The sequence below is a fragment of the Delphinapterus leucas genome, chromosome 2 (genome assembly GCF_059928025.1).
Source record: "Delphinapterus leucas isolate spDelLeu-1000000601 "Yukka" chromosome 2, BTC_Dleu_Yukka2, whole genome shotgun sequence".
Lineage (NCBI taxonomy): Eukaryota > Metazoa > Chordata > Mammalia > Artiodactyla > Monodontidae > Delphinapterus > Delphinapterus leucas.
In genome coordinates, this window is record NC_143130.1 from 151,331,896 (window position 1) to 152,390,403 (window position 1,058,508).

Consider the following 1,058,508-nt stretch of genomic DNA (forward strand, 5'->3'; position numbering starts at 1 on the left):
AAGTTGACTATAGAAAAAAATAAGAAATACAGATAGCAAAAATAATTTTAAAATGTAAACCCCACCCAGAATCCAACTGCTCAAGAGTGAATTTGTACTTACCCTTTCCTTTATAGACTTTACCAGGAAAAATCTTCATTGGTGATACTTTCTCCTCCCTGGAATGATAGCAGGGTTTTATGTTTCAGTGAGTATTTTTGTAAACAGAATCCCTTTTACAAATTTCCCCCACTTTCCCACTCTAAGAAAACACTCTCAAGAACCTGTCATTGGGACTTCCCTGGTGGCGCAGTGGTTAAGAATCCTCCTGCCAATGCAGGGGACATGGGTTCGAGCCCTGGGCCGGGAAGATCCCACATGCTGCGGAGCAACTAAGTCCCTGTGCCACAACTACTGAGCCTGCACTCTAGAGCCCACGTGCCACAACTGCTGAAGCCAGTGCGCCTACAGCCTGTGCTCCGCAGGAGGAGAGGCCACTGCAACGAGAAGCCCGCGCACCACAAGGAAGAGCCGCAACTAGAGGAAGCCCGCGCGCAGCAACCAAGACCCAACGCAGCCAAAAATAAAAATAAATTAAAAAAAAAAAAAGAAACCGTCATTGCTTCCCCAGCATTGATTTTACCTCCTTCATGATACGTAAAAACTATATTGTTTGGGTGGGATTGACCCAACCCCTCAGTTTTAGGGATGGGCGCTATGTGGCATAAACGAATCCAGGTAATCCCATTTCCTCTTGCTCAAGTGATTGGTTCAAGCAATGTAGGCTTAGAATGATCTGTGCTATTCCCTTAGCCACAAAGATTGACTCATAGGTGATCCAATCAACTTGTAGCTTGAGCCTTTTGCTGGGAATTCTGCAATATAAAATTTTCTCTCCTGGTTGGGGAATGTGAGTGTGTAATACAATTCTAGCCAATGCAATGTGAGGAAAGCCTTTTTGGTTTTTTTTGTTTTTGTTTTTGTTTTTTTTGCAGGGCTTCTGGAAAAGAAAACTGTTCTTCTCTTAAAAGGCAAATAGGCAAATAAGGATGGGACATTTTGTCCTCCAGCCTTGGGGTGTTGATATATGAACATGTGATGCTTGAGGTGGCTATAGTCATCATTTTATCATAATGTGTCAAGCCCGAGATGAGAGTCAGCATTCTGAGGAGAAAAGAACCTGGTTCTTTTTTTTTTTTTTTTGCGTGCGCGGGCCCCTCACTGCCGTGGCCTCTCCCGTTGCGGAGAACAGGCTCCAGACGCGCAGGCTCAGCGGCCATGGCTCACGGGCCCAAGCCGCTCCGCGGCATGTGGGATCTTCCCGGACCGGGGCATGAACCGGTGTTCCTTGCATCAGCAGGCGGACTCTCAACCACTGCGCCACCAGTGAAGCCCAAGAACCTCGTTCTTGATGACATTGTTGAACAACTGGAAACCAACCTGCTTCAGGACGGCTTGCTGTATAGTAGATTAAATCCCTTTATCGTTCAAGCCATTTAGGTGTTCTGTTGCTTACATCAGTGATTCAACTATGAGATATGAATAACCTATTTTCTCCTCTTAGATGTTTTTCTTTTTGTTCAGAGAGAAGCAGGCTGTGGAAAAACACGAATAGCTCCACTCATTTTGTAGAAAAAATAATTACCAAGAGGTTCTTTTGGCAACTATTTCCATATATTTCATATTTTTGAGTGATAACCAAATCTTGTTAGGCTTAAAGAAAAAGTAAAACCTTTGTTTCCTGTTAGATGTGGAGGCTTGGGTACCTCAGAGAGAACTTTGGGGATCTCTTGGGACATTTTACTTCATCAATACAGTTTCAAAAAGTCTGAATGCTCACAAACAGTAGTTTTCTTCTGAGGTATGTTCCTCAGAGAGGAGAGAAATTGTTTGGAAATACAAGATTCAGAGAGAGAAAAACCCTCTTCCTAGGGGCAGAAAGAACTATTCTTGAAACTACAACTTCCGGCAAAGTCAATATAGTTAAAGAAATAGAAAGAATAGATGCTGCTTCTGAACCATATTATGACAAAGGAAATACATCAAACATATAAACTTATTTGCCTTTTGAAAGGAAAAGGTTGTGTGGCATTTACCTAAAGGCAGATCAATCCCTCTCCCAGACTAAATGAGGAAGAGATTAATTGAAATCTTAATGAAACAGAAAATTAGGCATTGGTGATATTGCCTGCAGCCATTGTAGATTGATAAATAATGCAGCCAGTCTGTTTACCTCGTTGGAATGAGCCCTGGGGAAGCCATGTATCTGATTCCTAATCTGAGAATTAAATCTTTACTCCTTAGTTTCTGTCCACAGGCTAATTTCCTTTCTCACTGGATAAATCAGGTACATTTCCAGCTTCCTTTGTTTCGACCTAGGGAAGATTTAATGACATTTGTCTAGGCATGGCAGGGTGGAGTCCAACACTATGTTGAAAAGAGCTGGGATGCAGTAAGACGTGGCCATATTAACAGCAGTGTTCCCTTTAAAACAGCAGAAGGGAATGATGCCTTTTGAAGAAAGACCGTATTATCACCATCCTCCTCTCTCTACATGTCAGCAATCTCTATAGTTACATGGTTGAGCTCCTTGAGGGCAAGGCCCTTCCCTCATGAATCTCCTTATCTCCCTCTTCCTGTCATGGTGCTCTGGACATAGTAGATGTTCGATAAATCCTAGTTGGTTGACAATTGAGGTCAACCTGATCTCCAATCCACATTTTGAAAGGTTGGGTTCATTACTACTGAGGCTCTAGATAAAGACTGATAGGGATTAACAGGCTGTACTGCTAGTGTCTGACATCCTGGGGTGGGAAAGAAGGTGGGGCTCCCTCTTGGATGAGGGCAGCTCCTGAGTGAGAGGTCTTGCATCAGGTAGTGAATCTAAAAGGTGCTGAGTGAGAGGAAGAGATGGAGTGGAGAGTGGGAGGCCAGGAGCCAGAGGAGCAAATTAGCAAGTGGAGTTCACACTGTTGTCTTGGAGCCCCTTATTACCATTACCATGGAGATCTGACTTCTGAACATAGTGAGGGTGTCCTTGCCAATCCATATATCAATATACAAAAAGTTAATAAAGCTTCCTTTTATCCTAAAAAAGTTAGTAGGAAAAATAAGTAGAAATTCTACTATTATCTTCGTGCACCATACTTTTTTACACATCTCACTTTGGAGACTGCTTGTCCACATGGATAAACAAGATAAGCACAGTTTCTCTGCCCTCATAGGTGTTATAATCCACTGGGGAATATTAATAACAAAACAAGCCTTTATAATAATGTAACACCCATATTCAAATATATACCTCCATACTTAATATTAAAATAAGTGAATATTAACTGATAGTAACATTTTTGTGTAGCTAAACAGATGACAATATTTCTCAGCTGCTGTAGCAGACAATTGTGGCTTCTACCCAAACTCTATTTCCACTTTTTCTGGGAAGAACATCCTGAGTTTTTTCTCAGGATAACATCTCCTCTTCCCCCTGGACTTTTCGCCCACCTCCCCCCTCCCCAGATCTAGGCGTGGGGAAATTATCCAGGTGTAAACAGTATATTTTAATCCCTGACCAGAGAGATTGTTTCAGAAGTAGTCATGTGACCCAAGCTAGTCCAAGCAGAAAAAATCCTGGGATTGTTTTTTTTTTTCCTGGAATAACTTGGAAAGAGGAGTTCTCTTTTTTACAGACTTGGAATCAAGTATGAAAGTTTGGAAATTCAGGCAGATATCCTCTCCACAAGAGGAGGGCTTATGAAAAGAGAACCAAGACAGAAGAAATGTAACATTCAAGAGGCAAAGGCAGAGAGACTGGGTTTTGGTGATGTTTGAGCCCTGAATCCCTGGAGACCAGATATACCTCTATACCTTCCATTTACATGGACCAATAGATTCTTGATTTTTTGCTTAAGCCGTTTTGAGTTGGGATTTCTCTTAACAACCAAACTTTTGTAACAAATTCACTAATTTGCAGCTACTTTCAATGACTGCTAAGCTAACCTTAGTCTTGTTTGAAGTTTGAATGGAGCTTACCTCTTTAACATCCTAAATTTTTCTTGGATTTATACTTTACCTAATATTTGCCTTTTTTTTTTTTTTCTTTGTGGTACACGGGCCTCTCATTGTCGTGGTCTTTCCCGTTGCGGAGCACAGGCTCCAGACGTGCAGGCTCAGTGGCCATGGCTCACGGGCCCAGCCGCTCTGTGGCATGTGGGATCTTGCCGGACCGGGGCACGAACCCGTGTCCCCTGCATCGGCAGGCGGACTCTCAACCACTGCGCCACCAGGGAAGCCCATAATATTTGTCTTTTATCTCTGAGCTTTTAACAATGATAGTGGCTTCTGGATATCATTGTCCTTCCCTGCACCCTCCATTGTGATTTTTGGTATCCTAGCACAGTTTTTCCTCAGACTGTTTTGAAATCATGAGATGCCCATTGAAACTGCAGATACTGTGAAGGTTGGACAATCTGCATTTTTAAAATGCTCCCAAGTGGTTCTGTCATGCACTAGCGTTTGCAAACCAGAGTCCTAGCCCTAGACCATCATCTGTAATTGCTTTCTGCTCTTCCCCCAAAACCCTTAGGTCACTCTCTGCCTTTGATCAGTTTCTTTTCCCATCCATGGGAATGAGAAGCAGAAGAGCTACCTGGACTTCCCATTGGCCAGTGTGACCCTCATCTTTCTCTCTCATTCACGTAGCTGGGAAAGTTTTCCCACATGAACTATCTCAAAACTCAGCTCTTTGCCCTTTGGAAATCTGAATTTATGTTTCCTAACAAAGTGCACCGATGTCTAGTCTTCTGTACTTTTTGCAGCTGTACTTTTTGCAAGGGGCACAGAATTCCTAAAACTCAGCCTGCAACAGAAATTGGAAAACATGTACGTAAATAGAACATAACAAGATATTTAAATGTTTTCCTTTTTCTTCCGCCTTCTATGAAGAGGCAAGGGAGGTCTGAGGCTGCCTGCCCCTTCTTCTGTAAAATGAGCCCACTTATATTAGGGGCTTGTACGGCAGCACCATATCAGGGTCTTTAAACAAAAATATCCAATGATTATCTCAAACTTGATGGGACGGTTGATTGTGATACATGAGGCCGCAGGAAAAGTTATGGGACAGTCACAGAAGCCAACTTTGAACTGTAAGCCTTTCCCATGACCTGTGCCCCCAGAATAGTAGCTCCCTGCCGGCGACCATCTGTAGCCCTGATCTGACCCTGCCCCAAACATTTGTCATGTGGAAGCTGGCCCAGCTGTCACAGAGCAAGCAGATAAATTTCCCAGTGTTTACAGACTTCTCCTGGACTTGTGCATATCCTCGCAGTAATCGCTGTTTAAAAACACCCAATAAAATTCAAGAATGTGCCAATAATAACTCTCTCATCACAGGCTGGACTGGATTTGCAGAGCTCCAGATGCTGAATGCTGCTTCTCCAGGAAAGACATTGAGCAGGGTACCAGGAGATGCCCTGTTGAAGGCACTGACCTCGCCCTGGCCCCCAGGTCCATCTCACTCCAAATCACAGACCTGGTCCACTTCAGGTCAGGGAGATGTAGGTGTGGGCAGAGTGGGCGAGGAAGGAAATCTCACCTTTTACATCAGTTTTTCTTAACCTTTCTTTGCTTTCCAGGTCCTGCTGCTTATCTCACCATCCCTGTCTTCCCACCCCTCACCTTCCCCCCCACCCCCGCCCTGCCCTCAATGGAGACAGATTCCTTAAAGCTTCATGTAGAAAACTCTGAGTCACCTCTGCTTACACCATTAATTCTCCCTCTCTGCCCTTCCTTCCCTAAATCTCCTCCACAGTACCAGTGAGTGCCTAAGACTTTGCAATGAGATGTTAAAAAATGTATTTTTAACCTAAGGAGGAAAATGATATATGAGCTCTTCCATTTGAATCGAGAAACTGAGAATTGAGAAAGGCAATGTGGTTTATTTAGGGACCCTTCTTCCAGAAGATCCAGGCAGAAGTCAGCACTTTTGGGGAAATTCAGGGACCTCCCCACAAATCTATCTTATACAGAATATTTCCCATCAAAAGGACTAAGGTGAGGACAGTAAGCGATAGGAAACCAGGGAGTTTGTGGGGTGGACTGAGGTAGAGGAAGCACTGTAGTTAGATGGGGTGACCCTTTCCTTTCTCTCGGGAAGGACCTCTGCAAGAGAGGGAGGCTTGGACCCTCCAGGGGTTGAATGTTTATATCCTTCAACAAATATTGAGTGTGCCAGGCACAGTATTGGATGTGGAGGATACAAGGATGAATAAAGAGACGTGGTTCCTGCCTCCACGGAGCTAGAGTGTGTGTTGGGAGGGGTAATGCTAGTAATCAATTGATCATTAAATAAATGTGCACGAGAAGCAGTGGTAAGAGCTGCTAAGGAGAGCTTTGTCGGGCTAGGAGAGGCAATTTGAGAGAGGATTTGACCTATTCTGAGGGGTCAGGAAAAGCTTTCCTAAGAAAGTGATGACTGGGTTGAGAGCTGAATGATGACTAAGAACTAGGCAGCTAAAGGAGGAAGGACGGGGCTGGAGCTGGGAGCCCGTGGGCGCCTGCTGAGCAGAAGGCCCCAGAGCAAGGACAGTGGATTGGAGTTGGGAGAGCAAACTGGGGAGGGGCTGGGGCTGGAGAGGTTCTATGGCACCGATCAGGGAGCACCTTGCTTGTAGACCGTGTTGAGGATTCTCGTCTTTATCATACAAGCAATGAAAAGCCATTGAACCGTTTTAATTGGTGGTGGTGGGCACGGTCGTGGTGGGGGATGTGTTCAGATTCGTGTTGGAAAAGGTTGTTTTGGCTACAATGTGATAGGTTGCGGGGGGTGGTAGATTTAAGGTAGAAAGAAGAGGCCGGGGGTGTCTTATAGTAGCCCAGGCAAGAAATGATGGTAGCTTGGGCTAAGTTAGTGGCAGTGACGGGAAGAGAGATTTTAGAGGCAAAATCAACAGGGCTTGGTGTGTGTGTTCCCCTTATCACCTTCAAGCTTCCTCAAGTGTAAATCTGGCAGGAGCCTGAAGGTAGCATGCCCATTGGTGCATGAGAGAGCAGGTCACAGCTAAATTACATTTATCTGAACAAACAGCTCCGGTGCTGATCTCAAAGAGGATTTTCCAGCCCTCGTGCATCTTTGGCATGAGCAGGCACTGAAAATGAAGTGCTAGGGAAGGAAGCAGGCTCCCAGGTTATTTTTAGTAAGCTCTAGGAAATAGCCGACATTCTAATTTGAATCCTCATTAAAATCCAGAGCCTCACCTCACAGTTCTTGTTGCTAATGTCTGCAAACTTCTCTTTTCCCCAGATAATTGACAGTAGGGCCCCATGGAAGTCTTCTCAGCATTTCTGCAAAAATTCAGGAAACATTAGGTTTGACACCATCACCATGTTTGCCAAGGCAGCAAAAATCCCAGCCGGCAAAACTTCAAGTGTGATGAAGCGGAAGGGTGGGGACAGCACAGAATGACTGATCATCTCGGGATGTCTTCTAGCGAGAGTTTCCAATGTTGGCGTTTTCCCTTGTCTTTGAAGCAGGAACAGGAGGCAATGGTGGCTTTGGGGTCAGGCCATGGTGATGTAGGTAGGGTTTACCCCTCGTCCTTTTCTACCTTTCCTCTCTGCCCTCAAGCAGTTCCTGGATTTAAAGTTATTTTTAATATTTTTATTTAACAACAGTAAAAGCGTTTTAAAATTAGATATGTTGAAGTTATATAGAACAGTCAGTGCCTGAACTATTGCTGTGGCATTGCAGGCCCTCCATGGGCTTAACCTGGGACGTGTTATTTAGCCTCTCTGGGTCTTGATTCTGTTGCCCAAGACATGAAGAGGTGTTGTACCAGCTTGGCATTTCTCCACCTTCAGTCATTCAGGCATCACTCTTATCATATTTGCCATGATGACTTTTCACTTACATTATGAGTTTCTTAACATTTTTTTCCTTTAAATTGACACATTCGTTTATATCAGTCCCTTTTTTTAAAAAAAAAAATCTTGGCTATAACGTATATGAAATTGTGGGACTGATGTGATAATGACTTTTTTCCTTAACACACATAAATAAGCACAGAATTAAAAATATTTATCTATCTGTCTATCTATCTATCTCAAATTACATTCCACTATGATGATATGTAGACCCCACTCTGGGAGACTCTGGACAAGCTGATTTCTAAGCTCTCTTGCAGTGCTAACATATTATTGTTCACATCTGGCCTTACCTACCCAGCCTTATTTCCCATGGCTTCCTAAAAGAAAACCTCAAGTTTGGCCACATCAGAGTTCTTGTTGCTCCTTGTAGACAGTGTATGCATGCTATTCCCTTCATCTAGAATCAATAAGTTACTAAGGAGAGAGGAACTCTGACCTAAGAAGAAAGAATAAGTTGAGAAAGCACCGATTGGGTGAACAAGCTACCCTTGACAAGTTGGCCAAGAAAAGCCTTTGGGTTGGCAATTGTTTGTTTGATGAAGGTCAAGTGTAAAGAGTTGAGGGACTGGTCATTCGTGGGTTATTTTTTTCCCCTTTAAAAAGAGGGTTACCCATTTACTGGGCAAATCTACTAGACAAATTTCTGAGTGCCCCCCCCGGGGGGGTGGTCTTCAGCTTCATCTAATAGAGAAGAGAAAATCTGGTTTGACTATTATTGTGAGTAATCATTATTTGCTATAGAAATTAACTAGTTCACTTATTTGCAATGCATGATGCTTTATTCCATGCTAGTCATTGGATATGTGAACATAATCAAGACACTTCTCTACCCTCTAGGAGCTCAAGTTTAGGAGGAGACAGAAAGTAAATAGGTGAACATGATAAGGCATGTTCAGGCCTCAAAGCAGAAGTGTCTCTAGTGTACAATGTGGCCACAGGAGAGCGAGTGTCAGCTCTATGGAGGCAAAACTTCCTAGGGGAAGTAAAATGATTTATAAGTTGGGTCTTGACTATAAGCCAGTGCTGGCTAGCTGAATGGGCAGTGCAGGACAAAATGCCCTGCCAGGGAGAATAAACACAGTTAGAAGATTATCTGGCATATTCAATAAAGCTGAAAAGTGAATGCAATTTAATAGGGATGGAACATACAGTTACCTCTGTGTGTGTGTGTGTGTGTGTGTGTGTGAGAGAGAGAGAGAGAGAGAGAGAAAGACAGAGAGAGAGAAATATTAGACTATAGTCTCTATTCAAGAAGGAGCTATTGAAGTCTTTTAAGCAAGGGGGTGATCGTTCAGAGTTACATACTGAGAATTCACTCAGGCAGCTGGGTAGTGGATAATTGGGTTGGAAGGCGTTTCCAAGGTACAGGCAAAGATCCCAGTTAAAACTCAATTACAAGGGTCCAGGTGAGAGAGGATGAGGGCAGCAGCAGTGGGTAAAGAGGGAAGGGACAGATCTGAGACGTATTAAGAAGGATGCGATGATGGGAGAGTGGGTGATGTAGAGGAAGATGTCAAAATTTCCAGCTTGGATGACTGGGTCGTGGCGCCACTCAAACCCAAGAGGAAAGATGCAATTTGGGGAAACATGAATTTCTTTTGGAACTGTATTCCCTGGGGCCTGCATGACCAAGTGACAGGGCTTGAGGCAGTTATGCCTGAGTTTTTTCCCCAGCTCTGTTGGTATGACCTCGTTTGATCTCCCAAGGTCTCTTTGTCCATAAGATGTACTGCCTGTCCTGGCTTGATCTGAGGTCTCAAAGAAAAGATATATGTGAAAATACATTGTAAATGTCTTCACAAATGTAAATATTTATGTCTCCAGGGAACTGTAAAGTGTAAAAAGCAGAGTCACCATTACATTTAGCTTATAAGTGGGCAGCGTGCGCAGCTGCTTTCCATTGTGATCCAGCATCCAGCAGATTTCTCTGTGAAATTGCCAGTATCACTGCCTGTCCTCCTGACCAAGATGGATTAATTCCTATGAGACTAAAATGTATTACTTTGCCCTGCAACAGTCCAATCCAAGAAACATCACACACCTTTATTTTTCTAAACCTTATTAAATCGCTCCTCCGTTCTCATTTGCCAGGGTGGCCTAAACATCCATTTTCAGTCAGAATTGAGAGTCCCATTGGATCACATAAAAATCCTGTTTTTCATTGGTGAAATGAGTGGGGTTCGTAGGTAGGCTAAGAAATATTACATAGGGAGCTCTACCTCCTTGCATGAACAGGGTATACTAATTGTCATAGGTTTAGGCAAATCCATAACACCTGTTAATGCAGACCCAGGTCTTCGAGATCTGTCGCTCATAGGGATGAGAAGAAGATGAGCCTAAGGTACCCATACCCAAGACATACCCAAGAGAGCACAGCAGCCTTATCATCCAGACCCCAATATCGAGGATTTACTTTTGGTTGCTGCTGGGTTCACAGTTTGCTGTGGAATAATCATGTTCCTTATAAACGAGGAGAGCTGTAATGTCAACAGTGTGGGGAGGGTCAAGATGGAAGGAAAACCCCAAAACTGAACCACTGAGGGTGAGGGCTGCTGAGGAGAAGCTGAGGGTTGAGTGTACATGATGGAGCTGAAGTCTACCAAAGAGAAAGAGGTAGGAAATAAAGACTTTATCTGAAAAAGAGGCCAGAATGGAGATAAATAGGAATAAGAAAGCATTCTGAGTGCATTGAAAATCTTTCTTTTAATTCTTGCAAATTGTGAAACTATCAACTTAGCGCAATTGCCCTTAGAATAAACATTTTTGATCAGAGCATTTTAAATGCTAACTCAACTCCTGGGAGGAGAGAAAAGCCCCCCTCCTAGAGCAATGTTTCTAGAGTGAGATACATGGACCACTGGTGGCCTGTGAGATGATTCTTGTAGTTAAACATAAGAATATTCTTCTATTTTAATAGTTCTATGTTTATTTTGATTATCATTGGCAACTCATGATAGTTTTCTATTTAAGGCAGTGACACTTTTTAAAAAAAATTTTATTTTATATTGGAGTATAGTTGATTTACAATGTTGTGTTAGTTTCAGGTGTACAGCAAAGAGATTTAGTTATATATATACATATATCCATTCTTTTTCAGATTCTTTCCCCATATAGGTTATTGTGGAATATTGAGTAGAGTTCTCTGTACTATCCAGTAGGTCCTTGTTGATTATCTGTCTTTTTTTTTTTTTTTTTTTTTTGCGTTACGCGGGCCTCTCACTGTTGTCGGACTGGGGGGATTTGGCTAAGGGGATAGGGTCTCCTACCCACCAGTCATTCCCCTCCCACATCCCCCTGCCTGGCAGAGCCAGCTGCATGAGATGCTGGAAAGGCTAGGTACTTGCTTGAAGGGAGGATGGCCATGTAACCTACCCAGTTATGGCCAAGGGAAAACATGCTAAGGGGCTTCTAGGAACAATCTTCTTTGCTGAAAAAAGCAGGGACATGCAAGAACAAAAGGATAGCCTGGAAGTTTCTACCTCCCTATTTCTCGTTAAGTGAGATAGAGAAATATCCTTATTGTTTATAGCCTGTTTGTCATGTATTCCCTACTTTGCAGCCCAAAGCATCCTATACCAATAGTTAAAATTATCAGGATTATCAAGTTTACCTGCTAGAATTTAAGTGTTAGAACCCATAGTTACCAAAAAACTTTGCATAAGAAAACTTTCTGCTGCAAGTAATTCAAAGTCCTTACTCCAACTGGCTTAATATAGGGAAGTTTATCACCTCATGTGGCAGGAAGCACAGAGTCAGGACAGGCTTTAGGTGGCAGGCATGCCCTGGCTCTGCTTCTCTGAGACTCTCCTATTCTGCTCTCCCTGGTGACTTTGGTCCTCAGGCCAGCTGACTGCCAAGTTCTAGGCACCACGTCCCAACAAGACCACATCCCCAGTGGAAGAAGAGGACTTGCCCATCCCTGTGTCTCTTCAGAGAAGTGAGGAAAGCTTCTTTGCTAGTGATAATTCATTTTCCATCCTTTCCTAAGTCATCCTCTGCCAATGGGAACATAAGATCTTCATGGGCTACATTTGGGTGGAATAGATTTGGGGAACCCATACCAAGCACCAAGTGTCACTTTTCTTATTTTCCCTCTTCTTGGAGATCTTTCATGGACCCTGGTGAGCTCGTTTTCTACCTAGAATCTCTGAGAGCCCTAACTGATCTTTTTTTCCCCCTTCTAACTTGGTTTTGAGCCTTAACTCACTCAGATCCCTCCTAGCTGACAAGTGATTCTTTAGTGTTATCAGTTGGTTTCTCTTAAAAGAATTGGATCTTTTTTGTTTCTGGGTCCTTAATCCACCCCTACAAATTATAAAACAGGTGTAGTTTAAAAACAAACAAACAAAAAAACAATGGGATACCAATTTCTTCAAAGGAAAAAAATCTAGATGTACAGACTACTGTTTTCATGGTTAAAAACGTTTTACCTCACTTTGTTCCCCTGCTTGAGCATATTTTTAAGCTTACAAAGAAAATAGGCACCATGCCTTTAGGAGGAGATATGCCAGATTTTTTTAAGTGATACAAAGTTACTTAAGGAATAAGAGCCATGAAATGTGAAGCGACTTCTATCTGGGGAAAACTTCAAGATTCAACCTGGAGGAAAGGGTTAGTAAAGGAGAGAAACTTGTGTGTCAGGTCAACCCTTTCCTCATTTGATGGGAACCCTACCCTTTCCACTACCCCTCACGGCTCCCTCTCCTGTATTCACATGTAGCAGATTAACCACTAAAGGCTTACTTTGTGCCTGGTTCCTGCTGCTTTTAGTCCGAGAATCCCCTAGGTGAACTCTGGGCCAGCAGTAGCTGATTCGGCTGTTGTCATGACTACCTCGCATCCTGTCCCTCCCTTCCCCCACCCTCAAGGGCCCAGTGTCCACCCCGGCCGTCCAGCCTATGTTATTGGGCACGTGGGAGTAAGTCAACCAGCAGTCCGTGGTCACTGGCTCAGGGCAAGCACGGGACAGACATGCCTAGTCGGGAGGAATCGCAGGATTACAGCCTGGACTGTTGTGGCAGACACGGTCTCTCTCCCTCTGTGGTACGTGGCTATGGAGTTGGGTGCTGCTTACACTCTGGAAGGCAAAAGAGAGATTGAAAACGGAACAAAAAAAGCAGATGGAAAGAAACTGAGGGCTTCCCTGGTGGCGCAGTGGTTAAGAATCCGCCTGCCAATTCAGGGAACACAGGTTCGATCCCTGGTCCGGGAAGATCCCACATGCCGTGGAACAACTAAGCCCGTGCACCACAACTACTGAGCCTGCGCTCTAGAGCCCGCAAGCCACAACTACTGAGCCTGCATGCTGCAACTACTGAAGCCCATGTGCCTAGAGCCTGTGCTCTGCAACGAAGAGTAGCCCCCACTCACCACAGCTAGAGAAAGCCTGTACCCAGCAACAAAGACCCAATGCAGCCAAAGATAAATAATAAATCAAAAAAAAAAAAAAAAAAGAAACTGAATCAAGACAGGCTTGAGGCCTGACCTGGCTCTGGACCTTCCAGTGACATAGGCCAAGAAATCTCTTTATTGTTGATTGAATTTTCCATTAGCAGCCACTCAAAGGGCCGCACAGACGGAACGGCTGATGCCATAGGCTGAGGGAGAAGCTGCTCTCAAGAAATTTTAGTAAGTAGTCCTATGTGTTTCATAAGTCTAGGTTCCTCAAGGCAAATAAGTTTATTGCCCAAGAAAGGGAGGAAAATGGATCCTTTGTGTTTTGAGGGTTGAAAAGAAAATTAGCCTGATTTCAAGCTTAGAGCCGCAGGCCTGGGAGATAAAAATGGTTTAGGAATTCTTCAGAGGCTGAGGCCACACCCAGTCAGATGCAGCCAAGGCATGCGGTCTCTGAGGGGACCAGCCTAGCAGGCGCCTGAAAGGACCAGGCAACTAGGGCATCAAAGGCTGGGGTGAGCCTGGCAGAGTGGCCATGGAGGATCCCGCTGGCCCAATCAGGAGGCTTGTCTGTGTCCTGGTCAGCAGTGCTGGGCCAAGGGTGGAGAACCAGTGATCCACAGTCACACTGTTTGTTAAAATGCAGATTCCCAGGACAGATACCAAAGTCACTGAATCAGAACCCCTGGGTGCACAGCCTGGAAACAGGCATTTCAAAAAGCATCCCAGCCAAAGTTTAGGTGAGTACCATTTGAGAACCCACACCTTAGAGCGTGCAGAGGGTTAAGCTGAGGAATCTTAGTCCGGTTGTCGTAGGAGAATGGCTGAAAACAGGTGGCAGAAAGTCCAGGGTCAGGGTTCTAGCAGATGCAGAAATAGGATGCCACAGGTTACCACTCTGGGTCAGGCTGGCTTAAGATCTTAAAATCCTTTTGAGTTAATTACCAATGCTTCTGCTATGAGGACCGCCTTTAGTGTCACTAATGACCTTCGACACTTGCCCCTCATTGGATCGCCCTGCCAGCTTTGAGGTGTGGAGAGGCAGGGTGACGGGCATACTGGCTCCGATACCGCCAGAGCTCCCTGGCCTGTGTCAGGGTCACATGGTCCTCGTGACAGACCTCATCACAGACTGGCTCCAGGGTTGAGGTCATGCAACCTCTTTTCCTGCTGCTGCTTTAAAAAGCATACATATAGCAGTTTGGCAGGGAAAAGATTTTTACCCCCACTATTTACAAAGCAAGGCAGAAGCATGGAATTATTAGATTTCCGGACGGTCAAGCAACAGGGAGTCTGGGGAGGTGGGAACCAGAGTGGTTTCTACCCGTGACCCTGTGAGCCGTCAAGGTTAGTAGAGGTCATGGCCTAGGCAACAGACCCCCATGTGGGCCAGCTGCTCCCCCTATCATTATTTGAGTTCTGAGTGTTCTTCAGCTAAAACAACAACGCAGATACGAACAGGGAAAACGTTAACAAGCACCGTTAGGAAGAACGCAGGGCTGGAACCGGAGGATGGAGCTCTGTTCCAACTGTAATCCTTTGGTGTCCCATGGTTCTTTCTGGGCCCCTTTGTTCATCGGCAAAATAAGTAGCAGGAATTCATGGCAAAATTAACATCTAGCACTTCCAGTGTTAGGTGTTTCCTTGTCAATTTAAGCCTCTCTAATACAAGGCCGACCTGGAAGAATGCTCTAAGTGTCCATTTTATATTGGTGGTTCTTAGATTATTCAGCTTGACTTTATCTCATTTGGACAATACTTCTCATATTTATCCACACAGTGAAATTAAAGGAGGAGGCTGCACTTACCATTCACAGGCTTGTTTCCACTTGCTACATTAAATCAGTTGCTAAACCCTTGATCCCACGAAAGGATTAGCTAATAGATTCCTTCTCTTAAGGTTGCCTAATTTTAGAGACCTCCCAAGGGAATGAAAATGCATAGTTTATTGGGATTGGGATTTTATGGCTGAAATTCTTCATTAATTCAGAGGAAAGAGATACAACCAAAGATCTAGTTTTCCCCCAAATAATTTTGTGTTCCCATGTGAGTTGCTTCAGTAGTTAAAAAACAGTCTCCAACTTAAAAATATTCCCTCGGTGTAAATATTTATGTGTGCATAGTTTCCTAAACCTCGATCTTTTTCCATTACGTGAAGTCGTTTTCATTCTTGGTCTGCAATTCTGTTAAACAACCTATCTATAGTCCTCAAAACCAAGCACTCTAATAATTTCCTTGGGGATTAAGTCTGTAAAATATTTATCGATTCCGAGTCACACCAAATTTACTTTCTTGACAACAACTGTATTATTTTTGGTATCAATCAGTGCCTAAAGAAACTGCCTCTGCAGTAAGCTGATTTGTGAAGTTAGTGTCAAATTCGTGTGGGAATGAATTCCATTTGGTCATGTTAAACCTACAGTATCATTACTACTGGTATACAATCGTACTCGAAAAAAATTTTTATTGAGGTATAGTTGATGTAAGTTTCAGGTGTACAACATAGTGATTCACAATTTTTAAAGGTTATACTCCATTTATAGTTATTATAAAATATTGGCTATACTCCGTATGCTGTACAATATATCCATGTAGCTTATTTATTTTATACATAGTAGTTTGTACCTCTCAATCTCTTACCCCTATCTTGCCCTTCTCTCTACCCTCTCCCCATTGGTAATCACTAGTTTGTTCTCTATATCTGTGAGTCTGTTTCTTCTTTGTTATATTCACTAGTTTGTTTTATTTTTTAGGTTCCACATATAAGTGATATCATGCAGTATTTGTCTTTCCCTGTCTGACTCATACCTTCCAAGCCTATCCATGTTGTTGCAAATGGCAAAATTTCATTCTTTTTTATGGCTGAGCAGTATTTTATTGTATATATACATATGCATATATATACCCACATACATATGTATATATATATATATATACCACATCTTCTTTATCCATTCATCTGTTGTTGGATACTCCTTGGGGATTAGTTTTTAATCTTCATCTTAGTCAGTTGTTCTATTTTTTAGGAATAGTATAATTTTACTATAAGACATACATTTAAATGAAAATCAAATATAATACATGGCAAACAGCCAGGGAGTTACTAATTACTACAATAAAGATTTGGTTGAAACCCACCTGAGGTAAAGAACAGCTGTGGTTTCTAGGTAGTTGCATTTAAAGTATTTAATTCTTCTCCTCTTCTTGGTTAAAGAATACGTTTTCTTTTTCTCAGAAAGAGATATTCCTTATCAAATTATATATGATCCACCCTCGTGCTGGGGTACATAGAAAAGAGACAAGGGGCCATTTCCTTTATGGTCATGTGCCTGGAGAATCTTGGGAAATTCCGGATAAAGAGTGGGTTCTGTCATCTGCAGCTCATAAATCCTCCAGAGTTGCTCCCAACTTCTCCACGGCTTCTTGCACAGTCTCAGCCTCTGAAGGGAAGAAGAATGAGGTTGGTTCCTCCCTTGGCTTGCTCAGAGTTTTCCAGAGTAAATGCATGTTGGGGCCAGGGCAGGGAGCCTCTTCTCTTTCTCTCTACAGCAGGAATCCTCAAACTCTAGGGTGTCAGAACTACCTGAATTAACCACAGAGCTTGGTACATTGCTGATTTTCAGCTCCCATTGCTGGAGTTTCTGATTCAGCAGAACTTTGGGGATGAGGAACCTGCATTTTAACCGGCACGTCAACAAGATGTATATGTTAGTTAGATGTATAGGTGGACAGATAAGCAGGCCGTTAGTTAATATCTGAAATATCCTAGAGGAATGCCTATTCCAGGAGGAGTTAGGGAGTTCATAGTGACTCTCATCTAAAGCCCGTGTGTGTTGGGGGAGGGGGTTGGTTGCTTACTAAACGCAGCTTCAATTATCTTTATCTCCTATCACAGAGGATTTGTTAATTAGCACAATGCACATTAGAAGTATTTTTTCATTGTGAAATGAGAGGGGTTCAAGATATGTAGGTAGGCTTAGAAATACTACACAGACAGCCTTCCCTTGCATGAACAGGGTATACGAATTGTCATAGGTTCAGGCAAATCCATAACACCTGTTAATGCAGACCCAGGTCTTCGAGATCTGTTGCCCATAGGGCTGAGAAGAAGATGAGCCTAAGGTACCCATACCTAAGACAGCTCGGCAGCCTTATCATACAGACCCCAATATCGAGGATTTACTTTTGGTTGCTGCTGGGTTCACAGTTTGCTGTGGAATAATCATGTTCCTTATAAACGAGGAGAGCTGTAATGTCAACAGTGTGGGGAGGGTCAAGATGGAAGGAAAACCCCAAAACTGAACCACTGAGGGTGAGGGCTGCTGAGGAGAAGCTGAGGGTTGAGTGTACATGATGGAGCTGAAGTCTACCGAAGAGAAAGAGGTAGGAAATAAAGACTTTATCTGAAAAAGAGGCCAGAATGGGAAAAAAAATAGGAATAAGAAAGTGTTTTGAGTTCATTAAAATGAACTCAAAACCTTTTTTTATAATTCTTTCTTGCAAATTGTGAAAAGATCAACATGGGGCAATCACCCTTAGAACAGCATTTCTGATTAGGGTATTTTAAATGCTAATTGCCTGCTCATGTGTATATTAATCCTAATAGACGTACTTATATCTTGCTGAAATGCAGGTTAAAATGCATTAGAGTCTGATGTCCCAGTTGGATGCCTCATAAGAGAGACTAGAACAGTGATTTTCAGTGGGAGAGGAAGGCCCATGGGCATGTATCAGGATATCTGTGTGTGTGAGAGTATGTGTAATTAACACAAATTATTTGCTTCGAGGATTCTTTCAAGCTTTTTGACCCTGTTTTACTTTCTGCAGACACTGTCATTGCTATAGGATATCATCTAAGTTCCATGACTTTAAATCCCACCTGTTTTATATCTGCAGCCCTCATTTCTCCCTCAAAGGACTGAGATGAACATACAGCTTCCCAACAGACATGTCAAAACAACACAGCCCCGGACTGAGTGCTGGTCTCCAGCACACCTGTTGCATCTCATTGTTTTTTCACCTTGGTAAATGGTACTATCCTTTTTCCTCGTTTTCAAGGTTAGAATCATTCTTGACCCCTCTCTTTTTCTCACAATCTTTATCCAACCTATCAGCAAGTCTTATCAGCTAAATCATATCCTGAACTCAACCACTGCTTATTACTCTCACCTCTATCGCTCTAATCCAAGACAAAACACCATCCTCCCTTGCCATGCTGGCTTACTACAATAGCCACAGTCCCTGTGCTTCCTCCTTCATAGTCTATTCTAAACACAGCAGCTAGAATTTAAATAATAAACATGATTGTGTTATTTTCCTACTCAAAGCCCCCCAACAGCTTTCCATTGCACTTAAAATAACATCCAAAGTACCAGGGCCTCAAGGTCTGCTGTGATCTGAACCCCAGGCATTTCTCTGAACATATCTCCTCCTCTTTTTTAAAAAAAAATTTATTGCAGTATAGTTGATTTACAATGTTGTGTTAGTTTCAGGTCTACAGTAAAGTGAATCTGTTTTACATATCCATACATCCACTCTTTTTAAAATTCTTTTCCCATATAGGCCGTTACAGAGTATTGAGTAGCATTCCCTGTGCTACTTATTAGTTATCTATTTTATATATAGTAGTGTGTCCTTCTACTCTTTCTTCCTTGTATATTCTGCTGTTCTTTAAAATGCCAAGCTCATTCTCACCTCAGAGCCTTTGCAGAAGCTGTTGCTTCTGTCTCAGAAGGATTTAACCTAGATATCTGCATGGCTCGCCTCCCCCACCTTCAGTCTATGCTCAAATATCGCTTATCATAAAAGCCTTCTGTGACCTCCTGCTCTAAAATAACGTTATCCAGCTTTATTTTCCTTATGACATTATTATTATCCGACAATACATTTATTCTATTCTTTCTTTCTCTTTTAACCTTCCATACTACAATGTAAGCTCTACGAGGACAGGCTTTTCATCTGTTTTGTATATGGTATATTCCTAGCACCTAAACTGTGCCTGACATTTAGTAAGAACTCAGTAAATATTTGTTAAATGAAGTAAGAAACTCTCAAAACCATCCTAAGCAGTTGAGGTGATACACTTTAAGCAATAAATCACAAAAGCCTTATACCTTTCAAAATATTCTACAGCCTTAAAACTTAAAAATTTTTTTTGGAATAATTTTTAGACTTACAGAGAAGTTACAATGATAGTACAGAGTGTTTACATATCCTTCACCCAGCTTTCCCTAATGTTAACATCTTACATAACCATGGTACATTTATCAAAGCTGAGGAATTAGCACAGCTGCAATACGGTTAACTGAACTATAGACTTCATTTAGGTATCACCAGTTTTTCCACTAATGTCTCTGCTGTATTGCAGATCCAGTGCAGGATACTACATTGCATTTAGTCACCAAGTGTCTTTAGTCTCCTCCGATCTATGCCATTTTCTCTTTAGTCTCCTCCAATCTTTCTCATTTTCTCTTTGTTGACCTTGACAGTTTTGAGCAGCACTGGTCAGGCATTTTGGAGAATGCACTACCATGCTCTTTTTATTTGTTTGCCACAAAAACCAATGTGATAGGAAAACAACAAAAGGGAACCCCAGCACCCATTGAAAATTTTGCTAGCTTACCTTCCGCGGACTCCTATGAGAGCAGGAACTTATTCACATTAAGTAGGAGATTGTGGAGGCTAAGGGGATCAGGAGAGCAGGGATTAAGAACCAAGAAGCTTTTTACCAGAAGCTCCCAGCAGATTTTCCATCAAGTTCCATTGGTTATATAACATGGCCATAGAAATGGAATCACTATGATTAGCTTAATCCAATGAAGATTCACTCTGGTGAAAGTGGGACTGGGTCCTCTTCCCTGACTCATGCTACTAGAAGGGGGAGAAGCCAACAAAGATGAAGGAGGAAACTGAGGGGCATCAGAGAAGGGGACCGGGCAGGGAATGGGTTTGGTAGCCAACAAACAATGTCTGTTACAGAGTCTATTTTTATATTCTGTGTACCAGTAATGTTTGAATGGGTCATGGCCTCCTAGGAGAATAACATATCAGAAGTGCGATACTTATCAAAAGATGGCTGGTGTGGATAAACAAACTGGTATATCTATACAATGAAACACTACGGGCACTCAAAATGAATGGACTGCTGGTACATGCAACATCACAGATGAATCTCAAAGGCATTATGCCAACCAAAAGAAGCCTGACAAACAACTGTGTACTGTATGTTTTCAATTATATGACATTCTAGAAAAGGCACAATCATAGGGACAGAAGACAGGTAAGTGGCTGCGCAGTGAGGGTGGAGGGAGGTGATTGGATGCAAGGGGTATGAGGGAACTTTTGGGGCTGATGAAAATGTTCTACAGATTAAAGAGAAAACAATTATTGGGTCTTGGGTGATGGCATGAAAAGGGACAAAAGGACATGACATTGCGGGAAAGTTCTTTTCGAGCATAGGGTACAGTTCTGTTGTCTTGAGGAGGAGTCATCGACCTAGGCTTTGGTTTGGGCAAATGGTGCAAATTTAATTTCTGTGTTCTTTGGAACATCAGTTAGGAGTTGGCAAACACAAGACTGTGCAGAGGGCTGAGAATACCCTATGAGCTGAGCTCTGGTTCTTAACTATTTGCAAAAGCTCATAAATTAATTAAAATACAGTTCTATTAGGATGAAAGCTTTGCCACGTTTTACAGAGAGTGTTATGTGTTCAGTTTCACAGAGGGTTTTACAGAGGGTGTTATGTGTTCAATATGGGGGGGCTACCTGTTTGTAACTGACAGATTTTGCCTCAATAAAGGAATTTTCTAGTAGAGGTACATCCCTGACTATTTACCATGGTCCTAATCAAACATGCCTGTAACTGGTTATCAAAAACCGAGGGAATCCCAGAACCTAGGAATTCAGGGGGACAGGGTAGAGGTGAGGAACAGGTATCTTTGGCTGAGGTGACGTGTCCAATATTTCAAGGCACATCACACAAACAGCTGCCTATTCTGTGATGATTCTAACCACAAGATCCTGGATGGCAGTGCCTGAAATAATGCCTAGGACGTGATCTGATGAAGAAGCTTGGTCTGAAAAATTGGTGTGAAGAGAATCCCACGGTTCGTTTGGGGCTGGTGTAGGTTTTTAAAAACTTGTTATTGTTGATGTAAATTTTCTCCCATGTGCACTGGTTGTACACATACATATTCCTGCATCTTGATTTTTAAGCACTGGGATTTTATAAATATGCATTCCAATCTGAGTAACATTACTCCTGAGTTTCAAAACATTACCATTAGAGCCCCAAGATATAAACACATCCATTCCCAGACATGTGATTTTCAAAGCTGCAAATCAAGTACTAAACTGTATTAACTGTGCTGGAAAGAGAAAAAAATCCCCTTTATATTGTACTTAGCTTGCCTGTCATAGACCCCTCCTGAGAAGGAGGTTATGCAATTAGTAGTAACAGAAATGCTGGGCAGGCTACGGGTTGGTCACAAGTTGTTGGAGGATGTCATGGAGAAGATGTGACCTCCGGTTGACTTCTGAGCTGAACCTGGGCAATCAGAGGCCCCTCACTGCCTCCCCGTCCTTGGAATGTACATTCTGACCGCATTCTCACAGTGTTCCAAGACCGTCGCCTTGACTGAGGCAAGGTGTTGTTGAGACCATCTGGAGGGTATACATGACTAAACCCAGGTAAGGCCTCTGTGTAATCTTTTAAGATTCTGGCCGGGGCGTGGAAATCTACTTGCCTTACAGCTGCCCAAGGCAAGCCTCTTATGTAAGTTTCCTTGCTTGTTAAAACTGCCACCTGCCAATCTGGAGGGGTCTGTCTCTTTCTTCAGTCTCTCCCTGTCTTCCGTGTATGGTGCCAGTTTTCAAACCAACGCAAATATTTGTTCAAAGGCAGATTCCCAGGTCCCATCACTAGAAATTTCAACTCAGCAGATCTGAGGAGGTACTTGAGAATCTTTACTGCTAAGTTTTAATAAGTACCGCAGGTGATACAGATGCTGTGGCCTTCAAGAAAGACCCTTTTGAGAAAGACCTCTTTCTAAAATACCTAAACAGGAAATTAATTTTCTTTCGGGCTTTAACAGGGGGAGAAACCTAACTCAGAATCTTTTTTTCCTTTTATTGCCAAAGTGCAAAGAAAACAGCTCTTAATTCTCAGAAAAAAAGACAACATTAAAGAGTGAGAAAAAGGAAAGGTGGGGGCTTGAGGAAAAGCAGCATCGGCTGTCAAGTGTCACAATTTCACAGTCCTGGAAAATAGGCCACATGATACCAGACTCCTTATCCTCCCCAAATCCACTGCCATAAACTCATGCACCAAATGCATTGATACTAACCATATTTTCCTATCTTCTCCTGCCAATACAATTATTGAAGCTAAATTGTCAACTCATTTTCATTCTTCTGTACAATTTGTCACGCAGTTTGAGAGCTATACCACAATCAATTCTATTACATACTTTTCTGCAACTCCTGATTATGAATCAGGAGTTGATAATGAAGTAATAAAAGGAGTCAAAATTTTAACTATAAACTTATTTTATTTTATACTTTAGATGAGTTTTGGGAAAGACCCTTATATGCAGCACGCCCTTAAGAAATAACTGCTGAGTGAATGAATGAAATGTTGGGCTGAATCACATTGTATATACTCCCGAAGTAGTAGACCAAATCATATTTTCAATACAGCTCACAGGGAGTTGATTCTTAAAGAAAACCCATGGTGAACATTTTTTGAAAAGAGAAGATGGTTTTTTGGGTAATGTATCTTTTTAAAAAATCTTCTATTTTGAAATCATTTTAAATTACAAAAAAGTTGCAAAAATAGTTCAAAGAGCTCCCGTATACCCTTCGAGTTGTTAACATTTCTGAACCATCTGAGATTAAGTTGCAGATGTGATGCCCCGTTTGCCCCCTCATACTTCAGTGTGTACTTTCTAAAAATGAGGAAACTCTCCTAAATAAAGTACAATCTCAACATCAGGAAAATAACATTGATCCAATTTAATTCAACAGAATGCATTGAAGTTTCGCTGATTATGCCATTAATGTCATTTATAGATCTTGGATTCCATTCAAGATCATCTCCTGCATTTAGCTGTCCCTTTAGCATCCTCCAATCTGGAACAATCTTTACTTTAAAGATTATATATTGTATCAGGGCACAACACAAGGGTGATTTTTCCCATTACTGTTCTTTATTTATGTAAACTTTTGCCGATTGATTAAGATGGTATCTCCCAAGTATTATAGCTGTGATTGTTAATTAATAAGTATGTTGTGTTTATTAATAAATAATAATATATTAATGAGAATTAATGAATTTTTTAGGCACATGCTTTGAGACTATAAATATCCTGTCCCTCATCAAACTTTTACCCACTAATTTTAGTATCCATTGATGATTCTGACCTGAATCAATTATTATGATAATGGTTGCAAAATGGTGGTTTTCTAATTCTACCTTTCTTTCTTCATCTATTTTTTGCATTCTACCAGTAGAACTTCCTTTCTCTCTTTTTTTTTTCTCTTTTTCTATCAGCATGGACTTGTTGATTCCTATTTTATGCAAAGGTTGCAACCTGCTGCTGTCATTATTTATTTTGATGCTTATTTGGTCCTAGATTTGGCCTGTGGGAACCCCTTCAAACTGGCTCCTACATTCTTTTGACATAATTCCATAATTCTTTAAGTACCTTCTTATTTTTTTGCTCAACAAAGTCCAGTTTCACCCACTACACATGGAGCCATAGTTCCTCTTGGTGGAGAATGGTATTTAGAAACAAATCTGAGTTCTAAGTGTGTTCACTGTACTGGGTGCTATTGCTTTCAGGATTTCTTGGTGGACAGAGCTAGGAAATATATCAATGTATATATACACATACATAAGTATATATGTCTTTCTATCTACCTAAATTAAAAATCATTTCATACTATCACCTCTATTTTCAAGCCACTTCATTGAGTTTATTCTAATCTTTCCCCTTTTTATATCTGTAATTCCCTCCTCCAACAGTGAGAAACCTGCCTCTCAATATCCTTGATATATTTACTTGTTTGCTCAGTTTCCCAGTATGTAAACCAATCTCTTGGCCACGCCAGGAAAAAGTGTGGTCTGTCCCTATTAAGTTAGTTATTTTTATCATTATATATAAATTATACTTATAATATAAATATATAAATAAAAATTATATATCATTATTAAAATATGTGTAGTATGTATATATGTGTATTGTGTGATACATATGTACATATGTGTAATCAAACATTTTATGAAAAATCAGATATTTTCCATACATATATAAGAAATTATATTCAAGTCCTTTGTCTATTTTTTAATCAGATTTTTTTTGCTATTGAGTTGTATGAGTTCTTATATATTTTGAATATTAACTTTTTATCAGATAGCTGGTTTGAAAATATTTTCTGTCATTCTGTAGGTTGCTTTTTCATTTTGCTGATGGTTTCTCTTGCTGTGTAGAAGCTTTTTAGTTTGATGTAGTCTTACCTATTTTTGCTTTGTTGCCTTGTGCTTTTGGCATCAGATTAAAAAATTGTTGCCAAGATGAATGTCAAAGAGATTTTCTTTATGTTTTCTTCTAGTAGTTTTACAGTTTGGGGTCTTACATTTAAGTCTTCAATCCATCTGGAGTTAATTTTTGTGAGTAATGTAAGATAGGGGTCCAATTTCATTCTTTTGCTTATGAATATCCAGTTTTCAATAAACACCGTTTATTGAAGGGACTATCCTTCCCTTACTGAGTGTTCTTGGCTCCCTTGTTAAATATTAGTTGACTGTATATGCAAGGGTTTATTTCTGGGCTCTCTATTCTGTTCCATTGGTCTCTTTTTCAGTTTTTACACTGGTATTATACTGTCTTGATTACTATAGCTTTTTAATATAATTTGAAATCAGGTATTGTGACATCTCCAGCTTTGTGTTTCTTGCTCCAGACTGCTTTGGCTATTCAGGGTCTTTTGTGAGTCAATATAAATTTTAGGGTTTTGTTTCTATTTCTGTGAAAAATGCCATTGGAATTTTGAAAGGGATTGCATGAAATCTATAAATGACTTTGGGTAGTACAAATATTTTAACAATATCAGTTTATCCAATCCATGAACTCGGGATATCTTTCCATTTATTTATGTCATCTTCAATTTCTTTCTTCAATATCTTGTAATTGTCAGTATACAGATCTTTCACCTCCTTGGTTAAATTTATTCCTAATTATTTTTATTATTTTTGATGTTACTGTATTAAGGGAAGTCCACAGAAAGGCCTTTCTTCAGACACACCTGGATCCCTTTGCTCATACTTCCACGTGGTTGTTCCCTCATGCCTGACCCTCAAGAAGCTGCTGGTCTCAGATATTCAGAGCTCCCCACAGAGGAAGAGCCCCCTGTCACCCCCTATTTCTCAGTAAGCAGCCTATGCTCTAAGGGTGGAGCCACAGCCAGCTTCTCATCCACGCTTAAGCCAGATGCTAAACCTGGGGAAGGAAAGACTTTACATTTCAACTTAATAAGTGAAATAACTGGGGAATTTATTGAAATTATATTTTACTCACTAGGTTGGGTGTGGTTTCTTTTGGTTGCATGTTTTTCTCTAGTTCTCAAGGACTTAGCCCACGGTAATACACATATCTTGTGCACTGTTAGGCCGGGGGCCTGGATGGCAGAGACCGTCTGCCATCCATTTCTAGTGCTTAGCAGAGGGTCTAACACAAGGTATATGCTAATTATTGTTTATTGGATGAAAGAATGAATACATCCATTAATCAATGTAGAATGGCGGGAAAGGAGATGTATGTTGGGAAGGAGACCTTAGATTTCCACCTCTGGACCCATATGGATGAAGGGAGTCCAGGTTATCCATCCTTAATGGAACCTAGATATTTATTTGCAAGGTTTTTTTTTTTTTTCCTGGTGACACAATACAATATAAGAATAAATCTTGAATTTATCCTTGATGTTGATAACATCGGTATTGCACATCAGTCCCATGGTTACCGTCCAGCACCAGCAATCTTGTTCTATTTCCACCTGCAGCTTCCTGAATCCTTAACTAAGCATCAAATTTCAAAGCTCCCACATTAAAGAAGGCCGTCAATTCAAGTTACCCTTTCTCATTTTCTGTCTCCTACTTTTTTTCTTCTTCTCCAAGATTATTTGCAGAGTTAAATTTTCTTGAAAGTTCTTTTGTGGTGTACTCGATAAGAAGGCTCATAAAACACTCCAAATACAGCATGTGGTGTAAATGTTGAAACAATAAAAATGACGAGGTGAGTAACACTATCCCTGAGGATCGCGGTGGTCCGTTTTAATTTAGAGGGCGCCAGCTACACGTCAGCGAGGGATTCAAGAACTACCGGGCAATCCACTCCGGACCAGGAATCCCCAAGACAACCCTGACGCCACCAAAGTTTCCAGTCGCAGCCAGCTCTCGGAATTGACGGAAGGAGCCTCCGCCCCGCTGAGCCGCTCTGCCAGTTTTCTCGCCGGAGCTCAAGTGTCAGGAATTTTTAGTTTTTTTCCCCCCTTTCTCGGGCAAATCTCCATCTGCACCTTCCGCGACGCTGGGAACAGGTGAGCCAGGCAGCGGTGCCCTTAGGCCGCGCTCAGGTGCCTCGGCCCCGCCCGGGCCGCCGCCCCGCCCCGCCCCGCGCCTGTTGGGGCCCAGGTGCGGGAGTCCAGGTGCGCGCGGCGCCGGCTGCAGCTTCGCTCGACACCCGACAGCGGGCGCCGCTGCGGCAGCTCCCGAGCGGCGGAGCTGAGCGCCTTCGCGACTTGGGGCAGCTCCTGCGCTCGGCCCTGCTCGGCGGCGAGAGCTCCTCTCGGGCGCCGGGTTCCCGAAGCTGCGGGAGCAGGCGGGCGGGCGCCGAGGGGGCGGACCGAGCTCTACGGACCCCGCCGGCCTGGGGCGACAGAGGCGGGCGAGCGGGGAGCGCCCAGGAGCGCGGAGAGCGGGGCCATCCCCCAGCGCGCTGGAGACACCCGACCGACCTGCGCCCTTGACACCATGCGACCCACCGCGCCTCCGCGCCGGCCTCGGGCTTCGCGGTCCGCTCGCTGAGACCCCGCGCTCTCCACCGCGGAAACTCGGGAAGACCAGGCGAGACGTTGGAGAGCCGCGCGGAGACTAACCCAGGCGTCCCCTCCGCCCCCAAGAAGCTGCCGGCCCCTTGATCCCTGGGCTCCTCCAGCTTTACCATGAACCTGGCGCAAGCTTGGCTTTAGGAGAAATTCAGAAACCGGAGGGGGAGTCAACGCAATTCTTTGGTTGCTAAGGTAATTGTAGTTGTTACAGAAATGAGCAAGAAACAAATGGGGGAAAAGATGTTTTAAAACGGTATGCCCTTCACCCTTCCAGTTCATGTGTGTTGATTTCATTTAATTTCCTGGGTGTAGATGCTTGTCCATTGCAGATACGTGACAGGTGTCGGTGTGTGTGTGTGTGTGTGTGTGTGCAGTTTGGGACTGTAGAGGCACGAGCTTACATAAGTGGTTAGGCAAGCTGGCGTGTGGAGTTGTGTGGGACGGGTGCAGGTCTGCATATAAATCATGTTCCTGGGTTTCTGGGTGTGAGGCGCTCACCGGCCGGCCGGGGCGAGCTGGCAGAGGGTACGTGCTTTTAGGTACTTCCGATCTTCTGATTCCGTGATCACAGGTAGGGCAGCTTTACCTCAAAAGCAGATGTTCATTAACTTTTTCTCTGAATAAGCTCACCCATTTGTGGTTTGGAAGAAAAGCAAGCGACAGGCGAGGTGTGGAGGGCAGGGGTGGGTGGTGAGGTCTGTTGTTGGGGACTGCGGCAGGAAAGGGACGGGTGGGTATTTGCTCCGTGAGGATGACAACTGAAAGGGTTGTGTGAAGGACCGTGTTTACCGTCACTGTCAGGCTGCGTAAGAAGTGGCCCAGTGAGACAGGAAAGGAAAGTGACCCAGAAAATTTAATTTTGTTCAGAATGGAAGACGATGAATCTTCTACTTATTATTTTTTATTTTGATGGAGTAGGAACGTTGTTTCCTTCTCTCTTGTTGAGACGAGTGGCATTTCCACGCTACAAACTTAAGATATTTTGGGTATTTTTCTTGGCTTGGAATTGTTCCCTCAGTATTTATCAGTGCTTAGCAGCTGGATCTGCAGATACTTTCTGATCAATACCTTTTAGCAGTCCAAAAGTAAAACTGCAAAAATAAGCAGTAGTAGGTAAACTGGGACCTACTTTCCTAGGGTCCCAAAAGGGTTGGACCCTTTTTCTTAGCAGAGGGGGCTCATGGGAGATGGAAGAATAAGAAATGGGCTTATAAGTGTCCGGATGGAGTTAGAGTCTGAGCCACAGGTTTGTGTGTGTTGTCAAAAAGTGTTAAACTGAAAGGAAACTGTCAGATTTGGCTTAATAGGTAAGGCTTTTATGGATCAATTTTCACAGGTAGATAGGTAATTATATGGAGTGGGCACTGGGGGGTTGGTGAGAAACTTTCTGTGAGTGGTATAGTCATTATATTCTTTCTTCTTCTTTTTTATTAATTTGTTATTTTTGTAATGGGTGGGACTGCCCTGTGAGAGAAAGCAAGTAGAGGACTGAGGGAAATTGGAGACTCTTCAGAGATTTACCTTTGTAAGGAAACGCTCACATGCTGAACAGCGAAAACAAAGATGGTAAATTTGTAAATTCTTTCTGCGTTCTCTGATATTACTAAGCTGAACTGTTGTGTAGATCTGGTGAGCTTATGTACTATAAATGTTGATGTATTACTATATATATATTTTTTACCCCAAATAATTTGTCCTTTTCTGAAAGTGTCTGGAAATTCTAGAAATGTCAGCTTCTGTGAGGTATTTTTCTGAAGTAGGTAGCCACTGGCATTTTCTTTTCCATAGTAATTACATTTGTTCTTAACTTTACTTCCCTGTCTCCTTTAAGAAACTTTAACACACACTGAATTTATATTGCTGAGAGTTTCAGTAAAACAATGCTAGGTTTTCTTCCAGCGACAAATTTATCTTATCAAGTGAAGCATTGCAACAATGCTTTTGTGGCAGAAAGATCTCTTTAAATGAGACAGTCCTTATTTATTTATTTATTTATTTATGATCTGTGGAATGAGATGGCCAATATAGATATTTTTTTAAATGAGCAAACATTTCTTGAGAAAGAAAAAATTTTTAAAGGATATTTCGGACAATGAAATTTGTCAGTAATTTTGGATGTCTTACTGTCCACAGGAACAGACTTTTTATATAAAAATAGGATCATTCTCTTTCTCATTTCTCTGATATTCTCCCATGCATTTTATCCCCTGAACTCCTAAGAGCTTGCCAGGAATTGCCAAACCTTCTGTATTGTGCCAGGGGTTCAACATCAGGGAGATATGAGTAAGGAGCTATGTGTCACATCAATGTTTTTCAAAAGAGATGCTCTCAGAGATCTCAATACTGGGATTAATTTTTCCTTTAGCTTCACAGTTAGCTCGTCTTAATTCATAGTGCTTTGAACCTAGGAAAGCATTTAACCTCTTCATTTTCAGTGCCAGCTGGATGGAATATATTTACCGAATTTCATCTTCATTGTAACATATGGCATGAGATAAATAATTACTACACACACACTATCCTGCTGTATGGAAAGAAATAGAATTACAAAATAAACCTTTATGTTGCGTGATTATGGATGTAACATTTCACATAAGTGGTTTTACTTTTTTCTTGATACCAAAGTAATAAATAGCCATTGGGAAAAATTCAGGAAAATACAAAGGAAAAAATGGAAGATCGTTTGTAATTCTCCCATAGAAGGTGAACCACTGTTGACATTTCCGCATACTATATATTTTTCTAGACTATATTCTGATCACATTATTCCTTGTATTTTTACCTTTCTCCCTATCCCGCCCACCCCCCGCCCCCCCGCAATTTTCAAATTGTAAATGAAACTTGGATGTGTGTTAAAGGTTTGGGAAATTACTGCTAGTTTGCTGGATGGCTTTGATAGATCAGGTTTTAATTTTTGTTAGTGGTCTTTATTTTCAAAGTGACCAGTTTCTCTGTTACCTTTGAAAACCAGTGTTTGCACTTTGGATTGGCAAAACTTGGCTCCCCATAAGATTTAGGATTTAAAGCACCAGAAAAGAAACAGAAAGAACCTTGGCCATGCAGGGCTGGGGCTGGTGGTGGGAGACCTGAGTTCTGGTTTCAGTTTCTCCACCAACTCCTCATGTGGCTTTTGGGCTCTGGGCCTGTTTCCTCAAAGGACAAATGACACTTTTAGATTTAGCTCAATAAGCTAACCACATACTTTTAGATTTAGCTCAATAAGCTAACCACATACTTGTCGTTTTGACCTTTGATGAGGATGATCTTTGTTTGAAGCAGGTTTTTTCAAATACAGATGGCTGGGGGTTACCCCCAGAGTTTTGGACTCAGTTGGTCTGGAATGGGGCCTGAGCATTTATATTTCTAGCATGATGGTCCCGCTGATTCTGCTGGTCTGGGGACCACCCTGAGAACTAGATGGTAAGTTCCTTGGGGGCAGAAACACTGTTGCACTTTTCTTTGCATCCCTCTGCCCCATGCCTAGGAATGTAACTGCCAGTAAGTGCCCAGTAAACATTGTTCAAACTGCTATCAGTTTTCTCCATGGGGAAAAAAACTTTCCGAAGTGGTCAGGATAAAAGAGATCATCATCCATAATTTGGAACCATTAAATCTGTAATAAGAATAATAATCAGTCATGAAACCCAGTTCTTCCAACTGTAGAGACGGCAAAACTGATCATAAGTAGGCAGATAAAGTGCACATTAAACCAAGTGAGTTACATTAAGTAACAACTCAGAGTAGGTGCTTGAGATGTTACAAACCAGGAAGCTTCTCCAATGCTTCACAGCTGCCTCCCTGAGACCTGTAAGAGGCAATTCTTTTTCTACCACATGCACATTCCAGTAAGGGGGAGGAAATTCACTATTAATTATCCCAACTACCAAGGCAGCCCACAAAGCAAGCAGTGGCCCAGACTCCACCCCCATCCCCCCAAAAGGCAGAACAGTGCTCCTTAGAGCATCCTGACCAGTCTCCGAGGGAGGACTGCATCTTATGACCCAGGAAACAAGGGAAGAGGGTGCGGAGTGAGTGCATTTGCTAGCTAGGAGGTTCCAGCTGGCTGAAACACCACAGTCAGAACTTGTTGGTCTTCCTTGTGTGGCTACTTTGTGGCTAGAAAATGAATCCCTTCCTTCCACTTTGGTGTTAGAAACACAGGGTGCAGAGGACACCCATTTTTACAGATGGAAACTGAAAAATGTGTAAATATTTGAATATGAACAGAGTAGATGCTCCTGTGAGTGAGGCTATTCAAATGAGTTGTGGTGGAGACAGCTGTCTGGGCTTTTCGAAATACTTTGGTAAAACCATCAAAGGAAGAAGCCACCTTCAAGTTTTGGCATGGTAGAGCTCCCTTGTCCACTGCTGTCTGCCCTACCCTTAGAGGCTATTTTCTTGCACAGGGGAAACCACACGTTCATCAGAGGCTCCTGAGATGAAAGTGTCCTGTATGAACGTGGATGGGTGGTGGCAGCCCTCAGAGGTCCCCAGGCGCCTGTATTGCGTTCAATCCAGGCCAGCCCCGAGCTCCCACAGAACTACCATCCATAGCTCTTTAAGTAGCACGACAGGCATTTTAAACCCTGTTCATTGTGTTTCTGAACCTCAACGTCCTCCTCTGTAAAATAAAAAGTATACCCCTTGAGTATGTGTGGCTGTGAGGAGAAGGGCAGAGGAGGCCCAGTAGCTGGAGAAGATGGGCCCTGTTACACCATACTTCCTGTTTTCTAAGAATTTTGATAATGAGTTACAACCCTGGTTGTTCCCTGAATGAAATCTGAAACCGGTCCCCACACATGGAAGGCAAGGAGGAGGAAGAAAGAGGGAGACCTCCAGGTTGGTAGGTGAAAGATGTAATAAGCAAGGAAACTTACATAAGAGGCTTGTCTTCCACAGGGCCAGAGGGGCAGATCTCTGTACCCACCGGCCAGAACCTTAAAAATTTATGTTTTTCAGGCCTGTGTTTCTACTCTGAGGCTTTAACTGGGCTCAGTCAAGTCCTCAGTCCAGATGGTCTCAACAACACCTTACTCTCTCTCTCTCAAGGCTGCATCCTTGCACATGCTCCCCAGGGGGATGGTGGGCAGAATGTACATTCCAAGCACGGGGGAGGAGTGAGGAGCCTCCTGAGTGCCGGGATTCAACTTGCAGGTCAACTGGAAGCCACATCCTCTCTGTGACCTCCTCCAGCCTGAGTCTGTTGGGAAATACTAAGTATTTCAGGGCAATCGTTTCCAACTTTTTTCTATTCCTGAGGACTTGCTCTATCAGCCTAGCAGCTGAGGAACTCCTAAGTTCCTTGGAGAATCTTACTCCATAGTTCTGACACGATGTAAGAAAGCAAGTGGCCCAAATACTGGAAGTGGAAAGGGTGGAGTGAGGATGATCTTCTTTTGTGGCAGCCAGAGATCTATTTCCATGAGCCTAAAGGCCATTAGTCACCAGCAGGAAGAGAAGTGAAAAATAGGGGCTGTGGCTACATTGATATCTCTTGTGCCAGACCGTGACCCACACCCGGACAAGGCCCTGTGCTATTTTCCTCTCTTTCCTTGGTATCTCTTATAGTGCTTGGCACATGGTAGGGGTTTGGTAATTATTTGCTGAGTTACTGACTTGCAGACTGGGTGGGTGAAAATGGAAGGAAGGATGGACAAATACTGGTGCAGATGTGCAGACTGGACCAGATGTGGGTGCATGGACTGGTCTGGGTGCGGCCGCATGGGCAGTTACAGGTGAATATGCAAGGTGCAAATGGTTATAACCCCCATTCTTATTGTTTGCTTGATTCTGCTTGGCTAGATCCACCTGAGATCCATGATATAGTGAGGTCCTCGTCCTAGTTTGTAATTATACGTCAATGTTTGTCTCTCCCACTAGGCTGTGGTCTTTTTTTTTTAAACTATAATTTTATCCTGCCCCCACCATGAGGCAACACTCATAGCAAATGCTTGAGAGAAATTGGTTTCCTAAGCCAAAAGTTGCCCAGCCTACAGAGCTATGGATCTGTCATACAGCAGTGGACTGATCTTATAAGGATTAGCACATGTAAAGCCTTTTGTAGATCAAAGGCTTTAACAAGAATTAGGTGGTATCACTCCTATTTTACAGATGAAGAAACTGAAGCTGAAGAAGAGGTTCAGCCACTTGCCCTAGGTCAGGTAGTTTTTGAGTTATTAAAACCAAGATTTAAATCCAGATCTTATCCGACCCTAAGATCCCAAGTCTCTCTGATATATCACAAGGTCAGGGATGAACAGAAACCCTTCCCTTGAGTTCATTTCAGTTGTTTTGGAGAGAAATAGAAATAAACAGAAAATGAACAAAGGATGTTAAGTGACAGTTTAGGAAAATAATGCACGGAATTTTATAAGTCAGATTGGGTAGCAAATAGATGATGAAGACAGCAAGTACAGTCCAGTTCAGAGAGAGAACACTGTATAATCAGACCTGGAAGAGAGGCTTTGGGAAATAGGCAGAAATTTCATAGGTGAAGAGAGGGGATAACAGCAATCTTTTCAGATAAGAGGTGTTAATAATAATAATAATTAAACCAATTATTGTTTGCTTTCAGAGTAAAAACTAATGTAAAAACGTCATCATCAGAGTCATCTCAGACCAGCGTAGCTAAAATAATTAACTCCTGCCTCAACAGTGCTCTGTATTGTCTTATCTGCTCCAGTTTTCTTCAGAGCTTTACCACCATGACATTGCACTATATGTTTTTATTTGTATTTTGTCTGTCTCTGTCCGCTAACATGTACACTCCCTGAGAGCAGGGACTCTGTTTTATTCCCTCTTGTAGCTTCAACATCTGTCTGTTTCTGATTCATTGTAATTGCTTGAGAGCTGTTTGTGGAATGAATGAAGGAAGGGAAAAGCCTTAGAAAATGGGTTGCAAACTCAAACACAGAGCCAGTTAGGTAAAGCAGATGAGTGAAACAAGTGAGGTTTCTTTTCTTTTTTTTTTAACATCTTTATTGGAGTGAGGTTTCTTTCACAGTGGTAACTTAAGTTGTATTTTATCATCAAAACCATGCTCTGTTTGTGTGTAAAACATGTGGAAAGTTTTTACTCTCAGAAAGAAACGTATTTATCCCCAGTTTCTTGAAACATGGGGCCCTCTGCCCCATTTTTAAAGAGACATGGGTACCAAATAACACTTTCTTTTTTTCTAAGAGCCAAACAGCCACCCATGTGTGACGATGAATGGCATCTGGTGCTGGACCTCAGGGTTGGGAAGCATTAGGGGCAGGTAAGGACTGTGTTAAAGCAAAGGGTATGTGCTGCTCAGAAAGCTGTTGTCATCCATTTTTAATCCATTTTAGTCATTAGCAACTAATTCCAATTAGAAAAATATTACAGGGATCTACAATGCCCAATCCAAACAAAACGCTTGTTTGAGCTGGCTGTGTTTTTTCTTCTTGTGACCTCTGTAGAAGAAAGACAACAACTTTAAAAACAGTATACTGTGTATTTTCCCCTGGAGCCACTATGTAAGTGCTACAGCATTTAGATTCCAAACCAAGCAGGAAGCTACCGTTATAGTATTTTGCTGACCATACATCCTAAAACAAAGACTGATTCAGCAGCTGGTCAGAATAGAAAGGATGCATTCACAAAAGATACATTTATTGATTATATTGGAGTTTTTTTTTTAAGGGGAAGGCACTTTTAGCTTTCAGAATGGCAGGTGGTTTAGGGACTTGGCTGCTGGTTCCTGCCTGTAGCCAGGGGTTTGTGACGTTAGACAAAGCAGCTTAATGCTATTGATCTGTGCTCTCCCCAGGTGCAGAATAGGGCTGAGAAACTGTGATTGCTTCGCAGGCATTCCTGTAAGAGAGAGTATTCCTGGAAATCTGAGGTTTAGTCACTCTTTTTTTTTTTTTTTTTTTTTTTTTTGCTGTATGCGGGCCTCTCCCTGTTGTGGCCTCTCCCGTTGCGGAGCACAGGCTCCGGACGCGCAGGCTCAGCGGCCATGGCTCACGGGCCCAGCTGCTCTGTGGCATGTGGGATCTTCCCGGACGGGGGCACGAACCCGTGTCCCCTGCATCGGCAGGCGGACTCTCAACCACTGCGCCACCAGGGAAGCCCTTAGTCACTCTTAGTTTGGGGGTGGGGGAGGATGGGGGAAGGGGAGGGGGTGTTCCTACCCCAGGCGACAGTTAGTCTAAGGTCTCTGCTCCTTGTCCGTGATGACAGTGGTCCCACTACTGAAGGCCCTTTTCTAGATGATGATTAATCAGATATGGCTTCTGTTTTCAAGAAGTTTAAAATTCTGTTGAGGGGAAAAAGATGGAGAAACAGAATGTGGTAAGACAGGCATGTATACATGGAATGGGGGAGGGATTACTTCCCACTGGGAGATTTCGCTGAAGAGGTTGAATGGATGAATTGGATGTTGGAGGACCTGCAGAGTTGGGGATCTGCAGAGGTGGGGCAGGGGACAGAGGTGGTCAAAGTGTGCTTGAGGCATTTCAGTGTAAGTAAAAGGATAGAAGTGACAAAGTGTGCAAAGGATTTTTAATACCTCTCTACTGAGAGTCAGGTCCTCAAAGACCTTTCAGGCAGGGAAGTTCATTTTGAAGAACTTAGAATTTAAGGGGAAACAGGGACGGGGCAATCTAAATTTATGTTTACTGAAAGTAAAATGAGAAAACAAAGTAGATTGAGTGCATTTTCGTCACCTATGTTGATAATAGAGGGTATGTCACAATGAATTTCTAGTTACTTCTTACTATTATTCAGGAGATTGCTCCCTTGCAGTGAAATGCTTGTAACTGGTTTTGCTTTATTATAGTCAATGAACAATTCCCATGCGAATGGGCATTTTTCCCCACGATGTCAGGATCTCTGTCCAAATGTTCAATGCCTTTTAGACTTTCATACTGAGAGGTTGACCACTGACTCCCAGATCTTCCTATGGCTTAAGGTTAAAGTGGATACATCTTGGGATAAACTTTATTTAACTTGCTTGGCATGGCCAATTAGGAAGTTCTCAGATGTCTCACCCCAACGCATAGGGTATTTCACTTCATGCCAAAGCATATGCTGTTAATTCTAGGTTTTCGTTTCTTTGGCTTCCTTTAGCTTTCAAAAGCTTCTCTGCAAAAACCACTTCTTCAGCCTGCCATCTGCCATACTCCCCCACTTAAAAAAAATCCATTTCGAATCCCTAGTTTCTTATATTTTCTAATTATCCTTAACAGGAATGACCAGTTGGCTATCAAAAGTGTATTTGGAAGTAGGTTGTTTTAAGTTGAACTTTACTTATTGGTAATTCTCAGTTGTGGAATGTTTCCTGTGGTTGAGATTGGTCATGTTGTTGGTTATATGAAGATGAATAGTGATTGATAAGACTAGAAATGCAAATTGGGGCCAGTCTGTTGAAGGGATTAAATGCCACATATATATGATAAAGGTGATGATGTTAATGGTGATTCAGAGCTCTCTTGGATGTAGACAAAAAACAAAACAGCTGCACTAAAACAAAATTCAAACTAACTCAAGCAAAAAAGGAATTTATCTGACTAATATATCTGGGAATTCAGGCATGGCTGGATCCAGGGACTTAAATGATATCATCAGCACTTCTTACACCTCATCGTCTTGATATCCTTCTTCTGTGACACTAGAAAAAAAGAAGATGGTCATTAATCTCCCTCCCCTCATATCCTTTCAGCCTAATCCCTCACAGGGAATGGGCCTTCTTTCTTCCAGTATTCTTATCTCATTCTCAAGGAAGGACCCTGATTGGTCCTGGTTAGAATCACATGTCTATCTTGGTCCAATCAGTGTGCCCAGTGATTTGGCATACTCTGCTGAGGACAGTTTACAAGCCCATCTTTCTGTATCAGAAGAAGTAAATTTAACAGCAAATATATATACATATATATACACACATATATATGTGTATATCTATACACATATATATGTGTGTATATATATGTATATACACACATATATATGTGTGTATATTTATATACACACATATATATGTATACACACACACACACACACACACACATACACTGGGCAAGAAGATACAGTAACTGCCTCAATCTTCTAAACTGGCTGGAAGACTTTGGATTTTATTTGCTGGGGAGTAGAAAGTTATTAAGAGCAAGTGCAGAGTATTTCAACTACTCTTTGGAAGTTCTGAGATATTTTATGAGTTGGAAGACTTTCAATACCCAAAATAAAGCTTTTGGATAATGTGAAGCATTCCTTCAGTTGTGTGTTTCTAATCTTGTTTCACTTCTATACCAGCTCTCTCGTTCAGTGATTATTGCTCCTGGTCTACGCCTACACACAAACATTGGGGTAAGTGTATATGTATATAGTGGTGACAGATACAACCTCTGGCTCCTCCACCATCCCTGCAACTGTATCTCTGCAATTACATCACTTTTTCTTTTTTCTTTTTTTTTTACATCTTTATTGGAGTATAATTGCTTTACAATGGTGTGTTAGTTTCTGCTTTATAAAAAAGTGAATCAGTTATACATATACATATATTCCCATATCTCTTCCCTCTTGCGTCTCCCTCCCTCCCACCCTCCCTATCCCATCCCTCCAGGCGGTCAAAAAGCACCGAGCTGATCTCCCTGCGCAGGCCTCTCACTGTTGTGGCCTCTCCCGTTGCGGAGCACAGGCTCCAGACGTGCAGGCTCAGCGACCATGGCTTACGGGCCCAGCCGCTCCATGGCATGTGGGATCTCCCCGGACCGGGGCACAAACCCATGTCCCCTGCATCAGCAGGTGGACCCTCAACCACTGCGCCACCAGGGAAGCCCTACATCACTTTTTCATGGCTGTACCTGAGATGGCTCAAGTGCCACCATGAAAATCAGAGATACTCTGTCCTATATCCTTTTCCCAGAATATTTGCACTCTTTCCAGAAAAGTACACAAATCATTGCTCACTGAATTTTCAAAGAGTAAATACATCCATATTGTCACTCCTAGGTTAAGTAAGAGAATATTTATTACCATTCCCCCAGAAACTACCGCATGTACCCTCCCAGTGGGACTACATACCCCCCTTTCCCCAGCGGTGACCACTAACCAGATTTCTAACACCATAGCACTCTCATTTTTGAAATATGTGAAATATATATGGAATTACACATAATGTATATACTCTCTTTTTTGTGGCTTCTTATGCACAGTACTGTTTGAGAGATTTATTCATGATGTGGTATGTAGCCATAGTTTATTTTTACTGCTGTATAGCAGCCCACTCTGTAACATTTCACAAACGGTTTATTCATCTACTGTTGATGGGCATTTGGGACATTTCCAGTTTAGGGCTACTGTGAATAATACGACTGTAATTTTTTTTAGTGTGTTTTTTTGTGCACGTATGAATGTGTTTCTGTTTAGTATGCACCTAAGACTGGATTTCTGGGACATGGGGACATAATGTTCAACTTTAGGAGGGCCTTACAGAGAGATTTCCTAAGTGGTTGTACCAGTTTATACTCCTATCATCAGTTTATGAGTGTTTCAGTTTCTCCACATACTTGTCAACACTTGGGATTGTCAAACGTTTGAATTTTAGCCATTATGGTGGGTGGGTGGTGGTGCCTCATTGTGGTTTCAGTTTGCTCTGGTGACTAATGATTATTGTGCCTTGTTAGTAATTTTTTGTTGCTTTTACTTAATCTTTTGTGTTCCCTCTTCAAGTTTATTGCCTATTTTTCTGTTGGATTATCTATCTTATTGATTTGGAGTTTTTTTTTAAAAACAAATTCTGAATACAAATATTTTTACCAGTTATTTGTATTTGAAGTGTCTTTTCCTATTTTGTGGCTTTCCACTTGACTCTCTTTTGATGAATAGGAGATCTTACTTTTAATAATCCAATTTATCAGTTTCTTCCTTTATGGTTATTGTTTTCTGTGCCTGCCTAAGAAAGTTTTGCCTACCCTAAGGGTCATGAAGCTATTTTCCCACTTTAATTTATAGAAGCCCTGTTGTTTTGCCTTTTATCTTTAGGCAAAAAATCTATGGCATAAGAAAAAGATCTACTTTGCTTTCCATAAGTATATCCAGTTAACCCAGCACTACATATTGAAAAGTCTCTTCTTTTCCACTGCTCTGAAATGCCATCTTTGTTATAAATCAGGTGATCATTTATACATGGATCGTGGATCTGTCTCTGCTTTCTAGCCCCTTCCATTGTTCTATTTGTCTATTCTTATATGATATCACACTCTTAACTAATATGGCTTAATAATAAACCTTGATATCCATTAGTATGTCTCCTCCAGCTTTGTTGTTATTTTAAGAATAGTTTGGTTATTCTTAGCCATTTGCATTACTATATAAATTTTAAAATCATCTTTTGATGGGATTTTTTTTTTTTTTTTTTTTTTTTTTGGCGGTACGTGGGCCTCTCACTGTTGTGGCCTCTCCCGTTGCGGAGCACAGGCTCCGGACGCGCAGGCTCAGTGGCCATGGCTCACGGGCCCAGCCGCTCTGCGGCATGTGGGATCTTCCCGGACCGGGGCACGAACCCATGTCCTGTGCATGGGCAGGGGGACTCTCAACCACTGCGCCACCACAGAAGCCCTTTTGATGGGATTTTGATTGCATTAAATCCCTAACCCAAATTGGGAGAAAATTAATGTCTTTAGAATGTTTACTCTTTCAATGTATTAATATGGTAATCCCTTCATTTATTTAGAGCTTTCATTTCTGTTAGTATTTTGTATCTCTCTATGTTGTAAATGTATCACACATTTTTCTTTAGATGTATTCCCAGTTTTTGAAGGTATTTGATGCTATTATAAATGGTATCTTTTAAAAACATCATTTTCTGATTGTTTGTTGTGGGTATATAGAAATGCAATTGGTTTATATATATTGACCTTGTATCCAGTGACATTGCTAAATTCACCTGTTAATCTTAACAGGTCTGATAGGTAGATTATTATGGCTTTTCCATGTACGCAATCCAATTACCTGCAAAAAAAAGTTTTTACTTTTTCCTTTGCAGTCATTGTGCCTTTTATTTCTTTTTCTTGCCTGTTGCATTGGCTGAGACCTCTAATATAATGGTGAATAGAAGTGGTCATAGTGGGCATCATTGTCTCATTCCTAATGTCAGTGGGAAAGCTTCCAGAGTCACTGTATGTGTTTTTAAAATACCCCTTATCAAATTAAGCAAGTTCCCTTACATTCAAAGTTTGCTCAGAGTATTTTCATGAGTGGATGTTGGATTTCAGAAGATACCTTAAAGCAATGTTTCATGGAACGTCTGTTCTTCTCTGCACTTCCCTTTTCTCCATGTGTCCTCATTGCCTTGGGAGCACTTCTTTTAAAATTTTATCCAACTTTTCTAGTTGTTCTCAGGGGTTGGATATGGTACATTCTAAGTTGAACTATTTTTGTCTTCTATCTACAAAATATGAGTAAAATCATACCCTCAGGAACCTATTCAGTTATTATTTCTTTACCTATATTGCTCCTGCCTGGTGAGCTTTATGAATAGATCTTTCTTTTGTCAAGTGTTGCTATCTCCAGAAGGGGAAAAACCTACTACTGCAACTTCACACGTATGCACTGTAGAGTCGTAAAAGAGCTGGACCCCGTATTTAAGTGCCCAGTTTTAAAGATACTGATTTTTACCTGTTCTTACAATTAAAAGAAGAAGAAAGAAAAAAACAAAATCCCAAGGAATAAAACTGACATTCTTAAAAAAAAGCCGATCCAAGTACTTTTCATCTTGGTCCCCTGGGAACATGCCGTCCTCTTCATCTCTTAGTCATCCCATATTCTTGTGCATAGAAACTGGCAAAGCTTCCCTATCACTCCTATTTCTCCTGTAGCAGTCATGCCACCTTTCATGTGAAATAAGAGAATAATAAAATGTTAATTCTGCAGTCCCCAGAGTCAGTAATATTAGTCACTATTAGTCAGTAGTATTAGACACTGTGATCTTAGAATCCATACTTATATAAGTCCTCTAATGTGAGAGGACAGGCACTTGGGATCCGAAGACCTGCATTTTCATGCTGCTTTGTTACTGACCAGGAAGATGACATGCTAGTGTAACTCTATCTCCCAGGCCTTGGTTTCAGCCTCTGAAAAATTGAGTGATTGGGCGTGTTCAGGGAACAGAAAAAATTTTGTGTAAAGGATCAAAGAGTAAGTGCTTTGAGCTTTGTGGGCTGCATCGTCTCTGCTGCAGCTACTCAGCTCTGCCCTTGTAGTACAAAAGCAGCCAAGGCAATAAGGAAACAGATGGGCGTTTATAGAACTTTGTTTATGGGCACAGAACTTCGATTTCTATACAGCTTTCATGTGTCATAAAATATTATTCTTCTTTTAACGTTTTTTTTTTTTTTTTTTTTTTTTTTTTTTTTTGCGGTACGCGGGCCTCTCACTGTTGTGGCCTCTCCCGTTGCGGAGCACAGGCTCCGGACGCGCAGGCTCAGCGGCCATGGCTCACGGGCCCAGCCGCTCCGCGGCATGTGGGATCTTCCCGGACCGGGGCACGAACCCGTGTCCCCTGCATCGGCAGGCGGACTCTCAACCACTGCGCCACAAGGGAAACCCTCTTTTAACTTTTTTCAACCATCTGAAAAGGTAAAAATCATTCTTAGCTAACAGACCACACAAAAACAGGCACGGGGGTCGGGGTGGAGAGGGGGAATGGGGAGTTAGTGTTTAATGAGGACAGAGTTTCACTTTAGGAAGGTGAAAAACTCGGGAGATGGATGATGGTGAGAGTTGCACAACATGTGAGTGTACTTAGTGCCACTGAACTGTACAGTTAAATATGGTTAGAATAGTATGTTTTATATTATGTGACTTTTACCACAATAAAAACACATTTAAAAGAAAAACAGGCAGCAGGCTAGGTTTGTCCCAAGGGCCCTACTTTGCCAACCCTTGAACTAGCTGATTGTCAAGGGCTATTTTAGAGCTCTGTGTTAGGCATTGATATGCTAATCTTTTTAAAAATATTTTTTTTCTGTCCCACGAACACTGTTCAAAAGAGTCTTATTCCTTTCTCTTAGATCAATTTAGAATAAGAAAATAAAAGGTTTTATTTCCTTTTATTTCTTCCCTGACATTTGCTGTTTCATTTGGTACATCTAAGTTTCTGACCTATATGATTTTCCTCTGCCTGAAGAACTCCCAGCATTTCTTGCAGGCAAGTCAGTTAGTGATGAACTCACTCAGTATGGATTTGAGAAAATTTAGTTTTCCTTCACTTTCGAAGGATCATTTCACTAGATGTAGAATTCCAGGTTGGTGTTTTTTTTCTTTCAACATTTTAAGTATTTAGAAACTAACACACCATTGTAAAGCAATTATACTCCAAAGAGGTGTTTTAAAAAAACCCAACATTTTAAGTATTTGACTGTACTCTCATTTGTATGATTTCTGGTGAGAAGCCCCCTGTAATTCTTATCCTTGTTTTTACATAGTTAAGGTTTTTCTTCTGGTTTCTTTCAAGATTTTCTCTTTGATTTTCTGCACTTTGAATACAGTATGTCTAGGTGTAGTGATCTGTTTTGTTCTGTTTTAATGTATACTGATTGGTGGTCTCTGATCTTTCTGGATCTGTGTTTTGGTCTATGTCATTAACTTTGGAAAATTCTCAGTCATTATTCCTACAAATATTTCTTCTCTTTTCTCTTTCTTTTCCTTCTGGTACTCCAATTACACTTAATGCCTTTTGATATGTACCATAGTCTTTGGATGTTCTGTTTCATTAAAATTTTTTTTCTCCCTTTTTTCAGTTTGGGTAGTTTCTGTTGACCTCAAGCTCACTGAATTTTTCCGTGGCCATTTAGAGTCCACCGATGAGTTCATTAAAGGCATTCTACATTTGTTACAGTGTTTTTGACTTTTAGCATTTCCTTTTTAAGGAGTTGTTTTTTTTAAAAAGAGTTTCTATCTCTGCTTTCATTACCATCTATTTTTTCCATTAGAACCTTTAACATATTTAATCATAGTTATTTTAAATTTCCTATCTGATCATTTCAACATCTGTGTCATATCTGGTTTTCATGACTGCTTGTCTCTTCAGATTGTGTTTTTTCCTTGCCTGTTAGCATGGCTCATGATTTTTTGCTGAAAGCCAAACACAATGTATCAGGTAATAGGAACTGAAGTAACCAGGCCTTTCACATGAGGTTTTATTTAATTTGGCCAGGAGTTGGGCTGTGCTCAATGTTTGTTGTAGTTGTAAGTGCGAGAAGCTTCAAATTCCCAAGGTGTTCTTGTTTATGCCTTGTCTCTTAAATTAAGGTTTCCCTATGTGCTCTTCAGAGACAGTGTCTTGGAGGTCTTTGAGCTGTAATCCACTGTTATTATACCAGAGCCTGTCGATGTGGTGGGAGGGTATAGATGAGGAACAATGTTCTGTCACCTCCCAATTAAGGGCAAAAGTGGAGCGACTTCCCTTCTGTAAATGCAGCAGCACTTCCCCTACTGCAGTGGAAGGAAGACCAAGAACATGGTGGATTAGGTGAGGGTGTCTCAAGATGAGAGACTTGCCTTCTGCTGCCTTCCATTTCTTCAGCAGATTTTGAAGTGAGCCCATCAACTGAGAACGTGTGTGAAGCTCAAACAAGAAGTTATGAGATAGCCAACTCAGAAGGGGAGAGAGCAAGCTTGACAGGAAAACCTTTTAGGTTTGGTGGGCAGTGTTGACGCACTAACTAATTTACTTAATTATTTATTCATTTATTTATGGCTAACTCATTTAAAGTTTGCACTCATGAATTAAAAATGCAGCTTGTCAGCCTGGTGTGAGTGATTTCCTCCCCACCCCAAAGCATTCACCTGCTCAGATGTGAGCTTGGATATCATATGGCAGAGAGTCGGGTTCCCTCGGTGTTGGAGATTTGTCAGGAAATATGACATAGAAAGGGGGAGGTGAGGAAGTTGAGGATATTTGCAAAGGACTGAGGAGTGATTATAACGATGGAGCCAGGGGGAGAGGAAAGTGAAGGCAGAGTGAGGCGCAGTAATGAATAGTACCAAAGGTGTGGTTGAAATGGATTGAATATTTGTAGAGAACGTTCAGTAAGTGATCTGGAAAGAGGGGCAGTGGACAGAGTGTACCTTCTCAACTTGTGCTGGGATTTGAGGTGGTACAGTCCCCAGCGACGGCAAGGTTCAGCATGTGGCTATGCAAGGTGGTAGCTGAGGAGGAGGGATGGAGGAAAAGGGTTCAGATGAGGAAAGAAAAGGGTGGAGAAACCAGCTTTGGCTCTAATGTTAAAGTCACGGAGGTTGACCAAGGAATGGAGAAAACCTCTGAGACCTCGATGCTGGAATATTTAGGAAATGAAAAGGCTTAACAGGAGAGAGGTAGGACATAGCAGTGAGAATGGGTAGACAGTGGCATGGCCAGATGGTCTGAATGTCATGAGGGCAGGGGTTTGTGTAGGAAGATGGGAGGGAAATCATTTGAAGCAGCAGTGGAGAACCAGGGGGATGCTTGCTTTACTTCTTGGTCTTGAGATAGGTGGGGTGAAGACAGCTAGGTTTCAGGGAGGGGATGTCTTTGGGGGAAGCCAGGGTTCCAAGAAGGTCACAGAAGGTCAGAGTTCAGAGAGGAGGTGGAAGGACATAGTGGGCGTGCGTTTACAGAAGAAGAATTCAGAAGGCAGAAGGAGTCAGTGAGGAGCTGGCGGGCTCTGCGTGTCCAGAGCCATGTGGAGTTCAAAGCCCCTGGTAAGAGAGGATTCCTGGTGGACCTGAACTTCAAACAGCGACTGCAGTAATAGAACAGTGAGGCACATCACACAGCCAAGCGCATCCTGGTATGTGAAGAACTTTCCAGTTCTCCCTCCCAGCTGAATTATTTTTAGGACTTTTGTTTAATAGAAGGATTGCAAAAATAATTTTCCTTACAAGTAGCTTTGGTAGATTAGTTTGTTTAGGCTGTCAGGCAGCCAAGCAACTTAGGGAAGATTGTATTTATTCATATGTCTTCAGGTAGTATTGGTATGGGGATGTCAGCTTCACTGATACACTAGCAGGAAGAAGTAAAGACCCATTAATTAGTTGAGAACCTACTATGTACCAGTTGTACTATGTACCAGAAGTACCTGCTACTGAGTATGCTATAATTAGTCTATAGGTGCTAAATACTGTATATTTAAGTATATACTGAAATTTGTATATTTACAAAATTTTGTTTTAAATACTGTGTATCAGTGATTCCACTGGAGACCAAGCTGCCCTATTGGAAAATCTGTGGGTATTGCAGTCAGTCCTGGATTTGAATTCTAGATTCTTGGCTGACAAGCTGTTTTATTGATACTTTGGGCAAGTGACCTATGTTCTCAAGCTTCAGTTTTCTCATCTGTAGCGTGGGAGTGATAACATCCACCTGTTAGAGTTTCTGTCATCGTCTGGGTGATTCTAATAAGCAGGCAAGGCGGAGAACCACTGGTACAGGTGATCAGTATTTGTTCCATTTTATGGATGAGGAAACCAAGGCTCGGAGAGGCTAAATAAGCATAGCAATGCGCTGTTCATGGTCACACAGCTCTTAAGTGGCATGGCCGGGACTGACAGCCAGTTCTCTGACCTCAGAACCCTGGCTTTATCCATCGCAGTGAGTTTCTGGCCAAATTCAAGGGAAGTTAAAGGAGCCCCCCCTCAGTGTGGCTGCCCAGACTGTTGGCAGCATGGGGCGGGATGAAGGGATCAGGTGAAGAGAAGGCAGGCTCCATGGAATCTAGGTCACTAGTTCCCAAACCTGACCGTTCTTCCAAATCACCTGGGGAACGTTTCATTTATAAATCTCCACGGACCATCCTAGGCCTACTGGCTCAGAATTTCTGGAGCATGGGAACCAAGAACATGTATCTTTATAATCTGCCCCCCTCTTCAGTGATTCTGAGGCTCCTAGTCTGGTTCAGGTCCTTGGACCAGCTTTTGGGAACCCCTGAGTTCTAACTGAAGTCCAAAAATGATCAAGAGATTACAGTCTAGTAAAATACTGGGTGCCTGGCATTGCCAGCAGCATTGGTCCCTAGGGGCTGAGCTCTAGTGCCTTGTTTTCAGATCTTTGGTGCATTACTTGAAACACACTTGAGCTGTCATGGAGCATCTGAACATGGAGTATATAGGAGACGTCAAGTTGGCAGACTCTGCAGTAATAGAAAGAGTTATTTGTTCTTTAGAGCTATTGCTCTTCTTTCCTCCCTCTTGAGGTTCCTGCCCACTCAGTCAGATTAGAGCTGTATAAACAAGCTTGTACTACTGAGCTAGCACACATCTTGTAAATTTTCTCTTTTTTCTGAAGTACTTAACATTGCTGATGTCAGAAAAAAAATCCACTGGGTTTTAATGGGCTGAGGCAAACTATGTGAATTGGATATAACACAGAGGGGAGGAAATAGCGCCAACAGAAATTCTTATGTGGCAGCATAAATATTCAGACTATATTACAAGCAGAGTTTGGTTGCCTGTCCTGAAAGGTATTTCCCTGAATCGGGTTTCAAGGGCTGGACGCTAGAAGTGGCGAGCGTGATGTGTAGGGCTTCTTGCTGTGCATGATGCTGGTTTTAGTGGCGTTGTAGTGTAACTGTAGTGGTCTGCTGCTTAGTTGTGTATCAGGGTCACCCGAGAAGCTTGTGAAGCTGCTAATGGCTCCATCTCAGATGCACTGAGTCAGAATACCTGAGGAGGAGGAAGTCTTTCTCCAGTGATTCTGACGTCAGTGGCCCGGCAATTTCACTTGGCCAAACACTGGCCAAAAATAAGACTGCTGGTCAGTTGCAACAATTCATTCAGTGCCAAGGAAATTCGTGTGACTTGTTTTATTCCCTCTTCAAAAGCAACCCTGCAAAGTAGAGGGTTCTCTGCTTCCAGGTGAAGAGCTGGAAGTTTAGGGTGGAGGAATCAATTACCAAAGGCCACACAGCAGCCTTGGTGCGGCCAGAGCTGAGATGTGATTCCTGGTCTGACTTCAAAGCCCCTCCCTTTTCCACATCATCGAGGTCCTTCCCACCTGCCCTGCTCAGCATCATTACCTGCTGGACCCTAGGCTTTGCTTGCTGAGGGGCTGGCATTACAGAGGAAAACAGCTGGCATTTGTTGTAACCGAAGCTACAAATGCAGTGTAAGTTTGGAGTGAATTGCAGTCGTGACTTTGAAAAGGTTTACTAATCAGAGTCATAGATGCTCAATTGTTCTGTTATTCACAGGGTCCCTCCTCACTATACTTTCCACCCTCCCACATATTCCTTCTGATCTAAATTGCTCGTGGATTCCAAAAGTGGATTCCTGAGTTCAGGGCTGGTCCGTGTCAATAAACCCTGGGGGAAATCTTCATGTGTGATTCCATCCCTAGGTCTTTGTTGATAAAGAGCCTTCTTTGCTGAGCAGTTTTAATGGCTTGTTAACCAGATGAGTGTTCTAGACGGAGTACACTGTATCTTAGTGAAATCTTATCAGTTCTGTCATTCATTAAAAATATTAAGAATCTGCCTGCCAATGCAGGAGACACTGGTTCGAGCCCTGGTCTGGAAAGATCCCACATGCTGTGGTGCAGCTAAGCCCGCGAGCCACAGCTACTGAGCCTGTGCGCCACAACTATTGAAGCCTATGCGCCTACAGCCCATGCTGTGCAACAAGAGAAGCCACCGCAATGAGAAGCCCGTGCACCACAGCGAAGAGTAGCCCCCGCTCACCGCAACTAGAGAAAGCCTGCGCGCAGCAACAAAGACCCAACGCAGCCAAAAATAAATAAATAGATAAATTAAAAAAAAAGTTTGAGTACCTTCTAGGTGCCAGGAGTAGAGGGGTAAACCCAACCGACAAAGACTCTGCCCAGGCAGAACTGGCTCTCTAGCAGTGGAGGTCCCTGATAAACAAGTGAGCAAAGTCATATGAATTCAGCTAGGTGCAAATCCCTGTTATTTCACTCTCCTCATTTGACTGTCTTCCACTTAATCTTCTTGAGATCAGATCATCGTCATGTGTTTTTCCTCCCGGGTGTCTACCACTTCTGCGGCTTCAGATGTTCATACCTGTGTTGGGACGCAGGCTGGAAGGGCCTCTTCTGCCTTCCGCTCCTGTTCATCCTTCTGCTTTGATGGTAGTTGCCGCCTCTTCCTGCTCTGTGCTGTCATAACTGAGCACCCACATATTACAGTGTCCTGCATTTTTGGACATGTGTCACCCCTCCTGGACTCTGAACATTTTAAGGAGAGACGATCTGTGTCTGATTTATCTTTATGTCTCCAGCACAAAGCATGGAGCTTTGTGCAATGGGATTCTCAGTGTTTGCTCCAAGATTAAACGTTGAGTCCCGCGGCACCTAGTGGTGGGTGGTAGTATTACAGGAATTGCTCCATGGAGAGGGATGCTGAGTCTGGGAGGGGATGCTCTAGCTTAGCAGTTTGGTGATTCTTTGAGAAGTTCAGCATGAACATCGTCATGATTAGAGGAGGAGAGCTAGCATATAAGCAGTGATGATGGAAGAGAGGTGGCATGGAACATTCTGGTGAGTCTCTGAAGAAAAGTTAGAAATTTGAAATTCTGAGGTTCTAGGACAGAGCTGGAATACTAAGGATGTATAGCTAACGTCCCCTGGGGCTGTGGCTTGACCTGGTTCCAAGAGCTAGTTAGTTGCAGGATCAGGGGATCCAGGCTTCTCAGTTCAGAGGGTTTTCAACTATGCTAGGACTGTGGTTTGTGACAGATAAGGAAACAAAGGCACAGAGACGTGAAGTAACTTGCTCCAGACCACACAGCTAGTGAGTGGAGCCTGGATTGAGACATAAGAGACATAGATCTGTCTGATGAGAGAGGCCAGCTTGTCGCCACTAGCTGTCATGTCTCGGAGATCGTGAAATGCGTGGTTGTAACACATTTGCAGTTTTCCTCTTCTGTTAGTTGAAAGCGACTAGAGAAAAAGATTATTACTAACGTGTTTTCTTTCTATTGAAATGTAGTTGTGTGTTTTCAGAAAAACATTCACAAATATTAAAAGTCCCTATATTATTTACTGTATGTATATACATGTATATCTAAGTAATCTAAAGAAGGTTTTGTTTTTCTCCACCACTAAATTAAAAATACTCCTTCATTTTTATTGTACTTCATTTAAAAATAAATATTTATACTATGTTGTAGTGAATGAAAATCTAGTTCTTTAATTTTAGGAACCCAACTCTATAGTCAGTGATTTAATTAGAAAATGCTTACCTGTGTAGGTTTCACATCTAGTACTCTCTAACATCTGTTGACATGTAGACTAGAAAGTGGTTGCATCACTATTTTAGAAATGCTTCTTTCTAGACACAGAAAAGTTAAATGACTTGTCTGAATTTCAAAACGAGTTGATAGAGGAACCAAAAATAGAAGCTTTTCTACTACATATTAGACTCACTAAAGTTCCAAACATAGAGGCTATGTACATTCACTGAGCAGTCTAAAGTCCAGAGCCTGGGACACCAGCCTGTTTTAACACACAGGAATGTTGCTCTTGGGGGTGGAGGGGTGGCCAGGGAAAGGCGAAAGGAGGGCTGACACGATTGTTTCACGATTGTTTCATTTCCAAACTTGCTATCATTGCACAGTTTTCTGGGTGGAAGATAATATGCTCATTAAAGTGAAAGTGTTTGTTTTAAAATAAAGCAATAGAAACACAAGATGACTCTGTTACACAGATAAATGAGATACATAAATGGACTCAGTTTTTTTTTCATGCTGTGTCATATTCTGTGTTCAGGCAAAAGAGTAGGTAAATAAGTAGTTGTTTAAAAATGAAACAGTGTGTTGTTCATTTAACTTGAAAAGCTACTGACTAGAATAATAGTGTTTTCATGTAGTACAATATTCATAGAAATACTGATATTACAGTGGGTAGAGATAATAGAATGACGCTCTTTATTTCTACTTGTAATCTAACTTTTAAAATGCACCCTGATTCATAAATGATGAAGAAAACAAGCAACATTATTCAAATGGGATACTTGGGGCAATTAAATTCTTAGCTTAAATTATAAATTCCTGTTTCTTCCCCATCTTCCGCTGAAATCTGTTTTTACAGGATGACCTTTGGTACCAACTTATTTTATAATAAAATGTTTCCTGAGTTTTTATTTTAAATTGAAATGGCCTTTTCTGTCAAGTATGGTATTTATAGAGGTTTCTTTGATGAAAAGCCTCTGAATTTTGTGCAAATAACCCAGGCAGGCTCTTAGATTAGTGATAACATTTGTATAGGACTTTAATGGCTTTATATAATACTTTACACTCGATTTATTTGACCCTTACCTGTGAGTACTCAGTGGAATTCACATTTTACTGATGAGAGCAATGTAGGGGAAGGTGACTTGGCATGGTTCTGGGCACATAGCAGGCATTCAACATGTTCACTTTAAAAGGATGGTAACAAAGGGAACCCAACAGGTTATTTAACTTGTTCGAGGTCACCCAGCAAATAGTGCACCATACCAAGAATTGAACTTGCTTCTTTAACTCAAAAATTTCATATGCTGTCATTGTCTCACTGCTGTCTTTTCAGGCTGTTAAAAAAAAGGTCAAATTAGAAAAATTCATTCTTATTAATTGGGATGAAATTCACATAACTTAAAATTAATTTTAAAGCATACATTTCAGTGGCATTTAGTACATTCACAGTGTTCTGCAGACATCACCTCTATCTAGTTCAAAAATGTTTTCATAATCCCTAAAGGAGACCCCATATCCATTAAGCAGCCATTCCATTCCCTCCTCCCCGCCCCCAGCTGCTGTTAACTACGAATCTGCTCTCTGTCTCTATAGATTTCCCTATTCTAGATATTTCATGTAAATGGAATTGTACAATATAGGACTGTCTTAGTCCACTCAGGCTGCTATAATAGAATACCATAGACTGAGAGGCTTATAAACAACAGAAATTTATTTGTCACCATTCTAGAGACTGGGAAGTCCAAGATCAAGGCTTAAGCAGATTTGGTGTGTGGTGAGAACCCACCTTCTCGTTCATAGATGGCTTTCTTCTCACTGTGTCCTCACATGGTAGAAGGGAGCTCTCTGGGATCTCTTTTATAAGGACACAAATCCCAGTCATGAGGGCTCTGCCCTCATGATCTAATCAAATCCCGAAGGCTCTACCTCCTAATACCATCAGATTTGGGGTTAGGACTCCAACATATAAATTTTAAGGGGACATAAATATTCAGTCCTTAGCAGTGACCTTTTGTGTCTGGTTTCTTTTACTTAGTATAATGTTTTCAAGGTTGATCTATGTTGTAGTGTGTATCAGTACTTTGTTTTTTAAAAATCTTTATTGGAGTATATTTGCTTTACAATGGTGTGTTAGTTTCTGCTTTATAACAAAGTGAATCAGTTACACATATATATATGTCCCCGAATCTCTTCCCTCTTGCGTCTCCCTCCCTCCCACCCTCCCTATCCCACCCCTCTAGGTGGTCACAAAGCACCGAGCCAATATCCCTGTGCTCTGTGGCTGTTCTCCACTAGCTATCTATTTTACGTTTGGTACTGTATATATGTCCATGCCACTCTCTCACTTTGTCCCAGCTTACCCTTCCCCCTCCCCGTATGCTCAAGTCCGTTCTCCAGTAGGTCTGTGTCTTTATTCCTGCCTTACCCCTAGGTTCTTCATGACATTTTCTTTCTTCTTAGATTCCATATATATGTGTTAGCATACGGTATTTGTTTTTCTCTCTCTGACTTAACTTCACTCTGTATGACAGACTCTTGGTCCAGCCACCTCACTACAAATAACTCAATTTCATTTCTTTTTATGGCTGAGTAATATTCCATTGTATATATGTGCCACATCTTCTTTATCCATTCATCTGTTGATGGACACTTAGGTTGCTCCCATGTCCTGGCTATTGTAAATAGAGCTGCAATGAACATTTTGGTATGTGACTCTTTTTGAATTATGGTTTTCTCAGGGTATATGTCCAGTAGTGGGATTGCTGGGTCGTATGGTAGTTCTATTTGTAGTTTTTTAAGGAACCTCCATACTATTCTCCATAGTGGCTGTATCAATTTACATTCCCACCAACAGTGCAAGAGGGTTCCCTTTTCTCCACACCCTCTCCAGCAATTATTGTTTGTAGAGTTTTTAATCATGGCCATTCTGACCGGTGTGAGATGATATCTCATTGTAGTTTTGATTTGCATTTCTCTAATGATTAATGATGCTGAGCATTCTTTCATGTGTTTGTTGGCAATCTGTATATCTTCTTTGGAGAAATGTCTATTTAGGTCCTCTGCCCATTTTTGGATTGGGTTGTTTGTTTTTCTTATATTGAGCTTCATGAGCTGCTTGTAAATTTTGGAGATTAATCCTTTGTCAGTTGCTTCATTTGCAAATATTTTCTCCAATTCTGTGGGTTGTTTCTTCATCTTGTTTATGGTTTCCTTTGCTGTGCAGAAGTTTTAAGTTTCATTAGGTCCCATTTGTTTATTTTTGTTTTTATTTCCCGTTCCCTAGAAGGTGGATCAAAAAGGATCTTGCTGTGATTTATTTCATAGAGTGTTCTGCCTATGTTTTCCTCTAAGAGTTTGATAGTGTCTGGCCTTACATTTAGGTCTCTAATCCATTTGGAGTTTATTTTTGTGTATGGTGTTAGGGAGTGTTCTAATTTCATTCTTTCACATCTAGCTCTCCAGTTTTCCCAGCACCACTTATTGAAGAGGATAACTTTTTTCCACTGTATATTCTTGCCTCCTTTATCAAAGATAAGGTGACCATATGTCTGTGTGTGTTTATCTCCAGGCTTTCTATCTGTTCCATTGATCTATATTTCTTTTTTTGTGCCAGTCCCATACTGTCTTTATTACTGTCGCTTTGTAATATAGTCTGAAGTCAGGGAGCCTGATTCCTCCAGCTCCGTTTTTCGTTCTCAAGATTGCTTTGGCTATTCGGGGTCTTTTGTGTTTCCATACAAATTGTGAAATTTTTTGTTCTAGTTCTGTGAAAAATGCCAGTGGTAGTTTGATAGGATTGCATTGAATCTATAGATTGCTTTGGGTAATAGAGTCATTTTCACAATGTTGATTCTTCCAATCCAAGAGCATGGTATGTCTCTCCTTCTATTTGTATCATTTTTAATTTTTTTCACCAGTGTCTTATAATTTTCTGCATACAGTTCTTTTGTCTACTTAAGTAGGTTTATTCCTAGATATTTTATTCTTTTTGTTGCAATGGTTAAGTGGAAGTGTTTTCTTAATTTCACTTTCAGATTTTTCATCATTAGTGTATAGGAATGCAAGAGATTTCTGTGCATTAATTTTGTATCCTGCTACTTTACCAAATTCATTGATTAGCTCTAGTAGTTTTCTGGTAGCATCTTTAGGATTCTCTATGTATAGTATCATGTCATTTGCAAATGGTGACAGCTTTACTTCTTCTTTTCCGATTTGGATTCCTTTTATTTGTTTTTCTTCTCTGATTGCTGTGGCTAAAACTTCCAAAACTATGTTGAATAATAGTGGTGAGAGTGGACAACCTTGTCTTGTTCCTGATCTTAGTGGAAATGCTTTCAGTTTTTCACCATTGAGGACAATGTTGGCTGTGGGGTTGTCATATATGGCCTTTATTGAGGAAAGTTCCCTCTGTGCCTACTTTCTGGAGGGTTTTTATCATAAATGGGTGTTGAATTTTGTCAAAAGTTTTTTCTGTATCTATTGAGATGATCATATGGTTTTTATTCTTCAATTTGTTAATATGGTGTATCACATCGATTGATTTGCATATATTGAAGAATCCTTGCATCCCTGGGATAAATCCCACTTGATCATGGTGTATGATCCTTTTAATGTGTTGTTGGATTCCATTTGCTAGTATTTTGTTGTGGATTTTTGCATCTATGTTCATCAGTGATATTGGTCTGTAATTTTCTTTTTTTGTAGTATTTTTGTCTGGTTTTGGTATCAGGGCGATGGTGACCTCATAGAATGAGTTTGGGAGTGTTCCTTCCTCTGCAATTTTTTGGAAGAGCTTGAGAAGGATGGGTGTTAGCTGTTCTGTAAATGTTTGATAGAATTTGCCTGTGAAGCCATCTGGTCCTGGGCTTTTGTTTGTTGGAATATTTTTAATCACTGTTTCAATTTCATTGCTTGTGATTGGTCTGTTCATATTTTCTATTTCTTCCTTGTTCAGTCTCTGAAGGTTGTGCATTTCTAAGAATTTGTCCATTTCTTCCAGGTTGTCCATTTTATTGGCATATAGTTGCTTATAGTAGTCTCTCATGATCCTTTGTATTTCTGCAATGTCAGTTGTTACTTCTCCTTTTTCATTTCTAATTCTATTGATTTGAGTCTTCTCCCAGTTTTTCGTGATGAGTCTGGCTTATGGTTTATCAATTTTGTTTATCTTCTCAAAGAACCAGCTTTTAGTTTTATTGATCTTTGCTATAGTTTCCTTAATTTCTTTTTCATTTATTTCTGATCTGATCTTTATGATTTCTTTCCTTCTGCTAACTTTGGGGTTTTGTTGTTCTTCTTTCTCTAATTGCTTTAGGTGTAAGGTTAGGTTATTTATTTGAGATGTTTCTTGTTTCTTAAGGTGGGATTGTATTGCTATAAACTTCCCTCTTAGAACTGCTTTTTCTGCATCCCATAGATTTTGGGTCGTCATGTTTTCATTATCATTTGTTTCTAGGTATTTTTTGATTTCTTCTTTGATTTCTTCAGTGATCTCTTGGTTATTAAGTAGTGTATTGTTTAGCCTCCATGTGTTTGTATTTTTTACAGATTTTTTCCTGTAATTGATACCTAGTCTCATATGTTGTGGTCAGAAAAGATACTTTATATGATTTCAATTTTCTTAAATTTACCAAGGCTTGATTTGTGACCCAAGATATGATCTATCCTGGAGAATGTTCCATGAGCACTTGAGAAGAATGTGTATTCTGTTGTTTTTGGATGGAATGTCCTGTAAATATCAATTAAGTCCATCTTGTTTAATGTATCATTTAAAGTTTGTGTTTCCTTATTTATTTTCGTTTTGGATGATCTGTCCATTGGTGAAAGTGTGGTGTTAAAGTCCCCTACTATGATTGTGTTACTGTCAATTTCCCCTTTTATGGCTGTTAGTACTTGCCTTATGTATTGAGGTGCTCCTGTGTTGGGTGCATAAATATTTACAATTGTTATATCTTCTTCTTGGATTGATCCCTTGATCATTATGCAGTGCCCTTGTCTCTTGTAATTGTCTTTGTTTTAAAGTCTATTTTGTCTGATATGAGAATTGCTACTCCAGCTTTCTTTTGATTTCCATTTGCATGGAATATCTTTTTCCATCCCCTCACTTTCAGTCTGTATGTGTCCCTAGGTCTAAGGTGGGTCTCTTGTAGACAGCATATATATGGGTCTTGTTTTTGTATCCATTCAGCCAGTCTGTGTCTTTTGGTTGTGGCATTTAATCCATTTACATTTAAGGTAATTATCGATATGTATGTTCCTATTACCATTTTCTTAATTGTTTTGGGTTTGTTATTGTAGGTCTTTTCCTTCTCTTGTGTTTCCTGCCTAGAGAAGTTCCTTTACCGTTTGTTGTAAAGCTGGTTTGGTGGTGCTGAATTCTCTTAGGTTTTGTTTGTCTGTAAAGGTTTTAATTTCTCTGTCAAATCTGAATGAGATCCTTGCTGGGTAGAGTAATCTGTGTAGTAGGTTTTTCTCCTTCAATACTTTAAATATGTCCTGCCACTCCCTTCTGGCTTGCAGAATTTCTGCTGAAAGATCAGCTGTTAACCTTATGGGGATTCCCTTGTGTGTTATTTGTTGTTTTTCCCTTGCTGCTTTTAATATTTGTTCTTTGTATTTAATTTTTGATAGTTTGATTAATATGTGTCTTGGCGTGTTTCTCCTTGGATTTATCCTGTATTGGACTCTCTGTGCTTCCTGGACTTGAATAACTATTTCCTTTCCCATATCAGGGCAGTTTTTAACTATAATCTCTTCAAATCATTTGTCAGTCCCTTTTTTTTTCTCTTCTTCTTCTGGGACCCCTATAATTCGAATGTTGGTGCGTTTAATGTTGTCCCAGAGGTCTCTGAGACTGTCCTCAATTGTTTTCATTCTTTTTTCTTTATTCTGCTCTGCAGTAATTATTTCCACTATTTTATCTTCCAGGTCACTTATCTGTTCTTATGCCTCAGTTATTCTGCTGTTGATCCCTTCTAGAGAATTTTTAATTTCATTTATTGTGTTGTGCATCATTGTTTGCTCCTTAGTTCTCCTAGGTCATTGTTAAACGGTTTTTGTATCCATTCTATTTCAAAGAGTTTGGACATCTTTACTATCATTATTCTGAATTCTTTTTCAGGTAGACTGCCTATTTCCTCTTCATTTGTTAGGTCTGGTGGGTTTTTGCCTTGCTCCTTCATCTGCTGTGTGTTTCTCTGTCTTCTTATTTTGCTTAACTTACTGTGTTTGGGGTCTCCTTTTCACAGGCTGCATGTTCGTAGTTCCCATTGTTTTTGGGAACTGTACCCAGTGGCTGTCTGTACCCAGTGGCTAAGGTTGGTTCAGTGGGTTGTGTCGGCTTCCTGGTGGAGGAGTGCCTGTGTTCTGGTGGATAAGCCTGGATCTTGTCTTTCTGGTGGGCAGGTGCACGTCTGGTGGTGTGTTTTGGGGTGTCTGTAGGCTTATTATGGGTTTAGGCAGCCTCTGTGCTAATGGATGGTGTTGTGTTCCTCTCTTGCTAGTTGTTTGTCATAGGGTGTCCAGCACTGTAGGTTGCTGGTCGTTGAGTTGAGCTGGGTCTTGGTGGTGAGATGGAGATCTCTGGGAGATTTTCACTGTTTGATATTACGTGGAGCTGGGAGGTCTCTTGTGGACCAGTGTCCTGAACTCGGCTCTCCCACCTCAGAGGCACAGTCCTGACACCCGGCTGGAGCACCAAGATCCTGTCAGCCACACAGCTCAGAATAAAAGGGAGAAAAAAAGGAAAGAAAGAAAGAAGGTAAAATAAAATAAAATAAAGTTACTAAGATAAAAAATAATTATTAAAAAAATTTTTTAAAAAGTAATAAAAATAAAGAAAACAGAGCAAGCAAACCAAAAAACAAATCCACCAATGATAACAAGTGCTAAAAACTATACTTAAAAAAAATAAATAAAATGGACAGACAGAACCCTAGGACAAATGGTGAAAGCAAAGGTATACAGACAAAATCACATACAAAAGCATACACATACACACTCACAAAAAGAGAAAAAGGGAGAAATATATATATATATATATCGTTGCTCCCAATAGTCCATTGCCTCAGTTTGGGATGATTCGTTGTCTATTCAGGTATCCCACAGGTTCAGGGTATATCAAGTTGATTGTGGAGATTTGATCCCCTGCTCCTGAGGCTGCTGGGAGAGGTTTCCCTTTGTCTTCTTTGTTCTCACAGCTCCCGGCTCAGTTTTGGATTTGGCCCCGCCTCTGCGTGTAGGTCGCTGGAGGGCGTCTGTTTTTCCGCTCAGACAGGACGGGGTTAAAGGAGCCGCTGACTCGGGGGCTCTGGCTCCCTCAGGCCGCGGGGGAGGGAGGGGCATGGAGTGCGGGGGCGGGCCTGTGGCGGCAGAGGCCGGCTTGGCGTGTCGTTGCAGCAGCCTGTGGCGTGCCGTGCGTTTTTCCGGGAAAGTTGTCCCCGGATCCCGGGACCCTGGCAGTGGCGGGCTGCACAGGCTCCCCGGAAGGGGGGTGTGGATAGTGACCTGCGCTCCCACACAGGTTTCTTGGTGGCGGCAGCAGCGGCCTTATCGTCTCATGCGCGTCTCTGGGGTCTGCGCTTTTAGCCTTGGCTCGCGCCCGTCTCTGGAGCTCCTTTAAGCGGCGCTCTTAATTCCCTCTCCTCGCGCACCAGGAAACAGAGAGAAGAAAAAGTCTCTTGCCTCTTCGGCGGCTCCAGACTTTTTCCCCGACTCCCTCCTGTCTAGCTGTGGCGCGCTAGACCTTTCAGGCTGTGTTCACGCTGCCAACCCCAGTCCTCTCCCTGGGATCCGACAGAAGCCGGAGCCTCAGCTCCCAGCCCCGCCCGCCCCGGCGTGTGAGCAGACAAGCCTCTCGGGCTGGTGAGTGCTGGTCGGCACCGATCCTCTGTGCGGGAATCTCCCCGCTTTGCCCTCCGCACCCCTGTTGCTGTGCTCTCCTCCGCGGCTCCGAAGCTTTCCCCCTCCGCCACCCGCAGTCTCCGCCCGCGAGGGGGCTTCCTAGTGTGTGGAAATCTTTCCTCCACAGCTCCCGCCCACTGGAGCAGGTCCCGTCCGTATTCTTGTCTCTGTTTTTCCTTTTTTCTTTTGCCCTACCCAGGTACGTGGGGAGTTTCTTGCCTTTTGGGAGGTCTGAGGTCTTCTGCCAGCGTTCAGTAGGTGTTCTGTAGGAGTTGTTCCACATGTAGATGTGTTTCTGGTGTATTTGTGGGGAGGAAGGTGATCTCCACGTCTTACTCTTCCGCCATCTTGAAGCTCCCCCCCAGTACTTTATTACTTTGGATGGCTGAATTACACTCCATGGTAGAGAGAGACCATATTTTTTTTAGCCATTCATCAGTTGATGGACATTGAGTTATTTCCATTTTTCGGTGAATAGTGCTGCTCTGACAGACATTAGTGTTCAAATATTGGTTTGAATACCTGTTTTTAGTTATTAAGAGTAGAATTGCAAGGTTATATGGTAAATTCTATTCTGTGGTAAATTCTAACTTTTTGAGGAGCCAGCAAACTGTCTTCCATGGTGACCGAACCATTTTATATTCCTACCAACAATGTACAAGGGTTCTGATTTCCCTACATCCTTGTCAATGCTTATTTGAGTTAAAAAAATTATTATAACCATTCTAGTGGGTATAAAGTGGTATCTCCTTGTGGTTTTGATTTTCAATTCCTTGATAAAATATTCATATTTTAATGCATAGAATTAATCATAAAATGAGCTTTGATAAGACAAAATCAACATGAAAATGAGTGGCTTCGTCTGTCTCCAGGAGATTATTTAAGATTGGTGTATGATCTCCCCTAGAGTGAATGATTCTGGGCTGAAAATAAAACACATGTTGCTTTGGAATTAGAAGAATGTATGTGGATAATAAGACTACAGTTATCCCCAACTTAAAAAAATACTGCTCAAAGTAATGAGGAAAAAAAGAAATTACATCACGTTTTGTTTCCATGCCACCTGACAAAAGATACTTAGTTCTTTGCATGGCATTTCTTTATGTAATTCTTTCCTGTCTTAATGGTCTATTTATTTATTTTCACAGTGTGAGTGAAGCCACCCAGGATGGCTCAGGGATCCGGGGATCAAAGACCAGTGGGGATTGCAGACCCAGAGGAGAGTTCTCCAAATATGATAGTCTACCGCAAAGTAAGGCATCTGGTTAGACGCTGGGGGTGCTGCCGTGTACGTGTCTGTGTTCTGTGTACGGGTGACTGACGGTTGATGGCTCCACAAATGTTTTCTGCCTAAACGGCCTTGAATGTTAAATGAATAATTTTCTTCTCATATCCTCTGATTCCCGAATTTTAAAATTCAAGGAAGTTAGGTCTTGTCATCCTTGGTATTGAACACTTGAAAAACACTCTATGGCTTAGTTTTCTTTAAACCAAAGATTGCCTGAACAATGCAGATAGACGCGTGTTGTCCTTTTGCGTAAAGGCCTTAGTGTAACATTAATTAATTGAATGTGTTCAAACCCGTAGTACAGATAAGATCTGGTCTAGATACTGTGGGAGGGACACAGAGGTGTGTATGTATTAGACAGTTTACAGCTGGTAGGAGACATAAGATGTACACAGATAACTGTTATAGCGTCCAAGCGTTAATTTCCAAAAGAGAAGTGCAAGTAGAGTGTTACATAATCTCAGAGGAGGGGGCGATTACTTCCAGCCTCTGAGATCTGGGATGGGCTGTGGAGGAGAGGCCTTTGAACTGAGTTTTAAAGGATCTGTAGGATTCCCTTCTGTGGAAAATAGAAGTGAAGAGCAACGTTCAAGGCAGTGAGATGCATTCAGCAAAGGCAAAGAGCTAGAGGAAGTGAAGGGCAACCAGAACCAGTTAGCTTGGGCAGAGGATGAATTACAAGTAAATGGAGTAAATGGAGGAGAGATTTGGGGAGGAGAGTCTGGGATGGAGCCAGATTTTAGAATGTGGAATCATAGGCAATTTAATCATCAAAAACTTTAGTGCCAGGAGTTGTAAGATCAACATTTCTTTGGGATTATGAGCCTTGCGCCAGTGTGCCAAGTGGACTGTTATCGAAGGTGGGTTGGAGGCTTTGGTGGGGTGCTTCCGTATCTGTGAGAAAGGTAAGGAGGACCCTAATCTAGCAGGGAAAATGCCTCTCAGAAAGGAGCAGGACTGAGCAGAGGGATTAAAGAGTCTGAATTAGCAATGACTTGGAAACGGAATGAATATGAAATTAGAAGGTGAATAAAGAGTCAGAGATAACTGGGTTTTTGACCTTGGGTGATAGAAAGACATTGGTGCTATTAATTCAAGTAGGAATATTGGGAAGTTTATGTTTTAAAGGAAGGAAATATGGTACATAAGTTTTATTTGTGCATTGCTGAATTTGAGGAAACAGTTGCTGCTTCTCATACACCTTTTTGATGTCTGCACGTTTGTAAAAATGTAGCCTAACTGTATCATATATTAATAAGGAAAATGAGTTCATCTCATCCATTTCGCTAAATATTTGAGTTGTCTGCTGAGTTCTGTGTATTCTGCACGATTCTGTGTTCTGTCTATGTTAATCATATGTGCAATGTTGAACTAGATATTCCTGGATGATCAATATGGTGAATTTTTCTTCTTGTAAAAACAGAGCTCTCAAACTAATCTTGCTTTTAGTACCAAATTCCTTAATCCTTTGCTTTGAAAAAGAATGCTTAGATAACCCATCCCTAAGAGAGATGTTTATTAAGTTGTAGTAAAGAAAAAAAAGATTAGTGGGGCTAACCAAGTTGTGACGCATATAGAATAATATAGAGACGTTTATTCGTTACCTTCTTAACCCACCTCAAACTAGGAGACCCTCTGCCAAGCACATAGGAACATGGGGTTTGGGGTCAGATCTGGGTTAAAATTGCAACTCAGCCACTTACTAGTGGTGTGACCTGGAGTCGGTTATTTAACTTCTGTGAGTCTGTGTTTCTTCATCCAGAAAAGGGGGAAAAGGTGGGAGAAAGGATAGTACCTCCAGGAGTTATTGTGAAGATTCATTTGGATAAAGTAATTAAAGCATCTTACATCCTGCTTGGCATAGAAGTGGTCCATGATGAATGCTTCTTTTTTTTTATCTTTCGGTCTTGTAGCGATAGTAACACTTGGAGAGGAAATAAATTATAAAATATATAAATGTTGGTGCTGTTAGTAAGGTGATTAAAGTGCATTTATACAGTGAGTTGCTTTTTATGACACAGGAGAACAATGCAGATATATTATTCAGGAGATTGCAAATTAATGGATTATAAAAGGTTAATAAGAAGTGTAAAGGTCATGTAATACAAACACCTTCCCACAAGAATGTTTGGTATTATGTTGAAAGGGAAAACTTCCTACAGGTTTGTGGGAACTTGATTTTTACTTTTTAGGTTGTATCAGGGGGCTCTTCATTTTTAAATTTTAATTTAGCTACAAAGTTGTAAAATGCTGTAATTGTTTAGAGAAATGACTATTAGTTATTTGGTTTCTATATTGGAAATCTGTCTTGCTTCCTCATGATAAATCTGTGGGGGGCATGTATGTGTTCATGTTATTTGCTATGTTAGTTAATTGGTATAAAAGGGACATTGGATCCGTGCCATCTATTAGAAAGAAAGCAGGCACACTTATTGCCCCGTATGGGTCCAGGACCTGGAATCATTTAAACCTAGTTAGTTTGACTAACTTAGGCCCTGGTTGTGTTTGAAACATGGGATATTCACCTAGTTTTCTGCTGTAGACTGACCACTGCCTATGACCAAGACTTACCTACTGCAGGACACTATCCTCAAGGTATAGGTAAAGATTGAATCTTGAAACCAAGGTTGATTCAAAATATTTTCTATGGAAGTCCTCTTATATAATGATTTATTCAAGGTCATAGCTATAAAATCAAACCTTTTCTCAGAGTTCTACAGCAAAAATTTACATTAAAAATGTGGAAATAGTGCTTTCATTTTAATTTTCTTTCTCTTGCTTGTTATTTCTTTCTCTTGTCAGATGTTTTCAGTGTGAAATTTTTGCTTGGACTATGTTGTGTTGATTCAGATGCTGACATTTAAAAAGCTAAATCTAGAGAAATGAAACTTTTGAGTAAACCTCCGACTAATAAGTGTCCATAATGTTGTTGTGACTTTTAAATGCCATTTAGGATGGTAACCTTCTGACATATGAGTAATGATGGGTGGGTTTCTTAAGCCTATACTTTTCAGAATACTCTTTATTTTCTTTTCATGTGTTCTATGTCATTAACTATGAGAAGTTATCCTTTCCCAAGGCATGATTTATTTATTGACTCGAGCAGACTTTCTAATTTAGTTTTTTTTATCCTTCATATTCACATTTTGGATTGGAGGTGTGCATGAAAAATGTATTGGTCACATTAAAAGTCTACTTAAAAGAAAGCCTTAATTATTCATTGTTGTCTAGACCTGTTAACCTTTTTTTCTTTTTTTTTTTTTTTTTTTTTTAATCCTGATCCAAAAGATCCTGGGGTCATTGAATTGCCCAATGTAATGATGATATTTGAACCTGGCTATACATCAGATCATTTAGGGGTACTTTATAAAAATGCTGGTCCTCAAAGAACCCCCAAGTTGTTTGTGTTTAATATGTCTGAGCTGGGTCCTAGGAATCTGAGTTTTAAAGTGTTCTCAAGAGAATCTGATGCCCAGCTAAGTTTGAAACACATTTATTTAGTGTCTTTTAAAATATCCAGGTGGAGTATGCAGTGTAAAGTCATGGGGAAGTTGGTGTCTTGAATTGGGTTTTTGATTTTGTAATTATTTGCAGATCTTTCAAGATGTAGAAAAACCAGGCTCTTATAGAGTTAGAATTGAGGAATTTTAGTAGCTTCATCTTAGAGATTTTCCAGTTAATACCCTCACCTTATAGATGGGAAAATTAAAGTATGGGGAAGATGCATAACTTGCTGAAGGTTACTTGGCAATTTCCCAGTGAACCGGTGATTGTGTCCAGGTAACTCGACAGCCCAGTTGGTGTCCTCTCTCCTGTTATGTTATCAATCACAAACTAACATTACTACATTGTTGGGGCTGAAAGCCATTGGTTAAATTAAATAAATGAAAATACCACGTGGCAGATGTTTGGTTTTCGAGATTATTCTCAGAGGTGTGACTTGGGTTACCTTTGAACATTTGTAATGCTCAAGTTTCATTCTTCTTGCTAGTGCTCTTGTTTCCTGGGTGAAGATGTTCTGAAATGTTTACTTTCTTTTATAGCTAGGAATTCTTTTGAGTAAGAGTAGGTTGCTTTCTGATTTTATCTGGTTCTCTGAGAGGTGTTGGTAATGTCTCCTGACAAATTTCCACCTGGACTGGCAATGTTATTTGGTAGAACTCTGGGAAATTAAATGGTAGGTGGACAGAGAAAATTGTAGCTTACCGTGACCCGGGCTAGGGTCAGGAGGTGGTACAATGTGATGGAAGATGCCAAACAGGGAGCCAAGAGCCCTGGATCACTTACTGCTTTGGTTCTCTCGATGGGGAACTTCATCTTCCTGGCTCTGTTTCTTATTTTGCCTTCCTCCTTCCCAACTAAGGAACACTTCTTACAAAAAATATGTATGTATTTAGTGTCTACATAAAATAGAAAGAAGCATGATACAATTAACCCTGTTTACTCACAGGGTAAACTTAATAAATAAACTCAATAAATAAAATACTGTTTTGGCTTCGTTTCCTCTTATGTAAAGTGATGGGGATTGGACTAAATAATGTGCACAGAACTTCTCTGCAGTGATTTTGAGAAAGCTGGCAACAGGACATTGTTTTGGAATGCATTGATGGCAGTTGTAGAGGCCAGTGCAGCTGCGAGTCAGGGAACCTGCAGACCCTCGTGACCAAGGCGCGATGAGGATTAGAAACTCTTTAATATATATTGAGTGTCATTTGTGTGCCAGACACTGTTAGATGCTATGAAGGCAAGATGAATACTATTCCCTGAAAGAACCCATTGCCCAGTGGGGCAGAGATGGGATAACTAGGCAATTGCAATGCACATAGAGGTACACTGAGGGGTCTGGGAGGAGATAGAAGGGTTGGGAGGTCCATATCAGGAGAGAGGATGATGATGTCATAGAAGACATCCAGAGGGTTTGGCCTGCCTTAATTCTTGTAAGACAAATAAGAATTAACCTTGCAGAGAATGGGAGAAAAACTGTGGAGGCAGAAGGACTAGCACATGCAAAGGGACAGAGTTGTAATGTATACTGAGTTCTGGAAACTTCCAGTGGCTGTTTTCCTGGAGCTAGGTTTCTGTGATGAAGGTTGAGAAATAAAGCTGGTTAGGTAGATTAGGGCCAGATCATAAAAGATCTTATACATCAGGCAAGGAGTTTGGATGCTGTGCAGGTATCTTCTCTTTCTGTCTCTGCACCCACAGTCCCCTGCTCTATATGCTGCGCACTGTACCATGTGGACTGCATCTGCAGGGCTCCCGTGACCTCTGGCTTTCAATTGAATTTGGTCCATGGGAGCCTGAGGAGAGGTGGCGGGGGAGGAAGAAGAGCAAGTTCAGGGTATTTCTTCCCCTGGCCCCCTCTTGGCAAGGTCTCGCACTGGCTGTGTCCCTTGACAGAAGGTCATTGCTCCTCTCTAGGCAGACTGCTCTCCTCCTCTGGGTCCAGATACCCTTTTCTTCTTCTACTCATCCTTTTGGGCCTTGGGGTGGGGGTTCCAGTTTGTATTAGTAATCTATTGCTGTATAACACATCACCCCCCGACTCAGTGGCTTAAACACGACATTTATTGCCACAGTTTCTGTGGGTCCATAATCCAAGTGCAGATTAGTTGGGTCCTCTGGCTCAGGATCTCTCACAAGCTACAGTCAAGATGTTGGCTGGAATTGCAGGTTCATCTGAAAGTTCAACTGGGGAAAGGCCCACATCCAGGCTCACTCATGTGGTTCTTGGTGGGATTCAATTCCTTGAGGGTTATTGAATGATCGCCTCGGTTCCTCACTGTCTGTTGTCTGGAGGTTACTCTCAGTTCCTTTCCATATGTGTCTCTCTATAGGGTAGGTCACAACATAGAAGCCTGTTTCATCAGAGTAAGCAAGGAAGAGGTGGAGGGTGGGGGGGTTGGCAGTGGGAGTCACACTATTTTATAACCTAATCTTGGCTGGAACACTCCATCCCTTTCATTAGCGGCAAGTCTCCAGGTCTAGCCCTCAGTCAAGGTGAGGGGTTTATACAAGGGCACAAATACCCAGAGGTAGAGATCGTTATGGGCCACTTTAGAAGCCATTTACCATAGGGTTCTACTTCCACAAGTCAGAGGTTCCTGAATGTTCCCTCATGGTTCCCCTATGCCCTGCTACTTCTTTATACTTGATCCTTTCTGAAATAAACCTTCCTTGAATTGTCCTATATTTTATTTGCCATCTGTTTGCCGATAAGCCTCTGACTCATATAGGTCTAATCCCCGAAGCAAAGAGAATCCACTGAGATCCCGTTTCTCTTCGCAATGAAATTCTCCACAAAAGGATTTAAATCAGGGAAGTCGTATGTTCAGTGTTCAGGATGGGATTGCGGAGGGAGGCTGTAAGAGAAATGGTAGGATTAGTAAGCAGAAGAACAGTTTGGTGACCTTACAGGAGTTCACGGGAGGGAAAAATGATGTCCAACTCAGGGGCGGTGATAATGTAGATGAAGAGAAGTGCTTGAGAGCTGTTTAGGAGGTAGAATCTACAGGATTTGGTGACTGATAAGATGCAGGGCAGATCTGACGGTAACGAGAGGGAATGAGAGGGTTCCTCTCAGTAGGTTATATCTGGGAGTTGTCTGAAGGTCTCTGGGGCAACAGAATTTTGAACCAAATAACCATGGACCTGGATTGCCTTCCCCTCTTCTTGTATGTAGATAAATCAAGAGGGTCATGGAAAGAGGCTGTAACTGGACCAGGATATCTGGCTACTTATTGTCACTGCCCCGCTAGTTCACTTTTGGCCCTGCACAAGTTGTTTCTATGTTTTATTAAGTCCAGTTTTGTCATCTGTGAAGTGAAGTGTTAACTAGGCTGAGTGATCTCAAAAGCACTTTCAGTTCTAACATTCCAGGGCTTTAATAATCCGTAATAAAGAAATCCACATTTTATTATGCTTATTCTTTCATAGCCTCCTTTTGCTTTCTTTTTAATTTTCTTTAAAAAGTTAACCCAAGTAAAATTTTAAAACACAGGGATGTCAGTATGTTTAAAACAAATACTTTCTGATCTTGGCTGTCTTTCATTTTCTTGTCTTTTTTTTAAACATTAAATAAGATTCCCAAGGACAAACTACAGAGAGTGTTCTGGGTAACTAATTTAATCGTTCAATCTGCTTTTTAAGATTCCTTTCATTAAATATTTTGAAGGTTCTTAATTGCCTTAGGAAAAAACTGTTCTGTTTTCCATTTCCCCTAGGATTAAACTTGTGAGGGGAAGTGCTTCCCATCCCATTATCTTGGTTGGCAGGAGACAGGAGTGCAGGCAAGTTCCAGACCAGTGCTATCAGTGTCCACAGATGAAAGGGATGGTATTTTTAGTGTGGAGAATAGCTCAGTGTGGTTTAATATGATGTGTTTGCCTGAATATAACTTTCTAGTTTGAAAGCCTTTGGTGTATTTAAGGCTTCATTTCATTTTTTCAATTTTTTCCCCTCATTTCATTTCAAAAAGTCTAAGATTTTACACTTTGGCAGACAGTTTATTACTCTAGCTATTGATACTCCTGTATCCTTGTACTATGGAGAACCTGAGTGGCCACTGAGGGGATTCCCCATTCTCAGGATTTTGAACAAGAAAAACTAAAAGTTAATAAATGTCTGTGAAAGGAAAATAAATGTGTTAAATCATTGGGGGGGTAGGAGGGTTATTTTTAAAAAGTCTGTTAGTTTGCAAATACAAATCAAAATTGAAAAAAGGCAATGAGGGAATGGAAAAAATATACAAAGATATAAATACAGATATAGACATACACCCATTCCAAAAGAATATCCATACTCTTTGGTGAATAATATCCAAAGATGGAAATAAATCAAATGTCTCTTGAAAGGGAATTAATTAATTATTCATATTTGGGATGATCCCACAGTTAGGTTACTGAACTTCTGTTCTGGTAGACCTAATAATTGCTTTGAAAGGGAGATGGTTACTGACATCCTGGGATATGGTCAGATTGACTGTTCTTTATTTTTAGAACCCTATAAGACTTTATCATTTTTCTTTTACTTGCTAAATATAATGGTTATGTAGATGTATTAAAAATTATTGTTTCCATTATTCTTAATTATTTTCTGCGCCTCTGTGCTTACATCTGGAGTCATTTTTCTTTTGTCTGAAGAACTACCTTTAGTATCTTCTGTAGTGCAGGTCTACTGGACATAAATTCTCTGTTTCTCTTTTTCTAAAAATGTCTTTGTTTCATCTTCATTTTTTGGAGGGTGCTTTTCCTACGTATGGAATTCTAGATTGTCAGTTATTTTCTTTCCACACTTTAATGATAACTTTCTTTGTCTCTTGGCTTCTATGGTTTTTGTTGTGAAGTTACCTGTCAGTTTTGTTACTTTGTTGAATGTCATCTCTTTTTTTAATCTTTGACTGCTTTTAGGATTTCTTTCACTTTGGTTTTAGCAATTTTACTATGAGCTGTTATTTTCTTTTTACTTATTGTTCTTAAAGTTAATAGCAGTTCTTTTTATTTGATTGGTGTTTGGAAAATTCTCAGCCATCATCTTCTCAAGTATTGTTTATAGTTTTCTCTTTTTACTCTTCTTGGGATCTAGTTCATATAGTATGACTTTTTCTCTGTGTTTCATGTTCTTTATGCTCTTTTCTGTATTTTTTATTCCTCAGTGTTTCAATATGGATGTTTTCTACTGACCTAAACTCCAGTTTACAAATTTTTTCCTTAACAGTGTCTAATCTGTGGTTAAATCCATCCAATTGAATTTATAACATTAGTTATTACTATTTAAGTTCTAAAATTTCCATTGAATTCCTTTTGATAGTTTCCAGTTTCCTGCTAAAATTCTCTATTTTGTCATTTAATTCCTTAAACATATTAATCATAGTTATTAAGTTAGTACCTGATACTTCAAAATCTATATCACTTGCTTGATTGTTTATATCGCCTTCAAATTTTTTTCTAGTTATTTTTTTCTTAAGTTCTGCACATTGTTTATACAACTACCATTGAGAGATAATTTTTAAGGCTCTGAGGGAATGTTATCTTACTCCAGAGGGTACTTATTTCTAACTGTTTCTTTTTTCTATCAGTTAGGCAAGGGGCAGACTACCTTAATCTAATAAGATACAGAGAGCATATGTAGCAGGATTTTAGTTCTTGTTAGGGCTAGTATATTTCTAGATCACCTTTACTCTTGGGTGCAAGCTCTTCTGGTCCCAACAAAACCCCTGGATGTTCGCTCAGTTTCCTCATCCTTGGTGACTCTGACCTTCAGTTGTTGTCCCTTGAGCTCCATGAGACTTCTGAAAGCACAGATCATCTTCTCTGTCATGCCTTTTGCTTAAGAAATTGGCAGTGTCCTGAGAGGAAAAAGAAACTCCAGTTGCCAGGCTCATCTTCTTAGCTCTCTTCTTTTTCAGATCTTGGTCTAAAGTTCTTACTGCCTTTGTAGCACTCCAATGCCTTCAGACAAATTTAACAAAACATTTTTCAGCCTCTCTCAGCAGGAGGGTTTTCCTGAAACATTTACTTAGCCAGTGCCAGAAGTAGAACCTTAGAACATTGGCTTTGAAGGAAGATAGATCTGTCCCTGATAGCCTCAGTTTGCTCTTAAAATGTTTTAGAAAAGACATTTCCTGAGTGGTTTATTGGTTTAGGGTGGCAGTGGTAGAGATGAAGAACATGAGAGACTTTCAGTATATTTAGAAAGTAGAATTGACTTGGAGGGTGAGAGAGAAGGATTCGGGGCTGATGACTAGGATTTGGGCCTGGGTAGTTGGGTGACTGGTGGCACCAGTCACTGGGGTAAGTAGGAGGAGGAAGATGACTCTAAAGTGTAATATCACCACAGTACCCAAATGACATTTATTCACCCCAACCTAGTTCTACAGAACTCTAGAAAGAGGGACTATGTCAGGCAAATGACTCTAATGGGAAATGGGCCTGAAAAGAAGCTTTATCTAAAGGAAATCTTACCTGGCTCTAAAGAGCTTTTTGGTCTAGAAAACAGGACGTAGTTTATACCTGTCAGTATCACACTTCTGAACATTTCTGTATTTGTTTCCTAGGGCTGCGATAACAAATTGCCACAAACTGTGTGGCTTAAAATAATAGAAATTTATTCTATCACAGTTCAGGAGGCTGGACGTATGAAATCAAGGTGTCAGCAGGGCTGTGCTCCCTCTGAATGCTCTAAGGAAGAATCCTTCCTTGCCTCTTCCTAGCTTCTTGTGGCTGCCAGTAATCCTTAGTGTTCCTTGGATTATGGCTGCATAAATCCAATTTTACTTCCATCTTCACATGGCCTTCTGCTTCTGTGTCTTCACATGGCCTTCTTATAAGGTCATTGGATTTAGGACCCACCCTAATCCAGTCCAATTCAGATCTGATATTCACTTAACTAATTACATCTGCAAAGGTCCCATTTCCAAATAAGGTCACATACACAGGTATCAGGGGTTAGGATCTCAACATGTCTTTTGGGGGGCACAATTCAACCTGTAATAGTTTCTAATTTTTCTCTGCCTGAAGCTTAGCGCTCCTTGCAAAAAACAAATCAACAAGTAGTATATATTTTAATAAATTTATTTCTTTTATTATTTTATTTATTTATTGTTTCTGGCTGCGTTGGGTCTTCGTTGCTGTGTGCCGGCTTTTCTCTGGTTGCAGCGAGTGGAGGCTACTCTTCGTTGTGGTGGGCGGGCCTCTCATTGCGGTGACTTCTCTTGTTGTGGAACACCGGCTCTAGATGCACAGGCTTCAGTAGTTGTGGCTCACGGGCTCTAGAGCACAGGCTCAGTAGTTGTGGCACACGGGCTTTGTTGCTCCGTGGCATGTAGGATCTTCCCGGACCAGGGCTTGAACCCGTGTCCCCTGCGCTGGCAGACGGATTCTTAACCACCGCACCACCAGAAAAGCCCCAACAAGTGGTATATTTATTGAACATCTGCTTCTGGTAAGGCACTGTAATTTATTCCCCCCCCCCACTTTTGTGTGGGGGAATAAAAAGTAGGGTACCACATGGTCCCTGTCCTAGACAATTTTAGATTGTCCTAGACAATCTCCCCAGTTGAGGAGACCAGGGGTGGTGCAAGACTAAGGAAGAAAATAAGCATTTATTAGCTACCCAGTGTATACCAGACGCTGTCCTGGGTGCTGAACATACACTGAATCATTTAATCATTAGAATAGCTTGTTAGGTAGGTGGTGGTTACCCTATAATTCAGATAAGGAAACTGAGTTTCAGAAGGGTTAAACAACTGGTATGGGTATTTGAATCTGGGCTTGCTTTATTTTAAAGCATGTGGTTTTTAAAAATAAGTTGAATTACATAAAAAAAGAAAAAAAAGGAAATTTCAAGGCTGTTTATAATTAATTACAGGAGAGTTGGTGTGCACAGGATAGGCATTCAGAGGAAAAGAAATTTGAAGAGAAATGACGTGAATTGCATCTTTAAGAAAGGGTAGGATTCAGTCTGGTAGAAAGAGAGCCAAGAAATGATTCTAGGTGATGGGTGCTATCTGAGAAAAATATGAGATGTTAAGAAAACATAAGATGATAGGACTTCCCTGGAGGCACAGTGGTTAAGAATCCACCTGCCAATGCAGGGGACATGGGTTCAAGCCCTGGTCCTGGAAGATCCCACATGCCACAGAGCAACTAAGCCTGTGCGCCACAACTAATGAGCCTGCACTCTAGAGCTGGCAAGCCACAACTGCTGAGCCTGCCTGCCACAGCTACTGAAGCCTGTGCGTTTAGAGCCCATGCTCCGCAACTAGAGAAGCCACCGCAATGAGAAGCCCGCGCACCGCAATGAAGAGTAGCCCCCTCTCGCCGTAACTAGAGAAAGTCCGTGCGCAGCAACGAAGACCCAACACAGCCATACATACATATATACATACATACATAAATAAATCAAACATAAGGTGTATTTAGGAGATAGTATATTTTATAATACTAAATCTAGGAGCTGTGCCTGATGTAATAATAGCCTCATTCTTTGTATGGAGACCCTGAAGCATGAAATCATAAAATATTTTTAGTTCTGAAACTCACATGGCAAGATATTGGTACAGCTGAGCTTTCCACCAACTGATTTTCTTTCTCCCTTTCCTCTTAAAAAACAATTTGTTTTCCATTTTAAAAGTTAGAATTGCATTTTGAAAGAATCGAAGCATGAACTATAGAAAAAAAAATCTCACATGTTCCTACCATGCAGCTATGACTACAGTAACATTTTGGTCTGTTTCCTCCCAGTTTTTTAATTTGTATCAGCAGTGTATATATAATACATTAACCTAATGGGTAATCATAGTGTATGTACAATTTGATGTTTCCCTACCATATCCTGAGCATTAATCTGTGCCACAATACATTATCATTATCATAGTTTTGAAGGTTGCTTGATATCCTCAGTGGATTATGTCCCATAATTTAATTTTGTAGTCTCTCCTAATTAATAGCAGAATTTAGAATTCCTAGGTCAAAAGGCATAAACTGTATTGTAACTCCCGATACCCACACCCACACACACACACACTTTTTTTTTCTAGAGGGTCAATCTTGGTTTTTGCATGGATAGACTATGTTTCCCTGGGTAAAGTTCTGTGTCAGCAGACTGCAGAGAAAGAGAGTGAGGGGATTTCTAATAATCAGGGCCAGTGTCTGCTTCCCTCTCAACCTCTACACCAGCTGCTTCGTGTGCTGCTGCCTGACTAGCTTTGCAGCACCAGCCTTGTCTCGGGAGCCGCAATGCTGGGGGATGCAGACACTTTCAACCTGGAACCTTTCCAAGCCATTTGCTATTGTATCCTCTATTTGTTTATCTTAAGCAACTAACTAATTAAGCATAACAGCTCAGCCTCTTTTCACTCCCCACAGCATTTTTCCTGCCTCACCACCCCTGCCTATAGTTTAACCGTGGGGTTGCTTCTTATATTTTAAAGCTCAATACAAAAGCACAGTCCTGAGAAGCAGCCAAGTCCTGCAGCCAAGTTTGAAGAATAAAACTTTAAAACAGCCCTTCTGTCACCCACTGGGGAGGGGAGGCAGGCTTTGCTATAAATAAGTCACATTCCATTTCTATCTCATCCTTTGCAGTCCTCTTGGATAACGCTTTTCATACATGACTACAGTGTTCTTGAACTGCCCACTCGCCCCTTTCAACCTGCCATCTTATATCTCATTTTATTTAAATGTTTAGTGGTTCTGGAGTTTAGGGACCCTGCCTGAGAGAGGACTAGAACTTTCCTTTCATCCTCCAGGGTTAGGTGTCATGAGACAAAGCGGCCGACTTGTTAGAAACGATACTTTATCTGGCACATTTTTAGCAGATGCCTGTATTAGTTTTCTACTGCTGCTGTAACAGATTACCACAATTTGAAACGAAACAGATTTATTCTCTTAGAGTTCTGGAGGTCAGAAGTTGAAAATGATTTGGCCGGGCTGCATTCCTTCTGGAGGCTCTGGGGGAGAATCCATTTCCTTCCTTTCTCTGGAGGCTGCCCACATTCCTCAACTCAGGACCCCTTATCACTCTGACCTCTGCTTCAGTCACTGTGTCACTTTCTCTGACTGACCCTCCTGCCTCTCTCTCACAGGAAACTGTGATTACATGAAGCCCACCCAGATACCCCAGAATAACCTTCTCATCTCAGAACCCTTAACTTAATCACACTTGCAAAGTCCCTTGTGCCATGGAAGGTAGCATATTCACAGGTTTTGGGGACTAGGTTGTGGACATCTTTGGAAGGGGCATTTATTCTGCCGGTCACACTGTCTATCTTTGGAAAGGGAAGGAAAAATAATTTTGGAATTTTATCTTTTTTTCATAGCTGGGGAGGGTGTGTGCTGAAGGATTGGTATTCCTTTCAGTGTTTGGTAGATACAACCTAAATTAAGTCTGGGATATCCATTTGTATTGGGCCAAGTCCATCCAAGGGCAGAAAAGAGAAGCCTTTCAGCAACCGGCAGTGAGGATGGGAGGGTGTTTCAGTTAAAGATCTTCCTTCCTCTTCACTGGGTGCCCTTATTAGGCCCTGCTCAGGACACAAGCAAGCCCTTGCCGTTGAAGGGAAATGACCGAGCAGGTGCATTCAAAATAAATGAAGGAAAACCTCCTTTACTGTAGCCCCATATCGTGTGGCTTCCTTTTAGGACTGTTGGTCTCCAGTTATTTTATATTTTAGAATCTATACAAATTATGGTACTGAGCAATATAATTAATAAACACTTTCCCCATGGCTGGCCAGCCAGTACAGTAGAAGACCATGACCTTACATTTTTTTTTAAGCGATAAGAGAGAGTGCTGTCAAAAGGCACTACCAAATGTAAAACAGATAGCTAGTGGGAGGCAGCCGCATAGCACAGGGAGATCAGCTCGGTGCTTTGTGACCACCTAGAGGGGTGGGACAGGGAGGGTCGGAGGGAGGGAGACACAAGAGGGAAGAGATATGGGAACATATGTATATGTATAGCTGATTCACTTTGTTATAAAGCAGAAACTAACACACCATTGTAAAGCAATTATACTCCAATGAAGACGTTAAAAAAAAAAAAGGCACTCGCCTTAGCCTGAGAGGAATGTCAGTCTGCTTGTTGCCTTTCCTGAGCCCTCTCTTTCCACCCTTTTTCATGTGCTGGCGGGGAGCTGTGACATGTAATTGGCCAACAAAAGGCACACAAGTGCTAGTGTTGGCAGTAAAACTGCCCAGGAAGAGCATGACCCTGGATGCTAGAAGGATTCAAGGTAGATGAGCCCCTCCAGGGAGCTAGTCAAAGAAGCAGATGGCAGAGCCTAACTGTCAGCAAGGGATTGGAGTGAGCTTTTGCTCCAAGAAATTATTAATATCATTAAGTTCACTGCCTTCCTGGGAAGGAGAGGTCAGTAGGTGAAAGCAAACAAGCTACCACAGCTGATGACACATTACAACTTCAGGACAGTGGTCGGCCAACTACTGGTCCTGGGACCAGATCCATCCCTGGGCCAGTTTTTGTGTGGCGCTCCAGCTAAGGATGGTTTTTCCATTTTGAAATGGTTGGGAGGAATCAAAAGAGGAGCAACATTCCATGATGTGTGAAAATTATGTGAAATTCAAATGTCAGTGTTTGTAAATCACGTTTTATGGAAACAAAGCCACGCCATTGCTTTACCAGTTGTCTGTGGCCTTTGCTGTGCCACTGTGGAGGAGTTGAGTGCTTATGACAAGAGACTGACCATATGACTGGCAGAACCTAAAATATTTACAAACTGGCCCTTTACAGAGCCGTTTGCAGTCTCTGTTTAGGGGATTTGGAAGAGACTGAAGAAGCATCTGCCAACGTCCTTGTTGGGACAATATTTCCATAGGAACCAAGACCCAGTGATTCTGCATAGTGTTGGCTCATTTCCAGGAACCCACGGAGAGTCTAACTGCAGGATGGGCAAAGGAGAGAACTTAACTGCAGGATGGGCATACGAGAGAACTCGGGGACCAGGGTGCATTCATGTGCTATAAATAACACACAGGTCCTGTCATTCCACGCTGGAAGGGTATGTTCCCCTTTACTGAGGGGTCACAGAGTTTGTACCAGTGCTTTACAGAAGAGATTTTGTTTGTCTGCTTGTTTGTTTTTTTTTAATGAAAAAGAGCATATTGAGCCGTTGGAAGTGTTGGGCTGTGTGTTCTGAAATGTCCTGGTAGGAAAAGCACCAGCTACCTACGTTTCAGATGCAGCATCCAAATGGCTCTCCTCCCTCCAGGACCCACTTTGTCTGGGTATCTGGCCAGGGCTTGGCACGTGATTGCTCACACTGATAGCACCTCTGCAAGTTCACTGCTGTTATTCCCACTCTGCCTGCGAGGAGAGGGGCTTCTGGTGGGTAAGCTCATGCCTGGGGTTCCACTCAAGGTGTGAAGCCATTTCTTCACAGACCAGGCTCTTTTCATAAGACCTGGAAGGAACAGTCCAACCACCTGGGAAGCTGCTTAATTCTGGTCTTTAATCTAGGATAGCAGGGCTATCACAAGCTCATAAGCAAAATGTCCTAATCACTGAGATATAGTATTCAGGAATAATATTAAGTACCATCAACAGACACTTAGGTTGTTTCTGTGTCTTGGCTGTTGTGAAGAATGCTGCAACAAACATGCGAGTGTAGGTGTCTCTCTGAGATCCTAATTTTGTTTTCTTTGTATATATACCCCAAAGTGGGCTCGCTGGATCGTATGGTAGTTCTACTTTTAATTTTTTGAGGAACCTCCATACTGTTTTTTCATATTAGCTGTACCCACTTACATTCACCAGCAATGAGCAAGTGTTCCCTTTTCTTCACATCCTCGTCAATACTTGCTGTCTCTTGTCTTTTTGATGATGGCCATCCTAACAGGTGTGAGGTGATATCTCATTGTGGTTTTACAAAAATTTCTATTTTATATTGGAGTACCGTTGATTAATAATGATGTGTTAGTTACAGGTGTACAGCAGTGTAATTCAGTTATACCCATACAAGTGTCCATTCTTTTTCAAATTCTTTTCCCGTTTAGGTTATTACTCTCATTGTGGTTTTGATTTGTATTCACGATAGCCAAATACGGAAACAACCTACGTGTTTGTCAGTGGATGAATGGATAAACAAATATGGTATGTGTGTACAATGGAATATTATTCAGCCACGAACCACAAGGGAAATCCTGCCATTTGCGACACAATATGCATGCACCTGGAGGATGTTATGCTAAGATAAATAAGCCAGGAAGAGAAAGACAGATTCTGTATGATCTCACTTATATGTGGAATCTAAAAAAAAAGTTGAACTCATAGAACCAAAGAGTAGAATGGTGGGAGTAGAATCAGAACTGCCAGGGGCTGGGTGGTAGGATGGCCGGCAGGAAATGGGGAGATGTTGGTCAAAGGGAACAAACGTTCAGCTATAAGATGAGTAAGTTCTGAGGATCTAATATACAGCATGATGACTATAGTTAATAAGACTGTATTGTGTGTGAAATTTGCTAAGAGAGTAGATCTTAATCATTCTCACCACACACACACACACACACACACGTAACTATGTGAGGTGATGGGTGTGTTCATTAACTTTATTGTGGCAAATATTTCACAACTTATATGTTATGTCAAATTATCATGTTGTACACTTTAATACAAATTTGTCAATTATACCTCAGTAAATCAGGAAGAAAATTAACTTCCCCTTTATAGTTGCTTCCATATCCTTTACATTATGTTCATGACAGTCCTGAGGTATTATTTATTTCTACTTTGTAGATCAGGAAACTGAGGCTCAGAGAGGTTAAGAGACTTGTCTAGGGTCAACTAGCTTTTAGTGGCAGAGCCAGACCTTCTGACCTGGGGTCTGGTGTCCTGTACATTACTTCCCATTGTTTCTCTATGAGGCAGGGCTGGCCTGACCGTGTCACTCAAACTGATCTTAGCCGAGGACCATGCTACTGTCTAGGCTCACCGTCAGTGGCGGCTCATCTTCATCCTCATTGGTGGTCACCAACCAGCCTCCAAAGACAAATTTCACATCCTAGGTGTCTTTGGACATTACTTTAAAATTGTGGCTCTGTTGAATACAGTGTATGTCTGAATCCCTTTCTCTTCCTCACTTACCACATCTGTTGCTTGTGGTTTAGCCCAAACAAAACAGAACAAAACCAAAAATGGATTCCCATTTACGTGATCCTTACCACATGGCATAATGCATGTATTCTGCTCAGAAAAAGGCTGAAAAATCATAGGGAAATGCAGCTTCAAAGAAGGTTTGCATTCTTGAAGACACAGGAATATATCATTAATCAGAACTGCCGCTTACTGCTGAACAAATTTCATCTTAGGCAAATTTTAAATACTGGAGAAGATCCAACTTAAGCATGTATAACGAACACTCTGTCCTGGTTTCGGCCCAATCTCGCACATTCCCTCTCAGTGTTTGTCACTGGAGTAACTTCCTCCGCCCGCCCCAGGAATCCTTGGCCTCCTTCTCTTATGCATGTGGTCTGGGGGCAAACTCCTGTACTCATATACTGATCTGTCGATCCTGAAATTGCTGTCCCCCCTCCAAATTCCAAACACCTGCATCCAGCTACCAAAAGGGCATCTCTGTTTGAGTTCTCCTCACTTACTGCAGACTCAACTGGTAGAACATAAATATTTGTTTGCCCTCCTGAAACTTCTCCCTCTGCAGTTCAGTGGGAGCATCATTCCCCAGCTAGCGTCTGAGTAAAAAACCTGAATCTGATTCTCCTTGACAAGAACCTCACTCACCCCTCTGTGCCAAGTAAATATTTTAATTTTTGTATGTGTCACATTCTGTGTCTGTCTCCCTATGATACTGTAAACGCTTGGCACCAAGTAGGCACTAAATAAATGTTTGCTGAACAGACCTGTTGATTAAGCATTCCTGAAACATATCCCATTATCTTTCCCAGATGAGATTTGAGGCCACATGACTTCTTTTACAGGATGGATCGTGTAACTCAATCTTTGGTTCAAAGATTGGTAGCAACTCTCCAAGCTTTGCAAACTTATTTATCTTAGGAATGACAGGGCTTGGCTGCTCTCCACTTCATGTAACAATTCTGCTATCACATTTCCTTCCTTGCCTCCTTTCTTCCCTCTCCCCCATCTTTAACATTCCTGTCTGTGAGAGAGAATAAGAAGAAATGAAGACGAGAATACAAATCCGTATTTCTCTCACCAGGTAAAAATATCCGTTTTACCATTATGTGTGTTGCCTTCTCTCTGTGTCATAATTAAAACAGCTTAGTTTCTTTCTTTTAGTTTTTTTTTTATTATTGCAGAAATAGTTCCCATTTATTGTAAAAAGAAAACCCAGAAATTATAGATAAAAACACAAAGAAGAAAATAAAATGTGTAAAGCCCCACCTCTTACTCAGAGATAACTTTTACCGGTACGCGGGCCTCTCACTGTTGTGGCCTCTCCTGTTGCGGAGCACAGGCTCCGGACGCGCAGGCTCAGCGGTCATGGCTCACGGGCCCAGCCGCTCTGCAGCACGTGGGATCTTCCCGGACGGGGGCACGAACCCGTGTCTCTTGTATCGGCAGGCGGACTCTCAACCACTGCGCCACCAGGGAAGCCCCAGAGATAACTTTTGAAGTACCTACTTCCATACCTTTTTTCCTATTTGCATATTTTAATAAAAATGGAGACTTTCTATTCTTGCTGTTAGGAAACTTCTTTTCGCTAAATAGATTGAGAACATTCTCCCATGATTTAAACATTCATCTAGATCAGGGGTTGGCAAACTTTTTCTGTAAAGAGCCAGATAGTGAACATTTTAGGCTTTGTGGGACATACTACTGTTATAGTGCAAAAGTGTAGATAATATGTAAATGAATGATCATGACTATGTTCCAATAAAACTATTTACAGGAACAGACAGTGGGCCAAGTTTGGCTCATAGGTTCGACTATAGTTTGCCTATGTTTGCTCTGGAATATCATTTTTAATGGCTAAACAGTATTCTACTTTATCCATATATCATGATTTACTTAACCAATCAGAATAATAGCTACTGTTGTTTGAGGCCTTATGCTGACCTTGGCACATTTCTGGGTTTGCTCTATGTACTTTCTTTTCCTGCCTATAACCCTGTGAAGTGTAGGTATCATTCTTTTTATTTAACAGATGAGGAAACTCAGATAAAGAACAGGTAGGTAATTGGCCTCACTTTAGATGGCAAGTTGAAAAGACAGAATTTAAATTTGTTTGATTTTGAGAGGCCAAGCTCTTAACCACTCATTATGTTTTTATGCATATTGGTGGTTATTTCCTTAGGATAAATTCCTAGAATTAAAATAACAAGTGCATTTTAAGACTTTTGATCTATGTTGCCAGGTTGATTTGATGTCCCTTTCTCAGGTTGTATATAACAGGGCTTTTTGTTCTTCACACCCTTGCCTATAGTGGGGACTCTTAAACCTTTGCGGTAATAGGTATATCAAACCTCATTGTTTTAAATCACATTAAAAATTATAAATATAGATAAACACTAATCTTATGTATATTTCTCATCTATATTTTTAAAAATTGAAGTATAGTTGATTTACAATGTGTGAGTTTTAGGTGTACAGCAAAGTGATTCAGTTATACATACATATATATCTTTTTATCAGAATCTTTTCCTTTATAAGTTATTAAAAAATATTGAGTATAGTTCCCTGTGCTATACACTAGGTCCTTGTTGGTTATCTATTTTATATATAGTAATTTGTATATGTTAATCTCAACTCCTAATTTATCCCTCTCCTGTATGTCTTCTTAAGTGAATTTTTCATTCATGTCTTTTCCTCATTATTCTTTAAGATCATTTGTCTCTTCTATTGATTTGTTGGAGCCTTTCAAATAAGGGACTCCTTTGGTGTTAATGTTACCTTGCTTGTTATGAAAATAGCCTGTTTACTTTAAAGCGATGTTGTCTTTACAATTGAAAAGAATTAAAGAGAAAAGTATCGTGTTTTTAACATAATAGCACCCATCAGACTTCTGGAATTTAAAAAACAGAAAAAAAACAAAAAAATCTGTAAGTTAAGAGAGAATTTATTTCTTCTGGGGAACTTGTTCCTTTAGTTTCCATCTCTTAAGTCACTAGGGTTTGTGTTCTTTAATTGGAACTACTACTTTGCTGTGGCCATGGCAGCACATCTTAGCTTCCATGAACAGCACACACCTTGACAATATATTTTTTTAGAGAGTGGTTTTCATTAACCAGTGTATTATGGAGAGTCTAGATGAATCAATGGGTGTAGACCCATAATTGTGTAATAATAACAGTAATAAAAATAGTGAAATTAACAGTTACTATCTACAGATCACTTACTGTATTCCAGCCACAATGCTAAATGCTTTGTATTATTTAATCTGATCTACACAGTAATCCTAGGTTGTGGCTATTGTTATTACCCCTAGTTTATACATGAAGAAATTGAGACACCAAAAAGTTAAGTGGCTTGCTTTGGCTATACAGATGGTAAATAGTGGAGTTTGACTTCAACCCCAATGCTGTACTGTTCTGAGTCTTACAGGCTTATTCTAAAAGGATGCTGGGGGGTATATGTTTACTTAAACTTTGTGAGCATGCATGGCAAATATCTTGATTGTAAAAGCTGGGGTTAAGCACTGCGAGACTCTAAGACAGCACTAGGATCAATGGCCACAGTAACTGCCAGGATTTCAGAACCTACGCTCTTACAAAGATCAGAGTTTTGATGCTTCATTAGATTTAAAGAGCCCAAAGGGTAGCTGCTTCAATATATTCTATCTTGGGCTTCTCTTGAGGACCATCAAATTAGAAGAGGGTCTCTGACGGGGAAAAGGTGGAATAGTAAGGCATCCTAGGCACTAGGACAGAAGAACCACTTCTTTTCTTCTAGTTTTATTGAAGTATAATTGACAAGATTGTGTATAAAAAACACAACATGATCATTTGATATAGGTTTACATTATGAAATATTTGCCACAGTAAATTTAATTAAGACATCTGTCACCTCATATAGTTACTTTTTTTGTGTGATGAGAATGCTTGAGATGTGCTCTGTGAGCAAATTTCAGGTGTACAATACAGTATGATTAACTATAGTCACTATGCTGTACATTAGATCTCCAGAACTTAGTCATTTTATAACAAAGTTTGTACCCTTTGACCAGTATCTCTTCACTTTCCCCATTCCCCAGCCCCTGGCAACCACCATTCTATTTTCTAGTTCCATGAGTTAAACTTTGTTTTTTTTTCAGATTCCATATATAAGTGATATCGTACAATATTTGTCTTTCTGTGCCTAGCTTATTTCACTAAGTGTAATGTCCTCCAGTTCATTTATGTTGTCACAAATGGCAGGATTTCCTTCTTTTTTTATGGCTGAATAATTCTGTTTTGTATATATATCAGCTTCTTTATCCATTAATCCATCTGTGGACACTTGGGTTGTTTCCATGTCTTGGCTATTGTGAATAATGTTGTAATGAACAGGGGTACAGATATCTCTTCAAGATACTGATTTTATTTCTTTTGGATATGTATCCAGAAGTGAGCTCGCTGGACCATATGGTAGTTCTGTTTTTAATTTTTTGAAGAACCTTCATACCTTTTTCCATAATGGCTGTACCAATTTGCATTCCCACTAACAATGTACAAGGGTTTCATTTTCTCCACATCCTCTTCAACACTTTTTGATGATAGCCATTCTGACAGGTGTTAGGTGATACCTCATTGTGGTTTCGATTTGCATTTCCCTGATGATTAGTGATGTTGAGTGTCTTTTCATGTACCCATTGGCCATTTGATTGTTTTCTTTGGCAAATGTCTATTTAGGTTCTTTGTCCATTTTTAAATTGGATTATTATTATTATTGCTATTGAGTTATATGGGTTCTTTATATATTTTAGATATTAACCCCTTATGAGATATAGTTTGTAAATAATTTCTTCTCTTCTGTAGGTTACCTTTTCACTTTGTTGACTGTTTCCCTTGTTGTACAGAAGGTTTTTAGTTGGTTGTAGTCCCACTCATTTATTTTTGCTGTTGTTGACTGTGCTTTTGGTGTCATATCCAAAAATATTGTTGCCTAGACCAATGTCAAAGAGCTTTTTCTCTACGTTTTCTTCTGGGAGTTTTACAGTTTCAGGTCTTATATTTAAATCTTTAATCCATTTCCAGTTAATTTTTGTGAGTGGTGTAAGAGAGGGGTCCAGTTTCATTCTTTGGATATAGATTCCAGTTTCCCCAACACTATTTATTGAAGAGATTATTATTTACCCATTGTATGTTCTTGGTGCTCTTGTCAATGATTAGGTGACCATATATTTGTGGGTTTATTTCTGGGCTCTCTGTTTTGTTGCGTTAGTCTGTGTGTCTGTTTTTAATGACAGTACCATACTGTTCTGATTACTATAGCTTTGTAATATAGTTTGAAATCAGGAATTGTGGTGCCTCCAGTTTTTTCTTCCTTCTCAAGATTGCTTTGACAATTCTGGGTCTTTTGTGCTTCCATATGAATTTTAGGACTGTTTTTCCCGATTCTGTGGAAAATACCACGGGAATTTTGATAGAGATTGCATTGAATCTGTAAATCGTTTTGGGTAGTATGTATATTTTAACAGTGTTAATTTTTCCAATCTATGAACATAGGATATCTTTCCATTTATTCGTGTCTTCTTCATTTTCTTTTATCAATGTCTTATAGTCTTCAGGGTACAGATCTTTTACTTCCTTGGTTAAATTTATTACTAAGTATTTTATTGTTTTTGATGCTATCATAAATGTGTTTGTTTTCTTAATTTCTCTTTCAAATAGTTCATTTTTAGTGTATAGAAATGCAACTGATTTTTGTATGTTGATTTTATATTCTGCAACTTCTCTGAATGTTTTTATTCTAACAGTTTTTTTGGTGGAGTCTTTAGAGTTCTCTATGTACAAGATTGTGTCATCTGAAAACAAAGATATTTACTTTTTCCTTTCTAATGTGGCTGCCTTTTATTTCTTTTTCTTGCCTAATTGTTCTGGTTAGGACCTCCAGTACCATGTTGAATAGATTCTTGTCTTTTTCCTGACCTTAGAAGGAGTGCTTTCAGCTTTTCATTGGTGAGTATGATGTTAGCTATGGGCTTGTCACATAGAGCCTTTATTATGTTGAAACATGTTTCTTTTACACCTAGTTTGTTGAGAGGTTTTTTTTTTTACTCAGAAATGAATGTTGAATTTTGTCAAATGCTTCTTCTGCATCTATTAAAATGATCCTATGATTTTTAAAAAAAATTTTTATTAGAGTTTAGTTGATTTACAATGTTGTGTTAGTTTCAGGTGTACAGCAGAGTGAATCAGTTATACATATATATATATATATATATATATATATATACATTCATTTTTAGATTATTTTCCTATTTAGGTCATTACAGAGTAACGAGTAGAGTTTCCTGTGCTATACAGTAGGTCCTTATTAATTATCTATTTTATATATAGTAGTGTGTATATGTCAATCCCAGTCTCCTAATTTATCCCACCCCCCTCCTTACCCCCTGGTAACCATAAGTTTGTTTTCTACATCTCTAACTCTATTTCTGTTTTATAGGTAATTTCATTCTTACCTTTTTTTTAAAGGTTCCACATATAAGTGGTATCATATGATATTTGTTTTTCTCTTTCTGACTTACTTCACTCAGTATGACAATCTCTAGGTCCATCTATGTTGCTGCAAATGGCATTATTTCTTTCTTTTTAATGGCTGAGTAATATTCCATTGCACATATGTACCACATCTTCTTTATCCATTCCTCTGTTGATGGACATTTAGGTTGCTTCCGTGTCCTGGCTATTGTAAATAGTGCTGCAATAAACACTGGGGTGCATGTATCTTCTCAAATTATGGTTTTCTCCGGATATATGCCCAAGAGTGGGATTGCTGGATCATATGGCAGCTCTATCTTTAGTTTTTTAAGGAACCTCCATACTGTTCTCCATAGTTGCTGTACCAATTTACATTCCCACCCATGTGTAGGAGGGTTCCCTTTTCTCCACACCCTCTCAGCATTTATCGTTTGTAGACTTTTTGATGATGGCCATTCTACCTGGTGTGAGGTGATACCTCATTGTAGTTTTTATTTGCATTTCTGTAATAATTAGTGATGTTGAAAATGATCCTATGATTTTTATCCTTCATTCTGTTAATGTGTTGTATCACATTTATTTATTTGCATATGTTAAACCATCCTTGCATCCCAAGGATAAATCACATTTGATTATGGCATATGATTCTTTTAATGTGCTTTTGAATTCAGTTTGCTAGTATTTTGTTGAGGACTTTTGCATCTATGTTCTTCAGGCATTTTGGCTTGCAATTTTCTTTTCTTGCAGTGTCCTTGTCTGTCTGCCTTTGATATCAGGGTAATGCAGCCCTTGTAAATTAAGTTTGGGAGTGTCCCCTCCTCTTCAGTTTTTTGGAAGAGTTTAAGAAGGATTGATATTAATTCTTTAAATGTTTGGTAGAATTCACCAGTGAAATCATCTGATCATGGGCTTTTCTTTGTTGGGAGGTTTTTGATTACTGATTCAATATCCTGACTCATTATTGGTCTCCTCAGATTTTCTGTTTTTTCATGACTCAGTCTTGGAATGTTGTGTGTTTGTATGAATTTATCAAATATTTCTTGGTTATTCACCTTTTTGGTATATAACTGTTCATAGTAGTCTCTTATGATCCTTTTGTTTCTGTAGTATCAGTTATAATGTTTCCGCTTTCATTTCTGATTTTACTTCTTTGTCTCCTCTCCTTTTTTTTTTTAGTCTTGTTAAAGCTGTGTCTGCTTTGTTTATCTTTTCAAAGAACCAGCTTTTAATTTTGTTTATCTTTTCTATTATTTATATAGTCTCTATTTCATTTATATCCATTCTGATCTTTGTTATTCCCTTTCTTCTAACTTTGGGCTTAGTTATTCTTTTTCTATTTCCTTGAGGTGTAAAGTTAAGTTGTTTGTTTTAAATCTTTCTAGTTTTTTTAAAAAAAATTTTTTGGCTGCATTGGGCCTTTTTGCTGTGTGCGGGCATTCTCTAGTTGTGGTGAGTGGGGGTTACTCTTCATTGTGGTGCGTGGGCTTCTCACTGCAGTGGCTTCTCTTGTTGCGGAACATGGGCTCTAGGCACGCAGGCTTCAGTAGTTGGGGCACATGGGCTCCGTAGTTGTGGCTCGCGGGCTCTGGAGCGCAGGCTCAGCAGTTGTGGTGCACGGGCTTTGTTGCTCCACGGCATGTAGGATCTTCCTGGACCAAGGCTCGAACCCGTGTCCCCTGCATTGGCAGGTAGATTCTTAACCACTGTGCCACCCAGGGAAGTCCCTCTAGTTTCTTTTCTTTTTTTTTTTTAACATCTTTATTGGAGTATAATTGCTTTACAATGGTGTGTTAGTTTCTGCTTTATAACAGAGTGAATCAGTTATACATATACATATATCCCCATATTTCTTCCCTCTTGCATCTCCCTCCCTCCCACCCTCCCTATCTCACCCCTCTAGGTGGTCACAAAGCACCGAGCTGATCTCCCTGTGCTATGCGGCTGCTTCCCACTAGCTATCTATTTTACATTTGGTAGGGTATATATGGCCATGCCACTGTCTCACTCTGTCCCAGCTTACCCTTCCCCCTCTCCGTATCCTCAAGTCCATTCTCTAGTAGGTCTGTGTCTTTATCTCTGTCTTGCCCCTAGGTTCTTCATGACCATTTTTTTTTGTTTTTAAGATTCCATATATATGTGTTAGCATATGGTGTTTGTTTTTCTCTTTCTGACTTACTTCGGTCTGTATGACAGACTCTAGGTCCATCCACCTCACTACAAATAACTCAATTTCATTTCTTTTTATGGCTGAGCCCTCTAGTTTCTTAATATAGGTGTTTGTTGCTATAAACTTCCCTCTTAGAACTCCTTTTGCTACATCCCATAGGTTTTGATATGTTGTATTTCCATTTTTGTTTATTTCAAAAAAAAATTTTTTTTAAATCCCTTTTGATTTCTTCTGTGGCCCATTGACCATTCAGAAGTGTGTTAATTTCCACATATTTGTGAATTTTCCACCTTTCCACCTGTTATTGATTTCTAGTTTCATACCTTTATTGTTGGAATAGATACTTGATATATTAATCTTCTTAAATTTCTTAAGACCTGTTTGTAGCCTAAGATATGATTTACCTTTGAGAATATTCTCTATGCACTTGAGAAGGATGTGTATTCTGCTGCTGCTGGCTAGAATGTGTATGTACTTTAGGTCTGTTTTATCCAATGTGTAGTTTAAGTTCAGTGTTTCGTGATTGGTTTTCTGTCTGTTTGATCTATCCATTGTTGAAAGTGGAGTACTGAAGTCCCCTACTATTACTGTATTGTTGTCTATTACTCACTTCAGATCTCTTAGTGTTTGCTAAATATATTCATGTGCTTGATGTTGGGTGCACATGCATTTACAATTATTATATACTCTTGATGAATTGATCCCTTTGTTATTATATAATGACCTTCTTTGTCTCTCATTACGATCTTTGACTTAAAGTCTATTTTGTCTAAGTGCAGCTACACCTGCTTCCTTCTGGTTTCCATTTTCATGGAATTTCTTTTTCCATCCCTTCACTTTCAGCCTGTGTGCATTCTTAAAGCTGACATGAGTCTCTGGTAGGCAGTATTTCGTTGGGTCTTTTTTTTTTTTTTTTTAATCCATTTAGCTACTCTGTGTCTTTTGATTGGAGAATTTAATCCGTTTACATTTAAAGCAATTATTGATAGGTAAGGACTTACTATTACCATCTTGTAATTGTTTTCTGGCTGTTTAGTAGTTCCTTTGTTCCTCTCTTGCTTTCTTCCCTTGTGATTTAATGATTTTTCTTTAGTGTTAGATTTCTTTCTCTTTCTCTTTTGTGTGTCTGTAATAGTTTTTTGCCTTGAGGTTACCATAAGACTTACATAAAACATCTACAGTTATAGCAGTCTGTTTTATGGTGATAACTTCAATCACATACCCTTTTACTCTCTACCTTTTACTACCCACCCCACACATTTTATGTTTTTGATGTCACAATTTACATCTTTTTACATTGTGTATCCATATCCAAATTATTGTACCTGTAGTTATTTTAACTCCCTTTTTTCTTTTAATTTTTATACTGGAATTAAGTGATTTACACATCACCTTTGTAGTATTAGAGTATTTTTGACTATAATATAATATAATATAATTTGACTATATAACTTCTTTTACCAGGGAGTTATATACTTTCATATGTTTTTATGCTATTAATTAACATCTTTTCATTTCTGCTTGAGAACTTTCTTTAGCATTTCTCTTAAGGTATTCCTAGTGGTGATAAACTCCTTCAGCTTGTGTTTGTATGAGAAATCTTTATCCTTCATTCAAAAGGACAGCTTTGCTGGATAAAGTATTCTTGTTTGGTAGTTTTTTTCTTTCCGCACCTTGACTATCTTATCCCACTCTCTCCTGGTCTGCAGGGTTTCTACTGAGAAATCCACTGATAGCCTTATGAGAGTTCCCTTTTATGTGATGAATCCTTTTCACTTGCTGCTTTCAAAATTCTCTCTTTGTCTCTGGTTTTTGATGGTTATAGTGTGTTTCCATGAAGTCATTTTTGAGTTGAATCTAATTGGGGACCTAGGAGCATCATATACATGGATGTCCATATATCTCCCCAGATGGAGAAGTGTTCAGCCAGTATTAGAGGAACTACTTTTCTTGGACACCTAAATTACTTCCAGATGCCTACTAATTTAGATACAAAACTCCTTTTCCTGCCAATTAAGGTTTCCCAAACTATAATTTTAGTCTTCTATCACATGACTCCACAATACGTACCCAATTCTCTGGGCAAACAGACCTGACCCAAACAGCTTGTACTTTCTCTTTTCTTTGCTCAACCTGTTCTATCTACTTGGAATGTCTTCAGTTTCTCTGTCCCAACCACAAGTCTCCATCTGTCAGAATTATGGGCCTCCTTCAATCCTGTAATCAAACTCTATCTAAGGATCAATTCCTGATTTTTACAGACAAAAGTGACTTCTTTCCCCATATTTGATTCTTACAGTATTTATATTTTTTTTCAAGTCAATTATAACCTACTTATTTGTAGTATAGTTTTTGTGTATGTCCTCTCCCTCCAGCTCCATTGGAAGGTCCTTGAGAAATGGGATCAAATTCATTTTTATATTCCCTGTAGGACTTACATGGTTTCTTAAACATAGTAATTTTCTATAAATAAATGATGGCATGCCTTAATTCTGTTCTTAGAGATCCCAACTCTGGAAGAAAGGAAACTGGGATTTAGAGCTTTGTTACAGGTTGAATTGTGTCTCCCCCCATAACCATACCTTGAAGTCCCAATCCTCTTTGCCTCACATTGTGACCTTATTGGGAAATAGAGTCATTGTAGATATAATTAGTTAAGATGAGGTCATAGTGGAGTAAAGTGGGGCCCCTAATCCAGTACAACTGGTGTCCTTACAAAAAGGAACATTTGGACACAGACACACATAGAGAGAACACCATGTAAAGACTGGAGTTATGCTGCCACAGACCAAGGAGCTACGAGAAGTTAGGAGAATAGCCTCGAGCTGCTGCCTCCCTAGAGCATTCAGAGGAAACAGGAGCCTGCTCACACCTTGATCTCAGACTTCTAGCCTCCAGAACTGTGAGACAGTACATTTCTGTCAGTCAGTTTGTGGTACTGTTACGGCAGCCTGAGGAAACTGACACCAGCCTGGTGTTTTCACCATCCTCAGAACAAACAAGATGGGGTGTTTAACAGTGTTTTTTCTCCTGTTCTTGGTGGAACTGAGGGCTGAGGTGGGGTGGCCAGATAACAAAGTAGCCAGAGTCTTCTCGGTCATCTGCACCTCTCGCCCAGAGCTCCAGCCTCAGAGCTCTGACATCCCTCTTAGCAGCTTTAGCACTGGCAACTCAGCAGGTCAAAACTGGATACACAGGGTTTCCCTTCCAAACCTCTTCCTCCCTCTTAATCTCATCTCAGTTACTGCTATTGTATTCCTTTCAGTCCCTCTGGTGAAAGCGTTGTTCTGTGATCCTTCCCTTTCCTCATCCCCAATTTTTAAAACTCTGGATATCTGCCTTTTTTTGAAAAACAGATCTGGGAACATCAGACCCTCATTACTGCGTGGCGATAATTGGCCACTGAGGGGCTGCCCCTTAATGCAGAGAGTGTATTCTTGGTCCTGCCTATTCCCATCACTCCCATCACCCCTCTTCCCCCCGCCCCGGGGAAGTCAGAGTCAGAAGTCAGGGCAAAGTCAGCTTGTTTTTGTAGGAAAGGTGGTGGGTTCCATGTTGGATATAAAGTGCTGAGGGGATAAATGGAAACATGGAGCAGTGATTGGAAATATGGCCTTGATCTTGACAAGAGAGGTGGTTGGGAATTGTCACGTACAGCTGGATAGAGCTCAGATCTCTGAGGGAGTGTGGATAGTGGACGATGCCCAAAGCAGAATCCAGAGGACTTAGGTCCTCAAGAACCAGGAGAGGGACAGGGATAAGCAAATGGAGTGGGAGGAGTAGGTGGAATGCCAGGATGGGTGTTGCATCAGAGGAGTCGAGAGGAAGAGCTGTTCGCAGTGGAAGGACTGGCCAGCGGTGTAGCATGCCACAGGAGGTGGAGAAGAATTCACCAGGGGCCACTGGACGTGGTGATCCCACCATCGCATTGCGTGGCCCCCGAGAGGGCTGTGTAGGGTGGGGTGAGTCAGTGGAGACAGAAGGCTGGGGACCATTCTCATGAAGAGTTTGATTCAGAAAGGAAAGAGGACAGAAGACAGTAGCTTGAAATTTTTGTTTTGAAGTTGACTAATTCTTCAGTGCCTAAATACCACATGTGACTTTGCGTGTCAGGATGTCTCCTGTTTTCTCCCCTCCCCACCACAGTGGGTGGAAAGAGGAACATCATCTAGATCTGGATTTCAGGATTCATTCTTTGGTCCGTTGCTTGTGTCTGACTTGACGATGCCTTTGGCTCTGCCGGTGGCCTCTCCTGGCAACCTGTGAGGTGGGACACAAATGTGAGCAGTTGGGCGACTGCTCAAAGCCGTGTGGCTCCCCTACGTTTGGAACACGTACTAGTTTCCATCTCAGTCTCCACTTGGCGGGAAGAAATCAGTCCCTGACTTTGAAATTTCAGAGGTTATACATTTGCAGAATATGAAATCAGCATATCGATGATTTTTGTCTCACCTCACAGGATTCCTTTAAACTCTGCTAGAGAATGGGTACACCAGGTTGTGAAAATTTAGTCTCTCCAGGGTTTTTTCTAGAAAAACATAAGTATGCCCAAACCCCAAAGGAACGGAATATTTTACATCAGTACTTTCTGTGATAATAAACAAAAACAACACATACAACAACAAGCCAGACAACTCTAGAGTTTCAGATGGAAATGATCTCATCAGTCTAAATCAAGGGCATATTCTAACTCTTATTTCCTTTCACACCTCCATCTGTGGCTTCTACAACATAATCAACTTGGTCTCAAATGAGTTATGAAATGGATGTAAGCAGAGGTAACTTGGATTAATATTTTTCCCTCAGTGGAATTCACTTCCTCACTCTCTTATTTAAACAGCTGTGTTATACTTAAATGGCCCTGAGCTATGTTTCTCCAGAGCTCTTTAGAGATTTAGAAGTGTTATAGTACTCCTTCATGTTTTTATAGAACGTTAGTTGTTGAAATGTTTAGATAGCCATTAATCTCATTTGACCTCACAGCAGTCTGTGTGATAGGCAGTGCAAGTATGATCATTAAGCCCATTATTGAAGATAAAGGAACTGAGATTCCCAGTGGTTAATTAACTAGCCCATGGTCACACAGGTTGTGAGCAGCAGATTCAAGACTGAAGGTCATTTCCCAGCTCCAAATTCATTACTTTTTCTTTTTTTTAATTAATTAATTAATTTTTGGCTGTGTTGGGTCTTCATTGATGCGTGCAGGCTTTCTCTAGTTGCGGCTAGCCAGGGCTACTCTTTGTTGTGGTGCGTGGGCTTCTCACTGCGGTGGCTTCTCTTTGTTGCGGAGCACGAGCTCTAGGTGCGCGGGCTCAATAGTTGTGGCTCGCAGGCTCTAGAGTGCAGGTTCAGTAGTTGTGACGCGTGGGCTTAGTTGCTCCATGGCATGTGGGATCTTCCCGGATCAGGGCTAGAATCTGTGTCCCCTGCATTGGCAGGCGGATTCTTAACCACTGCACTGCCAGGAAAGTCCCTCATTATTTTTTCCATTATGCTTTGGGTGGCATTTTTGACATTAGCATTTTCTTTCATTCTTAAGCACTTCAGCGTATAAGCTTTGTAAAACATCATGGTTTCTGGTAGTACATTGATTGTGGAGGGCCAGGAGCAAGAAACCACAGACTTTAAATGACAGTTACTCTTATTGGAGGTTTGGCCTTTATTGAATGGAGGTCTTTTGTTAAGGGAAGGTATACATTGATACAAGAGGTTTGCCAGTCTTTTAAAAAATGGAAACTTCTGGGCTCCTTGGGGATGGCTAATGATAATGATTATGGAGGAGTTGGCAAATGTGAAGTACTTTATAAATCCTGGAGTAGTGGCAGTGGACCGTGTACTGGGGAGAGATTTTTGCATCTGATGTTCTTTGGGCACTGCTGCTTTTGGCGCACTCTGGTTTTATAAATAAGCCTGTTTTGCTTCTCTTTTAGAAATGGTCTGTTGTCTAGCTTCATGGTGGTTTTCTGTACGTGCGAACTTGTGCTTTAGTTAAATTAAACACTTGTGCTACCGCAAAACTGAATTTAGTAATATTGCCAATATCTTAGCTCTCAATTGTCTTTAAATATTCTTAACCCTGGGAGCTGGTCCAAGCAATAGCTTATTCTTTTTCCTGTACCACTCAGCATATAAATCCTGCATTACTGCTGACCAAAGATACGTAAAGTACAAATCAATGAGCGTTTTGTTTCTGTATGTTAGGGAATGAGATAGTGAGTGAAAGAAAACCCCTGGATGAGGGCTTAAAAATATTGTCAGTGTTCTATGGATTAATGGAGCTGAGGCTGCTATTTTATTCATTTGTTGACCACCATGTCTTTACACTGCACGGAAAGGTCTTTTTTTTAACAGCTTTATTGAGGTATAATTCACATATCAATGATTCACCCATTTATTTTTTAATTCTATTTTTTTGTGGAGAACAAGTGGTTTACCTTATTTTTTTAATTGAAGTAAAATTGGCTTGCAATATTAGTTTCAAGTGTACAACATAGTGATTCTATATTTTTGTACATTATGAAATGCTCACCATTGTATGCCTAGTTACTATCTTAAACCATATAAGATTATTTCAATATTATTATTATTATTATTTTTTGTGGTACGCGGGCCTCTCACTGTTGTGGCCTCTCCCGTTGCGGAGCACAGGCTCCAGACGCGCAGGCTCAGCGGCCATGGCTCACGGGCCCAGCCGCTCCGCGGCATGTGGGATCTTCCGGGACCCAGGCATGAACCCGTGTCCCCTGCATCGGCAGGCGGACTCTCAACCACTGTGCCACCAGGGAAGCCCTATTTCAATATTACTGACTGTATTCCTTATGCCATACATTATATCCCCATGACTTAATTATTTTATAACTGCAAGGTTTTTTTTTTGTTGTTTTGTTTTTTTTTGCGGTATGCAGGCCTGTCACTGTTGTGGCCTCTCCCGTTGCGGAGCAGAGGCTCCGGACGCACAGGCTCAGCGGCCATGGCTCACGGGCCCAGCTGCTCCGCAGCATGTGGGATATTCCCGGACCCGGGCACGAACCTGTGTCCCCTGCATCGGCAGGTGGACTCTCAACCACTGCGCCACCAGGGAAGCCCTAACTGGAAGTTTTATACTTCTTAATCCCCTTCACTTATTTCACCTAGTCCTCCCCACGCCGCTCCCCTCTGGCGAACACCAGTTTTTTCTCTTTATCTATGAGTCTGTTGCTGTCTTGTTTTGTTTGTTCATTTGTTTTGTTTGTTTAGATTCCACATATAAGTGAAATCATATGATTTTTTTTTGACTTATTTCACTTAGCATAATGCCCTCTAGGTCCAGCCAGGTTGTTACAAATGGCAAGATTTCTTTCTTTTTTTATGGCTGAGTAATATTCCATTATATTTTGTGTGTATGTGTGTGTGTATATATATATATACATATGTATATATACATATATATATGTATATATATACACACACACACACACACACACACACATATATATATATATATATATAGATAGATAGATGGATAGATGGGCACTTAGGTTGCTCCCATAGTTTGGCTGTTGTAAATAATGCTATAATGAATGTTGGGGTGCACGTATCTTTCTGAATTAGTGTTTTCATTTTCTTTGGATAAATACCCAGAAGTAGAATTGCTGGATCATACGGTAGTTTTATTTTTAGGAACCTTCATGCTGTTTTCCACAGTGGCTGTGCCAGTTTACATTCCCAGAAACAGTGTACAAGGGTTCCCTTTTCTCCACATCCTTGCTAACATTTGTTATTTGTTGTCTTTTTGATAGTAGCCATCTGACAGGTGTGAGTTGTATCTCATTGGGGGTTTGATTTGCATTTCCTTGATGATTAGTGAGGTCGAGCATCTTTTCATATGCCTCTTGGCCATCTGTATGTCTTCTTTGGAAAAATTTCTGTTCAGTTCCTCTATTTCTTAATCGGATTTTTTTTTTTGATATTGAGTTGTATGAGTTCTTTATGTAGTTTGCATATTAACCCCTTGTTTTGTAATAGGCATGGGGAGGGCGTGCAGCCATTAGCACGAGACCCATAGCACCAATGGTCAGCCTTGCAGTGGTCCTCACGGCAGAAAGTTCAGTGAGAGGCAGATCAGGGCCTTCTCCCCGGGGGCCTCCAGTCCCTCCAGCCTCGGGGCAGGCGGGTGAGCTGCGGGGCCCCGGGGACAGGCTGGGGGCTGTGTCCTGCAGGGCTCCAGAGCTCTTACCAAGGCCTCCCATTGGCCAGGCCCAGGCCTTGAAGAAGCAGCGAACCTCTCCCACATCCCTTCCTTTGTGACCTAATGCCTGCAGCAGTCTGCGTGGGTCGCAGTCCGTGGAGGTCTCAGCAACTGGAGTATACGGACACTGCCATTAAGGTAACATCTTCAACCAGCTTCAGTCTCTCCTTTCAAGTTTCAAAAATTAGTCCAGCTTAGATTAGTTGTGTCCCCCTAGGAGGTGGCCAGAGGTCGGGGTTAAGGTGTAAGGACACTGCACATCATTACTTCAGGTCCACCTCTGTGGCTGGGGCTATTCTCAAAGAAGGGAAGCTGTTGTGAGCTGGGAATTGACCCGTTGGGTATTTGCTACAACGTTTATTCCTATTGATCCTATACAAATGGTTCTTTCCAGTTTAAGTGAAAAGCCTGAGGGTCGGCTGGGTCCTGGGTGCCTGGCTCCCTCAGTAATGATGGCTGGGGAGCGTCTGGGGACCTGGCCCTGAGGGCGCTGCCAGCTGAGATCTGCCTCCTCAGCCAGGCCTGGGCACTGGTGGGAGGGCCCAGACTGGGTACTGGATGAACACTCCCAGGCCAGGGTATCCAGCTGCTCAGGGATCCCTTCCTCTTAGCCAGGGCCTAAACCTCAGAGGGTGAAAGTTGAGCCTTGGGACCTTGCCCTTTTTTTGTCAGAACAAAGAATAACATGTGTTTTGGTGGAGGGTTACAGAAACATTGTGATCAACACGTGACCTGACCTCAAGAACAAAGGATCTGACACCAAGAAGTTTGCAACAACTAACCACATCCCTCCCTCACCTTCCCTATAAAAGGGCTTTGCTGAAAGCTTTTGGGGAGTTCGGGGGTTTTTAAGGCATGAGCCACCCATATCCTTGCATAACCCTGCAATAAACCTTTCTCTGCTTCAAACTCTGACGTTTTGGTATTGTTTGACCTCACTGTGTGTCAGGCAAATGGACTTGCATTAGGTAACAGTTGGACATATCATTTGCATATATCTTCTCCCATTCAGTAGGTTGTCTTTTCATTTTGTTGATGGTTTCCTTCACTGTGCAAAAGCTTTTTTAGTTTTATGTAGTCCCATTTGTTTATTTTTGCTTTTGTTTCCCTTGTCTGAGGATTCAGATCCAAAAAATATTGCCAAGACCAATGTCAAAGAGCATACTGCCTATGTTTTCTTCTAGGAGTTTTATGGTTTCAGATCTTACATATAAGTCTTTAATCCATTTTGAGTTTATTTTTGTATATAGGGTAGGAAAGTGATCTAATTTCATTCTTTTGCATGTAGCTGTCCAGTTTTCCCACCACCATTTATTTAAGGGGCTGTCTGTTCCATTGTGTAGTCTTGCCTCCTTTGTCATAGATTAATTGACCATGTAAGTGTGGGTTTATTTCTGGGATTTCTGTTCTGTTCCACTGATGTGTGTGTGTGTTTTTGTGCCAGTACCATACTGTTTTGATTACTGTAGCTTTGTAGTATAGTTAGAAGCCAGGGCGCATGATACCTCCATCTTTGCTCTTCTTTCTCAAGTTTGCTTTTGCTATTCAGGGTCTGTTGCGGTTCCATACAAATTTTAGGATTATTTTTTCTAGCTCTATGAAAAATGCCATGGATATTTTGATAAGAATTGCATTGAATCTGTAGATTGCTTTGGGTAGTATGGACATTTTAACAATATTAATTCTTCCAATTCATGAGCATGGTGTAGCTTTTCATTTATATGTGGCATCTTTAATTTCTTTCCTCTATGTCTTACAGTTTTCAGAGTACAGGTGTTTCACCTTCCTGGTTAACTTTATTCCTAGGCATTTTATTCCTAGGCATTTCCTTTTGATGCAACTGTAACATGGGTTTTGTGAATTACACATCCTTGTTTTTTACCAATTTTTCACGGAAGTGTTCACTCTTTTCGTATTCATTTGTTAAGTGCCCTCCCACCCAAATGCACCCATTCACATGTTTAACACCCTGGCAGCAAAGTGTTATCAGCAGAACACAAATAAGAACTCACAGGGTTAGGAAAATGTTGAGCCACGTTCAGATTTTCCTGACTCCAAAACTCAGCCATTAAATTTATTCCTAGGCATTTCCTTTTGATGCAATTGTAAATGGGGTGGTTTTTAAAATTTCTCTTTCTGATAGTTCATTATGAATGTGTAGAAATGCTACAGATTTCTGTATATTAATTTTGTATCCTGCAACTTTACTGAACAATTTACCCATTTAAAGTATACAATTTAATGACTTGGGGTATATTACGTTATTACTTTTTGAAAATTGTGGTAAAATGTATATAACATAAAATTTGCCTTTTTAACTTTTTAATGTACAATTCAGTGGCATTAATCCATTACCTTCATAATTTCGTGCAACCTTCACCACTATTTTCAAAAGTTTTTCATCACCCCAAACAGAAACTCTCATTAAACAATAACTCCACCTGAAAGGATTTCTGACTATGCTTTGGTAACTACCTTCAGCTGTATGTAAGGCTTTTGAGGAAGATTTTGTTTAGTTTCTTCTTTTAGAGGAAGTTTATTCTTTTAGGGGAAGCTCCATGTAGTCATGACACAGGCTGGTTCCCCTCAGGAAGCAGTCTCTGTGATGAGTGTGTAGGACATTGTTAGGGAATCTCTCAGGGTCAGCACTTGGGGGGAGGGGGAGGAGGCAGAATTGGGCAGAAGGAGAAGATGGGCTTCACTGCAGTCATGAGGGCTCCTACCCAGTGGGAATTCTGGAACTGGGATTTTCTGAGGTAGGGCAACAAGGATGGGTCTTTTTTTTTTTTTTTTTGGCTGTGCTGCACAGCATGTGGGATCTTAGTTCCCCGACCAGGGATAGAACCCGTGCCCCCTGCAGTGGAAGCACAGAGCCTTAAGCACTGGACCGCCAGGGAAGTCCCAAGGATGGGTTTTTGTATCTTCATATCCTCCAGTCGTAGGAGGCAGCAGGCCCAAGAAGGGACGTGAGCTTAAATTAGTTAACTGTTATCAACCAAGGGCAATTTGAGAGAGGGCTGACAGCCGAGGGTTGTGAGCCAGCCGCATTCCCAGCAGCTGGGGGATGGAATCTTTGGTCAGTGGTTCCAAACGTTACTGCCCACTGAATCACCTGGGCATCCTCAAAAATGCTATGCCTGCTTAAACTGGTGTGGGGTGAGAAGCGGGTGTCAGGAGTTTGAAATGAACAGCGGTTTGGGAATGCCGGCTCTTAGTCCTGAAGAGGCGTAGGCATAGTCTGCACCGCTGTGGGAAATGGCTGAGTTTTGGAGTCAGGAAAATCTGAACGTGGCTCAACATTTTCCTAACCCTGTGAGTTCTTATTTGTCTTCTGCTGGTAACACTTTGTTGCCAGGGTGTTAAACATGTGAATGGGTGTGCATTTGGGTGGGAGTGAACACTTCCGTGAAAAGCTGGTAAAAAACAAGGATGTGTAATTCACAGAGAAGAAGTTTAAATGATCTTTAAACATTTTAAAGTGTATTGTCTTAATATATTATCGTTCATGTCTGAAGAAATGAAAATTAAGACTATATGTGCTTATGGTACTCAGTAATGGTGAAGGTGGAGGCCAGAGACATTTCTATACTCTTGGTGTGGGTATACATTGGTATAACATTTATGGTGGGACATGCAGCAATATGCATAGAAGTTCTTTAAAACTGAATGTCTTGGGCTTCCCTGGTGGCGCAGTGGTTAAGAATTTGCCTGTCAGTGCAGAGGACGTGGGTTTGAGCCCTGGTCTGGGAAGATCCCACATGCTGTGGAGCAACTAAGCCCGTGCCACAACTACTGAGCCTGCGCTCTAGAGCCCGCGAGCCACAACTACTGAGCCCACGTGCCACAACTACTGAAGCCTGCGCACCTAGAGCCCGTGCTTTGCAACAAGAGAAGCCACCGCAATGAGAAGCCCGCACACCGCAATGAAGAGTAGCCCCCGCTCGCCGCAACTAGAGAAAGCCCTCGCTCAGCAACGAAGACCCAACACAGCCGAAAATAAATAAATAAATAAAATTTAAAAAAAAAAGTGAATGTCTTTTGACATAACCAACCTAACTCTGGAAGTTTATCCTGACGAAGTAACCGGTAAGTGTGCAAAGACGTGTGCACAAAGGTATCAATGCTGAGGCTTGTTGACAATGATGGAAAATTGGGAGCAGCATAAATGCTCATCAGTAGGGACTGGTTAAATAAGTTATGGTACATACCTATTCTGGAACTATATAGTCATTAAAAATACTGTAGGTGTACACGTGTTCACGGAGGAAGGTAGCTACCATATACTTTTAAGTGAGAGAAGCACTTAACAAAACAGCATGAGCCTATTTTTGCATTAAAATCATATTTGCATTGAATATGCCTGTAAGAAGAATACTAGATGTTAACAGTAAAGTGTTTTTCCCCCTGAGTAAAAGAAGTGCAGGTGAATTTTACTCTCCCTCATACCTCTCCAAAATATTTAGACTTTAGAATGCATTACCCATAAGTGAATTTAATATTTGTGTGTTAATTTTATATTCATGAAAAACATGGAGCCGTTTCCAAAAATGACATATTTCCAAAATTACACACACATATACATACATACATGCATATATATACATACATATATGTGTGTGTGGTATATGTGTATCTCTCTACCTATCCAGCAGTCTACAAGGGTATAGTCTATAATCCAGTTAGTGGTCATCCCTAGAATTTAAGGTTATGGGTGAATTTTACTTTCTTTCTTATGCTTATTTACAGATTTTTATAAAAAGATTTTATCACTTATAATAAGAAATGAAAAATTAGCTTTCCTACTCCAGTGTGCTTGCCTAACCTAGTTTTCCACCTACTCTTTAAACTGTGCTTTGCATCTATTTTACGTGGAGGTCCTTTGGTTAGCATTTCTTTCTCCATCTCCATCTTTCTTCTTGCCTTCTTATTTAAATAATCACTATTATGTGTTGAAGAGTTGTGTGCTTTACCAAATTAGGGGCATTTATTCTGACTTTGACATTTGTTATCAAACAGTGTATTTTTGCTTTATTCATCTGTCATTTTTCCCCCTTAAGGTTGACCTTTACCTGAGACATTTCCAAGCATAGCGTTTGTCATCTACCATTATGCTTTTGATTCAGCTATTAAATGGTAATGTGTTCTCCAGAAACACTGATATTAAATTAAGTCGTTCCATAGTTGCTCTTAGGAGGAGCTTTGGGGTTATTGAATTTACCAGGCAGGTAGGATATGCAAAAAGAGAAATGCGTGGGAAGCTTCCGGCAGGCCGAGGCTCTTCCATGTTTCTGACAAATCTCATTCATCCCTTTAGGGCCCTAAATTACATACACATCACCTCCTCTGTCACACCAACTTGACTCCTCAGGGTAAGCTGGTGATAACTTCTCCCATGTGTTTTTTATGGCCCTTATTAAATTTTATTGTAAGTAGTTGTTGACGGCTATCATTCCATTAGACTTCCAGGTAGGAAACGTGGTAGCCATCCACCAAGATGGGCCCCAGTGATCCTCATCTCCTGGTATTCACGCCTTTGAAAATAGGTTACTACAGAAGTGATGGTTTTTCATGTCCACGATTAGGTTATAAGTGACTGAGGTTTCCATGTTGGGCTCTTTCTCTTGGACCACTCATTCTCTGGAAAGCCAGCTGCTGGGCTGGGAAAATAGGCAACGCATGGAGGGAGACTCAGTCACGTGGCAGCAGCTAATAAAAAACGGGTGGCTGGCAACAACCATGTGAGTGAGTTTAGAAGCAGATCTTCCCCTTGTTGAGCCTTCAGCTGTTACAGGCTCTGCCCATCAGCTTGATTGCAACTCACGGGAGACCCCGAGCTGAAACCAATCCGTCTAAATTTAGGCTCCCAATTTCTGACCCTCAGAAAGCATGTGAGACATTAGACGCTTATTGTTTTCATCAGGATGGCTTATTACACAGCAATAGGTAACTAATAAGATTTTGGTAGTAGAAGTGGGGTGCTGATGTAACGAAACACTAAAATGTGGTAGTGGCCTTGAATCTTGGCAGTGTGCAGTGGAAAAAGCTGTAAGGACTTTGAGGAACAGGTTAATAAAAGCTTAACGCACCTTGAATACACTGTCTATAGAAGTTTGGACTTCGAGGAGGCTGCCAGTGAAGGCTTACGGGAAAATAATACTGGGAACTGGGAAAGGGAGAGTCTGTTATGTGGTGGCAAAATATTTAGCCATACTGGTGCCTGCAGTAATGTGGAAAATAAAAAATGTACCTAATGAACTAGGTGATACAGTTAAGGAGATTTCTAACCGAGGTGTTGAAAGTGCCTTCTGTTTTTTTCCTGTTGCTTATAGTAAAATTGCAGGAGGAGAGAAGCTGAAGGCAGGAGCAGTCAGCAAAAAAGAGCCAGGACTAGCTGTCTTTGAAGATTTGCAGCAAGAAATGGCTTCTAAGCAAAGATCAAATTTGGGCCACTTTTAGGAAAACAAGCTCCAAACGTGAAGCCAAGGGTGTGACTGTAAAATCTTAAGATCTCACAAAATCAAAGATGGTGTCTCAGAGTACCAAGCAGCCAGCCAAAAAGCGCTCTAAGGAGATTAAGGGTTTGTCTTCACAGATCCACTTGATCAAACAAGAGCGCTTCTTGGAGGCTCAAGGACATGGTACCCCAGCAAAAGCCCAGGGTGACGAAGGACCAAATGCACAGGGATTGGTGGGTGGGGCTTTGGTCTAATGGAATGAATCCTAAAAGGAGTCACAGAAGACCTTCAGAGCTCTTAAGAGTCGTACTTGGAGTGGCGCCATCAGCTTGAAATGAAAGGAACATAGAACAAAATGAAGAGAGGTCTTTGGACCCTCAGGCATCAACAAGTAGGAGGCAAGCTGTGGAAACTACTCCTCTGCAAATGTGTTTTACCCTTCATGAAAATGGAAAGATGATGGAGAGGCCAAAACCAGGAGCCCGGAGGGTGGCATTAGGGTCACAGAGAACTATTCTCAGACCTCACCTCTAGACCAAATCAAGGAACATCTGCTCGGCAGGATTTTGGAATTGCTACCCCTACGTGCTCCTCATCACCCCCTTTGCGAGCAGGAGTGTTTATAGCAGTTATCCTCTGCTTGTCCCACCATTGCGTGTTGAGTGTTTGTCACTTGAGTGACAGGTGTCTACAGATTGAGAGGAGCCATACATCAGAGACTATACCGAAGAAGTTTCATCTGTACTTAGACATGATCTAGATGACAAGTGCCTAGACGTGGAACGGATGCTGTGATGGGATGAGACTTTTAGGGGCCGTGGGAGGGGTTAGTGTATGTTGCATGTAGGAGGGATTTGAATCATTGGGAGCCAGAGGGTAGGCTGTGGTAGGCACCCTCCAAGACAGCCCACCATGACCCCTGACTCTTGGCATCCCCTCCTCTTCCCACGTTGTACTAGAGTTGGTCTTTGTGACCAGCAGTGGAAGTGATGGTATGTCACTTGGAGATTAGTGTATTAGAGACTGTGGCTTCCATTTGGGGCATGTTCTTGATCTCTTACTCTCTTGGATGACTTGCTGTGGGGGAATGCCAGCTGCCATATGTTGAGGATGTGCAGGCAGCCACGTGGAGAGCCCTGCACAGGGAAGAACTTCCAGCCTGTAGCTGCGTGTGAGAGCTTTCTTATGAGCGTACCTCTAGTTCTAGTCAAGGCTTCAGATGAAGGAGCCCCTGCTGACACCTTGACTACAACCTCATGGGACATTGCATAGAAAAGAATTCACATAGCAGGCCTGAAACTGCCATCCGTAGAAAGTCCTGCTTGCAAGATTGGCTCTTGGCTGGCATCTGGGAGCTTGGATTTAGGGAGGGTTCTCACCATTCTCTAACTGATGGTGAGAGTGGTTGACTGTCCCTAAACTGTGCAAGCAGTATTTTTATCATGAACACCTGCTTCTATCTGGAAGTCTGGAATTTTGGTATGTGCTAGACAGAGGGTGGGTATGTGAACAGCCACCAATAAAAACCTCGGGCACTGAGTCTCTGATGAGCTTCCCTGGTAGAGAACATTTCACAAATTGTAGTCACAATACGATGCTGGGGAATTAAGCCTGTCCTGTGTGACTTGGTAGGGAGAGGACTCTTGGCAGCTCGTGCCTGGTTTCCTACGGACTTCACTCCAGACACCCTTTGCTGATTTTGCTGTAATAAATCAGAGCTATAAATAATACCATATGTGAGTCCTGTGCATCATTCCAGTGGTCACTGACCCTGGGGGACCCCCAGCACAGAGACCCTAAGCCAGAGCCACCTCCTCTGAAACTGTGAGATAACAATTGTTTTGTTATTTTAAGCCACTGAGTTTTAGAGTGGTTTTAATCCTCACAGCCGTAGATAAACTAATACTGGAAGCCAGTCATTTCTCTCTCCCCAGCATTTAGCTTAGTGCCTGGAACATAGGTGTTAGAGAAATATTTGTTGAGTGAATTGATATTTCTACCTTTGAAGAATTTTATAGCCCATCTGGCTGCTTTGCGGGAAACCGCGATCCTGGGTCGGTATAAGGAAGCAGGCTTCCCTTCCTGTTCCTTTGTCTGGAAGAACCAGTCCCAGAGGCAGCCGCCTGCCTTACAGTTGTCACTTCTGTCATCTTCCTTTCTGGATGACGTCCACATGTATGAGAAGTAGTGTGTGGCTGTCAGACCATGCTTCGTCTCTGTTCCTCATTTCTTAGGTCCCCTGATTTTTTTTTCTCTCTCCTATGCCTTGGTGATGATAAGTATTCTTACCATTGAAATAAAACCTTCCTTCTGAAAAATTAATTAACAAATGTTTCAGGGCCTTATAAGATACTAACATTTCTCTACTGAGCCTTGCCTCTTTATCATATTATTGCCTCCATAGAAGTTGAGACAAATGAACTTTTCTTGTTTCATATTGTCCCCTCCTCTGCACAGTATCTCAAAATAGACTTATATACGAAGATAGAAACCATAGCTTTGATGTGGGAGAAAAACCTAAAATATATACTAGAAGTAGACTTCCTTGAGGAGTTATTTACAGTTTCTTAGAGAAGTATTTTAATCAAAGGGTGTGTCTGTTCTCGTGTGTGGGTATGTGTGCGTGCACATACACACACACACAACCGTATTGGTCATTATCAGAACGTTTCCCTCTCTTCAAATCTCCTTCAGTCTTAGCAGATGACCTTGACTCCTGTTTTCCTGATAATTTCAAGGTGATCTAATAGGCCCTCTCTCATGTGATCTCCTTTCCACCTAATTAGAAAACTTGCCTCCTCTTTTATCAAAAACTCGTCTATCCTTCTTTCAAAAGGTCTCCTCTCTAGCCCGTCCTCCCTCTTCTTGAACATGTCATCTGTTTTTCTGCTTTTCATGCCTGCATTTCTTCCTTTCTACCAGTTTCTATAAGGATGCTCAGGTTTCTCCAACACTAAATAGAACAGCCATCCTTTTCCTTAGACTTGCTTTCACTCGGAGCTGGACTTCTGTGCGTTTCCTTTACTCTCCTGCCACGCTTACGATCAGTCCCTTGTGCTGGCAGCCTTCAACTTCCTCATCACCCATCCCCTGCTTCCCACTTAAAACACTTTCCACTCTGAGATGCCCTTTCCACTCTGAAATGCCCTCCAAGGTATTTTAGTGACCAAGTCTGTTAACCCTCCACCGCCCCACCCCACGCAGATTGTTGACCTTTCTAAAGTATTTTTTTTATTGCTTTACAGTTGTCAGCTTCTGCCGTCTTCCTTTTTGGATGAGGTCCATGTGTATAAGAATTAGTGTGTGGCCATCAGGTTTTACCTCCACCTTTTTTGTCTCGGAGGCAGTTTTGTGAGTGGTAAAGAGCTTGGACCACAATTTGAATTGTGACTCAACCATTTACCAGCTGTGTGACTTTGGGCAGGTTTGTGAACCTGGGAATGTCTCATTTACCCTCATCTGTAAATTGAGGATAAAAGTAATACCCACATGGCTGTATCGTTGTGAAGACTAAATGAGTTAGTACGTGGGAAATACTTAACAGTGCCTGGCATAGGGTAAGCAAACAAGAAACTTTAGCCTTTATTGCCAGTCGAGTCCCTTGTCGAGTAAGCGAGGTTAATCATCAAATAGCTCCTGTAAAATGAAGCGTGGATACGTTCTTCAGTAGATGAATTATGTATTAAAGACTCTGTTTTACCAGTTTAAATGGCCAGGAGCCATGAACACGGCAATCTCAACATGTGGGAGTTTATAGGGATAGTGTGTAATCTTGCACATTTAAAAGGTGAGTCGGAGCCCTTTTGTAGGCAGATTCCTACAGCGACAAATGAGGGGAGAATTAAAGCCTTCTTAGAAGAAATTTGTCATTGGTTTTGTGAACAGCATACTTAATTTACCCACACTTGATGAGGGCAGGGACGCGGCTGTTTCAGGTCACCGTTTGTATACCAGTTCTGCACTCGGCCATGGTAGGCACTCAATAAATACTCATGAACTAAATACACATTTGTGAACAAACATGTCTATGCTTTGTTGATTGTAAGTTGTACACATAATGCAGGCTTTGTGTGATGAACTGATGATGGACAAGGGAACTCTTGTCCACAGAGTGGGATGGGGGCTTGCAGGCTTTTCTTCTGATTTTTATTGGACTTGAGGGTGAGCAGCTTCAGAAACCATGCAGGCAATGTTTGCTACTTGGACATGCCTCCCTCTAAGCCGATCAGGTTCTCTGATTCCTCTGCCATTCCCTCGTGGTGCCCTGCCCTTATCGCAGCTGCTGGATCTGATCTCACTGTGAAAATAGTGTTTCCTTTCTACTGACCCATGGGGTTCAGCGTTTGATTAACAAGTTTCCAAGTTCTGAGCCAAACACCTAGGTAAATCCACCCGGATGCTGCGAGGATCTGCGGTAATTTACAACCACTGCATGAGCCCTGTGTTGAATGGCACGCTCTTTGTAAGGGTGTGGTGTCATTTTTAATGCTGGTTCCAACGTCACTCCTAGCTGTGCGGTGTGTTGACTCCCATACTAGATGACATTGACAGTCAGGAGAGGAGTGACTTTAGTTGCCGCTGCTGAATTAAAGAAAATCAGATTTACAGTATAAATGGATTTTGCTGTCTTCAAACTAGTGACCTTGGGACAGATGTAATCCTTCGATGCTTCCATCGATGTTGCTATGGCCCCAAACATTTCTGGAATCCTTCTTTTTAAGTTGTCTTCTGAGCCTATGGCATATTCTTGGGAATATTTTCAAGTCTGACAAATATTCATTCTTTGTAGGAGGCTTTGATTTTTGGAAAAGGGAAAGAATCACTGGCATTGAGTCCAGCAGCTGAGGTGGGTGATGGGACCAGGGAGCACTGGTCCTGTCCAAGGCAACGTAGGATTTTAGATGTCTTTTCATTATGTCATAAGACTGGTATGTTTTTTGTTCTGAACAGTGTTTCTTTTAAAAATAATGTTTCAAATTATAAACATATCAAGCCTATAGAATACTATGGGACTCTGTATGACAGACAGGTGTATTTCCAGCACTGATGTTTAAATGGATGCTAACTTTTTTTTTTTCCCAAGCGAATTAGTTTGTGTAATGAAGACTATGGTGTGAGCTTAGTCTTAAACGATGCAGGTTAAACATTAACCAGCTCAGACCACAAACCAGATGTGAAGATGATCCCAGCTGTGCCTGGGTCAGTGTTGCACTGGAAGAAAGGAATCCAGGTGACTGAGTTTGCATTCTCTGGCTCAGCAGGGAGTTGGGTTTTTTTGTTGTTGTTGTTAAGACTTGTATGCCTCCCCAACAAGCTGGGCATAAATTTAATTCTTCATTAAAATACGGGCAAAAAACTCAATTTTTACCTAATTTCCAAATTATATAGAAAATTTTAGATATTCATATTTGTGATCGGATGCTATTTGCTCTATTTGTTGGCATGTGTTCTTTCTTCTTTCTCCAAAAAAATACATTTTAGGTATTCCTAAAACCCTATCCCGCCCCATGCCCATCTGCACCCACCCTCCCTCTGTAGTCACACCTCTGCCAATCCCAGGTGTGTCTAGGCCTTTTGGAGGGAGTGTTTTAAAATGGACATGAGTTGTATTATACTGTATGTTTCCCTCTGACAATATTTTGGAGATTTATCCATGTCGATTTGTTTAACTGCTCTATAGTATTTCACCTTCAGAATTGTTTTGGCCATACCAGGCTCTTGACACTTTAAAATATATTTCAGGAATGTGGAGCCCTGTTTTGCTTTGTTGGAATTACTCAGATGTTTTACAGATACATTATGAAAATTTGTCTTCTTATGATAATGGGTCTTCTTACCCACAAACATGTTATACTGTGTTTATTTAGTTCTTTTTTAATGTCCTTCAATAGAATTTCCCAATTTTTGGTATACTTTTCTTACCTATCTTTATTGAGGGAGTTCGTAAGTATCCCATACCCTGTATTTCTGTTGCTTTTTTTTTTTTAACTGCACCAAAGGCGTATCCTAGCTTTATTAAAGAGTCCGTGCCACAGTCAATATAAAAACACAAAAACTCCCATCAGTTTAATAATAATAAAAAACCCCCAAAATGGAAAACTGAGGGGGCAGGGAAGAGGCCCCTGGGCCAGGGGCATGGAGAGCCGTGCTCGTGGCAGCAGGCCTGGCTGCAGGGCCCCCCGGTATTGCTGTTGCTACGAGGTTGGGGGTCAGCGATTGTCCTGTGGGAGCCATCGTTCACCTGGGTCGAGGACCCTTACTTCTTCTGGGGTGTGCTCAGCTTCTGCATGCCCCGAATCTTGTCCAGCAGGCCAGAGATGAAGACCTCAGTGGGTTTGTAACAGTCCACCAGCGGCTCCTTGACCCTGGCAACTCGGGTGTCATCGCCCTCCACGTCCAGGAGTTATCCACATCAGTCTCCAGCTCCGGGATCTCCTCTTGCTGGCAGGCGAATGAGCTGCTCCAGGATCCGCTGCTCCAGGATCCACTCCCCCAGGTTGAGGCGCTTCCGTAGCTCCTTGCGTTCCTACTTGACCGTGACCTTCCCTTGGCGCCTCATTGGGCCCTCATCGAACGTGGTGCCCGGGCCCTCGCCTGCGGCCCCAAGGGGTTTCCGAAAGTAGACGCTGGGCCCTGGGCCGCCACTGCCCGGTCCAGGGGCCGGAGCAGCCAACGCCGCGCCCCCCCGCAGGGCCACTGTCAGCCCTGGCTGCCGCTGGGGCCACGTGCGTGCGTCGGTCCCCTTCCTGCGCCGCCACCTCCAGGAGGGCCGCCGGCTGGCTACGGGCTGCTGGCTCGGCTTAGCCCGTGAGCTCGGCTCAGCCTGGCTCCGCGGAGAGGGTGGCGGAGGGGCCACCCGGGGCCAGCTGCAGCGTGCGGAGCCCCCGGGCTGGCCCTGGCCTGGTCACGCCCCCTGTGTTTGTACTGTTAATGGCATCTTTTTATTATGTTTTCATGTTGTTGCTAGTGCCTAGGAACATTACTTGGTTTTGTATATCTTGCTGAACTCTCATTTAATTTCATGGTTTTTCTGTAGATAGTCTTGCATTTCCTATGCGTGTGGATATATAACTTGTTGATAATGACAGATTTTTTTTTTTAAGTTTGTGTGACTAAAGGAAAACCGCTCTTCTACTGACAACACATGCGTGGATTTTCCACACATTTCAATTTTCTGTGGACCAACTGGATGGCCTACAATTTAATTCAATTCTGGCATTATCGACCTGGAGTTAGCATAGACCCCTCAAGACTGTCCCCTCTTCAGATGCCAATCACAAGTCTGGGCTTCCCATGCTTTTGACTAGTAGGTTCCCATGACCCCCTCCTGAGTTCAATAATTTGCTAGAATGGTGCGCAGATCTCAGGAAAGCGCTGTACTTACTATCACTGGTTTACTATAGGGATACAACTTAGGAACAGCCAAATGGAAGAGATGTATAGGGCAAGATATGGGGGGAGGGGTACACGGGGCTTCCATGCCCTCTCCAGGCACGCCGCCCTCGCAGCACCTCCATGTGGTCACCTACCCAGAAGGTCTCCAAACCCTGTCCTTTATGGTTTTTATGGAGGTTTCATTACATAGGCATGGTTGATTAAATTCTTGGCCATTGGTGATTGAACTCAATCTCCAGCCCCTCTCCCCTCTCCTCTGGTAACCAGCTTCATCTGCCAGGAGTCACCTCATTAGCATAAATTCACCTGTGGTTAAAAGGGACTTATTATGAATAGCAAAAGACACTTGTATCCCCTATCACTCAGGAAATTCCAGGGGTTTTAGGAGCTCTGTGCTAGGAACCCGGGATGAAGACCAGATACATGTATTTTATATCACAGTAACTTTCACTTATTTTTCTTGAATTAATGTATTGGCTTGGACTTCCACTCTAATACCTGTTTTTGTAAATAAAGTTTTATTGAAACACAGCCACACTCTTATTGTCTCTGGTTCCTTTTGCATTACAACAGCAGAGTTGACTACTTGGAACAGAGACTTTCTAGTTTGCAAAGCCTAAAGTACTTGCTATCAGGCCCTTTACAGAAAGTTTGTGAACCCCCTCAACAGTGTTGAACACAGGAAGTGATAGTAACCTTTCTTGTCTCATTACTGACTTTAAAAGGAGAGCTTATAGTGCTGTGCCATTAAGAATGATGCTATCCATGGGCTGGTTAGTGTGTGCCCTTTATTGGGTTAAGAAAATGTCTTTCTAGTCTTAGATTTGTAAGAAAGGTTTTCTTGTTTGCCGAATTTTGTTGTTTTTAAGAAATCATAAATTAATGTTGAGCTTTATCAAATGTGTTTTTGGCATCTGTGATTGGTTTTTCTCTCCTTTTAAACATACCTAATTATATTCTTTTTCAGAGTTTTCTATTATTTCCAGTTCTTAGAGGCTGGAATCCTCTGGTTCACTGTGCTTTTATCACTTGTGAGCTTCCTGGGTCTGACTTTTCTAATTGTCTGTAGCATGGGTTGTGGGAGTTTTGCTCTCATTTTTCCCATGCCCATCGTTGGCCCAGGACCAATTTTTATGCTAATTTCTTAGGTTGGGCATTTCCAGACTGTAGCCTAAATTTGTACCCCAAATTCTCCAGAGGTAGAGGTATGAGGTTCAAATTTTGCAGGAAGCTTTTAGTTCTCTTCTCCTGAAGCCAGAGATAGACAAGCTAGCTGAGCTGGTAGGGAAATACTTTTCAGCCCATTTTTCCTGGGGTCGCAGCTCTTTGCAGGGCCTCGCTTTGGGCAGCACCCTCCTCTCTCGGGCAGGACTCAAGGGCTTAGCCTCCTGTTCCCATGTGCTAGTTGACATCTACACCCTTACTTCCCCTGGATCAATGCTTATTCTATTCCTTCCTCTGCGCTGTGGTCTCCCTCAGCCCCAGGAGTGGCTGCCCAGTTGATTCCTCTGCTTACTCCTGGTTTTCAGTTGAGGCTTTGTTTCTGGCACCTGGTAATTTCCTATTCTTTATCACAGGTTCAAGTATGCATTTAAAAAATTATTGTATCTGGATTTTTTGTTAATGGCCATTCTGACTGGTGTGAGATGTTATCTCATTGTAGTTTTGATTTGCATTTCTTTAATGATTAATGATGTTGAGCATTCCTTCATGTGTTTGCTGGCAGTCTGTATATCTTCTTTGGAGAAATGTGTATTTAGGTCTTCTGCCCATTTTTGGATTGGGTTGTTTGTTTTTTTGTTATTGAGCTGCATGAGCTGCTTGTAAATCTTGGAGATTAATCCTTTGTCAGTTGCTTCATTTGCAAATATTTTCTCCCATTCTGAGGGTTGTCTTTTGGTCTTGTTTATGGTTTCCTTTGCTGTGCAAAAGCTTTGAAGTTTCATTAGGTCCCATTTTTTTATTTTTGTTTTTATTTCCATTTCTCTAGGAGGTGGGTCAAAAAGGATCTTACTGTGATTTATGTCATAGAGTGTTCTGCCTATGTTTTCCTCTAAGAGTTGGATAGTGTCTGGCCTTACATTTAGGTCTTTAATCCATTCTGAATTTATTTTTGTGTATGGTGTTAGGTAGTGTTCTAATTTCATTCTTTTACATGTAGCTGTCCAGTTTTCCCAGCACCACTTATTGAAGAGGCTGTCTTTTCTCCACTGTATATTCTTGCCTCCTTTATCAAAGATAAGGTGACCATATGTGAGTGGGTTTATCTCTGGGCTTTCTGTCCTGTTCCATTGATATATATTTCTGTTTTTGTGCCAGTACCATACTGTCTTGATTACTGTAGCTTTGTAGTATAGTCTGAAGTCAGGGAGCCTGATTCCTCCAGCTCCATTTTTCGTTCTCAAGATTGCTTTGGCTATTCGGGGTCTTTTGTGTTTCCATACAAATTGTGAAATTTTTTGTTCTAGTTCTGTGGAAAATGCCAGTGGTAGTTCGATAGGGATTGCATTGAATCTGTAGATTGCTTTGGGTAGTAGAGTCATTTTCACAATGTTGATTCTTCCAATCCAAGAACATGGTATATCTCTCCATCTATTTGTATCATCTTTAAATTTCTTTCATCACTACTGGGCATATACCCTGAGAAAACCATAATTCAAAAAGAGTCATGTACCAAAATGTTCACTGCAGCTCTATTTACAATAGCTAGGACATGGAAGCAACCTAAGTGTCCATCATCGGATGAATGGATAAAGAAGATGTGGCACATATATACAATGGAATATTACTCAGCCATAAAAAGAAACGAAATTGAGATATTTGTAGTGAGGTGGATGGACCTAGAGTCTGTCATACAGAGTGAAGTAGGTCAGAAAGAGAAAAACAAATACTGTATGCTAACATATATATATGGAATTAAAAAAAAAATGTCATGAAGAACCTAGGGGTAAGACAGGAATAAAGACACAGACCTACTAGAGGATGGACTTGAGGATATGGGGAGGGGGAAGGGTAAGCTGTGACAAAGTGAGAGAGTGGCATGGACATATATACACTACCAAATGTAAATAGCTAATGGGAAGCAGCTGCATAGCACAGGGAGATCAGCTAGGTGGTTTGTGACCACCTAGAAGGGTGGGATGGGGGGGTGGGAGGGAGGGAGACGCAAGAGGGAAGAGATATGGAAACATATGAATATGTATAACTAATTAACTTTGTTATAAAGCAGAAACTAACACACCATTGTAAAGCAATTATACTCCAATAAAGATGTTAAAAAAATAAACGGCATTAATGATGATAATAATAGTTACTCAAAAAAAATTATTGTATCTGATATATCTAGGTGCTTATAGCAGGAATGTTTGGATGTGTATGTCATCTTAGCTCAACATCTTGCTGAAATGAGAGATCGCCATTTAAATGCAATTTCAGGATTCAACACCCAAAAGCAAAACAAAACCCAGTAAAACAAAAAGCAAAACCCCAAATCGGATCCCTAAACGAACTAATCATGAACTAGGCAGCATGCAGAGTCCTCTGATATTAGCTCATGTAATTCTCCCGAAGACCCCATAACTCTTTGCCAATGGAGAACTTGAGTAACTGGCCTAGCAGTTTGTCAGGGGCAGAGCCAGGCAAGGAACTTAGCTTTATCTGACATTCCCTCCTCTTAAGTGGTCTGAACATCAGTAACACTAAGTATGAAGTGTGCCCGTTCTCAAGGTGACTAATGTGAAGGTCAATGCTATTTTCCATCTCATATAATATATTCCTAATATATTTACACAGTTGTCTCACCTGGTAATCCAGAATAGAATCGTGATTGTGTTTGTCTATGAGAATTTGCAGTTTGGGGTGAGTTTAAATTAAAGAAAAATCTGAAAAGCAGTTGCCTAGGGGCTATTAATAGTTGCAAAAAGGAGCATGAGTACACTTCCTTCTGAGCACAGTAGAGCTCCAGGGAATTAATAGGGACCCATTGTTTTCCATGTTGACTTTCGAGAAATGTACCTTACTCCCAGTCTGCTGAAACATGTTTTAAGGATGTATTGTCATGCATGTAGTTTCTGGAAGGCCACAGACAAGTGAATTTTTACATCCCCTCTTGGTTCATTTGCTCATCCTCTGAAATCAAGGCCTCTGCAAAGAAGGAGTCAGTGGTCATTACAGTTTGTGATTAGGAGTTGCAGGTGGCTGACGTTTTAGTCTCAGTTAATGGCTGAGGATGGACCCCAGGGCACTTCACCTTGTTCACAATCTAATTTAGCAGCACAATCTTAATTTGAGTCGACAAGTAGCCTTAGGGATTTTTGCTTGGTGCTTGCATGAGCGTTCTGGAACGCTGTATGTTACCTGATGCTACCTGAGAGGAGGTGCTTGGGCAGTCATGGCTTCTCTGAGCCCTCATCTACATGGGGGAGGTTGAGAAGTGGCAGAAGTTCTATTCTACCAGCAACATAGACCTGTCTCACTATGAAGTTGTGTTAATGGCTTTGCCAAGAATTTTCCCAGTGCACAGTAGGCATATTTGCTGGAGGAGCTGATCTTGCAGTCCCTGTATATCTGGAGCAGTCAGTTATGAATCTGCTAATTAGCTTGATGTTTGGTCTCCCAGCTAAGTGAGCTCTTGTGCACTCTGCCAGAATCTGGATTTCCAAATGATCTGACGAGAGGAAAGGGAAAGATTGGGCCAAAGAGGCCATTACAAGTTAATTTCGTATTTCAGAAATTTACTCAGCCCTAGCGCCTGCCTTTTCTGTTGCCACAAAATACCCATTCTTCCCCTTTCATAGCTGCTGACGCATCCGTGGGTGAAGTGGTTTTGCCTCCCTTTTTTTGTTTTCAGTATTAACGTTTGAAAAAGCCTCTGGCCACATGGTGCAAGGTGTGGCCCTCGCCAGGGGCACATCTCACCTCTCTTCCCTGCCTTAAAAGGAGGCCCAAATTTCTAATCTTGGAGAGTCTGTTAATTCTTCCTTTTCCTGGTGAGTACGTGGGAGTGTTCCAAGGTTCAGCACTTCCCATCTGCCTTTCTCTTTACAATTTTTTGAGATACTCACCAATAAATGCTAATATTTACTGAACATGTTTTATATGCGAGACACTTTTAAAAGCACTTTAATAACAACACTAATATTACTGAGCATCTACTGTATGCTAGGCGCTGCCCTAGGCACCGAGGATGTGGAACAAGCCAAACAAAGGTCGTCGCTCCTGGAGCACATGTTTTACTAGGCAGACAGCCAGACAGTACAAGCCATCAGTAAACAAACATGTGCTACGTCAGATTGTTACACACGTGCTCTGAAGGAGAAGCGTGTAGGAGCTGGCCAGGGAAAGCCTCTCCGACGGGGGAGAACAGAGTCTCCAAGGAAATGAAGGCATAAGCCCACTGGGCCTCAGATCTTCTCCTCCCCAGGTCTTGCTGACTCAGACAGAGCCAGTGGCATGGGGAGCCCCTCCCTCCCTTCTCTGCTCTCTGCTCATGGCACCACTTTCTCCCAGACCGCAGCCTCTAGGCCTGAGTCCCCACCCTTCCCTCCTCTTTCCTCAACCAATCACCAGGCCTCATTGACTTTCTTTGGAAATCTCTGGGGCATCCCTTCCACTGCCTTTGTGAAAAGGAAACCCCTGCCAGCTGAGCGCTTTGCCTGTCCGTTTTAGAATGACTGTAAAGGCCTCCTAAGTGTTCTCTCTGGGCTGCTAGCCTCTCTTCTCACCAATCTGTCACCGCCCAAGTGCTGGCACATACACGCCATCGTTTGAGTGCTTATTCCAGGCGGGGCACTAGATCCCCATAGGAGCTTTATTATTATTATTATCATCCCCATTTTACAGATGAGGAAACAGATTCCCTCAAGGTCACTCACTGATCCAATAAGTGGTTAAGTCAGAATTTGAACTCAGGTCCCACTGAATCCACAGGCCTCTTCTAGCCAGGAGCCCAAGCTGCCTCTACCCTGCCCTTGTATGTATCAAGACCCTGCTTTGATTGCTCCTTTGCTTAGAAATCTTTCATGCTTCCCATCATCTGTAGGGGAAAGTCCAACCATTTTGAAATAGTTTTCAAAGCCTTTCATAACTGGACCACGCTTCACCTGTCTCCCCGTTTTATATCTGAGTTCTCTCCTGTGACAACCTCTTCCGGGCACACACAGATGTGTCCTGTTGGCAAACACGGCTACACCTGTGCTCACAGGTGGGTGCTTTTTCACTCCCTCTGTGTTAACTACTCTCCACGCCCCAGCTCAGACTGCATCCTCTCTTACCTTCATTTGTGTCCATCTTTACCTCCAGCCTCCACCTAGTTAGGAGTGTCCTGCCTGTCTTAAGCCGATCCTGATGTCATAGGATGCACTGGGCCATCCTTTGAGCACCTGTAGCTCTCTTAGTTCTGATCCCCAACTGGCCATTCCCGTTGATTTCCTTAGTACTTTCCCACATGTGATCCTAAAATATTGAGAAAACTTATATGTCCAAAATGAGTATAACTTTCTAAGTAAGAGTCTTGGAAGATACATACTTATTTCACTAAACCTTCTCAGAGCTCAAAACACATTTGGAGGAGCCCCCTTTGCTAAACTGCCTTACAGCTACCCAAGAAAGCCAATTTCCTTCTTTAATAACTGTGACTCATTTTTGGACCCACGATGACACGAGTCCAGTTCATTCACCCATCTGAATCATCAGTAGGGACTCCATTTAAAATTAGACAATTTTCCTAAATCAAATCCATCCTCAAGAGATTAAAAGTAGGTATTCACTAGAATGTGCCCTGGGAAATTCTGAAATAAGAGTTCTGAAAATGTTGGTTTAAAATGTCAGGGGCTGAAACTAGGAGAAAAGCAGGACTGGAATGTTCCTCTTATTTCTTAATTCATTGTCTCTCACTTACCTGCTTCTTAGTGGAAGAAAAGGCAGAAAAGGAAGCATGGGAAGGAAAAGGGGAACTAATCAGAGGCAGTTGGGATCACAGGAAACAGTTAAAACTCACAAAAAAGGAACAAAATTTTCTCCTGAATCCAAGCCTTCCTTAGGGGAGGATGGAGCAGGAAATTTCATTCTGAAAATGGAATGAGAGCTGGTCCGGTGCAATTGGAAAGATGGGTATAGAGGCAGGAGGAATGAGGTAGAAAGACATAGGGACCCTGGAGCAAAGGAATGCCATTTATTTGCAAATAATTCTCCAGAGGTAAGGGAGGGGATGGCATAGAGGGGGAGGCTGGGGAGTAGAGGGCTTGGTCCAAGCTGGATCAAGACCTTGTTCTTCTTCACTCTTCTGGTTACGTGCAACTCCTCTACTCAGCAGTTGTGTCGACAATGAGCTCGCTGAGAGCTGCCACTGAATTTTATTCTATACACGATGTACATCCAGCACTTAGCACTTGTCTGGCCCCTAGTAAGGACTCAGCACATATTTGCTGAGTGAATAAATACAAGATACTTTGTTGCTGGAAGAGGTTAAGGCTAATTCTGCGCTGTCATTTCTGGTAGCGGCCACCAGGTGGTGCCTTCCTAAGAGCAGGAGCAAATGAGATCTTGAATCTTGGGTGGAAGGCTTCAGAGAAGCCTTAGGTCTCACCTGGAACCCTCACCCGAGCGCGTGCCCTCCAGCAATTCATCACACTTTCTTATTCCTCTGTTGAATGTGCCTGCAGAGTTCAGACAAGTGGCTAGAACCAAGTTTCTTTACTTGGAGTCAGTTTCACAGGAGGCCCACAAAAACCTTTCAGAAGGTTTCATTTACGGCTAAACTTTGGGATGTGAGACCAGTTCTGCCCCAGGCCTGTGCTCTGTCACGTGGGTTCCCGTTGTTCCCAATTACCCCCTATTCTTCAGGAGAACGTCTACTCCCATGGATCCTGTATTTTCTCTGAAATTCTCCCCCAGAGTCATTTATGGCTTCACACGCAGCCCTGGCAGCCTGTGGGTTGAAGTGCGCGGCACCTCTGCCCACTTTAAGCTGCTGCCTGATGAGTCCCTACGCTGTGCCTGTGGTTTATATGTTCACATTCTCAGAACAGTTCCACAAGATGGGCAGAAAGCAGAATAGCAGCTCAGCAGGCTTAGGCAGCCTTCCCAGAGTGACACAGCCAGTCCGTGGGAGAGAGGACTCAAGCCCAGGGCCAGCTGCCCACAGGCCTCACTGCGATTCTTCTTTTTCCTTTATTCCACACACACACACACACACTGTATTTTATCTTTACAAGAGATAAATAAACTGACACCAAGCATTGTAAGTGGATGGCCACAACAAAAGCAACAGTGATAGCAATTACCACACACGAAACACACTCACTATGTCATAATATTGACATTCAGTCCAGGAATCCTCCAGTGTAACAGCTCCTTTACTTTGCAGTGAAAATTGATTTGTATATTTTTTGCCTCTGAGTCCTTGTGGGATTTTTTTTTTTAATTCAAACAAAGTCACAAAAATTAAAATCATCCTCGTCGTCTCACTGAGTCCTTGCTGGGGTTCTTATTGCATTTCACATAGAGTGAGTGCCGTTTCATGTATCTGTATGTCTGAGGTCCAGGGACAATAACAGTAATAATAACGATTATTGTTTTAATAACGATCAAGCAAAATCCACATCCTGTGAAGCCAAGTCTTATAGGAGCATAGCTCACCATCAGTATGAGCAGACACACGCAGCTCTGGTCAGGTTTTAGACAGTGCCAAAGGAAAAAATACTCAGCCTCCTTTGTGCCCATAAACCTAATTAAAGGTACTAGAGATTTTGATTGGCAAGAGCTCGGGATGGAGGTGCTGAGTGAGATTGTATGTGTCCTCGTGTGTGTGTGTGTGTGTGTGTGTGTGAGAGAGAGAGAGAGAGAGAGAGAGAGAGAGAGAGAGCGAGAGAGAGAGAGAGAGAGAGAGAGAGCGAACATGTTAAATCCTATGAAGACCTAGAAAACGATCATTTTTGCCAGGACTGGACTTGGGCAAAGCAACAGAATACATGGACTTTATGTCTGAGTGCCCCCTCCAAAACTTACCTGTCCTGTGTCTCACTGTCTGGTTTCTGCTATATAAGTTGCAATGAATTGTACAAAGTTAATCAAATAAATAGATCAATATAATGCACTTGCTAAATAGTGTTTCTTTTGGGAGAAGGTGATTTAACTTAGTTAACCATCACCAGGCATGGGGGATGGTAATGTTGGGAGTATCAGGAGTGATTGGCTTGTGGGGTCGGGGTGGGGGGTTGGGAAGAAGGGAGTGGAAATCCAGATCACAGTGGGGGCCGAGGTGAAGGGCGGGCTGGAGGAAAGGGGGAATGGGAGGATTTGGAGTCAGGAGCGCCTCTTGAAGTCTCTTATCTCAGACCTTACTCTACACCTTTTTTTTTTTGCGGTACGCTGGCCTCTCACTGTTGCGGCCTCTCCCGTTGCGGAGCACAGGCTCCGGATGCGCAGGCTCAGCGGCCATGGCTCACGGGCCCAGCCGCTCTGCGGCATGTGGGATCCTCCCGAACCGGGGCACGAACCCGTGTCCCCTGCACCGGCAGGCAGACTCTCAACCACTGTGCCCCCGGGGAAGTCCACTCTATGCCTTTTCATAGGGCTGCGCCTGATCACCCTGGGCTTTATGGTCTTGAATGTCTTCTTTGAGCCTTTCAGAAATTTTCCACGTAGTAATATACATGATTTATGCTTTTAAACACTTAACATGCTAGAAACTGGGCATTGTTTCCATAATCCTCAGAGGAGACTTGGGAGATACTGTTATTCTTTCCTCCCACCCTTCTTTCAACTAATGAAATGGAGATTCAGGAAGGCCATAAGCTAGGTAATGTTAGAGCCAAAATTCAAAGCCAGGACCGTGTGATTATAAAGCCATGCACTTAACAGCTATCTTGTGCTGTGAGAATAAAGTGGCAAATCTTAAAATAAAAGCACCCATTATCAGTAATTAGCAACCCCCCGCCCGAAACCATTAATTGATTTATTCAACATGAATATGCCAGGTGTAGTAGATTCGGGGGATACAGGATGAATGAAACAGGCAAACCAAATTGAATGGAGTTTACCTTTAGAGAATAAAAGAATAAAAGTTCTCTCAAACTTAGGAAAAGCTTGATTGTTCCGTAGCTATGGTAACAAGTAGCCAGCAGAACCAATTTTAAATCTGTTCACTTGGTCCGCACCAACTTGTCTTAGTGAAAGCTGGTTTTGAAACCAACCAGTGTTGGCCCCCCAGTTCTGAAAGTCAGCCAATCAGGGATGGATGCTCTCCAGAAAACCTGCCAATCAACATCGGCCTTACCTGAGCACCCACCTGTTGTCAGCCCAGGAATGACTCTGAACATCCGTGAATCACAGAGCTCCATGCTTTCCAAAGCCCTCTATGAGATCCGTCACCTGTTCTGCTTGTAGAGACCTTTTGTCCAGCACAGCTCTTCCATATTATCTGAGCAATAAATTCAGCCTTGTAGTTTGATTTCAGATCCTGAGTAGTGTTCTCATTGTCCTTTGACAAAACAGGCAAATACACATGTCAGGGAGTGTCTGGCTACAGAGAAAATAGCACAGGTAAGAGGAGCATGACAGGATGGAAAGCTCAGGAGAACCTGTTTGTTGCGGGAAGGTTTGTGGAGAGACTGGAATGATTTGAGAGGGGTCCAGGCATGCGCAGATCTAGACCTAGAGCTTTTAAGGGGCCCTGAGGAAGAGAGGTCGCCCTGTGTTTTGGGAAGGAGGAGAAGAGGAGGCTGATTCTCCAGGGCTTTGGGAGTTTGGATTTTGCTCCCAATGTAATAGAAAAGCAGGAAACTACCCAGGAATGGACCACGTCCTCTGCTTTAAAAAGGATGTGCACATGTTTGCACATGTGTGTACACACTCATGTTCTGAAATTAGGTTCGAAGGTCCTTTAGGTCTATCACAGTGTTTATGACCTTGAGCATGTGAATCAGGATGCCCTCCACTGTGTGCTGCTGCCCCTGCCCACACTTTCCCATTGTGAGTCCCAGAAGTGGGGTGATTTCTCTACCACTGATGGGGTCCAGTGACAGGCAATCAGTGATATAAAAAGTACAGGTCTAAGAGATGATTCACTTCATTGTAAAGCTGCTCTGTTGTGTCAGGTACAGAGTCTGGGGAGGCTGGGGCCAGAGTAAGGCCCCAAACTACTGTGAAACCTGCCCAAGTCCAAGTTGGGGTTGGTCTACTCCTAAATACATTAGCCAATTGTTTTTCTTAGTCCTTACATGTGAAGCTCGATGTCTGTTTCTCAAATAGGATTTATCCTGATCACCATTCTTACAGAGGGGATAGATGCCCATAAAAGACTGACATATGCTCTGTTTTTATTCCTCTTAACACAGTTGTTGCTTCAGTGGGATCACCTGACCATCTTCTGCTGGGAGTGTTTTTGTTAATTCCTGAAGCCTGATTTCAATTGCCGTAGGGGGATGAATGTGACACCTGCTCATTGTTTTTGTTTGAGAACTGCCCCTGCCCTGGGGGACTGCGTGCCGGTGCTGCTGGCTTTTGCTGACAAAGCCATTGGATTTACACTGCTGTGTGATGACAAGGCCAGCCTGGCAGTTTTGTGGGGCTGGGTAGGCTGCTCTTTCATTCCCGGCTGCTTTGCTCTTCCAAAAGCATTAACTCCAGTTCAGATGGAAATCATTCTCCTTTTCATCAGCCCCAACTTCTGAACCCCTTCCTTCAGCCATACCTCCAGACTGCTTGGACACGTGGGGATGTGTTTTGCTTATTCACGTTTGAATTGCAGTCTGGTTTGTGGATACTCCCTCACTAGATTGGCAGTTGTTTGCAGAATTCCTGAGTACCAGTTACACTGAGTAGCAGGAAATGAAAAGACAGGCAAGGAACTAGTAGAGCCCAGAGCATAGATAGCCCTTTATCATTCTTCCTTCTTAGCTAATACATCTTATAGTTATCTCTGGAAGGAGAATTTATTTAAACATACTAAATACTGTGGATAGTGACTCACGTTTGTTATCATAATAGCACTGCTAATGCTACACTTCAAGGTGCAGTGAATAAACCTTTGGAGAAATATCCTCATAATATGGTTTCAAAGGACATGCATCCTTCTGGACTACATTGCTAAAGTAGTGTTGTTTAAATTAGCACAGAGAGATCCTATTCTAAGGCTGTGTTTGTGCTCCATTGTAATATGTCTGTAATGGATATGGAAGTCTTATGTGTGATTCAGTGTGGGTAGCTGAACTAGCGAAAGAAGACTTATTTGTTTGGCTTTGTGGCTCTGGTGAAATTCTCAGACGGACGGTATAGTTGAAAAATAAACATGGGTTGACTCGCTCTCTTCTCATTGTTGCTTTTGGTCTTCTAGTGAATCAAAAAACAGGTACTCTTCTTGAAGTCTTTCTGCCAGTTCCTCATTTATAGGTCCTGTCGTAATTGAAATACGGCCTAAATGGTTGGAGTCATAAAAAGTAGAATCCCCGGACTTCCCTGGTGGTGCAGGGATTATGAATCTGCCTCCCAATGCAGGGGACATGGGTTCGTGCCCTCGTCCGGGAGGATGCCACATGTCGTGGAGCAACTAAGCCCGTGCGCCACAGCTACCGAGCCTGCATTCTAGAACCCACGAGCCACAACTACTGAGCCCACATGCCACAACTACTGAAGCCCATGCGCCTAGAGCCCGTGCTCCTCAACAAGAGGAGCCCACCCACCGCAATGAAGAGTAGCCCCACGCACCGCAACTAGAGAAAGCCCGCGTGCAGCAACGGAGACCCAATGCAGCCAAAAGATAAAAATAAATAAGTTAATAAATTAAAAAAAAAAACAGGCTGAATTTAGTCCACAAGCCATGTTTAAAAAAAAAAAAGTGGAACCCCTATGACATATGAGCCAGTTTCTAGCATCGTACTGGCTCTTGATGTTGGGGTTCCATTGCTACGTTAGCCAGGATTATAATTTGTTAAGAATCTCCTGTCATTGGGGATAATCAACAGTGGCTGGATAACGTGTTGGATATGGACACTGCTTGCAAGTCACAGTGCGCTTGTAAACATTATTCAGTGTCATCTGTAGCAGGAGCCAGTTTTTCATGACCCCTCTTGCAGGTATTCCTAGCTGGGCCTCTATCATGGAGACCTACAGTATCGTTTCAGTGAAGCAGCAGCTGCATAACCTTGTCACCCAAAGACTGTAGGTCTTGCCAGAAATTGTATCATAGTGACCTTGCTGATTACTCATAGACATTCACCTTGTCACTTGGCCATGTGAGAAAACTGAAGCCATCATTGTATTTTGATGTATATCAGACTCTGTGTCTTCTGAATATAATTCAGCTCCTGGGTTTCTTGGTTACGGAGGTATCAAGATCACCTGATGCTCACTAATGTGAACTACTGTGAAAGTTCCTGAGGTTTATTCTGCTGGGTTTCTAAAGTTTCATCCTTACAGAGAGGCCCTTCCTCTTGCACAGCCTGCATCCAGCACCCATAAGTGCTCTCTTTTGCTGCAGGCTCAGGAACTGAACCAAACCGCGGATGTGGTGGGAAACGTGTTTCCTGGTTCCTGCTAACTAGTGGTATGATGTGATAAGTAAGCTCCAGTGCAGTGCCTCATGGAAGGGTCCTCCAACTTCATGTGATGAAAAGCATTTCTCTCTCTTTCTTTGGATAGAGAGAGGGGCTTTGGATACGAAAAGAATGATGTTCTTGGGCTTCAAGATGGGGAGAAGGTGATCAAGTGTTTTATTCTTTCTGCGATGAGAACTAGCTCATTACAGAACTGAAAGTGAATGCTGTGTATCAAATTTAAACTAGGCGCTTGTGTTGAAGTCTAAGTAGTGATGGAATTTTTTTTTTTCCTCCTTGAGGAGGCCAGCAGTCTGCTCGCAAATGATAGAGCTACAAAAAAAAAAAAAAAAAAGATACAGCTACAGGCAAAAATATCTAGCCTTTTCTCTTCCTTTAATTCTTCATCTTGTTTATTGCTCCCTCAGTCATTCTAGAGGGTTAAAAGATAAGGGGTTCTAAGGTCTTTGCATTGTCTGGGAAGAAGTATAAATATAAGTCAGTATTAGTCTTTGATAAGTTAATGACATATATTGTAATTGTTAGAATAACCCCTAAAGAATAGTAAGAGTGTATAATTTCCATGCTAACGGGTCGAAAACAAAATAATTAAAAATAAGCCAATGGGAATGAAGGAGAAAGAGAATTTGAACATTGGGACAAAAGCACTGCACACAATGGTAGATACAAACCCAAATATTTCAGTAATTATATTACATATAAGTAGACTGAATGTTGCAATTAAAAGACAAAGACTGTCAGAGTTTAAAAACTTTCAGGAGATATATTTAAAAGATAAAGAATTAAAATTTTGAAAAATAAAAAGATGGAAAAATATAATATGCAAATACTAACCCAAGGAAAGTAGATGTAGCTTGGTATCAGTGTTGATCATATCATGGACATGGTTGATTATGGTATGGATTTGTGCATTATGTTGTATGTTTTCATAATCAGAGTTTCTTGTAGGTAGAAAAAATGATCAAATTTTATGATTCGTAGAACATATTTTATAATTGTAGCGAATTTCTTTTTCTTTTTGATAAAGATGTAGGTTTTTTACTGCATCAGGAGTCTTTCAACCATTATGTAAACTATGTACCATTATGTAAGATAAGTGGAACATAATATTTGTTTAAGCCATTGTAATTTAATTGGAAACATCTTGTGTTAACAATATCACCATCTTAATGCTGAAGGGGCAGGGAGAATGCAGTAGAAATCAGATTCCCTGGGGAATAGGCTCTACAGCCCAAAGTAGAGTTGTTTCTTTCCTGACCAGTGACTTATCTTATTTTTTAGGTCAGTGGTGGTCTCTAAATAAAGCAAGATTTAATTGGGCTCATTTGTAGCTGATATGAATTCTGGGGCCTGAATAGGATTTGGGTATTGAGCTGGGAATCTAGAAAGGATAAGAAATAAGACCTTTGGCAACAAAAAACTTCTAGGGTTTGAGATTAGTTAACACAGGATACAGGACACACAGTGTTAGGTTGTAAATTTGTGGATAAGCATAAATATATACTCCATAGATTAAAGCATTGGCCAGATAGCTCCCATTTTTAAAGGCAGCACGTTCATATGAAGGGATAATCTCTTCTTTCTGGAAAACTTTCAGTTTGGAAATTTTACATGATAAAGTTTCCTTCTGAACATTTTTTGTGACTTCCATGCTCTTTAAGGAATGTTATTTTACCCATTAGAGATCGTATATGAATGCATGCTATTAAAAAACTAACAACAATAAAAATGGTTTGATGAACCTAGGGGCAGGACAGGAATAAAGATGCAGACGTAGAGAATGGACCTCAAGACACGGGGAGGGGGAAGGGTAAGCTGGGACGAAGTGAGAGCGTAGCATTGACATACATACACTACCAAATGTAAAATAGATAGCTGTGGGAAGCAGCTGCATAGCACAGGGAGATCAGCTCGGTGCTTTGTGAGCACCTACAGGGGTGGCATAGGGAGGGTGGGAGGGAGATGCAAGAGGGAGGGGATATGGGGATATGTATACGTATAGCTGATTCACTTTGTTATAAACCAGAAACTAACACAACATTGTAAAGCAATTATACTCCAATAAAGATGTTAAAAAAAAAAAGAGGTAGGAAGAATTTCCTACTTATCCATCAAAAGATAATCATTATAAATATTTGGGTGTGTGTACTTTTAGTCTTTTTTTCTAGGAATAAGATGTTTATAAAGTAGAGGTATACTCATAGCATATATGGTTTTTATTGTGTTCTTTTATACTAACAATTTAATGTAATTAGCATTTTTCTTATGGAGTAGGGTTACTACATCAGTCTAGATACTGTTGTGACACAGCTCCTCAAATCTTAGTGACTTAACACAACAAAGATTTAGTTTTTGCCCTTGTTACATATCTAGTGTGGTTCAACAGGGAAACTTTGTTCATTCAAATTCAGGGATCCATGATGAATTCAGGGATCCATGATGACTCTGATGGGGGCTCCATTTGGACACAAGCATTAGCAGTCATCAAAGCAAAATAAGAGAGTGTGGTCACTCTTCACTAGCTTTAAAATCTTCTTCCTAGAAGGGAAACACCACTTGCTTACATTTCATTGGTCAAAGCAAGTCACATGGCCATGCTAACTTCAAAGAAGGTGAACAAGTGCAATCCTACTATGTGTCCAGAAGGAAGAGAACTAAAATATTTGGGAAAAGCTCTAATGACTACCCCAAATGGCCATTGAAAGCACTTTTTAAAAATGATTGGGATAATATTCCTATGAACACCTAGTTTACAGAGTTAGCCCTTCTATTTATGTTTCCAATTCCAATATTTTATTAATAATGCTGAAATGAACATTTTGGTATGTTATCATACCTCCATCCTACCCCCTTTTGGGGTACTTAAATTCTTATAGCTTACAGACTAGATTAATTTCCCTGTTATATAGTTTAATGGCCTGTTGTACACCTACTTTGTAGCACTTAATTTCTGCCTCCACACTGTAAGTTTCATAATTGGAACATAATAAATGCTAAATATTCATTGTTGAAGGAATGAATAAATTGGGAGAGAGGGAAGAGTTTTATCAGAGGATAAAATGAAAAGGCTATTATTAAAGCTTTTTCTGTGTATTGTTAAATTGCTTTCCAAAAAGATTAAAGCAATGAACGTGTCAGTCTGCCAGGGTTAGTCAACTCACTGCCTATTGCTATCATTGGTAATTTTTCTTTGCTAAATGGAAAGGCAAAATAAATAATATTTCAGCATTTTTTCAGCATTTTAATTGGCATATCTTTGATTACCAATACGACTATTTTTCATACATTTTTTTTCTTGTGGTAAAAAACACATAACATAAAATTTACCATCTTAATTATTTTAAAGTATACACTACAAAAGCGTTAACTGTATGTACACTGTTGTGCAACAGATTCCTAGAACTTGTTCATCTTGCAAAATGAAAACTCTGTATCTATTGAACCCTTTCCCCCCACCCCGCCAAGCCCTGCACAACCACCATTCTGCTTTCTGTTTCTAAGCGTTTGACTACTTTAGATACCCCGTATAAGTATAATCATTCAGTAATTGTCTTTTTGTGGCTGACTTATTTCACTTAGCATAATATCCTCAAGTTTCATCCATATTGTAGTATATGATAGTATTTTCTTCTTTCTTAAGGCTGAATAATATTCCATTGCATATATATATATATATTTTTTTTTTTTCCTTATCAATTCATCCATTGATAGACATTTATTTTGCTTTAACCTCTAGGCTATTGTGAATAATCCTGTAATGAATACAAGTGTGCAGATATCTCTTTAAGATTCTGTTTTCAAATCATTTGGATATATGTGCAAAATATATAGAGGTGTGATCGCTGAATCATATGGTAATTCTATTTTTAATTTTTTGAGGAACCTCCATAGCAGCTGTACCGTTTTATGTTCCCACTAACAGCGAATAAGAGTTCCAATTTCTCTACCTCCTTGCCAACACTGGTAATTTTTTTTTTTTTTTGATAGTGGTCATCCTAATGGGTTGAAGGGTGTGACTTCTCATTGTGGTTTTTTTTTTTTTTTTTTTGGCGGTACGCAGGCCTCTCACTGTTGTGGCCTCTACCATTGAGGAGCACAGGCTCCGGACGCGCAGGCTCAGCAGCCATGGCTCACGGGCCCAGCCGCTCCGCGGCATGCGGGATCCTCCCGGACCGGGGCACGAACCCGTGTCCCCTGCATCGGCAGGCGGACTCTCAACCACTGCGCCACCAGGGAAGCCCTTTTGCCCATTTTTAAATCAGGTTATTTGTTTGTTGTTGAGTTTTAGGAGTTATTTATATATTCTGGATATTCTGGATAACCTCTTATCAGATACATGGTTTGCAAATATTTTCTTCCATTTTGGTAGTTTGCCTTTTGACTCTGTTGATCACTTCCTTTCCTGCACAGAGTTTTAAAGTTTGATGTAGTCCTATTTGTCGATTTTAGCTTTGGTGGTCTGTGATTTTGGTGTCATATCCAAGAAATCATTGTCAAATCCAATGTCATAAAGCTTTACTTTGTGTCTTCTTCTAGAAATTTTATAGTTTCAGTTCTTACATTTAGGTCTTTAATCCACTTTGAGTTAATTGTTGTACATGGTATAAGGTAATGGTTCAACTTTATTCTTTTTCATGTGGATATCCAGTTTTCCCAGCACCATTTGTTGAAGAGACTATTCTTTACCCTTTATGTAGTCATGGAACCCATGTTGAAAATCACCTGAGCATGTACCATAGGGTTTATTTCTGGCCTGTCTATTCTGTTACATTAGTCTATATTTATGCAAGTACCATATTGCTTTGATTACTGTAGCTATGTAAAATGATTTTGAAATAGGGTTGTATGAAGCCTCCAGCCTTGTTTTTCTTTCTCAGGAGTATCTTGGCTATTTCAGTTCCTTTGAGAGTCCATATGAATTTTTAGGATTGTTTTTTCTACATCTGCAAAAATAGGCATTGGGATTTTGATAGAGATTGCTTTGAATCTATAGATCACTTTAGGTCATACAGACATTTTAACAATATTAAGTCTTCCAATTCATGAACATGGAGTGTATTCACATTATTTGTATTGTCTTTACTTTCTTTCAGCAGTCTTTTATAGCTTTCAGTATATACATTTTTTGCCTCCTTGGTTAAGTTTATTCCTAAGTATTTTCTTGCTTTTGATGCTCTTGTAATTGGGATTGCTTTCTTAGTTTCCTTTTTTAGATTGTTCATTGTTAGTATATAGACACTCAACTGATTTTTGCATGCTGATTTTTGTATGTTACTTTTTGTATCCTGCAACTTTGCTTAATTTATTTCTTCTAATATATTACAGTATTACAGTATTCTATATTTGTTAATATATTTAGAGAACTTTATATTTTTATATGCTTTTATGTTGCTGTCTAGCATCCTTTCATTTCAACTTGAAGGACTCCCTTTAGCATTTTTTGTAAGGCAGGTCTAGTGGTGATGAATTTCTCCTCAGCTTTGTTTACCTGGGAAAATATTCATTTCTTCTTTATTTTCAAACAACTGTTTGGCCAGATACAGTATTCTTGGTTGGCAATTTATGTCTTTCAGCACTTTGAATGTATCATCCCACTCTCTTCTGGCCTATTATGTTTCTGCTTAAAAATTCACTGATAATCTTTTAGGAGCTTCCTGGTACATGGTGAGTCACTTCTGACTTGCTGTCTTCAAGATTCTCTCTTTGTCTTTTATTTTTGATAGCTGATTATAATGTGTCTCAGTGGGCTCTTGAGGTTTATCCGAGTCCATTAAGCTTCTTGAATTTGGATGTCTATTTCCTTCCTAATTTGGGAAGTTTTTGGCCATTATTTCTTCAAATAATCTCTCTGCCCCTTTCCATCTGCTCCTTCTGGGACTCCCATAATATGTTTATTGGTACATCTGATGTTGTCCTATAAGCCCCTCAAGTTCTCTTCACTTTTCTTCTTCTTTTTAAAAAAATTTTATTATTCTGCTCCTCTGATTGGATATTCACAAATGACCTATTTTCAAGTTCGCTGTTTCTTTCTTGTACTTGATTGAATCTGCTGTTGAACTCTTCTAGTGAATTTTTCAATTCAGTTACTGTATTTTTCAGCTTCAGAATTTCTGTTTGGTTCTTTATTATAGTTTCTTCCTCTTTGTTGGTATTCTCATTTTGTTCATTCATCATTTTTCTATCTCATTTGGTTGTCTATCTGTGTTCTCTTTTAGCTTATTGAACTTTTTTGCTATGGTAACTTTGAATTCTTTTTTAGGTAGTCAGTATATCTCTATTTCTTTAAGATCAGCTCTGGAGATTTATTTTGTTCCGTTGATTGGGCTGTGTTTCCCTGCTTCTTCCTCTGCCTTTTTATTTTTGCTGGGACTTGCCATTAAAAAAAAAAGCCACCTCACCTAGTCTTTGCAGACTGGCTTCATATAGGAGAAGATCTTCCCCAGTCAGTCTGGCTAGAGAATCTGGAGACCTCTCCAACTTTTCTGGGATGCATCTTCTCTGGGCTTGTGTGTATACTTTCCCAATTAGAGAGGTTTGTGATTTCTTTTCCTAGAGCTCATTATCTCTTGCTCCCTTTGGTGTTTCTCTGCAATCATGCAAGTTCTTTGGTGCAGCAAGAAGCCACCAAGCTCTCCTTTGTTCTTGGTAGCCCCCATGCATCCTAATTATGCTAGTTCCCCATTAGTGCTCAGTAGTAGCCCCCTGGAAAGTCAGAATGTTGGATCTACATTTTACTCTTCTCTTTCCCTCCTGAACCACAACTTGGGTATTTTCTCCTGACCACACTAATCTGTGCCAGGGAAAGCCTATTGAGGGTGAAATGCAATGGCTTTTTCTTACCCATTTTGGTGAGACTATTCTTGGCTTTGTGTTTGCCTGGAGTACTGTGACTTCTTAACTGTTTCTGGAGAGCTCATAAAGGCTTTTGGACCATTGATAAGTCAGTATCTCTATGGGGAAATAATATCTTGGGCTTCCTTTTCTGCCATCTTGCTGACATCACCTCCCAGGAAGATCAAATTTTAAACCTATCAGTGTAGGGCTGTGGAAAGGTTGTTTGTATTGAAAGCCAGGATATATGGTTCCATGTTTGTTTCTGTAACTAATGGTAGAACTACTGCTATCTTATAAAAATTTTAAATGGTGCTAGAATAGAATATCATATTGTTGAAACTATAAAATCTGAAGGACTTTATTGCTTATTTTTTGCGTATTCTCAGAGTTTTAATAGTAAAAAAAATTCCTTTAATAATTTTAGTATTTTGCTAATTATGAATCTAATGAATGCTAATAGCTTTATATACATTTATTATAAAAATGTGTATTACGTATAATATATTACTATAAGCATTCATTAAGTTCATAATTAGAAAATTACTCTCTAAAAATCATCTGTAACCCATTCAACCTGAGTAATAACTATTAACATTTTGGAGTATTTCTTTTACCTTTTGTATGTATCTGTATGATGGGTTCAAAATTATATAACTTTAAATGTTTTTGTACACAGTTTTGTTTACTCTCTGATCACCAGACTTTATATAATGAACTTTTTTTTCTTGATAAGCATTTAGTGATTTTTTTTCAGTAGCTACATATTGTTCTAATACCTTATTTGACCATATAACCATATCTCATATTTCTGTTTTGGGAGCTTATTATAAATATGGGGCTATGAACATCTTTGCAGAAATGTAGTGAGATAGTGGTTTCTCCACTGTAACGTTACACTTGTATCCCCCCCTTCATACTGTCCTCTTTGGAAGGAAATCATTATGTGCTGCCCACATTTAAGGAATGGAGATTTATGTTCCCTCTCCTTAAGGGAAGAGTAGCTACATAAATTAATTGGAAATCTTCTGCATGGGAGCTTTGCCTCTCCTCCCCCATTTATCAACCATTTATTTATTTAACAGTTTATTTATATCAGTATGGACAAATGAATATTTATTTTTTACTTTGGGCTGTAATTCCAATGCCACTTTCTTTTGTTGCTCCAGTTGTTCTAGCTGGGAGTTCTTTCAGTTGGCTTCTATGTCCCTTTGACAAACCACTGTCATTGTGTGTGTGTGTGTGTGTGTGTGTGTGTGTGTGTGTTGAGCACTTCCTTACTTTCCTGCATTAGAAGATGCTCATGCTCGTCTTGTATGTTATCTGCCCAGCTCTGCAATCTAACATTTCTTTAAGGAATTTTGGCTCCTTTTATTGGAGAATGGTCTTAGAAACTAAGATCTGGGTGCTGGGTGTTCTATTACCAAGTTTTAAAATATAAATTTAAGAGAAACTTGAAGTTTTCTTTGCCAAATGAGTTTATTGCAAATTCAGCATATTTATCCAACTTCTCAGGAGGCATAAAAGTCCAGTAGTTGTTGAGTATTTACACTGTGCCAGACATTATGCCAACTGCTGGGGAGAGAGGGGGAAGTGAGACCTTTTAGTGGTTTCTGGAACCACATATTCCGGTTTGTGTCTGGTGAGGGGGGCTTGGACGGGGATGGGGGCATGAGTGGGTGGGAGAAATAAACAAATAGATGATTTTGGTGAAAGATAAGCAGAAGATAAAGAAAAAAGGAATGAAGTAGAGAATGATTTAGAACTGGTGCTCCTGAAGCAGTAGTCACTGGGGGAAGGTCACCTAGAGGGGCCACCCTGAGCCACTTGAATAATGCAAAGGAGGCATCTCAAGATTACGAAAGATCATTCCCAACAAAAGGAACAATGAAGGCAAAGGAAAGAATTTGATGTATTGGAGGAACAGAAAAACACCCATGAAGGACCAGTGGAGGATAGTAATTGAACAGGAGGATGGAGGGAGAGGAAGGCAAAGACTAGATAGGGCTAGGGTGGTGGTGGTGGAAAGTAAGCAGAGCGATAAATCATGGGATACCATACCTGGGGTTCTGACCACCTTAACTTTCCCTCCAGGCTTTGCCCCTTTCCCCCAAATCCTAATTGTCCCTACTTTCAGGTTACTTGGGGGCATTTTGACCCTTGTCTTCTACCTCAGTCCTGGACCAGAAACTTGCTTTGGGAAGTGACTCGGTGTTGAAGAAAGAACATGGCTTTGGATTCAGAAAGTTCTAAGTTTGAATTTTGTAGGATCTTGGGGTATTTACTTAACTTCTCAGAACCCCATTTTTCTTAGAATCTTGCAGGAATCTTTTGTGGATTAGAGGTGATATATGTAAAGTGCTTTAGAGGTACACAATGGGTGTGGCTTATTATTTGTAGTCAAAGTTTAATTGTACACCATGAGAAGAAGTTTCTGGTACAAACTGAACAGTTAAATCATAACTAATTAAGAGTAACTCAGGGTTATATAATAGTCTCTCATGACTCCAGCTTATGCGACCCTGTTAAAATATAAAAGTGGATGATGCCAAGAAACTGGACATATGATAGCCCTCAACCGTTTGATAGTACAAAGTTATCAAAAGACAACCAGAGACAGTAGAGGGGGAGCAAAAGGAACCATAAAATAGTAGAAGAGGAAGGCAAAGGCACCAAGAATAAACACAACATAAATATAAAATGAGAGAAAAAGAGGATCCAAGACAAGAGGTCTGTATTTGGGATAAGAAGTGAAGAAGAGAAGTGAATCAGAGCCACCACACGAATTGTGCCCCTTGGAGACATGCAACATGGCAGTCTTGATTGGAATCCATACGAGTGAAAGAAGAACAGAATCTCAATATATTTAAGAGAAAGTCTGAGGGCTAAGATACAGAAGTCCAGGCAGATAAGACGTGGTGAGACCAAATTTTTAGTCAGAGCCTGGGATATACCGGCTTGGCCATGTGCACCAAGTTCCATCCTGAAAAGTTTTCTCTTTGGCCATCCTGCCTGCACACACCCTGTGCCCACCACTTGAAGCTTCCCATTGTGCAGGTGGTGCCATGTTTCTATATCTTTGTGCAGGCAGCATTCTCTACCTAGAATTCGTTTCCTCCACTGAGATCCTGGGCCTCTTTCAATTCAGTCCATAAGTCTTCTCCTGGGAATTCCCTGGTGGTCCAGTGGTTAGGACTTTATGCTCTCGCTGCCAAGGGCACGGGTTCAGTCCCTGGTCAGGGAACTAAGATTCCACAAGCCGTGCAGCCAAAAAAAAAAAAAGTCTTCTCCTATAGGAAGACCATTCTTATTTATTTCCTTCACCCATACCAAACTAATATGCCATTCTTTGGGTTCTGTGGCACACATTCCCACCATCTACTGCACATGTGTGTCTGTCTCTTTTTCTATACTAAATCATGAACTGTCTGTTGGTCTAGTTCATCTCTGTGTTACCTGGATTATTTGATAGTACAATGGGCTATCAAAGAATTGGCATTTGACAATTTACTTATTGAGACCTACAGTGTTCTGGCGCTGTTTTAGCCTCTGGGGAGAATGTGAATCAGACAATGTTCTTGTCTCATGGGGCAATAAGCACACACATAAAATAACATCACAGAGTAATAAACGCCATGAATACCTGGTTAGGAGATTGAAAGTGATAGGGGCAGGGGAGGGAGTAGTTAATGGGGAGGAAGGAAGCTTTGGGATAGGGTGGTCAGAAAAAGCCTCTCTTAGGAGATGATGTTTGAGCAGTCACTCAAGAAACATGGAAGAAAATTCAGAAAAAAGTATGGAGAGAAATGTTAATTACAGGATTTCTTCTTAGGGAGATTTAATCTATTTGTTTGGAAGAAATGTGCTGGTAAGTCAGTTTGAAGTAGCAGATGGGACCTCCAAAGGGCTGACTCAGAAAGATGAAGAGGAGCTGATTGGCTTCTGAAGCAGTGGGGAGAGGAGAGACAAGGGGACCGAGGGGGGGCCCAGTAGCAGGGAATATGACCCTCTGTGTGGGCCCCACCACCAGCCTTCAGTGAAGTTTCTGAACCCATGAACTGCTTGGTGGGTACACGGAGAATCACAAACAGCACATGTGGTTGTAGGAGCCCAGAGTCAGGCAGACCCTGGGTGAGACTCAGGCAGGCAGGTGGATAGCAGGTAACAGAAGGCAGGCAGGTGAGACACAGACAACCCAGAAGCAGGTCTAGAGACGAAACGGGAGACCAGAAAGTAGCAGTGGAAGCTGGAAAGTCAGCCCTGCCCAGCAGCTCCTGTAAGGATAATACCTAAATTTAAACCAGACCACTCTATCTGCTTAAGTCTGTGAGATTAGTGCTCAGCTCTGGTGTGAGCTGCCAGCTTGCTTCTGTCTTGGCTTCTGCTCATCCACGTAGTATCTTGATATGTTCTCAGAGGTCTTGCTGCTCTAAAGAATGAAAGCAAGTGCTGCTGTTTTAATCTATGGTCATCATGGTTCTAGGGCATATCCTGGAGTGTGTGGTGTGTGTACCTTTGAGGGTGTGTGTCTGTGTGTGTTGGTGGGTGGGTATTGGGAAATTCAAACTGTTCTCCAAAGAGCCTGGTGGCAGTGAAGTTCTTGGAGGTCTTAGGTCTCTCCTTTTGTGTCCCAGAATCTCAATGACATCATCTGTTCTTGGTTACGCAGGTGAAAATGTTAGCAGGTGTTTCTCCAGGGGAGTATCTTTTTTTTTTCTTCTTTTCAAATTGCCAGGCTAGTGTTAGGCACAGATTCACTCCATAAATTTTGTTTTTCTTACCTGATTATGACTGTAATGTTGAACTTTTAGGTGTTGTGCATACACACACCTCTCGTTTTATTTTAATTGCTTTTAAGTTCCCGTGTCCAGTATCTATTTTTAATCTTATATTTGGTAACCTGAAGCATTTAATTTCTAAATTTAATTCTCTAATTGTATAGCATTTGCATGGCTTGTGATGAAGACATCAATTAGGAAGAGTCTAGGATCCAACTCCTAGTGTTATGTTTTAAGAGTAAGTAACCTATTTTGGCTGATGTGGGAAGAGGAGATTGACAAGCTCCAATGTGCTGTGTAGCGTGTGCATGTGTGTGTGTGTGAACAGTTGCTCCCCTCTCCCTTCATCCTTCTCCTCCTCTTCCTACTCCTTCTTTTCCTTATCCCCCACTCCAAGGAGTTATGCTGGCATTAGAAATATCCCTTAATGACTGTACTTTTCAGGTATTATTATTATTTCAGAATTTGGTAGCTGATTACGGGGGATTCTAGGAGAAATGTCACATAGAATCAGACTCTGAGTTCAGACGTAGAAGAAATATATTTCCCTTTATTGAAATCATACTCATTTTCAGCCACAGTGAACAATTCATGGCCTCCTGATATTAACAAATAATAAAAATTGATTCTACATAATAACACCTTTATTCACCTAGTCTCATGGTCCTCTGATTTTGTTAGATGATCCAGTCGCTGAAAAATGCCTGAGGATTGATGTTCAGACAAATAGTAAATCCCTGTTTTCTTTACAGTAGATGCTTTCTACCCCAAATACCAGCTCTAATAGTAATTTGGGTAGGCAGCTGTTCCCATGACCTTATAATATAACAAGAGCTGTGGCTGCCCCAGATAGTGTTCTACTTTGGCAAACTCTGGTGTCTGGAATTTCTGCCTCGCTGCCTTGGATTGTTAAGCCATAGAAGTCCATGACTGCACTGTGTTGTTTCTGGAAAGAGTGATGGAATCAACAGAAATGGCTGTTACTCAGTGAGTACTTACCATGTGCCAGGTCCTGCACTAAGGGCTTCATGTGCCTTATTTTGTTTCATCCTCACAACAAACTTGGGAGGTATTATTCCCCCTTTGAACTTGAAGACCCAAAAGTCAAACAGCTAATAAGCAGAGCTGGTAGTAAGTCCTGTTCTAGCCACTAACATTTATTAACTCCATCCTATAGACATACTTTTTTAGGTTGTTTAGCCAGTCCCATGACTGCCGTGGGACTGGGGCAAAGGAGAGGTAAGTGATGACTGAGGACACAGAGCAGAGAAAGATGCATTCGTATAGGAGTGCGAGTCTGGAGTTACTGGAGATGATGCCTAACAGATGTGGCAGCAACAGTGCTTAATAGGCTTATTCCAAATGTGATATCTGGCCTTTGCCTTTCCATCATGGTCTGAATTTGCAAACTTCAGACTGGGGGGTATCGTCTCATGTGTATGAAGCCACTATTGAGTTAAGCTGACACATGACATGGTACCTGGACGAGGATCTCAAGTGAACCAGGAGTTCTCTGGGCAAAGTGGGAACCTAGGAAAATGTTGATTCAGATTTTTCCATGTAGTCATATTTCAGAACAGGTCATCACAGTGTATCCTAGGGTAAATAATAACTAAATTATCACCCAGCTTTAAATGTTTCCACTTTAATGGAGTTACCCAGTGGCACTTTAACTCTGATTTTCTGTCAAGCTTCAGAACGATACCTTTTTTTCCTAGTCTGTTCTAGGATTAGTGAGGCCCTCAACCAATTTCTTCAGGTATCACAACCCCTGTAGTCCTGTCTTTGCCATGGGTGCATCCATGCTACCTTCTTCTCACACCCTTTTTAGTGCAAAGCACCTATTTTCCTGGATACCCTGCTGCCTTCTCTCTCCCCTGCAGTGCCACAGAAAGGGAAGGGAATCATGCAGCAGTACGAGATGGGGGACTCTTCTGGGCTGATTTTCCTTTAAATCAGAATGGAGATTTGTGGTCATTAAATATTCACAGGTTTTCAGGCAACCAGTGCTCTTATCAGTGGTTCTCACAAGTAATGAGGTTAGCCTGCTCTCCATATAGATTGTCCCTTGCTTTTTTTAAAAAACAAATTTATTTATTTACTTTGAGACTGTCCCTTGTTAAAGGGATACTTTTTAAATTTTTTTCTTAAGCAGAGGAAATAGAGATATAAAATAGTTTCCTCAGTCTCTAAAATAACAGACCAAACCATCATCATTCCTATTTTATTTGTTAAACTTTTTAATTTCACCAACAATACATGGCAGTTGTAGACATTTGTTTTTAATAGAGAAGAGCTAAAAAATAAATGAAAACCTCTATAATTCCAATACCCAGGGATAAGGTCTGACCTCATTCATCTCACAAGTCCTATGCAACTATTGTATTCTGTGTTGCCTACTCATTAAATATTGAGAGACTAATATTATTTTTATTATGATGATGATTTGTAAATAATCGCCCAGAGCTAATTCACAGAGATTTGAAATTACGGCCACAATAGAAAGTCAGGATTTTATTTTCTCAGTTGGAAAGTTGATCAAAAAAAATGTAACCATGAAAAATTTTTTTCTATATTTGTATTGGGTGGTTCCAATTTCAAGACAGAGAAAGGTTTTTAACTCCTGCTTTCCTGATTCATTCTTACAAATAAGTAGAATTGTTTCCCAGCAAAACCTTGGAAAACCCCTAAGGAGAGAGCCACTGTGATAGCAGGAGAAATATGTAAGTGGAAAATGGCAAATTTGACGGATGTTAATTTGGAAATTGCTATTGTTTGGAACACAGAGAGCTGGCCATGGCATTGGACTCAGGTTTTACTTGTTTTCCTTAAGGGCATTAGGTTCAAAATGAAGGAGGGGCTTCAAACCACAGGTCAGGATATTGGGAAAGTTCAGCAAAATGGTGTTAAGTCCCTTATGATATCTACCTTTATACTTACAACTTTCCTATGGTACAAACAGATCTAGTCTTTTGCAAACCCCCTAAGTTCCCACCAGTAGAAAGTGAAGGAGTGGGTGAGTCAGGAGCAGTCAGCCAGAAGCAAACAAATGGGTTTGAACATGGCACTGAGACAGGTAACACAGCGTAGCTGGCTACAACATTTACCCTTAAAATGCCCTTGGTGATCGCAGTTAAATATAGTTGGAGCTTTGTCTCTGAGCTTTGTCCTCTGGCAGTCATCTGCCTCAGTTGCTGATGGGTTTCTCTTCTTGAAACTCTGAAAGGGAAATCTTCCGTTGACCCATCCCTACTTTTCAGACAGGAAAGGACTTGCAATTTTACGTACTATGCATTGTCTCTGAAAATTTCTTTGATGACTTTCTGTATCAAAAAAGCAGTTTAACAAAGTGGAAAATATAGCAAATAAACAAAAAAATGACACTAAAAAAGCCAAAACTATAGCTGAACAGTAGTCCTGTCTAAAACTGACCAGCTAAGGTGATCTTGGTGATGGAGTAAAGACATGTTTATTCTGTCAACAAGAGAAAAGAAAGGCAAGTAGAAATTCTTGGAAAAACAAAAATTTGCAAAGGAAATCCCAATTCAACTATGAAGTAAACTAAAATGTGACAGAATTCTGAGTAATTGATGATGTATAAAGAGGAAAGAATACATTTGAACTTGATTCTTGGAACTAGTATTGTGACAAAGGATTATATCTTCTTCAGCTGATCTAGTCTCAATATCTGGATCTGTACTGAATAAAAATACTTACCTAATTGTAATATTAGAAACATTTTATTTTCAGTTTTCAGAATTAACCTATTTGTAGAACATGAAAGATAAATTATATTTACTGAATAAAATGGAAATGTAAAGCTTGACATTGTGAAATAATGATATAGGTGTTAAAATGTAAGAAATAGCAGGGGCTACAAGGTAGAGTGAAGCATAAAGGCATACATTTTCTCCTACCTCATGATGTATAGTTGAATGGTACTCTAATCTTGCTAAGGAGAGAAATAGAGATTTAGGTGTATGATTATGTGATTAAGGTAGCCAATAAAAGATTATATGTACATGAAGGAGACAAAAAGGAAAGACAGTGTATCCTAAAGCCTTTTTTCTCTCATAGTACGGCATCAGCATAAATTGCTTAAAGTTTATAGAGGCATATGGGACAAGGCAAGCTCATACTTTTCACTCTATGCCCTTGTTCAAATTAAAAAGAAATACCCGTATACATCATTCAAAATTAGAAAAACAAGGTAAACACATGATCTGTAAGAAACTGATAGGAAATAACACTAGCAAAACTTCACTAAATTTCCCTATTAGAAGACACAGTGTCTCAGATACAATTAAAAAAAAGCACAGTCTGCCTCCGTGTTGTTTACAGAAGTACCCGAACAAAAGGGCACCAAGTTTGACAATAAATTGACAGGCACAGAATCTAGGCAAGTGAAGGCAAAAACAAAGCAGGGACAATTTCAAGGCAAAAAGCATTAATGGACAAGAGGGGATTATTTTTTTTAATGGTAAAAGTTATTACACCAAGAAATTGGTACAGTCATGGATCTTTACATATGGAAAAACAGCACTGAAGCAAATACTGTTTGCAGTTAAAAGAATTTGTAAGGTAAGAGAAAGCACATAGAAAATCAGAATAACAGTTAAGTGGCTTAATTTCATATACAAAACCAGAATATACTTAAAAAAAGAAGTCTGCATCTACAAAGGAATCTTGAAAGGCAAGCCTCTTGGGAGTGGGAGGTGTAGAAGTGTACAGGCAGTTTATCCTACTCAGAGGTTTCAGGCACTTTCTAGAAGAAGGAATGAAAAGTTTTATTTCCGTGACATTTTCTCATGGTAAAATTCCATGAAGTTGAAAACTTTGAGATAAAGGTATCAGAAGAGACTGTCATGATATTTAGTATGCAAGCTATAAATTCTCTTCTTATAACCAGGTCACTGAGAAGCAAGACTGACCCAACCAAGAAATGATTCTGTTGACCTTCATTCTTCTCCATGCAACCCTAATGCCCTTCCTGCTTCTATAGATTCTAGCCAATATAGCAATTTTAGTGGCATGGCTCGTTTCCTCTAATGCAAGTGAAGATCGAGAGCAAAAGAAGGTTGGCTTGGTATCTGTGCAAATGTCAGCAGGAAGAGGAAGGGGAGCAGGCAGGAGACTGAGAAAGATGTGCTTTGAGCATCAGGGAAAGCTCTTCTAGCACTAAAGACTTGGAAGAGAAATCTCCATCCAAGCCAGAAGAGCACTTTTTTAAAAAAAAATTTTTAAAGCCTCTTGGTTTATACCTTTTAATCAAATAGCATTGTGACCTTATTACAATCTTTGGACAAAAAATATTTTTAGTACATTTGGCACTAAACATAGAACGTGTTAATGTATCGTTTTATCAAAAACCTTTAAAAGACTTTATTAATGGACAACTAGAATGATCATGCGTGGTAGAAGTTCCTTACCCTCACCCCACACACACTATTCATAATTTACTGATTTGAAACATTTGTAAAATCAATACAGAGGAAATAACTTAGTTGAGTGCCTGCTCCGTGGTGTCTGGCTGCAATGATAAGAAGGCTCACTGTGGTTGGACTTGATACCAGCTGGTATACAAGGCGTATTTCAACACATGGACTGAAAATAGGGCAGATCAGTGAGCAGAACTGTACCTGTTTTGGTGTCTTAGTCTGTAAGGATCTCAAGGAACTAGATTCCCCAGCAGGAGGAATTTTTCTTACTGGATTTTTAAATACCCTCATTTGGCAATTATTTATTTGAATTCAAACATCAGGAGAGCTAAGAAAAGTAGCCTTTTCAAGTGATTAAAACTGGCCCAACACTGTATTTTTGCTCTTGTTTAGTTCCTTAAGCATTGCTATCAGGTTGTATAGGTAAGAAAGCTGAGACATTTTTGCAAGGGCATTAACTCTAAAAGGCTGCAAAAGTATCTTTTTAAATGTATTTATAAAATTGAGTGGATACGTGTCAGACCCTCAAGGGTTCTTTCAGTGTGTCTGATGTCCAGGACAAACCGTGTGTTCAGATTTGCATTGTAAGTTGTGACACAGTGTTTCCTACAAGGTGTGGTCTGCGGTCTAGCCTCTTGGTCCTATGCCGCAGTTTCTGATTTAGTAGGTTAGGTGATACTTAGGAATTTGCATTTTAGCATGGTCTCGGGAAGTTTGTAGGCATCCCAAATTTGAGAATAACTGCTAAGGGCCATTATGTTTCCACAGGCAAAACTATTTTTCTGTTTTCACTTTATGTCATGCGTAAGTAGGAGTTTTAAAATTTATTTTTGGTAAAACTGGAACACTGTCTTTAAATTAATAAGAGCCTTGTTGTGTAGGAGAAATCATCTCTTCAAAATTCCTCTATGAAATTGATCTTAAAAAGACCTGCTGACTCAAATGCTAGACAAATCTGTCCTCTCTCCGACTGCTGCCTGTCAGAATTGCTGACCTTAGGCTTATGTATTCAAATGCTTCCTGAAAGTCAAAATATATTTTCCAAAGTTTCTAATGGGAAAGAACTGAGCCTGTCACTTGGTTTTAAAAGGAAGAAACTGAGATAAGACAAAATGGTTCAGATAAATTTTACATCTCAAGAGCAGAGGGAAGAAAATAATAAAAATTCCTATAACTGCTATCAATTACCTTTTGAGTGAGGGTATCGTGAAATAAGTAGCTCCTGTCTCCCCAAGCCACAATAAATATTAGATATAGCCGTCCTACCTAATGATTCCTGCTGTGTCACAGATAAATTACATTAATTCCTTATAGAATTATGAAAAATATAACCCTTAAAAAACTGGGAATTGTTACATTAATAATTGTTTTTTTTTTTATTTTTTATTGGTATGGTCTGTGAGACTTTTTTCCTTCCTAGGTATTCTCAGTTAGCTACACCAGAAGCACCTTTGGCTGGCAAGGTGAAGGTGCCCCTGTGCTCCAAGATGACAGTTCGGTACCATGGTCTGACAACTTTGAGATTCTTGCTTCTAAAGTGAGATGGAGCCTGCAAGATGGAGTGATTCTAGTTTATGAGTATTTGACTTAGAATCATTGAAAGTCCTTTGAATTTCCTTCTTATTAGATTGGGTTCTATTGTCTTTACTGATAGAATTTTCTTTTCCTTCCATTCTTTAGAACTCTAGTGCACAGAATTAGAACCACCTTAATTCTTAGTTCATGACATACCACCAACTGTCCATGCCTTCTTTCATTATTTTACTTATTTTAAAAATGAACACATTGCCTCATCTAAGAATCAGAACACTGTTAATTTGTTACATCCATCTCTGCAATTCTCCTTTTCTTTTCTTTTTTTTTTGTGGTACGCAGGCCTCTCACTGCTGTGGCCTCTCCCGTTGAGGAGCACAGGCTCCGGACGCGCAAGCTCAGTGGCCATGGCTCACGGGCCCAGCCGCTCCGCGGCATGTGGGATCTTCCCAGACCGGGACACGAACCCGTGTCCTCTGCATCGGCAGGCAGACTCTCAACCACTGCGCCACCAGGGAAGCCTGACAGTTCTTCTTTTCTTATTCCTTTGCCTCTCCATCCTTCTGCCACCAGAGGTAACCCCTATTCTGAACATTGTTGCTGTCTTGCTTTACCCCCTCTTTATCTACATGTATGCTTAAGTGATACATTGTTTCATTTTGCCTGGCTTTGAACTTTGTGAAGAGGTGTCATCCCTGGCTTATACAGTCTAGTGAGACTTGCTTTTTCACTCTACATCATGTTCCTGAGATTCATCCATGCAGCCCCTGCTGTGTAATATTTTGTCATTATACTTCAGTTCATCCATAAATTATAGTGTAATTTATACTATGACTTATCCATACTCCTGTCATTGGGCATTTAGGGTGTTTCCAGTTTTTTCTTCTATGACCAGGGCTGCTCTCTGGTATGCTTGTGCTGAGGTTTCTCTTCTAAAGGTAGAACAGCAGCCACTGCTGTGTGGCAGGATGTGAGATTGTTCAACTTTACGAGATAACATGAAAGTGCTTTCCAACGTTATTGAATCAATTTATGCTCCCAGCAGCAGTGCAGAAATGATTCTATTAATCCAGATCTTCACCAACCCTTTGCATCTTCAGACTTATTTAATTTAGCTAATTTTTTGGGTATGAATCTACTGATATACTTTTAAAGTAATTTGTCCATCACTTAGAAAAAAGTCAGGGAATACGATTTGGTTCCCTTCATGTATATTGGCTAGAGAGCAATTACCTGATAGTGCTGGCTTAGTTTAATGGCACCACATTTTTCTCCCAGTTATATCGATATGTAGTTGACATTTTTCCCCCATACTTGCTAAAAATATTAAAACCTTGCCTGCATATGTAATCATTTGGGAAATTTTAAAAAGTACTAATGCCTAGACCCCACCTCCAGAGGCTGATTTATTATTTGGGGTGCAGCCTTGAACATAGGAGTTTTAAAAGCGTCCCAGCAGGTTTGAATGTGCCATCAAGGTTGAGAATCACTGCTTTCAATTAAAGAAATCTTGAAAAATAAGTATAAGCTCAGGGCAGTCTGATACCATTACTTTTTCAGTTTTCTAAAGTATAAATTTTGTGTTGCTTTGGAGCATTCTCTTGCTTCTAATTTTAAGTTTAGCCAACTTTGAGAGGGGTGTGTGTGTGTGTGTGCGCGCGCATGTGTGTGTGTCTGTTGCCAGTAGAAGTAAATAGTAGACACATTCAGTGAAAGTTATTATGGGCTATCAATTGTGCTTATCGCTTATTTTATGCTTCCAACTGTGGATCTCAAAGTTTAGTGCACATAAGATTCTCCTGGGACGTTGTTTTTTTTTTTTTTTGGTCGTTTTTTACAATGCAGACTTTGATTCCAAAGGTCTGGGTTTGAGCCCAGGAATCTACATTCTGGCAAGGATGTCAGGTGAAGGTGACACAGGTTGGTCCAGGAGCAGTCTTCCCTGCAACTTTAAGAATTCTTTCTAAACTCATGCACAAGTGGATGGAAATATTTCTGTGCACGTTTTCAAACCTTGTATTCCGTGCATGCTCTCCTCCCCAAATTAGGGCTTTACCATGAAATCTGGGCCTTTGACCTATTTTTTTTTTTTTTTTTTTTCAGTACGCGGGCTTCTCACTACTGTGGGCTCTCCCATTGCGGAGCACAAGCTCCGGACGCGCAGGCTCAGCGGCCATGGCTCACGGGCCCAGCTGCTCCGTGGCATGTGGGATCTTCCCGGACTGGGGCATGACCTATGTATTTTAATTTACGTTCATATTGTACTACACATGTGACTGGCTGTACTACAGCTGTGTATATCTACATGAAACACAGTGTGCATTTAAGTTTCCATTCCATTTGTGAGCACATGGTAGCTTGTCAAGGAAACATCATTAGGATGTCTGTGTCCATATTTTGCCGTGCAAACCTCATAATCACTCTCAATAATTACATCTCCTTCTCGTGTTAACCTGTAATAAATGCAGTGCCATCATATATGTTGGCATTGTGATATATATCCTTTGTATGCAAAGAACGTTTGCTGCTGTGGGCATATTTGTGTCTGGACTGTGTGATATATTGAGGGAGTATTCTAGTTTGTATCTGGTGCTTCTTCAAGAACGGTGTCGTAGGGTCTGTGGTTATGCTCCTGCATGAGCCCCCGCCTCTGGCAAGCACCAAACTGTTCTCTGTATCTATGAGCCTGTTTTTTCTTTTGTTTTGTTTTTGTTCTTTAGATTCTATATATAAGTGAGATACAGTATTTATCTTTCTCTGTCCAACTTATTTCACTTAGCATAATGCCCTTAAGGTACATCCATGTTGTCGCAAATGGCACCATTTCCTTCATTTTTATGGCTGAATTATATCCTTCTGTATACATACCCCATATCTTCTTTATCTGTTCTTCTGTTGACGGACACTTAGGTTGTTTCCATATCTTGGCTCTTGTGACTACTGCTGCAATGAACATGGGGGCGTGCATGTATCTTCTCGAGTTACTGTTTTTGTTTTCTTTAGATAAATTCTCACAGGTGGAATTGCTGGATCATATGGGAGTTTTCGTTTTTAATTTATTGAGGAACCTCCATACTGGTTTCCATAGTGGCTGTACAGGTTTATGTTCCCACCAACAGTGCACAAGGGTTCCCTTTTCTCCACATCCTCACCAATACGTGTTATTTGTTGTCTTTTTGGTAATAGCCATGCTAGCAGGTGTGAGGTGATATCTCATTGTGGTTTTGATTTGCATTTCCTTGATGAGTAGTGATGTTGAGCCTCTTTTCAGGTACCTGTTGGCCATCTGTACATCTTCTTAGGAAAAATGTCTATTCAGATCTTTTGCCCATTTTTAAATTGCATTGTTTTTGCTATTGAGTTGCATGGGCAGTGAATTCTTTTCTTTTCTTTTTTTCAAATAGAGTTTATTTTTTGGAAGTCCTAGGTTTATGGCGAAATCAAACAGAATGTTTACAGAGTACCTGCATACTCCTTGACACCTGCCCCCCCCCGCCACAGACACAGTCTTCCTCACCATCAACATCCTGTACCACAGTAGTACATTCAATACACCTACACTGACATGTCATTATCATCCAAAGTCCACAGTTTACATTTGTGTTCAGCCTTGGTGTTGTACATGCTATGGGTTTTGACCAACATATGTCCACCATTATAGTTTCATACAAAATAGTTTCACTATACTAAAAATCCTCTGTGCTCCACTTATTCATCCCGTCCTCCCCCAAATCCCTGGCAATCACTCATATTTTTATTGTCTCCATACTTTTATCTTTTTCAGAATGTCACAGTTGGACTCATACAACATATAGCCTTTTCAGATTGGCTTCTTTCACTTAGTAATATGCATTTAAGGTTCCTCCATGTCTTTTCATGCTTGATAGGTCATTTATTTTTAGTGCTGAATAATATTCTGTTGTCTGGATGTACCACAGTTTATTTATCCATTTATTTATCCAGGACATCTTTTCAAATGACTTCCTAAAGGCTTCATTCCAAGGCCCTTCTGAGGGTCATTTTGTACTTCTACTTAGTGCTCATGGGTAGTACAGAGTCAGCTGGTCAAGAAACACTCCTGTCACCCATGATCTCTCCAAGTTCTCAGTATGTTCAGAAAGTTAGAATTTCATGCTTTGTAGAATTTACACCTGGCTTGGAAATTAATGCTGGATTAATTCTGCACACTCTCTCCAAGTCTCTTGAAGGATGTGCTAACATTTTCATTGGGTTCTACTCCAGGATCACAATGGTATCTGTGAGTAGCTGCCACTAAATCTGCTGTGATGAAAATGTTTTCTTATCCTGGTAGATGATGCTAGTTATCATATCATATTGTCAGTTCATGACTTTTTTTTGCTTGTCATCTTTCATGTGAGTATTTCCAGAGCACAGGCATTGACACGCAGAAGGCATGGCTATAGTCAATCCAGTTTTCTGAGACATGCTGAAGCATCAGCAAGGGTCTTAAAAAGTTGTGTTAGGGCTTCCCTAGTGGCGCAGTGGTTGAGAGTCCGCCTGCCGATGCAGAGGACACGGGTTCGTGCCCTGGTCCGGGAAGATCCCACATGCCGCGGAGCGGCTAGGCCCGTGAGCCATGGCAGCTGAGCCTGCGCGTCCAGAGCCTGTGCTCCATAATGGGAGAGGTCACAACAGTGAGAGGCCCGCGTAACGCAAAAAAAAAAAAAAAAAAGTTGTGTTAGAATACCCATCTTCAGAAAAGTTTTCCTGAAATTGATTCAGTGAAACAGCTGCCAATTTGAGCGTATGTTTCAAGGTGATTTTCCTTTAGCGGGAGTGTATGCTCATCCTCACTTTGTTTCCAGTGTTCCTGGCGTTAAGTATTTTGAGAGCTGGTTAGAGTTGGCAGAGAGATCCTTCTTTGGTCATGAAATGATGATGACAAATTCTAAAATCACATGGCTGTTCATCATTCAAAGCATTTTTTTTGCATCCATTAACTCATTTATCTTTTATAACAGGCTCTGTGAGGTAGGTATAAAAAATCTTTTTTGTTTTTGTTGCCAAGCGTTATTTACAAATAATCGTAAAACTTGAGAAAGGAAAACCTAATTAGCAATCACCCAGTCTAATTCTCTCACTTTACAAATGAAGAAACTGAATTCCAAAGGCATGAAGTCACTTGCTTGTGGCTCTATAGCTAGTTAGTGACCCAACGAATTGTTTCCCAGCCCAAAGATGGTTTTGTGGATAAAAGCACATTGATTGAAACCTGATTCTCATATTTTTGACTGGGTGATGGTTTTACAAGTTATCTAACATTTCTGGGTCTCTGTTTTTTTCATCTGTAAAATGGAATATTGTGAATATTACATTAAGCTGCATCTAAAATAGCAATCAACCCAGTGCCTAGCATCAAGTAAGTAGTTAATTTATGTTAGCAGTTCACAACTGGATTTATATTTTCAATATTCTTCTCTCAGGGACTTTGGGAGCCAGAGCAGGACGGCAATTTTTCAGCTTTTACATTGTCTTTGGAAGCATTGTATCTATGCGTCTGTTCCATCATTTAAAATTCTCCTAATGCAGTTTGGAAGGATTCAGTCTGAAAGAAGAGCAGGGACATTGTTTGGGAGAGTTTGATGAGAACTTGTTATGTGTTGGTTCACTGAAAAGCTGAATGAGTTTCTTTCTTCTTACTTGTGTACTCTCATTTAACTGTGAAGTACCCTGGCCCTTAAAACAAGGTACCATACTGTTTTAAACCTGGCAGTGTGTTTAGAAACCTTCAGAGACTGCTTCAGAGAAGAGTCCATGTTTCATTATCACTCAGTCACGGCTTGTGTTATCTCTTCTTATGAACTAAATGTATCATCCCCACCCCAAACTCCCTCTGCCCCCACTCCAGTCACCAATTGGTATGTTGAAGCTTTAACCCCCACTGTGATGGTTTTGGAGATGGGGGCTTTGGGGGGGTGATATGGATTGGATTAGGTCAATAGGGTGGGGCCTTCATGATGGGATTAGTGGCTATATGAGGGGGTGACTGGGGTGGGGGCGAGAGACAAGAGAGAGGGAGAGGAAGATTGAGATCTCCATTTGAGCACAGAGGAAAGACCATGTGAAGACTCAGTGAGTAGAAGGCCATCTGCAAGCCAGGAAGAGGACTCTCACCAGAAACTGAACCCTGCTAGAACTTGATCTGGACTTTCCAGCCTCCAGAACTGTGAAAAAAGAAATTTCCATTGTTTAAAGCATCCAATCTGTAGGATTTCATTAGGGCAGCCAGAGCAGATTAAGACACTTCTGCAGGAGTGTGTGTTGTTCAGCCATCTACTTCCCTGTTTGCCTACACATTTTGAATAGGTCTCCATGATGGAAAAAGCATGACTGTTCAGATGCATTGAGAATTTTCTCTTTATCCTCCAACATCCTATGCTGTGAGAGGACACTGGGACAGGCACTCAAAGGAGCATCAGTCATCACATACCTTTCCATTAGGTCTTTGGTGATTTAAAATCTCCTCTTAGATGAATCAAGAGGTTGGGCAAGTGTTAATGTTCACAGTTGATGTATAAAACATGAAAGCTTTGTAATAAAATTATTTTATATATAAATAGTTTCCAGCAAGTATTTACTCTTCATTTCCATAATTGCTTATAATCTTTTCTTTATATTTAGTATTCTTGTACACATCCCCCCGCCCACACACACTTTTTTTAAAAACCATGATCCATATGCTTCTATGTAACCTGAGCTATAAAGACTGGAATACTGCAGATATTCCTTTTTCGTTTCACCTGTAATATCTGTCGTTTTCTTATGAAGAGTCCTTAGTCTGTCATATATAAATCTCTGCATAGATGCCAACACTTTTTGCCTATTCATTAGTCTTATCTTGTTCCTTTGGCTTCTGGTTCATCTTTAGCTGAATTCGAAATCATCTGAGGTCAGTGCTTGTTCTTCTCCAAATAGATAGGGTGCAGCTAAACCTGGATCATAGCGAAGAAAGATCTTAAGTCAAGTGTCTACAAAATTAGAAGCATTACCAAGGAATCTTCAGCAGAGTTTCATCCACTTGTGTCTTATTCTCAAATAAATTTTATGCATTTGTGATAGAAGCTTTGGGTTGCTATTGTGAAACTGCTAGGAAGTGTAGCATTGTTTAATTTTGCTTTTAATTTTTGAAATATGAATTCTTCCTTCCTTCTTTCCAGGAATTTTGCCACCAGGGGTTGGGGCTATCCATTGGAGGTCATTTGTGTGTCCACATATGTGAATGGGTAGAATGTATGAGATAAACAGGAAGGTCTTTACCTGCTATTTTGTAAAAGTTATTATTCAAGGCTCTGTGAGGGGAATGTGGCAGTCATAAAGGCTGCAAATATTCTGGCAGGACTGTAGAATTTCATCTTCCCTCCTCCTTTGAAGATAGGAAGGAGCCATGTGAATTTCTTTGGCCAATGAAATGTGAACAGAATGTTGGAGGCTTTAAGAACTGGTGCATGGCAAGTAGATCATACTTGAAAAACCACAAATGATAAACATGCAATAGATTCACAAAAACCAAAAAGAAGAAAACATAAGCATAATGCGAAGGGAAACCATCAAACCACAAAAGGAGAAACAAATAAAGGAACAAAGAAGAAATACAAAATCAACTGGAAAACAAGGTTTAAAATGGCAACAAATACATATCTATCAATAATTACCTTAAAAATCAGTGGACTAAATGCTCCAATCAAAAGACATAGAGTGGGAGATTGTATTAAAAAACCAAGACCCTACAGTATGCTGCCTACAAGAGAGCCATTTTAGGGCAAGGGACACACATAGACTGAAAGTGAGGGGATGGAAAAAGATATTTCATGCAAACAGAAATGACAAGAAAGCAGGGGTAGCAATACTCATATGAGACAAAATAGACTTTAAAATGAAGGCCGTAAAGAAAGATAAAGAGGGACACTATATAACGATAAAAGGATCAATAGAATAAGAGGATATTACACCCATTAACATATATGCACCCCATATAGGAGCACCCAAATACGTAAAACAAATACTAACAGACAAGAAGGGAAAATTTGATGAGAATACAATAATAGTAGGAGAGACATTAACACCCCACTCACATCAATGGATAGGTTTTCCAGGCAGAAAATCAATAAGGCCACAGAAATCCTAAATGATACATTAGAACATTTAGACTTAATTGATATTTTCAGGACATTACATCCAAAAATAAGAATATACATTCTTTTCAAGTGCACATGGGACATTTTCTAGGATTGACCACATACTAGTATACAAAACAAGCCTCAAAAAATTTAAGAAGACCAACATAGGAGCACCTCAATACATAAGGCAAATACTAACAGCCATAAAAGGGGAAATCGACAGTAACACATTCATAGTAGGGGACTTTAACACCCCACTTTCACCCATGGACAGATCATCCAAAATGAAAATAAATAAGGAAACACAAGCTTTAAATGATACATTAAACAAGATGGACTTAATTGATATTTATAGGACACTCCATCCAAAAACAACAGAACACACATTTTTCTCAAGTGCTCATGGAACATTCTCCAGGATAGATCATATCTTGGGTCACAAACCAAGCCTTGGTAAATTTAAGAAAATTGAAATTGTGTCAAGTATGTTTTCCGACCACAATGCCATGAGACTAGATATCAATTACAGGAAAAGATCTGTAAAAAATACAAACACATGGAGGCTAAACAATACACTACTTAATAATGAAGTGATCACTGAAGAAATCAAAGAGGAAATAAAAAAATACCTAGAAACAAATGACAATGGAGACACAACGACCCAAAATCTATGGGATGCAGCAAAAACAGTTCTAAAAGGGAAGTTTCTAGCAATACAAGCCCACCTTAAGAAGGAGGAAACATCTCGAATAAACAACCTAACCTTGTACCTCAAGCAATTAGAGAAAGAAGAACAAAAACCCCAAAGCTAGCAGAAGGAAAGAAATCATAAAAATCAGATCAGAAATAAATGAAAAAGAAATGAAGGAAACAATAGCAAAGATCAATAAAACTAAAAGCTGGTTCTTTGAGAAGATAAACAAAATAGATAAACCACTAGCCAGACTCATCAAGAAAAAAAGGGAGAAGACTCAAATCAATAGAATTAGAAATGAGAAAGGAGAAGTAACAACTGACACTGCAGAAATAAAAACGATCATGAGAGATTACTACAAGCAACTCTATGTCAATAAAATGGGCAATCTGGAAGAAATGGACAAATTCTTAGAAATGCACAACCTGCCAAGACTGAATCAGGAAGAAATAGAAAATATGAACAGACCAATCACAAGCACTGAAATTGAAACTGTGAAGAAAAATCTTCTAACAAACCAAAGCCCAGGACCAGATGGCTTCACGGGCGAATTCTATCAAACATTTAGAGAAGAGCTAACACCTATCCTTCTCAAACTCTTCCAAAATACAGCAGAGGGAGGAACACTCCCAAATTCCTTCTACGAGGCCACCATCACCTTGATACCAAAACCAGACAAGGATGTCACAAAGAAAGAAAACTACAGGCCAATATCACTGATGAACATAGATGCAAAAATCCTCAACAAAATACTAGCAAACAGAATCCAACAGCACATTACAAAGATCATACACCATGATCAAGTGGGGTTTATTCCAGGAATGCAAGGATTCTTCAATATACGCAAATCTATCAATGTGATAAACCATATTAACAAATTGAAGGAGAAAAACCATATGATCATCTCAATAGATGTAGAGAAAGCTTTTGACAAAATTCAACACCCATTTATGATAAAAACCCTGCAGAAAGTAGGCATAGAGGGAACTTTCCTCAACATAATAAAGGCCATATATGACAAGCCCACAACCAACGTCATCCTCAATGGTGAAAAACTGAAAGCATTTCCACTAAGATCAGGAACAATACAAGGTTGCCCACTCTCACCACTGTTATTCAACATAGTTTTGGAAGTTTTAGCCACAGCAATCAGAGAAGAAAAGGAAATAAAAGGACTCCAAATCGGAAAAGAAGAAGTAAAGCTGTCACTGTTTGCAGATGACATGATACTATACATAGAGAATCCTAAAGATGCTACCAGAAAACTACTAGAGCTAATCAATGAATTTGGTAAAGTAGCAGGATACAAAATTAATGCACAGAAGTCTCTGGCATTCCTATATACTAATGATCAAAATTCTGAAATTGAAATCAAGAAAAAACTCCCATTTACCATTGCAACAAAAAGAATAAAATATCTAGGAATAAACCTACCTAAGGAGACAAAAGACCTGTATGCAGAAAATTATAAGACACTGATGAAAGAAATTAAAGATGATATGAATAGATGGAGAGATATACCATGTTCTTGGATTGGAAGAATCAACATTGTGAAAATGACTCTATTACCCAAAGCAATCTATAGATTCAATGCAATCCCTATCAAACTACCACTGGCATTTTTCACAGAACTAGAACAAAAAATTTCACAATTTGTATGGAAACACAAAAGACCCCGAATAGCCAAAGCAATCTTGAAAACGAAAAAAGGAACTGGAGGAATCAGGCTCCCTGACTTCAGACTATACTACAAAGCTACAGTAATCAAGACAGTATGGTACTGGCACAAAAACAGAAAGATAGATCAATGGAGCAGGATAGAAAGCCCAGAGATAAACCCACGCACATATGGTCACCTTATCTTTGATAAAGGTGGCAGGAATGTACAGTGGAGAAAGGACAGCCTCTTCAGTAAGTGGTGCTGGGAAAACTGGACAGGTACATGTAAAAGTATGAGATTAGATCACTCCCTAACACCATACACAAAAATAAGCTCAAAATGGATGAAAGACCTAAATGTAAGGCCAGAAACTATCAAACTCTTAGAGGAAAACATAGGCAGAACACTCTGTGACATAAATCACAGCAAGATCCTTTCTGACCCACCTCCTAGAGTAATGGAAATAAAGACAAAAATAAACAAATGGGACCTAATGAAACTTCAAAGCTTTTGCACAGTAAAGGACCAAAAGACAACCCTCAGAATGGGAGAGTATATTTGCAAATGAAGCAACTGACAAAGGATTAATCTCCAAAATTTACAAGCAGCTCATGCAGCTCAGTATAAGAAAAACAAACAACCCAATCCAAAAATGGGCAGAAGACCTAAATAGACATTTCTCCAAAGAAGATATACAGACTGCCAGCAAACACATGAAAGAATGCTCAGCATCATTAATCATTAGAGAAATGCAAATCAAAACTACAATGAGATATCATCTCACACCAGTCAGAATGACCATCATCAAAAAATCTAGAAACAATAAATGCTGGAGAGGGTGTGGAGAAAAGGGAACACTCTTGCACTGCTGGTGGGAATGTGAATTGGTTTGGCCACTATGGAGAACAGTATGGAGGTTCCTTAAAAAACTACAAATAGAACTACCATATGACCCAGCAATCTCACTACTGGGCATACACCCTGAGAAAACCATAATTCAAAAGAGTTATGTAGCAAAATGTTCATTGCAGCTCTATTTACAATAGCCCGGAGATGGAAACAACCTAAGTGCCTATGATTGGATGAGTGGATAAAGAAGATGTGGCACATATGTACAATGGAATATTACTCAGCCATAAAAAGAAACGAAATTGAGCTATTTGTAATGAGGTGGATAGACCTAGAGTCTGTCATACAGAGTGAAGTAAATCAGAAAGAAAAAGACAAATACCATATGCTAACACATATATATGGAATTTAAGAAGAAAAAAAAATGTCATGAAGAACCTAGGGGTAAGACAGGAATGAAGACACAGACCTACTGGAGAACGGACTTGAGGATATGGGGAGGGGGAAGGGTGAGCTGTGACGGGGGAGAGAAAGGCATGGACATATACACACTCCCAAACGTAAGGTAGATAGCTAGTGGGAAGCAGCCGCATGGCACAGGGATATTGGCTCGGTGCTTTGTGACCGCCTGGAGGGGTGGGATAGGGAGGGTGAGAGGGAGGGAGACGCAAGAGGGAAGAGATATGGGAACATATGTATATGTATAACTGATTCACTTTGTTATAAAGCAGAAACTAACACATCATTGTAAAGCAATTATACCCCAATAAAGATGTTAAAAAAAAATTTTAAGAAGATAGAAATTATTTTAAGTATCTTTTCTGGCCACAGTGGCGTGAAACAAGAAATCAACCACAGAAAGAGATATGAGAAAAAACGATTACATGGAAACCAAACAGCATGATACTAAAAAAACAATGGGCAAATGATGAAATCAAGGAGGGAATTAAAAAATACCTTGAGGCAACTGACAATGAAAACACAACCATACAAAAATCTATGGGATGCAGCAAAAGCAGTTCTTAGAGGGAAGTTCATAGCGATACAGGCCTTCCTCAAAAAATGTGAAAAATCTCAAATAAACAACCTAACCTATCCCTGAAAGAATTAGAAAAAGAAGAACAAACAAAACCTAATGTTAGCAGAAGGAAGGAAATAATAAAGATCAGAGAGAAAATAAATAAAATAGAGATTAAAAAAAGTAACCGAAAAATCAATAAAACCAAGAGCTGGTTCTTCAGAAGGGTAAACAAAATCAACAAACTCTGGCCAGGCTCACCAAGAAGAAAAAAAGAGAGGATGCAAATAAACAAAATGAGAAATGAAAGAGAAGATATAACAACCGATACCACAGAAATTCAAAAAAAACATAAGAGAATACTATGAACAATTATATGCCAACAAATTGGACAACCTAGAAGAAATGGAGAAGTTGCTAGAAATATACAGTCCACCAAAACTGAATCAAGAAAAAATAAATAATTTGAACAGACATCACTAGAAGTGAAATAGAATCTGTAATATAAAAACTCCCTGCAAACAAAAGTCCAGGACTAGATGGCTTCACTGGAGAATTCTACCAAACATACAAAGAAGAACTTATACTGATCCATCTCAAACTCTTCCAAAAGTTTGAAGAGGAGGGAACACTCCCAAAGACATTCTTTGAAGCCACCATCACCCTGATACCAAAACCAGATAATGACAATATCAAAAAAGAAAATTACCAACCAATATCTTTGATGAATATAGATACAAAAATTCTCAACAAAATATTAGCAAACCAAGCCCAACAATACATATAAAATATCATACACCACAATCAAGTTGGATTCTTCCCAGGGTCACAAGGATAGCTCAGTATACGCAAATCAATCAATGTGATATACCACATGAACAAAAGAAAAGACAAGAACTACATGATCATTTCAATAGATGCAGAAAAAGCATTTGATAAAATTCAACATCGATTTATGATAAAAATTCTTACCAAAGTGGGTATGGAGGGAACACGTTTCAGCTTAATAAAGCAGTCAACATAATGCTCAACAGTGAAAAGCTGAAAGCCTTCCCACTAAAATCTGGAACAAGACAAGGATTCCCACTCTCACCACTTCTCTTTAACATAGTATTAGAAGTCCTAGTCACAGAAATCAGTCAAGAAAAAGAAATAAAAGGTATCCAACTTGGAGAAGAAGAGGTCAAATTGTCATTATATGCAGATGACATGATACTATATATAGAAAACCCTAAACACTCCACACAAAAACTACTAGAACTGATAAACAAATTCAGCAAGGTAGCAGGATTGACCTACAGAAATTGGTTGCATTTCTTTACATAACAATGAAATATAAGAAAGGGAAAGTGAAAAAAAATCCCTTTTAAAATCACATTAAAAATAAACCTGACCAAGGAGGTGAAAGACTTATGTGCTGAGAACTATAAAACACTGATAAAGGAAATTGAAGATGAGTAAAAGAAATGGAAATAAATGCTCTTGGATTGGAAGAATTATTATTGTTAAAATGGCCATACTATCCAAAGCAATCTATAGATTTAATGCAATCCCTATCAAATTACCCATGACATTTTTCACAGAACTAGAGGAAATAATCCTATAATTTATAGGGAACCATAAAAGACGCAGAATTGCCAAAGCAATCCTGAGGAAAAAGAACAAAGCTGAAGGCATAATCCTTCCAGACTCCAGACAATACTACAAAGCTACAGTAATCAAAATAGCATGGTATTGGCACAAAAACGGACATACGGATCAATGGAATAGAATAGAGAGCCCAGAAATAAACCCACACACCTATGGTCAATTAATCTTCAACAAAAAAGGCAAGAATATACAATGGAGAAAAGACAGTCTCTTCAGCAAGTGGTGTTGGGAAAGCTGGACAGCCACATGTAAGTCAGTGAAGTTAGAACACTCCCTCACATCATACACAAAAATAAACTCAAAATGTCTTAAAAACTTAAATATGTCATGACACCATAAAACTCCTAGAAGAGAACATAGGCAAAACATTCTCTGACATAAATCATAGCAATGTTTTGTTAGGTCAATCTCCCAAGGCAATAGAAATAAAAGCAAAAATAAACAAATGGGACCTAATCAAACTCATAAGCTTTTGCACAGCCAAGGAAACCATAAACAATATGAAAATACAACCTATGGACTGAGAGAAAATATTTGCAAACAATGCAACCAACGAGGGCTTAGTCTCCAAAATATACAAACAGCTCATACTAGTCAATAACAAAAACCAAACAACCCAATCAAAAAATGGACAGAAGACCTAAATAGACATTTCTCCAAAGAAGACTTACAGATGGCCAACAGGCACACGAAAAGATGCTCGATATCACTAATGATTAGAGAAATGCGAACCAAAACTGCAATGAGGTATCACCTCACACCTGTCAGAATGGCCATCATTAAAAAGTCAACAAACAACAAATGCTGGAGCAGGTGTGGAGAAAAGGGAAACCTTCTGCACTGTTGGTGGGAATGTAAGTTGGTGCAGCCACTATGGAAAACAGCATGGAGGTTCCTCAAAAAACTAAAAATAGAGTTGCCATATGACCAAGAAATCCTACTCCTGGGCGTATGTCCAGAGAGAACTCTAATTTGAAAAGATACATACACCCCAATGTTCATAGCAGCACTATTTACAATAGCCACAACATGGAAACAACCTAAATGTCCATCAACAGATGAATGGATAAAGAAGATGTGGTACATATGTACAATGGAATATTACTTGGCCATAAAGAAGAATGAAGTAATGCCATTTGCAACAACATGGATGGACCTAGAGATCACCATACTAAGTGAAGTAAGTCAGAGACAGACAGATACCATATAATATCATTTATATGTGGAATCTAAAATATGATACAAATGAACTTATTTATGAAACAGACTCACAGACATAGGAAACAAATTTATGGTTGCCAAAGGGGAAAGGGGGTGGGGGAGGGATAAATTAGGAGTTTGGCATTGACAGATACAAACTATTTTATATAAAATAGATAAGCAATAAGGTCCTACTTTATAGCACATATACAGTACACGTATATAAAACCGAATCACTTTGTTGTATACCAGAAACTAACACAACATTGTAAATCAACTGTACTTCAAAACAGAGAGAAGAAAAAAAAAGAACTGGTACATGATCTACCACATTCATTGCCAAGTGATTTTGAAAGCAAGTGTTAGGAGGGAAATTGTATCTTTCTGGGTACTTCATTGACCATGATAAATTGAATTGTAGCTGGCCAGTATTAAACATGTGTTTTAAGCAATGTTATTTTGTTGGCATTTTGTTGGGATAAGGGACTGAGATTTGGCATACCCAGTGTAGCCTAACCTATTCTGACTATTACAGGGGGTTAAAGAAGTAACCTTATATTCAGGGAGCTTGTGATCTAATTGGGCAGAGAAGATGCATTTGCATAATCAAGAAAGAACTAGGTACTTCACTATACCTTTTATTTAACCACATTTATTACTGAGCAAGAGGGAAGTTGATTGTAGCATAGGACTGAGTTTTCAGCATATTCCTGAGACCCTAATTTTAACTAGGAAAAGTAACTTTTTTTTAATGATGCTTTCAGATCATAATTGATCAAAACACCTATGCAGGGGATTAAGATTTGCTGTTAATTAGCTAGTGGATGCATGATATCTTTAATCTGAAACTGGGGGTAAGAAAACCAATTATGAGTTATATCTCTGTTGTTCTTTCTGTCTTGATATTATCTACCTAGGAAATAGAAATAAAATCTTTAAAACAATACACATTTGCTTTGATCGCATCTATTAATCAAAATTGTACTTTATCTTTTTGTTATGTGGGGACAGCCTGCCTGACTACACATACTCATAGCTAATATTGGTTAAATTGGTAATTCATTCATTGGTTAAATTGGTAATTCATTCAGTAAACATTTATTGGGCATCTGGTATAAACCAAGCCCAGCTCTAGATGCTGTGGGTACAGTGGGGAACAAAACAGAGCCTCTAGCTTCATGAATCTTACATTTTAGTGAAGAAGTTGGGGAATAAAGAAGTAAACAAATAACAAACAATATGATATCAGTGAATGAATGCTGTGGAGGAAACTAAAGCAGGGAGATCAGGAATGGTAAGGTGCATGATTTCAGATAGCTTGTGAATCCCCTGGGGAAAAGTATTCCAGGTGTCAGAAATAGCAATTGTGAAGGCTCCAAGACAGGGACATAGTATTTAGAGAATAGCAAGGAAGCTAGTGTGAGGTGTGAGGGAGAGATGAGCAAGGGAGAAGCTGGGGGGAGGTAAAGCCGAAGAGGTGATCAGGAGACAGATATCCAGGGCTTTCTGGACCTTTTCTACACCTGATGGGAAGCCATCCAGGTTTTGAATGTGGGAGAGCTATGATCTGCTTTATATTTTAAACAGATGACCTCAGAGTAGTCCATAGAGAGCAAGAGAACAAACAGGAAGATGGATTAGGAGGCTTAGGCATGAGTCCAGGTGCGAGATGATGGGACTTGGATGCAGCTAGCAAGTGTTGGTTGTAAGACATGGTTGGACTCAGTATATATTTTGAAAGTTTCTGCTGTTAGGATTTGCTGACTGGATGTGGACTTTGGCCTGAGCATCTGGCTGAATGATGATGCCATTTTCTTAGATGAGGAAAATGTTTGAGATGCCGTTACCTATTCAAGAGAAGGTGACCACTGCATCTATGAACCTGGAGTTCAGGGGAGAGGTTAGGGCTGGGGGAATAAGGTTGGGTGTTCAGTTGGTAGGTGGATTTAAGTCCACAAGATTGGATGAGATCCCTAAAGGAGTAAGTGTAGTGGGCCAAGAGAAGATGCCAGAAGACTGAGTCCTGGGGTCCAGCATTTAGAGGTTGAAGAGCTGAAGAGGAACCAGTAAAGAGGACTGAGAAGGAACAGCCCCTGAGGACAGGAGGACAGTCAGGCAAGTGAAGTGTCACAAAGCTACAAGAAGAGAGTGTAAAAAATGAGAGAGGAGTGAAGAACCATGGGAATGCTACTGAGTGGTTGAAGACCTTGACCATGACTTGAGCATTGGAGGCAGCAGCATGAGATCATGGTGATATTAACAGTATCATTGTCAGCAGTTAATTGGGGGAAAAAGCCTGATTGGAATTGGTTCAGGTGAGAAATGAGAGATGAGGAAATAGGGACAGGATACATAGTTCTTGAGAGGTTTTTTTTCTATGGGGGGAGTGGGGGAAAATAGCTATATAGGATATGAGGTCAGAAATATTTAGCTTATATTTTTAAAAGATGGGAATTACTGTAATATATTTGAAAACTGATGGGAGTTTTAGAGGAAAGAATTGACAGAAGGTCTCCTTTAATAGGCAAGAGGGGATGAAGCTAAGGCATTGCATATTCTAGATTTGTACAGATTCGCATAGATGAGTATACATAGTTGTGGGAAGATGCAGTGTTATCTTTTGCATGCTCCTGTTTTCTAAGAAAAATAAGAATCAGGTCATCAGATGAGTGTGAGGAAGAGGTAGAAAATATAAAATAGTTTTCTAGCAGTAATAGTGTAAGATGGTCAGGGAAGTGTGGTAAGGTCATTAGGTAAGGCTGAAAGCCTTTTGAGAGTAGTGTACGATCTTTTTTCTTTCTTTTTTTTTTTTTTTTTGCGGTACGTGGGCCTCTCACTGTTGTGGCCTCTCGCGTTGTGGAGCACAGGCTCTGGACGCGCAGGCTCAGTGGCCACGGCTCACAGGCGCAGCCGCTTCGCGGCATGTGGGATCTTCCCAGACCGGGGCACGAACCTGTGTCCCCTGCATTGGCAGGCGGACTCTCAACCACTGCACCACCAGGGAAGACCTAGTGTCCCATCTTTAAAGCAAAACCAGCCAGTATAGTTGTTTATTTTCTCTGGATTGTGTCAGTGTCTCTGGGATAGGGAGAGAATCCAAGGATAATTGTATTTAATCAGGGTTGTAGTTTTGCCAACTGAAGAACGTGGAAGCAGAAAGAGGCCGAGATGGACTGGGGACAAACTCAGGGGCATGATTATTGTGTAGCGTGATGGGTCAGGTGAGATGACAAGGAAGGTGAAGCGATGAGGCTGTGACTGACCGTGAAGAGGTGGTCAAGTCAGTGGGTTTCGGGGCCACTGACATCGAAGTGTTGAAGTTGGGGCATTAGAGGGAATGAGCTGGAAATGCACTGAAGTAAAAAGTTGGCAGCTTTCCTCAAGCTGAATCTCCAAAAGAAGACATTTAAGAAATTACTTACTTTTGCTGCATGGCTGGGGAAAAATGTATTTTTCAAATATGACTTCAACTCATTTTGTATCAGGATATTCACCCTGATATTCTTGGGCAAGTTATGAAAATTAGGCAACTATTTCTGTGTCTTCACTCATAAAAGAAGATGAGTGAGAAAGCAGAACTGAATACTTAGTGATTGTTGGATTCTACTGAATTTCACTGCTTTGTTGCAGTTTAACTGACAGGCTAGAATTGCAGGGATGTCATTTCAGTTAAGCCATTGAGCCTCACATAGAAGATAAAATTGGAATATAAGGTCTTGGTTGACACAACAATAGAAGCTTCGGTGTGTCACATATGAGAGATCATTGGATAGATGTCATCTATTTGATTGCTAAATAATAGCACATAAAGAAATATCCCTCCTGAAGACTTGTCATGTGTATTTATCTTGTGAAGCATCAGCGAATAAAAAAACTTTCTTTGGAATTATAAAGATGTTCTCATCAAAGATAGGGCAGTTGTAAAGTTCGTTATATATATGTAAATATATTTAATGTCACAGATGAATTTTGCCATTATTTTTTACCGTATCTTGGGCATAGAACTATTACAATAGTCAGATTCATTTCCAGTTTATTGAAAAGCTACTGTAAGCATTCTCACATACATTGTGTTTTTAGGAGAAATTCTACTGATGATGAACATATGTTGTCTAGAAGTGGAGCCTTCTGAATTGACAGCAAAATATGATAATTCACTTTTATTAAATATCCAGCTGGCACACTTGGGAAATGTTATCTCAAAAAAAAAAAAAAAGAAAAGAAAATGTTATCTCAGCATCTAGCATTGGTTTTATTTTAGCTTTCAACTTCCCTGTTTATTTTATCCTTTTGGAGTAGGGGAGTTAGGGTTACAAATTTTGTGTTTTCCCTGCATTACTGGTTGTTATCAAATGGTTTACAGGTCAAGATTCCTAGATGTGTCAGGGACTTTATCCCAGAAATACTGACAACTATTGATATAGTTTTAGATTGATTGCTGCATTAATACATGTCTTGGGGTAAATGAATGGTGCACAATACCTTTAGTCTTAATATGACCATTGGTTTAATTTGGTAGAGTTAGGACGAGGCTATGCATTGCTTCATTAACCCATCTTTGACTTCCCAGTAGAATTTCTCCCTTTTAGAGTTATCTTATATTGCCATACTCTTATTGTCCTTAGAACAACAATAACAAACCCTCAAAAGTCACTGGGCTCATCCAGGTGTTCCTTTATTTTCAAACCTTTGACCCAGCCTCTCCTGACAGTGAATGTTTTCAAACACTCACCATTTGAAAAGGAGCAGGGAGTGGAAGGTACTTGTGTATCGTGTGGCTTTTGAAAGTAGCCCTCATTATTAACTCATGCCTCTGCCTGTTGATTGGTTGTTAACTGTTTACGTTATGGACTGAGGTCAGAGTGTCTGCTGTGAACATTTGGGAGTAAGTCTTCTCTCCTCGCAGGTGAAGTTTATAAGTCCTCCATAAAATGCACAGGGATCTCAAAAGGAACAAATGTAGCTAAGCCTGATGCAACCGCTTTATTGCTGCCTTGGAAGTATGTACTTTGCATCTGTGAAGGTGTGTGGTTTAACTGTGGGCGGAACATGTCACTGGAGATTTTACTTTTGCTGTCTTGTCTCTCCGGGTTCAGTGCCTTGAGAATCAAAGGTAGATAACAGTTTGGCAAAGCGCTATAAGGGGCCAATCTTTTTCTACAGATTTTTAGGCCTGTATTTAGCTCTGTATGTTACTACTTCAAGCTCAGCAACTGGAAATTTTGTTTGCACTGAGATTGTGTTTTCTTTAAATATGCAAGATAATAGCACTTTCATACAAACTACATTATATGTATATATTTTATTTAATCTCATCAAGAGGGTTTGTTTTTTTTTTTAAACTGGTCTTAAGCTAATTTGGCATCCATCTCTTTTCAAAGAGAAGCATATCCAAGGAGATCGCTCTGTCTGGAGGATGGCTATCCCCTTAAAAACTGAAATAGGTCAGTGTTATTTTAAACCCCCAGTGAGTAGTGACTTGGGATTTTATTTAAGTACTTAATTTCCTGAAAAAAACAGTTTTTGAGACGGAATAATTATTATGCTACTGAATAATTACATTTTCTTCTCTGTTCCCAGTGTTCTTAGACTTTAGAGACAAATGTTTTTTAAAAAGACCACAAAAACTTCCGGGGCAGATGTATTTTGGAATTCAGGACTTTTTTGGATTTTAGCAGGGTCTGATGTGGCACTTTTTAATCAAACGCACTAGGATTTCTGCAGTGAAACACGAATACTCACATGAAGTGGGATAAAAATGACAATAACCTCATAACAGTTCAGGTAAGGTTTTGCCTCCTATAGAGTCTTGGTATCAAACTTAAAAATCAACCAACCAAGTAACCAAAACTGTGTTTTCAAGCGCTATGTGCCTGACGTATTACCAAGTATGACCCTGAACATTAAACATTCTACTTCAGAGTTTTCTGGGACCCTGATTGTTGTATGAATTTGTGCTGTAAACTTGCATGGGTTTTGGTTTGTCGTAATGAAATTTTAGGGTTGATTTTATTTTCTTCTTCTTGCATCCATGGCCAAGATGTGAGACAGGCAGGGCTCCTGGCACTCGTCTATGTGTTGTTTGTGGTGGTGGTGGTGTTGGTGCTGGTGCTGGGAGGATCTCCTCTACGTGTAGGCACGCAGCTGGAAAAGGGAGCACAGGCTGGATTTCAGCACTTCCCTGTTTGCTGTGGCCCTGCTGTTGGGCCTTAAACCAAAGCTCAGGGATCCTGGAATTAGACAAGTGACCTCAAGCAAAAGCCAGCTTCAGTGCTTAGCTTATTTCACAGGAATCATGCATGTGGATGCATGTAGATATATATATGAGACTCTGTGTATATAGGTATGAGATGCTATGTGTATATAGGCATATATATATGTATATATGAAACTCTATGTAGAGATAGGTACATGTATGAGACTCTGTGGAGATATAGGTATATATGTAAATATATGTACATATATATAAATATATGTAGCTAGTAGATACCTGAAGTATTTTAAAGAGAGAATGGTGTCAGGGTGATGGGCAGTATAATTAGTTCTTCTAGTGCCACTGTAACCTATCAGCCTGGATTCACGCATCTGCTCCTTTAATCTTATGCCCACCCCCACCGCTTTTGGGGGAAGAGAGTAAATGTAGGTCTGGAAAGCTTGATGTGTTGTAAATTAGGGGGTAGAAGCTCTGTTCTGAGAAAGCAGTGGTTCACAGTCCTTTCAGGTAATCACCCGTCATCCACTCAATTAGCAACTTAATATGTGATTTGCAGATTAAGTTAGTTTCAAATGGATGTTAATTTTCATGTCAAAATTTATTAAGCAGCATCCCACTAGAGTGAAGGTGAGTCCTGTAATCATTAGAGCAATATGGCATTGCACTGTGGTTCTCAAATTTGGCTGTACGTTGGACCTCCATGGGGAGCTTTAAAAATACTGCACCTTGGGAGTCACTCCCAGAAACTCTGATGTATGTGGTCTGGATGTGGCCTGGGGCATCAGCAGTTTTAAAAGCTCCCCCAGTGCTTCTAATGTGTTTTTAAATTTGAGGATTACTTGACAGTAGTTAATTATATGGGTGCCGCATTCAGATTAACTAGGTTCAAATAAATCCTGGCTCTGCCACTCACTAGATGTGTGACCTTGGCAGGTTTCACAATGTCGATGTGGAAAACGGGGGTGATAATGATGACAGTATCTCCATCTTAAAGTGTTGTCATGAGGATGAAATGAGTAAATGTATGTAAAATGCTTAGAGTAGTGGCTGGCACAAAGGAAACATTTGTTGTTATTTTAAATATACTACTGATTAAAAAATTATTACTGTTGTTGGATATTTTCTGTCAAAAGTATTTAGAGGGCGGTAAGAAATTAAATCAAGTTTTGCATAGTACCAACCTAACAGTCTGATATCTCCAATTAGTTATCATTATCATTAAGAAAATTATCTATTTTCCCCATAGTATTTAAAAGTAAACCAGGACTTGTGACATCATGCTGATCAGAGCATTTATAAAATATTATTTAATTTCTTTGTTCTCATTGTAAAGAGTCAGTTTTGTTAATTTGTAAATTCATTTATTTATTCATTATTTGTATACCCAACAAGGTAATGTGATACAGCCTTGCACTTAAGGATTTTATAGTCTAGGAAAAAAGAATACACACACCCACACATACACACACACACACACACACACACACACACACACTACACACACCATGTCTGAATATATGAACAGACACAAGATGAAGATAAAATCCTAATCAGGCTTTTATATTTTGTCTTTCCCATAAACTAGCCTATCTTTTGTTTCTCACGAAATAGAATGGATTACTTTTTATTATAAACATAATGCATGTTCACTGTAAAAGAGAGATAATTAAGAAAGGTATATAAAAGAAAGAGAAAATTACCTATGATCCCACCACCTAGAAGTAAGAACTATTGTTAATGTTTTTATTATTTACTCTTATCAATTTTTCTGTGTATTCACAGGCTGACACCTTCTTTTACAGACTTTTTCTCAGTGTATTCATAGGCTGCCATAGTTGTTCCAATCCCACATAGCCTATGCAGGTATCAGCATGTCCAGTCCTGGGTACCTTGGGTGTCCTCCAGACATCAGTGCAAGTGTTGGAACTGGCAGGCTGATGGGAATATGTGAAAACCTAATTGATTGTCTTTATACACATCTGACCAAAATCAGTGGGAAGATCAAGAAGTCGGTGATACCCAGGAGTTCTTCCCAAAAGAGGGCTCAAGGTAACTTTGATGCAGTCCTCAAATTCCTTCTTAACATTTGAAGACCTTTGGTTTCTTTGGAGGACAACATGCTCCCAAACTCCTATAGACCTTGTCTCCAAGAGGTCCTGGCTAGGGCACGTGTGAATTTACCTCTGTCTTTACAGCATTTGCATTTTGCTGCTTCTTTTTATAAAGCCCTTACTAGAAGGAGAGCAGAGCACTGCCAGAGCAGCTGGGAGGTGATGCTTCACTGTGCAACCTCCATAGACACCTTGACACCGCATGGTTAAATTCTGGTTTCTGCTTCACTCCACGGGGGTAAAAAGAGGATAAAGTATGCTGGAGCCATACCCTCTTCTGTTCTTGTTTTGTCTTCCTCACTCTAACTTTATTGATAATCTTACTAGTTTTTTTTTATATATAATTAATTTTTATTTTTTATTAAAAAATGTTTTTATTGAAGTACAGTTGATTTACAGTGTTCTGATAGTTTTAGGTGTATGGCAGAGTGATTCAGTTATACATACATATATATGTATTTTTTTCAGATAATTTCCCTTATAGGTTATTACAAAATATTGAATACAGTTCCCTGTGCTATACAGTAGGTCCTTGTTGATTATCTGTTTTATATATTGTAGTGTGTATATGTTAATCTCAAACTCCTAATTTATCCCTCTCTCCCTTTTCCCGTTTGGTAACCACAAGTTTGTTTTCTATGTCTGTGGGTCTATTTCTGTCTCGTATATAAGTTCATTTGTTTGTTTGTTTTCTTAGATTCCACATATAAGCGCTATCATATGATATTTGATTTTCTCTTTCTGGCTTACTTCAAACTGACAAAAATTAAAGATAAAGAGAAAATATTAAAAGCAACAAGGGAAAAGCAACAAATAACATACAAGGGAATCGCCATAGGAGTATCAGCTGATTTCTCAGCAGAAACTCTGCAGGCCAGAGGGAGTGGCACAATATATTTAAAGTAATGAAAGGGGAAAACTAGTTTTTAATAGTTATATAATATTCTCTTGTACGGACGTCCCCTTATATAATCAACTGCTTGTATAACATTTTAATTATTTTTAGTTTTTCAATATTCTGATTAACTCTACGATCAGTATTCTTTTACTTGGGACTTGTTTCTAGATGGAGGATTGCTGGATTAAAAAATGTGTACATGTAACATATATGCTTGTATATATGTATATATATCCAAATTATCCCACAAGACTTGTGACCATTTATATTCCTGCAAGAGGGCATTACAATTTCCTTTTCCCAGAGCCTTGCCAACACTGGTTATTTACTGTCCTTTCAAGCTTTGTAATTAAGATAAATAAAACTGTATTGACTTATAATTTTTTAATGGTAGAGTTGAGGATCCTCCCATAGCTTTCTTAGACTTTTGTATATTAATTTCCTCATCATATTTTTGCTCACTTTTTCACTGAATTGTTCTCCTTATTGGTTTGTAATGGCTCTGTATATAATAAAAACATTAAAAAAATTAGTCTTTGCCTATTTTACATAGTACAAATATTCGCCCCAGTTTTCCTAAGTTTAGTTTTAGTCTTCCTTCTAGAATGCTAACTTTTATGTAATCCTGTCTTCCAGTCTTTTTCTTCATTGTCTCTAGCTTTGATGGCATGCATAGAAAGCCCCTTCCTACCGCAAGGTTATAAAGCTATTGGAAAATGCTGTTAAATGCCACTTTTCATATTTATTAAATGCTCTTGAAAAATTTGCTCTATGCTGAAGTCCTCTAATTCTTCCTTTAACCTGTCTTTTCCTATGCCTGTTCCTTACCATTGTGACTACAGCAGGATACCCATTTGTATCTACATATAAAGCCATATGGGTTCAGCAAATACACCTGTTACTCTTCTTAAAAATTTTTTTTCAGCCTACTCTTGAATGTTTATTCTTTTAAATGACTGTTAAACATTTAGTAAAGTTTCAAGAACTTTGCTAGTTGTATTTAGATTACATTAAATTGTTAGCTAGTTCATGGGAGAATCAGCATCTTTGTAGTTTTAAGTCTTTCAATCTAAGCTAGCCTGTAGGCATTGCCTGTCTTTATCCCCTTAAGTTTTTTTTTTTTTCAAATTCTCAGTGAGGGTGTCAAAATTCTCAAATCTCCCTGCACCAGGATTCCTCTCCCCTAGAACCCTGTGACGACCCCCCATTCCCACAGTGTCAGCCTGGCGCTACAGTTAGTTTACCCTTCCTTACGCTTCTGCATCCGTATCTCCAACTTCATTCATCCATCATGGTTGTAGCTTATGTCTTTAATTATTTCCTCCATCTTCTATTATGTTTATTATTTAAATATTCTACTTTCTCCTTTTCTACTTTTACTGGATTTATCAGAATTTGTAAATCTCCTTTAACTCTGATTTGTTCATTCAATTAAATACATCTATTTTGCCAATTCTCATCTTCCTGTTTCTAACAGTCATATATAAGACCATATTTGGATATTTGGTGTATCCACAGATACACCAAAATTAAAGAACATCTTAGATGTCCTCTGCCAACTGGAGTGTTTATTACCATGTTCTAAACCCACATACTCTCCCTGAATTGAGGTAGGGCATGTAAAAGGCTTTTGTGTCATTATTTTTTCGTCTATTTCTTGAAAATTCTGGGGCTAGTTGAATTAATTTAGAATTTTAGTTTTAAGATACTATTAACTTTTCTAACACATATATATGGAATCTAAGAAAAAAAAAGCTTCTGAAGAACCTAGGGGCAGGACAGGAATAAAGACGCAAACATAGAGAATGGACTTGAGGACATGGGGAGGGGGAAGGGTAAGCTGGGACGAAGTGAGAGAGTGGAATGGACATATATTCACTACCAAATGTGAAATAGATAGCTAGTGGGAAGCAGCTGCAGAGCACAGGGAGATCAGCTCAGTGTCTTGTGACCACCTAGAGAGGTGGGATAGGGAGGGTGGAGGGAGATGCAAGAGGGAGGAGATATGGGGATATATGTATGTGTACAGCTGATTCACTTTGTTATAAAGCAGAAACTAACACACCATTGTAAAGCAATTATACTCCAATAAAGATGTTAAAAAAAAAAAGATAACTATTAACTTTTTATTGCGTTGCAAAAAGTTTTCTCGGGTTTGTCTGTCAGATCTTATGGGGAAAACCCAAACAAACTCTTTGGCCAACCCAGTAATTTTTTTGCAGTGTGCTTCTATTGTTTAAAGGATCACAGCTTTTAAAACATATCACTAGACACGTTTATATTATCTACTTTTACTTCACTACATTATCATATATTCAACCTATTTCCCTAAAAAAGTACTACTCAACACTAATTCTTATACTCTTCATCTTCCCCTTGAGATCTTTGCTTTTGCTTAATTTTTATTTGATCAGGATGCTGTCTTAGAGCCCAGTGTTTGTATACTTTTTTGAGTTTGTTTCCAAAAATATTTTTTTCCCTCAAATATGTACTTTAGCTTGTGGTCTTGGATTGTAGTTCTTTTCCTTCACATGGTGTGTAAACCCTGTTTCATTGTTGTCGGTCATCCAGGGTTGCAGATGAGAAGTCCGATGTTACAGGAATTATTTTTCCTTTGTAAGTTACTTGCTCTGTCTCTGTGGGAGAGTGCAGAATTTCCCCTTTTGTCCTTGAAGAAATTTCTCCAGAGTATGTCCAGGTGACTTTTTTATTAAGCCTGAGTAGGATTTCTGAGACTTCTTATTCTAAAAATGAAGTCTGTCTTCAACTCAGTAAAGCTTTTCAATCTGAAAACTGAAGTTGTAAAGTCAGTGAAGTTTGTCTCCTTTAAAAAAATTATTACCACACCTACTTTTTCTTCTTATATTTGTTGACCTTAAAAAAAAAAAAAAGAAAAGAATGCAGTAAGTTCTCATTTAGTCCAAGCGAGAGTTAAGTATAAACCTCTTGTCATATTTTTTTCAAACCTTTTTTAAAAATATAATATATTTAAAAATATTGTCTAGAAGACAGGAGTTATAGCCATTCAGTTTTTTTCTCATGGTACTTAGATAGCTGTTTGTGATTTAGAGGATGATGGCAAGGAATGCTGGAAGCAGCAGAAAGAAGTCTTAGGGAGAAAATAAGCATGTTTTACAGTGTCATGGAACTTGAATCTTGAATGTCAGTATTGTTTTATAAGTATTTGTAATGAACATTACAGTAGGATATTGTATTAGGATGCTTTTGGCTAAAAGTTACAAAAATCCCCAGCTCAAATTGGCTTAAAGAATAAAGAAATGGTTCCATTCCAATAACAAGGGCTACTCGGCTTCACCTCAGGCCAGGCCCTCATGTGTCCGCCTAGAAAATTCACCTGCAGGGTCTCAGTACTCAGAATTCACTCACATGTTTAAACCAATGGTAAGAAAAATAGAATTTCCATGACTGACATAGACCAGTTGTTCCCAAGCAGAGCTGATTTTACCCCCAGGGGGCACTTGGCCATGTCTGGAGATCCCTCTGCTTGTCACAGCCGAGGGGTGCTATTGGCATCTAGTGGGTGGAGGCCAGGGATGCTGCTAAACATCCTACAGGGTACAGGACAGGCCCACAACAAAGAATTATCCAACCAAAACTGTTAATGGTGTTGAGGTTGAGAAACCCTGACAGACTAATCAGAATTTTACCCCTCGAAGCTGAGGAGAGGGCTATTTTCCACTGAAGCACGGGAGCTAAAGAGGGGATGGGTGGGTGTCGTAGAGACCACCGGGAGAGCTCACTGAAACCCCTGATGTTCCCTATGATGAGGCTGGTCTCCTGAGCTGTTCAGAAAGGATGGCTCAAAGCTGTGGGTTTCAGACTATTAATAAAAATTAACAGGCTGCATTGAATTTCATGCTATTCTCTAATTCATTCCCAGTCTTGTTGTTTGCCAAGCTTTCTGCTAAAGATTTTTCTAATGAATGTAAGTAGGTCCTTATTTAAAAAAAAAAAAAATCTAAGAGCCTGTGATTTACTTGACCAGGAGCCAGAAGAAGTGACACGTGGGGGAAATGGCCTGAATTAGACAAGCTTGCGTATCTGTCTTGTACTTGGGGACTGTCTGGAAAACAGGCAGAGAGGTTATTCAGGCTTTACAGAGAAGTTCACTAGCGTCTGCACCTCAAAGCATCAGGGTTGAGAATTGTCAGCAATGGCAATGGTCATGTGTCGAAATTCCATGATGCATAGGTCTTTGCTTTTTTTTCCTGCTAAAACCATGGTGGTTTTGGGATGAGTAATAGACTAGAACCTTCTGGATTAAGCAGTTAAGGGACCTCTGCAAGTCCCAGGTCGACTTGACTGTTTTCAGCTTTGGGTACCTCATCTATAAAATAAAGAAATTAAATTATAAGATTGAACAGGTCCTGTAATTCCCCTCATCTCAGGTGAAAAATAAATCCCTTTCTCAGTTCAAGAGAAGGCATGATTGTGATAGCAGCTACTGCGAGTATTTGCTTGTTGCTTTTATTGTTTTTAGCAATCAGTGGGAAATTCCTCAGATGAAATCTGTCAGGCCTGCGTATATCTGGTCAAAACTCATTTATTGATTTTTCTGCTGAAGCTTGCGTATACATAAAAAACGAAAAGACCAAAGTTAATTTTCAGCAGCTCAGTGTCTAGGATTGTGGCTACTTGTCTCCCCAAAGCTGGAGTTGCTCTCAGATAATAAACTAAGCTGTAAAACCTTTAAGATATCTGATCAGGTGGAAAGCATTTCTGATTAATCCTTTGTCTGTTGATTCATTTGCAAGTATTTTCTCTCATTCTGAGGGCTGTCTTTTTGTCTTGTTGGTAGTTTCCTTTGCTTTGCAAAAGCTTTCAAGTTTCAGGGTCCCATTTGTTTATTTTTGTTCTTATTTCCATTACTCTAGGAGGTAGATCAAAAAAGATTTTTTTGTGATTTATGGCAAAGAGTGTTCTTCCTATGTTTTCTTCTAAGAGTTTTATAGTGTCCGGTCTTACATTTAGGTCTTTAACCTATTTTGAGTTTATTTTTGTGTATGGTGTTAGGGAGTGTTCTAATTTCATTCTTTTACATGTAGCTGTCCAGTTTTCCCAGCACCACTTATTGAAGAGACTGTCTTTTCTCCATTGTATATCCTTGCTTCCTTTGTCATAGATTACTTGACCATAGGTGCGTGGGCTTATCTCTGGGCTTTCTATCCTGTTCCACTGATCTATATTTCTGTTTTTGTGCCAGTACCATGTTGTCTTGATTACTGTAGCTTTGTAGTACAGTCTGAAGTCAGGAAGTCTGATTCCTCCAGCTCTGCTTTTTTCCTTCAAGACTGCTTTGGCTATTCGGGGTCTTTTGTGTCTCCATACAAATTTTAACATTTTTTGTTCTAGTTCTGTAAAAAATGGCACTGGTAATTTGATAGGGATTGCATTGAATCTGTAGATTGCTTTGGGTAGTATAGTCATTTTCACAATATTGATTCTTCCAATCTAAGAACATGGTATATCTCTCCATCTGTTTGTGTCATCTTTGATTTCTTTCATCAGTGTGTTACAGTTTTCTGAGTACGGGTCTTTTACCTCCTTAGGTAGGTTTATTCCTAGGTATTTTATTCTTTTTGTTGCAATGGTGAATGGGATTGTTTCCTTAATTTCTCTTTCTGATTTTTTGTTGTTAGTGTATAGGAATACAACAGATTTATGTGCATTAATTTTGTATCCTGCAACTTTACCACATTCATTGATTAGCTCTAGTAGTTTTCTGGTAGCATCTTTAGGATTCTCTATGTATAGTATCATGTCATCTGCAAACAGTGACAGTTTTTCTTCTTCCTTTCCAATTTGTATTCCTTTTATTTCTTTTTCTTCTCTGATTGCTGTGGCTAGGACCTCCAAAACTATGTTGAATAATAGTGGTGAGAGTGGATATCCTTGTCTTGTTCCTGATCTTAGAGGAAATGCTTTCAGTTTTTCACCATTGAGATGATGTTTGCTGTGGGTTTGTTGTATATGGCCTTCATTATGTTGAGGTAGGTCCCCACTATGCCCACTTTCTGGAGAGTTTTTATCATAAATTCTTGTTGAATTTTGTCAATAGCTTTTTCTGCCTCTATTGAGATGATATCATATGGTTTTTATTCTTCAATTTGTTAATATGGTGTATCACATTGCTTGATTTGCATATATTGAAGAATCCTTGCATCCCTGGGATAAATCCCACTTGATCATGGTGTATGATCCTTTTAATGTGGTGTTGGATTCTGTTTGCTAGTATTTTGTTGAGGATTTTTGCATCTGTATTCATCAGTGATACTGGTCTGTAATTTTCTTTCTTTGTAGTATCTTTGTCTGGTTTCGGTATCAGGGTGATGGTAGCCTCATAGAATGAGTTTGGGAGTGTTCCTTCCTCTGCAATTTTTGGAAGGATGGGTGTTAGCTCTTCTCTAAACATTTGGTAGAATTCACCTGTGAAGCCATCTGGTCCTGGGCTTTTGTTTGTTGGAAGATTCTTAATCACAGTTTCAATTTCATTACTTGTGATTGGTCTGTTCATATTTTCTGTTTCTTCCTGGTTCAATCTTGGAAGGTTATACCTTTCTAAAAATTTGTCCATTTCTTCCAGGTTGTTCATTTTATTGGCATAGAGTTGCTTGTAGTAGTCTCTTATGATGCTTTGCATTTCTGCGGTGTCCTTTGTAACTTCTCCTTTTTCATTTCTAATTTTATTGATTTGAGTCCTCTCCCTCTTTTTCTTGATGAGTCTGGCTAATGGTTTATCAATTTTGTTTATCTTCTTGAAGAACCAGCTTTTAGTTTTATTGATCTTTGCTATTTTATTTCATTTATTTCTGCTCTGATCTTTATGATTTCTTTCCTTCTGCTAACTTTGGGTTTTGTTTGTTCTTCTTTCTCTAGTTCCTTTAGGTGTAAGGTTAGATTGTTTATTTGAGATTTTTCTTGTTTCTTGAGGTAGGCTTGTATTGCTATAAATTTCCCTCTTAGAACTGCTTTTGCTGCATCCCATAGGTTTCGGATCATCGTGTTTTTGTTGTAATTTGTCTCTAGGTATTTTTTGATTTCCTCTTTGATTTCTTCAGTGATCTCTTGGTTATTTAGTAACGTATTGTTTAGCCTCCATGTGTTTGTGTTTTTTACGTTTTTTTTAAAGACCCACATATGGATCAGTGATGATAGTTTCTCCTGATTATGAGCAATCAGTTCTGATCATCCAAGATCTTTTGAAATAGGTCCCATGGATGAGCTCATCCATTCCAAATTTTAGATTTTTAAAGTTTCTTCTGTTCTCTATATTTTTGTATTTATAATTTTTATCCTCAGAGAATGTTTAAAGGAAAAAATTATTCAGACACTTGTTAAAGATAGTAAGCAGGACTTTATTTGGGGGTGGGGCTGGGGCTACTACAATGGAATTTTATAGTTGGGTAGAGAGATCAGGCTCACCTCTGCTGCATACAGCAAGGGCAAGTGGGGATTTATAGCCAAGGAGCAGAGTGAGGGGGTCAGTGGATGGGAAATTATTAAGGGGATACATCAGGGGTTAGGAGGATTCTTCCTAGACCAACTCTCGACAGGATTCTTGCTGAAGGCAGGCCAGGGTGATAAGATACTGTGGGTGGGAGATGAGGAATTTCATCAGATATTGAGGGTGATCAGATACCAAGGGCAGGGGATTTTCACTAAACTGACTTAGCAGGATTCTTGCTAGAACTGGAATAAGCAGGCCAAGGACAGAGCCCAAGGGCAAGGCCCAGTCAGAAAGACTCCAAAGGAGTCCGAGGAGCCTGATTCAAGTTTGGTTAAGGAGAGAGTTTGTTTTTTTGCTTGTTTGTTTGTTTTAATTTTTATTTTATATTGGGATATATTTGATTTACAATGCTGTGTTAGTTTCAGGTGTACAGCAAAGTGATTCAGTTATACATGTACATATATCCATTCTTTTTCAGATTCTTTTCCCATGTAGGCTATTACAGAATACTGGGAAAACTGACAGCTACATGTAAAAGAATGAAAATTAGAACATTCCCTAACACCATACACAAAAATAAACTCAAAATGGATTAAAGACCTAAATGTAAGACTGGAGACTCTAAAACTCCTAGAGGAACATAGGCAGAACACTCTATGACATAAATCACAGCAAGATCTTTTTGGACCCACCATCTAGAGTAATGGAAATGAAAGGAGGGAGTCTTTGTTAGAGCAAACAGGCCTGTAGCTATTAAAGGCAGAAATACAGGTCAGAGAAATCTTGGGACCACGGGGCCAGGTGAGAATGGGCAAGCCAATAGATAGGGACCTGTGAGGAGGAGTTGGTGCTTTGGGCTGAGCGGAGAAAAGACCTCGTCTTTTTGAATCATCTCTTTCTCTGCATTTAAGGTGAAACTTCGTTCTTAAAAATAAAGGCACCAGCCCTCTGTGTTGCCAGCAGCTGAGCTGCCTTTGGTGGCAAAGTTTTGATTAAATGGCATGGTTTTGCTCATCACTGACCTGTGGGGCACATTTCGTTCCTAAGAAATAAATGTGGGTGCTGTTCATTTGAATCAAGGGAGAAGCTACCAGCTGTGATGAGCTCCTATTTCCCATGATCACAACAGTGTGTTTCTGAGTGGCCAGCTCCTTGATTCTGCAGGTGCTTTCCCTTTACAGGTGCTGGCTGAGAGAGAGGGTATCTCACCTCCACACTCACCACATATCACTACCTTTCTATTAAGGCTTCTGCTCTCTTTGGCAAAACAGAAGTGAGACTTCATTTGAAATGATTCATTGGAATGCTACACAGAGGGGAAGGGAACCATCCCATTTAACAGTTACTGACATCAAGTCACCATCATCTTTTGTCTGAACAGCTGTGAGGCTTCCCTGCTCCCTTTATGCCCCCACTACTCTGCTTCCCAGCCCGTTTCTGTCCTCAGCCGCCATGATCTTTAGAAGGCTTAAATTAGACCAGATAATTCTCTCGCTTAAAAACTCTCCGGTGGTTTCCCATTGCCCTTAGAATAACATCCGTGATTTTATTACGTGCTAGTGGGGCTCGCCACCACCTGGCCCCTGCCTGTGTTCCCTGCCTTGTCTTGTGCCATTTTGTGCATGGTTCACCTATGTTCTTGTTACCCTGGTCTTTCTTCTCTTTCTCAGTCACCCTGAGCTCATTCCCTCCTCAAGGCCTTTGCACATGCTGTCTCCTCCCTAGAATGTTCCTGCTCCAGACCTTTGCAAAACTGTCATAGTCTCATCATTCTCAGGAGGGAGCCACTGTGTCTAAAGTAGCCCACCCCTCGCCCTCACCCCATTCAGGGACACTGTCTCATTGCACCTTTATATTATCTTCATCGCCCTTACTGATCTCTGAAATTATTCTGGTGTGTTAATGGTTGCCCAGTTAGAATTAATTTACACGAGGGGAAGAGGAATCTTGAGTGATTTCCCATTGAATTCTTGGTGCCCAGAACACTGTCTGGCAGATAGAAAGTGTTCAGGGCATGAAAGCAGAACCTAAGACGTCACAGTTATGTGTGTCTATGACATAGATCACTTCCAACAAGCATGGGGAAACCTTTCGATTTTTCCAGAGTAATATTACGAAGAATAGAAAATAAGTGCACACAGCTGAACAACACTTAATAATGCTGTGACCTGCTAGTGTACATTTAAATAAATATTGCCAGAAGAATTAGGCCGATGTCAGATGATCTGAGTTTACATTCCCACACATTGTGTATTTGTTTCCTGGTGATCAAAACTGAGTTATTTAGTCTACGCTCTGTCTTTTCTGTTAGGGATATGAAGATATCTGCTCTATCCAATTTGTGTTTTCTCAGCTGAGAAATCATCGTTGAATTTAAAAAGCGACTTGCCTGGCCCTGTTTCCTGATCTTTTGATGCAAATGGTTTAGTGGGAAAAAAATATTTACTAGAACCAGATAATTAAATCATTTAATGCATTTTTCATGTGCTAATGCTTCTACATTCCTCTGAGGGATAACTCCCTTTTTCTGATCCTTTCTCCCAGCCTTCTCCCCAGGCCAGGTCTGGAACTTGCTCTCTGTCACCAGCTCATGGTTCAGCTCCTCAGGCTTCCATATGGGACAGTTCTTCCCCCCACCCCCGTCCACCGCCCTTTACCAACTGCCATTTACACACCAGGGCCCCAGTCAAGTGGACTCAGGGGAAGGGAGTTTGGAAACAGCTTTATAGTTAACTGGTACTTTTATGAGGCACATTGCAAGATGTGTTGAACAATAATCGGTATCGAGGAAGGAAAGAACAAAGAGCTTTATTTGCGGGGGTCTTAAGAATTGCAATTTGGGAGACACAGATTCTGGTAAAACCAAAAGAGTGTTCTGGGGAAGAGGAAGAGTCAGGGCGAAAACCCCCAAAGGCAAACGCCACAAGGTTGTCCAAGAATCATGATAGACCCTGACATAAGAAAGGAAAGACTTGTCCTTAAGGGATAGGCTGTTACGAATTGTTTTAGGGTGAAAGGGTCCAATAAGTCTTGAGTTTCTGGAACATTGGGCAGATGTTCTGGAAGCCTGCATTAAGACAATAACTGGTCAGAAGATCAGATTCGCCCTGGGCCAAGATGTGCGTAAGTCACACGTCCTCAGTGGCCTCCCGGCTCCATTTTATTTCTTATTTATTTATTTGGCTGTGCCATATGAGAATCTTAGGTGCCCAGCCAGAGATCAAACACTTAACCCCTGCAGTGGAAGCGTGGAGCCCTAACCACTGGACCACTAGGGTATTACCCTTGGCTCGATTTTAGAGAGCTCTCTGAGCAATAGCAACTCCATTTTGATTTTCCTTTCACAGATGTTAGGTAAATACAGCACACCAAATTTTATTAACAATAAAAATTCTTTAAGGAACTTTGTTTCTAGAGAGTAACTCTCTTAGATTCTCTTTAAACCAAAACTTACGTAAATCTGAAAATGAATGAATGAGTACATGAACATAGTAGCCATCTAGTTGATAACTATCAACCTGGAGTCAGAACCAGAATATGAGTTCTAGGTAGAAAAGTAAGGAAAAGAAAGTCATATGTGTTGACTGTCTGTGCTTGGCTCCGTCTTGGCTGTGTGTACATCTCGTCCCAGTTCCTCCTCATGTCTTCATAATGCAGATATTACATGTTCCATTTAACAGTCAGGCAAACAGAGGCCCAGTGGTTTGATGCAACTCACTCCTAAGTGACGGTGCTAGCAGAAGCACATGAATTTGCAGGCAAGGTCCATCCTCGCTCCATTCCGAGAGATTTCATTCTCTGGCTCTATCACTTAATTGAACTTTTTGCATGTTAGTTTCCTCACTTGCAGAAGGGGATAACAGTGCTGCATTGTCTACCTCCCAAGCTGTTCTGAGAATCACATGGAATGTGAAATAGCTTTGAAACCCACATGCAGCTCTGCAAACACAGGGATGAACAGAATGAGCACTAGGTTTCATTAGCAATAGAAGTCAGGTCCCTATTCTCCCACAGTTCCTTCTCCCTCTCCTCTTCCGTTTGTTCTTCTAACCCCTCTCCCTGATTCATCTCTTCCCTCTACAATAAAAATCCTCTGTGTCAGTTTGAAGTTGCCCAGTAGGAGGGCTGAGCTTAGACCCTAGAATGCTCCCTCTTTCTCTCCTCTTGGTTAGTCTTCAACTCACTGCAGTAGGATTTTGCCTCCTGCACTCTACTGAAACCACCAATTTTTTCACAAGCACATTTGGTACCTTTGCCCCAGTTAGGGAAAATGTATCCCTTCCTTGCAGGGAATGAGTTCATGAGCACAGTGCAGGCTGGTGTCCTTTTTCAGTCAACAACTTGTACAACTATCTTTGGCCAACAAACACTGCTTTGGCAAGGTCATCAATGATCTCCTACCGACAAAATCCAATAGACACTCTTCAAACTTCATCTTACTGCAGTTCTTTTTACATTTGATGTTGTTGGGAATTCCCTCGGAGCACCAACCTCCCTTCCTCAGTGAAGCTGATACCGATGTTGCTTGATTCTCCTCCTGAAGATCTACTGTTTTCTCTTAGTCTTCATCACAGATTCTTCTTCCTGGAGCTGCTTCTGGGTTCTGTCTGTCTTGAGCCCTCTTTTCTCTCACTCCACCACCTCCCCCCAAAATTTTTTTGAAAGGCTTTAATGGTGGCTAGACATTAAACCTGAATCCCTTTAGATTTCTTACAGTGCCTTCAGAGTTCTCTTATATCATGGGTACTTGTTGGCTCTGGGTCCTTGTTAATTGTTTTTTACAGGCAGCTCTCCTTTAAGCGATCATACTCATGCATGGACCAGTGAAAAGTAGGTCCTTCTTAGAGAAGGTTAAAGGGAAGGTAGGGCAGTCCTCACAAAGTTCTCTTTTTGGAGACCTTCAGGCCAGTGTACTTGGTGGAACAGAGTGTTAGCCGGACTCAACTTGGCCTTGCTGCTGTCTTTTATTGGTGCCCTTGAAGTCTGTGTAGGGTGGGGCTCATGTCTCCATTGCCACAGTCCGTGAAAGTCTCCTTCCTCCCCAGTCTCTCATGCCCAGGGGCATTGTCTTGGTCACCTGGGCACGGAATTCTGCCCCAGTGACTTCCACTAAATAGACCCCTCCTCTGAGCAGCTGTGAGTGTGGTGGACTTCACTAAAAACAGAGGAGATGGGGGTGGCGCAAGTGTTTATAATGCATTAGGGCAGGAATGTCAATACCAGGTTTAATAGGACCCCCGGCCACCCTGCAACAAGGAGGGGACTTTCTACTGGTCACTTCCCACTCAGCCCTTACCATCTCTTGGGCTCTCCTGGCCTTCTCTCACCTGCCTGCTCTCATGTGGAGCCCTTGGGCCTTTCCCCCTGTTGTATTGAGTGTCCCCCTAGCTCACTTAGGTGATTGCCTCCCTCAGAGGATGCCCGGTCACTACTGAGGTCATGTTTCCCTTGCTCACATGAGGAGGGCGTTATGTGCTCTTAGTTTTTGATGGGGCATTGCGGAGGAGGGGACCTTTACCAGATTACCTCACTTCCTCAAAGCCTGCTTAATTCATCCTTAAAGAAGGAGGACACAGGAGCAGGGTGCCATGCTTCTTTCTGGCTCTACATTTCTGTGACTTTTTGTCTCTTCTGAGGTTGGCTTCAAGAATGCAACCCCTTTTAAATATATTGAAATCCATGTGGTACGTCAGTATCTGCCAGGGAATCTTTTTTTTTTTTAAACTCTATTTTACTTTAAAAAGGATGTAGTTTGGCTGCACTTGACAATGACAGTGGCCTAAGGAAGCAGGGTAGAGAACCTACAAGGACAGGAGAAGCTGGGGAGAGGAGAGAAGCCAGGCCAGTTAATGATCAGCTTGCTCTGAGCCCGTGTTCTCAGAGGTACTCATGCCATGGGAAGGACATCATGTTTGACTACTGTCCAACTCTTACAAAAGGCGAACTGGAGCCGTCTGATATTTGAGGGAAATACAGCAGTCTAGGGGATATATTAACTTTACTGCTCTCTAAATTCTTTTCTCTAAGTTGGCTTATCAAAACCCAATACACTTGGACCATATTTTCTTAGCTTCCTGTAGGAAGATTCTTACTAAACTTAGTAAGTTCGCTACATCTTATACCTTTTTTGAAGGATTGCTGTAAGAAAGGTCCACTTGCAGAATGTTTTTGTGCTGTTTACTTCTTTTAAAAGACATTATTTTAGAATGGTTTTCGACTTACAGAAAAATTGTGAAGATAGTTCAGAGAGTTCCCATAAACCCTATATCCAATTTGGCCTATTGTTAACATCTTATATTAGAATAGAATGTTTGTTACAGTTAACACACCAATATTGGTATATCATTATCAACTACAGTCCTTCCTTTTTCCATAGTTCCTTAGTTTTTACCTGATGTCTTTTTTCTATTCTAGGATCTCATCCAGATGACCATAGTACACTTAGCTGTCATGTCTCCATGTCTCCTTAGACTTTTCTATGACAGTGTCTCAGGCTTTCCTTATATTTTATCAAGAAATATCCCAGGCATTCAAAAAATGTGTGTGTATTTATATATACATTTATATCACCAATATAACGACTGTTCAGCCTCAGGAGGAGAACACTGCAGATATGACTGAAGCTCTGGGCGTTCCCCACTCCACCCCATTCCCCTTTCCTCTCTAAAGACATCCAATATCTTAGGGCTTCCCTGGTGGTGCAGTGGTTAAGAATCCGCCTGCCAACGCAGGGGACACAGGTTTGAGCCCTGGTCCAGGAAGATGCCACATGCCACAGAGCAACTAATCCCGTGCGCCACAACTACTGAAGCGCGTGCACCTAGAGCCTGTGCTCCACAACAAGAGAAGCCACCCAGTGAGAAGCCCGCGCACTGCAACAAAGAGTAGCCCCTGCACACCACAACTAGAGGAAGCCTGCATACAGCAACAAAGACCCAACGCAGCCAAAAGTAAATAAATAAATTTATATAAAAAAAAGACATCCAATATCTTAAATGTGGTGTTTCTGTCCCATACATGCTTTGAAACAACTATATATAGTGTTGTTTTGCATATTTTAAAGTGATAGAAATGTTATCCTGCAAGGCTTGTCCTATAATTTGATTTTTTTTTACATAAAATAGTTTGATCTATGTTGCTCCAGTGTATTTAATTTCTCAATCATGCTGTTGTACGAATCCATTCTCTTGTTGGTGGACGTTTCGGTTTTTTCCTTTTTGTTGTTGCCATGGTCATTGCAGATGGTGCTGAGCAGACGTGCATAATGACCCACCTTCCGCACATGCATATACATTCTACCTTGGGGTTTGGGGCAGGAGGATTTCTGGGTGTCAGATTTTATCTTTGACAAAACAGTTCATTCATTCATTCAATAAATATGGATTGAGTACCTAAATGGGTCAGAAACTGGACTAGGCTCTGGAGGTAAACAGAACAGAAATAATCCCTCCATCCTCACGGGGTTTACAGTTATTATTTGACAAGAGAAACAAATTAAAGATTTAATTAAAGGTAAATACGAATTATATAGGTGTATTATAAAAATATAGAACAATAATTAGTGTTGTGTGCCAGAAAAAAAGATTAGAGCTATTGAGAGATGGTGAACCGTAATATTTATCTTGATATTGTAATTTCCATAAAAATTCCCTACAAGGAAAAAGCTACTCTCTTATTGAATTTATGTACTTCCTTTTATCTAACAATGGAAGCAATATATATGTGTGTGTGTGTGTGTGTGTGTGTGTGTGTGTGTGTGTGTGTGTGTGTGTGTGTAGGCTGTGTTGGGTTCCCGTTGTGCGAGTGGGGGCTACTCTTCATTGCGGTGCAGTGGCTTCTCCTCCTGCCGTGGAGCACAGGCTCTAGGTGAGCTGGCTCAGTAGCTGTGGCTCGCGGGCTCTAGAGAGCAGGCTCAGCAGCTGCGGCGCACGGACTTAGTTGCTCTGCGGCATGTGGGATCTTCCCGGACCAGGGCTCGAACCCATGTCCCCTCCATTGGCAGGTGGATTATTAACCACTGTGCCACTAGGGAAGCCCTGGAAGCAATATAAAGTAAAGGGCCTCTCCTTTTGCCTTAACTACCAGGAATCTCACATCTAAATATAGTACCCAGCTGCAGTGCCTGGCACATCCCAATTACCTTCAGTACATTTACATTTTGGCTTTTTAACTAAAGCGTTTTCTTTTATTTTTATTTGCCTTGTTTTACATACCACATCATTTTGGAAGTAACTAAGGTATAGATCTTAGAGGGAAGATAAGATTTTGGTCCTCCCCATTTTTAGCTTTTCGTAGATGGAATAGCCTTCCTTTTCTGGGGGTCTGGGGTGTTTGTGTAGGGGTCTTACAGTACTGGCATGCTTGCTTGATTTCAATGTGAATTTTCCAAATTAATTTATTATCCATCAAGAGGCAATTTGTTCCCTAAATACTTCACTTAGATGATGATTCTTCTTTTTAATCACCACCAACACACACACAAACAGAACTTAGCAATTCCACTTGGCTCTACTGCTATCTTTAGGAATATTTGTCTTGTCTTAACTACTCTCCTTGTAAAGACATCTAGTTTTCTGTGACACTGTTTACTTTCATTATGCCTTAATTATGGGATTCTGATAACCATGGAGGAGTAGAGAGACAATAAATGTGGTTTTGTGGGTGATAAAATGCTAAAGCAAAGCTGAGATGTTTGATAACCACAACAGTTGTTTCTGCAAGTATATTCCAAAACAGGAATATTATGGCTATTACACAGTAAGCAAGAAAAAAAAAGCCTCCCACAAATCACTCTGCTACTTTTCTAAACCGCTGTGCTTTTGAAAGTCTATTGCTCTTTTATCTGATGTTTTTTTGATTGTCAGTCTGAGTAGTTGGCTCTTGATGGCAGAATGCTATTTAAAGAACAAGTTCTCAGTGTGAATATGTCACTTATGTAAATGAGTGGTTGAAGTGGGCAAAAATGTACCTCATCATCAACCACGTGGAGCATAGTATAGTCTGAAGAAAAATTATATTTGAGGAGCTATAATTGAACTCAGTCTTACAAGGGCTTACTAGGTTTTAATGAATGACTTAGCACTATCAAGAAGAAATGCATGTGACTGCAGGTAATGGAAAACTGGAATAACAAGTAGGGTTTATTTTTCTCACATGACAAATCTAGAAATGATAGGCAATTTCTAGGCTTCGTTCAGCTGCTTGGTAATTCCATAAGAGATCTGGGTTTTTTTGTGCTTTCTGTTCTGCTCTTCCTAATGTGTTAGCATTCGTCCTTATGTTTATTGCCTCATGATTGCAAAATGGCTGCTGCAGGTGTCACGTCCATATTCTAGGAGGGAGATGTGAAGTGGTGATGCTGTCCATGGCTCTCCCCTTTTATCAGGATAGCAGAGTTTCATCATAACTCCCCAGCAGACTTGCTCTTAATTCTAAATGGCCATAACCGAGTCACGTGGGTGCTCTGCTTTCAAGGAAAGCTCAGAAAGTTGAATATTTAGCTGAGACATTAAGGCTTCAAACAAAGTGGAAGACATTGACAAGGAACGCACAGGGAATGGATACTGACAAGGCAACTAACTGCCAGTCATCAACCTATCATACATTGCACGTGAGAGTTTTGCAGTTAAGCATTTAATATAAAAATGAATGCCATCATCATGAAAATGGAAAACCACTACATATTTATGTCATGTCTGTTCCATAGTTAAAATCGAAAGATAGCAAATCTGGTGCACTGCCCACATCAGTGTATCTGCTTGTTGACTCTACTGCCTAAAGGATGCTTGTGGAGACAAGCTGATCTTGCTTTGTTTCAGAAGATTTTGCTTTTATTTTTCCTTTTTGTTGCTGACCTTGAAGATAATTAAGAAAGATACATAGACATGAAATGGAGCTGGTTACTTCTTCATATATTCTTGGAAAATGCATAGTTTTATGCCTTGATTATCTTCAGGTGGTCACTAGGGAAAGGGAGCAAGAGATAATTAATAACTACATTCAGTTAAAAAATAAATTGGGCCACAAATTTCAATCTCATTCACCATGTTGCCACAGGGTAAAAAAAGTTTTCAAATTTCAGGCTTTCCTTTCCTTCCCTGACATTTGTCTTCTGGTCATGTCATGCTGTGTAATAAGCCACAGTTTCATGGGTTGATGGGCTCAGCTGGAGCTGCTCATGCTCCGGCTCTCCAGTGGCAGCTGGGGCTGGAGTTATTGGAAAACTTGGGCTGAGCTAGATGTCCAAGATGGCTCATCATGTGGCCTCTTCATGTGGCATGGGCTTCTCACAGGCTGGTGGCTGGATTCTGAACTTAAAGTTTCTAAGAATTCAAGGCAGATGCTGCAAGACTTCCAACCTTGAAAGTCATGCAGCATCCACCTTCCATTAGTTATGAAGGACAGCCCAGACAAAGGCGGGGCATGAGGCATGGTCAATTGGAGACCATCTTTGGAGACAAGCTACCATAGTCTCCTTCTTTTCCTCCTCTTGTGGATGGAAAGGACCATTAGAAGCCAGAAAGAGAAGGAAAGGGTGAGGATACAGCTGCATGTAGCAGACAATGGAGCCAGGATGCTAAGATTTGCCATCCTGGTACCCGAGGGTATCCTTTTCATGCCATTTTGGAACATGACAATGGTAATTATGAGTAGAGTTGAAATCTTCAGCTTTATATTGATACGTTAAAATGTTTTCCCTTTCAGAGGAAAAAGAAGCAAACATTAACCTTTAAATTTTTTTCTTTTAATACTAACAGTTGCAAATGAAACATAAAACTTATGACAACCCCAAGCTCAAATCAAAACCAACCCTGAACTGTGTTTTGATGTACAATTTCTATTTTTTATGTGTGAATATTTCCTCTTGTATTGGAGGCCTAGCAGAGAACATTCTAGTCCAAAATAAGTGAGATCAAAATTGATTTTATGAAGAGTATCATCTTTCTTTGTGCCAAGACTATAGGGACACAGTTAAATGCATCTGCATGTAACATAGGCACTTTAAATCATTCTCTTTATGTTGACCTTTAGTGATTTTTTTTCATCTTTGCTGCCTTTTCATGTGAATGAATGGCAAAAGCAGAGCAAGTTTTAAGAATCTGTAGGGAATCCTCAGAGATTTCTGTCTTGCTGAGACACAGGAAGTCCATAATTAACAGACAGACCAAGAATGAAGAGGTGGAAAAGAGGGCGGGTACCTTCGCTGCTATAAACCACTAGCTTTCACCATTCTGTGCCTTGCCTGTGTTGCTGCTGCCACCTGGAGCACCCTTGCTCCCCATTCTTTGCCTGGCAGCCTCCCGCTCGCCCTCAGATGCAGCCCAGCTGGTGCCTTCTGCATGAAGCCACCTCAGCTCCCTGGACAGGCTGCTCCACAGCTGCAACCCTATGTCTGTTGCCTTATCTCTGTATAGGCATGTCCCTCCCTGGATTGTGGCTTCTCATGGGCAGGGACCCCCTCTTAGCCTAATGCCATCAGTCAAGAAAGCATAGTGTTCAGGGGCTCGGGAAAAGTTTGAAAGCAGAATACAGAGTCAGCTTCGCCGATATATAGGTCATTTTTATGATGATCGGCAGCCATTGTGTTAGGTGGCTTATACCCTGCCCTGACCAAAGCAAAACAAACAAACGCGAAAAACAACAAACTGGACCATAGACACTTTTTCAATGTCAAAGATGGAAGAGATGTTATAATAACCCGAGACAGTTATGCTGGTGCTCATTTAGTCTCTTTACTAGAGCATATACCCCTCTCTCTTCTCCAAAGGCTCCCCTTCCTTGTGGTCTGGTTCAGGAGGCCAGCCTCCTTGTGGTCCCCTTGGAGCCCCCAGAACCTTGGAGTCTCCCTTCCCCTAAATCCTGATGGAGTCTTGAATGGGGACCACACAATTGAGCAGTTACAGGTAACCTAGCTTTTGCTGTCATTTCCCTTGCATGTGTCTGGCCTCTTGGCTAAGAGGTGAGTGCCCATCCTCACTTCTTTTTCTGTTCCCCGAAGGCTAGGTAGGGTGTATATGTGTCAGTCACTCACTGGAGCTGTGCCTGACTGCCTGGGAGCCCAGCAGTGCGTGGATATCAGCTGAGCACTAACACTTCACGCCTTCACACCTCCCCTTAGCGGGAATTAGTTCTTTGGAAGGTGTGGCCTGGGGGACGTTGGTTTGGGGACCTAGTTTTTCTTCAAGCTTGAAGAGTACAAACTATCAGCAGGTTCAGCCAGATTTGCCTCACAGAGATATTTTGATTGACCTGCACAGGGTATTTAGAAACAATTGAAAGAGTCGCCAACATTTAACCATCAGGAGGCTGCGCATAAGAATCTGGAGTTCTAGTTTTCTCTTGAAAATTTGGGAGACTTGGCAAAACTGGACCTTGATTCCCAGTCGGCAATAATTGCTTCTAACCAAGTGGCCATTGTCTTCTTCAGACAGAAGATGAGCCTCCCTCCTCCTCCTACAAAAGTATACCCCACACTCTCTTTTCCCATTTGTGTTACCTGCCTGGTTCTTGGATAGATTATTCTAGAAAATGCCAATTATATGTGCTGTTGTGAGGCTAAGTGCGAAAAGCCCTAACGTACACAAGGCTGACAAAAGATATATGAACAGCTTACGCACGGACTTCTTTCTTATATATTGTACACATTTTAAGACATATCGAGACTTCTGTGCATCCCTCAGAATTGGAGTGTTTTCATCAATTGGCTTATCCTTTTTATTGAGTGCTTACTGTGTACTAGTTACTGTTCTAAGCACATATTGACTCATTAATCTCCCAACACCCCTCTGAGCTAGGAGCTTTGATTACCCCCATTTTCGAGATGAGAAACTGATAGCTTAAACACCAGGTCGCACAGCCAGGAAGTAGCCTAGCCTGGCTTTGGACTCAGGCACAGGTGGCGAGAGTTACACGTCTTTAAGGTTTATTTCCAGGACAGTATAAATTTCTTTAAATGGCTGTTTTGTGGGCATTTAAATGTGCTCATGAAATGGAGCAGGACCCTCTGGTCCTTCCCTACTGCCCTCCCCCCACCACCCATGTCCTCCTCCTGCCTTTTGTCTGTAGAAAAACTTTAGCCAAAGAATAAGTTTAATCAGGGAAGTGAAAAAATGCAGAAACAAAGGAAAATAGTCAAACGAGACCAAATAATAATAGTTTAGTCATTAAGCGTAGTCAAGGACCTTTAGTTCTTCCCCAAGGGCTGTAGATAATATTCTGAGCCATATCCTGTGAGCTGTCCTGTAGATACTGAAACCCCCATCAGGTGGAAGAACTTAACCACATGATGACCAGACTGTAGCCGTGACATAAGCCGCCACAGTTCTGAGAACTGGCCTCAAAGAAATGGGAGCAAACCGACCCTAGAACTAACTATTAATAGTACCCCAAAACGATCAAGGTGACGCTGATCAGACCACCGCGTGACCAATTTCAAGATGACTGCCAGAGCTGACTGTGCTGTTTCTAAGTGTAGCCCCCTCCCTCTACCTATACACCCCTGAAACGCCCCTTTAAAAGCTTTTTGCCCACTGATTGTTGGGGGTGGGAAGGGGGGAGTCGGCATTTGGACACGAGTCTGTCCTCTCCCCACTGCTTGCCGGCCTCAGAAATAAAGCAAACTTTCCTTTCCACCAACCTTGCCTCTCTAGTATTGGTTTAAGAGTGGGGAGCAGCCGGACCCCACTTTCAGCAACAAAGTCAGATCTGTTGTTTGTTGTTGTTAAGTAGTCTGCTCTGAAGAAAGTTCCACTTGGGCAGGGGGAGGGTTTCCTAATGTTTAAACTATTCAATAGAATTGACCCTCAGAAGCCATGACCTTTTTTTGGCATGAATATAAAAGAGAAATTAGTAGTGAGATACTAGTAGAATGAGGGGTTTAGTTTTCTCTTTAATCCTAATCACGTCTTTGAATATTTTCTCTGAAGCTACCTACTTGTAGTGCAAACTCCCTACATGCTTAGGACTCTGGTTCTTGTTTTCCCTTCCCTCTCATGTAGCATCTCCTGCTTCATTTGCTGCTTTTCCTATTCCCTTTTGCCTCTCTTTTTCATCTCTGCCAAAATCTTTATTGAGTGCTAATGTGTCAGGGAAAAATATGATGGTTTTTGCTCTCAGAAGACTTAGTTTTGTGGAGGCAGGCAGACACAAACAAAAAATACAAACAGAAATCAATGATTCCTAACGTTGGCAAAACTAAAATAAAATGGGTCCTCTTGTACATTACCAGTATTAGGACATATTTGAGAATTTGAAAAGCATGTAAATTTTATATTATCCAGAGTATTATCAATCAGACTTTCAGGAGCTTCAAATATGCTTTCTAAAACACATTTTAAAATACATTAGTCCCCTGAGTTATAGGCATATTTTAATAGCCCATCCATGAGAAAGCTCCCTGAAGAGAAGAGGGGACCCCAAGGTACACCTAAGTCACAACTTTTGCAGGGCATTCTGGACCAAGGTAAGATATTCTGGGTGTCTGGGGACAATTTGTGTCTCGGGACAATTTATGTCTCTATACAGTAGATTTTCTGCAGGCGGTATGTAGACAGCAAGGAAGCCACAGTGGCCGAACAGAGTGAATGCTGGGAGTAGATAGAATGACTTGCTTGGAAAATGACTGAGATGAAAAGGGATATTCATGCACAAGAAACATCTATATTCTCATTAAAATAATCTGACAATATATCCAGTGCCATCAGCGCTCATTCCTCACTGAGCCCTCATTCCTCACAACTTCTGGGAATCTAATTTTAGGAACTATTTCAAAATATGGAAAAATCCATATGCATGGAAATTATTCATTTTGGTTCTATTTATATAATAACCAAAAATGCTCTATGTGTCCCTCAGTAGAGATATGCTTATGTAAGTTAAAAACATTTTCTTCATGGAATGTTATGCAGCAATTAAATGATGATCTTAAAGACTGTGAAGTAATTTGAAAAATGTTCAAATAATTTAAAAGTAGGATAACAATTGTACACTGTGACCAAAACTGTGTAAATGTTCTGGGGTGGGGGGGGAACAATAGGCAGGAAATACAGCTAAATGTTTGTAATTATTGTGTTAATGCGGGATTATGGATGTAAAATGATTGTTACATTACGCCTAATAGTATGATGAATTTGTGATTACTTTAACTATGAAAATGACATACGTTTAAACATTGAAAAATAGCACTGTGGTAAGTGTATGATAGAAGTAGATGTAGGTGCCTTGCTATGATTTGTGAGCAGTGTCAGTGGATGCTTTCCCTGGGACATAGCTATAGTTGAGTCAGGTGAAAAGTATGGCTTAAACCAAGGGTCTAGGAGATAGACACAGTAGGGCTGCAGAGGCGGGCAGAGGTCAGACGATGGTGGCAATACTGATTTGAGAGCGTCAGCTTTAATATGGTATTTGTGTCCCAAACATCAGAACCCCATCCTGCCACAGCTGGTTTGCCCAGGGAAATACTGATTTTTCTCTGCCTTCTTTGGAAACCCTTTTTCCACTTGATTGGTTCAGTAGTTCTGAGGTTGCTCTCTTTAGGAGCTATTGATGCCCTAGAAAAAGGTTGAGCCAGACCTATTGATGACTCTGCCATTGGTCTTGTGAGGAACTTGCCTTCTCTCTTCCCTATAGCTTTGGCTAGCATTATTTGTCTTTGGACTTGTTCCTTTTTATGAAAGTGATAATAGCGGTAATCACGACAGCAGTCATGGCTAACTTTGTGAGCACATACAGTGTCAGATGTTGTAGCAAACACTCTCAAACTCCCCATTTTTTTTTTTTTTTTTTTTTGCGGTACGCGGGCCTCTCGCTGTTGTGGCGTCTCCCGTTGCGGAGCACAGGCTCCGGACGCGCAGGCTCAGCGGCCATGGCTCACGGGCCCAGCCGCTCCGCTGCATGTGGGATCTTCCTGCACCGGGGCACGAACCTGTGTCCTCTGCATCGTCAGGCGGACTCTCAACCACTGCGCCACTAGGGAAGCCCCCAAACTCCCCATTTTATAGAGGAATGCATGGAGGCTCAGAGAGCTTAAGTAATTTACTAGGATTATACAATGAGTCAGTGGTAGAAATGCAATTAACTTTTAGAAATGTGTTCATTATTTTTTAAATACTTTTATTGGCTAAAAGTCGGCAACCTAATGTCAGCCCCTCGATCATTATTTTTTTTCCCCTAAAAGTCCACTTGTTCCTAAAACCACAAGGCCTGGGAAATCCTGTATTATTTTCTGAACCCAGAACTCAGGGCCCATGATTTGACAGTGGAAGAGAATATTTAAAATAGGAACTGTTCCAGAAAATCCAGGTGACAAGCTTGTCGTAAGGTTCAGAAGAAGAACCAAAGGTTTGGCTCGCTGTTCAGAGCTGAACACTGTGTACAAAATATCTCAGGAGGAATTTGAGAGCTCTAGTATTTAAGACATAGGAAATAGACATTTCTCAGCCCTTGTGCAGTCTTTACCTGTCTCTCCGTAAGCAAGGGCCCTTCACAAATGCATTACAGCCAGCCCAGTGCCGTCCTTTCCCATCAGGAATCGTCTTTAAAAAGTCTCCAAATTGCAAATACGTGGCTGAGTGTCAAGTGTGGCATGTACTGTATTTAAGTACCACTTAGGAAGAAAAGCAAAAAACTCAGCACTTTGAAATGATTTTTAATTTAATATTCTGGTGGAAAATTCCTGTCTTACCTGTGGCAACTAAACACCTTTTATGTAATTTTATTCAAGTTCTTGAAAATACAGGAGGAAAACCACTTCTCATTGTGTTTCCTTTTTCCCCAATAGCATCAATCAGCAAGCTAACGTCTACCCTCTTCCTGTTCCCCGGAACTTATGTTTTCCCTTAGTTGTTTCCCAACAACTTAGGGAAAAACAAGAATAGAAGAAAACTTTGCCCCTAAAAAATTTACAGAAAATCATTTTTATATTGTGCCCAGTGAGGAAAGAAAATCAAATTGTGAAAAGGTTTTTACTAGGTTGAACTGAATATGCCTGGGCTCGCTCCCATGGTAGAGATAGGATTCCTGAGAGTCTGCTAGAAGCAGGCAAGGCCACTGGAAGCCTAGACTCAGAAATGGCACATTCTACTTCCACTGAGTTCCACTGGTCAAAGCAACTCATTAAGACCAGCCAGATTCAAAGGGTGGAGAAACAAGAGTCCACCTATGAGTGAAGGAGTGTGGCCATTTTTTTTTAATAGGTACTTATTGGAGTACAGTTGCTTCACAGTACTGTGTTAGTTTCTGTTGTACACCAAAGTGAATCAGCCATATGCATACATATGTCCCCATATGCCCTCCCTCCTAAAGAATGGCTTTGTCAGAGGTTATTAATAGAGTTAAGTGAATTAATGTAAGTAAAGGGTTTAGAAGAATGCCTGGCACCCAGTAATTGCTATTTTGCTACTTATTATTAATATTACTACTGTTATTATCTCTAGACATTTCACCCAGAGCTTATTGAGTATCCTTTAATTTTACTTTTTTTTTTTTTTTTTTTAATGGTGTGGGAGGAACAGCAGTGACTCTTCACCCGGAAAATGTTATTTAAGGGCTGATATCCTCTGTCACCGGAAGCAAAGGTGTGGGGTGGGAGAGATGTTTCTAGGTGGTGCTGTTCTCCAACGTCCAGGTATCCTGTTTCTTCCTGCTTTTTCCTTTCTTTTCTGTCAAAATTAATTCCAATCCTTTGTTCTCACCATTGTAGTGTTTACCAAATGTGAGTGATATTTCCAGCAGTCTTGTGAAGTTAGGTGTGGATTTATATTTTTATTATAATGTTACTTAACTATGTACAAACGTAAAGCTGTATATAAGCTAATTATGCTTGTGTGTAGCTTTCATGCATCCATAAAATAAAAAATAACTTTGAAAATGAAAAGATTTAAAAATTAAAAGCAAGGCGGGGGAGGGATAAATCAGGAGTTTGAGATTAAAATATACACACTACTATATATAAAATAGATAAAGAAGGACCTACTGTATAGCACAAGGAACTATACTCAATATCTTGTAATGACCTATAATGGAAGAGAATGTAAAAAAAGAATATATATATGTATTTATATATATCTGTATAACTGAATCACTACTGTACATCTGAAACTAACACAACGTTGTAAATAGAATATATTTACTATATTTCAATAGAAATTTTTTTAAAAGTTAAAGGCAAGAAAAACTTCAGAATTTCAAAGTAACGGCATTAACATAACATGACGGACAATGTTGTTTTTACTAAAACGATTCCTGACTCAAAACCGCCATGGCCTTTGATGCCTTGGTTCTCCCTTAGTTTTCTCTGTTCAGACGACTGCAAACCCCTCCATTACACAGTGTACTGTGACATTATTAGACCTTTGTTTGGCACGAGAGCATCATTTAGATATCAAGTCCATCTCTGTCCCTTCTCTTTAGCCTGCAATGATTAAAATAGCACTACTTGATATCGACTTGACTGTATGTAAACACAAACACGAACAGTGAAGTCACAGTGAAGTGCTTGGTTATCAGATGGCTATCTGATTTAGTGCCTTTCCAATTTTAATGGGCAGATAAATCACAAGAGGATCTTGGTAAATGCAGACTGGTTCGGAAGGACTGGGATAGGGCCCAGAATTCTGCATTTCCAGTAAACTCTCAGGTGATGCTCATGCTTTGGTCCAGGGACAGCACTTTGAGTACAAGGCTCTGATTATGCCTCTATCAATATTTTTTAGATTATTATTTCAACAAAACATACAAACATTTAAGAGTCAGGAGGAAGTTCACATGTCTGTGGATTTGTCCATGGTCCCCAACCTAAGAATAACTGTGCTGAAACACGAATGCAGTGAGGTTATTAGACTATTATTACAGTCCCTGTAGGAATCAAATCCTAACATTAAGTATGAAGCTGCGTGTATTGAATATCAGGCATCAGCCAGTAATGTAGGAGGAAATGAGGCTTGAATGAAGCCTTCTCTGGATATTCCGTACATAACTCATAGATGACTCCTCTACCAGAGGAACAGGCCAACTGTGTTTTTGCCTCTAATAAATCAAATCTCTCTTTTTTTGTTGTTGTACCTCTCTTATATGACCACTCACATTTTGACTGGTCTTAGAGGTTAAAATGTAGTGGAGCTTTTTCAATTTTAATGTCCTGAGGGCAAGGATTATGTTCTATTCATTTTTGTACTTTCACACAGCAGGCATATAAACAGTTGTAGAATTGAATTTATGAGCTAGATAAATCTTGTGAATGCCCTTTGATATTGCATAACCAAGGCTTGATTTTCTTAAAATTCTAGGAATTTTGCTCTCTCTTTTATATTTCAGGACATTTGTTATTTTATTTACTACTCTGCTTTTTTTTTTTCTTTTCTTGCTAGGAAATATTCCTAAAACTTAAATGACTAAAGCTTAGTTTCTGATATTTGAACTTACACCGCATTTTTATTCTCGGCTCTCAGGTACACTTTGCCTTTTATTTTCGTCTGATGAATGTTGAGAGGATAAGAAATGCTTATAGAGGTATACTTGATAATTTATGAGACCAGAATTTATCTTTTCTAAATAGTGCCATAACAGTCTTCTGAAGAGAAGTCCTGTCAGAAGATGCAATGGAATGAATTCTTCTTTAATAATAAAGTAAAAGATTATAGAGAAATATCCAGATGTAGGCTTTGTACATATAATATATTTCCTATGAGGAAAAAGAAAACAGTGTCCGACTTTATCAATAAACCATTATAAGATGTCTTCAACATGGGCACCAAGTACATTCCAACTCTTCTTTTGGATTGAGAAACTTTCAGATAATGATTGGGAGAAAACAGTCCAGAGGTCACAGTGGGATACCTAGTGGGTACCCCAACTTATCCTAGTGAGATAAGTTGTGTAACACATCACTGAACAGAGAGAGACCAGGTGTATAATATATGAATGGTAAGGCAATCTTCTCAAGATATTAGTATGATTTTTCCCTAGTTCTGTTGATCTGTCTGTCTGTCTGCCTGTCTTTCCACCCACCAAATCCATCCACACACCCAACCCACCCAACCAACTCAATCCACTCATCCCATGCATTCATCCCGTCCATCCCATCCATCCATCCGTTTATCCACCCATCCATCCATCCGTCTGTCCATCCATCCTATCCTTCCATTCAATCATTCACTTAACCTTTTCACTGAAAAATAAAATACAGACTGAAAAGAACCACATAAAACAAATATAGCTTAATGCAAAGATTCTTGAGTGTGGACTCCATATCAGCAGCATCAGCATTATAATAGAACTTGCTAGAAATACACATGTTTGAGCTTCTGTGGAGACATTAAATCACAAACTATGGAGGTGGGGTCTCTTGAAACAGAGGTTTCCCACTCATGCTTGAGTTTGAGAACCATTGGCTTGGTGAACTATTATAAGGTAGACTTTTTTGGAAACTACCACCTAGGTCAAGAACTAGAACTTTTCCAGTCACTTCAGAAGCCCTTTCATGCGCCCCTTCCTAACCATAGCTCCTTCCTCCTTCCGAGAAAACCACTCTCTTGAGTTTTACAGTAATTTTTTACTTGTCTCTTTATAGTTTTATCACTGAATTGCGTATCCCCAGATGCTATAGTTTAGTTTTTTCCATTGATGTTAACTTTTTTTCTTTTAATCTACAGGTTCCCTCCATTGTCACTTTCTTTATCATTCAGTGTTTCTGTTGAAGAACCTAGATTGTTTGACCTGTTGGACCTTCCCAGAGTGTGGATTTTGCTGATAGCATACTCATGGTTCAGTTCAGTGTGTTCTTCTGCATTTCGTGCATATTGGCAGCTGGATATAGAGGCTTTATCTAACCCAAGCTTGATCCTTTTGCCCAGACTCTAGGTGGTATTGAGTTCTTTCAATAGGAGGTACATGATGTCTAGTTTTATTGTTGTTTGATATTGACAACCATAGATGCTCAATACCTAGATCTTTTGGGAGGTGTATATTGGCATATTCTTCCATTTCATTTTCACTTACTAGCTAGAATAATTTCTATGGAGTAAATTTATATCACTAGATGGCTTCTCAGTGATAGGGTTCGTACATGAAAGCAGATCAAATGTTCATCTTTCCTTTTATCGACCTAGTTTCAAGATGGTGAATTGTTTTCCCTGTCATGTCCAGAAGATGATCAATTATTTTTTTTAAATATCATTATGAACTAGTAGGTTTAAACATATTGGAAGAGTATCAAACAATAGCAAACCTTATCTTTATTAAATCTCAAATTGTTCCATTCGTTGGCCAGTGGGAGCCCCTTCAACCTGCTTCCTGATTCCTTTGGATAGGACTCTAGTACTCTGATTCCTTCCGCGTTCCGGGCTCATGTTGTACATTTCTTGTCTCAGACCATTTCTTCAAGAAACCTCTGTCTCTTAATAAGAAAATGGTATGTCAAAACCACAAACTAGGCACTCCTGGCTATTGCCTTGGTCCTTTTTCCTGCATTTTTTCCATGATGGAGCTAGGAAATATTTATAACTATATGCATATCTTTTTCTATACCTATATATAGGTATGGTATATCTATATATTTTTATAATTAAATATATATTTAAATGTATATAAAGTTAAAATACCTCCTAAGTTTTTTCTGAGATTTACACTTCAGAACTATGGGTTTTTACCTAACCTCTTTTGTATCTCCCTTCTTCCACCTCAAGAATCTTGGTTCTCCAGGACATAGAGAATGCTAGATTAAAATATGTCATAATTGCGCATTTGCTCTATTCCACATTATACACACAATATTATTACTACCAGCACCAGTTATCATTACTAAAAAGAGTTTAACATTTTTTGTGCATATGATAGTTCCATTTCCCCCTAATATTTTATTGTGATACCTAATCTGTATTATCAGATAATAGTTATTATATGCTATACTCTCTCCCATTCAACCCTCATTTAATGTTAATTCTTAATTTTATATATTTAATACCACTATCTTTATATCAATAATTCTCTAGTCATTTGGTTTCCTGAATCTTATCCTCTGGTAGATTCCTTAGGAAGAGGTTATCGTTCAGTTTTACTAGATATAAAATCCTTGGCTTACATTTTCTTTTCTTGAGTACCCTAAATATGTTACTCAGTTTTCTTCTGGCATAAAACATTGCTGTAAAATTATGATGATAATCCAGTTTTCCTTCTCTTATAAGACATGTTCTCCTTTTTGCCTAGAATCCCAAAGAATTTTTAAATTTTTCTTTAAAGTCTTATAATTTTTAGTAGCATGTGTCTTGGTGTTGGTAGTTCTGGGTCTACATTCTCATGTATGTAGTCTACATTCTGGGTCTACATTCTCATGTATGTAGTTTATTTTTTAACTATACATTAACATGTAGTTTCTAAAGTTTTTATATTTCAGGAAGATTTTCTCCAAGTTTTAAAAAATTTGTTATGTCCTCTTGTTTTAGTTTTTTTCTTCAGAGACTTGTTATCCTTATGTTGCATCTTATTTGCCTGTCTTCAAAATTTGTCACTTTTCCTTGAAACATTTTCATCTTTCTTCATTTCTTTTGATTTAAAAATTTTTCTATTTACCCTTCTGTTTATCTTAAGGTATTATTTTTTTAAATTCACCCTTAAGTTTTTTCTAGTTAAGGCTTTATTTCTAAAATTTATAATTCTCTCGAGTTTTTCACCTCATTTTTTTTTTTTACATCTTTATTGGAGTATAATTGCTTTACAATGGTGTGTTAGTTTCTGCTTTATAACAAAGTGAATCAGTTATACATATACATATGTTCCCATAGCTCTTCCCTCTTGCGTCTCCCTCCCTCCCACCCTCCCTATCCTACCCCTCTAGGTGGTCACAAAGCACCGAGCTGATCTCCCTGTGCTATGCGGCTGCTTCCCACTAGCTATCTATTTTACGTTTGGTAGTGTATATATGTTCATGCCACTCTCTTGCTTTGCCACAGCTTACCCTTCCCCCTCCCCATATCAAGTCCATTCTCTAGTAGGTCTGTGTCTTTATTCCTGTCTTACCCCTAGGTTCTTCATGACATTTTTTTTCTTAAATTCCATGTATATGTGTTAGCATACGGTATTTGTTTTTCTCTCTCTGACTTAACTTCACTCTGTATGACAGACTCTAGGTCCATCCACCACATTACAAATAGCTCAATTTCATTTCTTTTTATGGCTGAGTAATATTCCATTGTATATATGTGCCACATCTTCTTTATCCATTCATCTGTTGATGGACACTTAGGTTGCTCCCATGTCCTGGCTATTGTAAATAGAGCTGCAATGAACATTTTGGTACATGACTCTTTTTGAATTATGGTTTTCTCAGGGTATATGCCCAATAGTGGGATTGCTGGGTCATATGGTAGTTCTATTTGTAGTTTTTTAAGGAACCTCCATACTGTTCTCCATAGTGGCTGTACCAGTTCACATTCCCACCAGCAGTGCAAGAGTGTTCCCTTTTCTCCACACCCTCCCCAGCATTTAATGTTTGCAAATTTTTTGATGATGGCCATTCTGACTGGTGTGAGGTGATACCTCATTGTAGTTTTGATTTGCATTTCTCTAATGATTAGTGATGTTGAGCATCCTTTCATGTGTTTGTTGGCAATCTGTATATCTTCTTTGGAGAAATGTCTATTTAGGTCTTCTGCCCATTTTTGGATTGAGTTGTTTGTTTTTTTGTTATTGTCACCTCATTTTTGAATTTTTTCTAGTTCTAATTCCTAAGAAGAAATGGTTGTTCCTTTGTGTCTAGTATATTCTTTTGGTATCTGTTGGCAAGTTTAGAAATTGCATGTTATAGCTGTGATCTGATATGTGAGGCTGTTTTCCTTGGGGTGCTTTCATTGTAGAGTTGTTATTCCTTTTTCCCTCTTCATTTCTTACAGTAATATTGTGTGGAATTTGATCTCAGTGCTTTTCTGTTGCTGATTTTCTTGAAGTTTAAGAAAGAGGCTTGATTCTGTATAGCTTTTTCTAACTTCACAGAGCTCCCTCTTCAATTAACGTAGTATTGTTTTTGGTTTTTTTACCTTGCTGTCTGAAGTTTCCTGTCTTTTCTTCCCCTTCCCCACTGTTAACTGGCTCTTCTGGTTTTTCACCTTTGTTATTTCTGTTTTGCTTAATTTTGATTTTTCTCCCAGTATTTTTCCTCCAATCTGAGGCCCTGTTCTGGGGGCAGGAGTTGGCCAGTCATGTAGCTGTTGGAGGTGTATCCATACCTGCTTGTATTTTGGTGTTTGTAGGGATACCTTGTCACCTAGTTTTGTTGTAAATGGTGTCCATCCATTTTATATGAATTAAATGAATTTTTCTATTTAATTGCTCTGAATGTTTATATGTGGGGATTCCAAGAGATCCAAAGAACTATGTTACTACTACCACTGCCATCTTAGAACTCCTCAGTTTTTAAAATGATGATTATGGAACTTTGGACTTGAGAGAGATACCAGTTTTGGGGCTGGGACAAAAAATTTCTAAATGTAATTATGAGAAGTAATGAAAAGAATTGGCGTGTAAAATGTAATGGATTATTATGCAGAGATGGGTGAACCCAGTATCTTTGCCTTGCGCAATTACGGAGCAAATAGGGATGATGATGACAATACAAAAAGAAGTATGTGCGATCTGGGGCAGAGGTAGGTTAATCAACACAGTTTAGTCTCCTTCTCAGGACATATGCTTTATTTATTTCTTCATAACCTTAAGAAATTTCTGTAGTTTCTTACAATGAACAGCTACTATGTTAAGTGCTTTAACAATATGTGGACCCTTGCCTACCTGGCCCATCATATACCAAAATCACACACTGAGATGTTGTGGGGAAGTAAAATGAGTGGGAAATGACTTGGCCAGTGTCACACAGCTGCTTTGAGATTTAGACCTCAAGCCTGCCTTTCCTTAACCCCCCAATCCAGGATCCCTTCCACCTCCACCTTCTAGCTCATCACTAAGTATCAAGAAGATGGGTTTATTAGCCAAAACTAAAACTTCCTGATGTGCAATGTATGCTGTTTTTTGAAGAATGTTGTGAATTCTCCTTTCTTAACCATCAGCATGGCAGCTCTCACTGTAGAGTTATTTTGTTCAGGCCGACACGGCGATCACGGTTCACTGAGTGACTCGGCTGCTTTGCATACATGTTTTTATCTAATCCGCACCGCCTGGCAAAGTATTATCCTCATGCCTGGTTTACACACGAGGAGTATGTCGCCCAGAAGTACCCTGCTAATAAACTGTGAGTCTATGGACATAAACCCTTTCTTATTTTATTTTTAAGTGTTCTGGGCAGCAGATAATAGCCTCCTAGCCTCTCTTATCATCACTGTGGACACCACGGTCTGTGTGCCTCATTCCCCCCGCCTCTCCCCCTCCCTACACATGTGCACATGTGTGCGTGCACGTGCAGGAGAGGAGAGAAGTACTACCCTGAATGATTATCCTGGGAGGGAGTCTGTCCTGTTGAATGGGTCTTGTAGGAGGGAGGCGGCCGCTTTTGTTTTCTTGTCCTTTTCCTTTCTGTTTCCCTCCCTACTCAGCCAGTTAGTTCACTGAGCATCAGAGTGTAGATCCAGTGCGTGCTCCTTACTCGTGCCAACATATCAACTTTTGGGCCATTTTCTATGTAAGATTTCTACTTGAACTCTTTACAACCTGTTGCTTTGGTGCCTAGGGCTGTAGAATAAGCAATAACTAAAAACGGAAATGTTTAAAGAAAAAACTTCATGTCCGATCCTTTATATCTATTGGCCCAGGCCTCACAAGGACCACGAGAGGCTGGGGAGCGGGACGCATGGCCCACACGTTGCCAGGCCTCCATCTTTTCCAGGACTCGTCACATCCAGTAGCTTCCTCACTTGTCTTCTTGTCTTGACCTTTATCCTTCTCAAATCCATCAAACACTGTAACCAACCGAGGCCCCGGAACTCTTCTTTCCCTAGGCCACTTTCCTACCCAGCACCCACTGATGCTTTCTCATTGTTCCCGAAATCAAATTAAAACTCCTGCTTGACTTTCAAATTTCTCTCAGTGTGCTTCGCTGAGCTCTTTGCTGGGAGGGCTAGAGTTATAATGGTGTGTAATCCTTCTCTTCCTTCCAGCCTGCCTCTCTCTGCCCCCTTTTGCTTTTACTGAGTAACATTTTCTTTTCCACAGTTACTGTAAAAAGAAAGCGATTCTTTTTAGCTAAAGTAAATTACATCCAACTCTCCTTACATGGAAAAAAATGTACTAAAGTGCTGACAGGTACCATCTCAAGAGTGGGTAGATGTTCTTGCTGTTTTCCTTCCAGGATAATCAGAAACAAATTTAACTGGTGAATGGCCATTTCGTATGGAAGGCAAGCAGTAACTCAGGCTAAATTAGTATACCTCCCAGTAGAATGCACAGCATTTCTATATGATTTGCCACTTACAAAGATAATGAAATCTCAAATGGGAAGACAGGATGGGTCATACATGCTGTCTACGTTTATCTCTTTAAAATGCACTTTGAATAACAGAGCCACAAAAATATGTTAAAAGGAGTGTTAAAATTTCTAGAACATAGTAGGACTTCAAAAATTCCAGGGACTTCCCTGGTGGCACAGTGGTTAAGAATCTGCCTGCCAATGCAGGGGACATGGGTTCGAGCCCTGGTCCGGGAAGACCCCACATGCCGCGAAGCAACTAAGCCCGTGTGCCACAACTACTGAGCCTGCGCTCTAGCCCGCAAGCCACACCTGCTTGAGCCCATGTGCCACAACTACTGAAGCCCGCGAGCCTAGAGCCTGTGCTCTGCAACAAGAGAAGCCACCGCAATGAGAAGCCCACGCACCACAACGAAGAGTAGCCCCTGCTTGCCGCAACTAGAGAAAGCCCACATGTAGCAACGAAGACCCAACACAGCCAAAAAATAAATAAATCTATTTAAGAAAACCCCTCCAGTTACCATTATGTATTATTCACGGCACCCCCAACAGGGTTTTGATAAAATACCTTTCCCTGACAGAGTGTACTGCTAACACATATCAAGAGACCTGGGGAGGACCACATCTGCATGTGTGTGGCCAGCAGCATCCATGGAGTAGAGTGAGGGGGGGTATGTGGCTTGAGGGAGCTTCAAATAGCCATTCAACGTGGACTCAAAAAGGGAGCCTTGGAGGAGCATTCAGACCCATTGCTTACATCGCTGTATGCCCAGAAAAAGTGGCAGATGGCAGCTTCAACTAGCGACCTGATAGTTAATCCACGTCTAGGATGTTTCTTAACTGAAAACGTTAAAGGAGCTAGATGGGCCGGCTTCTACTGCCAATTCTCAGTTTTGCTCTCCTCCTTAGCTACCGTGCTGCTTGTGTCTTTGGTATAATCCCTCTGAGAGGTCAGACTCCAGTGGCGAGGCTCTGGGTCTCAGAGAAATATGGCTGTAAAATGCATGAGGTTTATTCTGATGGTACTTGTGACACTGGGCAGATGGTGGCATTTACCATGTTGATTGGTGAGGAGTGTTTGCACTCCCAGCCACAGATGGGCCGGGAGGGCCTCCTGGTAGCATCACATCCACCCCCTCCAACACACCGCGGCAGGTAGTTAGCTGCTCCCTCTTTTTGTTTCATTAGCACTTGTGCTTGTGTTTCTTTCATGTTACCCGTTGTTGGTGGTGATGATAATCTGTCCTGATGCATACTCCTACGAGGCTGTCAAGTCTTTAAGGGCAGGGACCTGGCTTCTGCTTCAGGGGTTAAGAGGTTCTGCACTATGCTCAAGGTCACCAAGCAGCTGAGTAGCAGTGAGGCAGGGTCTAAGCCTCATTCATCAATCTCCAAAGCCCAGGCTCTTAATTAGAAAGCCTGTCGTGTCATCGAAATAAGAATGGTCCTCTGAGGGCAGAATAATGGACGTGAAATAGTCCATTGTCCAATAATAATTATAATAGTAATTGTTTATTGGACTCTTAGAAACTGCGCTAATCATTTCATGGATATTATTTCAGGTAATCCTTCCAACAGTCCTATGCCTAGAAAATACAAACACCATTTTCAGATGAGGAAACAGGTTCACAGAAGTCAAAAGACTTGCCAACCAGGTCACACAACTCGTAAGTAGCTCCGACTTTAACCCCAGTTGATCTGATTCCAAAAAGCCTTTGGTTGTCTGCTATGCTTTACTGCCTGTTGGCACAAACGGGCCTTGAATATCTGAGAAAAACTACAGTCTGGGAGCTCCTCACCTGCGTGTGTCTCTCTTGTTTCACCAAAGCCCAGACTCTATAGATCATTTGTTGTTACCTTGAGCATAAGAAAACACATGAAGTGGTAATAAGCACATGTTTATAGATAGGTGGATAGCTAGATAGCTAGATAGCTAGATATAACTTGTCATATACCTGAATCAAATTGTAGAAAATAACGTGTTAGTTCCAGGTGTACAGCATAGTGATTCAGTTATACGTATACATGTATCTATTCTTTTTCAAATTCTTTTCCCATTTAGGTTGTTACATAATACTGAGCAGAGTTCTCTAAACTATACTCCAATATAAAATTTTAAAAAGCCCATCTGTGTCCAATTAAAATAATTGTAGAAAATAATTTTCTTACGTGTTGTCCCATTTCTCATTTGAAGTCAGTGGGGAGCTTGAGAAGGACCATTGAAAACTCCCAGCTACCATCCTCTTGAGCCCCCAAACACGCCTCAGTTCTCACTTAGATTATGGTGAAGGGAGTACCTCTGTCAGGTCCACCCCATCATGTGGGTGATTATGGAGGGGTGGTGGAGGTGGCAGCAATGATGCCTTTCATCAGTGTGCCCTGTATTTTTACACGTATTCTGATTTTGGTCTACCTCAGAGGTTGGTTGACCAAGCATTATGCATTATTCTCTTTTTCCTCACCTAGGAAGGAACCGGATCTCAAGGGTGGTTAAGTGATCTCGAGTTGGATTTGAACTCAGGACTTCTATTTTCTGATCGAGTGCACTTTCTGTTGGAGTCATTGCTTTCAAACTGTGGCATGTGGAGGGGCCTCAGAAGCTATGGTGATGAGTGGGGACAGGGGGGCGCAAGGACCTACATCCTGCCTACAGATCCACCTTCGTCTGGTTGATTTACAGGACTCTGTATGAGGTTTCGATTTATAAAAGGGTTCTTGCATTTTCAGTTTGATGTAACAAAGCACTACCAAAATGTAGTTATTATTATCATGAATGCACGTGTGGGTTGGCGGGGGTTTGGCTGGGCTGTGCAAGGCTGCCGTGCTGCAGGCTGCAGCAGTGGGGCAGCTCTGCTTCTCGTTGCAGGCGTGTGGGTCAGCCAGCACGATGGCTCTGTTCCACAGGCCTCTCATCTCTCCTGGACCAGTGGGTCAGCCAGGGCATGTTTTACACATCTTCTTCCAGACTTAGGCTTGGGGCCAGCCTACTGTCTCTTCTGAAGCAAGTCACATGGCCAAGCCCAAAGTCAAGGGGTGGGGCAGTTCATGGCTCACTGTGAGGCCGTGGCCAGGGCATGGATGCAGAGAGGCTTGAAGAGTTGGGGCCAGTAATGCAGTCGACCACAGGTACATTCACAAATTGTAGTATCACTGCACTGCCAACATTGGAAAGTAATGAAAGTTCTTCAAGCCATCTGTACCTATAGGATCCGCTGGAGGTGGCTTTGTAGTAAAGGACAGGAGATTTGTACCCAGAGATCATCAGGCTTGAGGAATGTTCCTTGTGAGTGGCTGCCAGTTTTGGTTGTGGTCCTCATTTTTCATAACTTGCTCAGGTTGGGTGATGTTTAAATGTGTATATGTGTTAGTGTAAGGACAGAGAGAGAGATGCACGGTACAAACGTGCCTCGCTTACCAACCTTGTCCGTTTCCATCCTTGTTTGACCTGAAAGCTTTATTCTATGCTTCGCCTTCCCTCCCACCCCTGCTCTCCCCCAACATTCACAGTAAGTTGGTCTGTAGATCCAGTTCCTCCTCTGCCACTGTGTCCTTGGGTGGTGCCAGCTGCACATCTGTACTGTAAGCTTTACCTGCTGAAAGCCATTCCTGGGTGGTTTGTACCTTCTGACCCTAGACTGGCTAATTTGCCTTCATAAGCTGTCAGATTCTGCAGAGGTCATTCAATTCTGTCTTCTTTGTAATGTGGTTCGAGAAAAATGGCTAAGAGGCCAAACAGAGAGAAATCTGCCCTGAGCACAACATGCCAGTGGCATTCTAATTCATCATTGTAAACATGGTGCAGGAGTTACCAAGTAGGATATTTATGAAGATGGACTCAACGAGGAGTGTATAAGGACAGATGCAAAATATTACAGTCACAAAATAAAAATTACTTCCTGAGGTTTGGGACAGACAAAATCTCCCCATCTTCCTTACTGCTGTTTTTCCCAGTATGTTTAATTACTTGGGTGACAGTCATTAAACATTGCATGTCATGTGTGCCAAGTGGTCCACAGGCTCTTCACCAGACATCTGAGTGGGAGGGTGATTACCTTGTGGGACAAGTGATTATGATGAAGGAGAACAAGTAAATCATCAGGTGGTGCAAAAAGATAGGCATCCGTTCTGTTTAGTCAGAACCAATTTCAGTGACTTAAAAAGATGGGAAGAATCATAACCATAGGCACTGTGCAAGTATGAACACTGTATCTGATTTAGCAAGTCATTTTCTAATTATCTGGAGCCCACACTAAGTGTATCTACATGCTAAAATTCATTTCCTTCTAATAAGATCCCATCTACCTGGATCTCAATAATGTGGCAATCTTATCAATGTGGAACGTCTCGGAATACAGAAGGACGTGGGAAGGCCACCAAATTGCCAACCCCAGTGTCTCAGCCAGGGTGTGATCAGAGAAGCGGAGCCACTAGCTTTTATGATCTGGATTTCACTTAGGCAGTTGGGGGATCTGGTTAAACAGTCAATAGAAGGTTGTTACTTCTGTATTTGACCCTGGGGCCTGAGGTTGGCAGGGCAGGCAGTGGGAAGGAAAGAGGGACATGAAGTGGAGGAAGCAAAGATGAACTGGGACCCTTGGGGATAAGCCGGACTCCAGGAGGATGGGCTGGAAAGCACATTGGTCTCTTGCTGCCTTCAAGCAACTTCCAGGATGGGGCTGACCTGCAGCAGAAGCTGACTGACCTTCATCATGGGACAAGCAAGCACCTGGCCAGGAGTCAGGGAAGGTAAAGGAGGAGTTCCCAAATGGCTGGACAGGCTCATTGGCTGCCTCTTGACAGCTAGGTGGCCCACAGACAAATGATAACCGTAACAGCTGCAGTGGCCCCTGGCACCCTGCACCAACCTTTCAAATGCAAAAGTGCCACAGCTGCCGCCGTACTTCCTTCTTTCAGCTACACACAGAATGAATGCCTCTGTGGTCCATGCCAACCCAGAACTCCATAGGACAGGGAGGTTTGGGAAACACAGTTCCAGCTTAGCTAGGTTAACACGATACAAATCTACTACACTTAGTCTCACAAGCCCATTGATCACACATGGCCCGCCCAAATTGGAATAATCCCTGTTGGTTCACCATTTTGTTAGGGCCACTGTTTACCTAGTTTGCCTAATTAGGGCGCTAGAGTGTTAGATGCAACCATCAGTTCTGTATTGCGTGTTAAGGATCTGCTTACCTGATGGGAATCTTTTTTTAAAATTTTTTAAATTGAAGTATAGTTGATTTACAATGTGTTAGTTTCAGGTGTACAGAACAGTGATTCAGTTTTATATACATATATACATTTATTTCCTGATTCTTTTCCATTATAGGTTATTACAAGATGTTGAATATAGTTCCCTGTGCTATACAGTAGGTCCTTGTTGTTTATCTATTTTATATATAGTAGCGTGTATCTGTTAATCCCAAACTCCTAATTTATCCCTCTCCCCATGAAGGGAATCTTTTAACTCTTGAATTTGCAATGACATCATAAGGATTATTTGAGAAAAACCAGTAATGCAGTGTAGCACACTGCACTGATAGTCATATCTGATGCGGAGGTACATAAACATAAATGGACATGAATATTATAACACATATATGCTGTAAATAATATACCGCCGTTGATATAACATGGTGTAGCAATGACGCCTCTTCAGTGAAATCCAGGAACAAGAGTAGCTTAGTCGTTAACAAATGTTGATTGAGCACCTGCTCTGTGTTAGGTAGTGCTAAAGGCACAGGGGATATAGCAGTTAATAGAACAGCGTCGGCCCTAGGGTGCTTAGGTTCTATTCCAGGTCATCACAGCCAAGGCGCTACTGACATTGTTGGCTGGGTAATTCTTCATTGTGGGCATTGTTCTGTTCGTTGCAGAATGTCGGACAGTGTCGCTGACCTCTACCTACCAGGGGCCAGTAGTGCCCTCACTCCTCTCCAACTGGAGGCAACCAAAAATGTCTTTAGACACTGTCAAATGTCCCTGGGGGGAAATCACCCCTAGTTGAGAACTGCTGTTTCAGGAGAAAGGACAGATAATAGTTACCACTGAGATACTTTCGGACACTACAAGGTTACCTTGAGAGTATAAACTAGGACTGCGTGGTTCCATGACCACGTTCGGGGGGGTTGAGAAAGGCCTTGTGGAGGATTGGCATTTGATTTGAGATGCAGGTGGTCCTTCAGAGATCTGGGGGCAAAGTACTTCAAGCAGAAGGAAGAGCCAGTGCTCAGACCCTGGGCGGGGAACGAGCTTGGGGTGTTGGAGGGCAGAAATGTCAGGGGACTTGGAGCACATGTGAAGGGGAGAGAGGAGTGCATGGGGTGGTGTTGGGGGCTTGACATGGGGGCTTTGTTGCAGGGGTCATGGTACGGAGTCTGCATTTAACCCTGGCTACTCAGGGAAGTCATGGGAGAGATTTGATCAGGGGAATGAGGTAATCTAATTTATTTAAAAGAACCATGCGGCCACTGTGTGTGGGGTAGACAAATGCCTCATTGTCCTGCAGCATCATGTACTCTACTTCCTACATCCAGTGACCTACAGGGATCCATGATAACTCCCTGCAGCTGACTGTTTCCACCTAATAAGCAAATGGTAGTTTTGAGTCTCAGTGTCTGCCAGTGATCAAAATTGGACCTGGAAATCTGGCACTTCCGTCACTGACATTTCTTAAATGCTGGCTACTTGAGTGTCTGGCCCTTGCGTGTACACATCAGCATCCTTGCTCAAGTGCTGAGCCCCACCCCTACCCCACTTTTAAAAACAGGCCTTCGGCAGCCTTTGGTAAACATCAGCTTTTCCCTAAGGCGATAGTGGGAAGGACCCACATAGATTTTGCACTTGGGTAAAATCTGAAAATCTCCTACCTGACTACTGCCTGTAATATTCTTTTCTTTCTGACCCAAATACCTTTACTCTAGGTTATTTCTCTCCATCTACCTCCCTTCCCCCCTCCTCCCCAACCCCCATACCTACACAGGATTTTACTGGTTTTATGCCCATTTATATTTGAATTACATAGCATGAGCATTCATGCTCTTTACTCATAGAAGAGTCACTCTGTCTTTCCTGGAAAAATGATTTACTTTCATTTTGGACCCTGTTTGAAAACACCCGGTTGTCTGAGTAGAAGCAGAAAAGTAAATGGCAAGAAGAGCCCTGCTCCAGGCAGTGGTGACATGTGGCATCTGACAGCCTGTGAGCAGGACGGCAGACCCAGGATTCAGAAACGTCTTCCTGAGGTCAGTACACCATAACTAAGTCATCCTGAGGGCTTCTTTGTGTGACAGGCCAGCGTGGCAATGGATTTCCTAATGAAGATCATGAGACATCAAGATAAAATTGATGTCTTCTCAGCATAGTCTATCTAGCAGTGCAGGAAAACGTTACACTTTTTAGTTACACTTTAATTTAAAGCAATAAGAAATGGAGTGGTTTGGGTGCTTAAAGAGTTACTTGAGGAAAAAATAGATCATCGGAGTGCTTCTCTAAAGGTTACTCCTCCAAATTTTATTATTTGGCCTAGCTTTCAGTGGAATCTTCCAAAAAGCATTAATCCATTCTCTTGCTTCAATGTATGTTTTCTTGATGGATACTATCTATTTTCTGTTATGTTGTAAGATTTCCAGGACACGTAAAAGTTGGAGGATATATGGTTGATGCAAAATAATTCTGTAGAGTAATGAGATTGATTTGGGGAGGTAGTTTAAGGAATACAGATGCCTTTCTTTCACTTTTCCTGAGTAGATGTAAAAAGAAAGGGAAGGAACAGCATCTGAAGCTAAGGAAGGAATTATATGAGCTGAAGACTAAATAGGAGCAGAATGAGCTTTTTAACACAGTTCCAAATAGCAGTTGACTTAGACCAATGGCAAAAGCTAGCACTGCAGGCACTTAGGAAGCATCTTTTGTTAGATATTATTGGGCTTGGACAGGAAATCAGACCCTGGTTGTGCTAAAAGAAAATCAGCACTGGTTTTCCATGGGCCATTTGTGCCAGTGGTAGTTTTGTGGGAGGCAGGATTTGCAAAATGACCATGTGTTTGACAGGTCATTGAGGGAGATAGCCTTATGAGTGAATGTTCCATGGGTGTCCTTTAAGTTTTTTGCTCCTTCTGTGAACAGCCTGAAGTTTTACTTGGTTTAAAGATTTAGGAAAATAATAGCTATACAAACTCACAAATCAAATTCAGCCAGTATTGATTTTAGCCTTGTACGAGCAAGGACTATTTTTGGTGCTATACATGAATCAAAGGAGAGCGAGCAAGGGAGAAGGGGAGACTGTCTCTGGCTCTTGGGGTTTGGAAGTGAAGATGCAGGTATGTGTACAAGTTGCTACAATACTACACACATGGAGAGCATATGTGTTCTTTTTTTTTAATTAAAAAAATGTTTTTAACATCTTTATTGAAGTATAATTGCTTTACAATGTAGTGTTAGCTTCTGCTTTATAACAAAGTGAATCAGTTATACATTTACATATGTTCCCATATCTCTTCCCTCTTGCGTCTCCCTCCCACCTTCCCTATCCCACTCCTCTAGGTGGTCACAAAGCATCGAGCTGATCTCCCCGTGCTATGCGGCTGCTCCAACTAGCTAGCTATTTTATGTTTGGTAGTGTATATATGTCCATGCCACTCTCTCACTTTGTCACAGCCTCCCTTCCCCCTCCCCGTGTCCTCAAGTCCATTCTCTACATCTGCATGTGTTACCATACAGCATTTTTTTTTCTCTTTCTGACTTAACTTCACTCTGTATGACAGACTCTAGGTCCATCCACCTCACAACAAATAACTCAGTTTCATTTCTTTTTATGACTGAATAATATTCCATTGTATATATGTGCCACATCTTCTTTATCCATTCATCTGTCGATGGACACTTAGGTTGCTTCCATGTCCTGGCTATTGTAAATAGTGCTGCAGTGAACATTGGGGTGCATGACTCTTTTTGAATAATGGTTTTTTCAGGGTATATGCCCAGTAGTGGGGTTGCTGGGTTATATGGTAGTTCCATTTTTAGTTTTTTAAGGAACCTCAATACTGTTCTCCATAGCGGCTGTACCAATTCACATTCCCACCAGCAGTGCAAGAGTGTTCCCTTTTCTCCACACCCTCTCCAGCATTTATTGTTTCTAGATTTTTTGATGCTGGCCATCCTGACTGGTGTGAGGTGATACCTCATAGTAGTTTTTTTGTTTTTTTTTTTTGTTTTTTTTTTTTGCGGTACGCGGGCCTCTCCTGTTGCGGAGCACAGGCTCCGGACACGCAGGCTCAGCGGCCACGTCTCAGGGGCCCAGCCGCTCCGCGGCACGTGGGATCTTCCCGGACCGGGGCACGAACCTGCGTCCCCCGCATCGGAGGGCAGACTCTCAACCACTGCGCCACCAGGGAAGCCCCATAGTAGTTTTGATTTGCATTTCTCTAATGATTAGTGATGTTGAGCGTTCTTTCATATGTTTGTTGGCAGTCTGTATATCTTCTTTGGAGAAATGTCTGTTTAGGTCTTCTGCCCATTTTTCGATTGGGTTGTTTGTTTTTTTGATATTGAGCTACATGAGCTGCTTATAAATTTTGGAGATTAATCCTTTCTCAGTTGCTTCATTTGCAAATATTTTCTCCCATTCTGAGGGTTGCCTTTTCGTCTTGTCTATGGTTTCTTTTGCTATGCAAAAGCTTTTAAGTTTCATTAGGTCCCATTTGTTTATTTTTGTTTTTATTCCCATTTCTTTAGGAGATGGGTCCAAAAGGTTCTTGCTGTGATTTATGTAATAGAGTGTTCTGCCTATGTTTTCCTCTAAGAGTTTTACAGTTTCTGGCCTTACATTTAGGTCTTTAATGCATTTTGAGTTTATTTTTGTGTATGATGTTAGGAAGTGTTCTAATTTCATTCTTTTACATGTAGCTGTCCAGTTTGCCCAGCACCACTTATTGAAGAGGCTGTCTTTTCTCCATTGTATATTCTTGCCTCCTTTATCAAAGATAAGGTGAGCATATGTGCGTGGGTTTATCTCTGGGCTTTCTATCCTGTTCCATTGACCTATATTTCTGTTTTTGTGCCAGTACCACACTGTCTTGATTACTGTAGCTTTGTAGTATAGCCTGAAGCCAGGAAGCCTGATTCCTCCAGCTCCATTTTTCTGTCTCAAGATTGCTTTGACTATTCGGGGTCTTCTGTGTTTCCATACAAATTGTAAGATTTTTTGATCTAGTTCTGTGAAAAATGCCATTGGTAGTTTGGCAGGGATTGCACTGACTCTGTAGATTGCTTTGGGTAGTATAGTCATTTTCACAATGTTGATTCTTCCAATCCAAGAACATGGTATATCTCTCCATCTGTTTGGATCATCTTTAATTTCTTTCATCAGTGTCTTATAGTTTTCTCCATACAGGTCTTTCTTCTCCTTAGGTAGGTTTATTCCTAGGTATTTTATTATTTTTGTTGCAATGGTAAATGGGAGTGTTTCCTTAATTTCTCTTTCAAATTTTTCGTTGTTAATGTATAGGAATGCAAGAGATTTCTGTGCATTAATTTTGTATCCTGCTACTTTACCAGATTCACTGATTAGCTCTAGTAGTTTTCTGGTAGCATCTTTAGGATTCTCTATGTATTGTATCATGTCATCTGCAAACAGTGACAGTTCTACTTTTTCCTTTTCCGATTTGGATTCCTTTTATTTGTTTTTCTTCTATGATTGCCATGGCTAAAACTTCCAAAACTATGTTGAATAATAGTGGTGTGAATGAGCAACCTTGTCTTGTTTCTGATCTTAGAGGAAATGGTTTCAGTTTTTCACCACTGAGAACGATGTTGGCTGTGGGCTTGTAATATATGGCCTTTATTATGCTGAGGTAGGTTCCCTCTATGCCCACTTTCTGGAAACTTTTTATCATAACTCGATGTTGAATTTTGTCAAAAGCTTTTTCTGCATCTATGGAGATTATCATATGGTTTTTATCCTTCAGTTTGTTAATATGGTGTATCAAATTGATTTATTTGCATATATTGAAGAATCCTTGCATTCCTGGGATAAACCCCACTTGATCATGGTGTATGATCCTTTTAATGTGCTGTTGGATTCTGTTTGCTAGTATTTTATTGAGGATTTTTGCATCTATGTTCATCACTGATATTGGCCTGTAGGTTTCTTTTTTGGTGACCTCTTTGTCTGGTTTTGGTATTTGGATGATGTTGGCCTCATAGAATGAGTTTGAGAGTGTTCCTCACTCTGCTGTATTTTGCAAGAGTTTGAGAAAGATAGGTATTAGCTCTTCTCTAAATGTTTGATAGAATTCGCCTGTGAAGCCATCTGGTCCTGGTTTGTTGGAAGATTTTTAATCACAGTTTCAATTTCAGTGCTTGTGATTAGTCTGTGTATATTTTCTATTTCTTCTTGGTTCAGTCTCAGAAGGTTGTGCTTTTCTAAGAATTTCTCCATTTCTTCATGGTTGTCCATTTTATTGGCATAACTTGCTTGTAGGTATCTCTCATGATCCTTTGTATTTCTGCAGTGTCAGTTGTTACTTCTCCTTTTTCATTTCTAATTCTATTGATTTGAGTCTTCTTCTTTTCTTGATGAGTCTAGCTAATGCTTTATCAATTTTATCTTCTCAAAGAACCAGCTTTTAGTTTCATTGATCTTTGCTATCATTTCCTTCATTTCTTTTTATTTATTTCTGATCTGATCTTTATGATTTCTTTCCTTCTACTAATATTGGGTTTTTTTTGTTCTTCTTTCACTAATTGCTTTAGGTGTAAGGTTAGGTTGTTTATTTGAGGTGTGTCTTGTTCCTTGAGGTAGGATTGTATTGCTATAAACTTCGCTCTTAGAAGTGCTTTTGTTGCAGCCCATAGGTTTTGGGTCATCGTGTTTTCATTGTCATTTGTTTCTAGATATTTTTTGATTTCCTCTTTGATTTCTTCAATGATCTCTTGGTTATTTAGTAGCATATTGTTTAGTCTCCATGTGTTTGTATTTTTTACACTTTTTTTTTTATTTTACTGTAATTGATATCTAGTCTCATAGCATTGTGGTCAGAAAAGATTCTTGATTCGATTTCAATTTTCTTAAATTTACCAAGGCTTGATTTGTGACCCAAGATATGATCTATCCTGGAGAATGTTCCATGAGCACTTGAGAAGAATGTGTATTCTGTTGTTTTTGGATGGGATGTCCTATAAATATCAGTTAAGTCCATCTTGTTTAATGTGTCATGTAAGGCTTGTGTTTCCTTATTTATTTTCATTTTGGATGATCTATCCATTGGTGAAAGTGGGGTGTTAAAGTCCCCTACTATGATTGTGTTACTGTCAACTTCCCCTTTTATGGCTGTTAGCATTTGCCTTATGTTTTAAGGTGCTCCTATGTTGGATGCATAAATATTTACTATTGTCATGTCTTCTTCTTGGATTGATCCCTTGATCATTATGTAGTGTCCTTGTCTCTTGTAAGGGTCTTTATTTTAAAGTCTATTTTGTCTGATATGAGTGTTGCTACTCCAGTTTTCTGGTGATTTCCATTTGCATGGAATATCTTTTTCCATCCCCCCACTTTCAGTCTGTATGTGTCCCTAGGTCTGAAGTGGGTCTCTTGTAGACAGCATATATATATGGGTCTTGTATTTGTATCCATTCAGCCAGTCTGTGTCTTTTGGCTGCGGCATTTAATCCATCTGCATTTAAGGTAATTATCAATATGCATGTTCCAATTACCTTTTTCTTAATTGTTTTGGGTTTGTTTTTGTAGGTCTTTTTCTTCTCTTGTGTTTCCTGCCTAGAGAAGTTCCTTTAGCATTTGTTGTAAAGCTGGTTTGGTGGTGCTGAATTCTCTTAACTTTTGCTTGTCTGTAAAAGTTTTAATTTCTTTGTTGAATCTGAATGAGATCCTTGCTGGGTAGAGTAATCTTGGTTGTAGGTTTTTCTCTTTCATCACTTTCAATATGTCCTGCCACTCTCTTCTGGCTTGTAGAGTTTCTGCTGAAAGATCAGCTGTTAACCTTATGGGGATTCCCTTGTATGTTATTTGTTGCTTTTCCCTTGCTGCTTTTAATATTTTTTCTTTGTATTTAATTTTTGATAGTTTGATTAATATGTGTTGGCATGTTTCTCCTTTGAATTATCCTGTATGAGACTGTCTATGCTTCCTGGAGTTGATTGACTATTTCCTTTCCCATGTTAGGGAAGTTTTCAACTACAGTCTCTTCAAATACTTTCTCAGACCCTTTGTTTTTCTCTTCTTCTGGGGTCCCTGTAATTCGAATGTTCGTGCATTTAATGCTGTCCCAGAGGTCTCTGAGACTGTCCTCAATTCTTCTCATTCTTTTTTCTTTATTCTCCTCCTTGACAGTTACTTCCACCATTTTGTCTTCCAGCTCACTTATTTGTTCTTCTGCCTCTGCTATTCTGCTATTGATTCCTCTATAGGGTATTCTTAATTTCATTTATTGTGTCGTTCATCATTGTTTGTTTTTTCTTTAGTTCTTCGAGGTCCCTGCTAAATGTTTCTCATATTTTCTCCATCCTATTTCTGAGATTCATCTTTACTATCATTACTCTGCGTTCTTTTTCAGGTAGACTGCCTATTTTCTCTTCATTTGTTTGGTCTGGTGGGTTTTTACCTTGCTCCTTCATCTGGTGCATATTTCTTTGCCTTCTCATTTTGTTTAACTTACTGTATTTGGGGTCTCCTTTTCTCAGCCTGCAGGTTCATAGGTCCTGTTATTTTTGGTGTCTGTCCCCAGTGGGTGAGGTTGGTTCAGTGGCTTGTGTAGGCTTCCTGGTTGGTGGGACTGGTGCCTGTGTTCTGGTGGGTGGGGCTGGATCTCATTCTTCTGGTGGGCAGCACCGTGTCCGGTGGTGTGTTTTGGGGTGTCTGTAAACTTAGGGTGACTTTAGGCAACCTCTCTGCTAATAGGTGGGGTTGTGTTCCTGTCTTGCTAGTTGTTTGGCCTGTGGCATCCAGCACTGGAGCTTGCTGGCCTTTGGGTGGAGCTGGGTCTTAGTGTTGAGATGGAGATCTCTGGGAGAGCTCTCACCAACTAATATTACATGAGGCTGGGAGGTCTGTGGTGGTCCAGTGTCCTGGACTTGGCTCTCCCACCTTGGAGGCTCAGGTCCAACACCTGGCCAGAGCACCAAGACCCTGCCCGCTGCATGGCTTGGAAGAAAAGGAAGAAAAAAAAAAAGAAAATAATGAACAGAGAGAACCCCAAAACAAATGGTCAAAGCAAAACTAAACAGACAAAATCACACAAAGAAACATACACACTCACAAAAAGAGAAAAAAGGAAAAAAACAAAAAAAAGGGAAGAGAGCAACCAAACGAATAAACAAATCCACCAATGATAACAAGCGCTAAAAACTCAACTAAGATAAACATAAAATCAAAACAAATCAGACGCAGAAGGCAAACCCCAAGTCTACAGCTGCTCCCAAAGTCCACCGCCTCAGTTTTGGGAACATTCGTTGTCTATTCAGTTATGCCACAGATGCAGGGCTTATCGAGTTGATTGCGGGGGTTTAATCTGCTGCTCCTGAGGCTACGTGGAGAAAATTCCCCTTCTCTTCTTTGTCTGCACAGTTCCTGGGGTTCAGCTTTGGTTTTGGCTCCACCCCTGCGTGTGGGCCACCCTCAGGCGTCTGTTCCCGCCCGGACAGGAGGGGTTAAAGCAGCTGATTCGGGCTCTCTGGCTCACTCAGGCCTGGGAGCGGGAGGGGTACGGTAGTCATAACTGGAATGCAGGGCAAGCCTGTGCTGACAGAGGCCAGCATGACGTTGCAACAGCCTGAGGCGTGCTGTGTGTTCTTCCGGGGAAGTTGTCACTGGATCATGGGACCCTGGCAGTGGCGGGTGGAACAGGCTCCGCGGGTGGGGATATGGGTAGTGCCCTACGCTTGCACACAGGCTTCTTGGTGGCAGAGGCAGCAGCGTTAGCATTTCATGCCTGTCTCTGGGGTCCAAGATGATAGCCGTGGCTCATGCCTATCTCTGGAGCTCACTTAGGTGGTGCTCTGCCATCTGTGGGCACATGGAGCAGGAAGCCCCTCTCCTTGTGCACCCCGAAACAATGGTCTCTTGCCTCTCCGGCAGGTCCAGACTTTTTCCCGGACTCCCTCCCGGCTAGCTGTGGTGCACTAGCCCCCTTTAGGCTGTCTTCACACAGCCAACCCCAGTCGTCTCCCTGGGGTCTGATCTCTGAAGCCCGAGCCTCAGCTCCCAGCCCGCACCGGCCCTGGTGGGTGAGCAGACAAGCATCTTAGGCTGGTGAGTGCTGGTCGGCACCGATCCTCTGTGCGGGAATCTCTCCGCTTTGCCCTCTGCACCCCTGTTGCTGTGCTCTCCTCCATGGCTCCAAAGCTTCCCCCTGCCACCCCCATCTCCACCCGTGAAGGGGCTTCCTAGTGTATGGAAACTTTTCCTCCTTCACAGCTCCCTCCCAGAGGTGCAAGTCCCATCCCTATTCTTTTGTCTCTGTTTTGTCTTTTTTCTTTTGCCCTACCCAGGTATGTGGGGATTTTCTTGCCTTTTGGGAAGTCTGAGGTCTTCTGTCAGCATTCAGCAGGTGATCTGTAGGAGTTGTTCCACATGTAGATGTAGTTTTGATGTATTTGTGGGGAGGAAGGTGATCTCCACATCTTACTCCTCTGCCGTCTTGAAGGTCTCCCCTTCCGTATGTGTTCTAATGGACATGCAAACTATCACAGTGAGTTTAGGAAGAGCTCAAGGAGGGTGTAAATTTCAGTCTGGTTGAACAGCAAAGGATGGGACCTTGGCAGAAGAGATTGACAAGAATATTCTTGTAGCAGAAAGAGCTTGGGAAAATATGCAGAGCTAGGTGTTGCCTATTTTGTTTTGTGAAGACAGTAGATTCCTATGATTAGAGCAGTGGTAGAAGTGGAAGTATTGCAGGTGGTCCTTGATAAATATCCAAACCGACTTGAAGAGTAGTTGTAAAGGTCTTGCCAATGGAGTCATTCTGTATTTTCTATGCAATGCAGCATCCATTAGAGGAGTGTGAAGAGGAGATTGTTGTGGAAAATCTACAGGGCATCATTTAGATATAAGCTATGAAATATTTTCCTTGAAACTATTAAAGAATTCTAGATTCTTAGCACTGAAAGGGACATTAGCGATTATCTGTTGAGGTGGTTTTCAAATATTGTGTGGAGCCCTTCCTACAAATGACGTCTTACACAAATGCCTCGTCTATAAAACAGCTAGAAGGGCAGTCCTGGTGGAAACATGATGGGAAGAGTTTTGCATGTGCTGTTTTCTCCTCCCTTCACCCATATAGCAATCCCCAAGTTACCTGTAGAGGAAGCTCAAAATCATGGCACAACCTGACGTTTTAAAGATGAAGTAACTCAAAGGAAATGGAAACAAATGTTTACAAAAAGACATGTTCAATAGTGTTACCTTATTTATAACAGCTGAAGACTGGTCCCAACCCAAATGTCTATCAACAGAAGAGTAGATAGACAAATTGTGGTGTCTATCTCATACAACGGAGTAGTACTCAGGAGTCAAAGGAGTGCCCTCCTGATACACATAACAGCGTGGATGAATCTCAGAAACATTAAGTGAAAGACGCATGACACAAAAGAGTATGCACTCTCTGAATTCCATATATATGACATCCAAGAACTTGTAAAAGTAACCAGTGGGGTAAGGAATTAGAAAGTGGTTGCCTGGGTCTTCCCTGGTGGTGCAGTGGTTAAGAATTCCCTGGCCAGTGCAGGAGACGTGGGTTCAAGCCCTGATCCGGGAATATCCCACATGCCGTGGAACAGCTAAGCCCGTGTGCCACAACTACTGAAGCCCATGCACCTAGAGCCCATGCTCCCACAAGAGAAGCTACCACAATGAGAAGCCTGGACACCACAACGAAGAGTAGCCCCCGCTCGCTGCAACCAGAGAAAAGCCCGCACACAGCAACGAAGACCCAATGCAGCCAAAAATAAAATAAAATAAAATTAAATTAAAAAAATAGAATACACATTATTTTAAAAAAAGAAAGAAAGAAAGAAAGTGGTTGCCCGTGTGACAGGGAGGAGGATGGACTCAAAAGGGGCATAAAGGGACTTTCTGGAGTTTTGGAAGTGTTCTGTATCTTGCTTTGCATGATGGTTACATTTGTGTATTCAGTCGTCAAAGCTCATCAAACAAAATGCCAAAGATGTGTGCATTTTACTGTATGTTCGTCGTACCTTAATTAGTAAAAGTTGAGTTATCAAAGGTCCTTAGAGGGAAAGTTGCCCAGTTCCCATAGAAAGACTAGTGGCTGGAGCTTAGGTTTCCTGGATTCCTGGTCCAGTTCTTCTCACCGTATCCCCCTCCCTCAGACTCCTGCATCCTCTTCACCAACACAGTATCAACACTGACTCAGTGCCACCCCCAACCACCCTTCCCCCAGCTCACAAACTTCACCGCTGCTGAGCAGGATTAACTTGACCATACTATAGAATTTCTGACTCAGCTTTTAAAATTTTCCTACAGTGAGACCAGAACTGGCAAACACAGCCACACTTTTCTTAAACCATGCTTCACCTGTATTGCCAACCCACTGACAAACAGTGCTCTATTCCACAGCTGTGGGGGGGCTTGTATGACGTAGCCATTTTTTGCTAGATGGCAATGGGGCGGGGGAGAAGACACTGATGGCTTCCATTGAAGACCTGTCTACATTGGTGGACGGCCACCTCTCAAGTCACACCTTGTTTGTGCATATCCAGAGGCTCACCTGCACAGATGTGCAGTTCAGCTCCATGAGTGATCACTAACCAAGCGGCACACACTGCTGTGCTAATTGGTGTGTACGTGAAGAGCATCGTTCGAGGAGAAGGCGGGAGGAGGTGAGAATTCTTTACTGCCTTCTCGCTCATGGAAACATTGGAGATCCCCAGTGGGTTGCTCACTGCTCTTGAGGAGGATGTAGCTTTTTTGCCCTCCTGAGCCTTTGTTCATGGTCTCTGCCTGGAGTGTGCCGGGCTGCGTTTCCCATCCGCAGTATCACACACATTCATGTCAGACTCTCTCACTCTACTGAGAACTTTTATTTATCTTTATCATCTTTGTGTTCCAGAAACCAACAACAGCACTTTAGTCTGGAAAGGTGGATCTTAAGTAAGAGCTATTTTGTCCCCATCACCCCAGGGGATATTTTGCAATGTCTGGAGATGTTTTTGGTTGTCAAAAACTGGGGGCAGGGTGTTATTGACATATACTGGGTAGAGGCCAGGAATGCTGCTAATAATCTTACAGTATACAGGATAGCTCTCCACAACAAAAAAATTACCCAGCTCAAAATGTCAATAGTGCCAAGGTTGAGAAACCCTGATTGAGAATATACTTTATTGTACAGAAGATAACAAATCAACAATATCATGGAATCATCATTTACTCAGAGCTGGGTCAGTGCTTTCCATTATGATGAATCTCTCAGCTTCTGTTACCATTCTTGATTCTCTAGGCATCATGGTCAAACTCTTTGAGATGGGGGTGTGTATGACTGAGTCCGGTAGCTACTTGCTAAACTGGAATAACTCTCAATATCTCTCAATATTGCCTTGACTCAGTTTTGGGTTTCTCATCCATTAATCTGTAGCCAGGTAACAGAGGCTTTTATACACATCATGGAGATCTGCCTGCTCTGCTTAGAAGGGGTCTGTGGGTGAAAGAATGAACTCAGATTAAATTTACTTGCCCAGGGCCACACAGCTAGTGTGTTTTGGCTTCCAAAGTCATCATTTGTCAGTATGCATGTTTCCTTTTTACTTTCTTGGATTTCGTTAAAATTCCCACCTCTCCCTAGTAAAATTGGTTTCCCCTTGGCACAGATGCTCTAGGAATCTTGGTCTAGGGCTTAGTCTGTTAAATAAGTACAGAGATACCACCATGTTTGTTAGAAGCTATAGTTTCACCTGTTCAGTTCCCAATCAGGTCAGCACTCAGGGTTCTAGTTTATCTTTTTGTTCAGTCTGTACACGTCATAAGAATCTTTCTTTTATTTAAGGTAAAAATTAAAATGTGGGGAAAAAATGGAAAGAAATAGAAAACCAAACATTTTTAGTTAGGTTACTCATTGTATGTGGCTAAGGGCAAGACATTTACAAATCTCTCATTTCTAAAATGGTAAATAAGTTTTCCTTCTAGATCTTAAAATTTATGATGATAGGGCTAATTTTTTTATTATAACATATCCATTTTTCTTTGTTTAACTCTCCAGTATTCAACAGATTAAGGTGTAGGAATTAAGAAAAACTGTGCTAAAGCAGAAAAGGTAAGATTTCATGCAAATGGTAGAAATCATGAAATACAGTTTTAAACTTTGAGTGTGGTTTGGGAAGATATTTCTTATTTCTCTAAGAATACTTCCCTTCTCAGATAGTCTGCCTCAGTTTCTGCATGTTTTAAATGAGAGGACCAAACATAGAGTACAGTCAAGTGTAATGTGTGCTCATAATGAACACATGACTGGCACTTTGGAAACCTGGTGTGACAAAAATCACCTAGAATCAGATAAATTAGGAGTCACCTTTTGTTCTTGTGATGAAAAAGTGTTTGTCATGCTGAAGAATTAGTAAGAGGCTTCTTTAAAATGACAGACCCAAGTTAATTTTTAAGCAATGCGATTTTCAAAAATTTGACCTGCACCAAACCTTTCACGAGAACCTTATATAAAGCAAGGGTGCTGTGTCTTTACTGGGAAATAAATATTCTTCAAGGAAATAAATAACCTTGAAAAACATTCAGATGAAAAACATGGAAGTGGAAATGCCCTCTTCTTGACTCCATAATAGATGTCCCCTGTCCTTGATCTGCTCAAGGACCAACTTGATCCCAAGCTGGCCAGGGTTTGATACCTCTGAGTAATGACAGCAATGACCCCACAGTATCAATAAGTAACAGAATATACAGAATCACCGTAGATAGCAGCCACTTAAAACTTCCCCTTAAACTGCTAGCCAAAGCACTAATTAAGACCTGCAATGGGAGCTGGGTGACATGTGCTATATGGTCTCCTGCAGCCAGAGCCTGGGACTGAGTTTTTTCACTCACTGTCTAATAACAATAACAGGCATTTAATCTCTTTGCTGATCCAGTCTCTTTTGCTTTCCTATGTTGTTTATTCCATGAGAGCCTTCAATATGAGTTATAAAAATGTCACTGTGTCTGCAGCTGCAGTTTTCATCCTATAAACTCCCAGGGAACTCATCAATTTAACCTGCTTTGTACAGTTTGCAGCAAACCACTGCCGGCAAGATAGGCTTAATGAAACTTTTTTCTTCATAATGAACACATTTCTCCAGAAAGCATAGCAACAAATGAGCCTGGGATTCTAGGTAAAGACCTACTCTACGAAAATCTATATTTAAATTAAGGGCTTTGCAATAGGATTCTTAAATCCTGTATGAGAAAAATCACCATAGGATTTCACCAAAATCACCTCCAAATAGCAAGTGTGTCCTAGGCATTTGAAATAGAATTTAATCTATAAACAGTTTACCCTAGGCTTTAAGCAATTCATTGCTGGTGAAAAAAAAATCTGGATTCTTTAAAATAGAAATAGAAAAGCATTTGCAGTAACTGGCCATTGTTATAGATACAGATATACAAAGGTAATTTTCTTTTGTATAATTTTTGAATTATAAATTGTTTATCTTTCTATAATAACTTTCACTGTAGAAAGGGCTCTTTTTCTTGCTCAGTTTACATAAAAGCGTCTGGAACAGTTCAGTGACACAGATGCTAGGTATTAAGGACTAACTTCAGACTGAAGCTTTTTTTCCCCTCCCCACCTCCCAGGCCCTTATCCAATACTAAGTAGTGTAAAGGCCGAAAGCCAGATGAAATGATGTGAAAAGAGAAGGTGACTGCACCAGGAGCAAGAATGAGGCTCTCGGATCTAATGGAGAGAAACCAGTTGACATTTTCCAAAGTTTTTTTTTTTTTTTAAAGAAGATGTTGGGGGTAGGAGTTTATTAATTAATTAATTAATTTTTGCTGTGTTGGGTCTTTGTTTCTGTGCGAGGGCTTTCTCTAGTTGTGGCAAGCGGGGCCCACTCTTCATCACAGTGCGCGGGCCTCTTACTATTGTGGCCTCTCTTGTTGTGGAGCACAGGCTCAGTAGTTGTGGCTCACGGGGCCTAGTTGCTCCGCGGCATGTGGGATCCTCCCAGACCAGGGCTCGAACCCATGTCCCCTGCATTGGCAGGCAGATTCTCAACCACTGTGCCACCAGGGAAGCCCTCCAAAGATTTTTAATGGAATCATCTTCAAAGGTTCTCTTTCACTAGTCAACAAGTATAAACTTTGTCAACCCCCTCCAGACTCCAGATGTTTGTAATAGAATTAGTGCTCCAACCTTTGTTTCCTGCGAGGGAGGTCCTTGTGGGCACTGCAGGCTGAGCCATAGTAACTCCTGGGAGAGCGAGCGTTGCCTGGTTTCAAGGGAGGCGTCCAAGGGGACTTACCCATATCAGGTGCTGGACAGAGCTTTCCCAGCTGCGCTAACCTGGCTGGATGACTGAGGGTGCACTGTGTGCTTCCTCAGCTGTGCTGTAGAAATGCTAAATCAGCAATGTTATGTATTAGGTTTGGGTTTGCAGAATTGCAAGGTGTGTGCTGAGCACGTTCCGGGGGGCTGTCTCCTTACCTTTCCTAGTGCTCCCCAGGCCCTCCCCACCACCTCCATCCCACTTTCACATTTCAGAGGTGATCTGCCTGACACGTAGAGTGAACAAGTAGGATCCAGCTACTTTTTACATCCTTTTCTGAGACGTTTGGGGTGAGACTCTTTCTTCCTCTTTGTTTCTGTCTCAGAGACGGAAGTCCTCGTTTCTCTTACATGTTCATTTGTCTGCAGTCAGTAGAGACTCGCGGCAGGTGTGCCAGGGAAGCGCTGCCTGCCAGGGTTGGCTGACCTCCTAGCAGGGACCAATGTGCAGTGACGTGGCCATACCCCCTAGCAGCTCTCAGGTGAGGGACAAAGCTCCTGTGTAGTGTGGACTGCAGCCCACAGGAACCTCCTGTCTCTGGCCACCGGCTCCAGAGCACAGGAAGGCATCCCCTTAGATGTGCTGTGTGCAGTCATGGTTGTCTCAAGCCTTTTCCAGGGCTCCCCTGCTCACACAGGGCCTTTGGCAAAGGGGTGGTGCTCATTTTCCACAAAGGAGACCCATGATGGTTAGTCTTTGGGCATTGTGAGATTTTTTTGTTTCATCGTATATTTGGTCAGCTGATACCTTTTAATTACTTTGGCCTTTTTGGGTGGGTGCTAGTTAGGCAGTTCTTAGTAAGAAAATAGAAAGACTTGAGCTCTCTGTTTTGTGTGTGGCAATCTTTAAATCAGGGCGTTGGATTTGGCTGACTGTATGTAGCCAATTCCATGAGGCTGTGTTTTGTTTTTTTTTTTAATTGAAGTACCGTGGTTTTACAGTGTTGTATCAGTGCCTGGTATATAGCAAAGTGATTCAAATATATATATATATATATTTGGATTCTTTTCCATTATAGGTTATTACAAGACACTGAATATAGTACCCTGTGCTATATAGTAAATCCTGTTGTTTATCTATTTTATGTACAGTAGTGTGTATCTGTTAATCCCAAACTCCTAATCTATCCCTCCTGCCACCCCTTCCCCTTTGATAATCATAATTTTGTTTTCTATGTCTGTGAGTCTGTTTCTGTTTTGTAGATAAGTTCATTTGTATCATTTTTTTAGATTCCACATAAAAGTGATATCATGTGATATTTGTCTTTCTCTGTCCAGCTTACTTCACTCTGTATGATAATCTCTAGCTCCATCCATGTTGCTGCAAATGGCATTTCTTTTCTATGGCTGAATAATATTCCATTATATATATATATATATATATATGTTTATATATGTGTTTATTTTTGCTTTTGTTTCCCTTGCCTGAGGAGACAGATCCAAGAAAATATTGCTAAGACTGATGACAAAGAGCTTACTGCCTATGTTTTCTTCTAGGAGTTTTTTGGTTTCTTCTAGGAGTTTTATGGTTTCAGGTCTTACATTTAAGTCTTTAATCCACTTTGAGTTTATTTTTGTATATGGGATAAAAAAGTGATCTAGTTTCATTCTTTTGCATGTAGCTGTCCAGTTTCCCCAACCCCATTTATTAAAGAAGCTGTCTTTTCCCCATCATATAGTCTTGCCTCTTTTGTCATAGATTAATTGGCTATATAAGTGTGGGTTCATTTCTGGCTGTCTATTCTGTTATGATCTATGTGTCTGTTTTTTGTACCAGTACCATACTGTTTTGATTACTGTAGTTTTATAGTATAGTTTGAAATCAGAGTGTGATACCTCCAGCTTTGTTCTTTTTTCTCAAGATTGTTTTGGCTATTTGGCTATTTGGGGTTTCATACAAATTTTAGGATTATTTTTTCTAGTTCTGTGAAAAATGCCAATGGTATTCTGATGGGGATTACATTGATTCTGTATATTGCCTTGGATGGTATGGTCATTTTCACAACATTAATTCTTCTAATCTGTGAGCACGGTGTATCTTTCCATTCATTTGTGTTGTCTTCAATTTCTTTCATCAGTGTCTTATAGCTTTCTGAGTCTAGGTCTTTTACCTCCTTAGATTTATTCCCAGGTATTTTATTCTTTTTGATGAAATTGTAAATGGGATTGTTTTCTTAATTTCTCTTTCTGATAGTTTGTTGGTGGTGTATAGAAATGCAACAGGTTTCTTTAAAGTGAAAATTTCTGTTAAGTAAAAATAGGGTATGTAAAGGAGCATTTGGTTTACTATACCATTTTTCATCTTTAATTTTTAAATTGTGAGGTTTATATGATCTGAGTACAGCCTGAATATATTTCAATATTTAATTGTTTAATTTTTTTCTTAAACTGTGATTTAAAAACAAGTGATAATTCTTAAGATGGGTTTCATTACTTTGGGAACACTGTTTTCTCATAGAACACATTAATGGTTTTAAAATGTAAGATAATGAAAAAAATGTATTCACTTAAAGATGCAGCAGAATTCTAGCACAGGACCCAATTAACTAGGACTTTTTAAAAAATTAAACTTTTAATTTTGAGGTAATTGTAGATTCACATACAGTTGTAAGAAATAATACAAAGAGATCCCATATTTCCCTTTACCCTGCCTCCCCTGCCCCCCCCCACCACCATGGTAACATCTTACAAGACTGTAGTACAATATCACAACCAGGTGTGATAATCAGATGATTGACACTGATACAATGAAGTACAGAATGGTTAGCAGACATTTGGTCCTGTCCCAAATATTCATAAAACATTTGGTCCACACCAAAAGGTCCTTGAAATTTGGTCCTATCCAAAATGTCCATGCCAAATGGCTTTGGACAGGACCAAATATCAAGAACCTTTTGGCATGGACAAATGTTTCCATGGACCAAATGGAACCAAATATCAAGGACCTTTTTTGGTGGACCACATGTCTTGGACATTTTCAACAGGACCAGATGTCCTGCAAGGGCACAGAACAGCTCCATTAACACAAGACTCCTTTAAGTTTTCTTTTTTCTTTTTTTTTTTTGTGGTACGCAGGCCTCTCACTGCTGTGGCCTCTCCCGTTGCAGAGCACAGGCTCTGGATGCGCAGGCTTAGTGGCCATGGCTCACGGGCCCAGCCGCTCTGCGGCATGTGGGACCTTCCCGGATCAGGGCACGAACCCGTGTCCCCTGCATCAGCAGGCAGACTCTCAACCACTGCGCCACCAGAGAAGCCCTAAGTTTTCTTTTTATAATCATACCCCCTCCCTCCGATATCTGACCTCTGGAAATCTGTTCTTTGTTTCTATAATTTGTCATTCCAAGAATGGAATCATACAGTATGAAACATTTCAGGGTAGTTTTATTTTCCTCAACACAATTACCTCATGATTTATCCAAGTTATTACATGTGTAAGTAGTTCATTCCTTTTTCTTGCTGAGTATTATTCCATGGTGTGGATATACCACAGTTTAACTATTCAACCATTGAAGGACACCTGGGCTGTTTGCAGTTTTTGCCTTCTATAGAAAAATAATCAGGACTTTTGAAAAACACAGTTATAGAGATGCTTATGACTATGTCTTATTACAGAGTATTTATTGGGCTGAGGAGAGTAAGATTAAAGGCTTACAGTCATTTAGGACTAAAACATATGTTATAAACTATGACAGTCTAGCTCAAAATAGCTTGATTCTATAAATGTAGTTTATGGTGTTTAATCAAACTTAAGTTTATTATTGGCCAATGTCAGTCAATACAATTTGTGCCTATGTTTTCCTTTCTGCTCTCAACCTAAATGATTGCTCAACATACACTGGAAATATTTGCTTTTATTAAACGTTACTCACACATTGCATTGTTTTTGCTCAACCTGGCAATGTGAAAGCACATGATTGTGTTGATTTTTGCTGCCAAGCCCAGTTGATGGATGTTTTAAAAACATTATATACCCTTATGCACTTGGAGTCTCTCATGATGAGGCTTAATTAAATAAACATTCCATTATGAACGGAAGTGCCAGCCTAGGCTCAATCCATGAAGTGTACAATTTATTGATGGATGCTAGGTAATCCGTTGAGGTATGCTCAGAAACGTGGTTACATTGGTAGGAAGTAGAAGGAGCCTGTCTGCTCCCCCTTGGACTCCACAAAGTATCTGTGTGCATCTGCGTATGCTCCATGTTAGCTCTGGCAGGGACAGAGAAGCAGATGACTGACGTCTTGTCTGCCCAGCAGATGCTCCTCCTAATGGTCATTTGTTGATGTTGCTTTTAATGTAATTTACAGGATTTCTAGGCAAACACATCTTTGAACTGCCAGTAAAATGTTTTCTGCTTAGGAAAGTTTTCCTACAAGGTATAAAGTTTTTAAAAAATATTTTTGCTTTAACCTCATAACAATCTTTTGGAAATATTGTTAGCTCCCTTTGCACCTTACTTAAAGTTGGAGAAATTGAAAGACAGAGACCAGGTGGGTCTGGGAGAACTTCACGAACAAAAGGTAACGAGTTGAGTCTCGCTTGCCCTAGAAAGTGGGGAATCTAAAGAAGAAAATAGCTCCGGAGGATAAAAATTGACAGCTTTATTGAAGAAGGAAAAAAGTGAATGAGATGATTGGGTTGGAAACTCCCTGAAGGCAAGAATTGTCTTTCATCTGTGCCCTCAGTACCTACTTAGACCCTAGCCCCAAGGAAGGGTTCAGTAAATGTGTAATGCACAAATAAACAAAGGGATGAACAAACAGACTGAAATGATATTTGATGTTATTAAAAATGCCTTTCTCAGACTGTTCGGTACACCTTGCCCTGACTGTGTTGTTTGTGTGGAGTACCTATGGCTGCATAACAAACTACTGCAAAACAGAGTGGTTATGATAACAGCAGTTCTGGAGGTTCGCTGGTTTCAGCTCCCAGTTTTCCTGGGTGTCCCTCTTGCAATGGTACCGGAGTTTCTGGAGGCTCCACTTGGCTACAGGATGTCAGGCCTCTCTCTCTCTCCAGGTGGGTCTCAGGGCCTCTCCTCCTTATATGGACTTTCCAGCAGAGGAGCTGAACTTCTAAAGGGGTGGATCAGGTCTCCTGAGTACAAAAGTGGAAGCTGCCAGGCCTTTCAAAGGCTTAGGCCTGGAGCTATCAGTGTGCACCTTCTTCCACCTTCTTTTAGTTAAGCAGTCATGGGGGCCAGCCCAGATTTACAGGGAGGGAAGTAAACTCCACCTCTTCATGCGGCTCCACTGTGATTCCCCAAAAATCTCTAACACTATCTGGGTGTCCTACAGTTCAATTCATTTCTGATTCTACCTGGAGTTAGCACAGATCCCACAGGTTAAGGGCTCAGTCCCCGCCTTCTTCAGACACCAGCCCAAAACGAGGTATTTCCAAGGTATCCACTGTTCTGCCCATGCCACTGCGAATTTGGGGGTTCCCACAACCCCACCTCAGGTTTCATAATTCACTAGAACAATTCATAGAACTCAGGAAAGTGCTAGATTTAGGATTATGGTTGATTATAAAGGATAGAGATGAACAAGCAGACGAAGAGAGACGGGGGGTGAGGGCCAGAGGATGCTGAGTGCAGGAGCCTGTGTACCCTTGGAGTAGGGGTGCATTGCTCTCCTGGGACATCATGTTCACCAACAGGAAGCTCCCCAAAACTTACTATTCAAGAGTGTTTGTCAAGGATTCATTGCCAAGACATGATTGATTATATAGTATCAGCCATTGGTGGTTGATCTCAGTCTCCAGCCCCTCCCTGCTCCCCATAAGTAGGGGGTAGAGCTGAAAGTTCTCACTGTGTAATCACAGGTGTGGCCAGCCTCTGCCTTGAAACTGTCAAAGGTCCCAACTTGAGTCACCTTGGTAGCATAAACTCAGGTATAATCCAAAGGGGTTCATGATCAAAGACATTCCTATCACTTAGGAAATTCTTGACGCTCTGTGCCAAGAACCAGAACTGGGACAAAAACAAAATATGTATTTTATTATACCACAGGGGTGATGACAGAGAATTCGTGGCCACTCTTAATCCACCACATGGCCCTCCACAAACTCGAATTGGCCTGTTACCTGATGCAAAATGGATAGAATTTTGAAAGTGACTGTTTTCCTATCATTCACTTGGAAAACGGCCCTACTGTATATCTTCATTGTCACTAGAGCAGGCTCCCAGAGAGCTGATGCTGTACCTCACGTGCACACACGCCAGACACATACAGGGATTTTTCAGAAGCAGCTTGTTGAATTGATATGCCTGTGGGGAGAGGATGGCGATGGGAAATCCCTGTGACAGATCTCGGTGTTGGACTCTGATTCCCAGTCGTGGTTCCTTGGCAACGACTTCCCTGAGCTCCCCAGCTCTCGAGTCTGCTAGGCTCTGCCTGGAGGAGAGAACAAATGATTCTCGTTTCCCTGAACTTGACTGTCTCCATCATTTCCTTCCTCACCCTTGTCTTCTGTTCACCCAAGCCTGAGTCAGACCTCCTAGTTTTGGCCTGTTTTCTTTTGCTCACAGATTATTCTCTTGGGCCGGATTCCTAGGCCTTCAACTCAGTCATCTAATTCCGGCTTCTCAAATGTTTCCTCTTTTTTTTTTTAAGTTCGATCTTGCTAAAAAGCTATTTTGGGGTTTGACTGCAGCTTTGGGGCATCATTGTCTTACTGGGTCTAGCTTGGAGGTTCCTCTGGGGTCTCTTGCTGGAGTCTTTTGTCTTTTGAGGATTTCCCTGTCCACATTAGCAAAGCTATATATATATGTATGTATATTTTATTTATTTATTTATGTGTGTGTGTGTGTGTATATATATATATATAATTTATATGTTTATATATCATCACTTTGTCTTGGGAAGAACCTTATTGTCTCCATTCAGATATTTAAAAATCCTTAATGCTCTGCATCTAGAGTTTTATTTTTTTAAGGGACATTTTCTGATAATCTGCCAGTGGTAACCTATAACATGAATTCCATCTACCCTTTGAGTTTAACGGTAATCTTTATGAGAAAATTTTATCCCCTTCTCTCTCACCTTGTAACTGAAATTCTCAAGAGACATTTGTATCTCTCCCACATCCCAGAGCTAGCTTGGAGTTTGGCCTCAGGCAACAACCAACAGTGCCTTGAAAATAATTCTCTGGGGAGTTAATTAGGATAGACTGAATAAGGGGCAATTTTGGTGAATCAAATGGAGAAGAGAATTTCAATGTCAAGGGTTAAAGCATCCCCCTCCTCCATCATTTCAGCTCTTACCTCTACATTCTTAATAAACATTAAAGAAAAGTAACTCTGTTTTATGGATTTGATACTACTAATTAATTTGGGTGCTAACTGTGGGCTCACTATTGGTCTGGGCTCCATGGAAGTTTGAGTTATGGTTATAAAGTAAGTTTTAAAAAAGTGTATGGTAAAATCCTAGGCAGTCTTTAAGACCCATCCTAGAAGCCACCACCTCCTAAAAATCTGACTGGTATTCTTCTCCAGAATTGGTCATTCTCTCATCCTTACCCCTTATGACATTTTTTAAAATAGATCTTTATTGGAGTATAATTTCTTCACAATACTGTGTTAGTTTCTGTTGTACAACAAAGTGAATCAGCCATATGTATACATTTGTACCCATATCCGCTCCCTCTTGAGCCTCGCTCCCACCCTCCCTATCCCACCCCTCTAGGTCATCACAAAGCACCGAACTGATCTCCCTGGGCTATGCGGCTGTTTCCCTCTAGCTAACTATTTCCATTCAGTAGTGTATATATGTCGATGCTACTATCACTTTGCCCCAGCTTCCCCATCCCACCCCGTGTCCTCAAGTCCATTCTCTATGTCTACCTCTTTATTCCTGCCCTGCAACTAGGTTCATCAGTACCATTTTTTTTTTTAGATTCCACATATATGTGTTAGAATATGATATTTGTTTTTTTCTTTCTGACTTACTTCACTCTGTATGACAGACTCTAGGTCCATCCACCTCACTACAAATAACTCAATTTTGTTTCTTTTTATGGTCGAGTAATATTCCATTGTATATATGTGCCACATCTTCTTTATCCATTCATCTGTCAGTGGGCACTTAGGTTCTTCCATGTCCTGGCTATTGTAAATAGTGCTGCAATGAACATTGTGGTACATGACTCTATTTTTTTTTTTTTTACCCACCAGTGCTCATGAGATTTATTAGTTTGTGATAATTAAAAAAAAAAAAGGAACAGTGGAGAGAGCAGTAAAACAAACAGAAACCACCATAAGCAGTCACCTAGTAAGAACATGGTGATTCTAAAATAAGCAAATCAAAGTGGGGATCTCCAGTCTCTGTGCCCAGGACTCCTCAGGGCACAAGAAGCCTGCAAATCTGTTTGAACATCAAGTGTGAGGCATAGATGGAATGAGTACTGTCTTCTGTATGTGTGCAGCCTTTGTATTTCTAGATAGGAGTGCTTAGGGTGGATACCTACATTATAAATCCATTTAAAAGCTCACGTGGCTATTGACCACTATGCATTTTCCTAATTAGCAAACAAGCAGTGCACAAAAAGGACTGATGTTAAAAGGAATCATACTCAGAAAGGCTGGGAACACTGATCTGAAAAACATATTCTTTGATATTTATCCAAAATGCCGTCATGGGGCAAATGAGAAGGTAACAAGATTTAATCTGTGGGCAGAATGTTCCTCAGAAGCAATCTGAGTGAAGGACGGGATGAGGGCCAGTGCCTGGAACAAAAAGAGGCATGACTCTTTTTGAATTATGGTTTTCTCAGGGTATATGCCCAGTAGTGGGATCGCTGGGTCATATGGTAGTTCTATTTTTAGTTTTTTAAGGAACCTCCATACTGTTCTCCATGGTGGCTGTATCAATTTACCTTCCCACCAACACTGCAGGAGGGTTCCCTTTTCACCACACCGTATCCAGCATTTATTGTTTCTAGATATTTTGATAATAGCCATTCTGAGCCATTTGCATTTTTCTCTAATAATTAGTGATGTTGAGCATCTTTTCATATGCCTCTTTGGTCATCTGTATGTCTTCCTTTGTGAAATGTCTATTTAGGTCTTCCACCCATTTTTTAAAAATTGGATTGTTTGTTTTTTTGATATTGAGCTCCATGAGCTGTTTGTATATTTTGGAGATAGATCCTTTGTCTGTTGTTTTATTTGCAAATATTTTCTCCCATTCTGAGGGTTGTTTTTTTGTCTTGTTATGGTTTCCTTCGCTGTGCAAAAGCTTTTAAGTTTAATTAGGTCCCATTTGTTTATTTTTGTTTTTATTTCTGTTACTCTAGGAGGTGGGTCAAAAAAGATCTTGCTGAGGTTTATGTCAAAGAGTGTTTTTCCTGTGTTTTCCTCTAAGAGTTTTATACTGTCTCGTCTTACATGTAGGTCTTTAATCCATTTGGAGTTTATTTTTGTGTATGGTGTTAGGAAGTGTTCTAATTTCATTCTTTTACATGTAGCTGTCCATTTTTCCCAGCACCACTTATTGAAGAGTCTGTCCTTTTTCCATTGTACGTTCTTCCCTCCCTTGTCATAAATTAGGTAACCATATGTATATGGGTTTATCTCTGGGCATTCTATCCTGTACCATTGATCTATATTTCTGTTTTTGTGCTAGTACCATACTGTCTTGATTACTGTAGCTTTGTGGTATAGTTTGAAGTTGGGGAGACTGATTCCTCCAACTCCGTTTTTCTTTCTCAAGATTACTTTGGCTATTCGGGGTCTTTTATGTTTCCATACGAATTGTAAAATTTGTTGTTCTAATTCTGTGAAGAATGCCATTGGTAGTTTGATAGGGCTTGCATCAAATCTGTAGATTGCTTTGGGTAGTATAGTCATTTTCACAATAGTGATTCTTCCAATCCAAGACCATAGTATATTTCTCCATCTGTTTATGTCATCTTTGATTTCTTTCATCAGTGTTTTATAGTTTTCTGAGTATAAGTCTTTTGCTTCCTTAAGCAGGTTTATTCCTAGGTATTTTATTCTTTTTGTTGCAATGGTAAATGGGAGTGTTTCTTTAATTTCTCTTTCTGATTTTTCGTTGGTGGTGGATAGGAATGCCAGAGATTTCTGTGCATTAATTTTGTATTCTGCAACCTTACCAAATTCACTGATTAGTTGTAGTAGTTTTCTGGTGGCATATTTAGGATTTTCAATATATAGTATCATGTTATCCGCAAACAGTGACAGTTTTACTTCTTTTCCAATTTGTATTCCTTTTATTTCTTTTTCTTCTCTGATTGCCATGGCTAGGACTTCCAAAACTATGTTGAATAAGAGGGGTGAGAGTGGACATCCATGTTATTCCTGATCTTAGTGGAAATGCTTTCAGTTTTTCACCATTGAGTATGATGCTTGCTGTGGGTTTGTCGTATATGGCCTTTATTATGTTGAGGTAGGTTCCCTCTATTCCCATTTTCTGGAGAGTGTTTATGATAAATGGGTGTTGAATTTTGTCAAAAGCTTTTTTGCATCTATTGAGAGGATAATATAGTTTTTATTCCTTAATTTGTTAATGTGGTGTATCACATTGATTGATTTACATATATTGAAGAATCCTTGCATTCCTGGGATAAACCCCACTTGATCATGGTGTATGATCCTTTTACTGTGTTGTTGGATTCTGTTTGCTAGTATTTTGTTGAGGATTTTTGCATCAGTGTTCATCAGTGATATTGGTCTATAGTTTTCTTTTTTTGTGTGATATCTTTTTCTGGTTTTGGTATCAGAGTGATGGTGGCTTCATAGAATGAGTTTGAGAGTGTTCCTCCCTCTGCTATATTTTGGAAGAGTTTGAGAAGGATAGGTGTTAGCTCTTCTCTAAATGTTTGATAGAATTCACCTGTGAAGCCATGTAGTCCTGGACTTCTGTTGGAAGATTTTTAATCACGGTTTCAATTTCATTACTTGTGATAGGTCTGTTTATATTTTTGAATTCTTCCTGATTCAGTCTTGGAAAATTGTACCTTTCTAATTGTTCATTTCTTCGTGGTTGTCCATTTTATTGGCATATAGTTGTTTCTAGTGGTCTCTTATAATCCTTAATATTTCTGTGGTGTCAGTTGTGATTTCTCCTTTTTCATTTCTAATTTTATTGATTTGTGTCCTCTCCCTTTCTTTCTTGATGAATCTGGCTAAGAGTTTATCAATTTTGTTTATCTTCTAAAAGAACCAGCTTTTAGTTTTATTGATCTTTGCTATTGTTTTCTTCATTTCTATTTCATTTATTTCTTCTCTGATTTTTATGATTTCTTCCCTTCCACTGACTTTGGGTTTTCTTTGTTCTTCTTTCTCTAGTTGTTTTAAGTGTAGGGTTAGATTGTTTATTTGAGATTTTTCTTGTTTCTTGAGGTGAGATTGAATTGCTATAAACTTCCCTTTTAGATCTGCTTTTGCTGCATCCCATAGGTTTTGGGTCATCGTGTTTCCATTGTCATTTGTTTCTATGTTTTTGTTTTGTTTTTTTTTTCGCAGTACATACGTGGGCCTCTCACTGTTGTGGCCTCTCCCACTGCGGAGCACAGGCACCGGACACGCAGGCTCAGCGTCCATGGCTCACGGGCCCAGCTGCTCAGCGGCATGTGGGATCTTCCCGGACCGGGGCACGAACCCATGTCCCCTGCATCGGCATGTGGACTCTCAACCACTGTGCCACCAGGGAAACCCTCTATGTATTTTTTTATTTCTTCTTTGATTTCTTTAGTGATCTCTTGGTTATTTAGTAGTGCACTGTTTAGCCTCCATGTATTTGTGTGTTTTACAGTTTTTTTCCGGTAATTGATTTCCAGTCTCATAGCACTGTGGTCAGAAAAGATGCTTGATATGATTTCAATTTTCTTAAATTTTCTGAGGCTTGATTTTTGACCCAAGATGTGATCTATCCTGGAGAATGTTCCATGTGCACTTGGGAAGAAAGTGTATTCTGTTTTTTTTTGGGTGGAATGTTCTATAAATATCAATTAAATCTATCTGGTCTATTGTGCCATTTAAAGCTTGTGTTTCCTTATTTATTTTCTGTTTGGATGATCTGTCCATTGGTTTAAGTGGCGTGTTAAAGTCCCCTGCTATTATTGTGTTACTGTCAGTTTGTCCTTTCATGGTTGTTAGCATTTGCCTTATGTACTGAGGTTCTCCTATGTTGGATGCATAAACATTTATAATTGTTATATCTTCTTCTTGTATTGATTCTTCATCATTATGTAGTGTCCTTCTTTGTCTCTTGTAATGGTCTTTATTTTAAAGTCTATTTTATTGGATACAAGTATTGCTACTCCAACTTTCTTTTGATTTCCATTTGCATGGAATATCTTTTTCCATCCCTTCACCTTTAGTCTGTATGTGTCCCTGGGTCTGAAGTGGGTCTCTTGTAGACAGCATATATATGGGTCTTGTTTTTGTATCCATTCAGCCAGTCTGTGTCTTTTGGTTGAGGCATTTAATCCATTTACATTCAAGGTTGTTATTGATATGTATGTTCCTGTTATCATTTTCTTAATTATTTTGGGTTTATTTTTGTGGGTCTTTTTCTTCTCTTGTGTTTCCCACCTAGAGAAGTCTCTTTAGCATTTGTTGTAAAGCTGGTTTGGTGGTGCTGAATTTTCTTATCTTTTGCTTGTCTGAAAAGCTTTTGTTTTCTCCATCTAATCTGAATAAGATCTTTACTGGGTAGAGTCATCTTGGTTGTAGGTTTTTCTCTTTTATCGCTTTCAGTATATCCTGCCACTCCCTTCAGGCCTGCAGAGTTTCTGCTGAAAAATCAGCTGATAACCTTATGGGGATTTCTTGGTATGTTATTTTTGTTTTTCCCTTACTGCTTTTAATATTTTTTCTTTGAATTTAATTTTTGTTAGTTTGATTAATATGTGTCTTGGGGCTTCTCTGGTGGCATAGTGGTTGAGAACCTGCCTGCCAATGCAGGGAACACAGGTTCGAGCCTTGGTCTGGGAAGATCCCACATGCCGCAGAGCAACTGGGCTCGTTAGCCACAAGTACTGAGCCTGTGCATCTGGATCTTGTGCTCCACAACAAGAGAGGCCACGACAGTGAGAGGCCCGTGCACGGCGATGAAGAGTGGCCCCCACTCGCCGCAACTAGAGAAAGCCCTTGCACAGACACGAAGACCAAACACAGCCCAAAATAAATTAATTAATTACAAAATATATATACGTGTCTTGGTGTGTTTTTCCTAGGGTTTATCCTATATGGGACTCTGTGCTTCTTGGACTTGGGTGACTATTTCCTTTCCCATGTTAGGGATGTTTTCGACTATAATCTCTTCAAATATTTTCTCAGACCCTTTCTTTTTCTCTTCTTCTTCTGGGACCCCTATAATTCAAATGTTGGTGTGTTTAGTGTTATCCCAGGGGTCTCTGAGACTGTTCTCAATTCTTTTCATTCTTTTTTCTTTATTCTCCTCCTTGACAGTTACTTCCACCATTTTGTCTTCCAGCTCACTTATTTGTTCTTCTGCCTCAATTATTCTGTTATTGATTCCTTCTAGTGTATTTTTCATTTCAGTTATTGTGTTGTTCATCTCTGTTTGTTTGTTCTTTAGTTCTTCTAGATCTTTGTTAAACATTTCTTATATTTTCTCAATCCATGCCTCCATTCTGTTTCTGAGATTCTGGATCATCTCTACTATCATTACTCTGAATTCTGTTTCAGGTAGATTGCCTATTTCCTCTTCATTTATTTGGTCTTGTAGATTTTTACCTTACTCCTTCATCTGTGACATATTTTTTTGCTGTGTCATTTTTTTTTTTTTTTTATGAGTGGGATTCTGTTCCTGTCTTACTGGTTTTTGGCCTGAGGCTTCAAATACTGGAGTTTGTAGGCTGTTGGGTAGAGCTGGGTCCTGGTGCTGAGATGAGGACCTCCGTGAGACCTCACTCCTATGAATATTCCCTGGGGTCTGAGGTTCTCTGTTAGTCCAGTGGTTTTGACACAGAGCTCCCACCACAGGAGCTTGGGCCTGACCCCTGGCTCGTGAACCAAGATCCTGCAAGCCGCGTGTTGTTGCCAAAAAAACCCAAAAGAGAACAATAGTAAAGTAAAAAATAAAATTAGACTAGGAAACTAACAGATATGTTAGAAAGAATATAAAAATTAAAATATAGATGAATCAACAACTGGAAGGTACAACAGTACCACAACAGTAAAAAAGAGGAGGAGGGGAAAGAGGAAGAGAAAAAAGGGGAAAAGACCTTGGCTGTGGAGGGTGGGGCCTAAGTAAGGGCGACGTTTGGGTGGTGGATGGGGCCTATACTTAGGACCCACAGGGCTGGTAAAGGCCCTGGGAGCTGTGGGGCTGGGGCTTAGGCTCAAGGAACAGAAGGGGCCCAGGTGTGTCCCCCACCCCTGGTCTCAGAGAGAGGGGGACCTCACCTGGGAACCCAGCAGGCTTCCTGGGCTCGAGTGGATGGGGCAAATGCGTTCTTCTCCTCTCCTGCTCCTCCTGTCCCAGAGGGCCCCTCCCAATGGCCTCTCCTGTTCTCCTCTCAGCTTTCTTCTCATGCCCCCAGGACCAGGGGTAAGGGGATGATCTTGGAGGGAAGGGAACCTTCCTGGGAGCTCATCAGGCTCTCTGGGCTGAGTGGGCCGGGGGATCGCCCTCTGCTCCTTTCCTGCTCCTCCCGGAGGGCCCCTCCCATCTACCTCTCCTGATTTCCCCGGCCTCAGGGGCACCTATTCTGTCTGGCCTCCACTTCTCTTCCCCCCTCTGTCCCCCAACGTCCTACTGGTTCACTTGGGGGTTCCTCCCGTCTCCTTGGGTGTCAGGGTCCCCCACCAACAGCCAGCAGGTGCCCTAGTTGTGGGGAGACACTAGCTCGGTTTCTTTGCACACTGCCATCTTGACTCCGCCCTCTCAATAAAGACTTTAAAAAAAATGATCCATATCAAAAAAATCTTAAAAAAAAATAAATGGAGCCATACAGTATTACACTCTTGTCTCTGGCATTTGTCCCTTATTGTGCAGATGTGCACTGAGGCCCAGAGAGGCGAAGGGACTCATCTGGGGTCTCCCAGCATCCAGCTGCTGGAACCCAGGGCTCCTGGCATCTGGTCTGCACCGCACAATGTCGCTAAGCCCGCCCCAACCTCTTCCCACTGGGCGAGAGGCTGAGCCATGCTGTGGGCTGTGCTTTTGTGGCCTGCCTGGAGCGGAAACAGCAGCAGGAGAAGGAATGTGGGGTCACGGCTGCCTTTGATGCCAGCCACACCAGCTTTGCCCATGAGGGCTCCTTCCTCCTGTCCGGGGGTGGGCTGCCGGCTGAGAGAGAGGCCGCCGACCCCCTTATAACTTTTTACACAGCTAGACTACAACTCTTCAGACATTGTCTTGTATAATAATTATTGGCAATTATTTGTTTATCAACCTGTCATACCTATCAGGCCTGATTAACTCGGCGGTGGAGACCGTTGACATCATTCTTTTATCCAGTCGCCTTAATTAAGCATCTGATACGTATCAGGACTGAATATGGTCCATGTTTCAAAAAATGAAGGAAGTCCCCATTTTGATTATCTGTGTTTGTTGCATGTGTCAAGCAGTTGGTAGCTGAAGTATCCACCTGACGCACTCTTTGTCTTATTGACAAGAAATCCAGGTGTTTCGAAGAATTACTTCACTACAAATGTGGGTAAATATTCTTGAAGCTTTGTTAACACATCTCCAATCAAAGGTTTGGAAGTTAGACCTGCTTTGTTTGTAGACTTGTCTCTGTCAGAAACAACCTGCACCAACAGCTTCTGATGAGGCCAGAGACTTGGCCTCATTGATCTCAGTATCTTTGGCAATGTTTTGCTCATGGAGCACGTTCTGTCAAAAGGTGTTTGGCATTGGACTAAAGGAAACGTGCTCCATTGGCATTTATATCCCAGTGGTTTATTTTCAAAGATGTATTTTTGTGGTGTTTATTTAAAATGTGACTGACTTTAAATGCACTGGGATGGCTTCCTCTTAAAAGAAGGAACCCAGGGACTTCCCTGGTGACGCAGTGTTTGAGAGTCCGCCTGCCGATGCAGGGGACACTGGTTCGTGCCCGGGTCCGGGAAGATCCCACATGCCGTGGAGCAGCTGGGCCCGTGAGCCATGGCCGCTGAGCCTGTGTGTCAGGAGCCTGTGCTCCACAACGGGAGAGGCCACAACAGTGAGAGGCCTGCGTACCGCAAAAAAAAAAAAAAAAGAAGGAACCCAGAAGACCAGAGATGTGGCAGAAGCAGAAACAACATGTTTATCTTATTGAGTAGTGATAGCATCCGTTTATCTGTTCCTGTATCACCTTGAAGTTTCCTTTTCAGCTCTTGCACTGGCTGTGTTTCTGTCATCTTTCATCAGAGTTTCAAGATCTCTGGTGGCATTTCTCCTTCATACCCTTTACCTACCTTACTTTGCCCTTCAGTTTTTCCAACACTTTCAGTTTTTTATCCTCTCTAATCTGCTGTTTGTTTAATGTTTTATAGATTTCAAGATGTACTCTATCTAGTTACCCGGCTCCAATCTTAGAACTGAGAGACTGAGGAGCCCAGAGTTTCCCACTAGGTATCCTTTGCTATATATGAGAAACCCCTAAAATAAGTATATTGAGGCTTCTGCAGGAAAATCAATAAATGCTGACCATGCTGAACAATGGTGTCTGTTAATAGTTCCAACTTCTGTCCTTCAGGGCATTTACTAGACTTCCCCTCTCCCAGGTTTGCAATAACCCCCTTCTCCTTAAAAGCCCGTGCCTTCCACATATGCCTTTTCCAAGTGCTTCCTCCATTCAGAGGACGGGAAGATACTATATTGTAGGGGTACCACAGGGTCTGATTGGATGGGCATAACTGATGTTGTCCATTCCTCCACCATTAGGTAAGTTCCTAATTGTGTGGCTCCTCCACTTTCTAAGGCTACCTTCTGCCATGAGCCAAGCTTGCACGTAGTAAGCAGTCCACTTATCTCTTGAATCATGGGATGCACACTTATGTGATTGGTGGTGACATCATAGTGCTGCTTCTAGAGAATGTCATTCAATCTGTGTTTCTATACTTACAGTAATCTTATCGACTACTCTTCACAGAAGTGGGTTTCTCCATGGCAGATCATAATGCTCTTTCCCAACATAGACTTTCTCAACACAAATCTCTAGGCAACCGTTTTCAATTGATTGGAGTTGTCATTAAAAAATGAAGCCCATTTGACATCCCTAGCAGCTAGTCTTCTTTGCCTAGATTATTCTGTGTGCTGGCTTCCTAATCACTTGTATCAGCCCCCTCGAGTTTAACATTTATACTGCTTATACTGCTGCCATGGTTTTTCTTCCATTGTCAGCTTTGACTTGAGTACCTATTTATTGAAGCTCTCTGGTGATTTCCTGCTGCACCCAGTTACGTTTGAGTGTGTTGGCCATCTCTAGAAGGATAGGTGTCACATAGGTCTATGCACACACCCCACATTCACTAAGGCTTTTGTCTTTAATTGGTCACTACTGTCTTCTCATATGTGGTGACCAATGCCCCATCTGTTAGAAATGGTATTAACATCTCCTTTCCCTGAAGACCACACCTAGTTGTTTTAGAGTTGCCTGGCATGATATCTAATACTTCAAAAATGTTGAGGCTTCAGAGTTAATCCTACAGAGACATTTCCATTTTCCATGGTTCTATGGACACAACATAATCCTTAATTAGATCTCTGGGCACAGAAATTAAAGTGGGAATGTGCCATTTAATATGCTTCCCACATGTTTTTAAAATAGTTTAATTTTGTATGCGTGCAGTGGTTGAGTTGCTATCTTATCCCTTGAGTTTGCCAACCACTAGGGTAGGATCAGTGTCTTGCTCTGTGTGACATTTAACACGATGTCACCTTGGCCTTAAGCATTTTTATATTACAAACTTCACAGTATTTTGGTGTCTTGAGTTTCCTTACCTGTGGAGCAAGAGATTCACTTGGTTCTAGACCTGGCACGGTGCTGAGTGGCTGCTGCTGTGGGGTTCACCCAAAGACACAGGCCTCAGTTTTCTCAGCTGGGAAATGTGAGGGTGGAATCATCACCAAGCTCCCTTCCAGCTCTAAACCTCCCTGAGTCCTCCTTTCCCCTGCTCCGTATCTTCCACTTTCTGGCACGTATTTCATATCTAATATTATGAATTTGTCCCCACTTTAAAAGCTGTTTATACGATGAGAAAGAGGTGAGGAATAGTAAACAAAAATGTATTCTGAGCAGCCTAATTCCTTTTTTTCCTGCCAAACTTCTCTTTCCTTCTCTTCCCCCGACATTTTTTTTGGGGGGTGTGGTTGGACGGGTGGGTGGCTGTAGCGATACTGATAATTTGGAGATGAGTGGAGAACGCAGGATTGCAAGGGTTCATAACAGATGGTTACATGGTGTCATTTTAGGAGGGTTATTAAAATAACATCTATTTTCCTGAATAGTAGGATGTCTTAAGTATTTAGGGTTAAACCTACTGTGGAAATAGAAAAAGGAGGAGGAAACACCTAGCTAGAACATTTTCGCATGATCTCAGTTTTTTTATTGTTTCTGAGCATCTAATTTGGACAGTGATGTGTATCTGATTTTGAATGCAAGGAAATTCATTGCACCATTTTTCTGGCAATGATCACATTTCCCTCTTCTAAATCCTGCTTTGCTGGAGCTGCCTCCCCCACATGCCAGAGTGACTTTGTCTGCCCATGTCACAGATGCAGTGGATTGATGCAGCCTTTCTCCTGAGGAATTATGTCATATCTGGGTGGATCCAATTCATGCTCCCACTGTCCCCGCAAGGAGACACCCTCTGTATTGATAGCTACAGAGAAGGAACTGACCTTGTATCTCCAATGCAGAGCGAGTATATGGTTTATGTTAGGTGTTCAATATTTTGTAACTGTGAGAGAACTGAGGTATGAGGAAGTGAAACTTATCAAGCTTACTTTAGGAAAGCTGTCTTTGAACTTTTTTTTTGCTTTGTTCATTGGAATATGCTGCCCATCAAATTGTCACTTCAGTGGGTTATCATATAAACATTCAGTTACGTTGACCTATTTTCTTTCCTTCCTTCCCTCCTCCCCTCCCTCCTCCCTCCCTCCCACCTTCCTTTCTTCCCTTCCTTCCTTTTTTGTAACGTTTTCTTACATGCTAACTTAAGAACCTATTCCCCTGAAAAATGTTAAGATGTTATCTCATGTAGTTTCTACGTGAAATGGAAAGAGGTTGCCTTAGACTATGTCTTCTCTCACTTTTATGTTCTAGCTCCTTTGTCTTTCTAACCCCACCCTGCATACTTTTCAACGAAGGAAAGCCATGGTGAGGAGCATGCTGAAACTTTAGAGGATCCCCAGATTCTCAAACACTACAAACTGAGGTGCAACCACTAGGTGTCAGGCAGGATTTCCTCACCAGTTTCATTCACATTTGTGCTGGGGGCCTTGCATAGGTTATTTTGTATGTATATGGTAGGTATGAATACTATTGTAAAGCATTTCTACATGTAAAGTTTACACACTAAGAATAGGAGACACAGATATGGAATCCTCAGGTGCCAAGGGCCTGCTAGATACTCTGAATGAGAAGGTAAGTTATGTCACCTGTTACTAAAAACCAGAATGCAAGTGTAAAACTGACCAAGACCTCTGCCGAGATGGAGAAGTTTGATACCTTTCCAGCAACGTCACACAAATGGACATATGAGTACCCTAAAAGGAAGGGATGGTGTCTTCATCGCTCTCCCTGTGGTCAAATTACACTTGCATCCTCCCTGATGGAAACACACTTCACTGCAGTGGGTCTTTACCTGGATTTTCTTTCTTGGAGGGAGATCCCTTCTATCTCAGAAGCTGAGATGGCTGCATACTCCATCTCCCTGCCTCCTGGTGGCTAGAGCAGGGGTACGTTACTTAGGCTTGGCTAATCAGTGTTCTTATTCTGGACTTTGGATCTGAGGAAGGTATTGTAGAGGCCAGGAGACACCTGAGAGAGGTTTTAAGGCAGCAGTGTTGCTGGGCAGTGAGAAGCAGCCTGCAGGCCAGTGTGCTGGTGCTGGCTGCCATGCCATAGGCAGCTAGATCCTGGGGCAGCCACCCGTAGTTGCTGCCTGGTTTTCTAACACTTCTGTCAATTCTCTATTCTTCAGTGTTCTTCCCATACATCCCTTTTCTGTTGAAGGTAGCGGGACAGAATTTCTATTGCTCACAACCAGTGACCCTGTGTAATTCAGTCACTTGATATTATGTGGCTTTGCGTAGTCACCTGGCAGTTCTGCTCAGGCAGTTTAGCGATATCTGTGGTCCATATGCATCACTATTAATTTAACTTTTTTGTTGAAAACTTGTTCCTTGTGGGGAAGGAGGATTATTTTGGTTTGCGTTTAATAAGCAGAAAACAAAGACAAAGAAATCTGTTGGCACTGAGCATTAAAATACAAAGCAATAAATCTGTTGATAGGTAGAGTCTCAGCTAAGCTCCAGAGGTTTATTTGCTTATGGTTTCAGCCTATCCATTCAACAGTAGGAACTAGGGAAATCCAGGAAGAAGAGAAAATAAAGCAACCAAGAGGATAAAAATATTGAACCAAGTATTGGAACCCAAAAGGCTTAAATCTTTCACATTCATTATGAGAGCACTTCACATTTCTCAGGCGGATTTTTTTCCACCACTGGGTATTCTGTGCCTACACTTGCATATTTAAATAATAATTCAAAAATCACAACAAAAATTGGTCAGACTTTTCCTCCCATTTGACTCTGTTATTTCAAACCATTTAGATTTGTAAATGCCACTAATTCATTCCAAAGGAAAGATGAGAAATTCTCTCACCAATTCCAAGTTAAAAAGGTCCTGACATTTCTTGATGGAATTGGCCTTATGTAATCGTTTACCAGTAACCATATCACTCCGTGCTAGGCTGCTCCCCCTGCAATGGGCATGGTCTTTATAACAAGGTGGAGAGAAGCTTTGTGGGCACCAGTGGCCATAACCAGCTTCTTGAAAAGTAAATCAAATTCACATTTAGCTTGAGTGCTGGGTAAGATCTTTTGTAGGCGAAAAAGGAACTAGAGCCCTGTTACTGTTTCAGCTGTTAGACATCACATCTTTAGAGCTGAAAAAGGCTTTATAATCATTTTCATTAGTGGTTTCTCTCCAAAGCCCTGGATGTGACATGACGGGCACCTTTGTCTAAGAAAACTGTGTTTAGTGGGATGGAATTGACACAGGATGCTAGCTGGTGGTGACACAGGGTGCTAATTGGTGGAGAGCTGGTGATAGCATCAGTTTGATGGCAGAGGACTTATTCCACAGCCTGGTGAACCATGCTGTTTTCTCCATTTTTAGAGGCCTGGGTGGGATAGAAGGAAGGAGCTGGTGACTATTATTATTACAATTTAGAAGGGGAGAAATGATTTACAAAAACATCATTACAAATGTTGACAGAAGTCCATTACAAAATTAAAGTAGGGTTTCTCAAAACAGGCACCTGCGGAAAAGCACCTGTGATAACAGCCAGCATCTGGCCAGTGCCCGAGAAGGTCACATTTAGATCTACCCCTTTCCAGAATGGCTGTCTGTACTGGCTTCTTGTCTTGGCCTGAGAGTTGCAGCAGGGCTTTTCAGCGGGCTGGACCTTGGTCCCGGGGATGGGCATGAGACTTTTTGCGGTGGGCGTCTGGCAAGCCTGTCTCCATCCTTCATTCATAAGTATGGACTTGACCCCTGCTGCCTTTACTTTGACTTGAGAGAGGTTATTGGACCGTTTTAACTCCTTCCGTGTAACGTGCAGTGGACCTTGTCAAGACATAACAAACTTCATGTATCAGGACGTGCTTTACCGTTTACTGTTGCGTGCATCTGGGAAGTTTTATGAGAGCAAAGACTCTGTCCTTCTCTATTTACATTGTAAGGCAGCATCCAGAGATGTGGGCATATTCTGAGTCTGTACAATTGATCAAAGCCTTCACCTGGAGTTTCTGGGGCCATTTTCTCACTCAGTAGTTGGGGACATTGACACAGGGAAGGGACAACACTTAGCTCAAGAGCATTAACACAGGTCTTTAGTGCCCCATTCCTCATTTTGCTGACTGAGCTGTGACACAGGAGCTCTGGTCATCACGCAAATTCCATCGCCCTAAGGATTGATTTGGGGAATACTGCTCGTCAGCTCTGCCAGGGCTCCCTCTCTTCTGTGCCCACAGCCCTGGAACCGCTGCATCTATCCGCCTCTCCCAGTGCTGATGTTTCTCAGACCTCTCTCTGGTCAGTGGCCAGTCATAGTGCCCCAGTGGGCCCAGTAGGGACAGCCCTGACTCTCTACCCCTCTTTGTAGGAGGTGATTTTCTAGGAAATGTCTTAAGCTCTCTAGAGGTGCAAAGGGACGGAAATCTCTTGTAAGTCTCGTAGTTGTCATCATGGTGGTTCTCCTGGAGGTTGTTCTCCACTGGACAGCAAGGAAGGGCACAGGCCAAAGTCCTTGTCTCCAGGCGACTTCTCATACTCTCCAAAGAGGTCCCTCCCTGATGTACCTTCAAGAGCCCATCACTTCTCATTGTCTGTGTCCCCACTTGGATTTCTCCAACATGTCAATACTGAACACATCTTTGGATATTCCTGCGTAGGACCTGGGACTCACTATAAACTTTAGTGCCAGAAATAAATAACTTCAGGTACCCATGTTCCATAGGTTTCCCTATGGACTCAAATTATATTCCTAGATGACGGATTTTACATTAAACAAAAAATTCCCCAACGTATCTAGGAGCACATTGGATCCTTAATAAATGCTTGTTAACAGTGGGAAATCCATTAAATATATATCCAAGTAATTTTTTATCCTCTGGTGTCTCTCTCTTGATGCCTACTATTAACTTCCCTACTTTGGGGAACTACTCAGATAAGACTTTCTAAGAGAGAAGAATGGGTATATTTAGCAGCCATCAGATAGTTACTGCTGAGTTTTTAAAAACCTGTTAATTGCACTCACTTACGGCTAAATTACATGTTCCTGTCTTCAAACAGCGATGATGATGATTTTATAAATGCCGGTTGGATAGCACTCTAATTAGTGGGCACCAGCTTCTATGTTGGTAACAATTGATTCTTATACATTGACACTGAAGAGGTTTCTCTTTCCTGTGGTCACAAAGAGGTAAAAAAAAAAAAAATGACTTCCTTTTTAATAAGGCATCCCAAGCAGTCTAAGTACCTATGAATTATAAATGAAAACTTTTCAGTGATTAAAATAAATATACTGATGCAGTCCCCTTCTCTGCATCATGGCTTCACGAGGCCTGCATGAGAATCACTCAGGGAAGTCCCGTGGGTCTCTGAGATCACTTCCTTCTGTTTCATGAGTTTTTCTGATGTAAAGCGGAGAGAATCAAGGGCAGTGGCATTTCAATTGGTTTGAAGAGAGGGACTCTTTCTTCCCCGAAGAGTCATCACCCAATTGCTGATGGTCAGATAGGGCCCCAGGGTCCAGCTCTTCATGAGACTAGTTTTAGTGGTTGTGGTCCCCTAATATAACCTGTGTTTTGTTCCTTCAAGAATCAATTTACAGCATTTAACGTTCAAGGATGGTTCCATTTCTCTTTTTTCATCCACAGGTGAGGCAGTTAAGAGCAGGTGCTGGGGCAGTTGGTTCAGGAGTCCTTTACACTGCTGGAGGGGCTCATACACTGAGGAACTTGAAGACTATCACTCTGAAATAAGAGCCGAACACAGTATCAGATGGATACAAGTCAATATTAATAATGTCATTTATAGGAAGTCTTATTTCCCATCTCTCAGACTTATAGCAAAGCTCTTACACAATCAGTGGTCATTGTGTAAGAAGTTGGTAGCAGAGAAATAGCCCTCAAAGACCACAGGAAGTACCTGAGAGAAAGGAGGGGGGGAAGCCTGGGTGGAGAGGGAAAATTTTCTGGCTCTGTTTATTCCTCCCTTCCCTCCATTTGCCTTTTATTTGATCAGTTGTTGATTAAATAACATTTATTTCTGTTGTGGAATTGTAAGTAAGAAACTACTGGCCTTTTATACTGTTCAAGTTGGAAATGAAAGTGATGAGGATTGCAGGTCATTGGTTCTAATATGGCCCATTTTGCCAACGTTATTAATAGCTTTTGGGGAGTAATTAATGTCAAGGTGAAAACAGTGAACCCATTAGCAGCCGGGAATGAGCAAAGGGAATATTCACTTAGCCTTCCATAGACCTTTCTCTTGCCAGAACATGTCTTTAAGGTCCAATGTCTAATATTTTTGACTTTTTAATCCAAATTTTTAACTTACTTAGAGTCCTTTTGGTGGTTTGTTTAGATTATTAAATCATTCTTTTTTAAACAATGTATGTAACAAAAAGTAATGCAGGGAAGGTAGTGCTTAATAAAATCTTTGTTTAATGTCAATAATATTTATTGCCACCAGATTAGGACCAAGGTAACATCAGATTAGTAAATAGCATTTCAGTCACAGACCTTTTAGGGATGTGAAGTGAAGAAGACCAAAGAAGTTGAAGAAACAACTGGATTTATTTTTGGGGAGTTTCAAAACCATCGATGAGACATTGGCAAAATTGGGAAAATTATTGCTGAATCTTGAGCCAATGATGTCCCATGATCAGACCATGTGGCTATTATGTGTTTAGAGAGCCATCATGTTTCTTGGCATATTTTAATCTAAAAAACCTTTATCCTAAAAAATTAGAGAAAAATTACAGCCATAATAAATTGGTCTCATTTTCATGGATTCATGACACCAGTCTCTTTCCATTTTTTTCCATGTAGTGTTGTTTACAACTACTGCCCACTTAACAAACAAAATTTGGGAGTCTGTAAGGGACAAAATACTAAAGCTATTAGGCCCTTAAGGAAAAGTGTGCAAGATACATCTTCTGTTTTTAACCTGCTTCCCCCTCGCCACGCCCCTAGGAGAACCTTTTCTTTCGAGAACTCACGGATCAACAGCTGGAAGATGGTTGTATTTTTGAGCTTTGACGTCCAACTTTTTCTCTTCTAAGCTTTTTATGCTGCAAGAACCCTTTGGAGTGATTTGAAATAACCTCTCCACTCATTCGTAATGTATTGAAAATCTATTTGGAGCAAGGTATTGTGGTAGATTTAAAGAGAGGAGAAATGGTTCATTCACTTAGTGTATATTTGTTGTGCACACACTATGTGGTTAAGAACTAGGAATAGAGTGGAGAGCAAAAGAAGACACCATTCCTGCCCTCTTGGAGTTGAGTCTAGTAGAGGAGACACCCTTGAATCAAAAAACCACACGCACAAATACTAGTGTGGTGTGTGACATGAGATGTAAAATAGAGGAATCTCATGTCTGGGGCAAAGGGCTTCCCTGAAGAAGGGATATTTAAGGGAAGACTGAGGAGAGATTCACTCAGGAAGGAGTGGGGTGCAGAATTGTACTGCAGGTAGAGGCAGCAGCTGGTGCCCATGTTCTGTGGTGAGGGATAGCACAGCATAATTGAGAGAGGGTACCGGCTATGGTGCTGGAGCTCAGAGAACTAGGGGGATCTCAGGGTGAGATGAATCTGGAGTGGGAGGTGGGGGCCAGACCATGTAAGACCTTATAACCACGTTAAGGATTTGGGGTTTGATCGTAAGCGCAGTGGGAAATCAGTGAAGGGTTTTAAGCAGGGAAGGTGAAGGGAACCCATCTGTGGTTTGCAGAGGCCACTCTAGTGCCGTTGGAGTGGAGTGGTAGCAAGAGCAGTTAGGGCACTAGTGCATCCAAGTGAAAGATGACAGTATCTCAAATGCACATTATGGAGAAAGGAGCCGTGAATGGATTCTGGAGATGTGGAAGAGGCAGAAGCAATAGAACTTGGTATTGATTGACTGTGGTTTGGAGGAGGGGTGTTAGCATGACCCTTAGGTTTCTAGCTTGCTCATAGGGTGAATGGTGGTTCCAGTCACTGAGATAGAAAACTGGGATAAAATAAGATTTGGGGGGGAAAGCTGAATTTTACTTTGGACATGTTGAGTTTGACCTGTTATACGGTGTCATAAAGTAGGCTCTTGTTATGTAATCTAAAAAAAAAAAGGATTTTAGAAAGGTCGAGATGGCCAGAGGTAGAGTGCTCCAATTACTTAATGTTGCGTAACAAACACCCAATAGTTATGGTTTACAACAACATTGATTTTGCTCACGAGTCTGGAATTTTGGTAGGAATTTTAGAATTGCAGATAGCTCGTCTCTGCTTGGTGTCGGCTGGGGTAGCCTGAAGGCTGGGGGCTGGAATCACCAGAAAGCTTGCTCACTCTATGGCAGTTGATACTGGCTGTTGGCTGGCACCTTAGCTGGGGCTGTGGCCAGAACACCTACCCCTGGCCTTTTCCTGTGGCTGCTGGGCTTCTCAGAGCTTGGTTGGCTGGGCTCCACTGAGTGTCACAAGAGTAGAGTGAGAGCCAGGCAGGGGTCCTGCCTCCTTCCGTGCCCTCACCTTGGAAGTCATCAGCATCACTTCTGCTTTCCACTAAATTCTATTCGTTAGAAGCGAGTCACTAGGCCAGGCTGTAGGGACACAGGTCAAAGGGAGAGGAATTAGAGTCCACCTTTTGATGGGAAGAGCCTTGAAGAATTTGCCAACATGTTCTAAAAGCACCACTTGGGGTGAGAGGTGAAGAGAAGAAAGCAAAGAGCATTCCAGCTGGAGGGAACAGTTGGAAGCTGGAAAGTAGAAACTGTATTCGATAGAAGTGCTGTTGACCCAATTAGAGAATGCATGAGGGGTCATGAGTAGGGGGGAAATATAGGTTAAAAGAAAGTTTGGGACCAAATTATGGTGGAGCCCAAATTCCCCGAAATCCGTTGTTTTGAACCCTGAAACAAGATGTCAGAGAAGACTACAGGTTCAGATTTATTAAATAAAGATCAAAAGTAGAGATAACAGTTCAGTGACTGGCACGGGTTAGGAAGAACTCTATTTGATGATGAAATGATTCGTGCCAATTTTTTTTCTGGTTCTAGTCTACAAATTTTGGATCATATGTTTCCAAATTTAAACTGAAGACATGCTCAAATCTCTCTTCATTTGGGTTTGTTCTTTGCCTTATGCCAGTTGGAAAGATGAGTCAAAAAAACCCCACAAAACATGCATGAGTGGTTCCAACAGGGGGTGGATCTCCTTTATCCCTTAGTGGGTTAACTGCAGGAATCTTGGTATTTCTGTTCCTGGTTATGGCTTCAAATTCCTCCCATCTCACTCTTGGACTACCTCAATAGGACTGCCTCGGGGCAAGTGTAGTGGGTTGAATAATGTCCCCACAAGTTCATGTCCACGTGGAACCTGAGAATGTCACCTTACTTGGAAATAGGATCTTTGTAGATGGAACTAGTTAAGGATCTCAAGATGAAATCATCCTGAGTTTAGGGTGAGCCTAAGTCCAGTGACTGACGTCCCTCTATGAAAAGGAGAAAGGACACGGGGACAGAGGGAAGAAGACCATGTGAAAATACAGAGGCAGGGATTGGAGTTACACATCTATAAACCAAAGATTGCCAGGAGCCACCAGAAGCTGGAAGAGACAAGGAAGGTTACTCCGCTAGAGCCTTTAGAGGTAACGTGACCCTGTCAACACCTTGATTTCAGACTTCTGGCCACCAGAACTGAGAGAATAAACTTCTGGGTTTTTTAAAGTCACCCAGCGTGTGATGATTTGTAACAGCAACTCTAGGAAACTAGCATCAGGAGTTAGAGCCGGGCATTGAGAGTATTGGTGTTAGTTTGCCAAATGCCAAACAAACAATTTTGAATCTGTTCATAATTGGGTATCATTTTTATCACTTCTACTTCCAGGAAATCAGGAAGTCTAGCATATTTCTAAGTGCAACAGCTAGGTATGTTGGCCTGGGAGAGGGGATATGAAACGTAAGTGATGGGCTCCACCAAAGTGCCCTCATGTAACTCTGGCTGGCCCTTTTATCTGCCCTGGTAGATGGTCACCATGAAGGGAAATGGGCCAAGGAAGACTCACAGGTGGAACCTGATGCCTAACAGTTCATTCAGTGCAGGAGTTGCAGCTGTCTACAAAGGAAGGAGCCCGGTTCTTTGTCTCTATTACGGTAAATAGAGAAGAAAGCGGGCCTTCCTATGGCAAGCGGGCCTTCCTATGGCAACGGGGGATTGCTAATGAAGTAAAGGAGACAGAAGAATGTCCCAGTGGAGAAGAAGTATGTCAAAAACAGATTGCGCACGTAATTACTTTCTCAGACCTTCCTGACATCGTCAGCAGGACGGGTGTTTTGATGAGAAAACTTAATTAAAACTTAATTTTTTTTAAGTGGAAAATATTCAGCATGGTTACAGGAGGATTGAAATCAGGGAACTGTGTAATTTTAATTGTCTTCAAGAGATGTGCTTCACGGAGATGAGCATGGAGAGAAGGCAGCCACAGGGACAGACTCAGAGGTGAGTGGCCCTATTGCATCTCCAGCATCGGCAGGTAGTGGTGGCCGTGCCTTTGGGTGGAGTTTTCCCTACTCTTCCAGGTGATGGAATACAAACTCAGATTTCATTGTTGGCACATCAGCTCAGAGTAAGGGAAGTCGTGGGTCTATTCCGGAGCGTACTGGTCAGGCCCCATTTGGATTACACATTGTAGGCAGAATGTTGATTTTTAAAATATAAAGTTTGTTCCCCCCAAAATGGAAACTGGAAGCTGAGGAGGTTAACTCTCACATGAGGCAGCAGTTTTTTTTTTTTTGCGGTACGCGGGCCTCTCACTGTTGTGGCCTCTCCCGTTGCGGAGCACAGGCTCCGGACGCGCAGGCTCAGCGGCCATGGCTCACGGGCCCAGCCACTCCGCGGCATGTGGGATCCTCCTGGACCTGGGCACGAACCCGTGTCCCCTGCCTCAGCAGGCGGACTCTCAACCACTGCGCCACCAGGGAAGCCCGAGGCAGCAGTTTTTAAATGCCGATCTCTGAATCAGTTCTATCAGAATCATCTGGTTCCGGTTCACTAAATCTGCTTGAGAACCTGTGTGTTTCTATTTTTAAAATAGACCTTGCCACGGGATTGTGGGAGTCAGGTGTGGGAACCACAGGTTTGTAATGAAAGGAGTGTGGACTCGGAAACAATATAGGCTGTGCCCTTTACTTCTCGTGGAGATTCAAGCTAATTGCTCTGCCTCCGTGGAATGGGGATAGTAAACTTACCTGATGGCGTTTTGTGATAATCAAAGATCACACCAGTGACGTGACTGAGACATAGTAAGTGATCTCAAAATGATAAAACTGTGTAAGAAGAATTGAGTCAGTCTCCTTGCTAAATTCGGAGAGTTAAGGAGGCTTTCTTCAGATATTTAGAGGGCAGCTGGGTGGAAGAGGTAATAAAATTATTTCTTGTGGCCTGTAGAGGTCAGACGCAGGCCCAGCAGGTGGAAGTCTTGGAGAGAGAGAAATTTCAGTGCAATACACAGTGGAACTTTCTAGCGAATGGTCCAGGGATGACCTGGGTTTACTTCAGAGGGGCAGTACCTTCCTAATCACTGGAGCAGTTATAGCAGCTGCCATATCGGAGCCGCTGCTAGGTGACCACCTGGGTCAGCTTTGCAGTGGGGTTTCTGGCTTCCTGGGGAGCAGTGGCCAGCATTCCATTGCTTTGTAAACTATAAACACTGGTTTGAAGGAAGTTTTAGCAGAAAACATGCCCAAATAAGACATACACAAGTAGGGATGGCCTATGAAGCATTTCCTACCAGGGGCATTATTGTCACCCTTAGCCCAGGCCTTTCAGAAAGGAATGGGGGCGTATTTAGGTTTCTCTGATGACTGGGAGCTCTACTGGCATTTTGGGGGTGGGGACTAGAGCTGTAAAATGTGCTGAAAAGAGTAGGAGAGTTCCAGACAGTAAGAAATTATCCCACCCCAAGTGCCAACAGGGCGGACGGGCTCTATGAAAAACTGGCCCTTGTTGAAACCCAGTTGGTAACCCTGAACCAGGCCCTGAGGGTTCTTTTTGGTGCATAATTTGGAAGCCTCTGGTGTAGGATGGGCTGGGTTACAGGGCCTTGCATCCTGGCACTCCCTGGGACCACAAGTTTAAAGCCTAGTGTCATAAAGAAGGTGGGCTGGGCCTGGCCTAAAGCGGAGCGTAAAGACAGTGGTGGGACATGAAGGCAGTTTACCTCCTTTTCACTGGGGACCATGTTTGCCTGAATGCTGACACACTTTTCAGAAGGAGACTTAGCCGTTTTCCCAGTCTATCCCTCTTGTTATCAACGAGATGTTGGGGGACCATTTGATGGAGACGAGGGAAGTAGTTTGTGTTCACGGTGTTTGCTGTCCCTGCAAGGCACTAAGCAGGCTGTGTGGGAAGTCCGATGTCTGACTTTGACCTCGGCATCAGGCTCCAGCCAACTGACATGAAAGCAATTTGTAATTAATTTCATCCTGGCTGACTCAAGTTTCCAAATCTTTCCTTTCTACATAGATGTTCCTTCTGCCTACCTTAATTAATTAATTACTTATGCAAATGCATTTCTCCAGCTGTTTCATTGTTTGCTCTGATGGCTGTTTTCCCAGTCAGTGGGAAGACCCTGCATCCCTTCTCTGTTGGCGCTCCCTGGTGAGGCTGGTGGTCACGAGGGAACCTTGATGAGTTACAGGGACATGACCAGGTTACCAAGCTGCACACTAAGAGAAACACTTCTCAGAGGTGCTCCGCAAGCCTAGGAGAGGTGACACAGCCCTTGGTAGTGGGCAGGAACAAAAGCCCTGAGGGAATTTGGCCCTCTACCTGAAGGTGATCAGAGTGAAGCAAGCATCTCCACTGTGGCACAGTTTGCTCGCCAGCCTTCGTTATTGGCTTTCTGGGAAGCCAGTAAACAAGGTGGAGAGATGAATTATTCCCTTTGGAGTGCAGGGCCCCCGCCCCCCACAGTCCTCCTGGCTGTCACTTTGAGTCACACCCCCGGCTTTCTGGAACCGGAATGATTGTCTCTAGTCAGCTCAGGTCTTGCAGCGGTGCCAGATCCAACCTGTGACATTGTCTGAGCAGCAGGGCGTTCTGTTCCTCCTGGCTTAGCTCTGGAGCAGAGCAGTGTCCCCAGGCAGGCCACAGGTCATTCCTTTCCTTCCTAGCATTCTTTAGAACCCTCGGGGCTTGTCACCTGGAATCAAAGACTTGCCAGCACTAAAGAGAATCTTAAAGGTCAGCTTATTCAACCTCCCACCCAGGATATGATCTTCCGGAACTAACCACCCTCGTGGCACATTAGTAATAGTGTATGTGGTTGCTCAATGCAATTGTGTCATTTCAGGAGAAATGGCTTGCCCCCAGGGTGTCGTAAAACCCAGTGTAATGAGCTGGGCTGTGATGGAGGTTTACTCTGGTTTCCGACCTTAATTATTAGTGGTTTGGATTCTTTAAGTTTATGATGGGTTTTGTGATTACCAATTATGATGTACTACATGCCATTTTTTGAATATAACATGAAGCTCTGAACCACTTTCAATAGCACAGCGGCCAAACGCCCAACAATTGGCAATTTCCCCTTCTAATGTCAGCTGTTTGGATCATTGCATCTACTGCGATGGCTGGGGAACCACTTTATCTTCATTCTCTGGCTTTGGTGTTATTTTCTGATGTTGTCATTACCCACCTGGGTACAGCCCTGCGCCACGCTGGGACCTCAGCTCTGTGCCGGTGAGGAAATGCGGTTCCACTGGGGAAATGGCCTAGAGCCATTGTTCTCAGACTTGACTGTGCAGTAGAATCACGTGGGGACCTTTACAGAAATGCTGATGCATGGGTCCCGCTCCTGGAAATTCTGATGTAATTATCTGGGGTGCAGCCTGGGTCTCAGGAGTTCTGTCATTTCCATGGATAATTCCAGTGGGCAGGCAGGCTTGTGAACCTGTGACTGAAGGGACTGGCCATCTAGGAGAGCAGTACAAGTGGTGGTGGCCAAGGGGGGTTAAAATGGACTTGTGATATGTAAGAGCGTTTTCACCCCCGAGGTCTAATTAGGCGGTAGCAGGGTTTGCAGGGGGAACGTTACTCGTTAGGCTGATGACTATGCAGTGCACAGGAACAGGATGCGGGTGCTAAGGGTTAGGGTGATGCAAGGATGGGGCGGATTGACAGTTCTCTAGCAAATAAGATGGGATCTGCAGTTCCAGCAGGAAGAGCTCAGATAAGGACCTTGGACACAAGGAGGTGGTGTGGGCTGTGTCCACGAGCCGCGGTCAGAGGACAAGGCTGAAGCCTGTTTGTCGTGCTCACATCGGGCTTGCCGCTGTCATAGACAGTGAGGCTGACTCCAGAGCCTGCCTTCTGACTGGATGACGGGGCTCTTCATTTATCTCCAGGCTCAAGGCTGAGCCTGCAGGAAAACAAAAACTAGAGTTCTCCTGTCATCCAAGACTGAGACAGTCAGAGAAAAATGGGCTTGGAACCAGAGGAGTTCGGGATAAAAAGATTGCTCTCAGTCTGTTGTAATGATCAGGGCAGTCATTAGGACTGCCTGGAAAGGTGATGTTCTTGGTTGTGTCTTCTTGTGAAAGTAATTTCCTCTCCCAAACCAGGCCGATATGACACCCTTCCCCTCTCATATCGGAAGTGTTGAATTAGGTAATGTCTTTAAAGCTCTCTCTGGAGTCCTTAGAAGAAAGATCATTTGAACACTATGCCTAGACAGGAAAGAAAATGCAATTTACCTAAGCACTGCACCATAGCATTCAGTCTTCACCTCCACATGGACTCCTAGCAACTAGAAGCCCAGGATTTGACGTGAGAAGGCTGGATATTTGGCCGAATGGAAACAGGGATGTAGCTCAGGATTTGAAGCACTAGAAGTTGGAGAATCTTTTGATTCCCAGGTGTGTATATTTGTAACCCACTTGAAACTAGGGAAGGTCTCTCGTATAGAAAATCTTCCTTCTTGTCCCTTGGCAGCGCAGGTGGTCAGTGGGGGTGTAGAACTTCCTCCTTGTTCTGGGAGATGAGCACCCAGGTTTCCTTGACTACCATGTTGTGGATGTGTGCCACTGTGGGAGGATGTTGCCTGTTCTATGGCTTATAAATGACAAGGGATTTTTCAGAACGCCTCGGGAAGAATTTGAACTTTTTCCTCGAGACAGTGGGGAGCTACTGGAGGTGCTTGGCCAGGTGAGCAACATGTTGAAATAAATATTTTAGGAATATGCACTTGGCAGCCTTGCGTAGGTGGGGGGTAATAATACTTAAATGCTGGCTTGTTGTGAAGAGTAAATGAAATGATATAAGTGAATGTGAAGATGCAGGACTACTATTCCTTTATCCATTCTTGTTGCTTTCTCTGAGGTCTGGTGCCCCCCAAGGACACAATATTCTCTCTTTTTTTTTTAAACACCTTTATTAGAGTATGTTTGCTTTACAATGGTGTGTTGGTTTCTGCTTTATAACAAAGTGAATCAGCTATACATATACATATATCCCTGTATCTCCTCCCTCTTGTGTCTCCCTCCCACCCTCACTATCCCACCCCTCTAGGTGGTCACAAAGCACCGAGCTGATCTCCCTGTGCTATGTGGCTGCTCCCCACTAGCTATCTATTTTACTTTGGTAGTGTGTATATGTCCATGCCACTCTCTCACTTCGTCCCAGCTTACCCTTCCCCCTCCCCATATCCTCAGGTCCATTCTCTAGTAGGTCCGTGTCTTTATTCCTGTCCTACTCCTAGGTTCTTCAGAAGCATTTTTTTTTCTTTAGATTCCATATATATGTGTTAGCATACAGTATTTGTTTTTCTCCTTCTGACTTACTTCACTCTGTATGACAGTCTTTAGGTCCATCCACCTCACTACAAATAACTCAATTTCGTTTCTTTTTATGGCTGAGTAATATTCCATTGTATATATGTGCCACATTTTCTTTATCCATTCATCTGTCGATGGACACTCAGGTTGCTTCCATGTCTTGGCTACTGTAGATAGAGCTGCAATGAACATTGTGGTACATGACTCTTTTTTGAATTATGGTTTTCTCAGGATATATGCCCAGTAGTGGGATTGCTGGGTCATATGGTAGTTCTATTTTTAGTTTCTTAAGGAACCTCCATACTGTTCTCCATAGTGGCTGTATCCATTTACATTCCCACCAACAGTGCAAGAGGGTTCCCTTTTCTCCATACCCTCTCCAGCATTTATTGTTTGTAGATTTTTTGATGATGGCTATTCTGACTGCTGTGAGGTGATACCTCATCGTAGTTTTGATTTGCATTTCTCTAATGATTAGTGATGTTGAGCATCCTTTCATGTGTTTGTTGGCAATCTGTATATCTTCTTAGGGGAAATGTCTATTTAGGTATTCTGCCCATTTTTGGATTGGGTTGTTTGTTTTTTCGATGTTGAGCTGTATGAGCTGCTTGTAAATCTTGGAGATTAATCCTTTGTCAGTTGCTTCATTTGCAAATATTTTCTCCCATTCTGAGGGTTGTCTTTTGGTCTTGTTTATGTTTTCTTTTGCTGTGCAAAAGCTTTGAAGTTTCATTAGGTCCCATTTGTTTATTTTTGTTTTTATTTCCATTTCTCTAGGAGGTGGGTCAAAAAGGATCTTGCTGTGATTTATGTCATAGAGTGTTCTGCCTATGTTTTCCTCTAAGAGTTTTATAGTGTCGGGCCTTACATTTAGGTCTTTAATCCATTTTGAGTTTATTTTTGTGTGTGGTGTTAGGGAGTGTTCTAATTTCATTCCTTTTCATGTAGCAGGACACAATATTCTCTTGACCAGTATATTAGTTTGCTAGGGCTGCCATAGCAAAGTACCACAGACTGGGTGGCTTAAACAACAGAAATTGATTTTCTCACACTTTTGGAGGCTGGTAGTCTGAGATCAAGGTGTTGGCATAGTTGGTTCCTTCTAAGGGCCGTGAGGGAGGATCTGTTCCGGGCCTCTCCACTTGGCTTGTTGATGGCCATCTTCTCATTGCCTTCCCTCTGTGTGTGTGTCTCCGTCCAAATTTCTCCTTCTTGTAAGGATACCAGTCTTATTGGAATAGGGCCTATCCTAATGACCTTATTTTAATTTAATTACCTCTATAAGGACCTTATCTCTCAATATGGTCACATTCTGAGGCACTGGGGGTTTAGAACTTCAACATATGAATTTGGGGGAGGGACATAATTCAGCCCATAACACCCAGTCTTTTTGGAGACCTTCTCTTTTAGGGCTGTCCACTTAGTAATTACAGGCTATCTTAAGAGGTATTTCAAGACCCAACAACCCCCTTCTCCACCCACCGTATGCCCAAAATTATGTTCATTATTTCTTGGTTCCTGTTATCCCATCACTAGAATTACTTGGTTGAATAAAGTAGTTTTTTAAGATAATTTCTGTAAATATGCACTCCTTTTACGTAAGAGGAATGAAAATAGCAGCCAGTGAACTACTGGACGAATTTGTTTACCAAATGTCAAACGATTACTAATGTGTGATAGCTAGTTCAGGAACCTAAGACATGTGACACAGTACAGAACATTTAGAATATCCCATGTAACATCGGCAAGGGCTCTGGAGCCAGTCTGCCTGGGGTTGAATTCCAGCTCTGCCGTTTTGTCTCTCTGTGACCGTAGGCAAATTATTTACTCTCTCTGATTTTTTTCTTCATCTGAATAATGGGCATAATAGTAGCACGTGTCTGATGTGGTTGATTAGAAGATAAGAGAGCTAATACACATAAAGTGCCTTGTCTATAGTCAGCTTTCAAAAAATGCAGCAGCTGTTACTGTTGTTGTTGTTATTATGTTTTATGAATTGCAAAGCACATCCCTGTTTTCTTCTTTGCCATTAAAACAACCCTGTGGAGTAAGAGTAATTAGTCCTACTTTACAGATGAAGTGACTGAGGCTCTAAGACATTAAGTGAACCATCCCGGGGCGTATGGCAGTGTTCCTAAATTTTATTTCACTATTGAGGATGGCTATTAGAAGAGAAATAGAACACCAAAATGACAGGGCTTTCCCCAGGAAGGTGAGGCCAAAGTGTGAGCTACTATAGGATGGCCTTGGGACAGAACAGGGATGTAAGCTCCTGAGAAGTGATCAAAGAGGCAATCTTTGGGGGAGAAGGATTTCAAAGAACTGTGCCTCTTGGTCAGTGCATCATGGGTTGTAATGCTATCCAGGTAGCTGCACTTTGAACCCTTCTTGGCTGTTTGATGGTAAAGACAATCTTTGAATGTGATGGTTTCTGGTATTAGATTAGTGGAATCCAGTTGCCTCAGATTTCCCCATCGTATGCTGGCTTTGCCAGGTGACCTCCATGTGTGGGTTTTATGATGTTTCCAGTGCTCAACATACAGCCTGTGATATTTTTTCTAGGACTCCCGATGGTACACTCCATGCACTGGAGCAGGAAAGTTTTCTCCCTGTTCTCCTAAGTGTGGTCCTCTTATTGCATCCTCAAGCGTGGACAATGAAAATAAACGGGGAGAAATCAGCATTCTCCTAGTGATGAGGCAAGGCTGAAGGATGCCATCATTAATGTGACCATGTATGGCCAACTTGGAACTTTGCACATGTCGGTAAAGTTGTCCAATCTTGCTAATTTCAAAATTTTAAATTCAGTTTAAAATGCTTTATAAAATTATTTTTATCTTATGAAGTATGTATAGTTCTCTATGCATGTGTCTTTTACCCATTAGATTATGAGCCAGCTCATGGGTAAGCACTAAGACCTACTTAACTTTGTGCCAGAACTCAATAATGCCTAGTAAATAGTAGGTGTTAGTACATGACAAATGTTCAGTCAAATCAAAAGCTTAGATATAATCTGTACCACCTCCCTGGGCCACTGGGAATGCCTATATTACGCCTGAAAGCACTTTGAATTCAGGTACAAGAGTAGAAGTAATTTTAACAAAACCAGTGTGCTTTAATAAAGGCAGAATTATAGCTATTTCTTTTTCCCTTGAACATCAAAGCAATCTATAAATGAATAAATATATGAAAGAGTCATCAAATGCTATAGGAGAGGACTACTGTTTGGTTTACAAATGATTCCTGTTGTTTCATTGCATGTGGCAAGGATGGATGGAGGTGGTGTCAGGTCAAGACAGACTCAGTTCTGTTGATAAATTACCTTGGTCACTGTTACGGGCTGAATTGTCCTCTCCAAATTCATGTGTTGAAAGCCCTAACCCCCAGTACCTCAGCATGTATTTGGAGATAGGGCCATTAAAGAGGTGTAAATTAGGATGAGCCCTAATCCAATCTGACTGGTGTCCTTATAAGAAGAGGAAATTTGGCTACACAGAGTGATACCAGGGATGTGTGTATAAAGGCAAGGTCACGTTAGGACTCAGTGAGAAGGCAGCCATCTGCAAGCCAAGGAGAGAGGAGATGCCTCCAAAGAAACCAAACCTACCGACACCTTGATCTCAGACTTGCAGCCTTCAGAAGTATGAAAAATCCATTTCCGTTGTTGAAGCCACTCTGTCTGTAGTATTTTATTATGGCGTCCCTAGCGAACTAATGCAAACCACCTACTCTGCAGCCTTTGTAGGATCCAAGGAGGAGAGCATGTAAAAAATAAAAGGGGAGGTGATGTAGACCCTTTCTTGTTTAATGGAAGTTTTGTAAGTATCACACTGGACTATGAAAGAGTCTGTGAATTTTGCTTGTTTGTTTCCATTCTCACACCAAAGCCAGTCTTGAAAGGGGCCAAGTGGGATCTTCCACACAGATGCCATGGACTGGGGGCTCAAGAAAGACACTGTGAAGTCATTGTTGAAATATTCTGTTTCCATGAGGTTTCTGCATGTCATTATGGGCCCTCCCCCCCAACCTTTGCAATTAGCAAAACTACAGGAGTGCTGAGCAGTGATGTCTTCCACATAGAATTGTGTTTGTGGCCAGCCTTACTTGAATTAAACTATTTGGCCATATCTACCAACTGGAGTGCTGGATAACGAACGAGGAAAACGAAATGTGAGTTCTTTCTTCCACTGTACAATGGGGCTTCTGTTTTCTTTGTTTTCCTCTCGTTCTTAAGTTCTGTGGGAAACCTATGGGAAGTAAGAGATTCTATCCATGGTATTTGACTTCAAATCATTTCATCTCTTTTGTTCTTTCTCTCATCTATTCCACTGTGTTTTTATAATATACTCAAGGGCAGGATTAATAGCAGAGAGAATTCCACTATGAAATTTGAGCAACGTGAATTCTTTATCAAGATTTCAAGAATCAAAACTTTGATTACAATCTAGCCCATAATTGGGACTTGTATGCTCTTGACATTGTTCATTTACATTAACTAGCATAAAATGCCTAATGAGTGCAGCAAAAAGGGGAAAAAAATGGGGAAGAAGAAATGATTGCTCTTCTGTTACTCATTGGAGGGAACGGTTGGATTTATTTCAAGTTGTTATTTAGGTATATACTGTTGATGGACTCTCTGGAGTGTGAAAGTGGTGGACCCTAGCCTGCCTCCATTCCCTGCCGTGTTGTCTGGAAGGATGCTGCAGAATAGACATAAGGCCGAATTACTCCACAAAATGAAGTTGAAGAATTTTATGAGTTCTGGGAAGTGGAGAGAAGAGGGGTGGATACGTTGAGAATGTGGGACTGGGCAACATGACCTCTGGAGCAGGGGACAGAGGAGCTCAGCCAGGAGATGGTCCCTAAGATGGGGGACGGAACAGCAGGCAACAGTAATGCCTAATATTACTGAGCTTTGCTATTCTGTAACCTCTGTTCACTGCACCCCCCAGAACCTTCACAGAGGCCTACTGTACATACCAAGGACTTGTTTCTTGGAAAGTAAAACTCAAACGGTTTCTACGTTGAGTTAGTTTGAAGTGGTAAAAGAGACTGACAGGAGATGAAATGCAAATGAGATTCAGTGGGGCCCACAAATGCAAGTCAACAGATGACAGAGACTGTAAATCCACCAGGAATCCACAGAACTTTCGAAGAGGGCACTGGACTCCCACAAGAAAGTGAGATTGGTGAGGGTTTTGTTTGAGCCATTAAAAATAAATGTGTAATAAATGAATGAATGAATAGTAATGCCCAGAAAGCTGGAGATCTTGGGAGAAACCCAGGCGAGAAACACTTGGGTTTAAGCAAAACTGCAGTCATAGAAGCTTTGACATCCCTACTGTGAAGCTAGGGGAAGGGAATGTTTCTGCTCAAGTACATGGGCTATTCCTCTTTTCCGGGGGTAGTGGCAGGAGGAAGGGATGCAAAGCAGGAGGTAAATAAGATGAAAACATTCCATGTGTTGGTAGTTGGTCACCTAAGAAGGTTTTAGGAAAGAAAAAAAGTGACTTGTTCTAGCCAGCAAGCTGATTGATCAAACCTGCCCTCCCCTACCCCACTTTGCCTATAGCCTGCCTTTTCATTTGTAGCATTTTGTTTTTTGGCTGCGTTGGGTCTTCCTCGTGTCTTCGTTGCTGCACGCGGGCTTTCTCTAGTTGTGGCGAGCGGGGGCTACTCTTTGTTGCAGAGCTTGGGCTCCTCATTGCGGTGGCTTCTCTTGTTGCGGAGCATGGGCCCTAGGCTAGCAGGCTCAGTAGTTGTGGCACACGGGCTCAGTAGTTGTGGCTCATGGGCTCTGGAGCACAGGCTCAGTAGTTGTGGCACATGGGCTTAGTTGCTCCTTGGCATGTGGGATCTTCCCAGACCAGGGCTTGAACCCGTGTCCCCTGCACCGGCAGGCAGATTCTTAACCACTGAGCCACCAGGGCATTTTGTATTTTTTTATGCAAAGAGATTTCTCATGAGAGTAGAAGACAGCCCAGGAGAGGGAAGGCATTACCTGTCTCCAGGCACAGGGTTTCAGAACCGTACTGCTCTGGAGTCATAAAAAGAAAACTAAGTCTTTGATTTGCAGGTGGTTTGTTTTGCTTGCTGTATCAAGTAAAACTCAGATGGAATATTTCATCCGGCTGCTCTCTGGATGTTCCCTGCAGCTCCATGCCTGAGCAGCCCTGGGGGAGGGCACAGAAAGGAAGGGGGAGGAGAGAGGAAGGAGAAAACGGGACCAGGATTTCAGTGTTGGAGATCTTCCCTGTGTCAGACACCTGGAGTGATCAGCCCTTCAAATCCTCAACACGACCCTTGGATAGAGGGATGATGTTCCATTTTATAGGTGAGGAGACTGAACCTCAGTTCAATCTTACTGAGCTAGTAGCTCATAGTTATGAAGTGGCATGGTGCAGTTGTGGGACTCAAAACCAGGGCTCTTCGGTCAGAAGTGGGGCATTTCATGACTTAACCCTCCCTCCCTTCATTCCTTCCTCATTCCTTTTCTTTCCTTCCTCCCTCCCTTCTTTCCTTTTTGTTGTCTCTCTTGAGGTGAATGGTGATAACTCTTAAGCACTAGAGGTACATTTTGAATAAATAATGACTTCAATTTGTAACCATCTTTTGTTCTAGAATTTTAACAAACGTAATATGTTTGAAAGTTATTTTCCAACAGGCCTGATGAGGTGGTGTATGACCGTGACTGCTGTCATTTATTTTCTGTTGGTAAAGTCAGGGTTAATTTGCAAGTGTCTAAAGAGGACAGGGCGTGAGCAGCCAGATAGAGCTGGGGTGGGACCAGGAGAGTGAGATCTCCTTATAGGTCCACCTGGTCTGTCTTAGGGGCACCTACTTCAGTGGTAGCTCAACTCATACTTTGTGAGTTCTGACACGGAGCCAGGAACCGTGCTTGGGATAGAAAAGCAAAGAAGTCAGGGCACTCGCCTTGCATTGCCCACCAAGCCAAGAAGGTGAGTCAGACTCAGGCAAGGAAGAATCACATCACACGTATGTGCTCCAGCCTGGAGATGCAAGGACAGCTTTCGAAGGACATAGACCTGATAGGTAGAGTCACTTGTGGGGAACAGAGTGTGAGGAGGAATAAAGCAGTTCAGGGGTTGTATCACCACGAGGAAACAGGATGTGAAGGAGTTTTTTAGCAATCTGGCCTCACCCATAATGAGCAGGTCTCCCAGGACCTCCGCTGCCAGTAGTTCTGCTTTACAACCAATAGCCGTCCCTGAGCTCATGATTTAAAAGAGTGTTGCTGGGTTTCCCTTGGGGCCCTGCTTTCATTTGTCGTGGTCTCGTAGTTTGTTCTGGCACAATGTCCCGCATGGGTTTTTACAGCTTGCTTAGTGCATGGGCATCTTTCCACCAAGCAGCATGTTTACGAATACCAGCCCTTCGTTTTCTGAAAATACCGCTGAAAAGAGCAACTGTGCTGGGCTGAGCCGTGTGTTTGAGGCCAGGCAACCAGCCACCGGCATCGGCTCTTCCTGGTGACGGGCCTGCTCATGTCGTCTGCTTCTTCGGCACTATAAACTCCAAGAAAGGGCCTGTCCTCTGTTGACATGCCGTCATTTGGGAAGCTAAAACCCTTTCTGGCAATTCCTGCGATGCTTAGTGTAACAATGCTCTGATCTAAATTTGTCACACATTCTAGAAAACCCCTTTGTATAAACTCCCTGTATTAGTGAATTTATCCCAACTCCTTAGAGTACATATTCGCACAAATTTTAGAGTTAATCAACAGTGACTAATCTGAATGTTTCAAAATGTGTGTTTCCTGTGCAAGTCCCTTCAAACCACTCCTCCTTCTGGCCCCATTTTTGAGAGAAAGACAGACAGACAGACAGATAGACAGACCCCACCATACCTTACTGGTTTTTAACCGATGGTCAGATAACTCCCTCCTCTCTGTTACTCCTGACTTCAAAATCTCCACTTCCATTGTAGTTTTCTCTTTCTCTTACTATATTTCTTACTTTCAAAAACATGTAGGTGAGTGGAATTCAAGGGCTTCCGTTCATTTGTTGTATTTGTAAGCTCCTTTCTCTGTGTCTATATTTTCTCAATGTTAGTCCTGAATGCAGACTAGTTAAACGTATATGGAAGAGAGAGTAGGGAATTACGTTGTTTCACCCACTCAGGAGCTTCCCAATTCAGGAATTGTCTGGATGGGGAAGACTTTACTGTATGGCGACACTAGCCAGCTAAGTGCATTAAGGAAGCCCGTCTGTGACAGACTTCAGAAGTAGACCAAAGATAGAGGGAGTTTTGAGAAATCTAAGGAAGCATAGAAGCCATCCTTAAGGTTTGAGGTCAAAAATGATTGGTAGCAGTGGGTTCATCTCACAATTTGAAAATGCTGTAAGGAAAAAAAATGCACCTTTCTCTAGACCTATTGATTTCAGCAGATATCACATAGATGGTGGGGCACAGTGATCATCCCCCAGACACCCACCATTCAATATTTTCTTCCTTGTCACGTGTTCTCAATTTATTGTGAACGTTTTTCCTGCCTAATTTTTGGTGGCAATTTTTGAGGACTGGTAGCTGGACTCATTTATTCTTCATTCGTTTATCAGATCATATTGTGTGGGTTTTTGCCAGGTGCTATTTCAAATGTTGGGCACAGCTTTAGATTTAATAATTTAACTTCTTTCAATTCCTTACCAGCCCACTTGCACATTTCAAATGAATGAGTAATTTTTGAAGGGAGAATTGTTTTTAAAGGGAGAGTGTTTGTTTGTAGTTTCTGCTTCTTGTTCTTGGAGGGGACGTTCAGAGGGGTCAAGTCGGAGTTAAAAGCATCATCTGAAAAAGCAAGAGGTGAACCCTAGCACCTCCTCCCCAGCTCAGTTTGAGTTCCTTAATTAGGCACAACCAGCCCCCACCCGCCAGAGTTCCCACCTGTGAGATAACAAGGCTGGTGCCTTCAGGGTCCCTTTCTTGCAAAGCTAGTGGATCAGAACTAGTGGACTCATGTTTTATTGGCTTAACAATCTGATCCTGGTTAGAAATACAGGATTAAAGTTCTAAAAATTATAGTATTTTCTTGGATACACTGTAATTCTTGGAACAAAATGGTCTCAAATCTATTGTACATTTAAGCTAGTACTGTTTTTTATTTATAAAAATAAAACATGAACACAGCAGCAAAACTAAAGTAATACAAAAGATTATTCAAGCACAGTAAAATCTTCCTTTTCTCCTCCTGAATCTGAGTCTCTTTCCCTCACGGTAATACCTGTTAAGAGTTTCTTATTCTAAAAATTTTCTATACATACACACATTTATATGTGTATACATTCATTTTTATACATTTCCACCGTATTTGCTAACTGCATTAGCTATATATTGCTGTATAACAGAGTACCACAAACACAGATGCTTAAAACTACATACACTTATCAAATGACAGTATCTGTGGGTCAGGAATCTGAGCACGGCTTAACTGAATCCTCTGCTTCAGGGGGTTCTCATGAGGCTACCATCAAGGTATTGTCCAGGACTGGGGTCCTATCTAAAAGCTTGCCTGGGGATGAGCCACGTTCAACTCATTTATATAGTTGTTAGCAGGATTTAGTTCCTTTGGGGCTGTTGGACTGAAGTCCCTCAGGTCCTAGCTGGCTGTGGGCCAGAGACCACCCTTAGTTCTTCACCAAATGGTCCTCCCTGTCATGACAACTTGGCTCTTCAAAGCCAGCAAGGAAGGGAGTCTGCTAGCAAGACAGGAGTTACAATTCTATGTAATGTAGTCAAAGAAGTGACAGCCCATCACCTTTGTCATATTCGGTTGGTTAGAAGCAAGTCACAGGTCCTGTCTACACTCAAGGGAGTGTACATGAGCATTACATGAGCGTATGAATACCAAGAGGTGGGGACTATTGAGGGCCATCCTAGTCTCTATGCTGTATGAACACTGAACAGTTCCTATTAATTATATCTGTACTCCTATATGACAGTACTCTGCAGAGAATTCACTGTATGCCAGATGACACCTCTGATCTCCTTCATTTATCTTTCCTTATCCCATCCATAATTACAACTAACAAAACTTCAGGGCCTGTCCGTGGTAAAACAGAATCCTTATTCCAGAAATTTAATTAATAGTCAATAGAAATAATTGTGGGTAAACTAAAACATCATCAGAAGGAGGAGTGGGTCAGAATATGCAAAATACAGTAGCTAATATTGAATAGCTAGGGATGATGGTTAGGATAATGAATAGCCTATCCAGTGGGGATTTTGATCCCCACTGGCCCTATCGAAGCACTTGCCTGGAAGATCCTGCTGTGCCTGGCGTTAGCCCATCAGCTGCTGAATAGAGGGGAGATTTTGGTGGGGATTCTGGGGAAGGCAGTGGTAGAGGACTGTGGGAGAGCTCAGGGCGATTTCTGTTTACTCACCATTAAAGACATATTTTAATAACTTAATAACCAGTGTAGCTGTACCAGTACATGTAGCTTGAATATCACTTCTCTTATTAATAGCTAACCCTTATTGAGCCCTTTCTCAATATATAATATTGGTAATGTACAGAAAGGGAATGCAGCCAGTATTGCCTGTGCCAGTGTCTAAGCCCTATTAGAGGGGCTAGTGGTGATGTGATTTATAGTTCTTTTTAAATAAAGAGCCAACAGTAAATAGGACAGTTTCTTCCTTCAGCACATGGCGGAGCTGGGAGAGAGCCTGCTCCAGCTTGAGTCTTGCTCCCCTTCTTTTGGCACCCCTGCCCCAGCCCTCATTGTGTGGTACCTGGCACACATGCATGGGAGCCAGGCTACATGTCGAAGCTCCACCCACACCCCCTTCAAACAGCTGCTCTGTGGTCCCCCTCAGACCTCAGAGCATGAGCTCAGGACAGGCTCCCCCAGGCCCTGCGAGTGGACACAGGATCCTGTCAAGAATCCGGGGCCCGTGACCCAGAGCCTGGTCTAGGACTGTGCTGCCGGACACAGTCCCTACAGGCGGCCACGGAGCTCCGGCTGGCACGTGCTGTACGCGTAAAGCACACACTGGACTTAACATGAAAAGTGAAGAATCTAAAATATCTCATTAATATTATTACATTGATTACATGTCGAAATGATAATAGTTTGCATATATTCGGTTAAATAAACTATATTAATAAAATTAATAATTATAAATTTATAATTGTATCAAATAGTATTAAATTTAATAATTTTGCCTGTTTCTTTTTTACTTTCTAATGTGGCTACTAACAACTTTAAACTTAGGTATGTAACTCACATTTGTGGCTCCCCTAACATTTCTCTTGGGCAGTGCTGGTCTAGAAGGAGGAAACGGGCCTACGAGGGCACGTGCCCTTGGTGCCTTGGGCTCCTTGTGCTGAGAAGAGGAAGAACCAGAGCAGAGCCCTCTAAAGCCTGGGGTCCCAGGCAGGGAGGGGCCCCTTTTCCCCAAAGGTGGTTTATCTTTAAGGTGATGTTCATAGTTAATTTGGTCCTCTACCCTCTCAGGGCTACATGTCCTCCAAATCTCGCTTCCCTTTGCTCACAGGTGGTTTTACCCGAGGCAACAAGATAGGCTTCCCATCCCCGACTGCCACATCACAGTTACTTTTGAATCAATATATACACCAGCACAGGAAGTAAAATTGTTATGTATTAACCATTATCTTTTGAGAAGCTGTTATTGTTTGGATAAGACAGAATCCAATCACTAAGCAATTTTTTGCAGGCTCTGTGCCTCTTCCCTCCCTCTCCCTTTACTTTGAAGAACACATTAATCTTTCCAAATTGATTCTTCTAGTAGAGTGATGACATAAGGATCAGAATAGCTTTTTTGGATTCAAGGGGTGAATATTCTGCTGTATGTTTTAACATCAATTCTGTTGGATTACAATACACATATTTTCTAAGAAGAAAATCTACTTATCCAATCTCTAGAGAAGGAAACTGTAGACAGTCCCTTATGACTTGCTTAAGGAATTCACGTGTCTGGTATATTGCTGTGTGACAGCTCTAAGAATTTACAATAAATGATTTAGACTTAAGGTTTCAGAGTTTCAAGAGAAACAATGGCTTATTTAGGGGGATTGTGTCTCTTGCTTCTGAATAAATTTGATTTGAGCTTGCAAGTAGGAAGGATTAATGATTTAGATGTTTATTGCTTCTTTTCTTATTGTGGCAGAGAGTGGCTAACTGTTAATAACACTGTTTTTCCTCCCGAACACATAGCTGGTTCATATTACCCAGCCTCCCTTGCAGTTAGGTGTGACCATGTGACTGAGACTGGCCAGTGGGGTGTTGGTGAAAGGGATGGATTCCTGCCCATACTGTTATTTACTCTTTCTCCTTATCTTCCTCTGTCTGCGGATGCAGGGTATCCAGGGGAGAGATTCAGAATATGCATTTTAGCAAGGTCCCCAGGTGATACCTATGCATATTAACATTTGAGAAATACTGTCCTAGGAGGTGACAGAGCCACTTGCTGGAAGAAGCTTGGGTCCTTGCCTTGTGCTTAGAGGTGAGCCACCCGGGAGAGTGGCCCCTAGGAACAGCATCTTAGATTGGTACATGTACTAGAGATCACCTTTTATTAGTATTAAGCCACTGAGATTTAGGGGTTGTTTGTTAGAGCAGTTAGCCTTCCCTGGCTAATATACTCACAGAGTATTTGCAGAACTTTGTGCACCTGTAATGTATCCCCTTCTTACTAATAGGCTCTGCCCCCCAAAATGATCTCATTATACCTCCATTATCCAAATTATTTAATATAAAAGACCAAGGTAGACCTTAAGAAGTGACATGAGTGAAACCCTTGTGGATAATTTTTAGAAATCACCAAAGTTACAAGACACCAGCAAATTTGCATTTGCCCTGTATATATTTTGTAAATTTTCCGCTCTTCCCCATCTTTCGACCCTTTTTTATCAACTGCCTCCTTCACTTCCCAGTAGCACCAAAGTTAAAGGGTGAAAATTGCCCTTGCTTCCATGAATGGGTGAGGAGGCCACTCTTTCGTAAAATCCCCGTGGAAGCCAAATGATAAGAAGATGCAGGTTCAAGAATATAAATTTTCATTTCTCTTAGTTCAATTATCTTATTTTCATTTGACTGTCTTTAATTTCTTTAGGCCAACATTGCTTTCTATAGCTTAATTATACAAGTTAAAATGATAAAAGGTATCTTTCTGTTACCATGAAGGTACAATTATTTATATGTTCATCTATTCATTCATTTCTAGTACAGAGAATAGTCCAATCAAGAATAATCTCTTGCGGGCCTCCCTGGTGGCGCAGTGGTTGGGAGTCTGCCTGCGAATGCAAGGGATGCGGGTTCGTGCCCTTGTCCGGGAAGATCCCACATGCCGCAGAGCGGCTGGGTCCGTGAGCCATGGCCGCTGAGCCTGCGCGTCTGGAGCCTGTGCTCCACAACGGGAGAGGCCACAGCAGTGAGAGGCCCGCGTACCGCAAAAAAAAAAAGAATAATCTCTTGTACCTATGACAGGTAGAAAAAAGCCCCAAAGATCAGTCTCTAAAGTGTTAATAAGAGTTTTACTGATTTTTTTGCTATAGAGCTGGAGATGCAAGATATTCACAAGATGGATGAGTTCATTGGATGTGCATATGAATAGCTGTCTGTGTTGGACTGGGCAGAGTCAATATTTTAAAGCTTCATCAGAACTCCCTATATTTATACATTTTAAATTAAGAAATCTAGGTAATTTTTGCTTGTTGGCTTACATTATACCTAGAACTAAATTATTAAAACACCAGCATGTTTAAGCCTCATTATTTCCTTAAACACATATATGTACACACACACAGGCATGCATGTACATATATCTACATGCAGGCATGTATACACATTCTCAGGCCTACACGTACACACATGCTAACAAAAAAAAGCTGAAAGAATTTGTGCACACGTGCATGCACACACATGCATAGGCATGCATGTGCACACATGCATGAACACACAAATTCCTTCAGCTTCTTTCTTTTCAGCCAACTGTTGTAGAGAGGAGTGACATCTGTTGTCAAAATTCAAGCAGAAAAATGTAATATACAAGAACCGCAAGCCTAGCAGTGGAGAAAAGAAGATTCTTTGAGGCTTTCTGTAGTTGGTCTACACCAGCAATAGATCAGTGTTTCCCAGCGCAGGGGGCCATCAAGGTGTTGGAGAGCTTAGGTACCACTGTGATAGAGGTTTTACCAAATTTTAGCTTTCCTTCACTTCTCAACTAAAATATCTTGGGGGTGATATGTGCTGAGATTTTGTTTTTAAGGGTGAAATGTCTCTTTCGGAAACAAGAGGAAAAGGAAACACGTGTCCTGTGGTTTTTATGGTAAGGCTTTATAGCCTGATAGCGCATCTCGGCTTCATCATTATTATGTTTAGTGACAGAGGAGGGGAAACAGTAACAGTACCCACAAAATGTGAGTTCAAGTAGCCTGACCTTTATGTTGAACTCTGAATTATTAACAAGTTCTGTATGTGCATTTCTCATTTAATTCTTACAACAAGCCTAAGAATGGAGACCATCATTATATCATTTTACAGAGGAGGAAACTGAAGCACAGAGAAGTTAAGTAAGCCACCCAATGACTCTTAGGATTCTAACTCAGGTCATCTGTCTCCCGGATACAGGGTCTTTTTCATTTTTTTTTTTTTTGAAGTATAGTTCATTTACATGTTGTGTTAATTTCTGCTGTACAGCAAAATGATTCGGTTATAAACATATTTACATTCTCTTTTATATTCTTTTCCATTATGATTTATCCCAGGATATTGGATATAGTTCCCTGTGCTGTACAGTAGGACCTTGTTGTTCATCCATTCTATATGTAATAGTTTGCATCTACTAACCCCAAACTCTCAATCCATCCCTCCCCAAACCCTCCCACCCACTTGGCAACCACAAGTCTATTCTCTCTGTAGTCTGTTTCTATTTCGTAGATAGGTTCATTTGTGCCATATTTCAGATTCCACATATTAGTGATATCATATAGTATTTGTCTTTCTCTGTCCGACTTACTTCACTTAGTATGATAATCTCTAGGTCCATCTATGTTGCTGCAAGTAGGAGCTGGGGTCTTAATCAACTTCCTCTACTGTGGAGATGGGAGCTTGCCCGTGCCTCATGGTCACTCTCTGAGGCTTTGCGCTTTGTGATTCTGGGTCTGCCTAACTCACTTAAATGTGGAAGTTTTGCAAAGATTCAGACTGTTCAGGGATATGAAAATGACTCATTGGCAGGGTGGGGCTTCCAAGAAAATCAATTTCATTCCCTTCCTAACGGGCTGTGCGAGTTTGCAAAAATCAAGAACTGTGATGATTTAAGATGCATTTGAACTATTTTAGATTTCCATAGAACCTCACTCAGCAGTCCTTTTGAGATAACGTCATAGTCTTCTGTGTAAGCTAGTAATGCTTCCAGGGGAGGAAGCCAACATATTTTACAAATGTTGTCTTATCCTTACAACACCCTTGAGGCTTAGTGAGTGGTATTTAGTTACCATCTGGGGGACTATAAAAATTAGTTCGTGGTTTTTAAAGTTTATTTTTGTACCGTGGAGAACTCACATACTTATATGCATATACTGTCTATATAATATTCTATATTATTATTCTAGATCATGTGTTACATATGTATACACACATACATATATGCAAACATTTCATGAAACACTCTTAGTATATGTGATATACCTTGGTGTATTGCATTCTGTTCCATTCTATTCCACTGAGAAGAATGCTGCTTATGACCCACAAAGCTGACTTCATGACCTACAAATGGGATACAACCTACAGTTTGAAAACCATGGCATTGAGGGGACTCCGCAGCATTTATGGACATAACTCAGGTGGTGCCCTGCTGGCATCCTTCTGATACTTTGCAGCTACCACCCGTCGTGACTTTAAAACATCAGCTTTTTAGGTACATGGAAAGTTAGCAGCGTGGCATTAACTCTCGCAGTGTGTCCTAGAATCCCTTTCACGTGCTTGGTGGATATTTACTGAGTGCCACCTGTGTGCCAGACACTGACATTACATCAGTGACTCACAGAGTCACTGCACTGGAGAAATTAACTGTCTAGTGGTCAGAGCCAAAGAGAAAACAAATACATCACATGTCAGGTGACTGTGCGTGCTTCTGAAGAAAAACAAAGTAGGCTGGGCTACAGTGACATTTCGGCATAGGGCTGCTTCCCAGCTCTTCCCCGCTCTCACCTTATCTGAGGCTTTTCTTGCTCTCAAGCAGCAGTTTTCAACCAGGGGTGATCCTGGCATCCTAGGGGACATTTGGCAGTATTTATTGTCACAGCTGGGGGAGGGGATGCTGCTGGTGTCTGGTGGGTAGGGACCGGGCATACGGCTAACATTCTACAGTGTACAGGACAGCCCCCTACAACAAAGAAGTTTTGAGCTCAGGATATCAGTAGTGTCCAGGTATTCTAGAGCCACGCTCAGGGGTGCAGGAGACCTCCCAAAGTGAGCATGGAAAGACAAAACTCCTTTCCGCCTGGGATCCCTTTTTCTGGCCCAGGAAAACCTATGCCATAGCCTGTCTCAGTGACGGCATTGTTTTCTGTCGAGCCTCAGTGTTTTGGCACCAGGATGCCACCTTCATGCTTAGACTTGCCAAGGAGCCTCTAGAATAAAATGCGTGTTCAGGGAGAGAGCCATCATGACACGGCACGTCTTCCCATTCTTCTCCATCAACCTCGCTCCTTGAACGGGTGACGGACATTTCAACAGGAGCTGGTCATCTGGGCTTTGGATCTGGCATGGATTTTATTTAAAAATACTCCATGAGCCTGAGATTCTTGAAATCAAAACCTATGGGCAACCTCCTGCCCCCTCTCCTTAATATAATAGTTAAATAGAAGTATCTTTGTTACGGTTATTGCTCTGAAAGTAAGGGGAAAAGTCACCTCTTTCTCAACAGCACTTTATACTTCTCCCTTTTGGATCCTCAGCTGCTAGAATTTCCCATCCACAAAGTGATTTGAAAAGATGCTCAGGCCACTTGTAAGAAAAAATACCCTTTTAGATTGCTAGGGCCCCAGCCTCTTATGCTGTGCATAGCATACAAGGGCAGGCCCCTTACCTGCCCCGAGTGTGCGGGGGATGGGGGTGGGGGATGGCCAGCATGGTGGCTCCTCCCTGGAGATGTGCCGCCATCCCAAGTGCTCCCGACGGACAGATGACCCTGCAGGGCTGTTAAGCAGCCTGGGGCGGAACCAGATGCCCTGGCCTCCCGCCGTTCTTGGGAACAGTCTGAGCCTCCCAGCCGTAAGGCAAGGAAGCTCAAGCATGTTTTCAGGAATAAACTTGAAAAGAGGGTCTCAGAAAAAACTCCCCAGAATGTTCCATAGAATCCAATTCTTGGGGAAATCCTCCTTTCTGTCTCAGTATTTCGCATGAAGTGGACCTGGTAGGGTGCAGGGACCGTTGGTTTGCTAAGGCTTCTGTCCTGGTCCTCAGCCCTCCTGCAGCCCAGGACCTCCTCACTACCCGAAAATCTGGAGTGACTTGTCACCTGGAGACAGCTTCAGGTGACCCATTAGAGAGGGTTGACCAGATGGTGGCATGGCTGTGAGTCAGAGGGTCACAGTGACATCAGGAGATGGCAGTTTCGTTGGCAGCGCTCACAGAGGCCCTTGTGCAAGATGGACCCTATCGCCTTTACTCACTGGATAGGAAGTGGAAAGGGATACAGGACCTTCCATTGCTGCAGAGGAAGGAAAGGAGGCAGGAGGGCTCCCAGGCAGGTCTTGTCTCTGGGTAATACAGTAAGGGATTGATTTACCCTGCCTGGAGCTGTTCCAGATATGGTGGAGGGACTTAACTGTGTGTCATGGAATGGCCATCCATGAAGCAGAGTTGTTTTTTTTTGTGGTACTGACATTACTAAATGTTTTCCTGGCAATTTCTCTGCTTTGACCAAGAGTCTTCCTCCGCCACGCCCCCCGCCCCCAGCAAATCATCCTCTCTGTCCTCTCAAAACCCTGGATAATTCTCTCATTCTGTTTGCCATTTTCATACCATGCATCTGGAACTCCTGGCCTCTGGTTAAATATCCCAACACAAGAAAAAGGAAGCAAAAGAAGGCAAGAGAGTGTATGTCTGAACACGCTGTGATTTTTAGAATTTTCAGTTAGTCATAGTTATATTTCACAGTCTCTGTGCCAATAATCAACAACTTTTTAAAAACATTAGAAGCAAAGTAGGATGGTTGTAACCTATCATATCTATATGACTTGCTACATTTGTTTATGCACGCATGCATTCACTTATTCAACAAAATTGTACTGAGTGTATATTATGGTCTAGGCATGGGGCTGTGCTGGCCCTGTGGGAAATACGAAGATGAAATACGACCCACTCGTCTCAAGTCTGCGTGGAATGGAAAAGACTAGATATTGGCTTAGCAAACTGTAAACTCTTCTGGGAGACAGTAGTTTAGGATAAAATAAGGCATCACACAAATGTCAAATGGGTGCTCCAGTCAGCGAGACTGGGTCAGAGGCTCCTCAGGGGTGGGGACTGCACCGAGGTGTTGCTGGGTGGCCTGGTGGTTAGCACTACTAAATGAACTGCTATAGTAGTGCCGAGGGTGATGAAGTGCGGGAGATCACCGTGAGGGAGATCACGTCGGCAGTCTCTGCAAGAAGGGGAGAATGGCGTTCTGCTCCCTAACTTAGGTTTGCTGAAAATGGGCCTGCAGACCTGCTCTTGTACCTTTGGGGCAAGGAGAAAAGACCACAGAAACAGATGCCACCAAAGGGGTAAGGATTCCAGTCAGCACACAGAGCCAGTTGAGGACATGGCCGTGAAGCAACTGTTCTGTGTCCTGTTTCCACTAACATGCCTTTACCCACATACCAGACTTTTCTCTGTCTTTGCAGCCAAGAAAGTGCCAAGAGTAAGCCTGAAATCTGCTGGGAATTCAGACTCTAGGAAGTGGGGGGAGGAGGCTGGGAAAGAGCCAGTTTAGGGCTGTGAACAGTGATAAGTTAATGAAATAGTTTGAATCTGCCTGAAAATTTACCAAGAGCATTTTAAGATAGAAGAGGCTGAAAATATAAAGTGCACTAATCTTATCTGTCACAGTGAAATTTTACACACGTACATACACGCCCACACACACGCACTCACACACCCCTATATAACCTTCACTCGGGTCAAGATATAGAATTTCCCACCTCCCTAGATGGAGTGCCTTGTGCTCTTTTTCAGTCAGTATCTCCCTAATGTAACCATTATTCTGACTTCTATCACCATTGATTAATTTGGCCTGTTCTTATTCTTGAACTTCACTAAATGAACACATGTAATATGGACTCTTTTGTGTCTGGCTTCTTACCCTCAACAGAATATTTATGAGATTTTTCAATGTTGCTGTATGTATCAGTATTTTCTTCTCTTTTTAAATTCTGTGTATAACCCATCATATGAATAAACCACAATGTGCTTATTTATTCACCTGTTGATGGAAATTTGAATTGTTTCCAATTTTTGGTGCTTTTGAATGGAACTGCTGTGAATATCCCTGTGCATGTCTTTCAGTGGACAAAGGCACTCATTTCTCTTGGAAATATCTATAAGACTGGGATTATGCATTGTAAGGTAGGCCTAGGTATAGCTTTCTACCTGGTCTGTTCTATTCTTCTGCTGAGGTCAAAGATAGTAAACAGGGTGTCTGAAAGCAGGGAGATTGAAAAGGCTGTTGTGAGCAGGGTAAGTGAATGACTTGTGCAGTGCAGGGCCAGAAGAGAAGGTGCTGGAAAGAGCCCCCAGAGGAGGCCTGATGCCAATCTAACCAGAGACTGAGGACGACTCATTGGGAATCAGCTTTTAATATGTCTAGGCTCAGGGAAAGCTGAGTCAAATGACAGAGGATAGATTTTAAAAATTGGAAGATTTTTAGTCCGCGTTCTAGCTTTGTCCGTCAGCACAGCGCAAAATAATTGACCTTGGGCATATCACAGGATCTCTCAGATCCTATTTTCTCTTTTATAAATAAAAAGGCTGTTCAGGGTGATCCCTAAATGACCTGTGAGCTCTCATCAGCTCATATGTGTATGAATAGTAGCTTAGTTTTCAGTGATCAATTCTAGTGTAAGAGAAAATCACATGGAGATTACTAAGAGAAGCCCAGTTATTTTCTTCTGTTGTCTTAACATCCATCCCTGGATATTAAAAGAATATGAAAATATATCCTTAGGACTTTCCTTGTTTGTCCAGGCCAGCTATATGCCATTGGTCCTTCATGGGAAGTAGCTAAACCTCTCTCCTCTTCCCCCACTTTTTGTATCCTGTCAGGGAACACTGGACCCCGACAGCCGTCCATCACAGATGCTAGTCCATTTCCTCCCCATCTCTCACTGATTCAGCCACTGTTCCTGGCTGGTTCACTGGCTGTTCTGTGACACTCACTGAAAACCACATCTCAGGATGGATGTAAGGAAGTGGACCATTTTCTTTCACTCATTCAGCCATTCACAAAGTAACTCCAGTTATGGCCACTGCAGCCAGCACCTTACACACTGAACTATCTCTGATACCCAGTCCCTGCCCGCTCCTAGACATGACACAGACCTCGCTCTCCTGCCTTGACTTGGGTCAAATCACCAAAAAAATCAGCATCCCCCAGAGGACACGCCTGTATCTTAAAGCTTCTCCCTCCACATTTCAGTGCAGGGACTGGAGAAAACAGGTCAACCTCAGCTTTTCCGATGCCCATCGGGGGCTGTGAAATGACCCTCCTGCCAAGATGGGAGGGGACTCTGGAGAAATAATATGGGGCTCTTAGTTGCTAATTCACAGCCTACTGGGTAGAGCCCATGCTTGTGATACCTCAGGATGCTTCCTCTACTCCAACAGACCAACCTCCTGAAGCAGGGAAACTCCCTTTCTCCTCAGTCTACCCTGGTCCTGGGAATAGGTGTATCCCCAGAGGCCATTTGTTCCTGACCCCTCCTACCTGAGAAGTTCTAGACCTCACTGAGTTCTAGTTTGTTCTTTCTTTCAAGAGCTGCATTAAAATATCTTTACAACTTGTGTTTATTGTTTGTTGAAGTTTAGCTATTTATAATAAATAATTATATTTGTGATAATGTAAGGGCTGTATCGGTCCATCTTTCTAGTCTTGGTTTCTAGTTTGGTATCTAGTATATACAACCCTTCATACTGAATAAAGAGAAAGTGGAAAGTAGTTTTGCCAAGAGCCCTACTCAAGGCTGAGGTGCTGATGTATTATTGCCACCTGGTGACAAGTTACCTAAATTGCAGGAATATGCAACAAGCAGAATATTCATAGTGAACATCTCAGGTAATAACAGAATTTTTAAAAGGGAAAAGGTCTTTATAATTTCTATAAATAATTCAACATTTCAGATTTAATAAAAGAGCACTTGTGGCAGTGCTCTCATAGATCAAGAAAAAATTGATATACTCTGATCTTGGGGAAAGTCCCTCCCTTAAGTTCGTTACTATCAGTAAATATAGTCTCGAAACATTTTTATACCACATTTTGTCATGTGGAATCCAGCACATAGGCCTGATCTGGTGAAAGGTAAGAGAAGCTCAGTCATAAAAATAATCAGAAAATTATAAAATAGAAACCTGGCCCAAGACTGTTTCTTGGAAAAATAAGATGCTGCTTTGAGAAATGAAAAATGAGCCCTAGCACTGGAACAGATTATTCCAAAAACTGCAAGCAAAGATCTTTTTCCCCGTTATGCAAGTTTATCTCCTTAGTTCCTTTTCTAGGGCAAAAATGTATGCTTAATCTATGTGTGAATGCCAGTCCCAAGTTGGTGGGCCTGCTGGGATCCCTCAGTCCAGCTGGCATGGTTCAGGAAGGCTATCAGGCTGGGTTTCATGTTTTCATTGTTTCAGTAATCTCTGCCTAGCCACCTTGGGCTGGCAGGCACTGCTCGGCTAACGGTGCCTGGCACATGGTGGGTCTGGTGTTGAATGAACTAGCAGATATTTCCAAGTGGTACAGGCAGCAGCACTGGCAATTAGCAGTAACATAGCCCCACAGCAAGGACAGGAAAGGCAAGCCTTCTCTGAGCCCCTGCTACACACAGAGCATGTCTCTGGTCACCAAGGAAGCAAGGCATACTCAGCCAAATATCTTCCCTGATACCTGGCAGCACCAATTTTGCAGGACCTGGATCTGTACAACCCCCGCCCCCCACCCCTGCTAGTGTGCTGTTTACACCATATTTGAAGGGGCTGTACTTTTAGATTATTCCAGAATTGAGTCCTCTCATATAACAGTGATTCCCAATGTTTGGTCCCTGAACCAGTAGGATCGAGATCACCTGGGAAATTGTTAGAAATGCAGGTACTCAAGCCCCACCTACTGAATCAAACATTCTGGGGGTGGAGCCAGCAATCAGTGTTTTAACAAGCCCACCAGATGATTCTAATGCACATTCAAGTTCCTGAACCATGGCCATATAAGCATTGCTACCAGTAACCCCGCATCACTGTCAGAAGAACATGACTTTGAACCCGTTTGTTCCAATGGATCAAGGGCTCTCTGTCCTGGTTCTCGGGCAGATCATCTCTACTGAGAATTACTTGGGTTTTCAGAATTAGAGATGGGAAGTGGATGGGTGGTTAAGAAGGAAGTTTGGCCTTTTACTGGGGGGAGAATCATAAGCCAAGTTCTTTTCTTCTCCATTACTTATGTGGTGATGAAAACTGTCAAGGACTGAGGCGATCTGTTGACCCTTGGGTGTGTTACACTTCTGCTTACCTGTTAGTCACCGTGTTGAGTGTTAGCACTTAAGCAACAGACTCCCCCAGGAAATGAAATCTTAGTACCAGAAATCTTGAGTTGGACTAGACAAAAGCACTTCTCCACGTAGCCGCCGTTTTTGGAGGTGTTCAATCGATATTCGTTTAATTGAATAGAATGCATGAGTGCTTGAGTGGCTCACTCCAAACTTCATGAAAGACAGATGATGGCAGTTTTGATCTTAGCCTTCATGATCCATAACCTTTCTTAATTCTCTTGAGAAAATCTTGATCTCAGGTCATTATGGACTCAGGCTGTCATGGGAGATTCAGTCTCAGAAATGCTCCAGAGTCTCTTGTCCTGAGGCATATTTTGGTTCATGATCAGTTTTAAAACAATGGAAAATTCACCCCCTGTATCTTGAGTGGCAGGGTAACCAGAAAGTAAGAAACCTCTTGTCTCATAATTCTCTACCTCTGTTTGTGTTCAGGTGCTCTCAATTCTGGAAGGCCTGGTCAGAGGATGGAAATTTGGCATTGTAATGCAGCCCTTTGGTGTCGCTACAGTGTTGATTTAATTAAAAACACTCTGCTTTATTTGTCCCCATTTAATGACTCACATCTTAGGAAGCCATTGTTGGGACTTTTTGGTTAGTTCAGTGTGGGAAATGGGATTTCCCATCCTTGGCCTTCATGACTAGCTGAGTAGCAGGTGCAGAAGCTGGGTGGTCATCATGCCAACGAGATAAGTAAGGCTCAGTTACCTGATGTTTTGATCCGGGCCCTTGTAATTGCTGTGCAGACAGTGTTCAAAGCCAGATCCATCCTGACCATGAGGTGCTGACAGGACACTCATTTTTTGCCATCATTCAGAGCTCTGCAAGAGAGTAAATTGCTTGTTACTGAAATGTGTTTGCCTTTGAAGAATAAAAAGCTGAATTGACACTGCTGGGATTTGAGCCTCCAGGTGCAGCGATTTGGGAAATCTGTATGTGCCATAGGATGTGGCTTAGCAGGACTAAGCTGATTCCTTCAGCATAATGTACTGTATTATTAAACCCATCTGCATTGTGTGGAGTGAAGACCTTTCTTCAACCAGATTTGAAATTTTCTTAAAAATATCTTGATGGGGGGCTTCCCTGGTGGCGCAGTGGTTGAGAGGCCGCCTGCCGATGCAGGGGACACAGGTTCGTGCCCCGGTCCGGGAAGATCCCACATGCCGCGGAGCGGCTGGGCCCGTGAGCCATGGCCGCTGAGCCTGTGCGTCTGGAGCCTGTGCTCCGCAGCGGAAGAGGCCACGGCAGTGGGAGGCCCGCGTACCGCAAAGGAGAAAAAAAAAAAAATCTTGATGATATGATAAAATAATCACGTTCTCTCTAACCCTGAAACCTAGCTAACTGTTTCTTTGATAGTCCTACTAACAATACGAAGTTCTTTTTTTTTTTTCTGACCAACATTGGAGTGCCTTTTATGTGCCTAATACGGGTTATAAGAGCAGCTCACATTACACTTAATTTGAGTTACAAACAGTTTGTCTTTATTATCCACATATACAGTGGCAACAATAAGAGTGTTGTCAGTGCTGAATGTGTGTATACTCACAGATTACTAAGTGACCAATTTACTACCAAAAAAAAGAAGGAAAATTACTGAGATTTGTTGCTTTCTGCTCCTTGTTTTGCATTATGGTTCAGTTGGGATTTTCACAACAATTCAGAAATGAAAATTGTTTTTACATAATGATATCAGTTTGAGTTTTTTCCAAATTTTCATTTTCCTTTAGAAAATGTACAGCCTCTATTTTCTATTAACTCCAAAAACCCCACGAATTTTAAAATGCTAGGTCAATGCTGGGGGTACAGCCCAGCAGACTGTGGCTTTTTAATTCCCTGAGACAGAGATGGTGGATGGGCTATTCTGGGAAACTGCCAAAAGGAACATCCATCCTCATCGAAAGTCAAGTGGAAACATGGTCCAGATGAGAGCAAGTTAAAATATGGATGATGTTTTCAAAGAAGCGAGTAATAAATCAGGGGAGCACACCCAATATTTTAGATAAGATCCACAGCAATTTTCTAGTGTGTAAGAGGGAAAAATCTATTCTGGGGAACTCTCCCAATGACTGTTTTTGGTCAAAGTTTGGAAGGAGCAAGATTTAGCAGAACTTTACCAAAAGAAATGTATTTTGAAACAATTTAGAAAAACATCTGGTGTTGTGGTCATTGATGATTTTTTTTTTTCATACTGTGTCTTGTTCAGGAGATATGTGAGTGAAAGAAAGAATAATGTTGTGTCAGTTCATGTTGCGTGGTCCACCCTAAGCTAGTACCTTTTTCACCTTCATGGTAAATTCCCCGTAACATTTGATGGAGACCATGCAGGTCAAAGGTAGATGCTTCTGGGGCTGTGATTTTGGAAATATATTTTTCCTGGCCTTCAGATATGCTATTAATTACAGTTCAGAAATCCTCTTCAATTTAATCTGATAGGATAACCTTACTTTATGTCACCTTAACATGAGGTCAAGCTAAGTGCTATAAGATATCAAGTATTCAGTGGCAGTCCTCCATTTCTGCAGGGGACAAAAAAGCCTGGCTTAGGTAATTGCACTGTAATGCTCAAACCTGGCTGAATTGCTTCTGTACCTGCAAACCACTCTTCTATCTTTTACATTCACAGACTTACATTTCTCCTGAATGTAGATCTAAGACCCAGTGTAGGCTCTTGTATAATCTGTGTGATTAATAGACTCTGGGTCTGGCCTATTCCTTGCATTGTAGGTCTATAAATTATCATAATAATATAGGCATAATTGCAGGTACATTTTTGTATCTGTCTGGTCCTGCAGTGGTTTTATCATTCATTCACTGAGAACAGTTATTAATCTTCAACCCCAAGGCAGGACACCCAGTTCCAATTTGGCCCATAAATAGTACATCAATTTACAGTAGGATAGGGGTGGGGGAACAGTGTAGTTTAAAGGGAATAAGTGATATATAAACCTGGGGATAGGGAGAGGGCATGCAGCAAGTGTGGAAAGAGATTGCAGAGAAGTTTAAAAACAAAGAGGAGAAGAAATATCACAGCAAATGTGCTCGCATCTCAAAGTAGATGTGAAGAATTCTTTTTCCTTCTTCTGTGAATCTGAGCTGCCTCTCCATGACTGTGTGTGCCCCAGGGATTGAGGGGTTTGGTAAGTGATGAGAAAGAAGATTTTTCGTTCCTGGAAGGTGTATTTGCTTGTGTTGGCTCAACTATGGGTAAGTATTCTAGATGATGAGTGGACCAAAACCTGATAATATGCCATTTTTTAGAGACTGTTTATTAGCAGTCTACACATTTTAAGTATTTCCTGCCAGTTTGCAGCCTCTGTAGTTTCTGTACCATTAGTGTCAGAACTTTGCTTTTGATAGTTTTCTAATTAAAAAGAAATTTATTGTCCCTATGCCTTGTCTCTACATAGCCCGGTCTTACACACCCTTTGAGGCACTGGTCAAATGTTGTTTCTCTTTCAAGGAGCTTCTTATAGGCAGGAACTGGACCTCATTCATCTTTTTGTCTTACACAAGGCTCGCCACAACTATTTATTGAATAAATGAATGATACAATTTACAAAGAGTCTCTGAGGCTTACAAACACTTCTTGAAGAGAGTTAATAAAGCAATAAAAATAGTAGCATTTAGCGATTACCTGTTCATGTTACAAAAGTATTTTACACTCACACAAAACCACCCAATCTAACAAACTACCTAAGGGAAACCAAAAAAATGATATTATTGTTGCTAGTTATTGAGTTTATAGTTGATTTATACTTTCCTCTGAATATGTATTGTACTCATTATGTAAGAGCTACAAATAAAGGGTGACCATTTCTATGCGTATCACAGGTACTCCAGCCTAGAAATGCTTTGTTTGAACCAATAGGCTGGAGAAGAGGACTTGGTTATATTGCTTTATATAGTTAGCCTTGGGTTTCTTATGGGGTAGATGGAAAAATGCCAAGTTTGCTTTTCTGTCATTTGGCAAGGTTTATTATTTTCCTAAGCCCAAGAAGATACATACTTTTCTCCTATTGACGCAAAATATTGTTTATACAAGTGTAGAATTCTGTTGAGCATATTATATGTATATTCCTATCTGAGTGTTTCTGTAAAGGACATGCTTCGTTTTGAGACAGGTCCAATCCTATTAAAATGCCCTCACAGGAAACTCCTGATAACCATAATAATTATATCCAAGTCCTCTCAATAACAAATGTGTTTTCGTCAGTATTTACTACCTCAAAATGGCAGTACTATAAATGAAGGATAGGATGTGGTTATAGCGTGGAGTGTGAATTACTTGGACTGGATTGTGAAGTAGATGTAAACACTCTACAGGAAAGAAATTGCAGTCATTATAAATCATAAAAATTAGCATTTGTACATGATTTTCTGATGTATCAACCACTTTCCAAGCATTATGTCATTGATCCTCAAAACAGCCCTTGTGAGTATGGTTGTTATCTCCTCTATAAATGGAAGAAATGAGTCTCGAAGGGGTGATTAGCCTTTAGACAGCTGGTAAGGAGGGTGTTGGCAATTTTAGTTCAATGCTTTTGACTCCAAAGCCTATGTCTGGAGATGTCTGTCAAGCCCACCACCCTGCTTTTTCAGGTACCAAAGCAGATGTCACCACCTGATCCCATTTCTTTCTCTCTGAACCAGGTGGAGCACAAGAATCCTTCTCAGTGTAGATAAAATCTGTCTGCCCTCCTGCCCTGGGTTCTTTCTAAGCGTATTTTGCTGGGCGCTAGCGGAGATCATATGCAGCCAGAGTTTGCATAAGAACCACATAGCACATCACCCAGGGCCCAGCGTGAGCCTGCAAGCTGCCCTTGGTTGGAGGAGGTAAATTTCCTGTAAAAAGGCTTTGATATGTTTTCCCCCCCAGGAATTTTGGCCCACCTCCTATGGGAGGTGAGAGGTCTTCTGCCTTGACATCTACTCCCTTTATTTCTTCCTTCATAAGAACTTTAACTGGCCAACTTGGAGGATGCTGAGGCAACCTATTTCTGTCTGGGATAACAAAAACGTTCCAGATGACTGACGCCTTTTACTGGGGACAGTTTGACCTGATTCTAACCCTCCTGCTCTGCTTGCCAGGGAGGATGATCACTGACAGGCCTTAGCACCGACCTCTTTATTTTTCATCTGCATTGTTTTTTCTGTTTTCTTGCAAAAATAGCCAACTTGTCCAAGTGCCTAGCTACTATGGCAATGATTGCTATTTAAATAGTTGCTGAATACATGTGTCCCACCTTCAGTGAGGCAGTGGAAGCAGTCGTGGGATCTGATTGCATAAACGCATGGGAATAGTGTTTGTCTCTGGGGCAACAGAAACTCCTTTTGAGCCCTTGAGATGACTGTGTGCAGACGCAGAAAGGCTGGTGTAATGATCTTACACGTTCAGGTGGAAGGGTCAGTTCCTTCCGAAATGGAAAATGTCAGGAAATGGTCGTTTGGATATTCTGCTTTGTAATCATAGCAAATGCCTCAAGAAAAAGAGAATGAGCGAGGAAAGGCCTCAAATGCTCTAATGGACCTGGAAAATGTAAAGCCATTATTGTTGATTTATGGTCTTTATTTGGCTAAGCAAATGTCCTGGCTTATTCAGACACATGGATTGATTTTTTAAAAAATACACAATTGACATTAAGAAACTTGAACCTAAATAAATGACCATTTCCTTACAGAATGCTGCCAAACATGTCTTGAGTACCTTGGGAAACCACACTGCTGTGAACAATTACAAAGGCAGAACTTGGTTGACGCAAAGATGACATTTTTTTGAAGATGCCTCTATCATGTGGCTACCAGTGTATCGTGCAAACTCTACAACCCTAAAATGCTCAGGGCACACGGGTGGTCAGTTAGTGCTAGTCGGTTACTAGTCCTGCCATAAAGGTATGGCTTGGTTCCTTAGGTTGGATTCTTTCCAAGTCGGCAGTGGACTTGAGTGCACAGAGATTAGCAGTCTTTTTTGGTCTTGGCAGTAGGCAAAGAATCAAGGAAAGGGCTCGAAATTTTAGTCAAACAAGTTCAACATTAGGAAGTCTTCCTGATTTTAAAAATCCCTTAAAAATCTTCCTGATTTTAAAAATCCCTTAAAAAAAGGTCTTACAAGCCTTTCCACCCTTCCTGCCCCTCCTCTCCTGTTACCTTTTCCTTTTCTTTCTTCAGAGACTCCCCATCTGTAAAATGGGGAAAATAATAATACATTCGATCCTCCTTATTCACAGATTCCATACTCATGAATCCACTACTCACTAAAACTTATGTGTAACCCCAAAGTCAATACTTGTAGCGCGGTACTTCCCTGGCAGTCCAGTGGTTAAGACTCTGCGGCTCCAAGGCAGGGGGTCCCACATGCTGCGTGCTGTGGCCAAAAAACAAATAAGTAAATAATACTTGCAGCCCTTTTGTGCTCATTTGCAGACACACGCAGAGTGGAGAAAAATTTGAGTCACAAGGTGACCCTTAGTCACCTTGTTTTATCTCATATTGTGAACAAGTGTCCTTTCCACACTCTCTTTGGTGCCACATTTTTCACATTTTTGTGCTTTTGGTTGATTTCACTGTTCAAAATGGCCCCCGAGCTCAGTGCTGAAGTGCTATCTAGTGTTCCTAAGCACAAGACGGCTGGGATATGCCTTACGGAGAAAACGTGTGTTAGATAAGCTTTGTCCAGGCACAAGTTACAAGTGCTGTTGGCTGTGAGTTCAGTGTTAGTGAATGAACAATATACATTAAATAGGGTGTCTCTAAACAGAAACACACATAAAACAAGGTTTATGCGTTGATTGGTTAATGAAAATGTTGTGACCAGAGGCTGGCAGGAACCTAACCCTGTATTTCTCATAGGAGCAGTGGTGTGGTATTCACTGACTGTCCACGTCCACTGTTGTTCACAGCAGCTTTATAGCCCATAGTCACCACAAGTATGAGAACTGACCATACCTCCCTCTTAGGACCGGTGTGAGGATCACGTGAGATGACGCCTAGGAAATGCATGTTCGACTGGTACAGTGCTCAGTAACCACATGTACAGCTGTCACTTGTTATCACCATAGTTATAAGTTAAAACCTGGGAAAAGAAAGAATAATTCCACTGTTTTGTCTGAACACCTGGCTTCGTTTTGCATCTTTCTTTCAGCCTTTGTTCTTCCTTGTTCACATTTTGACAAAAGTGCGTTAAGAGGAATACAATCTCAAATAATTGTTTTTCACCTGCCGTTCTGTCATGCGCTCCATTCTGTGTTATGACACAGCCTTAATTTCCCTGGTCTTGTTGACTGAAAGTGTTGAACATTTTCTTCCTGGGATGACTTAAGAGTAGTCCCTTTCCAGTATGAGGCTGATTAATCTCTCACAACCCTGAGAAGCTTTAAAATTCTGTGATTAATGGTTAAAAAAAAAAAAAAAGAACTTAGCAATAGAGAGAAGACTCTTACTGAGCAGGAAAATTTATTATGCAATCTTTTTTACCTCCAGTGGAAAACTACCTGTTTTAAGCCAGAGGGTCTGGAACATTATTCAGTGGAACAAGGTGCTGAGGATGTACAAAGGAAGAGTAATTCTAATCTTAGTAAAAGTGCTGGCCTAATTCAGGGATGGTAAAGGTTTTCTGTAAACGGCCAGATAGTAACTATGTTAGATGCTGTGGGCCATATGGTCTCTGTCACAACTGCTCAGGTCTACACTGTGGCTAGAAAGTAGGCACAGATAATACTTAAACACATGGGTGTGACCGTGTTCCAATAAAACCTTATTTACAGTTGAGGTTCAATTCCAAACAGAATGTCTGAACACCAAAGTGGGCTGTTGCTTCATTTACTCTATCCCCGCCACAAAACTTGTAGTATATGTCAGGTCTTACACTGGTTGGGAGTAACAACAGGAAGGGTAGCAAAACAAGATTTTCCGTGTCTTATGAAGTTTACAGTCTGGAGGAGAAGAGAGAGCTCTTAACTGTGTAAATTAATGTGCAATGAATTGTGTTGATAAACGCCATGAAGGAAGAAATGAATGGGCAATAAAACTGTATACAGAGATTCAGGAACTAAGTTTAGGGAAGGAGCTGCACCTTGAGGCTGCCATCAGAAGCTCACTGAAATTGTAGGGCCTTGTTCTTTGTGAAGTAGGTGATTTTTATTAACAAGAACTTAATGATGTACATGCCTAGCAGTAAGTAGATGCTAGCTCTTAATAGATTTTCAACAGTCAGTTGGTCCTTGAACCAGGGCCAAGAAAAAAGGACCTGTCTTCCTTGAACTAGTAATCCCACAAATGACCCCTTAACTCTCATGCATAGATATAACCACCATGCCATCTGGATTCAGATTTTTGGTCCTTTTTATGTAACACCCTTTTTTCTCATGGTTTAACTTGCCAGCTCCTCGTTTGCTGACTTGGGGCTGGATTCATTTGCATCAACTGCTCCCTTAGTATTTTATTTTTTTGCATTATTGGTCTTTCTAGGGAGAAATGCGTGTGGTTGAAACATGTGCAAGATTCAGGGCAACAGCAACTGCTCAGCAGCTCTGATACTTCAAGGGCAATGGAGAGTCAGTGGCGTAATGGCCCACCCTAACTTTCCACAGGCTGCACTGGGGCAGGGCCTGGGCACCCGCATGGGCTTCCTGGGATGAGATGTGTTTATGCAGATACGTGGGAGAAGCCCAGAGACTTCGAGAAGTATGTGGAGGAGAATCTAGGGGGTGCAGTGTAGGGACTGAGAATTTGAGATGTATAGTTTATTTCCGTTAATGTGATCTCAACTTTCCAACAGCCTGTGCAGCCCATCAAAACATGGATTACACTATTAACATACAGAAATTCCTGATTGTGCCTCTTTTCGAGCTGCTCAATCCTTACATTAGTGCTTTTGAAATCTCCGTAAATCCTTGAGATTAGAAATGTAAATTTTCCCAAATAGTGAAAGCACTGCTGCGCATCCGGTAGAAATAGATCTCTCTCCTCAACAGCAATATGTTTATTTTCTTTTCTTGGTGGGTTTTTTGCCCTTTGCTCGTTTTCCATGAAAAGGCTTCCTCACTACCATATTTTAAAAGTTATCTCATCAATATTATTCCAAGTGAATTTTGCAGTATCTTTTCTTTTTTTTTTTTTTTTTTTTCTGTACGCGGGCCTCTCACCGCCGTGGCCTCTCCCGCCGCGGAGCACAGGCTCCGGACGTGCAGGCCCAGTGACCATGGCCCATGGGCCCAGCCACCCTGTGGCATGTGGGATCCTCCCGGACCGGGGCACGAACCAGCGTCCCCTGCATCGGCAGGCGGACTCCCAACCACTGCGCCACCAGGGAAGCCCTGCAGTATCTTTTAAAGGGGGGCAACAATCATGTGATTCCCTTGCTTTAAACCCCTTGTGATTTCCCCAGTGGTGGAGCCAGGGCCAGGGTGCAATGTAAGGGAGTGTCCCAAGAGTCAGCAATTGAGATAAAAAATATTTAATGCATTGTTTTCTAAAAATGTAATAGGCAACTATGGCTCACATCTGTGTTTGTAAATGAGGTCTTGAGCCACACTCTTTTTTTTGTTTGTTTGTTTTGTTTTTTTGGCATTTACAATTTTTTTTTAACATCTTTATTGGAGTATAATTGCTTTACAATGGTGTTTTAGTTTCTGCTTTACAACAAAATGAATCAGTTATATATATACATATGTTCCCATATCTCTTCCCTCTTGCGTCTCCCTCCCTCCCACCCTCCCTATCCCACCCCTCCAGGCGGTCACAAAGCACTGAGCTGATCTCCCTGTGCTATGCGGCTGCTTCCCACTAGCTATCTACCTTACGTTTGGTAGTGTATATATGTCCATGCCTCTCTCTCGCTTTGTCACAGCTCACCCTTCCCCCTCCCCGTATCCTCAAGTCCATTCTCTAGTAGGTCTGTGTCTTTATTCCTGTCTTACCCCTAGGTTCTTCATGACATTTTTTTTTCTTAAATTCCATATATATGTGTTAGCATACGGTATTTGTCTCTCTCTTTCTGACTTACTTTACTCTGTATGACAGACTCTAGGTCTATCCACCTCATTACAAATAGCTCAATTTCGTTTCTTTTTATGGCTGAGTAATATTCCATTGTATATATGTGCCACATCTTCTTTATCCATTCATCCGATGATGGACACATAGGTTGTTTCCATCTCCGGGCTATTGTAAATAGAGCTGCAATGAACATTTTGGTACATGACTCTTTTTGAATTATGGTTTTCTCAGGGTATATGCCCAGTAGTGGGATTGCTGGGTCATATGGTAGTTCTAGTTTTAGTTTTTTAAGGAACCTCCATACTGTTCTCCACAGTGGCTGTATCAGTTTACATTCCCACCAGCAGTGCAAGAGTGTTACCTTTTCTCCACACCCTCTCCAGCATTTATTGTTTCTAGATTTTTTGATGGTGGCCATTCTGACTGGTGTGAGATGATATCTCATTGTAGTTTTGATTTGCATTTCCCTAATGATTAATGATGTTGAGCATTCTTTCATGTGTTTGTTGGCAGTCTGTATATCTTCTTTGGAGAAATGTCTATTTAGGTTTTCTGCCCATTTTTGGATTGGGTTGTTTGTTTTTTTGTTATTAAGCTGCATGAGCTGCTTATAAATTTTGGAGATTAATCCTTTGTCAGTTGCTTCATTTGCAAATATTTTCTCCCATTCTGAGGGTTGTCTTTTGGTCTTGTTTATGGTTTCCTTTGCTGTGCAAAAGCTTTGAAGTTTCATTAGGTCCCATTTGTTTATTTTTGTCTTTATTTCCATTTCTCTAGGAGGTGGGTCAAAAAGGATCTTGCTGTGATTTATGTCATAGTGTCCTGCCTATATTTTCCTCTAAGAGTTTGATAGTTTCTGTTGAGCCACACTCTTGATGTCTCTGAGAGGCCACCATCGCAGACTTCACCGCACAGCTCTACCTCTCTCCATTCACACTTACCTTTCTGGAACTCACCATGCTCCCTCCTCCTCCCCCGCTCCCCAGGCCCTTGCACAGGTTGTTCCCTTTCAGATACCTCCCAGGGCTGGCCTTCCTGCTCATCCTTCAGAGCTCACTCAAGTATCCCTTCTCAGGGTCAGGCTCCTCTGCTGTGTGCGTTCATGGAAGTGAGTCCCCTTCCTTGAGAGCATTTGCCCAGTCGACTTTATTTATTGACATCTAACTTCTCCAGTTGGTTGTAAGTTCCATGAGAGCAGGACTGAGTTCGTTTGTAATTCTCATAGCACAGTGGCTCACACATTGATGATTAATGAACAATTAATGGGTGTTTATCTCGTGTGCTTCGGGTGTAATCCCATGATATTGGATCAGAAACTTCAAATAGTTGTTTTCCTGGTGGTAGATGTGACACCTTCACCTTGTTCACCATTGCAGAGCTCTTTTGCCTCTTCACAGTAACTCTGCCAGGTAGATTAGGTTGTGTCATGACCTCTGTTGATAGCTGTGCCAAACAAATGCTTTTGAGGAGGGCGTAAGGTAGTTAAAAAAGAAAAAAAAGATGAAGCCATCCCTCTACAGATGAGGAAAATGATTCTCAGAGCGGTGAACTGACTTGTCCAGGAGTCTGTAGCACAGCAAGAACTCCTACCTGGATTTACGACTCTGAGTTTTGTCCTCATTCTACTTCCCTAGGCTCCATCTGTCAGGGGAAAGTACTGGAGAAGATTCCCCTTTCACTTTCCAGCAAAAGGACAAAGGAGATTAGGAACCTTTTCTTAGCATTAATGCCTTGCCAATTTCTAGACCTCCTTTTCCCACTAATCCCTTAAAACATCCAATTTGTATATCTCTGCTCTTAGAGGCTGAGTGTTTGGTATAAGTTCCACGGTGAATAAAAGGCAATAAAATAAATAAATAAAAGGCAATAAAAAGTATCCCCTGGTAGAATATAATTTTCTTTCTCTTGCTCCTCTCTCAGGCTTACTTTATCCTCTTTACCATGAAAGGCTTAATTGGAACTGGCTCTCTTATTAGCCTTCCAGTTAAATCGGCTTCCACAGAGGGACTGTCTCTTATTAGACTTGTTTGCTTGGCAGACCTTTGCAGAAGTTAAGCATAGACTGAAGTATTCATCAGAGTAAGGACCCAACACAGGGTCCAAATGTCTCCATGAGGCCTTGGTGGAAGATCTCAGCTGCTGTTTGTACTCCTGCCTGAACCCTGCTGTGGTTCAAGGTCAGGCCTTAGAAATCTTCCATTAGTAGCTATCACTCCCTCTAATGCAAGGCTACATCCTTTCCCCCACAGAGAGTGCAGGCCTTGGAGAGGATTGGGTGCGACCTCAATGGGTTTCTATTCCTTCATTCATTTATTCATGCATTAAACAAATATACACTGAGCATCCACTGTGTGCTTGGCATTTTTTGGACCCTGGGGATGCGCAGTGAACAGCTCAAAGATCCCTGTCCTCCTGGAGTTTATACTCTCACGAGGGAAACAGTCAATGAACAAGTAATCAAGTAAGTTTTATTTTCAGTAATAAGTGCTATGGAGAAGAATGAATTAGGGCAAATAGGGATGATGTTTGATGCTGGCAGTAAGTGGCAAATGGGGTGGTCAAGGAAGGCCTCCCAAAGAGGTGACATTTGAACAGAGGCATGAGTGATGGGAGGAGGGAGCCATACAAAGGTCTGGGGAAAAGTTTACCAGACAAGGTATAGAGCTCATGTAAAGCTCTGAGTCCAGAGTAAGGGTGATTATCCAACAATCAGGAAGAGGCCACTGTGGCTGGGATGCATGGGAAGAGTAGAAGGAAGAGAGACCAGAGATGTGAGCAGGGGACAAAGCAGGAGGGCTGTTGTGCAGACCATGGTCCGTTATGGAAGGTCTCTCAAATCACTGGAGAGATTTGAGCAGGGGAGGGTCATGGTCTTATTTATGCTTTAAAGAGGCCATTCTGGCTACTGTGTGCAATGAAAAGTGGATGAGTGGAGCAAGACAGGAGTGGGGTAGGGAGATCAGGTGAGGGGCTACTAGGATAATCCAAGTAAAAGATGAAAGTGACTTGGAACAGGGTGTTAGCAGTGGAGGTGATGAGAAGAGGTCAGATCCTTGTGTGTGTTGAGGGTAGTGCTCATTCACAGTTGCTGCTGGGCCAGATGTGGGCTATGAAGGAAGGAGACAAGCCAAGCCTGGCTTATTAGTTCATTTACAAATATTTATTGATCACCCATCAGGGACCAACCATTGTTCTATGTGGTTGGATATACCAGTGAACAAAATAGTCAGAGATTCCTGCCCTTGCAGAGCTTACCTTCTAGCATGGGAAAGAAAGAAACAGAAAATAAATGTAAAAAACAGTAACTTATACCTCATGTTCAGAAGATGATGTATGTTATGGAAAAAGGGAAAATAGAGGAGGGACACTTGGGGAGGGGAACTGTTGCAATTTTAACTAGGGCAGTTAGAGCAGGTCTGCTTAAGAAGTCACTGAGGTTTTTGGCCTGAGTAGCTAGATGGATGATGATGCTATTCAATGAGATGTCTAAAAAGAATAAATAAATAAAACTAGAGGAGGGAGGAGGTTGGAGGTTAGAGTGATGTCAACAAGTACAGTTGACCCTTGAATAACACAGGTTTGAATTGCATGGGTCCACTTACACACAGATTTTTTTCAGTAACTACTACATACTCTAGTACTACATGATCCATGGTTGGTTGCATCCATGGATATGGAACCATGGATACTGAGGGTGGACTGTAAAGCCATATGGGGATTTTTGGCTGCATGGAGGGTAGGTGCCCCTAACCCCTGCATTGTTCAAGGGTCAACTGTATTTGTTGTCTTTACATATTGAGATTGAGTTGACTCTTAGTGAAGATATCAAGTAGGTGGATATTCATATCTGGGCCTGAGGGAGAGGTCAGAGCTACAGATGTAAATTTCAGAGTCATCAGAGTCTGGAAGGTTTTTAAAGCCATGGGACCAGAGGACATCTCCAAGGGCATGGGTGTAGGGATTAAAAAGAGAGCCAAGGGCCAGTGGGTCCTCCAAGGGGAGGAAAGAAAGGAGGAGTTAGCAAAGGAGGACCTGAAGTAGCAGTTGGGAAGGCAGGAGAAAAATGAGGAGTGTGAAAAAATAAGTGAAAGAAGAGTGTAAGAGGGAGAGAGTAATCAACGATTTGCAAAGCGTCAAGTAAGGTGGCGAACGGGTCAGGGAAGTGAACGTGGAGAGCTTTTTTACAGGTTACTTCTTGAGCTGCAAGTAATTAAGTTACCATGTTATTGCCATTTAACTGCAGTGCCTAGAGTCATGGAAAGTATTGTCTCACTGTGTGTCCACAGAAACACCAGGGCTGAGAGCCCTCCGTGCTGGCCAGTGTTGATGTGGTTGACTTAAGAATAAATGCTTATTCTGCAAGGCAGTGCAGCTGGTTACAGATCATGGAGGCTCTGATTGCCACACAGAAGTCTATGGACTTAATTGTATAGGTGGGGGGATTAAGGTAAGATTTTTAAGCTGAGGAGTGACATATGGAAGCCTATTTCATGTAGATATTTTGTGGAGCAGAAGGAAAGATGGGTTGAAGTGGGAAGAGTGATAGAAAGACCTGGTAGGGAGATCTGGTAGGAAGAGTGTTTCAGTAGTTGAGGCATGAGATGGGGGTGGGTGGGTTGGGGGGACTGAACCAAAGGAGAAACAGAGAGAAGGCAAAGGGGAGGACACGTCAGAGAGACACCGAGTAGGTAGATCTGGTGGTGTTTGGTAAGCGATCGGAAGAGGATATGGAGAGAGGAAAGATGGAAGACAACTCTAGGGTTTTTCTCTTGTGTGACTTGGGACGGGGGCTGGGAGTAGAGCTCACCGTGGATTTTTGCTGGGAGATCAAGGGAAGGGGCTGACAGATTACCCAGTTTATGGATTAATTATGAAGACACCTGCAGGGCCCTGGGAGCAATCCCCTCACTAATTAGTTAGCTGGTAATTAGGCAGTGGTTGATTAATGCTATCGCCTGCCCCCTGCGGGGTGGGAGGAGAGGAGCTGAGCCGCTGACCCCCGAGCACTGTGGTGCGTGAAAGAAGGGGGACCTAGAGTCCCTGTCATTATAGGATGTCACCACCACCCTCCCAGAAACCCAGCTGTGAAGGGCTTTCCTTGACACCAGATTTTCTCTTCCCACAACTCTTCGGATGTTTTCTGCCTAATGGAGAGAAAGCAGGGAAAGGAAAAAAAGATGTGTACCACAGAATTCTCATTCTCAGTAGTGGTGTTTTGCAAAAACGCCATGGCAACCTTCCTCTTCAACTACTTGGTATTTGATTTCCATGCATCTGTCAAGTGCACATCAGAGTTTAATTTTCTACTTTGGAACTACGACTTGGGTTCTGCTTCTCCCATCCTGGGCTTCTGTCCTCCTGACAAGTGCCTGTTCTGATACAAAATGGAAGTTTCCCAAGGCTGAGGTAGCAGCTTAACGCTGAGTGTTGGGGAGTAACCCAAAACAGAATTTGGTGAATGCTTTTAAATATCTATAAATTCCCTAGAAACCCAAGTCACTTTAATTCATGAAGCACATTCTGACCTCCTGTCGGAGCATTGTGAGAACTAAATTCCAAACATTCTCTTATTATTTAGTTCAAATACCTACGTCAGAGTGCTGTCTCAGACTTAAATTAAAAATATCTGTCTCAGGCAGGAGTCCTGTGTCTACCATCTTCCCATCCTGTGATGGACGCTCTGGCAGAACACTTTGCAGATGCAAGAAGAAAAGGCCCAGGGGACCAGGTGGGTAAAGAGCAGAGAGTACCAAGGGGGCAACAGATGGGCTGGATGAAGCCTTTATTTAATAGTACTTTGAAACATTAAAATGAAGTGCCAAAATTTAAAAATCAGTGGTTTTTATTTTATAAATCCCCCAAATCCCAATCAATTGGGAGTATGGGATTAACAGATGCGCACTACCATATATAAAATAGATAAACAATAAGGTTTTACTGTATAGCACAGGGAACTGAATTCAATATCTTATAATAAACTGTAATGGAAAAGAATCGCAAAAAAAAGAATTTAAATATATATATATATATATATATGTATAACCGAATCACTTTGCTGACACTTGAAACGAACACAATATTGTAAATCAACTATACTTCAATTAAAAAAATCTTTTTAATCCAAATAATCAGAAGACACGGCACATTGGGGCCCCAATTTCCACTTGGCAGATGTCAGCTAGAGATGAGTTGGTGTCCTTCAAAACCCAGGGCATGTGTGTTTCCCAAGGGTCACACTCGCCACCACACCTTGCTGTCTCCATAGCGCCAAGGAGACGCGGGATTCGCTGATGAGTGATGTTCTTCCAGAATCCTTCCTTGATCCTCCAGGTCAGGGTCAGGTGCCCACCAATGCTCCTAAAGTAGCCAGAGCGATGTCTATTTGTATATGTAATATTATATACATATATTATCTATAGTAAAACTACACTATGTGTAGTAAAAATTACATATATAAAATTTATATTTTAAAAATTTACGGTTTTTACATATATATAACATTTTTACTATTTTTTAGTATATATATAACTTTTTACTATTATAATTGCTTGCTGATTTATCTCAGTCCCCCTCACTGTAATTTCGGCTCCATAAGAGCAAGTACTTTGTCCCGTTTGCTATTACACTTCCAACATAAGGCCCAGCCCAGAGCAGGCATTCAAATAAATTAATTTATAAAATAGGCACTGTAGGCTAAATGATCTCTAGGGCCATTTAGTTGTAATGTCCTATTGCTCTGATGTTTCTCTTCAAATGAACAGGTATCCATGGTGTTCCTACTATGTGACATATTTTGCTTGCATCTATGAACCCCTGATTACCAGTACTGTGCTTTGGTCTCGTTCCCTCTTTTATAGCTCATAGCAATAGAGACTATAAGAGATGGAAGGGCCCTTGGAGTTCAACCCCCTAATTTGCAGGTGGAGAAATGGAGGCTCAGAGAAGAGAAGTGACTTTCCTGAAGGCATACAGTTATAACTCAACTTAGAACCAGAGCGTCTAGAGAATAGTCCACCTGCCTTGTTCTCTAGTCTGGAGGAGCCACTGATCAATGTAGAAGGAAAGAATAAAGTGAATGCCTGGTGTCACCTGAATGGTGAAAATAATACATGCTAGAAAGATTTCAGAAACATGACTAGGTTTATGGAATCCAGTCTCCATGGCAATAGTTCTCAAACTGGGGTGCTCAGGCCCATTCTCAGGGGACCCTGAGCCCTCTCTGTAAACAGTGACTATGCATACATTCTGCTCATCTGCTGCCGAATTTCAGAGTTTTCACTGGTTCCTATGAGCAGGTATGGGACTATCCCGGCCAACAAGGCGGCGAAGGAGGGGCATTGACTTGTAAATGATGTGTACCACTAAGCGAAGGCCCAGGGAGGGCGCCATGATGTTTTGCCATAGTCCGGGGCTGTGGTGGTTAGTGACATTTTTAAATTGCAGGGCATGATTTCACTGCAGCAGGACACCATGATCCATTGCATTATTTTAATGCAGTGGACCATTACTGGCTTTGTATTTAATTTTTACGTTTATTTTAGTTTCAGGATTGCATAAGAGCTGTAAGCAAAAGCACTTGGTATTGAATTTTGTTAGTTTTATGCATATTTAAGCAACACTGCAATAAAAGTAATCTAAAATGATGCTGAAGGTCCAGGAGATTTTATCTTTCCTTTAAAAGGCACCTATGCATTATCCAAAGGTGTTGTACACTGACTTCCTTCCATATTTATTTATATATATATATATATATATATATATATATATATTTTTTTTTTTTTTTTTTTCTGTACGCGGACCTCTCACTGTTGTGGCCTCTCCCGTTGCGGAGCACAGGCTCCAGACGCGCAGGCTCAGCGGCCATGGCTCACGGGCCCAGCCGCTCCGCAGCATGTGGGATCTTCCCGGACCGGGGCACGAACCCGTGTCCCCTGCATCGGCAGGCGGACTCTCAACCACTGCGCCACCAGGGAAGCCCCCATATTTATATTTAAGTTGAGAATCTATTGGCATGAGAGAGAATTTCTGTGGCATGAGCTCTTTGGCTGTCAGAGTGAATTACTTATAAGGAACTTGGTGTGGGACATGTGATATGCTCTTCCCTCAGTAAGTGGCTGTTCCTACAGGCGATTCTAGAATCTAAGAGGTAATTCTGACTATTGATTTGCTAACTTTAGAACCTAATCCTTTGTAAGATGTTATGATGTACAAGGTCTGAGAGGGGGAAAGGTGTATCTTCTCTTTAACATGATGTAAGCTAGAGGTCTGCAAGCTATAGCCCGAGGACCAAATTTGGCCCGCAGACTGTTTTTGTAAATAAGATCTTATTGAAATTTAGCCACATCCATTTGTTTACAAATTGCTTGTGGCTGCCTTCGCACTATAATGGCAGAGTTGTGAAATAGAGACCCTATGGCCTGCAAAGCCTAAAATCTTTACTATCTGACAGACCCCTGGGGTGCGCCTTCTAAATACCATCATTTCTGCACTGTGCTTTCAGCTTATGTACATTTCACTTGTTTGATTCTCTAAAGTGACTTAATTAATCTGTCCTGTTTGGGCAATTAGGAAATTCTAGATGGTTGTTGCTTTGTGTAAGATTCCTTGATTTCTCTAATGAGGGAATCTACTCTATTCTCAACATCAGTTGCTATTGGGTTGGCCAAAAATTTGTTCAGGTTTTTCCATAAGATGTTACAGAAAAACCCTAACAAACTTTTTGGCCAACCCAACACTTTCTTTAAATAGAACATTGGAAGCTGGTGAGATGCTGCTTTAATCATGGACACCTACCTGGTGGAGCTGGCCTGAGGCTGAGCTGTGAATTAAATGCTTGTGTTTCCATCTGTCAGCCCTCCCTTGCTGCGTCTCCCACCTTCACCCTGTCTTTCTCTCACCATCTTTGAGACGCAGTGCCCTTTGATTCTTTCTTGCCTCTCAGCCATATTAAGGAAGGCCCAGGCACCTCACTTTTATCTCCATTTAAATTCATTTAGTTTGTTCGTTTCTTAGTTCCTCTAAGCGTATTCACACTTAAAGCTTTTTTATTCCAACTGTGGAATAAGAAGCTTTGGCCTCTCTTAAAGATTTGACCACAGTAGAGGTGCTGAGGAAGATTGGGACGATGGGGGTAGCACCAAGGAAAGAGGATGGGGACAGAGATTTTCCTGAAAATGGCCAAGCCCCCTCAGTGACTATGGTTCACTGCATCGAATCCTGAGTTTGCTGTGAAGATCAGAGCCTATGCCTCCCTGACCTCAAAGCCCTAAATCTTCAGGAGGATCCCAGACTTTAAAAATAAATTCTCTCAATGTGTTTGACTTATTTATGGAACCACCTGAGACTGACACAAAAAGCAGAAGATTCAAATGCTGTTTGGGACACTTGACTGAAGATGACTTCCTACGTAGTCATGCCTAGGGAAATCATCAAAGGTCTAATGGAGTATTGTAGGATTTAAGGACACTTCCTAAAAGAAGCTATCTACTGCTGAAAATACTTTGCTAGAGAAATTAGAAGAAAGAAATTGTTTTTGTGAGTAACCAAAATAATGGAAGACACTGGAGCTTTCTTAGCCAACTCAGGTCATTCCTGATGGTGCAAGCATTGCCCACCCTCTGAGGATTAGGTCAGCCACAGTGAGCTTTTGCAGAGAAATGGTGCTTCAGTGGCATTCACTTTATTCTTTCCTTCTTTCAGCCAACAGCTGAAAAGCAAAGGCAGGTGGCCACTGAGGTGCACATTTGGTCCTGGTTTTTTAATATGTAATGATAAGAATCCTGTCATCTCTTTACATCTGCTTTGTGTTCTTACCATGGCAATACCTCCAAATATGTCAGGATTGCTGCCAATTAATTGCTTATTCTGGCAACTAGTAATTTGGCACATATGTCCCTAAGAGTTTCTTCAACTAACATTTATTGAGCACCTACTGTATACCGAAAGACTCGGCACAGTGGTAAAGTTTTCCTGTCTTTGAGGAGCTCATGATCCAATGAGGATCTGTGAATAATTGCAGTCTAGGCTGGAGAAATTAGGAAAATTCCCCTTAATACTGTGTTGCTCTCATTCCCTTTACACTGAATTTGACACTTTTTTTTTTTTGCCTTCCATTCATTGTAGGTTTATTTTTTATTTTTTGGAGTATAGTTGATTTACAATGTTGTGTTAGTTTCAGCTGTACAGCAAAGTGATTCAGTTATACATATACATATATATTGTTTATATTGTATATATATATTGTATATAGTATATATATTGTATGTATATATACTATATATAGTAAATATATATACTATATACAAATATATATAGTATATATAGTATATTATATATATAGTTTATATTATATAAATATAGTATATATATATTGTTTATAAAGAGTCTGAGAAACAACATATATACATTGTTTCTCAGATTCGTTTCCCTTATAGGTTATTACAAAATCTTAAGTATAGTTCCCTGTGCTATACAGTAGGTCCTTGCTGGTTATCTATTTTATACATAGCAGTGTGTATATGTTAATCCCAAACTCCCAATTTATCCTTCCCTCTCCCTTTCCCCCTTGGTGACCACAAGTTTGTTTTCTATGTCTGTGGCTCTATTTCTGTTTTCTATATAAATTCATTTATATCATTCTTTTTTTTTTAGATTCCACATATAAGCGATATTATATATTTGTCTTTGTCTGTCTGACTTATTCCACTTAGTATGATAATCTCTAGGTCTATTCGTGTTGCTGCAAATGGCATTATTTCATTCTTTTCCATGGCTGAGCAATATTCCATTGTATATATATACCACATCTTTATCCAATCACCTGTTGATGGCCATTTCGGTTGCTTCCATGTCTTGACTATTGTAAATAGTGCTGCAGTGAACATTGGGGTGCATGTATCTTTTTGAATTTGACTTTTTAAATTCAGCAGTGATCTTCTGAAGCCTGAGCTGTTGAACTTGCTAGATAACACTACTCCAAGTGAACCTACAAGAATTTTAATTAAAGAAGTGAATTTGGATATGTTCAAATTGTGGCTCATTAAATAACAACTTCTCTGCTATGTATCCTCACCATTCCCACATGCCAAATAAACTTGGTGAGCTAGAATAAAAGAGTCGAGATCACAGGTTGGCAAACTACAGGAGGCCAAGTTCCTCCTGCTGCCTATTTTGATAAATAAAATTCTACTGAAACACAGACAGGTCCATTCATTTACATAGTGTCTGTTGTCTATAGCTGCTTTCGAGCTACAATGGCTGAGTTGAATAGTTTGAACAGAGACAGTCTGTGGCAAGTAACACCTAAAATAATTGCTATCTTACCCTTCACGGAAAAAAATTTGGCAACCCTTGGTCTAGACTATTCTAGACACCCATATAATGTAAAGAGTAAAATTATTCAGCACCTCTGACTGGTGAAACAAGAACTGGTACATTGGTACATTTTAACATTGATTGGAAATCTAGACAGATTTGGGTTTAAACTCACATCAAATATCCACCTCTTCTATGACAAGTATTAACATAGGAAATGTTTAGCACTCATGTACTTTAAATCTCTCTTGTTTTGATGTGTCTATTTATTCAAATTAGGGACTGCTAAATACATTTATAAAGCAAGTCATCTTTACCAATGAGAAAGTAATAGTACCCAAATCACTGATGCTGAGGTGAGAAGGAAAGAGACTGGGTGTCACCCCCATTGCACAGTTAAAAGGAGGGCTAAAATAGTCAGCTGAAGGCACAAAATATCTTTGGAAGAGAGGTGTTAAGAGTAAGAGCACATGTAGTGTATTTCATGAAGTCTCCCCTGTCTTCCAGATTCCCCAGTGGGCCTGCAAAGAGTTTGTCCTGTAAGAGGGCCTCTCTCTGGAAATGAGAAGCTCAGTTCTCACCCATTCCACAGGCCTTTCTTTTGGGGACTTAGGGGAGAACTTACACAATAGTCTGGGCCCTGTGTTTCACAGAACATTTTTAAACAACTGATTCTCCTAGTTTTGTAGCCAAACTCAGAATCAGTAAGGCCACTTCCTCTCTGAGGAGAAGAAATAAGGTGAGTGCCCACATGTCCCTGCATGATGTCTTTGCCTCTAGCTTTGCTGCAAGCTGGAAATGCATTTCTCCACACGGACTAGAGATGCAGCCCCTGGAAGGAAGGAAAGGGGGACAGCAGGAATGTGTTAACAGGGGTAGTAGATGGAAGCGTGTACAGCTGTGACTGCCCACTTCTGCTTAAATAGCAAGTCAGTACCCTGATATGAAGTCAGAGATTATGCAGAAGGGATCCTGTTTGTTTAGAAAAAGTAGACTGTTAATACATTATGTATTGTATATACCACGTACACAGCACAAATACATACTTGAGTAAATGAATAAATTAATGAATGAATGAAGAACTCAGACTCTGAGGACAGGCAAAATTGGATCTAAATCCCAGCTTTGCCAGTTAGTAGCTGTCATTTATCTATTGCTACATAACAAATTACACCCAAATTTAGCAACTTAAGTTTTTCTCTCACAGTTTCTGTTCATAAGTAATCTGGGCATGACTCCTCTGGGTATCTCTGGTTCAAGGTCTTTCCCAAGGCCACAGTCATCTCAAGGCTTGACTGGAGGAGGACCCGTTCCCAACCTTACCCATGTGGCTGTTGGCAGGCCTCAGATCCTCAATGGCTGCTGGCCAGCAACATCAGTTCCTTGCCGCCTGGGCCTCTCCAAAGGGCTGCTAACAACATGGCAGCTGACTTTCTCTAGAGAGAGGAATCTCAGAGAGAGTCCCAAGATGAAGCCACAGTGTTTCTGTTTTGTTTTTTGAACTTTTAAAAATTGTGGATATATACATATACATATATATGGGTATATGTATCATTTTAAGTGTACAGTTCAGTGGCATTAAGTACATTCACAACCACCACCACTATCCATTTCCAAAAATTTTCATCACCCCAAACAAAAACTCAAAGCTCTAATGTTTTTACAACCTAATCTCAAAAGTGACATACCATCACTTCTAATCTACTCCTTGGAAACAAGTCACTAAATCCAGCCCACACTCGTGGGAAGAGGATTACATAGGGTGAAAACAGCAGGAGGGTGAGTGTCCTTGGGCATCCTAGAGGCTGATGACTATAGAAACTATGTGACCTTAGGCTTAACCTTACTAAGCCTCAGTCCATCCTCTGTAAATCAAGCATGATATCTACATGGTAGAACTGTGCTTGTATCCAAGGGGAAAACCACCAGACTTTCTGCATATCAACGTGAGGTAAAATGCATGTCCTTGAGCCGTGAACTTTGACCACCTTGGACTGTGTCTTCCTGCACAGCCTCTTGGGTTCTCTATGATGATTCAGTAACTGTCACATCTTTAGACCCCTGACAGCATGAGAGGAGCCATGGAGATCCAGACTACGATCCCTAAATATTCATAGTATAATCTTTATGCGAAGCAGAGCTTCCTCTAAAGAAGCCTGCGCTGGACAATGTTAGCTCATATGTTCCCATTGTATCACCTCTGGGAATTGGTCCACCCTCTCCCTCGGTCACTCGTGTTCACCACCAAGATGCTCTCCTTGTTTCCATTTATGGTTTACTCTCTTCCTTCCATGCAAATTCCCAAAATGCATCTCCTCTCTTTCCCGGTGAGCTGTCCTGTGCAGTGAATAAGAAGCAGTCAGTTCCTCTGCAGCTCTGTACATGGGATTATGCAATGAGCGAGCAGGCTGCTTTTAAAACTATACTTTAAAAATTTCCAAAATGGCAATATATATTTCCGTTCTTGTCCCCTCTCACAGGTCAATCCTAAACAGGTCAGGGGGTCATTCCAAACACGAGTTTACAGGTGAGTTCTGGGTTCACTGTACATTCAGCGTGTCTTTGTACTTCTCCTTCTGTAGTCCTATAGGAGACTCTCAGTTTAGATCCATAACTAGTCAGCTGCAAATCCATTCAGATAATTGTACTTTTAAGCCAAAGAAGTAAATTAATATCCTGTACCAAGTTTTCCAGTGATAAGTATTTTGCAAAGACTAATAAAAACATTTGAAATTAAAATAGTTTACTGGCTAATGCTCAAAAACCAAAAATAAGTATTGAGCAGTGTTTTCCGAAGTGTGGACTGTGGAATGAAATGCTATTTGTTTGCCCACTGACCAAAATTAAATTGATAATCTCTAGGGTTGATGAGAATATGGTGACACAGTCATAGACGGTTTGCTGCTGGGAGTATAAATTGGGCTCGTCTCTATGGAGGTAAATTGGCAGCTTCTATCAGAACTTAGAATGTATGTGCCCTTTGACCCAGAAGTTATATTTTTGGAAATTAATCTTAAATCATCCTTGCACATATACAAAAGGGCACATATACAAGGAGTTTCATTGCAGTACTGTTTGCAATAGGAAAAAATTAGAAACAACTCAAATGTTCATCAATAATAGACCAGGTAAATCAATTACACTGTACCTCTGTTTTGGAGTACCATGCAGCAGTTAAAATAATGAAGCAGATTTATATGCCTCTACATGGAAAGATGGACATAATGTTTTGTTATCTGGATGAAGTTAAGTAGTAGAGCAGTGTCTCAGTATGATCCCTTTTGTAGGAGATTTTATGTATATACGAATGTGATATATGAAATCATACGTATGATATATCATTCACACACACACACACACACACACACACACACACATGAATACCCACATAGATTTGTTTGGAAGGATACACAGCAAACTGTTGATAGTAGTTACTCTTCCTCTTGGGAAAGGAATAGAATTTTCTAGAGGATGGGAAGATTGCTTCCCACTTTACTGTATATACTTGCATATTGTTTGAATTTTTTACAATTAGCATAAATTGCTTTTATAACTTTCATAAAACAATTTAAAAATTACCTTTCAAACTTATTACAGAGTAACATAAAAAAGTCTATAATCCCTCCACCCAAATACAATTACCATGAATCTTCTATACCTTTTTCTACACGTGTACTGTTTTTTAAAAATGTAATTTTTCCACATAGACATTTTTGTAATCTTATTTGAATTCAAAATATGCAATAAACATGATTATTCCCCAGAGTGTTACATAATCAACACATTTATGTGTCAGTAGATATTAAATTATAATATGTCTAATGGTTATAATATTATGGTTTTTAGGTACATGAGTTTGCTGGTAAGTAGGAATTAAAAATGGGGCAAGGTAAACTTTTAATGCAAGAGCCTGTTACCTGGTTCCCTGCATTCAGGCTTGTCCATCCCTATGTCCATACTGCCCATAGTCTATACCTAAGCTCTGTCAGTGTCTGGAATAAAATCTTCCATGGCCTCCCATTGCCTTCAAGATACAAGTCTACCGTCCCTGTATGGACTACAAGGTCTCTCATTTTCTGGCTTATGTTTATTCTCCAGCATTTGGTCAACACTTTTACCTCCAACTCCTGTCAGCCTCCCACCTCGCTGGCTTACTTACTCCTCCATTTCTTTTTTCTTTTTTTTTATAAATTAATTTTATTTATTTTTGGCTGTGTTGGGTCTTCATTGCTGGGCATGGGCTTTCTCTAGTTGCAGCAAGCAGGGGCTACTCTTCATTGAGGTGTGGGGGCTTCTCATTGCAGTGGCTTCTCTTGTTGCGGAGCACAGGCTCTAGGCGCTTCAGTAGTCATGGCTCACGGGCTTGGTAGTTGTGGCTCGCGGGCTCTAGAGCGCAGGCTCAGTAGTTGTGGTGCATGGGCTTAGTTGCTCTGTGGCATGTGAGATCTTCCCGGACCAGGGCTCGAACCCGTGTCCCCTGCATTGACAGGCGGATTCCTAACCACTGTGCCACCAGGGAAGCCCACTCCTCCATTTCTGATTCAACCACTTCTGTGATTCCCACAGCATCCTTGGGCTTACCCTTGGTCCTGGGCATCTCTTGCTTTTGCTACCCAACAGCAAAAGAGAGCTTTTGCTCCCTTTTCCTGACAGAACAGCTCATCATGTGTGGAGACCTGGAGCAAGGTTATAAATCAGTTTGTGCTTCAAGCTCATCATCTATTGATAGGATAAAAATAGTCTCTACTTCCTAAGGTCATTAATTAGAGGAAGCGGGTGAATATATCTCAGGGCTTGGAAGTGCCAGAAACATGGTGAGGGCTCTGTACGTGGCTGCAGTTGCTGGTCACCACTTCTGTACTCAGTTGGTCTGGTTTGGTGGAGATTGGTTCGGCCTTCTGCTCTAGAGGTAGATTCCTGATTAGCTAAGGTGATCAGTTAATCTCCTCCTCCTAGATTGTGTAATTGGTTCAGAAGAGGACACACAACCCTGTTTGAGCCATTAGGAGTCATCATGAAAATTTTAGATTTTGAAGGAGAGAACCTCTCTTTTCTTCTCTGGGCTTGAGCATAGTGTATGCCAGGCTTATTGCTGCCGCACGGAGCCAGCACGGAAGCAAGCAGAGCAGCGTAAAGAGAAAGCACTAGTGTCCTGGTGACACCGTGTGGAGGTCCTTTCATGAAACCACCCCTGAGCAGCCCTTTCCTCAACTTTTCAGTCATTTGAGCCTAAATATTCCCTTTTTGCTTAAACCACTTAGGGCTGGATTTTCTGTCCCTTGTGACCCAGAGTTCCAAGACTTGTATCCCATGTCTAACCAACGTCATATCTCAGTGTAATATTCTGTCTACCGGTCTTTCCTCCTTGTTAGATTTTAAGCCCTGTGAGGAAAGGGCCTGAGTCCTATTCAGCTTTGCATCTCCAGCCCCCAATGCAGTGCTTGAGAATATTAGAGGCCAAGCATTTGTTGAATGAATAAAAGAACCCCAGAGGCTACCTTGAGTGTTTCAACAGAACCTGTTCAATGCTGCTGGTTTATCCAGGCTTAAAATTCTGCTGATTGACATATAGTATAGGGGAAGAGAATTAACACTACTGAGTGCCTATTAGGAGCTGGGTAATATATACAATACTTTACATTACATTGTGTCATTTAATCAAAAAGGCTTATTGCTCTTTCTCCCTATCTGCTCTCCCATGATAGGGGAGTGATTTTATCTATCAATGAAATAATATGAAATAATGAAGTAATCACTTTGCAAGTGAGTGATTTTTTTCTATTAATGAAACAAGAACAAAGTATGAGCTATCTTCAGGCATCTAATAAAAACAAAAAGCAGATAAAAAGCACACAAGTTCTATTCTTTAAAAGGAAGCAATCATTTGAGTCTTTGGAGTTCAAGACACTAGGTTTTATAAGCTATTACTACTGTTTTTGAAATAAATGATTTCATTAACGTGTGCCATTTCAATTGTGAAGGATTTCGATTCAAAATCCCCTAAGAAACAGAAAGTGAAGTGCTTGTATCTAGTCCTTTAACTAGCTAAGGGAAGTGATGTGGTTGGCTATGTATAGGCCAATTGGACAGTCACAGGAAACCCTCTGCCCTCGCCAGGCTTCCAGTTTATTGTCCCCTACTTGGTGACGTTCAGTTTGGGGACAATTGTCCAGGACAGAAACACTGAACAACCTTCAACCCAGAAGATTTTCTGTACTGACTTTGTCCCTGACTTCTCTTGCTCAGAGAGCATACAGCAGTAAGAACACCTAAATTATAATGCTTGTCCTCTGTATATGAGCAGTTTATATTTTTTCAGGTTAGTTCTTTAGAGAATAAGAATGAAGATTATAGTACAACCCAGCTCTTTCTTGTGTAATTACTCTTTATAAAGCAGTCTATAGAAATATATTGACCAAGTAAATACAGTTATTAATCATTGAGTTATCTGCCTAAGGGTACTTAAGAATTATTGAAACTGACTATTGCTATATTTGTTCAGGAAATATTTAAAGAGCATCCCTCTATGGACCAAACTTTGTGGAATTCAAAGGTACCTAGGATACAGTAGATCTCTTGTCTGCAAGGAGTGATAATCAAGTTGAATTGTTCTTGAATTACCTTTTTCCTTTATAGTGGGAATTTTGATGGATGGAGGAATTTATCTGGAAAAGTGTTGAAGAATGTGGTTTATCTGCATTTAGGTTAAGGATTAATATTTAGTGAGAGCCATAGACAGCCTGAGCACACAGTTCTTAACACCAAAGAAGCAAGTTATTCAGAGAAAGATGGGAAATGGCAACTCCCTCTAGTGCCTGGTTTTGTTTTGTTTTGTTTTGTTTTTTTCTCTCTGTCAGAAAGGTGAGTTTCTAGAGTCTTCTAGATCAGATTGCTTGTACCTTTCTCACATAGTTTTGGGCTCCACAAACCTTCATTTTATCCTCAAATTTGCCGTAAGTTTAACACCTATTTGTATCTAATCAGGGAAGGACATGATACCATATTATGAGTATTTTAGGTGGAAAATCTTTGAGGGAAATAATTTTTATGTCATTTGAAAGAAAGAAGAGTTTTGTTTTGAGTCACTTCAGTTCTGGCAAATTGAAGTGACTTTGTCATTTCAGGTCTTTGTCGTGATAACAGGTTCAATCTTATTTAAACTATGTCTCAGTGAGAATATTCTTAGGTGGGGTGGGAAGCACTTTCAAGTCATTGTACCCTATAATCTGGAAAACGAGATGACCCTTAGCAGTAGAATGCCCTTTTAGGATTGATCTACTTGGTCTTCTGCTTTTTCCTTTCTCCATCTTGTTTTGTCTTAAATCCCCAGGTACTCCCTCTCAGAACTCTTCTTACACTATTGACTATACTTCTCTTCTGTCCTTTCCTAGTTTATTTTTTAATTTTTCACCATCTTATAAAGTGATAGCTCCCAAACGAGTGTTCTTTAAGTGAGCAATAAAGGATAATAAACCTTTATTTGTATGTATGCATGTTTTCAATCAACATACTTAATAACAAAATATCAATAGAAAATGAACACTGTCACATTTTTCATCCTTTGTTAAAATCAAAACCATCCCTTTTACCCTTTGCTTTCAAATATGGGAGAGCCTAATTTCCTAAGAAAATGCTAAACATATCAAAGAAATGGAGACAAATATATGTGAACAGAGGAGGACACTGATACTGACCTTGGCCCCAGCCTGGACTTATTCAGAAAGGACATCAAGAGACAGATTTTGGGGATTTCCAAAGGTGAGAAAGATAAGGAAAACTTGGATATTGAGGTGTCACAGAAGCCAAGGGTAGGGTTTCAAGGAGGAGGAAGTGGTCAAAGTGTCAAAATATCAAGTATAAAGAGAACTGAAAAATATAGTTTGGATTTAGAGACTTGGAGTAATTAGTGATTTTTGCAGCATTATTTTTGGGAAGTTGTGGGGCTTGAAGTCAAATTGGTAGGTGAAGGGGTGAGCGGAAGATAAGGAAACTGATGTGTAGATATGGATGCTTCCTTCAAATTAGCTGTGAAGAGAGTAATAGGATGGTAGCTGGAGGAATACAGGGACTTGAGCACTAGGAAATACTTTATTTTAGATGGGAAATACTTGAACAGGTTTAAAAGCTGATGGGAGGGATTCAGCTGGAAGGGAGAGGTTGAATTAAAAGGCCAAGAGAGACGATATAATACAATAGATAATAAGTTCCTGAGATCCACAATGACCCCAAACCCAAGAATTGTCTTAGAATAGACCTGAGGTCCAAGGTTCATCTGGGAAAGACTATTTCCAGATGGCCTCTGAACTTAGGACTGATGTTCACCAGCCTGCCCTGAAGTTTGAGAGGAAGAAGAGGACTGAGGTACCATTTGCTCCTACTCTGACTCTAAGGAACAAAGTTAATGTTCAATATTAATCAAGCTTTGGAAACTAAGGAGAGGAACAGGTAGTGAGGATGCGTAAGGTTAAAATAAAAAACTAGACATGGATGATAAATTCATTACAGGTCAATCTAGCTTTACCATAACCTGGGAGAGGTGGATGGTCAAGTAGCTAGGTTATATTTATTCTTTTATTTATATATATATTTTTTAACATCTTTATTGGAATATAATTGCTTTACAATGGTATGTTAGTTCCTGCTTTATAACAAAGTGAATCATATACATATGTGCCCATATCTCTTCCCTCTTGCGTCTGCCTCCCACCCACCCTCCCTATCCCACCTCTAGGTGGTCACAAAGCACTGAGCTGATCTCCCTATGCTATCCACTAGCTGCTTCCCACTAGCTATCTATTTTATGTTTGGTAGTGTATATATGTCCATGCCACTCTCTCATGTTGTCCCAGCTTACCCTTCCTCCTCCCCGTATCCTCAAGTCCATTTTCTAGTAGGTCTGTGTCTTTATTCCCACCTTGCCCCTAGGTTCTTCATGACCCTTTTTTTCCTTCTTAGATTCCATATATATGTGTTAGCATATGGTATTTGTTTTTCTCCTTCTGACTTACTTCACTCTGTATGACAGACTCTAGGTCCATCCACCGCACTACAAATAACTCAATTTCATTTCTTTTTATGGCTGAGTAATATTCCATTGTATATATGTGCCACATCTTCTTTATCCATTCATCTGTCGATGGACACTTAGGTTGATTCCATGTCCTGACCATTGTAAATAGAGCTGCAATGAACATTGTGGTACATGAATCTTTTTGAATTATGGTTTCTCAGGGTATATGCCCAATAGTGGGATTGCTGGGTTGTATGGTAGTTCTATTTGTAGTTTTTTAAGGAACCTCCATACTCTTCTCCGTAGTGGCTGTATCAATTTACATTCCCACCAACAATGCAATAGGGTTCCCTTTTCTCCACACCCTCTCCAGCATATATTGTTTGTAGATTTTTTGATGATGGCCATTCTGACCGGTGTGAGTTGATATCTCATTGTAGTTTTGATTTGCATTTCTCTAATGATTAATGATGTTGAGCATTCTTTCATGTGTTTGTTGGCAATCTGTATATCTTGTTTGGAGAAATGTCTATTTAGGTCTTCTGCCCATTTTTGGATTGGGTTGTTTGTTTCCTTCATGTTGAGCTGCCTGAGCTGCTTGTATATTTTGGAGATTAATCCTTTGTCAGCTGCTTCATTTGCAAATATTTTTTCCCATTCTGAGGGTTGTCTTTTCATCTTGTTTATGGTTTCTTTTGCTGTGCAAAAGCTTTTAAGTTTCATTAGGTCCCATTTGTTTATTTTTGTTTTTATTTCCATTTCTCTAGGAGGTGGGTCAAAAAGGGTCTTGCTGTGATTTATGTCATACAGTGTTTTGCCTATGTTTTCCTCTAAGAGTTTGATAGTGTCTGGCCTTACATTTAGGTCTTTAATCCATTCTGAATTTATTTTTGTGTATGGTGTTAGGGAGTGTTCTAATTTCATTCTCTTACATGTAGCTGTCCAGTTTTCCCAGCACCATTTATTGAAGAGGCTGTGTTTTCTCCACTGTATATTCTTGCCTTCTTTATCAAAGATAAGGTGACCATAAGGTGCGTGGGTATATCCCTGGGCTTTCTATCCTGTTCCATTGATCTATATTTCTGTTTTTGTGCCAGTACCATACTGTCTTGATTATTGTAGCTTCGTAGTATAGTCTGAAGTTGGGGAGCCTGATTCCTCCAGCTCTGTTTTTGTTTCTCGATTGCTTTGGCTATTCGGGGTCTTTTGTGTTTCCATACAAATTGTGAAATTTTTTGTCCTAGTTCTGTGAAAAATGCCAGTGGTAGTTTGACAGGGATTGCATTGAACATGTAGATTGCTTTGGGTAGTAGAGTCATTTTCACAATGTTGATTCTTCCAATCCAAGAATATGGTATATTTCTCCATCTATTCATATCATCTTTAATTTCTTTCATCAGTGTCTTATGATTTTCTGCATACAGGTCTTTTGTCTCCATAGGTAGGTTTATTCCTAGATATTTTATTCTTTTTGTTGCAATGGTAAATGGGAGTGTTTTCTTAATTTCACTTTCAGATTTTTCATCATTAGTGTATAGGTATGCAAGAGATTTCTGTGCATTAATTTTGTATCCTGCTACTTCACCAAATTCATGGATTAGCTCTAGTAGTTTTCTGGTAGCATCTTTTGGATTCTCTATGTACAGTATCATGTCATCGGCAAACAGTGACAGCTTTACTTCTTCTTTTCTGATTTGGATTCCTTTTATTTCTTTTTCTTCTCTGATTGCTGTGGCTAAAACTTCCAACACTATGTTGAATAATAGTGGTGAGAGTGGGCAACCTTGTCTTGTTCCTGTTCTTAGTGGAAATAGTCTCAGTTGATCACCATTGAGGATGGTGTTGGCTGTGGGTTTGTCATATATGGCCTTTATTATGTTGAGGAAAGTTCCCTTTATGCCTACTTTCTGGAGGGTTTTTATCATAAATGGGTGTTGAATTTTGTCAAAAGCTTTCTCTGCATCTATTGAGATGATCATATGGTTTTTCTCCTTCAATTTGTTAATATGGTGCATCACATTGATTGATTTGTGTATATTGAAGAAGCCTTGCATTCCTGGGATAAAACCCACTTGATCATGGTGTATGATCCTTTTAATGTGCTGTTGGATTCTGTTTGCTAGTATTTTATTGAGGATTTTTGCATCTGTGTTCATCAGTGATATTGGCCTGTAGTTTTCTTTCTTTGTGACATCTTTGTCTGGTTTTGGTATCAGGGTGATGGTGGCCTCGTAGAATGAGTTTGGGAGTGTTCCTCCCTCTGCTATATTTTGGAAGAGTTTGAGAAGGGTAGGTGTTAGCTCTTCTCTAAATGTTTGATAGAATTCGCCTGTGAAGCCATCTGGTCCTGGGTTTTTGTTTGTTGGAAGATTTTTAATCACAGTTTCAATTTCAGTGCTTGTGATAGGCCTGTTCATATTTTCTATTTCTTCCTTTTTCAGTCTCTGAAGGTTGTGCATTTCTAAGAATTTGTCCATTTCTTCCAGGTTGTCCATTTTATTGGCATATAGTTGCTTATAGTAATCTCTCATGATCCTTTGTATTTCTGCAGTGTCAGTTGTTACTTCTCCTTTTTCATTTCTAATTCTATTGATTTGAGTCTTCTCTCTCTTTTTCTTGATGAGTCTGGCTAGTGGTTTATCAATTTTGTTTATCTTCTCAAAGAACCAGTTTTTAGTTTTATTGATCTTTGCTATAGTTTGCTTCGTTTCTTTCTCGTTTATTTCTGATCTGATCTTTATGATTTCGTTCTGTCTGCTAAGTTTGGGGTTTTTTGTTCTTCTTTCTCTACTTGCTTTCGGTGTAAGGTTAGGTTGTTTATTTGAGATGTTTCTTGTTTCTTAAGGTGGGATTGTATTGCTGTAAACTTCCCTTTTAGAACTGCTTTTGCTGCATCCCATAGATTTTGGGTCATCGTGTTTTCATTGTCATTTGTTTCTAGGTATTTTTTGATTTCCTCTTTGATTTCTTCAGTGATCTCTTGGTTATTAAGTAGTGTATTGTTTAGCCTCCATGTGTTTGTATTTTTTCCAGATTTTTTCCTGTAATTGATGTCTAGTCTCATAGCATGTGGTTGGAAAAGATACCTGATATGATTTCAGTTTTCTTAAGTTTACCAAGGCTTGATTTGTGACCCAAGATATGATTTATCCTGGAGAATGTTCCTTCAGCACTTGAGAAGAAAGTGCATTCTGTTGTTTTTGGATGGAATGTCCTATAAATATCAATTAAGTCCATCTTGTTTAATGTATCATTTAAAGCTTGTGTTTCCTTATTTATTTTCATTTTGGATGATCTGTCCATTGGTGAAAGTGGGGTGTTAAAGTCCCCTACTATGATTGTGTTACTGTTGATTTCCCCTTTTAATACTGTTAGTATTTGCCTTATGTATTGAGGTGCTTCTATGTTGGGTGCATAAGTATTTACAATTGTTATGTCTTCTTCTCAGATTGATCCCTTGATCATTATGTAATGTCCTTCTTTGTCTCTTGTAATTTTCTTTATTTTAAAGTCTATTTCATCTGATATGAGAATTGCTACTCCAGCTTTCTTTTGATTTCCATTTGCATGGAATATCTTTTTCCATCCCCTCACTTTCAGTCTGTATGTGTCCCTAGGTCTGAAGTAGGTCTCTTGTAGACAGCGTATATACGGGTCTTGTGTTTGTATCCATTCAGCCAGTCTATGTCTTTTGGTTGGAGCATTTAATCCATTTATATTCAAGGTAATTATCGATATGTATGTTCCTATTACCATTTTCTTAAGTGTTTTGGGTTTGTTATTGTAGGTCTTTTCCTTCTTTTGTGTTTCCTGCCTAGAGAAGTTCCTTTACCGTTTGTTGTAAAGCTGGTTTGGTGGTGCTGAATTCTCTTAGCTTTTGCTTGTCTGTAAAAGTTTTAATTTCTCTGCCAAATCTGAATGAGATTCTTGCTGGGTAGAGTAATGTTCGTTGTAGGTTTTTCTCCTTCCTCACTTTAAATATGTCCTGCCACTCCCTTCTGGCTTGCAGAGTTTCTGCTGAAAGATCAGCTATTAACCTTATGGGGATTCCCTTGTGTGTTATTTGTCCCTTGCTGCTTTTAATATTTTTTCTTTGTATTTAATTTTTGATATGTTGATTAATATGTGTCTTGGCATGTTTCTTCTTGGATTTATCCTGTATGGGACTCTCTGTGCTTCTTGGACTTGATTAACTATTTCCTTTCCCATATTAGGGAAGTTTTAAACTATAATCTCTTCAAATATTTTCTCAGACCCTTTCTTTTTCTCTTCTTCTTCCTGGACCCCTATTATTTGAATGTTCGTGCATTTAATGTTGTCCCAGAGGTCTCTGAGACTGTCCTCAATTCTTTTCATTTGTTTTCTTTATTCTGCTCTGCAGTAGTTATTTCCACTGTTTTATCTTCCAGGCAATTATCCATTCTTCTGCCTCAGTTATTCTGCTATTGATCCCTTCTAGAACATTTTTAATTTCATTTATTGTGTTGTTCATCACTGTTTGTTTGCACTTTAGTTCTTGTAGGTCCTTGTTAAACATTTCTTGTATTTTCTCCATTCTATTTCCAAGATTTTGGATCATCTTTACTATCATTATTCTGAATTCTTTTTCAGGTAGACTGCCTATTTCCTCTTCATTTGTTTGGTCTGGTGGGTTTTTGCCTTGCTCTTTCATCTGCTGTGTGTTTCTCTGTCTTCTCATTTTGCTTAACTTACTGTGTTTGGGGTCTCCTTTTCACAGGCTGCTGGTTCGTAGTTCTTGCTGTTTTTGGTGTCTGTCCCCAGTGGCTAATGTTGGTTCAGTGGGTTGTGTAGGCTTCCTGGTGGAGGGGACTAGTGCCTGTGTTCTGGTGGATGAGGATCTTGTCTTTCTGGTGGGCAGGTCCACGTCTGGTGGTGTGTTTTGGCGTGTCTGTTGCCTTATTATGATTTTAGGCAGCCTCTCTGCTAATGGGTGGGGTTGTGTTCCTGTCTTGCTAGTTGTTTGGCATAGGGTGTCCAGCACTGTAGCTTGCTGGTCGTTGAGTGGAGGGGGGTCTTGGTATTGAGATGGAGATCTCTGGGAGATTTTCGCCGTTTCATATTACATGGAGCTGGGAGGTCTTTTGTGGACCAGTGTCCTGAAGTTGGCTCTCCCACCTCAGAGGCTCAGCCCTGATGCCTGGCTGGAGCACCAAGAGCCTGTCATCCACACCGCTCAGAATAAAAGGGAGAAAAAAAAGAAAGAAAAGATAAAATAAAGTCATTAAAATAAAAAATAATTATTAAAAAATATTTTTTAAGTAATTAAGAAAAAGAAAATAAAAGGAAAGGAAGAAAGAAGAGAGCAACCAAACCAAAAAACAAATCCACCAATGATAACAAGTGGTAAAAACTATACCAAAAAACAAACAAACAAAAAAAAACGGACCAACAGAACCCTGGGACAAATGGTAAAAGCAAAGCTATACAGACAAAATCACATACACACTCACAAAAAGACAAAAAGGGAAAAAAAAAATATATATATCATTGCTCCCAAAGTCCACCTCCTCAATTTGGGATGATTCGCTGTCTATTTAGGTGTTCCACAGATGCAGGGTACATCAAGTTGATTGTGGAGATTTAATCCGCTGCTCCTGAGGCTGCTGGGAGAGATTTCCCTTTCTCTTCTTTGTTCGCACAGCTCCCAGGGTTCAGCTTTGGATTGGGCCCCGCCTCTGCCTGTAGGTCGCCGGAGGGCGTCTATTCTTTGCTCAGACAGGACGGGGTTAAAGGAGCCGCTGATTCGGAGTCTCTGGCTCACTCAGGCCGGAGGGAGGGAGGGGCACGGAGTGCAGGGCGAGCCTGTGGTGGCAGAGGCCGGCGTGACGTTGCACCAGCCTGAGGCGCGCCATGCGTTCTCCCGGGTAAGTTGTCCCTGGATAACGGGACCCTGGCAGTAGTGGGCCGCACAGGCTCCCGGGAGGGGAGGTGTGGAGAGTGACCTGTGCTTGCACACAGGCTTCTTGGTGGCGGCGGCAGCAGCCTTAGCATCTCACGCCCGTCTCTGGGGTCTGCGCTTTTAGCCGCAGCTCACGCCGGTCTCTGGAGCTCCTTTAAGCAGCGCTCTTAATCCCCTCTCCTCGCGCACCAGGAAACAAAGAGGCAAGAAAAAGCCTCTTGCCTCAGAGAGCTCCAGACTTTTTCCCGGACTCCCTCCCGGCCAGCCGTGGCGCACTAACCCCTTCAGTCTGTGTTCACGCTGCCAACCCTAGTCCTCTCCCTGCGCTCCGACCGCAGCCCGAGCCTCAGCTCCCAGCCCTGCCCGCCCCGGCGGGTGAGCAGACAAGCCTCTCGGGGGCTGGTGAGTGCTGGTCGGCACCGATCCTCTGTGCGGGAATCTCTCCGCTTTGCGCTCGGAACCCCTGTTGCTGTGCTCTCCTCCGCGGCTCCAAAGCTCCCCCACTCCGCCACCCGCCGTCTCCGCCCGCGAAGGGGCTTCTAGTGTGTGGAAACCTTTCCTCCTTCACAGCTCCCTCCCACTGGTGCAGGTCCTGTCCCTATCCTTTTGTCTGTGTTTTTTCTTTTTTCTTTTGCCCTACCCAGGTACATGAGTAGTTCCTTGCCTTTTGGGAAATCTGAGGTCTTCTGCCAGCGTTCAGTAGGTGTTCTGTAGGAGTTGTTCCACATGTAGATGTATTTCTGATGTATTTGTGGGGAGGAAGGTGATCTCCGCATCTTACTCTTTTGCCATCTTGAAACTCCAAGCAGCTAGGTTTTATCTCAAGTTGGACTTGCACATAGTGAAAACCGTCATCAAAGAAACCAGTGTAGAATCAACATATTAGCTGGGGAAGAATGCCTAGAGCCATAGATCTATTGCCTGGGAAAGACCGGGAATAAAAAATAAATAAAATTAGCTGTGACCAAAGAGTAGCATCCTCCTGACACCTCCATGGTACCTCACTCACTTTCTGCCCATTTTGAGGGCTTGCCATCAAGACTTCTAAGCTTGAATCACCGGGCAGTGCTTTGGGGATGCGGCAATGCTAATTATGCTAAATACCCATGGTTAGCTGTCTGATCTTATAGTTATATTGATAGCTTAACCTAATCAAAGACTCACTTCAGCCAAGCTGACCTTGCTGATTGCCTGTATTGGCCACCAACAATTTATCAGAGAGAAGGGTAATAGGGAAACCGGAGGTAGATTGTGTTATGACTTATGTGGCACCATGAAAGTAGTGTTTGTGTCAGCAAGAGCTGTGAATAGATGCTGTGGGTAGCTGGATACGGCTGAGATTTTTCAAAAATTGGCAGGCATGTTACTTTTGGAAATTTTCCAGTGAAACAGAGATTTAATAATTTTTTACAGTTCTCTATTCTTGCATTCTGTGACATTTCTCTCCTTTATGCTTAATCAATGTTTGTTTCCCAGTATATGTTTTCCACTGTTCTTAATTTGAGAAGATAAAAGAAAACCCCAAATCACTCATCTAGGAGTGATTCTTTAGTTTTTTCTGTTGGACACCAACCCACAAAATAACCCCTTTTGTAGGCTCATGCAAGAGTAAAAGAATTCAACTTCCCTGATGGGGGATAGGTCAAGTTCCAGTGGATGTCAGTTGGTACCTTGTATATCAAGAGAGGGTCAAGAGCATCTTCCCTGCCAATTTACGTTATTTTCTGAACAGAGAGAGAATGTCCAAAGGCAGGACCATACACAGGCCCTTGACCATCTATCCCTTTTGAAAGCCCCTCCTGTCAGGCCTGTAAACTGATTGTATTCCATTGCCTAGGTGAAGGATAAAGTGGGAAGGGGTAGAGAGAGACCAAAGCTGCTGAGGCCAGCATTCCCCTGGGTTACTTTATAGTTGATTTGTTAACCCTAGGAACTTAACCCGTAGGAGTGAGGCCTGTGGTTAACTAGGTTTCTTCTTGGGGGAAAGTAGTCTCACCAGCATCTTTGTGTTGCTTTCCCAGTTCCTACCACGACTCCTTTATATTCCCGCTCAGAAGCTATGAAATGGGCAGGATGACTGCTCCAGGCTTTCTGTGAGTGCCTCTTTGATGTTCTGAAATGGGTCAGGAGAGAGGCCCTAAATCCAGACTGGATGGGAGGGTGAGTCACATACTGTCCTCCTGCCCATCTCAGGCTGCACTCTGTCGTGTCATCCACCCGTGCTGGCCAGAGGGTCCTACGAAGCACCTCGGGTACCAGCACCGTCTAATGGGAAAGTAGGCCCTTCTTCCCAAAGACCTTTGCATCATCATCACATCCTCATGAACAACGGCCCGAGAGACAGTGGGTAAGGGCGGATCTTTAGATGAGCACCCAAACCATGATACATTGGCAGCTGCCGTTGCCTGAAGTCTAGATGGCAAACAGTTCCAGGTAGGTGACGGTTTATTCACAAACAAGAGTGGTTTTTGGTTTAAATGAACATGTTTCTGAACTACTGATGGTGTTGAACTTCGCCTGTGATTCTGGAAAACAGTTCTGGGACACAGTTTGCTGCAGTCACCTCCCGCATATGACTCACATAAGATTCATGGTGACGCCCTCTTTTACCTATGACAGGGCCAGACACAGACCCTGCAGAAGCCTATTCTCGATCTCATACATGATTAAGCGAATGTGCCCCACTGACCTCTGGACAAAATGCCTGCTAATTTGACATGACTAAACTTCATTTAAGGCCAGAGGCCTCCACTCACCCTTGAGGTTGAGCAGGCTTTGGAACACAGAGCAATCCCTCCTTAATGGCCCTTCCTGAGAATCTTCTGGCTGCAGATGACGCCCCCTGCTCACCCCCCAACCCCACCCCGCTCCTCCCAGCCTTGTTTATTCCTCTCTGTTGCAAGGGCCCTTTCTGCCTCTCCTGTGATCAGAAAGAGTCTTCTAGATCTTAGGGTCTGAGCCTTGTCCCCATTGCACTAATTCCCCTCCCCTTTTGAAACAGTCTTTTAAAATAAACTCTCTCCTTATCTAAGTCTGGAATTGTTTTTCTTTGACACTGTTATATTTTTTAACACTGAGTCTATTGAACATGACCTTTTCTTAGTGACCTGGCTTGCTCCTTGAGACTGTGAATCACGGTGATGTGCCCAAGAGGTAGTTGTTGGTGATAAAGCTGATGCTGGGATGTTGGCTTATCTGGCAGTAACAGTAGAGCTGATGTGTTTCTGGGATAGAGTAGCTACTTTTCTTTCATGTGTTTTTGAGTTACATTGAGCTCATTTGGGTCAGGTATAATGGGGACCTCTTACTTGGCCAGGAAAAAAAAAAACCCAAAACTAAAACACTGTCTACCAGAGTTCACACTTTCTATCTAACACATATATATATGTACACATACACACACACATATATATGTACACATACACACACACACATATATATGTACATACATATACCTATATAGACATATACATATATAAAACTCTTGTGGCTAATTTCTAAATATGAGTTTGTATTTTATGTATGTACATATATGTGTATGTGTATGTATATGTGTATATATATTACCAACTCTTATGTTTAGAAATTAGGTACGAGAATCAGATGCTGTGAGCTAACTTTCTGAAAGGCTATTGTGATATAATACAGGCATCTGGCTGCCATCTTACTTTTACCCCTGACTCATGAAATGTTAGCAAAAAAAAAAATTTTAAGTAGCAATTAATAGTATAATTTTAAAATTATACCTATAATATCTGGAAGAACATGTAGGTATAGTCCTTTATCAGAAAGGGGGTAAGGAAAGAAGCAGGTAAAAGCAGAAGAAAACCATCTTGCCATGAGGCTTTAAGAGCAATGAAATTATTCCCATTTTACGTATGAGAAAAAATGAAATTTGAGAATTGTGATTTGCATGAAATCACCTGATTTGTAAGAGGCGGAGCCAGGATTGAACTAGGTTATTCTGTTTTCTAGTCTAGGGCTCTCACCAGCATGCCATGAAGCCCTCCCTCTTGTGAGTTTCTGGTATTGAAGACCAGAGAAGAGTCCATATTTGCACTTTGTTATTCATTTCACTGTCAGACTCTCTGCAACTTGTTGCCTCAATTGTGCCTTCAACACCAGAGGCTGCTGTCCACTCCTCCTTTCCCAGTCAACATTCTTATTGAAGCATGTAGGAGCTCATTGATTGACTTTCAGCCAATCAGAGGCAGGAGATCTATTCTGTCCATTATCTCTTTGGGGCTGTATCTATCTCTGAGTACTTGGTGGGGGGCTGCTCTTTGCTGACAGAAGTGGGGCTAGAAAGAGAGGGAATGCTGTGTTCCTCTCTCAACTTCCCAGAACTTCTGAAGGTCCTAGAAGACAGAGAGTATCCTAGATACTGAAATAGTACTGTATTCCACTCAATATCCATTCTATCGTCATAAGATCTCATGACAAACAGTACACATGAGCATACATTCTACCTTAGGTGGTGGAGCCATTTGGAGAATTACATGGACTACAAATCTAGTTTGTTCCGTGGAAATAGCATTTTCATTTCAAAGAGATTGAGTGATATCCTCAGAGCCTCACTTGGTAAGGTGCAATGCCTCACCAGAGCAAGGTACCGCCTTTAGTCTAGCCAGCTTCACTGGATGCTGCCCAATATTTTAGCTGTTGGATCGCGCTGTCTCTAAATGCAAAGATGTCATGTATATTCTGAAGGGACCGCAGATGGATGTAGAGCAGGCAGGCTTTGCCATTTATTTTACCTTCTCCTAATAGCTGCTGTGGGGGCAGCAAAACAATTGTAAGACACAGCCCTGACACAAGGAGTTATCAGTCTTGTTATTGAGGGGAGAGCTGACTCCTTTCAGATAGACTAAATTTCTTTCCGGGCCCTTTAAAAATGAAATGTAATAAGATATTTAAACATCATTTCACTAACATGTAAAGGAAAATACGAACACATGCACATTAAATTGCAGGTCTCACCATTTTGGTACTAAGGAAACAGTAATTAAAGTAAGTTCAAAATAACACTTGCTGACTGGGAACAGATCAGTTGAAGTAAGGAAACTACAAATAATATGGAATAGTTAATCAGGCTTAATCCCCCTCCCCCTTTCTCTCTGTTGCTTTTCTCTTGCTTTTGCTCTCTACTTCCCTCTTTCTATATCTTTTATGAGATACATAGTTTTTACATTGGGCAACAAGGTCACAATTCTCTTTAATAATTACATAGACCGGGAACATATTTGCTTTTGGAGGGAAGAAACATTTGCTTTGTAAATGTAGAAAAGAAAGAATGAACTTTGACTTTGTGGTGAAGATAGGTAAGTCCTTCCTTCAGCAATGGAGAAAGGCTGTACCTTGTCTGTATAGGGAACAGGGAGGGGGTGTTTCTCGTTTTACAGTGATGGCGTCTCCCAATACAGATCTCATAAGGAAAATGACAAATTTATTGGTTCGTGGAGCTGGCAGCAGACCCCTTCCCCTAACAGCTTGAAGAGAAGGAAAATCAAGGTGCCTCCTGAGGGTTAAATGCGGTAAACCCACACACAGTGGATGCCGTTAGCCATCTGTGGTGGGAAAGTAACAGAGTTTCAGTCAATGCATGGTTGAAGAGTTTGAAAACACCCAGAACTCCAGTCAAGGTGATACAGGAGCGATCTCTTGGAAGTAGAACTGGATGGTGGTTGCATTTAGCTGTGACAACCTCATCGGTTGTATTCCCATAGGAAGACTGTGTGCATAAAAGGGTGATGTTAGCCCAGAGCTGGGTTCTCACAGCATAGCGAGAAGACTACCAGCCTAAGAATCTCCTGAGGTGCCTGTGAAAATGAAGATTCTGGAGCTTCATTGCACAAGCATTGAAAATTTGGAGTGGGATAAAATAATTGGCATTTTGTTTATCTAATATATTCAATTGAATTTTCTTTTTGATATTTCTCTTTAATTAAAAAAATATGTTTATTGTAACTAAGGTTGAAAACATGATAAAAGAAAAGTAAATCTTACCTGACCCCTCTGTTTTTTCTACCCTGGGGTAACAATATTAGTAGCTGGTAAGCATCCTTCTACCCCATTCTCCACGATACCCATTCAAACATATATACAGTTTTAGAAGTGGTGGCGGTAGTTGTTGTTGTTTTGCTTTTGTTGTTTATTTTTATAAACTGGGTCATGTTACACATATTATTTTGAAATTTGTATTTCTCAAGTCTTAATAGAAAACGCTTCAGGTTGAAAAACATGTATGTAGGTATATAGGTATGTACACACGCACACGTCAGTTTGATTGGAAATGCAGATCAACTCCATCTAACTTGGTAAACTCCATCTAAGGTTAAATACTGGCACAACAGTTACCAAGTACCATAAGAAAAAGTTGAAAAAAACTTTGGAAGAACTGTATACATAAATTCTTAAAAATCATTGTGTTTTTTTCCATGGTATGGCTGTATTAAAATATTCAAGCATTTCCCCATCAGTGAACATTCAGGTAACTTTCTAATGTTGTTATATTTCATTTTGTTGCCATTACAACTAATGCTCCTATTTTGGGAGGATAGATTTGCAGAAATGGTATTTCTGGGTCAAAAGCTACATTCATTCTTTTTTTAATTTTTATTGGAGTATAATTGATTTACAATGTTTTGTTAGTTTCAGATGTACAGCAAAGTGAATCAATTATACATATACATATAATCACTTGTTTTTTTTAAGATTCTTTTCCCATATAGGCCATTACAGTGTATTGAGTAGAATTCCCTGTGCTATACAGCAGGTTCTTATTAGTTATGCATTTTATATACAGTAGTGTGTATATGTCAATCCCAATCTCCCAGTTTATCCCCCCCATCCCCTGAACCATAAATTTGTTTTCTATAACCATGACTCTACTTCTGTTTTGTAAATAAGTTTATTTGTACCATTTTTTTTTAGATTCCACATATAAGTGATACCCTGTGATATTTGTCCTTCTGTGTCTGACTTACTTCACTCAGTATGACAATCTCTAGGTCCATCCACATTGCTGCAAATGGCGTTATTTTGTTCTTTTTTATGGCTGAGTAATATTCCACTGTATATATGTGGCACATCTTCTTTATCCATTCCTCTGTTGATGGACATTTAGGTTGCTCCCATGTCCTGGCTACTGTAAATAGTGCTGCTATTACAGAGTTTTTCTCATAAATGGGTGTTGAATTTTGTCAAAAGCTTTGTCTGCATCTATTGAGATGATCATATGGTTTTTATTCTTCAGTTTGTTAATGTGGTGTATCACATTGATTGATTTGCATATACTGAAGAATCCTTGCATCCCTGGGATAAATCCCACTTGATCATGGTGTATGATCCTTTTAATTCATTCTTAATTTTATTAGTATTGGGATATTACTTTCCTAAAAGATTGAGGCAAATTGCAGTTGATTATCATTCCACTTAATGATGTCCTATGAAAAACATTGTGAACCCTAAAGTAGTGAATACTAAATCATTAGAGGAAATACAAGGCTAGGTTCCTGCAAGCTTTGGTCCCAACATTTTTTGTCAAACAATCAATATGTAACCTTGTTTTATGTGTTTCTATTTAAAGATGGCTTATTTATTTTATATCATTGATTCATTAACATTGAACTCACAGCCAACAGCACTATAACTTATGCCTGCACCAAGTTTATCTAACACACATATTTTCTCTGAAAGCACATCACAGCCTTCTTGTCTTTAGAAATGTTAGACGGCACTTCAGCATTATGCTTGGAGGCTATTTAAACAGCAAAGTCACTTTACAGAAAGCAAAAAAAATGCAGGAAGCATTCACTAAATAGATGGTAAAAAGGACACTTGTTGATAGTATGTGAGCTGAAGAAGAAAACAGAAAATCGCCTTGCTTGACCTCAGTTGGAAATGTACCTATTGAATGACTCTATAATTTTACTATTCTGCACATGTCCACAAATGACTGCATGTAACTGCAAAAGCACTTCAAATATTGATTTTGGAGTTACAAATAAATTTTAGCAAGTAAGTGAATTTGTAAATATGGAATCCACAAATGATAATATCGCTGGTGGCTATATTCCCACCAGCAGTGTGTTTGTCATGCTCACTATCCTTCATCTTCACTGAATGTTATTGTTTTTAAAATACTTGCGAGGGAATTCCCTAGTGGCGCGGTGGTTAAGACTCTGCGCTCCCAATGCATGGGAACCGGGTTTGATCACTTGTCAGGGAAATAGATCCCACATGCATGCCACAACTAAGAATTTGCATGCCATAACTAAGGAGCTGGTGAGCTGCAACTAAGGAGCCCACCTGCCACAACTAAGAACTAAGACCTGGAGCAACCTAATTAATTAATTATATTTTAAAAATACTTGTGAAATTTTTGTGAAAAATATTTCCTTGTTGCTAACTACTAGTGAGGTTGAGTGTATTTTCTTGTGTTTCTTATACATTTTCATGCAGTCTTTGACCACTTACATGTTTATATACTTTGCTACTTTTCCTATTAAGTGGCTTATTTTTTCTCAATTTATAGAAACTTTGTCTATTAGAGATGTCAACCCTTTGTTCTATGTTATGCAGATATTTTTCCACTCAATTACTTGTCTTATTTTTGGTTTGAGTATCTTTGCCATGTTTTTTAATAATCAAGTATGTCTGTTTCCCTTTTGTGATTTAAGGTCCCCTATCTTGTTATACCTCCAAGATTACCTAGACTTCAAATTTTTGTTCTAATATTTTTATGATATAATTTACATTTAAATTTTGAATTAGCATTACCTCTCATTAAGATCAACCAGCCCATGGGACAGAAAATAGAAACCTGATAAGCCACAAGTTGGAAGTACTGATTCAAGCACTGTGCAGGAAAAATAACACCCTAGCTCAAAGACATTATCTGAATGTCTGCATGCTAGGTGTATCTCTTAAATCTACCCCATGCTGTAAACATTAGAAAGCCAAATTCAAATGGCATAACTAATAACAAATTCAATCACTCACCTCACTGAATAATTCAAGGTAGAACAGGCTTTTGATCTTTGATCTAGTAGCCCAATGATATTTCAAAGACCCAGTTTCTTTCCATTTGTGCTCAGCCTTCCTCAATGTCACCTTAACCTAGGGTTGGCTTTTCTCGTGTTCATACAGTGTTTACCAACAGCAAGAATGAGGGCTAGGGCTTCCCTGGTGGCGCAGTGGTTGAGAGTCCGCCTGCTGATGCAGGGGACACAGATTCGTGCCCCGGTCTGGGAAGATCCCACATGCCGCGGAGCGGCTGGGCCCATGAGCCATAGCCGCTGAGCCTGCGCGTCCGAAGCCTATGCTCCGCAATGGGAGCAGTGAGAGGCCTGCGTACCGCAAAAAAAAAAAAAAAAAAAAAGAATGAGGGCTACATTCTTTCTCGTTCAGGCACAGTGACTGTGGTGGACATATTTCTCCATTGATATGGTTCTTCTGGGGTGGTTGAGACAAAGTTCCTAGCATCTAGAACCAAGCAGCACTGGTGTCCCATAATGAGGATCAATGTGAGTGTGTGATGTGGTGGAGTGTTTTTTCTCTCTGGGTTGTTTCTGGATCTGCAGCAGCCAAGTCTGGTTCCTTGGCCCTCCTAGAGATTCTGTGAGCTACCTTTATTCATCTCTTTCTCCTTAGCCTGGTTAAAGTAGATTCTGGTTTTTGCCACTAAGTTTTGCAGCAAAGAATAGCAAGTGGTGCTGAAAGTGTTTTCACATAACAACAGACTATTAAGGAAATGGGAATCTAGGATTAGTTATTTAATTTAGTTGGGTTTGAAGGCGTGTAGAGTGAAACATTTTCTTAAACACTGGCTGTGGTTAATTGGAGTAAAGTGCCTCTAGGAGACTAGGCTGCTGTGGGCTCAAGCGGCTGCCGTCATATACTATGCTAAAGAAATGTGGTTGTACTAGTTACATATGTGTGCTAGAGAGCTTAAAGAAAGAAAAAGGAAACAGGTTTTCAATTCTTACCTCAATGTAGGCTCAGAAAACAAGGGAATGTCTATGTCTGACCTAAAAGAATATCATCTCTTAGAGCCACCAGGTTGATGAAGCTGAGTATCAAATGTATGCTCTGATCCTGTGGTTTGTTGTATGACAATATAGGCTGAATTCACAGACTTGCTGTTTCCTTACGTGAAAGTTAGGGCATTGGGATGAGAAGAATGGGACCCTGAGAATTGAAATGGAGACATCTGGATTCAGATGACTCATAGCTCACTCACACCTGAAAACCCTGTAAGAGGATCTTTTCTTTTTTTGGCCGTGCCATGTGGCTTGTGGGATCTTAGTTCCCTGACCAGGGATCATACCCAAGCCCACGGCAGTGAAGGTGCCAAGTCTTAACCACTGGAATTCTTAAAGGGAATTCCCTATAAGAGAATATTGATTCCTCATTACCCACTCCTATGATCCCCCTCATTTGCTTCCACTCATCTATCTGAAATGAGATACAAATATGTCACAGAGAGCTTATCATAAACTTATAACTTGGAAGAAAAACATTTCTTCTGTTATTGCTACTCTTGTAATTTTTACATGCCAAAATATTACAAGATTTTTCAGTTCATATCTGCAAAAATCTTTATAGTGTTATCCATTACACACCTTAATTTTCTTTGTAACTATAGGAACATCTGTTTTTTAAATGACTCAGCTGAAATACTGTATTTCCCAAACGTCTCAGCATCTAGGAATGGCCAAGTGACATAGCCAATGAGACACAAGTGTAAGTCTGCTGATCATTTCTTTAAAAGTTTTACTTTACAAAGTGCTGCTCTTCCTCCTTGTACCTTTCTCCTTTTTATTGTCTGGACGTGGTTGTAATGTCTGAAGCTGTAGAAGTCATGTTATGCTCATGAGGGAAAGGCCTGGAGAATTGCTAAGACTTTAGAACTGACCTTTTTAAGCCCCTGAACAAATGACAGTGGTTACTTTCAACTTTTCTTCTTGATTACTTAATGAGATGGAAAATGAAACCTGATTCATTGAATTTACTTTTACATTGAGCCAAACACAATCATGAGTAGCTAGTGTGCCAGGTGGAAACCATCTATTTCCCCCTTAAAAAAGTAAAAAAAAAAAAAATCCCTGAGCTTCACTGATTGGGTCAACTTCGATCCCTTACCAACCCTGTATCCAATTACTTTGGCAAGAGAAATGTTGTGTGCTAATTGGTTTAGTCCAGTTAAGGGCCCCCCCTTTGAAGGGGGGGGTCAATCCCTTTAAACCTACTTGTTTGCAGCTCCATGGGGGGATGAGTGCTGATAGGAAAAAGAAAGGGAAGTTTGGATGTGAAGTAGGCAGGGAACATGTCCACTCTATCCCTATTGTGAATATGCCATTAAAATTTATTACTTATTATCCTTAATCTACTTTCATGACTGCCAAGCAATCTGCTGGTTAGATTTGACCCTTGTGTAATTTATAACAGAGTGATAGGCACTACTGATGTGAGCCTTGTGGTCTGATTCCTGGTTAATACATTTAAATACAAGATTTCATGAATCAGCATCTCTGAGCTTAGTTAATCTGAGTCCTCCATCCCAGCCTCTAAGATATGGATCTGGTCTGCCTGTAATAAACCAGGTCTTGAGTCTTGGGAGGATGAGGGCCAGATCCCAGACCAGGGAATTCTCCAGGTAAATGGCACTTTCTGAGCCATCCTAACATCCAGCTTTCTTGCCTTCTGGGGATCTCCCTCTGCTATACTCCTTAGCATCTACTTGAACCCTGAAAACTGTCATGAGTGCCATGAGCGTTACATTTTCCTTATGAAAGATTTCAGCAGTAACATTTGTTGCATCTCCAAGAGAACCCAATATACAGTGCAGGGTGGGACAGATCCAATTTCTATCTTCATAGAGTCAAGATGGATCCAGAACCTTCACCACTATAAAATGATATCACTTTGATCAGCTATAATTCAGTTTAAGGATTCTTGGCAGATATAACCAGGATTATACCAATCGCAGAAATGTAGAGTGAGTTTGAAAAAAAAAAAAAAGATCGGTTCTGTAACCAGACCCTGGCAAAAGAAATCTGGGCTCTAGGTAACTGGCTAATATTTACTGAGTATACAGAGATATACATCTGACTAATAGAGATCCTATCAATAATAATCAGTAGGATGAAGAGAGTTCTGGACTGGAAGAGAGGAGCCCTAAGTGCTAATTTGTTTAGTATGGGTGCAACTGTGAATAAATCACCTCAATAAAATGATCTTCAAGTTTCCTTTCAGTTCCAAAACTGAGTACTCATTAAGGTTAAATATTTCCTGAGCTGTTTTATTTATCTCATTAATTTTCTTAAAACGGCTTTCCACAAAGATTCAATTTCACTGTGTTTTTTTTTAAACAAACTATAACAAATTTTGTATGTGTGGAATCCAAATTAGTGAGGTCTGGCTGCATGCTAATTAAAACTCCTTAGAATGCTATACAGACTTTCCCTTCAAGAGTTCAAATTTGTTGATGAAATTTTCTCATTTGTCTTCATGATGAGCTTGGGAAACAAATGATCAGTCTATCAATCCTAAAAAGAAAAACTCTGGGATATTCTTCCCAGTTTTTACTATGGAAGGCAGTAACAGACCAGCATAGAAACCTAGCCTTCTGGTTTTAACGTCTTGCAGATAACTCACTCTCTTAAAGAGATTCTTATAATGATTTAAAACCTAACTGTAATGTAGCTGTGAAGCTCAATTAGCAGATTCATTGATTGGGTGTTGATCATACTCCTGCTTGTCACCCCTAATAGATTGAATTAAAGTGTTCATTCATTACGGTCATTAGTCCCTGTCAGTGATAAGAAGAAATCTGTTTGTGTTCAACTTCTAATGAGTGTGTTAAGTGGTGTCTCTCCTTAGAACACATATTGGTTGTGGTTCAGGGTGGTGTGACCCATTTAAAAGCCGTTCATGCAGGTATAGTCTGGGAGGCTTAACTGGAACAGCTGAGAAAAGGCGACACTATCCGATCTAGTAGTAATAGAAGAGGACAGTTTGGAAGGCCGTATCTTCTGGAGTCAGGAAGGAAGGTGTTCTCACCAGAGGGAGAGGGTAATTGCTTCGTCCCATCCAGAGGGGGTTTTGCAGTGGAACAAAGGTTTACGTTAGGCCAGCTTTACTCTAGATATGGTGGGAAGACCACTTGCATCAGAATCATTTGGGATGTTTATTAAAAAGATCAGCCCTTGGGCCACACTCCAGACCTCTGGGGTAGGACCCAGGAACCTGTGTGGTTAATAAGCACCTCAGATTATTTGGGGGCTCGCTAAAGATTGAGAACCACCACAGAAGATGCCTGCAAGAAGAGACAGAGAAGCAATTCACATGCAACAAAGACATCAGAACATTTTGTAAGAAAGTATTGAGGAATCATTCAACTTGTATTTATTATTGGGGTTTTTGCCCTAAATAACTGAGATAAGCTATGAAGGGGAGCAGGGGTCAAATTTGCAGCAGGTAATGAGAATAGTTTTTTGTTTTGGGGGGATTTTTTTGTCCTTTAGAGCTTTTGGTTTTCCTTTTCCTGCTTTATGTGGTCTTGTTTAGTTGTGTGTATTTGAGTTACCTGCATAAAATAGTGGGGTTTTTGTTATTTTTTATTATACATGCAAGAAACATGGATGTGCTGAAATTTTTTCTCCTGCTTCTGAGAAGTTGTGTGTCAGTAATTCATTTCTTTTCCTAGGGTACTTGACATTTTGAGAATCTGATAAAAGACATGGCTTCTGATTTCCACAAATGCATGTACATAAATGTATAAAGTTTTACATTTAATTTCTGGGGTGGGGGTGGATTTTTAGACCTCCCCCTACTGATCCATGGAGCCCACATAAGGAACCTCAGACCTGAGCCTAAATCACCCGTCAGTTGCTCTATCCACTCAAGTGGCTCCCCGCATCACAGCCATGGCAAGAAGGAAAAGGGCCTGGTTTATGTGGAGGAAATAGATAACAACCACCTGAGGAATTCAGTGTCCCTCAAGGCCTTGACCCAGACCTTCAGATCTGTCAGAATTGCCACAAAAAATATTTGCTCCTCCACAGGAATATTTGAGGCTTAACCTATCTTGGGTGGCAAGTCCCACATTTCCCCATGTTTGCTCATCGGGGCCTGGTGGGAACCATAATTAAAGGCAGGTTTAATGCCTTTTTTCCTCCCCACTGAGGACTGTGGGCTCCTTGTCAGTTTTGGCCTCTGTATTTATATTTTGCTACCATAAATGGAGATGGTGTTTTCTAGCGTTTGGGTTTCGCAATCTCAGGGTTTAGTCTAGGGCTATGTGGAAATGGCCCATAGCTTAGTCTGGGCCCATTATAAATTAGATTTTTAAAAAACTATACACTTTGGAAAAAAGAAAAATCAAATCTCCTATAATACCACTGCCAAAATCACCTAATATTATTTTGGAGTGTGTTACTCTAGCATACATTGTATATCTTTTTTTTCAAAAATAGGATCATACTATATTTAGTGTATTCAAATCTGATTTCTTCCCTTAATATATCTTAAATATCCATATCAATAGATACATCTCTTTTATTATGTTTACTGGCTGCTGGTATTCTGTAATATTTATGCATATACTTTATTTAACCAAGTGCTCATTAATGAATGCTTAGGCTCATTCTGTAAACTGGATTTTCTAACATCTTTCTGTGCTTTACACCCATTAACGTTTAGGAGTCTTGCTGCTGTTGTGGCTCATCTCGAAGTCTCTGAAGAAACAAGTGCTTTGTAGAATCCAATTTTCTTGCTTAAAAAAAGAATTCCTCAGAGTCAAGTGTTGTCTAGATGTAATTTTCACTTTATTCTGGAAAACTAAGAATAAATAAAAATCCAAATCTATAACTAATGCCCACCCCTCTCGTGAAAGTAATCAGCCTCTGTTTCTGAAATTTCAAAGGAAAAAAAAAAAAACCTGAAAATGCCACTGAAATCAGTTTTAATTAGGCATTTAGCAGTTTCTAAAGCCAGTTATGAACTGGCCTTCAAGAGTGGTATTTTTTAAGAAAGGAGCATTTTAATTGGTGTGTTCGCGTTTAACATTTCGTGTCAGATGGTAAAGTTTTAGACTTTAGATGTCTTATCTAAGTGTACCAGACAAAGAATATGATTTTTTCTGTCTTCTAACTAGCTAAACCATGGCACATAAGTGGATGTGTCAATATGGATCTATGGGAGGAAAGGGAAACCTTTCTATTAGCTTTGGCCTGATGTCATGTTTGGGGGCTCCAGAGCCACCACCTTTATCATGTAAGCACTGTAGAGCCTCTTAAAATGTGGTCCATGGACCATGCATCAACACCACCTAGGAGCTTCTTAGATGAATAGAACCGTGGGTCCCACCCTACCCCTCCTGAATCAGAATCTTCCTTTTAGCAAGAGCCTCAGGTGACTCCCATATGCTTTAAAGTTTGAGAAGCACTGCCGAAGAGGATACCCAATAAATCAGAACAAGCAAATACATACACAACCTCCATGCACTGCTGTCCACTAGATATGTAGCATTTCTTTCAAAGGGATTGATTCTTGCAGTCGTTTGTAAAGCGACTTAAACTATGAAGGTGTTGTTTGTGCCTTAATGTTGGAATGCATGTGTTCAAGCGAATTGATATAGAGAAAAACTTCCATTGAGTGAACCTTATTTCTCACTTTATTTTCATAGTAAAATTAGGTGTTTCCAGATTGAAAAAATACCCTAGTATATAATATTAGAATGAAGAAAAGAGCGAATTAAGGTGCTCACCAAACCCCTGGCATTTTGTGTGACAGTGATCTTAAAAGCTTTGAGCCCCTTCCCGACACCAGCCATTCATCAGACTCTTCATAAGCACCTAGAGCATGCCAGGTGCTTCACTGGGGAGGAGGGAAAACCAATACATGCTCCAATAATCACAGAGACAGAGGTGTCCTGGGGTTAGCGAGGGCACCTAATTTTGTATGAGGGTACCAGGAAAGCCAAACGGTGGAAGGGATGTTTGAACTGAATCTTGTTAGATAAGGAGGAGTCCCCAGGGGAGCCAGGAGGACAGAACACATACAGTAACTGAGAGCATGAATATAAATATACAAAGATAGGTTGCTATGTTAATAAATCTGTTCTTCCTCCTGCTGTTAGTAGGGAGCCACTGGAGGATTTTAATCAGAGAAGTGACATGATGAGATTTGTATTTGAGAAAGATAATTCTGGTATTCGCAGAAATAGAGCAAGGTAAGGTCAGAGGGACGGAAATCCACAAGAAAGTTGTGTAATGAGACAGTGAACGTGGGAATAACAGTGGTAGGACTGAGTTTAGAGGGATGCTAGAAGCAGAAGCAAAAGGATTAGGGACAGAGCAAAGAGATAGGATAAGGAGAGTAAAAAGACAAAGACTTCCAAGATTCCAGCTGGGCTACCTTGATTGCTGTTGGTGCCGTTAAAATGAGATGGAAGACTATACCACAAAGCTACAGTAATCAAGACAGTATGGGACTGGCACAAAAACAGAAATATAGATCAATGGGACAGGATAGAAAGCCCAGAGATAAACCCATGCACATATGGTCACCTTATCTTTGATAAAGGAGGCAAGAATATACAGTGGAGAAAAGACAGCCTCTTCAATAAGAGTGGTGCTGGGAAAACTGGACAGCTACATGTGAAAGAATGAAATTAGAACACTCCCTAACACCATACACAAAAATAAACTCAAAATGGATTAAAGACCAAAATGTAAGGCCAGACACTATAAAACTCTTAGAGGAGAACATAGGCAGAACACTCTATGACATAAATCACAGCATTTTTGACCCACCTCCTAAAGAAATGGAAATAAAAACAAAAATAAATAAATGGGACCTAATGAAACTTAAAAGCTTTTGCACAGCAAAAGAAAACATAAACAAGACCAAAAGACAGCCCTCAGCATGGGAGAAAATATTTGCAAACGAAGCAACTGACAAAAGATTAATCTCCAAAATTTATAAGCAGCTCATACAGCTCAATATCAAAAAAACAAACAACCCAATCGAAAAATGGGCAGAAGACCTAAACAGACATTTCTCCAGAGACGATATACAGATTGCCAACAAACACATGAAATAATGCTCAACATCATTAATCATTAGAGAAATGCAAATCAAAACTACAATGAGGTATCGCCTCACACCGGTCAGACTGACCATCATCAAAAAATCTACAAACAATAAATGCTGGAGAGGGCGTGGAGAAAAGGGAACCCTCTTGCACTGTTGGTGGGAATGTAAATTGATACAGCCACTATGGAGAACAGTATGGAGGTTCCTGAAAAAACTAAAAATAGAAATACCGTATGACCCAGCAATCCCACTACTGGGCATATACCTTGAGAAACCATAATTCCAAAAGAGTCATGTACCACAATGTTCATTGCAGCTCTGTTTACAATAGCCAGGTCATGGAAGCAACCTGAGTGTCCATCGACAGATGAATGGATAAAGAAGATGTGGTACATATATACAATGGGATATTACTCAGCCATAAAAAGAAATGAAATTGAGTTATTTGTAGTGAGGTGGCTGGACCTAGAGTCTGTCATACAGAGTGAAGTAAGTCAGAAGGAGAAAAACAAATACCATATGCTAACACATATATATGCAATCTAAAAAAAGAAACCACGTTCTGATGAACTTAGGGACAGGACAGGAATAAAGAAATAAACGTAGAGAATGGACTTGAGGACACGGGAAGGGGGAAGGTTAAGCCAGGACAAAATGAGAGTAGCTTTGACATATATACACTACCAAATGTAAAATAGATAGCTGGTGGGAAGCAGCCGCATAGCACAGGGAGATCAGCTCGGTGCTTTGTGACCATGTAGAGGGGTGGGATAGGGAGGGTGGGAGGTAGACACAAGAGGGAGGGGATGTGGGGATATATGTATACATATAGCTGATTCACTTTATTATACAGCAGAAACTAACAACATTGTAAAGCAATTATACTCCAATAAAGATGTTAAAAAAATTTTTTAAGTAAAGAAAATGAATGGCGATCAGTGGCTTCCACAATGTCTGCATATGAAATGTCACTTAAATTTAAATTCACATCAAAGGATCTGGGCTGATTCTTTGTGTCCTTGAAATTAGTACAGTTCTTATAATACCATTTTCAGTAACTATTTCTTAGTGCATCTTTGGCAGGGCTGGTTCTGTATGAACCTCCAGAGTGAGTGGAAGGACAGTGTGGTGCCTACTCTTGTTGCACAGTTAGCTGGAAGGGAAAGGGTTGCAGGCTGATGTGAGACAAACCGAAGGCTACAGGCAGGGGCAGTACGGTGAGCTTTGCTGCCTGTGACAAGAGCATCAGCTAGACTGGGCTCTGTGGAAGACTAGTCCGTCTCCAGGGCCGTGGGTTTTTGTGGTGATGGTGTGAGGCACTCAGCAGCTAGTTGTTTTTCCTGAGTGCCTGTGGTGTAGGGGAATTTCAACCACAGCATTCAGGGGTGGTGGCTGTGATTAGGGTTGGTTAAGGGGATGGAGAGGCACAGTTGTGGTTTGCTTAGCAAAGTTCACTGTCCAGAAGGGGTGTGAGCTGAATCCTGATAGTGTTGCGTGGCTTGTATATGTTATTGAACACCTGTTGTGCTCCATGTTTTGATAAGCACTTAGCGTACACTTGCCTTAATTTTCCCAATCATTCCATTTTCACTTTGAGGAAGGCAAGCAGTTAAGACAGGCTGGCCCCCTGACAGAACCCCACACAATAACTGTACCTCTAAGGGGTTAACCATTTTCTGAGGTCTGGATCTCCGCTGGGTAGGTTCAAAATTCTGGTTTGTAACCGGAGGTGAATGGGTGTTTAGGAGACTGACACACACTATCCTGACTCATAAGGGACTGATGTATAAAAACAGGACTGCCAGCCACTTATCTTGCAGTGAGAAAGAAAATAATCCAGAGAACGAGAGACACGTATTCTCTGAGTGGTGCATTCTCTCCGAAGGCAGGTTTATATGGTAACATGGTTTAAGATCTTAAGGTTACTCCAGAGTGTGAAGCAGCACAGGCTGGATGAGGTAGGGGGTCTTACTGGCTGGGTAACAGACCTGTGAGGGTCTGAGCCTGGATGTCGCAGCTACTTTCACAGTGAGGGGACGCCAGGCCCAGCCTCTGTCAATCTCTGCTTTCAGGGTCTCCAATACTGGCTGACATCCAGTTGGGCTGATACAGGCTTTCTTTAGATATTTTAATACTGGCCCTTCAGTCAAGTTGTCGTCTTTGAGAGTATGTTTTCTCTTTGTGATGTCTTTACATATCACTGTTTTGGTCCATTATTTTTGTTTTATGGCTGTAAGATGTTTTGTTTCCAGATTTATGGGGAAGGGTAAGAAAAGCAGGGAGGCACCGTACCATCAACCTCACCTCTCACCCGAAAGAAGGTATTATTTTCCCCATCTTAGAGCTGAGTAAACTAGGTCATGCTGAGCTCCCATTGCCATCCTATGTAGAGTCATTTAGTTGCTTGTTTATTGTCAATTTCTCCCATTAGAATGTAAGCTTCACAAGAGTGGGATTGTTTTATTCACTACCGTGTTCCCAGCACCTGAAACAGTGTGGGATACAACATAGGTGCAGGCAGAATAAATGTACGTTGGATGGATGAATGATCAGACTGTAAATTCCAGTTCTGTTGGGCTCTAAAGATGTGGTGTCACACCCTAATCTCAGTTTGGTGAGGCAATGGAAGGGAGGGAAACCTAAGAGTATCTGAGCCAAATGAAAATCAAATGAAGACAGGGCGTGTTCTGGGGTGACTTGTGTTCCTACCTCTTCTTAAAGAGCCAGGCTGGCCTGGTGGGACTGGAGCTGGTGACGCACAGTAACACAAGAATGTTGAAGGCCTTTCTTGGACGTGATTGAAATAAACTTTGATGCTAAAGAAGAAAACAATTTGTCCTGCTTTTAGTATCTTTTAGACGATATCTGGAACAATGTATCATTTACAATTTCTACTTCCTTTATCACTTTTATTTCAAGTATTTCCATCTATAGTGTCACATCCAAAGGTGACACCCTTTACCTGGTAGCAGTCCCCTGCATTTCAGACATTAATATCTAAGAGAAAATAAATTGGCTCAGCGTTGCCTTTTTGTAACCCCAAATCCAGGATGTGATTATATGGCTTATTAATATTATATGTGATTATATAGTCTGCTAATTTCCTAGTTGTTAATAGCTGATTGATGGACATATGTATGTACTCTGCATATTTTATTCTATGAAAAACCCACAGAATTTTACCTCACGTCCAGTATTGCAAACCCCATGCACCTTTGATACAGATACATAAATTAGCCTGTATTTATTATATTAGAAAGTGGGGTTATTTTCTCTAAATATTTTTAAAAGATATTAAAGTATCTTGTTCCAAATCAAATGGAGCTAACTTACTACCAGCGTTTTGTACCTTCTTCAATAATTAAAGAAAGCAAGCAAGATTTATAGACAATGCAATTTTCATGACGCATAGAAAAATGTGTTCTTATAGAAACCGTGTATCACACACTTTCATTTTCTTAATGTCTTAAAATTGCTTGGCAAAATGAAAAGGGGGGAGGGTGGGTGGTCAGGGACCCTCCCAACATTTTATTAGGATACTTTTCAAACAAACAGAAAATCTGAAGGAATTGTACAGTGGGTACTCATGTACCCACCACCTATATTTTGCAGTTAACATTTTGCTATATTTGTCACTGTCCATCCATCTGTCCATTTCTCTCTTCATCTTATTTTTGATACATTTTAAAGTAAGTTGCAGAAATCAGTATACTTCAGCCCTAAAGACTTCAGCATTTCTATGATCATCTGGAGTTTAATATGTGTTTATGGTTTTTATTGAGGTAAAAGTTTACATGCAGTGACACAAGTTTAAAATTTTCTATTCAGTGAGTTTTGACAAATGCATACACCTATGTAATGCCAATCACACAGGGGTACCCAATGATCTGATTTTTCTCAATAGGCATTAGTTTAGCCTCTTCTAGAACTTCATACACTTCTAGAATTAGAGTATATACTATTTGGGATAAGTAGTGTAAATACACTATTTTCCATAAGTCTTTCAGTGCATGTTTTTGAGATTCATCATCTTTTTTTGCATATATCAGTAATCAGTGCCCTTTTTAGTACTGAGTAGTATGGCTTTGTGTGGAGAGACCACAATTTGCTTATCCATTCACCTGTTGATGGTTGCCTGGGCTATTTCTAGTTTTGGATTATTATGAATAAAGCTGCTATGAACATTCTTATATAAGTCTTTTTGTAGGCATATGTTTTTTGCTTACTTTGGAAACCCCTGGAATATGTAGCCTAACAGGGTCTATAGCCCCCCTCCCCAAAGTGTCCCTGTAAAACTGGCATTTCCACAGGAATCTTTAGTTTTCAGATTGAGGGAATCTTTTACATTAGTATGATCTTCTACCTGTACACTTAATGCTGTTAGAGCTCCAGCCCTGATGCTAATTTCCCTTATCGCCTCCTACCCTCATTGACAGCAAACCAGTGAGCAGGCAAATCAACTGTGAGTTAACCAGTGGAAGGATTTACCGAAATTCGTTCCTGGGGGAATTTTTAATGCAAGTCTAATGTTTAAATGCAGCTCTGATTATGGTTCTTAGCTATCAGAAGTGACTTCATTTGGACAGAAAGCTTTTTTACTCAGGGAAAACACAGAATCTGAGCAGCAGCGTAACGCTTTCCAGTGACTCTGCAGGCTATTAAAGTGCCACTTGCTTTGTAACTGCTGCTGTTAATTAAGTTTACAGCCTCATTAATAGTTCTTGGCTCTGCTATTGCTCTTAATTATGTTGATAAAAATTTATGGTGGTAGGCAATTCCTCCGGGAATTTTTTTAAGTTGCATACTAAAATTAGAAATAATAAATATTTAAGTTTCCTTATCAATATACTAAGAGTCTGGTGATTTTATTTCCAGCACTTTCTACATTGGAAAGATGGTGCAATGGTTTGAGAATTGAGTTTTTAATTGCATTTCCCTTCCTTACTAAAATGTTATTTTGGGGGTTTGCAGCAGAAATTTCTATAATACTTACCTGTGTGGTTTAGCATTTTAATGTTTAACCCATTCTGTGATAACCTGTAGCTCATTTCAAGAATTAGAATTATGCCTTTACAAGAGAAGGAAAGGAAAAAGACTGGCGTGGGATTTTGCGCACAGTGGGAACTCAGACTGTGTTGAACAAATATGAATGTAAGCAAGTCTGTTTGTATATTGATACTATTGGGGAGCACGAATTTTCCTCTACCCTTCAAAGATTCTTTCAGCTGGTCTAATAATCGAATCGACATGAGACAGATTAACAGGAGAAAAACAAAGTTAATTGCATACATATGGGGAACCCAAATAATGAGAGGTTCAAAGACAGAAGGGTAAAAAGAAGTGCATATTACCATCCTGAGCTCAGGAGTGGGAAAGGGGCGAAGGGCAGTTCATAGGACAGTAAGGGCAGATGTTTTGTGATTAGATGTTTGCCTTGCCACGCAGATAGGTCACTCAGATAAAATTTACCCCTGGTAGTAACTCTCATTCCGGGAAATATTGCCAATTTAAACTCTTCTACATAGTCAAGGGAGAGGCAGAAGTTTCTGTTGAGCCTGCAGGGTCCCAATTATCTTTAGCTCAGAATAACCCACATGCCAAAGTGTTACATTTGGGGTAAGCTCATTCTGAACCCCCTTCAACAGAAACAGCCCCTTTAGTTAACAGTACTGTGTCCTTTATTTTGTTTTTATTTTTGAGAAAGGTTTAAATCCCTCCCTGTTCCTTGATTCAACTCTCCAGACAATGTTTGCTAATTGGGTCCATAAGTAATTATGGTACCTTTTGGTTGGTTCTTTTACCAAAGCTTAGTGTTTTATTTATTTTTTTATCTTCCATTAAGAAGAAGCAGCAAATCACCCATAATTCTCCAGATTAGAGAAAGCAACTATTGGAATTTTTATGTATTTCCTTCTAAACGCCTTCCCAAGCATATATACCAAACTTAATTTAGATCACACCCATTTTTTTTTTTTACTTTATTTTACCCCTTAATATTTTATTTAGCTATTCTTTATTATTGGACATTTAAGTTGTTTGTAATTTTTGTCCTTGAAAAATAAATATATATTGTGCTGAGTAGCTCTTTAAATAAATATTTGAGAGCATCTCTCGTTATCTCCTAGATGTCTAGAAATTTTCATGTCTAGGGATATTAACATTGTTAAGGCTCTTGATACAAGTTGAAAAATTGTATCAAGAGCAATTGATACAGGAAATTGTATCCAGGAAATTGTCTGAATTTCCTGTCCACTAGAAGCATTTCAGTGTGCCTGGTTCACTGCAGCCACACCACTTAATATATCTAACAAGCTAATAACCATATTGTTACCCAACTAAACTTGAGTTTGCTTGCCCGAGCATAGCAAAGCCAATCTACTGACATGGGCTTGTGGTGAAGGAAAGTACAGCATTTAGTACAGGGTGTCAAGCAAAGAGAATGGGCAGCTAATGCTCAAAAGACATGAGCTCCCCAGTTGCTTTCAGGGAAGAGTTTTTAAGGCAATGTTAGGGGTGAGGGTTGTAGGATGTGTAATCAGCTCATGGATTTTCTTCTCATTGGTCAGTGGTGAGATAACAGAGTGATGTTTTAGTAATATATATCATTAGCCTTCTGGTTCCAGCCAGTCTGTGGTCCATGTCCTTTTGGTCAGCATGTAGTCACCACCCTCCACCTGGGTGGGGGTCTTAGTTTCTTCAGAGCAACTCAAAGATATGCATCAGATTGTTATGTATATCCCTAGAGGAGGAGCTAGGACTGTTTTATCATTGAACTACTGTTTAAACTGTCATTACTTTTCTTGCTTGACTGCTTTTGTTTGTTTGTTTCTGCATTCCCTCACTTCCCTAATTAGTAACTGCTTGAGTCTGCTCTTTGGAATTCAGGGGAGGCCTAAGAGACAAAGCCTTTTTCTACAAACAATAAATGGAGGACACAGATGGGTCTGTCACCAGGAAGGCCCTGTGGGTCTCTCGTGGTTTCAGTTTTCACTTATTAACTTAATAGTTTTTGAATTCAGAAACTTGATGAATTCAATAAAATGGGATATCAAATACTGATCTATTTCTTTTCAAAGCTTTACTTTGCTCTTGTTGGTGGAAAAATTTTCCTCTTCCAACTTGGGTTCAGTGGTTGGGGTCCTGCAAATTAACTGACAATAGACAGTTTAACAGGAGAAAAGATGAACGTTACTTACATATGCACTAGAGAGCCGCTTGGTAATGAGTAACTTACTTAATAGATTAGAGATAAGTGTTTATATACCAGCTTAACAAAGGGCATGGAAGTTGGGGTGGAGGAGTGTTAGGGCTTCAGTGGGAAAATATGGAATGTTCTTTTGGGCTTTTTTGATGCTATTGGTTGGCAGGGGGCAGTCTGTCTCCATGGCAGCTGAATTTGCTGAAACTTCCTCAGAGGGAGGTTAATAGCAGCTGTATTTTTGGGAAGCTCTGTTTTAGTCAGATAAAGGAAGTTTAGATAAGATTTCTTTCTGTATCTTCTGTAGCTCAAATGTTTTCATTTTAAAATCATGTTTATACTAACGCTGGGGTCTGAGCGGGTCCCCACACTTTTTATTTTTTAATATCACAAATAAATGTGCTAAATGATACATTTTTGAGCACGAGTTATGCTGAGATTTAGTATTAATGGTGTTTTATGGCATTTTAAACAGATAAAAATTACCTGTGAGGGATGATATTGGAGGATAAAAGGGGAAAAGAAAGAAGGGTTGCAAGGATACTTTTTATCACAAATATGAATATATTTGCTTGGAACTGACAATTACTTTCAGAAGAAAATTAGACAAAAATTGACTCTAGTGTATGGGAGTGGGGAGGGATAGTAGTTGTGGGTTTCAAAGAATTTAACCTACCCCTTGATACAGTATTACCTGGAGTTCATTTATTTCAGTTTTCAATCATGGGATGTGTTTAAAACTTCTGAGTGACACTGTTTGGAATAAATAGTCATAAATATCAGAGATGGACAGTTAAATTAGTTTCTCCTCGTTTTGATGTTCATCTAGGAAACAGTTTGTTCTATAGATGTTATTCAAGCAAATCTCAGTTCCTTGAATCTTGACTTTTGCAGTAAGCCTTGATTTGAACATCCATCCCGTGGTAGCTTTGTGGATAATGCAGTGTGAGAGACATAATCGGAAGGCTTGACAAGTAAGAAAATGGGTTCATACCTCAAAACAAAGGCTCGTTATTCATGACATTGAAGGGGTGTAAAAATTTTCCCTTCCTCCCTTCAAGGTTCTTTGGCTGGTCTAATAATTAAACTGATATCAGACAGATTAACCAGAGAAAAACAAATGTTGTATGTATGAGAGCCCCATAAAAATATGAGACCTGCAGGGCAGCCACGTAAGTGAGGCTTATATAGCATCCTGAGCTAAGGAAATGGGTAGGGGTCTGGGACTACAAAGTGGAGGAGGGTCATTCACAGGAAGGCAGAGGAGATGTTTGGAAAACAAAGGTTGCCCCGTTATGCAGAAGTTTCTTAGGTAAAAGGGTATCTTTGATTATAGCTCTCTCTAGGTATAGGCCCCCCTTCCAATGTAAATTTAGGCAGTTGAGGGGAGTTAGAGAGCTTCCCTGAGCCTGCTAGGGTTTGATTGCCTTTAGCTCAAAATAATCCTCATGCCAAAGTGGCATAGTTTGGGGTGACAAATTCCGCTCCCCTTCAACATTATACATTATACATGTGATTCATTTTGGGCTCTTCACTGCATACTTGCCACATAGATTCATCGCCTTCCCATTTCAACGGGTATTTAAACGTTTCCTCTAGGAAAAACACCTTTTTTTCTCTTACCTTCATAACCCTGGTATCTGGTGTCACTAATTCAGCTATCCAGTCTGGGACAAAGTGACTTTTAAGTTTCTAGAGCAATAAGGAAGCTGTAAAGGGAATGCCATTCGCTCCGTTAGAGAAATAACAGCCTGGGAGCTCAGGGACCAGAAATGTTGCTCTCCAAAGGTTTGTTAGAGCTTTACTTTAAATGTTATTCCTCCATATTTTCGTTGGTCTGAACCAGTGACTCTAATTATATATAGAAGATAGAAACAGCATATTTAGCAAGTTGGAAAAATCCCCACAGTCTACCCTAGGAACAGCTAAACATAGGGAGCAAACCTGAGACTCTGAAGACCCTATTAATTCCCCGAGAGATATTGATGACTTAATAGCCCCGGGAACACAATAGAGCTGGAACTCCAGGCAAAAAAGCTCATCAAGGGGTGACACTAAGAGATCATGTATAGCTGTTACCAAACCAAACTTGGGTCGGTTTGTGTGCAGCAGAGCAAAGCCAATCTAATCTACAGACACCGTAATGTGGTGAATGAAAGTATGGTGTTTATTTGCAGGACACCAAGCTAAGAGAGTGGGCAGCACATGTTCAAAAGACCTGAACTCCCTGATGGCTTTCAGGGAAGGGTTTTTAAAGGCAACATTTGGGGTGAGGGTCATAGCTCGTGGACTTTCTTCTGATTGGATGATGGTGAAGTAACATGGTGATGTTTCTGGTATCTTAATCATCAGCCTTCTGGTTCCAACTGATCTCAGGTGGTGGCCTTGGCCTGCAGTGGCTTGAAGCTGGATTTCAGTTCCATGGCCAGAGATTGTAGTCAGGCCATGGCAGTGAGAGCGCCAAATCCTAGCCACTAGACCACCAGGAACAGTGGCCAGTGACAAGGCCCTGCCCTGTCGGCTTTGTAGAAATGAATTTTCACATAGAGACGGAAAGTAGTGAAACAAAGTGTTTCTTTGGAGAAAAAAGAGTACTGTGAATAGACACACACAGGCAGACTCAGAGAGAGGTTGCACCCTCATGGTAGCTTGAATCACTTGTATGGACCATTTCTTCCGGGTTTCCTCTGGCCAATCATCTTGCTTTGCCTGGTTCTGAGTTTGTGTTTGGTTTATCTCAGGATCCTTCCCTGTGTGCACGCACATCTCTTAGCCAAGATGGATTCTAATGAAAAGGCCTATGGGGAGGTTGACATCACTTACTGTGGGGTGGCGCCCCCTCCCTTTTTGACCCCCAAGGAGCCTTTCTGTGCATGTGTAGTTGGGAAGGTCTTCTTGACCTCAAGAATGAGAAATATGCAGTCTCTTTATCATTTATCTGGGAAGGGCTCAGCTCCTCTCTACCCCTGCCGTTACTGATATCTTAAAGTGTCCACCGAAGGCAAAGTCCAGCTATTAACCCTGTCCCTGTTGTTGTTTCTATCTGGAAGAGTAAACAGGAGGCTGTCTGTAAATGTCTAACCTGGAGCCCATCTATCTCCTGCCTCACAACTAGCCTGGGGTCTATATGCTTGTGGTTGGCCTATAGTCACCATCATCCATCCGAATGAGGGGTCTTAAGTTTTTGCAGAACAACTCAAAGATATGCATCAGATTGTTATGTATATCCCTTGAGAAGGAACTAGGACTGTGTTTTATCACTGAACTATAGTTTAAGCTATGATTGCTTTTCTTGCTTGACTGTTGTTTGTTTGTTTGTTTCTGTATTCCCTCACTTCCCTAACTAGTATCTGCTTGAGGCTGCTCTTTCGAACTCAGGGAAGACCTGGGAGACTAAAGCCTTTTTCTGCCAACGATAAATGGGGGACGTGGAGGGGCTTTTGTATCCGGGAGGGCCCCACAGGCTCCTGCTCAGTTTCACAGCCAATCCCCTTCTCCTTGAGGGAAAAGTGGGGAGCACAGGATAAGGAATAGATAGGATCATAAAGCAGTGGGAGCTATTATCCCCCTGGTAGCAGTTTGCTCAGGAAGTGTGGGTAGGTAGTGTTGACACTGAGGAAAGTCATGAAAGTCTGATACAGAAAATCTCCAAAATTATAAAAGAGGTGGGTGGGTTGAGCACAGGGCGCTAGCCCCCGACCCTGCCCCCATCTCCACCCCCCCCCAAGAAAAGCTAGATAGATAATAAACAAAAGCATAGGGTAGAAGCTGGGAATTCTCCTGGAGGGCTTATTGATGACCTTTGTCCCATACTGAATAGCTGTCATCTGTTGAGCCTCCACTGGGAAGCTGCTCCAAGAACAGTCGGTCCCCACATGGCAGCCACTGGCTCCTTCCCTCCCACCAGGAAGCCAATTAAGAGTCATGAAGTAACTGAAGGGAAAAAAGATGGAGGGAGAGCTAGTGCAGGACCTAGAGCAAGCTTCCCCCATCCCAGCACCCCACATTCCTACTCCTCCCTCCCATGTTCAAGCTTTTGGTGGTGAACCAGGGTGAGGCCATGGGTGCCACTGGCCTCAGGTGCAGGCAATACGGAGTGCATTGTCCATGGAAATTTTAAAAACATTAATGAAGCTGACTAAAAGTTGATTTGCTTTTTATTCCAACAATTCTAAATGATCAATAATACTCCTCCCTAGAAAATTATTTTTTAATGAAAATTTTTTATTGAAGTATGGTTGATTTACAATATTTTATTAGTTTCAAGAGTACAACATAGTGATTTGATATTTTTATTGATTATACTTTATAATAGCTTTAAATAGAATATAATCGGTAGAAAATTCTTCTGTTAGCTAAGTTCTGAACAATTGCTGCAATGATTGTTGAGTCTTAATAATAATAATGTAGCACATTTATGACTTATTCTTTCAGAAATATTATATTCTACTTGGAAGTTAATTTGGGGAACTCGCAGTTTTGTTCTTTGACTCCCTACACATGTGGACTCAGCTACATACAATCAAGTGTGTGTTGGTTAATTGTATGTGTCAACTTGACTGGCCATGAGGTGCCCAGATTAAACATTATTTCTGGGTATGTCTGTGTGAGGGTGTTTCTGGATCAGATTAGTATTTGAATCAGTGGGCTCAGTAAAGTAGATCACCCTCCTCAATGTAGGCAGGCATCATTGCCTGAGCTGGGACATCTCATCTCATCTACTTCTGCCCTTGGACTAGGATTTATGTCATCAGCTCCCCTGGTTCTCAGGCCTTTGGACTTAGTCTGAATCATACCACTAGCTTTCACTAGCTTTCCTGAGTTTCCAGCTTGCAGGTGACAAATCATGGTACTTCCCAGCCTCCATAATTACAATCAATCTATAATCTCCTATGGGTTCTGTTTCTCTGGAGAATCCTGACTAGTACAAAGTGTTAAGTTCATAAGATTTGGAATAATTTGAGTTTGCTTCCAGCACAGTTTGTGTCTCTAAACCTGTAACACCACATATTTCTGTATTTCGAGAGTAGATTCAAAATGAACAAGGATAACACAAGAACTGTAAGGGCACAGAAACAAGGCTGGCCTTACTGCAGTTCTATGTGCAAATCTGTCTCTGAACCTTGTAGAGTTTACCCCATTCGAAGTGCTTCTCTGGCCCATGGATTTTAGTGCCAATCCCTTTATAGCTATCTGTGGTATAAATTTATGTAATGGCATAAATGTCTGTAATTCTAGAAAAACTGCCTTTAAAGCCAACATGTCTGCTCCCATCTCCCTGTTAGCCTGTATAAATCTGCTCAAGTGTTAATTAGCAATCACAGGGGAGAAGTACTGTCATTCATAATTATCTCAAGATAACCTTTAGATATAGGAAACAGTGGCTTGCAATTGATGAATGTTGTGGTTTTAGCCAAATGCATTTTCTCAGTCTGTAGTTACTCAAAGTGGAGCAATAGTCATGGTGGGGGGAGGGGTTGATGCTCAAAATGTGTTGACATGAAAAGGTTGAAAACAGTGATGCAGTTCGATTACCTCATTTTATAAGAGGACGACTCTGAGGTTCAGAGAGAGACTTATCCTAGATCCATGTTTGTTTGTTTTTTTGCGGTACGCAGGCCTCTCACTGTTGTGGCCTCTCCCGTTGTGGAGCACAGGCTCCGGACGCGCAGGCTCAGCGGCCATGGCTCACGGGCCCAGCCGCTCCGCGGCACGTGGGATCTTCCTGGACCGGGGCGCGAACCCGTGTCCCCTGCATCGGCAGGCGGACTCTCAACTACTGCGCCACCAGGGAAGCCCCTGATCCATGGTCTTTTAAAGGGTTTTTTCATAGTGCTGAGCTGACTTTTGCACACCAGGATTTCTTTTTTTTTTTTAATAATTAAAAATTTTTATTTTATTTATTTTTATTTTCGGCTGCATTGGGTCTTCATTGTTGCGTGCAGGCTTTTCTCTAGTTGTGGTGAGGAGGGGCTACTCTTTGTTGCAGTGCACGGGCTTCTCATTGCAGTGGCTTTTCTTGCTGCGGAGCATGGGCTGTAGGCATGTGGGCTTCAGTAGTTGTGGCACGTGGGCTCAGTAGTTGTGGCGCACGGGCTTAGCTGCTCCGCGGCATGTGGGATCTTCCCGGACCAGGGCTTGAACCTGTGTTCCCTGCATTGGCAGGCGGATTCTTAACCACTGCACCACCAGGGAAGCCTGCACACCAGGATTTCTTAAGGTCCTGGCCAGCCATTGGTGCTGTCCCCACCAAACTGCTCACCTGGTAGGGACGGTCAATTGTGTTATTGTTCCCAATTATTGTTCCTTCTCTGTAAGAGTACTACACATCCCTGCACATAATCAGGTAACTCACAGTGCCTCCTTGTGGTAGGGCATTCACTTCTCTATCCAATGATGTAAGGCTGGGCCACGTGACTTTCACTGGCCAATAAAATGTGAGCAAAAGTAATGTAACTATGCACATCCATGCTTAAGCTTTAAGAGTCATTGTGAGATTCAGCCATGCTCTTTTCTCTCTGCCACAAGAATGGTATATTATAATAAGGAATACTTCATCGGCCTGTGCAGAAGACCCAAATCACAGCCACAGCCTGCCCACAACTGACATGTAATGAGAATGAGAAATAAACCTTTGTTTTTGTAAGCCCCTGTGATTGGGAGGCTGTTTGTTATTGTGGCATAACCTAGTGAAAGCTAACTAATACAGTAGGTCACAGATCTGCAAACTTTTTCTTAAAGGACCAGATGGTAAATACTTTAGACTTGTGGACCACATGTAGTCTGTGTCACAGCTACTCAGTGCTATGGCGAGCACAGCTGTAGAATGTAAACAAATGGGTATGGCTATGTTCTAACAAAACTTTATTTATAAATACAGTTGGCTGGGCTGTGAGCTGTAGTTTGTAAACCCTGCTGTAGGATTGTATTTTCTTATCTCCTTAAAGTTGGATGTGACCATTGAAGTTGGGTGTACACTTGCTTTGGCTAGTGGAATGCAAGTCACTTTAAGATCTGGTGCATGTGGTGGCTACTCTGTCAGCCTGAGTCCTGGGAGAGAATATTAGAAAACTGAGCATGGCCAGCCCCTGATGGATATGTAGCATAACTAAGAAATAAACCTCACTGTTTTAAATCACTAAGATTTGTGGGGTATTTGTTACCATAGCATAACTGTTTATCTTTCCTGCTGTAGGTCTATCTGGCATGAGATTTTAGAGAACCCCTTCTCTTCTCATTACCATCCCAGTTGGACCCCATGTGGCATTCTAAGTTACTTGCTTCTTTACGATGTTTGGGTTGTTGATCATAACGATAGAATTTACTTAGATGATGTTTTGATTGTGGTAGCAGTGTGTGGCAAGGATTGTTCTATTGAACCAATACAACCTCAAATCTTTTATAAATAGATCAATTAACTTAATGAGCTCTTGAATATTTTTAAAAGTATGAACTCACCTGAAATAATTTTTAAGTTAAATTTGTGGTGGATGAAATCTGTTAGCAGTTTGGTTCACAAGGCTGGCCTTCGAAAAAACACAAATCAGAGACTGCCACAATACCTGTATTTCCCTGGTGTGTAATGGTTAATTATCAAACTCATGCTTGGCGATTAAAAACGTGAGTTCATTGAAGTCATCACCTTACATGACCGGAAGCAGCCTTTCTTCCTCACTCTCGGGTCCAGGCCTACTGTGTGACCGTCTGCTTGGACCTGTGGCCTCCTTTGTCTTATCCCCTTTCCATGTTGAGCCCTATCTGCTTCTCGGCAGTGCGTGTGTGAGAGCTGCCCTTTCCACAGTTCCTGTTCCTCTCCGAGGTCTGGTTAATTGCTTCTCTGTGTAACGTGTTGTCCAGTTTAAACTTGCCAGAAACCCTCTGCACCTGCTCTGTGATCTCCATTGTTATTTCTGGAAAATTCCCAATTCACAAGGGGCCTTTGCTTCCCTTCTTTATGCCCAAGGGGGAACAAATCAGAGAGAAGCATCAACCCCTTTGTGTCTCAAACTATACCTCCCAGATGGAGCCTCAAAACAAAAGGCAGAATCCCTTTGTTGCTCAGAGAACATTCAGTCCTGGTGGGTTGGGCTCATTGGTGCCATGACAGTGGCTTACGCTTTCTGGACATTCCCTATAGCATCTCCTACAAACTCTCCTAGTCTTAGAGTTTTTGTTTAGAGTGAAAGGTAATAGACTAGCATTTTGATCCTATTACCTTGGATGAGGTATGGTGAGGCCAGATGTACTCAAGAAAGAGAAACCAGAAAGAGCTTTACAGTTTTGTCACTTACAGTTCCCTGTGAGAACACAGCACATCACATAGGGCCACTCTGGGGAAGCACTGGGGTCGGTCACCAGGCAGGAGGGGTGGGAGAGGCAGTGGTCAAGTCCATTTATTGTGGTTTCCACAGGAAAGAAGGGGTGAGGCGGAGCTGCAGGTTTAGGAGTGGCTGATTTGGAAAATTTCAGCAGACTCTGGGGCAAAGGGGCTGACCCTGGTTGTCTGGGACCTGGCCCCAGGGCGGTTAGGGCGGGTGCGCAGTGGCCTGGAATGTGAGTGACAGTCAGGGAGGTGGTTGGGATTGTGGACTTAATTGACTGCTAATGAAGGGGAACTGACCAGCCTTTGGCCAAAGCCTCAGAACTGGGCGAGGACAGCGCCAAAAAACTATAGTACACCTCGGACGGATACCAAAATGCTGGGGGCCTTGTGCCTGCCACAGTTATTCCATCAGCTGAAGTCTTATTATGCCTAGTAAGAGTGAGGCTAGTGGGGTATTAGACTGAAATCTGTGTTTGTTCAGACGGAGATTCTGAATTTATTTCCTCATTGGTTCCCAGAGATGGACAAAGCCATGTAGCTGCCAGGCAAGCTGTGAATGGGGCGCTAACATTCTTTATTCAGTTGATGCTTTTTAGTGAAGGCTTCAAAGAAACCGATTTTCTATTACTAAATATTTCATACTTCTTTATGTTCATAATAAGCATTTAACATGTACACTAGACAGCATTTACTTAGTTGGAAAACTTTTATTTCCATTCCACATTTTGCTACCACTCCTTACAAACTAGAATGAGTTGTTCACATTCAGTAGGGATAGAACTAAGTAATAACTTACAAGGAAAGTCTTATTCAAATATGTATATTTTTACCCGGCTCATATGTCAGTAAAATGGTTCCCCTTTTTTGTAGCTTTCCTTTGCAATTTCTTTTGTGATTTCAGAAATATACAACATCTTTTGACACATGTTAAGTGTTTTAAAATTTAAACAGTGAAATAAACCACTTGTTGCCCCCCCCAGCGTTATACTATGCTTTATTCAGTTTTAGAATTTCATCTGAATGTAACTAATAACTACAAATATCTGTCAACTTACTGATCTTGGGGTTGGGGGCAAGGCCTGCAGTAATACTACTCTGTAACATACATGTGCACCCCCAAAACACGCTATACAGGTGGGTTGACACCAGCAAGAGGAGTGCTTTTGTAAAAAATTCATATGAAGATGCTTTCTACTTCAGTGGGAGTTTTGCCAGTGATGGTAGAAGTTGCTGTGGAAACCAGAATTAGCTGGTCCTATATTTTTGGTTTGTTTTAGTGATGTTGTAATGTCCCTCATAGATTATCACCCAGCAGGAACCATGTTTTATGGAACCCTAAGATTCTTTTAAACTACTTTAGACATTCCTCTGAACATTTACACCACATTAAAGCAGGCTCAATAATAAGATAATAGCTGAGGAGCCCTGAGGGTTGGCTACCCTAGAGGAGAGAGGGAAGGGTCAGGCTGTGTTTAAAACAGCTCTGGTCCAAGACGGGCAGCCCACCCAGGCCCAGCCCCCAAGCCCCCCTCCCAATAATCACCCAGCCACAGAGCACTGGAATCGCATGAAGTGCTTGGAGGAAACAGTTCTACTGCTTAAAAGGTTTAAAAACACTGTTCTAGCGTTCGTTATGAGAAAAGAAACTAAGAATAAGAACAATACTGAATTGAACAACTAATTCCTTAAGACCTAGGGACATCCTGTGCTCTTATAGTTGTAATTTAATACAAATACATTGGAACCATGCTGTAATTCAATTCTAGGCAAAGAACAGAGTTTTGTACACGGCAGATTCATTTTGGAGTACTCTCCAGGGATTTGGTTACAGAAAAATCCAAAGGCCTTCTTTGTGTTCTCTCACCCGTAAATCTGCCCCATGGCCTGGATTTGAGAGAGAACATTGCAGCGAGGTCCTCTCTAGGACATACTGTGGGATACACCACTTTATCTTCACAAGACATATTTGAATTGCATTCTTTATCTATTGTGTGCCCTTGTTATATTTGGTCAGATTCTGCAACCCAGTTCTCAAACTGGGGTTCCATTTCAGCCCATGAATTTGTTGTTATTAGCACAGGAAGTTTTAATGCCTTCAGAAAGTGTGTGCAGTATACACTGCACAACTCCAGGGGGCACCATTTGTATTGTGATCACATTGTGTTCTAGGGAACTGTGCCCCTATAGTGGCTTTGAGCGAGGCCCTCTCCAGCAGTATCCAAGTCTGGGTTGCATCTGAGTTTGCGATCCTTGCTATGTGACTGCCTTGTTTCTCCTAGTCAGTAGAGCACTTGACTTGGAGCCAGAAGACATAGGCTGGGTCTTCTCATTTCCCGATTCAGGCGTTGATTAATGATCAAGTCAGTTAACGTTGTGGAGCCTCAGTTTATTCACTTATCAATGGGACCAATAGTGTCTATTTCACAGGGGTTGTTGTGAAAATCATTTATACCCTGCTTTCCAAAGAGGATTTAGAGTGGACCTATATGTTTGTATAAAATACAGCAAGATGACATAAACTAGAAGTAGCTGAGAAAGAAAAAGGTGAAGCGGGGGAGTATAAAACAGGTCCAAGGGTTGTTCCTTCTGTCTAGATCTGCGTGCTTGCTAGGAGTAGGCCACAAATTTGCTTCTGGGCTTCCTGGCAGCCAAGGAGAAAATGGAAGTTTGATCATTCTCTTTCATCATCGTGTCCACAAGATCAACAACATGCTAGAAATTTAGGAAAAATATCCCTCTTCCAGATACCTTAACTGAAGGACACTGCTCTCAAGGGTCTGCATAGAGGGGACACTGCATGAGGCAACCAACAATATCTGCTACAGAGAGAGGTTGCAAATGGGCAGCCCGCAGATGCCAGCATTTGTAGGGGTTTTGATTTGTTTTGATTTGGCTTGATGTCCAAAAAACTTGATCCCATATTTTAAAAAATCAGTTGATTTCACAATATATGAATTTTTAGATTTTCTTTTTTAAAAAATCAGATGATCAGATAACATCAGAGCTGCCTGTCAGAGGCCGATGGCACTGAATAGCTTTTTTTTTTTTTTTTTATGTGGTTTGTGATTTCAGGGTCACCACCGTCCTTACCACTCCCTACTGCCTCAGTTCCCGTATAACCTGCTTGGTAACTTAAGCATCTGATTTACTGACTCTTATTCTATAAAATACTTTTTGTAGGCTCAGTAATATGTTTTATTCTGAGAGGACTGACTGAGAAAATGTATGGGAAAATGCTGGCACACTGTACAAACTGTACTGCAATGGAAGTATAGAACATTATTATTGACATCACATCACTGAGGGTTAAAGTGCTTAAATGAACAAGAGTGAGAAATAGCTAATTAATGGAACTTCAACAGAGTCATGTGTCTCCCAAAATACACCGCTGCTAGAAAGTAGCTTACCCAGAGTATCTGTTCCATTTGCTTTTTAATCAAATAAAATTTTTTAAAGAATTTTTACATGACCTATATGGGAAAAGAATCTAAAAAAGAGTGGATATATGTATATGTATAACTGATTCACTTTGCTGTACAGCAGAAACTAACACAACATGGTCAATCAACTATAATTTTAAAACTTTTTAAATTAAAAATAAAATCAAAAAATTTTTACGTAAACATAGCTGTATATTTTAATCAGAAAACAGTATTACAGCAAAGCCATGTTTTAATATGCCTTTACATGTATAAAGGATGACTGTTAGGCTCCATTATATGATTATAATAGTCATTACTACTAGAGTGGAATCCCGGTACGGTTGGTATTTTACGTCAAGGTTCACTTGTGGCTTCTAGACGTTAAATTTAGTGGCGCTCTCAGCACTGAGTTGCTAATTTTCCAGAAACATAATTTGAAGTGAGGATGTTGAGGGGACTTTTCCAATTCTCAGAAAGAATTAATACTCCAAAGTTGAAAATGAGTTTTAATTATCTAATATCCTGAAACATAGTGTTAGACAGGGCTATGGAGTGTTTAATAAAAGATGTCCAAATTGGTCTCGTGACTACCGGCTCCCAAGTTCTAGCTGATATTAGAGACGACTAGCAATTCAGAAAGAGAAGGAAGACAGTCATCTCAGTAAAGAGTCCTGGGCCTCATTCCCCCTCCCACTGCCATGGAGAAAGGAGAGGAGGGCTCTCCCCTCACCCCAAGCCAAGGGAAAAGATCTCCAAACTAGAGGTTGGGGTCATGGCAGCAATAAGAGGGTGACATTTCCCTCCCCAGGCAGATGCGTGCTGAGCTGCCACTGGCCCATCAGAGTGGAGCACGGCGAAGACTTTGCGGGTGTGTGAATACAGAGACAGAGGCCTGCTTCCCATATAGAGAGTTTGGTAGCTGGGAAGTTGCTAAAGCAGCCCATGAAAGTGAGGTCAGGAGAGGGTGTCAGCAGTGGCAAACTCACCTTCCACCGTTCGGCAGAGAAAGACGTGTATGTTCTCCTTGAGTCAAGCAACACTGGGAAAGGCAGAGAGTCTGAGCAGTTATTGCTAGGTCCTGGCCTTTTGGGGTGAGGTGACCCAGGCAGTGGACACAGACTGTGAAGTATATGCTGAGGTCAGAGGTCAAGTGGTTCTTCAACCACCTTGGGAACTGGGCAGGGGGAGTTCCATGCGGGTCCTCTGAAGAACCTTGAATGTATCAATATGTGACTGTCGCCTCACACAGGCAACTTTGATAGCCAAGAGAGAATTGCCAACAGCACAAGCTAATGTAAGAAGATGTGCAGCCCCCCTCTGCCCCGATGTCACTTCCCCTTGTGTTGACCCTAGAGGAGCTACAAGCAGCAGGGTGGTGGGGGGCAGTGAAAGAGGTGTGGGAGAGTAAAAGGGAAGGCCATGAGCCCCCTCCCCACTCTAGGTCTTGGAGACGGGGAAGGAGGAGAGAAGCTTCGAATTGGTTGAGTGTGAAGTTTGGATATGAGATCACTAGACCTTCAATAAATGAGTGAGTCTTGGTTTCCACAGATAAGACTGTTCTTATGAGTGAAAGTGATTGAAAAACAATGGGATCTTCCTGAGATGCTGTCCAGCCTCAGGGAAGGCAGCTCCAACAGAACATGCAACAGGAGATGTGAAGATAGTGGTGAGAGAAAAGGGAAACCATATCTTTAAATTCCCACCATTCCATAAACCAGTAACCAACACCATGGAACTCATGTTATTTGACAAGACTCTAATATGAATCTTTCCACATAAGGAGGCCTGTTCTCTTACCAGCTTTATAACCGGTTTTCGTGGCAGTGTTTCTTGCTCAAAGTTGAATTCTTGTGACCAAAAAGTCAGAATCATAGTCTTCTAGGCTTTTCTTGAAAATATTTTCTCTTACAGTTGAATTGGTTGTCTTGCTTAATTAGTGTCAAAGGTGAATCTATTCTAGAGATAAGTTTTGAGTCATGATATGTAATAGTTAAAAACGGTATTTTGATTTTGATCTTCAGTCGTGGTAATTTCCAATGAGATTATTAAATCACTGTAACTTCATGTTTTGTAGAAACTGTGAAGAAATTAACCTAAAACATCTTGGACTGCTTCCATTATTGTGTTATTCACCAGTGCCTTCCAGCATTTCCAGGCAGGCTCTGGTTTCCCATTTATCCTCCATGTGGCTTTTCCTTTTGGAGGTGTTGGTGGGAGAGAGTGCAGGGCTGAGGGTGACCCTTGCAAAGTGACAAACTGTTGAGTTGACCCCCTCAGAAACTTCATAGGGAGTGTATTAGCTGGCTCAGGTTGCCATAACAAAATACCACAGGCCAAGTGGCTTAAATTACAAAAATTTATTTTCTCATAATTCCGGAGATTAGAAGTCCAAGATCAAGGTGTCATCGGGGTTGGTTTCTGATGAGACATCACTTCCTGGCTTGTACATGGCCACTTTATTGCTGTGTCCTCACATGGCCTCTTCTCTGTGCAAGCAGAGAGGGAGAGGGAGAGGGACAGAGAGAGAGGGCGCAAGCCACAAGCTCTGGTCTCTCTTCCTCTTCTTATCAAAACACCAGTCCTGTTGGATTAGGGTTCCACCCTATGACCTCATTTAACCTTAATTACCTCCCTAAAGACCCTAACTCTAAATACAGTCACACTGGGGCTTAGGGCTTCAATATATGAATTTGGGGAGGATGTACTTCAGTCTGTAACAGAGAGGGAGGAAGAGATTCTTTTAAAGTTTTTTCTTCTTAAAGTTAACACTTCTTAAAACAACATTTTTTTAAATTTCAAATTTAGGAGACTTCTAGAGCCAACTGCCTGTGGAATTTTCTTTTACACATGAGTGAAACCCGGCTCAAACTAGCCAAAGAAAAACTGGACATTTTTTGGCTCACATAGCATATGGCTGAGGGTCAAATATGTCAGCTGCATCCAGGGTTCACGTGGTCATGTGTCTGTCCTCTGCCCCAGCCCTATTTTCCACTGCGTTGGCTTCCTCCTCAGGTAGGTCCTCTCCCTGTGGTGGCATCGGTGACCTGGGGCAGCTTCAGGCTGACCCAGTTCTTAACGTTTGCGACTTTGAAAGGAGGGATGCTCTCTCCCAAGGATCAGCTCTGATTGCCCCGACGTGGGGTAGGGATACTTGCTGATGGCCTGGACCCCTGCAGGTGGGAGAGGCCCAGCTCTCAAACAGAGAAGATTCTGGGCAGTTTAAACTGTAAGACATGCCACGGTCTTGCCCTTCTAAGTTTCTGAGATGAGACAATTTATTTGTCCTTTTTTAACTTTTATAATTTTGTAATTGATAGTTCAGGGAAGGTTCAGATTAGTTCGTCTTAATCATATTTGAAGAGATTCTATTTTAAGCTTGTTAGAATCTTTTGGAAAGCCAGTTGGCATCATGTTGACCTTTGCAGGTGTCTCTCTGCAGATCCTTCAGATTACACAGCCTTGTCACCATCAGCAGAGGGTGGCTCCCACTTCTTTGCCACCTGCAGGCTGTCTACAGGGATGGCCTGCATCTCTGTCCTCCTCCCCCATCCCCACTCTTCTCTGCTCTTTCCTGCACACCTTGTGTGGCCCCTCTCATGTGGATGCAGGTGCCTGATCCCCCATCTGAACTGCTTGGAGTCAGATATAGCTCTTTATATAGACACTCTTAGCAGGATCTGGGGCAGCACCCAGATTCTAGCTCATTAACATTTCTGCAGGGAAACATGTCAATGTTGACACTAAGTGGGAATAGAGAAAGTCTACAGTAGCCGTGAGACAGGCTGGGACCTGGGACCTGGGACCCTTTGCTGCAGTGCTTGCACCTGGTCAAACTTCTCCTCCAGCAACAAAATACAAAGAAACTATGAGGGACTAAATATAACTGCGTGCATGGGCAGTTGGGGCAAATTATGGACAACAAGATACAAAAAGACCAAAAGCCCAACTGCCACTTCTGAAGAGCTGGGAGCAAAAACAGGGTGTCGGGAGCAAAAGCAGGGTACTACACATGCCCCCTGAACTCAACACCACTAAAGGGGTGGGCAGACCACCTAAGCCACCCCTTGGCCTGACCCCTGGACACACCCCTACCCTCACCCCATATAAGGAACCGGCTCGCACCCCTGTCTCAGGGAGTGAGCAAGGGAAGCTGTTACCTGTTTTCGCTCCCCTCTACTGCAGCAGGGACCCCAATAAAGCCTTGCCTGAATTTCTTGTCTGGCCTCTTATCCTTTGTAAACAAGGATTCTGGACCTATATTTGCTTGTACATAGTAGGTACTTGTGAATACCTCTATTGGAATCTCAGTAGCTCTGACTGGTCTCCATGAAATTTAAAACTTATGAAACATTTTAACTTAAAGAACTTAAAGCAGTACCTTCCAGTGTTTCAAGTATATGAGTGTATCTGTGGGGGGTAGACAACTATAAAGAAAAACCAATTTTGTGCTGATATCTTCACTTTGAGAGGTTCCTGGTGGGCAAAGAGTTAGAAAGCCACAATACCTGAAATTAAAAGGTTTTTTTACTCTTTTTTTTTAAAAGTACTACTTACCATCCAGGGAGAGGAAAGCATTCTCACCAAAAATGGTTATTACCACGTGAAATGAGGTCAACGTGAAACTCATTCGTAACTTTCTATTTCAAACCCCTTGTGGAGCTTTCACCAAAGGATTTTCCACATCTTTTTTGTCTTTGAGCACAGAAATTAGAGAACACCCTTACCAGGAGTGAAAGCAATTCAAGCATCCAAAAATAAATTAGTTTACCACTTGGAACCGTAAAGTTCAAGAGAATGTTTAAGTTTGCAATGCTTGGTCTCTCCCAGGGAGAGGCAGAGGGCAAAATTGATTCGAGTTTTGCTAATGTTCCTGCAGCTTGTGTCAACCATTTACCATCACGATGTCTCTGTTATCCCATCTGTCAGAGCGAAGAGTCTTTGCTGTATTTCAGCATGTCACGTTTTCAAGAACTTCTCAATGCTACACACTGGTGCCTGGCAACTGTCATGGGTGAATTTGCTGCACCTCTTTCTGCTGCCTGCTGGGAGGGAGCTGGAGGAAGGATTTAGAGCATCTTCTGGTAAATCCAGATGATCACATATGTGCTGCCATGGAGATGGGAGAATGGAATTAGGGGCAGCTGTCTTATTAGAATTGTGGGAATTGACTTTTCATATACTCTGTATGAGGAGTTTAGGGTTGGCTATGTGCATAGGCAATGCCCTGATCTGGGAAACACTTTGGGATTGATAAATCTAGTGCTGTTTTTGAAAATGTGGTTGGTTAAGATGGTGACACAGGACTCAGCATCTTTGCGAAAATGAGGCATCAGAAAATTGGAACGCCAAGGATCTTTGGCAGCAAGACGGCATTTCAGGTCCAAGCCGCTTGACCCCATGTTTCTCTCCACTTCATGGGGAATCTGCCACCTGGTTCAGCCACAGGTCTGGTGGCTCAAATGGAGAATTTCCTGCCAGGTGCTGATCCATGTACTGGAGGTCAGAGAAGACCTCTTGGGAGCCACCTGCCCATACAGAGCCTCCCTTTCAGATTCAACCCAGTCTCCAGTTTCTTTCCTTCCTATAGCTTTCCCTACCTACTCCATCCCATATTGATCTTTTCCTTCTCTGAATTTCAGTCATGCCACTTTTGGGGGCAGTAAGGGAGAGGGAGCGCATCTCTTCATATTTGCTGTTCTCCTTATCTATGCTATGTAACTATACCAAAGTTTAGTGGCTTAAAACAGTAAACATTTTGGGGCTTCCCTGGTGGCGCAGTGGTTGAGAGTCCGCCTGCCGATGCAGGGGACACGGGTTCGTGTCCCGGTCCGGGAGGATCCCACATGCCGTGGAGTGGCTGGGCCCATGAGCCATGGCCGCTGAGCCTGCACGTCCGGAGCCTGTGCTCCGCAACAGGAGAGGCCACAACAGTGAGAGGCCCGTGTACCGCAAAAAAAAAAAACCAGTAAACATTTTATCACGTCTCCTGGGCTTGTGGATCAGGAATTCTGGCAGAGCTCAGCAAATTCCTTTGCTCCTTGTGGACCTCAATTGAGGTCACTTGGTGTTTTCAGTTGGCAGATGGGTGATCTGGAGGATGCTAAACGGCTTCACTCACGTGCCTGGCACCTTGGTGGGGCGGCTGGAAGGTGTGCTCAGCTGGATGTTCCGTGGACCACCTACACCTACACTTGGTTGTCTCAGACTGATTGCATGGCAGCTGGCTTCCCCCAGAGGGAGCATTTCAAGAGAAAGGAAGTGGAAGCTCCAGGTGTCCTAAGCCTGGGCCCAGAGACACTTCTGACATATTCTGATGGCCACACAGTTAGAAAGTCCTCCCAGCTTTAAGGGAAGAGAACCTGGACCCCACCTCCTAACGTGTGGTATAGCAGAGTTGGCCACCATCTTTAATCTTCACACTTGCCTTCTTTGTTATCCGACCTTCTTCTATATTGTGCTGCTTTCGCCAAATTAGATTGTCTCATAAATCTTTGGTACTTAGGACAGGATTCAAGAAATACTAGTTGAAATGAAAAGAGTTGAAGGAAAGAGAGTTTCCCTCTCTAACCACTTTCTCGAAGAGGTGTCAGAGCTCTTGGGAACGATTTAGGGATACTTCTTCTAATCTCACAGCTTGGGGGCTCAGAACTGAGCTGATAGGCATTTCTAGATTTCTTCCCAGGTATGACAGGCTGGAGGATATGAGGCCCTTTTCTTTCTCCCCAGGGTTCAACCGTATCAAGCCTGAGCCAGGTTCAGTGAAGTCTCTTTTACCCACCACGTCATAGTATCTTAGACCAGGGGCCAGCAACTTTGGCCTGCAGGCCAAATCCATTCTACCTCCTGTTTTTATATAGCCCATGAGTTGGTTGGGTTCTGATGTGACAAGGGAGAAAGATGCAAACCATCATGAGCATCGGCAACAAGTATATTTTGGGTCATTCCAACTCCATGGAGCCAATGACTTATTAAAAGTCGGAGAAGACACTCATTACTTGAACTGGGAGAAGAATGAAAGACTTCTGTTGCTAGAATATCCCTAACACTTGAATCTCTTCTTTCAGCCCACTGTATATTACTGATTCTTAAGACAAGCAAAAAGAAAAAAAAAAAAAAATTATTTCGTCCCCATAGCCAATTAATTTCTACCCTGAAGTGTAGAATATGGTTATTTCTGTCATTGTCTTAGTTTCTGGAGCCACTGATGGTTCAGTGACATACATATTCACACACTCACGCACGCTACATCTGAACATTTATCGGAGGACTCTGACTTAGCTTTCAGGAGTGCTCATTTCCCCCTGATTACTCTACACATGGTTTTGAGATAAAGTATTTATGTTTTATATATTGAAATTTGCTGACATTTAGGATTGTCGGGTAGTTTGTCTAGCGACGCTAGTCTAGCGTCCAGGACGTTGCAACAGACACTCATTCAGAATAGCCGCTCCAGCTCCTGGCGAGCTCACCTTTTGGAATACGGCCCCGCCTTGGGTGGCCCTCTCTTGTTAACATAAGAATGACAAGCTGGTACCGAAAGGTGAGTTTTTCCCTAAGATACCATATTGGGAACTTCCTGTTCTCCTCTTTGCCTCTTCTGTGCTATTTTTTTTTTTCTTTTAAATTCCATAGCAGTTTTTTAAAAAGTCTCCCCTCACTGTTTGATAGGCAATGAACTTTCTCTCCTGGGCGGTTTCCACCTGAGGGAAATGGCATAGCACACCCATGATATTTCTCTGACTGCCTCCTACTCTGCATCACAAATCAGCGAGAAAGAGGCTGCATCCAGGCGCTGAACACCGGCTCTGTGGCATGTGACTTCTCAGTCACTCTTCTCCAAAATAGGATTTCATCCGCCGGTTACTGTAAGTTACTCGTGATTTCTAATAGACTTTGCAGCGGTGATTCATTTACCCTTGGCTCAGAGAGAGAAAGATTTCAGGTGCGGAAGGATGGTTGGGAGAGGGGAGATGGGTAGGCAGGACAGGTGTAGGAGAATCCTTCCCCGCAAGGTGATAACATCCTTCAGTGTTACACTTTATACCAGGAAAGATGCCACCTTACATATTATCCTGGCTGAATCTTACAACAATTCTGTAGAGTAAACAGGCATTACCGAATACAGAGGGAGACATGGAGGTTCAGGGAGGTTAAGCGACTCGCCCAGTGATATACAGCTGGTAATTAGACCGATCTTCCTGCCGAAACATACTCCTTCAGGCTTCTCCACTTCAGCAGATGGTCCTGCAATGCTCATATTAAACACCTTGGTGTGATTCTACGTCTCCTGTATTTCTCATGCATCCTTCTTTTAGTCTAGCAGTGAATTCCTGCTGGCTTCACTTTTCTTTTTGTTTTCTTTTTACTGGTTTATAACATCATATAAGTTTGATGTGTACCATACTATATTTTGACTTCTGTATACACTACATCATACTCACCACCAAAAGTCTACTTTCCGTCCACTGCCATATTGTTGACCTCCTTCCCCATTTTGCCCTTCCCCCACCCCTTTCCCCTCTGGTAACCACTACTCTGTTAAAATACACCCAGAATCTATCACCTCTTTCACTCCCACCCTGTTCCCAGCCAGCATCATCTCTCTGCTGGACCATTGTGATAGCCTTGTCCCTGGTCTCACTGCTTCTGCCCTTGTTCTCCTAAAGTCAATTTCCAGCACACAGGCAGATAAGTCAGATCAGACTCTTGACTGGAAATCCCATTTCATTCCAAATAAAAGCAGAAGTCTATACAGGGGCTACAACCTGCCTCCTACCCACATTACCCCTCTGCCTATCATTGCCCATGCTTGCTCACTCTACTTCAGTCACACTGGTTTCCGTGCTGTCTCTTGAATAATCAGGGCCTTTGCACTTGCTCTTCCCTCTGCCTGGTACACTCTTGTTCCAGGGAACTGCATGATTTACTGTCTAACCTTCTTTGTGTCTTTGCTGGAATGATGCCTTTTTAATGATGATCCTGTGTAAAAACCTTTCCCACTCCCTCCCCCCACACCCAGAATTCCTCATTCCTCCACAGCACTTTATTTTTCCCCATGGTATTATTCGTAATGTGGCACACTGCATATTTTACTCATGTATTTGTTTATTGTCTGTCTCCTGCTAGAATGTAAGCTCCATGAGGACATGACTTCTATCTGTCTTCTTCAGTGCTGGGTTCCTAGTACCTCTCACAATGCCTGGCACATAGTACATGCTCAATAAACTTGAATGGTAAATGAATGGATTATTCAATCTTAGGACTCTAAGTCCAAGCATCTCTGCTCTTTCCAGATGCTCACTATTCTGCTGGTTAATTTTTATATGATCATTTTGATAGAAAACAGCTCATTTCAGGAAATAGCTGAAGAATGCATTTACAGGGGAGGAAATTGGCCCCTGATTTCTGACATCCATTTGGACTTTGATATTCTGTGACTACAAAGGCTGATCTCATGATGCAAAATTGTTTCTGTGTCCCAGAGACACAGATATAGGTTTTGCAGATATGGGGTGTCCTTGGGCTGTGGATGTCATCTCTCTGGTCATCAACTTTCCTGTCTATAAATTATGCAAGTTAGTAGACAATCATTACCCTTCTTTCCACATCAAAAATGTTACATCATTCATCCCACTGAGGTTAAATACCTCTTCTTAAATACAAGAACCTACTGCTTAGTTTGTGTTCCCTTCTTCTGAATGTGTATCAAAGACTCAAGCTCTCTGAAAACCAGAACTAACTTTTCCTTTACTTGGTTTATTTCCTCACAGTCCAAGATGTGATTTTCTATACTCGGCTGCACGTCAGTATGCTTTGTTGACACAACTAAAGACAAAATCACACTGAGTGCTGAGCTCTCCTTTAGTTTGAAGTTCGTGGTTAGATAAGTTAGTTCTAAGAGAACAGCTGCTGTTGCCAACATCAGAGGCCACTACACTTCTGTGCGCATACAGCTGCATCCACAGTCACCCGAACCAATGGGCACTTCTGTTTGGTAAAGTTAACTTCACACAGAGATCAATTAAGACAGGCTACCAAGAAATATTAGAACTACGTTGGAGACCTTCATGCTGGAAATCTTAGGATTCTGTGGATTCGTGTGAGCTTCCAAGTTCAAACTGTATCTTGAATGAAGGGATAAATGTTAAGATACCAACTTGGCTTGATCAACATTAACAAGCTATTGCTTATTGCATAAGATCGGAGCTAAGTGTGTATGGGAAAGGAAATACCCTTCCGTGTCCTAAATCCACAGCCTCGAAGCCGTGAAGGTATTCGAGATATTGAAAAACGTTTTAAATCTAGATGGACTTCTAATGAGTGTGATCCTGTCCTTAAGATTTTTTTTTTATAAATTTATTTATTTATTTTTGGCTGTGTTGAGTCTTCATTGCTGCACGCGGGCTTTCTCTGGTTGCTGCAAGCGGGGGCTATGCATGTGCTTCTCATTGCAGTGGCTTCTCTTGTTGTGGAGCAGGGGCTCTAGGTGTGCGGGCTTCAGTAGTTGTGGCACATGGGCTCAGCAGTTGTGGCTCACAGGCTGTAGAGCGCAGGCTCAGTAGCTGTGGCCCATGGGCTTAGTTGCTTCGCAGCATGTGGGATCTGCCCGGACCAGGGCTTGAGTCAGTGTCCCCTGCATTGGCAGGTGGATTCTTAACCACTGTGCCACCAGGGAAGTCCCAAGATTTTTAATAAGAAACTCAGTACAGATGTGTTTAAATGTCACAATCACCACATTTTAGTAAGAACTGGTGACTTCCCTTTTAGTATGAGATTTTGAATAATGTATGTTTTAATATATGATTTTATGGGTGATATAAAATAGGACAGAATATTTTCTCGCTCCAGAGGAGCACTTCCTTAACTTTAAAAAGAAAATACATATTAAAAAGAGCTCATGCTTGAGCACTCTTTCTCTCTCTCGCTCCCTCTTTTCTTCCCTCCCCGACTCCACACATACACATTTTATCTCGATGAAGTGCCGTACACCTTTAATTTAATGCACTAAATATGGACTGAGTCCCTACTGTGTAAACTATGCTGTAGTGTTATTAGAGGATAGAAAAGGTAAAAGGGTGTATATGTCTTGCCCTCAGGAAGTTTACACTTTGGAGGGAGAAGAAAACAAAAAGCCAGAATTCGCTGCACGTGCCAAAAAAAGTTGCAAGTGAAATGCTATGCAGGGGAAACCACTCGGCAGAAATCTGGAGAGACTTCCTGGAGGAGGGGCTGGAAGAGGAGACCGAGGTGACTGGGGACAATTGAGATCAGGTTTCCCTCTGCCACATTCTCCTCTTTGCCTTCAAAATGCTCTAGTTTGCAAGATGTCAGCTCCTGTGCAACTTTTCTGGGACTCGGCCGTCATCTAAAACGAGGTTCATGCTCACAGTGTTGGTCCGTGCCAAAGAATGACTGGGTGACGGACAGAACAAATGGACTTCTCCAAGGCAGGGAGACATGTAAAGAGAAAGGAAATGAAATGGCCTGATCCCAGGAACTGCCACGGGGAAAGGGTGGGAGAGAGGAGAGCGGGCAAAGACTATGATGTGTTGTTCACTGTCAACTGCCCAGCCTTTCAGATGTCACCCGAGGACACGGCCACAACTAGCATGCAACCAGACAGCGCACAATAAGTACACATTTTGGCTTGGTTGGTGGTAATAGTTGAGACTCAGACAAAAGCAGTTTCAGTTGCAGAGCTGGTGCCAGGCTTTCAGAGAAGGAGAATAAATTAGGCTGCTGTGACAAGCTGTCCCATTGCAGCAACAATAGTTTGGACTTGCAATGCTGCCTGTCAACCAGGCCTCAAAATACATCTTCATTTGTTTTTGGGCAGTTGGGGAGGATGAGTCATTAAAGAACTCTATAATACATCAAAGGCCATGAATTCTCCCTTTCATGCAGTCACACCTTACCCCAGCCCTCATTCTGCCAAAATAAACTCTTTAGTACACCAAAAGTTAGGTAGAATTGCTTTCCTCTATTTATGTGCTGTGTGCCTACTTCTTTGAGAACTGCGAAAAAAATTCAGCCATTCTCTTTAGGACTGCATTTCAGTTCTACAAGCATTCACAGGCCACCTAGTGTTTCCAAGCGTTCTGCTGGTTGATGGATGAAAAAGTTGTTGTTGGAAAGCCCAGGCCTATCAATCAGGTTGTTAACGGCGCAAGAGAAGTAGCGCCAACAACGTGTTGGGAGGTCAGGGGAAGGAGAGGTTGTGTCTCTGAGAGAGTGAGAAACTGTTGAATCCATCCCGCTTGTTTCCATTGTCGATCTGACCAGGTTCACACCTGGTCAAGAGTCAAAAGGAGCTGGTTGGAGAATGGAACATTTTAATGTGTAACAATCTGTGTGGAGTCGTTCCAACTTTGTATTGGTTTCCTATGGCTACTATAACAAACTGTCACAAAAGTAGTGGCTTAAAACAACACAGATTATTACCTTACAGTTCTGGAGGTCAGAAGTCTGACATGGGTCTCACTGAGTTAAGATCAAGGTGTTCACAGGGCATGTTCCTTCTGGAGGCTCTAGGGGGAATTTTGCCTTTTCCGCTTCGAGAGGCTGCCCACATTTCTTGGCTTATGGTCCTCTTCCCTCTTCAAACCCAGCAACAGTGAGTCGAGTCCTTCTCAAACAGCGTCACTCATCTTTTTTTGCCTCCTTCTACTTTTAAGGATTCTTGTGATTACCTTGGGCTCACCTGGATAGTGCAGGATAATCTTCCTACCTCAAGGACAGCTGACAGGCAACCTTAATTCCATCTACAGCCTTAATTCCCTTTTGCCGTATGACCTAACATATTCACAGGTTCTAGGGCTTAGGATATGGACATATTTGATGGGTGGGGGGTGAGCATTATTCTGCCTATCACAGACTCTCATCCATCCTCCAAAACCACAGATTGCGAACAGTAGGGTAAGGGCTAAGGATGTGCACCTTGGGCCCAGGTGAGAGGAGGGTTTTGCCAAGAGTGACCTCATCTCACCTTTCCCAGTGCAACTGGGGCTACGGATCCAAAGGGAAAGGAAGGGGCACCATGTTATATGGGAATAGCACTTCCTGGTAATCAAAAGACTTAGATTTTGGTTTCTCTTCTGTAGACAAACTGCCAACTGACTGTGGGCAAGTCATCAGACCTCTCTGGATTTCCACTTCGTCCTCTATAAAACGAAGGTGGTGAATTAGATGTTCTCAAATCCCCTTTCAGTTTCTAGCTCTCCATGGCTCTTTACTAACAAATGTACAAAAACGGAGAAGGGCTGGCCTGTTGAAAATGTCCTGCCATCGCTACAGCATCAAAATACTAGAATAGTGTACAAAATGTTGTCTACCTACAACTCAGACTCTGTACCCCTTTTACCCCATCCTGGGCCAGCCCCATCATCTTGCCCCTGACGACTGTAATGCACAGTGTCCGCCCCCAGTCTTTTTTTCCTAAACTGGAAATTACGCCAAAAGAGTCATGCCAGTGAATGAGGTGAATTAAGAGATAAAACTGGCTCTACAGTTGAAACACGGCTTTAAGGAAATCGACTTGGAGATGCATGAGGTCACACGTAATTGAAAGTGAGGATTCTAGAGTGACTTGAGAAGGTTGGTTCTGCTTTTTGAAACTTGCATTATGGGCAAGAAACCCAAGCCTAAGAAGAAACACTACGTACGTATGTGGGTCATTAGACAACTTCCTCCTTCATTACCTTTTTTCCTTTAATCAAAGAACTATACATATGCAAGTAACTGAATCACCCCTTCTCTCCTTTTTTCCCTTTAATCACAACTGAAAGGAAAGTTTCCAGCTAGGCATTAAATTGGGTCAACAGCTAACGCAGCAGGAGTATAGGTGGCAAGGAAGCAAGTGGTATATACACAGGAAATAAGTGGCACTGTGCAGCCAGTGTGGATAAGCTGTGGAATAGTGCAGGGGCCCCATTAAGATCTAAAGTAATAAAAGATGAGAGGAAATATGGTTACCAGCTGCTGATAAGCATCCCTGCCTTACGAAGGTGTTAGTTTCACTTACTGGCTTCTGATGCCTCAAGTATAATCTCTTGTGGTGACCTTTATCCCCCAGAGCGGGCCTAAAGGACACCTAGGAAATGTCACCTTTGTAGTTGCTCGAAGAATAGCTTTGGGTGGCTGCGGGGAGACCTGAATACATTAAGTATGGCAGGTACATGGAGTTGCATCCCTTTACCAGAATCATCAATTCAGCATAAGAAGAAGTGTAAAAAAAGACGTCTTTGACCCTGGTATGTGCAGATAGAAGTGGAATTTCATCAGGAGTGTATATGGAAACGTGCCTAGTTGCAAAAGGGCAAGTACTTTCCACTCAAGTATGTAACAACTTGGAACCATTTATTGCTACTGAACAGCAGTGTTTCCTCCCCATGAAACTGTGCTAATATTGGACTAGGACAGTTCACACAATTGGGGGCAATGTCCAAATTATTCCTAGAGATCTGAGGAAGGAGGTCATTCCTTCCCATGTTACACACAGTTAGGAGTGTCCCAGAGAGGCATTTACCCCCAGGCAAGCCTTTAGTGGCAAAGACAGTGGATTAGGAGCATTTCTAGCATCAATCCACATTGGGTGCAGAAACGTCTTTCCCCTCTGACCTAAGAAGTAGAATCATGCTCTACTTGATTGAGTCTGTCAACTTAGTCTTGATCTCTCATCTCCCACCAGTGTGATTGTAACTCAGGTGCATGTTCATGATCTCTCAAACCAAGGCCCCATCGGTGTTGCATCTGGGGCTTGAGGGTTCTGCTTCCTGCCATCAAATGACCGCGCGATTAAGGCAGCTCAATCCTCACCACTGGCACCACCCTAGACCTTCCATTGCCTCCAGGAGTGAAACCAAAGGCCACAGGAATTTGTTCTCATTAGGCCCAGGGCTCACACAGCAGACAGAATAATGGCCCTCATTGATGTCCACGACCGAATGCCCAGAGCCTCTGTATATATTACCTTATATGGCAAAAGGGACTTTGCACATGTAAGTAAGTTCAGGATCTTTAGGTAGGGAGATTACCTCAGATTATCCACATAGGCCAGATGTAGTCAATAAGAGGATGACAGGAGGTTGAGTCAGAGAAGGTGTTATAGTGATGAAAGCAGAGATCAGAGTGATGCTGCTGCTGGCTTTGAAGAAGGAAGGGGCCACAAGTCAAAGAATGCAGGCAGCCTCTAAGAGCTAAAAAAAAGCAAGGAAATGAATTTTAGTCTAGAACCTCCAGGACGGACACAGCCCTGCCACCCATTTTAGACCTCTGACATCCAGAACTGTAAGAGAATTAATTTGTGTTACTTTAAGCCCCTAAGTTTGTAATGATTCGTTAAAGCAACAGTAGGAAACAAATGCAGCTTACCTGGTTCCCTGCCATCATGATTAACCACTTTCTGGGTTAATTAACAAGAACACAACTGCTTCCTTTAACAGAAAATTTATTCTCACCCACCAGAGTGAAAGTTTGCCACCCTGGTTCCAGCAAATGCCAAAAGCACTGTAGCCTCAACTGTGGGCAGGTCAGCAATTAACAAAACGTTTGTTTGTCTTGTGTGGTGATTATAGTTAGATATAGTGGGATTACTACTTCTGCTGTTCTCATTTTCTAAACATGTCTTTAATGAGCATGTATTAATTTTCCAATTAAATGATATAATAAATAAAAATTTTAAGGGAAAGGAGAAATTTGTCATTTCTGTAGTGCCCTAATCTGTGTTACCTAATCATTAATGAGAACATGAGTGTTGTTTGCCCAAAGAGAATGTAGAAGAAGAAGAGCAGCCCTATGAGTGAAAGCAATTCCTCTATCTACCAAGAACAATGCATAAGAGTGAGTCTTGCCTGCAGATTTCTACATCGTCATGAGTTTAATAAGGGCACTGTAGTAAGCAGAGTTCTGAGAGAGCCTCCGAGGCTGTACCAGCTTTGCATAATCTCTGGATCTATGAGTATAATAAATTTCACTTCTGTGGTCAGATATGTTATGTGCCACAGGCTTTATGGCAGGGGGATTATTTGGCTGGGCTTGACCTAATCACGTGAACCCTTTAAAAGAAGAGAGTTTTCTCTGGCTAGTAGCAAAAAAGAAAATCAGCCTTGAGGTGACTTCTCTGGTGGTCCAGTGGCTGACTCAGTGCTCCCTACGCAGGGGGCCCAGGTTCGATCACTGATCAGGGGACTAGATCCCATATGCCACGGCAAAGAGTTCGCATGCCACAACAAAAGATCCCGCATGCTGCAACTAAGACCCGATGCAGCCAAATAAATAAATGAATGAATATTTTTTAAAAAATCAGCCTTGAGGCATGAGGAGGATTTTTCCTGGCATCAATGGATATATAGGGTATATTAGTAAAGCTGCTCTTTCACTTTTGCCCTCTAAATTTCACACGTGAAGCCCTCTTACGGCCCATTCTAGTCAGAAGCATATAAAGTAGGAAATTCTGCTAACTGTAGTTGAGCCTACCCAAGTTGACACATTACAAGGCCACCAGAGTCTCTAAAGAGAAATTGTGTCTTGGGTCAGGGGAGATGGGAGCCATTAGCAGTCTGAGATGAACAATCGATGGCCCAGAAACAGACCTATAAAGGGCCAAAGATATTCATTAGAAGGAAGTGACTCATGCAGTTGTGGAGGCTGACAGGTTCCAGGATCTGCAGGGTGAGTCAGCCAGCAGGAGGCCCAGGAGAGCCAATGTGTAGTTCCAGTCCGGTGACTGGCAGGCTCAAGACCCAGGATAAGCCAGTGTTTCCATTCAAGTCTGAAGGCAGGAAAAAAAAATGTCCTATCTCAAAGGGCAGTCAGGCAGGAGGAATTCCCTCTTAATCAAGGGATGGCTGGCCTTTGGCTCTATTCAGTCCTTTAACTGATTGGATGAGGTCCACCCACATTAGAGAAGGCAATCTGCTTTATTCAATCTATCAATTTAAATGCTAAACTCATCTAAGAGCACCCTCACAGAAACACCCAGAATAGTGTTTGACAAGCCCTCTGAGTACCTTGTAGCCCAGTCAAGTTGACCCATAAAATTAACCATCACATCACGGTACAAAGAATGTGCGTGGTGGAGTAGTCTCAGGTTTGCCATCCTGACCAGCCTTTTGTAACCTCAGGCTCTTCACACGTGAAGTGGGGGTGATGTATTTGTCTCCCAGAACAATTGCAATGACCAACTGCTAATGTAGTTACTCAACAAACGTAGTGAGCGGCAACTCTATACCAGGAGCTGTTCCCCACACTGCAGACACAGTTACGAAGACAGAGACCATGTCCTTGCTCTCACGGAGCTTACGGTGTAGTGAGAAGAGACAGATCAAAGCAAATCAATCAGTAATTTATTACCTAATCGCTCAACGCCCAACGTAATAGAAGCTGTGCATTCACTTGCATCCTGGGAAGTGTTTATGATTTCCCTTTTCTAAATGTTGAAACGGAGGTTACTTGCCCGAGATCTCTGCTACCAAATGTCAGCCGAGGTCTTCAGGCTTCACGTGCAGTACTCTTTATACAAAGGCTCTTCCAACAGAAGATGTAAGCCAGCTGTTCTCACGACCTTACAAAACTTAAGTGGAGCACCTTATCTCATGTGGACAGATGGTTGTAACTTTATACACTAAGAGAACCTACTTAGGCAGACGTTTAGACGGTAACAAGAAGTGCAGACATGACACTGATCCTAATTTACTGGATTTGCTGAAAGTTATTGGTTGCTGTTAATACAGACATAGTTATTGGTGTATTAATGCAGAGGGTAAGGCATATGTAGCAAGCTAAAAAGTGAGAAGTAAAACCAGATTCTTGGGGCAGGAGTGACCACTGGGAACTAGATGCTTTTATTTCATGAATTTAAATGATACTGAGTTTCTACTACTAGAGTGATAAAGGCAATAAAAAAAACAAAAGGAGGTGATGGGATCATGTGACTAGGGGAGGGGCCCTCTTTATACAGGTTGGTCAGGCAAGACCTCTGTGAGCAGGTGACTTTTTGAGACAGGCCTGAGGAGGCAAATATGTGAAAATCTGGAGGAAGCCCATTGTAGGAGAGGGATTGCAAGTGCAAAGACTCTGAGGCAGAATGAGTGTGATGTGCTTGAGGTACAGAGTGAAGAGTGGCTGGAGGTTGCTGAGCAACCTGGTAACCCATGCATCTGGAAAGGTATAGAAGAGCCAGATCCTGCAGGGTGGTGTAGCCCGCACTGAGGGATTTGAATGTTATACACAGTACAAGGGAAACTATTGAAAGATTTTTTGCAGAACTGAAATGATCCCATTTGTGTTTTAAAAAAATCACTGGAGCTGATATAAAGGTATCATCAGTTATAGGGCACTTCTAGACATTTAGCTCTTTTTAAAGATTATTGTGTTCTGGATCACTCATGTATTCTAGACTTGAAATGGAAAAGATGAGGACAAAAATGAGAAACTTGTAGGACGTCAGTAAGGACCGCTAGGACCCTGGCTGTGGTGCAGACCTTTGAGTCGTGGCATCCACGAGACATGGACGTGATGGCAGTAAGGTCCCGTTTGTCACTTCTTTCCATCAAATATAACTGACCTTCGTATGACCCTGTCCACTGATTGGTGACTGGGTACCAGAAGATTAGCATCGATTGGTTTTCAGTTCACAGTGACAGATAGTCGATGTGTTACCCTCTTCAGGTAACAGGGTTCATTAAACCATTTGAAATGCCCAAATTGCCAGAAAGCCTTAATGTGTGACTGTAACAGAGTTGGGATTTCCAAGTCTACAACTTGCCACTAGGAGAGGGGTTGGAGGACAGGGTAGAACACAGAGGCAGCGATGGCCACCTGCTCTGCCCGTGGCTGTGCTTCCCCTGGTTTAAGACATGAGCCAAAATTTCTCTTTAGCTGGTAGGATAACATAAATATTATATATGTACAATTTTATAAGTCAAGAATTGTTCTTCAAAAGGTACTAGAGAACTCAATTGTTACTTTTAGGACTCTTCCATTATTCTGGTGTCTTGGCTTCTCAGGTAACACCGTAATACTGAAATTCATTCCATGATACTATTGAGTGAAAGGGATCCCCTGCTGGAAATCGACTTGATAGTTGACCGGGTAGGTTAAATACTAGGATAGGTTAGCTGGGGGGCTGCCCCCAGGGGTAATAAGCAGAAAAGAAGGTCATATTGGTCTGGTTGGGGTGGGAAAGGAACAACCCCAGTGGTCTTCCAGAGTCGCAAAGTCCAAGTGGAAAGATGAAACCGCAGGCTGGAGGGAGGTCAGAGTCATGATCTGGGGAGAGAGGATGCGTGTTGAGCAGAGGGGATAAGTCTTGTATGCAGTGGTGGCTGTAGTGAGGGTTGCTGGCCGAGAAGATACAGAGAATGAAGTTAGGAGGGAGGCTTGGGGGAAAGAAGGTCAGGTACTTTAGAAGGCTGAGAGTTCTAGAAGCATGAGCAAGAGTGCCTGGCAGAAGGACAGCACCTTGAAGGTGACATCAGCTTGCTTTTGTCATGGATGGCTCACCCTGCCAGAAATGTCTTGCTAAGACAGTTTTTAAAGGGAGTTAGTTCCCCTGGCTTTGCTCTCTCTGGGTACCTGAACCTTGATTCTGAGACTTAGATGAGGTCCACTTGGCCTACATATTTATTAAATGCCAGCATCTAGAGGAGTCCTTGAAACATGGTAATGCTGTGAAGATGGTGAAGGGCTCTGTGGAGCCACTAAACCCACATTTTGAAATGAGGATTATAACCAATGTATATACAGTAAACTAGAAGGGATTATATAGCATTTTCTGATATGTCTTTAAATTCTCCGTACCAGGGAATTTGTGTTGGTCCTTAATCAGTTGCTCTGGGAATCTGTCTAGTCCAGTGTCGATCTTCATTTCTGTATCTCGTCTACCGTCTGGTGATTGCTTTCTACCCACTTGATCTGGAAAGTGATGGCTGATTCCAGGATCCTTAACGTGCTCTCCCTCCCTATTTCCTTTGGCTCCCATGTTCTCCCTGTGGGATTTTCTCTTTTTCTGCTGTAGTGTTGAAAGCTTGTTGTCAGGATGAGCCCTCTATTACTTAGAATCCAATCTTTTGATGAATTGCCCATTTCACGGAAGCACGGATGCCATGCTACTTCCTGGCAATACAGCTAAAGTTTCAGTCTCCACCCCTACTCTTAGCAAAAGTTCCTTAGGACATTATTGTTTAATCACTCAGTGCCCAATATCATAGAAGTTAGACATTCATCCCAGGATCTTTGCATCCTGGGAAATAGTTACCACAAATGCTAGATCAAAAGGTCACTTGCCCAGGACCTCTCCGCTACCAAGTGTCAAAGGAGAGACTCAGCCCAGGTTATCTGATTCCACGTCCAACACTCTTTATGCAGCCAAAGCCCTCTTCCGACAGAAAATGTAAGCCTGCAGTTCTCACATCCTTATAAAACCTAAGCAGCATATTATCTCACGTGGACAGATGGTTATGACTTTATACACTAAGAAAACCTATTTAGGCAGATGTTTCGTTGACTCCAGGAAGTGTAAACATGACCCTAATTGATGGATTTGCTGAAAGTTATTGGTTGCTCCTTGTCAGAACTCTGGTTTTTCCTGTCATTCCTCAGACTGGATACAAAGAGAAAAATTAAGCATGAAGAAAATTGGCATTTCAAATGTGTTTATTCTTCACCATCAAGCCAAATAGAACTTTTCATTCAAAAAGGAACGAAGAGTTCATTGTACTATGGAAAAGTGTACTATGGAATGGAAAACCCATTATGTATTATGGAAAATCATAGTACAATGAGAAAGAGGGGATAGAGAAATCCGAGGGGGCTCAATCTCTCTTAAAACAAAACGAGGAAATAGTAGAAGTCTTCTCGCAAAGAATTCTGCAGGTGCATAAAGGCTAAGATTGGACTGATCTCCAAGTTTGAGAGTGACACCCAATCTGTGCACCGTTTGGGTTCATTCTCAAGAAGGTGACGTCATCCCCACGTCCCCCCCCCCCCATCCCCAGCAATGCAGGCCACCAACAGGCCATCAGCAATGCAGGCCATTCTTGTTTTGCCCTCCCCATTCCTAAGTGACTCCCTAATGCCTTCATTAGCTTCGCTCCTAGCAAGCGGCAGGTTTTACTTCAGACCGCCGGCAGGCCCTCTGGCGCTCAGCTCCGTCCCTTTCTCCAACTCCAGCAGAAGGTATTTGCAGGTCCCTTTGAACTGATCCTTGCTGAGTAAAACCCCTTTGTGAGTCTCAGACTTTTACAAGTTCTTGGAACTCACAAGACCCCCTCTTTGAGGGTTGACTTGCTGATACATCAGTGTTGCTTCTGTCACCAGAGAAGCAGGTGGAAGGCTAGGCTTGCAGTGAGAGAATCTGTGTTAATTAGAAATTGGTCCTCATCGAGGGTCGTAAGGAAGACGTTCAGTTTGCACCTATCTAAGCGGATCCTCACATGAGTTAATTAAAAGCCACTGCTCCCACCAGTGAAACCTTCAAGGCTGGGCTGAACTCTCTGCAGCTGCCAAACAGGTACAAAGGGGAGAATGGTTTGAATCTGGGTTCTTTCCAAGGCGGAAGGTTCTTTCAATCTGCGGGTTCCAGGGAGCCGGCATCTCAGGGTAGAAGATAGGGAGAAGCAGTGGGGGTGAATTTTCCTCTGTGTCTGCTCTCCCCATATGACCGTGCCTCTCTGCTCTCCCTGTCACCTCCTCTGCCTGTGCTGTGCTCTCCCCTTCCCCGTCTGACCTGGCCAGGCTGTGGCCAGCTCTTTCTCTGTTATCTCCCAGGCACCAATTTTTCAACTCCTTCCCTACATTGTTATATTCAAGCCCTTAGCATGGCATTCCTCCGAGACCTCCCGTGTCCATCTCCTCCCCCACGCCGTTCCACGAGCTTAGGAGGCCAGCCACAGTCGGCAGTGCTTGTCTCTTCCGTACCCTCTTCCCAGGCCATTGTTCCAACCAAACTGCCCTTTCTCTCTTCCTCCCCTTAGGAAATTCTGTTAATTCTCCATATCTGTGTTCACATCCACTTCCTTCTGTCCCTGCTAAGAGCTCATTGTTCTTTTTGTCATGCTCCTAAAGTACTCCTCTTATACCAGCACTGTAGCACGCATTTGTCCTGTCTATATTACAGGCATTTGTGTGACTTTTCTTCCCACTGAATTGAAAGTTTTCAAGGGTTTGGGTCCTCATCTTATTCATCTCTGTAACCTCATAGTACCTAATAGAGCTCTTTGTACAAACCAAGTGTGGAAAAGTGTTTGTTGGATTGAGACCAGCAGGCCAACCTTTCTGATGAGCCAGAAAGAGCAGATTAGCTTTTCTAAAGTTGTGAAGGGCAAGGCTGATGGAAAGCTTGTTCTCAGAAAGATTTCCTTTTAGGACCCTCATCACTTCACCATAGCATGTTTGAAAAGAAAGTCAGGGCTGAGTACATCCGTACTGCCTGTTGAGTGCATGTGTATACAGGGCCAAACGTTGACTACAACAGGAAGTCGCAGAAAGAAGGAGAAGGTGCTTTTTGTACCTTAGGAGCTAATCATTTTCCAATGATTTTCATCGCAGGCCCCAAAGTACATTCTGTTGTTAACCCTGAAATAGTTGTACATGAATGTCCAGTCGAACACACACACACACACACAGGTTTGTGTATATGCATGCATATATATGTGTGTATATACATGTGTATGTATATATGTGTATGTGTATATGTATGTATGTGTATATTTGTGTGTATGTATATACATGTGTTATATGTACACATGTGTATTGTGTGTATATGTATGGGTACATGTGTGTATGTACACATATATGGTGTATATGTGTCTGTGTACATGTGTGTGTATTTGTGTGTGCGCGCATATATGTGTATATTTGCGTATATGCATGTATATTATATTATGTGTATACAGATTTGTGTGTGCATGCATGTATGTATGTTATGTGTGTATGTATGTGTATATATGTGTGTATGCATATATGTGTGTATCTATATGTAGCTGTGTATATTTGTATATATGTGTGTATGTGTGTACGTTGTGCATATGTGTGTTATGTGTATACATATGTATGTGTGTATACGTGTGTATATATGTATGTGGAGATGTGCATGTGTGTCTGTATGCATGTGTGTGTGTGTATATTTTCCAGTTGTTTGTAGAAAGCCAGTGTCAGGTAGCCCATTCCAGAGGAACCCAAGGCTGAGAGACTCAAGCACAGAAACTCAAGTGGACCCATTTCTGCAGAGCAGAATGATTCAGACCATCCTGAGCAAAAGAGGCTGTGGGTGGAGATCCTCACCCCAGGAAATGTGGAAACTGCTTTCTCCAGTTTATTGGTTTTCCCTAACAGCATGGAATCAAGTGAATCCCTGCCAGGGCTTCAAGCCTTATATTTAGTAAATTTGTATTCGAGTCACCAGCACAGATTTGACACCTCAGCGTGGTCAGCTCTGACTGCCATCTGCCCTGCTCTTGTCTCTTCCGGCACAGTGGCTGGAACCTGTGTCTCGATGTCACCACACTTAACTTTCCCTGACCACAGGCACAGAGGAGGAGTGGCAGCCACATCTCCCACTGCCAGGGAAAGCAGGGAAGTTGAGACTCAGGCCAACAGGATGAAGGCTGAGCCATGACGAGGAGGACAGTGGAATTAAAATGGCCGAGGGGGGCCCCTACTCTTAGAATTATATCCCTATCAGCACACTGGAGGGGAAGGAATTGGTCCTGGTAATAAAATAAACCTTTCATTCCCGGTCCTATGTTCCGTTTACTGACATTTCCCCATCACACTGTTTCAACAGTGCCCTCTACAGGCTGTTTCCAAAACTACAGTGCTCTGCAGGCTTTTCTTGCCTCCCTCCACTTGTTTAGAAATTCCTTCTGCGGGATGGGCTGAACCCAAAGCTTTCTTGATATAAGAAATATATTATTAACTTCAGCTTCTTAAGAGCATGAAAATGAGCCATCCCATCTGGCTGGAAGGAAGGAGGGACTCTCATCCTTGTAACAGATTTCTTTGTAAAGGTCCACCAGGATTTCAAAATCTCACCTCCTCCTGAATAGGGGAGAGAGGCCCAGAGCAGTTCTGAAGATGTGACACAGGAACCCTGACACAGGTTGATGGATTGAGAGCATGGTCGCATTTTCTGAACACGTCACTTTGCTGACAGCTCTTAGTCTCCTGTGAAATGCTCTTTCTCATCTTTGAAGCATACTGGTTTTTCTCTGGGTTTTTTTGTGTGTGTGTGTGTGGTTATTTTGCATCTGTCAGAATTTCATCCCTTTTTAACTCATCCTTTGCAAAAAAAAAAAATCACTCTGGGCTTGTTAGTTTCTTTTACTCCCTCTTAAAGAAACTCTAAACAAAACCCTACATACAGTTACAGCAAAGAGGTGTTTTCTTACTAGATATTCCCATCAGAACACCCCCCCATCCATCTATTTTCGTTCATTTTAAGCCACTATCATGTAAAAAGTTCAAGAAAATTGTGTTTTCATCCCAAATTATTATTCACAATCCCTCTCCCTGTTGAAGATCACTGAGGCAGCGCAGAAAAGTAGTAAAGCAACAGATGAGGCCCATTTTCAAAAAACTGTGGAACTGGTACACAGCATTCCTCAAATTGTGATTGGGGTGAGACTTTGAAAGTTTCTTCTGATAGATTAGAGTTTTGCTTCTCTTCTCTCTCTCTCCCCAAACCTTAAATAGAAACAGAATCATATGTATTCTTATAATCAGTAGGCCTGATTTATCCTGCCAGAGAATACACTGCTCAGCCTTTCATGGGGGAAAATGAACTCCTGTCGGATCCCAGCATTACGTTGTGTTTTTAAGCAAATGTTGACCAAGTGACCCAAGTACTCATTCAATTCCAGCACTTGAGTTGTATATTCTGTTCCCGGTAGTAGATTCATTTCATTATTTAGGAGTGTGGATCTAAAGGAAATGATTATCAGACATGGGCTAAGCCAAGGGTTGGTGAACTTTTTCTGGAAAGGGCCAGATAATAAATATTTTCAGCTTGTAGGCCGTATGATCTCTTTGTTGCAGCTACTCAACTTTGCTATTGTAGTGCAGAAGCAGCCACAAATGGACATGATTGTGTTCCAATAAACTTATGGAATTAGGTGGCAGCCTGGATTTGGCCCGTGAGCTCTTGTTTGCCGACCCCTGGGCTCAAGCTATGGGAGGGCCGCTACTGACAGACCCAGAGGCTGAGCTTTGTCTAATGGAGCCCAACCAAGGGGGCAAGTGGGACCCAACATCCAACCCATGCTCTGCTTCTCCCCACCTCTGACAGCAAGGGGCTCTTGTTCTAATTTGCACAAAGGTGCCATCTGCTCACAGGCTGCGTCCAACCAGAAGGAACATCCTTCCTAATGTATTAGTCAGGGTTCTCCAGAAAAACAGAACCAATATGATGTATATAAACAGAAAGGATTTATCATAAGGAATTGGCTCACACAATGATAGAAGCTGGCTAGTCCCAAGAGCTGCAGGGTGAGTCAGCAAGCAGGAGACCCAGAAGAGTTGATGGATCGCTCCCACCCAAGTCCAGAGGCCTGAGAACCAGGAGAGCTTATGTTTCATTTCTAGTCTGAAGACCACCAGGCTCAAGACCTAGGAGGAGCCAATGTTTTGCTTTGAGTCTGGAGGCAGGAAAAATTCCCCCTATTCATAGAAGAGTCAGCCCTTTTGTTCTACTCAGGCCTTCAACTTATTGCATGAGGCCCATCCACATTAAGGAGGGCAATCTGCTTTACTCAGTGTACGGACTCAAACGTTAACTTCATCCAGAAATACCCTCAAAGACACTCCCAGAATAATGTTTGACCAAATATGTGGGCACTTCATGGCTCACTTCAATTGACACATCAAATTAACCACCACACCTAATTTGCAGAAAGGTGCCAAATGTGGAACAGTAGAGCTGAGTACTTTGCTTTGTTTGCTGGGCTTTATTTTCAAAAGTGGGATCTCACTACCTCTGTTTTAGTATCCACATCACTCTTTATAGACACAATTATTGTCCAAACAGTAGACAAGAGGGTGCCATCATTAGGACCATTGGACTGAAAGGATTGGAAACCCATTCAATCCCCCAAGTCAATGGAGGGTCTAAAAAGAATGGAGGGGACAGACAGTATAGCACAGCAGGTTATGTGGCATAGGAGGTGGGAACTGTTTCCTCTCACAGAACTACAAGTGGTCCTCCCATCCTTGCCTCTCTTTATTTTTTCATTCTCTCACCCACTTCTACTTACACAGGGTCTGCCCCAGCCCTGGCTCAATGGGTCCTTTCATTTCAGGCGTTTGCACTCTTACCTCCAGCCAGCCAACTGACCTATTGCTTGTTGTCCCAATGCTAGATTGAAGGGAGAGGGACCTGATTTTCCTGGATTAAGTTTAGGTCACCCTTGGATTAAATTAACTGTTACTGAAATTTCAGGATAAGGTCGCATGATTCAAACATGTCTTCCTTGACCCACACCTAGGGACTGGGAGTAGGTGGTGGGAGCAATTTCAGAGGAGATGTAGACTGGGCAGGTACCCCAGGTAAGGAGAACGCTGAAGAAACTGAGTTCATTTGGTTAGGGATTCCTGTGGTCTGAATATTCGTGTCCTTCCAAAATTCATATGTTGAAACCTACCCCTCAGGGTCATGGTATCAGGAGGTGGTATTAGAGGCCTTTGGGAGATGATGCTGTCATGAGGGTGGAACCCTTGTGAATGAGATTTAAAAAGCTTGAGAAAGCTCCCTTGTCCCTTCTGCCATGTGAGGCCACAGCAAAAAGATAGCCATCAGTGAACAAGGAAGTGGGCTCTCACCAGATAGAAAATCTGCCAGCACCATGATCTTGGACTTCCCAGGCTCCAGGACAGTGAGAAGTAAATTTCTGTTGTTTATTAGCTACCCAGTTTATGGTATTCTGTTATAGCAGCCCAAACAGGCTAAGACAGGGATCTTGTTACTGGTTATTGCCAAAACCAGAATCCCTTCCAAAAGTTTCTCCTTGTCCAAAAATTGTGATTTAGGCCACCAAGTTCTATCTTAGAATGGTAGAATATTAAAAGGAGGAGGAAACAAAGCATGCTTTTTCAAATTTTAACATCAGAATCCTTTTCTCAAATAAGATCTTATATGAAACTCCAGTGTATGTAACTGAGAAAGGGGAAGGTGTCTGGGACAACTGGAAGGGAAGATGAAGAGTGGTCCTCATTGTTCATTACCCTCCTTGGCCTCCTGCCTGGCCCAGAGGTGGCCACTGAAACTCCTCCAGGGAGCCAACTTGAAAGCCACTGCTATCACTCTGAAATGAAATAATTTGGGGTAATAATATCTTCTACCAGCTTTTGTGGATAGAAAACACCGTTTCCTTCCAAATTCCCCACTCTAAACATTTTTTGTTGTATATATATATATTTAGAATATTTTATAGAGATTAATGTAGAATTGGAAGGCTGAATATAATGTTGGTATTGGACATTCTGTTGGATCTAAGCAGCCGGGGGAAGAGAGTAGATAAAAATAAGTGCATGGGGCTTCTCGGGTGGCGCAGTGGTTGAGAGTCCGCCTGCCGATGCAGGGGACACAGGTTCGTGCCCCGGTCCGGGAAGATCTCACATGCCGCCAAGCGGCTGCGCCCGTGAGCCATGGCTGCTGAGCCTGCGCGTCTGGAGCCTGTGCTCCTCAACGGGAGAGGCCACAACAGTGAGAGGCCCGCGTACCGCAAAATAAATAAATAAGTGCACGAAGGAAACTGCTATTATTGTCTGTTTACATGTGAATGAAATAGCACATCAGCTGGGCATATAAACATCTCGATAGAAGTTTTTTCAGTTATTTGTTTAATGGAGGTATATTTACATAAAATGAAATGCATAGCTTTTAAGAGCACAGTTTGATCTTCTGTTAACAAATGCATAAACTTGTGTAATCCACCACATTATCTAAATATACACTTTTGTTGGCCAGGATGTGGAGAGAAGGGAACTCTTGTACACTCTTGGTGGGAATATAAATTGGTGCAGCCACTGTGGAAAAGAATGGTGGTTTCTCAAAACAACTAAAGACAGAACTACCATATGATCCAGCAATTCCACTCCTGGGCACACATCCAAAACAACCAAACAAAGACACTAATTCGAATAGATAACATGCACCCCAATGTTCATAGCAGCATTATTTACAATAGCCAAGATATGGAAGCAACCTAAGTGTCCATCAATAAATGGCTGGATAAAGAAGATGTGGTACATATACACAAAGGAATACCACTTAGCCATAAAAAAGAAAGAGATTTTGCCATTTGCAGCAACAAATATTCTGTTGTGTCTGGCTTCTTTCACTTAACAATATTTTTGAAATTCATACATGTTCAGCATACATCAATACCTAGTTCCTTTTTATGTCTAAGGAGTGTTCCACTGTGTGAATGAATAAAGTGTGGTTTATTCATTCTCTTGTTGGTGAATCCTGGAATGTTTCTAGTGTCTGGCTTTGAAAAAGCTGCTCTGAAAATTCTTGTTCAAGGCTTTTTGTGGACATATGTCTTCACTTCTCTTGGATAAATACCTAGGAGTAGAAGTGTTGCATCATAGGGGAGATGTATGTTTATCTTTTTCAAAAATTGTCAAAGAGTTTTCTGAAATGATTCCCCATTTTCCACACTCACTAGCAACATTTTTGCCAGTGCTTGATGCTATCAGCCTTTTAATTTCTAGTGGGCATATTATAGTATCTCATTGAAGTTTTAATTTGCATTTCTCTGTAACTAATGATGTTGATTGCCTTTTCAAATACTTATTGGCCATGCATCTATCATTTGTGAAATGTCTTCACTCTACTGGTTCATTCTACTCTGGAGTGCATCCCCTATGGGGCCCTGCATGATGTGCTGTGTCCCCCTCCCCCAGGCTTTGAGTACATATGTCTAATACACTGCCATCTAGCCCATGTGTCTGGTGAAGGGCATTGTGTGTTCTGCCACATCCTACTATTGAGGGCAGGGGATCCCTCTCTCACCAGCTGAGTGAATAGGAGACGATTAGAACAATTCCATATTATACATAGAGCAATATCTTATTCTTTTTAACAGCTGCAAAAAGCTCTGCAGTACAAGTACACACTTATTGATCTTGTTCACTATTGGCAGACATTTAGTTTCATTCTTTGGGCAACGCTTTAGCGAATTTTCTTTTTTTCTTTCTTCCTTTTTTAACATCTTTATTGGAGTAAAATCGCCTTACATTGTTGTGTTAGTTTCTGCTGTATAACAAAGTGGATCAGCTATATGTATACATATGTCCCCATATCCCCTCCCTCTTGCATCTCCCTCCCACCCTCCCTATCCCACCCCACTAGGTGGTCACAAAGCACCGAGCTGACCTCCCTGTGCTCTGCGGCTGCTTCCCACTAGCTATCTATTTTACATTTGGTAGTGTGTATATGTCCATGCCGCTCTCTCACTTGTCACAGCTTACCCTTCCCCCTCCCCATATCCTCAAGTCCATTCTCTAGTAGGTCTGCGTCTTTATTCCCGTCTTGCCCCTAGGTTCATCAGAACCTTTTTTTTTTCTTAGATTCCATATATGTGTGTTAGCATACGGTATTTGTTTTTCTTTTCCTGATTCACTTCACTCTGTGTGACAGACTCTAGGTCCATCCACCTCACTACAAATAACCCAATTTCATTTCTTTTTATGGCTGAGTAATATTCCATTGTATATATGTGCCACATCTCCTTTATCCATTTATCTGTCGATGGACACTTAGGTTGCTTCCATATCCTGGCTATTGTAAATAGAGCTGCAATGAACACTGTGGTACACGACTCTTTTTTTGTGTGTGTGGTACGCGGACCTCTCACTGTTGTGGCCTCTCCCGTTGCGGAGCAGACTCCAGACGCACAGGCTCAGCGGCCATGGCTCACGGGCCTAGCCACTCTGTGGCATGTGGGATCTTCCCGGACCGGGGCACGAACCCATGTCCCCTGCATCGGCAGGCGGACTCTCAACCACTGCGCCACCAGGGAAGCCCTTTTTTTTAAAAATAAATTTATTTATTTATTTATTTTTGGCTGTGTTGGGTCTTCGTTTCTGTGCGAGGGCTTTCTCCAGTTGTGGTGAGCGGGGGCCACTCTTCTTCACCGCGGTGCGTGGGCCTCTCACTATCGCGGTCTCTCTTGTTGTGGAGCACAGGCTCCAGACATGCAGGCTCAGTAGTTGTGGCTCATGGGCCCAGTTGCTCCACGGCATGTGGGATCTTCCCAGACCAGGGCTCAAACCCGTGTCCCCTGCATTGGCAGGCAGACTCTCAACGACTGCGCCACCAGGGAAGCCCCATGTGACTCTCTTTGAATTATGGTTTTCTCAGGGTATATGCCCAGTAGTGGGTTTGCTGGGTCATATGGTAGTTCTATTTTTAGTTTTTTAAGGAACCTCCATACTGTTTCTCCATAGTGGCTGTATCAATTTACATTCCCACCAACAGTGCAAGAGGGTTCCCTTTTCTCCACACCCGCTCCGGCATTTATTGTTTGTAGATTTTTTGATGATGGGCATTCTGACTGGTGTGAGGTGATACATCATTGTGGTTTTGATTTGCATTTCTCTAATGATTAGTGATGTTGAGCATTCTTTCATGTGTTTGTTGGCGGTCTGTATATCTTCTTTGGAGAAATGTCTATTTAGAGCTTCTGTCCATTTTTGGATTGGGTTGTTTGTTTTTTTTTGATATTGAGCTGCATGAGCTACTTGTATATTTTGGGCATTAATCCTTTGTCAGTTGTTTCGTTTGCAAATATATTCTCGCATTCTGAGGGTTGTCTTTTTGTCTTGTTTATGTTTTCTTTTGCTGTGCAAAAGCTTTAAGTTTCATTAGGTCCCATTTGTTTATTTTTGTTTTTATTTCCATTTCTCTAGGAGGTGAGTCCAAAAGGATCTTGCTGTGATTTATGTCATAGAGTGTTCTGCCTGTGTTTTACCAGAAAACTACTAGAGCTAAAAAATGAATTTGGTAAAGTAGCAGGATACAAAATTAATGCACAGAAATCTCTTGCATTCCTATACACTAACAATGAAAAATCTGAAAGAGAAATTAAGGAAACAGTCCCATTTACCATTGCAGCCAAAAGAACAAAATACCTAGGCGTAAACCTACCTAAGGAGACAAAAGACCTGTATGCAGGGAACTATAAGACACTGATGAAAGAAATTAAAGATGATACAAACAGATGGAGAGATATACCATGTTCTTGGGTTGAAAGAATCAACATTATGAAAATGACTATACTACCCAAAGCGATCTACAAATTCAATGCAATCCCTTTCAAACTACCAATGGCATTTTTCACAGAACTAGAGCAAAAAATTTCACAGTTTGTATGGGAACAAAAAAGACCCCGAATAGCCAAAGCAATCTTGAGAAAGGAAAACAGAGCTAGAGGAATCAGGTTCCCTGACTTCAGACTATACTACAAAGGTAAAGTAATCAAGACAATATGTTACTGGCACAAAAGCAGAAATATAGATCACTGGAACAGGATAGAAAGCCCAGATATAAACGCATGCACATATGGTCACCTTATCTTTGATGAAGGAGGCAAGCATATGCAATGGGGAAAAGATAGCCTCTTCAGTAAGTGGTGCTGGGAAAACTGGACAGCTACAGGTAAAAGAATGAAATTAGAACACTTCCTAATACCATACACAAAAATAAACTCAAAATGGATTAAAGACCTAAATGTAAGGCCAGACACTTTAGTAAATTTTCTTAAGCAAATGTCATCTCACATCTGAAGGAGTGAATTCTTAGAAGCTGAAGTATGGGTCAAAGACTATGCACATTTAAAATTTGGAGACACATAGCCAGCTTGCTCTTCATAAAACATATATACCAATTTAGACTGTCATAGGCCACTTTTGAGAACCTGTTCCCCACATCCTTGTCAACCAGGATGTCATCAAACTGTCTTATCTTGGCCAAGATGATAAGTGAAAAATGTCAAGTTGCTGTGCTTTTAGTTTATATTCTTCTTATTAGAAGTGAGTGTAAGGATCTTTTCATATACTTAAGGCTCTTTTATATTTCTGGTCTTTTTCTTACTGAGTAAGCTTTTTCTATATAAAGTAAATTAGCCCTTTTTTCTATAATACGGAGTTGAAAACTTGTCATTTATCATTTAACTTTGTAGATTTTGTTGTCCAGACCTTTATTTTACTTTATGTTGTTAAATTTATTTTCTTGTATGGATTCTGTTTTTTGGATCACACGCAGTGAGGTCTTCTCCACTCTATTGTTGTATAAAGAAATTCTCCTGATGTTTTTGTGTGGATTGTAATGGTTTAGTGATTACATTTCAATCTTTGATTCATCTGTACAGATGTGAGGTATAAGGTAAAGATCCACAACTTTTCTTCTTTCAGTTGAATACCTATTTGGGTGTAATTCATCTTTTCTGGACTAACATGCAATGTCCCCTTTATCAAATTCTAAGAGACTGGTTTGTGCTCTGTTCCGTGGATCTATCTGTCTCTTCGTCTAATGAGTATATGTGTGTTAATACAGTTAATGTCTGTTACTGTCTGCATTTGTCTTCTTTTTCTTATTCGTACTTACTTGTTTCCCATATGAACTCTAAAACCATCTTGTCTACAAACTCCGTGGAAAAATTCTATTGCTACTTTTGTTGAGATTATTTGAAACATACATTAAATTAAGAACAATTAAATCTTCAAGATGTGGAGTTTCCCCCTCAAAAGATGTGATAGACATTTTATTTCTTTAAAGGTCTTTATGCCCCTGAACAGTGTTTTAAAGTTCAGTTTATGCAGATTTTACACATTTCTCATTACATTTATTCCTAGATATCTATAGTCTTTTCTTCCTTTGGGGTTTTTTAACTAGTTATAATTTACAAATATTAAGTCTGCTGATTTCCAGATATGAACTTCCCCTAGATATCTAATTAAATTTTTTAGTACTTATAATAGTTTCCCAGGTATACAGTCATATCCTCTCCAAATAATGATGATTTTACTTCCTCACTCTTCGTTTTCATAGTCGTTATTTATTTCCCTTGTCTATTTTGGGTTGGCCTTCAGAAAAACACTGAGTAAAGGGAAAGGATACCTTTATCTTATTCTTGACTTCAGCTTCTATGGTTTCCCTACACCAAATGTCAAAAGAGTAGCCACTATGTTCCAGGCACCAGGATAGAGCAAATCCAGCTGTCATTGAAGACTTAACCCAAACCCACCTTCTTCCAAAGCCCCATGTTGATCATCTCAAGAAAAAGCTGTCTTTGTCCCCTCCAAACTTCCTATTTGTGTCCCTTCCTACTGTTTATCCTGTTTTAGAGTTATCCGTGCCCTTGTCTTTTATAGTCCCCTAAAATTCTGTAAGCTAGAGAAGGCAGGGTCTTTGACTGACCACCCAGCTGTGCTCAGAATTGGGCCTTGCACATAGCAAATGCTCAACCCTGTGCTGCTTAATTAATTAATTAATATGAAGATCTGCTCAAATAAAAAGGCAGATTCTCATACAGAGCACTTAGCCGTGAGTAATAAATGTAAATCCAGCTGACAAAATACACAATACACATATTCATATTTAGCACATCCACAAAGGGTGCAGGGTTCGCCTTTCAGTTGTTATGGAGGGAATAAAATAGAAAGGAAAAAGCCACTTGCACCCAGAGAGCTGGGAAGTTTTGAACTTTGATCAGTTCTCTAAATCTAGGCGAATAATATAAATCATCCAGTCATTTCATGCCTTTTTGGTTTAACCTCAGAATCTTTTTCTCTAAAAAGCCTCTCTCACTGGGGATAATAGAGTGAATGACCTCAGTATCAGTGTTTGCTGTCTTTGTAAAGTGCAATTGGTTTTATCTGGTGTGGAATGTCTTTTTGATTTTAAATTCCTATTTTTAGCTTCTCCATATTTTGTGTTACGTGGTCACTCTTACTCTCCACCCCCTCGCACCAGAGATCTAGCCACACACCCTTTGTAAGTCTCTATAAAAAGGTTTCATGCAGAGCTAGAGTTCTTTTGCGGGACCTGTCATCAGCCTGCTGACACCCACACATCCTCAGGGCCTGAGTGAGGATGGGCGCAGGGGCGTGGATGTAGGAGCTTGGATTTCCTGACTCCTCAGGTTATAAGTCGTAATAGGAAGAAAGTGTCTCGAGGCCAGGAACCATGATTTGGTGGCTAGAACCTAGCACACTGGCTGGCACACATTTGACTCTTAATAAATGTGTGCTCAATGAATGAACAACTAAATGGATAGTGAATGAGTGAACACACTTGCGTCTCAACAGGAGATGGATCACAACCCGACATTCACTATAGGCTCTTCTAATTTTTCAATATGATTGAAGTTGGCAGCTTGTATGTTTACACTTGGTTTAGAAAAGTTCTATTAACCTGGTCCTCGTGCAATATGGTTCTATTATTAATTCATGCATTTGAAAGAACACACACACTGAACGCAACAGCAAATCCTTTTAAGCTCTACGCTCTGGTGAAGAGCTTCTTTCTTTCATGCTCAGGAAAAAAAATCACTGGTGGTGATGGCAGCAGACTGGTGCCTCGAATCTCTGCTCACAGCCTGTGGAGGAGAGAGCCCACGATGACAGGTCACCTGCATCGTCATATCTGTGATTGACCAAAATTGTATGATCAGTATTTAACTCAAAGATTGGAGATGTATTCTGGGTATTGCAACCATTAGTTTGTCCCAGCCTTTATTTTCTGGCAGATCATTCCTTCCTCTCTTCCTTCCCCCCAGCACTGGTGTAAATTGAGTTTTGTGAGAGGACAGCTCCTCCTCTCCTTGCCTCCCCCTCCCTCCCCCTCCACCGGCTCGTCACGCACGCCCTGTCGGTCATCTATTAGTGATGACCCTTCGGCATCTTGTCCACCCCAGGGTTCCCGAAGCCCTTGTGCACTGCTGAGCAGCGACAGGTGCAGGGTCTGGTGGGGGCCAGGACTGCTGCTCCGAGCATGCCAGGACGCCTTTCTCTTCCTGCTGCCGGAGAGGACGCCTGACACCAGAGATATAACAGCGGTGGCGGTGGTGGCCCGTGCCCAGGAGGGTTTGTTTCTCTTGTCTGTTCTCTAGGAAGCAGAAGGTTAAATTGTTCATTTTCAGAGACCTCCTGGGTATAAAGTTCTGAGCTTTGTCTTTCTGGAGTGGACCAATTCCTAGGCTCTTGACCTCGACTTCAACACATCATTTGCCTATCCTTTAGAGTGGGTTTCTTTCCTCTCTATTTGGTCAGGACAATGGAGGCTAATGTGTGCTGTTAGCTTAGTTACTGGGGGCAAACACTGGCAGAAAAGCACCGGCAGAAAAGAAACTGATTCTGTTTCCCCCCTTCTTATTCAAACAAATGTTAACAAGATGATTGGGTGAATAATGTCCATGGAGTGGCCTTTCTGCAGCAGATTCTCTGCTTGAGGATTCCTCAGAGAAGGCTGGAGCCCCACTGGACCTGTTCACCTTCACATCTGTATGCATGATCTACACACACCGAGCTCCATCCGCATGTCCACAGCCAGCCTCCCCTGAAGCTTCGCAAGACACAGGCTGCTGCTTTGGAGAATGTTAGAACCGGACCCTCCCAGGGACTCATCTCACTGGCTTATCCTGTCATGATCAGATTTCATATCTGAGAATTCAGAATTCATAGGGCCCAGGGTAATTTTAGGAAAAGACAGCCAGACGTCTACTTCCCAGTGCCCAGAAGGTAAAACAGGTGTTATTCATGATAGAATAACGAAAACAGGACCCTGCTGTGTCCCAGGCATCCAGCAAACTTGACTTAGAATTATTCTAGAAAATAGGGGAGTGATTTGTGTGCTCACTTTAGCCAAGGAGTGCGGAGAGAAGGGAAGACCATCCTTTTAGTCCTAATCTCCTACAAGGGACCGTGTACTTAAAGCTTTTCCAGCCTTGCTCAGGATTGTATCACAAAATGAACAGTTCTTTGCTCCACAAAATATTTTAATGAAAGTAAAACAAGAGATAAGAGCCTCATGTAATACTGGTCTTGCTTATTTCACATCTTCAAAGGCCTTTAATAATCTGTATTATGTGGCTATGTGATTTTTATCACACAACCTCAGACTCTTACATTTTTAAAATAATTCACCAGCAAGAACCAATGTCAGAACTAAATGCTAATAAGATTTGGTCTGAGAGACTACCATGGGAAGATCGTTAATGTTTAATGCACTCACATCAAAGTGGGATAATCCTGCTGCCGAAGGTCAAGAGAGCTTTAAACAAAAAATAGAAGAGAAAACATAATTGCAGCCATTCTGTTTTTCTCACTCAAATAAATCTGGTATAAATGTATTACAGCCAAGCCCAGGAGAGACCTTTCCTGGCAGTCTGGCAATTTCCCACGTATCGTTCACGTGGTTTGTCTCTTCTTCCTCTTTGTTTCTAATGATGATGATGAAAAGCATCCCTGGCATATGCCATGCCTTCCAAGTACTTCTCTCATTGTCACTCCAAAGGACCACTGTTGGGTTTTATTACCATCATTGATATATACAGTTCATTTGCATACAAAGTTGTGGCTTGGTTTTAGAACTCTAGTGATGGAAGTTATCACTCAGCAGTGAGAAGAGGAAGAATGACCTTCAGCCACGCAGGAGGAAACTGCAAAGGGTTCTGCTCCTGGTTCTCCTGCCGAATCAAAAGGTTACAAGGGTCAAGATCGATTTCTTCATTTTCTTTTTTTTTTCTTGCGGTACGCGGGCCTCTCACCGCTGCGGCCTCTCCCGTTGCGGAGCACAGGCTCCAGACGCGCTGGCTCAGCGGCCATGGCTCACGGGACCAGCCGCTCCGCGGCACGTGGGATCTTCCCGGGCCGGGGCACGAACCCACGTCCCCTGCATCGGCAGGCGGACTCTCAACCACTGTGCCACCAGAGACGCCCGATTTCTTCATTTTCTTTAGGCAGCATTCTGAAGAGGCCCCATCAGAAAACTCCAGCCCTAGAATCTCTAGTAATTGAAAAAAGAAGCAAGTGTTGTTGGGGACCTTATGTGATGTTCATGAAAGGGCACCGGCTTCTGGGGGCAGCCTGGAGTCGCTGGGTTCAGTTTGCGCGTGCACAGAATGACCCCTGCAGAGTTTCTGTGGCGGGGTGGAGCATTCCGGTGCTCCTTATGAAGCTTCCAACAAGCTTATAGAGTTGCTTTATTTGGCTGGTAAATATTTTCTTGGTCCTCAGCCCTAATTTTCTCTGGCAGATATTGTTCCATAGCTTTGAGATAAATGCACCCATTGAAAACTCTGGGATAAATCCTCATGTGGTTCTATTGTCACTCATCATTTTGCCAAGAAACGTTAGTGAAGAAAGCTGTAAAGTGGCCGATTAAGTTTTTTGTGTTTTCGTGTTTGTTTTGCCTTTTCATCTTTTTGTGTTTTAGTGGGGGAAGAATCTGTCTCAGAAGAAAAAGCCAGGTTCTGGTTTTAGCTCTGCCCTCTAACTTAATGTGTTCCTTTATGCAAAGGTCTGAATCTTCCCGGGAATTAATTTCTCTATTTGTCAGATGACCCAATGATACCTGCCCCAGTTGACCTATAGCATGGTAGTATGGATAAAGTAAAATCACAAATGTGAAAGTGTTTGCAAAATTCTAAAATGTTTAGATAGCATTTCCTCATGTGTCAGGAGGGTAATGAGTTACAATGCTACTGGCAACAAGGCGATTATGAGGATTGAATGTCAAAGGGCTTAGAAGAGACCCTGACACATGAATCGCACCCTATAGACGGCAGCTGGAAGACCAAGTGGTGGAGGTGTTACCCCACGATCCCTTCTATATCTTCCACCCATGCGAAGCCAAGGAACCTAACTGGCCTCACTTCAATGCTAGTATTCGTCACTATAATGCTAATATTCTTTGACTTCAGAGATTTTGCTTTTTTGGATCCTCACATTTCTGCCTTCCAGGCATTTGCCAGAGTTTAGCTCTCCTATCAAAGGGAATCAGCTGTCAGCAAAGAGCAACCTTGGAGCTGGAATGACCTCAGTGCTAAGTTTGAAATCTAGCTTTTTACTTACTGGGTATGACCTCAGGCAACCTTCCTCAATACCTTGGGCCTCAGTTTCCTCAACTGGGGATGGTATTATACCACCTCCCTCGTAGGAGATGACACAAATGCCACAGTCACAGAGGCTACCTAATTGGCAGGGCCCAGTGAAAAATGAAAAGGCACGGTCCCTTGTTCAAACACTATTAAGAATTTCAAGATGGCGACAACAGAGCATTAAACCAAGCATGGGGTCCTTCTGAGCCCAGGGTTCCGTGCAACTGTGCAGGGCACATCTGTGAACCTGGCTCTGGCCACAGTTCCTGGTACAGTGGCAGCCTGCCACGTAATAGGCATTCAGTAAAGACGACTGCTTTCTTTCTTTTCCTCTCTCCTTTTCTCTCTTCTTTCCTTTATAGCTATGTATCCCTAGGAAGAGTTGGTTTCACTCCTAAACCTCCTACTGCAACTTCTCTGACAAGCCCACTTAGAATGGTTCCCTCTGATGATTAAACTGCTTCTTCCTTTCTGCCCCTGAAATTAGGGAGCCAGGTGGTAGGATTAAGAAAGGATAGCTTATCTATACAACCTTCCCATCTTGTGTCTGTATTTCCCAAGCACTTTCAAAGGCAGCCCAAGAAAATAAAGAAATAACAGCATCATAATACATAAGAAGAGGCTAGAATATATATATTCTACATACATATATATATGTGTATATGTATATATATATGTATGTGTGTGTGTGTGTGTGTGTGTGTGTATATGGGTGGAGGGGGAGGAAATGATGGAGAAGGTAAACTGAGGTGAAGAAAACGAACAAAGGAAAATGATGGTATTAGAAAAAAATAAAAGCCTGCACTTCACAAAGGATATCATTTTGCTACCCTCTGTCTAAGCACAATTGACACAGATTAGTTGTAAAATCACTTCTTATACTTGTTTCCCCAACTTTCAGCCATTTCCGTGAAATAAAGCAACCTCACATTTTCTGAGGGTTTGATTTCCTTGTCTGTGAACTTCATAATTAAAAAAGTATTTTGTTATGCATTGTTTTATTCAGAATTCACAATATCTGTGTGTTTGGGTATGTTACTTACCTCTTCATTTTGTAGAGGAGGAGATAAAGTAACCTTCCATAGTTACTGGGTCAGTTGGGAATATTTTGACTCCACATAGCAGAAAATCTGAATTACTGTGTCTGTATTTGGTGGGGAGATGGTCCTCTTAATAAGAGTCTTGGAAGCAGACCACTGCCTGAGGGACTGGGCAGCTCACAGACATCATGGTTCCTTTCTGTAGTTCTCATGGTCTTTGCTTCAAGGTCACAAGATGGCTGCTTTCACTCCAGGCATCACAACCATGGTCAAGAGAAGAAGAAATGTGGGAAGGAGCAGTATCAGCCACCTTGTTTCCTTTTCTCATGAAAGTTAAACTTTCTCAGGCATCCTCTGCTTATGTCTCAATGGCTTAGAACTATGTCTCTTGGAAGTTCTTAGCTACATAAAAGGCTGAGAAAGAGGGTTTTTACTTTTCCAGTCTTTACACTGGAGGTGAGAGAGAAGGGTGCTAAGACACCTCTTGGGTGAAGCACACAACAGCGTAGGCTCTGTGACACAAAGTGGCAAGGCCAGAGACTGAACCCAAGACCTCCGAGCCTGAGTTTAGTGATTTTACCACTGTGCCATATTGGACTTCTTTTAAAAATGTGTTCAGCACCACCCACTTGGCCACTTCCTGCTGAAATGAGCAGACAGAAGTCACTCCACATTATGGAAATTTAAAAACAGGGAATATATTTACTATGCCTTGCCTTAAGTCTCCTCAGAGTGAAACTCCTCCAAGTTATGTAAAACTGAGAGATAGGTGGCATACAGAGAATTTATTCCTCCCATGAGAAATCCTGTGCGTTTGAAGTTTCATAGAACTAGCTGATGTATATTCGGAAACACATAACAGAAATTGTGTGAGATATGGCTTCAGGCTCTGTGCCCTTCCAGCCTTAAGCTGCCCCTCTTCCCACCCTGCTTCAAATCACAACCATCTTGTTTTTTGGTAGGAACTATTTACATATGAAGATCATATTTGGATGCCCTTAGTGATTTATTAAACTCACTTTCCTAAAGCAAGACCAGAGTAAAAAACATACATAAATATCAGTTTGGAAGATTAGAAACAAAGGCCACGATGGAATTTCTCCACTGTAATCACCACGTGCAGTTACCACAACAGGGAAGCTTAACTGAGTAATTCAGTCCAAGGTAGAGAAAGAACAGAATCTGGAAATGTAAATATGTTTCTGTTGGAGATGCTTGAAATTACATTATTGCCAGCTTCTTTTTTTTTTTTTAAGCTGGGGAATGTTGTATGAGGAATTTTTGTTGTGTTTTCTTAAATGCTCCTGGCAGTAAATTGGAAGTATAGCACCTGCTAAATATTTAGTTAGTAGTTGAAACATTGAATAACTCATGAAATCTGTAGGTGAACTGAATAACAGCTGCCCTGGAGAGAATCATAATTCAGTGTTGACAAAATAACCCCCTTGCATTTTCCTGGGGAATCTTTTATTTTTAGCAAGGGTGTTTGATACTCCTAAGTTAATTAAGAATTTTGACAGATCGGAATGTTATTGAACCTAGCGGCAATGTTTAAGAACTGCCATATATGTGCTAGGTACTGGGTTAGGCAACTGTGTAAGCATTGGATCATCAAATTATCTCCCAACACTATACAGTTGTCAGCTCTGTCTCTCTCGATGAGTAACCAGGACCCTGAGAGGCTGTATAAGTAGTCCAAGACCACAGCTGGGAAGGAATAAAGTTTTTTCCGCCACTTCTTCATAAAAGTACTTCCCAGGCAGTGTGGGGGACCCAACGGATTGGCTCACTTGACCCTTGTTAGAGCCCCTTCTATCTTGTCTAATCCGTCCACAGAGACCAGAAACCTCCAATTCTCAGCCTTCCTTGTGGCTTGGCTTGGTAGCCAGTAGAAACAGTCTGTCCTACGATGTGTAGGTGGAATTCCATGGGAAAGCTTCCCTCCCTGGCAACAGGTTAATCCTCTTTGCCTTTTGCCCTTTGTTCAGGAAAAGAAGATTCACTCTCTAGGCATTCAGTGGCTACTCTTTACCATGAGAAGGAAAGTTGCGCAGTTAAGGTTGGTATAACAGGAAGTCCAGGTCCTTGATGGCATTCTTGACCACTTGTACTAACCCTAGACTGCTTGATGTTAGAATCCTTCTTACACAAGGAAAATAATAATCTCTTATTGTATCCAGGAGGCCACGGATTGGTGTCCTGTCTGCGTGCCCACCTCTCCAGCCCCCTACAGCCAAATTAATACACCTGCATTTCTCAAAGTGTAGCTCCTAGTGTATAAGTTGTTCCTGAGGCAGAGGTAACTGAGAAAGGTGATTGCATATATGTATAGTCAATGTTGCTCTTAGAATTAGAATGCAATTCCATTAAAATGATAATATAAATTAGATAACTGATGACTAATAGTGATTAAAGTAAAGGATGTAGTAGTCAGGTAAACCTGGGTTCTAGTGCCGGCTATAGCGCTTATTGGTTATGTGACCTTGAGCTAGTCAGCTAAACTTGCTAAGTCTCAGTTTCTCATGTATGATTGGGAATAATAATAGCCCCACCTCGCAGGGAATTGCAGGGCACTTAGCACTGGCCCAGGCACATAACATGCACACAGTTGGTAGTATTATTGTTGCTGATAATAATAGTAGAATTATTCAAGACTTACAGTTTGAGGGAACAGTTACGAAATATATAACAACCAAGGTAAAAGTGTTCTAATTTTCTCTCTCTGGATTCATCTGTTATGGTACTTTTTAAACTTAATCTAACTTTAGTATCCTTCCAGAATTAAATCAATCTTTCTTAAAGGTCGGTATTTTCTCATCCTAGAGAAGCTTCTTTGGGCCTCTGAATGGTGAAAATATCTGTTTGTCCCTTCTCTTTATTTTCATTGTCAAAGGTCTTAGCTACTTTACCTAATTATTCTAGCCAGCTGCTTCCTGACACACTTATGGCCTCAAAGTTTAATACTTGATTTGGTTTCTTTTGACTCTAGTCCCCTATGTTGTGTTGATTTGTAGAACAGTGATTCTAAATGCTAAACCAGAAAGAAGAGCCACGGGATTCTTCTTGACCACATGGCATTCTTTTTTTTTTTTTTTTTTTTTTTTTGCAGTACGCGGGCCTCTCACTGTTGTGGCCTCTCCCGTTGCGGAGCACAGGCTCCGGACGCGCAGGCCCAGCGGCCATGGCTCACGGGCCCAGCCACTCCGTGGCCTGTGGGATCCTCCCGGACCGGGACACGAACCCGTGTCCCCTGCATCGGCAGGCGGACTCTCAACCACTGCGCCACCAGGGAAGCCCACACATGGCATTCTTGACCAATTGCACTAGCCCTAGCCTGCCTGATGTTAGAATCCTTGTTACACAAGAAAAATAATAATCCCTTTTTGTATTCAGGAGGCCATTGATCGGTGTTCTGTCTCCCTGCCCACTCCACTTTGGAATAGCAAAAACAGTATGGTGTCCTTTAAATTTTAAGATTTTATCAGAAAGAAAGCTCTTCCCATTTTACTCTTGAAAATCATAAAACAGAAAAAACAAGAGTAAAAAGTATAAATTCCATTTTCAGTAAAACTAGGAGATTCTGTATCCATGAACCACAGTCTGTGACATAGGGCTGGTCAAATGCAATGGAGCAGGATTTCAGGAAGAGCTAAGACAAAGTGACTGTGACCAGGCTATAGATTTTGACGAAGCGAATGGAAAATATAGCTTCAAAGTTGGCACTACAGAGTAAGCATACCCTAAAGGATGAAACCAATAACCCTTTGAAAAGTGGCAAGATTTTTACAAAGCTGGAAGCAAAAGCTTCCTTAGACCCTACCTGAGACCACATAGTAGCAGATGAAGCCAAAAAGGAAATGAACAGGTAGATTGGTAAGGCATTGCTGTAGCCTGTTGGCTGAGAGGAAGCACAGCTAAAATAACTCATAAATACACAAACCTTTATAATGAGATTTAATGGTGAATCACGGCAAATTTATACCAACACAGCAACAGCCTGCCTCCTACCCATACAAACTTCTTTCAAGTATCTGGATTGAGAAGAATTCTCCGCATTTGATGAACAGTCACAGTAAAAAAGGAACCAGCCCAGGATGCTATAACGTACTACCTGCTATCACAAAACTCTTGCAATAGAAAACGAGAAAAAGAACTGAAAAACAAATGGTGAATGGAGAACACTGACTATTAGTGATTCTAACAGACAACTGAAAAATATAATGTGATCAAGAACTCAAACAAATTAAAGAAACCGCTGACAAGTTCAAAACAGATGAAGAGGTCAGGGATGATATGGTGAAATGAGAGGAGAAAATAAACAAATGATACAGCTGACCAAAGAAGTGAAGTGGGAAAAGCAGCATAGATATGAAGATGACTTTGAAGAAACAAAGCAAAATACACACTGCTGAAAATAGAAAAGGGAATCTGAAGGGCAGGATTATCAAAGCAAATAAAGTAAAAAGGAACTAACATTTTTAAAGGATTAGAGATAAAGTGGTAGATTTGGCTGACAAAGAAGACACCACAGATACCTAATAAAATATCGCTGAAGAAAAGAACTAAAAAAATGAAACACAAAGAAATAGTCAAAGATATAATTCCACACAACTTTGAAAAAATAAAAGATGATGAGAATTTATAGATTGAAAGGATCAGCCATGTTCCAGGAAAATTTGTTAAAGAACTGTCAACACTATGCTATATTTTAGGGGTATTAATAAGCTTTAGAGATAAATAATCATTTGGTCAACCCGGCAGGAATACCAAGTAACCTCTATAAGATCAAAAGTTTTTTAAGAGTCAGGCTAACCTAAGGTTTCCTTACAGAAGCATTCAAAGATAGCAGAGATAATGCCTATGAAGCCCTCAATGAAAGAAAAAAAAGTGTGTGGCCTAAGAATTTTATGCACAGCCAAACTGTCAATCAAAATAAAGACAGTATATAAAACTTGTCCAACATTTGAGAACCCATAGAAGTCAGCTCTCATGAGTCATTCTTTTAAAAAACTATTAAAAGAAAGACTGTAGCTAAGAGATGAATGGAGAAAATCTGGCGAAAGAACTTTCAAGTAAACACTGAATCCATTTAGCTTTTGGATTAAATCTAAAATAAATATGGGGAACTTCCCTGGTGGTGCAGTGGTTAAGAATCTGCCTGTCAATGCAGGGGACACGGGTTCGATCCCTGGTCTGGGAAGATCCCACATGTCGCGGAGCAACTAAGCCCATGTACCACAACTAATGAGCTTGTGCTCTAGAGCCCACAAGCCACAACTACTGAGCCCACGCCCCACAGCTACTGAAGCCCATGAGCCTAGAGCCCGTGCTCTGCAACAAGAGAAGCCACCACAATGAGAAGCCCGCGCACCGCAACAAAGAGTAGCCCCCACTCGCCACAACTAGAGAGAAGCCCACGCACAGCAACAAAGACCCAATGCAGACATAAATAACATAAACAATTAATTTTTTTAAAAACTTAAAAAAAATAAATAAAGTAAAATAAATATGGAAATTTTGGTTGCAGAAAAAAAAGTATAAGCCCTGAATATATATAGATATTATAATTAATAAAATATTAAGAATAGAGAAGTCAGAAGGATGTATATGTTGTTTTTTTCATCATTTATAGATGAAAATCAAAGGATCTCATTTAAACATGATAAATCAAGTAATTGCTCTTTAAGAATATTAAATATACAAAGGTAAAAAGTGTAAGACTATATATGTATGTGCTTAGTTATATATATACATACATATATAGACATATGTAATTACATATGCATTATATATCTATCTATATCTGCATATATTTTAAATGAAATTCATGTGATGGAAGAGAAAATGGAGAACAGTTTTTTTTTTAATTGAGGTATAGTTAATATACAATATTATATAAGTTACAGGTATACAACAGTTTTTATTGTTCAGAGTGGGAAGTTAAAAGTTAGTGTTTTAAGAAATAGAGAATTTAAATAATTAAATAGTTTACTTATAATAGGGCTCACTGGAAAAATTAATCATAACACAAACCTGCCCAGATAGTACAAGGAACACTCACAAAAACAAAACAAAGAAAATATAGACTGAGAAGTATAAGATTTTTAAAAAATAAAGCAATAGAAACATAAAACATGACACAAAATGTTGTGAATTAAGAGTAAACACACCTGTCACACCAATAAATATGTAGACTAAGCTCACAATTGAGTAATTAAATAAAACTTAACCATATGCTGTATATACCAGACATATATCTAAAGCAAAGTGACTCAGAAACTTGAAAGTAGAAGGATGAACAAAGGAATATCATCAAATGCCAACAAAAAGGAAACAAAAGGCCATGATCTTAGTATAAAACAAGGTTGAATTTAGATCAAAAAGCATTAAGCAAGAAAAATAAAGATACTTTGTATGATAATGTATATATTCCACAAGGAAGACCTAGCAGTCATAAGTATTTCTGTACCAACTAAAGTAGCATGGAAAGTTATTGAGCAAAGCTATACAAAATACAAGGAAAAATATTGAAATACTTTAGTTATAGGAGGTTTAACAAATAAAATGGACCAAAAGAAAGTAATGCTATAAATGGCCTAAATAACATAACAAAGTTATATATATCAAACAATCCCTAAAAACTGAGAATACTCCATCCTTTTTTCCATGTCCACAGAAGATTCCCCCAGACTGACTGTTCTGTAACCCACACAGAAAACCCAAATAAATTTCCCAAATATTATCCTCTAATCACTCTGAGTCTAAAAAAAAAATTGATCTGAAATTACACAATATTTAAAATTGATAGTGATTATAACCACATTACATATGTGGTTATAAGGGATCAGCTAAAGCCATTGCTCAAAGGAAAAATCATGGACATAAGTACTTAAATTAATAAACAAAGATAGGAAATCAAACCATTGTCTTCTACTCATGAAGCTAAAAACAAGAAAAATAAAATTAACCTAAGAAAAATATAAGGAAGAGATGAATGATTAAAGCAGGAAACAATAAATTAGGGAAAAAAAGAACAAATAAACTTTAGGAAAAAAGCAATAAATCATTAGTAAACTAACCAAGATGGATGGATAAATCATTTTCCCGGAAAATATAAATTCCCAAGCATGACCCCTGATAGAAAGGAAAAGAATCTAAATTAGCAACAAGAAATATAGAACATGGACAAAAAGCAAACCTATCCAAAGAAAGCACCAGGCCCAGAATATCTCACAGATAACTTCTGCCAAACCTCTAAGGAAAAGACAGGTCCAATATTATTTACACTCTTGCAGAATAGAAGCTAGCATACATCAATTGTATCCTGAAAAAGAGAGAACAAAAAAAGAAAGTTAAGACCAATATTGCTTATGAATATTGGTGCAAAAAAATCCTAATTAAAATATTAGCAAACAAATCCAAGAGCTTACAAAGACAAGAATTGACTATGACCAAGTGGGTTTCTTTTTTAATTGAAGGATAGTTGTTACAATATTATATTAGTTTCAGGTATATAACATAGTGATCAAAATTTTTATAGATTATACTCCATTTAAACTTATCATAAAATAATGGTTATATTCCCTGTGCTGCACATTACATTCTTTTATCTTATTTGTTTTATACCTAATAGTTTGTACCTCTTAATCCCCTCCCCCATCTTGCCCCGATCCTGACCCCTCTCCCCACTAGTAACCACTAGTTTGTTCTCTGTATCTGTGAGTCTGTTTCTGTTTGTTATACTTGTTTGTTTTATTTTTTAGATTCCACATATAATGAAAACATCCAGTATTTGTCTTTATCTGTCTGACTACTTCACTAAGCATAATATCCTCCAGGTCCATCCATGTTGTTGCAAATGGCAAAATTGCATTCTTTTTCATGGCTGGGTAATATTCCATTATAAATAAATACATATATATATAATATTCCATTATATGTGTGTGTGTATATATATACACACGCACACACACACACATATACCACATCTTTATCCATTCTTCTGTTGATAGATACTTAGGTTGCTTCCATATCCTGGCTATTATAAATAATGCTGCTATGAACATTGGGAAGTATGCATCTTTTTGAATTAGTGTTCTTGGTTTTTTGGATATATACCCAGGAGTAGAATTGCTGGATCGTATGGGTAGTTCTATTTTTAGTTTTTTGAGGAAACTCCATACTATTTTCAACAATATAATATACCAATTTATATTCCCAAGTGGGATTTTTTTCTTTTAAAAATGTAAGAGTGTTTCAAAATCTAGAACCATCTTAATTTAATTTGCATAATATTGTCAAAATTAAGAATCACTTTTATTATCTCAATAGATAGCTGAAGAGGCATTTGATAAAATTTGTCTCCATTCTTGATGAAAAACCCATAATAAAATACTTCATTACACACACAGACACACATATACACCCTTGCACATACTTAGCAACATATGTCCCCAAAGCTACTAACATACCTACTGGAGAAAAAGTAGAAACAGTGCCATTAATGTCAGCTACAAGAAAAGATACCTTAATCAACAGCATTAGTTAACATTACTCCAGCCCAAGTAGAAGAGAGAAAGAAATAATCATAGAAATTGGAATCAGGAGTTAAGGTTATGATTATATGCAGATGATACATTATATACTGTTAAACACAGAGAATCATGGAAAAAATGTTATAAACAATAAGGAAACTCATTAAGGTGATGGAGTATAAAAATACTACTACTAAAAACCTTCCAATACAAACAGAAATTGGTTAGAAAATATAACTGAAAAGATCCCATTTACAATTGAGAAAAATTTAACAAGAAATGTGCCAAATAAAACATTTTAATGCTTCTGAGGAGAATAAAAGATGATTTAAGCAAATGCAAAGAGATACCCTATTTAACCTAAAGATGTCTTAGCTAAACTAAACTAGTGCAATCAAACACTAATAGGTGTTCTGAGAAGACAGGATGATTCTAAATCTCAAGTACAAATAAGCATAGCCTGAGAAATTGACAAAGAAAACTAAGAGTGGGGATTAGCTTTTCACATATTTTACAAAATACATTGTAAAGCTACAGAAGTTAAAAAAAATTGATTGTCAGATAGATAGATATATAGACACAGTACCATACCTGCATAACCAGGAAGCCCAATGGAAGATTGTTTAGAAATAAACCAGACTACATGTGACAGATGACGTGTTACCTATCAATGGAAAAAAAAGATAATCTATTAAAAAATGCTACTGAAACAATTGGATACCTTTTTGGAAAAAAATAAAGCTGGATTCCATCCTCAAAACCTACACCAAAAGCAATGTCAGATGACTCAGATATTTAAATATAAAAAAGAAAATCATGAAGGCACTATAAAAAAAAATGGAAAAATTTTATTAGCCTGTTTTGGGGCAGACCTTTCTATTTTAGACACAAAATGCAAAAACCATAAGTTAAAATATTAATAAATTCTATCTACTATAAAAAATTGCTGCGTTGAAGAAAACACCATAAACAAAATAAAAAAGTGACTTACTGAGAAAAATAGTTTGCAAAGGACTTCTCTTCTTAACATATTAAAAATGCTAGTTTACAATTCTGTATTGTACACTTAAAGATTTGTCAAGAGGGTAGATCTCATGTTAGGTGTTCTTAACACACACACACATACACATGCATACACACATGAAAAGAATAGAAGAATAAAAGGAAGCAGAAGGAAACTTTTGGAGGTGATGGATATGTTTATTAACTTGATGGTGATGATAGTTTCACAGTTCAGAGGCATATCTCCAAACTCATCAAATTGTATACATTAAATATGTCTAGTTTTTTGTATATCAATTATACCTCAAAAAAGCTGGTTTTTAAAAAAAATAGAATTAAAAGGACAATGAATGAAGTTGGTACTTCCCAAAAAGAAATACTCATGATGGAAACAGCTGAAAAATGCCCAATCCCATTCAAAAGAAGAGAATTGCACATTAAGACTACAGAAACTGCCAGTTTCCCAAAAACCTATCAGATTTCAGATTGACATGGATCAAAAAGCTTAGTTACATATTGCTGGTGACACTAGGGAAGTAAGGTGCCCTCATAGATTTTTGGTGGGACCATGAATTGTTACAATGTTTATTCAGAACAAATTGCCAAATATTTACCAAAATACAATTTGCATGTATCTTCTGACTAAGAAATTCCACCTCTAGGGGTTTACCTTACATTGCACCTGTGTGCAATTGTGTGTACATGCACTTGTATGAAATGAGGTATGTATAAGAATAGTCATCGCCACGTTGTTAGGAGCAAAAGATTATAAATTGAATGGTGATCAGTATAGGCTCATTACCACAAAGATCCGGTCAACCTATACAAAGGAATCCTATATTCTTTATGAGTATGCTTTCTAAGAAAAACAAAGTGCTGACAGTACTACAGGGTAAGACACCACTGCTGTAAAATGATGATAATAGTAATAATGATTATTATATATAAAGTGTATGCTTACATATGAATAAAAAACATCACTGAAAGCATACCCATGAACCTGATAACAGTGAATGCCTTGGAGAGGGGACTTGAGTGACCTGGGGTCTGTGTTGAGAAGCAGACTTACTTTCTAATGTACCCCTTTTCTATCTGTTAAATTTCATATCCTGTATATGTGTTACCTATTCAAAAGGTTAATCAACTTAATTTAAATCCCAGTGCAAATCCTACGGTCTCCTATCTTCACCTTGAGCAAATCATACCCTACTTTCCCTCTCTGTGGAGCAGGGATGATCACAGTACTCCCTCCCAGGTTGCGATCAGAGCTACATGAGATAATCATGGGAACGCAGACTGCACAGAGCCTGCCAACTACATGTAATTGTTTAGTAAATGCCCTCCATCTCTTTTCCCTGAGAATTAAAGTAAGTTGCAGTAATTTCACTATTATTGGGCTTTGCTGTGTTTTAAATTTTCTCTGTAATACACGAATGGCTTAAACATATGGCTTCCTTAGGCACAATTAATTAAGAGGGAGAGCAGTATACATCACCAGTCAGGCATTCTTTCCCATTGTAAAAGTAACACTTTTTATTTAAGAGCCAGGTCTAGGTGTTAACCAGTCCTTGGCACCACTAGAATAAGGTTGAAGGACTAAAGCTGCCAAAGCACAATTACATACTGGCCTTGGATTTCAGATACCTGGGTGCAAACCCTACCTCCATCACTCCTGACTGCCACTTGGTGGCCGTTTATCGCTGGAGATGTTTTGTTACTTCTCTGCCCTTCCATAGCATCACTTTAAAATGGGAACAACCACCGCGCAGACGTGCTGTCTGGATTAAAGTCAGTCTGTCTAGAAAAGCACCCGATACATACCAGGCACTCAACAAATATTTTTGGAAGAGTATTAAACAGCTACCATGTGCACGGACCAAGAAATGGTTCCTACCTTCAAAATCCTTACACATGAATATGGGGGAGGAAACCATGACTCGAATGACTGCAGGCCCAAGCCATTTAGTGGTAGAAAATGAATTGAAGAGGGTAAACATGACTGATAAAGAGTTATCACCAGTGCACCGGTGGCCACGTTGACTAACTGTAGCCAGAATACCAAGGAAGAGTAAAACCAGCATCAGAGGCCAAGACATCAAACTTCTAAGTGGAGGAAAGACTCCTTCCTGCATGGTGAAGTATAAACTTCTTGATGGTATCACACAATTTGTGTCCTCCACAGCAGCAGACATAGCAGGTGTGCTGTAAACATGAGTGCAGGACCAATACTGTAGGTGCAAATGTTTCTCCAGCATCAGGAGCCTTGCCAGGATCTGCCGTCAGGCTCCCGATCCCAGATGATGGTTTTAAACCTTCCAGCCCACTTCTCCCCAGTTACCAGTCTTTGTTCAGGACTGGTATTAATGCATTACCAGCCCTGGACAATGCATTAAATGCATGTATTAAATGCCTACCATGTGCGTGTAACACACAGCCAGTGGGTGTTCGGGTGGCCCCGCAGAAGGAACTGCACTTCTGTCCTTGCTTGGCACGTCTGAAATTTCAGTGCACCTTGCCGTGTTCTCGTCTGTAAGGGGTCGACGTAAATAAGGAGGAACGTTTGGGAGCCTTTGGGAATCCCTCAGGCCAGCAGCACTCGCGGCATCATGAACTGGGGAGATGGGGCACCCAAGGAGGGTGAATACCCTCTTAGCATATTTTCCCCTCTCATGCCAGGGAGTTTGTTGGCAGGTTGAAAAATCAAGGCTTCTGCCATATTTTTCTCTGAGTTTGATTCATCTGCAAGGGCATTAACTTTTCATATGCCTCAGCTGAGTGGGATTTTAAAACCCGTGTTAGTGACAGGATATCTAATTTCTCATCCACAGGGCCCACATCTAAACTTAATATGCTTGCTTGTCAGAAGGAATTCCAGACCCTCTCGCAGCAGCCTTGCATGGGACCTAGAGACCCCTGACCAGATGTGGGTGACGGGTTCCATCTCAGCTTTCAACTGAACACCTGCAAGAATTTTTTCTTCTGAGATGACATGTAAAAGTTTTTGGTGTGTCCCGTCTTCCCAGATGACATTCGAGTTTCCATCAGTCCGCATGCTTTCCAAGGCCCATGGTCTGTCATGGAGCGGGGCTTCCCCTGCCCTCGATTAATCAATTTCTCACAGATGATGCAGACAGACTGCTGGCCCAGGCCAGCAAGGGCTTTCAGCTGAGACCATCTGGAGGGTGACTCTGGAGAAGGCAGCCAGCAGGCCCAGGAATCTGCTAGACACAGAGAGGAGGCTGCCTGGCCAAAAGCAAAGATCAGGAAGACTCAAGGAGGGTGTGTGTGGGGGGGGGGTATAGGTCCACCTGTTACGTGCACCTGCGCTGGCTTGCTGTGGGAAACCACCAGAGGCTGAAAGCCACCCTGTTGTTCAAGAAAATTGAGCTGTTTGCCCATGGACTTTGAAGACTTTCCTAGCTGAGTGTAGCAGTGTGTCAGAGAAGTGACCAGGCATTCCGATTTTATTTGCAATCGAGGAATATACATGAGGCCAACAGGCTGTATTGAGGGGTCTGTTAATGTCCTCTGCTTGGTGAGATAGGCCTGCCTAGCAAAGTCGTTACTGGAGAGGGCTGGATAGGATGAAGTAATCCCTGGAGACAATTGTGTGGGAGGACAGACTACAGAGCTGCATTTCCACTTGGTGTCCTCCAGGGGCTGCCTGACCTGGGGCTTCAAGCGTCCTTTCAGACCAAGGCTCCAAGGTCAAGGGTGGTCTGCCCTTTTCTTTCGTTCTCATTCTTTCTCTGTCTCCTTTCTACTCACTCTTTCTCCTTCCTTTTCTTCGATGGCTTCTGTCACTCTCTTTGGAGCAGAGCACAAGCTGTATACCCACTGGCCTTGAGAACCTCTCTTTAGGGCTACTCACCCATCCCTAACCCTGGCAGAGGAGAGAAAAGGGCAGTGTGTCCAATTTATCACTGTAACAAATACCCAATTTTGTTTTTCTCCATGGGCTCTCCAGATGAATGCTTCTTTTACAATTTGTGTTTGCAACATTTTCTTCCTTAGAGAAAAAAGCCATTTGCAGATGTGAAATTATTCTGATTGTCTAATCGCTGTTGCATTCCTGGGCAATGCAGAGTTAAATGATGCATGAAATCACCTGTCAGCCCCCATTAGATGGGGCTGTGTTTACATACCCAGAGGCGGCCTGTGAATTATTTAAGGAAAGGGGCTCTTTGCTCTGCATCCGGCTAGACACGGTTCAGCCCGAGTTACTTTGGAGGTGCCGTTTGTGGCCCCAGCTTCCACTTGGCTGAGGAAACCGTCTGACAGACACTGCGGGCTGCTGCCAGCACCAGCTCTCCTTGAGAACAACTTGAACTTAGCTCCTACAAGGTCCAGATGGCTTGCAAACTACAGAGGAGCTTTGCAGAGTCCCGAAAGCTTCTCCAAAAAAGGAAGTTGGCAATGTTTCAGTCCGGGTGGTAGGTTCACCCTGACACTGTGGACTCAAGGATTATTGTTGGGGTTTCAGAGAGTCCATTTAATAACACCACCAGTCCCCATCTGGATTTGGAACCAATGCGAGAGGGAAAGAGAGAGGAGTAGAGGCAGGTGAAGTTCAAAATAGCACCTGTATTACTGAATGACCTGTCAGAGAACATGGGGGACAATGGCACCGGACATCCTATGAACCCCAGGATGGATGCACACTTCCTCACCCGGTGCAGGAAGCCATAAGCCTCACCCCGTGGGGCAGGATCCTGGTGCCTTTTACCCTGGGGCAGGGAGCATAGATGAGCCATATTTTCTGTAAGTACCAGGCTCCCAAGAAGCAGCAGCCAGGGACCAATTTTGTGGCCCATACAGTCGGCCCTCCGTATCAGTGGACTTCTATTCTAGGTTGGTTGAACCCACGGATATGGAGAGCTGACCGTATACAGCTTTTTTACATAAAGGACTTCAGCCTCCTCAGATTTTGCTATCCGTGGGGGTCCTGGAGCCAGTCCCGTGTAAATACTGAGGGATTATTGTACCCATCTTTCAGGTAAGTTTCTCCCTCTCCCAGGAGAAGAGAGAGGGTAGAGGCTGTGGCAAAAGACAGAGGCATCTGGAGGGGAGCCTTCCCGTGGGAACGCAGCATTCCTTGCATGTCCTAAGGGGACGGGTCAAGCTGAAGATTTGGAGGAAGGAGATTATATAGAGCTGGAGAGGATTTTGGAAGCCATGAAATGCTTTTATTTGCAGAAGGAAACTGAGGCACAGGCTCACCCATGGTTATACAGCTCGCTAGGAGCAAGGCTGAGTTCTGCATGGCCCCCTCCTGTGGGGGGGCCATCAGTGCAGAACAGCTGATGGATGGCACCGCAGAGGGCTCTTCACCCCAGAACCTCACCATGGAGGCCCATACTGCCTCTTGGTCCATGGGGGCTCCACCCATTGTGGGTCTCAGACCCCAGTCCCACCCCCATCACATCTACTCCCCCCAGAATGGGATAGGCGTAGAGGATGCACAGTAATCTTCTATTCGTAGCAAATTATAATTTACTTTATTATCATGAAATTGAATCAAATAAAGGTCTTTGCGGATGCTTTGTCCTTGAGCTTTTTCAACTCTGAACAGACAGTTGGGAATATAACCAGCTCTTGCCTGAGCCATAGGGCAGCTCCGGGGGAGGCAAAGGAAGGGAGGGGACCTAATTGGTATGTCATTGGGAGGATGCTGTTGCCTCCCAGTTGGATGGGGATCATTGTCACGCCTGCTTCTGCAGATGCTCAGACTTCTAGGCAGCTCTGTGGCTTCTTTCTGTCCTCTGGACACAGTCCCCGCTGCTTTATTTACCTCATTGATAATTCCCACTGTCAAAATCATATTTCTCCCAGCCACTCACTGTGTTGCTTGATTTGTGCACTGTCTTTTGCTGGTGGCAGGGGCTCAAACCGCAGACTGCTTTGGCTTGGGCTCCCATACAGCAGCCACGCCCTGTGCTAGAGACCCAGGAAAGGGCCCTTCCCAACGTGCCTTGTGACCATGGGGAGGCGACACCTTTGCCATCATACTCCCTGAGGGCTCTCGTGCTCTCCCCGCCAGAGAAGGCACTGAAAGCTAAACACCTACTGGCTGAGTTTTATTTCTAGCCCTGCAAGGTAATAAGTTCACACACACACACACACACACACACACGCGCACACACACACACACACCAGATTTCTACTCCCATCAAATCTTGGCACCCCAGAATGACCTACATGTGGGCAAAGGCTTTTTATCTGTCAGAACTCATTGTCAGATGGAAGTTTTCTCTCTCTCTCTCTGCTGCACACACATTATCACAACTGCAGGTACCATTTTCTCTCCTTGCCAGTCCCCTCCCCTAAACCCTCCCCCCCTCCCCCACACCCCAGGCTCTTGAATGCCCCAGGAGAATGTCTGAGACCAGCATGTAATTGGTGTCCAAAAGGAGGCCCCTGGGGGACAAAAAGGACATTTTTTAGGGCACTCACCCATATATTTTTTTAATATTTAATTGAAGTACAGTTGATTTACCATGTTGTATTAGCAGGTATACAGCAAAGTGATTCAGATTCTTTTTCAGATTCTTTTCCCATATTACAGAACACTGAGTAGAGTTCCCTGTACTACACAGTAGGTCCTTATTGATTATCTGTTTCATATATAGTAGTGTGTATATGTTAATCCCAAACTCCTAATTTATCCCTCCCCACCCATGTTTCCCCTTTGGTAACCATAAGTTTCTTTTCTGTGTCTGAGTCTGTTTCTCTTTTGTAAATAAGTTCATTTGTATCCATTTTTTAGATTCCACATATAAGTGATATCATATGATATTTGTCTTTCTCTGGCTTACTTCACTTAGTACGATAATCTCTAGGTCCATCCATGTTGTTGCACAAGACATGATTTCATTTTTTTTATGGCCACTCACCCATATTTTTAATGGTGCTGTCCTTCCCCATAAGGCCCAGTGTGGGAAAGCCCTCCAGCCATGCCAGAGCCCACCTGCCCTGAGGCTCAGGCTGAACCCCTCTTCTCTCCAGGGCAATGGGGCCTAGGAGCTGGGCCAAGAACGCCTCCTCCCAGCTCTTGAAAGAGCGTCCACGTACGGCTCATTTGAACCCTGCACTAACCTGGAGCCGCAGGCAGGGCACAGAGGTGAAGGCCTCACAGTAGGCAAGTCGGGGAGTGTTTCTTCTTCCCTACTCCTCCACCCCTCGCCTTGGAATCATCATTCACCTTGAAGGCAGAAGGGAAGACGCCTGGTCTGGATTGGCCTGGAAACACCCAGAAATCCAAATAGAACCCACGGAGGCACTTGGATTTCAGGAAAATGAGGGATGTCTGTCTTAAACATTCTCTGCGAAAGTGTGTTCCATGATGGAGCTCACCTAGCTCATTTACAAGGAGACTGAGAGCCTCAGAGGGGGCGTGGTTTCCTTGTGACAAAGCAAGGGTAAGAACCACATGCAAAAAAGCCACTCTGAAGGCTTTTTGAGATAAGAACTTCACCTCCCTGCCCGCCCCACCCACCCAATTAAGCAACTCCCCACCCTCCCAGACACTCTCCCCCTGCGGCCTGGCAATCTCAGGCTTCCCCTGGCTCTAGAGGGGCCCTTGCATCCCACCCCCACCCAACCCCTTCCACCCGCAGCCACTCACCGGGGCCTACCCACCTTAGAATTCAAGCCTCAGACTCCACCCCTCCTCCCACACCTCCAGCTCCCCCTGTCCCCAGCCCTTTAGGGTGACCCTGCTCTATGGGTTTTTTTCTGGTGAGAGTTAGCTCATCTGATGGACTAACACTTCCTGGGAGGCCACAGGTAATAGGTTAATAGGTTTCCATTCCAAGCTGACTTAGTTGCATTTTAAGAACTGAAAGTGAATCCAAGGGACCAGGGCCTTGGCTCAAGAAGTGCTTCTAGAGCTTGGCAGTGGCAGATCAGAATAGTTTTTTAAGAAACCTCCATACTGTTCTCCATAGTGGCTGTATCAATTTACATTCCCACCAACAGTGCAAGAGGGTTCCCTTTTCTCCATACCCGCTCCAGCATTTATGGTTTGTAGATTTTTTGAGGATGGCCATTCTGACTAGCGTGAGGTGATACCTCACTGTAGTTTTGATTTGCATTTCTCTAATGATTGATGATGTTGAGCATCCTTCCATGTGTTTGTTGGCAATCTGTATATCTTGTTTGGAGAAATGTCTATTTAGGTCTTCTGCCCATTTTTGGATTGGGTTGTTTGTTTTTTTGATATTGAGCTGCATGAGCTGCTTGTATATTTTGGAGATTAAACCTTTGTCAGTTGCTTCATTTGCAAATATTTTCTCCCATTCTGAGGGTTGTCTTTTCGTCTTGTTTATGTTTTCTTTTGCTGTGCAAAAGATTTTAAGTTTCATTAGGTGCCATTTCTTTATTTTTGTTTTTATTTCCCTGTCTCTGGGAGATGGGTCCAAAAGGATCTTGCTGTGATTTATGTCATAGAGTGTTCTGCCTATGTTTTCCTCTAAGAGTTTTATAGTTTCTGTCCTTACGTTTAGGTCTCTAATCCATTTTGAGTTTATTTTTGTGTATGGTGTTACGGAGTGTTCTAATGTCATTCTTTTACATGTAACTGTCCAGCTTTTCCCAGCACCACTTATTGAAGAGGCTCTCTTTTTTCCATTGTATATTCTTGCCTCCTTTATCAAAGATAAGGTGACCATATGTGCATGGGTTTATCTCTGGGCTTTCTATCCTGTTCCATGGATCGATATTTCTGTTTCTGTGCCAGTACCATACTGTCTTGATTACTGTAGATGTGTAGTATAGTCTGAAGTCAGGAAGCCTGATTCCTCCAGATTTGTTTTTCTTTCTCAAGATTGCTTTGGCTATTTGGGGTCTTTTGTGTTTCCATAAAACTTGTGAAAATTTTTGTTCTAGTTCTGTGAAAAATGCCATTGGTAGTTTGATAGGGATTGCACTGAATCTGTAGACTGCTTTGGGTAGTATAGTCATTTTCACAATGTTGATTCTTCCAATCCAAGAACATGGTATATCTCTCCATCTGTTTGTATCATCTTTAATTTCTTTCATCAATGTCTTATGATTTTCTGCATACAGGTCTTTTGTCTCCTTACTAGGTTTATTCCTAGGTATTTTATTCTTTTTGTTGCAGTGGTAAATGGGAGTGTTTCCTGAATTTCTCTTTCAGATTTTTCATCATTAGTGTATAGGAATGCAAGAGATTTCTGTGCATTAATTTTGTATCCTGCTACTTTACCAAATTCATTGATTAGCTCTAGTAGTTTTCTGGTGGCATCTTTAGGGTTCTCTATGTATAGCATCATGTCATCTGCAAACAGTGACAGCTTTACTTCTTCTTTTCCGATTTGGATTCCTTTAATTTCTTTTTCTTCCCTGATTGCCGTGGCTGAAACTTCCAAAACTATGTTGAATAATAGTGGTGAGAGTGGACAACCTTGTCTTGTTCCTGATCTTAGTGGAAATGGTCTCAGTTTTTCACCGTTGAGAATGATGTTGGCTGTGGGTTTGTCATATATGGCCTTTATTATGTTGAGGTAGGTTCCCTCTATGCCTACTTTCTGGAGGGTTTTTATCATAAATGGGTGTTGAATTTTGTCAAAAGCTTTCTCTGCATCTATTGAGATGATCATATGGTTTTTCTCCTTCAATTTGTTAATATGGTGCATCACATTGATTTGTGTATATTGAAGTATCCTTGCATTCCTGGGGTAAACCCCACTTGATCATGGTATATGATCCTTTTAATGTGCTGTTGGATTGTGTTTTCTAGTATTTTGTTGAGGATATTTGCATCTATGTTCATCAGTGATATTGGCCTGTAGTTTTCTCTTTTTTGTGACATCTTTGCCTGCTTTGGTATCAGGGTGATGTGGCCTTGTAGAATGAGTCTGGGAGTGTTCCTGCCTCTGCTATATTTTGGAAGAATTTGAGAAGGATAGGTGTTAGCTCTTCTCTAAAGGTTTGATAGAGTTCGCCTGTGAAGACATCTGGTCCTGGGCTTTTGTTTGTTGGAAGATTTTTAATCACAGTTTCAATTTCAGTGCTTGTGATTGGTCTGTTTATATTTTCTATTTCTTCCTGGTTCAGTCTTGGAAGGTTGAGCTTTTCTAAGAATTTGTCCATTTCTTCCAGGTTGTCCATTTTATTGGCATATAGTTGCTTGTACTAATCTCTCATGATCCTTTGTATTTCTTCAGTGGCAGTTGGTACTTCTCCTGTTTCATTTTTAAGTCTATTGATTTGAGTCTTCTCCCTGTTTTTCTTGATGAGTCTGGCTAGTGGTTTATCAATTTTGTTTATCTTCTCAAAGAACCAGCTTTTAGTTTTATTGATCTTTGTTATCGTTTCCTTCATTTCTTTTTCATTTATTTCTGATCTGATCTTTATGATTTCTTTCCTTTTGCTAACTTTCGGGTTTTTTTGTTCTTCTTTCTCTAATTGCTTTAGGTGTAAGGTTAGGTTGTTTAGTTGAGATGTTTATTGTTTCTTGAGGTAGGATTGTATTGCTATAAACTTCCCTCTTAGAACTGCTTTTGCTGCATCCCATAGGTTTTGGGTCATCGTGTTTTCATTGTCATTTGTTTCTAGGTATTTTTTGATTTCCTCTTTGATTTCTTCAGTGATCTCTTGTTTATTTAGTAACGTTTTGTTTAGCCCCCATGTGTTTGTGTTTTTTACGTTTTTTTCCCAGTAATTGATTTCTGATCTCATGGCATTGTGGTCAGAAAAGATGCTTGATAGGATTTCAGTTTTCTTAAATTTACTGAGGCTTGATTTGTGACCCAAGATGTTATCTATCCTGGAGAATGTTCCATGTACACTTGAGAAGAAAGTGTAATCTGCTATTTTTGGATGGAATGTCCTCTAAATATCAATTAAATCTATCTGATCTATTGTGTCATTTAAAACTTGTGTTTCTTTATTAATTTTCTGTTTGGTTGATCCGTCCACTGGTGTAAGTGAGGTGTTAAAGTCCCCCACTATTATTCTGTTACTGTTGATTTCCTCTTTTATAGCTGTTAGCAGTTGCCTTATGTATTGAGGTTCTCCTATGTTGGATCCATATATATTTATAATTGTCATATCTTCTTCTTGGATTGGTTCCTTGATCATTATGTAATGTCCTGCCTTGTCTCTTGTAACATTCTTTATTTTAAAGTCTATCTTCTCTGATACGAGTATTGCTACTCCAGCATGCTTTTGATTTCCATTTGAATGGAATATCTTTTTCCATCCCCTCACTTTCAGTCTGTATGTGTCCCTAGGTCTGAAGTGGGTCTCTTGTAGACAGCATATATATGGGTCTTGTTTTTGTATCCATTCAGCAACCCTGTCTTTTGGTTGGAGCATTTAATACATTCACCTTTAAGGTAATTATTGATATGTATGTTCCTGTTACCATTTTCTTAATTGTTATGGGTTTGTTTTTGTAGGTCCTTTTCTTCTCTTGTGTTTCCCACTGAGAGAAGTTCCTTTAGCATTTGTTGTAGAGCTGGTTTGGTGGTGCTGAAATCTCTTAGCTTTTGCTTGTCTGTAAAGCTTTTGATTTCTCTGTTGAATCTGAATGAGATCCTTGCCAGGTAGAGTAATCTTGGTTGTAGGTTCTTCCCTTTCATCACTTTAAATATATCATGCCACTCCCTTCTGGCTTGTAGAGTTTCTGCTGAGAAATCAGCTGTTAACCTTATGGGAGTTCCCTTGTATGTTATTTGTCATTTTTCCCTTGTTGCTTTCAATAATTTTTCTTTGTCTTTAATTTTTGTCAGTTTGATTACTATGTGTCTCAGCGTGTTTCTCCTTGGGTTTATCCTTTATGGGACTCTCTGCACTTCCTGGACTTGAGTGGCTATTTCCTTTCCCATGTTAGGGAAGTTTTTGACTATAATCTCTTCAAATATTTTCTCAGGCCCTTTCTCTCTCTCTTCTCCTTCTGGGACCCCTATAATGCGAATGTTGTTGCGTTTAATGTTGTCCCAGAGGTCTCTTAGGCTGTCTTCATTTCTTTACATTATTTTTTCTTTATTCTGTTCCATGGCAGTGAATTCCACCATTCTGTCTTCCAGGTCACTTATCCGTTCTTCTGCCTCAGTTATTCTGCTATTGATTCCTTCTAGTGCAGTTTTCATTTCAGTCATTGTATTGGTCACCTCTGTTTGTTTGTTCTTTAATTCTTCTAGGTCTTTGTTAAATATTTCTTGCATCTTCTTGATCTTTGCTGCCATTCTTTTTCTGAGGTCCTGGATCATCTTCACTATCATTATTCTGAATTATTTTTCTGGAAGGTTGCCTATCTCCGCTTCATTTAGTTGTATTTCTGGGGTTTTATCTTGTTCCTTCATCTGGTACATAGCCCTCTGCCTTTGCATCTTGTCTATCTCTTTGTGAATGTGGATTTTGTTCCACAGGCTGTAGGATTGTAGTTCTTCTTGCTTCTGCTGTCTCCCCTCTGGTGGATGAGGCTATCTCATATGACAATATTTTTATATTACTTTATAAGTTTACCTGCAAACTCCGGAACTCCACACTCCAGAGGCCCTCCTTTTCACGTTCTGCCTCTCCCCTTCCGCACCATGTATCTTTTTAAATTATAGTTTTATCCAGATATATGCCCAGGGGTAGGATTGCAAGATCATATGGTAGCTCTATTTTTAGTTTTTTAAGGAACCTCCATACTGCTCTGAGTTTGGATTTTTTTTAACTTTCCGTCAAAAGCATTCTAGGCTGATACAGTGATTCAAAAGTAAGTTTAACTGAATACAAATTAGCAGGCATTGCAATCATTGTCATAGCACAAGGAATCTCAAAAGTCTGCTCCTGACATTGAAATCAGTCTTTTGAATGGGATGGAGGAAAAGGGTGGAAGTCTTGATGGTTCCCCCTCTGAAGGTCTCTGAAAGTGGTATTCCTTAGTGTTTCTAGCTTCTTTGGAACTCATACTTGGCTCTGCTGTCTCCAACTCAGCCTACATCCCTGAGTCTTTCTGAAATTTATTAGTCCATGATGGAGAGGAACAGATTCTCTCTTATACCTACTTTTTGTAACCATAGAAACTAAATCGGTGCCTGGCACTTTGTAGATGCTCATTAAATGCCCACTAAACCAGTAGGTGAAGCTGAGGACATTTAAATGTTGAGAATAGCAGTGTGCGGTGTTTTTAAAAATAAAAGTGAGAAATGGCCTGATCTTATGAAACACATATGGGACAGACCATACTCAGTGAAGCATGCCCATTTTGGATTAAGAAATATGATTATCATTTACCAGCTCTGATTCCTGCCTCTGGGCTGATAAGATGTGTCCAAAGATTCATTTTCACTCATTCGCAGACACCAAAACAGACGGGGTTTTTAAAGAATGCAGGAGCTGAAGTAACCGTCGTTAGTAGCTAGAAATAGGCAACTGATTGCTAAGTCAGGATGAAATGCTTCAATAAAAAAGACCTTCATGCCTGAGGCGTACTCTGCCTTCTTTGCTGAAGTCGTGGTGGACTTTTTTTTAATAATGGCAACATAGTTTGCCTATTCTTGTTGTTTTCTAATCTTCCACTGAGGAAAGATTGGAGGAGCTAAATAAATTAGTTATCAGATAATTAATTTACACAAACAAAACTAATATTGGCCCTTAGTCATTTGTGTTAGGCATGCCATCTATCCAAACAGAGATGGAGCTGGGCAAGAAAGGCCAGTGTCAAGGCCTCTTTGGATCATGTCTCTGTCTGACCTCTGATGCCATCTGTCTGAAATGATTTCTAAAAACATCAAAAATCCCTGGTCCTGCCCAGCACCTTTCCCCCACCTTGCACTGCTCAGCACTGGGAAGCGTTCTGCATGGATCCACCTGACAGATGGGCAGAATGGTAACCCAGGGGCCTGATTGCTGGTCCTATTCCTTCCTTGCAGACACAGCTTTGCATTTGTCAAGTCAGAGAAGTCTCTCATGTTTTAGAAATAGAAATCTTAGTTTAGCAACCAGAGCTATCGCTGTAGAGATGAGGGAAGTGAAGTCCAGAGAGGTTAAGTAGCTTGTCCAAGGTCAACACAGCAAAACAGTGAAGCTGAGGCTGGCATTTCTCTTGGGCCTCAGACCAGTGTTCTTCCTACTGTCCTTCTGTGGCTTCAGTTTGTAAAGGGAGGATTGCTTCTCCCCACTCCTCTCTTATACCCCATGGCTCTTGCAGTGAATTATGTCTACTGTCCTCATAATAGTCCTCATTTCAAAGAAAACCCACTCTATGGTATAGTGCTTTCCATTTTTCCTGCTGTTTGGAAGAATGTTTTACCTGCCTGTCAGTGCTGAGCTCTGAGCTCCTTAGAGAAGGGCATTTGGTTGTTGTGAGCCATCCAGGCAGAACTGGCCGAGCTGGCCATGTGGTTTCTCCGCATCACTTGGCTGTCAGATAAGGGCCACCTGCTTATTGATTGGCACAGTGTAACTTAGGTCCAACATGCTCCCTGATGACACAGAACTTCAGGGACTTGACGTTGCTCTTCTTCAGGGACAAAAGGTACCAGAAGTTAGATGGAACTGAACAGTCAAGAAAACAAAAGTATATACCTCCCATCTCCCCATTCCCAACCCAGGAGCTGTGATCTGCCAATAGAGGATAAGTCCAACCAAGCCCCTGGGACAAAGAGAGAAAATGCTGAGCAACCAGACATCAACAGTCATTGGGCCAAAATAAACCTTGAGACGGTTGAGAACCTGATTATCTGGATCAATTTCTCTTTTTTCTCCTTTATCCTCTTAGGACTGAACTAAACGTTCCCTTTAATGCAAACAGTATTAAGTGCCTTGTATCTAAAAAGCATGTTGGCAGGCACTGGTTGAGGATAAGAGATGAACCTTAGATTTGATAGACAGAGCTTGGGCATTGGAGACAGGAAGACTTGGGTAAGAATCCTGGCTTTGCCACTTAATAGCTGTGTGTCCTTGGATAAATGACTTAACCTTTCTGAGCCTTAATTTCAATATCTTTGTTAAATAAATTTTAAGACTGAGAAAAGTATCAGATAATTGATTTAAAATACCTAGGACAGTATTGATCATAACATAGATGTTCTGAAAATGTTTGTCATTATAATTCATATAAGCTCCTGGAAGCCCACTTTTGATCTTTTGGTAGGTCTGTACTCTTAGCATTTCTCCGGAAACCATGAAAAAAATTTCAGAGACAGTATTATTAGCTGATGTCACAGTGGACCATGCTATGGAATCAAACTCAGCTATCACAAATTTGCCTGACATAATATTGGTAGAATACACCCTAAGAATTTTTAAGCACATGGTGAATGGTGTAGATGGAATTTCTGCATTCTTTAAAAAGGTTGGATTCTAGGGTGCCCTACCTCTAAGGTTTATTGATTCTTATTATTTGTTGTGGCTTCATCAATTTTGTTGTGGCTTCATCAATTTTGACAAATGCATTTTTTTTCAGAGTGTATCAGTGTATCAGTGTATCAGTCAGCTAGAGCCACAAGTTTTCTGCATAGCAAATCACTCCAAACTCAGTGGCATACAACAATAAACATGCGTTGCTCGCTCAGGAGTCTGCAGGTCAGCTGAGTTTTGACTGTCTAGCTATGGGTTGGGTCCCTTCTGCTCTAGATGTCTCTCACCTTCCTTGGAACAACAACTGTCTGATGCAGGAGGGCCAGCGAAGGGGGTAAGCATCACCATCCAGGTGCATTGAAAGCCTCTGCTCACATCACATTCAATAACATCCCATTAGCCAGGCAAGTCACATGGCTAAGCCCCAAAGTCAAGAAGCAGACTTTCCGCCCACCATGAGGCCAGAACAAGGATCTGGGTGTCTATTAATTCTGGGGAGGAGTCAAGAATTGGGGATCAATGAAACATTTTTCTACACCTCTGATGCTGTAAACTATTGCTAGAACGTTATCCCCTTTCTGGTCATTTAAGGAGATTGTCCTTTGGATCTAGCTGTAACCTCTGACGAGTGATCTACCTCTTGGTACGTTGTGGGCCAACATAAGAGGATAGGTCTTCTTCTTTAGTAGACAGGTCCTTTTAAGATTCAATGGTGTGATAAAGCAACTAAACAGAGCAGAGGAAAAAACAATCATGGAGATGTCCTCTGTCAGTTTTTAAATCCAGTCCACATCAGAACAGACTGGAACCTTTACCAACTAATGTCAAGTCAGGGGTCTAACTGAATTGAAATATTGGCTTTCCTCCAATTCCCAGTGATTTTTCAGGCCATTTCATAAAAAGCAGCAATGTAACTGATACTTCTGGTTTCACATAGCACACTAGATCAGAAGCATAGATTACTTTGAAAATCTGATCATTTTTCTAGGAATAACTCTCCTTAACTATCAATAAGTAATAAATACTCAAACTACTGTGAATCGTTGAGTTGAGTTTAGAGGACAAAAGGTGGGGCTCTAGCTGAGACTATTAACAAGAACGTGGATGAAAATCCTCCTTGTCCTGTCATCTAACAGAATACAGGTCTTCAGAGAATGACCCTTTTTCCTGGTGTGATATATTCAACCACTGCCTAAGGGCAGGGAGCTTAAGATTGCTTCTCACTCTCAGTTCTTCTCTGGGAAACCAAGAAATATCCAGGGGAGAATGGTCTTCCTGCTTGGCTGCTCCTCTGAGACTCTTACTGGGTGACAGAGCACCCCAGGGTTTAGAAGCCTGATCTCTGGGATATGTGGCTGGATTCAAGCTCAGATCCACCACTGGGTAGCTGTGTGACCTTGGGAAGGTGGTTTAATCTCTGTGCTGTCACTGATGCTGCTCACAGATGGTCCTCTCCCCTCTCTTCCTGGCACCCAGAAGACTGGACCCCCTGGTTCCTTTGTGGTTGGGTGGTGACTCGTCCTGTCCAAAGAAATGTGATATTATTATAGTAACGTCTGGGCTGTAACATGCAACAACTCATGCAAGAGTCTCCAGAATTCTCTCTTGTCTCTCTAACACAATGAGCAACAACATTCAAGATGGTGGCTACTCCGTCAGCCTCGGCCCCAGGGTAACTACAATGAACAGAGTCCTCCTGGTGATCTCCGATAGACTTGTAGCATGAGAGAAAAATAAACTTGGTTACATTAAACCATTGTGATTTTGAGGGTTATTTGTTACCACAGCTTAACTTAGTCTACGCTGATTGATACACCTCACTAAATCTCAGCTTCTTTATCTGGAAATGGGGATAATAGTGGAATCTAGGCTATGAAGTAATCATGGGAATTAAATAGGATAATATATCTACAGTACTTAGAATCGTACCTGCATAATACATTCTTAATATATTTTGGCTATTATATATTATCATTATTATTATGTTATATCTTACGCTAACTTTGTCTCTAACAAGTTACCTATTTCTTTCAAATAAGTTGTTAGTCATGTGATTTGAGAAACTTACTCACAAATTGCTATACTAGTACATTAGACTAGGTGAACTCCAGCTTTAAATGTCTAGACTTAAAATTATGTGACTCTACTCTGGAAGCACTCAGAGACTCCATCCTGGTGTTTCAAATACATTCTGTTGCTTAGGGGAACAAAATATGTGATAAAACTAAGCACTATCTCCCCTTTTCCAGTTGCCCTTCCCTACCACTCAACAAACAAAAAGACCTATGTCCTTTTTACAGTTTGCTCTGTATCCTATTCTGAAGATTTCTGCCCAGGAAATTGCATCTGGCTTGTAAATTCTCAGCTACAGATTGGTTTCCCAGTTGAGGCACCTACCTCCTTGGTAGTCCATCTCCTCTCTCTGTTCTGTTTTCAGTCTATGTACACAGTATCTTGTCTCATCAATACAATTTCACCTGGCTCCAAGCCGTAGCCCACCATGGTCTTTCTCATGATAGTGTGGTCTTCTCTAGTCCAAAAGGAGAGGATCCTGTTTTGTTTTTTTTTTTTTTTGCGGTACGTGGGCCTCTCACTGTTGTGGCCTCTCCCGTTGTGGAGCGCAGGCATGTGGGATCCTCCCGGACCGGGGCACGAACCCGTGTCCCCTGCATCGGCAGGCGGACTCTCAACCACTGCGCCACCAGGGGAGCCCGAGGATCCTGTTCTTGTTCCATCTTAGTCCTGGCTAAAGATGACCCCCCTCATGCCACCACTCACAACCATGACACTTGTCCTCCAACTTCTCCAGATCAGCACTTTCCATATCTTGGTTTGTACTCTTATTTTTTCCCCTGTGTGACTCTGGCTGAATCCTTCTCTGGTCCCAGAGGCAGCCCCGCCTGTACTTCTAACAGCAGTATGTTAATATGTTAGGTTAAACTATAGGAAATTGCCATTTTTAGGTCGAATGTGGCTATTTCATATGGTTCAACCTATATATAAACCCAGTTTAGGAAAGAGGAGGAATTTCATCACATACATATTGAATTGCATGTTGGATCCAATCCTATCAAGAATTTCTTTCTCCTTACTTGCTGAACTGGGGGCAAGTGGTTGTTCTTACAGACCATGCTTTATGCTATTTATATATAACCCCCTGGCCTCCCTATCCCCAGCACTCGGCCCATAGCAGATCCTACTACTAAGTTTATTGGCTGAGACAGAGGCTTTTCCTGATATCTCTTATTGGCATCCATGTTCCCACATTTTGGCTATTTATAAAGGTACTGTTTACTATTACTTTGTGAGATACAATAACACTTCTTTACTTTCCTCTCTTTCAGATTGAAGACATCATTACAAAGATGCAAGATGACAAGACAGGTGGTGTGCCTATCAGAACAGTCAAGAGCTTTCTCTCCAAGATCCCCAGTGTTGTCACAGGTAAATGTTCTCCTTACAAGACGTTGATGGCAACAAGGAAGTGTTGCTGAAGTGTTGTGTAGCCTTGACTGTGACCTGGGAGGTGTCTAATAGTTTGTGAATAGCAAAGATATGTTCACTGTGCTTCTTATATAAAGTCAAGCTCTGATCCTGGTTTCTAGGAAGAAGCTACTGTTTGCCAGTCATTAAGAATGGTCTAACCATGACCAGCCTATGGTTGAGGCTTCTGGAAAGAAACAAACTCATTAATAAACTGGCTAGCCCATCAGCCATTTGGCCTATGGGGTGTACACAAGCGCAGAAATATTAAAGAAATTATTTTAGTTTTAAACAAGCTTTAAAAAAAGTCTTATGGGGCTTCCCTGGTGGCGCAGTGGTTGAGAGTCCGCCTGCTGATGCAGGGGACACGGGTTCGTGCACCAGTAAGGGAAGATCCCACATGCCACGGAGTGGCTGGGCCCATGAGCCATGGCCACTGAGCCTGCGCGTCTGGAGCCTGTGCTCCGCAATGCGAGAGGCCACAACAGTGAGACGCCCCCGTACAGCAAAAAAAAAAAAAAAAAAGTCTTATATTCAAATTCTACAAAATGCTTTAAAGTATTTTAACTCATTGTACTTGAACTCTTGAAAGAAGTGGTTTTAAAATGTTTTTCTGCATTACTTTGGGGTTTTTGTGTGTTTTCTGTGCTCAAATATCTCTTTAAAAATTGTTAATTGTGAAATCTATCAAACACATTGGTATAGTTTCAAGAAGAATAGAACAGGTCACATGTACCACAGTGCCGCTTCATAAAGAACACATCCTCGGTACCTTAGAGCCTCTAGGGAATATAGTGGATGGCATCTACCTCCTTTTCCACCAGAGGAACCACTATCTACTTTTATATTAAGCAAATTGTTGCTTTTCCTCACAATCTTTCCACATAGGTGTGTATCCTTTACTATCCAAACCAATAACCAAATAAAGATAAAATTTTAGATGATTCCCTAACTATCAAAATCTAGCTATTTGCTTTCCCATTTGGGGGAAACAAAAGGACTAAGTTTCTACTGCACACCAATAGAATGGCTAAAATAAAAATGCTGACAATACCAAGTGTCAGTGAGGTTATGGAGCAACTGGAACTCTCATTTGCTGTTGGTGGGAAGGTAAAATGATGCAGCTACTCTGGAAGTTTCTTACAAAGTTAAACATATCCTTACCATGTGACCCAGCAATCCCACTCCTAGGTACTTATCCAAGAGAAATGAAAACTTACCTTCAGACAAAAACTTGTCAGTATTCGTAGAAACTTTATTCATCATCTCTAAAGACTGGAAACAACCCAAATGTCCTTCAGTGGGTGAATGAATAAACAGACTGTGGTACATCCATATTCAGCAATAAAAAGGAGAGAACTATTGATGTATGTACCAACTTGGATTAATCTCGAAGTCATTTGTCTGAATGAAAAAAATCCATCTCAGAAGGTTAGATACTATATGAATCCATTTGTAGGACATTCTAAAAAATAAATAAACCAAAAAAAAAATAACTATAGTGATAGAGAATGGATCAATATTTGCCAGGGATTGGGAGTTGGGGGAGTTTTGGAGTGACCTAACAGTTCTGTATTCTGATTGGGTTAGTGGTGGTGACATGAATCTATACATAGGTCAAGATTCATAGAACAGCACACCAAAAAAAAAAAAAAGAGTCAATATACTATATGTTACTTTAAAAAATAAATGTACTCAGTTGAGATACCCGTAAGTATCCCAACTTATTATTCAGACTGTCACTGTCTGAACTCAAGTACCAAGTAGATTTGGATAATGAAAGATGCTTGCATTCTTAGTATTCTCTCATTCTGAAATTTATATAAATGGAATTATACCCTAATATTGGCTAGTATATATTATATTTTTTCACTCATTTCTGGATTTTGCTTGATAAAATGTTGTTCAGGATTTTGTATCTATTTTCATGGGCAAGATTGGTCTGTTGGTTTTCTTATTTACCCTGCTTGCTGGTTTTGGTACCAAGTTTATGCTAGTTTCATAAGATGAACAATGGCATATATCTCTTTCATTGACATTGTGGTGTTCTCTGAAAAATAATTTTACCTTTAGTCCAGCTTTCAGGTGTTTATTTCAATTAACCTCTTTTTATTTATTAAAGTTCCATCTGGTTCTTCTTTCAGTATACCTGGTCATTCATTCAACAAATATTTACTGGGTATTTACCATTTTCTAAGCATTGTTGGGCAGTGGGGACTCAGAAGTAAATGAAACAGGTCAGAATTTCTGCTCTCATGGAATTTAGATTCTAGTAGAGGAGATAACAAAATAAATAAGGAAAATTTGCAGAATTTCCATAGTGATAAAGACCAATGAAGAAAATAAGTATGAAAGGGGGATAGGAGTGTTAAAATTTTGGAACTAGTGGCCAAGCAAGAACTTCCTGAGAAGGTAACATTTGAGTAAAGATGGACGGAGATGAGGGGTTGCATTACGTGGATATTGAGGGAACAAACATTCCCGAAAGCCAGTGCTAAAACTCCAAGGCAGGCATGTTCCTGGTGTTTTGAGGAACTAAGAAGAGGGAACTAGAATAGAGTGAAGAAAAGAAAGGATACTAGAGATGAAGTCAGAGTGATAATGGTGAGCTAGATCGTGTAGCTTCTTGGTCATTATAAGGCCCCCGGAGGACTTTGAGCATGGGGTGAAATGCTCTAACTTAATATTTCAACAGGATCACTCTGTTGCTTTCTACGTACTCTGGGGAGTTGGGAGGTTAAGCACCAGATAGGAGGCTATTGTAAAGACGGTGACTCAGACTAGGCTGTCAGCATTGGAGATATGTGAAGTGGTCAGATTCCAATTCAAGCTTAAAGGCAGAATAGTATTTGCGGATAGATCTGATGTAGAATATGAGAGAAAGAAAGGAATTGATGATGACTCTACACTTTCGGGCTTGAGTGACTAGAAGAACAGAGTTGCCATTAAGTTCAATGACAAAGACTGTGAATGGGGCAGGGGGGTTGTTTGTTGGTTTAGCTGAAGTGTAAGAAATCAAAAAATTTATTTTTATTTTTTAATTGAAGTACAGTTGATTTACAATGTTGTGTTAGCTTCAGGTGTACAGCAACGTGATTCAGTTATACATATATATGTATATTATTTTATTATTATTACAAAATATTGAGTTATTGCAAAATATTGAGTTCCCTGTGCTATACAGTAGGCCCTTGTTGGTTATCTATTTTATATATAATAGTGTATATATGTTAATCTTAAACTCCTAATTTATCTCTTCCCGCCCTTTCTCCTTTAGTAACCATAAGTTTGTTTTCTATGTCTGTGGGTCTATTTCTGTTTTGTAAATAAGTTCATTTGTATCATTTTTTTTTAGATTCCACGTAAGCAATATTATATGATATTTGTCTCTCTCTGTCTGGCTTACTTCACTTTGTATGATAATCACTGGGTCCATCCATGATGCTGCAAATGATTATTTCATTCTTCTTTATGGCTGAGTAATATTCCATTGTGTATGTATGTGTATGTGTGCATATATATATATATACCATATCTTCTTTATCCATTCATCTGTCAGTGGACACTTAGGTTGCTTCCATGTCTTGACAATTGTAAATAGTGCTGCAATGAATATTGGGGTGCATGTATCTTTTTGAGTTATAGTTTTATCCAGATATATGCCCAGGAGTAGGATTGCAGGATCATATGGTAACTCTATTTTTAGTTTTTTAGGGAACCTCCATACTGTTCTCCATAGTGGCTGCACCAATTTACATTCCCACCAGCAGTATAGGAGGGTTCCTTTTACTCCACACCCTATCTAGCATTTATTATTTGTAGACTTTTTGATGATGGCCATTCTGCCCAGTGTGAGGTGATACCTCATTGTAGTTTTGATTTTCATTTTTCTGATAATTAGTGATGTTGAGCATCTTTTCACGTGCCTCGTGGCCATATGTATGTCTTCTTTGGAGAAAGGCCTATTCAGATTTTCTGCACATTTTTTGATTGGGTTGTTTCTTTTTTTGATATTGAGTGGTATGAGCTGTTTGTGTATTTTGGAAATTAATCCCTTGTCAGTTGCATCATTTGCAGATATTTTCTCCATTCAGTAGGTTGTCTTTTCGTTTTGTTTTATGGTTTCCTTTGCTGTGCAAAAGCTTTTAAGTTTAATTAGGTACGATTTGTTTATTTTTGTTTTTATTTCCATTATTCTAGGAGATGGATCCAAAAAGATATTTCTGCAATTTACATCAGAGAGTGTTCTGCCTTTGTTTTCTTCTAGGAGTTTTACAATATCTGGTCTTACATTTAGGTCTTTAATCCATTTTGAGTTCATTTTTGTATATGGTGTTAGAGAACGTCCTAATTTTATTCTTTTACATGTAGCTGTTCAGTTTTCCCAGCACCACTTATTGAAGAAACTGTCTTTTCTCCATTGTATATCCTTGCCTGCTTTGTTGTAGATTAATTGACCATAAGTGCATGGGTTTATTTCTGGGCTTTCTAACCTGCTCCATCTATATGTCAGTTTTTGCAAAAACTTAATTTTTAGACATGTCAAATTTTAGGGACCTATTATACATTCAACTGGAAATAACAAGTAGGCACTTGGGTTTGTGGATCTAGATTTTTCAGGGAGAGTCTGAGCTGGGACATAAGTCATCAGCGTATGGATGGTATTTAAAGCCATGGAATTAATGAGCTCACCAAGGGAGTGAGTGTAGGTAGAAAACATAGTCCAAGTCCTAAAACTTGGGATACTCTAGTATATAGAGGACATGGAGAAAAGAAGAAATCAGCAAAACAAATTGAGAAAGAGTAGCTGGAGACAAGGAATATCAGGAGGATATATGGTTTCTTGGAAGCCACATTTTCTAGAAAGTATTCCAAGGAAGAGTAGAGTTGATCTACTATATCAAATGTAACTGATAGTCAAGTAAGATAAGGACTGAGAATCGACCACTGAATTTAGCAACATTGACTTCACTGCTGACCTTGATAAGTTTGTGTTCCGTGAAGCATTGAGAGCAAAAAGCCTTACTGGAGTGGGTTCAAGTCAGAATGGGAGGAGAGTGAGTTGAGGTAGTGAATATTATTAGCCTTTGTAGGAGTTTTCCTTGAAAGGAAGAAGTGCAGTAGTATCTAAATGGGCAAATGAGATTAGAATATTAGGTTTTTTAACTAATGTGAAAGTCACAGTATGTTTGTATGATGATGAGACTGATTCAGTAAAGAGGAAAAAATGGTGCAGGAGAAAGAGGGAAAATTCAAGGACTGATTTCGACAAGGAGGTGAGGGATTGAATCTGATGCACAGGTACATGGGTAGCTTTAGCTAGAAACATGTACAGTGTATTCATAGGAAGAGGAGGGAAGCATAGTAAATGCACAGAGGTACAAATAAGCATAAAGGGGTGGTGGGAGCTTGTAGAAGTTTTCTTCTAATTGTTTAAATGTTCTTAGTAATATGGGGAGCAAAGACAGTAGAGATGTTAAAGGACTGGGAAGAGATTAGAAGCTATGAATTAGTCATTTAGGAGAGTAAAGAGATTGGACTAGGGAAACAGAGTTTTGACTTCTAGGTAGCTTAAAGACCCTCTTGGTTATTATTAATATTTATGAATTTAAAGAGAGGCAAATCTTTCTCCAGCCGCATTTAGCTCCCTTGATTTCAGGCATGTATCAGGTAGAAAATTAGACTTCATTAAAAGTCCTTAAAAGGCTAAAGCAAGTATGAGAGTGTTATAAATCAAAAGAGAGGAAAGAGAATAACTAAAATGATTGACCATTAATTTTTTTATTAAACATTAACTCACTGTATTTTTTTAAATTAATTAATTAATTAGTTTGGGGCTGCATTGGGTCTTCGTTGCTGCATGCGGGCTTTCTCTAGTTGCGGCGAGTGGGGGCTACTCTTCGTTGTGGTGCGTGAGCTTCTCATTGAGGTGGCTTCTCTTGTTGCTAAGCATGGGCTCTAGGTGTGCAGGCTTCAGTAGCTGTGGCTCACAGGCTCAGTAGCTGTGGCGCACGGGCTTAGTTGCTCCGAGGTATGTGGGATCTTCCCGGACCCGGGCTCGAACCCATGTCCCCTGCATTGGCAGGCAGATTCTTAACCACTGCACCACCAGGGAAGTCCTGACCATTAAAATTTTTTTTTAACATCTTTATTAGGGTATAATTGCTTTACAATCGTGTGTTAGTTTCTGCTTTATAACGAAGTGAATCAGTTATACATATACATATGTTCCCATATCTCTTCCCTCTTGCGTCTCCCTCCCTCCTGACCATTAAATTTTAACTGACTAAGGAGGGAAGTGAGAACATGAGATGGTAAAGAACAGTGAAGAGTAACGATTACAATAAATTTGTAGGTTCCAGTGACAAAGGAATTTCGGAACTGGAGGTGAGAGAAAGAGGGCTGGAAATATATGAGGTGGTGATTAGATAGTGGATGTTTGAAATTGAGATTGTAGAGGGGTTGCAATATATTGGTGGTGTCAAGATGGAAGGTATGACTATGGGAATAAGTGACTGAGATAGAACGGAGGTCAAGGAACTCTAAGAGGTCATGATTTTGGAAGATTGAGCTCTCTGGATATTGAAATCACTACTGGGGAGTGTTAGAGAGGGTGCTTGTGAGTCCTTATGGAGTGAGAGGCTGGGACCCAGGTATCACTACGTGACTTTCACAGCAAGGGGTACAGGTGGTTTAACCCGATGTCATGGGAGTCGAAGCTGAGTGTTCTTTAGAGAAGAGAGAGGGATTGGAGACAGTCTGAATGAAGCCATGAGAAATAAAGAGGTTGCTTACCTGCCTTCAAACCCTGGGGGGTATAAGGCATGGGGCAGGGAGGATAGGCACCACCTAAGAGGGCTACAGGGAAGCAGTCCTGTTTGGTAAGAACAAGAAGATAAAGGGAGGGCTTCCCTGGTGGCGCAGTGGTTGAGAGTCCGCCTACTGATGCAGGGGACACAGGTTCGTGCCCTGGTCTGGGAAGATCCCACATGCTGTGGAGCGGCTGGGCCCGTGAGCCATGGCCGCTGAGCCTGTGCGTCCGGAGCCTGTGCTCCACAACGGGAGGGGCCACAACAGTGAGAGGACCGTGTACCGCAAAAAAAAAAAAAAAAAATGAAGATAAAGGGAATATTAACTGAAAACGTTGAGGATATTAAAAAAAAAATCTTACTTATGATTGACCATGTGTGCCAGAGAGCAGGTAAAAGCATTTCAGGAAATGGTGAGTATATTACCTGGGTAATAAATCCACATGATTTCTCTGTACCACGCACTAGGGTAGGCACAGGAGACATGATGATGAGTAAAAACCTGATCTCTGCTTTTCAAAAGCTATTAATGTAGTGAGAGAAACAGATACAGGTAGACCAATAGTTATGTGAGCTATGCACTATACTAGAAGAATAAACAAAGCCCAGAGGAGAGAATCATGAGTTTTTCTTGAGTATATCTAGAATATTTCTCTGAGGATGTGTATCAGTTATCTATTGCTATATAACCAACTACCACAAACCATAATGATTTTTTCATTTTTCACGATCATGACTCCATGAATTAGCAATTGGGGCAGTTGTTCTGCTGGCCTCACCCATATGGCCCTAGTCATCCAATGGTTCATCTGAGACTAGAGGGTCTATGATGGCCTCACTCACTTGCTTGGCTGTGGTGCCTACTCTTTGCTGAGGCTTCAGTTCTCCTCCACTTCTCCTCATATCCCCCAGTAGGCTAGACTGGACTGCATCACAGCCTGCTGGTTTCAGAGTTCCAAGAGACAGAGGATGAAAACAGAAAGGCTTCCTAAGGCCCAGCCTCCAGAACTCATACAATGTCAAGTCCACCACAATCTATTCTTCAAAGAAAGTCACAAGACCAGCCTAGATTGAAGAGGATGGAGAAACCAACTCCATCTCCTGGTGTAGGAGTAGCAGTGTCACATTGACAATAGGGAGACATGATTCATTTGAGGCCAATATTCTAATGATCTACCACAGGAAATAATTTTAGAACTAGGCCTTACTCATGAGGAGGAAACGGAGGAAGGTCATTTCAAGTGGAGAAAATAGAATTTTCAGAGGCTCAAATACAGGAAACCTATGCCAGGTTTCAGCAGGGACGAGCTTGTTTATGTGGCTGGAGTTTAAGATACGGTAATATATGTGTTTGAGGAGAGGAATACACTGGCAGAGCAGCCACAGGAATTAAAAGGATATGAAGTTTAGGGGCTTCCCTGGTGGCGCAGTGGTTGAGAGTCCGCCTGCCGATGCAGGGGACACGGGTTCGTGCCCTGGTTTGGGAGGATCCCACATGCCGCGGAGCGGCTGGGCCCGTGAGCCATGGCCGCTGAGCCTGCGCGTCCGGAGCCTGTGCTCCGCAACGGGAGAGGCCACAACAGTGAGAGGCCCGCGTACCGCAAAAAAAAAAAAACAAAAAAACTTAGTATGAAAAGGATATGAAGTTTAGACATCCCAGAACTACTGCTGCCAGTGTCTGTCCCTGAAGTGAGCCACAGCCACCCCCCACCTCCACAGAGGATCCTACAATACTAGCAGATCTTCAAAAACACGTTTATTTCTCATGTGAAAAGCAGTATGCCACTTTAAGAATCCCTGGAGCCCTATGCAGAGGCCAGTGACGAGGAGCTGAGGTGGCACTCCTTTCCGTGCGGCAGCTGTGCTTTCAGGGGACTACGGCTTCCGTGAGACCGCCGGATGTGGACCCACAAGTGTTTTTGGCAACAAGGAATGAAATCCAAAGCTGACGGCTAACAGCCTATGGGACAGCAAGATACAAGCGGGGCACCTGCTGTATACCCTTCAAGTTCTCTGTCCCTCTCATCCTTACAGCTGTGGATTCCACACAAAAAGTGATTAACAGAGTTTCACCCATTGTTGGAGCCCGTCGGGCTGTCCAGCATCCCACCTCTCCACCAGTGTGTGACGCATTCCTTCCACAACTACCTATGTGAAAGCATCCCTCTGTGATGAGGACAGGGTGGTGGTCCACACAGAGTCCAGCAGCAAGAGGGAAGACTGTGTGGCTGACAGGGTCTTGGTGCTCCGGCTGGGTGTCAGGCCTGAGCCTCTGATGTGGGAGCTGAGTTCAGGACATTGGACCACCAGAGACCTCCCAGCCCCACGTAATATCATTTGGTGAGGGCTCTCCCAGAGATCTACGTTTCAACGCTAAGACCCAGCTCCACTCAATCACCAGCAAGATCCACTGCTGGACACCCCATGCCAAACAACTAGCAAGACAGAAACACAACCCCACCCATTAGCAGAGAGGCTGCCTAAAATCATACTAAGTTCACAGACACCTCAAAACACACCACCAGAGGTGGTCCTGCCTGCCAGAAAGACAAGATCCAGCCTCATCCACCAGAACACAGGCACCAGTCCCCTCCACCAGGAAGCCTACACAACCCACTGAACCAACCTTACCCACTGGGGGCAGACACCAAAAACAACAGGAACTACAAACCTGCAGCCTGCGAAAAGGAGATCCCAAACACAGTAAGTTAAGCTAAATGAGAAGACAGAGAAACACACAGCAGATGAAGTAGCAAGGTAACTGAACCAGGAAAAATACAAATAGACCAATCACAAGCACTGAAATTCAGACTGTGATTAAAAATCTTCCAACAAACAAAAGCCCAGGACCAGATGGCTCCACAGGTGAATTCTATCAAACATTTAGAGAAGAGCTAACACCTATCCTTCTCAAATTCTTCCAAAATATAGCAGAGGCAGGAACACTCCCAAACTCATTCTACGAGGCCACCATCACCCTGATACCAAAAGCAGACAAATATGTCACAAAAAAAGAAAACTACAGGCTAATATCACTGATGAACATAGATGCAAAAATCCTCAACAAAATACTAGCAAACAGAATCCAAGAGCACATTAAAAGGATCATACACCATGATCAAATGGGGTTTATCCCTGGAATGCAAGGATACTTCAATATACACAAATCAATGTAATAAACCACATTAACAAATTGAAGGAGAAAAACCATATGATCATCTCAATAGAGGCAGAAAAAGCTATTGACAAAATTCAACAAGAATTTATGATAAAAACGCTCCAGAAAGTAGGCATGGGGGAACTTACCTCCACAAAATAAAGGCTATATATGACAAACCCACAGCCAACAGCATTCTCAGTGGTGAAAAACTGAGACCATTTCCACTAAGATCAGGAACAAGACAAGGTTGCCCACTCTCACCACTGTTATTCAACATAGTTTTGGAAGTTTTAGCCACAGCAATCAGAGAAGAAAAAGCAGTTAAAGGAATCCAAATTGGAAAATAAGAAGTAAAACAGTCACTGTTTGCAGATGACATGATACTATACATAGAGAATCCTAAAGATGCTACCAGAAAACTACTAGAGCTAATCCATGAATTTGGTAAAGTAGCAGGATACAAAATTAATGCACAGAAATCTCTTGCATGCCTATACACTAATGATGAAAAATCTGAAAGCGAAATTAAAGAAACACTCCCATTTACCATTGCAACAAAAAGCATAAAATACGTAGGAATCAATGTACCTAAGGAGACAAAAGACCCATGTGCAGAAAACTATACGACACTGATGAAACTAATTAAAGATGATACAAACAGATGGAGAGATATGCCATGTTCTTGGATTGGAAGTATTAACATTGTGAAAATGACTGTACTACCCAAAGCAGTCTACAGATTCAGTGCAATCCCTATCAAACTACCAATGGCATTTTTCACAGAAATAGAACAAAAAATTTCACAATTTGTATGGAATCACAAAAGACCCCGAATAGCCAAAGCAATCTTGAGAAAGAAAAATGGAGCTGAAGGAATCAGGCTCCCGGACTTCAGACTATACTACAAAGCTGCAGTATTCAAGACAGTATGGTACTGGCACAAAAGCAGAAATGTAGATCACTGGAACAGGATAGAAAACACAGAGATAAACCCACGCACATATAGTTACCTTATCTTTGATAAAGGAGGCAAGAATATACAATGGAGAAAAGACAGCCTCTTCAATAAGTGGTGCTAGGAAAACTGGACAGCTACATGTAAAAGAATGACATTAGAACACTCCGTAACACCATACACAAAAATAAACTCAAAATGGATTAAAGACCAAAACGTAAGGACAGAAACTATGAAACTCTTAGAGGAAAACATAGGCAGAACACTCTATGACATAAATCACAGCAAGATCCTTTTTGACCCACCTCCTAGAGAAATGGAAATAAAGACAAAAATAAACAAATGGGACCTAATGAAACTTCAAAGCTTTTGCACAGCAAAGGAAACCATAAACAAGATGAAAAGACAACCCTCAGAATGGGAGAAAATATTTGCAAACAAAGCAACTGACAAAGATTTTATCTCCAAAATATACAAGTAGCTCATGCAGCTCAATATCAAAAAAACAAACAACCCAATCCAAAAATGGGCAGAAGACCTAAATAGACATTTCTCCAAAGAAGATATACAGATTGCCAACAAACACATGAAAGGATGCTCAACATCACTAATCATTAGAGAAATGCAAATCAAAACTACAATGAGGTATCCCCTCACACCAGTCAGAATGGCCATCATCAAAAAATCTACAAGTAATAAATCCTGGAGAGGGTGTGGGGAAAAGGGAACCCTCTTGCACTGTTGGTGGGAATGTAAATTGATACAGCCACTATGGAGAACATTATGGAGGTTCCTTAAAAAACTAAAAATAGAACTACCATATGACCCAGCAATCCCACTACTGGGCATGTACCCTGAGAAAACCATAATTCAAAAAGAGACATGTAACACAGTGTTCATTGCAGCTCTATTTACAATAGCCAGGATATGGAAGTAACATAAGTATCCATTGACAGATGAATAGATAAAGAAGACGTAGCACATATATACAATGGAATATTACTCAGCCATAAAAAGAAATAAAATTGAGTTATTTGTAGTGAGTTGGATGGACCTAGAGTCTCTCATACAGAGTGAAGTAAGTCAGAAAGAGAAAAACAAATGCTGTATGCTAACACATATATATGGAATCTTAAAAAAAAAAAAAAAGGTTCTAACGAACCTCGGGACAGGACAGGAATAAAGACGTAGACGTAGAGAATGGAGGTGAGGACACGGGGAGGGAGAAGGGTAATCTGGGACAAAGACAGTGGCATGGACATGTATACACTACCAAATGTAAAATAGATAGCTAGTGGGAAGTAGCCACATAGCACAGGGAGATCAGCTCAGTGCTTTGTGACCACCTAGAGGGGTGGGATAGGGAAGGTGGGAGGGAGGTGCAAGAGGGAGGGGATGTGGGGATATATGTAAATGTATAGCTGACTCACTTTATTATACAGCAGAAACTAACATAACATTGCAAAGCAATTATACTCCAATAAAGATTTTTTTTATAAAAAGGATATGAGTTTTCACCATAATTACAGATTAAAAATGAACTTTGACTTGTGGATTGTATCCCAAAGGTAATGGGCTGCCATTAGAGGTTTTTAAATAGGAGAATAAATCACATCTATGTGTTAGAAGTGGATGAAAGATCGAGCAGGAAGAGATAGGGAATCTGAGACTACTTGGGGAAGTTTTAGATGAGGGAGTCTAAGTAGAAAATAAGGAGTAACCACCACAGCATCAGCTGAAACCACAGCTTTAGAGCCACACCAAATTTAATCTTCACAGAAATCCTTTAAGAGAAGAACTGGTATCTTTTCCATCTTATAATCAGGGAAACTGCAAATTCAAGAGCAGTCATTACTTTTCCTTGGTCGCACACCTTGTCAGTGGCAGGACCTGTGCCTCGGGCCCACTGTGAAAGAATAGTAAGATACCAGACATCAGAGGAAAAGGTAGAATATAAGATTGATAGGACTTGGTGACTAATGTGAAGCATAAGGTAACTCATTCAAAATTGGATCCAAGTTAACATGATGGATTGAATACATACATCTTTTCTCTTCTGAAATGCCACAAAATCATAATAAAGGATTTTTTAAAAGATGTAATCCCAAAGTTGGAGGCCGTTATTATAATCATCGAACATGGAAAGTAAACATCATCCTTGGACTAAATGTCCTTGAAAACATAGTCCAATATAAAGGGCAAGCAATGCCTCACTCTCAAGATGTACCACTGTGTGAGAGATCCATGGAGAATTGTTTCCAAACACAAGAGACAATAACCACAGAATTCAGGGATCTGAAAAGCATATGGATGAATGGTAACTAACAACAGCCCTGAGACATGCTTAACCATCACCAGTCATTGGGGAAAGCTAAGAAACCACTCTGTTTAAATGATGGAGTTCTCAAAAGACTCAGATGCTAGTAGCGTCAGCAGACCATTCTATTGAGTTAGAATGCATTTTGCCAACATACTCACCTTCTGATTAACCACCACCGCTTAACGAGACACTAACTCAGTGTCTACTGTCCAGCAATATCCGGTCCCATACAACCAGCACAGCACAGGCTGGGGGCTGAGGTAGCTAGTCAAGCCCATGACAGAAGATAAATCTCATGCTCAACCTGTTCAAAGTATCAAACATGTCATTCAGCCAGCACCTGCTGTGGCACAGGAAAAAATAACAATTAGAACACAGGAAAGTCATTCGCAACTCCAACCAATACCCAAGAACTTCAGTCTACACCAATGAAGAATTCCATTGTAATGCTGTTGGATGGAGTCACAGTTGCAGCCAATCCCATGAGCATTATGTTCAGACCCAGAGCCAGAGTGCTAGCACCAACACAGCAGCCCTTAGCTCTTAACCCCCACCAACCTCCCCTAGAGAAAAACCCCGGGATGGTATTTCAGGAAATCATTGTTCCTCTTCATCCTCCTAAAGTTGCTGGCACTAGAGTAGAGAGCCACATACAGAGAAAATCTAGATCGCTGACATCATACCAAACCCAAGTAGAAATCCATGAATATGCGGCCGCTCTGTTACTGTGCCAGTGGAAGCTGTGTCTACAGAACAGTCATTGGCCTACATCGCAGCCTTTGCTCCTCCTCAGCAGCCTCCACCAATCTTTCTGACCATTTGTGAAGCAGCCAGTCTCCCATCACAAACCAGCAAACACCCTTTCAAACATTTCAGCAGTTTTATCACCAACATCAGAGTTTCCCCTCTGTGACCAACAGTTGGGAGTAGCTTTATCTCTTCTGTATTGGGACTCCATTTCCTTAGTAAAGATTGAGGCGTAAAGGTTAAGAATGATGGACATAATGAGGCTAGTTTAACCAACACAGTGTTTCTCTCTTCCACTGCTGGACAACAAACTGTCCATACCTACATGTGACCAACCACCTGAGTAAACCGAAAGTGATTTCAGTGAGGAAGAAGAGACAAATAACACAACAGTGAGGGGCCTCTGGTGAAAGCTGAGAAGTGCAAGATTCCTCCCAAAGACTATATTGATGAGGAGCATGTGTCCCAGTGCATTCAAGATGCCCTCACTAACACAAGCTCTACAAAGCTACTGATCACCACTTTCTCAGCAGCCTGGTAAAAATCAAAGATCAGAATCATGCTCACCTGCAGGAAGTAGCCCTGCTGGGAGGCCCACCTCTGTGCTGTCCAGCTACTATGCTGAGTTGAAAATCTCACCAACTTATCCACATCATCTCAAAGGTTAAAAAAGTGAAGAAGCACCTGTTAATGATCTACACCAAATAAACATAATACACAGAAATATGCAGATGCATACATTTGTAATGGATGAAACGAGTGAGTCTGGGTGAGAAACTCCAAACTGAAGGCTTTAGAGTAAAGAAGAAGGTCCCAGAACAAGAAAAAAAAAAAAAAACCTGGGCGGTAATGGACTTTGAGAAGAAGAGTTATTGAGAAATGAGCATAGAGGTGGGGGAAAGGTGTAGCTGTAAGAAGAGCAGAACACTGAAAGTTTTCTAGAACTCACAGGTGGCCATCAAAGGGATCCATGGAACCCACTGACACAAAAAGATCAGAGTTGAGTGCATGTTGTTTTTTTCAGATGAGTCCCTTTTGAAGCAGGCTTTGTGGTACATTTGTTTATAACCTTCCTAATGTGTTGGTATATATCAGTTGGAATCAGTGACATAAGAGTTGGTAGGCATTTCTTGACCTTCTACCTTACAAATTAGATTTATCTGGTGAATTCCTGCAGGACCTATACAGAGCCTGGATAGAAAACACCTATTTGGATTGTTGATGCTTAAAAATAAAACCTTTTCCCATCATGTTATTTTCTTTTCTGTCTGCTGGACTTTAAATATCTGATCTAACTTTAGTGGGCAGATCTTTTTTCTTTAATTTTTAACGTCTTTATTGGAGTATAATTGCTTTACATTGTTGTGTTAGTTTCTGCTGTATAACAAAGTGAATCAGCTATATGCATACATATATCCCCATATCCCCTCCCTCTTGCACCTCCCTCCCACCCTCCCTATTCCACCCCTCTAGGTGGTCACAAAGCACCGAGCTGATCTCCCTGTGCTATGTGGCTGCTTCCCACTAGCTATCTGTTTTACATTTGGTAGTGTGTATATATCAATGCTACTCTCTCACTTCATCCCAGTTTACCCTTCTCCCTCCCCATGTCCTCAAGTCCATTATCTACATCTGCGTCTTTATTCCTGTCCTGCCCCTAGGTTCTTCAGAACCATTTTTTTTTTTTTTTTAGATTCCATATCTATGTGTTAGCATACGGTATTTGTTTTTCTCTTTCTGACTTCACTCTGTATGACAGACTCTAGGTCCATCCACCTCACTACAAATAACTCAATTTCGTTTCTTTTTATGGCTGAGTAATATTCCATTGTATATATGTGCCACATCTTTATCCATTCATCTGTCGATGGGCACTTAGGTTGCTTCCATGTCCTGGCAGATCTTTATTAATAATAAATATTTTATAAAAATAAACATAATACATTTAAATAAATAAATTTAGCAAAAGTAATGATAACCTTTATTGATCTAACCTAATATAAAAATTTGAGGAAGCTCTAGGTGTGGGAGAGAAGACACAGGAACAGACTTGGTCATGCTGAGTAGGAGGTTTTAAATGGGCCTTTAGGTGGTGCTGTCCAGGAGACAGCTGGAAGTGAGGGACTTCAAAGTTCTAGAGAACATTTTCTGTAAGAGTTATGGATTTGGGAGTCATCAGAGCCTTAGTGGCAGGGGTTTCCAGGAACATGACTCGGTACTAAAATTTGTACATCTTCATCTGCAAGCTATGTACCAGTCTGTCCCTTCCTTAGCCTGAGATGATCTGTTAACCCACTCCCATCTTCTATGCTTTTGATTTGAAATTTCCCTGCCAACATCAGGAAGTCATCTTCATCTCTCAGATAGGAACTCATAGGTTAATTCACAGACCTTGGTAGAATGAAGAGAGTAGAGGAATGCCCATTGGTTCATCTGTGGGTCAGATGTCTCGGGGTTAGGAAGGCCATCCCAGGGAGTAAATGCACTGAGATAAGGAATGGGTATATTTAGGGGAAGATCAAACACAAGAGATAGCCATTAGAACACAATTCCTCCCTCAATAGTGAAAAAGTAAGAGGTATAAGGGGTGAGGCTTAGCAAATAAATGACCTTCAGGGAACACAGATGGAGAATTAGAGAAAGAAAAGTAGGGATGAAAGAGAACCTAGTATTAGATCAAAAGCCAAGGCTCATTGCCTTTTGGGAGGGAAGGTTCATTCATAAGAAAAAAAGTTGCCAACCCCTCTCACCTTCCAGAGGCTTAGTATTTCTGGGCAAGGTGCCCACAGAAAGGGCACTTCCTGATCACCTTATCACTCCCTTTCAGGACAGCAGATCAGCCTCCTTGGACCCTCCTTTTTGAACAGTAAATAGATTACAAAGATGGTGGTTGGAGCCAAAATGGGGAGGTTTCTGAGTTTCCAACTTCCAGCCTGCCAGCCTTCTCCACTCCCCACCTGCCCTGCATGTGACAGACATATCCTGGGCCTAATGCCTGCCAACTCCAGGAAAACAGCCAGCTCGCATGGCCTTGCCCAGCTGTCTTAGGCAGTCATTCCAGGACAGCTCTCTGTCATCTGAATGTCATGAGGAATTTTCCAGGGAGTTTGAAGATTAATTTCTTCCAGGCCACCCTCAGAAACACAATTTCCTACCATCTAAGAGCCATAAGATATATCTAGTCTCACTTATTTTTGCAGACAGGAAAATCGAGTCCCACAGACATGATGTCATATGCTCAAAAATCACACAGCTTCTTAGAGACCAAACCAAGAAAGAATCTGGATTCCTTGCTACAATTACAGTGTTGTTTCCGTTACCTTATAAGGAAAATTATAGACTCTTGAATTGGAACAGTTCCTTTTAGGTGTCTGATGCATTCCCCCCAAACACAAGAATCCCTTGGATAGCTTATTAAGAGTACACATCCAAGGACATCCCTATGTGCCTGGTCTCAGGAACCTCTGGTTTTAGCATCTTCCCAGATTATCTAATACAGCCTGTTTGAATTTGGGAATCAGTACAACTTCCACATTCCTGCCAAGTCTCTGCAGCCTCAGCTTTAATAACCTCCAGGGACGAATGTCATCATCTCTCATTCCTGCTTTGGACAACTTTGACCTTTAGAAACTTCTTCCTTATAGGGAACTGAAACTTATCCACAGCCAGACCTGTTGCTTCAACCCATTAGTCCCAATTCTACTTCTCTGTCACAATCAAGAAACAGAGGAATGAATGTGATTAAAAGTATACCCACATAGGGACTTCCTGGCGGTCCAGTGCTTAGGACTTCATGCTTCCACTGCTGGGGGCGCGGGTTCGATCCCTGGTTGGGGAACTAAGATCCCACATGCTGCAAGGTGTGGCCAAAAACAATTTTAAAAAAGAATTATAAAAAAAGTATCCCCACATAGCTCTCCTTGTAAATGTTTATGATACAGTAATTTTCAGATTGTAATGCTAGGTGTATACATGGATTTTTATTCTGCTTATCTCAGCACATTTTTTCATGTGTATATTTCTATCTCTTCATAGTCCACAAATTTCTTTTTAATGGATTTATGGTGACATAAGCATTTAAGAGTATTTTCCTTATGGATTCTTGGCAGTACAGTTTGGGTGAAAGAGTCTAGGGCTATAAACTGCTTGTGTGACCATTGACCTGGTCATCAGCCTTTTGGGCCGCAGTTTCCTCATCTGTTAATTAATAGGTTTGGATTAAACAGTATCTGTGGTCCATTCTGGCTCTGACCTTTTGCGATTCTTCAGTGTATGAAGAATGTGTAGGAAGGCCTGTCTGAAGTTAGTTCTTTTCACTCACTCCTCTAGATGGTCTAATTGAATATATCCCTGGGTTAATCCAAGTCATCAGTTTTCTCTTAAACTGTGATTCTGTCAGATCAGAAAACAAGAGAACTGGGTTAGGAAACTGGAGCATTACCCCAAATTGGTCAACATTCTTGACCTTTGTTTTTCTCGTTTTGCTTCTGTATCATTGAAAGTGAAAGGAACTGACAAAAATGACTCAATTTAGAGATAATTTGTTGGTTGCCTGTAGCAGACCGAAGAGTGGCCCCCAAAGATATCAGGTCCCAGTTCTTGTAACCTATAAATATTATCTTATATTGATAAAGGGTCTTTGCAACTGTGATTAAGTTATGGATCTTGAGATAGGGAGATTATCCTAGATTACTCAGGTGGGCCCTAAATGCAACCAGATGTATCCTTTTCTTTTTTTTAATTTACTTATTTTTGGCTGTGTTGGGTCTTCGTTGCTGCACAAGGGCTTTCTCTACTTGCAGCGAGCGGGGGCTACTCTTTGTTTCAGTGTGCGGGCTTCTCATTGCGGTGGCTTGTCTTGTTGCGGAGCACGGACTCTAAGTGCGTGGGCTCAGTAGTTGTGGCTCGTGGGCTCTAGAGCGCAGCCTCAGTAGCTGTGGCGCACAGGCTTAGTTGCTCTGTGGCATGTGGGATCTTCCCAGACCAGGGCTTGAACCCGCGTACCCTGCATTGGCAGGTGGATTCTTAACCACTGCGCCACCAGGGAAGCCCTCAGATGTATCCTTATAAAAGAGGGTCAGAGAAAGATTTGACACAGAAGAGGAGAAGGCCATGTGACCACAGAAGCAAGAGATTGGAGCAATGTGGCCATAAGCCAATGAGTGCCAGAAGCCACCAGAAGTTCCCCTAGAGCCTCCAGAGGGAGTGTGGCCCTGCCAACACCTTGGTTTTGGCTCAGAACTGTGGTAGAATAAATTTCTGTTGTTTTAAGCCACAAAGTTTGTAGTGATTTGTACATCAGCCACAGAGAGCTAGTATAATGCCAAAATCGCACTACACATATTGTAGCATGAAGAAAATGACATCGTAGAAAATTAAGGTGTTATTAATTGAAAAAGAAACAAGCACAAGTTTACAAATGGTTTCTTTCAAAGTTTTAGTGGAAAAATATGTTATAATAGTAATCTTGAAAACAAATTGTATTGACGTACCTATGTGGTATAATTACTCCACAAGTAGTAAGCCTAAATTGTTTAATGATGCTGTAACACAAATTTTATTTATCGACATCCTAATGTAGTGCAATATACCTTTCAGATATCCTCAGTAATCCTATTATTCCTATATTCGTGGTGAATTAAATTCAACCAGTTAATAATATATAAATATAATATTTTTAATTAGCATGCCAGAATATATACATATGTAGGTGTTATTCCCTTCAAATAGTCACCTTGAAAAGTTGCATATTTATTTCGAGTACTGTAGTTGATTTGATTATTTCCAGAATTTCTCTTTGATAAGAACTTTTAAAGCTTCTAGAGTTTGTTAAAATGTCCTCAGCGGAAGCACAGCCATAAACCCATATATGTATATATACACACACCTACATATACATATATAGTCATAATTGATTTTGAGACTTCTGCTTTGGGAACTAGGGGACTAGCCTACTCAAACCAACCATCTGGCTGAGAGCAACTATAAATGCTGGCGGGAATTTTGACTTGATATCACTGGAGACCTAATAAGAGAGTGAAGAATTATTGGGCCAAGATTCACAATAGTATGAAAATCCATAGATATAATCCTCGATTTAGGGACAGTTTTTACCCTGGGGACATTTGACAGTCCAAACAGGCAATTGCAGAGCTGAGCAGTGCTTTTGATAACATCATGGGATGAGGGTAACTAAAACTGAAGTCTGAAGACCACTGAAGATGAGGACCTTGAGAAATTCACCATACTTTAGATCAAGACTGTGGAAGACTGAAAAGTGAAATGATAATATTCAATCTTCATACAGACTGAAGACCAACTTTCAGTAATCAGGATAGGTCAGAAAATTCTAAATTCTTGACATTGGTGAAAAGTGGTTCCAGATCGTTAGTACCCCTGGGCACTTTGGAGAAGCAGATAAAAACATTTTCTAGAGGAAGATAACTTTATTCTAGTTCTCAAATCATTTCCACCAATGACTTTCTAAATATAAAGACAGTAAACAATCAAAGATACCAGGCACATAAGGAGAAAAGTAACAGGAATGAGAACTAGTAGAAACAATAGATGATTGAAACAAACTCAAAGGAACTCCAGATAGTGAACTTATTAAGACACTAACTTTAAAATAGCTGTCATGACTATGTTCATGACATAGATAGAAAGCAAAAAGGAAAATTTCAGCAGAGAACTACAGACCATAAAAAAATACTCATATAACATTTTTAATAGAAATTCTAGAATCAGAAAAATTTAATAACCAAGGTTAAGAACTCGGTGCATGGGTTTAATGGCATATTAAATGTGGCTGAAAAGAGAACTGTTATAATGGAAAATAACTCAGAAAAAAAATTCAGAATAAAGACAGAAAATGAATAGGATGAGCAGTTGAGAAGAGAGGGTAAAAGACATAGAAATATGAGAAAGTTAAACAAATGTTTAATGGAGTCATATGTAGAAGAGAGAGGGAGTAAGGCAGAACCAATATTTGAGGAGAAATTGAGAATCTTTTCAAAACTAATGGAAGACACCAGCCCACAAAATCAGGAAGCCGAACAATCCTCAAGCAGAAAAAATTAATCTACACTTAGACACGTCATAGAAGAATTACAGAAAACCAAAGGCAAAGATAACATTTGTAAAGACAGCAAGAGAAGAAAGGACAGATCTAACTTCAAAGAGGCAATAATTAGACTGACAGCTACTTTTCTTGAGAAACAGTAGAAGCTGAAAGATAATAAGCTGAAAGCAAGTAATTGTCGATCTAAAATTCTTTACAAAGCAAAAATATCCTTATACCAACAAATTTAACAGCATAGATGAAATGTAAAACTTCCTTGAAACACAAATTACCAAAACTGACTCATGAAGAATTTTAAAACTTAGTAGAAGTATACCTGTTTAAAGGAATTGAATTTATAGGTACAATTTTCCCCACAAACAAAACTATAGTGCCAGTTGGTTTCCTACATAAAGATTCAAAGGAAGAAGTATACCCATTCTACATTGAGGTGAGAGTACTTCCCAGCTCATTTGATGAAGCTGAGATTATCCTGACACCAAAAATAGACCAAGACATGACAAAAAAGAAAAGTACAGTACAACGTCTCTCACAAAAATAAATGCAAAATTTTGAAACAAACTATTAGCAAATTGAATCAAGTATTATATCTAAATCGGCAAACTTTTTCTGTAAAGGCCATGTGGCAAATATTATAGACTTTGTGAGCCACAGTCTCTGTTGCAATTATTCACCTCTGCAATTGTAATGCAAAAGCAGCCACAGATAACATGTCAACGAGTGGGCATGGCTGTATTCCTATGAAACTGTTTACAAAAATAGATCACAGGCCATAGTTTGCCTACTCTTGCTTTAGATGCATCTAATAAACAAGATATTGAGCAAAAGAAGGCAGATGCAGAAGGATATATACTGTATGATTTCATTTATATAACATTCAGAAACCAAACTATGGAATGATAGCATTGAGGAACAGATAATAAGTAATAAAAGTGATAGGAAAAGGATGGAAGTGACTACTCTTTACTTACAGGCAGGTATTGATTGGAACAAGACATTCAAGGAACTCCTGGAATGTTAGGGAAATTTCTTTAATCTCTGTTATGGTAACATGAATGTTTAAAGAATTTAAACAGTACATATTGTATGTAATATTTCATGATTTAAAAAAGGTTTTCTTTTTTTATTAAAAAGTAGTTTGAAGTCAGTTTGGTGAATAAGGTCTGGGTAAGGCCAGTTGCCAGGGCAGAGTGCCTATTTTGGTTTAAATAAGTTATGACTGAATGAACGAAGTGGGTTTTCTTGCTGTCCTTAGAAACTGGTGCATAAGTTTATTTCCAAAGAAGATTTCCAAAAATATTTGTAGCATAGCCAATACTGCTTGAAATGAGGGTATAAGCTCTGAGGGGCCAGCTCTGAAAAAGACAATGCTTAATTAAATATTGACTATGCTGTGTTTGTCTTAACAAATATAACTCTTCTATTACACATTTTCCTTCGATGTATGCATTTTCACTTTCTTCTTCTGAAGTTCACTTCAGCAACAACATCCTGAAATTCTGTCAAGTTGTAATTGTGAAAGCAAAAGGCATAATATTCTTGGCCTTAGTGCCATTAAAATCTTACTCTAAATGCCATATTAATTCATCTTTTCACATTTTTCCTTGTTTGATTTTTTTTTCCTTCGAGAAGAAATGGTATGAAAAAGGAAAAGACAGCTCATTTATTAAAAGTGAAAATACACCACGCAGTCCTCTAATCTGGACTCTAACATTTCTTTTTAAACACTTCTATTAAAAAGTCTGTTTCAGAGTGAGATAAAATTTGAGAGAATGAAGTCCAAATTTATTGTAAATGACCCGAGGTCACTGAGTCTTTTTAAAAGAAAGAATCAGAAACTATCATGGGCACAGTGCCTGTAACAAGGGGTGGTAGGTTAGCAACAATGACTATTGAATTCATGGAATCACCTGTTGTAGCACAGAATTCTATACTCTAAATTGGCTGGATGTGTTGCTGGTAGGAAGACTCTAGCAAATCATATTGCTGGCAGGAAGTCTAGGTAAAGATTGTGAACATGTAGACCATTAACTTTCAGCTTAGCTGCTTTCGCAGTTGATTTTGTCATTCTGTTCTACTGAGGACAATTGTACCAGATAAAACTTTAATTTATGGAAACACAAAACATTTGTACTGGCATATTAAAATAATTATGGCATGCATTATGTATTAAAAAAAATTTAAGCCGAATTTAGAAGTTGTCATTGTATCATCCATAAAGGATTCTTTTTCCTTAACACATTGACATTAATAAGGCATTCTCTACACAGATAAAGCCTACTTCTACCCTCAGTTGCGGCCAGAGGAAATTTGGAGTTATTTTTATATAAAACTTGGATTATAGGGCTTCCCTGGTGGCGCAGGGGTTGAGAGTCCGCCTGCCGATGCAGGGGACACGGGTTTGTGCCCCGGTCCGGGAAGATCCCACATGCCGCGGAGTGGCTGTGCCCGTGGGCCATGGCCGCTGAGCCTGCGCATCCGGAGCCTGTGCTCCGCAACGGGAGAGGCCACAACAGTGAGAGGCCCAACTTGGATTATGACACTTAACCTAATAGTTTTGGGCTCTAAGACATCATTTTCTAGATCCAAGAACCATATCATTGGCTCAGGATCTTCTACAGGGTTCTACCCTATAGATTCTTCAGATATTATGCTCATAGAATATTATTTTCCTGAACACTAGTGATGACACCCAATATTTGTTGAGCTCATCATAGCTAGCACTTGTGGACTATCTATATTGGCTGAAACACTCCCACCTTTATCCTGAGGTATGTAGGCAAACTGCTGAGATGGAGAGTGGGTTGGGGAGTCCAAAGAGGCCCCTCTTCAGAGTCACTGTTTTAGGTTTTTCTAAACAACACTTCCTAAATCGAGCATTTCTCCCTCTAAACCAAGTGAGGAGGGCTCCAAGAAAATCACTAGTGACGATTAGGAGTGCCACAGAAGGGGCACAATGGATCCTCTCCCTAACTAGATTCTTACTGAGCTTTTTAAGCCATAGTTCTTTCTTATTTCTGCCAGCAGGAAGGAAAACGTTGAAAAATTCATGGGAAGCTTGGCAGGTATCTCTTTGAGTTTGTGGATGTATGTGAACCAAGAGTGATGTCTGCTTCTTGAAGCTAAGAGGCTGGATGGGGCAGCCCACACCAACAGGCAAATAGGGACCATAGTGTGGTATGATATGCAAGGAGAAAGATAAGGAACCTGGCCCCCAGGATACCTGTGACCCTTGGAGGCTCAAGGAAGTATCTCCGTGAAGACTGAAAAAGAGGTAGAAAGAGGAGAAATAAAGGATCAGAGCTCACCCTATTCCACACGTCCCTCTGAAAAGTGATAAGAGATAATAAAAGTAATAAGAAGGAAAAGAAATGAGTTAAATTGGGATTAAATTGTAAATGCAAGTAACCGGAAAGCTAAAGGGTCTACCCAAGATGCCATTAAACAGTGGCAAAGGAGATCTGACTTTTCATGTTTGAGGGCAGTGATTAGAGAAAAGTAAAATCATTTCATGTTTGTACCTCATTAAGTTCAGATTGTGCCATAAACTGGATATAATACTTAGTGACAAAAAGAATCAGGGCTTCTATTTCTGGTCACATAGCCAACTAGATTTCAGAAGAACACCCTTTGGTCAGAACACTGAACTGATAAGAAAGTAAAAGAAATCTTTTGAGGCTATAAGGTAGAAAGTGAGAATCCAGAAAAGTCAACTATTATAGGATTAGCCTTTTCTCAGAGGACATCTATCAATCCCACGTAGTCCAGGACCTGGATTTTAAGAGCCTATGCATGTGGGTGTCAAGAAACAAAACTGAGTAGGGAGACAGTCACTTCAGAGACCCCTGAGGGGCAATGCCATTATTGGGTGAACTAGGGATAAAGAGCCTCTGAAAGGGAGATGATAGGAATAATCATTTCAGCCTTGGTTATTATTAGAGTGAAAGAAAGGAGAAAAAATATCTCCCTAGATAATTTCTAATTCCAAATCCTAAATCTCCTCTAGCTGATGTGTCTCACCAAACTCCATGTGGCCCAAAAAAGCCAAGCAAAAAAATATAAAGTTTCTGCCTTTCAGTACTGCCCCTAGGTACCTGGCAGAAGCAAACACACTGACTCTCTGGAGGAGCACATTTTAAATACGGACCTCAAAAATTCCCAGAAAAAAAACCCCCAAATCACTAGAAATATAAGAGAACAAACCAGCATGAGTGAAAGTCAGCAGAAAGCACAACTGGAAGAATCCAACCCATAAAGATTGCAGATGTTGGAATTATCATATACAGATATAGATGAATTGTTAGGTCAGAATATATGAAATCGTCATTTTTGCAAGTCAAAACTGGTCAGTATCTGCAATTTCATATATTTTACCTAATATTTTTAAAGAAATGAGCGGGTATTGGAAGTATCTTGAAGCAGTAAGCATTGTATACTCTCAAAAAGGACTAAGAGCTTTGATAAGGAGTCAAACAAAAATTCCAGAAATGAAAAATATAATAACTGAAATTAAAAACTTAACAGAAATGTTCAACAGAAGATTTGGCTTAGCTAAAAAGAGAAATAATAAACTAGAAGATAGAGCAGATGAAAGTTCACAGAATATAGTATGGAAGGGCAAAAACAGAAATAATATGAAAGAAAGGTTGTAGAAAAAAGTGAGAAATTGTAACACCTAATCAAATGTTGAGAAGGAAATAATAGAAAAATGGGAAGGGCAGTTCATCCCCATTTGCTCTATTACTTCCTTCTTGATTTAAAGATATAATAGTTGACACTTCCAGAGTTGATTAAAAATATCAGTCCTCAGCTTCCAAAACTCAAACAGCTTCCAAACAGGATAAATGAAAACAAATTTATATGTAGCTACGTTGACATCAAATTGGAGAAGCACCAAAAGAAGAGTTTCAAAACAACGAGAGAAAAGACAGATTGCTTATCCAAAAAATGACTGACAGGTGACCTCTCATATATAAAAATGGAAGCTACAGGGCAATGTAAGAAAATCTTCCAAGTGTTTAGAGAAAGTAACAATCACTTAAAGTTCTACATGTAATGAAACTATCAACAAAAGCAGAATTACACAAAGAACGAAGGGAATGTATTATTCACATACATTTACCAAAGGAATTTCTATGAATATATTTCAGGAAGAAGGAAAATTATCCCAGGGAAAGTCTAAGGTGCAAAAGGGAACTGTAAGGAACACGGTGATTAATCTAAACAAACATGGGCTATATAAAGCAAAACCAGTAATCTCTCCAAAACCAGTAATCTCTCGTGTGAAGGAATTGATAGAAAGGCAAAGTCACTTTTAAATACCAGAAAATAAAAGCATGCAAATTGAGAGGGGGTTGATGAGTTAACATGTATAAAGTTTCTGTAATTGTTTAGAAACAGGATAAAGACATTTAGTATTTCTAGACTGATACTGTCCAATATGGTAGCTACTAGCCGCATATAGCTTTTTAAATCAGAATTAAAGTTAAATAAAATATAGCAATTCAGTTCTCTAGTTGTACTAGTTTCATTCTAAGGACTCAATAGCCATTTGTGGTCAGGACAGAAATATAACATTCCCATAACTGCAGAAATGTTTCTTGGATAGCACTGCTCTGGACTTTGAGCTTTATATATGTATTAGTTTCCTATTGCTGCTGTAACAAATTACTGCAGAGTTGCCAAATCAACACATACTATCTTACAGTTCTAGGGTCAGAAGTTCAAAATGGGTCTTATGAGGCTAAAATTAAGGTATTGGCAGGGCTGTGTTCCTTCTGGAGGCTCTATGGAAGAATGTATTTCTCGCCTTTTCCACCTCCTAGAGGGTGCCCATGTTCCTTGACTTATGACCCCCCCCTCCATCTTCCAATCCAGCAACACCTAGCTGAGCCCTTCTTAGGCTGCATGACTCAGCCACTGAGTCTTCTGCCTCCCTCTTCCACATTAAAGAACTCTTATAATTACATTGGGCCCCCCAGATAATTCAGGAAAATCTCCCTCCATCTCAAGATCCCCAATTACATATGCCAAGTCTCTTTTGTCATATAAGGTAATATATTCACAGATTCCGAGAAAAGTATGTTGATATCTTTTTTTTGGAGGGGAGGGAACCATTATTCTACTAGCTACCACATTGTGTCTTAAATTTTCTAGGGAGCTTCTAGAAGAACAGGAATAAAATGTAAACATTTTTTCCTCAGAGAGAGAAGAAAAACCTCAATCCAACAAGCATGAAAAAGGAAAGTACACATATATAAACAAACAGAAAAAGCAACTCAAAGAAAAATATATGCTAGTGAGAATTGGTCTAAATACATGGATAATTACAATACATATAAATAGTAAACTCTGCATTTAAAAGAGCAAAATTGTGAGACTGCATTTTTTATAAATCGAACTATATGCTATTTATAAGAGATTTTCCTAAAATACAGAAAAATGAGAAAAATAGACCAAACACTAATAAAAGAAAGCTGGCATGGGTATATTAATATCAGAAAAAAAAGGATTTAGGACAAAAAAAAATGACTAGCGAAAACAAACGTGAGTAAATATAAATAAAGTTTTACTTACCAAAAAGATATAAAAATTCTAAATTTGTGTATACCTAATAACATAGCCTCAATGTATAAAACACCAAAAATGATAGACCTACAAAGAGAAATTAACATATCCCTAATTATGATGGAAAATTTTAATATACATGTTTCCATAATTGACAGATAAGCAAAGAGTAAATGAAAAAGTACTATACAGAAGATTTGAACAGCAAAATTAGCAGGCTCAATTAAATGGATATATATTAAAAACATAGCCAATAACTCAGAATTCACACAGAACACTTATTAAAAACTAAGCAAATAACAGACCATAAAACAAGTCTCAATTAATTTCAAAAATTTGATATTATACGGTCCATATTCTGTTACAGGAATGTAATGAATCTGGTAATACTAATAATAGAAAGATAAGTAACAAATAAGATTGGAAATTTAAAGCATACTTCTAAATACCTCAGACCAGAGAAAATTATAATAGAAATTAGTAAATACTTAAAACTAAACAATAATGAGAACATTAGGTATTGAAACTTATTGGATCTGGATAAAATGGTACTTGGAAACTAATAGCTGAAAACAAATGGGCTATGATTCTAATTTGAGAAATATAAAAAACAATAACAATAAACCCATAGAAAGGAGACAGAAATTAAAGATAGGATAAATTAATAAGACAGAAAAAATAGATCAAAAGGGCCCAAATCACCTTTGCAAAGACTGACCAAATTGACAAACCTCAGGCAAGATCAGTCAAGAGAGATAGAGAAAAGAGATTGTCTATCAGACCACATAAATATCAGAATGAAAAAGAGATACAACCAGAGATGTAAACGAGATTCAAACAACTTAATGCCAAAAACTGAGAATTTATGTGAAATGGCCAAATTTCTAGAAAAATATCCTAAATTACCAAAAAGGACTGAAGAAAAAAATTTTATGACTATTCCTTTAACTTTTAATGACTGTTTAAAGATATCCCCACAAATAAAATACCAGTCCCAGGTTTTTGCATATAGGCTGGCAAACATTCAAGAAACAAGTAACTTCAATCTTATATAAACTCTTAGAAACAATAGAAAAAAGACAGATCACTCCTCACCTCATTATGTGAGATTAATTCAACGTATTCCTTCTGTTTCATTGCTTCCCAAGGAAGGTCATGTATCCTCCAGTGGAGAACCAAGGGCAGGGCTGTGGGAGCCATCCACTCCAAAGGCAGGCCTTGAGGATGGGGGTGTGGGGAAGGGGGGGACACTGTCTGTAGAGAATTTTAAAATAATAATAAAACTGAATAAAAATCATTCTTCTTTGTGTTATCACCCGCAATTCTAAATAATGTTGGTCTTATATGCCTCCCCCCAAAATTATTCTTTTGGTCTGAGTTCTTAATTGCTACAGTTACTAATGAATAAGCTTATATATATATATATATATATATATATATACACATATTAATATATATTTAAGCTTCAAATTAGCACCTTTTCATTACCTATCCTCAAAAACCTCATACTCAAGTTCCCTGGCAGTCCAGTAGTTAGAACTCGACGCTTTCACTGCTGTGGCCTGGGTTCCATCCCTGGTCGGGGAACTAAGATCCCACAAGCCGTGTGGCATAGCCAAAAAAACAAACAAAAACAAAACAAAAAAATAAAAAACAAACAAAAAACACCTCATATTCTACACGGACATCAACTCAGAGGACCAAGAGTTTCAGGGGCCTCCCAGCATACTTAGTGGCAAGCATTCACTGGGAGAGTAAATGCATGACCATTTGGTATTAGGTGCAGTCTGTGTCTCAAACCTCTATGGCACTATTTAAACAACAGGTGAAAATAAACACTGATAGCAAAGTAATTGTAAAGATGAAGAAACAGAACTTAAGTTATGTCAGTTCTGCCATTCCGTGTGGCCACTTGGAGTTTAAATTTTGTATCTGGAATTGAAAACAGTGAGAACCGTGAAAACTGCAAAGTGTAATATTTTTCTTTGGTAAATGTAAGTTTCAGTTCATGCATGAAGCAGTCACTGAACTTCAGAAATAGCTTTCATAATTAAATTTATTCTCTTTTGGGTCATTTTTTGGTTTTAAAAGTAAAACACACACACAAATCAAGAAGTGACACATTATGTGACTGAGTGGGGCGATTTGGCCGCAATTGTGCCTTTTGTGAATGTTTCCATTTTATTAACGTTCACTTATTGGTCATTGTCAGTAAGGAGAGGGTGTTAAAAATGATCTGTCCTGGGTATCAGATACATAGGTATACTCTGGAATCCTCTTTTCCTTTCAGCTCCCCAGGAGGTCAGTGGGAAATCTAGTGTTTCGGGCAGGAGGAAGAGGGGTGCTTTAACTGCAGGGGACTTGGTTGGTGTTTTTAAGAGAGTATTCAACTTGCACATCTTTTCCTAAACGTGGCCCACCTGAGAACACACCCTGCTCACCGTTTTGCTTATATGGTAGTCCTTTTCTGTAAACTAATTCAGATCTCCAAGGCCTTGTGAAAAATGTATGTCAAGCTTGGGTGGCATATGCATTACACCTGCAATTACATCCTTACAGCCATTTCAGTATCCTTCTAAATGTTTAGATGCTAAAAATATGTAAGGGGGTGCTCGCTTTGCAAAATGATGACTTGAGGAAGAAAAGTTTCTGAAGACTGCTGCTGTAAGATAATGTTAGCAGACAGTGTGCATATTTGGAGGGATTTCAACAGCCAGTAGCCAAGTCTCCTCAGTGTTTCTTACCAAAGAATTGTTGAGAAAGAAATTTCAGGCAATTGGGATGTATTCCTTAAATCGCATAGTAGAGAGTCTTGCTGTTGGGACTTTGCTCCTGGTGAACCAGCACTTGATATATGTCTTCTTATTTAATACTTCAAACAATGAAGTGATGCATCGCTGCGTGGAACCCTTTTTGATGAAGGTGAGGCTGGGGGTCGGGGCTGACTCGCTTTGCTGGGGGACCCCAGGCTGGCTGGCAGTGGGCTGAGATTTTCACGCAGTCGGCCACGGGCATCCCCGCCACCTCCTCTGTCCTGCATTTAGAGCTGGCTTTGACCTTCAACATGATGCTGGACAAAGGATTCCAACGGGACAAGTAGGGAAGGCAGCACATTTCCTGAGCTGCCTTTTAATTTGTAAACACGGCCAAAATCTCTTCTCAACCTGTACTCTTTCAGTCACGAATGAGGGTGGAGAAAGCTTCTGTCACAAGCTGACCTTTCATTTTGCCACAGAGAAGCTCCTCGTGGATGTGCTGAAAGAGAACTCGTTTGTGCCAGGGGCTTGGCAAAGCTGCGGAACTTGGTGCTGTCAGATAAGCGTTTCCCCTCCTACGAGAGTAGCCATGGGGTTTTCTTACTAGGTCACACACGAGCAGGAAGCAATCGAAGGAAGCTGACTGGCATCTTGGGCAGCAGGGGTTGCCTGCCTTCTATTTCCAGTCCCAGCACTGATGGCATCCCTCATCTTTTTGTCTCACTTCCTCCCATCTGAAAGTCTTTGCAGAGGCATATCTGATGGCAGCCAACTTTTGTAGTGAGTAATATTGGGAGGATTTTGCCAGAGCATCGGGAAGCTCTTGTACATGAGCTAAGGCAATGAACAAAGGGCCAACATAATATCAATGAGGGCAGGAGCCTGGATTCAGTGATACTGATGGGGCTCTGATCCTCACCACTGCCTCTCATTGGGTATCTGACTGTGGCCCTGTTTCCACTTCTGGAAAGGGAGGCCGATGGAACCTATGCATAGAGATGTCATGAAGAGTAACTGAGAAAGTGTCCTTCAAGCCCGGTACAGAGTGTTTACCAAGAGCTGCCTCCAGGGTCATTATCACCATCTCCACCGACATTATGAAAGGAGCCGAGCCATGGATCTCTCTTTACAGGAAATGAAATGACTGCCACTGGGGCCCACCTCTAAGGCAGAATCATTGGAAGCCTCTCTTACCACTCCGGAATGCAACATCTGGGTCACTCCTGACCCAAGTAAAACATTTCGCCCACCCCTGTGGTCTGTCCTCCTCCCCCCACACATGTATAATGAGAAAAGAAAGGAACTTGATTGTTGTCTCAAAATTGGCCTAAAACTATAAATATACATATAATCCTAAACTACATAGCCTATACTATAGGGTGAGTCTTTTTTTTTTTTTTTTTTTTTTTTGCGGTACGCGGGCCTCTCACTGTTGTGGCCTCTCCCGTTGCGGAGCACAGGCTCCGGACGCGCAGGCTCAGTGGCCATGGCTCACGGGCCCAGCCGCTCCGGGGCACGTGGGATCCTCCCGGACCGGGGCACGAACCCGCATCCCTGCATCGGCAGGCGGACTCCCAACCACTGCGCCACCAGGGAAGCCCGAGTCTTCATTTTTGACTCGGGTTTTGAATTCCAAAGAGTCCTGGTGGGTGGTCCTCTTGAGGCAATGTCTTTGTGAACAGCAAATACCAGGGAACTTGCCCTATTTCTGATCACCGATAAACTCAGAGGAAGGGAACTGGTTTTAAGTCCTCGGCACACCATGATTATAAAGAGAACAGACCGACCGTTTATGGAGCAGACTGTGGATATACATCAAGACCGTCCTCTCACAATCCTCCCGAAGAAGAGGCCGTGGCAGCAGCATCTTATGGACGAGAGGTCTTTGCCCAGCAGGTCACAAGGGCAACACCGGGATTCGAGCACAGGTTTGTCGGATCCCTAACTCATGCTTCCTTTTACATTTTATCTTTAGCTCCCTATAAATAAGAAGTATAATTGAATAATCTAAGGTGTGGCATTGCCTTTTTACTTAAGAGTAATCTCAAAGATACAGCAAACATTCCATTTTTCTGAAATTCTATAAAAAGCAAAACTATCATGACAGAAAGCGGATCAATGGTTGCCTGGAGCTGCAGGTGGGGTTGGGAAGAGAATCCACGATGAAGGGGCACCGGGAAACTCTTTTAGTTTTGAGAACTGTTTTATCTTGATTGTGATGGTGGTTATACAGTTGTATACAGTTACCAATGTTCATCAAATGGTACGCTTACAGGAGTGAATTTACAATACAACTGCACATATAATTTTTATGCATAAAAAATTTTATAAATTTTAAAATAATTTTTTAAATAGAAATATATATAATATACACAACATCTCTTTCTACCCTCCCCCCAAATACAGAAATGAAGAAAGAAGTCTGGTCCATGGAAACCTATAGGGAGTAAGAACAGTTAGAGATGGCATATTTGTTTGCTCAGGCTGCCGTAACTGAGTACCACACACTGGGTGTTTAAACAACAGAAATGTATTTTCTCATAGTTTGGAGGCTAGAAGTCCCAGCTCAGGAGGCTTCTCTCCTTGCCTTGTAGATGGTCATCTTCTCCCTGTGTCTTCACACCATCTCCTTCTGTATATGTCTGTGACCCAATCTCTTCTTATAAGGACATCAGTCATATTGGATTACAGCCCACCCTAATGACCTCATTTTAAGTTAATTACCTTTTTAAAGATCCTATCTCCAAATACAGTCACATTCTGAGGTTCTGGGGGTAGGACGGCAACATATGAATTTGGCAGGAAGAGGACACGGTTCAGCCCACGATAGATGAGGAATGGTGTCTGAGTCCTTTATTTACTAATTTACTCACCTTGGTGACATTTGAATTTCTTTACCAGGAGCATGTATTTATAACTTAAAGAATATATGTTGGGGCTTCCTTGGTGGCGCAGTGGTTGAGAGTCCTCCTGCCGAGGCAGGGGACACGGGTTCGTGCCCCGGTCTGGGAGGATCCCACATGCCGCGGAGCGGCTGGGTCCGTGAGCCATGGCCGCTGGGCCTGTGCGTCTGGAGCCTGTGCTCCGCAACAGGAGAGGCCACAACAGTGAGAGGCCCGCGTGCCGCAAAAAAAAAAAAAAAAGAATATATGTTGGAGAAACATACATATTTTTTTTTTCAAATACAGCAGAGGTAATCTATAGACCCAAATATGTGCCGACGAGATCAGTAGACTGTGCTCCTTATTGGTCTCCCTGATTTGTAACTTGTAAACTGTATCCGTTATGCTCCACGTGGATGCCATAACTCGTACAGTCCTTGCACACGGCTGTGCAAAAATTATAACTTTATTCTTCTGTGACTGAACTTGATTTCTCTGGGACACTCCTTTTCTCAGTTGCATGTGAGTTTGTGGGAGCAGGTGTGGGGTGTGGTCTCCGGCAGGGAAGGTGGGCAACTCTTCTGGACCTTTGCCAGTCTGTGGTCATTCCTCCAGGACGGTATCCCGTAGATAGCCTCCTGCCTACTTGTCCTCCTGTCCACACGTGTCACTGCTGCATCCTCTTTGTCCTAACTCTAATACCTCTTTGGTTTTGACTCCAGAGCTAGACTCCCTGGATTTGAATCCCAGCTCTACTTATTACTGGCTGTGTGTCCTGGCCACTTAACTATACCTCTCTGTGCCTCAGTTTCTCATGTATAAATTAGACGTATTTATAATAAAAGTACCCACTTTGTAAGATTGTGGGGAGAATTAAATGAGTTAATGGGTAGCAGTGTTTAAAATAGTGTCTGCCCCATGGTAAGAGCTATATTCTGTAAAATGTTTCCAATTATTAGTATCAGCAGTAGTATTGTTCTTGTTATTTCGTGTGCTTCATTGGTCCTTTATTTGGAAGCACACAAAATACTGGATTTACCCGTTAGCTGTCAAAACTCTACTGGGAGTCTCGGGCCCATCTGCCAGACACATTATTTCTGCCCCTACATCATGCTGGGAACACAGCTTGTGCAGACTAGGGTGCAGAGGAATGTGGGACTTCCCAGACTCTCTGTATTTCCCTTGGGAGGTGGAGGGATGCAAATTATTTATGTCCCAGATGCCCAAATCTTTGTTGTAGCAACTGTGCGGCTAGGTACCCCGGCCCCTCTGCTTCCTTCCCTTCTCTCCTTTGCCAGCAGTCCACACACAGACTGCTTTTCCTGGGAGGTCCTCAAAGAATGAATGGGTTGTTGAGACTCAGACTCAGAGATATGACTCTTGGTCGACTGGTTTTGCTGAGTCACTCCCTCCCAAGGCAATAAGTGAGATTTCTCTGACTGCTCCCTGGGGCAAAGGGCAGGACACACGCTGGGTGACGGAAGTGTGGTGGGGCAAAGATCCCTTAAATTGATGCACCAAAATATTCCCAGACAACACCAGGGAAACTTTATAAAGGTCCCTGCAACATCCGAACGTGAGACTCTGTTACCTGTGTCCCACCACCAGATCCCCAGAGCCTGACACACGGTCCAGGGAATATTTGAAAGCTGATTGTGAGAGCTGTAACCTCCTCGGTGGTATAATTGTTTACTTCCCAAGGTCCACCAATAATTATGGCTGGTTAATTTGGTTTTTTTAGTCATTTAGACACAAACTGTTTTTTGAGACTCAGGGGGCAAAAAAATCCCACAACAGAACTGTTTGGATAGCTTACAGTCAAGTTTGAATGCTCTGTGTAAATTAATGAAGTTGAAGCCTATCTCATGTGAATTAAAATCTTGGAGTCACATTAATGAAATGAGCCTAATGAATTAATTTTCATAAATTCTTCTGAGTCACTCGCGCATCCTCAAATTAACAATAAAAGTCAAACTAGAATTTAAAGTTTGGGTCCAAGGAGAGCACACGCTGAATAAACATACTTGTTTAGTTAAAGACTCAATAACAGATGGTAGGAACAGCAAAGTGCAGGAAAACTGCAAAAGGTTTTTCTTAAAAAATAAATGGGTCCTCAAAAGAGATGAATGCCAAACCTCTATTGCCAAATAAAGCAGAAGATTTTAAGGAGCCGTGGTTCTCAGTGGAGGGTGAAGCCTTTCACATCAGCTATATCAGTGCCTGGAAAAGTCCCAAGTATGGATGTGAGGAAAAGGTTTAATGGGGAAAAGAAAGAGAACGTTGGCACGGTTGTGAAAAGTTTCAATTATAAGCCCCATTGTCACGGGAAAGGTAGAGATAAGTACTAATTTCATAAATTTAGCTATTACACCAGTCTTCCCAAAAGTCATCGTATTTGTCTAATAAAAGCCATTTACCATGATAGCTGCCAGAAAGTGTAAATGTAGAATCATAATATACTAGAGTTTAAAGGTGCTTTGTGATCTTCTGGCCCAATTGATTCATTTTACAGGCAAGGAACTCGGGACTCAGAGAAGTTGGCTAACTGGACTCTCCAAGGTCTCATGACGAGTTTGGTGTAATCAAGGCCTAAAACCAGGCGTCTGGCTCTCAGTCCAGGGCTGAGATGTAGCCCCGACCCTCACAGATTGGTAGCGACTTCTTTCTGGGGCCACAGATAAGCACTGATCTCCTAGAACCTTCCCATCAGGCTTCATATGCCAGGGTTGTATCCAGAGCTGAGGAGGGTGCTGTCCTGGCTGAAGGGAGAGACTGTGAAATTCAAACATTTTGGCAAATGCAAGCACATGGAAAAATCAGCTGAAATCAGGGCAGAAAGCTTTTCTTATTTAAATTGCCATTGGAAAGAAAGGTGAACACTTAACCATAATTCATGAATGTGATCATTGTTTTTTTCTTCCACGGAGACTCACTAATTTATTCTGAAGGGAATGATACGTTTCATTTCCATATTCTGCTTTTACTTTAAAGAAGTTCAGACTTAAAGAGAAAAGAAGTTCAGTACTGTATTGGTATTGTGATTGCTTCAATAGTTAAGGATATCAGTGCTCATGACTTTGAAAAATCATTAGCAAAAACTGGCCGTGAAAAAGGGAAATCCATTTAGTTCACAACAACCATCCATCTTACACGAGTTAATAATTCCTTACCTCGCGTTGGAGAAAAGCACAGCACCTAGCCGTGTGCCATCAGGATTGGCTTCGCCACAGTGGCTGACCCTGAAGAACCCCCAGGGCTGGCCGGGCTCCAAGCCTTGCCTTCCTTTACCTCTTGTTCCCTTAGTCATTTCCTCCTGCTCCTCTGACACTTTTTTTTTTTTTTTTTGCGGTACGCGGGCCTCTCACTGCTGTGGCCTCTCCCGTTGCAGAGCACAGGCTCCGGACGTGCAGGCTCAGTGGCCATGGCTCACGGGCCCAGCCGCTCCGTGGCATGTGGGATCTTCCCGGACAGGGGCACAAACCCGTGCCCCCTGCATCGGCAGGCGGACTCTCAACCACTGCGCCACCAGGGAAGCCCCCTCTGCCACCTTCTTCATCTGTCTAGCATCTTTTATTTATTCATTTATTCCACTGATACTTCTTGTGCCAGGAAGAAAAGTTAATTGCATGCCAAGCAAGGTATTAGGTGTAAGGAACACACAATGGAAAGCAAAATAGTCCACCCTGCCCTCCCAGAGCTTATAATCCAGTGGCAGGAACATTAGGCAAGAAATCCCACAAATAAATGGACTATTGGGCGTGTGATGACGCTCAGAGGAGGGGGACACAGTGATGTAAGAGATGACCACAGGAGAATTCCACTAGGCTGACATTCGAGCTGAGATATGAAAGATAAGTTGGCGTTAGCCAGGTAAAGATGGCTATAGAGAGCCAGGCAGAGGGGACCGCATGTGCAAAATGCCTATTGTGGGCGAGAGCACAGCGAGCTCATGGGACTAAAGGATGATCGTGGTGGGAGCAGAAGAAGGCAGAGGAGCATGGCCTGGTGGGAGGCTGGAGGGGCGCATAGGGACTTTGGTCTTGAGAGCAGTGGGAAAGCACTGAAGGCTTTATATAGGGATGACGTGATCAGATATGAATTTTGAAAAGGTTGCTCAGGGTTCAGTCAGAGAAGCAGAAGCACTAGGATATAGCACTGTGTGTACGTTTATGAATATCATTGTAAGTATAAATATGAATATATGTGTTTGTTACAGGGGGTTGACATTACCCAACTGTGATTGCTAGTTAAGCGGTCTCTGTAAGAGTATTGCCTTCACATCTGGTCTGATGTTGGAGCTCGTAGTCCACAGGATGGGCAGTCAGCAAGGGAAGATGGATGTAAAGTAGGGAGAGTGAGGAATAACTGGGACCCACATGCACACACTGGAACCCATAAGACTGAAACCATGTCAGTTCTTGTTGCCTCCCTGATGATCCAGTGGTCCTGCTGGACTATGCTCCCGTCATCATAGAGATAAACACACACCTCGTCCAGGAGTCAGAGGATCCAAAGGAAAATCCAGGGGAATGTGGGACAGTTGCAAGCCTGGATGCTGCCCACCCCCCAATGAGATGAGCCCCCAGATAAGGGACAACATGTGTGTCCTTATCTGCTGCTTCACGGCTGCTCTCGGCACAGGAATGTCCCTTGTGGCCCCACCCTAACTGGAAACTGGGGAAAGGCAGCCTGGGGAAGGTGGTTCAGCCTTGCCAAGATGATGCTTTACAAAGCTACTCAGGCAGCCTGGCTACAGTGTGGAGAGAGTGTGCAAAGCCCTCCACATTCCTCTCTGGCAGCTCCTACCCTAGTCTCCTGGGTCAGGTATGCACTTTCAGGGGACGTAACCTCTCCACTCTGCATGCCAGTTGTAGGGGGGAAAATTTGGAATTCCCAGGTGAGCTGCCAACAGGCAGAGATAGGGAAGCAGCAACTAATAACATTACAAGTCCATTTGGCAGCAATGCAAACTCCCACCATCACAACTAGAGCAAGTGGAGCGGGGGGACTCTCTTAATGGCCAAATCAAATAAAGCGTGGCTGGCTTCTGAAGATAATACCGAATCCTACGTGACGTGTCCTGGGAACAAAGAGTCTGACGTCATTCCACCTTTGGTTTGTCTGCTCAGATAGCTAGGGTGTTTTTGTACCTTCTCCTGCCTGAGGCTCTCCAAGCTACACACCACGAGAGGATCTGACACAATTTGGCCACCTCTTTTCTCAGAGTGTTAGGGAGCCAGGACGGACCCTGCAGCAGGATATTCTGTGATGTAAGATGGGTATTTTTGGTTATCAGTAGCTCAGTGGTCCTTGAATCTGACTGTATCTTAGAATAACCTGTATAGCTTTACAGCCTTTCCAATGTCCAAGCCCCAGAGCTTGGGGTGGGGCAAGGCATCACAAATTGGTAAATCTCCTCAGGTGATTCTAACATGCAATCAGGGTCAAGAACCAGGGTTCCAGTCCTCTTGTTTCCAGATAATGAAGCTGAGTCGTAGAGAAGTTAGGTGTGTTGACCAACAGGGCCACAAGGAATAGAACCCAAGTCTCCTAACTCTGAAACTCATCACTTTCCGTTGGGTATCCTTCCATATTCTAGAGGTCAAACATAAAGTAAAACTGCATTCTCTCCTGTGACCTAAGAATGTGATGATTTTGAAAATATGTTATTTATGAAGACAGGTGGTGAGATTAGTGCTCAGTCATTCATTCAAACTCCTAAAGCACATAGACAAACACATACGGCCCCGTGATCCTAATGCTGGCAGACCCAGCCGATTCATTTACCATGTCCATAGCACGAGAAGAGGAAAGAAAAAGAGACAAGTCTAGGAATATATTGTTCAATGGAATGCATTCTGCAATGATTCTATAAATTACAGGAGAGCCTTAATAGCCAATAATTAGGTCTCCTAAAAATGGAGCCATCTTAACTAGCTTATGGCCACATGCTCAGTCTAAAATAGAGCCCAGAGCCTCTGTGACAGCCTGCTTCAAAAAGAAGGACTGGAGGAATGGTGAATCAGATTTAGAAAACTTTTGTAAATTAACAAAGCAACATTCAACCTACACTCTGTCCTCATAAGTATCATTATTTCTTTTAAAACAAACAAAATCAAATTATTGGACATTTTCAATCTATGGCAATAACATGTTATACCAGTATCTACTTTTACTATCTTATTTTTTTAGCTTAAAATTGCAGTCTTGTTTCTATAAAAACCATACGTGCTCCTTCTAAAGAATTCAACAGTTGCAGAAAAGTACAAAGAAAAGAAATAATCTTCCAAATCTCACCATCCAAAAATAGCAACATTGAACATTAGGTAGACATCAGTTTACACTCTTTCAAAGAGTTTGTGTGTGTGTGTACACATACACAGATACACAGAGAAAGAGAGAGAGAAGCTGGCTGGCTGGTTACATAGACGAAGTATAAAATTGGGATCATACTCTCAGGCCCTTTTTAAATTTAAATATATATATATATTCAGATTGATTTTACTTATATACAGAAGTAAAGGAAACTGAACTAACTCTGGAAGAATTCTGAAACTCATATGTTTCTTTACTACCCAACATATGGTTTCCCTAAAGATGCCTTAACAAAAATGATTATAAAAGTCATTGTAGTCATAAAATTTTTATTAACTACATGGTTCAGTTTTATATAGTATCAATCGACCCCCTGCTATGGAAGGATATTAACTTCTTCCCATTTCTCTAGCTCCCTCCTCCCAATTTTTGTAGTTTATTCTCATTTTTTCATTTAATATATGTTCACTGAGGGTCTCCTTTGTGCAAGGCCCTCTCAAGGTGCTGGGCCAATAGCTATAAGCTGTAGACAAAACAGACAAAATTCTCGCCCATCATCATCCTTGCATTTTAATAGAGAGGAAAAAGTAAATTACAATTTTTTTTTTTTTTTGCGGTACACGGGCCTCTTACTGTTGTGGCCTCTCCCGTTGCGGAGCACAGACTCCAGACGCGCAGGCTCAGTGGCCATGGCTCACGGGCCCAGCCGCTCCGCGGCATATGGGATCTTCCCGGACCGGGGCACGAACCCGTGTCCCCTGCATCGGCAGGCGGACTCTCAACCACTGTACCACCAGGGAAGCCCTAAATTACAGTTTTGATATTGTGCGGACTCTGTTCACTAGCCGTAAGTCTCATAATTGCTCAGTATCGTTTCTGTATTCAAACTCATTTGATGCTTATATATAGGTAGAAGTCTGGCATACTAGACAGATAGCCAAAAACACGTTTATGAAAATGAGGTGATACTATAAATTCACTTCTGTCATGGAAAGTCAGCTCCATCCTTTACATACCTTCTTACATTCATCTCTCACCACACACCTCTCCAATTCTGCCTCGTTAGAAGGGAAAGTTCTCTCCTTTCCAGATTCATAGGGAAAGTTTCCCCATCATGCTAACTCCCAGGTTTGATTTTAAGGAGCAAGGCGGGGCTGGGGCGGCAGCTGTAGGCTGAGGCTTCCTCTACTGCTTCTCTGCAGAACTGCCTTGGCTGCCAGTTTGGAAGCATGTGACATTGCATTATGTCCCTTTCCCTTTTTGGTTGCTGGTGATAAAAATTTTGATTGGTTTTCACTATTTTGATGTTATTATTGTTCAGCTTATTAAGTATCATTAAATTAGAGAAACGTTATGATCAGTCTTTGCTATCTTATTTTTACCAACAGTCTGTTTAAAATACCATTATGAACACAAACCCCTGATATAAAATCAAACCATAATGTGTTTCCTGGAGTAGGGATAGAAAGATATGTTAACTAAATTTTCCTTGTCCACTTCATGTTGGATCAACTCCTGAAGAATAATTTCTACTCTGTCTCTTATAAGCTTTTCCAGCCCTGGTTTGTTCTTCTGAAGAGCTCCAAAGCAGATGGGAGGATCTTTGATAATTGGCAAGGTTCACAAGACTCATTATTGCAACCCACTCCATCATTTGTGAGGGTATCACAACTATGTTGTTACTAGATATAAAGAGCAGAATTCACAAATGATTTTATATATGTGAGATGTTGCCACATGAGAGGATGATGAGAAGAGATTGACTAGGTCACCTCCCAGGACACTTCCAACCTGGAGATTCCGTGGCAGTTTGGGATTTCCAAATGATTCGAATGAGAAAGAAAAGGAAAAATATCTAAATAAATCAGAAAGCTACATAGTAAACCTTCTGAAGAGCCCAAATATTAGAAGGATGAATGCAACAAAGCAAGGAAGGTAAGGAGAAATAAACATAGAGTATTCAAAGCCGAAAGAATGATATTCAGTTAGGTTAATGCTGAGAAGGGTTAGAGTCTTGTGACCTATACTGAGGTCAAAAACAAGAACAAAAAGAAACATATTTGGAGTGACAAGAAGGGTGAATGAGAGTCTCAGAGGAAGCTGATGGCTTACGGATGATATTTGAGGCTATTTTCTTTTCTTTTTTTATTTTATTTATTTATTTATTCATTTACATCTTTATTGGAGTATAATTGCTTTACAATGTTGTGTTAGTTTCTGCTGTATACAAAGTGAATCAGCTATATGTATACATAAATCCCGTATCCCCTCCCTCTTAGGCCTCCCTCCCACCCTCTCTATCCCACCCCTCTAGGTCATCACAAAGCACCAAGCTGATCTCCCTGTGCTATGCGGCTGCTTCCCACTAGCTATCTGTTTTACATTTGGTAGTGTATATATGTCGATGCTACTCTCTCTTCACCCCAGCTTCCCCATCTGCCCCCCATGTCTTCAAGTCCATTCCCTATGTCTACCTCTTTATTCCTGCCCTGCCACTAGGTTCATTAGTACAATTTTTTTTTAAGATTCCATATATATGTGGTAGCATACGGTATTTGTTTTTCTCTTTCTGACTTACTTCACTCTGTATGACAAACTCTAGGTCCATCCACCTCACTACAAATAACTCAATTTCGTTTCTTTTTATGGCTGAGTAATATTCCATTGTATATATGTGCCACATCTTCTTTATCCATTCATCTGTCAATGGACACCTAGGTTGCTTCCATATCCTGGCTATTGTAAATAGAGCTGCAATGAACATTGTGGCACATGACTCTTTTTGAATTACGGTTTTCTCAGGGTATATGCCCAGTAGTGAGACTGCTGGGTCATATGGTAGTTCTATTTTTAGTTTTTTAAGGAATCTCCATACTGCTCTCCATAGTGGCTGGCTATTTTAATGAAAGAGTTTTTTTAAAGGTATGGGAAGAGTATAGAGAAAGTAACAAGGGATGGAACAAGTTGGAACCTGTTGAGAGTAATTGTTTGGGAAAGGACTCAAGACAGAAGCAGTGGCTCTCAGTGGTAGACCCCAGCCAACCTATGGAATCAGGCAGGGAGTGAGCTAATCCCACTGCCTTTCCATTTCCCCACCTCCCTCTGGTGCTACCTCCCTTTGGCTGAACCAAACCAGAAGCCAGAGGGCAAGAGGACCCATGAATCCTCTCCATCCAGGAACGTCTCCAGGCTCAGAGCAGGGTGGAGAAAGGTGGTGATTCTGAGGGACAAGTTGAAGACATCCAGCAAAAAGGACAAAGAGGGGACCGAATTACTTACTACGTAAAGAGGTTAAGTTGTTACAGTACTTGACAGTAAGAAAGCAGATGAATTCAGTGTCTACTTCATGTTTATCTTTTCTATCAGAAACAATGACCTCACTGGTAAGAACAGGATTGAAGGCAAAATGAAGCCAAAATGATCAAGACGGTCAACCAACACCTACCTGTTTCAAACCTGCTCAGTCTGTGGCCCTATATGAATTTTTATCTAAGAGTGCTGAAAAAACTTATGTTCCATTTCCAGAGAGGGTCAAAATAGTGTATTGTTGCATTTATAATAAAATTACTGAAATTAAAAGGAATGTTTAAGATCTCAAGTATCTAACTTCAGGAAAATATTTGATGGCACCTCGCACAGTCTGGTTGGGAATATTGCTGGGGAAATGGTGGTGTACAGTAAAGTTGGGCCTACCCCTGGGTGAAGAGTAATACACAGTGAATGTTAATTAGTAGTGATGTGTACATAGCATAAAGGAGAGAGGGCACAGGATCCTCTCTCTGGCCCACACGTTTTTGTAGATGACGTATACTCATATCAGAATTATGACTCATTCAAAGCAAGAAATGAAAAGCAACTCTGAGCGACTCAGTTAAGATGCCTCAGGGTATGGGAGGGGTGGGAGTTCTGGATAGATGGAAAAATACTGCCTGAAGCTTGAGGGAAGGTGTTTGATGAAGTTTGTCTGATATGCATTGGATGGAATCACAGCCAGAATGTTCCTTCTCTGTTGGACGAGCACTGCTTCTGAGCTCCAGATTCTGGCTCCTAAGAATGGCTCTTCATCCCTCAGGGAAACCCCTGTTGCCCATCGCTCTGCTGCCAACCAGGGTGCTGTGAGAGCTGTCCCCATGAATGCAGAGATGCTGCTAGCAGCCTTGCATGCCTCAGGACTCTGTCTTTGTGGTCCCGTAGGGCAAGCATGACAAATAGGCCAAATGAAAAAATTTTTAGAGATCTCAGCTGATGGACCAAATTAAATGAAATGTTATGTAATGGAATTTTATGGTTTATAGAGCTAGTTTGTCTATCATATGCTGAAGATGAGCCAGAATGAAGGCTGAAAGAGTGACAGGGCTGCCCCTGCTATTGCTGCCACAGGTGGAAATACAGTGTCTAAATTAAGAGAAGTGACAGTCTTCTCGTATTCTGACAGATCAAAAGCACATCAGAAGTGCTGTCTATATGGCAAGGCATCCATTTTCAGAGAACAATGACACATCTCGGCGTCTCACTGGGAGAGTGACCAGCAGAGTGATGAGGCTAGAAAATCTGTCAACATGAAGACCAGTGAAAGGAAATGGGGACCCCAGAGAAGAGAAAAACTGAAAGGGATTCACAAGAAGTTGAACTTCAGTGAGATGAGGTTGCAGGGAAACCGATTTTAAGATCAGTGTAAGGAAAAAAATCCTTGACAATGTGACATGTTTCAAAATGGAATCAGCAGCTCTTTGGGATGGGGTCACTACAGTGAGAATATGGGAAGAGAGCTGGATGACACCTGTCAGAGAGGCTGGAATTTATCCCTGCAAGGTCTCGACTGCCTTCAATCCACTCGTTCATGAGCCTCTGCATAGTGAGGGGCGGTGGAAGGTAACATGGAAAAGAGAGGGAAGAGGACCTTCTCATGTTATTTTCACCTTTCCTTTTCCCTGAAAAAGTGACTAGTCAGTCTGCTCTTAGAAGGATGGATGGCAAACTGACCCAAAATGACTACCAAATAATCATTGTCATCATTTACATTTGTTTAGCTATTTAAACTCCTGAAAGGACTTTAACAAAGCAAAGACAAAAGAACTCGCTTTCAGGAGAACTGGGTTCAGTGTCTGGCTCCACCAAAGACTAACTGTGTCACCTTGGGCAGTCACCCAAGTCTTAACTTCCCTCTTGGTAAAGTTATGCCATCCACTTAGGTTGGTTGTTGAGAGCTTACACACGATGACATAGACAATATTTGTATATGGATATATTCAGATGTGAATATGTAGAAATGGTGGCCACCTCTAACCCCTGCAGCCTCATGTCACCACATGTAAACTCACTGAAGCTCCCAGTGACCAGAGTTTTGGGGAAGCACGACCTCACCATTGACACTGGGTCTCCTTGCGTCCCCTCAACCCCAGCTGAAGGAATTCACTGCCAGGGATGTCCTTTGGTGATGGGGTTTAATTTTCTACTTACTGACATGTCATCAGCTTTGACTTCCAGTTGTGGCCTCTGCCTTGTAGCTTCTTTCCAAAATCAGAATGTTGTTCGGTTTCTCAGGGCTACTGTCTTCTTGGTACAGCAGGGCCCTCTCTTTTCCAGGTGTCCTTGGATTGCTGAGGATGTATGCCAGGTCTTAATGTTACTATAGTCAGTAAATGGGAGGGGGGAACGGGTTAGGGTTAGGGTTTAAAGGTATGCAGAGGCCTGGGGAAAAGACTTTTGACTGCAAAAGAAAATGCTACTCAGCAAAACATCAGCCAGGCACTTTATTGTGGCCATCTGGGTTTTTCTTGCTGTGAAAACTGACACAGAGGAAGTTGTATGTGGGTGTAGGTGACCGGGGACTGGAACGGCACAGAGGCTGGTGATTGTTTATGAGTGGAGTATAGGCTGGGGCTCTTTTCTATCACCAGCTGTCAGATTTATCCCAGAGATGTAAAGAGCCCCATCTATAGTGACAAGTTCCAATTTTGTGTTTTCTTAGTGTTTGACATGTCTGTTCTTTCCTTGTAGTTGAGGTGCAGCTATAGAGGTATTTTTACCTGAGTATTTCAGGGCCAAGACTCACAAACCAACGACACAAGAAGGTGTCTGTTGGTTACCGGTAATAGCCTCAGGAAAATCAGCCTCGGTGAGGAGGGTGGCGGGCTGGCAGCCGCTACCACCTGGGATTTGCCCAACACAGGCACCCAGTCTTGATTTCATAGGTGGGCTGGTCCATGCTGTTCAGATATCTACAGGTAACATGAACTCAGACTTATGAAAATAACTCATGAAGATGACTAAGGTCACATTTGGTAATGAAAACTATATGCAATTTTCTTTTGTTACATTGACGTTGTTATATACTATTCATAATAAATTATATTGATTTGTATTGTATCGTGTCATATTGTGTTGTAGATTCTAATACCAAGTCCCAAGGTCTTGCTCTCTTAAAGACTGGTGACCACCTTTAACTTATATGGCGTAGCACTGATAGTTCTGGAATGATCTGGGTCCTCTCCTATATGTCCCATGCAGCATTGCCCCATGCCACCTGTGCTAGGGTGCCTGTGTGTGTGTGTGTGTGTGTGTGTGACCCTCTTAGTCTTTGCTTACGCAGTTGTGCAGGGTACCATCTTGCAGCAGTGAGTCCGTACTGGTTACTGTCTATGGAAAGCCTCCAGGACATCCGGTACTGCTATTTCCTGTCCCTCCACTGACTGCTGTATTCCTTAGCTGCCACTTTCACCCCAGCACAGTCAGTGCTCTTCCAGGCAGTGATCTAGAATAGCCTCCTTTTAAAGCCCCCTGTGTCAAGAAACACTACTTCCTTTTAGAAGCTGACTTTGTATGTAAACACAGATGCTGTGACCTTTCTAATGCGATGACATTAAAATTCCCCCAGCAGTTGAGGCTCAAGAGAAGGGACCATTCTCACAGCCTCTCAAGAGATCAAAAACACCATTACCATTGGCATTTTCTTAACTTATGCTCCACTGTTACCATAATATTTGTTGCAGTCTGTGTTCACCAGGAGGTGACCAGTGTAGGAACAGGGACCCTAGACTTGAAATGGTACAGCCAACTAATTAAACCACAGGGTTTGCTCTGCTTACTGATAGCAGCCAGTCTTCCCCTCTACACCATTGGAAAGAAGAAGCTTTATGCAAAAGATATGCTTCCAAAAGTGTTGTATTTAAATCAAGTTTTAATAAACCAATTCATGCTGGTTAATCCACTAATAACCTTTTTAAAGGAAATGTTGAGAGTCCTTTTTTGTCATTCCATCATGAAGACAGACTTGCACTAAGCATTTTTAGATTGAATCCAGGCTATTTACATACTAAGATCTACAGACCCGCCCCCCACCCCGGTGGCTCTCAGATGACTTGAGGATTTGCAGATTCTATTAAGTTTTTTAAAATTTTGTGGTTTTATTTTTTATGATAATTGTTTTCAGTTTTTCTGATGATCTTTTCAATTTTATAAGTATATATGTGTATATATATGTATACTTATATATATGTTTGCATATATATAACCTAAATGATTCCCTAACCTAATGTAATATATATATATATATATATATATATACATAACCTAGTACCACCTAAACAACTATGTACTACCGAGAGATTTCCATGTCTGTGTTCTCAGTCCTGCAGGTAACCTAGACTTCATCTAAAATAACATCATTTAACTTTAAATATTTGCAAGGCATATCTGGCTGTCATTTGGTTAACAGCATCTGTCTTGTACTCCTTTTGTACTGTGTTGGAATCTATCACCGGGTGACACTTCCCTTTTGCCATGATAGGTACAGTTAAATGACATTTTTATAGACCGGGAGTTTAGTTTCTTAGGGCAGTTAATAGATCGATTTGGCATCATGGAAATGACATAGTCCCTCACAGTCACATGTGACTTGAAGTGTCACAGTCTAATGATAAGGGACAGAAAAGGGCATATTAGGTAATTGGTACATTTCTGCTAAATGAAGTCATGGCAGGCTGAACAAACAGAAGTTTCACAGTAATTTGGAAGGATAAAATGATGGGGGAATTGAGTCATCACAGGGAGTCGGCCCTGTGGCATCGTCCCTGGTTTACCTTGCTAGCAGGTATCTTTTCTGGGTTCCATCTGGATACATAGCCATTTTAGCAGCAAATACAGAAAGACTCTTAACTTTGATGAAACAAAGTTGGTTTTTTTTCAATTGAAGTATAGTTAAGTTACAATGTATTGTTAGTTACAGGTGTATAGCAAAGTGACTCAGATATATACATATATATAACATATATAAATATGCTTTTTCAGATTCTTTTCCATTAGATATCAAATATAGTATAGTTCCCTGTGCTCTACAGTAGGTCCTCGATGTTCATTTTTTTATATATAGTAGTGTGTATCTGTTAATCCCCCTTGGTAACCACGAGATTGTGAAACAAAGTTTTTAAACATGTATTTCACGGTACACTTGGATTGGTTCTGTAAAAACTAGTACATTATTTTAAAATAATAGAAGGAATAATAATACAGACTCCAGTGAGGTGGGTCTGTGTTGTTCAGAGTCCAAGGACTGAAGTCAGCAAAAATAAGACACATGAATTCTTTTGCCGCTGTTATTTATGCCCTACAGAAATGGCAGCTGTGTGTGGTTGGGCCTCAGAAGCACAACAGCCTCCATCACAAGAATAAATTCTTAATTTGAATTTTACCCATCTGTATCTCTGTACTTAGTTGTGCATTCACTTGTTGTATACTTGTATAAGAACTAAAAGCATAAAAAGTTTAAGCCTAGTTCAGTGTTTGTAACATTGAAATAAAAATCATGTAAATCAGTGCTGGAGCACCAGGAGAGCTCTAGATACATGACTCAATTTTGAGAAACCTTGAGCTGAATATTTCTATCCTCTGCGGACCCCAAGCAACAGGCTTTAAGGCTGGTGTCCTTTTCTTCTTGTCACCTGTTCTCAGCTCTGAATGGGGGTTTTGCAAATATGCCAGCACTGCGTATTAAGCCTCAAACTCATAAGGCATCAGATTTGTAAGTGAATTTGATTCTCTTAATTTTAATTCCTCAAAGTGTTTTCAGTTCATAAAGTTAACCCCAAAGTATAAAGGGACCCCCCCCCCCCGCCAGATTAAACCTAGGTCATTCTGTTTAGAGTCTTAGACCTGTTAGTGGACTCCATGATGCTGTAAGGAAATAGCAGTAGACCCTGACCTCAGGCTCTGGTGCTAATACAACATGAGTCAGGAGCTGCCCACTGCAAATAGGGAACTCATCCCCAGATCCAGGCTCGGGAAGATGTAAGCACCTCTTTCTTTGAACACTCCAAGGCAACTAGAGGGTGTGGGTAAGAGTAAGGGCTTTGACAACAGGCTTCCTGGGTTCTAATCCTGCCCCTGACATTAGCTATGTGACCTTCTTAATTCCTCAGTGCCTCAGCCACAAAGTGGGTCCGATGATAATGTGAATATCCCCATAACAGTGTAAGGATTAGACGGGTTAATTGGTACATGTAAAATGCTTAGGACAGTGCCTGGCACATAAGCATTCAGTAAATGTTAGCTGCTAGCGTGGTAATTTCTTTCACTATTACTACTGCTGCCGCTGCTGCCTGCACGGACAGAGGAACTTAACCCTTCAGGCACGGATCAGCACTGCATCCTGATTTTGACATCTGCGTAAAGGGAAGAAATGATTGCATCAGCCAGTGTTCTGGTTTCATGAATGCTCCCTGCCAGCTGAACTGTATGACAAGCACCAGACTCTGGAAAGATTTATTGAGATATTGATTATGACATTGTCAAGCATTTTTCCTGGTCCACGGAAAGACCTGCAGGCCGGTAAGCCTGGAAAGGTTCAGCCCTTCAACTCCTCCATTTATTCATTCATATACAGTCCCTCACTCAGCCAACAGCTGACCAGGGTTCAGTGCATTTGGGTGAAGGCAGCAGCTGAGCCTGGAAAGGCGATTTGGCATTAGGCTGGGAAGGGGCAGAAAGCCAGGCTGAAGATTTTGGGTTTATTTATATTTTCCAGACTGTAGGGAGCCTGGATTTGGAGATTTCTAGACCCTCTGGCACTCTATTAACACTGCTCCTACAAAGAAATCACCCCTGGGGTGGCAGGATAACTCCGTGGGAAGTATGGACTATGGAGCTGGTTCTGGGTTCAAATTCTAGTTCCGCCACTCATTTGCTGGATGATCTTGGACAAATGACTTAGCAAATCTGTACTGCAGTTTCCTCACTACCGAAATATACATGAAATACACATACGATAGTACCTAACAGCTGTTATGAGGCTTAAGGGAGTTACCTGTGTAAAGCACACATGGTGCCTGGCACATCACAGAGCTGTGTTGGTGCTGTTATCCTTCACCTCTTTGGGCCTCAGTCTCCACATCTGTAATGAGAAGCAAATGGACCGCATACTTTCACATCCTTTTGTACTCAGGTTTTTGATCAGCAGATCTAAGGCTGTGCTTTCAGTTTAACGTGGTGGTGGTTATAGGGTAGCAAGGAGGAGGTACAGGAGCTTGGAGGCTGCCCAGGCTTCACTGTTATCCCTCCTTCCCTCTGTCCCCCACCCCCAGCCTGGACATCCCTGCAGAAGCCCTTTTATAGATCCAGGCAGTGTGGGAGTCGTCCATGGGGCACATATAACCTCCTCTTTTAATGCCAGTGTCTAAACTGAAACTTCTTTGCCAGGAAATAGAATTGGGAAGGGGGGTAGAAGGAAACTAGAGCAGGGTCAGAAAGATAGGAAAATTGTTTGTTTGTTTTTCTGTAATAATAGTGCAGCCAGGATGCAGACTGAGCGGGCCCAAGGATAGGAGGCACACCCACAGCTGAGAGAGAATGTCCCAGACCTCCCTTCTCAGAAGGCAACTGGAAGCTTATTTATTCTGCCAGGTTGCCATTCTTTCTCACCTCTCTTCATCCCTTTCACTGTCTTCTTCTGTCCATGAATCCCAGCAGATAAAAGCACAAATCTGCTGAGAAGATGCATGTCACAAGTGGTCAGATGAATGACAGCCACAACTCCATATAGATAAGACCCAGGCTGGCGCCTAGGCTGGCCTGGGAGGGGGTGGGGGGAACACTTGCCATTATCAAATTGTGCGATTTAGCAGATGGCCGGTGGCAGGCTGGAATGATAGTGAGTTAATCTGTTTTCCATGCACTCAAGGCTTTTGCCAAACAGAGGTTCTCTCTGAAGACGCAAAGCTGGAGCCAACCCAGGGAGCAGGCTGCTCAGATTGCATTTCCCAGCCCGCTGCAGTGGTCACCAGTGAAGCTAGCTGGACAGATGAGCAGGCATAGGAATAAACACAAGGGTGCTTTTTCTTACCATGAAAGAAAGACACTGCTAATTGGCAAGAAGTCCTAGGGTGTTTGTATTGTAATTAGTGATAATAAAAATACTATTCAAAGCTAGCATTTATTAACAGCTTGCTTTCCATGGCATACTTTTTCAAGTACATTACAAGTACTAGCTGGTTTTATCCACACAGCATCCATAGAAAGTCTCTGCTATCATTATCTTCAATACATGGGTGAGGCAATGGAGATGCACAGAGAAGTCCTGTAACTTGCCCAAGTTTACACAGCTTGTTAGTAGCAGAGCCAGGCTATGAACTTGGACAGTCTGGCTCCAGAGTCTGGGCACTAACCATGCTGTAAGCCCACTTGTGCTGTAGGCGAGAGACAGCGTGAGGACACCAGGGACCAAGTCCTGTCAGCTGGACATCAGAGTGTTTAAGTCAAGTCCAGATCCTTTACACAAAATACAGTACATATGGGCACATGTGACTGTTAATTCAATCACCTGTCTCCTGGGTTCCTGCTGTGTGCTGGCCACTGGGCTGGACTCTGTGAGGTGGAAGAATCAGATGCAAAGCATGGCCCTAAAGACCCAGTTGGTACAAACAGGCTCCACAAATCATTATAACACAAGAGAGAAAATGGTAGATACTTAAAGAGAAGTATAGATAAAGTGCTGCAAATTCATTAAGGACGGGGAGACTCTTTGCACCCGTGGTATCAGGGAAGGCTTCTCGGAGGAGATGGCCTTTGTGGTAGGACTTGAAATAGGAGTAAAACTTGGAAATGGAGCGGAGGGAAGGAAGGAGCCTCCAGGCAGAGCAAGTTGAGCCAAAGAGGTTGGTTCAGGGTGCAGTAAATGATCCAATTTGGCTGCCTGTGGCTGTGAGACAGAGAGATGGACCGGATGACCAGGAAGGCTGTCAGCAGTGGGCCAGGTGGAAGGAGGAGGGGCATTGGTCAGAATCAGAATGGACTCAGAAGTCAGCTTAGCCAAACCCCTCAATTTACAGATGATGGACCCAAGACTTGGCCAAGTGCCTGGAACAATGCAGAAATTAGTTAGTGGCAGAATTAAGTCTCAAATCTAGGGCTTGCCCCAGATTTTCTTTGTACTCTCCACGCAGTGCAAACATGTGGGTAACAAGGATCTCACAAGGCCAGAAAAGCTTCACTTTTTAATTACACGTTCTCTGTGAGGGTCTCCAAATATATGGCCTGTGTTTGGAGTTAGTCTTAGCCAAATACTACCCAGTATTGCAGACAAGGATCAGCACCCACATATATTGGGAGAAGCTGAGGATTTGAGGACTCAGGGTTTGCTGCAGACACTTTGAAGGAGCTGGGCCTCCGATCCACTGAAACCGCTGGCTCAATTACACTTCTTTAATAACCGGTCATCATTGCTGCATAATTTACGAGGCCTGGTGCAATACGCTTCCTGTGAGCTTCAGCTCACCCTGCTGCCCCCTCCCACTGTCCTTTAGTAAATCTACAACTTTTCTTTCCTGCCTCCTCATTTTTTCCCTTTTATCTTTTGGACCGCCACAATTAGCATGTTAATTTAATCCGTATAACCAGAAGATCCAGGAACACTTTTAAACTCGTGAAAAGCCTTTACAAGTGTCTTTTCGCTATAACCATAGGTTTCCATTGGCCTTCATTATTTGCCTCTGGAAGGTGCTATAAATGACATCAAACATATTTCAGATCTTTAACTCTGGAAGCAAGAAATTAAGCAGTTATTCAGGACACCAATGGTTATTACTTTAAAAGAAATAAAAAATCAATTTCATAATCCCGGATCCTGGCGTTTTTTTTCTAATCGGAGATGCAGCCTGGGAAGCATTGTGGCTTTCAAGAGCAACAGCGCTCCGGTGTGGCCAATCTGTGTATTGCATCCCAGAGCAATTGAAAACTCAAGGCGGGAAGAAATGCTGGCCTCAAGCAAGGACCCCAATTCACCAGCAAATAACTTCTGCTTTAAATCAACAGGGTGTTTGTACCAAAAAAAGATGAGTTCAGTTAGATTTTATTGAGCTGATATTCTGTCTTAAAATTTGAAGAGGATTTCTTTTTTTATTTCTGTGAAACCAGGAATAAAAACAGAGCCCCATGGATGGGTTGGAATCATTTCCGTGATTTGAAAGTGTGGGGTGAGTGGAAGGGATGCGATTGGAAAGAGGGGTGAGCTGGTAGGTTGGAGGGAAGATCAGTGCAGAGATGAGGAGTGGCAGGATGGGCTGGGAGACCGGGAGTACAGGGAGGATGGAGTGAGGTTTACCTGGTAGTAAGAATTATGGAACATGCAATCGTTTGTATTTTAAACTAAATCAAAGGCTGCACAGAAATATCTTGCAACCCAGAATGGAGAAGTGCTGTCGCCAGAATTCAGAATTCCCTGTTATAGTTTGATGCCTTTGGTGGCTGCCTCCCCACCCCAAGCTGACTCTCCACACCCACTTGAGAAAGGATTTAGTTTCTCCTGACTGTGAGCTCAATGTGTGGATGCCGCCCCTCTTGCTGCATCTGAAATCATCTTGCCCTGACCTCTGAGGGGCTGTGGTGGAAAAGGAGAAGCACTGGACCTGAAACCCCAGGGCTGGGTTCTATTCCCAGCATCAGAGGGGAGACGATATTCATCACTGATAGTCTTTATTGTTCTTAAATTCCCTGTGGACAATGCACCCCAATTGCCTGCCCACGCCTACAGCTCCCACTGTTTCCTCCCTTGGAGGACACAGTACTACTCGTCACGTGCCACGGGGCTCCAGTTTTCTCATCTGAAAAGTGAGAATAACGCTCCCTGTTGAACTTACAGAATCGTTTCAAGAGTTAAATGGGCTGTGAGAATGAAATTCTTATAACATTGTTATTGTAATATGCAACTTCGTATCTGATATACTATATAAATAAATATAAAAGATAAAAGATACATATCTTTATTATCTATTATAATAAAGGAGTGAAATAACTTAGTAATTTCTTGTTAGTGTCTACCTTCTTGGAAAAACCAAATCTAGAGAAATGAGGAGTCACCGTTTGCTGTGGAAAGATGACCCTCGGGTTAGAGTTGGGTAAGAGAAAGAAATCTCATTTTTCTCAGGAGAACTCAGTTCCAGGTCAGTAAGCCAGTCCAGGAGGATGGGAATGCCCTGTGTACTCAGGAGTGGGTACCCATATAAGGGTGTGGGGTTGTCACACTGAGGAGTATCAAAGGGACAGGTGAACTGGGGTCATACATGGAGGAATTTGCCATTCAATCGGTGTGGGAGGTCAAATACAAGTGGAGTCACTTATTAAGAATATGAAGAAGCTTGAGAGAAAGGCCACGTGAGGATAAGTGTTGGAGAGATGCATCTACAAGCCAAGGAATGCCGAGGATTGCCAGAAACCACCAGAAGCTAGGAGAGACGCATGGAACGGACTTTCCCTCCCAGCCTCCAGAAAGAACCAACTCTGCCAAAACTTTGATTTCAAGCTTCTGGCTTCCAGAAGGCAATCCTTCAGCAATGTTTAGAGTGAGAAAGACAACTTTGGAAGGATTCTTTCAGGAACCATTGTCAGGGCTGGCTATAGACCAGATTGTGAAATAGGCAGAAATCTGTCCCATTTATAGGGCCTTTTCTCTTCCACCCATGTTTCCTCCATGTAATATTTGCCTGTCTCTCATGCATATGCTGAATGGCCTCAGGCTGGCTTTCTCCTCTCGAAAGTGAATGGCTGGCCCCTAATTCTAAGATGTAATATGAGATAGAAATAACAGCAATTTAGTCATTGCAAGATCCGTTATCACATACAAGTCAGGAGTGAAGGTCCCTGCCTCCCTCCCCCCAGGAATTCAGACTAGCTGAAAGCTTCATTCCCGTCCATTCATTCACTCCACCCTGGACTGGGGTTATGGTGAACAAAAGTGGAGCCTGTCCCTCTCTGCAGGTGGTTTCCAGTCTCCTGGCGACATTTACTCAGGCAGTGAAGCCACACAGGCGGCATTTCAGGCATGAGTTGGTTTCAGTAAACAAAGGTGTGAGGTCTCCTTGGGTGGCCGGCTGCTTGGGGCTTTTCCTGGTAGGGCCAGGGCTTCGTCTGTGCCTAGACAAGCCTGTGTCTCCCTGTCCTGGACTGTCTTTGCTAGAATGTCCCAAGTACTGTGGGCTCAAGTCCTTCACACTTCTTGCAGGGCACTAATTTTGGGGTGAGTTTTCTACGGATTTATGATGTTTCACTTCAAAAGAAGAATATGGAATAGAAAGAAGTGAAGTGTAACAAATAAATAATCCAAGGCTTGTTCAGTTTAGGGGTGGCAAATAAGGGCACTGTGACTTTTCTCGAGTTGATGAGGTCCAGCCAAGGGCAGTAAACCTGAAATGCTATTTATAAGCCTCTTGCAGTGAAAACCCTTGAAAGAAGGGTAGTTCTTCCCCCGCTAAGATTCTGTGATTCAGAGAGATTCGGAAAAGGGTCTTAGGGCAGAGATAATATCTGCCTTTAACCTACTAAGGAAATGAAAAATTATATCATGGGTGATTATTCCTTGATGTGGAACAAATGCTATTAATCCTTTCTTTAGTGTCATTTCAAGCCTTCTCGTTCACAGATGTTCTTATAGCTGTCTCCTTAGCAATTATCATGCTTATATAGAAACTACTCACTGTACAACGCTCTGAGAGCCAGGAATTGGAGTTCCGGGTGGCATCGCTATAATCTCTGCTCAGGGCCAAAGCCTTCTGTGCAGTTGGTCTTTGAATAGAGTGGGATGTGTTTGGGGTTTTGCTTATTTCAGTTTATAAACCCTTCCGTGATAAATGCTTTCATTTTGAGTTCAGATCTATGCTGGCATGTAGGAAGCATCCAGTAAGTATATGTTGAAGGAATGAGTGAACGAATTCAATAAAAACTTATAAAAACTCATCTCTTTAAAATCTAGACAATATTGCAAGCATGACAGCAAAGGCAGAAACCATAAAGGAAAGAGTTGATAGATGTGAACATAAAGTATTTTAAAACACTACCTCTAGGGGCACCTTAAATGTAAATGACAGATTGGAGGAGGGAAAATTGTGTAGCACAAATTTCAGATAAAATGTTATATCCTTAATACTTAATGAGTTCTTATTAATCAATATAAAAAGTTGGGTACCCCAACAGAAGAAATATGTATGGTGAATAAATGTATTAGAAACATTTAAACTTAAAAAAAGTGATTTTCTTAAATGGGCTATCATTTCTCCCAATCAGATTGGCAATGATAAACAAAATTGCTGGTTAGGTTATAGGGAAAGAGGAATAAGTGTGCACTTCCAGAGGGAGGAGAATTTGGTTCAACATATTCTGAAGGCCAGTTATGCCATAGATTCTGAAGCCTTGAAAGTGATCCAGAAATTTCTTTTTCTTTTTTTTAACATCTTTATTGGTGTATAATTGCTTTACAATGGTGTGTTAGTTTCTGCTGTATAACAAAGTAAATCAGTTATACATATACATATATCCCCATATCTCCTCCCTCTTGCGTCTCCCTCCCACCCTCCCTATCCCACCCCTCTAGGTGGTCACAAAGCACCAAGCTGATCTCCCTGTGCTATGCGGCTGCTTCCCACTAGCCATCTATTTTACATTTGGTAGTGTATATATGTCCATGTCACTATCTCATTTCGTCCCAGCAGAAATTTCAATTGTAGAGATTTGTCTTAAGGCAGTCAGAGGAGGTATGAAAAGTCGCAACTGTTTATTGCTTTATTGCTTATCATTGCCCCCCCCCAAAAGTGGGAAACTACTTCTTTGAAGGGAACTAGATATAATATAAAACTATAAAATTTTATTTTTAAAAAGAGGAGAAAGAGATGATAGAATCTAAGAGGGAGATTCTGTGTGATTTTTATTTTCTTCTTTATGCTTAGTTGTTTTTTCTAAAGTTTTTATTGAATTAAAATCTTTTACTTTTGTATTCACAAAAATGTATTTTTTTCTAAAATAAAAAATTATGGCTGCTTAGATAATAATATGATTACTACCAAGTGATATAACCCATGTTACTGAGACCTTACCATAAGCCTCTGAGTTAACCTCTATCAAGTCCTTACCATAATTCTCAGGGTTAAGCAGGGCAGGTGGCCTTATCCCTCCACATGACAAAACTGAGACTCAGAAAAGGTAAATGGCTGTTTAATATCGCACAGTTGATGAGTGAAGTCCAGGGTGCCACACCCACAGCTCAGTAAGTGCTCCCTCCTCTGTGGTCTGTTGCTTCAGAACAAAAATCCAAATGACCATTAGACCATTGTTGGTCTACATGAAGGTATAGAGCAAACTGTTTTGTAGTTTTGGGAACACTTACCCAAGCATGAGCCTATTCAATTATTAGTGTCAAGCAGGCAAGATAAATTTAATATTCCCATTTTACAGATGGGGAAGCTGAGGCTCAGAGATGTTCCATGATTTTCCCAAGGTTGTACACAGTAATGGGGAAGTTGGGATTTAAACATGCTTCTAGTCCAAGTCCCTTGCTCTGTCCACTTGAGTTTGGCATAATAAGCTCTAATTTCCTTAACATCTCTCAGTCTGTCCTATTGTGTTCCTGAAGGCTTGTGATTGGCTTAAGTCCCTCTTAAGTGCCCTTTCAATATAGTTGTCACAAATTAACAAGGCTTTGGGACTAACCCTGTGTGCCAGATTGTATTTCCAAAGATGTCTGGAATAATACGTCCTATCCCACATGCTCTTCTAGAACTTTGTCACCTCTCCATCCCAAAAGGTGGAGCCAATAGAGTATGACTGAGGTAATGTTTCATAACATGGTACTTCATGTTAGCCAAGGCTAAGTCATAAAAATTGCATGCACTTCTGCCCTGTTGTCATGGGATGTTTGCTCTTGGAATGCAGCCACCATGCTATAAGGAAGCCCAAGGAGCCCATGGAGAGGCCCACCTGGAAAGGAACTGAATTCCCCCAACTCACACCCTTGGCTGAACTCCCAGCCATCAGCAAGAGCTAACTTGCAGCCATAGTTCACTTTCAGCTTGAAACCTGCCCCTAGTCAAGCCACCTCAGCTGATGCTGCAATGTGCAAAGTGAGTTGAACCCACCAAGCTCTGCCCAAATTGCAGATCCCTGAGCAAAATAAATGATTATTTTAAACCATTCATTTTGGGGGCATTTTGTTAGACAGCGATAAAAGACTGATACATCAAAGAACTGAATCACACTTTTAAAATTAATTTTGTGTGAAAAATATATTCATATTTATTAAGCACCTATGATGTGCCAGATATTTTTTTCCAGGTGCTTGGGAGTATTAGCAAACAAAATCCATGAAGCTCCTTGCCCCTGTGAAGTTTGTATTTCACGGTGGGAGCAGACTAGATAATAAGCATAATGAATAAGTAGCATCTAGTATGCAAAAGGGGATAAATGCTTCTGAAAGTTTAAAAGGTAAAACAGGGAAAGGGAATCAGGAGAGCAGGTTAGCAGTTTGCTGTATTACCAGCGTGGTCAGAGAAGCCTCAAGGAGAAGGTGCCATCTGAGCAAAGATGTAAGTTCGCCCTGTTGGTACCTGGGGGAAGACGCTGAGTAGGGGTGTCAGATCATGTTGTCTTGTCGGCCATTGTGATGACTTTGGCCATTTTAGGGTTTTGAGCAGATCTGTCCTGACTGACTTTTTTTTTTTTTTTTTTGCGGCACGCGGGCCTCTCACTGTTGCGGCCTCTCCCGTTGCGGAGCACAGGCTCCAGACACACAGGCCCAGCGGCCATGGCTCACGGGCCCAGCCGCTCTGCGGCATGTGGGATCTTCCCGGACCAGGGCACGAACCCGTGTCCCCTGCATCGGCAGGCGGACTCTCAACCACTGCGCCACCAGGGAAGCCCCCGACTGACATTTTTAAAGCTTCACTTTTTCGCCATGTGGAGAGCCACCATGGGAAATCAAGGATGGAAGCGGGAAGACGAGTTAGGAATCAGGCAGGAAACAGAGGCTCATTCCCAGGTGGCAACAGTGGAGGTGGTGAGAAACGCTAGATTTCAGGCCATATTCTATGTTTGGAAGGTCGGCCTGAATGGATTTCCTGACTGATCGGATGTGGAATGTGAGAGGAAGAGAGAATTCAAGGATCACTCTGAAATTTGGGGCCTGAGCAGCTCTAAGGATGGAGCAGCCCTCAGCTGAGACATGCGAGGACTGTAGGAGTGAGAGATGGGGAAGGTCGGGAGTCCATTCTACTGTGTTAGTACCCAGGGGAAGACGCTGAGGAGGGGCGTCAGATCTGTGTTCGCCAGCATTTGGACTTTATGGGTTTTAAAGGCTCATTTGTTCCACAAATGTTTATCGAGTGGCTACTGTGTGGTGGGCACTGAGCTTGGCACTGGTGATTTAGAAATGGATAAAACAGTGCATTTCTGAAGATGGCTTATGTATAGTGAGAGGAACAGATAGCTGGACAGGCAACAGCAATGCTGTGTGACAAGCAGTTTGATAGAGATGCACGTGTATGGGCTGTGGGACCACATGGAGTCGGGGGTGGGCAGTAACATCTGAGCTGGGCCCAGAAGGCAGTGTTGGAGATACAGAGGCCAAGTGCCATAAGCAACGGACCAGCATGGGCAAAGGCCCAGGGGTGGGCAGGGAGAGGCTGGGGGTATAGGCTTGGCCTTCTGTAGGTCCTGCTAAGAGTCCTGAACATTACCTGTTAAAAATAGGACTTCTCCCACTTGGCTGGAGGTTGGAATGTGTTTGAGGAAGATGCTATTTCCTAAGAGAAAAAAGATGTTTAAGTATTTGCACAACCTTTAAAAATCATTATAAAGTAACTTTCTAAATTCTAGGGCTCTGGAACAGAATCCTGGTCACCATACTCAGTTGTGGCTCCACATGGAATCTCTGTGCAACTTACAAATGGGAAGAGTAAGATGATTTGAATTTGAAGATCACTGGAGTAGAGGAGGGGGAACTGAGAAACTGACATAGTCAATGGGTCCCACACATAGATAATGATGTCACCAAGGAGAGTGGCAGGATTTAGGGTGGAAAACAAGATTGTGATCCAGGTGCCAAAGTCTTCCACGAATGAGGAGAAGTTAACAAAAATAAAGAGATGATAGGCTGGAGGAGAAGAGAGGAAACTGGTAGAATATATAAACCTCAAGTAATCAGGAATTTTTACATGGAAAAAGGAGAAATATCATGAAGGGCAAGATGATGCCTACTTTCCCTCCTAGGCCCAAATTAGGTGGTGGTGCGGGGCAGGGTGTGGCACAAGAACAAAGGGCACTGGAAACAACAGCAGGGGGAGGGTCAGTGTAGACCAGGAGGTAGACGGATCCTTCTGCGCATTGGTGAAGGCTACACAGGAACTTTTTTCACCAGTGGAGCCAGAGAACAGAGGTTCCAGATGTGGGCATAGGGAATGGGTCAGGGACAAATTAAGGGAAGAGGTAGCTCAAAGCAACATGGAGATGAACTGAGAAATAATGGGGCTCCCGTGGCGCTTGGGTTTTACCCACTGACTAAGGATGAGGGGGAATTAGCTGGTATCAACATTTCTGACAGCACAAGCTAGAGGTAATCTAGTACATATTTGTGGGTTTGTTGTATGGAAGGATGGATGGATGGATGGATGGATGGATGGATGGATGGACAGCTGGGGAAACTTATCTCTGGAAGGCTCCACCTCACTCTGGAACGATGGTGTTTCTATGAGAACTCTGGCAGGGTTTGGTCTCTCCCAGGCCCTCATAGCATGTTGTAAGCAGTGGATGATCAAGGGGGGCCCCCCGCTGAACATTCTCAGCTCTCCCTGGGGCCTGGTTTGTTCTTGAAATTGGCCTTAGCAATCCTGGGTCTGTCTTCTGACTTTGCATCCTAGGTGAATGTCCTGTTCTGTGTTGAGCCATGACCAAACCTTTCAGATGTAATCATTACAAGAGAGACTCACATGTGACAGTGTTCGTATGTGCTTGCGGGACAACCCCAAATCTGGAGAAGGTTCTGTGGGGTAGGGTCTTTCGTGGAAATGATGGTCATTGTAGAAATCTCCCTTGATGTCCTCTCTCGGAGGTGGGCACTGGGCATTCCAAGTGGAGAGAGCCACGGGAACAAAGGCCTGGAGGCGGGAAACCCCAGATGTGTTGAGCAGCATGTCTAGTCATGGGCTGAAGTAGACAAAGCTACAGAGGTAGCTGAGGTCATGTTGTGGAGGGCTGGCTCAGCTATTGGCGCCCGTAGCCTTTGTAATTCATTTGGCTCTTAAGAGGGTCAAGCTACTTGGATTAAAATATTTGACCCTGGGCTTCCCTGGTGGCACAGTGGTTGAGAGTCTGCCTGCCGATGCGGGTTCGTGCCCCGGTCCGGGAAGATCCCACATGCCGTGGAGCGGCTGGGCCCATGAGCCATGGCCGCTGAGCCTGCGCGTCCAGAGCCTGTGCTCCGCAACAGGAGAGGCCACAACAGTGAGAGGCCCGCGTACCGCAAAAGAAAAAAAATATATTTGACCCTACTTATTAAGAATCTCTTCCCCCAAATTATTTTGGGGTCCGAAAGTTTACTTCTCTTTGATCCAGATTAATCTCTCTGCAGTCTAGTGCTCCTACTATGACATTTCTCATGGTATTTTAAAGATCTTTGTATTTATCTTTCTCCCTACCAGATGTTAGCTCTTTGAATCCCATCCAACTGCTTTCCAAGCTTCCTGCCACCACTTCTAGGTCCCTGAGTGATTTGCACGGTGAGGCAGTGGGCAGGGAGGGGCTCTCTAGTCAAATGCCTGCCTTGTTCTCCAGTGGCGATCCCAGTTGGGCCACCTTTTCTCCTTTTATGCTGGTGGTGGTCCAGGAAATCTCTGCTTTCCTCCCCTTAAGACCTCGCCCTGGTCTTGGCCTTGGGATTTTCCCATTCTGAGTTTAAGAGGAGGAAGAATAAAGGATGTTTGTCATTCGTTTTCTCTATCCAACATCTTAATATCTTGCTTTGATTAGGAAATTCCCAAATAATGAGTGTCACTGGGGGCAAAGACCACTCCCAACTACAGAAATGGGAAATATTAGACATTCTCTTGCCCAGCTCTCGGTACAGCCAGGACATATGATGTGTTCCAGGCTCTGCCAACCAGATGTGCCCCTGGCAGACTTTGACTCAGGAGCCAGGGATATAAGGGACAGAGTAATTTCCTCCCCAGAGCCTCTTCTGGGCCATGTTGATGGACCTTTTCCAGTTGCCTTTTCTCAAGTCTTGTTTTCCAGTCTTCATCCGTGGCAGGTTCTGTAGAACTCTACATGGTCCAAGGGCATGAGAGTTGTCATTTAATGAGAGGGAGACAGCCTCGTCCCTGACCTCTCACCTTTCTGAGGGAAGACGTATCTCAAGAAATGGGCAGCTATGATCTGAGGTCATGGCCATGGTACATAAGAGAAAACATAGTGGAGAAAATAAGACATCCAAGAGTAAGGAAGGCCTAGCATCATTTGCCTTAACCAGATCTATGTATAATTTTTAGTCCACGTCAGAAAACACTACTCTTTCCTTTGTATAGTAACTCATAATACATCCCTAAGGATCCCACATTGTCTTTGCTCCTGTCCATCCCAGCTTCTCCAGGTGGGCAAAACAGGAGAAAGGTATGCATCTCACTCCGGTTAAAGCATCTCTGCTTCCAGAGAGGGTGGGTGAGTGAGAGCTGTAATCCTGGTAAATAAGCTATGTGCTCCCTTTGCTGGGTTTTGGGTTGTTTATTTTAACAAAATTTCTGTGACCTCAGAACCATGCTTCCAGGAGTAACCACTTGAAAAGGAAGAAATATTTTGCCATATTCTACAATTGCAACTAATGGCAGCCAGTGGGTTACTCTGGAAAGGGAGTGTCATTCACCATCCCAGTCAGAATGATCATCATTCCACTCCAGCTTATCTGCATCTGGGGAATGGAAGTCTTAGAAATATAAGTGATTGTCTTCAGAATCCCCTGGCGGTCCAGTGGTTAGGGCAGTGCTTTCACTGCCGGGGGCCACGTTCGATCTCCAGTCGGTGAACTAAGATCCCGTAAGCTATGCGGTGCAGCCAATAATAATAATAAGTGATTGTCTCGTTCTTTTCTTTAACTTTGTACCTGCCAATTCACCACACATAGCTAGACTGGCAAGAGGTGTTTATAAGGTTGAGATTAAGTCAGATATGATAAAGAGGTTTCCTGTAATGCCAATAATTTGCCACATTCTGCCTGTTTTCTGTGTGACCTGTCCTAATTGCCTTGCCTGTGAACAGATCATAGGTTGAAACTAGAAATTACTTCCCCCTCCTAGGCAGCTTGGGGACTAGCCACTATATTTCTTATAGTTTGGTAAGGGTAGTGCAGGGAACCAAGAAAAGCCTAACTATAAATGTCTTTTAGGCAAGAGAGAATCTTAAGTAGGATTTAGAGGAAGCTCATCCTTAAATGGTCTCCTATAACTTTTAAGTTCTGGCTTGAAAAGCCAGAACCACGCCAAATGATTGACTCTAAGCGATGTCTCTGGAGCCAGAGTGCCTGGGTTCAAATCCTAACTTTACAGACCACGTGACCTCAGGCAAGTACCTACCCTCTCTCTGCCTCACTTTCTTCATCTGTAAAATGGGATAATGACAGTACCTGCTTCATCAGGCTGCTGTGCATATAAATGAGTTAACATATATAAAGTTCTTGGAACCATGCCTGGCATAGAGTAAACACTATATAAATGTTTGCTGATATTGTTCACCATGATTCTGTGGCTTTGATTATGTTGTTCTCTCATCCTGGAATGCAGTCCCCCCCACCCCTTACTAGCTAATTCCAACTTGTCCTCCAAGATTCAGCTCAAGCAACATCTCCTCCAGCAAAATGCTCCTGGCAGCCAGGTCTGATGTAGGTTCCCTCATCCATGTTCCCAGTTCCTGCAAATGTATCTGTCGTAGCACTCAGTGCACTGAAGTACGGTTGTTGGTTTACTGGTCCATCTTCCGCCGATGCTGTGAGCTCCTTGATCATAGGAAGATCTTACTGGGCTTTGCACCCAGCAGTTAACTTAATCCTAGGACATAGAATGAGTGGATGAAACCGTACTGAAATCCATCAAATTCCTAGGTTTATTCACTTGCTCATTTACTCCTTCAGTCATTAAAAAAATCTGCTGAACATCTGTGACGTACCAGGTATTTTTTTATAAGTACTTTTTTGTTGATCTATCTATAAGTTCTGTGTCAGCCCTTGCATTTAGCTAGGACAAAGAGAGAAGGTAGATTTCAAGCTATAATTGCTTACAGTCTGACTTTATCAAGAGAAATTTTGGAGACCAAGAGTCTTACTGATAACTGACTGAGTTGCTTCTCTCAAATTCAAAACCCTGTTTTAGACTACAGACTTCACAGCGGGACTCAGACATATCTGATTAGGAACTTGCAGCTGAAATAGGCGTTAGAGAGAATGTTCTACCTAAAGAACTACTTGAATCCTCTTTTAAATCAGTTGCCACAATATTTTTAAAGCTGTTTATGCTACCGTCTTAGGTATGTTTCCTCACTATGGATTCAGTTCTGTTTTGAGGAGAATACTTTTTTGCTATGCTAACTGTGGAGAGCCTTGCGTTTGCATAACAGCCCCGCCTGGCAGTCTGCCGTTGCCGACCCCAGCATCTACTTTTCCCTTCCGCATCAGTAACACTGCCCCACTTTTGGCTGAGCACCCTGTAACTCACAATAAGATTATTTCCCAGAGTTCCTTGTAGCCAGGTGTGGTCAAGTGACTAAATTCTGGTGTCTGAGTCATGTGAGTATACGTGTCCTGTTGCAGCTACAACAAATTTAGCAGCTTAAAACAATACGATACAAATGTATTATCTTGCAGAGCTGGAGGTCCAAAGTCTGAAACGGGCCTTAGAGGAGTAAAGGTCCTGGAAGAACTATGTTCCTTCTGAGCCTCTAGGGAAGAATCCGTTTCCTTGCCCTTTCTGGCTTCTAGAGGTTGCCTGCATTCCTTGACATGTGGTCCTTTCCTCTGTTTTCAAAGCCAGCAGCTAACTAGCGCTCTCCCCACCCCATCCCCTCTCTCTTCCTCCACCCCTCCCCATGAGCTCCTTCGAATACACACACGTGTGGGAGCCCACACACACCTCTGCTTCTGTCCTCACAACTCCTTCTCTCCCTGACACTCCTATCTCTCTCTCATAAAGAGCCTTGTGATTACATTGGTCCCACCTGGATAATCCAGGATAATCTCTCCATCTTGAGGACCTTAATTTAATCTTACCTGCAAAGTCCTTTGTGCCATGTAACGTAGATACTCACAGTTCTGGATATGAGGACATGGACATCTTTGGGGAGCCGTTACTGTGTGTATCACAGTATGTGAATAGAATATGGAACTTCCGGAAAATATGCTTCATATGCTTCTCACCTGGGAAAGGCATTCTTTAGCTCTTCTGCTTCTCCTTCTTCCTCCTGCCTGAAGCTGGGACATGATGGCTGGTGCTTCAGCAGGCATTTTGAACCATAAGGTGACCTTCGGGGTGAAAGTCAAGCACTTGGAAGATGGAAGAGAAACATTAAAGTATGGATTCCTGAGGACCCCATGGAGCCACCTCCAGACTTCTTTTACCAAATATACTTCTATCTTGTTTAAGCCACTGTTTTTTGGGGTTTTTTTTGTTTTGTTTTTTTTGCAGTACGCGGGCCTCTCACTGTTGTGGCCTCTCCTGTTGCAGAGCACAGGCTCTGGACGTGCAGGCTCAGCGGCCGTGGCTCACGGGCCCAGCCACTCCGCAGCATGTGGGATCTTCCCGGACTGGGGCACGAACCCATGTCCCCTGCATCGGCAGGCGGACTCTCAACCACTGCGCCACCAGGAAAGCCCCTGCTATTATTTTTTTTACTGAAATGTGCATCTGAACCTAATCCCAATCCCTCAAAACTATCCCCAACTCTCTCCTTAATAAACTCCAAGTCAAAAAATAAATAAATAAACTCCAAGTCTGAGTCTCTCAATCTACTACCCTCCCAATGGCATGAATATGACCTTTGCTGAGAAAATATTTTAGTAAAACAGACAGTGTTTTTATCGTGTTATCTGATCAGACGCCAGCCTTTAGTTCTGCCTGCATGCTGAGCCATACAAACCTCAACATTGATCTGGGCTTTTAACATTCTTTCAAAGGTTTGACTGTATTTGACTGTAATACCACCTGGAGAATCAGGGTGGGCAGGAATGGGCTACTGACATACCAAGTTCTAGTCCTGAATAACTTAAAATGGGGCGTGTGTTGACCCCCTCTTCTTTAACATACATGTAAATAATCTGCAACAGCAAGTAGCAAGCTAACTTTCCATCCCAAAGATCTGGCCTGTTTTACTATCAAGATTCAGAAGCCACCCTGAGGAGTAACCAGCTCCAGCAAAACCAGCGTCTAGAAGAAAAAGCAGCACAGTGATGACACCAAAATGAAAATCACTGATTTTGGCCCCCATTCTTAACTACAGCCATCAGGTCTTCCTTGAAAATCTGCAGAGAGTCAGGGAGGCACAGCTGAGGGGACGGGGTCTCTCTCTTTAAGGACCCTGTATGTGCTAATGGAGAGACAGGCCAAGAAATGAGAGCAATATCCTTTACTGTTTTATTATTTCCAGGAACCATAAACTAAATTCTCTGATCACTTAGAGCAGCCATCCTTCTCTGGCATTCTTCATATGGCTCTCTCCCATTCATTGTGTGAATCTTGTATTCTCTTTATTAATTCTAGCAATATCATTAAGTATTCACTGCCTCAAGTCTAATCCATTTTGGAAGAAGCCAGCACTTGGGGCGGGGGCGATGATGAAGAAATGGGTCTAGAAAGCATAAACTCAGGATGGGTTTTATATTTAGTCTGTCCTTTTCCTAGTTACAGGGTTTCTCCATTTGAAACATTCTCAACACATTCTCTGAACAAAAGCCAGATTCTCTTGGTCTGGAGTTGATGCGAATGAAATGAGACTTGCACATTAGAAAGACGACATTCCACCCCAAAGCCTCTAACCCGGGTGGGATCTGGAGCTTGAAGTCACTCCCAGGCTGTGTTCACCCAGCAGTGCTCGGCCACGGGCCAGCTCCACAGTCCCACAAGGTGCTTTCAGGGAACTTAGCGACAGAAAAGCCAGAAAACGAGTTTAAACTTGTTATAAATCAGAAGAGAACACAGAAACCCTTAGCTGTCTCTTTGGCTTGGGCACTGGGCAGAGCTGTCAGGTGCTGTACATGGTGGTAAGTGTCAATTTTTCCCTGACGTGAGCAAGAAAGGGAGGTTGCTCGAAGGGCACGTTCCGAGAGGGCCTGGCGGAAGGTCCAGAGTTTGAGCTCATTTTTCTTGCTGTATCCCAAGGAAGGGGAATGGATCGCAGGATAAGTCACAGAAGAGAGAAGCCCGGGCGTTCAGGGTAACGGAAGGCATTCCAGAGTGAGGGAGGGCAGGCTTGGGTCCCCTGCCAGCTGTGCCATTGCCAGGCCCAGGGCTTGGTTCCAATGCTGCTCTCTTTTCTCAGTCAACATGTTCTCCTTGGGTGACCTCACCCAGCCTCGCTGCTTAAGGGACGTTCCTACACACCAGTGACACCCAAATACTCACACCAGTGACACCCAAATACTATCTCCAGCCTACTCTCTCCCTGAAAACCCAGCCTCCTTTGTCCACTGGCAGACTTGACATCTCCACTTGGATGGCTACAGTATACGTCTGTCTCAGACAGAACATGGCCAATAATGAACCCAGGTTTCCTCCCCAACCTGCTTCCCCATCTCAGGTAGGCTAAGCTCCCCCTGCATCCAATTAGTCAAGCTAGAAGCCGGAAGTCAAGCCAGACTCCTCTTGTTCTCACACTCCGTGTCCCGTGCATTAGAGGGGACCAGGAGCCCTGCCTCTGAGACAGACCCGGGACCCATTTGCTCCTCTCCATCTTGCTGCCACCACAGAGCCCAGCCAGCATTAGATTTCTTACCCACTGAAAACAGCTGCTGGCTGGTCTCCTGCTTCTCTTGGCCCTCTACAATCCCTTTTCCACCCAGCAGCCAAAGAGATCATTTAAAAACACACAAAACCCTCCCCTACTCCAGCCCTCCAGAGGCTTCCAGAGGGTGCAACCCCTCCCTCTCCCATCTCCCCTCCAGGTGCCCGTGCCTTCCTTCTGCAGGTTCCCACGTCACTGCTGTTCCTCCAGATGCACCGCTGCATCCTTCCTGCTGCTCAGGCCTCCGTGTAAATGTCACCTCACTCACCTCCCTGTCTTCACAGCCCCCAGTCCCCTCTCCCCGTCACCCCATTTTGTCTTCACTATTGCACTGTTTTTTCTTACCTAAATGCCGGAGACAGAAAAGGAGTTAGGGATTTCAGGAGGAAAGAGTGCGGCAGGGAAGGCGGGCGGTGTGGCTTGGCTGCCACCTGCTCCCCCGTGGGCTGTGCCCCCGTTTCCTACTGATGACTTGTTATCTGGGTCCGCCCCCGCCCTCAGCAAGGTCAGGACACACAGGCCTCTGACCGGCTCCTGTCACTCCTGCCATTGCTTCTGTTTTGTGGTCCTCAACGCCCACCCCTTCAGACAGCCAAGTCCCAAGGACTCAAGGCCGTTGCTGGGAGTGGGGTCAAGGGGGAGGTGTCCTTGGAGGCAAGATGGCAGCAGGCCTCAGAGAAGCCCAAGGCCGCGCCCTCCCCTGAAGGATGGCAGGGAGGGGAAACAGTGGTGGTGTCCTGCACATGAGCCCCTCTGGGTTTGGGGCACCTCGCTGAAGGCAGCTGAGCAGGGATCCGGGACGGTAGCCAGCAGCAGAGGTGTAGGGGATGCAGGCTGACCAAGCAGTTGCATCACCTCCCAAGGCCAGCTGCAGGAAGGGACCACAGCACTGCTGGCAGTGGCCCTGAGGCCCGGGTTGAGGGAGGGATGGGGGGAAAGGCCAGCATCCTGACGCCAGGAAGGCATGAGCTCATTCCCCGGCAGCTCTGACGTCATCTCCCTGTAGCTTTTAAGCCTGATTCTTTTTCTGATTCATGCTTGACTCTCAGCCCCTGGTGACTGGCTCAGCGCTTTGCACCTAAGTGATGGCAGAGCGTGCTGTGACTTTTGCCCTTCTAGGACTCTTTTCCCTTTCACAGCGACTTGCTGTTCCAGTCTGCATATAAATGTTAGCTGTCACGTGATGCCATTGGTGTGCTTGCTTTGGATGGCTTTGCTCTTGGCCCTACATCCAGTGCTTTCCTCCTCAATCTTCTGTTTCTCACTGATCCTAAGCACCTCCTTCTCTGTGAACCTTCTCCCGACACTGGGTGGGCTGGAATTACATGCTCTTTCTGTGGCCCAAAGCATCTCACAAACACTCCAGTCTAGCCCTTGCAGCCTGCCAGTGCCCTTTTTTGTTTAAGGACAGAGCCGTCTTAATCATCACTGCAGATAAATGAATGAAAGTGGTCCAATCAGTAGTAATGGCAATAATAATAATGATGATGATAAAGCCAGTACATGCTGATCATTTGCTCTGCACTGAAGGACACGGGGCTGAACTTTTTACAGGAATTATCCCATGCCCACACTCTCAGACTGTGCTTTTATCGTATCTTAGAGAAACTGAAGCTTAGCAAGAGTAAGGCACATCCCCAAGGTCACAGAGCTGGCGGGAGGGGAAACCTGGATTCAGACACAGGCTTCTTGCCTCGTGGCCACTCCTGTGGGAGATGCCAGGCTAAGGGCTTGGCTGTAGCTGGGATGGAGAAGGAGAGATGTTGGGGTTCCTTGGGGTTCTTCTGACGTTTTGCCTCAGGAACTGGAAATTGAACTGGGAGTAGATCCCCTACTGCTAGAGAAGGTCCCAGACCAATTTTTAAAAGGATGGGTTCATTCATCTCAATGAAACAGAGAAGCTTGAGAGATCGAAGCTAGAGCCAGCTCTGAACTGTCTAGTCTAGGCCTGCAGCACAGGCCCAGGGAAGAGCTGGGAGAAAGGCTTGATTCCTACTTGAGGCTCTCTCTGCTCAGGAGATCAGTCCCAGGCCAGATTCCACTCTGGGCTGATAGAGGTGTGCATCACCTATAAGTGGAAAGGAACCAAAATAACCATTGAGCAGTGTGCCCAGTCGGTACCCAGGACTACGCTAAGTGCCCACCTCCATTTCCTTATTTAAATACTCATAACACAGTCTGAGGTAGATTCTGTGATCGACCCATTTTGCAAGTGGGTAAACTGGGGCTCAGGGTGGTTGAGTAACTCATCCAAGGTGATGAACTAGCAAGTTGCAGAGCCGGGCGGGATTTGAACCCAGGTCTGTTTACAAAAGCCGAGTGTGTTCCATGAAGCCAGAGCTCCAGGGTACTGGAGCTGGCATTAGTGCAACACCAATCAAGTCTTTGCCCAAGCACCTGTGTGTCCCAGACTCCGCTTGAAACCTGGCCTGCTCACACTGCCTGCTATGCACACCTTGCCCGTCCCAAGGTGGTGGCAGGTGTCCAGCATACTCTGCAGACTTAAGCCTTAAAGCTGTGGACGTGTGTCAGCATTATTCCCTAACAGTGCGGTTAGACGGATCAGATTCCAGGTAAAGTGACTGCAGCCTGCAGACCTGGGCATCACAAAGGCTACCTCTCCTACTCCCCTCAAGAAAGCCTTAACCCCTCAGATTAATTTAAATACAAATGTTCACAAACCACATTTCAGGTTCAAATGTGCACAAATGAGATGGCCATTAGACAACACTGGAAGGCAGTAAAGCCCCTGACACCTTCCAGCCCTCCTGGAAAGGCTCAGGACACCTGGCATTCGCTCACTTCTCCCCAGAAGCTGCAAATCTGCTTATTTGTTTTTCATTTCTGCCTTTGGATTGAGCGCGAGGCGGCCATGGGAGCAGCCACCCGCCGGGAGCAGAGGCTACACCCGCAGTGGCCGAGACTCGCCATCTCCCTGCGTGAGGCCCATCCGCGTAGCCGTATCCGACCTCCCCTTTAATAAGCTAAATCCCGGGTGTGCTCCTCCCGGCGCTGGACGCTTTTGATTGACAAAACTAATCTCTCCTCCACCCTCACGTCTGCCGCTGCCTGCATCCTCTTGCAAATCATGTACTTGGCTGCTGACAATTAGATAGAAGACTTGGGATTCGGACGCGGGAGGGTTATGAGGTTATGAATCAATCGTGGGAGCCCGAGTGAGATAACAAACCGGGGGAGCCCGTCCCAGACACCTCGCCACAACACTCAGAGCCTCCCAGTTGATTTATGAGTTGGTAATAACCTCGCCCAGTCTCCTGCCCCCTATTATTTTTTATAATGTGCGGGGAAGCGGGGAAGTGCCGTCTGAGCGGGGGAGGGGGGGCTGGCGGGGGAAAGTCCACCAGGGGGTTCCCGTCGGCCGGGCTGGCTGTCTTTCCTGCTGTGTGCGCTGTGAGTCGCTGAGGGGCGCAGTTGCCACGTGCCCGCGGAGGCCGGCAAGCCGATGTGCCTGGCCTGGAAGAAGACCCCAGGGAGGTGGGCCCGGCCTGCCCTGCCTTAGGACGGGATAAGGCAGTGATGCTTGGGTATCACCGGGTTCAAAATGATAGTCTTGTGTGTCTGGATTTAATTGTTCCAAACTGTTCGAGTCAGACTGACACAAAAGCCTCCGGTTTAGAAGGGAGAATCACAGGCTGGATCAAAGCCAGTCGCAGGCAGTTTGAACTCTGCAGCCTGGGAGCCAGTGAGGCCAACAGCAAGGACAGGTGAGAGGAGGAAGGGGCACCAGGTCTTTCTGCCGCGAGAAGAGAGTTGAAGACTTCACCTCTCCTTCTACTCGTTGTCCTCTTTAGGTGCCAGCCAGGGTTGAACGAGGAGGAGGCAGTTCAGATTGCTGCCTAATGGGTTTTGTTTTTTTTTTTTTGGAAGTATAGTTGATTTACAATATTGTGTTAATTTCAGGTATACAGCAAAATGATTCAGAGATATATATATATATTCTTTTAAAATTCTTTTCCATTAAAGTTTATTACAAGATATTGAATATAATTCCCTGTACTATGCAGTGAATCCTTGTTGTTTGTATATTCGTCATATATATATATATATATATATTTTTTTTTTTTTTTTTTTTTTTTTGCGGTACATGGGCCTCTCACTGTTGTGGCCTCTCCTGTTGCGGAGCACAGGCTCCGGACGCGCAGGCTCAGCGGCCATGGCTCACGGGCCCAGCCGCTCCGCGGCACGTGGGATCTTCCCGGACCGGGGCACGAACCCGTGTCCCCTGCATCAGCAGGAGGACTCTCAACCACTGTGCCACCAGGGAAGCGCTGCCTTATATTTTTTAAGGCATTCATTTGTTGAGACTTCTTTTCGCAAGGAGAGGTGTGGTTTTTGAAAGAAAGTGTCAATGGGTGGAAAACCCTGAACCTTTCCTCTAAAGCAGTAGTTGCAAAAGGCCCAACCAAGGTTGGTGCTGGTCTGTGATGAACTTTCCATGGGCCATAAAAAATTGAGAAAAAAAATTTAAATGTAATGAATATGTGCATATGAATGGATATGTATTATATGATGCCCATTTGAATATAACTATTGATCAATGAGCGTTTATGAAACCCCAGCTTCATGCCAGGTCTTTGCTTGGTGCCAGAGATAAAACAGTATAACAGAGTCCTGCTCTCTCAGAACTATAGTTATGGGTTGAATTGTGTCATCCCCAAAATTTATATGTTGTGGTCCTAACCTCTGATACCTCAGAATGTGACCTTATTTGGATACAAGGATGTTGCATGTGTAATTAGTTACGATAAACTAGTTTAGGGTGGGCCATGATCCACTATGCCCTTATAAAAAGGAGAAATTAGACACAGAGGCATACATACAGGGATAACGCCACGTGAAGGTGAAGGCAGAGATGGGGGTAATGCTTCCACAAGACAAGGCACACCAAAGACTGTCAGCAAAGCATCAGAAGTGAGGGGAGAGGCTGAGACAACTTCTCCCTCACAGCCCTCAGGTGAACCAGCTCTGCCCACACCTGGATCTTGGTCTTCCTGTCTCCAGAACTGTGAGACAATAAATTTCTGTGGCTTAAGCTGCTCAGTTTGTGGTACTTTGTTAGGCAGCCCCAGGAAACTAATACAGAGAGGGAAGCAGACACTGACCAAATCATCACGCTGTAGATGCCTAGTTCCAAACCCAGATAAGTGCTCCAAGAGAAGGTGCTCACTTCCTGGAAAATGTCCTCCAGAGGAGCAAAGCCACAAAAGCTGCCAGGCGGGGGTCCCACCCCCTCCACGAGGCCCTGTCAGCCTCCTAAAGTTTGCCTGCTGCAACTCCCTCCTTTGTTTCTCCTTCTGTCCAACAAGCTGTCCATCAGCAGATCGCTTCCTAAAAGCATCAGAAGACATTTGAGATTCTCTAAGGCCTAAAATGAAGAAGCAGGCAAATGACAAGAAGTTCAAGTTGCTGCTGCTTCTCTGAGCCACGCCGATGACTTGGTGAGACACCTGGCTCCAATACGAATGTAAAACACACTCTCTCCGTAGCTCATGTGTGTTTTGCTTATTACGTTCCAGGAGCTGTGCTGGCATTGCACATACAGCATCTCCTTTAACCCCAGAGCCTAAGCAGCAGGTCCTTTTATTACTGTCCTCATTTTCATATGAGGAAATGAGGGCACAGAGCAGGTAGGTTACCTAATAATAAACAGGCCATTTCAGCAAAACCATGGTCCAGGCTTTTGGAGAGAGTTTTGTATACATGACCTTGTTTTATCCTGGAAGTAGGTGGGATTTCCCCCAGGTGACCCATGAAAATGGAGATTGGGGTGGGTGGTAATTAAAGGACCTGCCCAGGATCACACAACTTGGAAGTGGCATACCATGAGTTGAGCTCCTATCTGCCTGACTTTATAAACAATGTGCTTTATTGCTTCATAGGCTTGGGAAGCAAGTGTATATCTGTTAAATTTGTCACCATTTTCCTTGGAAAAACTCAAGCCCATTGCCAAACAATACCTCTCAAAAAATGCCACTAGACTTTTTATCACGCTAGTTCTGCCACCTGTATTTCCTTCTATCTACTGCCAGCTATTCGTTGTGTCCGTCCCCCCCCGACAAAACCCAGTTGAACATTTGCTCACAAGCTTTCTCTGCTAGCTAATTGTGCATTTTTTATTGTTTTTTAACAAAGTCATAAAAGAATGGTCTAAAGTTGTTAAAAACTTCCCTACTTAGGGTGTCCTTCAATTCATCTGCAAAATGGAGATAATAATCTATTTACACCATATAATTAATATAGTAGAATCATTCCAAGGCTGGAATATAGAAAGTGCTCAATAAATTATTAGCTCAATAGCTGACAGTAATAATTATTATTATCACTAAATTAGTGTCTGTACTTCAAGGAAGAAATAGAGTACAGAAGATAACTTTTCCAATTATTCTTCTATGTACTAGGAAAGTTATTCAGAGATAAGGGGGTCAGAATGGTGTAGTGTAAATAATATTTCACATGAGATTGCCTGTATTCCAAGCTTGGCTCTATTAGGTACTAGCATGTGACCTGGGGCCTCTCTGGGCCTAATCTTTAAAACAGGTATAAGAGTTATTATATTTTACAGAGTTATTGTCAAGATGCTGTGTGACAACAGGGTTAAGTGTCCAGCTGTGGCCTGGTGCACAGTGGGCACTGGGGAATGTCATCCTTCTTGGCAGGCTTTGGCCTGCACATGGCACCTGCATGCGTGGTGAGGTGGCACAAAGCTACCCACTTTACTCACAGGTGCAGCAGAGACCTTGGCAGGTACGTGAAAATCCAATGGAGGACAGAGTCATAACCTTGCCTAAGGAGTACTGTGAGCTCGCTCACGGCAGGAACTGTCTTTTTTTTTTTTTTTTTTTTTTTTGCGGTACGCAGGCCTCTCACCGCCGTGGCCTCCCCTGCCGCGGAGCACAGGCTCCGGACGCACAGGCCCAGCGGCCACGGCTCACGGGCCCAGCCGCTCTGCGGCACACAGGACCCTCCCAGACCGGGGCACGAACCCGTGTCCCCCGCATCGGCAGGCGGACACCCAACCACTGCGCCACCAGGGAAGCCCAGGAACTGTCTTATCCTTGGTTGAGCTCCAGAAAAATAGTTTACTCAAGTGGAAGTGTCTTTCTCCAGTGGGGAGGACTGATAAGTTATCAATTGCTTCAGTTACCAGAACCATGATATATAAGCCATGAAGTTGCAGGTAACTTGAAATTTGCAGGTGACTGGAAGCCGTCTTTTGTCAAGTTTGCATAATCTAATTTGGGCTCAGATTGATACAAAACTTTGGGGAAAATGAAGGAAGGGTTTCATAGTAGGATCTGCTTGGGTTTTGACTTATTTCGAAAGAAGATCCAGGTATCCCTCATTCTTTAGGGGAGCTTAAAACGCCAGAAGCCAAGCCCAGAATAGAACGCTTTTATAGTAAGGGTCTCCCCCAAGCCAGAAAGAACTTTCTAAAATCTCGGAAGATCTTACCAGCTTACTCAAATCCAGTTTATATTGATCTAGAGTTAATACAACTTGGGAAGAGGTCACTGAGTCTCACTCTACCCAAGTAAACAAGTAAGCAAACCCCAGGGAGCGGTGCTGGGGGTCACCCTTTGTCCAGGACTGTGGTGAACAGCCCTATTAGAGTCTACAGAAGGCCACTCCGAGGCTCAGAGCCAGCCAGATGGCCAGACGGTGACCAGTTTGAGGCCCATGACCAAGCCGCCTGCTCTGTACTCCTCAGGAGGGAAGACAGCTTTGCGAGTCCTGCCTTCATCCCTCTGCCCTTTCCCCAGAGCGGAGCGAGAGCACAGGGCCTGGGGCAGCAGAAGGCTGTGCTCCATATACCCTCTCTACTTGGGTCTGTAGCCCTGACTCTCCACGTTCACACCACTTCAGGCTCAGAGGCCAATTCTTCCCTCTCTGCTCCTTAACAAAAAAGGATTTTTCTCAGTGCAAAAGTAATATATGAATGTTCTATGAACTCCAAATAATAAGGAAATGTAAAGAACAGAAATTTCCCATAATTTGACCCTCGCCTCTCCCCAAGATAACCTAAATTTAGCAGTTTAAATATACTTCCAGGGCTTCCCTGGTGGCACAGTGGTTAAGAATCCGCCTGCCAATGCAAGGGACATGGGTTCGAGCCCTGGTCCGGGAAGATCCCACATGCCGCGGAGCAACTAAGCCCGTGCGCCACAATTACTGATCCTGCGCTCTAGGACCCATGAGCCACAATTACTGAAGCCCGCGCACCTAGAGCCCGTGCTCCGCAACAAGAGAAGCTACCGTAATGAGAAGCCCGCAGACTGCAACGAAGAGTAGCCCCCGTTCACCACAACTAGAGAAAGCCCACACACAGCAGCAAAGACCCAACGCAGCCAGAAATAAATAAATAAAACAAATAAATAAATAAATGTACTTCCAGAACTTTTCTCCTCCACATTGGTATATATCTATACATATGTAAGTAATAGAATACAAATATAAATATATATTTTCTATTGTAAAAATGTCATTTTACGATATACAGTGTTCTCAATATGCTTTTTCATTTAATACGGTAGGTGTTCAATAAATATTTGTTGTATGGATGAGCCATAATTTATGTACTGAATCCCCAAGTTGTGTCCAAATGCCCTGCCAATAAACATAATTATATACATATATAAGACATAATTGAAATACGGGCTTACAACACATACAGAAACATAAAGCATACCTGCATATAATAAATATATACTGAAATATATTAACAATCCATGCAGGTTGTGAAGAAGTGTTTCAGGTGCCCTCTGGTGTATTTCATGGATATTCCTAGTATAAATGTTGATAAATTAGCCTCAAAAAGAAAACGTTCAGCCAAATGTTTTGGGATCTTTGGGAATAAAGAGCAGCTATCGTGCACTTGTTCTTAATGTGTTTATACTGGCTTTAAGTCCTTGGCAGGCAGGGCAGCTTGGCAAAGATAAGAACCAGAATCCAATAGTAGTAACAAAAGGCAACAATCAATTTTAGATAGAACAGAAAAAAAAAGTCTGCTGCAAATTCTTATTAGAATAAGAAGGAAAGAATGATTGGGAGAAGGAGGAAAGAAGAAAGAAAGGAAAGAGAAAAGAGAAGAATAAAAATGTTTTCTCCTGGGCTTCCCTGGTGGCGCAGTGGTTGAGAGTCCGCCTGCCGATGCAGGGGACACGGGTTCATGCCCGGGTCCGGGAAGATCCCAGATGCCGTGGAGTGGCTGGGCCCATGAGCCATGGCCGCTGAGCCTGCGCGTCCAGAGCCTGTGCTCCACAGCGGGAGAGGCCACAACAGTGAGAGGCCCGCGTGACACACACACACACACAAAAAAGTTTTCTCCTGATGGTTATTTGGACTATTCTTGCCTGGTTCTACAGTGTAATAATTGTAGGTCTTATAAAGGACATAATATTATGACAGATTTCCCTTCCTTACTTGCTCCTGAGGCTGAACCTGCAACGGTTTACTGCCTGCTCACAAGGCTGAGGCTGGCCCTTCCTGGATTAGTCCAATGAAGCCTAAAATACCCCACGCCCACGAGAATGAGACTGTCCACAGCCCCAGACATCGTTGTGTGTGCTCAGGTCCCCCAAGCAGTGCCCATGCGTGTCAGGGATGGCGGTGGCGTGGGTGCTGCTACAGACTGAAGACAGTGGCCTGGACAGCCAAGGGCAGCAGCCCAGCCCCACCAGGGCCTGAGGACGGTTACACACGTCCCCAGATGAGACAGTGACTGTCATGGTGGCTACACCAGCGACAGGAAACCCAGGTCTGTGGTTCTCACAGTGCTAGGGGAGAAGGCCAGGAGCTTTTGTGACTTTCACTTCTTTACCAAAAAAATGCTTACATGTGATCCTTCGGCTCTGTGAATGCAAACTGGAGCCTGGGGGACTGGGAAGAACAATTAGGCCGGACATGAGTGCAGAAAGCCAAAGGGGGTAGAAACCCAGACAATGGTACCGAAGGCTGGGGTGAGGTGGAGGGGGGAGCGGATATGATAGCAAGGAAGGAGTTTCAATGTGAATGAATACTAATTAGTGACATGGATATTAATGATGACAGTAATTAACAGGGGAAAGGAAGGGCTGTCATTGTCCCAGGGTGACTAATCAATCTTGACAGGTGATAAATAATGGTGCAGCAAGCTCAGCAGAAAGATAATCCTCTTGCCCGGGGGAGAGCTGTTGCTGATGCTGGAAACCTCTCCGTTTCTAGGCAACCCACAAAAAAAAGAACTGTTTTTCTTTTGAGGGAAAAACAGGTTAGAGTCTCTCCCCCCAACCCCCAACTTGGGATTACAGTTTGTATTTGATTTCTGCTTTGTTCTTCATTTCCTAGGACAAATGTTGAACTTGTATAATTTGGAGGAAGTGGACACACACACACACACACACACACACACACACACGGAAACATACTCTCCTTTTCTCTCTAAGAATGTGAATGAAAAGGAGTGTTTTTGATCCAAAGTTTAGTTCATAGATGCCATCTGGGAGAAGGAGTGGGGAAATGCTTAGAAGTCTTGCTTTTGAGGTTGAAATGCAGGGAACTTGCAGGGCCATGTCAGTGGAGGCTAGTCCTGGGATGGGGGGACAGCACAGAAAGGGCAGGACAGTCTACTGTGCAGGGTTCATTCACCTTCCAGAGAGCCAGAGAGAAACAAAATGTCTAGGTACTCAGGCCTGTACTGGTCTCACTTCTGAACCCCAGTCAAATTTCTGAGCAATTTTAATCCTGGAAAAAGGGCAATACTCGTTCAACCCCTCTGCTGGGGTTTCCAGTGTTGTCGCTGGGAGTCCATCCCAGGAGAGCTTCTGGCACTCCCTGTCCCTCACGCCATGCCTCAGACCCATGACAAGACTCGGATATCTAGAAATGCTGCCCTTTGCAGGCTGTTTTCCATCAAACGTTTCATCCTGAGGTGACAAAGCCACCTTCGAAGATCTGAACTGGTTTAAAGTGAGATTTTGGGGTGACAAAGGTAGATTGCACAGAAGTTCAGAACCTCCCAGAAAATTGGACTCCTCTACCCACACATGAACTGCACTGGCCTAAGAACACTGGTTCTAGGTGCCACATTTAAAGGGAGGCAAACAAAAGCAAATATATTCTGAGAATTGTGACCAAAATGAGGAGGGACCCCAGATCATGTCATCAGAAGAAACAGCTGAGGAATCCAGGCATGTTTCACCTGGAGGGGAGGAAACTCAAGGGAACATTGATAATACGTTGGACGGACTGTCCAAATAGTTGAAGGATTGTCTCACAGAGTGAGAGGTCTGAGTTCGTTTTTCTGTCATCAGAGGGCAAAACTAAGACCAAAGAGAGGAATTCAGAGAAGGGCAAATTTCTGTTGAGAGAAATCGAAGATGATTTAACTGGGACAGGTTGGCCAACAGGAAATTTGTGAGTTTCCAGGCACTAGGGTTTTTCCAAATGGAAATTACAGCACCTCTTGTCCAGGGTGTTGTGGATGGGGCTTGTGTATTGGCTAGGATTGGAGTAGATAAGCTTTAAAAGTCCCTTCTGAGTCTCAAGATTTTATGTTAGTTAAGGCATTACTAGATGCCAAAACAGATAACCCTCAAATATCCGGGGCTCAACACGACCAAGTTTATTTTTCAATCAGGTCACCCAAATGGGCCTCAATCTTCATGTCTGTTCGGGATCCCAGGCTCCTTCCACACATGGCTCTGCCCTCCCCATGGCCCCTGGAGTTCTCTCCATTCAGCCAGCAGATGGGAATGAACGGTGTGGAGTGTGGAGGGTCACACAGGAGTTTTATGGTCTGAGTCTGGAAATTGCTTATGGCATTTCCACCCACATTCCATTGTCAGAACTCAGTGCATACCCAACTGCAGGAGAGTCTAGAAATGTAATCTAGCTGTGGCCCAGGGGATAGCGGAGAGAGGTTTTGGTGAACACATAGAAGTTTCTCCCACAGACACAGGGGCTTATTCATTCCGGATGAGCCCAGGCCAGAGGAAATTAGAGATTTTTTTCAGGAACCTGTGAGGTCATCTGTGTTGGGCAGGCCTCATCAGTTGAGGATAGTGAGATAAAAGGAGTCTCCTCCCTCAGGAAATGGTCTGGGGCCAGGCGTGATAAGACTTCCTCTAGCCTGTCATCAAAATATGTATTCTCAGGAAGGCCCCTCCAGAAGCGCCCTAGGGAAATGTGGATACAAGACCATCCTGAGTCATCAGAAGTGGACTTTGGGGGGAAAATAATGGGACTGTGACTACAGAAGCATACTAATGGATGGAATGGGTTGGTTAGGATGGAAAAGTGTCAATATTACCTAGCTCTCCAGGTGTGTGCTAATTGGAATTAGGAGTCTCTTGGGTAACCATGTTTCTTCTGGCACAGAATTAAACATCCATGAGGTCTTCAGTTGACATTGCTTTATCCTTGCAGGTACTGACATTGTGCAGTGGCTTATGAAGAACCTCTCCATTGAGGACCCAGGTACCTGACCCTTGACCCTGACTTTACCCCCATCACCAAATTCCAAGCCAGATTCTCCTATCCTCCTGAGAACTGGGCTTATACACGTGAATTCCAAGATGTAGAATCACTCTATTTACAAATAGAATTAATTTATTTTCTCCACTGAATTCCTATCTTTAAATTTAAATCACCCTTGGAGGAAATGAGCAACTATTTAGAATGCCAGAGAGCCCAATACAATAACATGGGAAATGAGATGGACTCTGGTTAGCCACAGCAATTAAAGATAAGTTGTAGCACGGTCGTCACCGAACAGCCTCCTAGAGCCAGCTCTTAAAATTAGATTGCCTGATCCACAATTAAGAGGTTTAATTATTTGCTAAGACTCCTTCTGTTCTCCGCTTCTGCAAGAAGTGAAGGAATGATTTTTTTTTCAACTTTAATTGTGCAATGCAATTACCTCACCAGGAAAGCTACAGCAAACCCTGGCCAGTAAAACGGTTTCCAAATCTGTCCTCCCACCAGCAAATAAGCAGTAAAATTTATTTTCATAGCAGAATTAGAAAATGCAGGGTTCCAGAGTAAAATGAAAATTCTAGATGAGAAAACTTTTCTGAATTTATTATATACTCCCCATCTTAACTAAGTATTCTTGCTGCCTGAAGGTCATATTTACAAACATCCACTAATGTATTCTGATGTTCTTGGGGATTAGACCTATTTGCCTCAGATTGAATGCCCTTCAATCGCTATGCCTTTTAAAGATTTTTTTCAAGTGCCCATTCTAGGTGTCTGACCTTCAGCTGTGATTCCTTGCCGGGATCAGTATGCCAGCTCGGTCATTCCTATATTTTAATCTGATGCTCCTAATAGACTATTGACTATGAAACAGTACAACTTACATAGAGTTCAATTAAACATAGGCGCCAGAAATCTGAGTGCCAGAAAAGCAGGTCATGAACGGAACACTAGCCTTTTTCCCCATCATGATTAATGGCCACTTTCATGAGTAGTGGAAATTCTTAATTCTAGTCAAGTTCTTAATCCTCAGGGGGAAACTATGAATGCTAATCCTTTTAAGGAAAAAAAAACAAATCAACTACCCTACGTGTTTGCCTTACACAGCCTGGACTTCTGATGGTCCACTTGTGAAAACTGGACTGAATAAGTCTCTACCAGTTCATTTCCATGTATGTAGAGTCACCCTTCTTCGTGGTGGTCTCTTCTCTTCCAAGAGCACTGTTTTCTTTGCCCTTCTAAAACAGTCATCCTATTTCTGACAAGTATTTTATCATTATCATCAGTGGTGATAGTAGCAGCAGTAATGGTATATTCAGAGAACCCTGAACCCCCTAGTGGTAGAACAGGCTTCAGGAATCCACTGGTGCTGGTACGAGAAGCTTCTGTGAAAGGCCCCGAATGATAAGAGTCTTATCTATGACGGTCTGTTATACTTTGATGCCCTTGGGAGGACATGAAGGTGTTGGGACCTGTCTGGGCTTCTGAGAAGTAGATGAGCAGGAGAAGTTAAGAACAATTCATCAGCAGAAATGAGGCAAACAAAAGCCCTGGGAAGGTGGGTATCCAACATCTCTTCTTCCTTCCCATCTGCCACATCTCCAAGCGAAAGCCTTTTGAAGAATGAAGTGAGACTTCTAGCTCCTAGATTGGTGACATGAAAGTCCCCTTCTTACTGGATTGTACTCTCCCTTCCCTGGAGAAGGAGCAGTTGCAGGTGATGAAACTTCCCTTTTCTGCTGGACCCATGGTTCTTGAAGCATATAGACTTCAAAAGCCAACTGGTCACCACTAAGCAAGTAAAATACAATTCCATTCATTCTGATTCTCCCAGTTACAAGTGTGCCCTCCTTCCAGAGGAGAAGAGCAGGTTCTAAATATGCAAAATGGCTGGATTATATACAACCTCTTGAAAGTTGTAGCATTGTCATGGAACAGCCTTCTAGAGCCAGCTCTTAAAATTACATTGCCTGATCCACAACTGAGGTTTAATTATTTGCTAAGACTCTTGAAGAGTTTGCAAATAAAACCAATACAAGTCACTTTGAAAAATTCAGAGCTTATGAAATTAATAATTCCTAGAGACTCCCTGAATGTGTCAAATAATTTCTACAGCCAAAAATTAGTTTTTATCAGTTAGAGTACTTTTACATTTGTGAAAGATTATCATGTATGATAGAACCATTTAGATTTCTTTTTTCTTAGCTCTGCTCAGAGTAAATAGAAATTTGTAACCATTTATGTGAATCTATTTATGGCTGGTGCTAAAGTAACAAAACAACAGGTTGATTGTGGCAAAAATATAAGTATTTCTATTAGGTTGGCCTCCGTGGGCTACTGCCCACTGCACTGCCTGCCCATCCTCCAATTCTCTAAGATACTGAGCTTTCCCTCTATGTCCGTAAAAGAAGGGTAACACACTCCTTATCGCTGGCGGGACTGTCATGTCCGGAAATGCAATGTGAGTCCGAAGACTCTATGGGCTGCGTGCTCATTGCTGGTGGTGACTTAAAAAAAAAGAAAGGATGAAACTAAAAATATGAATCAGGGCTGCCAGCACTTACTGAGCACTTACCCTGCACCAGACTGCTAAGCACTTTATGTGAAGCATCTCACTTAATTAAATACAGGCTTATCCACACCAAAGCCCATGGTCTTAACTGGGAAGGTGGACTTTCTTCTGGAAGCTTTAGGGGCATTAACAATGTCAGACTCTCAGAGCTAGGATCCAGGGGATCCAGACACATGTGGCCCTCCCCAACCACTGACATCTCCCCCCCAGCCCAGTGCAGCCCTATCGGAAGCTATCCATCAGCCAGTCATGCAGTGATCTGGGGGTGATGATAGTTGACTTCCGGTTGCCTTTCCGCTCCCCCCACCCCGCCCCACTTACATTTCAGCTAAGTAGCCCTGCATTCTGACAGCTTCCTAATTACTTCTCTCTCTTCTGCCCTGTCCCTGAAGTTGAAGCAATACACTTGGGAAGCCTCGTAGCTGCCCAGGGCTACGTCTTTCCAATCTCGGACCATGTTCTCACCATGAAGGATGATGGCACCTTTTATCGTTTCCAGGTAGGGATGCAGCTTGTCCTCCTGAAGAAACTTTTCTTCTCATCATCGTCTGATCTCAGATTAGAACTACCTAAAAAACTGACAGTATTTAAGGGAGCAACCCTTACCTCCCACCAGCACTGGGACAACCAAGCGAACTTTTGTCTGGGCCATTTGTTGCCCTACCCGCATAGTAGTAAAAATCCCTCATGGAGAGCCTACTATTCACTGTGTGCTTTACACATTATCTCCTCATTTATTCTGAAGAACAAACTTTGGGGAGATTAGTGTCTCCCATTTTACAGTTGGTAAAACTGAGGTACTTGGAGAATTAACAGGGCATTGAGTAAATCCAGGGGACAGCCTTGATTTGAACCTAGGTCAGCCTGATAGCAGAGTCCTTGATGTTTCTACTATATCATGCTGCCTTCCTGGTGTGAAGTTTCTATTCACTACCTATTAACACTGCCCAACCATTCCCACTCCTCAGATCCTGTCCCACAGTGAATTGGAGCAGAGGATAAGGGGTTGTGTCAAGATCTGACCTAAGGGTTTAGGAGTGGAGTTCTTCAGATAGGGTCAAAGGATGTCTAAGTCTGCTCAGCTGCCATAACAAAATACCACAGACTGGGTGGCTTAAACAGCAGAAATGTATTTCTCACGGTTCTGGCAGCTGGAAGTCTAAGATTTTCAAGTAGGGTTCAGTTTGTGAGGAGAGCTTTCATCCTGGCTTTCAGATGGTTGATTCTTACTGTGTCCTCACAGGGTGGAGAGAGAGAGAGAGAGGTTGTTAGCTCTCTGGTGTTTCCTCTTATAGGGACACTAATCCTATCTGATCAGGGCCCCACCCTTATGATCTCATTTAACCTTAATTACTTCCTTACTTCACATACAGTCACACTGGGGGTTAAGGCTTCATCATAGAAATTTAGGAGGATACCATTCAGTCCTTGGCAAAGGGACAAAGGAACTTGGGGCTTGTGCCCCAGCAAACAGTGCTTGTCTGACTTCTGTATTAGACTTCTATTACCTCAGGATAAGAAGTTTTTGCCCTGTAAACTGTTTCTCATTTTTGCATTTATTTGGCTTACCTCAGGTTTCATTTCTCAACACCTAGATTAAAATGTTGACTGGCCTCCGCTACATTAAGAACAGGAGAGAGTTAGGGTGTGGTGTCAGCACGTGGACAGAACCTGTCATAGGGAGGGGTCCTCACTGGGTGCAGGGGAGGGCTGCCCCTGGGCCCCAGGCAGGGGAGGGCAAGTGCTAGCGTTCTGAGTCCTGACACCTGTGCTCTTTTGCAGGCCCCATACTTCTGGCCTTCGAACTGCTGGGAGCCTGAAAACACTGACTACGGTAAGCACTGAAGCCACAGCCCACACTTAGTGTTACTCCTGGGACTGCAGAAGGCAAATCCTTGCTGTCTGGGCAACCATGGTGCATGAGGAGGAGGGTCTTTGCCCTGCTTAACCCTTTCTCATATTGTTGACATGTGCTAAGCTTCCTGTTCCACATAATGATGAAAGATAGTGCACGCTGAAAGGTGCAGCCATTGGAAGGGAATAGGGGAAGGGAAGAAAAGTTCTATCAAGTGTGGCTAATGCTCATTCTGTGGGGCCATGGAGAACTGGGCTGGTGGCTATTGACCACTCCTTCCTGGGACAGAGTTTCAGGGAGGGCTGGATCAAGGTGCCATCTCTCCCTGTCCATTTCCTTTCTCACAGACTTGTTAAGACTTTTTAATAATTCATTGGTGTTTTTGATAGTCAGTCACTAGAGGAAAAGTGTAACAGACCATGGAAGGGGTATACAAAAGTTACCCTACCCAAGAAAACAAAGAGTGGGTGAAGCTGGGAGCTGGATAAGCAGGGAATTACCTCTGTCCAGGCAGGGATCTATTAGTCTCTTGCCATATTCTCTCCGTGAAGACTGTTTAACACATCTACGTGTCAGTCTTCTAAAGTTGCATTATCCCGATACTTCAGATAAAGCTGAGATCCAGAGAGGCCCCGTCCTCATACCTCTCACACTGTATGCTACTTGTCTGGATGCCTGGTCAATTGTAAGCTCCATGAGGGCAGGCTGGTCCACCTCATTCATTCTCTTATCATCCAGTGCCCAGTGCATGCCTGAGGCATAGTTGGCACTCGGTAAATATTTGCTGAGGGTTCTGGTTCTTTATTAAAGGTGATTAACAGACACTCAGTAGACACAGCAGAATTTGAACTCAGATGCTCGTTTCATTCTGTCCCTCTGCACAGTGCCCTCATCACCGACTCAGCTGCTGGGGGCAGCCCACAGCAGCTCTCCTTGGGACTGGTGCGCGTGATGAGACCTGCACCTTCTCCGTGGGTTCTTTGCAGGATGCTTTTCACAGGAAGGCAGAGCCAGCTGCAGCTGGGTGGTATTCTGGAGGGCCTGTCCCTGAGACCCTGTGATAAGCTATACCCTCCGGATTATACTTCTGAGGGATGGGAAACCGGCAATTGGGAACAGTCCTGAGGATAGAATCCTGGCAAGTCATTGCCCTACAAGGCTACAGTTGTTCTGTTTTCAAGTCTGGAGCACAGCCCCGATGCAGAGGACAGGTCCCTGTGACTGTCTCATCAGCTGTGTGCAGGCACCACTGCGGGTCCCTCTGGAACTGTGCTGTGCCCTAAATGATGTGATAAGTGGGTCCAGCCAGGTTTCTGGCTCAGAACGGGAGCAGCACTTGGCTGCTCATCAAATACGTGCTTCTGGGGCTGAAATACTGCTCACAAAAGCCCAACTTGGAATTTGAATAATTGTAGCTCAGTTCCATGCAGCAGCCGTGTGCCCTTGTGAATGTGAAAACCAGTATTTTTCCAGGCAATGGAGCGCGTGGGAGGATAGTAGGACCAGAAAACTGAGGCCAAGTAAGATTCAAATATTTACTTGAATATAAACCCACAACCATCAGCCGTCTTACCCTGCATACAGCAGGGCACAATTTCCCTTTCTCTACAGATTTTTGTAATTTTAGTTGTGCAGCGGGAACAGGGATGAAAATAACAATTAATGTCAGGCTCTCCCTAAAGCAAAATTATTTTGAATTCCTGTACCTCCATTTTGGCAAATCAGATGGAGAACTTAGAGTGCAGGATGCAAATTACTCATCGCCATTTCCAGTTTAGCCAGAAAATCAGAATTTACCAAGAGAGATGTCAGCACAATGGGCCCATTGTTGACTGGTTCCACTAGCTGTGTGATCTTGGCAAGTTACTTAACCTCTCTGTGCCTTGGAAATCTCATATTAAAACCAGAATAATAATGGTACTTGTCTCTCAGTGTTGTTTTGTTAATTAGAAATGGGTATAAGTTTAGGTGTATGGCATGTAGTAAGGAGTCAATAAAAACCATGGTGGTGGTTGGTATTATTACCTCCAGGGTGATGTTCTATCTTACTTGTTCTGTGGTGGCCTTCTTGCCAGAAAGGATGTGACACCAGAGCTAAGAATTCAGAATAGGTATGGCTTGGATTGATGAAGAACCAGGAAACTTTCACTCATTCAGCAAACATGTACTGGTCACCCACTCTGTGTCAGTTGCTCTGTCACAGATTTGAGTGAGTTATAGGCTTACCCTCCAAACATCCCGGGCTGGGAGAGGCAGCGTGATGGGGGCAAGAAGAGCATGGTGAGGAGTCTGATCTGAGTACTCAGAGATTTTATGTTGATGAAGAGTGATTACGAAGGTTGAATCGTTTGGAATGGGCAAGTTTATTAAAAGGTCTTCGTAGTCAAGGAGAGACGTTTAGAGTAGATTCAGCAGCTTTAGAGAGCCAGTGTGGGTCCCCAGCAATGGGGAATAACCTGCAAAATTCCCTTATCTATGAAATGAGGCTAATAACAGAACTCACCTCATAGGTTACTACGAGGATAAATAAGTGGACGTTTGGAAAGTCCCTAGAACACTGCCTGATGTTCAGTAAGCTCCATACATGTGGTAGCCGCTCTGCTATTATGGTGACTTCCCCAGACCTAAAATACCACTTGGCACGTAAGAGGCACTCAGATTTTTAAATGGGTGAATGAATGAATCAATGCATGAGTAAATGGGGCAGTGAATGTCATAGTGGAGACATTCCTCTGAACTAGACCTCAATTCTAGTTCCACCTCTACCACTAACTAGTCCATGGGTAAATCACTTCACTTCTCTGAGCCTTTAATTTTTCCATCTGTTAATGAGGTGTCTGTACTTGATGGTCGCCGAGGTTACTTCCAATGCTAAGATTCCATTGTTCTAAGGAGTAGTTAGAGGGCATGAGGACAACGGAGAAATAAGTGATTTATATGTTCCCTAGTTTAGGAGATTGAGGTTAATTATGATGTCACTAGTAAAGACAGAAAGCTTGGAAAGGGAGTGAGTTTTTTAAGGTCATTGAAATAGGATAGGTTCAATACTTTGTAAATGTTTAATTGCACATGTAGCACATGAATCTGTTGACTTTATAGAGTTTTTAATTGTGTTCCGTTTTTGCTGTGGTAGGATGCTGGTGAGATTGAGATGGCAATGAGATGCCAGCATGAGGGCAAGAAGACAAAGATTTTTCAGTGAGAAATTACACATCCAAGAAAAACCAACATCTGAGCTTAAAGCAAGTCCCCTGGACGCCCTGTTCGAGGACTTGGCTTTGTTGCCAGTGGTCACTTGATTAGTTAGGTGTCAGAGGGAGCGCTGTTGAGGCACCAAGGAAGTGCAGACAGACAAGCCCCAGGGAAGGTCTGTGCCAGGAGAAAGGTCCCCTCAATAGCTACTTGCTGCCTTCCCAGTTATGGTGAACCAACTGCCCAACGTGTGACATTAGCTGTACAAGAAGGGGGCCACCAGCATTTGGTCATGTAGCTCGTGGTCATCAGTAGAGGTACCGGCTTTGCCTTCCACGCATGGTACTTTACTTCTTGACTTAGCTGGCCCATTTTGACCCAGATGGGTTGGAAATTTCTTGGGATGATTCTCCTTAAATAAAAACCAAATCTGGGTTACACTTTCCTGAGTTTCACATTTGGCCAATACAAAATACTGTCTGAGGCAACGTCGTCAAAGCAGCTGTCACCCGCGCTCACCTACACCTCTCCTGGGTCACTGGGACCAGGTCTGCTGGGGCTGGTGACATGCCAGGCTTTCGGCTGCAGGTTGCCCCAATTCCACAGGCTGCCTAGTTGGTGACAAAGGAGGTACCTTGTAATAGAGAAGATACCCCTTTATCTGACACAGTGCAGAGCTGTAGCTGTTCGGTTCATTGCGGAAGTTGGTGAGTTGGTATGAAAAAGTGATACATACATACCTTAATGACCTCAAATTAATGTAAAATGTACAAAGAAACATTCATTCAACAGCCTTTTGAGGTAGAATGAAAGATTCTCTTTGATTATCGTTGCCCATAATTTGAGTTTCTTTCTTAAATAAGTCACACTTAAACCATCCAGTTTTGACATCTTTAAAGTGCATCAAGAATTTTGAAAATACTTTTAAAGCAACTGTATGTTGTCCCCGCTCAGATTTCTACTATTTTTTCACGTTTTTTTCAGTTCTCTCACTTATACCAAATTCATCAGCAATTGTCTTAGCTGACTCTCCTTTCTCAGGTTATTCAAAAGCCATTCAACTGGATCGTCATAGAAACAACAACGCTCTCTCTTTTCACATTAATTTCACCAGTGCGTGTAATATTAAGTGAACGTACATTATTAAAATAACAAGTATGCCTAACATAAGCAGGTTTGAGAACAAACACAATTGACTCTCACCCACAGACTCGACTGTGTGAGCAGAGGTGTGGGCATACAGAGTAGGCTGCTACCAGAAGGCTCCAGCATATCGTAGGCTGCATCAGGAAATTTTTCAGACCACATGGAGGAGGTCGGTTAACCCAGCAAGGAGTTGACTAGAGTTCCTGGTATAATTAAGTTGTCAAACAGCAGGTCAGCCCTGGTCCTCTCCGACCTTGCCTCCTGGTCATTCTATTGTTCATTCATACCATTCACCTGTTATCTCCCCTGGGCCGTTCTACTTGGCACTAGAGAAGGAAGGAGATACCGAAGAAGCAGAGGTAGGAGAGGAAGTGATGAAGGCCATGTTTGAGGAAGAATATCCTGGCAACTGAGGGCTAAGAGCCCTTCCTGAGCCTGGGAAGAGACACCTAAGTTGTCCTCCCCTTCCACTGTCCACTCATTCCACCTGGCAGGCCAGGCCCTGGTGCTAGGTGCAGGGCTTCGTACTGAGCAGGACACAGCCTCTGCCCTGCTTGGGGTGAAACAGAGTGAGGAGGATGAAGGGGGTTGTCAGGATTGGAAGATGGGGGCCCTCATCTGACAGATTCCCAGAGGTCAGGTGTCATGGCTTCCACATAGAAACGTATTCTTTTTTTTTTTTTTTTTTTTTTTGCGGTACACGGGCCTCTCACTGTTGTGGCCTCTCCCGTCACGGAGCACAGGCTCCGGACGTGCAGGCTCAGCGGCCATGGCTCATGGGCCCAGCTGCTCCGCGGCATGTGGGATCTTCCCGGACCGGGGCACGAACCCGCGTCCCCTGCATCGGCAGGCGGACTCTCAACCACTGCGCCACCAGGGAAGCCCAGAAATGTATTCTTGACTGCACAGGGTTGGGCACATAGAGGGGAATGGCTGGCTGGCTGGCTGGATGGATGGATGGATGAGTGGATGGATGGATGGATGAGTGGATGAACAACTGGGTGGATGAATTTACGATTCCACCACCCTGCTGGTTTTGTATATGTTGTGATTTCTCTTCTTCCTTCAGCCATCTACCTCTGTAAGAGGACGATGCAGAATAAAGCAAGGCTGGAACTGGCAGATTATGAAGCAGTAAGTACGATTATTTTCCAGGAAAGGGATGGGAGGAGAGTGTAAGATACATTCAGTTCTTTCTCAGCTTGTATTTTTCCCTTTTTCTCTCCCCAACCCTTCAGACGGTGGAAAGACAGTCTCTTCTATTTTCCCTCTTTTGTTCTCAGCTCCTCTTACCATCACAATAAATTACTTCTTTAAATAAAGGAATCTCAAAACTCAGCAATAAAAAAAACAACTCAATTAAAAGTTGGCAAAGGACTAGAACAGGCACTTCACCAAAGAGGACATAAGGATGACAAAGGTGTTCAACATCATTAGCCATTAGAGAAATACAGATTAAATCCATGGTGAGATACTCTTACACACCTATTAAAATGGCTGAAATTAAAAGTACTGGTAATGCCAAGTGCTGGTGAGGATGTGGTGAACAACGGGAGCTCTCCTATATTGCTGGTGGGAGTGCAAAATGGTGCAGCCACTCGGGAAAATGGTTTGGCAGTTCCTCATAAAGTTCGACACACACATACTGTACAGCCAAGTAATCCCACTTTTACATACCTACATACACACCCTAGAGAAATCAGAACTTAACGTTCACACAAAAACCTGTACACTAATGTCCATAGCAGATTTATGTGTGATAACCCAAAGCTGAAAACAACTCAAATGCACTGTAACAGGTGAATGATTAAATGGACGATGCTACAGCCATGTAATGGAATACTGCTCTTCAGTGAAAAGGAATAAACCATTAATCTAACCACTTGGATGAGTATCAAAGACATTATGTTTAGGGAAAGAAGCCAATCTCAAAAGATTTCAAACTGTGTGATTCCATTTATGTGACACTTTTGTAAATACAAAACTATCACGAGGGAAAACAGATCAGTGGCTTCCAGGATGCAGCTATAAAGAGATTCCAGGAGGGAGTTTTGGGGGGTGATGGAACCATTCTGTATTCCGATTGTGGTGGTGGTTACATAAATATATACATGTGTTAAAATTTATAGTACTATACACGAAAAGAAAAAAACACATTTATTGTATGATAATTTTTTAGTTTAATATATGATCGTTTTTTTAATTGCATCTTCATACCCGATTCACCTGTGCTTGGCAGTAAATGCAAAATCTAAGGACCAAATCCAATCCAGAAGATAAGATGTATGTCGGATGGCAATATACTCTCCCAGCTTTCCTCCACCTCCACCTTCTTTACAAGGTGTGATTTCTTACAGAAACTGGAGACCCAGCCACACTCATATCCATTCCCATTTAACAGAGCCAAGGCACAGAGAACTTGAAGATTCACAGATAATGTTTTAAATATTTAAAAATTGGGGTTGCAGACTCTTCCCCCGAAACCACACTTTGTATGGGTCACAGAAAACCTAGGATACTGACCAACTTTTCTTATACCCTCCAGAGGAGGTGTTGCTGAGCCATGGAATGACTGAAGAGCTGGCAGCTAGGAGGAAGGGCAACGTTAGGGGCAGTGAAGAATCCTCCCCTGGATAATCCAGCATGAACAGCACCTCAGATCCACCCACCTCCCCAATGTCCCTCCCACTTTTGCTGTCTCAGTCTTCCAAACCAAGCGTGAGGCCCCACTCTACCAAACCTTGTCACCCTTGGTTACCTACACCCAAGCCCACCAATGCACTGAGCCACCACTCCCCTCTCTGCAGCCCAAGGGGAATGTGCATGCCATCAGAGCGCAGGCCCGGTGCATGGCGCTCCACCCTCTTTGACCCCACTGGCATCACAGGACCTGTGAATGGGCAGTGCAGGTTGCAGTGCAAGAGTTTACTGGGAGTGTTAGGACCTGGCTAAAGTTTGCTTATCCAAGGGAGCCATGAAACATAAATCTGTTGGAACGTTATAATTTTCCCCAGCATCCCTAACATGGCGGTTCTGTGGCTCTGAGCATCTTAGGCACCCAGTCCCTGCCCTATCTGCCCTCGTGCACCAGCAATCACCCCTCTTCTAGAAGACTGCTGTCGGACTCTTTGTTCGCACAGTGCAAAGTGCTTTAACTTTGGCATGACTACATCACTTCCTGAATATGACCTACAGAAATAACCCAGACGGCAGAAGCATGTGGCCCCTCCATCCCGTGTCTCCCTTCCCTGTAGTTCCCTTGTTTAAAAAAGCTCCTAAACGGAAACAAGACAGCACCAACTCCTGACATATTTTATTCTGTTTTCTTTTCTCTTACCCTACAATATTCTGCTTTGGTATTTGTAAAGAATATGGTGTTAAGATGTTCTTTCAGGTTGAAGTTCTGTCTAAAAGTGGTTAGAAACTAAAGAGACATTTTGTTTTCAAAATTCAGTAATTTTATTAATTTTTTCTGATTACATCGTCCCTGTGTAAAAACAATTCAAACAACAAAGAAAGGAGAGAAAATAGCCTGCAATCCTTCTCTCCTAAGCTTTTTTCTGTACAAACATTTTTTTTTCTAACAAGAAAACTTGAATCACACCACAAGCATTACAGTGTAAGCGGCTTCTTTTTCCAGTCGTATACTGTAAGGATGTTGAGAATCTTTCCATATCAGTAATAATCATCTACATTCTCATTTTTAATGGCTGCCTAGTATTCCGTGGTGTGACTGTGTCATTATTTATGTCACTGCTCCCCAGTTGACTGACATTCAGGCTTTACCAGCTTTGCTTCCTGTGAACAGTGGGAAAATCTAAGGGACAGTTTTTTTGAAGTACTCGTACAGCAAGCCTTGGTAATAACTGAGTTCACGTGTGTTGGTCTTCAACCGAAGCTCCTTTTATGTTAATAATCCACTAATGAAGGTAATCAGTTAGTGTTGGCATGAGCTCTATGAAAATACACAGCATGATGTGGGCTCTCGCCTTGCATTCCATCAGGATTAGGCGGGTCATTAGGGGACCTGTCCAACACCCCTCCCCACTGTCCTGTTGTGCTGCTAGGCTACTCTCCAGGCTTCGAGAAAAGACTTCTTCCCTCTTCCTCTAAAGGTGACCCTGGATGCCTTTTCTTTCTTTTTGTTTTGGGGTTTTCCTTTCATGACCATCACAAACCTAGACACTCCCTTCTTTCCCACTTTTGAGTCTGGACTTTCAAAGTTGTTAATGCCAGGTCCTCTGGGTTCTCCTTTCCTGCCACCTTCCTAGCCCTCTGCTTGCTGGAAGACAAGTCTTGAGACATCCATTCTCGGTTTTGCAATCAGTTGCAAAAACACCCCTCATGCCTTCCCTAAATCCTGCATGAACAACCACAACCAATTCTCCCCTGTCTTCAGTGGCCTTTATAAGTGCTGTGTGAGTCGTGTTCTTGTAAAACACACAAGAAAAGAGGAATCGGGAACCACAGAGACGTCAGACTTAATGGGTGTGTAAATGAATATTAATAGTTCTGCTCCGTACAGCAGGGTCTGGTGCAAAGTCAGATGGGGTTCACATCCAGTGGATTTAAAGTGGGGCCCTACTGTTTTGTTGGGAGTAACCAGAATAGATGGCTGCCTTGTAATAAGCATAGCTGTCGATGTGCAAACTTACGATGATTAATGCCTTCTTGTTGATTTTCATTTCTCATTAGGAAAACTTAGCAAGACTCCAGAGGGCCTTTGCAAGGAAGTGGGAATTCATCTTTATGCAAGCAGAAGCACAAGTAAAGTAGGTGAACTTAATAGCGACCCTTTGCAAAGAGAGAAACACTCTCTGGAAATCAGAGGTGGTGTGAGAGTGGGGCTTCCTTCCATGGCCAGCCAGCTATGGTTAGTCACTGTCTCTCTCATGACAGCAACTGAGTAGAAATCAAGTTCAGGATGGATAAGTTGCATCTCTGTCACCCATGGCACTCTAAAACAATTCCCAAAGCGTGTGTTTCAGCAGGCAATGGGGTTCTTCCCAAACGTAGAACTCTGGTCCTAAGAAGATGTACCTAATTCCCAAGATTTCCAAACCTTCTTCTGTGCTCAGAGACTAAAAACCATCAGACCCACTTTACTTGTTGGTCTGGAGATTTCGTCTTCATAGGAAAACATACTGGAGTTTTAGGCAGGCCAACAAGTGGCCCCTCCACCGTATCTCCCGGGTGGAGGGGTTCAGAACTAATCAAAAATAAGGCAGAGAAGTCAGACATTTGGAGTCTGAAATGTCAGATTGTTACTGATGAACTAGTTATAGGACATGATTTTGGATCTGTGACCACAGATCTTTACCCTGGAATTAAACATCCTGGGCAGAGCTGGGACTCTTCCACCTCAGGGAAGAGTCCAGCCCTGTATGTTTACTGCACACAGAGAACAGGTGTCCTGAGAATAGGCTGACCCACACAGGGCCCAGAAGGACCAACCTTAGCTTTCTAAATTTCTTTTTTTTTTTAATTTATTTATTTTATTTATTTAATTTTGGCTGCGTCGGGTCTTCGCTGCTGCACTCAGGCTTTCTCTAGTTGCAGCGAGCGGGGGCTACTCTCCATTGCGGTGCGCGGGCTTCTCATTGCGGCGCGCGGGCTTCTCATTGCGGCGGCTTCTCTTGTTGCGGAGCACGGGCTGTAGAGCTCAGGCTCAGTAGTTGTGGCGCATGGGCTTCCTTGCTTCGCGGCATGTGGGATCTTCCTGGTCCAGGGCTCGAACCCTTGTCCTCTGCGTTGGCAGGTGGATTCTTAACCACTGCGCTACGAGGGAAGCCCCAGCTTTCTAAATTTCTTCTTTCAAATCTGCCAATAAGTTAAGTCTACAAGAGATGAAAGGAGGAGAAAGTTGGAGTGTTTTTCCCATATTCTTCCTTCCCAGCGAGTGTAGTGGAAATTCCTTCCTCTCTAAGGAAACAGGAGAAGTGGGTCGTAAATGTCCCCCACCACACAAACATGGTCATCAACCAGATCCTTTTGATTCTGGGAAATGGACTTGCTCAGGTGCAGTTCTCTCTTGTCCTTTCTAGCAATGGGCTCTTATTTAGCTTCAAGTGATAATGGAAGAAATGGGACAGAGGAGGGGTGGGAAAGGGATGCTGAGCTGGGAGGAGGTGAGTACCTTTTCTCTGGCACCCCTTGCACCTGAGCAGCCCCCGTGGGTCTTCAGGGGACCCCTTGTGCACTCTCTGGGCAGTGTGGGTGACATTGATCACAGGTACGGTCACTGGGTCCAGTGGGCCTCATGGTGTCATCGCTCTCCCCCTCCCTCTGCAGTCTCTACCCCCCACTCATGAATCCACAGGCCTGCCCACCACCCCGGTTCTCCCAGAAACCCCCGAGGGAGGTGGACACCAGACACTGGATGCTGAGCTGCGTCAGGAGGAGCCTTGGCCCCTGAGGAAGGAGAAAGCAGGAGGGTGGGTGAATAGGTGAGGAGGCAGGATTGAGCCAGTGCACTCAGACGCCTCCGGGAAGTGAAGAGGAGGGCTGATTTACACTTTCGGGATCACACGGCATCGAATGTTATAAAAGGAGGGAAAAGTGCCACTTTGTACATATACGGGATTTCTCGATTCACTTTTTTGATGAACTCTGTGATTACATTATAATTGTGGGCCATTTAAGTACACAGTAACTCTCACAAAAATCACAGTATGACTTTATTTCAGTCAGTCCAATGTACTCCCAAGAGAGCCAAGAACCAGCAGTTACAAAGCAATTAATCCGAGTTACTTTTTACTTAGATAATATGAAGTAATACCGGCTTTTTTTTTTAAACACTCCTATCTATGCGATCACAACATAAAGAATCTGTCTGTCTGTCTGTCTTGCAATTTGTACCTCCCCCAGCTGAGGTCAGAGATATTTGCCTTCTGGATCTTGTCACACACTAGGGTTATTACTTTGCTTTTAGGAAGCCAGATGGTTTAAGTGACTTTTAAAACACATAATTGCAGCATTTTGAAGACATTCCTACTGATTCTGAATCTAAAGCAAACTTTCAAATTTGAGGATGAAACACTACAAGCCTATGGTTATATTCCTTCCCATAATCTGAATATGCAATAGTAGCCACTTTGATGCGGGGCATGTCGACAACGTATGCAGCTCTTAGTAGTCCAAACCTTAATAATTCAAATGGACAGCTGCATTCCTGAACCCTCATTAGGCTCACCCTGTTCATTACACATAATTGGTCATTTGCAACCTAGCTGAAAACAAGCTCTCTTACCATGTGTGGGCTTCTTGAGGTTTCCTTGAGGGAACCATACACCCATATTGTACAGCTCTGCAGAAAGCAGGGACCACACAGGTGCCAAGAGCTCTGTGCACACTAAGCTCCTAAAAAAGGGAGAACAGAGCTGACACATGGGTCATGGAGGAAAAACAGAATTAAAAGCCTCTGATTTCCCCTTTTTCACTCTTTCAGGATTGATCGGAAAAAGGACAAGACAGAGAGGAAAATTTTGGATAGTCAAGAACGAGCCTTTTGGGATGTCCACAGGCCAGTGGTGAGGAAGCTCTGCTTAGTTCTCTAAGTTTTACATTTTCTCTCTTCCTTCGCTTAAAAGAAAAGACTGTCTTTAGCCACCAGGCGTCTCACTTTTAAGAAAATTGCTAAGCTTTGTGAAATTGGTTTTTGCCATTAATTCATATCATCTCAGTAGATTTTCTGGAATATATGTCAGTTCCACCTTTTAAAAATTATACATCCATGAAAATATGGAATTGGAAATGGGGAGCTGTGGGAATTCCACCTGGGGAACTTTGGGCCCTGAAGTTTCCAGTCCTAAGTTAAGCAATTTCCATTTCTACTGTCATTCAATTCCAACTTCTAGAATATTCTCTTTCAAATGCAACCGTTGTTGTTACGGTGGTTATGTTCTATGAAGTCGCCGAGAACACTGAATTAGTGGATGCTGAACCATTACATTATCCTGGGAGAGATACAGGGTTAGGTTCTTGCAAGCCTCCAGTCCCATTTTCACCAACTGATCAATACATAACCTTGTTTGAAGTGTGTTTCGGTTTAAAGACACCTTATTTAATGTATATTGTTGATCACTGGCATTGAACTCGCAGCCAAGAGCACTATAGCTCACGCCTAGATGGAGCTTATCTAACATACCTATTTTCTCCATAAAGCACGTCCCAGCCTTCCTGCACTTAGGAATGCTCGACAGCACATCAGCACTGGGCTTGGGCAAAATCACCAACAAAAACACAAAAATGTGTAAAACTGGTGCTGAATAGACTGTGCCAAGGACACTTGTTTGCAGCATGAGATGAAATAAGAAGGCACCTCACCGGGAACACGCAGGTCTGGCAACTCAACATGTTTCCTGCTCTGCGCACGTCCCAAATGACCATGAAGGCACCACAAGCCCTGACTTGGGGGGTATAAATAAATTTTAGCACGTAGGCAAAATCACAAATACAAAATCCACGAATAATGAGGTTTCACGCATTTCTAATTTCGTATTACTAAAATAAGTCTTACATTTTCCTCATGAAATGGAACTAAAACGAATAAGCTATGTCAACCTTCCTCAAGTCTGATTAAAAGCAAAACCAAAAAAAAAAACAAAAAATTCCCTATCCTGATAGTGGAGTGGTTTTAGATGGTTAGGTATATGAAAGAACAAAGGCTCTGACTGAAGCCATCCACCAATTTAAATAATAAGTTTACGCTTATAAACTGTACACTGTACTCTCTACTTATCATCCTTAGGTAATATGAGGTAAGCTGTTTTAATTCATATGAGAACTCTGTGGAGGAACACATACTGAAGGTGAAACACCTTTGTAAAAAAAAAAGACTGTAAATGGCAAAATGGGGGTAGTCATGTATTATTTGTAATGGAAAAGACAAAGATTGGTTCTGATAGTGTCATTTGAGCCAACTTGGAAAGTATGATGTTCACTTAGTAATTTATATGATGATTTTTTTCTCTCAGCCAGGCTGTGTGAACACAACAGAAATGGATATCAGAAAATGTCGACGTTTGAAGAACCCGCAAAAGGTTAAAAAGGTTCGCTAGTTTAGCTGAATTAAAAATTCTTGGGATCACCCTTGCATTTCCGGTACTGTTCAGATAATAATTTACTATTTGTAGTTCTTCCCCGTTTCATCCTTTGAAACCATATCATTCATTCTACAAATATTTACGGAGTGGCTGGCGTGTGCTTGGCACCGTTCTGGCTGTGGAAATATAGTGGCGAGTCTTAACAAAGCCCACAGCCTGGTAGGCATGAAGCAAGCCAGCAGGCAATGGTGGGAAGTACAGGACAGTTCAGGAAGACCAGGAGGGTGCCCCAGACCGGGGGCTTCCCAAGGGTTTCCATAGCAGGCTCGAGGGTGCAGAGGTCTAAAGGGTAAGTAGCAGTTGGCTCTGGGGAGACAGCAGAGAGGAAGGGAAACATAAGGAACAAAAAGTAGGGCAACACCACAGGCAAAGGCCAGCTTGGTACTTTGACACAAGTGCAAGTCTTTTAGTATAGCTAGGTCTCCCAAAGTCAAATCACCATCTCACCCAACTGTGAATGAGCCAGTGATCATTTGTGTTTCACTATACTGGAAGGGGCAGTGGCTCTCTCTCCTCTATCAATATATATGTGACATGGCATACATATCAACTTCTTGAATTTACTTATATATTTTGTTCTTCATTGAGATATTGATGCCCACTGTATTATACTTTAATGTTAGTCTTAAAATGTCCCCATTTAGTCTTTAAAGGCCCCCTAATTCTAATATTCCAGAATTTCATGGAGCCCACATGCACCCTGAGCCTTTCTTGATTTTATAGATTTCAGCTATAAATTGCACACCCTTCAGTGTTTTATTTCTTTCCCAGAACAAAGATTGTCTTTAATCTGTCTCTAACAAAAGGAACAGATTAAAAAGTAGCTATAGCTGTGGGCAAGTGGAAAATCTGTGTCCAGAAAACTGGTCAGTTTAAAAGGAAAAAATCGGAAACCCTGCCATCTCAAGTTTGTACCAGACAGGCATGTCATCTGCTGACAAACAGAAAATCTAGAGGGGCTCTTTATCTTCCTGCATAATCTTCAGGAATTGTTCCTGAACTTTCCTGTGTCTCAGAATCACCTGGGGCATTTGATGAACGTGCAGGTTCCCGAACCCCACCCATGAAGATTCCGATTCAGGAGGTCGTGGGTAGAACTCGGCAATGTACCTGTTTACCGAGCACCCAAGATAACTCTTTGCAGATGGTCTATGGACTGTATTTGGAGAAACACTGATACACAAGGAGACCATTTAAGCTCAATGAAAGGAAGGATTTTCTAATAGTGGTAACTCAAAGATGGACCAGCTGCCTCAAGAGGCAGGGTTCCCATTATTGGAGAATTTCAAGCAGAGGCCACTCGCTTATTGTCAGGATGTCATGGAGGGGATTGGAAGCATCAGATGAGCGCTTGAGCTAGCTGACCCTTCGGACCCCCTTCAACTCGGAGGGTGCATGATTCAATATTCTTGTTTCTTCTCTAGTCAGTGTACGGCGTGACTGAAGAATCCCAGTCGCAAAGCCCAGTGCACGTCCCCAGTCAGCCAATCAGGAAAACTACAAAAGAGGACATCCGGAAACAGGTGAATGAATGCGCTACTGCACTCTAAGGAGGAGATGTGGCCAGCTTGAAAACCTTTTGAATGTCCACCTCTGGAGGCTGAGTGAGCTTTGAGTTCCTGGAAAGCACAGTGGAACCCAGCTGTGGGTGACTTGAACCTTTGGGCACTGTGTGTGAATAATTCACGGAGGCTCGAGAAGACAAATTCTCCACCAAGTTACTCCAGCAGTTACTAGAAAAGGACATAAATGAGTTACCCGAACACCGTGGGCTGACTGCCGTAGTCGGGTTTCCCCCAAGACGCTGTGGGAGCTGGAGGCAGGAGGGACTCGTGTCACAGCGTCCTTAAAATTGTATTGCACTTCCAGAGTAAGCCAGCTCAGGACCACCAACTTTATTGCTCTGATTCAAAACGAAGGTTGACAGATAAAGCAAACCCTACCCACAATGCCATTTCAGCATTTTTTGGTTCCATGTTATCTTCCTTCATGATGAGGAGTTAACTGGTCAACCCAGGTCACCGACAATGCCTAATTACATTACTGCTTTCCAGGGGTTCACTGGTAATGAAGTGACTTGACTTTACATTATGCTTTACTGGCTTCTAGGGGGCACCCAAAGGCATAAACTGTGAGGTGCCTTCCCTTGATAACTTTATTATTGAGTGGGGAAAAGGAAACAGATGTATGGAAAATAGGTACTCAGTGCCAGTTAAGTACACCAAGCACACGGACATGATGTAGGTGTGAAAGCTGGGTAGGAGATCACTGGAGATTAGCCAAACCAGATCCTTATGGTGTGTGTGTTACCTCCATGCTGTTGCTAAGCTTTGTAGAATATATACTATATTTAAGTTTTCATTCACTTCTGGGTAAAGAAGATGTGGCACATATATGCAATGGAATATTACTCAGCCATAAAAAGAAACAAAATTGAGTTATTTGTAATGAGGTGGATGGACCTAGAGTCTGTCATACAGAGTGAAGTAAGTCAGAAAGAGAAAAACAAATGCTGTATGCTAACACATATATGTGGAATCTAAAAACAAAAAAAGGTACTGATGAACCTAGTGGCAGGGCAGGAATAAAGTCGTAGACATAGAGAATGGACTTGAGGACACTGGGGTGGGGGGAGGGGGAAGCTGGGGCAAAGTGAGAGAATGGCATGGACATACATACACTACCAAATGTAAAATCGATAGCTAGTGGGAAGCAGCCGCATAGCACAGGGAGGTCAGCTCAGTGCTTTGTGACCACTTAGAGGGGTGGGATGGGGAGCGTGGGAGGGAGACGCAAGAGGGAAGAGATGCGGGGATCTATGTATGCATATGGCTGATTCACTTTATTGTAGAACAGAAACACAGTATTGTGAAGTAATTATACTCCAATAAAGATCTATTTAAGAAAAAAAAAAAAAACCTAAGCTGTAACACAACACAGGAGAATATGTGATGTAGGCTAAATTGTAGAGTGTGTTTCTTAGTGTGGTAGGAATTTCCAAAAGGGCAAAATGGTTGCTGGAGTGTCAAGTTGGAGGGCTGGAGAAGTCTGTCCAGAGGAGGTGTTTGGATCTTGGTAGAAATACAGGTTTGGGGTTACTGGGGTGAAGGGGGGAAAAATTCCAGTTTGGTCTTAACACTTCTGTTCTGCCTTTCCCCAGATAACATTTTTGAATGCACAGATTGACAGGCATCGTTTAAAAATGTCCAAAGTGGCTGAAAGGTATGTTTCCCCTTAATAATATTACTACTTTCTTCTAATTTAACAAAGGAGAAATGTTACAGTGTTATGACTAACAAGTGTGTACCAAGAGGCAGACCACATTCATTTCTTAAACTGATGGGTGAAAAAACCACAGACCCTGTGTGAGTACAGCTAAGATAGCAGACCTCCCCTGAGTGATGTCAAGAAATGTTCTGTTGCTAAAGCTTTTGAGGGGGGTGGCCAAGGGACCTTGTCAATCAAGGAAGAACGTCCTTAAAAGCTACCTAATGCACTTTTACCTTCAGCCTCTTGATTAATTCAAATGGAATTGTTCCCTTTTCGGCTATAAAATGCCCAGATTCACTTTATAAGGGGAAAGAAATTACGTATGCCCTTTGAGGTGCTGGCGGCGCAAACAGGAGGGCACTGGTCCATCAGGAGGCATTCCACCTCCACACACCATCAACCAGCCAACTGCATGGAATCAACTGTAAAGAAAATATTTGGGACCTCCAGCCTGGCTTCCGCCAGGGCATTTGTGCTACAATCTGCACCAGGAGCTGGTTCCACCTTTTTAACTCATGGGAAACTCAATTTTGTCAACGAAACGGTCTGTGTTTGGACTCTCCGTGAAGAGGGGGGACCACCTGGGGAGTCTGTATGGAATAAATCTGAGCAGGCGGCCCCAAGCTGAAGGTTTATTCATCCATATGCTACTGGTAAAGCAATGACCAATATCTGAAAGCTCAAGGGCTTAAGCCGGGTCTTAGTATTTATTGGCTATAACAGTAAAGTGGGTCCTTTAAGCCCACCTCACACAGAGGGCTGGCTGTGTGTTCAACCTGTAAGCCTTTCTCTGCTGGCCCCTGGGTTCATCACATCTTCTTTCTAGATAAATAACAGCAGATTGAGGCAAAGAAAACTCCACACCCAACGCCAAACCGGAATTCACACTTTGCCCTCAGGTGGCCAAGGACATCCCTGGATATGGGCTCATCTCTTTAATGGCATCTTGTATCTCTTCCAGGACTTCTCAGTAGTGTCACGATTGACATTCTGGGCCGAATACTTGTTTGTTGCAGAAGGCTGCCCTGTACATGATAAGATGTTTTGCAGCATCCCTGACTTCTACCCACTAGGTGCCAGAACCCCACCTCACAGTTTATGACAACCAAAAATATCTCCAGACGTTGCCAAATGTCCCCAGGAGGGGACACAATCGACCCCGTTGAGAATCACTGATATTCCCATTTTCCCCAATGCACGTGCTTGAGAACGTTGCCATGGCTGCAGCTCACAACTAGGCGAGTGTTCTGGGGTCACAAGTTTTAGCCTGGGGGCTGGGGAGCCACCGCACCCCATTATCATAATGTGGGGCTTCCTGAGTACAGGCTCTCAGGTTGCTTTTTAGATCTCACTGTGGTTGCCTTTGTCCCAGAAGAGTGCTTGTTAGTAAGGTAGCTGGGAGGACCTTGATTCCATTGGTGTCATAGCCTGTGAGGAAGTACAAGCTTCTTTCTCTGTGAAAAAGGGACAGAAATGGCTGTCCTGGGATACTGTGAGGGTCAGAGCTAGCCTTGCAAGGGCACTTTAAAGTTTGCAGTCCTAGGAGAGCATGCATGCGGGAGCATCTTTCCCTGGGTCTGGTTGCTGGGGCCAGTGGTTTTGAGCGTGATCATCCAGGTGAACGAGGGGGTTAAGAATGGAGATTCCCAAGCCGTAGTGCTAGGGAATTGGATTCAGTGATTCCGAGTACGTCGAGGAACCTGCAGTTTGAATTCTCTGCGGTGGACTGACCAGGTCTCCGAGGATTTGGGGAAGCCACTGCCCACCACTCACAGTGACCTGAGAGCTCACCTCAAAGGGGACACCCAGGTTGGTCTTATCTTTGGGGTGTAAGGAAAGATCCCAAACCAGTCAGCACGAGGGAGGCCAGCTGTGCAGGTGTGCAAGGCGGGAAAGGAGACAGCCACGGTGGGGGAGGGGAGCTGGACGCACCTATTGTTGGTTTGTTTACCACGGGGTACCATCTAATTATGCTTGAGAGGCTGCTCACACTGAAGAGATTATTCATGCCAGCCCTGCACTCCTCTCTCCGCAGCTTGAAGCTTTCATGAGTCCCCACCCAGCAGAGACTGCACTTTATTCCCACTGCACTGGCAACTTTTCAATGTGACACAAGGGTTTTTCATTAGAGCCACAAGGAAACCCCCAGATAGAGGAGGAGGGAGAGGAGACGGGTGTTAGCAGGAGATAAAGCAGCCTGGAGCCTTGGTCTCTGTCAGCAGCTCTGCAGGGGTGGAGACAGGGAGGTGGTACTGGCAGCTGGCCTTGGGTGCGACTGCTCTGCTCGCCAGAGGTGACAACTGAGCTATCTCAGGTGGGCGCCACTTCCCCTTGACGGATCTGGGTTCCCTGGGCCTGCTCCAGGTGATGGTGGTAATTAGCCAGAGGCCATCAGGCAAAGGACCGCAGCCCCCTGAGAACAGGTGCACATCGTTTTTCACTTAGTTCCCTGAGAACTGAAATTGGGGAGAGGGCAGGAGGGCTGGTGATCATAAAGATCCAGTTCCAAAAAAGGCAAGAGTCAAGGCTGGGTCAAAGGGTGCAGCCGGACCCAGCTGGGAAGAGAAAAAGGAAACTTTGCAAACTGAAGGAGCAGAACAGAACAATTTAGGGGGTGGTTGCAGAGCCAGTCATCTGGGTTTGGATTCTGCCTCTGCCATTTTCTAACTGTGTGACCTTGGGCAATTTGCTTCACCTCTCTCTGCCTCTGTTCCACCTCTTGAAAGGGGAGAGAGCAGTAGTACTTAACTAATAGGGTTCACGGGTGAATCCACGGCAAGAGCTTGATCCAGTCCTTGACGCAGCGCATTCAATGAATGTGAACGATTGTTATTATTTTCCAGTGTGGTGCTTTGGAAAGGAGCAGAATTGCATGAACTAGGTTTGTGGTGTCCAGAGGGCAGGCCAAGGAATGAGGCTGGCCCTGCAGATGGCAGTTCTGTGTTAGTGCAATTCTTCCCACCCTCTCTCTTTTCAGTCTCCAGCACAGAGAGCCCCGCAGGCTGCCGAAGGCTGGCCCTGCAGCCTGCAATCTGTGTGTCTCCCCTGGGTGCCTCCTATGGCACCACTAACCCGGCACCTTTGAGGAAGGAGGGGCCGTACGTGAAGAGGTTGGCTCTTCTGCACAGACTTGCTTGGGTCATCCTGATTTCACCTATTTTGTCTCATTGTCCCCATGAGTGGTCAAATGTCCCCAAAATAGCAACATCATGGCAACCAAACTACACTTCCTGGAAGCAGCACAAAAGTCTGCCTGAAATGTCACACAATTTTTGCTTCAGAAAGTATGGTCCCTGCACACACAGATGAATTTTCCAGATGAATAATGCTTAACACCTTAAGCTTTTCATTTTAACTATGTTGAATGAAAATATTTCTTAAACATGCCCTTGCCTTCTTAAAGAAAGGACACTGCATTTCAGTTAAGTTTTCTGGATAACTCAGGGTCAGTGTTCTTATTTTGTGCTTTAAAACTCAGTCAGTGATCAGAATCAAGTGCCATAAAATGCTTCCCTGTCCCTAAATGGCCCCAGACCATTATGTTCTTTGAGTCTCTGTTTATGCTTTTTAGTTGCTGGTTTGTCTTCTTGTTCCCATCAACATGGCTTATCTCCAGTAGCCCTTCTTCCTCACTAAACAACTCCCATTTCCAACCTGTACCAGGCCAGGTGTATCAGTTAGCTATTGCTGAGTAACAAACCGCCTTAAAAAAAAAAAAAAAGCCTGAAAACTGAGTGTCTTCAAACAATATGCATTTACTACTGGTCACATGTTTTTGTGCCAGTCTGTGTGCTCACGTGTCTATGTACACATGTCTGTGTCTGCTGGGCCACCCTCTTGTCTGTGTGCCTCCATGGATTGGGTTGGCTGCTCTACTGATCTTGTCTGGGATCTCTCACATGCTGGGTTCAGCTGGTTTAGGATGACCTCAGCTGGGACCATTGGGCAGTCCTTCTCATGGTCTCCCATCCTCCAGCAGGCTAGTTTGACCTTGTTCACCTGGGAATAGTAAGATTCCAAGAAAGAGAGCAGAAGCATGCAAAGCTTCTTGAGGCTTGGAAGTGGCACTCTGACACTTGTGCTGCATTTTATTGACTAAAGCAAGTCACAATCTCAGATCAGATACAAGGGCTGGGGAAATAGACTCCATTTTTAAAACTGATCTACCACACCAGGAAATCAAATAATCAAGTTCTTTAATCTCCATCCTAAAGCAAGAGGAAAGAGTCTTCGTGAGGTGTGCTCTTCCAAATAACAGACAGTGAGCCTTGGGGCATAGAGTTTATTTCATTGTAGACTCTGATCAGAGCCCCTTTTGGTCACTTATCTTACCTATGTTTCCTCAGTAGTTGAAGTTGCCAAATAGATGAGGTCTTAGTCTTCTTTGCAAGAGTCCTCAAGGGGTCCACTTTTTATTCACCCCAGCCTTACAGCACTGGACAAACCAACTTTGAGAATGCAAAAATCTATATGTTTTAGTTCAAAATTGTCCGAAAAGTCTCTATATTTTGCTATGTTTCTCCACCCTTAGTGGCACTGAGCTCCAGCCGGTCACTGCCTGGACCACACCGTGCTGCACCACATGGAAATATGGCTTTGTGTCATTTTATAGCTGCTCCTGTACTCGGCTCATCCTTACCCCATCCCTGGGAGCCATTTGTGCATCACAGCTGACTGCTGAATTGAATTTTTACCATCACCTTGCTTGAGCATGTCTGAGATCACTGCTGCACCCTGAAATTGGAGCTGGTTCCTCCTCTGCTTCCTGACCCTCTGTGATCATGAAATGTAATTAATGAAATGAGATAAGACAGCAAGGGACTGCATACCCTAAGGGTCTATTAAAAACATGCTAAGGTGATAGAGGTCCGTGAACTTAATGTCTAATGATAGTTTCAGGGAGGAATAAAAGGGGCCCAAGAGGTCATTATGACATTGCTTTTATGTGATTCCAGACACCGCAGGGTCCTTGCTTCTCACGTTAGGTGATAGAAGAGAAACCATCAGAGGTAACACTGTAGCCAGGGTGACTGTATCCAGACCAAGATCTAGAAGGGTCGCAATACCTGGCCTGGTATATGCTCTTCTTTCTGAGGGGCTAAATTCACCTCCATGTCCCTTCCCTCATCCCGAGTTTCTCTATTGTATATCTTTTCTCTGGGTGACCCATAATTAAGGAATTATTTCTTCATATTGTCTCTCCTCCCCATCTTCTCCCACGTGAAAAAAAATAGATGAACGAATTAATGAGAACCAAATGTTCTTCTTCCGTGTCTGCGGTGCTGCTCTGCTTTTCATTCCTTCCTAATCAGATGCCCTTCCTACCTGGTTCCCTTTTGTGCATCATCATTTGGAAAGTGCATATATCAAAGGGTGTGCAAACACACTCTCCTTTTCACCCCTTCTCACATTCAGTCTCCAGGTTTCCTTCCCACTGAGAGGCCCCCAGTTTCCTAAGGAATCCAGTAGCACATTTGTGTTGTATTTCTAAAGTAAGAATGATGGTCACTATCCCATAAGGCTTTGTATTCCATGCCTTTGTTTCCCTTGACTAATCATTTCCCACAGCTGCAAGCCATCCCCCACTGCCCATTTTCCCTGGAGCCTAACTGTATCTTTCCATCTTCCCCTCACCTGCCTTGTAAACCAGATCCCATATACATACTTCACTCTTGGGATGCTGTGTAGGGAAAAATCCAGTCTTCCTTTTCCTGTGTTTTTCCTTTACTCTGAAACTGCCACACTCACAGTACTTTTTGAAAAATTTTTATTGGAGTCTAGTTGATTTACAATGTTGTGTTAGTTTCAGGTGTACAGCAAAGTAGATCAGTTAAGCATGTGTATATATCCACTCTTTTTTAGATTCTTTTCCCATATAGGCCATTACGGAGTATTGAGTAGAGTTCCCTGTGCTATACAGTAGGTCCTTATTAGTTATCTATCTTATATATAGCAGTGTGTCACAGTACTTCTGACACCAGATGTGTGGGGATTTTTCTCCTCACGCCAGGCAATTCTCTGACACCAGCTGGGTGTCCTACAATTTAACTCAATTCTGACACTCTACCTGGAAATAGTATAAGATCCCACAAGTTAAGGTCTCAATCCCGTAAGACAGCTCCCAACTCACTTCAGATGCCAGTCATAGTAGGTTCCCGGGTTACCCACAACTTCTGTCCAACTTGGCTACAAATCAGAGGTTCCCACAACCCATTCCTTGGGTTTGATTAATCTGTAGAGTGTCTCACAGAACTCAGGGAAACACTTACTTACACTTACCAGTTTATTAAAGGATATGATAAAGGATACAGACGAACAGCCAGACAAAGAGATACATAGGGTGAGGTCTGGGAGGGTCCCAAGCACAGGAGATTCTGTCCCTGTGGAGTTGGGGTGCGTCACCCTCCCCATGTAGATATGTTCACCAACTGGAAGCTCCCTGGATCCCATACTATTGGGATTTTTTGGAGGCTTCCTCATGTAGGCATGATCAATTATTAATTCCATGTCCAGACTTTCTCCCTTCTCAAGAGAATGGGGGGTGGGCCTAAAAGCTCCAAGCTTCTAATCATGGCTTGGTCTTTCTGGTGACCAGCCCCATCCAGGAGCCATCCATAAGCCCACCCAGAGTCACCTCATTGGAACAAAAGACTCCTATCACTCAGGAGATTACAAGGGTTTCAGGAGCTCTGTGTCAGGGACCGGGGTCAAAACCCAAACATTGAATGGGGTTTGCAGGGTTTAGAGATGGGAGGGGGCCATGAGCCAAGGAATGCAGCCTGCTTCTAAAAGGTAGAAAAGGCAAAGGAATGGATTCTCCCCTAAAGCCTCCAGAAGGAACACAGTCCTGCTGACACCTTCATTTCAGCCCAGCAAAACCCACTTCAGACTTCTGACCCTTAGAACTGGAAGGTAATACATTTGTGTCATTTTAAGCCACTAAGTATGTGCCAATTTGTTACATCAGCCATTAGAAACTAATACAGTACCCAATCTCTCCCTTTGTCTTAGAACCTCAAGAAGATCGAACTGCACATCCTCCTTTCTAAAGTGTGTGCATTTCCGAGTCCCTTGCTGATCAAAAATTCCTGTTATACCCCTGAGAGGTATATATGTAATTCTGATGATTCAATACATCCTACTTCTACCAATAAGAGAGAACATTGAAAATACATATGCCCATATAATTTTACTGTTTCCTTTACCAAGCCTCTAACCAACTTTATTTATGTAACTGTACCTTAACAAAATAGCTTTTCCTCTTCCTACAGTAAATTTCCCTGCTGACCAATACTGGCTACCACTGGCACTGGCTGACTGATTGGTGATCCTACTGACCTGAGCTGCTGCCTTGGTGCAGACTGTCGGGCGTTTCTGCAGGAAGTTCTTAGCTCTTTCTTCATGTGGTCCTCCACTTATATCCTGGATACCTGCCTGGACCCTGCTCTGAGAAGGCAGGACGTAGGGCTAGGTCATAGGAACATCTTCATTCACGCTTAATGCCTATTACATAGTCATATCTTGTGCCCCTGTGTGGTTACAAAATCCCACCTCGGGCTCTCGACCACTTCTCTTGAACTAACATCTCCATTAAATCTCACCACCTCTCCTCCAACCGCTCCTCTGAATAGCCCCAAGTTTCTCTAAAAGAGACCTGGCTTGTGATGCTCACAGCTGCTCTCTGGCCATTTCAGCCTCTGCTGCTGTGGGCTGGGCAGTGGACCGCTGCCTTCATTGCCTTTCCTGCAGCAGAAGGCAGCCGCGTGCAGTCTCCTCGAGTGCCCGAGTACAGCTGACTCCTGAGTAACTCGGGAGTTAGGGATATGACCATCATGCGCTTGAAAATCCACGTGTAAAGTATAATTGGCCCTCCATATCCATTGTTCTTGGCATCCATTTCTGCATCTGTGAATTCAACCAATCGTATAGTACTGTGGTATCTACTATTGAAAAAATCCGCCTACAAGTGGACCAGTGTGGTGCAAACCCATGTCGTTCAGGGGTCAACTGTACTCACCCAGCCCCTCCTGAGCCTCCCCGCTGTCCCCTTGCCCCAGGCGCTCATTCCTGGCTCCGGGACCTGACCTGGCTGGTTGGACCTGGCTTCCCAGGTAGGAGGCGTGGCCACGTGCAAGATCTAATAAAACATAAGCTGGGGGGTGTGGGGAGGGTCTACTGGGAAAACCTCCAGCCTGTCTCACAGAAATCTGAGGCAGGGCAGGGGAAGATGGGGAGGAAAATTTTTTCCCATCCCTACGTTTTACTTCTGGGAAATCCACTTCTGGTTAAGAAATGTTTTTTCCTCATAACTTGTAACTAACTAGTTAGATGAAGGCCCAGCCTTTGCCTTGGGTTGCTCAAGTAGAAGTCCTTTATTAGAGACACAGGGTCACCCGAGGCTGAGGTCACTGAAACAGCCAGAGGCAGATATCCGGGAGGACAAAGGGGTCACAGCTGAGCAGAGCCCCATGGACTACACACTCCATCTCAGATTTTGAGAACACTGTGGGTGCCCGAATGCTTCATAATCAGGAAAGCCCCCAACACCCCATCATACCTCAGACACTCTGGAGCATCTCAGTGTGGCCTGTCATCCCTTGAATAGGATTTAGGTTACCTGCTGCTGGTTTGTACTGTGTCCATCTGAACAGAGGGGTCAGGTGTCGACTGTGCCTTCCCCATCTTCACATCCAGGTGCTTCCATGTTCCTTGCAGTGGGTTGAATAGAGGTCCCCCCAAAAGATATGTGCAACCCTAACCCACGGAACCTGGGAACGAATGTGACCTTATTTAGGAAAAGAGTCTTTGCAGAAGATCTTGAGATTAGATCATTCTGGATTATCCAGGTAGATCCTAAATCTAATGACAAGTGTGCTTATAAGAGAGAGAAGGGGAGAAGACACAGACATGTCTTCACAGAAGGCCATGTGGAGACAGAGGCAGAGATTGGAGTGATCCAGCCACAAGCAAGTGATCAATCACCTAAAGCCACCAGAAGCTGGAAGAGGCAAGGAAGATACTCCCCTAGAGACTTCAGAGGGAAACATGGCCTCAATTTCAGAATTCTAGCCTCCAGAAGTGAGAGAATACACTTCTGTTGTTTTAAACCACCAATTTTGTGGTAATTTCTTTCCTAGTAACGCTAGGAAACTGATATATTCCTTAATATGCAAACCCATTTCTTTCAGGAAGAATGAAATTAGCCCAAGTGGCAAAGGGGTAACTCCCCTTGGAGCTGTCACAGCACCAAATTATTGCCTGATCCCTCCTGCCACAGTGCTCACTTAGAGCTCCCTTCCCTGTTCATTCTCACCTGAGATGCTGTATGGCTCATACGGATGAAGCCTCGCTCACACCAGATGCACATCCAGCAGGAGATTTACAGGCTGGTGGGCCTGCGCTGCATGTGGTGGTTGCAGTCATCTATCTCACAGTTCTTGGGTACTTGGAAGACTCTTGAAACGCTTTCCTATTATTTTTTGTCAAATGGTCCTGAGTACTCATCAAGGCCATTATGTAACATATGGTGAACTTGACAAAGGTCAGTTCAGTGGCTCACCCCACAGCTAGAAGCAAGGTTTTTCAACTTAGACCAATGCTCCTCCCACCCCGCAGGGGGACGGTCCACGCCTGGGACAATGAAAAGGTTGTGAGGTGTCAGGAAGCCTGCAACCGAATTTAAAACCAAAAGTATCACAGGCTCCTTCATCTTCATTTGATGAATAAAATATCCTGTGTCCTGAGGCTCTCAGAAAATTGAAGAACGGGATGTAGTGCTTTGCAGACATTAATGTGCATATGAATTACCTGGCCAATTTTACTACCAATGCAGATTCTGACTCAGTAGGTCTGGGTGGGGCCTGAGCTTCTGCATTTCTTACAAGCTCCCAGGTGATGCCCCTGCTCCTGGTTTGTGGACCACATTTTGAGTAGCAATGAGATGGAGCTGCCATTGAATTTCTTCACATTCTCAGAAGTAAGCTACTTGGCCATGCTTGCCCTTTGCAATTCAGTAGCAGGAACTGTGGCTCTGAATCTGCCATTGCAAAGGAAGCTGGTGACACTCAAGCTGGTGATGCTTAGGGAAAAGTTTTATTGTAGATCGATAACCATAAAGATATTCATATCTTTGGGCCCAATAATTCCACTTATGGATGTTAATTCTAAATAAATAACCCAAAAGATGGAAAAACCTTTCTGAACAATGGTGTTCTGCTATAGCCAGCACTACATATACTAAAAAAAAGAAATTAGAAGTCTATGTCCAATATAAAGCAAATTATTATATAAATTATAATAAATTCATTCAAGGTAATATTGTGGATGTACGTTAGTCTTCTCTCCCTTCCCCAAAGTAACATGTCAATAAAGGAATGAAAATGGTGTGAACTCACAAGGTCAACAAATGAATGGATTAACAGTTTCCACACATTTTTCCAAGGTCAAAAGTATAAAGAATTGGGGAGCATGACTGCAGACCTCTGTCTCTGTTTGTAATGTTGTGTTTCTTTTTATTGGGTGGTGAGTACAAGGGTGATACTCTTACAGTTTTTATGTCTTTCTGAATGCAAGAAATATTTCAAATTTTAATAAAAAAGAAAGTGAATGGGGACAGAGTGAAAAACATTATGACCTCCATGTTAGGGGTGGGAGAATTATAACAAAACCAATTTTCCCAACGAAATCTGGCTTTGGCTCTTGAAGGCACCAGGGACAATGGAAGGCAAGAAGGAGGCATGGGGATAACCCCAGGGGAATGGGTAGTCTGTCTCCGGAGCTTTTCGATCCTTCGATCCGTGCCGCATGAGGAGACCCTCTCTCCCCTCTTACCACCACCATGGGAGATGGGCACTTTATTCTCTGGAGAAACTGAGTCACATCAGCTCAGAACTCAGGCACATCATATCATGAAGGGCCAGCTGAAAGCAAGAGAATTCCTGAGCGAGCTGTGTACTGAGCTGTGGGACCCTCTACCACTCCCCTGTCCTGCTCTCAGCCCTCCAGGAGCCAGATGTAGATGCCCATGGGTAAGAGACTGGCAAACACAACCAATGGGCCACATCCACTCCCTATGTTTGCAAATAAAGTTTTACTGAAACACAGTCACATGCATTTATTCATGGATTGTCTATGGCTGTTCTTGTTCTACAACAGAAGAGCAGAACAGTTGCAACAGACACCATCTGGTCTGCCAAGCCTAAAATATTTACTCTCTGGGTCTTGCAGAAAAATATTTGCCTACCACTGCTCTAGAGCAAAGTAGATATCCCCTGAGGAAGGACTCCAGATCTCTCACGTGGAGCTTTAGTGAAATGACAGGCAAGCTGCCCTGACCCAACAACGAAGCCCATCAGCTGGCAGATCCTTTCCACACACACTAAGCATCCAAGCAGGTTTTAGTCCCTCACTTTTAAGCACAAATGGATGTCCAGTGATGTTCCAGACTCTCGGAGGGAGCCCCAACACAAAGGAGTGTGATCAGAACAAACAAACAGAAAAAGGGACTTGGAGGAACCAAAAACTATTCAAGAAACAAAAGAAACTGACAATAAAAATACAGACTTAAGATCCTCAGAGATATGAGAAGGTATTTCATCCATAAAACAAGAACTAGATACTATAATAAACAAGAGTGAACTCTGGGGCTTCCCTGGTGGCGCAGTGGTTGAGAATCTGCCTGCTAATGCAGGGGACACAGGTTCGAGCCCTGGTCTGGGAAGATCCCACGTGCTGCGGAGCAGCGGGACCTGTGAGCCACAACTACTGAGCCTGCGCGTCTGGAGCCTGTGCTCCGCAACAAGAGAGGCTGCGACAGTGAGAGGCCCGTGCACCGCGATGAAGAGTGACCCCCGCTTGCCACAACTAGAGAAAGCCCTTGCACAGAAACGAAGACCCAACACAGCCAAAAATAAATAAATAAATAAATAAATAAATAAAAGCCAAGCATTTGAAGCCCTTTAAAAAAAAAAAAAAGAGTGAACTCTGGAAACGTAAGAAAGTGATAGTCCAAATTGAAAAAAATAAAGACAAAGTTCAGAAGAACCATGAGACAAAAAGACAAGAGGATCAAAATTTAGGAGGGAAAATTTAGGAATATTGGATTATCAATTCCAATATTTAATTTAAAAGAATTATGAAAAGAGAAAACAGAGGAAATGAACGTTACGAAATTAGCAAAGAAATACCATAAGATTTCTGGGAATTTTGTCTTTTTACCTATGGATTGTCCGTTGTGCCTGGCACAGTGAATAAAAACTACCGGCAAGGGTCATGGTGAAATTTGAGAGCATTACAGCAATAAAGAGAAGACTTTAAGCTTCCAGAGGGAAGAGAAACTAAACAAAAGAACAGAAATTAAAATGGATTCAGACTTCTCAACAGTAGCATAGCACTGGATATCAAAAAAAGTAAAGCAATGCCTTCAAAATTCTGAAAGAAAATGATTTTTAACCTAGGGTTCTATGTCCAGCACTGTTAGTCAAGTGTAAAGATAAAAAGAAAACATTTTTAGACCTGCAAGGACTCAAAATATTTAGCTCTTATGCATCCTTTCTTAGGAACTACTAAAGGATGTGCTTCAACACAACCAGGAGGTAAAACCAATAGACAGACGTGGAATCCAGGAAACTGGGGCTCTAACATAGACGTGAAGGAAGGCCCAGGATGATGGTTTTGCATCAAGCCTATAGAGCAAACAGTCCAGATTCGAGCAAGAGGACTCCAGACTTTGGGGAGAGGGCCTCCAGGAGACAGGGAGACAACCCTGCTTGATTATCTGATGTGTTTAAGATGTGAAACATTATTGCTAGATGTTTTACAGATTTGTTAGAACACTTGGAAAAGGTAATATGCTACTTAGCTCAGCAGCAGACAATCTTTACCCAGTTTAATAATGTGGACACTGACTGCTGATTTAACAATAAGTGTTATATTTGGAGGATCATGGGAGGAAATGGTGGAGTGAGTGGGGGGGACTGGTGAGTAGAAAGTTAATCCTTGTCTAAAATTGATAATCAAGAGCAGCTATAAAAACATATAATTTAGAAATATACAGGTAAATGCTAGAAGAAATAAGGACTGAAAGTAAGTGCCTCTGTGAGAAGGGATAGGAGAAAACATTGTTATTGCTTTTTTGTAAAAGAAATCATTTAGTGCTATTTTATTTTAACTATCGACATGCATTTTGATAAAACTGAAATTTTGTTTAAAAAGATTATGTGGCTATTTAAATTCTGTGGCTGTTTAACTAGAAAAACTAAGTTGCTTTTTGGAAAAATGTTTATAATATGTTAACTCTTTTGGTCTGCCAGTATTTTAAAGTCTTTACAATAAAGAAGTCCTCCAGTTGAGAATGATGCACTGGCAGCCTAGAAAAACTGTAGCATCCTTTGTGTGCCCCAGATGCCTTGAGATCTGTAGTCCATGTGGGAGGACGAGACATAGGCAGGCTTGGACTAGTGTATCAGTAAAGCTAGCATAACCAGGGGAGGATGCACCAAGGTTCAGCTAAAGAGTTAAGTGGGAAAAAGATATAAAATGCACATGTATACTATGACTGCAATAATGCAAAAACATGTTCATCATGAGAAGGGAGCAAGGACAAATGAAAACAGTTGGATTTGTTGGAAGTGGCAGTGAAGGTAAATTTTTTCCCCTTTAACTTGGAATTACATGAAGACTGATATAATGTTTGTGTAAAGCAGAATACACGTTTTTATAGGAAATCAGTGGCATTCTTGGCTCTGCTTCCCTCCTGCAGCTTAATTGCTTACACAGAACAGTATGTGGAATATGACCCTTTGGTCACGCCAGCTGAGCCGTCCAATCCCTGGATCAGTGACGATATTGCTTTATGGGACATAGAGATGAGGTAAAAAAAAAAATGTTTTAATGTTTGGGAGTGCGGGGGGCAATGCATGAGATCGTGAAATTATGTTACACCCTATCTTAATTTGACTCTTTTTATCAATAGAACAGAAACCCCTCAAGTAACCACCCAACTGGATTCCTTACCCATGGTTTCTACCTCCTAATAGCTTTGTACGTGGATCCTTTGTGGCTTCCCTCTGACCTCTCTATGACCCTGTAGATGTTATGATAACTGGGACAGTCCTTCACATTTCCTAGTTCCGATTGCTGGAGGGCAAGAATCTGTGGGTCAGTTTAGCTTTTATACATTAGCAGCCGCAACAATAATAGCTAGCCCTTACTCTGTGCTGGCCACACAGTAAGTGTCTTCCACTGAATCCCCACAAGAGGTAAACATTATAATCTCACAATTGAACAGATGGGGAACTGAAGCACAGAGGAGTTAGTGAACTTGCTCAAGGTCACACAGCAAGTAGGTGGCAGAGTTAGGATTAGAACCCAGGCAGAGGGCTCCAGAGCTGTCGTTTTCATCACCCTGCTCTTCTGGAATAGCGGGCAGCAATGGTTCCATCCCATAGCTCCTTATCGATGAGAGAAACTAGTGTGTTTACTTAGTAGCTGAGGAACCGAAGCCCAGGGAGACTTAGACCACGTTCACGATTACAAAAGGAAACCCAGTGTGGTGTGCCTTTGTACCCTCTGCCCCTCGGTGAGACAACTCTTTATTTGTTCTTCATTTCTTTATCTCTCTCTCATTCACTTTCATTCTTGCTCTTTTTCTGGCTTCTTTTCTTAAAATGGAAAACCTTATAAGAAGTAATAGAAGTCATAGACGCTTCTTATAAAAAGTTCAAACTGTCCAGATGGGCATAACAAAGCAAACTCTTTCTCCCTCCAGCCCAATCTCATTTTCCAGAAGGAGCCTTTGTTAATAGTCTAATGCCATGATTCCCAAACTGCACCAGGGCACTCTAGACTGCTGCAGGGAACTCACAGGGTTCCCACGGGACATTCTAAATCTTTGAGGGAAACATAGTGATGTTCAACCCATGTCAGATACAGTGTAGACGATTAGCTTATGGTCGTTCACCATTCTTAACATTAGATCACATTACATTCCTTCCAGTGATGTCATATCTTTGCACATCTGGGTTTTCAGGGCAGTTGTTGTGGCAAAAAGCAAGTACTGGACAAAAATCAACATGGACTAGGAAATGAGGGGGCAGGTCCAGTCTGATTCCAAAGTTTGAGAAGATGTGCAGTACTCCACAGCACACACGCGGTCATTAGGAATGAAGTAAACATATTATTTTTTCTTTCAATTTATATGTATTTCAAATAGCTATTAAGTTGTTAGGACATAGATACATATTACGCTCTTTGACTTTTTAAGGAAAAAAAAACTATTAAGGTTTTTGTTGTTGTTTTGGCCCAGGGGCCAAATGAAAACTTAGTGAGACATTAAGAGCACCATGAACTAAGGAAGAGTGAAAACCTTTGACTTACTGTCTATCCCTTTAGATCTGTTTGTATATACAATATCATATTCTTTTGGATAAAAAGGTCCTTTACATATACATTGTCCCGTAATTTTTTAATTAACAATATATCATGGCAATCTTTCCAGGTAAACACGTATAGATCCGCCTATGCTTTTTAATAGTTACATCATGTCCACTTACATAATTGTAGTGTAATTTATTTAACTAATGCCCAGGTCATAACACTTCGCTCGCAGCCATCTTGCTCCAAACTTGGGAGCGCCCTCGTCCCTCCCAGAGCATCTCTCCCTCACCCTCATGCTCAGGGTGGATGTGGGCATGCAGGTGGCAAGGTCCCTGCCTCCACCCCTGCAGCCCACCCAGCAATTGCCCCCTTCTCGCCCTGGGGCCCAGGATGTAGGTATTGTACAAAGGTTTCTAAATCCCTTCTTTTCTATGCACCTTTTTATTTAAGAGGGTGGGATCCCATGTGGGAACCCCCCACGATAAAGTTTGTCACTGTTTGGGAAAAAAAATATTTACGTTATAACCTTTTGTTGTTGTTGTTAACATAAACAGTGATACAAGGAACATCCTTATGCACAAGTCCAATTATTTCTTCAGGATAAATGTCCAGTGTTGGAATTGCTAAGAATGGTATGCATATTTTAATTTTAGTTCATATGGCTAGATTCCCCTGGAGCAAAACAATAACAACTTTTTTTCATGCCCTCAGCTTAAAAGTGCCCATTTCCCCACATCCTTACCAACCCAAGCATTATCAAGTTTTTTCATCTCTGCAAATCTGCCAGATGAAAATAAAAATATTTTACTTTTATTTCTTTGTTAACATACTTGAGAATCTTTTCTCGTGATTACTAGATACTCATTTTTCTTTTGTGGCTTGCCTGTTTTTGTGTTTTTTGCCCATTTTTCTAGTGGTATGTTTTGCCTTAGACTTTGGGATAGAAAGCAGTCACATTTACTTGGATCATATAGTTAATCTTTTTCCTGATAGTTTATGTTTTCTGAATCTAATTTTTCTTCTTGTTTCTGTTTCTCTTCCTTGACTTTTGCTTTATTAATCAAGTTTTGTATTAGTTTTTGTTACTCTAGTTTCTAGTCTAGTCATACTTTTAAGGGGTTTATTTTAAAATGTCATTGCTTCAAGCAAATAATAATGAAGTATAAAAAATGAAAACTAGAAGTTTTTCTTTACCTCCTCCAAATCCCGTTCTTCCCCAGAGCTTTGTTAACCTGATATATATATATATATATATATATACTTCTTTTTTTAATTTATTATTTTTGGCTGCGTTGGGCGTTCGTTGCTGCGTGTGGGTTTTCTCTAGTTGTGGCGAGCGGGGGCTACTCTTTACTGCGGTGCATGGGCTTCTCATTGCGGTGGCTTCTCTTGTGGCAGAGCACAGGCTCTAGGTACACAGGCGTCATTAGTTGTGGCATGCGGACTCTAGAGCACAGGCTTAGTAGTTGTGACACATGGGCTTAGTTGCTCCGCAGCATGTGGGATCTTCCCGGACCAGGAATCGAACCCATGTCCCCTGCATTGGCAGGCAGATTCTTAACCACTACACCACCAGGGAAGTCCCAACCTGATATATTTGAAACTAACACTTTGAGACGTATTTCTCAATCAACATTAAAAGAAAATAGTATGTAGATGGGTATCTTCTTTCTAATATTTCTGACATGCCCTCGGTAGTCCCTTTGATCGGATCCAAGAACTTAAATCTTTCTTTAACTTGGGTCCCCTTCCTTCCTTCCTTCCTTCCTTCCTTCCTTCCTTCCTTCCTTCCTTCCTTCCTTCCTTCTTCCTTCCTTCCTTTCTTTCTTTCAATTATTGCTACACTTTTCTCCATTCTACCCTCTCTTTTCAGGAAATCCTTTTGTAGGAATTCTGGTCATGTGGGGTGTAGCAGCCCTATCTCTTTTCTCTACTCTTTTTCCATCTCTTCGTCTTTTTATTCTATATTCAAGGATAGAATTCCTTGAATTACTCTTCAGAGTCACCAGTTTCAATGGTGTCCATTCTGTGATTTCATACTTTAATGAGTTTTTCTTTTCCTACGAAGTGTTGAGAAGAGTGGTTGACAACCGTGCTCTTTATTTCCAAGAATCTGTAATATTTCTTGGACTACTTGTTCTTAGTAGCCTGCTCTGTTCTAGTGATGTTTATCCTCTTGAATCGCCCTGAGGATGGGATACAGAATTTTTTTTCATATCTTCCCTCTATTTCTACCACTTAGTCTATTTCACAGGGTATCATCGATCAGAGAATCATTGTTTCTGTTCATTGTCTCATTACTCCAATCACTGTTCAGAGCAGATCAATCCTTTCAGAGACCCAGAAATTTGGGGTACTGCTGGTTTTCATAAATGAAGGTCTTGGCTTTCAACTTTTGCCATACATTAGAACCACCTGGAGAGCTTATTTTAAAAAATACCAATGTCCAGCCTGGTCCCCAGGTCAATTAAGTCAGAATTTCTGGCAGCGGGGCATTTGTTTCTTCCTTTTATGCTCATGTGCAGCCCTGGTCCAGATGGGCTATACCAGTAGCTGATGAGGTGCCCTCAGTAATTGGGAGGCTGGTTCTCAAACCACAGGGTACACCAGAACCACCTGCAGGTGCTCATTCAAATACAGATGCCCCAGGGTGGTTCTGGGCGCCTATATGTTTAGCAAGCCTTCTGAGTGATTCTGAGGCACAGCACAGGTTGAGAAATCCTGGTGTGGCTTCTGAGTTCCCCTGACCTGGGGCAGGCTCTCCTCTGGTCACGTGGCTGTACGGCCTCACCTGAGTGTATTAATGGGAGGAGGGCACAGGTAAATCGGCGGGGTTCTCCTCTGGGCTCTGGACATACGGTCCAAGAACAGACTGAAAGACTGGGTCCTCTCTGGAAGTGGGATGGGTGGCTGTGGGGGTCCGTGGGTGGTCGAGCCCCAACTTTCCTTAGCCCAACGTCCCTGCAGCCAAGCGTGCTGCTGTGTTTCAGGCCCTGATTGGTTTTCTGAAGTTCTTCAGTTTCCTCTCCATGGTGCTTCCCAAGAAGGCCACCCTTTCTCCCTTCTGCTGAGGGATCTTAGGGACACCCAGATAGATCTGCAGAAACCTATGAGAAGTAGGGGAAAACCGCAGCATCTTTAGAAGTCTCCCTGCCTTGCTGAGATGTTTTTCCCATCCATATTTGCTGTACCACCCCTAGGTTACAGAGGTACCACCCCTAGGTTACAGAGGCACCACCCTCTGGCTTTACTGCCCACATGAGAAGCTGGCCAGAAAACATCCCCCCTTTACTTAGGAGACCCTCTCTGCCCCAGGGAGCCTGTGTCCCATATTTCTGAGTTTATTCCCTGTGTCCCCTGTTCAATGCCCACCAACTGCCTCTACTTCCAGTCCTGCTGCCCAGGGCTTGGGGTTTTCCCAGACTTATGCTGGGGACACTAAGTTACTTTATTCCCAGATGGCCCCACTAGAAGTATAGGCAGCTCTCAATCAGCTTTGTCACCAGTTCCGTGAGTCCAACTGCTTCATACCTTCACGAAATTCCTCAACGTTTGTCATCTGCTGGTAGGAAATTTCTTTGCCTCTACACACTATGTTTTGTCTTCTTTTTTAGTATTTCATGGAACTCCAGGCTCTTGCCTGTTCCCTCTTCCTGGACCACTTCCGCAGACCCTCACACAGCTGACTTCCCTTCTCATTCAAGTCTCACTCAGCATTGGTGTCCCTTCCTCAGAAAGGTCTTCTCCTAAATGGAAAAAGAATTTGAAGAAGAATAGATGCATGTATATGTAAAAAAAGAAGAAAGGTCTTCTATGACCACTCAATCTGTAGTGGTCACCCCATCCATCCAGTCACTCTATATCCCATCCTCCCCCTAGTTCTCTTTCTAGATAAGACTTAAAATTATTTTAGTGCCTTGACCCCTGTCTGGCACATAGTAGGTACTCAAAAGGTATAGGTTGGATGGAGGATAGGTGGAGAAATGACCATTCTGTTAGCCATTTCGTTGGTTTTTGGGAAAGGAGGAGAGGTAAGTGCATGAATTGAATTCACCATGATGACACCAGGATTTCCTCCTTCTTTCTTGAAAGTCAGCAATAAAACATGTGATAGCTTGGGAAAATGGCAGTCATCTGGCCTGTTGGTTTATCCCAGCCTATCAGCTTGGTCCCCAAGGGATGAGCTGCCCCCACAACTAGGCTCTGGCTCTGTTCTTACTGCTCAGGCTTCTACTCTAATCATAACACCTGACCTAACACCTGCAGTGTTCTGTCTACCTTCAAGCAGAGTCAAGTTATTTAGATACAAGTGAAAATGAAGAGAAGCTGTGAGGCCCGATTTCTTCTCCCAGTAGGACATTCCCACCCAGTCAGATGCTGGCGGTGGTTGGGTACCTGCCTTTGGTGACACGGAGTCGGGGATCAGTGCCAACATCCTGGTTCAGTCTAAAGATGAAACAGCCTTTGTCCGTGAAAGAAAGGCTGAACATGACCGGTAAAATAATCAAAGGTTATTTTTTCTCAGTTTCAGTTTAATTCAACAAATAGTACTGTGAACCTCCTATGTGCTGCCTTCTGAGCAAGAAGGTCTCTCAAGATACTAATGTAGCGAGGTGAATAAACGTGCTATCTTACCTCCCGGCCTCAGGATTCCTCCTCATTTGGCAAAGGACATTAATGTCGCTTGGGGCATAGACTCAGTGATTTTTTTAAATTGCCTTCGGCTGGATGGGGCAATGTGTACCCCCTTCTCAAGACCCTCCAATTTCAGTAAAGGCTCTACCCTCCCAAACACTGTGTGAAGGAGGTTTTTGGTGAAGATGGGTGAAGGTGTGTGGAAGAGTCAAGGCAGCATGGGAGAGAGCAGGAGTCCCTTGGGACTTCGTGTTCATCTGAGGTGGGCTGTGATTTCTGCTGGGCATGAGCAAATGGGTACAGACTCTTTACGATGTCCAGGGCAGAGGGCATCGCAGAGAACGTCTGGATTCCACAGAGATGAACATGCTGTCTCTGCCTCGAGGTTTCAGACAACCCAGTGGAAGACGGTGACAGGGTTTAACAGAATAATTGGCAGAATGATGCACCTCGTAGCATAAATAATAGAAAATTGTGCTTTAATCCTGTCTCCTTCTCAGACAAACTTTTAGATCTAGAAATCCAAGAATGAGAAAGGGCATGTTCAGAGGGTAATACAAGGCTGCCCTTTTAAAGGATGCGCCTCAAGTCTATCTAATGGAAATTCTGAGAAATCAAGGTTTGATAAAGAAAGTAGTGATTGCCAGGGCTCGTCATTGAGGGAAAGTAAGCCCCAAATTGCCATATCTCAGTTGGAGAGAGCTCTGTAGTCTAAACACCACCAGGAGAGGGTCTCTGGGAAGTATTCCTGAATATGCCATCAGCCAGATAGTGGATCTAACAAGAACCTGGCATTGCCTGCAGGATTGTGGTTCATGATTTGCTCTCACCACATGATATACATTTGGCTTTCTCTCTATGCTGGGCAAAGGTGCATGAGCAAAGAGCTACAAGGAAGCCGGCTCATCCTGCTTGGCCAAAGGCATCTACTCCCAACTAGCCTGACCTGCTGAGAGGCAGAGACCGTCCCTGAGCTGCCCGTGCCCAGCAAGTTTAATAGAACTGTTCATCCAGGATATCAGTCAAGTTCCTTCGCTGTGGCAGTCAGTCTCCGAAGATGGCCCCATCGGTGCCTTCTCTCTTTGTATGCCTGGGCTGCTGCTTACCTCAGGATGGGACACCTCCTGCTCTTTTTATCTGGGCTGGCCTTGGTGCCTTATTTAACCAACAGAGTATGGCAGAAGTAACATTCTGAGAAAATGGTCATAAAGCAGCCCTTGGTCATTTGAGACATTTGCTTTTTAAGACACTCCTTCTTAGAACCTGTTGGCCAAGCCGTGAGAAACCCAAACCATTAGGGAGACCGTGAGGTTGACAGCCTCAGCTGAGCTCCTGGCCAAAACCCAGAATCATCTGCCGTGTGATGAGCCATTGTGGGTGTGTCCAGCCCAGTCCAGCCTTCAGATGACACCGCCCCAGCTGCTATCCAACTACAACCTCTTGAGAGACCCCAAGTGAGAACCCCCCAGCTGAGCCCAGTCAACCCATGGGATGCTGAGAGAGAAGAATAAATTGTTGTTTTAAGCCACTGAGTTTGAAGACGGTTTGTTACACAGCAACAAATAATAGGACCACTCCCCATTGAAGTATTTAGGACCCTCAGGTTTTCTTGGGGCATTAAATAAAATTGCGATTGTTCCTTCAACAGCCCTGGTCCTGAGATGGGGTCAATGGGTATTTACTCTTTAAGGAACAATCCCTTGTATCATAGTTTTTCTGATAACTCAAATATCTTTTGAAGATAGCTGAGTGTTTTTATAGATAGCTGCTTCTTGTGAATCTGGCTTTCTTGTTCTCAGTTTGGGAGATTTCCTCCATGCTCTTTAGTTGGGAGATCAACTGGAATGACAGACTCCCTTGGAGAGCCACCTGTCTTTGCTATATATTGGTTTGGGCCGCTCACTGGGAGGCAGAATTTGGTGAGGAGCAACGGACACAGAAGAGAAATTAGAGTTAGAAAAACGCATCCAGCTAGTGATTAGAAAATACTGTCAGTATAAGGGCACATCATTCACATCACTATACACATCCTATTGATTTCCTCTTAGCGTTAAATACTTGCTGTGTGAAAAGCACTATGATGAATACAAAGACACATGATATGTGATCTCTTCCCTCAGAGAGCTCACAAGATAGCCTGGAGAGACAATGACATAAACCCTTAAGAAGCTAAATGATGGTATAAAACCATAATTAGAAATATGTCATAAGGAAGCCTTCCTACACAATGGATGGAGATAAAGGAGCTGTGAGTTCCATGGATTATTTGTTTGAGTTGGACCAAGGGAAAATTATTGACCTGGTCACCTGGGGATGGATGTTCAGAGATATTTTACTTTTCAGAATTATTTTATAACCGCAGAGACCATTCCGTGGTAGCAATATGTTCAAATCTGATCTTAAACCTTAAAAGGGATGATGCTTGGAAATAACCAAGTGATACAAGAAAGACAAATATAGAAAAGTTGTATCCAAGAAGCTTTTAATAGAATAGATCCCAATGACCAGATGTTCTAGAAGAAAAGGAGCAGATGTGAAGTGTCCAGATACAGAAATAGGATTGTGAATAATGGATAATTGAAGGAACCCAGATGTACTAGTTTGAATAATGTCACCTAAAAATTCAGAATCCCAGAATGTGACTTTATTTGAAACAGGACCATTAAAGATGCAATTAGTTAAGATGACAAGGTCATCCTCGGGTAGAGTAAGCTCTTAATCCATATGACTGGTGTCTTTATAAAAAGAGAAAACAGAGACACAGGCACACACAGAGTAAGTGTCTAATGAAAAACCAGATACAGAGGGAGAACACCATGTGATAACAGAGGCAGAGATTGGAGTAATGTATGAGCAAGCCAAGGAATGCCAAGGATTGCTGGCAACATCAGAAGCTAAGAGGAAGGCATGGAACATATTCTCCCCTAGAGCCTTCAGAGAGAGAGAGCGGCCCAGTTAACACCTTGATTTCAGATTTCTAGCCTCCAGAACTGTGAGAGAATAAATTTCTATTTTACGCCACCCAGTTTGTTGGTACTTCGTTGTGGCCACCCTAGGAAACTACCACACCAGGGTATCCTATTTCTCCAGACCTCCTTGTTTCTGCTGAAGGCTGAGCTTGCAGCTTTCTGGATGTCCCGACCTCTGTCCTAGGCCTCCGATTCTGCCTCTACTGTGACACCCCAAACTTTCTGGCTTACCCTCAAAATGGCCCTTATCCCACTCCTGCCACCACCAAGGAACCTGGCAGGATGAATGCGGTCTCGCTGCTTGGGTACCAGAAAGTGGTGACACTAGTGGTAGGTGTGTGTCCATAAGGCAGTCACTACAGTGACCAAGCAACTTTCCACACCTGGCTCTCTGGGCACAGCCTTTGATTGGGGTGCAGCTGCCACCAGCACCATCCCTGCAGAGCCCTGCAACTTTGGTGGCAAAGAGCAGATAGCTGAGCTCATTCCAGGTCACAGCATGACACTGGCAGAAAGAGATGCTTTCCTGCATCTCTCTGGGTCCTATATTTGCTGCTAGCCTCAACCCCAGGGGGGATTTCTCTATTAACAGCATTTTTTTGTGCCCTGGAAAGCTATTGAATTTGATTGGTTCTGTGCCTTGAGTTTGAGAGGATTCAGGATCTGTCTTCTTGGCTCGTTGCAGAAGGCCCAGCCTGGCACTTTGGAAGAGATCTTTCATGGAATTCCCCATTGTTTGACCTGGTAGGCTTAGTCTTCCACTGTCACCCTATTGAGCTATCCCTAGAGATTCACAAGAGCCTCCCCAAGCCCCAAGGACAAGCCCCAGAATTAGAAGATCCTGCAGGTAATGATTACACATAGCGGTGCAGAAATAGAAGAGATGGGTTTGAATCACTTCATTCCAGGACTGTGATTTCCAATACAGTAGCCACTAGCCACATGTAGCCCCTTAAATTTAAGCTGTAATTATTTAAAATTAAGTAAAATTTAAAATTCAGTTCCTCAGTCACACTAGCCACATTTCAAGGACTCAGTAGCCACATGTGGGTGGTGGCTACCATGTTGGAGCACAGATATGGAATCCTTCCATCATCGCAGAAAGTTCTATCAGGTAGCACTGGTCTAGAGCTATTTGTTTTCCAAACCTTTCCACACATGTGCTCTCTTCCCCTTTTTTACTAAGTGTAGTTTCCTGAGATAAATATTGAGAATATGTCAACTCCATAACACAAAGAAACATCATTTTATTCACTTAATGTCTGTTAGAGATAATAAAAAGTATGTGTCCATTTTTAAAAAGAGGGGGAATACTTGGATGTGATCACTGTACCCTACACTACAGAGCAGCGCTCACAGCACTAGTGTTTTGCAGATGAAATGTACCTTCCTTGCATCATTTGTTGACGCTACTGTGCAGTGATTCTGAGCCCTGTGGGCAGGAGCCTTTGCGGACCAATGTGGCTAGCTTTCATTCCACACCTACACACTTTCTATCTCCACCTTCTGCCCTTGGCAACAGAGCTGCATTGGGAGAATAACCCAAATTTGGATGTGGGGAGCGGAGAGACGGCTACTGTTGAGCTCCTGCAAAAAGCCTGAGTGAGACCATTGAAAATGAATGGAATATTATGCTATTTTCTCCTCTAGTTTCTATAATTTTCTTGTATCAAGCCGGATGACAATGAAACTATGTACTTCATTATTTGGCTCTCCATAAAAATAACTTCACCACACCCTAGAATTTAAAATTATGCTTCTGGCTTTTGTTGAAAGTAGCTGTATGTAAAAGTTTCCTGCACTTTTTGTTGTAAGAAAAGTATCAAAAACATCATTTATTGTGTTTCAGTGCCTCTTATGTAAAGACTTGTGAGATAATTCCTCTTGTAATTCAATACCAGAGCAAAAGTTGTCTTTACTGGCGAACATAAGCTAGCTCTTTCAAATGTTGAGAGTTATGTAATCCATTCAAATCTCTTTTTGTCTTGGCTCCAAGGAAGCTCTAAAAAATTTTTTGTTCACTTGCAGCAGTTTCCCTAGCCTAGATTTTCTGGTATAATAATCATCCCCTACCATGACTTGTCATCACTTGTTCTTATTATTATATTTAAGAGTTTTGGGTTTTTGTTATTGTTTTGTTTTAGTAATTGTATTCTTGTAAACCTCCTCTTCTTTTTGGACATAAATTAAACACGTTTATCAATGAATATCAAAAAACGAGGGGAAATAAATATTGCTAGGCCAGTGCTTCTCAGAGTTTAATGTGCACTTAAATCACCCAGGGATCTTGTTAAGCTGTGGATTCCAATTCCACGTGTCTGAGGTGGGGCCTGAGATTCCACTGCTGGTCCACAGACCACCGTGTGAGTGGGAGATGGCGGTGTGTAGCTTGTGAACTAGCACCCTATTGCTGCTAGAAGGAGTCAGAGGAATAAATACAGCAAGTGAACTGTAAATGGAAAGGACAGAAGCTGAAGGAAATATTCTCATCTTCCAACACAAAATGAATAAGACCAGTTCCCCACCCCCCTCTCCCCCATGCTTTGGTTTGGAGAGGGTCCCATGGATGTGAGGCAGCACAGCAGAGCTAAGAGCTGCACTCTGGAGCCACACTGTCTGACCTAGAGTCTCCACTCCATCCCTTCCTAGTGTGTCTTTGGGCAAATTGTCACTAGGCCTCAGTTTCCCTATCTGCAAAATGGGAACAATACTAGTACATTTTTCAGAGTAGTTTCAAGGACTCAGTGAATTAACAGATGTGAAGTGCTGGGAACAACGCCTAGGCCATCATAAACACTGTGCGGGTGGTGGTTAAATCAGTGAGTGAATTCAGCATTCTGCTTCTAAACAACTGAATAAGGTTTATCCTGGATGAGTGGATGCATTTCTGACCGACTGTATATCACTTGGATCTAAACTGGACTCTGTTTTTCCCCTGTGGATTGAGGAAGGGGCAGGAGGGGGGGCTACATCTTTGATGAAAAGTCAGATTCACGAGGCATCCTCTTTATTCTTTTTTAAGTGAAAAAAATGATGGCCTTAAGAGTTGGACTTATAACTGACAGGAGTGGCCCAGGGAAGCCGAGTCAGTGGGGTTGTTGTAGTTCCTGTAGAGCAGCCACTTGGCGGGCATCCTGGTGACCCTCAATTAAATGTGGCCCCCTTCAAATACCTTCTTTAAAGAGACTTTTTACTGTTGGCTAGTGCTGGTGTACAAAAGTCTGCATTTGGGATTTGTGCAGGTTTTATGGAATCTGTCACTTAAATATGAGACATTTCCCTTTGGCCCGTGGCAGCAAAATAAATTTGAGTTGCTGAAGAGAATATGACACAGGTTTTTGCCTGGTATTGATCACCTTTTAAACCTTTGTTCCCCCTCCCAAAGCAAAGAGCCCAGCCAGCACCGAGTAAAGAGATGGGGCTTCTCTTTCGACGAGATATTGAAGGACCAGGCGGGGCGGGACCAGTTTCTACGATTTCTGGAGTCGGAATTCAGTTCCGAAAACCTCAGGTAAATCTCTCCAAGGTTTGAGTTGTGTGCAGAGTGTATATGAAGAAATTTGCATCCCTCTTTCCACCTCCCTTTGTCAATCAGATGTTATGGCTCAGATTCCAATTCCAGTGAATCTGGCTGGGTTGACACAGAGAACAAACTTTATGTGCAGCTTTGTTATCACCAGATTAGCACTGACCAATACCAGCATTTGTTGTTCTTTAAGTCCAGATGACATGTTTTCAAGTTACTGGAAACATGTCTCCAATAATAAGTCAATGGTCAAATGGATTTAATGATGCTGTCCATTAACTAAAACCATAAAACCATGGAAATCCACAGTGGAAAGGCAGTTCAGAGACCATCCCCTTCAAAACTTCCCAGTCCAGGGTCCTGAATACTGGACAGGCTAACCAGAAGAAAGAATGGTCAGTGGGCTCATTTCAGAATTTCAGAAAGCCAAAGTAAATATCATTCAGGACCTGGAGACATAACTGTAAAAGCTAATTAAAACATGCTTTTCCTTTTGGGCGGAATTCTAGCAACTTCGTGTAGTGGTTACTCTGGTCACTTGATGCCCATGAGAACATCTGATTGTTTCTATTGGGCTACGACTAATCAAGGTGAGGGGAAACGTCTAATGTGCTTACGGTTACCGTTTAGTAGAAAAATTGAAAACTTTCAAAACATGGGGCCCATTGTAAGTGGAAGGAAAGGGAGCACATTAAAAGGGGCAGATATCTTGGTCATGAAAAATCTGGTAATGTGGTTTACAGGCTTTCACTGTATTAGATGTCGAAACAGAGACACATAGAAAATGTGACTTATCTAAGACCCTTACTTATCTTAGCCAAGTGGTGGCTTCTCAGTGGATTAGATGGAAATCTCAGTGTTTTCTTGGCCCCAAGCTCTCTTTTATATACAAGTTTAATTCCCATCTTCCAATGGCATTTTTCCAAAGAGTGGCTTTATAAATTTTTTATTTTTTTACTTTAAAAAGAGCATATGCTGTGGGCAAAGGACTGTCTGCTCCAGTGTCAATGTGCAAAATCCATGTTATTTATTTAGAGTTAGAGACCATATCGGTCCCGTACGTCCATCAAATGATGTTTATTACACACCTATCCTGTACCCAGCCCCCAAGAGTCTGCTAAGGGATGCGAGGAAGTCAAGATGCATGATCTTTGCCTGCAACGACTTTGTAAGTCCTTGAGGAAAAGACACAAGAAACTCTTAAGTCATTAAATGAATATAAATGAGTGTAAACTCTAAGAACCTTTTTTTTTTTTAAATGTTGAGCCTTCTTTTAATGTATTCATTTTTTTTTATTTTTGGCTGTGTTGGGTCTTCGTTTCTGTGCGAGGGTTTTCTCTAGTTGAAGCAAGAGGGGGCCACTCTTCATCGCGGTGCGCGGGCCTCTCACTGTCGCGGCCTCTCGTTGCAGAGCACAGGCTCCAGACGCGCAGGCTCAGTAGTTGTGGCACACGGGCCTAGTTGCTCCGCGGCATGTGGGATCTTCCCAGACCAGGGCTCGAACCCGTGTCCCCTGCATTGGCAGGCAGATTCTCAACAACTGCGCCACCAGGGAAGCCCAGCCCTCTAAGAACCATTCTGGAAGTGTTTTAAAAAGGGACAGATGAGTGTAAACCAGAGTAGGCAAATCATAAGCTGGACTTTGAAGAGTGTACAAGATATTGACATAGACAAGAAAGAGGGAGGGGGCGTGTTCTATGCTGGAAGACCCTGAGACCAAAGATGTGGCAGGGGGACCCTCCCACACCACGAAGTCCTGGGAGGACGCGCAGATACCGATTAACTGTAATAGCGATGACTTTCCAGGCAGCCGTGTGCCTGCTGTAACCAGATGAGGTTGAATATCTGATTTCAGGTTATGACACAAAAGAGTTCTCTCCTTGTGCTGAGGCATTGTACTAAACACATCTCAGATTTGCGCTTCAGTTCGTTATTGTGTATTCATGACAGTAGACTTGACTCTAAAACTCTTTATTGGGACGGTGCTCAGACCAGCCTCCCAGGCTGTGCCTGCGGGTGGGTCCTGCGTGGGAAGCCACGCCCCCTGTGGCCACCATCATGCACCCAGGCAGACTCTGTGCGGCCAGTTCAGCCCCAGGTCCTACCCCCAGCTTGGTCCCCATGAGCAGCCCCTGGGAGCCCTTTCCACGTCCCCTTCTCATCCCTGTCCCGCAGGTCCCCAAGATGGAGCGGTATAGAGGTCCCCTTTACCTGACTATTTCTCAGCCACCTGCACCACTGCAGAGACTTTGAGGGATGGCCACAGGGTGCTGGTCCTCGTGAGGGGCCCCAGGGTGGGAGCACCTGCTGACTCAGCACTGCCTTGCCCAGTCCGAGCATATCCAGGGCCACGAAATCCACTGTGCATTTCAGGCCGGGAGTGCACGGAGGAGTGTGTCCCTGGCAGGTGTGCAGCACCTCATCCTGCTTTACCTCCTGCACCAGCGCCTTTTGCTCCTGCGCCAGGAGGGCTCTGTTCAGTCCTGGCTGAGAGAATGCGTGTGAGCGCACGTGAGCGTGCCAGGGACTAATCTCCACCCCCAGCGTGGATGCATAAATCCAGACTTAAAGAGGGTCCCCTCTGATCCGTGACAGGAGAGAGGATAAAGGAAATAGAACAGCTGGAGATAAAAAGTATAGCCCAAGAGCTTCTAAAATCCTCTCTGCAAGCCCAGACTCTACTTTTATGATATTCAGAGTAATTGGATATATGGGGGGAAGCTTGGTTTGAAATCACACAACGTTAGGACTCTTCGGTCATCAGAACCAGGACCTCCCTCCTTTCCCTTTGCAGTCGTTCCTGTGGCCACAGATATTGGCCTGGTGCCCACCGTGACTCAGGTCCTGAGGGCACAGAGCTGAATGCGTTTCACCCCTTGTCCAGGGCGGCCACGAGCAGCCCTGCAGGTGCATCTCTGCTGTTGGTCCCTGTGAAGGGCGGTCCCTAGAGCCGTGCCACGCGGCACAACATGAGGACCCTGCTCATCTGTGGTGTTGGCCACCCTGGGGTTGTCCTTTCTCCCCAGGACTGGCCAAGCCCAGGCATCTGGCACTGGAGCAGGGGAGGAAAAGAGAGAGACTGACCAGAACTCAACTGGATACACTGCAAAGGCCTCTCCACATCTGTCCTCCTGCACTCCCTTGCATCTCTCCAGTGAAAGGGGTATTTAGAGCAAGACATTTCTGCAGGACACCTAGAAAAATTTTGTCAGTTAAGTAACCAAGTGGTTCAACCTATACCAGAGCTTCAGAATACAGAGCAGAGGAGCTCCAAAGAGACATAGGTATTGCTCTCACCACAGTGAAAGGTCACCCTGGATCCTTTAAGGAAAGATGCCTTACATATGTGATCAGACAGTGTAAGTTGACGTCCCTTTTCATCATTTTTCTTTGGGGTGAGCCTGTGAGATGAGGGCGGGGCGGCGTCTCCAGGCACTTGAGGGGGCACGACCAGCGCATTTTGCTGCAGACAGCACAGCATGTGATTGTATGCTCTCTGCAGCACCCTGGGCCGAGCCGGGGGCTCCATTCGGTGGGCCCCCCTGGAGACAGCTGTTTGCTCAGGGCCTCTAGAATGCCTCCAAGGTGGGGCCTCCCAGTGCTGAAGCAGGGAGTCCCAGAGAGTGACCTGGTCCCTCTCTTTTCTCCGTGTGTTTTCCTAGAATGGTGACAGGAGCCCCTTGCCACCTTTGCCCCCCTCCATCTCCCCTGCACAAATCTCTGGCTTGACACCCCCTGCCGCTCAGCGGGGCACGAGTTAAAAATCAAAACCTGCAGCAAAGAGCATCCATCCCCCGTACATTTTTTACGAGCTGTAACTCTCCTGAGAGAATGTGGTTGTTCTTCTAACCTGCAGATTGATTATCCCTGTTCCACACAGTGTCAGCTGAAGGGAGAAGCAATTAAAGAGAGCGCAGGAGAATCGCCAGGTTGGCCTGGAGCGCTGCCATCTCCCACAGTTGCCCCGAGTCATAGGAAGACCTCGGAAGGTTGGCCAGGCCTGGCAGTGTTCCCCACGAAGCAAACACATGGTTAATGGGAACAGAGGTGCTCACACAACACTGGGACAATCTGTGGCATTTCAGCCACTGCCTGGCGAATATCACCCGGCTTCCATGGTGCTGCTGGTGGTGGGGTTCCAGCCCAACCAGAGACTAAGTCAAGTGGCGTCCGTTGTGCCCGAGTCTCTGTTGACCAGCAGAGGGCACAGAAACCCTTCCTTCTGCATGGAGTTGGCTTTTCCCTGGGAACGAACTAAAAGCTGAATTTTTCTAATCCATGAAAATCTTAGTTGATGAGAAGATAGCTAAACGAGGAACTAAGGGCTGCCCAGACCTCCTGATAGGATGGAGAGTGTCCAGCTGCTGCGTGGTTCCCCTTGTTGCAGCCACCCTTGGCGAGGAAACCCCATTCCCTGTCAGCACCCCAGCCGCCCTGCAGGAGATAGGAGGCCCCCTGAGGCAGCCCCTGACCGCCCTCAAGTCCCATCCCCTGTTGCTTGGCGCCGGGGGTGTCTGAGCCCAGGCTGCCTCCCCGCGAAGGCCAGTTGCCACCTGCATTCCTAAGCCAATGGCACGGATCACATGCTGGCATAGGGCTGGCTTCCCCACCTTGCCGACTCCCGCAAAGCAGGACAGGTGGTCTCCCTGATACCCACGTGTCCTCGTGGCCTACCAGTCATGACAGCCCTTCTGCCGCAAGAAGCCACGGAGGCTTAGTGCAGGGTGGCCACTAATCCGCCGCCACTGGCACCCTCCTCCCTGCTGGTGTCCTGGAGGAGCAGCGGTACCTGCAGGCTTTTGATAAGAGTAGACGCCGCGCAGGCCTCAGTGGGCCTCCCATCCTCAGTAGATGGGGGAGGGGAGCTTCAGGGCCTCTTTCAAGGGGTGGGGGACCGGGCATCCGGAGATCAGAGCCCCCAGCTCAGGCCCGTGGGCTCAGAGATGACAAATACAAACCAAGCCTGTTCTGAATTTCTGATTGACACAAAGGTTCCTCGAAGCCAGTGATGGTAAACACATATGGGACGTCAGGATGCTGTTGTGATAGCATTTTTTTTTTTTTTTTTTTTTTTGCTGTATGCGGGCCTCTCACTGTCGTGGCCTCTCCCGTTGCGGAGCACAGGCTCCGGACGCGCAGGCTCAGCAGCCATGGCTCACGAGCCCAGCCGCTCCACAGCACGTGGGATCCTCCCGGACCGGGGCACAAACCCGTGTCCCCTGCATCGGCAGGCGGACTCCCAACCACTGCGCCACCAGGGAAGCCCCTGTGATAGCATTTTTGCTGTCACCCGAGAGGGATGAGACAGGTCATCTCCAAGGCAGACAGAGGGCTGAGCGGGTCCCCGTGCGCGCAAGGAGAGGAAGCTGCTATCTGGGGAATGTCATCCCCGCCCCTCCCCTTCCTGTTCTTTCCTGTCCTCCAGCATGCCTGTTGTTTCTTTTTATGCTTTTTTTATTCTTGGTTTTATCTGGTAAAGGGAACCTTTTAATTTTTTATGTAAAAGTTTATTAAATTTGATTCCGAAATTTCCATTTCCATCCGCCCCAGACCTTCTGTATACCCAGCTGAGTGATGTGCATTAATGTGGCTCCCAACTCATTCTGCCAAAGGGACGCTGAGGCCTCAGGGGCCACGGGGAGCCTGCAGCGCTCAGAAGCTGCCGGGGCCTCAGGGCCTCCCCAGAGCTGCTCCTCAGAGCAGACTGGAACAAGGGACAGAAGGGGACACCCACATGACAGTGACTGAGGGGGGCAGGAAATCGCCCAGGTGTCATCATTTGTGTGAGAAATTGCCAGGTCTGGTGGTCTTGGGAAGGACACTGGCCCGGAGAAGTTGCTCCCAGCCCGGACCTCAGCCCGAGGTGGCTCCCTGCGGCTGCAGAGGACTCACCGAGCTGCCCGTTAGCCCTCCTTCCAGTCCTCTGAAAAACCAACACCAGTTCCTTTCTTTAGGACTGGTTTCCTAAATTTTACCTGCCCATCAAACACGGTCCTCCAGGAGAAGAAAACCTTACAGGTACTGTCATCGCCAGATGACCATTTTCACCTTTAAATACTTGGCCACCTCCTTCATTTCATGGCAGACCTAGTGGGGGGACAGAGAGACCCGAGGAACCTAGGGAACGTCCAGGGGGATGGAGGAGACCCACTCCCAGCTGAGTTTCAAAGACCCATCTGAACAATTGGACAGTTAACAGCCCCCTTCAAACTCTACCCCCTGCCCACCAGACTCCGGTTAAAGAGCCACTAGTTTCCCTCTCCCTGCATAGCCAGAGGACGTGAGCACCAAAGACCTGGGGCAGAAAGACAGAGGGCTGTTGTTGAAGGGCAGGTGATGACAGATGCCAGTGGCAGGAACCCCAGGCACCTTCCACCCAGGCCACCCGAGGAAGAGGTGAGCTCTGAGGGATCAGAGTGGCCCAGGATTGAACCTGTGGCCACCCTGCGGCTCCCTCCACGACTCCCACCCACAGGGCCTGAAAGCATTTCAGAGTTACACCAGATAGGAAGTGCTCAGACCAGACCTGTCTCACGTACCCCTCCACCTGCTTTGTACCCACTGTGCCATGAGGAGAGAGATGCCTAGAAAGATACAGCAATTCCAAGACAGCAGCACAGCGGGGATGAGAACTTCCTTATCTTCTGGTTGAGTGAAGTGATTGTGTCCTTCCCCGCCTCTCGCTCTTCAGGACCAGCGAGGGAACCATGAGGGTTTTCTTCAGGGAGATCGTTAGAATCACTAATGGCAAATCAGGGGGAGAGTTGGAGCTCACAGAGCTCGTGTCACACACGGATACACACACACTCTCTCCAGTCTTCTGTCCTTGTGTAAATGGAGCTGCATTACCTGAGTTGGCCACCGGGTGGCACCTCTAGGCCATGCACTTGACTACACAGACATTTCTCTGAAGAGCAACAGAAAAATATGCTTACCCTTTAAAAAAAAAAAGTACATCTTACTGTGGGTGAAATTCGATGACAGATTCCATGTCGTGGTTCAGCTTCTCTTGTCCCTGCCCTTTTGTTGGCTTGAGTAGGTGTGATACCCGTGGCTGTGGGAACCACATAGCCAGGAGCCTGTCCTCATGGCTCATTGATGGGGAAACTGGACTCTGTTGTTCACAGGGCATGAAATGTGCCACCCAGACCTGAGTCCTGCTGAAAGCCCTCTCCAGGGATGCCTTGGGAACCATCCTCATGACCTAGGGAGCTGTCGTCCAAGCTTTGGCCCTGGCTCCTGTTGCTCTCAGAAGAAAAGAGCTCGCAGCTCGCGCCCACCTCTCTAACGCCATGCTGCTGCTGAGGGATTTGTGAGAGGCAAATATGGATGTGAGCACGAGGTTTTTCTCTCCAGCAATCCCTGGAGAATCTTTTAGTAGAGAGGTTCCCCACGTATGTCCCTTCAGCTTTGTTCCAGATGAGCCCATCTGCATTCCAACAGACATTTATTGAGCACCTACTATATGCCAAGCACCATGCCTGATACTGATGTTGCAAACAGGCTCGGTTTCTCCATCTGTAATGTGAATGACTGGGTCCTTCCAGCTCGAATATTCTTAATGACGCCCAGATTCTATCTGCTTCTTTGATCTCTCCTTCATTTGGATGCCGCCACATCCCAACCAGATATGGCAAAGGGACTCACATTGTCTGTGGCGTGGCATCTATGTCAAGTGGCAGTTCTCAGCCAGGGGTGACTTTATCTCCCAGAAGACATTTGGTAATGTCCAGAAATTTTCTGGTTGTCACAACTGGGGAGGAGATGCCACTGGCATCTTATGGGTCGAAGCCAAGATTGCTGCTAAATCTCTTTCAATGAACAAGGCAGCGCTCACAACAAAGAATTATCCAGCCCGAAATGGCAATAGTGCCGAGGCTGAGAAACCTTGATGTAGAGGGAGAGAAATCTCTTTTTGGTAATCAGGAGCACAGTGATCTTCTAACATGCATTTAGTGCAATAATGGAACGCCTTTGTATTCTCAGCAGGCCCTGCGGCCTTCGTGATGTGTGAAGTGGCCACTGGGAAGGCTTGGGGATGCAGCAGAATGAATGCCATGGGAGGTCAGTTCTGGGACCATGTCCAGCAGAGCAGCTATTGACTAAGCCCATGGAACAGACTGTCTTTGTGCTTCCATTTCAGGTTCTGGTTGGCTGTCCAAGATCTCAAGAAACAACCCCTACAAGATGTGGCCAAGAGGGTGGAAGAAATCTGGCAAGAGTTTCTGGCCCCCGGAGCCCCAAGTGCAATCAATCTGGATTCTCACAGCTACGAGATAACCAGTCAAAACGTCAAAGATGGAGGGAGATACACATTCGAAGATGCCCAGGTTTGCTTATCTAGTCGAATAGTTCTGTCCCAAGATGTTCACTTTTCCACTCCACCACCCCACCCTTTAACACACATCCAAGGCGTTGTATGTAGTTACAATTTCAGGTTTTGTTATTTATAAGGCCATCAGTGGAGACCATTCCAGGTAGGTGCACAAAAAAATTCCAGGAAGATTGTTTTCCTAGATGAGTTACGTTGTTCAATAGAAATAGAAATTTACCATTATACGTGGTATCTTTTCCAGGAAAACCTCAGAGTGTTTTACAAAACCTGAAGTCCTGTAATAAGTCATAGTAGAATCTGGACACCATAGCACAACATTGGCAAACTGGGAACAGTAGCTGGCAGGGCCGGGGGTCAAGCCCACTCTCATAACTACCACCCTGCACTGCTTCCACAGTGACTCCCAACCCTGTGGTGACTGGGGAGCTTTGTGCCATGTGATGAGATACCACGAGGAACAGGCCAAAGCCCCTGCCCTCAAGGGAGTTAAAGCCTAGTGGGAGAGACAGACAAGGAAATGGGCAGTGTCACCAGTAAATGAAGTGCCTCAACAGGATGAGCCCTAGGGTTTAAGGGACCCATGGTTGGTGGTTGGGAGAGGGAAACTCACACCCCTGCTAGGCACCGTTACCACACAGCTGCTGGCGAGGCTGACGACAGAAACAGAAGCCTGCTAAGCAGCAAGCTTAACTTGAGGGCTGGGAGGGGCCGTTTCTAGAGATGAGCATCACACCCATTTCTCACTTCCTGGGTCCTAACGTTTACGTCCTTCCGCCATCCTACACTCCATGACAGGGCTTAAGGTTTTGCTCGTGTCCCCTCGACCCTCTTCATTTCTCTCACTTGTAAGGTCCCCAGGTGAGAATTTAGCCCTCCCACAGACATTACCTAATTTAGGAAACAGTCACCGATGCAGGTAATGGCATGAGAACACAGCCAGTGTCTCATCATCCAGATTTGCTCAGAACTTCAGAATGGAAATACCTACCAACCTCAACACCACGACTATCATTTCTCTCCCCCTGGTCGTGAGCTCCACTGAACACCTGTGCCAGGTAGATTTGGTTCTGTAGAGTTCAGTGACTTTGCTTTATGAAGTCCCTCGCACCCTTTGCACCTTCAAAGCAAAATATTTAAGTCATGAGAAATCTTTTTTTTTTTTTCCAATAGATTTTTGTACGTGTGTGTATGTGTCCCAAGCACATAGCGACATATCGTGGTGAGGAGAGTGATGGCGAAACTCCCTGGGTAATGGAGAGGCTCCATGGGTAGTAGAGAATCTCCACAGGTGATAGAGAATCTCGGTGGGTGGTGGAGAGATCTCCATGGGTGATAGAGAAGCTCCATGGGTGATGGAGAATCCCCATGGGTGTAGAGAAGCTCCATGGGTAGTGCAGAAGCTCCATGGGTGATGGAGAAGCTCCGTGGGTAGTAGATAATCTCCATGGGTGATAGAGAAGCTCCATGGGTGATGGAGAATCCCCATGGGTGTAGAGAAGCTCCATGGGTAGTGGAGAAGCTCCATGGGTGATGGAGAAGCTCCGTGGGTAGTAGATAATCTCCATGGGTGATAGAGAAGCTCCATGGATGATGGAGAAGCTCCATGGGTCATAGATAATCTCCATGGGTGATAGAGAAGCTCCATGGATGATGGAGAAGCTCCATGGGTGACAGAGAAGCTCCATGGGTGATGGAGAACCCCCATGGGTGATGGAGAAGCTCCCCAGATGAACAATCTGAAACACAAAGCTCAACTCTCCATTATTCATGAAACGGGAGACTGGTCAGAACCATGATGCTCCCCGCCCAGTATTATTGCTCTGATCATGATATCAGGAAGGATTTATTTTCATGTTTTATTATGGAAACTTGTAAACATGTGGAAAAGTAGAAGGAATGGAGCAACAAACCTTTGTGGACCCTCATCCAGACTCAGCAATCATCTATACAAGACTGATCTCATTTTTATCTGTGTCCCCACCTATTTTTTCACCGTTTGTTTTAAAGCAAATCCAAGACTGTATCATTTCACTGTAAATAGTTAGGTGTGTATCTCTCTAAGAGAAACTGACCCTTTGGCCTTAACATTACCACAGTGCCTTAACAAATTAGCAGTTATCTCTTAATATCACCAAATGTCGTGCGAGTGTTCAAATTTGTGGTTGTTCCATAAATGCCTTTTTAAAATCGTTATTGAAAATCAGAATCCAAACAAGGCCCACACATCGCAGTAGATGACCTTGTCTTTTAAGCGCCTCGTAATCTACGGGTTCCTTTTACGTCCTCCCCACCCACCCCCCCCAACCCCTTGCCATTTACTTAATGAAGAAATTGGATCCTTTGTGCTGGAGAGATTCCATTGTCTGGATTTTTCTGACTGCAACGCTGTGGTACTATTTAACGTGTCCTTCTACCATCTGCATTCCCTATAAACTGGTAATTTGACTTAGGTGTTTAATCAGATTCAAGTTTGATTTTTGCGGGCAACATTACTTCTTAGACTGCGCTGTGCTGTCTGGTCAGAAGACACACGATGTCTAGTTGTCTCTCTTTGTGGTTTTAGCAGTTATTGATGCTTATTGCTTAAATCCCTTCGTTAATTGGGGGGTTACAAAATGCTGTTCTAATTCTATCATTCTTCCTTCATTTATTAACTGCAATACAAATTATCAAATGCATCTGCCATTTGATTATCTAGTAATACAGTTCACATAGGAAAGATGGAATATGTGTCGGATGCATTCCCTTTATTTGCCAATTTAAAAAATAATGAATGGTTTACTGTCATCATCCAGTGGTGACCAATGAGGGGTTTTTTGTGTGTCTGTCTTTTAGTATCCTTGTAAACCTGTGGGTTTAAACGTATTTGATGTGTTTTATCCGTTTTGTTTATTATTTTTATCAATGCTTGGATTGTGCCATCTCTGCCCTGTTGGCTCCTTCTGACATGACCCTACTAGTCTTTTATGTCATTCAAACACCAAGGAAACTAAGATGATCCAGGCCAGTCCCCAGACCTGGAATCAGCTAGTTCTCTAAGAATCGCTGGTTCCTCTTAGGGGGAAATGGTTTTTAGAGACCATAATTTGGGCACTTGGAGGCACTCATTGTTCCTGGGTTGGTCATCATTTTTAGGCCTTTCCAGTGGCCAGAGCTAGGAAATAGGTAGTTGTTATTTCTGATAAAAATACATCACGAGTACATACTGATACTTTCCATTCAAACTCAAAACTACAGGGGATTCTATTTAACTTCTTTCTTATGTCTGTGTCACCTTGCTCTATGCTGAGAATCCTGGTTCTCAAGGACGCCGTAGATGATAGCATTAGTACTTCACGTTATTTGCTTTATCCTGCATCACCACAGAGCAGTCTCAAAATCGCAGTGCCACCTAACAGCAGTGATGTGGTTATTGCCTGGTTCTTTAATAGCTGCATAGTATCCCATTGTGTGGAAGTACCATGGTTTAGTCAACCAGTCCTCTCTTCCCGACATTTATGTTATTACTAAGTCAAGAAATATTTGATGGGAAAACTTGGGAAGTCAGCACATTGCACTGTGACATGTTTCTGGATACACAGCCTTCATTAGCACAGTTCTCTGCCATTTTTCAGGTACATACTTCCAAATATATTGTATCAAATTACTGAGGATACCCAAAGCATCTCTAACCTCCTCAGTGTCTGTTAGGACTGGGATTCTCTGAATTCTAATAAAGTACTCTTCCTAAACCAGTTTCTTTTCAGCTTGTTCCCTTTTGTTTCTTAAGTGTGTTTTCATCGTCAGTATACAGAGTGCTTCTCACTAGTCCTCTGACCTTGGGCAAGTTACTTAAACCCTCTGAGTCTTCTTTTCCTCATCTGTAGAACACAGATACAATGGTACCTATACTGTGGAAAGGGAATTAAGTGAAATGAAGCATGTCAACAACTAACCGTGTCTGGCTCACAGTAAGATAAGATATTTATGATATTATTTCCTTGACGTCATCAATACTCTTTTCTTATACTTTTATGTTTAGGAAGTTTGGTGAAAGAATTCAAATAATTGCATATAACCTTAGTACCCAGAGATAAGTCCTATTCTAGTGTTTTGTTTCTCTCAACTTATGTGTAAAGAGTGTTTATGCAAATAGGGTGATTCTGTAGCCTGCCTTTTACACTAAACTAAGAGTTAATTTAAAAGGCTAAATTTCTTCTGTAAAGGGCCAGATAGTTTAAATTTTGAGGTTTGTGGGTCATATGATCTACATCACTACTACTCAATTCTGCCATATAAAAACAGCTACACCGTAACAGTGTAACAATGTAAAATACATAAATAAGTGGGCATGGTTGTGTTGAAAAACTTTGTTTATGGACCCTGAAAGCTCAATTTCTTATCATTGTTCATGAAATATTATTCTTCTTTTGATTTTTTTTCAGCCACTTAAAAATAGAAAAACCATTCTTAGTTCACATAACATAAAGAAATAGAGTTTGAGACCACTGTGCTGAACAATATATCATGAAAATCATTGAAACACTTCAACAAATCAGAAAGATGGAAGATAGAGAGACTTGGGAGTGGTTAATCTTTCATTTATATGGGAGAGTAGGTTAGAGTAGACCATCTTGGTGCAGTAACAGCAGCCCACCAATCTCTGCGAATGTTTCTGCATCAAGGTTGAGTGTTACGGAGCCAACCGACCAAGGGGAAGTCAGCCAGTACCATGATCTTCACACTGCCTTACCCTTCCTGGCCAGCACTGCTGCCTGCACCCGCTGCACGGGTGTGACTTAGAAGTTTCCAGGTAAGGAGAGGAGGCTAAGACCCAGCCAGGACTTGCTCTCCGATCTCCCAACTTGCTGGTCAAGTCTGCAGCTCAGATCACACTGCCCCTGGGTTATTAGAGCTGAGGGCTTGGTTGTCGTGCAGAGACCTGGAGAAGCTCCAGGTCCCTAGAGAAGGTCCCCAAGCTGGGGAGCAGGCTCTGATCCTGTTTCAGCCATATGCTTTGTCTAGGATTGTAAGATTGTAAGTCCTTTAAGCTTGCTCTCCTCAGTCTGCCCATCTGAGAAGTGGGAATGGTAACACCCAAGCCCTTTGGAATGCCCCCCTCCATCACCCTACTGGGATCAGGAGCTCTGGGGTGGCTTCCTCAGCCGGTCACATGGTTCTCAGAAGCCAACCAACAGTGGTCAAAATGCCAATAGACATGTCGAGTATATGTCCTGCTACTAGGGGTCAGTAGCCAAAGTGAAGACTCAGCCAGCTTTATGCATTCATTTGAAATGGGGACTGGGGGTGGGGTGCAGGCTCCCTCTGACGGTTTTGTCTTTTATCTGACCACATGCATTGTTACAGCAAAGTTAATTGCCTGTGTTTGCTTCCTGTGGAAATATCTCACAAGATGCCCCGTCAGCATGGGCCCAGCATTTGCACTTGTGTTTTGCCGATCCATTTGGCTTTTTTAAAAATTTGGGCCAGGACCAAATCTTCCATAAAGATCTGTGGGCTGTGACCATAGCCCTCAGCTGTTTGCTGTGTTGTTCCAGTTTCACAGATTTAGCCTCGTGAGGGGAGAAAAAAAAGAAAAATGAGCCATGATTTTTTTTTTTAAGGACTCAGTTCTTTATGCTAGGGATTGAATTCTCTGTTCTCAATCTTGGGGCATCCGCAGGAGCTGCATTGCCACCTACTTGCTATGTGGTCTCAGGCAAGGATCTTGACCTTTTGTGCCCTAGTTTTCTCCTCTGTAAAATGGGGATGATGTCTTCTCTACAGCCGTCTAAGGGTTTTTAGAAATCAGATGAGCTAATATTACTGAAAATTCTTTGAATAAGTAAAGTGCTATATACTTACATGTGTGAACTCACAAAAATTAATGGCTTTAGTATTCCCTGAGATCTCAAAATTCCAAGCTAGATCTAAAATGAGTTCTCCCAAGAAGGGTCTGCTCTTAGAAGGGGTTCTTAGTGGGGGGGAAATTCAAAAATAAAAAGTATGTAGGAGCCAAATCTGGGGGGCCTTGAGTGTCTTCCTAAGGAATTTGAACTTTCTCGGTCTGAAGACAGTAGGAAAACATCGAAGGCTTAGAGCTGAAAGCGGAGGAATGAAATGGTGATGAGCAGAGCAAGCTGAAGCTGAGAGAGATCTGAACCCCCGGGGCGTGGAGTCCGAAGCTCTGCTCGTGGTTTTTGGAGGAGAGAATGAAACCACAGGAAGTATCGCGAGCCTAAGGCCTCCCCTCAGGGCATTCATCTCTTTCCAGAGCCTCCACAGGCTGCAGGAGGGAGACCGGGGTCAGCAGGCTGGTGCAGTGGCTGCCTGGCTTCAATTTTAAAAGTCTCAGAGTATCCTAGGATGTTCCGAGGACTGTGTCACTGGATCCATTCAGTCATTCGTCCATCTCCCCATCCATCCATTTCATGAACATTCATTCTCCCGTTCGAGTTGGGAGACCTTGACCTGTGGGCTGTGAAGTTCTACACTGAGGGAAATTGCAAAGGATATTAGGGGCCCAGATGGCTTTTTGCCATTGGGCACAGCTTATCCAAGAGCACATCATTCTTTTTTTTTTTTTTTTTTTTTTTTTTGCGGTACACAGCCCTCTCACTGCTGTGGCCTCTCCCGTTGCGGAGCAGACTCTGGACGCGCAGGCTCAGCGGCCATGGCTCACGGGCCCAGCCGCTCCGCGGCATGTGGGATCTTCCCGGACCGGGGCATGAACCCGTGTCCCCTGCATCGGCAGGCGGACTCTCAACCACTGCGCCACCAGGGAAGCCCAAGCACATCATTCTTTACAAATAAAACAAAACAGGCCTAGGAAACCACTTCACTGAGATTGGATTGGATTGGAAATCTGTCCATCAAAGGGATTGACAGTTGAATCTGATGGACCAATCCAGCCTGTTGACTTTGGTCCCTGCAGGTTCCCATGTAGGTTTCCTACATGTCCAAGCCACCCTGCTTTCCTGACCTGCAGTAGCTGCTGAGATGCCCCATCCAGACCTGTACCTGCAGTGTCTGGCCTCCAGTGCCTCTGGATTTTAAGTTCTTTGCTGGGAGCAGACATCTGGCCTTCCTTACCTTCTGTAAATCCCTACAACATTAAAATAATGCTCTGCACACAGTTTTGTTTTAAATAAAAAAATTTCCTTGACAACTCAGTCCAGAATGATAATACTCTCAGCTGTACCTATCATTTAAAATAAATAAATAAAAGGCCATTTGTCCCTTGGTTTTCCACTTTGAAAAATCTTGCCACACAACCTTGAGGAGCACACATAGTAGGTGCTCAATAAATACTGGTTAAATCCAATTTCTATAACATGCCAATTCAGCAAAACTTGGAATATCCACTAAGGGCCAGATGTTCTAGGCTCTGGGAAGATACAGATACATAAGCTCTCCTCTTAAGCAGACCCCAATCTAAGTTACCAAACCTCCGCTTGGCCATCATCTATGCATGGAGTGATCAAAGAGCAACCTCGAGGTCAAAATGAGGTCAGGGTGATACAAGAGCTGAGAAATACACCATCGAGTTACACCCACAGTGAGCAGACAAGAAGCCTCTAGTCAAAAGTCTCTATTCTTACCTAAACTTAGATGTTTAAAAGCATTAAGGAATGCAAGGCCTCTAACATTTGCTTTGTTCAAAAGCCAGAGTCCAGTGGAGCCCACGTTTACATTTGCCCCAGATTACTCAGAAGCAGATGTCTCCCTAGCTTGGTGAAGGCTGCTAATCTTTGCCCCAGTGGTGGAGGTGGTGGCGTTGTGTGCCAGTATCACAAGACTACACCAAGTTTCCTGATATTAATCCTCATTTGGAGGGCATTTCCTAGTAGACTTCCCATGCCAGACATACTTTAATAAAAAATGCTATGGCACTGCTTACTCCAGGAATTACTCATTTTATCCTGTGGGTGGTTTTATTTTAGGGAAATGAACAGCAGAGGGAGGGATGCATTTTGAAAAGAACAAATCAGTTGTTTGTGAGCGGTTTCTGTTTATTACCACAGAGACGAGTAGTTCTTGAAGAGAAGGCGTCAGAGAACTAAATTCCAAAATTTCTCTGTTGATGCTTCAGAGCAGAGATTTCTTGCACCAAGCCCCATGACCTTGACGAGGAGAAGGAAACATTTGTCTAAGTTGATACCCATGGTATTTGGGTAGGTGAAAGGAAATATGCAAAGCTGTCTTTGAAGCTACTCTTATCTAAGAATAGGGATTGAACAGCATCAAAATACTGTGCCCTTTGGCCAGTTAAATTGAACATGTTTATACAGATGCTTTGCAATGTAAAGGCAAAAGATAATTCACTCTTACACTCTCTTATGACTTGAATGTTGCATTCCATGGAAACAGTGTCTGCCACGCCCCACTTAGAAAGACAAAGAAATCCAGATGGGGGCTTCTCATTTAAGATCCACAGGATCCTAGAATATTTTAAAAATATATATATATATATATATATATATATATATAAAACTAAATCACTTTGCTATACAGCATAAATTAACACAACATTGTAAATCAACTATATTTCAATTTTAAAAAAGAAGGAAAAAACCTGGAAAAAAAGATCCACAGGATCCTAGGATGGTCATCCAAAGCCGCATCCATGAGGACAAGCTACTGTCTTTCACTCAAGTGAGCGTCTGTACTCACTCAGGTGAGTCTTTTCTATGTTTATTAAGCAGATACCGACTTAGGATCCCCATCAGTTCCCTACCACTGGGCAGTCCCACCCTCTGTCCTCCTGAAGGACCCATGATGAGAAAAGTGTTCATTTTCTTTAGGCTTCAGCTAACCATGCCTAAGGTCTGAAGACCTTTGGTTTAAGATATTCAAGAGTCTCTTGAAAGGTGAGACTGATACATCTTCTGGGTGACTTTCTGTGACACAGACTTGTTGCCTGTGACTTCCCAGGGGCCCGGTCAGCCCTCAGAGCTTTGCCAGTTCGGCCCTTCCTTCTGGTGCGGAAGGCAAGTGGTACATGACCTGTGAGGTGAGAGCCTGTGTCACCCTGGGAGACTTGGCCGTTGCTGTCACTGACAACGTGGTGGTGAACAGTTCCCGAAACGGAATGGCGAATGGCAGTTGCATCTACCCCTGGGATGACTCAGATTAAAGATTGAAAGGAGGCCCCTGACGCTTCTGCTAACCACACGCTGAGGACCTTGTCTCAGCCACAGAACCTGACTCTCTCAAAACCCCAACTCAAGGACCATGAACAGCACCGTGTACCAAGGGAAGAGTGTGAGCTTTGGGGTCACAGGACACTGGGCTCAAATCCTTGCTCTGTGCTTGGGCAAGTCACTCAACTTTTGTAGAGCTTTAGTGTCCTCATCTGTAAAATGGGGTTGTTTAAACCTAAGCACTGATTCAGAGCAAACAACAACAGCAATGGAAATAATACAGCTGGACTCCGCTCACCTTTCCTCCTCCCCAGGAACCTTCTGGTCTTTGGTCTCCTTCCCACGTCATCCCTGGCAAGGACAGTCCCAACATGAAGGCCAGTTATCATCATTACTTTACATGTGTATAGTTTTCGTAATGTGTTCCCTTGTATTTCCTCGGTTAATTGTGTGCTCGGCGGGGCTGGAAAAGGCAGACTCAGGACCTGAATCCAAACCTTTGGCCCCCAGCCCAGCCCCCCTTCCAGCGTCTTAACACGGCAATGTCACATCCTGCCCCACAGCGTCATCTTCCTTCAAGGGACCACAAGGGACCCAACAGTTCCCAAAGGCTGGATGTTGTTCCAGGAAGCTTGGGTGTTCCCAAGAGGACAGAGGACAGAGACACATACATCTGCAAAAGAAAAACAGGACACTTGAAAATCCCAAGAAAAGCTCTTGGCAGCTGTGCAATGCTCCAGCTGAGCGGCCTCCCACTCCAGGAGGATGCTCTAAAGCTGGGGGATGAGATCGTAGCTGTTTCAGGAACCCACAGCAAAGAGGAGGACGTAAGGGTGTTCTGAAGTAGTCTAACTGCTCCAGCATGCTTGGGGCCCAAGGCCCAGGCATTTGTCTGATTACCTTCCCCAGCGCTGTGAGGCCCACCATGTCTTGTCTAAAAACAAAGGAGATTTCCAAATGAGGACCCTCACTGCAAAACATTGATTTGTAGCAGGTGTGGTTTTGAGACAGCTTGCACTGCTCGCTCCCTCCTCCTCCCGCATGTCTCGGACTCCACTGATTCCAGTCATTTTGGGTTTAGGGGTTTTTTTCTTTCACTCCATTGCTTTTTTTTTTTTTTTTCTGAATCTTTTTTATTGAAGTATGGCTGATTTACAATATTATATGAGTTTCAGGTGTACAACATATCATTCAATATTTTTATAGATTACATTCCATTTAAAGTTATTATAAAATCTTGCCCGTGGTTCCAATTGGTTTTGCTTCTGCCTTAGCATCCCAGGTAAGCAAAGCTCCCACCTCGGGCTTGGCCCTGGATGAGGGTGGAGTGTCTCATCAGGGTGACATCCATGTACTGTAACTGTCAACCGCCATGGGGTGTGATTCCCTCCCCCCACTGAGAATTGTAGCTAAGATGTCCAGTATGGCTTAGGGCCTTAGGGCATCAGTTTCTCTACCTATGGAGAACCATCCTCACCCTCCCCGGAGCAGGTGCCTCCCTACGTGTCAGGAAGGCAGATGTGGACTCTGGTAGTTCTCCTTGTTCACGGTCAACTCAATCATCCGTTTTTTAGAAAGAGAGAGAGGGAGCAGGGGAGGGAGGGGTCTGGGGAAGGAAGGAAGGGAGGGAGGAAGGAAGGAAGGAAGGAAGGGAGGGAGGGAAGGAGGGAGGAAGGAAGGAAGGAAGGAAGGGAGAGAGGAAGGAAGGGAGGGAGGGAACAAGGGAGGGAATGAGGGAGGGAGGGAGGGAGGGAGGGAAGGAAATAAAACAAGAAAAGACAAGAAAAAGCAAAGAAGAGAAATGCAAACTTCTTTCTCTCTGGCCCTTTCTCTCATTCTGTCAGTGAGCGCTCGCTGGTTTTGCCAGTGGCTCTCCTGCTTCTTGCAGATTCTGGATATACATTTTCCTTAAGACTGATTGTCTGCAAAGCAGTGGAAACAAACCAGAACCCCTCATAAATCAGTAGGGGTCACTGCCAAGAGCTTTGTACACTTGCTGTCCCTGGCAGTGATAAACTCATTGCATTTGGGAACTGGCCAAAGACCCTGAGTCCTATCTTAATTCTCATTCCCAGAAAAACCTCAGCACTCCATTCCCCCACCCACTGTTTACTGTCTTTGTGTTTCTTAGACAAAGCTGGCAAGGAAGAAGGCACAGAGTTCCATAACTGGGTACATCAGAGGCTGCACTTCTTTGCTTGGGGGAGGAGAGGAGGGTAGAGGAGAGTCCTGGATCCATAGGCTGTGGGAGAGGAGGCCCCAGAGGGGCCTGAAGCCTCGGGCCCTGTGGGGGACATGAGCGATCTGCAGAGGTTCTTGGATTCTGTTTTGCTCAGACCATGCCTTGCACATGCGAGTGTTGTTTTGGTGGTTGTTTCCTTACAGGGTAATCTGAGACGGGCATAATGATGGCCAAGGGCTAGCAACGAGGTTGGCAGAGTGAGACTGCCTTATGCAGCCCACATCCAACAGGCCATACTCTCTCCCCACAAGGTCCTCACCTTGGCTCTGGCCTTGGCAACAAATTGCCAAGTTGGCATGTGACATAGAGAGGACAAGAGCAGTGCCCAAACTGCCCCTCTGACCCACATCAACTGCCCCCCACACCCCCGAGAGGGGACCACCACTGCCTGCTACTCCTCGGCCCTGGTTGTCCTTCTTGCTCTGGTTGACCAGACTAGGAACTGGGAGACACATTCCTGTCTACTCAGCTCTTCCTACCTTGATGAGGCTCTTTCTGGTTGAGGGACAGCCATTCCCCACCTCGGACAGGATAGGTCATCCTCAGTTATACCCGTTCACAGCACCCTGAACCTGCTCTTCTTCCTTGTATCCCTCAGCTCAGCTGGTCACGCACGCCCTTATACAGTGAACTCTAAGCTTTATGACAGCGGGGACCTCTTCTGTCTTGGCGATGCTGGAATCTCAGTGCCTGACACAGTGCCTGGCACCTAGGAGATGCTCAACAAATATTCTGGGGATCAAATGTTGAGGCATCTGCTTTATCCTATATTCTTTCTCAATTGACAAGTTCTTTCTTTCAGTGGCTTTTCCTGCCCACGATGAGCTGGAGGAATTAGCTAGATCAGGGATGAAATTTGTTGCCAAGGCCAGAAGGGCTGGGCTGGGAAAGGTTTCCTTCCTCTTCTTGGGGGAGCAGGGGGTATTTTGTGAGATATACTTGGGGATTTAGATTCCTCTGAGAAGTCAGAACAAGAAGCATGGGCCTGTTGCCTTGGAGAGGGGTTTGGAGAGGGGCCAGGCCTGAGGGCCAGGCCTTTCCAGATGACTCAGGAGCAACCTGGCTCTGTGGGCCAGACAGAAGCCATGCCTGAGACAAGAAGAAGGAGACAGCGAGATAGTTTCTCTCTGGGTTAACATTTGTACCTAAGATGTAAATGTTAGACCACTTTAAAGGGACAGCAAATGCAAAGACCATGATGTCCCTCGGTCTAGGCCCTGAGGCCATTAGGGCTGAGCCACGAGGCCCACATCAGGACTTCCTTTGAGTTGAGTGTGATCCCCACTCTCCTTCCATACAGAGAGCAGGATCTGATCATAAACTAAAACAAGTATGGAGCCTGCAAGCTTGCTCAGTACTTGCAAACTCAGACCAGCATTTCAGTGAACCAAAAAGCAACATAAATTCCGCTAACATTTAACCCTGTGCTGGACGCTATGCACATATAAGAGATTAAAAACACATTGTTCCCTCAAGGAGCTTAAACTAGAGTGGGCTGGGTTTTTGTCTGAAATTTGCAGAAAAACACTCAGCGACATGTGTCCCCACTAAGTTTATTAACTCAGAACACATCTGGATCATCAAAGTAGATTCAGATTGAAGCCAGTGTTTCGTTTCACTGGGATCCTTTCAGTGGCCCCATTCCCACAAGTAGGGCTGCACCCGCTTTTATAAATATGGGGGCATCTGGGCAAGAATGAAGCTGGTGCCCAAATAGGTCTGCATATGGTCCATCTGAAGATGGCCTGAGAGGGATCCACATGTCACCAAGGTGATTCTTGCTTTCTGTCTTCACTTTCTTTTGAGGTGGGTAGGAAGAGGGTCTTAGCAAGCCATCGTCATCACCCAGCTTCCTCTGGGATGCACCAGCAGTCTGGCCAGGTATTTCTTAAATGTGCCCCCAGCTGAGGAGAAGTCTCTACCTCCCCTTCCTCCTCCCCTGGGAAGAGTACCCGAGGAAGAGGTCCTTAATGACCAGTCCAGCCTCTTTGCTGAGCATTCTCTTCACTGACCAGCTCTCCATTCCCCTGAGCACTGGGGCCCTTGTCCAGCGTCGTGGGATGAACAATGAGTGTACATCAGGCAAGATGCTTCCCTGCCTGATGATTCCACCCTCCCTAGGGAAAGCCCACCCTCCTCCTAACAGGTCCTCTCTTGGGACAGCCAGGCTTTCCTGTGCAAGCTGAGCTACCATCCATTTCAACTAATAAATAACCCTTTTTCAATGGACAAGCTCCGTCTTTTAATGAAACAGGCTTTCCCTGCCCTTAATGAGGACAGATCTATTAGGAAGGGATCACAAGGCAATAGGAATTAGCAGGAAGTGAAGGGCAAAATCCGTTGCCATGGCCAGAATGTAATGCCTCTAGGAGCCCAGGAAGGCACTCTGCCCCAGCATCTGCCCCTCCTGGATGGAAGACTCAGGCCTGGCATATTTGCCCAGATGTCCCCATGATCTGGTTCTAAGGGTCCCCTTCCAGGATGGGATGGTGGCCCTGACATGCACAAACTGACCCAATTGCATCGTTGCCTGTGGACTTTTTTTTTAATTAAACTTTTTATTTTGAGATACTTTTAGCTTCACAGGCAGTTATAAGAAATAATATAGAGACATCCCATGTACCCAGTTTCTCCTAACAGTAACATCTGCAAAAGCTATACTACAATATCACGGCCATGACGTTGACATTGCTACATCCCCCGAGTTTATCAGATTTCCCAATTTTACTTGTACTCGTATGTGTGTGTATGTGTTTAGTTCTATACAACTCTATCACATGTGTAAGATGTGTCAAGATACAGAGCTAGTCCAGCCCCACAAGAACCCTTCCTATTGTCTTTTACAACCACACCTCCCTCCCCTCCCTGCCCCTCTCCTGTCCCTAACCTCTGGCAACCACTAATCTGTTGTCTGTTCCTATAATTTGTCATTTCAAGAATGTCATACCAGTGGAATCATACAGTATGTAACCTTCTGGGGCTTTTTTTCATTCATCATAATTCCTTTGAGATTCATCCAAGTGGTTGGGTGCATCAGTGATTTCTTCCTTCTTATTGCTGTGCCTGTGGTTTTAATCATTAAGCAGTACTGCATCCCGACATGGCATCAAGGCCCAATTACATAGCCTCTGCGACATGATCCTCAAGGATCTTTTACTCTGTGAGAGAAAATAGGTTTTGGTTGGTGTTTTCTGAGTGGGAAAAAAACGAAACAAAGCCAACATGTTACATGTTTTTCCGGGTACAGACAAGCATATTTCGGTTTGTTTGTTTCTTTCCTAACACAGTGGCCAGTTGGGTCGCAGTTCCCTTTAGCACTGGTTGACAGTTCTTTCTTGTGTCTTCCCACCTCCCGCCTTTCCAGGAGCACATCTACAAGCTGATGAAGAGCGACAGCTATGCCCGCTTCCTCCGGTCAAACGCTTACCAGGACTTGCTGCTCGCCAGGAAGAAGGTATCTGCGAAGGGCAGCCTTGCCTTTCTTAGCACTGTTGACCTTTGCCTGCTGCTTGCTGCTGGTGTGAAATGAGAATGTCATCCCTTGGGTTTTATTTCTTTTCTCTTTTCTTCTTTCCCTTCTGTACCTGGTCCCACTCCAATAGAACATAATTAGGATTGTCACCACATCAGCCCCCCCACAAGGTCCAGGGTGTGGCATCCTGTCTCCCTGGACCCATCGTCTCCATCTGCGTGTCCTGCCCACAGTGGAGAGTGTGACCAAATTCTGAGGCTGCAGTGGCTCAGCCCAGGAGCACAGGGCTGGCAGTGACATCAGCCAATCCCTTAGGAAACACTGAAGAGTCCAGCCCCTCCCCACAGATTTTCTGTCCCCGACCGGCTCAGGGATGAGTATGAGGCAAGGATTGGGGCGCCCCCCTCTGGATAGAAACGCTTATAGGTTTCCAGGGGGCGATCTGGCACCTGAAGTCCTTCCTGGGGTGGTTGCCCCTCCCTCTCCCTCACCTGCCCCACAGCATTTGCTTTTTCTTTTAACCAAGAAGTAACGGCATCCTAGCTCCTTCCTCCTCCTCCACTCTGAATGAAGTCCTCGTTCCCTGTGGCCCTCAGTGTCTGGACTTGGGGGTGCAGGGACCCTCAGCATGCAGGGTGGTGGGGAGTGACTGAGGCAGGGATGAACTCAGCTGGATTTATGGGAGGAGGGAAGGAAGAGCCAGGAGGGACATGGGGTCTGGAAAAGGGGAGGCAGGAGGGACAGCTCAAGGTTCCAGTATGCCTGCAAACGCTCTGCACGTCTAGGTTCTCATCTGAGGCCCACGTGTGGTTAATGGGGCTCTCCTTGCACCAAGTCCCGGGACTCCCGTGCCATGCCGCTTAGGACCATGCGCATCCCTTTCTTCTCCCTCTCAGCCTCCCGGCAGCAGTCCCTGAGCCTGTGGTTGTCCAGCAACACGCTGTCTGTCGGGCTTCCTCTCTCAGCCACACAGCCCCTCTTTCTGTGTACTGTGACCTCACGTGCCAGCATCTAGTCTGCATATCTGGCTGGTCCCACAGCACTCCTGAGTCTAGAAGAGCATTTATATCCTGCTTGCCTGCCCTTAGGTAGCCCTGAGGACATCCCCAAGAGCCTGAGAAAGAGAAGCAGACTTTGGGGACTCCCAGAGTGTGAGGAACCCAGCTTTCTTGTTGGCCTGCATCCCTTCCATCAGGTGTCACTACTACGATGGAAAATGTGAAGCCTGACCTCCAGCCCGCTCCCTTGCCAGAGGGTGGAGGTGGAGAGGCCCTGATGCAGCTGGCTGACATCCCCACCAGTAATGGCTCTGATACCCACTTTTTCAAGAAAAGTTGTGGAGACCTTTGTTGCCTCCAGCCCAGATCTCAGGGGAGAAGGCAAAGTAATTGTTCCTTATTTCTTGTGGCTCAAGACCCTGAACTGATCCCGGTGTGGGGAAATTGTGAGCCTCTAGCAGTCTGACCCATCTGGGCCTGTCCACACACCCAGAAGAAGCCAGAGGCCATTCAGTCTCCCTGTGGGTCTGAGCACAAAGGGAAAACACACCCCAGCACAGGGAGTGGGGCTGAGATTCCACAGATCCTCCCGTACGAGGAAAGCTTCTCGGAGGAGGTCACTTGAATGAGGAAGGAACGGACGGCCTGCCCGTAAAATGTCACAGATGAAGTTCATTAGAATTATCCTTCCAGCCCTTACACCAAGGAGTGTCCTTGGGGCAGAAAGCTCTTGCAGATGCCAAAGCCCTTTCAATATCCAGGGGTTAATTGTTTCCAAAGTCAGCGACAAGCCTACCTCTTCTTCCATTTCTCCCCGAGTCTCCAGGCATGGACTGGATTTGTAACTCGGCACTTCCAGGTAGGCCTAGAGTGTCTTCTGATGTCAGGGATGGGCTTACCATGCGATCTACATGTCCAGGTCATGAAGGGAGGTGAGCCACAAGGTCCAGCTAAGAGGAGGGATGTAAATCGGCCTCACTTTACTGCTAAGGAAGGCTCCTGATGGAGTCTGGAGGCATAGCCTTCCAGTCCTTCCTCCCTAATTCCTCGTCTATCCTAGTATTTTCAGAGATCAGGTTAGTTGCTCTGATGAGCCAGGTCTCAAGGACAGGTGCGCTGGGTTTTGAGGGGCCCCTCCAGAACGCTTAAGTACCAGTACTTAAGTACAGTTTTCCAGGGCAGCTCGGAGGACCTGTGCAAGGCAGACGAACCTGAATAAGTCAGGCCAGTGGCCACTCTCTGTGAGCAGCAGCTCAGGAGCCAAGGGACAAGAATGCCAGGCGCAGAATGCCAGCTGCGGGGCCTAGGACTGGCCTGACTTGAGCTGCACAGACAGCCCCCGGGCTGCCCACTGGGTTGAAGCTGAGTCCTGCCATCCCCAGCGGGGAGACTCAGTATGGTGCCAGGCCAAGCACGGATCCATCAGTTCCCTGTGCCTGAAGGAGAAAGACCAGCCTGGCTCTGCGGCGGTGTGTCCTTTGTGCTGTGTCTTCCTTCTGCAGCATCCTCTCTGTCTCCCGGCAGCCAGCTGAGGGGATGGGGCATGACAGCCAAGGAAGCCCTCTGACCTTGTCCACACCCACAGTGGCTACCTTTGGCCCCCTCTGCTTCCAGCACATCCTGCAGACCCACAGACACCTGGCTGCTTCTTCAGCTCTCTAATTTCCATTATTTGCTGTGTGTGTGTCCACATGAGTGTGTGTGCTCTCCAGATTTCCCAGGCATGGATTCAGGACCTTGGAACTGGGCTCTGGGATAAACTAGCAGGTATTCGGGATGTAATTCTCCCCCCTTGGAAAAGCAGGAAAGTTGAGGAGAGGGTCAGGTCCACACCACACCCCCTCCTCCTCCACTAGAGGAGAACGGCCAGGCCTGGGGGGAGCGTCCAGGGGCTTTGCCTCCTCTTCCCCCTGTGTGGGGAGACCCTCAGCCTGGAGTCCCTGGGAGGTTCCTGAGCCTGCTGTCACCTGCCGTGAGTAAACCTTGGAAGGGGTCACCTGCCCGAGTACCGAGAGAGCATTTTCTGTCCAGAATGCTCCTTCTGAGGCCCAAGATCTTTGTGGTTGCAAAAGACCTGGGTAGAGCCTCCTTGGTCTAAGGACACAGAACGAGAGTCACTAGGGGCCACGAGGATGTTGAGGAAGTTAACAAACTTCCTGGCTGCATCTGAGCAGAAAAATCTCAGAGAAAGTCCTAACCCAGACTCATGGAGGACTTGATGACTTCACCTCGCCCACGGCCACTTCGGCTGTCTCAGCAGGATTCCCCCACAGGCCCCGCTGGCCCTGGAAGCTCGTCTGGTTTGTGTCCCTCGTTGGGGCCCCCAGTTGGCTGCTGCGCGTGGGCTCGGCCACTCAAAAGCAGTGAGCAGGCAGTTCCAAACTGCAGACCGAGAGCCCGGCTCCCAGCCCGGTGGCTCCTACTTCAGCCCCGAAGCACGATTAATGGCTCTTCTAGAAGCAAACACCCCTCTCTCCTCACAGCTCCAGGGAGGCTCTGTTTTCCGTCTCTCCCACTGACTGTTGCACACAGCTCTGGCTGCTTCTCTTGTCCCGTTTTTTTTCTTTTTCCCCCCACGCCCTGTCTTGCTTTTGTTTTGGTTCGTTAGCTGCCGCTGCTGCTCTTGGGGAACGATGTGTAAGCTGAAGATTTTTTTTTTTTTTCTGTATTTTTCTCCCTATCTTTTTTTTTTTTTTTTTTTTTCCCCTAAAGCCAGAAAGTGAGCAAGGTCGTAGAACTTCCTTAGAAAAGTTCACTCGCAGTGTGGTAAGTTCAGCTGGTTTTCTTTGGTTGTTGTTTTTCTCTGTTTTGTTTTCTGTGTGTACGGTGGTGGTTATTGTCGTTTCCTCTGGGATGGGAGGGAGCCCAGTGCTTTCCCCTCAACACACCCACCCGTTTTCTTTTGCAAGGGTCGAGGGTTGGCGGCTTCTCTCCTAGGGATGGATCTGCAAAAGACAAAGGGCCCGGCGGCTCCCTCTGCAGACGGTGCACGGGGCAACCGCCCAGCCTCGGGCCTGGCATTTGATCTTCTGTCTGTGGCCTTGAGGAGGAAGGAGCTCCCCGCTGCCCTCGGGGCTGCTCAGTTGGCCTCTGCAGCAGCCCAGGGAGAAGGCCGTCCAACCGGACCATAAAATAAATTGGCTCAGAACCATAGCTCATCTAAAAAAACATCCAAATTTCCCTCTGTGGACTCTGACAACCATGCGGGTGCCAGAGGCCAGCTGCCGCTGCTGCTGTGTCGGCGGCTTTTGCGTGTGCCTAAGGCGGCCGTGCTGCATGGGTTGTGGCGATGCGGTCTACAGCTGGCGTGTGTGTGTGTGTTAGTGGCCTCTGCATGAGTTCCCACATCCCTGACCGCCCCTTGTCAGCCTTCTTTGCACAGCGTGACAGGGAGAGGAGGGCAGTAGCCATGGGGTGGAGCGGCCGTGGGAGGGTCTTCCCCATGGTGCCTGGTGGAGATTCTGGGCTATGATCTGTAGAACAGCACAGACCCATCTCCCCTTTCCATGATGTTCTCTGTAAGGCAGGGGCATAGGGCTTGATGCACAGGAAGCACTCAGTCCCGCTCATTCACTCACTTGTCAAAAACAAGCTGCTGAGTTCATGGGGCCCAGCCTGCACTCTTCACGTCAAACCAGAGAGAACCAACGTGGCAGCCAGGGAGCAGGGATCCCATGTGTGGAACTGGCCAAATTTCCCTTCCCAAAGGGTGGAAACCCACTGATGCTAACTTGCCTTTTTCCTCCCTCTATTGAAGAGGAGAGTCCTTGTAAACCTGACTACTGTGTGATTAGTATCGTTATTTTATCCCTTTAATGAAAAGTCTAAGAATTCTGGGTTGAAAACAACCTGGTCATTTACCTGTCATAGCTAGGTGCATCTTAACTGAATTTAAACATCATTTTGAATTTGCTAGATGTAAACATCACAGGAACTCTAGGAGGTGGCAATTAAAATATGGGTGCTCATCCCATCTCTTCTTTGGTCTTTTCTCCCCATGGCCTTTCCTCATGAGAAATCAGAACTTGCACAGTGTAAGACCTGTGGTTCCCCTGTCTGTCTTCATGGCTGGTTTGCCACGGACACGTAACTTCATACACCAAGAAGCTGCCACGGGCTGTTAGAGGCAAGGCCAACAGGAATTCCTTCACCCCCGATGGCTGATAGAGAGTGGTGGGAACCCACCCCTCCCTCTCTTTTGAGGCCTGGAGGCTGTAGGCGGAAGATGTTTAGGGGTTTTGTTGACAAGCTCAGAGTATACTGTGGAGAAAGCAGAACTCCTGCAGCCCCATGGAGGCCCTTCAGGTTGACTGCGTGGGCTGAGGGTGTGAGAGGAAGCCCGGTACTTGGATGAGGCATCCAAACATCTCCAGGCTGCTCTTCATGAGAAGTGGGTATTGGGAAAGCAAGCATGATCTCAGTGAAGCTCTGTGAAGAGCATTTATTGATGTTCCTTCATCCCAGAAGTGGTGTTGGTTCAGTGGTTCTCCAAGGTCTGTTAACAAAGCGTTTGGAACGAGAAAGCACCAGACATCACCTTCCACGCGTCTGAAGTGTGCACATGGAAGAACTTACAGAGGTGTTTCAGGGCCGGCTGAAAGAGAAATCTGCCAAGTTCCTGAGATTTTTTAGAATCTATATGAGAGAAGGCCCAAACTTCAAAACCAAAAAATTCCTAAATTCCATGCTATGTTTTCTATGAAGACTCTAAGGGGTGGGGCGTTCTGAGTTTTTGTTTCCAGTGGTGGAGGTGGAGATGGATTTGTATTGATCCATCCTTGTTCCTTGTGCTCTTGGGGTAACACCACTTAGGGTAACAAGATGAGGCTGAGTTTGAGGAAACTGCCCGTGGCCGTAGAATAGTAGCAACTCTCAGAGTACTTGAGGCTGGAACCCGAGAACGTGGTCTCCACAGCCCAGTGTTCTAACCAAACGGAATTAACCAGCCAACGAAAATGCCTTGCACTTTGATGGCCATTTTCTGGATATAATATACATAAAGTGCTTGATTTCTTTAAAAGAAGGTCTACGTGAATATTTCATCTGCTACATACTGCAAACTATAAAACTCAATGAAAGACTTGTTCAGTAGCATTCTCATGGTGCTGGGAAATATGTATAAAAAGACCATCCATGTCGTGGAACCAATAATGGGGAAATGACGGGGTGAAGCTGGGCAGTCCATGCACCAAGGATGTGAGGCCAGCTGCCATTTAGGACTAACTAGTGGCAAGAAATGTTGACCCAGATGGTTAGTTATCTCAGTCAGCTCACTTCTTATCAAAACTGAATCTGGGTCCAGAATTTCTCCCACGCCAGTGTCCTTTCTTTTCTTGGTAAAGGAGGAACATGTGGAGAAAGCAGGTCGTTCTTTCCAAGACTCAGATGTATCATGATATGGAGGGATTATCTGTTGAAGGCCCCAGATGCCCCCTTTGACGTGAGATCCTAGTTCATTGTGGTTCACGGAAGCTGCTGGGGCCACCCTGGTTTGGGTGCAGAAGGAGCCTTGCGATCCCCATCAGAGGCATTGCTGGGTGAGCTGCTCCTTCCAATGGAAGCGTCATTCTGAGTCACGCAGAGCTTGAACATCAGAGCCAATGGGGGGTACGCTGTGCCAAGGCATTGTGTAGCTGGGCCACCTAGAGCCACGGAGCTTGCATAATGGCCTGCTTTTTGACAGGGCAGGCCCGGGTTCAGAAGCAAACGTCACTCAAAGTCCATGGCGTGGCACAGCCAGCCCACATCGCATTTTTATTCAGAGCAGAAAATAGGACTCCCTCTGATGAGCCCAGCCCCACGGATGCCCAGCTGGCCAAGCGATGCGCAGCTGGGGTTCAGCCCCTCCTTGACCCTCAGCTGCCCTTGTGCAGTGGATGACTCACATCACTGAACATGGTGGCCCCGGTCCCAAGAGCTCCAGGCCCAGCTTCTCAAAGGGGGCCTAAGACATGGCCTCAGGTCAAATGAATGGAGCCTCTCTCTCCCTAGTCCTGTCCACTGGGAAGCTTCCTTTCACAGTGGCTGTAGAATATGAAAGCCACAGTAGGAAACTTCTGTGGATTGCCTTTGCATCACCCTCCATCTCCTCTGCAGACTCTCTGGTGGGAGGTCCCAGGCACTGCTGACGGGGGGAGGAGGTTCTTCTCTAACTAGAGACCACTTGCTACTGCTCAGTGGCCACCAGTCTGCCATTCTCCACCATCTTCCTGGTTTTGCGGCTGACAGATGACAATGAGGGTATGAGGGTGGCCAGAGCAGAAAGGCTGTCCATCCCCCTGCTCTCTCTTAGGCGTGCTCATTCCTTCAGGGTCTACCGCAAAGCAGGGAGGGCCCCACAAGGGGCGACTCTGACATAGAGGACAGCAAGGATGCATGGGAGGAGGGCCGTTAGCCAAGGCTCAACAGCAGCAATTTGATTGCCCTTTTCACATGGTGGCCAAAGCCATCTGGTGAGAACTCCACAGGAGGAACTCTGGGAGGAAAAGCTAGAAAAAGTCCTCTGCATGGTATCTGCAAGGGATAGCACTTAAGTTAGAAGAAGTGGCAGCCGTGGGTGACGGTGGCATCAGCCTCCCTGGACACCTTTGCCTGGGCACTCAGCCAAAGCCCCAGGTGTCCTCTTGAGAGCCTCATCAACTGTAGCCTCGGGCTCCCGAGATGGGCAATGGGGTTGCTGGTGCCTGAGCTACGCTGGAGGCCTCAGAGGAGAGCAGAGATGAGAGCCAGGTGTTCATCCCCCTCCTAAGAGAGCATCACAGTTGGGCTTTGTCGAGGTGCTCCTTGGAATTGAAACAGCAAGGACCGGGAGCTGAGGGAGCCTTGGCACGCGCCAAGCAGCATCTCCAAGCGTTTCTGTCCTGCCTGCCAAGGAATGCAGCGGGAAAGTCAGATGGAGACCAGGAAGTTCTGGGAGCCAGCTGTCACCCTCCCTCCCTCTCCCTTTCCTCCCGCCCCAACCAAAAGCCAAGGAAAAGCTAATGAGGGCTAAAAAGTCTGCAGCTCACCTCCCACCACCTTCCAGGCAGCTCCGGCCCCAGGCCCAGGTGCTGAACCAGAAGTGGAAGGCTGAGACCCTTGGCAGGCGAGGCAGAGGGCCGGCAGCCAGGGTGCTCGGCCCCCCTCCCCCCCCACAGCAGCTCCTTCCCCGGGGAGGCTCTCCCCCACCCCCTCAGCGTGTCAGGGGCAGAGCCGTGCACTTGGCTGCAATGAGTTCTCAAACACCTAGACTCAGCAGAGCCCCCAGAGGGCTTTGACCTCAGTTGAAAAAATCCTTTCGGGCCTCCAGCAAGGAACGATTGGCTAAAAATTCTTTAGAGTTGATTCTGATTGCAAACAGTCCTTGGGCCCCATGAGGACGTCTGGGTCGCAGACTGTAGTGCCAGCCTCTCCCATCTCAGAGCCCTGAGATCCAGCAGCAGTGAGACCCGGGCCTGCCTCGAGATGGGGACGGATTCCATAGCAGTGCTTGGGAGGGAAAACATGAAAACCTGCCTGTCTTGAGCAGCAGGGACTTCCCCTGGGGCTCTGGGGAACTCCTCAGGAGCCTCCATGCAGGGTGGCTCCTGCTTCCAGGCTCAGCTTGCTAACAGTGTGGCCTCAGGCCCATCACTAGCCCTCTCTGAGCCCTGGTTTTCTCCTGTGAACAATGGTGTGGACTGGATCGTCTCTGTGGACCTTTTCAGCTGTAATGTTCTATAGGTCTGTGCTTCTCTCTATCCCGAGATTTGCGAGTTGTGCTAATCACCCCTCAGAGTGAGAGAGGAGCTGCCTTCCTGCCTGGGAAGTGGCTGCCCACCCTTGACACTGGGAAGTAAACCATATTTGGAATTGAGTTGGGTGTGTATTTAAAATCCTTTGACGGGGATTTGACAATAAGGCACCGTCAGAACTGGGTGCGACTGGCACCTGACGCACAGGCCCCATCCCTCCATCGCTCAGGGCTCACTGTACACTGTGACCCCTGGAGGGCAGGGAGGGAGAGGTCACAAAGAGCAGGGTAGGCACCACGCACCCTGTCAGTCTTGCCGGTGCCGCAGTCCCCGCCATTCTGGGATGGATGCCCAGCTGGGTGTGTGTCGGGAGGTGGGGGTGAGGTCAGTCGGGCAGAGGGATGGGCTCTGCGTGGCTGCTGCCACATCACCCCGTGCATTGTGGGAGGGTGGGCAAAATAGACTCTGAGTATCTGGTGACCTCAGCATCACTCTGCTGTTCTCCTACTACCACACTTTCTAGTTCCCTGGACAACTCCGGGCCGGCTTTCCACTGTCCTCTCTTAAGGCCCAAAAAGAGGGCCCAGAGGGCGTGTTAACCTGGTTATAGTCAGTGGTGGGTTAGGCCTCCTCTGGTCTCGATCCTTCTCTCTCCACCTAGGGTCCAAGTGAAGTCTGAAAAAGCATGTTTAATATTATAGTTTTGTAGCTGGAAAATGAAAATGCAAAAGTTTATTTTTTTTATAAACCAACTATCAAATGTAAGACAGCTGAATCAGCTTAGCTGGCAGGATACAGAGAAGACAAAGAGATAAAGCGGCTCTCCATGGGGGTGTTGGGAGGGGTTCTTTCTGAAACTCTGGGGAAGGGTGAGATTTTTATTTATCAAAAAGGGTCAGAGGTTGTCATTTTTGACACTGCCACTCCTCTTGGAAGGAGGAACCCCCAGCTGATGGTTCAACCTGTCAACCAAAAGCAGCCAAAAACACCCTCCCCGCGGAGTGCCCACTCGAGAAGAAATGCGGCAGTGACTCAGCCTCCTGACCCGGGGGACAGCTAGGCTCTGCAAAACTACTCCCTCCTCCTCTGGCCGGCCCTCCCTCTCCCCCACCCCGGGCTTCTCCTGCCTTCCCCAGACCCTAGTGTGCCGAGCAGTCAAGTGAAAAACTCCCATGAGGCAGAAAGGCACAGCTGTGTGTTTACAGCCAGTGATTCCGATCCAAATCGCATCCCTGCCAGTCTCCCGCGAGGCAGGCTGGGGGCACACTGTGGATGGATGTGCCAGGTGGGAAGCTATTTCGGGAGCTGACCTGCAGCCCTTTGCCATAACAGAGCCTTCCTCCTACCCCCCACTCAGGAAAGACGTCCTTCTAGAAGGATCTCTCTCTTTAGAAGTGGCTGATGGGGCTGTGGGATTTCAGCCCGTTCCCTGTTGCTTGTACCGTCAGATTTCTGGCTCATGTTCCCAGGCAGCCACGTGAGAACGGCCATGGGCTCCCATCTGTCCAGGGAGAAGGCAGAGGGTGAAGGTGACCGACCACAGGGCCCTCAGCGGGATGAACGGCGGGGAGTGCAGGCCACGCAGGGGACAGGACGCCCGCTTCTCCAGAGGACAGAATCCGCCTCGGACCTGCCAGGGGAGCAGCAGTACCACGCAAGGGGCAGGAGACAAACCTCCAGGCATTAGGCAGGCTTTGGAATAGCAGGAGCCTAGGAAGGAGACAAAGCTGCCAATGTCAAGGTCAGGGAGAAGAGACCCAACTCTGCCTGTGTCCAGACTGGACGGTTAGAAGTCAGAGAGCTCAAGGTCAAAGGACTTCGAAGGTTGAGAAGTAAGCCAGCCGCGGCATTTCCCCAGAATGAGCTCCTGGTGAAAGCAACGCGGGAGTCTCCCCTGTTTCTGAGCAGCAAATGAGCATCTTTGGTTCAAATCGAGTTTGGGAACCATGGTATTCTGGAAGGAGGGCAGGATACAAATCCATAGGAAGGAACAATCTCTAAAATGTTGCTATGAAGCAGAATGCTAACTGGGACACTGCAGGGGAGCTGAAAAGAGCTTGGAGCAGTGGGATCTTCAGTTTAGTGATGTTACCTGAAGGCCAATGAGAGAAAGACCCTTGAGTGTTTGTTTGCTGGCTCCCTGACAGATGGGAAGGTGGGACGGGGTTGGGAGTGTATAGCTACCCGGGCAGTGGCAGCGTCCAAATGGCAAGAGTTCTGCCACACCCGCTGGTCACGGTCAATTCATTTTGGCCTGAGCGATGGCACCACAGCCCCAGACAAGAATGGGCCTCACTGGTGTAATATTTGCAGGAACTTTCCACACCCTCCTTGCAAGCCTGGCTTACTGTAGATGGATGACCGTCATAACTACATCCCTTGCTCCAGAAAATATTTATTTGTGACCAGATACCAGTGCAATAAGGTTGAAAATACTATCAGTTCCTGTCCCCTGTACCCCCTCCACCTCCGCTGCCTCTATGTTTGCCCATAATTAGGGAAAGCAAGTATATTCATCGCATCTTAATGGCTGATAAGATGGTGAATTAACAGATCTATGTCCGTGGGAAATGCAGTTTCTAGTTGTGGCCACAAGGGTCCAGCCATAGCCCTGTCCTATCCACATCCTTTTTGATGACTCAGATGGAGAGATAAACATGTCAGTCACACTCAAAGTTGCAAACCCGGAAGGTACTGCTCATAGGATAGGTAATGGAATTACCATAAAACCATCTCCTTCAGGTAGAATGATGGGTCCAAACAACCAGGTATAATTTAACCAGATAAAATTTATGTTAAAAAAAATTCAGTCTCACAACTACAGGGTGGCATTCCTAGCCTTCACTGTAATTCAAGTTTAAAAAATTCTGGGGTTGCAATTGATTACAAGCCTGATAGAAGCAAAAGCAGGATGCGATCACTTTTTTTTTTTAAGCAACTTTAGGTTGTAATAACAAAAGTGGAACAGTCAGAAAAGAAGTGCTCCACTGCTCTCTGTGTTGCTCTAGACTGTGTTGAATCTTGGTTCTAAGCCCCCTGCACTTTATCGGGAACTTCAACAAACTAGAGAAAATTCAGAAGAGAATAGCTGGGGACTCTGGAAGCCATGTCAGATGAGACTGAAGGAGATAAAGGTGTCCTGCCCCTAAAGAGATTCAGTAACCATCTAGAGCTATATGTGTGTTCGTCTCCCAGAGTGAGTGGACATTTCTGGATTGTTCCAGACAAAGCTAGAACACATGCGTAGAAGACATGGGGACGGTCACTCATTCTAAGAATATTCTAACGGTAGCAGCTTCCCAATGATGGAATATGTCACCCCAAGGAAAAAAGGAGCTCCCTGGAAACGTTCAGAAGCTGAGTGGCCAGGGATATGGTAGAGCAGGTTTCTGCTCTGAATTCCATCACCTCTGGAATCCTCGGATGCATTAAATATTTGTGAACTACTGCATTTTATCATATGGTTTATAAATAAGCTATGGAAAAGGAGGACAGATCACATGGAGGGAGTTTGCTGAGACTGGAGGAGAGGGATCCGGAGAAGATTAGATGTTACCTTGAGGGAGAAAAGCCAGATGACGACGATGAAGGCAAGGCCACTGTCAAGAACTGGAATTGCTGCCCTTCGCTCGTCATCCTGGCCTTTTGTTTTCGGTTTTTTAAGCCAGTCGCTGCTGCTGCTGCAGCTGAGCCCTGGGCAACAGGGCTCTCTCGCCTGAATGCCCAGGAGGAAATCAGTGCGTGGAGGACACCGGTGCCCGTTGGCTTAGGGAGGCTGAGCACAGCCAGGGTTGGCGTGTGTGGGGTGCCCTGGCCTTATCCTGGAGAAGGCTTGGCCTGACATCATTTCCATCCAGCAAGGGTGTTTTGTTGAAAGCAGAAAAGATGATCAAGCCGGTTTGCCTTTTACCTAATGCCAGTGCAGGTTCCAGGAGGACAAGCTGGCCCCCAAACTGTCTCAGCCTGGCCAGGAACAGAACACGCCCCCTGATACCTTAGACCACGGGGAAACTGCGCTCGTGGGCCCCCTCCTCCTGGGCCCTTCCGTGAGGACTCAGGGGAAGGGAAGGGCTCTCGTGTCACATTCTTGCCAGCTGTCCCGAGAACCAACCTGATTGCAAATGACACTCCCTCCTCTCTCGGGCATTGCCAGGGCTGCCTTCAACTCATCATGGGATTGTATAATTATGGTGATTACAGCTTATGGCTTTTTTCCTCTCCTCATCTTTTGCTTTCAGATTCTTTGAGGCCTCTCATTAAACATGGTGATCCCGATAAAGTCAGCAAAGTTTTAATAAGACATTTTTTGAAGCTAAAGAAAGCCCAGTCAGAGTTGATTGTTACTGTGTTCCCTCATACAGGCCTTTAAAACTCTGGTGGGCGTGATTGATGCCTGGATATAAGAGGTAGGGGAGAGAGAGGTATGGGGATCCAGGGGGTGCCCATGCTCTTTCACAGGGTTGGAGAACTGATTTACACCATGCCCCTGGCCTTTCTCATTTGTACCAAGAGCACGGTGCATCCAAATCCCCACAGCTGATGGGAGAAGACAGACCATCAAGTAAGGGTAGAGGGCCTGCCCTTTCCATCATAGCATACTAAGTTGGGAAATGGAGATGGAGCAGCCAGTACAAAACTCAAGCCAACCTTGTGAGCTGCGGCAAAAGTAGAGGGGAAGTTCTGATGGATTCTCTGTCCTGAATGATCCTGGAAGGTTCCAGGGCATCCATAATTCTATATATGTAAAGGATTCAACCATTAGTATTTGTGAGTGGTCACCACCCTGTGTTCCTATCCTCAAGGGCGGTTTCCTTGGTAATGATACAGCTTCAGAGCCCCTCATTTGCTAGCCCCTCAGTCAGAGCGTTGCTGAATTGTTTCTAGATGTGTAGGACGTTATGAGGATCACCAGGCAGGCGTGCGGCTGGGGTGGTGGCCACTAGAGCCCCCAGCTTGCCCTTCAGCAGCTTTGTGTAGGTTTGATGTCAGGGTCCCCTTTCTTTCCATCCTCCCCAGGACTGCACGGAGGACTGCACAGCGACGTGCATCTTGCCCTGGCAGGAGTTTGTTTTGAGAGGCTCCAACTGGCCCCTCGTCCTGCCCTGAGCTGTCCTCACTGCTCCTCAGCCAGCTCTCTGGGTGTGACTGAACAGCACTACCTATGAGAGGTTAAATGTCAAAAACCTGGCAGTGATATTTCCCCCAACTGCATCCTCATCCCCTACTGAAGATGACCTGCTGGCTCCGCCCCCTGAGAACAACATCCCTTTAGGGGCCACCAGAATGTAGAGAATGGGCTCAGGGTTAGGGAAGGGCAGCCCCCGTTGAATCCTATTTCTCCACCTGAAGTTGGTATAAGACCCTGGGCAAGCCGCTCACTTGCCCGATGATGCCTGCTGCCCTGGGTGGATGTTGGCACTAAATGAGGGCATAACAAGAACAGCTGCCGTGTCTTGGGCGCTCACGTTGTCGCACTGTGGGCATCCGTGTCATGCAGAACTTGGCCTGAGAGGGACTTCGGTTCTCCCTCAGCTCCACCACTTAACTGTGCATTTCAGACTCCAAGCCTCAGTTTCCTCATCTGTAAAAAAGATAAGAGTAAATGATTAAGAGGGAAAGAATACATAAAGTGCTTCGCATAGTGTTTGTGGTATATATGCTTAAGTATAACTCTTTGTATTATTATTTTCATTATTATGATGTTACCTGCAGCCCATTAGCTCTTATTACCTTATCTGATTTCCAACCACGTCCTGCAAGGTAGGTATTATTGTATTTATTTTGCAGTTGAGAATGGTGACACGCGTATCTCAAATACGACAATGTGCGCAAAGCACATCGTTTATTACAGCAACCGGCTCATGACTCTCCTCGATAAATGGTAGCTATTATTATTGTCTTATTTTGAAAGTCAACTCAGAGAGCCAGTTTCTCTGCTTTCCCTAGGAATGGAGGGACTGTGGTACCCAGCACACCAGCTTCTGCCCTGTGGTCTATTTCTCAGGGCCCCTGTGCACTTCCCAGGAAGCTGTAGGAGCTAGGGGCTTGTAGCAGTGCGGTGCCAGGACGTGGGGAGGGCCACCAAGGAAACACTGCCTACGTTGTCAGGATCTGGCATTTGCCCCAACTCCTGAGGTGCAGGACCCTAAGATGCCTCCTGCTTCCCGACACAGATCGGAGATGGTTCTCCCCTATAAGAGCATGAAATCCAGTCCTGCAGATGTAGCGCTCTGCACCGCAGAAGCCTCATTCCCAGAAACCCTCACCTGGCAGCTGTCTGCCTGCCTGGAGCCACCCTGAGCAGTACAACCTCACCAAGTCTGGTTGTTCCATCTGCCAGATAAACAGAGGCTCCTATTTTTTAACTGCGTGCTACAAAGTTGGGTGGTTGGAGAAGTCAGAACCAAGTGGCAGGGGATGCTTTGAAATCCCTCGGAAGCCAGCCCCCTGGGCGGCACGCTCCCACTGCTTGCAGTATTGACAAACAGAAGCAGAGAGGCCATTTCCACTGACACGAATGGCTTTTTCCTGGGGAAAGTCAGGTTTATATATGTATCTTAAGGTAAATGCTTGAAGTTTGCAGTGTCTGTCAAAGATTGGCATCTTAGGAGCCTGATGTAAAGCTCTACAGCCGATCATGTGGTTGCTCATGAACCTTGCATGAGATGCTTTTGCAAGTGCCTGTGGTGTGAACACTCACGTGAGCATGTGCACAGCGGCACACACAGGTGCGTGTGCCACCTGCCTGATAACACGCCTCCGTGTTCAGTGTATGGTACGTGTGTAACATGCGCTGCAGACCTGCTTGTGCCTCTGCGCATGGACCGCCTGCCCGCTGCTGCTGTGTGCGTGTCTGGGCAGGGGCTCCCCTAAAGCCACAGGTCTTCACGGTTTCAGCTGGATAAGTTATTCTTCACTTCCCTTCCTAAAAACACAATTGCCTAGTGCTGTTGGCGCAGAGTCAGAATGGCCGCTGCATTTCACCCCCGAGGTGGCTTCCTTCCAGCAGTGGGTGAGTGATCCCGGCGTCCGAACTCTCTAACCTTCTTTGGGATCCTTCCGCCCAGAAGGTGCTCCAAATCCGGAAGAGATGATCTGTTTGTCCGTGGCCTCATCTCTGCCCGCCCCTCCTGTTCTCACACCCTAGTTCCATGGACAGTCAGTGGCACCCAGTTTTTAGTGTGCCCATTTTTCCTGCCTCTTTTTTTACACCCATAGTTTTTTCTTCCTAAGAAACAAGAAGCTGAGGGGTCTAGAAATGACACGGAGATGAGTGCCTTGTCCCAGAGGCAATGTACAAATAATGTCTTCAGGTATTGATCCTGTAACTCGCTCCTCCTGGACCCCTAGCAGAAATGCCCTCTATCTTTGAAGATGCTTTTAGACCCAACAGCAGCATCCTGAGGCTTAGTCTCCCACTCACAGCTTCCATCGCTCTTCCTCTGTGGTCCAGGGCCAAGTCCTGTGGGAAACTTGGAAATCTCACCCTTCTACCTGCTAGACCACCAGGGGAGAAGAGGGCTAGGGAACCGCCCATCCCCTGTGTCACAGGGATGGAGAGCATTGCAGCGACATGTGAAAAGGGTTTGTAGGGAAGTAAGAAGGTTCTCTGTGGCTAAGAATTCCATCAGCCCACGTTTCTGTCCAGAGGTGTCTTGAAAAATGCTGCTTGACCTGTCCCCTGCTGCACTTTTTCAGGTTAGAAATACATGTCTGATAAATGCCCCCAAACTGCATTCCTGAGAGTAGGGAGAAAAGAGAAATGAGCCAGCCCTCTTTGAATGTGTATCCAAATGGACTTGGACATTCACGGAAAGATTATGCTTTGGGGCGGTGGGGACAGTCAGCATGTTGGCAGCCTGTGCCCTTGAAACTCTGCCTTGGCAGCCGGCTTAACCAAGGACCCCAAGCCGTGGATGTGTTCTGGGTGAACGTGTTCGCAGGAGATGAGAAGTGCCCTTGGGAGGGTGGGGTTAGAGTCCTCCTGGGTCCTGAGAAGGATCACACACGGCCGAGCAAGTGATCCCTCCTGCTGTCTCATCCACTAAACTTCAGCAGCGCTCTTCCCTGTCACCATAGTCAAGGGTCACTTGAACTTCCTAGTTGGAAAAAAAGTAGCATCAAGTTGTTGCCGATAGCAACTCAGCCACGTCCCTGTTTCCTTGAGTCTTTGGTCCCTTGCCTAGTTTGCGGTGAACCAGTGCAGAGATGCCAGAGTACATTTAAGGAAGAGGAGGCAAGCACAGCATGGGCTAAGGAAGGCGTGCCATCGGGGGGCCTTGTGAACAGAATGCCCACCTCCGCTCCACCCCTGTGTCCACCAAGAACTTGCTGCAGGCTGAGTGTAGAAAGAGCACCAGGGTTTTTCAGTCAGAACGAGAGGAAGGAGATAAGAGATCCGGTAATAAAAGGGGGGCATTTCTCCTGCGTGAGGTGAAAAAAGCAGCAGGGAAAATGGAAATGCACAACTTGGACGGGAGGCTGGGGAGTTGGGGACTGGGCATTGTGCCACCAGTGTCGGGCACAGCTGCTGAGCCCTTGTCACTCGTGGCATCCGGCATGCCTGCCTGGTTCCAGATTTGTCCCTGCACAGCTGGGGACCATGGAGGAAGGTCTCCCATCACCCACAAAAACTAACAGGTAGAGGTCGTACTTTGCAAAGAGCCCCATAAGTGACGAGCACGATGAGGGGGCGAGAGTCAGAAGTGCGAGGAAGGGCAGCTGGGGAGGGCTTCCCCAGCCAGCTCGATTTGGGCACGTGGTTCTAATTGGGGTTGGTTCTAATTGGAGTAAAGCATCCGCCCGCCCCTCCTCAGGAAGGTAAACATGACACCTGATTCTCTCCTCCCTGGGACTGTTGCTATGGAGATCCCAGAGGCATCGGCACCAATAACACAGGGCCACAAACAGAAGTGGCAGCTTCACTGGCCGGTCCAGTAGCCACTGTTTTAAACCCATGAGTGCCAAGCAGCGGTGACGTGCACCTCAGCTCAGCACAACAGCCAAAGTCCCACTTTGCCAGGCTTGCCAGCCAGAAGGTAGCAGCTTTTCCTTCTCAGGAGTCCCCAGTGTGAGGAAGGGAAGCAGCTTAGGCAGAACAGAAATGCCTGGGATGGTCTCAAGTGTGCCCAAGAGCTGAAGCGTCTTTCTCAGTGAGGTTGAGAAAATCACCCTGCACTGCCCAGAGAGATAGTCTGGTGTGGGTAGATGTGGAGGAATCCTTAGTCCTGAGCTTTTCCACCTGCATCCTTCCTTGAGAGTGACAGTCATGTACAGGGAGAAGGTGGATGGGCCGTGAAGGCCACTGACCAGCTGTGTGCGCTCAGGCTAGCGGTTCAACCTCATGTGTCCAGTGAGGGTTAAAGGAATACCTAACTGGCAAGGATGCTGTGGACATTTGCACAGGTGTCTCTCAAATGTCAAGTGCGCTTGACACACAACAGCTGCTCTATGTTCAATCAATGGGTGGCCGTTAGTAACTTTCCTCAGCAGCTAACCTGTGTCCCTAGTAAGGGGACCGTCCCCACACTGCCACCATCAAGGTCTGGTTGAGTCGAAGAGGAGGGCACTTGAGAAGGGAGGGTGCATGAGATAACAATGCCACCCCGTTGGGCAGGAACAAGAAATTCAAAGAGAAAAATCCCTGGAGATAGGGGATATAGGTTGGTCCTCTCACATTTAGTTCAGATAAACTCAACGTTTCTAAATTTAAAAAAAAAAAAATTAAGTAAAAATTAAAAAAAAAAAAAAAAAAAGCACTGCTAGTTGCCAGGCTAGAGTAAGGTGTCTGGACCTGCTAATGATCCCAGTAACATTTTGTGGGAATTGCTCTCAGCAGACACGACTGCAGGCAGATTCCATAGACCCACCATTGACGTGGAAAAACCTGATTGTTTATATTACTGTACATAAAATGGTGGGCTGTTGCAAAATAATCCACTGTTTATATTTTGACCATATTCCTTACTTTTTACATAGGTTTAATGTATGTTAAGTCTTCGTCCAGAGAGCTTTTTTAAAAATAATTCAATTTTCACCTATCTCTTGATTTGGAGGGGGGGGGAAGCTTTGTTTTATATTTGTGGTACCCTATTTTTTTTTTAACATCTTTATTGGAGTATAATTGCTTTAGAATGGTGTGTTAGTTTCTGCTGTATAACGAAGTGAATCAGTTATACATATACATATATCCCCATATGCCCTCCCTCTTGCGCCTCCCTCCCACCCTCCCTATCCCACCCCTCTAGGTGGTCACAAAGCACGGAGCTGACCTCCCTGTGCTATGCGGCTGCTTCCCACTAGCTATCGATTTTACATTTGGTAGTGTATATATGTCCATGCCACTTTCTCGCTTCGTCCCAGCTTACCTTTCCCCCTACTGTGTCCTCAAGTCCATTCTCTACATCTGTGTCTTTATTCCTGTACTGCCCCTAGGTTCTTCGTGACCTTTTTTTTTTTTAGATTCCATATATATGTGTTAGCACACGGTATTTGTTTTTCTCTTTCTGACTTACTTCACTCTGTATGACAGTCTTTAGGTCCATCCACCTCACTACAGATAACTCAATTTCATTTCTTTTTATGGCTGAGTAATATTCCACTGTATATATGCACCACATTTTCTTTATCCATTCATCTGTTGATGGACACTTAGGTTGCTTCCATGTCTTGGCTATTGTAAATAGTGCTACAATGAACATTGTGGTACATGACTCTTTTTGAACTATGGTTTTCTCAGGGTATTTGCCCAGTATTGGGATTACTGGGTCATATGGTAGTTCTATTTTTAGTTTTTTAAGGAACCTCCATACTGTTCTCCATAGAGGCTGTATAAATTTATATTCCCACCAAAAGTGCAAGAGGGTTCCCTTTACTCCACACCCTCTCCAGCATTTTTTGTTTCTAGATTTTTTGATGCTGGCCATCCTGACCAGTGTGAGGTGATACCTCATTGTAGTTTTGATTTGCATTTCTCTAATGATTAGTGATGTTGAGCATCCTTTCATGTCTTTGTTGGCAATCTGTATATCTTCTTTGGAGAAATGTCTATTTAGGTCTTCTGCCCATTTTTGGATTGGGTTGTTTGGTTTTTTGATATTGAGCTGCATGAGCTGCTTGTATATTTTGGAGATTCATCCTTTGTCAGTTGCTTCACTTGCAAATATTTTCTCCCATTCTGAGGGTTGTCTTTTCATCTTGTTTATGGTTTCCTTTGCTGTGCAAAAGCTTTTAAGTTTCATTAGGTCCCATTGTTTATTAGGGTTCATTGTTGATTTTTGTTTTTATTTCCATTTCTCTAGGAGGTGGGTCAGAAAGGATCTTGCTGTGATTTATGTCATAGAGTGTTCTGCCTATGTTTTCCTCTAAGAGTTTGATAGTGTCTGGCTTTACACTTAGATCTTTAATCCATTTTGAGTTTATTTTTGTGTATGGTGTTAGGGAGTGTTCTAATTTCATTCTTTTACATGTAGCTGTCCAGTTTTCCCAGCACCACTTATTGAAGAGGCTGTCTTTACTCCATTGTGTATTCTTGCCTCCTTTATCAAAGGTAAGGTGACCATATGTGCATGGGTTTATCTCTGGGCTTTCTATCCTGTTCCACTGATCTATATTTCTGTCTTTGCGCCAGTGCCATACTGTCTTTTTTTTTTTAACATCTTTATTGGAGTATAATTGCTTTACAATGGTGTGTTACTTTCTGCTTTATAACAAAGTGAATCAGCTATATACCATATTGTCTTGATTACTGTAGCTTTGTAGTATAGTCTGAAGTCAGGGAGCGTGACTCCTCCAGCTCCGTTTTTCTTTCTCAAATTTGCTTTTGCTATTTGGGGTCTTTTGTGTTTCCATACAAATTGTGAAATTTTTGGTCTAGTTCTGTGAAAAATGCCATTGGTACTTTGATAGGGATTGCATTGAATCTGTAGATTGCTTTGGGTAGTTTATTCATTTTCACCATGTTGATTCTTCCAATCCAAGAACATAGTATATCTCTTCATCTCTTTGTATCATCTTTAATTTCTTTCATCAGTGTCTTATAGTTTTCTGCATACAGGTTTTTGTCTCCTTAGGTAGGTTTATTCCTAGGTAATTTATTCTTTTTGTTGCAGTGGTAAATGGGAGTGTTTCCTTAATTTCTCTTTCAGATTTTTCATTAGTGTATAGGAATGCAAGAGATTTCTGTGCATTAATTTTGTATCCTGCTACTTTACCAAATTCATTGATTAGCTGTAGTAGTTTTCTGGTAGCATCTTTAGGATTCTCTATGTATAGTATCATGTCATCTGCAAACAGTGACAGCTTAACTTCCTCTTTTCCGTTTTGGATTCCTTTTATTTCATTTTCTTCTCTGATTGCTGTGGCTAAAACGTCCAAAACTATGTTGAATATTAATGGTGGGAGTAGGCAACCTTGTCTTGTTCCTGATCTTAGTGGAAATGGTTTCAGTTTCTCACCATTGAGAATGATGGCCTTTACTATGTTGAGGTAAGTTCCCTCTATGCCTACTTTCTGGAGGGTTTTTATCATAAATGGGTGTTGAATTTTGTCAAAAGTTTCTTCTGCATCTATTGAGATTATCATATGGCTTTTATCCTTCAATTTGTTAATATGGTGTATCACATTGATTTGCATATATTGAAGAATCCTTGCATTCCTGGGATAAAACCCACTTGATCATGGTGTATGATCCTTTTAATGTGCTGTTGGATTCTGTTTGCTAGCATTTTCTTGAGGATTTTTGCATCTATGTTCATCAGTGGTATTGGCCTGTAGTTTTCTTTCTTTGTGACATCCTTGTCTGGTTTTGGTATCAGGGTGATGGTGGCCTCATAGAATGAGTTTGGGAGTGTCCCTCCCTCAGCTATATTTTGGAAGAATTTGAGAAGGATAGGTGTTAGCTCTTCTCTAAATGTTTGATAGAATTCGCCTGTGAAGCCATCTGGTCCTGGGCTTTTGTTCGTTGGAAGATTTTAAATCACAGTTTCAATTTCAGTGCTTGTGATTGGTCTGTTTATATTTTCTATTTCTTCCTGGTTCAGTCTCAGAAGGTTGTGCTTTTCTAAGAATTAGTCCATTTCTTCCAGGTTTCCATTTTATTGGCATATAGTTCCTTGTAGTAATCTCTCATGATGTTTGTATTTCTTCAGTGTCGGTTGTGACTTCTCCTTTTTCGTTTCTAATTCTATTGATCTGAGTCTTCTCCCTTTCTTTCTTGATGAGTCTAGCTAATGGTTGATCAGTTTTGTTTATCTTCTCAAAGAACCAGCTTTTAGTTTTATTGATCTTTGCTATCGTTTCCTTCATTTCTTTTTCAATTATTTCTGACCTGATCTTTATGATTTTTTTCCTTCTGCTAACTTTGGGGTTTTTTTGTTCTTCTTTCTCTAATTGCTTTAGGTGTAAGGTTAGGTTGTTTAGTTGAGATGTTTCTTGTTTCTTGAGGTAGGATTGTATTGCTGTAAACTTCCCTTTTAGAACTGCTTTTGCTGCATCCCATAGGTGTTGGGTCATCGTGTTTTCATTGTCATTTGTTTCTAGGTATTTTTTGATTTCCTCTTTGATTTCTTCAGTGATCTCTTGGTTATTTAGTAGTGTATTGTTTAGCCTCCATGTGTTTGTATTTTTTACAGGTTTTTTTCCTGTAATTGATATCTAGTCTTATAGTGTTGTGGTTGGAAAAGATACTTGACATGATTTCAATTTTCTTAAATTTACCAAGCCTTGATTTGTGGCCCAAGGTATGATTTATCCTGGAGAATGTTCCTTCAGCACTTGAGAAGAAAGTGTATTCTGTTGTTTTTGGATGGAATGTCCTATAAATATCAATTAAGTCCATCTTGTTTAATGTGTCATTTAAAGCTTGTGTTTCCTTATTTATTTTCATTTTGCATGATCCATTCATTGGTGAAAGTGAGGTGTTAAAGTCCCCTACTATGATTGTGTTACTGTGGATTTCCCCTTTTATGGCTGTTAGCATTTGCCTTATGTATTGAGATGCTCCTATGTTGGGTGCATAAATATTTACAATTGTTACATCTTCTTCTTGGATTGATCCCTTCATCATTATGCAGTGTCCTTCTTTGTCTCCTGTAATAGTCTTTATTTTAAAGTCCATTTTGTCTGATACGAGAATTGCTACTCCAGCTTTCTTTTGATTTCCATTTGCATGGAATATCTTTTTCCATTCCCTCACTTTCAGTCTGTATGTGCCCCTAGGTCTGAGGTAGGTGTCTTGTAGACAGCATATATATGGGTCTTGTGTTTTTATCCATTCAGCCAGTCTATGTCTTTGGTTGGAGGATTTGCTCCATTTACATTTAAGGCAGTTATTGATATGTATGTTCCTATTACCATTTTCCTAATTGTATTGGGTTTGTTATTGTAGGTCTTTTCCTTCTCTTGTGTTTCTGGCCTAGAGAAGTTCCTTTAGCATTTGTTGTAAAGCTGGTTGGTTGTGCTGAATTCTCTTAGCGTTTGCTTATCTGTAACGGTTTTAATTTCTCTATCGAATCTGAATAAGATCCCTGCTGCGTAGAGTAATCTTTTTTTAAAAATATTTATTTATTTATTTATTTATTTTTGGCTGCGTTGTGTCTTCGTTGCTGTGAACGGGTTTTCTTTAGTTGTGGCAAGCGGGGGCTACTCTTCATTGCGGTGCGTGGGCTTCTCGTTGCAGTGGCTTCTCTTGTTGTGGAGCATGGGCTCTAGGCGTGCGGGTTTCAGTAGTTGTGGCTCACAGGCTCAGTAGTTGTGGCACACGGACGTAGCTGCTCTGTGTCATGTGGGACCTTCCTGGACCAGGGCTCGGGCCCAAAACCCCTGCACTGGCAGGTGGATTCTTAACCACTGCATCACCAGGGAAGCCCTGGGTAGAGTAATCTTGGTGTAGTTTTTTCCCTTTCATCACTTGAAATATGTCCTGCCACTCCTTTCTGGCTTGCAGAGTTTCTGCTGAAAGATCAGCTGTTAACCTTATGGGGATTCCTTTGTGTGTTATTTGTTGCTTTCCCCTTGCTGCTTTTAATATTTTTTCTTTGTATTTAATTTTGATAGTTTGATTAATATGTGTCTTGGCATGTTTCTGCTTGGATTTATCCTGTATGGGACTCTCTGCGCTTCCTGGGCTTGATTATTTCCTTTCCCATATTAAGGAAGTTTTCAACTATAATCTCTTCGAATGTTTTCTCAGTCCCTTTCTTTTTCTCTTCTTCTTCTGGGACCCCTATAATTTGAATGTTGGTGAGTTTAATGTTGTCCCAGAGGTCTCTGAGACTGTCCTAAATTCTTTTCATTCTTTTATCTTTATTCTGCTCTGCGGTAGTTATTTCCACTATTTTGTCTTCCAGGTCACTTACCTGTTCTTCTGGCTCAGTTATTCTGCTCTTGATTCCTTCTAGAGAATTTTTAATTTCATTTATTGTGTTGCTCATCGTTATTTGTTTGCTCTTTAGTTCTTCTAGGTCCTTGTTAAACGTTTCTTGTATTTTCTCCATTCTACTTCCAAGATTTTGGATCATCTTTACTATCATTACTCTGAATTCTTTTTCAGGTAGACTGCCTATTTCCTCTTCATTTGTTTGGTCTGGTGGGTTTTTACCTTGCTCCTTCATCTGCTGTGTATTTCTCTGTCTTCTCATTTTCCTTGACTTACTGTGTTTGGGGTCTCCTTTTTGTAGGCTGCAGGTTCATACTTCCTGTTGTTTTTGGTGCCTGCCCCCAGTGGATAAGGTTGGTTCAGTGAGTTGTGTAGGCTTCCTGGTGGAGGGGACTGGTACCCGTGTTCTGATGGATGAGGCTGGATCTTGTCTTTCTGGTGGGCAGGACTGTGTCCGGTGGTGTGTTTTTGGGGTGTCTGTGAACTTAGTATGATTTTAGGCAGCCTCTCTGCTATGGGTGGGGTTGTGTTCCTGTCTTGCTAGTTGTTTGGCATGGGGTGTCCAGCACTGTAGCTTGCCAGTCATTGAGTGGAGCTGGGTCTTAGCATTGAGACGGAGATCTCTGGGAGAGCTCTTGCCGATTGATATTACGTGGAGCTGGGAGGTCTCTGGTGGACCAATGTCCTGAACTCGGCTCTCCCACCTCAGAGGCTCAGGCCTGACACCCGGCTGGAGCACCAAGACCATGTCAGCCTCTCAGCTCTACCCGGGGGTGACCTCGGAGAGCGTCCTGCATCCCTTGCTGCCTACCCGGACTCCGGGGCGCCACCCACAGCCGAGTCACCGGCCCGGCTGCGTCTCAGATGTCTGTGGTATCCTATTTTTAAAAAGTCAAATAAAGAGAATATTTCAATACCAAATAAAATGCCCTTCAGCTCCTGAGAGAGATCAGAAAGCTTGGCAAGGACCCAGGAGTAATACAGACCTCAGGAATGGATCTTGTCACAGGGCACCCCCCCCACCCCCTTCCCCTTCCCTGAAGCGTGACAAAGCCGGAAGCAGCCTCTGCTTCCTGGATGCTGCTCCAGCCTAGGTCTGCCCTGGATCAGCCATGTGTAACCATTGCCTAGTTCCCGTCTCATCTGCCCATCTTGCTGATGATGAAAGAGGAGAGTTGCAGTGTTTTCAAATTATTCTCTATCAAGTATGGGTTTTCCTACCATCCCCTGCCAGAGCTTCTAACCCTCTAAACTACCCCAAGCAAATGGCACTCTCTCTCCAATTTTAAACATTGTTGAGAAAGGAGATGCCACAGAATACCTTACACTTCCTTTTGAAATCATCCCTTTTGCTTTGCTCAGTGGAGAAGGCGGCACCAGGGGGACCAACCTCCAGGGAAGTCACGCGATGATGTCAGGCAGTCCTGACTTGGCTGGAATCCCTGGCTCCTCCCCCTCCCAACAAACCCAAGCTGGGACCTTTCCTTTCTCCCTGGCTCTTAGGGCTGACGGCTCTCCCGTCAAGTCCCCTACAGGCCTGTGAGTTCACACACACTCATCATTTATGAACCTGAGCATCGTCTACTCATAGGTAACTTTCAGCCTCCTTGAAAGGACAGCTTCTCTCTGGGACCTCCCACTTCTTGCCTGCTGGGGTCACCTGGTGAGCCCTATTCAGCAAAACACCGATTTTCATTAGCAGGGATGAAAAATGCCTGTGTGTCACCAGAAGGCGATACGTTTGGATCTATGGAGACTAGAAATCATGTTCCAAATTAGTTCTGTTGCAAGTTCTAGTTCCCCTAGCAGAGGAATCTGGGTTTCTCCTATACTGGAGGGGGAAGCTTTGAATTTAGCCAAAAGGCAAAGTTGCTGGGATAGCAACTGAAAAAGAGTAAGGGGTGGGACATTTCAAAGCAGAGATGTGATAGCTGGATTTTTTTCTAATCTTTTTTTATCTTCTGAAACATAATTACACATGGCAAAATGAATAGATCTGAAATGTATGGTTCAACGAATCTGACGAATGTATGCACCAGAGTAACCTACACCCATCACCCTATAAAGTTCCCTTATGCCCCTTCCCAGTCAATTCCATCTCTCTCCCCTAGAGACAACCACGGTTGATTTCCATCCCCCTCATAGCATGTGTTTAGACTTAGTGGACTTGAGATCTGTAACTTTGGTCTTAGGTCATCTGAGCAAATTAGCAAGAAAATCCCATCAGCAGCTCAGATGTCTCTACCTTCTTAGAGTTGAAAAAGGTCCTGCCTGAGCCACTAGTGCTTGGCTCCGCTGCCCCCAGTATGCCATGTGACCCCCAGGGCTACTCTCTGAGCCACAGCCCTTTTCTCAGCCAAAGAGGTTAGCGTCAGTCTCTCAGGTAAGTGAGTGGCGAAAGCTCTTGGTAACCCGGATGGTGCATGCTTTGTTGATTAATATCTGGAAGTGCGATGCACAGAGCCACAGCATGTCAAGCAGCATGTCGATTTTTCCTGAAGCACCTCACAAAAGGGAGCCATTCCTTTTGTGCACTTCCTTTTAGAAACAAAGGATTCCGTGACCACCTTCTTCCAGGCTTCTAGCCATCAGGATGGCTGCAGAGCTGAAATGATTAGTCAGGGTGGAGGGTGGGAATTGAACGTGTGGGTGTTTGTGAACCCAGCACTGAGCCTGCGGTCCATGAAATTGAAGGATCACAAATTCTATTGGATTAAACTTGGCCAAATGTCTCGAAGGTGAAAAGTACTTTGTCTGAATGCAAAGCTTTGCTGTCTCTGGAATGTACCTTCTGCAGCTCAGTTCTTAATCACTGTATATTTTTTCACTTGGACAAAGGCTGCCTGCTAATAGCATTTTCAACCACCTTCAGCTGCTTCGCTCAGCTACGCCAAGGCCTCAGGCTGAGCTGGCTACAGTTTCCTGGCACCATGATCTGTTCCCAACTGACCAGCATTGAGGAACAGCACACATTCACACCCTGAAAACATTCCTTTCCCTGTAACTAAGCAAGATGCCAGGCAAAGGCAGAATTACCACTCCCCTTCCTAAGTGTCTCCTGCAGAACCGTCCAAACTGGAGGCGAGGATGGGGGTGAAGAGGAGGAAGGAAAGACCCCTAGAAGGTGCAGGGTGGGAGCTCCCCTCTCTGTGCGCAGAGCAGTAGCTAGGAGCTCGCAGCAAGCCCCTAGCGGCATACACCCTGGGGCAGCTCATCTCTGAACACCGGTAGCCTCTGCTGTCAGGTTTCACTTTGATCCCTGAAAACTGTAAGAGCCTCAGCTCTTCAGAAGTGAGGCAGCTGCAGAGCCAGTGTGTTTGCAGGATGTCTTCCCCAAAGCCCGGGGCCAGCATCTAGCCTTGCCTGCACCCTGCATGAGTAACCACCTTCCAGCCTCACCCACGAGGTCACTGCCTAGTGAACAGATTGCGGCTGGGCTGAGCTGCCCCCTGAGCCGACCTGAGCCATCATGACCTCCTTTAGCAGCAGAACTGGCATTTGGTAAATGTGTGAGGGCAGGAGCGGGAGAGGGAGACAGAAATGCCAAGGAGTACCACCTGGACGGCTTCGAGGTTGGGAACAGTCTCAGGGTGCGTTCTCCCCCAGGGCTGTCAGCTGCAGCCCCGCCCCCAACTGTGAAGCGCTGCAGGCAGCTGGGGGAGGGGAGGGGAAGGATTGATGGGCTGGCCACAGGTCTTTGCAGTCAGAGCTGTGAGGCTGAGCTCTGGGACTTAGGCAGGAAGAGATTAATTAACGCCTCCCAGCCCAGCCCGCTCTACAGAACTGGGAGGTGTGGAGGGTAGGGATCCTCAGGGCCAAATCCACCTAAAACAGACACACAATCATCCAGAAACAGAACCTCTAACCTCCCTCAACCACAGCCCCTTCTCCAGCCAAAATGACCTCACTAATGAGAATGAAGCTGTGATGAGGGTTTGGATGCCTGGTAAACGTCACCCTCTTTGTCTCTGGGCTTTTAACATCTGCGCTGGCAACGGACTGTTATTTAGAAGCTTTAGTGATTCCTTTTTTTCACACCCGCCAGCTAAATCAGAGCCCCAAATGCCATTGTAGGGCAAACCTGGAAATATATTTGGATACACCATGTGTAATTTGTGGCCCTGGTAGAGGAGGGATGGAAGGAGGGGGGAGGAGCTGGTATTTGGTGTGTGGTTTCCACAGCAGTAAGCAGTACCCAGGAGGAAAGCAGCATTCCTTGGTGCCTTTCACGTGAGCAGGGATGGAAAAGGGTGAAAGGAGCTGGGGGAGGTTTGGTAGAGCCCGCGTACCAGGAGGCCCCTAGACTCATCAGGTCCACATTTCCCCGTGCTTCCTGCCTTCAGGACTGCATGGAGAAGGCCCGTTCCCAGGTCCACCACCTGGATGACAAATGCCTACGGCTCCGTGTAAGAAAGGGCAGTCAAGGAAAAGTCCCGGCTCCATGTGTGCTTTAGAACCAGGCCCGGAGGGAGTCCTCGGCCGTCAGCCTCTGCTATCTGTGAGCTACTGTTGTACCTAACTCACTCCACACAGAGGAGTAGCCATCCTGCTTTTAGTGACTTGCAAAGACTGGCACTTGAAACCCTCTAGGATTAAAAAAAAAAATCTGATTAAAAAATTCGTAGCCCAGTATAAGTGTATCCAGCCGCAGGCTAAGTTTAGTGTATCTGAAGATTCAGATAAGGTTGCTGCTGGGGAGATTGTGTGTGTGTGTGTGTGTGTGTGTGTGTGTGTCTGTAGGGAAGAAAGAAATGAAAAGTTTTGTCTCACTAGCAAACATGAGGCATGAAAGGGGAAAAACAGAGCAAAGGGGAGGTAGAGGCAGACTTCCCAACTGCCCCTGAGAGCATTTGCATTTCTGGACAAGCTCCCATCCCTGCCATCGGAATTCTCAAAGTCAAGCTGGCACGTCCCTCCGTGGAGAGCTAAGCCAGATGACATATTGTCCTGCATCCAGCAAACTCACAGCCCATGTTGTTCGTTTGTTGGAAATGCCCATTATCCATCAATTCATCAATCAGCAGGTTTATTGAGTACCCTACCAGGCTTCACAAACCTGATCAATTTTTTTTAATTACATCCAGCGTACATGCAGCCAAGCCCAGTAAACAAGATGAGCCCTCACACCCCACTTGGAAATGAACATGAGGAATTGCTGGCCCTTGAAACCTCACGCTGCCAAACGCTGCAGCCCGTGTTGATGAGCGACCACGTGCTACCCTAGGCAGATGGCGCTGACCCACTGTCAATATTAAGATGGGTTCTGAGTGTTTTCTCAGACACAGTGATCAATCTGCTTGGGTCCAGCCATACTCTCCTCTAGACGCCTGTCCAATGCTATGGATTTCTGAAGAGGGTGAGCAGGGAATGGGTGCAGACTATGGCTATAGGGAAATAAGCAAAGGACTGAGCCTTCCCCATCCTCCTGTTGGTGCCCAGTCCCACATCAGAGGCTCCTCCTGGGCATGTGAGCAACTGGACCTCTATAGCCCATGTACCAGGCCTCACGATAGAGTTCATCCTTTTTGTTTTTGAAAGGACAAGAACGGCTTCATAGTTTGTAAGTGAAGGGCTTGTAAGACTTCCTGATGTGGAATCATCAGAGTCAGCCTCCGGGTACCAGAGATGGGGACCAAGAACATAGGAGTGCATTGCCCTGTGTCCTGCAGCCCAGGCTCCAAGCCTCGGCAGCGCCCCCAGACCTTCCCAGTCCCAGAACAGTTTGTCAGGAAGACCTAAGGAGAGCTCAATCCTGCATTTTAAACAGGATTCCTAGGTCTTCTGCCTTCTTCAGACTAGTTAATATATTAGTTCCCAGTCACCCAGATTCTTAGCCATCATCTATTTGGGTCAACCCACCCCCCGTGATCTTACTAGTCCCCAGGCCACCTTTCCTTCCTCACTTGGATAAAATCAAGTTCAGGGGCAGCCCACAGGCATTAAGAGACACTCTACCTAAAGGTTAAAATGCCTGGTTTGGAGTAAGTAAAATCCCCATGCCCCCAAAAGTGTACCAGCGACACACCCTCACCCCCTAACCTGCTCCCAAAGACCTGGTTGTTCAGTTGTCTGTGGTTAAGGCTCCCAAACCGAGAGATGAAAGGGGTTGGTGAGCTAAGTCGTTTGGCCTCGTGGCTCGTGCCAACAATTAATCCACCTGTCTGGCTCTCTGTGTCTGTCCTCTGTGTGTGTGCGCCTGTGGTGCCCCTGTGTCGCTGTCTCTGCAGGGAAAGTCGCTGGCGGGCAAGCGCCTCACCGGCCTGATGCAGTCCTCCTGACAGTGCCCCCCGCAGGGCCCGGGCCCGAGGACCACGCGGGCAGCCGGCCGCGCTTCACATCTGCAGACAGAGCTTCCCTGCGGGGAGATTTGGTCACTGTGAAAGAGAAAGAGTGAGGGCCGTGATGGGCAACGGTGGGGAGACGCGGTGGGGGATCCAGAGGGAGGCCAGAAGGAGAGTCCACGGAGCCTGGGGTCGGCCAGGTAGAGGCCCCTGTTTACAACCCTCTCTTCCTTGTATAGTCGTGTGCCGACACCCCACTCTCTAGGGGTTCCTGGCCCCTAACACGTTCAGGGCAGAGCACCCGGTGGGACTCCTGTTGTGACTGTCAGCTGAGGTTAGATTCTGGCTGTCATCACTCCTCCCGCCGTCCGGGGGATCACGCCTTCCAGCAAACTCAAGAGGACCCCTGGCCCTGAGCACATCCAGTATTACACCCCACCGCCTCTCTGGTGCACCCACGGCACCCCCCTAGTTACACCACTGTGTCCCGACCACCTCCCGCCTCCCGCCTCCTGCATCTCTGCGGCCGCTGCGTGCAAGGACCCGGGGCCAGGCTGCCCTCACGCCATGCGCCCCAATCACATCGTCAGCACTGAGCCATCTCCTGCACTGCAGCACCTCAAGTTCTTCCAACCCCCTCGGAGGCCACCTTTCAAGGAGGTCTCCACAGGCGTTGGCGGCTGCCCTCTAATCCTGCCACACGTCTCGAGGGTCCAACACCAGAGGAAGCACTGGTGTTGATGAAAGAGCTTGTGGTTTAACAGCCGTGAAGGTTCTGACCATCTTTTACATTTTTTATTATTTCGTAATTTATTCTGTTGTGGCCCCTTGCTCCTTGGTGTGTCCCCGCGTGTCTTACTCAAAATAAACGTAGCGATGAACTCGGGGGCCATTGGGATCCTCCCCTCCGGCAGCTCCAGGTGGGAGCTGGGAGGGTCCCAGATGGAGGGGCTGGGCCCCAGGCTGGCAGTCCCAGGCGTGGCTGGGCCCCGGTGGCCAGGTCTCGGTTGTGTCTGAAGCTGGGGGGAATCTGTGCCCAGAGGCGAGGCCAGGGCCCAGTGGTCCTCTGACGGCCCAGCAAAGGCTTTGCCCTCCACAATGCCAATCATCACAGGCCAACGCCAGCACAGAGCTCAACCTGCAAATGACCATCCGCCCACCTGGCTGTGAGGGAGTGATACAAGGCACCGAGTCGGGTGCCTGGCGCGTAGTAGGTGTTTTGCAAATGGTAGCTATTAGGCTCATTGTTGTCGCTGTCATCGTTGTGACTCCCATGAGCCCTCCGACAGAGCGGTATAAGCAACGTGCTTTTGAATTCAGACACTCACCCCCGCCTCTACACCTGCTATGACCATCCTCCTTTGATCTATTCTGGCCGGAGGTGAAAAATCTCCCCTGGGAGTGTATAAACAGCAAACACAGAAGCAAAGCAGCAATCACTGGTATTTCTTTACTTGTGTGGGCAACTTCACCAGCTGGTGAGGCTCATAAGCTTGTTTGCAGACGCTGATTCCTGGGTGCTCCCCCAGGACCATCTTTCCAAGCCCACCTTCGTGCCCTGTCCCCGGGGCACCAGCTTCCATCCCTCCCAGCGGGGCCACCGAGGGCATGAGGAGTCGTGATTACAGTTGTACCGTGGTGGGTTCTTGACCCCTGTGCCTCAGTTTCCCCCATGGCAGTGTTTGCTCTCCCTTCTCGGTACAGTGGAAATTAGAGACATTATGTTGAGTCCTCGGAGTGCCTCCAAAGGGGGGGCTGTAGACCCAGATTCTGGGCAGACAGTCCCTCCCCCTCATGCCACACAACCTGGGCTCAGAACCTGGCACCTGGCAGACAGCTGGCCACTGCTTGATGAGTAAATGAGTTTGGTGAAGCCTGCTCCCATAGTGTGGGGTCTTCTGACCCCTCCTCTTCTCGTCCCATCCTTTTTTTGTCCCCTTGCTTTTCACACAGACCTCCTGTTTCCGAGCAAAATTCCCGATCATGTCCCTCTGCACCCAGCATTGCCCAGAGGAAGCTCTTCCTGCCGAGGTGCCCAGGCTGTGCTGACGCTGACACACAGGGTAGGTGGGCAAAGGCAGTTCTAGAACAGCAGGTGCCTCTGTGCCCTCAGTTATCGAGAGCAAGTGGCTGGCTGCCTCCTGTCCTTCCTCGTGGCTGCAGCCAGGGCAGGGGTAGTCTCCCTGGCCAGGACTTCTATGTCCCCCTGGCTGCAGCTCCTGAGGCTTGACCCACCTTGGAGGTCCCCAGAAGGCCCACCCAGAGCCAGATGGACTGCAGCCCTGAGATGGAGCAGGCTGAAGGCTTCCAGACACCTTTGGGGACATCCAGCCGGCTCGACAGACATAAGGGCGCTTCAAATGGATTCAAACCCAGAGCAATAACCCCCCTCATCCCGCCTCCCAACCAAGGCATGTTCGGTCTTGTGACTGCCGCCACGTACCCCCCAGCAGATCACACCCAGAAATGAGGGGTAGAACAGGATTGCTCCACCCAAGCGGGCTAGTCCAAGGTCAGTCTACCATGCAGACAGACCTTAGAATGCAAGTACATTTGGAAAACTGGTCTTGGCCAGTTCCCCATTGGCCCGGTGGACACAGCCAAAAATTCAGACCAGATTAGACTTTCGAAGGCAATTCTGTAGCAAAATAAACTTTGCTTTTTTGCCCTGTCCTGTCTTAGCTCCCCTGACCGGGCATGGTCTCTGGGTCTGGGATTCTTCCCAATAAGGATGCACAGGGCAAATACCATGTTGGCAGCCCCACAGCCAAAGCATCAGGGCAGTCTCAGAAGTGACCACCCACCCATCAGGGCAGACACACAGGCACCAGGCATTGGGCGTCTGACCGCCATAGACTTTGCCTACATGGGAAGAGTAAAGCTTGTAGGTTGACACATGCGAGTGCCCAGCAGCAGCCAGAGGACCTGACCAGAGCAGCAGGGGCTCTCTGGGCTGGAGAGAGGGCTCCTGCCCTTCCAGGAAGGGATACTCTGGGTTGCTGTGCCCCAGGAATGCAGCAGGGTCTAGCCCACCAGAGCAGTCAGCTGCGTCGTGCTCCAGACCAACCCCTGCCACGGGGTCAGGTACAGGCCAGCACCCAGGAGGGACCTCTTATCACTCTGAGTCACTTCTTAGACCAGTGAACACATGGAGACGTGCTCCGGGGCTTTCCCTGTAGTAAGGTCTCTGTTGCGTTCAAACTACCTCACCAGCAGGGCATGAAGCAGCAGCCTGCCACCCTTCCAGCTCCTTGGCTAGTTGTAGAAGTTGTTTTTCTAAAAATGCACCCCTCGCATTATGCTCCAAGTGCATGGGCTTCAAAAACCACCACTAGCAAGCCTTCCCAGAAGCTGGAAAGAATTGAGGGCTGTTGGTCTTTGGGCCTTGCAGAACATATTGAAGGGAGGTGTTCCAGCAAAGTCCAGGAGCTGGAAAGTCCTGAGGGGCAAGGTAACATGCCACCAGCCTCCAAAAGGGCTGTCTGAGCTGAGTATGTAGCAAGGACCATGTGTGGCACGGTCAAAAAGGGGCCAAATGAATCCCCGAGAACTCACCTCAGGACCCTCTGAAGAGAGGTCTGTGTTCATGTAACCATGGCAATGGCAGACGCCAGCAGCCTACTTGTTAGTACCACCCACTGATAAGGCATTCCCTGGGCGCAACCCAGGGGCCATAAAGTAGCAAAGTAGCAAATGTAGCAATAAGGGGCCCAGGGCCGTAAAGGGACAGGGTCCTAATGGCCGGGCCTCAGCCCTCTCCCCCGTCCCAAATGAGGGCTCAGAGCCAGAGGCTGTCAGCTGTCCGAGGAAGGAGGCCCTGCGCCGCGCCAAGGGCTCCTGGTCTGTATTCTATGCCCACTCGACGCATGATCACAGACACGTCGGAATGGCCTTCACATACTGCATGTGGTTCTCATTAGTTTATTTTTCTGGAATTTGGGGATTGGACTCCAGAACCAAACATGCTGGTACCATCTAAAAATAAATGACTTGAACCCACTATAATCCAGCTCACTCGGTGTGGCTCCTTGGTTTGGGGGTTTGTTGGGTAGGATTTACCACTAGAAAAAAAAATCTATCACCCATCTCCACTCCCCACTCCCTACACTGCCCCATTACATATACACACACGCACACACACAAATACACACACCATTACACACACACACCATTACATACACACAAACACACAGCATTACATACACACACACACCATTACATACACACACACACACAAACACACACCATTACATACACACCATTACACACACACACCATTACATACACACACACACACCATTACATACACACACACACACACACACACACACACACACACACACACACACAGCCTGTTTCCCCCTCGCTCCTAAGCAGGATGCTGAGCAGCTTGGGAAAGCTCTGGGGTGGGGTATACATCCTGGTTGGTTGGGACAACAGTGTCACCAGAAGGCTGATGCCCCTGACTCTACCAGGGTGTCCTTGGCTGGGTGATGTCTGTGCCCCATTTTCTGTGCTCCACCACAAAGCACAGTGGCCTGGTGTCAGCAGTGGCCAGACACCACTCTGACACTCTTAAATCAAGTCCCAAGATGGAAGTCTGCTACACACAGACGGGGATCTTTATGGGGAGTCTTGGTTTCCTGAGCGACAGACAATCTCATCTTCCAATCACGCCAAAGCAGCGGGACTCTGAGAGCCTGGAAGTCAGGCTGACAAGAGGAGAAAGAGAACAAGGTAAAAAGGCACCACGGTACCGCAATCCTATTAACGATGAGGCCGGCCCCTAGCAGTTTGCTTCAGTGGCAGAAATTCTGCTGCTGGAAGCAAGAGTGAGCTCAGAAGTGTGGGAATGGGTCTTCGGCCACATTTCCATGGGACCCAACTTGCCTCCGAACCCCTGGGCCATCTCCCAGAGCGAGAACTCCTGCCTCACAAGGTCAAGACCAAGATCACACCTGCAGTAGCCGCTGAAGTGTCCGGTCTGTAGCATAGCCCACTGTCAGGTCATGGCCCCACCACAAAAGAGCTGCACTTCCTTGTCCTCCTTGATCATGGCCACCTCCTCCAGGGAGTCTGGATGTCCTTCTCAGCTGAGCCATCTGGCTTATTTCCAGATCTGTGTTCAGCAAGCTGTCACTGTGCGCAAGGTCCCACTGACCACCAAGGACAGACATCTGCTTCAGGTCCGAGGTGGAGGTGGAGATTTGGGGCTGCCCATTAAAGCAGTAAGAGCTCTGCCCACCCACGATTGTCTGACAACCCCCCGAGTGCTTCCTCTCTCCCCACTTCCTCTTGGGGACTTGTGGCCGAAAGGGCATGAGGCTGTCCCTTACCTTGGTGGCAGCTCCCAATCGCTCAGGGCCTCAGATGGATGTCTCCAATCCTCGGACTCTTCCTAGGATGTGACAGCTTCCAGACTCTGTGGCTTGGAGAAACATCCTGGAGGCCCTCTGAAGGGCGTGTCCCCTCCTGGGCCACAGAGCGTGCCTTCCCCCAACCTGCTTTCCCAAGGGTGCTTCTGCCCATGAACTCCTGGCTCTCCTTACTGGGACTTCTGACGCCTGGGCCTGGGCCCCCCTCCCCGCCCCCAGCCCTTCAGCACCCACAGTGGTGGTTACAGGATCTGTCCCAGACCCTGCACATCGAGGGGCCCGCCTCCCTGGCCATTGAGAGGCTGCAGGCTCTGGTTTGTTTTAAAGAGGCTTTGGGGTAGGGCATGTACACCGGCACGAGCTCCGTCTGGCGCGGAGCTCTCTGTGATGCTACTGCCCTTAAGGCACGGGCTCATTCCTCTCAGAGCCTGGGAACTGGCCCAGCCGGATCTGGCTTTTTTCAGCAGACAAATCGAGTAACAGCCCCTGACGGCAGTGGCTCGGCCGCACACCTCAGTCTGAGCGCTAGTTTCCTTCGTTGTAAAATAAGGGTGGGAATTTCAGAATCGTATGGTTGTTGTGAATTAATATAGAGCGCTTAGCCTGTGCCTGGTACCTAGTAAGTGCTCACGAAACAAGTGCCGATGTTAGCAATTGCTGCATCTGAGAGGGGCCCTCATATGGTGACGGTGCAGCAAGTTTGCAAATCGCTGCTGGGCAGCTTTCCCAGCCCCTCCTGCCAGCTGGGTTAGGCCTCAGTAAACAGCTGGGCAGAGGGGGGGCGGTGCGTGTGGCGTTCCTCCTGTGGACCCTGGACGGAAACTGGAAGAAGTGTGAGCTCTCCGTCCACATTCCCATTTGTCTGACAAGCCTCCATGGCTGCTTCCATAGGATCTGGATTCAGAGCTCTTGTTCAGAAATATTCCACTTGGGGCCAGTTGCTCAGACCTTGGACCCAGGATGAGCAGCTGGGCAAGGCCACCGTCCTCAGAGAACATCTGTCAGCCACATGGACACAGCTACCTCTTGGAGGGAGGGCCTCATTCCTAAAATGACCAAGCAAGCCAAGGAAGCCTGTTTTCCCTCTTTCTCCCATTACATCACCAAAAGACTGTTGAGTTGGAGAGGAGGAGGGATCAGGGAAGGAAAGATTAGGAACTAGAGGAGGCCCTGGGTATCTCTTGCTGCCGCCCTGCCCATGCCCACACCCGCAGTACAGAATCAGTGAGTATCAGTCCTGGAGGACCTTAGAGATTTTCCAGTCCAATTATGAGTGTGTGTGTGTGTGTGTGTGTGTGTGTGTGTGTGTGTATGTGTGTTTTACATTTTGTTTGTTTATTGAGGTATAATTTACGTACAGTAAAATTCACCCTTTTTCGATATAGATATGAATTTTGACCAACTTATACAATGATGTATCCACCAACCAAAACTCAAGAGAGTAATTTTATCACCCTCCAAATTTCCCTCGTGCCCTTTCATGGTTAATCCCCTCCCCCATCCACATTCCTGGCACCTATAGGTCTGTTGTCTGATCCTGTAGTTCTGCCTTTTTCCGAAAGGCACATAAAGGGGATCATACAGTATTGGTCTCCTAGAGTCTGGCTTCTCAGCCCAGTGCACATTGTTGCCTAGATCAGTGGTACATTCCTCAGTGTTTTGTTTTCATACATAAAGAAACTAAGGCCCAGAGGGGGAAGGCCGAGAGGAGGTGGAATATCAAGGCCTGGAGGCCAGGTCCTCACTGCCACCCACCCCTCAGGCCCCTTGGCCACAACCTCTTCAGTAAAAAGTTATCATTTGAATTCCCCCAAAGTCCATGAGCCCCTATTTGAGGAAGCACATGATCTCAGAACCTGCACACTGAAGACCGTGCGTGATTCCTTATCTAACAGAAGCAACTTACTTGGAAACAAAGGGAAGCAATAGTACATATTGGAGCAAGACATCATTTATTCAGTTATCAAGTAGTGCTTTATAGACCCCCCACCGACAGGCAAAGGATCTATATAGACGTTGCTCCGAAGACGATAGGCAAACGGTCGACAAATACATGAAAAGAAAAACTCAACCTCATTAGCCATCAGAGAAATGCAAATCAAAAACAATGAGAAGCCACTTTGCACACACTAAGATGGTTATAATTAAAGAAACAGATAATAACAAGTGTTGGTGAGGATGTGCAGAAATTGAAGCTCTCATACACCGCTGGTGGGATGTAAAAGGCTGCCGCCACTTTAGAAAAGTCTGGCATTGGCAATTCCTCAAAGAGGTAAACGTAGAGTTACCATATGACCCAGCAATTCTACTCCTAGGTATGTACCCATGTGAAAACATATGGCTGTACAAAAATTTGGAGACTAATGTTCATAGCAGCATTATTTATAATGACCAAAAAATGGAAATAATACAAATGTCTGTCAGCTGATAAATGCATAAACAAAATATGATATATCCATACAATGGAATATTATTTGGCTATAAAAGGGAATGAAGTACTGATACCTAATATAACGTGAATGAGCCTTGAAAACATGCTAAGTGAAAGAAGCCAGTCACCAAAGACCGTATATTGTATAGTTTCATTTAGATGGAATGCACAGAACAAGCCAATCTATAGAGACAGGAAGTAGATTTGTGATTGCTTAGGGTTAGACGGTCGGTCACTGCTAATGGGTATGGGGTTCTATTAGGGGTAATGAAATGTTCTAAAATTGATTGTGGTGATGTTTGCACAGCTCTGTGAATATACTAAAAATGATTGACCTGTATACTTTAAATGAGTGAATTGTTTGGTATGTGAGTCATATTCCAGTAAAGCTACGTGGGGGGATGGGGGGTTGGTGGGGAGGAGAGGAAGGGAAGGAGGAAGGGAGGGAGGTGCAATAGCTGTAGACCAGGAAGAAATCGAAGCCTGTTTTTCTAAGTAGCCAAGAGGACAGAGCTGGTCCCTAGAGAGAGCAGGTGAAGGTAGCCACAGAGGACTTTGAAATCCTGCCTAGTATCAAAGACAAGGTCAGCAGATGCCTGGTCATCCCAGAGCGAGTGGTCCATTTCAGCCATCTCTGCCTGCTCTGAGAATTCAAGCCCCCTTGTAGGGAACTAATTAAATTAGGTAGATTAGCAGTCTGCAGGATAAGCGATCCACTCAACACACTCTTCTGCATCCCATATGAGCCTTGTTTCCCAAAGCTTTAAGCCCCTGACACATTCGGGCTGTAAGAGGCAAAGTCCTAGATGGAGTCAGAAGACTTGGGTTCTAGCCTTGGATTTGCCACCATTAGCTGTGTGGCCCTAGGCAGCTCATGGCAGCCCAGCACCCCTTAGGGCAAATGTTAAAAACTGCCACGCCACACCTCCAGAGGTTCCAAATGGCGAGTTTTGAGAACCCCAGGAATCTCCATTTTTCATAGGTAATCCTATCTGCACAGCAAAGGAAACTATCAACAAAATGAAAAGGCAAACTATGGAATGGAAGGACCCATTTGCACATCATATATCTGATAAAGGATTAATATCCAAAATATGTAAAGAGCTCATACAGCTCAATAACAGAAAACAAATAATCCAATTAAAAAGTAGTCAGAGGAGTGGTCATTTTTCCAAAGAAGACACACAAATGACTAACAGGTACATGAAAAGATGCTCAACATCACTAATCATCAGGGAAATGCAAATCAAAACCACAGTGAGATGTCACCTCACACCTGTTAGAATGGCTAATATCAAAAAGATAAGGGACAACAAGTGCTAGTGAGGGTGTGGAGAAAAGGGAACACTTGTGCACTGTTGGTGGGAATGTAAATTGCTGCAGCCACTACAGAAAACATTATGACATTTCCTTGAAAAATTAATAGAACTACCATATGGTCCAGCAATTCCACTTCAGGGTATATAACCAAAGGAAATGAAATCACTATCTCAAAGAGGTATATGCACCCCCGTGTTCATCGCAAAATTACCTACAATAGCCAAGACATGGAAACAACCTAAGTGTCCATCAATGAATGAATGAATAAAGAAAATGTGGTATATATACATAAAGGAATATTATTCAGCCATAAAAAAAAGAAATTCTACTATTTTAGACAACATGGATGGACCTTGAGAACATTATGCTAAGTGAAATAAGTCAGGCAACGACAGATACTGTATAATCTCACTTATATGTGGAATCTAAAAAAAAAAAAAAAAAAAACCCAAGCTCATAGATACAGAGAACAGATTGGTGGTTGCCAGAGGTGGGGGTAGGGAGTGGGGGGAATGGGGTGAAGGGGGTCAAAAGGTGCACACTTCCCCTTATAAGATAAATAAGTTCTGAGGATCTAATGTACAGCATGGAGACTATCGTTAACAGCACTGTGTTACATATTTGAAAGTTCTAGGAGAGTAGATCTTACAAGTTGTCATAAGAAAAAATTTGTAACTATTTGAGGTGATGGATGTTAACTAAACTTACTGTGGTGATTGTTTCACAATATATACATATATAAAATCATTCTGCTGTACACCTTAAACTAATACAATGGTATATGTCAATTAAATCTCAATAAAAATGGGGAAAAAAGTAATCCCAGGTGATTCTGATACATATTCAGACGAGAACCACTGGACTAGATGCTTCCTATGTTTTCTTTCAGCCTGAGAACTGTAAGGGAAGAAGGTCTGACTGAAGTCCAGAAAAGACATCTAACTCCTCTCCACCTCTTCTCTAACCAAAGATCCTTACCTCCATCTTCCCCAGGGTGAAGGTCTATACACTGCAGTCTGGCTGCGCCTAGAATTTTCCTAAACTGACTCCAACCCCCCTCTGCTGGCTCTCTGCTTGCCAACCTCACAGAAGCAACCAATCCTGGGTTCCCCTCCTGGAAGGAAAGTCCCTCATTTAGGGGTTAAGGATGCTCCATGTATGTACACACACACACAGACATGCACACACACACATATCCATGCACGTGACCACGAGCTAATCTACTAAGTAGTTAAATGCTTCTATTCATGCAAGACTTTGCCAGAGTGAACTCACTGAGCTTGAAGATGAATGCATCAAGTCAGAAACAAAGGGAAAACACTGGGATCAAACCAAAAGATAAATTACAAATTGGATCAGTGGCTTTTGTTCTCGCTGTGCTGTGGAGGCATGTTATTAGCTGTCTGGACATGCCCAGTGGCTGGCAACACCCACACACACACCAACACACACACAGCATCCACAAGCCCCCTCCCCGGTCAGGCACAAAGCAGAGGTGACCTTGACACTTCTCACTCCTAAGCCTTTAGCACTAAGACTCGTGACTGCGCTCAGGATTCTGAGCTTTGGGCAGGAAAAAACGAACTTTCCTTTTGGCTCTCCCCCATGGTACCAGCTGGCGAGCCTACAGAACTTCTGCCAGTTCACTCACACAGTGTTCTGTACCATCCCCAGTCCCTGCTGCCCCCTCCACAGCCCAGCCTCTTGTTTGGCAGAGTCAGAATGACCACAGAGGCAGGGAGGAACTGGCAGAAGGAAGGCAGGAGTGCGTCTCCCCCAAAGAAGTTAGGTGGCCATAAGACAGGATTTGGTGGCTGACCTGATAAAGGACCCAGGGAGCCAGTTCTGATGGAAGGCATGTCCTGGGAAATTTACATCTATAAATATTTACTGAGATTGGCCATGTGACAGGTGTGGTGCTGGCTGCCACGCTTACAGAGTTGAGTAAAAGGGGTTCTGGGGCTTCCCTGGTGGCGCAGTGGTTGAGAGTCAGCCTGCCGGTGCAGGGGACACGGATTCGTGCCCCGGTCTGGGAAGATCCCACATGCCGCGGAGCGGCTGGGCCCGTGAGCCATGGCTGCTGAGCCTGCGCGTCTGGAGCCTGTGCTCTGCAACGGGAGAGGCTGCAACAGTGAGAGGCCCGTGTACTGCAAAAAAAAGGGGGGGTTCTGTCCTCCAAGACCACACCTTCTAGTAGAAGAGACAGACATGTAACTAACCAAGTGGGACACAAGGCAGAGGGGCACAGGTACAAATAAAATGCACATTGTAAGGAGCAACTAATTCTACCTGAGCAGAAATGAGGAAGGGGGTAGCTTGAAAATTGCTGACCTGTTCAGGGAGCAGTGAGTGGACCCCATGACTGGAGCATACAGAGTATGGAGGACTGGAGCGGGTGTGAAGGAAAAGGAAAGGTCAGAGCTAGACACCAAAGAAAGACATCATGATGCCTCAAACCAGGGTAGGGCCTGGCAGTGAGGATGGAGGGAGGGGACAGATTCACACGATGCTGTGGTAGAATATAGAGCCCCTTGGTGACTCAATGAATATGGGGGTCGGAAAGCAAGAGGTGAGTATTGAATATTTTGGAGGGCTCGAGTCAGCATGGAGGAATGGTGTGGGGTCAGTAGACCTAAGAATGATCAAAAGGGCATGAGGTCAGAGCGGCCAGGCTAGGAGCAGGTTTCCTGGGAATAAAAGCCGTGAGGGAGGTGAAATGATAATAGGTGGTGTTTAGTGAGGGCCTTTCCGAGTTTATTCTATCAGAGGTGGAGCAATTTTGAGGCAGTCAGGGTGTGGCCGTGGGGGTAGCTGAACTGGAGAGAAGCAGGAAGGACAGCGGGGTGGAGGTAAGGGTCATCCCAGGGGATGTTGAGGTCACTTGCAATGACCTCAGGAGGTGCAGTAGAGGACGAGCCTGGGCGTCGAGAACTGGAGTCCTCATCCTCAGGGAATCCGGAAACGTGACCTGCAGGTCCACAGATGAGGGCATCAAGGAGGGGCGATGGGAATAACCACCTGCTGTCCCTTCAGCAGGAGAAGGGTCCGGGACAGGGTTCACAGGTGGGTGGCTGGAAGGCAGCGGTGAGGGGGGCAAGGGCATGCCAGCCTCCAGCTTCATCCGGATTGCCCTCAGAAGTGCATCTGGGCTGAGCCTTCCTCCCCCACCTCAATCACTTCTGGAAATAAAAGCCGGTCCCCTTGGGAAGCCAGTGCCGTGTGTGATGCTCTGCACACAGCAGTCCTTGGGCTGGCTGACTTCTGCTCTGGACTTCGTTCCCATCTGCCCGACTCCTCCCTGAGAAGGCATCCTCGGACAGCTCAAGGCTCTCCATCCGGGTCTTTAAGGGCCATCTGGTGGGACGGCCTCTCAGGGGAACAGTCTGGTGACGATATCCGTTTGACTTTTCAGTCATTAGACCCCTCCATAGGGTTCAAGGTGAACTGCCTCATACCCAGTTTCAGTCTTGTGAACACAGTTGAGGAAAGAGTCCCCTTGGTTTGAGGTTCTCCTGTCACCTTTTGCTTTCTCTTCCACACAGGCAGCACACATTTTATTCTTCCAGTTTTTCTGTTCCGGGCATTTCCTCCAGGTCTCTGGCCACGTAAAGGTGGGTATCTATGCACATGGCCCACCACATGTGGGGTTCCCGGCAACAACAACAGCTAAAAGATCGTAATGTTCTCCTCCCCAAAGAGTGCATACAGAGTTTTCACTGAATAATATCAACCTGTAATCTGTAACAGAAAGAAAAGAAGTGATGATGGGGGGGCGGGGGGATAAATTGGGAGATTGGGATTGGCATCTACACCCTTCTATATATAAAATAGGTAAGTAATAAGGACCTGCTGTATAGCACAGGGAGCTTCACTCAGTACTCTGTAATGACCTATATGGGAAAAGAATCCAAAAAAGAGTGGATATATGTATATGTATAACTGAATCACTTTGCTGTACACCTGAAACTAACACAACATTGTAAATCAACTAGACTCCAATAAACATTTTTTTTAAAGTGATGATAATTCATAGCAAAAGGACCCAGGTCTCCAGCACAATAATGACATTCCCTTAATGCGCCCAAAAGCAGCAGATCAGGACACACCTTTAATTTCATAGGATGCTTTCGGCACCTTGAAGCATAAACCCTTTTGTCTGTTTGTTTCAACCATTTGGACCAGAAATTTCATTTCATTTGCAGAAATGTCATCAGAATGAGTATCCGTAACCATACAGCTTTGTGCTGCAGGGCTGTCCTTAGAGCATCCTGCAGTCCCATGATGCAGGCAGGCTGGGAGACTGGGAACCTGCCTCTCCTCTTCCTGTCAATCGGGGCTTCTCAGCAGTGTGGATCCAACAGCCCCCAACCTGCTGTCCTCTATGCCTTGGGAAGAATGAATGATTTTCAGAGGAGATCTGAAATCAAGAAAATGTCTTAGTGATCTTAATCTGAGAGCCTAAGGCTCTGAAATGCCTTATACCTTTCAGGTGAGATAAATACATGGGCTTTGTGACAGCGCTGACCTCGGTTTAGAGAGCACCTCCCTTTATTTCTGGAACCATTGGTGTGATCTGAAGAGTGAGGCTGCTGGTAGAGGGCCTCCAGGGTCACGAGGCTGACCCCTGTTTTGTCTGTGAAGGTCACCTTCATGCATATCTGCACTGAAGTTCCCAACACGGGGCTGTAACAGGCAGAGGTATTATTTGACACTCACAGCAGAGCCCTAAACTGCCTCTAACTCAAGAGCGATACCAATGCTAACAGTAATTTTGTCTTGCCCAGAATCCTATATTCATATGCATATGAAATTAATATCTATATGAAAATTTCCTGAGCAAATACATTGCAAGTTTGAAAGGGTGGTCTACAGTGACTAAATTCCAGACATCTGAACAAAATCTCCTAAAGAGAAAACCAAGTTTTCTGCATGTAAACACGGCCAGGGTTATACATTCCTGTAGCATTCGCCAGCTCTTAGCACCTACCTCTTACCTCTGTCCCTCCCTCCCAGCCTCCCTCGACAGCTGGCCCCTTTTAGCCCCACCTCCGAGGAGCACACACATTTATTGCGGCTCCAGTTCCTACGGTGAGAGGGCAGTAGCTGAAATGTCACCAGGAAACATCTAGGCCAGCATAATTTGAAGAAAGCTGGGTTAGGTTGCCCATGTCTATAATAAAAACACACCATGGGAGAAGTGATTTCGCACCACACACCTGTCTAGACTGTGACCCTGGAGCTGCAGGCACACTTGCCATCTGAAACACCACCTACCACCCAAGGCTGAAAGGTGACTTACGTGTCCCCGTGTCCTTGGAAGGAGTCCAGGGCAGCCCCCAGAGGAGAAAGCCACTTCTTCATGTCACTGAGCTGCTATTGCCAGGTCTGAGGGACACAGAAACAGCTCAGATTCGTGGCGATCTAAGGCAGGCCATCAGCCCTGGTGACAGAGAAACATTACTTTCAAACCCCCAATCATATCTTGCTTGAAATCGAAGAAGTTGAAGTGTGTCATCGTCAAATGAAGCACAGAGGCGGGATGAGTGGCCTGGGAATTGGCACCGGGTAAAACCCTCTCCTCTCCCTCTAGGGGTCAGAACTCTTGACTTTCAACCACCGGACCCTTACAGCAAGCGGCTGAAATTAGCTACCCTCCCCTCACACCTGGGTTCTGACTCAGAGCTTGTCCACACCTCTCTCCAGCCCAGAATACAAACGGCCAACCTACCATTCTGACCATTAGAACTTAACTTCCCTCATTTGAAAGACATTTTGCTAATTTGGAAAGCGAAGAGCTCTTCGAATGTTTCTTTGGCTTGGGAGGACCTCCGCTATCTTCTGCGACACACCCGCATCCTCTTCCTCCCCTGTGAAATGCCTCTCTTGATGACACCCAAGGACCCCACCTCCTAACGTCTGGCCGCCAGCCTCTGATGCCCCCCTCCCTCCTCCAGCCTCCACACCCCACCTGACATCGAATCCTGTAACTTCTGCTTCGCTGTGCTCTCCCTGCCTCTGCCTTGGCTGAGGTCCAGTGCGTGGCTGTTTGCAGTCACATCCTTGTCTGCGACCGAAGGCCTCCAGCGCCATCCCAATATATTCACTTCCTGCCTCAAACACCTCGATGGCTCCCTATGGGCGTCAGAATTCACTCAGTTCAATTCTGCAAATGTGTACCTTGCACTCACGATGTGTCAGCCTAGTGCTGAGGATGTAAAGGTGAACTAGGTGGAGTCTGTGCCTGGAAGGATTTGCAGGGTCTGCCAGTGGGATGGGCACTGAAATGAATGTAGCTTCATGGGAAAAGCACTCAAGTGAAAGGAATTATAAAACATTTTGGAATTCTGGGAGCCAGGGATTAGAAGAAACTACAGAAGACTGGTGATATTTGAGCTGAGGCGTAGAGGGTAAATAGGCATTTGTCAAGTGGACACTGCTGAAAGGGACACTGAGGGATCGTTCAGGAAAAAGAAATGATGGGCAAAGTCATCAAATTATGGAAGCCAGGGCTTCCCTGGTGGCGCAGGGGTTTAGAGTCCGCCTGCCGATACAGGGGACACGGGTTCGTGCCCCGGTCCGGGAAGATCCCATGTGCCGCGGAGCGGCTGGGCCCGTGAGCCATGGCCGCTGAGCCTGCGCGTCCGGAGCCTGTGCTCCACAACGGGAGAGGCCACAACAGTGAGCTGCCCGCGTACCGCAAAAAAAAAAAAAAAAAAAAAAAATTATGGAAGCCCCTGAATGATTCAAGGCCTCCAAACGGGCAATCATTGTCCCTGGCCATCACTGTCACGTGCCACATGTACCATCTTTAGCAGAAGACCATCAAGATTAGGGCAGAGTGCGGCACTTCCCACCAGGTGGGAAGCCCGCCATCCAAATAACAAACCCAGTTCAGAACGCATCCCGCTTCCTACAGAGCTTCCTGCTATGGAAGGGCAGGAAGAGGAGGAAATGTCCAGCCCTGATGCCCAGAGACACTAAAAGGAAGCCCATGGACCAGTCTTCAGTAGCATCTCTCTTGGGATGAGGCATTCCCACAACCCTAGGATAATGTTATCCAGTGATAATGACCACTGATGCTCTGGAGACTCATCCCTTAGAATGCTGTCTGCTCAGCACTAACCAAGTGCCACAGGAGACCAGAGACAGACGTTACAGGGCATTGTCCCTGAGCACAAAGTACTCACAATCTCAATGCATAGATGAGACCCACGCAGAGAACCAAGTGAGATGGCAGCGTATAACTAAGTGAGTATATGACAACTGCGGGGCATAGTGGAATGAGCTCTTCAGACGGTCAAGTCACTGGTGTGGGCTGGAGTCATCGGGGTGGGTTCAAGGAGTAGATGAGCGGGATATGGGCTGAACCACGGAGGTTGGGTGGGAGTGGGACAGTAAGAAAGAAAGACAAAGAGCAAACCTGGGGGAACGCCATCGGCTAATGCATGAGCCTGGACACGTAGCCCCTCAGAACGGGAAGACATCCTGATGTTCGCCCATCCAAATTCTCAGCCATCACAAAACCCTCCTGCAGTACCACGACCACCTAGGCTCCTAACCGGATGCTGTCAGGGCACGACAGAAAGGCACCGAATGGAGAGACTCTGCAGCAGACCCAGATCTCTCTCTGTGCTGCCTCTCCTGATAGCGACATCTTTCTCCAAGGAGCCAGAATCCTAAGCCTTAACATGTCTTGCTTTGGGGCTTAGGGGACAACCCTCCCCCCTGACCCTGTATCTCAGCAAAAATACCATCCCCACCCAGGGCGAAAGCTTTGCCCTGCAGGACGGAAGCGATCGGCCTCCATCCTCGGCATCCATATTCATGGGAATTGTTCATGCTCTGACCTGTAGCCCTGTGTGGGCTGTCAGCTGGGGAGCCGGGGCTAATGATCCCCAGAAGTGCACTTCAGGAATGAGCCCACAGCCATCTGCCTCTCCTCCAAGTAACTCGGGCCCTGGGAGAAATAAACAGCTGTTGTCCCTGCAGTCCCAGAGAAGCATGAAGTAGGGAGGAAGCAAGGAGGGGGCAGGGGGGCAGCACCTTTCAGAGCGAAAGGCCCTCCCGAGAGTGTTTGAAGGTTATTAGTGTGACTATAATCAGGCTGTTAGCCAAATGCAGGTGGAGAATGAAGCCGTTTTGATATTGCTTTCTAGAGAAAGCAGAGCCTGTGTTGGTATAATCTATGCATACGATCTCTTTCAAGTAGCTCTTCAGCTTCTTACACGTCCAAGAAGCTAGGACTCGGGTCCCCTGCTAACCACGGTCAGAACGGCACACTTCTCTCAGGGCCTGCCAGCCAGAGCCCTGCCCTCTACCTCTTCCACCGCTCTGCGAGAGTAAGTCCAAGCCACGCGGCCCTTCTCATGTGCCCAGTCCGGGCCCAGAGACCCTGTGGGCTCACAAGTACTTCTTTTCAGTTCACAGGCAGGTGGTGTCATTCTGTAGGCAATGTCCTGTGCCCAGGATGGCCAGCCCAGCCCCTTCAGGCTTCCCGACGGGACTCAACAGCAGCCTCATTTCTAGGGACGGTCTCCTGATGAGAGAGGGGTCCTCAGCGTCCCCTGTAGATGAAGCCTCCTGCCCAGGCCTTCTTCTTCTCAGGCTGCAGAAAGAGGACAGCATGTCCCCACCTGTTCCTCCGTGAGGGTCCTTCTCTTCGTTCACAGCGCCCTCAGCCATCCATTTCTCCAAGCCTAAAGTTTGAGGCTCATTCTCTCCATCGTCCTCCTCCACAGACAATCAGTTACAAACTCTATCCTTACATCTCTCAGCCCAACCACTCTCCTCCTCCCCACTTCCACTCCAGTTGCTTCTGGTTCCCACCACAGCAGCCTACCCGGGTCCTCTGTGTGCAGTTTTGTCTCTCTCCAAGCCATTGTCCACACTGCAGCCAGAATCGTCTCCCAGAAATTTCAGGTCTGATCCTCCAGCACCTCTGATCAATGTTCCATAGCTCTCGTCCTTAGGATGTTGTCCAAACGCCTTATCTGACTCTTTCTACCTCCGCGGCCTATGCTGCAGCCGTATTGAAAGTGCTCACGTTGTCCTAATAGGTCTTCTTTCTCTCACTAGCAGCCTTGCCCATGCTGCCGCCTCTGCCTCGAGTGCTTTCTCTTCTCCTCCCTACTCGGCTAAATCCTATTCTTCCTTCAGAGCTTAGCTCAGGTTTCCCCCCTCTCCAGGAGTCTTCTCTGATCCCTTTTTCCCCCAAGTTTGGGATAGAGGTCCCTTTTATATGGACGTGTTACAGTATATGATATGCACCTCTCCCTCCCCTGCCTGTCTACGGGCTCCTTCTGGGCAAGGATGCTGTTGTAGTCAATTTTGTACCCCTTATGCCTATTACAGCATGTAACACTTAAAAAGCATTTCAAAAGCATCAAATGGTGACATTCATAAAATAAAATAATGGAAGAGGTTGAAAATCATTCAGTGATCCCAAGGGCCAATAGCTAGGGGTGAGTGTAGTTGGAGATTAAGATGGGAGGATCACACATGCAAATCACACGTGCAGAACTAAGAAATGTTTTCACAGGAGGTTCCTTCAGCTTCAGCTCAAAGTCTCCCCTCACTTTTGATGGGTGCATTCCCCCTAGACCCATCCAATCAAATGTGTTGACTCTTGGTTCTGTGAGCCTTATCACTGACCAAGGAATAACAATTGGTAATTAGCACGTAGTGTAGGCTGACTAGTGTGGCATGAATGACTCAGCCGTGATGCCAAGACTAGGAGCATAACCATAGACTCCACCCAACATAGTCCCCTTTCCATGGGAACTCTGATGTGCCGCCATGTGCTTTTCAACCCTGGGTTGGGTAAATCAACCTTTGACACAGCTGTCCACTCTAATCCAATTGGGCTGATGGGAGGGATGCAAGAACACAGTCTTCTGAGCTGGTATTCGCTGGTTTCACGAACAAGTGAAGGCAAATGAGTTAAACCCTGACTCACAAAGTAGAAACTACTCTGTCTAGCTCAGGCTTTTTCTTGAGCCAGGTTTTCTGTCAATCCTCCTTGGTGCCCCCAGGCCTCCCCAGGTCTCTTTCACAAGCTGGCAGATGTTTTCAACACAATGCTGGCAAAATGACATACAGATGGTCACCCATATGGTGCCAGTTTGGATCTGACTCCTGGAGAAAATTCTGGAAGCCCACTCAGCTATGAAGGACACCCACCAGCTTCCTGCACTGGGTCCAAAGCTGACTGCTCATGGGGACACAGGTGGGAAACAGGTGCTTCACATAAATGGACTACCCTCTGCTAATCACCACCAATCAAGCCAGTGGTGCAGGAGAAAACAAAATGAGACAGAATCATCATCCAAGAGGTGAAATGAACTGGTGGCCAAGGAGGCAGGGGATGAGTCTGGATTCCCATAACATAAATGGTCATATGTCAGGCAGGCTTTGCTTCAGAGCAGGCCAGAAACTTGGAGACAGAGTGTGGGGATCTTTAGATTTAATTCCAGCTGATGCAGTATCTAGGGGTGTTCAATGTATGACGTTCAAGCTAATCAGCGTCCACAACTGCCAAAAACAGACTCAATCAGCCAATCAGTCAATGTTTATTGACTATCCAATATGTGCCAAGCATTTACTGAACGCCTACCACGGGCCAGGCACTATTCTGAGTCTGGGGACAGTACGGTAAACAATTACCATAAGGGCCATGCTTTTTATTTTTTTATTTTTATTTATTTTACATCTTTATTGAAGTATAATTGCTTTACAATGGTGTGTTAGTTTCTGCTTCATAACAAAGTGAATCAGTTATACATATACATATGTTCCCATATCTCCTCCCCCCTGTGTCTCCCTCCCTCCCACCCCTCCAGGCAGTCACAAAGCACTGAGCTGATCTCCCTGTGCTATGCAGCTGCTTCCCACTAGCTATCTACCTTACGTTTGGTAGTGTATATATGTCCATGCCTCTCTCTCGCTTTGTCACAGCTTACCCTTCCCCCTCCCCATATCCTCAAGTCCGTTCTCTAGTAGGTCTGTGTCTTTATTCCTGTCTTACCCCTAGGTTCTTCATGACACTTTTTTTTTCTTAGATTCCATATATATGTGTTAGCATACGGTATTTGTCTTTCTCTTTCTGACTTACTTCACTCTGTACGACAGACTCTATGTCCATCCACCTCACTACAAATAGCTCAATTTCGTTTCTTTTTATGGCTGAGTAATATTCCATTGTATATATGTGCCACATCTTCTTTATCCATTCATCTGATTATGGACACTTAGGTTGTTTCCATCTCCGGGCTATTGTAAATAGAGCTTCAAAGAACATTTTGGCACATGACGCTTTTTGAATTATGGTTTTCTCAGGGTATATGCCCAGTAGTGGGATTGCTGGGTCATATGGTAGTTCTATTTGTAGTTTTTTAAGGAACCTCCATACTGTTCTCCATAGCGGCTGTACCAATTCACATTCCCACCAGCAGTGCAAGAGGGTTCCCTTTTCTCCACACCCTCTCCAGCATTTATTGTTTCTAGAAGGGCTATGCTTTTTAGAGACTTACATTCCAGTCAGGGGAAGACAGAAAGACAAACAAATGAGAAAATGTTAAATAAGTAATAAAGGCGATGTGATAGAGGATAAGTGGTGGCTACTTTAGATTGGATGACTAAGGGAGTCCTCTCTGAAAAGCTGACATTTGAAACTATAGTCTGAATGAGAAGGAGGAACAAACTAACCGCACGGGCATCAAGGAAATAGCTAGTGCGAAGGCTCAAGGTGAGACAAGTTGATGCCCAAAGACAGCTGGAATAGCAGTATCCTGACAATGGGTGATCCTACAGAAAGTAAAACTCTGGCTGACAGTGGAAGGGTCCAGAAACCGATATAGGCCTGTGTCGAAAACATCACCATGTGCGGTCAAGAGAGTCTGGAGAAGGCAGGGGTTGACAGTGACTAGCTCAACAATATTTACCATTGAGATACTCTGAATTCTAAGAGGGATTCACATCGGGAGTAGGCTTGGCATTGGATCATGGAGACAGGGAGAAAAGCCAGGTCTTGGGGCATTGGGTCGAGGCTACAAAGGAAGTAGGCAAGTACAGGAGAGGCTAGAGCTGAGATATGTCTGAAGGACGGGGTTGAACCAAGCCCAGGGTCAGAATCTAGGGAAGCAGGGCTGAAAGGCAGAATAATTCAATGGATCAGGAATTCAGGATGCAGTCATGAGCCAGATGTGAAGCCAAATAGGCAGAAATCCAAAGATCATGGCACTTCCACTTCCAGGAAATTTGGTATATGCCTCCTGTTGGGAGGCATCAATCCAAGATTTTAACTAACCCCAGAACACTACTGATTCTCAAATCTATACTTGGCAATGTACACATTTCTTTTGAAATGTAGTCCCAACTGCCTGAAAGTCTCAGGAAGTTCAAGCTCAACTTTTCCAAAGATAAACTCATGAAGTCCCTCCTATCCCCTTCAAATCACCTCCTCTTTTTGAAGCCCACGTCCCAGTGAATGACGTCCGCATCTACACTGCTCACAACCAGGGAGCCTGGACATCAACCACTGCAGGTTTTGCATTTTCCATGAAGCAGACTCTTAGATGAAGATTAGCATAAGGAGATGTACTAGAAAGAGCTCTTGTGATCTCCACTTGTGTAAGGGAAAGGAGAAAAGCAGGATTAGAAAAAAGAAGATGTTGAGCTTCAGTGAAGTCTCTACCAAGGTTTCAGCCAACCCCTCAGGGAGCTCTGACGCTGGGAAGGCCCTTAGAGTTGTCTCAAGGTGGGTCTGAGTTGTCACTTCTGTACCCTAACATTGACCTGTCATTGGATGCAGGCTATCTAGGAAAGCAAAGTGAACTTGGACAAGGCAAACTGTCTTCAGCCGAGGGCAGTTCTCCCAACAGCTGGAGGAATAAGTCCTTCAGTCCTGAAGGGGTCAGGGTGATACATCAAAGCATCTACTTCTTCTCTCTTTTACCTCATCCCCACCATCCCATTAAAGATGAGACGTGTCCTGGGGGTCTACATTCTCTACATCTCTCCCACCCATCCTCTTCTCTCCTTCCACCTTGCCACTAATCCAAGTCTCAAAATTTCTCACCTGGACTAGATCTTCAATCTGCTCTCCCTGGCCCTCTCCACATGGCTGCCACATGACTGTCCTATGTTTCTGAGACAAATCTGAGCCTGTTACTCTACAGTTTAAAACTCTTCAGCAGCTATCTTCAGAATACAATCTGAGTTCTCTACAGGATGAAATCTGAATTTCAGATCACAGTACCCAAGAGCCTTCAGGACCTGGCTCCTGTTGACGCCTCTGTCCTCCTCTTTCCCCACCCCCGACACCTGGACATTATCTTCAGCCTTTCTTCATGACTTAGTGCTCCTAAGTGTCCCTTTGGACACCTGACTCTTTGGTCAGGAAAGCCTTTCCAATCTCTACCTCTTTGACCTTTAGAACTCATTGCAGGGCTCACTCTGTCCTGAAATTATAGGCCCATCGCCATCCATCCACAGTCCCCCACCCCACCCCCAGGTCATCTTGGTCTTCCCTTTACCCCAGCGTTCACAGCTCTCTCATAATGACCTGATGCCTTGCTCCCCTTCCCTGTGACAAACTGAGACCCTTAAGAATAAAGACTGTATCGTATTCTTTATACTATCCCCCACTACTGCCACAGTATGTGGCACATAATAGGCACTCAGTAAATATCTGATGAATGAATCAAGTGGTCAACCAATGAGACTAAGAGAATAAGTTAGTAGTGTTGTCTATTTTACACCAAAACAAGATGCTTTTAAACAAGGGGTTTATCCACCCAACAGGGATATGATAGCCACAAGGAATGGACAGATTGAATCCTCGTTCCAGGGCAACAGCTCCCAGAGAGTGTTGGGACTGTGTGCAACCATTGATGGCCCGTTATCCCTGAGCATGGGTTTAACATAAACTGAGGATCAGCAGTGTCTGTGTTTCTGGTAAGCTGGTGGGCTGTGTTCATGAGAGACCCACTGTGGCTCACCTAACACTCATGCCAAACCCCTTCTCCTATGCCCTCCTGCACTGCAGAGACTGAGAACTGAAAACCACATCCATTTCTAGATCTCATGTGACCTACTTTCCACCAGACATTTGGAAAATGGAAGTGAGCAATGTGAGGTGGCAGCCATGTGCTGGGAGGTCAGAACTAGGTGACAGAGGTGCTGGGATTTTTGGAAAAGCCGTGATGGAAGTCCTACTCCCGGGTCCCTGCCTCGGTGATTAAAAAAAAAAAAAAAAAAAAGTGTGTCCAAGTGGGCCCAGCGGTGAGTTTCTGCTCCAACGGTCATTGGGTGTTTCTCCTGGGTGGTTTCCTGACTCTTTGGTAAAACTGACGCCACACCTTGTAATACATCCCTTTATCCTTAAACTAGCAACTGAACAATGCACTCAGTTACAAGGAAGCCTGCGGATTTTCCTTGGCAAGCGTTCATCCTGGGGGGAGAAGCAGCGATGTGATAAACTTAACCCAGCAAGAAAACCTCTGTCATCAAAACCAAGACTCCTATCTGAATCCCATTAAGAATGAAACTGTCAGTAAAAATAGAAAGAACTGTCGACTAAAACCATATAAACCACTGAGGCATAGTCAGCCCAGCTTGGCTACCCTCCAGCAGAGAACAAAGATGGATGCTACCCCACTTGGCTTCAAATTATTCTGCAGCTCTGCCATCCCAAAGGCTCCAAAGGCTTCCACTAGAGGGGGGCGTCATCCCCCACCAAGAGATGGCAGTGCCCCATCCGATGGTCAGTGGGACGCTCTAGAACTCATGGGGCACAGAGCTGGAGCAGTGGCCGCACTGGCAGTGGGAGGCTCATTTGTGAGCTCAGATACAATGCTCCCTGGGGACTCCCAGGGGTATTTGGGCAGGGGAACACGCTGGGGTGCAGAGGTGAGACACTACCTGGGGACCCCCATAATATTGGGGGAACTCTTATCTGTGAGACCCTGTGAGATCCCCCCTGGAAGTTCCGAGAGATACTTGGGGAAGACTTGTTTGTGAACTGATGTATGGGGGTTTCCCAGGGGCTCTCATAAATGTCATCAAGGGGTCTCTCAACTGTAAGCACGTGTGGGACGTGCCCTAGGGATTCCCAGAAAGACCTGGGAGGGCCTTTCATTCATGAGCTCATGGGACACATCCCTGGGGACTCCCACCTCTACGTGGGGGAACTATTGTAAGAATATGTGAGGCACTCCTGGGCTCCAAAAATTCAGGGGGCCCTTCCCAGGGGTTAGACACACTGCATGGTCAGTTTGAGGCAGGGCCCAGGGAAATTTGAGAATTTTGACCCATGTGACCTTTTTACCCACAGGCCTGGGAGCATTTTGACATTCATTTTGATTACTGAGAACAGAACCCCTTCCCTCTCTTCCTGGGGGACAAACTTATTATTTAGGTCTGGCAATTCTTTTGTTGAGGTTACTATCAAAACTTGCTGGCCTGGGAGCCATTTTGACCCTGTCTGGTGACCTTGCATATCACTGTTGTGCTCCATTAGGCAAAAAGTTACAATTTAACTCTCAGAAGGCAAGCTTTTGTGCTGCATTTTTTGGGGACTATGTTGCCCTCTTACTATTTACAGAAATAAATGCAAGCTTTCACAAACTAGTTGCCCTGTGTGAAGGAAGGAGTGTGCAGGGTCCCTGGGCGTCCCGGGTGCCCCATGGAGCCAGCGCCCTGCTCTCTGGTCAGCTGCCAGGGCAATTCTCTCCTCCCCTGACCCCAATGCCGAGCGCTCATCCCCTGCAAGTTCTTTGCAGAGCTGGGAAACGTGACTCAGAAACACATCTGAGAACAAAAGAGATGAATAAACAATTCACACTGGAGGAAAACCAAATGACTACTAAACACTTGGAAAGATATCCAACTACGCTAAAAATTTAAGAAATGCAGCTTAAAACTAGCCACCATTACCACTCATTAAATTAGCAAAAAAAAAAAAAAAAAATCAAATAAGGATATCGAGAGCTGGCAGCAGCGGTGTAAAGCGTGGTTTTCACCTGCCACTGGTGGTGTTTTAAATTGGTGCAAACTTTTGGGAAGCAGTTTGGCAGTTGCTATCAAAAGCCGTTAATGTGCTCTAACTTTTGACCTTGTTACTCTGCTTCTAGGAATCTATCCTAAGGAGAAACCAGACTTCTGTAGAAGGATACGTATTAGAGTAATCACAAAAGAAAAGCTGAAACAGAAATGTCCAATAAAAAGAGAACTATTTAATAAATAATGATACATTTGTATGGCAGAATATTAACAAATAATAAGTATGTTTTCCAACAAAGTAGCTGCATGAAAAATTGCTTACAATATTAAGTTGGGAAAACACAGGGTTCAAAACCACGTGGGACTATCTCACAAAAGACTTGACTCCAAAAATAAAATCTTAGAACTAAATAAGACGATAATCCAATTAAAAAGTGGGCAAAAGGTTTGAAGATACTTCACAAAGGAAGTTATGCAAATGGCCAATAAGCATATGAAAAGATGCTCAACATCAGTAATCATCAGAGAAATGCAAATTAAACCAGTGAGATACTACTACACACCCACTAGGATGTCTAACATTAAAAATATGCATAATACTAAGTACACTGTAAAGACGTGGAGCAACTGGAAATCTCATTTAGTACTGGTAGGAGTTAAAAATAGTCCAGCTTTGGAAAGCAGTTTGTCAGATTCTCATAAAGTTAAACATACTCTTACCACATAACCTAGCAATCCCACTACTAGGTATTTAACCAAGAGAAATAAAGTATATGTCCACAAAAAACACTTGGACAGCAACACTCATCATCACTTCATCAGAACCGACAACAACCCAAATGTTCACCAACAGGTGAATGGATAACCAAGTTGTGGCACTTACATATAAAGGAATATTACTCAGCAATAAAAAGAAAACAGGGCTTCCCTGGTGGCGCAGTGGTTGAGAGTCCGCCTGCCGATGCAGGGGACACGGGTTCATGCCCCGGTCCGGGAAGATCCCACATGCCATGGAGCGGCTGGGCCCGTGAGCCATGGCCACTGAGCCTGCACGTCCGGAGCCTGTGCTCTGCAACGGGAGAGGCCACAACAGTGAGAGGCCTGCGTAACGAAAAAATAAAATAAAATAAAAAGAATACAGTATTGATATGTACAACAACCTGCGAAAATCTCACAAACATTTTACACCAAGAAAAAGAAGCCAGACACAAAATTGTACTACTGTACATTCCCTTTATATAAAACCGTAGGACAAGCAAAAATCATAATTACTTGGGGCTGGGTAAGGAAGAGGATGTAAGGATTGACTGAGAAGGGACACAAAGGAATTCTTTGGAGATGGAAATGTTCTATATCTTGACTGTGAAGCATTTGTTAAAACTCAATGAACTGTATGCTTAAAAGACGAGCATTTTATTTCATTTAACTGTATCTCAATGAAGTTTTTTTGTTTAAAAAAATGTAAGTAGAGACTTCCAGTAAAAAAAAAAAAAAAAAAAAGGCACATTAACTACATGCACTCTTTCCAAGTCCCCACTAAATGACAGTAAAGAAAAAGCAGCAAGTAGGGGGCCCAATTTCAAAAAGATGTGGTCAAGTTGGAAATCTGATGGAGGAGTGGTAACTGACCCAGCAGGGTGATGTGTCCCTCAACCTACAGCACATTCACTGGTTGATTTGGCCAAAGGAAGAAGGATGGGGACTCAGAAATGCCAGGTGTGAATAAGGGCAGGAATGAAGCAAGGGGGTGACTGCAGAAGAAGTAACTGAATATCTGTAGGTGGAACAGTCTGTTCTCATACCCCACCATGCTGTGGCACAGAAAGCAATCAAATGCCCCCTATGCCACCCCCAATAAAACATCAGTATGTTTGACTCTTAAACACACACACACACACACACACACACACACACACACACACACAGAGAAAGAGAGAGAGAGAGAGATCGATATAAAAAACCCAAAGAAAATTATAGGAACCCTCTAAGAAAGTAAATCAAAATTTTAAAAAACAGAAAAGATAAGGAAATCAAGGTTCAGTTGAGAAACTCCATATCCAAATATTAGGAGTTCCAGGGAGAACGGAAAAATAAAGAGAAGAAATGATCAAAGAAATAATACAAGAAAAATTTCCAGAACTGAAGGACATGAACCTTTAGAATAAAAGGACCCAAAATGCCTAGCACAATGACTGAAAAATGACCTTTACTTGGAACATTATTGTAAATTTTCAGAATACTATGCTTGAAGAGAAAATGCTAAAAGCTTCCAGGGAGTAAAAAAAAAAAAGTCATCTGCAAAGGAATCAGAATCAGGCTGGCCTCTGACTTCTCACCAGCACTGTAGGTAATGATTTCAATGTCCTGAGAGTAAACTACCTGAACCTAGAATTCTATACCTGACACAATAATCAATCTGGCATTATGGTAGAATAGTCAAGGACTCAAAAAATGTACCACCTTCACACCAAGTTTTTGGAAGTTACTTGATGTATTGTACCCAAGCAGAAGCCTAAATAAAGGAAAGCATGCAATCCATGAAAAAGAGGAACCACACCAGGAAAAGTGTCAGGAAGCCTCAGCTGGGGCCGTGCAGCAGGCTCAGGGGCAGTCAGTCTAGGCTGGAGCAGGATAGAGGCCCCTGGATGAGAGAGAGCTTCCAAAACAGCAAACTTTAGATTACCTGATTGGATGGAAAAGTGGGGGTGAGATAGAGAACTTGGTAAAGAAATTGACAACAAAAACGTAGGCAAAACAGAGAGCTGTCCAAGCAGCAAATGTACCCTTGGAGCACTGCTTGTCTCTGCAGAGAACCGCAGTGACATAGCCCCAATGCCTTACACACTGTTTACCGATTCTTACTTTTCCAGATGAATTTATAGGAAAGATGGAAAACTTAATGGTTGTGGACCACCATGTACATGTTGACATGGGAAAAGCCAAAGTACTGTAGACAGAAGTTGATCTATGGAATATGTGGAGGAGAGCTGAAAAAGGGGTGTGTGTGTGTGTGTGTGTGTGTGTGTGTGTGTGTGTGTATTGTGTGTTTGGCAGGGGGCGGGGCGTGGGGTTAATATCCTCCCTGTAGAAAGTGAAGGGTCAAAATAACTGTATACAGTTGATAGAACAAGAATAAAAAGATATGTTTGTTGCTTACAGTAAAAAGTAACCCACAGAGGAATTCCCACCATGCAGGAGACGAGGCCAGAGAGGCCACACCATGAGAGCAAGAAGTCTAGCAGATAATTTCTAACATTGATAAGCAGGAAATAGCGGTAGACCCATGTCAACTGGAGATACAGGCTGACATAACCAACAGAAGAAAATACCAGAAGGGCTAAAAGCAGCTGCCTCTGTGGATCAGGACTGGGGACAGATTTTCCTCCTGAGCTCTTCTACACTTGCCATTTTTATTTAACTATGTTCACATATTACTTCACCAAAATTAAAAAAAGAAACATTTAACTAAACTATACACAGCATATGATTGCCAATATTGTAAAATATATACAAATAAATTCATAGAAAAAAAGACTTGAAGGAAATATAGTAGCTAAATCTGGGTGGAAGTTTTATGATGTTATTTAGCCTAGTCTTTATACTTTTCCATTTCCAATTTTTCTATAATAGGCATCCATTATTTTTATAAATAGAAAAAAATGTTATATAAAGAATCAAAATGACATTTAGGGACAACTTTTCAATGATATTGGAAATGAAGTGAAAGAAACAAATTTGCACATAAAAATGAATTTGATTATTTAAAACAATATGCATGAAAGTGGAAAGATTAAGGAAAATATTAAAGTAATTATCTTAGTGGTAGAATACGGGTGATTTTTTTTCGTCTTATCTTTCCTTTTTTTCCCAGCATATTTTTTTCATAATAAGCATATTAAACCAGGTTTGGCTGGAGAAGTAAATTTGATCTCTTCCATTGGCTTCAGGCCAAAATAACTATGTAATGCCTCTGGGGTGGTGCTGACACTTTGAAGGCCCTCATACTTGTGGCATTAACAGAACTAAATGCAAATGAGGTTCTCTGGTGACTGCTTCTAATTGAGCCGACTGGCTTCAGTCACCCACCCAGCATTCATCCAGTGCTTACTGTGTCTTGTGACCTGCAGGAGGGGCTGAGTGGGTATTGCAAATGGAGGGGGTGCCTGATCTTGTGTGGCAGACCAGTTTGCAGAAAAGAATAAACACCCACAGGTGAAAACAGATGGAAAATGTGCCTAGAGCTACAACAAACAACAATCTAGCCTGAGGGATGGGTATCCTGTCCAGACCAGCACCACCTTGGAATCCTTGGTGGAATCCTAGATGGCAGGTTTCCTCTCCCCTCCTCCAACAGAGACTCTGCAGAAGCCAGTTCCCCCCTCCTCCCCAGCCCCAGGAGGTGAGCGTCCTGCAAATATCCAAGATAAGGATGAATAGCAACAAACACCTGGAATTCTTCACCATCCAACCACACTTGACTCCAGGAGAGCTAGGCTTACTCAGTCTTCCCATGGAGAAACCAAGAAGCCAAAAAGAAGGAAAATCAAGAGTACCCAGAGCTCTCTCTGAAAATGCTCTCCAAGGGAAGGCTGAGAGGTTAACAGTGTTCTCTGGCCAAGTGTGTCCACAAGACTTTCTGATGATGTAAGTCACATTTATTGGCTCCCAAGTGACTGTCAACAGAAAGAAATGCATGGCCTGGACAGGGATACCTAGTATCTGTATTTCAAGACTCAGAAGTTCCTTGACTGTCTCGGTCTCCACCTGCAATTGCATTAAGACCAAAGTAAATATAAAAAGATGTTAAATGGAAAGTTTTGCTTAAGGCACCATGACACAATGGACACGACATTCCAATTTGGTGCCAAAAGAAGACACACATTTTTAAGGGAAGATCCAAAAATTTGTTATGGAACTCAAATTTCTCATCTACACTCACATTGAGGGCATAAAATGCTCTGACTTTTCGAGATCAAGGGAGAGGATTTGTAGAGAAGACTAATTTAGAAAAAAAATTATTGATGTGCTGTGAACCTCACCCCTTCCAAGAGGGAGGGTGAGAGGGGCCTGTTCCTCATCTCAAATCTAGTGAAAGGGGCTTCAGGGAGACCACTGAGAAAGCTTGGTAAGTGTGCCCTGTGATTGGGGTGGACAGAGTGGACCCATGTTGGATTCCTGCCCAGAAATCTAAAAGGCAGAGAGACATGGGCTGGCTGGCTGCTCCCACCGTGGATGGAAGGAGATACTTCTGCAGCTTTGGGACTCACCTACGAACTCCCAGAGTGTGTCTGGGCAGGGGCACCTGAATGCTTCCCTTGGACCAGATGTGAGCCAGTGGTGCAAGAAAGAGTAGGTGTGGTCACCTTGGACCCTGTCCAAGAGGGGCTTCCTCAGGGGTAAACAGTCCTCAGCAGGGAGAAGCTGAAATGATCTCCAGGTCCTATGACCTGTGAGAAGAGTTTTGTGATGAGCTGGAGGAGAGTGACCACCCTGGACAAGAGAGCTGCAGGGAACAGTCCCAGTGATGGAGAGCTTCCTATGGACAAACCACACCCAAGAAAGAATATCAACCTTCCCTACTGCTAGTCAAGCAAGAGCGCCCAAGCCCCCCTCCTCTCTTTTCCCCTGCCTGCTCTAATTCAGGACCTTAATTCCAACTGGGGAGTTAGAAGAGGAGGAACTGAGAAAGAAAGAAGAGACCCTCTGTCCCCACCCCTTCACCACCCACAGGCTTCCCGCCTGTAGTAGCCCTAGCTATTGGGTTGTGTGGAGTTTGGGTTACTACATGGGCCTGGGCATTCTAATTTCTGAGTTGAGACAGTGTCTGGTGACTTAGCATGACTGCAGGACTTTTTATTATCTAAGAGGGAGAGGAAAGTCATGGAACTGGCATGAGTTCTCCTCCGGGGTAAGGGAAGAACTTTCCTCCATGAGTACATTTGAAAAGGACAATGAAAATGAAAATAACGTTGTTTTATACTTACATCTCAGGGATCTCGATTGTTCAAAGCCTATCACTCTCTCTGCCATGGAATCCATGGCTTCTCCAAAACCAAAGATCGCCCCTCCTTATAGCTGAACGCAGTTCCAGTCCTTTATATAGAGCAAGGGCTGACTAATAGAAATATTCAAAGGGGCAGAAGAGGAGATCCCAGAGAAAGTAAGGAGGATTGTGAATGTGGGAAACCCTGCAAAGGAAGGTGTAAGGCCGTTGGAGCAGCCATTACTGGTCTGAGGACCTGGGTATTCTGTAGTACTAAGACAGGAGGTCCAGAAAGTTCTACCAGCTCTACCAGCAGCACCAAAAGGAAATAACCATGGATAGAATTACAATTTGGGGGTAAGGGGGAAGAAGATAAGAATGAAACTAGTATTTTGGTGAGCACTTTACACACACCAGTAGCTTTTACACACATCATCTCATTTAATTTTTGCCACTGTCATGCAAAGTAATACCATCATCTCCATTTTGCAGAGGAGACACTGGGAATCCAGAAGTTAAGTGACTTGCTCTTGGTCATTGTCTGTCTGTGGAGCCCATCTACCTTCCACCATAACAGGCTGCCTCTCATATTGTTAAATGCTTAGACAGTGACTCTAATGGGCAATGTAATGCAAGGGGCTATGGGATGCTTGGCTGATGGCTCTATGAGTGATGCCAGAAAACCAATTTTCTACCAGGACAAGGTAGGCCAAGCCCCAGAATCCGGGCCCCTGCTAAAGCACTCCTTCCCACAGCCCTTTGCTGAGAGAAGCAGATCCTGGACTCCCTGACCCTCATCCCCAACCACTATGTTGATTGACCCAAGGGCCAGAGGCCTATGAAGGGATCTTGTATTAGTTAGGGTTCTCCAGAGAGACAGAACAAATATGAGATTAGACATAGATATAGACATATTTAGAGAGATTTATTATAAGAAATTGACTCATGCAATTATGGAGGCTGAGAAGGCCCAAGATCTGCCGTCAGCAAGCTGGACACCCAGGAGTGTTGGTGGTATAGTTCCAGTCTGAGCCCAAAGGCTTGAGACCCAGGAGAGCCAATGGTATAAGTTCCAGTCCAAGAGCAGGAAAAGACCAATGTCCCAGCTTAAGGAGTCCGGCAGGCAAAGTTTCTTACTGAGTCAGCCTTTTTGTTCTATTCAGGTCTTCAACTGATTAGATGAGGCCCACCCACATTAGGGAGGGCAATCTGCTTTACTCTGTCTACCCATTCAAATGTTAATCTCATCCAAAGACACCAACACAGGCCCACTCAGAACGTTCTACCAAAGTCTGGACACCCTTGGCTCAGTCAAGTTGACACAGAAAATCAACCATCATATGTCTGAAACAAAATTTCTATCCGAACAGGGACAATGGGGATTAACCAGCTCAACTGGATTCTCTCCAATACAGGGCAAGAGTCAAGACCCAGGTGTGGGAGTAGAAGCCAAAAGGTACACCCAGAAAAGCTTCCATGCAGGTGCAAAGTAAGCAGAAACCAGAGAAAGGAGAAGTTATAACAGGAGAAAAGGGCTGTGAACAGGGGGTGAGTTGGTTGATTAGCAGTGGCAGGGGCAGCTTCAGGAAGTGGAAACAGGAGTTGGATCTCCAAAATGGCAAAAGGACAAGAATTCTTGCTGCTGAGGGGAGCCTACGCTATCCAGTCCTAAAGGCCCAGCAGAGCCTGCCTGTCCCTGAGCTATATTCCAATACCCAGGAAGCCTAGCGACTTAGCTGTTCTTGCCTTCCTATGAGATACCTGTCTTCCTTCAGAGCAAGCATCAGCAAATTATGGTCTGTGGGTCAAATCCAGCCTGCCACCTGTAGCAGTAAATAAAGTTTTATTGCAACACAGCCACACCCATTCGATTACAATACCTTCTATGGCTGCTTTCACACCACAACGACAAATCTGAGTGGTTGTGACAGAGACCATATAACCCATAAAGCCTGAAATATTTACCCCCTGGTGCTTTCCATAAAAAGTTTGCCTTCAGGTGACACATCATTGAGCTCTTCCTATATGCCAGATGCTGTTCTCAGTGCTTTACTTGAAAATCTCACTTAGCTCCCACAAAGCCCCTGTGAGATTAATCCAGTCCGCCCACTAACGGAATTTTACAGATGAGGAAACAAAGGCTTCCAAAGGTTAAGTAACAGTTTGCTCCAGGTCAGACGTAGTAATGGAGAATTCGAACCCGACAACCTGATTCTGGAGTCTGTTCTTTTAACCATTGAAGCTACACTGCCATCCTGCCACTGTTTATTCCATGTATCTTCACAGTGAGTTCCTTCTTAGAAGACAAGCATGTTTATGCCAGAAACATTTAAAAAAAAAAAAAAAAAGATGGTTCTGAAAGGATTTCCTTTTTTACGTTTTTACCCAGTGCCGTGGCGCCCAGTGTAGGCTGATGGGCAGAGCTGCCAGGCTCAGCTGTGACTGCGGTGGGTGACTTGCTGACACTCTGGTCCCCGTGATCTGGACAGACCTGGGCAGAGTGTAGTGGATAGTCATGGGGACACCTCAGAGGCTGTGGTCACCAGTAGGAATGATCTTCTACTGTGTCGAGATAAGCCAAGGGGCCACTACTCACAATCAAGAGTCTAACACAGACATCTGGGAAGGTGTGAGATGCCCCGCCAGCACCACCACCAGCAGAGAAAGAGCTATCCACCAAGGCCTGATCGAAGCAGGAAAAATTTAAGCAAGTCATGAGCTGTTCTTGGTTTCTGCTTCTCCTCACAAAATTTAACAGTCTAGGACTTATTATTGCTTTAAGGAGGGTAAGCAGGCATGTAAAAATATTTTACAGCAGTTACGCACCCATCAGTCAGAAGAGATGCTGGGCCATGGCAATGAGACAGGCTCCTGGAGACCACCTGTGTGTCGGGTGTTACCCTTTAGTGACTGGGTTGTGCAGAGGTGGGCAAGGGCCCTGAGATTGGAAGAAAGGACACTGGGTTGGGACACTAGGCAGGGGCAGGGGCAGCAGCCATTACCACCCGGTTGGAAGCGTTTCCAGTTTTGACCCACAATATGGTCTGACCTGTACACCTTAGCTGAACGTCAGCTTGGAGTGGAAATAGTCCTAGACTTTGACCCTAGAGATCAATTTAATTAGTGTTTGCCAAACATTTCTGATCATATGAATCACCTCATGTGCTGGTTAAAAATGCAACTTTCGGGCTTCCCTGGTGGCGCAGTGGTTGAGAGCCTGCCTGCCGATGCAGGGGACACTGGTTCGTGCCCCGGTCTGGGAAGATCCCACATGCCGCGGAGCGGCTGGGCCCGTGAGCCATGGCCGCTGAGCCTGCGCCTCCGGAGCCTGTGCTCCACAACGGGAGAGGCCACAACAGTGAGAGGCCCGCGTACCGCAAAAGAAAAAAAAAAAAAAAGCAACTTTCTAGGCTTCATTGCTAGAGGTGCTAGAAGTCTGTATTTTTACATCCACCCTATAACCGTTATGATCTGATACATTCAGGAGACAGTCAGTTAATCCAGTGTTTCCCAAATACGTCTGGTGATAAGAAACAAATTCCCCAGCCCACCCTACCTCTTCTGAAGGAGAACTTCCAGGAGAGGGCCCTGGGAAGCTGAGTCACCCAGGGACTTGATCTATAATCAAGGAACATGTTAATACTGGAGGTGGGACCAAGATCTAACTTTCCCAAGATAGTAGTTTGTCTCCCTACAAGCCCCCCAAATAGTGTGTGTTTATTAACCATCTATCAATTCTCAAAGCAGGGTAGGATTTTTGTGAGGACAGCATCTGCGCCTTAATTTACAGAGGCGCCCAGAGCAAGCAAAGTGAACGACTCCAGTACAGTGGAGCAAAGATTCAAAGCAGGGTCCTCCTGCCCCCAGGTGTAGCCGTCCTCTTCTTCTCCCTCCACACCCCCTCCCCAGCAGGAGGCCCGCTGCGATTCAGACACACCTGCAAGAAGCAAATGCAATTCCCCTTAGTTATGGACTGTTAAGGAAACAAAAAACCTAGGTCCAACTGTGCCCCTGGGCACACTCCCAACAGTTCTTCAGTTAGCTGATTGCTTCCCCCAGCCTTCTAGAAAGATCTTAACAAGTTCTATTTATAGTTGACCCAGAGAGCTGATTCTCTCCTTCTTTGGGCTCCTGAGGCCCATATTGTTAGGGTATCATGGCTCTGATATTCTGAGTGTGGGCAGAGTGGGGACTGAAAAACTTTTTGCTGGTTACTCAAAAGCCTTGATAACATCACATCATCTTTCGCCGGCTGCGTTAAGGAGAAACCACTTTCTTCCGTCTGCTGAGCTGCTTGCATATGTACGAGTTAATTGTCCAAACCTCAGTTTTGTTGACTTAATTGCCTCTTCAGCTGGCCTCTCCTCCTCTGGCCTAGAGTGGGAATATAAAGGACTGTAAGGCGAGGGACACTTCTCATGTGAGGGACACTCACAGTGTGGGTACCACCACAGGGTGACTCCTGAAGGCCGGCCCCTTGGGCTCATTCTCCACCCACACATTTTCCCTTCCACCCTAAATCCTTCCAGTGCATCCAGGCACATTTCTGTGGTCAGTAGTCATGCTTGAAAGCCATCCAGAGATAGTGACTGAGTTGCCCTTACTAGCCATATTTTCGTAGTCTTTGCTAAGCATGGTGTCTTCCATAAATGATTCATGGGGCAACTCTAAGTGCATTTTATTTTCTAATAACCATCTCTCTCTGCCAGTCCATTATAGGTGAACTCTACGGAAGAGTAGTGAACCCTTATGAAAGATTACCCCCTGCGTGCCCAAAATGACCACACTGACCTTAGCAATATTAATCCCTGGCCCAATTTTGCTGAATATGTCATACATATCCTCAGGTCACTGGAACTATGGTTCAGTGTGTTTTTCCATCTGTACCAAACAACCTGTGTATATGGTTTAATCATGAGTGTAAATGTGCAGGCTGAAATCACAACCTTTGATCCTAGAATTAAAAGATGACATACACTGTCCAAAGGTCATCTAATGCACCCCCCTGCATCTCCAAAGGCATTGCATAAGTCATTCCAGACAAAGTCATATGCAACCACATGTTTAAAAAAATGTTTAACCCCAGGAAGATGTCCAAACTTTTCCTGTAATCTGTTTTGTTGCTTAGCAGGTCTCATGAAGATCCTCACACCATCGTGATGGATTTCTTCCTTTGTCTTTAGTGCAGACGGAGAGCAGCCCACTGAAGAATAGGCTGATTTACCATCAGTAAATTATGAGATGGTGCCTGTGTTTACACTTTCATTCTCCATCAAGGCATCTGTTTATTTAATTGATGGCCTCTTGCCTTCTTTAAAGGTTACCCTGGTATTTAGCAGGGTGTTGGGAGTGGCTGAGAAGTGATCAATTATACCTGCACTTACTCTCCTCCATCATCACTGCCATCGTACAGTCACAAACCCTTGCAGGCGAGACTCCATCCATCCGTCATGTGCTGCTTAGCTTGCCTCTGTGGAAAGTCACCACTGAAGCAATAATTGCTAAACTTAATGATCTCTCCTTGATTTTGATATGGCTTGAACTCTAAAACATTCATGTGGGGAGAACTTGAAGGAACCAGGATTATACAGCCTAGAGGAGAAGACACTCAAGTGAACAGAATGCTGGCTTCAAGGATCTGAGTTCCTTGGAATGCCCCTGTATTCGTTTTTCTGTTCAATATTTCTATTTTCTATTCTATTTCCATTAGTTTTTCTATAGCTATGACACACATAGTACCTTAAAACCACACAGGTTTATTATCTTTGGGTTCAGAGGGTCAGAAGTCCTAACATCAAGGTGTCAGCAGGGCTGCATTCCTTTCTGGAGGCTCTATGATAGAATCCACTCCCTTGCCTTTTCCAGTTTCTAGAGACGCCCACCTTCCATGACTCTTGGCCCCTTCCTCTAGCCTCAAAGCCAAGAATGGCTGGTTGAGTCCTTCTCATATCACATCACTTTGAAACTAACTCTTCTGCCTCCTTTTTCTATCTTTTAAGGACCTTTGCAATTATATTAAGCCCATCTCTATTTTAAGGTCAGCTGATTTGCAACCTTAATTCCCTCTGCAATTTCTCTTTGTCATGTAACATAACAGATTCTGAGAACTAGGACATGGACATCTTTGAGTTGCCATGATTCTGCCTACTGCAGCCCATAACTGGTGGGTTAGGGCCAGCAGATAGAAGTTACTGAGAGTGGAATTTCAGGCCAGTCCAAAAGTTCAGGAAATAAAGACCTTTTTAATAGTCAGGACTGCCTAAAGGCAGAATTGCCTGTTATTGAAGATACTGAATCCCCAGTCCCTACAGGGCTTCAAGCATTGGTCAATGAGCCACTTGATCCTAAATAAGTGGTTACTACGTGCCAAGCACCTGCGCTAAGCCCTTGTCATACCTTACATCACCAGTCTTCACAATAGTCCTACTGTGTAGAAGTTACTGTTTTAGAGAAGATAAATCTGATGCTCAGAGAGACTCAGATGAGACTCCCAGCTCTGCCTGGTATTAACTACATGACCTTAGGCAAGTTACTTAACCTCACCAATCGTCAGACTCCCCGTCTGTAAAATGGGTAGAATAATGGAACCCACTTGGAGGGATAGTCATGAGGATTAAATGTGATAATAATAGCATCTAATTCATTGGTTTGTTAAATCTTGTAGCAAATATGTTTAGCCCAGTGCCTGTCTCATTGTAAAGGCTCAGTAGCTCTCACTATAATTCAGCACCTTACACTTAGTAGGATGTGCTGGACTCCTTGGGTGTCTGCCCAGCACCTGGAAACCTTCCCCCAGAGTCAGACTATGGGCCTCAGGCAGCCATATTTCTCCTCCGTGTCCCGGGCCTCCTGGTCATGGCTGATCGGACCAGCAGGGATCACCTGACTCAAGCCAGACCAAAAGATGCTCTCTCCCAGCAATCTGGAATCTGATGCCTGACAGATATTTGACTCAGTCTCTGTGAGTTACTCTCCCTGGACTTGGTGTTGTGGGACATTCATTCTCACTGAGGAACAGAGAATAATCGGTCTCAAGAAACAGGATTAAAGCCGTTGCCCGGAAAGGAGCTAAGAGATGGAGGGACCAGACAGCTTCCCACACCTCTCTTCCCCTCCCCTTCTGAACCTGCCCCCTTGCCACTACTGTGTTCTTGAGATACCCATGTGTCCTCCTAATATGTTGCTCTATTTCAATGTAGTAACCTTGAGTTGGTATGTGTGTTATTTACAACCAAAGAGCCTTAACACACAGATGTTCACAAACATTTGCAGACTGTTGGAGCTGAAAGGGACCTTCAGCCCCTTTCTTTGTTTACGCATCCAGGCATCGCGGTGCAGAGAGTTTAGGAGGCTGACCCCAGGCAGAGCCAGGATCAGCACCTAGAACCTCATGGCTGCCCCGGGTTGAACTCTGCCTTCCACATCTGGCTGCCTCCAAATCCTTTTTTTTTCTTCAGCTCTAGTGCCTAGGGTTTGAGAAGCTAACATGACTGGAAGCAGGGTAAACCTGGAGACTGGGAAGGGTCCCAGGATTTTAGAAGGAGTTCAAAGGAAATTTCACATTGGGAGACCAAAAAACCTATTCAAGAAGCTAATTTTGATGCAGGATCTGAGCCTCTTCCAACAGCACCTGGGTCTGCCTGGATGATGCTGGAAAAGAGAGGAGCCAGGCATCGTTTGCATATATGCAAATGAGGCCTTCCACAGCTGCCCAGAAGCCACCTCTGCTTGGAGCACCCAGCTCAGCGGCTGGGGCTGCTTTCATCTGTCTACTCAGCCTTGGAAGGTAGAGAGACGAGCTTGTCAGAGCTTCCCACCAAGCTGACGAGGACACAGAATCATCCCAACACCCCTGGGCTGGAGGAGCATAGCGTCTAAACCTCCACAGTGTGAAACTGGGGCCTCCCTTCAGGCCCTGGCCCTCATCCCCCCACCCCCATTTCTCTGTTGGGCAGGAGCCACAGAGCCCAGGCTTTGCTGGTGGGAGAGCCGCACTCCTCCTGGGGCTCAGACATCGCCCTTTCTCTGGCCTCTAAAACCACCAAGGCCCATCGCTTCTCCTCTGCAAGGCCTTCCCTTCCCTTGGGAATGCAGGGAGAAGGAAGAGACCAGACAATTGGCCTGAGGTTGGGAGGCCTGACCTGAGCCCCAGCTTGGCCATTGGACTCCCTGTCACCTGGAGCAAGGTTCAGCCTCGGTTTCCCCTTCTATAAGGTGGGGGAGGGGGGCAAGGAGCTTAGAATCTGTGTTGCTAGCCAAGGAGCTCCTTCCCCAACAAAAATGTAGATGGACTGCCAATCAGTCACAGCTGTGCTGCTCCGGCTGCCACAGCATTGGGGGAGATGGGGGTCCATCAGCCTCTCCCCCACCTTTTCATCTCACAGAGCCCCCAGGTCTGTCAGAGCACATTTTGAAAACCACGGGGGGCTTCCCTGGTGGCTCAGTGGTTGAGAATCCACCTGCCAGTGCAGGGGACGCAGGTTCAAGCCCTGGTCCGGGAAGATCCCACATGCTACAGAGCAACTAAGCCCGTGCGCCACAACTACTGAGCCTGCGCTCTAGAACCCGCAAGCCACAACTACTGAGACCACGTGCAGCAACTACTGAAGGCCGCACGCCTAGAGCCTGTGCTCCGCAACAAGAGAAGCCCGCGCACTGCAATGAAGAGTAGCTCCCGCTCGCCGCAACTAGAGAAAGCCCGCGTGCAGCAACAAAGACCCAACGCAGCTAAAAAAAAAAAGAAAACCACTGGGCTGGCTGGTCCCTAAGGTCCCTCCCTGCTGCCCGAGTCTGTGATTTCAAAGCCAGTAAAGGCTGCCCGGCGAGTGTGGGGAAGAAGAGACAGTGGGACTGAGGGGGCGAAGAGGATTTGAACTAATGGCAACACCCAAGACCAGCCAGCCAGCCCTCAAGTTCGTGTTTGTGGAACTACCCTCAGGAAAGTCCTGGTGGAGGCCCTCAGCCTCCATCCACGTCAGCCAGGCCCCAAGGCCCTGGGAGGACTTCTGAGCCCGAGATGGCGGCAGAGGAGGGCCTGTCCGCCTCCTGTGCTCTCGGGGTCCTCTTCTCTTTCCCTGGCTGCCGCCCACACACACACACAGACACTCTGACTCACTGCTGCCTTCAATCTCTCTCCCTTCCCTCCCCACTCGCCCAGCCCAGCCCAGTCCCTCCCTGGGAAAAAGCTTGAACAATACCTGGAGAAGGGGATCAGGTATCCTGGGGGGACTGGCCCCTACAAAACACACAGATGGTTAATCCCTGGGCAATTCTGGGCTTTCCTTTCTTTCCCTCCCCCTCCCTCTCTCCTCTCTATTTCCACTTCTGGGCCAGCTCCCAGCATCACTGTTCTCCTGACAGACATCCTTTTCAGAAGAAAAGGCAATTTGCCCTGGATGGCAGCTGTGGGACCCAGTGAGTCACTGTCGCTCGCCAGGCCTCAGTTTCCTCATCTGGGAAATGAAGGCGCTGTATGGACAAGAGGTGTTTAAGCTCTGGGGATGCTACCCATCCCTTTGAGAACCTGAGGCAGACAGACGCACACACGCAATTTTATAGCCAAGTCGGAAGCCCATCCATGGACTAGAGAAAGGTTATCCAAGGGTCCTGACCACACTCAAGTTCTGAGTCTCGGAGGCTGGGCCCAGCTCCCTGACACCACGCTAGCTACACCTCTCCTGCCCTGGGCTGCAGACCCCAAAGGATTCACAGGAGGACGGGGCCAGGCCAACTGGCCACCCACGCTGGCTGTTCCAGCTCCCTAGCCTCTCCTATCCCCACCCGTGGCAGGAGGTCTGCTCCTGTGCTCCTGGCACAGTTTCCCCAGCACTCATCTGTAGCCCTCCCGCAGCCTGCAAAAGCTCCACGAAAGAGGAAGGGAGGAAAGGAAGGGAGGGGGAGGGGGCCCCTCAGTAGACAGGGCGGGGGGCAAAGGGCTGCAGCCTCCAGCTCCTCCTTTTCAACCCCAACCCCCTGGCTTGGGCACACCCGCTCACACACCCTTGGCATCTGGCCTTGGCCCAGGAGGTCTGTCCTCTTGAAGTCAACGGCAGGCTCTAACTGACAGGGCCCTGGTTGGAGAGCCAGGGACCTCCCTCACCCCTCCTCAAATCCAGCCTGCTCAGCGCAGTTCACAGCACCCCCTGCTCGTGACCCTTTAGAAGCTCTCCATCGAAGCTCCCAGCTCCGTTCTCTCACTGAAGGCTTTCTAGGTCAGACGGCAGCCCCAGGCTTTCCTGCCTCAGCTCCTAAAACTCCTGTCCACACTGGCCAGCATGGACGGCCAGCCACATTTTCTTGTCTCCACACATACCTGGAATAATCTCTCTCCCATCACCTAATGTCCCAATTAGTTGAAATGCCACCTCCTCTCTGAAGCCTTCCTAGCTTTCTCTCCAGTTGGAAGTCCTCTCCCCCTGAACTCTCGTGGCACATTATCTGACGCCTCTGTGGCCTCTGCCACATTCCCCTCATTTCTGTGAGTAACCTTGACCATATGCGACCATACAACTATTTAGTGGGCATCTATTGAGTGCCAGGTACAGGCCAAGTGCTTTACCTGAGTCATTTCATTTCATCTTCCTACAAATGCAAGATAAAACGTAGAGGTAATTATCTCCATTAAGAGACAAAGAGGCAAAGCCACATCTCTCTGACTCCCCAGCCATGTACTTTCCTTGGCCCTATTGTGCCGACTAAGTTTCTTAAGGGACAAGATCTTATTCACCTTTTCTCCTAGATGGAAGCTTTTGTCACAGCTGTCATTAAATGGTGGGAGAGAGGGTGGTAGGAGGAGAAAGGAGAAGGACCCTATGTGCCAGGCACTACACACATGCCACTGTCTTCAATCTTCACAGCAACTCTACAAAGTGGGTGTCGTTATACCCATTTTACAGATGAGAGAACTGAGGCTCCCAGAGGTAATGTAACATGCTTGCCAACAGTCACTGTGAGTGACAGTGCTAGTCTTCCCTCCAAGCATTCTCAGGCTCTAAAACCCCACCACCAAATATTTCAAGTTTCACAGTGTTCACTGAGGCAGCAATGAGCTTTCCTGGTGCCTTCCTCCAGTCCACAAATGGGCCCCCAAGTGTTAGCGTCCAATGACTTTTTTTTCTTTTGGCTGTGTTGGGTCTTCATTGCTGCGTGCAGGCTTTCCCTAGTTGTGGCAAGTGAGGGGCTACTCTTTGTTGCAATGCATGGGCTTCTCACTGTGGTGGCTTCTCCTGTTGTGGAGCATGGGCTCTAGGCACATGGGCTCAGTAGTTGCAGCACACAGGCTCAGTAGTTGCAGCACGTGGGCCCTAGAGCACGTAGGCTTCAGTAGTTGTGGCACGTGGGCCCTAGAGCGCAGGCTCAGTAGTTGTGGTGCACGGGCATAGTTGCTCTGCAGCATGTGGGATCTTCCCGGACCAGGACTTGAACCTGTGTCCCCTGCATTGGCAGGCAGATTCTTAACCACTGTGCCACCCCTCGGAAGTCCCGAGTCCAGTGACTTTTGTAATTGAAATGTATTTTCTTCCTGACTTCCATTAGGTAATTGGAACTGTATTCCCAGGGATAATAATTTTGGCCTCAAGACATAATTGAAAGCATACAGGACTACAGTGTATATTTTTAAATGGCATAACTAGAGGAAAGCTGATGATTTTATGGCACAACAAAGGCACACAAAGAAGAGAAAGGGAAATCTCTCCCAGCAGCCTCAGAAGCAGCGGATTAAAGCTCCACAATCAACTTGATGTACCTGCATCTGTGGAATAACTGAATGAATAGACAACGAGTCATCCCAAATTGAGGAGGTGGACTTTGAGGGCAAGATTTATGATTTTTTCCCCTTTTCCTCTTTTTCTGTGTGGATGAAAGGCTCTTGGTGCTGCAGCCAGGAGTCAGTGCTGTGCCTCTGAGGTGGGAGAGCCAACCTCAGGACACTGGTCAACAAGAGAACTCCCAGCTCCACATAATATCAAACGGCGAAAATCTCCCAGAGATCTCCATCTCAACACCAGCACCCAGCTTCACTCAACGACCAGCAAGCTACAGTGCTGGACACCCTGTGCCAAACAACTAGCAAGACAGGAACACAACCCCACCCATTAGCAGAGAGGCTGCCTAATATCATAATAAGGCCACAGACACCCCAAAACACACCACCAGACGTGGACCTGCCCACCAGAAAGACAAGATCCAGCCTCATCCACCAGAACACAGGCACTAGTCCCCTCCACCAGGAAGCCTACACAACCCACTGAACAACAAAGGCACAACTAGAAGATCTCCCCAGAAGCTGCATCCACTCCTCTCCAAAGTCAGTTCTAGTTGGAGGAAGATGGTCCTTGATTCTTATCTAGTCCTTTAAAATCAAAGAGTAATTATAAATCACCAGTTTTAAACCTTGTACTTTTCGGTGCTCTTTATCAATGGCTTTAGCTTGTGGTTGTCTGTTTAGGGACTAATGTAATAACGTATTTTTTCACGGTCCTTCATGAGCTCTTTAAGGAAAAACCTGGTCTTTTTACCCCGGAGAAGCATAGAGATCATTTTCATAATTTATTATTTCTTTAAGTGCAGAGTGGATTTCCCTTAAGAGGAGCACAGCGTGGCCCACTTAATACAGATCCTGTGAATAATGCAGTGGGACTTGAAGGATTCAGGTTTTAAGTGGGCTGTAGTCACCCAGCCGAGAGAGATGAGTTAAGGCCCAGCCACCCAATCCTTCCCATCCAACAGAGCCGCCTTCTCCCGACAGGTCCCAAGGCCCAGGGCAGATCTGCTGCTAATTTTGCCAGGGCCTTTCCCCAGAAGGAAAAAGACCTATGTCTGAGAGGCAGACTGTGCTCCATACCCCACCCTATTTTATTTCCTCTGATTTGCTCATTCATTCACTCACTCACATATCCAACCATCTATCCATTCATTCATTGAATATAGACCAGGGATTCCACCATGAATAAGACACAGTCTGTGCCAGCGAGAAAGCTCAAAAATGAGGCAAGGGGTGCCAGGCGCTACAGAGAGGTGTGTACCTAACATGGTGGAGCCTCTGAGGATGGCTGCTCCCCGGGCAAGTCAGAAAAGCTTCCACAAGGAGAGGGCTGAGTTGAGCCTTAAAAGTGTTTGTAGGTGGAGAGAGTATGAGTGCACGAGGGTGGGGAGTGGAGGACAGTGGCATTCTAGATAGAACACAATTCAGATACGCTGACCAAAGACAGAATGGAAGGGTGGAGGAGCTCTGAGTAGCTGTGGGAAAGGAGGATTGTAAGAAACCACCTAGAGAGGATAGAGACTAAGACGTAAAGAGCTGAGAATAGGATAAGGAGCTGTCCTTCAGGAGGGTGCATGGAGGGTGGGGAGAAGGCGTAAAGGTTGCAAGGATCCAAGCCCACATTTCAAACAAAATGACAGGAAATGCTGGAAGACCTCAGACTCATCTCTCGCGGGTTAAGGACTCAGAGCCTCCAACACCAGCTCTCATCTGCAGAAGAAGGCCCTCTGTGCAGTCTTGACGGCAACTAGGGCTCCATGGAAGAGTTTGCCCTAGGTCTGGGAGGCAGCCTGGGTCCCAGCGCCTAAGACACAGGTCCTGGACCAGCCCAGTGTCCCTAGAATAAAGTGGCAGGGGGTCTTTGCTCCCATCGTCCTCTCCATTTGGAAGGCCCACTCCCAAATTCCAGATCACTGCTGTCGAAGTCCTGCACATCCGTCTCCGTTCTCCTCCAATGCACCCAGGCTTTCTGAATCTGTTCTCCCCCACTGCGTACACTCAGGACTATACATCCTTCATTCCATCCTGAATTATAGCCACCTGTGCACATGCCAGCCCCCTCTGCTGGCATGCTGTTCCCATGGGAAGGTTCTATTGTTGATACAGAGCTCTACGTGACCCCCCAAGGCTGCAGCCCACAGTAGATGTTCAAGTTGCATTAATCAAATTGGCTTAGATGACCCCTCTGAGCGTCTCCATGGACACAGAGCACGCAGAGGTGTGAGGGGATCAGAAAGGGGAGGTGACTGAGAGACTGGCCCTGTGTCAGGCCCTCCTCAGCCCCCCCAGCCCCCAGGGAGGCTCTGTGGAATTGTGTTTTCCCTCTGTTTGGGGTTGAGCCTGTGTTTAGTCCCTGGAGGGGCCGGCGTTATTCTCCTCAAGGTTTCAAGGGGGTTGAGAAGAGTTTCATGTTTCTCTGTTTGGCAAATAGTTCATCCCCTGCCTCCCGTCCCAGGAATCAGGAATCTCAGAAATTAAAGCCAGAGGGACTCGGGTTTCTTTCTGAGGAGGGGCTGCCACAGCAGATGCCAGTCGAGCCAGGAGGTGGTGGTGCAGGTGGGGGGCACAGCGCCTTGGGTTTTCTCTGTGGGGGGGGGGGGAAGTGAAGGAAGGAACAGCTCTGGATAAAAAGCCCCGGGGCGCGGAGGGCAGGCTCCGGTTGCCTGCTCCTGCCAGACCCCTTTCTTTCAGAACAGGTTTGGGACCACAGGGACCAATAGCAGCCGTTCTGCTCCCTCCTGGGGGCACGTTTCTCTTCTGGTGGAAGGGAGAGAGAGCAGGCACAGCACTTGCTGCGCTGGAGAGGGGGCTGGAGGCTCGAGTCCCAGCTGAGAGCGGCAGGCCCGGCCCAGATGCCAGCAGACAGGGATGGGGCGCTGCGGGAGGGACGGGGCTGAACCGGGCTTCTGAGCAGAGGCTCGGAGATGGGCGGGCGATGGCGTGAGCGGCAGAGCTGACACCTGGATCTCCGCTCGCCTCCCCCTGGAGAACACTTTAATGAGGCTCAAAGCTGTAATATCACAGAACGAGCATTAACAATGCTAATTACCTAAAGTTTAGCCCGGGAACGTTCTCAACCCACCCGTCTTGGGAACACACTGTTGTTCTGGCCCTGCTGGAGCATGGATGGGCTGAGGCTTGTGACGGAGGAGCTGACAACAGAGTGCCAGTGCGGGCCAGGGTGGGAGGTAGGCGCGGGGCGCGGGGGGAAGGGAGGGTAGTGTGAGCTGCAGGCTGCAGGGACCCCCAGCGGAGGAGGAAGTGAAACCTCCTGGTCGTGAAGGATGTTCCTCCGCGCTGCTGAAGAGAAACCCAAGGGAGAAGCGCCCCTGCCTGTCAGGCCCACTTTGGGGAAAGCTGGGAGCAGAGACTGTGTCCATTTGTGTCCAGGCAGAGGGTGGCGGGCCCACGACGGCCTCCCGCAGCCTCAGGGGACACCCCTCGTGCCCCTCCTGCCATGAAGCCCAAAGGTGTTTTCCCACTGTTGTATGTGTGTGTGTTCAAAGCAGCTGAACAGAAGTATATGAAATGGATGAAATCAGAGCTGGTCAACGTCTGAGTTCAGGTTTGGGGCTTAGGACCCTTTTATCCACCCCTGCCCCCTGAGGCCCCTGGACATCTCTAAGGCCCCTTCCAGAAGCCTAGGCCTCTGCACTTGGAAAAAGAGTGTTGTACAATGACCTAGACATCCAGCTTCATTGTATCTGGCATGAAATCGTGTCCTTCCCAGGGGTTGCTTGGAGTCAGGCATTGTTGGACGTCCCGAGGCCTCTGACCCAGGCCAGGAGAACGCACGGATGCTTGCACGGGTACCTACCTGATCTGTTGGCTCCTTACCCAAGCCTGCCTGAGTCTGGGAATGGCTTTATAGACACTCATGCCTGTATCTACAAAAGGTCACCCAGGGAGATAACACAAGACTGAGACCTTCCGACTCCTTTCTGCTCCCCCAAGGAGGGGAACTCACAGTATCTCTGTCACAATGCCACCCCCTTAGACTCTCTAACATGAGGGGTTATCCCACTGGGCACTCCTTAGTCCCCCCACCCCATGCTTTTTCCTCTCCCCAAGGAAAGAACAAAGGAAATCCATTCTGCTCTGAGTTTGCTTGAACACAATTTGGGTCCCTCCGGTTTCCCCCTCACTCCTCCATCCCTGCGACCCCCTAGAGCCACATCAGTGTCTGGTCTGTGTTAGATCACTTTCCCAGGCCCCAAGACCCATTGCCTCCCCTGAAGCCCTCTCTCAGCAACTGTGGATTGAGACTGGGATGCAAAGCTGGTTCCCTGGGGTCAAAGCAGAAACATCACAGCTCCCCATGCGGATGAAAGGCCTGTGCATGGGTGTTTGTACCATCTTTTCCTGCCTGAGCTTGGTCACAAGCCTCAGTCCCCCCGCTGCTGGAATGAGCAACTCAGCATTGCCAGCCCAGCTCCCACCTGACACCACACCGGATGAAGGCCTGGCCTTTCTGCTCTGGCCCCTGGGTTGGCACATCACTCCCTCCGCAGAGACGGCCCACCCACCTGCTCGACAGCCCGGGTCTGCAGCCACAATCAACAGCTCCTCTGCTAGAAAGAACCGCCCTACACTCTGCTTCGAAGGGAAAGCCTGGAGGCACACGATGACTTATTCAAGGACAATGGAGCATTTAATCAGCAAAGGGACTGAAAGAGACCTCGTCTTCCCCTGCTGCCATGTCCACCTGTGTCTTCAAAAAAGCACAAGCAGACTCTGACTAACAGCGCACTGACTGAGACCAGAAGTCCCTGATTGTGGTCTGGCTCCCCAGATGTCCCCCTGGGCTGTGTCCATCAGATGTCGTATTATTATTACCTGTGTGGTTCGTAAGCCCCATGGGAGTGGGGTCTTGCTTCTCTGCTGTATCCTGAGTGCCTAGCACATGGTAGAGGCTTTATTTACTTATTTACCTTAAATGTGTGTGGGGGAAACTGACTCCCAGCTTGCAGCCTCCGGAAACCACTTCCACATGGTTCAGAAGTCCTGCCCCCAGAGGCTGTTCCTTTGTGGAGGTCGCTAAGCAGGCTTGGGGACTCTCAGGGCAGATGTGCCCCCTGCAAAGCCTCTTGCTCCTTACCCTGGGCAGCCACCTCACTGCCTTTGATGGAAGGAGGGGTAATGACTCAGCTGGCTTCTAGATGGGTCCTGAGGTCCCTCCTTCCCCCACCTCGTCCCCACCTCAGCTGTGAGTCATCTCTGAATCATCGGCCTCCCCTCCCCCAGAAGCTCCGGGGGCTTCTCCTCAGGATGCCCTGCCCTCGTCTCAGAGGGCTCCTCAGATGAAGCTCATGGCGGTGCTGCCTGCTGTGCCCACGAAAGCCGCCGTGACCGTGGCTTCCCTGGAGCCTGTGTCTGACGGGGTCAGAATTGCATCCGCAGGAGCCACTGGGACCTGGAATGTGTTGCTTTCCGGGTCTCCTTGCAAACATGTAAGCTCCAGTGTTTCTCTGGAGCCTGACACACAGGCGCACGTGTGCTCACACACACGCACGTGCACACATGTTCTCACATGTGTAGTCCCACTGGACACCACAGAATGAAAGGGCTCTACTCACACAGGCTCTGTACATTTGCAATTGATTTTTAAAGATGCGGGTGGCAGGGGGGTGTGGGGGGGAGAGAATAACCAAAAGTTGCCAGGAGTTTTGAAGCCTTTTATTTGTTTACACATTCTCTAAATTGCAGACAAAAAGATTCGCTATGTAGATCATCAACACTGCTAACCAACCACAGAACGAGGATACAACCACAGCAAGTAAGGGACAGGGCCTGTGACTCAGTCTTTGTGGACGTGCAAGGGCTCCACGGAGGGGCTGGGATGTCCAGGGGTCCCCAAGATAGAGGCTGCTCGATGCCCACTTCAACTTGGCTACAGGACTTGATGTCTCCCAGGCGCCCCTCCCAGGAGCCGGTCAGGACAGGAGGAAGGCGGGGGCAGAGGGAGGGGTCCTGGTTCACGGGCAGTCCTCCCAGCCAGCCCTCTTCTGAAGGAAGCAGTGGACTCCACTTCTGGGCAAGTCCTCATCAATGGATCCAAATCCAGATGTGGGCTGTTTCCAACCTGGAGATCCTCCCGGAGACTCACAGTACACCTGCTCTCTGGGAAGTCACAGGACCCACGCGTCCTCTCAGGACACTGGGAGACGTGGCACAGCCTCATCTCCGATACTAAAACACTGAGAGACCTCAAAACATCCCTCAGACAGGGCAGAAATGTCACAGCACCTTTCACACCAGGAGCCACAAAAGAGTGGGAACTTAACGCACAGGAGAAAGGAGCAGCCCCGGAAGGCAGAGGAGAAGAATGGAGCACACGCACCTACGGGGGTGACAATCACCTGAAATCGTCAGGGGATGGGGGCTTTTGTTTGTCTGTTGTGGTGGTGGCTTTTTACAGGAGCCAACGGAGATCTCTCCTTCAGACCATTACACACAACTCCCTAAGTTTGGAGCCCGTCTCTCTAACCTCGTGAAAGCTGTGTCTGCCTCAGCCCTGGACACTGTCAGAGCACCCGAGCCGCTCAGGGCTGGACGACTCTAAGCTGTCCCATCAGTGGGAGGAAATGGGGTATTGGATCCCAAGGTCCGGTGGGGAGGGAGTTCGAGGGAGCAAACAAGGAAGACCCTTGTTAGCAGGCATTTCTATTGCTGGAGGTCAACTCTCTTGGCCATTCTTTTATGACTAAGAGTTTTAGAAAGGGTTGAGGCAGCGGGGGGGGCGGGGATGGGCACGGTGAAAGAGACAAGAAAGCATTTCAGAATGATGGCGATACACCGTGAAAATGGCCTCCTCTCTTGTGCCCACACCTGCAAAAAATGACCCCGAATTTGCATCTTATCTGCAGGTCTAGAGATATAAATGGATCCTCGGCAACTGGAGATCATTGGAACATCTCCTCCAGGGGTCCCCTTTCCAACCACAGCCCAAAGCAATCTGGGGACAGTAAATTCCTGAGGCTGCGAGGCACCCTCGGTCTATTCACTGGCTGGGACAGGCAGTGTGGAAGCTAAACGGACCCGTTCCCAGGTTCCTCACGCTCTGACTCAACCGGAGCCTGCAGAGGCTCCAGCTTCCTGCCATCCCCTTCTGAGGGACCCCTTCAGCCTTCCTACCCCAGGGCCACAGCCCACCCAGAGGAACCCCAGGAAGCCCACCAAAGCCACCAGAATCAGCCTCTCTCTGAGGAGAAACACAGTGGGGCTTTAGGCAACTACGAGAAGAAAATCAATTTCTCTGGGCTTCCTGGCAGAGATGTTCCACTTTTTGGCTCTCAGAGGGGAATGTTATCGAAACCGGGTTTTAAAATTGCCCTCAGTCTAAACACATTTGGGAAGGGAGGCACAGACCTGTCTGAGGACTTGTTCTGGCTCTCGCGCTGGTGGGCTGTGTGATGTGGACGGGACAGTCTCTCCCCCAGGCCTCCATTTCCTGATTGGTCCAGTGGGTCAGCATCAGGCTGGGAAGGGGTCTGAGCAGACTGGATTCACAGCCTGAGAGTAAACTTGAGTGGAGGTGGAGGGGAGACCGTCTTAGGGCTCAGCCCACTGGGCCAGCGGTGTCCACCCTTCATGGAGCCTTGGCCGGTGGGGGGGGCGGGGCTGTGAGGTCAGGGTCCAAGGCCAGCTGCCTGGGGGCCGTGCTGCCAGTCTGGCCTGGTTGGGATCCAAGTCAGATGGGCCTCCCCTCCCTCCTCCTGCCAGCAAAAGAGACTGGTGAAGCCGGGTCAGTCAGAAGAGCCTCGCCCACAGGCTCTCAAATGGATGGATGGATCAAGCTCCAGAATGCATTGCGGGTTCTCAAGCACTTTAAAACCTGACTCCCGGCCAAGCATCATGAAAGCCTCGTGTCCCTGGACTCTCCACAGAGATCTCCAGAACCACCTGCTGGGAGCCACGTGCTGTCCAGGGAAGAGCCTGCCCCCAAGAGAAAGCGAAGGCTGCTTTAGGCCATCTCTGAGCTGACACCTACCCAGGGGCAGATACGCCCCTTCCCCCAGCCCAGGCGCTCAGCCTGAGAGCCAACTTGGTGCGGCTTCTTCAGCTGGAATCTTGCTGTGACATGTGCAGAGGAAGCGGGAGCTGGAGCAAATGGCCAATTTCTGGTGCTGTCAATACAGACAACGGGAGTCTAACGGAGTGTGAAACTCGGATCTGACGGACACCTGGCCAAAGGAGGCCATAGGAGATTTACTGAAAATGCCTTCGTGTTGCCCACCCGCACCAAGCCAGAAACGCTGCACAGCTGAGACAGCCTGGCTGGGGTCTCCATGGGAGTCCGCCCAACCCATGCATGAGGCCCCCGTCCCACCACAATTCATCTCTGCTTCCTCCAGTGGGGACTGGACTAGACCATCGCGTGGGTCACTTTCCACCTCTGATCAGGCCCTGCCAGTCACACCTGCCTGCCCGCCGTCCCAGGAGTGGAAAGGCAGCATCTGGAGGCACAGGCTCAGAGTCCCTCTGGCTGGTGACATACTCCAGCCCAGGTGGCTTCATCATCTCACTCCCGTTCATGTTAAGGATGCTCGTCTTCCAAGGGCAGCCAGTGCTTGGGAAACTTAAAAGCAACCAGGCTGAGGTCAGCTGCTCTCTCCTCCCCAACCCCCAGAGGGTGAGAATAACTGGACGCCTAAGCCTCACCCTCTGCTGATGAACACGGGTCCCAAACAGAGAGACCCAGACACACATACACCTCCCCTGACGGCACGCCAGGGTGACCAGGGCCCCTTGGGGGAGTGTAATTTTGGGGGCTGAAAAGCAGCAACTTTGGGCCGAGGTGTGCTTTATTTCCCCAGCACATCTGGGGAAATACCCGGCCAAGTGTTTTAGCCAGCACCAGCCTGCCCAGCAACCAATCATGGCAGGCAAGAAGTGTGTTCATTTTCCTCTGGAGGAAAGACGCCCAGAGTGGGCCAACATGGCACATGAGGGGTGGGCAACGAGGATGGACACACTCCCTTTCCCGGTCCAAGGCACAAAGGCTCCCTAAGCATCTGAGCATTTCTTGCCAGAGCATGACTCTCTGCTTTCCCAAATGCCACATGGACCAGATGCATCAGTGAGCCAGGACTCTGCCTCCCTACCCCACCTCTCTCCAGCCACCTGCCCCTACCACCTCTGCCCTGGGATTGCTCTGTTTTCATGCTCTCACTGACATATTTGTGTTTCTTTCCTTTTTTACTAGTACCTAATTTAGGCCTCTTCAACTACGTGGTGAAAATGTGCAGGGGGGTTATTTTCTTTTTCTTTTGTGCTACTGTTTCTTTCCACCACCACCCAGTCCTGCAAAATCTGGCATGGCAGGAGGGATGGGGGTAGTGGTGGGGGGGGGGGATGGTGCGGGAAGGGAGAAGCCTGGATAAGAAAGAGGAGAACCAAGGTCTCGGTGGGGAATGATCATGAAAGGGCAACGTCAGTAAAACCCACAGCCCCGATTCTACCTATAAAATCTTTGCAATCCCTTAGACAAAGCAGAATCGAGACTTTTTTTTCCAGGTTCCCAACTACTGCCAAACATCTTCCCCAAAGAAGCAGGGGAGAGTGAAGGGGAGAGATGAGAGAGTCCTTGCAGCCAGTGGTTTTCCAAGCATGAGGCTCCCTTTTCAACTCCCTGTGGTTGTGCAGGGGCTAGAAGCTGGGGGAGCCAGCCTGGGAGGACCCGGGGGAAGGAAAGCATCTTGTCGGGCAGCTCCTGGTTACTGGCAGTTCTCCCTCTTGTCCTGGAGCAACACATAAGGTTCGCTTTAGTTCGTTATGCGAGGGGTGTGTGTGTGTGTGTGTGTGTGTGTGTGTGTGTGTGCACGTCTTTGTTCTCATCATCCATATTAATAACACTGATAGGAACGATAGGGATGCAGAGAGGCAAGCAAATGGGGTTCAGTGAGTGTGAATATAACCTGGAGACTTGAGGGGTCATGTTGCTGAGGGAGAAGAGAGGTCTTGGGGGCTCACTCCCCCCCCCATTTCCTACAGCGACCACTTACCCCTTCATTTCCCCACCACAGCAGTCTTTTTTGCCAGACTGGGTTGGTGCCACCCTGAATGGCCACTCTGCTCTCTGCCTGGGCTAGAGGTCAGGATTAGTCATTATATCTCCTGTCAAAGAGGGTTCTGGCTGCCCGCCAGTCCCGGTCCCTGCCTTCCTCTGGCCTGCCTGGGAAATGTCACCATCAGCACAAATACTTCCTTCTCTTGGCGGGGCCAAAGAGGGGGAAAGCCTGCAATGACCCTCTTTCAAAACACTGGAGCGAAGACAGGGAGGGGGCTGGGAACACAGGCCGTGAGCAGGGGCGTCCCTGCGCCCTCTGACCCCCGTCCTGCCCCCTCAGCCATCTGAGGGGACACGACCGGGGCTCACTCAGAGCCCAGAGCGCCTCCTCCGGGAGCCCGGCCCCTTCCGAAGCTTTCCGCTCACACAGGGAGCCCCTGTTCCTTCTGGGCAGGCCCAGACCCTTCCAGTCCCAGTTCCCTGCAGGCGCTTCCTTGGGCCTCTCTTCCCAGCAGCCGGGGGAAGGTGCCATGCAGCCAAGGCTTCCCGGGAGCAGCTGCGGAGGGGCTCAAAGGGCGTCCCTGCTCTCACAGCCAGGGCACCCGGGCAGGCAGCACCCAAGGACATCTTCCTCTCCCTCTGGCCTCCCTCTCAGAACAATTACCTCAGCTGTCCCACCTCCTTAGAAAGGGACCCAGCTCCCCAGGGTCAAAGCCCCGCTCTAGCTGCCTCAAAGGCCCTGAACTAACCCATCTGTTCTGCTGTTTCTCCCCCCCAACCCCCACCCAGGGCTGGTGGCTGCAGAGAATCATAACCAGACCTCCAAGCCCTGGAATGTTCAGGAACTCAACCCACTGACAGCTGCAGAGCCCACCTCTGACCACTGACCAGTTAGACCCAAGGAAACCAGCAGGGCCGTGGGCCCAGGTGGGGAGGCTTGTAGGCCTGAGGCAAATGAAAGTGTCTGTGCTTCCCACGCACTTCCCCATTCCTCACGTGACATCCAGAGGAATCCAATCGCATCCTTTGGGGGGGGTAAGATCGCAAAAAGGGGAGCACACAACAGGGGTAGGAGGAACCCCATCCACTTTGCCGGGCGGTGGGGAGGACCGGCCAGGTGCCCCCTCTCTTGGTGTCCCAGATGCTGGCATCCTGGACTCGGGGACTGGATGGGGAGGGCCTCCCAGGCCTGACCCCTCTGGAAGCAGCGCCTAGAAATCCTCTGTTCCCAAGGTTGCAGGCGGTGATCTAGCCCGTCCTTTGCTGCCACCTCTTTCCCCACCAAGCCCCATCCTTCCATCCAGACCAGGAGGATCTCAACAGCTTATCTCACTAAGTTCGAAGGACACTTTTTCTGTGGGGTTGGGAAAATCCACATCGACCAGAAGACCCTCTGTACCTCCCACCTCCAGCTGGGTGAGGGGCACCACTCCTGCCTGCTTTGCCCTCTGAAGCCCCCCAACCAACGGGGAGCCAGAGGCCAGGGGGCCTTGAAAAAGGAAGAGCTGTCCTGGTGTCCAGAACTGACAAAGGCTGGGCCTTTGGGGGAAAAAAAGAAAAGCATGTTGCCAGGATCTCAGGCCTGAGGAAAGAAAAGGGTGAGGAGGGGGGTGGGGTTATAATAACTCTTCCTTTCCATGCCCTCTAGTTATTTAGGTGCAGGACTTCTTCGTGAGTGGAAACCAGGTCTCTGGCCTCCTCCTCAGGTCCCCCTCCTTTTACTTCTCTTCATTTCGCTTTGCCTTACTTGAAAGATTTTTGACCCTCCCCACTCCTCCCTCAGGGCCGCCCCTTCCTCCCCCCCCCCCACCCCAGCTCCAGGGATGGGAACGTACCACAGGTGACAGCGGTGCCCAGCTCTGAAAAGGAGGCAGGCGTGGTGGTCAGGGCATCCTCACTGGGAGTGTGAGCGCGGCTCTGGCCCCCCCCCCCCCCCCGGGAGCCATGTCTCCCTTGGGTTGGGCACGGGCACGCCCTAAGGAGGGGCCCACGGTGAGCAGCAGGGGAGAGGCTGGGGGGTTGAGGAGCGAGAGAGGAAGGGAGGCTGCCGTCCCAGCACCTGCATTCAGTCTGAGAACCACCTGAGGGGCAGGGAAGGTGGGTGGTCCTCAGCGCTCCCCACCAACCCCCTACACACGACTCAAAGAGAATACTAGGGGGCCCTCTTCTCTGAGTCTGGAAGCCTAAGTGTGCCCATAATCTTTCTTCAAGAGCGTAGATCTCTCTCCTAAACTTGCCCCCATAGGAAAAGTAATAATAATCCTCTAATTTTTCTTCCTTAAAATATCTGAACTTTTAAAGGAAAGGGCCAAAAGGAATCATGCTGTGTTCAAAGCACAAAGACTAAATAAGATGCACCATGAGTGTAACTCTCCAGGGTATCATGCAACCATCACTGTGAAACCCAAACCCTCCCCCAACCTTAAAACCTGTTATCTTCCCCAGCTCTGAAGGAATCTGGCCTCCCTCCCTCCCCCACCCCCGCGGGCTGGCTACGTGGTCCCAGACGGCCTGCGCTGAGTCTGGGGAAGCAGCTGCTCTCCTAGGCCTGCCTGGCTCCCTACCTGACCCTGGGGCAATGACAGGAGCAGGGGCTCATTGGGACCTGCTGGCTCCTGCCTTAGGGGCTCTGAGCCCGTGGGGGGTTTGGAAGGAAAGCCGCAGGAAGGTAAATCTCCTGGCAGGGGCCTTGTCTCTAATTCCTCACGCCAGTGCCTCCAACTGGATTTGCTACAGGCCCGAAAAGCAGTTTCAAAAATACCCACAGGAAACAGAGGGTTTCAACTTCCGGTTGGGATCCCGCAGCCTCACCTCCTCTCTGGTCGGCGGGAGCCACAACATCGGGGTGAAGCAGAAGAAAGGCACCCTGGCTGTTCCCAGGGTTTGAGCTGTGAGGCAACAGCACCATTATCTCCACGTGGTGGCCTCTGGACCCAGTGACCAGAGCTACCAAGGTGTGGGTCCCTCCCCACGCCAGGGCCCATGCCCGGACCTTCAGCAGCATTACCTCTTGTCCCCGCAAAATCCCTGCCGGAGAAGCCATATCTCCCTGCCTCACAGATGTGGGAAATGAGGCTCAGAGAGGTTAAGTCATTTGCCTGAGGTCAACCAGCTAGAAACTAACAGAGCTGGGCTTTAAACCAAAGTTTTTAAGTGACTGTTACACTGAGCTGAATTACAGCCCTCTCCAGAAGTTAGCACCCCATTCTAGGCTGTGTTGACCTTACAGAAGGGAGCATCTTCATTCTGAAATCCCCAGCCCCAGGATAGATCTCTCACCTTCCACCACAGATCCATGCTCAGTCACAGTTTTCTTGTCACAGCTTGACCTAGTGGCCCTGACCACAGGCAGCCTCTTCCTTAAAATATAAACCCCCTTTGGTCAAAATGGAGATTCCAAGAAGGCGTCTAACCTTGGCTAACTCACACAAGAAAGGGGGTGTAGAAATCATTTGGGGTCCCTACTTGACAAGCCCAGCTCTCCAGTGATGATTTATATGACATTATGCTTTTTAAGACTCCTGATGTCACTGTGGGACAGGCAGGACAAGTATTTTCTCCATTTCACAGCTGGGCAAACTGAGGTTCAGAGATGTTAAGTGATTTGCCCAAGGTCACACAGCTACTCAATGGCAGGGGCAAAACGAAAACCCTGACCATCCATGTGCACCCTGTGATTCTAGTTCATTCTCTGGGGCTCAAAGAAAGAGCAATTGTTGACCAACACTTTCCTTTTCTCAATACAGAAGGTGATAAATGTGACCATGACTTCTGTTTGCTTGCAGTATCCTGCAAGTGCCATCTCACAAGCTGGATTTGCTGTCCCCATTTTCCAGACGGGGAAACTGAGGTCTCCAAAGAAGAAGGGGTTGGGCCCATCCTTCAGGGAGTGAAACTGGGAAGGGAACTATGGGCCTTCCTGATGTCTGGTCCAGACTCCTGGCCACCCTCATCTCTGTGGAAGGTTACAGCACCGTCCTTGGTCTGCGAGACCCAATCCTACCCTCTCAGCTTCTGTGGCGGCAAGTGTGGCTGGAGAGAGAACAGAGCCACCCCATCATTTGCGTTGAGGTGGGGAACAGATTTGCACACACTCCAAACAGGGTCTGTCACTTGTAGGGTCACTATTTTGGTTTCAGATTTGCTTTTTTTTAACTTTTAAGCCATTTGTGGCTTTTGAGAACATTTTGATGACTTTTTTCCTAAAATTAAATCAAGGTGATTTTTCAGAACCAATAACCAGCCTTTGAGGATGCTCACTTTGGGTTTTGTGGGAGGACAGAGAGCCGGAGTGGTCAGGAGAGGAAATCTGGCCCTCTGATATGACCCGCCCGGGGTAAATGGACGATGCGACCACGTAGCAACTTCCCAGACCCTCCCTGGGCCTCCGGAATCCAAAACGGGTTCACCAACCAGCAGGGGGAAGGAAATATCTCATGAGGAAGATGAAAATCTCATCTGGTCAGGCCCTTTAAACGAGGTCATTATGTATGCATGGAACCCCCTCCAAGGCCACAGGCTCCTGCAGGAGACTGACTCCCGTCGCTGGCCACAGGTCACCCCGTAGAGGACCTGGGGGAGACCAGCACAGCTCGGCTGTGCGCCAGGCTGCCCCGGGTCTGCCGGCCAAGAGCAATTAGCCAGGAAGAAGGGCTCTTGCCAAGTCTCGGCGAGAAGGCCGCAGCCCGGCAGAGGTAGCCCAAGCGGCCAGAGCCTCTGGGGCTCCAGGGGCTTCTTCAGGAGCTGAAGGACTAAAAATAACTTGGGCCTTTGTTGTAAGCAGCCAGACCACAGAGATGGAGCTGATGTCAAGGAAGCTGAGCGTGCGCCAGGGTCCTGCTCACTGAGACCTGTCCTTTAGGCAAATGATTTTTCCAGAAATGTGTCAGTTTTTATGTGTTGCTGCTGTTGCCACTGCTGCGGCAAGTCAAAGGCAGCCCGGTCCGCTCCAGCCCACAGGGCTGACTTCCAACACAGACTTCTGGGAACTGAGCCTCCCCACCTCTGGCTTCTCAAAAGGAGAGTCCAGCATGTACTGGGGAGCTTAGGAGATAAGAGCAGCCCTCGAGCTGAAGCTTCTGCGTGATTGTCGCCCTGGTCGTAAATAATCACATCACCCCAATTATTTGTTTAGGGAACAATCATTTCTCCCCCATCCTGAAATTTCCAGAGTCAGGTCTCAGTAGACAATGGCAAACATACACTATGTGGAAGGAAGGAATTACTTGGGAAAAGGAATTCGTGGTGTCACATCAATACTGAAGGGTTTCTCAGAGCTGCAGTCCTTGGGACCAACATTCAGATTCTTGACCTGGCAGCCTTCACTCACCTTCCTGGTTCTTGAGTCCCACAGGGAAAGCTCCAGACCCAGGCTGAGTGGAAGGCAGGGTCTTGGTCTCTTCCTCTGCCACAGGCTGTGGCCTGTCTCTCCTCAAGGATGCCCCAGCTCTGAAGGTCCGGTGCCTTGCCAGGCCGTTCCTGATGGACAGCAAATACTGACTGGCTATGGCGGGGCCTCAGAATTATCTTCACAACATTTCCGTCCACCCCTCAGGGCCTCCCCCTCCCTCCCCAGCCCCATCAAGAGATCGCCCTGGCTGTGGATGCCACTGGATATCTGCTGGGGAAGCAGCTCTTCCTCTTCACAGGGACCAAGGAACAAGGAGGGATTTCAGGGCTCCATCGTCTAGACAGCCTCTAGGTTCCGAGTCTAGGAGTTTCCAGCGGGACTTGTAATAAATAAAACCTTCTCCACAGCTCTTTGCTCCTCTGCTGGGTTCAGGATGAAGAGGCGAAGCTGGGGGCAGGGAGGCTGTGCGAAGATTTCTTGGAACACAATAGATAGGAAACACCAAACCACGCATGAGTGACTGATGGGTGGTCACAAAATGGGACCAGTGGCTCCTTAAATGGGAACCAGTGAGAGGGCCGCAGTGCTAAGGTAAATGTGAGGGGGGTCCACAGGGCTGTGGCTGGGGTCCTTCTTCAAAAGTTTACGATCTTTCTGGCAGAAACAGGAGGGGCTGGCTGAAGAACGGAAACCTGTGTGTAGGAGTTCAGCAGATGTCTCGCCCCCTCGGTTCCACGTGTCCACGCCCTGTGTGGTTACTGATGTTCCTTGCAGTTGGTCTGTCTGGAAATACGGGAGTAGGGGCTCGATCTGATTTGAACTGGGCTCTGCTTCAGCCTCTCCGGCGGCAAGCCCCATTCTGTGACCTGGGGCCCTAGGCCTGGCAGCCGAAGGCTGAGGCTTTTTCTTTGAGCAGTTCCCAGCATAAGTGGCAGCTCCAGCTCCCTACAAGAAATGAGATGGCATTACTAGCAGCCCCTCCCCCGACCCTCAAGCCCCACCCCTCGACCCTAACCTTTTTGTAAGCCCTGTTTTAGTTTGACTTTCACGATTCAGAGACCGAGTCCCAGTTCTGAAAATGTGCTGGAGTCTGTCGCTCAGCTGCTGGGTGGGTTGGGGGGGGGGGACATAAAGTGCTCAGAGATGATTGGTTGAACTGCAGTGAAGACCCTCCCTCCTTGGCTGTGCCTCTTAACCAGGAATCACCGGGTCTGGACCACTTCCTCTAGAAGCTCACACCTCCCCCACCCTCTCAGCCATATGTCTGGGAAACATCTCCTTGGCCCTCAAGTTGAAATTTCAGCTGGTTGAGCTGTGCCTCAGTTTCATCATCTGTAAAATGGGAGTGGTCACACCTGCTCCGTAGGGTTGTGACGATTAAATGAGACAAGACACGTAAAGCCCTTAGCACAAGGCCTGCACATTAGTGAGGGCTCAGTAAGTGGTAGAAGTAGCTGTTGTTGTTATTGTTGACTTCATCACCATTACCTTCTGGGGGCTCAGCCACTGGGGGATTTAAACAGTACATGTGGTAGCCGCGGTCACAGTCATCGCAGAAGAGGAGCTGGTCCTGGTGGAATGCAGAGTAGGAGGAGAGGAGGAAAGTTTGAATTATTTAGAACCAACATCTGGCCCCCACCTACTCCGCCTGCCTTATTTCCATTGATCAACTTCCCTGGATGCCCCTTTCCAGACCCCATTTAGTGTCCTCACTGTCCCTTGAACATGCCTTGTGCTTTGCCCACACCTGGAATTTCCCCCTCCGTCTCCCAAACTATGCGCATCCTACTCCCACTTAAGAGTTCCGCTCAGATCATAGCTCCTCCAAGAAGCCTTCCTAGACCACCACCTCACACCCAAGCTTAAAGGGATTCTTTATCCTTCTGAACTCACATAGCCAATAATTCTGCCTCCATAAGGGTGGAAAACTAATTTCATGCATTTCTGTGTTCTCCAGGATGATTGCCTAGTGCCTAGAAAGTGCTTTCAATGTTTGCAAATTTTAATTGAATTCCTCTCAACCTCACTCTTTCCATTTGTGCAATGGGCAGCAACCATACTTGCTGGTAACATCCATAACACCTCAGAACTTTTTCAGGGTTTCGTTATGCAAGTTTAGAGAAATGCAATGCCACATTTCAGCTCTCAAAAGCCTCTTGGGGGGCTGGAGGCTGGAGCCAGATGAGAACAGTCACCTCCAGTGCTGTGGTTAACTTCCAAGGACACGGTAGGCACCTTTGCTCCTGCAGTTCCCTCTGCCTGGAGACTCTCCCAGTGCCTGACCCCTTCTGTTTTGGACCATTCCCTACCCACCCTTCAAGTCTTCAAACACTTCTCTTCCACAAAGACTTCACTAATCTTCATCAAATGGAATTTCTCTGACCCCTCTTGCATCCTCATAGTACTTTCTCTTCCTTAGGACATTTGATTGCACTTTTCTTTATGCTACAAAGCCTGGCATGTGGTAGACGTGTACACCCAGTCCATTTGGAACATGCCTCTTTTGTCCACTCCTTTATAGATTGCAAGGCCCTTGGGGAAGAACCTTGTCTTACTCATCTCCGCATCTCCTTCAGAACTTCCTTGCACATAGTAGCTACTCAGTAAGTGTTTGTGATCTGGTCCCCATTCTCCAGGTTCAGCCCTGTTCTATTCAGTGAACTTTGGGCCTGCTTTGATGGCTTATAAGACGTCTGCAAAGTTAAGTCCTGTATCAAATCTCACCTTGGCTCTCACCACTGTAGAGATCCTAGAAGAAGTAGATATAGAAGTTGAAAACCCCTGTGAGCAAGCCAATGGGGCAGGAGAGATCATGAATTATCTTTTTTTTTATATCACGCTAAGACCTTTCAATAGGACAATGGCAAGCTTTCGAAGAGTTAGCAATAGAGGAATAACATGGCCAGACTTGCAGTATAGAAAGATCTCACTATAGCTGCTATCCAGGTGAGAGAGATTAGTTCTTGAGGCTGGAAGGCCACTTAGGAGGCTACTATAGTTGTCCAGGTAAGAGATAACTTATGATGGTATCCTGAACTAGGGTTGTGGCTTGGGGGAGAGAAAAGGGGCTTGCTTCCATCTGAGAGTCATTGATTAGATGTAGAGAGTGATAAGGAAGAAATCAAGGATGTCTTCTAGGTGGTGGCTTGGTCGGCAAGCCAAACGATGTAGCCATCCACTAAGGCGTGGGCAGAGGAGCAGACCTGTGGGAGGCAGAAGGCAACCTCAGCTATGAACATGATCTGTAGGTCTACAGATCACCTGGTGAGGGTGCCTGGAGGCAGCTAGAGGTCAGGAGAGAGGCCTGGGCATAAGATATGGACTGGGGAGTCACTGGTGATGAGATGGCACTGGAGGTCCTGGGAAGGGAAGCCCAGAGTACGTGAGAGCAGATGTCTTTGAACTTGTGCTCATGGAGGGGTGTTCATGAACTCCTAGAAGTTATATGCACAACTCTGTGTATGGGTACAGAGGTACATTTTCCTGAGCAAAGGGTAAATCCACAGCTTTCGTTGAATTTTCTGAAAAATCAAGGACTCAAAAAAGTTACTGAGGAGAAGGCCAAGAATAGATCCTTGGGGAACACCAAAGCTAAGGCCCAGGCAGAGAAGAAAGAGACTAAGAAACAGCAGTCAGAAAGGTAGGATGAAATCCAGAACAGTGTGGTTTATTCCAAAAGAGTTACACCATTATTGTTGGAGCTGAAATAAGCTAAATGACAATATGATTTAGGGATAATACAAGGAGAAACCAGTTAGGATAGGGACAGAAAACAGGGAGAGACTTGTGAGAAACAGTATTATTAATATCTGAAATACATTGATAACTCCTACTCTAGTGCTGACACGAGAAATACAAGGAGGTAGAATATCCTGGATTGGACTTTCCCAAAGGGAAACCAAGGCATCTGTGGGTTTAAATGTCTCTTTCATGGGTTGATCATTGTCTAGCACCATATTCTCTTCTTTTCCATTTGCTTCTCAGATAATTGCCAGCCAAAACCACCAAAAAAACCCCAGCCCATGTGGACCCCCGTGAGAAACACAATTTAAAGACATCTTATTCCCAAGTAGTCAAGAACCAGAATTCACCTATGGCTACAGTTCCAGTAGAATGGGAATCCATTTCTGGGATGTGCAGGGTAAATCCCTGGCTATGTGAGAGGAACCCCCTATTGCCCGAGCCGCCTCCCCCCTTGATTCCTCCCCTAAGGTTCTGCCAAGTCAACAAAAAACCTCTACATTAACACTATTTGTAAAGCCAAAGACCAGAATCAACCCAAATGTCCATCAATAAAGGACTGGTTGAATAAACTAATGAAGAGCTATGCAACTGTAGGAAGGAGTTAAGATTATGTCTATACATTGCTGTGGAGTAACCTCCGGGATATTCAGTCAAAACACAAAGTAAAGAAAACAGGTATATCTTTCTACCATTTTCTAGGAAAATGCATCCACTTTCTTATGGATTCATGTGCACATACACATGTTTCCATTTAACAAAATAGAAAGATAAACCATAATTTTTTTAAATGGTCCTATAAGCAGAGTGTAAAAGAGGTAGGGATAGAAGTTAGATTTCTTTGAACATACTGTTTATTTTAAAAATTTGACTCTGGAGCCAGTAAATATTTTACATGGTCATAAAGCAAAATTCACAGGGTAACTGTCACTAAAAAAAAAAAAAAAAAAATGAAAAATGAAACAAATGAATCTAATCATGTACTAGTTGGTGGCATAACCACACAGAAAGAAACTATTCCAAGTGACTTGGAAACAAGCAGTTGGACTGTACCTCCTCAGTCAAATATATCTTAAGGACAAAAACAAGTGCAAATATGCATATACATATACATACATATATATATTTCTTTCCAGCAATCATATTAGTGTTGTTAATAGTGGAATTGATATTCTATGTGTGTATCAAATGAGTGGTTATGTGGGTAATGAGAAGCAAAAATTTTGACATGGTTAAAAGAAAATACAGATGTAAGAGTGATAAGGTTAAGTAAAAACCCTATAATTAGTTCTGGCAATGAATTGGAAGTATCAGTGTAAATTCAGTGTATTTTATCTTTAAAACAAGCAAAACCTATTTTCTAGCTCTGTCCATTGAAAATGCTCCCAAACAATGACTAATGCAGTAAAAATTAGCACCCCATCACCCATATTATATCTTCTAAAAACCATTGCCCACTAAAAGGAACCAGGAGTCATTGGAGAAATGGCTGATTCCAGGTCTGGAGCATGAAATGTATAAGTATCGTTACATATTGGAAAGCAAGGAAACAAATACTACTGAGGTAGGGACTTCCCTGGTGGTCCAGCGGTTAAGAATCCGTCTTGCAATGCTGAGAAGGCCTGTTCGATCCCTGGTCGGGGAACTAAGATTCCACATGCCGTGGGGCAACTGAGCCTGCATGCCACAATTACTGAGCCCGCTCTCTCTGGAGCCTCTGTACCTCAACAAAGAGCCTGCGCGCTGCAACAAAAGATCCCGTGTGCAGACCTGACGCAGCCAAAAAATAAATAAATATTAAAAAAACAAATACTACTGAGGTCATGTCAGAAGGACTCAGGATCCAAACTGTGTTCCCACTGGAACAAAAGTGGGAACACTGTCCCAAAGATGGGACAATTTTAACTGTAATGGATTGAAATAAATCAAGTATGTATAAATCCTCGAGTCCATAAAGATACTATTTTCTAAAAACTTTGTCACTTTCGTTAGATGCTAGGGAAACATCCCGTCATTTTTTAATTTATTATATTGAAATAATTTTAGTCTTAGAGAAAAGTTGCAAAAATGACACAGAGTTTCTGCGCACACTTTACCGAGCTTCCCCTAAAGTTAACATCTAACGTTACCACAGCACAATCATGAAAAGCAGGGAATCACCATTGCCATTAGCATGACACTATTGACTATCTGCGGGCCTCCCCTCATTTGAATTTCACCAGTTTTTTTTCCCACTTAAGTCCTTTTCCCCAGGATTCAATTCAGGATCCTACATTCCATTTAGTTGTTAGGTATTCTTAGTGCCCTGAATCTGTGACAGTTCCTTGATTTCTTTGTCTTTCATGACTTTGACACTTTCGAAGAGTCCAGGCCAGTGATTTTGTAGAATGTCACTCAGTCTGAGTTTGTCTGATCTTTCTTCCATAAGAGGAGATCTTCTCAGTGCATCTTATCGGGGGCACGGACACCAATGTATCTTATTACTAGTGATGTTACTCTGATCCTATAGTTAAGGTAGTATAGTATCTGTAGTGTAGTTTTTCCACGGTAAAGTTATGGTTTTTCCCTTTGTAACATATTAATAAGTAATCGGGTAGGGGAGATACTTTGAGATCAAGCAAATATTCTGCTTCTCATAATACTTTTGCCCGCTAATTTTAGCATCAATTGATGATCCTTGCTTACAACAACCATACCATGATGTTTGTCTACCGGTGATTTCCCTCTGCCCTCTACATTTATTAATTGTAATCCTGCTCTAAGGAAGAGTTTACCTCTTCCCCATTCATTCATTAATTCATTCACTTATTCAATTTTTAAAATGTTAATATGAATATTTATTTTGTCTTTGGGTTATAATCCAATACTATCATTATTTACTTTGTGGCTCAAATTGTTCCAGATTGGGCCATTAGGAATTCCTTCAAGTTGGCTCCTGTGTCTTTTACCAATTTTTTAGCACCTCCTTACTTTCTAAGTACCACAGGAGGCTCCGGCCTCCTCTTACATTTTCCCAGCTCCAGCTATTTCTCCAAGAATCCCTGGCTCCTTTTACTGGAGAATGGTATTTAGAAACCAATATCTGGGTGCTATGGGTCCTCATTGCTTCTGGGTTGTCATTGCTTCTAGGCCCTTACGACAGAGTTAGGAAATAAATGCACGTGTAGGTGCACATCTATATTTATTTCTGTATTTATCCACATGTGTGTGTACATATAAATAGTTATAGATATATAATATATAAACAAAATATATTATATTTAAAAGCATAAATTCATACTGATACCCCCTATTCCAACCCAGGACCACAGGGTTCAGTCTAGCCTTCCCCCTTTATTTGATTTTTCTTTCTCGGACATTGGGAAACCTGGCTCTCATTATTCACAATATATATCTATTAGTTCAGACCTGCAGACACATCAAGTAGTTTCAGAATGACTAACTCACATGCCTGTGAGAAACAAATTTACTAACTAGCATATAATATGTGTATAGTCATTTCTGTCTCTAGCCTTAAAATATACAGTCAAATACTACTTTCCAAAGTTATCTAGGTTAATTTTTTCCTTCCCTACCCTTCAGTATGGCCATGTTACTATTTATATTATAGTTAAGTTCATTTGTTACTGTTCATATTCCATTTTCGCTTCCCCCACCTCCTGGCTGAATTTCAGTATTTATCTTGAGGGTATGTGAAACAATACCTTGGTTCAAAGAGTCAGAGCTATACAAAAAGGTATTTTCAGAGAAGTGTTACCCCCCATCCCTACTATCCCACCCCCATTTCCCCATTCTTTCTACCCCATTCCCACCTACCCTGTAGATAACCAATCTCTTTAGTTTTCTGCTTATCCTTCCTGTATTTCTTTCACACAAGTAAATAGATATATGTATATTTTCTTATGCCTTTCTTGCAAGAATGGCAGCTTACTGTAGATATCATTTTTACTGTGCTTTTTTATTTAACAATATGTTCTGGAAATCACTGCATATTAATTCATAAATATCTACATTGTGTTGTTGTTGTTTTACAACTGCCTAGTACTTCATCGTGCCATCCTTTATTCAACCATTTTGTGTATAAGCATTTAGGTCATTTCCAATATTTTCCAATTATAAACAGTGTGACTATGAATAACCTTACACATAAGTATTTTCATAGAGTCGTGGGTATATCTTTAGGGTAGATTCCTATAGGTGAGATAGCTGAGTCAAAAGTTAAGTGCACAGTAGCTGTGTTAGGTATTGCTAAATTTCCCTCCAGAAGGGTTGTACCACTTTGTATTCCCACTGACAATATATAATGGTGCCACCTTTCCCACAGCTTCATTAACAGAATGCACTGCCATACTTTTTTGCACTGCCATACTTTTCTTTCCCATTCTTATGGGTAAGAAATGATATCTCAGTTTTGTTTACATTTTAATTTCTTTAATTATGAGTGCATTCAAACTTTTTTTTGCAAATATTTAAAGGTCATTTTTATATCTTTTGTGAACTGTTTTTCATATCTTTTTCACATTTTCTATCAGGTTTATGGTCCCTTGTTCCTCAAATTTTAAGAGTTCTTTATATATTGCCACATTTATCTGTGGTATATGATGCAAATATTTTCTCCCATTTTGTCAGTTGTCTTTTTACTTTATTGTGTTTTTTACTATGCAAATGTTTATGTGGTCAGATTTGTCAACATTTTCTTTTATTCCTTCCGAATTTTGAGTCACAGAAAATCTTTCCTTATATTTAAAGAGAAATTCATCCATGTTTTCTTCTATTACTAGTATGGTTTTATTTTTTATATTTATATTCCCAGTCCACTTGAAGGCTGTTCTTACATATTACATGAGATATGGACCTAATTTTATCTTTTCCCAAATGGTTACCCTGTTGTCCCAGCACTGTTCATGAAAATGTCCACCTTTGATCCAGTAATTTTAGATACAAACTTTATTTTATACTAAATGTCCATATGTAGTTGGGTCAATTTGTGGGTTTTCTATTCCATTCCACTGGTCTTTTTGTCCATACTGTTTTAATTTCAGAGGCATTACAGTATGTTTTAATATCTAGCAGGGCTAGACTCCCTCCATAATTTGTTGTCTTTCAGTGTTTCCTTGGCTATTCTTGCATGTTTGTTTTTCCATATGAACTTTAGTATCAACTTGTCTAGTTCCATTAAAAAGCATGTTGGTGCTTTTATTGGGTTTGAATCAAATTTGTAAATTAACTTAGGAAGAACTGAGATCTTTACAATGTTGAGTCATTCTATCCAAGGTCACACAATGTCTTTTCATTTGTTCAAATCTATTTCTATGTCTTTTCAAAAGCATTTAAAATTTTTCTTTATTTAGGTTTTACATACTTACTGTTAAGTTTATTTCTAAATATTTCTTATTTGTTGCTACTGTAAGTGGAGTTTCTCTACCATAATGTCTTCTAACTGGTTATTATTTGTGCATATGAAAGCTATTAATTTTTGTATGGTAATTTTATATCCTGCTACCTTTACTGTTTGAGTTAGCTTTACTATTCATTCTCTAGACTTGCCCAGATATACTATTAAAGTTATGAAATAGAGAAAAACTTTCTACTTTGTTGCCATTCTTATACTTATTGTTTTCTCTTGTCTAATTGCATTAGCTAATATCTCTAGAAAAATTATGAATAATAATAGAGATAGTGGGCATCCTTACCTGGTTCCTGATCTTAGCAGAAATGCCTCTACTATTTCTCCATTAAATAAGACAATGGCTTTAGTTCTAAGGTATAAAAAGTTTATCATGTTAAGAAAATATCCCACAATTTCTATTTTCTTGAGGGTTTGATCATGAATACGTGTTGAATCCACCCCTTATTTTGAAAACTGAAAAATAAAGGGAAAGAATCTAGTACTTATCCTGCCTTTTCTATATAATCTATACATGAAGGCAACCAAATATGAGGTTGGAAAAGTTTCTCTTTATAGAATTATTCCAGCTAATAAACAAAGAAGAAATTATGGAATAAGAACATCACTATTTGCGACCCCTAATGAAATAGTCAGTGTAGCCAAAGATGCTGCCGTCATGAAAAGAGAGACACCAGGTATTACATACCTCCTGATGAAAGTATACCTCACTATTTATGAAGTAGTCTTGCTATTTATATATTTTAGAGACAGAGAAAGAAAGAGACAGAGAAAAAGAAAGAGAACCTGGATGTGATCAAGCCTCTAGCTCTAAGCACCAATGTACAAGAAATACAAGAGACAGAGGAAGATGTCAAACACCACCACAGGGATGCAGTTAGTAAAATACAGTCATGGGAAACTCTATTGAACAAATAAATTGATTTCTTCAACCAAAAACATCAAGGGAGGGCTTCCCTAGTGGCGCAGTGGTTGAGAGTCCGCCTGCCGATGCAGGGGACACGGGTTCGTGCCCTGGTCCAGGAAGATCCCACATGCCGCGGAGCGGCTGGGCCCGTGAGCCATGGCCGCTAAGCCTGCGCGTCCAGAGCCTGCGCTCCACAATGGGAGAGACCACAACAGTGAGAGGCCCGCGTAACGCAAAAAAAAGTCAAGGGAAAAAAAGATCAAAATAGAAGGAAACGCTATATATTAAGAAACTTTAAAGACATATCAACTAATTGCAATGTATGAGTCTTATTTGAATCCCAATTCAAATAAATTGTAAATAAAAACGTTTTAAAACAATTTATGATTATTAACACAATGTTTAAGACAATTGAGGCAATAGGAATGTTGACTGGATGTTTCATTATATTAAGGAATCATTGATTTTTAAAAATATTATTGTTAATATTTTGGTTATTTTTGTTAATAAGTAAGTCCTTATCTCTTTTTTTAACTTGAAAATAAATATATTCACAATCTGTAAAACATAAATCCTTATTTTTTTAGACACATATGGTATTTACAGGTGAAATGATATTATGACTAGGACTATAATATCGTGGAGAAAGAGGTGGCGATATTTACAGAACAGGATTGGACATGTATTGATCATTGTTGAAGCTAGTGATGGGGGTACATCAGTTTCACTATTTTCTCTATCTTTGTATATATTTGAAATTGTCCATAACAAAATGTGGGTTTTTAAAATTCTGCATCTATTATACTTAACATTTAGACCAAGTGAGATGACACACTCCAGAATGTGGTGTAAAGAGCCAAGCACATCCCAACCGTAAGCAGTGGGCACCATTGTCTATCAATGAACCCTTGAGGGCTAACGGCCAGCAAGGCAGCCTCTGGCCATCACTTCCTGCACCTCTCTCCACAGGCACGAAGAGTACCCAAGGTCCCTGTAGCACAAGGGTCCCAAGGGTCCTCGGGGCAAAAGTCAAGAAGGAGGTCCTGATGGATATTTTCCCCAGGAGTCCAGTGATGAGAATCCTGCCTTCCTCTCCAATCCTCGAAGGACTCCCAGCTCCTTGTATTTCTCCCTCCCATGCGGGAAGCCCCACACTCACATCATTCTCCGAGGTCCCACAGAGGATGCAGGATTTGCACTCTATGCACTGCCACTTGTAGGTCTTGACAGCCTCGGTCATGTTCAGGGTGAACTGCAGGCAGGTGGGGTGACCTGGAGGAAGCAGAAATGGCAGCATTAGGGCCAGAGGGTCTGACCTGTCACCCCTCAATGCCACAACATCATGGCCAACTTGGAGGGAGGGTGGGGTAGCACGGGTTGTGGAGTAAAGTGGGAGCCTGGCTGGAGCCCTACCCACCATCCTCACCACCACCCACAGTTACATCAGATCAACGCCCAAAGAGAGAAATAGGTATTAAGCCTTTTGCTGAGGAGAGATGTCATCCAAGTCCTCTTGCCCTAAGAGCCATGTTCCCCCAGAGATGTAACCAGTTGATGAGGACAGAAAGTGGTGATCAGAGAGAAAGAGAAAGGAAATCGCACAGCACAAGGCGACACCGTGAGAGTCAGCAGCATTATCTCCCCGGCAGCAACTGTGGTGGGAGGTAACACATATGGGCTATTTGCAGCTGAGCCTTCTGACCTGCAAAGCTGTGCACACTGCCTTAGGGCACCGGGGAGGAGATCAGGGGGAACATGTGAGGCTCCCGGGAACAGAGCTCGGGGGGCACTGGGAGGCACTACACTGCTACCTAAGGTGTCCATGCCCATGCCCAGGGGACAAGCAGAAGTCCACGCCCTGCACAGTAACAGGCCCTATGGAGGGAAGCAGCCTGGCAGGGAGGGCGAAGAAGTGGAGCACCACTGCAAGGGAGCACAACAGCCAGGTCTATCCTGAAAGGACTCGTCACTGGCTCTAACTCTTCTCTCCATCCTATGTATCACGTTAGCCAAGCCAATAATAAGAGCAAGGAGGGACATTAATGTGATCTTAGAGGACCCAGCCCCAGCAGACCTACACTGGAGCTGGGCTCTGCTCTTAGCCACCGCCCACCCAAAAGAGAGACACCAGCAGCAGGAGGACAACTGTGAGCCACAGAATGTGAAGACCTTGACCTCCTATTTGGCAGGGAAGGGAAACCTGGATGATGACCCCCGGTTTCCCAGGGCTGTAAATCAGACAGGGATCTGCCCAGACACCCCGGGCAAAGCCCTTTACTGACTCTGTCACAAAAGAATTGATAGTTTTGCCTATTGCTAGGGGTTCACCCTTCTCCCAATTCTGCCAAATCCACCATATAGTGCATGTGTCGCCTCTTTCACGTGAGGGATTATGAGCTTCTAAAGAAGGATAGTATAGATGGGGCACCAATTAGGGGCAACCAACACAGTGTCCAACCCAGTGTCCCTCACAGACAGTCAAGATCCCATGAGGTACCACCACTCCTTGGCAAAGCCACATCCCAGCATGAGGCCCCCATTTCTTCTTTTCCAAACCCTCACAGAGTTCTATCACGGTCCTTTGGGGGAAATACTGTCTATCCAGTCACTATAAGGACCCTTCAGATCTGGGCCGCCACCAACGCAAACCACACTGAGTTATCTCTGAGAGTGGGGACAGAATGACTCATGGTGAGGGGAGTTGGGGACACCTAGCAAATAGCAGGTGGGAGCATTGAGGAGAGGACTGATCTAAAAGCATTTCTAGGACTTCTCAGGAGCCATGCAACTTAGACCCTCACAGCTCTGAATAACCCTCTCAAAGTGACACCATGCCAGTGACCCTGGGGAGAGCAAAGCCTTACGTTAAAAGCCTGGATGAACATCCAGCTGATATTCCTGACAGCATCTCAAAGATCTGTCTAAGAAGAACACTAGCCAGGGTTGTTCCCTATTCTGATCTCTCACACAGAACACTGGGATGGGAATAGGAGAGAAAATACCAGTTTGAGATTCCGGGTGGTCTGGGCCATAGATGCCCAGGTTCTCAGATAGGACATCTGGTAAGGTTGAAGATGAATTCAGGGAGTATATACCTAGAACAGCAGGTTGATGTTGCCCTGTTCCGCGGCCTTAGAGCACACCCAGCCACAACCAGCCAGCTTACAGTAATTGTTCATGAACTAGGGTTTATTGAACATCTGCTAGGCCAGCCATGGCGCTAGACAGAAAAGATACAGTGGTGGGCAAGACCCTCACCCCCAAATCCTTCTAGTCTGGTCAGAGAGAACTCAAATTAATAAACTACATGCATACCTATTTACCTATAATTGTGTAAGTACTGTAAAGAAAAAACATAATTGGCAATGAAAAAATCACAGGAGAATCAAATCTAGTCTGAGATGTCAAGGAAACCTTCCCTGAGAAAGATCTTTAAGCTGATACCTGGCAGATGAGGGGGAGTTAGCTGAGTGGGCGAGGGAGAGGATTCCACGTGAGGAGAACAGCACGTGGAGAGGCTCTGAGCAGTGGAGGAGCTTGGCAAATTCAACAGAAGGGAAAGGCCAGTAGGCAGAGGCTTGCCGAACAAAAGGAGGAGGGCAAGAAGTGCCCAGAGAGGTAGCTACAGCCAAGTTACATGGGCACTTGTGGCCCTCATTTAAGGATCTGGGGCTTTAAAATCATTAAAACATTTTAAGCAAGGCAGTGACTGAATTGCCTTGTGTTTTTAAAGGAGCATTCCTTCAGCACGAGGGATCTTTGGGTGGTGAAGCAGTTCTGAACCTTGATTGCAGTGAGTTACGTACTGATAAGATTGCATAGAAGTATACACATACATGCATAAACACACATGTGTGTGAATGTAAAACCAATAACATATGGATAAGATCTGTGATTGCATCGTGTCAGTTGCCTGGTTCCGATAGTGTACTATGGTTACGGAAGATGTTACATTGGGGGAAACTGGGTGAAGAGTGCATGGCACCTCTCAGTAATATATTTTGTAACTTTCTATGAAGCTATAATTATTTCAATATAAAAAGTTGAAAAGGTCTTTTTAAATAAGGAAAACACAAAGAAAAATTTAAGTCATCAAAAAGGAGGGAAGGAAAGGGAGGAAGGGAGGGAGGGAAGAAGGGAAAGGAAAGGAAAGGAAAGGAAAGGAAAGGAAAGGAAAGGAAAGGAAAGGAAAGGAAGGAAGGAAGGAAGGAAGGAGCTGCTGTCTAAGGAAAGAACTGGGGGGAGGGGGGCAGAGGGAATGTAGAGATGTAAGAATTGTTGCCAGGAAACTAGTTTGGAGGTGGGTGCTGCTGTTAGGAGAGAGACAAGGATGGTGGAGGTGGAGCTTGGAGAAATATTAAAGAAATCATTGACAGGACTTGACCATTATTTGAGCATTGGGAGTGTGGGAAAGAGATGATGAGAAATAGTCTCAAGATTCCGACCTAAGAAACAAGGTGGGTTGCAGTGAAACTTACTCAAATGAGGAACTACAGAAAGCATATAGGGACCAAATGGGGGAGGGGGAGGAGAACTCTGTTTTGAGCATATTGAATTTGGGAAGTCTGTGAGACTTTGGGTGGAAATGTCAAGTGGATGGTCGAATATAGGGGTTTAGAGCTCAAAAGAAATATGAACTAGACATAAATTTAGGAGCTTTTGCTAAATAGGTGGTCATAGAAACCATGAGAGTTAATGAAATTATCTAGGAAAAGGGAAAAAAGAGAAAGGAAGAGGAAAGAAGAGAGAAAAAAGTCTAGGACTGAGCTTTGAGTAACTCAACTATTTGAAGATCAAAAGAAAGGACCAACAGAGGAAACTGGAAGGATGGCTGGAGAGAGGTAAGACGCAAACCGTGCAAGTATGGGTCACAGTGGCCCAGAGAAGAGCTTTCAAGAAGGAGAGGGTGGTCAGCGGTGTTGACTGCCAAAGGTTCTTGAGTTTGTCATTGCTCGATAAGGACCCTGAATGAGGGCCTGCTGAAAGAGTTGAGCAGAAGTTGCCCTACTAATAATAATACCCTCAGCAGTGTCACCTTCCCCGGGAAGGAAGGTCAGCACATTCCAGAGCATGACATGTAACCCCACAGCTGGCCTCTGGATGCCTCCGGGGGTGAGGGTGGGGGGGTGCGTGCTTCATGAAGCCAACAACACTCCCCAAATATTTACTGAGAGCCAACTCTCTTTTCAAGACCTCTCAACCACTGTGCTGAGCGCTGAAGACATTTTCTGGGATAGCTTTGGACCAGTGAACAGTAGCAAGTGGGCTTGAGAAAATCCTGTTGGAAGTGTCTCAAAAAATCCCATGGGCTTTCTCTGTGTTCCAGTTTTGAGAAAGTCACCAGTCTCCCCCCAAAGACCTTCACACCCAAAGGAAGGGAACGAAGCTCACACAGCCTCCACCCCAGGTAAAATGTAGGACTAAGATTAGCCTCAGCTCTGGCTACAGAGCTCCTTCAGTTCAGAATTCAGACTCAAGTGGGAGAGGAAAGGAGGGGATGCAACTTCTCAGCTGCGGAGGGTGAGACACAAAGAGTTAAGTCACCCAAGCTGCCATTAGCAGGTGCAAAAACTATGCCCAGAACTAAGTCCTCCTTTCTGTGCCACCAGAACAGGTTGCCTGTCTGCTGCCTTTCTCTACAAACTGGAAAAGTCATTTCCCAGATAAAACTATAGGGATAAGACTTCTTATCTACCATGGAAATGACTGGAATAAAGCATACTGTTGGACAAAAGGAAAAGTTGCTAAGGAAAGTGCTAGAAGCCCATATCTAAGTTTTACTGCTAGAAGTCCTTATTTTTGCCCAGAACTAATTTCTAAAATCCTTGGAAGTAAGTGGATAATAGTCTTTCCAATTCAAGGGTGGTAGAAAATAAAGAGGCACATTGGCAGTAAAGCAATTTACTTATGGCCACCCAATACTTAAAGATTCCTGTCTTAATCTGTTTTGTAAAATTAACCATCATTCTCTAGCATGCTTGCTTGGAAATCTAGATTTTCCATATATCCAGTTTTCTTAAAGCGAGGAATACCTGCATTGCTATTTAAATAGCCCAATGGAGTGAAGGGGAAACAACACTTCCCAGGTCCCCTGGGTGAGATGATTCAACAGGACATTTATAAGATTTCAATTACCAAAATGGATTTAGAAAGTGGCATGGTGTGCATGATTCATCCCAGCCAGATCATTAAAAACCAAGTCCTTCCTGAGTGTTCCTCCAAATTTGTTCTATTAGGAGGGTTCAATAAATCTTCTGCCCGTTTGTTCAGTTGGTCCAGTGGTGAACTTGGTGTAAAGAGACATTCTTAATCCAGCCCTAACTCCTTCCAAAACGGACCTCAATCTTCCCTACAAGTTGAAACAGGAAATATAACCCATGGCCACCATGTGCGAAGACCTAACTTCTGGACAGGGCTTTCAGACAATGGAGATTTGGCTTTGGGGTGCTATTTCAGCAGCTGGGTAGAAAAGGGAAACTAGCAGGATGTGAGACGCTTCTCAGAAAGAAGATTGTTCATGAGGTTGGTATGTATGAAATTGCAGTCTACTGAACTCAGTGAAAAAGAGAAGGCAGGCATCTGAAAGCAGGGACTGCCCCCTTGCCACCTGAAGGATACACGTCATGGCTTTCCAGAACCCATGTGCATAGACACTGACAGTGTTCAGGGACAGCGAACAGGAGTTCACGGTATTTGAGTGAGAAGGCACACAGATGAATATCCAGGCAAAACCAGCGTTAGTTTTATATTTACAGCTGCCTACTTCCACACATGCTCATACACAACTGCCCACACACATGGATATTTCCAACCTTTTAGGGACAAAAATATCGAAATATACCTTGTTGATTGAGTTCACATTACAACTGTGACTTAGAAGCTAACAGAGCCATTAACCAGTCAGTGTCACGCTGTAGATACTCAGCACAGTGAGAGAAACACAGTTCATTTTCAACAAACCCTGGGCAAAAAGAAATCTACAAATGGCTATGACATGTGTCTCTTACATTATGATCCTTATTAAAAGAGTTTTTCATTACATTATTGCCAATATTTAATTTGGACTAGGCTAAGCCACATCGCTGATTAAATTAGAGCTCCAGAAAAAAAATTATCTTGCTAGGTATGTGCTGAAAACATAAATAAAATAGATACAAATAACTGTGGAACTAGCATGGTCTATTATTTATTCATTGTGAAATGATAAACACCCAATTATATTTTATTACCTTATTCATCAATGTTGATCTCTTAAAAACTAATTTCTCAGGAAAGGCAAACCTAAGTAGCCACAGTTCTCAGGCAAGTAACTGCAAAACTCAAATTGCACTCCTTGGTCTGATGCCTGGTTTATAGAAATCATATCATATAAAATATGTAGGATCGATTCCAATCTGAAAAAGCACCAAAAACGAGTCTCTATAGGCATTCATTAGAAACTAATTTGGCTCAAATTTCTAGCAGTTCTCTATATTCATACACACATACAATTTCTAATATTTACATATTGCAAAAATATATAAGAAGCTTTAGCTAAAGAATTTATGCACAGTGCAGTCAAATCTGAATCACTCATGTTAAAGAGTAATTTGCGGAGAAAGAAATATTACTAGCTCACTTTGGGAAGCCATCTCACTCCATCAGATCCATTCATTTTCACTCATCCTCTCTCTCCCTCTCTCCTTCTCTGTCTCTCTCTGTCTCTGTCTCTCCCTCCCTCCCTTTCTCTCTCTCCTTATCTTCCTGTTTTTAACCTCCTCCACTTTGAGACCCAGTTTGTCAGGTGGAAGGAATGAGGCTCTGAGTTATTATACTTAATCTGTGAAGGGAGGAACCAATTCTGAGCCATCAAGAATTTGAACTCTGTGCACATACATTGTGACAAGCATGTTATCCGGGCACTGCTTCCCCACATAGATTGCTTCTCCAGCCCTGCTTTGCAAACCTTCTACAATGGTCTACAGGCTTACCTCCCATCTGCCCCAGATGTTCTTCTAATACTAAGACATCTACAAATCAAGCACCACAATGGCACTCCAGAGGCACCTGCATGGCTCCCTTTTTTCTCACCATTTTAATGTACTTCAAAGAGGGCAAAGAAGAGAAAGAGTAGAAAGGATAAAGACCATACAAACAAAAACGCATTCAAAATAAATGATGGTGGATGCCATGGCTGCCTTTTGCTTGGCTAAAACACTTTACCATCAGCAAGTCTGACCCATCTTAGGGGTCTGTTTATCCTCCCTCAAAGCTGTCAAACTCCAGGGCACCCAGATGTCACACAGAAGACAAGCCACAGGGATTGTTGCTTCAATCATTATCATTAATAATCATAGAAAGCCATTCAAGCAAGGACATTAGGAGCACTTTTAATGGGCTCAATCACTAAGGGCTCATGGCTCCATTCTCAAATGGCCCTAGAAATTCCCCAAGTTTTCATGGTCAAGTGTGGTCTGAGTAGTCTCATATATAAACCTGAGGGCACTTCAGTTGGTCCTCTTAAAGTGAAATAAGGGCATGGGACAGCCTTGACCTGCTTTTATATAACTTACCTGACTGTCCCAGGTTGGGGCCAAGGTACCAGAAAGATGTCAAGAACCACGATAATGATCCCAGTGCCCCTAATTAGTCACTGCAGCTGAGTACCAAGGATAATTTATTCATTTACTCATTCTCTCAACAGTATTTTTTGAATAAATAAATGTGGCCGGCAGTGTTCTAGGCACTGGGGATACAGTAGTGGGGAAAACCAAAACCTGCCCTCATGGAGCAAGTACCACAATTTGATATATGATGCAGCATCTGAGTCCCTGAGAAAAGTCACTTTGCCTCACAGGCCTTAGTTTTCCAATATATTAAATGAAATGATAGGAATCTGTTATCCATAAAGCTGTGGCTCAGTCTATGCCACCTACAAACACTATTTTTAGAGGTATTGGTGATCCCAAATTGCCCATCTGGTTGGTGAAATAAACAAGCCTTCTAAAGTTTGCCAGCTGACACTCAATGTGAAAGAAACTAAGAAGGAAATTAAAGTAAGCAGTTAGTTCTGCTAGAATTTCAGGCAAATATTCCACTGAACTAGCCCATTCCTAGTCCAATACCATGACAGAAAGCACAAGAAATCTAGAAACTAAAAGCACTTTTCATCAACCATACCACCCACCCCCATGTAAAACGTTGGGTCTGTACAGATGGGTGGTCAATGAGTGTGCAGGCAGCAGAGGCCTTGGGTAAGGTTTCATTATGAGCGATATTGAGCTGTTTGTGTGACAGTGGGCAGATATTACCAGGCAGGAATGCAAGAAGAGGGTCCCCAACATGAGCAACTCAGGTTAAGCCTCCTTCTAAATCTTCACTTGGAACTGTAGATTGGAGGCAACCATCTGCCAAAGTGATGCTTGTCCCACAGCAGTGCATGGAGCCCAGACTGAATCGTTGTCCAGAGCCCAACATCAATATTGTATGTGAATCCCTGACGTTGGCTGTGCATATTAGGCCTCTCTGGACATCATGAGCATCTAGCCATGGGCGCTGGCTAAAGGCTTTGGGTTTTCTTTGGAAAAGTGAGCCCGAAGAAGAAATTGTTGCTCAGATTGGAGACCCTGCAATCTTCTGTCTGGGAGGATTTTATGGTATAATTGATGGATAGCTGGTAGAAAAGAGCAGTGATTAGTCAACACTTGATTGTCTGTGATCCTCCAACTGCTGATCTTCCATGAATTGGAAGATGGACTCACGGGTGGTGTAAGTTCTCGAGTTGTCTGAGGAGCTTTGCAGTGGCATTCCAATTTGTTCTTTCAAAAATATTTCAGAGCTGTACCAAGTCAAAAGGAAAATGATGCTTTCTTGCTCTTCTGGCCTTTTCTATGTGCTGCTGGGAAGCAATCATAGAAGTGCCTAGAAATAGAGGACTGACAGTGTGTCCATGACACTTAAACACTTTGTCTTTCATTTTATCTTTTAAATCATTTTTAATTCTGATTTTGAGGGTTCTTCTGACTTTGCAATTTACTTTATCGTGATCAGGTTCTTACAGAAAAAATAATTCTATTGAATTTGACCAAATTCAATGAGCACCTACAACTGCCAGGAACTATACTAGGTGCTGAAGTTTCAAAGATGAATGAGGCGTGGATCCTGCCTTGAGGAGTTCAGGTTTAGGAGGTGCGATCGGCAGCTTCTGAGATGACCACCAATGATCCCTATCTCTTGGTATTCATAAGCTTGTGTAATTCTCTCCCCTTGAGGGTGGGCTGGACTTAACTGACTCACCTCTAGCAAGTAGAATATGACAGAAGTGATAGGATGTCACTCCTAATATTAAGTTTTAAAAAGACTTTGGCTTTCATCTTTGGCACTCTGTCCTGTGCTTTCTCACTCATTTGCTCTAAGGGAAGTCAGTTGCTGTGTTGTGAGATGTCCTTGGAAAGGTCTCAGCCCAACTTCCTGGGAGGAAATGAATCCTGCTAAAAACCATGCGAGTGAGCTTGGAACAGGATCCTCTCTCAGTCGAGCCTTCAGATGAGACCATAGCCCTGGATGACAATCTGACTGCAACTTCATGGAAACCTTGATCCAAAGACACTCAGCAAAACCACACCTAGATTCCTGACCAATACAAACGATGAGATAATATTTATATTCTAAGCTGTCACATTTTGGAGTAATCTGTTATACAGCAACAGATAACTATTATAGGTTATATTTTTTGAAATGACTATAATACAGTGTAATAAGTGCTATAATAGGGGAATGAATAGAGTGCTTACAGATGGAGAAGCAATCAATGATGGGAAGCTTGGGGAAGGCCACTGAGAGGAGGTAGCATTTGAGCTGGGCCTTGAAGGACGAATTTCCTAAGGGAAAACAAGGGTAAAGAGAATTACAGGAGAGGAAATTGCAAGAAATTTAAGGTGCATGGTTTATTCAGGCAAAGTATAGTAGCTCAAGAAGAGCAGGAGAAAAGGGAAGTGGCAAACGATGACGCTGAAGAGGTAAGAGGAAAGATTGGGAAGGGCCCCTTATACAGGCATACAGATTGGAATTTGACTCTGTAAACAGCGAGGAATCCTCAGAGTTTTTTAAGCAGGGAGCTGATTTTCTTGTACCCATACTTCAGAGAGATGACTCTGGTGGTTAGGACAGAGGGTATGGTGGAGAAGGCTAGGGCAGGATGACCAGTTACAATATCCATTTATTCAAAAAATTTTTATTGAGCACTTACAATGTGCCAGGCACTGTGTGAGGTGCCAAGCAGTGAATAAAACAGATCAAAGTTCCTACTCCTATGCAGCTTATGTTCTAGTGGGGGCACTAGCATAGAACCAGCCTAGAAGCATTGGTGATTAGTGTAGGAAACATTTGAGAGGTAGAATTAGTCAATGGGACACGATTCTTGCCTGGACATTGGTGTGAGCAACAGGAAAAAATTAAAAATAACACCAAGATTCTTAGGTTGGGCCACAGAGTAGATGATAACACTGTTAGCTGAGATGGAGACAGCAGGCTTGCAGAGAGTAACAATAGATTCATGTTGGTACACTGCACTTAGTGTGGTGAGACTTTCACTGGAGTTGTCCTTGGGTCGCTGAGAAAATACAGGTCTGTACTCAGGAGAGAGGACCAGGCTGGAGATACAGACTTAGAAATCATCAGGTGTGGGTGGCAGATGAAACCTTGGCACTTGGTGAGATACTCAGTGAGAGACCACCGATTGAAAAATAAAAAGGACCTCGTTGGGAGGAGGGGGGAGGGTAACCACCAGAACTAAAGGCATGAAAGGGCATCAAGAAGAGAATTCAGTGAGAAAGACAGAGACAATGGTCACAAAAGGAGGAGAACCTGGAGAGAGCCCTTCATGGCTTCCATGGCCACCACCATCAAGGGAGAGATGAAGTAAGATAAGAACTGAAGAGAACGTATTACGCTGTGAACCACTGCTGATTAGAACTGGGTAAAGTGGTCCCCAAGAGTAGCGGACCCTCATCACTCTCTGAATGACTGGGTGGTTCCAGCGTTGTAGAGGGAAGATTCACCAGTAGATTATCTCACAACATGCTTCTCCTGCCACAGGCTTTGTCCATCAGGCTCAGGTTTGGAAATACCGTATAAAATAGTCTTAAGAATATTGCCTTTATCTGATTCCATTCGTTGATAGCAGGGGTCATTTTTTTTGATGTAGGTTCCACGGCCAAAGCTAGGCCCTGCCAGCATCACTTTCCATCCTTGCCCTAGGAGATGCATCAAGTCTCTGGAAGCCAGTTCGTTCCTTCTGACCTTGGATTGAAGCTCTTCAGTCCCAGGTGTCAGAGCCCTGCCTGCAAGGCTGGGGCAGGTCCTAGTGGAGGCTTTTCCCACAGTTCCAGAGTTTGGTCAAGTGGCCCTGCATATTCTCCAAGAATGGCCAGATCCAGGAGAGATGCTAGTGCCCAGGCAGGAGAGCAGCAGTGCAAGACAGACTGAACAGTGGAGAGGATGGAAATAATCACCAGCTAGTAATGTTGGTGGCTGTGGTGTTTTTTTAAAATGCCATCGAATTCTTTGATCCTCCTCTTTTCAAGAGGTGGAGAGGCTATTCCTCAACTGTTGAGCATGGGCTGAACTTAATGACTTGTTTAACAGATACAGTAAAAAAGGAAGTGACAATATGAAACTCTGGAGGCTAAATTATAAAAAGGCACTTGGGTTTCCATTTTGACCTCTCTCTCTCTTTCTCTTTCTCTCTCTCTCTCTCTCTCTCTCTCTCTTTCTCTTTCTCTCTCTCTCTCTCTCTCTCTCTCTCTCTCTCTCTCTCTCTCTCTCTCTCCCCCTCTTTCTCCCTCCTCCTAAAAAGGTCAGCTGCTATGTTATGAGCTGCTCTATGGAAAGGCCCACATAGCAAGGAACTGAGAGGGGCCTCTGGTCATCAGCCAGTAAGTAACTGAGGCCCTCAGTCCAACAGCCCAAGATGAGCTCAGCCCTACCAACACCACATGAGCAAGCTTGGAAGTGACTCCTTCAACCCCAGTCAAGCCTGGAGATGACCGCAGCCCCATCCAACATCTTGACTACCACCTCCTGAGAGAACACGCACCAAAACCACCCAGCTGAGCCATTCCCAGATTCCTGATCCTCAGAAACTATGACATAATAAATGTTTGCTGCATCTGGGGTAATTTATTACGTAGCCACAGATAACTGAAACAGTAGCAAAGGAGAAAAAGTAAGGGGTCTGGTGTGAAGGCTCTAGAAAAACCAGGCACTTGACAGGACTCCTGCTTAGGCGAGTCCCAGACACAGAAGGACCAGCACTGGGCTGAACAATGAAGGGCAGAAGTGGGGTTTGGGATTTTATCTCATTTCCTCTGCTCCACGCAGGGCTGTTAATTTTTTAAAAGAACAAATAGTGGAGGGCTTCCCTGGTTGCGCAGCGGTTGAGAGTCCGCCTGCCGATGCAGGGGACACTGGTTCGTGCCCCGGTCCGGGAAGATCCCACATGCCGCGGAGCGGCTGGGCCCGTGAGCCATGGCCGCGGAGCCTGTGGTCCTCAATGGGAGAGGCCACAGCAGTGAGAGGCCCACGTACCGCAAAAAAAAAAAAACAAATAGTGGGTACTAAGACAATTTATGCAACAATATGGGGATGACTAATAAAAGAAGTGAATAGGTGTGAAACCTCACCGTGCAACAACAGCACGTCTGTGGCTTCCTGGTCCCAACCTGTCTGCACGGTGTGGGCCAGAGGGGACCTCTTCACCATAGAAGATGCCATCTTTGGCCTCTGGTCTTGACCTCTATTCCCATCTCACCCTCACCCTGCTCCACCCTCCTTCCACCTTCCTGAGCCCCTCTCTCACCTCCAGCAAGCTTTCTATGTAGGTTTTCTGGAACAAGCCCCCCCATATTAGAAAGTCAGGGACTTCCTGGAAGTTCCACAGACTGATATGAGCAGAGCAGCAACCTACAGCCAGTATGTTAGCTAAAGAAAGCAATGCTTGGCCATCTTAATGATAATTCTCATAACATTTTTAAGTAAACACCTGTCTATTCCCTGCTTCCCTTTGATTCCCCACAAAAATCCTGTGAGGTAGGCAGGACAGATATAAGTATTCCTGATTTACAGGTGAGGAAACTGAGGCTCAGAATGGCTCAGGTGGACAGCAAGTTGTGGAACCAGGGCCAGAAGCCATGTCTTCACACCCTCATCCTTTGGACCCTTTCTGCATCATGGTCTCTCACTACATCATGACCCAAGGTGGCCAACCCAAACGTGGCGGCCCAGCTTGCGTTCAACTCCTTACTTGAAGCTGTTAAATGTAATAGCATTTTCCCCTTTTATTCACAAGAAGTTCGCTAAGGCACAGTAATGTAGGTCACTGAGTTCCTCTGTGCCTCAGTTTCCTCAGTTTGTACCACACACAGGTGACTAGTTGTCCCCTAAGGCCTTTTTGGGCCTCAGTGTTCCATGCCTCTAGCGAAATCCTTCAGGAAGCCGGGCTTGCTCACACGAGGCAGGACCTCAAGCCCTCACCATCTGGCAGTGGCTAGTCCTGGAAAACCCTGGGGAAGACTCACCCCGCAGTGAGACAGTCCAGCCCACGCAAAGGGGCCCTGGAGGCTGCAGGAAGTAGGGTAGCGGCCTGTGGTGACATTATTGGGCTTCAGCTCCTGAGAATCTCAGCAGAGGTCCCCTGACCCCATTGGCCACAGCTTCTCTGCCAGAGGCTGGGGTGGGGAGGTGTCCTTCCCCTCTCCCTACCTCACTATCCCATGCAGATTTGCTGGGCCAGTTATCCCACATGGAGCTACCAGGATGGACGTCCCATCACCAGCTCCCCCAGTAGAGCCTCTGAGAGGAGCACACAAAGACATCTAGCATCCAAAGCCAAGTTCGCATCAGCCCCAGACACCTCGGGTACACTGTCAGTTAAGAAAGGATAGGAATGTTTCTTACGTTATTTAGAGGAAGCAGAAAAGAGCAGACAGGGGCCCCCCTTTTGCATTCACCAGATTGCACCACAATCAAGACACCTACAACCCTACCACCCACCCTGAAGCCCCAAAAATGGTTCACCAACTCCTTTTAATCCTTTCCCTCTTCACCCCCCAATTCCCCCACATCACTAATCCACTTTCCAAGTTGTGATGGCAGGAGAATGGAAAATGAGGATGACGGTGATGACAACCAGCTTCCCCTGAAGCCTCTCTCCCAGGCTCCTTGAGCGCCTGAGGTCCTTGATATCCTTCAACACCCTCCACGAGAAGGACACTAAAATCAAGCTGAACCAACCCTACTTAAAGGAGAAACATCCTTGGGCTCCAAACCCAGCACCATCTGTCTGGCCTTGTATTAACTCAGAATTTACTTCCAACCCCCAACACGAAGGCAGCACCAGCTTTGCACTCATCCTGCATCTTCGGGCACTCAGTCCAACTCATAGATCATTTTCCAGCAGTCAAATTCTAATCTAAGATTAATCTGACTTTTCCTTACCATCAAATATTTATCCAACAAATTCATGAATGAGAATTGATCTCGCTGTTTATTTAGAAAGCTGGAGGAGTTGATTTTACATGGGCTTTATTTTTTTCCTCTGGATAAATTAGGGAGTTGAGATAGAACAAGAGAAAGCAAATCAATGGCTATTTCCAGTTACCAGCATTGTCTTCAGATTTAATAGAAATGATGCCCTAAGACACATAGTTTATTCAGTACGAAAATACCCATCGATATTAGAGTAATGCAAAAGGAAAGCCTTTCCTGGTACTTTGTAACTGTAGACAAGAGTCTCACAGCTGTATGAAGATTCACAAAGCCCTTCTGATAGGTGGTCATCAACACCGTTCCATAGCCAGGGAAGTTAAGGCACTGAGTGTCTCTGAAATGGCTCTGGTTCACCTGAGGAATAGGTATGAGAGGATATTCATCACCAGAAATCTGACCTCCCTTCAGAGAGAGCTAAATACGTGGCATATGTGCCACTGTTCCATCCCATACTCACGGCAGACATCATTAATCAATTCAACGTTCTCTTCGCTCCTCATGCTGAGACCTTGGATCCTTGTCCACGCAGCACTCCAATCCACCATGACCATTCTGTGAGTTTGCATACAAGAAGAAACCTAGTTGCTACCTCTGAGCTGGAAACTGTTAAGCTTAATAGGTTAAAAGTCTCATGTGAGCACTAAGGATTCGAACCTTAAGGAGGTCACCAAACAGACATTTAACTCCTGTTTGCCTTTCTGTGAGTCAGAGACCCTATCGAAACAACTAGGACCACAGACCAGATGGTGGCCTTGTTTTGTGGCTGGACTAACAGACAGTATTCCTGCAGTCACGTACTTCTGTGTACACAGAAAATCATCTGAAAGACCCTTTCTAAAAAGAAAAAAAATTAATAGTGGTTAGTGTTTTTTTCTACTTCATTAGTTATGAGGTACTAACCCACCCCTCCTTAAGTGATTCCTACGTCTCTCACTGCCCACGGTGGGAAGTAAGCTCCTCCGTGTTGCAAGCCTCTTTGCTGCCTGGCCACAGCTGCCTGTCTTAGATTCATCTTCTTTCTGACCACTGACCCAGCCACTTCTACACCCTATGCAACAGCCTCAAGGAAAAGTACTTGCCGTGATATCCTCCCTCTCCCCACCCCCACCCCCAAAAACCTCCTGTTCTTTGTGCACTTCACACTTCTGCACACAAAGGTCTCTCTGAGCCGTCTCTCAACTCCCATTCACAGCCAAACTTGTCAAAAAGATAGTCTACGCTCTGGTTACATGAAGTGTGGTCCATGAACCAGTGGCATGAGTGTAACCTAGGGGCTTGTTAGGAACACCCACACCAGACCTATGAACCTAAATCTGCATTTTAGCAAGATGCACTGCCCTAAATTCGCTCCCTCTCTTTCTGGGAAACCCCACCCAGTCTTCCTTCTCTCCAATCTGACTTCCTTCCCCACCTCTCCACCAAAAAGACTCTCATTGAGTGAGTGAATCCGTCAATTCATATATGAATAAAAGGATCCATGAAATATCACTTCCACTTGTGCCCACCCTAAGAACTTCTATTCAGCCTTCAAGTCCAGTCCAAATAGCCCACTTTTGTGAAGACATTTCTGCTCTCCAATGCAGACAAGGAAACCAAAGTGCTGAGAGGCTGGACAAGCTGCCCGAGCACACCCAGTGCACCCACGATGTGCCACCTTTAAGAATGACATCAGGAAGGATTCCCTTGACCTCCCCAGAAGCCCCTCGTGGTCGCTGTCAAGGGCAAAACTCCGTGGCTGAAACGGGTATGGCTAGTCACAAGTTGCTTTGTGGACGAGGCCCCCGTGTGGGCTGATCAAAACCAGGTTTCCTTGTTCAGGGTCTTAACCACTGGGGTGCCCTCTACCCAGTCTCTCAATCCCCTTGAAGACTGTTGTATGCTCTCTTCCTTCAACACACATCCCAAGAACGCACCTCTTTCACTCTCCTGGCCTCAAGGGGGAATTTTTCCTTTTTCTTTGGAGAACAAAGACCTCAGGGAGGAAATATCAGTGGCTGGTCTTTCCACTTCCCCAGCCCACAGCAACGCCATTCTGGTGACCCAGTGGCTTTCCAGCTTTAGGGTACAGGGGAGAGCTTTTAAACATGCAGGTCCTGATGCAGGGTCCTTGGGCTGTGCTTGGTGACACTCTGCTTCCTAGACTCTCCTCGAGGCTCCTGCATATCGACAAACTGTGCCATGACGCAGGTGTGTAGGACCACGGGCAAGTCCACCAGCTACCTTGAGTCCACCTTGGTGAAAAGAGGGCTCCAAAATCTCTCCTGCCCACCTCATCCTTTTATTGTGAGGATCACAGCAATAGGGTATGTGCTATGGCTTTGTTAAAATGGAAAATGTTCTTTTTGAAGGCAAGGTTTTACCACTCTTCTGCTTGGTTTTGGCACTAACAAGTAACCCTCTATTCCCATTCCCAGAAATTCTGTATTTCTCTCAACCTCAGAGCCCACTGTCAACATACTCTTAAGTGTTTCAGACAGTCCTGTGATTGTTGGATGCAAAGGACATCAATTCATACTGGCCAGTGTCCAGACACACATAAGCTATCTTCCCGATAGCAGTTCTGTTTGCCAGAGACCTGGGGGGTCTTGTGCATAAGCAGGGGGCCTTAGCTTCCTCTCAGCAGCTTGAGACCGGCAACACACACTCTCTCCCCAAGATAAGGCCTTTCAGACAACAAAGCACTTAGAATATTTCCTTTGTGCTACTGAGAACAAACACAGGAGCCCACCCCAGTGTTTGTGGGGCTGATCTGACAGGGGTAGGAGAGATGTAAGATATCATTTCCATTGTGTCGTCATGAACCATTGAAAATCTTTGCAACCTAATTAAACTGCACTCACTGAATGATGAGTGAATTCAACAGCCCCAGAACAAGCATTGCTTCTCACCATTTTCTATTTTAGCGTCTATTCAACTATTTTAAGAAGGACATACCTGAGCCAAAATCAAAAGAGCACAGCTAGTAACCGCCAGCATGGTCCTAACTTACTGACGATGCCATCAGTCCGTGGGGTCAGGGGCTCCAACACACCGAGCTCACCGCTTCTTACCACTTACCACCCCCTCAGTCATCACCTCTCATACACCCATAGCCATAGCCTCCTTATCCACCCCTAAAATCACACCCTTGCCTCTATCTACTCATCCCTCTTTCCTACTCACCTCAACTCCACTTAAGCCCAGCCCTCCACCTGTTCCATGCTGAACCCAAGCAGAGCAAATCGCACCCCTGTGCTAACCAGTCTCCACTGAATGGTGACCACAAATCTTGGCAAACCATTCTCCCTCATCTCTCCATCTTCTCAAATCTCCCATACCTCGTATGCCTTTCTCGCACTCTTCTCATTCAGCTGAAAAAATACATAAGCAATAAGCATAAAACGTTCTCATCTTCTCCACGGGCTTCCACCCATCTCCCCGCACCTGTGCCCCTACGCCTGTCTCCCTCCTGTTACCAGGAACAACTCTTCCAGCTGCTGCTTGTGCCTGGATCCCGACCTCTCACACCTCCCTGAGAACTTTGTTCCTGCTATAATTCCCTCTTGCATCATCAGTTTCTCTCTCTCTAGTCGACCAGCGTACAAATACGCTCTTGACAGAAGAGCACCCATCTCTCAAGGAGACCCTGACCGAGCAACCCCCCTCCATCGAGAGACACATTCCTGCTCCTCTTTTTAGCACAGCTCCTTGAAAGGGCCAGTACTCTCCATCCCCCTTTCTGCACACTCTCTCCGCAGCATACTCACCTGCCATCCTCCCACCTCCACGCTGCCTTTTTTCAGCCTCCTTTACTGGATACTCTTCCTTACTCCAGTCTCTTAATTTTATCTAGTTAGACTCATTTCCCCTAAATATCACCTACACACTTGTCACTCCCAAAGCACAGACCTCTCTGCTGAGTTTCAGACTCATATATTCACTGCCACGGTGGTTGGGAACACGAAGAATAGAAAGTAAGAAAGATCCAAGATGGCAAAGGATCCTTGTGGGAAAATTCCCATCTCAAGAGGTGGTGCTGACCCTGCAGCCAGGAAGGGAGGCTGCAGTCGGGGGGGACTGCAGGGTCTTCCTGGGGTTGGGAGGTGGAACTCACAGTGAGCAGAAAAGCTGATGGCACCAGCTTTTGGAACGGCCAGGATGCATTTTGGACCATGAATAAGTAAAGAAAAGAGGTCATCACGGTTCCAGAATCATGAGAACAGAGAGGAGAGAGAAAGTGAGAAGCGGAAGAATTAGTAAATCTTGGGGGAAGGACTGCTGAAGGAAGAAAGGAGACAAAGAAAAAGGTGGGAGACAAAGAAGAAGGAAGCGAGAAGGAATGGGTAAGAGAATGAAAATAAGAACCCAGAAAAGAGATTTTGGTCCTTGCTTACTCAGGAGATACAACCAGGATACTGGCTGAATTCTCAACAAGAGGCAGAAATTCAATTCTCTGAGTCTTCCCCAGAGGGGTAGTAGTATTATTACTATTAATGGCTACCATTTGTCAATGTGTTTCCTAGGTGCTAGGCACTTTGAACACACTTCCTCATTTAATTCTTCAAACAGCCTGTGACTCGGGTGTCACTGTCCCCATCTGATGGAAGCTAAAACTCAGAGCAGTGAAGTAATTTACTCAAGGTCACCTAGTAAGGGGGTGGCAGAGGCAAGATGCAAACCTACATCTTATCCCAACCTCCCCACAGGTAACCACCACACCCCTGGGCCACAGGAAACAGGCAGTGGAGAGAGACCTTCTCCTGACACACGGAGGCTGAGGCGGGGGGACGGGGTGTGAATGAGCAGCCCTGCGGAGAGCACTGACCACCCGGCAGCTTCCCAAGTCAGAGGGCTGCCCACCTGCGCCGAGGTGCTGCTTTCTTCTCCACAACCCGCTGTCCCCTGTCCACACTGCCCACTGCCTGGAGGGGAACCTGAGGACTCGGCAGGGTGGCGTGAGGATTTGGGCGAACTGCTTGTCCCAGCCCTGGCAGCTAATCTAGGATGCGGGATGAAAAGCACTCCCAAATTATCCTAGGGCAAAACCAGGTCAAGCTCACCTCCAAACCCAGCCCTCACAGTTAAAGGTGAGGAACTGGACGGGCTTAAAAGGCAAAGAAGTTAATTAGCTTCCTGAAACCAAAAGGGGAGGAACAGAGCCTGGATAAAGGGGTAGCTGGAGGCGAGGGAGAGAGCGCTCAGCTGGGAGTCCAAAGCCTCACACCCTCAGGGCCTCCAGGGAGCTCTGAGGTCTGGGCCATGACTCTCCTGTGTCTCTGTCTCCTCCTCTATCGGACCAGGTCTGAGGGCCCTTCTCTGCACCCGACAGCCTAGGACAGGACAGCATATGGGGCCAACGCAGCCTCGTCTGAAACGGGCCCAGCGGGCGGGACAGTGGGGCCTGACTCTGGAAGTCAGAGTCGGGAGACAGCAGTGATTCTCGGCAGGTGTGCCCTCCGCAGGCACCCCGGACCCACAGGGAAGATGCCCTGTCCAACCCTAACCCAGCCGGGTCTCCATCTGCCTCTTCAATCAGGAGAAGAAGTGGATGGAGCTGGGGGGGCCAGGGGGGTCACACGTGTGGGTGGACAGAGAGAGCAGGCAGAGGGGGCAGCTACCTCCCAGACATGATCAGTGGTCATGCTGCAGGGGGTTGCAGGGAGAATATAAACATATAAACCACCATCTCCCCTCCACGACCCCCGCAACAGTGCCTAAACCTTCCACCACCAGAGCGACCCCAGGGGCTTGAAAAATGCAAACCAGCTTCTCTGACAGGATAGCGCAGTGTCACATTCCTGATGTGATCCACCCGAGCCTCTGACTGTCAGCACCAGGGTGAACCTTGGACAACCTGGTCCAAACCCTTCTTTAAAAAATACAAGGAGGGGCTTCCCTGGTGGCGCAGTGGTTGAGAGTCTACCTGCCGATGCAGGGGACACGGGTTCGTGCCCCGGTCCGGGAAGATCCCACATGCCGCGGAGCGGCTGGGCCCGTGAGCCATGGTCGCTGAGCCTGCGCGTCCGGAGCCTGTGCTCCGCAACGGGAGAGGCCACAACACTGAGAGGCCCGCGTACCGCAAAAAAAAACAACAAAAAAAAAACAAGGAAACAGAGCCCCCAAATGGAAAAGCGACATGCCCAGGGTCACAGGGCACGGTGGCAGCAGGGCTGGGACTCTCACCCAGGCCTCCTAAATCTTTCCACAGCGCGGACTGTCCCCTGGGAGCGTCCCCTGGGGGGGTCTGGCATCTTGGCATCCTGCTCCCAGGGCTGCCTCTGCTCCTGTTCAGCCACGACAGCAAACGAGCCCCTGGGGCCTTGCCAGCTGACCCCTCCTGACCCTGCCTTCCGGAAGGGCGAATGCACATCAAACCCTGAGGCTAAAGTATTCCTGGGTACCGTCCGCTTGGCGTCCAGCTCCCTTTTCCACAGCCTACTGGGAGGGAGAAATTTCCAGAAGGGATAGATCTAAAGGCTTTCACAGAAGCGGGACTCTCCTTAGAAACATTCCTTCGCTTGGACAATGGGGGTAAGGCAGGAAGATGGGGGGGATGGAAGAAAAAGGTTAATTTTTTATAACGTCACATTCTCGCTAAAGTGGCGCCCTGGAACTTTCAAGAGCGTCTGACCAATACCAGGTTGGACTCCTTAGTTACAAAGATGGAGACTGAGTTTCTTTTGAAGCAGGTCAACCAAATGATGCCCAGGGGACTTAAAAAGAAGTACTGAAAGGGAAAGAAGTCCCAGGAAAGGGAAAGTGCCCTACCTGGGAGTCAGAGAGAGCCCTTTGCTCCCCACCTGACAGGCGCGCAGCTACCTAAAATGGTCCTACGGAGCTGCCCGGCACAGACAGGCCTGGCCAGGGCAGCTGGCTCTTTGCAACTGCCCAGTCTGTCCTTTGCTGGGAAACCTGGATTCATTAGCATATGGCTAAACCCACAATGCTGGCCAGCCAATGGGTAACAGGACTCCCAGCGAAGATGGATTTGCCCAGTAGCCAGTGGGATTCTTGTTACTATAGGAAAAAGCCAGGTTCCCAGAGGAGGCTGGAGGAGAGGAAACAAGAATGAACAGAAGCCCAGAGCCCATGGTTTAAGGAAGGAGGGGGAGGATGCGGGAGGGTCCACCTCCTTGGGCAATGGTTAAAAGGAAGAGAAAGAAAAAAGAAAAGGAAAGAAAGAACCCAGCCTTTGAAGTCAAATAGACATATGCATTTACCAGGTTTCGGGCAACTTACTATTTAACCTTTCTCCACCTCAGTTCCCTCAGCTGTAATATAGGCCCAACATCACAGGTCGTTAAAGGAGGTGAGGAGATTAGAGAACCTATGATGACGTGTAGTTGGCGCTCAGAGAGCCTGGTCCCCCTTCTCTCCTTAGCATCCAAAGCCAGCCCCACCTGGTCCTGGGAAAAACCCACGGGGAAACTCTCACCCAGTGAGCCCCGGACAAAGCACAGGGGCCTTCCAGGGAGGAGGATGGCGGTCCCAGTGACGATGGACTGACCCATTTGGCCAACCATCCTTAATTTCCCTCTTCACATTTTGGGAGCCCTGGAGCGCTCTTCTCCCAAATGAGGCATGCAGCAGAAATGAGCTGTGATTAGCGCAGGGGAGAGACCAGGAGGACAGGAGAGCAGGGACAGCAGCTGCAGAGTCTCCTGGAATTAATGGAGAGGGAGCAGGGAGGGCAAGCTGCTGTCTCTGAAGCTCTGTCTCCCTGCGCCAATCACCAGGCAGAGACTTCGTTTAAAGCCAACTTTCTCAGCCTCAGCAGGGCAAAACCCACTCTGAGGGTTGCCTATGATAGACTTCATGCACCATTTGAGGCAGGCCTGAGGTGTTCTCTATGGGACACGCAGGGAAATTTCAAGCCAGTATGTAGATGCATGAAACACACAGAACACTGCGCTAGAGGCAGTTAAAACTCAGCCTCGGAACGTTGGCTGTTCCAGATCTATGGCAATGTTACAGTCTAAAGGCAGATGAAGGAGAGAGCGATTTTGAGAGAGTTTGGTGAGATAGTGCTGTACGAGGCCCAGGTGCTGCATAAATGTTGGGCGGGTGGGTGGAAGGGGAAGGGGTGGATCCAATCATTTTTCCAGGGAAGGTGGTTCTTATTCTACTGTTTCAATTCACAGGGTTTCAATTCTGTGCTGTCAGATGACCTTTTCCATCCAAGGCTCTGCCACTTTTAGCCAGGCCTAAGCCAAGGCAATTGTCACTGAACATTACAGGCGAGTAACAAGCAATGCAAATGCACTCGTGTTAATATCAGAAAGAAGATCTGGAGTCTAGTCTGGGCCCTACCACTTCTGTGTATCTTTGGCCAAGTCACTTAACCCTTCTGAGTTTTGGTCTCTCATCTGCTAAGTGGGACAGTAACCCCTGTCAAGGCTGCCAGGAAGATTCCATGGAGAGTGTGGTGGCTATGATTTAGCACGTCAGGAAGAGCCAACCATACTTGGCTACCATGGAGAAGATGGCCCATGAACTTTGGACTCACTGTCCATAGTTTGCACACACGGCTACACCTCTTCCAGCCTCAGGGGCCAGTGAGGAATCCATCAACAAGATGAAGTGGGGAGTATGAGATAGAAATGGAAATGAGGACAGGGGATTGCAATCTCACAGCTTCTTCATCCTCCAACATGTAAATCAGCTACAGATGTCCAGACAGTGGTACCAAAAGGAGCTTCTACACCCAAACAAAGGCCATGGCCAGAATCTAAGCCTGGTTGCCTTGATTTTCCTCAGTGACATTCACTGACCTTTCAGTCTAAAGGGTGCTTTTCCAAATCAACCCTTTCTCCAACTTGACTAGAAGGACAATCATAGATTTTGACCCCAAATTTCAACTGGTCTGTCAGATATAAAGCTCTCTGGGGCCAACCAGCCTCTTGGGATATCCCATACTCCTCCCCAAATGCACTGCAAACCAATCGGTAGTATAATAGAAGATTCTCTGGTTTCAGAGTATACTTCACGGACGATGCCCACGGAATCGTTTGATACCGAGAAAGATGAACCTTTCATCAGCTGGACAAGTGTCACAGAGAAGACAGGATACAGTGGGGTTCTGTTAAAAGGCATTTAGAAGGAATTCTGATCACTTCTTTTCCCCACAAGGGCTAGGATCCTATAACCACAACAGGGTCAGAGGCAGCCTGGTGGGAAGCATGTACGAAACCCAAACTTCTTGACATGTGTGTTGGGCTGTCCTCGCGTAACCATCCTAAACATCACATTCTCCTGCTCGAGAACTCATGACGCCCCTGACTTCCTACCATTCCTGTTTCCTTTGCTATGGATCAGGCCCCACCACAATGAAGATGCTACTTACATTCCTATGACTCCTCACTACAGCCCAGGATCTCCCCCAACTCCCTTCAGGCTCATCTCTGTGATGGCTTCAAACCTACAGTGTTACTTGCACCTCTGAGCTTTTGTTCAGACATTCCCCACTGCTGCTGTCAGTGGCCTGCCTTCTCTTTACCCACCCGGCTCTACTCATCTTTTTCTTTTTTTTTTTTTTTTTTTTGCGGTACGCGGGCCTCTCACTGTTCTGGCCTCTCCCGTTGCGGAGCACAGGCTCCGGACGCGCAGGCTCAGCAGCCATGGCTCACGGGCCCTGCCGCTCCGCGGCACGTGGGATCTTCCCGGACCGGGGCACGAACCCGTGTTCCCTGCCTCGGCAGGCGGGCTCTCAACCACTGCGCCACCAGGGAAGCCCTACTCATCTTTCCATGAAGACGTACTTCAGCCTGCACTCCTAATCCTAGCTCCCTTTGCTGAGCCCATCTGATACTTTGCTGAGCTCCCTTTGCTGGGCCCATTTTGCACCAACTTGACACTTAATTAGATGGTCTTGTCTTAAATAATATACTAATTGCCTGTCTCTCCTCCTCATGAACAGAAAAGCTGTCTTATACAGTGGAGAGAGTCTTAGGGCCAGAAAACCCTTGATTAGAAATATCAGACTTTAGCAGGGGTGACTACTATCTTTGTCAATTCCATCTCCCTGAGCTTCAGTTTCCATTTCTGTGAAACAGGAATAATATTCTTAACCTGAAAGGACTAAATATGGCTTTCACAAGCTAACACCTATAAGAAGCCTATCGGTGACCAGCACATAGAAAGTACCCCCAAAAGTTTGTTTCGGTTCTCCTTTGCTCCTCTGTTATGTCCTGCAAAACCTAGCACAGTATTGCAACATAGAAGGCCTTCAATAAATGTTTGATTAATTGATCAGTATCATAAAGCAAACCAATAACTAGGGGGTCATTATGCAAGGTAACAGTATATGGTCAAAATGTATTGATCTATTCTTCAGTTGTGGACGAAAGGTTGATGTCTACAGAGGGAAAACAATCTATTTTAACTAAAGAAGTTTTCAAAATTACCAACTGCCAATCTCTCTGAACCCATAACTCAGCCAAGTAGCAGTTTCAGCGTAAGTGTTCATGCTAACAATTCATCACGCCCCTCCTCCACCCCCTCTTACACAAGTTACCTCCATTCCCAACCTCTTTTACATATTTCTGGCCCCCAGAAAGTTGACTTCACACCCCAAATACAGCACAATCCTTGCTACTTCTTTAAATCAAATACCAAGCAAAACCATTCTATAGGAGTTCTTTTCTAAGTTATTTAGAAAGCATCCTGATCACTGCCTTTCCCAAACAGAATTTTTGTCTAATATACACAAATATAAAATTAACTTTGTCTTCTAATAAGACCTTTCTTCCCCCACCAAGTAGAGGAGAAGAGAGTAGACAACCATGTATATTAGTGAGGTCTTCAACCAAAATCCAGCTGAGAATAATATCCAGGCCATATGAGCAACCATGAGGTCCATGCACCAAGGATGACACTGGACATGGTGGGGTCCGATGACCTGAGAACTGGAGGGGAATTCAGGTGGAGTTTCAACAGAACAATTTTCACTTCGTGGCCTCTTGGCCTTAGTGGTTTTTTCTGCTGCTTCTCACTGTTCCTTTTTCACATGTTTGGTGTTTCTCTGGAGGAAAATGTCTCTTGCCACCTCATTCACTCTCCAGCTGGTGTCTCACACTATCAAAACAAGAAGAGTCCCCATACGGGCTTGGGACATTGCTCCAGGGTGAATAGGAGCAAGCCTAGAAATGTAATTTTAGTTAATGATCGTAATAAGCATTCATGAGGGTAATTTTCCCCATGCCTCCCACACCCTGGTGGTGAGTCAGGCACTCACTCTTTCAGGTTGCCCAGCTGCAATTCAAAGCATTGAAGAGGTAGACAGGTCCCCAAAAGGTCATCTAGCCCACGTCCCTAGATCCACGCAGGAGAAATCCTTGACTATCAGCAAGTTCCATTTGAACCTCAATAGTCAAAAATCTTTGATATCAAAAGAAGTTTGTCAACTTGTTCTAAGCCCCAAGGTGTTCCTCCTGTCCTCTCTAGAGACCAAAGGCAACTGGTCAGTCTATTTTTCTCAATGATACAAATAATGATGGTTACTAAGTGACCCCTAATTCTCTTCCCCAAGTTAAGGGGCTTACTGTCCATCCCTTTAAACATGTTGTTAATCTTTTTTGTACCTTTTGGTTTTTCCAGTTATTTTCAGCTAATTCGAACATGGCGGTGTCAAATATTAAATAGGGTGGTGAAGTACTTTCCAACCAACCCTTGCACGTTATTCCAATATAACACGGCCTGGTAACATGCTCACTTAAAAATAAACAACACAACACTCCTTCAGCTAGTGCTCCACTAGGACTTCCAGATCCATCTCAGCTATGATTTTGCCCTGCCGGGCGATCACTAACAGCACAGTCAATGTAATTGTATCAGTCAGGTTGGTGCTAAACCATTGATGGCCACTGTTACCACCTCTCAACAAAGTATTTCCTATTCTGGTGTAAGGAAAGATCAGGTAACCAAGGGATTGTGCCGCTTATACCATGTTTATGTAAAATACATAACAGGAGTTTCTAACTTTTGGTCTGAAGAATCTTTCTCCTTTTTTTAGTCTATGCCTAAAAGCTGACATCTGGGTGACCTCAGATGTGATCACAGGGTAGAGCTTGCAGCAAATGGAGCTGACATATGACATGCCCATCCCAACCCCTGCCTCTTTTAGGGAAACTTGGAAATAACCAGGGGAACCTAGCAATAAGCACCACTAAAAGGTATCCTGAGATCTGAAAAGTTACAGATCCTTTCCAAACAACTGAGCATCCTCTAATAAGGGCTAAAGAGGGATCTTGGGTACATTTGGCATAGCTGCTACCACCTGGCATGACTAGCTCAGAGGCCACCCTTCAGGATCACCTCCTATCCAATTTGTAAGAAGGTTTTTTTTTTTAATTTATTTATTTTAATTAATTATTTATTTATTTTTGGCTGTGTTGGGTCTCTGTTGCTGCGTGCAGACTTTCTCTAGTTGTGGCGAGTGGGGGCTACTCTTCGTTGTGGTGCGCGGGCTTCTCATTGCGGTGGCTTCTCTTGTTGCAGAGCACAAGATCTAGGCGCATGGGCTTCAGTAGTTGTGGCACACGGGCTCAGTAGCTGTGGCTTGTGGGCTCTAGAGTGCAGGCTCAGTAGTTGTGGCACACAGGCTTAGCTGCTCCGCAGCATGTGGGATCTTTCTGGACCAGGGATTGAGCCCATGTCCCCTGCATTGGCAGGTGGATTCTTAACCACTGCGCCACCAGGGAAGTCCCTGTAAGAAGGTTTTAATTCAATAGGATGTCTGGTATCAGGAATCTTCCCCACCATCCAGGGAGGAAAATTATTTCTTAACAGTTCTTTGGGGATGTGAGGTTGAGGAGGTGGGGGAAGTCTCCTAATTCTGAACATGACCACAGAATCTGAGTTCTTAGAAAGAAAGGCATCACAGCAACATCCTCAAAGGCATCACAGCAATTGTTAAACACCCCGTGATTAACAATTTCAGAGAGCTACAGTCATTGAAGAATCGGTAGTCACCAGAAAGAGACCATTTCTCTAACTACAGCAATTCCATGCCTCCTGTGTCAGGTTCCGCTAAATTTCCATTATCATTTATCTCATAGGATGACATGCATTTGCACAAATCCGTCCATTTTAAAGTTGGCCTTTTTTCATACTTAAGTTGCCAGAGATAAACGTTAGTCATCACATCCCCAGAGTCACTATCCTGTATGGCCAGCACATAGACTAGCTAGATTATTGACAGACTCTTTAGATAAGCATTGCACTATTGTAGTTTGGACTCGGCACTCAAACTGGAAAATCTAGTAGACAGCTTTCTAAAATCTTTTGATGGAATATTTTGGCTCTGAAACATTTTTGCAAATAGGCCTCAATACAGTTGACATTGCTGACCCTGAAATGCACCCCTAACCTTTCACCTCATGATGTGAGGTGAAAGCATCACCTCATGATGTGAGGTGAAAGGTCTATCCTCTTTCCTTAGTCCTGAGACCTAGAAAATGCCCTAAATATTATCACCATCCAATTTAACAGTATAATAGTTGCTTTCTAAATCAAGGATCAGCAAACTGTGGCCCCTGGGCTAATCTGGCCAGCTGCCTATTTTTGTAAATAAAGTTTTATAGGAACACAGCCATGTCCATTCATTTACATACTGTCTTGGGCTGTTTTCATGCTACAACTCCAGAGCTGAGTAGTTGCAACAGACTTCTGGCCTGCAAAGCCTGAAATATTTATTATCTGGGTCATTATAGGAAAAGTTTGCAAACCCCTCATTATAAACCACAAGGAAAACAAATTGCTTATTCAGAATAACCTTCTCTCCACCCTGACGAAAGAAAACAAAACAAAAAAAACCCCTGAGCCAAGTGAGTAGTTTTTGCATACTACTTTGCATAAAATCTGGCCTGGCTCTCTTACAAAGTGTCCTCTGAAATAAGATGCATATAAGATGTAAATCACAAGACAAATCTAAATAAAAATTCTAGAGTAATAATAATAATATATAAACATATGTTATATATATTATGGTATATATAAATATATATTATAAATAATATAAATATATATATATCCCTCCAGAATTTTTATTTAAATTTATAAGTATTTTACATCTTATATGTATCTTATTTCAGAAGACACTTCGTGAGATATCATATATGTTTTTCTTTAAATCAAAAGCAGTTGTGAATTTGCTGGTTTGGGGATACAATAAAACTTGAATTCCGTTCTAGTCCCATGGAATAATTTGAAGGTCTTAGAAAAGAAGGGTAAAAGAAATGTGATATAAGAGATAACTTATCATCAATAATAAAGTGAAATAAAAAACATATCTCTAAACTATACAGCTGTGCCCAGAGTTTTAAAGGGGGGCCCTTTCAGAGGGAAAAGGACTGGATGGGGGGAATGTTTTTTTACTGGAACCCCATCCTGAATCCCTAGCACATGGTGAATAATGATCTAGCTCCATCCAGAGAGCAACCCAGAGACCCATTCCCAGCACATAACAGTTCTAAGGCAGGATACACTAGACACATCCATAGGTTAAGTCAAGGTTCTGCTGTCATGAAAGAGTTTGGTCAAGGCATCCTAACCTCGACTTCAACTTTAACCAGACTTGCAGCCTTGGGGAGCTGCCCCACAGCCTTCAGAGGGTGTCTGCCACATGCTCACCTTTGGTTTCACCCACACAAAGTTGATCTTCAGTGTTTTTAATTTACAACCAACATTTTAATATAGGGAGATCTCACCAAAATTTTTGAATTTTTGGCCCCTCTTAAAAACCCAGAAGACCTGGGAAGCCTGGGCCCGTGTTCTTTCAGGCAGCATCCCTTGAGCTGGTGGCAGCTGCCCCATTCAGAGCACAGGTGCTCTCTGGCTCTACACACCCCCTAACACTCTCTGTTGCTCCCCTGTGCCCTGAAGCTCAGCATAACGGCTACTCCCTGTCTCCCTGGCACTGTTCATTTTCTCATCCCTGGCCTGCTTTACTCACTAAAGATACCTGCTCTGTAGGCATCTGAATGTCAAACCCAGAGCTAACCCTTTATACAAACTAATATATTTCCAAATGGATGAGGAAAAATGACTTCTTTTCATCTTTCTCATTCTCTGGCTCACATGTATACTTTCCCCCTCCCACTTGGTCAGTGATCACCTACAGACAGAAAGCACACACAGGCTTTGCCAACAACTCACCATCAGTTATTTGGAAAAGGCAGTCCCTGCCCTCAGGACCTGCCATTAGAGACATGAGATTCTCCTGGGTCTCCTCTATCCTTATTTACGCTGATACTATAGCTCCATGCTAGACATCTCGTCCCTACAAGCAGCCCAAAGACAGTCTCTACAAAGAAAGACTTAATCGTGAGGTAAAACACACTTTGGGTAGAAAGTGTTCGCCCATCAAAGTACCCTTTTCCAAGGTATAAAGCAGAAGGAAGATTTCAGGTGTTATCACTTCCCTCCTCAGAAGATCCTGAATCCTCTAGGTAACCTCTGAATTGGACCTAATGTCTCAAATGAGTCGCTGTAGGAAGTGGGTGTGTAATGAATGTGCAAAACTTCCTTTCTACACCAAGTACCTATAAGCAGATGAATGGGAAAAGAAAAGGTGATATATACATGCAATGGAGTATTATTCAACCTTAAAAAGGAATGGAATCCTGACATGTTACAACATGAATGAACCTTGAAGATACTATGCTAAGAGAAACAAGTCTGTCACAAAAGGACAAATATTGCATGATTCTACTTATATGATGTACCTAGAATAGTCAAATTCACAGAGTCAGAAAGTAGAATGGTGATTGCCAGGGGCTGGGGTGAGGGAGAAATGGAGAGTTAGTGTTTAATGGGTACAGAGTTTCAATTGAAGAAGATGAAAAAGTTCTGGAGTTGGATGGTGGTGATGGCTACACAACAATGTGAATGTAAATAATGCCGCTGACCATACACTTAAAAACAGTTACAATTTTAAATTGTATGTCATGTATATTTTGCCACAGTAAAAAAAAAAGAAAAAAGCCTAAGGAGGGTAGATTGGGGGAAAAGAATCCTTTTTACTGCTAGAGAAATGTATAAAGTCCATAATGAATGTCACAAGGTGACGTTCATTTCAAAGTAAGATAGAACATGCTAGCAGGAGCAACATGATGTCATGTTCCCTCTCCACCTGGCCTCAGCGTGAGCTGGCAATGCTCAGAGGGCAAGACCTGGCCCGAGAGGCTGGTCCTGTTCTCTCTGACCTGGAGGACCCAACAGAGAAGATGGGAGAAACCTATCTCAGGCAGGGGGGTGGTAGGTTTACACCTGCACCAACTGGCAGCTGGGGAGGCTACGTCACTACCTTTCAGGCAGTGGGAACAGTAACCTCTCAGCTTCTTCCAAGCACATGCTAAATCTTGCATTCTCGCGCAAGACTATCTTAGCACAGGTGCGACGGCAACATTGGACGGGTATATTAAGTCAGTATCCATAACTAGGCTCTCCATAAATCCATTTAGGCCATGGAGAGGTTGACAGTGGCCGTGGTGATGGTGGGTAGGTGACAGCAACTCTGGACTCAAAGCTCAGACGCTGGTACCAACCCTGGACATTGTTCACTTTCCAAGCCACCTCCTGTCAGCTAAGCCAGTGGCAACCTCTGTTCTAGACTGTGCTTCTAAATAAAACAATAGGGTTCAACAAATCCCGGGCATGCAGATGGGCAGCATCCTTTCAGGAGTCCCTTCTACAGGACGGTATGAAAGTAGAACTCATGCAGGATGAGGTTGGAAAAGCAAAATTTACAGAGATGCTATAGGAGCATTGGAAACAGACTTTTATTTAACAGAAACGTACACAAACTTGATACAAACCCTACATTATGCAAAGCTTTATCATGATTCTACACATGTTATAACTTGTGGGAGTTGGTTGGAGAGTGGATTATTATTATAATTATTAGCATCTCGAAAAAGGACATTTTCTCTCAGAAAATGTCAAAGGAAGGACTACAAAATGATACAGAGACCCTCCTGGTGATCTCCGCCAGGGACTGGCCTTGAAAGGGCTGGCAAGAAGTCCGTGCCCATCTAATCTGCCCTTGCAAAGGCGAAAGAGAGACTCTCGGGCTCAGAACCCCTTCACTAACACTGCCGCTCAAGACCTTTGCGGAGAGGAATATCCAGCGTTAGACTGCATTGATCATTATGACTCTGCTCGCCAGTGAGGGAAACTCAAGAGCATGAACGTGTAAGACTGGGAGTAGAACCCGGTGGCCCGGCCGGTCACCCCAGCTCCTTCACTAGGCCTCAGACACAATGCTGAATGCATTTCATAATCCACCTTCACTTCCACCAACATGGCCACAGAAGGACAGGTCAGACCACTCGCCTTTCTCCTTTTTACCCCCACCAGCAACTGAATTTGAGGCTTCCGTCTTTCAGGCTGGCCTTCCTTGCCTTGGGGACACCCAGCATCTCAGGCCCCCAAAGCCGGCTCCCTTTGCAAGTCTCCTCTAGGAGCTGTTAGGGAACAGAATTAATATCATCCCAGCTGATGTTTATTTTTTGTTCTTTTTCCCCTCTCTCTTTCTGCCTTCACTGTACTATTTTAAACAAAGCTGTCTTTGTTCAAATCTATTGAACTCGTAGAGATACATTTAATCGCTAGATGGAATTCCTTTCAGAGCTAGGCCTTGTCAGACATGATAACCAGGAGGCAGGCTGCTTCTTGACCTCAGATAAATGGGGCTTGCCTTGGGTGAGGGGAGAGTTTGTTTGTTTGTCTGTTTGTTTTGGGGGGAGCAGAGAGACTGCTGATAGCCCTTGTGGCTAATTTATTTCAGTCAAGTCTTAACACATAATCAAACACTTTTCAATAGACTTTTGAAGAAGAAGGAAAAAAAAAAACTGATCACTCCTCACTTACCACATCCAACTTGCAGAAATAAAAATACCTAAAGAACATACATGAATGGCTTTTTAAAAGCCTGAGAGAGCAGAGTTGATCTTTATTCTCTTATTAAAAACGTGGGCTACTTTTCCTTAGAGTTAATATGCAGTCTTTATTTTACATTAAGTCCTCTTTTGATTTTCACGTCTTCACAAAATTGCTTTTAACTTTTGAAGTTGAAGGTACTTTAAACAAAAATACTTGTGCCACAACAGCACCTTTTCTTTTAAATATTGAAATAAATAAAATAGTTAACTCTTTTTTCTTTTGTCAGTCTGTTTGTGTTCAGTTATTTCTATTGTAGAGCAATTCCAGTCTGACCTGGATACTTTCTCACAGACACTTACAGAAAATGTAATGGAGGATTTTAAAAAGAAAAAAAAAAAAAATCTTCTTATTGCACAAAGTGAGGCCATTCCAGAGACTTCTCTGAGCTGAGCTGAGTTGTGCTGGAGGCTTTTCCACAATCCAGGCTCCTGTGTTGGCGGAAACACATGCGCAGGAGGGGGCCAGGCAAGGGAAGAGGAAGAGAAGGAGGAGGAAGAGGAGGAGGAAGAGGTGCAAATCCTCGTGGCTTCTTTCCACCTTCTTCGGAAATGGCTTGCTTGAAGGACGCCAGAGTCCCCGGGCCATAGTGTGGACTGCAGAGGGAAAGGCAATGAAAGATAAAACAAAAAACAACAGCACAGGACAACTGCCTAAAAAAGAAAGATTTAAATTAAGGAAGTGGTGGAAATGAAATGAATTGAAAAAAAAAAAGAAAGAAAGAACGGAAACAACTAACTAATTGCCACATGAATGAGGCCACTGCTATGTACAACAAGAACCAGACTAGTGTTTCTTGTGCCTTTAACAACAGCAGCTCGAAATCAATCAGGAATGGGGCAGGTCAATTGCTCCTGGGCAACAGAATGACACAAGAAACAGGATGCAGCTGGATTTTTCAATTCCTAGGTGGCGTAGTAGGCAAAACTGGGTGTTGGCAAAATCTTTTTTTTTCTCCTCTACTTGGAAATGAAACAAACAATCTTCTCCCTGTTAAAATACTCCAGAAAGACCATTACGATATAATCTGTCGCCTATCACCTAAGTGGAAATGAGTAGTTTCTATGGTACAGGACCAGTTGCAGTCATAGAAAACCCCAACGGACGCCCCATTTGGTCTAAAGGCCAAAAGGACACTGCTTTGATGCATACACTCTCACCCCTAATCCTGCCCCAAGTGATTCCAAGGGTGTCAGAATTACTCAGACAGAGAATCAAGCCAAGATATCTGTTCCAGTCCTCAACTAGCCCCGTGATCCCAAGTGTCAGCCTTGGAACGTGGTGGCAGTTCAAACCCGGTGGGTCCTTTAGCCTGGATGGTTACCAACCAGGCATGGATTTTGCTTCTAGCCGAAACGAAATCTGCCAAGTTATCTTGGTCTTTGGAATGGAGTAGTCGGCACAAAGGAGTAAGCAAGAAAACCAAGTACTATCACATTTCACACCAGAAGCAGTTCTTGAGGGCAGAGGTGGGTGCCCCCAAGAGTGTCCAGCTCACTCTGAGTGGCGAGGGAAGGAGGAAAGCGGGGGCTGGGGGTGGGGTGGGGTCCAACTGGAAAGCGGCCAAGCCAGCAGGGAACAAAGTTCAAAATCAAATGAGCCAATCAGCCTCTTCCAAGTTGAAACTCCCCTTCCCATCCCCTATCTCTCCTAGTACCCAAGGCATGACTCACTGGTCAGGTGTATAGGACTGGATTAGATGGACTTCCAAAGCTAAGACTCTACCCATCCACCTGTGCTTTCAAAGGGAGGCTGAGAAAGGCCTCATTTCCACCCACCACCGAGCCCTCCCTCCACACCTGTTCCTGTTTCTTTCCTCTCCATCCCATCCCATCCCTCTGTCTCCTTCTCAGATATGCTTCTCTGCTGCCCCTTCCCAGGTTCCCCTCCTCTTCCCTCATGCTCATCTCTTCACTGTTCCACCTCATCTCTTCACTGTTCCACTCCTCCAGCCCCTTCACTCCAGTGACAGAACAGCTGGCCTTTCTCCAGACCTCCCAGAGAGCACCTGCCAAGTTGGGCTTTCAGTCAGACTTTCACCCCCTGCGAGGAGTCTTCCTGTCCCTATTCCAATGCCCCAGACCCCCTGGCCCCTCTGCCGCTCATTTGGTGAGTCTGTTTCATAACCATACCCCATGCCCTTTCCATTTCCTCAAATTTCTACCTTTGACCCCCCCAACACACACACACACACACACACACACACACACACACACACACACACACACATGGGTCTTCTTCTGCCCTACTTAAGCCATCTCGAAAACAGCTGGTTGGTTCCCAACTTTCTGCTCCTAAATCCACTTTCTCTTTCTGGGCCAACTGCAGGCCACTGGGAATGTCCTGCTATGTCTTGGTCTCCTCCTCTCGGTCCCCTTCAGGAGGCTTACTTTCCATCCCTCCACACATCTTCAACTTCCCCCTCACCCCATCCTCACGTCCTCATTCACTTCCCCCAACCCCACATCACTGCCTCCTGGCTCTCATCTACCTCCTCACTTGACCAATGGATGCTGTGTCCAGCTACAACTTCAACCTTTCTGCCAACAAAATTTCTTGAACATCCACTATGCATAGAATGAGACACTAAATCCTTCCACTAATTAGCTCAGAAACATTGCTCAGTTCTGTTTGTTTCAACAAATAATTATGGCACAATGGTGTCGGGTACTGTCCAAGGGACACGAATGACATCATCTTTGCCCTCGAGGAACACATATCTGTTTGATGAGAAAGACTACAAAAAGATCCTAGTATGTTGTAATAAGCACTAATCCCAGTGACATGAACAAAATGCTACAGAACAATACTTAAGCACTTTAAAAAAAATAATGTGATTTTTGCCATTTTACATGTTTCAGGTTGTGATTCCCAGCTTTGCTTTTTGTTGAGCTCTATCTCCATTCTCTCTGACAATAGACACTTTTGCCTACAGATTAAGTCGTCAAGCTAGAGCTCTTTGTTGATCTGGATGGCTTCCCCTAAGAAAATCTCCCTGACTACTGTGATTCCCAGCAAAAATAATCACATACCACCCCATGACACTCTTACACATTTTTAACTACTTATGAATATCTAGTCTGCCCAACTAGATTGCAAATAAATCCACTGGCCCCATGTTTAATTTCATCCTATCCTTCACAGGGCTGAGCTGCTATTACTCAGTCCCTAGCCACAAAATGAGTGAAAATATTTTCCTCCAAGGTCTACAAACATACTAGCCTGAACCTCAGCTTAAGGGCCAAATTTCTAAGTCACTCGTAATGCAGTAAATCAATCATGAACCCCCTGATACTATGCACTAAGAAGGATACAACCTCATTTCTGTGGTCTTCTTACCGAAAATGCATAACCTGCTTTCAGTCATTAGGAAACAGCACACAATCCTAAAGTGAAGGACTTCCTATGAAATGATAGCCAGTATTCTTCAAAGGTGTCAAGGTTATGAAGGTCAGAGAAAGACTGTGGAACTAACTACCCCAGATTAAAGAACTTTAAGAAAACATGACAACTAAACATAACATGTGATCCTGGATTGGACCCTGAACTAGAAAAAGGACATGAGTGAGACAATTGGCAAAACTTGAATAGAGTCTGTAGATTGTAGTACTGCCTCAACGTGAATTTCTTGGTTGTGGTCATTGTACTGTGGTTATTTGAAGACTCTGGGTAAAGAGTATGTGGGAATTCTTTGTATTGTTTGTGCAAGTTTTTTGTAAGTATGAACTTATTTCAAAACTTAAAAAAAAATTTAAGTCTTAGTCATTGGTTAAGGACCAGTGTTGAAATACTCTGGAAACCTAATTGCCAATGCTTTTTAGCCAATAAAAAGTTGGTAAAGTTTAGTTCTGACAGGGATCTTCCATCACTCTCAGGTGTTTTGTAACTCAATCAAGCTGAACGTTTTTTCCTGAACTGTTATTTTGAGTAAATGGTCAGAAATCACTTTTATTAAGTGCAACAGTATCATATAATTCAATGTTTCAGCGTTAGAAGTACTTGGGTATGTGAACAAAACACAGCCTGGAGTGTTCACTCCCTGCCGCCTCACCCCTCCCACCCTCACCCCCACCCTGATGTCACCATCAGCACATTGACTATTTAGAAAGCTCAACCTCAGTTCTTTGGGAAAGTTCATGAAGACTTAGACCTAACCTCTCAACAGGATTCTAAGATGATAACAGCTTGGGGGTTTTTTGGTTTGGTTTGGTTTTACAGCGTCGGATGCCTCTTCTCAATCCAGTAAGGTCTTGAATGAAAGGCCTCAAAGCCCTTGACTAATTTTACTCAAGAAATCTTCAAAGTGAGATCTGTGGAGACATCACTACAGCCTGAGGAAAGAGTATTAGAAGACCCAGATAACACCTACTGACCCTGGAACCTCAGACCAGTCATTTAACCTGAACGGACCTCAGTTTCCTCATAAGCAAAACGGAAATAAATAACATCTACTCTACCTAACGGGGTTGTTTTAAGAATCATGGTGAGGTAATGTTGGTTATATATTATGATAGGGTAAGGAACATCCATATCCTAGGGATAGAGAAACCATGGCAGAGATACACAGAAACAAACTCACATAGGAACTGAGTCCAGAACCCAGAACTTTTCTACTCTAGTCTTCTACTCACTGGATCAAAAATGCCTCACTCAGAAAATACACAACACGAGTAACGTCACTTCCAATGGCTGAACAAAATCCCCCACAGAAAAATTCCTAATACATGAGTCTGCTCAAACCTTAAGTTCAAGATCATATTCATCAGATGTAACAGGAGGCATATTGGGATAATATTAATTAACTTTATTCCACCATGAAGTGAGAACCTCCAAACGGTCTTTAGTTCTCTCCCCAAGTAATGATCTTGTGTTCCCTCAAGGGCTATATAAAGGCAGTGGGGCAATACCCATTAGGCGCAAAGAGAGATGCAAAGTAAGCAGGAAGACTTAAAGGGACACTATTGATGTGAACATCATATTTTTATTAAATCCTTCTCTCTAAAATACCAGCAGCAAATTGCACTGGTGACTTTAAAGTACCTATAAAAAATTAAATTAGCACTCACTCCCAGTGTTAATGGTGATTAGAGGGTCTAATCTCTACATAGTCTCAGTAACAGATGTAAAGGATTAGATTGTCCTAGGTAGGAAAAAACAACAGGTAGACAACAACGATAATCACCTTTACATCAGCAGTTCCCCCCAGGGGATTTGAATGTTGCAACAAATTTAGAAAGTTCTATTATCTTTGAATTCTCCTATCTTTGGGCGAGGTCTCAGAAAATTAGGTGACATTTCTGAAGGATTTGGGGTGGTGCTTTACTGACATGATGATAAAGGAAACTAGTCAGACCATTTTCATCCTGATGATTCTAATTTATTTTATATTAATATTTGAGTATCAGTACTTTTTTTAACAAAAGCAACAACAAAACGATAGATGCGCTGACTGCTCGCACAACTCTTGCAATTTCTGAGGTCGCAAAAAAGTAGATCTTTGTCCCTAACAGGCACCAGGAGGAACGTATGGGAATGATGATTTAGAAGATGAGCTCTCTATAAAATTCTGCACAGAATTTTAATTGGAGTTATCTTTTTGGGATCTAATTGCTTACTCTTCAGTTTTGAAATTGCTTTTAATAAAGCCACCTTTTAAAGGCCTGAGAAAAGGGAAGGGAGATATATGTGTATATATATATTTCCCATGTATATGCACGGGGCAGCACAGAGCAATAACAAAAGTAAATAGTATGAGTCCTGGGGTCAGGTTGCCAAGGACCAAAATCTGGCTCCTTATTAGCTGCAGGGCTTCAGGTGCATTCAATTACTAAGCCTCAGTTTCCTCATCTGTAAATTGTGGATAATACAAGCACCTACCTCACGGGTAGTCAAGAGGATTAAATGAACTATTCCAAGGGAAACAGAACAAGACCTGGCATATAAATGTTTGGCCATTGTTATATAAAGAAAGGAGGATAAAGATATAACAATGACCATCAAGGCATTTGGAAATCCAGGAAAGCCAGCTTCCTCCTCCTATGCCTCCTTTTAGAGTTTTCTTCCTTCCCCTTAAGACATTTTCCTCCAAAGCAATGTCCATTTTACCCTCTCAAATGTAACTCAGTCTCTCCGGGTTGACCTTTCTCAATGAAAAGTGAAAGATTTGAACTTGATTATCTTCAAAGTCCCTTCCAGTTCTTTTCCTGTTTTTTTAAAGGATGTAAGTTTTGAGTCTGTTGAAAGATACTGTTAGCAAGGTGAGACAAGGTACTCAGGCAATGCTAAGATGCATGACTATGCTCACCTTGGCTACACCAACTGAGAAAGATGAGGATACCTGCCACCTCTAGCAAGAGACACTGAAGATCAAGCTATACTAGTAAAACTAAAATAGATAAGCAATAGCCATCCTCAGATAAATCTTTCCATGGGAGTTTGTTTAGACAGTTCATTATTGGTTCTCCCTCAGAACCCCAAGCTAGACTCTGAAATTAGGTGACTTTTTATAATTTGTTTTGATTATGTGGGTTTTTTAAAATTTCAAGTTCAAAGTCAAGCTGTCATTGAGAATTTCAGGACTACAAACAACTGTTGGGTTGGCCAAAAAGTTCGTTCAGGTTTTTCCATACGCTCTTACAGAAAAACCCGAACGAACTTTTTGGCGAACCCAATACAAGATTACAAATGACAGTATAGATTGGTTGGACATATTTTTATTAATGTAGAAGCTCACATTTTACCAGTGAGAGCAAGTTGTAATGCTGTGAATCCAATGTCTGAGTCAAAGTAACAGAACAGATGAAGTAAAGAGGTGGAGGATGACAGCAAGAGCAGGTTGTATCCCCTAAGCAGAAACCAACTGGAACCAACTACGTTGGCTTTTTCACACACGTGAGCACGTAGGAATATTACAATGTTGGAGGTTTATGCCATATTTCCTAGGAACAGGGCCACCTACAGATTAGGTAGAACATCCCCAAAGTGGGTGATGTGGTTCCTTTCATTCTCTCACAACTGAGCACAAACGCCCAGGAGAGCACTTACACATTTCAAGCAGGAGGAAAGTGGAAGCCCTGTCTGTCTCAGGCTACCAGGGAAGCACAAGGAGTCCTTTTGTTGGTTTCTTTGCTTGGTCCTTTCTTCTGTTGGGTTGGTTTGTTATTTCAATGAGAGGTCTAATTCGTGAGGTTCTGCAAAGGCTGGATTGTCAAAGCAGGTCTTCCCAGACACTTACAGCCTGTTGCCTGGGCAGCCTCTTGGATCTCCCAACCCAAGCCAAAGGGCAGTGCCTACATCTCTGGACCTACGCTCTCATGAAGGCCGGAGACCCTGACCACACTTGGTGGGAGCTTAGAATCTTCAAATCAACTAGGTTGAATGTTGTGCCTAATCCGAGATCTTTCATTTGGATGCATCCCCCTGGCTGTTGAATTGGTAACTGGAGCAAGGAACTCCACCCTAGACATGCAGCCCCCTCAATTTCTACCCAAGGACAGCAGCCAACTCGAACCTCAGTTCCCTGGACTTTGCTTCCAGGTATGGCCAAGGAAGGCAGAGTTAGCCAAGCACTCCCCAGCCGTTTTCTCTTGCAGTTGAAGCCAGAAGTCCACCATTCTCCACACACAGCCTCCCAGAGCCCAAGCAAGCCTCAGATCCCACACCTAGGCCCGGGCCCACATAGGTATGCATGCACACACAGACAGCAGATGGCTGGGTAGAAGATGTTCCAGTGGCCACTCCCACACGAATAAAGGGGTCCGAACCCAGAAAAACAAAAGACAAGTTAGGAGCGGGGGAAAGGAAAAAAAGAAAGAAGGAATAAACTTAAAACAACTATGATGGTTTTCCCTTATTGTAAGACACGTCAGCCAGGACATACCTTTTGACTAGGACCGCACAGCTGTTCATCCTTGGGACTGGCTGGCCAACAAGGTAGATGGTCTTCATCACCCCAGGGGCCTTGAGCAAGTGTTGCTTTGGTTTATTTCAGGAGGTGCTACTGGAAACATAAAACAAAGTGCCTGGAGGGCACTATAAAAAATAGAAGAAATATGGGAGACTTGATCATCCAATGGGTATTTATACGTTTTTAAACAGGGGCAAGGGGAGAGGGAAATCTACTGTGAAGTAACGTCCTTTCTTCCATGAGCGCGGCCTCGGGTGGTTTGGTCACTGTTGAGTCCAGGACTTTCTGCTTATACTCCATTCCTGTGTTTGGAAATTGCTCTCCACCAGGAGGAAAGTGAGGAAAAAACCAGCAACAAGAAAACAGCAGCTCTGCTGATGGAGAAGGAGGATCCCACAGGCGCTGCAGGTCAGGGCCCAGGAGCTGGACGGGGGCCACACACAGGCTGCCCGTCTTCTCAGGAACTGCTGGCATGTTCTCGCAAGCAGAGAGGAAGATGGAAAGGTCGGGGGAGGAGAAATGGGGAGGGGGTCTGCCGTGGGGAGCCACCAGCTCCGTGGGGTACCAAGTGCCATCCTCTCCCATCAAGGAAATCCTCCCCCATACAGGCTTTCTTCTAAACAGGATATTACTTCAGTTTCTTTGATTTCCCTTCTCTCTCTCTCTGTCTCAAAAAAAAAAAAAAAAAAAAAAAAAGGCCTGCTTCTAATCATAGCTAGAAGATATAAAATATCATTTTTTAACATTATTGGTTCTTTGTTTCCAAACCCAATGTTCCTCCTCTCTTCGTTTTGCCAATAAATAGGAAAACTGAGGAAATCAACTCTGCTCATGTCAAAAAGATCCCCTCCCCCCAAAAAACGAGATAATCCGCCTAACTTCCCATTTCTATGGAAAATAAATAGTACATCACGATGCCATCTCTCTGAAGGACTGTTATTCTTTCTTTTGTTCTGTTTTGTTTCAGTAGTCTGTGTTTCTGCTGTATGTACCCTAAGTAAAGGGAAGGAGGGGGGACAAGTGGAAAGTGAGAGGAAAAAGCAAGGATGAAGGGAAAACCTAAATTGTCTTTCATTAAAAAAATATATATATCAGAACCAGAGCAATGACCAAAGTCACAGGGTGATGGCTAATTGCCCAGAAAGTCCATTCCGTGCGTTTAGCAACTGCCCTTTTTATCTGCTGTGGGCGAACCCCGGCCACTGCGGCGTCCTCGGCAGGAGCGAGGCTCTTCCAAATCGTCCTCATCAAAGCCGTGGAAAGTTGAGGTGTCACTTTCTGACGTGGAACCGAATAAGTCCTCCGTGGTGCGTGCTGCGGCCGCTGCCTCCTTCTCCTTCCTGCCTTCTCCTCCCAAATGAGCTGACATGTATGATGAATATATCAGCACATGGGTTAAGCAACAGACAGCATTATTAATATTCTTATTACATTATTACAGTGTTATTCTTAATAGCAAAATCATAAACCATTTCACACCAAAAGGGATCAACTGGGTGTGTCACCTGGTGACGGGGGTTTGGGGTAACGGGACAAAGCCAACATTTCCAGGGAAAAGGATTCTCCCCTCCCTGAAAAGGCATCATCTCTACCATAATATATTTGTCCACAGCTCTGACAGCGCAAGATTCAACCACGATCTTTCTTTCTTCTCTTCCGAAGGCACACATTCGCATGCACGCTCGCTCAACCCACCCCAGACAATGCGTTTCCTTGGTGGTTTTTAAGCCTGGTTGGTATTTCTTTGGTGTTTTCAGTTGGCGTTTCTTTGCACAGTGTTTGTCCTTCACTTTGACAGTCAGCTTTACAAAGGTATTACTGTCAGATAACCCAGTCAAGGTGGTTAAGCCTCCATCCGTTTTATTTTTATTTTTACCCGTTTCTAATCCCATTCTTTCCATACCCTTTCAATTCTGCCCTTACATCATGTAGTTCATTTGCACTGAAAGCAAAAAGAAGTTGGAAAGTCTGATAAGTGGTAGGTAATAAAAGAGTCTCCCATTTTCTTTAACCACTGGAGGACATTTCTGTGATCTGCACCCCACACACGTGCACATACACATACACGTGTGTGTGCACACAGGCATGCACGCACACACACCAGGCCCTAAACACACCCAGGTCTGAGTTACTCCAGATCCAGAAAGTCCAGGGTTGTCAAATCTAACTCAGAGCACTGAGAAAGTGGGAAGTAGGGGTGGAAAAGCCAAATAAAAGACTGTATCCTGAAGTCTATAAAACTCCGGTAGAAACTTTTTCACGTTCCAAATGGGCCTCAGGACTGCCCCCGGTGAGGTCATAAGGCACCACTTAGGGTGCCAATTTCCGGAATCTCACTTTTTCTCCCAGGAAAAGTAGGTAGTGGGGTAGATGGGAAGGAAAAGACAGCTCTTCCGAGCTCCACACTCTTCCTTGGAAGGACTCCAGGGAGGCCCTAGAGAAGAAGTATTGGCCCACCTGCCTTAACAAGCATATCCCATGGGCTAATGCCACCTGCTTATTCCCAAGGTGTTGACTATTTCAGGAACATCGGAGTCAGACCTTGACTAAATTATCCACCAAAATTAATCCCTGGCAAATGCAATGAGAACACCTAGGCTGGTATAAAATGGCCCCCTCAGTCACATAGCAGACAGATCCTTGGAAGAAGAAGCTGAGTAAAGGCTGTGAAGAGAGAAGCTTTGTATAGAAAAAACCAACTGCCCACTTCTGGTCCCCCACGGATCAGATCCAAGTACCCGTCTTTTGTAGGAAAGGGAGAGGAGAAATTTCAGAAGTTTTCACTGAGAATTCTGAAGCTGCCTTCTCTAACTCATCCCAAACCCATAGCAGTCCATAAAATTCTGCCTAGAGTATCTTGCCACCAAGTAACTTTGTTGCTGGTGGTAGAGATTTTGTCTGATCGCTTGCTTTTTAAAAATGCTGAAGTGAATTTCATTTGTTTCATTTTCTTTTTGAGTACCTAAATCCCTCCACTATCACATGGGTCCTCTCTTCTAAGCTGGCACCAGTAGGATAAAGAGTTCAACGTTAGGTATCATGTTTGGCAAGTGAAGGAATTGACAGAATTGCACAGATGGGCCACCCTGTCAGGGTCCTTAAGGGCTAAATGCGGAGGGTTGTATGCAGTAAAAACCACAGTGCTTTTCCAATTACTGATTTGCTGTTCAAGACAGTCTTAAAGCTTAAACAACCCAAAACCAAATACAAAAGGACTAAAGCTAATGTCTGCGGACGGAGCGAGGGAAGAGCTGAGCTGCTATAGTAAAGCCGGGTGTGGTCATCTCAGGCCTTCTCTCAGGACTAGGAGTAGAACAGATGCTGGGTAGAGAGGTGGGAAGGAGCCATGACTCCTGGCTGGTGGAACGAACCACCCAACCAAACTGTATTTCACCTACTAGTCAGCAGTTGATGAGACTAAAGATGAGTCTGAAACCTTCTCTCCTCCCTGCCTTGCACTTTGGCTTCGTTATAACATAAAACAATATGAAAAGCCAACCACGATCCAGCGTAAAATAATGGAATTGGAAAGCAAAACAGCTTGCACAAAACTTGAAGACCTGTGCTCATTCTAAGAGTGGAAGAACAAGGCCAATTTTAGTCACTGAATAGATTGAAGATGAAAATTCAAAACATGCCAAGTCAACTGCAGAGGAGTCCTAAGAACACCTGCCCTTTGCCTCCTTGATCGACCGGGCTCTCTTTTGCTTTCCACATGAGAAAATGGGATAAGTGGCCAATGGGGTGGCATCTATGCAGCTACCCAGGAGCGCAGGGGTCTGTGCCCCCCACAGCTCCAGATGTGGCTGCTCTCCCAGTATTCACGTTTCCACATTCTTCCGGTTTGCCCCGGGCACTTCTGCAGAACCAACGCACCTCTTTGTTACGGGCACGTCACCCGATACAAGGAAGCACGTTGCCTGTGTCTCCGGGTGTTTCCACACTGTCTCACTGTCGTCCACAACAACACACACAAAGAAATATCCACCTCACAGAAAGGCTGGACAGACAAAAGCCCAAACCTTCTTCTTTCCCTTTTCCCCAGGTCCCAGGGCATAACTTCTAGTTCTTAAGCCTCAAGAAGAAACAAATCAAAATAACCTGAAAACCCATCTCCACTCGAAGTATCATCACCGTCACTTCTGCACCCACCCTTCAGCCCCTGACCCCCACAAGATGGCAGAGAGGTGCGAGTGGAAGAGTTCCTGGTCTGTGGGCACATGATGCGAGAAGGGGCCGCACTCACCAGAGCGTCCACAGTCTGCACAGGATACCAGCTCTTCCGGCCTCCCACTCTTCTTGTTCATGTTAGAACCCCCCAAGCAGAAGTCACAGTAGTTATTGGGAATGACTGTCCCATCCGGTCCTTTCTGGGCTGTGGAAACATTTTTTTAAAAATCCAGTGTTAGGCTCTGGTGAGTCTCCACCGGCCCCTCTTCTCCCATGGTATGGCAGAATCTGCTCCAGAAAGAATATGAAGTTTAGAATCTGAGGTTTTGTTACAACCAAGTTGTTAACTTGGGCAAAGTTTTCTTTATGATTCTCCTCGGTTCAACCGTACCAATGTCTTGCAAGCCATCCAGAGCTGAGTTTGATTGTAATATTTGTCAGCTCTGTGTTTTTATAGAAACTACTCTGCTCTTCTGATTGGATCCCTGGATCAGCGAAGCATCCAGAAGGCCTTACCAACCAAGTGAACTTCTCTCATCCCTGAACAATGAGCCCTTGGGACCCAAACATCAGATGGTAACCATCGACAGTGGTGTGACTAGAGGAAGACAGAAAGGTCACTACCTAGGCCTTGCCCTTGGGAAAGATGCTCTCATTTAGGAGATATTCCTTCTGTCTCTGAAAAGGAAAACAAAGAAGCACTGATGGGGGATCATTTGCAGGAAGGACCCTGAAGATGCTCTGGGGGACTCTGATGCACCTGTGGGCAGGTACACAGGTGTCCACTCTTGTTCAGCCCCATCTCCCTGAAGTCCAGACTTGTTGGTCATGGAAAGCACCCAGGACTAGTTAATCAGCAGACCCCAAGTGCCTAGAATCAGAACTGAACACTTAGCTCAGCCTCATACCGGAGATGGGTTGAACGGTGAGTTAGTGAGCATATCGGAGGCTTAAGACTTCCATAAGCCACCCTTACGGAAAGGCCCTACACAAAGACAAAGGAATATCTTGGGACATGATTTTAAAAACAAAGCCTCGTGAAAACAGCACATGTCCTCAAGCACTGAAATCTCAGTGTCTAGGGGCTGGTTAAAAAGCCGTGGACAGGTTCTTTGCATGAGAAGAAATCCTTCCATTTTACTTGTTTTTTGATCCCTATTGTGGACATTTCTTGGTCATGTTAAAGCTCCCTGTTTGTGACTAAGAAGAAAAGTCTCTCTGTTTATGGGATCAGCCTAAACCACCGGGGTATCTTCCTCTCGCCTATCCCCAATGTCTGCCCCTATCGTTCATTATTCACTGCCTAACATTACTCAGGGTACAAATCTGTAAAAGGAAGCAGATATGTGAGCAGAAATACCATCCAGACAGTAAGTGATAAACGGATTCACCGACTTTAATATGATTCCCCCTGGCCTCCGCTTCCTCCATGCTTCTGCTTTGCCTCTAGGAATAGAAAAACTTACCTGGGGAAGGCGGAAGACAAAAGCTCACAGAATTGCATTATAGAGGGTTAATCCATTTATCAGTTGCTATTTGGATTGTTTAATCAGTTTCTAAGTCATTGATTTTCATCTTCAGGGAGGCAGACAATTCTCTGCAAGAAAAATGTGGGCTGTTTGTGGCAGACAGAGGAGGGGGCCACACCCTGTGGCCTGCGGAGTGTGGGTTTTTCTTCATCAGTCACTGCATCTCAAAGACAGATGTGTGTCATACAGAATGGTTTTGCAAATAACCTCCAAAAAGCAGGACGTCCGCAAAAATTTTATTCTGCCTATAAAATTTTCATTGCCCAAATCCAGAAAGAAGTCCCTTTCTTCTTTCTTTCTCAGTTGCCATCTTAACCACTTTTAGAACTCTCTCGGGACTTCCCTGGTGGTCCAGTGGTTGGGACTTTGCCTTTCAATGCAGGGAGTGCAGGTTCAATCCCTGGTCCGGGAGCTAAGATCCCACATGCCTCTCAGCCAAAAAACCAAAGCATAAAACAGAAGTAATATTGTAACAAATTCAATAAAGACTTTTTAAATGGTCTGCATCAAAAAAAAAAAAAAAAGAACTCTCTTAAGAAAATCCAAGTATGTCTATGAAGCAAATAAACTCGGGGTTTCCTGATTAAGCGACTATCATGGAAATCAATCAAAAGATGAACAGTAAGAAGAAGTGGGTTATATTAAATGTACGGGCTGAGTGTAAAACAGAGCTAAGTTTCATGATTGCTATGAACTAGATATAAAATGTGGAGATGCCGATCACAACTTACGTAGCTTCCTGCATGAAGAGTGGTCAAAGAATCCCATGTATATCATCACACTAAACCTCTCAGGAAGCCCAGTCTCATCACCTACCTCCTGTTCTCTTCGGGACCCCCTTTTAGGCCAGATTTTCTCCCCTTTCACAAAATCTTTAAGCAACAAAGAATCTGGTTTTTCTCCAACACACTATTCCTTGTGATTTATGAGGACGAAGAAGTAGAATATAGAGTATAAGAATGCCCAGATAATTCTACAGTTTTCACCACCAACAGACCATTGGTAGAACACCCTACCGAATCAGGGACTCTAATATGGCAAGAAATAAAAAATTCAGAAACAATCTAGTAAAGCAAAGCAGACAGTGATGGAGAAATCAATCCTATGGAGAAAGACCAATGGAAGAGGATTTAATTCACCTGATGAAGAGAAGCTTCCGAGGAGACTGAAGCAGAGCAGGGTCCCCGCATATATTTGTTGGTTATACAAAGCTCCTGGCCAAAGGGATGAAAATGGTGATGAACTTCCAGCTGCAGGCCCTGGTGTGTACAGTTGTGACATGCCAGGTGAGCGGGTACCATTTTAGTCCAGCGAGGGCCCAGTGTAGAAAGTGATAGTGAGCAGTTAGACTTCATTTTCCAGTGAAATCCTTTCCACTTCAGTTCCTACTCTCCCCTCACAACAGTGAGCTCAAGCTTCCTTCCATCTTGGTAAAATGGCATGGGATGGACTAATCAATAGGTTTCACCTCTGGTTCTCGTACATTTTGGGGTATTTAGGATTAGTGAGGGTTCTCCCATGGAGCTCTCCCAAGTCCCCAGCCAGAAATGACCAGTCAGGCCTTAGGGAGAGCACGCTGTTGACATTGCTTCTATGGCCCTTCGCTTGTCTATACATGTATACACCTGCCTCATCACCCCATATTCAGTGGTTTACTCCTTCAGATCAGGGACCACATCCAACCCATTGTTGGAAAACCTATGTGTCCTGCACACAGGAAATGGTTAACAATGATGTGTGAGATGAATGGCTTAGAAAAGGATGGCAGAGAGGTAGGTAGGCAGCCCAGTGATGCCTTGGGAGCTCCTCCTAGGGGGACTGAGGCAGAGTTATCTGTCACTCTGAATATCACTCACTGCCCGGTTTATTTCCCCAGTCTCCAAAATGAAGAGCTGGTCCACGTCCAAATGGACGGTCGGTCATCTGGCCTGGGTCATGTCTAGCTCCCCGAGTACACAGAGTGGGTGGCCGAGAGCCCTGGGTTGCTGGAAGAATAACACTGTACTATTCCCTACTCTGGTAGGTGAGACATCGTCCTGCACACAGACATACAGGAAAAGTATAAGACTAGGACTCGCTGTCTCTTGAGAAGGGGACACCAGTTTGTGCCTACCCACCCAGCGCCCCCCATTCAACTGTTTGTTGAGAAGATGAAGCAGACACATATGACACCACAAAATGGTGACAGATCTTACGCTGATGCTTTACACACACTATTTCATTGATTCTCACAAGCATTTTGTGAAGTAGGGAGCAGTTGACAGATGAGGTAACTGAAGCCCAAAGAGATTAAGGGGCTGGCTTCAAGCCCCAGATAAGAAGTGGAGGAAGCGGGATTCACCCCCGGGGTTGCCTGTGTCCTCAGAGACTCTTGTCTCTAATCACATTTCTCTGCCTCCGGGAAGTCCAGAGCCAACGTTGCATATATAATATTTCATAAACGTGATTCACCCAGTACTTTCTTTGGGAAGCCCAAAGTGATAAAAAGTATTGAGATTGGCCTGATGAAGCGGAAATTCCCTTTGAACTTAAGTTTAATGTCTCTACCACTGTAATCCATCCCGGTGGCCCCAGTTATTGTCATATACTCCGTGAAAACACTTCTCCAAAGAATTCCAGAGGCTCATGAAGGAATTTTTTTAAGTAAAGCTCACACCGTGGCTTTATTGGCCTTTGGCCTGACCCATCCGTGAGCAATTTCCTGGCACCGTCTATGAGGTCATTATAAAAAGGATTTTGCTATAAATAGGAAGCTCGCCCAGACCTTGCAAGTGCATTTAAATAGAGATTCTGCTTCCGCTTATGGGAAATTGAGTCCCACTTTATAGAGCAAGATGACGGGGAGGCCAAAGACCCGAGTGGTATCTCGATGGCAGCGTCCGCGATGATGCCTTTGGTTTTCTGTTGATGAATGTTCATGGGCTGAGATCATATAAGCGATGCAAGGAAGCTGCTGAGAAAAGAAAGTGAGCCTTGAGAGTTTAGGGGTTTACCTGGGGGGCGGGAGGGGAATAAGTTTAAAAAGCTCAAAGGAAAACAAATGGAAATCAGAACAAAGTTCATGAGGAAATCCCCCAAAATAATAATAATAATAACAGAAGGTGGGAGGGAACATTCAAATAAATCAACCCAAGAGAAAGGAAAAGCCAAGCCCCAAAGAGTCCCACCAGCGCACTCGGGAAAGGGTGAGCAGTCATTCTGGAACGGCAGTGTGGCACATGACCATACTACAGGGTTCTTTACTTCAGTCAGGCCACGTGTCGAGGGCAAACAAGGCCCCTAGACAGGGCTGTCTTTTCCCCTTTCAGCCTGATTTCTGCCGCAATACGCCTGCCTGCCGCTCAAGAGGAACATGAGCGATGGGCACAGGCTGGCCACAAGCAGCAGCCCTTCACCTGCTTCTGCCGAGACCAGAGCTGCAGCCCTAGTGTCCTAGGGAAAGAGGAAGCAAGCCAGAAGTTTAGGCTCCTCCATGGCACATCCACGAAAGCGTGACTTCACATCCTGGGCAGACGCTCCGACCGCCTGCCAGGGCCTGGTGTGCACAGACGCGGGGCCATGTCCCGTGCCCGCCACCCAGCCTGACCCCAGCCCCAGGCCAGCAGCTGTCTCCCCAGAGCCCGCTAGCAGGGGTGTGCAGCGCTCCGGGACCCCAGGGGCACAGAGAAGAGCCCTCCAGGAGGCGCTGTGCCTCTCCTCGCTCCCCTCACTCATTCCCCCACCACCCTCCACGGCTGACAGTTCCGTCCCTCCACGGGTCTGACATGTTGCCATGGCAACCAGAATCCTGGGCTCCAGCAGCCTCTGGTCTTGCCACCTGTTATTACTTCATCTCTCAAGTGTAAAGCATCCTAGCCTGGTGCCATTTGGCGGTGCAGAGCGCATCTTCGGAGGACGAAGTAAAAAGAAGGGGAAAGGAAAAGACGGAAAGCGGAAGGCAGCCTCAGGCTGACCACACAGGGCACACTGGACAGGCCAGGCTGGAGGAGGAAGCTGCGGAGACGGGGCGGGAGGGGAGGGAGGGGGTGAGCCGACGTGCCTTCCCTTCAGAATCAGCGAGCAGGCCTCAGCTGGAGGCCACTGCCACAGCCTGCTCCCTTCCACCCAGCCTTTAATGAGGGACCCGGGAGGGGCGGGGGAGGCAGCGGAAGGCTGAGGCTGTGAAGAGATCCGTGCTGGGCCCAAGTGGAGTAAAGCCAGGAGAGGGTTAAAGTGGCAAGATAAAGACTGTGGGGAAGGCTGGACCAGAGGGCACACAGAGCCTCCAAGCCTGGATAAATGGCCTTAATTCTCATGCTCTCGCTCACCCCACCCCTTACGTGTTTACTCATATAAATTATCCCCAAGGCCTGACACCTTTTTTCATTGCTTCCCTAGAACTGATGAAAAAATAAATCCCACGGATCCAAGGAATAAAAATGTTGGGCTTCCATTCAGGCTGGTTCTTCTTGGCCACCTAATAGCAACTCTGGTCCCACCCTGGGGCTCCAGAAGGAAGACAAATTATGCCTTCCTCCCTGAATGTGGAAGGCGGGGCAGCTGGGGAGCCCGGTGGGGGAAACGAACACCGGGGTCCACTCAGCACATGACCGTCAGACCTCATGCACCATTCTGCCACCTGGCATTGCGCACAGGGTGGGTGTATGATAGGGATTTAGGAGGGGGTACTGCTAATGCAGAATGATTCCAGGCCCCGAGATTAGTCCCCCTGGAGACGAGAAGGCCGAGGGCTGATTTAATAAGCCTTTGGGTTTATGGATGGGCCTAAGTCACCGTATTGTCAAAGACAACAGGAGACAGAAGGAGCTGAAATGGCAGTGCACGCTACCAGAAAGCTGGACACGAGCGCGATTCAGCAGTTAAAGGCACGGTCGCAGAAGCAGGCTTCTCTGGAGAGGCGTCTGCACCTGGGAAGGTGTCCCTGGCCCAGGTTTCTTCAAGTGCAGGCCCATCTAGAGGCAAGAGAATATGCTAGATGTCTTAAGTCCCCTTTTAGGCCTATTATTTGAGGATTATAATAGGGCAAAAGAAGAGCGAAGTTTTTCAAACCCAGAGGAACTCAGCCTTTCATCCTTGCTTCATATTTGTGTACACATCTCTCTCCCTATTAGCCGTGAGCTCCCTGAGGGCAGGAGCGGTGTCTTTAATCTCTGAATCCCCAACACCTGGCACAGTGATTGACACAGAACTGACAATAAATACTTAATGAAAGGATGGCAAATCTTCACAGAGGCTTTTGGGAGGGGAAAAAAAACACAACTGCCAGGCAAAGGGAAGTGAAAGACCAGGAATTCAGTGGATGTAAAGTGTCCCGAGTACTCAGTGACCATCCTAAGGCACTGCCAGCATCAGTCCTGCCCATAACAGGGGACATAAAGAGCGAGGGGCAAGGCTTCCCTGGTGGCGCAGTGGTTAAGAAACCGCCTGTCAATGCCGGGGACATGGGTTCGAGCCCTGGTCCGGGAAGATCCCACATGCCACAGAGCAACTAAGCCCGTGTGCCACAACTACTGAGCCTGCGCTCTAGAGCCCACGAGGCACAACTGCTGAGCCCGCGCGCCTAGAGCCCGTGCTCCGCAACAAGAGAAGCCACTGCAATGAGAAGCCCACGCACCACGACAAAGAGTAGCCCCCACTCGCCACAACTAGAGAAAGCCCTCGTGCAGCAACAAAGACCCAATGCAGCCAAAAATAAATAAATAATTTATTTAAAAAAAAAAAAAAAGAGTGAGGGGCAGAAGCAACATAAAGAGTGGGGGAGCCCACTGGAGAGAATAAAGTGGTGGTGGAGAAAGCCAGTGGGTGTGCCCTCCCACGGGAATCCTCTCCTTTAGGCATTTCTTGGAAAACCAGGATGGAAGGAGTTAAGAACTCCCAGGCTCATTTGGCCCCCAGGGCCCCTTGAACCTCATGTTTGGTCTCTTGCCAGGAGCCCCAAACCCTCCAGTGAGAATATAGGCCCTGTCTTACTATGTGCTTTGGTAGCTGTAGAATCTTTCTAAAAATGTTAAATGTGTGTCAGTCATCCCACCCTTCCTTGTACCTATCTCCTTTTCCTCTATCTTTATGGAACACAAAACTCATACTGTTAGACACACACCTTGTAAATATTTACTCCAAGACACTGTGCTGTAAAATCAGAAATCACGTGTCTGCTCACACTGATGTCTCCATCTTAATGGATGTATCTGGTTAGAGTTGCCACTTGCCAGGAGTTTGGACACCATGTCACTACTTCTGGGACTAGATGGTCACATGACCCTTCGGTAATGTCCTTTGTGCTCCAGCCTTAGGCCAGCAACCCCAGGTCTGTTACTGACGCTTCGGAAGAGTGAGAAGAAGACTAAGCAAAGTTGATTACTTTTCTCAGTGCTGATTAAGGAAAGCACAAGATGTTTCCATTTTCCAGTGGCAGGTCATGTGGGTCAGATCATGCCCTGGTGTAGCAACTTGTTATTGCCACCAAATGAGTCAGTTGAGGGGGAAAACGTTTCACTTGAGAGGAACTATGTCAAAAGGGCTGTGAATGAAGTGGTGTCATTCCCCTGAGAGAGATGCAGGACATCCCAGTGCTGTAGAGCAGGATAAGCCTCGTCTGCTTCAGTTGTCAGGATATTATTATTGTGATGGCAGAATTCAGCAAGCTCCCTTCCTCTCTTGCTCAGCCTTGCCCCTCTCCACCCCTCGTCACCACCACCTCCACAGGACTCGGGTATGTCAACCCCAACAGTCCACAAGGGACCAGCATTTTCTGTGTCCTTCAGACTAAAAAGCAGTACTCAGGGAAAAGAAAAGGATGAGTCTCAAGCATCAGACCTGAGGGTGAGGAGAGAGTCAAGGGACCACAGAGCTGACAGGCAGCCCAGCCCAGAGATGAGGGCCCAGACCAGGAACACACCCAGAAAGCAAACTGGGAAGAGGGTGCTGGGAGCCACAGAGACATTTGCCCGTGGTAGGACAGGGCCTTAGGAAAAGAATGAAAACCAAGTTTCTCCCCCCAGATTGAACAATGCAACCTGTTTCCTGGTTACCTGACTCGGTGCATCCAAAAGTAAAAAGAATTAAAGGGAAACACAGCTTGGCCATCGGTCTTTGAAAGCTGGATTTCTCTAAGGCAGTGGTCCACATAGTTCACATGACTTCTTAAAAATGCAAATTCTAGGCCTCCACCACTGACCTACTGAATCCAAAATTCTGGGGTGGGAGATCCGGAAGTCTGCGTTTTAAGGAACAGGTGATTCTGATGTGCTCAAGCTGGAGGACCACGGCTCTGAGACACATGACGGTCATATCACATTGTGTCATACACATCTGTTAGTGCTGTGCTGTATATGAATTAATTTATTTCAGCATTGCATAACCCTATGATACAGAGGCATTAGTGTTCTGATTTTACACAGATGATACTTAAGGAGTGACTTGTCTAAAGTCACGCTACATTGGTCCTGAACCCGGGCAGTGTGGCTCTTAGCTGGCCCACCTGATACTATCCTGCCACGGGTACATACAACAACACACCCGAGGGAACTCAAGTCAGAGTGGTCAGCAGGCCCTAGAGGCAAGGGCTTCTCAAATTTGAGTGTTGTGCAAATAAATCACTTAGGGATCTCATTAAAATTCAGATTAGGATTCAGAGGTCCAGGTAGGGCCTGAGAGCCCACATTTCTTACACGCTTCCCCGTGGGGTAGCCAAACATCCAGGTTTGCCTAGCACTGAGGTGTTTCCAGGGCACAGAACTTTCAGTCTAAAACTGGGAATATCCTGGGCCAACCTGGACAGGTTGATCACCTGAGCCCTGGGTGATGTGGATACTGCTGACCTCGCTTTGAGAAGCAAAAATGCAGGCCCTGAAGGTGAGGAGTTTGGATTGTATTCAAGTGTGATGAAAGTTTTGAGAGCATGGCATGGCATAATCTATTTTATACTTTTGAAAGACCACTTTGGCTACTCCTTGGAGAAAAGACTATAAGAGGTAAAAACGAAGGCAGAGAGACTAATAAAGAAGTTGCAATGATCCAGACAAGAGCCAGTGGTGATAGGGATGGAGAAACGGAAACTGATTCGGGGTATATTTTGGAGGGGTAGCCAAAAGGGTGGTGAAGGAAAACAGAGCCAAGGATTAATCCTAGGATTTTCACTTCAGGTACCGCATTTTTTTTTTTTTTTTTTAAGAACAAGGTCAGAAAGAGATATAAGAGTTTGGAAAGACTGAGACATAGAATGAGAGAGAAAGATGCGGGAAAATTATTGAACTGAGTGATGTGTGATTTTTTTCTAGAGCAAAACTCATTTACGAATTAAAGTCTCAAGCAGAATTTGTAAAGGGGGGTTCCATGTAACATCATAAACAGCTAAAGTTCATTCTGAAGATTAAATTTGCCTGCTATGGACTGAATTGTTTCTCCCCTAAAATGCATATGTTAAAGCCCTAACCCTCAATGTGACGGTATTGAGAGATGAGACACTTATGGTGGGATTAGTGCCCTTATAAGAAAAGACACCAGAGAGCTTGCTTCTCTCTACCGACATGTACCAAGCAAAGACCATGTGAGGATACAGCAAAAAGATGGTCATCTCCAACCCAAGGAGAGAGTCCCTACCAGACACCGACCCTGCCATCACTTTTACCTTGGACTTTCAGCCTCTAGAACTGTGAGAAATAAATTCCTATTGTTTAAGCCACCCAGCCTATGGTATTTTGTTACACAGCCCAGGCTGACCTCGATACTGCCCATTAATACATTCACTTCTTTTGAAAAGCCACTATGCAATATGATGCACTTGACAATTGGCCTACAGGGGGAAATTAAGGGACATCAGTAGGACTATGATAAACATCCCAGGTTGAGATTGGGATCCATCACTTGGGGTTCCAATGTCCTGACATAACTGAATGGTGTCCAGCTCAAGCACATTCACATCTCAGCTTCTCATCTTGCTAACTGTGTGACCTGGGGAGACTTCCTCAACCTTTCTGAGCCTCTGTTTCCTCATCTGTAAAATGAGAGTAATGGCACGTGCCTCACAGACTTGCAAACATTACACGAGATGACATGTGCAAAGTGCCTGGCACAAGTAGGTATTCCACCATGTCTTTCCCTCTTTCTTTTCCTCTGTAAAATAATTTTATTTCTGAAAAGGCAGGAAAAAGGATCAAAGGTGTAAATAAGTAGGCTTTCCCAAGAAGTGACACATGACTGGAGAATTCACATTCATGCTCTGTGTCCAAGGGCACATCCCTCAGTCTCTGTGTGCCTTGGTGTTCTCTAGGGGACATGGCACCTACCTTATAAGGTTACTGTGAGGAATGAATGAGATAAATGTGGCATGCCTAGCACAGTGTCTGACACATTCAAGGAATGTCAGCAAGTATTATTGCCCTTATCATTGATCAGGACATGAAACTCTTCAATCCCGAACATTCTAGGTAATAGGCCAAAAAGGTGAGAGAAATAAAAGAGGCTCACAGGGCTTCCCTGGTGGCGCAGTGGTTGAGAGTCCGCCTGCCGATGCGGGGGACACGGGTTCGTGCCCCGGTCCGGGAGGATCCCACATACCGCGGAGCAGCTGGGCCCATGAGCCATGGCCGCTGAGCTTGCGCGTTCGGAGCCTGTGCTACGCAACGGGAGAGGCCACAACAGTGAGAGGCCCGCGTATCGCAAAAAAAAAAAAAAAAAAAGGAAGCTCACAGAAAGGCAAGTGGCAGGTAGATGCCGGATCCTGGGGAAACGGGATGGTAAATACAGGGATGCACACCCGGCTAGATTCTGCTCCACAGTTTCCTCCCACCAGGTTTCACATATCCATCTTATTTCCCCAATTAGACCAGAAGTTGTCCTGGGACCGAGACCACATGTTATATCTTTTTGGAGCCCCAGTTACACTTGGCCCCGCGAGTGGGTGCATGCACAGTAAGTGCTCAGTAAATACTCATGTTTAGCTTATGTGGAAGGACTGGGGTCCCTTATCTAAGATTTAGCAAAGGATGTGCCAGGCTCTGATAGTTCCTCCTGATGCCAGTGAGACCCCCATAGGCAGTTAGCTTCTCAGCATCAACATGGCCACAGACGGGCCCCGATGCAGGTTAGCCATTTGTGGTCCTGGACATGCTCTGCTGGCCTGAATGGCACGGAGATGGGATGTCAGCACCCTCAGAGTGTGGGCCTGGTGCCAGACACCCATGTCACCTCAGGAAGGCTCACGGCAACCCCGTGAGGGCAGAACGATGGTTCTCTCTGTTTTACGGAGGAGGTAACAAAGGAGCAGAGAAATGTAAGTACTGACCCACATCTACACAGACAGAAGATGGCAGGGTGGCCGAGTTGTGATTCACACACTGGCCCAGCCAATTCCAGTGACATTTTCTCAGTCTCTGGGTCAAGAGTGTGGATGACCCACAGGTCTGGAGAGTTAACTCCAAGTATACCTTCAAGGCCAGAGCAACCTCAGATTCTTCTTTGCTTTGTAATCTGTAAACTGTTTAGTGAAATCATAATTCACCTAAGGAACACCAGTTGTTAGTTTCCAGATTTGCTCTTTGGGGAGCGAGAAGCAGCTCACTTTTCCAGACAGAGCCCTGGATCTGAATTGCCCTCTCTCTCCCCAGTAACGAAGCCTGAACTTCCTGCGTCAAGGTTGGGTAAGTGGTGAGTTGTGTGGGTTTTATAGGTTTTCAGGCACCTTTCAGACTGATCCAAAATTCTTAAGCTTGTGTCAAACGTGATTTTCACTCTCTCTCTTAAAGCTGTATCCATTGCCCCTGGGCTGTATGTTAGAGGACAGAGATGTCAGAAGACTAACATCTGTTCGATCTTTCCCATCAGTGTGGCAATGACATCATGTGCTTCTTTTAGATAATTTGCACATTATCAGACTAATTTTCAGATTATCTAATCAGCCAACATTACCCTTAATCAACTCGGCTCTCCTCTTTCAGTTCTGTAGAGTACAACATGCCCTCCAAAGGCACACTGGTGTGGGGACTTTTCTTCTCTTGACGGATATTGAAAGCCTAGCTATATGCCAGGCCACCACTATTAGACAGAAGACTGAGACCTCCCGGGACTGAGGACAACCCAACTTCCATTCCAGGGACTGGAGAAATAGGCTTGGAATAAATTTTATAGATCTATACTTTAAAACACATTTCCCTCATAGGAGCTCCAAGTATGCTGTAGAGAGCATTTTACATTCATTTATGCTATTAAATAAGAGATACACCATACGATAATTTTTTTGTTTTGTTTTGTTTTGGTTTTCGTTTTTTTTTTTGCGGTACGCGGGCCTTGCACTGTTGTGGCCTCTCCCGTTGCGGAGCACAGGCTCCGGACACACAGGCTCAGCAGCCATGGCTCAGGGGCCCAGCCGCTCCGCGGCATGTGGGATCCTCCCGGACCGGGACACGGACCTGCGTCCCCTGCATTGGCAGGCGGACTCTCAACCACTGCACCACCAGGGAAGCCCCATATGATAATTTATAATATGCCACACATATTTCTTTATAAATCATTTGTTCTTACTTATAGTAATTGCTATCATGGTTCTCCCTTTTCCTACAAGATGACAACTACACAGCCTGGCAGAGAAGACGCTTCCAGCTGTGGCCCCTGCCCACATTCCATCATTTCCCCAGTACCACTGTCAGACACAACTACTACCAATTGTCTGAACACACCATGCTATTTCACACCTCCCTGCCTTTGTACACGCAGTTCCCTCTATCTGGGAAGCCCTCTCCCACCCAGTAAATTTCTCCTCATTCTTCAAGGGCTAACTTGAAGGTCACCTCCTCAGGGAAGCCTTTACAAACTCCCTAATGCTTTTTAAACGTTCTAATGTTTCTAACGTTCTGAAGCTTTCAATGCCCTGCAGGGCTTCTTAAAACATAGATTGCTGGCCCGCACCCTCAGAGCACCTGTTACCACATGGAGCCAAGAATCTGCAATTCCAGGAAGTTCCCAGGTGATGCTGATGTCACACTTAGAACACTACTGCCCTAAGGAGTAGAAAGTGTGCTGTGGCTTTGAGCCCTTGGCTTCCTACACCATATTCTATGCACACCCTATTACACATTCCTGCTCACAACTGAGAGCTCCTCAAGGAAAGGGACCAAGGCAGTATTCGATACAAGGTTACTAAACCAATAGACGGTGGTGGATAGATGGATACATCGACGGATGGACAGATGAATGTATCAGACTGAATTTATTCACACAGCTTTTTCATACAGGTCCATGACCTCAGACATCCCCATACCCACCCCCCAAAAAAGGTACCTTAAAAACGTCGTCTATAATAGATTCCCACTGTGCAGAGAAGGTAAAAAGAAATTCAAGAAGAGCTTTGACATTGTGAGCCCGTGTCAAAGGAGTTTTGAATTCTAACCCAGTGCTCTTTCTGCTACCCTGTTTCCCAAGGTGACATTTAAGGGGTCACAAGAGGATGCCTCTGAGTGGCACCTCTCAGAGTCCTAACCTGCCCAAACCCTCCCTCCTTTTATTCATATATATGTAGCCTATGTGTGTGTGTATCTATATGTATGCACATATACACGCATGTGCACACACACAGTGATTTCATTTGTAGAAAGCAGATGGAGGTGGTCAGAGAAACAGAAGAAGGAAGAAGAATCCAGCCTCCCACAGGGAGGAGAAGGGCAGCAGCTCAGGCAGGGAAGACCCCATCAGAAAATCCTATCTCCCAAGCGGGAGTGTCTGAGCTCCAAGCATCCCCGGGCTGCCTGGAGTTGAGACAGAGAGGTCAGGACACAAAGGAAAGGGGACAAACCTACCAAGGAGACAAACAGTGTATATTCAGGAGAAAATGAGAGACTAGGAGAGGAACAAAGGCGGGAGAACATCAGCTGGGAGGGGGCGGAGGGTGGGAGGAATGGCAGTCGAGTGCTGAGCTGGCAGCACTGGGCAGCATAGCGGGGGGTGGAGGGGCGGGGGGGCAGTCAGTGCTGGCTCCAGCACTCCGCTTTGCCCTTTCAGCAGCAGCGGCAGCAAGGATGAGCAATGGGCTTTGCTGGAGACACAGCCGGGGGGATGCAGCAAGGGACAGCAGGAGGACCAAAGTCAAAAGGTCTCTACTGCTGCAGGTGGTGCAAACGCAGATGCCCATGACATTGACAATTCCTGAGTCTGTAGGGCTATTTTTCCCATAGGCCTGTGCTCACCAGCAGCGGGGTTCCCGCTGCAGCTCTGCTCAAGAGGGAAAAGTCAGCATTCCCACCTCACTGGCATCCAGAACTTTCCCTGGGGGACCTGCAGATTAGCCTCTTGGATCAAGCTCTCTTGCCTCCCTCCCCCACTCCAAAAACCTTGCCAAGGGAGGATCACAAAGCGGAGACCTTAGGGTGCTGCAGAGCTGTCACATTCAATTCACCACAGAGTGCCAGTGGCATTTAGGGGCAGGATGGATGGGGGCCCACCCCCACCCCAAACAGTGGGAGCAGCTAATGGCCGCTAGTAATGATGCTGGCAATTAGCACTCACGAGAAAATGGCTGGGGGGCCGCTCACCAGGGGAATGTGGGAGGGAACAGAGCACACATTCAGAGAAGCAAACAGATTGGTGGTGTTTGTGGTGCAGGGAACCTGGGAAAAGCCGCTGTCTCTTGGATTTATCCAGAGAAATTGGGGAAGAGGAAAGGGAGGGCTTCTGTGGACATTGAGGGCCTTTCTGCCGTACCCTCCCCGCTAGTAAAATTAGAGCTAATCACAGACTTCTCAGAGGCCTCGTGAGGAGATGTCATTAAAATGGTGTTTGTAGGGCTTCCCTGGTGGCACAGTGGTTGAGAGTCCGCCTGCCGATGCAGGGGACACGGGTTCGTGCCCCGGTCTGGGAAGATCCCACATGCCACGGAGCAGCTGGGCCCGTGAGCCATGGCCGCTGAGCCTGTGCGTCTGGAGCCTGTGCTCCGCAATGGGAGAGGCCACAACAGTGAGAGGCCCGCGTACCGCAAAAAAAAAAAAAAAAAGGTGTTTGTGAGGGTTCTGGAACCCTCCTCATGTGAGAAGACCCCAGATGAGACCAGGTACAGCTATTCTTTTCTATGCATTTTTTTGTACGTGTGTGTGTCTGTGTGTGTCTGTTTGTGTGTCTGTGTGTGTGGCCTCACCGCGCAGCATGCGGGATCTTAATTCCCCAACCAGGGATCGAACCCGTGTCCCCTGCAGTACAAGTGGGGAGTCTTAACCACTGAACCACCAGGGAAGTCCTCTATGCAGTTTAAATCCCTTGAGTAGTTGGATGATCCTTTATGAAGAACCCAATTTCTCATCAGCAGGGAGAGGGGAAGGGGAGTTGAGGGGGGCTGGAGTGGGAGTGCTCACTGGCAAACCCACAGAGAGAGGAGAACACACGGCCGGATACTTAGGGATGCGTCTCCAACCAGGAGAAAAGATGCAGCTTCCTCCCTAAGCAAGGCTGTCTGGCCTCACGGTGAAGACATGAAGAGACAGAAGACACGGACCCACAAGCTGCGTGAGGAGATCCTGGTGGAGAAAGAAAAATAGGGGCCAGTGCCCATCTTGGAAGTCAACAGACAGGCAGGAGGGGCCCACAGGAATGGCTAAGGAGGAGACCCCCTGGACCCACTGGGGGTCCGCAGTGTACTTGGGGGTCACAAGGAACCTTCCTCTGTGGCTGCTATCACCGTGCACACACATGAAAGAGACCCAGACCAAAGAGAAGCACTCCAAACCCCGCAGCTCAAGGAGCACCTATACACAAGGACAAAACGGACTGACATTTGAGAAGAGATGTAAAGGAGATAAGCCAGCACTGGGGGAAGTGAGAAATAATACCAAGCTAATAAATACTTTAGAGAGAGCAACCATCACTAGTAAACACTTTCCAGACAGCAACCCAAATCAAAGGAGATCATTCTCGGACTCCTCGCAGCATGAGACAATAGCTATGCCTTCGCCACTTAAATCAGAGAAGGGATGAGAGGAGAGACAGGGAAATGCAAAAACCAGCTGACCAGTACAGGTCAATACATTTTCCTTTCTGGAAGACAAGGGTGACTGGACCAAGGGAACCTCTCCCCAGGGGGCAGGTAGAGACCTCAGCATCATAGCTATTCAGAAGCTGGCACAGGGAGGTGGGCACCTCCTGCCTGCTTTTCAGGTTCTGTCCAGATGACAGTAGTTGGTAAGAAAACAAAGGGTCTGTCACATGAGAGGCTTGAACCCTGAAAGAGAGCAAGAATTAAAGAAGGTGTTATGGCCTGAACTGTGCCCCCCCCCGCAAACTCATATGTTGAAGCCCTAACGCCCAGTACCTCAGGATATGGCTATATGTGGATCTACGGCCTTTAAAGAGGTGATGAAAGAGCAAAAGTTAAAATGAGACTGTTAGAATGGGCCTTAATCCAATCTGACTGGTGTCCTTATAAAAAGAGGACATTTGGGGACTTCCCTGGTGGTGCAGTGGTTAAGACTCCACCTGCTAATGCAGGGGACATGGGTTCAAGCCCTGGTCCGGGAAGATCCCACATGCCGCAGAGCAACTAAGCCCGTGTGCCACAACTACTGAGACTGCGCTCTAGAGCCCACGAGCCACAACTACTGAGCCCGCATGCCACACTACTGAAGCCCACGTGCCTAGAGTCTGTGCTCTGCAACAAGAGAAGCCACCGCATTGAGAAGCCAGTGCACTGCAATGAAGAGTAGCCCCCGCTCGCCGCAACTAGAGAAAGCCCGCATGCAGCAATGAAGACCCAATGCAGCCAAAAATAAAATAAATAAATTTATTTTTTTAAAAAAAGGAAGAGGAAATTTGGACACAAAGAGACTTTGGAAGTACACGTGCACAGAGGGATGACCATGTGAAGAGGTAGCAAGAGGGCAGCCGCCTGCAAGCCAAGGAGAGAGGCCCCTGAGGAAACTAACCCTGATGGCACATTGATCTGGGACTTCCAGCCTCCAGAACTGTGAGAAAACAATTTCTATTCTTTTTTTTTTTTGCCGTACACGGGCCTCTCACTATTGTGGCCTCTCCCATTGCGGAGCACAGGCTCCAGACGCGCAGGCTCAGCGGCCATGGTTCACAGGCCCAGCCGCTCCGCGGCATGTGAGATCTTCCCGTATCAGGGCACGAACCCATGTCCCCTGCATCGGCAGGCAGACTCTCAACCACTGCGCCACCAGGGAAGCCCCCAAATTTCTATTCTTTAAGCCAGCCAGTCTTTGGTATTTTGTTATAGCAGCCAAGGAAACTAAGACAGGAGGCAATGCTACAGGGGGAAAGTTGGGGTGGGGATTAGGGGAAAACCCAGACTAATCCAAAGAAAGGTTTTGGCCAAGGTGTGTTCATTGTTTCAAATATTTGGTGAAGGCAGCCAACTGACATCAGCTAATTGAGCTGATTGACTGAAATGCACAGGAATCACCCTCAAACCCTAGAGTCTAAACATTATTAAAGGTCTGATCCCTTTAATTACACTGAATTGTTCAATTTAAGAGCATCTACCACAAAATCCTTTGAGCAAAATTAAAAACACATGGCATGAATCCACGCTCACATGTGCCTCGGCTGTGAAAGCATATGCTCGGCTTCCGAGGCACCCCTTTCCCCTTCACGAGTAGAGCCTGGGTAAAGAATGTCACCACCCTGGGCCTGATTTCATCAAACAAGCCTTCTGACAGGTCTCCCATCCTCTAGCTTTCTCCTGGCTTCAGTCCATCTTCTCCAGGATGACCCAGCATGTGGCTGACAGGGTCTTGGTACTCCGGCCAGGTGTCAGGCCTGAGCCTCTGAGGTGGCAGAGCCGAGTTCAGGACATTGGTCCACCAGAGACCTCCTAGCCCCTCGTAATATCAGTCAGCGAGAGCACTCTCGGAGAACTCCAGCTCAATGCTAAGACCCACCTCCACTCAACGACCAGCAAGATCCACTGCTGGACACCCCATGCCAAACAACTAGCAAGACAGGAACACAACCCCACCCATTAGCAGAGAGGCTGCCTAAAATCATAATAGGTTCACAGACACCCCAAAACACACTACTGGATGCGGTCCTACCACCAGAAAGGCAAGATCCAGCCTCATCCATCAGAACACAGGCACCAGTCCCCTCCACCAGGAAGCCTACACAACCCACTGAACCAACATTACCCACTGGGGGCAGACACCAAAAACAATGGGAACTACGAACCTGCAGCCTGTGAAAAGGAGACCTCAAACACAGTAAGTTAAGGAAAATGAGAGGACAGAGAAATACACGGCAGATGAAGGAGCAAGGTAAAAACCCACCAGACCAAACAAATGAAGAGGAAATAGGCAGTCTACCTGAAAAAGAATTCAAAGTAATGATAGTAAAGATGATCCAAAATCTTGGAAGTACAATGGAGAAAACACAAGAAACGTTTAACAAGGACCTAAAAGAACTAAAGAGCAAACAAACAATAATGAACAACACAAAAAATGAAATTAAAAATTCTCTAGAAGGAATCAATAGCAGAATAACTGAGCCAGAAGAATGGATAAGTGACCTGGAAGATGAAATAGTGGAAATAACTACCGCAGAGCAGAATAAAAATAAAAGGATGAAAATAATTGAGGACAGTCTCAGAGACCTCTGGGACAACATTAAATGCACCAACATTCGAATTATAGGGGTCCCAGAAGAAGAAGAAGAGAAAAAAAAAGGACACTGAGAAAATATTTGAAGAGATTATCGTTGAAAACTTCCCTAATATGGGAAAGGAAATAGTCAATCAAGTCCAGGGAGCACAGAGAGTCCCATACAGGATAAATCCAAGGAGAAACACGCCAAGACACATATTAATCAAACTATCAAAAATTAAATACAAAGAAAAAATATTAAAAGCAGCAAGGGAAAAACAACAAATAATATACAAGGGAATCCCATGAGCTTAACAGCTGATCTTTCAGCAGAAACTCTGCAAGCCAGAAGGGTGTGGCAGGACATACTTAAAGTGGTGAAAGGGGAAAAACTACAAACAAGATTACTCTACCCAGCAAGGATCTCATTCAGATTTGATGGAGAAATTAAAAACTTTACAGACAAGCAAAAGCTAAGAGAATTCAGCACCACCAAACCAGCTTTACCACAAATGCTAAAGGAACTTCTCTAGGCAGGAAATACAAGAGAAGGAAAAAACCTACAATAACAAACCCAAAACAATTAAGAAAATGGTAATAGGAACATACATATCGATAATTACCTTAAATGTAAATGGATTAAATGCTCCAACCAAAAGACATAGACTGGCTGAATGGATACAAAAACAAGACTCATATATATGCTGCCTACAAGAGATCCACTTCAGACATGGGGACACATACAAACTGAAAGTGAGGGGATGGAAAAAGATATTCCATGCAAATGAAAATCAAAAGAAACCTGGAGTAGCAATTTTCATATCAGAGAGAATAGATTTTAAAATAAAGACTATTACAAGAGACAAAGAAGGACACTACATAATGATCAAGGGCTCAATCCAAGAAGAAGATATAACAATTGTAAATATTTATGCACCCAACACAGGAGCAACTCAATACATAAGGCAAATACTAACAGCCATAAAAGGGGAAATCAACAGTAACACAATCATAGTAGGGGACTTTAACACTCCACTTTCACCAATGGACAGATCATCCAAAATGAAAATAAATAAGGAAATACAAGCTTTAAATGACACATTAAACAAGATGGACTTAATTGATATTTATAGGACATTCCATCCAAAAACAATAGAATACACTTTCTTCTCAAGTGCTGAAGGAACATTCTCCAGGATAAATCATACCTTGGGCCACAAATCAAGGTTTGGTAAATTTAAGAAAATTGAAATCATGTCAAGTATCTTTTCCAACCACAACACTATAAGACTAGATATCAATTACAGGAAAAAACCTGTAAAAAATACAAACACATGGAGGCTAAACAATACACTACTAAATAACCAAGAGATCACTGAAGAAATCAAAGAGGAAATCAAAAAAATACCTAGAAACAAATGACAATGAAAACATGATGACCCAACACCTATGGGATGCAGCAAAAGCAGTTCTAAAAGGGGAGTTTATAGCAATACAATCCTACCTCAAGAAACAAGAAACATCTCAACTAAACAACCTAACCTTACACCTAAAGCAATTAGAGAAAGAAGAACAAAAAAACCCCAAAGTTAGCAGAAGGAAAAAAATCATAAAGATCAGATCAGAAATAATTGAAAAAGAAATGAAGGAAACGATAGCAAAGATCAATAAAACTAAAAGCTGGTTCTCTGGGAACATAAACAAAATTGATAAACCATTAGCCAGTCTCATCAGAAAAAAAGGGAGAAGACTCAAATCAAAATAATTAGAAATGAAAAAGGAGAAGTAACAACTGACACTGCAGAAATACAAAGGATCATGAGAGATTATTACAAGCAACTATATGCCAATAAAATGGACAACCTGGAAGAAATGGACAAATTCTTAGAAAAGCACAACCTTCCAAGGCTGAACAAGGAAGAAATAGCAAATATGAACAGACCAATCACAAGAACTGAAATTGAGACTGTGATTAAAAATCTTCCAACAAACAAAAGCCCAGGACCAGATGGCTTCACAGGCGAATTCTATCAAACATTTAGAGAAGAGCTAACACCTATCCTTCTCAAACTCTTCCAAAATATAGCAGAGAGAGGAACACTCCCAAACTCATTCTATGAGGCCACCATCACCCTGATACCAAAACCAGACAAAGATGTCACAAAGAAAGAAAACTACAGGCCAATATCTCTGATGAACATAGATGCAAAAATCCTCAACAAAATACTAGCAAACAGAATCCAACAGCACATTAAAAGGATCATACACCATGATCAAGTGGGGTTTATCCCAGGAATGCAAGGATTCTTCAATATACGCAAATCAATCAATGTGATAAACCATATTAACAAATTGAAGAATAAAAACCATGTGATCATCTCAACAGATGCAGAAAAAGCTTTTGACAAAATTCAACACCGATTTATGATAAAAACCCTTCAGAAGGTAGGCATAGAGGGAATTTACCTCAACATAATAAAGGTTATATATGACAAACCCACAGCCAACATTGTTCTCAATGGTGAAAATCTGAAACCATTTCCTCTAAGATCAGGAACAAGACAAGGCTGCCCACTCTCACCACTATTATTCAACATAGTTTTGGAAGTTTTAGCCACAGCAACCAGAGAAGGAAAAGAAATAAAAGGAATCCAAATTGCGAAAGAAGAAGTAAAGCTGTCGCTGTTTGCAGATGACATGATACTATACATAGAGAATCCTAAAGAGGCTACCAGAAAACTACTAGAGCTAATCAATTAATTTGGTAAAGTAGCAGGATACAAAATTAATGCACAGAAATCTCTTGCATTCCTATACACTAATGATGAAAAATGTGAAAGAGAAATTAAGGAAACACTCCCACTTACCATTGCAAAAAAAAGAATAAAATACCTAGGAATAAACCTAGTAAGGAGACAAAAGACCTGTATGCAGAAAACTATAAGACACTGATGAAAGAAATTAAAGATGATACAAACAGATGGAGAGATATACCATGTTCTTGGATGGGAAGAACCAACATTGTGAAAATGACCCAAAGCAATCTACAGATTCAATGCAATCCCTATCAAACTACCAATGGCATTTTTCACAGAAACAGAACAAAAAATTTCACAATTTGTATGGAAGCACAAAAGACCCCGAATAGCCAAAGCAATCTTGAGAAAGAAAAACGGAGCTGGAGGAAGCAGGCTCCCTGACTTCAGACTATATTACAAAGCGACAGTAATCAAGACAGTATGGTACTGGCACAAAAACAGAATTATAAATCAATGGAACAGGATAGAAAGCCCAGAGATAAACCCACATATGGTCACCTTATCTTTGATAAAGGAGGCAAGAATATACAATGGAGAAAAGACAGCCTCTTCAATAAGCGGTCCTGGGAAAACTGGACAGCTACATGTACAAGAATGAAATTAGAACACTCCCTAACACCACACACAAAAACAAATGGATTAAAGACCTAAATGTAAGGCCAGACAGTATCAAACTCTTAGAGGAAAACATAGGCAGAACACTCTATGACATAAACCACAGCAAGATCATTTTGGACCCACCTCCTAGAGAAATGGAAATAAAAATGAAAATAAACAAATGGGACCTAATGAAACTTAAAAGCTCTTGCACAGCAAATGAAACCATAAACAAGACCAAAAGACAACCCTCAGAATGGGAGAAAATATTTGCAAACGAAGCAACTGACAAAGGATTAATGTCCAAAATATACAAGCAGCTCATGCAGCTCAATATCCAAAAAACAAATAACCCAATCCAAAAATGGGCAGAAGACCTAAACAGACATTTCTGCAAAGAAGATATACAGATTGCCAACAAACACATGAAAGAATGCTCAACATCATTCATCATTAGAGAAATGCAAATCAAAACTACAATGAGGTATCACCTCACACCTGTCAGAATGGCCAGCATCAAAAAATCTAGAAACAATAAATGCTGGAGAGGGTGTGGAGAAAAGGGAACCCTCTTACACTGTTGGTGGGAATGTAAATTGATACAGCCACTATGGAGAACAGTATGGAGGTTCCTTAAAAAACTAAAACTAGAACTACCATATGACCCAGCAATCCCACTACTGGGCATATACCCTGAGCAAACCATAATTCAAAAAGAGTCATGTACCAATATGTTCATTGCAGCACAATTTACAATAGCCAGGACATGGAAGCAACCTAAGTGTCCATCAACAGATGAATGGATAAAGAAGATGTGGCACATATATACAGTGGAATATTACTCAGCCATAAAAAGCAACTAAATTGAGTTATTTGTAGTGAGGTGGATAGAACTAGAGTCAGTCATACAGAGTGAAGTAAGTCAGAAAGGGAAAAACAAATACCATATGCTAACACATATATATGGAATCTAAAAAAAAAAAAAAAGGTTCTGAAGAACCTAGGGGCAGGACAGAAATAAAGACACAGACATAGAGTATGGACTTGAGGACATGGGGAGGGGGCAGGATAAGCTGGGATGAAGTGAGAGAGTGGCATGGACATATATACACTACCAAACGTAAAACAGATAGCTATTGGGAAGCAGCCACATAGCGCAGGGAGATCAGCTTAGTGCTTTGTGACCACCTAGAGGCGTGGGATAGGGAGGGTGGGAGGCAGATGCAAGAGGGAGGGTATATGGGAATATATGTGTACGTGTAGCTGATTCACTTTGTTACACAGCAGAAACTAACACACCATTGTAAAGCAATTATACTCCAATAAAGATATTAAAAAAAAAAACAACAAACACGTGCCATGTCCACAGTTATTCTTCACCCCATGATCCTAGAATGACCCACATCTTGAAGCAAGCCCTAAAGATCCCATTATTCCTTCCCATTCTGATTTGGGGGTGGCCCAGAAACCATAAGGAATGTTGTAGAGGGAAGTCACATGGTGAATGCTAAACCCTTTGTGACTCGCTAATTCATAACTGGAAGTTGAGGAAGGAAGGAAAGAATAGAAATGGAAACACAAATCTTCAGGATTATTTTGCGTCTTCAGAGCCCAACATCCCAAGTGACAAGTATACCCAGGTCATGTTTGCTGACTGAGTGCTCAAGTGAAGAGCATGGAGGCTCCAGGGCCATATTTCTAAGGCAGGAGAGCCCTTACCAAAAGTGTGGCCCTATAAGAGCTGAGACAGTGAAGCAAGAATATTCTATGTCCCTTGGTGGCCAAGGAGACATTTGGAATGTCTGCCTGAACTGACACACCCCACAGCTTTGCCCACCTCAGGTTAGCAGCTGTGAATGGATCTTCTGGAACTGAGGGAAAAGAGTAGCAGGTCTGGCATTTGACAATGGCCAGGTAAGGATGTTTCTCTTCCGCCTTAACACTTACCTCCCATCCTCTGGGAACAGAGCTGGGTGTGCCACCCCTGCCCAGCTCACTCTAAGCTTCAGGCTCAGCTGACCCACGGGGCATCTGTGGCTGTGCTGAAATAGCCAACTCACCACAGGTCCTTGAGACCAATCTACAGGTGCCACCAGAAGATGCCCGAGGTGAACAAAAAGGAATGCTCCATAGCCCTGCCCACCCACCTCATCACTCCCCCAACCCAACAACTGGGAACTCACGTCTGTGGTTCTCGTTTCTGTGGTTGGGTGGGGACCGGGTCTCCTGGTCTTGGGCCTCATCCCCCTCCTCGCTGGCCAGGTGGGTGTGAGCGTAGTGGTAACTGAGTCCCGGCCGGTTTTTATAGCGCTTGCCGCAGACTAGAGAGGAAAAGAGGAAAGGAAGGGAAAACGCAAATGTTAGCAATCTCTGCAGCCACGGCCATCATTCTCCCAGGCAGTGACTCCCATCCATCCACCCCAGAGCTGGGTTTGCCCAAAAAAGTGTCTCCCACTCCCAACACCCCCCGACCCTCACCCCAGCACCAGCACCGCTGCAACAAGTAAAGAAAAGAACCCAGGTAAAGAAAAACCATAGAAGACGGAAGTTGAACTGTGTAAGAGCACCATCATTTCCTAGCTGTGAGACCCTGGGAAAGTCACTTGCACTCTATGTGCCTCAGTTTCTTCAGAGGGAAAATAAGCATAATAGTAGTACTTAGCTCTTTGGTTGTTATGATGAGTTAATCTCTATGCAAAGCACTTAGAACAGTGGTACGGGTGATAAGTATTATAACTTTGGTAAGGGTGACACTCATTATAACTTTGAAGTTAAAAGGCACTGGGAGTCTATTTAGTCCAAAACCCCATGGCACAGATGAAGCAAGCGAGGCCCAGCAAGCTTAAGTGATTTGCCTGGGAACACACAGCTGGCTGTGGCAGAGCCACTGGAACCCCGGTCTCCTGGATTCCTGTGCGGTACTCCTTCTACCACCCTGTGGTTGACTCTGTATGAAGTACAAAAGCTTTATACGGATCATATTTTTGATCTATCACCCAGTGATTCTGTGCCAGAAAAACACATTCCACTTCCACCATTAAAACTATGAATCTGAGGCATCCTTGGTAGATGTCGCAACCAAGAGCTTGTGCCCTTGATGGCCCGGGAAGCCTCTGATACCCCGAATCTCTAAAAACGTGTCCTAGCAGGCACTACCTCTCAGGTGGACAGTAGGAGACAAGGGCAACAAGCAACACAAATATGATTTCTTGGACCCAAGAAGAAGAAAGGGGCAGCTCCCTTGGTCGGCTGCTCAGTACCCAAATGGCTAAGACTAGGCCACTGCCACCACCCTCCCTGTCACAGAGCCCAATATCTCAGCCCGTGGAGGGATGGCACTGCTGGTAGCAGAAGCCACAAGGGTCTTCCAGGAAAAATCTCACGCCAACCCTCTCATCTCGTCCCCACCTCTCCCCAGCAGAGCAAACCCCACCGGATCTGCTGGAGTAGCTGAGGTTGCCATCTTTAAGAGACTCTCGCTCCACATGACTGGGTTATAGCAGGGAGTGTAAACACTTCCCAAGGTGGAAAGAGTACAGAGTTCCTCATCAGACATGGGTTCAAATCCCACTTCCAGGTGCCAAAGTTGACCAGCTGCATGACCTCCACAGTATAGAGAAGAGCTGTTACCCACTCCTCTTACCCCTTACCCTTATTATTTCTGGGGGGGTTTCCTTTCTTACAAGATTCTCTTAGGTTTTTCAGGTATTATAACCATTGGCAAAAATGGATAATGTCATCTCTTCTTTCTCATGTATATGTAAACTATTGTATCTTCTTAGCTTAATTCATTTGTAAGAATCACCAAGACAATATTTTAAAATAGCAAAAGCAAGCTTTTCCAATTGTAGTGAAATGGGATTTAGTGGTTCACTGTTTAGAATGATATATGTAGCTAGTTTTTAGTCTTTATCAAGTTTAAGTAGTTCTTCTTATTCCTGAGTTAGAGTTTTATTACAGGAGAATTTTACCAGCTGTCCTTTCAGCATCTACTAGTACATGACTCTCTTTTAGTTTGCTGATATGGTGAATTATGTTGATTTCCTAATGCTTCCTACTATTGAGCCATTCTCGCATTCCTAGAATGTACTCCATTTGGTCAGGGTGTATTATCTATTTGATATACTGCTGCATTCTACTTTCTAATTTTGCATTTTGCATCTAATACTCAGACTTGAGATAGATAAATAATTTTGGGCCTTTTACCATGATTTTCAATTGCATAGTTGTGCTGACTTCCAAAAATAAATTAAGGAGTTCTGTGTGAAATTGGACAAGATACATAATCTCTTTGCGCCTTTTTTTTTTTTTTTTAATATATTTATTTATTTATTTTTGGCTGTGTTGAGTCTTCGTTTCTGTGCAAGGGCTTTCTCTAGTTGCGGCAAGCGGGGGCCACTCTTCATCGCGGTGCGCGGGCCTCTCACTGTCGCGGCCTCTCTTGCTGCGGAGCACAGTCTCCAGACATGCAGGCTCAGTAGTTGTGGCTCACAGGTCTAGTTGCTCCGCGGCATGTGGGATCTTCCCAGATCAGGGCTCGAACCCGTGTCCCCTGCATTGGCAGGCAGATTCTCAACCACTGTGCCACCAGGGAAGCCCTGTGCCTTTTTTTAAATCTGAAAATGATGATGGTATTACTTACCTTGAGGGATTATAAATAATATTTGTAAAGTATCTCACTCAGTACCCAACACCTAATAGATGCTCAATAAACAGTAGTGAGGGGCAAGGGGCTTCAGTGTGGTCTACCACATCTTAAGTGCTGTACCCTCCTTGAAAGAGGGACTTTGACCCTTACCTCTCCTATGGAATCTGGGAATTGGCTGGACTTTCTTAAGAAGGTGAGAGTCTGAAATTCAAGTTGGTGATCAAGTTGGTGACCAAGCTGGTGACCTAGTGACTATAAATTCAAGTCCTACAATTGGCTCCTCTCTCCCTCTCTCTCCCCCTCTCTCTCTCTCTCGTAAATATTGCAAAAAATAATAATAATAACATGTCACTACACAACTCAATTCCATTTGGCTTAGGAAGTGGGACCTAAGGAGACCCCTGAGGCACACCGTGGGCCTGCTTGTGACTTTTTCTATTTAACTTTTAAATGATCTAAGGTCAATAAACAGCAAATTATTGGGTCACTGGATATAAATTCATTTCATTACAAGGAATATTGCTGGTGAGGAATAAATGTTTATTAAAAATAAGGCCAATAATGTCAGTATTTATATGGGGAAGCCTCAGCTGCCTCTGCAGATCTCCCTACTGCACACTCCACAGTATTTTATTTGTTTCATTTTGTTGTGTCAATTACCACCGTCCTCCTTAATCACAGAATTCCAGGATTTTAAGATTCTGGTCTAACTGACTATCAAATTGTTTTATTCCCACGAACACTCTAGGTGCCTTCCTGGAACAACTCCACCGATGGGGAACTCACTACCCACCCGAGTAGGCATTTCTTCTTTGACCTCCTTGAATTATAGTTATGACTGCAATGGAGGACCTCTCTTAAGGACAGTGTCATGTCGATTTCATCTTGATGTCAACAACTCCACCTGCCGTGCTGCCATGCACATTTTACACCTTCAAAACATACCCATTGAATAGTTGATGAGTGAACACAGAAACGTTTTGTAGGAAAGCGAGGAGATGGGGGAGGAGGTAAGTGTGTAGAATCGGCTCCATCTATCCACATTAATCTCACACTAATAGTTCTTAAAACCTACAAAACCAAACCCAAGCAAAAAGCTTCCCATATCTCCTTCCCCAATACCATAGAAAGTTTTAGAGCAGATCCTTTTGCTAGAAGAGAGATTCTCAAAGAGTAGTCACCAGACCAGCCCCATCTGCATCACCTGGGAAGTTGTTAGAGATGCAGTTTCTTGGGCTCCACCCCGGACCTACCGAAGCGGAAAGTCTCGGGGTAGGGCCAGGCAATCTGTGTTTTAACAGGGCCTGCGGGTGATTCCGATACACACTACAGTTTGAGAACCACTCTGCTAGAAGATTGAATATATTGAGGCTTAACTCTGCCCGCCCTGCATGCGCCTGCCCTTCTGGATGGATGGAGGTGGCAGGAGGGGGCAGCAGGAGGCAGCCCTGAGACCTGTGTTCAGTTATTAGAGGAAACAGAAGCGGACAGCCCACGGTGGCCCTGGAAGCCAGAGCCCTTAACCACAATCCCTGTATGCAGAGCTTTCCAGGTGGAGCTTCATTTTTCACCACCTGCTTATATCATGTCATTCCTTCATCACCAGGTCTTCAAGGAAACATTTATTAAACACCTAATGTGTACCCAGCCTTGAAGCACCGGAGGACAAAGACAAATGAGTCCCAGTCCCCTCCCTCCAGGAGTCCGAAGTCTAGCAGAGGAGATATACACGTCAACTAGCAAGGAGGGAGGTGGGATAAATGCACCAATGCGAGCCTGTGCCCCGCAAAGAGGAGGGGCCAGCTCACGGGCTTAAGTGGGGTGCGAGGATGGCTTCCCAGAGCAGGTGGATGAGCTGCAGCTTGTGAGAGAGCAGGACATCACCAGGCAGACAAAGGAGGAGGGCATGCGGGCACCAAAGCACGTCCCGCCAGCACCTTTGGGGAACTGCAGGATATTCGGTAAAGCCACTGGGAAGGGGGCATCGGGGTGGGTGTGAGGGGGACTAAGGAGAGGAAGGTGGGCAGGACTTTATCCTGACAGTGGGAAGTGGGGGGAGGACTGTATGCATCCTGAGGACCAACTTCATCAGATTTACATTTTAGAAATACTGGTTAAGGTTATAGTGCAGAAGATGGATTTGGAGGTGGCAATAGGCTCCTTTAATTTTCCGTGTGTGAACAATGAGGACTTTGGGGTAGGAGAGAGGTTAGAGAGAATCTGGTAGAAGGGGGAGCGGGTGGGAGTCAGCAGAAAGGAGGAGCGCAAAATGACTTCCACGAACTCGGCCTTCCTGGCCACGTGCCATCCAGCCCCCATCCAGCCCCCCAGCCTCACCCGAAGCCACCTCTGCCTCCTTCCCAGCCCTCCTGCCCACTGGCCCTTTCGTTTCTTAAACATTTTTCCGTCCACCACAGAGCCTTTGCACAAGCTCTTCCCTCTGCCCAGAATGTCCCGCAGCCCCACTTTGCCTGATCAACGCTTCACAATCCTTCAGTTCTCGAGTCTTTCCAATCACAATTAGGACACTGGTGTGTTACCTTCCCAGGACTAGTCGTGTATCAATATGTGTCTCTCCCACCAGCAGCAAGCATGGCAGGGCCTGTGTGTTTGCACACTGTTGCAGCCCCAGTGATGAGCTTGGGGCCTGCACTCGATGTCAGCTAAGGGAATCAATAATAATCCCTACGTTTCGACTTGGGCAACTGGGTGGAAGCACGTAGGAGGAAAATCAGATTTAAAGAAGGAAGGGAATGAGCTCAGTCTGGGGTTGGCTTATACACCTGGTGCTTGGGAAAGAGATGTGGATGTTGGAGTTGCCAGGTGGCAGTGGAAGTGATGGATATGGAGAGAAAAGTGCCAGGAGAGAAGGAGGAGAGAAAGAAGAAAGGTGGGCACAGGACAGAACTCAGAAAACACCGGTATCTTAAAGAGTCTGGTGAAGAAAGAGAAACCGATTTAAAATTTTTAAGAAACACTCACAAAGGACTGAGCAACATAGGCCAGAGGAGCAGGGCTTCCAGGTGACAGAAACGATGACACCACCGGTCACGGCCCCTGCTAACAGCTACTGAGTATGTACCATGTGCCAGGCCTGTTCTGGCGCTTCAAGTAAATCAGCTCACAGCCACGCGCATCCCCATTTTACAGAGGCAGAGCCAGGATAACGTCAGATGCCCCAGAAGGGCCGAGAAGGCTGGGGACTCAGAAGACAGCACTGGGCTTGGCAATTAGCAGGTCACCTGAGTGAGCAGAGAATCCACAGCCTCGAGTAGGATGACGCAAGGCTACAGGAAGCCAGGATGCTTTGGGGAATGAGGAAGTGGTGATGGGGCCGAAGGACCATTCCTTCCAGCATGGCTGTGGAAGGGGAAGGAGTCAGCTGGTGGACAGATGGGACTGCAGAGTCCAGGGAGTCTGAGTGGGGATTGTCCTTTAACAGAACAGGTCTTGATCAGGCTCGTAGGCTAAAGGGAAGGAGGCAGGAGGGAGGGGAGTTTGAGAGGCAGGTTTAGGAGAGATTGGAGTTCATGGAGCAAGATGCCTGGCCCCAAAACAAAGCTGCTGACCCAAGTCCCAGTCCCTCAAATGACTTCATCCTAGGGACGAGAGATTTCTAAGATTTATTTTGGTTGAAGAGCATCTGGGTCAGACTGCTACATTGTGATGAAGAGAAACGCCTTGGAAATCCTGCTTTGACTGGTTTGGAAGAGAAGGAAAATCTAGCACTGTCTCACCTTCTATATGTATTTCATCACATCTCCCTGCCACTCTGAACACTTGTGAGCCAGCTTCGTAGACGTGTGACCTGTACATTCAGACAGGGTCCTGGGTTCGGAAGGGTCCCACACTTAGTTTAAAGCCTTGCTCTTGCCATCTTGACACTTTTAATACTACTAAACAAAGGGGCCCTCATTTGCATTTTGCACTGGGCCCTGTACATTATGCATCTGGCCTTGGAAACCATTTGGGGCAGCGGGTGGAGATCTGGGACTAAGTTATTCCAAACAGCCACCTTAATCGTGTAAGAGCTGCCACAGTGAATACAGGACCCAGCCAGCTCTAGTCGAGGGCAAAATTTCCCTCTGAAGTAACTAGGAAGCCTGGCCAGAGGGGTTAGCCACTCAGCAGTGGTCATTTTAGTGCCACCAACAGCTCTGGCCCTTCTTCTGGGTCGACCCTCCCTTCAGAGAGGCAGGCTCTGTATTGATGCGTGGGTAGGCTAGATCCGAACTGCCTGGGTTCAAATCCCAGCTCTGTTGCTGACTGACTGTGACCTTGGGTGAGTAGCTAAATCTCTCTGTGCCTCAGCATCCTCTCTGGAAAACGGGGATGATCATGACAGCACACCTACTGCACAGTTGTAAGGCTATGTGAGAGAATACATATAAGTGGTGCTGGGAAAACTGGACAGGTACATGTAAAAGTATGAGATTAGAACACTCCCTAACACCATACACAAAAATAAGCTCAAAATGGATTAAAGACCTAAATGTAAGGCCAGACACTATCAAACTCTTAGAGGAAAACATAGGCAGAACACTCTATGACATAAATCACAGCAAGATCCTTTCTGACCCACCTCCTAGAGAAATGGAAATAAAAACAAAAATTAACAAATGGGACCTAATGAAACTTCAAAGCTTTTGCACAGCAAAAGAAACCATAAACAAGACCAAAAGACAACCCTCAGAATGGGAGAAAATATTTGCAAATGAAGCAACTGACAAAGGATTAATCTCCAAAATTTACAAGCAGCTCATGCAGCTCAATAACAAAAAAACAAACAACCCAATCCAAAAATGGGCAGAATACCTAAATAGACATTTCTCCAAAGAAGATATACAGATTGCCAACAAACACATGAAAGAATGCTCAACATCATTAATCATTACAGAAATGCAAATCAAAACTACAATAAGATATCATCTCATACCGGTCAGAATGGCCATCATCAAAAAATCTAGAAACAATAAATGCTGGAGAGGGTGTGGAGAAAAGGGAACCCTCTTGCACTGTTGGTGGGAATGTAAATTGATACAGCCACTATGGAGAACAGTATGGAGGTTCCTTAAAAAACTAAAAATAGAATTACCATATGACCCAGCAATCCCATTGCTGGGCATATACCCTGAGAAAACCATAATTCAAAAAGAGTCATGTACCACGATGTTCACTGCAGCACTGTTTACAATAGCCAGGACATGGAAGCAACCTAAGTGTCCATCAACAGATGAGTGGATAAAGAAGATGTGGCACATACATACAATGGAATATTACTCAGGCATAAAAAGAAACAAAATTGAGTTATCTGTAGTGAGGTGGATGGACCTAGAGTCTGTCATACAGAGTGAAGTAAGTCAGAAAGAGAAAAACAAATACTGTATGCTAACACATATATATGGAATCTAAAAAAAAAAAAGGTTCTGAAGAACCTAGAGGCAGGACAGGAATAAAGACGCAGATGTAGAGAATGGACATGAGGACACGGGGAGGGGGAAGGGTAAGCTGTGACAAAGTGAGAGAGAGGCATGGACATATACACACTACCAAGCGTAAGGTAGATAGCTAGTGGGAAGCAGCCGCATAGCACAGGGAGATCAGCTTGGTGCTTTGTGACCACCTAGAGGGGTGGGATAGGGAGGGCGGGAGGGAGGGAGACGCAACAGGAAAGAGATATGGGAACATATGTATATGTACAGCTGATTCACTTTGTTATACAGCAGAAACTAACACCATTGTAAAGCAATTATACCCCAATAAGGATGTTAAAGAAAAAAGAGAGAGAATACATTGAAAATAGTACAGGGCTCACAGTAAGCCTCAGCCATCGTCAGCTGCTATTGTCAACACTGTGGATCCGCAAAGGGAATAAACCCTAAAGGGAAGGGGGTGGGGAGGACTAGTAGTTTGTCCTCTGAAGTCTGGGGTGATGGAGTTGCAAGGAAAAGAATGTTGGGAAAGATACATTCTGAAAATAAAGTATTAGAACCATCTGCTATCCCTTTATCATGTCAGCAATCTCACTCCCCACTCTTGTGCAGAATCAGACTGAGCCCCAAGACAGCTGAAGCGTTCAGATAGGGCTGCGCCCCCATCCTCCCACTCCAGGCTCCCTCCCCAGGGCAAGCTCCTTGGCATCATGCGCCCCTGAAGCCATCACCCCTGGGACCAGGCACAAGCCTGTGCACAACCTCAGGTCCTTCTTTTCACCTTGGCAGCACGCACCTGGATTGTGTGTTCCAGGCGCCACGCACGTGGAGAGGAACGGCTGTGACAATGAGGAAGGTCCAGCTTGCCTTCCCCTCTCTCCTTCCCCCTGGGGCAGATCCATCTGTCAAGCTGCAGAATTAGTGCTTGCCCACTTCCCAATCCAGAGCTGCATTCGCCAGGCAGGACCTCCTGTCTGGAGTTATGAATACCTTCAGTGCCACCCCAGAATATTTACAACACACCTCTGCCACCCCACTGCAACCCTACACCACTCACCCCTTATGAGGATGGGGGAGGAAGCGGAGAAGGGGGAGGAGGGAGGAACAATCAGGGGTAGTTTGTGGGAACAAAGCCGGCTGCAGCAGACAGCAGAATCCTTCCTGCCAGGGAGAAGCGGCTGCCTTCCCCACTGATAACTTAATGACTCTGGCACATTTTCATCAGCCCAACTTGGAGCACGCAGTGGGTATCTGAGCCAGTGGTTTCCGAGAGCCTGAAAGCAGTGACTGAAAGCAATTACAGGATGAGCGTCCAAGAGACAAAGCCTGGACCTTGGGAGTCACCGGGCCACATCTCTTTCCCAGCTCTGCCCTGTGGCACTTACACACAGCCCTGAGGACACCACTTCCCTTTCTCTGCAGCTTGACTTCCTCTTCTGTAAAATCGACCCAGCAGTGCCTGTCACCTGCTGATGCCTCCAAGGCATCATACTTACAGACTATCAGGCAGGCACACATTCTTACACTGAATCTCACAACAGCTCAGGAGGTAGGGATTATCATCCCATTTTACAGAGAAGGAAACTGAGTCTGGGGGGCATTGAAACAATTCACTAAATGGCAAAGTCGGAATTTGAACTCAGGTCTGTCTGACTTTGAAACACACAGAATCAAAGACGTGCTAGTCATTCTCCATTCACAACCCCTCCCAGTGCCTGGAGCTGACCTCGATGGCCTCTTGCCCTCTGCTTCCGGTGGAGTTTGGCCATCGGGAGGCACTGGCAGGAGAACGGAGGGTGAGAAGAGAGGAGGTGGGGATCTGTGCCCTGCCCACCCCACTCGGGCTACCCTCCCTCCCAGATCCAGCTACCCCTGGGAGCCAATGTCCTCCCTGCTCCTTGGAACTCAGGATGGGGAGGGCTCCCCCTCTCCCTTGTTGCTATCTTTATCCTGCCCACACCTCCACAATCACTCTGACATCAAATTCTCTGCCATTCAGCCCATCTAAGGTTGAAACTTATGTCCTCCTGGAGCCAAGACAAATATAAACAAGGGTCATTTTGACAAGAGAATCATAGCCTACCAGACCGGTTCAGATGTTTGGGGACCTCCACACCTTCCTGAAAACCCTCGGTCTTCTCTCTGCAGAACCATCAAGGCGGGTGAAGGACCGTCTACACCAATCCCCCGGGTGGGAGGAAGCCCCAAGTGAGAAAAGCCCTGCTGTGAATGAGCTTGGGACAAAACCCAGGAAACACTGCAAAAGGCCACTAGCTCAGACCTGTGTACTCAGGGTAGGGTGTTAATCCCTACGACTATGTTAAGTGCCTAGGCTTTTTCAAGAGCCAATGATGGCCCCACAAAGCTCAAGTGATAAAAGTGGTGGCTTCACAGATAGCCCAGGTCCTGCAACATTTAGGCACCAAGAAGCTCCTCTTGGACAAGCACAGGTGGGCTTCCCTCCCCACCCCTTCTCGAGCCAGAGGCCAGCAGCGCGGGTGGCCTTCTGCAGACCTGGCATCTGGCCCTGGCTCTGATACTAACCCACCGTACATCCTTGGACAAATCCCACAGCTTTCTGGACTTGGTTTCCCCATTTGTAACATACGGCAGTTGCATCAGACCATCTCTAAGTCTTTCCATTCTAACACTGCACAACGCTTTGTTTCTCTGGGTCCTCTGAGGACTGTGTGCCTCCTGAAGCAATTATTCCCTCAACTGTGACAGAAAAATGATGTAGATTCCCAGCCACAGAATCCACCCAGGGGCTGCCTACACCCTTCTCCCCACCCCACCAAGCCAGGTAGGCAGATGCCCTTCTGTGGCTTCATGTCTTCTTCCAGGCCACCCTTGATGCTTATTTTAAGCTGAATTCTTCTGGACAGAAACACAGGGGCTGGAGTAGGGGTGGGGTGTAATATCCTGATTTTTCAAAGCCACATTCCTCAGGGTCTGGCACTGACCCATATATTAGGAGTGAGCCCAGAGCCAGGATCTATCAAATGCCCGTGATCCACAAGTCCTGTGTCTTCATCAAGGGAGGGCATTCTGCGTATTGTAGGAATTTACTGTATGTGAACGTGGCTACATGTTCTTTTAAAAAAAAAACAGGAAGAACGGAGATAGGCAACAAGGTTTCATTTCAAAATACTCTATAACCTGATTCTGGATCCCCCGCAGAGAAATGCAGAAACTTCCAAAACCAAAGCATTAAATGTGTTAGCAGAACTCTTTCCTGCTCTGTTGAGAAGCAGGGTAACATGATTCTGGTGAACTCTGGGGTCAGTTGTCCTACGTCAGCTAATTGGTTGTGTGACCTTGGGCAAGTTACTCCAAACCTCAGTTTCCTTGTCTGTAAAATGGGGATAATAATAGTTTTATACCTCATGTGGGTATTGTGAGAACTGAATGAGTCCATCCTTGTACTTAGCACATTGCCTGGCACGCAACAAATGTTCAACAAACAGTAGCTCTTTCTGATCATTCAGTTCACTCTCAGAATGCTTCCCTGATCTCTGACAATGCCAGCAGCCAGAGCACAAAACACCACTGGGGACTCACGTGTGAAATAAATACGCTTTCTTGAATTAGTAGAAAAAAAAAATATTTATTGAGCATATTTATGAACCAGGCAGTGAACTAATTATTTTTACACACGGTCTCATTTCACCCTCTTGAAAACCCTCTAAGGTCAATCTTATTGCCCTCACTTGACAGAAAAAGAAACTGAGGCTCAGAGAGGTTTTTGTGATTTGTCCTAGGTCGTGGCTAGGGAGTGTTGTAGCAAAGACTCAAATCCTGGGCTTCTGATTCAAGAGCCATCTTCTTCAGGCCACCATCCCTTATAGAGATGGTGTCTTTGATTCCTTATTCTAGTGAAATCATACATTAGCATGTCCTTAATTCACTTAAAGAGTCAAATATCATTCTTTTTTTAATCTTCATGGAAAATAATTTAAATAATAAATATTACTGTCAACATTTCTGGAGAAGGTAAACAGAGAAAGGCAAAAAAATCAGATGCAATATCATAAAGTATAGTAGCCTCCAAACATTTGGGAATCTGGCCAGTGGGCTCTCTTTGGGCATCTCGGGGTGAATATCTGACATAAACGCTCCTTCAGATCCTTGATTTGTGAGTCCTGACCTACCAAGTGCGTCTCAATGACCCTTACCTGAAGCAGGCCCCCATCCACCTGCGACACCGGTATAAGATCCTCACGAACTTTGGGGAAACAAATGTATACTAGCATATTTTAGACATTTCTGCCTGGATGTCCTGCCATGTCCACAAACCCATATGTCAAAGTTTCATCACTTCCCCAAATTACCTCCTCCTCCTCTAGAATATTCCAGTTAAGCCTCCCTCATGTCTCCATTACTCAAGCTCAAGACTTGAAGAGTCACTGTTGCCACCTCCCTCTCTCTTGTACCCCACATCCTGTCTGTCCTCTGCCAGGTTCTGTGGATTTTTCTTTCATAAAGTCTTGCTTGTTTGCCCCATCCATTTTGTTCCTGCTCTCGCCACTGTCCAGACTTCATGTCTTCTCCTTCCTGACTGGAAAAGGCTCCTCTTAGCCACAGGCTTCAGGCTCTCTCCCCTGAACACCTAATCCCCAAGATTAACCATTCCAGAGACGTCTCCAGGATCATCCATGATTCACCATTGACTATACGGGCCAAACTCTAAGCAGCTCAGTCTAATGTTCCCAGCATCCTTATCCAGCTCTGTGCCCCTCAATCTCCCTACCCAAACACTCTGCTTCAGCCACGCTGGTCTATCTTCTGTCCTGGTATGTGCATCCCACATTCAACATTTTGGGAGCAGCCACTGTGCTGGGTCTGGGATGCAAGTTGAATATGACACAGTCTCTGCCCTCAGAAGGCTCACAGTCTAGCTTGAAGAATGGACAAGTAGACAAACTGTTATCATACTATGTGAGAGGTAGCCTATGCAGAGTTATGTACAAGGTAAGGTAGATTCCAGGAAGAGATGAGTGACGGGTGGGGGGATAGGGAGATTGCAGGGGAGAGAGAGAGAGATTGCTAACTGGGATCAAGTCCTGGATCTGCCACTTACTCACTGGGTGACCTCAGGAAAGTTAATTAACCCCTTTTCTCCACAGAATCCTTATCTGTAGGATGGAGATGATCATGCCATCTATCTCCTGGTATTTTTCAAGGATTAAAGAATTAATATAGATGAAACCTAACATTCCAGGCCCATATTATAAATCAACAAACTTGCCATTACTATTATTACCTCCGGCTGATTCCCACATACCTCTCCTTCCCTGGAGACGTCCGTCAATTCAATACACCCTCACTGAGGGTGGCATCCTGCTTGGCATCCTAGGGAAGCACCCTCTGGCATACCGGTCCCCAGCCCCAGACCACTCCCTCCCCTGGATTCCTGCAGTGCTCACTGCCTACTCAATGAAAACTGCTTGTGTTATCTCTTCCTGGGATATCAGCCTTATCTTGCCAACTACATTGGTGACAGAGGAAATAAGGAAAAGGCAAAGGTGGAAGAAACAGTCATTAAGCACATACCATGTGCAAACATTTTAATATATATTATCACATGTAGCTTTCCTAACCGTGTACATCCCCACTCCACACCTCAGGACAATGGACACTCCCAGCAGCAAGACAATTTTCTCGAAAAATTCTGGATAACAAGCTAACAAGTGGCAGGGCCACAATCTGACCTCAGGCTTCTCACTCCAAAGTCAGCGCACCTTCTTTGTGCAGCTCTTGCTAACCCACTTCCCTGACCCCCCACCAGGACTTGAAATAAGAGAAATCAAAGGCTGTGCACCAGGCACTTTGACCTCACAGTTCTGCTTCTAGGAAATAATAAAAGCATTATGCAAAGATATAGCTGCAATATTGTTTTTAATAGTGAACAAATTTTAAACTGTCTAAACATCCAACAAGTGGAACAATGATTGAGCAAACTGGGGCATGGCCATATCATGGAACACCATATAGCCTTAAAATGTTGTCATAAAAATGTCCTTATTGACATGGAAGGATGGTCCTCATGTGTTGTTGAGTGGGGGGGATGGGTTAAAGTGGTATGTATCATTTATTGGGGGGAGGGTATAGTAGACAGAGACAGCGAGAACCCTAAAATAGGATACAACAAAACAAAGTGGAAATCACCTCTGAAGAGTAAGATTATGGGTGATTTTTATTTTTCCCTTTATGCTTATCTGTAATTTCTGATTTTTCTGCAATGAACGTATACTGTTTCTGACTGGATAAGAAAGTAAGTCAAGAGGGTGTACACATAGGTATAAAACAAACTTACGATTACCAGAGGGGAAGGGTGGAGGGATAAATTAGGAGTATGGGATTAACAGATACATACTAGCATATATAAAATAGATAAACAACAAGGATTTACTGTATGGCACGGGGAACTATATTCAGTATCTTGTAATAATGTATAATGGAAAACAGTTGAAAAAAAGAACAATATATATATAACTGAGTCACTTTGCGGTACCTCTGAAACTAACACAATACTGTAAATTAACTATACTTCAATTAAATAAATAAATAAAAGAGGGTGTGAGTTACAGCCCAGAAAAGGCAAACCTAGGTTTGGTGGTCAACGGGCAAGGTTCTTGAGAGACCTAGAGGGTATGAGGGCATGAATGAGAAATTTCAGCCTCTCCCCAGCCCTGTCTCCTACCAGCCCTGCTGCGGCAACCTGCAACCTGTGTCCATGAAGCGAGGACATTTAAATATTTAAACAGACCCAGCTTTGCAGGAACAAATGCACTCAGTCTCTAGGGATCAATCCCATGCCACAGGCCCTGCTCCACAAATCAAGTTTCTGGGGCACGGAGCCTTTTCCACCCCTCCCCCGCTGCACCCCACGCAAGAACCTGCAAGATAATAGCGGCAACAACTGAGGGATGAGGCCGGCTTCCCTTCAGCGGCAAGGGCGGCCAGCCTGAAGGCCGCGTTATTGGCTTTTACCACTGCAGCTTGAAGAGAAAAGCACGTGAGCCTTAGAGAATGGGGGACCTTAATGCCCTCAAAAATTTTTTTTAATAAGACTGCAGTAGTCATCTGATTCTTCCTGGGCCTCAGGTATGGGGGAAACCGGAGTGATTTTAAGGAGGTTGAGGTCAAGCAGAGTTTCTAGAACGCCTTGGGAGCAACTATGCCTGCCCCATGCCGCCAATCCAGGCTGCTCTCGGCCCCGCGGGGTGGTCTCCTGATATCCCACGGCCCAGCATCCTATCTCTCAGGAAAAGAGCCTCATTGTTAAGCTGAGAAGAACGGAGCCCATGGCGCGGGGGAGACGGCTGACTGAGGAGCTCTAGAGACTCAAGGAAGGAGCTCCCCATCATTGACAAATGAGGAAAGTGGTACCATAGCCACTGAGGGGTGGAACCAAGACGACACCCCCAGACCCTGCTTCTTGCCCCATACATTCTCCCTGGGGTATACACCACCCAGAAGGGCAGGGAGGAACCCAGACCCTATTCTGACACTGCCCCAACTGGACAGAGTTACACCCCACCAGATTTCTAGAAGGGAGGAAACACTGTGAAGTCACAGGCCACACAATCGAAAATACACGTCTGTGGGATGAGGGTGGTAGAGGACAAAATTCTTGCTGATGTGGAGGCTGAGTTGAAAGGGATCACTCCTGCTGTGTGAATACCTGACATGACTCAGAGGTGAGTCAAGTTCCCAGGAGGGCTTCAATCACGTCTGTTTGCCTTTTGTCACTAAGCTACCCTAATGACCCAGTTAGGGGTGGGAGGCAGAGTGATTTTAATAGATTTAAATTTAAAAGGCTCAAAATTATGTAAACTATTCCATTCCACTTCAGCTATAATTACTGCCTGACTCCAGCTTACCAACCTGACACCTGGAAGCCGTCTGTCAACAGTAGCCAGGGCTTCACCTCATAAATAAAAAATAAAAATAATGAGCAAGCGCTCATTCATTCACAGTTAAAGCATGTTTTTCCTCAGCTCTTAGGACAGCCAAACTCCATACTGGTTTGGAGGAGGGCACATTTAGCCAGATGTTTGTGCAGAGATGTGCCGGGGTGTGTCAGCTCTGGAGTTGGAGAAATGAGGATTCATATCCCTGCTTTAGCATTAACCGGCTGTGTGATCTTGGACAAGTGCCCTCACCCCTCTGAGCCTGTTTCTTCTCCCTAAAGTGAGGTCAGTTGTCCCTGCCTCTCAAGTTTAGTGTGGGGATTTACAGAAATGCTTAGCACAGTGCTCTGCACACACAAGTACCCATCAGCAGGGGTTATCACCGTAATCAGAAAAGGCTGGGAGCAAAAGACAAGTGTTGGCAAGGATGTGGGGAAGTTGGAGCCCTCGTGCGCTGCTGGTGGGAATGCTAAATGATGCAGCCGCTATGGAGAGCAGTATGGAGGCTCCTCAAAGAATTAAGAATAGAACTACCATCTGATCCAGCAATCCCACATCTGGGTATTTATCCAAAAGAGTTGAAATCAAGATCTCAAAGAGATATTAACACTCCTATGTTCATTGCAGCGTTATTCCCACTAGCCAAGACGTGGAAACAATCTAAATGCCCATCAGTGAATGAATGGATAAAGAAAATGTGGTATACACATACAACGGAATATTAGTCATCCTTTAAAAGGAATATTGCATTATTCAATACGCAATCACACGGATGAACCTCAAGAATATTATGCTAAGTGAAATAAGCCAGTCCTAGAAAGACAAATACTGCGTGAGTCCACCTATATGAGTTCTCTAAAGTAGACAAATTCAAAGCATCGAAGACTGGAATGGTGGTTGCCAGGGGCTGGTGGGGAGGGGGTGATAGGAAATTGCTAACCAACAAGCATAAAGTTTCCATCAAGCAAGATGAGAAACCTCTAGATATCTTCTGTACAACAATGTACCCCTACTGAACAACATATATTGTGCACTTAAAAATTTAAGGGGTAGGTCTCAGGTTAAGTGTTCTTTCTACAATGTAATTAAATTTAATTTTTTTTAAAGAAAAAATTGGGAAAGGAAAAAAAAAAAAAACTTCACAAATCACTTCCATTGTGCCCTGCAGAAGGGCAAATGGGTGCTTTGTTCCTCCCTTAATGGCTGAAGCTTAGAGACAAAATGTTCTCCTTCTCCCTGAACATCACCCCATCACCACCATCTTCTTTCCTATGATGCTCCTTGAACAAAGAAAATAGAAAAGTGAGTCTCTCATCAAGAGTCTTCCCCAGTGATGCTAACAGAAAATCCAAAGCTGGGAACAGTTAGGAAGAGAAATGGCAAACCCTTGAAATTATTTTCAAAATATCTCAGTAGCCCAAACCCAAGGATTTCTTTCATATGTCTATCCCCAGTTATCATCTCACCTATAAAAGGGAGTTAATTACATTATTGGGATTTAAAGCCATTAAGTAAACTAAAGTCAAGTACTGGGTTGCTGAATTTTATTTCGGACTACTGAGTTTTATATCAATGTTGAAAGAACAGGACAGGAAAGATTCTAAAGAGACCGACTAAAACAGCAATGCAAGCTGGTGGCACTCTGCCTGGAGAATTCCTGGAGATTCCAGAACTTCCAGATGCAAAAAACAGGGAATAATAAAAGGGTTGATCAGTCAGAGGCCAGAAGCCTTCGAATTTGAATGCGGTAGACCAGTCATTCTCAAAAATCAGTATTCATAATTATCGCCTGAGAAGCTCTCAAAAATGCAGATTCCTAGGCCTACTCCCAGTGATTCTGACGTAGGAGCTCTGGTGTGAGGCCCAAGAATCCACATTTTAATAAACATCTCGGTTATCTCTGCCCAGGTGGTCCAGGTCCACACTTTGACCAGCACCAACAGCCTTTCCTACAAAGTCACATGTAGGTGCTTTGCTGTAGGGAATGAACACTTTCCCTTTGGCAAGAGGTTGAAAGGGAAGAAACAGAACTTTAATCCTGAAGCTGGGTAAACTTTCAGGATAATTAATAGAGATTGGTTACTTGCTGCAAAATGAAGTATTCATCTACACACACACCATGGATTGGGTAAAAAATAAATTATGTTCAGATGATTTCAATATTTCTCTGAGATGGAATAAATTCAAGGGCTGAGTGAAAGGTAACAAGCAAACTATCTATCACCTGAAGTTAGCAGCTAAGATAATATTTCAACCACCCACCTTGAAAGGGAAGCTTGGACTGAGAACAGAGCAGGACAACTATATAGGAATATACACCAGGAATGGTTAAATACAATCACATCTGAAAAATAGCTACAACTACTCCACAGAAACCCGGAAAGAGGTGGTGGGGTCCAAGGTGGCCTCATATTTTCATGAATAACTCGAAAGACGGAGTGGAGATTATGCAAATCAATCCATGGACAATACAAAAATGGCAGGGATTGTGAATCTGTGGTGAATTAAATTTAACTACTGGGCAATGTCTTTAAATTTGCCTTTATTGAATCTTGCATATTGAAGTCACATATTATTGTATCTCTTTATGGAGACTCAATAGGGCCGAATACAGAGTGATTTATGGAAGCAGGAATAATCAAATGTAGAAGTAGAAAAGAGCACACACCTGGAGAGGCATTGGCCCGGGGATCAGGACAGGCACCGGGTGGGAAGTGTTTGAGATGGTACACAGTGCAATGGGGTGGCCAATTACTTCTATTCTCTACAGATGTGGGTGGTGTTAAAAGCCGACGTGTAAAATAAACAAGGAAATGTGTCTGTTACTCTTTGAACCACTTGGCCTGGGTGCTACTTCCAATGAAAGTGCTGAGCTTAAAATAAACCTGGAAGAGAATTCTGAGCTGGCCATCGCAGAAATTATGGGATGCGTCCCTAGGTAAACCAGGAATACAAGGGGATGTCATGAGGGCCTCCAGCATAGACGAAATCCTGAAGGTGCCTATTTGTTGGGAAAAGATGCACAAAAGCTAAGCGGGCCTGTAGGAGAGAAAAATTTCAGCTCCTATTAAGGAAAAAACAATCATTCAAAGCACAGTTGGAATCATGGAAGAAAGGGCAGCTTATGGTAACACCATCCCTGGGGACATTCAAGGAGTTGACGAGACACCTCTCTACTTAGGATGCATTAGAGATTATTAAAAGCATTCCTTGCTCAGCTGGGGTGGGGTGGGAGGTGGGCCTTGTGACCTCTCCAAAGGTCATTCGTATCCCAAAGGATCACATGTCTGAAGGGCACCAGATAAAAATAAAGTCTATTAATCACTGAGCTGCCACACAATTTCCTAAGAGAGCCAGGATAGAGATGGGCGTTCCACGGTGGACCTTGTCCCGCCGAGGGAGGAAAAAGCAGGCAGCGCCTGTGCAGGCAGAGCCAAGACATCAGCCCCTGAGACTTCCAGAAAGCTGCCACCAGGCCTGCAATCAGGCCTCCCAAGCTCCACAGGGTAAACAGGAGGAGACACAGAGCCCGTGGGGAGGGGAACAGGAAACAGCACATGGCACTGAGAGCCCTAAACAAAGCCACAGGAGCTCGGGGGCGAGGGGGTGAGCCAGGCCAGACAGGGACACCCACGAGGGCACTGCGTGGATTTAATACTAAGGAGGCAAAGGCAGGGAAGACAGGAACTGAGGGGAGGGTGGAGAAGGGCGCACGGGTGTGTCTGGGATTATTTCCGGCTGAGAACCCAATGAAAGCTGGAGAGAGAGCGTGAAAGGTAATGCCACTATCTGTGGTAGCAGAAAACCACCTAAGAAAATACAGCTTTTTGAAAGAGGAATGCAGTGGCAATGCCCAGTTCCAAAGCAGCTCTTGGCCTTCTTGATAGCTGGGCTGCTCTGGCCAGACACAGCCGGAAAGCCTGCCCCCTGGGGGTGTGAAGGACCCTTCCCAGCCCAGAATCAGTCTTCCGAGGGCTAGCACGCTTGGGCTTTTATACATCAGAACAAAACTGAACCCCATCCAGGAAGCAAGACCCAGGCGGAAGCAGGCACCTCCTGGTATTGCCGAGAGACATCAGGCCCATGCCCTGCCCCCTCCTCGTGCTGAACCGGCCTCGGCTTGGGGTGGAGATGTTACCTGCAGGAGTCGCCTCAGGAGTGTCATCTGCATGGTGTATTAAGCACCCAGGTGGGGGTCATGGAGTTTGAGCTCTTCTAGCAAAAGGCTCTCCAACCAGCTGTCACCCCACCGGGCACAGAACAACTTTTCGAAATCAAAAGAGGCCAGTGAAGAGGGAGGAAAAGGGCACCACCCCCGATGTACTCCCTGTGCCCCATCTTCCCCTGGGTCTCTCCCACTTTCACAGAGACTGCAGACACTGGCAAGACGGGCAGGACGCCCGAGGAACCACTGTGCCCGGGGCCCTGCCTCAGCGGTCCCGCTGCCATCCTCACTGCAGCCCCTTCTCGCCCACGGCGGAGCTCTGCTTCCTCAGAGAGGAGAAGGTGGGAAGGGAAGATGGTCAGGGAGAGAGGTTTCGAGGGCTGCCCTTGCCATGGAGCGAGCAGATGGCACCCGATATGGTGAGAAGATAACTAGGGAGAGGATTTTTTTTTTTTTTTTTTTTTTTTTTGGCTGCACCACACGGCATGCAGGATCTTAGTTCCCCGACCAGGGATTGAACCCAGGCCCCCTGTCGTGGAAGCGTGGAGTCTTAACCACTGGACCACCAGGGAAGTCCCTAAGGCAAGGCTTTTAAATCCACCCCCCAGGGGCTTCCCTGGTGGCGCAGTGGTTGAGAGTCCGCCTGCCGATGCAGGGGACACGGGCTCGTGCCTTGGTCCGGGAAGATCCCATATGCCGCGGAGCGGCTGGGCCCGTGAACCATGGATGCTGAGTCTGCGCATCCGGAGCCTGTGCTCCGCAACGGGAGAGGCCACAACAGTGAGAGGCCGCTTGCCGGGGAAAAAAAAAAAATCCACCCCCCAGTGCTCTGATAGGTGAGAAAGACAAAAACTCTCTCAAGCTGACAGCAATCCCTCGGAAAGCTGCAGGTCCCTGGAGGTCCTCCCGCTGCCACCGCCCCCGCTGCTCTGCCCCTTGGCCCCTCCCCATCTCTGTCTGCAGACCCTAAACCCAGGAGCCAGGCAGTTGCTTGTCCAAAGATGTTTCAGAAGCAAGCAAGAGAAGCTGGAGATGGATCGAGGGCCATTTATTAAACTAAGTCATGGTCAGAGAAAGATTCATAACCTGCCCCACCTAGGACAGGAGAGCGAGAAAGAGAAAGGAAGTTAAAGGGAAACAAATGAAAAGCCACAGGAGCCAAGTACCTTTGTTGGAGGATTTTGAGTTATGCTTTTGTTTGAATTCTCTGAAACAGAGAAAGAAATAGAGGATGAACCTTAAGGAGACAGAGAGTGAAAGAGAGAGAGCCAGAAGAAAGCCACGAAGGAGGGCGCTGCAGGGAGAGGAGCACAGGGCGGGGAGGCCTCCGGGCTTGCTTCTCCTTCCTGCAAGCAACACCAGGGCCTGGAGCAGCAACGAGGGGAGGCCAGGGCGTGACTGTGGTGAGGCAGCAGCAGGCAGGCCCGAGAGCAGAAGCCAGCGAGCCTGAGGCTGGGGCGGCACAGGAAGCATGGGGCCGGGGCAGGAAGGCAGCGTCTGCCATACTCACTATCACAGACGTAAGGTTTGTCGTGGTCTTCCTGAGAGGCGGCGTCGTGCCTCCTTCTGCCACCTGTAGAGCCGCGAGCCTGGGGAGACACGGGAATATTGGCATGCTTGTTATGCTGACAATCACTACGGTTCCTGAGCACGTTTTCTGTGAGGCCCTGAGCGCTTCACCCATATCTCCTCATTCAACTTTATACTACATTTGTAGTCTCTCATATACCAACCCCATTTTACAGGCCAGGAAACTGAGGCCCAGAGATGCTAGGTAACCTACCCAAATGACTCAGCTACTCACCCGTATCACTTCATTGAATCCTCACAACTCCAAGAAGCAGGTGCTACTATTATCTCCATTTTGCAGATTTAGGAGACTGAGGCAACAGAGGGGTTAGGTAGCTTCCCCAAGGTCACTTGCTCACTAAGTGCAGAGCCAGGAGGCAAACTCAGGACAGTCTGACTGCAAAGCCTTGAGCAGTCAGAATTCCCATCCTCTGCTGTTGCCCCTAGGATCTCTTCCTCCAACTCCTTAGCCAGCTTCGCTGAAACCACATGTGGGTGCCAACCCAGCTCCCCTCAGCTGCCCAGATAATGGGCGAATTAGAGCAAGTAGCGTAAATGCAGCTATCACCCCAGACTCCTGTGTTCACGCTCCCCTCCAGCTCAAGTCTCTCAAGAGGCAGCCAGGGCTTCCCTGGTGGCGCAGTGGTTAAGAATCCGCCTGCCAACGCGGGGGACAGGTTCGAGCACTGGTCCGGGAAGATCCCACGTGCCTCGGAGCAGCTAAGCCCGTGAGCCACAACTACTGAGCCCGCGTGCCTAGAGCCCATGTTCCGCAACAAGAGAAGCCACCGCAGTGAGAAGTCCAGGCACCGCAACGAAGAGTAGCCCCCGCTCGCCGCAACTAGAGAAAGCCTGCGTGCAGCAACAAAGACCCAACAGAGCCAAAAATAAAATAAATAAAATAATTTTTTTAAAAAGATGAGATAGACCAGAAAATGCTTTAAAAACAAAAAGAGGCAGCCAGGCCTAGCATCGGGGCGTGAGCTCCCCTCCCCCCTGCTCAGCCTACTCCATAGGGCAAGCTTCCGCTGAGGCCCCCCTGTGTGGTCTGCCTCGGGGCTCCAGCCAGTGGCAAGAGCCCTTGACACCTCACACTCTCCTGGGGCTGGACTCTTGAGACCCCCACCCTGTGTGCATCTCCACCAGCATCATCCGGCGTGAGGGTGGGATGGGCTCTACCTCCAAGGATAGACAAGAGCAGCCAGAGAGGGAGCTGGCGGCTGGGCAGCCCCAGGACAGTGGCTACAAGAACATGGCAAGGTTTATTTTTAGACCTTTGTAAGTCCCACACCGGTCACATGGGTAGCACCCTAGCCTCCTCCAGGTCATTCTCTGGTAATGAGTAGCAGTAAACTCCCAACCAAGGAAAGGGCCTGCTGGGGTCTTTGGGGACAGAGAAGAAGGTGCAGCAGATGAGAAATAAAACATGGCAACACCTGGTGTGCAGGGGAAATGGGGCAGTCCCAGGGGCCTGGTCTGGAAAAGTGAGCCCCAGGGGTACTTCATGGTCAAAAGGCCTTGAGTTGCTCACACACACACACACACACACACACACACACAGTTTCCCTGGGGATGTTACAGTGGAAAGGCCTGTACCCCAGCCCTACGGGGGCTCACACTCTCCCCAAACACACACCCTTCACAATCAACACCACCTGCCAAGCTACCAAGCCCACCACCTCCTCCGCTGTCTCTTTCCAAAACAAATTACAAAGTTCCACCTCCCTCCTTCCCTCCCCTCCAGGGCACTTCCCCTCCTAGCCTCCCCGCCCCCCACCCCTGCACACGCACCAGCCCGCAGTCCCCTCCTCTCGCCCTCATTACTCAGAGTTGACCCCAAGAGGGAGCTGGGCGGCACTGGCAGTCACCCCGAGGCACTGACAGGCCTCCCCGCCTGCCCACGTTGAGGGTGGTCACCCTCAGCTGCCCGTGCCCCGCCCCCAGCCCCCCTTGGAGAAGCCGGGGACAGCTTGACGTGTGCCGCCCGCAGCCCTGTCACAGGCGCCTGGGAGCAGGTGAAAGCAAGTCAAGCAGAATGACAGAGGCAACAGCAGACTCAGGGAGGAGGTTCTGGGAGACTAAAAATACCACCCAGGAGAAGAGGAGGAGAGCTGGAGCTGGGAGCAGCCAGCAGGAAGCAGGGGCCCTGCCGAGAGCCAGGGTTTAATTGCGCTCTGCAGGGCTGCTGGCAGGGTGGCTGCTGCTCCCGCTTTCTCCCTGCACCTCAGTTTCCCCAACTGCAAAATGGGGATTGTGGCTATAGGGCATTGAGGGGACAGGCAAGGGACGCCTCCTGTGGTTGGAGCACACTTCTAGTCTCCTGGAATGTTTCAAGCTTGGAAACTCGGAATCCTACTTGTCTTGCTCAAATGTCACCTCCTCAGAGAAGCCCTCCTGACCAATGCGTGTTCACTCATCCCCTCCGTCGGTCTCTTACCCCTACCCTGCTTCATGTCATAGCACATAGCATTGTCTGACATTATATTATATGTGTGTTGGTGTACTTGTTGGTTTTCCATCTCCCCCACATAAGGGTGGAAAACGTCTATTTGGGTGACCATTACGCTTGGAACCTGGCACAGGGCCAGTCACCTAAGCAGCACTTAATAAATGTTTGCTGCATAAATGAATCAATCCATCAGTCGGCTGGTCAGTGAGTTAATCATCTTTGGTTCTTCTTCTTCATTCTCTGTATCCAAGTGCTATTGTGTCTTCCTTCAAAAGCCATCTTAGGCTTTGCATTTCCCTTCTATTCCACATCTTAATCCAGGAGCTCATCAATTAACCCCTGAACTGCTCAAAGAACCCGCCAGCTGGGGTTCTACCTCTGCGTTGCCCTACCCGATCCATCCTGCGTGAGTCTCAGACCAATTAGACAAAAGGAGTGAAGGACGGGAGCCCATGGTCATCCATTCGTTCACTGCCATCCAAAGCCCACTGACATATCCACTGACGACCTAGTGCCAGTCCTACCAGGATCACCTCATGCTGATGCTATGTCCAAGTCTTTGTTTTGATTGATCCCGGTCATGGATCAGCCTCTACTCTGCCCAACCACATCTGGTCCATGCTTTAGCCTTGCTAACATGCCACACCTCCAAGAATCTTCCTCTTGCCACACTGAGGAGTAAAGCATCAGCTTTAAATTCAGACAGACATAGGTTTAAACACTAGCATGTGTTTTTGGACAAGTTACTTCTCTAAGCATTAGTTTTCTCAGCTGTAAAATGGGCATAGCAACATCTTTATTGCAGAGTTGTAGTGCTAATAAGGGGGTATGAAACCACAGGGGACAGAACTAGGTCTACAGGAAGTACTCAATAAATTATTTCCCCTCCTTGCCCAGTTGATTGCTCTTTCCTCTGAACTCTTATTGCATTTGGTAAGTGCACGGTCAGAAGCCTGCTGCTTTCTAATTGTATCATGACTATTAGCATTTTCTCCTCAATTTAATTCCAAGGTCCTCGAGGGCAAAGATGACACTTCGTACTTTATTATGAACCCGTGACATTTAGCACTATGCTGGGCACACAGCATCCAAAGCTCTTTCACATGTATTAGCTCAGTTAATTCCTACAACACCATCTGAGTTTAACCAAGTAATATTATTCCCATTTGGCACTTGATGAAACAGGTTCTGAGAGGGTTCATGATTTGCCCATAGTCACAGAGCCAGTAGAAGGCGGAGGCCCAGGTTTCCAGAATCTGTTACAGAAAACTTTGAAGCTGATGTCCAAAAGAAACCATCCTCCCTCTCTGAGAACTACTCACCTGACTCCACTCCTCCCCATTCCACCTCCCCATTCACACATTGGTGGGCCATGGCTGCCATGACTGCACCACACAGCCCTGCCCTACTGGCTGCCGTTGATTGGCTGGCTCAGGAATAGACATGTGACCCAAGCTGGGCCAACCAGATTCTACCCACAAGGTACTCAGAATTGGGAAACAGTGACTCTAGTTAGTACAGGTCACTTGGGGGACCCATAAATTCAGGAACTATGGGGCCACTTGCACAGAGAAGCAGGAGAGGCAATCCTGCAAGAGAAGAATAAAGGAAGGAGAAGTAGAGGCCAGAGCTACCTGGGTTCCTTACTCCTTCCCAATCCTAAATCCCCACCACCTTCTTGTCCTTCCTGAATCTTCAAAAATTGCTCAAATATGGGACAATGGCTCAGCAGCTTTTCAAATACTTCCCACTTTTGCTTAAGCTTAAGTTGAGTTTCCTACAACTAAAAGACTCTCAACTCGGACAGACTCAGTCCCGAGCAGAGAGCTAGTCGCTCTGTATCTGTTATTCTCAAATAGTGGTCAAGGGATCCTTGGAGGTCCCTGAGACCCTTTCAGGGAGTCTCCAGTGTCAAAACTATTTTTGTAATAGTACTAAAATGTCATTTGAAAGTTTTCACTCTCGCAAGTGCACAGTGGAGCTTTCTAGCGGCTACACGACACAATGATGTCGTCACTCTGTGTGCATGTGTATTCTTAAATTTAACATTTTTCCTGTTTTGATTTCTAATATGGGAATTATCACTAGTTATAACCCACCAGAACAATAGCTTTTGGGGCTCTCAGTAATTTGTAAGTAAAGAATCCCTGAGACCAAAAAAAAATTGAGAACCACTGCTCTATACTCTTGCCATCTAAAGTGAGGTGCTCAGACCAGCAGCACTGCCATCTCCTGGGATCTTGTTAACCAAGCAAGATCTCAGTCCCCACCCACCAAACCTACTGCATCAGAATTTGCAGCTGAGCAAGATCACCAGGTGCTTTGTATGCACATTAAAGTTTGAAAGTACTGGACTACACCACAGTGCATCATAAACACCTACTGATTGGTAATACTCACATGGATGACTCACAGGAATTCCATGAACTTTAAAGAGCTTTGATTTGTTGGGCTAAAGTGACCACAGATACAATTATTCATTGTTGGGCCTCAATTTCTCTCACCCCTCAGGGAATCTCTATTGTCAAGGTTCTGAGATTTGTTCCCTTTGCTTGCACCCTCCTAATAATATCTAGCCTTTATTAAGCACTCAAAATTGGCTGTGTACTATTACCTCAATTTTAATGATGAGGAAACTGAGACCCAGCCTACTTATTCAATTTGGTCAGGGTCACAGAGGTTACCTGAACCACCCAAAGTCTAGTAAGTGGTAGAGCTGGGATTTGAACTCACGGTTCAAACAAAGCAGAGACAGTTCTTGTCATCACTACCTTAGCCCTGACTTCCTCAATGAGCACACAGAGCACCTGGGAGTCCTGTTAAACTGCAGACTCTAATTCAGCCCACCTAGGGTGGAGTCTGGGGGGGATCTGCATTTCTAACAAGCTCCCAGGTGACGCTGATGCTGCGGCCCAAGGGCCGCATACTGAGATGTACAGCCTCAGCCTCAGGCCTCAGTCCCGACAACAGAAATGGAGTGACTGTCCTCCAGGAGCCAGTGGCAGCTTGAATACACCTTAAAGGGTAGCTTCATTGAGCCTGTGGGTTAAGCAGCTCCATACCTTATTCCAGCACAGGTAGGCTCACCTGCACTTTCCAGGTCCTCCCATGGCTCCCACCATGGATGTCTACAATGTCACTGCACAATGTAGAGCCGTTTGACTGCCCCTTAGCCAGCCTTGGGTGGGCCCAGAGCTAGTCTAGGCCCCATCCAACCCCCTCACTGTGTTCAGGCCTTTGTTCAACTCCCATAAATCTGAAATATGACTTTCTGTTCTTTTTCCATCATTCAATCATTCATTCAACAAAATGGTCAGTGGTCACATGCTGGGCACTGGGCCACATGTGACCCAGTAGAAAAAGCACAGACCTGTGTTCAAGTCCTAGCTTCTTCCTTACTAGGTTGGATGTCCTTGAACAAGTTCCTTAACCTCTCTAGGAGTAATAATACCCACGTATGAGAATAAAAGAAGCAGTGCTGTCCAAGAGAAATATAATGGGGGTCACGTGTCATTTTAAATTTTCCAGTAGCCACGTTTTTAAAAAAGAGTAAAAACAGAAGCAGATGCAATTAATTTTAGTAATACATTTTATTTAATCCAATCTAGCCAAAGTATTACCATTTCAATATGTAATCAGTATAAAAATATTAATGAAGTGTTCACCATTCTTTTCCTACTATATCTTTGAAATATGGTGAATATTTTACACCTACACCACATTTCAATTTGAATTAGCAACATGTCAAGTGCTTGGTAGCCACCCACATGTGGCCAGCGGCTGCTGTAAAGAACAGTGCAGAAATAGAGAATGCAGTATAAAGGACCTATCGTCACTATCGATATCGTGTTTATGATATCGCTATCGACCTGTTGTGTTTATGATGCACTGTGGTGTAGTCCAGTAACGTAGCTCTTATTGTGAAGCGCTCATCACACTGCCTGATGTATAGGAAGTATACAGTAAGTACAAATGGCTGTTGCTGCTGCTTCTGCCGGTGTTCTTACAGAGAAGACACCCAATTCGTATTTGCCAACTACAAGTTCAACGCCTAGATTTCAGTTGGGAGTGGAGAAGATGTAGAGACGACCATTCTCCATCATCTACTCGAGTAAGTTTGGTTTGGGCTGAGACAAGGGTTGGAAGCAGGCCTGGAGGTACACAGCAATTGGAGTTCACAAAAGGCCCAGAAACTCCACATTCTAAAGCCTCCTTTAGAACGGAATAAGATATCCATTATTTTGTAACCCCCAAAGAAGGCATGGATCCAGGCAAGTTCATCAGGGGCCACTAAGATGATTAGGTGAAAAGGTGATGGGGCACTTTCTAAGGAGAGATCTGGCTGACAACACCCAAATCCACGGATCATTTTTACCACCACTGAAAGCAGAACGAGTGGACAGCACACACCTCCAGATGTGAAGCAATAAGAAGCACACATCACACCTAAGAGAGAGTCTAGCCTTACCAAAAAATATTTACACACACGCACAAATATCCCGAATCTAATCAAGTCTCTCATCAGACCACCAGTTTTCAGGAGATAAAGAGGATTGAGGGACACATTAATCACCACCAGTCTGCCAAATCTAGAATATGAGAAATTCCACAAGACCAACCACCCAAGTTCTTCAACAAATAAATGGCATGGAGAAAAAAAAAATATGTATGCGGTAGGGAGTAGCAAGGAAGAAGTATGTTATAGAATACAAGAGACCTAAGTTTCAAACAAACCAACTATAAAAAGGCATTTTTGAGAAAATCAGGGGGAAAGGATCAGGGACTGGATAGTAGATGTTAGAATCGTTATTTTTATTGGGTATGATAATGATACCTGTTAGAGATATACATTGAGGTATGTACAGGTTAAATGAAAAAATGTCTAGGGGCTTGCATTCAAATATTCCGCACACACACACAAACCCCACAAACATACAAACCAACCAAAAGTGAGAGTAAAGAAAAGATTAAACAAGAGTGTCAAAACATTGATCATGGCTGAAGCTGAGTTGTGACTCTATAAGGTGTGCAGCATCAGAGGACCACCCTGTCCGGACTGAGAAATTCCAGCTCCTGTCCAAGTCGGAGCATCTCAGCTCAGCATGGGCACTGCTAGGCCCCTTGCACCAGTCACCTAGGAACTTGCTTATAATACAGCTCTCCAGGCCCTACCCCAGACTTCCTAAATCAGAACTCCCGGGAGTGGGTCCTGCAAATTTGCATTTCGATAGGCTCTTGTGGTGTTTCTGATGTGTACTCAGACGCCAGAACCACGGGAATAGAGAGGCTTGCCACAATTATCACTGGACCCAGGCTCAGAGGGCATCCAGGACTAGTCCCTCGTCCACAGGAGGGGTAAGCATCCCGCCTAGAGCCTGAAGGAGCCAGACAGGCCTCAGAGAGTTAATTCTCCAGATGGGAAGCAACAGTTCATCCCCACAGGTCCCGCTGCATCTGGCTATTGTCAGATACTCCTGCAGAGCCCTGAAGGTAATCCCAGAAAACCCCTCTGGGCTTGAACGTGAGGACTCTGGAGGACCACCCCGAATGCCAGAGAGTACCGCTCAGGTTTCGCTCCCTCCCCTTAAGAGTCACCCTCATATTTTTATTCCTTCCACCACGGATTTCCCCTCTGCCATTCCCCAGGCTTCTGGCCTTTTCTTGTCACATTCCAGGCCCACACGCCTCCAAAGCCCCCGCCACACTGGCTTGGGAACCATCAGCTGCGGCCCCCATGCTTTCCCAGTTTGCTCCCACTCTCTGCCTAGTGAAACGTACCCCAAAGCAGGTGTCCTGACCCTGTCATTCTGGGGCAGCCCCAGGGACAGGACACTTTCCGCCTTATTCTATGACTGAGGAATGGGGACAGCGGTCACATTCCCCTCATCCTCCACCCTCACCCACACCTCAACCTCCACCTTCCCCAGACCCTCACCATCCCCTCGGGGCACCGTCTGCCTCTTCTCTCCCTCTTGCCAGCTCTAAACTCTTGCAGGCTATCACCTGAGAACCAGAATTCTTCTGGAGGTTTCCTCTCTGGGTGTCCTGCAAGGAAGACCATGGATACACCCTCTATCTAGCTGCAGTGGGATTTTGAACCTAGGGACCAGCTGTTTGCCAGGCTCCGGCCTCCCCGATCTCTTTCCTCCCTTCACGGCTTACCCGTCCTCTGGTCCGATTCTTCCGCTTGGGAATATCTTCTTCTAAATCCTCTTCTTCATTTCCTTCTTCTACATTTTCATCATTTTCCAAAACCCTCTGAAATGACAAGAAAATAGAAGCATTGAGAAATAAAATGCAAAGGAGAAAACCATCAGAGGGTAATTCGGAGGGTGTTCTGTTTTGGTGTGTTTTTTTTAACACAGTGAAGATGCTGCCATGGCTTGGGAAGCTAGGCCTCCAAAATGCTGGCCAGGAACTGGAGCTCTTGGCGGTACCAACTCTCTCTCCTGGGACCCGTCCAGCCAACTCCTCCTAGAACACCGACATTTTCAACTCTTTTTGCCCAAGAAATGTTTTCTAAAAAGAGAATACTCTGGTAGGGGTACCCTTCTACGTGGGCCCAAGATGTCTGGTCAAAACTTACTTTCATGTAATTTTCCTTTTGTTCCTAAAGGGCCACCTCAAATATATGAAAATATGTTTCTCCTTTCCCTGGCATTCTGGAATCCTGCCCTGTTTCATGAAAACAAGTAACTTCCTGTCCATCTGAATAGAATTTGACATGAATGTGTTATTCATAATCTTCCATTGTTATTTTTTTAAGAGTAATGGATTTTTGTTACAGCACATTACTTGTAATGGAGCTTAAAGATCATAACTTTAATTCTCTCTCTCCAACAGCCCCGTGAGTCACACTGCAGCAGAGAATCCAATTTCCATTTTACAGGTAAATAAACTGAGGCTGAAAACAGTTTTGACTGCTCAAGATCAGATAGCAGAATCCATGACTAAAGCAAGGTCAGGTTCATCAGCTCAGAGTTTCCCATTTCTCTCTCAGCCCTTGTGTCTGAGAATTCCAAGGCATATTGCAGTACTTCCTATAGACCTGAGCACCTCACTTGCTTTGGCGTAGGGGAGGAAAGGGGAGGTAAGCTGCGTATCTCTAGGTTTAAGGGAGGGATAAGAGACTGTGGCAGAGGGCCCAGCCCCCCAGAGTAGAAGTGGGATAAGGGGAAGGGGAGCCCACGGATTCCATGTCAGGAGCCCTGGGGGCTTCTTTATAAGCTCACTGTGTGACCTTGGGTGAGTCATCATCGCTTCATGCCTCAGTTTCCCCAATTATAAAATAGGAACTCATTCATTCAATCAACAAACATTTGTCTAAGGCTGACTACATGGCAGGTACTGTGCTAGATAAGCCAAAAAATGGCTACAGTCCTGGCCCCAAGTGGACTCTATAGTCTAATGAAGGAAGGACAGATTCAATCAACACACATAACCATATAATTACAACTGCTATGAAAACAGTGACAGGCAAGTTCAAGGTGCTATGAGAGGTTGTTAGAAGGGACCTTTCCTAATCTGAGGTCAGGTAAGGCTTACCTGTGGAAGTGAACTAAGGAAGTTTAGATGTAAAGGATGGACAGAGACTAACCTTGGGAACAGGGACCAAAGGGAGGAGAGGAGGGAAAGTATTCTACTCAAAGGCAACAGCATGAGCAAACCCCCTGAAGCAGGGAGGGGAATATGGCTTGTCCAGAGAACATGAAGAGGCCAATGTGACCAGAGCTCAGTGGCTCAGGAAGAGACTGGCCTAAGATGAAGCTAGAAAGGTGGGTGGGTACCAAGTTATACAGGACAACAGCATCCACCTATCCTTGTGGTAACAGTGGGACAATCACACAAGCCATGAAAAGACTTAGAAAGCGGGACTTCCCTCGTGGCGCAGTAGTTAAGAATCCGCCTGCCAATGCAGGGGACACAGGTTCAGTCCTTGGTCCAGGAAGATCCCACATGCCACAGAGCAACTAAGCCTGTGCGCCACAACTACTAAGCCTGCGCTCTAGAGCCCACGAGCCACAACTACTGAGCCCACGTGCCACCGCTACTGAAGCCCGTGCGCCTACAGCCCGTGCTCTGCAAAAAGAAAAGCCACTGCAATGATAAGCCCGCACCCTGCAACAAAGAGTAGCCCCTGCTCACAGCAACTAGAGAAAACCCACGCACAACAATGAAGACCCAACACAGACAAAAAATAAAAATTAATAAAATTGAAAAAAAAACCATTCATGCTGCTAAATAATTTTTTTAAAAAAGACTTAGAAAGCAGCATGCATGGTACTGACTTCTGGTATCACCATCACGGTTCCAGTGGCCTCCTGGACAATGCCCTGGGCCTGTCCTCAAAGCAGGAAGCCCAGGGGTGAGTTTCCAGTGACCTTCTCCCATTGCCTTCTTGTCAGAGAGTTCCATTCCCATCGCAGGGATCAGGATATTGCTAATCGCCAAATCTTCCCAAAGAACTCAAAATAGGTCTAGTAAATTCTTCTCTGGCTTCTCTACCAGGTTTATATGGGAAGCCATCAGCTGATAGCACTTAGGCTCTCTGGGCCAACCTTAGCCACCTAACAGAGAAGCAACGGCATCTGCCAGACACGACCTCTGGCCCACAGCTAGGAAACGCTGGCCCGGGTCCACAGCAAGCGTCCTAGCCTTCCTGCGCCTTGGCTTCCTGAACCGTAGGGGGGAACACTAGTGAGACGATGACAAGTCAGATGCTCTGCAGCCTTTGGTGAAAAGATGCAGCATAAATACAAGGTGTCGTTCTTACGACAACTGTTGCTGTTTGTACAGCCGTCTTGCAAACTCCCTGGGTGTTGAAGTCATTTAATCATGGTAAGTTCCAAGTGCCTCGAATTTAAAGATCATTGCCTCTGGCATCTCAGCGCAGTTCTGGTGCCGCTCTCATTTTTTATTATGAAGGTATTTATTACCCGCAATATGGACTCTGGGTTGGAAGGTGAAAGCTGGTAAAGGTAGCTGCACTAGTCCCTAGATGTGCCGCACAGCTTCAACATCCTGGAGAAAACTGACTTCTCCCTCTCTCTTCCCACTGGCTTCCCTGTGTCTCTAGAACCTCTGGTCCGAGCCCCAGGCCTCACATGTGACAGCAGCATTTCCTGTGTCTCTGCATTTCCTGTGTTTCTGCATTTCCTGCGACGTGGCCCTGACACCAGAAGCCTCTCTACACAACTCGGGAGAAGCCAGGAGTTCCTAACAAACAAAGCACGTATTCAGGGCTCAGGAAGCAGAGGGAGCATCCTGTATTAGGAATGAAGGGCAGGGGTGTCCAACTAGAGATGCAGCTCATCCCCCGTGACACACTTGCATTCCCTGTCCAAGGACATTATCTGGAAAATAAACACATTTTAAAACAACTTTGCTCCCTGTTACTCTAACCAGTCTTTACGGTGATGATAATGATCATTTGTGGCTGTGCTTTTTTAAAAAAGAAGGAATTCCTCTTTTTTTTTTTATTGTGTGTGTATCAGAGGAATTCCTCTTTAAAGATTCCATTATCTCCAGCTGGAAGAGTGCAAAATTCTGCTACTTCCCTCCTTGCACTGCTGGCCCTGCATCCAGTCTCCTTTCCATGCAGCATCCACAGGGGTCTTAAGGAAACACAAATTCACTGCCCTGGTTAAAATCCTCCAAATGGCTTCCTTTTTCACGTCCCATGAATCCAAGAGCCTCCTGCAGGTCTGGCCCTGCCCACCTCTCCAAGTGCCTCCCCGGCCCTTCCCTCCCTGGCACCCTGCTCCAGCCACACCAGCCTCCGTTCTTTGCACACAACGAGCTCAGAACTATCGCGATGCCTTCAAGAGCACTGTTCCTCTGCCCAGAAAGCCCTTCCCAGGTTCCTCACTTTACTGGCTCCTTCTCATCTCACAGGACCGGGGTATAGCCCTTGTCTCCCCTAGGATGCTACCTAGAATCCATCCCTCCTCTTATACTGAGCCTTCATACTCTGTTCTTTTCATGGCATTTATCCTGAAATGCAGTTACTTTACTTGTTTGTTTACTTGCTTTCTGTCTGTATGTCATGCTACAAAATAAGTATGAGCAGAGGGGACAGGTCTCTCTTGGTTTCCCTGTTACTCCAGAGCCCAGCACAATGCCTGCTCAGAGGAGGCACTCAATAAACTTTGATGGAATGAATGGAAAAATGAACAAAACAGTCCATTTGTTACATGTGCACTTTATTTTAATAATCAAAGCCAATAAAAACATGTAAACTCATCTGGCTTTTGGTCCTGGTTTCAGTTCCTAGCACAGCAGGTCGTAGGCCCATGCTTTGCATATAGTAGACATTCTGGTTACGTCGGGGAGGATGGTGGTGATGATGATTCGACAATGACAACCCGTATACTGGCCCGATGCTGCCTGAGAAGGACTCGAACCCACCGCCCGCTCGAAAAGGAAAGGGCTGCCTGTCTCTAGAGCATCAAGACTTCTGGGCAATGGTTCTGTCCCACTCATTGACTCGGTCAAATTACCCCAACTGAGCAAAAATACTCTTAACAGGCAATACAGATGGGACAGACGGTGACTTCAAAGATCTAAAAGTCCAAAAATGGGGGATAATACATGAATAGCAAAAAAAAAAAAAAAAGAAGAAGAAGAAGAAAAAGAAAGTACTAGGTGCCCTAAATGCCAGCGGTAAAAAGAGAACTAGGGGGTGGGGGGTGATCAAGAAAGGCTTCATGGGGAAGGTGGTATCAGGGCTGAGCCTAATAGGTGGGTGGAATTTGTACACGTGGTGATGGAAGAAAAGGCATGCCAGATAAAGGGCACAGCATGACCAGAGGCACGGAGGGAAGGAGGCTGGAGAACAGAGGCAGTAAAGGAATCGTGGGAAATAAGCCTGAAAACTAGGTTAGGAGCGGAGAGAGGAGGCCCAAGAAGATCACACTCATCACTTTAGATTCATTTAGCGAGAAACAAAAGTGTTTTAGCCAAGTTTTTTAAACGAGGGCATGGCACAAGCAGCATTGTGTTTTGGGATGAAAGGTCAGCTGTCAAAGCAGGACATGATGGAGAGGGGACAGACTGGAGACGGGCAACTCACAGGAATCTGTTCACTCGTGCATCCACGCAATAAATGTTTATTGTGCACCTACTATGTGCAGGCACTGTTTAGGTCTTGAGATACAAAGGGGTGCAAGCAAGAGAGACAAAGATTCCTGCCCTTGAGGAGTTTACATTCTACTAGAAGAAAACAGAAAATAAACAATAGCATCATAAATCAGTAAATTATAAAGTATGTTAGATGCTGGTAAAACCTATGGGGAAAAAGAAAAGGAAAGCAGAGTAAGAGAATCGGGAGTGCTGCGGGGTAGAGAGGGCACAGGATGTGGTATTACATTCAGTGGTCAGGGTAAACTTCACAGAGAAGAAGAGACAGGAACCAAAACTTGGAAGAAGGTGAGGGTGAGAGCCCAGCATATGGGGAGAGGGCCGTGAGGCAGAGGAAGCAGCCAGAGCACAGCCGGAGGTGGAGCGCACCTGGTGTGTACGTGAGTAGCTGAGGGTCGGTGCGCCTGGAGCTGAGTCAGCCAGGAAGAGAGGAAGCAGCGAGTCAGAGAGAGGTGAGAGGGCCGCGACTTTTTCTCGGGAGAACAGGGGCCAGTGCAGGGTTTGAGCACGGGAAAGGCTCCCTCTCAGCCATGAGCAGGGGACTACTTAGAAAGCAATTGCAACCGTTCAGACAGGAGATGTGAGTGCCTCGGATCAGGGCAGCAGCGGTGGATGTGGTGAGAAGGGGCCACGCTCTGGATTTGTGTAGAGGGCACAGTGGACAGGATTTCTGATGAATGGATATTGGGTGTGAGAGAAAGACAGGGGTCGAAGACAACTCCAAGGTGTGTCAGACATATAAAGGTTTCAGTCAATAAGGATCTTTACTAGGGCTGTAGGTCTGACAAGTAGAGGAGGGAACAAATATAAGCCATGTTGTGACGACCAAACGGAAAAGACTGGACCATTCATCTGAACGCAGGAATGGCAGAGAAGGAGGCCACGTTCACTGACTCATTCAACACCTTTATTGAGACCAGACTCTGCTGAGCACGTGCAAGGCCCCGAGGGTACAACAGTGAACACGAAGGCACGGTCTCTGACTCGACGGAACCCACACACTGTGGTGCTGACGAAGCAAACCAAACATTTTACTGGTAGTCATTTAATTACAATGTTAATAAATTAATATGCAAATATTAGATTGGATATAAAATTAATAAATATGTAATCGTATAATATATGTATAACATAAAATATATAATTTTAATATAAAGTATTAGTGTAATACAAATGTAATTTAATTTTAATAATTTCATTATGTTTAATTATTAAAAACTGCGATTTCATATTTGTATTCATTAATATTACGAGCTTCTGTGCCAACCATTGGATTCAACAATGGGGACTCAAGACACATAAATGAGACACCATCAGAGCACACCGTTGTAATCCTGCGTGGTGACCCTGCGTGGTGGCAGCCTTAGCCATGCTGTGCACAGAGGGTGGTGAACACGTGGGGATGGAAGCCACCAACCTGCCTGGGGGATGACTTCTGAACTGGCCTTGAAGGACAGGTGGGTGGTGCTGGGGAAGGACAAGACAGCCGGTGAACCAGAGCTGATGAGGGTGTGTGAGGCAGGGGTGCGGTGGGGATCCCTGCGGGGGCTGGCTGCCCCGGACAACCGAGCTTTCCAAGCCTGGGCTGTGGCTGCTGGCTCCAGGGGGCGGGAAAGAGGATGCGGTCAGTTTCACTCACCACTGTGTCCCCAGGACCTCGCACGGTGCCTGACGCACAGTAGGCTCCAAAACTACGTTTTGAGTGGACTAACAGGGAGACCAAGGCCAGCTTCCCAGCTGTGGTGGGAAGTTGAGACGCAGCCCTGGCCCTTGAGAGAATGACCAGAGCTGGGGCTGGAGTTCCGGAAGCACGACGGTGATGCTTGGGGGCCACCCCCAACCCGTCCCGCAAGCACAGAAATACCTGTATTTCCTGGATGTTTTCCTCCTCCCTGGTGTCCACCTTCTTCTCAATCCCCTCGCCACGGAGCAAGGCTTCCAGGGTGGTACTTTCTGAGGTGAACCCATCTTTCTTCAGAGGCAGCTCCACTTCTGAAAAACAAGGACAGAAAAGCAGTGTCAGGCCACTGGACACAGGAGAGACAGGAGGGACAGGAAGGGTGGCCCTTGGGGGCATGCGGGAACCGCAGCCCCCGGCAAGGTGTGATCTCTCCTCCGGGACGAACAGGAACACTGGAGTTCAGCTTTTCCATCTCCAGTTCACAGTCCCAGAGCCAGAGCCCAGCCCTGCCTGCTCCCTCAGAGACGGCGGAGACAGGGCAGAAGGGGCGCCAGAAGCACACGGGGTCAGACAGCCTGCGTCTCTGTCCTGCTTCTGCCACCCTCCGGCTCTGTGACTTTGGGCGAGGCGCTCAAGGATCCCCGAGCCCTTTTGCACATCTACAAAGTGAGGGCGACAATGCCCAGCACCCCACCAGGCCATTTTGTGGAGCATAAATGTGTTCCTTTACATTCAAGCGCTTTGAAAACTCTAAAGCAGTGCACCAATGTCGGCCTCAAGTTTTATTATCTTCTCCCTCTATGCCAACTCTTGTCTGCCAACTCCATGACCTCCCCCCGGCCATGCTGGCTGCCCAGCTCCAGTCTGCTCCATGAAAAGCTATTTCAACCTCAGAGAGGCTGTTCTTATCAACTCACCAGGGAAGTAAAGGCCTCTGAAGCCCAGTGAAGAAAAAGAACGAGAGCAGATGCCTAACAGGCCCCTGATCAGCAGCTGGGAGCTGCAGTGCCCGCACACTGGGGCGTTTGTTCTGAAGACATCAGAGTCTGATTGGCTTCGTGGGGCTTGAGATCATGGGGCCACCTGAGCAGTGGCAGCCAGTGCCGGCCCTGCCCATGAGAGAAATCGGAGAGAGAAACTGAACCCCTTTCTCAAGAATTCTTCAACTCCTAACCCAAGGGAGGGTGGTTGAGGGTTTCTTGGTTTGTTTTGGGTTTTTTTTTTTTTTTTCTGTTTTTTTCATTAAAAACAGAAACCTCAGGTACAGGCGATCATACTCAGATTTACTACAAAATATTCCTCCAACCTCTCCCCGGACCCTGCACTTCATACCCCCTGCGATTAGATGCGTAGTCCCTACCGTGTATCAGGTAAGATGGGTGCAAGACCATGAGGGGGTGGTGCCGGAGCAAACGGTCAGGGGAACGAATGGCCCATCTGTATGGAGTTTACAGAGGTGTGGACAGGAATTAGGGGACAAGGAATGGGGAAGCACCAGGGCAGTTAACAGTAGGGGGTCATGAGCCCTGCTATCCCTGGAGGGATAGAAAGAGTGTGTTTGCAAGACCTGGAGAGAGCCATGGAGAGCTCTCGGGCCAGAGAACCCGGGTACAACACACCCAACCTCTCTCTCCTTGCCCTGTCTTCCTGCTTTGCCCTCCCACTGGCCAAGCTCAACCAGAAGCCAGAGGGTAAGGGAGCCTCACTGATGCAGCCATTGAGGTCAGCTTCCTGGGGCACAGGGCAGCGTAAAGAAGGGCAAAAGGCTGTTCTGGGGGAACAGACAGAAATAACGAGCACAACCAACCCGCGTTCCACTGGCCTTTATTCAAATGGAGCTCCACATTCCCCTTCTATCTCCTCCACCAGAGCCAGATGCAGGCTGGCCAGCCCATAAGAAAGGGTGCTCAGGCAGCCCATTAAAACTGAAGAAACTCACACCCATGCATGACCAGCCCCCAGGAGATGATGGTGGGAAGGAGAAACAGTATCTAAAGTCCCTTGAAAGACAAGGTCTTTGGGATTTTCTTACCAAAAAAGGCAAGCAGAGGATCCACCTCCATCAAGAAGTACTACCCCCAAATCAACCACCTCTGAAACTCATTCACCCACTTATTCATTCAACAAATATTTACTGAGCACCTGCTATGTGATGACCACCGTGTTAGAACTAGGTACATAGTAGGTGAACCAAATAGCGACCAACCCGGCCTTTAGATGGTTGACAATCTAAAGAGACAGAATTGGGAGATTGGGATGGACATATATACACTAATATGTATAAAATGGATAGCTAATAAGAACCTGCTGTATAAAAAATAAATTAAATAAAATTTTTTTTAAAATAGACATTAAATGCTAAGTACAAAATAAATATGCACTTACAAAATGTCATAAGTGCTACAGAGAAAAGCAACAGGGTGAAATGTGAAGAAAGAATACAGTGTGTGTGGGGGGGTGTCTACTTTAGATCAGGGGTCAAGGAAGGGCTGTGTGGTGAAGTTACATCACACAGAAAAATAGCCAACTGTCTGCTTTGGTGAGTCCAGGGTGTGCAGCTCCAGAGCCTGCTCCAATGACATATTAGTCTTTCTCCCAAGTCACAAAAGGCTTCCAAATGACGAATCTAAAACAATTAAAATAGGTTGCCTCATGTCCTGTCCTCAGCCAAAAGAGAACAGCTGTTCACCATCCCTCAGATTTATAATCATCATATATATACTTTTATTCATGAAGTTCATATTTTAGTATCCCCCTTAGCCTTCTCAACACTAAATAAATCCTATTTCCAGAATTGCACAGCATGTCAGAGCTGAAAAGCCCTTACAAAGCATCTGCTTTAATCATCTCTTTTTCTTTGTCTTATTTATTTCTTTTTTTATTTTGGCCTCACCCTGCAGCATGTGGGATCTTAGTTCCCCAGCCAGGGATCGAACCCTTGCCCCCTGCATTGGGAACATGGAGTCTTAACCACTGGACCACCAGGGAAGTCCTATCATCTCATTTTATAAATGAGTCACCTGAGGCTCAGAAAAGTTAAGTAACTTCACCAAAAGCCACACAGCAGGACAAGAATGCAGCCAAAGGATCTTTCCTAGACGCGGTTGAGATCGTGACAAGAGCCCCACTCATTGTATTCTTATTAGAAGTTTGCAGGCTCAGGCTGAGTCCCAACAAGCACTGATATGTTTGTGTACATGCGGAGTGCCTGGCACATAGTAAACATTCAAAATGTGTCAGCTGTTATTGCTATGTATCACTTAATCCCCACCGCCACCCAAGTGGTGAGCACAGTTATCATCCCATTTCACAGATGAGGATGCTGCAGCTTAGGGAGGCTTAAACTTGCTCAGTGTCAGACACCTGGTAAGGGGCAAAGTCCAGCCTTGATCCCAACCCGCCTCAGAACCCATTCACCTAATCTCTACGCTATATGGACTTCACCTTGCCTCGATCTGGTCCTTCCCTGAAAAGTCGTTTCCCAAACCTTTGTGCATGTTCACTGCCCTCCTAGACCACCTCCACAGTTTTCATATTTCGAGATAAAAGGCAGACCTTTGCTGAGGCTGAGGGCAGGTCTGTGTCAAGGTCCTGGGCTCTGTTCTATGCGAACATCCCCATGGGGTGTTCACTCCGCACAACGGTACTGAGCTGTCCATCACTGGTAAACTCCCTCATGCTGCTCGCCCTACTGCTTCTTCTTCCTCCCCTGCTAACCATTCCTCCATCCTGCTTTCCCATCATTCAGTCTACCCTGTTGGTCCTCTGGTCCTCTGATCCCCTGAGATGGGCACAGGATCGGTAGCACGAGGGGGAAGAGAAGCAAAATGGAAAGAGTGAAATGGGCTCTCCTACACTCGAAGAGCTAGAAGGGACCCCCAACAGCATCTGGAGTCCAATCACTTAACGAGGAAAGTAGAGCACAGAAAGACACAGAGACTTTCCCAGGGTCACAGAGAAATTTAGTGGCATTATCCTTGCCTAATTACCAAAATATTTAATTGGCTCACAGAAGTTCTGCTTTCAGAAACGCCTGGAGTCAAACCCTGGCCTTGCCATGTATTAGCCAAGGGACCACGGGCTGGTTACCTAAACCTCTAAGTCTGTTTCCTTATATGTTAAATGGGGATGATCGTAGTATCTATTTCATAGTGTTGGTGTGAGAATTAAACATGGTAATACACTGCTTAAAGAAACTCTGAAAAGATTCCCACAAAAACTAGTGTGAGAAACAGAGTGGAAAAGGAGGCTTACCAATTTTGGCTTTGCTTTTTTTCAATTCAAAACAAGATTCAAAATTAGATCATATAGTAAAGAGCCCGGGATGTTCTAAGTGTCCTAAAAATGTTACATGCTATTATTATCAAAGTTTGAATGATTCTGATTTAATGGCACAGCAATGCTGTCCAATAGAAATATAATGCAAGCCATTCATGTAATTTTAAACTTTTTAGTAGCCACATTAATAAAAGTGAAGAGCAACAGGCACAATTAATCTTAATATATATTTTATCTAACCCAACATATCCAAAACATTATCACTTCAATGTGTAATCAATATTTTTAAATTATTGAGATATTTTACATTATTTTATTCACATTAAGTCTTTGAAATCTAGTGAGTATTTTACACTTACAGTGCATCTCAATTCAGATTAGCTGCATTTCAAGTATTCCATGGCCACATGTGGCTGGTGGCTACCATATTAAACACTACAGGTTTACAGAATTAAAAGGAACATTTGCTACGATTTTGCTTCTAAAAAATGGAAGGACGTTAAATATGCTCTTAGTTTTGTCTACTTGATACCCGGCTGAGCACCATTCCAGAACAACATTCTAGCCGACCCCTGGCAAACCCTGGTTTCAAAGCACTATGGGTAAAGCCTGCAAGGTCAGAGTGACAGGCTAACCAGTGCCCTCCTAACAAAGCAGCAGAGGGTACATTCTCTGGCTCCAGACCACAGGAGGTCCCAGAGGGAAGGAAAAATAAGGTAACAGGTCCAAGCTCTTGCACAATGCACGTCCTAGACACGCTCCCTATGGAGCCCTTAGGGATTTCATTGATTCGTTTTTATTCTAATACAGCTCATCTGGATATAAGATTTAATAATTCTTTAAAAGCGTATTCATTTTGACCCTTGCACAAATTTGGGGACCGCATAACCTGACAGGAGCCATCAAACACTTAACATTAAAAGAAAATGGTCTAAAACACACACACCTAATTCATCTTTAAATTAGCCTGATTTTATACACATGGATACAAACCCACGGATCGGTACTCTCTCCGGAGCGGCAGCAGCTGTCACCCAAGCCAGCCACCTCCCCAGGCCCCCGTACGCAGCACTGCCTGCACTTCTAATTGGGAACAGAGATACTCCTTGGGTGACTTCCAGCACGATCCATCACACCAGAGACAGCTTCTGTGCAAGCTGAAGCAAATCAGTTTCCAAATAAGAAAAAACCTCTCAGACAAACAAGGATTGAAGCATAGAAAGTCTTGGAAGGAAGGAAGGAAGGAAGGAAGGAAGGAAGGAAGGAAGGAAGGAAGGAAGGAAGGAAGGGAGGGAGGGAGGGAGGGAGGGAGGGAGGGAGGGAGGGAGGGAGGGAGGGAGGGAGGGAGGGAGGGAGGGAGGGAGGAAAGGAAAGGACAAATAAAAGCAAAACCAAAAAAGAAAAAGTCACCAGTGAAGAGCAATGGCTTCTCCCCAGGGCTGTGGACAGGGCAGCCATCCTCTCGGGTGGAGATCAAAGCCACAGGCTTTTGACACAGGTGCCCCAAGTCTGCCACCCAACGCACCAAATGCAAGGCTTCCACTGGGTTGTTGGAACCACTGAGCTCATTAACAGGATGCAGGCAAGACGAGGCTGAAAGTGCGACATGGGAGCACGGTGAGTAATTAAATCCCAGGTCATTTAAAAATGCAAACGCTTGGATGTCACAGGCTCACGGAGCCTCTGACTCCTCGTGCATTTTTTGCCTCAGGACGGAGGACTGGGAACCTGCAAGTCATATATGGATTACAATAAAATATGCCATATAAAAAACAGATTAAGACAGTTCTTCTTTGGGGACATATACAAAGAGAGGAGCTGTCTGTTAGCTGTCGAGTTTGCAAGAGATACCATCTTTGGGGAGGCTGTGCTCTGCCAACAGACAGACTGCCCCCAGGGAAATCGTGGTGAAACACCCTGACAAGGCACATCCATCCGTCCATCCATCACGGGTGCTCTCTGACGCAGGAGCCTGGAGATAGAGTTATGGTGCAAAGGAGGTAGAAACCCCACAGACAATGGCAGACAATCCTCCTGCTACATCATGAGTGCTCAGATTTTTTTTTCCACCTGACGCTAGTTTTTCTTTAAAACTACAAATGTGCAGTTTTCTCTTCTGGCCACTTATTATTTTGAGGAGTTAATCTCATCACATTTCCGTGGGTTTATACATCAACTTACACCAAGGAGCAAGAAGCTTAGGAATCATTTTTCCATTTATGCCCAACAGACTCTCGGGCTCATGGGGAAGGAGAGGGGTATTGTTATCTCTCACCCTATGGAGGAAGAGATTGGAGGGGACCAAAGCCCTGATTTCCTGAGATGGTGGCAGGCCCAGGAATCCATCTGTGCATTCCTCAGGGGTGCCATTTTCTTGGCTGCGTTTGACTCCCTGCTTTGTGATTCATAAAGCTCAAAATAGATGAGGTTTACAATGAGGACCCATCACCCAGGCTGCACCCTGCAGGCCCTCGTTACTGCTTCTTTCAGAAGCCCAAGATATGCACACAACAGGAGGACTGATCATGGCCCCAAGAGCCCTGTGGTCCCCACTCTCTGCTGTGCCTACCCACTCACCCCTAAGCCAACACGCAATGATGGGCCCCTGGAAGCAGCACCCAGAGGTTGGAAGCATAGATAAGCATTCCCTCACCCCTGAGACATAGAAAAACACCCACACTATCAAAGGAAGCTCACCACTGGGCTGGTCAGCAGACCACGTCAATACAACTTAGCAGGAAGGCGAGGGAGCGGAAGGACGGTGGGAATGGACTGAGTGGTGAAATGATTCAAGGGAATACAGATTGCTGGAAAGTGCAAGAAGCTGTCTGGGGTGAAATCTCAGCTCTTGTACCCTACACTGCACACTTGGCCTTGATCTCCTCATCTGTACAACAAAGCCCACTTCCCGTTTTTACAGGGCCAGATGAGATAATGGATATACAGTGTCTGCACAGGGAGGATGCTCAATTCATGTGAGCCCCCCCTTTTCCCCTTCTAAAGTCTCCTTCTCCTTGCACTTCTCAGCAAAACTCCTCACCTTCTGACGCTCTCAGACCATCAGACATGGTGAGACACAGCTCCCTGCAACTGGGCGTGGGCCCAGGGGGAATGGAAGCGAGGAAGCCAAGTCTAGAGCAGTTAAGAGGACAGAGGAGGCTGAGGATGGGACTCGGCTCACAGGCCGAGATGCTGCTCCAATTCCAGGGGGGCCCATGCTGCAGATTTGGAAATCACAGCAGAACCATGTGGAAGAGGCCTTGCTCTACTCATTCACTTTACAAATAATTATTGAGCACTTACTATGTACCAGGCTCTGTTCTAGGTGCTAAGGACACAGCTGTGAACAAGAGACAGAAATTCTTGCCCTCATAGAAGTTATATTCTAGTGGGGGAGAAACAAGACATAAACAAGCAAGACCCATAGTATGGCAGATGGTAATCAATGTTCTGGAGACAGAGCAGGGGAGGGGAAGCTGGAGCATCGGGGGTTATAGGAGGGCGGTTCCACTTTTAGATGTGGCCAGGAAGGCACGAGCCTGAAGGAGCAGGAAGGAGGCCACGCGGCTAATAGGAAAGGACGTCCTAAGCAAAGGCACCATCGCGCAAAGGCCCTGAAACTGAGGCCTGTCTGCCCAGAGCACAGTGAGCCAGGGAAAGGGTAGGAGCCCAGTTCAGAGAGTTCTGGGGCCTTGAACGGCTGTGTAGGCCATTGCGAGAATGCTGCCTTCTAATTCTGAAGCCATTGGTAGTTTCAAGCAAAGGGTGACATTATGATGCCTATGTATATTTTTTAAATTTTATTTTATTATTTTTTTATACATCAGGTTCTTCTTAGTTATCTGTTTTATACATATTAGTGTATATATGTCAAGCCAATCTCCCAATTCATCCCACCACCACCACTACCCCCCCCCCCGCCCGCTTTCCCCGCTTGGTGTCCGTATGTTTGCTCTCTCTGTCTGTGTCTCTATTTCTGCCTTGCAAACTGGTTCATCTGTACCATTTTCCGAGGTTCCACATATTTGCGTTAATATACGATATTTGTTTTTCTCTTTCTGACTTCCTTCACTCTGTATGACAGACTCTAGGTCCACCCACATCTCTGCAAATGACCCAGTTTTGTTCCTTTCTGTGGCTGAGTGATATTCCACTACATATATGCACCACATCTCCTCTAGCCATCCGCCCGTTGGTGGGCGTTTAGCTGATGATGGCTACGTGTTGACAGGATCACTGTGAAGTCAACTGAAGGGAGGTGAGGGCCGAGTGAGGAGGCCAGTTAGGAGTGACTGCAGCAGGCGTGGAGCCCCGCCAACGAGCCGGCGCTTAGGAGAGGGCCCTGTCCTCGTGGTGCCTATGTCCAGCCAGAGGGCAGGCCCCTAGCCCCTGAGCAGGGGGCATCCCCACACAGTGAAGGAGGCTGGGTGCCCAGTGCCAAGGGGCACAGGTACAGAGCCATACCGGAGCAAGTCCACAGAGGAACGGTTCTCAGAGAAGAAGGCAGATCAGCCTAGGCCAAGGGCAGGAGAAAAGACCCAGCCAGACAGGCCTGGCCCAGCGCCACGGGATGACAGGCGTTAGTAAAACAGAGAGGAAGCCTTCCAGGTTTATCTCTGTGCTCTGGACAATGTATGCGAGAGGACTCAGTTCTGGGACACAAGGGGTGAGCTTGGGCAAGCTGTGGTTCTGGGAAAGGTAGATCCCACAGCCAGACGCCAGGTCTTTTCTCCTCAGGATAGAAGATACTAGACTCGGGCTTTTAAAAGACTCTAAGGCAGGGCTTCCCTGGTGGCGCAGTGGTTGAGAGTCCGCCTGCCGATGCAGGGGACACGGGTTCGTGCCCCGGTCCGGGAAGATCCCACATGCCGCGGAGCGGCTGGGCCCGTGAGCCATGGCCGCTGAGCCTGCGCGTCCGGAGCCTGTGCTCCGCAATGCAAGAGGCCACAACATTGAGAGGCCCGCGTACTGCAAAAAAAAAAAAAGACTCTAATGCAGACTGTGTTCCCATTCTGGCCAGACAGCACACACTCTTCCAGCTGGGCAGTGAGCTGCCTGCAATGAGCACGTGCTGGGGACAGAACAGGGTCGGCTGAGGCCCCCTCGGCCCACCTAGCAGCACTGCGTGGAGGTGGCATCATAGTGCCAAGTCCTCCAGCTCCACCCTCCCACTGGACCCTCAGAACAACCCCGGGAAACAAGCAGAGCAGCTGCCATGATCTGCATTTCAGATGAAGAATCAAGGCCAGAGTGGTTAGGTGACTGCCCAAAATCACACAGCCAGTGGGTGGAGAGGTCTGGACTTGAACCCAGGCCTTGTGATTCCTATTTGAGGCCTTTTCTCCTGCAGAGCACAGCTGTTCGACATAATGAAGGCCCCTATGGGCTAAAACCAAAGAGAGGCAAGAGGGCAAAGCTGGGACAGGCCCCATGGGCCAGGCTGGGTGCTAGATGGGGAGGCCAGGTCAGCGGCCGAAGGCTCTGCCTCTCCCACTCAATCTCCCTCATCCGTGCAATGGGCATGATGAGAGCTAAGCCACGTTCTTCAAGCTTGAGAACAGACACCAGGCACTTTTCTTTCCTTCATCCCTTTAATAAATCTTTGCTGTCCACCTATTATGTGCCAAGTCCGGTGCTGGGTGTTGGGGATACAGATGAAGGATTGGGTGGGCCTCTGCACTCAAAATGTGTGCCTTCCAGCGGGAGAGATACAAGTAAAAAGGCCCTGGCGTAACAGGGCGACAGCCTTACAACCTACGCTCTAAACATGGTTCCCCCAGGTCCAGCTGAAAAACCCAGCCATGGAAACTCTGCAGCAGCTGTGCACGCCGCCACCCAGCCGACTCCCAGCTGCCGCCCATTTCCTGGGCCAGCCCAGGCTCCCAGAGCCCTGCGAGACTCAAGCAGTGTCATAGGCCCAGGCCCAGTCCCCCGGACCCAGCGCCTTCCCCCAGACTGCCAGGAGGGCACAAAGCAGGGGCCGGAGCAGCCTGCCCACCTCTCTCCAGCTCACGAGGCCAACAAGAGCTGTGAAAAAGCTGCTGTTGCCGGCCTCCAGGATGGATGGCTGCAGCTCTGACACTGCAGGAAAGAGATAAATGACTGGTCATTTCCCCCTGATGCACTTGAAGGCATCCATTCTCCCCGCCATACCACGCTCAAGGAACCCCCTCGCAGAGACAGATAAGCACTGACATATGGGGTGGGAGAGTTCAGCGTCCTTCCCCCTTGGAAGGACACAGCCAGACTCCTCTGTGGGCCAGGGGAAGGTCACGCTGTCCGTTGGCTCACACCTGGCTGGGGGCTCCACGGGTCCCTGCCCCCACCTCCCCCAGTCTTGCCCACACCACCTGGCTCATCCCTGTGAGGAGCACACGGGAGACGGGGAGGCGGGGGCAGAGGGAGCCAGCTGACAGGCTCATCGATCTCAGGCTACATGCTTGGCACATCGGCAGCGTTCCGTAAGTTGTTCCCGGGCTGGGAGGGTGCTGGAGGAGTTGGGGGGACTGCCTCGAGGAGAAGAGAAATCGCACCGAACATCAGAGAGAAAACGGTGGAAGAAGCCCGGAGATTATTAAAATGTGGGCCATGTACAAAAGCAGTAGGGAACTAATTAAGATGCAGGATTTTCAAAAGCTGGGGAAGTTGGCCACAGCCTGCTCCCATCTGTAGAGTCCTGGCAGTTCAGTGCAGCAGGGACAGCACCCTAGGCACGCAAAGCAGGCCTCTCCACCGCTGCCCTCACAGGTGGGACTCAGGCCTCTGCCTGGACCGCCCCCTTGGGGGGCACCCCTCCGAGGGCCCCTGTGACTTGCTTGTTGGCCAGCTATGGCACCCTCTGCTTTGGGGCCGTACCCTAGCCTACCATCCCCTGAGGGTCCCTGCCTGACTGTTCATGTTCCCCCAACATGTGGTAGGGTGGTGATTATCCCGGTCATTCATGCCCAGTCACTGAGTGGCTGCCAAAAAAAACGAAGAGAAAGAACCAGAACCCTATTCCTGGCTGCCTTCCTTCCCATCACCCTTGGAATTTGGCAAGGGTGGCAAAGAGCCAGGCTGCTCCCTAAGTGTCCCGGAGCGGAAGGGCATTACAAGGCCTCAGGTACATTCCGGGAGCCCTACAGGTCTGAGACACCAGGATGAATGTGCGTGTTGAGTCCTGGAGCAACATGGCGCCAGTTCCAACAGGTTCCCCCATAGGGTTCTTTTCCTTGGCTTCACCACTGATAGCCCCTTGGGAAATTAACTTCCTAATTCAGTGCCACAGTTTCCCAATCTCTAAAACAAAGATAAAATCTGCTCCAGACCACAGGGACCAAAAGGTCTGGGGTCAGAAGATGCTAAACTGATCGAAGCAGACTATCTGAGGATTTAACCCAGAAGGACACAAGTTAAAAGTTTGTTCCCAGCCCTTTTTCCTCATTCAAAAACAAAAAGTGAAATTAAAGGCTCTTTTTTAATCAGCTGGCTTTTGCCCAACATCTGCCCGGCTTCAGGGCCTTCTGGTGGATATTCACTATCCACCTTTCTCTCCTGCCAGCTCAGCTTCCCCTTTGCAAGCGCAGAGCTCCATTCTTGGGGGAACGGTCCAGGGGAGGCCCCTCTCTGGCACCAGGCTCCTGCCCCTCTTCACGTTGCCTGAGTTGTGATGGCTGTGCCCTGAAACACCTTGCATGCACCTCTGCAGCCAGGTGCAAGCTGCAGAGAGCGCTGAACTCCGTTGTCAGTCAGCGGAGAGAAATAATGTTGCGTGTGTTGTCCTTCAGATGCCCAGGCAAGTGGGAGGTTTGCAAGATGTTTATTCAGGACTGATTGGAGGGGTGATGTCAGGCGTGAGAAACACATAGGTCCAGGGACGTTGAGAATGCTTTCAAATTCCAAAGAGCTCGCCCCAGCTGTCATCCTCATCCCACCCACACACAGACACATTTTTATTTTCAGCAAGTAGTAAAGAAATATAGGCAGGATGGCATATTCACAGTGAGGGAGATGGGCTGAGGACTGCAGGCCTAGGGAGGACTCCATCAGTGTAAGTTTAGCCCAGGAACAAACGACTTCACAGCAGCCATGATGGGCTCCCCACTTGCCACCCTGTGGTGCCATAGATGAGCTCTGTGCTGGGCGGGGGCTCTGCAGCCCTGCCCTCAGACCTGCTCCGAGGCCCCTCAGATTCCTGCGTGGACACCCCCTCCCCTTGCCCTGACCTGGTTTCCTGACAAAGCTCTCCGCTCTGAAGACCTGGGGTCAAGGACAAGTCTAAGCCACGTTTAACCCTGGCCTTTGTTGCTGAAAGCTGCCCGCCACTGGCTGGACTCAGGCAGGGACGCAAAGGAAGACAGGAGGGACAAACCGGGTGCTGGCATGACAAATTGCTTGTGGCATCTCCTTATTATGCATAGAAAGGTCTGACATGGAAGGAAACTCATGCCTTGAGACAATTCCCCTCCAGGCCGGTGTCCAGTCTCTCACAAGTCAGGGGAACTCTCTCCTCTGAGAACTCTACTGATGGTAGAGCCCAAGGGAGGCTCCAAGAATCCTAGACATAACTGCATTCCTAGAGCCTGTCAAGGGGAGCTCAGCAGCACAGGCATCACCTAGGAGCTTGGTAGAGATGGAGAATCTTGGTCCTCACCCCAGACCTGCTGAGTTAGAATCTGCATTTTATCAGATCCCAAGGACTGCATCCCCAGAACGCACACTGAAGTTTGAGAAACACTGGTTTTGAAGACTTACAGGTGGCCGGACCACAAGTCAGTACGGCATGACTCCACACCATCTACAGCTTCTTTATTAAACATAAACGATTGTCAATACGAACAATTTATTTTGGAGGTATGGGCTTCCTCCTTTGTTGTCCCAGATCTGGAAGTGGTCTGAGTCCTGGTCTCTTGGAAGTGGCACAGATGAGTGATGAGGTAATCCTTAACTGGATTATCCTTTTTTTTTTTTTCTTTGCAGTACACGGGCCTCTCACTGTTGTGGCCTCTCCCATTGCGGAGCACAGGCTCTGGACATGCAGGCTCAGCGGCCATGGCTCACGGGCCCAGCCGCTCCGCGGCATGTGGGATCTTCCCGGACCGGGGCACAAACCTGTGTCCCCTGCATCAGCAGGTGGACTGTCAACCACTGCGCCACCAGGGAAGCCCTGGATTATGCTTTGAGTGTAATTCTAGAACCACTCTGGCTAATATGGGGACCACTAGCCACGTGTGGCAATAAGCACTTGAAATGTGGCTAGTTTGCAATGAAATGTGTTAAAAGATACACAATGGAATTAAAAAACAATACCAAAAAAAGTAAAATACCTCGTTCATAATTTTTATACTGATTACACGCTGAAATGATATTATTCATATGTTAAGTTAAATAGAATCTATTGTTAAGATTAATTTCACCTGTTTCTTTTTCCTTTTTTAAATGTGGCTACTAGAAAATGTAAAATGACACATGTGGCTCACAATCGTGATCCAGGAGACTTGGCTCTCCTACAGCCTGCATCTCAGGGAGTTTGGGACAGCCCCAGTCATCACCCTGGAGTGTCTGTAAGGGTCTGTAAATTGTGCAAGGCCATTTGAGAACTTGGGTGGAGCACCCGCCCCTAATAAATAAAACTTTTGCACAAGTGAAATGTGAGTTAGGGTGAAAATTTGCAGCATGCTTAACAAGGGAACTGTGAGAAAGCATCCCGAAGAACCGTTAAGTAGAGATTTTGCAGAAAAAACACAGCCTAAGGAGCCAGTGTGAAAAGGCAGGAGTGAGGTAACGCTGCCAGGCAGCCAGCCTTGACAGGCCTGTGTTGTTTGATGACAGTGGGAGGGGGCATGTCAGCTCTGCCTTTGCCCCACTTAACAGCACTGTTGCCACCACTCTGAGTCATGTCGCAGCTCTGGCATCCCCCAAACCAGACCTTCCCTTAAAGCTAAGGACCCAGGGCAATCACTTGGCCTTGCTGCAGCAAGGTCTGAAGACTGCCGCCCGCTCAGAAGTGTAATAACAGATCAGTAGTCAAGAAAACTAACCAATTCCTTCTGCACAGCCACAAAGCAATCAACATCACCTAGAGGCAAATTTTGAACTCAAACTCTCTCATTTCCATGTCCAAGATGGGTTCTGTTTTTAGTGACTGGCCCCACTCGTGTAAGATGCTCCATTAGCTCATTTCCAGTAAGGGTGGGAGAGGGTACATGGTGCACTGTCCTCCTTTGAAACAGCCTAGGACGAGTTTTCCTTACTTGAGGCCATGGGAAGGTATCACCCGGCCCAAAAGAGCTGCAGCTCCTTCAGCTCTGTTGGGAAAGTCATTCATCCTGGGCCTGTTCCCACACTGTGCCTGCTTGCTCTCCTCTCCTGGGGTGGCAAGAGAAAGACAAGAGGAAGGGGAAGGCCCGAAACACCTAGAGGGAGAGAAGCTTGGTGAGGCTGGGGGCATGTGGATGTGTTTATTCCTGAAAGCGCCATGTAGGCACGTTCACTCTCCTGGAAAACTCAGCTCTATGGACAAAGCGGCAGAGCAACCTTGTCCTCAGCCAGCCCAGCACCCCCGACCTCTCCCATCGCTGGCCCAGCCAAGCTCCACAGGGCACTGACCAGGTTTTATTTCCAGCAGCCGCAGCTTCGGATCCTCAGGTGGGTGCAATCGTCTCTTCTTACGCCAGCAGCGGGCAGGGTACGTGTATAGCTGGCCCGGGGCGAGGCCTGTGGACAGAGACAGTGTAAAGATTAAATGCTCCAGGCTGGATCTAACCTTCTCATTCACAGTGAGGAAAGTGAAGCCCAGAGACGTGAAGTGACTTGTCAAGGTCACACAGCTGGTAGACGGTAGAGCCCAGGCAGAATCTAGGTCATCTGACCCCAGGACCCTTGCTCTGTCTGCTCTACCATGCTGCCTCAGTAGACACATGCCAAAATGAGCCATCACTGTGACCAAAATCAGTTCTGCTCTCTTGGCCTAGGAAGAAAATCAGAGGGACCTCCAAACCACAAGAAGGACTCTTCCAGATTTACCCTCATCACAGTGTTTCCAAGGCAGTGCATATCCAGCTACCGCCCATCAACTGCCCCTCTGTCCAGGTCAAGCAGGTTCCCTTCAAGGGGGAGCAGCAGAAGTCATTCTGTCTACCTACGGACAGCCTGGATTGGGCAACATTTCAAGGAAACAGGATCAAGGCGCTAGATCTCCTACCCACTGGCTTCTTCCACCCACTGATAGCTGCTGGCAGCTCGCGGAAGCCAAAGGGAGCCCTGTGCCACCTCCATCAGAATATAAGCCTGCATAGCCAGCATACCTGTACAGCCCTGCCCACCTGCCTGGGCGTTACCAAAAAAAAAAATGGGCAGGAGTTCAGCGGCTGGCCTTATGTGTCACATGGTCTCCCAACAAGAATCACCATTTAGATTTGGCTTTTGACATGAAAGCTCCACAGCAGCAGCATCTGTCATGCCGAGCACCCCATGAGGAGCCTTCCAGCTCAACAGACAACAGTCTCACGGCTCCTGCGGCATATGCTGGGCAGCCTGAGGCCTTGGAGGAATGTGGACTCCCTGCACTAGACCCTGGTTTGTTCCCAGAGAAAAGGGCAGCGGGTGGAGGCTGAGGGGAGAGGAAGAGGGCTGAAGACTGGTTAGGCGGTTAGCAGATTAAAAATACTGCTCAATGCACCCCAAAATGAACCAGCAAGCCCACTGACCCACCCCCGCTAGAGTGAAAGCCTGGTGAGGACAGGAACTTTGTCTTGTTCAGGTCAGAATCCCCAGAACCAGAACTGTGGCTGACACAGAGAAGAATCAAACTAAACATTTGCAGAATGAGTGAGTGAGTGAGTGAATGGAAGAATATGTTCCAGTTCACTTTCATGGAAGTCACAACTCGGTCTTCTGTAGTAAACATGGCATGTGACAGCTGTTAGAGACAGGCAGCCTCCTATGAGAGGGGCACTTCCTAGACCTAGGACCATGAGTAGAAAACATCAGGACCCTATTCCCATCTGCTGTCTTCCATTTTGGGGGGTTTAAAAGTTAAGAGAAAAAACGGCTTCATTTTTGCATTTTTCAGAGAAAAACCTACAAAAGTTTCATTGCTACATGTCCATTCATTCATTTTTCATTTGTACTTGTCATCTCTACCCGTGCATAGATTTGGGTCCAAAGCAGAGGACCAGCGTTAAAGGAAACAAAATTTTCCAATTCTTTCTATGTGCTAAGTTTCATTTTTAACCACACAGCTGCTCCCACAGGTTGCCAGGCTGTGAACAAGCTGGAGGTTCTGACCCTTCCCCCTTTGATTCTTAGAAACCATCAAGGGTGATAGAGCCTACAGGCTCCAGAAATATCTCTGATGTTATGAGCTAAGGGCTCATCATGTCCTAGAGTCCTTCTAATACTTGACTTCGTTGATAACTGTAAGGTCTTCCGCACAGTAGGAGGATCCTGAAGCTCTGAGTGCCTTGAGCTCTGAGGACCAGACTTGTGACTGATTTATAGAAGACACAATGAATCCAAAAAATAAGCTTGGTCTCGCTCCCATATGAGGTCCAGTTTTGACCTCTGTTTGAGGGAAGGCATCACTGGGAATAGTTTGATGTTTCTGGTGTGTTTCACTCCAGGGCCATGTCACCTCTCACCTCATAATTCCTGAGTGGGTACATTGAGTCAGAGTCCCTTCCAGATGTTTTGGCCACTTCTGGGGCTGGTGTTCCCCAGGATCCCAGAGAAGGCCAAGTACAAGGGCTGGCCTGCTGCTCTATATCCCAGAACTGGTCCCATAATCCCACTTATCTTGGATTAGCAATTCTCAATCCAGGCTGAAGCCAAAATCACCTGGAGAACTTCTTATTAACACCAATGCCCCCAATCCATGCCAGAGCTACCCAATCCAAATGTAGGTAGGCGGGGAATTGAGCAACTCTTTTCTATTTAAGAACTCTATAGCTTTTTATAATAGCTGACAAAGAGCCTCTGGATGTCTAAGCATCATCTAGTTACTGCCTGGATGTCCTCTCTGATGTACCAAGACTAGTTAGTCTAATGGTTTTTCCAGTAGATTCCCAAGGTTCCCTGTATTTTTCCCAAGCCACTGTCATTAACTGCCTACTTACTAGACTGTCATCTCCACTGGTTTTATAAGATCCAGGGTGGCAGGAACCATGTCCACCTCAAGTATCCCCAGTGCTTAGCACAGTGCCTGGAGGGCATATCAAGAAATACTTATCAAATAAATTCAACCAGAACTGAACCAGCCTCAGAAATGCGGGAAGTGAATGACCCTTAGCCCCTGCTGTTCCTGGCTCCAGGAGACTCCTCCATCCACATCCAAACCGTCCAGGAAGGACCCCTTGAACGGAGCACAGAACCCACCCCACCCATGCCAAGACCGGAGCCTCCGTGCCTTAGGCTCTTTCTTGCCCCACGCGCTGCTTCATGGTATTTCCAACCTGACCAAAAGCAGGTTAGTGAGAAGGAACTGGTCCAGACCAGCATACGCAAAAGGTCTAAGTGACAAGAGGTCAAAAGTGTCAGCGCTCGTCCAAGTCTTCCACCCTCCCTGAGACTGCGGTCACCACACTTGTTGGTCAGCTGCCTGGGGCCACTCAGCCTGTGGCTGCAGGTCCACTCTCCCAGGAGAGTCCATTTTAGTAAGTAGTTTGAATGTCCAGAAGAAGGGATTGTCTTTATTTCATTCTTTAACTTTCTCTAGTAGATTGGAGAAGCTCCACAGTGCAGAGGACAAGGGCGAGTCCTCATACCCCCATTCCCTGCTACCCTGGAAATCTCACCACACCTATCTGAGCCTGTCTCTTTGCCTGTAAGATACGGGCGGTAATAATACCCACCTTACAAGGACTGTCGTGGGGATTAGCTCATATTCAAGAAGAAGCTCTTTATAACCATGAAGCATTGTACAAATGTCAGTTATTAATTATCATGAATTAGCTGAGTTAGACGAGCCTGGACTCTCTGCCCACGTGACATGACAAGGCTGCTCTTTGCTCCTTTAGCCACGAGGGTGGAAACAGGCCTGCCTTTGATGTCTGCTTCAACTCGTATCAACAAGCAAATGGCCCCAAGAACTCTCTCAGGGCTCCCGCCCCCTTCCTTGCCCTCCTCCCTGGGCTGGCAGGCACCAGGGTGCCTTTACAGGGCCAACACGTTCAGCCCTGGAGTTCCACTTATAGAGGGATGAGCAGAGCCCCATGAGAGTTATATTGTTTATCTCATTAGAACAGGAGGCACATAACTCAAGCCCATGTGTGTGGTGGACAGAGGGAGGAAGAGGAGGGGGGGAGGGGGAGGATAGAGGCACAGCTGCGGCCAGGGAAATTAACCTGGAGGAGGGAGCCTGGGGCTAGGGGGGATATGGAAGAGGGGAAGGGGGAGGCGGTAGACAAGAGGGGGGACCAATCCTCCCCGTAACCAAGGCCACAGCAACTCCTCCATTCACACACCCCACTGAGCAAACTGCTTTGCTATTACTTTGATCTGCAGCTCCAGGTACACTTAGGTGCAAGCACAACGGACGCACATGCACACACGCACATCCACATGGGAACTCACACACTGGATGGTGGGAGAACTGGCTTCATAGGAAAATTCAGCAGGATGAGCTCGGTGCCTGTGCAGTCGGCAGACTCCAGGCAAATCACTTGTTATATGTGTGGCCTACGTTCAGCAGGTGCGTCCTGAGTGTGTGAGCATCTCTGACAGACACAGCATGAGCCATTAAGAATTCAGAAGATGAAATGGGATAGGAACAGATGTGAAAAGAAGAAACAGAATGGCTTCCTCTTCCGCAGACCAGAGCTGAGCAGTGGCATTCAAGCCCACCCAGAGAAGGGCTTTGCCTGCAGCAGCTCAGGGAGGTGGCCCGAGGCTCCCCACAACAGAAAGCTCATTACTTCACAGGACAGACTGTTGGCCAACTCTTACTGTGATAAGGAGCCTTGCCCTTATTTTGAATCAAAATCTACCTTCCTGTTATATACTTATGCCAATTTGTCCACCCTCGGTCCCAAGAGTGAACAGGTGTCATCTGCATCCCAGCCACCCACCCCATCCACCTGCTTGGGTTTGAAGGAGAGCCTACGGAGAGGACGGAGAACTGGAGGGCAATGGGAGTTGGAAGAAAGAGGCAGTGACTACACCTGCTCGTGAGCCTGGGATTCTTCACCAAGACTGGGCATCAGAATTGCAGAAGTAGTTATCGAAAAGGGCAGATGGCAGCTTGGTTCCAGTCCAATCCTACCGAACCAGAATAACAGAGATTCACCAAGACAACTGTAGTTTGAAAAACTCTCACATAAGGAACTTCGAACAAGATCAAATCTTACTCATATTTATTTCCCCAGGGCCCGGCACATAATAGGTGCTCCATTAATGTTTGTGGCTGAGGATGCCAATTTGGACCAACTGCAGAGTTGGAGGGATGAGTGATAAGCCCCGGGTAGGGCTTGAGGAGTGGGGAAGATGTATTTCCCAAGCACTTATAGCCATGTCATGTCCTAGTGCTCTGTCATCCTCTCTTCTCCTGGCTTATATAAGAGCTGCCCTGATCTCATGGACCGCCTCTTCAGTGGAGCATTCCTGAACCACCCCAGGCCACAGTGCCTCTTCTCTTCCCTGAAAGTCTGGAGTCCTGGGCACTTGGCACCACGTGACAGCACTTGGCGTGGCTCTCTGTCTGGCTGCCCGACCATCCCCTTCCTGCCTCCCCTCCCATTCTTCCCTGTAAGCTTCTCTCTAAGATTCAATTTCAGTGTCCCGTGTGCCAGGACTGCCCTGGCAAGGTAGACCTCAAATCCATAATGCTGCCTGCTTCTTCTGGCCCAGAAGTTCCCAAGCCCCTCACTGGTCCCATCACACACAAAAGCTGACAGAGTAACAGTAGCTAACATTTACTGAGCTCTTACTCTGCTCTAGGCTAGCACCTTATACTCAATGCTATCTCATTGTGACAAAAAGCCTACGAGACATTTAAAGGATGAGGATAGTGAGAAAAGCAGTGATTAAGTAACTGGTGCAGGGTCATACAGCTCATAAGCGTAGCCTAGCTATCATTTCTTTAACAAATGGGGATATACACACATATATATACATACATATATGTTGTGTGCTTGCACAGAGTTTTTTAATGGAAAGATAAACCAAAAATTAATTTTTTAAAAAAGTTACAGGGAAAATAAAAACAGAATAATAGTAACAAGAAGAAGAGAAAGTTGCCTTTAGAAAGAAGAAAGGAACAGGGTAAAAGAACAGAGATAGAATAGAGCTAGACTCTCTCTCTGAATATACCATGCTTTGTAGATTTGACTTTAGAACCATGTAAATATTTTATATTATTAAATTAAATTAAAATATAAAAACAAACATCTGCTTCTAGCTAAAATGGTTTACCAAGGACCAGATTTACCTTCCCACCTGAAGCCAAGATAGAGAAAAAAATGAAACAAGAGTTTTCAAGACACTGGCCATCGGGCAATGAAGGACCATGATCCCTGAGATACTGGAAATGAACAAGATGAGTCCTATGACTGCCCGGGCTTACTTCCTTGAGAGAGTTTCCAGAGTGCAGCACAAGGAGGAGGAACATGGGTAGAACCCAGCCAACTTCCTGAGTCTGAACTGAAGAGAAAGAGCTGAGAGTCTGGGAAGACCAAGGTAACTAGAATTCAAGGAAAAGAATAGTAAAAAGAAGAAAGCGGCACAGAGAAAGAACTGTGGAGATACACAAAGGGTCCCCTTCAAGTATTCAGCTCAGTACTGATGAGAGCATGCTTGTAAGGAATCTACTCAATGCCGAGGAAAGCACCACCTGTAAGAACAGAGGTGTGCCTGGTTTGCACAAGGGGCTGAGAATAGTCTGTTCCCACAAGCATGCTGGGAAAGTCTCATGATTCATGGAGTACTGGGTAGGGTACACAGAATGGTCTTGCCTCACTAATGAGGAATAATTAGCCCTAGGCTAAGCACTGCTCCAGTTCCACCTAACAAATCTTAAAAGCAAGATAAGAAAAGATCAAATTGTTTCCAAGTCACTTGACAGTGAACCAAAACAAAGTTCCAGAATATTTACAGGAATAAAAAATATATACCGTACCCAGCAAGGTAAAATTCACAAAGTTGGACATCCAATCAAAAATTACAAGGCATGTAAAGAAGCTAGAAAATATGACCTACAATGAGAGGGGGAAAAAAATCAATTGAAACCAACCCAGAATTGACACTGATGTTAGAATTAGCAGCAAGAACACTAAAACAGTTATTATTTGTATTCCATATGTTTAAAAGTTAAAAACAGTTTGTTTTAAAAGACTCCAATTTGACTTCTAAAAATGAAAACTACAATGTGTGAGATTAAAAACATACTGGATGGAATTAATGCCAGATTAGACACTGGAGAAGAAAATATTAGAACACTTAAAAACATAGCAATATGGGCTTCCCTCATAGCGCAGTGGTTAAGAATCCACCTGCCAATGCAGGAGACATGGGTTTGAGCCCTGGTCCGGGAAGATCCCACATGCCGCGAAGCAACTAAGCCCGTGCACAACAACTACTGAGCCTGCGCTCTAGAGCCCGTGAGCCACAACTACTGAGCCTGCATGCCGCCAACTACTGAAGCCCGCGCACCTAGAGCCCGTGCTCCGCCACGAGAAGCCACCTCAATGAGAAGCCTGCGCACCACAACAAAGAGTAGCCCCCACTTGCCGCAGCTAGAGAAAGCCCGCATGCAACAATGATGACCCAACACAGCCAAAAATAAAAATAAATAAAATAAATAAATTTAAAAAAACAATCAATGTAACTCATCATATTAACAAACTACAAAAGCAAAACCACATAATCATCTCAATAGACTCAGCAAAATCAGTTGACAAAAACCAACATCCAATCCTGATTTAAAACTGTCAAACTAGAAATAGGAGCATCCTCAATCTGATAAAGAGCAACTACAAAAAACCTACAGCTGGGACTTCCCTGGCAGTCCACTGGTTAAGACTCCGCACTTCCACTGCAGGGGGCAGGGGTTTGATCCCTGGTTGGGGAACTAAGATCCTGCATGCCACGCAGTATGGCAATAAATAAAAAACAAAAAAACCCTACACCTAACATCATACTTAATAATGAAAGAATGAATGCTTTCACCTTAAGATCAGGAACAACATAAGGATGTCCACTCTTTCCATGTTTACTTAATATTGTACTGGACATTCCAGCCAGTGCAATAGAGAAGTAAAATAAATAAAACGCATAGATATTGAAAAGTTTTCTTTATTCACTAAAATAATCAACTATGTAGAAAATTCTGTGGAATCTACAGAAAGCTTCTAGAACTAATAAATGAGTACAGCAAGATTGTAGGATTCACGTGAATACACAAAAAATAATCGTATTTCTGTATACTAGCAAAGAAAAATCAGAAATTTAAATATTTTTAATCCATTTACAATATTATCAAAAATATTAAGCACTTAGAGATAAATCTGACAAAAATGTGAAAGAACTGTACATTGAAAACTAAAAATTATTGATGAGAAAAATTAAAAGGGATAATAATAAATGGGAAGATATATTATATCCATGGGTTGGATGACTCAATATTGAGAACTGTCAGTTTTCCCCAAGTTGATCTATAAACTCCACACAAGGGCTTCCCTGGTGGTGCAGTGGTTGGGAGTCTGCCTGCCAATGCAGGGGACATGGGTTCGAGCCCTGGTCCAGGAGGATCCCACATGCCGCAGAGCAGCTGGACCCGTGCGCCACAGCTGCTGAGCCTGCGCTCTAGAGCCTGTGAGCCACAAACACCGAGCCTGAGTGCCACAGCTACTCAGGCCAGCGTGCCTAGAGCCCGTGCTCCGCAACAAGAGAAGCCACTGCGATGGGAGGCCCGCGCACCACAGTGAAGAGTAGCCCCCTATTCCCACAACTAGAGAAAGCCTGTGCGCAACAACGAAGACCCAGTGCAGCCAAAAATAAATATTTTTTTAAAAAAACAAAAAAAAACCTCCACACAATGTCAACCAAAATCCCAGCAGACTTTTTGTAGAAATTTACAAATTGATTATAAAATTCTTATGGAAGTTCGAAGAACCTAGAATAGCTGAAATAACTTCAAAAAAGAAGGACAAATTTGGAGAGGTCTTGTATCTATTTTCATTAACAAGAAAACCAGCAAACAACCCAATTTTAAAATGGTCCAAAGATCTGAATATTTTACCAAAGGATATACATGGATAGTAAATAAGCACATGTAAATATGCCCAACATCATTAATTAGGGAAATGCAAAGTAAAACCACAATGAGATACCACTATATAACAATAGGAATGGCTAAAACTTTAAAAAGTTGACCATACCAAATGTTAGTGAGAATACAGAGGAACTGGAACTCTCATACATTGCTGGAATGGATATAAAATGGTACAACCACTTTGAAAAACAGCCTGACAGTTTCTTAAAATGTTAAATATATACCTTCCTTATGATATAGCCGTTACACTCCTAGGTACTTTACCAAGGAGAAATGAAATCATAAGTCCATATGAAGACTTATACACAAATGTTCATAGCAGCTTTATTTAAAACAGCCAAAAACTGGAAACAAATCCAAATGTCCATCAACAGATGAATGAATAAACTGTGATATAGCCATACAATGGAATACTACTCAACATAAAAAAAATGCATCATTGATACATGCTAGAATATGGATGATCTCAAAATAATTACTCTGAGTGAAAGAAGTCAAGACCCCAGCCACCAGCCACCAAAAAACGAAGTAGATATTATATGATTCCAGTATAGAAAGCATGCCTGGGGATTGGGAGACATATAAGGTAGAGGTAGGAGGAAGAACAGGAAGGAGGAATTACAAGAGACACAAGGAAACTTTTGGGAGTCATGGATATATTCACTATATTGATTGTGATGATAGTTTCACAGGTATACAGATGTCAAAACTTATCAAATTGTACATGTTAAATATGTGCAGAGTACTGTATGTCAGTTATACTTCAATAAAGATGTTAACTTTTTTTTTCTTTTTTTTTTTTGCTGTACGCAGGCCTCTCACTGCTATGGCCTCTCCCATTGCAGAGCACAGGTTCCAGACACACAGGCTCAGAGGCCATGGCTCACAGGCCTAGCCGCTCCATGGCATGTGGGATCTTCCTGGACCGGGGCACGAACCCGTGTCCCCTGCATCGGCAGGCGGACTCTCAACCACTGCGCCACCAGGGAAGCCCAAGCTGTTAACTTTTTTAATGAAAAAACAACCCAGGGACTTCTGCTTCTGGAAAGATAGAGTAGATATACTCTTCCATATTCCTCCCACTAAGTACAACTAAAACTCTTAGACTTTGTTTACACAACAAAAATAAGATACTGAAAGGTAAAGAGGCTGACCAGCTAGGAACTTTCAGACCCAAGAAACAACAGGGTGGTGAGTTCCCTGGGCATTCCTTTTGCTTTATATATCCCAGACTGAGTTCTGGAAAAGCTGATAATCCAGAAACACCTACAAATGTAGACAAAAGAAGCCTCAAGAAAATCCTGCTCTCAGGGCTTCCCTGGTGGTGCAGTGGTTAAGAATCCATCTGCCAATGCAGGAGACATGGGTTTGAGCCCTAGTCAAGGAAGATCCCACATGCCATGGAGCAACTAAACCTGTGTGCCACAACTACTGAAGCCCGAGAGCCCTAGAGCCTATACTCTGCAACAAGAGAAGCCACTGCAATGAGAAGCCTGTGCACCACAACGAACAGTAGCCCCTGCTCACTGCAACTAGAGAAAGCCCATGTGCAGCAACAAAGACCCAACACAGCCAAAAATAAATAAATAAATTGGAAAAAAAAAGGAAAGAAAGGAAATCCTGCTCTCTCTAGCTAAAGGACCAGGAAAGGGGCAGCCTAGCAGGGCATCCCCTTGCTGGGTTAGTGTCAGAGAAGGTGAAGTGACAAACTGACCCCCCGTCGTGTCAGTGGAGCCCGCACAGGGAAGAGTAATGAGGCACTCTTCCTCCTCCCAACTAGGGTGGTATTGGTGAAGGCTTAGTGGGGAATCTGAATTCCCACCCCCACCCAGCAATAATAAGGTACTCCTCCCACACCAGGGTGGCAACAGAGACCGAGTGGGGAACATGGACTCCCACATCCATCCGACAGTAACAAGGGGCACCTCTCTTCCCCTGTCAGCACAGTGTCAGAGGAGGTCTGTGAAAATAGAAGATTTAGATAACATCTAGAGTCTCATAACATTATAGCCAAAATGTCCAGGATTCAATCAAAATCAGTCATATGAAGAACCAGGAAAATCTCAACTTGAATGAGAAAATACAACAGGTACCAACACTGAAATGACACAAATGTTAGAATTATCTGACAAGGATTTTAAAGTAGCCGTCATAAAAATGTTTCAAACAAACAATCATCAACACTTGAAACAAATGAAAAAATATAAAGTCCCACAAAGAAATAGAAGATATAAAGAAGAACTAATGACAAAAACAAAACTAACCCCCAATGAATGGGCTCAACAGCAGAATGTAGAAGATAGATGAAAGAAGTAATGAATCTGGAGAGTGTATAATAGAAATCCTCCAATCTGAGCAACTGAGAGAAAATAGATTGGAAAAAAGAAGAAGGAGGAGGAGGAGGAGGAGAAAAGAAGGGAGCCTGGGGGACTTATGGGACTATAACAAAAGATCTAACATTTTGGAGTTCCAGAATTTTCTTTCCCAGTGGAGTCCCAGAAGGAGAAGGGAAAGAGAGTGAGGCTGAAAATATATTCAAAGAAATAACGGCTGAAAATTTTCCAAATTTGGCAAAAAGCATAAGATTTAAGAAGCTGAGTGAATTCTGACAAGGATAAACTCAAAGAAATCTACACCAAGACATCAAAATCAAATTTCTGAAAACTAATAACAAAAAAATCTCAAAAGCAGTGAGAGAAAAATAACACCTCACTTATAAGAGAAAACAATCTGAATGACAGCAGATTTCTCATCACAAACTACTGAGGCCAAAAGGCAGTGGCAAGACATTTTTCAAGTGTTAAAATAAAAGGACTGTCATCCCAGAATTTTATATCCAACAAAAAAATATCCTTCAGATGGGGCACGTATATACAATGGAATATTACTCAGCCATAAAAAGGAACTAAATTGGGTCATTTGTAGAGATGTGGATGGACCTAGAGACTGACATATAGAGTGAAGTCAGTCAGAAAGAGAGAAACAAATATCGTATATTAACGCATATTTGTGGAATCTAGAAAAATGGTACAGATGAACCGGTTTGCAAGGCAGAAATACAGACATAGATGTAGAGAACAAATGTATGGACACCAAGGGGGGAAAGGTGGGGTGGGATGAATTGGGAGATTGGAATTAACATATGTAAACTAATATATATAAAATAGATCAACACTTGAAATGAGAACCTGCTGTATAGCACAGGGAACCCTGCTTCACTTCTCTGTACAGTAGAAACTAACACAACATTGTAAAACAACTATACCCCAATAAAAAAATAAATAAATAAAATAAAATTAAAATATCCTTCAGGAATGACGGACGGAATCCCCTGGTGGTCCAGGTTAGGCCCAGGTTAGGACTCTGCGCTTCCACTGCAGGGGGCACAGGTTCAATTCCTGGTCAGGGAAATAAGATCCTGCATACTGTGCAGTGTGGCCAAAAAAAAAAAAGGAATGAGGGGAAAAATCAAGACATTCTCAGAAGAAGGAAAACTAAGAATTGTTACTATCAGACCTACTTAAAAAGAATGGCTAAAGAAAGTACTTAATCAGAAAGGAATTATAAAAGCAGGCATCTTGGAACATCAGAAAGGAAGAAACAACAGCAAAAGAGTAAAAATATGAGTAAATACAACAGACACTTAAGTTTTCTAAATTATATTTGACAATTGAAGCAAGAATTAGAGGTCTGTCTGATGTGGTTTCCAATGTATGTAGAGGAAATATTTAAGATACTGTTGTTATAAATGCGAGAGGATAAAGGATTTAAATGAAGAGAGGAGGAGGTGGGTGTGACTATAAAGGGGTAGGATGAGGGAGATCTTTGTGGTGATGGAATAGTTTTGTATCTTGATTGTGGTGGTGGTTCCACAAATCTATACGTGTGATAACATGGCATAGAGCTATGCACACACATTTCATCCATGTCAATTTTCTGGTTTTGATATTATACTATAGTTACACAAGATATATCCATTGGGGGAAATTGCGCGAAGGGTACAGGCGATCTCTCTGTACTATATTTACAACTTCCTGTGGATCTATAATTATTTCAAAATAAAAAGTTAATTTAAAAATGTAATTACATAAAATACAAAAAAAACCCCAGCAATACCTAATAAGTGAAAGCAAAAATGAAACAAATAAATCCAACTGTGTATTGAGTTAGTAGTACGACCACACAGAGGAATTATTTTAAGTGACCTTAAACACAGTAATTTGACTCTACATCCTTAATAGGAAATACGCTAAGGACAAAACAACAATTGCAAAGAAAGAAATAAAAACTTAAACCATTTAAGTAACCTTATTGATGGCAGTCTCATTTTATTCTGATATTGCTGTGTGTTTATCACAGAATAAAACAGATAAGTAATTATGCTGGCATCATTAAGAGCCAGTATCTTTTTTTGGTGTGGGAGAAAGGAGATAGAGAATTAAGATAGTTAAAACTGTCGAAAACTGAATTGAATGGGAAATACCAGTAAATTTCATAATGTATTTTCCCTTAAAAAGAGAAATAATGAAACAAGAAATCATATTTCTTAGATCTGCTCACTGCAAAGTCCTAGAATCAACAACCAACCCAGGAGCAATGAGCACCACCAGATCGTGGTCTCTAAATAATATTCCTACAAAGAGGAAATAGGGGCTTCCCTGGTGGCGCAGTGGTTGAGAGTCCGCCTGCCGATGCAGGGGACACGGGTTCGTGCCCTGGTCCGGGAGGATCCCACATGCCGCGGAGTGGCTGGGCCCGTGAGCCATGGCCACTGAGCCTGCGCGTCCAGAGCCTGTGCTCTGCAACGGGAGAGACCACAACAGTGAGAGGCCCGCGTATCGCAAAAAAAAAAAAAAAGAAGAAACAGGGTTTCTTAGAGAAATAGCTGATTCTAGGTCTGGGCCAGGACATGTACAAGATGAGCCTGAAACATTTGTCCCAATATTAGGATATCAAGGATGCTAGAGAAACTACTAGGTGGTATCAAAACACTAGCACCGGACAAAACCCCTACTGTCCAAAGATGGGACAATTTAAGCATCAAGAATAATACTTGCAATGGATTAAAATGTAGCCAAAATGTATAAATCTGTGAATTCATGATGGTACTCAAGATAATAAAAATAACTTTATTGATCACCTTTGGAGAATACTAGGGAACCAACTCATTATTTTGAAAACTGATAAAGGGGAAAAATCATTTATCCATCCTTTCATATGTGAACTATACCACACAATAACTAAAACTTTAATGAGGAGATATTTCTCTTTATAAATGCCATAGAGCTAATAAATGAAGAAATAATGATATCCTCGAATTGAATGCACCATTCTGCAACCCTGTATAGTATAAAGGATCTAGGCAATTTTCATCAAGGGCTGCTAACATCAGTAAAATAGTGATATCTAGACCCCATGAACCTCCTGATGAACGTACACATCACCACTTAGGAACTGTTCCAGCCCCAAAAGTTGAACGTGAATCTGCTCTTACCAATTCACAGGAATAACACCATGGGGATGCAGTGAGAAAATCCAGACTCTGGGAAACCCTACAGTGCAAACAACCCAGTTTCTTCCACAAATAACGAGAGAAAAAGAGAGAGAGAGAAAGAAACCTACAGATTTAAAGAGACTTAAGAGACACATCAACCAATTGTAATGTAGGAGAGTCCTATTTGGATCTTGATTTCAACTATAGGGGGAAATAAATGTTGAACAAATATTTGATGCTATTAATGTCTTATTTTTAACTTTGAGCTTTGATAGCTATGGTTGGTATGTTTATGTTCTTACCATTTAGAGATACATACTGAAAAATTTACAGATGAAATAATATGCTGTCTTGATTTGCTTCAAAATAACCTGGGTTCAAGGAGGAAAGTGGGAGGTGAGTATAAATGAAATGATTGGCTATGAGTTGATCACTGGGTGTTAAGGCTGTGTGATAAGTACATAGAAATTCATTTTACTATTCTCTCCTCTTCTGTATGGCTTTGAAACTTTTCATAATAAAAATTTTAGGGCTTCCCTGGTGGCACAGTGGTTAAGAATCCACCTGCCAATGCAGGGGACATGGGTTTGAGCCCTGGTCAGGGAAGATCCCACATGCCATGGAGCAACTAAACCTGTGTGCCACAACTACTGCGCCTGTGCTCTAGAGCCCACGAACCACAACTACTGAGCATATGGGCCACAACTACTAAAGCCCACGCACCTGGAGCCCTTGATCCACAGCAGGAGAGGCCACTGCAATGAGAAGCCCGCACACCTCAACTAAGAGTAGCCCCCACTTGCCGCAAATAGAGAGAGCCCGCGCACAGCAACAAAGACCCAAAACACAGCCAAAAATAAAAAACTTTAAAAATTAAAAACAAATTTTTGTAATATACCCTTATAGAGCCAGAAAACTGAATTCTTATAATTGCCTCCCTGATCTCCACCTATTGGTCTTTCTTCTGTTCTCTGGAGCCTAGAAGACTAGTATCACAGTAATAGTAATAATAATAATATCAACAATAACAGCCAATATTTTTGGAGCACATACTTACTATGTGCTAAATTCAGGTTATGAGCTTTTTATGAAGATTTTCATGTAATCCTGACAAAGTCCTGAAGTAGGTACAATTATTATCCCATTTTACAGATGAGGAACCTGAGGGCAATAGGTTTGATGACAAAGCTCAGCTTCAAACCAAAATCTGACTGCGGATTTCCAGCTTATAACCACTAAGCTACACCAACACACAGGGTAAAAGGTGAAGAGGGCTGTCATGGCCTCAGTCTTCCCTTTTTTGGGTTAAGCATCCTGACTTCTTTCACTCTGCCCCTCCCTGCCAATGTGGCTTCAATGTCCCACACCATCATTGGAGCACCCTTGGAGCACCTTGGAGTTATAGAAGCAGCTGAGTTTCTTGAAAGCATCCTAGGCTCCCTGTACAGCTTGCGCCACCCCCATGCACACCCGAACTGCGGGGATTGCCAGACAATCTCTAGTCGGCCTGCATCCAGGCTGGGATCCTGAACATGTGCAAGTCCCAGGGGTGGCATGGCTCACCTGGGCCTCGGTGCCTCTTCTCCATCCAGATGTAGCAGTTGTTCTGGGCCACCCCGGTCTGCGAGTCCAGGAATGGGAGACGCACGCTGCGCTCTGCGCACAGGCGCGAGTTATAACTCCGGCAGTGCTCAATGGCCTCCTTGTAGAACTGGTCCCCGAGCCTGCCGGGAGACAGAGAGAGGAGGAATGAGGCCAGGGAAAACCAGAACACACGCAGAAGGAAACTGAAGTGACCCACCCACCTCCCAGGGAAGATTTTGCGGTGATGAAGACCAAGGCAATGTGTACCAAGAGCTTTGCCAAGCAGCAGAATCCAACTCAGTGTCAGGTCTCCAATAGGTTCTATTTCCTGTACTAAATCCACCAGGAAACTTAGAAACCCCTTTAACAAAGAAATGAGGACCCCAAGAATAAACCACCGGTAAAAGTGACACTTCCCTGTTCTAGGAAGCATGAGGTCCCACTCCAGAATGGAGGTAGCTCTAGAGCAACCTTCTGCATGGGATCTACTAGGACACCAGGCTTCTAGAGCCCCCTGCCCCTTAAAAATCCCCCATTAGCCACACTTTTTTCTCAGTGGTAACCAACAAAGGCACTCTAGATTGAACCCAAACCACCAGCACAGATACAAAGATTTCCATTACAATAGAAGAGAAACACTCCATAGAAAAGGCTAGAAGGTCAGAGGAAACATCCTGTAAAAGTAGAGCTATTATGGAGGAAGGAGGTGAAGAAGGGCATGCACCAATCTTTTAAAACCACACACTTAAAGAAAAATAACTTTCTGATGGAAAACAAACAAAAGAAACATTTGAAATAATAATAGTTGATTTTTGACCTCAAAATAATTCAATTCCCAGAGTTTAATACACAAATAGAAAGACCTTTCTGGTTTGCTGGAGTGGTGATCTGATTAAGCACAGTAAATTTTAGGTGTCTGAATCTTTGGTAACCTTGGACATGTGGTGATGCTACTAATTTTAAGATAATGTCCTTTTCAAAAACCAAAAATACAACATTCTATAATTGATCAATCTTAAAACACAAACATAATCAATGAGATCAAATACCTAACAAATAAAAGATAGGCATATGGCAGAGGTTAATAATGACCCAAGGGGCCTTCCCTGGTGGCGCAGTGGTTAAGAATCCGCCTGCCAATGCAGGGGACACGGGTTTGAGCCCTGGTCCGGGAAGATCCCACATGCCGCAGAGCAACTAAGCCCGTGTGCCACAACTACTGAGCCTGCGTTCTAGAGCCCGCGAGCCACAACTACTGAGCCCACATGCCGCAACTACTGAAGCCCGCGCTCGGCAACAAGAGAAGCCACTGCAGTGAGAAGCCCGTGCACCGCAATGAAGAGTAGACCCCGCTCGCTGCAACTAGAGAAAGCCCGCGCGGCAACAAAGACTCAATGCAGCCAAAAATAAATAAAATAAATTAAAAAAAAATAATGGCCCAAGGAATTACAGATGTAATCACATGATGTCTATCAGGTAAAGCAGAGATTCTTAGTGAGGAGAGTGAGGAAAAGGTAGGAAGAGGAGGAGCCTCAGGGATTACAGAGCCAAAAGGGAGACTCAAGTAGCTCATTTTGAAGGGACATTATGAATGTCCCTCTTTTTTGGTCTATGTAGATCCAAGGATGCCAAAATGGGGGTGGGGGGGTGGGGGGGAGGGGTCTAAGTTTAAAATAATATATTTCTTAACCAAAATATTTAGAGCAGTAAAGAAAGAAAAATTTAAATGGATTCTTCTGTACTCTTTTTCACTTTTTTATTGAAGTGTAGTTGATGTACAGTATTTTGTAAGCTACAGGTGTACAATATATAGTGAGTCACAACTTTTAAAGGTTATATTCCATTTATAGTTATCGTAAAATATTGGCTATATTCCCTGTATTGTACAGTATACCCTTGTAGCTTATTTTATATGTAATAGTTTGTACCTCTTAATACCCTACCCCTATCTTGCCCCTCCCCCTTCCCTCTCCCCACTGTTAACCACTAGTTTGTTCTCTTTATCTGTGAGTCTGCTTCTTTTTTGTTATATTCACTAGTTTGTTGTATTTTTTAGATTACACATATAAGTGTTATCATACAGTATTTGTCTTCTTACCCTTTTTTAAAAGTCAATGGGTCAGACTGTACCAAAAACTTTAAAGCAAATTCCTTATTCTGGGAGGATACAATCATTGAAGCTTCTGAGGCATCTTTTGGAAACTACTTGTGGACGTGCCTCCTAAAAAAAAGCCCTTTGCTCCTTTTTTACCTCTGGGCATCTTCCCTCTCGCAAGGACGGCATAACAGCTCAGAAAGTGTCTAGCAGTTGCAAAACCTAACTGTAATCAAATTATAATAGTCACACAGCTGGAAATGAATTGGGGCGGGGGAATGAAAGCCCATCAAAATGCTATAAAATGGAACTGCACATAAGCTGATGTAATCAAAGTTAGTAACAAGGATCATGAGATTGATCAAAAATAAAGAACCATTTCCTGCGAAGCGTTCACATCTGTGTCCCACCAGTTTAAATACCTCCTTCTGCTAAGGCGATGCAGCTCAGTGTAACAGAACTGTCGAGGGCAGCTCAGCCCAGGCAAGGTGACACACAGCCTGTCCAGGGTGTCCTGGGGGCTCCAGCTTCCCTCCACATAACAGAGACCAGTCACATCACATGGACGAGAACTGACAAGAACACACGACAGAGAAGCGTCTATGTGAGAAGCCGTTGTCTGGTTTCCCAGGATATTTTGACAGACTGCCAAGAAAGATGTTAACTATTCCAACTCCAAAACTTCTGCTTAAAGAGAAACCATGGAAGGAAAGGAGGGAGGGACGGAGGGAGGGGAAGGAAGGAAGGAAGGGAGGGAGGGAGGGAGGGAGGGAAGGAGGGAGGGAGGGGAAGGAAGGAAGAAAATTGTACACTAAAACTCATCAACTGGATAGCTAGTGGGAAGCAGCCGCATAGCACAGGGAGATCAGCTCGGTGCTTTGTGACCACCTAGAGGGGTGGGATAGGGAGGGTGGGAGGGAGATGCAAGAGGGAAGAGATATGGGGACATATGTATATGTATAACTGATTCACTTTGTTATAATTATAGCAGAAACTAACACACCATTGTAAAGCAATTATACTCCAATAAAGATGTTAAAAAAATAAATTAAATAAAGGTGCCTTCAAAAGAATAAAAAATAAAGAAAAAAAAAACTCATCAACTGGAGAGAAGAGGGTTTCCATTTTCAAAACAAACTTCTGGAAGCCAGTACAAAAGAAATCTACAATAGGATCTCAAATCAGACTTTTCTCGATATGCCTGGAACTCGCTTCCAACAGCTTCAATCCCAAAAAGAGAAACAAGAAAGTGAACTTGCTGAAAATGAGAAGTGCGTTTGGCCAAGTCCATGCCCCATACTGAATGGAACGAAAAAGTCAAACAAAGTGGCTCACTGGGTGAAAATTAATTTCATCTTAAATACTTTCCACTTTCATAACATGCAATGTTATTAGTAACAGGCATGCTGCGGGGAAATGTGTATTTTTAAATGTAATCTTTGTGTGAATGATACCTCCCTTATGTAAACAGGGGAGATTTTCTGAGGACTGGAACAACCGTATTAAAGACTGAAGCTACAAAAGTGTGACAGCCATCACCCTCTGCCATCGTCCCCAGGGAAGTCACTTTTAAACAGGCCAGGCACTGGCAGCGATTTGGAAACAAAAGTTTAAAGCCTTTTTTAAGATATGTGAGGAGAAAAGAGACTTCATCCTCTGATAAATTCAAGCTGCACTTCTCCAAAAGTTAATTAGCCAAAAGCTTCACAGGGCTTGCTCTGTTCTCTAGAAGAAAATCAATGGCCAGGTCTCCCTAACCCATGGAAAGCAATTTAGACAGGAGAGGGGACAAATGTCCTTTTCAATGTGGTATTTCTTTTTTTTTTAATTGAAGTATACTTGATTTACAATGTTGTGTTAATTTCAAGCGTACAGCAAAGTGATTCAGTTATACATATATATATATATATTCTTTTTCAGATTCTTTTCCATTATAGGTTATTATAAGATATTGAGTATAGTTCCCCGTGCTCTACAGTAGGTCCTTATTGTTTACCTATTTTATATATAGTAGTATGTATATGTTAATCCCAAACCCCTAATTTATCATTCCTCTCCCCATGTGGTATTTCTTTTTAAAAAATCCCACATTGAGGCTTCCCTGGTGGCGCAGTGGTTGAGAGTCCGCCTGCCGATGCAGGGGACACGGGTTTGTGCCCCAGTCTGGGAAGATCCCACATGCCGTGGAGCGGCTAGGCCCGTGAGCCATGGCCGCTGAGCCTGCGCGTCCGGAGCCTGTGCTCCGCAACGGGAGAGGCCACAACAGTGAGAGGCCCGAGGCCTGCGTACCGCAAACAAACAAAAAAAATCCCACATTGATAGGATCCCAGGGGTGACATTTGCATTAAAGTGGCAAGGGAAAGGGACTTCCCTAGCGGTCCAGCGGTTAAGACTCCTCGCTCCCAGTGCAGGGGGCCCGAATCAGGGAACTAGCTCCCGCATGCATGCCACAACTAAGAGTCCACATGCCGCAGCTGAGACCCAGCACAGCCAAAATAAAAAATAAATAAATATTAAAAAAAAAAAAAAAAAGAAAGTTGCAAGGGGCAGAGGAAGGGGCAGAGGAAGCTGGGAAAGGCTGGCAGCAAATGAATCATTTCGTGCAGTGGTGACCAGTGTGCCCCAGGCTGGGACAGGCACGGCCCAGCCTCAGCCATCACCTGTCTGCATCAAACCAAGGGGGCTAGATTTTCCACAGGGTGATAGATGTCTTGGGCTCAAAGAAGCTGGCACGAGGCAGAGTAGAATGATGGTCTCATCAACAACTGACTTCAGGCTACTCAAGGCTGAAATCAGAAGCAGGAAAGGCAGGGGGAACAAAGTGCTGGGCTCTCTGCCAGAGCAGGAGCCCCTCACGGCCTGCTGCTTGGAGCAGTGCTGGCTGCCCCGCTCCGGAGCTTTGGTGAGGGGTTTTGTGGGATCCTTAGCGATCCCTTCTGGAGTGAGAGAGCCATCCTAGCTCTGAGAGCTTTCCGGTGGCCCTCCTTGAGCATATCTGTGGAGAAATGGATTCTAGGCACCAAAGAGGATTCAGAGTGGAAAAAAATAAGACTTCTCCAAAAGGACTGCCAACTAGGCTCCACATGTGATTTTCAGAGCCTGTCATGCCCTCTCCAAGACGCCCTGCTCCCCTTCCTCACATTTCCACCTCCCTCTCTCGAGACCTTGCCTGTTCTCTTAGATTCCATGTCCACTGTGCCGAACAGACTCCCAACTCCGACCCCCAACCCAGACACCTAGGGCCCCTCCCTCTTCATTGTCCCTGTGGTCCCATGTTCTGACCCAAGGACAAGTGTCCTGCCCTGCCTCAAACATGTGTCCAAGAGTGAATTCTTCATGCCCTGCCAAAGACTGCTCCCTCCCCAGTCTCCACAGGGGTGGGAGCGGGGACCTGAGGGAACCCTGCTCTGTCTCTCCCCAGCACCGTGTCCTTGACCCTCCCCTATCCTTCAGCCCAGCTGGCACCGAATTCTTTCATGTCTCGGGGAGCTCTCCCATTCTCTCCTTTCCCACCCCGTGGCCACAGGTCCCTTCCAGCTGTAAAAACAGGACCTTGGCCCATCACAGCTATTTGTGCTCATAAACAGAGATAAGCAGAGATAAAAAGGAGCTCAGGCCTGTGGCAGATTGCTGGCCCTGCCTTCCCCCATCGGCCCCTCTTCTCTGTGGGCACCTGGCTTTCCTGCTGTCTCACTCAGCTGCCCAACTTCCACAACGGCCCACACACACACATTAAAACTCATCTACACCAATTTGCTAACTTCCTCCTGTTTGCATTTAAACACGTTTAACTCTAACTGTGGCACGGAAAGCCATCTCCCATTTGTGTCGTGTTTTGTAATAATTAGCAAGCAGGGGGCAATATTTGCCAAGGTGGGGGAACCTTTTCATTTTCCTCACCGTTACACTGTTCCTCAAGCTGCCCTTGAAAGAAAACCAAGTTTAGTGTTTGCTATGGACTGAATTGCATCCCCCCCACACCCATGAAATTCACGTGTTGAAGCCCTGACCCCACAATGGATGGTATTTGGAGACGGGACCTTTGGGAGGTAATTAGGTCATGAGAGTAGAGCACCCAAGATGGGATTATCGCTTTCTCTCTCCCTCTCCCTCCCTCTCTGTCTCTGTCTCTCTCTTTCTCTCTCTCTCTCTCTCTCTGCCATGTGAGGACATAGCAAGAAGGCAATTACCTGTGACCCAAGAAGAGGGCCCTTACCAGACCTCACCTAGACCATGCTGCCACACTGATCTCAGACACCCCAGCCACCAGAATTGTGAGAAATAAATGTCCGTTGTTTAAGCCACCCAGTCTATGGTTATTTTGTTATAGCAGCCCCAGCTAAGACAGGGTTTCTTATATAAAATAGAAAGGGATATAGAGGATTTTAAGAGAGAGATTCAATCCCCTTCCTCCTCATTCTGTCCTCTTCCAACAAAAACAACAATAATAATACTATTAACAATGGCAATTTTAACTCAACTCAATGTTTAATATTTGTCTTCCCTACTAGACTACAAAGTCCATGAGGGCAGGGACCACATCTGCAGGGCCACTGCACACAGCCATTCAGATTTTACACTAAACCACACCAGGCGCACCTTTCATATAAACTCCAGTGTGAATCGTACTGGAGCAGTGTAACCCAGCAGCCCTGCATACCTGGCTTTTTTAGTGGTTCACCTCCAGCATCTAGCAGAGAGCCCAGCACACAGTAAGTGTCCAACAATTCTTTGTTGAATTGCTTTCAACAACTCATATACCACTCACTTATGGTAGGAGTTTCAATCAGAGCAGTAAAGCATATGGTGCATGCATGGTCTTCTGAGTTTTTTGCACATATAGGTTGGTGATTTAGATTACATGACTGTCTACTTGCAACTTTAAAAAAAATATTAAAAGAATGTTTGCAGGCACTTCCACTTAGTCCTCAGCGCCCGGCCCCTGTTACTGCAGCAGTCTCCTGACTGCAATCGCTACAGCTCTTCTCCTAGCTCTCCCCAGGTGCAGAAACTACATCTGGCTTGTTTGCTGCTCTATCCCCAAGCCCAGCAGAGCTTGCTGTGTTGGGTTGATGATGAAGGACTGAGTGAATGAATGAATGAATCCTTATCTGACCTTCCTGCGTATATGAAGCAGACAGGCCTTCCCTGGACCCCAGCAAAATACTTTACTCAGACCCACCCCCCACCCCGAGTCTGGAATTCTTCTTGCCTCCTGTCCTTGGCCTGGTTGACCTTACCCTGTTCAAGGGCTGACTGAAGTCCCACCTCTTCCAGGAAGCTTCCCCAGTTATTCCTGCCAATGGTTCTTGCTCTCTGCCTCTCTGAGCTCCCTAATTGTCTCACTCATGTTTGGCCAGTGTCTACCACCGTCCTTCTCTCTCCCCACCCAACTGGATTATAAACATCTTGAAGACAGGGACTAAGAGTTATATACTTCTGTGCTACCCCACCAAGCACAGTGCTGAGAATGGAGAAGCATGTGATAAATACAGATTGCTTGTTTGAAATGTCACGCCATCCTTAGCAAACTCATGGAAGCTTCACAGTTGAGGGATGCTGAGGACCTTCTTTCTCCAGATGATAATGAAGTGAGCCTGAAGTTACGTGGCTTCTCCAGAGCACAGGGTTAGGCATCTGAAAACAGATATCCTATAAGTTCAAATTCTACTGAATTCTCTTCATCATCTTAAAAAGGGTCACTTCAGCTCTTGAGATTGTATTTCTCCATCTACAGTACTCACGCCAAGATGCAGAACTAACATTCCTCTTCTGTGAACTCTATAAGAAGCTCACTGAATATTGTGCTGTGCTGTCATCAGATCACCCCAGGAAGACCTGCTCCTCTTCTGCTGATGTAGGAAACACCCCTTCTGTGCTTATCAAGAATGCCGTCACCCCACCTTCCAGAAGAGGGATCTAGGGCAGAGGTTCTCAAACTTTGGTTTGTATCAGCATCAATGCGGGCAGGAGGGTGGGGTGGCATTGTGCAATTCTGATGCTGGAGGTGTGCCTGTGATCCAGACATCTGGATTTTTGACAGATTCCCCCAGTGATTCTGAGAAATATGAGACTCACTAATTGAACGACAGTTCCCCCAAACTCCAAAGCAAGGGCAAGAACAAGAGAACCCTGTGATGCTCTTCAGCCATGTTGTAAGAGCAGAGCGGGAAAGCCTGGTTAACTGACTTTAACTCAGCTTGTTTCGTTCCTGTGGGAAATGTTTTTCAGGCAGCAGACATGGATTAACCTGGCAGCACTCACCTGCAGCAGACGAGTCCCACAGAAGTCCGCATCTCTCACAAAACATCCACAAGGCCTGGTCAAGACAACCGTACGGAGATCCTGACTTCCTTAGGGCGGTCACTCTGGAGGCGACTCTGACCTTCCTAACATCACAGGAAAGGCACCTGGGGAACGGGGGTATCGCCTTGCAAAAGTCAAGTCAAACGAAGAATTTGAACCCTAAAACTCCCATCGTGACTTGAAATGCCGCTCAGTCTGACGTTCAGGCCCGCTAGACCCAATAAATCCCTTTTCCGGCATCTGCTCTGGTGAAGATTTTTCAGGGACTTATTATGCAAAGCTGCCTAAGCAAGATGGAATTTATATTGAGAACCTGGCCATGATTTCTGAGCTGCCACTGGGCGTTCTGATGACATACGCAACTTGGGGTTGAAGTCAAGGGGCAGCCAAGGACAGGAGACTAGAGGTAGGAGAAAAGCAGTGTGATTCCTTCCAGTAAATAATGGGAGAATGGGGGAAGGGGAGTGAGAAAAGGGGGATGCTCTGGGAGGGGAGGAAGACTGTAGCTTTTCTTGTATCCAAGGTTTGCCTTTCAAATGGCATCCAGACTTGACAAAATAAATCTCTCCTCCAGAGGCTAAAGAATGTGTAGAATGCAACCAACTTTCAAAAGTGGTGGTGGGGGGGGTTGCTTTATCTAGGATGAAGCATACCTAGAAAGAAAATACACACCCACCACAGAAACTTCATTGATTAAGTATTTTTAGTTTCCCTGGTTCATAGACTAAGTCCTTTCTGAAATCCCAGCTATGTGCTGGACACCAGTACGCTGTCCCTCGAGAGTGATGGCCAGGAGAAGCAGCCCATGGATTAGAGACAATTCTCGGACAAACACATCCTTAGACCCCATCTTTGCTTCTGGAAAATGAGAGCCTCAGTGCTGCCCTCCCCAGTAAAGGGAATATTGGTCTGGCATTTAAAACACAGCCACAAAGAACACATCCTCTGTAGTCGATTCTCGATGCAGCAGTCCAAGGGATCTTTTTAAAATGGAAATCAGATCACGACATTCTCCTCCTTAAATCCCTCCAATGGCTTTCACTGCACTTAGAATATAATTTGAACTCCTTCCCGTGGCTACAGGCCCCCAGACTATCTGGCTGTGCCCACTTTTCCTACTTCATCTTGTCTCCTACCCCCCTTCCCTACTGGACTCCATCCTCACTGCACTTCTTTCTGTCTCTCTAATAAACTAAAATCATCTCATCTCAGGATTTTACACATGCTATTCCCTGTTCCTGGTATACATTTCTCCCAGATCTTCTCATGGCTGGCTTCTATTCAAAGAAGTCTTTTTTCCACTCACTGAATCTAGGGTAGCCCAACCTATTCCACTCCTGCTCTAGCCTTTACTATCTCATATCCTATTTTGTTTTTTCCATACTATTTACCGCTCTAAAAACGTCTCTGGGGCTTCCCTGGTGGCTCAGTGGTTGGGAATCCTCCTGCCGATGCGGCGGATGCGGGTTCGAGCCCTGGTCCGGGAGGATCCCACATGCCGCAGAGCAATGAAGCCCGTGCTCCACAACTGCTGAGCCTGCGCTCTGGAGCCCGCGAGCCACAACTACTGAAGCCCGCGTGCCTGGAGCCTGTGCTCCACACAAGAGAGGCCACCATGATGAGAGGCCCATGCGCCGCGGCGAGGGGTGGCCCCAGCTCGCCGCAACTAGAGAGGGCATGCACGCAGCAGGGAAGACCCAATGCAGCCAAAATAAATACATTTAAAAAAAAATAAAAATATAAAAAAGTCTCTGCTTTCTCTTGGCCTGCTGATCACCTCTGCGTAACAAAATTGTGAACTCTGGGCGAGAAGGACCTTTATCTCCCTGATAGCTGCATCCCCTACACCTAACACAGGATTTGGCACATAGGAAATGCTAGTCAGATAACGCTGAACAAATAAATGAAAGATCCAGGCCAACCTGCAGCAGAGAGTTTGGAGGGTATGGAAGCCCAGCCTTCCAGAGGTCAAGAAGGTCAGTGCTCAGGAGAGGACTGTGCCCCCAGCACAGGCAATGAAAATCACACCGCCACCTTCTCACTTCCGATCCTCTCACACACCCGTGACAGTGGGTGAGGGACCAAGTCTACTGTCCATACCCAAATCCTGCTCATGACCCCACAACGCCACCTATACAACCCAAAGCCTGGAGAGAAGTGGGACCAAGTGGATAAATGCTGCCATTCATGGTATCAGCCACTCCTTTCTATGCCCAAAAAGGACTTTCCAGGACTGATACTGGCACCATAAACTAGTGGTGGCCAGAAGTGGTCCCCAGAGTAACTTACTCCAATTCCCTGAAAGGGCCTCTCTCTGAATTAACCTCCTCTGTGTGTACGTTCTCAGAGAGCTGATCCACATGTCCTCTTCCAGAGCCCCAAGCCCACCGGTAGTGGCAGAGGCAGGAGCAGCGTGCGGGTGGGGAAGCACTGCTTGATGGGAAATCAATGGGAACTTGAAGGTCATCTGGAGGGCGCTGTCTCCCCATCATGCACCTGCTGGGATGGGATTTGTGGTCCTGACCTCGCTTGGAGACCTCTGCCCTCCTGTCAGAGTTGGTTAAAATCAGCCTGCCGAAGCAAACACCCTGCAGACCAAATGATCTCTGGGCCGTCCTTCGAAGGGACATCAAGCCAAACAAAGAAGCACTGAGTCTCATTTAACCTGCCACAAGGTTGAGAGTCACCCCAATTTCTCTTGACAGCCCGCTGGGAAAACTGTCCCAGGCCTGCTGCTTTTAGAGGCACATACTTGTAAACCTTTTAATAAAGACAGAACAAAGCCAGGCTAACCGAGAGGCTGGTCATGTCTCCAAATTTAAATTCTCTGGTGGAAAAGGTAGAACTGTCTTGAAAACTCAAGACCAAAACTGAAAGGTGAGTGCACTCTAGAAATACCTAAATCTGCCCTCATAACCTCTACATCCCAGGATAATGACAAAGGATACAAAACCTCCACACTGCTTAAAGGAGGTGTATTTTTCTTCCCATCCCAACAACTATTAGGAAACATGAGTGGATTTAGAACCTGATTCTCCTTTCCTCATGGACCTATTTTCCCAAGTCCCCTTCCTTCCTTCCATCTTTCCTTCCTACCTTCCTCCCTCCCTCCCTCCCTCCCTTCCTTCCTTCCTACCTCCCTTCCTTCCTTCCTTCCTTCCTTCCTTCCTTCCTTCCTCCCCTCCCATGCCTTTCCTCATCTTCTTCCCCCAGTCTTTCCACCTCATCAAGAGTCAGTTAACATACAGAACAGGAGAAAAGCATTCAGCCCACATCTCCAACCCAAAAGGTGAAGATGAGTCTGGTATAAAAATGAGGACGAGACACCCTCAACATATTTATAGAGGGATGACAAGATGACAATGGTCATAAAAATAATAGTGGCACGGTTTCCACTTGTTGGGCACTTACTGTGTGTGCCAGGCACTGCTCTCAGCACTTTACATGTATAATCTCATTTCATCCTCCCAACAACCCCATCCTTCTATTTCCCCCTATTTCACAGATTAGGAAACTGAGACTCAGAGTTTTAAGCGATGTGCCTAGGGTTTTAAGTGGCATTGTGAAGACAGAAGCCCAGGCAATTTCAGTCTTGCTCTCGGCTGCTACACTATCAACCTCCCACAGGGACACCACCGCCCTTTCACGGTGAGTTGAGCCTCCAGAGCTGGAATGACTTGGACAATACGTCTTTTTTTGGAGGCACCTGGTTTCTCTAAGAGCATCACCAATTTGCTGGGTAATCTTAGCTACTTCTCTTTTGGGGCCTCAGTTTCCCAAACTGCCCAACAGTCCAGAGGTAAACTTTCCAATCACAGAGTCATCCTCAGCAACTCAAGAAGTAGCTTGGTTATGGGGCTGCCTGAGAAGATACCATCAGAGAAATACAAAATGTCATGGTGTAGTTTAGAAACCACAGCCATCTGGAAGGTGGACAAGTGGTGATGGGCTCTGAGAGGCCCTGTGGGTCTGAACATCTACTGAAGGGAGGAAAAGGAAGATGCCAGGTTATCATAAACTAGGGTCAGAGTTAAGAACCCCAGAGCGTTAGAGACCGTCTGGTCTGATGCCTTTGTTGTACTGCAAGGAAAACCAACAACCAGAAAGATGAGGTGACTTCCTCCAGTCACACAGGGGCAGGGCTGAGAGTCAGTCCTCAGCCTCCAAGCTGCCAGTTCAGGGACTTCTCCACTGTTTACAGTAGGGGTCCGCAAACTGCAGTCCCTGGGCCAAATCTAGCCCACCGTGAATTTCTATAAATAAAGTGTAATTGGAAGACAGTCACACCCATTCATTTATGTACTGACTGTGGCCACTTTCATGCTATTGTGGTAGAACTGAGTGGTTCCAATGGAGATCGCACGGCCTGCAAAGCCTGAAATATTTACCTTCTGAATCTTTACAGAAAAAGTTTGCCAACTCCTGGTTTACAGTATAAGCCTTGAATAATGAAAAGACTCCACCTTTGGAATGAAAGAAAATAGAATGGGAGGCCAGAGTCTTAAGTAGATAGTTTACAATTATCCCAGCTGGGTACAACTTAATAAAAACCCATAAATACAGTTAACAATAAGGAAAACAAGCACTAGCTCACCCTACCTATTTAATAATTATCATTAACCACAGCAAGTAAAACTCATCACTGAAATTTTTTTTCTAGCCTCCCTTGAAAGCCCTTTTGCACTTAGGAAATACTCTCGGCCAATGGGCAAAATGATACTTCACACAATTGCACAGACCTCATTTCCTCCTGATGAGTTAAAGACTGTTGCTGAGGCAGTGGGGGAATTGAGAGCAGTGCCCCTCCCTGGGGTGCCCTCTGTCAAAGAGGAGGCGTGAAAACCCACTTGTCCCCCTCACTCTGAATAAAACCGTCAGGAACAACCAGGCACAGCAGAGACTCTCATTTATGCTTCCTCTGCCCCTGGTGCTTCCCTGCCTCTCTCATCCATCTCTCTCTTCCCCAGAAAGTGATCAGAATCAGCATAAGGCTGAGAGAAGCATCCCAGCCCTTGGCTGTTTTGATGAGGATGGTCCATCCCATGGAACAGAGGGATGGTGCTTGGCCCCTGACGGGCTGAGGTGGGAATCAAGGCTGGACCTCCGTTCTAGGTCAGAGTTGGAACTTAATCACTGGGGGTAGGCAAGTCTCTCAGCCTCTCTGGGCCCTGGGCTCCCACCTCTCAAATGGAGAGAATCATCCTCACATATTCCAAATGATGGAATATGGACAGAGCCCAATTAAGGGACAAGGCAGGTCAGCCAGGCAGCACCCTGGGTCCAATCTCTAAGTCATAGTTAAACCCCACCAGGAATGTGGAAAGTTGCAGAGGCTTATATGTACCAGCACTATCTCAGGCAGAGAACTTCAAGACGTAGGACCCGGTCTTCGTGGGACGGTCTCGGTTCACATCGAGGTCCTGGCATAGCTGCTGATAACTCCTGCTTTCCCTCTCAGAAGTGCCTCTGCTTGGCTGATAGATGATCAGGTCACCTACTGATAAGCTGTTTAGAGTCAGAGAGCAGCAAGATTCCCCCGCCCGGAACATGGTCAGTGATGGCAGTAAATGGGCTTCTAAGGAAGACATGTCCAGTTCGGTCAAGAATTGGGGTGCAGGTCACGGGCCAGAACTGAATTGTTTGGGACGAGAAAGGAGAGGTTGCCTCCAGTGACCCGGCTTCTCTGGTGGCCCCTCAGCCAGCCCTTTGCCTCTTCTTATATTTGTTAAATAAATATTTAGAGAATATCAGCCCTGGAGAGAAGAGGGGGCTTCAGAAAGTACTGTAAGAGCAGCGATGTACCAACAGGTACTTACCACCTGCCTGCACTGCTAAGTACCTGATCTACAATCCCCAGGACCAGGTCCAGTCCAGGCCCTTCACTGAGCCCAACCCTGACTCGTTCTGGGGACCTGGACCCAAGTGAAGCTCAGAGCCTCCTTTTCTTCTTAGAAACTCCTTCCCACGGGGGCTGCACCTCATCTACCAATCCTGCTCAACCACAGGGATGCACGTGGCCATGCTGTGTTCTGGGAACTCCGTCATTAAGCGAGCTGAGAGGCAAGCGAAAAGAAAGAAAGGAACAGAAGAGCCAACTTGAGCCAGAGGCTGACGTCTGTGGGGGAAGAGGGACGGGCAGGGCAGCCGATTAGAGAAAAGGTAACAGAGGAGGAAGAGGAAGGGGAGGAGGAGGCCGGGGACAGGAGTCAATATAGCAGAGAGGGAGCAGCCTGGAGCACCTGCCTGCCCCACAGTCATCAATATCTCTTCTGAGGACAGGTTATCTGGGGAATTTATGCTCTCTAATAATTACCTTGCAGAGGCTTCCACTTATCTTACCAGAAGAATCTGCCAGTTACCAGACAACACAGGGTTCTGGTTAATTCCACCCACCCTGCCCTCCACCTCTACCCAGCCCTCCCAGCTCCCCAGCTCCAGTCCTCTGACATCTAACCTTTCCTCGCCTCTCTGGCCTGAGGGAAGTTGAGGGTAAGAAGAGTCTCAATAACTTCCAGCAGATTTAAAGGCTCACTGGAGCTGGCCGAGGAGGTTGGGGGGCTGTCCCGTGTTGATAGACATGAGAGATAAGTTGAGGCCGGGCCAGGGGATGCAGCAAAGGGCTACACAGGCAAAGCAGAAGCAATGTTTTGGGGCAGACTGATTTAACTATTCTTGTCTTCAGCTGACTGATGCCAGCAGATCTGGTTAGCATTAATTTTTTTTTTGTCTTCACATCCCTCGTCAAAGCCTCTGTCCCCACCCGCAGCGCTCCGATGATGGCTCCCTCCAGTAATGGTCTGGCCGTTTATGCAGTAACCATCATACGCTGCCTTGGGGGGCCGGGGTCTCTATAAACACATGTCCCAGCCCCAACTGGGAGCTCCTGAGAGCAGGCCTTGGTTCAAGTCCCCTTGTGCCAGCATCTGCTCCTGAGTCTCAGCAGTACCACTGACCGGGCCACGCACTCTTCTAAGCGCTTTAGAAATAGCGATACGGACTTCCCTGGTGACGCAGTGGTTAAAAATCCACCCAATGCAGGGGACACAGGTTCGAGCCCTGGTCCGGGAAGAGCCCACATGCCGCGGAGCAACTAAGCCCGTGCGCCACAACTCCTGAAGCCCGCGCACCTAGAGCCCATGGTCTGCAACAAGAGAAGCCACGGCAATGAGAAGCCCGCACACCACAAAGAAGAGTAGCCCCCGCTCGCCGCAACTAGAGAAAGCCTGCGCACTGCAACAAAGACCCAATACAGCCAAAAATTAAAATTAAGTAATTAATTAATTTAAAAATAATAATAAGTGAAAAACACAGATGAAATCAAATTTAATAAAAAATATTAAAAAAAAAAAAAAAGAGGGCTTCCCTGGTGGCGCAGTGGTTGGGAGTCCGCCTGCCGATGCAGGGTACACGGGTTCGTGCCCCGGTCTGGGAAGACCTCACATGCCACGGAGCGGCTGGGCCCGTGAGCCATGGCCGCTGAGCCTGCGCATCCGGAGCCTGTGCTCCGCAACGGGAGAGGTCACAACAGTGAGAGGCCCGCGTACCGCAAAAAAAAAGAAAAAAAGAAATACAGATGCATTTCATCTGCACAATGGCCCCGTGAGAGAGATGCTCCGCCTATCCCCCATCACAGGTGAGGACACTGGGGCTCAGACAGCTTAAGTCATGAGCCCAAGATAACCTAGGGAGTGGCCGAGTCAGGATGTGAACAGGCCATCTGTCTCAGAATCTCCACTCTTCAGCATTCCACTCACGCTGCCTTGACAGTAAAAGTTAGCTGATCCATCGGAACATTTTATATTGTACCTACCCACTTATTTACGGTGCTCTTTTCTAAAATAATAATTTTCATTAAAGTGATAATAAGCACAGCCATCAGCTAACAGTCATTGCACGTGTGTAGTTGCACATGTGTAGGTGCCAGTCCTCCCGTCCACCCTGCAGGGAGACACCATTATTGGCCCCATGCTTGGCTCCAGCCGCCTGTCTGCCCCAGAGACACCAACCTCCTCCTGGCTCAGGGCCTTTGCACCTGCAGCTCCCTCTACAGGCGCCCTCTCTTCATCGTCACAGGGCGGGCTGCTTCTGCTGCTTCTGCTCCGCTCAGCCCACCCCCTCAGAAAGGCCCTCCCCGAATTCCTGACCCACAGCACCCATTCTTAACCCATCTCTCTGGTTTAGGGCCTTTTCAGCACCTTGCCAACTATCAAAACTTATTTTATTTATATTTACTTACTACCTGTCTTCCCCCCCACTAGATATGTCAGCTCCCTGGGAGAAAGACTGGTCTGGTTTGCTCACCCCAGTATTCCCAGTGCCTAAGACTGGGTACCTGGCATAGAGGAGGCACTCAATAAATATCCCATAGGCACTGTATAAATGATATACCATGGGCCTTATGGAACACATGGCGGCTGCTCAGTTGGACACTTTCACGTAAACCCTCTGATCTGTTCAATTTTCATTTATTGAGCCTTTACAGTGTACCAGGAATCTTGCTGAGTACTTAGTATTTCATTGTACCCCACTATGAGAGAGAGAATGTCTTTACCATTCCCATCTTACAGATGAGGAGACTGAGGCTTAGCAAGGTCACACATTCACCCCAGACCACACAGAAGCAGGGTGAGTTCAGTCCCCATTCTGTCTGCCTCCTGAGTGTCTTGCACTGGCCCTTCTAGGTTCTCTCTGCCATACTTCTTCGGGCTGAGTGCCCCCAGGAGTCCTGTATGATCAGCCACTTGCTCCCTCCCCTCTGCTTCTGGTGGCCTGGGCCAGCGGCAGATCAGAGAGAAGAAAAAGAGTGAGATGGGGTACTTAATTCCCCCAGTCGCCTCCTCACTGGGTCACTGTGGGGTGGCTGCAACATCTACTGAAGGTCCCAGCTCCTGTCGGGCAGCCCTCTCCACACAGCTACCCCTTGGCATGCCAGTGACCTTCCCCTCTCCCCTTGACCTCGTCCTAGGGTGCTGCCATCCCCTTGTATGTTTCCCTGTCCACATTTTCATAAATAGCCATCTTATTAAACACTCCTCATTTCCTCCGCGGCTTTCTGCTGGAACCCTGAAACACAGAAACGCCTCCTCCTCCAGTCCCCCCACCATGGTCACTGCCCCCTCTACTGCCCCTGCTCACTGCGGCTGCCTCCGCCAGGCCCTTCCTCATGACCTGGGGGCTGTCTCCCTCCAAGACCTATAAATAAACGTTGACTTGCTGGCTGGGAGGTTTTCCTGTCAGCCTCTGCTCTTTGCCAACCACTGAGGCAATACTGGGGGGAAAGGGGCGCTCCAGGGCAGCCCTGCAAGGGCCACAACAAGCTGTGGCCTGGGACAAGAACGAAAGCAGAGGCTATCGGGTCCAGGGTAGGGGTCTCCTTTGCTAGGCTCAGGCTTCTCCTGGGCAGGCTGCTGGGGACCCTGCAGATATGCACCAGTGACTCAAACAAAGCCAACCTCCCAACTTCAGTGATCACAGTACCACTTGTCGGGCCACCACAGTGCGGCAGGTACAGAACTCAACTGCCATGTGCAGACGTTCGCCCTAAAATCAACAGATGAGGAAACTGCCGCTCAAAGAGGACAGAGCGTTTAACCAAAGCTACTAAGTGGTAGAGCTGGGATTAGAATACAGGCCAGTCCAAGGCCACAGACTTTAACTTCCCACCAGTCCACGCATTCTCACAGCCCAGCGCTTCACTCTGCAGGAGCGCCACAGACGCGAACCCAGTCCAGGCAGGCGCTCAGAGTCACTGGCCGCCCATGGCCAGACAGGAGTCGGGTGGAGTGGGGTATGGGCTAGGGAAGGGTGTGGAGGGCCCCGTGCTGCCTGGAATCACTTTGTCCAAGGGGCACGGCATCGCTTGGCCACAGCGAGCACTGACCAGCCGGGGGTCGGGAACCTGCAGAGCCAGCAGGAAGCTGTGTGCTCATCCTGGGGCCCACACCAGCATTTCAGCAAAACCCGCCGCAGGCTCGGACCTTCCACGCCCCTGCCCTGGACAGTCATGAGGCAACTGTGAAGGGGAAGGTAGAGGGACCAGGTGGAAACAAAAAGGGAGGAAGTCTCCCTGCTGTGGGACCTAATATTCCCCATTCCCCCAATTCAGGGACTAAAGACCTTGTTTCTTTTTTGGAAGGCAATGGCAAAAAAAACACATTTTTGGTCTTGGGAGTGATTTTTTGGAGGACACGCACTCATGAGGATGCACACACACACACACACACACACACACACACCAGCTCTGTCACCACACAGCCCAAAATAGTCCACGCTTTGGTTCTGGCTCCTGGGCTCCTGGAGAACCCAGCTCGGCACAGCCTCCTGACCTCGGTCCACATGACTGCTGGCCTGCTCGTTCCCCAGAGTAACAAAGCACTCCCAGGGCCCGGCAGCAGTGACACCTGCTCCTGCAGACCATTCCACCCCCACAAGCTCGGGTGTCGCCGTGGCCCTGTCTGATGTGTCCTGACAGGACAAGTTCCAATTAGCAGAAGCCATTTCCAGCGACCCAGCGTGAGACGGGGCCCAAACCTCCAGAGCCGTCCTGAATCTCCTCTCCCCCAGTCCCTCCAAATCTGAAACCATTGACGTGACATCTCTAGGTGAATGGCTCCCACAGCATTTTGTAGACTGTTTGGAAAACAGCCAGACAGAAAATGTCCTTTAAAAATATATATTGAAACACACAAAACTCGTTCTAAATCTGTGTACTGCTGTAATTTGAATACTCTCACTAATCAAAAACACTCCTTGCCCTTCCCCTTAAACACCAACAGTTTAATCTCCCCTAAAGATAGGAGAATGGCAAACATGATTAGACCCAATTAATATACAGAGAAACTGAGAACAAAAGAAGGAAAATCAATAGAATTGCCTTGCTCTGACCAGTGCTGCAAATGAAGTCATAAGTTGAGGGAGATTTGGAGAGGAAGGAAACCAAAACTGTCAGACGGCAGTCATGAGGCAATTTAATGAAGGAGCATCGTCCCATATGAACTGGCTGGGCAAAGAAGACCACTATGGCTGACAAGGCATTCCTGGGGATGGTAGGAGGGGCAGAGGCAGCTGGGGTCACTTGCCTTCTATTCATTATCTGCCATGAGGTTCATCAGTGGTAAACTCTCTCTCACAAAAGCAAGACATAAAAGAAAGCAAAAGGGAGGACGTATCCACACAAGCTGGCAATCTATTAGGGACATGGTAATTTCTAAGCAGGCAAAGGCCATGTGGGCTCCCCCGACAGATTCACACTAAGTTTAAATCCATCAACACTCTCCTCCCTTCTCTCTTCCATATTCCGGGAGGAAGAAAGGAAATTAATAAGCCCACACCCAACTCCCACCCTAGTTGGGCCCTTTGGAGCATCCAAAGATGGGGTGAGAGAAGCCCCAGGAAAAGGGAGACCTTGAGAGATCACCATCCCCACCTCCTGCTTGGTGCCTGGAGCTCTGTTGGAGAGAAGACACCAGCAAACTCAACAAGAATTTAGTTGGGCCCGCCCACAAGTCCAGGCACAAGATGCTAAGTGAGATAGCCAGCTCCATGTTATCTTTGCACCAGCAGGAGTAAATTCCCCTCTGTCCAGCTGGGTTTCCTAGCAGCCCCTCAGTCTACCCTGCCACTCCTGGATGGGGGTTCACAGAGCTGCTCCTGGCCTATCTGAGTGACAGCCATTCATTCATTGAGCCAGTAAGAGTGTCAGGAGTGCCGACTCCATGCATGCCACACCACTGAGAGGCAGCAAAGCATTTCAGCGAAGGGCTGGGCGCTGGCCTTAGGAGGACAGGTTTGATTCCTGGTTCCTCATGTATCCGTTGTTTGACTTGTTGGCCTGAGCTTCACTTTCGTCATCTGTAAAATGGGGATAATAGGACCGTCTTCGTAGATCACTGAGAACAGATGACATAACCTCACTGCGAGCAATGAGTAAATATTAGCTGTTGTTACTATGAGTTGGGGTCTCACCTCCACTCGCTGCTACCACCAGTGGCAGAAAAGACAGCAGGCGTCACTCTCAGACAGGACTGTCTGTTCCACTAGGCTCTCTGTCCACCAGGATGAAGAGCAGCAGAATGTATTAAAAAATAAAACAGCTCAATGCCACTGGCTCAGATAGCACCTCCACCACCAGTCAGCTGTCTAGCCAATAGGATCAGTGCTCAGAAGCTCAACCGTGAGTGTGTGGTTGATTCAGTACAAACCATCCGCACCAGCAGGAACCTAACTCATAGCACAGATCTTCCCAGTGGTGGGTCAAGGGCTTCTATCCCCTTTGCTTAAAGGGCACTTGGTCACAAAAGAGGAAAAGGCCTTCGCAGGTTGGAACTTTGGAATATTCAACAGGACATGTGAAAAGGTGGTACAGTGGTTTCCTATTGCTGCTGGATGTAACAAATGATGACAACTTAGTGCCATAAGAAAACAGAAATTTATATCTGACAGTTCTGGAGGTCAGAAGTCTGAAATGAGTCCTAGAGGGTTAAAATCGAGGTGTAGTCAGGGCTGTGCTCCCTCTGGAGGCTCTAGGGGAGAATCTGTTTCCTTGCCCTTTGCCCCTTCTAGAGGCCGCCCGCATTCCTTGGTCTGTGGCCCCTCCCTGCACTGCACCACTTCGATTTCTGCTTCCCCTGTCACATCACCATCTCTGACTCTGATCCTCCTGCTTCCCTCTACAAGGACCCCTGTGACTGCGTTGGGACCACCCACATAATCCAGGATAACCTCCCCATCTCAAAGTCCTTGATTTAATCACATCCGCAAAGTCCCTTTCCCCATATTCACAGGTCCCAGGGGTTAGACTGTGAACATCTTTGAGGGGCCCCTAGTCTGTCTGCCAAAGGTGGGTTCTGCTGCAAAGGGCACTGGAGAACTGTTACAGCAACAGTGAGACTGTGAAGAGTAAGGTTCCTCCCTAAACTCAAGAATACTGAAGGTGTACACCTGAAGCTTATACACTATTGTACATCAACTATAGTTTAATTTTAAAATAAATTAATAAATAATAAAAATTAAAAGAATATTGAAGATGTCCTACTTTGAGGAAAAAAATCTAATTAAAGTGGAAGGCACATGGTGCCTAAGGGCACAGGCTTTGGACACCCAGCCCTGGCTCCATTACTTAGTGTCTGTGTCAGCTTCTGTTTCTCCAACTAGAAGTATGTACTAACTTACCACTTATATCATAAGGAATAAAGAATGAAACACACCCTTCTCTTTACGCTGGGTTCACAATAAATGCTTAGTGAATGGCAATCAATGAGCTACCCACTGGTCCCATTGGTCAGTTACTCTGCTCTTATCAGCCCAGTCACTAAATAAACCAGTTTGACATGAACTACTTGACTGTCAGCAAATACCAGCAGGCCCTGTCAGGCCCTAGGAAGCAGAAGGGCCACTCAGCCCAATGCAGACTGACCCTATGAGGCCAGAGGGGCCCCAGCAGAGACACCCAAAGACCTAAATTCATGCTCAGAATTTCCTAGTCGGGACACAGTCCAGAAACAGGGATCTCAATTTACTTTCTGCAGAAAGAAGACAAGTGTGAGGCCCAAGTACTCTTCTCTTCCACAAACTCATACTCCATTCCCCTATGTGTCTTTTTCTCTTACAGATAATGGAGTATTATTTTAGTTTGTATTGTGATCAATTTGGGCTGCAGGTTACAGTCAACAGTTCCCATTATGAATCTTTCTACCTTCCCATTTTGTAGATGGGCAAACTGAGGCCGGGACCCAAAGAAAAAGGACTTTATCTTACAACAACATCGTGAGTCACTTGATTCCTTCACTGAAGTATCTCAAGTGAGGTTAAAAAGAGTTTTAGAATTTGAATCTCAGCTCTCCTGCTAAATTAGCTGCGTGACTTCAGGAAAACTGTATAACTTATATGAGCATCCCTTTCTTCTTCTGTAAAGGAGACAGGAAAATTTGCCTTTTACATGGTTGAATGGTTAAATATCACACAAAACCCTTAGCATGTCAGATTTATGGAGCCCTTACCATGTTTTAGACACCTTGAGAGGCATTGTGCATATTAATTCATTTAATCCTTACAACAACTCTGTGAGGTAGGTTTTGCTTATTATTATTATATTGTTTCTGTTTTCCTAGAAAGTAGACCTCTTTGGGGCAAGGATATTCTTTACATCTTCAGCCCCTAATTCAAATATGCTGTGAGTGCTAAATGTAATCTATAAATACTGTTACTGATAAAAAAGAACTGAGAGGTCAGTTGAGTCTAGAATCATCCCCAGAAGGTTTTATGAAGGTAGAATCTGAAAGGTAGGTAGAATTAGAGAAAAGCAAAAAGGAGAGAGGGTAGGTCTTCCCAACAGGGTAAGGTGAGAAGCAAGGCATGTAGGGGATAGGACTAAGCACAGCACCTGGATCGGACACTAAGTAAAACTGCCTTCCTGCAGCTGCAGCGTCTGCTAGGATACACTCATTGACTTGCCTTGGCCAGTAGAATACAATGGAAGCTAGGCTGTGCCAGTTCCAAGCCCAGGCCTCAGGAGGCCTTGCAAGCTTCCATCCTGCTCTCCTGGAAGCCTGCCTAGTTGCTTGGCATGTGAGGAAGAGTGGGCTAGCTTGCGGGAGGGTGAATATAGATGTGGAGCAGAGAGAAGCCATCCTGGCTGAGGCTCTTCTAGTCCAGCCAGCCCATAACCTACTCAGCAGCTGACCAGAAACACACGCATAACTGAGCCCAGCCAAGATCAGAAGAACCACCCAGCTGAGCCCAGATCAAGCTGTTGACCCACAGAATAGTAAGCAAAATAAATGGTTGCTCTTTGAAGACACTAAGCCTTGGGGCGTTTTGGTAAGAAGCAAAACTAATAGGAACCAGTGTCTCTTTCATCTTTATGTCCTCAATAGCCAATACAAGCCCTGGCATATAACAGTTACACAGTAACTGCTTCATGAGTAAAGTATTGAATCAATAAAACTGTGAACTAATGAATGACATGCTGGAAAGCTGAAACTATGTCAGATCGCATAATTCTGTTGAGATACCTTGGTTTAAGGAATATTCTCAAATTGGGTTATAAGATACCTAATAAGAAGACCCACTTCCTTTCTTCTTCTCAGTCAACATTCTTTTTCACCAAGTTTAGTCAAGTGAAAAAGAAAGTTTCACCTGAAGTTATAATGTAGGGTACGGTGATTAAAAAACTAGACTAGTTGTTTAGAGATTTGAGTTCTAGACTCAACTTTTCCAATAACCGCAAGACTTTACTAATCTTCTTAATTACCATTTCTACCTCTGTAAAATAGATATTAAAAGGAAAATGACCCTCCCCTGTCATCCTCTCACTGAGTTGTTGTAGCAAATGAGATGGAGTGTGAAGGCTCTTGGGTGCTTTCCGCCATCAATAATTCTACTTCTTACTAAGCAGAGTTTTACTTATTGACAGTTTCAAGTGCTTTTATAAATATATCCTTCTATAAGCTCCATTTACCCTTTCTCTATCTTTCTTCCCACATTTTGCTCTCTGGTAGCCATCTTTTCAACAACAACAAAAACAAGGTAGGAAACAGTTAAAATTATCCTTGATGGTGAGGGGAAAACTGTTGCTCAATCCGAGAGGTGGTATTTCTGGCACTGAGGATTCCATGTGACTAAGGTCAAACCTGACACCTGCCTGATTTACTGTCCGGGATCAAAGTCCCAATAGAGAACTCTGGGTCCCCACTAGGCCACACCAGGGGCTGCCAGCTGCTGAGGATACAGCCTGGTCCCACTCCTCTTCCAGCAGCTTCTGCCCAGGGTGTAAAGTCAAAGTCTCCAAATTCCAAGTAAGGCTCTTCCAACAGCCTCAGTTCCTGCCTTGGGCCCAGTCATGGGATCAGTGTAGCCGAGTTCCAAGCCCAAGTCAGGCACTGTTGAAACGAGTCTTGGCGACTCCTCCTACAACGGCAGGACCAGGTTGGAAGTTCACAGAGTTCTCTGAGCACTTTGTGACCCTCTTGGTTTCCTGCCCTCTCCCAAACTGCAAAACCTTTGACAGCCATAGTTCTGGGGCGAGCGTCAGGTTTCCTGAGACCCAAGCATCTCGGAGCATGGAGGGCAGATAGTCTGTGCCCACTAAGCCCTGCGCTACGCTCATCCTGTACCTGATGAGGGCGGGACAGAGCTCAGGAGTGGTCGCCACTCAAAGCAGGCGGGTAGGGCTGAAAGAGTAGGCAGCTCTGGTCCTGCTCAGTGTCCTGGGTCTCGCTCACAGCCACCGTGCATCAACCCATCCCCCCCGTGCTGGGCACGGGTTATCTGTCTGCCAAGCTGCCATTCCACCTCCTTCCAGTAACAACACTTCCGATTTCCTCTAGGGAACCAGCTTTCCCCACCATCAGCTGAGTAAAATCAACCCCACTTCATCCCTCAACTTTAGAGAGAGGCTTGTGACCCAGCCCTGGCCAGTGAGAAAACCACCTCCCCAGGCCTTAGTGATTGCTTCAAAGATGAATGAACATGTGGTCCAGGGCAGGCAAATTTGGGCCAGACTTGGAATTGCTGTGAGAAAGAGGCACTTACTTTCTCTTGGTATGGAAAAGCTAACACACTGTATATCCGAAGCTGCTGGGAGACCCCCATGAAGCAGACCGCTCTGCAGAGGAGATGTAGAGAAAAGAAGAACTGAGAGGGGAGGTGGAGGGAATCCAGATGACCTAGGTGGGCCCCTAGATCCAGGCCCAAACGAAGCAGATGTGCTACCGAACTTTTAGTTTCATGAGCCCCTACATTTCTCTTCGTGCTTAAGCAGCTCGAGTTGAGTTTCTTGCCATTTGCAACCTTTAAAAGCCGTGACTGATGCACATTCCAGAGTCTGGTTTTACCAAGACGCTCTAGACAAGGCTGAAGAAGAGGCCAGGGGCCCCATCCAAACAGCTCTAGGCCACTCCAACCCAAATGCTTTTGAGATAAAGATGGTTCACTATGGCCATCAGGTGCCACACATCAAACCTGAGAGGTCAGAGCCAGAGAATGTTATATATGGCAGCTCAGTAAACTGCACACTCCAGCTCACCACAGTCCCCACCACTCCCTATTGTATTTAACAAGCCCATTTTCCTCATTTACTTTACCTGCCTTGTCTCCTTAAATGGATGGATGGATGGATGGATGGATGAATGTATAGATCAGTTAATCAACCAATGGATGGATGGTAGATGGGCAGACAAGCAAGTGGTTATGTATTTGCAAACTGAGCCTACCTACAAATAGGCATGAGACAAAGAATAATACCCTCAGGCTACTGCATTCAGGGATCACTTGATAATATGGGACAGGAAATAACCACATGCTTAATTCCATGTGGCTTTCGTCTTTGGAACACGAGACTCTCTGGGTAGCGTTCACCCCGCAGTTATTCTCCTCCCTCCCAAGCCAGGGCGGTTAACATAATCCCACCAATACTGCGGCACAAGAAGGAACCATTCCTGGCATTCACGGGCAGCTACATCACATGAAAAACTGGCCCAAGGCAGTGGCCTCTCGTCAATCCTCAGCATCTACTCAGATATGGGCAGCAGCCGCACAAACAGAAAGAATTACTAAGGATGCGGGCCCTGTGCTTTGGTGTCTGGACTTGGGAGTCATCGCAGGCAGATGTCCACAAATGTATCTGTGAGGCTCGGGCCTTGAAGCAAAGATATGAGGAGTCCAGGGTGGCTATGGAGGGACACTAAGTGGCTCAAAGAACTGAGAAAAAAAAAAAACAAACAGAGAGATAGCAGCTAGAGAGATAAGGCTCAGAGCAAGGACAAGGCCTGTTCCTCTGCCCCCTGGCTGAAGGCATCACCATGACCTCAGGGAGGTAACTGGTGATTCACACAGAACCACACTGTGAACCATTCATTGTGGTTGTGTATGCTCACAGGCGATCACTTAGGAAACCATATACCATTCACTCCACTATGAACCACAGTCCCCCTTTCATTGTCTTTGTGAAGTCATCACAAAGTTCTGAGCAAAAGAATCTTTCCAGGGATTACTGCGGGCTGATCCCATTACCAGGTAGGTTCAGCTGTCTCTTTGCTTGGGATATGGACAGACCAGGAAAGCAGCACCCATACTCAACGCACCTGGACAAGGGACAGTCGTGCTGGGTAAGCCACCACAAAGGTGAGTCACAAACACAAAATGTGAGGCTCTGCATTTCATCTCTCCTTACAGCCAAGAAATGACTGCTTACAAGAGTGGGAGAAAATAGAGCTACACACATAACTAGTCCAAGGACATAAAAGAAGGGTAGCTGCTGGGGGGTAAGAAGTACTAGTTTCCTTGGGAATAACCCTCGATGGTGTATACCATCCCTGCCAGGCATCCACCTTCAGGATGACTCAGTCCCAGAGCCCAGGAATCACAAGCATCGAATGAGCCATGTAAAATAAATTGCCACAGAGGAGCAAAGGGAATGGCACCAACAAATGGCAGGATGTGGGTACCAGTCAGCAAATGTGCCATTGCCTGTGGCTAACAGGAACAGCTGGTGTGCAGGACTGTCATTGGCCCCCTGGGACACTATGAAACAGACGAAGCACACGGTCTCTGCCCTCAATATGCTTGTATTTGAGAGAGGCTACAAGACCAGTGAGTATACAGTCACAGTAAAACACATACAACCTGGGAGTCAGGAGACCTGGATCTCACCCCGCTCTGTTGCTTTGGGTGTTTGAAGTTCGTCACTAAGTTTTCTGGGCTTCAGTTTCCTCATCTGTAAAGCGAGACCCCTCACAGCTGGTCAGTTCTGAGTGTTTCTGGTTCTCAGATTGGCTGATCTCCAAGGACTTGCCCAGTGTTCATACATTATGCTTTTGAGAGTCATGTAGAAATCAAAGTTCAGAGTTAACTTCCGGGATTGGGCGCAAAGGTGCTGAGCCCCCAACGCCTCGCATCAGCACACACCTCAAGGCACAGGCCCCCAAGCAGCCCCAGGCCTAAGACACACTTTTGATTGCCCCTGAGCACATGGACCTTCAGCCCTGGGTGTTTGTTTTAATTCATCAGGAGGAAAGAATCTGGATTCTTTTTAAAATATACAGGAGAATACATTTGTTTATTTTACAGAATGTATTTTCAGATACAACTGGGTGAGAAGCAAGGCTAAAGACCACTCTTTTCTCTTGTCTCATGAGAATACAATTCCTCCGTGGCGATTTCTCCAAATGGCAGAGATTTTCAGTCTCCTGTCTTCTGATCTGTCTCGTTCGCTACCCTTCTCATGGGGAACTGTCACATCATCCTTCGGGACCTCGGCACTCCAATAACTACATCCTGCCACCGTCAGCCTTGTGGGGATGCAGGGTACCTGCCCACTGCCCACCTTTCTACCTACCCTGCCCTGTAAGGTCACCAGATAAAATAAGGATTCCCAGTTAAATTTGAGTGTTAGATAAAGAACATAAATTTTTAGTATAACATTTGCCTTTCCAGGTGGCAAGACTGAGGCAGGTTCCTTCCGAGGATAGAAAAGATCTTCTCTCCTTCTAAGCGTGTTTACAGAATCTCAGCCCAGTGGCCCTCACGTCGCCTGGCTTCAGTGAAGCCTGCCTTTGCTTCTTTAAGGGTGAACTGTGAAGGCCATGGCCTCTGAGGTTCATGGTAACATAGGTAGTCATCCCATCCAGATGCCAGTGGTGGTTGGTCAAAAAAAAAACTGTTTATGGCTAGAATCCAAAACATTTCTACACATAACTACCAGCCTCAGTGCAGAAGAGTCTGGTGAGAGGGGGAGGTGGGAGAGAAGGAGAAATGTGAGACAGGTATTACCCTAAAAATCTCCAAGGGAGATCTCAGTCTAAGAGATCTCACTACCCTTAATAAAAAAAAAAAAAGAAAGAAAGAAAGAAAGAAAGGTGTTGCCTGGCAATAGCTGACACATGGGCCATGAAGATCTGGTCCTAATTTCTAGCTTCAAGAGACAAGGCCAGCATGTCCCCCAACCCTGGATTCCATAAGGGTTGAGTGGGCCTAACAACACCTGCAAATCTTTCACCTGCCTACATGAGCACCTGGAGTGGAAGCTCCATGAGGGCAGGATTGGTGCCCTTTTCTTCTCATCACTATATACCCACTGTCTAGTCCAGGACCTAGCCTCATGGCAAACACTCGGTAAGCTTATGTTGAATGAGTGGATGAATGCCCAGTTATCCAATATGTCCCAGAAAGTAACATGAGCTTTGTAGCGCAAGGGCTCTGAACAACTCAGATGTCCAGTGAAAGGGGTTGGCCTGGATGATGTCTGAGGTCATCTGCAATACCACGAGCCCTTGAGCCATCAGACTCAGGCAAATAACTTCACTGAAACAATTTTTTTCTATTTTAAAAATCATTTTATTACTTTTCTTAAAAATTAAATATGTAAGAGGAAGGTAAAATAACCATTTCACTCTAACTAAAATATGATTAATTACAAATATTTTAAGTAAAAGCAATGTGATTAAACATGATGTTTTTTTCCTTGAAACAGTTCAAAGATCAGTTCTAAATTCAGTTTATTTCAATACTTGATTCTAAGGGTGCTATGAGCTGAATTAGGTCCAAATTCATATGCTGACGTCCTAACCCCTAGTGCCTCAGAATACAACTGTATTTGGAGATGGCACTGAAACAATTTTAAACACTTCCTTCAACACCCCAGCTCAGCGTCTCTAGCTGAAGTCCTCAAACTAGGCCCAGTGATAACCCCAGGAGGGAAGAGTATAAAGAAGCCAAAAATGGGAACTTGGTGAAGAAAATAAGGGATGAACAACTGGGGGAATAGGGCACAGGTGGCTAGGGATCCAAAGAATGGCGTAAGAGAAATAATTCAAGATGCAGCATGGCTGTCCAGGACATACACACTCACACAAGCACAAAGGTCCTCCTTCTAGATCCACACTGCATGCCCCCCCAGCCCCATCCTATCACTCTATGACAGTGCTTCTTTGTGAAACAGAACAATAGCTACATTATGCCAACCTATAATTATCCTAGGAGAAGCGATAGTAAAGTCAAGACATTGCGTGAACACTGGGATACTGGAGACCATCCCACAAGAACAACAACAAAACAACAACAATCCACAAAATCCCTAATTCAAATAAAGACTGAAAACTGCCCACGCCGGTACCCTTTCACATTTATCTGAGGGCAGGATTTTTTTTTCCACGTAATTATCTAAGTACAAGGACTTCTTTCATTGGAATTGATAAAGAGTATTGGGGGAAGGAGTGCGGAGGTTGGTTTTTTTTTTTTTTTTTTCAATAAGGAGGCAGAATGTAGAGGAAGCAGTCAGGGGGTGGGGCATGAGAAAACACCAAGGATAGGGGATGACACAAAGGTAGTTGAACCTGCCTCTACTCGGTGAATCCATTCCACTTTAATAAAGAGATGCCATTTCACTACTCCAATGAAACTAGTTTCCAGGGACTTTGGTATAAAATACACAGAACCCTGGATGGTATCATGGAAAAGACAGCGACCAAAAAAAAATCAGAATATTGAATTCTCACCTCTCTGCAATAACTAGTTCTTTCCTTGGTTTATTCAAGAAACAGGTGTTCCATTTCTGCCCCATGCAAGGCATCGAGCTAGCAACTGAGGGAAACAACAAGGAAGTAATCACTCTCCTCTCCTGAGCCTTAGTTTCCTACTATTGCCAAATGAGAGTCCCTACCAGCCCTGGCCACACACACACACACACACACACACGCATGCTTCTAAGTTCCTGGTGCAGCCCCAGCCCCGCATGGGACCGGCCTCCATAGGCTGTCACGGAGGAAGGAGAAAGTCTGCTGCTTCTAAAGCTGAGATGAAGCCAGAACTCTGAGCAAAGGAGTAGGAACAGCATGCCATGGACACGCAGGGTCATCTTGGTGTGTCCTGGTAACAGCAAGCGTGTGGGAAAGAGGGCTGTCTCTAGTTTCTAAGGAAAAGGTGTCTCTTCTCTCCAAAGGGGCCCATCCTCCTGAAGGGTGGCCTCTGTGTTCTGCCTCCCCTGGACTCCAGGCCAGGCGCCCTCCCGCTCAGGCCTCCACACTTCTCAGCCTCCTTTCCTCTCACCTGCACCACACACTAACACAGGGGCTGCACGATCATTCTTTTAAATCGTCAAAGGCCCTTCTAGCAATGATCCAACCTCATTCCTACATTTACTGAGAAGCTCCTCAAATATACAATATTCTCATCTGTCCATTCTGCTGAGCTCTTCACCATCCTTCCTCAGAACTACTTTTTCATAGTCATTAATTTCCTCCTTTTTTTTTTTACCACTTCCTAGTCATAATGCTGCTTTACCAACATTTGACAGTATTAGCCATGTATTCCTTGAAACCCACAGAACCTTGATTCTCATCTTTCATTTAGTTCCCTCAATGAAAGTTCCCTGCATCCGGGGCCAGGTGGTGGGGCTATAGGGCAATCGTAGGACCCAGTCCTCACCCCTCTACCCATCTCTCCATATCTACTACCTTGGCTCCAACTCTCACCTCACATCAGCCAAGGGCTGTAAAGAACTCAAAGCACCTCCATACTCATCACCTCTTTTATTTTTTTTAAGTCCCTATTGAATTTGTTACAATATTTCTTCTGTTTTTATGTTTTGGTTTTTTGGCCGCCAGGCATATGGGATCTTAGCTCCCCCACCAGGGATCGAATCTGCACCCCTCGCATTGGGAGGCGAAGTCTTAACCACTGGACCACCAGGGAAGTCCCAGAAATCTGTAACTGGCTATGATCAATTAAGTGTAAACACCACTGCACTCTGACCAGCCCCTACTCATCGCCTCTTAAAATAACAAAGTTCAGTCCTGCAAACTCTGGGAAATCATTTTACATTTGCAATAATCTCTTTCACTTAGAGAGAGGCTACTCTTGCAAGGAAGACTGTTTTGGAAGCACGGAAAACCTGTAGTGGAAATGCAACCAAATGACTCCTGAAATGTGACACGCTCTCCCCAAATCCTCCGCTCACTGAGCCACTCTCCCTTAGCACGGTGCCGTGTGCCTTACCACAGATGAATTGTGTCAGTCTCCCCTGCACCGTGAGATCCTGGAGGACAGGCTGGTCTCTTTTTAGTCCCCATACTGCCCAGTGCTTAAATATTAGTCGCAATGCAGCAAGATCAGGGAGAAGTTCAATACCAAATCTCATCTCTATACGATTCGTCCCTTTGGAAAACTATTCCCAGGTTTATTTCTAGCATGGCCCAAGGGAGTACTTGCCTACCTACCTACAGGGTTTAAGAAGGAGAGCTTTCTCTGATCTTGGGCATTTCAGAGGCCACCATCACACTGCACCAAGATATCCAAGCAGGCCCACCAGTTGGACATCCACAAGGAGGACCTTGAAAGAAACACCTCACAAGGTGTTTCCGTAATTCTGTAATTGCCTTTCAGGACACAAGGCTCTGTAATTCTGTAATTGCCTTTCTTATTTACTGTATGCCTTTGACCAAACTCCTTAAGAGATTTGTTCCTGTTTTCCCATCAATAAAATAAGGATTAACATACCTGACTCCTAGGGTTTGCTGTGAGGATTTGGCAAACAAGTACTAGAGAAAGTGCCTAGTGCTATATGCTTAATATGTAATAAAGGCTCAAAAAATACTTTATTATTATTATTATTAACAGGTTAGAAAGGCGGCATGATAGTGACTCCAGCATAACTTTCATACTGCCCTTTGACTTGGCTAGTTTTGACAGAAGGGCCTTTTGACAATGCCTAAAAAACAAACCACTAAACTTTCAGCTTTTAGAAAATATCAGGTAGTGTGAGAAACAGATAACCTCCCTCCCTTCCTAAGGTCACCCTACCCTGACCTCAGGGATTGGAAAAGATAAGCTCAGAGATGGGGTGAGGGATGTGGTGAGGGTTAGAACTGGGGTAAAGATCTGGGATCGAGTGATAATTAGGAAAAGAAGAAGGAAAAGAAAAGGGTCAAGGATGGATGGAAGGTCTGGAAGAGGGGAGATCAGAAATGGAGTAAGGGTCAGCTTTGGAGGGCGGCAGAAATTAGGTGAAATTAGGAATATCTGATGGATGCTCACATTAACAATTTTAACTTTCCACCACCATCACCCCCACTATAGAATCAAAATGTCCTGCTTTGTAAAGAGGAGTGCATGTGCTGGGGGGGCAGAGGGGAGAACCCTGAACTGAATGAACATTTTTAAACAAACAAGACATTTTGAACTCAAACAGTAAAAGCCACTAAGCTGGTCCAATCCCACTGGTCCTTCTCCACAAGTGGGGCTCACAAGTGGGATTGGCAAGAAGGTTCTAGTAACTAGGTCCGCCCACAGGATATAAAATGACTGGTGAATTTTGCATTCCGAGGACAAGAGTTTTCCAAATTAAAATTTTACTAGTGTGTGAAAATAGTTCACCATTTACTTTTAGGATGAGGTAGTGTTTAGAATACCAGCCTAGAAATCCAAGCTAGCATTTTCAGAGATGCTGTCTATTCTGGGAGGGGGGGAAAAACCCTCCCAAAAGCTTGTTGCTTCTATCCAGACCTCTGAGATCTTGGACCCAGAAAGAGAGAGGGGTCTCAACAGCTTCTTCCACCAGGGAACCAGCCAGAGGTCTCTGGGCTCATAATGGGTAGGCCAAAAAGTTCGTTCGGGTTTTTCTGTAAGATGTTACAGGAAAACCCGAATGAACTTTTTTGGCCAGCCCTCACAGAATGTAATTCAGAAGACATGGCTTGGATTTTGATATTCTTGGGAGTTCAGGAACAGTCCTGTTGAACTGAGTTCCAGCCTCAGCCAGACCACCTACTTGCTGTGCAAACTCAGGCAAGTGATTTCACCTCTCTGAGTCTCTGTTTGCTCATCTGGCCCTTCTGGACAAGCTTATTGGCAGTGCCTTTCAGCTCTGATACTCATTCGGTCAAAAAACAAAGTGTTCACTGAGCACCTACTACATGTCGGACACCTTCTAGACTCTGGGGATACAGCAGGTTCCTGCCCTTATGGGGCTTACATTCTAGCTCCAACGTCCTATGAACTCCTAAGAGCCTATGAAGAATACACCCTGTATGGTGTGCTTGTATATCTCAGAAAAAGAGATGGGGCAGAGGCTCCATAGAATAGAACGTAAAGTTTATGGGTGATTAAGTAATTGTCGCCCAGTTAGTAAGTAGGACAACGGTAACTTCTTCCTTCAAAAAAGTTTTAAGTTGCTGAAATATACTGGGTTTTTGTGGTGGGTTTTTTTTTGGGGGGGGGCATTATTTTTTGGTAGTGGTGTGTTTTTTCTGATGAGGGGCTGCAAAATGGGACTGTGGGTACAGGAAGAACCTTGAGGAAGGCAGAATGTGTGCAGAGGAAGACAGAGCAGAGAAGAGATGTGTGACTCTAATGGAGGCCCTGGGAGAACCCCACGCTTCTGCCAGGGTCAAAGACTTCACTCCAGAATATCCACTTCCTTTTCAGTCACGGGAAACTTTAATATCATCACCAAACACGGTTCAGGCCTGCCCAGCCCTGCCCGGCTACTGCCTGATGACCCAAGACCTGGTCCCTCCACCAGGGCCTTGGGGCAGAGTGGAGCCAGGGAAGGACACGGGGACATGGAGAAAGGGTAAGAAGCCAGCAGGTCAGCACAGGTCACACAAGCCACCCTTTCTCCCAACCTGTGTGCAAGCCCGTGTCAGGGAGGAAAAATTTTTCCTCTACCCTTCTAGGTTCTTCTGGCTGGTCTAAGAATTACCTGGACTTGAGACAGATTAATAGGAAAAAAAGCAAACAAAAATTTAATAACATGTATGCATGGGAGAAATCCAGGAAAACTGAGTAATTCCCCCCAAACGGCCCAAGTCCTCATCCTAATTACCATTCTCAGCTGAAGACCAGAGAGGCTGCTGGGACTGGGGGAGGGGGGGTCAGCTCTGGGGGGTGACCAGCAAAAGCAGAGCCAAAAAGGGTAAGGTCGTTAGGCAGCTTAAAGTCATTGCCTTCTCCATGGATAGTGTTTCCAGAGATTTGGTCAACTCTTTGGTACAGTGAGGGAGATGCCCTTACAAATGGAGATTTCCCTTACCAATGTAAATGTTGCTTACAAAGCTGTAACTCCTACCTGGTGTTCAGATTTTTTTCCCTGTCGTCTGTTTCTTAGAAAATAACCAGCTTAAAATAATTAATATGCCAAAGAGACATATTTGGGGGTGGCATATTCTGCTCCCCTACACCCGATTGCCCTCCCTCCACCAGAACTTCCGGACAGCTCAACACTAGGGAAGGAGGACGTGGGGCTGCAGAGCACACGTGCCCTACATTTCAGACACGATCTGTGGGGAAGGGCAGGTTCTGGGCAGCCACGGTGGAACAGGAAGGGAAGAAGGCGCTGGGGAAGAAGCAGACCCCTGGGAAGGGTTCACAGCCCATGGGGTGTACCAGAGTCCCTGAGGAACAACTATGCAATGTAGATTCCCGGCGCCCCGCCCCACTCTCTCCTGATTTAGTAGATTAGGGTGGAGACCAGGAGCCTGACTTTTCACTCTGCTCTCCAGCTAATTCTGATGCAGGTGGGCCATTGCCCGCCCTTTGAGGCCCCCTGTGGATAAGAAGAGTAGAACTTGAGGTTCTACTTGAGGACTGTATGCATCCCTCTTTAGCTGACAGTTTGGGAAGTTCATATTTCCTTTATTTTCTTTCAAAACTTCAACTGCCCACCTGCAAAATGAGGATAAGGAAAGTACCTGCTTCTTGGGATTACTGAGAGAAATAAATAAGAAAAAGGATGGAAAGCACCTAGCACTGTGCCTCGTACATGGTAAGAATTCAGTAGATTCCCTCTTATTATTCAGGGGGTGGTTTTTATAAATGCCTTCTTCCTTGTCAGCCGCTTCCTAAATTGGAGCATGTCACGGGAAAGATGGGGATGGCCCACAGTGAAGCCTCAAACACAGAAGGCAGGGCACCAAGGCATCCCTGTACCCTCACAACCAGCACCAACACCATGGTCCAGGAACACCACCCAGAACATGCTTTGATGTGCAAGCACCCAGAGCAGAGGGGGGTGCTCATGGAATGAGGGGGATCCCATCAGAGATATGCCCTGAAAAGAGACTGTGGTGGGGGGCAAAAAGGGTGACAAGGGAAACAGTAGGGAAGGGGGCAGGGCACAACCCTTAAAGAATGAATTGTGAGTACGACATAAACTGCTTAGAACCAGCTAGGCCCAAATTGGCCAAAGATTTGACTTCCAGTGGACTTTGAGCCTCCGTATATTAGCATATGCTAAATGACACACCCACAGGTGCCATGACAGTTCTGAGGCTGATCATAAAAGGTCAAAAAGTAGGCAGAGGCCCAATTCCTGGAAATCCCCACCCCTTCCCCAAAATAGTTGGAATAATCCTCCCACTCCTTAGCCTATGATATTACTCAGCCCATAAAAACTAACCACCCCGTATTTCAGCTGCTCTTGCCTTTTGACACAGACCGCATTCTGTCTGTGGAATGTATATCTCTCTAAATAAATCCACTTCCTACCTATCGCTTTGCCTCTTGCTGAATTCCTTCTGTGCTGACACATAAAGAACCTGAGCTTCATTAAGTCCTGAGACTCAATTAAAAGACAGTGGGTTCGAGTCCCAGCCAGGGGGTTTGAAAGCGTGTACCTCACATTAGGACTTGAATCCACGTGGCCAGGACTCGAACCTGGCCAAACCCCACAATCTTCCTACTGAGATCACACACCTGGTTTCAGGACTTAATGAAACTCAGGTTCTTGATGTCTCATCGTAGAAAGAATTCAGTGAGAGACAAAGTGATAGGTGAGAAGTGGATTTACTTAGAGAGAAACACACTCCACAGAGTGTGGGCCATCTCAGAAGGTGAGAAAGGCACCAGGATATGGGGTTGTCAGTTTTTATAGTGGTGGGTAATTTCATAGGCTAATGAGTGGGAGGAGTATTCCATCTATTTCAGGAAGGGGCGGGGATTTCCAGGAATTGGGCCACCGCCCATTTTTTGATCCTTATGGTCGCCTTAGAACTGTCATGGCGCCTGCGGGTGTGTCATTTAGCTTGCTGATGTGTTACAATGAGCATGTACTGAGGCTCAAGGTCTAGTGGAAGTCGACTTGTCCGCCATCTTGGACCCATTTGGTTTTAATCGGTTTATGTCATGTCCTCGAGCTATGGCATTCTTTCAAAGGTTGTGCCCCGCCTCCTTCCCTCCTGTTTCAAGTTCAAGACCCAATCTGAAAGTCTTGGCTGGGTTCGAGTCCCACCTGAGTTGTGCAGTTTCAAAATGAGGAGGGGAAGGGCAGAGAATGGGACCCATATTCACCCCGCAATGTCCTGCATTGGCAACTGAGTACCCACGTTTCAGAGTTGGAAGAAAGGTGAATCCTGCGTGTATGGGGTCGGTGTCTTGAAGGGAAAGAGGGGCACGAAAAAGAAAGGGGGATGAAGAGCAAGAACAGGTACTGCATTTGGGTCTAAACACAAATGGAGAGATTTTATTTAACAGGAGCTGCTCAGAAGGAAAAAAAAACCCAAAACTCAGTCTAGGAACAAACCCCCACACCCCAAATCCAAGAATGGTACTAGAAAATGGGGTCCCTCACCCACAACCACCTGCATCAGCATCAGAACTCTTTTCCTAGTCAGGCCTGGCACACTGCCTTGGTCTTCCCTCTCCTCCACTGGCCCCTGGGCTCAGAAGACCCCTGTCCACCATGTCAGGACATAGGGCTGAGAAGTAATTAGTTAGAATGAGGTCATGAGGGTGGACCCTAATCCAACATGTCTGGTGTCCTTTTAAAAAGGGGAGATTTGGGTACAGAGACATGCGTACAGGGAGGACACTGTGTGAAGATGAAGGCAGAGATCAGGGTGATGCTTCAACAAACCAAGGAACACTGAAGGTTGCCAGCAAAGCACCAGAAACTACGAGAGGCCTAGAACAGATTTTCCCTCACGGCCCTCAGAAGGAACCAACCTTGCGGACACCTTGATCTCAGACTTCTGGCCTCTGGAACTATGAAGCAATAAATTTCTGTTGTTTAAGCCACCTAGTCCGTGGTATTTTGCTACAAAAGTCCTACCAATCTAATACCCCCATAGCCTTACTTTTCTTCACCACAGTGACCATCAATGGGCAAATGAGATACTTCCAGAAAGTCACCATATTTACTTTTCTATCCAACAAACCAACATGGTAGAAGAAATTCAAAGATGAACAAAACAGGGGCTTCCCTGGTGGCGCAGTGGTTGGGAGCCCGCCTGCCGATGCAGGGGACACGGGTTCGTGCCCTGGTCCGGGAGGATCCCACATGCCGTGGAGCGGCTGGGCCCATGGACCATGGCCACTGAGCCTGCGCATCCAGAGCCTGTGCTCCGCGGCGGGAGAGGCCACAGCAGTGAGAGGCCCGCGTACCGCAAAACAGAAAAAGAAAAAAAAAAAAAAAAGATGAACAAAACAGAGTCCCTGCCCTCCAGCAGCTCACAGAAATACAAATGTTTGCCACTTTACAGTTTACAAAACACTTTCACATACATCATCTCTTGTAGACCCCAGACATTATACTGAGATGGAGGGGAGGGTCACGTGAGCCCTTCCACAGATGGGAACAGCTGAGTTCTGGAGAGTTGGTGACTCTCTTACTAGCACTCAGCTACTAAGTGGCAGGAGAGCAACTGCAGCGAGTCCAAGAAGATGTTTGGTGGGGCTGTTTCATTTTACTCTGTCTTTCTGCCTCTTGTCTCTCCCACAAGCAGAAGCCACAGCACAGTGGCAACTGGTATCCAAGATCTGTTCCAAGCTAGCTCCAGAAGGCAAGAGGGAGGCCAGCCAGGGAGAAGAGGCTGCTGCGCCCACCCCCCACCCCCAGGCCCCCAGCCACTTCCAGCTCACAGGCCCCGCAGGTTCCTGGTAACGGTGCCACCCAGTGTTGTCAAAATAGCGAGCAGCTGGAAAGAATTCCAGAATGAAATCTATGTGCCTCTGCAGCTTCCTAAATGGCTGCAACTGTGGCAGCTAAACCCGCTAATGTGCTAAGCATTTTCTGGCAGGGCCAGGAGGCAGGGCTGGTATTTTGGGAGCTGGGAGGGGCTTGGAGGCATCAGCCTCGACAAGTCCTGGAAGGAGGTGGAGGCAAGGAGAACCAACCCAGAACACTTCCCATGAAGTCACCGAGGGCCACCGGGGCTGCACTTCAGAATTCCTGGAGCGCTGCTGGCGGGCAGAGAGGGTGCTTGGCCTGGTGGGCAGGGCCAGCCGGGCGCCGAGCCCTCACAAGGCGGTGGGGGGAGGGCTCTAGGATGCAGGTGACGGTGGATGCTTTTTCTGCTGACACAGAGCAGTGTGTGATGCTGTCCGCAATGCCGGGCAGCCTGGGCCCGGCCCTATCTCTGTTTGCCTCTGAGTTGGCAGGGGCAGGGCCCATGGTGACCAAACAAAGGACAAGAAGCCAATGCCCAGGGCAAGCCGGCAAGACTCCCTGAGAGGGGTCTGAGGATAAGGGCATTCCGCGTGGTCAGGGCATTGGAACAGAGTCGGGGGCAACAGGAACTTTCATACGTGGGGCCCTCTGATTTCCCAGGCGCATCCGAGCCCCTCAAGCATTTGCTTCTCATGGTGCCCTTGTTTTTGAGTGCTCTTTTCAAAACATGAGACCAGGAAAAGGAGTAAACCCCCAAAGCTGGATCAAAACTAGGTCCTGGCGTTCCTTTGTCCCTGATGTGCTTGAGTCCACATTTCTTGGAGAAACCAGAGGGTTCTGACAGAGTGAAGAGACAGGTGTTGGGGACCTGGTAAAGAATGGTAAAGAAGTCTTTCTTGAGGAGGCATTGGTGACAGGAAGCAGTATGAGGACAAAGCAGGGCTGCTCACATGAGGGAGACATGAGTCAATCTGGGAACACAGAAGCCAGTAAAACCCTGACAGGATTCAATCTGGGGGGAAAAAATCCGGACTGATAGAAACTGCTGAGAGCTTGCAGCTTTTAAAGCCCTGCTAGCAAAACGATCTTTGGAAGCTTTGCAAACCCTGACCACACAGCCAGTCAGCCGCAGCCCGGCCCAGAGCGCTGTTTTTGCTAAATCAGAACAAACCCACTCATAAATATCTCGTCCTGACCTCCCCCTGGCACCCATTCCTTTCCTGCCGATGTGCCTGCCTTCCTCGGAAGTGAAGTTGTCTCAGAGCCCAGGGGGAGAATGCTGCAGAGGCCGAGGGGAGCTGGGGGGCAGACTGCAACCTCAGCTCTGCTGCTCACCAGCCGCTGACCCCGGGCGAGGCATTGAGCCTTTACACGTCTCATTTTTTAATCTGCAAAAGTGGAGATAAAGAAACTGCGATTGTAGAGTTGGTGGGAGAGCTGAGATCAAGCACAGAGCCAGGGTGCTCCATGAGGGCTGGGCCCCTTCCTCTGCAGAGCCTCCAGCACCATATTCAATGGGGGGGGAGGATGCAGATCAGTGGGAGTTTAATTAAAAAGTTGGGGAGACAAAAGCATTCTTATATAAAACAACCAGTCATGAGTTTAATAGAATCCTCTCTAAAACGGTACCCCTGCCCACCCCACCCACCTTCCCCATAGTCTTTCAGCTGGTAGGTGTATTTTAGCAGGGCCACTGCTTACAACTCTAGGTGGGTGCCATCCATGTTCTATTCTATGAGCCCTGAAGGGAGCACCATTCAATAGACTAGCGTTTGAACAGTGACCCCAAGGGCGGGCAAAGTTGCAGCCCTACTGAAGCGCTTTTTTAGTGTCACCACCTTCAGGAAGCCTTTCCTAAGGCTTCCCACAGCCTCTTCCTTCTTGCAATGCCAAAAGCAGTTCATCTGTACTTCCCTTATGGAGCTCATTAAACTCTGCCTTTATAATTCTTGGGGTGTGTTTATGTGTGTGACTCCAGCAAGAGTTGGATCTGACCTTTACATTCCCCGCAGCACCTAGTATAATACTAATTCATTTTGTGAGGCCAGCATTAACCTGGTACCCTAACTAGTCAAAGGCATTATCAAATTTTTTTTAATTTTAAAAACCTTAACCCTTACCTCACACCATATATAAAAATCAACTCAATATGGATCATACAGCTAAATATAAGAGCTAAAACTATCAAAGTTCTAGAAGAAAATGTGGAAGAAAATCTTTGTGACTTTGGGTTAAGCAAAGATTTCTTAGGACACAAAGAGCATAAGCCATTAAAGAAAAAAAATTGATATATTGGACTTGAACAAAATTTTAAACGCCTGCTCTTTAAAAAAGGCACTAATATGAAAATAAGAACACAAGCCACAGACTTGGAGAGGATATTTGCAAAACATATATCTGATAAAGGTTATGTAGTTAGAATATATAAAGAACTCTTAAAGCTTAATAATAAGAAGACAAATGACCCAATTTTTTTTAATGGCCAAAAGAACTGAATAGACATTTCACAAAAGAAGTAATACAGATAGCCAAAAAGCCTGTGAAAAGATGTTCAACATCATTAGTCATCAGGAAAATGCAATTAAAATCACAATGAGCTATCACTAAACATCTATTATAATGGCTAAAACTAAAAAGACTGACAATGCCACGCACTGGCAAGGATATAGAATAACTGGAACTCTCACGTACTGCTGGTGGGAATGCACCACTTTGGAAAGCACTTTAGCAGTTCTTATAAAATTAAATATACACTTATGACCCAGCAATCCCACTCCTAGGCATTTGCTCAAGAGAAATGAAAACATATGTCCACACAAAGACCTATATATATGAATGTTCATAGCAGCTTTATTCATAATGGAAACAACCCAAGTGTTTGTCAATTGATAAATGAATATGCAAGTGCTGATACATCCATACAATGGAATGCATCCATACATGCAGTAACTTGGGTGAATCTTAAGTGCACTGTATTAGTTTCCTATTCCTACTATAATGAATTATCACAAGCTTAGTGGCTTAAAACACTACACATTTAGGGCTTCCCTGGTGGTGCAGTGGTTGAGAGTCGCTTCCGGAGCCTGTGCTCCGCAACGGGAGAGGCCACAGCAGTGAGAGGCCCGCGTATCGCAAAAAAAAAAAAAAAAAACACTACACATTTACTATCCTATAGTTCTAGAGATCATAAGTCCGAAATCAGTTTCACTGGGGTGATGTCAAGGTGTCAACAGGACTAGATCCTTCTGGAGGCTCTGAGGAGAAAACCCGTTTCCTTACCTTTTTCAGCTTCTAGAGACCACCTGCATTCCTGGGCTCATGTCCCTTCCTCAGGGACAGCAGTATGGCACCTCTCTCTCTCTTCCTCTCTCTCTCTCTTTCTCTATCTCTCTCTCTCACCTCTGCTTTGAAGGAGCAGGACTTTGACCAAAGGCACAAAGGCATAGCAAGTTTGGGGAACTTATAAGCAGTTCCGTATTTCCAGAGTATTATAATGAGATGTTTCAGAGATAAGGAAACTGAGAGTCAGAGAGGTCAAGTATCCCACCCCAGGTCTAGGGCATGGTGAGAATCCTGTGCAAGCCCAAGGCCTCAGAATCCAAATCCAGAGTTTTTCCCAGTACATGTGAGCTCTCAGATGTCCGCATGTTAATCTTAGAGGCTGCATGGGCATCTTCACCACGTCTCAGAGCCCTGCATCCCCTCCCCGCTCCATGAGAGATGGTACCTGCCTCTGGACACCTCAGCAGCAACTCAGCCTGTGGAGTCAGCATGACCCTGGGTCTCCGGCTTTCCCTGCCCTGAGACCAACCGATTCCCAGCCCCAGTTTGATGAAATTACAACCTTAATAAGATTGATGTTTGCATCCTGCTGTATATTTGTCAGCACTCTTTCACACAGGTTATTTTGCTTGGACTTCCCCATTGTGTGAGGCTAAGGGTGCAGATATTATCAACCCCACTTAATAGATCAGAAAGCTGAGGTACTGAGGGTGGGAGGCTGGCCACACTCTCCCAGCAAGTAGATAGAAGCCAAATCAGAATTTACTGCAGGCTTCCTGCTCCCCACGCCGCAGTGCCTGTAACTCAGAGAACAGAACTGGGCCAAGCCTGCTAACCTCGCTGAGCCTCACATTCCTCCTCTGTAGGACGGATAATGGGGTAATATCTGCCCTGCCTATCACACAATGCATAAGTGAAAGAATTTCAAAAGGTGGAAGAAAGTATGTATAAAAGCATTTTGGAAACTTTAAAATGTACAAAAGGTAAGGCACTGTTCTGATTATACTCTGAAGGAATGTCATAAATTCTCTCCAGAAGTATCTTTTTAAAGTTTCTTTGGGGACTTCCCTGGTGGTCCAGTGGTTGAGACTCTGCGCTTCCACTGCAGGGGGCGCGGGTTTGATCCCTGATCAGGGAACTAAGATCCCGCGTGCCTCGCAGCGTGGCCAAAGAACAAATAAATAAATAGTGCTGGGAAAACTGGACAGCCACATGCAAAAGAATGAAACTGGACCCCCTATATCACACCATACACAAAAATTAACTCCAAATGGATTAAAGACTTAAATTTTTTAAAATATAAAGTTTCTTTTATTCCTTTGGAAAGCCAGTTTCTCCTCCTGCTTTCTTTATTTCTGGTTAGAGCAGAGAAGTTCTACCCAACAGCTCAACTTGAATCTCAAGTTCAATGTTTAATTCCTCCTTCCAGCTTCACCCTTTCTGGGGGCAATTCCTCACCCCCACCCCCATCCCCATCCCATCCTCTCTGTCTCAGTCAGTCCCCCTTTAATGCTAGAAGTTGCCAGCTCCCACTTTCTGTTCTCATCCCTCTTGTCTCTTCCTGGTCAGAACCAACCTACGCATTGTTAAAGCAACACTCCCGTCGTATCTCTCAGTGGCTCATGACCCCCCAGGGGACAGAGTCCAGGGGTCCTCCATGGGCTGCCGCTACCCCAGCCAGCCTCTCTGGCTTGTCTCCGACAACTACGTCTTCCCAGGCGAGCCCAAGCGGCCCGCATTTCACAAAAGCTCTACCCTCTGCCCACCTTATGTCCCCATTAGAACTCCCTCTCCCACTATTCAATTAACTGTTGAGGGGGAATCAAATCAGTCCCTCAACTCTTAACATAAAGCTCAACACATTCCAAGTGAATCAAAGAGCTGAGGTTTAAAAAAAAAAACAGAAACAATTATATAGGTAATTATCATCTATCTGATGGCTGAATGGGGGTGACGAATTTCTAAGCTAAACAGCAATGAAATAAATCAGTGGCTAACAAAAAGGAATAATAGTTAACATCTACTAAGTTCTACTTAATTTAAGTGGATATCAGTATTAAAAATAAATAAAATCAAACTTGACCTCATGTAATACACAAAAAAATAACTCCAAATGGATCATAAAATTAAAGTAAGCACTAAAATTATAAAACTTCCAAAAGAAAACATAGGGGGAAATCTTCATGACCTTAGTGTAGACAAAACTTTCTTAGGACACAAAAAGCAAGAACCACAAAAGGAAAAGAATACTTTGAACTTTGTCAAAATTTTCTGTTCTTCAAAAGACTCTTAAAAACAGGAATAACGGTTGCCCAACTATGTAAGTGTAATTGATTCCACTGAATTGTACACTTAACATGGTTAAAATGGCATCTTGTGTGTTATATATAATTTTATTGACACTGTTAGAAGATGAATAGGCAAAACACAGACTGAGAGAAAGTGTTCATCATACATATATGTGACAAAGGACCTATATCCAGTACATATAAAGAATGCTAGCATCTCAGTACTAAGAAGTCAAAGAATCCAATTTTTTTAAATGGGCAAAGATTTGAACAGACTCTTCACAGAAAAACACAGACAGCCAATAAGCACGTGAAAATATGCTTAGTATCGTTAGTCATCAGGGAGATGCAAATTTAAACTACATCACACCCACTAAAATGGCTAAAAAATTTTTTTTAACTTTTTATTTTATACTGGAGTATAGTTGATTAACAATGTTGTGATAGTTTCAGGTGTACAGCAAAGTGATTCAGTTATACATATACATGTATCAATTCTTTTTCAAATTCTTTTCCCATTTAGGTTGTTACACAATATTGAGCAGAGTTCCCTGTGCTATACAGTAGGTCCTTGCTGGTTATCCATTTTAAATATAGCAGTGTGTACACGTCAATCCCAAACTCCCTACCTATCCCTCCCCTCTCCACCCTTCCCCCCGGTGACTGTAAGTTCATTCTCTAAGTCTGTGAGTCTGTTTCTGTTTTGTGAATACGTTGATTTGTATCATTTCTTTTTAGATTCCGCATATAAGCGATAGGTATTTCTCTATCTCTGTCTGACTTACTTCACTCAGTATAACAATCTCTAGGTCCATCATGTTGCTGCAAATGGCACTATTTCATTCTCTCTAATGGCTGAGTAATATTCCATTGTATATATGTACCACATCTTTTTTATCCTAAAATGGCTAAAATTTTAAAAATTGATAATATTAAGTGCCGGTGAAGAGGTGTAGCAACCAAAATGCTCATACATTGCTGATGGGAATATAAAATGGCTCAGCCACTTTGGAAGAGTATGGCAGTTGCCTATATAGAAGCATGCTTGCTATATGACTGAGCAGTTTCATTTCTAAGCATTTACTCAAAAAGGCAGGAAAAAATTTGTCTACAAAAAGACTTATACACAGATGCTCATAGCAGCTTCTGTCATAGTAGCCAAAAATCGGAAACAACCCAAATGTCCATCAAGTGGTGAATGGATAAAAAATTGTGGTATATTCATAGAGTGGAATAAAAAGGAACAAACAAACATACACAATAACATGGATAAATCTTTAAAAAAAAAGGCTGAGTAAAATAAGCTAGATCTAAAAGAATACATACTCTATGATTCTATTTATGTGAAATTGTAGAACCGCAAAATTAATCTATAGTGACAGAAAGTAGATCAATGGTCACCTGGGGCAAGAGATGGGGTGGACTGCAAAGAGACACAAGGGGATTTTGGGGGATGATAGAAATATTCTGTTGTGGTTGTGGTTACATGGATATATACATTTGCCAAAACTCATAAAAATCCATACTTAAATTAGTACATTTTATTGTACGTAAATTATACCATAATAAAGTTGGTTTAAAATAATTTTTTAAAAGTCAAACCACAAACTAAGAAAAACATTTGCCACATATATGACAGATATGACAAATCAATATCAATAAGTACCCATACAAATTGATATAAGAAGCATTAAGATCTTAACAGATAAAAGGCCAAAGGACACAGACAAGCCACAAAAGAGGAAATAAGAATAGCTAATGAGGGTTTCCCTGGTGGCACAGTGGTTAAGAATCCGCTTGCCAATGCAGGGGACATGGGTTTGACCCCTGGTCTGGGAAGATCCCACATGTCGCAGAGCAACTACGCCCGTGAGCCACAACTACTGACCCTGCACTCTAGAGCCCACGAGGCACAACTACTGAGCCCATGTGCCACAACTACTGAAGCCCGCATGCCTAGAGCCCGTGCTCCGCAACAAGAGAAGCCACCGCAATGAGAAGCCCGTGCACCGCAACAAAGAGTAGCCCCCACTCACTACAACTAGAGAAGGCCCATGTGCAGCAACGAAGACCCAACACAGCCAAAAATAATTAATAAATAAATAAATTTATAAAAAAAAAGAATAGCTAATAAACAAGAAAAAATTAAAACAATGAAATGCCGTATAAATACATACCAAATTTGCAAAGTTTTTTTGTTTGTTTGTTTTAATAATAAGGCTAGTCTTGTAGGGTAAGATAAGCACTCTGCTGGCAAAACATAAATTGGTACATTTCTGGAATATAATTTGGCAATAAGGATCCAATTAACAATTTCCAGATTATTTGACCTACTTCTAGGAACCTATGCTAAAGAATAATCAAAACTAGAGATCAATATGCAAGAATTTTCATTACTGACTTAGGACAAGCCACTGGGCTAAGTAAATACAAATATCAATATGATGAAATAACAAATATTTGTTCATAGTAGGAACTTAACAAATATCGCTTAAATGTACTTCTTTATATACTACATAAGAATTTTAAGAAGGAAATATATCAATGACTTCCACTAGTGGGTACAGAAATGTGTATATAAATTTTTTCATTACAGCAAAGATTGGAAATCACCTAAATGTCTGTTCAGAGAGGTGAAGTTAAATAAATCGTGGTATATCCACACAATGAAATACTGTGCATCTGTTAAAAATAGGACAGACGTAAACCTATTGATATGGATCTCTGAAATATATTGTTAAATTGAAAAAGCAAGGTGCAGAAAAACAAGGCACGTAGAATGCAACTATTTTAAGGGAGAAAAAAAAGGATAGACATTTATGCTCATAGGACATCTCCAGAAAGACATAGGGAAGAAACAGAATGAGTGACAGTGTTTGGCTCTGTATTGAAGAACTAGGGTAGGGGGAGTTCTCTGGTGGTCCAGTGGTTAGGACTCGGCACCTTCACTGCCCTGGCCGGGGTTCAATCCCTGGTCGGGGAACCAAGATCCTGCAAGCTGTGCGGCACCGCCAAAAAAAAAAGTAAACTGAAGAACTAGGGACTGAGGATGGAAGGGAGACTTACTTTCCTCTCCTGTTTACTCTCTGTAGTGTTTTAATTTTTTACCACATAGAGGTCTTTCTTTTTCAAAAAGTAAAAACCCCTAAAAAACCAAAAAAACAACACCTTTTTCAGAAGAAGAAAGGGGAGTGTTATTGAATTATGTGTGTCCTCTCAAAATGCATATGTTAAAGTCCTAACCCCCAGTATCTCAGAATATGATCTTATTTGGAAATAGGGTCATTGCAGACGTAATGAGTTAAAACGAGGTGATTAGAGTGGGCCCTAATCCAATATGACTGTTGTCCTTATAAAAGGGGGAAATTTGCACACAGAGACATGCACACAGGGAGAACACTATGTGAAGATGAAGGAAGAGATCATGGTGATGCTTCTACAAGACAAGGAGCACCGAAGACTGCGAGCAAACCTCCAGAAGCTACAAGAGGCCTGAACAGCTCTCCCTCACAGCTCTCAGGATTCCACCCCACTGACAATTTGATCTTCTGGCCTCCAGAACCGTGAAGCAATACATTTCTGTTGTTTAAGTGTCTCAGTTTGTGGTACTTTATTACAACAGCCCAAGCAGACTAATACAGGGAGGAATATTAACATGAAATCAAACAGACAAAAAAATGATAAGGTTCACAAAGATCAAACCAGCTATCCTAGAAACAAACATCCCCAGCACCTTGTCCCATAACCAATCAACCCATCAGCTTACTCCACCCCCATGCCTGTAGCTATGGGGTAAATTCTTCACATTCTCTCTCCCTCCCTCCCCCAACCCCTCACACACACACACACACACACACACCACTTAATTTAAAAACGTAAAACAACAAACAAAGCTATTTGACTTTATTACAATCCTGTGCGTGTGTCAGTACTGTCCCACTCACCTAAAGAGAACTGAGCCATTGTGCAGAATCCCATGGTGTTGCATTAAAGGTACTGGAAGAAAAGGACACACCAGGAGACCCCTGGTAACTCTAGCTAGTGACTCAGCTTTTGTCTGTGAAATGGAAACTACCCTTTCTAACAGCGCCCAAGACATGTTCAACAAGGAAGCTTTAGCTTCCACAACTGTACTGTAGCTCTATCAGCCACTGTGCCCAGTATACACCCAAAACAGAGCTGCTCCCACAGCAAGAGCACGCACAGCAGGTTCCCCCACCATGTGCCTCTCCCACACCTCCAGTGCAGGCTCCAGACCCCCAACCAGACCTCCCCAAATTTCCCAGCAGCCCTTGCTCCCATCAGGCTAGATAGGTTCTTCTTTCCAGTGGCCTTTCCTTTTCTCGTCCCTATTTCTGCCAGGTCAAAAAGCAAAACAGAAAGACACTAAAGCAAAACCAAAATACTGGTCATAAAAAGCAAGTGAGCTGGGTGGGGTTTGATAGAGAAGGTTTAAGCTCACAAGGCCCTTTAACTGAGATTTCAAAATGGCAACTAGCTAAATGCCATTTGGCCTAAATCTGCTCACCCAAACCTCCCTCCCAGTCTCCAAGGGGTGTCCATAATTACTAGCACAGCCACCTGCAAACATAGAATCTGAATCTCCCTTCTTTCAAAGATTAGAGAGGTGGGACCACAAAGACGAGTTCCCAATGCCAGAGAAAGGCTGGAAGCAGGGAAAGGGGAGAAGGGAGAACTTCACGGCAGCATGCAAGGATGTGGTGGGCTCGCCCCATCCCATATCTCAGCTATTATGCATTCCCAACTGGCTTGGCCAAAATCCAGGGAGACTCCAGGCCGGTAAGTCTGTGAATGTGAGGCAGAGATAAGCAACTCAGAGAGGGAGCGCTCGCCCAGTTATATACGGCTGCAGTGCTGCTGGAAAAAGGAGCCAAGGGAATCTTCCATTTCCAAGACATTTCTGTGCTCAATCCTGCTCCTCAAGATTAAGAATTCTCTTTCTTGGTTTCCTCCCACTCTCTGGACGGTAACTAAGCAGTTACCTTGAGAACATGAAAAATCAGGGGGGTTTGCAACGTTTTTTTTTAATGTGTTAAAAACATGTTGACCCTGGATACTTGTTTTTAATAAAACTGGGACAGTAGGAAGCTCCATTCTTTCCTTCTGTCTCTGGGATGGCCATCCTATGGCATGCCCCGACAGACAGGGAGGGCCCAATCTCCAACCCTGCCCTCAGCAGGAGATCTGCTTTGGGAGCTCAGGAAAAAAAAGGTGCATTTCCTTGGGAATGTAAATTGATACAGCCACTATGGAGCACAGTATGGAGGTTCCTTAAAAAACTAAAAATACAACTACCAAAAGACCCAGCAATCCCAGTACTGGGCATATGCCCTGAGAAAAACATAATTCAAAAAGACACATGCACCCCAATGTTTGTTGCAGTTCTATTTACAATAGCCAGGACATGGAAGCAACCTAAGTGTCCATCGACAGATGAATGGATAAAGAAGATGTGGCACATATATACAATGGAATATTACTCAGCCATAAAAAGGAACTAAATTGAGTTATTTGTAGTGAGGTAAATGGACCTAGAGTCTGTCATACAGAGTGAAGTACGTCAGAAAGAGAAAAATAAATACCGTATGCTAACACATATATATGGAATCTAAAAAAAGAAAAAAAAAAGGTTCTGAAGAACCTAGGGGCAGGACAGGAGTAAAGACGCAGACGTAGAGAATAGACTTGAGGACATGGGGAGGGGGAAAGGTAAGCTGGGACAAAGTGAGAGAGTGGCATGGACATATATACACTACCAAATGTAAAATAGATAGCTAGTGGGAAGCAGCCACATAGCACAGGGAGATCAGCTCAGTGCTTTGTGACCACTTAGAGAGTGGGATAGGGAGGGTGGGAGGGAGAAGCAAGAGGGAGGGGATATGGGGATATATGTATATATATGGCTGATTCACTTTGTTACAAGGTAGAAACTAACACACCATCGTAAAGCAATTATACTCCAATAAAGATGTTAAAAAAAAAAAAAGTGCATTTCCTACCAAAAGGAGCCTGGGCCTTTGGGGAAGGGTGGATGAAGTTGGACAAACAGAAATGAGAGGAAGGCCTTCCTAGAGAGGGAACAGCATGAGAAAAGCCTGGGAAGAGGGTGACGCCAGTCCTGGCAACGAGAACGGCTGGGGGGAGGGGCAAGAAACTTATGGAGACTGAGGGATCTAGTGCTGGAAGCTTATCCACACCCTTCACCAACTCCAGGGTATCCCTAAGTTTGTCCTATGCACCCTCCAAAGAGCAAAATCCAGCAACGTGGGGCCCTAGTAGTCTGGAGGAAAGGAATGTCTGCCCCAAGCCTTGCCCCAGGGTCAGACGCCTGGAAAAAATTCCTGGGATTATTTGGTGTTGTCTGAGATGGATTTGGAGCCACCCTGGCTGAAGACAGAAGTGGCTTTGGGTGGCGCTGCCAGGCCTGGTCTGTGGCAAGCTGAGGGCACTGTCACGTATCATCAAAACGTTTGCCCTTGCTGTTTACCAGTCTGCATCTGCTTTCCTTTCTCTTTTCTTATTCACTGAAATCCTTAAAAACCATATCCTTCCCCAAGCTCTCCCGATCCCTTCATTCAGAATTAACCCACCACCCTTTATACTCCTTCAACAAGTCGCTGTATCTCTATTTCCATGTGTGCTTACCGGCCTTGTCTTATAAGAGTCTCACTTCCCTCTAGATATAAATGCTTGAATGTCAAGAACAAGGTCTGACACATCTTTTGACCCCCAGCACCAACTCTTCCGCGGCATACTCTCAGTAAATACTTAATGAGTTGACTACACAGACCCATAAGGATTGACCTGGTACTGGCTGACATTCCTTATTCCTATATCCATCCATTCATTTGTCCAAAAAGCATGTGAGTGCCCAAGATCTGGCAAGCTGGCTCATCTCTAACAGAGCACACTGGAACACTTCAATCAATCAGCTGAAAAGTGAGTTTCAGTATCCAGGCTTCAGTATGAGGGCTTCTTCTCAGGTCCAGGACATAGAACATTCCACAGAATCACAGGACAAAAACCTGACCACTGCAAGGTGGGTGCAGCCTACATCCTGATGCCCATATCTGTCCAGATGGAAAGTCACACCCCTCAAGAAGGATCCCTGGGGGAGAGCGATTGTCTGGGAGGTGGGTGAGGGCCCTCAAGGGCTCTGCCCAGCCCACTCAGGGGAAGCCTAGATAATCCTATCACAGAAGAGGGCAGAGTAAAGACAACCCCTCCATCTAAGGGCACAGTACTCTGGGAATGCTAGGTAAGGGGCTGGCAATGTGGAGTGTGGGGAGGGCTCTAGGAAGCCTTCTCAGCAGAGTAGACATGATCATGGAGGCGGGAGGATTCGCTGAAGGTCATGGGAAAAGTCGCCCTGCTCAGAGCTCAATAGGTGCAAATTCCTTGAGAAGCTGGTATGTCCAGGAACTGCTCTGCTCTGGAGGGAAAATAGGGGTAGAGGTGGGAGAGGGAGGGGGTAGGTTAGGGAGAGTCATTTATCTCAGGTCTCTTCCAGTTCCAAAGTTATGGGATCCTAATCTGAACCTCCCCTGCCAACAACTCGAAAAACTTGTCTGAGACCAGGGACTTTGGGAGAGAAAGTTGACTAGTGCGTCAAATAATAAACCAAGAAGAAATTCTGAAGTCAAAACAAGGGATAAATTTTCCTTATCGCTCTAAGACACGCATCAAAGCAGCTAGTCACTGTCTGCCCAGCCTGGGAAGACAATAATGGTTTTTAATGGCCTGTAAACATTAGGACCAGCCTTTGTAATAAAGTTTAACCAATTCATTCTTTAGGCTCCCTCCCTGCACCCTGTAGGGCCCCGCTCCCCCCAGCTCTGGGACAGGGCAACCTTCAGGAGTCTGAGAAGAGGAGGGATCCAGGCCCAAGGCTCAGTGCCTCTGAGTCCTCAGGTGGTGTCCAGAGAAATATCAGACCTGTGGGGCAGCAGCAGGGGTACCCACAGGGAGTGTCAAAGACAATTGCTTTGTCCTCCATCTGGGTAAAAGGAAGAAGAATCCCTCCTTTCAGAAAATACCAAAAACAAGAGAGAGACACGACACACCAGGGAACTGGCACAGGGGGTAAACTTTGTCTTTACTCTGTGAGTTCACTCATTCATTCAGCAAACACTCGTGTACACCTACTACGGTGTGAGGCACCTGCAGAGGGTGCCAAAGTATACAAAGAACATACCTGCTCAGGATGGAATTACAGTCTGGGGGCTGGTGCTGGGAATAAGGTACCTATGCAGGTATTAATAATAAAGGTGGGTACAATAGTATTTGCAAAGTGCTACCCATGTCCAGACCTCTATTTCCATTTCTTTGCTTCTCCTTTCTTTGATGCACCATGTTCAATGTGGGTGACTAGGGCAGATAATATTCAGAAAACAGAGGAATCAGAAAGAGGGGAAAGAAAGGGGACACAAAAGAAAAAGGAAGCCAAGCCCCTCCCCCTCCTGCCACTGTCCTCTCTACACTCAGCCCCAGTTCTGGGAAAGAAGAAGACCTATTGTCACTAGAGGCCCTGAGCAGGTCCAGGCCACCGAGTCACAATTCATGCCACGTTTGTTCCTGCAACAACGAGGCATATTTTCGCTGAATTGTGCAAAGCTCTGGCTATCTGAATTTTTCTAATTGATACACCCACTCCCAGCACCCGACAACCTTTACTCTTAGACCTGCTCTGTGTGTGTGTGTGTGTGTGTGTGTGTATGTTTAGGCATAAACACATGTGCACACACATGAATGATGATGTGATGGAGGCAATTCTAAGGTTTTTCATCCATGGTTCCAAAGTTAACAATGTCTCCTTTTGAAAACAATGATGAATACCTTGTTTTGCATTTGTATAGCCTCTCATTCTTCAGTTCTTCAAAAAATATTATCTCACGTTCATGCCACGAGTAACCTTGGATGGTAACAAAGAATAAACACTGTTATCTCCACTCTAAATTTTTCCTCCTTTCTCCATTTGCTTTCTACTCAGCAACGGTTGAGCACCTACTGTGTACCACGCAGGGTATGACGTTTACAAGACAGAGCAAGACAAATGCGGGCCCCACCTTCAACAGCTTCACAGTTCGGTGGGGGAGAGGGACGGGACACACACTCAGTCTCCAGGATCTGCGGCAGCTTCCAGAGGAGATGACTGAGACAGACCTTAAAACATATGTATGATCTTGCCGAGAGGAAAGGAAATTCCGAGGAGGTGGGCCTGCCATCTGTGCTCAGAGAAGAGTGATGCTGCGTCCAGATCACAGGGTGAGCGGTGGTGAAGGGCACAGCATGAGAAACAAGACTGGAGGGGTGGGCTGGGGAGCCAGGAAAGTCTTGCCAAGGAGCTTGGACTTTGTCCCGTGGGTAACGAGGAAACCACCAAGGGTTTTAAGCAGAGGCAGGTGACGTGATCAGATTTATGTTTTAGCAAGTTTATTCTGGCCGCTGGGTGGAGAATGCACTGGAATAGGAAGAGGCTGAGCAGGCCCTGGAGACCTTTCCAAAATAGAATCAACAGGACTGGGTGTCCCCTTGGCAGTAGGAGGGAAAGGAGGTGTCAGAGACGGCTTTATCGCGGGGGCTTGAGGGGCCCTCGTCCAAGACAGGAAACCAATAAGAAAGCAAGAGGCAGTGAAATGAAGTGCTTTGCCTAAGGTCACGTAAACTACCTGATGGCAGACCCAAACCAGGAATCTAAAATTCTTTCCGGTAGAAACCCCTTGGTTTGCCACGTTAGCATCAACCAGTGACTTAGCCATCATCTGCCAGGTTATTTCCTTGTTCCCTACTTGTTTTACGCATGTTCACTTCTTATCCCACAGAGATCACAAGCCCGTCAAGGCAAAATTCCTTTGACCTCCCATAGGGCCTGGCACAGTACTAGGCACTAAGTGGTCAATGACCGTTAGTTATTAAATCAAATCCAGGAGCCCCAAGGGCACCTTGGGCATTGCCTGCCTTAACTGCAATGTGAGACTGTTTCCTTCTTTAATCCTTAACAAACAGTGTTTTTTTAAATAATACCTAGATGGAGTAATTCTTTGATGTTTGGATTTCAAAGTTCAGGAAACTTTTCACAACAACAGAAAAAAAAAAAAATTAGAGAGATCACCATAGTCTTGCCAACTTGTTTATTTTGCCCAATAAGGACATTCTAAAACCCAACTGCCATCTACTTCACTGTTTCTTAAAAGAAAGGACACAATACATGTCCCACAAGTCAGAATAATATAGTTTTAAGATTAGGGATTATCCTTCAAATAAAATCAGAGTTCCTCAATCTTAGCACGATTGACAGACACTTTAGGCCAGATAACGCTTTGCTGTGGGGATGGGGGAAGGGAATGGGGAGCGATCCTGTGCGATGTTCTGCAGCATTCCTGGTAACTACTCAGTATATGCCAGTCGCACTCTCAAGTTTTTTGGTAACAACCAAAAAATGTCTCCAGGCATTGCCAAACAGCCCCTGGGGCCAAGATCATCTCAGTCGAGAACCACTGAATTATATAAAGTAAGCCTTATTAAAAATCTAGTTATCTCATCCTTATATTTTAGAGCAATGGAAACTTCATCACGAACTGGCATCAGTCCATAAAACAGCTTTGAGGAAGGAGAGGCACAGAGGTTAAGAAGATGGGATTTGAAATCAGACTTGACCTCAAGTCCCAAATCTGCCTCTTACTCATTGCCTGACTTTGAATGAGTGCCTGCTCTAAGCCTCCCTTTCCTCTCCTGAAGGATGAGGACAGCACCTTCCATCAGAGTTGGGAGGATTAAATGGAATCGATGTAACCCACTTAGCAACATGCCTGGCACGTGACTGTTGGCAGAGGGGGTACGACAATTACTAATATTATTTCTACCTCTTCTATACCACATAGCACAGTGTCTGTCACATAATGATGGCTACCCAGATTTAGGATGTTCCGGGTAAAGGGACCTTGCCCATAATGTAGAAGGTCTTTAAGAAACATTTATTGAATGAATAAATGAACCCCCAATCACCCTGCTCTCACCAGTTCTTTCCTCAATCCCAGCACATCTAAGTTCATTCCTCTGTTACCAGAACTTTCTCAAAACCTACTCATGGGAATTAAACCCATAAAAGAAGTCTGGCCACTCCAGGACCCCTGCTCTGTGGGTGAGAACTCTGGGGAACCCTCTAACAATCTGTATCAACACACTACCCACCCACTACCTGGACTTTGAGTAACTCTCACCCCACATATGAGAGTGCAGCCTTCCTCAGGTCCACCATTTAAGTCAACCATTCCATCAACATCGTCAGGTTGCTCTCATCCTCCTTAGATATTTAAACTGGAGGTAGGCCAGGGACAGAAAAAGGAGGTGGCAATATCCTTGAACAAAAGTAGCTATAGGGCTTCCCTGGTGGCGCAGTGGTTGAGAGTCCGCCTGCCGATGCAGGGGACATGGGTTTGTGCCCCGGTCTGGGAAGATCCCACGTGCCGCAGAGCGGCTGGGCCTGTGAGCCATGGCCGCTGAGCCTGCGCGTCCGGAGCCTGTGCTCCGCAACGGGAGAGGCCACAACAGTGAGAGGCCCGCGTACCGCAAAAAAAAAAAAAAAAAGTAGCTATAAAAGGGCATGGGAAACAAGGCGAACAACAAATTAAACAAGCAGGCAACCTCAAGGGAAGGGGAGGTGGGGAGGCTCCAACAAAGGGGTCAGAGTTCCCGCTGCTTCCTCTGTCCCCACCAAGCCCACCTCCTGCCCCAGCAGACAGAGCACTGGTAGCTCGTACAAGAGGAAAAAACACTCCTCATTATAAACCAGACATGGTGCTAGCCGAAGCCCAGCCAACATACATTTCTGGGGCTCACCTCACACGTACATTAAGCACCTTCTGACAATTTCCCGAAGGACAGAGATTTTCTCACCATCACAGGGTCATAGGACATAATCACAGGGAGGAGACTTAAAGAGCAGTTGACCCAAGCTGTCGTTTTACAGACGGGGAAACTGAGGCTCGGAGAGAGAAAGGAACTTGCTCAGGATCATCTCAGTGTGCTCCAGGTAGCGGCAGCACTGAGCTGAGAGCTCAAGGCTATGGTTTTAGCACACAGCTTTGCTGGGGGCTCCAAGACATACCCAGAGAAGAGCGAGGTGTGTTATGAACTAAACCTCACCCTTCCTGAAAATACAGTTGCTCAGATTTGCAGCCTCAGATGAGGAGAGGCTTAACAAGTTCTCGGAAGGGGCCACTGATCTAGTCCTATGGCTTCTCCTTCCATTTGGAAACTGTTAAGAGAAGAAGTCACCTTCCACAGGAGAATCCAGAAACTCCTTTCTCTGCCCCATCATGTGTCATCTGTCTTCTCCAGACCATTTGATACTATAACCAAAATACAAAATACTATAACCAAAATACAAAGAGAACTGTAAAGACCGTTTGGGGGATAGGGGGTGTTGGGGGGTGCAGGGCACACATGTGCATAAGATGGGAGGAGAGAGAGGAAACTACTGTGGCCAAATATTAGTAAATGGTGAATCTAAGCAAAGAGTTCATTGTACCACTCTTGCAACTTTTCAGAAGGTGTGAAATTTTTCTACGTAAAAATTTCAGGGAAAGAAAGCACTAGATCATAATCTAAATTAACTTGTTTTATTTATTTGGAAGGAATCAGGACTCATTCCTTCAGTTTCTCACAGCTTCTCTATCTAAGGACCAACATCCTCAGAAAGAGTTGTAAGATATCCCAGAGGTTAAGAGGCGTAGGGCTCCAGACAAGTATGTGCTCATAGTAGGCCGCAGCTATGGCAACCTTGGGATCCATATCTGAGTTCAGATATTTTGTCCCATTAGCTCCCCAAATACACATATGCTTGTCACATCATGTATCACGGTGGTTTTGGTTCAGAAAATAAAGTCACAACAGGTTATGGATGGGGCAAAGTCAGAATTTTCCCGAAACAGTTCATCACCTTTTCAATATAGGTGGTTCATAAATACAACAGAATGCAGTTTAATTCCTATTCAGTATGGAAATTCTTTCACATAAATGAATTATTGAACAAAATCCACACCTGACCCACAGTCACCATGTTCTCTATTCATAGTAGTATTTAATTTGGGTCATATGGAATCCATAATCCAGCCCTGAAAATCTACCCTTGACCATATATATAAAACTCATGCCAATAGCATAGCATTCAAGGCATGGAGGTTTGAGAGAATACAACCCATTCAAGAAACTTGAAGGAATTCCTTACGGCCAAAGTAAGGGTTGAAAGGAGAATGGGCAGAAGGATATGAGGTTGGAAAGATAGGTAGAGGTCAGATCCACGAGGGCCTGTACGCTGGACAAAGGAATAAGAAGTTTATTTTGAGGGCAACAAGGAAGCACTGGGTTTTAAGATGGGATGGATATAATTGGATCATTCTGGCAGAGGATGGATGGATGGCAGTAACTCAAAACTAGGGAGTCTAATTGGAATGACAAAAATCTGAACAGAGTGGGAGTGAAGAACTGAGGACAAATTAGAGAGGGCTATTAAAGACAGCAAATGGATAGTCCTTGACAGGAAGAGGGCAGATGTGCCTGAGAGAGAGAAGGAGTCCAAGGTGACTTCCAGCTCGGCTGACTTGGTAAATGACGCTGCTGGTCATTCAGATGGGGGATCCAGGAGAAGGTCTGGCAGAGGACTGCAGTAAGTTTTGAACATGCTGAGGTTTCACCTGCATATGTAAATATGGAGCCCCAGAGAGAAGTGCGGGTCAGATATACGCATTTGAGAGTAATCAGTATACATATGGTCATGGATGTCATGGGTGTGGAGGTGGCCAACTGGAGAGAAACTGAGAGCAAAACAAGAATTGAATCAAGGACAGAAACTCTGGGGAACAAAAGTGTTTTAAGGGTAGGCAAGGAAGAGGAGGCCCCCACCCCCCAAGAGCACTGAGGACTGCTCTAAGAAGCAGAGACCTCAGCCTGATTTTAAGCGGCCCACTAAACTCCTCCATCTCCCCACGCTGGTCACACCATGCTGGAGTAGAGGAAGGAACAATAATGTATTAAAAGAAACTCACTTCTTAACAGCAAGAAGAGAAACAACCCAATTACAACATGGGCAGAGAATTTGAATGGACATTACTCCAAAGAAAATATACAAATGGTCAATAAGCACATGAAAAGATACCCAGCACCATTAATCATTAGAGAAATGCAAACCAAAACCACCAAGAGATGTCACTTCATATCCACTAGGATGGCTATAGTCTCAAAGATAATTGCATGTGTCAGCAAGGATGTGGAGAGGTTGGACCCTCATACACCGCTGGTAGGAATGTAAAATGGCGGAGCCACTCTACAAACAGTTTGGCAGTTCCTCAAAAAATTCAGTATAGAGTTATCATACGACCCAGCAATTCCACTCCTAGGCATATACCCAAGGGAACGGAAAACATGTGTCCACACGAAGACTTGTACTTGAATGCTCATATTAGCATTACTCATAATAGCCAAAAAGTAGAAATAGACAAAATGTCCACCACCTGATGAATGGATAAATAAAATACCCACACAACGGAATATTATTCTACCATAAAAAGGAACAAAGGACTGATACACGGTACAATATGGTCAGACACTGAAAACATGGTAAGTTAAAGACCCCAGACACAAAAGGCCCCATGTATTGTCTGATTCCATTTGTATGACATATTCAAAACAGGGCAATCCATAGATACAGAAAGCAGATTTGTAGTTGCCAGGGCCTGGGGGAGGGGAGAATGAGAATGACTGCTTATTGGGTAAAAGATTTCTTTCTGGGGTGATGAAATGCTTTGGAATTAGAGAGTGGTGATGTTTGTACAACATTGTGAATATACTAAAACCACTCAATTGTATACTTTAAAATACTAAAAATCAATATTTGAACGTTGACTGGGTATAAATGTCGTAAGGAATTATTTTATGCTGTTTTCAGGCGGAAGAATGGCATGGTTCTGTTTTTATTCTTTTTTAATCCTTTCCATTTAAATAAATAAATAACTTTTAAAATAAAATACTGAAAAAGAAACCCAATTAATTGTACATGGTTAAAATGGTGAACTTTATGTTACAGGAATTCTATCTCAATAAAAACACATTTTAGACAATAAACTCACTTTACAAAGTTACCCATAGGCAAGAGGAGCTGGGTAAGCAATTTCTCCAGCTTGCCCAGATATTCTGACTAAAGAAGCCTAAACTCCAGATATTCTAATTAAAGAAGCCAAAGAGCATGCTTCTCAAAAGACACTTAAATGTCTTCAAATGTCCATAGGTTGGGGGTGAGGGACCCTGCTGATGAGCAGAGATGCAGCAGGAGCCTCATGATAGCTACTCATGCCTTGGCCAGGCTGCCTCACTTCTACGACCCCAAAATGCCAAACAAGCAGCCTCTGATTGGACCTACAGAGAGACAGCAACCAGGCATGACCTGGCCATAGTAACTCCACAAAGACAGAAAAGAGAAATAATTTCCGGGTCCAGGGTAAGCCCCAGAAGCCCCAGAATGGCAACCTCCCAGTTCCTGCCCCTTATTCAACACCTAAAACCCCTGCACTATGTTCAAGACAACCTCGTGAGACAGCATTCCAAGCTGTCCAGAGCATCAGCATTCACCACATATATATAGCAGCTCTCTGTCCACACGGTGCCTCAGGCAGTTGCTCTGAATCTCATTGGGCTTTGGACACAAGTGACTTTGAAATTAGCACAACTTACGTGGTTGACACCCAGCTCAACACCGTCGGCTGCAAAAGTCAAGGCCCCAAGAAGCCGAGTGTGGGACAGGAGACGGACCGTGAGTTTATCAGAGGAGCTCAGAGTCTCTGGGGAGCAGAACCTGAGGACGGAGCTCTGGGGTTCCGCAGAACTTCCTGATGATGATTTCATCTCTACCTCCCTCTCCAATGACGTGCTTCCCTCTCTTTTTGCTCCCCCTCTCCCGCCAAACTCCCAGGGTAACCCTGGATAGTAAAGTGACAGAATGAAAATGCTTCGAGGTGGCACCCCACCACCCCAGAGAGACCATCAGAGCAGGGAGGCAGATCTGGAGTGAAAAGCAAAACCTCTGGCCTGTTCTAGCCATTGGGTAAGCAACCCCTCCTCCATGCCTCCCTGCTCCTGCCCGCCCCAAAGGGAAACGGAGCACAATGAAACCAGGTCTTCCCTTGGGGTTCTGACCACCTCGTGGGGAGATTATGATTACCCTGTGGTTGCCATGCCTACTGTGATGTCATTCCTTTTATCATTCCATCTGGGTGGATTTTTTTTTCCTTTTCTCTAAAGGACATCCTCCTATCCAATGCCTGGGAGCCCAGTGGGAGCTCTAGCCCTTGTCTTAATCTAGACCCAGGTAAACTACACTGTCTGGGGACCTGAGAAGACTCTACAGCCCTAATGGAAGCAGAGAAGAGTTAGGAGCAGCTCTCAGGACACAGAGAAGCTCTCCTCCCATCTGGTCAATCTCTCCCTGCATTTAAGCAGAGTACAGATTTCACCAGCTCTCAGAAATGCAAACAGGACAGGGATGTGTGATAAGGTCCTGTCAGCTTTACTTAACTGGGCAGAAAGAAATCACTTTTTAAGTAAAATAAAGGCAAAGAAAAATAAGGCTAGAGGGAAAGGTTTACAAACCCCATACTTATCATTGTCATGCACAGAAGAATGCAAAAGAAGAAAGAAAAATATTTCCTAAATGATTACTTTCCACGCTGTCTAGCCATGAAGCTCTAGGGGTTCCATGTCAATGAAAAGCATTTCTTTGGGTCCCTACTGTGTGCCAGGCACTGCACCAGGTACTGGAGTCCCAGTCTTCAAGGAACTAATGACAAGATGACTGTTCACAATCATGACAGCTACACAGGTTTGTCCAAAAAGATTTTGCTCCACTAAAAAGATAGAGAAACTGAGGCTCTGAAAGACCAGGCAGTTTGCCCATGGCCAGGAGCCTCCGTCTACAACCTGTGGGCAGGGAGCAAAAGCTCAGGCATGGGCAGGCCTCTCCCCAAAGCCTCAAGTGAAGACGACAGCCTGCTGCACGCTTTCTCCTCCTTCTGTCCTCTGCTCTGGGATCCGCAGAGGATCCTTCTCCCGGGCAGTGACGGAAGGCAGCAGGCGGAGGCTCCAGCTCCAGCTGCTGCAGCCCCAGCAGGAAAACGGCGGCCATCGGCCATGCAGAAAGGCAGGAGGGCCCAGGGAAGGTCATCCCTGCAGCCAGCTCGCCCTCTGCGGTCAAGCTAACCTTCATGCAGCGGAACTGCTCCTGGAAGTCATCGATGCCATTGTTAAGACACAGCACCAGCTAGAAAGCAGTGGTCCTGCAGCGTTGGCAGCGTCCAGACTTATGAAGTAAAAATGGCGATTGCTATTGGTGTCAGCAGCACTGTTGTTTTCAGCCAAAACCTAACACACAGAACTGGCTTTATCTCGCTAAATCTATAACATCTCTCTTGTGTTAAAAAAAATCATACATCATAAATATATTCTTTTATTCTTAAGCAGGAAAAAAATCCAATCCCCATTTTATGAATGAGGAAACCAGGGCAAAGAAAAGAGAAAGGTCATCCCGGGTGACACTGATATGAAGAACGGAGATTTTTATCTTATGTACTCACTTTGGGGGACCCTTGGTGACAGCACAGGCACTCAGTGATTTGGATGAAAGCCCCATTACCAGGCCACCAAACAAGCCACTACTGTTAGTTCTTTTGTGTTTAGTGGGGCTAGGGGGCGAGTGGTGAGAAGAGGTGGGAGACAGAGCCCCATGAAAGCCCAGCCATTTACTCCCAAAGAGGCTGCTGATATGGTTCGGGGGCCAGATGTCAGACTTGGTAACACTGTCCTCCTTTTTAACAAGCCAGACTGCCTTTCACCTGTCCTGAGGTAGGTGTCCAGATGCCCTACTTTTCCATGTAGCCCTGCTCCCCTGGGACCAGAGGCCCAAACAGACTGCTTTGCCCCCACACAGGTAAGAAGCTTTACCATCCAAAACCAGGCCAGTGAGTACACACAGGAACATTCACCAGATGATGGCTTGGCTGGTTTCAATAGCAAAACCTGTCCTTTAGGACCCATACCTGTGAGAGAGAGCCCTGCAGAAATCTCAGTTTGGATCAAAGCAAGCTGGCCCTGTTCACCCCACCAAGAGCGGCAGGATGTGAACTCCGAGCATGATGAAGCCTAAAAAGCAGGAGTTCTGGAATCTGACAGACCTGGGCTTGAATCTCAGCACCACTCACTCACTATGTGGCCTTGAGTGTTTGCTCTCAGTTTTCCTCATCCATAAAATGGGGATAAAAATAACTAACTTTGAGGGCTTCCCTGGTGGCTCAGTGGTTAAGAATCCGCCTGCCAATGCAGGGGACACGGGTTCGAGCCCTGGTCCGGGAAAATCCCACATGATGCGGAGCAACTTAGCCCACGCGCCACAACTACTGAACCTGAGCTCTAGAGCCCGCGAGCCACAGCTACTGAAGCCCGTGCACCTAAAGCCCGTGCTCTGCAGCAAGAGAAGCCCCCGCTCGCCACAACTAGAGAAAGCCCGCAAGCAGCAACAAAGACCCAATGCAGCCAAAGATAAATAAATTTTTTTTAAAAAAATTTAATTATAAAAAAAAATAAGTAACTTTGAGAAATTATGAAAATGCCAACTCTTCAAAGATGGTACCTATGATTATCGGTTTGCCAGATGCAGCAGTGTGTCTGTGCTCAGCCACTCACACATTTTCCCTGATCCCCTTCTGCCCGTGTCCTTCACTTGCAACATAACTGACCTGGAGGGTAAAGCCTTCGCTCACAAGACTAAGCTCTCATCCTTGCCAAGCTAACTGACCCATATACGGTTCACAGCCTTGTTCTTATTGGAACCGTTCATTTGTTTATTTGAATTTTTTATTTAGGCATATTCTTTTTATGAGTTTCTTTATGCATATATGTATATATATAATTTATTCAAATGCATTTTATCACTTATGCTATTTTCCTATACTCTATTTTCCCACATTAGCATCCCACCCCGACCCTGCTTTTCCCAGGTGGCCCATGTTAACATTTTAGTCTGTGTCCTTCCACATTTGTCCCCATACCCATGTAATTTTACACACACACAAACATACATAAATAGGGGTCTGGGGAGAGGTATACACTCTTCTCCCTCTTGTTTATTCTGCCATACGTTGCTAAAATCCCTTTAATGGTTCTGTAATGACCCATGGTATGAAGTTACCATTTCTATCAGACCATTTTCCTACTGATGGGTATTCACTGAGTTTTAATTCTTGGCCACTAACAAACAAAACAGCTATAAAATCCTTGCGTATATGTCCTTACCAAAGACCATTTCCTTACCAGACAAAATGCCCAAGTCTGGATGTGTAAGTCATCCATCAAAATGACATGATGATGAGCTCCCAATATGGTCACATCACCCTTAAAAGTCCCCTTAGAGGACTTCCCTGGTGGTGCAGTGGTTGAGAGTCCGCCTGCCGATGCAGGGGACGCGGGCTCGTGCCCCGGTCCCGGGAGGATCCCACATGCCGCGAAGCGGCTGGGTCCGTGAGCCATGGCCGCTAAGCCTGTGCATCCGGAGCCTGTGCTCCGCAATGGGAGAGGCCACAAGAGTGAGAGGCCCGCGTACCGCAAAAAAAAAAAAAAAAGTCCCCTTAGAAAAGGACTCCTCTGGTCTTAGAAGTAGAAATCCCAAGCATTGGTCTGAACTCCAACCCCTAGTTCTTCCAGGGTCTTACTGTGTCAACTCTATAGGTCTTAATTTTCCCATCTGTAAAGTAAAATAATAACTGCTCACTGGGGTAGGAGTCAAGAGTGCTCTTGTGAGGGGAGTTTATGAGGGAGCAGTGTGTGAAGTGCTATTTTTGCTGTTATTCCATAGGATGTTGCTTCTAGCTTGTTGTTTGGGGGGTCAAGGAAGGGAGGGTAAGCCAAAACTAAGAGTTTCACTTAAACTCCCTTTAAGACTCAGAGGTCCTGGGCTTCCCTGGTGGTGCATTGGTTAAGAATCCGCCTGCCAATGCAGGAGACACGGGTTCGAGCCCTGGTCCAGGAAGATCCCACATGCCACGGAGCAACTAAGCCCGTGTGCCACAACTACTGAGCCTGCGCTCTAGAGCCCTCATGCCACAACTACTGAACCCGCGTGCTGCAACTACTGAAGCCCGTGGGCCTAGAGCCCATGCTCCACAACAAGAGAAGCCACCGCAGTGAGAAGCTCAAGCACCGCAACGAAGAGCAGCCCTTGCTCGCGGCAACTAGAGAAAGCCTGCGCGCAGCAAAGAAGACCCGATGCAGCCAAAAATAAATAAATTTATAAAAGACTCAGAGGTCCCGCTTTAGAAAGTTGCTGGGGCTGGAGAGGAAGGCCTCTGTCTCTCCGCCTTCCTGAAGCACCTTTTGCATTGAGATTGTTTACAGCCCAAAGTCAGGACTAGACAGAGGGACTTTTGACTCTCCACCTGCCGGGCTTTGTCACATTCCAAAGAGGAGCAGCTGTAATTGAAGTTATGAGAGGAATGATCCAGTGACCAGATTTTGGAAAATCAGTGATCTCAGTGACATCCGATTTTCACTCAAAAGTTCTCTAAGCTCCAAATTTCATTCAATAAAAGGTATAAGGTTGGGGGGAGGGGGTGTACTTCTTTTGCAGGGGGTGTGGTAATAGCATTTTCTGTTCTTGAAAAAAAGGAGACACTCTGGGGAGGGGTGGACTCCTAAACCTTCTATTTCAGGTAGCAGTTTTAAGTCTTTCAAGAACCTCCCTGAAAAGAAGCAGTTACGGCAACTCAAGTGAATTTGCCTGGTTACCATATGGCTCATAGCACATGAGAGCGGAGCAACAGGAATGATAAAAATCAACAGAATTAGTGTAATGCTATTCTGCTTTAAAACTCAAATCAAATCTGAACACGGAACAATTGTCTTCATCAAATTCGAGCAGATGATGGACACCCCGACTCCAGACGAGCTCTTGGCAGCATCTAGTGAACATAGCTCACCCTGGGACCTAGCCGCCCCACTGGCAGGTATGCACACTTCAGATCTCCAAATGTGCCAGCATGTTCCTCACAGCACAACTCAGAGAAGTCCCAAACCGGCAATTGCCACGAGCCCATCAAGAATAGAAACAGGCAAAGAAATCATAGTAGACTCACATGACGGAATACTACACAGCACCCAGAATGCACAACCTACAAGACCTATAACTACAGCCGACACTACGGATGAATCTCTCAATGTTGATGGGGGAAATCCAGACACTGAAGTGGACATACCAGAAGATTCCACTCCATGGGGGGCTGCAATCAGAATGGTCACCCTTGGTGGTAGGGGGCAGGGGTAGGAGGTGTGGTGGTAACTGAAAGGGGCACAGGCGGGCTTCTGTCCTCTTGTTTCTTAATCAGGACATTGATGACACAAGTAAATTTAACTAGTCAGAATTTCTTGAGCTGAATAAGTGTGTACTTTTCTGTATATATGCTATACTTCAAGTTTTAAAACTTTAACAAATAAGACATTGAGGGACTTCCCCGGTGGTCCAGTGGGTAAGGCTTCACACTCCCAATGCAGGGGGCCCAGGTTTGATCCCTGGACAGGGAACTAGACCCCACATGCCTCAGCTAAGAGTTCACACACCGCAACTAAAAGGACCTGCATGCTGCAACGAAGATCCCGCGCACTGCAACTAAGACCTGGCGCAGCCAAAATAAATAAATAAATATTTTTTAAAAAAATAAGACACTGAACAAAAATAAAAGTGATTAAGAGGAAAATAATCAGGTGGACAGGGCTCTTGGAGCCAGGTTTTATCTGGCATGTGTCATTCCCGAGGACTCTCCTGTCCATGCAAAGACTGCTGAGCTGAATGTGGCAGAAGAGGCTTCTGTGAGAAGAGATGAAAGTGGGAACAGAAACTGGCACTTTCTTTGGAAAAGAGCGGTTTCACAAAATCTAGATGTGCAGCCTCCAGCTGGGTAGTTAATCCAATGCACTATCCATTACAGATGGACCCAGGTTTCCTTCAAAAACATTTGGGATTTTCGTTTTTGCTTTTCTTCTCTTAAAAAAATGTTTGGAATGAGGGGGAAAGGCATCATTATTTTATATGGAAATCAAATCCATTTTTACAGATAGAGACTGGAAAGAAAAACTGATCAACGATATCAAAGTTGAAGCCAGAGATGAAAAGAGATTCTCTATAAGGCTCTAATACCACAGACAAACGTGGTTTCCATTCACTTCAATAACAATATTTACAGTAACAGCTAACACATATGCAGGGTTTACATATGCTAGGCATGGCTCTGAGTGCTCAGATACATTAACTTATTCAATCTCCATCTGTGAGGTAAAGATTGTATAACTCCCACTTTGCAGACTGAGACTGAGGCTCAGAGAGGTTAAGAAACTCGCCCAAAGTCACACAGCTAGTGACAGAACTAGGCAGTCTGGCTAGAATCTGCCTTCTTAACCATTATATCATATTGCTTTCTAACAAGCGCTTACTAAGCCCTTATTACGTGCTGGGCACTATACTGGGCAAGAGAGGTACTGATATACAGAAAACACCGATCCGTGGGTTACAGGGTTAGTCCATGCAGTGATGAAGTTCACACAGGCATCCAGAGGTCTAATTCCAGAATGAAAAGTTAGAAAACTCTCTCCAAACGCCTGGATGTAAGTTTTCAATGACTAAAAAGCACTGCCCACTTTCTCAGTAAATTAAAAGAATAAAATTCCTTAATACTTAAAAAAAAATTCCTTGATACTATTCTTCTCAGTAAATTATACGGATAAATATTCCTTGACGCCCCACCCACTCCTGGCTCATGAGACTCAATAAAGCTCTCTTCATTTTGATTGGGGGGAAAAAAAAACTTGTAAATATGTTTGTTTACTTTTCCTGAATTGCCCTCTTGTGTAAAATGGATTGCTCACCACTGATCTAGCAGGCTCCAATACAGGGCCTCTCAAAAGGTGCCCAGGTTATTAAAAAATGGAAGAAATGCAAAGCAGGATTACTACACTTATGGCACATTTTAAATGCTCACACTTAACAAATTCACACTTTTTACATATACACACACACAAACTTAAATACAATGTAAAATAATTATGATCTCAAGAGAATAACAGGATCTTTTTTTAAAATATTAATTCAGAGAGTGCCCCATGGACAGTGTGGTCTAGCCACAGACTATACATTGGATGTCTTGTGATGAACACCTTGGTAACTACACAATATAAACTCATGCAGAGGTAACAAAGTTTCGTTTGAGTCCTCAATGAATGGGAGACCCAAGTTTAATCAGCTCCCACTACCGCCCCCACCCTCTTAATAAGCCTTTCTTAAGGGAAGAAGAATAAAGTGATTCATCCCAGTGGTAAGGAACAATGAAAGCCTAGCTGGGAAGCAGTGATAGAGAAGAAATGAGGTTCACAGAGCTGGAGAAAATGTGGGTGAAAACTTGAGGACATGGCCACTAAAGACCCAGGCCAGCCAGATGTAGGCTCTTCATGATACCTAGAGGTCAAATCCAGGAGATCAACTAAGGTTACAAGAGGCAGGCAGGAACGCAACCACTGCCTACTTGCCCATGAACTAGCTCTGACCCAGGCCTCCAGATGCTTCACCCACGCCACTGGCCCACCTTTGCTGGCCTCTCTACAGGCACAGAGGGTCCTAAACGCATATGAATCTTCCAATATGTGCTCCCTTCTCCCAAGTCCATCCCATTTCCTGGGAGTCAATTAGATATTTTTAGAGAGTCAAAAATGGTGCCCACTGTGACATGGCATCTTATGCTCCTTTCCAGAATAGTGCGAGGTCCAATTCTAAGACCTGGGGTAAAAAGGTATGAAAGCTCCTCAGACCCAAAGATGAGAGTGCAGAAAGCTGGTTGAAAACAATTTTCCAATGTCTATTTATTTTCCTGCTAAAATCTATCCACTGTGTGAGTTGCCAAGGAAAGTTAAGGCTCTTGTTCTAAAGCGAGGAAGGTTCTTTTTCCACACAACACCTGTAGAAGATGGAAAATGTGATACCCTCTGCATATCACAGGACACCAGCTCCCGGTAAGCGGACACCCCAATTCCTGCCAGTGCAGCACCCAGTGGCGGCAGCTTTTTCATTTTTCTCCTCTTGCTGAAGGGGCCCTAGAAAGGCCACCAGGGCCTTCCCCAAGGGCAAAGTTCTCCCTGGCCCCCAGTGAGGCCTCACTGCTTACTATCCCTTTTATTTAGCTGAGTAGTGGAGTTTTAAAATAATTCCTGGAGCTCTTTACTTGGAGACACACCCAAGAAGAGGCCCGTGGACCATGAACTAAAGGCACTGGCTCCTACTCAAGCTATAGAAGGCTAAGTGTGACCTTGAAACATCCTCTCTAAATTCCTCCCCTATGTCCAGTCCAGGCAAACACTAATTGATTCTATTTTCTCAAAACACCAGCCCCTTCAGATGGCTTTGTTCATCTTCATTACCATTTCTCAGTGACCAAGGGTTCAATGCCCAATGTTGCATCCAGAGAGACAAGGCCCACGGGAAGACATAAGCCTGAGAGAGGTGGTGAATCCATGAGCACTGCCCCAGATACCCTTGAGTCAACTGACTTTCTCAAACACGCCCACCCTCACTCCCCAGTGGGAATGGTTTATACTTCCTGAGCCCTGACACTGGTTCAGACCATCTTCTAAGAGTTTCGTGTGGGTTAACCCATTTAATCCTCACACCAACCCTATGGGGCAGGTGTCAGAGGTGAAAGAGAGAGCTGGGATTTGAACCCAGAAGTCTGATTCCCAAGCCCAGGTTCCCATGAAGACCACAACATATTTCTCTACTCAAGGATTACAGCTGGTACTCTGATGAGGAGCATTTATCTAAATGTGTTGTGAGAGTTCATTTACTTCTCTATCTCCCTGACTCATAAACTGCTAACTGCCTCTCAGTATTCATTCCTTCTCCCTTTTTATAATAATCTCCACCCCCAAGCTTTACCTAAGTATTGACACATGGTCATCAGCTCCAGACTACATTTCCCAGCATCCCTTGCAGCTAGATGTGGCCATGTGACTAAGTTCAAGCCAATGAGATGTGAGTGGAAGCCCCTTAATGACAAACTGCTTGCCTTGGATTTCCTCACCTCCTGCTTCCCACATTTTGAAAGACTAAGAGATGAAAAATGGTAAAAATAAAATAAAATAAAATACCTGGGCCGAAGAATGACTTCATAGAGTTACCTTGCCAGCCTGGTATGATTCCCCCTAGGACTTATATTAAATAAGAACCTGTCTTCTTTAGCCATTCTGTTTGGGGAAGTTTATAGCAGCTTACCCTTACATGCTAGATTCAGCATCTGAAGTCCCAAACCTTGTCTTATTCTACTCAGCATCCCCAAAACCCTCTCTTAGTGCTTGGAACGTAGTAGGTTGCTCATCAAATATTTGTTAAGATAAATGAAAACACCATTATGTAAACCAGATGATACTGGGGCCATTATGTAAACCAGGTGATACTGGGGCCAAACAGACTTACCCAAGCTCAGTAGATGACCCTTATCCAGGTGGGTACAATGTCTCCCGCTTTCCTGGCAAACAGGAGCTCTGGCCAGAGAGCCTATGTTTAGGGAAGCATTTGTAGCAGGGGAGGAGTAAATGTGTACTGTATCTGTGTCAGCTCTCTGCTGAGACGATGGATTTTGCGCTTAACCACAAGTTAGCTGAGGTTACCGCTTGTCTCACGATAATGATGAGTTCAATTCGAGCACTTACTGCAGCCCAGGTACTGTACTAAGCGCTCCACACACATTACGGCATCGTTTTCATTTAAGCCTCACAACAACCCTAAAAGGTAGGAACAGTTATTATCCCCAAATGAGCACACCAGGCTCAGAAAGAAGTTAAGTAACGTGCCCCGGCCACATGGCTAGTAAGTGGCAAAGGTCAGAGTCAAACCCAAGTTGCTTGAGCCCTAGACTTACTCTTCTTACCCACTATGCTACTCTGCCTCTCTCCATGTATGGCAGGCTTCTGTTCCCTGCTACACTGGGAGGGCTGGGCCAAGTTTTATGCTTATCTGAACAGATGCCTAATACACCGAGCTTACAGGGTGGACATGACACTTTTCCTCTGTGCATAGTTGGTGAGAGGCTACACACACCCACCAGGCTTCAGCAGGGCAGAGGGCAAACAGACTCGGCCCCAGGACCCACCTAGCTCCCTCTTGCTTTCTCCTGCTCCCTGGGCTGCCCTTGCTGTCCCCGGACCTCTGCACCCCGCTGCCCACACCACTGCCACCCACAGACTGCATCCTTTCCCCTCAGCTGCCTCCCCTAGATTTGCTCTCTGGCCTGCCTCCATGCACAATTCTTGCCAGGCCCTGAAACTCTCCTCCTTGAAGCCGCATAGTCCAGATCTGCCCATCTAGCTTGGTAATGGTGTGGTCCAAGTTTCACATCCCACCTTCACCCCAACTTTGTCCTCACAGCCATTCTTCAGCTCCACCAGCTCCTTCCTCCTCATGCCCTACACTCAGCAAAGTAGAGTCAGCAGCCAGGGAGGGAGGCACCAAGCAGGCTTTATCCAAAGAGGCTGTAAACCTAGAGTCTATGGGACAAATATGGACCCCAAGTATGTTTTCTTTGGTTGTACTATGCTTTTTGAAAATTGAATTAGTTATATCAAAAGTTGTTAGAGCTTACCATAAATGCTGGAGAGGGTGTGGAGAAAAGGGAACCCTCCTGCACTGTTGGTGGGAATGTAAAATGATACAGCCACTATGGAGAACATTATGGAGGTTCATTAAAAAACTAAAAACAGAACTACCATATGACCCAGCAATCCCACTACTGGACATATACCCTGAGAAAACCATAATTCAAAAAGACACATGCACCCCAATGTTCATTGAAGCACTATTTACAATAGCCAGGTCATGGAAGCAACCTAAATGTCCATCAACAGATGAATGGATAAAGAAGATGTGGCACATATATACAATGGAATATTACTCAGCCATAAAAAGGAATGAAATTGAGTTATTTGTAGTGAGGTAGATGGACCTAGAGTCTGTCATACAGAGCAAAGTAAGTCAGAAAGAGAAAAACAAATGCCATATGCTAACATATATATATATATATATATATATGGAATCTAAAAAAACGGTACTGATGAACCTAGTGGCAGGGCAGGAATAAAGACGCAGATGTAGAGCACGGACTTGAGGACACAGTAGGGGGAAAGGGAAGCTGGGACGACGTGAGAGAGTAGCACTGACATATATACACTACCAAATGTAAAATGGATGGCTAGTGGGAAGCTGCTGCATAGCACAGGGAGATCAGCTTGACGCTCTGTGATGACCTAGAGGGCTGGGATAGGGAGGGTGGGAGGGAGATGCAAGAGGGAGGGGATATGGGGATGTATGTACACATATAGCTGATTCACTTTGTTGTACAGCAGAAACGAACACAACATTATAAAGCAATTATACAGATGTGAAAAAAAAGTTGTTAGAGCTTATATACACATTCAGATTTCAAGCCTCTCTTGAAAAATCAGGAGTCCTGGCAACAGTGGGCCCTCCTTCCCATGAGGCAAATGGCTGGAGTTGAATTTGGACATCCTGATGGGTGGACATGAACTTCCATTTTACCACAGTCCTCTCTATTCCCTGTTCTACTTTTCCCATCCAGACATCCCTTCACTCATTTACGCGGCCTGCCTGGCCCCTATGGGCATTTGTGTTTGCAGTGCCTGCTGTGGTGTCTCTGTTTTGCTGAGGAGCAAACTGAGAAAGCGGGGAGACAGCTTATTCTTCCAGGTCTCAAACTGGAATTCATCAGCAAAGCCAAGGCTGCCTATCGTTAGACACTATTTATCAAGCTCCTGGGTGTCCCAGGCACTGTCCAGAGCATCACAGAGGTTTAAATACAGGTGCCTTGCCCCTGCCTCTCTCTAGTCACTACCCCCCTCCACACTGCTGCTCCAAACGCATGGACAGGCCGAAGAAAGGCACTGTATTTTTTTTTTTTTCTTGTTCATTGATAATGTAAATGTCTTCTTTTTTTTTTTTTTTTTTTTCCTGGTCTATTTATTTATTTATTTATGGCTGTGTTGGGTCTTCATTGCTGCGCGCGGGATTTTCTCTAGTTGTGGCGAGCGGGGGCCACTCTTCGTTGCGGTGCACGGGCTTCTCATTCCGGTGGCTTCTCATTGCGGAGCACGGGATCTAGGCACGTGGGCTTCAGTAGCTCCGGCTCACTGGCTCTAGAGCACAGGCTCAGTAGTTGTGGCGCACGGGCTTAGTTGCTCTGAGGCATGTGGGATCTTCCCCGACCAGGGCTTGAATTCATGTTCCCTGAATTGGCAGGCGGATTCTTAACCACTGCACCACCAGGGACGTTCCCAGCACTGTATTTTTCAACACTCAGATCACAAACACCTCTTTTATCGTGTACAATGATAATCTGATTCTCCTCATCTCACCCCAGATTAACTTTTCTCAAACCTCTCATTCAGATTATACACTCTGAACCTGCTGAGATGTGACCTTTCTATAAGGTAATCCCCTCGGGGCCGAAATCCTGGATGATGTGCGTGTGTGTGTGTTTGTACACAAGTGTGCTCACACATGTGCTTCTGGATTAACACTGTCTCCTCATGAACTTCCCACACAGGTGAGAAGTCAACATCTGCCCCAAGTGGTGAAACAGTATCCGTCCCCCCCGCCCCATGAAAGGGGCAGCAGTTGCTGGTGGTCCCTTGGTGGAATGAAGGTTCAGGGTTGCCACGTCTCTGATTTTTCAAGGATCCAGGAATATAATTTAGAAAAGGGAAACAATGATTGCAATTAATAAAACCTGTGCTGAGAAACAAACCACCCGCACACTCACCCCCAGCCCCCGTGCTTGAGAGACTCTACAAGGAACAGGTGCTGGAGGGCTGATAGGTAATGCAGGCAATGCAGGCTCCCCTTGAAACGCCCCATTGGAACGGTCAGCAGCAGGTGCTCAATCCCTCATCCTGGGTGTCCTGACACCCATCCTAGGACTTGGAAGAGGACCCTAGCCTGCTTGGCTGGCTTGGCCCTCCAGCTTTGTCCTCCATGATGACAAGACAGCTAACTCTCTGTTTGGGCTGTCCTTGAAACAAACCTTATTTTTCTTATTCATCTTCTCCTTAGAACCCTCAAGTTCTTAACTCACACTGCATTATGTGGATCTGTCCAATAAGTAGGTTGCAGCTTCCATTCCTTTGATTAAGCAACTCTAACAAAGAGTTCATTGAGATGAAAGTGCTTATCATGAACCAGGTAACGCCCTTTTCCTCCCCGACCACACGCAATAAACATAGAAATGGCAGGCAAAGGGACTTCTTGGGGAGGTGGCAGATTATAACTACTCTGGCTCCTTCACTTCTAAGGCTTTTTTTAAAAAAGAGAGAGAAAAGAACAATCTCCAAACGAGAAAATGTCACAGATTGCCACAAACAGGCTTCCCGTGGGATGATCATTTTGATGCAAATACTCTTTCTCCAAGTGAAAAACATACAACGTACAAAATGTCCACTTGAGGATCTGTGCCTCCTATTTGGGTAATCGCCCTTCTACTGTGGGTACTGAGCAGGCAAACGATATGCCCAGAAAGGCAGCCAATGAGAGAGGCACGTTTGCCCAGCGTCCCTATTGGCCAGGCCTGGCACCAGCTGGAACCAGGGCCAGCTTTGAGGACAGCAGAGCGACTTGATAGGATTCTCTCTTCAAAGCATAGAGCAAACATCAATTAATCCTCAAAAGATGCTTTCAGGGAGAACATTATCCCTTTTGAGGATGTGGAAGCTAAGAGGTACCGCAGGTAGTTGAAGGGAGGGCAGAGGAGAAAACAGAGCACTGGGCCCTGGGCCCCAGATCTGTTCTCCGGAGAGAGTCAAGTTGCGGGAGAAGAATGAACCAACAGAATTGGGGCAAAGGAGGAGGCGGCTGAGAAGCCACTGCTTTTGAGGGTGCCCCTCAAGGCTCCTACTGCCCCATCCCAGAGGAGGCTGCAAAGTGAAACAGGGTGAGAGCCCTGAGCACGGCTCTGTGTGCACCAAGCCCGGAACCAGAGAAAGAGTTCAAATGACTGGATTTGGGCTCAAAACCCCTTCTTTAGAGCCTACTCGCCACTGAACATGGGAGGAAAAACGGAAATCTGGACCCAATTTGCCACACTGAGTCTGTTTTGGTACTCCCAGCCCGTTTCTTGAAAGGGGGAGGGGGAGGATATGTGTGTGTACACAGAGGCCATCCCCTGCCAGGCTGGTCTTTCCATCTCAGGAGAACCAATCCAGAGCTTCCCACAGCTCACAAGGATCACAGCCTGTCACTGTGTTTGGCAATAAATGTCACACATTCTCACATTAAACGTTTATTCGACCTTTAATATTTTGCTCTGAGACACCTGGAAAAGTTGTATGCCACTGTTAAAAATGTTATAAAACACCCCACAATCTCTTCTCCACACACAGGCAGTAACCTTACACACTGATTTCTACACTGTATGTTTTCAGTCTGTGTCTTGTCAAAAATTTCAAATAACTTTCTTTGTCGCACACTATGTGCTGTTTGCACCCCTAAACAGAGCCCATGCCATGGGCAAATTATAGGCTTACTGGAGATACTTAAGTTTTTATAGAAAGGATTTTCCTAAAGGGTCTGAATGAGTTTGCTCTCAACTTACCATTTAGTCAAAGAAATAAAAGAAATCATCCTACAATGGACTTTTTTTTTTTCATTCAACTACCAACAGCCATTCTGACATAGCCTTCTGTATACATGTGTATGCTTTCAGAGGCGTAGAAAATATCTGGAAGGATATACAAAAAAACTGTCCTTAACTGTGGGGGGCAGAATGGGCAAGAGGGGAAGAAGTCTTTTTTTTTTTTTTTCCTGTTCTTTTTTTTCTCTTTTTATGCCCTTCTGTACTGTGCTTTTTTTTTTTTTTTTTTTTACAATCAGTGCATCACATCTTAAATGCTTAAAATTATAAAATGAAAAGTCACTCTAAGATCATTTTTTCCCCAAGTGTTGCATTTTGTCCCCATGCCAGTGCAAAGTAAGCAAGCAGGTTTTGGAAATAGCTTGCTGTCTTGTACACAAAAAATATTATAAACTTTCATCACAATATTGTCAACACTCGGGCTGCTTCATCTAAAATGCACCAAGCTAAGAAAGGACAATATCTTGAAACCTACTTCAGAGAGGAGGGTGAAGCTGCATCGGTCAGAGGCAGAAATGTACCTCTAATACCTAGGAAACAACTGAGGCTTCTGGACTCGACCTCCTTAGGGATTATCTGAGAAACACAACTGAAAAGCCATCATTCTACACAAATCAGACACGACTCCCACTCCCAATTCTCGGTCCCTATGAATGGCCAGAACACACAAATTCACAAAAACAGCCGATAGGCTGGAATCCCTCCAATTATTAAAATCATCTTTTTCGGGCTTCCCTGGTGGCGCAGTGGTTGAGAGTCCGCCTGCTGATGCAGGGGACACAGGTTCGTGCCTCGGTCTGGGAAGATCCCACATGCCGCGGAGCGGCTGGGCCCGTGAGCCATGGCCGCTGAGCCTGCGCGTCCGGAGCCTGTGCTCCACAACGGGAGAGGCCACAGTCGTGAGAGGCCCACGTACCGGGAAAAAAAAAAAAATCATCTTTTTCTTCTCTTAAAGAATGGACTTTGCAAGTGACACCAACCTCTTCCATCATTTAAGTGTTTATTTAGAGAATACGTCTGTTGGAAGCTTGAGAGATGCAGATCTGATCTCAAAGGGCTCTTAACCATTTGCAAAGGAATTAGAAATGAGGTTTAAAAAAAAAAAAAAAACCACCAGGGTTTAAGTGATGAGGCCAACAGGAAAATCCAATTCATTTACAAAATTTTCACTTACATCTGTTTTCCTCACGAATACAGCTAGATACAGTTATTATCAGCAAATCAGTGACTAGGAGTCTGAAATGAAGGAAAATGTACAGTCTGGGTCTCTTAACTCCTAGTATTTGGCAGAGTTGGGCAGCAGGATCAAATTGTCGATTTCAGCCTGACACTGAAATCAAAACTCTAATAGTCACAGAAGTTCTGTAGCTAATCAGTTAGTGTTCACACTTCACTCATCTCAAGCCTTAAAGTCGCCAGAGGGAGCCCGAATTTGCAACAGTCCAGAATGCATTCCTTGGGGGCCATAGATGTCCTTCCAATTCTACTTTTGCCCTCTCCTTCCAGAGACTGATTTAGAAACGAAGGGAAGTAGGCTAAGAAAAATCTCACCTTTAATATTAATAAGAATTGTGCAGTCCCCGGATGATCAGAGCCCAGACTATACGGGACTTGAAAGAACGATTGAGACTTTGATATGGAATATGAAAAAGTAACAGGCAGGAGGGGTGGGGAGACCAAACTGGGAGGCCCAGGGCCCAGCTTCTGCCAGCTCCAGTACTGACTCACCAATGATGATCGCTCTGATTTATTAAGCAAGGATGATGTACACTTACCTCGCTACCTTTTTATCTGTGAGATGAATGCAATTACCTCTCAAATGGCTTATTTGTCATGACAGGGGAAAAAAAACACACAGTACAATACAAATAAGGGAACTAGGAACTAAGCCCACCCTTTGCCTTCTTTTCAAAGAGATTTCATATATGCTATCTCATCATTATCCCTGGTGAGATAGTAGACCATTATTATTAGCCCCATTTTACAGAAAAAGCAACTGAGGCACAGAGTGGTGAACTGACCTGGGCAGTGTGGTTTGTAGAAGCAGCACTGGTCAGTTCAGAACATTGAAATGCATTCCAGTGATATTGGTCTTGGGTTGAGTCTGGAAGACTCAGCCACCTGGAGATACAGAACTCAGGCTTCCTCTGTACCAGCCTAGAGCTCTCTCCTTGACCTCACCCTGCTTCTGCACAGAGAGTCTTTGAACTAAGACAGTCTCAGAGTCCCACTGGCCAAGGGGGTAGTAGGGAAAGCAAAGGCTTCTACTGACTCTTTATCCTATGTGTCAGTTTGATACAAAGCAGACATGGACATCCCTGGGTCATGAGTCCAGGAGAGAAGATGGAGAGGTCAGGAGTGAACACCTGGGTGCTGTTAGCTGGGAACCCCTATCTCAGGGGCTTTTAACAGCTCAAGGCATGAGTGATCAGCAGTAGCCCCAGATAATGATTCCTGCACTCAGGTGTAGTTTCTACTCTATGAAACGTCAGGAAACTTATGTTCTAGAATCTAGGATCAACCACTGCTATCAAAGACCTGGGTGAATTGGAAGGAAAGACAGAAACAAGTGTATAATGAGCATCTTCTCTAAGGCCTGGCCTATTTTTTGGGCCCTCACAGAGTTCATCTCATGCAATGGCTTCAGGCAAGGCATGACATGGACTTTCTCCACTGACAGAATGAGGAAGAGGATGTCTCTGGTTCCTTCCAGCCCAGACACATTATCAGTCACTGTCCCATCCCCACTCCATTACTCAAATTCTCTTCCACAGGCACCACGGGATGCTGCTGGGGCTTCTCTGACCCCCAAAAATCCTCCCCTTAACGACTCTCTCCAAGGCAGAAGGAGAACACCTTTCCGCCTTCTCTTATCACCCCTATTGTAGCCAGCAGGACCCCCACCAGAACACCCTCAAGTTACTCAGGAATCCATGAGGCAACTTTGGGAGAGGCGAGAGGGGTGAGGAGAGAAGGAAGAATGTCACAGTGGCAGCCTGCCACTTCTGGAAGGATGCAAGCATTTCCCAGCCTGCTTCATGAAGGCCCCCCAAACCCTGCACTGGTCTAGGGAGGGACACTGCATTCCAGGAGTTGCAGGGGACTGAACAGACCCAGGTGGAGCATGGATCCCACCCCACAGGAGACGATATTTTGAAAAGAACACATATTTGATGAGGGAAGAAGGAAAGACCATGCTTAAGACCTGGCCCCCACACCCCCAACCCTTCCCAGCCTCAACTTGAAGCAAATGGTTAACCAACCCAAACCCAGAAGTGTGAATAATGCATGCAGCCAGCTCTCGGGCCTCCCGCACAGGAAGGCGTGTCAGGCTGCACAGATAGCAGCCTCACGTGTACAGGCCATAGGTCTTCTGTGAGGGCTTAGATCCCAGCACAACCCCTATGCTCCTCAGTAACCATGCAAAAGAAAGCGGGGCTCCCCCAGAGAGGTATGAAATGTGAGGTGAGCTCTTCTGAGTGACTGGGGAAGTGCCAGCCATCCTGGGGCGGACACCAACAGCTGGAGCGATTTGTTAGCCCTTTTTTCATGAGTTAATTTGCTTCCAGCAGATTCCATTAGTGACCTGACAGACCCAGGACCTGGAGGAGGGCCTTGGAAGAGCTGCTGAGTCAGCAGACTGGAGGGGCGACGGGGAAGGCCAAATGTCTTGCACCCAGCCCTTTGCCCGCTGTTTCTATTTGAAGAGCTTAGAATACTTATTTGCGAAGCTCTTGTTAAGGCAGCACCCCTAAACTACATAAAGTGAGAAGACACACGAACCTTGACCACCAAACTGCCAACAAGAAGCTGATGCAATACAGGAAAAGGATTCCCACATGAGAGAAGCTTTTCTTCCCAATGGCAGGAAGAAAGAGAAAGTCAAAGTTATAGACTGTGTTCCACCTGCAACCAGGAACCTGAGGGGAGTGGAGGCTGGGAGAGGGCTGAGCTCTCTTTGAGCTCCAGTTGACAATTCTAGTAGAATAACAAAACAATGATACTATTACTACAGCTGCTGCTCTTACTACAAATAATAATAATTACAGTTAACATTTATTTGGCATCTGGTATGAGCTAGGAACCATGCTACAAGCTTTTTAGGCATTATCTCCTTTACTCTTCGCAACAGCCCTTTGAGGTAGGCAAACTGTGTGGGTAAGAGATGTCTCACAGCCACTAAGTCAGGAGAAAGATTCAGAGCAGAATTAAGTCCAGGTGTGTCTGACTCCAAGCTTGTGCACTGAACTGCTTTGCTACAGCTCAATCCCATGGTCCGGAGAGAGAGCATTGAAAGGGGACTTGGGAGCACAGGCTCCAGCCCCACACATGCCCTAAGTAGCTGTGGGATCTCGGCAAGTGATTTCAGCTTATGGGCCATTCTATCTCATAAGATGGCTGAGTGATTTCTTAAGGGCCCCCTCAGTTCAAACTACAGTCACTGACCACCTGAGTGCCACCTGAGTGATGGGGGAATGGGTGTATAAACATAACTGAGGCACGGCCCTGCTCTCAAGGGCTCTGCAGACTAGCCCTGCCTTATGCAAAAGCTAAAGAGCCTTGGGTGCCCTTTCAGCTCTAAAACACTACTCAGCGATTCCTTTTTTTTTTTTTTTTTTTGCGGTACGCGGGCCTCTCACTGTCGTGGCCTCTCCCGTTGCGGAGCACAGGCTCCAGACGCAGGCTCAGTGACCATGGCTCACGGGCCCAGCCGCTCCGCGGCATGTGGGATCTTCCCGGACCAGGGCATGAACCCGTGTCCCCTGCATCGGCAGGCGGACTCTCAACCACTGCGCCACCAGGGAAGCCCCAGCGATTCCTTTTTAATATAAAAAAGTATTTCTGACAGCATTTATACCCATCTTCTATTTGTTCTTCTTTGTAAACATAGGCATGGAGAAGTGTCTAAAATGACGTTCATCTAATGGATTTGGGGTAATATTTTTGCTCTCATCTTTTTACATTTTTGTGTTGCTTGAATTTTTAGTAACAAATATACATCATTTTTATAAAAATAATAAATTCATTTTGAAACACCACTAAAACAATATATATATATGCATGTTTATATGCACACACATACATATATACACAGACATATATATTTCAACACTAACTGGATATTTTATATTATTAAGAAATTACTGTTAACTCCAGTGAGATTGTGACTTTGGTTTTAAACAGAATCCTTTTGTTTTGTAGAGACATACTGAAATATTTATAGATAAAATGATGTCTGGAATTTATTTCAAAATACCCCTAGTATGGGAGGGTCGGGGTAGGCTTTTGGTGAGACTGGCTATGAGTTGCTAATTGTTGAAGCTGCATGATGGGTATATGCCATTCATTATACTATGTATGTTTGAAATTTTTCATAATATACAGCAAAAGAGACGCCTCTTTCAAGGCCAATAGGGAAGCAATATTTCCCAAAAGTTAAGCTAAGTCCCCAGCCAGCAATCTTTCTACCTGAGCTTTTCATCATTCTAGGCTAACTCTTCTCTTTCACTGTTACAGTTTAACTTCATTTTTTTCTGTGGCTTTCTTCCACTCCCACACCATTCCCCCAAACTTTCTAGAATCATCCATCAGGTCTGTTGGTACATTCTGTGCCCAGGCCACTCTATCTGACCTTACCCTTGCCCAGGGGACAGAAGGTATGGGCCTGAGCAATACTCCCACACACCCCTGTTCAAAGTCAGCTACTATCAGGCTCTGTTTATTTAGAAGCAGAACAGCTTGACTGTAGATGGTGGGGGGCACGTTTCACTGAACCATTCAACAAATACTTACCGATCACCTACTTTGTGCCAGAAACTGAGCCAGGGATGGTGAACAAGACAAAAGTGCCACCTTCGCAGAGTTTTCACACTGGAGGAGGGGCTACTGCAGATGTAGCTCCAATATTTAGGGTCAGGGGTATATTCTCTGAGACATCCCTGAATCACATGGGATCTTGTCCAAAATAAAGACAAACATTATCTGATGCCAAGAGATCAAATTATACCCAACAACCCACCCCAACCCGGTTCCCCATTTCATGGGACACAAAGACCAAACCAAGGCAACCACTGGGTAAGTAAATGATGGCAGAGGAAAGGGCAGCCAGGCCTCACCACGCCGGGCCCACCACTTGCCACATTCGTATCAGAGTGTTTATAACCTTTGCTGCCACTTTGACAAAGGATTTGCATCCACATTTGATGGTGAACTAGGTAAAGTTTTACTAGGATGCATGACTGTAGCAGTTTTTAAAAACAAAACTTCCCTTACAGGAATGACTTATACGACCTCAATAATACAACCAGGGGCCTCCTATGTGAATGTGTGGTCATGGGAAAATGTTTAGCATTATTCAGTGAATCACTTATGCCTGCAATCAGGGCACAAGGACTTCCAAATCAAATTTCTTGGCCAAAAAAAAAATTCAATTTGGAAAAACCACAAACATTTTCCAATTTTCTTGCTCTATCACAATAATGGCAATAGAGTGTTATGAGTGAAGGTTTTAATTTATTCATCAAGATATAGGGTCTGGGCTTCCTGGTGGCGCAGTGGTTGAGAGTCCGCCTGCCGATGCAGGGGACACGGGTTCGTGCCCCGGTCCGGGAGGATCCCACATGCTGCGGAGTGTCTGGGCCCGTGAGCCATGGCCGCTGAGCCTGCGTGTCCAGAGCCTGTGCTCCGCAATGGGAGAGGCCACAGCAGTGAGAGGCCCGCGTACCGCAAAAAAAAAGAAAAAAAAAAAGATATAGGGTCTAATCTCGTATTAATTGTGGATTCACCATTGTTCTACTAAAAATGCATGCTTTGCACATTTTCCCCCATTGACTACAAACTCAAAGAGGAAAAAAACCTTTCAGCCCTACTTTTGTGTTTACCCTCAGCACCTAACACAATGCCTGGCATATAGTTGGTACTGGTAGATATTTCTTGAACTGAATCCAAATATGCTTTAAAAATATTTTTTTAATTAAAGTGCAATGGCACAGGACTTCCCTGGTGGTGTAGTGGTTAAGAACCCACCTGCCAATGCAGGGGACACGGGTTCGAGCACTGGTCCAGGAAGATCCCACATGTCGTGGAGCAACTAAGCCCATGCGCCACAACTACTGAGCCTGCGCTCTAGAGCCCGTGAGCCACAGTTACTGAGCCCACGCGCCTAGAGCCCATGCTCCGCAACAAGAGAAGCCACTGCAATGAGAAGCCCATGCACCGCAATGAAGAGTAGCCCCCGCTCGCGGCAACTAGAGAAAGCCTGCTCACAGCAACGAAGACCCAATGCAGCCAAAAATAAGTAAAATAAAATAAGAAAAGAAATACATATTTAAAAAAAAAAAAGTGCAATGGCACACGCCCAGCGCAACTAATCTGAATCCAGGTCCCAACAAGACTCACTGGACCACATCCTAATGTCCTCCCCGGGTGGATGTCCAACAAGGGCAGATGCAACAACGCCCCTGCCTATTGGACATTTCCATCCAGATGTTGAATCAGCATCTCAAGCCTAACAAGGGCAAAGCTGGGGCCCACACACGCCTGCTCCCCCGCGATCCTCACCAGCTCAGCAATCCCATTTTTCTACTTGCTCAGGTCAAAAGCCTTGGAGTCATCCACGATGCCTCTCTTGTTGTCACACCCCACTTCCAATTTTTTTGCAAAAGCTGTCTTCCCTATCTACAATTTGTATTCCAAATCCAGCCGCTTCTTACAACCTTTGCAATCACCACCCTGGCCCCAGCCACTGCCTCGTTACTGGTCTTTCTGTTTACTCCCAACTGAGCAGCCAGGGTGATGCTGTAAAAATCCTCCAGTAGGTTCCCAACTCCAAAGATAAGCCAAAGTTTTCCTATTACTCTCCCCCAACTCTGCTCCAGTCACACTGGCCTTCTTGCTGTTCTGCAAAACATCAGGCATAGCTTCACCTCAGAAACTTTGCACTTGCTCCTCTGTCTGCCTTGAATCTTATTCCCCCAGATGACCCTCAAATGTCACTTTTCAGTGAGGTCTCCCCTGGCCACCTTAACTGTCCTCCCCCAACACCCCCTACCACAACTCCCTGATAGATCTAGCACCATCCCAGTTATTCACTTACTTAGATTACCATCTGTCTGCCTCCGCTAGAATGAAAGCTTAAAGAAGGCCAGGATTTTGCCCATTTTTTTTCACCGCTGGTATCCAGCACCCAGAATAGTGCTAGGTACTCAGTAAATATTTGCTGAATTAATAAATTAATCCCAGGACACCTAGAAATAGTCTTAACTCCCCATCATGGAGGAAAAAATAAATCACAGAATCCCCTTAAAGACATATGATCCAGTTCATAGCAAAACATACATATTTCAGGCCTTTCTCAAGCAAACAAGCAAGTTCTAATGAATCTCGAGAGGGGAGGAAATCTCATTTCATTTTTACTCCCTCTCACCCTTCCTAAATCAGAGACCGCCTCCCCTTCTATCAGGCCCAAAGCTGGAAAACATCTGCTCAAGGGATGGAGGAGGAGGTGCAAGTGCCACCAGACCTGAAGGCGTTACCACCCACAAGTTTGAGGGGAAGAGAAGATGACTGAGAAAGGGAAGAAAAATTAGCGCAGCGATTAGAAACACATGTTTAAAAACCCCTTCCCAGCCCATGAGTCGGCTGAGTGAAGCTGGCATCAGGGTGACAAATTAATTTCATGACCTTCTTGCTTTCACTAAGAACTGCAGAACTTTTTTTAAGCAACTGATGTGAAGAAAAGGGGCATGTATGTCTGCCCATATGTCTATAGTGAGAGGTCTGGTAACAAAACAAGATGTTTTCCAACACGACATGCACCGAACCACCTACAGTGTGCCCAACACAGTGCAAGGTGCTGGAGATCCAGGAAGGTCTAAGATATGGTTCCTTCTTACAGAGAGCTCTGGCAGGCAGAGGCGACCAGCACAGACACAGCTCACCGGATGTCACTGTGCTAAGTGCTCCCCCGGCATGAACAAAGTGCTAGGGGACCCGCAGAGGGGCAACTGGTTCTGCCTGGAGGTGGCTCAGTTCTTGAAGGGTGAGTGGAAGCTGGAAGAGATCATCAGGGAGAGGCGTGGGGGTCAGAGGAAGAAGACCTGGCAGAGATGGTCAGAGAAGCAAAGGCCTGGAGGTGGAAAGTCCACAATCTGGCATGATTCAATTCAAGCTCAGAGTCCATGGACAGGTGGTGGAATGGGAGGCTGAATTGTCATGCTAGGGAGTTTGGCATCCTCCTCTGAGGAGTGCCCCCTGGTCCCTCCAGGTAGAGTAGATTCCTCCCCTCCTTTGTATCCCACCATGCCCTGTACACACTCCCCAAAGCACATTCCCAGCCCAGCAGGGCCTTGGCACAGGCCATTGGCTGTTCCTTCTGATTGGAATGCTTTCCTCCCAAGCTGTCTGCAAGTGCAGCTCCCTCCCACCCTCCAGGTATCTGCTCAGACATCACCCTCTCTGTGAAGCCATCTCTGAATTCCCTCTCCAGGGGGCAACCCACAAACACGTGCCCCTTACCCTCACTGTATTTCCCCATAGCATTTATACCTGTGTCTTTGTCCACTGTTGGTCTCCTTCACTAGCATGTATGTTCCGTGAAGGCAGGGACTTTGTTTTATTGACTGGCTGTATCCCCAGCACCTGCAGTGCGTGGCACATAGCGGAAACTCAATAAATAGTTGATGAATGAATAAAAAGCACCTGTAACACTTGAAGATCAGGGCTGTTTATATCTGTCCGCCGCTACAAGGTTGAAAATTGATATGAAAGCAAAGACTGTGCTCTCAGTTCTCTACCCAGCACCTCCCATAGTGCACATGATCGGTTCTCAGTAAATAGTTGATGGGTGGGTGGGTGGATGGATGGATGGATGGAAAGCCTAGATGATTGGGTGGGTGGGTGGGAGGACGGATGGATGGATGGAAAGGCTAGATGGTTGCGTGGGTGGGTGGATGGATCAATGGGTGGATGGATGTATGGATGGAAAGGATAGATGGTTGGGTGGGTGGGTGGATGGATTGATGGGTGGATGGGTGGATGGATGGGTGGGTGGATGGATGGATGGATGGATGGATGGATGGATGGATGGATGGATGGGTGAATAGGCAGACGCATGGATGGATGGATGGATGGATGGATGGATGGATGGGTAGCTGGGCAGATGGATGGATTCTACAATCAGTAGGCACCACTGAAATTAAAAAGAAACTGAACAATGCAAAGCTCTCCCTGTGGGTAGGGATAGCCTGACATGAGGAGACATTACAAGTTAGGAAGTCATTTAGGAAGCTCCTGCCAGTGTCCCTGTGAGCACTTATGTTGCCTGAATGAGAGGTGAATGGAGGAAGGGACAGAGTCCAGAGACATTGCCAAGGTTAAGTCAACAGGACTTGGGGACTAAGTATATGTAAGAGTGAGGAGAGAGAAGAGCCAAAGATGACCCTGAGATTTTTGCTTAAATGATAGTGAACCCCAAGAGGAATAAGCAGCTTTAGGGGAAGAAGAAAGTTTTGTTTAGAATATAAGTTTGAGGAGGGACAACCCGATGGAGTCGAGTAGGCAGTAGGACAGTCAGGAGGAGAGAGGAAGATCAAATCATGAGCGCTGGCTGAAGTCATGGGAATCCACTCATTCATTTCCACGTCTGAGCACCTTCCATTGCTCCAGGCACTTACTATGTGCTAAGACTTTGGATGCCACAGTGCCCAAGACAGGCACAGTCTGTGCTCTCATGGAACGTAAATTCCAAGAGGAAAGGCAAACATAAGACAGGTGAACAAATGCATAAAGATAATTTCTGATGGTTGTACACACTGTGAAAAAAAAATACACCAGGGTAATGGGAGGGTTATGCAGGGACAGTATTACATGGGGTGGGCAGGGGAGGCCCCTCTGAAGAAGTGGCTTTTGCCATGATGAGACAGAGGGCAAGAGTGACAAGGAAGGTCCTTGCTTCATGACTTTGATTTTCTTGAACAAGTCTGGGATGAAATCATCTGCTGAGAGTAAAAGGATGCAGAGGAATTTCACGCAAATGGCAAAACACTGAAACAACCGCTGTCGGGGAGAAAAAAAAGGGGCGAGAACAGAGATTATGGTGGGGCACCAAGGACCAAGCTGAGGGCCGACACTGTGAGTGTGTAAGGTAGCCTACCAACGCGAAGCATATTCATATTTTTAAAATATTATATAATGATGAAGCTCTATGTCCCTGCAGCTATACTGAAACCAGAAATAATGCCCTAGTAAGATCCAGAATCTCTACCTCTACTTGGTATGAGACGGGTTTGCCAGAGTGTTTATTTGATTTTAATTAAGTTTGATGGGCTGTGAGGGTTTTCATTACTTGGTCTGACCAGGCACATTTCCACCACCACCCCCTCGCAGACCCCAGTCGCTTCCTGCCACAGCTTTCCCACTCAAACCATCCTGCAAATTAATCACCCTCAACGTCCATCCTGACATACCTTAAATAACGCCCCAACATCTACAGGATCAGTGCCAAACTTTTAACACAGGTGTCTATAATAGGTCCTTTGTTACCTGTTCAGCCTTCTCTCTCCCAACTACTCAGCCGGGCTGGTATTCACACTTCCTTTTTGAACCCAAGTTCATTTGGATGGACAGACCCAGGTCCATGCTTCAGGTCTTGGGCAAGTTGCTTAAACTCTTTGGAGTGTTCTCATCTATAAAATAGTTAATACTGCCTGCTTCCTAGGAGGATTAAATGAGTTCATGTGTGTAAGCACACAGCACAGGGCTGCCGAGCAGACATAGGTGTTCAAGAGATGGTAGCTGGAACGAGCGTGACTCTTACTTTAAAAGCTGGCGTGTAACGATGCAGTTATCGCCGCATCCAGCACACGGCCACACACGCAGAAGACATTGGGTCCATGCCATTAATATTGCTACTACGTGCTGCTTTGTGATTCACCTCCTAGTTTCCACTGCACTCTTCTTCAGGCTGATCTTAAAAGTCAACTTGCATCTTACCGTCTTAGAGTCTGCCACTTATATTAATATTCAACATATGTCTTGTCCCTCAACTAGACAGAAAGTTACTGGAGAATAGAAATTGTATCCTCTGCTTCTCGGTATCGTCCTCACTGTGAAGTACAGAACCTTCCGCTTCAGGAGGTGCTAAATAATTCCTGATCGATGTGCGGTGCTGAGAGATTGGTTCCCCTCTTAAAGGGAAGCCTTCTCTATCCTCAACTCCCTAACTTCTACCCACCCATCGATACCTACCACCCACCCCCACCTCCTCCAGGAAGCTGGTCAGTGAAACTGGTTTCTTCCTTTCTTGAAAGTCTATGGCACTCACTAACTTGCCCTATTTTGCTTCAGGGCTTCTAAAATTTTACAGCAGGCAGAGCTAAGGGAGACTGAGCATGTGGCCCACTTTGCTTTCACCAGTACTCATAGATGTATCTATCCTAGCCAGACCAGGAGACCGCTGGGCTACACCAAGGATCTTTTTCACAAAGAGGAAGCAAAAGCTGAGGTGGTCGAATACTGGTATTTCAACCATGAGGGCTCTGGTGGGGTTTCTGTCCCACAATTTCATGCTAGAAAATACTAGAACAAAAATGCCAAGAGACCCTCTGTGCTGTGTAAGGAAGGCAGGGCTGGAGGACCTGCCTCTTATTAGCTGTGCAGAGCCTGAGGACTGTCCCCAGACCTTGCTCTGGCCTCTGCTGCAATGTCCTACAGTGAGGGAGACCATCAATGGTCTCTAAGGTATTTCTTAGATCTACAGTTCCAAGCACTAGCTCTGCCTATGAGCTGTACAATTGACAGACAAATTGAATCAAAAGAGCTTTGTCCCTCTTTGGTCATTAGTTGGTGGGGTACTTTGAAAGCTTCTCTGTTCCTGATGCCCACTCACCTATCAGGTATTTTATCCAATGGATGTAGAAATGAGAGCATCACAGAGCAAAGTCTGAACAAGTGAAAAGATGCCCACCCCCCTTGTGACTGTTAAAGCTGGGTTGGGTGCTAGATACATGGAGGTTCTTTGTGTTATTCTGTGTATTTTTGTACAGGTTTGATATCTTCCATATTAGAATGTTATAATAATAATTACGATTAACTCACCTAATTCCACCCTTTCATGTACTAATTGGATACTCACTTTCTAGATGGATCTCAAGAGCCCCCAAAAAGGTACTGGATCTTTTTTTAAAAAGGAACTACATCTGGAAATTATAAGTCAGTACTTTTTAACCTTTGCCCACTGGAGAATAGAGTGGGAAGAAAGAAAGGCAAAGGAAAGTGCTTGGAGTCAGACATCAATTGGAGCTCCCTCCTCCCACCAACTCCATCTGGTAAATGAAGTTACCAGAGCCTTGTCTCCTCAAGCAAATTATTGTGAGGCCTAAAGAAGACCTTCTTTCCTTCTTTGCCTCGAAAGCACTTGGTACCCATCTACCCACCACCTCCCATTTAAAGCGTCATTACACTTACTGATGCATGTGCAGGGCTGAAAGAACAGCGGTTCCCAAGCTTTAGAAGAACTAAGAACCAGCGTGCATGGTCTCAGCCCTGATTCAGTGGGTCCAGGAGGCGGCCCAGAATCCACCTTTCACCAGTCACACCCATGCCCCTTGTGTACGTAATCCTCGGGCAACACCTTGAGATGCTCAAAGGGTAGTTGGAGAGAGCAGCAGGGACAGCAGGAGGACTGCTCCAGGCTCTGCTTAGGAGGAAAACAGATCTCTCCATAGTATCAAAAACTTCCGAGGATGGGGGCGGCCTGTCAGCTTCTTTAAACTACCAAATGGAAAAATAAAAAATAAAAACTACCAAATGGAACTGAGAATGAGCGGAAGGAGGGAAGCAGTTCAAGGGAAAACTCTATCGTCACAACCTTGTCCAGCTAATGCCTGTCCTTCATGACACGCACATGTCTCATTTTTATTTTCTAAATTTTACCCAGAAAAGCCTCCTCAGAACTCATTCATCCCATCCTTTCCAGGCTCTATTGCTAAATCTCTCTTCAGCCAGGGGGAAATCTTTAGAACATAAATGGGATTAAGTCACTTCCCGACTTAAACCCTGGACTGCTCACTGCTCTTAGGAGAAAGTGCACACCCTTAAAATATCCATCAGGGCCCTGCATGTTCTGGTCCCTCCTGACCTCTCTTACCCTATCATGAGCCACACTTTCCCTTTCTTTCTTGCACTCCAGCCACAGCAGCCTTCCTTGGTTCTTCCAACATGCCACAGGACCTTTGCACATGCTGTTCCCTCTGCCTGGGATGAAACGTTGCCTCTTCAAGGAAACTTTTCCTCAACATACTAGACTAGAGCAATTCCCTCAGCCTACTCTCTTCTATCTTCCTGGACCTTCCAACATAACACAGATTCAACTTTTATTTATATATTTATGTGATTAATGTCTATCTCCCCAACTGGACCACAAGCTCCACAAAGATAGAAGTCCATATCGATTTTGCTTACCGCTGTATACTCAGTGCCACAGTAGCTGGTAACCCGTACATGCTGGACTAACATAGGTGCTAAGTGCACCATGGTCTAGAGAGATGTGTGAAGGAAAAAGAGAAATGGCACACAAAGCTGGAGAAATTCACAATGCAAATGACAGGCCAGTGTGAGATGGCGCACTTTCTCCTGGACTTGGAGGGCTGAGAATCTTCTCCAGTGTCACAAGGATGGTGGTCACTGACGCCACAAGATCTCGGGTTCTCTGAAATAAGAGTGTCTGTCCAGGACTGTTCCCAGAGGATGATGAGAATGTGATTTGCCCCTCGGGGAATGTGGGGGCTGAAAAAGAGGGCCAGGAGAGATTGCACGCCCAACTCCTCAATGCCCTGCCTGTTATCTCTCTGAAAACATAGCTTTGTCCCTCACTATCAGGACGCCGAGAGAGAGCGGGGACAAGAAGGTCACAGACAGAAGGGATCTGCCCCCCTCCTATCTGGAGCCACAGAAACAGGCGAGCTCAGGTTATCTTTGTGTTCACTTCTGTTCCCCAGAGATGTGCGGGGTGTGGGGTGGACATGAAGATTTAGACCAGTCAGCTCTGAAAACAGGGTGTTTTTCTGCTTGATCATCAGACATATGCCCATTCAAGGGAGGCAAAACAAGCTGAAGTTTAGACTCTCTGACGAGGCTATGGAGTCCCATCAATTACACGACGTGGAAAAAACTTTGGACAGTTAAAAATAACATAGGGGTCTGGTGTTTGGAAGATCTGGAGTTTGGAATGCCAGCTTGTCAAGCACAGATCGCTGCCTACAAAAAGCGTGTGCTGGGAACATGTATACACACACCCGCCGGGACAGGAGGGCTGCGATCAGCAAGGTGTCCGACAACGGGTTGGCGGGCCACATGGGAGAAAAGTGCACAGACCAGCTCTCACCCCTACACACTCTGGTCTGAAGGATGTTCAAGCCCTTTTCTAGCTATGGAAAGGGCAGAGCTCATTCGGGCAGAAAACACTTGCCTCTCCCTTGGAGGAGGCGTCAGTGAATGGAAGCAGGAGCCAGGCGTTCAATCACATGACGGTTCACCTCAATGTGTTGTGTTTCTGCAGCTGTGAAATTCTCATTCTTTCTCATAAGGACCCAGTATCAGCACTGATTCAGTGGCATGCAATAACCTGAACTCCCGGACAAAGCATCCCGAAGCTAAATCTCTCTCAAAGTCTCTTCTAGCACATTTGTTCTAAGAGTTACTAATAATAATGCCATCGAGTTCTAGAGTGTCTTTCTTCTAAGAAAATCAGAGCTTCTCCTACTTATTATCTCATATTCCTTAAGAGGCCACTGTGGGAAAAATCAGCTAGTGTGACTGCATTTTACAGATAGAAAAACGGGGTCACTGCCAACGTCTATTACGAGGGTAAGGAGCACCAACTCTTCTAAGCACTGTACATATATTAACTTGTTTAATTCTTCCAACAACCCTCTAAAGGCAGAAGCCATCTCTCCCACTTCGCAGAGGAGAAATTTGAGGCACAGAGGGGTTAGGAATCCTGCCCATGGTCATGGGGCTTGGATGTGAACCCACACTCTCCAGCTCTAGAGCCCATAGCCAAGCTGTAAGCCACATGGCACTGCTCGCCACCCTCTCACTCCCTAGGATGGGCATCTGAGCTCTCAAAGAGTTCGAGGCTCCAAAGAACCTGAGGACTGGGGTAACACCAGCCTCCCCCTGAAAGCTAGCTCCCTGGGGCCCAGGCCTTCCGGCAGGAGGAAATAAACATTAGGTGAGCAGCTTGGATGGGTAACGGGGTGCCTGGGTGCCTGGGTGGGAGTGGAGAGGCATTACCTTCAGAGTAAACCACTTCCATCCTCCCAGGAAGAAACACAGTCTTAGAGACCTGTAGCCTCACTGCCTGTGCCCCGTCCCACACTCCCACCTCACTCCCCGCAAACCCCACTCCCATGTGAACCATGAAACCAATCGTCGGGGCACCAGCCTTTGATTGCACTACGAGGATCAGCATTTATGTTTTCTTCCCTAGACTGGATTTGTGTATTTTATTTATAACCATGTATGGGTTGTTATCACTATTGCTTTTGTTGAAGAAAGGGGGTGGTGATTAAAGTATAGAAAGGGGGAAAGACCTTTAGATCCAGCACTAGGACAGGCTTTATCCTACAATCCTTCACCACTTGGCAAATGTGCCCAAGCAGCTGGCCAGGGCTGTCCTGTACCCGATGGGATGGATGGCTCATCCAGGGCAAGCCCCCGAGAGTCCCCCTCACCCCCACCCCCTCTGGGAGGTGCCCTGGGAAAGACCCAGAACACATAACCAAGGAAACCAAGGACCAAGAATCAGTGAGAGGGAGTCTCTGGAGGTGGACATCCTCCCTGCTGAGGGACACAGGATGGCAACCCCTACCTCCCCCTGGAGTCTCTCTTTTGGCCTCTGAGGTGTTCAAGTTCTTCCTGAGAATTGGCTGCCAAGCTGGGGCTCCACTCAGAGCAACCTGGCCCCAGACTATTTCATTTTTTACCTTCTGTTCATAGACCCCTCCCACTCCCATCCAGCCAAATGGATCCATCTGCTGTCACCTACACATCCCTTCCGACCTGGCCCTCCCACCACCACCCCAAAGGAAGAGGGTTCTCTAAGGAATTACTCAAATGCTTCCCAAATCCTTGTTCACGTCCCTTTCAGGCCTGACCTTCTCCATCCTCAGCCTCCACCACTCCTGAGCCTGACCAGATCCCGCTTTCCTTCCAAACTCAGCTCCAAGTCACCTCCTCCCTGAAACCTTCTCTGACATCCCCACCGTGGGACCACTTTCCCTCTTCCAATTTCACAGACCCCTCGGGGGCTGGACTGCTCACAGAGCGCAGTTAATCCCACCATGTAACCTCACGCACTCTGTTTCTTCTCCACGGCTTCTTCTCACCTGTTTGCTGTGTGCAAGCTTTGCCTTTTCCTCCTTCCCTCTCCCTGCTCCCACATTGATAAGATAGAGTGTGCCCTCCGGGGGACTGGGCAGAATACTCTTCCCTTCCTTTTGTGCCTCTTCAAAGCTTTTTTTTTTTTGCGATACACAGGCCTCTCACTGTTGCGGCCTCTCCCGTTGCGGAGCACAGGCTCTGGACGCGCAGGCTCAGCGGCCATGGCTCACGGGCCCAGCCGCTCCGCGGCACATGGGATCTTCCCGGACCAGGGCATGAACCCATGTCCCCTGCATCGGCAGACGGACTCTCAACCACTGCGCCACGAGGGAAGCCCTCTTCAATGCTTTTTGATCAAGGTGCGATGCATGGGGAAAGGAGAAAGATGTCAACAGGGCACAGATGAAGGGGACAAGGTCAGAACGAAGCCAAGGCTGGAGGTGCAAACCTTGATATGAAGCATTAAGTGGATTATTCCTCTATCTAGGGCTCACAGAGCATTGGGGAGGTTTAGGTCTGAGTCAAGGAATGAAATAAGAAGCAGAAAGTAAAAGAAAAGAGTAACCAGTGGGCTTTTCCTTCCTGGGGATTTGAAAAGCTACAATAGAGCCTGAAGCAGAGATGCCAGGAAGTTGGACTGCCCATGGCTGCCAGCTCTGGGTCTTGGAGAAAGGTGGGGACATTTCAGAGCTTTTATATTGTCCAGACCAGTTCATCTGCGTCACAAAGGAGACAGGAACTCCTGGCAACACTGGGCAATGATAGAGATGGTTGCATCCATCAGAGCTTCTTTTGTCCTGTATTTCTCAAGAAGCTGAACACATTGTAGGCAGATAATGGGTGAACATAAATGATCACCAGAAGAGGGACCTATATAATTGGGTCTCTCAGTTAGGCAGATCACCAAATAATAAAAGAATCCTATTGCTTCAAGGATAGCAAGAGCTAGCTCCGTCTCAGAAAGGTTCCTACATTCAGACCCATGAACCAGTCAGGCTCTATCCCTCCCCCATGCTGACTGGGATCTCCAGCCTCTGAGATAGCAAACAATGCCCCCTGGTGTGCTATGGACCAGGGAACTATGGGAAATTTCTGAATTTCATAGAACTCCGCAGATCAGTGTTCATCTCAGCTACCCTGTGCATAACTGACCTAAAATCGAATGATCCAAACCTGTTTCCCATCCCCCAGAGATGTGTGTAATTAGATAAAATGAGGACAGAATATGTATAAGTATCTGTTATACTGGGATGGCTGCCCAGAAAGGAAATGAGCACCAGGAACCGGATGGCCCCATGTGCACCCTCTGTACTGAAGGGCTATACCCGGGACTGAAGGAGAGTTAACTTCCAGAGTAGGTGCTGGTGCAGTATGAACCTCTCTAAATTCACAAACACTTTGGTACAATCCTGCTCCTCCAGCCTATACTTCGTGCACCATCAGCACTTTTTCTAGCTCTCCACGTTGAAGGATGTCTAGTGGACGAGAATCTGAGTTAAAACTTGACTTGAATAGCCTGTCTCCACCTCTGGCCTTCACCTTCCTTCTGACACAGAAAGGCCTCTCCAGGGTGGCACCTTCCTCCACATGGTCCCAACACTGAATGTTCCGGAGGGTCGAAAAGCAGCAAGAGGACATGCAAAAGTTATGAGGATAGAGATTTCTCTCTCTCTCAATATGAAGAATAAAGGCCCTCACATGATCCCCAGGACATCATTTTTTGTTTCATTGTCACATGAATTTACCTGCACTGAACATGGTTGGGAGAGAGTCATAGGGAAAGTTATATCTATGTAGGCATTATGAAAGTATAGGAAATTCTCTCAAAGAATATCTATCTGAAAACAGTGACTGGGCCACAGTTACCTCCAAAGCTCAGTAGGACAGGCAACAGACTCTCACCAGATCCCAACTTTGGGTTAAACCATTATAGTACCTGTACCTTCTGGTCTCTTCCATCTTAAAAACCCATAAAGGTCCTCAGGTATACCGAAGGCTAAAGGAAATCCCATACACAGCTGAGTATATAGTAGGCACTTAGTAAAAGTGTGGTTGATTTATCAGTGGCTAGTCACAAGCCCTGGGTTACTTAGTCCCTGAAAGAGGACAGAGCAAAAAGACTTGCCTTTAATTCCCAAGACCAAAGGGAAGGAAAGCCAAGTTTTTTAGATCCACAAGGATGAAGTGGTAAAGAGACAAAGGGCTAGAATAAATGACGCTGACAATCATCACAGCCTCACACGCTACATGCAAGCAGGGCAAGCTTGTGCCTATTTTCCAACTACTGAAATTGAAGAATTGGGGGAAAGGAATTCTGCTGCCTTTTCCAAACTCCTGCCGGGGAGAGAATGAGAAACAAGTGGACTCTAAAGAGCCAGAAGCAAATTAGGCGGGAAGAGCCTGCTGGCTTCATTTGCTCAGTTACTCCACACACATTTATTAAGCGCCTGCTATGCTAGATCCTATAGGGATAGAAAAGCACAGGCAGCCACCCTCCCAGTCTTCCAAGGCCTTACATTCTAACCAACCAGCGTTAAGTATTTCAGTGGCGGGGAGAGAAGAGTATGCTTGGGACTATAGGGCCAAGGACAGGGTTGGCCAGCAAGGGCTTTGCCAGGGAAGAGGGGACTTTGAAGTGTCTGGAAGATGAGCAAGTAGATGTTCATCATGTGCCTCTGGGGCAGGATAGGGCTGAGGAGCCACAAGCAGTTTGGTAAGACTATAGGGGAAGTGGGAATGGTGCCACCTGTCTGAGCAGGGATACAGAAGCATCCTTTCATGGTAACAAGTTCACCCACATCGCTCATTCTAAGGTTCTTAACCTGGAGCCCATGTACCTCTAGGGCATCCGCTGCTGGGCTCCTCCAAGTCTGTGAACCCCATAAAACCATAGGCAGATGTTCACACCTATCTGCATCTTTTCTGGGGAGATGATCCAGAACTTTCATAGGATTCTCAAAAGGGCCTGTAATTTTCAAGGAAAAGTGAAAAAGAAACACTCAATAGGACATTGAGTTGCCTGAACACCAAACTGTGATGTTAGAAGCCATGGTTTTCTGTCTCTGTACCCTGAAGATAGCTTAGTACCTGACATATCATAGGTTTTCAGAATTAGCAGAGCTCAAGGGATGAATACAAGGAGATGGGAAGAAATCGCCATTTTCATCATCAAAACAAACATTGTGTGCACAGACATTCGTGTGCCAGTCAGTGGGCTAGATTTTACAAACCAATACCTCTTAACATAAAGGCACATGGAAAAATATCTTCTCAATTTCCTGTTCACAGGATTGCAAAGCCAAGTCCCTAAATGTGGATACAAGTCACCCAGGGCAATTCACTGCAATCCCAGATCAGGCTCAAACTTTAGTTGGCAGTTGCCTAGCAACGAATAACCCTGAAGACACATCACCAAATAGAGATGCCAAAAGGGCATTCTGTGGACAAGCTGGTTCTGAAAACTAGCCCCCGCGCAAGTTTGTCTTCCAGGCCTCTCTGGGACTGTTGGGGGAAGAAGCAGACTTTGCAGCCAAAAGGAAGCTGGAAGAGGGGGTGGAAGGTGTTCAGATGGTGGTGTGTAACAAGTGGGCACAGAAACAGGGAACCGAGGGCTGAGGGAGCAGGCAGCCTCAAATAGAGAAGGCAGTTGGTGCCTCTGCAGGTCCTCTTTCAGACCGTACCTACAATTACTCTTCTGAGCAGTTGCTGAGCAAATCCCAGCCATACCTAAGATGCAGAAAGTGGCAGGAAGACTTGACTGCACCTACATCCAGCTCTGCGCTGAAGTCATCATCCTCTAGCAGTTCCACTGAACTACGTCAGTTTGGGGTGAGCAAGATGACAGACCTCCAGACCCAGGAAGCAGTTTTTATCCAGCTCTCCAGGGCAGCTCGCTCCCTTACAGAGGCAGCAAGCACCAAAGAGGCAAAGAGACCTCACGTTCTAAAATTCAGATTTTTTTGTTTTTTCTTTAATGAAAAGCTCAGAAACTCCTTCTGCTGAGGCAGGTGAGACTGGGATTCCTAAGACAAAAGTTCTAATCCAAATCATGGCACAGGCCAACACTAGGCACCTCTTCCTGCGCAATGGTAGAAAGCTTGGGAAGAAAGCTTGGGCCTTCTTCAGAACCCGCTCTCCTGGAAGGTCTTGGGGGCCAGGGGGAAGGGGCAAACAAATATATATCAGTCAGGAAGCGACTCAGGAAGAATAAATGCGGAAGTCAAACAACAACAAATAAGGCGGATATAAATCCAGATAAAATATTAAAATCATTAAAGGGCTGCTGCTCCCTGAAGATTGGGAAAAATGAAGAGAGTTAATTAAAAGCAATCTCCATGCACTGCTGAGCCAGCCGGCCCTGATAAATCAACAGCTGGGGCTTCTGTGGAGGGCAGTCAGGGGGCTTCAGGAGTGGGGTGCGGGGGGCGGGGGGGGCTGCCGGCCGGGGGAGGGGGGCTGCTGCAGAGATGGCAGTGACGTCCAGTTGAACACAGTGACTTAAGTTTCGTGTCTTATTAAATATTTTATGACCACTGAATAAAGCTGTTCTTCCAAGGGGGGAGAAAATGATCATTCGGGTGAACAAAAAGTGAGGAAGATAAGGGTGAAGAGATATTTTTTGTTTGATTCAAGACATACTTGGGACCATGATGTCAGCATCTCTGACCTTGCCTCAGATGCAGAGGCTTTTGTTTCTTCTCTCTACCTGATCTGCACAGGTAGATGCCTCTTCTAAATTCTCTCTGCAAAAGCCTGGGCTATGTTTGTTTTGGGGGTTGGGGGAAGCAGTGCAAAGTCAGGGAAAGAAATGAAGAGGAAGAGGAGATAAAAAAGACCTTCAAAATTCTCATTGTTGATCCAAGCCAGACTTTTAGCGCAAAACTAAAAGGTCAGTGGAAATTGTGGGAACTTTTTTTTTCTTTCTTGCTTTCTCTTTCTTTTTCCTCCTTTCTTTCTCTACTTCCTTCCTTCCCCCTTTTCTCTGCAGTCAGATAAAGTTACTGTTCTTCATTTTAAACAAAAAAGAGCTCAGAACTTTGGGGGCCAATCTAAGTTAAAAAAAAAAAACACAGCAATTTTAGTGTATTACAAAAACGGCCCTTCTCTATTCTAAGGGAACCCTCCAGTTCTTCCTTGATGGAAATATAATCAAGAGAAATGATTGGGAGAAAGTGGGGTTTTTTTCCCTCCGTAGAATTGGGAATGGAAGGGGGTGTGTGCATGGGGAAACATAAGGAATTATGCATTTGGATATGCATTTTAATTAGGTGGACAGAAGCAGCCGCCTGTTAATTTTTCTTGCTTGTTTCCACTTAGCATTCATCACAGGCAAAACCACCATAGAGCACTCCCACGATAATAGATGGTTCTGCATTGGCTAAGTCCTCAGGGAAAATAATTAGCAGGAGAGAATATATTCTCTCCACTTCAACTACCCCATCCACCCTGCCCTCCCCCACCTCCAGCACCACATTGCCTCTGCCCTCCCCCCAACCCCACAACTGACAGTGGCTTCACTAGAAGCCTAAGGGAGCAGTCCACCTCCTGGTTTACAAGCACTTACTTTGCCCTGCCAAAGAACAAGGGTCTGGAAGGAGAAACGGACTGGAGGCCTTCATTGGAGTGGAAGCTCCTAGATACAGGGAGGGAGGCTCTATGCCGCTTAGCTGCGAGGGGCAGGCTCGCAATCAGAATTGGCCAGGACAGGATGAAGAAAGCTCCAAAGAGGGTGAGACAGTTCTCCCTGAGCTCAACTAGCAGCAAACAGAGATATGTAAAGAGTCCTTGGTTGAGGATAATGGGAGTAGGGATGACGTTTCTCATTTAATTTGCTTTTATAAAGTACAGGAATGCTGTGGGTTTGCAGCAAGCTTGGATCTGAAGCATTTCCAAGGCTGGCAAATAACTGTCATTCTGATATTTGACCCTCGCCACGATGCTGTCCATAGTCTACTCTTGTATAAAGGATCAATTCCTGCCGCTGACCCCCTATGTCAACAGCACACCCTCCTTGCTCACAAGCAGATTTAAACCCCAGCCCCCCTGTCACCCCCTCTCCCTCCCTGGAGTCTTCTTGATAGAAGGAGGAGCCAGAGACTGGCTGATGACAGGAGCCCAAGTTCCAGGAGAGCACTCCCTCTGCCCGCCAGCGTCTGATTCCTCTGATCACGGGTGGACTCAGTACAGGGCTGACAGTGGGAAATGAAATGAGGACTTCCCTTGAGCTCATATTCTCACCTATTTCAAACCCAGACGATGTAAAAAAGTCCACTGAGATCCCAGGGCTATTTACACACAGCTGGACGAGTGAGGCTTTGCATTTACTGAGAAACAATGATTAGATATGATGTGTAATGCCAGGATCTTTTCGTTTATTTTAGTTTTAATATAGTAATGTTTATGAGACATTGCTGACTCTCTGAGAAGGCCTCAGTTAGCTACGAGAAACTCTGCAGTTCTAGTAACACCTCACATTTGTACTTTACACCTTCTGAAATGTTTTCACAACCATTATTTCATCTGGGCCCCTTGCAAGGGGTAAGCAGGGCTGGGTACAGGGAAAGGAAGCGAAAGGAGATACAAGCCCTTCCCACCTTTTGAAAAAATAGGCCAGATTTGCTACCTCTTGACTTTCAAGCTGTCCTGTCATCCCAGGTGCTCCTTCCACCTGAACCCCTGTTGCCAGATGAAACCTCCACTCTGCCTAGGAAACCTTCACTCCAAGCCTCACCAGGTAACTACTACTGCTGCAGTTTCTGGAGCCCCCCCAAACCCAAACCCTGACCCCCACAGGGAGCCACTGCCCTCAAAGGGTTGGGGTTAGGGGGACAAAGTGAAGGCAATCCTTGTGGCTGGGGATGAGAGAAGTGAGTCTCTGGTTTCCCAGGGCATTTACCCCTCCTCCCCAAAACAGTGGTTGTTCCACAGGGGAGGGGGGTAAAAAGGTTGAATTCTATGATACTATCAGTATTTTTTTTTTTTTAAGTTTACAAGGAGGGAGTTGCCTGTACTATCTAGAAATGTACTCCCAGGTTTTTAATAAGTCTAAAAATGAAGGGGGACCTAAGCACATACCCAAAAGAACTGAAAGCAGGGACTCAAATAGCTACTTACACACCCACGTTCATAGCAGTATTATTCACAATAGCCAAAACGTGGAAACAACCCAAGTGCCCATCATTGGATGAACAGATAAACAAAATAAGGCATATACATACAATAGAATATTATTCAGCCATAAAAAGGAAGGAAATTCTGACACATGCTGTAACAAAGCTGAACCTTAAGGACATTATGCTAAGCTAAATAAGCCAGTCACAAAAGGACAAATATTGTATAATTCCATTTATATGAGGTGCTTAGAATAGGCAAATTTATAGAGACAGAAAGTAGAACGGTGGTTAGCAGGGACTGGAATGGGGGCGGGAGGAGGATGAGGGGTTATTGTTTAATGGGTACAGAGTTTGTTTAGGACGATTTTTTAAATTCTGGAAACGGATAGTATGGATGGTTGCACGACATTATGAATGTACTTAATGCCAGTGAACTGACACTTAAAAATGGTTAAAATGGCACATCTACATGTCATATATGCTAAATATACATGTTATGTGCATTTTACCACTAGTAGTAAAAAAATTTAAGGGGCTGCCTCTGTATGCTGGAGGTCAGGGTGACCATTTTGTTCTGTTTTTCTTTCATTTTATCTCTCACAATTTAGGCTTTTATGAATTCTGATAGGTTTTACAACCCCTCTTCCTCCTTTAGACTTGTAGCAAATTGCCAAGGGAGCTTCCACACAAAGGAAAGCCTGATAATAACGCCCCCAGAAGAATCTGGGATATTCTGGAGGCATGTCACTGAATGAGAGGCAGTGAATTCCAGTTTAGACACTGCTAATACCCACTTGGGTATGGCCAGACTCTGTGGGTCTGCTAGACACCTCCATTTCCTCAGCAGTTATCATGGGATACAACAGAGGGAGCTCACTGAGACATCAGTACAGGCCCACCTGCTTCGGCTCACTGAACAGTCAGGTAACTGCAGCTGCCCAGATGGAAGTGAAATAAGCACTTTATTTACATGTTAATTGGGATGGGTGCCGTGGTAGAGGGGAGAGCTGTTCCAAGGAGACTGTAGATAAATGAAATCCAGAGAAGAAAAATCTTTTGCTTGGTTCCCTGTCTCCCTCCATACATTTAAAGAAAAGAGGAAGAAAAAGATAGATGTTCTCAATAATTCCAGTCTTTTGCACAACCAAAAACTTTATCTGAGTGCTTGTAAACAACAAAATAGGCTAATTAGTTTTCCCACTTCTCTTTCCATCCTCTAGTTGGAGTGCTAATGAGAAGAAAAGTGTTCAAAAGGGATAATCAGAAGAAAAGTCCACATTTTAAACGGGCCACCACCTGGTCCTCAGGCTTGGGCCCTGAGAAGGGAGAGATTAGAACCCCAAATGGTAGCATAATGCGGCAAGACTGGATCAGAGAAGATGAAACTACAAAAGAGTCTACCAGTCTTAACTCCCCTTTAGAGCCACACTTTAAAAACAAGGAAGGGGACTTCCCTGGTGGCGCAGTGGTTAAGAATCTGCCTGCTAATGCAGGGGACATGGGTTCGAGCCTTGCTCAGGGAAGATCCCACATGCCGGGGAGCAACTGAGCCTGTGCACCACAACCACTAAGCCTGTGCTCTAGAGCCCGTGAGCCACAACTACTGAGCCCACGTACCACAACTACTGAAGCCCACGCACCTAGAGCCCGTGTTCCACAACAAAGAGAAGCCACTGCAATGAGAAGCCCGTGCACCATAACGAAGAGTAGCCCCTGCTTGCCGCAACTAGAGAAAGCCTGCGTGCAGCAAGGAAGACCCAACGCAGCCATAAATAAATAAAAAAATAAATTTATTTTTTAAATAAAGAAAATAAAAACAAGGAAGAATTTGAACACTGGACCCTAACTATCCTTCTCATCTTAATTAACCATAGTAAGAGCCACAAGTTTTTGACTTGAAAGGAATTTTGGCAATCAAGGTGCATCACCCTCATCTTAAAGACAAGGAATGTGCAGCTCAGAGAAGTTCTGTGTCTAAGATCGAATAGTTAGTGGGTGGTAGGACTGAAAACAGAGCTCAGATCTCTGGGATCCTCTCCCAGAGCTTTTTCTCTTCCATTACTCTGAAGCTACAAAAGAAAAGCCACTGGTGAGAAACCAATGTGGAAGAGGGACAGAGTTTGAGACAGGGCCACGCTGATGGCAGGTGAAAGTCTGGGGACTGAAAAACCATCTCTGGTGGAGCTTCCAACTGAAGTTAATACAAACAGCAGATTTTCAAAGTGAATAACAATGAAAAAAACCTCACTCATTTCATAGCAACATGAGATGACCACAAGGCGGATTAGACATGTGCCATCATTGTTCCTTGGGCTCTTAACTAAGGCCTGGAGAGTGCAGGATTCAATGTGGGCTATTCGAACCCCATTATTAAGAGCTCTGAGCTTAATCCCCTTGCCCCTCCTTGCTTCCAAACACAACCCCCTAAATCTTAGTCTCCTCAAGGCTTCTCTCTTCCCTTGCCACTCCCACCCACTACTACTATTCACAAACACACAACCTAGAAATTCCCAGCACAGGTTGCTCCTCTTTTCCCACCCCCCCGCCAAAACACCTCCTAACCACTACTTTTAAAACTCTGAGGGCTTCCCTGGTGGCGCAGTGGTTGAGAGTCCGCCTGCCGATGCAGGGGACACAGGTTCGTGCCCCGGTCCAGGAGGATCCCATATGCCGCAGAGCGGCTGGGCCCGTGAGCCATGGCCGCTGAGCCTGCACGTCCAGAGCCTGTGCTCCACAACGGGAGAGGCCACAATAGTGAGAGGCCCGCGTACCGCAAAAAAAAAAAAAAAAAAAAACCAACCTTCTTTCAGTGACAGTTTTATGATGCTAGCTCCATTCATCCATATGGTTTGACAGACTGTGAAACACTAGTAACCGGACCAATAAGAGAAACAAATTACAAAAACACCACAACACCTCATCTCTCCACAGTTGCTCACACAACTAAAGAAAACTTTGGGGGCTTCCCTGGTGGTGCAGTGGTTGAGAATCTGCCTGCTAATGCAGGGGACATGGGTTCAAGCCCTGGTCTGGGAAGATCCCACATGCCGCAGAGCGACTGGGCCCGTGAGCCACAACTACGGAGCCTGTGCATCTGGAGCCTGTGCTCCGCAACAAGAGAGGCTGCGACAGTGAGAGGCCCGCGCACGGCGATGAAGAGCGGCCCCCGCTCGCCACAACTAGAGAAAGCCCTTGCACAGAAACGAAGACCCAGCACAGCCAAAAGTAAATATAAATAAATTTTTTTAAAAAAAGAAAACTTTGGAACTTGCAGTAGATCATAATATCAGTCTCTGTTACTGTTAAACAATCATCTTTTCAAAGTTCCAGACCACACAGTGGTTTTATCCACTTACCTATCCTCTCCCCACCCCCACCCCAGGCCACTCTTTTATCTTTTCTTGTTAAATACCTACATGTTTAAAGATTATTTAAAGCTAGGGTCATGCTTACATAGGCCCCTGCTGGAAAACCCTGGCTGGGCAAAAACTATTTCAGTGGTTGTGGCACTTCTTTGGCCAGGAGCTTGCCACATTGGGCTACATTTGTCTTCTAGTGACTTTCAGAACACTCAGAAACCACAAAAGTTACTTTGCAGAGGTTGGGATAATAAACAGGACTGGATTCTGGTGCCTTTTTATGACCCACCCCCAGCACCACTACAATCAGCATGGCTGCACTTTCAAAACTGAAACATCAGCCTCAGTTTCCTTTCTTGTCCCGGCACAGGCTCAAAACAAAGCCTGTTGACGGTGGCATTTTATTTTTTGCCTTGATCTGAGCAGATGGCTCTGGAACAGCTTTAGACATTACGGTGTTTCTCAGATGTACCTAAATTTCAGCTACCTGCATGATTCCAAAAAGACAAAGGAGGATAAGGAGTCTCCAATTAAGTTGCCTCTGAATTCCTGCCCACTTTATGGAACTGAGCAGCTCCCATTCAACTGGAGACCTCTGGATGTCTCCCAGGTGGTCTGCAGGTCCGGCAATTTTCAGAGGTTTAACCTGTGACGATGCCTTCATTTGGGTTCTGGCAGAAATTAATATCCTTTATGGGTATCTCATCCAAACCAGACATTCTTCCCACTGAAAAATAATGTGTGCTAACAAAGTTTGGAAATTTTAAGGATTTTTTTTTTTCCAGTGGCAACCATAAGCAGATGCAGAAGGTGGTTCTTAGGCATCTGTCGGCTTAAAATGTCTGAGGGTCCTTTTTCATAAGGGGCTAAAATAATGCCCATAAAAAGCTGCAAGTTTGGGCTTCCCTGGTGGCGCAGTGGTTGGGAGTCCGCCTGCCGATGCAGGGGACACGGGTTCGTGCCCCGGTCTGGGAAGATCCCACATGCCGCGGAGCGGCTGCGCCTGTGAGCCATGGCCGCTGAGCCTGCGCGTCCGGAGCCTGTGCTCCGCAAGGGGAGAGGCCGCAACAGTGAGAGGCCCACATACCACAAAAAAAAAAAAAAAAAAGCTGCAAGTTCACAAATTCCCAACTGCAATGTTCCCCATTTAGTACCTACCCACGCCCCCCCACCCCAACAGAAAGAGCCAGAAGGAGATTAGAACCAGGAATGTGTCCCCCCTACACCATCTTCTCTGATATCTAAACTGAGTGCCACAGCAAGAGTGAGGTCTGGCTTCTAAGTGGCAACAGTTACACAACTTTCACAGGCACAAAACCACTTTAGATTAGAATACACTGTCTCCAGATCATAGAATGTATAAAAAGATGAAGATCTGAGGTCCATCTATGCACATGACCAGCTGCTTGACCTTGGCTGAGTAAGTATATTTGCTTCTCCCAGAGCTGTGTCCTTAATAACAAAACAAAGATGTAAAACCCTGCCTACAAGCAAGGGAAACTCCTTACAAAAAAGTTTCAGTACAATTACGTATCTGTATGTTCACATGTTACAAGCATGACCAAATAGTTTTCTGTTCTCATTATTTACAAACAAATAGTTTCTTGGGGTAAATCCCTATTGGCTTATACGGAATAATTAAATAATAATAACTGTTACTCTTTTCTAAGCAGGCAATTAGTATAATAGATATATACGTGCATAATCCAGTCTGGCAGAAGGTGGCAGACATTCCCAGTTAAGTGCATACAAACCAGGGTTTTGATAATTTAATAAAAGAGTAAGTTGCTTAAACTGTTGATAGCAGATTTGGGGGAGGCTGGCTAACCTGAAGTAGAATGTCAAATAAGATTAGAATCTATATTAAAAGCAAAAACAAAAAAAGAATATAGCAGGGCAAAAAAAAAAAAAAAAGCTTTGTTTCCTAGGTATGTAGAAATCAACCAGAATACGATAGGTAATGTGGCGGACTTACACACAGACCTTTATCAAATCCATATTTATATTACCTATATAACATGGCCTTTTACTTCACTACATGGCCCTTATCTTGCATGTACATGTAAGAAATAAGGGTGACTCACACATCTAGGCTCAGACAATGTAGCTGCTAAATTAAATAATGTGCAATACCTATTTACACATCATACATGTCTATCGATGCTTTTAAATTCTATCAGCCCAGATGTGACTGCTTGGTTGTGGAGCCACCTGCCGCGTCCCCTTTGTGATCTGATCAGTCCAGGCGGCTCCTGTTTCTGCCTCTAACACCCTATTGGGCAGTAATAAGATGTTAAAGGCGACAACAGACAGAAAAGCCAGGCTGTCAGCTTCAGAGAGGACGGGGGTGAAGGGTACAAGGAGGAGGAATAAGAAAGGGAGTTGAGGGGAGATCAAAGACAGGCAGGAAGAAAGCTAAACTGCTGAGAGAGGAGATGTGGCTCCAGGAGCTTGGGGCCCTACAGAAGACCCCAAAGCAATGAGATTCAAATTGTGCCATCCAGTTACTCAAGCTATTGAATTATTGAATGTCCCACGTGGAAAAAGCTAGTGTGATGAAAAATGGTCTACACTCAGCATAGGCAGAGCCCTACAGAGGTGTTGCATGAAACCTGGGCTTGTTTCTTCCCAGAACATTACCTACCACCACTTTATCCCCCAATCCTAGAGGAAACCTTTGTGTGACCAGTTTCTATAGGGGGCGTCCTTGGTGTTGGCCTTTTTTTTTTTTTTTTAAGGGAAGGGAGAGAAAGACTCAGAACACACACAGAGAAAATGCTGATGTTGTTCAGCTCCGTTTCATTGTCAAGAGGGACACAGGAGGATAAAAACATAGCTCTCCAAACCTTTCTCCCTGCTCCCCTCCTCCCAGCACCCCCATCCCTCCCTTCCGCTGGATGTGTCTCTGCGCTTTGTTCTAATTTAGCCCATGCATAATTTATTCACGTGTGTATTGTTTCCTGATAGGCAACTTTTAAAAACAAATGAAACATATAAAGGTGATCTATTAAACAAGTTGTTTTTAAAAATAAAGGCAGATGTTGTAGGTCTCGCTGTAACAACACGCGTGCTCCTACGTTAGCAGTTTAAAAACCATCTAGGGCGCAGGAGGCTCGGCTGGTCGGGGGTATTGTTTACACACCCTTACCACCAGGGAAAGGGGTCGGGATGCAAAAAAATGAGCGGCTAATTATAAATGACCATTCAACTGCCACCTAGAAAAAGCAGGCTGGGGTGTTGTGTGTATGGCGACACAGAATTACAAATACATCACATTGCAACTGTTTCTAATTACACAAAGTACAAGTGTAATAATTCAGAACTAATTCCAATAATCAGCCCGCTTCTCTGTCCCTTTCCCCACTTCTAACCCCACCCCACACAGCCACCCTCCCCAAATACGCACCCTTCTGCGGTCCAAAAAGCAAAAATAAAAAACTGGAGCGGCAGGAATCAGTGTAGAGACCTTGCGCCCGCCCGCGCGTAAGCGGGCTCCCGGGTAATAACTAGGGTACCGCTTTCCCACTAGGCAACAAACCTGGCGCACATGTGAAAATAGATTTCTCTAACTTGAGTTTACCAGGAGGCATCAGCCCCGCTACGCGTTTTCAGCTGGAAATGTGAAAACTCCAAATCGGCTGTGGGTTCGGTACAAACTCACAGCATCAGCTGCGTGGCAGCGCTAGCGACGAGGAGAGGAGATGCGGCGAAGTTACGCCCGTTTATTCTGCCATAAAACATCTTCTTTCTTGGGTGAAACGCTGTGGCGTTCAAGTGCAGCGTATCCTATCCGAGCTTCCGAGCGAGAACTGAAGCCGAGGGCTGCTCTGTAATCAGCCTCAGCCTCCAGTGTCCTCTTAGCAGCGTTAATACATATACAGACATTTAAAACTCCGAGATCTGGGACATTCCTACCCCTTTCCCTTATTACCGATAGGAGATAAGCTGGTGCAAACACCTCCCGTTCTCCCCGCGCGTTCCTTCGCGTTAAGAACCCCCTGCCGCCCTCCCGCCTCCCCGCGTGCGAACCTGGCTTTCAACTCCTAGGGGAGCCCCGGGTGCTGACGCGGATGCGCTAAGTTGAAAGAACCTGGGTGGGCATCCGCCACGCACCCGCGAGAATTCGGCACGAAACGGCCCCCACGCGCATCTCTCCCTCCCCTCTCCCGCGACTTCCAGCTGGGAAGTCCTAATCCCAGGCGCGCAGACCCACCCACCCACGCCACGCCGAGATCCGGAGGGAGCGCCCCTCTGCCAACATTACTGCCAATAGCACCCCTTTTAGAGAGACGCTAGTTTTCCGAAGCCACCCCCGGCTCCGCGATCGCGAGCGGACTTGGCGGCTTAACAGTTCCACCGACTGGAAGGAAGGAAGGAAGGAAGCCAGGATAAAAAGGAGGGGGAAGGAAGGCGAGCAGGAATTGGCTGTCGGACCCGGGGACTGGCCCCCGCGTGTCCTCTCCCAGCCCGCCCCCTCCGTCCCGGATCTGGGCGTCCGCTCAAAGTCTCCCGGCGGCGGCCAGAGGCACCTGCCCCTCGTCCGGCCGGGAGCAGACGCAGCCCGCTCAGGCGGGGAGCCCCAAGCTGCCTCTCGCCTGCCTCGGCTTTTCACCCGGGGGAGGCGAGAACACCATTCATAAGACCTGCAGCTTCCCGGTCTCCAAATCAACCCCAAGTTAACCCAAGTCGTTAATTTACTACAGCCAGCTCCCCCACAAACACACCCGGAGACACACCGGCGACCGCCCGAAGCGCCGTCACGCTCCGGGGGCTGCCCCGGCAGGAAAGCCCCGGGCAACCACCTGGGCCCCAGGGCTCCCGGGACCCGCTGCTCCCCCTGCGGTCCTCCCAACTCTGGAAGGTTTGCACAAACTCCCCGCAAGCGATCGGAAGGCGGAGAGCGTCTTGCAAACTCCGGAGCTGCAGCGGTCCGCTCACCCCGGCGGACCTAGCTGCGGGGCGGGGGCCGCGGGCTCCGGAGGCGCGGGGCTCGGCCAAGTGCACCCAGGCCACCCCAGCCCGGCGCTCGCCCCCAGGAGGGCCGCCCCCCGCGCCGCGCTCACCTCCCCGCGAAGCCGGGGACTCAGGGGACCGTGCTGTCCCCGAGCTGCCCACGATCCCCTAGCTGTAGAGCGCTCGAGCGCCTGGCTTCCCTGCCGATAACCCCTCTCTCTCCGCCCGCCAATTTAGAAGAACACAGATGTAACAATTTTCTTCTTGTTAATTGCATCTCCTGACATTTCTGCGCGTTGGGGGAAAAAAAAAAAAAAAGATGAAGAAGTAAGAGCTGAAAGAAAAGAGAGAAGCCCCGCCGCGGCTGTAGGCGCCTGCAAGCGCAGTGCATAGGCAGCGCTCGGCCCGCAGAAGGCGCCTTTTTTTTTTTTCAAATTGAAACCACGCGGAATATGTACATTTTTTAGTCTTACTTACGCTTTCAGGGGGTTGTGAATGACAGTCGCCATTTTGCTACAATGTAACAGAATATTGTCTCTCTCGGAGTTCTAAAGGTTTGCTCTGGGGAAGCGGAAAGCCAATCAGAGCACGGGATACCGGCCCGCCGGCCAATCGGCGCGGCTGGTCGCCAGGTGGGCGGGGCCTGCACGGTGGTAGTTATTAGGGGAGCTGTCAAAGCCCAGAGGTCACTCCCTTTTGTAGAGCCCGAGAGCAAGCAGGTCTTAAAGGGGCAGTACCGCGCGAGCAGCTTCTTTTTCGGATTGAGGAAAGTGGAGACGCACGGGAGAGTATTTTAGTTTGGTTTGAATCCCTACTTTCTAAATAACTGCAGAGAGTTGCGCTCCTGGACAGAAATGTTTAAGTCCTGGACAGAAATATTTAAGTATTGCCAACAAACCACTGAACCCCATTCATTAGCTTTTGGCTTTTGCTGTTACGTTTTTAATCCCCCAAAGGGCAAATCCCCTTGTTCCCATGCAAAAGTTGAAAGGCGGCCGTTTCGTCTAACAAATCACTACACGTGTCCTGCCGTTTGCTAATACTCTGGCTCCTGCGGCTTCTTAATATTCTCCTTCCCGAAGTGTTGTCTTTATCTCGGCCACCTTCCTCTCTTGGTTTCTTGAACTGCCGCCGCCGTTCCTGGCGACTCCAGAACAGCAACTCCCCTCCCCCTGCAATGTCTCAATGTCAGGCTCGCTCCCTCCTGCAGCCTGGGCTTTCGTTACGTAATGCGCGGTGGTCACTCTGGCGGTTCCCCACTACCACCTCTTCTGTTCTCGCACACACCAGAAACTTCTGAAATGGTCAGATTCCGGCTGGCTTGAGAGCTAACTGGGGCCTGACTCTCTGACCTTTAGGATTAGGGGAGGAGAGGTTTAAGGGAACTTTGGAAACGCTTTCTACCCCTAGGAAAGCGAGTGACTAGACAGAAGTTGTGGAACCTAGGCTGGGTGTTGCCAGGCTCTCTTTCGGGGAGTAGCACACGCGATTCTGGCGTCAACTTTAACTGATTAGATAGAAGGTGAAAAGAATTTGCTAATGAATAATCCGATGTGACCCGAAGCGTTCAGAGAGTCTCTGTCTGCTTCAAGTCAGTGCGAACGCCTCACTGGCAAACCCCTGACAAAATCAGGAGACCTCTGCGAAGCCAAGCTTCCACTGGGCAGTCTGGAAGGTCGGGGTGGATGAAATCGCACTAAATCATGAATAGGGGCCTCGTCAGTATACAGAAATCTGGCTACCATCCCAAAGTTGTTTAATCAGGTCAAATAGCTAAGATAGTGGGGGAGGAGTGAAAAGGGGGGAGAGGAGATGCCAAATTGCCAGTTCTTCAAAGCTGTGCCCTCTCACTTCCTTTCTCAGTGCTCCCCTCAGAGCAATGGATAAAATAAAATAAAAATTTTTTTACGTTCCACAACTTTCAGAGTTCAACTCCATATACTATTAGAGTTACAGATAAACAGAACATGACTGAATCAGTATGTTTGTAAGACTTGACATTTGTAACCCCTTCTTTCTGCCTAGTTAATAGCAGAGTCAAGTTCTATAGATTGCTTTGTAACTTTTTTTTAACTGAAGTATAGTTGATTTACAATGTATTAATTTCTGCTGTACAGCAAAGTGATTCAGTTATACATATATATATATATATACATTCTTTTTTATATTCTTTTCCATTATGGTTTATCATAGGATATTGAATATAGTTCCCTGTGCTATACAGTAGGACCTTGTTGTTTATCCATTCTATATATAATCGTTTACATCTGCATCTTACATCTGCTAACCCCAACCTCCCTGTGTAACTTCTTTGCACAGCATCTTGCAGTTTGAAAAAGTTATCCCCTTTAAGTTCAAAAAATCCTGTCCTTATTAATTTGTCAAGGGATTGGTTCAAAAGCTAATACTTTTCTGGGATGGGCCTTGACAACATTAAAAAGTAAGCACTGTTTTCTGACCCAAGAAGTATGAGTTTGAACTACCAGTCAGAACTCCCAAAGCCTCTTTGAGATATCAAAAGCACAGCAATTCAGATTAGAAGACAACAGTGCATTGTAATATACGCAGCTAGATAAATAAGCAGGAAAGGTAGTGCCTGCCCTGAACAAGGCTTACAATAGGAAAGGGAAGACAAATTTATATTATATATTAAAGAAAAAATACATACTCTAAGCATGTATGGTCATTTATTGAGTTAAGGCCAAGATGCAGAAACCAGCATAATTTCCAAATATCCAGCACACTTGAAAATGGCAGACCAGATATGTCTTCATTTTGAGAAACTAATCCAGAATTTAAACATTTAAGTTACATTTTATAATGATTGAATTGAAAAAAAAATTATTAATTAAAGACGGGATTTGGGTTTTTTAAGTACTATAGCCTTGCCTTTTATAATCTAATGGAATGTCATTTTAACTCTGTCCACACAGGTATGACTTTTAAATAAACAGAATTGTGAATTCACCTTTTATAAATTATAAGACATATAAGAGTTACTATTAATTTAACTTTGGTTTTTATGTCATAGATCAAGATTTTTTCTACAGTAAGGCACGTTGTGTCAATTGGCAGATTAATCCCATCTGCAATGAGAGCAACTTGTTCAAATAGGACTTAAAATGTACTGATCTCACCTCACAAAAAAGGCACATATTTTTTTGCCAGAATGCCCAAAAGCAAAGGAGCTTAGAGCAGACATGTTTAAATGAGACAAGAACCCTAAAAATTGGGGGAGAATGTTAAATTTTACATTAGTCTTGCAAAGAAGTGCTGTATATGGTTTAGAAGTGTGGACTCTGGAATCCACCTGCCTGAGGTCACCATTTGCCAGCTGGGTTATCTTGGGCAAGTTTACTTAGGAACTTGAATGTTTCAGTCTCCTCATCTGATAAATGGCAGTAATAATAGAACCTACTTACCTACTTAAATGAGGTAACACATGTCAAGTGTCTGGTGCATAACAAGCTCTCAATACATGCTGATTATTATTTTTATATAGATATTTAATTCTTTCCTGTTGGCATAAGGAATGAAGGGGATCCAAATAAAAAGACACATCAGAAAGTGAAACTGTCCATCAAGTTTAGATTTTAAACTCATTAATCCAAGAAAAATAAGCAAAGAACAACTTTGATGAGAACGAAATAATAAATAGGACTAGTTCAGTTTGGGGGGTTTAACTACTTAAACCCCCAAATGTCCTCTTACTGACTGTAATATCAAGAGACTTTTTTTTTTTTTTTTTTTTTTTTGCTGTACGTGGGCCTCTCACTGATGTGGCCTCTCCTGCTGCAGAGCACAAGCTCCGGACGCGGACGCGGAGGCTCAGTGGCCATGGCCCACGGGCCCAGCCGCTCCGCAGCATGTGGGATCTTCCCAGACCAGGGCACGAACCCGTGTCCCCGGCATCGGCAGGCAGACTCCCAACCACTGCGCCACCAGGGAAGCCCTCAAGAGACTTTTGAAATCCCATCTCTAAAGCTCTATAGATAGTCATATATTTGAATACACTCCACCCCTCCCCATCTCTTTCATCATGATTTAGTTGGTTAGGTGGCTTCATTTGGAGGACAGAGAAGGTCCAGAATAAACACTTCCCCACCCTACCTGGAGAGTCTAGAGCTGTGCTGTCCCCTATGGGAGCCATAAGTCACATGTGGCTCCTAAGCATTTGAAATGGGGCTAGTCTGAATCCAGATGTGCTGTAAGTGTACACACACACCAGATGTCATAGACTGAGGACCAAAAAAGAATGTAAGGTATCTCATTAATAATTTTCATATTGATTACATGTGGAAATGACGATATTTGGGATTTACTGGGTTAGATAAAAAATGTTATTAAAACTAATTTTACCTCTTTTTAACTTTTTTAACGTGGCTACTAAGAAATTTTAAAATATTCATGTTGTGTTTCTATCGTACAGCATTGCTCTAGACAGTGTATGTGACCTGGGAAAGAAGGGTGAGGCCTCTCTCAATCACGTTAATCCATCCTGTGTAGTCTTCTCAAACTCAGCTTTGGCATCAGTTAGCAAAACTCCCTGGTCCCGCTTAAGTATGTGTTCCACACCACCTATCTAGAGGACCATTTGGGGTGGGACCAAGGACCCAAGTACCTGAACCACTAGGGGCACTGGAATCTGTTTTCTCTTAAAGAAAGTTTGAAGACGATTTCAGCAGACAATGAATCAAAGCTGTGAGGAGATGCTCATCCAGAAGCAGGGAAGAGTGGCATTTCTGTATCAAGTGTCAGCCTTTCCAGCTGACTTCTTTAAGGCACATGGAAATAAGAGAAGTAAGAGAAGGAGATGCAGGCCTCACAAACGGCCAAAGAGTTCATTTGAAAGAGGAAGCTCGCCACAAAAGCCATCCAAAATAAAGGCAGCTCCCAGCGGGCTCTGGGAGCTGAAGGAGTTTGAAGTCTTGTGGGTATTAAAAAAACAAGAACAAGCTCACCCTCAATCCCTCCATTCATCCACAGAACAATCAGTCATGGCCTTGGCAGCTGGTTGGCCATGCTGGTTCCCTGAGATCCAGAACCAGCTCTGGTATGTTCTAGGCACTGAGCTGAAGAGGGGGCATCAAAACTGTAATCTAGTTTGCTCTCTTCTTGGGGATGGAGGTGGAGGGGTTCTTAATCCATTCCAAAATCTCAAAGCACAGGGAAAAAAAAATCAAAATCTGGATATGGGAGATGCTCCTAGGGCCAGACCTCTGAAACCTCCTGTTTCAGGGAGAGTCGAATTGAAACCAATGCACGCTGCTTCCACTCACTCCGTTCATTCATTCACTCATCTATCGGAGGCTTTCTATAAGGGAGGCTTTGTGCTAGGCACAGGTGGCAAAATAAAAATAAACCAGACGTGGAAACAACCCTCAAAAAAGCAATTCCCATCCATCTGGAGAGAGAATAAAAATAGTAGGCCAACCCTACAAGCAAGCAAAGTAATTACTTGATGTGACTTAAAAGGGAAAAGTTGTCTGCCCAGCCAGTCTCGCCTTTTCCTGGCATGGTGCCCATAATCCCATCCTCGGGTGTTTATTTTTTTTTAATAAATTTATTTATTTTATTTATTTATTTATGGCTGCGTTGGGTCTTCATTGCTACACGGGGGCTTTCTCTAGCCATGGCGAGTGGGGGCTACTCTTCATTGCGGTGCACGTGCTTTCTCATTGTGGTGGTGGCTTCTCTTGCTGCGAAGCACAGGCCCTAGAGCACGTGGGCTTCAGTAGTTGTGGCGCACGGGCTCAGTAGTTATGGTTGTGGCAGCCGGGCTTAGTTGCTCCGCGGTATGTGGGATCTTCCCAGACCAGGGCTCGAACCCATGTCCCCTGCAGTGGCAGATGGATTCTTAACCACTGCGCCACCAGGGAATTCCCCCTCGGGTATTTATTGAATGCATTCACTCCTTTGGGTTTTCAAGGTTCCATGGTATCGAGATTTTCATAAATTGGCATAAAACAAGGGAGAAGTGATATATGCCAAAGAGCCTCAATGGAGGGAGCAAGTACCTCTAACGCTGTGGCAGGGAAAGGCTTCATGGAGACGGTCATATTTAATTTGGGCCCTGGTTGGGTAGATTTCAGAAGTGAGCCAAGGGGTAAAAGGCCTTCCAGACCCAAAACATAGCATAAGAACATCTAATTCATTCATCAAATATTTGTAGATTCCCTACTCTGTGCCACTATGATCCTTTCTGCTGGTCCTCGGGGTATACTGAGGCCTGAGACAGTCCCCACCTTTAAAGGACTCATATTTGAAAGGTAGGGGAAGGGGGAGAAGGCAGTGACGATGTCGTGAGGCGGAAGAACAGGGGGCACTGTGGGGTTAGATGAGGCACCAACCAGACAGGAGGTCAGGGTTGTCGTCTTAGAAGAGGTGAGGGCTTCCCTGGTGGCACAGTGGTTAAGAATCTGCCTGCCAGTGCAGGGGACACGGGTTCGAGCCCTGGTCCGGGAAGATCCCACACGGCACGGAGTAACTAAGCCCGGCTGCCACAACTACTGAGCCTGCACTCTAGAGCCCGCGAGCCACAACTACTGAGCCTGCATGCCACAACTACTGAAGCCCATATGCCTAGAGCCCATGCTCCACAACAAGAGAAGCCACCGCAATGAGAAGCCCCTGCACTGCAAGAAAGAGTAGCCCCCTCTCGCCACAACTAGAGAAAGCCCATGCACAGCAATGAAGACCCAACACAGCCAAAAATAAATAAAATAAATTTATTTTTAAAAAAAGAGGTGATACCCGAGCTGAGTCTCCAATGACCTGTGGGACGAGAGATGTCCCTGCAGAGGTGGCAGCACATATAAAACCTTCGGGAGGTGTGACAGGGCATCATGATTTCAGGGGATCCCATAGTAGGAAGGTAGTTGCAGGGGGACAAATGAGACAGAAAAAGCTAGAGAGGTGGGGCTGTTGCCAATAATAAGAGATATGGAGATTTATCTGGAAGGCAACCAGGCAGCACTGAAAGATTTTTTTTTAATAAGTTTATTTGTTTTTTATCTATTTTTATTTTTGGCTGCGTTCGGTCTTCGTTGCTGTGCACGGGCTTTCTCTAGTTGTGGTGAGCGGGGGCTACTCTTGGTTGTGGTGCGCGGGCTTCTCATTAAGGTGGCTTCTCTTTGTTGCGGAGCATAGGCTCTAGGAGTGCAGGCTTCAGTAGTTGTGGTTCGCGGGCTCAGTAGTTGTGGCACGCGGACTCTAGAGCTCAGGCTCAGTAGTTGTGGCGCACGGGCTTAGTTGCTCCGTGGCATGTGGGATCTTCCCAGGCCAGGGCTCAAACCCGTGTCCCCTGCATTGGCAGGCAGATTCTTAACCACTGTGCCACCAGGGAAGCCCAATACTTAAAGATTTTAAGCTAGGGGTGAAAATGAAATGGTTGCCTTTTCAGAAAGCTCATTGCAGCAGCAATATGACCACAGATTGGAAAGAGGTTGAGCTGGAGGGCAGGGAACCTGCTAGTAGGTGGCACTGGGGTGAAGATAAAGGGCAGGATCGGTGATTTCTAAGGAAGTAGAACCTGCAGGACTTGGTGTCTGGCTTGCTGTGGGATTGAGGGAAATGGGAGGGGCCCAGGATAACGCCAGGTTTCTGGCTCCTGGAAATGCCAGCAGCCAGCTCCCCTTGACTACAGAAATATGAAGTCAAGGTCAAGGCCTGAAGGCTGGAGGCCAGCGAAGCCCTAGGACTTTCTACTGTGGGAGAGGAGCATGCCTTACTAAAAATCGTCCAAACTCCCCCATAATGTTAGTATAAATCTCTTCCCCTGGGGGAATGGTGACCTAGGCTGGGATTCTCTTATACCCCCTTCCTCTGGTTTTTCCTTTCTCAATGGGCTCTACCTTCCATTAAGGGCCCCTTTCAAATCCCTTCCTGCTAATCTCCACCCTTTCTTTCAGGGCATGTTCTGAATAGGCTTAAAGAAGCGACTCCTCCTGGGTAGTTGCATCTTAAGAGGGGATTCTAGGACACCTCAAAACTTTCACAATAGGGCTTCCCTGGTGGCGCAGTGGTTAAGAATCCACCTGCCAATGCAGGGAACACGGGTTCGAGCCCTGGTCCAGGAAGATCCCACATGCCATGGACCAATTAAGCCCATGCGCCACAACTACTGAGCCTGAGCTCCAGAGCCCACGAGCCACAACTCCTGAAGCCCAGGCGCCTGGAGCCCGTGCTCTGCAACAAGAGAAGCCACCGCAGTGGGGAGCCCGCGCACCGAGAAGTAGCCCCCGCTCACCGCAACTAGGGAAAGCCCGCGCGCAGCAACAAAGACCCAGCGCAGCTAAAAATAAATTAATTAATTTTAAAAAAAAAAACTTTCACTAGAAAGGGATCGAGACTTCATGAGATATACACACACATACATACACACGCACGCACGCAGAAGCAGTGGCTTGATTAGAATCGCAGGCACCAGGAAAGGCAGCAAATGGGATATTTTTATACAAGAGCTTTCTCCACTCAAATCACAGGGAGTAATCAGTCTACTCTGAGGACTGGCCCTCTTCTCCCTCACTAATGCCAGACAATCACAAGTGGGCCTCGGTTCTTCCCGATAGAGGCACTGGTTATAGAGCTCTCACCGAGTCTATTTTTTTAAGATAGCTAACTCCTCTCTCTACCTGCCAAGCCCAAATTTTCCAAGTCTGCCCTCGGCTCATCCACATGGACACCATATCTGAAATCCTGGCAGCTCTTGCATCCTAAATCAAAGCACCTGGCAAGGTGCTCCTGCAGAGAAGAACAGAATGGAGCAGGAAGGGGGGAAACTTCCTTCCACCATTACCACCACGGGGAGTGACTAGAACCATGTTTGGACCCAGACATAAATGAACCAATTTCCCTTCAGACTGTATCCACACATAAAGAAATAAACTCACCCCCTCAGCCATTTCCTGGTAAAGAAACTTTCTTTCATCTGCAAAATGGCTGCACCAAGAGCCCCCAAAGAGGGCTTTCCTCGGGGTATTGCTTTACGTGCGGTAACACTCCGAGGCACCTGTCTCCCTCGCTCACACCACTGACGTGACCTGGGGCTTGTCCTCTGTCGTTAGGCAGGACTCGTCCAGGAGGAGTGGAAGAGCCAAGCACAGGAGAGCACACTAAGTCTGGTTGCTCTGCATATACTTACACCACCATATAAAAATAGGTGTCCACAAGCAGGGGAGATGGACAGAAGCCACAGGACCTAAAATGTCCCACGCTCTGGCAAAGAAGGGGACAGAGGCTGGCTGAAGTGCAGATGTTTTCTACTCTGACGCTCTAGGCGATGAACTCTGGCCTGCATAGCTGCAGAAGGACCTCCACTCCATGTTTATTCTACTCAAGAGGAAAAAGGAAGATGAGAAAACGTTCCTGAAGTCCACAGAGGACCCAGTACATTTTAAATGCATCTAAGCCAACGGGGGGCAGCCAGCCTGGGGACAGCTCCTCCCAGGGGGTCCAGAACCCAAATGAAAATAATGATAGAGGGTGAGGGAGGTGGGACTGCTAAAGAAAATAGAATGGAAGCAATTTGTTCCTGTAAAGAGGAGAAGCAAAAATCCAGTGAAAGGGGATTATTAAGGTCTAGACAAGAAATGAAATTTATTTTGGTACCTAGATTCCCAAAGTCACCATATGTTCTCTGTTCGCACCAACCAAATTTTTTTATCCCTGTACAACAGACAAAACTTTGTATAACTGCCATTTTGTAATAGTTGGGGCTCACTGACAATTCTGAAAAACAGGGCTATTTTCTAAACACAAGTGGGTTCACTCACAACGACTCTGAAAACTATCATGTTTCTAAAAAGGCTTTTTATAAAGCTGATATTAAATATTTTAACCATACCCATTTGGTAGGGTATAGGAGGTAAACCTATGTGGATTAAACGGATCTCAAGGGACTTCACTGGTGGTGCGGTGGGTAAGACTCTGTGCTTCCACTGCAGGGGACGGGTTCAATCCCTGGTTGGGGAACTAAGATCCCGCATGTCGCATGGCATGGCCAAAAAAAAAGAAAGAAAGGAAAATACGCTTGTATTTTAGAATATCTCATTCTCTGTCTCCCACAAAATGTGGAGGGTAGGTATGGCACCTTTAAATCTCCAGAGCCTGGCCCTAAGCTTAGCAGATGGTTAATACCTGGTAGTTGAAACGATAAATAAAAGCATAAATAACTATAACTAGTAATAGAAATCCCACCCTATTAAAAAAACAACTCTATTTCATACACACAAGAATGGCTAGAATCAAAAAGTCAAATGACAAGTGTTGACGAGGATATGGAGAAATCAGAACCCTCTTGCACTGCTGGTAGGATTGTAAAGTAGTCCAGCTGCTTTGGAAAACAGCCTGGCAGTTCTGCAAACAATTAAACATATCATATGACTCAGCAATTCCACTCCTGGGTATAGATCTAAGAGAAGTGAAAACATATGTCCACACAGAAACTTGTACATGAATTTTCATAGCAGCATTATTCATAATAGCCAAAAGGTGGAAACACTCAAATGTCCATCAACAGATGAATGGATAAACAAAAGATGGTATATCCACACAACAGAATATTATTCAGCCATAAAAAAGAATGAAGTACTGATACATACAACAACATGGATGAATCTTGAAAATATTATGCTAAGAAAAAGAAGTCAGTCACAAAAGACTACATTCTATGTGATTCCATTCATATGAAAGTCCAGAATAGGGAAACCCATAGAGACTAAAACTATTATTTATTAGTGATTTACTTAGGACTGGAGAGGGCAGGTGCAGGAGAACAGGAGGGTAATAGCTAAAGGATACAGGATTTCTTCTTGAGGTGAAAATGTTCTAAAGTTGACAGTGGTGATGGTTGCACATATCTGTGAATACAATAAAACCCATTCAATTGTATACTTTAAATGAGTGATTGTACAATATATAAATTTATATCTCAGTAAAGTGTTTTTTGATATTTACTCATAATAATGGCAGAAGCTCACTAACCCAGAAATTTCTATGGCCACTTTCTCCCTGAGAACTGCATCAGACAGTAGAAAACGTCGACTACTGGAGAGAATTCAACCTTCAACTGGATAATTCTATATTCACGTTAGCCTCTTGCTTTATACCAAGTAACACAGAGAGAAATTCCTTGCCAATTCCTTTCAAAAGCTTGAAATATTGAAGCTATAACTATGACCAAACAAATGAGCTCATTAACAGAGATTCTGAAGGCCGATGGATTTCTGGTCTTTCTATAAAGTCAAATATAAGTGTTGTGATCTTGCATAATAGCCTCTCTGGGGTGCTTCCTAAAGTGAAATCTCATAAAGTGGGGGCTGAACCAAGAATCTATTTTACTTAATGACCAAAGCTACTCCTATCCCAAGTTTGATTTCTTTTTAATCCTTATTTATACGGGGGGTAGAAGGGCCAATTTCATCAGAATTGGGGTCTATTTTCATTTTCATAATGTCTTTAGCTAGTGTTTATCATAAATTGTGAATTTTGGTTAAACTCTCCTATGGTAAAACCAAGGAACGTGACAAGGAATGCTATGGCTGGATACACTGATGACAATACTGAAGAGTAAGGAGGGAGGTACAGAGGAAAGCATAATCAGAAAACCTCAGAACTAAACCCTGGCTCGACTACTTACAAGATATACAACCTCTGGCCTATGATTTAACCCGGTACCTCAGTTGATTCATCTGTAAAGTGGGGATATCGATACCAGCTCCTAAGGGTTTCTGGGAAGAACACATGTCATAGCGTAAGTGACGTAAGGAAAAGCACCTGAGAAATACTTCTCCCTTCTCCTTAGGAAGAGGATGAAAGATGGAGTGCTCGTTGGTGCTTAAGAGGTACAAAGAAGGGAAAGAACAGAAGATAAGGGACGGTGGAGTTAGGGGGAGTCTGAGGTAAACAGCATGTGGTCCACTAAATCTGCTGAAGCCAGATAATCCTCGGCCAAAATGGGAGGCAAGACGTGCCTGTGCGCAAGGAAAAAGGGCATTAGACGTAACAGAAAGCAAAATGAGAGGTAAATTGGTCTGTCAGTAAATTCTTTGAGTTTATAAATCAGTCAGTCCTTTCAAGAATTTCCTTTTGGGATATCTAGGGATTAGTTGTGTATGTGGTGGACGACAATAGGATGTGATTAAATGTAATATCCAGGATGTGTGTACTAGCAAGTTACTGTTAACAGGGATATTTCAAAAGCCTGGATTTTCAGGGAGAAAGCCGTCATGGAAACCAACATCTAGTCAACGTTAGAGTGTCTCCTCTTTTGACACCCCATTAGGAGGAGGATGGAGTTGTGCAACTGTTCTTTACTTAAAAGAATAAAACCGAAGTCTTGAAAAAAATGCACTAAGTCCACCCGCCCAAATTTGTTACTGGCAATTGAGCGCCCTCTAGTGTCAGTTAGTGGGGAAGACAGACTTTGAAAGCGGCAAAAGTTGGGAAATCCTACAGGGTCCCAGCCCTGGAAGAAACTGCCAAACCGGCAATGATTACACAGATAACCTCCAAGGCAGAAAAGGGTTGAAAAAGAATCAAGATGATACAAGTGAGTCCTTCTGTCATGAACATCGTAGGTATTCACAAGATGTCTGTTGAATGATTTAATGGCATTAGGTCCATGGCAAACAGTCCTGAATTAATGCCACATCAGGGTATTGACATGTAATGAACATGCCACCTGTCAAATGGATACAGCAATGGAAAACTTGATTGTTCAAATTTTAGAATGTATTCTAAGTGATACAGTTGAGTAAGAACCATGGCAGGGTCACCTATTTGAAATTAAGGAACTGCTCCATTGGGTCTACCAAATGTGCATACTGTCAATAAAAGCAAGTCACCTTTTCCTCTATGAGCTTTGGTGAGTCCATCTGCAAACCTGGGGGAAGTGGGGAACACGGCTTGCCTATGAAGAAAGATTACCCATGATCCCACCTACTGTTAAAACAGTAAAACACAGTTGATTTATTTATCACCCATGCTGAGTCAGGTGGGGAAAAAAATGCCCAGTTCCATAGCCAAAGCTGTTTTGGCATCATATCTATGATTCACTGTGAGGGGAAGAAAAACTTCACCACACACACTTACCTCAAATTGCTTGCCAGGCCAGTTTCTTCTGTTGCCAGAAACTTATATTCAGTGGATTCGACAATATATGGAGCAAATATTCCCTGGTTATTCCAGGTTTGCCCAGGAGGATTGCAAGGATTTTTCTTAAGGAGAAAAAAACCCAGCCCCAGCATGCAATGATCCACTTTTATCAGAGCACCTGGATTTCTGGGACAGCCAGCAATACACTGGAACCTGCATTCTCCCTGTTTTGAGAACTTGGAGAGACAATCCCTATACAACTTCAGGGTGAATATATGACACACACCATATTACTTCCTTCACTTATGAAATCTACAACAACTTCTACTTCTTTCTATGAGAATGCCAAGTTGTATCTACAGCCCTTATTTATGTCCCCTGGATGAATGGTCAATTACCTGAAACTGAATATCCAGCAGAATGGCCTGAGATGCCCTGCCCTGCCTTTTGGAAAAGCCCTACAGGCCACACCTCCTGAAGGTTGATACTTCCGATAACTGTTCATTTGGCCTAGAAGTCACAGACATTTATGCCTCAGACAGTCTGGAGAGAGGTGCCCAGAGCACAGACTGAGAACTCAAAGGACTGTTCCCAATCTTCTTTCCCGTACCAAGAGAATAAAGGGAGACCAGATGCCTTAAATGCATCAAGGGCAAATGGTACTGCTAGGAAAGAGATACAAATCTGTCCTCCAGACAAAGCCCTTTAGGAGATATGCCAAGAACAAGCTGGAACTTACTCAACATTTCCAAAAGTAAGGCAGGCAGGTGAACACGGAGAGCAAAAACTGAGGCTACCATTGGTCAGCACATTTGACTGGTTTCTATTTTAATAGAAATGGAATGAGTTGGAGAGGGGCAGAGTCTTCCTGCATTTGCTCTGCACTCACACAATTGTCATTAAGCACCAGGGTGCTTTTAAAATCTGGAAGCCCCGCAGGAGGTTTGCTGGCTCACAGTTAATGCAGGAGGAATGAGGCCTTCTCATCTCCTGCCTTCTTTTCAGGGTTCCTGACCTTCCAATACCAGGAGTGCTCTCCCAGTGAGTGGGTCAAACTAGCTATTTATATTTCAATAAAAAATGTTCCATAAGGAACATGAATATAAAAAAAAAATAGCTAATCCAGAACTCGAGGGAGGGTGAAGGAGGTACAAAGAGTTAGTAATGGTATTCTAAGACTCTGCTCTCAGAACTGTAGAGGTCACATAGGTGATGGGACATTATATCTGGATGAAACAAAATACAAAACCCAAGAGCAAAACCCCTTAATTCATCCTTATCGCATGATGTTGTAAAAGGTTCTTTTTTTTTAATTATTAGAAAAAGACACCCTTAAAAAAAAAAAGAAAAAGACACCCTTGACAAAAACTGCTAGATATCCCGCAGACCTATACTTTCTATGTGTCCTATCCCAACTAGAGCATCTGTAACACCTGATTTTATTGAAAACCACATTTAGTTAAGGAAGCCAAAAATATTTTTTATATCCTATTAAATCCCTAAGTGTCATTAGGAGGTGACTATATGTAACCATTGATTTAATTTTGCCACCAAATAGAATTTAATGCCCTCAAGTTCATGGTGTCGGATGAAGTATTATATGCAAAGTAATTCACACAGCGTCTCAGAATCTTAAACTACATCAATACAGTATATTATTAGCCATTTCCAAAATAAAAAAACCAAAGTGCACACTGTGCAACCAGACAGTCAAGCCCAACCTACGAGAAAAGATTGATAATAATAATAGTAACAATAATAAGATCAATACTTATGGCATGCTTCCCAAGTGCAGGCCCTGTTCTAAAGCACTTTATCCATATGAGCCCATTTAAATCTCTCAACAACTCTTGGCCATACTCTCAGGATGCTCATTTTAAGGGCAGGAAAGATCTCCCTTGTTTTTCTCAGTTTGCGAAAGGATAACTGAGTAAAAGTAAACCCAGGCTAACTACCAGCATCGACTCTTCTCTCAAGTCCAAAACACAAAAGTGAATTTCATTCTCAAATCTAAAATGTGCAATGCTGGGTTTGTAACATCACATAATACTATTTTCATTAGCCATCTGAAAAGCAGGGAGGAAACATCTCTCTCAGACAAAACTGTACCCCTTCAGAGAACTCCCTGGTGGTCCAGTGGTTAAGATTCCATGCTTCCACTGCAGGGGGCACGGGGTTCGATCCCTGGTCAGGGAACTAAGATCCCGCATGCTGCAGGGCGAGGCCAAAGAAAAGCCCTGTACCCCTTCAAAGCAGCAAGCAACACTGAGCCAGTGACCCCAGCTGCTGGAGAGGCCTCCCAACCTCTTCCTTACACAGTCCTTTACCTCTCATGACCTTCCACCCCCCTGCTGTGTTCTCCCATAAAGAAAAAACAAATACCAAAATATCAAACTTCTACTGAAAGTTTCTAAAAGTTTACAAAAAGCAGCAAATAATTCTGCTGACACAGTGAAACCATCAAAAAGAGGTGCTGTAACAAATATATGTGACTTTGAACATTTTCCCAACTGCCCCATAATTTGCGATGGAGGCAATACTTCAGAGCACCAGACCTTCGCTTTGTTCTTTCTTTTCCATCCCCTTTTCAAGCTGAGTCCCCTCCAGCCAACTATAAATAAGAATGTGTGTGTTACTGGGTCATATTAGTATTTCCAGTTTGGGGTTTATTTGGGTTTCATTGCTATCTTTATTTTCAAAATGAAAATAACTTCATCTTCTTCCTGGATATAAAAATAATCCATGTCCATTATAAAGAATTGGAACAATATATAAAGAAATAATCATGAAAATAAAAGTCCACTGAAATCTCACCATCCTACCAGTAATACTGAGGTGAACTTCCTTTGCTGCATTTACATACACACACATGTATGTGCATACACACCTATGTACAGATATTCCCACAATTTTACATGAATGGGATTACATCATACTTGCTGTTTTTATCGTGGGCAACTTTTTCCCTCTTTTCCTCTCTTCCCTCAACATTAACAATCTAGAGTCCACATAGATTTCCTTTTGTTATTATACACACTCACACATACATATTCATATATACCCACATATATAAGGAGGGTTTTTGGTTCTGTTTTTTACCGTAACAGAATAATATTACACTCATTTTGCATCTTGCTTTTCTCACTAACCAGTATCTCATGGAAATCTCTCTCAGACATCTGGCAAGGCTATAATTCATTCCATTTAATGGCCATGTAATATTCTATGGAGTAATATATTTTAATTTTTCAGCCATTCCCTGATTAATAGCCATTCACCATGTTTCCAGTTCTTGGCAGCTACAAACAATGCTGCAATTAACATTCTCGCACACATGTCCTTACAAATTAGCACTTTTATTTTTATGGAATAGATTCCTAGGAGTAGGATTCTGAGGTCAAGGGGAATATGTTTTTTATTTTTGCGGTACGTGGGCCTCTCACTGCGGTGACTTCTCTTGTTGCGGAGCACGGGCTCTAGGCATGGGAGCTTTAGTAGTTGCAGTGCATGGGCTCAGCAGTTGTGGCTCGCGGGCTCTAGAGCACAGACTTAGTAGTTGTGGTGTTCGGGCTTAGTTGCTCCGTGGTGTGTGGGATCTTCCCGGACCGGGGCACGAACCCGTGTCCCCTGCATCAGCAGGCAGACTCTCAACCACTGCACCACCAGGGAAGCCCTGTATTTTTAATTTTAATAGATATTGCCAGGTTGCCTTCCAAAAGGGCTGGAACAACTCCAATGTATGAGAGCACACTTCCCCCACACCCCTGCTGGCAACAGGTACCATAGCTCAAGTTTTTGCCAGTTGAATGGATTTACAGCAATATTTCATGATTAATCTGCATTTCTCTTAGTCTGGACCGCAGCATGCATTGTACAGCTTGCACACAGTTTGTCGGGGCTTAAATCCAGTCCACAAATGGCTTGCAAAACCAAGCTTCCCTGCTGTGTTCAGTGCAGAGGAAGCTCCCTGACCTTTTCTAGTTTATGGGAAGGTGCTACCAATGGCCTTGTCCTGACCACCAAGAAATTTGAGCATATTCTTATATGGCAGAAGATATTTGCACTTGTTCTGTGAATTTTTTCTTCATATTGCATTACTTAGTATTTTTCTTGTCAATTTTTATGAGCTGAAATTTTTGTTAAGATTAACTTTATAGAAATTAAGTCTTTGACTTTCATCTACATTACAGATATTATCATTTGCCCATTAACTTAGCTTATGGTACCATTTATAATATAAAAGTTTTTTAAATGTTTTCATCCAATATATTTATCTTTTCTTTATAACTTCTGGATTTCCAGTCTTGGTTAAAGAGATCTCCTTGGTCCTTGGAAAATACATGTAGCATCCTAAATTATCTTATAAAATATTTATTTTATTTTTTACATTTATCTTTTTTTTTCCAACTGGAATTTATTTGTGGATATGAAGTAAAATAGGGATCCAAATTTACTTTCTTCTGGCAGAATAACCAGCTGAACCAACATTATTTAAACACGTTCATCCTTTATCTACTAAATTCAAATGCCTCTTTATTGTGTATTAACCTCTCATGTGTACCAATTCTGGATTCTCAGTTGCGGTCCACTGCTCTAATAATTCCTATACCAACATCAATCCCTATATCAATAAGTTCTTATATCTGATATTGTTTTTTCCTTCAGTATCTCAGTTATCCTTTGTGTAAAGTTTAAGATTATTTTATCTAATTAAGAAAAAACTTATGGGACTTCCCTAGTGGCACAATGGTTAAGAATCTGCCTGCCAATGCAGGGTACATGGGTTCGAGCTCTGGTCTGGGAAGATCCCACACACCATGGAGCAACTAAGCCCGAACACCACAACTACTAAGTCTGCGCTCTAGAGCCCGCGAGCCACAACTGCTGAGCCCACGCACTGCAACTACTAAAGCTCCCCTGCCTAGAGCCTGTGCTCCACAACAAGAGAAACCACCGCAATGAGAAGCCCACACACCGCAACGAAGAGTAGCTCCAGCTCACCACAACTAGAGAAAGTCCACATGTAGCAATGAAGACCCAACTCAGCCAAAATAATAATAATAATAATAAAAATTTTATAAAAGAAAAAGAAAAAACCTATGAGCACCGTAAGTGGACTTGCATTAAATGTATATACTATTTTGTAGAGAATTGACATTCTAAATATTGTCTTTATATCCAAGAACATGATATGGCTTTGCATTTATTCAGATCTTTGTGGTTTTATACTACTAATGATAATATTTTGTATTTTTCTCTATCTAGGTCCTGTGTCTTGTTACTTATGTCAAAGTATTTCATTATTTTTGTTGCTATTATAAATGCAATACTTTTTCCATTTTGTTGTTATTATAAATGCAATACTTCTTCCATTTCCACACTTAGTAAAGTTCCTGATCTTTATACTTATTTAAAATCTATCCACACTACCAAATTATCTTTTTTTAACTAGAGTCTCACAGTTTTCCTAAGTATTTAATCATATCATCAAGAACAAAAAGATAACTTTTCTCTTGTTTTCCAATTTGCTAGTCAAATTATAATGGTGATTTTAATGGAAATTATTTTCATGTTTCACCATGAAGGACAATATTTGCTGTTAGTTTTTGGTAAATAGCTTTCAACGTATTTAAGTTGTTTCATTCTATTACTATTAGAGTTTTATTAGGAATGAGATACATTTTACCAAATGCATTTTTAGCAGCTATTGATATGATCGTATGGTTTTTCTCCATTATTTAAATCATGGATTTTATTGAAAAGTGTCCTGATATTGAATCACCTTAACAAAGCCCTCCCAATCCTGGTTATATCAGGAGGGTTCTGTTGTTGTTGTTTGTTCTTGTTGTTTTGTCTGTGTGTGTGTGTGAGAGAGAGAGACAGAAAGAGAGAGAGATTTCTAGGTTCGTTTTGCTAGATTCTATTTGCTGATATTTTATTTAAAATTTCTGCAAATACATATTCATTAGTGAGATGGGCCTATAATTCTACTTTTGTACTACCTTTATCAAGTTTTGGTTGTAAAATTATACTGGCTTTGTAAAACAAATTGGAGGATTTTGCCTTTTTTCTGTAGCCTGGAAGATTTTAAATAACTTTAGAATCATCCATTATTTAAAGGTTAGGTGATATTCAGCTTTGACTCTACCAGGCCCCCTTTTTTAAAAACTAGATTTTTAAAATAGTAGATTTTGAATCATCTTTCTGATTTCTCCTATGATAAGTAATCTATTCTGGTTTTTCATTTCTTCTTGGGTCAAATTTGATTGTTTGTATTTTGATAGGAAAGAATCCTTTTCTCTAAGACTTCAAACTTGCTGCATAGAGTTGTATGTCACAGTCTCTCAAAATTGTTTTGATCTTTCTATTTTGTACTATGGTTATGTCTCCCTTCTCATTCCTAAACTAGTTTCTTTTTGTTCTTCCTCTTTTTCCTTTCAATCCCCTCAAGCCGAATGCATATAAGAAATGGATGCATTATGAGCCATATTCAATACCGTGTTTTCCTAAAAATAAATTATAAGTGCGTATGGTATGAAATTTAAAAGATGAAAAGGATACACAGTGAAAAATAATTCTTTCTACTCCTGTCCCCCAGCCACCCAGTACCCTCCTAAGACACAACCACTATGGAGTATTCTTTTTCTCACTTCCTGAGGTAAATGCTTATCCCATTAATTTTCAGTCTTTCTTCATTTTTAACATATGCATTTAAGTATATAACTTCCTCTAAGAACTGCTTTAGCTGTATCCTAGGGTTTTAATATGTTGGGTTTTTTAATTATTAATTCAATTTTTTACCTAATGTCTATTGTGATTTCTTCTTTAAATCATGGGTTATGTAGAAATGGATTTCTTAAGGCGTAGATATATTACTTTTCTCAGTTAGTCACTCCCTCCTAAACTGTAATAGGATAATACATGCCCATTCACCTTGGATTTGACCATATGGCTTTCTTGGGCCCATGGACTGTTATATGTATGCTATATTGGAGCAGAGCTTTTACATTAAACTGTGTGGTTTGGCTAGGCCTTTTGCACTCCAGTGCCTTCTGCCACAAGAATGGCATGTCCCACTTAGAGGTTGCTCCTTCAGCCTGGATACCAGAATAAAGAGACACAGAAAGCAGACCTAAAGCTAACCCATAGCTCAGATGGGGCAGAGCTGCAACAGCGAAAATATTAACATGAATGGAAAACAAATGTGTTGTAAGTCAAGGAGAGTCTGAGGTTGTTTATTTGCAGGATAACCTAACTAAAGACACCTAATACGATTTGCATACACAAGGGTATTTATTTTCTAGTTATCTTTTTGTTATTGATTTATGGTATAATTGCATTGTGGTCACAAAATGCACACTATTATTTCAATCATTTCAAGTCTGTCAGAGACTGCTTCATAGCCCATGATATCTCTAAGTTTAGTAAATACTACTTGGTCTTGAAAAGAGTATGTATTCTGCAGTTATTGGATGCAGTATTGTGCATACTGATATGTCCATTAAATTAGGTTTGCTCATCATGTTGTTCAAATCTTTTATGTGCTTCCTGACTTTTGTCTGCTTGTCCTATGAATTATTGAGAGACATACATTAAAATAGCCCATTATTATGGATTTGCCAGTTTCTCCTTGTTAGTTCTATCAATTTTTGTTTTATATAATTTTATATTTTCAAAGGTGGATTTATTATCTCACCCTAGTAAATTGAACCTGTAATCATCATGAAGTGACCACTTTATTTCTAGTTATGCCTTTTGCCTTAAAATAAATCTATTTTGTTCAGTACTTACACAGCCATACAACTGTCTCTTCTATTTAACGTGGTATATTTTTACTCTCCTTTGATTCTCAGATTTTTTGTATCCTTATGTTTTAGATGTGTCTCTTGTAAATAGTGGATACTTAGGTTTTGTTTTGTTTTTTATCCAGTACGATAATCTTTGTCTTTTAACTGAAGCACTTAGTCCACATACAGTTAATGTAAATTCTGATATATTTGAATTAAAGTCTATTACATTATCATGTGCTTGCTTCTTGTTTCATATGTTTTATGTTCCTTTTTCTCTCCTTTTTGCCTTCTTCTGGATTGACTGAGCATTTTTTTATCATTTTATTTTCTTACACACTTTGAAGCTCTATATTATTTTTCTATTCTTTTACTTTTAGTGTGTACATTAAAAATTATAATACATATCCATGACTTATCAAAATCTAATGAAATCAGTTTATCTAACCTTCCTCCCCAAAAATTCAATAAATTTTTAGAACATTTAACTCCACATATCTCCCTCTAATTTATGTTACTATTGTCATGTATTTTACTTTGAAATTCTACAGTCTATATTCTCCTAGATTACCCACTTATTTATCCCTTTCTTTGCTCTTTATTCCTTAATGTATTTCTAACCTTTCACCTGAGATCTTTTTCATCCTACCTGAAAAAAAAAAAAACGTGCTTTAGAATTTTGTTTAGTGGGTTTGCTGATAGCAAACTCTCAGTTTTTGTTTGGCCAATAAAATATCTTTATTTTCCCTTCACTTTTTGTCTAGATAATTTTGTAACTTAGAAATAATTTTAAATGCAAAGAAATTTGTAAAACTAGGACAAAGAAAGGACCTCTTGTTTTCCTGCCCATTTGCAAATAAGTTGCCAACAGGAAGCCCCATCATACTTAAACACTTTGTGGTATAATTCTTATAAACAAGGACATTCCAAATACTTAACCAAAATAAAACATAAACATCACCTTAATCAAGAAGTGAAAATTAACGTCATCCATAATGGGACCAACCAAAATCACGCGCCACCTGATAGGATGCAATGAGAAGAATGCCATGTCACTTCTCTGATTTTCCTGTTGAACATGCAGTCTGAATCCAATCATGGAAAACATTAGACAAACCCAAACTGAGGGCCCAAACTGAGGGACATTCTACAAATTAACTGGACCATAATCTTCAAAAGTGTCAAGGTTATGAAAATTTAAAAATAACAAAAAAACAAACAACCCAATCCAAAAATGGGCAGAAGACCTAAATAGACATTTCTCCAAAGAAGATATACAGACTGCCAACAAACACATGAAAGAATGTTCAACATCATTAATCATTAGAGAAATGCAAGTCAAAACTACTATGAGATATCATCTCACACCAGTCAGAATGGCCATCATCAAAAAATCTAGAAACAATAAATGCTGGAGAGGGTGTGGAGAAAAGAGAACACTCTTGCACTGCTGGTGGGAATGTGAATTGGTACAGCCACTATGGAGAACAGTATGGAGGTTCCTTAAAAAACTACAAATAGAACTACCATATGACCCAGCAATCCCACTACTGGGCATATACCCTGAGAAAACCATAATTCAAAAATAGTCATGTACCAAAATGTTCATTGCAGCTCTATTTACAATAGCCCGGAGATGGAAACAACCTAAGTGTCCATCATTGGATGAATGCATAAAGAAGATGTGGCACATATATACAATGGAATGTTACTCAGCCATAAAAAGAAACGAAATTGAGCTATTTGTAACGAGGTGGATGGACCTAGAGTCTGTCATACAAAGTGAAGTAAGTCAGAAAGAGAAAGACAAATACCGTATGCTAACACATATATATGGAATTTAAGAGAGACAAAAAAATGTCACGAAGAACCTAGGGGTAAGACAGGAATAAAGACACAGACCTACTAGAGAATGGACTTGAGGATATGGGGAGGGGGAAGGGTAAGCTGTGACAAAGCGAGAGAGAGACATGGACATATATACACTACCAAATGTAAGGTAGATAGCTAGTGGGAAGCAGCCGCATAGCACAGGGAGATTAGCTCGGTGCTTTGTGACCACCTGGAGGGGTGGGATAGGGAGGGTGGGAGGGAGAGAGACGCAAGAGGGAAGAGATATGGGAACATACGTATATGTATAACTGATTCACTTTGTTATAGAGCAGAAACTAACACACCATTGTAAAGCAATTATACTCTAATAAAGATGTAAAAAAAAAAATCAGAAAATTAACATTACACATTATCACTATCTAATATAGAGACCCATTCAAGTTTTCCTAATTGTTTCAATAATATCTTCTAGGGGTTTCCCTGGTGGCGCAGTGGTTGAGAGTCCGCCTGCCGATGCAGGGAACACGGGTCCGTGCCCCGGTCCGGGAAGATCCCACATGCTGCGGAGCGGCTAGGCCCGTGAGCCATGGCCGCTGAGCCTGCGCGTCCGGAGCCTGTGCTCCGCAACGGGAGAGGCCACAACAGTGAGAGGCCCACGTAACACACACACACACAAAAAATATATATATATACATATATATATATATCCTCTAGAAAACTAAAAGATCCAATTCAGGTAACACGTTGCATAAAATTGTCTTGTCTCTTTAGTCTCCTTCAACCTGGAATAGTTCCTCAGGCTTCCCTTGTCTTTCATAACCTTGAAACTTTTTAAGATTACAGGACAGTTATTTTGTAGAATGTCCCTCAACATGGGTTTATCTGGTGTTTTTTCATGATTAGTTTCAAGTTATGTGTTTTGGGCAGGAATACCACAAAAGTGATGCTATGTTCTTCTCACTGCATTTTTATTTATTTATTTATTTGTTTGTTTGTTTATTTATTTTGGCTGTGCCAGGTCTTAGTTGCAGCACACAGGATCTTTGTTGTGGCATGCAGGATTTTTAGTTGTGGCAATGCAGGATCTTTCAGTTGCTGCACACGGGCTTCTTAGTTGCAGCATGCGTGCGGGATCTAGCTCCCCAACCAGGGATCAAACTCGGGCTTCCTACATTGAGAGCACAGAGTCTTACCCACTGGACCACCAGGGAAGTCCCCTTCTCACTCCATATTATCAGATGGTACCCAATCCAGATTTGTGTCATTACAGGTGATATTAACTTTGGTCACTTGATTAAGGTGGTATCTGCCAGGTTTCTCCACTGTATAAATTACCCTTTCCCACTATGTAATTAACAAGTATTTTTTTAGGCAGTATCTTGAAATTATGTATATATTCTTACCTCACCAAATTTTTACCCTCTAAAATGCAAATCAAAACTACACTGAGTATCACCTCACTCTGGCCAGAATGGCCATCATCAAAAAGTCTACAAATAATAAATGCTGGAGAAAGTGTGGAGGAAAAGGAACCCTTCTACACTGTCAGTGGGAATGTAAATTGGTGCAGCCACTATGGGAAACAGTATGGAGGTTCCTTAAAACACTAAAAATAGAGCTACCATATGATCCAGCCATCCCATTCCTGGGCATATACCCAGAGAAAACTATAATTCGAAAAGATACATGCACCTCAATGTTGATTGCAGCACTATTTACAATAGCCGAGACATGGAAGCAACCTAAATGTCCATCCACAAATGAATGGATAAAGAAGATGTGGTATATATACACAATGGAATATTGCTCAGCCATAAAAAAGAATTAAATAATGCCATTTGCAGCAACATGGATGGATCTAGAGATTATCATACGAAGTGAAGTAAGCCAGACAGAGAAAGATAAATATATGATATCGCTTATATGTGGAATCTAAAAATAAAAAATAAAAAGATACAAATGAACTTATTGACAAAACAGAAATAGACCCACAGACATAGAAATCAAACTTATGGTTACCAAAGAGGAAAGGGGGAGGGAAGGATAAATTAGGAGTTTGGGATTTACATATATACACTACTATATATAAAATAGATAATCAACAAGGACCTACTGTATAGCATAGGGAACTGTATTTTGTAATAACCTATAAGGGAAAAGAATCTGAAAAAGAATATATATATATATATATTCACTTTGCTGTATACCTGAAACTAACACAACATTGTAAATCAACTATACTTCAATTAAAAAAAAACTTTTACCCTCTAGTTTCATCATCCATTGATGTTTCTTTGCTGAATTATTTCTATATGGTTGACAAACAGTGATTTTCTAACCCCACCATCCCTTCTCCATTTGTTGGCATTCTACTGTTAGAAAAAGTTTTCTCCTCTCTTCACTTATTTATTCATTTAGTTACATCAGTATGGACTCAATGATTCCTACTTACTCAATGGTTTAGAATCCATTACTACCATCATTCATTTTGATGCTCAAATTGCCCCAGATTTAACCAGTAGGAGTCCCTTCAAACTGGATATTCCAGATTCATCTTAGACTTTCTCTGCCCTAACCCTGGAATCAGGCATTTCTTAAAAAAAAAAAAAAAAAAAAAAAAAAGAAAGAAAGGAAGAAAGAAAGAAAGAAAAACAGATTCCTTTTACTAGAAAATAGTGTTTAGGAACCAAGTTCTGAACACTAAGGGGGCTTATTGCTATTAGGGTGTTGCTGTTCCTAGGCCCTCTCAGTGGCCAGGGATATGGAATATATGCATATGTGTACACACACACATTTACATCTGTATTTGTTTTTCTATATATCTGTACATACTGAAAACAATGATTTTACCTTAGTACCTCAATTCCAATGTAGTTTTCTATCTTTCTATATTTATAGCTCCCTTCTCCAACAGTAAGAACCCTCTCTCCCATTATTCTCAATATATTTGTTTATTGAATCATGTTATTGTTTATTGAATCATATTATCGGCCAAATTGCGTCCTCCCCCCACCCAGTTTATATGTTGAAGCCTTAACCACATTCCCGTACCTCAGAATGTGACTCTATTTGGAGATAGGGCCATTAAAGAGGTGATTAAATTTAAATGAGGCCCTAATTTTAATTTTAGGGTGGGCCCTAATCCAATATGACTGGGGTCCTTATTAGAAGAGGAAATCTGAGAGACACAGAGAGATTCCAAGAATGCATGCAGAGAGGAAAGAACATGTGAGGACAGTGAGAGGGTGGCCATCTGCAAGCCAAGGAGAGAGGCCTCAGGAGAAACCAATCCTGCCAACACCATGATCTTGGACATCCAGCCTTCATAACCATGAGGAAATAAATTTCTGATGTTTAAAGCTACCCAGTCTGTTGTGTTTTGTTATGGCAGCCCAGGCAAATTAACACAGATCAATTCCTGCCCTCCTTCCTTACCCTCCCACTCCTGCCCCAGTTTGTAACCAGTCTCCCATCACCGCCCCACCCATTCTCCCCAGCCCGCCCCTTGGCTGAGTATATATATTTACCCCATTCAGGCTCTAATATCACACACTGGGCTAACCTTGCTGCTACTAACATCACTAATATCCCCCCACCTTGTATAAGCCCTCCTTGTCCCACTCAGGATCTGACAGCCCCATCACGTGGCTACTTATCTTGCTTAGCCTTACTTAATGACTTTTGGACTAAATCTCACCTTCATTCTTACAGGGTATTTTTCACCTTTTCCAGGACAGCTTTCTCTAGTAGCAATGCCAACTAGAAAAACAGGTGAGGCTGCAATGATATGTCGAATTTATTACCCGTATTGCCTAGACCTGAGTCAGCAGGACAGTCCTGCAGAAATCAAAAAATTCTCAAACACACAGACCTGATCTTGGTATCTATGAGTCTCTCCTCCTTCTGCTTCCTCTTGACTCCACCCATGTTCCTGCCTGGTACCTCACTCAGGGAAGTGTGACAGTCCTGGTTCCCTCCACTCTCATATTATCATTGGGGTACCCGGACGTTTCTTCCCTCCTAGTGATGCCAATTGATGCCAAGGAAATCTGAATCTTTCTTCATTTTCCTTGAACTCTGGGTTCTACTTTTTTTTGGCAGAGGCCTCTTTTCCTTAATATTTTTTTTTAGTTATATCTCATTTCTAAAACATTATTAGACCTTTTTTTAAATATCTTTATTGGAGTATAATTGCTTTACAATGTTGTGTTAGTTTCTGCTGTACAACAAAGTGAATCAGCTATATGTATACACACATCCCCATATCTCCTCCCTCTTGAGCCTCCCTCCCACCCTCCCTATCCCACCCCTCTAGGTCATCACAAAGTATCCAGCTGATCTCCCTGTGCTATGCAGCAGCCCCCCACTAGCCATCCATTTTACATTTGGTAGCATATATATGTCAATGCTACTCTCTCACTTCGTCTCAGCTTCCCCTTCCCCCACCAACCGTGTCCTCAAGTCCGTTCTCTCTGTCTGCGTCTTTATTCCTGACTTGCCACTAAGTTCATCAGCACCGTTTCTTTAGATTCCATATATGTGCGTTATCATACAGTGTTTGATTCTGACTTACTTCACTCTGTATGACAGACTCTAGGTCCATCCACCTCATTATAAATAACTCAATTTCATTCCTTTTTATGGCTGAGTAATATTCCATTGTATATATGCGCCACATCTTCTTTGTCCATTCATCTGTCAATGGACATTTAGGTTGCTTCCATGTCCTGGCTATTGTAAATAGAGCTGCAGTGAACATTGTGGTACATGACTCTTTTTGAATTATGGTTTTCTCAGGGTATATGCCCAGTAGTGGGATTGCTGGGTCATATCATAGTTCTATTTTTAGTGTTTTAAGGAACCTCCATACTACTCTCCATAGTGGCTGTATCAATTTACATTCCTACCAACAGTGCAGGAGGGTTCAAGACAGTATGGTACTGGCACAAAAACAGAAATATAGATCAATGGAACAGGATAGAAATCCCAGAGATAAACCCACGCACATATGGTCACCTTATCTTTGACAAAGGAGGCAAGAATATACGATGGAGAAAAGACAGCCTCTTCAATAAGTGGTGCTTGGAAAACTGGACAGCTACATGTAAAAGAATGAATTTAGAACACTTCCTAACACCATACACAAAAATAAACTCAAAATGGATTAAAGACCTAAATGTGAGGCCAGAAACTATCAAACTCTTAGAGGAAAACATAGGCAGAACACTCTATGACATAAATCACAGCAAGATCCTTTCTGACCCACCTCCTAGAGAAATGGAAATAAAAACAAAAATTAACAAATGGGACCTAATGAAACTTCAGAGCTTTTGCACAGCAAAGGAAACCATAAACAAGACGAAAAGCCATCACCCAGAATGGGAGAAAATATTTGCAAATGAAGCAACTGACAAAGGATTAATCTCCAAAATATACAAGCAGCTTATGCAGCTCAATATCAAAAAAACAAAAAACCCAATCCAAAAATGGGTGGAAGACCTAAACAGACATTTCTCCAAAGTAGACATACAGATTGCCAACAAACACATGAAAAGGTGCTCAACATCACTAATCATTAGAGAAATGCAAATCAAAACCACAATGAGGCATCACCTCACACCAGCCAGAATGGCCATCATCAAAAAATCTACAAACAACAGATGCTGGAGAGGGTGTGGAGAAAAGGGAACCTTCCTGCACTGTTAGACCTTTTATTTTTAACTTTACTGCTCATGTGAGTAGGCACGAGGCTGCAGAGATTTGTGTCAAGGAGTACAATCAGATGTGCAGAGAGAAGCAGAGATGAAAGTTTTCACATAGCTCTCAAAAGGCAGAGAGAAAATCACCTGGGTTCCTGATACTCCAGTTCTTAACTCCAGTGCCGCCGCCTCTTTGATACCACGACAAATCCCAAAATCCTTCCGCTAAATTCTACTTTGGCTTGTGCTAGCCTGACAGGTTTTCTGGTACTTTGCACAAAGAGGAGTGACTAGGATATCCATCTATCTGCAAATCTCAGTCCATCTAGCCAAAAACAAACTGATCTAAAATCAGCACCTACAAATGCTTGGTGATGGATTGTCCAGCCTGCCTCAAGCAAATTCTGAGAAGCACCTATTCCTGTAGCAATCTCATGTTCGTATAAATTCAGTGTTCTCTGACAACCAGCTGGCCACACACAATCCCAGTGTATTTGCAGAGGCTGGTTTGGTCATAATTCAGGGACCAGTGGATTTTGTCACATTTATTCTGTGCATATTGCACTGTGATGGGCCCTATTCATTCTGAAGATCTCCCCTACAGCTCAGCACCTACAATGCATATTTACTGAGCACCAGAGAACGTAGGCTTCCCCCAGAGAACGCAAACTCTGACAAGGAAACCAACTCAGAGTTCGTTCCTTAATGTGGAACTACTCAAACTTTTACCCTCTTATGAAGTGTCCTTTCAATTGCATTGTCATATTACCTTAACTTATTCAACATTTCAGAAACCTGAAAAATGACTCTAAATCATAGACCTCAAATCCTTTATCTCACCCATTTTTATTCCTCTTAGAATTTATATCCTGACTTCACAAGTCTAAGAATGATTGGTCTGGCTACTTGCACTGCATGATCTTCTGGGGGCAGAAAGCCCCATCTGTGCCTCTGACACCTCCCCTGTCAATCAACAGAACTCTATCAGGGCTTCCCTAATGGCTCCTGCAGCGGTGGGCAATGCGGCCGCTCATTACTAGTGGTACTATCACCATGGGGCTAGTGTGAAGAAATGTTTATTTGGCTCCAGTAAATGAGCCAACCCCACCATTAGACACTGTCCACAAAGGTGCAGTGAGAGGAAGCCATTTATAGAAAGAGAAGCTTATTTTGCTGAAGCCTGTAAAATGAAGTGGTTAAAGCTTCTGCAGCAAAACCCACCATGGCTGACAGCCTCATTTGAAGGAGTGGCCTCTTCACAGGAGAGGGACGGAAATCACACCCATGCTTCAAAATGGGAAGACAGATGCCTGGGAAGAAATCTCCCTCTGCGATTCTCCTTTACCTTTCCTGCTCTCTCAAGAGGGTACAGCCACGCTGCTGGGATGCCCACTGTGTGGGACAAGGTTACAATGCAGCTTTGGGGGTGTTGTTCCACTGAGTTCTCAAGTGCTCACGGTGGGTCAGGCACTGTTCTAAGTGCTTTGCATAATCCACGTGTACTTAATCCTCATGTGGAAGGGGATACCCTTAGTATCCTCATTTTTCATTTGGGGAAATAGGCTCAGAGAAGTCAAGAAACATGCCCAAGGCCCCACAGCTAAACTGTGAGGGAACAGGAATTTGAAAACAGGCCGACTGGCTCCACAGCACACAGTCTTAAACTCTAGACCGTATTTCAGATGATGGTTAACAATAATAAGCAACATTATTTATAAAGTGTCTTCCTTCCAATAAACAAAACACCTTCAAATACGTTGTCTTGTTTATCCATAGTGTAGTATTTCTCTAATCTGGAAAAGTGGGGTCACAATACCTCAAATTACCTCCTTTTATGCTTAACAAAGGACTAGGTAGTGAAATCTGGGACAAAACAAGGAAGAAATTAATCTTGTGAGAGCATGTAGCTTCTGAGAGTTGGGGAGGGCACACTATCTGTGGTTGAAGAGCTTCCTTACTTCAGCCTTCTTGGTTTACCTGACTGTCTACGTATATAATTCCGGAAAACACAACAGATTCCTCTCCTGGGCTCAGGAACAACATTCTCACCAGATTTTTTAAAAGCCTCCCCAGGCGCAAGTACATATGGGTTTCTTGATGAATTCGGTTCCGCTTCAAGTCCTTCTATAGTTTCCTAAACCTAAACTGAAGCCGAATTCGTCCCTATTCCCTTCCTCGTATCCCCTAAAGGCAATCCTCCTATCAGTGTTAAACAGAAATTCAGATGCAGGGGAAACCAGGGAGCCAGTAAGATTTGGAACAATTACATGCCTGAATTTTTTTTTTCTACTCTTATTCTGCAGGATATTTTTTTCCTTCTCTCAGTCTATAGCTTTTTGCTTCTATAAAGCTGTTGACACTGATAAAGCCAGTCACAGGAAACAATGCACATCTTTTTAATGTCCTTCAGTCTTGCTGAGGAAATGAATGATGCTTCTGGAAGCTACAGCAAGGTACTCTTCCTGCAAGCCCCTTCTCACTCTCCAATCTAGATGGGAAGACCCCGCAGTCTTGCAAATGTCTAACAGAGGCAGAAAAAAGTTTTTAAAATTATTTGAAGAATCCTCCAAATGGTACAATTCTTGGCATTAAGAAGACAAGGTAATAAAAGAAAAAGGAGGCTCCTGCAACGGGCTGCATATCCAAGAAAGGGCTCTGTTGACTCCTAATGGCTGAGAACCCTCCCTAGGTGGGGCAGGGATTGAAGAAATGCACAACTGAGGACAAATTCTGATGAAGGAAATACCGTCTGTATCAGAAAGAGGCCAAAAAATCGCATTTCTTGGCTAATCTGGATGCCTGGGGGGTAGAGTCACAACAGTGTGCATGTCACCCCCTTGAAAGCACAACTCAAGCTTCTTAGGCCTCAGGTCAGGAGCAGGAGAATCCATTCTGCACACAATTCCAGAAAGACAAGCCTGGCTAATGTTTTCCTTTTTCAACTGATCAAATTGAGTTTTTGAAAATCATATTGTAGAAGAATATGTATTAACCTGAAAAACGATTCACAATAATTGTTTAAACAAAGAGTCATGGGCTTCCCTGGTGGTGCAGTGGTTGAGAGTCCGCCTGCCGATGCAGGGGACAAGGGTTTGTGCCCCGGTCCAGGAAGCAGAGCGGCTGGGCCCGTGAGCCATGGCCATTGAGCCTGCGCATCCGGAGCCTATGCTCCGCAACGGAAGAGGCCACAACAGTCAGAGGCCCGCGTACCGCAAAAAGAAAAAAAAAATGTCATTTCCTCCAAGAGCCCTTTCCTAAAATAGAATCCAACTCGTTGGTTCAAAAGAATTTAATGAAGGTACTCTTAACAAAGGTGTAAGCAGAATACGGTATTTGTTTTTCTCTTTCTGACTTACTTCACTCTGTATGACAGACTCTAGGTCCATCCACCTCACTACAAATAACTCAATTTCGTTTCTTTTCACGGCTGAGTAATATTCCATTGTATATATGTGTCACATCTTCTTTATCCATTCATCTGTTGATGGACACTTAGGTTGCTTCCATGTCCTGGCTATTGTAAATAGAGCTGCAATGAACATTTTGGTACATGACTCTTTTTGAATTATGGTTTTCTCAGGGTAACCTGTAGTTAGTAGTGGGATTGCTGGCTTGTATGGTAGTTCTACTTTTAGTTTTTTAAGGAAGCTCCATACTGGAATCTAAAAAAAAAAAAAAAAAAAAAATGGTCATGAAGAACCTACGGGCAAGACGGGAATAAAGACACAGACCTACTAGAGGATAGACTTGAGGTTGCGGGGAGGGGGAAGGGTAAGCTGGGACAAAGTGAGAGAGTGGCATGGATATATATACACTACCAAACGTAAAATAGATAGCTAGTGGGAAGCAGCCGCATAGCACAGGGAGATCAGCTCGGTGCTTTGTGGCCACCTGGAGGGGTGGGATTGGGAGGGTGGGAGGGAGGGAAATGCAGGATGGAGGAGGTGTGAGGACATGTATAACTGATTCATTTTGTTATAAAGCAGAAACTAACACACCATTGTAAAGCAATTATACTCCAATAAAGATGTTAAAAAAAAAAAGTGTAAGCAGAATAAAAAGAGACAAGGCCATTGAGGCACCCACGAGCTAGCAACAGTGGGAACCTATTACCACAAGGAGCCTTGAAGGGACAAGGGGAGGAAATGGAATTTTTGGAGCCTGATGAGAGCTGGAGCCAGAGGAGGCGCCGCAAGCAGATAATACATCCCAAGTCAGGCAAGGGATTCCCTCTCCTCCCACTCACCAATCTCCTGCTTGTTGAACTCAATCAGAAAGCAGGCTGCAGAGGAGCCAACATAATACATTTTGTAGATATGCAGAGAGCAGGGCAAAGAAGGATGGGGGGGGTACATAAAAGGAATAACCAACATCACCAACCCACAGTAGCACCCCAGTCACTTCTTATCACATTATCCTGTTTCTTTTAATTGCACTTATCATTACCTCATGTTTTATTTTTATTTCTTTTTTCCCCTCCCCCCCACCATTAGAATGTAAGCTCCTTGAAATTAAGGATTTTGTCTCTCCAAAACTATATTCTCACATGGAGTGCTGGACCCCAGGAGGAGTGAGGAAGGCATCCTCTTTGTGGGGGGTGGAGAGTATGTCCCAGCACAGGTTCTCAGAACCTGTGTGGGGTTAGGAGGGCATCTGCATTGGGGAGGGAGTAGTGGCAGAGACGCCTCTATGTATGGCCACATACAGAGGGACTGTTCAAATAAGTAAATAAAAAAAGATAATGGGAACTTCACTGTTGGAGAAAGGAGATACAAATATAGAAAGGGAAAAAACTTGAATGAGCCCTGTGGTGATGGATTACAATTGGAAGTATTGGTGTGAACTCATGGTTTTCAAGATAGATAGATAGATAAATGTAGATGTAAATGCATATGCATGTTTGTGCTGTGTGTGGGAGTGTGTGGGTATATATTCCCAACTGCAACCCTGAGTTCCAGTACCCTTGGAATAGGGATACCCTAATAGCAATGAGTACACTTGGCACTCAAATCTTGGCTTCTAAATACCAATTTCCACTAAATGGGACTTGGACTCCTTAGAGAAATGACTCATTCCAGGCCTGGGCAGGAAAAGTACAAGATGAGCCTGGAACATCTTTTGCCAGAAAAGAATGATCAAAGAATGATGAGAACATGTCAAAAGAACACAGAAGTAGGTAGGAAGAGCTTCTACTAGCAAAACTGGGACTATCTGAGCATCAAAATAAATGATAAGCATGAATTTAACCCACTGAATAACAGAGGAAACCATAAGCCCATAAATTAATTGAATGTTTGACAAAGAGTAGGATATTTACATAGACTTACAAATACTAGCCAAATTACAAAAAGACAAAGAGTGATATTGGGGCTTCCCTGGTGGCGCAGTGGTTGAGAGTCCGCCTGCCGATGCAGGGGACATGGGTTCGTGCCCTGGTCCGGGAAGATCCCACATGCCGCGGAGCGGCTGGGCCCGTGAGCCATGGCCGCTGAGCCTGCGCGTCCGGAGCCTGTGCTCTGCAACGGGAGAGGCCACAACAGTGAGAGGCCCGCGTACCACAAAAAAAAAAGAGTGATATTGTCCCATGGTTATATGAGATGTTACCACTGGGGAAGTTATATGAAAGGTACAGGGACCTCTCTGCACTATTTTTGCAACTTCCTGTGAGTCTTTAATTATTTCAATTTTTCTTTTAATTTTTATTTTTTAAATTAAAAAAACAGAGTAACTTTACATTGCAGAAACCTGGCTGACATCACCTTAATCAAGAAGTGAAAATTAACGTCATCCATAATGGGACCAACCAAAATCACGTGCCACCTGATAGGATGCAATGAGAAGAATGCCATGTCACTTCTCTGATTTTCCTGTTGAACATGCAGTCTGAATCCAATCATGGAAAACATTAGACAAAACCAAACTGAGGGCCCAAACTGAGGGGCATTCTACAAATTAACTGGACCATAATCTTCAAAAGTGTCAAGGTTATGAAAATTAAAAAAGGACTTAAGAGACATAACTAAATACATGTGATTCTGAATAGATCCTTTTGCCCTTAAGAAAAGTATTGGGACAATGGGTGATACTTGAGTGGGACCAAGGATTAGATGGTAGTGGTCTAAAAATGTTAATTTCCTGATGTTGATGGTTACGTTGAGAATATGTAGGAGAATACCCTTGTTTGCAGAAAATACAACTAAAAGTATTCCAGTGTGAAAGTTCTCTGTACATAGTTGGAATTTTCTATTAGTTTGTGATTGTTTCAAAAAGAATTTTTTTTTAATTATTAAAAAAATACAACTACATCTCTCTAGCACCTAGAACAGGCATGGCATTCCAAGGGCTCAGTAAATATTTGTTGAAGGAATTAATGAACTATATAAACAACTACAACAAATACATGCTTAGAAATAAAGACATCCAAATATTAACAGTGGTTTTTTGGAGGTATGGATTTATCATAGGTAATTTGGGTATATTTTTTATTTTATGCTTCTCTGTTTCTTAAATTTTCTGAATCAAGCATGTTTTTATTAATTGTTAAATTGGTCAGGCTGCTAACTAGCTAAGAATAATATTTTAGAAGCACCACAGTCTCATCCTTGGGTTTCTGGATCCCAACATTTGATGTTACCAGTTACTTGGACCAGACCCTTGGAAACTGCTTCAGTCCACCCAAGTACCTAGAATACCAATACTATAGGTTAATTATTACTGGGATATATAACTTCCTGGTGTCTAGAATATTCTTGCCCATTACTCAGGGCTCCCTCCTTCCCAGAATCATGTCCTGAGTCATAGAATCGGTCATCAGCAGTTCAGTGAACGTGTAATCATAAGGGGTTTGGAGAGTTTTGTGGGATGTTTAATTCACGTTAGGGAAAGGACTGGAGAATTACTCTGGATCCAGATTTCCAGTGACCAAGACATTCACATCCCTTGGATACTACTGAATAAACATTGGTAAATTCTGATGAAAAGATTCCTTTTTCTGGGCTCTGGGTGGACTGTTATCACATAATGGACATGTTGATTATGTTTCTCTTGTATTGATTATATTTTGGATCCGTGTCTCCATGATGGGATTTGACAGATGTCTTAGTTCCTTTAAAAACTCATTTACATGTCACCTCTTAAAATGAACAACTTCTGCAGTTGGTTGCTGTGCATAGTATGCAGATTTAATTAACATTTAAATTTTATATTTTAATAGGTAATATATGCCAATAGTCAAAATTCAAAAGGTACAATGGGGTGAAAAGCTCTCTCCCATCCCTGTCACCTAACCACCCAGGTCCCCTCCCTAGAGGTAACTGATATCATTCCAGGGAGATACACATACATACACACATATTTTTCACCCTATGTAATTTTTTTTAAAATTTTTATTTATTTATGGCTGTGTTGGGTCTTTGTTGCTGCGCGCGGGCTTTCTCTAGTTGCTGCGAGCGGGGGCTACTCTTTGTTGTGGTGTGTGGGCTTCTCATTGCAGTGGCTTCTCTTGTTTCAGAGCACGGGCTCTAGTCACGCGGGCTTCAGTAGCTGTGATGTGCGGGCTCTAGAGCACAGGCTCAGTAGTTGTGGCACACGGGCTTAATTGCTCTGAGGCATGTGGGATCTTCCCAGACCAGGGCTTGAACCCGTGTCCCCAGCATTGACAGGGAGACTCCCAACCACTGCACCACAAGGGAAGCCTACCCTATGTAATATTTTATGTACTGTTCTTCACCTTCCTTTTTTCACCAAGAATCTATCTTGGAGGTAATTTTACATTAGTATATAAAGAGCCTCCTTTTTTTTTTTTTTAAGTACACAGTATTCCACTGAATGAATGTACCATTACTTTTTTTTTTTTTTTTTTGTACCATTACTTTTTTAACTAGTCTCTAACTAATGGACACTAAGATGGCTTCCAAACTTTCGCTATTACACCATGTTCCATGTACCTAAGTTATTTTGCACATAAGCAACTATATTTTTAGGATGAATTCCTAGTAGTGTGACTGCTAGGTCAAAGGTATATGCATTTTTAATTTTGATAAATATTGATATATTGCCAAATTGTCTCCCTTAGAGCTTGTATGAGAGCTTCACTGAATATTAACAAACTTTTGGATTTTGCCTATCTGGTTATGAAAAAGGATATGTCAGAGGAGTTTTAAACTATATTTTCCTTACACTGAGTGAGGTTGAGCACCCTTTCATGTTGACTTCCTTTTCTGCATAGTTGGTATAGCCGCGGCTCCTTTTTCTATTGAGTTTATTTGTAGAAGCACTTTATGTTTTAGGAAAATTAGCCTTTTCTGTGATACAAGCTGTAGATATTTTATACCAAATTGGAGTATGTCTTTCGACTTTTATTATGATAGTTTTCGCCTGGAGAGCTCAAACTCTGGAAACTACCTGGGTTTGAATCTTGGCTCTGCCACTCACTAGCTTGAGCAAGTTACTTAACCTCTCTGTGACTCAATTCATCAGTAAAGTGGTGATATTAATAGTAACTGCCTCACAGGGTTGCTGTAATTAAAAGAACAATATATGGAAAGGGCTTAGAAAATAGGTGGCACATGACAAGGACTATAAAAAGTATTGTGGTTTTTTTTAATGTAGTCAAAGTTAATGCTGATTCATTTTAGGTGCCGTTTCAAAGAAAAACATATTTGCCTTGGCTTCAAATTCTGGAGATAAAGTGAAAAAAAGAAATTATTCTCACTTTTGATAAGTAATATGCACTATTTACATATCAAGCCATCCACATAATAAAGGGTGCCCAGTCCATGGGAGTGTAGACCAAGCAGTGAGGTGCTTTATGGTCACTGCATTTACTCCTCACAACCACTCTCTTCAATAAACAGGGTCCCACTGTAGAGCACAGGAAACTGTATTCAATATCCTGTGATAGGCCATAATGGAAAAGAACAGGAAAAAGAATATATATATGTCTAACTGAATTACTCTGCTGCAGAGCAGAAATTAACACATTGTAAATCAACTACACTTCAATAAAATAAATTTAAATACATATATTTAAATATTATATATATATTTGGGGAAAAAACCCGCTTCAGCAGGTATCATTATTCTCATTTTACCTATGAGGAAATTGAGGTTCAGAGGTGCCAAAAGACTTGCCCAAGGTCAAGCTTCCTTTGTGCATTGATTTGCAAATATTCTTTAATCCTTTCTCTTGGCATGCCTGCTGCAGGTCCCCAAGGCATATCCTGTGCCTATACCCGGTTCCCTCAGTGAACACTCAAGAGACCCCTCTGGCTGGCTGTTTGCCATTCATTCACTCAGCAAGCCCCAAGCCAACTCCTTCTGACTTCCTCCCGTGACCCTGGCTCTTGAGCTTGGAATCCCTTTTGACTCCTGACACAGTATTCATCAAGTCTTACAGGTTCTCCCTCCTCTGAAATGTGTCGACTCTACCCTTCCCTTCCATCCCAGCTGCCACCACTATGTTTCAACCCTGACTATCTTTTGCAGGGACGGTAGCTGCACTAAGCTTCTAAGGAAGCTTCCAGCTGCCTTCCACAATCTTTCCTCTTTAGTTTCTTCTACAGTGCTGCCCAGGTGATTTCCCTAAACCACAGCTCTAGTCTTATCACTCCCCAACTCTCAAACCTTCAGAGGCTCCCTCTGCCAGCTCCTTACCCTTGACATTTGACCCAATCTATTCTGCCAGTTTTGCTTCCAGGACTCCCTACCCATCCAGCCAAAACGAATGCTTCACTACTCCATGAACAGGCTTCCAGTCAGCTTGTTTGTTCAGCTTAGGATTTCTCTCTCTGCTCTCTATTCCAGGCAGCTCAAGCTTCAAGAAGCTGTCCTTTATTCTGACTATACTCACTTCCCTGCTTACCCTCATCACCTCTTCCCACTCCACACCCTTTCTTATACAAAATCCTTTAGAGGCGGAATCCTACTTTCCTTGTTATTTACTGAAATGCTTTCACACACAGGTACAACTGATAAACCCCACAACCTATTTTCTAATGGGTCTAGCCACTCACAGGGCCCTGGGTTAACAGGGCACATGGTGTGCCAGGCCTGCTCGTGGCAACAACCAAGCCTGGCCCATTTGAACCCAGCTCTCCTCACAGAACTGTGACTTCTGCATAGAGAACAGACCTGTGGTTGCCAAGGGGAAGGTGGGTGAGGGAGGGATGGAGTGGGAGGTTGGGGTTAGCAGAGTATAAATAGAATGGATAAACAACAAGGTCCTACTGTATAGCACAGGGCACTAGAGACAATATCCCATAATAAAGCATAATGGAAAAGAACAGGAAAAAGAATATATATATATATGTATAACTGAATCACTTTGCTGTATACCAGAAGCTAATACCTTGTAAATGAACTATACTACAACAAAAATAAAAATAAACCAGATCTAGATTTTTAAAAAAAAAGCAAACTGTCACTTCTGGTCAAGAGCCCTTCACAGGCTTACATTTTTCTTTTAGATCTGACAGCTGTCAACTGATACCTAGAACAGGCACAGCACAAAGAGACCATTCTGGAAGTATTAGTGGTACGAACAAAACTTTGCACTGGCGAGAACGTCAGAACGTTAGATCAACTTCCTTGTTTCAACAGAAGAAATCAAGGCACAGAGGCTTCCCTGGTGGCGCAGTGGTTGAGAATCTGCCTGCCAATGCAGGGGACACGGGTTCGAGCCCTGGTCTCGGAAGATCCCACATGCCGCGGAGCAACTAGGCCCATGAGCCACAACTACTGAGCCTGCGCGTCTGGAGCTTGTGCTCCGCAACAAGAGAGGCCGCGACAGTAACAGGCCCACGCACCGCGATGAAGAGTGGCCCCCGCTCGCCGCAACTAGAGAAAGACCCAACACAGCCAAAAATAAATAAATAAAAAAAATTCTTTTTTTAAAAATCAAGGCATAGAAAGGGAAGAGGCTCGCCCTAGGTCACACAGCAATAAGGAACCAGAACTAGATCTAGAACTAATGCCTCCTGACTGAAGTTCAGGGCATGCTCCTCTGCACCTTGGAGCCACGCAGATCTAGGGTGAGCAGCCCCAGCTACCAGAGGTCACAACCAAACACGTCACCACCAGTTCAACACGCGTTGCTCTTTCCTCACACTCATCTCAGAGCCTCCTTCGACCTTTCCACAACACAATCTTTCCTCGTCTCTAAGTAACAGTTTTAAAGGTAGGGATCTTCAGCGGCGAGAGGGCTTCCCTGTCAACCGGGTTGGACACAGAAAATACCCGGTCCTGGGTGGGGTTCCCACCGCTAGAGAAGAGGTAGCCTCGGAGCTCCCGGGGTCCGAACTCAGCCTCCGGCCCCGCCCCGGCCCTGCCCTCAAGCGCGCCCGGCCCCGCCCCAAACGCGCCAAGCCCAATCAAGCCTGCAGCCGACTCGCTGCATCGTCACCAGGCCTGGGCGGAGCCGAGCTCCCAATCCCTTCCCCCTCCCTAAGATCCGCCCCATTGGCGTAGACAGTCAGAAAACGCGTCCACTGAGAAGGAAGGGGTGGCCGCCATGGCCCTATCCGCTGAGACAACGCGAGAACGGACACAACTAACTGGCAGATTCTAGACCTCGGTCTTTCCGCGTCCTTCTACGCTTCGCTCCCACTCTTGCCGATCCTGCGCCCGAAGGAGAGCCGGAAAGGCCCCTCTGATCAAGTAAGTCTACGCTGACTTTAGTACTGTTGGCGTCGGTCCAGGGGCGGCTACTGCTACCCCGACAGAGCTCGGGGTGGGATGGGGGTCGGGGGAAGGCCCGAGAAAGGGGCGGGGAGGAGCCGAGCACGTGGAACACCGGCACGACCCTGGCGTGGGTGGCTGGTTGGGCAGGCGAGCTCCGGCTGTGAGGGAGGAATCGGTGGGCGGGTGGAGCTCGCGCGTCTTGTCGGATCTGCCGCCGTAAAGACGGGGGGAGGGGGACCCCGAGTGTCACCGCTCCGTGTCCGCCCTGAAGGAGCGTTTTTCTAAATCCTGATGTGAAGTTGCCACCCAACACCTGCCAGTGGCTGGACTGCGGGCCCTTGGTGGCGGCTTACCTGAAAGTTGAGGTTGAGGTTGATTTTTTCAAACAGGTCAGCATAACAGCTAACGCAAGCGTCTCGTGAGTGCTTAGGCACTGCCAACTGCTTTACAGGCATTAACTAAGCTTTCCATACACCAGCCCAGTGAGGCAGGTGGTAGTGTAATACCTTCGTCAGACGCAGAAGAGCCCTAGTGAGGTTGTTGCTTACCCGAGGTAACTCGCGAACTAGTAAAGTGACGGAGCCGTGGGATGAACCCAAGCTTCCCGAGGTAACCTCCACACCGAGTTACGGTAGCGACAAAGCCACGCCTTCCACTCTAGCGCTCGCCGTGTCCAGGAAGCCTCGTCGTCTCCCCAGTTATCCTTAGAAACCATGACACCCCGTCCCCCTGGACGGGCGTGGTGTGGTCCACAGACCTTGGCAGACGCAGAAACAGCCCAAAGGAAAGAAGACTGAGGCCACTGCTTCCTGGAGGAAACAAAAGTCCAGAGCCCCACACTCCAGTTTTAAATAACGGTGGAGATTGTAGTTGAGGTGGTGTCCTGGGGCCGGACCAGCAGGGGTGGAATGCCGTTTCCCCCACGCAGTGTGTCTTTCTGGGCACCATGCTTGGCCCTCTAAGCTTCCGTTTCCTCATTTGTGAGGTAGAGTTTTAAATAAACGCCGACGCAGGGTGGCCACGGCAAGCCCCCTGTGGAGGCCATTTTGCGTAGGGCTTTTCAAACCAGTGGCGTTAGTGTTTTCCACGCTGCAGTCCAGTATCCTGTATAATCCCCATGAACCTGTCGCTGGATATTTAGGATGTGCCTCACTCATAAATGGTATAGTATTGCTGTAGTAGAAAATCTTTTTTTGTTTGGGGGATGTAATTCACATACCATAACATTCTCCGTTTTACAGTGTACGGTTCGGCAGGTTTTGTAGAATATTCGCAAGGTGCGACCATCTTACTCCAGAACATTTTCATCACCCCAAAAATAAGCACTGTGGCCCCGGCGCGGCCTAGGCCGAGGCATTGTTAGGCTCCAGGCCTGGGGCCACGGGCCACGTGCTCGGCAGGATGTTGAGGCGGCTGCTCGGGTGCGAGCAGTGGAGCCTCCGCTCCGTGCTGAATTTCGGCTGTGGGCCGCAGCCGAGACCGGGCCCACCTCTCACAGAGGCCGGGAGGGAGGCTGCCCGCCACCCCACAAGCCTGAGGCCCCCAGGCCGGGCCTTTTCTGGGTGGCACCGTCGGAACTTGGCGGCCAGGCCCAGAAGGGCGTCTTGTGGGAGGGGAAGGAAGCGGTACCCGGAAACTGGGCCGCTCAAACCGGAAGCAGTTTGGAGAGCTGTGCCAAGTCTTCGGCGCGCCTGCGCAGAAAATTGCCCGGCTGGGAGGCAGAGCCGACTCTCCTGCGAGAGGGTCTCCGCAGAGACCCCAGATTTGAACAAGGGCCGGAAAAACCGCCGAGGAGTGTGCCGAACTTAAGGATTATCGGTGTGCCACCACAGTTGAGACTTGCGGCCGAAGGAACCATTGTAGAAATGAAACGGGATGACCTCACAGTGACATCAACATCAAGGAATGGAGAAGCTAAGCAGCTACCTGAAGTAGAAAGGACAAGTCAGCACACCCATCCGCTGGACCTGTTATTTCATGGCGAACCCACTTACAGAGAGCTACCCTGGGTGCTGTGCAAACAACGCTCATCTGGAGGAAACTGCTGGCAGTTTTGAAAAGCAGAAAGTAAAGGATATAAAGACTGTATTTTCAGAATTTATCACTACTGAAATGCTATTTCAGAGCAAAGCTTCAGAGGTATACACTGGTGCCTATCAAAATATACAAAAGATTGATGAGGAGACTTGAGGTTTTCAGAAGCTCTAGGTATTCACCCGATTATCCATCTCACTTGTATATTGTAAGAGCAAATTCAAAGTTGCCTTTTCAGAGATTTGTTTAGCTAAGTGTCTGCAACAGAACAGGTGTCCACTTGTGGACTAAGGGGATCAGCAAGAAGAAGATGAATTAGACATTACAGAATAAGAAAATTAATTTTCCTCAGTACATGTCTCATTTCCATTTTTATCTTAATATGACTCAGAATTCAGGATTGCTGAATTATAAAACTTTATTCTGGCTTGCTATGCTAAACATCAAAATGGAATGCTACTGAAAATAGGGGAGAAAAATGGAAGGATATGTATGCTGATCCAAAATGAAGGTTTTAAAAAATATTACACAGCCAGTCATTTCAGCTTCCTACCTAGTGATATATAATCTTTTTGTATAACTCCCACACTTTTTTTTTTTAAGATTATGGGTTTCAAAGTATTTCATATTAATGTACTGTACTTGCTTGGGAGTCCTATAGTAAAGTAGATATCAAAAACCAAAAGATCTACCAATTCCATTTAGCTTCTTTTAGACTGACTCTGCAAAAGGATCCTATCTAGTCATTTTGATTAAATATAAATTCTATCCCATGAAGATTTAAATAAAAAGACAAGTTTTCTTTTCTTGAAAAAACTTTTACTGAAACATGAAGTTTCATCATTTGATCTGTAAATTTACCTTTCAACAAGTGTATAATCAAACAGAATAAAGGAAATATGACACCAATATATCCATGTTTTACAAATGAACAAAGCATAAATTTTAGTTTAGAGTCACATTCAACTTGATTCTGGCTTTAAAACAAAACTGCTGTCATACTCATAGAGTACAGACTTGTGGTTGCCAGGGGGGAGGGGCGGGGGGAGGTTGGGGTTAGCAGGTGTAAGCTGTCATATATAGAATGGATGGATAAACAACAAGATCCTACTGTATAGCACGGAGAAGTATATTCAATATCCTATGATAAACCATAATTGAAAAGGATATTTAAAAAAGAATATATATGTATAACTGAATCATTTTGCTGTATGGCAGAAATTAACACGTTATAAATCAACTATACTTCAATTTAAAAAAATTTTTTTAAACTGTTGTCATACTAAAGTACTATAAATGGTACTACATCCTTTGGAAAGCTAGTAATTTGGTGGAATGTTGCCTAGAAAAACATAAACTAGAACACATGGAACACCATAAATCATTTAAAATTCTATAACAATTTTTCTAAGCTACCACCTAGATAATAAAAAGATATAACAGTTATTCTTGGAAACATAAAACAATTTAATCAGAGTCTTTATCAACTCATGTGGGGTAACTGGAAAAAGCAATTATTCATAACAGAAAAGTAGACTTTCGAGAAGCTATAAAAAAAGGACCTGAACCTTTAAACTCCCTGTTCTGTAACCCCTCTTCCTTCAGCACCTGGAAAACCATTTCTCTCTTTCTCCCTCTCTGGATTTGCCTATTCTGGAGATTTCATATACATCAAATAAATAATACAGTGTGTGGCCTTTTGTGTCCCACTTCTTTTATTTAGTATAGTGTTTTCAAGGTTCATCCACATTGTAGCATGCCTCAGTACTACATTCTTTTTATGGCTGAATAACATTCTTTTGTATGGATGTGCTGTATTTTGTTTATTGAGTCATCAGTTGATGGAAATTTGGATTGTTTACACTTTGGGGCAATTATGAATAATGCTGCTATGAATATTACTGTCCAGATTTTTGTATGGCCATATGTTTTCATTTCTGCTGGATTTTGCTATGGTAACTCTATGTCGAACCTTTTGAGGAACTGCCAAACTGTTTTCCAAAGTGACTGCAGCATTTGCGTTCCCACCAGCAGTGTATGAGAGTTCCAATTTCTCCACATTCTCACCAATACTTGTCATTTGTGTTAGTTTTTTTTTTTATTATAACAATCCTGGTAGGTATAAAGTGGTATCTTATTGTGGTTCTTATTTTCATCTACCTATTGACTAATGATGAGCATCTTTTCGTGTTCTAAGTGGCCATTTGTATATCTTTGAAAAAATGTCTTCAGATTTTTTTCCTTATTTTTTAATTGAGTTATTTTTTTCTTGTTGAGTTTATATATTCTGGATACTAGATCCTTATCAAATGTACGATTTAAAAATATTTTCTCCCATTCTGTGGGTTGTCCTTTCACTTTCTTTTTTTTTTTTAAAGTGAATGGTGATTGTTTCTTTTTTTAATTTATTTTATTTTTGGCTGCATTGGGTCTTTGTGGCTGTGCGCGAGCTTTTCTCTAGTTGTGGCGAGCGGGGCCTACTCTTCGTTGCAGTGCACAGGCTTCTCGTTGCTGTGGCTTCTCTTGTTGCACAGCATGGGCTCTAGGTGCGCGGGCTCAGTAGTTGTGCCTCGCGGGCTTAGTTGCTCCATGGCATGTGGGATCTTCCCGGACCAGGGCTCAAACCCATGTCCCCTGCATTGGCAGGTGGATTCTTAACCACTGCGCCACCGGGGAAGCCCCCTTTTCACTTTCTTGATAGTGTGCACAAAAGTTTTTACTTTTGATGAAGTCTACTTAATCTATTTTTTCTTGTGCTTTGGGTGTCATATTTAAGAAACCATTGCTTATTGAAAGTTCATGATGATTTATACCTTTGTTTTCTTATAAAAGTCTTACAGTTTTAGAGCTTGAATCAATGAGTTAATTTTCATATATGATGTGAAGTAGGGATTGGATTCATTCTTTTGCAGGTGAGTGTCCAGGTGTCCAAGCAGTTGAAAAGATTATTCTTTCCCCCACTGAATGGTCTTGGTCAAAAATCAATTGGCATAGATATATCGGTTTATTTGTGGACTCTCAGTTCTACTCCATTGATCTATGTTGCTATCCTTGTGCCAGTACCAGTGTCTTGATTACTGTAGCATTGAAATTGGAAAGTGTGAGTCCTCCAACTTTGCTTTTTTTCCAAGATTGTTTTCACTCTTCTGTGTCCCTTGCATTTCCATATGATTTTCAGGATCAGCTTGTCGATTTCTCCAAAGATGGCAGTTGGAATTTTGATAGTGGTTGTGTTAAATCTGTACATCAATTTGTAGACCATGTTAAGTCTTCCAATCCATGACATGGATGTCTTCCCATTTATGTAGGTCCTCTTTAATTTCTTTCAACAATGTCTTATGCTTTCAGTGTACAAGTTATGCACTTATTTGTTAAGTTCATTCCTAAATACTTTATTCTTTTTGATGCTAATGTAATGTCATGCTAGTGTATGGTTTTGTATTAATTTCATTTTTAGATTATTCATTGCTAGTGTATAGATGTACAATTGATTTTTTATACATTATTTATTTACTTATCTTTGGCTTCGTTGGGTCTTCATTGCTGCGCGCGGGATTTCTCTCGTTGTGGTGAACGTGGGCTACTCTTCATTGCATGCGCGGGCTTCTCATTGCGGTGGCTTCTCATTGTGGAGCACAGGCTCTAGACTCACGGGCTTCAGTAGCTGTGCCACTCAGGCTCAGTAGTTGTGGCTCGCGGGCTCTAGAGCGCAGGCTCAGTAGTTGTGGCGCCTGGGCTTAGTTGCTGCGCAGCATGTGGGATCTTCCCAGACCAGGTCTCGAACCTGTGTCCCCTGCATTGTTAGGCGGGTTCTTAATCACTGCGCCACCAGGGAAGCCCTGATTTTTATATATTAATCTTGTATCCTGCAACCTTGCTTAAATCATTTATTAGCTCCAGTAGTTTTTGTGTGTGTGGATTCTTTAGGATTTTCTGTATGTATAACATCATGTCATCTGCCAATAGAAATAGTTTTACTTCTTCCTTTCCTGTTTGCATGCCTTTTATTTCTTTTTCTTGCCTAATTGCCCCTGGCTAGAACTTCCAGTACAATGTTGAATGGAAATGCTAAGAACAGACATCCTTGTCTTGTTCCTAACCTTAGGAGAAAAGCTTGCAGTCTTTCACTATTATGATGTTAGCTGTAGGGTAGATGCCCTTTATCAAGTTGTGGAAGTTACTTCTGTGCCTAGTTTTTGTCATGACAGGGTATTGGATTTTGTCTGGTGTTTTTTCTGCATCTCTTGAGAAAATCACGTGGAGGTTTTTCCCCTCATTTATTCTGTTAATATGGTGTATGGCATTGATTGGTTTTCGTATGTTGAACTTGGGGTAAATCCTACTTGGTCATGGTGTATTATCCTTTTTATATGCATCTAGATTTGGTTTGCTAGGATTTGGTTGAGGATCTGTGGCTGTGTCCATAAGGTAGGTTGATCTATAGTTTTCTTGTCTTGTGATACCTCTGTCTGGTTTTGGCAACAGAGGACTACTAGCTTTAGAAAGTAAATATCTTGCATATAATTCTTACAACCTTTTGGATTATTTTCTTCATATCTATTCCCAGAAGAAGGCATGTACATTTAAATTACTTGATAATTATTGCTCAGTCATTTTCCAAAAAGTTAAATCATGTTTGTTTATTTGTTTGAGATTAACATTGTCTTTCTAGACTAATGGTCTCTTAGAAATTATTATTCTTTATCCTTCAAGTACTTGAAAGCTTGTGTAAAAGGCAAAGCCAAGCTCAGCCTACCACAACACATTTAATGTCTGTGCCTGGCAGAGTGGCTCCAGAGGAGCTGGGATTCAACATTTCACCCAGAAAATTATAATTGAGCGCTTCCTGTCTAGAGCAGGGTTTCTTAACCTCAGCACTATTTGGGGCTGGATAATTTGTTGTAAGGTGCTGTCCTGTATTGTAGGATGGTTAGCAGCATCCCTGGCTTCTACCCACTAAATGCCATAGCAGCCCACCCTTCCCTGCCGCCAAGCTGTGGCAAACAAAAATGTCCCTGGACGTTGCCAAATGTCCCCTGGTGGGTGAAGTTGCCCTTGGTTGAGAAACACCAATCTAAAAACTGATTGTGCTGACTTCATATTACTGTCCAATAAAATTGTCTCAATTTTGAATTTTAATCTTTGCTATATATATATATTTGGCTTTGGAGCCACATTTGTCTCACTCTGTTACCATGTGCTGGTGACTTTCAAATCTATATCTTTAGCCTCATTTTCCCTCTGAATTCCCAGACCCCTATTTACAAACATCTTGAGATTGGTTTGTTCAAAATCAGGCTTACTGTCTTCATTCCCCAAACAGCTCCTCCTCCTTGTCTTTCAGGTCAGAACACTACCAGTTATTCATTTATCAGGTTTCAGCTGCTCTCTCTCCACCTCTCCCATGAAACTCACCTCTAAATCTTTCTAAATTCAGGGTTCTCTATCCCAAGTATCACTTCCATGTTGGTGGGTTCATGTAACCTGAGTTGCTACAGCAGTCCTTAACTTCCAACTTATTCCCTCCACCGCTGCCCTTCTAAAATGCAGGTTTAGTCATGTTACTCAGCGAACTTACCGAGCACCCAGAGACCTCAGCATCTGACCCTGCCTGCCTCTCTAGCCTAATCTCCCAGCCCCTGTACTTTAGGCTGTGGCCATACCAAACTGCTTGCAGGCCCCTCACTCTGCCAACCTTGCCTGACAGACTGGGTTCAAACTCACTGTCCCCTCTGGCTCTTCCATTCAGAGCCATCACTCCCTTCTCTCCCACTGCAGTGCCTGCACCTGTGCTTGTGTGAGGTGGTGGTTTAGAAATATTGTCTTTGGCCAAAACCAGCACTCACCAATTTATTTCATTATTTACCATGTCCTTCTGATAGTGCAGTGCTCTACTGAGGACAGTGGTGCAAGTGGGCCAATGGCCCTGCCTCCTAATGGGTGATCTGACGCCTTTGACTCGCCGTTACCTATGCTTTTCCACTATTCATGCATCATTTCATAACTAAAGCAGACTGGAATCATGTACAGAATGTGCAATCTAAATAAGTTTTCTTTTTTTGTAGAGTTGGTTGGTAATAATGATAATCTTATGTCAGTATGGCTTATTTTTCTTACCAGTTTTCTTATCACCATCCATACGTATTTCCCTTCCTGTGCATAGTGCCTTTAACCTGTAACGTAACTAATTAATAAATACAGCTTTATTCTTTGTCTGAGGCTTAAGATAATTGATCCAAAGGGAAACCTATGCATGTGGTATTCAGGAGCCATTAAAGTGGTTGCTGAGGAAAATGAATAAAATTATTATATTTTTGGATGGGGATGGGGCAGTGGTAGAATTTCAGAGAAAGGAAATACAGATAGGTGAAAGAGCATACTAGGAACTAGGGAGAGATCATGAGCTCACTTTGGAACATGGTCTGTGAAAGTAGACAGGAGGCAGCCTTTTTATAAGAACTTGATGCTAGGTTAGAGATGAAACGGTGTTTGCAGGTGAGATTGTATTAAGTATAAAATGAAGAGGATCTAGGACAGAACGTTGTTAAACACAGAGTGGGTGGCCCAAGAGAAACTAGAGAAGGATTAACTTGACAAGTACGAGGAGAACCAAGAGAAAGATATTCCAGAAACCTAGGGAAGAGTGAAGCTTTGTGGTGTCATGTGTTGTAGGAATAAGGGCTAAAAAGAGACCACTAACTTTGGCAAGTAGGGGATCATTAACCTCAGCAAGAGCATTTTAGCAGAACGGTGAGGATGGAGGAGGCCTGACTACAGTGAGTTGAAGAATGATTGGAAAATAAAGAAGTGGAGTGTGTACATATAGACCATGCTTCCAGAACATTTCTGTTCCTTTTGGGTTGGAAGTGGAGCACATACAAATGAAAAACCTGAGCGTGTTTATAAGCTGAGATAAGGAGAGGGGGAGATTGATTAAACATATGTGAACACAGATGTCTGCAGAGTTTGAGAAGGAAATGAGATCAACACCCAGGAGGGATGGGTTTGCCTGGAAAAGGCACAGGGACACTTGTTTCTCCAAGACAAAAAGGAAGATGATAAGAATTAGTAAAGGCAGGCCTTTGTGGAGGGGATGAAAAAGAAGTTGGGGGTATTTGTACTGGTAACATCTCTCTTCTGGGTCAGGTAGGGAGCTATGCTGTCTACTAAGTGTGACCAGGAGGAAGTGGGAAGGGATTTTAGGAGAGTGATAACACCCTGGATTGTCGGGAGTGAATCAGACTAGGAATAAATAAAACTAGGTCAATTTATAATGTCCCAGCAGAGGATGAAAGTGAGACATTTGTGATGACTCCAAGTCGGCATGGCTATATTGATGAGCTTTAGTGGTGCTTATTCGTTCTGGCACAGGACTAGAGAGTGGCTGGTTAAACTAATCCAGGTTGTGGAGTCTGCTTCCCACTGACTCTGAAGCAGGCAAATCAAGGACTTTATTACAGAATTCATGAAATGTTTGGTTAAGTACTATACTCACTAAATATCTCTTCCTTTGTATCGAATAGCCCCAACTCACAATCATAGGTTGACACAGAAGTCGTTGGGTAAATACTGAATTCTGGAATGTAGGTCCAGACTTCTGGTGCTCTGTTTGATGCTAACAGGCACTTCCTACTCAAAAGTAGAAGTTGGAAAATAAAAGCAAATAGATTTTCTAATCTATTCTTTGGTTGCATTCAGCCCTAGAAATTTTTTTCTAATTTTGTTAACGGCATTTGAATATACTTTTAATGTGTATTCGGTAAGATGTCACAGTGTCTCCACTGAGTGGGGAAAGGATCACCAGGTGTTGGGAAAGCATGAAACTCGCAGCAGCTCGTCTGTGTACTACAGTTCAGTCTCTTTAAGAATTCCTAATGTGATTCCCAGTGTTAAAACAACTGATGATTTGATGATTAAGTGATAAATTCAGGCCATACAAGATAAGACTTGAAAAAGCCACTCGAAATAGTTAGTTATGGCAACATCAGTGCCTTTAAAACATCATTCCTTATTTCAACAAATGCATGTGCGCATCCTTCCCTTTAACAGCTAGTGTACTTCAGGAAACTAAAACACTCTCTAAAGCACATTGAGAAGTCACATGCCACTGGCCCCATTTAATTTGTTCACAATTTTTCCTGCTTGATACTGAAACTGAGGAAGAGATAGTGTTCACGATTAACTATTCTCTATGAATAGGGATGTGGGTGGATCAAAAGAAAAATTATTATATGCTCTGGAGTTAATCTGGTTAAGGAAAAGAAGACTAGCTTCGGAGGGTTCTCATGCCAGGCTCAGACTGTTGTTGGAAAGTAATTGTGAGAGTCTGTCAACACGTCACACAGTGACCTGGGGAATAGAGGTTGGCAGGTTGTCGGGCCAGGCATCAGCTGTGAGGTAAGAGGACTGCAGCCAGAGAGATGGCTACAGACGCGTTGGGTTTTATTTGTGTGTCCACCTGGTGGCAGTCCTACAGGTAAGGCTTGGTGGCGGCTTTAATGATAACCCATGTTGGGCCATCCTTTTGCCTAGTTTTGAGCATGAAGGAACTATCAAGAAGCAAACAGAAGAGAGAGGTGTGCACATGTGCATTTGTATGTAATTTTCTTTCTTTTTCTCTTTTAGCAGCTGAAATGCATAAAAGCAGGGGGCAGAGTAGAAGACATGGGAGAAGGAGCCACCGACACAACCCTTGGTTCAGACAGCATGGTTCTAATGAGAGGCAAGTGCTGTTGCCCAGTGTCTTACTAGCGTTGACAGCACCCTCACAGGCACATGACTCCCTGGGGGTCTCAGCAAAATGCAGGCTCTGAGGTCGGGCCGACTAGAGTCTGTGCTTCTCACATGCTCCCAAGGGGGTGTCTGCTGGGGGCCAGCCTGCCTGCCACACTTTGAGTAGTGAGGAGGTGGCCACACTTGTCTTTCTTTTCATTGTGACCATGACTTCTGGCTGGAGCCTTAGCCACAGGCTTAGAAGTAAACATTATCTGATACAACTGGGGAGCTCTTTCTCCATTTTTTAGTCTTTCTTCTTTTTTTTCAGCCTATGAAAGTAGCTTTCTGGAAACCTAATTTCATTAATTCAGCCTAAATCCTAAGTAAGGCTATATAATATATAATACGATAGAGTATTTAATAAACACAAAAAGGTATAAAGAATAATACAATGAATATTAGGTACCTACCACCCAGCTTGAAAAATAAAACAGTGTATACTTAGGTGAAATCCCCATAATAAATATTTTCCACACTCTACTTATCTAATCTCAGAACATGATTCACCCCACCCCACCCCAGGAGAGGATACCTCTTCACAGTTCAGGGCTGCTGACGTGACTTCTGGCCATAGGAAGTCTTTGCACAGCCCTCTCCTCACCAAAGGAGACCCGTATGCCAATTCCAAAAGTCTTTCACACTCCAGATCTCCTTTTAAAATGGACAGATTTCTAGCTATAGGGTCAGAAGATGTCGAATGCCAGTATGCTTCTCTAGAACAGATTAACTCAAACAGAAAAAAAAAAAAGCATCAGAATGTTGTGGAAGAAACAAGGGCTTTGGAATTAGGAAGTCTGGGTTTGACGCTGTACGTTTTCCTGTGTGAAATTGGTCAAGCTACTTAATCACCCACCCTGAGTCACTCTTCTTGTACCATACTTCTCTTGTGAGGTTCGTAATAATGTATGTAAAGGCCCATCAGGCTGCCTGTCTCTGAGTAGGCCCTGTGTATATGGTGGACCTCATTTGGTGCAGAATAATAGGGACTCTGAACCAAAGTCCCCAACATGACCCATACTGTAGAAAGATCAGGACAGGTACTCAATGTTTGTATGTTTTATGAGGAGAACCATGGATACTCTTTGGGCCCCAGGCTTTCCCTCAAGAGCGCGTCGTGCAGCAAACTGTGATCTGCACAGGGAGAGAGTCTTGATTCAGCTTGGCAGAGTCACGTGGAAGCCGGCTGGACAGCCACCTTCCGGGCTCCCTGTGGAAAGAATGGGGCAGCGGTCCTTGAGCTAGAGATGTAGACCTTTGTTATAACACTTAATCCTTCCTCCGCTTGCTGCTGATCACACGTGAGCTTCCTCAGGAAGCTCTGGGCCGTAAAAAGGGAGAATAAATAATTTTCTCTAAAACTGTGCATAGTTAGTATTTATAGACAAAAGAGAGAGTTCTTTGATTCCTTTAACCTAGTTTTGCAGTTTGTATTCCTTTTGGTGTTATAGGGGGCAGGGGAAGTTCTTAATTTTAAAGTGGATTTTACCAGAATTCTAAAATTAGGTCTTTTATTCTTTCATTATATCCTTCAGCCTATAATTGCCACAGAAGCTGCTTGTAGCTTTGCAAAATGAGTATTTAAACCATGGCTCTATCCCGGTATTGCTGAGCAAATCACCTCTGTGCCCTGAACCCCAGTTTCTCCATCTGCAGGGTTGAGTAACCAAGTAAAATTTAAACTCTTGTACTGCTGAATCCAATAAAAAATGAAATTCACCTGGCCTTGTAACTGCTGTTGAGCTGACAAATGAGCCCAGCTGGTAAAATTCTTATTGGCCAAGATTTCTGTTCTCATTTTCATCTGGAAAATTCCAAAAGACCTCACAAAATGCTCACATGAGGAGATACAAAAGAGGAACTACTGTGACCTGCATCCTCTTAAGGATGAGAAACCAAAAACCGTGCCCTAACTTTGGTGTATTTGCAGTAGGTAAACTGCTTCCAAGAAAAAGAGGGGTCAGTGCTCCCCAAGTAATCGAGGGTTGGGGTGAAGGCTGTGGAACTGCAGGACCCCAGAGTCAAAGAATGACTGGGACTCATTGGCTGCAAGTTAACCCTGACTGTGTGTCAACAGGAATAATACAAGGGTGCAGCAAAGCCCACAGGGTTCCAGCCACAGCGATGATGAGGCCCCGTCGACCTCCTCGAGCACAGCTGGCAGCTCTTCTGTGCCAGGTAAGGCAGCCTGCTGGACAGGGCTCCTCCGGCCCTGCCTGTGGGGAAAGATGAAACCTAGTTGTGCCTCGTCATCTAGTTATGTCTGTTCTGGCTGCCCTTCTCCTCAGTCCTGTGTGTCTTCACTTGTGTGTGGGTACACTCCATGTGTGCCATCAGCCCATTCCTGGCTTGGAGGAAATTCTGGGAGCAAATTGAAACAAGAACCGTGATCCTGAGGCAAACAGCTCCCCACAGGACTGAACTGGGCCCGGGATGGTGACTGGCAGTGCTAGCCCACCTCCTGCTGCTCAGGAAAGACCGGCAGCTGTGAGGGGTGGTAGGCAGGCCCCTGGGCTTCTCACTGGGTGGCTCGGTTCACGGTGTTTTAAGTTGGGTTTTATTTCTTTTGACTAAAGATCTACCAGGTTATTACTTTGACCCTGAAAAGAAACGCTACTTCCGCTTGCTCCCTGGACATAACAACTGCAACCCCCTCACGAAGGAGGGCATCCGGCAGAAGGAAATGGAGAGCAAAAGGCTGCAGCTGCTAGAGGAAGAGGACAAGCAGGGAAAGGTAGGCTCCACAGCCCCAGGAGCTGCCCTGTCCCCTCCACTCCTGCCAGCATCCACCCACTGCCACAAGGAGGTGCCAATTAAACGCCCCTGTAACCCTCAGCGTAGCGCACTTTAGGAGGGTGGCGTAGAATTTTCCCTGACAGGAACCTGATGAAGAGAATAAGAACAGGCAAGAAATCTCCTCCCACCACCACCCCCCTTTTCTTACTTGCTGGGTTTCATCAGGAATTCTTACATTCTGTCCTTCCCCAGGAGACTATTGGGTAGCAGCCCAATACAGCCTCTGTAACTGTGTATTTTAAATAGAAAACCAGAGTGTGTGGTTTGGATACGAGGGTTTCTGGTACCCCTTCTGGAGATGAGATGCCAGGACATTTCCGTGATCATGGGGACAATGGAATGGAAAGTCTGGGCCCCACAGTAACCGTAGGTCGAATGGAAAGGGTGTTACAGACCTGAGTGTCCAGTGCCATTCCTGTGCTCACTAGCTCAGTGGCCTCATCTCCTCAGGTATAAATTGATGGGGGACTTGGAGAGGTGCTGAGCAGACTTCCCATCTCACACATACTTCCTTGTGATAGGCTTTTCCTCTTTCCAAGGAAAGGAGACTAGAATCCTAAAAACATAGTTCTTTATACAATAACATAAAACTTCACTGAATCTTTCTCTCTTTTAGAAAACAGCCAGGTTGGGATTTAATGCATCTTCCTTACTACAAAAAAGCAAGCTGGGTTTTCTCAACGTCACCAGTTACTGCCGGTAAGATAACGCCTCTTTGTTTTCTTCATGAATGTTCTTTTCCTATTTCTTATTTCCATGATCCAAGAATTGTCAGGATAGAGCATGTAGCTGCTCCGTGAGGAGTGTTCACAGTTGAGGAGCTTCAGCTCGACAGCCTGCTTCTGCTGCTGAAATCAGCCCTGAGAGAATCATCCTTCCTTTAGAGCCAGGGAGAGAGGAGAGGGGATCTAGGCAGAGAAATTGGGCAGAAATTTCTCAAGATGGCTCCTCTTTGTTACTTGTAAATCATTTCTAGTTAAGTAGAAGGCCCTTTAACTTCATCCCATCAGCCTTCTGCCTCTTTTTCTCCTTCCAATGAGTTGTCACCAAAAAGGGAACGTTAAATGGATGTGTACTAAACTTTAAATACTGGTGATATCTGATACAGTTCTAACTAAAGCCCTGTGAGATAGGTTGACACTTTCCCCAGGTTCCAGAAGAAGAGACTGAGACTCAGAGTGGAATGATTTGCTCAAGGTAAAGCTAGAAAGTGGGGGGATCTGTCTGACTCCCCAGCCTGAGCTCCTAACCCCTGCATTCTGCTGCCTCCCACTCTACCTGGGCCAGTGAAGAAACAACATGGGTGTGGGTGGTCTACCCAGGGAGGCCCCCTCAGGGAAGGCCAGCCCTGCAGGCAGTGTCAGCCAGGGCAGGTAGGGGTGTGCTTGTCCTGTGTTTCTCTCCTTCTCAGAGGGAAAAGAGTTAAAGGTCTAGTTAGGAAGATCTGTTCTTCACCCTAAAACATGCTCGGTCTTTGGTGGAGAGGAAAAGGGGTAACCGGATGGGCAACTGCATGCCTGGCTCTTCATGAACTGTGTGCCCTTCAGCAGGTTGTTTCATTTCTCAGGCACATTCTCTTCATCTCAAGAGAACGAGTTGCACTAGATGATCCAATACAAGTCCTTCTAGTTCTGACTTTCTTTGACACCATGAATGAGCCACCCATCTCTTTGCTTTAGTTTTCCTAAGAGTTCTAAAATTGAGGTTCTTTGGGGCCTTGCTCAGCTCCATTGCTGAGATTTAATATGGAGAGAGAGCTGACGAGAGAAGGTGGTCTTCAGGGTGTGGGACAGAGCAGAACCCCTGCATCTTCATGGATATCTAGGTATGATGTCCATACCTCCCCTGCTTCCCTCTTTCTCCTCTGCAGTTTAGCCCATGAGCTGCGAGTGAGCTGCATGCAGAGGAAAAAGGTCCAAATTCAGAGCTCGGATCCCTCCGCTTTGGCAAGTGACCGATTTAACCTGATACTGGTGAGTGGGAGGGAGCCATCTGTAGGTTCCAGAGACATAGTTGCCATCCCCTGGACAATTCGTGGCTTTGCATTTGTTTTCATCAAGCCTGGCTGTGTAGAAGCCACTAGCCATGAAAGCAGGTTTTATGGTTTTAACAAGCACCTACCAGCTACCCATTGGCAGATGCCAAGCTGGCAAGACAGGCTGTGCTGTGACCATTGTCACCCCCACTACAGTTCTGTCATTTGACATTAGAGCTGGGGTCCACACACGCTGACAGAGGACCATCACAAAGTAACTTTCCCATGGGTATGTTGTGTACACAGTTGAAAAGTTACATGGAGGACCAGGGGCTTCTGATCCTTTCCATACTGGACAGGATTTGGTGGCCAGACCTGAAGCACCAGTGTCCTTCAGTAGCAACAGCGTATTAGTTTCTTGCTTTCTGTCCCTGACCTCAGTAACAGGGGCCTGCAGGCCATGTCTCTGGGCCTGCACATCCAGCACACCTCCACTGCATCATTTGCGAGGAGCAGAAAATGATCTCTCTGCTTCTGGTTTAGACCTGGACTAGAAGCCAGGGGGCAGAGAAATGTTGGCAGAGGATCAGAGGGTCCACTGCAAACAGAAGTAGCCAGACCTCTCAGCTGGACTGGCAACTCCTGGAGGCCTTCCTGGAGGCTGAGGGACAGCCAAGGAGAGTGAGAGAAGGACACAAAATAGAGAGCCTCAGCCTGGTGGTCTACTGACAGGACTGGAGGCTGAGGCTACGGAATTTACCCTTGAGGTCCTGCCCCAGGACCTCTACAACAGAGCCCTTCACGTAAGGACTGTCAGGGGCCAGGACTCATGTTTTCTCCTGTGTTTGGGGAACAGTTTGACCTGAATCAAGTAGAATACATTCTTGTGGTGGGTTCCCCTCAGGAGCCCCTTCCCTGGGGTTCTTCAGTAAACCGGGTGGGGACAGTGGAGATCACTGTGCACCTGCTGCTTAGCATGGCCTGAGCACCTGTTCTTCATACTTTGTGTGCTGGTGTTTGGAAGACCCTCCCCATGATCCAGAGTTACGAAGACTGGATGGCTGGTGTGACCCAGAGGGGTGGGAAGGGCAGTTTGTCACCCAGGGATCAGAGTTTTCAGATCTGACTCTAGTCACTGGTAATGATTCTTCAGGAATATAACTGTTCTTGCCAAGTAAACTTGCAAAGTGATTGTGTTTTCACCAGTACCCAAACCCATGTGTATTTGTGTATGTTATATTTATAAATATATTTTTAAAAACACATAAACATATAAAGGTTTTGCTTTGAAATAATTATTAACCATATTTTTTAAATGAAAACAGAAAATCTTAAAAATAACCCACATCCCAGTGCCATCTTTCCTATTGTAATTTTTTCCCCCATGCGATGCCTTTCTTTTTACTAGGTGATAATCACAATGCTTATGTAATAGGAATACAATTTTGCTTTCTTCTTTTATCCCTTGGCAGTTATAATTAGCATTTTCCACATTTCTGTGTGGCTTTCATGATGGCCACATGCTCTGTCATCATGTGTCTCATCTAAACTCCTCTGGGTGGACGTTAGGACTCTCCCAAACCCAGCTCTGAGAGGGGTCACTGTGCAGACTGGCCGTGCCCCCTCACTGCCTTTTTTGCTCCTGAACTGTGAGACCAGATGCCTGTCAGCTTTGCCCAGTGATGGCTACACCAAGTAGGGGCAAGTCAGGTCATTCCGCACTTCCTCATGGGCGAGAACCCTCACCTGGTGAAAACACACAAGAGCGTGGGAGCTAGGTAGATGGTCTTTCGGCAGACCGCGTGGCTCAGCCTGGGAGGCCACCCACAGTCCACCTCCCTTCTCCAGGCGGATACCAACAGTGACCGGCTCTTCACTGTGAACGATGTCAAAGTCGGGGGCTCCAAGTATGGCATCATCAACCTGCGTGGCCTGAAGACCCCCACGCTCAGGGTGCACATGCATGAAAACCTCTACTTCACCAACCGGAAGGTACGCTGCGCTTCCCTTTAGCCATGGCAGCCTGCTCTGCCATTGGATCCAGGGCACTGCAGTAATTGGCCAAATTCAGAGTAGAGGAGAGAGCTTTGTGAAGAAGGCAGGGCTCGGTTACCTCATTTTCTCAAGGGAAAAAATGGAGTTTTAGATCCTGAGGACTCATAGGGGAAGAAAAGGGCCTCATTAGTTTCTCGTCTTGGAAGAGAAATGAATTTACATGGGGGAGGACTTGAAGCAGTGTTGCTTTAATTAAACTGTTGCAGGGACTTCCCTCCAGGAGGGTTAAGTTGATCCAAAGGAGCCGATGCTAAAGCACAGAGTTCCTGGGAGGCGGGCCACAGAGGTCTGGGTGGAGGGTCCTCCCAATGTATCAGAACATTATGTCAATCTCCCAGTCAGTCGTAGCCAGCACTGAAGTTTATGTAAATGTAAGGAGCCTGCTATCTAGGGGGCAACTTTTAACATTGCAGTGGGTGATGGCTGCATCTGTAAGAAGCTGTGATTTTCTGTTCTGTTGAGACATGAGCCACAAGATGGACACAGGTTGAAAATGGTTTCTGGGTGAAGTGAGATCCGTTGCAGAGAATTCATCCCTGGCCTATACCAGAGGGTATACCAGATGGCTCATTGTGATGCCCATGCTATACTGATGATAAAGGACTGAGGCCTGGGGGTTACTTCTTCCCTTTCCCCTCAAGGTTCTGCACGGTGGGGCAGGGAGCTTCCTTGTTCTCAGAATGCTCGTTCCAGTCCCTGTTCGAGGAGTGAGACCTGAAGAAAGCAGTCAGTCACATTACTGTTCTATAAGAAAGTATTTGTCTGTTTCTCTCCATAAGTTGGCATCAAACCAATCTTTCCATCTGGCTGTGTGTTTCCTCACCAGGTGAACGCTGTGAGCTGGGCCTCGCTGAATCACCTGGATTCCCACATTCTGTATCTTTTGGCAGGTGAAGAGGTTTGGTGGGCCGGCCATGCCCTGATGTAGACCAGGGCATCTGTGGGGTTTGTGAGATGGTGTTTTAGTGTCCAGAGGTCTAGGCCATTCTGCATGAATGTCTCACCTTGTAGGAAAGAGCAATGCATCCGCTAGAAAACAAGGATTCCCATGGAGCACAGAGAAGTAGCTGAGGTCCTGGAATGACATCAGTGTTACCAGGTGCCAGACACTGTTCTGGAACTTGAGAGTTGGTGCTTTAGCAGAGGAACAAAGCAGAAAGGAACAGTAAAGCCTTGAAAAGGAACCCCAGATCCTCCTGAGGCAGAGGAGGAGGGGCCTCCCAAGGCAGGGAGGCGGAGGGCACACACCAGAGAAGGGTGTTCCTTTGACATCGGACTGGGGCTGTGGGCTCTGGGCCTAGGTTCCCTGCCCAGAGATGGCCTTCTTTAGAGCACTCTTCATTCTAGTCTCTTCCTTCCCTACCCAAAGAGCCATCTGGGCTTTGTAGGAGCACACAGTACAGTGTCAGGGTAGCTGGGATCCCTGGGGTCTCTTTTTTTTTTTTTTAACTTTATTTTTATTGGGATATGATCTGGCGGCATCCTTTTATTTATTTATTTATTGCAGTACACGGGCCGCTCACTGTTGTGGCTCTCCCATTGTGGAGCACAGGCTCCGGATGCGCAAGCTCAGCGGCCATGGCTCACGGGCCCAGCTGCTTCGCGGCATGTGGGATCTTCCCGGACTGGGGCATGAACCCGTGTCCCCTGCATCGGCAGGCGGACACTCAACCACTGCGCCACCAGGGAAGCCCCCTGGGGTCTCTTGATGATGCAGAGGACAGCTGTCCGTCGTGTCCTTCATGGAGTGATACTGTTTGACCCAAAGCCAAAGGCACATGTTAATGAGTCTTGTTGTGGTTCATTTCCATAATAACTGAGTTCGCTCACATAAATGAAACTATGTGACCACTTGTCATACCTAACGCCAGCTTCAGAGTTGTCATAAGGTTAACTAGTTAACATCTGTGAATACACTTAGCACAGTGCTTGGCCGTGTCATGGGCCCCCAACAAATGATGCCTGAATTGGAATCTGTTGGTTTGGGGTTTTTTTTTTTGTTTTGGGGGAGGGTTGTTTGTTTGTTATTTTATTTATTTGGCTGCCCTGGGTCTTAGTTGCGGCACGTGGGATCCTTTTTTTCTTTCTTTCTTTCTTTTTTTAAGTTGTGGCATGTGGGCTCTTAGTTGCCGCATGCGGGATCTAGTTCCCTGACCAGGGATCGAACCCAGGTCCCCTGCACTGAGAGCACGGAGTCTTAACCACTGGACCCCCAGGGAAGTCCCTCAAAGGGTTTTAAAGCCTAAAGCACATTAGAGATCTGATTATAACTTTTATGTAAGACAAACACAAAACTGTGTGTTCTGTAAATTGAAAGTTTTCTGTGGCTTTCATTTGGTGGGGTTTGTGGGGTGACGGGACCACCTGTTACTGTCTTGATCTTACCAGAGGGCAGAAGAGATCAAGCCTTAAAAGAGAAAACAAGAACCTCGCTCTCATTTCTGATCTTCAGACAATATGGCATTTATCCATGCTTCTCTTTGTGAGGATAAAAATCCATATATAGGGGCTTCCCTGGTGGCGCAGTGGTTGAGAGTCCGCCTGCCGATGCAGGGGACACAGGTTCGTGTCCCAGTCCGGGAAGATCCCACATGCCGCGGAGCGGCTGCGCCCGTGAGCCATGGCCGCTGAGCCTGCGCATCCGGAGCCGTGCTCCGCAACGGGAGAGGCCACAACAGTGAGAGGCCCGCGTACCGCAAAAAAAAAAAAAAATCCATGTATAGGCATACCTCAGAGATAGACAGATATAGATATAAGAGTTACGTTTACACTATACTATAGTCTGTTAACTGTGCAGTAGCATCATGTTTGAAAAACAATGTACATACCTTAACTTAAAAATATTTTGTTGCTAAAAAGTACTAATCTGAGCCTTCAACAGGTCATAATCTTTTTGCAATAGTAACATCAAAGATCACTGATCACAGATCACCATTAACAAAATAGTAATGAAAAAGTTTGAAATATTGTGAGAATTACCAAAATGTGACACAAAATGAGCAAATGCCACTGGGAAAATAGCACCAGTGGACTTGTTCAACACCAGGTTGCCACAAATCTTCAATTTGAAGAAAAAAAAACAACACTATCTGTGAGGGGCAGCAAAGGAAAGCACAGTAAAAGAAAGGAGTGTGGTCTACTGTGGTTTGATCAGCGGCTTGCCCTCTGGTGGTCACTTCAGGTAATCTTCAGGCTTTTGTGCACCTGATGCTTCTGCTGAAGGTCTTAAACTTTCTTCCTTTACAAAAATGACACATGGTTCAGACCTGCACTCTGCGCTTTTCCCCAAAGAGTGGTGGGAGGTTAGACTGAACTTTTTCTACACTTAGCAGGTTCTTCATTGACCTGTGGCCTTTTAAAGGATTAGCTCTATGATATGGCCTTGTAAGTGTGATACAAAGATTGAGTGTAACCTGGGTTTCAGCCATAGTAACATGGGTAAGTGCACATGGGTAAGGACTTTCTCCCACATCCTTGCCCTACAAACGTAGGAGGAAAAGAGATTTATCTCAGAAGGAATTGAGCTGCCCAGATACAGTGTTCTCATTTATAGTTTCAGCAGCCTCTATACTAGAGATATTTAACATGGGGCTTACCACCCAAGGCAACATGATACCCACACGTCACACATTCAGATGGTCAAGATCGTTGCCTGATTGCTTGGCAAAGATGTACCTTTTTCAGTGAGGTGTTGCTTGGCAAAGATGTACATTTTCAGTGAGGTGTGTGTGTTGATCCCACCAGCATCTATTGGGCATCTAGAATCCCTGTGCAAGGTGCTGGAGCTGGGCACCTCAGCAGGTGATCAGTCTTTGCAGTGATGTCAATGGGGAATTGTAGGGTGCAGGGATTGGGGTGGCCTTCCTGGTGGTGGTTCCCGGAGGGCATGGAGCTCCCATTAGAAGAGTGAGAAGAAAGCTTGGCACATTTGGCAGCAGTAAGTGGTTTGGTATCAGTGACGTCTCTGGCTAGGTAGTGCCTTGCAAAACCAAATCCTTGGGGCTATGGGATGCCCCTGGAGGACTGTAGTCATGGATTCATTTCTCGTATAGCAGTGAAGGTGGTAGGCTGGTGAGGGTGAGACCTCGGATGGAAGGCTGTTGCAAGACTAAGGACGGTGGTGGGGAGGGTGTGAACTGATGAGCAGGAATGGAGGAGAGACACGAGTTTAAGAGGCTTAGGACCTAGACCAGGGAATCTTGGTGATAGAAGGTCCAAGGATGGAACGCCAGGAGAGTGGTTGTGGAGGCCAAGAAGGAGTGTATAGGTAGAAATTGTGCTGCATGGCCCGGGGTAGGACTGGAAATCCTTCATCACATTTAGTATTAGGAGCTTACTGGAGATCTTGGGGAGAACATTTCACTGGAAAGGTGAGGGTCTGACCTGGATTTTAGTGGCTTGAAGAGTAAAAGAAAGGCGAGGAAGTGGGGATAAACACAGGCTCCTCTTGAAGCTCTGAAGGGAAAGGGAAAGGAAACAGATCAGTCAGAAGACAGTCCGATAGAAAAGCAGACAAAGGATATAAAGAGGCAGTTCACAGTAAGGGAAACGCAAATAACTATAATCAGATGTAGTTCAGAGAAATGCAAGTTAAAAGATATTTTATGCCCATTCAGATAAACACGATTTTTAAGGTCTGATAGTGCCAAGTTTTGGCCTAGGTGGAGAATGGGGGGAAATGCTGGTATAAGTAAACGATACAGCCACTTCAAGTTGGAGATGCGTGTACTTTACAACCCCCCAGTTCCACTCTAGGTATACCAGTGTTTTCAAACTGTGAGTCACGACCTGTCCTATAAACTGTGGCCCAGGAAATCAGCTTATTGAGCAGCTTTTTTTTTTTAATGAAATAGGTTAGAAAATATCAGTTTCATATTTAGTAAGTGTAAATATTTTATGAAACTTTTGTTTCAAATGTTTGTGTGTATATAGCACACTGTGGTGAAAAATGAAATTCTTAACCACAGATGTAAGAAACTGTCTTAGAGAAGCCTCCCATACATGGGAGTGGGAGACAGGAGGATAGGAAGAGAGGCTTATTTCAGCAGCAGAGGGGGAAAAAAAGCGAAAACCATCTCAGTGCTCATCAGCAGGAGACCGGATAAATAAGTTGTGGTCTGTTCATACAAAGGAATGCTCTGCGGTGAAAACAGATGAACTGGAGTTACAAATATGAATACAGTTGCATCTAGGAGACAATGCAGATTGAGCTGTTGTAGGAGATTCTGTGTGATGCCATTTACATGCGTTTTAAAATCAAACACATAAATGTGTTCTTTATATTGTTGATGGACAAATGTGTAGTGGAAATATTAAGGCCTAGAACTCAGACCAGTTTTAGAATAGCGATGCTCTCTGGGTGGAGGAAAGTTAAAAGGGGGCCTTTAACTGTATCTGTGACATTTTCTTCCTTTTAAAAAATCTGAAACTAAATATGGAAAATGTAAACATGTTAAATGTGGATGATGGGTATTATTATACCTTTTTCGAAGGGTACTGATGCCCCTTCTCCTCCCAGAGGAGACTTGTACTTGGCTGTCCTTAACGGCTTTTCCAGGCTGTGCCTCATGGGAATTGCAGAGACTCCAGGCTGTGCCACCCTGCTCCCAGCGTCATTGTTTGTCAGTAGTCATCCAGGTACAAGGGGTCCTTTTCCTTTGGATAAGGAGGTGCTAAGGGGCATCTTTGTCCTTTGCCTCCCAGGAGCTGCAGCCAACAGCAGCATAAGCTCCGTGGTGATGGCTTGGACAGGAGGGGTGGGAACCATGGGCTGGTGAGCCCAAGTCGGAGCTCGCAGGGTGGGGACAGTCTGCAGAGCACCTGGGAGGATTTCTTAAACCTGACCCAGGATTTGTACTAGAAGCATGTGCATCTTCACTTATCCCCTCCTTTTGGGTCATTTCAGCAGCCGGAACAGTTAAAAGTGTGTGTAACCAGTACAAGAGATGAAAATATTTATTGGGGCTGCCTATATAGATCGCCCAGAGAGCATCTGTTAAGCTCCTACTGTATGGCAGGTTCTGTCAGGGATACTTACATTCTGCCTGGCTGAACGCAGTCCAACTGCCTGGCAGCGTTCTGGATATTAAGTTTTCAGTCTTTCAGAGAATTAGGATCAATTAGACAAGGATCAGGCCTCTAAGAGTGCAGGCTTCAGGCAGACCTGACATGAATCCCAGCTGTGCCCCTTACCAGTTTGAACAGATCACTTAAGCTCTCTAAAGTAAATACCTGCCCCCTCAGGTTACATGGAAGATTAAATGATTTCACGCGCACTTACCCTGGTGCCTGGCATTTCATCATACAGCAAGCTTATGAGGTGGGAGTATATATTATCACCGTTTTACAGATGAGGAGACTGAGGCAAAAAGAAGTTCGGAATTTCCCTTACAAAACCAAAAGATGGTGTGAGAAGTCAGGATAGTGGTTCGCTTTAGGGAGGCGTGAGGAGGGTAGTAATTGGGAGGGGACAGGAAGGGTACCAGGGTACTAGAATGTTCTATTTCTTAACCTGGGTAGTGGTTACATAGCTATACTTCACATAGTATACGTTAGAGTGTATACTATGATTTGTACCCTTAATGTATGTTTTATCAATTTAAAGAAATTATTTTTGAAAAAAGTTTGAGACCACATAGCTGGAATTGAAACCCTCCTATCTGACACCATACTGCCTCCCTGATAGCTGTTAGTCTTTCTAACACTACCACTGTCCCCTCAGCAGGAGACCGGCCTGGCATGCTCTGCAGTTTCCGGATCCCCGGGGCCTGGTCCTGTGCGTGGTCCCTGAACATCCAGGCAAATAACTGCTTTAGTACAGGTGAGCTACGGCTGCCTCCCCAGGTGCCCAGGGTAAAGGATTTCACAGACCCTAAGCCCCTGTCCACAGTCCCTCTCCCCACACCTCGAGTGACACTGTCCGCCCATCTCCGTCTCTGTCAGGCTTGTCTCGGCGAGTCCTGGTGACCAGCGTGGTGACGGGACACCGGCAGTCATTTGGGACCAGCAGTGACGTCTTGGCCCAGCAGTTTGCTGTTATGGTTGGTTGGATTGGGAAGGGCCTGACAGAAAGTTTCCCAAGAGTGGACATTTTGCTGGATTGGAATGGGATTCCCCTGTGTGGAGTCTAGTCCTCCTCCCTCTTTTACAGGGAGAAGGAGGGCACCAGAAGTGATTAACAGGTTACTTGGTGAATAAGTCAGCGCTGAATGAAATTTGGCTGATCCGGAAGGGCGTGGCTCAGCTGCCTTTAAACCACTTATGAATTGTTAGCAATTCTTGAGTACTTGGATTAGCCAGCAGGACAGTAAAACTTTTTAATGTATAAATTAAATATGTCCCAATTCATAACACTTTTATCTGCAGCTGTCAAGTTACACATTTTATAAATTTAAAAATCAAAATTCTAGTCATTACTACGTTTCAAAGACTTGACCTGTAGAAAATGCCACCTTTCGGGCTTCCCTGGTGGCGCAGTGGTTGAGAGTCTGCCTGCTGATTTGGGGGACGCGGGTTCGTGTCCCGGTCTGGGAGGATCCCACATGCCGCGGAGCGGCTGGGCCCGTGAGCCATGGCCGCTGGGCCTGCGCGTCCGGAGCCTGTGCTCCGCAGCGGGAGAGGCCACAGCAGTGAGAGGCCCGCGTACCGCAAAAAAAAAAAAAATGCCACCTTTCTTTAAAAGGGTGGAAGATGTGCCAACCTGCTTTGGGCAATAAGCGCAGAATTCATTATTCAGGTTTCTTCAGCCATCTTCCCACTCAGTCTGGGACCCCATGTCTTACCTGGATTTCTGATCTCTCTTACTCCACTCTCATCACCCAGCTTCTCACTAACGACCTGGGAGGAGTGAGGGCACACCCTCACTTCACAGGGAGGGGTTCAGGGTGAGGCCTTAGGGGCCAGTTGGCAGCCAGTGGGGAGGACACTGGAGGGACACATGGTGTCCAGTTCTTGACCCTTTGATAAGGAACCCTTCCATCTTCACTGAGGCTCAAACCCTAACCAACCTGCTCCACGCATACCTCTGACCTAGGGGCTGGGATAGGGGAGCGGAGGCAGGGGTGTATTCTGGAGGGCACACCCCTCCCAGCCTTGGGAGGGAGGTACTGAGCAGGCCCCCTTTCCGCAGGCTCCTTTGCTGTTTAATGGCTGTCGTTCCGGCGAAATCTTTGCCATTGATCTCCGTTGTCGAAATCAGGGCAAGGGCTGGAAAGCCACCCGCCTGTTACATGACTCAGCAGTTACCTCTGTGCAAATCCTGCAAGAGGAGCAATGCCTGATGGCATCCGACATGGCTGGAACGGTACGGATACCACTTTCTCCAGCCGCTGGAGCTGGCTCTGGGTGGGGGGAGGGGCTCTGCAGGAGAGACCCTGACGTCAGATGGCGGCAGGGGAAAGGCATCTGGAGACCAGGTGAGTTGGGAGTTGTGCGGGGCAGCTGCTTTGCTGCCCACTGGGAGCCCAATCTGGTCTAAACAGACGTGAAACTGGTCATGGTGCTTTTGATGGACTCTGTGGCTCGGGGGTTTGAGACATATTTTCTAACTTGAAGAGGTCTTTGGAGACCACCTTGCCCTCTCTGGCTTCGTGCCTGGGCTTCACCAGTGTACCTGTTGGACCCTCCCTAACCACCCCTTGTGCTTCTTCCCACAGATCAAGCTGTGGGACCTGAGGACCACTAAGTGTATTAGGCAGTATGAAGGGCACGTGAACGAGTATGCCCACCTGCCCCTGCACGTGCATGAGGAAGAAGGAATCGTGGTGGCAGGTACCTGGGGAGGAGGAGATCATCCCATCAAACACTGTCCCTTAGGAGCGCCAGCAACTTAAGCAGATAAGGGAGAAGTTACTCTAAAACGAAACTGAATAAAGGGGATTTTGGACAGTTGGGGTCAGGGAGTTAAGATGGGATGTAGAGTTGGACATTAGTAAGCAACAGTTCTAACACTCACCAGGTGGATAGCCCTGTGTCCCCACGTGACTGGGCAAATGTCACTTCAGTTACAGATGAGTGAGGAGCAATAAAACAGTGGTTTAGGAGACCTGGGTGTGGAGTTTAAGCCTATTCACCAGGTCAGCATTCAGTGTGACCCTCAATCCCATCGTGCAGCTGTCCTGTCGAAAAGCTTGGGCTCCCTGTTCTTTGTGCTCCCGTTTCCACCAGAGGATGCTAAGAAAAGAGATGGAGGTCATTGTAAAGGAACCTGGTTCCTTTAACACCACTGCTGTGAACCCATGATTTGTAGAATAGAAGCAGAGCTTTCTAGCAGCAAACCCCCTTGAAAGGAGTTAACAAGTTGATCACAGATTATATGATTATTTGGCAGTTTGACAAACGAAATAGTAGGCCCTTGGCATTAAGGAATATGTTTCCAGTCTTCACAGATGTCAAATTTTCTAATATTCCTACAGAAAGTATTTATTTGCTATGAAACTTTCTGTGGCTAAGAAGCATCACTTGGCTACAACTTCCTTAGACTTATTTACTACTGTCACCACCACCAGTAATTAGCTTCCTTAAGTCTGTTTTCCACAAATTTTCATCTCCAGAGAGTTTCTGTGTTCTGGACAGTAGAAAAGATATGAGCCTTGTTGAGAGGCAGATGTGGGGAGTGGGCTGGCTGCAGTAATCCTTGAATTGTACAACCTGAATGAACCACAGCTAAGGTCATAGAGTCAACTCAGATGGTCAAAAGCACACTAAAATCCGTGATGCCTAAGGTCTGCCCTTCTCCCCCTGAAGATCTCCAGTAGCACTTATTTCCTATCTGAGTTGCTGTAACCAGTGGTGTCAGGTATCAGATTCCTCTCAACTATGAACCCTGAAAGACTATGAAGTCTTATGAACTGAATCATTAAACCAGAAAATGCTCTGGGGAGAGTTGTCACCTGATTTGTCCCCAGGATGTAATGAAGTTATGAGATCTTCCTGGTTACTCTCTCATAAAAAGGAAATCAGCTGCATGTCATCTAGAACAGGTGGCCTGGGCTCCCTCTTGAATAGCCCTTGTCACCAAGAAAAGCAGAATGGGTCACCTGATAGCCAAGATGCCCCGTGAACACCCCAGGGTGTCCCAGCCAGCCAGTGCATCTTGTCACTTTGAACACCTGCAATCAGTGGTTCTAAAGCACCAGGGCAACCTGTAACTTTAATTTTCTTTTTCTTATTCATTCATTCATTCATTTATGGCTGCGTTGGGTCTTCGTTGCTGTGCACAGGCTTTCTCTAGTTGCGGCGAGTGGGGGCTACTCTTCATTGCGGTGCGTGGGCTTATCATTGCAGTGGCTTCTCTTGTTGTGGAGCACGGGCTCTAGGCACACAGGCTTCAGTAATTGTAGCAGGCTCAGTAGTTGTGGCGCATGGGCTTAGCTGCTCCACGGCATGTGGGATCTTCCCGGACCAGGGCTTGAACCCGTGTCCCCTGCATTGGCAGGTGGATTCTTAACCATTGCACCACCAGGGAAGTCCTGTAACTTTAATTTTCAAAAGGGACATCTTATCAGTAGAAATAATTTCCATTTGTGAGTTTGTTTGGCTCATGTGAAATTACCTTTAGCCCTTAGGAATCATAGAAGCCAGGGCCACAAGTACACAGGCTCTCTGCATTCTCTAACTTGCCACGTGTCTTCTCTCTTTCTTAGTGGGCCAGGACTGCTACACGAGAATCTGGAGCCTCCATGATGCCCAGCTGCTCAGAACCATACCCTCCCCACACCCCACTTCCAAGGCCGACATTCCCAGTGTGGCCTTCTCTTCTCGGCTTGGGGGCTTCCGGGGAGCGCCAGGGCTGCTCATGGCCATCCAACAGGACCTTTACTGCTTCTCCTACAGCTAATTCTGCAGGTTGCAGCCTGGAGAGCCGTGGATGTGACTCAGGGGAGCATAGGTAGCCATATTTTTGCCACAATTGCCATTTTCAGTGAGGGCATTTCAGATGGATGCTCTTGTGTATGCATATCCCATCCATCCAGCTGCTGGGGAAAAGGTGCTATATTTTATGTGGAGACACTTCAGTTAAGTTATTTCAGTTAAGTTGTGGGTTCAAGAAGCTTAAAAGTCCTTTTCATAAAAGGTACCTATTTCCTTGTTGAATTCCTTAGAATAGTTCCTCCACCTTTTTTTTTTTTTTAACAAAAAATACTTTTCTAAGGGCTGAAGATTGACAATAACTAAAGCTGCTGCTTTCACCAAAAGCCCTTTCAAGAAGCCTAATGATGAAACTGGGTGAGACTGCTGACAGTCAGTGCCTGGGTCCCAGAAAGACATGCATCTATACTTGAGAAAGCCAGCTGGAGAGAAGGGGGAGTCATTTATCTGAGTCTCTAGAGATTTTACGGCTGAGTTGGGAATCATTAAACTAGCCTTCTCAAACGCACTCGATAACCAGTGTCAGATCTCTGGGATTCTCATTCATTACCATGTATAGGCATTGTAAGGAAAGATGGATCCTTTTAGATGCTAGACAGGCCTTAGAATGCATATGTTGAAGTACCTTCCAGAATGTTAGGTACAGCAGCTCCTGTTTCTATCATGGTGACCTGAATGTCAGATTCAAGGGCCCCATCTCAGAGAAAATTGGCTTTGACTTTTGTAATTTAGGAAAAGCAGTTTGTGAGATGTTTATACAATGCGTTAATACAAAGAGCCTTTCTACCAAACAATAAACTAGAACGTAGAAAGAACCAGACATGGCATGTTGCTTCTGTTAATGGTTTAGAAGATCGTGATGCTTGGCTGCTGTAGCATCAAACCAACATCTGCTCAAACCCAGTGTGAGGAAGAAACTGAGACCAGTTTTAATGGCTCTGCTGGAAAGTTTCCACTTGCTCCTGTGCCCCAAGAAGCTATGGACTACCTCAGCAGGCTCCCTGGCCCAGGGTGGGTTCAGCCTATGGGATGTAGCAGCAGGATGGCAGAAGGCAGAAGACTGAGGGATTGTTAGTTCCCTGACTCCCCTTCTGCTGGGGTGTGATGGGCTGTGGTTGTGTTCCTCTACCCAAGTCTACAGCTTCTGCTGGAACACAGCTCTCTGGATTCCAGTAACTTCTCTCCATTTGTCCCTTCAGACCTACAGCTGATAATTGCATCTCACTGTTGCTAGCCCAGGGTGCTTCACCAGTTGAACTCTCTTCAGTTACCCCCTTGAGTGTTATGCATCTGTGTCCTGCCAGAACCCTACTAGGTACAGAGAGAGCAATCCAAAAAACATGAGAGTATCAGATTGGTCATCTGGTAGATGACTAAAACAAATACTTTTAGTGCCTTAGGTTTTATAAATAACTTTCCTCCACCTTAGCTGACTTGATCCTTAAAACAACGTATGAAGGAGGCAGGACAGCAGTAATAACATAAAAATTATTAGCATCATTTTCTGGGCACAGAGAAATTGAATGACTTGCCTCCACGCAGACCTGTTAAGTGGAGAGCTGGGACTTGGAACCAGAAGAGATCACGTTCTCTACTTTCCACACTCCTCTATTTGCTGACAGTACTTGTGTATCACACACAGCTAGTGCTGAGGAGAAATCACAAAGTGGCTTGGTGCGAGTGTAAACATGCAGTGCTAACATTTCATATTTAATTGCTAAGTAAATGAACTTTTCTGGCACTCACCAAAGACTAAGAAGCTTGCCAGTTACCAAATTTCTTAGGTGTTTAATTTTTGAAACATCACCCCTGTATCTTTACAGCCTTGGCATACCGACCTGAACATAGGTCCCAGGAAATAGCTGTATGATTGAAGGGTTCTGGTGACCGCAGCCACAGCAGGGTCTTTTGGATTAATTTTGGTGACATGCCCCTCCCCAAGAGCACAAAAAAGCATAAGTGCTGAGCCATGACCCTAATATCACTCATACTTTTGCCCCCAAAGTTAAAAGTTCTCACAACATACTACTTTGTTCATTACATGATCTGCTCTTTACAGTCACTGGTATTGCACCTCTGGTGAAGAGCCTTTGCCACTATTCTGTACTATTTCAATGGAGCTGTGGCTATTCAGTCCAACTTTGATCTCACAGACAGTGGAGACGACTGACTACTCAGAATACCTGGTGAGTTCTGACATGTGGGGCTCTATCCCTGTATACCTCCCTAACTCATCAGCTGTGCCATAGCCCAGATTTCTTGCTAGGCAAATACAGTTGTCAAAGAATTAGTTTTATGTTTCCCTTAGGCTTTTAAGAAAAGGAGGTGGGGGACATCTTCAAAATCTGTTCTTTATCTTCAGTGAGCAGTCACTGCACCTAACATTTGGTCTAGAGCAACGGTCCCCAACCTTTTTGGCACCAGGGACCGGTTTTGCAGAAGACAGTTTTTCCACGGACCAGGGTGGGGGGCGGGGCGGGGGAACAACGGCAGATGAAGCTTCGCTTGCCCGCAGCTCACCTCCCGCTGTGCGGCCCAGTTCCTAACAGGCCACCAACCAATACGGGTCTGCGGCCCAGGGGTTGGGGACCCCTGGTCTAGAGTATATGAGAAGTGGTTAAACTCAGCAGAGAAGCTGATTAAGCATTTTGGTATGTTTGCTTCTTAGTGGCCCAAAGATTAGTATGCTGCACAGTCTGGAAGCATTCTTCACTTGCAGGTCTGTTAGGGCATTTTGCCCCATTCCCCAGGTGACAGTGAAAGGTAGCGAATGAGCAGGGGGTGGTGGCAGCAGCACTGAGCTCCAGTAAACCCTTTGCTGTTTGCTTGCTGTAGCCTTCTAAACAGATGAGAACGGTGGCACAAACTGGTTACCAGAAACGTCCACAGATCAACACTTGGTGTCCCCCAACAAGGGCACCCAGAGACCAAGTAAGCCCCACTTACCTGTCAGCCCTCGATCTGCCCTGGTCTAAATCTTCCATGTTACCACCTCTGAAAACAACTGCAGGCTAAACTCAGTTTCTTCTTCCATTTCTCCATTCATGTATGTTAGTAAAAGCCTTTCCTTTCATTTTTATTTATTTTCTTTGGCCACGCCACGCTGCTTGTGGGATCTTAGTTCCCCGACCAGGGATTGAACCTGGGCCGTTGGCAGTGAAAGCACAGAGTCCTAACCACTGGACCTCCAGGGAATTCCCTGGGCCCACTCCTTTAAGTCTGCCTCTCCAGGCCACCCACCACATGGCCACTGCCACGGGAATGACCTTCCCAAAGATCCCTGCACTCAACGCCTTCTTGTACCTCAGAATAAAATGTGCGGCATCTTGAGATTTGATCACATGTGCCTCACCCTGTTGCCCCTTCTCCACTTCCCACCTGGCGCTCTCAGGACACATGTTACAAGTCCCTCCGTCATCTGGGCCTCTGCTCAAGCTGTCCTCCACTCCTTTCATCTGTTGAGTCTCAGCTTCACAGAAACCTCGAGGAAGCTTAGTTTCCCCAGCACTTACCACATCTAGACACTTAGTATGTTGAATGAACAATTTTTGCCAGCATTATTCCCTTTTAATTCTTAGAACCCTACGAAGCACGTGAAGGTCACTCCTATATACCAAAGAAAAAGCTGAGAATAAAGCAATTTGTCCAAGGTCTCCTGCTAATAAGTAGCAGAGCCAACGGGGTCTCCTGCTCAAGAAATCTATTAGGCCCCATGTGTTGGAGGGAATGGAATTTTTACTTTTCCTCTGGAAGTTTAAGATCTCCTTAAGATAATTTTCTGGGACTTCCCTGGTGGCGCAGTGGTTAAGAATCCACTTGCCAGTGCAGGGGACACGGGTTCAAGCCTTGGCCTGGGAAGATCCCACATGCTGCAGAGCAACTAAACCCATGTGACACAACTACTGAGCCTGTACTCTAGAGCCCATGAGCCACAGCCACTGAGCCCGTGTGCCACAACTACTGAAGCCCACGTGCCTAGAGCCAGTGCACCGCAACAAAGAGTAGCCCCCGCTCGCCGCAAGTAGAGAAAGCCCGGGCGCAGCAACAAAGACCCAATGCAGCCAAAAATAAATAAATTAATTTTGGGGCTTCCCTGGTGGCGCAGTGGTTGTGTCCGCCTGCCGGTGCAGGAGACACGGGTTCGTGCCCTGGTCCGGGAAGATCCCACATGCTGCGGAGCGGCTGGGCCCGTGAGCCATGGCCGCTGAGCCTGCACGTCCGGAGCCTGTGCTCTGCAACGGGAGAGGCCACAACAGTGAGAAGCCCGCGTACCGCAAAAAAAAATTAATATTTTAAAAAAAGAAAAAGATGAACCCTGGGCATGTAGGGCAAGAAAAGAGAACCTTTGGTTATTTTGACACCGGGTTACCTTCTTTTCCTCTATTGGTCTGACTAGCGTAAGGAAGAGCGTTCGGAAGACTTATGCATCCTCCCTATGTGGTCCAGCATCCTCCCACGCTCAGGGGTGCCCCTAAATGACAGAACAGGAGACAGTGGATAGCGGTTGTTCAACAGGAGCTGAACAGACAAAGCAAGGCAGGGCAGAGGAACAAAGAGCAACAGGTACAAAGGGAGAAAACAGTCTTTTCCCAGGGTTTCCATAGGTCACTAGTAACACCTACTCTCTTCTGTGATGATAGAGGATTCGCCGGGAATAAACTGAGGTATTTACAGGTAAAATATACCTCTCACTTGGCTTCTGCTCTAAAAGCCACCAGCTACTTTCTTAACTAGAAAGAGGTAGCAAGATACACTGATGAAGTTAAAGGAAAGCAGCACAGTCCATATTCCGCAGGAAGATTCCTTTATAACGGCGAATTTAATAATACACAGTACTAGAGCAGGGCCTCGGTCATAGGCCATAGGAGGCAGTAAGGAAGCAGGTCTGAGAGGGACCGACACATTCCAGGGCTCACGTTACAGTAACACTCACGCCGAGAATGACCGCCACGCACCTCCCTGAAGCTCGGCCCACCCACCAGTTCAGTCAAGAACTGTGTCACTTTTAATTCTTCATTTTTGGCCACTGACGATAAAATCCACCATGATGACAGCATTTCAGCACAACAGTCTCTTTCCAGTCATGATAGAAATGGATGTCCCAGCTCTTGAGAAACAAAGTTCATCTGATTTCTCTTGCCAGGACCGGAGAGAGAATTTTTTCTTAGTGGTCTGTTGAAATATTTATATATACTTAAAAAAAAACCCCACTAACAGTCCATTCTGTGCTCTGTTTCCCTGGAAGATTTCTCATGATCACCCCGCCAATAGCTAGAGGGGTCGTGTGTCTGGGAATAAAGAATTAAGATGCTTCAAAACAAGCAGAAACCCTAGTGCAACACTCAGTAGATGGTGGGCTCAAGGGGGTTGGTAGGGGAGGGAAGCAGGTGCTTCTATTTCTGGGCAGGGAAAGCCAAGTGCTCGCATAGACGGAAGCATCAACAAGCAGGAAACACTGCTGGGGAAGGCCCATCTCCTTCCGTGTTCCCCCTGTATGAGGGCCATCGCGTCACCTGCACTTGGACTTCCGAGGTCTGAGGACCGTACCCCCCACCTGCCACCCATCCATGACCTGCATGCTAAGCTGGGTGGTCTCTGACCACAACATGCCTAGGCAAGGAATTGGGATCTGACTCTGGAGGGCCCAGGGAGATCCTCCACAGGCTATCCCAAGAGAGAAGTACCTGGGAAGCTCACTTGCCCCAGCAGCTGAGGGGCATGAAGGCTTCGAAGGCTCGGAAAGAAGCAGCAAAAGGTGACTAGCAACGCAGTGGCCTTGGACATGGCTCGGTTTTGTGGGGAAGACCTGCTACCACTGCCACCTGATTCTGTGCTGGGGACAGACTGTGCAGGTCTTCACAGCCAGCAGCAGCCTGAATACACTCCATGTTCCTTTCATATGTATATACAGGGTGTGTGTGTGTGTGTGTGTGTGTGTGATATGTATAATTTTTAACTGAAATAAAATGCGATGGATTCAGGTTCGTTCCCCTTCGCTATAAGCTGCTCGGTCCCCTGCCCTGAGGGGTTCGTGCCTTCAGGCCCACCACCAGGCTCACCCTGGCTCGCCATCTGTCCTACCCCCCACCGTGGGAAAGTGGCCTCAGGATGAGCAGAGAGGACACACACCCCAACAGGTGACCAGGAGGAGGGCCTACCTCAGCGAGATTTCATTTCTAACCCTGAGAACCTAAGGAATTGTGAAGGACTCGGAGAGGGCGCTGGGGTTAAAGGTCACCAGGCTTTTTATTGCAGTTAAAGCAGACTCGGACAGGATGGTCCCAGCCTCGAGAGGGGACAGCCCGTCGGTCATGGGAACACTCGTCACAGAAGCCCTGTCCGCAGGCCCGGCAGTGGTGCTTGGAAAGCTTGACGCTGAACTCCTTCCGGCAGTTATGGCAGTGCAGGATCTCATGGTCTGGTACCCAGTACGCCGGCCTGGCCGCATCCTTCACCAGACCTGCAGCACGGAAGGAACCATGGCAGGCGGCACACGTGGGACCCATCACCCCGAGTTCCACGAGGCAAGAAGCCATCCGCAGACACTTCACTGGCTCTCAGTCTGACTGCACACAGATCACCCCCCTTCCACCCAGGTCTCCTTCACCGCCTACCACCCAGGTCAGGATCTCTGGGGCTGGGACCTAGGCACTAACATTTGTGTATCTACTAAGCTCTCCAAGTGAGCCTAAAGTGGGGCTGAATTAAGAACCAGTGGAGTAACAATAAAGAAGTTTGGGCTTTGGAGTCAGGACATACCTTCACCCCAGTTCCACTGAGCCTAAGTCAGTTGGTAGCTGCGGGATTAAGAAGTTCCTTAAATTCTCAGGGCCTTAGTTTACTCATCTTTAACAACACACCTTCAAAAGTGGTTACAGGATTACAAGAAATAATGTGTCTGATGCACTGGGACCCAATGGCCAGTGAGTGCTCAGCAGGTGAGCACCTGTGAGCACAGTTGGCAGACTTTGTGCCAAGGGCAGCCCCTGCCTCTCCCGGTTACCCCTGAGAGCAGATGCAACCTCAGCATCAAGCCTCGACAAACCCATCTATCCCACACCCTTAAGTCAAAAACTCATGATCAGCTCATTGTGAGAGAGCCGCAGTGATTAAATCTGATCCAAGCATCTCCATCACACCCACCCAGGAACCCTTGGTCTCTCCCCTACAGTGGGCTTAAATACCCTAGGCCCGGCCAGTCCTGCCTAAGCCCTCCACACGCTGGCGGGGCTTCCCTTCCTCTCCCTCTTCCCATCCTGGTTATAAGCACCCCTCACATTCAGAGGTGAGTGGCTGTCTTAAATCTTAAAGGAATAACAGTTTGGCTGGTGTGGCGGATTAAAGACAGCCACAAATTCTTTGATAACCTGACCCCTCCCTCGAATCTAGGCAGGCTCTGTGACTACAGCGGACTGTAGCAGAAGAGCCAGTTTCTAGGCCCAGGCCTGTCTCAGAGTCCTGAGCCACCATGTAAGAAGCCCACTACCACTGGAGAAACCACGTGGAGAGGCCTGGAGAATATGGGGAATGGCGGGGGGAGTTCTCCTGAGCCCAGCCTTCGAGGCATCCCTGCCAGGCTACCCAGCATGTAAGTGAGGTTGGCTTGGCCCCTCGAGACCAGTCCAGCTACCAGACTGGAAAATCCAGCAGTAATTCCAGTCAATGCCACTTGGAGCAAAATAATTGCCCTTCCTGTGAGACATGATAAAATGCGGGTTGTTTTAAGCCTTTACGTTTTCAGGTAGTTTGTTATGCAGCAATAAATGATATAAGAGGATGGCCTCCAGGAATAAACATGAAACCACCAAGGTATTCAGCAGAAGCAAATGTAAATTTTCAGTCACTTCCTTGCTGCCCAACTCAATCTAGGTCAGTAAGACTTGGACAAAACAACAGCCCAAGGCACTATGAAAGCCTTCATCCCACATACACTGCACCCAAGAGAGGCACTGCCAGGCCCACCTAGTGGTATGTCAATGGCTGTCACCACAGCTCCCAAAGTGTTCTGCACGGCCTCGCCCACCTTCCGAGCAATCAGCGTCCCGCCTTCATCGTCCGCCTGTGCCTCAGTAACATCTGCAGACAATGATGAAGGAAAAGCTGTGATCTCTCAGTCATTTCCCAAATGCAAGACTCAGGGGCAACGGCAGAGCGTTCTGGATGCTTCTCCCAGGGTACCACTGTGCTGTCCTGCAAGGATGGCAAGGGTCTGGGCTATGGGCACCAACACTGCAGCCGGTGAGAGTTGTTAGTCCTTTACCTCAATCCTCTGGGGCTATTTTATAACCTTCCCTTACAGTGAGCCAGAAGGGTTCAAGGAGCATGACCTAGAACCTCCTCCAGAGATAAGACTCAGTCTAAAGCCTGTGGTAAACACAGGACAGGTTTAACACGCCCCCTCCCCCCCGCCCCGCAAGGAATAGCGCCCCAGGACCCTGTTAACAAAGAGCTCAGAGGATGACTGGGCAAGACCGGGGAGCAGCTACTCTCAGAAGAGTGACGTGGTGAGGAACAGGGTCAGGCAGGTGGGAGTCCCGTTCCCAACGCCCAGTGCCAAGGAGAGAGGTTCCCCCTCCACCCATGCAGTTCCCGGGCCCCACGTTACCTAACTGGGAATTCCTGGCTTCATAGCAGTTGTCACACACCCGCACGGGCGCAGGGCCCCAGCCCCGCTCCGGCACTGGCCGGGTCTTGGATGAACAGCTGTCACAGAAGCCCTCCCCACAGGCCCGGCAGTGATGCTTGGTGTCGTTATCTTTAAAGGATGTAGCGCACTTGTTGCAGCTCTGTTCCAAGCCCAAAACAGAGAGGCAGGTAACATTCATGTCTGCTCAGCTGAGAAAGTCAACCCGGGGGAGATGCCCAGGACCATCTGGGAACGGCAGGACCCCGATGATCCCAAAGGATGGGACCTAAGATCTCCAGCCACATGAAAATACCCACTACTGAAGCACAGCTGTGATTAACATTTTCTTCCAAGAAGTGCCTGGAAAGGTACCAAATCCATCTGGCTGAGTCACAGGGTTCCAGAAGGGACTACACCAGTTCCAGCTAAGAGAGCAATGAGGATTCACTGCTTTCACGGCTTCTCAAAAGAGCCTCTGGGAAGCTGATGAGGAACGGGTTTCCTGTCGCAAGTGCTTGGGCCAAAGCTGGGTGCTCCCTTTCTGTAGGTGCCATGAGGCTTATGTCTCAAGCTGAGGATGACCCTAAATGACCTCTAATGGCCCCTTTTCCTCCAGATTCTATATGTATGACCTCAGACATCTGACCAATAATAACTGGCCCTTGCAGGGAAAGAAACTAAAATCCACCGCAAGGAAAATACTTGCAAAATAACAAAGGGAAATCAGTGGGCAAAGAGGACACTGGCTGCCTCAACATACCCCACCCTTTCCAACACTCTGAGAGCTAATCCGAGAGAGAAATTCAGAGCCTCCCTCACAGAGCAAGCTTAGGACAGGGCAAAGCGGCACAAGCAGAATGGGCCGTGCCAGGGATGCAGGGCATCCTGCCACACCATACCAGGATCTGGGAGTTGGGCCTCCAGTAGGCAGGGGCGATCTGGTCTGTCAGCCAGGACGTCACAGCCTTGGTGGGCCCAAGGCTAAGCTCAGACACCGACTGAGCCATGAAGTTCATCCCATCCAAGAGGCGCTGGGCAGCATTGTTGTTGTCCTTCAGAAATCCATCAGTCTGAAATGAAAATGCAGGTTCCCATCATGCATTGAGCAAAGGGAGTAAAAAGAAGGAGAGAGAGGGGTCTCAAACAAGTTATACACTCATCACAGCCAACTCAGAACCACAAACTCCCTGGCAGAGAAGAACGGGGATGGGCCAGGAATCCCTCTGGCTTCTAGACAATATCACACCCATGAGTCATTGCTGATATTATTCTCATCAAGGTGACCATAACACTTGGTGTACAACTGTTCAGAACTTTGCTGTAAGTGAGACACACAACCCAGGAAATACTTATGTAAAGAGGACACCTCGGGCTTCCCTGGTGGCGCAGTGGTTAAGAATCCGCCTGCCAATGCAGGGGACACGGGTTCGAGCCCTGGTCTGGGAAGATACCACATGCCGCGGAGCAACTAAGCCTGTGCACCACAACTACTGAGCCCACGTGCTACAACTACTGAAGACCACGAGCCCGTGCTTCACAACAAGAGAAGTCACCACAATGAGAAGCCACGCACCACAACGAAGAGTAGCCCCCACTCGCTGCAACTAGAGAAAGCCCGAGCACAGCAATGAAGACCCAACGCAGCCAAAATAAGTGAATAAATAAAAGGTTAACATAAATTATTAAAAAAAAAAGAGGACATCTCTTCCAGGAGGCCTCCCACCCCAGACTGCGTTAGGAACCCTTCATCTCAGTTCCTCTAATATCTGCACATCTCTAGAAATCCTATTTCCACATGTAAGTGCAATGTCTCTTTATACATCCAACTCCCTATTAGACTGAACTGAGAACAATAATCCTTTTTCTTTTTTGTAAGTATCTAGTTCAATTCTGGGCACATAGTACTCAACAACGTATGGTGATGAATGAGTGAACAAAGAGAAGGGGAGGAGCCTATATTCCCTAATCCCAAGGACTATGAGGAATACAGCCTAAAAATAAACTGGTATTACTGTTTTCTTGGAATATAAACTACCACAAGGATGATAGCTTTTACAAGAAAGAACACAGATCAAAAACAAAAGGTATTGATCAAAGAAGTCTAGTGAGAAAGTTATACTAGTTCAAGACCACGTTAAATCCTTGGGACAGAATGGCCTGGACCATCATGTCAAGGGGGCGGCCTGCAGAAATGAGACCACACTGCAGTAACCAATTCCAGTGCAGCTGGAAACTGGAAAGAAGATGACAAAACAATAAGGAAATCTTCAGTTCTCTGGTATCTGCAGGATCCAGGAAAGCTCAGAGGTGGATCTGCAGATAGGCCTATTAGGCTGACCAGAATCACCCAGCAAGGGGAACACCACCAAGTAAAATAAGTCCCTTAGAGAAAATCGCTTATCTTTCTTCCATGAAGGAAAAAGGTTTTGGATGTGTTGTGACTGATGGGTAATTCCAAGTGTGAATGGTGGTTTAATGCAGAATGAAAGCACCATATCACTGCCTCATGAACAGATTTGTCTTTCCAACATCTTGAATTCAAAAGTCAAATTAAAAACAGTAAAGGTTCCATCCATAGTAATTCTGCTTCTCAGAATATACTTCAAGAAGAATATACTCCAAAACAAAGTCTCTCTTACATGAAGATGGTCACTATAGCATTTTCTTCGATAATAAAAAAAAAAATCATAAACAGCATGAATGAAATCGAACTGTAATACTAGACAGAATATTACACAGTAATTACAAATGAGAACTGTGAAAAGTGAAAACAATGTAGAAACAAAGCAAAATTGTGTATGAGAAAAAAGTAGTTAAGTGGCACACAAACTGTAACTGCATCTATACAAACATACACATATGGAAAATGAGTGAGGAGAATATGAAAAAATAAAGTTTTATTTGCTAAGGCAATGTAACTATACAGCAATTTTTAGTTTATTTAAAGTTGTGCTTCTAGGGACTTCCCTGGTTGTCCAGTGGTTAGGACTCCATGCTCCCAACACAGGGGGCCTGGGTTCGATCCCTGGTCGGAGAACTAGATCCCACATGCTGCAACTAAGAGCCCACATGACGAAACTAAGACTTGGTGTAGCCAAATAAATTTTTTTAAATAAATAAATAAATAAAGTTGTGCTTCTAATATTTATGCAAGAAGAAATGGAAAAAATTTAAGGGTCTAGAACAAGAAAGGCTCTCCAGATCACACCTTCCTAAACCACCAGTATATTGAAATTCATGGTTAACCTTAAGTGTAAACAAGTTCTGCTTTCCCACACACAGGACTGGACAATACAAGAGAAAACAGGAAAATAAAACAGCTCTTACTCCAGGCCACACATGCACAATCTCTGTCCGCACCACTGTATCCACAGGATCTTGGTTTCCAAACCAGTACTGCCGGCTACGATAGACCACGCCGCAGTTGGGACATTCAATTACGTACCTACAAGGAAGGCAAATAGATACCGTAACCCCACCAGGTGCCTGGAGAGACAAACACACCAAACAACCGGTAGCTGAAACTCACCCAGACCAGGCATATTTTGCGAGACCCATCCAGGGGGAGTCGGTGGAAGCAGCCGTCTTGGGCACCACGCTGACTTCGTTGCCTCTCTCGTAGCAGGCCTGAAACATGGAGCACTCTGCCAGCTTCTACTCTGTCCACCAGACCCCCTGGCCTCTCCACATCCCTGTCCAGCCCCACTGCCCACAAACCAGACCAGCGGAGGGTTTACAGACCCTGAATTTAGCACAGCAGAAGAAAGTCTTTCTCTAAATAGGTCAGTGCCCTAATATATACAATGGAATATTACTCAGCCATAAAAAGAAACAAAATTGAGTTATCTGTAGTGAGGTGGATGCACCTAGAGTCTATCATACAGAGTGAAGTAAGTCAGAAAGAGAAAAACAAATACCATACGCTAACACATATACATGGAATGTAAAAAAAAAAAAAGAAAAAAAGAGAAATGGTTCTGAAGAACCTGGGGGCGGGACAGGAATAAAGACACAGACATAGAAAATGGACTTGAGGACACGAGGAGTGGTAAGGGTAAGCTGGGACGAAGTGAGAGAGTGGCATGGACATATATACACTACCAAATGTCAAATAGATAGCTAGTGGGAAGCAGCCACATAGCACAGGGAGATCAGCTTGGTGCTTTGTGACCACCTAGAGGGGTGGGATAGGGAGGGGGGGAGGGAGACACAAGAGGGAGGAGATGTGGGGACATATGTATATGTATAGCGGATTCACTTTGTTATAAAGCAGAAGCTAACACACCATTGTAAAGCAATTATACTCCAATAAAGATGTTTAAAAAAAAATCTCGGGCTTCCCTGGTGGCGCAGTGGTTGAGAGTCCGCCTGCCGATGCAGGGGACACGGGTTCGTGCCCCGGTCTGGGAAGATCCCACATGCCCCGCGGCTGGGCCCGTGAGCCATGGCCGCTGGGGCTGCGCGTCCGGAGCCTGTGCTCCACAACGGGAGAGGCCACGACAGTGAGAGGCCCGCGTACCGCAAAATAAAATAAAATTAAATAAAATAAATAAATAAATAAATAAAGGAAGTCAGTGCCCTAAATGATTATGAATTGAATGTATACCCATCCCGGGCCCCAAAACTGAACTATAAATTATATCCCTGTCACAGACAGGAGAAATCCATCAAAACTGGGTTTCTGAAGAGCATTTCTGCTCCTAAGAATGAATAGTCAATGTATGGGAGTTCCCTGGCGGTCCAGTGGTTAGGACTCCACACTCTCACTGCCAAGGGCCCAGGTTCCATCCCTGGTCGGGGAACTAAAACCCCACAAGCTGCGCGGTGCGGCAAAAAAAAAAAAGAAAAGAATGACAGTCAATGTAGATGGCCCTTGCATATATAAGCTCAACAAAATAAGGGGGATTGAAGCTTAAAAAAATAAACCAAGGAGTCCCCAGCAACAGACATGTGAGTTCTTATGGTTAGAGCTGGAGAGAAGTTCCAGAGATATTCAATTTGAGTATCAGATACTTTGGGATGCAGCAAAGAATGGTCCCAAGCCAGTCTTCCCAAAAGGAGAGTGTGGCCGGCAAGCCAGCTGCTAGGGAAGAAGCTGGGTGGACTCACCTTGCAGGTAAAAACCCGGTTGTCATACTGGTGAGAGTATCTGCAGCGGCTGTTGGCTTCATGAGGTACTCCTTCTTTCCCATGATTCATGCTGTTCTTACATCCAGCCCTGAGTGAAGCCCAAAAGCTGACAGTGAAGCCGCCAAAAGGAGCCAGTGCCGCTTACGCTGAAGAATCTCTGACCCTGAGCCAGACCCAGGGTCAAAACCAGAGCTCCAGAATTAACCAGGCCCTGAATACTGAGCAGAGAGAGGGCAGTTTCTTTCAGAAACCCACGTGCCTCTCTCATACTTGCAATCAACATCACTACACAGGTAAAGCAACTATTACTCTTGTGTGAGGAGAAAGGGCCAAAGGAGTAATCTCTTCTTGGACAACCACCTGGTCCCTCAGTAGGAACGGAGGAGCCAGAAGACACCACCTTGACCAGATATAAAACCTGAATGGCCCTCAGGGAACTCAAAAATCCAAACAGCATGAAATGGGAAGTTTAACCAGAACAGGCTGCCAAGATGTAAAACAAAAACCCACCCTCAAAATTTGGCAGTGCATAAAAAGGAGGCTTAAGCTGAACAAGAAAACCTTCCAAATGAACAGTGAGCTCTGCTATCCTGACAACGCAAAACCAGGGACTGGGACTTTAGAATTTCACTGTGATAGAAGGAGAAGTTCTGGAAACCCTAGTGAGGCACAGTTAACATGGAAAAGTGATGATCTAACAGACCCTAAGCCTCCTGCTGGGCTCATGGGGCCCGCTAAAGGAAGGCAAGTCACACTGGCAATTACCATCCCTCCTTCCTCTCCAAGACAATGCCCAGTTCTCCGTAGCCCAGACTGTATAATCGTAGCCCAGACTGTATAATCGAAGAGCCAAGTCCTTTTTACAAACCCAGAGCCAAGGTGGTGACCCAGCAGGTGGCCTACAGGGATCAATGCAAAAAGGCCATTCATAACAAAAAAGGTTCAGGTCTCCTCTGTATGGACGAATGTGAAGGACAGGAGCAGAAGTCCTGATGAGAGCAAAGACTCTGCAGTGGTGAAGGGAGTGGAGAGCTGGGGGAGTGTCTGCAAGACAGAGTCTGCAATCTGACCCTGACACACTGCATTTAAATCCCCTGGGCTCCATCAGACAAGTCACCAGACTGCGATTGAAGAGCCATTAACGGCTCAAATTAATCCAGTGAGCCTCAAAGTGTGGTCCCCATCCAGCAACATCAGCATCACCTGGGAACGTATCAGAAGTGCAAGTTCTCAGGCCCTACATCAGACCTACTGAATCAGAAACTGGGGGCAAGGCCCAACGATCTGTTTTAACGTGTCCTTCAGGTTTTTCTGATGCATGCTAAAATCTGAGAATCACTGCTCTGTTCCCCCTGTAACAAAGTGTGACCCATGGACCAGCAGCACAGGCATCACCTGGGAGCTTGTTGGAAATGCAGAATCTCACCCAGACCAGCTGATTCAGAATCTGCATTTAACAAAATCCTGAGGTGATGCACACACGGATTAAGGTTTGAGAATACTGCCCTAACTCAGTGTTCTCAAGTGAGCTACGTATCAGAATCATCTGAGGAGCCTTTTAAATACACCAGTGCTGAGGCCCCACCCCAGATCTGTTAAATGAGAATCCCCGGAGGTGAGGCCCAGGCCTCAATGATTCTGAGCGCTCCCTGGATAATCCTAATGTGCTCTAAGTATCTGCCCTCACGGTGAAAGCAGCCAACTGGGAATAATGCCTACCCTGGTGCTTTGCACACACCGCGCTACCGAATATTAGGTGAAGGGATGGAATTACTACCATTGAAAGCTCTGGTCAGAGAAACATAGAAAAACAGGCAACCTCAAGTTTTCTGTGGTAAAAATTACGCAAACCAGTCAATTGTACATCTAAACCAGGTTGGAATCTTCAGGGGATTCCTCATAACCATGTGTCCTGGGATCCCCTGCAACCTCAAAGTATGGTCCCCAGACCATCAGGATCACCTGGGAACTTGCTAGAAGTACCCCATCTCAGCCCCCACCCCATCCTTAAATCACAATCTAATTTAACCAGACCCCACATGATCTGCATGCACAGTGAGGTCTGCGAAGCACCATTCTGAGTCTCTTTGCCCAAGATGGGGACTTACCCGCAGCTGAGGCACAGGACAGAGCAGGTGAAGTACTCATCTGGAAAAAAGGAGCTGTGTGCCATCTGGTCATCGGGGATCTCACCGCTGAAGCGGTCGCTCAGGGCCTGTGCGGAGGGAAGGTGATACATGAAGGGACACGGGGGACAGCCCAGAGCTCTGGCCCTTGTACTGCTTGCCTTTTTTTTTTTTTTTTGAAATGAACTTTATTGGTTATTGTTTTCCTTTTCTTCTTTCTTTTTTTCCCCACACCGCCCAGCATGTGGAACTTGGATCAAACCCACACCCTCTGCAGTGAAAGTGCAGAGTCTTAACCACTGGACCACCAGGGAAGTCCCACTGCTTGCCTTTCTAATATGCCCTCACTGCTGGCTTATTTCTTATGGGCTCCACAGCTAGAAGAGGGAAGCCAATGACTTCTGCTCTTTACCCTAGACCTTCTTGGCCCGACTTGCACCAATCCTCACCACAGGAAACCTCAGAAAGAACCAGCCCATTTCCCACGAGGTCAGAAGTAAGCAAACAAAGTTACCGTTCTCTCCTAATTACCATGCAAGTTATAAACACCTCACACACTCTCCGTCTTTCATTCAAAACCACCAGATACTGACTAATGTCCACTTCATCTTTGTGAAGCTGGGACCAAGAAACCAACACTAAAGAAGGTGGCTTGTCTTTCAGTCAGAGGCAGGCAGAGCTGAGAAGTGAGCTGGGAGTTTCCTGGGCATCTCCACCAGTTCTAACCAAAGGTGCTCACTGGAGTTTATGAAACCACAGAACTATATGTAGAATAAGGGTTATCAGCCAAAAAGCAAGGAGGAATTATTATAGGTTCTGGCAGTCTTTTATCAACTACAGTAACCTAAAAGACAGCAAGTGGCCAGAGCTTCCCTGGTGACGCAGTGGTTGAGAGTCCGCCTGCCGATGCAGGAGACACGGGTTCGTGCCCTGGTCCGGGAAGATCCCACATGCCGCGGAGCGGCTGGGCCCGTGAACCATGGCCGCTGAGCCTGCGCGTCCGGAGCCTGTGCTCCGCAACAGGAGAGGCCACAGCAGTGAGAGGCCCGCGTACCAAAAACAAAAGACAGCAAGTGGCCAAAATAAATGCTAAGAAGAAAGATAAAAGTATTTGCAGAAACAAACTGAAAATTTTATGTTTAAAGGCAGCTTCCATTTCTAAACCTCTCTTTTCACTCACTACTTTATATTGAAAGCATTCTTCAGGCTGGTTTTTTCCTTCCAGGCCCTTACTCGTATGCAGTGGAAAAAGTTATCTAAATTAAACAGAAATGGGCTTTCCAGGCTTTAAAAATTATTAAATGCTCGCAATTCCAAGCTTCTCTCAATCCCTCATTCTGAGGCAGCCAGGCGCTATTCAGGGGAAGAGAAGGAACAGTAGCTTAAAACAAAATGTTACTTCCTTTAGTAAAAAGGCAAAAGAAATTTTAAGATGAGACTTGGAAAAGGGGCAGATTAGGTTTTAAACTAAGGTTCTCAAGCTCTAAATGGAATTTCGCTTAAGGAGAACTTATTTATTAAAGTTCCTTTCCCTTTTTTCAATGAAACCTAATACCCTGAGTTGTGAACGAAGTGTTTACAAAAGCACATGCTCTCAATGTTGAGTCAGGTCAGGTGTTCAGACAAGAGTAGCGGCAAAGAATGTGTCATACTAAGGGTGAGGGCCTCACCCACGTGCATTAAAATTCAGCTCCTGCAAGGATAATGCACAGGCTTGTAAGACACCATCTGCCAGCGATGGCCAACCAAGTGGCAATCCTTGACTCAGACCAAAAAAAAACAGTCTAATAATACATATATGTCCTGTTCTCTTGGGGTAATTCTGTAAAGAGTAACTTAGGGAAAACAACAAAGATTTTGAGAGAGACTATAAAGGCATATACCTATCAATATTAAAGAGAATAAACAAGAAGCAAGGCAAGTAGAATCACTTACTAGCCTACACGGTCCTCCTCTTACTTCAGAATGTGACCCATCTTTCGGGGACCTTTTCCATGAAGCCTTCCCAGCCACTCTAGAAAGACCACGCTTTGCCTTCCCTGAGCACCTACCGTCCTCAACATCTGAACCAGGTACTAAGTGATGAGGTGATGAGGCAAAAGCTATGAGCCTGTTATACATATTTTACCTCCCAGGCTAGATCACTAACACCGTGAAAGACATTTCCTACCTTTGTATCCTCCTCTCACTCCGAGCAAATGTCCTAACAAGTACTCAACTAGGACCTCTGGAATGATGTGCCCCAGCACCAACCCCCCACGTGCACACCAACCCCCATGTGCACACCAACCCCTGCCCTCTCCTCCTCACCTTGGCCCTGCCTCTGCGCCAGGCTTCATCCCAGGCCCACAGGCCCTCTCTAATTTATGGCTAACTACTCGTTGATTGGCCAAATCACTGATAACTCTTAGGGCTGTATTTCTCAAACAGCTGTGTGCATAACTCTCTGGGGCTAGCTGGTGGAAAAATAGAGCATTATCTTCCCAATGCATCAATTTACTGAAAGATACGGGGAGGAAGTTATTTTCAGATAAAAAACAAACATGGATATAGTATGAAACTAAATGGAAAATTTGCATAAATAAAACATGAGACCCCCACCAAAGTTATTTCAGCTTGCAGGTGGCAGGTCTGCACTCTCTGTGCCTTTATTTCCTTATCTATAAAATGGGGGTGCTAGTAGTACCTTCCTCAGTAGGGGTCTCCATGGATTACACTGTAAAGATCAAATGAAGTTACTCATGTAGAGCACCTGGCATAGACTGAGAGCTCAGAAAACGTTAGCTGCCATTATTAATATCATCTTTATTTTTTATGCTGAGAATTCTCTTATTCCCTCCCTCACTAATTCAGGTAACACAGGGGATATAAGAACTTCTCTCTTTTCCATGATGGCTCATTGGTCTTCATGGCTGTTTGCATTTGTTGGTGAATATTTAGCTGCAAAAAGATGGTTATGTACCTAAAGCAGTGTTAAAATAAGAAAGAAAGGGCTTCCCTGGTGGCGCAGTGGTTGAGAGTCCGCCTGCCGATGCAGGGGACACGGGTTCGTGCCCCGGTCCGGGAAGATCCCACATGCCGCGGGGCTCCTAGGCCCGTGAGCCAAGGCCACTAAGCCTGCGCGTCCAGAGCCTGTGCTCTGCAACGGGAGAGGCCACAACAGTTAGAGGCCCACGTACCGCAAAAAAAATAAATAAATAAAAAATAAGAAAGAAAAAACGCAGAGCTAACTAAGGAATGCAGAAGTTACTAAGGAGGTATAAGGAAAACCAAAGAATAGCATTTTTAGCCCCAGGTAACTGAAAGGGTAACCTAAGTACTAGTTTTCCTTAGGAAAAATAATGCCAAATTTAGCATGAATCCAACAGCTGGGTTGAATTCAGAAGGCATGCCACTCTCCAGTAAATATAAAATTGCAGCCCAATAATAGTGATAAGCACAAGGTTTTTTCTATTCCAAATTCAAGTGGCCTGGTTCACTTCTCTGAAAGTTCTTCAGAAAAATGGGGGCATTTCTAAGTGTCTCAAGGCTAAGCATAAAACGATCTGCAGCCTGATTCCCATGGGACAAATCCCCACAGAACCACCATCATCACCTGCCCTAGACATTATGTTGGCCAAGGCAACAGTAACTTCTTGTGACATCAGAAAGAGAAGAACTCCTAGACCAACCAGCCTCATCACTTCAGATGCTGGTCACCCATCCTCTCAAATGCTGGGTAACACAAGCATCTCATTTCCCTCACAAGTCACTGAAGAGCTGGCAGTCAGTAATGAATGAGAACTTACAAGCATCAGGAGGACTTACTGAATCATGAGTATGTGAATAAAACAGTAACTGTTAAAAAGAAAATCTGATGTTCACGTGTTTTAGATACAAGGGTAAGGAGACACTGTTTTCCTTCCTCTATAACCTGATTGTTCCTTTCCAGCGTGGACATGACCACCTAATCCACATACTTCGTCCTTCAAAAATTCCAAACCTCACATCATTCCAGGGTTTCTTGGGCTCTCCTCCTCCTGAGGTCCCAAAGCCGTAAGAGACAGGGAAGGACCTTTCCTGAGAAAGCTTGGGAAAGCACTTGAGGCCAATCTGGAAAAGGTTGCCTGGAGGGCAGATGATCTTGAACTTTAGTTGCCTTGGCAACAGTAGGGCTCTTACTACTGAACCTGTAAGTTTAGCCCCAGTCACCAAAGGCTAGCAGTGAATTTTGATTTGAAATGGAGACTCTTATGTAATCCATGATGCCACCCACCCCCCCAAAAAATATAATAACTTTATAAATACTTAATAGGTGCTTCCTGATGTGACAGAATTAGAAAGTCAGAGTTTCTAGATTTAGAGATTGGAGGCTAAAGGAGGTATTACATAAAACCTATCGAATTCAACTTTAAAATTGTTCTCTCCATTATTCAGAACTGTAAATACAGGCAACAATAGTTAATTCAATATTCAATTCCCTTATTCAGTAGGGACCTAAGCATCTCTTTTCTTTAAATAGACTTACTTGATCAGTGAGAATATGCCCTGCTGGTAGGTATCTGGGCTGTTGCTACTGTGGAAACAGAGCAAAGGAGTGAGTGGTCAAGAAGTGGGGGAAATAACCCAGCTGGAAAAAAGGGACTGGAGCCTGGACCACAACATGGCTAAATGGTAGGAAGAGTGATCAGGTCAGCAGGATGAATCGGGAAACATAGGGGCAAGCAGCTAGAGCAGAAAGAGACTGTAGATCTCTCTCTCATTCACGCTCACTCACATACACACACACACACACACTCACACACTCACACACATTCTACAAACTCCTCAATCTTTCTCATTAATCACATTTCCTTTTCAATAACGAACATGAAAAGAGAATATGGAGAAGGAAAAAAGATTTAACTTCTCTAGGATCCGATATATTTAGGGAGAAAATATACATATACATTATATACATATACTTCTGTATGCACTTATGTAGCACCAAAAATTTCTAGAGGCATAAACAAGAAAGTATTAACAACAGTTATCATACAGTGAGAGGGGAGAGGAGAGAAAGGGACTTAAGTCATATCTTACATGTTTCTGTACTATTTGAGTCGTTTATCACAAACACACATTGCTTTCTAATTTAAAAAATAACTTTTTAAATTAACCAAACACACAAATACAACTTATAAGAATGTCCTTTCTAAAGGCAACTGGCAATATGCATCAGGAACCTTTAAAGATGACCACACCTTCTGACCTTCTTAAAAGTTGAGTAACTACTGAGAAGGAAGACAACACAGGGTTATATAGACTTGGGAGTCAGACTATCTGGTTCAATCTCTCCACCACTTATTAGAGGAGTCATCTCAGGCCAATCAATGAACCTCTCTGTGCCTCCATTTCTCCACCTCAGAGTTGGTATGAGGATTAAAAGAATGAATACACGTGCGGTGCAGAGCACAGTACATGGCATTAGTAAACACTCCAGAAAGGTTGGCCAGCAGTAGTATTGGGAGTTGTCACTTATCCTAAGGAAACAGGCAGAATGTGGGCAATACCTTTAAATACTTGGAAAGTATAATAAGGAAAAAGGGAAACTACTATTAAAATAAGGGCAGAATTACTAAATGTAAAAAATGATCCATTCATATAAATGAAAAAGCATGGAGCTATTTTAAAAACATGTTTTCATAGAAATATTTAATAGCATGGAAAAAATGCTAGGCTTCAATGTTCCATGAAAAAAAAGGTATATTAAGTGTACACACATACATCACAACCCCAATTCTCTTTTTAAAATAAGTAGCAAAGAATCATATAATACCCCATTTTTATTTATCTATTTTTTGCACACAGTTTTTCTTTGCTATTACAAGGATGCTGCTATTAACTTCCTCACATAGTTCTCTGTGTTCCTGTGGGAGAGTTTCTTTAAGGCAAATTCCTAGAAATGATATGATTAGAATATATATTATGCATATCTTTACCTATACTATTGCATTTCAAAGTGGTTGTACTAATTTTACTTCCACTGGAAGTTTATAAGAGTTTACATTGCTTCATACCCTTTTTGACATTTTATTGCCAAACTTGTCAGTGTTTGCCCTTGCATGGTTGTGGTCTTAATTTCTTTGATTACTAGAGAGTTGAGATTTTTTTATTTGTGCATCACAGTCTTGACTGCCTCTTATGTGATTTGTCTCTCCATTTTTCCAAAAGGTTTATACATTTTTTCCTAACAATATTCCTGCATACTTTATGTAAAATAAAAAGAAAATCATATAGGAAACAAAATCATATTGGAATATATTCCTAGGCTTCTTGAAGTGTTTATTCAGTGAGTTAGTGAGGAACTGGACAAGGTAAAGCATAAATACCAGGAGAGAAAGAAAAAAAATGGAAGAATCAGAAAGCCAAACAAGTTATTTTGGCACTGATAATTTATCTGCTTATGACCATCCCTGCTCGTTTGTTCCAAAAAGGATTCAAGGCTGCTTATTTTTTAAAAAAATACGACACAAGGGCTTCCCTGGTGGCGCAGTGGTTGAGAGTCCGCCTGCCGATGCAGGGGACACGGGTTCGTGCCCCAGTCCGGGAAGATCCCACATGCCGCGGAGCGGCTGGGCCCGTGAGCCATGGCCGCTGAGCCTGCGCGTCCGGAGCCTGTGCTCCGCAACGGGAGAGGCCACAACAGTGAGAGGCCCATGTACTGCAAAAAAAAAAAAAAAAATACAACACAAAACAAAAAATAAGTGGAGAAAAATAAACGACCATTATATTATCCACTGCTATAAACTATGAAGAGTGTATTTTAACAGCAATAAAACTCTCCTGGGTCAATTTGCCTAATGCAGACCTTAAAGGTAGTTTTCTATTAGAGTGATTACCAGAGAATTAACAACTTCTAATTGAAACAAAACAACAACCAGAAAAAGACAAAAACAATTTTTCCAAGGATTTGAGTAAGTTCCAAGACCCCACAGCTCCCTGGGGAGAGCCCAAAACACATGCTTAAACAGGTAACTCCTTCCCATGCACAGAGCAGTGGGCCCACATCTCAGTACAGCACAGACCCTGCCTCAGAGAACAGAAAATATAGGAGCCAGGTAAAGTCTGAGGACAGCACTTACCTAGAAGCCTCAAAACTCCAGCTGACCAGGCTCATTTTAATCACAGAAAGCTTCATGAATCATATCACTTCATAAGAATACACTATAACTCTTTTTCTCAAAAGTACCTAACAATGGGACTTCCCAGTGGCGCAGTGGTTAAGAATCCACCTGCCAATGCAGGGGACACAGGTTCGATCCCAGGTCCAGGAAGATCCCACATGCCACAGAGCAACTAAGCCCACGCACCATAACTACTGAGCCTGCACTCTAGAGCCCACGAGCCACAACTACTGAGCATGCGTGCCACAACTACTGAAGCCCGCGTGCCTAGAGCCCGTGCTCCACAAGAGAAGCCACCGCAATGAGAAGCCTGTGTACCGCAACAAAGAGTAGCCCCCGCTTGCCACAACTAGAGAAAGCCTGCGCGCAGCAATGAAGACCCAATGTAGCCATAAATAAATAAATAAATAAATTTATTTTTTTTTTAAGTACCTAACAAACTGGCCTGGAGTAGGACATCCAAGACACCTGAGGGTAGAATCCCTGACCACTAACTACTGCTTAGAGCACTCAGTGTCCCTGAAGGTCTTATTTAAACTTTGAGCTGGGTTAGCTTTGAGAAAATCTAAGGAACTCTAGAATCCAGCCATTGGCCTAGTCGTCAATATTCATACTTACCAGATTTTACAGCCCTTTGTATAACATAGCATGGATTCGGCCTCTTTTAAGAATGCTTGCAATACTTGGGTGTAATCTTCCACTTGACTACCTTTGAGCCATTACAATGGACAGTAGCCAATAAATCTAGGTATACTTTAACCTCAAATTCTAATTAGAAATATGTATTTCATGAATTATTCAAATATAATCATTTTTCATAGTTTTTTTCCCTTAACATTATTCACATTAGTTAACACTTATGGAACATTTACTATATACCAAGTACTTTGCTTCTTAAAGTATGCGTTCTCATTTAATCCCCTCCTCAGCTTCATTAGGAACTTCATTAGGAATCCCCTCCTCAACTTCATTAGGAACATCCTACTATTGCCCCTTTTTTACAGACGAGGAAAAAGGTCTGAAGAAGTACAATAAGGGCAAGGATTGTTGTCTATCTTATTTTCCACTGTATTCCCAGCACCTGAAACTCTACCTGGCACAAAGATTCACTCATTTATTTGTTGAATGAATGAACACACGAAAGACAAACTAATTTCCTAAGACCAAGCAGCAGGTAAATGGCAGAAATGGGATTCCAACACAAGTCTGTCTGACTCCAAAGCCCAAGCTTTTATAGTCCATTCAGGCTGCTATAACAAAATAACACAGACTGGGTAGATTATTAACAACAGAAATTTATTCCCCACAGTTCTGCAGGCTGGAAGTCCAAGATCAGGGTGCCAGCATGGCGGCCTTCCAGTGAGGGCCTGCTTTCTGGTTCACAGATGGTGCCTTCTCACTGTGTCCTCTCTTGGTGGAAGGGGCTAGGGAGCTCTCTGGGGCTTCTTCTTTTTATTTTTTTTTAACATCTTTGTTGGAGTATAGTTGCTTTACAATGTTGTGTTAGTTTCTGCTGTATAACAGAGTTACTCAGCCATATGTATACATATATCCCCATATCCCCTCCCTCTCACGTCTCCCTCCCTATCCCACTCTGGGGCTTCTTTTATAAGAGCACTTTTATAATGTCACTTATGAGGGCTCCATCTTGATGACCCAGTCACCTCCCAAAAGCCCTCCATCACATTGGGCATTAGGATTTCAACATATGAATTTTGGGAGGATACAAACATCCAGCCTTTACCAAGCACTATGCAAAAACCATAAACCATTTTTGAGGGGTAACTTTTCATCCACCACCCCCCCTTTTTCTTTTTAACTTTTCATTTTGATATAATTTCAAACTCGTAGAAAAGTTGCAAGAATAGTACAAGGAACTCCCATATACAATTTACCCAGATTCATAAATTGTTTACATTATGTCCCACTGCAAACTTTTTAAACTCAATGGATTAAGCAAATCAGCATATGCCCAAAGTCTGTTGCTGGGTAAACCAGGGCTGACCTAGCTTTATGCAAAAGCACTCCTCCTAACCCTTCCAGTCTCAGGCTCTATGCCCTAACTGTCAGGGCACCCTCAAATCCCTAGCTCAAGTCTTCGTGTCCACACTTGCTGTCCCTTCTCCAAATCCCACACTCCCAGCACTGCCCCAAAGGCCCTGCTCCCTCCCTGCTCCTCTGTACTCAGTCTGCAGGCACGGTGGCACAGAGGTATACACAAAGCAAACTGCAAAAAAGGAAGCAGAACTGGCAGGAATTGATTTGATGAATTCCTTATAAAGAATGGTAAAATAAGGTTTTTCTCCAAGATGAGGACCTGTCACCTTTTACCTATCATCCAAGATTCCTCCATACTCGTGTTCCTGGCAAGATGAGGCCATTCAACAGGTGCAAACTCTACTCATGCCCTTCCTTTCATATATCCTCTCTTTCAAGCCCAGATTTCTAATCACTGGCATCGACAAAAGCTGGAGAATTGAGTGTTCTTACCACCCACTGGTACCCCCATGAGAAGCACTCGGGGCAGAAGCCAACTGACCTTCAGGGCTTTGAAGATGACCCCCGGGTGTCGGGGAGAACGGGTGGTGTTATTCTCTAGTTGTTGCTCCAAAGCACGTCGAAGACCAGAAAAGTCTGTGGGAGGATTGTATGTCCTCGTTCCCTTGTAATGAATAGAACTGAAGGCTTCAGGGAAGCGGCCCAGCTTCCGGAACCGGTCCTGGATGAGCTTCTCGGGCACCTCAGAGGGGTGATCTGGACAAGCAGAAACAGGTACGTGAACAGTGGCCTCTCTTTAAAAGAAAAAAAAAAGTCACCTGTCTTTCATTATTAAAGGGATATATAGTCTGACTCCGTAAATATAAAGTACATAAACAGGCAGAACTGATCTATGCTGTTGGAATTCAGGTTACCTTTGCCTAGAAGGGAGCACAAGCTGGGACGTGGGTGCTGGTGTGTCATGATCTAGTACTGAATTCACATGTATGCTCAGCTTGTGAAAATGCATCACATATACACTTTTGATATAATGTGCACTTTTTGGTATGTATGTTACATTTCAAGGAAGTGCCTTTTTAAAAAAAATGTGCTCACTGTAAAAAATCCAAACATGGACTTCCCTGGTGGCTCAGTGGTTAAGAATCTGCCTGCCAATGCAGGGGACATGGGTCCGATCCCTGGTCTGGGAAGATCCCACATGCCACAGAGCAACTAAGCCTGTGCACCACAACTACTGAGCCTGAGCTCTAGTCTGTAAGCCACAACTACTGAGCATGTGTGCCACAACTACTGAAACCCACGTGCCTAGAGCCCATGCTCCGCAACGGACAAGCCACCGCAATGAGAAGCCCACACACCACAACGAGAGTAGCTCCCGCTCGCCGCAACTAGAGAAAGCCCGCGTGCAGCAACGAAGACCCAACACAGCCAAAAGAAATAATAAATAAATTTATTTAAAAAGAAAAAATCCAAACATGTCAAAGCATAAAAGGAAAGAAATGTACATCCTCTGCTCCCTCCTCCTCCTCATCAAAGGTAACTACAGGCCAATGTTTACACTTTCAGACTTCCTTTTCTTACTCAATTACCAACACATTTATGCAACTTGCTTTCATCACTTAATAACATACTGTAAATATGTGTCCTTGTCATGTTATACTCTGAGACATTCCTTATTCTTTTTTAACAGCTACACAGTCTTCTATTCTATGGACGTATTCCACCAGTCACCTACGAACGAACATTTAAAATAAATAGCTACTTTGAAAGTGCTGGCCTTATGCTGGTGAAGCTGTGGACAAACTGCCAACGTGTGAGGGTATCAGCCTCCCCATAGTTTCACCAACATTTATCCAGAAATTTGGGGAGTAGCAGTATAAACAGATGCAATAAATATTTTGGAGGTAAAACTTGGAAGGACTTTTAAATTTTCTTTAACAACAAAATCACTCCAATTAACACTGGAAATGTGGCTTTAGCTCATATTTAAAGGTACGGTCATCAAAGAGAAGTAGCCAAAATTCTGCAGTCAATCCCTAACCCCATCTCCTCCTGAACTCTTCCTGTGAGTCACTCTTGAAGGAAGGAGCAGCCCATCAGCAAGTGACTTCTCCCAAAGGCACCCAGAAGCCTGACCACCTTCACTTTCTCCCAACATCAGCTCACAGCTTGCCCCTGAACAAGTAATTGCTCCCAAATGATTATGGGAGCTTGGTCTGCTTGTTTGTAAAACAGAGATAATTCATTTGCCTACTAACTCCCACCTAGGAATCCCAGAAAAAGACCAGGATCTAACAAAATCCAAAAGTCTACAAGACAGAGAAATATGTAATTATCAATTTGCCCACAATTTTGGCACCTCTCCTACCCTGCATAAACTCTGGCTGTCTTGGTTCCATCTCAAGGTTTCAGGAAACAGTGATGGTATTCCAGAAACAACTCTGGATTTAGGAGTTAGAGACTTTGTTTTGAATCCCAATTTTGCAACCTGCTAGCTGGAACCTCCTTGGTTACATAACCTAAGCTGAGTTCAGTTTCTTCATCTGTAAAATATGGCTGCTGTTGACTGAGCTGAATAACAAAGATATCTTAAGTTAGCATTTATTTTTAGAAAGTGTTGGGACTTCCCTGGCAGTCGAGTGGTTAAGACTCCACACTTCCACTGCAGGGGGTGCAGGTTCGATCCCTGGTCAGGGAACTAAGATCCCACAATGCCGCGTATCGCAGCCAAAAAATAAAAATAAATTTAAAAAATAAATTCTAAAAAATATTTTTTAATGTTATTTTTGTTATTCAGCATTTTTGTTTGTTTGTTTGGCTGTGTTGGGTCTCCGTTGCTGCACGTGGGCTTTTTCTAGTTGCAGCGAGCGAGGGCTACTCTTCGTTGCAGTGTGCAGGCTTCTCACTGCAGTGGCTTCTCATGTTGGGAGCACGAGCTCTAGAGCGCAGGCTCAGCAGTTGTGGCACATGGGCTTTAGTTGCTCCGCGACATGTGGGATCTTCCCAGACCAGGGTTCGAACCCATGTCCCCTGCATTGGCAGGTGGATTCTTAACCACTGCGCCACCAGGGAAGCCCTCAGCATTTATTTTTTTAAAAACAAATAAATAAACAAACACCTAGCATAGTGCATGGCACACAGCCCAAAAAAAAGTTACTTTTGAAAGGCTAGTTATTTCAAAATCCTGAACTGGAAGTTAGACCTTCCCCTCACCAAAGTTGTAAAGATCCAAAGTGGCATAGAAATGCTGATCACAGGAGGCACCCTAAAGTCAGCATTTCCAACCCCCTCTCCTTATCTCAGAGTCAAATGCTAATGAGGCTCTTCTTCCATTCCGGAATATTTAGATTTCTCATCTTCCCACTAGACCCAGGTCCTTCAGATTCTAACTCCTTAATACAGTCCCAGTCTGTCCACTTCCCGCCTACTGCCCCTGCCCTGGCTCAGGCCCCATCAGTCCTCACCTAGTACGGTGATAACCTTCTGGCCATCTCCCTGCCTCCAGGCATGCCTCTCTAGTTCATCCTGCAAAAGGCCGCAGGGGATCTTTTGAAAATACAGATCTGATCACGTAACTCTCTGCTTAGAATCCTTCAGGGGCTCTTGTCATACTTGTGACCTAAATCAAGGCCATCCACGCATGATCTGATCCCTGAGTTTGTCCACGACTCCCTCCCACACCATCTATGCTTCAGACACACTGAGCCCCTTCATTCAGCAAATATCTGATGAGAGCCTACTGTGTGTCAAGCACTCATCCAGGCTCTTCAAAGGCAGCAGTGAATAAGGCAGGCAAGGTTCCTGCCTTCACGGAGTTGCCATTCCAAGGGGAAAAGGCCAAAAACAAGTAAGCAAACAAACAGGATGATTTCAGACAGCGACGGGTGCCCTGATGCACATGAACAAGGTGATGCAGTAAGACTGTGACCACCAGGGTGCAGGAAGGACCACTTTAAGGAGACACTTGGGAAAGGCTCCAATGGGGTGAGAGCTGAGATGAATCTGAAAGAGGACGGCTAACTGGGGAAAGACTGTTCCAGGCAGACAGAGTAGCATATGCAAAGATGGGAACAGAGAAAAGGCTGGTATAGCTAGCGGAGAGAGTGAAAGGGGGTAACTAGAGAAAGAGTTCAGAAACAGAGGCAGGAGGCAGAGTGAGGACACCGTAATTAGGAGTTTAGATTTTTTTTTTTTTTTTTTTTTTTTTGCTGCTTTGGGTCTTCATTGCTGCGCATGGGCTTTCTCTAGTTGCAGCGAGCGGGGGCTACTCTTCATTGCGGTGCGCAGGCTTCTCATTGCAGTGGCTTCTTTTGTTGTGGAGCACAGGCTCTAGGCACGTGGGATTCAGTAGTTGTGGCATGCGGGCTCAGCAGTCGTGGTTCGTGGGCTCTAGAGCTCAGGCTCAGTAGCTGCGCACAGGCTTAGTTGCTCCGCAGCATGTGGGATCTTCCCGGACCGAGGCTCGAACCCATGTGCCCTGCATTGGCAGGCGGATTCTTAACCACTGTGCCACCAGGGAAGTCCTGGATTTTTATTTATTTATTTTTGTCTGCACTGGGTCTTCGTTGCTGTGTGCAGGCTTTCTCTAGTTGAGGTGAGTGGAGGCTACTCTTTGTTATGGTGCGCAGGCTTCTCACTGCGGTGGCTTCTCTTGTTGCGGAGCACGGGCTCCAGTAGTTGTGGCACGTGGGCTCAGTAGTTGTGGCTCATGGGCTCTAGCGCACAGGCTCAGTAGTTGTGGCGCACGGGCTTAGTTGCTCCGCAGCATGTGGGATCTTCCTGGACCAGGGCTCAAACCCGTGTCGCCTACACTGGCAGGCAGCTTCTTAACCAGTGTGCCACCAGGAAAGCCCTGGATTTTATTTTGATTTAGTGGAAAGCTATTGGCAGGTTGGAAGCAAGAGTATGACATGATCTAAATTATAAATTAAGCTTTTAAAAAGCATCACTCCCCATGCTTTGTGGAGGACGCATTGAAGGGGGTGAGAATGGAATCCAGGAACTCACTACAACTACCTACAGTTCCCTGGACACAACGAGCTCTTCAAAATACTAGGGGTTTGCTCTTTCTGGAGCATCCTTACTCCCCTCCTCTATCTAGCCGAGTCTCTAGAGTTCAAATGTCACCTCCTCTTTCCTAGATCCCATAAGGAGGTGTAAAGGGTCCCTCTTCTGCACTCTCACAGCTCCAGGACCTACATCCACCACAGAACAGAACACGTGTGGTCTCTCCAACTAGACTATCAGCTATTCGAGGGTGGGAACTGTTTTTTGTTTTTCAGCTTGGGGCCCCAGTGCTCAGCACATGACATTGTGCACTTAACAGACTTTGTTGACTGAATGAACGTAAATAATGTAACTGTTTTAGGGGCCCACACTACCGTCCCTACCTGCATCCAATCACTGTCACTGCACCTGCTCCCTCACCCTCCCACTCAGGTGATGCTCTTGCTTCCCATTTCTTTAAGAAAATAGAAACAATGAGACAACTTCCACACACACATCCACCACATCTACCTACTTAGCAGTAACCATGTCCATATAATCTACCTTCTCTCCTGCTGTTATGGATGAACTGTCCATGCCCCTAAAGTCAACCCTCCACCTGTACATCACTCCTGCTCTCTCTCTTACATCTGCACTTCTTCTTTTCTAGTGAATCATTCCCATCAGTACACATGTATCTGCAATACCTCACATCTTAAATTTTTAAAAAGGGAAAACTCCTTGAAGTCCCAAATCAGCCTCCAGCTATCACTTCATATGTCTGCTTCCCTTTATAGAAAGAACTCTTTGAAAGAGGTGAATATACAACCTTAAGTTTTCTCCTTCTGTTCTCTTGATCCCACTCTGATTAGGCTTTCATGCCCACCATCCCTGGGAAACAGTCTTATCCAGATTCCCAAGGACCCTAACCCGCCAAAGCCAACAGGCAATTCTCAATCCACATCCCGATCATGAGCAGATTCTGACGTGGCTAATCACTCCATCCCTCTTGAGACACTTCCTTATGTCTTGCCCAAGCAGAAATTTTTCTGGGCAATCTACCACCACCAAGTTGCTACTGCAGCCCGATGCACCCAGGAAGGTCAATGTGTGACATGGTACCCCATCTACTCACCCGAGCCTAGCAGCTGAGTATGCACAGTCTCGTGGAAAATGATAACAGCAGGGCCCAGGGTGGACAGGGGGACATCCAGGCCACAGCGGGCAGTGGTAGCCTTGAGCTCCTTGGTGAAGTGCTTCAGGTAAGCTTCTGAGGCGTCCCCAAGGAACTTGAAGAGGTCATTGTGCAGCCGGTCTGCGTGAGTTCGATAGATGACGAGGTCTGAGATGGCCAGGACCTTAAGCAGCAGCCGTGTTCTCTGGCTTAGGTTCACTGTAGCCCCCAAGAGCCCTTCTGTGTCTATCACTGCTACTTTGTGGACTGGGTCATATGCTGCCCACACTCCCACAGTGCAGGACTCCTGGGCAGGGGAGGTTTTGAAGACTTCCCGGCCATAAAAGAAAGTGTGGTTGAGGGTATGAGACTTCCCATCCCCAGTATTTCCAAAAATGGAAACCACTTTCAGATGCTGATCAGGTTTGCAGTCCAATTTCCTAATAAAGTCCTCTTCATTCGTTACCTTCCCAAAAAAAGGAAAAAACAAAAAAGACAATGAAATATGGAAACTGCAAAATAGCTAGAAACACCCGCAAGAAGAACAAGTGCTTCCCAGGGCCCCTTGATTGACTTGTCAAGGTGGCAAGGAAAAGAAGTCCCAGGATAAAAGCCTCTCACCCAGCACTTACCCCTAGCAAACAGCTAACGGGAACTTTTAAAGCCTCAGTCAGTATAAGAAATTAGTGGTCATGAAAGAGCTAAAACTATAAACTCTTAGAAGAAGACATAGGAAGAAATTTTATGACCATGGATTAGGCAATGGCTTCTTAGATATGACACCAGAAACAATACAACAAAAGAAAAAATAGATAAAATGAACTTCATCAAAATTAAAAGCTTTTATTCTGCAAAGGATTCCATCAAGTGAAAAGACAACCCAAAGAATGGGAAAAATATTTGCAAATCACATATCTGATAAGGGACTAGTGGTCCAGAATACAGAAATAATTCCTATAACTCAACAAGAAAAAAATAACCTAATTAAATATTAAGCAAAAAATCTGCATAGACATTTCTCCAAAGAAGATATATAAATGGTCAATAAGCACATGAAAAGATGCTCAACACCATAGTCATCAGGGAAATGCAAATCAAAACCACAACGAGATATCCCTTCACACCCACTAGGATGGCTATGATCAAAAAGATAATAGCAAGTTTTGGTGAGAATATGGAGAAATTTCAATGCTCATACACTGCTGGTGAGAATGTTAAATGGCACAGCCACTCTGGAAAACAGTATGGCAGCTTCTCAAAAAGTGAAACATAGACTTACCATATGTCTCAGTAGTTCCACTCCTAGGTATAAACCAAGAGAACGAAAAACACATGTCCACACAAAACTTGAACATGAATGTTCATAGCACTATTATCCATAATAGCCAAAGGTGGAAACAAGCCACATGTCCATCAACTGATGAATGGATAAAGAAAATGTGGTATATCATACAATGAAATATTATTCAACCATAAAAAGGAAGTACTGATATATGCTACAACGTGGATGAACCTTAAAAACATTATATTAAGTGAAAGAAGCCGGACACAAAATGTTACATATTCTATAATTCCATTTATATGAAATGTCCACTACAGGCCAATTCATAGAGACAGAAAGTATGTTAGTGGTTGCCAGAGGCTAGGGGAAGCAGGAATAGGGAGTGACTGCTAATGGTACAGGGTTTCTATTTGGGGTGATGAAAATGTTCTGGAATTAGATAGTGCTAAGGGCTGTACAACTTTATAAATATACTAAAAACACTGAACTGTAGAATTGTATACTTTAAAAGGATGACAAATACATGGTATGTGAATTACATCTAAATAAAACTGTTTAAAAAAAAGAAGAACTTATTAGTCAAATTTTATCCATCCATAATTCCTCTGTACAGTTTAAAGAACACTGCAGTCCTTGTAAAAAGTCAGGCCAGGGGACTTCCCTGGTGGTCCAGTGGGTAAGACTCCACGCTCCCAATACAGGAGGCCAAGGTTCAATCCCTGGTTGGGGAACTAGATCCCGCATGCATGCTGCAACTAAGAAGTCCTCATGCCACAATGAAGATCCCATGCACTGCAACTAAGACCCGGCGCAGCATGAATGTGTGAATGAATGAATAAATAAATAAATCTTTAAAAAAAAAAAAAAGTCATGCCAGGAAGGAAGAGACCTGGTGCCAGTGAGATCCCAGACTGCAGCTCCAGAAAGATGCTCACGGTCTCTAACTCTTATAATACAGAACCCCGGGGTCAAAGCTCCTAATTCAAATAGGCAGTGTTCTACTCCAGCTAAAGGAGTGATGAACTTTTACACCTAGCATCCTCCAGCCACAAGAGAAAAAACACTGCTGTCATTGTCACTGTCATTGTTCTGTCATTAACACGGTTCAGCTGGGAACTACATCTCCTAGAATCCCTTTCCCCCTACGATTCTGGGTTACAGTTGGCCAAAGAGGAACGTGCATAAAATCTGGAAGGCAGAAGTGAAGGGCTGGCCATCCCTTTCTGAAGGTCTTTTCACAGTCAGATACAGTACAAGTCATAATCAGAGGGGCCCTGTCAGTTCTCCGGCTGGATTCCCCAGGTCCCAAATCTTTTCTGTGTGTATTTTTGTTCCAAAGGCTCACACCTGTAACTCTTCTTCAGAGGCCGGTTATCAGGCTACTAGAGTTAGTCAAAATCACTTGGGAGTTTACAGCCCCTGAGGGTGACCCTTGGAAATGACCTATGGCTGCAAACATCACGAAAGCTATGAGGCCACTCACGTGCCAGAGCTCCCCTGGGGGCCAGGCTGGAGTGGCCTTTGGAGGCCTGGTTGCATCCTGCCTACACCACCCACAATAAGTCACTCACACAGGACCCTGATTCTCAAGAGTCTGCTGGTTTGATAAAGAGAAGTTAGAGAAATGTAGACAGACCACTGGGTGTGATAATATGATGTCTTCATTTCTCATAACTCATCAAGATGGTAAACCACTCATTATTCTATTAATAATATCACTACTGCTATGTTAATAGCCTTAATGTTAATGATAATATTAATAATTTCATTTACTGAATGCCCACTGCAGTGACAGTGCCCTTCACTAGATCCATGAGGGCAGAACTGAGTCTATCTTTACATCCCTAGTACTTCGGACACAGCCTGGCACATAAGAGGAGTTCAATATCTAGTTAATGAATGAATGAATGCCAGGCACCTTGCTAGGTACTTTAACCACTTTTCTCCACCTTGTATCTTCCACAGGGCTTAACACACAGCAGCATTTGATAATGGGCTCACTGATCTCCCAAGCAACCGAGAGGAACAAGAAGTTACACAGAACAGCCCATTCTGGACTGGTGTCAGTCAGCCTTGTTCCAAGCTGCTAAGCTGGACACAAAAGAAACAAAACAAAATCTCCATAAACCTCTACCAGCAAGGAGTCAGATAAGGTCAGAGGGCCGGCTGCAAGAGCCATGAAACAGTCCTGGGGAAGAAGACTCAGCCCAGGAGTTTTCTCCCCTGGAAATCTACTCCTTCATGAATCTGTTACCCAAAAAACAACAACTGCTATCCAGGATACTCAAGAGTGGGCACCTGAAAAGGGGCCTGTAGGAGCCGTTAGGTACAGAATTAAGTGTCTCAAGATTCATATTGATTAAGTACCACCAAATGACATACATAATATATAGAAATAGCTCATTCGAGTCAGCATTTGGGGATACTACTTTGGAATCAGGTGTCCTGGGGTATGTTAAACATACAAGTTCATGTGTTGGGCATGTGCAGATGGGTCCAGTGCAAAGAATTCTGGGAGGTGGAGCTCAAACCTCAGGCCGATTTTTCTACCAAGGAGCCCTAGATGATCATTTAATATGCACTGATAGCACTTTTTCACATGTAAAATGAGGATATAACCATCTTTGCCTCCCCTGACTGGGTATTGGCTGCTAATCAAATCAACAGATAAATGAGAAAATGCCTGGCAAACTGAAACCATGCTTCATTTTTCCTTCTGCATTTCACATTATTTTGCTCCCTGTTACGCTATTCAATTCATCCTTACCCTGTGGGCATTTTCCCCTGAGCCAGGAAGGAGAGAACAGCCTAGGTGGTAGCAAGACTGGTTTTCAATCAGGGGAGGAGAAGGTCAAGAAAAGATAAGAAGGACTTCCCTGGTGGCGCAGTTGTTAAGAAGTGGTTAAGAATCCGCCTGCCAGGGTGTCCCTGGTGGCGCAGTGGTTAAGAATCTGCCTGCCAATGCAGGGGACACGGGCTCGATCCCTGGTCCAGGAAGATCACACATGCCGCAGAGCAACTGAGTCCGTCCACCACAACTACTGAGCCTGCACTCTAGAGTCCACGAGCCACAACTACTGAAGCCCGCATGCCACAACTACTGAAGCCCGTGTGCCTAGAGCCCATGCTCCGCAACAAGAGAAGCCACAGCAATGAGAAATGAGACATGTTGGAAATGGTCCTCGGCCCTTACATAACAGCAAAAGCAGGAGCAACACCCCAAAGCCGCTCCTCCCCAACCTCCGCCTTCAGTCCTCCTCCAGCTTGCGTGGACCTCAGGCAAGTCAGAAACACCCAATTCCACTCCCATCTTTGCCACTATGTGGCCTTGGAAAAGCTACTTAACTACTGAAGCCTCAGGGAAATGAGATAATAACAGATACTACTGAAAGGACTAAATGATAAAGCACACAAAGGGCACAGCACAACGCCTGGCAGCAGTAGGCACTTGATGAATATCACTCATTATCTGTAAAGACGAGGCCACTGGGAAAGCCTCCAGGGGCACGGCAGCAGCACCAGCAGCGGCTCGGGCCTGCTTGTGGCTCTGAAGTTGCTCATGCAGGGACTAAAGTAGCCAATGTGGTGAGATCTAAACTGTTCTATCTGAAAATGAAAGATCTCACTGCTTGCTCCCGATAGCTCCTTTCCACTCCCGGTAAGCAAAGCAACATAGTATTATTAATACTGACTTTATAGCTGACTCTTAGTCAAGGTACTATCTAATATCATATCCATCTTGAAGAAACCAAACAGTACACCCCTCTCTCTATCACTGTCTCACCCACAAAGCTTTTCACTTTGTGTAGAGTTCCAAGGAGAGTTTCTAAAATGAAAGGTAACAGTACTCGATCATCTCCACTCTTCCAATTCAGAGTTCAAAGCAGTTTACAGCAGTGCAAAGTCAACCTCTGCCCCAAGCAGGCAATGGGAATGATGACAGTCTCCCTCAAGAAATTCCTTCTTAGGGACTTCCCTGGTGGTACAGTGGTTAAGAATCTGCCTGCCAATGCAGGGAACACGGGTTCAACCCCTGGTCTGGGAAGATCCCACATGCCGTGGAGCAACTAAGCCCATATGCCACAACTACTTAGCCTGAGCTCTAGAGCCTGTGTGCCACAACTACTGAGCCTGCATGCCACAACTACTGAAGCCTGTGCCCCGCAACAAGGGAAGCCACCGCAATGAGAAGGCTGCACACCGCAACGAAGAATAGCCCCCGCTCACCTCAACTAAAAAAGACTGTGCGCAGCAACGAAGACCCAACACAGCCAAAAATAAATAAAGTAAATAAATTTTAAAAAAAAGAAATTCCATCTTAGCCATCAGAGAATTATTCCAAGAAGAATGACCACATGGGCTTTGTTCTGAGGAGGCCTTGGAAGGGAAAAGCAAGAGATGGGATAGAAACTGAAGTAAAAAGCCTTGGAAGGAAGGAAGTTCAACAGAGCACAGAGAGTAAAAGTTAAACTCCAAAGACACCGGCAAACACTCCAAAGCAAAGAAGCTCCGCACTGAGGTCCTTTCAGTTCTGGTCTCTCTGGGTGAAAAGGATCTGATTTGTACCAACGACAATCAAACAGTCCTCTAAATTTTTATGGTGTTCCCTTAGCTGAGGGCAAAAATCAGCTCCTTCCCCAAAGTAATGGAAAGGGCTAAGGGAAGCGTGGCTGCTCCCCACCACAACCTAAGGCTCATGATAAATCCCACCCCCGAGCCAACGAAGACAATTTTATCTCTCTCCACTGAGATTCTAAAATTAATCTAAATTAATAAATTATTCCCAAAGTTAAGTTCCCACTAATTACTTTTATGTGATGGTCTGTGGGTTATTCTCCTTTCATTCCGTTTTTGCCTGAGTTCAGAGGAAGAGACAGAACCCAAAGAAACCAAAACAGATTCTTGATCTTATCAGAACTGGGACCACTATTCCAGAAGGAAACTAAAACTTGATTACTTCATTTAATCTGTAGACAAAAAAAAGTTGCCTGCCATTTCAGTAAACAAAGAATGCTGCCTGCCATCCTGGTAAACAACGAATGTTGCCCCCATCAAGCCATCAGTCACTGCAGCCACCCCTCCCCCCCTCCCCCCATGGTTCACCCTGAGGGGGATTCAGGATGGAGAAAAACAGGATACTGACCCTAGATAGTGAAGATGTATATCAAAGGAATAATTTCAGTGAGCCCAGACTCTTGCATGTTCCCATACACAGAAAAGCACTAAAATCATTAACTTGAGGTGTCTGTTCTTTGTGATTAGCAGTAATCTTTTGATGTTGGACGACAAGGTTTTTGGGGGGGTTTTCCCAGCAAAAACTCCCATATATCCTGGCTCCTCCCTTAACCCCTATGAAACAGTTCCTCAGAGCCATCTGAGAGGCTGTAGCCCAGGCTATGTCCTCAGTAAGGTCACGGAGTAAAACATAATTCTCAGCTTTTAGGCTGTGTGTTTTTTTTTCAGTCCGCAAATCAACAGACATGTATCAAGCTTCATCTGGTGTCTGGCACTGACCTAATGATGTTAGACCAGCACAAGTATAGAATTTAGGTAACGTTTTCCTTCTTCTGTGGGAAGGAAAGGAGAAGCGGAAAGTGAGGGAACTCAAACTCCAGCCAATGATTTAAGTCCATGGCCTAATTTTCAGGCAGAATTTTACTTAAACAGTGTCATACAGATCAGCAGCCACTCCATTTTTAAAGTCCAAAACCAAAGGAGGTTCCATTCTAATAGCAAACTCCTATTGCCAGAAAGTTCTAGTAAGCCTGTTTCCCCCAACCCAACTAGTTCAGAAAATTACCTTTCATTCTATCCTCAAAGGAGTGTATATTTTTGTGTTTATCCATGTATGTGTCAATAGAGTTTCATGTTAAAACAACTGTTTCTCAATCAAATGTTTTCTTAAGACCGCTGAAGTCACAAGATGGGCCTTGCAAACACATGGAGCACATTTGATAAGGGCAAAGATCACTTTCTTCCACTCCAGTGTCCCCAAAGAGTTCCATTACTTGAGAGGTCAGGAATTCTCCTACCATGTCTTCTAACTACCAGTGCTGCTTCTGACACATAGCCTCACAGCGCTGCCTGCAGCTCCCCTCCTCCTCTAGCAGGAAAGAGAAATGTTTCTGTGTAGAGATGACCCACAAAATAAATTTTTTTTAAAGGGTCATTTTTAGCACCATGGTCAGTTTCTTTGACTTCACCCAACTCACCCAGTTCAGCTCTCCATTTATATCTCCATAAAAAGCTTTCCAAAGCCATGCTGAATTCTGAGGACAGACTGGAAATACCAAGTCATCCTCCAGATCCACGTCATCCTCAAGGGACTCTTCCAAGGAGCTTCCAGATGGAAGATGGAGGCCCCCTTTTACGTGGCATAGCATACCCATATCTGGCCAGCTATAAAAACAGACACAAGCTCTGGTAAAGGCTCTAGGACCTAGCAGTAACAACACCAGGCTAGACAGAAGACGAGAGCTGAGCACAGGGAACTATATTCAATATCCTATAATAAACTCCAATGGAAAATTTTTTTTAATTTTTTAAAAAGAAAGAGCTAGGCCATCATCAAAAACTCTAGAAACAATAAATGCTGGAGAGGGTGTGGAGAAAAGGGAACCCTCCTGCATTGTTGGTGGGAATGTAAATTGATACAGCCACTATGGAGAACAGTATGGAGGTACCTTAAAAAACTAAAAATAGAACTACCATATGACCCAGCAATCTTACTACTGGGCATATACCCTCAGAAAACCGTTATTCAAAAAGATACATGTACCACAATGTTCACTGCAGCACTATTTACAATAGCCAGGATATGGAAGCAAACTAAATGTCCATCGACAGATGAATGGATAAAGATGTGGCACATATATACAATGGACTATTACTCAGTCATAAAAAATAACGAAATTGAGTTATTTGTAATGAGATGGATGGACCTAGAGTCTGTCATACAGAGTAAACTAAGTCAGAAAGAGAAAAACAAATACCATATGCTAACACATATATATGGAATCTAGAAAAATGGTACTGATGAACCTAGTGACACAGCAGGAATAAAGATGCAGACGTAGAGAACAGACTTGAGAACACGGGGGGAAGGGGAGACTGGGACGAAGTGAGAGAGTGGTATGGACATATATACACTACCAAATGTAAAATAGATAGCTAGTGGGAAGCAGCTGCACAGCACAGGGAGATCAGCTCAGTGCTTTGTGACCACCTAGAGGGGTGGGATAGGGAGGGTGGAAGGGAGGCTCAAGAGGGAGGAGATATGGGGATGTATGTATACATATAGCTGATTCACTTTGTTGTACAGCAGAAACTAACACAACATTGTAAAGCAATTATACTCCAATAAAGATGTTAAAAAAAAAAAAAAAGAAAGAAAGAGCTAGGTTCAGATCCACCTCTACCTGGATCACACTATGGACAATTTACTCAACCCTTGCTCACAGCCTCCATTCCTCACCCACCATCTCTGATAACATTTTCCCATTATTCCTGGTTCCGAGCTTCCCACTACAATGTACTCCAGGCTGGCAAGGGTCTGGGCCATGTTGTTCACCGCTGTAGCCCTAGCACAGAGCCCGACACATAACAGGAAATCTACACTTATTTGTTAAAAGAATGAATGGACACAGCACAGAATGTCTAAATGCTATATTCCCTCTGGGGAAGGGAACAGCGTAGTGTTACCATTAAGGGTCCAATCTGCCTCGACCACTCACTGACTTTAGAATAAAGAAGTTATTTAACTTCTCTGGGCCTCTGTTTTCTCTCCTGTAAAATGAGGATAACAACGCAATCTACTTTACAGGGTCACTGTGAGGATTAAGCAAGTTATTAATGCACATCAAGCACTCAGCACAGTGGAAGCATGCAGGAAATGTGAGAGAAGTGCTGACTGACATTACTGCTGCAGTTGCCCGAGTCTGCCTCTAGGCCACACTCGTCACCACCACCGCAGAATTTCATTACATTATCGATCCCAAGCAAAAACCCTCCTGAGGGAAGGTTTCCAATAAATGCCTCATTAAAGAATCAGGGATAATGGGACAAGGAAGAAATTTACTCAACACATGCCACTCCCTCCCTCAAAAGGATGTATATTTTCAATTAAAAAAAAAAAGCTGTTAGGACTTCCCTGGTGGCGCAGTGGTTAAGAAACCGCCTGCCAATGCAGGGGATACGGGTTTGAGCCCCGCTCCAGGAAGATCCCACGTGCCGCAGAGCAACTAAGCCCATGCGCCACAACTACTGAGCCTGTGCTCTGGAGCCCGCGAGCCACAACACTGAAGCCCACGCGCCTAGAGCCCGTGCTCCGCAACAAGAGAAGCCACCGCAATGAGAAACCCGTGCACTACAACAAAGAGTAGCCCCTGCTCGCCGCAACTAGAGAAAGCCCACACGCAGCAATGAAGACCCAATGCAACCAAAAATAAATTTTTTTTAAAAAGCTGTTATAAGATTGCATAATACATATATTATGCATAAGAAAGCATTCAGTCTTCATAACAATGAAGTCACATGATTCCAAGAATTATTAGTACACTAGAGACTCCCTAAAGTGCCTTTCTCACAGTTTATGTTGAAGATCTTAATAGATGACACAGCTTTATAAGGAGATCTTTGATGTCTGAGGTGGACACTGAAAGGGGCCTGGTTTCTGTTCTACATGGAATGTGATAGTGGAGCCCTGGTGAAGTAACAGTATAGCATATAACTATTTAAGTAACAATAGTAACCACTCCAGCATTATCACCCTCCTCTGAATTTCCATAATGGCCTCTCTGTACTGCTCTGAGGTCATTCACCTTATTTCTTTTTTTTTTTTTTAATTTATTTATTTATTTTATTTTTGGCTGTGTTGGGTCTTCGTTGCTCTGTGCGGGCTTTCTCTAGTTGCAGCGAGCGGGGGCTACTCTCCGTTGTGGTGTGCGAGCTTCTCATTGCGATGGCTTCTCGTGTTGCGGAGCACGGGCTCTAGGCGCATGGGCTTCAGTAGTCGTGGCTCGCGGGCTCAGTAGTTGTGGCTCACGGGCTCTAGAACGCGGGCTCAGTAGTTGTGGTGCATGGGCTTAGTTGCTCTGCGGCGTGTGGGATCTTCCCAGACCAGGGCTGGAACCCATGTCCCCTGCACTGGCAGGCGGACTCCTAACCACTGCACCACCAGGGAAGCCCCACCTTACGTCTATGTATTTGGTTGTTGTGGTTGTTGTTGCTCACCGAGCAGCTTGTGGGACCTCAGTTCCCCGACCAGGGATCAAACCGGGGTCAACGGCAGTGGAAGCCCAAGTCTTAACAACTGGACCGCCAGAGAATTCCCTATGTATTTGTTTTCTATTACCACTCGACTGTCCTCTCCTCAAGGGTGAGTTTAGTGTCTTAGTGCCACTTTCTATCTCCCTCAGTTGTCAGCACATTGTAGGCACTCATTAAATGTTTGCTAAATAATGATTAAACTGATTTATTCTCATTAATGCATTTTATTCATTCGACAAATATTATTTGAGTGCCTACCATATGCCAAACACTGTTCTAGATGAGGATGAACAGAAGGGGAAAAAAAATCACTGTCTGATCAAAATGTTCTAAAATTGACTGTGATGATGGGTGCATAGATCTGTGAATATACTAAAAGCCATTAAACTGTACACTTCAAACGGGTGAATCGTATGGTATGTGAATTATATCTCAATAAAACTATTTTTGAAAAAAGTAAATGCAACCTTAAAAAGGATTGAGATACTAGTGCCTTTCTTCTATTGTAAAATTAAGATAAAATTGTATACTTTTCTGTAGTTCTGTATTTTCAGTATTTTAACATGGTAAGTCTATGTTATTTTTATAATTGGAAAATAATAAACATTGTATAAAAAAGACACAAAAAAACCCCACTGCCCTCTGGGATGGACTGCTTAACAGGCACAGGGTTTTCTTTTGGGATGATGACAATGTTTTAGAACTAGACAGAGGTGGTAGCTGCACGACACTGTGAATATACCAAATATCAATGAACTGTTCGCTTTAAAATGGTTAATTTTATGTTACATGAATTATACCCCAATAAAAAAAAAATCACTGTCCTCATAAAGCTTACATTGTAATGAAGAGAAGAAAGACAACAATCAAACAATATATATGGTATACAAAATGTCCATCGACAGTGAGTGAAGATATCACGGTATATCCATACAATGGAACAAATTACTGGCCACAAGGACCAGAAAGGTGTGCAGAAAGAATTACAGGATTCTCAAACAGCCTCTACTCAGAGACAAGTACAAAAGACAGTGGGGCTTTCCCAGGAATGAAAGCCTCTGCCATCCCTCCCCAGTCTTGCTTAACCGCTGAATTTTCATTTTAAAGTATTTTTCACAGAGATTACTCAAACTAATAAGGCATATAATTGACACTCAATAAATGTTTATGACTGCTGTTGAGTGATACTTGTAAACTGAATTAAGCTCTTTGAAAGAAAAGGTTATGAGAGATTATGGAAAACAGTTTAGCCATGTAGATGACATATTCGCCAGGCGGGAGAATGGGCTGAGAAGTAGAGGAATTTCTAGAATACTCTATGACTGCTGAATTGCTCGGGATTATGTTCTCTCTTAACTTGAACCTGGGGTGTCTGTGTCTACATGCCAGAATCAGGCTCTGTCTGTTCTCTTCCAGTACTCTAACATCTAGAGTCAAATTCCCTGGGAAAGACAACAATAATCCAGTCAACAAGTAGAAGAAAATCAGGAAGGAGGAAAAAAAATTCCGGAAGCTACCAGAAAACAGATCATCCTCCAGTGAAGTCAAGCCAGAGGTCAGGTGCTTACGTATGGTGGGTATACATACTTCTCTGCCCAAGGACACCAAGCTAACCTCACAAACTTGTCAAAGGGAGCCTCTTAATTACTGGCCAAAAGCCATTGAAAAGAGGGGCAAAATGAACAAAACATCCTCCAGGGAAACATCCACCCTTTCCTGCCTCCAAAAGTTCCTCTGTGTCCCTTCCCATAGGTGTTTCCAATTCTTCTTGCCTGGAACTTTCTACCTTCTTGTTTTCTTTCCCTCCTTTGTGGTCTCGCCCATTAGCTTTCCTCTGGTTGCCCCTCACTGATCAAATGTGCTCAATACATTTAGCAGTTCTAACCTCAGCCAGAGATAATCTCTTGGGAGCTCTTCCCAAAGCAGGCAGGACTCCCCTGAAAAGTCCAGCCAGCCATCAGGCTTCCATGTGACACAATCTGCAGGATAAACTCAAGAGCGGTACAGCCAGGAGATGCATCCACAGGGAAAACATACACTGTCAACGTAATAAGAAATCTGCCTTTTATATTAACCCTGACTCAAAAAGCCAAATGTTTGCTGAATTCCAGAAAAAAATCAATCACTTCAAGGAACTGACAGACCAGAAAAAATCAGAATCACACAAACTGGAGGTAACTTGAAATAGTTAAAGATAGGTTCCCTGAAAAGCTGACTCACAGTGGTTTTGATGGCTTGTATGCGTCAAATTTTAAACAGCCCTGGACTAAACAAAACAGCCTCCCAGGTTAAATGCCAGGAGCCTGTTACAACTGAATGAGCCCAAGGCTGAGAGAGCTCAGAAGATGCTGAGCAGAAACCAGAGGCATATAATAGGGGCTCTTTCATCTTCCTGTTTGTCTGAGTCATCCTCAACCCTGGTTTCCCAGTAATACATACAATGCCCTCCCCTTACTACTATTACTAAACAAAAGGGGCTTTTACTTGAGTTTCTATGAGTAAAAGGTGGGGGAGGTGGAGAGAGCCTTTGCTGTTCTACCAATTACTGCTTATTATTTTGACAGACAGCTCCTAAGCAGATCTATAGAATTTTTTTTGGTTACATTTTTTAAAATGCACCTAATAAGTGACCGTAAATATATTTGTGCTCTGACCAGAATTTGCCAAAGGGCTAACCAGCCACAGCACCAAAATTAGTCCTTACATTATAAAAGTTTGACCATTCAAAGAGAAAAATGGCGAAGTTCCACCATTTAGAAGATTATGATCCCCAGGCTCCTGACCCATTGACCAGTTAAGTCCTGAGGGGTTTCTGCCAGCCTGTTTGAAACAGAGATCCTGGAAAGAGCAAGCCCCAGAAAGGTGCCCTAGACCAGGAAATGGAAGACAAGGCCAAGGGGTCACCAGCAGGGGAGTCTAAGACAGAAGGAGCATAGAAATGGGGCAGACCAGCACAGGCAGTTTGTGGTCAAGGATTCTCACACAGTACAAAAACATCCTCTGCTCTTTTCCATTCCTGAATCCCACTAGAACAATGTCTCTTTTAGCCAATTAAAAAAAAAAAAAAAAAAAGCCAAGTCCCAGTATTTTGAGCCACACTATTCTGGGACTGTAAACAAGCGAAGCAGCCAAACAACTTGATGGGTCTTCTTAAAGGAACGGTCTCAGTGAGATGAGGTCCACCACTGACTCACTGAAGGAAGGACTTGAAGACTCACCTTGGCCTTCCCTTTCAGACAGGGCCCAAGGCTGTCTATTTCTGAGTCCAGGAGGGCCTGCCCCAGGGGACACTTTCTTAGCTTCTCATTGACCACTCCTGGGTCACTGGGCTTCCCTATCACCCTGCATGTTCAGCAGGAGGGATTTAACTTCAGGAGTCTTTTGGCATGAAAAGCTCCTGCTACCATCAGTGGTCAGTCAGCATGAAGATGAAACAGGGGCAATTGCTTGCCAGTGTGCTGCTCTATTCTCTTGGGAAGAGGGAAGTTATAGGAGGTTTGTAGAAAAGAGACAGTGGAGAATAAAGTGGTTGTGAAAGAAAAACTTGTATGGGGTTTAAATATTTATATATATATTAAACTTATATAGAGACATATAATTTTATTATATACATATATATGATTTTTTTCACCTTTTCTCTGTGACTAGAAATATTCTGGTAAGACAAGATGTCTGAATCCCTCACAAGACTCAACCGATAGGAAAATACTACCCCCTACCTCCACTAAGAACTCTAATTGTTAGAACTTTATTCTTCTAACCTTTCAGTTATTTGCTAAGGGTGTCCTCTCTAACTTCAAGAGATTATAGATGACTTGTCAGTGTGGATCATTTACTTACTGCGGCTCTAAATAAAGGGTCCATGAGTCATTTGGTTTTCCAAGTACAGTTCCACTAAGGTCTAGAAAAATCAATGAATACAACACAGAAAGTCTAAGTATTTCACTAGAAAAGTTACAAAATATGCCAAAAGAGAATACTGATTTCAGTTAAATTACTTCTGAGGAACTAACAGAACCAAAAGAGGGAGGAAAAAGTGGTGTATTGGTTAAATGTTTTCCACTTCACTGGAATCCAGATCTCCTATCACATCGAACCTTCATCTCTTAGATGAGTTTTCTCAATCTCAGCACTCTTGACATTTTGTACCAAATAATTCTTCATGTGGGGGTTGCCCTAGGCCTTTTAAGATAATTAGCAGCATCCTGGCCTCTATCCACTAGCCGGTAGCACATAATCCCCATCCCCCAGCTGTGACAACCAGAGATGTCTCCAAACATTGCCCAATGCCCCCTGCAGGGGCAAAATCTCTCCTGGTTGAGAACTACTCTGTTAGACAATACCAAATGAGATTATTTTAACTCTCTTTATTGTGTGAATTGGGTTCTTAAAGTTTTATCAATTTAAGTCAATAAAACCTGGGGTATTAAGCAGGTGTTATCTGCACAAACCAAATGCCTAGGAGTCACCACCGAGTTCTCTCATTCCCTCACCCCTCCACCCAATATATCAGCATTCCCGTTTTACATCCAAACTTTGTCCCAAATTGATCAATGTTTTTCCATGTCACCATGTCACTGATCACACCAAACTGAAGCCACCTCTCCCCTCAGCATCTTCAATAGCCTCCTAAGTGGTTTCCCTGCTTGCCCTCTTGCCCTCCCACAGTCACTACAATCTAGTCTTCACACCAGCTCCTGTGACCTTCTAGCATAAAGCAGTCTGGTGCTTCCCATTACACTTAAAATCCACACTTATTTCCCTGGCCTACAAGGCCCCACAGGATCTGGCACCCCCTTACCTCTGCACCTCTATCCTCTCCACTCTCTCCAGCTCGCTCCAGCCACATAGGCATTCTTTCTCTACTCACACATGCCACCCCACCTGCTTTCTGTTCTCATTCCCCTCTGTCTGGAGGTCTATTTCCCCAGGTAGTATTAACCATCAGGTCTTTGCTTAAAAGTCACCTTTACAATGAAACCTCCCCTAACTATCCGGCAAAAGTGGCTTTCCAGTCACTCTTCCTTGATTATACATCTGAACCACCTTTTTATGTGTCTGACATGTGTGAACTCTGCTTTCCTGGAGCCGAGAAAATGCCTGGCACCAGAACATATACCCAGTAAATGTGATGAATGAATGAATGTCTTTGGCTAGTAGGCCAGATGTGTCCATTTAAAAGCCACCAATGAGTTCCTGCTTCTGAGACCAAAAGTCAATCTCTCCTCAAATTTGCCATTCTAGTATACACTCAAATGGCAACAAGGTAATGATAAAACTGTCACCACCTAAAGGAAGTTTTTTGTCCTTTTAGGTTTTCCAAAAGAAACTAAATAATACTCAAATCACAAACAACAAATCTTAGGAGACTCTAGGCCAGAGAATTTGAGGGAACCACACATAAGAGTAACAGCCTACAAGCTACTAAAATAATCCCTATGTACTAAACTGAAAATGATCAAAACCCACAAATGCCTAGAAACATGAAAAGAAAAACAAAGCTGGGGCCTAAATCATGGAATCTTCACTGCTACGAGGAAGGAGTTCTTCAATGGTAACGTCTTGCATTTATATAGAGATATGTTTCATTTGATTCTCACAGCAGCCATGAGGAACTGGTGAGTTGATGCTATTGACCAGAATGAAGTTTGACTAGAAAGTTTAAATGACCTGGTGAGAGAGAACAGGAGTATCATAGAGCAAGGATCTTAGATCACAAATCCTCTGCCACTAATCGTAACTTGATCTTGGCAAGTCACTTCATCTCTCTGTGCTTCAGTGTCCTCATCTAGAAAATACAATACTATATACGAAATGCTTGTATCCCCCTGAAATGCATATGCTGAAATCTAACCCCCAAGGTGATGGCATTAGGAGGTAAGCCTGTGAGAGGTGATTACATCATGAGGGTAGAACCCTTATGAATAGGATTAGTGCCCTTATAAAAGAGACCCCAGAGAGCTTCTTTCTGCAATGTGAGGACACGGCGAGAAGACAGCTGTCATGAACCAAGCCCTCATCAGATACTCAATCTGTCAGTGCCATGATTTTGAACTTCCCAGCCTCTAGAACTGTGAGAAATAGACTTCTGTTGTTTCTAAGCCACCTCATCTATGCTATTCTGTCATAGCAGCCCAACTGACTAAGACATACAACTTACTTCATAGGGTGTGGTAGGCTGAAATTGCCCCCCACCCCACCCCACCCCCAAAGATGTCCACATCCTAATGCCCAGAACCTGTGAATACGTCACTTCATGGGGCAAAAAGGCTCTGCAGATGTGACTGAATTAAAGACCTTGAGGTGGGGAGATTACACTGGATTATCCAAGTGGATCCAATGTAACCACAAAGACCCTTGTGAGAGGGAGGCAGAAGGGCCACAGAGAGGCAAGTGACAACAGAAGAAAAAAGACAGAAAGGGACTGGAAGATGTTAACACTACTAGCTTTGAAGCTGGATGATGGGGCCACAAGCCAAAGTACGCGGGAGGCCTCTTGAAGCTAGAAAGCTAAGAAAACACATTCTTCCCTAGAGCTTCCAGAAGGAACACAGCCCTATCAGGTCCATTTTAGGTCTTCTGACCTCCAACCAATGAGAGAATAAACTTGTGTTGCTTTAAGCCACTAAATTTGTGGTAATTTGTTACAGCAACAGTAAGAAACTAATACACAGAGTTCTCATCAGGACTCAATGAGCTCAAATGCTAAGAACAGTGCCAAGTGCCACAGTAAGAGCTCTTTAAATTTTAACTATCATGAGCCAAGACCAGAACCCAGGGGAGACTCAGAGAAGTAATGCAGAAGCTAAGAAAATAAGGTTCAGGAATTTGGTAATATCAATCAAAATTTAAAATGTACATATCATTTGACAAAAAGATTCCATTTCTAAATAGATTTATAGGATATTCAACACATCCTTGGTTGTAATAACTCAAATATCCCTTAATAGGCTAAAATTGGAGAAAAACCATTCAACAGAGTACTAGGCAGCCTTTAAATAATGAGGTAGACCTCAATGTGCTGATAAGGAAAGTTCTACAAGATGTATCCTTCAGTGAAAAACAGCCAAGGACAGAACAGCAAGTATATCAGATTCCATTTTTGTTGAAAAATTAAAAGGCTACATACATATATTCGTAAGTATACGTGAAAAAACTCTAGAAGTGCATGTAGTTAACCGTTAATAGTGATTGTTCTAACGAAGGAGACTAAGGTTATGAAGGAGGAGGGAAACTTGTCATTTTATGCCCTTTCAAATGATTTTAGTTTTTTTTTTTTTTACTAAGTATGTGTGTGATATTCATTTCTAAAAAACTGAGGTTGAGATGTGACATCACCCATCAAGTATTTATGCGCTGACAGCATGCCCACCATTGTACGTGATCCAGGGCACAAGACGTGGTCCTGCTCTCCAGGAGTCTACAATTTAGCTGAATTCACCATCTAGATTTATGTCAGACAATCACCTCTCTAATTGTTTTAGACATTCACGTTAGAAAAGTGAACTAGATATTTTCTCCAAGTACTCTTCCACCATGACCCTATGAGAACAAGTCACCACCTAAAATTCTTGTCCCATCCATTAGTCCCAACCAGTGCTTTTTACAATTAATAAACTGTTATTTCCGGGGAAGTGGTCAATGTTTATGAAGGGAGAAATCTTTACAAAACAGCCTAATTATATACACATTACACACTACAAGAAAAAAAGATGGATTTGTCTGCTTCAGTACACTTCCTTATATTTTCTTAATTCTCTGCTAAGAAATATGTATCAGTGCTACAAAAAGAAAAAAGAAAATACATCCTCCTCCCCTCAAAAAATACTCTTTTTGGTGCTGACACAATATCCACTGGTTCATCGCAAATCTTCCTCTCATTTTACAAAAGTGACAACAATTCGAAGTATGACTTTCCAAAGGCTGACATTAAAGAGAACTGGTGGCAAAACCAACAGGAATCATCCAAATCTAAGTGTTCCATTTGTAAAACATTTAGTGCACACTGTCACCCAATTAGAGCAGAATCCATCGAGGAGACATTATTGCTAGCAAGGGAGGCAGAATGGGATCTGGCTCACTCTTCCATAACTCTATTAGTTCCTCTCAACCAAGCAAGAAAGCATGTGTTAGCAAAGTATTTAGCTGACAGGGCTTCCCTGGTGGTGCAGTGGTTGAGAGTCCGCCTGCCGATGCAGGGAACACGGGTTCGTGCCCCGGTCCGGGAAGATTCCACATGCCGCGGAGCGGCTGGGCCCGTGAGCCATGGCCGCTGAGCCTGCGCGTCCAGAGCCTATGCTCCGCAACGGGAGAGACCCGCGTACCGCAAAAAAAAGTATTTAGCTGACAACATACGTACACAGAAATCATGACGTAATTCATTTCCATAACCTTATCTAAGGTGGAAAAAGACAGATGAAAAATACTCACTGGGTAATTATAAAGTTTTCAAGCGGTAACTTACAAAGGTACTCCTCCAATCTGGAGACTTGAGGAGTCATCACAGCTAAAAGTACTGGATGTACTACAAAACACTCCCTGATACTGACAAACACAACAAAGTGGTGCTGTACTCCAGTGCCAGGCCCTGTGATAAGGGCCTTTCCGTTTCTATTCCTAATTTCTTTGAATCCTCTCAACTACTGCTGCGATGTAGAAGTGAAATTGAGGCATGGAGTTTAAGTAACTTGCCCTTGGTTATACAGCCAGTGAGTGACGCCAGGATGTGAAATGAAGCAGTCTTCATTTGAAAGTACAGACATGATAATTGTACCACCTTCACTGGAAAGTATAAACATTCTACTACCCCTTTCCCAATCGCCCCTGTCACACACTTCCATCTCCCCAACTTGCTCCTATCAGACGCCACCCTCTCCCCAGCTCAGAATCAAATCAAATATTCTCCAGTCCTTCTGTAATCCCAGATGCCCTTACTGGCTTCTATTGATCAGAAGCCAATACGCGAAAATAAGAAGTCATGTGGAGAGGATACTACCCTTACGAAAAGCCACTTTTCAAACACCTGTCTCTAAATGCAGTTAGCAGGGTGACGACTTATAGCTTTGCACTCCTGTGGGACCCACCAGAAGTCAGTGTCTCTTTCCCTGCACACACACAGTCCCTCCTCATTCACATGTATTCACAACTTGCCAAAGTGCTCTCATTGAGAAAACAGTTCTAAATCAGTTCTTCCTGATAATAATCCTAAAAATAATAATGACAGCTACCACACACAGAGCGTTTATTAGGTAACAGGCTTTACAAACACTGTGTCATTTCATCCTCACTGCAACCCAATGAACTAGGCACTGTCCCCAGTTTATAAATGAGAAAACTAAGGCTCAGAGAGGTAAAGTAATTCAGCCCAAGGTCATGCAGCTGGTAAAAAACTAAATCTGACTCCATACAGATGTAAGCTTTCCGGGGTCTTGCCTCTTACTGACTAAAATGCGAGCTCCTCCTGGACCTCCCCTGAGAGCCAGCTGCCAACATCAGATCTGTTCCGCCACCACAGGAACCCTACTACCACTGAGCGCTTACCTGAACTTCTTCATTCTCATCTACTAGGAGGAAACTCACAACCTTCTCAGTCATCTTCTTCCTTTTGGTGTCCTCATCCATCCCTTCTTCCTCCAGCAACTCCTGGACCTTAGCCACATGGTACACCGTAACAGGGTGCCTCCTTCTGTTACCCCCAGAATGAGTCCTCTTCTGGCACTCCAGGCACAAGTTGATTTTACAGGTCTGGCACCTCACAACTGCCCTCTGCTTCATACCTGGAGAATGCCCACTGGGGCCCTTGCAGGGGTCACAGTAAGGGACGTGGCCAGCTTTGAGCCTGATCCGCTCATGGTTTCTCAGGCGCTCCTGCCGATGGAGCTCCTCCTCGCAGCGGAGACACTGCAGGCTACAGCACTCGTCACACTCGAAGACGGCTTCGTCAGTCCCGCTGCAGGTGTAACTCTCCTGGCACAACAGCCCAGGGTTCAGGCCCTTCTCTGCTGGGGAAGTCTGCGCACTCATATTCAGACCGGGAAGGAAAGCACCTACCATATAACAGTACCTGGGCTTTCCCCAGAAGTGAAGACAAAGGCCTTGAGTCCGAAGACTGAGCACAGCCTCCACAGGGTTCTGAACACCCTTAAAAAAATGTTTTTAAAAAAACATTCGATGTCTTATTAGAATTCTTCACACATTTACAAATGTTCGGATATTTAATTTCCTGCTGCCAAGACTCCTGAATCAGCAGCAACGTTGACTTGGTTTGATAGTTTCATCCTCCATAAAGTGCAGGCAAATATGTGGTTAAAATTAACTTGAGAGGGTCTGTTATGGCTATCTGAGAGAGATCTGATGGGTTCACTGAGGTGGGCGCATGCATGGGGCCTCAGACACAAGATTTTGGTAATGAAAGAGAATGGTCAGGAGCTTTTCAATATTATGCAGCTCAAGTCAGTATTTCAGAGGATACCTAGAATAGAGGCAGGAAAAGGATTTCACTCATCTAAAAACAAAAATGCACCTTATAAAAAAAAAAGATTGTGATTAAATAGGCCAGAACTCCCAAGAGAACTCTCACCCTCGCTTGTAAAAATCACACTGGCTCATTTTGATCCTAGAAATTTCTCCTCAAAATCATGGTTAAGCCCACTCCTTCTGAAAACAACCACTACCTCTAGTCTCAAGGCATTTAAGAGACTGTGTTGCTTTATTTCCCAGCCTGAAATTCTCTGTTCCCTCAGTTATTAAATTAAGAATCAAAAGCACTAAGCAAATAGTCCTTGGAGGAACAACCCTCTGCACCCCTACCTGCACCCCACAATTGGGAGAGGTGGAGAAAGACGTTTGTAAAAAGCTAAAGAAACAATAATAATAAACTTTAGCTCCATCAAAGTCCTGCGCAGATCCAATTAACCTTGTGACTGGATTGCTTCAACTCTAGACAGATGCCTATTAACGACTCTAAACCTGGAAACAAGAGTCACCATTCCATGTTTAAAAACAATTAAAAACAATTAAAAACAATTATTGTACTTCCTTTTGTCCTTTTGTCTAACTGCAAAAAAAGGGAGCAACAGGAGACAGAATTCCTCCACTATGGCCCACTGCAAAGCCAGGCCTGAAGTGAGTTAAAACAAATAATTCTTCTCTTTGTCACTCAAAACCCAACTTTAAAATAACTAAAAAAGAAAGAAAGAAAGAAAGATAGATAGATAACTGGGGCAAGAATGGGGCTTTTTGTCACAATCATATTCCTAACTCCCCTTCGCCTCGACACCCAAACTAACGCTCCAAGGAAATGTAAAGCCCTCCTTTCGGGTATTCACTCCTCCCATACAGTAATCAATCTATCCATCTTATTTTTAGATAAACAAGGAAGGCGAAAGGAGTGACTAGGAGACCTTATTTACACCCTAATCACAGAAGTGCCCAACCAGCTCCCACAACGTTAGTAAAAATCAAAATTTGTCACAATTGAGAAAAAAATAAAACCAACCTTCAAAAAGATACCTCTCCGCCCACCAGACCCAAGCAAACAATCTGCCCACTCGGCCTCCCACCTCGACGCCTCTCTCCAGCCGGGGATTCCTCACCCTTCCTTCCTTCCGGACACCACCACCACAACCCGAGGGGCAGGAGCAAGGTCTAAGAACAAAGAAGGTCCCCCCAAATCCCCCCAACGCTGGCAGAGGCCAGAGCCGAATCCATTGTTTATACCACCCCACCCCCACCTCCACCCCCGCCGCACCCGCCCCCCCTTCCTCCTGGGGAAGGAGGGAGCTCCAGGGCTAGCGCTCGTCCGGCGCAGGGCCGTGCCCTTCCCTCCCCGACCGCGGCGTCCCGGGAACCCCACCACGAAGCAGCTCTGCTGCGGCGAGGCGGCGTCGGGGGACCCCGGGGCGCCGGTGGAGACGGGGGCTGTTCCTCAGGGCACCGGTGGATCCAGCCTCCTCTCCATCTCCACCCCCCTCCTCCTTCGCTGCCTCCCGGGCTTCCTCCTCTCCTGTTGTCAGTTAGGATCAGCTGATCTGAGTGAACTTCTCCCTGCTCGGACTAACAGGAAGGCGTGAGCGGTGCAGCCCAGTGAGGGAGGAGCGGGAGAGGTGGAGCCTGACGCCGGCGGGGGCGGAGAAGGACGCGCATAGCCTCCTGGGAAGTGTAGTTCCCCGGAGGCGCGTCCTTCCCCAACTTCCCGGAAGTGAAGCCCCTGAATGACTACAACTCCCAGTACCGAAAACGCTGCTCTTGCGCAGAGGCGGTAGAGACTGCCCTTCGAGCATTATGGGACTTGGAGTTTTTGCGGTGACTGTGGTTTCCGCAGGTTTCAGCACCTTGTTTTGGGTAGTGGCCAGAGAAGGAGTGGCGCTAGATTAGAGAACTGATGTAATATGTACTATAGGCGAGGCAAATAATTCGATTTCAAGTAACCCTTAATGTATACCATTCCTTCAGGAATGTATAAAAACAGGCAGTCTCCTCTTACCCAAGTTCATCTTGCACTAACTAAGAAAAGACCAGAAAGAATTTATAAGAGAATATAAGTACTCTTGTGGGAGTTTTGTTTTCCCTTCAAGAGTGTTCTGCAAGCCAACCATTAATTTTTTTTCTCCATTAATTTAGTTTTCTGACTTTTCCTTACATACCTGAAGAACTTCCAAATTTTCTTTTAGTTAGAGGGGGTACATTTATTCAAGTAAGCTTTCAGACTACAGTAAGGCTAATGGTTAACACCGTTATCTGGCTTTTCGTAAATGGTCTTATACTTGTTCAGTGCTTTCACTTTTTGTTTTTTTCGTTTGTTTCTTAGAACAACACTGAAAGCAAGCCTGATGTAAAGAGCACTGGTTTGAGATGCTGAAGACTGGGTGCTTGTTCTAGAAAGCTCTTGGGTAAATCATGCAACTCTCCATGAAATAAAAGGATTATATCCTGTAAACTCTGAGGTCCCTGCCAGTTTTAATGTTCTATGAGTCTATCTTGATAATTGTTAACCCAGGAGAGAAAACGAAGGTTAAGTGACTTGCCAAGGTCATAAAGCAAATTATTGACAAAGCTGGGACAAGAACCCATCTCCTGACCTAAAGTGAGATAATTTTGTACGCTATGATTCAAGGGACATAGTTAGACCAATAGTAAAACCAAATCTACATAATAATGAATCAGCCATGTGTGAGGGTTATATTGCTGAAAATTATGTCTTCAAGACTGGGCAGATAGCCAACAGTGGGACTAACAGCACAATGGTGGAGAAATGCCACATCACAAACAAGGATACTAAGACCTAAGCTATCTGTAGTACTTTACAATTTCGAAGTTTAAAGGGGAGAAGAGGAAAAGAGGGATTTTAGAAAGGAATTTAAGATAACAGGTCTTGAGCTAGGCTCTTGAGACTGGCCAGCATGGCATAAAATTTCCCTAGAAGGTTTCGTTCCTAACCTACCGCTATAATTTTTTGTAGCCTTAATAGTTTGCTTCATACTCCTAATTATAAAATGAGGCTATTAATATATCCTGAGAACAAAATGGTATTTAACCCTTTTTAAAACCAACGTGCCCATTTTAAAGTACATTTTTTTAAGTTAAAATAAGAACCCCTAAAACTGTGGAAAATGGTTGCCTCCAAGGAAGGTAACTAAGGTGAGGAAAAAGAAAGACTTTAAACACAGTTATACTCTTGAAATTTCTTACTATTTAAGTGCAATATGTCAATAATGGAAAATAAACTATTTTACTTTTATTTCTTGTAATAGATCATGGGAATTATCAGATCCCTTTCAGTTGTTCGATGGTTTTACTCAGTCTCATTCTTTGTGTGCTTAGTTATTTTTTACTATGAGCTGCATTTTCCTTGGAAAATTATTTGTGGGAATTTTGAAAGCTAGGATAAAGGTTCATTCCTCCTGAGAGAATTTAGTTTTGCTTCTGCCAGTAGAGATAACTTTAAACTAGCACTGTTTGGGATTTTTTTTTTTTAAACCACCAAGAGATGTATATTTAGGCTACATATCCCTGAGAGGGCTGGCTTATGGGTCCAGTACCCCTCTACAGCTCCCCACAATCACCCCTTCCAAGACAACTTTCTTTCAATCTGTTAGGTGAGGGTGTGTTTACTTGCAATTCACCCTTACACTGAGGTCCCGGCTTTAGAATTCCCCATTCGACCAGGCCCTGGGCTTAGCCTTCTGTCCTACTTGCCCCCTAGGCCTAGAAAAAACAAGTTTAAGTTCTCTAGGTCCATCCATGTTGCTGCAGATGGCATTATTTCATTTTCTTTTACAGCTAATATTCCATTGCGTATATGCACCACATCTTTAGCCATTCTTCTGTTGATGGACACTTAGGTTGTTTCCATGTCCTGGTGATTGTAAATAGTGCTGCAATGAATATTGGGGTGCATGTATCTTTTCAAAGTATAGTTTTCTCCGGATATATGCCCAGGAGTGGGATTGCAGGATCATATGGTAACTCTGTTTTCAGTTTTTTAAGGAAACTCCATACTATTCTCCATAGTGGCTATACCAATTTACGTTCCCACCAACAGTGTAGGAGGGCTCCTTTTTCTTCATACCCTCTCCAGTATTTAATATTTGTAGACTTTTTGATGATGGCCTTTCTAATGGGTTTGAGGTGATACCTCATTGTAGTTTTGATTTGCATTTCTCAAATAATTAGCAATGTTAAGCATTTTTTTCGTGTGCCTGTTGGCCATCTGTATGTCTTCTTCGGAGAAATGTCTATTTAGATCTTCTGCCCATTTTATTTATTTTTTTTTTTTTTGCTGTATGCGGGCCTCTCACTGTTGTGGCGTCTCCCGTTGCGGAGCACAGGCTCCGGACGCGCAGGCTCCGGACGCCCAGGCTCAGCGGCCATGGCTCAGGGGCCCAGCCGCTCCGCGGCATGTGGGATCTTCCCGGACCAGGGCACGAACCCGCGTCCCCTGCATCGGCAGGCGGACTCCCAACCACTGCGCCACCAGGGAAGCCCTCTGCCCATTTTTTGATGGGTTGTTTTTTTGATATTGAGCTGTATGAGCTGTTTGTATATTTTGGAAATTAATCTCTTGTCAGTCACATTGTTTGAAAATATTTTCTCCCATTCTGTAGGTTGTCTTTTCATTTTGTTTATGCTTTCCTTTGCTGTGCAGAAGCTTTAAAGTTTAATTAGGTCCCATTTGTTTATTTTTAGTTTTATTTCCATTACTCTAGGAGACGGATCCAAAAACATATTGCTGGGATTTATGTCAAAAAGTGTTCTGCCTATGTTTTCCTCTAGGAGTTTTATAGTACCCAGTCTTACATTTAGGTCTTTAATCCATTTTGTTTATTTTTGTATATGGTGTTAGTGAACGTTCTAATATCATACTTTTTTTTTTTTTTTTTCTTGCGGTACGCAGGTCTCTCACTGTTGTGGCCTCTCCCGTTGTGGAGCACAGGCTCTGGATGCGCAGGCTCAGCGGCCATGGCTGACGGGCCCAGCCGCTCCGCGGCATGTGGGATCTTCCAGGACCGGGGCACGGACCCGTGTCCCCGGCATCGGCAGGCGGACTCTCAACCACTGCGCCACCAGGGAAGCCCTAATATCATTCTTTTACATGTAGTTGTCTAGTATTCCCAGCACTACTTGTTGAAGAGACTCTTTTCTCCATTGTATATTCTTGCCTCCTTTGTCATAGATTAATTGACCATAAGTGCATGGGTTTATCTAGAGATTATCATATTAAGTGAAGTAAGCCAGACAGAGAAAGACAAATATTATATGGTATCATTTATATGTGGAATCTAAAAAAAGAAAAGAAAAGATACAAATGAACTTGTGTACAAGACAGAAATAGACCCACAGACATAGAAACAAACTTATGGTTACCAAAGAGGAAAGGAGAGGAGGGATAAATTATGAGGTTAGAATTAACACATACACACTACTATACATAAAATAGATAACCAACAAGGACCTACTGCATAGCACAGGGAACTATACTCAATATTTTGTAATAACCAATAAGGGAAAAGAATCTGAAAAAGTATGTGTATATATATATATATATAACTGAATCATTGTGCTGTATACCTGAAACTAACATGACATTGTAAACTCAACTGTATTTTAATACATAAATAAATAAAATAAAAATTATATATTTTCAAGGAGCACTGAATACAATAAAAGAATAAAACTGGATATGAAAAAAAAAGCCATATAAGAGAAAGACAAAAAAAATAATGTTTAAGTTCTCAAGTAAGACATGTGCCCTAGGGTAAAAGTAACATCATTGCTCTATTTACTCTCTGGATCCTGCCTTCACCTAGATTTTGGTCTGATTTTTCCTTGTCTTCTTATTGACTCTTCACTATTTTACCAGCATTTTTCATTGTTTCCAGTAGGATGGCCAATTTGCCATATTATGAGCCATTATACAAAAAAGAACAGTCAAGCTAGTGGTTAGCTCAGGGAGGAGCCAATATGATCAGGGCACATGATGGACATCTGGGTGTTTGTTGGCAGTGTTCTACTCTTTTTTTTTATTATTATTCAAACAGAAAGTCACAGGCAGTGTTCTACTCTTGACCTTTGTGGTGGTTGCACCAATGTTCACTTGATACTTTTGCTTTAAACAATTTATATGTTTTTCATACTTTCCATTTGCATATCTCACCGTATAAAATAAAATTTTAAATTTTTTAATTAGAAAAACATGAATAAAGTAAAAGGTGACTGGAAAGTAGAATCTACAAGGTAAGCAAACCAAGCTTTTGGACTTAATAATTTCCTTAGGTCACTCAACACAGCATTTTAAAGGTCTTAACCACAATAGGACGTACAAAACAAGTAGAAGAAAGGTTTTCAGGTTTGTCCCCTTCAACTTCCCCCATAAAAGGAGTCCTCAGTACAAACACACACACACACACACACACACACACACACACACACACACACACACCACTGGTCTTTAGCTATTAAAATACACACTCCTAAATTGTGTGGCTACATCCAGGTATCCTGTGTGGATTAAGCTGTCTGTTTCCCAAATGGTGCAAAGGGATGGCATTCATTTCCTTGGTAAGTTTGTTAGAGCCCAGATCCACCCTTCGGCCTTGCAGACACAGAAATTTGATTTTTTCACCCACCTAGATGGATCCATCTCTTAGCGGTAGACACACACTAAGTTTACCAGGCTGAGGATGCCAAGCCAATAGTTTACAATGACATATTACTATTACCCAGACTGGAATGCTCAAAATTAACACAGCACATTTGTTCCTCTGATAATAGTCCTATAGGAGAAACCTATTGAAAAAGTGCTTGGTGAGTATAGAATCAGAACAAGAGGGAAGTATTCAAATCAGTTGAATATTTATGATAAAAGGCTAACATGTATAGACCTCCTGTTAGAGATAGTCTCTACCTATGGAACCAGAATAATTGAATTCCTCTAAAGTTACCTTTCTGGACTTCCCTGGTTGTGCAGTGGTTAAGAATCTGCCTGCCAGTGCAGGAGACACGGGTTCGAACCCTGGTCCGCGAAGATCCCACATGCCGCCGAGCAACTAAGCCCGTGCACCACAACTACTGAGCCTGCGCTCTGGAGCCCGCAAGCCACAACTACTGAGCCTGTGAGCCACAACTACTGAAGGCCACGTGCCTAGAGCCCATGCTCCGCAACAAAAGAAGCCACCGCAGTGAGAAGCCCCCGCACCGCAACAAAGAGTTGCCCCCGCTCGCCACAACTAGAGAAAGCCCGCGCGCAGCAACGAAGACCCAACGCAACCAAAAAAAAAATATATATATATATATATATAAATTTACCTTTCTGCTTGACATTACATGGCTATCCACTAAGACAGAGCTTGGAAATTCACTCTGTGTAATTAAGAAGTTATTTTATTGGGAGGCTATAAGGTATCTTAGAATTGTTGAGAAATTTGGGAAACCTGGCTCAAAAACTAGTCAAGGGAGGCAGTTAGGTGGAATCACAACCAAATTCTCACCATAGGAGGTCAAGGTGGGACACAATCATTAGCATCATATCCCCTGAAGACGTTTTCCAGTACATTCTATGCTACTGCCACCACTGCGTTCTCAGTGATGGCAACTGTGGTAGGCAGAACAATGGTCTTCCAAATATGTCCACATCCAGACCCCGACAACCTGTATACACGTTACATTACATGGCAAAAAGGACTTTGCACATGTGACTAAGATTAAGGAACTTTTTTTTTCAACTAAAAAAATTATTATTAGATTCAAAGGAAATTAAAAGGACTCTGCCAAATCGCTATAAAAGTTTCTAGATGCTTCCTTTCGATTTCTATGTTCATCTCATCAGAGACCAGTAGCCGTCATTTCAGGGAGGGATGCCGGCCCCTGACCTCAGCAGGTGGAGGCACTGCCCCAGGTTTTGTTAGTTCTTTTCATCAGTCACTCAAAACTGGGCACTTCTGGGGCCCTGCCACATACAGCACCCTGGACTAGGGTGAGGACTGGAGGGGTAAGGGAACTGGAGCTCTGGCGAAAGGATCGCCACTGTCATCGTTAGGAGCGGGAAGAAGAGGCCGGCAGGTCGCTGCTCATTCTTTGGGGGCTGCACCTACCTCAGAGTTTTTGTTTGTTTGTTTCTTTATGTATATATATACATATATATATGTATATATATACACACATTTTATATATATACATATATATGTATATATATGTATGTATGTATATGTATGTGTATATATGGTTTATATTTTTTTGTTTTTGGTTTTTTGGCCACACTGTGCGGCATACGGGATCTTAGTTCCCCGATCTTGGATCAATCCCACGCCCCCTGCAGTGGCGGCGTGGAGTCTTAACAACTGGACTGCTGTGGAGGTCCTGTTTCTTTTTTTTTAATATTTTAATTTTATTGGAGTATAGTTGACTTACAATGTTGTGTTAGTTTCATGTGCACAGCAAAGTGATTCAGTTATACATATGCATATATTCATTCTTTTTTACATTCTTTTCTCCTATAGGTTATCACAGAATATTGAGTAGAGTTCCCTGTGCTATACAGTAGGTCCTTGTTGGTTATTTATCTTATATATAGTAGTGTGTTTATGTTCTTCCCATAAGTTTAAGGACCTTGAGATAGGAAGATTAGCCTACATTATCCAGGTGGGCCCAATTTAATCACAGAGCAGAGAACCTTTCCCAGCTGTGGTCAAAGACAGATGTGATGACAGAAGGAGTCAGAGTTGCTGACTTTGAAAATGGAGAAAGGGTGCCATGAGCCAAGGAATGCTGGGAGCCTCTCAGAGTTAGAAGAGGTAAGGAAACAGATTATCCCCTACAGCCTCGGAAAGGAACACAGTCCTGCCAACAACTTGATTTCAGCCCAGGGATACCTATATCTGACTTCTGACATGTAAAACTGTAAGATAATAAATCTATGTTGTTTTAGCCAATAATTTTGTGGTAATTTGTTACAGCAGCCACAGAAAACTAATACAGCAGTGCTGCTGTGAATAATTTCTTAACTGTCTCTGCATCTTTATATATCTCTCAAGCTTCAAAATCCTAGGCAGGAAATCTACTTGGCTCACATGGATCACATATTTGTGGCCTGGATGTAAGGAAAGTGGAGAGAGGGAGGATCTTTTCTCTTGAGTTCTGGAGTAGGAGGCACGATATAGTGGGAGACTACCTACAAATAGGAAAGGAGGTGGGATGTTGGACTGCAAGATAACAACAAGTGTCCAAAAGAGGCAATCCTATATTTTACTAAGAGGACTTTGCTTTTTCTATACTTAAATGGATTACTTACTCTACTCTGGTTGGTAGTTTTTAAATATGATAATATATTTCATCAGATTATGATTGAGTCCACTGACCTATGAACTATATTTTCCTTCCAGTAGTTAAGGCAGAAATTGCAAATCAAACTGCCTTAATCAATAAAAGAAATGTACTGGCTCACATAACTGAACAACCTGGTGATTATAATTTCTGCCAAATCTCAATCTTGGAGTCAAACAGCATGCTCAGGACCTTGTTTCCTTCTCTATTTCTCAACTTTGAGAAATTCACTCAACTAATTTTTGACAAAGTTGCAAAAGCAATTCATTTACAGGAAGGACAATTCTTTCCTTTATCCTAGAGGAAGGATGGTGCTGGAGTAATTGAACAAAAATAGGCAAAAAATAACCTCAACCTGAATCTCATACCTTACACAAAAATTCATTCAAAACTGATCATAGATTTAAAAGTAAAATGCAAAACTATAAAACTTTAAGAAGAAAACATATGAGAAAAATTTCAAGATCTAGGCTAGGTGAAGAGTTCTTAGACATGATAGCAAAAGCACAGTTCATAAAAGAGAAAATTGATAAAATTAGATGTTAACAAATTAAAACTTTTTTCTCTGTTAAAAAGGTACTAGAGGGCGCTTCCCTGGTAGCACAGTGGTTAAAAATCCACCTGCCAATGCAGGGGACACGGGTTTGAGCCCTGGTCCGGGAAGATCCCACATGCCGCGGAGCAACTAAGCCCGTGCTCCACAACTACTGAGCCTGCGCTCTAGAGCCTGCAAACCACAAATACTGAGCCTGCGTGCCATAACTACTGAAGCCCGCATGCCTAGAGCCTGTGCTCCGCAACAAGAGAAGCCACGGCAATGAGAAGCCCGCGCACCACAACAACGAGTAGCCCCTGCTCGCCGCAACTAGAGAGAAAGCCCACACACAGCAACAAAGACCCAACGCAGACAAAAAGAAATAAATTAATTTTTTTTAAAAAAAAAAGGTACTAGAGGACTTCCCTCATGGCACAGTAGTTAATAATCTGCCTGCCAATACAGGGAACATAGGTTCGATCCCTGGTCCGAGAAGATCCCACATGCCGCAGAGCTGCTAAGCCCATAAACCACAACTACTGAGCCTGTGCTCTAGAGCCCACAAGCCACAACTACTAAGCCCGTGTGCCACAGCTACTGAAGCCCACACGCCTAAAGCCGACCTCCACAATAAAGACAAGCCACCGCAGTGAGAAGCCCGAGCACCACAACAAAGAGGAGCCCCTGCTCGCCGCCTCTAGAGAAAGCTTGCGCGCAGCAATGAAGACCCAACACAGCCAAAAAACATTAATTAATTTAAAAAAATACACTATCTCAAAAAAAAAATACACTATCTCAAATGAAAGGTATACTGTATAGGATTAACAACAGATTAAACACCACAGAGGATGGAAAACGTAGCCATAGAAGGTACTGAATATGAAACACTGGAAGAAAAATGGAAAAAAAATGAACAGAGCATCAGCAATCTGTGGAACAATATCAAGCAATCTAGTATATGTGTAATTAAGGTCACAAAAGGAAAGGAGAGCAAGAGAAAGGACAGAAAAATATTTCAAGAAATAAATGGCCAAAAGTTTTGCAAATTTGATGAAACCTATAAACCCACAGATGGAAGCTCAATGAACCCCAAGCAGAAAAGACATGAAGAAAACCACAGCAAGGTCCTTATAATCAAATTGCTGATAATGAGTGATAAAGAGAAAATCTTGAAAATGGCCCAAGAGAAAAAAAATATATAACAGAGAGGGGAAAAAATAATGATAGCAGATTTCTCATCAAAAATCATGTAAGCCAGGAAACAATGTAGCAACATCTTAAAAGTAATGAATGAAAAAAACCTGTCAATCTAGAATTCCTTACTAGTAAACGTCTTTTATAAATGAAGGCAAAATAAAGACTTTTTCAAACAAAAGTAATCACAGAGAATTCAGAATAAGCAGACCTGCACTACAAGAAATGATAAAGAACATTATTCAGGCAAAAGGATAATGATACTAGAGGGAAATTTAGATAGATACAAAAGAATGAAGAATGATGGAAATGTCAAATATATGGATAAATATAAAAATATTTTTCCCATTGTTAAAATATTTTAAAAAGATAATTGTTTATAATAAAAACAATAACAATGTATCATGGAGTTTCTAACATAGTTTATAAAGTAAAATGTAGAAAAATAATACCACAAAGGATGGGAGAGAAGATGGAAGTATGCAGTGGTAAATTCTATATAAATGGTATTACATTTTTGAAGTTAGAGTATGATAAGTTAGCAATATATATTGTGAACCCCAGATCAACTAAAAAACAAAACAAAGATGTATAGCAGATAAGCCAATGTCAGCAAGAAATTTGAATAATAAAATGTACTCAATCCAAAATAAGATAAGATGGGAAAAGAAGTAAAGGACATACAGAACAAGTAGAAAACAAATAGCAAGATGTCATATGTAAACCCAGCCATGATGAAAATCACATTAAATGTAAATGGTTTAAACACTGCAGTGAAAGGCAAAAATTGTCCAACTGGATAAAAAAAGCAAGGTCCAACTATATGCCATCTACAAGAAACACACTTTAAGGGTAAAGACATAGAGTAAAAGGATTGAAAAAGTTATACTATGAAACATTAATCAAAACAAATCTGCAATGGCCACATTAATATCAGACAAAGAAAATTTTAGAATAAGAAATATTATCAGGTTTAGAAAGAGACATTTCATCAAGAGGACATATGCGTTCACCTAATAACAGAACTTCAAAATACATAAAGCAAAAATTGAAAGAACTGGAAGGAGGAATAGACAAATCCACAAATAGAGGTGGAGATTTCTATACTCCTGACAGTAATTAATACAAGTAGGAAGGAAATCAGTAAGAATAGGGAAGACTTGAACAACATTATCAACCAACTTGGCATTCCCAACGACAGAAAAATATACCTTCTTTTCAAGTGCACACAGGCTATTCATCAAGACAGATCATGTTAGGCAGTAAAATAAAAAGTATTGAAATCATATAAAGTGTTTTCTCTAACCACAATGGAATTAGCTAGAAATCTGTATCTGAAATATAACTGAATATTCAGTTATAACTTATAACTGAAATATAAGTGGAAAATCCCTAAATATTTGGAAATTAAACAATACACTTCTAAACAACACTTTGGTCAAAGAAGCCACAGGGAAATTAGAAAGTATTCTGGGCTGAATGAAAATGAAAACACAACAAATAAAGACAATACTTAGAGAGAAATTTGTAGGATATAATGCTTGTCTCAGAAAAGAATAAAGGTCTCAGAGCAATTATTTAGGCTATCATCTGGAACTAGAGAACAAGAGGAAGTTAAATCCAAAATAAACAGAGAGAAGAAAATAATTAAGATCAGAGCAGAAACGATGACATAGAAAACAATAGAGAAAATAATCCAAAAGATGGATCTTTGACAAGATTTTTAAAAATTGATAAATTTATATCTAGACTTACCCCCCAAAGAGAGAAAAGACACAAATACCGTTACAGAAATGGGAACGAAAATCACTACAAATCCTAATATAATAAAAGAATAATAAAGAAATATTATTAATAACTTTATGTTATTATAAATTCAACTACTTACAAGAAATGGCCAGTTCCTTAAAGGACACAAACTGCCAAACATGACTCAAGGAAAAACATAACTGGAATAACCCTTTATCTATTAAGATGAATTTTAGTTTAAAACCTTCTCACAAGGACAATTCCAAGACCAGATGGCTCTGCTGCTGAATTCTACCAAACACTTAAGGAAGAAACAATACCAATTCTACACAAATTCTTCCAGAGGATAGAAGAGGGAACACTTCCCAACTCATTTTTTAAAATTTAGGCATAATTGGCATATAACATTATATTAGTTTCAGGTGTACAGCATAATGATTGGATATGTGTATACATTATAAAATAATCACCACAATAAGTCTAGTTAATGTCTATCGCCATATATAGCTACAAAATTTTCTTTCTTTTTATTTATTTATTTATTTTTGGCTACACCACGCAGCTTGTGGGATCTTAGTTCCCCAGTCAACTAGGGATCGAACCTGGCACCTCGGCAGTGAAAGCACAGAGTCCTAACTGCTGGACGTACAGGGAATTCCCCCAATTTTTTTTTTTTTTTTTTTTTTTTGCGGTACGCGGGCCTCTCACTGTTGTGGTCTCTCCCGTTGCGGAGCACAGGTTCCAGACGCGCAGGCTCAGCGGCCATGGCTCACGGGCGCAGCCGCTCCGCGGCATGTGGGATCTTCCCGGACCGGGGCACGAACCCGTGTCCCCTGCATCGGCAGGCGGACTCTCAACCACTGCGCCACCAGGGAAGCCCCCCAAATTTTTTTTCTTATAGTGAAAAAGTTTAACACTTACTTTAAGCTTTCAAATATGCAATACAGTATCATTTACTATAGTCACAATGTTGTATTAAGTACATTACATCCCCATGATTTATTTATTTTATAACTAAAAGTTTGTACTTTGGACCCCCTTCACCCATTTTGCCCACTCCCCAGTCTCCAACTCTGGCAGCCACCAATCCATTCTCTGTATCTTGGAGCTTGGTTCTGTTTTCTTTTGTTTTTTAGATTCCACACAAAAGTGAGAGCATACAGTGTTCATCTTTCTCTGTCTGATTTCTTTCACCTAGCATAGTGCCTTCAAGGTCCATCCATGTTGTCACAAGTGGCAAAATTTCATTATTTTTATGGCTGAATAATATACCATTATTTATGTATCTCACATATTTTTTATCCATTCATCCATCGATGAACATTTAGGTTGTTTCCATATCTTTAGGTTGTTTCCATGCTGCAGTGAACATGGGGGGGCATATATCTTTTTGAATTAGTGTTTTCATTTTCTTCCAATAAATACTCAGAAGTGGAATTTCTGGATCCTATGGTAGTTCTACTTTTAATTTTTTTGGAAACTTCATACTGTTTTCCATAGTGGCTGCACCTATTCACAGTCCCACCAACAGTGCACAAGGGCTCCCTTTTCTCCACATCCTCACTAACATTTGTTATCCCTTGTCTTTTTGATAATAGCCATTCTCACAGGTGTGAGGTGATGGTGAGGTGGTTTTGATTTGCATTTCCCTGATGATTAGTGATGAGCGTGTTTTCATGAACCTGTTGGCCATCTGTAGGGCCTTCTTTGGAAAAATGTCTATTCAGATATTCTGTGCATTTTTTAATTGTATCTGTTTTGTTGTTGTTATTGAGTTGTATGAGTTCTTTATGTATTTTGGATATTAATCCCTTATCAGATATATGATTTGCAAATATTTTCTCCCGTTCAGTAGGTTACCTTTTAATTTCATGGATGGTTTCTTTTGCTGTGCAGAAACCTTTTAGCTTCATGAAGTCCTACTTGTTTATTTTTGCTTTTGTTGCCTTTGTTTTTAGTGTCAGATCCAAAACATCATTGCTAAGACTGATGTCAAGTAGTTTACCAGCTATGTTTTCTTCCAGGAGTTTTATGGTCTCAGGAGAAAATAATTCCACTTCCAATAGCATCAAAAAGAATAAACTACCTTGGAATAAAGTTATCCATGGAGATGCAACACTTATACACTGAAAACAACAAAATGTTATTGAAAGAAATTAAAGAAGACATGGAACTTCCCTGGCGGCGCAGTGGTTAAGAATCTGCCTGCCAATGCAGGGGACACGGGTTCGATCCCTGGTCCAGGAAGATCCCACATGCCATGGATCAACTAAGTCCATGTGCACTCTGGAGTCCACATGCCACAACTACTGAGCCCATGCACTGCATCTACTGAAGCCTGCGCACTCTAGAGCCTGTGCTCCAGAACAAGAGAAGCCTCCACAGTGAGAAGCCCGTGCACCAGAATGAAGAATAGCCCCTGCTCACCGCAAATAGAGAAAGCCCGCGTGCAGCAATGAAGACTCAATACAGTCAAAAAATAAATAAAATTTTTTTAAAAATTAAAGACATGAGTAAGTGGAAAGATATCCTGTGTTCATGGATTGAAAGACTTAATATTGTTATGACGGCAATACTCCCCAGATTGATCTACAGATTCAGTGAAATTTCTATCAAAATTCCAAACACTTTTTTCTGTAGAAGTGGACAGCTGATCTTAAAATTCGGGAACCCCATGTAGCAGTCTTGAAAGTCCTAAGAAGAACAAAGCTGGAGTACTCACACTTCCTGACTTCAAAACTTATTACAAAGATACAATGATCAAAACAGTGTGGTACTGGTATAAGGATAGAAGTATAGATCAAAGGAATATAATTGAGAGTCTATAATTAAACCCACCCATCTACTGTCAATTGATTTTCTACAAGGGTTCCAGGACTATTCAGTGGAGGAAAGAATAGTCTTTCAACAAGTGGTGCTGGGATAATTGGATATCCACATGCAAAAGAACAGACCTAGGGAATCTGGACCCCTATATTACAACATATACAAAAGTTAACTCAAATGAATCCAAGACTTAAATGTAAAAGCTAAAACAACAAAACTTTTATTAAAAATATAAGTATAATAGGAATTTCCTGGCAGTCCAGTGGTGAGGACTTGGCGCTTGCACTGCCATGGGCCTGGGTTCAATCCCTGATTGGAGAAGTAAGATCTGACAAGGCCTGCTGTGTGGCCAAAAAAAGAGTAAAAATACAGGTATAAATCCACATGAATTTGTGCTAAGGTCTGAATGTTTATGTCCCCCCAAAATTCACGTGGTGATATCTTAATCCCCAAAAGTGATGATATTAATAGGATATTGATAGGTGGGGCATTTAGGAGGTGATTAGGTCATGAGGGTGGAGCCCTCATGAATGGGATTCGTGCTCTTTTTTTTTTTTTTTTTTTTTTTCCGGTACTCGGGCCTCTCACTGTTGTGGCCTCTCGCGTTGCGGAACACAGGCTCCGGATGCGCAGGCTCAGCGGCCATGGATCACGGGCCCAGCCGCTCCGCGGCATGTGGGATCCTCCCGGACCGGGGCACGAACCCATGTCCCCTGCATTGGCAGGCGGACTCCCAACCACTGCGCCACCAGGGAAGCCCGGGATTCGTGCTCTTATAGAACAGATCCCACACAGCTTTCTAGCCCCTTTCTGCCATGTAAGGACATAAGTCTGCAACTAGGAGGAGTGCTCTCACCTGGCCATGCTCATACCCTGATGTTGACTTCTATCCTCCAGAACTGTGGGCGGTAAATTTCTGCTGTTCATAAAGCTACGCAGTCTGTGGTATTTCGCTTCTGAGCATGAACATAATAAGACACCTTAGATTTGGCAACAGTTTCTTAAATATGACACCAAAAGCACAAACAAACAAACAAACAAAAGGTAAATTGGACTTCATCAAAATTTAAAATTTTGTGCATCAAAGGATGCTGTAAAGAAAGTGAAAAGACAACTCACAGAATGGAAAAAAAATTTGCAAATCATATATCTGATGAGTCTTATATTCAGAATACATAAAGAATTCTTAAAACTTAATAATAAAAAGTCAAATAGGGGGCTTCCCTGGTGGCACAGTGGTTAAGAACCCGCCTGCCAATGCAGGGGACACATGTTCAAGCCCTGGTCTGGGAGGATCCCACATGCCGCGGAGCAACTAAGCCTGTGCGCCACAACTACTGAGCCTGCGCTGTAAAGCCCATGAGCCACAACTACTGAGCCTGCGTGCCACAACTACTGAAGCCCACGCACCTAGAGCCTGTGAGCTCTGCAACAAGAGAAGCCACCGCAATGAGAAGCCCGTGCACTGCAATGAAGAGCAGCCCGCACTCGACACAACTAAAGAAAGCATGCGTACAGCAACGAAGACCCAATGCAGCCAAAAATAAATAAATAAAGTAAAAAAGTCAAATAACCCAATTTAAAAAGGGCAAAGGATGTAAATAGACGTTTCTCCAAATAAGATATACATATGGCCAACAAGCACATGGACAGATGCTCATTAGAGAAGCGCAAATCAAAACCCAATGAGAGGGCTTCCCTGGTGGCGCAGTGGTTGAGAGTCCGCCTGCTAATTCAGGGGACACGGGTTCGTGCTCCCGTCCGGGAAGGTCCCACATGCCGCGGAGCGGCTGGGCCCGTGAGCCATGGCCCCTGAGCCTGCGCATCCGGAGCCTGTGCTCCGCAACGGGAGAGGCCACAACAGTGAGCGGTCCGTGTACCGCAAAAACAAACAAACAAACAAAACCCAATAAGATACCACTTCACATCCACTGGGACAGGTATAATTAGGGAAAAAACCCAGAGAATAACAAGTACTGGCAATTGGAATCCTCCAACTTTGCTGGTGGGGATGTAAAATGGTGTAGCTGCTGCGGAAAACAGTTTGATATTTCCTTAAAATGTTAAACATAAAGCTACCATATAATCCCACAATTCCACTCTCAGATATATATCCAAGAGAATAGAAAATATATGTTCAAACAAAATTTGTACACAAATGTATATAGTACCATTATTCACAGTGGAAACAATTCAAATGTCCATCAACTGATAAATGGATAAATAAAATCTGGCATATCCATACAACAGCATGTTATTCAGCCATAAAAAGGAATGAAGTACTGTCACATGTTTTAAATGGATGAAACTTCACAAAATGTCGAGCGAAAGAAGCGAAGCGCAAATCATATTCTATATTTCTGTTTATAGGAAGTGCTCAGAATAGGCAAATCCATAGAGACAAAAAGCCGATTAGTGGTTGCCAGGGGCTGTGGGCAGCAGGTAATAGGGAGTGACTGCTCAATGTACAGTGTTTTATTTGGAGGTATGAAAATATTCTGGAATTAGTGGTGATTGTTGTACAACATTGTGAGTACACTAAACGCCACTGAATTGTAGACCTAAGAATGTTTAAAATTGTGAATTTTATATAAATTCTACTTTTAAAACAAAACAAAACAATAGAGGAGACAATAATGAGTGGAGTGTTGCCTAAGTTGAGTTTGAGGTGCCCAGGAAATATCCTAATGGAGATACTCAGTAGGTAGCTGGCCAGTAAGAGAAGGGAATTCATGTGATCTAGGCTACAGATATAGATCTGGGAATAGATCTATATATGTAGATTTATCGTTGAAGCCCTAAGAGTAGATGAGTCGGCTGTGGAATCACGTAGCGTAAGAAGAGATGAATGCCTGCAACAGGACACTGAGGAGGATCAACATTTTAAGATATGAGAATAAGAAGAGGACCCTCCGAAGCAGATTGAGGAGGAGGAAGCAGTGTGCTAGGAGGAAGAGTCTGGGACGTGGAAACCAAGGAAAAAGGATTTGTCAAAGGTAGTGGTCAGGGAGTTCCCTGGTGACCTAGCGGTTAGGATTCGGCACTTTTACTGCCTTGGCCTGCCTTCAATCACTGGTCAGAGAACTGAGATCTCACAGGCTGTGTGGCGCGGTCAAAAAAAAAAAAAAAAGGTAGTGGTCAGAGGTGTTAAATACTAGAGGAGTAAAATAAGATAAAGGCTAGGACTTCCCTGGTGGTCCAGTGCTTTAGACTCTGTGCTTCCAATGCAGGGGGTGTGGGTTCCATCCCTGGTCGGGGAAATAGGATCCCACATGCCATACTGCGAGGCCAAAAAAAAAAAAAAGACTAAGAAACGTCCATTGGACTTAGCAAAAAAGTAGGCATAGTTTCATTGAACTGGTGGGGAACAGGTTGAGATAACAGTTGTAGGATAAGATACCTTCACTAGGGGAAGTCAGGGAAATGTAAGTTAAACTAAATTAAATGTCATTGTCTCCCATTAGAGCCAGTGTATATATATGTATATGTATACATGTGTATTTAAGTTTAAACTATTTGTAGAAAAGTAATTGGTATAGCCCGTTTGAAGAAGGGTGGTATTTATTCAAATTTAGAAATTAGCATACCCTTCCACCTTTCCTTTCCACTCCTAGGTATCAGCCCTAGAGAATTATGGACACATATTTTGAAGGAAACATGTATAAAGATTGTAATTGCAAGACTGTTTAAATGCATACAAATTGGAAACAAATGTTCATAAGTAAATGATTAAAAAAAAAACTGTATAGTAGACTATGGTTGCCTTCTCAGTATCCATTTCCCTCCTCTTTTCTAACATAATTCTAATTTTGTTCAAATATCCACATTTCCCCAGCACAGACCTTAGATTTCAGAGAAAGCCAACCTCACTCTTATGTCAAGGGATAGGCTTGATTTTCTAAGGGTATTTGCATCTATCTTGCCAATTATTATTTTAGGCAAGAACAAGAAACTTAGTTTAGGATGTAATTCAATTCAGGTTCCTGGGGCTTCTAGAAAGTTCTCTTTTGACCTTCTGGAAGAAATTCTGACCATAAACAAAATGAAAAGACAACCTACGAACTGGGAGAAAACATTTGCAACCAATGCGACCAACAAGGGCTTAATTTCCAAAATATACAAACAGCTCATACAATTCAATAACAAAAAAACAAATAACCCAATCAAAAAATGGGCAGAAGACCTAAATAGACATTTCTCCAAAGAAGACATACAGATGGCCAAGAAGCACATGAAAAGCTGCTCAACATCATTAATTATTAGAGAAATGCAAATCAAAAATACAATGAGGTACCTCCTCACACCAGTCAGAATGGCCATCATTAAAAAGTCTACAAATAATAAATGCTGGAGAGGGTGTGGAGAAAAGGGAACCCTCTTGCACTGTTGGTGGGAATGTAAATTGATACAGCCACTATGGAGAACAGTATGGAGGTTCTTTAAAAAACTAAAAATAGAGTTGCCATATGATCCAGCAATCCCACTCCTGGGCATATACCCTGAGAAAACTATAATTTGAAAAGATACATGCACCCCTATGTTCATATGTTCATAGCAGCACTATTTACAATAGCTAAGACATGGAAACAACCTAAATGTCCATTGACAGATGAATGGATAGACTATGTGATATATATATGTATGTATATATATATATATTATATATATATATAAAACATGGAAATATTACTCAGCCATAAAAAGGAATGAAATAATGCCATTTGCAGCAACATGGATGGACCTAGAGACTATCATACTAAGCGAAGTAAATCAGAAAGAGAGTACTTCCCTGGTGGCACAGTGGTTAAGAATCTGCCTGCCAATGCAGGGGACATGGGTTTGAGCCCTGTTCCAGAAAGATCCCACATGCCACAGAGCAACTAAGCCCCTGTGCCACAACTACTGAGCCTGTGTGCCACAACTACTGAAGCTCACTCACCTAGAGCCCGTGCTCTGCAACAAGAGAAGCCACCACAGTGAGAATCCCTGGGCAACGAACACCCAACGCAGCCAAAAATAAATTTTTTTAAAAATCAGAAAGAGAAAGACAAATACCATATGACATCACTTATAAGTGGAATCTAAAATATGACGCTAATGACCATATCTATGAAACAGAAACAGACAGACACAGAGAACAGACTGTGGTTGCCAAGGGGGGTGGGGGTGGGGGAGGGAAGGATTGGGAGTTTGGGATTAGCAGGTGCAAACTATTATATATAGAATGAATAAACAACAAGGTCCTATTGCATAGCACAGGGGACTATATGCAATATCCTGTGACAAACCATAATGGAAAAGAATATGAAAAAATATATACATATATGTATAACTGAATCACTTTGCTGTACAGCAGAAATTAACAAACCATTGTAAATCAACTATACTTCAATAAAATTTTTTTAAAAAAGAACTTCTGAAATCCACTTATACTTTCTCCTAAATTAAAAAGCACGTGGGCTCAAAGTAGCCGTGTATGCCCATGAGGGGAGCTAGCCTTAGAACAAGGCCCCCATTGTAGATGGTAGGGCAGAGAGGTAGGAAAAAATAAAGACAGGAAGAACCTCATTCTTGATAAAATTACTGAGGTTCTGGATCACTTAGCCCTGAAGGGCAGCCTAGCTAGTCTTTCTGCTGAATGGGCCAGTACATTTCCTTACTGGCTAAGCCAGGTTGAGTAAGTTGTTTGTTTCTTGTTTTTGAAAACTTTCTAGTCCAGACATTATGACACAACTGTATTATGGAATACAATGCAGCAGTTTTAAAGGCAGATTTCTGGGCTTCCCTGGTGGTGCAGTTGTTGAGAATCTGCCTGCCACTGCTGGGGACATGGGTTCAAGTCCTGGTCCGGAAAGATCCCACATGCCGCGGAGCAACCAAGCCCGTGTGCCACAACTACTGAGCCTGTGTACTGCAACCACTGAAGCCCGCGTACCCAGAGCCCGTGCTCCGCAACAAGAGAAGCCACCACACTGAGAAGCCCGCACACCGCAACAAAGAGTAGCCCCCATTCGCCACAATTAGAGAAAGCCCGTGCGCAGCAACAAAGTCCCAACATAGCCAAAAATAAGTAAATAAATAAATAAATTTATAAAAAAAGAAAAAAAAACATTAAACAAAACATTGAAGCTACCTATATGTTCTTTTCCAATCTCCACCTTTGCTCTCTCCAAAAGGGATACAGTAATTTCAAGAGGTAACCACTACCCTGAGTTTTTCATTAATTTTTTTAAAGTATAGTTTTACCACATATGTTTTTTTAAACAATAGATTCTTATACCATTTTTAAAATTTTTATTTTATTTATTTATTTTTGGCTGCGTTGGGTCTTCATTGCTGCATGCAGGCTTTCTCTAGTTGCGGTGAGCAGGGGCTTCTCTTGTTGCGGAGCATGGACTCTAGGCCTGCAGGCTTCAGTAGTTGTGGCACGTGGGCTCAGTAGTTGTGGCTTGCAGACTCTAGAGCGCAGGCTCAGTAGTTGTGGTGCATGGGCTTAGTTGCTCTGAGGCATGTGGGATCTTCCCGGACCAGGGCTCAAACCCGTGTCCCCTGCATTGGCAGGTAGATTCTTAACCACTGCACCACCAGGGAAGCCCTTTTTATATCTTTTTTTTTTTTAATTTTTGGCCGTGGAACGTGGCACGTGGGATCTTAGTTCCCTGACCAGGGATCGAACTCGTGCCCCCTGCAGTGGAAGCACGGATTCTTAACCACTGGACCACCAGGGAAGTCCCAGATTCTTATACCATTTTTAAATCTTTATAGTAATGGTATCATACAATATACAGACTTATGACTTTTTTTACTCAACACATCATGTGTGTAACTGTAGTTTATTCATTCTATTTTTATACAATGCTCATTATGTGAATTTTTGAAAATATGTATATTTATTCTCCTGTCAGACATTTGAGTACTTTCCATTATTTTTTTCCTTTATGAACAATGGTGCCATGGACATTCTTTTTTTTTTTTTTTTACATCTTTATTGGAGTATAATTGCTTTACAATGGTGTGTTAGTTTCTGCTTTATAACAAAGTGAATCAGTTATACATATACATATGTTCCCATATCTTTTCCCTCTGGCGTCTCCCTCCCTCCCACCCTCCCTATCCCACCCCTTCAGGCAGTCACAAAGCACCGAGCTGATCTCCCTGTGCTATGCGGCTGCTTCCCACTAGCTATCTACCTTACGTTTGGTAGAGTATATATGTCCATGCCTCTCTCGCGATTGTCACAGCTTACTCTTCCCCCTCCCCACATCCTCAAGTCCATTCTCTAGTAGGTCTGTGCCTTTATTCCTGTCTTACCCCTAGGTTCTTCATGACAGTTTTTTTTCTTAAATTCCATATATATGTGTTAGCATACGGTATTTGTCTTTCTCTTTCTGACTTACTTCACTCTGTATGACAGACTCTAGGTCTATCCACCTCATTACAAAGAGCTCAATTTCGTTTCTTTTTATGACTGAGTAATATTCCATTGTATATATGTGCCACATCTTCTTTATCCATTCATCCGATGATGGACACTTAGGTTGTTTCCATCTCCGGGCTATTGTAAATAGAGCTGCAATGAACATTGTGGTACATGACTCTTTTTGAATTATGGTTTTCTCAGGGTATATGCCCAGTAGTGGGATTGCTGGGTCATATGGTAGTTCTATTTGTAGTTTTTTAAGGAACCTCCATACTGTTCTCCACAGTGGCTGTATCAATTTACATTCCCACCAGCAGTGCAAGAGGGCTCATGGACATTCTTGAACATGTGTCCTGGTGCATATATGCAAAGGTTTCTCTATAAAATTAAGAGTGGAACTGCTGGGTCTTAGGCAAAGCACTTGCTTTATTTTTCTAGGTTATACTAAAATAGTTGTATCAATATACATTTCCACCAACAATCCCTAAGTGTTCCTGTTATTCTACATCCTTGTATTATTGGACTTCTTATTTTGTACCAATGAAATGACTTTAAAATGATATCTCACTATGGTATTAGCATTTCTATGATTACTAATAAATGGTAACAATTTTCATATCTTATTATTTGTCCTCCCTCTGCAGTCCTAGTTAAACATAGCTCAGGATAATACTTCCTCCTAGAAGCCTTCCCTGACTTCCCCAGATCCTCAGGCTAGCCTAAGTGCTGCTACTAATACTTTGCCTTTTTCTATCATTACATTTTAACAAACCCTCCATTTTTCAAGGCTACTTGACTATGTCTTCTTTATATCCCAAAGCATAGTCTAATTCATCATTTCATATAGAAGACTGCCCTTTTTTATACCCATTTCCTCTTCCACCCAGTGTTATTACTTGTTTTTTGATAATTTTAGAAGACCTAACACAAGTATACCTCTATCTTCTATAATTACATATATATTTTAATAATGCCAAGTGACAAGCAGTTTGAATTCACATAAAGTCTAAACCTTGATGACAAAGTAGCCTAAATTGGAGCTCTAGGCAGAGATGTAGACAAAAACTGATTATCTGGTTGTTTAAAACTATTTTCCTATATTTTAAAGATATGCTGTGATTTTTAAAAATCTACGTATCTAGCTTGGCAATTTAAAAATGAATAAACACACGGTCCCTTCCTTGAGGGAACTCAATGTCTAATACGGAAACTATGTGACAGATGACTATCATACAGGAAGCTACATGGGTAGGCGTCTGGGAGAATAGAGCTTCATCAGGATACCACCTTAGCTCCAGCAGCTCTGATGACAGCTCAGGTGCCTTGATAAGAATTCCAATAATTTCCTCTTCTCAATCCAGGGCACAAAGGTGCCTATTCTTCTGACCTGTTTTTGGCGTAATTCACCTACTTTCTCACCTGCCACTGCATTTCTCTTTTATTTATTTATTTTGGCATGCGGGATCTTAATTCCCCAACCAGGGTTTGAACCCGCCCCTCCTGCAATGGAAGCGTGGAGTCTTAACCAATGGACTGCCAGGGAAATCCGTGCATTTCTCCTTTGCTATCAATTCATTGACTCCACTATATTTTCAGTTTCAATTGAGAGGATCTGCTTGGTCCAGCTAAAGAATGTTTTTCTCATAGGTCACCTGATATTTTGCTGACCAGCTGGCTCAGATACGGCAGTAGGAATAAGGCCAGAATGTACATAATGCCGTTAGCAATATCCAAATTAATTATCTACAGCCACATTCCTCAGCAAGGGCCTATGAGAAAAACTCCTCGGGAGGGGGTTGAGGATCATTACAAATGAATGGCTTGGCCTATGCTCTACAAGTGATATATAAATGTATTATTTAGGACTCTTTCCATTGAAGGGGTAGAACACTCAATTCAAACTGATTTAGGAAAAGGAATTTATTGGCTTACGTACCAAGAAGGCTAGAAGCATAACTGGCTTAAAGAATGGCTGAATCCATGGTTTCAAACGATATTGTCAAAAATCTCTCATCTTCTCTTAGCTCTGCTTTCTTCTGTGCTGGTTTCATTTTATCCCCACTAGTTCTAAGTTTAAATCCTCCCAGATGTAAGCTAAGTGAAAAAAGGGAGTCCTCCCCCTCTCCCCTTTAAGCATTATTCCTGATAGGATGAGGCACATAGTGTAGTGGTTGAGAGAATGGACTCAGGAACTAGGTTGGTTCCTCAATTACCTACTATTCCTATAATCTTGGGCAAGTTATTTAACCTCTTCAATACTTAATTTTTTTTCACTGTATTACAATAGCTCCTACTTCCCTGGGTGGCTGTGAGGTTTAAAGTTGCTGATGTTTGCATGATACTTAAAATAGTGCCCGATACAATGCAAGGGCTAAATTACCACCTCTGATTGGGTCATAAGTCCACCCCTATGTCCTAAGGGTTCTGGCTAAGGTTGGGACTTTCTATCCAAACTACAAAGATCTGGAGTAGTGGAAGGATGGTTTACTTTAAGAAATTTGGAGTGCCTTTACCAAAGGCTGGGGAATGGATGCTGGTCAATGTAAACAACAAATGTCAACTACAGGAAAACAAACTGTTGCTTGAGACAACTTCCCTCTCTAAGGTTTTATTTTATGATACAGAGTAACCTGAAAGGACTTCTCTGTTTATGCTTGTGGTTGTAAAAAAAAAAAAAAAAAAGGCACAAACGCTTTTTATTTGCAAAATGTAACTAGCATTTGACTAGCGCTTTACTGAACAAAGTATTTTCACACGCATTAGCCAATTTAACTCCTGCAACAGCTCTGGGGAGTAGGTATTAATTAACCTTTCTTAATGGTAACAAACCTAGCAAGCCAAAATACAGATGGATGTAAATTTTACAAATGGTGGTACTGTTAGCGTTTCACATTAGACTCCCACTGCATTTTAGGTTCTGTTGGTACCCATGTATAATCATTTCCTTCATTCAACATATATTTTTTGAGCCCTTGCTATGTATCAGGCATTCTTCTAGGCACTGGAGATAAACAGCAGTGAACAAAACACAATACTCGCACTCCTTAAGTTTACATTCTAGTGGGGTATGTGCAGACAAGCCATAAAATAAATAAGAAAAGCGTTAGAGAGTAATATTAAACAGGAAAAGCTGATAGGAATTATACAGATATGTTCAATTTTATATGCAGTGGTATGTCCTCTATTCTGCGTTGTTTGCAGCTCTCCCGAACAAAGATAACGTCTCCCTCCTATTTACCATACTCCCAGCACCAGGCACTCAGAGAGACAATAACTGTATACTGAATAAGTTATAAGCCTTCTGAGAAGCAAGCAGTTGGGAAACAAAGGCCTGTAAATAGATACTGACCATATAGTCCATAAACTGAATAACTTAATCATTCCTGTTGAGTTTATTTCTAATAATCTAATAAG

At 43.9% G+C, this 1,058,508-nt stretch overlaps 5 protein-coding genes, 1 long non-coding RNA gene and 2 pseudogenes across 17 annotated transcripts; 3 read left to right on the forward strand and 5 right to left on the reverse strand.

The window, feature by feature from the left end:
* Window positions 1–25,891: 25,891 nt before the first annotated feature.
* RGS6 (regulator of G protein signaling 6) lies at window positions 25,892–601,860 on the forward strand. The gene is given in 21 exon segments (XM_089907925.1): window positions 25,892–27,588; window positions 59,631–59,734; window positions 416,201–416,300; window positions 496,633–496,683; window positions 499,648–499,754; window positions 501,038–501,089; window positions 506,518–506,582; window positions 510,144–510,220; window positions 512,896–512,977; window positions 514,424–514,498; window positions 515,977–516,075; window positions 517,713–517,774; window positions 531,582–531,692; window positions 544,187–544,312; window positions 552,471–552,657; window positions 567,391–567,480; window positions 571,209–571,262; window positions 572,519–572,582; window positions 572,585–572,666; window positions 585,783–585,790; window positions 597,812–601,860. Coding segments are annotated over 20 exon segments (1,743 nt in total). The 5' UTR covers window positions 25,892–27,588; window positions 59,631–59,650; the 3' UTR covers window positions 597,979–601,860.
* On the reverse strand, window positions 106,842–107,672 carry LOC111173255 (protein phosphatase 1 regulatory subunit 14B pseudogene; annotated as a pseudogene).
* On the reverse strand, window positions 488,281–500,907 carry LOC149750325 (uncharacterized). Its single transcript, XR_016392214.1, has 2 exons — window positions 500,396–500,907; window positions 488,281–499,824 (listed from the first exon to the last, which is right to left on the reverse strand). It is a non-coding gene; the product is annotated as an uncharacterized LOC149750325 (long non-coding RNA).
* Window positions 601,861–653,235: 51,375 nt separating the features above from the next.
* Window positions 653,236–667,814, reverse strand: LOC149750326 (zinc finger protein DPF3-like). The gene is made up of 3 exons (XM_089907927.1): window positions 667,311–667,814; window positions 657,585–657,666; window positions 653,236–657,041 (listed from the first exon to the last, which is right to left on the reverse strand). Exons 1-3 carry the CDS (start codon window positions 667,569–667,571, stop codon window positions 656,971–656,973), a joined length of 414 nt encoding a protein of 137 aa, XP_089764053.1. The 5' UTR covers window positions 667,572–667,814; the 3' UTR covers window positions 653,236–656,970.
* Window positions 667,815–697,250: 29,436 nt separating this feature from the next.
* LOC111173001 (zinc finger protein DPF3) lies at window positions 697,251–805,318 on the reverse strand. Of its 2 annotated transcripts, XR_002644069.3 has the most exons (9): window positions 803,764–805,318; window positions 788,051–788,158; window positions 773,369–773,496; window positions 766,528–766,623; window positions 757,858–757,936; window positions 736,370–736,507; window positions 711,745–711,873; window positions 707,472–708,860; window positions 697,261–700,188 (listed from the first exon to the last, which is right to left on the reverse strand). XR_002644069.3 is itself a non-coding variant. In XM_089907926.1 (8 exons), the coding sequence occupies exons 1-8, from the start codon at window positions 804,215–804,217 to the stop codon at window positions 708,658–708,660; spliced, it is 1,335 nt and encodes a 444-aa protein (XP_089764052.1). In that variant the 5' UTR covers window positions 804,218–805,318; the 3' UTR covers window positions 697,251–708,657. The 2 variants fall into 2 exon arrangements, 1 of the variants encoding a protein (XP_089764052.1); XM_089907926.1 differs by having other exon boundaries at window positions 697,251–708,860.
* A 145,765-nt stretch (window positions 805,319–951,083) lies between these two features.
* On the forward strand, window positions 951,084–993,010 carry DCAF4 (DDB1 and CUL4 associated factor 4). 6 transcript variants are annotated; one of them, XR_002643544.2, is made up of 15 exons: window positions 951,087–951,293; window positions 961,977–962,073; window positions 964,201–964,301; window positions 964,700–964,857; window positions 965,536–965,618; window positions 966,790–966,892; window positions 968,743–968,886; window positions 969,776–969,825; window positions 974,507–974,586; window positions 975,671–975,769; window positions 975,892–975,989; window positions 977,078–977,251; window positions 977,604–977,718; window positions 979,593–979,837; window positions 981,878–981,990. XR_002643544.2 is itself a non-coding variant. In XM_022566542.2 (14 exons), the coding sequence occupies exons 2-14, from the start codon at window positions 961,985–961,987 to the stop codon at window positions 982,831–982,833; spliced, it is 1,557 nt and encodes a 518-aa protein (XP_022422250.1). In that variant the 5' UTR covers window positions 951,084–951,293; window positions 961,977–961,984; the 3' UTR covers window positions 982,834–993,010. The 6 variants fall into 6 exon arrangements, 5 of the variants coding, with proteins under 5 accessions (XP_022422250.1, XP_022422253.1, XP_022422252.1 ...); XM_022566542.2 differs by lacking the exons at window positions 977,078–977,251; window positions 977,604–977,718 and adding an exon at window positions 982,654–993,010 and having other exon boundaries at window positions 951,084–951,293; window positions 981,878–982,004; XM_022566545.2 differs by lacking the exons at window positions 977,078–977,251; window positions 977,604–977,718 and adding an exon at window positions 982,654–993,010 and having other exon boundaries at window positions 951,084–951,293; window positions 975,674–975,769; window positions 981,878–982,004.
* On the forward strand, window positions 952,855–953,693 carry LOC111170926 (CBY1-interacting BAR domain-containing protein 1 pseudogene; annotated as a pseudogene).
* ZFYVE1 (zinc finger FYVE-type containing 1) lies at window positions 970,383–1,033,615 on the reverse strand. Of its 6 annotated transcripts, none has more exons than XM_089907928.1 (12): window positions 1,033,407–1,033,613; window positions 1,031,093–1,032,023; window positions 1,010,965–1,011,469; window positions 1,005,385–1,005,599; window positions 995,683–995,789; window positions 993,554–993,662; window positions 991,974–992,071; window positions 991,772–991,889; window positions 989,344–989,514; window positions 988,424–988,604; window positions 987,781–987,894; window positions 970,383–986,278 (listed from the first exon to the last, which is right to left on the reverse strand). In XM_089907928.1, exons 2-12 carry the CDS (start codon window positions 1,031,603–1,031,605, stop codon window positions 986,046–986,048), a joined length of 2,364 nt encoding a protein of 787 aa, XP_089764054.1. In that variant the 5' UTR covers window positions 1,031,606–1,032,023; window positions 1,033,407–1,033,613; the 3' UTR covers window positions 970,383–986,045. The 6 variants fall into 6 exon arrangements, with proteins under 6 accessions (XP_089764054.1, XP_089764056.1, XP_089764055.1 ...); XM_089907930.1 differs by lacking the exon at window positions 1,033,407–1,033,613 and adding an exon at window positions 1,033,147–1,033,236; XM_089907929.1 differs by lacking the exon at window positions 1,033,407–1,033,613 and adding an exon at window positions 1,033,114–1,033,236.
* Window positions 1,033,616–1,058,508: the final 24,893 nt, after the last annotated feature.

Excerpts from the sequence above, each read along its gene's own strand:
- LOC111173001 (XM_089907926.1), bottom strand. The coding sequence starts at position 804,217 with ATGCTTCCTAGAACAGGGAAGTGTCACTTTTACCGGTGGTTTATTCTT. Across the intron at positions 757,937-766,527 it reads AGAATCGGACCAGAGGACGG|GCTCGCGGCTCTACAGGTGG; the intron begins GTAAGCCGTGAA and ends GTGTCTCCCCAG. Across the intron at positions 736,508-757,857 it reads CAAACCTTACGTCTGTGATA|TCTGCGGCAAGCGCTATAAA; the intron begins GTGAGTATGGCA and ends TTTCCTCTCTAG.
- ZFYVE1 (XM_089907928.1), bottom strand. The coding sequence starts at position 1,031,605 with ATGGTAGGTGCTTTCCTTCCCGGTCTGAATATGAGTGCGCAGACTTCC. Across the intron at positions 995,790-1,005,384 it reads TCATCTTCAAAGCCCTGAAG|GCCCTGAGCGACCGCTTCAG; the intron begins GTCAGTTGGCTT and ends CCCTCCGCACAG. Across the intron at positions 993,663-995,682 it reads GTCCTGTGCCTCAGCTGCGG|GGCTGGATGTAAGAACAGCA; the intron begins GTAAGTCCCCAT and ends GGCTTCACTCAG.
- DCAF4 (XM_022566542.2), top strand. The coding sequence starts at position 961,985 with ATGCATAAAAGCAGGGGGCAGAGTAGAAGACATGGGAGAAGGAGCCAC. Across the intron at positions 965,619-966,789 it reads AACGTCACCAGTTACTGCCG|TTTAGCCCATGAGCTGCGAG; the intron begins GTAAGATAACGC and ends TCTCCTCTGCAG. Across the intron at positions 975,770-975,891 it reads AAATAACTGCTTTAGTACAG|GCTTGTCTCGGCGAGTCCTG; the intron begins GTGAGCTACGGC and ends CGTCTCTGTCAG.
- LOC149750326 (XM_089907927.1), bottom strand. The coding sequence starts at position 667,571 with ATGGTGGGTAGGGCTCCAGCCAGGCTCCCACTTTACTCCACAACCCGT. Across the intron at positions 657,667-667,310 it reads GTGGGACCTCGGAGAATGAT|GACCAGCTCCTCTTCTGCGA; the intron begins GTGAGTGTGGGG and ends GCATTCCACCAG. Across the intron at positions 657,042-657,584 it reads AGTGGCTGAGCCCCCAGAAG|GGAGCTGGAGCTGCCACTTA; the intron begins GTAATGGTGATG and ends CATTTCTTGTAG.